This window comes from Lissotriton helveticus, chromosome 10 (assembly GCF_964261635.1).
Source record: "Lissotriton helveticus chromosome 10, aLisHel1.1, whole genome shotgun sequence".
NCBI classification, from domain to species: domain Eukaryota; kingdom Metazoa; phylum Chordata; class Amphibia; order Caudata; family Salamandridae; genus Lissotriton; species Lissotriton helveticus.
The window spans coordinates 1163255434-1164408866 of NC_136071.1; the positions used below are offsets into that span (position 1 = coordinate 1163255434).

At 45.6% G+C, this 1153433-nt stretch overlaps 1 protein-coding gene across 2 annotated transcripts; it reads left to right on the forward strand.

The window, feature by feature from the left end:
• Nucleotides 1–308261: 308261 nt before the first annotated feature.
• On the forward strand, nt 308262–800381 carry ZNF385D (zinc finger protein 385D). 2 transcript variants are annotated; one of them, XM_078663994.1, is made up of 10 exons: nt 308262–308651; nt 308738–309284; nt 424339–424490; nt 469777–469836; nt 549351–549461; nt 628570–628735; nt 770173–770439; nt 772863–773041; nt 785816–785917; nt 799151–800381. In XM_078663994.1, the coding sequence occupies exons 2-10, from the start codon at nt 309263–309265 to the stop codon at nt 799388–799390; spliced, it is 1299 nt and encodes a 432-aa protein (XP_078520120.1). In that variant the 5' UTR covers nt 308262–308651; nt 308738–309262; the 3' UTR covers nt 799391–800381. The 2 variants fall into 2 exon arrangements, with proteins under 2 accessions (XP_078520120.1, XP_078520119.1); XM_078663993.1 differs by lacking the exon at nt 308262–308651 and having other exon boundaries at nt 308657–309284.
• Nucleotides 800382–1153433: the final 353052 nt, after the last annotated feature.

The window sequence follows — 1153433 nt, forward strand, 5'->3', positions numbered from 1 at the left end:
GTTGCATCAATCAATCAATCAATCAATCAATCAATCAATCAATCAATCAGAACATTTATGGAGCGCGCTATTCACCCGTGAGGGTCTCAAGGCGCTAGAGGGGGAGGCGGGGAAGCAGCAGCTACTGATCGAACAGCCAGGTCTTAAGGAGTCTCCTGAAGGTCAGCAGGTCTTTGGTCTGACGCAGGTGGATGGGGAGGGTGTTCCATGTCTTGGCGGCGAGGTGGGAGAAAGATCTGCAGCTGGTGGTCATTCGGCGGATGCGTGGGATTGTGGCGTGGGTTGTTAAGGTATTGTGAGCACAATCCTTGTTGAGAGTAGATCAGATGCCCAATGTCCATTTCTGTATTATGATCCTTAACAAGTCACCCACGAACACCTACTCAAAAAAGGTTATTGGTTTAGATATCTGGCTTTCTTCTCTGTGCCTTATTGTCTATTGCACATTATGTGTGCTGTGGTTCAAAATAATGACTGGCCTGTCACACATTTCAACGTTGTGGCAAGCACGCAGAAGAAGACCAGAAATACAAGATTGCATAAGGTATTACCTCAAACATGCAGCTTAGAGCCAAAGACCATATTGTAGAATTGAATATTTTAAGTGGTTAATGAAAAAGATACTTCAGCGAATTATACAAATTGTTCATGGTACAAACATTGGCAAAGCCAACAGGTTCTGCCTATTCGAGATTTATTTGCTTTGATATTGTTTTAATAGCTATGTTGCACAGCTCTGGGGCCGCTGTGCAACATGGCTGAAAGTAAAGAAAAAAGCGCTCTGAGGCAGCCAGCGAAGAAGCTATCAAAAAGTTTTTTTTTCTTTATTATCAGCTATGTTGAACAGCGACTGCCCTGCTGCGCAACATGGCTAAAGAAACATGATAAAGCCAATTGATCTTGTATAGGCGAGGCATATTGTCTTTACCAACGCTTGTTCTTTTGTTGCTCATTGACAAATGGCAGAAAACAACATGAAGGAATAAAGAAGAATTTACCAAAAGCAAAGACTCAGTCACAAAATAGCACTGATCAGCTTTTGTTTAATATAGCTTGTTACATTCAGAAGAATAGGACTTCACCAACTGTATCGAATATTTGCCACAACACATCATTTTGGGCTGTGAATGTGGATCACAAAAACTACAATGCACAAAGCAATGGGGCAGGAGTGGGAGGGACACATGGGGGCAACAAGCAACAGCAGGGTCAACAAGCAATGCGGTGGAGAGACGGCAACAAACAACGGGGCAGGAGGAAAAAAGTACCTCAATATGAGTGCAACCACAATAGGACACCTGACAAGAAATCAATCAGTACTTGGTCCATGCTCCATTAAAGGGACAAACAGAACATGAAACCTGTTAGAAGCAACAACATAAGAGTGATGATGAAGCTAATCAATGTTAAGTAATGGGTGGGCTCTAAGCGCCTTTTAAGGGGGTTTTTTGTTCATAAAAGTTCATCTCAAGCAACAGCGGATCCGCTGACTCATGCAAAGCCCAAAAATTACTTGACTGATTTAAACCATATATTTGAACCTGTTTAAGTCATGATTTAAGTTGGAAATGTCAGCAAAGGTGGAACAAGTGGGTTGGGGCCTGCCCAGTTTTATCTTCCACTATGTGCTGAATGACCAATGACTGGCTAATTGTCCTATAGTCCATTGAAGCAATTTTCTGATGATGTCATTGCAGGCTTATAGCTGCAAGGCAGTATATTAACACTGTATTACATAGGGGCAGTTAGCTTTTGGAAGCAATGCTTGATGTGGGAAATTGCAGGAAAGCACACATTTTCTTTTTTCCTGTTCTTTTAGTTTCCAGGAGAAAATAGCCAGAGGGTTGTTAAAGCTACATTAGGAGCTGTGAGGAGCAGAACCTAAAGGCTCCAAACTCAGAGTGATACCATTTAAATTAGGGATCTTGATATCAGGGCACTCGTTGGGATATCCTGGGTAATGAGGTCTGAAAGAAATCTCAGGCCTTTGAGTAAAGCACGATACTCTTAACTGAATCCACTGCTTAATAGGTAATTATTGCAAGGAGAGGTATGTGCCTGACACATGGTCCTACTTATGGACCCCAAAATAAGCCTCCGTAATATGCAGTCTCTACGGTTGTATTGGTTGAACGCATGGCAAGATCTTCTCCTGCATACATGTCAGAGTTGCACAGGCCGGTCCCACTTTTTGGAACTGGGGTCACAGTTTAGATCTTGATCAAACCATACCCCTAGATTTTGGGCCTTGGAGAAAGGAATCGTAAGCTCTCCTATTGTGGGAGACCACAGCCTCTTCGATCAGACCAAATAGGTCTCCATGAACGAACAGAACCTCAGCATTATCACCCTTTAATTTATGCAAAGCCCTAGACATCCACTCCTGAATGACACCTTGTAAGAGGGATTCACTACCTTCTGAGAACCGTAGCCGACCCTCAGTACCAATGGCGGGCGTGCATTCAGCATGTGGGAGTGCCTTAAAGCCCAAGGTTCACACTCCCAATGGCTAGACAAATATATTCAACAAAATAGGAGTGAGTGAAGACTGCATTATATTGGCTTTTCTACAATCTACAGGACACTAAGAAGGACAGCAGTTTGCATCCAGTCTGATAATATTTAAACCATTGGAAGGCTGGGCTGACCAATCCTATATTACCTAAATGACCAATGAGAATGGAATGGTTTACATTGTTGAAATCTAAAAGCATTAGGAAAGACAGAATGCTCTGATAGATTTAGGGTGGCCATTAACACTGTCTCTGTGCCTTGTGTATTCTGAAACTCTGCCTGAGTACAACATAGGGCCCCTAAATTTGGTTTCTTCAGAAGGTCCACTGGCCAAATCCTGTGTACAGGTTTCAAACACCACCCATAAGTCAAGTGAGGTGCTGATAAATTTACAAGAGGCAGCAAAATGACAGAGGGCAACGTTTAGCCTTTGGGCATGGGTCGTATGTTGAGCCTGACTTAAGTCTCAGGAGGTAAGATCTCACTTCTTCCTAAGGAAGAGGAGCAATGGTATCCAAGGGTAATGCCCATAGCTGGACGGGATAGACCCTCGGTCTTTAACCCGTTTACTGCGGCCGTTATTTCGGGGCAGTGTGGGCGTTCTAGAGAGTGGGCGGGGCTGCGTCGGCCGTTGAACGTTCACAGCACCGGCCAGGTAGTGCTCCGAACGTTCGACGGCAGCACTGATAGGGTTAAGATGTCGCGATTCACAGTTCCAGTTCAGTTTCGCACCCAAATACAGCAATAAGCAACAGAAAGGTGACCAGCCACCTTTACTGAAGGGCCTTGCATTGTACGGCAAATGTGCTGACTTCAGCTGGGTGAAATAAAAATTGCTTCCCTCAATGTTCCTTACAACTAGTCGGGGAATCATAGTGAGGCCTCAAGTTTATCAGCTACCATGTCTTGCTTTACCATCTGCACTGCTCTCTCTTTTTTCATCTCTCAGCTAAGGCCAGAAAGAAACTGAATCTTGTTTTAGCCTGGATCTCAGATCCTCTTGACAGCTACTTTGGTCACTGTGTCTCTACAAGACAGGTCCAGCAGCTCAACCCTGACCATCCCAACCCCAAGTGTCCTCGTCTCTCAGCCTCTAGTTCTGCACCTCCAAATGTACCTTAAGGTCAACTAGTAAAACTTGTTTCTTTAGAAAGTGGGTCAAAGCAGGTGTCAGATCCTTCCCCTGGGGTAATGGTAAACATCTAACAATGATTTGCACAGCTCTAGCAAGATTATAGGGGTGCTTCACCTCTCCAATTGGAATAGCGATGTCCCTCCTGGGACAAGATGTCCTCCCGCTGCGCCCTGACCTTGGATTCCAGACCCCGAAGTCTCTAATCCATGTTTAGGATCTGTTTCTCAGTCTGAACCAGTTTTGTTTTAATTCCGATGCTGGCCTTTCCAAAATGAGAACCTGATTATTGACATAGTTGCAGCTTTCTTCTTCTTTAATAGATCTATAATATAATGTTTATTTCGAGAAACCCCCATCAAACGCATATAAAAAACAATTTTCAACTTTGACTGCAATATATTAAGATAATAATTTTTAAATTACCTCATTTAAAAATATCAATACGTTCATTGTTTGAAAACATTAAAGCGCTGCATTTGCACTCCTATGCTTTGTCTTGCAAGACAGATATACTTAGGCACAGCAAATACTATCAATTTGATATTATCTGATCTTAGGATCCTGGGAGCCTGTGACCGTCCTGATCTCGTCAGAAACGGTCGCTCCCCACGCTGCTCCCTGCTCCGCCTACCACTGGATATCGTAGCGCCATACCGCAAGTGTGCTCTGTGAACCATCATTGCCTGTCTGCTGTGCCGAATTATATCGTAGCGCTATTGCCTGATTGCTCAGTTGTTTTAGATCGTAGCGCCATATACCTGCTTGCTCACTGCCTGTCTGCTGTGCCGAATTATTTTGTAGCGCTATTGCCTGATTGCTCTGTTGTTTTAGATTGTAGCGCCATATATCTGCTTGCTCACTCTGTCTGTATCGTAGCGCTGCATTGCCTAGGTGCGCATTCGCAAGTGTTTCTATTGTGCTGTGCTGCCTGTGTGTCTCATTTGCGCCTAATTGTGCCGGTGCCTCTGCCATTTTGTTCGCTTTTATTCATTCACTTTGTGCCCCAATCCTGTTTCGCTTTTTGGCTGGCTGCCATTTTGTTGTTGTTGTTGTCGTCCCTCCCTGCCCGGCTCTCCGCCCCGCTCCCACCTCCCAGCTGCTCCTCCCTCGCCCCTCCCCACTCCTCTATCCACATATGACAGATGCTATTATGCGCAGCGGTCACGCGCAGCGGATGCGCCCTATGCGCGCCGAAGGTGCGCCAAAGGTAAGCCCGTCTACGCCCGTCCGCGCCCGGACCGCGCCCAGCGCCAGACCCCCTGGTCCTCTCAAATCCCACTCCTCCCGCATAACATATGATGCCGCATCCCTCTCAGCACTCAACCCCGGCCGACTCAAAGACTGCTACCAAGCCGCCCCCGGACACACCCACGGACCCTTCTCCTGCCATATCTGCAAACTCGACTGCATCAAGACCCGCTCCGTATCCACAGACTCCAAACAGAGCTCTGACACCAACCAACTGAAGTGCATCCTGCTCAACACCCGCTCTATCCACAGACACGCCATTGAACTATGGAACCTACTCGACACCACTTCGCTGGATATCGCCTTCCTTACAGAAACCTGGATGAACGCCTCCTCAGCTCCCGACATCGCCATAGCCATCCCGGACAAGATCATCCGAAAAGACCGCACCATCCAAACAGGAGGAGGCATCGCCATCGTACATAAGAACTCCATCCGCATCACGACCAGCGCAGACGACAACCTTGCAGCCGCCGAACACCTTCACTTCCAGATCCACACCGACCCCAAGACCACACTCAGAGGCACCCTCATCTACAGGCCACCAGGACCCCGCACACAATTCAGCGAAGACATCACTGACTTCATCAGCCCCCACGCCCTCCCCTCTGAGGACTACATTCTACTGGGAGACCTTAACTTCCACCTGGAAAAGAAAAATGACAACTACACCACCCCCCTCCTGGACAACTTAGCCAATCTCGGACTAAAACAACTTGTTGATACCCCCACCCACTATGCCGGGCACACGCTCGACCCAATCTTCACCTCCAGCAAGCACGTATCCTTCAACCACACTACAACGCTCCACTGGACGGACCACAGTTGCGTTCACTTCAACTACAAAAAAACCTCGACCCACAACCTCCCTCAACCAATCCCCCGAAGAAACTGGAACAAAATTACCACCGACCAGCTCTCTACTTCGCTTCACAAAAACCCTCCCGCCAAAACATCGGACCCAAACCAAGCTGCCACCAACCTCACTCAATGGATCACCCACAGCGCCGACGAACTAGCTCCCTTGAAAAATCATCAAACCAAGCAAAGTAGCAAAAAAGCCCCCTGGTTCAACAATGAGCTTAAGACATCCAAAAAGCTCTGTCGTACCCTCGAGAAAGCCTGGAGAAAAAACCCATCCAATGACAACCTGACCACCTTCAACAACGCCACCCGCAAACACCACCAACTGATCCGTTCCACCAAGAAATCAGCATTCAAGGATCGACTTGACAACAACTCCCACAACAGCAAAGAACTCTTCAACATCGTCAAAGAATTTACCAACCCCACCGCCGGCACCAACGACATCACCCCATCCCAAGACCTCTGCAACTCCCTAGCCTCTTTCTTCCACAACAAAATCGCCGACATACATAACAGCTTCGAAAACCAGTCCAGAGACCAATCCACCCCACCCACCCCCAAACCAAATCCCCCCTCCAACAACCTCTACGCCTGGGACCCAATCACCACTGAAGACACCATCCACCTGATGAACTCCATCCACTCAGGATCGCCTAGCGACCCATGTCCCCACTACATTTTCAACAAAGCAGACTCCATCATCGCACCCCATCTCCGAGACGTCATCAACTGCTCCCTCAACTCCGCCACCTTCCCAGAAAGTTGGAAACATGCCGAACTCAACGCCCTTCTGAAGAAACCCACAGCAGACCCCACTGAACTTAAGAACTACCGCCCTATCTCGCTCATCCCATTCCCTGCCAAAGTCATTGAGAAAGCCGTCAACAGTCAGCTCGCCACCTTCCTCGAATCCAACAAATCCCTCGACCCTTCACAGTCCGGCTTCCGAGCCAAACACAGCACCGAAACCGCCCTCATCGCAGCAACAGACGACATTCGAACACTACTGGACAACGGAGAAACAGTCGCCCTCATCCTACTGGACCTCTCCACAGCCTTCGACACGGTCTGTCACAGCACCCTTATACAACGCCTAAACAACGTCGGAATACAAGGAAAAGCATTGGACTGGATCATCTCGTTCCTCGCCGGAAGAACCCAGAGAGTCCGCCTCCCCCCTTTTAGGTCAGAGGCCACTGAAGTCATCTGCGGCGTACCACAAGGATCTTCACTCAGTCCCACCCTCTTCAACGTAAACATGACCCCCCTCGCTTCCATCGCGCGCCAACACAACCTCAACATCATCTCCTACGCAGACGACACCCAGCTAATCCTCTCCCTTACCAAAGATCCAAACTCCGCCAAAACCAACCTACACGACGGAATGAAAGAAGTGGCCGAATGGATGAAGAACAGCCGCTTAAAACTGAACTCGGACAAAACGGAAGTCCTCATCTTAGGATCATCCCCTTCTGCCTGGGACGACTCATGGTGGCCACCGGCCCTGGGTAACACACCCAAACCCACGGATCACGCACGCAACCTCGCCTTCATCCTGGACTCCTCCCTCTCAATGACCAGACAAGTCAACGCTGTCTCCTCATCATGCTTCAACATCCTTCGCATGCTCAAAAAAATCTTCCGTTGGATCCCCACCGAAACAAGAAAAACGGTCACCCACGCACTGGTCACAAGCCGACTGGATTACGGAAACACCCTTTATGCCGGAACCACAGCCAAACTACAGAAAAAACTCCAACGCATCCAAAACGCCTCTGCCAGACTCATACTCGACATCCCCCGCCAAGCTCACATCTCCGATCACCTGAAAGACCTCCACTGGCTTCCTGTCAACAAGAGGATAACGTTCCGACTTCTCACCCACGCTCACAAAGCCCTCTACGACCTAGGACCCGAATGCCTCAACAAGCGCCTGTCCTTTTACACCCCCACCCGCCAACTTCGTTCGTCCAATCAAGCCCTAGCCGCTATTCCGCGCATTAACAGATCCACCATAGGGGGAAGATCCTTCTCCTACCTAGCGGCCAAAACATGGAATTCTCTCCCCACCCACCTCCGCCTTACACAGAACCACCTCTCCTTCAGAAAACGACTTAAAACTTGGATATTTGATAAGTAAATACCCCCCCCCCTCCCCAAGCGCCTTGAGACCCTCTGGGTGAGTAGTGCGCTATACAAATTTATGAACTTGAACTTGAACTGGAGCTGTGAATGCTGCGATATAACGAAAGTACCGCAAATAGGTTTCATCCAAGTCTTTCTTAAGCAGTGATAGAGGGACAAAAAAGTCACAAGTGTGCTTCAGTTTCTGGAAAAGGCAAGATGGCCAAAGATTTGATTTTTCAAGTGCAAAATCCCATGTCTGAATTTCACCAAGAGTGATCTTGTTAACGATGGCTCTTTCTGATCGATAAACTGTTCTAATTCCATCGCACTTTTAAAGTCAAGAAGCCTCTCAGACAGGCTTCAAGTGTCAGACTCAAGGAGCCACCACTCTTGTACGAGCCGGCAATATCTTGAATCCAGAAGATCCGTCGTTCCATTAGAGATCTCTTCAGGATTTTCCCAAACTTCATGCAGGTTGACCTATAAAACTAGGACTTGACAAAACTGAACCATGATATTTGACATAGCTTGCCCATTCCTTTAAAACCAGCAAAAGTGTCCTTGCAAGGTTGGGGTGATTTGCTGCACCAAAGCCTCACCCAGTAAGTCAAAGGTCTGAGATTTGGTACAAGTTCAATTTTCCTTATTCCCAGTCTTTGTGTAACAGAGCTAATGGAGTCCTTTGAGGCAGGTTAAGGAGTGATCTCATAAACACATTTTCCACTCTGGCCAAATTTACAACATTACAACTGCCCCACACCTCTGCACCATATAGCTCAGCCCCAGCCTCCTGGCATGATATAACTCAAGTAGAGATGGCAATGGCAGTTACATGGAAGATGCTTTTTTTAAATCGTAGAGGCTACATCTACAAAGTCATTTGCAATTTTGTTATCTGCAGTACCTCACAATAGAGTCTATAGAAGGGTTTTACCCCAGGACGTGGAGGCCAAACCAAGGACACCTGAGTGGTGCGGCTCTTGGTACAGGCTGAACATGGTGCTTAAAAAGGCTTTCTTCTCCTTATTTGCCTTTTGCTTACTTCCTTTTTGAGGCATTGTGCAGTGCTCACATATTAGAGAACAGAATGCAGCTGTGGTCATCAATCAGGGTGCAAAATCATTTTGTCTGTGGTCTCTGTGCCTTCTCTGATCTGCTTCTCTTCCAATTCTTCTGAGTGCTCATTTGACCACTCCAAGACCTCCAAGTAGGAAATTCTCAGCATTGCCTGTTTCTTGAATGGGTTTGATGTAAAACAGTCTTTGGACACTGGCTCCTCACATGCTCCCTGAGGTTGAGAAGTAATAATCCAGAAGGAGTTCTCGGGCAAGAGTGGACATTGCCAGAATGGCCTGTTCTTCAGCAGTCGACATCTTGGACATCTGTAGCGGGAGAAGTTCGGGGAGAGATGGCCAACATCTCTGAAGTACAGGCTTCACAGGCGGCTTGGACATCTCATCCATGGCCCTCCGGCTCTCTGCACCCTGTGGCACTTGGCTCCATGACCCTCAGACTCCAACTAAGCCTCCCGTTGTCATCAATACAGACTGAAAAAGGAGCCGTATCAGAGCGCTTCACTGAGACATCCGCCATGGAGCCCGGCTAACTCCACCCTCCCCCAAATGCAAGATTTTTGAGTAGAAGTATAAAGCCACAGCCTGAAAGGACGGACTGTGTACTTGTTGTGTGAGGAAGGTAGAAGGGAGAGCCAAGAGTGTGAGACAAATAATGAGGATGTGGTTGAAGGGAAGTTCTTGGTATTATGAAGTTTGAGGCCAGATGTTCTGAGAATTGATTTACTAATAGCGGTCGCAAATTTTGCACCAACATTTTGCAAGATGATTCTGATTTTGCAAAGGGACTCCTGTATTAATAAATCGGTTCATAAAATTCGACTCCCAAATTGTGATTTTTAGCGACTTGCAATTTGCGAGTCGCAAAACCTGATGTACAACAGTGTCTCAGACACCGTTTGTGAATCCCAACTGGGTTGCAAGTGACCTGCCCCATTAATATTCATAAGGCAGGTCGCAATATGCGACCCATTGGGAATGCCCGCCACCACAGGCCTGGTGATATGGCGGGGTCAGCAAGCCACCATGCCTGAGATTGCTTTTTAAATAAAGCAGTTTTTTAAATTTAAAATGCATCCTGTTGTCCTTGAAGGAAAATAGGATGCATTAAAAAAGAAAAAAGAAAAGTTTTCTTTTAATTTTTTAAGAGTATTAGTGGTCTCTGGGACCACTGCCTGCTCTAAGAAAAGACGACTTCACTACCATTCACAAAGGGTCCCTATGGGACCCCTTCCTGTTTGCGACTGCCTTAACACCTACTTGAAGTAGGAGGTAAACTGCGATTGTTTTGTGACTGCATTCCAGTCGCAAAACAATCATACAGCCCCGATGCAACTTGCTATTATGAATGGGTGCCCTTGGCATGCCCTAATACCATTTAACAAACCCTATTTTGTGAGTCAGTAATATGTTACCGACTCACAAAATATGGATGGTACATGCCAACAGCTATTTTAGCAGTCGCAAACTTACAGAATCTCTGTTTGTGACCGCTGAAAACAGTTTTACATGTGGCCCTGGTCCTTAGTCCTGCTGTGGGTCTTTGTGAATGCACTGAGAGTTACTGTGTTGTCAGCCAGGTTATCCTGTGTGCTGGGCTCTCTCCATTCAGAGGGGTAAGCAGGAAAGGATGAATTTAGGTTGAGAGTGCACGAATGATAGATGAGATCAAGGGTTAAGGGCAAAGGGTCGTAGTAGTGGTGTGGGTAGATGCTAATGAGAATCGAAGGAAGATCAGAATGTATAATTGTACAGTTCAGATCAGAAGTCGTGGTTCCAAGTGAACTTAGAAATAGGGGCTACTCTAAATTCTGTGGGATACGGGATGTCTTACGATTAGTAAAGTAAAGTCCACATTTGTAAAGCGCACAATCACCCGTAAGGGTCTCTAGGCGCTGGGGGGCCGTCGGGAAGATTAAGCGAGCTATTGCCCAGAGTCACATGGATTAGGCTTCCAGTTTTATGATATTTATTTTTTCAACATGTCCGTCTGTTTTTATCCATATTTATTTTTCGGCCACCTTTTTGGTATTTATCCAGATTTATTTTGTGATTTTTAATAATAAATGGAGTCCTAACAAGGTGTATTTGTACATTTATTTAACTGATAAATAGACACTCATACTTTAATGCCCGTTGTGTTTTAGCAAATTAAGCAGTCAATATAGCAGAACACTACACCCATATGTAAATATTAGCAATATATAAAATGTATGTTACCAAATACCTTCATTTAAGGAAATCCCATCCGTTTTTTTTAACTCCTCATGCTGTCTCGCTGTTCAGAGGTTGGCTTAGAATTCATGAAGGAGAGTGTCGAAAGTCACTCTCAAAAAACAACATTTTCTATATTTGTCTGCTTTTAAAAATAAATAGAGTCAGGAAACACATTGTTTTCTGTCTGTATTTATCTGTAAAAATCAATAAAAACTGAAAACTGGGAGCCTTACTTACGATGCACGGAGGGGTGCCTGGACTGACGGGCACTGACATCATTCTGCGTAAATATATGTAGTGCACGCGCAAAGCGCTTTAGCGCCTCGACAGGGATAGTATGCCACCATAAATGCAATTACAATACGACACCTTACAAAGGTGATAGCTGGTGTACCTTCAGAGATGTGTTGCTTGTAGAGAGTTTTTGCTGGAGATCTGTTAACTATAGATTGAAACTGCCCAGGATTTTAAAGGTGACTATTTTGAGATGAAGTGTTAAAAAAGCATTAAGATCCTCAAAGAAAGATTGTACACATTTTAGGGTGCTTCTAATTGCCCTACTCCTCTTCCTGCTCCTTTTCTCCAGATTTCTTGACCATCTTCTTATAAAGTCTGGTGTTTAAACATGTCCTATTGTGGAAATGGGTAAGCAGCATTGACTATAGAAGGACATGTGGACTAGTGGCTACATTAGAGCCCATGGATCCATTAACCCTTTCTTCTAATCCTAGTCGCCCTGTATTAGCCGCTGCCACCACCTCATATCGGCCAACGCTGTAAGGTGAATCAATTCACCGTTTGCACGAAACGTACAGAAATATTCAATCAGACCTTGAATCAAGACATAGAAAACTAAAAAGTGTTAGGTAAAACACCCCAAACAACAATGTCCATAACTCTAGTAGCTAAATATTCCACTCATTCGACATATGACACATAATCCTGGTTAAATAAAGATCATAAAAATTTTAAGCACCCAACCTCTGACTCAAATGATGCCAAAACAGATAGTTGGAGTGGCTCTTCATCAGTAAACAGTGCTGCTAGAGAGAAGAACAACACCTAGTTACCCCCAAATAGGAGAGCTAGACCAGCTGAAAGCCTCAACATGAATCAGCATCTTGGGAAGTAGATAGGCGCTCAATCTTGAAGGCTATCAGGCTCATGGGTTTCTTGAGTTTCTAACCAGATTTGTAATCAAGAAACTGAATGCTACAGACATCATAGATTCCTAGAAGATAACCACAGCCACATATTGAGTAGGCATGGGAGTAATCTTAATGACACCAGAGTAATCTGAGTAATTATGGTAATTCCACATTACTCTTTGATGCGGAATTATTGATAATAACGCAATTACGCCTGCTCGCTTTAGAAAGCTGAGCACCTGCTCACGCTGCTATTCACATTCTATTGCATTTAGCACTATTTCTTAGCACAAAATGCATCCTCGGGTCCATTTTGGAGGCGAAGGGGCATTTTTGTGCTAAGAAAATGAAACTAAATGCATAATTACTCTTCTTGCATAATTCTGCAAAATCTCGCAGAACTTTGCTGCGGTTACCTCGATATGGAGTAAAACACTGAAAGTTACCAAAGATCTGACTTGAAACCCAAATTCTAACAACGGGTCCTGACTTCCATTGCAAAGGTAAAGAACGTACCAGAAGTTAAATTTACAAGGACCACTACAGACCACACATGCAACCATTGCCTCACAACTGCCAATCATGAATAAGAGCCATGAGAGGAAAAACACAGTGTAGATAATATTTGAGAGTGACACCTAGCACAAAGTCAAGCAGCACTGCTTTTCATGAACTTCTATGCAGGACAACTGGACAAAATGCAACCAGATCAAACATGTTAAAAACACTCATGTGAGCAGCCAGGATCAAACCCAAAGAGCTTTATACAAACATTCTGGAACAAAGGTCCAGGACACATGCGGAAACAAGGTCCACACCCCCATTCATGGACTCAGTCTGTCAGTCACAGGGCAAAACACCAAAACTCATTCACAGATCCCAGGTGATAGAGGTAACAAAGATCTCAGATGCTCTCCACTCAGAAATCATTTGATTGAGAATCGAGCCCCACTGACTCAGCAACAACCAATTCTCAGTGGCTGGACTCCATCTGCAGAGGACAGCTCTAACAATAGCCATGCTGCCTTCCATTCCCACTATTCAAATCAAATCAAATCAATTCAAATCAAGTGTATTTGCATAGTTAGTTAAAACCATTACATCCCAATAAAACCGTTCTAATACATTTGTTTAAAATACAAAATTGCAACACTAAAAACCATGTACTCTAACATCTGTAAATGATTTTTACTATAAACTGTGCAGTTTATCCTATCCTTAAAATTCAACTATAGTCAAAGTACAACATGAGTATAAATATAAAAGAATGCCAATTGTTGACCTGTATTGCACCTATAAACATGTTACCTTGAATAAACCAATGGACAAACCCTTCATCTCTCCTTGTTTATTATTTTTTCCACGTAGCAGCAGATAGTTTACCCTTATTCCTACTCTCCTTTAAAGTGCAGGTGCCTTGTGCAAACCTAGAATCTGGTATGAATAAATATAAGTATTATCTATACTACTATTATAAAGCAAGAACTTTGGACCTTTGAGGCTGGTAAACTCGGGAACCACAGCGCCAATCCACACACCCGATACATCATTGTAATCGTCAGGGTGTGCAGATGGACATAGGCTATATAAATAAAAAAAATATACGTTATTTAAAAAATTGACGATAAAAAAAAGTAGTCTCTTGCAAGTAGCACCGGCCGCGATCTGCGTGGTGACATCAGGAGCGCGGGGAGGAGCGGAAGAGGAGCGGCGGACATCAGCGCGGGGAGGAGTGGCGGACAGGCTGGAAGGAGCAGTGAGGAGCGGCGGACAGGCGGGGAGGAGCGGTGAGGAGCGGCGGACAGGCGGTGAGGAGCGGCGAGGAGCGGCGGGGAGGAGCGGTGAGCGGCGGATGAGGTAGGTTATTTATTTATTTATTAAGGAGCGGGAAGCGGCGGATGAGAACATGAGTACATTACAAGTGAGCAAAAAACAAAAGCAAACGTTACATTAAATGAAGCAAAAGCAAAAATGACAATCGTGAGCCAAAAAAATACAAGAGCTAGCAAACCGTGCATTACAAAAGTGACAATCGTGAGCGTAGCAAACGGTGCATTACAGGAGGAAAAAGTGACTTGTGCAGGTTACAAAAGTAAACAAAGTAAACATAGAGGTATAATACTGCAATATATGGAGGAAGGCTCCGGGGCACCCACGGACAACGTCGGGGCGGCGGGGGGCCTGAAGCCTAATTGCTCCCGGACAACCTCGGGACAGGCTGCTAGTTATAAATATAAAGGTATGTTCTTTATCGACCTGCATTACCCCTGTAAACATATAACCTTGAATAAAGTAATGGACAAAACCCATCATCTCACCTTGCTAATTATTTTCCCTTTGGCAGCACATAATTAACCCAGTCCGTGCAGGAACCTTGTGCAAACCTAGAAACTAGCAATTCAACATTAAATGAATAAACAGCTCAATTGTAAATAAAGTGCAAGTGCTTTGTAGTTTTCAGCTGTCTTGATTGAAAACGGCCTTTCTGATTTATTTTCCACTACTAACAACCTCTGCCCCGACCAAGCATAACACTTCTGTGCTTGGTCAATGATCATGGTAAACTTCGCCTTGATTCAAATAGAAGGTGTGAAATTACAAAATTGTGAGACTCACACTTTCAGAGATTTGCAAGCTTCATGTAGCAAACAGCTACCACTGGTGCAACCGGTGCAATGCACCAGAGACCAGAGGTGGGACGGGGCCCAACAACAACAGCCGCTTGAGCCCTGAGAGGGCACCTAAATTGCCTTGCTGAAGTTCCAAATGTGAAAGAGCATTAGAGAGGACTTAAAAGTTTGAGTTTTCATATCACATTTTCTATGTGTTCAAAGACAGAGGTCAAATGTCAGTCTAATCTTCTGACAAATTGCTGCTTGTTCTTTTATTATTATTATTATTATTATTATTATTATTATTGAATTTTATACCGCGCACGGTTACCCAGGGGCATCCCAGCGCTTATAGAAACCAAGGGCCGGCAACTAATGGAGGTAGAGAAGCTGCAATTATTCTGGAAAGAGATGCGTTTTCAGATGTTTTCGGAATCTGAGAAGATTAGGTTCGGAGCGTAGTGTGAGCGGGAGGGAGTTCCAGGCGCGCGCTGTGAGGACAGAAAAACTCCTGCCCCCTGAACGGGCTCTCCTAATTCTCTTTGTCTGAAGGAGATATTTATTTTCGGAGCGTAAAGCTCTTGTGGGCTTATAGGGCCGGATCATGTTCTTCAGGATAGCTGGTCCTTGCCCCTGTATGCTCTTATGGGCGATGCAGAGGGCCTTAAATGTAACTCTCTCCCTAACAGGGAGCCAATGGAGTTCTTTTAAAGCAGGCCTGGCTGACTGCCTGGCCGGAACGTTCCGCAGCAGCCTTGCTGCTGCGTTCTGCACTTGTTGCAGGATCTTAAACGTTGACTCTGGCGCTCCCAAAAAGAGTGCATTACTGTAGTCCAGGCGTGAGATGATTAAGCCTTGGACTAACAGCTTCCGGGAGAGTTCTGGCAGCAGGGGGAGAACCTTGCGGGCCGACCGGAGCATTCCATAACACACGCCAGCGGTCTTCTTGGCGTGTGTCCTAAAGGACAAATCCGGCTCCAGCCAGACCCCCAGGCTCTTAATCTCCTCCTTTGGGTCTGGCGGGGTGCCCATACAATTGGGCCAGCTGCTCGCCGAGAGGGCAAAACTGGACTGGCCCAGGATCATCAGCTCTGTTTTTGATCCGTTCAATTTGAGCGATGACCTGGACATCCAGTCGAACACCTCTCTTAAGCAAGAATGGAGCGCCTCAGGTTGTTTCTCCAGCTGTGTCAAACTCACCACAAGCTGAGTGTCATCCGCGTAGCTTATGGTCTTAAAGCCAAACGGAGACACCACATCCTCCAGGGGTGCCATGTATACGTTAAATAACGTGGGGCTCAAGGATGAGCCCTGGGGCACCCCGCACTGAAGTGGGAGGGGAGGAGATTTTGCTTTTCCTTCCCAGACCTCGAAGGTGCGCCCCTCCAAAAAGGAGGCCAACCATTCCAGGGCCACTCCAGCGACACCAGACTCAGCTAGACGTTGTATCAACACCCCATGGTTGACGGTATCGAAGGCCGCACTGAGGTCCAGGAGGATCACTGCCACTGACCCCCCTGCATCCAAAGTGCTCCTGGCCTCCTCCACCACTGCTAGCAGAGCCGTGTCAGTTCCATGGCCCGGTCGAAATCCCGTCTGGGAGTCCCTCAACCGACCATCCTCCACAAGAAAGTTGGATAGCCGACGGTTCGCTAGCCTCTCGGCGATCTTACTAACTCCTGGTAACAAGGAGATGGGCCTGAAATTGGCAACATTTTGCGGGTCCAAGCCAGGCTTCTTCAGAAGCGCTTTAACAACCGCACTTTTCCAATCAGGCGGCACAGTCCCATGAGAGAACGAGAGATTGACCAAATCGGTCAAGGGCTCTCCTATCGCCAATGCGGCCTGCTTTAAGTACCGCATTGGGACTGGGTCCCGCGGTGAGCCACTTTTCAGACTCCCGAGGACCTTCAGTACTTCACCTGAAGATACAGGGCCAAAAGACGTCAGTAGATTTTCCGACATGCTGAGGACCTCAGAAGGGGCCGCTGATCCCATCATCACAGGGAGAGAACTAATAATAATATCAATTTTGTTCTTAAAATAGGTGGCTAATTCCAAACATTTTTCCTGTGGTCTGTCATAGACAGGAGTGAGCTCAGGCGGTTTAAGAAGCTCCTTCATTACTAGGAAAGCTTCCCTAGATGAGGACACAGCCTGATTTACTCTCTCCCCATAGAAGGAGGCCTTAGCGGTGCGTATAGCACGTTTGTATGTTCTTAGTTCCATGCGATATTTGTCCCTGTTATCTGTCTCCGGGCTCCTCCTCCATCGTCTCTCCGCACGTTTACAGTTCTGTCTCAGAGTTCTGAGCTCAGGGGTGTACCATAGGGCAGACCCCAATCTCTTGTCCCTAATAAGCATCTTCTTAAGTGGAAGCACATGATCCAATGCATTGGACAACCAATTTCTCACTGTGGCGTCTGCAGTTACCGGGTCATAACCCTTCTCAGGCTGGGTGCCCTCAAGGCGGGCGTTCCAGGCCTCTACAGGGAGCCTTGACCATGCCCTGTCTATTCTACATTTCCTGAGAGGGAGGGTGTCATCACACTTAACTTCCCAGTTAGCCCTAATCAAGATGTGGTCGGACCAGGGAAGAGCGAGGGGAGGCATAGCGGATATACCCGTCGTGTTCGTGAAAAAGGGGTCCAGGAGATGACCTTTAACATGTGTGGCCCCAGTATTTATCAATTTCATCTGTAGGGCGCTTAACTCGCTCAACAGGTTAGTTGCCATTGGATCAGTAGTTTCATCAAAATGGCAATTGAGATCTCCCAGCAAAATGAACTTGGACGAGACCGCAGCCAGGAGGGTGGTAGTTTCCATTAATGATGATGTGAAATCACCCACACTCCCAGGGGGCCGGTAAACCAAAAGGCCTGTCAGCGTGCAAGTAGGGGAGAACTGAAGCGAGAATTGGCAGCTCTCACAGTCTTTGACCCCTGCCTCACGTGCCTTACAACCCAGTGGCTCCTTATATATAATGGCCAGACCTCCCCCTCTCCCTACGCCTCTGTCAAGATGGTAGATCAGATATCCCGGTGCCAGCGCTGTCACTACGTCCGGACCCGAGGTGTCAGATAGCCAAGTCTCAGTAAGGAACAAGGCATCAACCTTGTGGTCCAGTAGTAGGGAGTTGATCTCTGTAGCGTGGCAAGGGAGAGACCTGCAATTAAGCAGGGCAAGCCGACGCAAGGTAGTGGGGGTGGCTTCTCCTAAATCTGGTTGGCATACTCTACATCCCCTAAAGCGCTTTCCATCTTTAGCAGTATAGCAGCATCTGTCATATTTCGGTATTCTGTAAGATAGGAGAGCATCCTTCGTATACCTGATCCTAATAGATTGTTGGGGGCTCGCATCGGGCATAGCAACTGGCCCTGGTCCCGTCTGGGCCCGGACGGGCACAGACGGGCACAGACGGGCACAGACGGGCTTAACTCTGGCGAAACTCCGGCGCATATCCGGCGCATCCGCTGCACGCGTCCGCTGCGCGGAGCCATGAGGAACTGTTTTTATAGGGCGACTAGACCGCTCGGCGAATGTGACCCCACCTAAGATGGCCGCCAAAACCAGATCGAGCCCGGGACCTAGTCGATCACAGCACCCAGGGATCGGGGGCCGGGGGAGATGCCCAAATGAATTCTCAGCCCAAACGAGGGTAGGAGCGTTCAGTGGCAAATTTCTAGAATTCTAAAATAGATTTTAAAAGTTCAGTATTTTAGTTCCTAAATATCGTGCAAATGCAGGGGGGGGATCAGACACAAAGGGTAATTCAATAGCAGTTCTTCAACAGGCTAAAACAACGACTGAGCGCTCAACTAGCAGCCTCTCAGTGATTCTATCCCCGGTCTGGTCGCTAGGCCCTCCTTTTATAGGGCGACTAGACCGCTCGGCGAATGTGACCCCACCTAAGATGGCCGCCAAAACCAGATCGAGCCCGGGACCTAGTCGATTACAGCACCCAGGGATCGGGGGCCGGGGGAGATGCCCAAATGAATTCTCAGCCCAAACGAGGGTAGGAGCGTTCAGTGGCAAATTTCTAGAATTCTAAAATAGATTTTAAAAGTTCAGTATTTTAGTTCCTAAATATCGTGCAAATGCAGGGGGGGGATCAGACACAAAGGGTAATTCAATAGCAGTTCTTCAACAGGCTAAAACAACGACTGAGCGCTCAACTAGCAGCCTCTCAGTGATTCTATCCCCGGTCTGGTCGCTAGGCCCTCCTTTTATAGGGCGACTAGACCGCTCGACGAATGTGACCCCACCTAAGATGGCCGCCAAAACCAGATCGAGCCCGGGACCTAGTCGATTACAGCACCCAGGGATCGGGGGCCGGGGGAGATGCCCAAATGAATTCTCAGCCCAAACGAGGGTAGGAGCGTTCAGTGGCAAATTTCTAGAATTCTAAAATAGATTTTAAAACCCCTTTTAACCGCTTCAATGCTGATGACAGCCCCCTGCCGTGATGCATCACGGGGCTTGTGTGCTGATGACGGCCGTCATAAACCCGCCCACTCGCGATTCTGCCGCACGGGCGCAGAATCGCGGCCGCGCCCAAGGGGTTAAAATGCAAACTAGTGTTTACTTTTTTATCGCTTACTACCCTAACTGGTGACAAGCAGCGTTCTACAAATCCACCTTACTTTACATTGCATTACTGCAAAGTGTGAGGATTTTGTAAAGTAAAATATATGAAAATCTTGCTGCTGTTAAAAGAAAGGCTATAGGAGTTGGTTTAATTCTACACAAAAAAATAAAAACACCTATAAATTAGCTGCAAAAACATTATAAAATAAATAAACTGGAGAACAAAAATGAAGCATTTTTGTTAATAATTATAATGAATAATGGAAGCAAATATGTTAATAGGGTCAAAATAAATAAAGACACTTTACTTAGTGATGCACAAATTACAAATATTCCCTGAAAATAAATTTCCATACATTACAGTTTGTGTGCTATAGAGTTTTATTTTTAAAAATTTGCAAATGTAGTAGTCAAAACAATGGCTAATGTGCTGTCGGCAAATGACAGTGGCTACCAAACCATGCTTTAGTAATTTATTTGCATTGTTGTGTACTCCTTAAAGCAGCACCAGCTACACGTTACTCACTTACCACTCTCCTGCTGAATGGGCGTGGCTCACTTGCTCTTTGTGTGATGCTTGGATTTTTCATAATCCTATGAGTTCAGTGATGTAACATTGATGGCAGCACCCCCAGTCTGAAAATGGTTCCAGCACCAGTACCTACTAGAGCCAGAGGAGCTCTTACACCGCTGGCAGCTCATAGATAGATCTGTGCAATTCCCTCAGGTCCAGGAGTCAGACTCCGTGCAGCAGAATGTACTGAACACATGCAGGGGCACTTTGAAGGCCTCATTGGGTGCACACTGAATGGCTTGGTGCGCATGTTCATCTTTGTTTGTTTTTTTAAAAGATTTTTATTGATTTCCATTCCAACAAAGTAAGAAAATATTCTTGTACTTAAAAAGGCAGCGTAGTACAACACTTCATTACCATAATTACCGATTATTATTATAAAGTCACAATTTTGCATTTTCTCAGTATCTGAAACCGGGCCCCGTCCATCCACCCACAAGTCATCCTGTCTCATCTGAGTCTGAGTCATCATCTTCTCGGTCCGGAGGTGGTTCCCAAATATCACACCTATATTTATTCCATGCCCCCCAGATTGTACTCCACTTTTTAGGGCATGCTCTGCTACTGAACACCATCCTCTCAGCTAACATGGCTGCATCCATGTCCCTTCCCCCCGCTGCAAGAGAAGGCACCCCCCCACACACTTTTGTGCTATGTTCCGTTTGGCAACCATAATTCCCACCGTTACCCAACTCTGCCCCGATTGCGTGAGGTCATTTGGCTCCCATATATTTAATAAACAGGGTCTTGGTTCCGGTATAAGCGATACCCCCTCCGATTGTGATATGGTTCTCATTACCTGCGCCCAGTATTCCATTATTTTAGGACAATCCCATATGGTATGAAAGAAGGTTCCCTCTTCCCCGCAACCACGCATACAGAAGGGGTGTTCTGCCCTTCCCATCCTGTGTAGGGTGTGTCTAGTGTAGTATGACCTATGTAAGATGCGGAGCTGCACTAGTCTGAGGCGCGAGGGTATGCCCACCTCTCTTGGGGATACCAATGCTTCCTGCCACTCGGAATCGTCAACATCACCAATGTCTTGAGACCATTTGTCTCTTACAGGTCTCGTCGGGTCGGGCATGTTATTCACTAATTTACGGTACGTAAGAGAGGTGGCCTTCTTCGGCATGTAATCAGTCAACAACCTATCCTCCATAGGGGATGCCTCCGGAACTTCTGTGCCGGGGGGCAGCGCTGTCATGAGGGCGTGCCTTATCTGTGTGTACGGGAACTATTCTGAGGGAGCCAATTCGTATTGCTGCTGAAATGTTCACCTTTGTTAAATGCAAAGTTCTTAAGAGTTCAAAGGCGGAAGTTATGCCCATGCTGCTAGGTGGCTTCTGAAGACAAGACAATCACAGTAATCACTGTGTTCAGCCTTATGGGTGGAGGGCAGCAATGGCAGCTAGTAAAAGAATATTGCTTACTTAGTACAGAGTGCTGGAACCTAGAAAATTAATGATCTGAGCATTGTTTGTTTCTTTTTATTCTAACCAAATGCACAGGTAATTTTAGACAACTTCTTGGGGCCGCTAATGCACAATTCTTCCTTATTGAAACCAGAAGTAAGAATAGTTATCCTTATGAGACCCGTGGAAATTGGCCAGAATCTCGGAAAACACAATGTTGCTCTTTTGAGATATTGAGAGAGGTAGAACTTGAGTAACTGTTAAATACAGTCCTGCAATAGAGAAGCCAATAAATTAACTGGGAGAACCGAGTTAAGTGTCTGACTTGACTCTAAGAGCCATATAAAACATGTCTTCAAAATTCAAAAAAGTATATCTCTTTGACAAGTGTTTCACTTTAGTACATTAGATTGTATCACTGCATTGAGAGGCATTTATTAAAAGTGATAGGTTTTAAACATGAACTTAGAAACCTTCATTCCCCCACCCCTCCACTCCAACAAAAATGCCATTAGTGAACTAAGAGGCCGATCAGTTGTCATGTGCACACTATATGTGGACTATTTATTATTTTACATGGGGGAACATTATACTCCATTAAGTCAAACTCAAGAGAGATTTTTGCACTGTACGTCCTAATGTATTTCAAGGTTTTCTCAAATGAAGCAATGAAAAATAGGGGACATGATAAAATAAAGCAATTGCCTAGGATCGCATAATTTGGTGAAGGGGCCAAGCTGGGATTCATCCAAGGATTTCTGGTGTCACATTGTGCTATTCAGTCTGTAGATTGGTATCATTTTCTTGCTCCTGGTTGTCATCAAAGTTTTAGACTTTGTCTTTCATTTTTGATACATGAAGTTCGAGCATGGGGAGCTGGCAGAAACTGCAAGAAAACAGCTGATTTTGGCTTGAGGGCTCAAGAGGGAAGCTTGTAGTGGCCCTGAAATATAACACTGGTATCATGTCTGAAAGAAGCTCGTACTGGCTTCCCTGTAATACCACATGTGTTCCCTTTCTGAAGGAAGCTTGCACTGGCTGGCCCTGCAGTACCATATTTGTTCCATGTCTTTGAAGGAAGCTTGCACTGGCTGGCCCTGCAGTACCACACTTGTTCCATGTCTGAAGGAAGCTTGCACTGGCTGGCCCTGCAGTACCATATTTGTTCCATGTCTTTGAAGGACGCTTGCACTGGCTGGCCCTGCAGTACCATGTGTTCCATGTCTTTGAAAGGAGCTTGCACTGGCTGCCCCTGCAGTATCATGTGTTCCATGTCTTTGAAAGGAGCTTGCACTGGCTGGCCCTGCAGTACCACACTTGTTCCATGTCTGAAGGAAGCTTGCACTGGCTGGCCCTGCAGTACCATATTTGTTCCATGTCTTTGAAGGACGCTTGCACTGGCTGGCCCTGCAGTACCATGTGTTCCATGTCTTTGAAAGGAGCTTGCACTGGCTGGCCCTGCAGTACCATGTGTTCCATGTCTTTGAAAGGAGCTTGCACTGGCTGGCCCTGCAGTACCATATTTGTTCCATGTCTTTGAAGGAAGCTTGCACTGGCTGGCCCTGCAGTACCATGTGTTCCATGTCTTTGAAGGACGCTTGCACTGGCTGGCCCTGCAGTACCATGTGTTCCATGTCTTTGAAAGGAGCTTGCACTGGCTGGCCCTGCAGTACCATATTTGTTCCATGTCTTTGAAGGAAGCTTGCACTGGCTGGCCCTGCAGTACCATGTGTTCCATGTCTTTGAAAGGAGCTTGCACTGGCTGGCCCTGCAGTACCATGTGTTCCATGTCTTTGAAGGACGCTTGCACTGGCTGGCCCTGCAGTACCATGTGTTCCATGTCTTTGAAAGGAGCTTGCACTGGCTGGCCCTGCAGTACCATATTTGTTCCATGTCTTTGAAGGAAGCTTGCACTGGCTGGCCCTGCAGTACCATATTTGTTCCATGTCTTTGAAGGAAGCTTGCACTGGCTGGCCCTGCAGTACCATATTTGTTCCATGTCTTTGAAGGAAGCTTGCACTGGCTGGCCCTGCAGTACCATATTTGTTCCATGTCTTTGAAGGAAGCTTGCACTGGCTGGCCCTGCAGTACCATATTTGTTCTGGGTCTTTGAAGGAAGCTTTCAGTGGCTGGCCCTTCAGTAGCACACTTGTTCCATGTCTTTGAAGGAAGCTTGCACTTGGTTGCCCTGCAGTACCATATTTGTTCCATGTCTTTGAAGGAAGTTTGCACTGGCTGGCCCTGCAGTACCATATTTGTTCCATGTCTTTGAAGGAAGCTTGCACTTGGTTGCACTGCAGTACCATATTTGTTCCATGTCTTGGAAGGAAGTTTGCACTGGCTGGCCCTGCAGTACCATATTTGTTCCATGTCTTTGAAGGAAGCTTGCACTTGGTTGCACTGCAGTACCATATTTGTTCCATGTCTTTGAAGGAAGCTTGCACTGGCTGGCCCTGCAGTACCATATTTGTTCCATGTCTTTGAAGGAAGCTTGTACTGGCTGGCCCTGCAGTACCATGTGTTCCATGTCTTTGAAGGAAGCTTTCAGTGGCTGGCCCTTCAGTAGCACACTTGTTCAATGTCTTTGAAGGAAGCTTGCACTGGCTAGCACAGCAGAACCATATTTGTTCCATGTCTTTGAAGGAAGCTTTCAGTGGCTGGCCCTTCAGAACCTCATTTGTTCCATGTCTTTGAAGGAAGCTTGCACTTGCTGGCCCTGCAGTACCTCATTTGTTCCATGTCTTTGAAGGACGCTTGCACTGGCTGGCCCTGCAGAACCTCATTTGTTCCATGTCTTTGAAGGAAGCTTGCACTGGCTGGCCCTGCAGTACCTCATTTGTTCCATGTCTTTGAAGGAAGCTTGCACTGGCTGGCCCTGCAGTACCTCATTTGTTCCATGTCTTTGAAGGAAGCTTGCACTGGCAGGCCCTGCAGTAGCCCACTTGTTCCATGTCTTTGAAGGAAGCTTGCACTGGTTGTCACTGCAGTAGCCCACTTGTTCTATGTCTCTGAAGGAAGCTTGCACTGGTTGTCACTGCAGTAGCCCACTTGTTCTATGTCTTTGAAGGAAGCTTGCACTGGTTGTCACTGCAGTAGCCCACTTGTTCTATGTCTTTGAAGGAAGCTTGCACTGGCAGGCCCTGCAGTAGCCCACTTGTTCTATGTCTTTGAAGGAAGCTTGCACTGGTTGTCACTGCAGTAGCCAACTTGTTCTATGTCTTTGAAGGAAGCTTGCACTGGTTGTCACTGCAGTAGCCCACTTGTTTTATGTCTTTGAAGGAAGCTTGCACTGGCAGGCCCTGCAGTAGCCCACTTGTTCTATGTCTTTGAAGGAAGCTTGCACTGGTTGTCACTGCAGTAGCCCACTTGTTCTATGTCTTTGAAGGAAGCTTGCACTGGTTGTCACCGCAGTAGCCAACTTGTTCTATGTCTTTGAAGGAAGCTTGCACTGGCAGGCCCTGCAGTAGCCCACTTGTTCTATGTCTTTGAAGGAAGCTTGCACTGGTTGTCACTGCAGTAGCCCACTTGTTCTATGTCTTTGAAGGAAGCTTGCACTGGTTGTCACTGCAGTAGCCCACTTGTTCTATGTCTTTGAAGGAAGCTTGCACTGATTTGCCCTGCAGTACCACAATTGTTCCAAGTCTTTATACGAAACATGCACTGGTCCTGCAGTATCACACTTGTCCACTGACTTTAAGAGAATAGTTTGATGCTCTTGAATAGTGCTGTATGTCTTATGCATGTGAGCCAAGGCCCCCCTGTGCTCCTGTGCTCTCTGCTCTATCTATTTATGTGCCTCTTATGTCTGAACAAAAGACTGTTTTAGCTGTATCACCAGCTTCACATTTTTTCAAAAATAATAGTTAAACTTGCATAGAGAAACTGGGCTTTAGGTAAGCCACCTCCCGTTATTAACCAGACAGAGTGTCAATCACGTATTATTTCAGCCCTTCAGAAAAGCAGTCAGTTGGGCAGTGGATCAGCCTTCTTCAGCCACTGGCTTTGTTTGCCAGTGTTTAGTTCTTTCTAGTAGACAACTGCTGGTCTTTAGGATGGCTGGTAGTGTTACCAACAGTATTTTGCCTGCTTACTCTTTGCTACTCTTCATCCAGCGAAGACCGACCTAATGAGATATTATTATCTTTAGTTCATCCCCCAGCAGCTCACCTGCAAATGCAGACTAGTGCTGATTGAGTATTGAGAGTACCAGCACCTCTGCTGCCATTGTTACTGCACCACAACTTTATTATGCAAAGCACCAGGCATCACTGCTGGAAAACGATGCCACCATCTTGAAATGGTATTCTGCATACTCTGCCATTCTTTACTGTTTCAAGATGGCTGACCAGTCAAAGCTTAACTTTTTAATTTTATTATTGAAGTACATGCCTTCCACATTTAGTTGCCATATTTTTCTTTTCTTTTTTTAATTTCTTTCTTAATTTCAGGATATGTTTTCACTATAAACAAAACCACCACTTTGTTCGTTAGAAGGCAAAGGAGACTTTTTTATGCCAAGGGTCTTCCCCGCAAAAGTCCACAAAGATCAGACTCACATAGCTTGCAATGCTGGGAGATTAGATTACTTCAGTGGACATTCAGGCTTCAGTGTAGCTTACGTCAAGCGCTTTGAATTACACCAGTGGACTGATGCACCAGATAACCAGCCTGTCTCTGCTACGCCACCATCTGTCCAAACTCTGCTCCTTCCAAGTGCACGGTGCACCGGTGTGTGAGCAGTGTGCTTGAATGAGAGCAGTATAGCCACCATGTTTTGTGAGTGTATTATTGTGAGGGATGCACCTGTGTGAATGCAAAATTAACATTATATTTTGTGAGTAGAGGTAAGTAGTCTACAGGTTTAAAGTTATGCCTGTGTGAGTGCAGAGTGAGGCATATGTCTGTGTGAGTGAAGTGTGAGGGTTGTGCCTATGGGAGGGTGGCAGTGTAAGTACAGGGTCCCTGCATGGAATGTCTTTGTGTGCATGTACTTTACAAGGGCCAAACCAATTGGCTTTGGTAGTGCTTTTTAGAGTTATGGATTTGAATTGCAGAAGTGCAGGAAATGGGATTACAATATTGTGTATAAGAGAGTGGTAGTGAGTCTGTCTTAGGAGGTTGAGGAGGGTTGGGCCTGGTTTCAGACTGAAATGTCACCCTCATGAGGGGGTTTGCTTGCAAAAGGGCCCATGGCCACCTAGCTATGCCACTGGTTCAAGCGAAGGGTACAGCTGAACTGAGCTGTGGTCTGACACTAAGGCCCTCTACCCCTCTCCTGAACCCCACCCATACTGACCATTAGCCCTCACCTTCCCCACACCTCATACATGCACGTGAAAGGGATGCTGCCAGCCATCTCAGGTTTTCTTCACTCAGGATACATCATCATGGAACATATTGTGAGAAAAGAAGTTATGTTGGGCTGATATAATGCACAGAAAAAATAAATAAAAATTCAGTAATTCAAAAAATTAAAGAAAATGTTGTTTACAGAAACAAAAACAAAAAAATCCAGCTCTTAAAAAAGAAGGTGAGAAATAAAATCTACTGAGAAGGCACCTTTGAAGCTTAATTCCGACCTGGGCTGCCCCTTTAAGAAAGCTGTTATCTAAAAACACACAGGCAGCTGATAAATAAAATAATTTTTTCTCACCCCTCTCCCCTGGCAGCCATAAACCTGCAGAGGCCCCACCAGGGCTCACACAGCTTGATAAGAAAAGCAATTGCTGACATATCTGATTAGTGGAGCCTCCTTGCCTGGGGTCCTGGGATTTTTTGATTTTTTTTAAACTTCGGCCCTCTTGGGCATTCTCTGCTAAACACATAGGAAACTTACCGCCGGAATCTGCTTTACTGTTTGGTCTGCAATTTTCCTGAAACCCGGAGGAATTTAAACCTAATTAAAATGTGTTCATAAATATTGTAACAGTGAAAGCTGTAAGAAATGTTGTGTTTGTGGAGCAAACGGAGGGCCCAGTAATCTTTCAAATACAGCATGTAAGCGTTGAAGGAAATTTGCATAAATGCAATTCTTCCCTGCATTGGCATTTTGAGTGGGCTTCCCCCACTAGAGATGCAAGACCATGGCCTCTCAATGCTAAATGCAAAACTAAAAGTCCCAGAATGCAACATTCTGTTGCCCAGAATGTCTGGCCTGGATGAAGGGGTCGTGGGAGGCCGCCTTTGAATGGCCTCCCTCTGGACATGGGAATGTTGAAATGCATCAAAGGGTCGGATATCTGAATTTGAAAGTCTTTCCTCTCACCCTGTCAAACATGTGTGTGCCACACCAGAGCTTCCACGTGCCAGACTGCGAGCACCAATCAGAGAGACTCGTTCTTGACGCCAAACTCTGCAAACAGTCCACACGTCATCAGCATTCAATTCTAGGTTTGCAGGCGTGTATTCGTGCTCTTCACATTCTGAGCTTGAGTGCCAAACAATTGTCACTTTATTATGATAAACTAGCATTGTCAAAAAGAATAGGCTTTGGCTTGGCAAAATGAGGAATTGGCTATTTATGAATTTCTTTATTATGAGCATGTGCCATAAAAATAAAGAAAACCTGCTGATGCATAAATCTGGTTTCAATATGCTTAGTAAAAAAACATAAATGTTTAAAAAATATGTAACCATAACAAAACTGCACATGTGCTCCCTAATCGGGCAATGTACTTATAGTAAGCATAGAAATCCTTTTAATTGTATTGCAGTTTGAAGGACATAGGATTTGTATTGGTGCTAAAAAAAAAAAGAAAGTACTATCTTTAGATTACTGTAAATTGAAGACTTAGCTTGAACACACCAAAATTAAAAGGTAGTAAGAATAGAAAAAAAACTTTGGGAAAATAAAGCATTGGCCACTAGTGCTTAATTTGTAAAAAAAAAAAAAAGTATGTGCCAATGCCCTTCTTGGGAGGCCACTGCAGCTCGCACCACTCATTGCCCCTGACAGCGCTGCCAATGACAGAACTGGCACAAGTACTAACCGTCTCAGTGCTACAAGTGTGACAATTCATACTATCCTACATAGATACAGATGGTATTTATCTTTAATGTATATTGAATTATTTAACACTGTTGTTGTGCTTATCTCAAAATTTGACAGACAGAGCCACCACGTGGTGGACTGTCACTAGAGTCGGTGCTGACAATTAAGTGCTAGTGCTGAGTACAGGAAACCACTGGCTCAAATTAAGCACTGTTGCCAACCAACAGTGTGCTGAGTGACTGACCCTATGCTGTAGTGGGCGGAAGCTGAATGTGAATGACAGCTGAGTAGGCCAAGGGATGAAGATGGCTGAATCAAAGCCTCTCTATGTAGACATTAATGCACTCATTTTGTATTGCCACATTTTAAGATTATATGTGGCTACTGGGACAGCTAAAGCGGCCTCTAGGCCTGGCCAAAGACCGCACACAGGTTGCGGCTAAGTCTTATGTGTTCAGGATCCTAGTCCAGGCAGTATTCGCCTGGTCCATGCCAAGATGTCACATTTCAGTCCTGTTGTTTTGTAGCCAACAGCTTCAAGCATGATGGGACTTGTAGTAAAACTTCTGCAAGAATTCCTTGGCTAAAGCAGCAAGGATTTCTTCATCGAATGTCTATGCAGCATGTGTGCAACAACTGGTCAAACAACAAAATAATTAAGATGTATAGAAACTAAATCCAATGGAACAAGCCAAGTCACACACACAAGGGTAAAACGGGTAAAACCAACGCAGTAGGGGATTTGAGAAAAGCCTTAAAAACGATCAAGTATAGAATTAAGCAGGAAATGACTCAAGTCAAACTAAAGATCAAGGGCCTCATTTATGAAAACTGATGCATCGCTGCGTGAAAACAGTGATGCGTGACTTTTCACTGCACCCTCCTTGCGACACCAATGATGCGTCATATTTACAGTATGACCCATCATGTCGCAAGGAGTTACAGATACGTTAGTATTTCTGACGTATCGATATGGCGCTAAAGTGACGCATTGCTGGATAGTGTCACAAAAGTGAAGCAACTCCAGCAATGTGTCCTTTCACATGGGGCAAGCCCCATGTGAAAGGGCCTGTGTCAGTCTTACGCCTGCTGTGAGGCAGGCGTAAGATATTGACGCATTTGCATCCTAGAAGTGGTGCAGTGAAATCTTATAGATTTCACTGAGTCACTTCTTTAACCTTTTCTTGCGTCAGAACGCCCCCCTGCATACATTATACCTGGCGCAGGTATAATGTAGTGCAGGGGTTTACAAAGTGACGCATCTACCTAGATGCGTCACTTTGTAAATTTGGTGCAACAAGGCACATTTTTTATGCTGCTGGTGCGTCACAAAAAGTGATGCACCGGCGGCGTAAAAGTGACGCCCGGCCTCATAAATTAGACCCAATGTTCGGTTCAAAGTACTATTAGAAATCAAATTGGGTCAAACTCCACAAGCTTCAACTATTTGCAGTGGTGTTCTGGTGATCGGCCTCAAAGAATCATTGATGGATGATGGGTAGTTTAAGCTCCACTTTGAAGAAATCCAGCTGTTCTCATAAGAGGGATCTAAAAGTCCCTGTAGATCCCAGGTAAGGACACTGGCACAATCAGTGATGGAGACAAGGTTCAGGACAGAGCTGGAGACAAGGTTCAGGACAGAGCTGGAGATAAGGTACTGGACAGAGCTGGAGATAAGGTTCAGGACAGAGCTGGAGGCAAGGTCCAGGACAGAGCTGGAGACAAGGTTCAGGACAGAGCTGGAGATAAGGTTCTGGACAGAGCTGGAGACAAGGTTCAGGACAGAGCTGGAGATAAGGTTCAGGACAGAGCTGGAGGCAAGGTTCAGGACAGAGCTGGAGATAAGGTTCAGGACAGAGCTGGAGACAAGGTTCAGGACAGAGCTGGAGATAAGGTTCAGGACAGAGCTGGAGAGAAGGTTCAGGACAGAGCTGGAGATAAGGTTCATGACAGAGCTGGCGGCAAGGTTCAGGACAGAGCTGGAGATAAGGTTCAGGACAGAGCTGGAGACAAGGTTCAGGACAGAGCTGGAGATAAGGTTCATGACAGAGCTGGAGACAAGGTTCAGGACAGAACTGGAGATAAGGTTCATGACAGAGCTGGCGGCAAGGTTCTGGACAGAGCTGGAGACAAGGTTCAGGACAGAGCTGGAGATAAGGTTCAGGACAGAGCTGGAGGCAAGGTTCAGGACAGAGCTGGAGATAAGGTTCAGGACAGAGCTGGAGACAAGGTTCAGGACAGAGCTGGAGATAAGGTTCAGGACAGAGCTGGAGACAAAGTTCAGGACAGAGCTGGAAACAAGGTTCAGGACAGAGCTGGAGGCAAGGTTCAGGACAGAGCTGTAGAGAAGATTCAGGACAGTGCTGGAGACAAGGTTCAAGCCAGAGCTGGAGGCAAGGTTCAGGACAGAGCTAGAGACAAGGTTCAGGACAGAGCTGGAGACAAAGATAAGGACAGAGCTGGAGGCAAGGTTCAGGACAGAGCTGGAGACATGGTTCAGGACAGAGCTGGAGGCAAGGTTCAGGACAGAGCTGGAGACAAGGTTCAGGACAGAGCTGGAAACAGGGGTCATGACAGAGCTGGAGACAAGGTCCAAGACAGAGCTGGAGATAAGGTTCAGGACAGAGCTGGTGACAAGGTTCAGGACAGAGCTGGAGACAAGGTTCAGGACAGAGCTGGAGACAAGGTTCAGGACAGAGCTGCAGATAAGGTTCAGGACAGAGCTGGAGACAAGGTTCAGGACAGAGCTGGAAACAAGGTTCAGGACATAGCTGGAGACAAGGTTCAGGACAGAGCTGGAGACAAGGTTCAGGATAGAACTGGAGACAAGGTTCAGGACAGAGCTTGAGATAAGGTTCATGACAGAGCTGGAGACAAGGTTCAGGACAGAGCTGGAGACACGTTTCAGGACAGAGCTGGATCAAGGTTCAGGACAGAGCTGGAGACAAGGTTCAGGACAGAGCTGGAGACAAGGTTCAGGACAGAGCTGAAGACAAGGTTCAGGGCAGAGCTGGAGACAAAGTTCAGGACAGAGCTGGAGGCAAGGTTCCGGACAGAGCTGGAGACAAGGTTCAGGACCGAGCTGGAGACAAGTTTCAACACAGAGCTGGATCAAGGTTCAGGACAGAGCTGGAGACAAGGTTCAGGACAGAGCTGGATCAAGGTTCAGGACAGAGCTGGAGACAAGGTTCAGGACAGAGCAGGAGGTTCAGGACAGAGCTGGAGGCAAGGTTCAGGGCAGAGCTGGAGCCAAGGTTCAGGACAGAGCTGGAGGCAAGGTTCAGGGCAGAGCTGGAGGCAAGGTTCAGGGCAGAGCTGGAGCCAAGGTTCAGGACAGAGCTGGAGACAAGGTTCAGGACAGAGCTCTGTCAAAAATCAGGTTGTCACAAATGTTTCAGTGCAGTAGACAGGGAGCAGGGAGGTCTAATTTTCTTCTTCGGATCCAGTCGGGTTCTTCTATATCATGGCTGAAGCAGGATATTTTATAGTATAAATCAATGTATTCTTGGTGATGATTCATGAGAAAACCCATGAAACCTTCCCTGCTTCCTAATCCAACTTTATGGAACAGAGTTACTCACCTTTTGTTCTAAGAGTGTCTCTTTATCAGAGTTCCATGCTTCTAAAATTTGGGGCCGATTCACTTAGGATCTCCAACAGGGGCAATGATCTTGATATAAGCTCCCTAGTTGTGGTATATAGGGCAATGAGGTCTGAAAGAAACACCGGGTATTGGAGTAAAGAACAATACTTTAAACTCAATCTGCTGCTTAGCAGGTAACCAATTCAAGGAGAGGTATGTGCCCGATCATACTTATGGACCCCTAAATTAGCCCTGATAATTTAGGGCAGGGTTCTCCAAAGCCAGTCCTGGTGCGCTCGATCCATGCCTGATTTTTAAGATTACAACTTTTGTTTAAATTTGGATATGCTGAAAATCTGGCATGGATCCTGTCCACCAGGGCCAACTTTGGAGAACCCTGCTTTAGGGGTTTTGTTCTCATACATCGCACCCAAAGCGTGGAACGGCATCCCACAACACACCAGAGCCTCCTCCGTGCTTCTTCAGTTCCGCAAGTAGCTGAAGACCTGGCGCTTTGAATTACTCTGAGGGGATACTCACCTACGCACCTGCTCAAGTTCCTAGATTTCCTCACGGGTTATTGGCATGCTATACAAATAGACATAAAATAAACTTACACTTTATAGTAAGTTTGCTACTGTTTTGGTATTTACGTAGGACAATTGTAATTTTATAACTAGTAATTTTGCTACTGCGGAGACTTCACACTGGCGGCAGAGACTCCACAGCCGTAAAATTATTAATAGTACAATTAAACTTGTAGTTTGTGAATACCAAAACAGTAGTAAACTTACTACAAAGTGGACGTTTATATTTGTGAATCAGGCCCTATACTGGTAGAATTTTGCCTCAGCTGTGCAGAGCTCTTCCCTGTCTCTCAACTCCAGCAGCGGCGGCCCCTCCAATAGGGCGGAGGAGCACCACCCACCACCATTTGAAACGATAATAAAATGGGTTATAAACCAGTTTTATTATCATTTTATTTTAAACCCCTGGACCCACCCACATGACTCTGACGAGTGTTGGGGGCGAGTCCAGAGGATGACACTGTTGGTGAGGGAGTGGTGAGAACTCCCTTCACTGTGCATGAGGTGTTTGGCTGACCGTCTCAGGCCGGCCAAACCCTCATGCGCAGTGAAGCTCTCTCCAGCTGCGTTGCTGGGGCTGGAGAGCAGGCACAGGCTCCCAGTGTGCCTGGGAGCGCAAGTTGCCAGCGCTCAGGCCAATCCTGACGCTGCTTTCATGCAGCTTCAGGATTGGCTGCAGTGCAGTCTGGGAGCCGGTGCGCAGAAGCAGGAATAGCGCGATCCGGCAGGAGACTGCAGCGTAGGTGGTGGCAATCAGGTACGTTTTTTTAAATTTCATTTTTTTTATCCTGAACCCACCCTTTCCACTCCCCACCTCTCTCCCGCCTCCAGCCCGCCCCGCAACTTTGGCAGGGGACAGGCCGCCACTGAACTCCAGGTATGCCACTACCAATTCTGCCTGTGAACTACAGAAGAAAGCATCCTCTATCCCCCCCAGCCATCATCCAGCTTAGACTCCTTACTTGTAAGCAGGGTCAAAGGTCAGCTTGCGCCTGTAGTATGACTCTTCTACTCGGCAAATCGTGGTTCAAGCCACGGTTCTATCTCGGCTGGACTACGGCAGTGTGCTGCTGCTGGGGGTCAATCAGGCCGAAGCATCTAGACTCCAAAGGGTGCAGAATGCCGCAGCAAGGGCGATAGTTGGCCTTCCTAAATATTGCTCGGTGTCCAGCACGATCTCCGCTCTTCATTGGCTGCCGGTTAGGCAAAGAATTCAGTTTAAGTCACTATGTTTGGCTTTCAAAATTCTGAAGCTTTCCTCGCCGCCGGCATTAGCGAATCTGCTAACTCCGTATGTACCACTGAGGTCTCTAAGATCGGAGGCGCTTCATCTGGTGCTTTGTCCCCGTTTTAAGCTCAGTAGGATGGGTGGTCGATCTTACCGAGTACTTGCCGCTGGCCTGTGGAATGCTCTACCGGTACATATCCGTGCACTGAATAATCTTACCGTTTTTAGACGTATGATTAAAACTTTCCTGTTCCCTGCTCTCGACTAGGACTCCTTCCTTTTTATTTTGTTATGTTTAGTACCTGTTCACGCGCCAGGACGCCCCTTCGCTGGGGCAGCTGTGCGCGATATAAAAATTAATAACATAACATAACATAACATAACTAGGGTGGAGGATGTAGCTCAACGTAGTAACTCACAGATATGTCCCTCCCAGACCCACAGAAGCCTTACCCACCCATTGCACTCGTTGGGGCTTATTTACAAGCCCCTTGCGCCACCCGTACATCACTTTTCCCATGTTAAAAATGAAGCAAAATTGGCGCAAGAGGTATTTAAATAAGCCCCTTTGTGTACAAGTCCTTCGAAATGACTGCTAGAGAGCACAGCAAATACCTATTGTGAAGTGGGAGTGATTACAGGTGAATATGTCCCGTTGGAATGCATTGTAGCAGAGCACAGACAGAATATATATCATAACTGATACATTCTGTAAGTGTACAGGGTAACTGGAATCTAACTGCATCAATTGCCCTTTCAGACCAGAATTCCTGTTTGCTAAAAATTTAGTTCTGACATCATTTTTCAATCACAATTTACAGACTACATTTCATATTGCATTTAACATAACGGTGCATAGTTCATGCAGCATGGACTGCCAGAAGAATATGTAATTTAAATACACATTACAGTTTTTGAAGATTCTGGGTCAATCTGTCCTTCACTACACATTTCTATGTTAGTACTCTTGGCAGCCTCGCAGATAAGCTGCACAGAGACAGCTGTCTAAAAGAATGCAATTTATGGCAATTTGAGGGATAACAAGAATATACTTTTAAAGTTCAATCACTTTTATTGAACTTTTCTATAAAGAAAGTGCAACTTCAAAGAATACTTTTAGGTAGACCACATGTGCGTCAGGATACAGCCACAGCCGAGCTCACATTTCTAGATGTTCATGGGGGGATACAGGGGAAACAAAGTAGGAGGATCTGTTGCCTGAATGATGGATTCACCTAGGTTGAACTATCAGGAGTGTTTTATATGTGACAGAGACAAGAAAAGCATTTGTAAGGGTGTAATGGAATCCTATAAACTTCACTGGCATGGGGTCCCATGGACTGCACTCTGATGGTGCCCAATATAGCAGTGTGTGGAGTGTAATACACTGCACTCTGATGGTGCTCAGCATTGCACTGTGTAGAGCTCCATGCACTGCACACTGATGGTGCTCAATATAGCTATGTGTGGAGCTCAATACACTGCACTTTGATGGTGCTCAATATTGCACTGTGTGGAGCTCCATGTACTGCACTCTGATGGTGCTCAGTACAGCACTGGGTGGAGCTCCATGTACTGCACTCTGATGGTGCCCAATATAGCACTGGGTGGAGCTCCATGTACTGCACTCTGGCGGTGCTCAATATCGCACTGGGTGGAGCTCCATCTACTGCACTCTTGTGGTGCTCAATATAGCACTGGGTGGAGCTGTGGAGCTCCATGTACTGCACTCTGGTGGTGCTCAGTACAGCACTTGGTGGAGCTCCATATACTGCACTCTGGCGGTGCTCAATATAGCACAGTGTGGAGCTCCATGTACTGCACTCTGATGGCGTTCAGTATAGCACCAGGCAGAGCTCCACGTATGGTACTTGGATGAAGCCTTGAATTCAGACGTAGAACTCAGATGAATTTATTTTGATGGATTTTGATTAATGGAACTGGAGTTGAATCTTGTGGTACTGAAATGGAGCACGGTATGTGGCCCTGTGATATTCTTTGTACATGGCACTGATATAGAATATCATATATGGCTCTGGACTGGAGTCACATATTTGTCATTATGATGCATTTCACTGTATGGAAATGGGATGAAATTCAATGTAAGGTACTGAAGCATGAGTCAGCATAGAACCTTACACCGTGTGTAACCCATGATGCTAGAACCGCGTTCTATATATGGCACTAGAAGAAAGTCTGGTGGACAATCTTGAGAACGCGCATCAAGCAGGGCATATGGGTGAAGTCCCAATAAGGCACTGCGATTGATTCAGTTTCATGTCACTGGGACGGAGGCGTAATGTAGCGCCTGGAGTGAATTCAGGGCATGGTGCTGGCAAGAAGGCCAATGTATGGTGATGGGCTAGAGGTCAATGTATGGGACTGGGAGAGACATCTATGCATGGTGTTAGGATGGAAGTAAATGTACGGAACTGGGCTGGAGGTCTGTGTATGGCCCTGAGATACAGGGCAATGTACAGAGCAGGGATCAAGGTGACCGTATGGGCTCAAATTGAGACCTATGGATAATACTGGGATAAAGATGGGTTGGAGCTCAGTGATGCAATGGAGGCCCATGTATGGAACTGGGATGGAGCCCAATGTATGGAAATTGGATGGAGCCCAATGTATGGAAATGGGATGGAGGCCAATATATGGAAATGGGATGGAGGCCAATGTATGGAAATGGGATGGAGGCCAATGTATGGAAATGGGATGCAGTCCAATGTATGGAACTGGGATGGAGTCCAATGTATGGAACTGGGATGGAGGCCAATGTATGGAAATGGGATGGAGTCCAATGTATGGAACTGGGATGGAGTCCAATGTATGGAACTGGGATGGAGTCCAATGTATGGAACTGGGATGGAGGCCAATGTATGGAAATGGGATGGAGGCCAATGTATGGAAATGGGATGGAGTCCAATGTATGGAACTGTGATGGAGTCCAATATATGGAAATGGGATGGAGTCCAATGTATGGAAATGGGATGCAGTCCAATGTATGGAACTGGGATGGAGTCCAATGTATGGAACTGGGATGGAGGCCAATGTATGGAACTGGGAGGGAGTCCAATGTATGGAACTGGGATGGAGTCCAATGTATGGAACTGGGATAGAGGCCAATGTATGGAAATGGGATGGAGTCCAATGTATGGAACTGGGATGGAGGCCAATGTATGGAACTGGGATGAAGTCCAATGTATGGAAATTGGATGGAGTCCAATGTATCGAAATGGGATGGAGTCCGATGTATGGAACTGGGATGGAGGCCAATGTATGGAACTGGGATGGAGGCCAATGTATGGAAATGGGATGGAGTTCAATGTATGGAACTGGTATGGAGGCCAGTGTATGGAACTGGGATGGAGTCCAATGTATGGAAATGGGATGGAGTCCAATGTATGGAAATGGGATGGAGGCCAATGTATGGAAATGGGATGGAGGCCAATGTATGGAACTGGGATGGAGTCCAATGTATGGAAATTGGATGGAGTCCAATGTATGGATATGGGATGGAGGCCAATGTATGGAAATGGGATGGAGGCCAATGTATGGAACTGGGATGGAGTCCAATGTATGGAAATTGGATGGAGTCCAATGAATGGAAATGGGATGGAGGCCAATGTATGGAACTGGGATGGAGGCAAATGTATGGAACTGGGATGGAGGCAAATGTATGGAACTGGGATGGAGGCAAATGTATGGAACTGGGATGGAGGTCTGTGTATGGCCCTGAGATATAGGGCACTGTACAGTGCAGGGATCAAGGTTACCGTATGGGCCTCAGATATGAGACCTATGGATGAAGGTGGGATGGAGCTCAGTGATGCAATTGAGGCCAATGTATGGAACTGGGATGGAGATCTGTGTATCCCACCCCCCAGGGCCAACCTTTTATTAATGAGGGGGTGGGGGCACGCAGCCTCCCTCCCTGAGCCTGGAAAGGCCTTGGGGACCCCAACATCCAGTGCTGATTTAAAATATAAGGAAGGAGGGCGTACAGCCCATACCCCAAGCATCAATAGGTCCCCGGGAGCCCCAACCCCAGGCCTCAACCTAAATTAGAGGTAAAAGTTTCAGTGCCAACGCAACGTTTTAACCCAAAAAAACTGAAATTCAACAGTTATAGTTATCTCAAGTAATTATAAGTCATTTTTTGAAGTAACTATAACTTTCGCCCTTGCCATATATTTATGTGAGATTGTATTTCTGACTACGATATTCTGACATATAGAAACTCCGACTTTTTTTAGGTCTTTAAAGCTAAAAAATCGTATAAACTAGATCAGTGACTATTCACCTTTTCTTGCAGTCTTGACTCATGATAACGCACAGGGGGATATTGTTTCCAATTACTTTTTCTTGAGTTAACATAAATTACCTTACAATGTAGTGATTCATGTAAATGGATATAACGGTATTGTTTTTTGGGGATTCACACGTCTACTTGGCATGAATAAGCTTTACATTTTCATGGTTTTAAAACCTGTGGTAGTTTTTCTTTAATTGTGATAATTTTAAGGGATTTGGGTTGTAATCTTAAATGATATCCATTTAAGTTTTGTTTCCAGAAATGTGCCTTTAACAAATGACCACTGTTATTGATGTAAAAACAGAACGTGTATCACTCTAAACATATGTTTTGCCTTCTTTTATCCTTTTCACATTTTTTCTCTATTAATTTGTGGGGCACATGCATCAAGGAGGTTAATTGCAAATCCATAATTGTGATTTTTAAGGAATCGCAATTATGGAATAGCAATTGCCTAGGCACGTAGGTTTCGCTAAAATAGTAGCTATTCCTACATATTCCTGAAACTGTGAACAGCAAATTGCGATTTGCAATTGAGGAATAGCTTCCCATTCATTGCTATGAGCCTAGAGGCCCATAGGAATGAATGGGAATTGCATGCACAATATGCGAGTACCAAATAGGTACTTGCAAATTACACATGAAATTTCAAGAGTGCAAGGGGCCAAAAGGCCATACTGATGCACCCCTGAAATTGGCATGTATGCACATGTGGAGCACAAACATTCCATAAGGGGTATGTGTAATGGTAATTAGTGTTTCATAAATGCGAAGTCGCATTTAGGAAAGGCTTGTTGCATTCCAAATACAGAATCGCAATTTGCGACTCCCTAAATGCATTCACAATTTAGGTAATCGCAAATTTTGCGATTACATATTATGCGAATTTGCATTTGGATTGATGCATCCTAAATGCCAAAATACCGGTCACTAAGGGTCAGATTCTGCGAATCGACCCATTGTAGACCGGTATTTTAGTTGATGTATGTGCCCTGTGTATCTGTTATGATTCACTTATCTTCGTAAATATTCATCTTCTATTTTTCTGTTCACTATCTCTGGTGAATAAATATTTTTCTGTTCCTTAATAACTTTATTTTAATTATTTTGTGTATGACTATTATCTATTCTTGCTTTGTACTCTCACCAGAATTTGTACAGTAAAATGTATCTTTTGGCCCTGACGAACCAACCTGTCATGAAACATGTGTTGTCTTTAACCAAAAATATTTTGCCTTTTTGCGAATAAAATCTACTTAAGACTAACAGCCAGATTCATGAAGGTGCCATTCTGCGATTAGCAAATTGCGAAAAATAGCGATTCGCATTTTGAAAATCGCAGAATGGCATTCATGTAGAAATGCGATGCAAAAAAGCGAATCGCAATCGATCGCAATTGCCGATTGCGATCTTGCCACAATCGCTTATTAATCGCAGATTCAGCATTTTTCCATGTAGAAATTGCGACCTCGCAATTAGCAAAATCGCATTTTGCGAGATCGCAAAAACGGGAAGTCGCATTTCGAGCACACTGATGACATCACAACCAGGAAGTAGGCTAACCCCACCCACAAACAGAACACAGAGCCAGAGAGTGGGAGAAGGATACTGAAGTGCTCCAAACCTTAGACTGTGCAGTACCCCAGCAGGACAAAAATCACCAAGATGTCCCAGGATCCAGCTGGGAGCAGTGGGCAGGAGAGGAAGCGAAAACTCAAGTTTTCAGAACCTGAACTGTAGCATCTGATTGAGGGGGTCACCAAGGACCATGCGCGGCTCTTTGGCAAAGACGACCGGAGGGTGCCAGAGGCCGACAAGCGCAGGATCTGGCAGCGCATCCGCGCTAAAGTTAATTCGGTTGGGGTGACCCATCGGTTAATTGATGACCTTAAAAAGCGCTGGTACGACCTGAGAGGTCGTTCTAAGGAGCGTATTGCCGAGAGGCTTGGGGAGCGACTGGCCACCGGTGGAGGGGAACCTGTAGCCACACCGAACACCCCATTGGAGGACGTGATAGAGGACACCATTGCACCAGAAGCCAGCGTGGGGGTCATGCAGCTGGACTCGTCTCGACCCAGCCAACAATCTGAAGGTAAGTGCCATGCGACTGCGACCCTGTCCCCCAACAATGCCCATGACTCCTGAGCTAACAATATGACATCCCCAACAATGCAGCCCATGCACACCTGAAATGCCCCATTGCATTGTGGTAGTTGTAGTGAAATCATAAATCCCCAGATAGCTCAACACAGCCAGACCTGTCAAATCAAAGTAATTCCAAAAGCCAGTCATGGTAAGCAAGCCTGCATGCATGTATCAACATTGCTTGTGCAAGATATATAACATTAATCATGCACCCTTTCACATTACAGGTGCAGTTGAGCAACCCAGCACAGATAGCGAGGCCCTGCTCATCGCCGAGACCCAGGAGGACACTGAGGGTGAGGGCCAGTCCAACCAACGACCCGGTCCAGCACAGCCACCAGCAGTTCTTCCACTACCACCACCCCGTGCGGACAGGGCCACCCCTGCAGCCACAGGTGTGCAGCCAACACCCCAACAAACAGCCACAGCAGTGGTACAGGCCCCACCACCAGCGCGTAGCAGGCAGACGAGGCGCACAGCTGGAGCCAGATCACACACCAGCGCACTGAGGCACCAGCAGCGTCAGGGCTCAGCAGGCACGGGCAGGGCACTCCTACTACCTGATCCTGGCCTGGCCATTGAACGCCGAATGCGGGCGGTGCACCGTACACAGGCGCGTCACCTGGCAGCAATTCACACCCAGCTGCAGGCGACAGGCCAAAATATTGCCCAGATGATCGCTGCTGTCGGAGAGAACAGCCAGCTGCTGGTAGCCCAGCAGGACATGACCCGCCGCCGCCACTGCCAACTACTGGCCCGCCTATCGACCTACACCAGATCAAACCATATAGTTGGGAATGCAACATCACAGCTGGCACGCAGGTCACTTGCCATGCAGGGCCAGATGGTGCAGTGTTGCCAGGATGTGGCCAGGGCACTAGATCTGCTTACAGCAGCAGTGCTCGGCAGCCAGTCCACTGCCCATGGAGAAGCAGAGGGGCTTGACGACGTGAGCGAGGTAGCGTCAACTAACAGCAGCGCATCCTTGCCACCGATGCCTGTACGTCGCCGCAGCAGCAGGCCAACAGCATCAACTAGAGCCAACACCGTCCCTCAGGACACAGATAGACGACTTGATGTGTCTCGTCGTAACCGACAGTGAGAACTCAGACACTCTCAGGGAGGCCATGCAGTACACCCCTGCAAGCCCACTACCCCAGCATGGGGAGGTATGGAGTAATACTCTCTTCATGAGACACCAAAATTAGTAAAGGCCAATTTATTGTGCATGAACAATAAAGATTAATGGTCTGACTTGATTCACACTCATGTCATTATTACATTTGTCATGGATGAGTGCAGTGTTTTGTGAGGGGAATGGGTGCACTAGAAACAGTTAATAGTGATGTGGTTGCGGCGCCTGTGTCCTTCAGCAGGATTTTCTCCGCGTGAATGACGCACATGTGGAGGCGGGCGGTTGTCCCCTTCCGACTCACTGCCAGATATCTCCACTGGTATCCTCCGCTTGGTAGCAATGTTGTAGAGTATTGCAAACACGGCCACGATGCGGCAGCAGACCTCAGGTGTGTATTTGATGGCCTCACCAGTCTTGTGCAGTATGCGGAAACGGCTCTTCAATAGGCCAAATGTCCTCTCAATGCAATTTCTTGTTCGCATGTGTGCAGCATTGTAACGCCGTTGCTGTGGTGTGGCAGGGTTGAGGTATGGGGTGAGGAGGTACTCACATAGTCTGTAGGCGCTGTCACCTGAGGGTAAGAAGCACAGGGAGAGTGCCTGTTCTGCGCAGATACATGATCACAGTGTACTATTTGGGGGCATGTGTACTTACCTAGTAGGTGTCCTTCGCCAAAGTCTCCCCATGCCAGTCGTGTTTGAATGCCGCTGTGCCGAAAGATGAAGGAGTCATGTGTGCTGCCCGGATATTGTGCCACTATGTTCGTGATGTAATTCTTGGCGTTGCACACCATCTGGATATTGAGGGAGTGGTAGGATTTGCGGTTGCGGTACATGTATTCCGTTTGTGCTGGTGGGCAGATTGTGGATGTGGGTACAGTCAATGCATCCAATTACATGCGGGAAATGTGCAATGTTGTAGAATTTCAGCTTGGTGTCATTCAAGTCCTGTTGGGTGTGGGGAATGATATGTAGTGGTGTAGCCGGGTCAGCATTGCATCCAGGAAACTCCTTAGGCAGCGGGACATAGTGGGCTGGGATATCCCCCCTGCAACAGCAACTATCCCCTGGAAGCTTCCGGAGGCCAGTAGGTGCAGGCTGCACAATACCTGAACATGGGTGGGAACGGCACTGGTCCTCCTTGTTGGGTGCTGCATCAGGGGGTCTAGGTCCTGGATCAGCTTAATGATCATTGGCCCATTTAGGCGGTACTTAGCATAGATTTGCTCCCTGGTTTGGCCCAGAAGGGTGACCTGCTGACGGAATATCCGCTCCTGGATCCTACGTCTGTTCCGTGCTGCTTGCTGTAGCCTACGCCGCCTGACCACCATGTAGAGTCCTGGCATTGTGAGAGTCCTGAGGCTCCAGCTGCATGTCCTTAAGTGTGTTTGGTCAGGCCTGCACCTGTTTGTAGTTAGCTAAAGTTAAAAATATTTTTTTTTCTTTGCTGGTTACCACCTGGTTTGGGTTCTCCTTAAATTGCGCGTCGCAAATAGTGATTATCGTGTTTTTCGCTATCAGCGATTTTTCTTGAATGGCGATTGCGAATATTTTGCGAGTTCGCAAATGAATTCGCAGAATCCATGGTTTCTCGCTATTTCTAAATCGCAAATGGGCTTGTTCCAGGATTCTGCGAATTTATTTGCGAACTTGCAATTTTGATTTAGCGATTTCGCTATTTTGCTATTTTCAATATCAAGAATTCCTTTTACTCAATTTGCGATCGCAATTGCTAAATCGCAGCTATTGCGATCGCAATTTGGCTTCATGAATCTATCTGTAATTCTCTCTGATCAAGCTTATACTATGTTTTAACTTAAAAGACCCACAAAAACAGTCAGAGTTTTTGTATTACACACAGAACAGGAGGGTTAAGTCCCCTGATTTCATGTGAGGTCTAGTGTTAAGATTCGGCTCAAATGACTTGTCCTAGGAGTCAGAAATATTGAACGGGTTATGAACAGGCAAGAAAGATCCTGATTAACATCTCATTTGCAATTACATTTTGGTGCCATGAACTGTGACCCTAGTTTTTGTTGGCCCCTGTTCAATGGCTCGTCTAATCCCATCTGGAGAAGGCACAACATTGATGAGGTTCAGGAGTAAATGTTACACAACAAGACAGATCAAAGACAGATTTTTTTTTTAAAGTTTAAAGCAAAAATGTTATTGAGCAATAAAAGAGCATAAGGAAGTATATAAATACATTACAATATAATAAATGCTGAATAACTATATATGCTATAGAAGAAGAAAGAGTAGAGAAGGGAAGAAAAGCAGGAAAGAGAGGGAAGAAACATAAAAGAAAGAAGAGAAAAAAAGATGGGAACGAAACGGTTAATTATATGCAATAAAAACGATTGCAAGTATAAAGTCTCTTACAACATTTGTAAAAATGTATAGAAGAATATAAATGCATGGTACAGCAAAATAACGAAAAATGCATATTCATGGTGGTTTAGGAACTTCTTCAGTACGCGGGGAATGTAAAGGGAGACCTTGGGCAGAACGATCCAAAAAATTTGTAACAGGCATCCATAGTAAGTCTCTTTTAATAGCAAGAGTAACAGGGTAAACATAAGCTCTGTCTAATCTGTGATTGTAGCATACTGCATACCACCAGGCCTGAAAGGAAATTTTGGAGTTATCCTTCCAAGATTTAGTGATCTGCTGAAATGCCACAGCTATGAGGAGATCAACAATACTAGGATTATCAGTGGATTGAGACCATACATCAGCAATACTTCCCAGAAAAATATGCGGCCAAGTAAAGGGGACATGAGAGGAAAAAATTCTATTGATCTGATGCCAAACTGCGGACCAAAAAGAAAGAACTAGAGGGCAAGTAAACAACATATGTTTAAGGTCTGAGTGTTCAGCAGAGCATGACCAACATGTCGAGGAAATGGAGGGGTTAATTTTATGTAATTTGACAGGGGTGATCAAAAGTCTGTTATAAATAAAAAATAAAGTCTGAGTGGTGTTTGCTGCTCTAGAAGATTTCCTTATCTTAGACCAAATTTTGTGCCAAGTTAAGACGGAAAAGGAGTCATTTAGATCCCGCTCCCAAGCAAGTTCAGTGGCAGACTTATCACGAGTAACAGGAATCTCACGTAGGGTTTTATACATTTGGGATGCAGAAGAAGAGGAAAGTAAAAAAAAGGAAATAGTAAGAGGGGAGGTTGCAGCCCGAGAAGAAGAAGATAGAAGAGCATCATAACTGTGTTGAGCAACCGAACAAAGTAATGTATATTGAGGCAGAAAAGAGGATGGTAGGGAAAATTGAGACTGAAGCAAAGGGAAGGGAATACAGACATTATCACAAAAGAGTTGGTGAACCCAAGAAAGCCCAAGGGCATGCCAATCCTTCCAAAAAAGGGTTCTATTTTTTACTTTAATAAGAGGATTATACCAAATAGAAGATTGTAAGAAACGGGAGCGATCATCTACAGCATCTAGAAAAAGAGAAGAAAAAGATTTCCTAGCATTTTTAAGGATTGGAGAAGACATTCTATTTGGAATTTGTGATAAGGAAAGAAATTGTTCAAAAGAAAAAGGGTGGAAAAGGGAGGATTCAACCTCAACCCATAGTGGTTGTAAAGACTTGTCAGGAAAGCGGTCAGAGAGGAGATGTGTTGAGTGCATAAGAAAGAAAGAATCATGATAAGAGGAGAAATCCGGGAAGTTGACACCACCCATATGTTTAGGGCATTTGAGTTTGGTGAAAGACATTCTAGCCTTCTTATTTTTCCATAGAAAGCGAGAAAGTATAGAGTAGATAGTCTTATAAGTACCTTTAGGTATATTAACTGGAAGATTGGAGAGAAAAAATAGAATGATTGGAACCAACATCATTTTTATAGAGTCCAACCTACCCCACCAAGATAAGAATAAAGGGTTCCATCTCGATGTGGAGTCTTTCAAAGTGGTGTGGAGAATCTTAATATTTAGTGCGACTGTATCTTTGATTACTGGAGTAAACCATAAGCCTAGGTATTTAATTTTAGCAGGATTCCAGTGAAAAGAAAAGATAAAAAATCAGAATGGAAGCAATAGGCATTTAAAGGCAAGATTTCACATTTATCAGTATTAAGTTTGTAACCAGAAACAGACGCAAAGTGAGAGACTTCGGATAAAAAAGCTGGAACAGATGTTTGAGGTTTAGAAATAAAAAGGACAATATCATCCGCATAAGCAGATAGCTTCAATTGAGAGTCGCCATAAGAAAATCCAGAAATATTGGAGTTCAGTCTGAGTTTCGTTAGAAAAGTTTCTATCGTTAAAATAAAAAGAAGGGGGGAGAGAGGGCAACCTTGGCGGACTCCTCGGAGAAGAGGAAAGGAGGAGGAAACAAGACCATTTGCCAATATAAATGATCTAGGAAAAGAATATAGTAAAGAAACATAAGAAATAAATGTTGGGCCAAAACCAAACCAAGTAAGAGATGAGAGCATAAATTGCCAGTCAACTCTATCAAATGCTTTCTCAGCGTCAAGGGCAATTGCTGCCAACGAATGTGTGTAGGCCCGGGCTTTGCTGAGAACATTGAAAAAGAGACGCGTATTATCAGAGAGATGTCGTCCTTAAATAAACCCAGACTGTTCTCTACCAATAAGATGTGGCAGAATTTTATCAAGACGAAGAGCAAGAATTTTAGCAAAAATGTTATAATCTATATTAATTAATGAGATAGGCCTATAATTTTTGCATAGAGTATGGTCTTTATTGTCCTTAGGAATGAGACAAATGAGTGCCTCTTGAAAAGATCCTTCAGATTTCTTAGAGCCAATAAAAAAGGAAAATAGTTGATGGAGCTTAGGTACCAAGAGGGCAGAAAAATGTAAATAAAACTCAATAGAAAAGCCGTCCGGACCCGGGGCTTTACCTTTCTTAATCATTTTAATGGATTCCAATATATCTTTGGGCAAAATGTCAACCTCTAGAGAAGCGAAATCTACCTCTGGATGCGAAGGAGAAGGAGGGGATTCTGGGGTATAAAGTTGTTGATAGAAATTCGTAAACTCCTGCAAAATGTCTTCATCTTTATGTAAAGTGATATTGGAGGAGTTTACAATAGATTCTATTTTAGTCTTTTCCTTTTTTACTTTGAGATACTTGGCCAGTAAATTCCCCGCCTTGTTCTGAGCACTATAGTATTTAGCACTAGATTTGAGAAGACATAAGTTAGCGGACTCTGTGGATATCTTATTGAAAGATAATTTAGCTTGAATTAGTTGATTAAGAATAGCTTGACTATGAGTGAAAAAGTAAGAGTGTTCTAGATGTTTAATTCGGGAAGAAAGGGATTGAATAGATTTAGTGGCTGAACGTCTTTTCTTGGCAACAAAAGAAATAATGAAATCTCTAGCTGCAGCTTTAAAGGTATCCCATAACAATTGAGGAGAGATTTGGGGTGATTCATTAGTGGCAAAAAATGCAGAGGCAAAGTTAAGGAAATCTGACGTAAACTTAGTATCCATAAGGAGAGCGTTATTAAATCTCCATCTCCTAGTACCTTTTTTGGGAGGGAGCTATTCCAAAGCCAACGTGACAGGAGCATGATCAGATATTAAAATCGATCCAATATCAGAGTGTAAGATGTGTTGAGTTAGAGCTTTGGAAACAAAAATATAATCTATACGGGACTGAGAGGAATGGGCAGGAGAGAAAAATGTGTATTACTGTAAGGAAGGATGACAGAGTCTCCATGAGTCAACAAGAGATCTTTGGGATATGGCAGAGGTAAATTGAGTATGAACAGACGAGGGGGAAAAGCGAGTCTTGGATTTCCTGTCAAGGAAGGGGTCCATAACCATGTTACAATCGCCACCTAAAATCAAGTAATCATCAGTGTATTGCATTAGGGAAGACACAATCTGGGGCCAAAACAGCTGATCATGTACAGTAGGAGCATACAAATTAAAAATAGTTAAAGGAATTTTATCCACTAACAGAGATACCACAACCCATCTACCATCAGAATCAGTGTCCTGACTCAAAAGCTGAACAGTCAGGCGCTTATGACAAAGGACAGCGACCCCGTTTCTTTTACCTGAACCAGGAGATGCAAAAACATGACCAACCCAATTGCGACGCAGTTTAGCAACCTCTACATCCTTAATATGAATTTCCTGTAACAATGCAATATCACATTTCAAATGAGCTAAATGGGATAAAACATGTTGACGTTTAATAGGAGAACCCAAACCCTTTACATTCCAAGATATTAATTGCAAAGACATTTAAACTTCATTTTGTATAAACTGTGATGAACAAATGAGAGAAAGAGACAAGAAGAGAAAGAGGCAATAAAGCGTAGCTTTAGGAGAGAATGCAATGAGGAAATATGCAACTGATGAAACAAGAGAAAAGTACTAGGGAAAGATATAGAGAATAACTGAGATAAACCAGAATGATGAGAAGAAAAAAGAAGAAAAAAGAAAAGAAGAAGAAAAAGAAAATGAAAAAGGGAAAGAAAGAGCATGAACAGAGGAAAATAGAAATAGGACAAACCATGCAGAATTAGAAAAAGAAACGCAGGTAATGATAAAATGTTGCAACAAAGACATACCACAAAAAGACGATAAGAACAGGGGTGGTGAAGCCATATGAGGGGAATGGAACGCTGGACCAGAAAACTTCACAGCGGGGTAACAAGGACAGGGAAACACCTCCAGGGGAAAAGCCAGGGTGGATAAGGCGGTAAAGGACCTTTAACCCGCTACCTAAGAGATAAAGAAGAAATGAAAAAGTTATGGTACAGAAAGACCAACATTATGGAAAGAGAACAACCATTGTGAAACATAAAATACCATTGTGAACACTCACTGGACAGAAAACACTGAAAATAAGCGAAATACATGACACAATAAATGATGTAAGATAAAGGAAGAAACAATAGAATGAAAAGGCAATACCAACATTTAGCAGAAACAGACAAAAACCAGAGGAAGACACTCATGGGTGAGGAATATCCATGGCTTCCATTTTGCAAGTATTCAAGAACTTCCGGAGTAATTCAGGATCTTCATAGGTCGTGGTCTTGTTATTGTAGGTGACCTTGAAAAGGCACGGATGAAACAGGCCATATCTGGCATTCAATCTACGCAGTTCCGGTCTGAACTCTAAAAATTTCTTTCGACGATCAGCTGAAATTTTGCCATAATCCTGAGCAAAAAACAGAGTTGAGCCATGCCAAGTGATCTTCCCACGTTGCTTAGCTGCTTGGAGGACTTTCAACAAATCGATGTATTCCAAAAAATATAGAATAACACCTCTTGGTTTAGAAGAAGATGACGCAGAACGAGGAAGGGGACCAAGACGATGAGCCCGCTGGATATTCAATACAGGAGTGTCAGGGAGTCCCAAAAGCGTTGGTAAAAAGGTTTGAAAAAATTATATTGGAGTCGGCCCTTCAAGACCTTCCGCCAGGCCATAAATACGGAGGTTATTGCGTCTATTACGATTTTCCAACTGTTCAATTTGCTGTTTAAGATGGAGAATCTCATTGGTTACAGTGGGGAGTTGATTAGTGAGTTCCTGTACTGTATCAACGCGAGATTCCAAGACTTCAACTCTCTGTTCCGTTAGAATCCAAGAAGACTCAAGGTTTTGCAAACGTGTATTAGTTTCTTCCATGTGTGGTTTAAGCGCACAAATTTCTTCCAATATAAGTTCCATAGAAATGGATGAGGAAGAGTTGGTGGGAGATGGCGGATTCACTTTAACCCGTTTGCCAGAGGTGGACGCTGTTGCAGAGGGAGTTTTAGTATTTGGTTTCCCCCCTGTTCGGGGGATAGCTCCTTTGGAGGTAACAGGCTCTTTAATCTGTTCCTCTGTTGCATCTTGAAGAACATTAAAAGGATTAAATTCCTCCAGCCCTGCCACAGAGGGTTGGACAGGCATATTCCGACTGGCACGAGACAGCGCCATAATTCCACACACCAACAAGAAATTAGAGAATAGAAAAGACACTTCGCTTATGTTCAAAGTAGTATTTGTAAAGGAAAAGACATTAATTTTTATTTGGTTTGCAGTATAAGGTTGTAGGAAAAAAGACTATTGTGCCTGTGAGGTCATGTGAACGCAGAAAAAAGAGGCTCTAGTATGACTGGTTTCATGGAACTGTTGAAAAAGAAACCTTTAGTCACTTGACAGTCTCAAGGTGCAGAAAAAGAGATTTTCACGTGTTTGTAAAGTTGGCACATCAAAAACCGAAAATTTGTCAAATATCAGGCAGTCTGGGAGCACAGAGAAGTAGGCAGTTTGTTAAATAGGCGTCATGCAGGTATTGTAAGTAAAGTTTATTGCATCAGGCATCCTTCAGGCACAGATAACGAAGAATCTTCAAGCCTAACATTATTTAGCAAGAGGGATAGGCATTCCTGTGAGCTCGGTGATCAAACATATGAGCTGCAGGTGAAGCAGAAGTAGCAGGCATAGCAGGCAAATATGACAGAGGAGAAAGTTCAAAGCGCAACAATATAAGCGCAAGAAAATACTTCAGGAGGCAAGGTGATTTACTTTATCGCGGCGTCAGCAGCAAAATCAAAATGGCGGCCGCGATATTTCTGAGGAGACGTGAGCATAGAAGAGGAAAATATGCTGCGCTGGGCTCACCCTGAGAAGTCTTCCTCCGTGAGTCAGGTAGCACTCACATTCCGATGTTTAAAATGCATTGGAAGCAGGTCCGTACTGCCGAAATTCGCCCCGGAGGTGTAAACGGCCCTCACACCCCGACGGAGCTCCCGGCACCTGCGGCCATTCCTGTCGGCTCCTAAGCCACGCCCCCGATCAAAGACAGATTTAACAGCACAAAACCAATCTATGACAATTTCCCTTCAACATATCATGGTCACTGCCTCAGAGTGAGGCCTCTCACGGGCCTTGAGCACCCACCTCCCAGCTGCAAGTTATTTTGAATTCCATAAGATCCCAAGATGAAGTACTTCTTCTGCCAGGATGGTAGCGGCTCATAAACAGAAGTATTATATTGATAAGATAGTTTTTAATGGGGTATGTACACATAGCCATGTGTGGGTATTCCTACATTACTGCTGTGTGATAACCGTGTTTCACTCTAACTAGGGGGCATATTATCAACAACTAGCGATATTTATCACTAAATAAGCTTAGCGACATTTCTTCTATCGCCGTGCATCGCCGGATTTTATCGCAGAGATAACGTGCTATTAGCAACGTTTATCTCAAATGCATTAAAATATACGGCGATAGCGGCTTAATGCGTGAATATCGCTGGAAATCCAGCGATATACAGGCATTAACGTCAATAGAGTCTTAACCTGAATATCCACCTCCCATTGGATAGAGAGGTTAAGAAGTGGTCTGAGCAGGCGTTAGTTTTCAGCGATATTCGCGCTTAGCGCAAGTTTTTAAATCGCTACGCCTGCGTTCGTAATAGGCGATAGCGATGTTAGCAACTTCTTTCAGTCGCTAACAGGTTGGGTACGCCCACTTTGCATGTCATTAGCGATAAATATCGCTGACATGCAAAGCAGGCCCCAAACCGCTCGCTATCGCCTACAAACTGTCGCTAACTGCTGTTAGCGACAGCTTGCTAATAGGGTGATGAAATGATCATCGCTTCTTGGCCGAAAACGGCCACAAAAGCGGCGATAATTTCATATCGCCCGTTTTGCTAATATGCCCCCATATCTCTCCACACATATACTTTAAGGTTAGCATTTTTTTTAAACTCGACCCGAAGGTATCAGAGCTCTTTACATGAGCACCAGTTGCGTTACAGACGGACACACTTTATTTTTTGCTAGGCACGGGGAGATAATGTGATTTTCCCAGAATCACAGGAGCTTCCCTGCTGAGGCTCGAACCCGGTTCCCCAGCCTCGAGGTCGACCGCTCTAGCCGTTAGGCCACATCCTCTCCACATCTCTCTTGCTCCTTGGTTGCGTATCACATCTACAGAAAGAGGCAAGCATGCTTCTGTGAGATCCACTTTCAATTTGTGGAATTGACATCTTGAGGGCTAGCTCACAAGAACCTTTATCTTCCACCCTTATAAAATCTGGAATATTTCCGGTTAGACACATGCACCTCTTTGCATAAGATACATTACATTTAATAAATTGGAACGGTGCTTCTCTTTTCCCTTCCCTGCTTGAAGATAGAACACAATATATTGTTTTTCTGAGTCATTATGTACATTGTGCTCACATATTCTTTGAAAATACTTATTTACTTTTAGAAATCCCTGGAATCCTGACTGCATTCATATTTTGGTGTACCTTTTAGCATGGTATCTTTGCTTCCTCTTCTGGCTGCTGAGTCTTGAGGCCTAGTGTGGGATCAGTGTCTAGCTGTGCATGCCCTCCTTTGAAAGTTTCTACCAGACAAGGCAGTTTGATGAGACAGCTACTGAGCTCCCCTTGGAGTGAGGCATTTGGTGCCATCACTGCTGCTTGGAAAGGGCCACCCCTCTCCCCTTCAGGCCACAGGTGATGACAGGGCACCCTAAATGCTGGTGGGCGCTGCAGTGGCACTTACTGTTATGTTTCTTGGCACCAGGAGAGTGTGGTAGGGACACAGTAGGAAAGAGTCACTGGAATAAAGGTAGAAACTAAGCGCTAGATGTTCAATTTGCGACCAGTATTTTTGTGGCCAGTAAATACATTTCTGAACCGGCCCATGTACAAATAGGTCTGTTCAGAAGATTCAGACCTGAATCTGAGTGCCTTGCATCCTGGCCCACCTTATTAATATTCATGAGGTAGGTCGCAAAAAGCATTTCACTCCATTTGGAAGCCATCACAAACTTTTCTTAATAAAAGGAATCCTGCTTCCTTTAAGGAAAATAGTCTGCTTAAAAAAACTGTATTGACGGGCAATCACAGACATGGGGGTCTGCTGGTGTGAGCAGACCACCATATCTGTGATTGCCTTTCACTACAGATAGGTTTTTATTTTATTTTTTAAAGCAGACCATTTTCCTTAAAGGAAGCAGGCTTGCTTTTAAAAAGAAAAGTTTCCTTTAAAAAAAAGTTTGTTTGAGAGTTGCCAGTGGTCTCCGTGCTCCCTAACAAACTTATAACATTCACAAAGGACAAATGGGTCAGCACCCTATCTTGGGGTTCAGTATCTTTGAAATGGTCTACAGCCCCTATTTTGGTCCTAAAACGTTGATACGTACGTATAGTGCTTAATTTGAGCAGGTGATTTGTGGTGCTCGGCACCGACACTTAATAATCAACATCGGCGCATATGACAGTCATCCACAAGGTGGCACTGTCAGGCTAATTTACATATGATCACAACAGCAGTTAATTATTAATTGAGTATACATTAAAAATGACTATTGACCAGACGTCCGATAACACCAAACGGGTTCTCCATCTTATCGAGAAGGCCACGCGTGTCCTGGGAGAGTATATGATGCTCACTATCGACGCTGAAAAAGCGTTTGACCGCGTTCATTGGCCTTACCTGGCGCAAGTTCTAGAGCGCACGGGGATGGGAGAGAGATTTCGCACATATATCCTCAATTGTTACAAGTATCCCACAGCGGTGGTCCGCGTGAATGGGCATACATCCACACGCTTCCCCATTGAAAGAAGCACAAGGCAGGGGTGCCCTCTGTCGCCCCTCCTCTTTGCCCTCTATATGGAACCGCTAGCTATGAGACTAAGGGAGAATCCAGCCTTTACTGGTATAAAATTCGGGGGGTATGTTCACACGATCTGCCTGTGGAAAAGTACATTTTGCCATGTTGTATGTGCCTACGTGTTCCCCATCTTATGTTATATGTGTATGATCGATATGCATGTATTCCCTTCTGATCGATTAAAGACGCAATTACAGTTGTGTCCATCTCTAGTATGCCAGTTTCCAGTCTTCGTGAAAGCAACGAATATTAGGCCCATGTAAACCTACGTTGCCACATTTTACAGTGTGCACGTTAATTCATTGAATTATCCCCGTTTCTAGGCCTCAAAAGGGCCCGGACTCAGATTCAGCTCCTGTCTCCTGAACACTCTCCGAGGAGCGATACAGCCCCCACCTATATCCCTGACCCTTAGCTTACTTCTTGCCACGCAGTGCCCGGCTCGGCCTGGCTCTGCCTCCCAGTCTGCCAAGAATATGTTATGTTTCTAGTTATCAGTCCAGCCCTCCTTCTCTGCATTCCTAAGCTACTGAATCGCATCAATAGTTTCCGTCATAGTCTAGCCTTTATGTCTCCATGTAAGAGAAATACTGTATTAATATTCATAGAATATTCCTCGCACACGCACTACATATAGAATAATGTATGCACCAGTCTTAATGTCTATTAGCCTTTGCCCTGATAACTTTTGGATTCTATCAACATGTACTCTAAACAACAGATACTAGATATGCCTGGGTACATGTCGCTCTGACACTCCAGACTTTAGTCTCCTCTTCTAGCGCAGAAGTCATAGCCCCCAGTTCTCCCTGGTAACACGTCATTGCCCATTTGCGCACACCACTAGGTTAGAGGTCCCAGCTGCTCAGGTAGCCCCCTCCATGTTTCCGCCCCTTTTATGACATATTCTGTTACGTTTACATCACATGTCTATGTATACGCCCTGTACACGCCTTCTTGTTGCATCAGTTTTGCCCTTATCTTTCACGACTGCTACAAACCCCGCCTACTGCTACGCCTACTGTATTGAATGTAATGCAATTATTTTGATATATATATTGTGCACGGATATTAAAGTTTGCTAGCCAATTCCCAGATCCTGCCCGACAGCTGTCGGGCCCTGCCATCCTACTCCCGTACAGGCTGTCCTGTTCCTGTCCTTTATGCTTGATTAAGCCTGTCAACTCCAACTACCTCGAATCTTGACTCTTATTTATTGAGCTACCTGTTTATTGATTATAGTCAAAAATAGATCCGGTAATAATTGATTTATTTACCACATAATGGCGCCCGAATAGGGACCTGCCCTTTCCCCACGCGCCGGAGAAGCCACGCAGGCCCCCTGATCCTCTGCAGCCGTGACGGAACCATACCGTGCACGTGCAGATATTTCTGCTTCAAGTATCCCTCAGGCCCACGGAGGAGACGGAGGTTGCGGTCCAGCGTCCAGACGAGGCGGTGGAGGAACGCGGCGAGTCCCGACCAGAGCCCAAGCCGAGAGTCCAAGGTCCGAGGTATCCGGAGGCCCACCTGTAACTGAAGTCCGAAGTTCGTCCGTCCGTCGTCGTAGCAGTCCAGTCCAGTCCGAGGCCTTCCGTTCTTGCTGCCCGGTGAGTACCGTTGCTGGGGTAGTATCTAGACAGGGTCAATTAATTTTGTCTCTGGTCCGTGGGTTTGGGTACGCAAATCCAACACAAAGTGTTCACTTAGGTGGGCGCGGGTCCTGACGTGTCTCTTTATGGGACCGGTAAGTTTCGTACTGTTTTAGCAGTGCATCTAGTCATTCTAGTAAGTTTCTGTTCCAGTAAGTTCTGTTCTCGAGAAATTCATGTGTTCTGTTTTCAGTATTCCAGGTAGTATTCTGTTCGAACTGTTATTATAAATGTTATTTCATGTGTTTTCAATGTCGTGGTATGAGTGATTTGTTTTCTTAGTTATTATTGTGTTTATCGTGTATTGTATTGTGTCCAGATTCCAGTCTTAGTTATGCCTCTGTTCACGAAGTTACGCCAGTTAAGAACTAGAAAAGGTCTGCTCGAAGAAGCAGTTCCTGTCCCGCCTAGGGACAGTCCAGGTCATTTTATGTATCATAAGCATGGCATAAGTGCCATATTATATCTAGACTTATGGGTGGAGTACACCAAGGAATTAGAAGAGAAATATAGATGTCCCGTGTCAGGTACATGGGATGCCGAGTGCATCATGCGAGTAGAAGAAGCATTATGGAAAAAGAAAGCCAGACAGTCCCAGAAAGATGCCATCGAGTTATGGCGCAAAGAATCTCATAAAAGAACCGAAAAAGAAATCAGAAAGACAGAATTAAGTAGGGAATCCTCCGAAAGAGCCCAAGAAAGGGAATTAATCGAAGTAGGTGAACGAGTTAAAGCCGAACAGTCAGACAGACAGAGAAATGCCCTCATTAAGGGTATGTATCCTCTTCTTGCCGAGGGCTTGCCGAAAGCAACCCCGGAAGCACCATGTAATTTTCCGCCACCATTAGTTCCGATTAAGCTACGTCACAAACCGACCGCAGCTGATATTTTTCTCTCGTCCTATTTGGACGACACAGTCCCAGAATATGCAAATCCTGTTCCGCCAGCTCCCGTAAATAATATAATTCCTGTTCCTCCAGTCACCGGGGCACCCGTTGCAGCATCTGTTACGGTACCCCCGGTCCAGCCTACAGTACATGTACCCGCTACATCAGTCACTCTGCCAGCACGTACAATACCCGTCGACGATTCTAGTTTAGGGGCCTCGGGGGGAAGTCCTCCTGGAACCCCGCCTCAACACAGACGTGTGACATTACTCGAGCTACATGCCCGAGCGTTACAGCGGTCGCCCAAAAATCAGTCAGTTGCCGATATCAAGCGAGCTCTTACCGAATGCCGTTATGATCCAATCCCAGGCGATGATATGGTCCTGTATTCATTGCGTGTAAGACGGGTGACCGAATATTTGGACACCCTACCGAATATGAAAGAATATCTAGACAGAATATATCGTTTCATCCGTACAGGAGTAGATCCAGAAAGTATTGGCGAAGCCATGTCTCAAAGAAAAGTCGAGATCCAGCTCATGCTATTAAAGTTTCTAATCAATTGTTTAATAAGGGAACAAGATTATCCAACTAAAGATCCGACCGAAATGAAAGTCCTAACCAGGTGGAGTGACCATATAGCCGAGGGAAGACACAAGACACAGAACTGTATAGACAGTATGTACAAGAAGATCCGTAGGGAAATAATAAAGTTACACGAGAAACGAAAAGCAGCACAAGTAAGTGAGAAAGAAGACAACTCTTCTACTGAAGAGGTAGACGACGAGAATCCCACCAGAATAGCGTATGTAGGTAGAACTAGACTCTCCGACCGACATTCACGCCTAGAACACAAGAAAGTTTTTCATCTTCCGGCACCAGAACAAGGTTCTCTAGAGCAAGTATTTCAAGCTACCGATCACATTCTGAAATCACGTATCGGTTATAGTGAACTTAGTACCATGCATGAACAAGAATTAGCCCGATCAGCAGTCCGATGGACTACTGATTCTACCACTTTTCCAGATGAAATAGTGGCACAAATGTTTCTGAAACTGCCCCCAGCCGAGCAGCGACTGGTGGGTATGTATATGATCCAGCATCTCATTACGCTGTATGAGGGACAACATTCTGATCCAGGTCCGTTACATGATGTTCTGAACGAGTTACTCCAGTATAGATGGAAAGGTTTAGGTACCGATTTAATTAGTATCATTCTAGAACAGCGCCACAAATATCGAACGTTTCTGAATCCGCATTTTGTTCATGTTTCACCCCCAGAAAGTAAATCATTTTACATAGATAGACAGCATCCGTTACGAGAAGTACACCCAGTTAGGACAGCGGGTGGTGAAATGCAACGAGTATTTGTTTACACCCCTATCACAAAGATGGAACTCTTAGAAATGAAGAAATTAATTCCCTGTCACGACAAAGATCCAGCAGGGTTCCATCGAGAATTAAAAGACATGCTCAGAATGGGAGAATACACGTATCCAGATATTATTAAAATGCTAAAGGTCCTGTTGCCCGCAGGGGTATATGAAAAACTCAAGGAAAAAGAATGGGAAGTGGGAGAGAAAAAGATTGATTGGACAGCTCTAGAAGCTGAAGATAAAATACGAGTACCAGGTACCGGTCTTGGGGACAAATGTAAAGAATTGCCCGAGTTATTGATACAAGTTTTGCCAAGGTTACTAGCCACGAAAAAGGAAGATTGGGATGCAATCTCAGCATGCAAACAGAAACAGGATGAAGACACTAGTGATTTTTATTCTAGATTTGAAAAATGTTTTATTATTAACAGTGGTTTGAAGACAAGTAGCGAGTCGTACCCTCATCTTTTTGTTACCAAACTAGTCGAGAATTCAAGTCCACAAGTTAAAAATCGAGTATTGAAAGTCGAAAGTACCTGGCAAGCTAATACCCCGTCACAAATGCTCCAGATGCTCCAGTATCACCAGAATAGAATCAGGGAAGAGCAAGAACATGAAAGGAGACGTATGAAAGATACGAAAATGAAAGTATTAGTTGCACAATCTGTTCCACAAGACAGTCAGAAGAAGGGTCCGAATCAAGCCAGTCATCCTGCAACTCCCGTTAAAGGGACATGCAATTATTGTAAACAGCCAGGTCATTTTATAAACGAGTGTGCAGTTCTGAAACACAACATAGCCACTGGTAAAACTAAAGAAAGACCACGTCCGCCTAGACAAGAACAAGTTTCACAGACTTCACAGTCACCACAGAATGCACAACAGACAGTTCCAGCACCGCAGCCTATTGCTGCAACACAGCATGTTACACAGCAGATGTACCAGTATGTTCAGTCAGAGTATCCAGAGTATCAACAGTATTCATGAAACAGCCTAGAGAGGGAGGTAGGCTTGCCTCTCATCGAGATACCTGTAGATCAAGAGGGTCCCTATGTACACAGCCAAGTATTAGGGAAAGACAGAAAGTTTCTGATTGATACAGGGGCAAGTAGGACTACTATCAGTCATGACGAGGTTCCAGGGGCTCCGCTCTCAGGCTCTAAAAATGTTTCCCTTGGATTTTCAGGAAAGCCTATTGTTAATGAAATTTCAAAACCAGTTTCCCTAGAAGTTGGTCCATTGTCCCGAACTACTGATTTGTTACTTACGAAATCATGTCCAGAAAATTTGTTAGGCATTAAAACACTGAAAGAATTAGGTGCAGTAATTTGCTGCTCCCCAGAAGGAGTCCGATTGTTTTTGAGAGACTTTAAAGGTCACTATGTATTACGTGATTTTGATCCAAGGTTACTAAATGTTCCGCAGCATTTATGGGCGCAAGGTCCAACTGATGTAGGTTTTATGCAAATCACACCCCATCGTGTGACTCTCAAGCAAGGTATAGTCCTGCCACGAATCAGACAGTACAGATTGCCACCTGAGGCTGTAGCAGCCTTATCAAAAATTATTGACGAGCTCATTGTTCAAGGAGTGGTTGTAGAAACTGACTCCAATGTATGTAATTCTCCTATCATTCCAGTCATGAAACGTAATGATCCAAATGCACCTCCAGTATATCGATTAGTGATTGACCTTCGAGAACTTAATAAATGTATCATACCCCAGTACCCAGTAGTCCCAGATATTTCTTCCCTATTAACAGCCATTGATTCTGAAGCTACATTTTTCACTGTCATCGACCTCAAGAATGCATTTTTCAGTGTCCCCATTCATCCAGACAGCCAGTACCTTTTTGGTTTTTGTTTAAATGGAAGGAGCTATAAATTCACACGAGCTCCTCAAGGTTTCACAGAAAGTCCTAGTATTTACAGTCAAGCACTTAAGAGACAACTAGACAATATTCACATGCCAACTGACACTGCCCTGCTCCAGTATGTCGATGATCTACCGATCACAGCCCGTTCTGAACGTGACTGCGAGCGTGCGTCACTTACGGTTCTGTATTTCCTGGCCGAGCAGGGGCACAAGGTGTCCCCTTTGAAGCTCCAGTTCTGTGTCCAGCAAGTGATCTACTTAGGCCACTTGCTGTCCAAGTGGGGTAGGCAGTTGACACCAGATCGTATCCAGTTAATAGCGAGTCTTCCACAGCCCAAGACACAGAAGGAGGTACGTGCTTTTATTGGCCTCACTTCTTATTGCAGACAATGGATTCCTCAGTATGCATTTCTAGCCAAGCCACTGATACAGTTAACGACACAGGAGGCAGCCATATCGACTGTCCTCCCTTGGACATCTGAACATACACTTAGTTTTAATGAATTAAAGAAAGCCTTATGCCAAGCACCTGTTCTAGCTACACCGAACTACAGTAAGCCTTTTACACTTTTTGTCACAGAACGTGATGGTACTGCATTATCTGTTCTCACACAAGATCAAGCAGGACAGTACAAGCCCTGTGCTTATTTTTCGAGCACATTAGATCCAGTAGCCCAGGCTCTGCCTGCGTGCCTCAAGTCAGTTGCAGCCACAGCTCTAGCTATCAGACAAAGTGATTCCATAGTATTAGGACACTCCCTGACAGTACAAGTTCCACACTCCGTGGAAGTTCTTTTAAACCGAACACAGACTCAGCACTTGACAATTGCACGTTTAACAGGTTATGAACTGACACTGTTCCAGCCACACATAGAAATCAGACGCTGCAACATTCTAAATCCTGCTACACTGTTACCGTCAGTTACTTCAAATCCTGCCACACATGACTGTGTGGAAGTTGTTAACACTATGACTAAGCCAAGACAAGACCTGACAGACATTGCATTACCTAATCCCGACCTGACACTTTATGTGGATGGTTCATGTATGAGAACAAGTACAGGAGAACTAGTAGCCGCGTATGCAGTGACTACTGAAACCGAAGTTATTGAAACACACCGTATTGACACCTTGTCTGCTCAAGCAGCAGAGCTAGTCGCTCTGACCCAAGCCTGCATACGTGCCAAGAACCTGAAAGTAAACATATATACAGATTCACGTTATGCATTCGGAGTCGTACACGACTTTGGAGTGCTCTGGCAGGAGAGAGGTTTCATGACTTCTCATGGAACCAAGATTCAGCATGGTCTCCTCATTCAAGCTCTGTTAGATGCAATACATTTACCGACAGCTATCGCTATCATGAAGTGCAAAGCACATACGAAAGTTACTGACAATATTTCCCAAGGTAACGATCTAGCAGATCGAACAGCCAAGCTTACAGCTCAGACTCCAGACATTCCAGTTAACACGACACAGACACTCACCCCAGATCCGACTACTTGTATGACAGTCAAGGACCCTACACAAGATGTCATAGACATACAGTTACATGCTACTCCTGAAGAAATCAAGAAATGGTCCGAACAAGGAGGGGTCCAGACAGATCAAGGATGGTTGACGAAGGGAAAAGCCACATGGTTTCTCCCCGACTCTATGGTTCAAGTCATTATCAACACCGCACATAGTCCAGCACATCTAGGAGAAAAAGCCATGTTAGATAGTATTCAGAACCTATGGTTCAACAAGCACTTACGAGCTGCAGCCAAGCAGAAAGTCCGTACCTGTATGATATGTTGCCAGTTCAATCCAGGTAAAAGTGTCCCGGTGGAACAAGGTGGATTCCAACCCCCTGACCACCCTTTTGAAGTCCTCCAGATGGATTACATTCAGATGGAGCGATGTCGAGGTTTCAAGTATGTCCTCGTAGTTGTATGCGCTTTGTCCAGGTGGACAGAAGCATATCCAGTTCCAGATTATACAGCAGCGACCACTGCCAGGCAGTTGGTTCGTGAATTCTTTCCCCGTTATGGACTCCCTAGGGTCGTGTATTCTGATAACGGCCAGCCATTCTCATCTGAGCTTATGAGACATGTTTCCCTCTTGTTAGGGTACCAGTGGAAGTTCCATTGTGTGCGCCATCCTGAAGCAGCCGGTCTCGTAGAGAGACATAACCAGACCCTGAAAATCCGTATTGCCAAGACATGTAAAGAGAAAGGTGTAGACTGGCTAGTTGCCCTGCCAGTTGCTTTATTCTTCATGAGGATGGTTGCACATTCCAGATCAGGTCTGTCCCCTTATGAGGTCGTATTCGGCCGCCCCCAAACATGTGGGGTACACCTAGACCCCGCAGTATTACAGATGTTTCCAGTAATATGCTGACAGATTACCTAGCTTCCTTGATGTCTGCACTACACTCTTGTCATTCACAGGTTGCCGCTGCATTTCCAGACAATACCGAAGTGAAACCGCATGAGGTCATTCCAGGGGACCTCGTCCTTGTAAGGAACTTTGATCGTTCAAGTCCGCTGGAGCCTCGTTGGAAAGAGCCGCGACTTGTCCTCCTGACCACCCGCACGGCCGTGAAGTTGGAGGGCCGCAAGGGGTGGGTCCATCTGAGCCATATAAAGAAGTTCCATGGAGTTCGAGAAAAAACATTTTTAAAGAACTTTTCCAATTCTAAAGACTGCCTGAAACCAGACCCTAATCTGAATCCTGAACTGAAAGTTACTCTGTTAGAGAAAACTCCGCAACAGGAGTATAAGTTAAAGCTCCGGTCTAGTAAAATAAGTCAGCCAGTTTAATTGTCTAAGTCCCTCTCGGGTGAAACGGTTAGACAGGTCTCTGACATGTATGAGATAGACCCCCATAGTGAGAGAGTTAGTCAAAACTCTATAAGATGTATCGTTTTTCTGAGTTTTATATTGTTTCTAAGTTTGATGGTTACCTGCACAAGTTATGCATTACATTAATGTTTTCCAAGTTCACATGTAAACACGTTTTCTAATGCTACAGTAGAGCACACATTTAGTGATCTGCCTCCTCACGAGTTATCCTATCGTCTTGCTATGCGTAATAATACATTTATAAGAATGTTACACTATTCACACCAGACCAGCAATGCTACTAATTGTTGGGTGTGTGGTCGACTCCCCCCTTACCAGACACCGAAGGGAGTTCTGCCACTTTTTCCTTATCCGTTTTCACATAATGGTTCGTGTGGAGCATGGTCCACGTTAACGTCAACCTCCAATGATATGTCCCTTCTGAACAGAACATGTTTTCCAGACAAGCAAGGTCTCCCCCATAGAACAGGGTTAGATCTAGAAAATGAAGTATATGATTTAGGTAATTATTCTTCGAATTTTATGGTCCTGAATGTTCAGTCTGATACTACTCCAGACTTGCCTGCTATTTCAGTACTACCAGTCAAAGGCGAATTATGTGTCAGAAAGAATGGTTCCACACATGTAGGACATAGTGATTGTACTACTATTATCGAGTATAGTGACAGTGGGAAATCTATTTTCAAAGCTTCACGTCATTCTTATTTTGTTTGTGGTCAGACCGCATATGTTCGTCTGCCCCTCGATTGGGATGGAACATGTTACATTGCCTTCCTACTGCCACCAGTTTTTCTAGCCCCATCTGATTATCACAGAAACACACATCTAGTACACGTCAGACATAGAAGGGAGATTGAGTCCCAAATTGTCGATCAAACTGAAACTACTCTAGAACAGTATCAAGACTTTAATAAAGGTTTCTTCTTCTTTATAGGACCTGTCCAGAATAGTAAGCTAATACGTAGACTAACCAGAACCCTTGAAGCAGTAGTGAATGAGACTACTTCTGCTCTAGGTAACTTAACCGAAGAGCAATCTGCTATGAGATTTGTCGTGCTCCAAAATCGTCTCGTTCTTGACGTCATACTGGCCGATAGAGGAGGAGCATGTAGAGTCATCGGATCTAGTTGTTGCATTTTCATTCCAAATAACACGCCGTCTGTTTATTCAGCTATAACCAGACTTCACAAAATTGCCCATCAGTTACACCAGAATCCAGGCACCTGGACATGGTCCGGTTGGCTCTGGAGTATCATATCTGCCTGGGGATGGAAAGTATTGTCATTTCTAGGTATTGCAGTAATGATCATATTCAGTTGCTGCCTCTGTATACAATGTGGCCCTACGATTTGCGGCATTTGTGCTACCTCTTGTATTCCTAGTCCTAAGTCCCGTTCCAAGACAATTCGAGACGAGCAGATGATGCTATATGAAATGATAGATGGTATCATGAATATAGATGTTTCCTGATGGAAACGTAGGGCACAAGGAGGGAATGTGGAAAAGTAAATTTTGCCATGTTGTATGAGCCTACGTGTTCCCCATCTTATGTTATATGTGTATGATCTGTGGTAAATAAATAAATAATACCCTATTTTTGACTAGACATATATCATAACAGATAGCTCAATAAATAAGAGTCAAGATTCGAGGTAGTAGGAGTTTTGCAGGTTTAATACAGCATAAGGACAGGATCAGGACAACCTGCATAGGAATAGGATGACAGGGCCCAGCAGCTGCTGGGGCTGGATCTGGGATGAGCGCGCTGACTTTTAATAACAATACACGAGCATATATACATAGCGCAAACACATAGCAGTACATTGCAGTAGGCGTAGCAGTGGGTGGAGCAGAAGGTGTGACGCGTAGCAGTCGCGAAAGATAAGAGTAAAAAGAAGGTGTAACTCAGACATGTGATGCAAACGTAACAGAATATGTCATGAATGGGCGGAAACATAGGAGGGGGCTACCTAAGGAGCCGGGGCCTCTAACCTGATGGTGCGCGCAAACTGGCAATGACGTGTTACGAGGAGAAGCTGGGGGCTATGAACTCTGTGCTAGGAGCAGAGACTAAAGTCTGGAGGGTCGGAGCGACATGTACCTAAACCCTATCTGGTATCTAATGTTTAGGGAACATGTTGATATAAACTAAAAGTCATGAGGGGAAAAGCTAACTGACTCTAAGACTGGAGCATGCATTTATTCTACATGTAGTGCGTGATGAAGAATATTAAATGACCATTAAATACAGTATTTCTCTTAATATGGAGCCGAATAGGCTAGACAATGACGGAAACTATTGATGCAGTTCAGTAGCTTAGGAATGCAGAGAAGGAGGACTAAACTGATAGCTGGAATCATAACATAGTCTTGGCAGACTCAGAGGCAGAGCCAAGCTGCACCGGGCACTGCGAGGCAGGAAGTAAGTGAAAGGTCGAGGATACAGGTGGGGGCTGGATCGCTCCTCAGCGAGGCTCAGGAGGCAGGAGCTGAATCTGATGTCCAGGCCCTATTGAGGCCTGGAAACGGGGACTTTATAATGAAATAACGTGCACACTGAGAAACGTGGCAACATTACTTTACATAGGCCTGATATTCGTAGTATTCACGGGGACTGGAAAATGACATACCAGAGGTGGACACAACTATAATTGCGTCTTGAATCGGACATGGGGAATAACATATGCATATTGGTCATGCACACATAACATATGATGGATGACACGTAGAGACACAGAACACATAACATATGATGGATGACACGTAGAGACACAGAACACAGAACATGGCAAAATTTACTTTTCCACATTCCCTCCTTGTCACTACGTTTCCATCAGGAAACATCAATATTCATGATACCATCTATCATTTCATACAGTACCATTTGTTCATCTCGAATTGTCTTGGAACGAGATTTAGAACGGGGCTTGGGACTAGGAATACAAGAGGTAGCACACATGCCGCAAATCGCAGGGCCACATTGTATACAGAGGCAGCAGCTGAATATGATCGCTACTGCGATACCTAGAAAGGACAGGACTTTCCATCCCCAGGCGGAAATTATATTCCAGAACCAACCGGACCATGTCCAGGTGCCTGGATCTTGGTGTAACAGATGGGCAATTTTATGAAGTCTGGTTATAGCTGAATAAACAGACGGCGCGTTATTTGGAATGAAAATGCAACAACTGGATCCGATGACTCTACAGGCCCCGCCCCTATCGGCCAGTATGACGTCAAGGACAAGACGATTCTGGAGCACAACAATTCTCATAAAGGATTGCTCTTCGGTTAAGTTACCTAGAGCGGAGGCAGTCTCATCTACTACTGCTTCAAGGGTTCTTGTTAACCTACGGATTAGCTTACTGTTTACAACTGTACCTAAATAAGGGAACACACCTTTATCAATATCAATGAATTGCTCTGCAGCAGTTTCAGTATAATCGACAATCGGGAGATTTCTCTTGTGTCTAGTATGAACTAGGAAGGAATTCCTATGGTAGTCAGGTGGGGCTAAGAAAACAGGTGGCAGTAGGAAGGCAATGTAACAGGTTCCCTCCCAATCGAGGGGCAGACGAACGTATGCAGTTTGACCACAAACAAAATAAGAATGACGTGAAGCTTTAAAAATAGATTTCCCACTGTCACTATACTTGATAATAGTAGTACAATCACTATGTCCTACGTGTACAGAACCATAATTACGAACACATAATTCGCCTTTGACTGGTAATACTGAAATAGCAGGTGAGTCTGGAGTAGTATCAGACTGAACATTCAGGACCATGAAATTCGAGGAATAGTTACCTAAATTATACACTTCATTTTCTAGATCTAAACCTGTTCTGTGGGGGAAACCTTGCTTGTCTGGGAAACATGTGCTGTTAAGAAAAGACATATCTGTTAAGGATAACGTTAACGTGGACCATGCTCCACACGAACCATTATGTGAAAAAGGATAAGGAAAGAGTGGCAGAACTCCCTTCGACGTCTGGAAAGGGGGGAGTCGACCACACACCCAACAATTAGTGGCATTGCTGGTCTGGTGTGAATAATGTAACATGCGGATAAATGAGTTATTGCGCATAGCGAGGCGGTAAGAATATTCGTGAGGAGGCAGATCACTAAACGTGTGTTCTATTGTAACATTAGAAGGCTTATTTACATGAGGAACTGGAAAACACAGGAAAAATGCGTAACTAGTGCAGGAAATCAAAAGGCTGAGAAATAATATGAAACTTAGAAAAACGATACATCGGTTTGAGTTTTGACTAACTCTCTCACTATGGGGGTCTATTTTATACATGTCAGAAACAGTCTAACCGTTTCACCTAGGGGAGGACTTAGACAATCAAACTGGCTGACTTATTTTACTAGACCGGAGTTTTTGCTTATACTCCTGCTGCGGAGTTTTCTCTACCAAGGGGGGTTTTGAATCAATGTCATTTGCGGGACAGTCCTTAGGAACAATGTTTTGACAAGTCTTGATATCCTGGGAAATGTTCTTGAAGACCGGTTTCAATCCGTAGAATTTCTTGACGTGCGAAAGGTGCACCCAGCCGCGGCGTCCTTCCAATTTCACAGCTGTACGGGTGGTGAGGAGGACCTGACGGGGCTCCTTCCAACGAGGCTCCAGCGGACTTGATCTGTCAAAGTTCCGGACGAGCACCATCGAACCTGGAACGATCTCATGCGGTGCCACCTCGGTATTGTCTGGAAATGCGGCGGCAACCTGTGAACGACATGAGTTGAGGGCAGACATCAAGGAAGCTAGGTAATCTGTCAGCATATTACATGAAACATCAGTAATACTTCGAGGTCTAGGAGTACCCCACATGTTAGGGGGGCGGCCGAAAACAACCTCATACGGGGACAGACCTGATCTGGAATGTGCGACCATGCGCATATAAAACAAAGCAACTGGCAGAGCTACTAGCCAGTCCACACCCTTATCTTTACATATTTTAGCAATTCGGATTTTCAGAGTCTGATTATGTCTCTCGACTAGACCGGCTGCTTCAGGATGGCGTACACAATGAAACTTCCACTGGTACCCTAACAACAGGGAAACGTGCTTCATCAACTCAGATGAGAATGGCTGACCGTTATCAGAATATACGACTCTAGGGAATCCATATCGAGGGAAAAATTCACGAACCAACTGCTTGGCAGTGGTCGCGGCTGTGTAATCTGGGACTGGATATGCTTCTGTCCATCTGGACAAAGCGCATACAACTACAAGAACATACTTGAAACCTCGACATCGCTCCATCTGAATATAATCCATCTGGAGGACCTCAAAAGGGTGGTCAGGAGGCTGGAAACCACCTTGTTCCACCGGGACACTTTTACCTGGATTAAACTGACAACATATCATACAGGTACGGACTTTCTGCTTGGCTGCAGCTCGTAAATGCTTGTTGAACCAAATGTTCTGGATACTGTCTAACATTGCTTTTTCTCCTAAATGTGCTGGACTATGTGCGGTATTAATGATGACTTGAACCATAGAGTCGGGGAGAAACCATGCGGTCCTACCCTTCGTCACCCATCCTTGATCTGTCTGGACCCCTCCTTGTTCAGACCATTTCTTGATTTCATCGGGAGTAGCATGTAACTGGATATCTATGACATCTTGAGTAGGGTCCTTAACTGTCATACATGTAGTCGGATCTGGAGTGTGTGTCATGTTAACTGGACTGTCTAGAGCCTGGGCTGTAAGCTTGGCTGTGCGATCTGCTAGATCATTACCTTGAGAAATAATGTCAGTAACTTTCGTATGTGCTTTGCATTTCATGATAGCGATAGATGTCGGTAAGTGTATGGCATCTAACAGAGCTTGAATAAGGAGACCATGCTGAATCTTGGTTCCATGAGAAGTCATGAAACCTCTCTCCTGCCAGAGCACTCCAAAGTCGTGTACAACTCCAAATGCGTAACGTGAATCTGTGTAAACATTAACTTTCAGGTTCTTGGCGTGTATACAGGCTTGTGTCAGAGCAACTAGCTCTGCTGCTTGAGCGGACAGGGTATCAATACGGTGTGTTTCAATAACTTCAGTGTCAGTAGTCACTGCATACGCGGCGACTAGTTCTCCTGTACTAGTTCTCATACATGAACCATCCACATAAAGTGTCAGGTCGGGATCTGGTAATGGAATATCTGTCAGGTCTTGTCTTGGCTTTGTCGTAATGTTGACTACTTCCACACAATCATGTGTGGCTGGATTTGAATTAACTGATGGTAACAGTGTAGCAGGATTCAGGATGTTGCAGCGTCTAATTTCTATGTGTGGCTGGAACAGTGTCAATTCATAACCTGTTAAACGTGCAATTGTCAAGTGCTGTGTTTGTGTTCGATTTAAAAGAACTTCCACGGAATGTGGAACTTGTACTGTCAAGGTATGTCCTAAAACTATGGAATCACTTTGTCTGATAGCTAGTGCTGTGGCTGCAACTGACTTGAGGCACGCAGGCAACGCCTGGGCGACTGGATCTAGTGTGCTAGAAAAATAAGCACAAGGCTTGTATTGTCCTGCTTGATCTTGTGTGAGAACAGATAATGCTGTACCTTCGCGTTCAGTAACGAAAAGTGTAAAAGGCTTACTGTAGTTCGGCGTAGCTAGAACTGGAGCTTGGCATAAAGCTTTCTTTAACTCGTTGAAACTAAGTGTATGTTCAGATGTCCAAGGGAGAACAGTCGATACGGCTGCCTCCTGTGTCGTTAACTGTATCAGTGGCTTGGCTAGAAATGCATACTGGGGAATCCATTGTCTGCAATAAGAAGTAAGGCCGATAAAGGCACGTACCTCCTTCTGGGTTCTGGGCTGAGGAAGACTCGCTATCAACTGGATACGGTCTGGTGTCAACTGCCTACCCCTCTTGGACAGTAAGTGTCCTAAGTAGACCACTTGCTGGACACAGAATTGAAGCTTCGAAGGGGATACCTTGTGCCCCATCTCGGCTAGGAAATACAAAACCGTCAGTGACGCACGCTCGCAGTCACGTTCAGAACGGGCTGTGATCAGTAGATCATCGACATACTGGAGCAGGGCAGTGTCAGTTGGCATGTGAATATTGTCTAGTTGTCTCTTAAGTGCTTGACTGTAAATACTAGGACTTTCTGTGAAACCTTGAGGAGCTCGTGTAAACATATAGCTCCTTCCATTTAAACAAAATCCGAAAAGAAACTGGCTGTCTGGATGAATGGGAACACTAAAAAATGCGTTCTTGAGGTCTATTACTGTAAAGAACATGGCTTCGGAATCAATGGCTGTCAATAGGGAAGAGATATCTGGGACAACTGGGTACTGCGGAATAATACATTTATTAAGTTCTCGTAGATCAATCACTAATCGATATACTGGGGGTGCATTTGGATCAGTACGTTTCATGACTGGAATGATCGGAGAATTGCATACATTGGAGTCAGTTTCTACAACTACTCCTTGAGCCATGAGCTCGTCAATAATTTTGGATAAGGCTGCTACAGCCTCAGGTGGCAATCTATACTGCCTGATTCGTGGTAACACTACACCTGGTTTGAGAGTCACACGATGGGGTGTGATTTGCATGTAACCTACATCAGTTGGACCTTGCGCCCATAAATGCTGCGGAACATTAGACAGTCTTGAATCAAAATCTCGTAATACATAGTGACCCTTAAAGTCACGTAGGAACAGACGTATTCCCTCTGGGGAACAACATATAACGGCACCTAACTCTTTCAGTGTTTTAATGCCTAATAGATTTTCTGGACATGACTTAGTGAGTAACAGATCAGTAGTGCGGGACAATGGACCTACTTCTAGAGTAACTGGCTTTGAAATCTCATTAACGATAGGCTTTCCTGAAAATCCAAGGGAAACATTTCTTGAGCCTGAGAGCGGAGCCCCTGGAACTTCGGCATGACTAATTGTGGTCCTACTTGCCCCTGTATCAATCAAAAACTTTCTGTCTTTCCCTAATACTTGACTGTGAACATAGGGACCTTCTTGATCTACAGGTATCTCGATGAGAGGCAAGCCTACCTCCCTCTCTAGGCTGTTTCATGAATATGGCTGGTACTCTGGATACTCAGACTGTGCATACTGGTACATCTGTGATGTAACATGCTGTGTTGCAGCAATAGGCTGCGGTGCTGTAACTGTCTGTGGTGCATTCTGTGACTGAGGAGTCTGTGAAACTTGTTCTTGTCTAGGCGGACGTGGTCTTTCTTTAGTCTTACCAGTAGCTATGTTATGTTTCAGAACTGCACACTCATTTATAAAATGACCTGGCTGTTTACAATAATTGCAGTTCCCTTTAACGGGAGCTGCAGGATGACTGGCTTGATTCGGACCCCTCTTCTGACTGTCTTGAGGAACAGATTGTGCAACTAGTACTTTCATTTTCGTGTCTTTCATACGTTTTCTCTCGTGTTCTTGCTCTTCCCTGATTCTATTCTGGTGGTACTGGAGCATCTGGAGCATCTGGGACGTAGTATTTGCTTGCCAGGTGCTTTCGACTTTCAGAACTCGATTTTTAATTTGTGGGCTTGAATTCTCGACTAATTTAGTAACGAAAAGGTGAGGGTATGACTCACTACTTGTCTTGAGGCCACTGTTGATACTGAAACATTTTTCAAACCTAGAATAAAAATCACTAATATCTTCATCTTGTTTCTGTTTACAGGCTGAGATTGCATCCCAGTCTTCTTTTCTCGTTGTTAATAATCTGGGTAAAACTTGAATTAATAATTCTGGTAATTCTTTACATTTCTCTCCTAGACCAGTACCTGGTACACGTATCTTATCTTCAGCTTCTAGAACTGCCCAATCTATCTTTTTCTCTCCCACCTCCCATTCTTTTTCCTTTAGCCTTTCATACACCCCTGCGGGCAACAGGACCTTTAACATTTTAATGATATCTGGGTAAGTGTATTCTCCCATACGGAGCATGTCTTTTAATTCTCTATGGAACCCTGCTGGATCTTTGTCATGACAGGGAATTAATTTCTTCATTTCGAGAAGTTCCATCTTTGTGATCGGAGTGTATACAAACACTCGTTGCATTTCGCCACCCGCTCCTCTGACTGGGTGGACTTCTCGTAACGGATTCTGTCTGTCTATGTAGAATGATTTACTTTCTGGGGGTGAGACATGGACAAAATGCGGGTTCAGAAACGTTCTATATTTGTGACGCTGTTCTAGAATGACACTAATTAAATCGGTACCTAGACCTCTCCATTTGTACTGGAGTAACTCGTTCAGGATATCATGTAACGGGCCTGGATCAGAATGTTGACCCTCATACAGAGTAATGAGGTGCTGGATCATATACATACCCACCAGTCGTTGCTCGACTGGGGGCATTTTCAGAAACATTTGTGCCACTATTTCGTCTGGAAAAGTGGTAGGATCAGTAATCCATCGGACTGCTGATCGGGCTAGTTCCTGTTCATGCATAGTACTTAACTCACTATAACCGATTCGTGATTTCAGAATGTGATCGGTAGCTTGAAATACTTGTTCTAGGGAACCTTGTTCTGGTGCTGGATGATGGAAAATTGGCTTATGTTCTAGACGTAAATGGCGATCTGGAAATCTAGATTTTCCTACATACGCTATTCTGGCAGTATTCTCGTCGTCTTCCTCTTCAGGATCAGAGATACTTTCTTTCTCGCTTACTTGGGCTGCTTTACGCTGTTCGTGTATCCTTATTATCTCTCTACGGATTTTCTTGTACATACTTTCCATGGCACTAATGGTATTGTGCTTTCCTTCGGCTATATTATCACTCCACTTTGTCAGAGTTTTCATTTCTTCCGGGTCCTTAGACGGATGATCCTGTTCTCTTATTAAACAGTTAATTAAGAACTTTAATATCATACGCTGAATCTCGGCTTTCCTTTGAGACATGGCATCACTAATACTTTGTGGGTCATCCCCTGTACGGATGAAACGATATATCCTGTCTAGATCTTCTTTCATATTCGGCAAGGTGACTAGATACTCGGTCACTCTCCTTACGCGTACGGAATATAAAACCATATTAAACTCGCCTGGAACTGGGTCATAGACACATTCGCCAAGGGTTTGCCTGATTTCTGCAACAGACTTATTACTCTTGGGAGTACGCTGTGATGCTTGAGCATGTAATTCGAGTGCTGATAAACGCTTGTATGGCGGCGGGGTTTGAGGAAGACCTCCTCCTGCGGCCCCTAAACTGGAATCATCAACTGATGCTTTCCGTCCTGGCAGGGTCGGTAATTGTAACGTGGGCTGGACTTGTATGGCGGGCTGACCCGGGGGGGCTGTTAAGGGCACCCCGGTATCTGGAGGAGCAGGAATTACCTGGTTTACAGGGACTGGCGGAGTGCGAACAGGATTTGCATATTCGGGGACTGTGTCGTCCAGATAGGACGAAATAAAAATATCAGCTGCGGTCGGTTTGTGACGTAGCTTGGTCGGAACTAATGGTGGCGGGAAATTACTGGATGCCTCTGGGGTCGCTTTTGGCAAGCCCTCAGCAAGAAGAGGATACATACCCTTAATGAGGGCATTCCTCTGTCTGTCTGATTGCTCAGTTCTAACTCGTTCACCTATCTCGATTAATTCTCTTTCTTGGGCTCGTTCTTGGGATTCTCTACTTAGTTCTGACTTTCTGATTTCTTTTTCGGTTCTTTTATGAGCTTCTTTGCGCCATAACTCGATGGCATCTTTCTGTGATTGTCTGGCTTTCTTTTTCCATAATGCTTCTTCTACTCGCATGATGCATTCGGCATCCCATGTACCCGATACGGGCCATCTATACTTTTCTTCTAACTGTTTGGTATACTCTACCCATAAATCTAGATACAATATGGCGCTTATGCCATGCTTCTGATACATAAAGTGACCTGGACTGTCCCTGGGCGGGACGGGAACTGCTGCTTCCAGCAGACCCTTTCTAGTTTTTAACTGACGTAACTTGGAAAATATGGGCATGACTGAACTGTAATCTAGACACAATACAATACACAATAAACACGATACTTATTTCCCATTCATACCACGACATTAGAATACATGAAAAACATTTAAAATAACAGTTCGGACAGAATACTACCTGGAAATACTAAGAACAGAACACGTGAATTTTCTCGAGAACAGAAACTGACTAGAACAGAAACTAGATGCACTGCTGAAACAGTACGAAACTTACCGGTCTCTTAAAGAGACACGTCAGGACCCGTATCCACCGAAGTGAACACTTCGTTTGTGGGACTGTGTACCACCAACCCACAGACCAGAGTCAATTAAATTGACCCTGTCTAGATACCACCCCAGTAACGGTACTCACCGGGCAGCAAGAACGGAAGGCCTCGGACTGGACTGGACTGTTACGACGACGAACTTCGGACTTCGGACTTCAGTTACGGGTGGACCTCCGGATACCTCGGACCTTGGACTCTTGGCTTGGGCTCTGGTCGGGACTCGCCGCGTTCCTCCACCGTCTCGTCTGGATGCTGGACCGCCTCCTCCGTCTCCTCCGTGGGCCTGAGGGATACTTGAGCAGAAATATCTGCCACTGCGCAGAAGAGTTCCGTCACGACTGCAGAGGGTCAGGGGGTCGGCGTGGCTTCACCGACGCGTGGGGAAAGGGCAAGTCCCTATTCGGGCGCCATTATGTGGTAAATAAATAAATAATACCCTATTTTTGACTAGACATATATCATAACAGATAGCTCAATAAATAAGAGTCAAGATTCGAGGTAGTAGGAGTTTTGCAGGTTTAATACAGCATAAGGACAGGATCAGGACAACCTGCATAGGAATAGGATGACAGGGCCCAGCAGCTGCTGGGGCTGGATCTGGGATGAGCGCGCTGACTTTTAATAACAATACACGAGCATATATACATAGCGCAAACACATAGCAGTACATTGCAGTAGGCGTAGCAGTGGGTGGAGCAGAAGGTGTGACGCGTAGCAGTCGCGAAAGATAAGAGTAAAAAGAAGGTGTAACTCAGACATGTGATGCAAACGTAACAGAATATGTCATGAATGGGCGGAAACATAGGAGGGGGCTACCTAAGGAGCCGGGGCCTCTAACCTGATGGTGCGCGCAAACTGGCAATGACGTGTTACGAGGAGAAGCTGGGGGCTATGAACTCTGTGCTAGGAGCAGAGACTAAAGTCTGGAGGGTCGGAGCGACATGTACCTAAACCCTATCTGGTATCTAATGTTTAGGGAACATGTTGATATAAACTAAAAGTCATGAGGGGAAAAGCTAACTGACTCTAAGACTGGAGCATGCATTTATTCTACATGTAGTGCGTGATGAAGAATATTAAATGACCATTAAATACAGTATTTCTCTTAATATGGAGCCGAATAGGCTAGACAATGACGGAAACTATTGATGCAGTTCAGTAGCTTAGGAATGCAGAGAAGGAGGACTAAACTGATAGCTGGAATCATAACATAGTCTTGGCAGACTCAGAGGCAGAGCCAAGCTGCACCGGGCACTGCGAGGCAGGAAGTAAGTGAAAGGTCGAGGATACAGGTGGGGGCTGGATCGCTCCTCAGCGAGGCTCAGGAGGCAGGAGCTGAATCTGATGTCCAGGCCCTATTGAGGCCTGGAAACGGGGACTTTATAATGAAATAACGTGCACACTGAGAAACGTGGCAACATTACTTTACATAGGCCTGATATTCGTAGTATTCACGGGGACTGGAAAATGACATACCAGAGGTGGACACAACTATAATTGCGTCTTGAATCGGACATGGGGAATAACATATGCATATTGGTCATGCACACATAACATATGATGGATGACACGTAGAGACACAGAACACATAACATATGATGGATGACACGTAGAGACACAGAACACAGAACATGGCAAAATTTACTTTTCCACAGATCGATATGCATGTATTCCCTTCTGATCGATTAAAGAGGCAATTACAGTTGTGTCCATCTCTAGTATGCCAGTTTCCAGTCTTCGTGAAAGCAACGAATATTAGGCCCATGTAAACCTACGTTGCCACATTTTACAGTGTGCACGTTAATTCATTGAATTATCCCCGTTTCTAGGCCTCAAAAGGGCCCGGACTCAGATTCAGCTCCTGTCTCCTGAACACTCTCCGAGGAGCGATACAGCCCCCACCTATATCCCTGACCCTTAGCTTACTTCTTGCCACGCAGTGCCCGGCTCGGCCTGGCTCTGCCTCCCAGTCTGCCAAGAATATGTTATGTTTCTAGTTATCAGTCCAGCCCTCCTTCTCTGCATTCCTAAGCTACTGAATCGCATCAATAGTTTCCGTCATAGTCTAGCCTTTATGTCTCCATGTAAGAGAAATACTGTATTAATATTCATAGAATATTCCTCGCACACGCACTACATATAGAATAATGTATGCACCAGTCTTAATGTCTATTAGCCTTTGCCCTGATAACTTTTGGATTCTATCAACATGTACTCTAAACAACAGATACTAGATATGCCTGGGTACATGTCGCTCTGACACTCCAGACTTTAGTCTCCTCTTCTAGCGCAGAAGTCATAGCCCCCAGTTCTCCCTGGTAACACGTCATTGCCCATTTGCGCGCACCACTAGGTTAGAGGTCCCAGCTGCTCAGGTAGCCCCCTCCATGTTTCCGCCCCTTTTATGACATATTCTGTTACGTTTACATCACATGTCTATGTATACGCCCTGTACACGCCTTCTTGTTGCATCAGTTTTGCCCTTATCTTTCACGACTGCTACAAACCCCGCCTACTGCTACGCCTACTGTATTGAATGTAATGCAATTATTTTGATATATATATTGTGCACGGATATTAAAGTTTGCTAGCCAATTCCCAGATCCTGCCCGACAGCTGTCGGGCCCTGCCATCCTACTCCCGTACAGGCTGTCCTGTTCCTGTCCTTTATGCTTGATTAAAGCCTGTCAACTCCAACTACCTCGAATCTTGACTCTTATTTATTGAGCTACCTGTTTATTGATTATAGTCAAAAATAGATCCGGTAATAATTTATTTATTTACCACATGCCTATACGCGGACGATGTATTGATATGACTTACCAACCCAAAGACTGCTCTGCCGGCATGTCTGGCGGACTTAGATGCATTCGCCCAGTCGGCAGGCTTCAAGGTGAATGCGGACAAGTCGGTGGCCCTCGATCTCTCATTGTCGAAATCCACCCGGGAACACCTCCAGAACTTGCTTCCTCTCCAATGGGCAGTGGACACCATATCTAGGGATCCAACTAGCCCCCTCACTCCCTGAGGTGGTCACCACCAACTAGCGGTCTTGTAGAGGCAGGCGGATAGCAATTGCGTTGGGGTCGGCGACACAGAACATACTCATACATTGGCGTACTCTCAATGCCCCGACATTCACAGGTTGGCATGTCCTCGGGATGGAGAAGCTGATACCCACCTTGGCGGGGAAGGATCCACATACAGCGAACTGTGGCAACCCTTTTTGTCGCTACTAGCCACGGAATTTAGAGAGATCACCTGCCCCAGATATCTTCGGCTATTGCACCTCATGGGGTCTCAGAGAGTGACCTGAAGGGGAAAGAAAGTCGCAGATGAGCTTAGAAGTCATGGGCAATGGACGTGGAACACAGGGGGGGAGGGGAGAGGGTCGGTTGGGAGGGGGGCGTTTATGGGGACTGTTTTTCTTGGTTGGAAATATAATTGGATTTGACACTGTTTGAAGATGTACTAACTGCCTTGAAATCGCTGGATATGAATCCATATATTGAAGCTTTGATGGTTGGTAACAGACTACGTGCTAATATATTTCTGTGTTGTACCTTAAAACTACAATAAAGACATTTAAACTTAAGGACTATTGCCTGGTGCCCAAGCTATTCTTCCAGTTTTGGGGGCCTGAAATAGTCCGAACTGTCAAACTTTTAGTAGTGCGATGGTTAGTAGTTGTGTTGTTACTATCACTGACAGCTTGGTAGGGGCAGTATGTGGTGCAAGCTGCAGTCGCCTCTTGTCAAGATCCCTGGCACTTATTTTTTTGCAAACTAACCAGTGAGAGTTGCAATTATGAAGAGACACCTATAACACGCCCCTTTCAATGAGTGATTACTTATCCTTTTCTAAACTCCTTTTAGGAGTTGGAAAAAGTTACCAGGAGTTGGAAAAACGTTACCCCTTCCTAAAATGGGTTTAGTACTTTACAAAAAGCATTTTTGCCATTGCAAACTCCTTTTCAGAGTGTTTGTGATTGCAAAAATACTTTGGGCCTCATTTATGAAAAGTGACGCATCGCTGCGTGAAAGCAGCGATGCGTCACTTTTCACTGCGCCCTCCTTGCGACACCAATGATGCGTCATATTTACAGTATGACGCATCATGGCGCAAGGAGTTACAGATACGTCAGTATTTCTGACGTATCTGTAGGCGCAAAAGTGACGTATTGCTGGAGTGTGTCACAAAAGTGACGCAACTCCAGCAATGTGTTCTTTCACATGGGGCTTTGAAAGGGCTTGCGCCAGTCTTACGCCTGCTGTGATGCAGCCGTAAGAAATTGGCGCATTTGTGTCCTAGAAGTGGCGCAGTGAAATCTTATAGATTTCACTGCGTCACTTCCATGACCCTTTCTTGCATCAGAACGCCCTCCTGCATACATTATACCTGGCGTAGGTATAATGTAGCGCAGGGGTTTACAAAGTGACGGTTCCACCTAGATGCGTCACTTTGTAAATATGGTCCAACAAGGCACATTTTTTACGCTGCTGGTGCGCCACAAAAAGTGACGCATCGGCGGCGTAAAAGTGACGCAAGGCCTCATAAATGAGGCCCTTTGTACATATGGCCCCGAGTTCCCGCATAAGAATGGCTGTCAGGAGAGTAATTGGGCTCATTACCAACCTCCGCAAACAATGGTAAGGCACGTGATTGACAATCCTGGGCCCTGTTAAAAGCAGACATCAATCAACTAATCCCTTAATGTGTGAACAAGCATTCGCCCAAAAGCCCATTATCCGGCAGGGGCAGGGAACAGACAGAAATTTGGCACGTTGCAAATTGAGACGCACTTAGGCACTTGGGTGAACCTTACACATACATTTCATGATAAGTAGAGAACGTGCTGCGCCAGGTGGCAGCCACGGGAGGCCATGCCAGCTAGGGAGGCCCCGAAATCCATTCCATAATTACATCTGATATTCCGTCACCTACCCTGCCGCGGATTCCTGCGTTTATACCAGCACTTATGCCTTCATTGTATTATTAATGTGTCATTACATCATTCGTGCCGCAGTGCACTCACTTTCACTCCATAATGCACCTCGCCTGGCGTGTCACTCTGCAATTAAAGCCGTCCAAGGCTGGATACCCCTTGGCAGCATAACTTCTGGCCTTTATTACTTTATTCACGTTTAATTATTCGCTTCTTTTCAAAGTTTAGGTCTTTCTACTGCTGGGGGCACGGGACATAAAGCAATGTCCTGTGTTCCTTCAGCTGCTTTGAGGGGTTCAGGCAGCATCATGATACATTTCACTCCGAAGGGGTTGTGATTGTCAAAAAAAACCCGCGAAGGCGCTACATGAACAAAGCGCTTTGGGGCATATTACCAAGGGTGGCGACAGGCAATTATCGCCGGTTTAGTGGCCGTTTTCGGCCGCTAAGCGGTGATAATTCTATCGCTCTATTAGCAAGCTGTCGCTAACTGATGTTAGCGACAGCTTTTGGGCGATAGCGAGCGGTTTGGGACCCGCTTTGCATGTCAGCGATAGTTATCGCTAATAACATGCAAAGTGGGCGTACCCGACCTGTTAGCGACTGAAAGCAGTCGCTAACGTCGCAATCGCCTATTAGCAAGGCAGGCGTAGTGATGGAAATATTCCCGCTATCGCCAAAACCAACGCCTGCTCAGACCAGTTCTTAGCCGTGTTATCCAATGGGAGGTGGATAACATGGCTAAGAGCATTTTGTCGCTAATGTGTGAATATCGCTGTATTCTCAGAGATATTAACGCATTTCACCGCTATCGCTGGATATTTTAGCACAATGGAGAAAAACGTTGCTAATAGCATGTTTTCTCCGCTAACATATCCAGCGATAGGCAGCGATAAAAAAATTGTCGCTAATTATCACTACTTGTTGGTAATATGCCCCCCGGTCTTCATTTGATGCTTTAACGTCATGGGTAAATGGCGCTTAAGCCACGTGTGAATGAGTATTTGTGAGGTCTTCGGGGCATATTTACAAGGACGGAGTTAAAATTATCGCCGCTTTAGCTGCAGAAAACTGCCACTAAAGCGGCAATAATGGGCTTGATAATAGGCTCTTGAGAATTCCAGAGAAATCCAATAGAAGCCCAAGTTTACACCAGAACATGGGCTTCTACTGGAATTCTCAAGAGCCTATTATCAAGCCCATTATCGCCGCTTTAGCGGCAGTTTTCTGCTGCTAAAACAGCGATAATTTTAACTCCGTCCTTGTAAATATGCCCCTTCGTTGGTTGAAATCCTTAATTTACTGGCAGGATATCATTCCTGTAAATGAAACGTTTTGAAGTCACTGATACTGTGTCAGTAGCCATGATCAAACATGTACTACATACGTGTGATGCCAGTGAGATACATTTAGCTATGCTATTGCATGTATGCAATAGCAGTGTATGTATTCATGTACTCTTCAACATACACTAAGATATTCATTACTACAGTGCAAAGTTCAAATGCCATGTTATTGCTATCGCACAGCACAATTCACTGTATAAACAGCTGTTTACTGCCTCACATATTTCCATATTGTAAACACTGTACAGAGGGAAACACTCCAGCCTTACCACGAGGCCCATTTTAGGAGATTTGGGGTACTCTTCAGATGTGTCTCCTGTGCTGTGTGTTTTTTTAGCTGAACAACACTGTTTATAACATTTACACATGAAAAGCATCAGATCATAAAAATAAACGATTGAAGGATGGAAGAAAAGGAATTAAGTAATTAATTATGGAGTGGGTAGATTGGATGAGTGGTGAGTTTTGGTAGACAGACAGACAGATTGCTAGAAAGATAGGTAGATAGATAGATAGATAGATAGATAGATAGATAGATAGATAGATAGATAGATAGACAGACAGACAGACAGACAGACAGACAGACAGACAGACAGACAGACAGACAGACAGACAGACAGACAGACAGACAGATAGATAGATAGATAGATAGATAGATAGATAGATAGATAGATAGATAGATAGATAGATAGATAGATAGATAGATAGATAGATAGATAGATAGATAGATAGATAGATAGATAGATAGATAGATAGATAGATAGATAGATAGAGTAAGGGCGATAGAGTGAGGGTGATAGATAGATAGATAGATGGATGGATGGATGGATAGATAGATAGATAGATAGATAGATAGATAGATAGATAGATAGATAGATAGATAGATAGATAGATAGATAGATAGATAGATAGATAGATAGATAGATAGATAGATAGATAGATAGATAGATAGATAGATAGATAGATAGATAGATAGATAGATAGATAGATGGATGGATGGATGGATAGATAGACAGATAGACAGATAGATAGATAGATAGATGGATGGATAGATAGATAGATAGATAGATAGATAGATAGATAGATAGATAGATAGATAGATAGACAGATAGACAGATAGACAGATAGACAGATAGATAGATAGATAGATAGATAGATAGATAGATAGATAGATAGATAGATAGATAGATAGATAGATAGATAGATAGATAGATAGATAGATAGATAGATAGATAGATAGATAGATAGATAGATAGATAGATAGATAGATAGATAGATAATAATAATAATAGGGGCATTTGTAAAGCGCTGAGTTACGCACACCGGCGTGTCCCCGCGCTGATGGTGAGAGAAACAGAAAAACAGGGGCAAACAGTACTGGCAGGCCAAAGTTATCTGGTGTAGAGGTAGGTTTTTAACTTAGCTCGGAATCTCGTTTCTGCTTGTTCCAGGCGTAGGTCTACTGGGAGTTTGTTCCAGTGGTTGGGGGCCAGGTACCTAAAGGACCTGCCTCCCATCCGAGCTTTCTTTACCCTGGGAGTCCTCAGCAGTCCTCCGCCCGCAGATCTAAGCGCTCTAGGAGGTTCATAGGCTTTGATCAATTTCTGCAAAGGTCGGGGCGCCCTACCATACAAAATCCGATGACACGTGCAGAGAGCTTTATACTCAACTCTGCTCTTTACCGGAAGCCAGTGGAGTTTTCGTAGAGCCAGCTTCGAGGGCGCCCTTTTGGGCAGCCTAAGAATCAGGCATGCCGCCGCATTCTGCAGCACTTGAAGACGTGCAATGCTTTTACTCAGTGCCCCAAGGTACAGCAAGTTCGCATAGTCAAGCCTTGCGGTCACCAAGGCATGCACTAAGGTTTGACGCGCTTCCAATGGCAGAAGGTCTAAAACCTTCTTCATTCTCTTCAAGACCCCAAAACAGATAGATAGATAGATAGATAGATAGATAGATAGATAGATAGATAGATAGATAGATAGATAGATAGATACCCACTCTACCCTCCCTCCCATGCTTAATTCCTTTCCTCTCTTCAATCCTCCCCTCTTTACTCCCATTTTACCCTTTTTTTGTTGTCATTTATCATTTTTCTTTCTTCTTTATTTCTTTGGTTCCCTTCCTTGCTTCGACTCTTTCCCTTTCTCTTTCCATTTTTGCCCTTGTCCTTCCTTCCCTTCTATTTTCCTTTATGTTTTTCTCCTTCTTGTGTCATTCCATTTGTATTTGTCTATGTTTTTCTGTCTTTTGCCTCCTACTTTCTTTTTTTTATCCCACCAGTTTTCAATTCCATCATCGTTCCTTGCTTGATTGTTCATACTTCCACCTCTCCACTTACCGTGTCCCTTCCCTCCTATCCTCCTCATACCACGTATTCAGTGTTTGAAATTGAAAGGAGAGGTCGGGGTTATCAAGGCCCGGGTTTAATCCTGGGGGCTTATCTGTAATATTGACACAACCTGATGGCTGTGGCGGAGCAAATGATTCACATGGAAACTTCTCAAATGAAATCTGAAATTTAAGCAAACAATTGTTTAGGAAATAGTATGTGCTGCAAGCAGCTGAGAGTCGCACATACATTGAAAACATTTTATACCAACAGTGTGTGCTGCATGCAGCCGAGAGTGACATGTGCCAAGAAGCAACGGTGTGTGCTGCATGCAGCCGAGAGTCGCATGTGCCAAGAAGCAACGGTGTGTGCTGCATGCAGCCGAGAGTGACATGTGCCAAGTAGCAACGGTGTGTGCTGCATGCAGCCGAGAGTCGCATGTGCCAAGAAGCAACGGTGTGTGCTGCATGCAGCCGAGAGTGACATGTGCCAAGTAGCAACGGTGTGTGCTGCATGCAGCCGAGAGTCGCATGTGCCAAGTAGCAACGGTGTGTGCTGCATGCAGCCGAGAGTCGCATGTGCCAAGAAGCAACGGTGTGTGCTGCATGCAGCCGAGAGTGACATGTGCCAAGTAGCAACGGTGTGTGCTGCATGCAGCCGAGAGTCGCATGTGCCAAGAAGCAACGGTGTGTGCTGCATGCAGCCGAGAGTCGCATGTGCCAAGAAGCAAAGGTCTGTGCTGCATGCGGCCGAGAGTCGCATGTGCCAAGAAGCAAAGGTCTGTGCTGCATGCAGCCGAGAGTCGCATGTGCCAAGAAGCAAAGGTCTGTGCTGCATGCGGCCGAGAGTCGCATGTGCCAAGAAGCAAAGGTCTGTGCTGCATGCAGCCGAGAGTCGCATGTGCCAAGAAGCAAAGGTGTGTGTTGCATGCAGCCGAGAGTCGCATGTGCCAAGAAGCAACGGTGTGTGCTGCATGCAGCCGAGAGTGACATGTGCCAAGTAGCAACGGTGTGTGCTGCATGCAGCCGAGAGTGACATGTGCCAAGTAGCAACGGTGTGTGCTGCATGCAGCCGAGAGTGACATGTGCCAAGTAGCAACGGTGTGTGCTGCATGCAGCCGAGAGTCGCATGTGCCAAGAAGCAACGGTGTGTGCTGCATGCAGCCGAGAGTCGCATGTGCCAAGAAGCAAAGGTCTGTGCTGCATGCGGCCGAGAGTCGCATGTGCCAAGAAGCAAAGGTCTGTGCTGCATGCAGCCGAGAGTCGCATGTGCCAAGAAGCAAAGGTCTGTGCTGCATGCGGCCGAGAGTCGCATGTGCCAAGAAGCAAAGGTCTGTGCTGCATGCAGCCGAGAGTCGCATGTGCCAAGAAGCAAAGGTGTGTGTTGCATGCAGCCGAGAGTCGCATGTGCCAAGAAGCAACAGTGTGTTCTGCATGCAGCTGAGAGCTGCATGTACATTGTAGACATGGTATACTAATGGTGTGCTGCAAGCAGCCGAGAGTCACATGTGCCAAGAAGCAACGGTGTGTGACTGCATGCAGCCAAGAGTCGCACATACATTGAAAACATTTTATACCAACGGTAAGTGCTGCAAGCAGCCGAGAGTGGCATGTGCCAAGAAGCAACGGTGTGTGCTGCAAGCAGCAGAGAGTCACATGTGCCAAGAAGCAACGGTGTGTTCTGCATGCAGCCGAGAGTCGCATGTACATTGAGGACATGGTATACCAACGGTATGGGCTGCAAGGAGCTGAGATTCACATGTACATAGTAGACATGGTATACCAACGGTGTGTGCTGCATGCAGCCGAGAGAGGCATGTACATTGAACACATGGTATACCAACGGTGTGTGCTTACAAGCAGCTGATATTAGCATGTACATTGAAGACATGGTATACCAACGGTCTGTGCTGCATGCAGTCGAGAGTCGCATGTGCCAAGGAGCAACGGTGTGTGCTGCATGCAGCCGAGAGTCGCATGTGCCAAGAAACAACAGTATGTGCTGCATGCAGCCGAGAGTCGCATGTACATTGAAGACATGGTACGCCAACGGTGTGTGCTGCACGGAGCCGAGAGTCGCATGTGCCAAGAAGCAACGGTGTGTGCTGCATGCAGCCTAGAGTCGCATGTACATTGAAGACATGGCATGCCAATGGTGTGTGCTGCAAGGAGCCGAGAGTCGCATGTACATTGAAGACATGGAATACTAATGGTGTGTGCTGCATGCAGCCGAGAGTTGCATGTGCCAAAAAGCAACGGTGTGTGCTGCATGCAGCCGAGAGTCGCATGTGCCAAGAAACAACAGTATGTGCTGCATGCAGCCGAGAGTCACATGTACATTGAAGACATGGTACACCAACGGTGTGTGCTGCATGCAGCTGAGAGTCACATATGCCAAGAAGCAACGGTGTGTGCTGCATGCACCCTAGAGTCGCATGTACATTGAAGACATGGTATACCAACGGTGTGTGCAGCAAGCAGCTGAGAGTCGTATGTACATTGAAGACATGGTATATCAACGGTCTGTGCTGCATGTAGCTGAGAGTCGCATGTGCCAAGAAGCAACAGTGTGTGCTGCATGCAGCAGAGAGTCACATGTGCCAAGAAGCAACGGTGTGTGTTGCATGCAGCCTAGAGTCGCATGTACATTGAAGACATGGTATACCAATGGTGTGTGCTGCATGCAGCTGAGAGTCACATATGCCAAGAAGCAACGGTGTGTGCTGCATGCACCCTAGAGTCACATGCACATTGAAGACATGGTATACCAACGGTGTGTGCAGCAAGCAGCTGAGAGTCGTATGTACATTGAAGACATGGTATATCAACGGTCTGTGCTGCATGTAGCTGAGAGTCGCATGTGCCAAGAAGCAACAGTGTGTGCTGCATGCAGCAGAGAGTCACATGTGCCAAGAAGCAACGGTGTGTGTTGCATGCAGCCTAGAGTCGCATGTACATTGAAGACATGGTATACCAATGGTGTGTGCTGCATGCAGCCAAGAGTCGCATGTGCCAAGTAGCAATGGTGTGTGCTGCATGCAGCCGAGAGTTGCATGTACATTGAAGACATGATATAGTAATGGTGTGTGCTGCAAGGAGCTGAGAGTCGCATGTATATTGTAGACATGGTATACTAATGGTGTGTGCTGCATGCAGCCTAGAGTTGCATGTGCCAAGAAGCAACGGTGTGTGCTGCATGCAGCCACGAGTCGCATGTACATTGAAGATACGGTATGCCAACGGTGTGTGTTGCATGCAGCGGAGGGTAGCATGTGCCAAGAAGCAACTGTGTGCGCTGCATGCAGCTGAGAGTCGCATGTACATTAAAGACATGGTATACCAACGGTGTGTGCTGCATGCAGCCGAGAGTTGCATGTACATTGAAGACATGGTATACTAATGGTGTGTGCTGCATGCAGCCTAGAGTCGCATGTGCCAAGAACCAACAGTATGTGCTGCATGCAGCCTAGAGTCGCATGTACATTGAAGACATTGTATACCAACGGTCTGTGCTGCATGTAGCCGAGAGTCGCATGTGCCAAGAAGTAACAGTGTGTGCTGCATGTAGCCGAGAGTCGCATGTGCCAAGAAGCAACAGTGTGTGCTGCATGCAGCCGAGAGTCGCATGTGCCAAGAAGCAACAGTGTCTGCTGCATGCAGCCGAGAGTTGCATGTACATTGAAGACATGGTATACCAACGGTGTGTGCAGCAAGCAGCTGAGAGTCGTATGTACATTGAAGACATGGTATATCAACGGTCTGTGCTGCATGTAGCTGAGAGTCGCATGTGCCAAGAAGCAACAGTGTGTGCTGCATGCAGCAGAGAGTCACATGTGCCAAGAAGCAACGGTGTGTGTTGCATGCAGCCTAGAGTCGCATGTACATTGAAGACATGGTATACCAATGGTGTGTGCTGCATGCAGCCAAGAGTCGCATGTGCCAAGTAGCAATGGTGTGTGCTGCATGCAGAAACAAGCATCCTGGGACCGGTTTTGGGGTAACACCCTTCATCAGCCAGGCTAGCTTGAATCTAGGGCCACAGCGAGTAAGGGACCCACATCTGGAATACCCATCCCACTTAGGGCAAAAAGTGTTGTGGCAACAAATGATCGACGGAATGTTGAACGAATCAAACATTCACCCGCAGTGAAGAGATCTGGGTTAAATCCATCGTTCTTTTGCTAACCGTGGCATCCCAGTTTTGACGCAGTCATATGCAAATCAGTCTTGACCCTGCTCCTGTATATATCAGAAGAAAGGGTGTGTGCTGTAAATAGGTAAAAAGCACCGTATATTGAGAAAAAACGGTGTGTGCAAGCAGCTCGGAGTCACGTATACCAAGAAGAAACAGGATGTGCTGCAAGCAGCCCAGAGTCCCACAGAACAAGAAGAAACGGTGTGTGCTAGAAACAGGAGACAGTCACACATACAAGAAGAAACAGTGTGTGCTGCAAGCACCTGAGAGTCGCGTATTTAATTTTCAAGCAGAAACTCTTTGCTCAAGCAGATAAAAGTTACATATAGGAAGAAGAAATGGTGTGTGCTGCAAGCAACCAAGAATCTCATATATATCAGAAGAAAGGGTGCGTGCTGCAGGCAGCTAAAAGTTAAATATAACAAGAAGAAATGGTGTGTGCCACGAGCACCCAAGAATTTCATATTCCAAGAAGAAATGGTGTCTGCTGAAAGCAGTGGGGAGTCCTGTATGCCAGATAGAAATGGTGTCTGCTGCAGGCAGCCGACAGTCCCATATACCAAGAAGAAATGCCATCCGTTGAAAACAACTGCGAGTTCCGTACACCATGAAGTAATGTTGTCTGCTGCAAGGAGCTTATCATCCTGTATACTAGGAAGAAATGGTGTCTGCTGAAGGTAACCTAGAGAACCTTCAAGCTCCTCACCCACGCACACAAGGCATTCCACGACACCGGGCCAGCGTACCTCAACAGCCGACTCAGCCGCTACATCCCCGCCCGCCAACTCCGCTCCGCAGACCACGCCCTCGCCACCGCCCCCCGCATCCAAAGAGTGACCGCCGGTGACAGATCATTTTCCCACCTCGCCACCAAGACGTGGAACACCCTCCCCATCCACCTACGGCAGACCGAAGACCTCCTGACCTTCAGGAGACTCCTCAAGACCTGGCTCTTTGAACAGTAGCAGCGCTCCCCCCCAGCGCCTTGAGACCCTCACGGGTAGGTAGTGCGCTTTACAAATGCTATGATTGATTGATTGATTGATTGATTGATTGATTGATTGATTGATTGATACAACAGGAAGAAATGGGGTCTGCTGTAAGCAGCAGAGAGTCCCATATACCATGTTATGTGCCCACTCTTTTATGTTATGTGCCCACTCTTTTATAGCGCACGGCTACCCAAACGGGTGTCCCGGCGCTTTAGCAAAGAGATCAGAGACCAGTCAATCCAGCCCGCAGCTCAGAAAGTCGTGATGATCATGCAGAAAAGAGCCACGTCTTTAGTTCTTTTCTAAACATCAGGAGACTGTTGGCTTTCCGCAAAGAGATCGGAAGCCCATTCCAATGGAGGGCCGCTAGATAGCGGAAGGACCGACCACCCATCCGAGCGCGTTTAAAGGAAGGGACCACAATCGTGGCAGATGAAGCTGAACGCAACACCCTCTTTGGGACATAAAAGGCCAGTCTCTTCCTAATGTACAAAGGGCCTACAGAATGCAGGGCTTTAAATGCCAGAGTCAAAGTTTTAAAAATGACTCTTTTGGAAATCGGTAGCCAATGTAACTCTTTAAGTAAACCAGAGGCTCTAGCTCTGCGTGGAAGGCCAAAAATTGCCCTTGCAGCAGAATTTTGGACTATCTGCAATCTTGCCACCAAATACTTCGGCATGCCCGCATAGAGTGCATTAGCATAGTCGAAACGTGATCCAACTAATGCCTGCACCACAATTTTCTTATATTGCAGTGACAGCAGCGGCAAAAATTTCCTGAGCATCCGCAGGATGCTAAAACATTTCCCTGATAATACATTGATCTGGGATCTAAATGACAGATCAACGTCACAGATCACACCCAGATTTTTGGCCTGCGTTGACACCACGTCTGGAGGAAACATGTCTCGAGGCCACCAAGATTTCCAACATGGATCCGGAGCACAGCCAAAAAAAAGCAACTCAGACTTGTCTGAGTTGCATTTAAGGCTGTGTTGTTGAAACCATGAAAAAACGGAGTCAAGGCAGTCCCTGATTCTAGCCCCATCAAATGCCTCTCCCTTCCTGCAAGTAAACAGGAGCTGGGTGTCATCAGCGTAGGATATGACCTGGGCACCATAAGCCTCCGCCACCGCCGCCAGAGGGGCCATGTAGATATTAAAAAGGATGGGGCTCAGAATGGATCCTTGAGGAACCCCCACCCCTAGCGACGGCATTTCAGCGGAGAACGGTGGTGCCCAGATCACCTGTCGGCGGTCAGATAAAAAAGATCTAAACCAGTCCAACACCGTCCCGCGAAACCCGATCTCCTGGAGTCTTAAAAGGAGACCGTCATGCGGGACGGTGTCGAAAGCCGCCGACAGATCCAGCATGACTAGTACAGCCTTACCTCCAAGATCGAGCGTCTCCCTGATAGCTTCAGTGACCTCCAGAAGGGCTGTCTCTGTACTGTAATTAGCACGAAACCCCGACTGTGTGTCATGAAGAAGGTTGTTGCTCTCGATATAGTTGGTAATCGAGAGCTGCACGTGTTTTTCAACAACCTTAGCTAGAGCAGGGAGAAGGGATATCGGTCTGTAATTAGCATGCATCAAGGGATCTAAATTTGGCTTTTTGATTAGGGGCAAAATCAGTGCATGCTTCCATGCTAAGGGAACCACTCCCGTAGACAAAGACATGTTCATCAGAGGGTTCAACAAACTATTTACAGCTGCAGCTACTCTGCCCAAGAATTTAGCCGGGCAGGGGTCCATAGGCGAACCTGACTGCAGTCGAGATAAAAGATCAAACGAGGTCAAACAGGACATTTGAGGGAATGTCGAAAGGGAGGGCATAGTATCCTCCCTCAAGGAGGTAAAGGTAGAGCTATATACTGGCAATGCGGGGTCTACAGCCGGAAAAGACTCCTGAATAGTCTTAATTTTTTTAGCAAAAAAGACTGCAAGCTGTTTTATCCACTCTTCGGAATGTGAGTGGGCAGAAGAGCAGGCAGCCGGTGAGGTGAACTCCCTAACTATTTTAAAAAGCTCCTTACTAGTATTAGTGGCTTCATCTATTCTATGCTCCAGATAGCTTTGCTTGCTCTCGGCAATCTGTTTATGATACGTTTTAATCATATCTTTATATCTTTGTTTATCCTCAGGGTCATATTTTCTTCGCCAGAGCCTTTCAGTTTTTTTACACTCTTGGCGTATTAATCTTAATGAGGAGGTAAACCATGGAGCAGAGGCCAAGTGACGGGCTGAATTAACAGTCTTCATAGGGGCCAAATCATCAAGTCTATCCGTTAGCCACTTTTGCACCATCTCCAGGTCTGCCTCCAGATCATCAGTGAGCTTGCAAGGATGAAGGCGGAAAACTTCAGTCATTGCTTCCACCGAAATACGGTGGAAGGCTCTGGATTGTCGAAACCCGTTACTCTGTCCTCTCTGCCCTGTGGCCGTATAAAAAGGAATTTTAAAATTTAGCAAAAAATGATCAGACCACAACACTGGGAGTGGAGATGATACTTCAATCGGTTTGGTAGAGAAGATTTAATCCAGAATATGCCCTTTATTGTGGGTGGGGCTCTTAATAAAAGGGACAAGACCAAGCAATGCCGCAACATCATGGATTCTAACAGCATTTGGATCCATTGCTAGATCCATATGAAAATTAAAGTCCCCTAGCAGAAGACAGTGCGCCGAGCGCATACAAGGAATGGAGAGCGCGGCTTGTAGATCTTCAAAAAAGGTACCAATCGGACCTGGTGGTCTGTAGACAAGCAGTCCGGTACATGTCTGACAAGGTGAAAGTGACAGCTTGAATCCAATGGCTTCACACCCAGATATATTGTCTATCACAAAAGAGGAACAGATTAGGTCCTTTTTCACAATAAGCGCTACACCTCCTCCTCTCCCCTCAACTCTATCATTTCTGAGGATGGTATAGTTCGGGGGTAGTGCTTTAGCCACATCCGGCCCTGAGCCTTCCCCGAGCCATGTCTCTGTTAGAAACAGACAAGAAAGTTGAGAGTTAGCGAGCAGATCCCAGATATCCGTGGAATGCCTACCAAGCGACCTGGTGTTCAAAAGAGCGCATTGGCAGTATTGGGAGGGGGGTGGTGTTGATAATTCCGATGGAACAACTGGCCGCCAGCCACAGATCAGACACCCTTTCCTCAAAACCCGCCGGCCCGGAGGTAAACAAGGGCACAGCTGAGAGGGGGGACGCAACGCGAACAGCTCAGCTAAGCCGTAAACAATCATCCCAGAAACAATAGAAAATAGTAATGTGCACAACAAGAATAAAAGATTGTGACAGAGTCCTACCTCGCCGCGACCGAGACGCGGACGGGCGCAGACGGGCAGGACTCTGGCACGACTCAGGCGCAGGGAAGGCGCCACCGCTGCGCGTCTCCGCTGCGCGCACCAAGCGAGCATTAAATAGCGTGCTCACCGCGTCCCTGCTGACCTGGGACGCTCCAAAATGGCGCTCACCCTCCTCTGCCCAAGGCAAGATGTCCGCCGTCACCACAACCTCCCCAGAACCGGGCCCGCCAAACAGCGGTGGGTTTAACCAGAATTATGGTGCAAGGTAGGGGGCAAGCGGGAGGCTAAGAACAGGGGATAATAAAAATTAAAAATAAAATAAATCCAAAAAACGGGTCATTAAAAGTTAAAGAGCGGAGCTCAAGAAAACGCGACCAGCGCGACCAACAGCGAGGTGCTGACGGCAATCTCAGCCTCAGAATTCCTTTGCAGGTATTCTCCTCGTGGTGCTCGCCCTAAATAGCGTGCTCACCGCGTCCCTGCTGACCTGGGACGCTCCAAAATGGCGCTCACCCTCCTCTGCCCAAGGCAAGATGTCCGCCGTCACCACAACCTCCCCAGAACCGGGCCCGCCAAACAGCGGTGGGTTTAACCAGAATTATGGTGCAAGGTAGGGGGCAAGCGGGAGGCTAAGAACAGGGGATAATAAAAATTAAAAATAAAATAAATCCAAAAAACGGGTCATTAAAAGTTCAAGAGCGGAGCTCAAGAAAACGCGACCAGCGCGACCAACAGCGAGGTGCTGACGGCAATCTCAGCCTCAGAATTCCTTTGCAGGTATTCTCCTCGTGGTGCTCGCCCTAAATAGCGTGCTCACCGCGTCCCTGCTGACCTGGGACGCTCCAAAATGGCGCTCACCCTCCTCTGCCCAAGGCAAGATGTCCGCCGTCACCACAACCTCCCCAGAACCGGGCCCGCCAAACAGCGGTGGGTTTAACCAGAATTATGGTGCAAGGTAGGGGGCAAGCGGGAGGCTAAGAACAGGGGATAATAAAAATTAAAAATTAAATAAATCCAAAAAACGGGTCATTAAAAGTTAAAGAGCGGAGCTCAAGAAAACGCGACCAGCGCGACCAACAGCGAGGTGCTGACGGCAATCTCAGCCTCAGAATTCCTTTGCAGGTATTCTCCTCGTGGTGCTCACCCTAAATAGCGTGCTCACCGCGTCCCTGCTGACCTGGGACGCTCCAAAATGGCGCTCACCCTCCTCTGCCCAAGGCAAGATGTCCGCCGTCACCACAACCTCCCCAGAACCGGGCCCGCCAAACAGCGGTGGGTTTAACCAGAATTATGGTGCAAGGTAGGGGGCAAGCGGGAGGCTAAGAACAGGGGATAATAAAAATTAAAAATAAAATAAATCCAAAAAACGGGTCATTAAAAGTTAAAGAGCGGAGCTCAAGAAAACGCGACCAGCGCGACCAACAGCGAGGTGCTGACGGCAATCTCAGCCTCAGAATTCCTTTGCAGGTATTCTCCTCGTGGTGCTCGCCCTAAATAGCGTGCTCACCGCGTCCCTGCTGACCTGGGACGCTCCAAAATGGCGCTCACCCTCCTCTGCCCAAGGCAAGATGTCCGCCGTCACCACAACCATGAAGAAATGGTGTCTCCTGTAAGCAGCCGAGATTCCCATATACCAAGAAGTGGTGTCAGCTTAAAGCAGTTGAGAGTCCTGTATACCAAGAAGATGTGGTGTCTGCTGCAAGTAGCCGAGAGCACCGAATACCAGGAAGAAATGGTGTCTGTTGAAAGCAGTCGAGAGTCCTGTATACCAAGAAGATGTGGTGTCTGCTGCAAGCTGCCAAGAGTTACATACATAAGGAAGAAATGTCATGGCCGCAAGCAGCCGAGAGGCATGTATACCAAGAAGAAACAGTATAGGCTGCAAACAGCAGAGAGTCATGTATACCAAAAGAAAAGTTTGTTCAGCAAACAGCCAAGAGTCCTGTATATCAGAAGAAAGGGCGTCTGCTGAAAACAGCAGAGAGTCCATATATATCAGAAGAAACGGCGTGTGCTGCAAGCAGCCAAAAGTCCTATATATACTAGGAAGAAAGGGTGTGTGCTGCAAGCAGCTGATATTCCTGCATATATAAGAAGAACAGGTGTGTGCTGCAAGCAGCCGATATTCCTGCATATATAAGAAGAACGGGTGTGTGCTGCATTCAGCCGATATTCCTGCATATGTAAGAAGAAAGGGTGTGTGCTGCAAGCAGTCAAGAATCCCGTATATATCAGAGGAAAGGGTGTGTGCTGAAAACAGCAGAGAGTCCATATATATCAGAAGAAACGGCGTGTGCTGCAAGCAGCCAAAAGTCCTATATATACTAGGAAGAAAGGGTGTGTGCTGCAAGCAGCCGATATTCCTGCATATATAAGAAGAACGGGTGTGTGCTGCAAGCAGCCGATATTCCTGCATATATAAGAAGAACGGGTGTGTGCTGCAAGCAGCCGATATTCCTGCTTATATAAGAAGAACGAGTGTGTGCTGCAAGCAGCTGATATTCCTGCATATATGAGAAGAACGGGTGTGTGCTGCAAGCAGCCGATATTCCTGCATATATAAGAAGAACGGGTGTGTGCTGCAAGCAGCCGATATTCCTGCTTATATAAGAAGAACGAGTGTGTGCTGCAAGCAGCTGATATTCCTGCATATATAAGAAGAACGGGTGTGTGCTGCAAGCAGTCAAGAGTCCTGTATATATCAGAGGAAAGGGTGTGTGCTGTAAACAGCAGAGAGTCCATATATATATCAGAAGAAAGGGTGTGTGCTACACGCAGCCAAAAGTCCTATATATACTAGGAGGAAAGGGTGTGTGCTGCAAGCAGCTGATATTCCTGCATATATAAGAAGAACGGGTGTGTGCTGCAAGCAGCCGATATTCCTGCATATATAAGAAGAACGAGTGTGTGCTGCAAGCAGCCGATATTCCTGCATATATAAGAAGAACGGGTGCGTGCTGCAAGCAGCCAATATTCCTGCTTATATAAGAAGAACGAGTGTGTGCTGCAAGCAGCTGATATTCCTGCATATATAAGAAGAACGGGTGTGTGCTGCAAGCAGTCAAGAGTCCTGTATATATCAGAGGAAAGGGTGTGTGCTGAAAACAGCAGAGAGTCCATATATATATCAGAAGAAAGGGCGTGTGCTACACGCAGCCAAAAGTCCTATATATACTAGGAAGAAAGGGTGTGTGCTGCAAGCAGCCGATATTCCTGCATATATAAGAAGAACAGGTGTGTGCTGCAAGCAGCCGATATTCCTGCATATATAAGAAGAACGGGTGTTTGCTGCAAGCAGTCAAGAGTCCTGTATATATCAGAGGAAAGGGTGTGTGCTGAAAACAGCAGAGAGTCCATATATATATCAGAAGAAAGGGTGTGTGCTGCACGCAGCCAAAAGTCCTATATATACTAGGAGGAAAGGGTGTGTGCTGCAAGCAGCTGATATTCCTGCATATATAAGAAGAACGGGTGTGTGCTGCAAGCAGCCGATATTCCTGCATATATAAGAAGAACGAGTGTGTGCTGCAAGCAGCCGATATTCCTGCATATATAAGAAGAACGGGTGCGTGCTGCAAGCAGCCGATATTCCTGCTTATATAAGAAGAACGAGTGTGTGCTGCAAGCAGCTGATATTCCTGCATATATAAGAAGAACGGGTGTGTGCTGCAAGCAGTCAAGAGTCCTGTATATATCAGAGGAAAGGGTGTGTGCTGAAAACAGCAGAGAGTCCATATATATATCAGAAGAAAGGGCGTGTGCTACACTCAGCCAAAAGTCCTATATATACTAGGAAGAAAGGGTGTGTGCTGCAAGCAGCCGATATTCCTGCTTATATAAGAAGAACGAGTGTGTGCTGCAAGCAGCTGATATTCCTGCATATATAAGAAGAACGGGTGTGTGCTGCAAGCAGTCAAGAGTCCTGTATATATCAGAGGAAAGGGTGTGTGCTGAAAACAGCAGAGAGTCCATATATATATCAGAAGAAAGGGCGTGTGCTACACGCAGCCAAAAGTCCTATATATACTAGGAAGAAAGGGTGTGTGCTGCAAGCAGCCGATATTCCTGCATATATAAGAAGAACGGGTGTGTGCTGCAAGCAGCCGATATTCCTGCATATATAAGAAGAACGGGTGTTTGCTGCAAGCAGTCAAGAGTCCTGTATATATCAGAGGAAAGGGTGTGTGCTGAAAACAGCAGAGAGTCCATATATATATCAGAAGAAAGGGTGTGTGCTACACGCAGCCAAAAGTCCTATATATACTAGGAGGAAAGGGTGTGTGCTGCAAGCAGCTGATATTCCTGCATATATAAGAAGAACGGGTGTGTGCTGCAAGCAGCCGATATTCCTGCATATATAAGAAGAACGAGTGTGTGCTGCAAGCAGCCGATATTCCTGCATATATAAGAAGAACGGGTGCGTGCTGCAAGCAGCCGATATTCCTGCTTATATAAGAAGAACGAGTGTGTGCTGCAAGCAGCTGATATTCCTGCATATATAAGAAGAACGGGTGTGTGCTGCAAGCAGTCAAGAGTCCTGTATATATCAGAGGAAAGGGTGTGTGCTGAAAACAGCAGAGAGTCCATATATATATCAGAAGAAAGGGCGTGTGCTACACTCAGCCAAAAGTCCTATATATACTAGGAAGAAAGGGTGTGTGCTGCAAGCAGCCGATATTCCTGCATATATAAGAAGAACGGGTGTGTGCTGCAAGCAGCCGATATTCCTGCTGATATAAGAAGAACGAGTGTGTGCTGCAAGCAGCTGATATTCCTGCATATATAAGAAGAACGGGTGTGTGCTGCAAGCAGTCAAGAGTCCTGTATATATCAGAGGAAAGGGTGTGTGCTGAAAACAGCAGAGAGTCCATATATATATCAGAAGAAAGGGTGTGTGCTACACGCAGCCAAAAGTCCTATATATACTAGGAGGAAAGGGTGTGTGCTGCAAGCAGCTGATTTTCCTGCATATATAAGAAGAACGGGTGTGTGCTGCAAGCAGCCGATATTCCTGCATATATAAGAAGAACGAGTGTGTGCTGCAAGCAGCCGATATTCCTGCATATATAAGAAGAACAGGTGTGTGCTGCAAGCAGCCGATATTTCTGCATATATAAGAAGAACGAGTATGTGCTGCAAGCAGCCGCTATTCCTGCATATATAAGAAGAACGAGTGTGTGCTGCAAGCAGCCGATATTCCTGCATATATAAGAAGAACGGGTGGGTGCTGCAAGCAGCCGATATTCCTGCATATATAAGAAGAACAAGTGTGTGCTGCAAGCAGCCGATATTCCTGCATATATAAGAAGAACGAGTGTGTGCTGCAAGCAGCCGATATTCCTGCATATATAAGAAGAACGAGTGTGTGCTGCATTCAGCCGATATTCCTGCATATGTAAGAAGAAAGGGTGTGTGCTGCAAGCAGTCAAGAGTCCTGTATATATCAGAGGAAATGGTGTGTGCTGAAAACAGCAGAGAGTCCATATATATATCAGAAGAAAGGGCGTGTGCTACACGCAGCCAAAAGTCCTATATATACTAGGAAGAAAGAGTGTGTGCTGCAAGCAGCCGATATTCCTGCATATGTAAGAAGAAAGGGTGGGTGCTGCAAACAGTCGATAATCCCGTATATATCAGAGGAAAGGGTGTGTGTGTGCTACAACAGCTGAGAGTCCTGTATACATCAGAAGAAAGGGCACGTGCTGCAAACAGCTGAGTGCCCGTATATAACAGAGTAAAGGATGTGTACTAAAAGCAGCAGAGATTCAAGTATATATCAGAGGAAAGGGTGTGTGCTGAAAACAGCAGACCCCATACATATCAAAGGAAAGGGTGTGTACTAAACCCAGCCGAGAGTCCAGTACATATCAAAGGAAAGGTTGTGTACTAAAAACGGTCAACTAAAAACAGCCGAGAGTCCAGTTGATATCAGAGGAAAGGGTGTGTGCTGAAAACAGCCGAGAATCCAGTATATATCAGAGAAAAGGGTATGCACTGCAAACAGCAGAGAGTCTCGTACATATCAGAGGAAATGGTATGTGCTGCAAACAGCCGAGTGTCCAGTACATATCAGAGGAAACAGTGTGTACTAAAAACAGCTGAGAGTCCCGTATATATCAGAGGAAACAGTGTGTGCTGCAAACAGCTGAGAGTCCTGTACATATCAGAGTAAATGGTGTGTGCTGCAAACAGCTGATAGTCCAGTATATATAAGAGGAAAGGGTGTGTGCTAAAAACAGCCGAGAGTCCAGTACATATCAGAGGAAAGGGTGTGTACTGAAAACAGCCAAAAGTCCAGTACATATCAGAGGAAAGGGTGTGTACTAAAAACATCAGAGAATCCAGTATATATATCAGAGGAAAGGGTGGGTACAAAAAACAGCAGAGAATCCAGTATATATCAGAGGAAAGGGTGTGTACTAAAAACAGCAAAGAATCCAGTATATATCAGAGGAAAGGGTGTGTACTAAAAACAGCAGAGAATCCAGTGTATATCAGAGAAAACTGTGTGTGCTGAAAACAGCAGAGAGTCCATACATATCAGAGGAAATGGTGTGTGCTGTAAACAGCCGAGAGTCCAGTACATATCAGAGGAAACGGTGTGTGCTGCAAACAGCTGATAGTCCCGTATATATCAGAGGAAATGGTGTGTGCTGCAAACAGCTGAGAGTCCTGTATATATCAGAGGAAACAGTGTGTGCTGCAAACAGACGAGAGTCCTGTACATATCAGAGTAAATGGTGTGTGCTGCAAACAGCTGATAGTCCAGTATATATCAGAGGAAATGGTGTGTGCTGCAAACAGCTGATAGTCCCGTATATATCAGAGGAAATGGTATGTGCTGCAAACAGCTGAGAGTCCCGTATATATCAGAGGAAACAGTGTGTGCTGCAAACAGCTGAGAGTCCCGTATATATCAGAGGAAACAGTGTGTGCTGCAAACAGCTGAGAGTCCTGTACATATCAGAGTAAATGGTGTGTGCTGCAAACAGCTGATAGTCCAGTATATATCAGAGGAAATGGTGTGTGCTGCAAACAGCTGAGAGTCCGGTACATATCAGAGTAAACGGTGTGTGCTGCAAACAGCTGATAGTCCTGTATATATCAAAGGAAACAGTGTGTGCTGCAAACAGCTGAGAGTCCTGTACATATCAGAGTAAACTGTGTGTGCTGCAAACAGCCAATAGTCCAGTACATATCAGAGTAAACGGTGTGTGCTGCAAACAGCCAAGAGTCCAGTACATATCAGAGTAAAGGGTGTGTGTTGCAAACAGCCGAGAGTCCAGTACATATCAGAGTAAACAGTGTGTGCTGCAAACAGCCGAGAGTCCATATATATCAGAGGACACCGTGTGTGCTGCAAACAGCCGAGAGTCCAGTACATATCAGATTAAACAGTGTGTGCTGCAAACAGCCGAGAGTCCATATATATCAGAGGAAACGGTGTGTGCTGCAAACAGCCAAGAGTCCAGTACATATCAGAGGAAACGGTGTGTACTGCAAACAGCTGATGGTCCCGTATATGTGAGAGGAAACGGTGTGTGCTGCAAACAGCTGAAAGTCCTGTACATATCAGAGGATACGGTGTGTACTGCAAACAGCTGATAGTCCCGTATATATCAGAGGAAACGGTGTGTCCTGCAAACAGCCGAGAGTCCAGTACATATCAGAAGAAACGGTGTGTACTGCAAACAGCTGATAGTCCCGTATATAGCAGAGGAAACGGATTGTACTGCAAACAGCTGATAGTCCCGTATATATCAGAGGAAACGGTGTGTGCTGCAAACAGCCGAGAGTCCAGTACATATCAGAGGAAACAGTGTGTACTGCAAACAGCTGATAGTCCCTTATATATCAGAGGAAACAGTGTGTGCTGCAAACAGCTGATAGTCCCGTATATATCAGAGGAAACAGGGTGTGCTGCAAAAAGCTGAGATTCCTGTACATATCAGAGTAAACGGTGTGTGCTGCAAACAGCTGATAGTCCAGTACATATCAAAGTAAACGGTGTGTGCTGCAAACAGCCGAGAGTCCATATATATCAGAGGAAACAGTGTGTTCTGCAAACAGCCAAGAGTCCAGTACATATCAGAGGAAACGGTGTGTACTGCAAACAGCTGATAGTCCCGTATATATCAGAGGAAACGGTGTGTGCTGCAAACAGCTGAAAGTCCTGTACATATCAGAGGAAACGGTGTGTACTGCAAACAGCTGATAGTCCCGTATATATCAGAGGAAACGGTGTGTCCTGCAAACAGCCGAGAGTCCAGTACATATCAGAGGAAACGGTGTGTAATGCAAACAGCTGATAGTCCCGTATATATCAGAGGAAACGATGTGTACTGCAAACAGCTGATAGTCCCATATATATCAGAGGAAACGGTGTGTACTGCAAACAGCCGAGAGTCCAGTACATATCAGAGGAAACGGTGTGTACTGCAAACAGCTGATAGTCCTGTATATATCAGAGGAAACGGTGTGTGCTGCAAACAGCTGATAGTCCCGTATATATCAGAGGAAACAGGGTGTGCTTCATAGAGCTGAGAGTCCTGTACATATCAGAGTAAACGGTGTGTGCTGCAAACAGCCGACAGTCCAGTACATATCAGAGTAAACGGAGTGTGCTGCAAACAGCCGAGAGTCCAGTACATATCAGAGTAAACGGTGTGTGCTGCAAACAGCCGAGAGTGCATATATATATCAGAGTAAATGGTGTGTGCTGCAAACAGCCGAGAGTCCAGTACATATCAGAGTAAACGGTGTGTGTTGCAAACAGCCGAGAGTCCAGTACATATCAGAGGAAATGGTGTGTCCTGCAAACAGCCGAGAGTCCAGTACATATCAGAGGAAACGGTGTGTAATGCAAACAGCTGATAGTCCCGTATATATCCGAGGAAACGATGGGTACTGCAAACAGCTGATAGTCCCGTATATATCAGAGGAAACGGTGTGTGCTGCAAACAGCCGAGAGTCCAGTACATATCAGAGGAAACGGTGTGTACTGCAAACAGCTGATAGTCCTGTATATATCAGAGGAAACGGTGTGTGCTGCAAACAGCTGATAGTCCCGTATATATCAGAGGAAACAGGGTGTGCTGCATAGAGCTGAGAGTCCTGTACATATCAGAGTAAACGGTGTGTGCTGCAAACAGCCGACAGTCCAGTACATATCAGAGTAAATGGTGCGTGCTGCAAACAGCCGAGAGTCCAGTACATATCAGAGTAAACGGTGTGTGTTGCAGACAGCCGAGAGTCCAGTACATATCAGAGGAAACGGTGTGTACTGCAAACAGCTGATAGTCCTGTATATATCAGAGGAAACGGTGTGTGCTGCAAACAGCTGAGAGTCCTGTATATATCAGAGGAAACAGTGTGTGCTGCAAACAGCTGCTAGTCTCGTATATATCACAGGAAATGTTGTGTGCTGGAAACAGCTGAGAGTTCTGTATATATCAGAGGAAACAGTGTGTGCTGCAAACAGCTGAGAGTCATGTACATATCAGAGTAAACGGTGTGTGCTGCAAACAGCTGATAGACCCGTATATATCTGAGGAAACGGTGTGTACTGCAAACAGCCGAGAGTCAAGTACATATAAGAGGAAACGGTGTGTACTGCAAACAGCTGATAGTCCCGTATATATCAGAGGAAACGGTGTGTGCTGCAAACAGCTGATAGTTCCATATATATCAGAGGAAAGGGTGGGTACAAAAAACAGCAGAGAATCCAGTATATATCAGAGGAAAGGGTGTGTACTAAAAACAGCAAAGAATCCAGTATATATCAGAGGAAAGGGTGTGTACTAAAAACAGCAGAGAATCCAGTGTATATCAGAGAAAACTGTGTGTGCTGAAAACAGCAGAGAGTCCATACATATCAGAGGAAATGGTGTGTGCTGTAAACAGCCGAGAGTCCAGTATATATCAGAGGATACGGTGTGTGCTGCAAACAGCTGATAGTCCCGTATATATCAGAGGAAATGGTGTGTGCTGCAAACAGCTGAGAGTCCTGTATATATCAGAGGAAACAGTGTGTGCTGCAAACAGACGAGAGTCCTGTACATATCAGAGTAAATGGTGTGTGCTGCAAACAGCTGATAGTCCAGTATATATCAGAGGAAATGGTGTGTGCTGCAAACAGCTGATAGTCCCGTATATATCAGAGGAAATGGTATGTGCTGCAAACAGCTGAGAGTCCCGTATATATCAGAGGAAACAGTGTGTGCTGCAAACAGCTGAGAGTCCCGTATATATCAGAGGAAACAGTGTGTGCTGCAAACAGCTGAGAGTCCTGTACATATCAGAGTAAATGGTGTGTGCTGCAAACAGCTGATAGTCCAGTATATATCAGAGGAAATGGTGTGTGCTGCAAACAGCTGAGAGTCCAGTACATATCAGAGTAAACGGTGTGTGCTGCAAACAGCTGATAGTCCTGTATATATCAAAGGAAACAGTGTGTGCTGCAAACAGCTGAGAGTCCTGTACATATCAGAGTAAACTGTGTGTGCTGCAAACAGCCAATAGTCCAGTACATATCAGAGTAAACGGTGTGTGCTGCAAACAGCCAAGAGTCCAGTACATATCAGAGTAAACGGTGTGTGTTGCAAACAGCCGAGAGTCCAGTACATATCAGAGTAAACAGTGTGTGCTGCAAACAGCCGAGAGTCCATATATATCAGAGGACACCGTGTGTGCTGCAAACAGCCGAGAGTCCAGTACATATCAGATTAAACAGTGTGTGCTGCAAACAGCCGAGAGTCCATATATATCAGAGGAAACGGTGTGTGCTGCAAACAGCCAAGAGTCCAGTACATATCAGAGGAAATGGTGTGTACTGCAAACAGCTGATGGTCCCGTATATGTGAGAGGAAACGGTGTGTGCTGCAAACAGCTGAAAGTCCTGTACATATCAGAGGATACGGTGTGTACTGCAAACAGCTGATAGTCCCGTATATATCAGAGGAAACGGTGTGTCCTGCAAACAGCCGAGAGTCCAGTACATATCAGAAGAAACGGTGTGTACTGCAAACAGCTGATAGTCCCGTATATAGCAGAGGAAACGGATTGTACTGCAAACAGCTGATAGTCCCGTATATATCAGAGGAAACGGTGTGTGCTGCAAACAGCCGAGAGTCCAGTACATATCAGAGGAAACGGTGTGTACTGCAAACAGCTGATAGTCCCTTATATATCAGAGGAAACAGTGTGTGCTGCAAACAGCTGATAGTCCCGTATATATCAGAGGAAACAGGGTGTGCTGCAAAAAGCTGAGATTCCTGTACATATCAGAGTAAACGGTGTGTGCTGCAAACAGCTGATAGTCCAGTACATATCAGAGTAAAAGGTGTGTGCTGCAAACAGCCGAGAGTCCATATATATCAGAGGAAACAGTGTGTTCTGCAAACAGCCAAGAGTCCAGTACATATCAGAGGAAACGGTGTGTACTGCAAACAGCTGATAGTCCCGTATATATCAGAGGAAACGGTGTGTGCTGCAAACAGCTGAAAGTCCTGTACATATCAGAGGAAACGGTGTGTACTGCAAACAGCTGATAGTCCCGTATATATCAGAGGAAACGGTGTGTCCTGCAAACAGCCGAGAGTCCAGTACATATCAGAGGAAACGGTGTGTAATGCAAACAGCTGATAGTGCCGTATATATCAGAGGAAACGATGTGTACTGCAAACAGCTGATAGTCCCGTATATATCAGAGGAAACGGTGTGTACTGCAAACAGCCGAGAGTCCAGTACATATCAGAGGAAACGGTGTGTACTGCAAACAGCTGATAGTCCTGTATATATCAGAGGAAACGGTGTGTGCTGCAAACAGCTGATAGTCCCGTATATATCAGAGGAAACAGGGTGTGCTTCATAGAGCTGAGAGTCCAGTACATATCAGAGTAAACGGTGTGTGCTGCAAACAGCCGACAGTCCAGTACATATCAGAGTAAACGGAGTGTGCTGCAAACAGCCGAGAGTCCAGTACATATCAGAGTAAACGGTGTGTGCTGCAAACAGCCGAGAGTGCATATATATATCAGAGTAAATGGTGTGTGCTGCAAACAGCCGAGAGTCCAGTACATATCAGAGTAAACGGTGTGTGTTGCAAACAGCCGAGAGTCCAGTACATATCAGAGGAAATGGTGTGTCCTGCAAACAGCCGAGAGTCCAGTACATATCAGAGGAAACGGTGTGTAATGCAAACAGCTGATAGTCCCGTATATATCAGAGGAAACGATGGGTACTGCAAACAGCTGATAGTCCCGTATATATCAGAGGAAACGGTGTGTGCTGCAAACAGCCGAGAGTCCAGTACATATCAGAGGAAACGGTGTGTACTGCAAACAGCTGATAGTCCTGTATATATCAGAGGAAACGGTGTGTGCTGCAAACAGCTGATAGTCCCGTATATATCAGAGGAAACAGGGTGTGCTGCATAGAGCTGAGAGTCCTGTACATATCAGAGTAAACGGTGTGTGCTGCAAACAGCCGACAGTCCAGTACATATCAGAGTAAATGGTGCGTGCTGCAAACAGCCGAGAGTCCAGTACATATCAGAGTAAACGGTGTGTGTTGCAAACAGCCGAGAGTCCAGTACATATCAGAGGAAACGGTGTGTACTGCAAACAGCTGATAGTCCTGTATATATCAGAGGAAACGGTGTGTGCTGCAAACAGCTGAGAGTCCTGTATATATCAGAGGAAACAGTGTGTGCTGCAAACAGCTGCTAGTCTCGTATATATCACAGGAAATGTTGTGTGCTGGAAACAGCTGAGAGTTCTGTATATATCAGAGGAAACAGTGTGTGCTGCAAACAGCTGAGAGTCATGTACATATCAGAGTAAACGGTGTGTGCTGCAAACAGCTGATAGACCCGTATATATCTGAGGAAACGGTGTGTACTGCAAACAGCTGATAGTCCCGTATATATCAGAGGAAACGGTGTGTGCTGCAAACAGCCGAGAGTCAAGTACATATAAGAGGAAACGGTGTGTACTGCAAACAGCTGATAGTCCCGTATATATCAGAGGAAACGGTGTGTGCTGCAAACAGCTGATAGTTCCATATATATCAGAGGAAACAGGGTGTGCTGCAAAGATCTGAGAGTCCTGTACATATCAGAGTAAACAGTGTGTGCTGCAAACAGCCGAGAGTCCAGTACATATCAGAGTAAACGGTGTGTGCTGCAAACAGCCGAGAGTCCAGTACATATCAGAGTAAACAGTGTGTGCTGCAAACAGCCGAGAGTCCATATATATCAGAGGAAACAGTGTGTTCTGAAAACAGCCGAGAGTCCAGTACATATCAGAGGAAACGGTGTGTACTGCAAACAGCTGATAGTCCCGTATATATCAGAGGAAACGGTGTGTGCTGCAAACAGCTGAAAGTCCTGTACATATCAGAGGAAACGGTGTGTACTGCAAACAGCTGATAGTCCCGTATATATCAGAGGAAACGGTATGTGCTGCAAACAGCCGAGAGTCCAGTACATATCAGAGGAAACGGTGTGTACTGCAAACAGCTGATAGTCCCGTATATATCAGAGGAAACGGTGTGTACTGCAAACAGCTGATAGTCCCGTATATATCAGAGGAAATGGTGTGTGCTGCAAACAGCTGATAGTCCCGTATATATCAGAGGAAACAGGGTGTGCTGCAAAGAGCTGAGAGTCCTGTACATATCAGAGGAAACGGTGTGTGCTGCAAACAGCCGAGAGTCCAGTACATATCAGAGTAAACGGTGTGTGCTGCAAACAGCCGAGAGTCCAGTACATATCAGAGTAAACGGTGTGTGCTGCAAACAGCCGAGAGTGCAGATATATCAGAGGACACGGTGTGTGCTGCAAACAGCCGAGAGTCCAGTACATATCAGAGTAAACGGTGTGTGCTGCAAACAGCCGAGAGTCCAGTACATATCAGAGTAAACGGTGTGTGTTGCAAACAGCCGAGAGTCCAGTACATATCAGAGGAAACGGTGTGTACTGCAAACAGCTGATAGTCCTGTATATATCAGAGGAAACGGTGTGTGCTGCAAACAGCTGAGAGTCCTGTATATATCAGAGGAAACAGTGTGTGCTGCAAACAGCTGCTAGTCTCGTATATATCACAGGAAATGTTGTGTGCTGGAAACAGCTGAGAGTTCTGTATATATCAGAGGAAACAGTGTGTGCTGCAAACAGCTGAGAGTCATGTACATATCAGAGTAAACGGTGTGTGCTGCAAACAGCTGATAGACCCGTATATATCTGAGGAAACGGTGTGTACTGCAAACAGCTGATAGTCCCGTATATATCAGAGGAAACGGTGTGTGCTGCAAACAGCCGAGAGTCAAGTACATATAAGAGGAAACGGTGTGTACTGCAAACAGCTGATAGTCCCGTATATATCAGAGGAAACGGTGTGTGCTGCAAACAGCTGATAGTTCCATATATATCAGAGGAAACAGGGTGTGCTGCAAAGATCTGAGAGTCCTGTACATATCAGAGTAAACAGTGTGTGCTGCAAACAGCCGAGAGTCCAGTACATATCAGAGTAAACGGTGTGTGCTGCAAACAGCCGAGAGTCCAGTACATATCAGAGTAAACAGTGTGTGCTGCAAACAGCCGAGAGTCCATATATATCAGAGGAAACAGTGTGTTCTGAAAACAGCCGAGAGTCCAGTACATATCAGAGGAAACGGTGTGTACTGCAAACAGCTGATAGTCCCGTATATATCAGAGGAAACGGTGTGTGCTGCAAACAGCTGAAAGTCCTGTACATATCAGAGGAAACGGTGTGTACTGCAAACAGCTGATAGTCCCGTATATATCAGAGGAAACGGTATGTGCTGCAAACAGCCGAGAGTCCAGTACATATCAGAGGAAACGGTGTGTACTGCAAACAGCTGATAGTCCCGTATATATCAGAGGAAACGGTGTGTACTGCAAACAGCTGATAGTCCCGTATATATCAGAGGAAATGGTGTGTGCTGCAAACAGCTGATAGTCCCGTATATATCAGAGGAAACAGGGTGTGCTGCAAAGAGCTGAGAGTCCTGTACATATCAGAGGAAACGGTGTGTGCTGCAAACAGCCGAGAGTCCAGTACATATCAGAGTAAACGGTGTGTGCTGCAAACAGCCGAGAGTCCAGTACATATCAGAGTAAACGGTGTGTGCTGCAAACAGCCGAGAGTGCAGATATATCAGAGGACACGGTGTGTGCTGCAAACAGCCGAGAGTCCAGTACATATCAGAGTAAACGGTGTGTGCTGCAAACAGCCGAGAGTCCAGTACATATCAGAGTAAACGGTGTGTGTTGCAAACAGCCGAGAGTCCAGTACATATCAGAGGAAACGGTGTGTACTGCATACAGCCGAGAGTCCAGTACATATCGGAGTAAACGGTGTGTGCTGCAAACAGCTGATAGACCCGTATATATCTGAGGAAACGGTGTGTACTGCAAACAGCTGATAGTCCCGTATATATCAGAGGAAACGGTGTGTGCTGCAAACAGCCGAGAGTCCAGTACATATAAGAGGAAACGGTGTGTACTGCAAACAGCTGATAGTCCCGTATATATCAGAGGAAACGGTGTGTGCTGCAAACAGCTGATAGTTCCATATATATCAGAGGAAACAGGGTGTGCTGCAAAGATCTGAGAGTCCTGTACATATCAGAGTAAACAGTGTGTGCTGCAAACAGCCGAGAGTCCAGTACATATCAGAGTAAACGGTGTGTGCTGCAAACAGCCGAGAGTCCAGTACATATCAGAGTAAACAGTGTGTGCTGCAAACAGCCGAGAGTCCATATATATCAGAGGAAACAGTGTGTTCTGAAAACAGCCGAGAGTCCAGTACATATCAGAGGAAACGGTGTGTACTGCAAACAGATGATAGTCCCGTATATATCAGAGGAAACGGTGTGTACTGCAAACAGCTGATAGTCCCGTATATATCAGAGGAAACGGTATGTGCTGCAAACAGCCGAGAGTCCAGTACATATCAGAGGAAATGGTGTGTACTGCAAACAGCTGATAGTCCAGTATATTGAGGAAACGGTGTGTACTGCAAACAGCTGATAGTCCCGTATATATCAGAGGAAATGGTGTGTGCTGCAAACAGCTGATAGTCCCGTATATATCAGAGGAAACAGGGTGTGCTGCAAAGAGCTGAGAGTCCTGTACATATCAGAGTAAACGGTGTGTGCTGCAAACAGCCGAGAGTCCAGTACATATCAGAGTAAACGGTGTGTGCTGCAAACAGCCGAGAGTCCAGTACATATCAGAGTAAACGGTGTGTGCTGCAAACAGCCGAGAGTGCAGATATATCAGAGGACACGGTGTGTGCTGCAAACAGCCGAGAGTCCAGTACATATCAGAGTAAACGGTGTGTGCTGCAAACAGCCAAGAGTCCAGTACATATCAGAGTAAACGGTGTGTGTTGCAAACAGCCGAGAGTCCAGTACATATCAGAGGAAACGGTGTGTACTGCAAACAGCCGAGAGTCCAGTACATATCGGAGTAAACGGTGTGTGCTGCAAACAGCGAGAGTCCAGTACATATCAGAGTAAACGGTGTGTGTTGCAAACAGCCGAGAGTCCAGTACATATCAGAGGAAATGGTGTGTGCTGCAAACAGCTGAGAGTCATATACATATCAGAGTAAACGGTGTGTCCTGCAAACAGCTGATACCCCCGTATATATCAGAGAAAACAGTGTGTGCTGCAAACAGCTGAGAGTCCTGTACATATCAGAGTAAATGGTGTGTGCTGCAAACAGCCGAGAGTCCAGTACATATCGGAGTAAATGGTGTGTGCTGCAAACAGCTGAAATTCCAGTACATATCAGAGTAAACGGTGTGTGCTGCAAACAGCCGAGAGTCCATATATATCAGAGGACACGGTGTGTGCTGCAAACAGCCGAGAGTCCATATATATCAGAGGAAACGGTGTGTACTGCAAACAGCTGATAGTCCCGTATATATCAGAGGAAACGGTGTGTGCTGCAAACAGCTGAGAGTCCATATATATCAGAGGACACGGTGTGTGCTGCAAACAGCCGAGAGTCCATATATATCAGAGAAAACGGTGTGTACTGCAAACAGCTGATAGTCCCGTATATATCAGAGGAAACGGTGTGTGCTGCAAACAGCTGAGAGTCCTGTACATATCAGAGGGAAGAGTATGTGCTGAAAACAGCAGAGTCTTGTACATATCAGAGGAAAGAGTGTGTGTTACAAGCTGCTGAAAGTTTCAGAAACCAAGAACAAACGATGAGCACTGCAAATAGGTGAGATTTACACATATGAGGAACAGATAGCTTGTGCTGTAAAATGTTGAGGTTGACATGTACTAGGAATAAATGTTGTGTGCTGAAAGCAGCCAAAAGTCACGTATAGCAGGAAGAAATGATGCTTACAAAATGCCACGTGAATAGCATGCCCAGTGATATCATGTGCATTTCAAACAGCTGTTACTCAGTAAAGCTGACTGAAATATACCAGGACGAAACATGTGCAGAAAGCCATCGAGAGTAAAGCAAGAAATGGTATGTGTGATACAAGCAGGTGAGAGAAACAGGTGTCATGAAATCACGGTAAAGAAGAAAACTCCACCCCTTGGCTGGGTTAAGTCTTTGAAGTGTTAATTGTAAAACAAGACTAATCTCTGAGTCAATGGGCGTATCGACAAGTGCCCCCCTACACGGGCAAAAGGAGACAAACTCCACAAGCAAACTCAAGGTGCAAATTTATGCTGCACCGCAGACTGTTCTGAGGATCAATTACATGGATAAATTCTCACCTGGTGTACAAGCAGGTGCCCAGGTGAGCTCATGAGGGCAGGTAGATGCTTTCGCAAATAACAATTACGTAACCTTATATGGCTGCGCTAGCAGTTTTGCAAAATCTCGGTTTTGACAGCCAAAGCGTGTCTCGGTGATGGGTACTTCGTGTGAGTAGAATTAGCATGAACAGGAACACATGGCAGTAACTGGTTCCTGTAGTAGTCATGCACTAGAGTTTAGATTTTAGTTTGGTGGAAGTGAAGCAAGGGTTTGGAATGCTATAACATCACTAATCGCCAGTCCAGGGTTAGACTGGGCACCCAAAGCAGCTCTTACAAGTTTTGTTAGACCAGCCCCCGTACGGTGCACAGCGAGCGAGCGCAGCAAGCGAGGCTGACCAGTGCAAGGGGGTTTGATGGGGTTCTCCCTCCAAGAAAATATGGGAACAATGGCGCATCCTACAACACATTTTTCTTTATATATTCCATTGTATTCGTTTTTAAAGCATAGGAAATTATGACCTTACTGTGCACCAGGATAATGCAATCTATACTGGGGCTCTTCAATGACTCCCTTACGATCACCCTCCAACAGTGCCACTCATCTCTCCATCTTACATGTATTTCATTTGTTCATTTGCCTGTCATACCAGTGTAGGGTGTCAGAGCACTTTACATCATACACACACCGACAATGAATCATATATGTGTAAATCAGTGTATAGAAAATGTTACATAAGACAAATGGGACGACAAGGTGTAGGAGTCAGGTGTCACCCATACTGGTAGACACTTTTTAAGAGTGCTTGGTCTGGGGAAGCACAAACTCTGGATTCAGATAATAACACCGTGTTTAGGGTTGAGTTTACTAATAAAAATATATCACTACCCAAACAAACCCTTTTTAGCGAAATTAGGATAATGAAAGACTGGGAAATAAACAAAACTGTTTAACCTAGATCAAAAGGGTAACTTATGAACTGCACCGCATCAAAAGGACCTCTGTGACAAAAGCAGTAACCCACATAAAATACTATTCTGTTATCTGCATAGTATATGATCTGTGCAACAGACATATTAACAGTAGAGTTGGCACTTCTGCATGTCATCATTAGAATGTTAGTTATGTTGCTAGGATGGAATATTAGCTTTTGATTATAGGAATTAGTTTGTGAGCTGTGAAGCTGTGCTGGAGGTATCTACATGTACTCTCCAATAAAGCAATTTATCTTTCATCAAATTGACTGGAAATTGGATGTTTTCATTAACCCTCTGCACTACCTTAGATGAGTCAAAACTGCCACTAGACAAAACTCCTATCTCTCTCCAGCAAGTACATTATTTGCCAGAGTTATCTTGGCACTTTTATTGTTGGCTAAAAACTGTTGGATACACATGGAAATCTGCAGTGCTTTTAAAATGGCTGCACTGCTTCAAAAGCAGCCCCCAGTAACAAAAGCGTCCCCCACCCTTCCAACATCCCAGGAAAATGCCCGGTACAGCCAGTCCGGCCTTGACAACAATAACCTCCTGAAATATGACTTCATAAACAGAATTTGTATACGCCTAACCCATCTGGTATCCCCAAAACTTCACATCAAAGATGGCAATATTTTACCGAAGACTCAAGCCCTTATTACGAGTGGCCTGGTAATTGCTGTGCTATTTACCTCACCTGATAAAATCTACCTCCGCCGTGTGTGATAACTATCCCCCAATTACAATTATCAACATCTACATATTGGAGTAAATTCTGGGCTTTTATCCCATCAATGATTATGTGCAGGTGTCTCTTTCCGATATGTATCACAAATCTCCTTGTTCCTCGTTTGAATTCTCCATTGAGCCCTGTAGCGCTCATGAGTGACGCAGAGGTCTCTTCTGCTAACCAGATCCACCACCACGCAATCGTATGTCGCAACGTCTTTCGCGATAATGAATGAGTCACTTCTATTGTCTGTAATATTTATTTGGATGTAAGAAAATTGAAAATAAAAAAAATTAATATGAAAAACATTGCAAAATGCATTGGAAGAGCTTAAGAAACCATCAATAGGGTAGACCAGAGTAGAAATCCAGGAATCCGGAGCGCAGTAGCCAGGGAACTGAAAGGAAATGCAAGTTATCAGTGAACCCTGATCATGTTGATAGCCTTTGAAGAGCTGGTGGTTACACAGTGAGAAAGAAACAAAATACCCTGTTCATATTACAACCCACAATGAAGTCCCTAGATGTGCTTAGACAGTGCCATGATCAAATGGCAAAACTCTAACGCTTTCGCTATAGTTGATGACTTAGATCAAGGGTTGAACCTTAATATGCGTAGACCACATCCACAGTGAAGATGACAAACCCCCTGGAATGGGACATTTTTGTGTGCCAGTGGGAATGGATTGGTAAAGCTCATCACCCAAACCATGCTGTTACTGGAACTGTTCCCGAAACTTCACAAATTTACGGGAGTGCCCACACCATTCTTAGGTTTCTTTTTCAGGTGCCGTACACTAGTCCATCTTCTTATGCCGTGTCACAGTCTTTAGACCTGTGATACTCCCCATATCCCTTCAGGGTCTCACTTGGATATCACGAGTAGGCCTGTGCAGAAATGCAAGTACACCAGAGTAATCGGCGTAATTTCGGTAATTCCGTGTTACACTTTAATGCAAAAGTATCAACAATAATGCGATTACGCTTGCTCGTGAAATTAAGAGTAATTTGGGATGAAAAAATCCTACCACTATATATATATATACATTGCAGTACAAATTGCCCTTGAGCAGCGGGAGGGCACTCGACAGCGTTCTCACATTATCAGCCTCGCTGCAGCTCGCTTCTCTGCGCCCTGTAATGGTTGTACAAAGCCGACGCGTTTCGAGGCATTGCGCCTCTTCTTCTTGGGCAGACAAAGCAAACACTGTGAGGCTCACCATTCACTTTCTTTTATTTCATATCATCACACTTAGTAGTGCGCGTGGCAACAACGACCCGCCGGGATTTCTGGGACTTGTAGTCATCATGGTGAGTATCATTCACATCCTTTAGTAGGTACAGTGCTTGAAAGTCAAATTTAGTCCGTGTATTTTCCTTAGTAGGATGGGTTCCAGAGAAACAGGCTTCCATTAGTGCAAGAGAGCGCTGTGCTTCGTGGTTTGGAAAGGTTCCACTCCACAGCTTTTCCTTTTCTGGTCTGAAAACGGTGCTCATCCCCACGGCAGGAGCGGCCGTGAAAATTGATTGCAGTACAAATTGCCCTTGAGCAGCGGGAGGGCACTCGACAGCGTTCTCACATTATCAGCCTCGCTGCAGCTCGCTTCTCTGCGCCCTGTAATGGTTGTACAAAGCCGACGCGTTTCGAGGCATTGCGCCTCTTCTTCTTGGGCAGACAAAGCAAACACTGTGAGGCTCACCATTCACTTTCTTTTATTTCATATCATCACACTTAGTAGTGCGCGTGGCAACAACGACCCGCCGGGATTTCTGGGACTTGTAGTCATCATGGTGAGTATCATTCACATCCTTTAGTAGGTACAGTGCTTGAAAGTCAAATTTAGTCCGTGTATTTTCCTTAGTAGGATGGGTTCCAGAGAAACAGGCTTCCATTAGTGCAAGAGAGCGCTGTGCTTCGTGGTTTGGAAAGGTTCCACTCCACAGCTTTTTCTTTTCTGGTCTGAAAACGGTGCTCATCCCCACGGCAGGAGCGGCCGTGAAAATTGATTGCAGTACAAATTGCCCTTGAGCAGCGGGAGGGCACTCGACAGCGTTCTCACATTATCAGCCTCGCTGCGGCTCGCTTCTCTGCGCCCTGTAATGGTTGTACAAAGCCGACGCGTTTCGAGGCATTGCGCCTCTTCTTCTTGGGCAGACAAAGCAAACACTGTGAGGCTCACCATTCACTTTCTTTTATTTCATATCATCACACTTAGTAGTGCGCGTGGCAACAACGACCCGCCGGGATTTCTGGGACTTGTAGTCATCATGGTGAGTATCATTCACATCCTTTAGTAGGTACAGTGCTTGAAAGTCAAATTTAGTCCGTGTATTTTCCTTAGTAGGATGGGTTCCAGAGAAACAGGCTTCCATTAGTGCAAGAGAGCGCTGTGCTTTGTGGTTTGGAAAGGTTCCACTCCACAGCTTTTTCTTTTCTGGTCTGAAAACGGTGCTCATCCCCACGGCAGGAGCGGCCGTGAAAATTGATTGCAGTACAAATTGCCCTTGAGCAGCGGGAGGGCACTCGACAGCGTTCTCACATTATCAGCCTCGCTGCAGCTCGCTTCTCTGCGCCCTGTAATGGTTGTACAAAGCCGACGCGTTTCGAGGCATTGCGCCTCTTCTTCTTGGGCAGACAAAGCAAACACTCTGTGAGGCTCACCATTCACTTTCTTTTATTTCATATCATCACACTTAGTAGTGCGCGTGGCAACAACGACCCGCCGGGATTTCTGGGACTTGTAGTCATCATGGTGAGTATCATTCACATCCTTTAGTAGGTACAGTGCTTGAAAGTCAAATTTAGTCCGTGTATTTTCCTTAGTAGAACTTTCAAGCACTGTACCTACTAAAGGATGTGAATGATACTCACCATGATGACTACAAGTCCCAGAAATCCCGGCGGGTCGTTGTTGCCACGCCCACTACTAAGTGTGATGATATGAAATAAAAGAAAGTGAATGGTGAGCCTCACAGTGTTTGCTTTGTCTGCCCAAGAAGAAGAGGCGCAATGCCTCGAAACGCGTCGGCTTTGTACAACCATTACAGGGCGCAGAGAAGCGAGCTGCAGCGAGGCTGATAATGTGAGAACGCTGTCGAGTGCCCTCCCGCTGCTCAAGGGCAATTTGTACTGCAATCAATTTTCACGGCCGCTCCTGCCGTGGGGATGAGCACCGTTTTCAGACCAGAAAAGAAAAAGCTGTGGAGTGGAACCTTTCCAAACCACGAAGCACAGCGCTCTCTTGCACTAATGGAAGCCTGTTTCTCTGGAACCCATCCTACCAAGGAAAATACACGGACTAAATTTGACTTTCAAGCACTGTACCTACTAAAGGATGTGAATGATACTCACCATGATGACTACAAGTCCCAGAAATCCCGGCGGGTCGTTGTTGCCACGCCCACTACTAAGTGTGATGATATGAAATAAAAGAAAGTGAATGGTGAGCCTCACAGTGTTTGCTTTGTCTGCCCAAGAAGAAGAGGCGCAATGCCTCGAAACGCGTCGGCTTTGTACAACCATTACAGGGCGCAGAGAAGCGAGCTGCAGCGAGGCTGATAATGTGAGAACGCTGTCGAGTGCCCTCCCGCTGCTCAAGGGCAATTTGTACTGCAATATATATATACATATATATATATATAGGGTTTAAACTTACCTGTGAATTACTTATAAGTGCTTGTAAAACTTTTACAACGCTTATGTTTTTATCATTCATGCTTTTACAAAGAAATTAAAGGCATATGCATTGTAAAAAAATGTGTGGTAAAGGTTATGCGTGTTGATGGCATTCACCTTGTAACGGCCACATTGTAATGGCATGCGCTACAATGGAATGCGCGGTTCCGTCAAACATCCAAGTAAATACCGCTAAATGCTGGGAGTAAGTTGTCGGGGAATCCTACCCCAAGTGTACATTTAGCGAGCGGCTACTCACACTCACTATTCCAAGTCTGTTGTATTTAACACTATTTTTTAGGGAGAATTTTTACGCTAACAAAATAGTTCTAAATGCTGAATTACTCTTCTCACATAATTACATCACTCACTGACTTTTGGGGTAATTCCGCATGATTACGCAACAAGGAATTAAATTAATTACACCCACCCCTAATCAGGAGACACAGTGAGCACAACTTCAAATTGTGTCTCAGCTGCTCCTGATCATTCTTTATACCCAATATCACAAGCTGCAGTGATAGAAAGTTATTTCCCAGCACTGATGACAACACACTTCCCACTTTACTTCTTAAAGTGTTAGACCGCGGCACATGCCCAGATAGGGTGGATTAATTTAAGGCACGCCCCTCAATTGTTTCCGCTAGGCTCATACGTAATGATTCAATAAGATAGTTTTACACTTAAAGCTTAATGATAACAACGCACATTCAATGACATATATACAAAAGTTGTCAGATACCCATTCCGTGAAAACCACAAATTTAGGCAGCAGACATTTCAGGTTCAGTTCTGAGGTGCACAAATAGTTGGCACCTGGCGGTGTTAGGGGTCTAAAGATGAGAGATGGTGGATCAGAGGAAGATTGACTTGATTTGTCCTATAGGACATCAGTAGGTGGCACAAACTATTGCTGTAAGATGATTTACCTTAACTTCTTTGAGTGAAAAGAAGGAGGTAGAAGAGGGACCTTAGGGGGATGTATGACATTACAACGCATGCTTTTACATCGCATGCTTTTACAACGCATACCATTACAACGCATAGTGCTTTGGGGCGCTGGATAGTGAATAGTTTAATTTACTATTCCAACTCCAGTCCCCGTGGATAGTAGGGAAGGTGTTGGACAGTAAATTAAACCTATTCCCTATCCTAGAGCGCCCCCCCAGCGCAATGCGTTGTAATGGTTTGCGTTGTAAAAGTTGCGTCGTAAAGGCACTGCGTGGTAAAAGTTGCGTTGTAAAGGATGTTTCCCACCTTAGGGCCATAGGTATCAATGTTGGTTTTTGCGATTCTCAAATAGCGAATTTCTGAGAATCGCTGTTTGAGAATCGCAAAAAGAGATGTATGTAGGATTTGCAAAAAAAATTGTAAATCCTACATATTCCTTAATTGAGAATCGCAAATTGCAATTCACAATTAAGAAAACCCTCCCCATTCATTCCTATGGACCAAGAGACCCATAGGAATGATTGGGAAGACATTCTCAATTTGCAATTAGCAATTAGAGAATCGCAAATTGAGAATGCAATTTCAAGGGTACAACGGTGTCAATAGGACACCCTGTTGCACCCCTGAAATGTGCATGTTTGCGCATGTGGTGCACATACATGCCCTAAGGGCATGTATGTGCTCCACATTGTACTTTGTGCAAAAGAGTGAATTTTTCAAACAAATCGCAAATTACCACCAACTTGAAGTTGGTGGTAATTAGCGATTCCTTAAGGCCAAATTGCACTTTTTTGGTGCTTCTTACATTGCATTTAAGGAATCGCAATTTGCGAGTCCTTAAATGCAATCGCAAAATAGGGATTCGCAAATTCTGCGATTCCTTTTTTTGAGAGGCAGTTTTGCCTTAATACATACCACTAAGCCAAATTGCGATAGCAAACGCTGAAATTCTGCGAATGTCAGCGTTTGCGATCGCATATTTACTTGATACATATGGCCCTTAGAGATTATTCTACCACGGTGGTTCTGAACCTTTTGAATTCTGTGAACCCCAAGGAATCAATACTCGAAACTGTAGACCCCACATTGAGTCATCATTAGAAGCTGCAGAACCCAGCATAAGTAATTTTTATGACTTGTACCCTAAAACCATACACACAAATGAAGATACAAGTATACATGAAATAAATACACAAATGAACAAATATTTAATTCAGAAGTAAATACACAAAAATCGAAATTCTGCCTTTTTTTACTCCTACAGCATACTCCTCTTTTGTCAGCCGTTCAATTGCAGCCACCCATCGGCCACACTATATTTTGTTGACTGTACTTGCACTGCTCCAACCAATCACGCTAAAGATACCAACTTTGGGTCTTATTTATGAGAAAGTAATACAGCGCGCTGTCGCAAACCATTTGTCAGCGCCTTGCTGCGTTACTTTCAGAGCACAGGGATGCGTCATATTTACAAAATTATGATGGATTCCTGTACTCTCCTCTGCGCTGGCGCACAATTGGCTGCCATGGTGCAAGGGTGCCTGCGTTGCGGAGATGATTGTTTTTGTGCAGGAAAGGAAACCTTCCTGCACAAAACAATCAAGAGGTGTTTTCCTTAATGTGTGCTGCAGAATGCAGCACACATAGAAAGAGGAAAAAGGGAGGAGAAATAAAAGTATTTCTCCCCATTGCACCTTCTTACGTCTCCCTCAGGGAGGTGTAGGATTCTGACCCATTCCCTGGTTTACAATACGCAAAGTGCTGTGTGAAAAGGGGACGTATTTACAAGGGTGTGAAAAGCCACTCAGGGTGGCTTTCCATGCCCTTGTAAATATGGAGCACCAAATTGCGTCACAAAAAGTGATGTATTGGCAGTACAAGGGGCGTATTAAAATGCCCCCTAACTTTTAGCCTTTAATTTCAAATTGCTTCATATTTGCAAAATGTTTTAAAAGATTCAAATTTACATTTTTTTTCTTTCTTTATATAAACTTTTTTAATTCTCAATTTTTGTTTTTACATTTTTAAACAGTTGCCCTAGTAGATGTTATAGTTTTAGAACCACTGCTCCAGTGGATGACTCCTCAGACTAGGATCTAGCTGGGATCGTGTGGACCTCTTATCGTTATGAAAATGTGCTTCTGAAGAAGGCCTAGTTATTTTATGGTTGTGTGGACCAGTTGTGTGTTCCTTAGCCTGGAGAGGATGGTAACTTGATGTCCTTTAGAAAGCTGTAGTTAATGAAATGTGAGGTCATTTTGACTGTCCAGAAAGTCGAATCTATAGCTGAATTACATATTGGTTGGAGTCCAGCTGAGTTGTTATTGACCTTCTCAAGCTCCAGTCACTTTAGCTAGATTAGAAATGAAGTGATGGAGTTTGTCTACAATCCTTTGGCTTGTGGTATGTTGTAACAATTACTGTGTGTGATGCAAAAAAAGGAATGGCCTTCACTTAACAAGACCTGCAAATGCTTTCCCATGATTGGAGAGTTATTGGTACAGGCTCACTGGACAGTACAAGAAGGTGTTAGGCCTCCTGTCAGTAGTCTGGTCTTCCTGTGATGATGGATAGAGTCCAGCTGTTCCTTTGGGACTCTGGGGCATATGTATCAAGCCCTTTTCCCATTCGCAAACAGGACGATTCTCAGAATTGGCCCGTTTGCGAATGGGAAAAGATTTTTGGGAATGTATCATCCCAAAAGTGCATAGAAATTAGAGAAACGCAAAATTTGCAATTCTCTATTTTGCGAATACATTTAAGGAATCGCAAATTGCGATTCCTTAAATGCAATGTATGAAGCACAGAAAAAGTGCAATTTGGCCTTAAGAAATCGCAAATTACCACCAACTTCAAGTTTGTGGTAATTTGCGATTTCTTTGAAAAATGCACTTTTTTGCATTTTTCAAAGTGCCTGTGGGACACATACATGCCCTTAGGGCATGTATGTGCGCCACATGTGCACTCATACATATTTCAGGGGTGCAACAGGGTGTCCTTTTGACACCCTGACACCCTTGAAATTGCATTCTCAATTTGCTATTCTCTAATTGCGAATTGCAAATTGAGAATGTCTTCCCATTCATTCCTATGGGCCTCCTAGCTCATAGGAATGAATGGGAAGGTATTCCTTAATTGCGATTCGCAATTTGCAAATCGCAATTAAGGAATATCAAGGAATCGAAATTATTATTGCGATTCCTACATACATAGCATTTTGCGATTCCTTAATAGCAATTAGCTAAAAATCGATATTAAGGAATCGCAAAAGGGCCTGTTCATACATATGCCCCTTTGTAACCAATGCTGCCAACAGCCTTACAGACAGTCACAGTAGGCACTTTCAATTTTTCCATTCAGGATTGCTACATTTTTAGATTTTTAATGTGTCACATGTCAACGTTTTCAGTGTGTTTTTGTGTGCCATTTAATTGCCTTGTGTGTGATACCTTACCGAATGCTATTGGCTATCTGACTGGCTCCTTCCACATGCACTTGAGTGCTTACATTGACCGCATGAGGGCCGACTGTACAACAACAGCTCTCTCTGTCCACTCCTGCTGGCTCCCTCCTGTATGTCTCGCGCGAATGTGCTAAAGCTGCTTGCATTAAAACTAGACCTATTGGCTTTGTCAATGTGTTCTTCAAAGGTAGCTGCATATTGCTCCGTTCAGAGTATTCCCCACAGATGTGCAATGTGTCAACCAGGCAGATGTGGTGTTTCTGAAAAGCCTTCTGCCAAGAAAAGCAACAAGGTGAGAGTTAAAATAAGACCAAAGCCTCAAAGGATGGACAGCAAACATGCTCTCCAACCATGAGGTAGACATTAAATCCGTTCATTAAAATAATTTCTCGATGCTGTAACCTCAATGGTATTTGCCTTTTTAATGGCTTTTATTTTTGCAAACACTATTAGGGGGCCCCAGCTCCCCGCATTTGCTCTCCAAGGGAAGTGGATGGAAAGGCTAGTATTTTTTGAGTCGGGACTTTATTTATTACTGCAATTGGGCCCAGCGGACATGTGTTTTTGTTCAAGGGAAGTTCTTTTAAATCTATGGATATAAATTGTTTGTCGAGAAGGAACATGTGTGTGCTTCATCTACCTTGTGTCTTTTGGCAACTGGCCTCTCCTGAAATGAAGGGGTTTTATGGAGCCAGGGCGAGCAGTCACCAAGGGGTTTGATTAGTTACCAACCTTAATCTTATGAAACTCCAGGCTCCGCCTCCCTTAAAACTGGAGCTGCTCCAGGACTTGCTTGGAAGCATGTCAGTGTGTGGTAGGGGGGCTGTAGGAACAGGTCCTGTAGTCTACCCAACTACTCCAGACATTGCTACTCGCTATCAAACACCCGCCAAATCTGTAGAGACCTCTCGAGACCTTCCCCCCACCTCCTTCCATCTCTGCCCTATGTCCTCTAAACCTATGGAACTACCCAAAGTAGTGGTGGCCTACAGCACTGGGAGCAGCCCCGACACCCACCGGCCACGCACGCAATCTGGGAGTCATCCTCGACTCAACACTCTCCATGACCAAGCAAGTCAACGCAGTCTCCTCCTCCTGCTTCAACACCCTCCGCATGCTCCACAAGATCTACACGTGGATCCTGACAGATACAAGAAGAACAGTCACCCAGGCCCTCGTCAGTAGCAGACTCGACTATGGAAACGCCCTCTATGCGGGAGCCTCGGCCAAGCTCATCAAACGACTGCAACACATATAGAACGCCTCTGCACGTCTGATCCTCGACATCCCTCGCCACAGTCACATCACCCCCCACCTGAGAACCCTGCATTGGCTCCCCATCAACAAGAGGATTTCCTTCAAGCTCCTCATCCACGCACACAAGGCACTCTACAAGACCGGCCCAGTCTACCTTAACAGACGACTCTTCTTCTACATCCCAACCGCCAGCTCCGTTCCGCCGACCTCGCCCTCGCCACCGTCCCTGGCATCCGAAGAACAACCACCAGCGGCAGATCCTTCTCCCACCTCGCCGCCAAGACCTGGAACGCCCTCCCACTGAGCCTACGACAGACCCAAGACCTGCTGACCTTCAGGATGCTACTCAAGACCTGGCTGTTTGACCAGTAGTGCCCCCCCGTTTTTTTCCCCAGCGCCTTGAGACCCTCACAGGTATGTAGTGCGCTCTACAAATTCTTGATTGATTGATTGATGGTGTATCTAATGCTACACCCAACACAAAACAGACTCTTTCAACACACACAAACACAGTTGCCGCAAAAACAGGCAACACAACATGACCCATTGATGGCATACTTGGGTTCCGTTGAAGGTCGCAAGCATTAAGACTCAATCAATCAATCATTTGTAGAGTGCACTAATCACCCGTAAGGGTCTCACGGCGCTGAGCGGGGTGGGGGAGCAGCTACTGTTCCAACAGCCAAGTCTTGAGGAGTCTCCTGAAGGTCAGCAGGTCCTGGGTCTGTCGCAGGTGTGTGGGGAGAGTGTTCCAGGTCTTGGCCGCGAGGTACGAGAGGTATCTGCCGCCGGTGGAGGTTCTGTGGATGCGTGGGACGGTGGCGAGGGTGAGGTCGGTGGATCGCAGCTGGCGATTCGGGGTGTAGAAGGTAGAGCAACCTTCCCTCCTTAGAGACTAATAACTCAAGGACCAGAAGCAAATGCATCACAGAATTGGACTAATAGGAACCACCAATGACCTCTGTCAGGCCATCCTGGTACACAAGTTTGGTGGAAGGTGGAATGACCCATTGACTCTTTCAGAGTATCCTCTAATGGGGCGCCCCAAACACACTAATAACAAACAAGAACTAGGACGGACCGAAACACACAAAATGAACTCCTTGAGGTGGGGCCTGGAGGGAGAGACCGCTAAGACAGGCAAAGTAGAAAGTGCAAATTGCTCTCACTAATTTATTAGGCCTGGGCGGTAAATCCCGTTCCACTCACGGGAATTAGGGTAATTTCGCGTTCCGCGGAGAATGCGAAATTGCCTAAAATTCAGCGTTCGGCGACTTTGTGAAATTTTTTGCTTGTTCGCATTCTCAAAATGCATGTTCACAAGATATTTCCCCCCGAGCACACAAACAGCAATTGCGAACAGGATAAAAGCATTGCGAACATGCAATTCCGCGTGTTTGCGGAATTTATACGTGTTTGGAAAGATTTTTTACTGTTTCGCAGAGATTTGCGTAACGCGATTTCGCAAATTCCGCCCAGCCCTACTATTTATGTCATTCTGGGATGTGATTACTCCTACGATTACAATATAGGGTAATGTTTCTTACTGACTTAATGCCCATGAAGCTTCCTGAAGGAGAATTCACCGGTGTTGATATTGCCGAAGCCCATTTTGAGAGCTCCATTTGGGAGTCTTAAAATTGAAAACAAAGTTTAAATCGGCTGTTAGTCATCGTCTGTTTCTGCCTTTCAACCTGGTTTTATGACGGAGGTCATTGTCAAGAAAACCACTCGCCAACTAATAGGAATATGAAGGCACTCCGCTTGAGTAATCGATCTGCAATGCAGGTTGTGCATTGTCCAAAAAATCACATTTAAAATGAACAACAATCCTTCATTTGTCTAAAGAGCTTCGAACTCAAAGAATTCCAGTCATGGCCCTGAGGAGAAGCCCCTGATTAAAAGGGCTTCGAAACGCATTGGCACCGTGTTCACCAACAGGGGACTATCTCCCAGATTCATCATTGTCATGTTTTGTGAGTCCTTAATAGCGATTTTTAAGGAATCGCTTAAAGACTCGCAAAACGGAATTCATGTAGAAATCGCAATATTTTTAGCGATTTCTACTGCTTCCTTATTTGCGATTCGCTAATTGCTAATCGCAAATAAGGAATGGCTTTCCCATTCATTCCTATGGGCCTAAAGGCCCATAGGAACGAATGGGGAGTCATTCCTTATTTGCGATTAGCAATTAGCGAATCGCAAATAAGGAAGCGATTTCAAGGGTGCCAGGGTGTCCAAAGGACACCCTGTGGCACCCCTGAAATGGAAATGTACACTGGTGTTGCGCACACACATGTCCAAAGGACATGTGTGTGTGTAACATACAACTTAGAAAAATGCACTATCGTGCATTTTTCTAAGTTTTTGCTATTTACCACGTAGTTAGACTTCACGGTAAATAGCGGCCCCAGATTGCGAATTCGCAATTTTAAAATGGTTCATGAATTGCATTTAAGGAATCTCAAATTGAGATTCCTTAAAAGCCATTAATCGCAATTTAGCAATTTCTAGAATTGCGATTTTTGCATTTTGGATGATGAATCCCAAATGCAAAAATAGCGCTCGCAAAGGGCCAGATTCTCAGAATCTGGCCCTTTGCGAGCCGATTTTGCTTTCATGAATCTGGCTGATAGTGTTTGAAATAATGCAGCAACTGAAGAAATTAATTCAAAATAGGTTGCTTATAAAATATATCCCCGTTGGGTGGTTGCCCTGAACCATAGGCTTTGGGCAGCTGTTGTTGATCTCTGCTTACGACTGGTAGCAGTGTATATTTGTATATATTTGTGATTACATGTCACTGTTGAACAGTAATTGGATGTTTTTTCTGTGCAATGTGGATTTTTGTCTAAATTCATTTATGTCTAATTGTAGATGAAATCTAATATGGGTTGTGTATATGTTTTTTAAATAATGAGAAGTGTGCATTGTTGTTCCTTATCCAACACCAAAAAATCTTTTGGTGGACATACCACAAATATTTAAATATTGATATGATTAAATCATTGGATCATTATATTTAATAGTTTGGTCTTTTAGTGGTTGATAGTGGTTGAATGTCCAGCTAACTTTTTTCTCTTTTGTGGATATTAATATTGACCCTGTCTAGCTGGATGGTATAGGGTCCACCCCGTTCCTTATATATTTAATGCCCATGATGGCATTTGGTCGAAAAAAGAGGACAAGGGAACCCTACTCACTATGGAACCAGGGTGATTAAGTATTTTAAGAAAAAGACCGGTTCCAGTGGAAATATATACTTAATATTGATTTAAAAAGAATTGCGAAATCGCAATAACCAGGGGTTATAGGTGATGTCAGAAAGAAAGAGCCACAAACACTGAATATTTAGTTCAATAGTTGTATTAAGTAAACAATTATAGACAATTACTCAAATATATACACATGAAAAAAAGAAATTTCACAGCTGTGTAAGGTGTCCCAAGTGAAATATAAACCTACAAAATATGTGTGACGTGATGGCATGTGGGCTGGGTTTCTAGTGGGGCTCTTCTTGGTCCCCCTTCATTTAACATACACTTTCCCTTACAGATGTCTTAAGCAGAAGCATAAAGAAACCATTGTTGGCTATACTAGGATTTTACTTAAAATAGTTCCAGAGTTTTAACACTGCCTCCAGTGGTTTGGGCTTCTATTGCACAGGGGTGGATCCCAGATATTATTCAATGGTGGCTTAAAAGTGCCTTAAGGGTTTCCGGAAAATTCATAAAGTTTGCGTTAGGCTAGATTAAATAAATGCACTTTCCTAACTTTGTTAGGTCTCGGCTCTAGACGGCACACATGCGCTGTCTTGAAAGAGACATGCTGTTTCTGCTTTGTAGGCTTCAGACCACCCGCAGGCTTCCCATTTGCTGGCTCCATTCTTCGTTCTCCCCATTTGTCGATGGCACGCATGGGTCATGTCTCTTCCTGGGTTTGACCCTCCCCCAGAGCAGCGACCAGCGACCACATAACATACGATTCAGCCATTTTAGGGCATTGTTCCTGCACTACATTTTTTATATTTCTTTAAGAGCGCTTTTCACGAGTGCTTTCACTAGGGCTCCGAGCATTTTTTAAAATTTTTTTTTTTACTTATGCTGCACATACAACGAACTGAGCTCAATTCCTGGCTCCCTAGGGAAGCCCAACACTTCCCCACTGTTCCCCTGATCCCACCCACGCTCGCCACTTCTCATCTTCTCTCCAGGCAATAGTTGCTAATCATTTACATCACTTCCATAGCCATAGGTTCCGAGATATCGGGGCTCACACGACAAGCTTGCCCACAGCACCACCTTAGTGGCTGGAAATATAAGTAGAAAGCAAAACTAAAAGAAGAAGGGTTGGGTGGAGAGGGGAAAAAAGAAACATGATATATGTCTTACAAGCGCTCCATAAGGCTCCGCACATTGACATGAAGCTGCCTTAGAGCGCTTGTCAGATTTTCTGAATAATTGTCATTTATTGATGTTTCGTTTGCTCTTCGCACCTTCTTTGGTGCACTCTCACTAGGGCGCCCAGACGTCTCGGATTCCCAGGGACTGCCACAGTTTTAACCCCTTCGCCGCGGGGGTAATTCTCCCATGGTGCGGGGGGGGGCGCACGGCGCTGCGCTGCTCATGACGAGTCCAGCTCATCTTGCTGCACAGTGAAGCTGTGCTCATGACGAGCTGTACTTGTCATGACTCCGCCCACTCCAATAGAATGTCCGCACAGGCATGGAATTCTCCACGCGTGGGAGTGCCGTGGCCTTTATGACGAGCCCAGCTCGTCATAAGCACAGCTCCACTATGCCTCATGACGAGCTTGGCTCGTCATAAGCATGGAAGGGGTTAAAAGAGCGTCCCAGCGTCTGCTAAGCACTCACACTAATCAGAGTCACGCCAGTGGACTAGCAAGAGCCCCCGCTGCCCCAGCCGTGTGGGGATGGGGATGGGGGGCAAGATCCAGAGGGCCCTCTCAGGCACTGTGCACGGGTGGGGGGCCCCTGGCCTGAGAGCTCGTTGGCTGGTCCAGTGCACGGGGGGCTCTCAGCTCTTTGCAGGGGGGTCCCCTAAGTTTCACTGGGCAACTGAGTAGTGGCCGCTGATGTTTTCAACATCCCATCTCACACTGGATAGCAGTTCACTTCTTTAGATAGTCGCCTCCTGAGCAGCCTCGCCTCCTTCTTGAAGCACAGCAGCTTTTAGCAAGAGGTGGGTTTGTGCCCGGAGCCACTCAGCCACGGCCAGACCTACCCCTGGGGCTTATTACAACACAGGGAGGGAGGGGCGCTGTTCCTGCTAACAGATGTCTGCACAATCCACACATCAACATGGAAAAGGGACGATAAATGTTACCTTTTTGAGTCCCATTCACGTAGAATGAAAATACCCCCCCCACACACACCCACACACAACTCCCTAGGCATCTCTCAGCCACCGTTCATCCCTGCACTCAGAGCATCACAGAGAGAGGCAGTGGCTTAACGACCAGAGCGGCCGACTTTGAAGCTGGGGAACCTGCTTCAAGTCTGGTGGGAGGCTCAAACATTCTGTGATTCTGGGCAAATTGCATAGGGGCAGATTTACAAGCCCAATGTGCCACTTTGGGCCGCCATTGCGTCACTTTTTGTGACGCAATGGCGGTGCAAACAAAGCGCCCTATTTACAACGTGACGCATCTAGGGAGATGCGTCACGTATTAAAGCCCTGTGTCACATTATACCTGCGTCAGGTATAATGTATGCAGGGGGGCGTTCCTACTCAGGAAAGCCTCGTAAAAGTGATGCAGTGAAATCTACAAGATTTCACTGCGTCACTTTTAGGACGCCACTGCGTCAAAACCTTACGCCTGCTTGAGCAGGCGTAAGGAGTGAAGCAGTGTACTGGTAATAGGCCACAAAATGCATTGCTGGAGCTGCGTCGTGCTTGCGACACAACTCCAGCAATGCGTGACTTTTGCCCCAACAGATGCGTCAGAATTTCTGACGCATCTGTCAATCCTACCGCCATCGTGCGCCGTATTTTAAATACGGCACATCCTTGGTGTGGAAGCATTTTTTAGGGTGGCGCAAGGAAAGTGACGCATCCCTGTAGATGCGTCACTTTCTTGTAAATATGCCCCTTAATCTCCCCATGTTTAAAAATAAAATGAACGTGTTCCTTTGTAATGCAACTGGTGCTCATGTAAAAAGCTCTACTTTGGGTCGAGTTTCCACTATATAAAACTCCCCCCTCCTGCAAAAAAAAACAAAAAAACACAAAGCACAGTTTAAACAGTATTCTTTGTGGTTTTAGTAAATATGCTTTGACTTTTATAAATACATAACTACGAGTTACGAGTCCCAGAATACAAAGGAAACTGACTGAATGAGCGAGACACATTGATATCTCCGATCTTTCCTTGACCAGCTCGGAGCACAGTGCGCAACCCCGGACACGCCCTGTGTGTGTTTCGTTATTTGTGGTGCTGCTACAGGTTTATTGGATGCGGCAGCATGCAGCCTCGGGCTGGGAAGGCGGCGTTTTCCGCATTATTCTCGATTTGCTGCACTTGTCACATACTTCATCATCTCCTGCATACTTTGCAGATTTTAACCAAAATAAATCGTTTCCAGCTCAAACAGATCAAAATTTGCTAAGAACGCTATAACACGTGCTCGGGCTCAGTGGCAGGCCTTCTGTAGCATAGAGGCAGGTCGTTTTTCAGTTGCTGATCGCTTCATTTAGCTTTGACCTTGGACCACATAGTGTTTACATGTGTAAAAATGCAAAATAGTGAAGCACTATTGCTTCAAAATGTGCCGCAGGAATTTTGTGAATTTTGCTGGTATGATTGAAATTTTGCCTAGGACTGTTGTTCTACGGTGGCATGCCAATGCCCCCAGAGGTTGCACCTCTGTCTATTCCGGGTGGGCCCCATGCACCATTTACAGGTGACTTAACCCTACCACCAGTGAGTCTCTGTCTCTCATGGGTCAACCATGCTGCTCTTACTTGCGGTTTCAAAGGGCGGACAAGGGATGGGCTTCTATCACCGTTAGGTGGAATCTCACCAAACCCTCCATTGGTGGGAGCAATTTTACCATCTAGCGACACCCCTGCAGAGAATAAGGGTCATCAAAAGTCACCTTTAATTCACAATAGCAATATAAACCTGGATGCTCACTAAATCTGGACACAGCTGACTAAGGGCCCGATTTTGAGTTTGGCGGAGAGGGTACTCCATCGCAAGAGCTCGACAGAGTGAAGCCATCGGAGGTTTCTTACCATGTGCTCGCCCACGGTTTAGAGTGGGCAAACACTTGGCCAGTATTCACTGTCCATCAATGCCAGGAAAAACCTGGGGGTATGGGGCAGTGAAATTCCCATGGCAAGGGGGGTATTCTTTTTTCTAATTTCCACTTTAGGTTTGTGTTTTGGAAAATAAAAAAGAAACATTGTAAATTTGCCTTGCGGCAGTATCATGAACCGTTCATCAAACTGGCAATGCATTGTCAGGAACCGTGGTGACGGCGTTCCTTCCGCTGTTAGAGATGTCCACTGGGCCACACTCTCGCGGACTCAAGCAGACCATCAAAACAACACCAATGGAGAATAATGCCGCCAACGCCTTTTCCCATCCATATACTGGAAGAGCAGGTCACCACCTACTCACTCAGGTGGAAAACACTTTGGAACATCAACAAGAGGTAGGAAATGCTTTAGAAATGCAACCGTTCAGTATTCTTATAGATGATAGCTTCGCCCGATAACCGCAATGTCACCATGAGTTCAAGGCAGTGCAAAATGTTGTAATATACAAAAGTAACATAACATGCACATTTGTTTACCTGTCTGTCTCTCTAGTGTTCTATTTAACAGCTACCTGTCTTTCATTCTGTATACCTATCCACCAACCTATTTATTTGTCTTTCTATGGCCATCCATCCATCCGGATACCCTAATTCACACATCCATCCATCCTTCCAGACACCCTTCCTTCCTTCTTTCCATTCATCAATCCATTCTTCCATCCATCCATCCAGCCATCCATCTATTCATTCATCCATCCTTCCTTCCATCCAATCTGCACATTCTCTATATCCATTATCTTTGACCTCACACCAGCCTGCATGTCATCACTATTTATTTATCAATACAATAAAATATAGTTTCACTGGAAATCAGAAGTCCTGCTCAGTTCAAGCTTCTCCTTGTTGCTGCTGTTCCTTGAATAACACACCCTGTCTAAAAAAAACTGCTAATTGCAGTCGCTCGAATTTGATTTGGTCCTGAAGAAAGCCAGGGCAAGAAGCCCTTATTGGCTGAAACTAGTAGACCGTATTTAAAAACAACTGCATATTTGTTGAACGCCGTTCCTGTACGTACATGTATTTATATAGCGCAAATCACCGACACAGTATCTAAGCGCTTGCTTAGGGAACCCGTCCTGGTATTCCCCTGTGAGATACCCCGGCAGGGTATCCACAAGGTGAAAGCCAGGCATCCCGCCGCAAGGGGCCGTAGTGGAGATTAAGCAAGCTATTGCCCAGAGTCGCAGAGTGTGACCCTGTGAGTCGAGTAGGCACTGGAGCAAGAATTATCGAGTCTGTGGAATTTTAGAGCCCGAGACCCGCCGAGGCGGGGAATCGAACCCTGGTCCATGGCCGATCTCAGCTTCCAGGTCTGCCGCCTCTAACCACTGAGCCACACTTCTCCACCACCATTCCTGCACTATTTTAATAGGTTTGGAAGTAATACTCGAATAAAAATATCTGTTTACCTCCATATCCTTTTTAACCTGCCCCCCCCCCCCTTTTTTGTTGTTGCACTGCATTTTCTGCTATTATTTGGCCCTTGTACATAGGATTGTAGGCATTTATTGTCTCCGGTTTCCTATATTTCCTTTCCTATATTACACTGCTCTTTTCACAGAGTCACCTCTTGGGTTTATGAGGTGCTGTGACAGGAAAGCTGGAATTCCAGATGATGACACTGGCCCCGAAGGGCAGTTGATGGAAATCCAAAAGCCACTTTCCTATGTTACAATAGGATTCATTTAATTGAACATGTGTGGATGTAACACCTTTTATAGTGAGTCATATGTTTCAGTAGTTGCATTTCCTCTCACATCTTTCATTCTTAGCCCTTTGTGTTGACCACCAGATTCCACTTGTGTTTTTGAATAAAAAAAACGGGTCCCAAGCCTAAGCTTGGCAGCGTGCTATAACTAGCTTTCGTTCTTTCGTGGTACCCATTCATTTTCGCCTTGTATCCTTTGCCATAGCTGGATTCAGTCCCAGTGGATCCACAACTCTCATCAGGACCAGACATCTGGACATCACCTGCAGCCTAAAGTCAGGTGGAGAGATGAAAGCCCATGCAATGGTGGTGAGTGGTAGGAGACTGTCCCTTAACATCTAGAAAGGATATTTTCTCCGGAGCTTGATAGAGCCGTCCTTTTGCAAATCTTAGGGGGTTTTAACTGTAGTCATCCAGCTCTCCTTACCCCATCTCTGGGCTCTGAAGATCAATGCATCATTTAGGAGTGTGGGCAGGGAGGGTCTCTGTGGCCTCCTCAGCCAGAGTTCTGGGAATTGTTAGAAAGGCGATCCCGGGGGAGGCAGAAGATGTCTGACTGACCACCCCTAGGTCCACCCCTCCGTCTAAAAGTAGCCGAGCGTTATCGAGAGGCCTCCTGGGTGAGGGTCCTCTCCTAGGATCGTACAGCAGAGTAACCACACCACTACAAATGGACACCACACAAGAGGACAAGTTCTTAGGCTTTATCAAGAATAAAGGTTGCTTGTCTTCAGCGATATGTACAGGCAGATCGAGGGATCTGAAAAGTCTCGTAAATAAGGGACAGGGTAGCGGGACAGTCTCAGTACTGGTGAAGGAAGGGATACCCTGTGCACAGCTCTCAATCCTCGAGCCGGGGGGTTCCGAGAGGTCGAGCCGCGACAGCGCCAGCAGGACTTGACAGGTGGTCTTTAACGGATAGGGGGCCGCTGCAGCGCCAGCAGGCCTCGAGGTGGTTTCGGCGAAGATGGGCCGCGGCAGCACCAGCAGGCTCCAAGGATGGTTCAGCGAAGATGGACCGCGGCAGCGCCAGCAGGCTCCAAAGGTGGTTCAGCGAAGATGGACCGCGGCAGCGCCAGCAGGCTCCAAAGATGGTTCAGCGAAGATGGACCGCGGCAGCGCCAGCAGGCTCCAAGGATGGTTCAGCGAAGATGGACCGCGGCAGCACCAGCAGGCTCCAAAGATGAATTCAGGTTTCAGGGTAATGAGTTCTTCTCGGGGTCAGCCGCGTCAGCGTCAGCAGGGCTCTTGACTCCAGGATACAACTCCCGTCCTACTCCAGGGCTGGCCCAGATATAGGACTGGAGTCCTTTGATGTCCGGACCCTCACGCCTGGGGGGTCAGAGGGGCCGGGATGGTGGTGTCCAGACACCCAGCAGGGGGGTGGAGCAAGCGCCCAGGGAGGCCGGAGGGCGATCGATACCAGGCGTCCGGGGACGGCTGGAGGGCCATCGAAACTCCCTTCCTCTTGGATCTGTTGAGTGGCCATTCTACCACCCGGGGGGATCTTAGTGCCTCGATGTCGGGGCTTCGCTGGGGTCTTGGCCGGGGCCGAGGCCACGTGCTCGGGACGTGATGGGCCCAAGATGGAGTCGGGCGAGGCCTCGTGCTCGGAACGTGGTGAGCCCAAGATGGAGTCGGGCCTGTAGGGGTGGTCCGGAGTGGTAGCCGGACCGGCAGTTTTGGGGCGTGCAGGGTTCGCCGTGTTCCAGGGGGAGAGCCTTGGTTTGCCAGGGTGGTTGCTCTCGTCGGTAGTTGGTGTAGGGTTGTGCCAAGGGGGCGACCTTGGCTCGATGGAGGGCCGATGTCGTCCTGGGCCCGCCATGCGGGAGGGGTAGGACCACGCCATGAGGCTGGGTCCAACACACGTCCCCTCCAGCTGAAGGCAGGGGAGAGTCACCCATCTTCTTGGGGGTTCTCCTCGCCGAGGCGGAAAAACCGGGACAGGCCATCAGCATTGGCGTGGTCGTTGCCAGGGCGATGCTCCACAGTGAAGTCCATCCCTTGGTGGGAGAAGGACCATCGCAGTAGCTTCGGGTTTTTGCCCCGCATCTGCATCAGCCACCGCAGGGGCCGGTGGTCGGTCTGTACCCGGAAGTGGGTGCCGAAGAGGTAGGGCCGGAGTTTCTTTAGGGCCCACACGACGGCGAAGGCTTCCCTCTCGATGGTGCTCCATCGTTGTTCTCTAGCCAGCAGGCGCCGACTGATGAAGGCCACGGGAAGGTCGACTCCCTCAGGGTTTACTTGTGATAGGACCGCCCCAATGCCGTGCTCCGAGGCGTCGGTTTGGACCACAAACTCTCGGCTGCAGTCGGGGGCTTGGAGCACAGGGGCGATGCACATGGCAGTCTTTAGTGTCTCGAAGGCTGCTTGGCACTCGGGGGTCCAGTGCACCTTCTGTGGTAGTCTTTTGGAGGTCAGTTCTGTGATGGGCCCCACAATGCTCCCATAGTCTTTTATGAAGCGCTGATAATATCCCGTGAGCCCCAGGAAGGCTCGGACTGCGGTCTGGGTGACCGGGGGCTCCCAGGCCCGGATGGCGTCAATCTTTGGCTGGAGGGGAGCCACCTGGCCGCTCCCTACTTGGTGCCCCAGATAGGTCACGGACCCTTGGCCTATCTGGCACTTGCTGGCTTTTATTGTCAGTCCGGCCCGTCGGAGGGCCGTCAGGACCTCCCAGAGGTGTGTCAGGTATAAGCATGGGCGGATTTTGCGGATTGGCAATCCGCGAACTTGCGTATTTACGGATTCGCAATCCGCGAAGATCCGCGAACTCTAGCGGATTTGCGGATTTTTCCGTTTTTTTTGTTGGCGCGTGTTCGCGCCGATTTTGGGACAAGTTCGCAATTGCGAACTTACTTTTCGGCTTGCAACGGCCGCGACTATGTTGTTTCTACGTCTGGTTTATCACAGGTTCACAGCACCCTCTGTTTCACCACTGCCACCCTCTGGGACACCCATGCCACCCTCTAGTACATCCTCACTGGCACCTATTAGGTTTATTTATCACTGTAGATTATGGTGGTTGAAAAAAGCAAGCACACCTGCCCTTCTTCAACTGCCATCAATTAATTTGTGTTTCATTAATGTGTCAGTAATTTTGAAAGTTCCAGTCTGGCTGGCACCTGCTTCCTTCCTTATCTGTAATTTGCTTTTTGTTGCAGTGAAATTTTTTTTTCACAGGACCTTTATGGTGCTATTCTATGAGCCTGCTGTTTGGGTCATAGCAGGGTCATAGAATAGTTGCAAACTCTGGAGGGGCCCATCAGGAAGCACTACCTTGAATGTTACTAATGTTAAGTTTGAACTTTTGCACCTGCTCATTGCTTTCAGTTTAGCTAAAATCGTTTTTTCTGCAATTTCGCGCGTTTTTTGGGGCGCGAATCCGTGCGAGATCGATTTCGGAAGCCGCGAATACGTGCGAATACAAAATTGTTTTTGTTGCGACGTGTATGTTCGCGTGATCTTGCGCGTGTTCGCGAGGCGCTTCTAGCTATACGTTTGCCAAGTTACCCTATCGGTCGTACACGGGCGCGGCCATCTTGTTGGCGTGACGTAATTCCGTTTCCGCCCGCTATGTGTAATCTCGCAAAGTGTGCTGCTCGCTAGTACAATTTTGCGCGTACTCGCAAGGAAAATCTCGCGCGAACTTACCCACGCGGTCGTGAACGGGCGCGGCCATCTTGTTTCTCATTCATTGCTATGGTTCTGGGCATGCTTTCTCTATCCTCTCTCAATCTCTGCCATCCTTTGCTTGTTTGAAGTTTTTTTGATCTAATTTTACTTATTATCTAACCCTCTATTTTTCTAGCTCTATATTTTTGTGTTTTCTGCAGCTTTTAGTTACTTTTAAACTACTTTTTTAAACTCTTTTCTTTTCTTCTTCACTATTCTATTTCTTCTTTATCATTTAAGTTTATTTCTGCCCAGACCATGGTAAAGGGAGCCGGGAAGCACCCTGAGAAGGGGAAGGGTCCCGCACCCCGTGCCCGGCTCCCGTACGGGCGTTTAAGGGGGGAGCAAGTGGTCCCGAGGGAGATCTTCAGCGCGGAGGAAGTGGCGGCACTGATCTTCCATGTCCAGCGCCGCCTCCCCAAGACGATCCTGGGAGGCGGCAAGATCGCGACCGGCTATGGCATCCGGGAGCGTCGCAAGCGGTGGGAGAAGGTGTGCCGGGCCATGTACAAGATCTCTGGGGTCCGGCGCACATATAACCAGGCCACCCACCGCTGGACCGATGTCATGGACCGGGAGCGGGACTTGCTGGACGCGCTCGGCGTAGAGGTCCCCGGGCTTGGTGAGTAGTAGTAGTAGTACATTTACTACTCTGTTTTATCCTGCTCTGTTATTTGCAAATCTTTGTTCTTTACCAAGAGCAATAATGCTGCCGATTACATTGAGGTAAATTATATTTCAAAATCTTCTATGCATTTCAGGTGCACTGCTCTCCTTCTCAGTAGCCTTGCTTGCTACTATGCTTCTTTGTTTTGTATGTTGTGTTCAGAAGCATTTCATTGGCCTGAGAAATTATGTATGAGTGTACTGTAAAGAAAAGAACTGCGTAATGCTAGACAGTAAGGGTCATATTTTCAATTACCGGCGCATCCCTGCAATGTAGCAGGGATGCGGCAGTAATTGTGTGCCATGCCACCACCACCCATTGGCCCAAAACGTCACAGAAGCCTTACGCATCTGTGCCGTAAAGGCAGCGCATTGCTGGAGTTGCGTGCCAACGATGGCGCAGCTCCAGCAATGCTCTGGGGTACCCTATCTCCCCAATGCTGCATCAAGCCGTACGTCGGCTTCAAGCGCGCAGGGTTTGAGTCATGCATCATTGTCCTAAAAGTGACTGATTGACATCTTGTAGATTTCCCTCAGCCACTTTTAGGATTCGTTCCTGCGCAGGTACGCCCTCCCTTGCGCCGGAACGCCCCCTGATGGCGCAGGGCTTTACAACGTGATGCATCGCCCATATGCCCATATGTGGTTTTTTTTTAATATATACGCCGCACCAACACCATGGCGAGTCTTTTGTTCTGCCGCTGCGTCAGAAAAGGCACGCAACAATGGAGGAAAATCAGCCGCAACTTCCGCAAGGGACTTATAAATCAGCCCCAACAGACTGAAGTCCAGTCCTTCCTTTAGACAGTCACATGGCTATAAGAAGAAATAGTGGCGGTGGTGGCGGGTGGATTGATAGTTTGAGTATTCACTGATCTGCAAGCAGGATGGACTTTGTCTGTCACGTGTTGCGCACTGCTGCCTGCAGTGCCAGGCCTAGGCAAACCTCTTTAGTAGTCTGTTTATTGAGTTACATAGGAACTTTCTAAGTCAACGTTCCGCAAATCAGGCAATACGAATAACGTAGTATACCACATGAGATAGATCCCGTGGAATAGTTGTCTATCTATTTGCTATTTTTCCAAAATATGTTGTTATTGTTCTTTTGAAATGTTTGATTTGGTTGAAAAATCTCATCCATGTTTTCTGGTTTTTCTTTCTTTCATGTTGTACATCAGCTCCCCCCAAGGGCAAGAGGACACAGGAGGAGGGTGCTGAGGATGCAGGCCAGGATCGGGCAGGCGAGGGCTCCTTTGCTGGCCCCAGTAAGTTTACATTTTAATAAACAGTACCTATTTTTTCCTAGCGTTCCTCATTCGATTTTTTCTAAATCGTCTTTGATCTTCTTGTAGACTGGATATAAATTCTTATCCTGCCTCGAATATGACTCCCTGTGGTATTACTAGACTATTCTTATTAGTCTGTCTGTGTAGCTAGCTAACTAAGATTGGACATTTGGCAATTCCATTGGACTCCCATTATATTCAGCAATACCTCTATGCACTGTCTCCTTACTGACTAGATAGTGTGGCAGAGTCATTCAGCTCCCGAAGTCACCGATTATAGATCCCCAATGATCTCTAGATTATCATACGCAGGACAAGAGAGTAGTACGGAGTCACAGCACAGTCAAGAAGTGTCAGAGGCACTCATGCTTGCAAAAATTCCAAAACCTTTAGCTCATCCACTCTAGTCTAGAGGAACAAAAACCACAGAGTCTATTTAAGTTTAAAAGCTTTATTAAAAGTAAACACATTTATTAAAATCTACTTTGTCATAAAACTATTTAACTGTAAACGGAAAAGTGGTTAGTGCTGACGATTAATTGGACACATTTCTTGTGGTCGAGCCGAACTCTCACCTAGTTTGAACTTGATCCTGGTCGTGTTCTTAGGACTCAGGAGTCAAGCTTCTGTCTGTTAGGAGAAAAAGTGGTGCGTATTAAAAATCAAAAGCAAGCATTCATCAGTTGTGCATAAAAGTGCAGCAAGACAACAGCCTTCCCTGGAAAATGGGACATTTTTACTATGGAGTAGACAGTCACAAATTATTACATTGTATTCTGTTTTTTTAACATTTCTCCTAGACCAAATATTATATAGTAGTGAGTGGTGTATTCTAACATTCTTAAATGTACTTTGTAGGTGTAACATCTGGTGACGGGGCCAGCGCGGAGGTGGCTGTGTTGGACCAGGACTCGGAGGCCTCTGGGGAGGAGGCGGCGGTAGAAGAGCTGGTGGCCGTTCCTGTGGGGGATCAAACGGTGGTGGCGGAAACAGGTAAGCTATATATTCCTTACTTATTGAGATTGAAGACTGCATAGTGTGCTTTCTGCACGGGTGTATTACAATTACAAATCAACCAGGTAGTAGCCTCCTCGAAATGTACTTCGACTTAGCTGTGAAGTTTTTGGTGAGAAGAATCCCAATAAGTTCTTAGACGAACGTGATGGATGGGATGAACGAAAAGCGAAAGAAGGGTGTAAGTAAGTGGGACGCGAACTTGTATGATGGCTGGCAAAGAAGAACGATATGTGTTTGCTTGGACCCAGAGGTGGCTGGGAAGGAAAGAATATGGTATGGTGCATGGCTGGGTCAATGATGAAGCAAGGATGGGTGGAAGGACAGCAGCCTGGGTGGGTGAAACAGAAACTGTATGTGTGCGTATACTTTGACTGAATGGATGCCTGGAGCATGGTATTCTCTGACTCTTACATAGCACATGTGTATCTAGAGAGAGTAGATGGTCGCCAGGTGAAGTAAGTGTTACCTTGAAGAGCATGTACCACCGCACCCGCACGTCCGTCCCAGTGCAGGGAAGGCAAGGAAAAGAAATTGTAAATGTGTCCAATACTACCATGAATAGTAGCAGTACTTTGTATTGCGTTTGCATTCACAGCATATATCTGGTTATTACGGTGGACACTCCGTACCTCTCTTAATAACTTTAGTTTACTTGTAGTACGTCATTCATGTGTGGGTGTATCACTGTTCACTCAATATTAAGCAAAGCACCTAAAGTCATCTCATCTGTCATTAAATACGTCCCATGTGAAGTGATAGATAATCAAATTAGTTAGCTTCTTCAGTTTCCTTTTCTAGTACTCATTTGCACTGTAGGGTGAAAGGTAAATTAATTAAGCAGTAGCCCTTGTAACAGAGTATTCTCAGTGCCACCCGTAATAGAAAAGTAATAGCTTCACCACCTGCATGTACTGGACCGGTACAGTAACGCAAGTCTGTCTCAATCATCATGGTGTGCAACTTTTTTTCTCGGGTGCAACTTCACTGTGCTGTGTCCATGTCATTCTGCCGGCTTGCATAAGATAACGTACCCATTTCCCTAAACAAGAGAGAAGAAGAAGAATAAGACTGGTGTACTGTCATAGTCGACTGTAATGGAAGTCCATAGTGGTCGTAGAATTAGTTCATTAAACTACCACTACTGTTAGAGCAAGGATGCAGAAGTGGGAGGTTACATAGATACTGTCCTCAATAGTTATGTACTGTGCTTTCAATTTGCTACTTGTACTCTGTGACCCAACTTTCGGCTCAATCACTTTGTGTTATTAATAAGGAGCATTGGTTACAGACTATGTCTTTCTTTCTTCATATAGTTGCTCCTTCCAAATCAACAACAAGGAGGGAGCAGGCTAGATTGGCCCGGCAACGGAGGCTGGAGGCCACAGTCGCCGAGTATCGGCGGCTGGTGGCCCTGGAGGAGGAGGAGGACACGCAGTCGAGCGGGGCAACATCCTCGACTGTGACCACTGCATCCTCCTCCGTGACTAAGCCAGCGGGACCGAGCCGGGCTAAGAAAGCCGACCGCCACCGCCAAGCAACCGAAATACCAGCTGCCCCCCACAGGAGCTGCAAGGAACGCCAACGCCGCCTACGAGTCCGCATGTCCAACCTGGAGCAGGAGGTCCTGAGGTATAAGAACTTGGTTAAGGGCCTCCGCTCCGAGCTTGCCACCCTCCGCAAGGAGTATGATGCCCATGCCGCATCATGCACCAGCACCAGCACCCTCCAGTAGTGGAGTGTCCCTTGCCCTTTTTTTATAGACTTTTGGGGGGTGGGATTTGGGAGTTGGGATCGTTTTGGGACGTTTCAGAGACAATCGTTGGGGTTAGGGTGGGTGAGGGAGATTATTTTGTTAGGGCTAAATAAATATATTTTTCAACTTTATCTGACCATACCTGTTTTTTACTGCTTTTCAGTCTGGTGGGTGGGGGGCGGGGGTGTAACAGTAACTTTGTTTTCCTGAACAGTCGTAGGACTTTAGTAGTACAACCGTCAATCTCTTGTCTACTCCGAAATAATACTCCATTATACTACCTCCCACCAAACGCTTATCTTACCTGTAATTTGTGTTAGAAATTAGGGCTAGGCCTAGGGCTGGCTCCAGGTGAAATGGGGATTAACGTTGTCAATCCTGGGCGGGTGACATTTCCTCATTGCGGTGGTACTAGTGGTGTGACACAGTGGCAGTTGCATGCCTATGGAAAAAAAGAAAACGAAACCTTGTTTGTCCTCCTTACTGTAGCATTACAACGGTTACGGTACGATCGAGAAAATAGCAGGTGACAGTACACTAGAACAGTGCCATAATGTAGCCTAACAAATGGTAAAGTATTTGCTTGCAAGTATAACTAGTACTTGCGTTGAATTTATTTGACATTGGCTACTACTACTAGAAGATATAGTACTGAAGCTGAGTAAGTCTAGAAGATATCCTCGTATTCCTTCACCAGCCTGTTGCTGCTATCACCTTATCCTCCCCAGCAAGTGTGTGGAATTATTGATGTCATTTTAGTCAGACATGAAGCAAAACAACACAGCCCGGGGGAAGAGGGTTAGGGTTTGTAAAATGGATGGGAATGGGGGTTTCTTTTTGGGTAGGTTTTGTTGAGAGAAGAAAAAAAAAGCAGAGCATGGACAAACAATAATTGAAGATACAGAGTTTACAGACAATCTTTGGTTACAAACTAGGTAAGCACATGCAGTCACACTCATAGAATAAAAGACAACAATGGATACTGTATCTGTATTGCGTATGTTGTTGGAGTTGTCCTGTTGAAATTGGTAAGTAAGTTGCATGCAGCAAACAATTCCTCTTATTGGCGGCACTCCTCCATTCCAGCTGACGCTTCGTCCATCAATGTGGTGGTGACCACTGACAGAAGAGACACCCTGTCCACTGCCTGCCTGGCGGATGTTGACTGAAACCCGGCCTGTAATTATTGAACGGAAAACAGGAAGTGCTATTACAATACCACTGATAAATAAATAAAAGGTATGTACGCTGTGTGGTTCAAAAAGTGACACTTTGATTTCCCTAATAGACAGTACAATATTTTTGAAATTGCGTGCTCTGTCTGAGTCACCTTTTTAAGGATCAATAAGTATGGCCAAAATATTATAGCGGATCTTTCCCCTCAAGGTGGGTGTACTACTGTGTTTTAGAACAAAATTTGACCTTCCCAGCAATGCTCCCACCAAGACCCTTACTAAAGCCAGTCGCAAAAATGTAGAAGAACCCCAATCATATCTCCAAAAACGATGCCTAGCAGAAAAATGGTTACAAAACGTACTTTGAAAGTAACAGTAGGCCCAAATACAGACCGTGGATTGTATTCAAACCACTTGCAAGCAAGCAAAAGTATCCATAGCCAGCATCGCTCCAACAGTGCTCTACAACAACAGAACCGCGTTGCAATAGAACCCCCCTAAACACATGCAATCCTGCTGCTAGGGCTAACCCTAACGAACCCTAACTTACAAAAAGTGCCAAAACTGGTGTTTCCTTATGGATTTTGTCCAACAAACTTCTAGCCGGTATTAGACCTTCCCAGGAATGCCCCAGGCAAGACCCGCCAACCCACCCGCAAAAAAACACCCGACACAACACCACCAAACAGCGAAAAAGCTAAATCTCATACTTACAAGGTCTCTCGGCCTTCGGTCCAAACGCGGCGCTGTGCAGCTAGGTCGTCATCATCATCAATCATCATAACTCCTGTTTTCCACCACGGATTTCCTGAAAAGCAAATGCAATCAAGATTAGACTATCGCAGCAGTGCTTCGACAGAGACCCCGGCCGCAACCCACCCACGAACAGCAGGAAGCCCCCCATAACGCTACATTGAGCAAGATGTCTGAAGAAATGGCAAAAAAAAGGCTGTTCCTTATGGATTTTGTCCAAAACACTTGTATCCGGTATTAGACCTTCCCAGGAATGCCCCAGGCAAGACCCGCCAACCCACCCGCAAAAAAACACCCGACACAACACCCCCAAACAGCGAAGAAGCTAAATCTCATACTTACAATGTCTCTCGGCCTTCGGTCCAAACGCGGCGCTGTGCAGCTAGGTCGTCATCATCATCAATCATCATAACTCCTGTTTTCCACCACGGATTTCCTGAAAAGCAAATGCAATCAAGATTAGACTGTCGCAGCAGTGCTTCGACAGAGACCCCGGCCGCAACCCACCCACGAACAGCAGGAAGCCCCCCATAACGCTACATTGAGCAAGATGTCTGAAGAAATGGCAAAAAAAAGGCTGTTCCTTATGGATTTTGTCCAAAACACTTGTATCCGGTATTAGACCTTCCCAGGAATGCCCCAGGCAAGACCCGCCAACCCACCCGCAAAAAAACACCCGGCACAACACCCCCAAACAGCGAAAAAGCTAAATCTCATACTTACAATGTCTCTCGGCCTTCGGTCCAAACGCGGCGCTGTGCGGCTAGGTCGTCATCATCATCAATCATCATAACTCCTGTTTTCCACCACGGATTTCCTGAAAAGCAAATGCAATCAAGATTAGACTGTCGCAGCAGTGCTTCGACAGAGACCCCGGCCGCAACCCACCCACGAACAGCAGGAAGCCCCCCAAAACGCTACATTGAGCAAGATGTCTGAAGAAATGGCAAAAAAAAGGCTGTTCCTTATGGATTTTGTCCAAAACACTTGTATCCGGTATTAGACCTTCCCAGGAATGCCCCAGGCAAGACCCGCCAACCCACCCGCAAAAAAACACCCGGCACAACACCCCCAAACAGCGAAAAAGCTAAATCTCATACTTACAATGTCTCTCGGCCTTCGGTCCAAACGCGGCGCTGTGCGGCTAGGTCGTCATCATCATCAATCATCATAACTCCTGTTTTCCACCACGGATTTCCTGAAAAGCAAATGCAATCAAGATTAGACTGTCGCAGCAGTGCTTCGACAGAGACCCCGGCCGCAACCCACCCACGAACAGCAGGAAGCCCCCCAAAACGCTACATTGAGCAAGATGTCTGAAGAAATGGCAAAAAAAAGGCTGTTCCTTATGGATTTTGTCCAAAACACTTGTATCCGGTATTAGACCTTCCCAGGAATGCCCCAGGCAAGACCCGCCAACCCACCCGCAAAAAAACACCCGACACAACACCCCCAAACAGCGAAAAAGCTAAATCTCATACTTACAATGTCTCTCGGCCTTCGGTCCAAACGCGGTGCTGTGCAGCTAGGTCGTCATCATCATCAATCATCATAACTCCTGTTTTCCACCACGGATTTCCTGAAAAGCAAATGCAATCAAGATTAGACTGTCGCAGCAGTGCTTCGATAGAGACCCCGGCCGCAACCCACCCACGAACAGCAGGAAGCCCCCCAAAACGCTACATTGAGCAAGATGTCTGAAGAAATGGCAAAAAAAAGGCTGTTCCTTATGGATTTTGTCCAAAACACTTGTATCCGGTATTAGACCTTCCCAGGAATGCCCCAGGCAAGACCCGCCAACCCACCCGCAAAAAAACACCCGACACAACACCCCAAACAGCGAAGAAGCTAAATCTCATACTTACAATGTCTCTCGGCCTTCGGTCCAAACGCGGCGCTGTGCAGCTAGGTCGTCATCATCATCAATCATCATAACTCCTGTTTTCCACCACGGATTTCCTGAAAAGCAAATGCAATCAAGATTAGACTGTCGCAGCAGTGCTTCGACAGAGACCCCGGCCGCAACCCACCCACGAACAGCAGGAAGCCCCCCAAAACGCTACATTGAGCAAGATGTCTGAAGAAATGGCAAAAAAAAGGCTGTTCCTTATGGATTTTGTCCAAAACACTTGTATCCGGTATTAGACCTTCCCAGGAATGCCCCAGGCAAGACCCGCCAACCCACCCACAAAAAAACACCCGACACAACACCCCCAAACAGCGAAAAAGCTAAATCTCATACTTACAATGTCTCTCGGCCTTCGGTCCAAACGCGGCGCTGTGCAGCTAGGTCGTCATCATCATCAATCATCATAACTCCTGTTTTCCACCACGGATTTCCTGAAAAGCAAATGCAATCAAGATTAGACTGTCGCAGCAGTGCTTCGACAGAGACCCCGGCCGCAACCCACCCACGAACAGCAGGAAGCCCCCCAAAACGCTACATTGAGCAAGATGTCTGAAGAAATGGCAAAAAAAAGGCTGTTAATATGGATTTTGTCCAAAACACTTGTATCCGGTATTAGACCTTCCCAGGAATGCCCCAGGCAAGACCCGCCAACCCACCCGCAAAAAAACACCCGACACAACACCCCCAAACAGCGAAAAAGCTAAATCTCATACTTACAATGTCTCTCGGCCTTCGGTCCAAACGCGGCGCTGTGCAGCTAGGTCGTCATCATCATCAATCATCATAACTCCTGTTTTCCACCACGGATTTCCTGAAAAGCAAATGCAATCAAGATTAGACTGTCGCAGCAGTGCTTCGACAGAGACCCCGGCCGCAACCCAGCCACGAACAGCAGGAAGCCCCCCAAAACGCTACATTGAGCAAGATGTCTGAAGAAATGGCAAAAAAAAGGCTGTTCCTTATGGATTTTGTCCAAAACACTTCTATCCGGTATTAGACCTTCCCAGGAATGCCCAGGCAAGACCCGCCGGCGCCAACCCACCCGCAAAAAACCACCCGACAACACCCCCAAACAGCGAAAAAGCTAAATCTCATACTTACAATATCTCTCGGCCTTCGTTCCAAATGCGGCGCTGTTCAGCTAGGTCATCATCATCAATCATCATAACTCCTGTTTTCCACCACGGATTTCCTGAAAAGCAAATGCAATCAAGATTAGACTGTCGCAGCAGTGCTTCGACAGACACCAAAAATTACACACAAACCCCCGGAACCCCGCCAAAGAGCACCTCAAAGGCAAGCAAGTCAGCAAAAACGGCAAGAAATTTCCACCTCATATTTGGTCCAAAACACTTTTGTCCATTATTAGAGCTTCACAGCAATGGGCCCAAATCCGTCAACTCACCCGCAAAGAAGTACAACACCCCCACAAGTGCTGAGTCTTTCTTCATTGTGCGTAATCCAGCACTCTGCTTGGAGGGAAATCGCAGTCTGGAGGAGGAGGATAGAGGAGCATGTTCTTCAGAACTTGTGAACCTGAGGAATGTAGACTGCGGCACCTTCAAATCAATAAGCAAACAAGTGAAGACAGTTCTGATGATGGTCTTGTTTTTGGGATTAGGTGATTAAAGTTTGAATTAAATTAACTGTGCAAAACAAAGAAAGAGAGACACAAAGCACACAGGAATAAAAGTGAATAAGGACGAAAAAGAAAGTTCTTGATTGATTGTCTCATTTTCAGGGCTCGGTGTCAGGGAATAAGAACAAGATTTCGTCATCATACTCTGCGAATTCAGGCTGGATGAGGTCAGTGGCACCGAACAGAGAAAAAATCCCCTCATCTACGTTGCTGTCCTCCTCGTCTTCATGCGGCGTGCTTTCTCGTACTTTGTAATCTGGTGGTATGAGGTGCTGATTCATCTTGATCATTGTCAGCCGCTCCACATTTTTGGGCGAGAGGCGGCTCCGTTTGGGAGTTACAATGCCACCAGCAGCACTGAAAACACGTTCAGAAGACACACTTGCGAGTGGGCAAGACAAATAGTTTATAGCCAGGTTGAAGAGCTGTGGCCACAATTGTTTTTTGCCATGCCAATACTGCAATGGCTCATCATTAAGGAAGACCTCTGTTGAGTCATTCAGATAGTCCTGCACCATCGACTCAAGGTCATCAACTGTTCCTCCACTTTGCTTACTTTTTGCTGTGCCTGTGACATTTTTTCGAGAACCATACCCCATCAAACTTAGCCAATCCTCCTCCCCAGCCACTGTTAGTGTTGTCATTGTGTGTGGTGCAGATGATCCAGTTGCCGGTGTCTTTAACGGCTGAGAGGTCACTTGTGCCCCAGCCACAGGTGCAGAAGTGGATTCTTGTGACTGCGGATGGCCTGCTGATGCTGATGCTGATGTACTGGCTTCTCCTTCAATAACCTGCCGTTCTTTTTCAAACCTCTTGGCTGACCAGGCTAACCAATGTTTGTACTTTTGAACATCTGCATCAGCGAAAGGAAAGAATGCGTTGTCTGCCAGCGCCTTTTTGTAGCGTGGATCCAGAATAGTAGCACAAATGTAATGCTGATCTGAGTTGATGTTTTGAAGACGTTCATCACCACGTAGGCGATGTAATAATTTCTCAGACAAAATGAAATGGTTTTTTTTTTTTTCATCTTTTTCAAACTCAGAAGAAACCGCCATCAGTTGGTGCTCCAGTATGCACAACAATGGGATAGCTTTTCCCAAATTACAGTCCTCCTGGCTGACTGCACGCGTGAAGAACTCAAAAGGACGAAGCATGTCTGTCAGGCTTTTAACTATGGCCCATTGCGCCTTACTCATCCGCAGGTCCTCCTTCTGAGATGTAGCCTCTGTCAAGAAATAGTGATCGAGTACCGTATACTGCTCATACAGACGCTCAAGCATGTAGAAGGTTGAGTTCCAACGTGTTGCCACCTCCTGGATGAGTGCTTTCACTGGCATTCCACGTTGAAGTAGCAGTCTCCGCAGATGCTTCCGGGCCTTAAAAGAATGGCTGAAATGGTTGCACATTTTGCGGCAGGTGGCCATTACCTCGAACGCTGGACTCTCTTTATCACTCAAGAATTTTTGAACTACCAGGTTGATACAGTGCGCCAAACACGGCACTCTAACATGGTCACCAATGAACATGGCCTTAACTACATTGGCGCCATTATCCGTGGAAACATAACCAATCTTGCGTTTTAGGGGGGATAGCATTGTCAAGACCTTTTTGTCAAACTCTTCCAAAAGGTTTTCTGCTGTGTGACTTTTCTCCAAGCCAAACATGGCTAGTGTTGCATGTTTCCGAGCAGCTTTGAAAACTTGGTCCGGGTCAACACCTGCGTTTAGCTTTGCTTTAACACCTGAAAAAGAGACCCAGTGTGCAGTGATGCACATGTAATCATCGCCTGGGCCACTGGTCCACATGTCTGTTGTCAGATGTATTGTGTGAACAGCACTCTTCTGCAAAGCTGCCCCAATCGCCTGCAGCACATCTTCATGTAGCGCTGGAACCGCAACTCTGGCAAAATAGAACCGGCTCGGAACCTTCCATTTAGGGCAGAGCGTTGCAACTAATTCAAGAAAACCTACCGCTTCTACAAAAGAAAAAGGTAGAAGGTCCACAGCTAGCATTTTAGCCAGCTTAGTGTTATACAGACGCGTCAGTGGGTGGTTGCGTTCATATGGCACGTCTGAAGTAAGCATTGTTCTAATGTTGCCCTGGACCAAGCATTTACGGGCTGATAATGACTTCGTTGACCCAATTTTGCTCGCTGGTGAACTTTTGTGCGTTGGTGTCTCACTCGCTCCAACACTCTTAGTGTGCCTCACATTGGGTGTGCTGCTGACAGGGGTACTGGGTGTAAGGGAAGTGTTTGACACGTCTTCTTCCTGCTCGTCAACATCAGATGAAACATCAACGTTTCCTTGATTTTGGCCTTTCTTGATCGCAGCTAGGTGCGCAAACCATTTGACAGCGTGCTTTCTCTCAAGATGACCACTCTGGCCGCCGGTACCATAGTTGGTACCTGACTTACCACGACTAACTGCAAGCTTACAAAGGGTACAAATGGCAAACTTTGGATTTTTGGGACAAACAGTAAAGAAGTCCCAAACTGGGGACTTGAAGTGTCTGTGGGACCTGGAGGAGGCGGCGATACTGGTGGTGGTGGTCATGAAGCTAATGCCAGATGAAGTGGAGGATCTGGATTGCCCAACTTTTGTACGTTTTCCACTTTCACCGCCACTAATTAAGGTCGAGGTTGACGGAGGTCTCTTTTTGCCAGAAAGAAATATGGAAGCGGGACGAGTTGGTGTACTACTTAACTCCAATGATTGTGGTGTTTCCACTGCCTCCTCATCGACAACATCATCATCATCATCATCACGCGCAGCAGCTCTTCGGGCTAGGGTCAAAATGTCTGTTTGCTGCATGCCCGCTGGGGCTGCAGTGACCTTTATGATGACTGGGTCGTCGTTGGCAGAGTCTTCATCAGCAGCAGTATCCGCCACTTCTTGTTGAGCCTCATCACACTCCATAAGTCTGAGACTTTGGACGAGCTTCCTTTTACGCTAAAGTACCTTTGTTGGATCATGGTGTGCCTCACTCTCAGACGGCTGTGGTGCTGGTTCCCAAGTTTGATCCGTATCATCAGAAGGAGGTGTGCTTGAAGAGGATGTAGACACCACCCTTGATCTCTTCCTTGCTAGGGTTGTGGAAGACAATGAAGGATCATCAGGAGGAGTGGCTTCCTCAAATGATACCTCGCCTTGATTGTCGATTTCCTGATGTGCCCCTACTTCGGGAGGAACAACTATTGTGGGCACTTGTGACCCTCCATGCACCTCTGCTTGCGCATCTCCTTGCGCTGCCTCTCCTTCCACATGTACTTGGGCTTGTACTTGCACATGTGATTGTTGTTGCGGCTGTGGTTGTTCAACACTCGTCAGATGAGCTACAACAACCTGTGTTGATTGAGGGACATTGCTGCTGCTTTCTTGCGATGAGCCAACATCACTGGTCGATGGTGATTGAAGAACTATACTGGCTGCCTCTGCAGCACTCAAGGGCTTGGACTTAAGTTGGCGTGGTGGTGGTGGTGGCACTGAGCCCAATGGAGCGGGGGGGGGTGCTGCCAGCTTGGTCCCCAGCAGATCCCGCTGCTGCTGCTGCAGGCATACTTTTTTTTTTACTCCCAAAAAAAGGGGCGGGCGGCACACCAGTCTCCTTGGTAACTTGCTTCTTCTGCTCCTTACTGGCACCTTTCTTGCTAGAGGAGCTACGGGTTACTTTTTTTGGGGCCATCCTCTTCAGAGCAGGTCAGCAGGCAGCAGTTGCACGAGTTGCAGAGGGTTCTGTGTCCAGACGTGACGTCGCGTGACGTTATGCTGCACACACCGCTGCAGGACTTCTTCCTGGCACTGGTGGTTCTCTTGAGTCTTCTTGTGCACCTAAAAGCAATGGAAGACAGAGGAACATCAGTTCAGTTATACACCCCAAAAATTCGACAAAACACAGAAAAATGAGCACAATCCCATGCCATCCTTGATGTTTACATTGAAGACACCCCACAGAAAGACTACGGACATGCAAGTATGCAACACTCACTACCCCTGGGCATAATGGATGAAAAGTAGGCAAAATAAGTGCAGGCCTCAGACACTGCCTCTCCTCAAAATGGCCCCTTACACCCCAGGCACATGTTGCCTGTACCAGCCAGCACTCAAGATGGCATTGGCCACCACCACCACCCACATGGCCAGTCCACATCAACAGTACACCCCCAAAAAACAGAAAAACAGCCAGAAATCACCACAATCCAACGCCATCCATGATGTTTACATTAAAGAGAGTGAGACCACACCACAGGCACACTCAGTCCATGCACCACCCACCACCCCTGGGCAAAAGGCCACACCAGCAGCCCCCCAAAAACGACAAAAAACAATAAAATAAGCCCAATCCCAGCCCATCCATGGCCTCAATTATGTTTAAATTCAAGAAGACACCCCACAGAAAGACTAGGCCCATGCAACACTCACCACCCCTGGGCAAAGGGCCCCACCAGCAGGCCCAAAAAAACGACAAAAAACAATAAAATCAGCACAATCCCAGCCCATCCATGGCCTCAATGGTGTTTAAATTCAAGAAGACACCCCTCAGAAACACTAGGCCCATGCAACACTCACTACCCCTGGGCATAATGGATGAAAAGTAGGCAAAATAAGTGCAGGCCTCAGACACTGCCTCTCCTCAAAATGGCCCCTTCTTACACCCCAAGCACATGTTGCCTGTAGCAGCCAGCACTCAAGATGGCCACCACCACCACCCACATGACCAGTCCACATCAACAGTACACCCCCAAAAAACAGAAAAACAGCCAGAAATCACCACAATCCAATGCCATCCATGATGTTTACATTAAAGAGAGTGAGACCACACCACAGGCACACTCAGTCCATGCACCACCACCCCTGGGCAAAAGGCCACACCAGCAGCCCCCCAAAAACGACAAAAAACAATAAAATAAGCACAATCCCAGCCCATCCATGGCCTCTATTATGTTTAAATTCAAGAAGACACCCCACAGAAAGACTAGGCCCATGCAACACTCACCACCCCTGGGCAAAGGGCCCCACCAGCAGGCCCAAAAAAACGACAAAAAACAATAAAATCAGCACAATCCCAGCCCATCCATGGCCTCAATGGTGTTTAAATTCAAGAAGACACCCCTCAGAAACACACTAGGCCCATGCAACACTCACTACCCCTGGGCATAATGGATGAAAAGTAGGCAAAATAAGTGCAGGCCTCAGACACTGCCTCTCCTCAAAATGGCCCCTTACACCCCAAGCACATGTTGCCTGTAGCAGCCAGCACTCAAGATGGCCACCACCACCACCCACATGACCAGTCCACATCAACAGTACACCCCCAAAAAACAGAAAAACAGCCAGAAATCACCACAATCCAATGCCATCCATGATGTTTACATTAAAGAGAGTGAGACCACACCACAGGCACACTCAGTCCATGCACCACCCACCACCCCTGGGCAAAAGGCCACACCAGCAGCCCCCCAAAAACGACAAAAAACAATAAAATAAGCACAATCCCAGCCCATCCATGGCCTCTATTATGTTTAAATTCAAGAAGACACCCCACAGAAAGACTAGGCCCATGCAACACTCACCACCCCTGGGCAAAGGGCCCCACCAGCAGGCCCAAAAAAACGACAAAAACAATAAAATCAGCACAATCCCAGCCCATCCATGGCCTCAATGGTGTTTAAATTCAAGAAGACACCCCTCAGAAACACTAGGCCCATGCAACACTCACTACCCCTGGGCATAATGGATGAAAAGTAGGCAAAATAAGTGCAGGCCTCAGACACTGCCTCTCCTCAAAATGGCCCCTTACACCCCAGGCACATGTTGCCTGTACCAGCCAGCACTCAAGATGGCCACCACCACCACCCACATGGCCAGTCCACATCAACAGTACACCCCCAAAAAACAGAAAAACAGCCAGAAATCACCACAATCCAATGCCATCCATGATGTTTACATTAAAGAGAGTGAGACCACACCACAGGCACACTCAGTCCATGCACCACCACCCCTGGGCAAAAGGCCACACCAGCAGCCCCCCAAAAACGACAAAAAACAATAAAATAAGCACAATCCCAGCCCATCCATGGCCTCAATTATGTTTAAATTTAAGAAGACACCCCACAGAAAGACTAGGCCCATGCAACACTCACCACCCCTGGGCAAAGGGCCCCACCAGCAGGCCCAAAAAAAGGACAAAAATCAGCACAATCCCAGCCCATCCATGGCCTAAATGGTGTTTAAATTCAACAAAACAGTTGTATCATGCACCCCTAACCAACCCTGGTCCTACTGGATACTGTGGCTACCCACAATATAATTTATTTAATGTTCTGAAAAAGTTCCAAAATTTTACTTGCAGCAACTGTAATGCCCCAAACAAACTTACTTGTGAAAGTTGATTTCTAATCCAAAAGTGCTCCAAAGACAGTCAAAAAGGCCTCAAATCCAAATATCCAGCAGCACCCACAAAAAGTAATCCTTCCAGCTCCAGATCCAAATGAAATTGACCAGGAGATGGACAAAGCACTGGGAGGAGCCTGCTGGACAGGAACAGGAAGTTGGAGACTGTGGGGCACTTCCTTCCTCCCCCCCCCCCCCAAAATGGACTCCTTGCAAAAAAAAGGCCATGCAAATGTCAACCTGAGGAGTGATTCTGATAAAAATCATAATTTTCTGAAGGTTTATCCTGTTTGCTGGTGATTTTCTTGTGCGAAATTGCAAAATCTCTATTTCGCAAGTGCGAGATTGTTCCTTTCCGCCGCAACTACGTGTTCGCAATTGCGAACTCTCGCGAGGTGTGCTGTGCAAGGTGGCAAGCCGCGAGTACGTATTCGCGGGCGCCAAACTCCCGCGGGAACACGCAGCAAGATCTAAAATGGCGCGTCACTCGCAAAGAAAAACAACTCGGCAAACGCTAAATGACGGAAAGTGAACGCCGTGCACCACGCCGCGCGCCGCAACCAAGCAAAAAATCCGCCGCGAGCGGATTCACGGATTTTTGACAAATTCGCGAGCGTTCGCGGATTGCGGATTTGCCGAAAATCCGAAAAATCCGCGAGCGGAGAGGATTTTACGCCCATGCTTAGTCAGGTACTCGTCCCATTGGAGGCTGTATACCTCAATATCGTCCAGATATGCGGCACTGAACTCTTCTAGCCCCACCAGCACTCTATTCACTAGTCTCTGGAAGGTGGCCGGAGCGTTTTTCATGCCAAAGGGCATCACTTTGAAGTGGAAGTGGCCGTCGGGGGTCGAGAAGGCAGATCGCTCTTGTGTACCAGGGGTGAGGCCGATCTGCCAATACCCGGCCGTGAGGTCGAAGGTGCTGAGATACTTGGCGGCCCCCAGGCGATCGATCAGTTCATCTGCCCGGGGGATGGGATGGGCGTCGGTCCTGGTGACGGCATTCAGCCCCCGGGGTAGTCGACACAGAACCGGAGCTCCGGGGGTGCGCCGGGGGCGGCGGCTTTAGGGACTAGGACAACGGGACTGGCCCAGGGACTGTTTGAGGGTTTGACTACCCCCAGAGCTAGCATCTTGGCAACTTCGGACTGAATGCAGGCCCGAACTCGGTCGGGAACTCGAAAAGCCCGGTGTCGTACAGGCGGGCTGTCCCCGGTGTTTACATCGAGGACACACCACCGGGTGATCCCGGGGTGAGGGAAAATAGGTCTGCAAATTGCCCCAGCAGCTTCCGGCAGTCTTGGTGCTGTTCTGGGGTCAGGGTAGAGGAGAGCGTGACCCCTTCGACGGAGCCGTCCCTCTCGGTGGTGCTCAGGAGATCTGGTAGAGGCTCGGAGTCGTCTTCAGCTCCGTCATCTGTAGCTAGCAGCAGGCTCAGTTCAGTGCGGGCAAAGTGAGGCTTGAGCCGGTTGGCGTGTAGAACCCGGAGGGGGTTCCGGAGGGACTCCATGTCCACCAACTAAGTGACGGGGCTCTTGCGCTATACCACTTTGAAGGACCCAGTCCATTTGTCCTGGAGGGCACAAGGTTCGACCGGGGACATGACCCAGACCTGCTGGCCCGGCTCGAACTCGATGGATGAGGCGTTCTGGTCATACCAGCGTTTCATCTCCTCCTGACTGGTCTCAAGGTTGGCCTCGGCAAGTTCCCGGAACTTCCGAGTCTGGTTGCGGAGGGTCAGGAGGTACCGGTAGACATCCGGTGGTGCATCTCGGACAGCCGTCTCCCAGCCTTCTTTGACCAGGCTGAGGGGGCCTCGGACAGGATGCCCATACAACAGTTCGAAGGGGCTGAACCCCAGGGACTTCTGGGGCACCTCTCGATAGGCAAACAGGAGGCAGCAGCAGGACATCCCATCTGCATCGTAGCGGCTCTTCTAGGCCCTTGATCATCCCCTTCAGTGTTCGGTTAAACCGCTCTACAAGTCCATTTCCTTGGGGGTGATACGGGGTGGTGAACTTATATGTGACCCCGCACTGTTGCCACAGGGACCACATATATTTAGATATAAAGTTTGTGCCCCGATCACTCACGACCTCTCGGGGGAAGCCAACTCTGGAGAAGATCCCCATTAGCGCTCGGCCCACCACGGGGGCTGTGATGGTTCGGAGGGGGATGGCTTCTGGATAGCGGGTGGCATGGTCCACCAGAACGAGGATGAAGCGGTGTCCCTGAGAGGTGCGGGGGTCCAAGGGCCCCACTATGTCGATCCCCACCCGCTCGAAGGGGGTGGTTACCACGGGAAAAGGTTGGAGCGGGGCTTTGACTTTCCCCCCGCTCTTCCCGCTGGCTTGACAAGTCGGACTGGTTCTGCAGTGGTTGCTTACATCGTTGCGCATTTTCGGCCAGTAAAAATGGGTCACCAGGCGGCTGTAGGTTTTGTCCTGCCCCAGGTGCCCGGCGAGGGGCACGTCATGTGCCAGGTTCAAGAGGAAGTCTCTGAATCGGAGGGGGACGACCAGCACCCGGCTGGCTCCCAGTTCGGCAATCTTCTGCTCGCTGTAGAGGAGGTCGTGGTCCCAATAGACCCAGTGGGACCCCGAGGGATCTCCGGCGGCTTGAGTGGCGGCTTGTTGTCGGATTCCCTCGAGGGAGGGACATGTTCTCTGTTCCTGCCGGAACTGCTCACGGGTGGGGCCACCTTCTTGGCGCCATTGGGCTAGTTCGGGAAGGTGGCCGAGCTCGGTGATGTCTTCAGGGCCGGGTCCCTGGGGCCCGGGTCCTGGGTCGATGTCCTCGGGGACGGTGGGTGGCGGAGGTGCGGGCCACTCCAGTTCTTCAGGCAGGGTGTCTTCGTTCGGGGCGGAGGCCCGGGCGGTCATGGATCGAGTGGTCGCACAGACCCACTCGGGAAGGCCTAGCATCCCCAGATGCTCTCTCCGCTCGACGTGGGCCCAGGGGGAACTTTCCAGGTCGTTCCCGAGGAGGCAGTCCACAGGGGCATTGTGCCGGACGGTCACCTTCAGCATGCCCGACACCCCTCCCCATTCGAAGGGGATACGTGCCATCTGGCACAAGCTCTCGGAGTTGTCCACCGACCGTACTGGGCACAGGACGTTGGGTAGGATTTGTTCAGGGGTCACCAAATGGCAGCGGACCGCCGTCACGCTGGCTCCAGTGTCACGGAGGGCTTCGGCCCGGTGTCCATTAATGGTGACCCATTGGCAGTACTTCTGTGTGTTGCCTGGGATCGGGGCTCGGGGGATCATGTCTCTTTCGCCCAGGCACACCAAGGGCATAGCGGCGGGCTCCCACTCGGCCTGCTCGGGGTCGTCGTCCTCTTCCTCGCCTCTTTCTTCACCCAGGGCGGCGGCCTCGATCTGGCGGTTTGGAGGACCGGTGGTGCCGGGTCGCTGCTTCATCGGGCAGAGAGGGTCATTAGCATAGTGACCGGGCCGCTGGCATCTGTGGCAAGTAACCTTCGGGCGGGGCCCCGGTCGTGCTGGAGGGGCCCCCCTTCGGCCCAGGGCTGGCGAAGTGGAGGAAGGGGAGGACCCCGTGGGGGCGTCTCGGCCCCTTCTCTGACCTCCTCCGCCGCCTCGTGGTCGGTGGTTCCCCGGGGATCCCCGGCCGTAGTCTCCCATCGGGCTCCGGGGGACTCGGTGCTCACCCATCTATCAGCCTCGACAGCGAGTTTTCGTGGCTCTGTCAATTTGCTGTCGAGGAGATGCTGCCGGAGTTCGATGAAGCAGTTGTTGGAAAGGTGTTCCCATATAATGAGGTTGACCAACTGCTGGTAGGTGGTGACCTGACTGCCTTTGATCCACCCCACGAAGGCTCTGCTATATAAGTTCACGTATACCACCCATGTGGTACCGGGGATTTTTTTCCAGTCTCGGAATCGCTGCCGGTACATTTCAGGGGTGAGTCCGTAGCGAGTGAGGAGGACGGTTTTCATGTGTTCGTATGAGGTCATCTCGGCATCGGGAAGCTCTAGCAGGGCGTCCCTCCCTTCATTGACGAACTTCCCCCACAGGCCGGCGCCCCAGTCCTTGAGGGGTACTCGATGGGCGGTCATGGCTACTTCATAGGCTTTGAACCACTGTTGGATGTCGTCGTTCTTATAGTACTCTTTGACGACATCCTTGGGTATGTGCACCTTCGTGTCTGCAGGAGGGGGCAAGGTCTTGCCCCCGAAGGCGCTGGCCTCGCTCGTTTTGGCCTTGATTTCTAGTTCCTTTAAACCACGCTCATGCTCGAACGTGAGTTTCTTTTCTTCGAGGTCTCTTTGTCTTCGTTTCTCCTCCAGGTCTCCTTCCAGCCGTAGTTGCTCGAGGGCTATTTTTCTTTCCGCCGGCTGTAGTTCTCCGTCTAGCCGGAGTCGGGCGAGCTCCAATTCGTGGAGCCGGTTCCTCTCTCGTTCTCGGGCGTCTTCGTGGGAGAGGCCCGTGTCTAGGTTTGCGGGTCTTTCCCCCGCTGGGGTCGTGTAGGTCTCCGGGCGTCCGTTCGGGCCTGGGTTATCTTCATTCTGGGGTGGCGTGTCTCCGGCTTCCACCCATGTTTGCAGGGCCGATTTAAAGTCTTCCTTGGTGCTTAGGCCAGTGGTAGCGATGCCCAGGTCTTTGCAGAATTGTTTCAACTCCTTATGACTGTACTCTTCCATTTTCTCTTTCCGGAATTCTGCAGTCGGTCTGGTTTCTTGAGTTGTCATGGTCGCAGTGTGTTTTTCTCGGTAGCGGTTGAATCACTCTCTGTACGATTTGCGTTGGCTCGGATCGCACCGCCTGCCACCAATGTTAGAAAGGCGATCCCGGGGGAGGCAGAAGATGTCTGACTGAACACCCCTAGGTCCACCCCTCCATCTAGAAGTAGCCGAGCGTTATCGAGAGGCCTCCTGGGTGAGGGTCCTCTCCTAGGATCGTACAGCAGAGTAACCACACCACTACAAATGGACACCACACAAGAGGATAAGTTCTTAGGCTTTATCAAGAATAAAGGTTGCTTGTCTTCAGCGATATGTACAGGCAGATCGAGGGATCTGAAATGTCTCGTAAATAAGGGACAGGGTAGCGGGACAGTCTCAGTACTGGTGAAGGAAGGGATACCCTGCGCACAGCTCTCAATCCTCGAGCCGGGGGGTTCTGAGAGGTCGAGACGCGACAGCGCCAGCAGGACTCGACAGGTGGTCTTTCACGGATAGGGGGCCGCGGCAGCGCCAGCAGGCCTCGAGGTGGTTTCGGCGAAGATGGGCCGCGGCAGCACCAGCAGGCTCCAAGGATGGTTCAGCGAAGATGGACCGCGGCAGCGCCAGCAGGCTCCAAAGGTGGTTCAGCGAAGATGGACCGCGGCAGCGCCAGCAGGCTCCAAAGATGGTTCAGCGACGATGGACCGCGGCAGCGCCAGCAGGCTCCAAGGATGGTTCAGCGAAGATGGACCGTGGCAGCGCCAGCAGGCTCCAAAGATGGTTTCAGGTTTCAGGGTAATGAGTTATTCTCTGGGTCAGCCGCGACAGCGTCAGCAGGGCTCTTGACTCCAGGATACAACTCCCGTCCTACTCCAGGGCTGGCCCAGATATACGACTGGAGTCCTTTGATGTCCGGACCCTCACGCCTGGGGGGTCAGAGGGGCTGGGATGGTGGTGTCCAGACACCCAGCAGGGGGGTGGAGCCAGCGCCCAGGGAGGCCGGAGGGCGATCGATACCAGGCATCCGGGGACGGCTGGAGGGCCATCGAAACTCCCTTCCTCTTGGATCTGTTGAGTGGCCACTCTACCATCCGGGGGGATCTTGGTGCCTCGATGTCGGGACTTCGCTGGGGCCTTGGCCGGGGCCGAGGCCACGTGCTTGGGACGTGATGGACCCAAGATGGAGTCGGGCGAGGCCTCGTGCTCGGAACGTGATGGGCCCAAGATGGAGTCGGGCCTGTAGGGGTGGTCCGGAGTGGTAGCCGGACCGGCAGTGTTGGGGCGTGCAGGGTTCGCCGTGTTCCAGGGGGGAGAGCCGTGGTTTGCCAGGGTGGTTGCTCTCGTCGGTAGTTCGTGTAGGGTCGTGCCAAGGGGGCGACCGTGGCTCGATGGAGGGCCGATGTCATCCTGAGCCCGCCATGCGGGAGGGGTAGGACCAAGCCATGAGGCCGGGTCCAACAGGAATCCACCATTACTAATATAGGCAGTGAGAGTGAGAGAAATCAAGAACCAGTTCGAGCAGCAAAAAAGTGTACTTTGAGGAGATCATAGAGGAGGCAGGTAATATATCCAGGCAAATCTTCAGAGTGGTAAAAAATGTTTTATCCCCTGAAGCTTGCACCAGACTGCACCAACCCACTATTAATTGGTGCACTCAGCTGGGAACCTACTTCCGCGACAAAATGACAACTATTCAAGCCAGTCTAGCGCTGGGGATCAACATGGAGGAGAGCCAACTGGAGATAAGCTGCTCTAGCGCAGTCGCGCCCAGTTTGGACTCAATGTTCCATTTTAAACCCATCCCTCTGGGCTCTGCGTGCTTTTGAATCAGGATTTCCTGCTGACCCATACCCACCTAACATACATGGTATGGGTGCAGCATTCATCAATCCAATGGCCAATAAGGTGCTGAATAGGTCATTATCTTCAGGAGTTAAACATGTGGCATAGAAGTAGGCTAACACCCTCCCCCTATTAAAAAAGCCCACAGCAGACCCTATGGTGCAATCCAACAACAGGCCAATTTCCCTTTTGCCGGCATTTTCTAAGGTACTTGAAAAGGCTGTTAACCAACAGCTGTCTCAGCATCTTCAGACCAGTGAGCTTCTCCACTCCAGCCAGTTTGGCTTCTGGCCAAATTTCACTACTGAGACTGCATTGGTCAAAGTTATTGAACATATTAGAGGTACCTTGGATGCAATAGGCGGAGACGTTTTGATTATGTTAGATCTTTCAGCGGCCTTCGATACGGTTCCTCACTCTATGCACTTAGTTCGCCTTAAAGCCATTTGGGTAGGTGGAGTGGCCCTAGATTGGATAGCTTCCTTCTTGAGAGATATCTTGTTAATAAGCTACAAGTGGGCCAAAACATGGCAGCCTGTACTTTACTTAACCTGTCCCTTAGAACATACGTGTCTTCGCATCTACATGCACTGCACTGGCGCATTTGGTGATGCAGTGCGCGCAACGAAATTCGTTTTATTTATCTAAATGTTTACTTACCTGTAAAACTCCGTAATCCATACATTACTACCCCCCACCCTGCCCCTCCCCCTGCCCACGTCACCGCCCTACAGAAACACCTACTGCCGACCGCTACTGGGCGGAAGGACTCTTTCCTATCTAGGATCAGTGGCCTGGAATAAACTCCCTCTGGAGCTACGTTCAGTAACTTCCTCTGACCTGAAGACTGAAGACATGGTTCTTTTATCAAGCATAATTGAGGTGGTTGCATTTGCGGTTACTGAAAGTGCCTTGCCGGAACACTCCTGGAAGTAGCCGTGCACTTTAGTTTCATATCATTCACGCTCCCGACCACATACCCCACACAGTGTAGGTTGCTATTTGTGTGTGTAAGTGCTTCAGCACCCCACATAGGAGTAGTAAGCACTATGCAAATACTACAAGAAAATACAATATAATACCATACTTTTTCCTGTCTGGGATTTTCCTGCAGAGGGCTGAACCCCACCATCAGATACTGCATGGAGAGTCACACATTGCATGTTTTTTTATCAGTGCAAAGTTATCTGACTCTAGTGTTGGAAAGTGGAAAGGTCTACATCATCAGGCACATAAACTGCTTTATATGCGGCTTTTCATAGGACTAAATTGAAGATCCCAGGACAGTGTCTGGCTCTGCAGCAAGGTACAGACCTGTCTGCTGGAAGAGGTGTCCCCGGATACCCTACAAGTAGGGTCTGAAAACTGTGTTGCCCCAAACCTTTGACCAGCATATAAGATCTCAGTAGGGCACAGCCTTCCTTTTATTCTTCAAGGAATTTGTCAGGACTTGGACACGAGAATCATCCCAAATTGTTACTAATTACTACTATTCTCCAGGACAACTATAGGTCATGATTAGTGCTCCCGGTTTTATGGTATTTATTTTTTTGCCATTTCCGTCTGTATTTATCCATATTTATTTTTTGCTAATTTTATCTGTATTTATCCATAATTAATTTGGGTTTTGTGGAAAAATTAAGCTTAAATTAGAATATTTCCACAAATGTTTTAAGCAATAAGTATGCATTCATACTTGAATGCATGCCAGGTTTCAGTGCTGTGAACACCCACAGAAGATAAATCAGTGCACTTATATGAAAATATGCAAAGTTCAGTATCAACCTTGTGCTTATCTACTGCTTTTAAAGCCTCTTTACTTAAATCCCATTCTTTTTTAACCCCCCTTATGTATCAATCCACACGTTTATTGACCTGGCAGTCATGGCAGACAGTATTTAGAAATACTCAAAAAGCAACCCGATTTTCGTATTTATCCACATTTAAAAATAAATACTGACAAGAAAATGAATATTTTTGGTCTGTATTTATCTGTAAAAATTAGTAAAAACGGAAAACAGGGAGCATTAGTCTTGATGTTTGGTGTCATTTGGCCATACACGGACTGGCCACCCCAAGGCTGAGGCAGGGGAGGCACTCCAGCAACCTTGGTGGGACCTGGTCTGACTTTAACCCCTCCCACACTTATGACGGAACCGCTCAGTCACGCCCCTTGGGTGGGCTGTGCTGGTGACGGAGCGGTTCCGTCACGGCCCGCTCGCCGCGCCTGCGCGGCGCTGATTTTGCGCCTGCACGGCGCGTTCTATTGAGCGGGCCGTGATGGAACCGCTCCGTCACAAGCACAGCTCACCCGAGGGCCGTGACGGAGCGGTTCCGTCACAAGCACAGCTCATCCGAGGGCCGTGACGGAGCGGTTCCGTCACGAGTACGGGAGTGCTGCGCGGCCCCGCCTCCCCCTTAGCGCTGCGGCGGAATAGCCGCCGCAGCGAAGGGGTTAAAGATCCACACCCAGGGTCCCTCCATGGACAGGGTGCTTGACCCTGTCCATAGAGGAGGCGTCTTCAGTAAAAGACAGGTAAGGCAGAGATGCCTGTCTTTAGGGAAAAAAAGAACTAATGTGCCTAATGCATTAGGAGTTTTCTACAAGTATTTGGGGCTTTTGTTCTTGTTTCTTGTCCAGGAACACAATGATGTACATGGTGGACCCAGGCAGCAAAAAAAGCTAGCGGACATGCAGAGTGGGGGCTGGGGGGTGGTGGCTGTAAGTGGGGCCAGGCCTCAGAGGCCCCTCCCACTGGCAATGGTTCCAGTCGGTGGCTTCTCTTACTCTGGATTTGTTGCAGCTTTGGAGGAGCACAGTGATACTGAGAAGCAATATCAATACCTCTGCATGGAGCGCGGCATCGCGACAACACGCCCCGCGACAGGTCCTGTCGCAGCAGCCGCCCCAAAGACCCCTGGGATTCACCTGAGAACTCCTCCAGAGAGCATTGATCCACAAACCCTTACTGTAAAGGTCAGGGTGATAGCAGACATTTTAGGAGCCTGGGGTAGAAATATTTTCCATTTTTGAAAACGATTATTTTATCTTGTGGCCATGTGTAGGTGTATCCGAAGTCAGATGTCTACAAAAACATGAATGAATCCTTGGCAGTGGCCTCAGAGGCACTCAGCTGAATGCAGCTGCCCTTAGGGAAGGGAGGGGAGGGGAGGGGGAGGGAAGGAAGATGAAGGGGAGGGAAGGGCAGGGAAGCGGAGGGGAGGGGCGGGGAGGGAAGGGAGGTGAAGGGGAGGGCAGGGCAGGGAAGCGGAGGGGATGGGATGGGAGGGAAAGGAGGTGAAGGGGAGGGCAGGGAAGTGGAGGGGAGGGGAGGGAAGGAAGGGAGGTGATGGGGAGGGCAGGGCAGGGAAGCGGAGGGGAGGGGAGGGAAGGGAGGGGAAGGAAGGGAGGTGAAGGGGAGGGGAGGGAAGGGAGGTGAAGGGGAGGGCAGGGCAGGGAAGCGGAGGGGAGGGGAGGGCAGGGAGGTGACGGGGAGGGCAGGGCAGCAAAGCGGAGGGGAGGGGAGGGGAGGGAAGGGAGGTGAAGGGGAGGGCAGGGCAGGAAAGCGGAGGGGAGGGGAGGGCAGGGAGGTGAAGGGGAGGGCAGGGCAGGGAAGCGGAGGGGATGGGAGGGAAAGGAGGTGAAGGGGAGGGCAGGGAAGTGGAGGGGATGGGAGGGGAGGGAAGGGAGGTGAAGGGGAGGGCAGGCCAGGGAAGCGGAGGGGAGGAGAGGGGAAGGGAGGGAAGGGAGGTGAAGGGGAGGGCAGGGCAGGGAAGCGGAAGGGATGGGAGGGAAGGGAGGTGAAGGGGAGGGCAGGGAAGTGGAGGGGATGGGAGAGGAGGGAAGGGAGGTGAAGGGGAGGGCAGGGCAGGGAAGCGGAGGGGGTCGGAGGGGAGGGAAGGGGAGGGAAGGGAGGTGAAGGGGAGGGCAGGACAGGGAAGCAGAGGGGATGGGAGGGGAGGGTAAGGAGGGTAGGGGAGGGAAGGGAAGGGAAGGGAAAGGACAAGGGGAAGGAGGGAGCTAACGAATGGCGAGGGGAGGGGAGGATACAGGAAGGGAAGGGAAGGGAATGGAAGTGAGTGGAGGGGAAAGGAAGGGAAGGGAGAGGGAGAGAAGGGAAGGCAAGAAAAGGGAAGGGAGGGGAGAGAATGGAAGGGGGAAGGGGACAGAAAGGAAAGGAAGGGAGGGGAGGTGAAGTGAAGGGGAGGGGAAGGGAAGGGAAGGGAATAGAAGGGAAGGGAAGAGTAGGGAAGGGAAGGGAGAGGGGAGAGAAGGGAAGGGAAGGAAAGGTAGAGGATAGGGATGGGAGGGGAGGGGAAGGCAAGAGGAGGGGAGGGGAAGGAATGGAAGGGGAGAGAAGTGAAGGAGAGGGGAGGGGAGGGAATTGAAGCAAAGTGAGAGGAGTGGAGGGAAAGGGAAGGGAAGGAAGGGGAGGGGAACGAAGGGAAGGGAAAGGAGGGGAGTGGAGGGAAGGGAAGGAAGGGGAGAGAAGAGGAGGGGAGTGGAGGGAAGGGAAGCGGAGGGGGAGGGGAAACGGAAGGCAAGAGAAGGAAAGAGAGCGGAGGGGAGGGAAGGGAGGAGAGGGGAAGGGAAAGGAAGGGAAGGGAAGGGAAAGGAAGGGGAAGGGAAGGCAGGGAAAGAGAAGGGAATGGAGGGGAGGGGGGAGGGAAGGAGACGAGAAGGGTAGGGAGGGAAGGGAAGGGAAGGGAGGGGGAGGGGGAGGGGAAGGGAAGGGAAGGAAGGGGAAGGTAGGGGAGGGGAGGGGGAAGAGGAAGAGGAAGGGTAGAGGAAGGAAAGAGAAGGGAGAGGAATGGAAAGGGGGAGGGGAAAGGAGAGGAATGGAACAAAATGGAATGGGAAGAAATGGAAAGGCAGGGAAGGGAATGGTGGGGCTGGGAAGGAAAGGGAAGGGAAATAGAAAGGGAAAGATAAAGGGGAAAGGAAGGGCAGGGAAGAGAATGGAAGGGAATGGAAGGGGAAGGAAAAGAAATGGAAGGGAAGAGAAGGGAGGGGAGGGGAAGGAAAGGGCAAGGAAGGGAAAGGGAAAGGGAAGGGGAAGAGAAAGAAAAGGGATAGAGAAAGGAAGAGAAAGACAAGGGAAGGGAATCTTACTGCAAGCCTATCAACTCTGTGTGTGACCGAATCGTGTGCCACTTCTTCAGCTGCTCCCACATGCCTTTTGCAAATCCTTGTGCGAAGGAAGATTCTATTGTTTTACCTGTGTTATGTGGCAGTGAAGTGTGCCATAAATATTCAAACAATAAAAAGTCAGAATGATTGGGTTGATTAATGCTAGATTGTATGCATTATGCGAATGAAAGTATGGGGCCACACAAAATATGTGAGCACTGTTTACTTTTGGTTTTGTATGTGGAATAAGCAGTTTTCAAAACGGACAAGGATATTTTAATAAACTGATAAAACCTGCCTGCCAAGTGGTTCTCTTTAATGTGTGACACATTCAGCTAATTCTATCTTTATAGCAAATGCCACTTTGTGTGTTGGGATTTGAGTCCATAATGACAAAATGCAAAACTACAAGACCCAGGGCTGGCTGATGGCGGTCCATGTCTTCCAGCCACAGCCTAGTGTAAAGGAAAATAAAATTACATTTTAGATGTTCTGGGTTTATTTTTATGGAGGCAATCAAAGGTAAAACAGTTCAAAGCGGGAGAGGGTGCAGACGACCCTCAGGTGCTGATGTGAGCCTCACACTGCTAAAGGGCTAACATTACATTTCCTCTATAAGCAAATTGGCCAATCATAAAGAGCTTATTGTCTCGCACAATGAAAGCCCTCAGCCGGGTAGCAAATGCTAAACATACCTAAAGTGACACGGGAAAAGGAAGACAAAGGGGCAGATTTACAAGGAACTGATGCGTCAGTTTCCTTGTGTCGCAGTGACGGTGTAGAGTGACGCACTGAAGTCTTGTATATTTCACTGCGTCAGTTCCACGTGGCGTTTTGCGTGGGAACACCCACCCTGCATACATTATACCTGACGCAGGTATAATGTAACACAAGGCTTTACAGCGTGACGCATCTCCCTAGATGCGTGACGTTGTAAATGGACCGCCACGTTTATGCCGCAGCTGCGTCACAAAAGTGACGCAGCGGCGGCGCAAAAGTCTCTTAAGGGGCTTGTAAATCTGGCCCAAAATTTTTATAACTTTGCCAGAGCTTAGTCTACTGTTTGGCATGCTTTGTGGTGTTGCCAGTGGCGGCTGCTAGTGACCAGAAGTGGTGAGACTGCAGGGGTAAGTGGGTTGAAAAGAATAAAGAAAAGATCATTTACTAGTGCATGACCACCGACGCTCCTCTGTCCTCTTCTGTTTCTGACTCTCGGCAGCACACAGGCTCCCGGACTCCCCTAAACCTTCTCTATGCACCTAGATGATAGAAGCCATGCTCGATTTCCATTCATGGCTGCCTCTCCCTCATTTTGGTTTATAAGGAACTTAAAAACCTATCTCTTTAAAATTCTAATTGGAGGTAGTCGGAAGCAGGCGTGTTTTATTTTTATGCCTTGCATCTGTCAATGCTATTTTTCCCTGTGAGGGTTTTAGGTTGCTTTTCTTGTAATGTTTGTGAGTTGTAAACTATTTTTTTGTAAAGAAGCTGTAAAAAGTGTCATGTGTCGTGTTTCGGGTACTCCAGAATACTGCCAGCAGAAGGTGTGTTCAATGGTGGACGGCACTTGTGTCTATTAGTGTTAGGCCAGTGACTCCATCTGATACTCTTCAGTTGGACCCTGTTCTGTATTGCCCTCAGTTGAAATGAAGTTTGCAGTGTTCAGTTCTCAGGAGATTCCCACCCAATGACCTACCTCTCTGCATGATTCTTTTGAGGGAATGTTGGTTGATCAGTCAGGCAGACTAATAGTGGAGGACTCTGGCTGAGAAGTACCAGCACATTATTGCCCACCACTCATGGCTACACCAGTTGTTAAATGCCCTGAATCTGAGCTATAGGCCTAAGCCGCAGCCAAAGGTGTGTAAAGGGGAACAACTTGTATTGTCTTAGCAGAAGGGCTATAATGCTATTAGACCCTTACAATCACTGACAGTAGAGTTATCTAAATTAAAAAGGGAGGAAAAGAAAGACAAACACTGGAATGTTGGAGCTGAGGGCCACTACCAGCAGTTATTGGCCCAGGGGCACTCCGTTGTTTTCAGGATCACTCAAATCAAATTTATTGTTCCAAGGAGATGCAAGTTTCTTCATTTATGTTTACAGTAGGTTAACCTGAGTAAATTGCGATTTTACCCCCAGTTTGACTTCTGCACAGCACCTGCTGAGTCTGGAGATTTAACAAACCAGTCAAGGCAGGGCAGGATGTGGTTTTTGACCCCATGAGCACAAGGCCCTTTTGTATGATTTTCAGTTTTGTACAGTGTTCAGCTCACCACCAGAGTCTCACACATCTAAATTTAAAAATAATTGACGAAAAACAGACTAAAAGGCATTGCAGTTCAAAGGGAGTTGGGGACCTCTTTCCATCTATTGAGTAGACTTGGCTGATCCACAGCATCAAAGAGATCAAAGTGACCTCCGAACTCTAAAAGGCGCGTGCATTGTTTACGTATATGTTCTACAGTTGTCTAACCCTCTTCCCATCTTGATGTAATCTTTCAAAACTAAACTCTGTTGTGAAGTAGGTGCCCTCAAACAGTTCCATCTAGGTGCACTATTTAAATTGATTCATAATAAAAGTAATAATACCTGCGCTATCATCAGCTCCCCACCCAAGGCGATCCTTCTGCGCGTCGAAGAGGCCGCTTCCAACCCAGACAGAGGGTGAAGGCTGGACTGGGTGTGACAGACACAGTCAGGATCCTCAGCCTGAGACACTCTGGCTTCTACACTGTTCTTGGATGCTGATTGTGTAAGTGATGTGGTCATAACTCATTTGCATGCCTTTACCCAGATGTAGTAAACAAACAGCCCAAGAAAAGCCACAACTCCAACCATAAAAGACAATAGAGTTTCTTTGGAAATAGTGTGAAATGATTTGGCCTGAAGGGATCAGTTAAGAAATGTAGAGCAGGTTGTGTTGTAAAAAAGTGCCTCACTTCCAGTGGAATATAACAGACTGTTTCACAGTAAAAACAATACCCTCTCTAGACTAAGTGTTTAATGTATTTGACTGGAGGCTCAGCATTTTACAGCCTTGAAAACACTTTCATTTAGATTTTAAGTCTTCCCAATGTAGAAAGATTGCTCAGTACAGTAGCTGTGCTGTGTCTCCCCGCCGTGCGCGCGTGCCGTTGCATGCCAAGGAGCTCCTCGCGCGTACTGCAGGCGCTTGGAATGATCCAGATGAGAAGTTGGCGCGATCTGCCTAGGAAAGGTTGGCTGGCAAGGCCGTTTGAGGACACAACCACCCCCAGCTCTGGTGCAACGATTTTCAGATCCTGTCCAATAGTGACATTGTCCCGCTCCAAAACTCCGCCCACCATAACAGTTGGCCTAACGGCTAGGGCGCTCGACCTCGGACCTGGGGATCTGGGTTCGAGTCTCGGTAACAACGCCAAAAAAAAACCTCCTGTGATTCTGGGCAAATCCCTTAATCTCCCCGTGCCTAAAATGAATGTCTGTCCGTCCTCATGTGACGTAACTGGTGCTATGTAAAGCGCTCTGATACCTGATTCGGTTTGGGTCTAGTTCGCGCTATATAAAACTCTGCAAAAAAAAAAAAAGCCATGTTTAGAACACTTGGGGGCATATTATCAAGAGATAAATTGCCGCTTTTTTGGCACATAGCGCCAAAAAAGCGGCAATTTTTTAATCTCAATATCATCAAGGACACGCTAACAAGCGTTAGCGCGTGTTTCCTTGGGACTTTGCATGTCAGCGATCAATATAACTAATGACATGAAAAGTAGGCGTTCCTGAGCTAAACAACATGGGAATGCTCGCTAGCATGGCTTCGCGATATTAGCAAGCCATGCAGCAGACCTGCAAAGCGATAATAAAAGTCGCGCTAACCGCGATTATTGCTGGTATTTACTGATTAAAACCGGACTTAGCCATCTTGACAATGGGAGGTGGATTGGCAGGCTGAGTCCACACCTGCCTATTAGCAAGCTGTACATTAGCGCTGTGAAATCATCGCTGGATTTCACGCGCTATTCCTGTGAATCGCCCTCTATCACTGGAATTATATTGCCTGATAGCAAAACGTTGTTAATACGTCGCTAATAAGGCGATGTAATCCAGCAATAGAGTAAATCTTGCGATAATTATCCTATCTCCTTGTTAATATCCCCCTTGCTCTTTTTGGGCAGGGGAGACAACTTCTACTTTTGCCCCTGAGCTTTGACCTTAGTGACATCGCTCCAAGTGACGTCACAGGCACTGGTGTAACATAGGCCCATCCGCAGCCCCTCATAGTGGGGTGGGCAATCCTTAGAAGGCCCTTCAGCCCAGTTCCCTGGCCTGAGAGCTCCTGATTGAGTCCAGAGGGGGCCCTCCCTGTACCTTGCAGGGGGTGCCCCCTCAAATTTTGTTGCGCCACTGATAACAGGTGTTTATAATGCACTGATAACCAATGGGCATTCAAATCTTTAGAATGTAGAAAGTTAATTTTGATGCAATTATAACAGGCAGCAATGCAACCCAATGCAACAAGCAACGGTATCTTTTCTTTAAAAAGCCATAATTAATTGGTTGAATCATAGATTGCAAAGCCGTCCACTTGCAACCCCTCTTCACCAATTTCAACCCCTTCGAGTTAGTTACCCAACCTGCCTAGTGTGGATTAATTTATTAATTTACTCTCTGGTAGAGCAGCTATGTTTGCCAATAACCTATAAGTACACACTTTTGAGGAAGGTATGAACAGCCCTTGCTACCAATTAGCTCCATGTCACGTGGGCCTGTCCCTGCTCCCCCCCCCAACCCCCAGCGTGCTGTATTCCAGGACTTGTCGTTTTATTTGATCATTGCAGACTTGGCCCAAGACTCTCTGCATGCAAAGTGCTGTCTGAGTATAAGACAGGATTGGCTAAAGATGTCCCACGTGACATGAGTTCACTTGGCAGCTAGTACATTTTCTGTGAAAATATACATACAATACTTCAGGTTGCCCCAGATTAGCAGTGCAATGCTAGAAGAAGGACTGACACATTTATGTGACAAAGGGTGCCCTTAACTCAGCCTGCACACCTCCTGTGTCCCTTGAGTCTGCCCTTGGTCAGACTCACAGCCACATCCTGCAGGCATCTGGCATTGTCAAAGCACATCTGTTGATTGCCATGGTTTCAGCACCTCGTCCATCACCCTCCTCCTTTGGGCTCCAGCAAAGTGAATCATGCCAGTGTGATGCAGACATCCACGTTCCAAGATAAAAACTCCCTCATTGGAATGTGATTTCAATATTTGCAGATCTGTGGGAGGAGGTGTCTGGGGCAGCTAGACCTGTCTCTCCAGGATGGGGCCAGATTGGGAACACAGACCAGCCCTGGGTGTGTCGGGGGGACGGTGGGAAACACTGCTGCTGCTTTTCGTATAGGCGGGCGATATAGCAGCAATGCCACTAAAAGGTAAACAGCGTTTACAACGCAACTTTTACCACGCACTACCTTTACCACCCAACTTTTACAGCGCAAGTCGTTACTGGGGGGCACTGTAGGATAGGGAATAGTTTAATTTACTATCCAAAACATTCCCTACTATCTACGGGGACTGGAGTTGGAATAGTAAATTAAACTATTCACTATCCAGCGCCCCCAACGCAAGTCGTTGTAATGACTTGCGTCGTAAAACCTGTGTTGTAAAGGCATGCGTGGAAAAAGCATGCTTTGTAACGACATACATCCCCACAAAACTGGCCCCTTGAACCAAAAAAACTCCCCCTCTGGTCCAAAACCGGCCCCACCCTTTCAGACCACCGGGAAAACACCTGGTGCCCACTAGGGCCAATCCGACACTGCTCCAGGAGCCTGCAATTGGGTCAAGGGGTGCCCTCTGCATAGGGCATTATTTCAAGGGTCAGTGACCTTAGCAAAATATTTAAGTTGCTGATTTTATTCCTTGAGCCCCTGTGAACTTGGTGCCCCTGCTTGTGTGGATTATTGTGGTGGCACCTTAAGGCAGCTGCCTTAATAATTTGCTGGTGTTCTAAAAATACAAGCTCCCTCGTCTGTCTATGCCTCTCAAAAGGGCCCATATTTTGATGCTTCCTCTAAAACTTACAGGAGTGATGTTGGAATATCGTGATAACCTAGAAAGGATATTTTACTATTCTCACTCCAGTCCTCAAGTATTTGGGAAAACTAAAATCCTCGGGGCATATTAGCAAGAACCTCATTAAAATTATCGCCATTTTAGCAGCAGGAAACTACCACTAAAACGGCGATAATGGGCTTGCTAATATGCGTTATAGAATTCCAATAGAAGCCCATGTTAGATGTCCTGCACATAAAACCTGGACTTCTATTGGAATTCTATAAAGCATATTAGCAAGCCCATTATCGCCCTTTTAGCTGCAGTTTCCTGCCACTAAAACGGCGAACATTTTAACAAGGTTCTTGCTAATATGCCCCCTCACTTATGGCATTGTGGCGTAGGGTAAGTGCAGCAAGGAACTTTTCTGTGCGGCCCTACGTCAAAGTGAAAGGGCAGGAATGCACCGTTTTTAAGCAATACAGTGCATTTGTATCCTTTCTGCCTATGCTGGCTCCGTTTTGGCAGCCTAGCACCAATGTAGCCACCCTTGCACCATGGTGCACGCAGGATTGTTTTTGTGCAGGAAAGAGGCGTTTTCCTCTTTCTATGTGCGCTGCGATTTGTGCTGCATTACCTTACTCGTAATTTTTGAGGCCACACACAGCCACACAGGGTGGCTTTACGTGGCATCATAACTCAATTTGAGAGCCCTGCCTCACGCATGTACCACTTTATGCGCTGCAAAAATGACGCGTAGCTCTCATAAATAAGCCCCGATGTGTCTGGCCTTGCAGTACTTTTGGCAAAGGTGGAGAGTAAAAAGACAGACCTGTCTGTGCACATGCGTGAAATGCCTTCACATACTTGCCAGAGACTCTAGGGATGGACAGACAGACGGCTAGCTTAACAGATGCAGCACTGGCCCTGCCTTCTTGCATGCCCTCGGTCATTAGGACTGTCTATGAGGTTCTTGTGGACATATATCCCCAAGCTTCGGGTTTCAGCATCAAGAGTGGTTTCCATCTCACCAGTGCAGTGACACCCTGCTGGCCTTCAGAAAGAATGCAATCATAACAGGTACAATTAACACCCCTAAAAAGCAAATACTGAAAATTAAGTGCTGAAAAAACTTTAAAAAATGGTTTTACCAAAGAGAAAGGTGAAACAAATTAGCAAGAAAATACGTAAAATGTTTGAAATATCATGCCAGCCATCAATAAATTATGTTCGAAGAAGTTGCATTTCTTATATGGGTAATTATTGATTTACTCTTCTTTTCTCTTCTCTGAAAATATTTTGATTTTTTAGTTTTAGTGTTAGATGTTAGCACCATGGATCCCTGGAGATTTGTCACGGTGGGATTACGGGTGGAGACCACTTAAACTCCATGGCCAGGTAGCTGGACACAGAATTGGATGGTTTGCCCTTCAATCCTTCTCACCCTCCCAGCTTTGACCAGACCCTGCTGAAGAGGACTCGGAACGAGAATACCAGATGATTTTTTCCAAGTTTAAAATGAGTTAGGAAGCAAGGAATATGTGCCTTCTCAAGCTATGCTCCCAGGACCTCTGTCCCTCTCAGTGCTTAATTTGTAAAAAACAAAATAAGTGCCAAGGCACTCAGCAGAAGGCCATTGCAGTTCGCACCACACATTGTCCCTGCCAGTGCTGCCAATAATAGTATCAACACAATACTAACCACCACACTCCTAAAAGTGTGACGGTTCAGACTATTCCAGGTCCCTAAAGCTGGGAGAGGTTTTGGCCTAAGGGAGGGCAGTCGACCTCCAATCTGGGAAACCGGTGTCGAGTCTTGGCTTAGACGCTGAACATCCTGTGATTCTAGGCAAATCAGGTAAACTCCCTGTGCCTAGCAAAATGAATGTGTCCTCATGTAACGCAACGTGCTTGTGTAAAGCGCTCTGATACCTTCGGATCAAGTTCGCGCTATATAAAACTCAGTTTAAAAAAAAAAAAGCTATGAGAAAGACTTAGGCAGCAGCCCAGGTAGTAGTCATTTTCAATCTATATTGAATTAATAAACACTGTTTTTGTTGTCATTTCAAAATAAGACAGACAACGCCACCATTACTGTCACAAGCGCTGGTGTTGACGATTAAGTGCTGGTGCCAAACACCGGCTCAAATTAACCACTGGTCCCTTTGCACATCATGTGTGCTCCATCGCTCTTGCACTTTAGAAAGAACTGAAACCCCATGTATTCAAGGAGCACCTCACTGTCCACCATTAAGTGCACAGCTGCTCAGGTCCAGTGGGCTCTTGCTGTTGCAATGATGTTGTTGCCTGGTGATGACAGCCGCGGAGACTTTCCAATTCCAGATGTGCACATGCAGCGCAGCTTGCTGCCACCCCAGCAGTGATGGTGCTGCCTTTCTGAAGAGGGGTTCTGCTAGTGTGACTGTGTATGGAGAGCCTGAGGCTGACGGTGGTTGGTGTCCAGGAGAGCTAATCAAATAATGAGATGTTAATGTGTGGTTACCTGCCCCAAACATCTGTCCAGTCCACCCAGTGTGTTTTTGTCCTCCACAAGGAAGTAGGGAGGGAGCAGATTTCTTGCCTGACACCCCACTGTTTGCTCCTCATGACCACCGGACAGGTGATTTTAATGCTCTTCTAATCCTAAACCTTTCACCATCCTTTTACCCAGGCCTCTTGCTTCTCAGCTAGGCTTGCACCATTCATTTGCAGGCATGCAATGCATTCCCCATGCACTTGTTGCTTTATTCACAATAGAAAACGCACATCCTCCAGCACCTCGCAGTGCCAAATGCCAACTCAATGACTGCAACAAAAAGAAACACTGACAGGCAACATTCACATACGGGGCTCAGAGAGGCTTCAAACCAGGTCCCATGGTCAGTCCACATCCAGCTCCTAAATATGTAACTCACAGGCACACACTTCATATCTTCTTTCATATAATTAGGTCTTTTTTCATTGCAAAAAGCCTTAAATTCAAAAAATTTATTTTCCCGGCTCATAGTGCCTTTACATCCAAGACCCACCTTTTCTCCCTTTAAACAAACTACTGTGCCCTCCACTTGCAAAGTTCTCAGCGCCGGGATGCCCATTCGGGGCAGCTGTGCGCTCTATAAAATACACAAATAAAATAAATAAATACCCTGCTTTTACTCCACCCACCAAATTTAGGGGGATATTGGCCACAACTTGTGATAATTATCGCAAAACACGCTTAGCGAGTTTTTTTTTAATCGCCACCTATCGCTGGATATTATTGCGGAGATAACACGCTATTAGCAACGTTTATCTGCAATGCGATAAAATATCGATAGCGGTGAAATGCGTGAATATTGCTGGAAATCCAGCGATATTCGTGCATTAACACCATGGTGGACTTAGCCTGACAATCCACCTCCCATTGAAGAAACAGGTAAGTCATGTTTTTAGCAGGTGTTAAATTCTAGCGATAATCGCGCTTAGCACAACTTTTTTTATCGCTTCACCTGCGTTGCTTATAGGGTGACATTGTGTTAGCGACTGTTTTCAGTCACTTTTAGTTGGGAATGCCTACCTTGCATGTCATTAGCGATAATTATCGCTGGCATGCAAGGCGACAGGAAAACCGCCCGCTATGGCCAGAAAGCTGTCGCTAACGCCTGTTAGCGACAGCTTGCTGATTGGGCGATACAAAAATCACCACTTTAGCTGCAAAAAGTGCAACTAAAGCGGATAAGGCCCTTGGTAATATGCCCCTTAGTGATGTATGCCTGCCCTGCGGACATGTCTGTACATTGGGAGGAACCGCTGTCATGTTGATGTAGGAAATGTTTGAAGGAGAGCTCTGTCAAACATTTTCAAGATTTTTTATTTCTCAAAAACAAACTTCCAAAGCGCATCTTTGATTTTGAAAGATGAAAAACTAATGAGCCCCACACCATGGAAGTTTTCTCTCATTCTATTGTTGTCATATGTTTTTTCACTGTACCTCGCCGCCAGAGTATTCCTGCCTGTGACACAGTAAAACAATGTTAACGCGGGATTACTGGTTACTAATTATCTTACCAAATCCCATTTCCTGTCGACTGAATCGTTGGTACCTGTCTTGAGTAAAAGGTAATCTCGCAATAAAGCAATCAATTTAAGAACTTACACCACTCTAAATGACCACTGACCAAAATTAAGTTTTAAAGATTTAATATAAAGTCAAAGATAACTGAAAATACAAACTTCTCAAAATGAGGTTAAGAAGGTAAATCGGTATCACTATGAACATGAACTTTTTGAATAGTCTGAGTCTGAAGAACAAAATAATAAGTACAAGCTCGAAAACCATCAGGGTTGCTAAAATGGATACAAGTTGCAACCTCAAAGTCATTACAGAAAAGAAAAATTAAGGTTAGTCTGTCCCTACACTACACTAAATGACATCCCTACTTAGCAAGATCTTAACCCTCTAGGTGTCAGCCGTGGTGACTTCCTAAGAAGATCACGCACTTCTCTTTGTCTCTTCTCTGATAATGGGTCTCTCCTGATCAGCCTATCTGCCTACCCATCCGCTTCCTTAGGCTCCCAAAATCATCTGCTCTGCTCTCCTCCCGGGTCCCTTTCCCTAATACCAAATCACATTTTCAATAGAAACGCCCCTTGGGACGCCCCTCACGTGGTGCATCTTTGCGCGGCAAACTCCATGATGGTACTCTTGAAGACCCTCGTTAAAGTTGGCCTTGGTTCCCAGGCGGCTTCTTCAGTGCGCTGATACCCCCTGAAATTCCTGGAAACTCCTACAGGCCTGCGCAAGGCGCCACTGAACAAAGTCCCTTTCATTCGAGCTGATTAGGACCCTTGCACCTGCATACAGCTCATCCTGCAGTGGGCCTCAAATTCCAGACTCCACCATATCTTTGGTCATAAAACACTCTCATGCTGGACACCTCACGACCTCTCCTCTAACGAGCACATGGCAATTTAAACTACATGACATTATCTGCTCTGGTCTACTTGATTTACATGCAGCAGGTTCCTGCACTCTTAAAACGTTAACTTGATTTAAACAGCAAACATTCTTAACTAGCATACGTTTCTAAAATAACACATCTATAAAGCATATACTTTTAACCCTAAGTTCAACAGTACATTTGGAAAGAACCATGTCAACCTTATTTCACATTATTTTAGCAGCACGTTCAGGTTTGCTGTGAATTGCCCTAAGGCCTACACATAATACTGGATTTTCAAAGTTACATTTAATTCGGACATGACTCTTTTTAACATGAGAACATGAGGTTTTCACATATACTCCAACATTTCTACATTTAATCTCACACCGTTATAATTATGGTTACTCTACTTAACATTCTATACATTTCGCTATTGAATATAAAACACTCTGTATATTTCACTCCTGAATATAAAACACTCGTGTGCAAAACATATTTAAACTAACTACGTGCTTGTAAATATGGCGTACTTATACATTTTTTTCAAACTCGTGCTCTCTCAGTCCCCCCTTTGATGACCTTCAGGGGTCATCATCACCAAGACACTAAAAATGTAGAACCTTTTAAAGTGAAGACAGGGCAGTTCCACCTCTTTTCATACTCTCCAATGCCTTCAGACTCTTATATTGAGTGTCCTGCATCGCTGTCAACTCTTCTTCCTGTTTCTTCATAGCTCTCTGTAACCTATTTGCTCTATACCATTGATACAAACGCACCAATCCCCACAAAGTGATTACACAAATCACAGTTATGATGATGGGTTCCAGTATGTACCAAACGATACCCTTTCCTAAGTTGGCAAACCAACTTCCAACTTTACCCATTCCATGACCTACTTTTTCCCACACATTTACCTTTGCCAGGTCCTCAATTTCGTAGTGTATGGCAGTGATGTTTTGTATATACTTCTCTAGAGGCTTTGAATTGTCTGGAATGTAAGTACAGCATTCCTGGACCTTCAAGGCCCTACAGACTCCTCCCTCTTTTGCTAACAGAACATCTAAAGCAAGTCGGTTCTGAAGAACCATTGCCCTAATCGATTGCATCTCCCCTTCTATCAGCATCAAGGATCTTGCAGTACTGGCAGATAGCCTATCTACGACTGTAGCTAACCTCCTGATCTTAATGTCATTCATTATCAATCCTAAGAAAGGAAATGCAGCACCTATTACATCTCCAACTACTTCTGCTGCACCCAGCCCTCGCTTCCATCTAGTTGATATTTCTTTCTTAGGCGTGTCTAAATTCTCAACATGATATATTTTAGGGAAGACAACAGCCAGATAGCATGATCCGTACCAATTATCTGGTAACTTCACATAGGCATATCTTCCACATACAAAATATACATTTGGTATTGCTTGCATCCCTTTCATGAAGTTCTTAGAGTAGTACTCCAATTGAAAGGCATGTTCACAGTTGACTTGTCCTACATAAACGTTTTCATAATAGGAGTAACTCCTGTGAATGCACAGTTTCCCCCGTTTCTCCTTATCCAAAGCAATTGGACCAATACTACCTTTTCGTTGTTGTGCCCTTTCCTCCTTGGTCCAATCTGTTTCCCCTTGTCCTGATGCCTTCAATACCTTCTGCTTCCTGTATCTAGTATCTACCTGAGCTATAAACTTTTTCTCAACTTCTGATATTTGACAAGTCAGATTGTTGATTCGAGCATGTGAAGTATCTAACGTTCTCCATGGAATAAACCATTTGTGTAATCTATCTTCGCTTTTGTAGTAGTCCCATTTGTTCAAGTGCTTGAAATTCGGAACCTCTGGCAATGTCGAGTCGAAATTCGAGAAGTAATACTCAAATCCGTCTCGTCCATAAAACATGCTCAACAATAAACTGCACGTTATTCCATATGTCAACGGGAGATGATGGTATCTGATACCCTCCTCCACTGAAGCTGGTAATTGCATACAAACATAACAATCCTTTACTTCCATGGCATCAACATATTCATAAAGCAATTTAGCATAAGCATTTGACTTGTAATTTCCCTGTGACTCATCCATGTGTAACCTTTTTACTTCTGCATCTAACAACGCTTTGTCTTTCTCATTGATGTTTCCCTTCTCCTTAATAATGGTAGTTTTCGGTGTTGACACTCCCGTATCCTCCTTGACTGCGGTTTCATCCCCCTCGTGTCCCACTAGGAGTGAAACAGTTACCACTAAAATTATAAGAGAAACCACTACTCCTAAAAGTGTAACAGCTATACATTTCGCCCTGCGGTTCGGGTTGCCAGCCTCCATGTTCTCAAACAGTGTAGTTTTTGACTTTCTTCCAGCATTCACTTCCTCTTCTTTGCAAACAAAGTCTTTCTCTCTTGCAATGTCTTTCTTTGAACACTTGGAAGCTTGACAATTTATTTCCGCAAAACAGTTCAAAGTCCAGTAGAAATTAGACAACCCTAGCCCTTCTCCATCCGCTAAAAGGAAACCCCTACCATTTTCTTCTTCCACTCGGCGCTAGGTTATCTTGCAACAATTTTACAATTTCTTTTCAAAAGTCTTGTTTTCGTCTGAAGTTATGTATGACTCAAGGAGTGATACTACGTCTTCATAAATGTCCATTCGAAGTACCATTCCCTCAGGTTCTGGACAGTTCGTACCACACCATGGAAAGTCAACTTTTTCTAGGATTATTCTCCTTATTTCGCTCAAGACAAGTGGACGGACAAAATTGAGAGTTAGCGTTTTTTCAATTTCTAGTCCTGGTACTATCAGTTCTATATCCACAATTACAAAAGGGTCCGTTCTAATCAAGATCACTTTCTTCACCTTTCCAGTTCTGCGCCCCTTTGAGGACATTCACAATATGGTCTTAATCCACAACAATAAGCACTCCTAGCAATTCTACTACTCGTTCAAGCATTTCCAAACGAAGAAGAGTTCCCTCCAATATTGGATATCGTGAACAGCAAACTGGAAACTCAACTGTTTCTAAAATCAACTTTCTTATTCCACTCAGGAGAGCAGGATGAACGATGTTGAGTGTCAGCAACCTTTCGGTCTCCGCTCCTGGCAGTAGAAACTTTATTTGCACTGTGATGATCGGGTCAGTTCTGATCAGTTCCACTTCCCTGATCCTCCCTGTTCTGTGTCTCCCAGACATCTGCAACAAGGTAGGTCCAATCGGGAGTAGAGTATCTTCTGCTAGGCACTCGCACCCTACTCGATCTTCTAAGACCCTCCTCGGCTTGATCCTGGATATCTTCTTCTGGATCTGAGTCTTCGGATATAGGAGTAAGCGTTTCTTCCTGGGCCGACCTCAAACTTAGCCTTCTTCTCCTTGTTGGCCAAGTGGCAGCTCCAAGCCTTATTCTCCTATTCCTTGTCCTCTCACTTGGTTCTTGGTCGCTCCGATACGGATCTGAGTCTGAGCCGTATTCACTTCTGCTCTCTCCTTCAGTTGCGTCTTCTGTCTCACTGCCGTCCTGCCTTCGCTCTTCTTCTGAATCCGATGCGTTCCCAACTTCTTCCGACACCCCCTCAGCTGCCTCAATCCCTTCTTGCGACTCTTCTTCCACTTCCGGGCTTTCGTCTGGGATGGGAGCTGTTCCTTCTAGAGGTGCTGGAACTCTTCTAGTATGGGATGCATGGATCCAATTTGGCAGCCCCCCGCACTTCACCGCGGTGTTCGTTATCAGGATTACCTGAAAGGGCCCACGCCAGCGAACATCTAGGCAGTTCTTCCGGACGTGCTTTTTAACTAAGACCCAGTCCCCTGGGTTCAGGTCATGACACAGGTTCCTCGCTGCTGGAACTTCAGCCGCATGCACCTGAAGGGACACAGAATGGATGGCGTCAGACAGTCCTTTACAATAATCCAAGATCAGATCATCTGTAATATTCAATAGAGCAGTAGTTGGAACTGTAGGAAGTCTCATGGCCCTCCCCATCAGGATCTCGTGGGGAGAGAGACCCGTCCTCCTATCAGGTGTGCTGCGCATGCTCATGAGCACTAAAGGAAGAGCATCTGGCCAACTCAAAGATGTGGATGCCACTACTTTAGCCAATCTATTCTTCAAAGTGCCATTCACTTGTTCCACAATTCCTGAAGCTTCTGGTCGATAACTACAATGCAGCTTTTGATCGATATTCAGTGTGGAGCACAACATCTTCACTATTTCGCTGTTAAAATGTTTTCCTCTGTCCGATTCCAAAGAGGCAGGCACCCCGAAGCGCGGTATCAACTCCCTGAGCAACAATTTAGCCACTGTGAGTGTATCGCACCTACGTGTAGGGTACGCTTCAACCCATCTGGAAAATACGCATACAATCACCAACACATACCGAAGGCGATTGACTCTTGGCATTTCGATAAAATCTAGTTGCATTCTATTGAAAGGCCCCCCCCGACCTCCCAATGTGACTCAGTGTGACTGGTGTTCGTTTGCCTACGTTCAGTTGTTGGCAGGTAACACATCGCTTACATACTGATTCTGCTGCTATTCTAAATTTAGGGCAATACCAAGTCTGCCTAAAAACTCTCATCATAGCATCCCTTCCTAGATGTACTGGACCATGTATTTCTCTCGCCATGGGATTAGCTAATTCTTCAGGTAACACAGCTCTCCCATCTGCTGAAACCCAAAAATCCATTTCACTTCGCACACAACCTGCTATTTCCCATGCCTTTTTCTCTGTTTCAGGTGCGTTCTCCTGCATTATTCTTAAATCCTCCCAAGTGTCTACAGTTTCTAACATCATACTTAATTCAGTCTTTTCTTCTGCACCTTCTATTTCCACCTTTGAGAAAGAATAACTGTTCCGCACAATAGCGTGCGACTTCATCAGCATATCTATTACCTTGTGACACAAAATCTGTATTCTTAGTATGAGCTACACACTTCACCACTGCAATGTCAACAGGACCTTGTAATGCTTCTATCAGCAATCGCACAAATTCTCCATTTCGAATGGGCGAACCAGAGGAGGTCATGTAACCCCTCTGAGACCACAACTGCCCGAAATCATGAACCACACCGAAACCATATTGGCTGTCCGTGTAGATGGTGACTCTCTTTCCATTTCCTGCTATGCAGGCACGAGTTAGGGCAATAATCTCTGCTACCTGTGCGGAATGTACTCCTTCCAGGCAAGCGGCTTCCACAACTCCAGTAATGGTACAAACAGCATAAGCTGCTCTCAACCGACCAGTATCGTCTCTTAAACATGAGCCATCAACAAAGTAAATTTCATCGGGGTCTGACAATGGCTCATCCACAATATCTGGTCTGGGTTTCGTGCATAGTTCAGTCACATCAAGGCAATCGTGGTCTTCACATCCTTCGCCTTCTATTACAGTAGGTAATGGCATCAAAGTAGCAGGATTCAAGACAGAGCATCTCCTGAGAGTCACGTTCTCTGCGGCAAGTATAACTTGCTCGTAGCGCGTGAGCCTACTATTGGTCAGATGCTGCGTCTTCGTCCTGGTCATTAGCAATTCAACTGAATGTGGTACATACACCACCACTGGATGTCCCATCACAATACTCTCGCTCCTTTCAATGCTGACACCCGTTGCAGCAACGGATTTGAGACATCCGGGCAACGCTGCGGCTACTGGATCTAATGTAGCCGAAAAATATGCAACTGGTCTACGGGCATTTCCGTGGGTCTGTGCCAAGACTGACAAAGCACATCCCTCCCTCTCACAGCAATAGAGTGAAAATGACTTTTCGTAATCTGGCATTCCCAGAGCCGGAGCACGACATAAATCGTCTCTCAGCTGTAAAAACGCCACCAGACATTCTTCATCCCATGGTACCGGATCCCTCACCTCCTTGTGCGTCAGTTTCTGTAAGGGCTTTGCTTTCAGTGAAAAGTTAACTATCCACTGTCGGCAGTAACCCACCATTCCTAGGAACATTCTAACTTCTCTCTGTGTTGTAGGTGCATTCATTTTCATTATCGCCTCAATCCTCTCTGGGGACACCTTACGTTTCCCTTTTTCTAACCTGTGCCCTAAATACTGTACTTCTGTCAGACAATACTGTAACTTGCACGGAGATACCTTATGTCCATTTTCAGCTAAATGGTTCAGTAAGGCAATTGAATCTGCTTTGCAAGCTTCCTCTGTCTCTGACGCAACAAGTAGGTCATCTATGTACTGTACCAGAACCGAGTTCTGTGGCAGCACTAGATTCTCAAGATTCTTCTTCAACAACTGATTAAAGATGGATGGACTGTCTGTGAATCCTTGTGGGATTCGACACCATGTTAAAACGCGATCTTCCATTTTAAACGCAAAAAGGTACCTGCTCTCTTCATCCAATGGGATTGAAAAGAAAGCCTGACAAAGATCTATCACTGTAAACCATTCTGCTTGACATGGTATTTGAAACAATATCACTGATGGATTCGGTACCACGGGACAACATGAAACGACTATGTTGTTAATCTTTCGTAAATCCTGAACTATCCTAAACTTCCCACTAGGTTTCTGCAAACCCATAATCGGGGAGTTACAAGGACTGCCCACGATTTCCTTCAGTATTCCCTGCTGTATCATTGACTCGATCACAGGCTTTATTCCCGCAATCGTTTCCTGGGACAATTTGTATTGAGGCGTTCTTGGAAACTCAACATTTGGTTTTACCAGAATTTTTACCGGTTCTACCCCTTTAATCAATCCTATATCTTCTCCTGTGAAATCCCACACCTCTGACGCCACTGCATCTCTTAAGTCTTGTGGAAGATCTTCTACAGTCAGAGTAGGATATAGTTCTACACAGAATTTTGAATTGGCCACCTTAAAGGTAGCATCATCGTCGGTAGTCTGTACCTCCACTCCTTGTGGGGTGCAGTATATGGTGCAATTCAATTTGCATAACAAATCCCTACCTAACAGACATACCGGACTCGAGTCACAAACCACAAACTGATGTTCGTTCATATGATTTCCTATTTTCACAGATACTGGTTCTGTCAACGGACTAGTCATTCTCTTATTTGCGACTCCTACCACCTGAATTGTTTCCCCTGACATCGGCAAGTCTGGAACCACCGCTGATCTCAGAGTCGAACGAGTAGCCCCAGTATCCACTAAGAACGTAGTGGGACACCCTGCCACTTCTGCCTCAACAAATGGCCCTCTCTGATCCACTTCTAGAACTGCCCCGAGGGTACAGTCCTCTTCACTGCTCACCCGTTGTCCTGTCAATGGATCAATGTAATAACATTTTTCTTCCTCAATAAACAGAGGCATTTGTTTAAAGACCTTTCCTCCAGCTGTTATCTTCGGTGGCTGTGGGAATTGGGCCCGTGGAGCCGAAGTCCCCCCTTTGGCCACCTTATTACTTGGGACTGTCACTTTTTGCACTGGGTCTTCTTGGACCTGCTCTTCTACTTCTAGCTCTCCATTTTCAGGGTTAAAGGGACACTCGCGTCGCCAATGCCCCACCTGGTGACACTGATGACACTTTGTCGTTTTCTTTAAAGTGGCAAAGTCTATCCTAGGTCTCTGCCCTTCTTCATTATCTTTGCTCTGACCATTTGGTTTTCGTCCCATCCCCTGCTTCTGCTGGCCACCCTTCCCAGCGGACTGCATTTGCACCACCATCAATTTCTCCTTTAGATTCTTGGCTTTAGAATCTATCTCGTCACTGCAGTACCTCGCATATCGTAAAATCTCATCTAGTGGTTTGTTCTGCCAACAGATTAAATGTTGCTGTATCATCAAACAAATATCAGGTCTCAACCCCAAGACAAACTTTGACACGAACTGCCCTATGTCTTTGGGATCCATTACATCTAGTCCACTGTATTGCTTGAATGTTTTCAACAATCTTTCATAAAACTCGTGAACTGTCTCCTTGGGTTCCTGCCTTGTTCGGTCTATTTTTACCCAATCTATGTCCTGTGGTGGTACCTTATCTTTCAGCCATGCTATTACCCTTTCATACTTTCGCATGACAATCTCAGATGGTCCATTTGTTCGAGCATCCCTCAATGGTTCAGCATTTGGCCATTCGACACTAGTCTTGCACGGGGTCCACAAATCAGATGGGACCACGATGTCAAACAACGTGTTCAAATCTATCCACAGTACTTTCGAGATTTTAACAAACCTCTCTACCTGCTTATACCATTCGACTGGATTGTCCCGCAACTTCGGAAATGAGTTGGTAAATGCGGCTAAGTCTCCTCTACTCCAGGGCACATGTACATAATTTCCATTTGATATTTCTCGCAAAGGGAATGCCTCCATCTGCATTACCCTTCCCTCAGGGGTCATCACATTTGTACTTCGCCTAACTGTGCCCTTTTTCGACCACCTTTCTTCCCATTTATCCAGTTCCCTCCACACTCGTATCCCTGTTACCAGCTCTCTTATGTGTGTTTTTAATCCAGTAGTTCTCTTCTCATCTAGATCTTGGTCTGCGTACTGTAATCTGTGGTTACTCTGTAATGCCCTTGTCCTAGACAAATCCACGGCATACCTGTCTGCCAAATCAGTAAATTTCTCATGAAACGCTCTAGCTTTCCTAGTAATATCCTTTGCCATGAACAATAACTCATCCTGTTCATATAATTCTATCCTTTCCAAAGGCAATGTTCCATCTATTATCTCATCAACATCTGATTTTAAACTAGGAACATCAAGCCTTTTTGCCTTAATTTCAGCTTTCAAGACACTCAATTTAGCTCCTCCATCCGCATCTCTCCCATCCCAGCTCCGAGATCTACGTTTAGGTATGGGTGAATTATAAGGAGTCTTCCCCTGTTCCCATCTCTCTAGATCCCATGCCTTTCCGTCTTCTCGGGGTGGGTGGTGAAACACTCCTTCATGCCTCATAGCCCCTCTCTCCCCCTCCGGGCTAGTTTCACGGGATGCAGGGTAAGATGTTCCATTACTCCCTCTTTCTTCCCTACTTCCCTGTGATTCCTGATTATTCGAGGCGTGGCGGGACCTATCGCTGTTCTCCTTTCTCCAATGTTGAACGTCTTCCCCGAGTGTATGATGAAGGCACCTAAACCTATTCTGAAAAGCCCGTACCGCCTCATCTCCTCCCTTCCCCCAGAGACGGGACATTTCCTCACACTCTACAATCCTAGTATTTTGTTCCGGCTGTTCTCTCTGATTTGTAGGACATGCATCCCCTCTTTTCTCTTGACTTTGACCTTCCCGGCCCTGACTGCTTTCGCTGGCCCCACAATGAGATACTGTCCCGTTACCCCTGCTTTCCCACTCTGGTTCCGTTCTTGTCCTGTTACTCGGAGATACTATGGACCCGTCACATTCCCTCAAATCAGCTCTTAACTCTGAAAAAGATCTTGGCCGCGGTCCCCTTAGATCCATTGGTCCTCTCGGACCTCCCTGTTCTGAATTGGGACCGACAGTTGTGTCTAATGGGGTGTTCCACGTTACCGAACCTGGCAATTGTTTCCATGCATTCGTCACATTATTCCTCCTTTCCATCTCAATCCTTTCCCTATCCAATTGCCTTTGTTGTTCCCCTCTATCTCTCTCAGAATTATAGATCGAAACTATGGGTCCTATGGTAACAGGCACTTGAAGAGCGTCTGGCAATCCCACAGACTCAACCCTTTCTGTGGTTGGCGTTTTCTGCACCACAAACCTTCCCACTACACTCTGTACAGTGTTGTTTGGAGGTGTTTCTCCGCCTTTGCTAGGTGTCCATTCCGATATAGGGAGTGGTGTATATCCCTCTATCTCATTCCCATCCTCCCTTGCGAGCCCTCTATCTTCTATCAATTCCACTCTCGGAGGTGGTCTATCCATTAACAATCTGTTTATCAGATTGTCCTCCGACTCGCTTTCCTCGTCTTCTTCCATGGGGTTTCCTCCTCCTGACACCTCCCTCATCGGATACATTTTCTCCACCTCAATAGTCTGTACTCTCCAACGCTTTTCCTCCTCATCCCATTTGGAATCTCGCACTGCCCTTACCGATCGCGTCAGCCTTTGTTGACGCCTGTTCAAATTTCGGTCGTGTGCAGCCTTAATCCATGCATTAAGAGCCTCAAACTGTGTTGGTCTGGGCGAGGGTTTCAATGAGGACATGGTTGCTTTCAGCCGATGTAACACCTCTAATTTAAACGTCCCGTACTTCGGGAACTGCATTTCCTCATTCCCTTCCGTAAGCTTATTCCAAGCCCCAATCCACAATATCGTATGCAGCCCAACATTCGTTGCCATATAATGAGCTGGCGTACCCTCTGGGGGAGCCTCCTCCCCGTAATAATGTTCACTTCGTTTACGTTTAAAAATCCCTTTCAAACACTTAAAACACTTCATGATTTCTCTTTTCTCCGCGTTTGTTTACTTCCTGATGACACTCCACCAATCTCGGCGCTGTCCTCACTAACTGGCCTATCCGTACGCGACTTTCCTCCGACGTCACTCTAGCCGCCCAACCAGAGCGCGGCTCTAGCTAACGTCACACCAACCGCTCAATCACAGCGCGGCTCTAGCCGACGTCACCCGTCCCCCCTTCGCAGCAGTTCCCCTCCTTTCTCAGCTCGTCTCCTCGGTCATGCACGCATCCCATTCATACTCTGAAAAATGATTACTTCCGTCCAAGCGATCACCTTTCTTTGACTGTACGCCCACAGTCTTTCTGTAGTTGTCACCCTAACTTGGCGAAATGTCTTTCCGATTACTTCCAGACAATCGCCTTCTCCGATAGGTTACTCACACACAGTAACTTTCGACCAGCGTCCGTTACTCATACACTCACTCTTACACTCCCCCTATCTTGGATCCACGGCGGTCAATGGTACCTCGTGACCTCCGTACTATGGTCGACAACTACCCTGGATGTTCGATACACCCAAAACCACTTAAGCTCTGGCCTGAACTTAAGATTTCACCAGTTCACCCGTTTACCAGGTTACCAGTTTACCAGGTTGCGCGCGCTCACAACCGTCTCTCATTCACACTACAGGCATTCAACTCCGCAAGACATTACAATACAAATACAACACAAAACCGCAATCTGTTCACGCATGACCCTTTTTATACTCACTCTCCGATACTGCTGCTTTTCTCGCACCGTCTGCACCTTTCGGCACACGATTCTTCCGCTGCTCGTCTCTCGGCGTCTCGGGCCTTGGGGTAAACTAACCTCTCTAGATTACCTTCCTCAAGAAGATAACCATCCTCACTCTGCTACCAACTGTTAACGCGGGATTACTGGTTACTAATTATCTTACCAAATCCCATTTCCTGTCGACTGAATCGTTGGTACCTGTCTTGAGTAAAAGGTAATCTCGCAATAAAGCAATCAATTTAAGAACTTACACCACTCTAAATGACCACTGACCAAAATTAAGTTTTAAAGATTTAATATAAAGTCAAAGATAACTGAAGATACAAACTTCTCAAAATGAGGTTAAGAAGGTAAATCGGTATCACTATGAACATGAACTTTTTGAATAGTCTGAGTCTGAAGAACAAAATAATAAGTACAAGCTCGAAAACCATCAGGGTTGCTAAAATGGATACAAGTTGCAACCTCAAAGTCATTACAGAAAAGAAAAATTAAGGTTAGTCTGTCCCTACACTACACTAAATGACATCCCTACTTAGCAAGATCTTAACATTCTAGGTGTCAGCCGTGGTGACTTCCTAAGAAGATCACGCACTTCTCTTTGTCTCTTCTCTGATAATGGGTCTCTCCTGATCAGCCTATCTGCCTACCCATCCGCTTCCTTAGGCTCCCAAAATCATCTGCTCTGCTCTCCTCCCGGGTCCCTTTCCCTAATACCAAATCACATTTTCAATAGAAACGCCCCTTGGGACGCCCCTCACGTGGTGCATCTTTGCGCGGCAAACTCCATGATGGTACTCTTGAAGACCCTCGTTAAAGTTGGCCTTGGTTCCCAGGCGGCTTCTTCAGTGCGCTGATACCCCCTGAAATTCCTGGAAACTCCTACAGGCCTGCGCAAGGCGCCACTGAACAAAGTCCCTTTCATTCGAGCTGATTAGGACCCTTGCACCTGCATACAGCTCATCCTGCAGTGGGCCTCAAATTCCAGACTCCACCATATCTTTGGTCATAAAACACTCTCATGCTGGACACCTCACGACCTCTCCTCTAACGAGCACATGGCAATTTAAACTACATGACATTATCTGCTCTGGTCTACTTGATTTACATGCAGCAGGTTCCTGCACTCTTAAAACGTTAACTTGATTTTAACAGCAAACATTCTTAACTAGCATACGTTTCTAAAATAACACATCTATAAAGCATATACTTTTAACCCTAAGTTCAACAGTACATTTGGAAAGAACCATGTCAACCTTATTTCACATTATTTTAGCAGCACGTTCAGGTTTGCTGTGAATTGCCCTAAGGCCTACACATAATACTGGATTTTCAAAGTTACATTTAATTCGGACATGACTCTTTTTAACATGAGAACATGAGGTTTTCACATATACTCCAACATTTCTACATTTAATCTCACACCGTTATAATTATGGTTACTCTACTTAACATTCTATACATTTCGCTATTGAATATAAAACACTCTGTATATTTCACTCCTGAATATAAAACACTCGTGTGCAAAACATATTTAAACTAACTACGTGCTTGTAAATATGGCGTACTTATACATTTTTTTCAAACTCGTGCTCTCTCAACAAAGCCATCCAATTGGCCATCTTAAATAGGGCGGGCGGTCGGATGGCTTACCTCCAATGCCCTTATTTCTGCAGCAAGTCAGTAGAAAGTTGAGAATGACAGGGTACATTTTACTTTATCTGAGTAAACCTGGTGTGGCGCCCACCTCTAAATCAGGTAGGCTGACTGGGAGTTTGGTGGAGAGGTAGCCATAGCGATGGAGTACCCTCTCCGACAAACTCTAAATCAGGTGCTTAGAACCCAGGGGGCAGATTTACAAGTCCCTTGCACCACTTTTTCATCACTTTTCCCATGTTAAAAATGATGCAAAAGTGGAGCAAGGTGCTTGTAAATCTGACCCCAGGAGGAGAGTGTTTCCTAAAAAATGCTGAATCAACATGATTGGTTCATTTTGCAAGTTACAAATAGACTTGGAGCAGCTGCTGAAACCCAGAGCCAAGAAGCCCTAAGAGATAGCATCTGGGAGCTGTGTGGTGCCTCTGGTTCTGAAATACAATTAGGTGCTGGTCCAGGCAGGATGTCTTAGTAGAAGCCCGGCTGCTGCGCCCCTAGAAGGCCCGAGATGTTATCCGAGGAGGCTGTCTCAAATAAAGAATGGGTTCAAGTTGCTCCCACCCGGTGCTGGCCTAATCCTACAAAATCCCTATCAGAAAATCTGTGATGGACCCGTGATAAGAGAAACTTGCAGCGCGCGCCAAGGGCGGAGCGTCCTTGTCAAGCCCTGTGCGCGAGCAGCTGCTCCAAGGCTATTTGTAACTCGCAAAATGAACCAATCAGGACAGAGGGGCACTGTGACGCATGGGGATCTCGCCCTGCGTCAGCAAAGGATGCGTCACCCTGCAAAATGTCTTCATCACAAGAGTCCTTCGCCGCCAGTCACAGCAGAGACAATCTGGGAACACCCAAACCAAGATGGAGCCCAACTCCTAGCTCTTAGAGGACAGACTGGGAGCGACCGCTGCACTCAGTCGATGCTCTCACATCCTGCTTCAGTCTTGAGTTAAAGCCTGTCCCTGCTTTTCACCCGAAGCTGTCTCTTTATATATCCCAGGTTGTTCTGATCTCACCACAAAGTCTGGGCAGCCTGCGTTTTTCCAGTGTGTTTTTTTAATTTAGCGCAAACTTAACCTGAAGGTATAGGAACGCTTTACATGAGCATCAGTAACATTACACAAGGATAATTCTTTTTTTTTTTAAGGCACAGGGAGATTAAGGGGCAGATTTATAAGCCCCTTGCGCCTCATTTACGCCACCGTTGCGTCACTTTTGAGACGCAGCGGAGGCACAAATCCTGCGCCATGGTGCGGGGTACTTACAACGTGATGCATTTGGGAGGTGCGTCACGTTGTAAAGCCCTGCGCCACATGTAGGCGTTCCAGCGCACTGTTCCGGCGCAGGAACGCCTCCTAAAAGTGGCTGAGTGAAATCTACAAGATTTCACTCAGTCACTTTTAGACCCATGCTGCGTCAAAACCCTGCGCCTGCCTGAAACAGGCGTAAGGGCTGACGCAGCATGTTAGGCATAGGGGCACCCCAAGCCTTGCTGGAGCTGCGTCGCACTTGCGACGCAACTCAGGGCCGGACTGGGAATCAAAACCGGCCCTGGCAAAGTGCTCGGCCTCCCCCCCTCCCCCCTCCCTCCTGGGGGGTTGTGTTTGCCGCCGAGCTCTTTGCCGGTGCCGGTTTTTGGCCGATTTCGTTACAGGGCCGATTTTGCAGCTATGCTGCAAAAACGGCACTGTAACAAAAACGGTCCCCAGGGACCCCAAACCGGGCCCCCACCCGTGCGGCGCACCGGGGGATTGCCCGGTGCCTGCTACGTCCAATCTGGCCCTGCCAGCAATGCGCCACTTTTACGGCACAGATGCATCACACATCTGTGCCGTTTTTGCCCCATGGTGCGCCGCTTTGTAAATGCGGCACATCCATGATGGTGGAGCTGTGGCGCACAATAACTGGCGCATCCCTGCTGATATGCAGGGATGCGCCACTTTTGTGGTTGTAAATCTGCCTAAGTGATTTGCCCAGAATCACAGGATGCTGTTCCGACACTGAGACCTAAACCTGGTTCCCCAGTTTCAAAGTGGGCAGCTCTGTCCCTCACATTGTAGATTTCTACAGCTGTTGTGTTATGTTATGTTGCATTCATATATATATATATGTGTGTGTGTATTTAAATATATTCATTATATGCACTAGTGAGTCATGTAAGATAGCTCAAGCAGATGTATCCACTGCAGAGCCGAATGTATATACCCCTCGCGGTTGCACCTCTCAACACCCCCTTGTGAGGAAAACCTGCTTTCTCTGCTATCACAGAGCAGGCAGTTATGTGTTTTAAAGCACAGCAGAGAGGACTGACATATCTAATATTCATGAAGCCTTTTCTATGGGTTCTTAAGTGATGAGTGGTGGTGTCTGGGATAAGTACTGTCATTTTTCACTGGTGTGCCAAGACCTCAAGTGCTACTGTACTTGAGCTGGGTACCTGGGTTTACCTCTTTTGTACCCTTAACTCTCCAAGGATAGTCAGTCACGATCCCAAGGCTTACTCCAGACACTACTTCAGGGGTTGGTACTAAAGTTCTATACGGAAAACAAGAACTTTCATAGGGGAAAGTATTGTAGCAGCCTTACAGCAGCAACTGGTGGTGCCAAATTGCTGGGAAAGGACCCAGGAAACACCCTCAACCAACGTAAATGTTAACTGCACCAGAAGATAAAATTATGGGCCAAATTATCAAGAAAGGGCGATACACTATCGCCGCTTTTATCGGCAGGAAATTGAAGCTAAAGCGACGATAATGGGCTTGATAATATGCCCTTGTGAATTCCCATAGAAGCCCAGGTTAACACCAGAACCTGGGCTTCTATGGGAATTCACAAGGGCATATTACCAAGCCAATTATCGCCCCTTTAGGGGCAGTTTCCTGCCGATAAAAGCGGCGATAATGTATCGCCCTTTCTTGATAATATGGCCCCTATATTTTACCTACAGGGGAAAACATCATTGACCCATTCCTGACCGAATATATCACAATCAATAAACTCAAGGTCCAGTTAGATCTATATAATATGAAGTATATGAACCTGAGTTTGTTGTTGTGGAGGGCACGGTGAGAAGGAGGGGTGATCTGGATGAGGGATAGGATCCCGATGAATGGCGTGAACAGTACCACTACAGACTAGGCAACTTGGTATTTGTTGTCATAATTCAGAAGGTTTACAAGATGCCAGATTACATGCAAAATGAATAATATTTCTATAAAATTGAAGCTCATTAGGATAGCAAGGCAGTATATTTATTTTATGTGTTTTTGTTCACAGGTTTTACACATTTTTTGTCGTAATTTGTGAGAGAGTAATTGTTATTGCCCCGATGAAGGTGGCTATCAGTGGAAGCTCACCGAAATGTGTCAACGCTCCTAAATTTACCAAATCTGCTGTATTTTCTTGACATATTAGATGTTCATATTGGAGTATCATGTATCGAGGACAATGTGCATAGCAGAGTGGTATTAACAAAATAGACAAATGTTTGGTGTTTTTTATGTTTCTTCATCTTTCTAATTTTGTTTTGCAATATTTATATGCTTTGTTTTGCACTTTTTAAAATATTTCATTGTGGAACAATGTTTTAATTCATATCATATGGATCTGCTCCTTGCAACCACGTGATTTTACTTTTTTTTAACCAAGAAGAATGGATGTTGTGCTTTGTTATGTTATGGTATTTCATGTCACATTATGTTATGTTAATGAATTCTTGGTATAGCGCAATAACTCACCCCGAAGGGGAGTCTTGGCCCTCAGTTGACAGACAAATGGAGAATCAGCCATTAGAACAGCAAGGTCTTGAGATGCTTTTTAAAACCAGAGAAGTCAGTATATGACCGAATGAACAAGGGAAACCTGTTCCTGTGGTAGGGAGCAAGATAAGAGAAAGCTCCGTCACCATACTTGGATGTTTGAATATGCCGGGGGCATAGAAGAAGTTTATTCTCCAACAGGATTTGGTGGTGTGTTATTTAAAGGGGGCAACTATGTCAAAAGCCTGTGAGAGGTATTCTTGAAACACCACCACTGAACCATTAATGGGCATGTAAGTTATCTAAATTAGGGGGTTGAAAAGCAGATTGAATACCTACCGGAGTGATCTGCTTTCATGGTCTTGATATCTAGTAATTTACCTTTTTAGGTTTTATAATGGTAGCCCTGGTGGGAATCTGGAAATTGATAAAAAAAAATGTTCTGTCCAGGTTAGTGGTTCAGCAATTTCAGCCTGAAGGAACCTAGAGTTAGGAAAAATTTGGTCTAAGGAGTGGCCAGCCAAATGAGTGGTACCCGTCCTTATCAAGTAAAGATCAAGCATTTCAAGGTTGGACAGCAGAATGGATATGTCAGAGACTGTGGCTATGTCTACATGATAGTGAAAGTCCCCTATCAACAGGAATTTCTGCGTGAATAGCATGTGAGGTGCCATTCATTCTGTTAATTTTAAACTAAAATCTTTCTTGGGGCCGGGTGGTGGGAGGAAAGAAATGTCAGTTCCAAATGCTGACCCATGCCTACAAGACCCCGCACAATGAAGGTCCAGTCTACCTAAACCAACGACTGAATCTACACCAAGCCGTCAGACATCTGCAGTCCACCACCCTCTCCCTTGACCATGCTCCTCGCTACCTCCGAAAGCAGTAGAGGCGGCTGCTCCTTCTCCTACCTGGCCACCAAGACCTGGAACAGCCCCCCCTACACCTCCAGACCTTCCCCACCCAGCGGGTTCACAGAAACAACCTAAACATCTCTTGGGGAGGGGTAGAAGCAGCTACCCCTCCCCAAGAGCCTGGATACCCTCATGGGTGATAAGAAGCGCTTTACAAATCCTGATTACTTTAGTGGGGAAAAATCTATGTGACAACAGATCCGCATTGCTCTGCAAGAAACGTGGAACTTACATCACGATTGGAGGGATGCTGGATGTGCACTACTGAAGTGGGGGTACACTTTCAGTGCACACATAATGCATTTCCATGTTGTGCTGGGAATTTTCCCCTGCAAACCATTGACTTTTCATTGGCTTGTTATGGAAGACCACAAAGGTTAAAAGTAGGCCTGGGCGTATTTTCAGTTATGCCGGAGTAGGCACAGTAATTTTGGTAATTCCTCATTATTCTTTTATGCGAAATTACAAGCAATAATGCAATTATTCCTGATCAGATAATTGAGAGTAATTGGGGGGAAAATCCTACCACAAGAGCACATTTAGTGATCCGGAGTGACTGTGCGCGCTGCTGTTTATGTTCTGTTGCATTTAGCGCTAATTTCTTAGGGCAAAATGCCTCTCACATCCATTTTGGACTTGATGGTGCATTTTGTGCTAAGAAACTAGTGCTAAATGCTGGGGGTAAATTGGGGAAATTCACCCCTAAGTGCACATTTTTTGAGTGCAAGCAGCGGCTCCCATTCGCTATTCATTATCTGTTGCATTTAGTGCTTATACTTGGCGCAAAATGCATCTTCGCGTCCCCTCTGCACTAAGAAACTATGCTAAATGCAGAATTACTCTATGCACGTAATTCTTCATAAGATCACAGAATGTTTGTCCAGCGACATTCTGATGTTGTCAGTTACTGCTATCAAGCCAGACTCCATACTATGGGGCAGATTAGGATGGCGGACGGACCTGCGTCCGTCCGCCACCCCAGAGTTGGAGGGACCGTCCGCAGGGGCAGCGGCGGTCCATCCATGCAAATTACGATGTGACCGCCACCCTGGCGGTCACATCCTGTATTAATAACATTGTGGTGGGTGCTGCTTCAGGCAGCACCCACCGCAATGTTAAAAACTGCATGTATTACATTTACATGCACAAAGCGGCAGGCACCGTGCGGTGCCTGCCGCTTTGTGCATGTAAATGTTGGGGGGTATCATAGGTACCCCCCTTGTGCACCCCCCACCCCCGACACCCTGGGGGCCTGCAACGGGCCCCCAAAATCCAAAGTCCACATGGTTTTCCACGGCGGAAAAGCCGCCGCGGAAAAGCATGTCTCTGTGCAATTCCTAATTTGGCTGACGGTGACTTGCAGACACCATCACCAAATAGCCCTCCCCACCCCGCGGATCAGCGGCGGACGGACCTGCCGTCCGCCGCTGGTCCAACCGCACTCCCACCGCCATCCTAATCTGGCGGTGGGTGTTTTATTTGGCTGCGGCGGTGAATCTGCATCCTCCGGGCCGGCGGTGGCTTCCGCCGGCCGGGAGTATGCGGATTCACCGCTATCATAATGAGGCCCTATGTCTGGTCCGAAAGCCTGACTGTGAGACATCCAGGCAATTCGAGGCATCCACAAATTCAGATAGATATTTATTTATGTGTTTTTCCAAAAGCTTGCTCTGAAGGGGGAGCAAGGAAATAGGGCGATAGTTTGATACCTCATACACAGGAGCTTTCAGATTTTTCCAGATGGGGACAACTTGCGCTGCTTTCCTCTCAGGAGGAAGTCAGCCTTCCATCAAAGAGCTGTTGAGAATGGTGCAAATAGGGGCCGCAAGTTGCTTAGCGAGCAGGGAAGTGGTCCTAGTGGGAATGATATCTAGAGGAGATCCAGATTTTACTTTCTTTAGTAAAGATTCTACGTCTTCGGTGTGAGTAACGGAAAGGTCTCGAATAACAAAGCGTTCAATGTAATCGGTGAGTGCTCAGTCGTGGGACCTCTCTGGGTGCCAGAACTTTACAGAGGAGCTGGAGGGATGCTTTCCCCTCCTCCCCAGTATGAGTGGAGCAGTAAATGCTCTCCCCTCACTTACTCTGCCCTACCCTTTCCTCCAATCCCCACATCCAAACCAGAACCCCCCAAAAAGCCCCCATAGGCATTTAGCTACTGCTCCAAGCAAGTGGTCAATGTGTGGAGATTGGGCCAGTTATTTCCTCCAGATGGGTGGCCATACAGAATAGTCCCTCCGAGTGTCTAGACTAGAAATGAATAAATCACGTTTATTTTTTTTAATGACTATTGGAGCAGCATCATTTTTATGCTCCATAATATTACTAATCATAAGTTAACCGAGATGCTGATATATTAACTTATGTGTTGATATGTGGCAACATATACGTATAAAAAGAAGCCACATTCATATAATCTTAAATTGAATTCAGAGTGTAGAACATATTTGTACAAATGTATTGGATCACAGGCCTTACTGGGAGTAGGCCTTAAATTGACAACTGGTGTTTAAAAATACTTATTTTATTTTTTGATGTTCTTTCAAAAATGTTCTCACATTTTCCTTTCCTTCTCAGGTATTTTCCTTGTTAGTCAAGTCAAGTCAAATCATCTTTATTCGGTTTCTATAATTCGTAGAAAACCATAAAAGTACACATAAAACATATTTACAGTAAAAAAAAAAAAAAACCTTAAAAAATTACATGATTAAGTGTAGAAATAGATAATAGCAGCATTCAGTTGGAATTAAGATTGGGACGGTGGTTAACACAAAATTTCAAAAAACGAGCTATAGATTTAGCATATAATGCTCGTTAGTCAGAGTAGCCCTTTTGTTAAGCTGCGAAACTGGTAGATTAGGGAGGTTAATTGGAGCCTTGCTGAGGGTTATGCTGTCATGGGTATGGCTCAATGGTTAGAGCGGCAGACCCTGATGCAGACGTCTAGCCCGGGACCAGGGTTCAATTCCCCGCCTCGGCGGGTCTTGGGCTCAAAAATTCCACGGACCTGGTAATTCTCACCTCGGTGCCTATTCCAATCATGGAGTCCCATTCTGCAACTCTGGGCAATAGCTTGCCTAATCTCCACAACGGCCCCCACAACGCTAAGGATGCCTGGCCTCCACCTTGGGGGTGCCCAGGAGTGGACACCTCACAGGGAAAGCCAGGATGGGTTCCACAGCGGTATTCGTACAAGCGCCTTGAGACCCTTGCGGGTGAGTAGTGCGCTATACAAGTATCAATTTACATTAAATTACATTTACATGGGGATGGGAGAATGCCTCCTTTACCAGGTGGACTGGACTACAGATACTTTCCAAGGTCGTGCAGCTGCATGCTTCATAACACTCTCCGTTCTATACGTGTTGAAGATGATTGGACATCCTGGTCTGGAGTACATAGAGCACACTGGTGTAAGGGGTACGGCGGGTGGGGGGCGGACGAGGCTTGAGCCAGCGGGGGTACCGTGTTGGAACTCCATTGCATTAATGGGTTGTATAGGAGGCAAGTTGCGTTGTGGGGAGGCTGGACCGATTATTCCGATGTTGATATTGATGTAAGCATAACCCTACCTGTCGACAATTACGGTACGCGTTGTGTCCCGTATGTTGCCCTTACTGATGAAGGTCTTGTAGGGGGGGGGTGTTGTTTGGGTTGAAAACCATTAAAATATTTTTCCCCTTAAAAATAACACTCTCCATTCTGCAAAGGAATGGGAAGAAACCAATGATGAAGCATGCCACCAATAACCTTCCATTTTCCAAACAAAACCCCAGTGGGAAAAAAAATCCTTTATTGACAGAAGGGCTCCATTTTGATTACAGTACGTTTACCTGGAGCATCCGCCTCTTTTGCTTTCCTTTGCTTTGCTTCCTTTTCCTCTACCTCCCTCTTTTCGGAAATAATGCTTGGCAAATGTCAAAGGCGTAAGGGAGGCCCCTGTAGCACAGGAGGGGACCCAAACATACATTCAGGGGGCCCCACTTATCCCAAGACCAATGTATATATGTGAGATTTCAAATACTTAGGGGCCCCTCATTGCATTCTGCTGGGGGGCCATCATTTGTGTAATGTTACCAGTAAATGTATCAAACTCTGCTGATAATGGATGATAGGGACAGAAGAGGGTTACACAATTATTATTCATAAAAAATAATAGTAGGAAGGTAACCAGAAAACTATTTCAGGCTCTGAAATCATATTTTTCACAAGAAGAGGCACCTGTTAGGGCATATTTATTAATAAAGATTAATGTTCATTTTCATGTGTTTAGTTTAGCATAAATAGGCTATAAAACTAAGATACTGGTCTTGTGTTCTGGTTGCCCTGACATCTGAAGTCAATGTGACATTAAAACATGTAATAGAAAGTTTTCTGCGTGCATGTTTTTCTCTCTACATTGTTTTTCTTTGCATAAAATAGTTGAAATGGAAACTATTCTGTAGTGCTGTGCTGAAACGAAATATAATATATTTTGTGCCACATGTATCAAAAAAAATTGCAGACGCAAACGGTGAGAATCGGTAATTTCGGCCATTTGCGACTGCAAAATAGCCTTTCAAGATGAGTGAAAGGCTTTGTAGTCGCAATTTTTAGGTAATCACAAAAATAATGATTACATAAAATTGTGACTTTAAGAATGGAATCGCGATTTGCGAATCTATTAGCATATGAAAATGGTGCATTTTGGAAAGCGCTATTACCGTTTACTCCAGTCGATGGTAACCATGTGCACATTCTTAAAGTATGCATAAAACAATGCTGTAGGGCATGTGTGCACTTTACATGTGCATATGTTTTTAGGGGGGTGCTTCAGGGGAGCCTTAAGCCCCAGGACACCCTTGCCTTTGCACAACCTAATTTGCCATTTCTAATTAGGTCGTCTCAAATTAACTAATGCAAAACCATTTGCACCTATGGGCCTGTAGGCCCATTGGAATGAATGGAGTAATATTACCTAATATTAATTACGTATTTACCGAATAGATATTTGGTAATATTAAGGAATTGCAAAATCTTTGGCAAATTCTTTCGTATACAGTATTTCACAATTACCAAACAGCAATTCTGTAAAAATCGCTATTCGGTAATTGCAAAATGCATTTTTGATACATATGGCCCCTTGTAACTTTCTCTGAAGCTGTGTGTTTACTGTACCAACTTTTGCAACCAGTCAAGAATGTTTCCCTGATCCTGTGGGTGCCTCTGAAGAGGCCATTGTATTTAACATGTGCAAAGATGTAATGTAATTCTCTATTTTTTAGATTACGTTTTAGCATTTATTCTGCATTCTAAAGGTGTGTCTAGCCATGCTGTAGTTAATGATTCTTGTGTTTACGAAAATGTATTGGTTGTTGTTATTATTACTTCAATTCACACCATGTGACACTATGTTATGAGTATGACTGTCACTATTTGAAAATGTTAAAAAAATGGCCTAATTTGTGAACTGCCAGGCAAGGCCCCCTCCATAAGGACCCCAGACCGCTTTCAACCTACGTAGGTTTCATCAGTAAGGTATCGCTTGAGTCATCTGGCACAGTGAGCAGGGACTTGCATCTGGGCGTACCCCAGAGATGGTTCATAACATGGGCAAAGTGGGCTCTGACCAGGACCCCAGACCTTCAGGGGATCCACTAAGAGAGCCAGCTTTGATCTGCAAAGATCCTTGCCCTCATGATCTTGAATAATTCTTAAGCAGACTGTTTAAAATACAGTTTTCCTTTGTAATAGACACTCACACATCACCCCCAATAAAAATAAAACATACATTTTGCAGAGATGTGTTTATTTACGACATTCATAAAAAAAGTTTCTTTCAGATCACATCAGAGCCTCAAATACAAGAAATAGGTGGGTGCCACAGAAATTATTTGCAATAATATTAGTGAGCTGCTGCAGTGATACCCATCACTATCACTGAATATCAGGTGTAAACACATGTAGAATGTGGGGGAGCATGCCTGTGCACCATGAGTAACACAGCCAAAGAGGGCATGAAAGAGCTGAAAGTAGATCATAAATTAAACACTGTTCCAAGCGATGCCCCAAAAATATGCTTGGTCCCGGGCCCCAAAATCCTTAAGATGTCCCTGGTGTACCCGACGCACATAGGGCATAAACTACAATAACAAGGAGATGGAATGCTTGAATTATTCTCAGCCAATGGCAGTCACCCGATCGTTTTGCAGAGATCAGACTTATTGCAAACATTCCTCCCTTTTCCTCTTGTGTGCTTGACGAACCGCTGTAGGTGGCAAGGCTACGTGGGTCCTATGCACACTGTAAAAATGGAACCAAGATACTTCCAACTGATGATCCCCAATCAGGGTGAAACTGGTCCAGTGTTGCTTGTGTTCTGGTTCAGGGAGGACCTGGTCTGGCATTTCAGGCTGGAGTGTTCCCATTGGAGCAGGGTCAAAACTGATTTGCATGTAGCTGGGTCCAAACTGAGGTGTCATGGTGTGCAAAAAAGCGATGGACTGGGATGCGACCAATAGTAATTACCAGTGGCTGAGATTAATTCAAACAGTACATCCATCCCTTTCTGTCTGCTTCAGCTTTTCATTGGTAAGCACAACATTGGGACTGGCTGGGCTGCCAGGCCCACTTAAGCAGCCCAAACACAGGCACAGCGAACGACAGCCTGAGGCAATGGGCACTAGCATGACCAGGCTAGTCACCCTGCAGTTTGAGTACACAGCCATGGCTTCATTATAAACCTGTAGGGGTGTCTGCCCTCAGCTGAGTCATGTAGCTCATTGTTGTTCTCTGTTAACAGACTGTATGGATCTTAGTGGGTGCTTCCTGAAGCCGAGAGGACTGCAAACAGTGGGCCACGTGATCCTGGAGCAGTCATTGCTGTAGGCCCAAGGGGCGCGAACGCCTCTGCAATGGGATGTAAATGAAGAGGTCTTGGAACTTGACTTTGCTTGTTTGGGGCATTTCCAGGCCATCTTCATTTACACAGAGACCTGCTTATCATGAGTCCAGGGAAGGAGGCCACCGAGCTTCTATTTAGATGCAGAAGTCCTCCCTAGGGCCGGGCAAGAATGGTCCATGAGGGGCGAAGAGGAGGGGTGAGGTCCTTGGGCTCTTTCATTTCTACACAGGAGCATGTGGCACAAGAAAGACGGTCCATGAGAAAGGTTGAGATGTGTTTTCAGAGGAAGAGTAGAGGAAACAGCTTGCTCGCCAGTGTCAGAGCTGACATTAGCTCAGCAGGTGCCATCATAGGAGCCTTGCTACCCAAAAGGGGCGTGGAGGCCTGCTTTGCTTGCTAGCAGGAGGGCCTGGGTTATCATTGCTGCAATCATGTTCTTTGGAATTAAACTGGAGGAAGAAGATTATGGGCCAGATGCATCAAAGGGTGTTGCCCATTCTGTGTCTAGGGGAAAATGTGTTCTTGCATATGGCCATATATTGTTTAGTGACATGAATTGCAAAGATTTTGAATACAGATTTCCCCAAAAAAACTGTACGATCGTTGGTAAATCCCTTCGATTAACTATGTCTAAATATATTAGACACATTTGGGGTCACCTTGAATTGCTCCAATTCAGAGTGTGCATTATACAAACTCCTCACCTGTAAATGGTTCCAAATATACCAACATAAGGGGTACATGTATTATGCACATTGCAAACTGCATTGTCTCTTGGTTCATTCAGAGACAGGCATGGTCAGGGTCTTCTTTGTAGGAGTTATTGATTATTTCTAAATGTGCGATTTTCCAAAATCTGTTTTTCATAGCAACGCTTTTTGAAGTTCACAATCTTCAACCCTTACCAGGTTTAAAAAGTATGCCAGTTAACCCTCAACCTTGCAAAACATTTCCTTGCTTAAAGAGATCATTTTCTATCTAATGAAGCCCAACCAAGCTGGAAAATGTACTCAGTTTCTCACTGCAAAATGACCTGTTGAAGGACTTTTCTAGACACAACGGCATTGCTTAGGAAACCAACAAGCTCTCTTTAGTAGTGCCCTGAAGCAGAGTTTACCTTTGCCATGGTAGCACCCTTGGTGGAAAAACAATTGGCATCCTTGTGCTGGTGAATAAATTGAGGCAGTGGGGATCCCCTTTTGTGTTCAGAAGTCAGTCCCTGGATGATTACATGAAAGCACTGACATCATCTGAGCACATGTATCTAGGCACCCACTCAATCAATCAGGGACTTCAATCAATCGGGGATTTATAAAGCGTGGCAAATCACAAGTGAGGGTCTCGGGCGCTGGAGTTGCTAGCTGTTTCGTGGTGATCTTTTCATTTGAACAGCCAGGTCTTGAGTCTTTTCCTGAATTGCTGAAGCGATGAGACAGTCCTAAGGTGCCAGGAAAGGTTGTTCCAAGCAATCGCCAACTGGTATGAGAAGGAGCGTCCTCCACTGTTGCTTCGGCGGGGACAAGGAAGAAGGAGGCGGATCGTAGTTGTCAGGGTGGTTGATGGAAGGTCATGCATTTGGCTCAATTGTCGTGTAGTTCCTATAAACCTATATAGGATCGGTGCGTTTAGACAAAATACAGTGTAGGATTGGTGTCCACTGAGTATGTTAGCCTGTCCACCAGCTAGCTCACAGTGCCACTAGAAACCCCTCTTACCAAGGAGAGAATAGTTCTTGTCAACTATTCGAATATGACAACTCTGTCCCATCACGGATTGTTGAAACAGTGCTATACTTTTTGATCAGTCACTCATTCTCACTTTGTCTCAGGAGAAGTACACAGAATAAACGGTGGGGACGTTTTCCAATAAGCATTTATTGAACCGCCGTCCTTCTAGTAGAAATAGGTGGGCTGAAACAACCGTTTGACAGCGACATATATAAATGATTAGAAGCTCCAACAGAGTAAAAGGATGGTAGATTTCTACCATCATGCTAAAACAATAAATACAGGCAAGTATATAAAAATACATGACAGTAATAAAAGCATACTCCTACAATGCAACCCTAACTGGATGTACTAAGGTGTACCTAGCATGTATGTAGGTGTAAAGCCCAGAATCCCTCTAGGATAAAGTCAACCCCATTACCTGAAGGGAGAGACTGTAGGACCCCATCTTGGTCTTGAGATGGACACCCTGCGAGGGATCTCAGACCACTGCGAGCTGGAGTGTCTGCGTACAGGAACCTCAGCATCTTGCGTCCACGTGTCAGCATGGAAGTCCTTGTTCTCCTCTGCCTACCCCAGCAAGATATGGAGGCAGATTTACAAGAAACTGACGTATCTTTAAAAATGCATCAGTTTCCCTGCGCCTAAGTGAAAAACCCTTGCGCCACTATAGTTGCGGCGTATTTACAATACAGAGCACTATGGCGCAAGGATTGACAGTCAGAAATTCTGATGCATCTGTTGGTGGAAAAGTCACGCATTGCTTGAGTCGTGTCGCAAGCACGACGCAGCTCCAGCAATGCATGTTGTGACCTAATCAAATACACTGCGTCACTCCTTCTCCTGCTTCAAGCTGGTGTAAGGGTTTGGCGCAGTGGCGTCCTAAAAGTCACGCAGTGAAATATTGTAGATTTCACTGCGTCAATTTTACGAGGCTTTCCTGCATAGGAACGCCCACTCTGCATACAATATACCTGGCACAGGTATAATGTCACGCACAACTTTACAATGTGACGCCTCTCCCTCGATACGTCATGTTGTAAATTTGCTGCATTTTTTACGTCGCAGTTACGTCACAAAAGTGATGCAACAGCAGCGTAAAAGTGACGCAAGGTGCTTGTAAATCTGCCCCTTGGTGTTTATATACCCGAAGTGTTACCCTCAGGGGTTCAACCTTACTGTGTCATGGAGGGCGTAGGATGACGGAAGGAATGACCCTTATACATAGTTATTATGCAGAAGATGGCAGACCTGCTGTTTCCAAGAATCCTAATGCAAAATGGATGAGGATAGTTTACAGGGAAAACCTTACGTCCTGTAAGCAGGACAGTAACTAGGTAAAAGGTCAATCCCAAGAACGGTTATGTAGTGTAATGGTAGGGCAGACTATAAGTGAAAGGTTAGGTGACTACCTGAGCCTATATTGGGGTACCTATATGAAAAATAACAGAATCATGCACAGATTAGCATCTCACTCTGGTGCCAACTTGTTTGTTGGAGGGGGAGTACCAGTGTGTGGCATCGTGGAGGGGGTGGGGCGGTGAGAGGACAAGATAGTTTGTTAAAAATAGCACCTGCAGCTAATGCTTGATGTACTGTCAAATGGTTGTACAAGTCAAAATGCCAATAAATACAAATATTTCAAAAATGGCACGTGCAGCACTGGAGCCACGTGACAGGGATGATGCTGCCTGCATGGCCTTAACGCAGACAGCTTCCTACGTCCCTCTGAAGATTGGTGCCCTGTGCCTGGGCCCAGCTCACCCATGATAAAAGTCGATTGAAGAGACCCATGGACATCATCTATGGGGTCACCATGGGTCTCAGCAGCAACCCCTGGCTTTTCCCTTGTGACCCTTGCACACTGCCTTTGCGACCCCTGACCTCAGAAGTGGCAAAGTCAGTACCAAGAAATTGGCCCAGTACTCGAAGGTGGGCCAGGTGAGTCGGGCTCACACAAAATAGTCCCATGGCCCACCCAAGGCCCATTCGCAAGCAGAAAAACATTTTCTGTTCTTTTCATAACGAAAACCCCTCACTGGCCTGCAGGACTGCAATCAAAGTGCAATTGTGCAACCATCATCTGTAAGGCCAATGCTAGGGCTACTTTAGGCAGGGGTGAGTTCCTTGGGATGGCTGCTATTACTGTGCATGTATAAACAGGAGGGGTACCTGAGACACTCCCACTAGATCAAGAGTGTACGTTTTCATCACACAGTAATAGAGAGATGAAAACAGTTTTATGGCAGAAACAGTGTGAAGGATTTTGTCCTTGCAAGGGAAGTAAGTGATAATGAGCTACAGCAGGATATCTTATTATTATATTTTCTTTCTGCTATCATGTTATTCCTAACGTATGGCCAGGGCCACTAAAAATATCTGACTGGGGGGAAAATATTATGCAGCAGGGTTGATTAAATTATGGCAATGAAATTCAAATTACTCTGCATTATGTGGCATATTTTGTTAAAGTATTACTTCGTTTATTTTCGCATGTTAACACTGTTTTGGAAAAATTGATGCCTCGTTGTTAAAACTTTAACAACAAAATGACAGCAATACACAACTGAAGTGAGACCCGTCAACTTTTGCAAAGGACCTTCCACAATGCAGCAACACCTGTTGCTGCGTTTTTAATAGCTTGTGATGTGTTTGAGCTAGAAGCAAAGATTCGACTTGTTAAAGTCTGCAAATTATGCAGCAGACGATGGATTATGTGACAAATGTGGGAAATCCATAATTATGCAGAATATGCTGCAGCCGCAGAATCGCATAATTACAGCGTCCCTGCTTAGAGAACTATGTTAAGCAAAAAACACTGATAATAGCAAAGTTTGAAATCTTTTTTAATGTAAAGACTTCTCCCTAATACAACAAAGAGGCAGAATGGGAAGGCGCAGTGCATGTGTCTATTACACAACGAAAAGTCATGGCAACAATTCCATAGCAGCACTGGAAACATCTGCTGCAGCTGTCCTGCCTTCTCTCATTCTCCTGTGGTTATTTATTTATTTATTTATTTTATAGTTTTATAGAGCGCGAGCCAGACCCATGAGGGTATCAGAGCGCTTTACAGGCTTGAGGGGGAGGAATACAAGTCGTGAGGATGGGAGGGATCACATTGGGAGAGCCAAGCATACAATGTAAGGGGGGAGCACGCAGTCTTAAGTCCAAGCTACATGTGGGATAAAAATAAAGCAGAATATACAAGAGGTGCACACCTTCAAAAGGACCAAGCTACAAGTGGGATAACAAATTAAAGCAGATAAACATTAAAGCAGGTAGGTATAATATACATGCTGTCTCGTCTCATGGGGAGATGCCCCGGAGTGCAGAAAAATGCGTCATCGGTGGAGGTTGTGGATAATGCCGAGGAGGAGGGTGGAACAAGATGATGAGGGGATTGAAAAGTATTCTTTAGGTGAGGTATTTTCCCATTAAGAAGGTTTTGGTCTCCTTCTTAAAGTGTGCCAGGGATGGAAGTCTTCTGGTGGAGGGAGGAAGAGAGTTCCAGATTCTTGGTGTGGCCCCAGAGAAGGCTCGATTGTATGTTTTTTTCTTCCGGAAGCTTGCTGGTTAACAGCAACAGGTATTTGGCGAATTGGGAGTTTCTGGCTCCTCCGGATATCAGGAGTTTTTGTGCGTGAAATGTAGGGGAATTCGAGTATGGAGGTTCGTGAGTAATGCAGGCTAGTTTAAATTGTATTCTGGCCTCTAGGGGAAGCCAGTTCAGAGCTTTGAGGTGGGGAGAGATGTGGTCAAATTTTCTTGAGCTCTTGTCTAGCGGCTGTGTTGAGGCAGGCCTTCAATGGGGCCAGAGAGTTTTTGCACAAGGCATAGCTCACTACTAGACTTAGAAGGAACTTAAAGAAGAGACACCCACTTTGGGGCACCGGTCACTGGGCATGTATTCTCTTCCCACAAATTCTCTGATTTTGCCATATGGACAGAGCAAAATGGATTATAGTCAGGGCCACTATGATTATTTGATTCTGCAGATACATTGTTTTCATCCATCATCTGCTCCATAATTTGCAGATTTTAGCAAAAAAACATCTTTAATGGATTAAATTTGACCAAAAATGTTGCTGCACAGTGGAAGGCCCTACACAAAGGTTTACTGATCAACTTTCAGTAGCTTATTACTGTAGTTCCCTTTTAAACTTTGTTCCACTGTTAAAATGTGTAAAAAAAAAAGGACAATATAATAAAGTAGTACTACCGTGCATTACGCTGTATAACTTGGTGCTCCCCCAATGCATAATTCCAGCAGCCTTGATTATAGCACAGCTGTTATTCCTCGGGTCCTAAACTGCTACAGTACTATAGTGGACTAATGCATTTGCTGCTGAGATATTCCCGCAATCTATGGCTTTCCGAGGTGAAATCTTGCTACTGAGCATTCCATTTCTGAAAAAAAGAAAAGACAGTGTAGAAAAACTGCTTTTCCTGCATGGTCACCACAGATTATTTTGCCTTTTTCTAGAAATGATTTTGCTGGCTTTTCTTTATCTCTGTACACTTTATCCCAGCTAAGCGTGAGTAAATTACCTGTGCTCCCACTTTTCACATGCCTAAATTTGCTTATTCCAAATTGACACATTAAGTCGTCTATAAGTCACTACTATATAATTTAGAAAATCAATGTAAGACTGGAAGTTAAATGTAACTTGTGGACTGCTGCACCTATTGTGTGGTCTACAGTGAGGGCCTGCAAAACATGGGTTCAGGACTACCATTACAACCAGCTGGCTGCAGTGGAAATCCTGCACTGCAACCTGTTAAATAACCCTTTTTGACAGGCAAAGCGCTCCTTTTTAAAAGTGTAAATGTCTCCCCTATGGAGGCCTTTTAGACCACAAAGTAGGAAGCATGGTATTTTGAAAGTGGGACACATAGCCAATTAATGTTGCCATGTCCCTTAAATGACAAGGCCCTGAAAGCTATTTTCACCTTGCAGTATTAGCTGTCCTATACTGGAAACAAGGTACTGATTAAAAGTTAACAATGCTATCTTGGGGTTGGGATCAGCAAATCGAATGTAACTCTAAAGCCGGAATTTTATTAAGTATTAAGGAAAGGTAACTTTTAGAAAGCTACATTTACCCTGTCTGAAGCTCCTGGAGGCTAATTTGTGTTAGCTGCGGAGCCACACAAAAGACCACTTTGATTGCTTTTAGCTCTGCTGCACATTCGGGGGGAGGGCCACTGCTCTTTCTGTTTGCAAGTGCCAAATCCTGCCTGAAAGGTCCGTCTGAGGCACATATAAACATGTTGCGCCCTTGAATGGGATAAAACCAGATCATATCCTAATTCTTGTGTGTCCTCTGTCTGGTTGCTGAAGGGCCATTCTTTGCCTTACCAGACTTCTATCTAATTTTTTATTGGACTTTAGTGTTAGATGTGGAAGGACACTAGTCATATCCGTAGCACACTTCCCTAACACCATCAGCTATCATTGCCCAAGCTTAATTTTCTGAAGACTTTGACAATATTGGAATTGCCCTGACACCATCTTGGGCCTGTTCGCCATAAGGAAAACAGGAACTATTGAAAAAAAGAAGATTGGCCACAGCCTGACAACTTTTACCTCATCTGAGAGTCTACCCTACTCACTAGCTAGTGGCAGTGATACTTTTGGCACCCCAGCGAACCCTCCTCAGGACACTGTCTGGAAGCTGGACCTGTGGAAGATCAGAAAAGGGCTGGACCGGTTTTCTGTGGCCATAGAGGAGCCCTGAAGGACCAGAGTCATTCCCTCTTGTACCCAGAACAAAGAAATGGAGTTATAAGGGTCAATTCCCCGGCTTTCTATGTGGCTACAACAACAAAACAAGCTGATAGAGGCCTGTTTCCTGAAATGCCAAGCAGAACTTGGTCTGGACTAAACTCGTAAGTTGGTCTCAGCCTGACACCCCGAGATTTTCTAGGTGCCTTCTCCGGAGGTCTATGGGCCCTAAGGATTGTACTCCTGTGGTTGTTGTGGGTGCTAGAACAGTTTGGAAACTTTTAAAAACTTTTACTCCAGCACTCTAGAGCTTCAGCTGGACCCCTTCTAAGGCAAGGATCCGACTGGCACTTCCATAGTTTCCGATTGAAATTGAGATTTAGCCTCCACAGAGATCGCCAACTCTCCAATAAACAACAAACTCCCATTCTGAGGTGGGACTTATTACAATTTCAGCAAGAAATTGTAAAAGCTTTAGAGCATCAACGTGGTCAACATACAAGACCAATTTCCTTTAGGTATCCAATATTCGGCTCCATGGCAGCAACAACAGTTTAAGCGTTCCTCACACGTAGAGGATTTCTCTTCCCAAAAAGTGACAAAGTCCCTTTCTGAAATGGGACTTAGAAACTTTTTTGATTTTTTCAACTTCCAAACTTTCACTAGTACCAATCCACTTAATGCATCCAACCTGAGCACCACCGCAGTGTGGCTCAAGTCAAGCCTATGTCCCAGTCTACAAAGGCCACTGACTGCTAGAAGGCTTGGTGCATTTTGGTGCCATTTCAACCAGAAGTTTCAAAAACTCATGTCTGGTCTTCCATATTGGATTGTTGTTGTTTTGTCATTGTTTTGTTTATTACATTGTACTCTATTTTTCGAATTCAGTTTGGGATTTTTAGTACTTCATGTTTTGACCTCTTTACTGTTTTGGTATTGCATAAATAGTTTATATATTCCCCTAAGTGCAAAACACCTCTGTTCTGTGCCATTATTACCTGGGGGGTGAGCTCTGGTTAATTTAGTGACTTTGAGGGTTCCCCCTAACAAGACATTTTATTATTAATTGAGGTGGGCTGGCGCCCAGCCCAAATAATAATCAACTGTCTTACAAATACCAAGCACTATAAGAATAAAAACACTCTGATTTCCTACCATCAATATTAAAATTATGAACTGCATGGCGATTGGTTCCCTGATCTGTATAAACAACACACTTATTTAAACTTGAAAGAAATGTGACATTTTCAAAGGAAGAGTGCAGACTGAATTATAACACTATGATGTTTGCTAAAGATTAACTCAAAACTCCGAAAGCAGTGGTGTCCTTTCATCAGGGAAAGTCCTGAAAAACCCACAGCCACCTTTAAAACTGTGGCTCCAATGGGTACCAAACACGATCAAAGATTCTAGAATACTGACGAGAGGAAAAGGTGATGGGCTACAGATAAGAGAGATTGAAGTTGAATAGAGGAGAGTGTGAGGAGAGAAAAGATGAATTAAAAAAGGAAGGTTAGGAAAAAAAGAATGGCAAGGAAACAGGTAAATGAAGTAAGAGAAAGGAAGTGATTAAAAGGGAAGAGAAGAAATATGACAGGGTTGATGAGTGAGGAGTAGGGGGTGATGAGCTTCATAAATTAGAGAAGGTGAAAAAGATGGTGTGAGATGTAGAAGAGTAGTATGAAAAAGTAATCTGAGGAAGTAGGATGGATGCAGCATGTTATTAATGACTAAAATGAGTGATGCGAGTTGGGGGATGGGTAAGCATGTGCTGAGTCAGGGGGCAATAAGGGGTGAGCAGAGGGTGAATGCGGCGGATCATGCTTGTCAAGGATGGGGGTGATGAAAAAGGAAGAAGGTCACATAGGAAGGCCATAAGTAAAGAATAAGTGGTGGTGAAGGGCACAGAGAAGGAGTGAGTGAGAAGAAGCTGGAGGTAAGTGGTAGAACAAGGAAGAAGAATGACTAATTGACAGGAAGGGTGGTGGCTAAAGAGAGGGTGGTGGGATTAGAAAAGGCTAGTGAGAGGCAGGAGAATGGGAAAGAAGAGTAAGCATGCCAGAAATTGTTTAGGTGAAATAGTTCAATTTTGAGGCACTCACATAAGCTTAGCTTTACGTTATTCTTTGTTCTCCTACAGGTATATTCTGTTCAAAAGACTGACAACAAAATAGTGGTGGAGAAAGTAGCCATCACATGACAAGCCCAGTCGTCAACCTCATGAGGTTTACTCTGGGCACAGTGGGCCCTGATATTGGTTTTGCTGCTCAGGTCACAACCTTTCACTACACTTCCAATTGTTACCTCGCTTATTTTGTTGAAATATGCATAAACCATTCGCCCAGGGAAGTTACAAATGAAGACAAGGCGGTGCTAAGGAGGGACTAACAAGCCTATTAACGAATCAGAAGCCAGCATTTACAAAGGACAATGACACAAGCCAATGAAAAATATGGGCGGACACTGGGCGGGGCTTCCATTCCATACTCCACTACAGCAAGTCTCGCAGAGCAGCGCATGCACACGGACTCTTGGCTCGACCTAAAAATGAGTGTAAGAGAGAGTGAGTGTGATATTAGGGTCATGTGGCATGCCTTCCTAGAAAAAATCTGGGTCAAGGGTCTGTGATGTTGTTAAGGTCAAAGTGCATGTGATGTCACTTATGCTACCCCTCGCATTTCTGCGAGTCGGCGCCTATAAAGAGACCACTGACACAGTGGTTTTGATTGTCCCATTTCCTAAAATGCATAGATCCCTTCAGGTAAGGCTATGCTATATAGATAAATAAAAATAATATAGACCATGAGAGGTTATAAAAAGCAGTGGACCTTAACCCCTTCTGCGCCGATGACGAGCTCAGCTCGTCATGAGCTTTACCTGTCGTGCGCTCATGACGAGCTGAGCTCGTCATGAACCGCGGGGTTTTAAAAACTTCAGCGCGCAGCGGGAAAAACCGCCGCACGCATGTGGTTAAAAAGAGGTATATAGTGTGGGCTTTCACAACTTTTTAATTATCATTTTGAAATATGTATATTTTGCAGCTAGTGAATTTCAGTGTTTTTTTTGTTTTAAACCTGTATTTTTTTAATTTTAGAAGCCTTACGTAAAACTCCCTTTTAATCTTAGTTTTTTCAGTGGATTTCCAAGGGTTTTTTTTTAAGCTATATTAAAATCGTGTCCCTTACGTGAATATAACTCAACTTTAAACTTTGTTTTTCAGCAAAAAGTTGTTTTTTAACATAAACTAATGTCATATGGTGAAACATCTGATCCAACCTGTGGTCAGGTCATGTTGCCAACCCCGGTGTGGGCCCAACACCCCACTGTTGCCCAACCCGAGTAGGCATCCAAAGCCCTAGGAGTGCCCAACCAGCCACAGTCCCCACACCACAATTTTTTGGGGGTCCGTGGGAACTCCTTCAGTAGCTCACAGGATGGTGGGGGACCACTTGCTCCCATCGGAGTCCCATGTTAACACAATGAACCCGAATTTTTTTTTTCAATTTTTGGTTTCCCACAAGTGCTAGCAGATCAGGGGCTCCTTACACTCATCCCTTTTGTGTTGTTTTTGTGTAAGTTATTCAGGGCCTGAGGACATGAGTTCTGATTGGCAAATGTTTGCAGAAACTTTCTTTCTAATCTCACTTTTGGCAGAATTTGAAGGTGCAATGTCCCCAGTAAAAACTTTGTAAATTTGATTTCCTTAGAACCTAATAAGGATTGAATAAACAACTTGTGGAACTTGCACACTTCTGATTGTGGAACCCAATAACTCTCTGTAAGGTGGTGTCACATTGCATTGCTAAATGCCCTTATACAAATTTCCAGGTCTGCTCTCACTTTCTAAGTACTACTACTTCAAAAAAACAAGAACCACCGTAATGTGCATGTGGCCTGGGTATTAAGTATAATCCTATAACAAGTGTTCACATGAAACTCAATCCTGAAAACAAAGATTTCTTAATGTCACAGGAACATCTTGTATAGATTTAATCAAAGAAAGAGCAAATAAAACTAAAACAGAACATATCTGTTACAAATGAATTGAAAAAGACTTTGACAGCCCAATGTTTGTTGTCGCAGAACTCATTCAGCCAAGCTGAGCTATTTATTCTAAATATAATACAAAACATGTAAGGGCATACTGTTTCAGTGTAAAGTGATAAGAATAAAAAGAGATAGAGAACCCCAAGTGAAGAAGCCATACACTAACAAGTAGAAAAAGTGACTATAATGTGACTTTGTATTTGAAAATCTTATTGGTGTATGCAGAAAGGACGTCTGAAATTATCACTTTGCAATGGAAAAGAGCAACCAGACTGTTATCTAGTGCTTTTGTCTAGAGTTGGGGTGGGCGAAATTTGTGTAATCGCGTTACGCAAATCTCCGCAAAATAGTTAAAAGTCTCTGCCAACACTTGGAATTGCTTGTTCGCAATGCTTTTGTACTGTTTGCAATTGCTGATTGTGTGCTCGGGGGGAAATATCTTACGAACACGCATTTTGAGAACGCGAACAAGCAAATAATCTAGCGAAGTTGCGGAACGCAGAATTTTGGCCAATTTTGCATTCTCTGCGGAACGCGAAATTATGCATATTCCGCAAATTCCACGAGCGGAACAGAATTTACACCCAGGCCTAGTCTAGAGACTGTCCTTTAATTGGTGTCGATGACGTTTCGACCCTGCTTGCAATATGAGGGTCTCATCAGGGATGTGATAACCTGGGAACTAAAGGATTATTCTTATGGATCACAATTATTGGTAGCTATCATGAAAGGCAATACTTTACTTCCTGGGCCACTGGAAGATCTTAATACTATATTACTCCTTCACGAAGTGCCAGGGGTTGTGCACAGTTTTAGATAAAGGTTGCCAGAAAATGTCGAGCTCGTATAAACTCACGATCGAGTCAGTTCTGCCTTTGTCCTTTCGTGCCTAGTTTTGGCTCATCTGTCCGTATTGGTAATCGTGTAAAGGCGATACGTTTTTTCAATTCATTTGTAACAGATATGATTATTCATTTATTTGAAGAGTTTTCTATAGCGCTGGCTAGACCCGGAGGTATCAGGGTGCTTTACATGAGGATCAGTGTGTTACAGGTTGCATAAGTTACATCAGTTACAATTAGAAGTATAGGCATAGGAGAAAGACACTGTTCTGTTTTATTGTTATTTGCCCTGTCTAATGTGCCCCATTTCGAGACAGCCCCCTTTTTTTTTGTAGACAAAAAACTTGCACAGCTCACCCCCACCTTATCCACACTACTGTCCTGTGACTTTGTCGCTCTGTCTTCCATCACAAAGCAGAGGCACCGCTGTGAGTAGGGCACTGAGAACACAATATTTTTTAGCCTGTAGACATGGTGGTCATGGACCTGCAGAACAGAAACATGCCAAGGTATCTGCAAATACTCCTTGGTGGAGCATACTGTCCTCCATCTGTGAGAAATTGAAGACTCTGGTAGGGTTTGGCCACAAGGGAGGGAATGAAAAAGATCATTACTTTTAACAATCTTCACTTCTGAAGTTCTAAGCATCTAAAAGAATTGCAGAATGCTTATTCCAAAATGGGTGTGGGCCAGAGAGAGGTATAGGGAAGCTTAGGGAGTGACATGCAAATGCAAACACCGACACAAAACCAGAGATTCCATAAGCAGAGGTGGCAGCAAATAGAATATGGAAGATGCAACCAAATGAAGGTTACAATCAAAGAAAGGAAAAATGTGCCCGCTCAAGAAAGTAACACTGTGTGCAGAAATATAGAGTATTGGGTCTTAAGAAAGAGAAAGTAGAATGTCCACCTGCAAAGGTGGACAGGACAAGCCTAACTCTAGCTAAGGTTAGTGTCACACAATTAAAACATGAAATATATCTAATAGATACATTAAACGCATTCTTACAAGGTAAGAACTAATCAAATCAAATATTCACAGTGAGATTGGTATCGGCCCCATCACACAAAACAGACAACAAACATTTTCAGTCCCACCACCTTCAGAGATATCAGACAGAGGCAGTTGCATGATAAAACATTAGGGGCCCGCCTGCAAAGTACATGGAGGGGGCCCCCCATGCTCCGGACCCAGTCAGGTGCTCCCCAGCCAGGGCCAAAGCCAGTGCAAAGTGACATAGGAGGCCGGCCATCTGGAGCTCACCCCCACCGCACAGCGCCAGAAGGCGCCCCCTGGAGCTTGCCCCCCATGATCAGTGCCAGCGGGGGCCCTGTGAAGTTCACCCCCCTGCATCCTGGAGGTTGCCCCCCTGCCCCCTGGTGTTTACCCCACATGAATTAACACGGGGTGTAGTTCCCATAGTAGCGCTATGGGCAGCTACGTGAAGTGCACTTCGCACTACGCGTAGTTACACAAACTGCATAGTGCACTGTGCAAAATGCTGTTCGCACTGATTGCACAGTGCCGGATGCTTGACCACACTTTGCAATCAGTGCAAACCGCATCTTGCACAGTGCAAGCGGTCGTTTTCTGCCGCTCTAGAAGATTTCTACTCGAGCGGCAGCTTTCTCAATGCGGACTGGTAGTTTCTCATCGTGAGCGGTCGCGAACATATGTGACCACTCGCAATGAGAAACCTGACCTCCGGCATTGAGAATCTCGGCGGGAGGTTTATTTTCCACGCTCGCAATTGGCAACTTGATGTTGCTGATTGCGAACGAGGAAAAAGTCTCACCGGGATGTCATTTTGCTCACTCGCCAACTTGACGTTGAGGACCGCGAGCAAGCAAAAAGTGACCCCTACGCTACGAGTGTTTGCACTGTGCTACGTGCGATTCGCGAAGTATCGCAAACTTCGCAAACTACGCAAGCGTAGCGTAGTACTTTGCCCAGGTTTACCCATGATCAGCGCCAGAGGGGGCCCTCTGAAGTTTAAACCCCACACTACCCGGGAACAGTGCCAGAAGGGGCCCTCTGGAGCTCACCCCCTGCACAGTGCCACAGGGTGCCCCCTGGAGCTTGCCCCCCATGATCAGCACCAGAGGGGGCCCTCTGGAGTTCATCCCCCCTGCACAGTGCCAGAGAGGGCCCTCTGGAGTTCATCCCTCCTGCACCTTGGAGGTTGCCCCCGTGCCCCCTGGAGTTTGCCCCCCATGCTCAGCGCCAGAGGGGGCCCTCTGAAATTCAACCCCCACACCCTTATGGCACAGTGCCAGAGGGGCCCTCTGGAGCTCACCCCCCCTGCACCTTGGAGGTTGCCCCCGTGCCCCCTGGAGTTTGCCCCCCATGCTCAGCGCCAGAGGGGGCCCTCTGAAATTCAACCCCCACACCCTCATGGCACAGTGCCAGAGGGGCCCTCTGGAGCTCACCCCCCTGCACAGCACCAGAGGGTGTCTCCTAGAGCTTGCACCAGGGGCTCTGGGTGTCTAATGTTATGTCACTGCACAGTGGGTCGACTTCTCCTCTGCCCCCTTCCTTTCACAGGTGTGGAGAGCTACCATCCAAACCATTAAGCAGGGCCGGACTTGGAACCAAAACCGGCGCAGGCAAAGTGCTCGGCCGGCGCCCGGGGGGAGGTTGGGGGTGCGACCGAGCTCTTTGTCGGGGCAGGTTTGCGGTCGATTTTGTTACAGAGCCGATTTTGCAGCTATGCTGCAAAAACGGCCCTGTAACAAAAATGGCCCCCAGGGGCCCAAAAACGGCCCCCACCCTTGCGGCGCGCCGGGGGATTGCCCAGTGCCCGCAACGGCCAGTTAAGCTGCAAGAAACGACCTTCGCATAAAACTTTAAGGATAACATTTCAGATTTACCAGCTCACAGCAGCTTTTGGTGCCTGGAGCAAGAGAGATTATGCACAGCAAGCAAGAATACAAAATTTCAATTAAAATGGAGTTGTCATCTGAGGCCTACCATGACTCACGCTAAATTTATGTGAACATATGCTAACTATAGCTGGTCAAATGCATAAAAATCACTCATTATAGTCAAACCAAATATAACATATCATGTGCATATACGCAAGCAATGGTTATTTTATATTTTGGCATTTCATGAAATGCAATCAAAAAATAGTGACGGTGCGTCACCAACGTGATCACGCAGAGCGGTATCCGGCCTGACTCATAATCTTAAAGCAATGGCTATGAAAACTATACTGTCTGATCAGGACTGGATTAAGACCTTTAGCTGCCCTAAGCACATAAACGATTTTTCTGCCCCCATACATAATTCAAAATATACACAATATTAAGCCGTTTACCGCGGCGGCGGGTGTTCTACAGAGTGGGCGGGGCTGCGTCAGCCAACGGTCGTGCGCAGCATCTGCAAGGTATTGTATTGTATTGTAATTGCATTATATAGCGCTTACTACCCCATACGAGGCGTCGAAGCGCTTTTTCGGCGGGTAGCATGCTACTCCGGGACCCACAGAGGATTAGTGTTGAATTAGTATAGTGAAACATGCAAGTACATTTTAAGTGGTGGATAGGTTAATCAGTTATTTGGATTTGGAATGATAGCAGAAGGATAGAGTAGGACAAAGGTTTGTATTTATTTATCGCTCGCTTGTTGACGCATGCTATTCAGGGAGCCTATAGAGGATTAGTGGTGAATTAATATGGTGAAATATGAGGTAATTTCAGTGGTGGATATTAGTCTGTTACTTGGAGTGAGAAGGATAGCGGATGGATAAAAGGGGAAGAAAGATTTGCATTCATATAGCACTTGTTATCCCTGATGGGCGTTGAAGCGCTTTTCTGGCGAGTAGCACGCCGCTCCGGAACCCATAAAGGATTAGTTTTGAAAATTAGTATAGTATAAATATGAAGTAATTTAAGTAGTAGATATGTTATTCAGTTATTTGGGCAGTATATTAGTATAGTTGAATATGGAATATGGAATTTGAGAAGTGAAATATGTTAGTCTGTTAATTTTTATTGAAAAAGGATAGTGGAGGGATAAAAGAGTGAAGGATTTTTTTTTTAAAGTCTTAGCAGTAGGAAGAGGCTTTGGATGAGTAAAAAGGAGTTTTGGAGGGAAGGAGTCAGAGGGGAGAGTTTAGAAATGTTTCTTTTAGGGGATCGGTGTAGTAAAAAGAGGTGTCAGATGATGCAAGGAGGGTTAGAGCAGTAGAGAGTCTAGAAACGGTTAGTTTGGCGATCATAGCAGTGGTATGGGGTTTGGGATAAATGAGAGTGGATGTATTGCTCGGCCGACGCCAGCACGGAACGGGTTAAACCATAAAATAAAATAGCGTTTTTCAAAATGAAACAAAACTTACAAGAAGATGGAAAATAATGTTTATTTTTGTAAACTTCCACTTCAGCTGCACCATTTGCAGTTTTGCACCATATGGTCCATGGTAAATCCGGAAAGTGAAATTTCAGTGGTGCCCCCTTCCCTTGAAGCCCTAAACAGGGCTTATTTTGCTCAATGGCTAATCCTGCCCTGTGCTTGATAAAAGATCGGATTGCTTTGGCCTCTCTGCTTAGGATGCCTGCAGCATGGCTGAAAAGCAGGTGTGAGAGGAGAGAGAAAAGATGCCCCAGGACGGGCCATTTAATGTTATTGAAAAGGGGGGCTGCGCTGGTGTTTCGCTTCCTCTGCCTCGCGTTTCATCCAATAACACAAATGAAGTCCGTCTGCTGTTTTCATTAACTCGCTGCTCCATTAATATTCAGCAGCTGCCTCTCCCGGCGGTACCTGGAATGTATTAAAACATGGAAATCTCCTCAGGTGCAGACCTCCTTTCACCCCCGGTGGTACGGGCAGGGGGAAACACTGAAAACAGTGTCTCCGCGTGACATTTGCATAGGGGCACCCCCCTGCCAAGCAGCTGACATAGCTCAGTGGGTTAATGCGCCAGCTAACACACTGCATATCATCAACACCACTGAGGCAAACTAAGGAAGAGTTAGCTCAGCCTTTTATCTTACCAAGATTTACGAAAGAGTGCCTGCAAACACTAGACTTGTTATGTAAACCCCAGGGTACCAAGTGAGCTTTAAATGCTGAATGAAACCACGTTTCTTATCCTCTGGCATGATGGGGTATATAAAAAATATCACCGCTGAAAGCCACATCAAACGTGTGAAGGCTAGAAGGGGAAAAGCATAACTTTGATGTTTTAAGAGTAACTAATCCCGCAGGTGGTATTAATTGCTCTATTTTGCTGACCTCAGCAGGATGGAGCGTGTTAGTGTGTGTTAGGGTGACTCGGTTACCTTTCATGCCTGTGACTTTGAGGTCACGGTGAACCTATGTAGCGCGTGTATAGCTCACTGAGCCACCCGACCAGCATAGCATCAAGGAGGGTGCTGAGGCTGAAAGGCAGAGAAGCATCATTCAGTTTGTCCACTTGACCCCGGGTGGTGGCTCGTTGAGTGCTGTCTGAAGGCGCCGTCAGCCCTGTCTGGGTAGGAGTCCGCCTTTTCTGGGTTCATCTTGGCTCTAAGGAGGACTCTGCATCTATCTGGGTCCGACTATTGCTTTTCGGAAGGTGGATTCCTTGTTTGTTACATATGGTCTCTCTTGGGAAGGGCCTTCGTCCTTCCTTGTCCACTTTGACTCGTTGGGTGAAGTGTGCTGTTCTTTTGGTTGATGAGTCTGCTCACTGTCCTCTCTGTCCAGGGTTGGTCCACCCGGGGTGTCTCCTCCTCCATGGCCATGTTTAAGGGTGCCTCCTTGCGTGACATTTGTAATGCTGCCACATGGGCTTCTCCCCATACCTTTGTTTCCCATTACCGTCTTCAGTTGGGGATGGCGGCCTCTGTTGCCTTTGGAGCTCATGTTTTGTCTGCTGTACATGGTTTGTGATTTGTACTGCTTTTCTTGTTATTAAATGGATCGGTCATGATGCATTTCCTGGTCTTTTTCTTGCAATCTTCGTGAACTTGGGTATGAGCTCACAGTTAAGAAATGGGACAGGAAGACGGACGAGGAGGTAACGGCCAGTTACTCCCCGGTCATCTTCAATACTCTGAGTTGGTAACTAGACAAAATATCGAAAAAAATATATAGAATGGACAAAATATCGAATTCAAAATATAGAATGGACATAATATCAAATGGGCATAAGATAGTGGTTAATAATATCAAAATGCAGGTAAGTAATATCGATTGTTAAAATATTGAAGTACATAATATAGGCATTCAAATATATCGAATTTTTAATAATATCGAATTTTTTTTAAGTGTTTTGTATGTTAGTATATGTGTAAAAAGTGTATATTATTTTTGTAATGTATGTTTAATTTTTTTTAAGTAATGAATTTTATATTATTTATTTTTTGCGTAATTTAATTCCGCAGTGGGTTGTGGGTTTATAGGGGAATAGGGTGGGAAGTAATTTAATTATAGTAAATTAAATATAAATTTTTAGGAATTATTAATTCTTTTTAATTTAATTTTGTGTTTTAGTTCTGTAGCGGGTTGTGGGTTTTATTGGGGAATAGAGCGGGAATTAATTTAATTGTAATTAAGTACATATTTATTTGTATTTATTTGTATTGATAATTAATTTATTGTTAACTAATTATTAATTAGTAATTAATTTTTAATAAATAATATTCATTGGTATTTATAATTAATTATTCATTAAATATTTTGTAAATGGTAATTACTTTTAATAGCGTTTTTTATTGGTATTGATAATTAATTAATTTTGTATTTAAATATGAAATCATTACTTTCCCTACTGTTGCACTCTCTGGAGTGGGAATTGCAATTTTGACCCCTTCGCTATCCAACGCTTTCCCTACTGTTGCACTCACTGGAGTGGGAATAGTAATTTTTACCCCTAAGCTATCCAGCACTTTCCCTACTGTTGCACTCACTGGAGTGGGAATAGTAATTTTTACCCCTATGCTATCCAACGCTTTCCTTATTATTGCACTCTCTGAGGTGGGAATAGTAAATTTTACCCTCATGCTATCCTACGCTAAAAATATTTAAAAAAATTTAAATAGTAAGTTAATATATATATATATATATATATATATATATATATATATATATATATATATATATATATATATATATATGTATTAAAAAATAAAAATGCATGTTTATTTTTTTATATTTACATTAATTATTTATTAATTGTAAGATTAAGTATGTTTTAGTTATTAATATTTATAATTTTATTAATTTTACATTACTTTTAATACATTTAAAAAATCGATATTTTAACAAACGATATTATTTACAACAATATTTTGGAATTAATATTTTTGTACTTACCTGTTTGTACATAGGAATTCGCATATTTTGGCATTCTATATTTTGTCCACGATATTTTGGCTGGTCGATATTTTGCTCCTCGATATTCTGTCAGTGATCCCTCCAAGTCCTGGTCTTCCCGTTCCATTCCTGGGCCCTTCCCTCCTTCCCTGTTTTTGTTTTCAGGTGATCGTTTTGTGTTTCTTCTCAGGGTTTCTTTGGTATCCTCAGGATGTTGTAATGACGCACTTTCTTCTTTATGCACAACAACTAGGTGGCGCCATATTGGGCGAAGTGTTAAAGCTCTGCTAGGCAGAGGGTTTCTGTGGAGCAGACAAGCTGCTCACTGTTAAGGAATGGAACGGGAAAACCAGGACTTAGAGTAATGAATGTTACCAGTGGGTAACCGGGCATCACTGCTGAATGAAACCACGTTTCTTATCCTCCGGCGTGATGGGGTGTATAAAAAATATCAGCACTGAAAGCCACATCAAACATTTTAAGGCTAGAAGGGAAAAAATGTACTTTGATGTTTTAAAGAGTGCCTAATCCCACATGTGGTATTTATTGCTCTATTAACGCTAGGGACTTCAGCAGAATAGAGGGGAGAGCTGTGTTAGTGTGACTCGGTTACCTTTCATGCTTGTGCCTTTGAGGTCACGGTGAACATCTGTAACTCACTGAGCCACCCGACCAGCATCAAGGAGGCTGTTGAGGTTGTAAGGCGGAGAAGCATCTACCAGTTTGTCCACTTGTCCCCTGGAGGTGGGTGCCGTCCAAAGGTGCTGTCCACCCAGTCTGGGTAGAAGTCGGTCTTTTCTGGGCTCAACTTGTCTATAAGGAGGCCTGTTGACAAAGGTCTGGCTGGGCGGACCTACAACCCTAAGGTGATTCTGCCTGTGGTTACCAAGATTGGCTGGTATCTATTCCTCTGTTGGCTTTGGGTCTGTTCCTTTCATTGCCCAGGTCTATTCATTTCTTGGCCCAGTCCTGTTCCTACAAAAAGAACAGGCGTTAAAATTATCGCCGCTTTAGCGGCAGAAACTAAAGCAGCGATAATGGGCTTGATAATATGCTCTATGGAATTCCAATTGAAGCCCATGTTAAATGTGAAGGACATCTAACAGGAGCTTCAATTGGAATACCATAGAGCATATTATCAAGCCCATTATTGCTGCTTTAGCGACAGTTTTCTGCCGGTAAAGCAGCGATAATTTTATCGCCTGTCTTGATAAAACGCCCCTGGATTTTTCTTTTGCCCACAGACCAGTTGCATTTGCATCCCTGTTATTTCTTTTGTGGCCAAGGTAGCCTCATTTTGTGGCCAAGGCTTGCTTCTGTCATGGCAGAGGCCTTTTCCTTGCATGGCCCACTCTCTTCCCTTTCGCGGCCTCTGGCTCTTTATGAAGACCAGGCCTCGTTCTTTAGTGGTCTTGGTCTTCTAGTAGCCCGGGCCTTTCCTTTTGCGGCTGTGGTCTGTTTCGTTCTGTCTGATGCCCACTTTCATTGCCCAAGTGTGTTCCTTTCGATGCTGGGGTGTTTATCTTCTTGTCCTAGGACTGTTCTATTTGCAGCCCTGGCATTTTCTGTCATGCTCCAGACCTGTTGCTTTCATGCCCTGGAGAGGAGTTGGCCTAATGGTTCGGGCAGCCGACCTTGAATCTGGGGAACCGGGTTCGAGTCTTGGCAATGATGCTGAACATCCTGTGATTCTGGGCAAATCACTTAATCTCCCTGTGCCTAACCAAAATGAATGTGACCTCATGTAATGCAACTGGTGCTATGTAAAGTGCTCTGATACCCGATTCAAGTCAAGTTTGCGCTATATAAAACTCTGTAAAAAAAAAAATCACCCCCACTTCTCTCGTGGCCCAGATCTCTGTGTTTCATAGCACGCTCAGCCCTCTGCTTTCATGGTCTTTGCAGTTCTTTTCTAGGCCCTTCTGCTGCCTCCTCTCTCGTCCCACCTCTTTCCTCCTTGTCTTTTCGATCCATGCCTCACGCTCTTCCTTTCAAGACACTGAGATTTTCTGGTGTACCAGCCTTTTCTGCTCATGCCCCAGGCCCAGGGCTTTAAGTGGGATGAAAAAATGGGGCGGTCTCTCAAAGGGGCGTGGTCAATGTAATTAAAGGCGTGGCTTAAAAACACGTAAAGTAAAAATTTGTGCTTAGCATAGTGTGTCGCCTGACTTGCATTTTGCTGTTTCTGTCATTGCATCCAGATATATGATACAACATGTCACATCATACCTACAAGTCAGGACTATTGGCTTTGTCAATGGCTGTTAGTTTCATAAGATGAATAAGCAGCAATTATGGCTTGTATATAGTATTGAAAAAACCTCCACTTAAAGCCCTGGTGACACCACAACAACGCTGCTGCACCTAGTATCAAAAAGAAGCGAAATCCAGAGAGAAAATGACTCTCTTTAAAAGATTTCCCTTCCTTTACAAAGCTCACTAGACATGACGTCATGCTTCTCTACTAGAGAAAGTGAGCAGTGTGACATGCGCGCACATGGATGTGCCTGCTGTCACTGGAGTCCGGGGAGAAAAAAAACAGACCGCCTGTGCCAGGGCACAAAACAGAGCCCGATAGAGACCCGTTTCGAGGCCCCCTTTAAAAAACTGATGGTGCTCAGACCGGGTGAGACCCGGCCCACTTAAAGCCCTGCCCAGGCCCCCTTCCCTTCAAGGCACAGTCCGCTTTCTCTCATATCCAAGTCTCCTTCTTTCACAGCTCACCAGAGTCCTCCTACTTTCATGGTCGGAGGCTGCTCTATATTCTAAAGTGGCCCTGGCCTCTTCCTTTGGCGACAAGGCCTTTTCCTTTCCTGGTCTTGGATCACATGGGACGACCGGCAGCTAACACGTTTCGGCAACTCGTGGCAAGGAGAGCTAGTGTTCGAGGTGGTGGCTTCCACAGGTGGACTGGCCTGTAGGAAACAATTTATTTATTTATTTATTGGATTTATTGAGCGCGACAGCTACCCATAAGGGTTTCCCGGTGCTAGAAGACAGGTGCAGCAAGACTCTAGCCAAGGATGTTATTGGTCGAAAAGCCAAGTTTTCACAGCTCTGCGAAAACGCATGTGGCAATTCTCCATCCAAATGTCCAAAGGAAGTGAGTTCCACAGTCCGGGTCCTAAGTTCGCAAAGGAACCTCCACCCATTCTAGTGAGCCTAAACTTAGGTACACTAAAGAGATGATGCGACGAGGAGCTGAGTGAGCGAGCAGGGATGTAGGGAGTGACAAGGGCCTGAAGGTATAGGGGAGCTACACCGATTTTAATCTTGTGCATAAAGCTCAAGGCCTTAAACTTTACCCGATTTTCAAAGCAGAGCCAATGAAGCTCCCTCAGGTGTTCTGTGATGTGGTCTCGTTTCAGAAAACCACAAAGAAGCCGTGCCGCAGCGTTTTGTGCCAATTGAAGGCGGCGTGTGACGGCCTTGGTAGACCCCAGGTAGAGCACGTTACTGTAGTCCAAGCATGTGTGTCTGTGGAAGGGCATGATGGGACTGGGGAGGAATCAGTCATCAACCATGTGTTGAACTTTGCATAATCAAGGGCATACTTATGTTAATTGTGGAGCAGGGCAGAGCTGCTAGTTACCTTGCTGTGCTGCCCAGCGTCACAGGGAACGGGAAGAAGTGCGTCGTATTAATCCAATTTCAGTGCATTCATGTCCTTTCCCCCTGCTCGGGTACCATTTAAGCAGCCTAGCGCCAACGCAGGTACCCTTGAACCCTGCTGAAAGAGTGCCGTTGTTGTAGGGGTGATTGTTTTTTTGTTTTTTGTACCGGAAGGTACCCCTTCCTGCACAAAAACTATCCCAAGAGGCGCTTTCCTCTTTCTATGTTTGCGACACAATGCAGCACACTTCAAAAGGGGGAAAACAGAGGAGAATTAAAGATATCTCTCCTCGTTACGCCTCACCTGCAGAGGCATATTTTTTTGGCGCATCCCCGGGTTTAGCAGGTTTGGGAAATCTGGGAATGCATCAAAAACCATGGGAGTTGCACGGGAAAACCCACTCAATGCCCATGGAAGGCTTCCCTTGCAGAGAGTAATGCAACGCCCGTGATATGCGCTGCGTTGCATTACACCATATTTGTGGAGCCTTGCAAAGCCATGCAAAGAGACTTTATTGGCTTCATAAAATCTTATTTAGAACTTTGCGTCACACATGTATCACATTGTGTGGTGCAAGAATGTCGCAAAGCTCTCATAAATATGTCCCTCAGTGCACAAAACCATGCACCACCGTCATACCACTCCTGCAGTTTGGCTGAATTTGACCAAACAGTTGGACAATCTGCTGAGTGAGGTCAGTCTCAGCTGATCCCTCTCCGCTCACTCACCTACACTACAGGACCATTGAGTTTCAGGAAAGAGGGTGGGACACAGGAAGGGGAGAAGCTTTTGGCACAAAGATGGAGCCCCTCCGGACAGCATTATCATCCGCATGATGGCATGTACGCTCGATCATGTATTTCCTGTTATAATTTTAGCACAAAATGTGTCCTCAAATCCATTGTGGACTTGAGGATGCATTCAATGCTAAAAACAATGGTTAAAATGAGAAAATAACAATTGACAGCCGCTCGCGTTCTGGACATTTAAATTGTTTCCTGTGTTATAGTTTTGCAGTGACCACAGCACAATTATACAACAAGATGTAATGGCATAACTATGGGAATTTCACCTAACAAGCATAACATAAAATTCCTGAAATTATGCAAAAAACGTCATCATAAGTGAAATTTCACCCGGGCCTTTTAGAATGGTGTAACTTTGCTTCAGTTTCATCGCGTGATCTTCCGTAGAGCCCTATATGCAAAATGTATGTCTTATGTCTGCTAGTGCAGCTTATGCTCATTAAGAGCTGTGGATGGCCCCTTGTGGCACATTTCTGTGACTCACAGATATATTTTCCTTTTTGTTACTAGGCATTTTCAGGCTTTGAATTGTAGCGTGGGGAGACCGTCTTTACAGATCTTACGCATTTGGCTGGGAAATGCCTCTTCCTGATCGGAAGGTGGTAGCAGAGCTAGTATAGACTTCACATGACAGCCCCAGGTGGAATCACTGGCAGAATAGCAGAAACAAAAGCATCCTGTAGACAGAATATTTTACTTTCAAAAATATCAAAGGCCAAAATAATTCACCTGAAGAGGGTCAAGCCCCTGGGGTTTGCGCAACCTTTATTAATAATTTTCAATAGTGTGGGTCCCTCCTGAGTCACTATTGACCCCGAGGACTCCATCCCCTGGAGACTGGGACCCACACACCTGGAATTATCCCCAAGACAGTGGACCAAAAAAGGACCAGTGAGCTTCTGGCATGTTTTACCAGTGATATTCAAACCAAAAAAGGACACTGGTCCTAAGGCGGGGTGCTAGGTGTCACCCAAGCGCCTATCAAAAAAGAGAAGAAAAAGAAGAAGAAGAAAGGACCCTAGGTAAACAAGACCCACCAGTGAGGGGAAAGAACACCTCTTGCCTCCTGTTGCCCTCACACACCCCGAAGGATGTCATGCTTCATCATCGGGTATTTGCTCCTCATAGGGCCGGCGAAGGGTCTCTTTAGTGGAGATCTTTTTAAGAAATGCTGGATGGTGCCTGCAGGTGTGTGGGGTGAGAGTCCTGACAAGAGGGTGAAAAGTGTGTACAAGTGAATCTAAAACTATCCCGGGGTTACTATGCTCCAGTTAAAATTGGGAGCAGTACCCTAAATAAAAGTAGAGATAAAACCCCATAGGTCAAGAATAACTCCCCAGGTAAAATATGCCTGGGTATATCGGTCAACATGTTTCGCACCCCTATGGCCACAGGGGTCGTTGGTGCTTCTTCAGGACCAAGAATCAAACAGTGTACTAAAGTGCACGTGAAAATAGAAATAAAAAACAAATAGCCTCAAAATAAGTCAGGACGGGCCAGTCTGGCACATAGTTGATGAGAGCTCCTGGTCAGAACCCCTCACTGTCAGGAAAAATACTTCAATGGCTCGGGCAACAGGACCCTGCATCTCGCCGGGAATGCGCTGCAGGTGCTGGCTCCAGTCCACCTACCCCGTCCATGCGCCAGCCATGGGCGTCTGGGTGACACCTAGCACCCCGCCTTAGGAACAGTGTCCTTTTTTGGTTTGAATATCATATTTAAGGAGCATGGACACTGGACCATTAATGGCTCTGTGGTCCCCTTCCTGTCTTTGGATTTTATTGATATGTTTTACCAGTGCTCTGTGCATATGTCTGGGCACACCCCACACCAAGCCTCCCACCCATGGCTAGCGCAAGTGGGAAGAACATTGGATCCAGCACTCACCTGATGGTATAAGCATGGGCGGAGGCCCCAAGGAATGGCATCAAGGGCATGAAAGTCCAGCCCAGCCTGAAGGACCATCACACTCTATGCAGAGACCCCTACAAATACTGCATTGGGTGTTCGAGTGGACCTTGGATTCTGCATTGTAAAGCAATAAATAATGCAGCTCGAGGCCGCATTTGAAGCAAAAGCATTTCTCTATCAGCAAATCTGCTTCAGAAATTGTTTTGCTACAGTGCCGACGCCCGCCACATAGGCAACTTGGCTGGGACAAAGAAGTTTCTATTGAAGCAGGTTCAAGATTGATTTATATATTTCTGGGTCCAAACTGAAGTGGCACAGTTGGCACAAGAATGAGCGGCTGGAATGCTACACATTTTAATTACCAATGGCTATACTTATTACAAACACTCTTCCATCACCTTTTGTGTGTTTCATGTCAAGGGTATGCCCAGAAGTGTGTGCCGAGCTCACTGTGCCAGTGGAACCAACGTACACCCGACTGAAGAGCCTGAATCGGGTAAACCCTATTTTCGGTTGCTGTGCATCAGTTCTGGGTCCAAAGTGACGTAGCATGGTGGGCAAAAGAATGATGGGCTGGAATTCTACCCTGAGGGAATGCCAGTTGTTAAGCTTATTGCAAGCATCCTTCCATCATCTTTTGTGTGTTTCGTAAAAATGTGTATACCCTTTGTTGTGGTGCCCTGCGAAGGGCAAGAGTACCATCAACATGTTTGTGAGTATTTATGTGGAGGGCTGTCAGAGGTGCAGGAGTCCCCCACAAGTTGTACCCCTAATACCCATAAACTGCGTCCTAAGTCTACAGAGGGGTTACTTTTGGGATCTTGGATGAACTTTCCTATGTATTTAAAGCACTCCTCGAGCTTGAGCAGTTGCAGATAACCCCTGGAGTGCAAGGATCCCTGTTGGTAGGATCTAAAGATCCTGGAACGACCTCCCCCTGTACCACCGAACGGCATCCTCTCTCCGTGAACTCAGAAAAGCACTCATGACCTGGCTCTTCAACTGATCCCAGCAAGAACCCAGCGCCAGGATACCCTCTTGGGTGATGAGACGCGCTCTACAAATCCGAGTTGATTGATTGATTGAAAGCTACAGTAGCAGAATAAGCTACCTCTGGAAACAAATAAAAACTTGGCTCTTTCCAAAAATCTAACCTCTAGCTGTCTCAGATCAAAGTTGTCTATCACTGTTTTTCCCTCTTTTAGCGCCAGGATGCCTGATGGGGTGCAGTGCTCTGTACACATTTTGCTTACAATTACAATTACAATTACAGAATGTTTAAAGAAAAATAAAGGGGTATATTATCAAGGGGTTTATCTCCGCTTTTATGGCTTTAAAAGCCAAGAAAGCGGAGATAAAATTATCTCCCTATTACCAAGCTGTCGCTAACACCAGTTAGTGACAGCTAATAGGAGATAGCGACCATCTTGGGCCCCGCTTTGCATGTCAGTGATATTTATCACTAATGACATGCAAAGTGGGCGTGCCAAGATGTTAGCGACAGGAAACAGTCGCTAACATCGCTATCTCCTATTACCAACTTTTGGAGATATTCGCGCTAAGCGCGAATATCTCCAAAAGCTAACACCTGACCTGAGCAGTTCTTCACCATGTTATCCAATGGGAGGTGGATAACATGGCTAAGAGCATTTGCTCGATAATGCATGAATATCGCTGACTTTTCAGCGATATTCATGCATTGCGGCCGTTTTTTATCGCATTTGCGATAAACCTTGCTAATAGCAAGGTTTATCTGCGATAAAAATCGCCGATGTGCGTCGATAATTTTTGTCTCTAAACAAGTTAGAGACAAAAATTATCGCTAGTTGTTGGTAATATGCCCCAAAGACCCTTGCAACCACTGAATTGATTTCATAATGCTTATTGAAATAGTTGAAATCTGGAGCAAAATGTTACTTGAGTTATGGAAGGTTAAGGAAGAAACCATCCATAAAGATTTCAATGGTGTTGCATATGTTTTGTGTAGGTTAGTTTTGTCTTTTACTAATGTGGTGACACCCTTACACCCTGACAAAGCCAGTAGGCCTCCCTTTTGTATAATGACACCCCCTTATATTGTTATGTGTCGCTATGCTACGTTATGTTTATTTGTTTCATGCATATCACCCCAGAAAAGCAGCAGAAGGTGCTAGAGAATGTTTAGATCTTTTAACCCCTTCCCGCGGGACTAATTCCCCCGCGGTGCTGAGAGGAGGAGGACCCCGCACGGTGCCGCAGTGCTCGTGACGAGCTCGTCACGCAGCACGGTGGCGCTGTGCTCATGACGAGCTGAGCTTGTCATGACCACGCCCGTTTAATGGAACGCCCAGCACAGCAGGGGAATTATCCCCGCGTGGGTGTTCAGCGGTGGTTATGACGAGCTCATCTCGTCATGAGCACAGCGCCACTGTGCCCCCAAGGGGTTAAAGCCACGGGCCTTTGGGGAGAGTTAGACAATGGTGAAACAAATTGATACACTATTTATGTTCAGCTTTATTGATTAGCGCGGGAGAAGCAAGACTTTGTTAAACAAAGCATTAATAGGCAACCGTTTGGTTTCTATTCCGAACACTAGAAACCCTAGAGGTCTAGCGGTTCAAATGTCAAATCTGGAACCAATTAAACTAACTTCCAGTGACGGCTTTCATCTAATCCAACTGTGTGATCCTGGATCAATTGCTTTATCTCATTGTCCCTCTGTTAACAACTATAAAGAAAGAATGAATGACGTTACAACGCATACATTTACAATGCATGCCTTAACAATGCAGTTTTTACATCGCAACATCCTTTACAACGCATTCTTTTGCATAGCATGCCTTTACATCTCATTTTCAGAAGCTACCTTTACAACGCATTCCATTACATCGCATTATACCTTTACAATGCATACCATTACAATGCTTATTGCTTACCATTACATTGCATTTAAGGTAAGTGTTGGATATCGTAGGGGTAAAAATTACTATTCTAACTCCAGGGGGTGCAACAGTAGGGTAACTGTTGGATAGCGTAGGGGTAAAAATTACTATTCTAACTTCAGTGAGTGTAACAATAGGGTAAGTGTCGTATAGTTTAAGGGTACTATGCGTTGTAATGGTATGCGTTGTAATGACTTGCAATGTAACGCCTGCGTTGTAGTGACATGCATTGTAATGACATGCATTGAAGTGACATGCAATGTAATGGAAGTCGCAATATAATGACTGCTATGTAAAGGTAGTGGGATGTAATGACTGCGTTGTAAAGGTTTCCCATAAAGAAATGGGAGCGCTTAGAAATAGCTTAATTCTCATTCTTAAGCGCTACGTTAAAAGTGGAAAATTAGAAGCCATTTCTCTCAGAATGTAGGAACCTCAAGGGCGAGTGAATTCTAGTCCCGGCTTCCTCTCAGTCCAATAATGTGATCTGCTACTTAATTCGCTTTACCTCATTATCACCCTGGTCCCCAACGAGCCGGAGATGGCTTGGTTTGCAAGGCATTTTCTCCAATATAAAGCAGCAGTGGACAGCACGAGTGTTGTATAAAGAAACTCCATTAAATATATTTATCGAGCAAAACCCCTTAATGGAGCACACGGAACATTGGGCGTGAGAACAGCCAAACAAAACACCGGATCTAAACAGCGTGCCTTCCCTCATTGTTTGATCGTGTGCAAGTGGTGTTTGCTCTTGCCACATAACTTACCGGATGTGGCGCATTTTGTGCACGTCGCGGCGCCTGAAATGCAAGAAGGTGCCGGACATGAGGTTTACTCAAAAGAATATCTTGAAAGCTTTTTCAAGATAAGTGGGTGAAAGATTAAGGTGTTAATGGGGACAAATAAATAAGCAAAGTGATCTTTCTATCTACCATTTCTCTTGTAAATAGCAATGGATAAAAAACAGATTAGCAGTTACTGCAGCCAAATAAATGAGCAAGGTGTTGTCTTCCCCACCTTTACTCCTGCAAACATACACCCGTGGGTGTGTCTTCACTAGGGTATTACACAGTCGTGCACCGGAGACCCTTATGATTGTTAGCAGTTTGAGTGTATGTATTTAGCTTTCTTGTAAAGCGTTAAATTAGGCAAATTGAAAGGTACAGAAGGAAAGAGATGCAAAGCAAACGCACCGGGGGCCTCATTTATGAGGCTGTGCGTCACTTTTACCCCGCCGGTGCGTCACTTTTTGTGACGCACCAGTGGCGTAAAATATGCGCCTTGTTGAACCATATTTACAAAGTGACGCATCTAGGTAGATGCGTCACTTTGTAAACCCCTGCGCCACATTATACCTGTACCAGGTATAATGTATGCAAGGGGGGGCGTATTGACGCAAGAAAGGTCGTAGAAGTGATGCAGTGAAATCTATGAGATTTCACTGCGTCACTTCTAGGACGCCGTTGCGTCAAAATCTTGCCCCTGCCTCACAGCAGGCGTAAGACTGACGCAGGCCCTTTCATATGGGGCTTGCCCCATGTGAAAGGACGCATTGCTGGAGTTGCGTCACTTTTGTGACACACTCCAGCAATGTGTCACTTTTGCGCTTACAGGTACGTCAGAAATACTGACGTATCTGTAAGTCCTTGCGCAATGATGTGTCATATTGTAAATATGACGAATCATTGGGGTCGCAAGGAGGGCGCAATGAAAAGTGACGCATCACTGTTTTCTCGCAGCGATGCGTCACTTTTCATAAATGAGGCCCCTGGTAGGTAAGTAAAAGGCACCTGAAATCCATTTAATGAAAAGACCACTTGTAAGGGGTTTCCTGACTCAGATGTAGTTTGGTTCAGCTCTGAGGGGCAGATTCACAGAACTAACTTAAGACAAAATCCTAACCTCACTACTTTTGGTATTCACAGAAGGCATTTAGTAGTAGTAAAGTTGGGATTTTGTCTTAAATTTGACTTAAGACAAACTTAAGACAGAATTAAGACCGACTTAAGACAAACTTAAGACAGACTTAAGACAGATTTAAGACAAAATCCTAACTTAAATCTGTTGTCTGTCTTAAGTCAAACTTAAGACAAAATCCCAACTTTACTACTACTAAATGCCTTCTGTGAATACCAAAAGTAGTAAGTTTAGGATTTTGTCTTAAGTTAGTGCTGTGAATCGGGCCCTGAGTTTGGGGTGTGGGGCATTCCAACGCATGTGAGTCAAAACTCCAAACCACCTTTCCAGGCTTGTGGAGGCATAGATGGGTGAGGAGCCAGATACTAGAGAATGGTTCCTAAGTGGCGTTCCCCCTCGGGCCAGATTTTACAAGCACAGTGGCCTTTATTTAAGGCCAGAACTAATATAACGGAAAATGCAGAGCAATTAATAAATAAAAGTACAAATCTGCTGAGATACACACAAAGCAGTCAGAGTAGGGGTCTAAATTATGCATGGTTGGCCGTAAACACCAAACCTAGTTTGCCTGCAGGTTGGCAGTATGCACCATATCTAGCGTGCCTGCAGGTTGGCAGTAAACACCATTCCTAGTGTCCCTGGAGGTTAGCAGTAAACAACATACCGAGTTTGCCTGCAGGTTGGCAGCAAAATTCATACATATCATGCCTTCAGGTTGGCAGTAAACAACATACCTAGTTTGCTTGCAGGTTAGCAGTAAACGCCATACCTAGCGTGCCTGCAGGTTGGCAGTAAACACCATACCTAGCTTGCCTTCAGCCTGGCAGTAAACACCGTACCTAGTGTAACTGAAGGTTGGTAGTAGACACCATAACTAGTTTGCTTGCAGGTTGGCAGTAAACCCCGTGCCTAATGTGCCTACAGGCTGGCAGAAGACACCAAACCTGGCATGCTGGCAGGTTGGTCGTAAACACCATACCTAGTTTACCTGCCGGTTGGCAGTAGACACCATACCTAGTGTTCCTGCGGGTTAGCTGTAGAGACCATACTTAGTGTTCCTGCGGGTTGGCAGTAGACACCATACCTAGTGTGCCTGCAGGTGGGCAGTAGACACCATACCAAGTGTGCCTGCAGGTGGGCAGTAGACACCATACCTAGTTTGCCTGCAGATTGGCAGTAGACACCATACCTAGTTTGCCTGCAGGTTGGCAGTAGACACCATACCTAGTTTGCCTGCAGGCTGGCAGTAGACACCATACCTAGTTTGCCTGCAGGTTGGCAGTAGACACCATACCTAGTGTGCCTGCAGTGTGAATTTGCTACCTCATATGTGGGTTTTTGGTTGGAAGAGGTTAAGAGAATTGGTGCCATTATCGATCTAATATTTCTTCTTTGCTTGTTTAAATGGGAAAAGCAAATGTTAGAATCTTCTCTCCAGATGAACTAGAAAAAAATGCTATAATTATCATCTATGTAGAAAAGCGCTTATGTATGGATAAGCATATGTCACTGTAATTCATTCTGAAGAACAAGATGGGCGTCTCTGGTCAGGTGTTACAATGGTTCTCGTCTTTCCTCTACCACAGATCACAAAGAGTGAACCACACTCTCTCCCAGCCCTCTCCAGTACTCATGTGGGTCCCCCAAGGGTCCGCCCTATCTCCTATACTCTTCAACCTGTTCTTGGAACCTTTAGCTAATACACTAAATTGCACAAACATTCTATTCCATATGTATGCGGACGATGCACGACTTTATTTGAAACTCTCCTCCCCGGACAACATCATCTCCCTCAACTCTATCCTAACGTCTACTCAAAACTGGTTAACCGAGAACCACCTTCTGCTCAACACCTTCGTAACAGAATTCCTTCTCATCGCTCCTCCGAACCACATCTCCAAGCTAGACCGTTGGTTGAATCACCTGACTGCCTTCAACTGCTCCCCCCCATTATAGATTCAGCCAAATCTCTTGGAAACACCCTTGACAAGCATCTGAACATGAAGATTCCTATCGGCAATGTGTGTAAGGGAGCTAATCACTTGATGAGGAAACTCAGAAATATCAAACCATTCCTTCCACAATCTGACTTCAAGCAGGTGGTCCAAGCACTTGTGTCGCTGAGACTTGACTCTGGCTGTGCTACGCTCTGTGGTCTCCCCAAATATACCTCTAAGGGCATCTTTGAATGCAGCGGCTAGGATGCTTATAGATACCAATAGAAACGCGCACATATCCCAAGTACTAAAATCCCTTAAATGGTTGCCTTACGAAGCTCGAATTCAGCTAAATATGGCTTGTCTGACACACAAAGCCCTCCATCTCAAAACCCCCAGTTACCTAGTGTAAAAACTTGAACTATCTGGGGGTGGTAGACCCTCAAGAAGCGCAAACTCTTTCCTCTTTAAACCACAAATCTATAGCAAAAAGAGAACCTGCCAACAAGTCTTCTCCAGGGCTGCCCCGAAGATCTGGAACTCTCTTCCTCTGGAAGTACGCAGAATCTCCTCCATGGCTGCTTTCAAACTGGAAGACAAACGATTCCTAATGAACAAGTTTTTACCTTAAATGGGTTATGATCACCTGCTCTAAATATCTTATCCCACAACTGTTAGACCTTCATTTGATGCTACTTTCCCTTACCTCATCATTTGCCCCCTTCTTAGCCTGCTATCTATTAGCTATTGTTTTATTCTCCTTTGACCCTTTGAACTGTAATTATTCATGTTTATTATGTTTTTTATGTCAATATTGCATTTATTATCTTCCTTCCTTCCTTCCTTTCGTAAAGTGCTCTGATATCTTTTGGGATTGTGTTTGCACTATATAACACTTTATAAATAAATAATTTCAAAGCACAGTCAGGGAGATGTTAGTTGCCATAAATGGATTTTGATTGGCTGCCAACCTGCAAATCAGAATGACCCAAATATTGGAATTTCTTTGGATTGGGTGGGCACCCTTTCAAGCAATCAGACAAAAGATAGGAAGTAGGGCTACTTTGATTGACTGCTCAGAACTGCCCCTTTACAAACTCTCAAATTGCTGGTGTATCACATGAAAGCTGTTAATCACTGCCTGGAGTGGTTAATGGTGTTAGCTCTGAAACCACAGGCTCCCAGGCTGAAGAACACCGAGAAGGACCGGAGGAGGACAGCCAGTGGGTAAGTAGATATTTTAATTTTATAAACCAGTGACAAGCACTCTGAGAAACTCTCACTATCTTCAGCCTCAGCTCCAGAGCTCTCAGTTGTGGTCCGTTGTAAACACTGTTTAGAATGAGCCATGGTGGAGAACTTTGGCGTTTACCCGAAAGGCATTCTCAGTCTCACAGTGCCTGTCAGTGGGCCAAAATGACTTGTTTGCTTGCCCCCCACTTATGCTTGTTACCAGTGGCCACTGACTATGTGACACATATATTTAGAAAACAATATTGACAAATGTCGCCCCAAAACATCAAAAAGATTAATATCGCCACCCCATACTTAAAGAGTAAACACACACATCAATAGCAAACATATTGCTGAAAAATATCTAAAATATAACACTATTGTAAACAAAAGTAAAGAAATAACAAATATTGCAAGGAACTATAATACCAGTCACAAAAACCAAGTTATTAAACAATAGAAAATCAACACATTTCAAAATTGAACAAACCATATTATAAGAAGTATACCAACCATATTATATATGGTTTACAGTATACTCCGTGATTTCATGTTAATGTGGAGACACATAATTCGATTGTAAATATTGGATTACCCACGAATTTATAAAAAAAATTGTAAACTCATTGTATGGTATTTATGTCTATGACTACTAAAGTACATGTTACACCTGTCACTTTAAGTAATTCACAAAACAAATGAAAAAAATGGTAAAACAAGCAGACTGGAACTGTCATGTGATCAAGATCCTTTGGGGTTGAAACGCGTTACGGCTGCTGTTTGGAGAGCGGAATAAAGAAAACTTTATCACCACTAATTCTGTGGTCCATGCCCCAGTCTTTGGGAAAGTCGGCGCCTGCTGGTCGGAGTACGCTTGATTGATATATATATATATATATATATATATATATATATATATATATATATATATATTCCACACTTCTTTCGTTTTCACTCAAGAATTTGGGCGCACACCTTCTGGATTCCACAATCAGATTTATTTCGATCTTATTAGCATGAAAAGCAGATGATCTATGCGTTTCGATGCCACAAGCATCTTGCTCACGATCAACTTTACACGTTTTTTTCAAAACATTTAAAGCATTCAAAAAAAGGGAGGAAGTGTGTGTTACATCACTTCCTGTGTTGCGGATATTGTAGTTTCTATATAAAAAAGTCAACATATTGGATTTATACCAATGATTCTCTCTTAGTGATAACCCCTTATTGTTATTTTCGATTTTATTCAAATCATTTTAGCACAGTCCCACTTGTATTCCAGTTCTTGGATCGCTATTTTTGAGTTTGATACCCTCTGGTGGGTCTACGTAATTTTTAATCTTTTATTTTGATCCCTCCAGTGGGATTTGATCTCTTCATTTACATTACTAGAGTCAATTTTCTTTCCTTCTTCTTTGGGGTTATCTCGCTTTTCTTTTTTGTTGTTGGTATTTTATTTTGTTCTTTTTTTCTTTTTTTCTTTTTCTATCTTTGGTGATTTTTTGATGATCTTCCTTCTTTTCCTTTTTTTTTGGTATATTTCCTTCTCAGATTCTTGTTAAGACTTCTTATTGTATCCTGAATATGCAGTTTTCTAGAGATGAATGTATAACTCCTCTGATTGATTAAGGCCGACTAAGGGTATCAAACTCAAAAATAGCGATCCAAGAACTGGAATACAAGTGGGACTGTGCTAAAATGATTTGAATAAAATCGAAAATAACAATAAGGGGTTATCACTTAGAGAGAATCATTGGGAGGATGTGAGCCTCTTACCACTCTGCCTCCCTTGTCCATGGAGGCCTTTGACACCTTGAGCCTCAAAATTAAATCAGGATCTCCTACAGACCCGATGAAACCGGCTCAGCTCAGGAATTTGTCACCGCTATGCCGTACTCCGGTGCTTTCCTTGATCAACCTGTCTCTATCGTCAGGGGTAGTCCCTCTTAGGTGGAAACAAGCTGTAGTTACATCTATCTTGAAGAAGGCTACCCATGATCCCCTCAAACCTGAGAACTACCGACCTGTCTCGTTGCTTCTTTGCGCAGCGAAAGTTGCCGAGGCCCATGTTAACGGAATCCTTTCTAACCATCTCACTAGGGCTAACATCCTTGACCCCACTCAGAACGGTTTCCGTGCGGGCCACAGCACGGAGACGGCCCTTCTTTCTATGGTCGAACATCTGCGTTCTGTGCTTGATATGGGTCGGACGGCGGCACTGCTTCTATTAGATCTTAGTGCCGCCTTCAACACTGTCTCGCACAGGATTTTGCTCCAACGCCTAGAAGAAGTGGGGGTCACGGACTCTGCCCTATGCTGGTTCCCTTCCTTTCTTGCCGAATGGTCTTTTAAGGTGGCAATCCCTCCCGGTCAGTCTATTTCCCATCCTTTGGATCTGGGGGTCCCACAAGGCTCCTCGTTGAGTCCCACTCTATTCAATCTGTATGTGAGGCCGCTGGCTGTGGTCGTCAAGCAATGGGGCTTGACGATGGTATCATACGCGGACGATACACAGCTGGCGGTCACGCTGAGTGGGGACTCTGATGTGGAAGCCCCCAGATTCCGAGACGGACTACGGGCAGTGGCTAACTGGATGAATTCCAACTGTCTCCAGTTAAACGCCAAAAAGACCGAGGTGATGGTGGTCGGCAAGCAGGCGGAGCTATGGGGTGATCGGTGGTGGCCTCCTGAATTGGGTGTGCCCCCCTCTCCGGCAGCGGAGATAAAAAACCTATGGGTTTGGCTTGACCCGAACCTTAGTTTCATCTGCCACACCAAGAAGGTTGCGGCCACCTGCTACGGTATTATCAGAGGGTTAAGACCTATCCTGAAATTTTTCGTCGCACCCACCAGGCAACTAGTGGTTCAAGCGTCAGTGTTGTCCCGGCTGGATTATGCCAGCTCACTTCTGGCAGGGATTAATCAGTCGGAACTCACCCGGCTGCAGCGAGTTCAAAATGCTGCAGCCAGAGTGGTGATAGGTCTGCCAAGGCAGTGCTCGGTTTCCAACACGCTGCGTTCTCTTCACTGGCTCCCTGTGAGCCAGAGGATCAAATTTAAGGTACTATGCCTTGCCTTTAAGATTTTCAAGGGCTTAGCCCCTCAAATATTGGAGAACTTGCTGGTACCATATGTACCCTTGCGAACCCTTAGATCTTTGGGCCAAAATCTGGCAGTAGTTCCGCCCTTCAGGTTGAGTAGAGTCGGTGGCCGCTCCTTTCGGGTGCTAGCGGCAAAATGGTGGAATTCTCTTCCCCCTCATCTACGGGTGCTGGATGACCTCTTGCAGTTCAGACGTGCCATTAAGACTATTCTATTTATTTAGCCTGTAGCTTCTGTATCTTTCTCCTTTCTGCTTTAATTGTGTTATGTTTTGCGTACCTTGTTAAGCGCCAGGACGCCCCTTTGCTGGGGCAGCTGTGCGCGGTATAAGTTTGAATAACATAACATAACATTGGTATAAATCCAATCTGTTGACTTTTTTAAATAAAAACTACAATATCCACAATGCAATGCACTTGAAACACAGGAAGTGATGTAACACACACTTCCTCCCTTTTTTTGAATGCTTTAAATGTTTGGAAAAAAACGTGTAAAGTTGATCGTGAGCAAGATGCTTGTGGCATCGAAACGCGTAGATCATCTGCTTTTCATGCTAATAAGATCGAAATAAATCTGATTGTGGAATCCAGAAGGTGTGCGCCCAAATTCTTGAGTGAAAACGAAAGAAGTGTGGAATATGTAACGGCTTGGTTCTGCCGTAGGGAAACGCACCCGCGACGAGCGCTGAACGGTCTGGGAAACTCACACTGCTGTGTGGATATTAATTGACCCGACCGAAGTGAACGCTGACAAGGGAAAGGAGGCGGCAGTATTTCGAAGACACACACACCGCTCTGGGGAGGAGGTAAGAGTGCGACTGTGTCAGGAAGAAGCAAGCCGCTTGAATTGTTTCCGCATTAACGAGTGAAAGTTAGTTTTGTGCCAGAAACGCAATACGCTGTGGTTATTAAGGGCGCGATTAAGCTTCATTCAGGAAGGAAACGAGCGCGAAAAACCAACCAGTATAGCATTTGCAAAGTACGGCTTCTGGACAACCACACAATACGATAAATACTGTATATAAAAAAGTAAAAGCAAAGGAAAGCATAATGGAACAGAGAGCAGCAAAACGGAATGAATTGCTAACAACAATGTTTGTAAAGGGCAATACGGACAAAGACAGGACAGAAAAAAGCACAAAACCTGAAACGTCCAACTCGGATGTGAAAAGCAAATTAAGAACATGGGAAAAGTTGAGTCGCAAAGAAATAAATAAGTCGTGGGAACTAATAACACTGAAAAAATACTTGGAGGTACAACGGGTACCTAGAGGTTTGAGGATAATGTTGATGCTGAGCCATCAGGATACATCAAATGAGTTATTGGAAGAATGGGGAGAATTCATTCTAAAATCATCATTGGGATTAATAGAAATCCTTGTCAAACATATTGAAATCGGACTAAGCAAGATACAGGAAGAACTTAATGAAATGGAGAAAGAAGTCGCACAATTGAAATTAAATAATGACATGATCAAATTCAAGGAAGATTTGGAAAGCCAGATTGAAAAACACGAGGATACGGTGAGAGAACGTAAACACAATAAGTTTATACGTGATACTGTGGATTATGAGGAAGGTCGCATATTCACTTTCTCCAGAATATGATTATTTCAAGCAATTATCCCCAATGAATCAAGTAGGAAATATGTCCAACAGTGCCTCATCCATATCCTCATCATTGATATCAACAGAAGCAAGTGATGGCGAACCAAGTACATCAGCAAATCCCGGAAAAACACCTTTTTTAGAGGATATGTGCCTCGTTTTGCAACAACGGCAGTGGGAACAGAATCGGGGAGCGCAAAACCAAACAAGAGGAAGAGAACGAGGACGACAATGGGCAGCAACCAAAAAGAGACAAGAAGGGGGAAAAGGAACAAACGAAACAACCGAAAAAGTAGGAACAGAAACACGGAGCATGCGCTAGAAGAGGGGGAAATAAATGACGAGCTACAAATCATTAATCTCTCAAAAAGATCAATCTCAGAAACGGAAACCTCGTTACTAAAGAGAGGCATACATTTCTGCCCAAAGAAGAAAATGAATATGGCCCAAGTCAGAATAGACTTCTACTTGTACATAAGAAAAATCAAACGGGCCAAGTTTTTTGAAGAAAACAAAATGAAAAATAAAAAGCAACAAACAGGAGAGGAAACAACTCCAAACATAACAGCAAGGGATGCTAATGCTTATACAACTCTACTTAATCTGGTTACAATGGATGAAAATGAAACAACTGTTAGCCAAGCGATTATACAAACAGGAGCTGGCCTAAGCAAGAAAAAACCCAAGTCAAAATTCTATCCCCAATTACCACCGGGAAATAAAGTGGATATTTTCCAGGAAGCAGTGATTCAGGACCTGCATAAGATCAAAGGCTCAACTTATAAGGATAATCTAACATCGCAAGAGAGAGAGGCTTTAAAAAATCTAACAAATGACGATCAGATTGAAATAAAAATGGCGGACAAAGGGGGAATCGTAGTGATTTGGGAGAAAAGTGCTTACATCATTGAAGCGCATCGTCAGTTAAAAGATACCAAACACTATGAAAAACTAAAAATCAACCCAACGCCTGAGATAAAAAACAAACTGGATGAAAAATTAAGACAATGGAAATTGAACAATCTAATTGATGATGATGAACAAAAATATTTAACAGTCAATCACCCGATAACAGCTACTATTTATTTCCTGCCAAAGGTACATAAGGACCAGCAGAAACATCCGGGAAGACCAATTCTATCAGCAAAGGGCTCCCTACTAGAACCCATTTCAAACTACACTTGTGGGACACCCCCGCGCCGCACGGCCACCAGCTGCTGCGTGCGTCCCATTGCCTTGCCTAACTGCCTCGCCGCCGGCCTCGCTGCCGCCCTGGTCTCTCCCCAAGTTGTTTTTCCCCATTTGTTTTGCCCTCCATTTGTGCTTGTACTTCTGTGCCGTGGTAACGTTTTTCTTCCTGTGTTTTCCATTTGTTTTGCCCTCCATTTGTGCTTGTTTCATTGTAAATTATTGTAATCTCTGTGCCGTGCTTACGGTTTCCTTCCTGTTTGCCCGCCTACCTCGCCGCCCTCCGCTCTCCCTCCCCGCTTCCCGCCACCGCCATTTGCCCCGCCCCTTTTCTCTTCTGTACCCTCCCCGCTCCCGCCTCCCAGCTGCTCCGCCCACCCGCGCACTTGGCCTTATATGGCGACCGTGCGACGCAGGTGAGTGTGACCCACATGTGGGACACCCCCGCGCCGCACGGCCACCAGCTGCTGCGTGCGTCCCATTGCCTTGCCTAACTGCCTCGCCGCCGGCCTCGCTGCCGCCCTGGTCTCTCCCCAGTTGTTTTTCCCCATTTGTTTTGCCCTCCATTTGTGCTTGTAGTTTCTGTGCCGTGGTAACGTTTCTCTTCCTGTTTTCCCCATTTGTTTTGCCCTCCATTTGTGCTTGTACTTCTGTGCCGTGGTAACGTTTTTCTTCCTGTGTTTTCCATTTGTTTTGCCCTCCATTTGTGCTTGTTTCATTGTAAATTATTGTAATCTCTGTGCCGTGCTTACGGTTTCCTTCCTGTTTGCCCGCCTACCTCGCCGCCCTCCGCTCTCCCTCCCCGCTTCCCGCCACCGTCATTTGCCCCGCCCCTTTTCTCTTCTGTACCCTCCCCGCTCCCGCCTCCCAGCTGCTCCGCCCACCCGCGCACTTGGCCTTATATGGCGACCGTGCGACGCAGGTGAGTGTGACCCACTTGTGGAACACCCCCGCGCCGCACGGCCACCAGCTGCTGCGTGCGTCCCATTGCCTTGCCTAACTGCCTCGCCGCCGGCCTCGCTGCCGCCCTGGTCTCTCCCCAGTTGTTTTTCCCCATTTGTTTTGCCCTCCATTTGTGCTTGTAGTTTCTGTGCCGTGGTAACGTTTCTCTTCCTGTTTTCCCCATTTGTTTTGCCCTCCATTTGTGCTTGTACTTCTGTGCCGTGGTAACGTTTTTCTTCCTGTGTTTTCCATTTGTTTTGCCCTCCATTTGTGCTTGTTTCATTGTAAATTATTGTAATCTCTGTGCCGTGCTTACGGTTTCCTTCCTGTTTGCCCGCCTACCTCGCCGCCCTCCGCTCTCCCTCCCCGCTTCCCGCCACCGCCATTTGCCCCGCCCCTTTTCTCTTCTGTACCCTCCCCGCTCCCGCCTCCCAGCTGCTCCGCCCACCCGCGCACTTCGCCTTATATGGTGACCGTGCGAACGCGCAGCGGCCACGCGCAGCGGGTGCGCCGAAGGCGCGCCAAAGGTAAGCCCGTCTGCGCCCGTCCGCGCCTGGACCGCGCCCAGTGCCAGGACCCCTGGCCCCCGAGGACCCCGACCGATCCGCCTGACGTACTCCGCCGCCACCCTCATCGCACTCAACACCGGCCGACTCCCAGATTGCCACCAAGCCACACCACGATGCGCCCACGGACCCTTCAGCTGCCACGCCTGCAAATTCACCTGCATCTGGACCTGCCTCGCACCAGCACCCGCCAAGTCGACCTCCAGCAGCATCCACCTCAAGTGCATCCTGCTCAACACCCGCTCCGTCCACAGGCACGCCATCGAACTCTGGAACCTCCTAGACACCACAGCCCCAGACGTGGCCTTCCTCACTGAGACCTGGATGAACGCCTCTTCAGCTCCCGACATCGCCATCGCTATCCCAGAGGGCTACAAGATCGTCCGGAGGGACCGCAACGCCAACCAGGTGGGAGGAGGCATCGCCATCATCCACAAGAACACCATCCGTCTCACGACCAGCACCGACAACTCCCTGACCACTGCGGAACACCCGCATTTCCAGATCCACACCGACCCGAACACCACCCTCAGAGGCACCCTGATCTACCGACCCCCGGGACCACGCACACAATTCAGCGAGGACATCGCCGACTTCGTCAGCCCGCATGCCCTACCCTCCGCTGACTACATCCTCCTGGGGGACCTCAACTTCCACCTGGAGAACAACAACGACCGCAACACCAGCACCCTGCTCGACAACCTCGCCAATCTTGGACTCAAGCAGCTGGTGTCCACCCCCACCCACCTCGCCGGACACACACTCGACGCAGTCTTCTCTTCCAGCACAGACATCAACTTCAGCCACGCCACAGAGCTTCAATGGACGGACCACAGCTGCGTCCACTTCACCTTCAAGAGAACGAAGACCCACCACCACCAGCAACAGGCCGCCCGCAGAAGCTGGAACAAGATCACAGCAGACCAGCTCGCCACCTCCCTGAGCCAGCACCCTCCTGCCAGCTCAGCGAACCCCAGCCAGGCCGCCGACAACCTCACGAAGTGGATCAGCATCTGCGCGGACGAGCTCGCCCCGCTGAGAACCCCGCCCAACAGACCCGGCAGCAAGAAAGCCCCGTGGTTCACCGACGAACTCAAGAGCTCCAAGAAGAACTGCCGAGCCCTCGAGAAAGTCTGGAGAAGGGAACCCACACCGGACAACAGGACCACCTTCAAGCTGGCCACCCGGAAGCACCACCAGCTGATCCACGCCGCCAAGAAAACTGCATTCAAGGACCGGCTGGACAACAACGCACACAACTGCAAAGAACTCTTCAACATCGTGAAAGAGCTATCCAACCCCAGCGCAGGAAACAACGACATCACCCCATCGCAAGACCTCTGCAACTCCCTCGCCTCATACTTCCACAACAAGATCGCGGACATACACAACAGCTTCAACAACCAACCAACGCACACCAAGACCGAACAACCACCCCCCACCACCACCCTCCACGCCTGGACCCCGATCAGCACCGAAGACACCATCCGCATGATGAACTCCATCCACTCCGGATCACCGACCGACCCCTGCCCTCACCACGTCTTCAACAAGGCCGACGCTGTCATCGCACCCCACCTGCGAGACATCATCAACACATCCTTCGAAACCGCCACCTTCCCTGAGAGCTGGAAGCACGCCGAACTCAGCGCTCTACTCAAGAAACCCTCAGCGGACCCCACCGAACTCAAGAATTACCACCCCATCTCGCTCCTACCGTTTCCAGCCAAAGTCATCGAGAAGACCGCCAACAAGCAGATGGTGTCGTGTATTTCTATAGGTTCTGATTCGATCCCCCTATTCCTGACCCTATTCTGGTTAAACTTACTAGCTAGTTAACTAACAGTCAGCCCATGAGGCAAGAAATCCCCCATGATGCAGATACCGTTATCTGACGCAGTCACACTACGGCACAGGAACGTGTTATCTGATTAGGTCATAACGCTTGAGATCTAATTAGACAAGCGATATTCCTCCAGCCCCTGATAAGGCATACGACGTTCTCATAACAAATCAAACTTATGACAACCTGGATAATCCGTGCGGCCATTGTTTTGATTTCACAGAGAACTTTAGTAAAGAATGTGCTAACGAGCAAGTCGTATGACATCTTTATTGACGTACCTATGTCCATCCTTACGTCAATCCCGGCACCTTTAAGGTATAAATATTGCCGACCTTGCCCTATGCAAACACACGCGTGGTGACAAGACGGAGCAGCCATACTTACCGAAGCCGAGAGCAGAAGCAGGCCCCGCAGGCAGCAGCCCCGCCTTCCTGACGCGCTGAGAGACGCGCTGCTATCTCAAGCCGAGAGACCCAGCACCGGCGCTTCTGGGCAGCTCTCGCAGGCAGCCTGGAATATCGAGAGCAGAGAAAGAGATACCATTCCTCATTCATCCTAAATTCCAGGTACAGAACTGAATAACCCCTCCTAGAGAATTCTTTAGTTATTCACTTGGCAAAAACAAACTTAAACTAAACTGTAACTTTCTATTCCCGCCCACGCATTAGACTTAGGTCAGGTACACGGGGTAGGCGTATTTAGAAACACCAGTTGAGTACGTTTAGTCAAATGTATATGTGTATGTAAATATATTTTAATCATTTTAAAACATCATATGGCTCAGAAACCATATCAATGTTTTTACAGTATTATTTTATACTATTGCTTCTAATGTATGCACTTTACTTAACTATAAGTATTGCAATAATATCGATCCATTTCTCTTGTACGAGAAAAGAGACTGATCAATAAATAACATCTTTTATTGAACACGCCCGTCTCTTCCTTTTCTCTACATTCTGATGAGACTAAGAATGCACGTACTGACTGAGTAAAATAATTGCCTTGTGCTCACACGACTCTCGAGATTGACTCTTGATTAGGGGAGAGCAAAGTTGTCATGTTCTATGGTTGTCAGAAACTAAATCCCTTCTTGTCTAATCAGGGGAGTTCATCCTTCCTTGAACATTCGAGAAAGTTTCTAGCGAACTCTGAGCTTAGCTGGCAAACCCAAAAATTAAGTCTAGTATCGACAGTAGTAGACCTAGTTAACGTCTGGCCTAGGCCTTTACTGCTGTAGGTACTATTCCAATGCGCAGAGCCTATTGGGAAAATAGGAGCTACACTACATGGCGCCCAACGCGTTTGGAAAGGGCGATAAAACTAACGTAAGACATTTAGAGTAACTCAGTCGTGCTTTCTCACTCAGACCCCTTTTCCCAAATACTCCAAAGACGTCTGGAGTGGGTGAAAGGTTATAATATCCTCCAAAACCTCGCAGGAGGGAACTCCTATGTATGGTTCTTGGTATAGTCAACGTTGAAGGATAAAACAGTTCCAAAATATTGTGCACCTAATCTCTGTTTCCATAAAGAAACCTGATCTGCAAACAAACATAATACCATTCTGTCAGTAAAATGGAGAGTGATGAAGAAAGAGAGGCAATTAGATTAGCTACTGAAATAGCAGCAGCTGATACTACAGCACTCGATGCAGACCCGGATATAATACTCATCCAGGTCGCCAAAAGGAGAGCTATAACTCTAAAACTTATAGAAAATGGACTGACACCTAGAGGTGGCACAGTCATATTCGTAATCGAGGCACACGAATATCGGCAGACAGAGGTATACTATACATGGATAAATTTTCCAGCAGCAAATGCTGTAACAAAGTACTTCCACTATTACAAAGTAGAGGAACCTCCTAATGAGTACACTCCTTTCGAGGAGGTGGAAGTACCACTCAAATTCCAAGAGCATTTGCTCTTATTTGATGGCGCCCTAAAACATAATAATCACATTACAAGGCTCGGTCCTTTAGGAAGACCAGGAGCAACGTGGCCGGTCCTAGCCGGATACACGCCACATCCAGACATCGAAAGAATGCCTGCAGCAGAGCTGTTAATACAGCTAAAACAACTACTAAAAATTCACAGACAATTAGTTCAGTATGTAATGCGGACTTCAACAATTCAGCCAGCGATTAAACTTCCACAGCTGACCCCTCACCAGGGGAACACAAATAAAATCACACCACAGAACATCCAATCCTGCCTAGGTAAAGTTCCAGCTAAACGGGAACAGATACCATTCTGGTTGGCACAGAAAATCACCCAAATAGAGGCGGTGTTTCCTGACACCACCCCATTAGAAAAGCACAGGATTCTGACTATATGTCTCCCAATGGGAATCGCACCACACATTGAGGACTGTGACACTTGGGGTACGGTCTTTGCTTCAATCTACACAAAACGCACGGTGTTCCATCCATTTCGGTAATACCAGATGTGCTAAAACAAATTCAAGATGAATACGGTCCAGAACCTGCTTTAACTCTTGGTATGAAATTACTGAAAGACTTCAAGCAGGTCTCGGCTATATTACTAGCCAACATAAAGGGTGAAGCAGCAAACGTGGCGATCCGCCAGAGGTTAAAAGAGACAGATATAGCAGACCAACCAGCTGAAATTGCCAGAATCATAGAAAAATCCTATGAAGAACTAGGCAGAGATAGTCTAGGTGGAATACCAGTAAAACCGCAACTGACTACAAGTCCAGAAAAAATATTTTTTAATAATAATTCACCAAAAAAGAACTGGGATGGAAATAAACAATCCAATCCTAAAGAAAAGAAATTCCAGTCCAGAGGAAGGTCTCCTAGGCGAAGAGAGAAATCTCCAAACCCGAGACAAAGGTCACCTCAGAGTGAACCCTCTGGGAATAGATATAACCTTAGAAATAGGGATAATATTAAAAAACCTGATAGATATCAAGACATCAGAAGAGCACGCCAAGTCCAAAGACAAGGAACCTGCTCAACTGAAAAAGAAATCACAATTTCCAAAAAAGAAGGTAGCCAGTATCAAGGTAGTTAACAATGCCGAGAATACTGAGGACACAACTGAAAAACGGAGAATGGGCTCAGACAATGCTAGACAGCGCAGCAGAGGTGAGCATAGCTCGCAAAGTCCTTATGGATCATCTGGAGACAGTGGACACGAATGAATACCTTCAAGTGGAAACTGCAGATACCAGAGTTAGCAAGCCCCACAAAATATACGAGATAACATTACGTATAGAGGGAGATAAGACTAGGAAAATAAGGGGACTATTTTGGGATAACCTATCCAAAGGCTATGACATCCTTCTAGCTGAAAAAGACTGGCCACCAGAGTTTGTCAGGGAGTGCCCTCATGGCAAAGAAGTAATTATGCCTGCCTTCTCGAATCAAATACCAATTCATAAAAAATATACACTTGCTAGAAAGTGGGCAGTGGCCTTAGCACCTGCTTTATATAAAAATCATGTTGGATGGGATGAGGATTCTCCTCCTCACAAAATCCAGTTAAAATCACAACCTACTGCACAAAGGCAGTACCCAATTAAGCAAGAAGCTAAAAAACAAGTAAATGAAATACTAGATCAGCTAGAATACCAAGGGGTGATTGAAACTTGCACCTCACAAATGAACAATCCTTTATTTCCGGTCTCCAAACCAGACAATTCGTACCGTCTAGTTTTGGATTACCGACACCTTAACACATGTTGCAAAACTTTTGCAGTGCAAAACTCACACAGTGCTGCACTAATGAATAACATAGTGCGCAAAAAATACAAAACAACCTTGGACATCTCCAACGGATTCTTTTGTCAAAACATAGCACCAGAGAGCAGATATTTAACTGCATTTTCAGTAAATGGCACTCAAAAACAATTCTGTCGGTTAGCCTAGGGGTACAAGAACAGCCCGGGGGTATTCTCAGCGAGAGTAACAGAATTACTACAACTATATGATGATGAAGCATTATCTTATGTCGATGACATTTACTTAACAGATGATGACTTGGAAACTCACTTGAAAAGAGTGAACACCATAATACTTGGTTTCGCTGCAGAGGGTTACAAATTCAACTTCAAAAAGTCCAGAATTGCCCATCTGACGGTCCTATTCTTAGGATATGAGTTATCAAGTGAAGGCAAAAGCCTGGCAGACAATTTCCTAGAGAAATGTGCCGTAATCCAAGCTCCTAAAACACTAAAAAACTTACAGTCAATTCTAGGCTTCCTAAATTTCGGAAGAACATATATTGCAAATTACGCAGAAAGGGTCAAACCCCTTTATGATCTAATTAAACCAGACTTTAAAAGATCCAGTTGGACTCAAGCACACACAGAAATTTTGAGATCCTTACAAACAGACATGCTAATTAAAACAAAATTAGAAACCCGTGATAATACACGCAACCTTGTGATCCGAGTCATCCCAGGGAGATGCGGATTCACATACCTAACCTCTAATGAGGGAGATAAGGTACCAATTGCATTCAAATCACACTTGTACACTAAGGCTGAAATGAAATTTAGCCCAACGGAAAAAATTCTTACAGCAACACAGACAGCTATAGCAAAAGAACGAGCCCTGGCACAAGGTAAACGAATAATAATCGTGACACCGATACCAGCCTTAGAGGCGGTAACAAAGGCAAGCATTCCAAATGCTAAAGCACTCCATCCGAGATGGATACAATGGGCTAACTCTCTTGCTGCAACAGACGTGGTGTACGAATTTGATCCTTACTTAAAAACACAAGAATTTCTACAATATGAATTTGAATGTCCTCTGCCAACCGAAATTCTGCCTCTAGACCAATACGGCTGTATAATATATACAGACGGATCAGCACAACCCGCAGTAGGGGGTAAACAAGCTTACAGTGCTGCGTGCGCGATTGTTAAAGGTCGTTGGCACGAAGGGAAATTTAAACCAACCCTCACTAAAACACAATCCCTAGGAGATTGTACAGCTCAGAGAGCTGAATTAATAGCATTCAAGATGGCGCTTGAAAATACCGATCGAGAATTCCCCACACTCATAGTGTGCGATTCGTATTATTGCGTTCAATCTTACAATGAATACTTGCAGATCTGGCTTCAAAATGGTTTCAAGGATGCGAAAGGTGGCACAATCAAGCACAAAATGCTCTGGGAACAAGTAGCTCTTTTACAAAAAGAACTACCAAAGACTCACGTGATACATACACTGAGTCATCAACGTGATGGCGTTCACGTTGCAGGGAATTCATTGGCTGATGAGGCCGCGAAGGCAGCTGGTCAAACGGCTTCCGTAGCTGCCGTCACCCGGTCAAAAACAAAAATAGACAGCGAAATATTACAAGCTGTCAGCGCTTCAGAAAAGGATTCGATAGAACCACTCCCTAAAGGCTTTCCAGTAAAATACTCATACATAACTGATGCAAACAATGTTCCTTTTGCTCAAATCCCTGGAGTGGGGGAGAGGGCAATCCCAAACATGGAACATAGGTTAGGACTAATAATAGCGGCACACGAAGGGCTTGCTTCTACCCATGCTGGCGTCTCAGCCACAGTATCATTATTAAAACAGAGATACTGGTGGCCACAAATGAGAAGACAAACAAGGAACTATGTTCTAGCATGTGAAATATGTCAAAAGATGAAAGTATCAACTGTGAGACGTCCAGCACAGACGCCCCTTCTAATCTCGGATAAACCATTAGCCTGTGTTTATCTAGACCACTGCGGTCCCTTACAAAGGGATGGTAACTATAAATATATCTTGGTCGCAGTGGACTCATGCACGAGATTCATATGGATGTGGCCCCAGCGAACGGCTGACGCCAGAACTGTTATAAAAGATTTGCGGGTCTTTATCGGCACATACGCAATTGGCATTCTGCATTCGGACAATGGTCCTGCTTTTAGCTCTCGGGCTTATAAGGAGGCCATGGTCAGCATGGGCGTGCAATTGCGGTACTCTTGTCCATTTCACCCTGAGGGGAACGGAATTGTTGAAAGAAAAAACCGTGACATAAAGCAATCTATAACGGCAAAGGTATTAGGTTCGGGAGCTGGGTGGGTCAAACATCTAATAAGTGTCCAACGTAGTCTAAATAACTTGCCAAGAAATTCTCTGAAGGGATTCAGTCCGTACGAATTATTATTCGGAACTAGGATGTTGATCTCTGACCTTGATAGTCAGACTTCAGTGGTAACAGAAAAAAGCTTTGATGTCAAAGACCGTTTGGCTATTTTGCAGGACTTAAACAAAACAAGAAAAGACCTGAGCAACATACAGTTGAAAGAACAGCCAACGACCACTGAAGAATCACCACCTGTCCCAGCAAGACCTGTCTGGATTCCAAAAGTCGGGGATCTAGTCAGGGAGAAGATCGCGGTAAAGAAGGAATTTGGGCCTTCTTACAGAAAAGCAGTTCCTGTATTGTCTATCAACGGGACAAGATCAGTTGTACTACCGCCACTTGCTGGAAAAAAGGAGAACCGAGTTGTATCCATCGACCTGGTAAAACCACAACATGTGGCCGATAACAAACAGTAGGCCAAGTGGACTCCCAATAAGTAGCAGAACACCAAGGTTTGCTACCAGTACAGAGGTCCTATCAAAGAGGCTCATCACATTCGAAACGCCTACAGATGAACAACAAGGACTATGCAACAATGCAATAGAACTTAGACCTCTGAAAACCCAAATAAAGACATTTAGCAGAGACACACCAATCTATACAGAAGTACCAAGTGAAAATGCAAGAAACAAAAATCCTGAACCAATTGGAACAATTGACAGAACTGCATCCGGTTACTTCATCAACTTCGATGATTCCTCTGAAGGCTTCAGCGAACAAAAGACACAGCCATCATCAAAATCCTTTAAAGACAAAGCTAAGGAACTTTTGAAACAACTAAAAGAAACATATCTGATTTCTCCATGGATTGAATTTTGGGTGGGTTTTGGTGCATTTATCCTCATACTTTGGCTCATCATGGTATTTACCTTGGGACGCTTCATTGAGGGAAAATATGCTAAAATGGACACAGCAAGTCAGAACATCAACTTGGTCCTCAAACCACACACATCTTCACACGTCGAGAAAAGAGAACTTTCTTCAGAACTTTCTTCAGCCAACTTCACAGCAATTCCAATATCTGGTGGGGTAGCCTGGGACAACACTGACTATGAAATTTATGGTCCGGTCGAGATCCTGAAATATCCACACCAAATCAAGATCTCCTTGAGTGACTTTGCAAAACCAAACTCATTTGCTGATGATTGGGACTTTGAAAGTATAAACAATATGATGTCTGACTTAGTAATGTCTGCTAAATTTACAAAACATGATTATTTGCAGGGTTCTACAAATTATGACAGCATGTACTGCTATAACCATTATGGTAACCATTTCTTGCATAAATCTGCACAACCTAGAAATGTTTTAAATTTTAATCAATGGGAACATTGTGCTACACCTCCAAAAGGGAGCTCTAGAACCGTGTATGGCAAATATTCATATTTTTCAGGTTTTAACATAACTAATGCTGAAACATTTTATTACAAATTGTCAAACAAGACAGGGATGAAAACCATGATAACCAACACAAAATTGATATATTCAGATTCTTTCTTTGAAAAAATGAATACTTTTGGATTTGATTATTGGGACAAACATGTTGATTTGAAAAGTGTTTGGGGCACAAAAGAATGGCAAGTACAGGGTATAGAAGCTTTGTTTAGAGCCTGCATGATCCCAGAACAAATGATATTTTTAAATGACACCGTTCAACAAACCACCTGTCTTGGCTTAGCCAAAATCAAAGATTTAAATAACCTGTCTATTCCAAAGCCAACAATGTTTAGCAATAACTCTGAAACAGATGAAGAAATAGACATAAACCATATACTTAACCAAAACAGAACACATCCTGATTGGAAACAATGGTTGATCTGGCCCACAGATACAAATAACTGTCAAGATAGATTCCTGAATAAAACACAGGGTTTCAAAATGAACAGGCCAGACCCTAGATATCCCCAAAGACATCACCCAGGGATAATAACAACCTACAGTGTGGGCAAATTATGCCTTCAATGGCTACAAACTTCCACACTGCCTGAAATTAAGCAACACCTAACTTTACTTACTGATGGTGCTGACTTGCGTGATTTCATAATGGGACCACGCAAACAGCGTCAAAAGCGTTTCATAGCAGCCTCTGTATATGCAGCATACAATGAGGCCTGGAAGGTTACTCAAATTGAGACAGCAGAAAGAATACGGGAAATTGACCGTATTAATTTGGAAAAATCACTTTCTGTAGTGGACAATGGGTTAATGACTCTGTCCTCCAGAATTTTTTCATTGGACAGCATTGTGTCTTCAGCAATCGATATATTATCGCAAGACTTACTGTTATTACAACATGGTCAGTCACAATTGCGTTCTATTGTACAGCTTGGCTGGACGTTACAAAATCTGCGTTCAGGCTATGTGCCTTGGCGTTTAATCAACACAACGTCACTATTCCAAATCTTTAACCTTACTGATAGACAGATCGGTATGGCGCAGAAGGGTGCTGATTATACAATCTTGAGCATTGAAAAACTAGAAAGATTACCAATGACAATGTCAGAACGACCTGTCAGTGAATGGATAATCCACGGAATCATAAATATTCCAATCTCAACCTTCAGGTTTCAATACTGCCAAAAATATATACAGGCTGGCATGTACGAGAAATTGGGAAAGGGGTACCTTAAAACAACATGGAACCTGCCCTATTCACATGCATGTGTCAGTAACAAAGGACAGAAAGTGTTTCTTAGTGGCATCAATTGTGCTATGTCACTAAGCGGCACGCTTCTGTGTAACGGTATTAGTTTGCACGGAGCCTGTGAAGGGAATTCATACAACCTTTCATGTCACCAGCAAGGCGCACCTGCAACTGAAATAGAACCATTCTTTCAAAGACTCTATAATGGGAGTTACATTCTTATTGTAGACCGCAGATGCTGTAGTCTTATGCCCGGGACTCCTTATCTCGTCACTACGACGGCGAAGGTCAAGTGCTGTGGACGTTCTTTGTTCCCCAGCTCCTTTCCAGACAGGGAGGCGAGGGCATGGCCCAGTTTGAAAATTACTTCTATTCGAATAGACACTTTAAGCAGAATGAAAACAGTGCTTCTTCAGACGCCTACAAGGCTCACGTCATCTAAAGAAACGTATGATCTACAAGTCGCAAGGACGACTGCAGAGATACATACATTATTATCAACTAATTCCCCCGTACATTTCGCGGAAATCCTGAGCGAAATCTTAAATATTTCTGATACCACAGGGGTCTCAAAGGTATTTAAGACAGTATTTTCGATGGCATTAACACCATTCAAAGCCATACTGGGTATTTTTCCAGACTTCGTCCATTCGATTTTTGGCGGACTTCCCCTGATCCTAGGACTAATTGCAGGAATCCTATTCCTAGTCCTTATTTTTCGTTATGGCAACCCATGTCACAGATCAAACTCTCGCGACAATGGAAGATACGATCCTAGCCATTGGATACCGGGACCGGATATCAAAAATCCTGGGACTATCCCGGCTTAGAGACCTAAACATGACTTGGTTTCTATCATTTCGACCAATGTGGCAAAGGTGTGTTTTACCTGTACTAAGGTGTCTGCTATGCGGAGAAGAATGCGTGTTAGACACCTGTCTGACGCTACAATCGGATGCGCCGGTGGATGCAGATACACTGCTGGTTCCTACCAAGGTTCACGCTTTGTGCTGCCCTCAAAGGCTGCCAATTCTGATGACGGCATTCCTGGAATCTTCACCACTGCGATTGAAGGGTAGTGGAGTTCAAGATGAAAGCAGCATCGAACAGGTACGACCTTCTGTCAGCAATGCAAATCAGAATGTCAATGGAGACAATCATGCGCATGAATGCATGGTTACCCCTATTTCCGACTTAGAGGAACTTTCCCATGAAGCTGTTGACAGTTTTTTCGAAAGCCTGAATGATATGATGTTCTCTCCGGAACAGAAATAGAGACTTTTGAGTAAACTCGCACACGGCGTTCCCTGAATTCGGCCTTCAACTTTAAAAATAAAGTCACATGAACAATTACAATCCAGTTCACGGACAGCAACTTTTTTCAGCAAGCCCCTAAAATATTTTTCTATATATTTTTTCCCGGGACACTGATTTTCTGCTTAAAGTAAGAGACTATTCCTAGAGAACTAAGATTTCTATTTTAGATACTTTATAGACTTTATAGACTTTAGCTGCCCGCTGGTATGTTCGCAATAGATTTTATGTGATGAAATGGTTTCGACTTTTTTTCTGTATAGCCATATTAAGAGCCATTTCATGTGTATTTCTCATATACCAACAATCAATAATGCATAACAATGCGTGTTCACCTTTGCATTTAATTCATAGCTTAAGTGCATACAATATATATGACTGCAATTTTTCAGTATATTTGAAAATTTCGAAATGCATTTATGTATTTTGGGGTGGTAAGGTATACACTATACTCTATAGTATGTTGTACTATGTTATACTATGCATAGATTAGTAGATATGACCATAGTTAGCGTGGAGTGGGTGTCGTGTATTTCTATAGGTTCTGATTCGATCCCCCTATTCCTGACCCTATTCTGGTTAAACTTACTAGCTAGTTAACTAACAGTCAGCCCATGAGGCAAGAAATCCCCCATGATGCAGATACCGTTATCTGACGCAGTCACACTACGGCACAGGAACGTGTTATCTGATTAGGTCATAACGCTTGAGATCTAATTAGACAAGCGATATTCCTCCAGCCCCTGATAAGGCATACGACGTTCTCATAACAAATCAAACCTATGACAACCTGGATAATCCGTGCGGCCATTGTTTTGATTTCACAGAGAACTTTTGCAAAAGAATGTGCTAACGAGCAAGTCGTATGACATCTTTATTGACGTACCTATGTCCATCCTTACGTCAATCCCGGCACCTTTAAGGTATAAATATTGCCGACCTTGCCCTATGCAAACACACGCGTGGTGACAAGACGGAGCAGCCATACTTGCCGAAGCCGAAAGCAGAAGCAGACCCCGCTGGCAGCAGCCCCGCCTTCCTGACGCGCTGAGAGACGCGCTGCTATCTCAAGCCGAGAGACCCAGCACCGGCGCTTCCGGGTAGCCCTCGCAGGCAGCCTGGAATATCGAGAGCAGAGAAAGAGATACCATTCCTCATTCATCCTAAATTCCAGGTACAGAACTGAATAACCCCTCCTAGAGAATTCTTTAGTTATTCACTTGGCAAAAACAAACTTAAACTAAACTGTAACTTTCTATTCCCGCCCACGCATTAGACTTAGGTCAGGTACACGGGGTAGGCGTATTTAGAAACACCAGTTGAGTACGTTTAGTCAAATGTATATGTGTATGTAAATATATTTTAATCATTTTAAAACATCATATGGCTCAGAAACCATATCAATGTTTTTACAGTATTATTTTATACTATTGCTTCTAATGTATGCACTTTACTTAACTATAAGTATTGCAATAATATCGATCCATTTCTCTTGTACGAGAAAAGAGACTGATCAATAAATAACATCTTTTATTGAACACGCCCGTCTCTTCCTTTTCTCTACATTCTGATGAGACTAAGAATGCACGTACTGACTGAGTAAAATAATTGCCTTGTGCTCACACGACTCTCGAGATTGACTCTTGATTAGGGGAGAGCAAAGTTGTCATGTTCTATGGTTGTCAGAAACTAAATCCCTTCTTGTCTAATCAGGGGAGTTCATCCTTCCTTGAACATTCGAGAAAGTTTCTAGCGAACTCTGAGCTTAGCTGGCAAACCCAAAAATTAAGTCTAGTATCGACAGTAGTAGACCTAGTTAACGTCTGGCCTAGGCCTTTACTGCTGTAGGTACTATTCCAATGCGCAGAGCCTATTGGGAAAATAGGAGCTACACTACAATGGCCGCCTTCCTCGAGACGAATGGATCCCTCGACCCCTCACAGTCCGGCTTCCGAGCCAATCACAGCACCGAGACCGCCCTCATAGCCGCCACCGATGACATCCGAGCCCTGATGGACAACGGAGAAACAGTGGCCCTCATCCTCCTAGACCTCTCCGCGGCATTCGACACGGTCTGCCACCGCACCCTAGTACAGCGCCTCAGCAACGTCGGAATCCAGGACAAGGCGCTGGAATGGATCATCTCCTTCCTCGACGGAAGAACACAGAGAGTCCGCCTACCACCGTACAAGTCAGAGGCCACCGAAGTCATCTGCGGCGTCCCCCAAGGATCCTCACTGAGCCCCACCCTCTTCAACGTCTACATGAGCCCCCTCGCGGCCATCGCACGCCAACACAACCTCAGCATAATCTCCTACGCCGACGACACCCAGCTGATCCTCTCCCTGACCAACGACCCCGCCGCCGCCAGAGCCAACCTGCACGAAGGGATGAAAGAGGTAGCCGAGTGGATGACGACCAGCCGCCTGAAACTGAACTCGGACAAGACGGAGGTCCTCATCCTGGGCTCTTCACCCTCCGCCTGGGACGACTCCTGGTGGCCCCCCGCCCTGGGCACCGCACCCAAACCGACAGACCATGCACGCAACCTGGGCTTCATCCTGGACTCCTCCCTCTCCATGACCAGGCAAGTCAACAACGTCTCCTCGGCGTGCTTCAACATCCTACGCATGCTACGGAAGATCTTCTGGTGGATCCCCACCGAGACCAGGAAGACCGTCACCCAGGCCCTCGTCACTAGCCGACTGGACTACGGCAACGCCCTCTACGCCGGTACCACCGCCAAGCTCCAGAAGAGACTCCAGCGGATCCAGAACGCCTCAGCCAGACTCATCCTCGACATCCCACGAACCAGCCACATCTCCGGACATCTGAGAGACCTTCACTGGCTCCCCGTCAACAAAAGAATCACCTTCCGCCTCCTCACCCACGCACACAAAGCCCTACACGACCAAGGCCCAAGCTACCTCAACAGCCGAATCAACTTCTACGCTCCCAAACGCCACCTCCGATCAGCCAACCACGCCCTCGCCGCCGTCCCCCGCATCCGAAGAGCGACTACAGGAGGAAGGTCCTTCTCCTACCTGGCCGCCAAGACCTGGAACTCCCTCCCGATCGACCTGCGCCTGACCCAAGACCCTCTCTCCTTCAGGAAGAAGCTGAAGACCTGGCTGTTCGAGCAGTAGCGGCACCCCCCCTCCCCCAGCGCCTTGAGACCCTACGGGTATGTAGTGCGCTCTATAAATGTCATTGATTGATTGATTGATTGACATAGACTATTTCCTGAAACCATATGTGACGCAATTGAGCTCTTATATCCAAGACACCAATGACTTGTTGAGAAGATTAGAAAATACTTCATGGCAGGAAAATTACCAACTTGTCACGATGGATGTCGTATCCCTATATACGAACATTAACAAGGATGTAGGGATTAAGGCGTGTAACTATTTCTTGCAGGATCGAAACATCCAATATAAAAACCATAATCAGATGCTACAGGACATGATCTCACTGTGTTTGACACAAAATATCTTTCTGTTTGGGGATGAGCTATATCGGCAAAGCAATGGAACCGCAAGGGGTTTCTCCTTCAGCCCAAACTACGCATGCCTCACAATGGGCTACTGGGAAAAAGAAATTGCTTGGGCAACTGAAAATGACCATATGACCAACAAAATCATCAGTTGGATAAGATTCATAGAGGATCTATTCATCATTTGGGATGGATCTCCAAATGAGTTTGAAAATTACCACAAGATCATCAATGGAAGCATGACAGGGTTGAATCTTACATACGAGATAAGCAATCAAGAAGTAATCTTCCTTGACAGACGCATCTATATCAAGGATAACCAAATTCAGACCACCCTGCATAGAAAGACAACTGCAACCAACACAACGTTGGAAGCTACGAGCTTCCACCAAGCATCACTAATCTCAAGTATCCCTTATGGGGAATTTCTTCGCATCAGAAGAATATGCAGTGAAGAAACGGAGTGGCAAGAACAAAGTGCCATAACAAAAAGAATATTTAAGAATCGGAAATACAATCAAGGCAATGTGGAAAAATGCTGGAAAAAGGCGAACGAAAAACCAAGAGACGACTGTCTAAAACGCTCAACTCAAGACAAAAACAAAAACGATAAACAGGAACCTATTAGACTCATCACGGATTATTCCGAAAGCAGTAGGGAGATCATGCATATTTTGAGAAAAAACTGGAAAATCCTGCATCTGGATGACACAGTTGGAAAAATAGTTTGGAAACATCCAAACATAACTTATCGGAGGGCACCAAATTTAAAGGATCAATTGATCCACAGTCAAGAAAAGAAAAAGGACTTGCTAAAAACAACTGGCTTTGTCAAATGTTATGGATGTAAAATGTGCCAAATTGTGAAACAAACAGAGGAAGTACAAGTGCCGAACAACAAAAAATGGGAAATACGCCAATTGATTACCTGTAAAACGGAGTACACCATATATGGGATAGAATGTCCCTGCCCACTGATGTATGTGGGAAGCACGAAAGGCGATTTAAAAAAACGTATCATGGAGCATGCAAGAGCAACCACTCATAAGACAGAGCAAATGCTGTTGCTAAACATATGGAGCAAACACATAATGGAAACTGGCAAAAACTGAAATTCTTTGGCATTGAGACGATACCGAAGAACATCCGAGGAGGTGACCGAGAAAAAACACTAAGGCAGAAGGAGTCACGTCACATTCTTAATTTCAGGACTTTGAGCCCGTACGGCCTTAATCAATCAGAGGAGTTATACATTCATCTCTAGAAAACTGCATATTCAGGATACAATAAGAAATCTTAACAAGAATCTGAGACGGAAAAATACCAAAAAAAAGGAAAAGAAGGAAGATCATCAAAAAATCACCAAAGATAGAAAAAGAAAAAAGAAAAAAAGAAAAAAAGAACAAAATAAAATACCAACAACAAAAAAGAAAAGTGAGATAACCCCAAAGAAGAAGGAAAGAAAAGTGACTCTAGTAATGTAAATGAAGAGATCAAATCCCACTGGAGGGATCAAAATAAAAGATTAAAAATTACGTAGACCCACCAACTCAAAAATAGAGATCCAAGAACTGGAATACAAGTGGGACTGTGCTAAAATGATTTGAATAAAATCGAAAATAACAATAAGGGGTTATCACTAAGAGAGAATCATTGGTATAAATCCAATATGTTGACTTTTTTTTATATAAAAACTACAATATCCACAATGCAATGCACTTGAAACACAGGAAGTTATGTAAAACACACTTCCTCCCTTTTTTTGAATGCTTTAAATGTTTTGTAAAGTTGATCGTGAGCAAAATGCCTGTGGCATCGAAACGCGTAGATCATCTGCTTTTCATGCTAATAAGATCGAAATAAATCTGATTGTGGAATCCAGAAGGTGTGCGCCCAAATTCTTGAGTGAAAACGAAAGAAGTGTGGAATATGTAACGGCGTGGTTCTGCAGTAGGGAAACGCACCCGCGACGAGCGCTGAACGGTCTGGGAAACTTGAACTGCTGTGTGGATATATATATATCAGACCCTCCAGCATTTCGCGATTTCGCGATTTACGAAAAAATCGCGAAATCGGCTGAATAGCGCGATGGCCGCGATATTTACAATTCTCGCCGCGATATTTGCCAAAGTGACTGCAAAACAAACAGTGCCCGATAATTGGCTGTGCGTGCACACGTCACTACGTGCCGCCGTCCAATACTTGCTTCCTCCTGTCCATTATTCTGCCAAAGAACAACAAAAGCGCAGAAGCGCCAACAAAGTTGCCACAGTAAACATGTTTTCTTTGTCGGTAAAATCTTATTTCAAGAGGCAATTCGCTCATAATCCTTTCCGACGCCGTCAGCATTGGAGCGCCGGAGCTGCAGCCGTAACGGTTGTGGTGGCAGGCGAGTAGGATTCGACATTGGCTATTTTGACGGCGTTTGTTGTGTTTGCCCCCACCCCCTACTCCCCCCTCGCCTCCTGTGGGTAAAGGACTGTGCCGTGCACGTAGTTCTTCAAAGATAATCCCACCACAGTGAAACACATTTTAAAGTGAGCCAGGAAAAATATGTCGGAGCTGAAAGTTGGGGAAGGATGTTGCAATGTAAGATGCACTTCGTAACCTAAAAGAAATTAGTATGGTTAGTGTTTTAGACAAGACTTTAATTTAAAAATGCTAAATACCTTAGGTCTTCGGATCGCCCTCGTTCCCCCTTTATCGTTTCTTCAAGCAGTAATTAACAAAAAGGATATATCAGGTCAAAGGGCATGAGTTTGGAAAATACACGGAGACAGGAGATAGCAAGTCTGAGAACCATAGAGGACTTTTTTGCAGGGCCTTTTACCACTGTTACTTCAGCTACATTCTACTTTCTGCTCAAAGGTCACCAAAATGCGTTTTTGAAGGAAGCGTTATTAGACATAAGTGTAGCTTTTATATGTAACCAAACGTGTTCCATTTAATACAATTGTCATTCAATCGACTGACTTAATGTTATGTAAATATTAAATGTTTAAAATGTTTTTACTAGCAAAACAAATCTTTTAAAAACGTCCACCCAAAGACCCTGACTTACTGTGGTATTAACTGTGCACAAGACCCACCTTTCTTCAAGTGACAGGCTCATACAAAACTAACAATCCAGCCACCTATAGGCAGCATTGTGTCAGGGTATTTTTGTACTTATAGCTACCAGCTTTTAACACTGCTTGTGTCTGAGTCAGCATCTGTTTAACTGTTATTTCACGGACCTCTGTGTGCATGCCACTCACTCATGCCCTTGATATGTGGGACCTAGAGGCAAGCCATCAAGGAGGAACGCAGCAAGCCCCCGTGTGTATTTCTTTGCTGCAGTTTCAAGATTTTCATAGAGTTTCTACTTGCTCAAATTGAAGGTAATATCTGATATTTATCTGTTTTCCTAGACTTCATTGCTTGATTCAGGAGAAATTGTCAGTCATTGAATTTTACTCATATGTCACTCATATGTACAGTGAATTTATGAAAATGTCACACATAAGCAATCTGAAACCTTGGCAGCTATGTACCCAGCAGCAGCGCTTCAGAACTGCTCGGTATGTTTTAAGGCCCCTTTTAGACCATTGGGTTTCAGAAAAGAGGATAGTTTTTTTAATGAATATCCTTGTCTTTGTCCACTCACAAATTCGCTGCATTACTTTCTGGTAAATCTAGTGCTCCAGCAGCTAAGCAGGACTTCCTCTATGGGTCATATTTGTATTATCAATATATTTTCAATGTTAAAAAGGGTGATAGAAATTACTGTTTTTTAAAACGGACGGGTCCAGGAGGCAGCGGTGCCCTGGCAGGGGTGCATACATGGGTGCTAGAACACCCAAGGGAGAAATACAGCCCCCTCTCAAGAGGGACAGATTGAAGCTGTGCTTCCATAGAGTCACAGACACTTTAAACATGTCAGTTTCACAGTGGAATACCCTGCTGAATCAGTTTACATTGATTTAAGGCTGAAAAGGAATGATTACGAATAAGATACGGTGCCGCAATAATGCCGCTAAATTTCCACTTTTGTGCCGCTAAATTTCCATTTTTGTGCCGCTAAATTTGACAATCTATGCCGCTATATCCTGGGGGGTCTGATATATATATATATATATATATATATATATATTTTTATTTATTTATTTATTTATTTTTCACAAAAGGAGCGGCACATCCAGGGTATTTTTCAAAGCTTTTTTATTAGAGCTTCACCCCAGTGGGGTGAAGCTCTAATAAAAAAGCTTTGAAAAATACCCTGGATGTGCCGCTCCTTTTGTGAAAAAATTATGATACATGGGTCTGGATCCGACCCCTGAGCGTAGCACACGCTGTAGAGCGCTCTCAGCTTCTGCTGGAGCACTTTGTGCGTGGAATATATATATATATATATATATATATGCACATATGTATATGTGTGTATATATATACATATGTATATGTGTGTATCTATATATATATATAGATAGATAGATAGATAGATAGATAGATAGATATAGATACATACACATTTCAAGTAAGTCAAAATACAATGAATGTGCATTAAATACATAAAAAACCCACTAATTAGCGTTTCCCTTAATGGTGCAGAACAAAATCAGACTAGTCGCCAACCAACCTCTCAAATTAAACTTAAATCAGTTAACAAATAAAAACACTTTTCCCAAAAAAAAAAAAAGTAGAATAAGGCCACAAAAAAGCACAAAAATACTTCTGAAAGAAAGATTTACAGCAGGACAGCATCACTGCTGGATATGAAAACTACAAAAGAAGACCTTAACTCTACAATGAGCCACAAAATTCTAAAAACAAAGTAAGCATAACAATATATGAAAGCTAGAAAAATAAATAAATTACTAAAACCATGATACAATAACAAATAATTAAAACTATGCTATATGTTCCTTTCTCCAAATTACAAGTGCATCCTGTGCAAGAAAGAAAAATGTTAAAACGGAAAGAAAATAAAGACATAAAGAAAAATGTGCCAAAAAACATTAAACAGAACGGAAAATCATCAACAACTAAAACAAAGTAAATAAAATATCTAGAACAATTTTAAAATGTACAAATGCAATTTGAAAATGTTAAAATAAATATACGATCACATTTTGTTTATTCAAACATAAATATGTATTTTCTATAATCTAAAACCCACAGATAAAATTTGGTGAATGAAATTGTGTTATTAGTTGAAAGAGGTGGAAGCCCCCCTCAAGTAATTAACATAATTCTTGTCAAGATGAACCAAAAAGTCACTAACTAAACCTGTGCTTAATCCTTTGGTAGCTGGGCACATGCAGTCAGACGTAGCTGAGCAGCAATGCGGAAAGTATTTATGCAGCACTCAAACAGTAATGAAATGAAAACACAACACAAGAAAACATTTAGGGGTGGGCGCAGGGCCGTACTGGCTACCGGGCAGTTGTGTGTGCTGCCGAGCTGGGGGCTAATTTCTCTGTGGTGTGGGCTTATTTCATTAATGGGGACGTGCGTGCCCCTTGAAATAAAAAAAACAAAACGAATTTCGTTTTGCACACACAGGTCCCCATCAACGAAATCATCCCCCTGCTCGGCAGGACACACAACTGCCCGGTAGCCAGTCCGGCCCTGGGTGGGCAGACATTTCCGTTCCGCCAACGGAATGTGCGGGAATTTGCACCTTCCGCCCTCCGCAAAGAAGGCGGAAAAACAGGGCAAATTTCCGCACATTCGGGGGCGGAACGGAAGTTGGCCGCCCGCCCGCCTCCCGCCCCCTTCGGCTTCCTGCCTGCCTCCCGGCCACCTTTTTTAAATTATATTTAAAGGCTAAAATGAAACTTAAATAAAACTTACCTGATTGCGCCTTAAACTTCCCCATCGGGGCGGAACGGAAGTTGGCCGCCCGTCCGCCTCCCGCCGGCCTCCCGCCGGCCTCCCTCCGGCCTCCCGCCCGCTTTATTAAATTATATTTAAAGGCTAAAATGAAACTTAAAAAAAAACTTACCTGATTGCGCCGCAAACTTCCCCATCGCAGCTTCATCTTGGAAACTGCGCGTGCGCGGGAGCCTGCGCATGCACAGTCCTGGCGAGGAATGCGCATGCCCAGGCTCCCGCGTATGCGCAGTTTCCAAGATGAAGCCGCAATGAGGAAGTTTGCAGCGCAATCAGGTACGTTTTATTTATGTTTCATTTTAGCCTATAAATATAATTTAATAAGGGAAGCGGGCGGTGGGCGGGCGGGCTCGTGTAACGGAAATATTGCAGAGAGGCACGGAGATTGGTTCAATCTCCGTGCCTCTCTGCGATAGTCCCTTCCGTGACTTCCGCCCACCCCTAGAAAAATTCCACATCGATTTGAAAAATACAGTAATATTTTATAAATAAAATGTCACCAAAACAATGACATTCCAATCAGTAGAACAAAGCTATGTTTTTTTCAATTTCGAGAAGAAAATAGTGCCAAAAACAACAAACTTCCATATGCAGGAATCTGGTCGCGCTGGACCGGGTTATAGTTTAGGCTGACCGTGATGGAACACAGTGCGGCTACAGGAACCAAGTTTTTCCCGGTGAACAGTTTACCTTCTCAAAGTCCAAGTCCACATGGGGAGTCTCAGTTTGAGCTTGTTGTTGGAAGGGACTGTGCGTACTTTGTTGTTGGGATGAGGAGCAGGTCGCCAATGGAGAGTCGCATTGGTGGTTAAAGCAATCGGTCCACGTTTGGTGCGAACAGCAGGTCGTTGCCAGAGCTTCACGTTGGCAGGAGACACTGCGGTTATTGCTGACAGATGGTTATAGCTGATGCAGAGAGCAGGTGGTTGCTGGAGCTTGATGTTGTCAGACATCATGGCCAGTCGTTTCTTGGTGTGTGTAATCTGCTCACGGTTGTGAGGAGCCCAAAACTACATGTTCCCAGACTGAAATTATCAGTTATCTAGTGTAATAAGGTAACCCAGTATTAGTTTATGTGAGAGACAGCCTTGCTACAGGGAAAACGACTTCATTGGGTTTTTACTGTTATGTAATTTAAAACTTAAATACACATATACCATGCACCCTGCCCTATGAACCCTTAGGATCTACTTTAGAGGTGACTTAGGGGCCGATTATGATGGCAGACGGACCTGAGTCCGTCCGCCACCATAGAGTAGGAGGGACCGTCCGCAGGGGCAGTGGCGGTCCCTCCGTGCAAATTAGGATGTGAGCGCCACCCTGGCGGTCACATCCTGTATTGTTAACATTGCGGCGGGTGCTGCTTGAAACAGCACCCACCACAATGTTAAAAATGAAAGTTGTGCATTTACATGCACAAAGCAGCAGGCACCGCGCGGTGCCTGCTGCTTTGTTCACGCAAATGCAGGGGGGTACCATAGGTACCCCCCATGTGCATCACCCACCTCCCCTTCACCCAGGGGGCCCGCAACGGGCCCCCGAAGTGAAAGTCCGTATGCTTTTCCACGGCGGAAAAGCCGCCGCGGAATAGCATACATCCTACACCATCCTAATATGGCTGGCGGTGTCTATGTTAAAGCTTTTCCGCTGCGGTCGGAAGGCGACCGAGGCGGAAAAGCTGCGGCCAGATTTCTAGACCCACCGCCATCCTAATTTGGCGGTGGGTCTTCTGAGGCTCTGCAGAGGATTTTCCGCATCCTCCGGGCCGGCGGTGGCTTCCGCCGGCCCGGAGGATGCGGAAAATCCTCCATCGTAATCTGCCCCATAGTATTTAAAGGTCAGAATGGTAGTTTCAAACTGCTCTGCAGGCTTACATGGCAAGCCTGAGAAGACATGTTTTACGGTTCTCCTTTTATGGTTGGCACAAAGAGTGCTGCAGTCCACTTGCAGTATTTAATTTACCGGCCCGGGTACATGTAGTACCATTAACGAGGGACTTGTAAATTAAAGATACCACTTAGGTGCATACCAATTTTACCATGTTTATTGGAGAGAGCAAGAACACTTTAACACTGTTTAGCAGGGCTAAAGTGCACAGAGTCCCAATGCCAACAAAAATGAGCGGATCAAAAATATGGGGTGAAGGGAAAAGGTCTACGGGAATACCATCCAAGGATGTGCGGTCTAACAGTCAGAGACTTCAAAATACATCAAAACCCAAAAAGGAAAGCTGTAATTAAATTATAAAGGATATCATTATAGCAAACAGAACACCATCAGTGAGAAAACACACTAGAAATGCACCAAATATTATTCAATTACATGCTACGGCAGGCGTACCACTGTAAAAGAAATAGTTGAAGGATTTAGGGACACAACCAGCCCCCTAATGGTACTAAATTAGAAATCAGTATTTCACAGGACCAAAAAGAGGCCAATACAAGCTGACAAATGACAACGGGAATGAAACATAAAAATATTATACAAAACCTTCTTCAACAAGCAACATGCTAAATCCCCGGCATTCCAACCCAAAAGGGATTAATTGCCAGAACATATAGACTAGCCAGTGAAACGCCAATAGCACCTTACAAATCTGAAGATATAGACATACCCCAACACTTATCAATCCATACTAATAATATAAAGAGAGAGCCTAAACCGTTGAGGCGGGTAAGCTCTGGATCCACAGCGCAAACCTGAACACTGCATGCAGCATTGGAAAGGTCAGGCTAGGCTGATGGACATAGGCTATACAGAAGCGCTACATATACTTTAGACGGTACAAAGCACATTGTTTGACAAAGTAGTCCCTTGAAAGTAGCACCAGCTCTGAGGTGGGCGTGTGCGTTCTGCGAGGGTGGGCGTGTGGGTGGGCGTGTGCGTTGAGCATTGCAGCCTGCATAGAGACGGCTGCAGCCAGAGATTAGCGTTTAATCCCCATGAGAATCACGGAAAATAGCATTCGAGCACGTTGTGGCAGCCAGAGATTAGCGTTCTAGCACCGTGAGAATAGCGTTCGGGCACGTTGTGAGGTGTGCGTGCCATTCAGCATTGTTGTGGGCGTGGGCGTGTTCATTCTGAGACGCGACTCTGTTTGCCACGCCGTGTTTGGGGAGTGCTTTTAACAAACAAGGCGCATCTGCCGGTTTGTGCAAGCCAGGACGTTCTAACACCGTGAGAATAGCTTTCGGGCACGTTGTGAGGTGTGCGTGCCATTCAGCATTGTTGTGGGCGTGCGCGTGTTCATTCTGAGACGCGACTCTGTTCGCCACGCCGTGTTTGGGGAGTGTGTCTAACGAACAAGGTGCATCTGCCGGTTTGTGCAAGCCAGGACGGCTTTGGAGCTTTTGCACACTGGCGAGTTGGGAGAGCGCCAACATCTGGATTAGCCTGAACTGCTCTGAGGCATTTGGACACACACAGTTGCTTTGTTGCTTTGGGAGAGGACAGGCAGACGCTCACCCTCCGATAAGCCAGGACGGCTTTGGGGCGTTTGCACACTCTCCTTTTTGGGAGTGGACAAACACATGCTCTGTTGCTTTTGTAGAGAACAAACTGCCGCTCACCTTCAATAAACCAGGATGGCTAGGGTGCGTCTGCTCGGGGGCGTTCGTACACTCTCCGTTTCGGAGCGGACAAACACACGCTCAACTTCGCTGGCAAAAACGCTGAGCACGCGCTCTCCACACCACTGGAGTCAAGCTATCCTGGCTGAAGACGGCTGATAGCCAGAAACCGGTCCTAGGATGCTTGATTCTGGTCCAGGAAAGACATGGCTTGGCAGTTCGGCAGGACTGTTCCCATGAGGCACAGGGTCAAGGCTGATTTGCATATGGCCATGTCTGAACTGGGGTGGTGTGCAAAAAAACGATGGATTTAGGCCCAGATCTCTGTACTGGGGTGAATGTATGACATTGTTCTGCATTCTGTCCATCAACTGTTGTTTTGCACACGCTCACCTTCTGCGCCACAGGCGAGGAACTTCCTCTCAGCAGACACACAAGCGGGATTTCGGGATTTTACAAGGCGGTTGGGGGCCATTAGCGATTGACACACGCACACCATTGCCGGCCCGTTTGGGGACACTGCGTCCTGGGGAGCGGACATCCCACATCGGCGGATGCAAGGGGCAGCCAGCATTAGCGTGTTAGGAGGCATCTACGACACAGGTAAACAAGATCTTCGACATCTGCTCAATTAAACATGTTACTCTTCACTACCAATACATGATGTTCGAGCTCATAACCCAAAAGCTTTAGATATTGCAGCCGCTAAACTGACCTTTTTTTGGGCCCACAGGAAGGTATGTACACAGTCACTCCAAGCCTGCTTCGGATTCAAGATTCACACAGGAAGCCACTTACAAGAGGGTTGGGTTGCCCAAAGAGGGGGAGAGTATTTACACTAGATAATGTGTGTCGAACAGCTACTCCGAACAACTAACACAAGGAAAGTGCTGTGACTATACCAAAGGACACACAATAGCTGACCATAGATGTATGACCATTGTGCTACTTGAAACCTCGCGCTGGATCATTACACTCCTTTACACACAACTTCGAAGACATTATACCACCCTGCCATACATTTTTGTTCACATTTACACTACTACTCTGGGGACATTACAAACATGGTGAAGAGGAAATCACAACTATCCAGGACAACTTCAAAGGCACGGGCACAAAAGATACAAAGCATACAGAAAATCCAAACACACAATGAGCAAATGGTAGATCTAGCTTCTGCACCATCCACGTCTTCTGGTTGCAGGGAACAAACTCTGCGCCGTTATCACCGCATTGCTAACAGGAATGCACGCATCCCACCAGCAAGTGAAACAGAGCCTGACTCAGACAACCTGCTAACAGGCAGACCTGCAACTTTGCTTGCCTTGCACAACACACAAGACATCAATGTAACAAGCTGGATTACAGGAACACCAGTACAATGTCACCAAGAACAACAACTATTCACTTTAAAACAACTACCTATCATTGGACACACAGTAAGATCGGCATTCCAATACAACCCACATTGCGACTACATCAACCATGCAGATATCAACATAGGAAACATGGACAATATCTGTTACAAATGCAACACACTTAAATGAAAGGCTGAACCGCAAGGACTTTGCTGCTCCACAGGAAAGGTACATATAAGCAACATTGATGATCCCCCACTACTCATGACACACCTACTCAATGGGACTCACCCCCTTTCAAATCATTTCTTAAATAACACACGCCGTTACAATACTCTCTTCCAAATGACATCCTGTGGGGGTAATGAAGTGAGGGAAGGAATTTATATGCCTACTGTTAAGATCCATGGTCAGTTATACCACTTAATTGGCAGTCTACTTCCGCAGGAAGGCAAACCTGCACAATTTCTGCAAATATATTTCCTATCTCACAAAAACGCCCTAGACACACGCTTACACATGCTGCCAAATTTAAACATACAGCTTATTCAACTACGACAGGACACATTACACACACATAACACTTACATTCAGTTCCTAAAGTACAACTATGAGATCAAGAGGCAGAAGGAAGCCTTGCACCTCATTATCCACGCTGATCTACGTCCACCAAATACACATCAAGGGAGGTATAATGCACCCACCACAGACGAGGTTGCTGTTCTTTTAGTAAATGAGAACAAAGGGCCACGTGACATCATATTACTTACTCGGGACGGACTCTTACGTAGAGTCTCTGAATTGCATAGATCCTATGATCCTTTACAATACCCCATTCTATTCACAAGAGGGGAGGATGGGTATTGTCTAAATATACCCCAAATGAATGCGCTTACTCAGAAAACAGTCTCATGCATGCAGTACTATGCCTATACCCTCATGGTTAGATCCGGAAGTTTCAATACCTTGCATTGGTTCCGCAATCTATTTAATCAATACATTGTGGATATGATGGCAAAAATGATTACTGAAAGACTGGATTTTATTCGTCGGAATCAAACACAACTACGCGCAGATAACTACATCCATTTAAAGGATGCGGTTAATCAAGATCAGCACGTCTGTGCACTAGATATTGGACAACACGTATATTTCCATCGACATTCACTGGCTCACCCAGGTACATGCATGAAAAGACACAGGATGCCATGACATACGTCAGGCAGTATGGGAGACCAGATTTGTTTATCACCTTCACCTGCAATCCCGAATGGCCGGAAATTATACGCCACTTATTCACAAAACAAAGATCATGCGATAGACATGACATCGTTGTGCGTGTGTTCAATTTAAAGGTCAAAGAACTAATGAAGCTGCTAACCCAAAACCCTAAACCCATCTTTGGTACAAGTAAAGCTTACATTTTTACTATAGAATGGCAAAAGAGAGGGCTGCCGCACCTACACATTTTATTGTGGCTTGAGCTTAAAATACAGCCGGATGAAGTTGATCTCATCATATCTGCCAAGCTGCCTGATCCTGTCAACGATCAACTACTATTCCAAATTGTCCAAAAAAACATGCTCCATGGCCCATGTGGGGAAATAACATTCTTTCACCCTGTATGAAAAAAGGAATTTGTACGAAAAAATACCCAAGGGGTCTCACAAATGAGACAGAGACAGGGGTTAATGGGTATCCGGTTTACCGTCGAAGAAACCCGGAATATAGTGGGCATACTGTCACAATCACAGTCAGAGGAGAGGAGCTCACTGTCGATAATCGGTGGGTAGTTCCATATTCACCAGTACTGTGCCGCAGCTTTAATGCACACATCAATATAGAATACTGCCAATCTGTGAAAGCCATTAAATATATATCTAAATATATTAACAAAGGCTCAGATCAGGCAACTGCTACTATACAAAACAAACACAATGAGATTGAGACTTATGTTAATGGCCGTTATATTAGCACATCCGAGGCCGTGTGGAGGATTCTTGAGTTTCGCATTCATGAAAGGCATCCCACTGTCACACATTTGGCTGTACATCTAACAAATGGACAAAGAGTATATTTTAATGACGCTAACATTAGGCACATAGCACAAACACCTACTGCAACAACCCTTACTGCATTCTTCAACTTATGTGTGTATGACACTTTTGCTCAAACCTTGCTATACCACGAAGTTCCGTAGTACTACACACGGGGTCATTCAACCTTTACATCTAGGAAGCGCGGACAGGAGGTTGTAGGTCACCCTGGGGTTAGGAAAGGCTCAGCTCTGGGTAGGGTGTACAGTATTCACCCAAACCAATCTGAATGCTTCCATTTAAGGATTCTTTTACAACATGTTCATGGGCCTACTGATTTTCTGAGTCTATTGACTGTTCACGGGCAACTATTGCCAACCTATCAGGCGGCCTGTAAACAACTAGGTCTTATTGAAGACGATGAACATTGGAAGCATACGTAAGCTGATGCCGCACTCTCAGATTCTCCCTCAAAACTCAGGGAATTGTTTGTGACTATTTTGCTATTTTGTCAACCATCTGATCCGATGGCTTTATGGGAAGGTTTTAGAAATGATCTATGTGAGGATTTACTACACACTATGCGTCTGAACTCCCATAATGACTGTATGACATACCGCTCACATACAGAGGCAGTTGACAGAACTCTAAAAGATATTCGAAATTCCTCACACATAATGGGAGGTGTTATGTTTGTTTTTGCTGGTGACTTTTGCCAAACTCTTCCTGTGGTGCCTAGAGGACCGCGTGCAGATATACTAAAAGCATGCTTAAAAGCATCACACCTATGGAACTCTTTTCAATCTATAACCTTACGCACTAACATGAGGACACATTTAGGAGGTAGTGATACACTATTTGCCGATCTTCTACTACAAGTAGGTAATGGAGAAATCCCTGACACAAATAGCATAATCAACATTATTAACTTGGGTAAGCCTCTCTGCACCTTACATGAACTCATACAACGTGTTTACCCAGACATTCAGCATCTTCTATTCAAAGATTACTCATGGATTTGTGAACGGTCTATAGTTGCGCCCCGAAACTCTGCAGTACAGCATATCAATGAACACATCCTACAACTACTCCCAGTGAAACCAAATTATATAATTCCATTGATGCTGTATTAGATACGCAAGACGCCTTGCATTATCCACAGGAATTCCTCAACTCACTTAACCCTTCCGGACTGCCACCTCATACACTCAAAATTAAAGTCGATGTTCCTATCAGGTTATTAAGAAACCTACATCCACTGAATCTCTGCAATGGTACGCGCCTCCAAGTCAAAACGCTTTTACCATATGTCATTGAGACAACTATTCTCACAGGCCCTGCTGCTGGACAGTTAGCCCATATTCTACGAATACCCATGATCCCTAGTGATCTACCATTTAAATTTAAGCGCTTACAATTCCCTTTTAATATTGCTTTTGCTTCCACCATAAACAAATCACAAGGTCAGACATACAAAATTATAGGAATAGACTTACGAGAGGACTGCTTCACTCATGGACAGTTATATGTTGCACTCTCTAGGTCCAGGAATGTTGATTATCAATACATTCTACTACCAGATTCTCATAAAACTAGAAATGTGGTATACCATGAAGTTCTGAAATACGTTTTATTTATCAGATTCAAAGCATTGCTGGCTTTCTTTTTTCTTCCCGGACAACGTCAGGACGGGCCGCTAGTAACATAAAAAGACACCTTCTTACTATGACAGCGCGGTAACGATAAAAGAATTACACGTATGTTAAACTTAACACAATAAAACACATGGAGGATGGATGGCACTTTTAAGTCGTGCCAACCACCATTCAGTCAAGTATACGCAATGCAGGGTCAATATCAAAACACAAACATTCCTTACTGAATAAAATGTTACCTACCAAACAAATTGCAACTTACAATGAAATGCTAATGCATATTAAGCAAAAAAAAAAAAACTACTATAACCCACAAAAATAATAATAGATTTTGAACAGGCAATGATTTCCACCATACTTTAAATCCAGCCACACATTGCACGTCTGGAGCGCTCCTATACCATCACTCAGAGCATAGGGAGGTAACTACAAAACTCCAACCATAGCATAGAATATTCAACTCACCTAGCATTTGCCCACAAAAATAAAAAAGCCAATTGCTTTAGCATTAGTCTCTGTAACAAAAGTCACTAAACATTATGATATGCTCATTGAATCTCTCTATTACCATTACAATGAAACAAAAATAGCCCCACTATTGGATTATTTTGAGGATGTTTGGGTTAGTCGCCTGCACCAACCAGGCCACAGAAGCCAATCCAAAGTGTTACATTCTTTGGTGGAATGTCCGTGACAGCACCATGCCCAATATAAAAAAATAATGCAGTGGAAAGGTGCTAAAATTCCTTCAAAGGTATACTTGAAAGGATCCATCTGATCAATTCCTAAAAATACTTAAAAAGGAAAAAAACAACCAGAAGCTTAGGGCCCGATTACGATGCGGGCAGGAAGAGCTTTGAGCATTGTAATCACTTATTCGGATTCCCTGCCAACCGAGCCATTTCGATGGGCTTGGTCGAAGGGAACCCAAATCAGTCTTCTGAATGGTTTATGACGTACTCGGACACCCCGTCTGCCATTCGAAAGGCCCACAGTAATCCCTCAGCAGGCTCTTTCCGGCTGAGGGATTATGATGGCAGTTTCCCACTGCCTTTTTATGCCTTCCCGGCACGAAAAGGCATTGGGAAACAGCTTTGGGGGCTCCCAGCTAGGCCAGCAACGGGGATGCAATTAGATCCTGTCTCACGCAGGTTTTTAACTGGCTGAAGGCAAACCAGCTTAAATGCAACCCAGGCAAATCAGAGATTGTTTTCTTTGGCCTGCCTTCTGTGAGCAATTGGATTCATTGGTGGCTGGAGGAATTGTCCCCCCCCACAAGCTGAGCCCAAACATCTACATTGATAATGCCCTCTCTATGAGATCCCAAGTACAGGCACTGGTGGGTACCTGTTTTGGCATACTCAGCATGCTTAAAAAATTCCTTCCGCTCCTTCCACCTGACTCAAGGCAGACAGTGGTCCAGGCTTTGGTGGCGTCTACATTAGACTATGCCAATGTCCTATACTTGGGCCTGCCGGGTTTCCTCCAGCACCTCCAGGTGCTGCAAAACTCAGCGGCCAGGGTGATCCTTAGGCTGAAGCCCAGGTCTCCCATGGCCCCTCATCTCAAGGCTTTACACTGGCTTCCTGTGAAGAAAAGTATAAAGATTAAGGAAAAAGTAATATTCTTGAAAGCTTTCCACTGCAAGAGGGCGAGATACCTCAGATGGTGTGCTAGCCACTATGCACCCATCCGATCATTAAAATCATCCTCCTCTGACCTTGCTTGCATCCCCAAAAGTATGCTTGGCACTCAGGGGTCATGACTGATTTGCATATGGCTGGGTCTAAACTGGGGTGGCATGGTGAGCAAAAGAACGATGGATTTAACCCTGATCTCCTGGTTGGGGTGAATGTATGATTTATTAAGCATTCCATCCATCATTTATTTGCGTATCACTTTTCGCCCTAAGTGGGATGGGTATACCCATACGTTGGTCCCTTGCTCACTGTGCCACTGGAATCAAGCTATCCTGGCTGATGAAGGGTAAAACCCTGAAACCGGTCCCAGGATGCTTGTTTCCGGTCCAGGGATGACCTGACTTGGCAGTTCGGGCTGGACTGTTCCCATGAGGCAAAGGGTCAAGACTGATTTGCATATGGCTGAGTCTAAACTGGGGTGGCATGGTGAGCAAAAGAACAATGGATTTAACCCAGATCTCTTGACTGGGGGTGATTGTGTGATTTATTCAGCATTCCGTCCATCATTTGTTTGTGTGGCACTCAGGAATGGCAAATCTTTCGGATTCCTCGGTGCTCAAGCCTGGAACCAACTACCGGCCACATTGAGAGTAACAACTGATTTAGCATCCTTTAAGAAACATCTGAAAACCTGGCTCTTTAAAAGCTAATTGTGCCTCTCAGTGCAGTGATGTGTGAACTTCTAGTGCCAGGACACTCTTGTTGAGTAGCTATGGGCTTTATAAGCTCCGTTAATTTATTCAAGATCGCCGAAAGGCAGCCTAGGGGGCACCTATGGTGCCCCCCATTGATCCCTGTACCTGTGACAGGCACCTTGTGGTGCCTGCCATGGGGTGCAGTTGATGAACTGCACCCTTGCTCTTTGCTATGAGAGCATGCATTCCATTTGGAATGCATGCTCTCATAGCAAAGTATAGGATTGCGCCGGAACAGGTTTCGGTTGCATCCTTGTTCCTGGGCTGGAACCAACGACTGGAGGTCGTTCGGTTCCCCTTCCAGATCAATGCGGGACGGACTCGAGTCCGTCCGGCATCGGAATCTGCCCCTAAGAATGGAATAATTCCTAATCCAACTCAAACCAAAAGTCTCCAAACAAACGCAGCAATTGCATGAACTCCTATCATTTGAAGTAAGACTCTTTACTAAAAACCCATGCCTTACATATTTAGACACAATAGAAAGAACCCTACAGAAACTTACTAAACAACACAAATCTTCATATTATAACAATATTTATTTCGAAATTGTAATAAAGCAAATTAAAATGCCAATTTGAATCAAAAACATGAAAAGACAAAACTTCAGATTGATAAGTAAGTATTACTAAAATCAATAGTTAAAAATAAATAAATATACAATGTAAAATAACCAACTTTTCCATCACCGTATGAAACCATATATAAACAATAAATAAACAAACCTAACATCAAAAAGTTAACATTGCCCATGCACTCAATAAAATAAGATAATGTAGGATTTTCTAGATGACATCCTGGCCAGTGATAAAATGATCCAAAAATACAATCCTAAAATAAATCAATAAAAAAGGTCCCAAAAATGCAGAAATAAACCAGGGAAAAATAGGTCATCCAATCCAGGGAGTTTCCCCAAAACCCAACATATTAGAAACAAATAAATCAATGTTCCAAAAAAACTGAACAATTACGGAAAACGCACACATTTTTTTGGTTTAAAAATAACCAAATCTTTTTCATTGAAAAACAAAGAATGTATGCAGATTAAAAATAAGGTCTGACGTCCAGAAATTAAAACCTATGAAGAAATTAACCATATAAACCCACCCAAAAAACTTATAACCCTAGTATTAAACAAAGCACAACAAAAACACATTTAAATAAATGTTCACACATAAACCACACTTACAAAATAAAGAAAAATATTATATTTCATAATGATGTTTACCACAATACTATAAACCTAAACATACTACACAAAAACACTAAAACAGCATCTGATTACAAAGATCAGACTAACTAACTCTAAACATCTCTCCTACAACTATACTCATAGAAAATAAGTTAAAAATAGTCTGACCTGAACTGGAGACTAGCAGCAGAAAACTGTGATTGCAAACTCCACCAACAGCCCACCATGATAAAGAAATAAAACAAAATCAAAGGAACTGAGATAAAAAAATGGCATAAAAATTACAGTAACATAATATTTCCATCCTATAGAAATGAATGTAAAAATATGTATTTTATTTATCAATGTTTATAAAATATAAACAAAATATGTTAAATCTTTTTCAAAATCAGTTTAAAAATGCACACAATATTTTATGTATTAATATATTTTTTTAAATATTGATAAAAATATACAGAATTTTTTTGTGAAAGTCTGAATACATTATACTTGAAAAAATGTAAGCAATGTAAAAAAATACACATTTATTAGGAAATTGCTATACAACAAATTTATAAAAAATGGTATAACTACAAATAAAATATATGTACTCTACAGCTATACCACATGGACATTTGAAATGCTCCTGAAGTTAAAATAAAATTGTTGGAAATAAAAAAAAATACAGAAAATCGTATATATTAAAAGAGATGTTAAAATATAAATACTTTTACATTAATTATGTTAATCAAATAACAAACAACACATGCAGTAAATTATTGTAGCTTTTTAATGTACAGCATTTAAAAATACAAACAAACACTCATAGTTTATAGATATCTCATGTACTATTCTCAATATAAACCTAGATACAATGGAGAAAATGTTACACTTTAGATCGGTACATGACATTTTGGGCCTGTTTGAACTGTGGTAAGCAGGAACTACTGAAAGAGTGGGTACGGATGATTAAGTCCCATTTTGCGTTGGGACTTAGAAGACATTTCCACATTTTCCGTAAACAAGGTGACATATTCCTTTTCTAAAGTGGTTCTTAAAATCGTTTTCAACTTTTGACTTTCCAGACTATAACCTGGACCAATCTACTTGGTATATCTGGCCTTGGCTCCATCGCAGCTGCCCAAAATTTCACCTTGGTCCTGGTCTACTGTGACCAGTGACTTACATTGGGCTCTTTGTTTTTCTTGGTGCTTTGTCCACATAAACTTTTAAAGATGCATATCTCTGGTTCCCCTTATTGGACTGTTGTTGTTTTTGTATAATCTTGCTTATTATACATTTTTCTCATATATAAAATGAATTTGGATTTTTAATGTGTTGTGTCTTTGACTTTTTAACTGTTTTGGTACTTTAAAATGCCTTACATGTTTTCTTTCAGGTAAGCCTGTTTGCTTAGACAAACTGGGCTGCTGCGAACAACTGCCACTCAAGTTCTAGTTCTTCGCATTGTCCCCACACCGCTCTGTGTATTGTTACCAATAAATGGGACTCTTGCAGTGGGAGAAGTCAGAGCATGTAAAGTGACTCCATGAGAGTCTCGTGAAATGAATCAATCTAACTTAGCGCAAAGGTTAATAAATAGAAAATAGCTATCCCAACAGCACCTACTGGTCTTTGGAACCTTCAAACTAACATCCTTCTGTGAAAAGATCCAGCTTGACCAGCCGCAGTCCATGCAGGTAACAGCGATGGTTTGGTGGGGCCGGGTATGGGAGATTTAAAGGTATGATGCAGAGGGAAAATTAATGATTTATTTAATTCTCCCTCTGCATCGCCCCTCGAAATTCCCCCTTACCCGGCCCCACTGCCCCACTGCTGTTACCTGCAAGGACCATGACTGAGCTTTAGGAAGACTAGGAATCCATTTGTAAAAACTAAAAAAAGAAAGGATTAAATAGGACTAAATATAACAAATTTAAAAATACATCCTGGGGGTATGACCGTAAGTACCCAGTGCACCAAAAGGCCTCACCACTCATACACAGTGTAAGCAGCGCTTTAAACGTCAATGCACATCTGGAGACCCTCTCCCTTTCTGCTCATTCTACAAATATTCTTAGCATTTAAGACGTTGAAAAACTGAAAAGTAGGATGGTTCTCCAACTCTACAACTGACTTGGAAATAATACACTTCATGACCGTAAAGTACATCCCACCACATGTATGTCTCAGTAGATTCTTTGTCCCTCACTTTCGATTTCGAAGTATCAGCTATTAAAATGCAATTTTCATCTCGCTGCTTGATGCTAAAACATTGTAAAAGCTTATTTTTTCCTTCCGAAGTCCACAGTTCACATCCCTGGCAAGTTGTTGAAACATATAACACTGTTTTACGGCTTTTGACGCAATGTGCACAGGGTAGCATAAATTAGGTAATTGTGTGGGCATTTTGCCCCCTATCTTTACAAATTATCCTTAGTAAACTGTAATTTATTTTGACTGCAAGGTAGTGAATTTGGATTTCTAATTGCTATTTTGATGTAAACTTTTTTTTTGTACTTTATAAGAAAAAAGAACGGCAATAATAAAATAGAATTCATTTCCAAACAAAATGTAGGCATTCGCCTTTTTGTTTTATTGAGATTACCTCTGTAAAATATGTAGAAAACATCGGGTTCTATAGGCTGGCTGCTAAATATCTAGAACCCTTATATTGCTTTCCCATTGAACAAAATACATTAATTTATAGTAGAGTCCTTTCTGTTAAGGGGCCTAAAAATGGCTGCCTCCTCTTACCTGACCCAGCAGGTGACCATTTAGGTCTCAAACAACATGGCTGTCCCAACAGGGTACTCTATTAGGTGCACGTCCACTTGTCGGCCGTTCAACAATGGACACCCTCCTCGCGAGTCCCACCCACGTACAAGGTCACCACACAGGTGTGTTAAACCAAGACAGCAATATGTTTCTGAGCTCAGTGCATATCAAGTCCCTCATCTCACTCTTTCCAGCCTGCAAGCATCTCCTGGACTGTCATTTAGGGTCAACAGTCTTCAGTAAACTGAGGGGCTGTATCATAAACCTGCTTCCATCTTCATAAATGAAACGCAACCAAAAGGTATCATTAAGTGCATCGAAAGGAGAATTGGATCTATATGAAAATCCATGGTTAACTTGTAAACTAGAATAGTCATCAGCAAGTGCTGAGGAAAAACTGAAATAAAATACTTTTAACATGGGAAAAGTGATGCAAAAGTGGCGCAAGGGGATTGTAAATCTACCCCTTAATACTCAAAATTACACCCAAATCAGAACATTAGAAAGAACAATAAAACTGAACCAAATCTGCCTGTGGTTAAGAGGGGGAACAAAACAGACCACAAACATATACTTATCTGACTGAGGAGCAGCAAATGCAAAGGGGGGGATTCAAAAGTACCGCTCAAAAGGCAAATAATTCTTGTCTGTATACTCTTGCATAGGTTTACTGTTCTTTGTCTCCTGCTGAAGAGAAGTGATTTAAAGGAGTATTAAGCTTATGTTTCTGGTTTTTTAAAGAAATCATTTTGCTAGAGGCATTAGTGAGGGCTGATCTGGGGATTGTTTGGACTTTGGCCCTGTCAGAACTGTTCCTATCCTTGTTCAGAGCAATGTTGGCAAGGATCCTGCCTGCTTTCTGTTTCCCTCCCACTGATCACTGCTAGGAAGAAGTCCAGGTCCCAGCAATTAGAGGAAAGTTCAGAGTGATGGACACTGAGCCTCCCCTGGTCCACACCGACTCAGCAGTTGTGAAATGCGAGCAGAGGGTTCACAGCTGGGAGAGCTCTCGTTTAAACCCTCCTGGTACAGGCTGAAGAGGTGGGATTACCTCCCAGTGGAAGAAATGAAAAAGACTCCAGTAACACTGGGTCACAGCTTCGGGTGAAGGCTGCCAACTGGCTGTGTGGTCTGCGAAAGACAGCAGTGAAGGCCTTGTTTGTGAGACAGTTCAGTGGGTCAATGCACCTTCAGCAGAGAGCGGCTGGTTAAAAGTCTTAATTCCTTATTCTAATGAGTATTTTTGGCCAGTTTTATCTTTAATTGTAAAGCATCTTTTATCTCTCCCCTTTCCCTCCCCTCCCCCTGTTTCCTTTCTCTTGTAATTCCTAAAATTGAAAACAGCTTTCTGTTATGTTTTTGGCATGTTCTTGATCACATATGTCTGTTATTATGTATTGTTGTATTTTGCCCTATGTTGTATGATGAAGATATTTCAATAAAGCTTCTAAAACTAAAAAAAATAATAATAATAATTCCAGCAAGGTATCTTCGGGTTAGTGTGACTTCCTCAAAAATATGCAGGTCCAAGCTAGGCAGGGGATTGGGTTAATAGGCTGCTGCAAAAATCTACCATTCACATGTTTAAATCCCAGCAAGCTATTTTGTGGGTTACTGAATCCACTTCAGAAACCTGCAGGACAACGTTTTGAAATCCTGCAAGATTATAATTGGGTAAAAAGGCCTGCTCACGTTATTGATTGGTATCACACAAAAGCAGTATGGTGCCACCACTGTGCTCCTGCTACCCAAACCTGGATAGGGGCAGTAGACCTGTACCATTACTAGGGTAATGCTTGGTTCACCTCTCCCGGCCTAACACGACCGCAATCCATGAGACAGGCCCAAGCCATGGAGCACATGCATGACCCATGTTCACCTATGATGAAAAATCGGTGCCAAGGATCCAGATATCGCTGAAGCTGGGGCACTCAGGGCAAGGGTGTGTCCATTAACATACAGAGGGACATGCAGGGGAATTTTCGATCCCAGCTTTCAGCTATACATTTTATAAGACATAGCCACTCAGGAACAAACATGGTCAGGACATATGTCCATTAAATGTTACATATAAAGGAATTGCCTGGGCAGGTGTCAGGGCTGCCAAGCTTTAAATCCACTTTGGATATATGAATTCCGCATTTTCTGATTGGTCACCATAGATTTTTTGCATTTTGCTGGACCTTGTCTTTTTGCTGGCTTTAGAACTCTAAGCACTTTACCCCCTGCTAACCAGTAGTAAAGTACCTGTGCTCACCCTTTAAACATTGTGGATTTGGCACATTCTTATTTGGCATATTTAATGTGCCGATAAGTCCATAGTATATGGTACAAAGAGTACCCAAAGTCTAGAATTTAAATCCCACTAATGGACTGGAGCATCTAGTGTAACGTCCACTACAGTGGCAATGCAAAGATGTCTTACAACTCTAGTCTTACTATAATATGCAAAACATATGTTGCGGCCTGTCAAACTAAATGAGTTTTGACAGGAAAAACCTCACTTTTAAATAGTAATAAGTCACCCCATGTAGGCTTTGTTGCCCAAAAGGCAAAGTGCAAGGTATTTAAAAGTAAGACATGTAGAAATGTAATATTAACATGTGTTTACTGAGACTGTGGCATGCGTAAGCTGAACTATGTAGAAAACCATAGTACGGATTAAATACTAATACTATATCTCAGGAATAGGGTCAGCTAGAAAAATAACTAAGCATCTATTTTTAATAGTTATAAAACAATCCAATGTAATGGTGAAGTTAGATTCTTAATAAATATTGAGGAAAAGTAACTTTTAGAAAGGTACCTTTTTCTTGCCTGAAGTTTTCAGAGGTTATATGTGAACCCAGCCGGCTAATAGGCTTTTGGAGTTCACATATAACCCCCATAGGGAAACACTTGAAAGGGGCGAGAACAGGATGTCAAGACAATGTAGTGTCTTCATCAAACTGGATTTTAGAGTTAGAAAATAAGAAATTACATTTAGTATAAAGACAGAAGAAAGCCATAACACCCAAACTTCAGGTCAAAATAGAGGTAAGAATCCCAACACTGGAGGGTACCCAGCCCCCAAACCCAACAGGTTATTGCACCAAGGGGGAGCAGTGAGAATCATCTAGACTCCTACTAGACAGACTCGGTAAAGGACCCTCAGCTTCACAAGAAATGGAGAAAAGGCAGATAACTGGAGGGAAAGTTGCCCCTGGACAGAAATGGGGCAAGAGTCTCGTAGCTTCCGGATTGAGGATCTCACATGCTCAGAGCATTCTTGACCACTGACTGCTGAAATAATCATGATCAATGCATCACAAATACCATGAGGGAAGAAACACACTCCAGGCCTTGGTGTCGAGCAGAGCTGCATGACACTCCGTAGGCTGACATGGCAACCAATGGGATTTCATTTAATTTAAAATCCAGCTAAAATTCTGAAGCAAAGAACAAACTAGAGGGGTATGTTACTGAGTCAAGTAGTGAGAGAAAGCATAGATGAGCCAGTCCTTCATATAAGGATGAAGCATCATACACTGTGCATGTGGAAGTCCCACAATGGGAGCCGGCATTTTGGTAGATAACACATTGACTGCAATCCAAATGGCAGAACTTGGAATTAATATTGCCAAGAGGGACAATGCTGTGGTCAATGCGTCTTGCCTTTAATAAAGGTTTTTTGAAAAATAAAAATAAAAAAAATACTGCCAAGAGGGGGCTGCCAAGTGGCGCATGTAGCGAAGTTGAAAGAGTTCTAAAATATGAAAGTAGGCATCCTCCAGGTCTACTGAGATGAGAAATTTTCCCAGAGAGATCACCAGGAGAATTTCTTGCAAGGATACCACTCAAGTAGATAACTCTGTGCTGAAGGACTCAGTAGCATAGCTATACCTATGGCCACCCGTGGCGGCCCTGCATTTGCTGTCCCGTGTCCATATGCAAGAATGGGGGGAGGGGTGTTGGCCATTTCCTGGACAGCCGCCGCGTGACGATCGCAGTTAAGAGCAGGGGGGAGGCCGCCGCCCTCAAAACTCGTGCCACCCACCCCTTCCCCTTGCTATGCATCTGGAAGGACTTCACCCCTTTAATTTGGGTGATCGGCTGAAAAGCCCTTCCAGTCTTTAGGACACGGAAAAGAAAGAAGAACACCTGTGATCTGAATTATACCTTGCGAACAGGATTAGGAGCCCTCTTGAATTGCAGTCAAAGCTTCTGATATCAGTATCTCGCTAATGCTGCAGACGCTGCCACAGCTAATACCACTGTGGCTGCTATGATCTCGGATGACTGGAGAGCACTGGAGAGCACTCTTCTTGATGGGACAAATGGGCCACGGCATCTCACCCCTGATTCTGAAACGCAGGAGAATACTTTGTGTATAACTCTTTCAAACCACTGCCACCACCCAAATATCAGTAAGAGTACCCTCCCAAAGGGTAGACCAATAAAAAATCTCCTACGGGAAGGAAAGGAGGCACTGAGATTAGTGGGCTCAACCCAGGATAATCATCACAGCTTCTTCTCACTTTTGAGGAGGTATGTGCCTGACAGGCTGTTATGAACCTCTACCACAAATCCATAATCCAGTCAGAGTTGGAACCTGTGGCCATCCTGACAATACTGCTGTTCTCAGGTGCACTCGTGCTGCTGCTCCACGTATGGGCTTGTGGTTTGGAACAAAAGCAGCTAAGCATCTTCTTTTGATGAATAACTTGTGGCCAAGAAATGGGATATTCAATAACTCTGAGAACAATTACCCACTAGACAAAAAACAGGCTCACAAGCAGCCAAAAAAGAGCTCTCACACTGACCTGTCAGACCAGCTCTAAGACCAGTCTGACCCTGATGGAGTACCACATTGTCTCCTAGCAGACACTATCAGAGCTACTGCCCTGAGCCTATCTAAGCCACATCTGAGGCCAGTTGATTCTGCCTCTCCATCACCTCAAGCAGAGCTGGGGGACCACCTCATTCTAAGTTAATGTGCTGTCCTAATGTATTATGGGTCTTGTTGTCTTATTTGGCTTCCATTGAACTAAGTAGACTAACACACCAGAAATCAATGATTTGTAGGTGAACAGGTCACGACTGGGGACAATGTCTCTAATGACCTGATGTAAGATGGTCAACTAAAGCAGAGGTTCACAATCTTCTCCTCCTTCCATGGCCACCAGCAATGCCTGAAAGTCACAGGCCAATGACTGAGCTAAGTGAATTGGAGAAAAGTTAAGATGAAATTAATGAACAAATCGCTCTTTTATCTACCAGCTCGACTTTCTTACCCATTGGATCAGCTGCACCTTCAGAACCCATGGTAGTACATCTGAGGGGAAAGGAGTCAATCTTAAGAGTCGGCAAATGTTTCTGGGAACCCAAACAGTAGATGTAATGCCTGTCAATCCATAGACATCAGAGGTTTCTCAAGTTCTGACCATTTCTGAAGAATCCAAGTTCTGATATTGGTCAGCAGATTAATGTCCGAGGATCAGGTGCAGGCTCCAGGATCAGTGCAGGTTCCCAGATCATCAGGTACAGGTGCAGGTTTCAGGATCAGGCGCAGGTTCCGGGATCAGGCGTAGGTTCTAGGATCAGTCGCAGGTTGCAGGTTCAGTCGCAGGTGGCAGGATCAGGTGCAGGTTGCAGGTATTTATGTAAAACATTTCGCAATGCTAATTAGACCGAGTTCTAAATATTGTTTTAACTCAATTTTAGATTAGTTGATGGTAAATTCCGGACGAAGGCACCCCCTAGTGCCGAAACGTGCGTCGATGACACAATCTCTACCACCTATAATTGTTTAGCTTGTATTTTTTAAGCAAGAATTAATGATATGTACCCAAAAAGTTATGATGAGGATTTTTAAATATAAACGTATTCGCTAAAATAATTAAAATTCATTGTTTTTTTAACCTTTGTTACTTTTTCGAACTCATTACTTACATTGCGTACACTTAAGATTACCTGGGAATGTTATTTTCTATTGGTTGCAGGATAAGGTGCAGGATCCAGGTTAAGTTGCAGGTTCCAGGATCAGGTGCAGATTCCAGGATCGAGTGCAGGTGTCAAGTTCCAGGTTCAAGTTCCAGGATAAGGTGCAGGTTCCAGGTTCAGGTTCCACGATCAGGTGTAAGTTCCAGGTTCAGGTGCAGGTGCAGGTTCCAAGCTCAGGTGCAGGTTTCAAGATCAGGTGCAGGTTCCAGGATCAGGTGCAGGTTCCAGGATAAGGTGCAAGTCAGGTTCCAAGTTCAGGTGCAGATTCCAGGTTCAGGTACAGGTTCCAAGATCAGGTGCAGGTTCCAGTATCAGGTGTACAGTCCAGGATCAAGTGCAGGTTCCAGGAGTCAGGTGCAGTTTCCAAGACCAGGCGTAGGTGTAGGTTCCAGGTTCAGGTGTAGGTTCCAGGATAATGTGCAGGTTCCAGGTTCAGGTGCAGGTTTGAGGCTCATGTGCAGGTGAAGGAAGTGACACGATTTGGGCCAACCGGGTCACTCACGACCACCTCTCAGCCTTCCTCACAAATGACGAGTCGGTCAGACAGTAGAGAATACAAACCAAAGATATTTATTAAGTGCACTAAAGTGGAGTCCGGTCAGACCAGCCTCCTTAGATTACTGCAGATTACTGCAGACTTCTATCAACCGGTCAACGTATAATGTACATTTTCGGGATCACTAAAGACACGCCTAGACTGAAAATTTCCAATTGGTAGCTAGTGACCAATGGAGATACAGAAGGATGAGTTGCAATTCCAGTACCGGGTGCATGTAAACTCAGCGTCAAGGTTACTTTGCCTGCACCCGCCGCTCTACAATACACTAGTAGAATGAATGCATAACATTTACATTTCAACAGACCCTCCTTTTAGCATGAGCCATCCATCATTAGGTGAGAAAATAGAGAGTACAGCATAGTACATATACAACAAGTAACCTTCAAAGTTCAGAGCACTCCATGTATTTAGCATCAAAGGAAGAGGACTCTTCAAATATACGCTTGTCTATCTGCATGAAGCTATCTATCTCTTTCTGAGTCATAATCACAGCTTTACTATTCTGCTGTTGGGTGAGGAGTGTGATACAATAAGGGCATCAGGCTGGGAGACATTGTATACAGAGGCAAAAGGTGAAGAAGATTCCAGCGACTACCGCTAGGAAAGCAAGTATCTTCCAACCCCAGGACGCAAATATGCCCCATCACCATCCGGAGAGGGTGTGAGTACCATTTTCTTGGTGTATGTCGGATGAAAGCGTAGGCAACTTCTGTATAGCATCATATACATTAGGGGCGTGGTCTGGGATGTATACACAACAGCTACTGCCAATGATGCAACAGGCCCCTCCCAAGTCAGCAAGGATGATGTTTAACACCCTCCTGTTTTGTAAAGTAACAAGCCTTATGGCCTGGAGCTCAGCAGTAATGTTTGTCAATATACCAGTCATTGTGTTAATGACCCCTTCAACAACCCTTGTGAGCCGACGAATATTGAGACTGTTGGACATGGAGCCCCAAAAGGGTATGGTACCCTTCATGGCATCTGTAAACTGTTGTAAAGTGGTATCTGTCTGATCTATATTTTCTGTGTTGATAATTCTTCTAGCTCCTGGCAGGTAGGCACTCCTACGCTGCAATTGATGGTCCATATGGTAATTGGATGGTGATATATACATTGGGGGAAGAAGAAAAGAGAGATAACATTTGCCTAACCACCCCCTAGGAAGCCAAACATAAGCTTGGGATTCACAAACAAAATGGACATTATATGGTGGGAGCAGAGGCGGCCTACTAATCGTACTTAGAGTGTATGTGTAATTGCATTTACTCTCCCCCACTTTCACATTCCCTATTCCTCGAACACAAAACCCAGCTGTGGCATTGACTACTGACACTGGCATCGCTTTGTCCTTAGTAATATTGCGGGTTTGGAAAGATCAGAAATACTCAGTGGCAATGAACCCTTGGAAATATAACATTTCATTTCGAAGCCATGTTTCATTCTTTACCTTCTCATATACATTCATACAAGCTGTTGGAGACAATGTATCAGGGCCCCCTTATTCTCCTAGCCTTGTGGGAGTATACCCCTGATGAAAGCGTATATATTCTACCACAGTGTGGGAGTCAGCAGATGTCATATTTATAGCGGAGAATTGAAAATGATAATGCACCATAGTAAACTGTTCAAACCACCCTTCGCAACTTCCTAAATAGGATAGTGGCATCGATAATAAAATATCACTCTTATGTGTAACTGAGGGGAGCAATCCACAGATCCAGCAATTAGTAGCATTGGACGTATCATTAGCCTGATGCAACATTTGTAAAAATACATTGTCTACATAAGTTTTCTGATGTTCCCTTTTGGGAGGGGCCAAAGTAAAAAACTTTTCCGGGGGAACAGGTGTTGTTCCAATCAAAGAGCATGCAGGATACATTTCCTCCAAAAACCAAGATATCCCTAACACAAATATCAAGGCAATTGTAATTATGAATGCAAAAACTATTTTACTTTTTGTGGACCAGCCCCGCTCTGGGCGTGGAGGTGCAAATGGCTGTTCTTCCTCAGTAATGGGCCTTCCAAACAAATACATTGTGCAACCAGGGGAAAAGGGATGCAATACGACTAATAGCAATAGACAAGAGTTCCCAGTGCTCGTAAAGCCACACTGGCAGACTCCTATTGTTAATCAACATTGGCGCTATTGAGCATCGGTGGTGGAGCTGTTCGATCCTAGCTCTTGAAGAAATCCCACATCATCCAGAGTACCGTACCCCGCTTCAGGGAAGCACGTTCAATCGATCCTGTCCAATGTCTGAACAATGCACCAATTTCACCTCTCCCTAATTTACTGTTGGTACCAAAGGCACGGTACACTCTGACTTATGCAGTTCATCCCTACTAATCTGACTTCTCCTCTGGTGCACTGTTCCTCCCTCTGGGGCAAAAATTGTACCTAGCTACTCCAGGCAAAGAGGGGTCAGTAAAGAGGGGCTCATACACAGAGGGGCCAGTAGATGAGGGCTCTAGAATCGCTTTAATCTCTGGGGGCACTGCTGCAGTTAGTGCCTCATCATTCTCAGCCTCTGTTTGGGTCCATGTAAGCCTGGCATCTGAAAAGAGGATGAAACGTGGGACTTGTTCCCACTCCGAGTCCCCAATCCTGTTGTTGACCCACTGATCGTAGGGCAAGGGAAGAGGCACTCTGTGGCGATGTTGGTAGTGTATCCAGTTCTTCCAGCCAGTAACCTTGATGGCAGTAAGCGTTACAAGGAGCACCTGGACCAGCCCCTTCCACCTCAGCTCCACACTCTTCTTTCTCTGAAATTGCGCACTAACACATAATTGCCAGGCCAAATGTCATGGACTGGCCCCTCTGGTACTGGTGGAAGAAGTTCCTGGATCTGTTGGTGAATAGAACGCAGACTTTTAGTTAACTTATACAAATAGTCCACCAATCGAGGATATTCAATTTCGGAAAACCGACGAGGTCGCGGATTGCCAAACACGACCTCATATGGTGAAAATCCTGTTCTAGAATGGGCAGTCGTTCTTGTGGACAAAAGGACTAATGGTAAAGCATCTGGCAACTGAAACCCTGTACTCTCCTGAATCTTTGCTAATTTCAGTTTGAGAGTACCATTGTACTTCTCAACCAAACCCGCAGGCCGGGGGTGATTCACAGCATGAAATTTGTGTCTGATATGCAGTCCCTCACAAACTAACTGATAACTCTAGCATTGAAGTGACTTCCGTTATCACTCCAAATCAAACGGGGCAAGCCGAAACGAGGAAAGAACTCCTTCAGGAGTACCTTTGCAGTCACTATGGCTGTATTGTCTTTGGTGGGGTAAGCCTCAACCCATTTACTGAACGCACAAACAACCACTAACACATATTTCGAAATATTGACTCGGTCCATTTCTATATACTCGTGCTGGAGGATCTCAAAAGGAAAGGTGGGAGGTGCAAAATTACCTTAAGGGGTAGGGATACCCTTTCCTTAATTGTGCATCAAACACACCATACAATATTTAACCAAATGAGCTGCTGTCTTTGGGGTGTTATAATTTTGCCATACAGGGTCTAACAACTTGCATATACCTTTAGCACTGATATGAGCTCGCCCCTGTGCCATGGTGACTACAGTTGGCATCCATTTCTGTTTCCCTGACTTATCAATCCAACACCCATACTCATCCAAATGTGCTGTGCTTTCCTGCCACATCGCTAATTCCTCAATAGTTGCCTCACTTCGAATCTCCTTGACATTTTCCAGTGTATGCTCAAACATGGTGACCTTGGGCACCCACCTACTGGGACCTGCTACAAACATCCTTTTCATCTTTGTTCGGGCTGTCTCCTTAGCTGTCTGGTCTGCAAAGGTGTTCCCCTTACATTATCAGTAATTTTCTTGTGTGTGCTGCACTTCACTAACACTAATTTCTTGGGGAGTTTCAAAGCCAACAAGAGCCTATGTATAAGGGGGCCGTGCTAGATCTTCATCCCATGGGAAGTGAGAAATGCTCTCTCTGCCCAGGGCCGTCCAAAATTATGGGCAACTCCGAAGGCATACTGACTGTCAGTATAGATATTGACTGCCAGTCTCTCACACAACTCACCGGCTCAAATAAGGGCAACGAGCTCTGCAGCTTGAGCTGATTGATAGGGTACTTGTGATGAATCAACTACCATGTGCAGTGTTGTGATTGCATATGCAACAGGAGCCATCAACATATTGTTCCCATTTGGGGTCAGATAAGGGACCACCAGTCAGGTCTACCCACCCTTTCGTCTCTCCCTCTGTTCAGAAGAAACAATCATGCATATCAATTTCCTCACTCTTAGAAGACAGGGGTAGCAACGTGGCTGGGTTCAGAGTGGCACATCTTTTAATTGTGACATGCTGTGCAAAGAGGTAGCTCATAACCGGTCAGACGTGCACTGGTAAGGTGCTGTGTCTTAGTCTTCTTCAAAAGGGTATCCACAGCATGGGGCACCATGACTGTGAGGTCAGTATCAAGTACTAGCCCTGACGATTGTCTAATTGAGGCAGCCATAGCTGCAATCACTCTTAGACAGCTCGGGAGGGCTCTTGTGACAGGGTCAAAAAGTGCAGAAAAATAAGCACCCAGCCGTTGCTTACCTCCAAAGGCCTGTGTTAAAATAGAAAGCGCACAACCAGCCGCCTCGTGTACATAGAGCATGAACGGCTTCACGTAGTTGGGCGTACCAAGCACAGGCGCAGAGTAAAGCACAACTTTTAATTGCTCAAAAGCCTACTGGCATTCAGGCGTCCAAGGCAAGGGCATGCACATCTTTAGTGGTTAATGCAAACAAAGGCTTTGTTGGTAATGAATAGTTAGGAATCCAGTGCCAACAATTGGAGTAATGCCAATAAAAGCGCTCACATCCTTTTGAGTTTGAGGGATAGGCATTTTAACAATGATACTGATGCGTTCAGGAGTCAATCTCCTACCCTCCTTCGACAGTAGGTGACCTAAGTAGGTGACTTCCTGTCGACAATATTGAAATTTGGAAAGGGACACTTTATGTCCATGGTGTGCCAAATGCAGCAACAATTTAACTGTACTGTCTTTGCAACCTGTTGGACTTGGCCTTTTTTGGCTAAAGTTCCTTAAACTTTTTGCCTTCCTCCTAGACCTTTTTCGGACATGATATTGCCGACTTAGATGCTATGGGCACTTTGCCACTGCTGATCAGTGTCAAAGAGCAAGTACGCCCTATATAATGTGTTATGGTACTTACTGGCACACCACAGCAAAGCTCTACCTTGGATAAATACAAACAGGAAGGAGAGAAAAAATAATGCAGCTGATGCTTTTTCTGAGGCTGACAAACAAGTGAGACAAAAAATTGTTTTGGTCATGGCCCAAATGGCGGCTCAACTTAAGATGGTGCTGCAATTGCTAACTTTACATAGAGCAATACACTAGCAGAATGAATGCCTAACATTTCCATTTCAACCCAGGTTCCAAAATCAGGTGCAGGTTCCAAGATCAGGTGCAGGTTCCAGGATCAGGTGCAGGTTCCAGGAATCAGGAGCAGGTTCCACGATCAGGTGTTGGTTCCAGTATCAGGTGCAGGTTCCAGGATCAGGTGCAGGTTACAGAATCCAGTGCAGGTTCCAGGCTGAGAGGCACTGATGGGCCCTGAACAACCATCCTATAGTTTTCAGAAGCCAATGGATAGCCAACCCCTCCCAAAAAATCGGGTGAGTCACGTTTAAGCTGGGTACGTGGAGAAGCCACTACCTTGTCTGAAAAGTCTGTGCCTGCATCAAGATGGTGGTGTTATTTGTGGTTCTGGAGTTCCCTCTGAGGGTGGGCAAGTGAGGGGACACTACACCATCTAAAGACTATGGGCCTGCAGCAAGATGGCGGCGTTATTTGTGGTTCCAGCTTTCCAGGGGCATTTCCTCTTAGGCTTAGTAAGCGTGCCATTACTTCCTCTGAAGACTCTGGGCCTGCAGCAAGGTGGAGGCATCATTTAAGGTTCCAGCTCTCCCTGCTCACGCGCAGGGCTGGATTTACCCATTTGTGCCCTTTATTGGGTTGGGTAGGCCGGAATTATTATTAAGGTGCACCACTATTTGGCAGTGTGGTGGCTGTGGGTCTGAAGGGCGTGGGGTGTCTGCCTCTTGCCCTGCAGACCCCTACAAGACCTGCCTTCAGTCGATGTGCTTGGTCGATGGAGGATGGTAAGGTTACTACTTCTTTAGTGAATAAATAATGCCCCTGTGGACCCTAGCCTGCTACAGTTAGACATGCTGAATTCCTGCATGAACAAGTTCTGACCCTGTATGGACAAGAGAGGGAATGATAGCTTAGACACTGATAGCTTAGACACAGGGGGTGGCCCATGCTATTGACCTCTTCATCCTCATCCCAGGAGACCCCTGGGTCAAAGGGGACCTGGGTATTAATTGCTCAGTGGCAGTATCTGAACTCAAATGTGATAAGTTGTTTATTCGCTGCCAGTCAATATAAGGGTCACACAAGATGGATCTGGCCTGTAGCAAGAGCAACCTCGAATTTTGTGCAATTAAAATTTTCATAAATATTCAAAGTTGTTTTTCTCAGTGGGCAGTCTAAATATCGAGTTGTAAATATCGACCTACAGTAATATCGAGTTGTAAATATCATAGGGACAGAATATCGAAATCAAGAATATCGACGACGGGAGGAGCCACGCTAGCAACCAAGATGGAAGCGTAACCTCCGCCAGCAGCTCGAATATCCTGCCTTTAATCCTGGAATCACACCAGATTTCCGTGTACGTGAAGTTTTTCTGCTTCCAAAGCTGCAATCCCAAGTTTTCTACCTCAACCGCAGATGAAGATACGCCGTGTTTCTATTCTCGGCCTAACAACGTGTGGAAGCCGGGGCCTCGATTTCTAGCCTATCCGGATCGGAATTGAACAACATCGGCCGTGAGACCTGGACTGAGCCCGGTCTCCCGAAGTGTGCCGTGAATTGTTGATTTTTGGTGACGATCCTGTGAACGGTCTACATCGAGGACATACCAGCGTGCCACGCCGGCTGCCGTGGTGGGGGTCTGGTGCCCGGAGACCTTGCTACCCTCTCTGGGTCGATGGGCTGGGGCCCTCGCTAGCGGCGACGGTGTGTTCTGCCAGACAAGGAGCGCCCACTGTTTGACATCGGATTTGCGTGGCCTGTTACCCCAGAGTAGCCGGCCTCCGGGGTTCAAGTCCTGCTCTTTCGCCTATTGAGAGGGGATGGAGCGGACGGACGGCACGCCATCACTGCAGGCCGTCATGGCCGCCATTGGGGCGCTCCATTCGCACACCATCGCTGTGTTCCGGACACTGACTGTAAAAGTGGACGGTATCCTGGGACCGGAGGATGACTCTCCGTTAACTTTCCAGCAAGCCATGGTACCAGCGTTGCACTGCACATCTGAGAATGAGGTCCCCGTGCAGATCCCAGATTTAATGAGCCTTGGTGGTCCCCAATTAACAACAAGCCAGCCCGTGCTTATCGCCAGCGTCTCCTGCGCGAATCTGCAGCCGCCTAATACATCTCTAGACGGTTTTATGTGTGGTAATAAGTTCCTCAGTGACTATTGGATATGTCCGTTGTTCCTGGACACTTTTCCACGTTCGATTGGTGGACTTCGTGGACTTTTATCCTGTTTCCGATCCTCCTGCTCTGACATGAACTTTTATGAACGCTCTGCCTTTTCCATCAAGATGGCGGCTCGAGTGAAGAAGACTCTTATGAAAGACCGTACTGGCCAGGGCTGAGCTTGATAGCTTGGATCTGATACAATAACTTTCTGCAATGCCGGGATTGTGCCTATAATGTGACGGGAGTTGGGTGGTTATTGACTATACTCCCCCGACTGGTTTGTATATTTTGCTGGATATTGATTTTACTACGTCTCGGGGTGGTCGCTACTGGCGGGGGGTACGGGAGACCGGTAGTGTGTTTGCTTTTCCTCCTCCACTTTCTCTCTTTTTTCCTTCTTTTAGGTTAGTTCTTGGGCGACAGGCATGCTGCTAGTGGGGTTAGGCCGTAGCCATTGCAGGGGTGCAGGGTGGGGGGTTCGGGGAGGGTTTTTTTATTTTGCCTTTGTTTTGTTCTATGGCCCCCTTTTGTCTTTCCTTTTTCCTTTTACGAGAGGTGGGCTGTTTCTTCTCCACGGATCCTTTATTGTCCGGGTGTCTACAATGGCCCTAATTATCCTATATCATTGAGGACGGGGTCGCGCGGGTGGGATTGTTTTTGATCGCCTAATAAGACTGTTTCTTTCTCTTTCTCTTATTTGCATAATCGCAACAGGCCATGTGCTCCTTACGATGGTAATTGTATGTATAGTCCCCCCGCGTATCCCTGACCTGCATTTTATTGTTTGACACCTGATATCTGTAATGCCTACTCTTGTCTTACTGTTAAAATAAAAAACTATATTTAAAAAAAAAAGAATATCGACGACCAGAATATCGACCTGAAGGTAAGAAATATTGTTTTTGTTAATATCGAAGTTAGTAATATCGATAGCAAAAATATCGATGTTAGTATTATCGATATTTATATTAGTGTTATGTGTCTTATTATGTATTTTATACGTTTGTGTTTATATTTTTATGAAGTATTGTACAGGTTTTTGAATATATGTATAACATTTTTAGAAGTTAGTAATGTTTTTTTAAGTAAATTATGCGTTTTAGTACCGTAGCGGGTTGTGGGTTTATAGGGGAATAGGATGTGAAGTAATATAATGATAGTAAATTAATGTAAAAAAATTAGGAATTAGTAATTATTTTTAAGTACATTTTGCGTTTTAGTTCTGTAGCAGGATGTGGGTTTATAGGGGAATAGTGTGGGAAGTAATTTAATTGTAATTAAGTAATACTTTTTATTTATTGGAATTGATAATACATTTATTGTTAAAGAATTATTAATTGGTAAACAATTGGTAATTAATTTTTATTAATGATTAATTGGTAATTATATTAAGTGTATTAATTTATTATTGGAGTGTGTTGTGTTTATAGGGGAATAGGGTGGGAAGCAATTAAATTCTAATTAAGTAATTATAAAATTTATTGTTGGATATTGATAATTAGGTTATTGTTAATTAATTATTAATTGGTAAATACTTTTTAATAATTATGTATTGTTAATTCATTTTTATGTTGTATTGAATTTTTAATATTTAATATGAATTGGTGTTTATCATTAATTTAATTGTTAATTAAATATTGATTGGTAAATATTTGTTATTTAGTGGTATTGATGATTGATTTATTGTTATTTAATAATTAAACCATTATTTATTGTAAAAAAATATTTTTATTATTTGTATGTTATTTTAACCCCTACGCTATCCAACACTTTCCCTACTGTAGAAATGAAATGTAATTAAATTAATTTGTACTTGTAAAGCGCACTTATACCCCAACCGGGTATTCCTGGCGCTGTACGGATACCGCTGTGAAACCCTTCCTGGCTTTTCCCTGTGAAATGCCCACTCCTGGGCACCCCCAAGGTGAAGCCAGGCATCCCAGCGCTGTTGGGGCCATTGTGGAGATTAAGCAAGCTATTGCCCAGAGTTGCAGAGTGGGACCCATGATTAGAATAGGCACCGAGGCGAGAATTATCAGGTCCGAGGAAATTGAGCCCAAGACCCACCGAGGCGGGAATTGAACCCTGGTCCTGGGCCAGACCTCTGCATCAGGGTCTGCCGCTCTAACCATTGAGCCACACTTCTCCACGCACTGTAGCACTCACTGGAGTGAGAATAGTAATGTTTACTTCTATGCTATCCAACACTTTCCCTACAGTTGCACTTACTGGAGTGGGAATAGTCATTTTTACCCCTTCGCTATCCAACACCTTCCCTACCTTTGCACTAATTGGAGTAGGGATTGTAATTTTAACCCCTATGCAATCCAACACTTTCCCTACTGTTGCACTCTCTGGAGTTGGAATAGTAATGTTTACCCCTACGCTATCCAACACTTTCCCTACTGTTGCACTCTCTGTAGTGGGAATAGTAATTTTTACCCCTACGCTATCCAACACTTTCCCTACTGTTGCACTCTCTGGAGTGGGAATAGTAATTTTTACCCCTACGCTATCCAACACTTTCCCTAATGTTGCACTCTCTGGAGTGGGAATAGTATTTTTTACCCCTATGCTATCCAACATTTTCCCTACTGTTGCACTCTCTGGAGTTGGAATAGTAATGTTTACCTCTACGCTATCCAGCACTTTCCCTACTGTTGCACTCTCTGTAGTGGGAATAGTAATTTTTACCCCTACGCTATCCAACAATATACCTACTTTTGCACTCTCTGGAGTGGGAATAGTAATTTTTACCCCTACGCTATCCAACACTTGCCCTACTGTTGCACTCTCTGGACTTAGAATAGTAATTTTTACCCCTACGCTATCCAACATTTTCCCTACTGTTGCACTCTCTCGAGTTGGAATAGTAATTTTTACCTCTACGCTATCCAGCACTTTCCCTACTGTTGCACTCTCTAGAGTTGGAATAGTAATTTTTACCCCTACGCTATCCAACACTTTCCCTACTGTTGCACTCTCTGGAGTGGGAACAGTAATTTTTACCCCTACGCTATCCAACACTTTCCCTACTGTTGCACTCTCTGGAGTGGGAACAGTAATTTTTACCCCTACGCTATCCAACATTTTCCCTACTGTTGCACTCTCTGGAGTTGGAATGGTAATTTTTACCTCTATGCTATCCAGCACTTTCCCTACTGTTGCACTCTCTCTAGTGGGAATAGTAACTTTTACCCTTACGCTATCCAACACTTTCCCTACTGTTGCACTCTCTGGAGTGGGAATAGTAATTGTTACCCCTACGCTATCCAACATTTTCCCTGCTGTTGCACTCTCTGGAGTTGGAATCGTAATTTTTACCTCTACGCTATCCAGCACTTTCCCTACTGTTGCACTCTCTGTAGTGGGAATAGTAATTTTTACCCCTACGCTATCCAACACTTTCCCTACTGTTGCACTCTCTGGAGTGGGAATAGTAATTTTTACCCCTACGCTATCCAACATTTTCCCTACTGTTGCACTCTCTGGAGTTGGAATGGTAATTTTTACCTCTACGCTATCCAGCACTTTCCCTACTCTTGCACTCTCTGTAGTGGGAATAGTAATTTTTACCCCTCGCTATCCAACACTTTCCCTACTGTTGGACTCTCTGGAGTGGGAATAGTAATTTTTACCCCGACGCTATCCAACACTTTCCCTACTGTTGCACTCTTTGGAGTGGGAATAGTAATTTTTACTCCCACGCTATCCAACACTTTCCCTACTGTTGCACTCTCTGGAGTGGGAATAGTAATTTTTACCCCTACGCTATCAAACACTTTCCCTACTGTTGCACTCTCTGGAGTTGGAATGGTAATTTTTACCTCTATGCTATCCAGCACTTTCCCTACTGTTGCACTCTCTCTAGTGGGAATAGTAATTTTTACCCTTACGCTATCCAACAATGTCCCTACATTTGCACTCTCCGGAGTGGGAATAGTAATATTTACCCCTACGCTATCCAACACTTTCCCTACTGTTGCACTCTCGGGAGTGCGAATAGTCATTTTTACCCCTACGGTATCCAACATTTTCCCTACTGTTGCACTCTCTGGAGTTGGAATGGTAATTTTTACCTCTACGCTATCCAGCACTTTCCCTACTGTTGCACTCTCTGTAGTGGGAATAGTAATTTTTACCCCTACGCTATCCAACAATGTCCCTACTTTTGCACTCTGGAGTGGGAATAGTAATTTTTACCCCTACGCTATCCAACATTTTCCCTACTGTTGCACTCTCTGGAGTTGGAATGGTAATTTTTACCTCTACGATATCCAGCACTTTCCCTACTGTTGCACTCTCTGTAGTGGGAATAGTAATTTTTACCCCTACGCTATCCAACACTTTCCCTACTGTTGCACTCTCTGGAGTGGGAATAGTAATTTTTACCCCTACGCTATCCAACATTTTCCCTGCTGTTGCACTCTCTGGAGTTGGAATGGTAATTTTTACCTCTACGCTATCGAGCACTTTCCCTACTGTTGCACTCTCTGGATTGGGAATAGTAATTTTTACCCCTACGCTATCCAACAATGTCCCTACTTTTGCACTCTCTGGAGTGGGAATAGTAATTTTTAGCACTACGCTATCCAATATTTACTTTTTTTAGTTAATGTAGTGTATTTTATTTTTTTATTTTTTTTTATTTGTTATGTATATTTTTTATATTATTATTTACCGACTCGTCAACGATGCGCACAAAAGCAAAGAGCTCTTCAACATCGTGAAGGAACTCTCCAACCCCAGCTCCAACATCAACAACATCCCACCATCACAAGACGTGTGTGGCACTCTCGCCACCTACTTCCATCACAAGATCGCAGACATCCACGACAGTTTCAACAACCTGGCCACCCCAACAACCGACACCTCAGACCCCGCGGCCTCCACCCACATCTTTCCCCTACTCACTTGGACCAACATCAACTACAACAGCACAAACAAAATCATGAACACCATCCACTCCGGCTCTCCGTCAGACCCATGCCCACACCACATCTTCAACAAAGCTAGCGCCACCATCGCACCTCATATCCGCAAGGCCATCAACACCTCCTTCGAGACCGCAACCTTCCTAGAGAGCTGGAAGCACGCCAAGATCACGCCTTACTGAAGAAACCCAAGGCGGATCCACAGGACCTCAAGAACTTCCGGCCCATTTCCCTGCTTCCGTTTTCGGCAAAGGTCATCGAGAACACCGTCAACAGACAACTGACCCGCTACTTCGAGGAGAACAACATCCTGGACCCGTCCCAGTCCAGGTTCTGCAGCAACCAGAGTACCGAGACTGCCCTCATCGTCGCCACCGATGATATCAGGACCCTGCTGGACAACAGCGAAACCGCGGCCCTCATCCTCCTGGACCTATCAGCCGCCTTCGACACTGTCTGCCACCGCACCCTACGCACACTCCTCCACAACGCAGGAATCTGAGACATGGCTCTGGAATGGCCAACCTCCTTCCTCTCTGGCAGAACCCAGAGTGTCCGCCTCCCCCTTTCCGCTCCGAAGCCTCTGAGATCATATGCGGCGTACCCCAAGGATCATCCCTCAGCCCGACACTGTTCAACGTCTACATGGCACCACTCACCCACGTCGCCCGACTGCACGACCTCAACATCATCTCCCTCGTCCGACGACACCCAGCTGATCCTCTCTCTCACCAAGGACCCCCTCTCCGCCAAACCCAACCTCCAGGAAGGAATGAAAGCAGTCGCCGAGTGAATGAAGAACAGCCATCTGAAGCTGAACTAGGACAAGACAGAGGTACTCATCCTCAGCTCCACCCCCTCAGCCTGGGATGACTCCTGGTGGCCGTCTGCACTGGGAGCAGCACCAACACCCACCGACCATGCATGCATCCTGGGGTTTATCCTCGACTCAACACTCTCCAAGACCAAGCAAGTCAATGCCGTCTCGTCCTCCTGCTTTAACACCCTCTGCATGCTCCGCAAGATCTACAGGTGGATCCCCACCGAAACAAGAAGAACCGTCACCCAGGCCCTCGTCCGCAGCAAGCTGGACTACGGAAACGCCCTCTACGTAGGAGCCTCAGCCAAACTCCTGAAATGTCTACAACGCATGCAGAACACCTCTGCTCGCCTCATCCTTGACATCCCATGCCACAGCCACATCACACCACACCTGAGAGACCTGCACTGGCTTCCCGTGAACAAGAGGATCACCTTCAAGCTCCTCACCCATGCACACAAGGTGCTCCACAACACCGGACCGGCATACCTCAACAGACGACTCTCCTTTTACACCCCGAACCGACAGCCCCGCTCTGCCGACCTCGCCCTCGCCACCATCCCCCGCATCTGAAGAGTGACCACTGGTGGCAGATCGTTCTCCCACCTCACCTCCGAGACCTGGAACACCCTCCCCATCCTCCTACGGCAGACCCAGGACCTACTAACCTTCAGGAGGCTACACATGACCTGGCTATTCGAGCAGCACCCCCTCACCCTCCCAGTGCCTTGAGATCCTCATGGGTGAGCAGTGCACTCCACAAACGTACTGATTGATTGATTGATTGATTTATATTATTGTTGTATGTGTATGTATGTATTTATAATTCATAAAAGGTGTTTTTAACAATTTATGTTATTACAGTAATTATTTATAAATATTATTAGGTAAGTATATATATTATATTTTATATTTATATGTTTCATTTATTTTTACATTAATTTTAAACATTTTAAAATAGTTTAAACTGTTTCTTTTAATTATATATACTATTTACTTTATTTTACATTATTTTTTTAAACATTAAAAAAATGATATTTTTGACAACAACATTATTTTTCATAAAATATTTGTATTTACCATAATGTGGATAGGACTTCGATATTGTTGAAATCGATATTTCGCCTCTGATATTTTTTACGGCGATATTTCTGTAGTCGATATTCTGTCAGTGATTCATTTTTCTCAACAATTTTACATTTCCTTTTCAGGAAAATATTACAGTGAGAAAAATGTGATGTTGGCTGAAGTTTTTTATTGGGTTGTATGTACTCTTTTGGGGAGAGCGGAGGACAGCATCTCATTGATCCAGAGCCCAGGGATCTCTGCAGTTGGAGCACACTGAGTCTGTTACACTGGACCTGCAGCTGCAAACACCAGTGCTGCCTGTCCTGCGACCATTGTTGGATTGGAAAATGATTTTGCCGAATTCCCTGTGCACTGTACAATTTAAGTTAGCATTCGCTGCACCATTTTGTATTTAGCCGCCATTTTGAGCAATGATAGAAACTAATTTCTGTCTCCCTCTGTGCCTGCCTCACCGAAAAGCAGCTGCCACTGTGTCTTCTGTACGTGTCTTTCTTCAAGGTTGAGTTTTGCTGTGCTAATGATGAATAGACTACTATTTTGTATTGCATACCTTTCTGCCTAGATAGACCTGCTCCCACACTTAGGGCGGTGAGAGCAGGCCGAGTAACCTTGGCGCACAGATATTATGGCAAAAACAACAGGTGATGGACAGAATGCAGAACATTGTCATACATTCACCCCAGTACAGAGATCTGGGCCTAAATCCATCGTTTTTTTGCACTCCACACCACCCCAGGTCAGACATGGCCATATGCAAATCAGCCTTGACCCTGTGCCTCATGGGAACAGTCCAGCCCGAACTGCAAAGCCATGTCTTTCCTGGACCGGAATCAAGCATCCAAGGACCGGTTTCTGGCTCTCAGCCTTCATCAGCCCGGATAGCTTGACTCCAGTGGTGTGGAGAGCATGGGACTCACGTGTGGAGAAGCGTGGCTCAGTGGTTAGAGGCGGCAGACCCGGAAGCTGAGATCGGCCGTGGACCAGGGTTCGATTCCCCGCCTCGGCGGGTCTCGGGCTCAAAAATTCCACGGACTTGACAATTCTCGCTCCGGTGCCTACTCGACTCACGGGGTCACACTCTGCGACTCTGGGCAATAGCTTGCTTAATCTCCACTACGGCCCCTCGCGGCGGGATGCCTGGCTTTCACCTTGTGGATACCCTGCCGGGGTATCTCACAGGGGAATACCAGGACGGGTTCCCTAAGCAAGCGCCTTGATACCTTCGGGTGATACGTGCGCTATATAAGTCGCAATACATTTACATTTACGTCTGAGCATACCCATCCCACTCGGGGCGACAAAGGCAAAAACAACAGGTGATGGGAAGCTTGATTCCGGTCCAGGGAAGACATGGCTTGGCAGTTCGGGCTGGACTGTTCCCATGAGGCACAGGGTCAGACTGATTTGCATTTGGCCATGTCTGAACTGGGGTGGCGGAGTGAGCTAAAGAACGGTGATGGATTAAACCCAGATCAGTTGACTGGGGGTGAGTGTTTGTATTGTCAACGCTCCGTCCATCACCACCTTTGGTTTTTCTATGTTCGCCCTAAGTTGGCAGGGTATGCTCAGACGTGAGTCCCTTGCTCACTTTGCCACTGGAGTCAAGCAAGCCCGGCTGAAGATGGCTGTAATGCCAGAAACCGGTCCTGGGAAGCTTGATTTCGGTCCAGGTAAGACATGGCTTGGCAGTTCGGGCTGGACTGTTCCCATGAAGCACAGGGTCAGACTGATTTGCATATGGCCATGTCTGAACTGGGGTGGCGGAGTGAGCTAAAGAACGGTGATGGATTAAAGCCAGATCAGTTGACTGGGGGTGAGTGTTTGTATTGTCAACGCTCCGTCCATCACCACCGTTGGTTTTTCTTTGTTCGCCCTAAGTTGGCAGGGTATGCTCAGACGTGAGTCCCTTGCTCACTTTGCCACTGGAGTCAAGCAAGCCCGGCTGAAGACGGCTGTAATGCCAGAAACCGGTCCTGGGAGTTTGATTCCGGTCCAAGGAAGACATGGCTTGGCAGTTCGGGCTGGACTGTTCCCATGAGGCACAGGGTCAGACTGATTTGCATATGGCCATGTCTGAACTGGGGTGGCGGAGTGAGCTAAAGAACGGTGATGGATTAAACCCACATCAGTTGACTGGGGGTGAGTGTTTGTATTGTCAACGCTCCGTCCATCACCACCTTTGGTTTTTCTTTGTTCGCACAGATATTATGTACACGGTCTCAGAACTGTAACTCGTCTTTCTATATCTCCTTTGTTTGCCAGCTACCAACTGGAATTTTCCAGTTAGGGCGGGTTTTAGTAACTCTGAAGATGTACTTTAGGTGTCTAGATGAGCAAAGGTCAGTCCGTCTGCAGCAATGTAAAGAGGCTGGTCAGACTGGACTCTGCTCGAGTGTACTTTCAATAAATATCTTTGGTGTGTATTCTCTCCTGTCTGACCGACTCTTCATTTGTGTGAAGGGCTGAGAGGTGGTTGCGAGTGACCCAGGTCGCCCTAATTGGGTCACTTCCTTCAGTTGGCGCCCAAACAGGGACATCATTGTGTGAGTGACCGCAGAGCAGCGGTACGGGTAGGTCAAGAGACTGGTTCCTCATTGGGAACAGGGACACCACTGTTTGGGTGTCTTTTATCCGCTGCACCAGATGAGGCCAGACTTCACACTAATATAGGTGATCTCCGTTCCCTAGGAGGCCATTCCCTAGGCAAATACCAGTGGCAGGAAATAACTCCTGTTAGATGAAATCCGTGCAAGGACGCACCGCCTTGACTAGCAGAACCTTCGCATGATTGAATCGTAGGGCGGAGTTTTGAGTTTCTGCTCCCCCCCCTTGTCTCTCATTCCGTTCCATCGAGCGGAGTTATTTTTGGAATTGATTTTCCCATGTGGGACTTCTTAATTAAGTCCATATATGAACCTTGAGACATAAATTTGGAATACTGTGGCACACCATTGACGGGTTGCCCAATTCATTGCTGGGGGCGTGTTCTTTTCCCTGTAACCTAGGTCCCCTCCTTCTTACCCCGTCCTGAAGAAGACCCATAGCTGAGGTGTTAATCCTCTCTCAACTGCGCCAGGTTCGAAACGTCGACGATCTCCCCCCCTTCTGGGGCCTGCACTCTCGCCTCCCCCTCTTCCCCCTCATTGATCGTCTGCGCAGATGCAGTGACACTGTGACAGACATCTGTAACACTTGATGATAAAAACTGTTTGGGGCATGCCTCTTATTCTATTCCACTAAGAGAATTGGACCTTAGCTGAATTTCACGTCATTGGATTTTACTTCTTGAATCTTTTCTGAATTCCTTTCCCTCTTCACGTGAGCACTTACCTTTGCACTCTCTTCCTACTGCACATGGCAGTATCTCTCAGCTCTCACTGTTTTATATAATGTAAATAAATTGCTAATTGATTTGCCTGAGACTATTCTGTGTCTTAAAATCCTTTTGGGTACTGTAAAAAATGTACATGCATCTGGCTGTTGTTTGTTGTTTTTTGTCTCCTTTTCTTTGCAGGATTGAATCCTAAAAACAAAAATATTGACTCATTTATTGATTGTGATCAAGTTATGTCTAGGACCACTTTGTTCTTCTATACCATTTATTGTTCAGCGGAAGGTGTTTATATGACGATGGGCCCGAACATAATCAGCACTAAGCAGTGCTTGTCAAAAGATCCACCCCTCCCTGTTGAATTTAAAGATATACCACTCACATTGTGGGCCACAGGTGACACAGATGTTGGACTATTGCAGATACCACCTGTCTCGATCAAAGTTACAGACAATGCTGTTCTGCCTCATATTCCCCAGTATAACATACTGTAAGCAGGGTAGCGAGCCTTGTTGCAAATAATACAGGATTTGATTATGTCGGGAGTTGTTGAAGAGACAACAGCTAATGTGTGTAACAGTCCTATTCTTCCCATCCTTAAGAAGGTACCTTTGGGTTCCTCTGACGATAATGTAGATGTTTATTGTTATGTGATTGATCTACGCGAGGTTAAAAATATAGTAGTTCCCGGTGGTTCATGACATTACTGCTCTTTTGACTATGATTCTTCTACTACTAAATTATTTTCTGTCATTGATCTTAAAAATGCATTCTTCAGCATTCCCATAGATCCGGACAGTAGGTATCTGTTTGGTTTTTCACTAGCTGGCAAAGGATTTAGATTCTGTCAAGCTCCTATGGGCTGTAATGAGGGTCTAGTATCTATAGCCAAGCTTTAAAAGCCCAATTGGACTCCCTCACACTTTCCCCAGGTAATGTATTGCTCCAGTACGTCGATGATCTTCTCATAGCTTCAGACACTGAAAAGGATGCAAAGACAGTTTGGTTAAATTGCTCTTACATTTGGCACACCACAGACATAAAGTGTCCCTTTTCAAATTTCAATATTGTCGACAGGAGGTCGCCTATCTAGGTCACCTACTCTCAAAGGAGGGTAAGAGATTTACTCCTGAACGCATCAGTACTATTGTTAAAATGCCTACCCCACTCAGAGGGAGGTGCGCACTTTCATTGGCATTACTTCCTATTGTCGGTAATGGATTCCTAACTACTTGTTATAAATAAAGCCCCTGTTAGCACTAATCACTAAAGATGAGCATGAACCCCTGCCTTGGATGCATGAATGTCAGTAGTCTTTTGAGCAACTAAAAGTCACACTTTGCTCTGCTCCTGTGCTTGGCATGCCTGGTTATGCAAAGCCTTTCGTGCTGTCCGTACAGCTAATGAGACAGCTCACACAAAGATGAAAAGATTGTTTGTAGCAGGGCCCACTAGGTGGGTGCCTAAGGTCACTATGTTTGAGGATACGCTGGAAAACGTCAAGGAGATACAAATTGAGGCAACGATTGAGGAATTGGCAATATGGCATGAAAGCACACCCCGTTTTAATGGGATGGGTGTTGGAAATAAAAGTCAGGAAGGCAGAGATGGATGAAACCACATACATATGTTCTTCCTGTGTTTACCATGGCTCACAGGCCAACCCATAACAGTGCAAAAGGCATTTGCAAGTTGTTAGACCCTGTGTGGCAGAATGACTATATCCCACAGATAGCCGCCCATTTGATTAAATATTGTATGGTGTGTATGATGCACAATCCTGGGAAGGGTACCCCTACATCATCAGGTAATTTTGTACCTCCTGCTTTTTTTCTGGAGGTACTCCAAATAGATTGTATTGAGATGGACAGGGATAAAAATTTGAAATATGTGTTAGTGGTTGTTTGCAATTCAGTAAATGGGTTGAGGATTACCCCACTAAAGAAAATACAGCCAAGTCGACTGGAAAGGTACTCCTTAAGGAGTTCTTTCCACGCTTCGGCTTGCCCCGTTTTATTTGGATTGATAACGGAAGCCACTTTAATGCAAGAACGATACAGTTGCTTTGCGAGGGGCTCCACATCATACTGTAGTGTAGTTCCTATCATCTCAATAGGCTCTGCGCATTGGAATAATACCTACAGCAGTAAAGGCCTAGGCCAGACGTTAACTAGGTCTACTACTGTCGATACTAGACTTAAAGTTTTGGGTTTGCCAGCTTAGCTCAGAGTTCACTAGAAACTTTCTCGAATGTTCAAGGAGGACTTAACTTCCCTGATTAGACAAGAAGGGATTTAGTTTCTGACAACCATAGAACATGACAACTTTGCTCTCCCCTAATCAAGAGTAAATCTCGAGAGTCGTGTGAACAAAAGGCAATTTATTTTACTCAGTCAGTACGTGCATTCTTAGTCTCATCAGAATGTAGAGAAAAGGAAGAGACGGGCGTGTTCAATAAAAAGGTGTTATTTATTGATCAGTCTCTTTTCTCATACAAGAGAAATGGATCGATATTATTGCAATACTTATAGTTAAGTAAAGTGCATACATTAAAAGCAATAGTATAAAATAATACTGTAAAAACATTGATATGGTTTCTAAGCCATAAGATGTTTTAAAATGAATAAAATATATTACATACACATATACATTTGACTAAACGTGCTCAACTGGTGTTTCTAGATACGCCTACCCCGTGTACCTGACCTAAGCCTAATACGTGGGCGGGAATAGAAAGTTACAGTTTAAGTTAAGTTTGTTTTTGCCAAGTGAATAACTAAAGAATTCTCTGTGAGGGGTTATTCAGTTCTGTACCTGGAAGTTAGGATGAATGAGGAATGGTATCTCTTTCTCTGGTCTCGATATTCCAGGCTGCCTGCGAGGGCTACCCAGAAACGCCGGTGCTGGATTCTCGGCAGGAGAAAGCAGCGCGTCTCTCAGCGCGTCAGGAAGGCGGGGCTGCTGCCAGCGGGGTCTGCTCTGCTCTTGGCTTTCGGCAAGTATGGCTGCTCCGTCTCGTCACCACGCGTGTGTTTGCATAGGGCAAGATCGGTAATATTTATACCTTTAAGGTGCCGAGATTGACGTAAGGATGGACATAGATACGTCAATAAGGATGTCATACGACTTGCTCGTTAGCACATTCTTTTACTGAAGTTCTCGGTGAAATCAAAACAATGGCCGCAGGGTTTTGCCCAGGTTGTCATAGGTTTGATTTGTTATGAGAACTCCGTATGCCTTATCAGGGGCTGGAGGAATATCGCTTGTCTAATTAGATCGCAAGCGTTATGACCTAATCAGATAACACGTTCCTGTGCCGTAGTGTGACTGCGTCAGATAACGGTATCTGCATCATGGGGGTTTTCTGCCTCATGGGCTGACTGCTAGTTAACTTGTTGGTTTGTTTAACTAGAATAGGGTCAGGAATAGGGGGATCGATTCAGAACCTATAGGAATACATGACAATACAAAGGTTTCATGCTGCGAACCACACCAAGTCCGCAGGTCTGGTTAAGAATTACAATGGTACTCTCAAACTGAAGTCGGCAAAGATACAGGAGAGTGCAGTGTTGCAATGGCCAGATGCTTTACCATTAGCCCTCTTGTCAGCAAGAACGACAGCCCACTCCAGAACGGGGCTGTCACCCTATGAAGTTGTGTTCGGGCGCCCGGAAAATGTTTGGGGCGTCCCACGCCCCAAAACGTTTTCTGAGATTGAATACCCTCTGTCGGTGGATTATCTGTATGATTTAATTAAAGTCTTCATTCTATTCACCAACAGATCCAGGACACCCTACCACCAGCCCCTGAGGGGCCCAGACACAATATTTAGCCTGGCGACTACGTCATAACTTTCAATGCAAGAATGCCTTGGAGCCGAGGCGGGAGGGGCCTGTACAAGTGCTACTTGCCACCCATAGTTCAGTCAAGGTAGCCGGCTGAAAGAACTGGATTCACCAACAGCATTGCGACCGGGTACCTCTTCCCCTGTTTTATGACCAATGGGCCCTTGAAGACATCAGGGATTTTGAGGGGGTAGCAGGTGCCCCGCTTCGTCCCCTTCTCGGATGCCCAGCTAACTTGGACCCAAACTGAGGAGGAAAACTAATGTTGTTGTGATGCAGTGCATGCAACTAAATTATTTTTTTAATTTATATGTTTACTTACCTGTAATCCTCCGTAATCCATAGATTACTACCCCCCACCCTGCCCCTGCCTCTCCCCCTCCCCACGTCACCACCCGGCAGCTACTCCCACCACCGACCGCTACTGGCTGCTACTACCGTTGCTGCCACTTTGGCCACTGCTGCCGCTACTACTGCTGCTACAACTGATACTTCAACCAGTGCTGTTTCCACCACAGCTGCTACTACCACTGCTGCCACTACTACTGCTGCTATGACTGATAGGACTAGCAGGGCTGCCACCTGCTGCTGACACCACAGCTCACACTCTGGTTGTAACAACTACTAATGCTGCTAGCGCTTCTGCAGTGCTTGCTTCTTTCACCACAGCTCGATCTGCCACTGCTTATGTTACAAAGGCTGCTTCCACTGCTACTGTTTCTACTAAAGTTGCTGTTACTGTCGTCGTTAGTACTACTTCTACCACTGCTCTGATACGACAACATTTGATGCTACTGCTTCAAGTTCCACTGACTCTGCAACTATAGAAGCTTCCACCAGTGAGCACAACTGCCATGCCTGCTGATACCCCCACTGCTACTGACTCAACACTGCTCACACTCCCACTGCCGCTGACTCAACACTGCTGATACCCCCACTGCCGCTGACTCAACACTGCTGAAACCTCCACTGCTGCTGACTAAACACTGCTAATACCCCACTGCACTGACTCAACACTGCTGACACCCACACTGCTGATGACTCAACACTGTTGATATCCCCACTGCCGCTGACTCAACACTGCTGATACTTCCACTGCTGCTGACCCAACACTGCTGATACCTCCACTGCTGCTGACCCAAGACTGCTCACCCCCCCCCACTGCTACTGACTCAACACTGATGATACCCACACTGCAGTGGACTCAGCACTGCTGACACCCCCACTGCTGCTGACTCAACACCGCTGACACCGCACTGCTGCTGACTCAACACATCTGATACCCCCACTGCAGCCGACTCAGCACTGCTGACACTCCCACTGCTGCTGACTCAACACTGCTGATATCCCTAGTGCTACTGACTCAACACTGCTGATACCCCCACTGCCGCTGACTTAACACTGCTGACTTCATCTCTGCCACTGTCTCAACACTGCTGATACCCCCACTGCCGCTGATTCAACACTGCTGATACCCACACTGCAGCTGACTCAACACTGCTGATACCCTCACTGCCGCTGACTCAACACTGCTGACACCCACACTGCCGCTAACTCAACACTACTGACACCCATACTGCTGCTGACTGAACACTGATGATACACCCACTACTGATACCCCCACTGCCGCTGACTCAACACTGCTGATTACCCCACTGCTGCTGACTCAACACTGCTAATACCCCCAGTGTTGCTGACTCAACACTGTTGATATCCCTGCTGCCGCTGACTCAACACTGCTGATACCCCCACTGCCGCTGACTCAACACTGCTGATACCCTCACTGCTGCTGACTCAACACTGCTAATATCCCCGCTGCCGCTGACTCAACACTGCTGATACCCCCACTGCCACTGACTCAACACTGCTGATACCCCCACTGCCGCTGACTCAACACTGCTGATACCCCCACTGCCGCTGACTCAACACTGCTGACATCTCCTCTGCTGCTGACTAAACACTGCTGATACCCCCACTGCCGCTGACTCAACACTGCTGATACCCCCACTGCCGCTGACTCAACACTGCTGACATCTCCTCTGCTGCTGACTAAACACTGCTGATACCTTCACTGCTGCTGACTCAACACTGCTGATACCCCCACTGCCGCTGACTTACTACTGCTGATACCTTCACTGCGGCTGACTCAACACTGCTGATACCCCACTGCTGCTGACTCACCACTGCTGATACCCCACTGCTGCTGACTCAACACTGTTGACACCTCCACTGCTACTGACTCAACACTGCTGACACCCCCACTGCTGCTGAGCCAACACTGCTGACAGCCCCACTGCTGCTGAGTCAACACTCTTGCATCTAGAGCTCTATCTCTGATGCCTCATCTGTGTCACGACAGCTGCCGACACCAGACGCACCACAGCTTTTCACATTGCAACAGCTGGTGCCACAGCTTCTGAGACCACTGTCTCTGCTCCTAGTACTGCAGTAGCTGCTGCTGACACCCGCACTGCTGCTGACTCAGCGCTGCTGATACCCCCACTGCTGCTGACTCAACACTGCTGATGCCCCCACTGCTGCTGACTCAACACTGCTGACACCCCACTGCTGCTGACTCAACACTGCTGACACCCCTACTGCTGCTGACTCAACACTGCTGACACCCCACTGCTGCTGACTCAACACTGCTGACACCCCCACTGCTGCTGACTCAACACTGCTGACACCCCAACTGCTGCTGAGTCAACACTGCTGACACCCCACTGCTGCTGACTCAACACTGCTGACACCCCACTGCTGCTGACTCAACACTACTGATTACCCCACTGCTGCTGACTCAACACTGCTGATACCCCCAGTGTTGCTGACTCAACGCTGCTGATATCCCCGCTGCCACTGACTCAACACTGCTGATACCCCCACTGCCACTGACTCAACACTGCTGATACCCTCACTGCTGTTGATTCAACACTGCTGATATCCCCGCTGCCTCTGACTCAACACTGCTGAAACCCCCACTGTAACTGTCTCAACACTGCTGATACCCCCACTGCCGCTGACTCAACACTTCTGATACCCCCACTGCTGCTGACTCAACACTGCTGATACCCCTACTGCCGCTGACTCAACTCTGCTGACATCTCCTCTGCTGCTGACTAAACACTGCTGATACCTTCACTGCTGCTGACTCAACACTGCTGATACCCCCACTGCTGCTGACTCACTTCTGCTGATACCCCCACTGCCGTTGACTCAACACTGCTGATACCCCCACTGCTGCTGACTCACCACTGCTGACACCTCCACTGCTGCTGACTCAACACAGCTGACACCCCCACTGCTGCTGAGTCAACACTACTGACACCCCCACTGCTACTGACTCAAAAGTGCTGACACCCCCACTGCTGCTGAGTCAACACTCTTGAATCTACAGCTCTATCTCTGATGCCTCGTCTGAGTCAGGACAGCTGCCGACTCCAGCCGCACCACAGCTTTTCACATTGCGACAGCTGGTGCCACTGCCACAGCTTCTGAGACCACTGTCTCTGCTCCTAGTACTGCAGTAGCTGCTGCTGACACCCGCACTGCTGCTGACTCAGCGCTGCTGATAACCCCACTGCTGCTGACTCAACACTGCTGATACCCCCACTGCTGCTGACTCAACACTGCTGACACCCCGCCTGCTGCTGAGTCAACACTGCTGACACCCCCACTGCTGCTGACTCAACACTGCTGACACCCCCACTGCTGCTGAGTCAACACTGCTGACACCCCACTGCTACTGACTCAACACTGCTGACACCCCCACTGCTGCTGACTCAACACTGCTGACACCCCACTGCTGCTGACTCAACACTGCTGACACCCCACTGCTGCTGACTCAACACTGCTGACACCCCACTGCTGCTGACTCAACACTGCTGACACCCCCACTGCTGCTGACTCAACACTGCTGACACCCCACTGCTGCTGACTCAACACTGCAGACACCCCACTGCTGCTGACTCAACACTGCTGACACCCCCACTGCTGCTGACTCAACACTGCTGACACCCCCACTTCTGCTGAGTCAACACTGCTGACACCCCACTGCTGCTGACTCAACACTGCTGACACCCCCACTGCTGCTGAGTCAACACTGCTGACACCCCACTGCTGCTGACTCAACACTGCTGACACCCCACTGCTGCTGACTCAACACTGCTGACACCCCACTGCTGCTGACACAACACTGCTGCATCTACAGCTCTATCTCTGATGCCTCGTCTGAGTCATGACAGCTGCTGACTCCAGCCGCACCACAGCTTCTCACATTGCGACAGCAGGTGCCACAGCTTCTGAGACCACTGTCTCTGCTCCTGGTACTGCAGTAGCTGCTGCCGCTGACACCCGCACTGCTGCTGACTCAGCGCTGCTGATTCCCCCACTGCTGCTGAGTCAACACTGCTGACACCCCCACTTCTACTGACTCAACACTGCTGACACCCCCACTGCTGCTGAGCCAACACTGCTGACACCCCCACTGCTGCTAAGTCAACACTCTTGCATCTACAGCTCTATCTCTAATGCCTTGTCTGAGTCACGACAGCTGCCGACTCCAGCCGCACCACAGCTTTTCACATTGCGACAGCTGGTGCCACAGCTTCTGAGACCACTGTCTCTGCTCCTAGTACTGCAGTAGCTGCTGCTGACACCCGCACTGCTGCTGACTCAGCGCTGCTGATACCCCCACTGCTGCTGACTCAACACTGCTGATACCCCCACTGCTGCTGACTCAACACAGCTTACACCCCCACTGCTGCTGAGTCAACACTGCTGACACCCCCACTGCTGCTGACTCAACACTTCTGACAAAGTCACTGCTGCTGAGAACACTGCTGACACCCCCACTGCTGCTGAGTCAGCGCTGCTGATACCCCCACTGCTGCTGACTCAACACTGCTGACACCCCACTGCTGCTGACTCAACACTGCTGACACCCCCACTGCTGCTGAGTCAACACTGCTGACACCCCACTGCTGCTGACTCAACACTGCTGACACCCCACTGCTGCTGACTCAACACTGCTGACACCCCACTGCTGCTGACGCAACACTGCTGCATCTACAGCTCTATCTCTGATGCCTCGTCTGAGTCACGACAGCTGCTGACTCCAGCCGCACCACAGCTTCTCACATTGCGACAGCAGGTGCCACAGCTTCTGAGACCACTGTCTCTGCTCCTAGCACTGCAGTAGCTGCTGCTGACACCCGCACTGCTGCTGACTCAGCGCTGCTGATACCCCCACTGCTGCTGACTCAACACTGCTGATACCCCCACTGCTGCTGACTCAACACAGCTTACACCCCCACTGCTGCTGAGTCAACACTGCTGACACCCCCACTGCTGCTGACTCAACACTTCTGACAAAGTCACTGCTGCTGAGAACACTGCTGACACCCCCACTGCTGCTGAGTCAACATTCTTGCATGTATCTACAGCTCCATCTGATGCCTCGTCTGAGTCACGACAGCTGCTGACTCCAGCCGCCCCACAGCTTTTCACATTGCGACAGCGGGTGCCACAGCTTCTGAGACCACTGTCTCTGCTCCTGGTACTGCAGTAGCTGCTGCTGCTGACACCCGCACTGCTGCTGACTCAACATTGCTGTACCTCGGCTGAACCAGAAGTGCCGACCCCAGCTGCACGGCAGCTGTTCACACTGCCACAACAGGCGCCACCGCTCCTGAGACCACTGTCTCTGCTCCAGGTGCCTCAGAAGCAGCCACTGCTGACACCCCCACTGCTGCTGACTCAACACTGCTGACACCTCCACTGCCGCTGACTCAACACTGATGATACCCCCACTGATGCTGACTCAACACTGCTGATACCCCCACTGCTGCTGACTCAACACTGCTGACACCCCCGCTGCTGCTGACTCAGCACTACTGATACTCTGCTGCTGCTGACTTAACACTGCTGACACCCCCACTGCTGCTGACTCAACACTGCTGACACCCCCACTGCTGCTGAATCAGCACCACTGATACTCCGTTGCTGCTGACTTAACACTGCTGACACCCCCACTGCTGCTGACTCAACACTGCTGACACCCCCACTGCTGCTGACTCAGCACTACTGATACTCTGCTGCTGCTGACTTAACACTGCTGACACCCCCGCTGCTGCTGACTCAACACTGCTGACACCCGCACTGCTGCTGACTCAACACTGCTGACCCCCGCTGCTGTTTACTCAACACTGCTGACACCCCCGCTGCTGCTGACTCAACACTGCTGACACCCGCACTGCTGCTGACTCAACACTGCTGACCCCCGCTGCTGTTTACTCAACACTGCTGAGACCCCCGCTGCTGCTGACTCAGCACTACTTATACTCCGCTGCTGCTGACTTAACACTGCTGACACCCCCGCTGATGCTGACTTAACACTGCTGACACCCCCGCTGCTGCTGACTCAACACTGCTGACACCCGCACTGCTGCTGACTCAACACTGCTGACACCTCCACTGCTGCTGACTCAACACTGATGATACCCCCACTGATGCTGACTCAACACTGCTGATACCCCCACTGCTGCTGACTCAACACTGCTGACACCCCCACTGCTGCTGACTCAGCACTACTGATACTCCGCTGCTGCTGACTTAACACTGCTGACACCCCCGCTGATGCTGACTTAACACTGCTGACACCCCCGCTGCTGCTGACTCAACACTGCTGACACCCGCACTGCTGCTGACTCAACACTGCTGACACCTCCACTGCCGCTGACTCAACACTGATGATACCCCCACTGATGCTGACTCAACACTGCTGATACCCCCACTGCTGCTGACTCAACACTGCTGACACCCCCACTGCTGCTGACTCAGCACTACTGATACTCCGCTGCTGCTGACTTAACACTGCTGACACCCCCGCTGATGCTGACTTAACACTGCTGACACCCCCCCCCCACCCCCCCCGCTGCTGCTGACTCAACACTGCTGACACCCACACTGCTGCTGACTCAACACTGCTGCCACCCCGCCTGCTGCTGACTCAACACTGCTGACACCCGCACTGCTGCTGACTCAACACTGCTGCATCCACAGCTCCACCTCTGATGCCTAGTCTGAGACACGAGTACTGCCGACCCCAGCAGCACCGCAGCTGTTTACACTGCCACAGCTCCTGAGACCACTGCCTCTGCTCCTGCCGGTGCATCACTGGTGCAGCCCCCGCTGCAGCTGCAGCCGCTGCCGCTGGAGGGAGGCCCCTCGCTGCCAGTGCTCTCCCCCGGGCTCCCACTGATGTCACAGGCCCAGGCAAGAACATGACAAGGCGGAGCCAGATTACTGTGAGAATGGGCTGTGAGAGCAGGCGGGGGAGAGAGCGCTGACCGCGGAGGACCGCGGGGGACGCAGGCACTGCGCGCTGGAGGAGGCAGGAGTCAGACACTGCCTGTGCTGGAGGAGGCAGGAGGCGCAGACACTGCCTGTGCTGGAGGAGAGCAGGAGGCAGACACTGAGCTCTGGAGGAGGGCGGGAGGCACAGCCACTGACAGTGCTGGAGGAGGCGCAGACACTGCCTGTGCTGGAGGAGAGCAGGAGGCAGACACTGCGCTCTGGAGGAGGCAGTCACTGCGCGCTGGACCAGGGCGCGAGGAGCAGTCACTGCCTGCGCGGGCGAAGTGTAGGAGGGTGCAGACACTGCCTGTGCTGGAGGAGAGCAGAAGGCAGACACTTCGGGCTGTAGGAAGCAGTCACTGCGCGCTGGAGCAGGGCGTGAGGCGCAGACACTGCCTGTGCTGGAGGAGAGCAGAAGGCAGACACTTCGGGCTGTAGGAAGCAGTCACTGCGCGCTGGAGCAGGGCGCGAGGCGCAGACACTGCCTGTGCTGGAGGAGAGCAGAAGGCAGACACTTCGGGCTGTAGGAAGCAGTCACTGCGCGCTGGAGCAAGGCGCGAGGCGCAGACACTGCCTGCGCGGGCGGAGAGCAGGAGGCAGACACTGCGCGCTGCAGGAGGCAGTCACTGCCTGTGCTGGAGGACGGCGCAAAGACTGCTGGCATTGGAGTAGGGCGCAGACACTGACAGCACCGGAGGAGGCAGAATACTCTGCCTGCACTGGAGTAGTGTAGGTGGGACTTGGGCACTACCTACTCTGGAAGAGGGCAGGAGGGACTCACACACTGCCTGCGCTGGAGGAGGGAGCAAACACTGCCTGCACTGGAGTAGTGTAAGAGGCGCCCAGACACTGCCTGTGCTGGAGGAGGGCAGGGGGCGCAGGCACTGAGACCACCACTTCACCCCAGGGATGGGAGCAGTCACTACGGAATGAGACCCCCGCACACAGCCCTGCGCCGGGGGGGCTGATGTGGGAGACACAGCTCGACAATGAAAAACATCATGTATTTCGGTAAGTCTCACCCGGCTGCGGGGAGGTGCGGGGGGAGGGGAGGGGAGGGGGGGTTTCAGTAAACAGATATTTGTGGATTGTGGATTTATGCCAGAACGGGCACCCGTTTCTGGAGCAGTATTTCTACTCATCTCCGTCCATTTGGCGCCCACGAGGTATGCAGTTTCCAAGCACTATAATTAATAATGGTATGAATAGAAAACTACCGATAACTCATGCTATCGACCTTAGAAGAATGAAAGGCTGACTGGGCTCACTGCGTGGAACCTGCAGGCGGCATACCGATCTCGCAGGCGCATGAACCCACTGAGCCACCTTACATGTTTAACTGCCCACATATGTGCCATCTCCCAGTGGTACCTTGTTTACAAATGCCCGCGTTGCTGCTGCGTTTTCTCCCTCTGAGGCCCGGCCCTGTGCCCTCTCATTCACAACCACCTCAGTGAGGCACAGTTTTCCATCTCAGTGAGGCACAGATTTCCACCAGTGAGGCACAGATTTCCATCTCAGTGAGGCACAGATTTCCACCTCAGTGAGGCACAGATTTCCACCTCAGTGAGGCACAGATTTCCACCTCAGTGAGGCATAGAGTTCCACCTCAGTGAGGCACAGATTTCCACCTCTGAGGCACAGATTTCCACCTCAGTGAGGCACAGATTTCCACCTCAGGGAGGCACAGATTTTCACCTCAGTGAGGCACAGATTTCCACCTCTGAGGCACAGATTTCCACCTCAGTGAGGCACAGATTTCCACCTCAGTGAGGCACAGATTTCCACCTCTGAGGCACAGATTTCCACCTCAGAGAGGCACAGATTTCCACCTCTGAGGCACAGATTCCACCTCATTGAGGCACAGATTTCCACCTCAGTGAGGCACAGATTTCCACCACTGAGGCACAGATTTCACCTCATTGATGCACAGATTTCCACCTCAGTGAGGCACAGATTTCCACCTCAGTGAGGCACAGATTTCCACCTCAGTGAGGCACAGCGCCCGCACTGTGCATGGGGATGCTGCGGTTCTATCCGCTGCATTGTAAATGTAAATGTAAATGTACAGGAATTTATATAGCGCAAATCACCAAGCGGTTTCTAAGCGCTTGCTTAGGGAACCCGTCCTGGTATTCCCCTGTGAGACAACCCGGCAGGGTATCCGCAAGGTGAAAGCCAGGCATCCCGCCGCGAGGGGCCGTTGTGGAGATTAAGCAAGCTATTGCCCAGAGTCGCAGAGTGTGAACCCGTGAATCGAGTAGGCACCGGAGCGAGAATTGTCGAGTCCATGGACATTTTAGGACTCAAGACCCCGCTAAGCCGGGAATTGAACCCTGGTCCCGGGCTGACCTCTGCTTCCAGGTCTGCCTCCTCTAACCAGTGAGCCACACTTCTCCACATTGGAGGCGATGGTGCTGGCGTGCCCCGGTGCCCGGCTAACCCGCAGCTTCTGAGCGCTTTCGATGTCAAACCCGTCGTGCTGAACTTCCCCGGAGCCCTGCAAGAGTGAGAACTGCCCCGGAGCCCAGAGGCTGTGAGCACCGCTCGTGCTGAGCTGCCCCGGAGCACTGTCGGAGTGAGCACCATTAGTGTTGAACTGCCCCGGAGCCCAGAGGCTGTGAGCGGCCAACGTGCAGAACTGCCCCAGAGCCCTCTCTGTGTGAGAACTGCCCCGGAGCCCTCTGCGTGTGAGCGGCCGAGGTGCTGAACTGCCCCAGAGCCCCGGAGCCCTGTCGGTGTGAGCACCATTAGTGTTGAACTGCCCCGGAGCCCTCTGGGTGTGAGTCCCCGCAATGCTACATTGCCCGGGAGCCCTGTGGGTGTGCCCCCCCTGCTGAACTGCCATGGGGTTGTGAGCCCCTGCGCTGCTAAACTGCCCCAGAGCCCTCTGGGTGTGAGCACCGCTCGTGCTGAGCTGCCCCAGAGGACTGTCGGTGTGAACACCATTAGTGTTGAACTGCCCCAGAGCCCAGGGGGTGTTAGCGTCCGACGTGCTGTGTACTGCCCCAGAGCCCTCTCTGTGTGAGAACTGCCCCGAAGCCCTCTCTGTGTGAGCATCACTCGAGCTGAACTGCCCCGGGGCCCAATGGGTGTGAGCCTCCGTGCTGCTGAACTGCCCCAGGGGTGTGAAAATCCTTCGTGCTCAATTGCCTGGGAGCCCTCTGGGTGTGAGCACACATTGTGCTAAGTGCCCCCTGCCCCTAGTACATATATACCCATTCCGCACGGCACCATTAGGCTCTTATACCATGCAGTCTAATGCTTGTATGCTCCTGGTCCGTGTAGGTGGTACCACCGTCTGGTGCAGTCAGAATTAAAAGTCATAACTTTTTGCACTGTACATATGAACACGTGCCCCCTATGCCTGGCACCAGTAGGCACATGTACCAGGCGTGCAGCATCCGCATACCACTGCACCCTTCTGCATAGCGCCAGCACATGCCTGTAGGGGCAGTATGGTATAAGATGGAACATTGTCCAGCCGCAGCTGCATGCGCCTGAACCCACCGAGCAGGATCAGAATGGCATTGTACCAACACGCGCAGCAGCGCTATCAGGACATCTGAAGGATTCTGGGGCTCTGGGCCAAACGTCTTTTTGGGGATCTCTGTTCGGAACAGCTTTGAGTTTCTGATCCAGGTTCAGTTTTTCCGTTCCCTTTTCGCAGGGTCACGGACCCCGCTCAGGCACCCTGCTCCAGATTGTGAATATGGGCCCATCTAATAGGAATAGTGAGGTGTGTTTTCGGTATTGTGACACAGCAGCAGCTCACTAACATTACTGCAAAAAAAGTCTGCCACCCACCGCCATTTCTCAAATGCAAGGTCTTGTTTAGAACTAAAAGGAACTTTTTTCTCTGTTTGCTACGTGGTTTTGAAAAACAAATATTTATCTGCAAAATGTTTGTAATAGACTCACACGTCATTCGTATTCAAATAAAAATGAATGGAAAATGGCATTTAAAGCAAGGTATCTTTAAGAATCATTCAAGGTCATCAGGACGGGCCTGCTTGGAGAGCAGCGCTGGTCTTTCTCGGGGCCCTTGAGAAGCTTAGGGCCCTGAGTTAGAGCCCTCTTTGCCCATGCCTTCAAAGGCCTCTGAGCGGTATGAGTCTGTACCCTTATCAGCTGCGCGCGCCTGCACGTGCACCGTTGTGTGCAGCACCAGCAGAGCTCGTGCTGTGCGGGAAGGCACCCGCCTGGACGTGAGGCATGGCGCGCGCCTCAAAGCCCATGGTGTGCAACAAGCACTACAGTGAACGTTTAGTGTTGTGTGTGACGTCGCACGAGGTTATACTGCGTTATAGCGTCAGTGGTCCACTGTAGTGTGCAGTGCAGCACCGGTGCACGCGTCTACCCTTCCGCTCAGCACCAGCACGAGCTTCTCTCATACTAAGCAGCACAGTATGTGAAGAGGCTCTGTGCTGCACAGTAGCAGGCTGAGCTCACACCAGGCTAAATAGCGCCATTAGGTATACAGCACTGGAGGTCATCACCGTGCACTCACAGCTAGTCATACTGCGCCTATCTGCACTTTCACTATATAGTGTAATGCTAATATGAGCTTGTGTGTCATACAGCACCAGTATGCACGTGTACAGCACTTCACGGTACATGTGTGAGAGCTTATACTATGGTGGGCAGCGCAAGTCTGCACTGTACCGTGCCCTGATTCCCCAGTCCACACTGTACCGTGCCCTGCAGCATCAAGCCACCTTACAACTTGCTGGACAGCACCAGTCTGCACTTCCATGATACGACGCTGCACCGGTATGCACTTCCACAGCACAGTCTCTCTTCCTACTTGGTTAAGCGCCAAGAGTCCGTTGCGCTTGTGATGAGCGCTATGCCTGCGGTCAGCGTGTCTATGGGTGTCTTGGTGGGAAGAGGGATGGCTCCGTTGACCCCACGGACACGGTTCTTGTGCGCGCACCGGGGTCACGCGGCGCTGTCACGTTGGTAGGACGTCCCACTTTGGAGTTTCTTGGGAAGTGACCTTGAAGATGGGGCGAGAACAGCGTCCGGTGCGCACAGTTTTATGTAGTTTCACCAACATGTGTTTTCTTGCTCAGTCACCAAGCGAGGCATTTCTATTTAGTACGTGGTTAGACAACAAGGGTTCGGGTGTTACATATATTTGCCCTGAGGGTGTAATTGCTTCAACATTTGCTCCAACGAACCGGTGGGGCATATTATCAAGACCGGAGATAAAATTATCGCCACTTTAGCGGCAGGAAACTGCCGCTAAAGCGGCGATAATGGGCTTGATAATATGCTCTTGTGAATTCCCATAGCAGCTCAGGTTAACACCAGAACCTGGGCTGCTATGGGAATTCTCAAGGGCATATTATCAAGCCCAATATCGCCGCTTTAGCGGCAGTTTCCTGCCGCTAAAGTGGCGATAATTTTATCTCCGGTCTTGATAATATGCCCCATAATTTGCTTCGACCCTCACTTTTCTGCACCTGCGTGTGGTGCAAATGCTCGTTTCTTGTAAGTCAGTTCATCCTGCACGTGTCGGCTTTGCATATGTCAGTCGGTGCAATGTCGGTGCAAAGGCACCTGCACTGAACTAGTTAGACTATATAATCCCAAAGGGACGAATTTTACCATACTCCTCTGGATGAAATCCTGAGTTATTATTTCAGAATTCAAACCTTCAGCTATAAATTATTCTGTGCCGCTAGCGCTCCACCCGCCAAGCTGTCTTTCTTTGCCTCGGTCTTCTGGTGCAATGTATGGTGGAAAGGGTGTAATATGAAAATGTCAGCGCGGTGCGTTAGCCCGGCTGTGCCCCTCCCCCAAGATGCGAAGTAATACAGGGTTACCACTAGAATGTTAAAGTCCCCACATTTCCCACCCCAGAGGGCGTTACGCCGCTTCCTAGAGCGACCCTTGTTGGCAGGCGTGGGACTGGGACAGAGCCACGGGACAGCGCGATTTGCCCAGGAGCACACATGTTGCAACAGGAGTCCAGCGCGTGCGTGCGGATATGGGGTGACTCGGAAGCTTTCCATGCGCGACGCTCGAGAGACTTAATGAAACTTACATGAACTTAAGGGAGAAAAAGTGCGCACGGGCGCATGTAGGCGTTACGCACGTTCACTTTTTTTGTGGGCCAATATCTGTTGGTCTGGCTATTTAAAGTGCTTTTGGAGTGGGGAATTCTGCACAGGGCGACAAGGGCAAAACATTTGCACCGATCAAAGAATCACCTGCTAATTATATTTTGCACTAATGGTCAAGTGCAATCGAGGGTGCAAAGGAGCCTGTTCCAAGGTGCAGCGCATACAGATAACCGAGCGCCTAGAGACAGAAGGCGCATCACTGGATACATGCATGCCACGGTGGCGTCATTTGGCCACAAGTGCCCTTACTTGTTCCTTGTTATGAATGAGGCAGCTTGGGGGGCGGGCAAACTTCAGCAACTCGTTTTTTTTTACCCACTGTGATCCTGGGGTGTTTGCTCATATGTGTGACGCCCAAGGGCTCTCCATGTGCGCTGTCATTTTCAACAAGTGACCTGATTGGCTTGCTTCCATGTGACCCATTCATTATTCCCTCCCCCCCGCCCCCCCACACCTCCTCCACCACCACTTCATGTTCACGCAAACTGTGATTGGCAGTTACGTAGCAGGTGGGTTCATTCTGCCGCTGCGCATCATAAACGCTTTTTGCGCATGAGTCGTTTGCGCCTCTCCTGGGCGCCTCTTTGGTCGTGGACAGCAGAGTGGTTTGTCATTGGGCCCCAGCGCCTCGAGGAGGGAAACGATCAGAGAGTGGACTTCCCTGGCGGTGGCCGTGGACAAGTTCACCGCCAGGTGGCGCTAGCGGACAAGTGTCACATAGTAACGTTTGGTTGTTTTTACCCGACGCCTCCTTGCCGTCCCTAGCATGCGGTTGTGTTTTTAGAACTAGGAAAATGGGTTTGGAAAAATCCTAGCTTAAAGAGTGTGGGTGACAGGGTCAGATTGTCCTCCAGGGCAACCCGGCGGTGCCAGAAGGGCTGGTCTGACAGGGCAGTTTGTGGGCCGTTTCTTTGCTGTTTGTGGCCCTGTTTTAGTGTCTGGTGGGCGGGTTTTGCTGTTCATTTGTCTGCTATTACCCCACACTTAACCTTGTCTATACAGCGCCAAGAAACCGCAGGGTGTATGTTGCGCTCTACAAATGTTTTAAATTCAAATTCAAATTCACATTGCCTGCCACAAGCACACAAGCAGACACCCTCCCATACTTTGCAAAAACACCTTGTAGCGCGTCTTTATAGGTTTAACACTGCCCCAATTCCAACACTTGGGCAACTTTTGGTCACTTTTAATCTAGTGGTTCACTAACAGGGAGGCATGTTTTTATTTTGATGTCTTCTGTTCCAGTCCGACCCTGTTTATTGGGTGCGAATCTAAGGCAGGACACCGTCTTATCCAGCTGTGCAGTCCCCGGGTCCACCCAGCGTTGGGTCCCGATGGTAGGTCCGTGGTTCCATCTCCCGAACAAGGCAGCCTTTGCCTCTGGGGGTGGGAAGTTGGTCGACAATATGCCAGTGTCCTTTATGTCGCCTGCACGGAAGTCTTGTAGATTCATAAAACCATACGCAGTCTCAAAAGGTCTCATTGTATCGACTTCAGAAGGATGACAGACTAATCTAGTCAAGGGAGATACAAAGCTAATTCCACTGTGCACAGATCTCCACAGCAGGAGCGCGAACCTGCAGAGCTGTCTAGTCAGCTAGAAGACGGCGTAGCCCCCCCTTCCCTCCCATTTTGAAAGGGGCAGAGCAGGAGTGTCTGTAAGGATAAGCAAAGGTGCCAGGGAGAGGAGGGTGGTGGTGGTGGTGAGGCAGAGGTGGGGGAGGGGGAGCAGGGGGGAGCAGTGGAGAGAGGGGCAGGCACTGCATGGCATCACAGCGCCCTCCTTCCTTGTTACTGACGTGCGACCTCAGAAGATAACCCTCTCTTTGCCCACCTCCTGCATTGTGGTGTGTGTGTGTGGGGGGGGGGGGGGGGGGCGCGGGGGAGATGGCGAGATGCATCCCAACGCCTGCCTTTAAACAGAAATAAATTGCATTTCACAACAGTAATAATGTCCCGGGTATCTCAGCGCCGTCAGAACAGAGGTAACAATTACCAACCTCAAGTGTTCTCATTTCATTGACCTGATAAGGATGAAAGGCAGAGTGTGCTTTGAACCATTGGGGTTACAAATGACTGCCATAGGCGCGCGCACTGCCCTTGAGCTATAGTTCCTAAAACTCCTTAGTGGATGCCTGAGGGGCCTGGGAGCTCAAGGGGCCTGGGAGCTCATAGCGCCTACCAACACTTCGTTTGGTATTTCCAGTGTGCTCTATAGACATTTCACATGTGCTTGTCAGTTAAAGGCGCTATAAATACTGGTTGTTCTTGATTACCATTACTACAAACCAATCACAAATACTATCTCAGAATCGGAAGGCTCCTACTCGAGGGTCTTCTGTGAGCCAAACCGATCACTTGCCAGGATGTACAAGATCACAGCAGTGGGGGCTTAGCCCACCGCGCTATCTCACACACGCTGAGGTTTATTTAAAGTCCATTGCCCCGAACTCCCGCACTGTTGTCTTTTCAGCTGCACATTTCTCAGGTCCAAGTGCTTAGTTACAACTGTGAAGCTGATTCTGTTTTCAATGCAATCCCCTAAGCCCCCCTCCCCACTCAGGGGTGTATCTTCCATTAGTGCAGCAGGTACAGTAGCACCGGGACTCAGAGGTCCGAGGGGCCCATTGAGCCCTGATTACTGCTATGTTTCATAATTCAAACAGCAGCCAGGGGGCATCCCTTGCACTAGGCCCATGACAGACTGGGGGCCTCATTTATGAGAAGTGACGCATCGCTGCGTGAAAGCAGCGATGCGTCACTTCTCAGTGCGCCCTCCTTGCGACATGATGGATCTGTCATATTTACAGTATGACGCATCATGTCACAAGGAGTTACAGATACGTCAGTATTTCTGATGTATCTGTATGGTGCAAAAGTGACGCATTCCTGGAGTGTGTCGCAAAAGTGACGCAACTCCAGCAATGTGTCCTTTCACCTGGGGCAAGCCCCAGGTGAAAGGGCCTGCGTCAGTCTTACGCCTGCTGTGAGGCAGGCGTAAGATATTGACACATTTGTGTCCTAGAAGTGGTGAAGTGAAATCTTATAGATTTCTCTGCGTCACTTCTATAACCCTTTCTTGCGTCACAATGCGTCACAATGCCCCCCCGTATCTGCAACTCCTTGCGACATGATACGTCATATAGTAAATATGACGCATCAATCATGTCGGAAGGAGGGCGCAATGAAAAGTGACGCACCGCTGCTTTCACGCAGCGATGCGTCACTTCTCATAAATAAGGCCCATAGGTGGTGCCCTGTTTTGAATGTTAATAGAATACACATATTTTCAGCTCAGTCCCCTGAAGGATTATATGCTATAAATAGCTTTTAAATCAATCCGTGGCCGGGCCCTAGAACCGGCAGCATTAGGTAGTCTAGGGTCCACGCCTTCCTCTCATAAACCATCTCGAACCTTCCTCTCCTGTCGGGCATAGCGCTTAGACCTCTTCCTTGCAATGTACAGCGCTCTGTTGCAGCCCAAGTTAACGAGTGCCACAGATATGCGAACATATTTTTACAAGCAGCCTGTGGGTACGGACAGTCCCGCCAAAGAACACTGAGAGTTAACCAGGGTGAACTTTGACCCCAGATAAAAGGAGGTTTCTGGCACGACTCAGAACATCTGTGTCATATTTTCGTATCTCAGTGGGGGTCAGGGTGCCATATGTCATTCCTCATTCACGTGGCTAACTCCACAGCCTGAATTCTGTTTCGAGAACTGACATATTGCACATTTTGCAGCATCTCCGGGTTGGCAGGCTCGTGCCCCCAGGCAATGTTCGAGGGCACAGGAAAGTGCGGGGAGGTCAAACCGAACGAGTTGCCAGTGAACACGCCTGGCACTGGGATGTGGCGGGAGTGACCGAGAAACGTTTGTTCTGCGTAATATTGCTCTAATATCTAAGCCAAGGAGGTATCTCAGTGAGTTGATGAGCAACAAAGGAAGTGTATGTATGTGTACATATGTGCGTGTGTATCTTTCTCTGTAGATTAAAGGTTCACATCTCTGCAGGGCACGCTCTGCATTTCATCCTTCCTTCGTTTGGTGTCATCCTCCCTCTGACACAGTACCCGAGTTAGGGTACCACACGGGTGGACGGCGTCCCCAAACTTATTTCACCGGGAGCTCGATAACTGGAGCAAATGGAGCCACACATTCACTCTTTGGCCTCTCTGGGGCGAGATCGAAGCCCCTTCAGAACGCTGCTCACACGCTGGCTTCTCTGATGCAATCGCACCTAAGGGGTGAGAGAGGGGAGGCAATGCAAGCCACCTTTCGTGACATCACTTCCTGTCGTGACGTCAGCGTCCCCCCACTTCTTTTTTTAGGACGTGTGCCCTGCTCTGACACGTCATTGCAGTACCCACTGCCTGTGTGTGGCTCATGTCCCTGCCCCAGACCCTAGAGACTGAAGACACACAGCAGCAGTCAGTGCTGTGATGCTGAGCAGTCTGTCTGCCCGCACTGTCCCAGCATGCCACCCTGGGTGCCAGCGACACTCCTTTCAGCTACACTGGCTGCCAGGGAAGGCAAGAGTCTCCTTTAAAATACTGACAATTGCCCTCTCAGCCTTTTATAAGACCGGCTCAAGTTACCTTCTTACTAGGACAGCCCCCACCTCCCCAAAAGAGCCCCCCCCGCTCTCTGTCGGCCATTTCCTATCCTTTCCATTCACCAATAGAAAGAAAAGGGCGGGTCTGCTGCTGTGCGATGGCAGCTGAACTCTGGAAGGAGCTTCCCTTCCCCCACAGATACAATCCAAGTCACAAATGATTCCCCAAACCATTACAAGCCACCTACCTGTTTAAGGGATGATTCCTCCTGCCCTCCCTTCTGGCTCTACCTAGTGCCGGGACACACTCGTGGTATCCATATCCTTTCATTCATTCATTCATTCAATCATCGGGGCGCTATACAAACGGTTGTTACTGAGGTATGGCCTTCAGGGAGAGAGGCACTAGTTGCTTTCAGCTCACTGAGGGAGTGGACTGGCCTTATTATACAGAGCGATACCAAAGGGGATGATGGACGGAGCACTTGAGCAAATCGAACACTCACCCCCAGTCAACTGATCTGGGTTTAATCCATCATCATTCTTTAGTTCACTCCACCACCCCAGTTAAGACATGGCCATATGCAAATCAGTCTGACCCTGTGCCTCATGGGAACAGTCCAGCCCGAACTGCCAAGCCATGCCTTCCCTGGACCTGAATCAAGCTTCCTAGGACCGGTTTCTGGCATTACAGCCGTCTTCAGCCCGGCTTGCTTGAATCCAGTGGCAAAGTGAGCAAGGGACTCAAGTCTGAGCATACCCTGCCAACTTATGGCCAACAAAGCGGTACAAAAGGGGGTGGTGATGGACGGAGCATCTGAACCAATCAAACACTCACACCCAGTCAACAGATCTGAGTTTAATCCATCATCGTTCTTTAGCCCACTCTGCCACCCCTGTTCAGACATGGCCATATGCAAATCAGTCTAACCCTGTGCCTCATGGGAACAGTCCAGCCCGAACTGCCAAGCCATGTCTTCACTGGACCGCAAACAAGCATCCTGGGACCCGTTTTGGGTTCATAACCCTCATCAGCTAGGCCAGCTTGAATCCAGTGGCAGAGTGAGCAAGGGACCCACGTCTGGGCATACCCTGCCAATTTAGGGTGAACAAAGCGATAGCAAAGGGGATGATGGACGGAGCATTAGAGCAAATCAAACACTCAACCCCAGCCATTGCCCAGGTTCAGATGTCTGTCTTGGCAGAGACGTTTCAAGGCATGGGCAAAGTGGGCCCTGGCTCAGGGCCCCAGTCTTCCGGGGAGGGGTGGCTGCCTGAGCCAGCTCCGTTCTGCAGTCTTGCCCTGATGACCTTGAATAATTCATATTGTTTTAAGTATGAATGTCCTTTAATTTATTTTTCATGTGGATGGTGTATGGGCGTCTATTACAGTCATTTTGCAGAGAAATGTTTTACTTTTTCAATGCCATGCAACATCTGATTATTTTCTTTTAGATCAAATCAGACCTCACATATGAGAAAGGCGGGGGGGGGGGTCACAGTTTTTTTGCAATATTAGTGCACTGATTATGTATTATAAAATTGAAAACACATCACTAACCTTGAATATTAGATGTAAACAAATTTAGAATTTGGAACAGAGTTCCTTGGCACTGTTCGTGACCTGGCCACAAGGGGCATGATCGAGCTGAAACTAGATCATAAATCCAAAACTGTTCCAAACAGGTGCCTCCAAAATATTTTGGGCCAGGGCCCCAGAAATGCTTAAGATGTCCCTGTTTGCACAAGAATTATAACTTTCGCAAAGCTTTTACATGTGAGTGTAATTTGATGTACCTATGCCTCAAAAAAGTGCAGTCACTCGTGGGAAAGCGATGCAAAGTACTTGTGAACCAATTACTCACCAATGACTGGAGAAAGTGGATTACAAATTCTTGCAAAGCTTTCGTACCACTTTAATCTACCGTTCCCCCGTCGTGTTAAGATGTCACTGGCGAGGAAAAGCGATGTACGGTGTGAGTTCACGTGCAAAATGCTTGTGAATTGCTGGTACAGCACACTGTCACAGTATTCGCGAGTAACAGATATCCAGTTTCACTGACATTAACCTGAGAGGAAAGTTAGGGGCATATTACCAAGGCAGGCGATAATTTCATGTTAGCGACTGAAAGCAGTTGTTAACATCGCTAAAACCTATTATCAACGCAGGCGTAGCAATGAAAAAGTTCGCGCTTAGCGCGAATATCGCTGAAAACTAACGCCTGCTTAGACCACTTCTTAACCTGTTTATCCAATGGGAGGTGGATATTCAGGTTAAGACCCTATTGGCGATTATGCCTGAATATCGCTGGTTTTCCAGCGATATTCTCGCACTTTGCAGCTATCTCCGGATATTTTATCGTATTGGAGATAAACGTTGCTAATAGCACATTATCGCTGCAATAAAATCCGGCGATGCGCGGGCATAACATTTTTTTGCTAAGCTTATTTAATGATAAATATCGCTAGTTGTTGATAATATGCCCCTTACATTTGAGCACAAAAGGACAGGTGACACCGAAACTCCGCAAACTAGAACCAGGCGAACATCACGGAACTGCACAAACCCTTGCTCCTGCTGTAAAACCTTTGCACACCTCTAGATTGAACATTCCTGTGTTCTCTGCTTTGGGGTCTGTATTGTAACCTTTGCACAAGTAAAGAATTTAGTGGGAGTGGGAGAGAGAGATAGATTGGTGCTGGGGTTGGAATGTGTATGTCTCAGCTGATATTTGAAAGCACTGCTCCTACCTTACATTGTGGGTTAATTAACACTATTTCAACTTCGTTGTTTGACCTTAGAAAGCTTTCTGAACTACACAAAATTCACCAAGTTAAAAAAGTTAATGGGAAAATTGAGGGAAAGTGAGGTTTCGGTGAGAAATATACAGACCTAGCATTGGCAAAGCCAATAGGTTTGACGCTCACACCCGAAGACAGACAAAAGCAATAGACTGAAGTGCAAACCATTTAAATTTGTGCACAATGCGTGGACGGCATAAATAATGAATATGTGATGGCTGAGTTTACTTTTAGGAGGTGAAACAATACTTTATTCATTCCAATGTAAACAAAGGACAGTGGCGTAAGAAAAGCCACTTGACTGAAGGGTCCAAAGGCAAAATAGCAAAAGGCAGTGCTTAATTTTACCTGGTGGATTCCGGTGCTGGGCACCCGCAATTTATTGTCAACACCTGCACTTATGACAGCCTGCCACATGGTGGCGCTGTTTGTGTAACTTTGTGATGAACACAACCATATTTGTTTCATAATTCAATATACATTCAAATTGACTAATACCTGCCACCAAAAGCTGTAAGAATAGCTCGGCATCAGGCATCTGTACTTTTTTATGTATATTAAAAGTCTGAATTGTAAGGGTTAGTAGTTATGTTGGTACTGGTATTTGCAGAGCTGGCGGCAGCAATGGGTGTCGGAAGCTGCAGCGTCTTCTGACGAGGGCACTGATTTTCTTTTTATAAATTAAGCCCTAGAATGGCTGTAGCTGGCACAATTAAAGGCCCTTAGTCTAAAATACAATATTTTTTCCAGAGCTGGCCCAAGTGCATGCACACATCAAACATAAAAACAACTTTGAAAAGGAGGAATTTCTTAATATATTTTCAGAAAAAAATGTCCTTGTCAGCTAGAAAACCGAAAGCCTCAAGCAGAGTAGGTTCATATACATTAAATGTGCACCATCACAAAGTGCAACTGTACTCCCCCACCTTCACCAATGGAATTTGACCCAAGCAGGTCAACTATAGCAATCTCTTTTCATAGCTTGATGGGTGGAGGGAGAGCAGGGAAATACAATCACCTGATGATAAGAAAGTTCCTAAAAGTAGCTCTAAATGAATTAAACATCCGCACCTGCAGGCAGGCTGTAACAAGCTGGATGGGTGGTTTATCTAACATTTTAATTTGCCGAGGCGTTAAGTTCATGACACTGGTGGACAACCTCCTACTGAAAGCAGACAAGGAATAACTATTTGGAGTTGGAACAGGACTGGATGTGTAATACAAATTGTAAATATTTTAAACACTGTTTTCACTGGAAACACCAGGCTTTTAAATTTTGATTGTTATAAATTATTTATTGCATGCATTATGGTTGTGATAAACCAAAGAAAGTTTTTTTTGACTGACTGACAATCACCTCACCTCCACTCTAGGCCCTGGATACAAGCACAGGCCTAAATGCTGAGCCATGTGCAGACACCTGGTTGCACAGGGATCACAATTACGAATTGTGTCACTGCCATTGGCTTCCCCCGATAGATTTCACAGGATCGGAGTTGTCAAAATTTATAGGGGAAAGGCGTGGAGAAAAGTCGAACCTCCTGGAATTCGGTGCATTAAATGCTGTTTCCTTACATCATGCCTCCTTCGAAGGTTAAACAGTCAGAATAAGAGGTATTTACCTCACCTGTATGGTAAATACCTTTCCTATCCCAGAAAGCATGTGTGAGGCTGTGAATTAAAGGTTTCAGTACATTTCTGCAAAGGGCACTCAACCCACCGAGCTATCTTAAAGGCAAAACCCCACAGACAGCACTTAATTACTCATTTGCTGCTGCGGGCCTGGTACACGAAATTCCAGAAAAGGCAACAAGATTACAAGTAAATATATGGTGTAATGTTTGAAAATTTTGCGAAGCAGACGTAACACGGAATTCCTGAAATTTCGATGGCATAATGCAAATTTCACCTGGGCCTGTAAATAAACAGCTCTGCAGAGCAATTTTGTACAGAACATATGTATGATGCTTTGAGGCACTGAAAGATTCCAGAAACCAGAACCTAAAAGAGAAGTAAATTGTTTTTCAATTTTTTTGCACTTAACCCTCTTCAAGAAACTACATTTTTTAACATCTTCATAGGAAACAGAACATTTTCATGACAAATAAAGGCTTCATAACTTACACCCTGGTTGAATTATATGTAGGGCCACTAGAATTATGCAGCAGGATAGAGCCAAATGATGCTGCAGGGTTGCCTAAATTATGCGTCAAGGAAAGGCAAATTATGTGGCATAATGCGACAAATTTTGTGAGAGTATTTCTTCATTATTTTATAATTTTTACATTTGCTATCACTGCCCGAGCATAGACTTCACCTCATTAGTACCAGTTAAACACCCACATATAGCAATAAGCGACAGAAAGGCGACCCGTCAACCTTTGGCAAGTACCTTCCACCACGCGTCAACACGTTTTGCTTAATTCTTTAGTAAAATTCGAACCGTGTGAGCTAAAATCAATGTTTTTGCTAAAATCTGCAGATTATGCAGCAGATGATAGATTACGAGGCAAATAAATAATTTATGCAAAAAAAGTCGCATCAGCACAATCGCATAATTTCAGTGGCCTCATTATATGTTAGGATTTCTTTCATGCCACAGAAAACAGACCTTCCAAAATCCCTCACCGGGGACAATAATACTGTTGTTGCAAAGTTTCACCTCATTAGTACCTGAAGAATGCCTCAAAGGAGGGTTTCACCCCAAGGTACACATGGTACCCGCAGCCCAAAAGACTCGATTAACGAGTTAGCCTCGGGTCTGGAGAAGGGCTAGGTGCACGATGATCCTTACTTTAGATTTTCACTTCATATTGATGGGTTAACCATCAATACATGTTTAATATATAATGTTTACATAAGTTACTTTGTTTTTGTTCCACTGTGCCACTGGATTCAAGCTATCCTGACTGATGAAGGGTGAAACCCCGAAACCAGCCCTCGGATGCTTGTTTCCAGTCCTGGGGAGACCTGGCTTGGCAGTTCGGGCTGGCCTGTTACCATGAAGCAAAGCGTCAAGACTGATTTACATATGGCTGGGTTAAAACTAGAATGGCATGGTGAGCAAAAAAACTATGGATTTAGGCCCAGATCTCTTGACTGGGGGTGAATGTTTTGATTTGTTTTGCATGCCGTCCATCAATTGTGTGTCTTTTGCTTCCTCGCTCAAAGTGCGCTGGGTGTGCCCAGACATGGGTCCTGGCCTCATTTTGTCACTGGATTCAAGCTATCCTTGCTGATGAGGGGTGAAACCCTGAAACTGGTCCAAGGATGCTTGTTTGTGGTCCAGGCAGGACCTGTTTTGGCCGTTTGGTCTGGACTGTTCCCATGAGACACAGGGTCAAGACTGATTTGCATATGACCAGGTCTAAACTGGGGTGACGGTGAGCAAAAGAATGATGGATTTAACCCAGATCTCTTGATTGGGGGTGAATGCTTTGATTTGTTGGGCATCATTTATATTTTGATGTGGCTATGGCACTTGGAATACTTTTTTTTCTTTGCTTTTTCTCTGTTCATTTTTGCTTAGAATTTTTATGTAACATGGACACTTTATGTTTCTATGAATGCATTCAATTGATGACCATTGTTTGTTTCATTTTGAAAAAAAATAATAAAGAATTGAGATTCAAAAGAAGGGTTTATCACAGATGATGGTCGGGCACCAAGAGTTTCAACCACCTCATCACTGGATGAATCATTTTTCCAGAAATAATTGACTTTCTGCCTGCATTCAATAATTTAATTTGTTGAATAAATTAATGATCACGACAGAATTAATGAATGCCTCTGCGTGCGAACGGATTACCTGGTTCGAATTGGTTCATACAACTGCGCGCTTTTAAATCCCCGCCAGTGGCTTGGTTTAAATTTAGGGCTTTGGAGGGGGCGGGGGTGTGAAGCCGACTGTAGCGGTTGGAGGTCGCCCCTTGAGGGATTTCATTACCTCTTTCAGACACTATAACACTGACATTGTTGGCGGGTGTTTTGCATCCCTTTTGTTTATGTCACCTGTCAAGCTGTGACATATGGCCAGGGCAGAAGAGAGTGCCACAAATAGGCTATTTGTGTCCTCGAGTACAGCTATATAGTTTAAAAGCTCTTCTAAGGTTTCGAATTTAGCCAGGGACGGTCTAATGGTTTATGAGGTGACCCCGCTGTAAGAATTCCTTCTAGGTACTTTTTTAAACAAAGATTTTTTTATTTGTGTAGACAAATTAAAATGCTTACATTAAGTGAAGAGATCAGTTTCGACCCTTGAATAACATCCAAAAACAGAAACTAACACTGTCTGTCAGAGGATTAACATGAGAAATAGTACGGCGGGTTCACGCGCCTGCTGCAGCGATCTGTGTTTAGCCTGCTTGTGACACGTGTGAATCAAGACAGGGATGTCCGTCTGTCATCCGTCTAGTGAGTGTTTCTAAAATTGGTAACAGTCACATCTTTTACTTGCAAGCCTTCTGGCTATGGTTGGAAGACATCCCCTCCTAGTCCCCCCCCCCCAAAAAACAACAATTTATTCATATCATCGTGTAAGGACAAAAACACACACTATGTTAGGGGCATATTTACACGGGCTTTATTTCCGCTTTTTTGGCTTACAAAGCCAAAAAAGCGGAGATAAATCCTGCATCCTATTTACAAGAGGGTGCTAACATGCAGAATCGCATGTTAGCACCCTTTTTACCCAACGCCTCCCTTTGCATCTCCAATGAGATGCAAAGTGGGCATTACTGGGCGTACCCCAGATGGACTACCTTGCAAATATCGCTGATGTTTACATCGCGATATTTATAAGGCAGCCCACATGATTTTAGCACACGTTACATTTTGGCGAAAACGGCCCTTTTCGCCAAAATGTAAATGTAAATGTAAGTATACTTGTAAAGCGCACTATCACCTGAAAGGTATCTTGGCGCTGTATACCGCTGTGGAACCCTTCCTGGCTTTCCCTGTGAGATGCCCCCTTACTGGGCACCCCCAAGGTGAGGCCAGGCATCCTAGCGCTTTCGGGGCCATTGTGGAGATTAAGCAAGCTATTGCCCAGAGTCACAGAGTGGGACCCATGAATAGAGTAGGCACCTAGGCGAGAATTATCGAGTCCGTGGACATTGAGCCCAAGACCCGCCGAGGCAGGGAATTGAACACTGGTCCCGGGCCAGACCTCTGCATCAGGGTCTGCCGCGCTAATCGGTGAGCCACACTTCTCCAAAACCTAACGTCTGCTAAAATCCTGATTTAGCCATCCCTAACATAGGGGGTGGATTATGCGTCGTATCATCAAGGTTATCGCCCTTTTGCAGTGAACATTGTTGGAAAACCAGCGATGTTCCCTGCAAAACGGAGATAACCTTGCAATCTCTGGAATTTTTATCGCTCTGCAGTAACGCGTTGTTAATTACGCGCTACCAGAGCGATAAATGACAGAGATAGCCTGCGATAATAAAATTATCGCTAAGCACAGCCAGCGATAGTTATTGCTGGCCGTTGTTAATATGACCCTACATTTTTTAGGGAAAATAGTAGATGCGATCTGCTCAACAGCACACTTTCCCACTTCATGCTCAAAAACGTATGTAAATCACCGATTTTCGGTAAAATATTGTTGTTGCTTAAGGAGCCTCACTAAATCCAGCGTCCGCACAAGCTGTAACACATTAAAATAAGCTTCTAAAAGAAACATGCATTTTAGTCAATGTTTGCAATCTGGAACCAACCTTGTCACAGGAAGTCCGGCCAAAGCCCTGCCATCTTTTCATTATAGAGACTGACTATCTGAATAGGTTCTTCTTAGATTTTCTGTACGTATGTTTATTTTAAGAGGATATCTTGAAAATGTGTCACGGATCTATCTATCCCGCGTGGACCCTGGCTGGCGCGAGCGACACATCCTCTTATTGTGTCACCTGCGTCCCTGCCAAGAGAGGAGTTTCTAGCCAGCCCCAGCTTTCTAACCAAGAACACTGCAAAGACACTTACAAAGGGCAACGTGATACAAGAAGACTCAACATTCTATTGGTTGAACGAGTAGTGGCAAAGCCAATAGGTCTAGCTGTGCAACATGGCTTTTTAAAAAAGTAGCCTCTGACGCTACCGGCTGCATAATTTTGTAGGTGCACATTCCAAGGATGCGCGCACCTACAAAATGATGTCATCTTTTTTTTTTCCTTTTCCAATTCGAGTTAGAACAGTTGACAAAAGCAAAAAAAAAGTTGTGTGGAGGAAAGCAACACAGAAGCAGGGGGTACGGGGCAGTGCTTTATTTATGCAGGCGTTTCCTGGTGCTCAGCACCTGCTATTTCTTTAACAGCAGCATATTTATGACAGTCTACCACATGGTGGCGCTGTCCATCTAATTTTAAATGAGCTGATTGTTTAACTCTTCAATATATGATTAAAATTCGACCCTAAAATCAGAATACCTGAGCCATTCAGGTAGTTTTGGGTCGGGTCACCTGGTACAGCTCAAATGGTATTTCTAGGAGTTCAATGGTTAGTTGGTGGAGTTGATCCAGGTAGTTGGCTGCGCCGGCCTGGCTAGGTGGTGCAAGCTGCACTGGTCTCATAAGAATTATATTGGGCCCTGGCACTTATGGTTTTTACAAATTAGGTACTGTTTCAGGCGGAAGCTAAAAGTAGGGGAATGGAAGCAGCAGTAGGGTGGTGGGAAGCAAGAGAGGAGCACGGATGGCCGAAGCAATATGGGGCGAAACAACACAGAGGGTGCTGGTGGGGGAAGGAATAGAGAGGGCGTGGGTTGGACACAGAGGATAAGGTTGAGGGAAGCAATCAGATGAGAGAGAGTGCAATGTCAAACTGGGGGAAAAAAACACGGGGTCAAAAAGCAGCACGGGGGTAAGCACCTGAGGGTATTACGGAGGAGGGCAGGTACGGCACATATTGGCAGCGAAAGAGCAACAAGAGCGAGCGCAGTGGAGGATGACAAGTACATGAGGAGTGCACCAGGGGACTGCTGGTAAACACATGCCTTCTCATTGAGTGCTTAAACACAAAGAAACAAGCATTTTCAATGCAATAGGTCTCGCATTTGCGAGCGTTTAAGCTATTGACATTGGAAATGACAATGCCTTTTATTTATGAGTTTTTAAAATGAACACATATATAAAAGGCATTGTTGTTTTTAATGCCAAGTGCTCAAACTCTCGCAAATGCAAGACCACTATAATGGGGGCCACGCCCCTTTTTTAAGACGCTGTTCACATGTTCAGGTTACCGTGAGCAGCGTCTAAACAATGGGGCGGGCCACCATTACAGATAAAGCGCATATGGTGCTTTCAATTAAACTTTCTAAAAAAAATAAAAGTATATTCAAAAACTTTGTAGCGCAGCCACTAAAGTGAAAGCGGGCGATGCTGGAAATTAAATAATTAAATATGCGTGGCCGCTAAAGTGAATGCGGACTGCGCCGTATATTAAATATTTAAATAAGCACAACTGCTATAAAGCGTACCGTGCTGTAATTTGAATAAAATAAATTACAATTGAAAACAAAGCGGGCAGGTGCTCCGATGCAATGGGTGGAATAGGGGAAGAGTATTAAAGAAAATAGTGCTCACCAACTTACAAAGCGTACTGTGTAACAACTGAAGTAAAAAGGCCAGTCCTCATGGGAGGTTACAAGTGAAGACAAGGCGGTACTAAGGAGGGACTAACAAGTCTATGTACGAATCAGAAGCCAGACTTTATGAAGGGCAATGACATAAGTCAATGAAAAATATGGGCGGAGAGTGGGAGGGGCTTCAATAGCATACTCCCATACAGCATGCCTTGCAGAGCGAGCAGCGCATGCCCGCTGCCCTTAGGCTCAACCTAAAAAGTAGCGCCTGAAAAGGGAGCAGTGGAAGGACATTAGTAATGCGTCCATGCTCCAGGGAAGGGACAAGCACCGGAAGTGGAAGGAACATGCACACATGCTGAGAAATAAGAAGGAAGGAAATGAGCGTGACTAAGGGCCTGATTCACAGAACTAACTTAAGACAAAATTCTAAACTTACTACCATTTTGGTATTCACAGAATGTATTTAGTAGTTGTAAAGTTAGGATTTTTCTCAGATTAGGAGTACTAACTTTAGGACTCCTAAACTGAGAATAATCCTAACTTTAAGACTTTTGGTATTCACAGAAGGCATTTAGGAGTCCTAAAGTTAAGACTCCTAACTTTACTACTCCTAAACTGAGAACAATCCTAACTTTAAGACTTTCGGTATTCACAGAAGGCATTTAGGAGTCCTAAAGTTAGAAGTCCTAACTTTACTACTCCTAAACTGAGAAAAATCCTAACTTTAAGACTTTCAATATTCACAGAAAGCATTTAGGAGTCCTAAAGTTAGGAGTCCTAACTTCTGTGAATAACAAAATAAGTAAGTGCCTTCTATGAGTACCAAAATGGTATTAAGCTTAGGATTTTTTCTTAAGTTACTTCTGTGAATCGGGCCCAATGAGTCCAGCCAATAGTAAGCATGGGGGGATCTACACCCACTGTAAGAGAACAATACATCTCGCAAACTACAGCGCATGCACTGTCTTAGACGAGGCCTAAAAATGCAGGATTGGCTGAAAGGCAGATTCATGTCATTAGATGCTTAGAAGGCTCTGTCTAGTCACCTCAGGAGCGGGTTTTGTAGATGGTCTTGGGACAATACCAGTCATGTATACACTCCCTCCTCTGGCCTCTCAAGATCTGAGTGGGGAATGAGGAGGGGAGTGTATGTCATAAACAACTAAGGAGTGACTCAGTGTACAAATAAATACTCCGTGAAACAGAAAAGAAGTGTAAAGGTGTCAGGTTTATCAGAAGGCCCCCATCCGGTTCAGGCAGCTGCAAGATTATGCAAACCAAAAATCTTATTAACCAGGAGGTTGCAACCAAGTAGACGTGGGGTATTCACACCCAACTGGGAAGGGCAAGTAAACGTCTGTGTTAAAAGGACCCTCACTCACCACTAGTTGGTGACATGCTTCATCATTGGGTCCCAGCTGGGGTGGCTGAATGCCCCCCCCCAGCGTGCTACCACACCTGATTTACAGCGGAGCGGGTTGGTGGTGAGTGTAACAGTGGTATAACTCAAAAAAGTGCAAAATATGTGTGTGTAGAATTAAAAAATACAAGGTTGAGACCCGACCAAAATATTTAATGTGGGCCAACCTGTATTAAGGTTAAAAAACGTGGAAAGCGGACACCAAAAGGTTCTAGATTATGAGACCTGTGTCCTTAAATGGTATATACGGTCAACATGTTTCTGCTGCTAAAACGCAAGATCACACAGCATTCGTCAGGACCACAGAAATACTTGCTCTCCGGTGGTATGTGCGCGCTAAGGCACACCCTCCCGTGAGGCACTTAGGGGCCGATTAGGATCGCGGTTTTTCCGCATCCTCGGGGCCGGCGGAAGGCACCGCCGGCCCAGAGGATGCGGAAAAACCGTAGCGGACTGACCAAAGACCCACCGCCACATTAGGATGGCTGGTGGGTCCTGGTTTCCGTCCGCAGCTTTTCCGCCGCGGCTGGCTTACAACCGCGGCGGAAAAGCTCTAATATGGTGACGGTGTCTGTCAGACACCGTCCACCATATTAGGATGGGCTGTAAAGTATGCTTTTCCACGGCGGGTTTTCCGCCGTGGAAAAGCATACGGAACTTCACTGCGGGGGCCCGTTGCAGGCCCCCTAGGTGAAGGGGGGGTGGGGGGTGCACATGGGGGGTACCTATGGTACCCCCCTGCATTTGCATGCAGAAAGCGGCAGGCACCGCGCGGTGCCTGCCTCTTACTGCATGCAAATGCAATGCGTGAATTTTTAACATTGCGGCGGGTGCAGCTTGAAGCTCCACCCGCCCCAATGTTAAAAATAGAGGATGTGACCGCAACCCTTGCGGTCACATCCTAATTGCACAGGAGGGAACTCCGCATGCCATGCGGAGGTTCCCTCCTGCTCTGGGGTCGCGGACGGACGCAAGTCCGTCCGCGATCCTAATCGACCCCTAAGTGTGAAAAAATGAAATGATGACAAAAATTATATTTACATCAGGTGCAATTACTCACAGATATTGCCCGTGCCGGCTTGCTGTGGAACACAGCAGCCAAGGATACAAACAGAAGGAAGGAAATTCACTTCCTGGGACAGGACGGCGCAGGCATTATTCACGCGATGTCCAGTCTGTCACACTCGCGACTCCCCGCCTTCGACCTACTCATCGGGAAAGCCGTCCACCCGGCTCTGTCTAGTCACCTCAGGAGCGGGTTTTGTAGATGGTCTTGGGACAATACCAGTCATATATACACTCCCTCCTCCGGCCTCTCAAGATCTGAGTGGGGAATGAGGAGGGGAGTGTATGCACTACTTGGGGAAATGCAAGGATTGGTGTTCCCTAAAACGTGAACTCAACTAGGCCTCTAAAGAGACTGATCCTATCTCAGCACTTCCGACCTTGTAGAGCCAATGTCCTCCCATGATATGTCTAATATTTGTACAAGCACCTGGCTTTCGTTCGTTAACATGAATTTTTAATTTGCAACGATCACAGTCATTTCCCCGCTCCTTTCATTGGTCTTTCAAAGCCGTGTTTTGTACCAGCAGGCAGCAGTGCCCGACATCTGACTGTCCCAGCCAGGACTGGACGCGAGAATCATAAGTAAGGCTCCCAGTTTTCCGTTTTTACTGATTTTCACAGATAAATACAGACAGAAAACAATGAGTTTCCTGTCTGTATTTATTTTTAAAAGTGGAAAAATACTGAAAATGGTGCTTTTTGTGACAGACTCTTCATGCTGTTTTTCATGAATTCCAGGCAACAGCTGAGCAGATAGACAGCATGGAAAGTTGAAAAACAGGATGAGATTTCATCAAACACAGGCATATGTTAACATATATTTGCAGTATAACGCTAATATGTACCTGTGAATGTAGTGTTTTGTTATACGTGGCTACTTAATTTTCTAAAACATGACAGGCATCCATGTATGAGCGTAAGTCCAAGAGTTAAATAAATGTGGAAATATACTATTTTACAGCTCCATTTATTCTCAAAACACAAAATAAGTACGGTTAAATGGCAATGTGAAGGTCAAAAAATAAATGTGGTTAAAATGTAAAATAACCAAATACCATAAAACCGGGAGTTCTAATCATAAGTAAGGCTCCCAGTTTGCCGTTTTTACTGATTTTTACAGATAAATACAGACAGAAAGCAATGCGTCTTTTGTCTGCATTTATTTTTAAAAGTGGATAAATACAGAACATTGTGCTTCTTTTAAGTGACTCTCAGTGCTATCTTTCATGAATTGTAGCCCAACAGCTGAGCAGATGTACAGCATGGGAAATTAAAAAGCAGGATGACATTTCTTTAAATAATGGCATATGTCATTATACATTTGTGGTATAATTCTAATATTTAGTGAATGAATTGTTACGTAATATTTGGCAGCTTAAATAGCTAAACAGAGATCAAAGCATGAGTATGCGTCTATCAGCTAAATAAATATGGAAATGTGCAGTTTTACAGCTTCATTTATACAGAAAACACAAAATAAATATGGATAAATACAGATAAAATGGCCAAAAAATAAATTTGGATAAATACAGACAGAAATGTTGAAAAAATAAATACCATAAAACCGGGAGCCCTAATGTCAAGTCAAGTCAAGTCAAGTAATTTATATAGCGCGCTACATACCCAGAGGGTCTCAAGGCGCTTGAGGAAGGGTGGGGAATTACTTGTCGAATATCCGAGTTTTAAGTTGCTTTCTGAATGCTAGGTGGTTCTGAGTGAGGCGAAGGTGAATGGGGAGTGAGTTCCAGGTTTTAGCTGCCAGGTAGGAGAAGGATCTTCCTCCCATGGTGATTTTGTTGATGCGGGGTACGGCAGCAAGGGCTTGGTTGGAGGAGCGTAGCTGGCGGGAGGGGGTGTAGAAGGAAAGTCGTGTGTTGAGGCATTCGGGTCCGAGTTCGTAAAGTGCTTTGTGTGCGTGGGTTAAGAGGCGAGGCGGAATGTTATTCTCTTATTGACGGGGAGCCAGTGGAGGTTTTTCAGGTGACTAGAAATGTGGTCTTTACGCGGGATGTCTAGTATGAGTCTGGCTGAAGCGTTCTGGATGCGTTGAAGTTTTTTCTGAAGTTTTGCGGTGGTACCGGCGTATAGGGTGTTACCGTAGTCCAGTCGGCTCGTGACCAGTGCGTGGGTGACCGTTTTTCTAGTTTCGGTGGGGATCCAGCGAAATGTTTTTTTGAGCATGCGAAGAATGTTGAAGCACGATGATGAAACGGCGTTGACTTGTATGTTCATTGAGAGTGAGGAGTCCAGGATGATGCCCAGGTTCCGTGCGTGGTCTGTCGGGATTTGTGCTTTTCCAAGGGCCTCTGGCCACCAAGAGTCATCCCAGGCGGAAGGGGAGGTGCCTAAGATAAGGACTTCTGTTTTGTCTGAGTTCAGTTTCAGACGGCTGTGTTTCATCCACTCGGCTACTTCTTTCATTCCTTCATGTAGGTTGGTTTTGGCGGTGTTCGGGTCTTTGGTGAGAGAGAGGATCAGTTGAGTGTCATCAGCGTAGGAGATGATGTTGAGGTTGTGTTGGCGTGCGATGGTCGCGAGGGGGCTCATGTATACGTTGAAGAGAGTGGGGCTAAGTGAAGATCCTTGTGGTACGCCGCAAATGACTTCAGTGGCTTCTGACTTGAATGGTGGAAGGCGGACTCTCTGAGTTCTTCCGGAAAGGAACGATGTGATCCAATCCAGTGCTTTTCCTTGGATTCCGATGTTTCTGAGGCGTTGTAGGAGGGTGTTATGACAGACTGTGTCGAAGGCTGCGGAGAGGTCAAGGAGGATGAGGGCGACTGTGTCTCCATTGTCCAGTAGGGTTCGAATGTCGTTTGTTGCTGCGATGAGTGCGGTCTCAGTGCTGTGTTTTGCTCGGAAGCCGGACTGTGAGGAGTCGAGGGATTTGTTGGTTTCGAGGAAGGCGGCGAGCTGGCTGTTGACGGCTTTCTCGATGACTTTGGCCGGGAATGGTAGGAGCGAGATGGGGCGGTAGTTTTTGAGTTCGGTGGGGTCAGCTGTGGGTTTTTTCAGAAGGGCGCTGAGTTCGGCGTGTTTCCAGCTTTCCGGGAAGGTGGCGGAGTTGAGGGAGCAGTTGATGACGTCTCGGAGGTGTGGTGCTATGATGGAGTCAGCTTTGTTGAAGATATGGTGAGGGCATGGGTCTGTGGGGGATCCTGAGTGGATGGAGTTCATCAGGCGGATGGTGTCCTCAGTGGAGATTGGGTTCCAATCAGTAAGGATGTTCAAGGGGGGTGAGGGTACGGCAGAAGGTTGGGTGGGTTGGTCTCCGTGTTGGTTGTCGAAGCTGTTGTGGATGTCTGCGATTTTGTTGTGGAAGAACGAGGCAAGGGAGTCGCAGAGGGTTTGAGAGGGAGTGATGTCGTTGGAGTTGGCTGAGGGGTTGGTAAATTCTTTGACGATGTTGAATAATTTCTTGCTGTTGTGGGCGTTGTTGTCTAGACGTTCTTTAAGTGCCGCTTTCTTGGCAGTCCGGATCAGTTGGTGGTGTGTACGGGTGGCGTTTTTTAGGGCGTCCTTGGTGCTGGTGTTTGGGTCTTTTTTCCAGGCCTTCACAAGGGAGCGACAGAGTTTCTTGGATGTCTTAAGATCATCGTTGAACCAGGGCGCGTTTTTGCTGCCTGGTTTGATTTGACGTTTTTTCAAAGGTGCTAGGTTGTCGGCGCTGTTGGTAAGCCATTGAGTGAGGTTAGTGGCTGCTTGGTTGGCGTTCGAAGAGTGGGCCGGGGGGTTTTGAAGAAGCGATGAGGAGATCTGGTCGATGGTGATTTTGTTCCAGTTTCTTCGCAAAGTGGGTTGAGGAAGGTTGTGGGTTGTGGTCTTTTTGTAGACAAAGTGAACACAGCTGTGGTCCGTCCAATGGAGAACTGTGGTGTGACTGAAGGAGATATGTTTGCTGGAGGTGAAGATGGGGTCGAGTGTGTGGCCTGCGTAGTGAGTGGGGGTGTTAACAAGTTGTTTGAGTCCGAGGTTGGCCAGATTGTCCAGAAGGGTGGTGGCGTTGCTGTCGTTGCTCTTTTCCAGGTGAAAATTGAGGTCTCCCAGTAGTATGTAGTCTTCGGAGTGGAGGGCGTGTGGGGTGATAAAGTCAGTGATGTCTTCACTGAATTGTGCACGGGGTCCTGGTGGCCTGTAAAGGAGGGTGCCTCGGAGTGTGGTCTTGGGGTCGGTGTGGATCTGGAAGTGAAGGTGTTCGGCGCTAGCGAGGTTGGCGTCTGAGCTGGTTGAGATGCGGATGGAATTCTTATGGACGATGGCGATGCCTCCTCCTGTTTGCTTGATGCGGTCCTTACGGATGATCTTGTATCCTTCCGGTATGGTAATGGCGATGTCTGGGGCTGAGGAGGCGTTCATCCATGTTTCTGTTAGGAAGGCGACGTCCGGAGAGATGGTGTCTAGTAGATTCCAAAGGTCGATGGCGTGTCTGTGGACCGAGCGGGTGTTGAGCAGGATGCATTTTAGGTGGTTGGGGTCAGATCTCTGTTTGGTGTTCATGGATGAGGAGTTGGTCTTGGTGCCGTCATACTTGCAGGAGATGCATGTGAAGGGTCCATGACATGGGTGTGTCCAGGAGCGGCTTGGGCGCAGTTGTGGAGTCGGCCGGGGTTAAGGGCTAAGAGGGAGGAGGCGTCGTAAGTAATGCGAATGGGGTTGATGGTACGGGGGCCAGGGGGTCTGGCGCTGGGCGCGGGCCAGGCGCGGACGGGCGCAGACGGGCTTACCTTTGGCGCACCTCCGGCGCGACAGGGGCGCGAACGCTGCGCGTAAACGCTGCGCGGGAAAGCTCCTGTCATATATGGATGGTGGAGGGGGCGGGGGCGAGGGAGGATCAATCTGGGAGGCGGGGGCGGGGTGGGGAGGCTGGCTGCAGGCACAACAAACAAAATGGCAACGATACCCCGAGTGAAACTGGCTCAGATTGGGGCACAGAGGTGGAATGTGCTATCGTCTCGGTGCAATCAGGCCAAATTAAAGAAGTTGCGTTCCCACGTTCCCAAAAGCAGACCCACACTAAACATGCAAGTTGTGCAATTCGATCGCGGAATAAAGTACAAAGCGCTACAATATCTAGGCACAAAGCAGGCAATGGGGAGAGCGCTACGATATCAGAGGCGGTCAGTAATAAGCAGGCAATGGGGAGAGCGCTACGATACCAGAGGCAGTCAGTAAACAGGCGGGCAGTGTGAGCAGCAATGCGGGGCGGGCAGGGAGCGACCGCTTCTCACGGTGCAGCGAGAGAGGTCACAACGCTATTTCCGGCGAGGCAGGGATTTAAAGTCCGTGGGAGGGAGGATCAATCTGGGAGGTGGGGGCGGGGTGGGGAAGCTGGCTGCAGGCACAACAAACAAAATGGCAACGATACCCCGAGTGAAACTGGCCGAGATTGGGGCACAGAGGTGGAATGTGCTATCGTCTCGGTGCAATCAGGCCAAATTAAAGAAGTTGCGTTCCCACGTTCCCAAAAGCAGACCCACACTAAACATGCAAGTTGTGCAATTCGATCGCGGAATAAAGTACAAAGCGCTACAATATCTAGGCACAAAGCAGGCAATGGGGAGAGCGCTACGATATCAGAGGCGGTCAGTAATAAGCAGGCAATGGGGAGAGCGCTACGATACCAGAGGCAGTCAGTGAACAGGCGGGCAGTGTGAGCAGCAATGCGGGGCGAGCAGGGAGCGACCGCTTCTCACGGTGCAGCGAGAGAGGTCACAACGCTATTTCCGGCGAGGCAGGGATTTAAAGTCCGTGGGAGGGAGGATCAATCTGGGAGGCGGGGGTGGGGTGGGGAAGCTGGCTGCAGGCACAACAAACAAAATGGCAACGATACCCCGAGTGAAACTGGCCGAGATTGGGGCACAGAGGTGGAATGTGCTATCGTCTCGGTGCAATCAGGCCAAATTAAAGAAGTTGCGTTCCCACGTTCCCAAAAGCAGACCCACACTAAACATGCAAGTTGTGCAATTCGATCGCGGAATAAAGTACAAAGCGCTACAATATCTAGGCACAAAGCAGGCAATGGGGAGAGCGCTACGATATCAGAGGCAGTCAGTAATAAGCAGGCAATGGGGAGAGCGCTACGATACCAGAGGCAGTCAGTAAACAGGCAGGCAGTGTGAGCAGCAATGTGGGGCGAGCAGGGAGCGACCGCTTCTCACGGTGAAGCTAATCATAAGTAACCCTGGCAAACATGCTCAAACCAGCCCACTCCCTTCTTCCCCTTGAGCCATCTTTCTTACCATCCATTTTCTTTTTCTCTCTCCTCCCTCTCTGGTCACTTTCTCTCTACCTTCCCCCCCCACCCCTTCTCTAAAGTCTCCTCCTGCCTGCTGCATTGAACCTCAGGGCGCTGGGGAAAGTGACAGAGGCTTTGAAACCCGGCCTCCAAGGACTGCAGTCTACTGGGGAAATGCCTGGTGGGATGAAAGGCCAGTCCGGCCCTGTCTCTGCCCCAGGCCTACCCTCGTTCCAGAGGCGCCCACCCAACCTCACTGCCTCTGCTCCAGACTTACAAGCTTGTCCACTCTGCCCCGTGCCCACCGGCCTCCCAGGGCCGCCCCCTCTGCCCGTGCCAGGCTGACTCTGATGAGCACCCCCTCTGGCACCCTGTCCCCTATTCACAGTTCCTCAAGGAGGCTCAGATATTTGAAGCACCCCCATCCCCAGCAGGAGTTGCGGCCTCCCTTGTCACGCAGCTCTGAAGATCCATTGTGACATCACTAGCAGCTCCGGACGCTGCCATTGCTGCAGGGGGGCTTTGACATTTGCGTTGGATTCTGAACACGCAGAGGCACTTCGACTGCCTGATATCAGGATTTATGAGAATTTTTAGAATAAGCACAAGCTGCTGAAAATTCCCCGGGTGGGGTGGTTTGCTGTTTATGGGTAGTTTCTTCACACACGTGATGATGACACACCTAGTTATACCATTGTATTGAATATAAAGTGAACAATATTCCATAACGGGCACCCAGGATGTGGGAGAGGTTAGTGTGAAATGTATTAGGGGTGGGTGGAATTTGCGTAGTCGCGCTACGCAAAGCTCCGCCAAACGGTAAAAAATCTCAGCGAGCACGCAAAAATTCCGCGAACACGCGGAATTGCTTGTTTCGCCCATTCACGATGCTTTTTTCCTGTTCGTGAAAGCTGTTTGCGTGCTCGGGGAGAAATATCTTGCAAACACGCATTTTGAAAGTGCGAACAAGCAAAAAATTCCGCGTAGCAGGGAATTTTTGGCAATTCCGCGTTCAAAACTGGCACACCCGTCACTAAGCCTTGCCCAATAACAGCTCTATGTTAATTTTGGAAAATTAGTTCTGCATTGTTGAAGCTGTTTTTTGCTAAGTCAAAAAAGGTGATGTATTAAAATGTATACGTCGCCCCTTCCTAGCCAATGGGAAATGATATTTCCACTCATCTGTGCTATCACACAAGGGACCAGCCAAATGTAAATACTTCTCATCCCCAGCCCACAGGGAAGCATTCAACCTGCATTGTGAGGCCATATCCACTCTGTGCAGGAAGAGGGCGGTCCCAGAGACATTATTACACCCTGTGCCCTCAATGAGGCGCGACATGAATTAGCAGGTACCTCAAGCTGGCCTAACGGCTAAGGCGCTCGACCTCGGACCTGGGGATCTGGGTTCGAGTCTCGGTAACGACGCCAAAACCTCCTGTGATTCTGGGCAAATCCCTTAATCTCCCCATGCCTAAAAAAAAAAAAAAAATGAAAGTGTGTCCTCATGTAAAAAACGTAACTTGTGCTATGTAAAGCGCTCTGATACCTGATTCGGTTCGGGTCTAGTTCGCGCTATATAAAATTCCGCCCAAAAAAAAAAAAAAAGCTTGACACCCCTGTGTTGGTTTGGACCAGTCCTTTGTCTATGGTTGGTCTCTTCTATAAAGGCAGAGATGATTTAACAATTGTGGAATGGGAGGGGGAGGAGGAGTACTGCTAGCAGTAAAGTGAAGGACCAGGGTTTATTTAAGCTCTTTGAGGGGGTTCGTAATATATGTCTAAATCCTGATATTTAAGAAGTAAAGGCAGATGTCTTAGGGCCTGTAGAGGTCTCAAACCCTGCAACTCAGTAAATCAAAGGGTTTGTGACTGCGAAATGGCTTTTTACTATGTATTAAACCCATTCTGCGATTGAGTAATCAATTACAAACTGCAAAATGGATAAGGAATCGCAATGTAGAAGGGTCGTGTTTGTGGCCCTTCCAAATTACAATTCACAAAGAAATGTATCAATAGTTTGGACCACAGTTTTGGTCGCAAACCACAGTTAGAGAGTCTTCAAAGGAGGTGGTAACCCACTCACAAAGGAGAATGGGTCACCTTTGTGAATTTTGAAAATAAGTATGGGTGTCAGCCAGTGCTTAATTTGAGCTGGCGATTTCTGGTGCTTGGCACCGGCATTTCATTCTCAGCACCGACTCTAATGACAGTCCACCACATGGTGGCGATGTCTGTCTAACTTTGAGATGAGCTCAACAACAGTGCCTAATAGTTAAACATACATTAAAACGGACTAATATCTGCTACCACGTCATTCGTATAGCCTTGGGTAGCCTGGAATAGTTTGAATTGTCAGGCTTGTAAGAGTGTGATGGAGTCGTAGTTGGATGGTACTCTTATTGGCAGCTCTGGCAGGGCCAATGGGTGGAGCAGCCTACAGTGGGTTCCTTATAAGGGCCTTAGCTCCTATGTTTTAACAGATTAGGTACTGGTGGCAGCCCAGGGGGCATAAAAGGCCAGCAGCAGGGCAGCCTAAGTATGCAGGGACCAGCAGCTGGGGCGCCGCATGCGGCCATTCAAGCAGACAAATATTTAAGGAAGCGAACAGCCATTCACATTTTTAAATACTGAATCCAGTCATAGGCTTTAGTCTCTTCCTCGCCTCTGTGCCGCGGAGGCTGAAGAGGTTTTTTGCTTAAGTGGGTTCCAAGGCCTGTGGGATGGTGGACCTCGCTGGGCCACAGATTATCACTTTGCTGAGTCGGATGGACCCCAGCAGGAAGAGGCAACACACCTGAACTTGACTCCAGAGAAAGGATGATACTTGTTGGCTAGGCCTGGACTAGATGCAACTGCTCTGGATGCAGTGGACCACCAGGAGATACCCTGCCGCACACGGCGAGTGACTCAAGCCTGGGGGCTGCTCCATAGTTCTTTCTCCTGGATCATTGGGCAGTAACTATAGTAGAAGAGCGTGCAGACTTTACACTATTAGTCAGTCAGTCAGTCAGTCAGTAATACCTTTATTTCGGTCAATATGACCTTAAAAGTACACACTCACATATGATTCATCTGACTGAGAGATATCAGGCCATTGATCAAGGTGGTGTAAGAAAAAGCAGGAAAGCCAAAATCATTCGATAAAATGAATAATCAGGCAAAAGTGTCAGGACTCAGAAGAGACTTGACAAGGACATCAGAGGGTAGCCCTTTGGAGGTGAGAAATAATGCAATTGCATCACCGGCAAAGCTGTACAAATGATGTATTAGCTGCAGTTCTTGCAACAAGGACACCATTAGAAACAAGAGCTGATGCAGTGGAAATTGACTTGTATCTGGTGCAAATTTTGCAAAGTCACGGGCAGAGATTAACAGGAGTTAAAGGTTTGACGAAGACGTCCTCTGAAACCAGCAGCTACAAAGGATGGTGGGCAGACTGTAATCCATAACTAAGACATTAGGAGTGTAGAAATTTATTTTATATAGTTTTTCTGATGAACTACAGTGAATAGTAGTGCTCCCAAAACGTCACCTATTATATGATTTGAGCAAACATCGACCTAAGGTGTTGCTATTACTCACTCTACAATGCAATGCTTAGAATGTTTAGCTGAAATGACAGAGCTCTGAATAGATAATTGAAATCTGGTAGAAGTCTTAGGCCCTCATTACGATGTCAGTTGCAAAGCATTCCGACCGACTCGGTCGGAGCAGTTTCCGACCGGCTCGGTCGGAACTGTTTCCGACCGACTCAGGTTCGGGGAGTCCGTCCAACCGATTACAATGCTCCCGAACACCGTTCGGTTGGACTCCCATTGGCTTCAATGGGAGCCTGTGTTCCGACCGACAACACAGACTCCCATTGAAGAAAGGGGGAGGTTGTGGAAAACCTTGCACCCTTCGGCAGTCACCCCATGGTGAATACTACACTGTGCATGGTTGTAAAGAGGGGTCCCTTGGTACCCTCACAAGCCCCATTCAGAGGCCCCTGGGTCAAAGGGGCCTGCTACGGGCCCCCAAAGTCAGATTCCAATAGCCAATCCATGTCAAACAACCAATTCGGAAAGGTTGTCCGAATCCGACATCGTAATGCGTTGGTCGGAAACACAGTCCGTAGTCCTGTACGAGTCGGATCCGACCGACTCAGTTCCTCCGAATGCCGTTCAGAACAGATTTAGAACTGATTTAGAAAGTTGAATGGTTTCCGATCGGTGGGAAGGGTTTCCGAGTCTGTCAGAAAGGCTGGTTCCAAATCGGATTCAGACAAACCGAATGCTGTTCGGAGACTTTCCGACCGACTTCGTAATCGGCCCCTATGTCTGAACCTTCAAGGAAGGCTTTCAGATGAGCTATTTTACAGTGGTAAACCTTTACAGTAAAGTATTTATGGAGAATTACTTTAGTTTTATAGTCCCAACATTTTTCTCCTTGGTGATGAGAAGCATAGCTGGAGCTCCCTCCCGCCCCCCAAGTCCCCTGTTAGACTGTGAATCATAAGCATAAGACGGGCCATCAGAATTTTGTGGCGAGGAGGACCACATTTTACAACAGGGTTGGACTAAATTATGCGACAAGAAAAGCAAATTATGCGGCTCGTTTTGTGATAGTATTGCTTCATTATTTTGTCATTTGTACAAATTAACATTGTCTAGCCAAAGATTTCACCTCATTAGCACCAGTTTAACAATCAAATATAGCCAGGTGCACAACACCCATAGGGCTCAAAGGGCTTCAGCTCCCCCACCCCCTGTCGTGTGTGTCAGCCCGGGCTGAGACAGCTTCCCAGACACACACAGGCAGTTTTCTAGCTTATGGTAGCGCACCCGAGTACTTCACAGGTCTTTAAAAGACCATTAATGTGTTAACAAGGCTTTGTTGTTTTTTCACCCCTTCTTAGAGCCCCTGCATCTCTGCTCTGCCTATTGCTGGAAGAATTAGCTCCCCCCCAAAAAATATTTTCAGCCCCCCCAAACTTTGGCTCTAGTTGCGCCTCTGAATATAGCAATAAACAATTGAACTATAAGGAACGTGTGTTGCCACATTTTTAATAACTTTTGATCCATTTGAGCTGGAAACAATTTTGGGGTGTTAAAATCTGCTGATAATGCAGCAAGTGTTGGATTAAGTGGCCAAAGAGGCAAATCCATAATTATGTGGAAAATGCTGCAGCCGCAGAATCACCTAATTCCAGAGGCCTTGACCGCAAAGCCGGATGGGAGATGAACGAAGTCTAAAGAAGAGATACCCCCACACTCTTACCTCATGGCACCGCACTGGTTTTGCTGGTGCTGAGAGCTTGTAAATACACAAAGCTGTTTACTTTTCCTGGGCATCAATATTTACACCCAGGCGCGTGGGTCGAAGACAAGTGCTGTGTTAATAATTCAGAGATGGATAAGAGACGGCGTGCAGGGACCGCTCACTGCCGCTTAGGAAGCGCCGCCATGACGCGTCAGATCCTGCGGTGCGAGGGGCGCCATGTCTGCGCCATCCTGCAGGAGGGGCGCAAGACAAACTGCAGCAACTCCCATCAATGAAACAGTAAAATATTCACGGTTTGCAGTAGACATGATAAATGTATGCTGGCTTGCAGCATTCTCACAATGACTCGCACAGTGAAAAGCCATACATGGCGTAAAACAAGAACATGTAGGGGCATATTATCAAGGACCGGTGTTAAAATTATCGCCGTTTTATCGGCAGGAAACGGCAGATAAAATGGCGATACAATGGCGATAATTTTAACACCGTTCCTTGATAATATGCCCCCAAGTACATTAGTTCGGGTGCAGGGCAGGCTAGCAGCACAATTTGCATGTTCAATAAGATGGTGGGAAATAAACATCTTAATGTGCACAAAAAAAGTTAGTGCCACTTGGTGCAGTTTGTGCCACATCACGCATAGTTTTCTGCACAGCACACACTGCACAGTGAAAGTGATTTGAGAGGTGTCAAGCGGGGCGTTGAATGTGCACCAATCACAGTGCTTTAAATGGAAATATGAAAAAGTGCTGGTACTCACTGCCTTGAATATGTGTTTTTCCCTGAAAAGAGCCAGTCCTCTCCCATTAAATGCAAGGCACAAGGGCTGAGAAGTGCAGCTACTCTCTATTTCAAATTAATTAAGTGCAGGTACTCAGTACCTGGCAGCACCTGCGCATTTAAAGCATTGGTCAACCACCAATGGTGGTGGGATGTGGACGCACCAAAAAGGAGACAAGTAGGAGCTACGATTGGGGTAGGCACCTCACCTTCAGGGCCGGACTGGCTGTAGCGGGCATCAGGCGTTTGCCTGGGAGCCTGGAGGGTGGGGGATGGTTTTGGAGTGCTGGGGGCTGTTTTTTAAACTGTAGGGGCTGGTTTTGCAGTGATGCTGCAATATCGCCCCCCAGTATCAAAAGCCGCATACCTGGAGGGCCGGCTTTGTTAACCCTTTCCGAGCTCCCGTCGGCCATTGGCTGACAGGAGCACTCCCTCCCTGGTGCTGCGAACGACCGTTGGCCGATGCAGCCCGCCCACCCTTTAGAACGCCCGCACCGCAGCGGAGTTGCCACCGCGGTTGAGGCGGTAAGCACCAGTGTTTCACACATGTCTCCACCCCTTGCCATCTCCGGGGGTGGAAGGCAGGTCTGACAAATTTGACAGGGCTGCTCTGGGTTCCCAGTCGGCCCTGCTCACCTCCCATCACTTCCCCTAGTGTGTTATTCCTGTCCACTCCACAAAGGGCACTCTTCAGCTGCCTTCATCGTGGAAGTGCCTTTGGGCAAAATAACACCTTTGTATTTCCCTGTTTTACCAGTTGTAAGACAATATGTTCTTTGCAACAAGAATCTTCAGGTTTGACAATTAAAAGGTGTATTGATTTTCCCAAAAGGAACAACATCCTAGATTTTAAATAAGAGACAGAAATATCTCCTTTGAACATGTTACCTCCAAGGGTTTCAGGGGGTCCCATTCCAGATGGGACGAGTTCATCCAGCTGCAAATTTTAACCATGTGCCTGGTGCTTCTGAATGTGTTTCTTACATTACAAATTCATGAATGTATGGTGCGAAGTGCATAGAGCTAGACTAACATCTCGCACCTGACGTGGGCCAGTGTGACATGTGCACCCGGTGTTGCCACCTAGCTCCATAGGGTCAATACTTGGCTTTCATCTGATATCCTCATGTGTTCTGGGACTTGTAGTCTTACTTTACTTCCATTGAACCAATGCAACAGACTTACCGTATAGCAATGGCTGGAAACAAGGTATCCTGATGGCAAGAAGCGAAGAAACAAGGTATTCTGATGACAAGAAGCGAAGAAACAAGGGGGCATATTATCAAGAACGTGCGTTACATTATCGCCGCTTTTATATGCAGGAAACTGCCGATAAAGCAGCGATAATATGCTTGATAATATGCTCTATGAATTCCAATCGAAGCCCATGTTAGATGTGAAGACATCTAACATGGGCTTCGATTGGAATTCATAGAGCATATTATCAAGCACATTATCGACGCTCTATCGGCAGTTTCTTGCTGATAAAAGCGGCGATAATGTAACGCACGTTCTTGATAATATGCCCCAAGGTATCCTGATGACAAGAAGCGAGGTAGCCAGTCTGGTGCCTTGATTACGGGGACTGTTTTGCTGAATGAGCATATTGAAAGCAATTTCTCTCTCATCCCATGTCAGGCAGGAGCAGCTCTGCCAAGTCTGTTTTCTCTTTTCATTGTCCCACTTGTAGTCCTCTATTTATTTCTAGTGTGCTTACTGTATCACTGCATGTTTTCTCAGTTCAAAGGATGGTTGGGAAGAATGTTTGCGCTGACTTACGTACAGTAACAGTAACTATATCAGAATGCTCAAGGATATATAAGTAATGGCCATCCACCATTACCAAGTATGTAGACAACCGTCCACACATATAATACACACAAAGGGTTAATATCAATGAGCAATGAATGTCTATATTAATAAGAACTGTCCACATCAAATTCTTATTTTCTTCTTTTATTTTCTTAAGACAAGAAACAACACAACTTCTAGCCAACACGTGTTTCGTCTTTATTTGGAGTCAACCACAGACTTCTTCAGGGCTAAAGACAAATATCTCGATCTCTAAAGTATTGTGGACCAAAAATGGTACTCGGACAGCATCAATTACCGCAACGAATCCCGAACTAAGAACGAAGCAAATATCGAGAGGAGAGTGCTCCCTGGACCTGTTTCCAGGGAGCACGCTCCTCTCGATATTTGCTTCTTTCTCAGTTTGTGATTCGTTGCGGTAATTGACGCTGTCTGAGTACCATTTTTGCTCCACAATACTCTAGCCTTTTAGAGATGGAGATATTTGGCTTTAGCCCTGAAAAAGTCTGTGGGTGACTCCACATAAAGAAGAAACACGTGTTGGCTTGAAGTTGTGTTGTTTCTTGTCTTAAGAAAATAAAAGAAGAAAAGAAGAATTTGGTGACAACTATTGATGTGGACAGTTCTTATTAATATGGACATTCATTGCTCAGGATATTAACCTTTTGTGTATCTCTCAGTTACTTTGAAGCACTAGAAGACCTGAAAATCTATAATCATGTGAAGAGGAAGAGGCAAGGGAAGGTGGAGTTCGACTGAATGTGGAGATCACGCATCTGATGCTCTTCGATTGCGACGCTCGTGATTTGAGGTGCTCCAGTGGGAAGCAAGTTTGAATAAATAGTCTCTAGGAAAGTTCTGCGTCGTGAGTGGTTGTGTTTGGTCTTAAAGGAGGGAACGAGTGCAGTTCACAGTCTCGTACAATATACTCACATAGATCTGTCTACCTGTTTTGTGTTATTGAATGTTGATGGATCAGGTCTGCGGACGATGATCAGAGCTTTCTGGCTGGTGCATAGCGTGGGGTGAATATTTGCAGGTAGTCATGACCTTCGTCTGTAGGCCTTTTGAATGGTGCAAAGAACCTTGAAATGAATCCCATAGTCTACTGGAAGCCAACAGAGAGTAATCAAGTGGTCTTGATAGTTCACATTAGCAAAGATTTTGGCCAAGTCAGGATGATGGATATGATTCATGGTAAGGCCCATATAGATGATACTGCAGTTATCGACGTTCATCATGACAGCCGCTTTTCAGCTCTTTCCTGAAATCAGAACTCTGTGGCGTACAAAGAGCACTGGAGATTGATGCCTTCATTTTTGCATTGACTTTGGGGACTTCATCAAGTAACCCCAGGTTCATGGCTTTGTGGCAATTGATGGAGGAGCTCCTAGATTTGTCACGAGTTGAAAAGCAGAGGGATGACCTCAGATCCATCCATTGCAAGGATCTCACCTGCTTCCCCGTTTGTTCAGAAGACACTCATCGTCATACAGTAGAGTTCATGGTCCAGGCATGAGTTGATGTTGGTGGGGTTATCTAAGTGGACATCTCCTGGATCATAAGTGGTTGTCTATCTGGAAGAGAATTTGCATATATTTGAAATGTGACTTGGTAGTGATGGAGTAGCTGAGCCAGGGGACTAATGTATGTATTCAACAACAGGTAAGCGTGAAGTTCTACGGCCACCGACCCGCCCTTTTGGCGTCATTGTACAGCAGATATCTACTCAAATGTTAGTGAATTTACTGAATAGAAGGCATCCTCGCGATCATATTCAAAGTCGATAGGTGCGTCATTCGAAGGCGCTAGAGACATCACCTGTAGAAGGACCATGGGTGAGATGAAGCCACCAGGACAAAGGGTGAGACCCTCGTCCCAGGCACAGGAGGAGCTGAGGTGACCCCATCAAGCCTAAAGTGAACCTGTGGCTCCCGCCTCTGACGCTTTACTGTACTGGTCGCACAGGCAGTCATGACCTGTTTATCCTAATTTTTAGTGCTTTACTGCCTGGGGGGTGTGGGGGATGGGCCTTCAGTGCTACTATTGCCTGATGGGATGAGTAATCTTTGAAGGAGTAATAACTGAACAGTACTCTCTGCTGCTTTGTGCTACTTACCTATTTGGGTTAAATAGGCCACAACCTCCAGGTGGAAGTAACTAGTCCCTATTGAGGCGAGGACGGCATGCCGCTGAATGATTTGCAAATTATAACACAGCGCTAAGTGTATTTTTTTTCGGACTGTTTTATTTCGTTTAATAAAAGAAAGATGAACATAATTAAATAACTAATTAAAATGCACGGTCCCAGATTAAATAAAACGCTAATGGGAATAAAAGGAAACAGCGTATTAAAAAGAGGTAAAATAAGATAGTGCCGTGAAGGCAGCACTTGAAGTTCATGACTTTGTGCTGTTTGATGGCAGGGAGTGCAGAGTGACAGGAACATTATTGTAAAATGTTGTCAGGCTAAGCCAAGAGAAAGGCAGGGGATTAAATACGCTGGGGCAGATTTACAATAACTGACGCATCCCTGCATATCAGCAGGGATGCGCCAGTTATTTTGCGTCACGGCAGAAACCACTTGTGCCACTATGGATGCACCGCATTTATAATGCGGCGCACCATGGCGCAAGAATAGACAAATGCCTGACGCATCTGATGCTGTAAAGGTGACGCAGTGCTGGAGTTGTGTCTCAAACGTGACGAAACTCCAACACTGCTCGGGGCGCCCAATGCTAGCTGTGCTGTGTCACTCCTTACACCTGCTACAAGCAGGTGTAAGGTTTTGACGCAGTGGGGTTGGAAAAGTGACTGAGTGAAATCTTGTAGATTTCACTCAGGCACCTTTCCGATGTGTTCCTGCGCCGGAACTCCCCCCTGGCCACCCTTGTACTGGAACGCCCACATGAAACCTGACACAGGTTTCATGTGGCGCAGGGCTTTACAACATGACACATCTCCCTAGATGCGTCACGTTGTAAATACCCCGCAGCATGGCGCTGGCTTTGCGCCGCCGCTGTGTCACAGAAGTGGTGCAAAAGTGGCGCACGATGCTTGTATATCGTGCCCACGGTTCATTGTGGGGTGACTTGTGTCTGTTGAGATGTATGGGGGAGCAGTGTCTGACTGGAGTAACCTGTACCTACTGTTGAGGTCGGTGTTACATATACCGCTTCAGGGCCATCCCTAAGGCTCACGGGTAATCTCTGCACAATGTTTTTTTCGGTAATTTTTCACAGTAGAGTTTGTTGAGGGTGTTAAAAGGTTGTTCGATGTGATTATTGGTTAAAATATCTGACATGGCACTTGGTGATGTGATTTTTGATCGAACTGCCAGATAGCCGTCTCTCACGTGACGCACCACATGTTAATGTGATTATTGAAGCATGTTGCATAACGGGTGCGACCAATCACATGTTGGGGAGATTTGCCATTTCTATTTGAAAATTGTGACTTTGCACCAATTTTTCACACATATCTTTCTTTCACAATATACGTGAGATATTTTGCTCAGAAAGCTTTGTTTCCTGCTTGAACAGTGCCATGGCACACACAGGAAAACTGCAAACGATGAACTTGCAGAGAAATGTTTGGGAAACATTTGCTATTTAGCAAAGAAAAGTTTTGCAAAAGGTGGCATGGGTGTAAAAATGGCATGCAGACATTGTTCTGGTTGTGTGGGTGCGTTTAGAGTGAACATTCAGGCCTGGGCAGTAAATTCCGTTCCGCTCGTCGAATTTGCGGAATTTGGGTAATTTCGCATTCTGCAGATAACGCGAAATTGCCCACAAATCTGCGTTCCGCGACTTCGTGATATTTTTTGCTTGTTCGCTATCTCAAAATGCATGTTCGTGAGATATTTCCCCCCGAGCACGCAAACAGCGATTGCGAACAGGAAAAAAGCATCGCGAACAAGCAATTCCGCGTGTTTGCGGAATTTCTGCGTGTTCGCAGAGAATTTTTACCATTTTGCGGAGATTTGTGTAACGCAATTACGCAAATTCCGCCTACCTGACCATCCCGTGAAAATGATCACACAATGTGGAATCTCGGGTGAGGGCAAAGGTAAACTGGGATGATTTACAACATGTGTGAAGAGTGACACATCCCAATCTTGACGGCATCTTCCTGCCAAATATGACTGAGATTTCTGCATTCTGGAACATTGTGTTTTGATGTCACAGGCGGGGAATGCTGCGCTGTGTACGTGTTTCTGCAATATTTATGGCTCTGCCGTGTTGAAATGTTTATTATGGATGCCCAGAGGGGCTGAATGTGCCAAGGCCATTCCACAAGAGACACTCTCAGTAAATCATTCTCACTGCTCTGGAGCTCACCTCCTTCAAGAAGGTGCAAGCTTCCTAAACCAGCCTCTTTCCACTTAATGCACAACTTTTATTCTTTCACAGAAAGAGAATTTCACAAATGATACTGCTGTATAGGAGCTCATGTATACGGAGAGTGAGCTCCTGTATAGTGAGAGTGAGCTCCTGCATACTGAGAGTGAGCTCCTGCATACTGAGAGTGAGGTCCAGTATACTGAGAGTGAGCTCCTGTATAGTGAGAGTGAGCTCCTGTTTAGTGAGAGTGAGCTCCTGTATACTGAGAGTGAGGTCCAGTATACTGAGAGTGAGCTCCTGTATAGTGAGAGTGAGCTCCTGCATACTGAGAGTGAGGTCCAGTATACTGAGAGTGAGCTCCTGTATAGTGAGAGTGAGCTCCTGCATACTGAGAGTGAGGTCCAGTATACTGAGAGTGAGCTCATGTATAGTGAGAGTGAGCTCCTGTATAGTGAGAGTGAGCTCCTGTATACTGAGAGTGAGGTCCAGTATACTGAGAGTGAGCTCCTGTATAGTGAGAGTGAGCTCCTGCATACTGAGAGTGAGGTCCAGCATACTGAGAGTGAGCTCCTGTATAGTGAGAGTGAGCTCCTGTTTAGTGAGAATGAGCTCCTGTATAGTGAGAGTGAGGTCCAGTATACTGAGAGTGAGCTCTTGTATACTGAGAGTGAGCTCCTGTATACTGAGAGTGAGGTCCTGTATACTGAGCGTGAGCTCCTGTATACTGAGAGTGAGCTCCTGTATAGTGAGAGTGAGCTCCTGTATAGTGAGAGTGAGCTTCTGTATACTGAGAGTGAGCTTCTGTATACTGAGAGTGAGCTCCTGTATAGTGAGAGTTAGCTCCTGTATAGTGAGAATGAGCTCCTGTGCAGTGAGTGGGAGTTACTGCATGGTGAGAGTGAGTTCTTGCACCGTGAGAGTGAGCTCCCGTAAAGCATAAGGTAGCACCCTCCTTGCAAGCGACGAGCTCCTGTTTTATAATAGTGAGCTCCTGCATAGTGAAAGTGAACTCCCGTAAAGCAAAAGGTAGCACCCTCCTTGCAAGCACGAGCTCCTGATTTATAATAGTGAACTCTTGCATAGTGAGAGTGAGCTCCTGTACACTAAGGGGCACATTATGATGGCGGACGGACCTGAGTCCGTCCGCCACCATAGAGTAGGGGGGAACGTCCGCATGGGCAGCGGCGTTCCCCCCGTGCAGATTAGGATGTGACCGCCACCCCCCTTCACCTAGGGGGCCCGTAACGGGCCCCCGCAGTGAAGTTCCACATGCTTTTCCGCGGAAAAAGCATCTTTTCAAGCCCTTCCTAATATGGTGGACGGTGTCTGAGAGACACCCCCACCATATTAGAGCTTTTCCGCCGCGGTTGTAAGCCAACCGCGGCGGAAAAGCTGCGGACGGTAACCAGGACCCACCAGCCATCCTAATGTGGCGGTGGGTCTTTGGTAGGTCCGCTGCGGTTTTTCCGCATCCTCTGGGCCGGCGGTGGCTTCCGCCGGCCCGGAGGATACGGAAAAACCGCAATCATAATCGGCCCCTAAAAGTGAGCGTCTGCATAGAGACAGTGAGCTTTCGTATCTCAAGAGTGAGCATCTGTATTGTGAAATTGAGTGCTTGCATTGTGTGAGTGAGCTTCTGTATAGCGAGAGTGAGCTCTTATACGTTGAGAGCGAGCTCCTATGCTGTGGGAGTGAGCCATAACGACTTTGATACATAAATGCAGTTATTGGATATAAAATATTCAGAGTTCATTTCCACCAAAATAATTGTTTTAAGTTTCTGTGTCTAGCACTGAGTAGAAAATGTCTGTGGCACATTATATGGAATGAGCTGTGTGTTTAGTTGTCTCAACATGACAAGGGAGGAGGAAGAGAGAGAGATGTTGGAGAAGGCCTCCACTATCTAGCCTCTTCTGACACTATCACATGAAGGGACTCAATGTAAAGAACTTGTGTCCAGTGCACTGACTCAGCCATGGGGCACGCCTGGGCACAGCGCAGTGCCTTCATGAACCTTTTAGTATATTATACACCCTACAGTGGTGTTAGTACACTGGACCCCCTACAGTGCTGTAAGTATTCCTGACCCCACCCCCACAGTGGTGTTTGTGCACTGGGCACCCTGCGGTTGTGCTAGTATATTGTACACCATGCAGGGGTGTTAGTATATCTTACGCCTTGATTTTACATTGGTTTATTGTACACCATGCAGTGGCATTAGTATGTTATACACTCTTCAGTGGTGTTAGTTCACTGGACCCCCTGCAGTGGCGTTAGTATACTAGACCCCCCCCCCACACAGTGGTGTTTGTGTACTGGGCACCCTGTAGTGGTGCTAGCATATTGTACATGTTGATGTTATGTTGGTATATTGTACATGCTGCAGTGGTGTAAGTATATTATACACCTTGTTGCACTGTTAATATATTTTGTACTCCATACAGTGGCAGTATATTGTACATCTTGATGTTATGTTGGTATATTGTACATGCTGCAATGGTGTAAGTATATTATACACCCTGCAGCACTGTTAGCATATTTTGTACTCCATACAGTGGTAGTATATTGTACATCTTGATGTTATGTTGGTATATTGTACATGCTGCAGTGGTGTAAGTATATTATACACCTTGCTGCACTGTTAATATATGCTGTACTCTATACAGTGGTAGAATATTCTACATCTTGATATTATGTTGGTATATTGTACACCCTGCAGTGGTGTAAGTATTTTATACACCCTGCAGCACTGTTAGTATATTTTGTACTCCATACAGTTGTAGTATATTGTACAATATTATACATCTTGATGCTATGTTGGTATATTAGACATCCTGCAGTGGTGTAAGTATATTATACACCCTGCAGCACTGTTAGTATATTTTGTACTCCATACAGTGGTAGTATATTGTACAATATTATACATCTTGATGTTATGTTGGTATATTATACATCCTGCAGTGGTGTAAGTATAATATACACCTTGCAGCACTGTTAGTGTATTTTGTACTCCATACAGTGGTAGTATATTGTACATCTTGATGTTATGTTGGTATATTGTACATGATGCAGTGATGTAAGTACATTATACACCCTGCAGCACTGTTAGTATATTTTGTACTCCATTCAGTGGTAGTATATTGTACACCTTGATGTTATGTTGGTATATTGTACATCCTGAAGTGGTGTAAGCATATTATACACCAGGCAGCACTGTTAGTGTATTTTTTACTCCATACAGTGGAAGCACATTGAACATCTTGATGTTATGTTGGTATAATGTACATGCTGCAGTAGTGTAAGTATATTATACACCCTGCAGCACTGTTAATATATTTTGTACTCCATACAGTGGTAATATATTGTACATCTTGATGTTATGTTGGTATATTTTACATCCTGCAGTGGTGTAAGTATATTATACACCCTGCAGCACAGTTAATGTATTTTGTACTTCTACAGTGGTAGTATATTGTACATCTTGAGGTTATGTTGGTATATTGTACATCCTGCAGTGGTGTAAGTATTTTATACACCCTGCAGCACTGTTAGTATATTTTGTACTCCATACAGTAGTAGTATATTGTACAATATTGTACATCTTGATGTTATGTTGGTATCTTGTACATCCTGCAATGGTGTAAGTATATTATATACCCTGCAGCACTGTTAGTGTATTTTGTACTCCATACAGTGGTCGTATATTGTACATCTTGATGTTATGTTGGTATATTGTACATGCTGCAGTGGTGTAAGTACATTATACACCCTGCAGCACTGTTAGTATATTGTGTACTCCATTCAGTGGTAGTATATTGTACACCTTAATGTTATGTTGGTATATTGTACATCCTGCAGTGGTGTAAGTATATTATACACCCTGCAGCACTGTTAGTGTATTTTGTACTCCATACAGTGGTAGCATATTGTACATCTTGATGTTATGTTGGTATATTGTACATGCTGCAGTAGTGTAAGTATATTATACACCCTGCAGCACTGTTAGTATATTTTGTACTCCATACAATGGTAATATATTGTACATCTTGATGTTATGTTGGTATACTTTACATCCTGCAGTGGTGTAAGTATATTATACACCCTGCAGCACTGTTAATGTATTTTGTACTTCTACAGTGGTAGTATATTGTACATCTTGATGATATGTTGGTATATTGTACGTCCCGCAGTGGTGTAAGTATTTTATACACCCTGCAGCACTGTTAGTATATTTTGTACTCCATACAGTAGTGGTATATTGTACAATATTGGTGTAAGTATATTATACACCCTGCAGCACTGTTAATGTATTTTGTACTTCTACAGTGGTAGTATATTGTACATCTTGAGGTTATGTTGGTATATTGTACATCCTGCAGTGGTGTAAGTATTTTATACACCCTGCAGCACTGTTAGTATATTTTGTACTCCATACAGTAGTAGTATATTGTACAATATTGTACATCTTGATGTTATGTTAGTATATTGTACATCCTGCAGTGGTGTAAGTATATTATACACCTTGCAGCACTGTTAGTGTATTTTGTACTCCATTCAGTGGTAGTATATTGCACACCTTGATGTTATGTTGGTATATTGTACATCCTGCAGTGGTGTAAGTATATTATACACCCTGCAGCAATGTTAGTGTATTTTGCACACCATCCAGTGGTAGTATATTTACACCATGCAGGGGTGTTATTATATCTTACACCTTGATTTTACATTGGTTTATTGTACACCATGCAGTGGCATTAGTTAATTATACACTCTTCAGTGGTGTTAGTTCACTGGACCCTCTGCAGTGGTGTTAGTATACTAGACCCCTCCCCCCCACACACAGTGTTGTTTGTGTACTGGGCACCCTGTGGTGGTGCTAGTATATTGTACATCTTGATGTTATGTTGGTATATTGTACATGCTGCAGTGGTGTAAGTATATTATACACCTTACTGCACTGTTAATATATTTTATACTCCATACAGTGGCAGTATATTGTACATCTTGATGTTATGTTGGTTTATTGTACATCCTGCAGTGGTGTAAGTATATTATACACCCTGCAGCACTGTTCGTGTATTTTGCACACCATACAGTGGTAGTATATTTACACCTTGATATTATGTTGACATATTGTACATCCTGCAGTGGTGTAAGTATATTATACACCCTGCAGCACTGTTAGTACATTTTGTACTCCATACAGTGGTGTTAGCATATTGTACACCTTGATGTGATGTTGGTATATTGTGCACTCTGCATTAGTTTACTTCAACTGGACACCTTACAGTGGTGTTATTACATTGCACAACCTGCAGAGATGTTAGTATATTTTACCCCTTAATTTTATGTTGGTATATAGTACACCCTGCAGTGGTGTTAGTATATTGTACACCCTCAGTAGGAAGCTGGCTCTGTATATAATATACCAAAATGTGGTATCGTGTGCACAGTGTCCAGTGGAACCCCAAAGGTAGGCAGAGATAAAAATAGATAGCACCTTACTCTCTATTTGTGGTAGTGTGGGCGAGCAGTAAGGCTTTATCAGAGGGTAGTGTTAAGCATTTGCCGTACACACTCAGGCTGCAAATGATGTAACACACTCAAAGACTGAACTCAGACCAATTTGTTTGTATAAAAATATTATTTCGTTATATTTATTTTCTTAGAACCAAGCAAGCCTGGTACAGGTAAGTGTAAATGGTACTTTTCAAGTCAGGTTGAACAATACAAGCAAGCTGAATAAAACATGTCTTTGTTACAGGTTTGTAAATCTTTTCAATACATTGGAAATTACTGTTAGATTATTTTTGATTACTTTTCAGATTACTTTATGGATTACTTGTTCTATTCAGTGTTATATGCCTAGATATCACCCTGGATCCTTTCCTAAAAAAAGGTAAGTAAGCAGTTTTTAGTTGTTTTCCAAGTTCTCATACAAAACCAACCCCACACACAACAATTTATTCCTATGGAGAAAATGTGGTTATCGGTTAACAGGTATGCACTTGGTTGTGGGAGTTGGTATTCTGAGGTAAGAACCAGGGTTCCCTCAGGGCCAAGGATGCACTCTCAAAGCACCCTCAATGGCACAAGGGTGGCCGGATGCAGAGTGCTGAGGGCCAATGTTATCAAGTGGGAGGAGGGCATATACCTCACTCTGGTTGGCTGGGTCCCCCATCAGCAAGATGGCAGGGACTGAAAGTTGGTCTTCACCACGCATCCCCCACCTGAGGGGGTGGGGCTGGCAAAGGTGGGCACACCTCCCTTCCTCACTTGGTCTTCCAGCCGCTTCTCCTGAACAAAGTGCGGGTCGGAACCAGTGAGTGCCAGTTGATGGAAGCAGCAAAGGCTGCAAGACCCAGCCCATCCTGAGGGAGGAGGCTTGGCACCTCGTCCCAGGATGTGCATTGTTTCAGACCCCCAGGGCAGTAGGCTCTCGACCCTGGGGTCAAAGAACCTGTCTAGAGGTAGCAGCTGGTGAGCAGCCACTCAGCCTGGACACTAGTGTTAGGTCGTTGATACCAAACGTCCCTGTTTTCAGTAAAGCCATTATACTCTTAATGGCATTACTGCACTTACAATGTCTAAAAATTGGCACAGTTACCTTGGTACCTGTGGTACCATTTACAAGGGACTGACCTGTGGCCAAAGAGTGCCAACTGGGTTTTGTTTTTAATGCAGTTTAGGGAAAGAATATCAGCAGTTTAGCAAAAAGTGGGGGCAACAATGCAAAAAGAGGGCACTTTCTTACACCCTGCAGTGGTGCTAGTATATTGCACACCTTGATGTTACGTTGGTATATCGTACACCCTGCTGTGGTGTAAGTATACTTGACACCCTGCAGTGATGGTATTATATTTTACACCTTGCAGTGGTGTTAGTCTTTTATACACCTTGATGTTACATTGGTTTATTGTACACTTTGCTGTTGAGTTAGTATAGTGTACACTCTGCTGTGTCTTTAGTATATTGCACACCCTGCAGTGGTGTTAGTATATTATACACTCTGCAGCTCTGTTATATTGTACGCCTTGATGTTACTTTGGTATATTGTACACCCTGCAGTGGTATGAGGATATTGTACACCGTACAGTGTACAGCATTTCTGTAATGAATGTAGTATATTGTACACCGGTTATTGTGTTAGTATACTGTAACCTTGCAGCAGTGTTAGTATATTTTAAATCCTGCAGCAGTGTTCGTACATTGTACACCCTGTAGTGGAGTTAGTATTTCTAACAGCAATTTCTATTCAATGTAAAAGTAAATCATAAAAGCACATGGTACTAATTTTCTTCATAAGAACCTGCTTAGAAACATTTAAAAGTAAAAGGGCAAAATTAATCACTTCGGAAAGGTAAGAACAAATGGCAGCACCCCCATTAGGTCATTACGACAGTTTGAGCCGTTAGTTGGCACCCGCAATTTCTTCCTTTGTGAGCCTATAGCTGAAACACAGTTCTGTTAGTATATTGGACACCCTGCAGGTCTGTTAGTATATTGTACACTATGCTGTGGCATTAGTATATTGTACACCCTGAAGTGGTGTTAGTATATTATACACTATGCAGTGGTGTTTGTATATTGTACACTCTGGTGCGGCATTAGTATATTGTACACACTTCAGTGATGTTAGTATATTGTACACCCTGCAGTGATGTTAGAATATTGTACACCCTGCTGTGGCATTAGTATATTGTACACCCTGCAGTGATGTTAGAATATTGTACACCCTGCAGTGGCGTTAGTATATTGATTGTACACTATGCTGTGGCATTAGTATATTGTACACACTTCAGTGATGTTAGTATATTGTACACCCTGCAGTGATGTTAGAATATTGTACACCCTGCAGTGATGTTAGAATATTGTACACCCTGCAGTGGCGTTATTATATTGTACACTATGCTGTGGCATTAGTATATTGTACACACTTCAGTGATGTTCGCATATTGTACACCCTGCAGTGATGTTAGAATATTGTACACCCTGCAGTGGCGTTAGTATATTGTACACTATGCTGTGGCATTAGTATATTGTACACACTTCAGTGATGTTAGCATATTGTACACCCTGCAGTGATGTTAGAATATTGTACACCCTGCAGTGGTGTTAGTATATTGTACACTATGCTGTGGCATTAGTATATTGTACACCCTGCAGTGGTGTTTGTATATTGTACACTCTGCTGCGGCATTAGTATATTGTACACCCTGCAGTGGTGTTTGTATATTGTACACTCTGCTGCGACATTAGTATATTGTACACCCTGCAGTGGTGTTTGTATATTGTACACTATGCTGTGGCATTAGTATATTGTACACACTTCAGTGATGTTAGCATATTGTACACCCTGCAGTGATGTTAGAATATTGTACACCCTGCAGTGGCGTTAGTATATTGTATACTATGCTGTGGCATTAGTATATTGTACACCCTGCAGTGGTTTTTGTATATTGTACACTCTGCTGCGGCATTAGTATATTGTACACCCTGCAGTGGTGTTTGTATATTGTACACTCTGGTGCGGCATTAGTATATTGTACACACTTCAGTGATGTTAGAATATTGTACACCCTGCAGTGGCATTAGTATATTGTACACTATGCTGTGGCATTAGTATATTGTACACACTTCAGTGATGTTAGTATATTGTACACCCTGCAGTGATGTTAGAATATTGTACACCCTGCAGTGGTGTTAGTATATTGATTGTACACTATGCTGTGGCATTAGTATATTGTACACACTTCAGTGATGTTAGTATATTGTACACCCTGCAGTGATGTTAGAATATTGTACACCCTGCAGTGATGTTAGAATATTGTACACCCTGCAGTGGCGTTATTATATTGTACACTATGCTGTGGCATTAGTATATTGTACACACTTCAGTGATGTTAGCATATTGTACACCCTGCAGTGATGTTAGAATATTGTACACCCTGCAGTGGCGTTAGTATATTGTACACTATGCTGTGGCATTAGTATATTGTACACACTTCAGTGATGTTAGCATATTGTACACCCTGCAGTGATGTTAGAAAATTGTACACCCTGCAGTGGTGTTAGTATATTGTACACTATGCTGTGGCATTAGTATATTGTATGTACACCCTGCAGTGGTGTTTGTATATTGTACACTCTGCTGCGGCATTAGTATATTGTACACCCTGCAGTGGTGTTTGTATATTGTACACTCTGCTGCGACATTAGTATATTGTACACCCTGCAGTGGTGTTTGTATATTGTACACTATGCTGTGGCATTAGTATATTGTACACACTTCAGTGATGTTAGCATATTGTACACCCTGCAGTGATGTTAGAATATTGTACACCCTGCAGTGGCGTTAGTATATTGTATACTATGCTGTGGCATTAGTATATTGTACACCCTGCAGTGGTTTTTGTATATCGTACACTCTGCTGCGGCATTAGTATATTGTACACCCTGCAGTGGTGTTTGTATATTGTACACTCTGGTGCGGCATTAGTATATTGTACACACTTCAGTGATGTTAGAATATTGTACACCCTGCAGTGGCATTAGTATATTGTACACTATGCTGTGGCATTAGTATATTGTACACACTTCAGTGATGTTAGTATATTGTACACCCTGCAGTGATGTTAGAATATTGTACACCCTGCAGTGGCGTTAGTATATTGATTGTACACTATGCTGTGGCATTAGTATATTGTACACACTTCAGTGATGTTAGTATATTGTACACTCTGCAGTGATGTTAGAATATTGTACACCCTGCAGTGATGTTAGAATATTGTACACCCTGCAGTGGCGTTATTATATTGTACACTATGCTGTGGCATTAGTATATTGTACACACTTCAGTGATGTTAGCATATTGTACACCCTGCAGTGATGTTAGAATATTGTACACCCTGCAGTGGCGTTAGTATATTGTACACTATGCTGTGGCATTAGTATATTGTACACACTTCAGTGATGTTAGCATATTGTACACCCTGCAGTGATGTTAGAATATTGTACACCCTGCAGTGGTGTTAGTATATTGTACACTATGCTGTGGCATTAGTATATTGTACACCCTGCAGTGGTGTTTGTATATTGTACACTCTGCTGCGGCATTAGTATATTGTACACCCTGCAGTGGTGTTTGTATATTGTACACTCTGCTGCGACATTAGTATATTGTACACCCTGCAGTGGTGTTTGTATATTGTACACTATGCTGTGGCATTAGTATATTGTACACACTTCAGTGATGTTAGCATATTGTACACCCTGCAGTGATGTTAGAATATTGTACACCCTGCAGTGGCGTTAGTATATTGTATACTATGCTGTGGCATTAGTATATTGTACACCCTACAGTGGTTTTTGTATATTGTACACTCTGCTGCGGCATTAGTATATTGTACACCCTGCAGTGGTGTTTGTATATTGTACACTCTGGTGCGGCATTAGTATATTGTACACACTTCAGTGATGTTAGAATATTGTACACCCTGCAGTGGCATTAGTATATTGTACACTATGCTGTGGCATTAGTATATTGTACACACTTCAGTGATGTTAGTATATTGTACACCCTGCAGTGATGTTAGAATATTGTACACCCTGCAGTGGCGTTAGTATATTGTACACTATGCTGTGGCATTAGTATATTGTACACCCTTCAGTGGCGTTAGTATTTTGTACACTATGCTGTGGCATTAGTATATTGTACACCCTGAAGTGGTGTTAGTATATTGTACACTCTGCTGCGGCGTTAGTCTATTGCACACTTATATGCAAACCCTTCTGTCGAGTTAGAATACTGTGAGTTCTGCTTCGCACCAGTATATTGTAATGCCTATTGTGTTGTTAGTATATTGCAAACCCTGCTGTGTGATTAATCCACCATAAAAGCTGCTCTTGTGTTAGTTTTTGTTATACCCTGTGTTCTTGTTAGTCTCTTGCACACCTTGCTGACACATTCGTCCATTGCATGTTTTGTGTATTGTTCTCAGCTTTGGTGTTTCTTGAATCACACATCCTTCTGTGACGTTAGTACTTTAGTGAACTTTATTGCTTTGTATTGGGTTAGCCATTGTTAACCGGATTTGTCGGTAGCTCTTTGTAACTCTTACTCAACGGCCAGTATATGGTGCACCTTGAAGTTGTGTAGGTATAGTGTCCTTTCACCTGTTGTGTTATTATACCACAAACCTTACATTGGTGTTGGCACATTGTACATCCTTTTCCCAATAGTCTAAAGCACGTGCTTCTATTGTGTTCGTATATTGTTCACACTGTTGTGGTATTATTAAACTGCAAACCTTACTTAGGTGTTATTACAATGCAAATCCTGCTGTTGCTACACCATCATATGCTCTGTTGTGCTCTCAGCTCATTGTAAGCCTTGCTGTAATGTTAGTACAAGGTAAACTCTACTCAGGGTTGGTGTATTGTATATTCTGATTTGCTTTTGCTTGCAATGTATATCCTTTGTTTGTGCATCACTATATAAATGTCATGGTAATAAACTCACCCAGCCAAAAATGACCGCAAATCATGTTTCACATTACTGGCATATTTCCATCGTAATTCCGTACTGCAAACGTTTTTCTCTGCGAGAGCTTTTACAATACCAGCTGGATTGTGCTGAAGAACATTATCAGTTTTCTGCAAAATATGTTTCCTGTAAACCCATTTATTTAGCGTTAAGTGTGGATATTTACAATGAAAATTGTTTCAAGAGCACTTTTTCACATGGATGTCCTGAAAAGAAGAATGTTGCAAATGAAAAGTTGCATAGTTTTAAACAGACCTTTGTGAAAATGCAATTTTGTACTCCCCTATTTCAAAGTGCAAAGTCATAAAGAAACACAATGAGACATCAGGCATCAATTGCAAAGCTTGATCAGACGTCAGGCATCAATTGCAAAGCTTGATCAGACGCCAGGCACCAATTGCAAAGCTTGATCAGACGTCAGGCATCAATTGCAAAGCTTGATCAGACATCAGGCACCAATTGCAAAGCTCGATCAGACGTCAGGCACCAATTGCAAAGTTCATCAGACTTCAGGCATCAATTGCAAAGCTTGATCAGATGCCAGGCACCAATTGCAAAGCTTGATCAGACGTCAGGCATCAATTGCAAAGCTTGATCAGACATCAGGCACCAATTGCAAAACTTGATCATACGTCAGGCATCAATTGCAAAGCTTGATCAGACATCAGGCACCATTTGCAAAGCTTGATCAGATGTCGGTCATCAATTGCAAAGCTTGATCAGACGTCAGGCATCAACTGCAAAGCTTGATCAGAAGTCAGGCACCAATAGCAAAGCTTGATCAGACGTCAGGCACCAATTACAAAGCTTGATCAGACGTCAGGCATCAATTGCAAAGCTTGATCAGACGTCAGGCATCAATTGCAAAGCTTGATCAGACATCAGGCACCAATTGCAAAGCTTGATCAGACGTCAGGCATCAATTGCAAAGCTTGATCAGATGCCAGGCACCAATTGCAATGCTTGACCAGACGTCAGGCACCAATTGCAAAGCTTGTCCAGACATCAGGCCTCAATTGCAATGCTTGATCATACGTCAGGCATCAATTGCAAAGCTTGATCAGACATCAGGCACCATTTGCAAAGCTTTATCAGATGTCGGACATCAATTGCAAAGCTTGATCAGACGTCAGGCATCAACTGCAAAGCTTGATCAGAAGTCAGGCACCAATAGCAAAGCTTGATCAGACGTCAGGCACCAATTACAAAGCTTGATCAGACGTCAGGCATCAATTGCAAAGCTTGATCAGACGTCAGGCATCAATTGCAAAGCTTGATCAGACATCAGGCACCAATTGAAAAGCTTGATCAGACGTCAGGCATCAATTGCAAAGCTTGATCAGACGTCAGGCATCAACTGCAAAGCTTGATCAGACCCCAGGACTCAACTGAAAAGCTTGATCAGATGCCGGACATCAATTGAAAAGCTAGATCAGAAGTCAGGCATCAATTGCACATCTCAATCAGCATCAGGCACCAATTAAAAAGCTTGATCAGACATAAAGCACCAATTACAAAACTTGATCAGGTATCAGGAACCAATTGCAAAGCTCGATCAGACTTCAGGTATCAATTGCAAAGCTCTATCAGACATCAGGCACCAACTGCAAGGCCCAATCAGACATCAGGCATCAATTGCAAATCTGATTCGGATGTCAGGCACCAATTGCAAAGCATGATCAGACATCAGGCACCAATTGCACAGTTGATCAGACTTCAGGCACCAATTGCAAAGTTCATCAGACTTCAGGCACCAATTGCAAAGTTCATCAGACTTCAGGCATCAATTGCAAAGCTTGATCAGACGTCAGGCACCAATTGTAAAGCTTGATCAGACGTCAGGCACCAACTGCAAAGCTCAGTCAGATGTCAGGCATCAATTGCAAATCTCAATCAGCATCAGGCACCAATTAAAAAAGTTTGACCAGATGCCAGGCATCAATTGCAAAGCTTGATCAGACATCAAGCACCAATTACAAAGCTTGATCAGGTGGCTGGCACCAATTAATATACTTGATTAGACATCAGGCATCAATTGCAATGCTTGATCAGATATCGACCAAACTTTCCGGGCGAGACTGCATACGACTAGGATCCTGCTGCAGCCACCCGACGGCCTCTAGATTGACTCCGTGGCATTTCAACTCCAATTCCAAGGTACCCGCCTCGGGACCTTGGCAGTGGATCGGGGATCCGACCCTGCCTGCAACCTCTCCTTGTCTCCCAGGTCACCCCTCAAGGAGCCACACAGTGGATCGGGGTTCTGACCCTGCGCCCAGGCTCCGCTCACCCAAAATATTTCTCACCACGGTTGCTGATTCCAGTCTACTTCAACCGCTCTGTACAGCACCTGACCCCCGAGTCCGTGATTCTCCGGCTCACTCCCCGCCTCTTCTTCATCACCTTCAAAATGGCAACCCGGTCCTGATGATGATCCTGACTTGATAGGATCGAAACGGCTTCGACCAATCATGCAGCGCAACTCACCTCGCACTCTCATCTTTGGTTCACAAACAATCATATGTCTTCCAATTAATGCAGAGGATCCATTGTTTTGTATATATTTCTCTACACCTTGTCACTTTGCGTCCTTCGCTGTGTTTCCGCTTGTCACTCGCGCCGTCACTCGTTGTTTCACGAGCACTACGTGCATAAAGTTCCCTTGGGTTGCTTTTGCATTTTATGCCAACAGTGCTGTTATAACTGTCCTGTATGAAGTGTGAATGTAATATATGATGCCTTGAGCACTTTTTAAAAAATACTGGGAGTCTCTCCTTTCTTTGCTACCTTGTAATGTTGTGTACATACTTGTGTATCTGCCTTCCTCGTTAAATCCGGTTGAGACATTGTTGTTTAAAACGTATACTTACCCAGATCTCAATCCGGTCTATGAGTTATACTCCTGTTGTTCTTTACGATCAGATATCAGGCATCATTTTCAAACCTGATTCAGACATCAGGCACCAATTGTAAAGTTCGATCAGACATCAGACATCAATTGCACAGATTGATCAAATACCAGGCACCAATTACAAAGCTTGATCAGATGCCAGGCACCAATTGCAAAGCTTGATCAGATGGCAGGCACCAATTGCAAAGCTTGATCAGATGGCATGCACCAATTGCAAAGCTTGATCAGACGCCAGGCACCAATTGCAACGCTTGAGCAGACATCAGGCACCAATTGCTAAGCTTGATCAGACGCCAGGCACCAGTTTCAAAGCTTGATCAGCTGCTAGTCACCAATTGCAAAGTTGATCAGACATCAGGCACCAATTGCAAAGCTTGATTAGACGCCAGGCACCAATTGCAACGCTTGAGCAGACATCAGGCACCAATTGCTAAGCTTGATCAGACGCCAGGCACCAGTTTCAAAGCTTGATCAGCTGCTAGTCACCAATTGCAAAGTTGATCAGACATCAGGCATCAATTGCAAAGCTCGATAGAGATCTGGCACCAATTGCAAAGCTTGATCAGCTGCCAGGCACCAATCGCTCAGGCTACAAGTGAAAAGCAATGCTTCTGAGCTTAGAATCGATCCGAGAATGGTCATTCCTTCCTAGATTGCTTTCCATGGTTTTACCTTAATATTTTAATTTGACAAAGCTAGTTTCCTCATGGTAATGAAGGCAGAGGCTGCACTTCCAGGACTGGCACCTGTGATTGAAGGTTACAAACAGATTTTTGCAGCAAGAACTAATTTCAACCATTTCTTAAAAAAATACTCCAAAGTTTAAGCCGTGGGGAGGTAAGGTAAGGTGTTTCTTATATATAGCAGACAGTCGCGCTTGCATGACTCGCAAGTGGGTGGGGCAGGTGGAGGCAGTGCCAGACTGGCCGTAGCGGGCACCGGGCAATCCCCCGGTACGCCGCACGGGTAGGGGCCGGTTTTGGGCCAACCAAACAGTCAGAGCCCACAGCATTGGGCAAGCCACTCCTCCCCGACCCACCCACCCCCAACCAGGCATACTATTCTGCTTTCTCGCAGCACGAGAAGCAGAAACATAAAATGGTATTTAAAATACCATTTTATGTTTCTGTTTCTCGCACTGCGAAAAAGCAGTGGGGCGATGCTCCTCCGCCCTAATGGAGGAGCAGCCCCTGACAGCAGAGATGCGCGTATAATGTGTTGTGGTTTAGTGGCAGTGATAACAACAGCTTTCATCGCTCACTGGGGGTTACTGTGCTCATTATAGAAGGATTTTTTGCTTGCTGCATCAAGAATCAAACCTATAACCATGTGGTTACCACAGTCAGGAAAATAACCAGTGCACTATCTTACCAGTTGTATAGCCATAGCGGCTAAGTTTCTGATGCATTAGTGTGTTCAGCTGCTCCAGACCAGTTGATATCTCACCAGGCATCCCTAACATTCCATTACATCAAATGCACCAGCATTCCAAGACATCCACTCACAACACATGCATTCTGGCTGAGCAGCAAGGCAGGGAAATGGGAAGGATGTATGGCACAGAATAGAAGATACCACAATATTTCTTTGCATTCTGGGACTTGTAGTTCTGGTTTTATAATGGAGTACCTGAGACTGTCAGACAGAGAATGTAAAGAGAATAATTGGACTAGAGCAGCTAGTCACACATGGACCAGGGAAACCTGACAGGCCCGCATATTTGCAAACAAAATGTACCTGCTTGCAAGATGGCTTAGTAGGTTAAGGCACCTGCTGCAGATTCTATCTGCATCCAGCAGCTCCCATGATACACTGCTCAGCTCAATAAACCATTCAAAATACTTTATTAGGTTTAAAATATTAAAAATCATAAAGCCAGGTACAATAAAAAGACAATATATCGCATACTAGATAACTAAAAACAATGCATCATCACTCAGAAATCATCGTATCCTTTAATGTAACTGCACAGTTTAAAAAACAAGCAACAGACTAGCAAATCCGGACATCACTGAGTAAAATTAAAACAGTAATGCATATCTGGGTAAAGTTCATCCCAACGAAGAGTGGCCTTATACAACGAGATCTGAGTTGTTTAAAGGCTGGACGAAGCAGAATAAAGTGCATAGTATCTTGTTTTTATAGCGAATCACAAAGACAAGGAGGACGAGCCACATTCCGAGACCATCTTTAAGGTACCGACAATAAACAATGGACCATATTTAGCCTGAAACGAGTTACCAGAAAATAGTGGGAGACATGTCTTATGGCTCTATTGAGAGGATAGTGTCTACAAGTATATGTGATCTGACACAGGAGAAGTGTGGCTCACTGGTTAGAGGAGAAGTGTGGCTCACTGGTTAGAGGAGGCAGACCCGGACGCTGAGATCAGACCCGGGACCAGGGTTCAATTCCCGACGCGGCAGGGTCTTGAGCCCAAAATGTCCACGGACTCGGTAATTCTCGCTTCGGTGCCTACTCGAATCACAGGTTCACACTCTGCAACTCTGGGCAATAGCTTGCTTAATCTCCACTACGGCCCCCTGCGGCGGGATGCCTGGCTTTCACCTTGGGGATACCCAGTAGGGGCTATCTCACAGGGAAAAACCAGGACGGGTTCCCAATGCAAAGCGCTTTGAGACCTGGCGGTGATATTGCGCTATATAAAAACCTATCCATCCATCCATCCACACAATTCATCAACCAGGCAGGGGGTTCCCTCTCATCAGTTTCCAGTTTAACCCGTTCCGTGCTCGCGTCGGCTAACGGCCGACGCGAGCACTCCCTCCCTGGTGCTGCGCACGACCGTTGGCTGACACAACCCCGCCCACTCTTCAGAACGCCCGCACCACGGCGGAATGTTCGCCGCGGTAAACAGGTTAATAAATGTGCTCTTCACCCAGGTAAAATAAGATTTAACAACACTCTCAGGGTTACTGAAAAGAGAAGGGCGGCCTAGATTGGCTCATAAAATCCTTTATAAACGTCCTATTGTACTCCAGCTCAGGTTTGAGACAGACAGCCATAAAGTTAGGGGTCTCAAGAGGATAGTGCCATATAAAAACCATGACTTAAGTGTTCGGGGGAGCAGTGTAAGGGGGTGGGTGTTTCAGTTAAATAGCAGAACGGATATGAATCAAAAATGAAAAACACTGAAATTCACACGTTATAGGTAGGACAACAATCCATAGCTTGCACAGCAGTCATGCAAACTATATAACTGGCCCACCAAATGCAATGCTCATGACCTCACCCTTGATGTGACAGAGGTACAGAGGTGTTGTTATTGTCTTACATTTTACTTTTAGCTGTTTTATTTTGATTTTTTTCTGCATTGTGATGACATTGTCTTTGCCTTTGGTGTGTACGTTATGCTTTGCAAGGTTGCTGTGCTTCTGCACACTCCCCTCACCCTTGTAATCCTCTCGCCTCTCACCCCCCTCTCCACTCTTCTACTTTGTTACACGTTGTATTTTTATACTTGCAGTTTTCTTTTTATGTTTCTTCTGCTTGGAGTTGTATTTCTATGTTTGTATTGTTATACTTGTAGTTGTATTTGTATGCTTCAGGTTAAGTGGTGGTGTAATGTAGTAAATGCAGGCACAGAAAGAAATTGCAAAGAAGTAAATGTCAGGCAAGGTAAAGGGGTTAAAGATTTGACACCAAGTGAATGACACAAATCCACAACTTTTCAAAGCTCTGGTACAGAGATAAACACTTTGCAAATCCCTTCTTACAACATGTAAATCTGTCGGACATCCTTTGGGGTCTGGTCTGTACTCAAAAATACTGTAAAAACCTAAAAAGAAAAAAAGAAATAAAATCAATATGTACAATAGTCTTGCACTGATGTCATTTGTCAGAGAAATGTGTCTCAGAATTCTCTTCTGCAGCCACACTGACACAGTGCTTAATTTGTAAAGAATGACTGCAGGTGCCTGACGCTCTGCTCAGAAGCCTGTGACTGGTGGTTGGTGCATCGAATACCAAGGCTTGTTATCTTAACCCCTTGCATGCTGATGACGGCCCCCGTCCGTCATGCACCGCGGTGCTCGTGTGATGAACCCGCCCACTTGCGATTTTGCCGCACAGGCGCAGAATCGCGGCCGCATACAAGGGGTTAAATCCACCTCATGCCTCTTTAATCCACTGCCAGACACTCCCTGCCTCTTTATTTGACTCTTTTCTTTTTTTTTTTGAGACAGTTTTGCTGACTTTCTCTTCCACCATCTTTCCCTCTCTGCGCTTGGTAAATATCTGTTGCAGAAAAACAAGTGGCGGCCCTCAAAAATAAAAGGTGGGGCCCTACTGGCTCTAATTAAGCACTGATTAACAAACTTACCTATAGTCAGGGCCACTGCAAATATGCGGTTGTGCGGCTGTGGTATAAATATAGATTAGCCGCATTTGCCACTGAATCCATTTTCTGCTGCATAATCTGCAGGTTTTAACCCAAAAAATAGTTTCCAGTTTAAGTGGTTCAAAAGTTACTAAATAGACAGCAACACACGTTGTTGCCATTTGAAAAGGTTCAATTGCTGTATCAAAGCCCAGAACATGTTAATAAGTGTAAAAAAAGACAAAACAATAAATGCTATCACAAATTGTGCCGCATTCTGCCACATAATTCGCCTTTTCTTGCTGCATAATTGAATCAACACTGCCGCATAATTTAGCCCTCCCCTGCTGCATATTTCCAGTGGTCCTGCCTGTAGTCCTAATCATAAACTTGCAGGAAATAGTGTGAAATGGAATACCTTCCAGGCGCCAATATCCTGTGTTTAAACGCAGAATAATTAATTCCTCAAACCTTTGCACATTTTTTGTGTCCATTTGCATTATTTTAATAGATAAAGGACTATTTGTCGATAGATGCTCCATGGTCGTGCCTTCTACCGGCCCCACACATGCGAGGCTTTCTGCTCGCCAACCACAAGTCTGAAAGCCTTTGCAGAAAGGATCCTTGCGCAGACAGACCACAGCACCGCGCGCAGCAGCCTTACGCATCACTCGTATAAGAGCTCCATTATCGCAGGGACCAGTTAGCAGTTAATAATGTCACCGGTTCCCATTCAGCGCCCAGCGCCGGAGGCGAGGACGGCGTTTATTTCTCTACTTCGCCCTTGAGGACGCATAATGGCGTTAGTAGTTGCGCGCAGGGAAGGTTATCCGTTGTGTTAGACGATGCTGCTAGGCCGGTCCTTGTCATCCGGAGCCATCATGAGGCGCGCAGGCGAGGCCTTCCCGCCCCCGGGGGCTGAGAGGAGGAAGGTGACCTTGGAGAGGCCGAGGCGGGAGAGTGGCACCTCCCTCACACTGCCAGGGCCGCCCGTGGGAGGGCGCTGTGCCTAACCTGCCCCTGGAGGCCATCAGAGCGCGCCGCCAGCCTCGGCCCGGCGGGCTCCGTGGCTTCTAGCCACCCGGGTGTCCGGAGGCGAGAGAGCCGCATAGTGTCTGACATCATGAGTTATTGTTCACGTCACGTCTCAACTCTCTTGGGGTTTCGCTGGTAATGAACCTTATTTTTTATTCATTTTCCATTATGGGAGCATTTACATAGTGGGAAAGTGTACCCAATCACTGAGGGGAGTTGTGCGCGTTCCACTGCACCAGGGGTGCCTGACGTGATTTGCGGCTTGGCGGGAACATCACCCCAGCCCCCTTTGTTGTTGTCATGAGGCCGCTTTATTCAAGAGAAAGCGGGGGCACGTGAACATACCTTCTTCGGCCTCTTTGCCGCAGAAGCTAATATTCCCCAACAACTTTCTAACAAGTATGAAATAAAACATCCTGACACCCCAAAACAGCTCTCCCCTTCTCATAAACTTCTTAAATTTTGACTCTCCACTTCCATTTCTTTTTTGCTCAGAGTCCTCTGGCCATTCCCCCATGCCCTCACTGTTTCTCCCCCTCCCCGGCTCCCCGCTCCTGTTTCAAGCCTCGCAGGGGCGGAACCTACATTATTTATGGCCAAATGGACATGCGCACTTGGATATCTCCAGGATATTGCTCGGATGTATAGGCAGGCTCAGGAGCACGGGCTCCCAGTCCCTGCTGGAGCGTGAAACCAGCCCGCTCGGCCCAAACCCTACGCTTCTCACATGCTCGTTAAGTCACCATGAGAGTAGCGTCTGGATTGGCGTAGGGGAGTCTGGGGACCTGTGTGAGTGGAGCTGAAGAGGCAGTGAGGCGGCGGGAGTCAGGCTGCAGGTAAATTGTGGTAGGTAATAACGGGGTAAACCCTTTACTCACCGACCTGGGTCAACGTGTAGTTACAAGAAAACGGTCGGTTACATAACATTTCATAACATAATTTCATCAATAAATGTTAAAAGGTACACACAAAAACTGAGGAAATTTAAAACTGAATTTAATTCAGCTGTATTCAGTGATGTCAAGTACTTTCACATGTATTATATTTCATTTCATACAGTACATAATAATTGATGGAGTCATTATTCAATAAAGTGCTCGGTGGGTGTGAAGGAAAAGGGGGTTGGATTCAGTAAGGTAGGGTGTGGTTGGAATAGATAGGGGGACACAGAGAACAGGAATTGTGTCCTGTGAACAATTCTGCATCAATCAAAAAACTTTTCCAGTCTTACATAGATCACAAGGTTCCCTACATAAACATTACACGGTGGCCATATATGGCTAACTCTGTTGTAGCGTGTATGTTGAAGAAAATACTGTCGACGTTTCGACCCCTATGGTAAGGGCAGGTAGTACCTCAGTCTAGGGTCTTCATCAGGACTAAAGAAGTAATGAGCACATACATTTTGTGGTGTTTGGGATGTCCCACTTCAGTTGGAGACTCGCGCCGTTGAAAGGATTTTATGTTCTTCTGAGAAAGAGAACTGTAGGTGTGTATATGGAGTCCCAGATGAGTTAAGAACTAGCGTTGTTGAAGTGATTTTGGAGAACCCCTCCAAAGGGGAGTAGCTGTTCGTGTCCGGTAACTGTGTCCGTTAGTTGAGGTAGAAAGGTGTAGATCAGTCACACCATCTGTCTCGCTGCTGGAGTGAATCCTCAGCGGAGGTAAATTGTGTTTCTTTTTATTTTTTATCCCCCCTGTGCAGCCCCACCGATTTCTAATGTCTGTGGTCCCTACTGCAAGCCTGCCTCCTTCCTTCATTCTTTCTCTACTTACTTCTCTGGTGGAGAAGTGTGGCTCACCGGTTAGAGGAGGCAGACCCTGCCACACCAGGGTTCAATTCCCGACGTGGCAGGTTCTTGAGCTCATAATGTCCACGGACTCGATAATTCTCACCTCGGTGCCTACTCGAATTGTGGGTTCACACTCTGCAACTCTGGGCAATAGCTTGCTTAATCTCCACTACGGCCCCACCGCGATGGGATGCCTGGTCTTCACCTTGGGGATGCCCAGTAGGGGTAATCTCGCAGGGAAAGACCAGGACGGGTTCCCAAAGCAAGCGCCTTGAGACCTTACTGTGATAAGGCGCTATACAAGAGCGTATGATTACGATTATTACGATTCTCTTCTTCTATTTCCTGTTACCCCTAATCCCGTCCATAGCACTTTTCGAAATGCCTGCTCCCAGTGACCCCCACTCCTTCCATTTACCCCATGACATTCGAAACTCCAACATTTCCCAGCTTCCGGTAGAGAAGCGTATCGGGTTCAAGACATTATGCACTGTACATAAAGCCCCCTATGCGGCAAGATCAGTTGACATCAAAGCCATGTTCCAATGGTATGTTCCTGCTAGAAATCTCCGCTCAGCACACCGTAACTGGGTAACGGTCCCCAGATTCCGGAAGAAGAAATGAGAAAGGCAGAACCTTCGTAGTGGCAGCAGCAATGCTCTGGAGCATTCTTCCCCGTTGTCTCACATCCATGAAGTTGTATTTTCCTTTAGAAAGACACTAAAAACCTGGTTGTTCACTCTATAGGTGAGGGTGATTTGGCCGTGGCGTGGGACATCGAGGATCAGTCGTGCCGAGGCGTTTTGGATGCGTTGCGGTCGTTTGATGAGCTTGGTTGGGGCTCCTGCGTAGAGGGCGTTTCCGTAGTCGAGTCTGCTGCTGACGAGGGCCTGGGTGACTGTTCTTCTTGTATCTGTCGGGATCCACCTGTAGATCTTGCGGAGCATGCAGCGGGTGTTGAAGCAGGAGGAGGAGACGGCGTTGACTTGCTTGGTCATGGAGAGCGTTGAGTCGAGGATGATTCCCAGGTTGCGTGCGTGGTCGGTGGGTGTCGGGGCTGCCCCCAGTGCCGTCGGCCACCAGGAGTTGTCCCAGGCCCACCCCCTCCTCTTCTCACAATGTTCCCCAGGCAGGAAGCAGGACCCGACCCATCCGTCCAGGGCCTAGCTTGCATTCAACGGTCATAGGAAGCACTAGACATAGCGGAGCCATACAAATTTACATATGCAGATTGGAGTTACGAGTCAGAGCAGATTGAGGTCATCCTGCAGCTTGGAGGGATATCCCATCATGCTCCGTTGTTTTAAAGCGTGCAACAGAACGCGCATGAACGAAACAAGCGGGACTCTGCTTTAATGACATATCTTATGAGACATGTGAGCAGCTGGGCGGGGACATACATTGTAGAATTAACCTCAATGTACAAGCTAGGTGCAATGAGACACTCTTATTTACAAAACATTTGCTAGCTCTGGGCTTAGTTGTTCAACGAGGCGCACTGACAGTCTAGACCATGACTGGACGGGTAGTTTTACAAGTTTCAAGAGTAAGTGGGTGCAGGCAGCCCAACAATGACTGCTGCTTTCACAGACTCCATTTTGGGTCCCCTAACAACAAATTCATGTAATACAACAGTAGCCGAATGAACAAGCAAGAACCCGGAGAGCACCTACACGCTTCAAGGGCCTACTTCAAACAGAATGTGCGTGATTCACAAAGGAAATGTGTAACTCAACCTCTATACACATAGACCTACCCGCAGTTGTAGATTTAAGAATTTGGGGAATTCACATAGACTGCAAGTAGTATTGCTGGAAAGCTAAGCTGTTGCAAGTTTCAATGTGTACTACTGGGAATGTCTGATTTGCCATTTACCAAACGCGGAATTGTAAACAATACAACCCCTCATTGGGAAAAAGCGCACCACGCCCTTTTCCCAGTGCACATTTTTAACAACACTCCCCAAAAAATGGGGTGTTTCATCCCTCTTCTCACCCTGAAAGGAGATTTACTCCAACCCTTTGCTAGAGCAAATCTCTGACAATTTCCACAGGGGAAAAGGGAGAGGGGAGAGGATGTAGCCTTATGGCTAGAGCGGTCGACCTCGAAGCTGGGGAACGCGGTTCGAGTCTCGGCAACGAGGCTCAACATTCTGTTTTTCTGGGCAAATCTCTTAATCTCCCTGTGCCGAACAAAAATGTATGTGTCCTTTTGTAACGAAACTGGTGCTCATGTAAAGCGCTCTGATACCTGATATCTTCGGGTCTAGTTTGCGCTATATGTTATGTTATGTTATAGCAACTTGTATAGCGCTCAGCTGCCCCAGCAAAGGGGCGTCCCAGTGCTTCAGCAACAGAAAAAAGAACAGATTGCTACGGCGGGAAGCTCAACATAAGAACGGCCAGAATAAACTATTTTAGAGGAAAAAGGTGTGTTTTAATAGCCTTCCTGAAGTCCAGCAGACATTCCAATTCCCGTATGTGGTCCGGTAACGAGTTCCACAATTTAGCTGTCAGGTATCGGAAGGAGTGACCTCCCGCTCGACAGCGATTCACCCGGGGAACCGTGACCAGGTGCTGTCCCAGAGAACGCAGTGCACGGGGAGGAACATACGGGGTCAACAAGTTGCAGAGCAGATTAGGTGTGGCAAATTTCAGAATCCGAAAAGAAAGACATAACGTCTTAAACTAAATTCGCTCTGCCATAGGGAGCCAATGAAGTCTCCGGATGGTATCGGCGATGGAACAGAACCGAGGGAGTCCTACTAAGGCTCTGGCCGCCTCGTTTTGGATACGCTGCATCCGGATGATCTCAGCTTGGTTAGCCCCCAATAGCAGGGAACTGGCATAGTCCAGGCGAGGGAGAATAGTCGACTGGACTATCCGCTGGCAAGTAGACGAGTCAAAAAATTTCAGGATAGGTTTAAGACCTCTTAAAAGGCCAAAACATGTGCCAGCCACTTTTTTAGTGTAGATGCAGAAACTAAGAGAGGAATTCATCCACACCCCCAAGTTCTTGATTTCCTTCTTAGGTTCCGGGGCCTTGCCCAGAGCATTAGGCCACCAATGATCACCCCACAAGTCAGTATTCTTGCCGACTAGCAAAACTTCAGTTTTATTTGCATTTAATTGCAAACAATTAGAAGTCGTCCAGTCCGCCTTGGCCGTCAGGCCTCTTCTGAACCTGGAGACATTCAGGGTAGAACCTTCAGTCAGTGCAACCACCAGCTGCGTGTCATCCGCGTATGAGACCATTGAAAGGTCCCACTGGCTGGCGACTGCAGCTAGTGACAGAACATAAAGGCTGAACAATGTGGGGCTCAACGCCGAACCCTGAGGGACACCCTGCTCAATGGAATGCACCTGGGATAGATATGGAGGGTAGAGACACAGAAAGATCTTCCGGTCAAAAAAGATCTAAACCATTCCAGGGCCAGGTCTGAAATTCCTGCCTCCTCCAGATGTTGAAGCAGAACACCATGCGAGACCGTGTCAAAGGCGGCACTAAGATCCAGCAGGATCAGTGCCGCCGTTTGATCAGAATCGAGGATGGTCCCCAGGTGTTCAGTCATAGCCAGGAGCGCAGTCTCTGTACTATGACCGGAGCGGAAGCCATGTTGCGTTGCATCCAGAATGTTATTGGAGAGCAAGAAGTTGGTGAGTGTGATGTTGACATGAGCCTCCGCAATCTTCGCCACCCAGGCAAGAAGAGAAATAGGCCTGAAATTCTCAGGCTTAGTGAAGTCTAAGGTTGTTTTTTTAAGAATGGGAGAGACCCAAGCCTGTTTCCATTGTGCCGGCACCATGGCGGACGAAAATATATATAACTATAAAAATATATAAAACTCTAAAAAAGAAAAGGAATAAAGGGAAGTTTTTGAGCCCCTAATTTTTGGGCCTTCATAATCTTTCACGATAAACAGTTCTTGATCTGCCGACACAGGACCACTTCCATTGGGTTTCCTCCTTTATTATTGGAACAAGATGTGACGTACAGTCATGATGAAGTAACAACATTCACCCCTACTAGGTTTGCTTTTGTGAGCATCTTTGTAAGTTTGGACCAGTTTCTGTAGCTGTAGTATTTTTGGAATGTTTTATTGCTCTAGGTCAGTGGTCAAAGTGGGCAGGGTCTGAGGGGCACGAGTGCCCGTACTTTTCTATTTTACGAAAAACTTCTCCTCTACTTTTTGTGAAAAAATAACCATCCCAGGACAGTTAATTACAACAGTTGAAACAATTTAGCTGAACTGTAAGGCAGAGATTCTCCTGGGCTGTGAAAATGAGGGAGGGGCAGACAGCTAAACAAGCCTTCCTGCCTGGGTCCCTGCTTGCCTTATAGAAATGTAAATGTGCACAACTGGTCAATATGCAAATGTAAAGGGTGCCTGGAAGCCGGTATGGGCTTTAACTGATGAAATCACTTGGAGCTTCCTGATGATGCAGATATAGGGCCTGATTAATATCTCGGAGGACGGGTTATTCGGTCACAATCGGGGAGAATATCCCACCCGTCTTTCGGTCACAATTGGGGAGAATATCCCACCCGTCTTTCGGTCACAATCAGGGAAAATATCCCACCTATCTTTCAGTCACAATCAGGTAGGATATCCCACCCGTCTTTCGGTCACAATCGGGGAGGATATCCCACCGAAATATAAATCCCGCTGTATTCAATGGGATTTATATTTCAGAGGACAGGATATCCATCACTGTTGTGACGGAGTTCCCCATCCGCCGTGATATAAATCAGGCCCTAATTCTTTTTGAGTAGTATTGCAAAGGCGTTACTTCTTGAGCTAATGAGTGTGTGCTTTTAATGGACAGTGATAAAACAATTACACTATGTACAGGCTGGGTATTACTAAAATGCATATTTTGGAAGCACTGTATCTTAAATCATTTTGCACATTTTGTAGCAGCCTGTCCTAAACTGTGTGTAATGCTACTTTAAAATAATGACTTACATATCCACAGTGCTTTCTGTCACAGGCTGTGACCTCGTAGCACTAAGCATGCACAAGTCCTTATTTTCCACTGCACCAACCAGCATTCAATTCTGTGAGTCTCTGGTGACAGACACAGACCTCTGCAGTGCATTAACTAATAGAGGTTTCATAGTGTACTATACTGCATTTTCTGCTGATTAACTTAACATACATCTTTCTTTCATTTATACCATGCCGTATTTTCGCTCTGCCTTTGATCCCGCTTCCACGCTCAATCACTCCGCCTCTTTGTACACAGCACCACATTTCCCATACTTTTTTAATGCACTTCGATCACTGCTCTAGCTTTAAATTTTCAGAGTGTATATGATTTCAGACAAGTGTAGCCACTGTTTGAGCACTGCCTAGTTGGACAACAAGATTGGGAGCTCAATCCCTTTACCTACAGGAAGTAAAGACAAATAACACCCCCTAGCGTTGTAGTCTAGGGCGGGTGATGAATCCATTATGATATCTTAAAAACAAAAATAGGAAACCTTTTCCCTAGAGATCAATCGTCAATTAAATATCTATCATGTGGATGTCCAGTTCCGGGCATCAGGTGTGCAGACTCTGATGAAGGCCACTGTCCTAAGGCCATGGTGACTTTGCTCTGAAACCCCCCCCCCCCCACCCCCCGAGCTTTACATGAAATTACATCCATCCTCTCCAGCTCTGGAGACAGGGTGGACACCTGGTTACAGAAAGTAGTCACACTTCTTTCACCTCTTCAAATAAACAGTGTCCCACTTAAATACGAAAAACATAGCAGGGCTGAAACATGTAACTGAGACTGCTCCACTGTAAGGATAATGACTTGCTTCTTTACAGTGTTTATTCTCCTCTTCTACAGTTTCAGAGAGCTGTTTACAAAATAAGCCACTATTTCTCATTTGATGGTACTCAGCTTACTGACCTTGGAAGGATTGAAGTTTGAGTTATGTTTGTTGAGTTTCAAACTCATGAACGCCAGCACACACAATAACTCAAGATGCATTTTACATGGTGCAGATGTGTTTTCAAGCTGCCTTGAAATGTACACGGTAATTAATCAGCAGGGAGGGATGAGGAATCGATGTGTCCGTTTCTTTCCCCGGAGTAAGAACTGGAGTTAATCAATAGTGAAAAAGGACACTTGTAACACTTCTCAACCTTTGGTTAGGAAAGATTAGAATACCCTCAAAAACTCAATGTTGTTTGGAATGCGGTATATATGTTTCATCCGCCCCACATTGGAGTTATGGCAGTTATCATAGGGTGTTCCAAATTGTGTTGGCTGCCAGCCTCATCCAGAGGCACCTCTGGTCTCGAGTGCAGTGTCCAGAGATAGAGGGTTTTCCCCACAAAAAATGTGAAACCAAATTTTATGAAAAAAGGAAAAAATTGTTAAAAACGGGAAGAAACACCCAGTTTTTTTAATGAGAGGTGAGTTTCCGCTGGTGTAAAATAAGCTGATACTCTAAAAAGATCGAGTTACTGGATCTAGTAGTATTATTAAGGAAGAATTGTCTTTGACAATTTGGTTTTGCATTTTTTGTGGGGAAAACCCTCTATCTCTGGTCCCCCACAAGAGAGGTGTGTGTATGGTGCGTACCTCAACATCGCGCATGTGGAGCCTACATACACGATTTTGGGGTACGGTGCATACATATGCGATTTTGGGGTACGGTGCGTACATATGCGATTTTGGGGTACGGTGCGTGCATATGCGATTTTGGGGTACGGTGCTTGTACGGTGCGTACACGACCAGTACCCCTTCATCGCATATGTATGCACCGTACCTCACTTTCCGTGTCATCCGTATGCACCGTACATACGCACCGTACCCCTGTATTGATGGGGTGTACGACGCGTACATGGGGGAATCTGTCTCATACTGTTTTCGGGGCGTACAAGGTTTTTCCGGCACTTTTTGGCTCTTGTAAAAAAAGAGCCGTACGGAGTGCCGTTTGTACGAATCGTACTTGCCGGGATGTAAACTGCTGCCGGGAATACATGGGAACGTCGCGTACAGAGCAATCCGAATCGGAATCGCTTGTATATACGAGTTGTATGGTCTTTTTTACAATTTGTATGGAGTGTGTCTATTTGTACGGATCGTACTTCCTAGGTTGTAGGGGGCTCCTTACAAGTACGATTTGTATGGGGAAAATGCTCCATACCACGATCTGCATTTGTCCTCAATTAACGAACAAACAAAAAACTTTGCTTGGCCCATGCTCCACTCACAGGGGAGTCAGGACAATCCACCAGGCACCTTCACAGCAGTCTGGGAGGTATCTCACCCTTGCAAGAAAAGAGTAAGAAACAAAAGACACCACCCTGCAGGGTGGAATAATAAAATAACCAGTTCCATCGGTCAATGTGACAACGCATCTACAAAAGTAATGTATCTATTTAGATAGTTTTCATTAACTTTTAATAAAATCTGATTTGTTTAGATAAGAGAAAGTGATAGTTTTCAGGCAAGTACTTTATGCAATTTGATACTTGATCTAAATATGTGAAATGTAATGTATAACAGTTTAAGAAAAAAATGGCAACACTCCAGTGTTTAATTGATTAGGTAGTAATGCTTTTTAAGTCATCGGAGGAGTGCAGCTGAGATCTCCAAGGGAGAGGTGTGGCGCATCGGCCAGAGCGGCTGACTCCGGCGCACGGGACTCACGGTTCGATCGCTATCGGCAGCTCAGCTCAGCATCATGTGACTCTGGGTAACAGCTCACTAAATCTCACTAACAGTCCCCCCTTCGCCTGGTGATAAGTTTGTGCTTTACAAATGTGGAATTATTATTTTAGTTATGCAGAAAGAGACTGGGCCCATTGCAAATTAAAATTTTTATGCATAATTTGGAGAATTATTGCCAATTTTTGTTATGCGAAAGTCCCAAAATTTGTGTCATCATGACACTTTCTATACACTCATCAGTGTACCAAACGAAAGAAGAGCTTTTAGCACGGAGGCAACACTTTCACTGTCATTGTTATAAGGAAATAACTTTCACACGGACATTTAACACTTGTAAAAGACTGATTACTGCATTGTGGGAGACCGAGTTTATCCACCAGATATGTAGCGAGAAAAGTGGGAGAGTCAAACTTAACATCGAGCCAATAGATAGTCAGAAGGAGGGCTCTCGCGATAGTTTAATGGAAATTCAAAAGGGGTACCTAGCACTATGGGAGTAAAGGAAACGATGGGAGTTTGTTAAGATACACGGCAGGTACGTTAAGCAATTCGAACCTTGAATGCAATAACTGTGGTTGTTTGAGTAGTGATCACTGAGTCCAACACGGGTATATTTAAGCTTTTTAAGCATGTTAGACAGACAAGACGTGCAAGAAACACATGATGTCATCAACGAAGGTACACCTAAGGGGTTTGACTAGCGAGGGTACAGAGCTGGTAATCTTGTGGTTAAACATAATTAAAACAGAGGGTTAGTGCGTTATGGAAAATGAATCCGTATCAGATGTGTAGTTAAGAAATAGTGTGAGTCACCAAGGGGAAAGATGGACTAACCGGTCAATAGAGCGCAATGTAAAAGTTGTTTATTTAAATATGTGATTTATTTAACCATGTGTCATATCGCATACTATTAATGTAGTAAATATGCATGATGTCTGTTGCCGTTTTCATGAAATGTTTTTCTATGAAACATTTTCATAATAATGTTTGCTAGCTGAAACCATATAAGTAATTGGTAAATGTTTTATTATTCCTAGTGACCCCCGAAGAAGGGCTCTGAGTAGCCCGAAATGCATTGGGTTTTTAAATGAATAAACGCTGCCTGTGACGAGCCTCGCATCTATCATATTTATTCTAGAGGTCCGGATGGGCACAGTTTAAATACAAGAAACTTTGAAAATAAGCGATTAATTCCGCAAGTGGATGTCAATTACAAGAAAATAACCAAAGACTAATACGTTGAATTAAGCTGATTGAGTAAAGTGAAAAGAATTGGATCAAATTTGTATGCAAAAGATGACGCTATAAAGCTACACAGAGCTGTGCACGAGGGAGGTACATAAACATGTCCCCTTCTCGAATCACTTTCTATACACTCTCACACCATCCACAATCCCTCTGACTGTTAATTCTCTCAGAGTACTTTCCTCTATCACACTACGGGCCATATAACAAGAAAGGGTGATACATTATCGCCGCTTTTATCGGCAGGAAACTGCCGCTAAAGCGGAGATAATGGGCTTGATAATAGGCCCTTGTGAATTCCCATAGAAGCCCAGGTTCTGGTGTTAACCTGGGCTTCTATGGGAATTCACATGGGCATACATTTCTCTCTCACAGTGTGTACATTTCCTAATAGGTTTTAAACTTCCGTAAAGTACATGTTTTTCACCCACAGGGGGGTAAGAACCCACCTTATGGTGCGCACCCCCATTGTGTAGCGCGCATGGCTGCTCACAGACCCTACACCTCCTCGCACAGTTTACAGCTGTACAGTGCCCTTACAGAGTGCATTTCTTTCTTATTGCACCTACATTTGCATATACAATGCACACTTCCCCCTCGCTGTGTGTGCAGCCATTCACACTGGGTCCATCACCCCTTATGCAAAGCCCATTCTCTTGCAGTCTACACTTCTCTCTCACAGCATGTGCATATCCTTTTACAGTTTAGGTTCCCTCTTACAGTGTACGAATACACATTGTGAGCACTTTTCTCTCAGTGTGTGAATCTGTCCTCGCACAGTGCACTAGGTTCCTTCACGGTGTATATATTTCCCCTTACGGTGCACTATCCTCTCTGTGTGTACTATTTCTGAGATTGGGTATCTGTCCTCTTACAGGGTACATGTTACTCTCTCAGGGGCAGATTTACAAGCCCCTTGCGCCCCTTTTACGCCGCCGTTGCGCCACTTTTGTGACGCAGCGGTGACGCGAAAGATGCACCATGGTGTGGGGTACATACAACGTGACGCATCTGAGAGATGCCTCACGTTGTAAAGCACTGCGCCAGAAGGAGGCGTTCCGGCGCAGGGGGGGGGGGGGCGTTCCGGTGCAGGAACGCCTCCTAAAAGTGGCTGAGGGAAATGTACAAGATTTCACTCAGTCACTTTGGGGCCCATGCTGTGTCAAAACCCTGCGCCTGCTTGAAGCAGGCATAAGGATTGACGCAGCATTAACAAGATAGGGCCCCCCAGAACCTTGCTCGAGCTGCATCGTGCTTGCAACGCAACTCCAGCAATGCGCCGCCTTTACGGCACAGATGCGTTTCTCTCACAAGGTGTACATTTCCTCTTACGGTTTAAATACACCCCTACGGAGTGTTTTTCTCTCTCTGTGTGCTTTTCTCGCACAGGCTTTGCACATTTCTCCTTTACACTCTTTCATAGTGTGTACGGTCACAGGATAAAAGGGACGCCCCGAGGAAAGCTAGGAAATGCGGCTGCCCGCGGCACATGCAGTGGGCCCTGTAAGAGTGCGGCCCCCTTAGTGCCGCATCAGGCATATCCCTGCGTCGTGTCACTGGGACCAGTTCCCAGGGGAGTGGCTTCCTGTCCGGCGCCTGCACGGCATCATATCTGGTGCGCAGTGGGTGGGGGAAAGTACTTATACCTCCCCCACCAACTGGACATCATCTTTGTTCCCCGCTGGACAGCTCCACCCCTAAAAATGCATGAGTATGGACTGGTGGTCCATGGTATGTCACGGGGATAATCCCCACAGAAATGGTAGCACGGATTGGGTTGGCCAAGGTGCAGTTTGTCTCTTCAGGCGGGCAGGTCAGCTTAGGTAAGTCACCGCTGCCTGCGCTTGGATCGCCCACCTCATAGGTATACTCCTTGTATAAAATAAGCCTGCAGCAAATTGTTTTCCAACAAAACTATAAGGCAGATTTACAAGAAGGTGGCGCTTCTATAGCGATGCATCACTTTCCTTGCTCCACCCTAAAAAATGCTTGCGCCACCAGGATGCGCCGAATTTACAATACGGTGCACCATGGTGGAAAGATTGACAGATGCGTCAGAAATTCTGGCGCATCTGTTGAGGCAAAAGTCATGCATTGCTGGAGTCGTGTCGCAAGCACGGCGCAACTCCAGCAATGCATTTGTGGCCTATTCCCACTACACTGCATCACTCCTTACGCCTGCTTCAAGCAGGCGTAAGGTTTTGACGCAGTAGCATCCTAAAAGTGACGCAGCGAAATCTTGTAGATTTCACTGCGTCCCTTTTACGAGGCTTTCCTGCGTAGGAACGCTCCCCTGCATACTTTATACCTGACGCAGGAATAATGTGACGCAGGGCTTTACATCGTGACGCATCTCCCTAGATGCATCACGTTGTAAATAGGGCGCATTGTTTGCGCCCCCGTTGCATCGCAAAAAGTGACGCAATGGTGGCGCAAAGAGGCGCGAGGGGCTTGAAAACATACCCCCTTGTGTGGACTGACTATTTTGCACTGCACTACCAATTACTGCTGAGGGGGATTGCCAGTATCGGGACTATTAGACCCTCCCCCAACCCCCTTCTCACCGACTTCCACAAGGGCAGTTAAAGGTAGCACAAATAAGACGCATCTGGCTCCTTTCATCTCCAGGCCCCGGTGCCACTGCACCTGCTCCACTAATAGCATCTACGCCCCTGTCATTGTATCCCCTCACCGTGTATACAAGGCCCTGATGCAGTGCTCCACCCCTCACAGAGCTCACAATTGCCCCGCCCATTGCACTCCCCATCTCTCCTCCAGTGACCGCGGTCGCCTCGCGGGAACGCGTCATTACCATGCGCGGCGCGTGCTGCCCTCTTCAGCCCATAAACCGGAGACTTTGTAGTCCCAGAGCATTCTCGTTTGTATGATCACATGAAATAAAATGCTATCAGAAGGAGCAGGCTTTACAATGCAATAAACTCCTCTAAAGTAGGTATTTACTACCTGGAGTAATTATATTAGGCCTTTCTATGAGTCAGTCTCAGACTTCTGGAGGATGGAGTCTCCCAGGCTTTTTATTACCTGATCAGGTGATTTATTTTTTTTCAGTCAGTCCAGTGAACAAGCTGATATCCCCCAGTGGCTGAAAATATGAAGTTCACATAATGTGAATCTAATACACTGAAAATGTGTCTTTCCCCCTCCAAGAAGCCATTGTTTTGATGGGGATCATTGTCTTGACCCTGGTAGCCATCCCTTACAGCGGTACCCACCCAAGAGCCGATTGCTCACGCGATGTTTGCGGATGGATGGGGAGAGAGGGCCGTATTACAGAGTGACAGACAGCCGACAGCCTGTCGCGTCAGATAAATGGCTTCGATAATACCCCCATTCCAAACTCTTCAAAATCCCATCATTCGCATCGTCAAGGCAACCGGCCCATAACTCCAGCATCTGCCGTCCTCGGCGTGAGTTATCGCTTCTTGCACAGGACGTGCCGTGCCTCGCGTTTGTTTTCCGCCATTCTTCCTCTATTGTGATGGCTTCAGTCCCTAACACAGATTTTAAAAGTTCTCTTTTTCAAGCCCCCCTTTTCTGGGCTATCCATCCATCATCCATCCATCCATCCATCCATCCATCCATCCATCCATCCATCCATCCATCCATCCATCCTTCCATCCTTCCTTCAGTCTTTCATAATGGTGCTCATCTGAGTTCCAATGTGCCTGACATATCCATCTGCCAGGTTTTACCTTACTGAGGTATGTGTTTTTCAGGCATGGCCTGTGACGGGCGTGCCACCAGGTGGTGACGTTGGGCGGGGGAGGGGCAGGGTGGGGTGTTGTAAAATGCGGGAAACTGATGATTTCAGGTAAGTACCAAAAACAATTAATAATAATAATTTTGATGCGCGCGCTGCATCACATTTGGTGACGCAGCGCGTGCAACGAAAATCGTTTTATTTATTTATTTTATTTGGTACTTACCTGAAATCGTCCGGTTCCCGCATTTTGCAACCCCCCACCCTGCCCTTCCCCCACCTCACGTCACCGTCCGGTGGCACGCCCGTCGCGGGCCATCCCTGGTGTGTTTTATAATGTTTGGGAGATTTATAACAAGGAAACGTCCTCTTGCCATGCACCCCGTGAACTAATCTGCAATTGTCATTTACCCCCTTTTATGGTAATAATCGATAAAAGAGCTCTATATGTTTGAGCATATATATTATTGACAGTAGGGGCGTAGCTCGATGGGGGGTGTTTGGAGTATGACACGCCCCACCCCAAATAAATGCATTCATAGCTTGGTAGTTGGGTTTGGAGGCCCCGAGTCAGGTCTGCAATGTCTGTGTTGGTTTTTCTTGTCATTCTCATTTCACTGAGAGGTTTTAAATTGTTCATTTTTTGGATCGGAATTTTGAATGTCCATAGTGCCTGGTTGGCCAAAAGGGTAGACAATCTGCACCTATGCAAGTGCTCCTTGAATGGATGCAAATTTTCTGCTTTCTGTAATTTACAAACATTGGCAGCAGTATCCTTCAAAAGTTGCACCAATCTCAAAATCCAGGCATGCAACTGCCAATCAAACACCCAAAAGGTGGGGGAATGTATACTTGCAAATAGTCTACCAGTGAGAATCGCTCAGGGGAGCATTCCACCCCCTTGTTTTTTGACCACTGTGCCACTCTAGGCAGAGAACGGCCTAATACCAATCAGTACTAACCCTGTCCTTCGTGGAACCAGTCCATCTGAACCTTGACATCTCAAACCCTCCACCCTGCAGCCCACTGCTTTTAAAGTTGGGAAATTTGAGATTCACACCCCCTGAATTTCACTGAATAAGCCACGGCCACGGATTGACTGTACTATTATCCAAAAATCTCCTTGCATTTTGCATACCTTAGACAAACTCTGTAATGTAATATTGCAAGGTTCATAGCGTGCCTGCAGCCTTGAAAGGGCGTCCCTGGTTTACTCCCTCTACACAAGCCATGGCTCATGAGTGTCTTTATAGATTTTTGAGCAGTGCTTAATTTGAGCCGGTGGTTTCCAGTGCTAGTTACCTGTACTTTATTATCAGCATCGGAAATTAATGACAGTCCTGCACATGGGGGCAATGTTTGTCAAATTTTGGGTTGAGCCCAACAACAGTTGTTTAATAATTGAATACACATTAAACATGACTAATACCTACCACCCAAGCCATACTTATACCTTTAGGTGGCTTAGAGTAAGTAGTCTGAATGGTCACACTTTTAGGTGTGATGGTTAGTAGCTGGTTTGGTACTGTAACTTGCAGGGCTGGCAGGGGCATTGGATGGTGCAAGCTCAGTGCACTCCTGATAAGGGCCCTGCCACTTTTTTTTTTAAAACAAATTAAGCACGGTTCTTGAGGTTCAGTAGCTGAACTGGTGTGATTTCTAATTGTGGCGAAAAGGGTGGTATTTTTGATAGGTCACTAGGCGCTGTAGGGCAGTACACTAATCGTTATTCTTGTGTTCTGATACTATTTATTGACGGTGCTAAAAGGTAGGGGAGAACCACCTGACTCCCAAAACCTCTGATTGGAAAACCAACAGAACAAAGCACATTTCATGTACCCTAGCACACGTAAAGTTAATGCAGTCTAAATTAGACAAAATTGATGCAAAAAACACGATGAGTCTTGTTCTTTTCTCTTCTTTCTCATTTAATCCGACATTCCGGAGTTCGGGGTCGACGTATTTTCAAGCCAAGCCAACACATGTTTCGTCGCTTCTTGTACACATCAGAACATGCGACTTGGGCCAATAAATATAATTGCAGCATCCTACAAGGATTAAATTTTTACACGCCATGGGACCGGGTGGCCTGGAATTATCGCCACACGAAAGAAATACACCAAAGACCATATACTCAGCCGTGAACAAGTCGCATGTTCTGATGTGTACAAGAAGCGACGAAACGCGTGTTGGCTTGGTTTGAAAATACGTCGACCCCGAACTCCGGAATGTCGGATTAAATGAGAAAGAAGAGAAAAGAACAAGACTCATCGTGTTTTTTGCATCAACTTTGTCTAATTTAGACTGCATTAACTTTATGTGTGCTAGGGTACATGAAATCTGATGTGATTTCTACCTACCTCTCAATGTAAGTTAAGCATTAGGACCAGATGCTGGCCCATTGGTGTCTATTCTTTGTGTTTTTGAAATGTTCTCAAGTGTTTACATCAGTGTTGCATTACGGATAGGTGTTGTGCACCAGTCATTAGATTTACCTAACACTGAAGACAAGCATCTGTTTGTAAGCAAGCCATAGGATAGGTACAGTGGAGGACGGATGCTGCCACAGAGGGCAACAGGGATAGTATTATACCCCACTTATATTCCCTTTCCTGTTTGCACCCAAAAGCGCACTACCTAGGCCATGGGTACTCGTAAACATTTCCCCCGGGGCCACAAAGTTTGGTCATTGATGGGGCCGAGGGCCGCATTGATGCCTGCAGGTTGTCGGGGCCGGAGGCGGCGGTGGTAAGTTGGGTGTATGAGAAGCAAACCATTTACATCCAGAGTCTGATTTGCACAATGAGTAACCAAAAAACTTGGGCTTAATCCTGGCTTCTCCCCTTAACCAAACTGTGCGATCCTAGGCAGTTTTATTTTACTTTCCCTCCTGTTTCTTCCTACTATTAGGACCTCGAAATACATGACTTCAGGATATGTTTTGTACAAAAACTTCTGTGTTTGAGTTATTAAATTGTAATTTTCATATATAATAGGAACCCCCCCCCTCCAAAGAGTGCACTTAACAACTGACTTGCCTCTTAGTTCACTATTGGCATTGTTGTGAGTGTGGAGGGAAGAAGGAAGGTCACTCAGGTTTTTCATGTTTGAAAACTATCACTATTAGAATTAACCTTGAAATATATGTTTATTTGACATCTTTTGTATCTCAGTGTTGAGTCAAGTAAACAGCTTCCCAGTGCTGCTGTTGACCAGTGGCTGCATGTAAAGCTCAGGAGTGCCGCATGTGCCCCCTGGGCCATACTTTGAGAATCAATGACCGTCCTAGGCAGTAGCCATCATCATTTTGGAAGAGGGCGGCTAGTACCATTTCCAGAAACCCTTCTGAGGAGGTCAACTGTGCTCTTTCCAGGGTGATTGGATGTTGAACTGATAGGAATGCTCTGATTGGTATATAAATTAAATATAATCTACAGCTTCACTCCACTTCTGTACCATCTTCTGGGGTATGACCAACATGGACCCTGTGCTGTTGGTGCTTCCAGGACATGGCACTGGGCGCTGCCTGTTTCTGCCTGGCTAGAAACAAGCCTCAACCTCCTGCTGAAACTCCGATGACCATCTCTACTTCTGCTGCTGGATGGTCCGTGTGCAACCCCACTGCCAACCCTACGAGACCAGCGACATGGACGCCCTTCTTGATAATATGCGCCTTAGTGTTTATTGCGCTGGCCCCTGGATTTGTCACTGTATTGTGCTGCACTCGTGTTTTCTTTTGAATTATGCTCTTTGCGCCTTCTGCTTTAACTATATTTATACACTTCAAGACACTGAAGTGTGGAATATTTACAAAACCTCCAACCTCCCACCTGTATTTCACCAGTACCACCCGTCTTGCTCTGTACCACAACCACCCCACCCCGTGCTCTGAGAGTTGGGACTGGATGTCTCACCCAGGTCTACCTGGAGAGTCCTGGGGCCTCGGGAGACCATGGAGAACCTACCCAGGGTCCTGGGCCCTTGTGCACTGTCAGCTGTGTCTGTGTGACAGGGACAGCCTGGTTCCCAGTGTCCAAGCTGCACCTGTGGAAGTTCTGTGTCCTCATTAACAGGGATGCCTTTTAGGGGTCGCAGGTGCAACCCCTGGCTTGCCCCTTGTGACCCCTGGCACTGCTTTTTGCGACCCCTGCCCTCAGAGGTGGCAAAATCAGTGGCAGGACACAGTGGCACCTCGTCCTTATGGACGTCGGTGGCGTTCTTCTCTCTTTGTTTTCTCTCATTGTCTTTTGTACACTAATAGTGAATAATGGTTCATTATTCACTATTAGTGTATTAAAAATGGAACACAATTAGCTGGAATATGACCTTTCCTTGGCAGCTAAGAAAAGCACAAAAAATGCTTCTAAATGTATGTGTGTGCGTGCTTGCTTGATCAGTGTGTGTTTACGTGAGAGTGTGTGTGTAAGTGTGAATATGTGTGTATGTGTAAGCATGTGTGTGTTAGTGAAATTGAGGATCACAGTGAACGTGATGTCACTTCCGCTACCCCAGGCATTTTGGTGAATTGACGTCCATGCTCATTACATCTCCCTAGCCCCAGCTATGACTAGGTGGCAAGACAACTAGAGAACAAGTTGTTTGAAGAGACGAGGGGGGGTGTTTAGATGATTTCGTTTGTAAACTGAGCCTGCAGAATTTTCAGCATTGCCGTACCCTCTCATTTTTAGGTCTGCCCTGAAGAGCATCTTGTAATTTATTTTATTTATTTTTATTTAATTTATTTATAAAGCGCTAACAATCATCCTGGGTAGGATATCACGGCGCTGAGGTTTGGTGCTGAGAGGTACGATAACCGCACTGATTACTAATTACTCTAGTTTAGGGAAGAGTAGTGTCTTTAATTGTTTCCTAAATGATAGGAGACAGTCTGTCAGTCTGAGACTGGAAGGTAGTTCATTCCATTTGGTTGCAGCTAGATGAGAAAAAGCCTGCTCTCCCATCCTAACAGTCTTCACGCGGGTAGTGTTTGCTCTTCCTAAAGTTCTGGAACGAAGGTTCCTTGATGGTCTATGGAATTTGACTTTATTGTGTAGAATAGTAGGGCCTGTATTGTAAAGTACCTTGTGTGTGATACACAGTAGTTTGAAGTTGGCTCTTTGTCGCATTGGGAGCCAATGTAGCTCTCGCAGGCAACTTTTTGCCGAATCATATCTCTTCCTATTGCATACAGCCTTTGCCGCGGCATTTTGCACTATCTGCAGTTTGGAGAAGAGATAGTCTGCCATTCCAACAAACAGAGAGTTGCCGTAGTCCAGTCTGCTTATCAGCAGCGACTGGACCAGGGTCTTCCTACACTCAGTCGGAATCCAGGGGAAGACTCGTCTGAGCATTTTCAATAATGCAAAGCCTCTGCCACAGACAGTGGAGACATGTGATTTCATGGACAGAGCACTGTCCAATACCACACCCAAGTTTTTTGCTTTTATGGTGGGATTTGGGGGCAAGCCCAGGTTACTTGGCCACCAGCTGTTGTCCCAGAGCTGGGGATTTTTGCCAAACAGGAGGATTTCTGACTTGTCTGCATTTAATCTCAGACAGTGCTCTTGCATCCAATTGGCCAGTTCAGTCAGGCAGTTTAGTAGTCGAGTTTTAGGATCATCTTTCTCATCAATGGTGACCATCAGCTGGGTGTCGTCAGCATAAGAACACATTTCAACACCCCACTTTCTTCCAATGGCTGCCAATGAGGAAACAAATACATTAAACATGGTTGGGCTTAATGAAGAACCCTGAGGAACCCCATATTTAATGTTTCGCGGGGGAGAAATAAAATCACCCAGACACACTGATTGTGTTCGATCCGCCAAAAAGGATTGTAGCCATCCCAATGCCTTGTCTCGAATACCTTGTCTCGAATACCTTTCGTTTCCAGGGCTTTCAGTAGTTGGCATTGGCCTAACGGCTAGGGCGGTCAACCTCTAATCTGGGGAACCAGGTTCGAGTCCCTGCATGGACGCGCACCATCCTGTGATTCTGGGCAAATCACTTAATCTCCCCGTGCCTAATAAAAACGAATGTATCCTCATGTAACGCCACTGGTGCTCATGTAAAGCACTCTGATACCCGAGTCGGGTCAAGTTCGCGCTATATAAAGCTCCTTAAAAAAAATCATAAAACTTCCACAGATATGTCCATATAGAAGGGCTTTGACACCCGCCATTTCCGGTTGTCTCTTTAAGTGCCATTCAAATTTCGCTTTTACGCACTACAGCATACACAGTGGGGACCAAGCCAGCCTGTCTTTGAGCTAATGCTTCACGTTGCCAGTGTTTCTTTTTCATTCGTCAGCATTTTTAATTTTGCAGCCATCTTGTGTAAACAAACTATTTTCAAACTATGTCATCATACAATTTTCTTGCATCAATAAAGGTCATATTTTCCTTTGATGTGCATTAAAACTGAAGCGGATTACTACCTGTTCTGAGTACACCTGCCTGTTCGTAAACACCATCACCGTTCAATAAAAATGATATATGACCCTTCATTTTTTTTTATGCAATCAGATAGCTGCCATATTTGGGTTGCTGTATGTTTTCTTTCTTTTTTCTTTTTTGTGGCAGTTAAATGTTGGCAAAGTACGAGTTTATGGAATTTGGAAAGGTAAGCCAATTTGCGACCAGTGAAAGGTGTTTCTCATAGAGTGAGGCATATCATGGTGGTCAAATCACAAAAGTCTGCTTTAAAGTATAAATACTGTTAGTGCGCACCCTTCCTCTCTATAGAGAGTTAGTTCACACCTACTCTCTGCACAGGAGAGATGTTCTTAAACATGGCATTTGCCGAGGATCACACAATGTGATCAACCGGAGATGCAGCAAATGACTAACAGGGCATCTCCCTCGGTTTGATAGATGTTACTGTCTCCACCAGAGCTCTTCGTCTTTAGGCCTTCTAGGTGGAGAGGTGTGACTGTCTCGTGCCATAGCCTGTATGCCTGTCCCTCGAGCTTGCCCTGGGCTGTTAGCTTTGTGCCAAAGAATGTCCCCAGGTTCAAGAGATAATGTAGTGGTATGTATGCTTAAATCACATGATGCGTCCCGCACGTCATGCAAGTGAGAGAGACCCACTTTAGGGGGGATGCTGTGCACGGCAACAGAGCAATAGCTCTGCAGTTCAGCAGGTGACAGTGGCTTCGAGTAATTCGTTGGTAGCAGAGCTAACCCTCAGATTGCAAAAATACATGTGGTAGACTTAAATATCACAGACAGAATCACAGCGATTCAGGCTTAACAGATGCCATCCAGAGATCAGTGTTTGACCTCATGTCCACAGGTTTGAATCCTGGGAGTCCACTCAGTCTTTCATCCTTCCGAGGTCGATAACACGAGTGTCATCGAGTTGGGCAACAATAAACACCGGCTATTTCAGGGCCAAGATAACCTTCAGGGAGAAAGGGTGCATACAAACACTCACGGTATGTTATGCTGCTTTTTAGGTTTCTCAGAATTCTCAGCAGCTATTTGATTTACACACAGTCTGTAGCTGCCTTTACCATTAGTAAGGCAGGGAACTACATAACATTTAATATAAACATGAACGAAAATCCCCCCGAGGTACCACGTGTTTGCTCAGGTTCAGGGCCAGATTTAGTGGCCTGAAGATTTGCCCGGACAGCATTTCATCCAGCCTGGCCCGTCATCTCATGATCCACCGGGCTAACATCTCCCTGGAGCTCCCTCTGCTATTAAAGGCTCATCCCGGCTTTGGAGAGCTCTGATGAGCCGGAGAAGCTTTGCACAGATTTACCAGGCTCGGGCCTTCAACAGCAGTGAGCACTTTCAGAGACACCTGGTGTTACACATCTCTGTGTGATGTAAACTCAACCGAGAGGGCGTCCGTTTAAATAACAAACTGACCTCTAATCTGGCAGGCTGAGGCGTGACTCTCAGATCACAGCAGACGTCAGCAGCGAGCGTTCGATGCATTCAGCTGCCTTAACTCCTCCCACGCTGGTGACGGAACCGCTCCGTCACGCCCCTCGGGTGGGCTGTGCTGGTGACGGAGCGGTTCCGTCACGGCCCGCTCGCCGCGCCTGCGCGGCGCGTTCTATTGAGCGTGCGGGGTCATGACGGAACTGCTCCGTCACAAGCACAGCCCACCCGAGGGGCGTGACGGAGCAGTTCTGTCACCAGCGTCGGAGCGCCGCGCGGCCCCCCGCCCCTTAGCGCTGCGGCGGAATTGCCGCCGCAGCGAAAGGGCTAAACCCAGTCCTGATTTTCAAAGAAATGCTAAATGTTTTAAGCAAACTGAAGGACGGGTACTTTCCATTCGTAAGGACATTTGTATAGCGCCTTAGTACAATAGCTTTGTTTAGGGACTGCGTCCTTCCTTGAATATGGCTGGGCAGTAGATCATTTATGTTAGTCGATCAGTGGATCAAGTAGATCGAGAGCTCAGAAATGCAGCAAATAGAAAAGTGTTCATTGGCGGAACCGCAAACGAATGTATGTTATCCCGCAGTCCTTTTCCCCGCAGGGAATCACAGCGCGATCGTTACAACGACCGTGTTTTAATGCCGCATACCGTTACTCCGCAAGTCGGAACAACGACTTGCGGAGGGGGGCGCTGGATGTTGGAATAGTATAATTTACTATTCCAACTCCAGTCTGTGCGGACAATAGGGAAGGTGTTGGATTTTAAATCCAACACCTCCCCCTCCACAAGTCGTTGTTCCGACTTGCGGAGTAATGGTATGCGGAATCACAACGCGGTCGTTCTAACGACCACGTTGTGATTCCCTGCGGGAAAAAAGATTTGTTGTAAATGTTGTTTACCTCGCAAACAACCCTCAATGGACCAAAATACGTGACGCTGATGGGAAACCGGAAGATTCAGCGGGCTTTGAGGGGCCTCGGTGAGTGAGGGAAAGGGCAGGTTGGTGGCCCCTGGTGGTCTTGGTGCGTCATCGCTTTGCCTAAGTCTTAGGAGTGTCTCACACTTTGCCCAAGACGCCCCCTCTTCGTTGTTTTCAGAATCCAGACCTTGCTCTCTGTTTCATGCTACCGTTAAAACTAAGCCTGGCCGTAGTTTGCGAAGTGCAAAAAACTCAGCTGTGCTACGCGGAGCTCCACAAGCAGCGGTGTGCGTTAGATAAATGCTGTTTGCTGTGATTTTCAGTGCCAGGTGCAGGTACGCACTGTGCAATCATCACAACTGGCTACATGCATTGCGCAAGAGGGTGCTGCTTCCTTTCTGCCGCTCGAGTAGATTTTTACTCGAGCAGCAGCTTTCTCAACTTGAACGGACGGTTTCTCAATGTGAGGGGTCACGAGCATACTCCTTTTCCATGCTTGCGCTTGCCAACTTGATGTTGACGATCGCGAACGAGGAAAAATCTACCCGGAAGATGGGTTTTCCTCGCTCGCGCTCACCAACTTAACGGTGATGAACGCGAGCAAGGAAAAAAACTCTGCTCCGCACCGCAAAGCTGAGTTTTTTGGAACTCATCGAGCTCCTCGTAATGCAGAGTGCGGAAAACTCTGGAAACTCCGCGAGCGGAGCGGAATTCACCGCCCAGAGTTAGTGAAAACACTGACAAAATAGCTCAGCGGGTAAATCTCACACTTTCCAGTCATAAGGCTTTCAGACAAATGAGCCAAGCCTGCAGTCTTCTGAATAAACTCTCCTTTTGCGCAGAAACTCTAAGGCCATGTCCCTTAGTGCCACGAAGCCTCAGAGTACCTGCTCCCATGCTTTCCCATTGAATCACAAAACACAGTGTGCAAACCACAACTTTCAAACTAGGCAGGCCTTTCCTCCTCAAGCGAACGGTAAAATAAGATGGGTCCAATTTACCCCAAATATTAAATGCAGTGGTGTCCGCTGTAAAAAATGGTCACATTAATATTAAAATGCCTGAATGAAAAGGTGCATGTATACATCGATTAACCCTTGCCTCATGGGCTACTGTAACTAAGGGCCATATTATCAAGAAAGGGAGATGCATTATCGCCGCTTTTATCGACAGGAAACTGCAGCTAAAGCGGTGATAATGGGCTTGATAATATGACCTTGTGAATTCCCATAGAAGCCCAGGTTAACACCAGAACCTGGGCTGCTATGGGAATTCTCAAGGGCCATTTATCAAGCCCATTATCTCCGCTTTAGCGGCAGTTTCCTGCCGCTAAAGCAGCGATAATTGTATCGCCTGTTCTTGATAATATGCCCCTTCGTGTGATCCAACTAATATTAACCAAGCCATTAAATTAAGCCGAAATAATTTGTCTTGGGCCCTTTAAGGGCTGAACGTGGCCCGGGGACAGCACCATTAATCTTCAGCCAGGGGTGTCAGTGCGGTGCGGGGCGCTGACTGTCCTGGTAGATAGCTCAGTTTAATTTCCTGCACCAGTGATGCTTGTACTGCCCCAGGCGGTGGTGCTGTGCTGCTACGTCCCAGGGGACGGGAGCTGAACCCCCATTCCCCGCCCCCCCTTAAACTGGAAGAGAAGGCGGCCAGGAAACTCTTCGGAGCCGCCTCCCCCCGCTTCTGCCTCTGTTTGTTTTTCGCTTCTGCTACAAAACGGCAGCCGGGCCCGCTGGGGCCGTCTCTTTGTAACATTTAATTAACTGCGGCCCGCACTGACCTTTATCGAATAGGACGCTGTTGCTTTAAGGAGTCGCAGTAGCTGAAGTGCCTGCAATGGCTGGACGGGCTATTGCGGCATTTTTATTTTTGCAGTTTTACACACAGGCATACATGCCAATAAACCCGATTCAGGTGGGACGCGACCGATTTTTCAAGTCAAAAATGGCTCTATTTTAGCTGTCTCCCACCTGAAATTGAATTTTTTACTATAGACGTCAATGGGTAATTTTCATTCTCCGGATTTTTTATTTTAAATCTCCCACGTCCCTGTCCTAAAATGTTGGCATGTATGCACACAGGCCAAAATTTGTAACCTGGTTAGAGAAAGAGTTGGAAAAAAATCCGGGAAATTGGTTTTACCCATTGATGACATTGAGGAGAAGATTTTACACGGGAAGCGCCTAAAATAAAGTAATTTGAGGGTTTAAAAATCGGGAATCTCCCACCGGAATCAGGGCTGGTGATAAGTATGGTTTTATATAGCTTGACCTTGGGCCAAGCGCTTTGGAGTGCTTTACATAAGCACCAGTCACATTACACAAGTTATTCTGGCATCCCTTGGGCTGCAAGCCAAGGGGCTGCTTCTAGGGGCAGAGCTGCATAGTTTCCCAGGTTCATGCATGATGTGCTTCTCACGTCCATGTTTTTTCCTTTGAATTCTGGGATTTGTAGTCCAGTTTTATAATGGAGTAAACAAGCCTACTAGTCAAAGAAAAAACCTGGACTTGCGCAGCGCACGATGCATGGACTTGGGAAACTGGGCAGGGCTGTAGAGTCTTGTCGGCTACCATGATTCACTAGCCAATGGTATCACGTTAACATTTTTGTCACAAGCTAGCTTGGTTTCTAGTTGGGCCCTCAATGGAGACTTTATTTTCATAGCTGAAGGGCCCATCTGATTGCCCTCTCATAAAAAGAGGACAGGATTCAAAGTTTTTTTTAGGAGGCTGACGCTGCCAAATGCTGCTGTTGCCCAATACCGAAGCTCCTGTGATACCACCGCCATATATTTCCAGTTTCTTTATCTCACTCTTGCAGGTTCTTTTTAAACCCCACTTTCTCCCACTGACAATCTTTCCTTATCCTTTTCTTCTGCCTTCTTTCTTCTTTTTCTGCCTTTCTTTCTTCCTGGGTCAAAGTTTGATGAGCAAAAAGGATTACTCCCCCGCCCCTCCAAAAAATATGTTCCAAGACCCAACGCCTGCAAACACTGGCACAAATTAAGCACTTGCCTCATCTTTGAAAGGAAAAGGAAGGGGGAGACAGATAGTCGGAGAGGAGGTCTGCATAGGTACAGATATCAAGAGAATGGTAAGAGAGATGGCGGGCTGGAGAAATGCTGCAGGCGGCAGCGGGAATGTGGGTAGAGGACGTTGAGACAGGAAAGGGAAGGTACAACAAAGACGATAAACCGACGGATAAAGCGAGATATAAAACAAGTGTTGGCGAAGCCAATAGGTCTCGCCTGTGCGAGAGCTATTGGCAAGGGGTTTTTTGCCATGTTGTTCACCACTGTAACTGATGTTCAACATGGCTGAAAGGTAGTGGCATGGGGTGGGGTCTGGTGGGGCGGGGAAGATTGGAGGCGGGTAGATTGGGGTAGAGTGGGCTGGGGTAGAGTAGGCTTGGATAGAGTGTATTGGGGTAGATTGGCATAGAGTGGAGTGGGGGTAGAGTGGGGTGGATTGGGGGAGATTGTGGTAGATTGGAGTGAGTTGGTGGTGTGGGGTAGATTGCGGTAGATTAGACTGGGGTAGATTGGCGGAGGTAGTTTGGAGTGGGGTAGTTTGGAGTTGGGTAGATTGGAGTGAGGTTGATTGGAGTGTGGTGGATTGGAGTGGGGCAGTTTGGAGTTGGGTAGATTGGAGTGGGAGAGGTGGGTAGATTAATGTGGTAGGTAGCTCAATGAAGGGATATATGCTAGGTGTAAACCAACCCTGACCAGGTAAGAATACTGTGCCCAATAGAGGAAGTGACACTCACATCACAGTCTACTTACAAGGTCACGCCATCGCACCCTTCCTGGTTCTTGGAAGATCCTACGGTCATGATATCATGCGCTTTGGAGAACTCACCAGAGCCTGTCCACACCCTGCAGACAAGGGAAGTCACAGAGGCTGACGATGAGCATGCACTGGGCAACGTAGCATGACTTACTTACCTGTACACTCCGACTCTTTGTACTTTTGTCCATTAGACTAAGCACCCCCACATTTGTAGGGTAGGATGGAACTCTAGCACTACGCACTGGAACGTGAGGTCCAAGGCAGGAGGAAAAAGTTAACTGACCGATAGATGTGTGAGCACCTTGCCTGCTAGGCATTTTTGTAGTTGTGTAGGAGCCAGGTCTGGTGGCTCAGTGGTCTAATGCGTCTACTGCAGGGGCTTGTGTTCGACCTCATGGTCACGGATTCAAATCCCAGCGGGTCCACTCAGCCTTTCATCCATTTGATGTCGATAAAATGAGTACCATTGAGTTGGGTAACAACAAACATCTGTTATTCAGCGCCAAGAGACCTGTAGTGGTGAACGTGCGCTTTACAAATACACATGTTATGTTATGAAGTAGAGTAGCGCACGATTCGATGTGTGTGAAAGGTACATATGTAAGTGTGAAATTTATGAGTGATTGAGTGTGATCATGTATGTAAGAAATTTTTTCAGGGCCTGGATCAGGAAACTCAAGCAGGGCTCCCATAAAAAACGCATTGAAAAAAAAAACATGGCAGACCCATCATCTTGCACCATGTATAGGTCGTACTCATGCTACATCCCTCGACATTAATAAATAGGACATACTTGCTTTAAAACCTATACATAAATGGTGTTGCTGGTGCACAGGACCTGGGGAATAATGTCCCCTCTCCCCCCACCCTTCTAACAGGCCTGGGTATAGGTGGAAGTGTTGGTATAAAGGTGATGAAATGGGTGGAAATGCGGCTATAGCTATCGGTGACGTTGCCATGTCCAGCCTGCGCTTCGAGCCTGCGCTTGCGCGTGTGCTTGCGCACTTACTGAATCAGTTAGTAGGTAGGACCTCATGTCCAGATCCTTCAGGAGAGGGACAGTCCATCACTTCTACTTTTATACATACAGCTAATCGATGACAAGTCACATCAGGAAGTTCCAGACCCTACAGCGTTGCCAAAAATGAGATTAAAGTGGATCTGGCCCAAGGCTTCCCTTTAACAGCTTTTGCGCTAATGAATCGCTGAGATGAACACACACCGCGGGCCTCCTTCTATTTCCACTGCTTCAATTATGGAGTGTGAGTAAAAACAGCCAGGACCCTGCACAGTGGCTGACGCCTCCAACATTTCCCAGAATTGCAAGCAGCGTGCCTCAGAACGTGGTCCTTGCAGCAGGCGTACAGTAGTTGCCTCTCCGCCTGCTGCACTGCAGCCTGAGGCACCACTGTGTTGTACTGCAGCAGCTACTCATACCCAATGAGGCCTTGAAGCTCTTTTTAATGGAGGCGTAGCACGCTACTCCATTCGGATGCTGTATACAGGTGTGTAGTGTACCTGGTAAGGAACAAGGTACACTCCATGAAATGTCAGGTCAATGCCATCTCCTCAGCATGCGTCCGCAAGCTCCACAAAATCTTCAAGTGACTCCCCATCACCACCAAGAAGATGATGACACCGGCCCTCATCATCAGACGACTAGACTACGGCAACGCACTCTATGCAGACACCACCACCAAACTCATGCAAAGACTAGACGATCCAGAACGCAAATGCCAACTGTGCAAGAGATCCCAGCACCTGAAGCACCTCAACTAGCTCCCGGTCCAGCAGACATGCCATTTGAAGCTGCTGACTCACTCCTACAAATTCCTCCACAACCAAGGACCCGCCTACTTGAACCACTGTCTACACTTCCACCGCCCCACCTCACCCCCAGGAATCTCTGCACGCTCTGCATATCTCGCCCTCGCGCAGATCCCTCGTATACACCACAGCCACCCCAGAGGATTCTCCTACTCTCTCATTTCCAAAGCCTGGCACACCCAACCCTCCGCACCTGGCTGTTTGACTTCAGGAAGGGGCTCAAGACCAGGTGCTTCAAATGAGACCCACAGCAAGTGCCTGGATACCCTCTCGGGTGACAAGCCGTGCTTTACAAATAGTGATTTATTGCAAATCACACAATTGGCATGATGTGAAATAAGGGGATGTATGACGGTACGATGCGGGCTATTACCGCGCGTACCGATACAACGCGTGTTTTACAACGCAAGTCGTTACCACGACTTGCGCTGTAGGGTGCGGACTTAGGAATAGTTTAATTTACTATTCCAACACCAGTCCCCGTGGATAGTAGGGAAGGTGTTGGAATAGTAAATTAACTATTCCTTGTCCTTGAGCGCCCTCCAGCGCAAGTCGTGGTTACGACTTGCGTTGTAAGAGACACGTCATAATGGTAGCGCGGGGTAACATCCGCGTCGTAGAGGATATTCCCCGAAATAAGGTGTCTTCAAAATTCAAAAATTTTTTTTTGGGAAAGAATTTCACAGTACACCACATTATTTTAAAATAATTTATTAAAAGTGAGTGTTTTTAACATGAACTGAGAAACATCAAAGGAGGAGCCATGAGAGCAGTGGAGTTGAGTGGGTGAGATAGAGGACAGGTGGAAGGGGACAGTGGTGGCACGGATAAAAAGGGGGGATGGATTCAGAATAGTCAGAAAAGCGGCTTATCGAACAGGTCACAGAAAGGTGGAATAAAGCTCAAAGTGCATTCTGGGTACGGGTGGAAGAAGTGGACAGGGAGGAGTAGAAGAGTTTCCCCATGGTAAAACTAAAAACAGCCAAACAGATGAACCCAAAAAAGTTTTCAGAGCTTCAATAGTAGACCCAGGAGAACAATTCTATTACTCAAGCAGTCTTGAAAAATGTCTGCATTTGGCGTAATGTGATGTTTGCAAATTTTGCAAATAAATCTGTTATTATGCAGATACCTATTTTGTGTAACTTTTGATTGCTGGAAACTGGTTTGGACAGATATAGCTCCTCACACAGTAAAACTGCAACTGAGGGCCCGATTACGATGCGGTTAGGACATCTTCCCGATCAAATCGGTTTGGAAATGGTTTCCGACTGACTCGGATCAGGAGATTCCAACCGACCGAGTATGATGCATCTGGATGCTTCCAGATACGATTTGTTTGGACTCCCATTGAAGACCTTTTGAGCCTATGTTCCTAACTGCATCATAATCTGGCACTCGGTCGGCAAGACACATTCCCGATCTGATTCGGAAGGAGCAAATGCCCTTAGGAGGCCTTCCTAACTGGATCGTAATCGGGCCCTAGGTGGGAATGCTTTCCTAACCACATCGTAATCAGGCCCTGAGAGTCGAACAGTCTCCTGTTATCGTCTTGCCTGCCTTTTACATGAGAAGTACGCCCATCCATTCAATTTTTCATGCAAGATATCAGGCAAACTTATTACATATATTTTTTAATACCTTCCGTGAAATTTATGTCATATAAAAAAAATCACAATTTCACTCATCCCTACCCAATAGAGAGCACATTAATTGTAGGTATAGCAAAACAATGGGAATGACATTGATGTGTAATACTCACTCTTGATCAGAAGGAGCTTGGAAGACAAAAAAAATATTACTCATTGAGAATAATCAAAGAAAAAAAGTGAAATACTGGGGCAACTTGCGCCCCACTTATATACGCTTAAATTTGTACAGGTAGGAAAACAGTTGAAGTACTTCAGGAAAACAACAATAACTTGTTTTTATATAGCACTAAATACCACACTTCTTCAGTTTCTAAGCGCTGTACATAGCTGATATTATTATTACCTAATTTATGGTACTTGATTTAGTGATGTAAGAAGGATGAATGACTGAGTCTGTCTTGCTGAGATTCAAACTCACGGCACTCGAAGAGCCTCATTTGTGGTCCACATGTTTAGCTCACTGAGTCGTCCTTCCAGGCTCAGCCATATATTTGATGGAATGCTCCTGAGCCCCTTGGTGAATATCTACCTGTGCCCACGTGCGCCAATAGTAGGTCTACTCCCAGTGTACCAGCTTTCCCACTTTCTTTCAAATTGTTCTGCTTGCTCGGCTATGTTCCCAACCCCACATCCCATTGGGTCCACTCCGCGCCCTATAAAACTGCAAATAAATAAATACAATGAGCAAATTGAAACAATAGAAACAAAAAGTCACAGAGTGGCTCTGTCCAAAGGAACATTTCTAATCTCCTTTAACGATGCATCTGGCAGCGATTTTCACTTTTATAGCTGAACATAAGTTTTTGTCATTTCAAATTGCAACAATACCTTTGAAATGGAATTTTAAATCCCTTTCCCAAACAGCAATGACATTTGCCAGAGTCAGACAACAGAAGTTTCAAAAATTGAAGTGGTAAGGCTGGAATGAAGGCACACTTGCCTCATGGTGCAAGGGTGTTTCCGATGCATGCAGGATTGATTTGGTGCAGGACGGGGGCACCTTCCTACACCAAAACAATTCTACGAGGCGCTTTCCTCCTTCTATTTTGAAAGAGGAAAAAATGTTACGTCTCACCTAGGAAGGAGTACAGATTTGACACTTCCCCAGGTTTACACCACATTGTAATTCTGGGTCACCATCTTATTCCGTTGGTGTTGCATGGGAAAACCCTTTTTTTAGATGCTCCGTCCATCACCACCCCCTTTTGTACCGCTTTGGCCACCATAAGTGTGGCAGGGTATGCTCAGACGTGAGTCCCTTGCTCACTTTGCCACTGGATTCAAGCAAGACAGGCTGAAGACAGCTGGAATGCCAGAAACCGGTCCTCGGAAGCTTGTTTCCGGTCCAGGGAAGGCATGGCTTGGCAGTTCGGGCTGGACTGTTCCCATGAGGCACAGGGTCAGACTGATTTGCATATGGCCATGTCTGAACTGGGGTGGCAGAGTGGGCTAAAGAACGGTGATGGATTAAACCCAGATCTGTTGACTGGGTGTGAGTGCTTGATTGGTTCGGATGCTCCGTCCATCACCACCCCCTTTTGTACCGCAAGCGAAAACCCGCCATAACACCCATGGAATGCCTCCCGGGTGCACAGTAAGGCAACACGCTGCCTTACTCATGATATATGAGGACACTCAAAGCCACACGGGTGCCTTTGCATGACTTCATAAATCTTTATGAGAGCCCTTTATAATGCATGTACCACTTTACATGGTGCAAAAGTGACACAGGGCCCTCATAAATAACCTCCTCTATTCTTTGTGGGGTACACTACGGACACAAAACACTGGAAAATAAATGTAAAATAATGTTGCCTAATTGTTTGCGGCGTCTCTGGAAAGTATATTTTGGAGGCAGACAGAAGACCACATGTAAAACTGGCAGGGCTACCTATAATGTGCAAGCTAAGCTGTTCTTTGTTGCTTGAACAATAGGTAATAATCGTAACAAATTTGCAGTAGTGGTTTTATTGGCTCTTGAGGGATGACAGCCTTGATTGACTCAAAAGTGATTCAGACTGGAGGCTGCACACAGCTCTCTTTAGTGGCTATTCATGGAATTACTTTACAAGCTATATTTAGTATCAGCAGCCAATAAGTATCTTTCTTCTAAGATGAAAACAGAATGGCTGCTGTAGGGACCAGGATAACCCCCTTCAGTGTATGCCATGTCTGTCTTCGTGGAGGCCAATAAAACCCTTCTGTTGAGTTAAAGCAGTAATTTTCATTAAAGTAGGCACATAGGGCCAGATGTAGGTAATTCTATTTTACCGACTCATAAATACCGAATTTTACCGATTCGGGATTTATGAATCGGTAAAATAGAAGGAGGGAGATTTAGGTAAATTCGGTAATTGAATTACCGAATCTATAAAAATCGGTATTTACCGAATCGGTAAATACCGATTCGGTAATGCCCATTGATTCCTATGGGCATTGAAGCCCATAGGAATCAATGGGCATTACCGAATCGGTATTTACCGATTCAATAAATACCGATTCCAGCAAGGGTGCAGGGGGTGTCACTTTGACACCCTCTAGTACCCCAAATACAGGCATGTGTGCCATGTGGCACACAGACATGCCCTAAGGGCATGTCTGTCTGTCACATGGCATAGGTGTGCATGCACACATGTGCATGCACACCTGGATTGGTTTGGGTGGTAAAATACCTAATCTGAAAGGCCTTTGGGACTCAGAAGAGTCCCACCTACATCTCGAAGTTACCGAATCGGTAGAAATACCGATTCTGTATTTTACCGATTCGGTAAATTTATCGAATCGGTAAAATTGGCTCTCTACATCCCAAATACCCATTTACCGGTCGGTAACGGCCGAAATCGGCCGTTACCGGTCGGTAAATGGCCACCTACATCTGGCCCATAGTGCCTGGACTTGTTGTGAAGGCAGGTTGGTCCCATGGACTCAATCGCCTAATAGGGTGTGTGCAATGCTTCAAATTCTTTATATGTGCACCGGGGAGGCAATGAGGTTGGGATAATTGGACAAAAAAGGCTTGTGTTTCTTAGGAACAAGAAGTAATCTGGCTAGCCTGTCGTTGGACAACAGGAAGGTGGGGAATAAGAGACGCAGAAAGCTCTAAATGCCTGCCGTAATCTAACCACATAAATACTGCATAAGCATCTGTGCCCCCTTCTGTAATAATATATTCCCCTGATATTGCAAAACAATTGGCCCATGCACCCCTTGCGGTCCTGCGGCACTGTTTGGGGTGCGGCCCTGGATTTATCCAAAGAAGCTGACTGGCTGGACTAGATAGCTTCCTCGAAAATCTTGACCTGGATAGGGAGAAGAGAGACTGGGTGACAGTTCTTCAACTCTAACTTGGCAACCAAGAGTGGATCGAGGAACAGATATACTATGGCTTATTCTGAACACCTGAACACTTGGAACGCAAGCTGAGACAAGAGATCTCTTAAGTTTGTGGTACAAAAATGGGATCTGGAGTAACAGCGAATTCTCTAGCTAATTTGGAAGCAGGTAGTGATTGAGAACCTGATTTAATGGCGGATAGTCATTTGAAAAGATCCATTTCTATAAGAGAAGAGGTCCGATTGAATATCGGCTAGTTTTAGCCATCAAAGGAGAATCCGTAAGTTTTACTAGAAGGCAAAGAAGTATGAATACTCTTAATTTTGGGAATAAAAAAATGTGGAAAAGCTCCACTTAGAGGCTTTAGAGGATTGAATAGCACTCAACCATGTGTTTGTAACAGAGACTGCAAGCCACAAAAATAGCCTTTTTTGCAAATGACGGCTTTTGTTTTTTTGCAGAGTTTTATATAGCGCGAACTAGACCCGAACCGAATCGGGTATCAGAGCACTTTACATAGCACCAGTGGAGTACATGAGGACACACATTCATTTTAGGCACGGGGAGATTAAGTGATTTGCCCAGAATCACAGGAGGTTTTGGCGTTGTTACCGAGACTCAACCTACATCCCCAGGTCCGAGGTTGAGCGTCCTAGCCGTTAGGCCAACTCCTCTCCCCAGGCCAACTCCTCTCCCCTTTGGATGGGTATAAGGATTTGGCTTCTGGACTGAAGTTTTTACACCAGAGGCATTCTTTCCTTTTCCAAGCCACCTTCATGACACCTGATTCCAAGGTGTAGCATGTTGCAGGCAGGCTCATTCTCTTAACATCAGTGGGTTTCCTTGGAGGAATTTCATTGAGGACTTTGAGGAACCAAGGGGCATATTATCAAGGACCGGTGTTAAAATTATCGCCGTTTTATTGGCAGGAAACTGCCGATAAAACGGTGATAATGGGCTTGATAATACACCCTTGTTAATTCCCAAGAGAGCCCATGTTCTGGTGTTAACATGGGCTTCTATGGGAATCAACAAGGGCATATTATCAAGCCCATTATCGCTGTTTTATCGGCAGTTTCCTGACGATAAAACTGCGATAATTAAAACACCGGACCTTGGTAATATGCCCCCAAGTGTTTGACTGATGTATGCCTTTATCAGGGTCCTCAGTGACAGCAGGAATCAGAGTGGACAGTTTAGTATTTAGTGAATGGGGAATGGAGAGCTATGAGCATGGTTGAGAAGTGAGGCATATACTGACAGAAGATGACCTTTATTAAGAAGAGGAATGATAAATTGAGACAAAATATGCAAAATATTTCCCCAACAGAGGTGCCTTTCACAGTTGCACTCACAGCTTCCAGTTTTGCACTGCCTGTAATGCTACTCCACAAGTGACCTCATGCACCACAGCCCCGGCTGAGGAGGGACTGCCCTCGAGTGCCACACGAGCATTTGTTGTATTAAAATGCTAATTATTAATCCTACTCATCGGACTAATGTGACTGATCTGTCGGATTGAATTCTCTGTGACTTCAGTTTGTGTCGTACTTTGTACTATTCAGAAAGTATGAACCATATTCCATAAAACCAAAGATGCTCAAAATAAGAATAACTCAAATCAAATCAAATCAGGGACATTTGTATCGCGCACAAATCACATCCGAGGAGTCTCATGGCGCTAAACTGAGCTGAGCCTTGATGAGGCAAGAATTTACTTGCGAAACACGTGTCGGCTATGGTTATGCTTAATGATCAATTAAATCCTAGCCTGAAAGGGTTCTCTGTCACTTTCGTCACACAAAATACATTTTGATGTGTATAAATTGACATGGTAATGTGAAACACATTTTAACTGAGTGGAACACAGGTTTTTTTAATGAAATAAATGTATTTCCTGTAAAGATATTTGACTTTTCTAGTGTGATATGCTGTTATAATTATTGTTCAATTATTCAGATATGTCAATGTGGACGCGTCTGAAATTTGGAGAATTTGTTAAATTATGACACGACTGGGTACCTGGTACCCTGAGTTGTGCACCCTTACTCTGGGCGGAGCTACCTTCCTATCATGTTTGTGACCTCACACTGAATATGTGTGCTTGTGTTTCAAGCCTCGTTTTGAAAAGCGGCCATGTCTTACATCAACAGGTTTATGTTTGTGCGCACAACAATATCTGTAGGCTTGAGGTACCTGGTTGACTCTCATGATTTACAGCATGGGGAGGAACTGAATAGAAGAAATTATAATTTTATTTTTCCATTAAAAAAAAAAATACAGGTAAGGATAAAGGCTGTTTTCTGGCTGTATTGTTGTGTAAAAAGCTGTAAAAATGGAAAGCTCTTTGCTTGGCTTATAATGCACTAACATAAAGGGGGGATTTTCCACCTTCTGTGCATCTATATTACACTCAGGCTGATACTATAAGCCTAGCTGTGCCATCCTGTCTCCTTCCTCACTTTAAAAAAAAATCTGCTCAATGACCATTGGTTCTAAGCTGACAAATCGCGAGGTCAGGCCATGTACGTGTTGTCCTCTCCAAGATGGCGCCCAAACCCAGGAGCCTCCCGCCTTTTCCACTCGAGCTGCATTCAATTCAAAGTTAAATGTTTTATAAAGCGTCCGTTTTTTCAGGAGAGTCGGGGATGTGAGGTGTCACAAAGCAATCCAAAAGCTTTTTGTTGTCGTCTGTATGTGTTCTGAAATTAAATGATAGCTTTTTCATGTTCTTAAGTGTTTGAAATGTTAACTCCACTATAACTCATTTGATACCACGGTGGCGCATTTTTAGTGGTTTTTCGTTTTTCCCTCTAATGTGTTGCAGACGCTACTTCATTTATTATACTTTGTTTTTGTGTGTAAGAGAGCCAGGGCCGGACTGGCCGTAGCGGCACCGGGCAATCCCCCGGTGCGCCGCACGGGTGGGGGCCGGTTTTGGGCCCCTGGGGGCCATTTTTGTTAGAGGGCTGTTTTTGCATAATCGGCCCTGTACCAAAATCAGCCGAAAACCGGCCCGGCAAACTCTTTGCCCGGGCCGGTTTTCGGCTGATTTTGGTACAGGGCCGATTATGCAAAAACGGCCTGTAACAAAACTCTGGGCATATGGTGGCGGAGTGGGTTTGCTGATAATGGTACCGAAATGACAGAGATGCATGTAAAAGACAAAGGGGCACATGCATCAATGTAGGCAATTGCGATTATTAAGTAATCGTAATTATGGAATCGCAATTGCCTATGCATTAAGGTTTTGCTAAAATCTTAGCGATTCCTACATATTCCTTAATTTGCAAATGGAAAAACAGTGGTCGCGAAGGGGCAGATTCTGCGAATCTGCCCCTTCGCGACCGGTATTTTCAATGATGCATATACGCCCCAAAGAGCCTTATTTAGGGTTCGCTGGAGCAATATTTCTTCCAAAAGTGTTGGATGTTCGGTCTGTTGTAGCTAGAGTTCCGCTCGTGTTGATTCCTTCTTACTACGGTAAACAGGACATGCTCCATTTTTTGGCACATGTCCCACATTGGCCAGGATCTACATCAGGCCGTAGGCTGAGGTCACTGGCTTGCGATCTGTGGTGGGATAGCTGTGTTGGTGGGAGTATAGCCAGAAGATTTGATTTTCCCTTATGGCTGTTTGATCCTCCTGGACAGAGCTTAGAATCTCCTCCATTCTTTTACACAAAACCAAAAAAGGGAGCGGTTTAACAGATGGGCGTGATCATGTCACGCTTTCAGGATAGCCACTGACTGTGTAAATGAAGTCCATTTAGAATCACTGTAAGTAAGAGTATCTTGAGTGGTAATTCTGAAAATATGGGATGTATCGCCATTTTGCACCTATTGCGGCTACCTCTGGTTTAGATCCAGTCTTATCACCAGTAATCGATACACTGTAGCAGCCTGAGCAGCGTTCGGTCCTTATTGAGTCCCAATGCAGAGCTGGCACTTGCCTCCCTGGGCGATGTAGGGGAAAGGACCCATATCTGTCCACATGTCTTTCACTTAGACAGACTCGCTGAGTGAAAAAAACACGATGGGTGCAAATGCTTGAACCTAGGACAAAATATGGCCTTGACTGTCTGTGTTACTCTGCAAAGAAAAGTATTGCTACCAGTTTGACCTGCTATTTTTTTGGGTTGGGGGGGGGGGGCACAGCTGAGTTTCATTTATAAGGTTTACCTTCCTGTGTAATGGTGCAGAAAGGCTTAAAACATGAAATAGGATGCTACCCAGAGGAATTCACAGCATTAAAAAGCATTATCGCAAGCATTTCAATCATTACTTTTTGGATGTGAGTCTTCCTAAGTGGGAGGGCCATGCTGTGGTATGTTCAGACTGCACTCAGTAGCATAACTCAAAATTACCCCCCCCCCCCTCTCCCCCCCGCCCAGAGAATGGGATGAGTGGCCCTTAAGTCTGCTATATTTCACAGATATTCATTGGCCTTGGATAGAATAGTGGGCCACCTGAAAGTTTAGGGGCCCAGTGCACTGCATAGGGCTTAAGCATTGCTTAATTTGAGCCACTTAGTTGTTAACAGAGGCATTTATGACCACTTGCCACATGGTGGTGCTGTTTGTGTAATTTGGAGATCAATCATTACATTTGTAAAGCGCACTACTCACCTGTGAGATGAGCAGAACAGTTGTTTGTTAGTTCAATATACATTGAAAAGGACGAATACCTGCGACCGAAGCTGACGTTATAGTCTTGGGGGTCTGGAATAGTCACACCTGTGGTAGTTTGATGGTTAAAGTTGTGTTGCTACTGGCACTGGCTGCACTTGTGGGGGCAATGAGTGGTGTAAGCTGCAGTGGGCTCCTGACGAGGGCCCTGGCACTTATGTTTTTTGCAAAGTAAGTACTGGGCGTCAGTACACCCCTAGCTGTTCCGCGCAAGTCAAAATGAGCAGCACAAATCCGACCTAAGAAAACTAAAAGATGCTTTAGGTGTGAATCTGTGTAGCATCGAACCTGTGCTGTGAAAGGCAGTGGTCTCTCAAGATACATTCTGCACACATTAGTAAGCAGGAGAAAGACATACGTTTATTACTGTAAAAGGCTCCATTCCTCAGACTGGTCTGAAAAGCCAGTCTCAACCCCTCCTGTTCTTTTCCCCAAGAATATCGCATAAAAATGTCTAAAACAACACCTCATTGAAGATTCTTAGCCCTATATAAACTAGACTGTAAACCCAGATAGCATAGTGTGCCCATTTAACACACCATTTAAAATAACAGTACAGTGAGTAGAAATACAGTCTACACATATCTACACAAATGCGACCACCTAGTCTAATGTTTTAGTATACATTTTGCAGGTGCAGTGGATTGAGATATTGCAGTGATACAGTAACGCTGTTGGTCAAAAGAATAACGTAAATGTCACGTAATAATGTTACGTAAATGCTATGAAAACTCCTGTCCATTCATTCAACATTCATCTAAGACGATATATTTGTTAATTCAACCATTCACCATGAGTCATGGACGGATGCATGGATTCATACTTTCACAGCAACAAACACATGAAGATTTTGTGTCAAACAGACAGACCCATTTAGCTTTCCCCCACTGTAGAGCAGAATCTGCCATAAAATGTGTTAGCGATACAGTCTTTCTTCTATGTCTATAGTCTTTCTTCCATGTCTATCATCTTTTTTCCATGTTCAAGCTCGAAGGCAGATCAGCGTATTGTAGTGCACAGAAGGCCATCAATGGAACACTGGGGAAAACAAGGGGCTGAGAAGGAAGTCCCAGGGTCTTCAAATGTCACTGGCACCATAGAAGGCCTCATTGTTGGTCCTGTCTGTGAATGCTCAAGGGGTCGCCCTCCTCTTTGCCCTGTGAGTGGATTCGAAAAGTAGGGCCTTTTATTGCTTGTTGTAGACGGATGTGCTGCCCAGAATAGATGTGAGGCTGGTCAGAAACAGTCACTGAGAGAATTCATTATGCAGCATCAGGGGAAGCCACCCGCTCTCTGACAGAGCCCATTGTTTTGGCTGGCTTCCTTCCTGGGGTGTTCTGATTTGTCTGGCTAAGTTCTCTTTTTTGATTCTGGTTTGACTCTGCCCCAGTGCACTTTAACAGAGCCACCATACACCATGGTATATTCAAACTGTACTGCAACACAAAGAATCATATCCACGGATGAGGCTGACCATCCACTATTTTTACTTGTGACATGTGAGCATAGGTAAATCCGAAATAAACATTTCTAGGTTTTTAAATATGATTCAAACTTGGGGGTGGCAGGTTTAAGGCCCACCCTTGATAAGCAGTGCTTAATTTGTGCAGGTGTTTGCAGGTGGTGGGACCAGCATTCATTAGCAGGCACCGAGACTTACATTGACACACTGACCCAGAGCTACAGAGAGAAATGTAGAAAAGGGATAAAAGAAGAAAGACAAGAAAGATACGAGAACAGAGAGTAAGGGAGAAAGTGGGGATTTAAAAGAAACTTGAAGAGAGATAGAAAATGTATTGTGATGGACGAAAGAAGAATTTGTGGCAAATCAAAGCTAGGCGGCCTTTTTATTAGGGAACCTTGAGATTTAGAAACACCAGCTGTGGAAGTGTCTATGTGAACAAGTATTAGCAAAGCCAGTAGGTCTGACGTTGACTGTCAGCCTTTTGGCTTTGTCAGTGTTTGTTTTATTGAGCTATAGGTTTTGCAGAACTTTATTGTAGGGGAAGCTGCTGGGACTCATCAATCAAAAAGCAAAAGACTGTGGCTAAAATCAACAAAAAATGCATTTCTCTAGAAACCCCCTTTATCCTGCTGGTTCCTGGTACTGAAGTTAAATAAAATACTTTGTGTGTGGTTGTGCTACTTGGGGAAGGGCAGAAGGCTGTCACTCAAAGTTAAGGTAGCCTATGGCTGAAGAGGGGCCTACCCAAGAAGTTAGCCAATGACTGAAGGAGGCCGACTCACTGCCACGTGCTACAAACACGTGTTTGTACTCTGACTGCGCACCAGTGGGCTTTTCTGGAAGAAGGCTGCATAGCTGTGTATCAAGCATAGACACCATTTGCCCTCCCTGATGCCGTGGGAAGGTGCCTGCCTCTCCATGCCCAGACTGGACTCTGTGTTTGATGAGCAGGGCTGGGATGACATCCATCTTCCGGAGCCTCTTTGAAGTCTGTGTAATACATTAATACACTTTTGCTGCGTCCCAGTAATCCGGCTTTGCCATCACTGCGGCGCGCGCCACCTTTGCCGCCTCAGCACCCCCTTAAGAGAATGTTTAAGAATATTCTGCGTTTTAAACGCACAGATATTCTTTGCACACGTGGTATCTATCTAAGGGCCAAGGTACAAGGTGGTCTGACGTCACAGCCATGAGTTTCAGTGAGGGCTTAATGGAAGCGATGGTGTAATGACACATCTGCCTTGGCATGGGGTTTTATTCTACCTTCCACTGTTCTTGCACCTTCAGCTGAAACCACAATCGACACAAGCTTCAATCTATTGATGGGCTTTGAAGCACAGTTTCAAAACATTTCTTTCAAAAAGCATTTATTTTCTGTGCATTTTTTAGTACTTAAAACGTTTAGGTTGAAAATACACTTTGAAATGCAGCTTATCCTTAAAAGGACTTGTTTTGCAACTGGCAAGGACTGGTGTTACAGTAATAAAGCTGTTCGTTTGTACCAACGGTCAATGTAAAAGTTAAATAAGAATTATCATTGGCTTCCTTTAAAACATTTAAAACATTTTCATTCAAAACATTTTCTAAATTAGTGCAAATTGTATAGATGCTGAACTATGTCGAACAAAAAACATCCCAGTGTGTCCCCTTTTACCTGATCGAGGGGTCACCGCCCTTCTCCCTCTCATTCACACCTGGCAGGTCATCCATCAGTCAATCAATCAGTAGATTTGTAGAGCGCTACTTGTCATCCGTGAGGGTATCCAGGCGCTGGCTGGGTCCTCAAGGTCGGTTCCCAGGATCAGGCTGGGAAGACTGGTCCCAGGACAGAGTTACCTAAGAGGAACAGGATTCTGGAGAGGAATTCCAGGGAGCTGTGGTTCTGGTCAGGGGCGGCCTTAGGCATGTGCAAGCTGTGCAGGCATGGCACCTGCACAGGGCCACCAAACCCCATGGGCCTTCACGCCAATATATATCCTTAATATAATAATCCTCTGAGGATGGATGCATATTTGCATGGCGGCCCCTGGCAGGGATTTGGCGGCCTCCGGCTCTGGTCCACTTCCAAGCACCCTGACCCCGCCCCCCCCTTCTTCACTGGCCTCCGCGCCTGCGTTCCTCCTGGTTCCTGGTTCTCCACCCCACCCGGACCCCCTCTTCCGGGGCCCCCTACCTACGCTCCCTGCCCAGGGCCGCCATGAGCCTAGAGCCGCCTCTGTTCTGGTCCAGACCACACCAGAGCCTTATGAGGAAAGATGGGAGTTTTTGGGATGCTGAGATGTTTACAATTTTATATGGTTGTGTGGGAACCTAAGATTAAACAAACAACGGTCTGCACCTGCCAGGCCACAGGAGGGCTGCCATTGGGAGACACATAAAATGCACTAAAGTCTACTGTTGGTCAACAGCCTGCTGGGTCTGGCAACCCACCGGATGCTAACATTCGGTCCTATTTTCAGGATGTCCATAGACAACACTTGCATGTGTTAAGTTTCGTTGGTGATATGCATGTTTATTGCTCATTCTAAAAACCTCACTCATCTGCTCGCCACCTACTGGCTGAAGTGCATTTTTTTGGGGGGTGCCTCCCTGATTATCAGGGTGACCCCTCTGGCTCTGTATTCTGCTTCCCTTATCTCTTAAACATTGTATTGTCCGTGCTCACTCATTTCTCCTACCCCTTGCTTACCTTTCCTGGACTCCATCAGTGCCGCAAAGTGGCCTTCGGTGTCCTAAACACTATATGAACAAATAACAGATATTTGGTCAGTTAATAAGCCAGGCCCTGCTGTATTAGCTGGGGGCATTGGAATTAGGCATTACTGTCTGGTTCACAATTGCAATAAATCAAAATTAACTACTTCCATAGAGTTGGTGCTTGGATTAAGTTAGTTTTGTAGCCCTCAATCAATCAATCAATCAATCAATCAGCGATTTGTAAAGCAAGCTACTCACCCATGAGGGTCTCAAGGCGCTGGATAGCCTTCATCTACAGCTGCCTAGGATGCCCGGGTGAAATTTGGTACTTTTTCAGTTTAAGAAAGTTTTTATTTTATTTAAGAGAAATTACATCTCAATAACAGTATACAAAAAGTCAGAACCAATGTAAAAAGATAATACGAATGCATTGGAAAGGAAAGTTGGTTCGGAAAAACTGAGAGAAGGAAGAGAGGAAAATAAGATAATAGGAAATTTGGTACTTTTGAGTTAATTTTTTTACATGAAATTCTGGAATGACAGTAGTGCAGCAGGACGCCACATCGCGTTATTACCTGCTGTTTGCACTAAACATTAAAAACAAATGTGCTGTTCTCTGTAAATATTTACAGCAAACAGATGGGCACAACGCAGATGACTACACTTTTTTTAGAGTGCCAAAGATGGTGGGAGGGTTCATTTCGCACTAAAATGCAGCACCAAATTCCTGTTTTGCATTTCATGTCATTGCACATAATTTCAAGTAATTTTGCTAAATTTTGCATAATAATTTATCAGCAAATTCTGCAAGTTCGCCCACTGTTATTGAACGCCTACAACCTCAAAGCCCCATCAGCTGTCAAGAACTGGAGATTTAAGCCTGATATGTTACTCCCTCTGCCCCAGCCTAGCCTTCCAGTGGCTACGTTCAGGCCTCCACCTTGTGGCACACTGTCACAAGCTCGGTGTTGACAATTAAGTGCCGGCGTCGAGCACATGAGACCACCGGCTCAAATTAAGCACTGGGCCTACCCACCCTTTGGAATCCAAAGATGGTTCCATTGCTTGAAAAAAAGTTTCTTTAGGTTGCCTTCCATAACGCACAATAAGCATACAATCTGGTAAATGCACAACATCCTAGTTGCCAACTCCCATTTTCTCATTTAATGGCAGCTGCAGACCGGGCTCGCAGGGACGCGTGCAGGAGGCGCGTCGAAGACAAGCCCATCTGCGCCCGTCCACGCCCGATCGGGCCCAGGGGCCAGGACCCATGCTCCTTCCAGCACAGGTCAGTTCAAGTACACCACAAATCAGCTACTAGCATTGAGACCCCTCGACTTCCTCTATGTTCGTCATTGCTGGGGTCAAGTAATGAACTTCAGACCAATAGCAAGTGAGTCTGCGGTCAATGCAGCTTCGAACTGTTTTGGAATAAGGACTCTCATCTCACTACTCAGGAGCAACAAGTAGCAACATGGAATCTAGGAATGATCAATGCACGCTCACTGTCCAGGCATGCCACTGACATTAGAACCCTGCTGGAAGACGATCCGCTGGATGTTATATTTGTCACAGAAACGTGGCTTAACGACAGCACACATCCTGATATCCACCTCGCCCTCCCGGTGGGCTACCAGATCCACAGATTAGATTGGGTCGGAAAAGTTGGGGGTGGAATTGCCATCATTCCAAAAACTGATTTTAGATTTGCCTACTTCCTCCATCTCCCGTCTAGACTGTCTTTCATTTCCAGATCACGCTCGTCCCCACCCATACATTCTCAGACGTCTACAGCCCTCAGGGTGCTAGCTCCAAATTCTTGGAGGCAATCCCAGACAGACTGGCCAGCCTAGTGCTACAAAAAACCCACATGACTGTTTTGGCCGACTTTAGCCTGCACTTTGACATACAGGATGACCCCTCTGTCAAAAAGCCAGGCCATACACAGACCTCTGATCAGCTGCCCTGTTGACATGCCCCCCACCCCTGTTCCCAAACTGGTAATAAAAAATTTGGGAATCTGGTTGGGCAATGTGCTAGCAATGGACCACCAAGCAAATAAACTGGCATCTGTTTCTCTTTACTCCGAATACTCGGGAAGATACTGGTATTGACCCCAGAGCTCAGCAGAATAGGCAATGCGGCTCCAGTGTCTACTCTCATGGAGGAAGTGAAGAAAAACAAACACATTCAGAATTGTTAAAATGCCTGGAATTAGGCCATGTGATATTTATTATATTAAGTAGTCCAACGGCCACTTACCGAATGGCTATTAAGGGGGTTTCCAGTCTGTCCATAAGGCAGAAAAATATGTAACTGAGCCTAAATGTGAAAGGAAGTTAGTTTAAAGCATACGAGACACAACCTGAAATTTAAAGATGCTTACACCAAGCACTGTTTGAGTTCGCAATTGAGCTCAAACCCCCGCTTCAATATAGAAAAGCTAAGTCGCTGTGTGTCCGTCAGCAAAAATAAGGTGCCACAGGGATAAAAGGAAAGGAGTGACGTCGCTCAGTGTTCGGTTGCACAGAGTATTCAACTGTGCTGAACAGCTTAACATGCTTAAAGAGTCTAAAACAACGTCTACGCCACCACCTACTGTCATCAAATTCCACACAGCCTCTAGGAAATCAGTCTGGCTCTGCATTACGGGCTGTGCAGGGCAAAAAAGCACGGCCGCTAACCCATCACATTTTTTCAAATGAAAGGTAAAATTAGAGGACTTCGGTTCGCACAATCAACCTAAAACGCCCTCCCTCATCTTCCGCGTATGTCACAGTACCCAACAGGGTTACAGGAGTGCCACAAACTAACACTATTCACAAAATCATGTCTTTTTTAGCAGACTACGACAAGGATAAAACATAATAAAATAAGGGCATCTCTGGACAGAACAAGTCTCCAGCTGTTGGGCAAGACAGACGAGTAGACCACCCTTGATGTTTCAGGATGTAGGATCGACCCGTCCGCCCCAGCTCCATGAAAAAATGGCGGCCGCATTGCCGAGAAAATAAATAAATAAACACGCCCACCGCCGCATGACGTAGGCAAAAGGGAAAAATTCTACGGAACGCCCACCAATCGCCTCGGTGAATGACAGACGCCTCTCTCTTCCAATGGCTAGCCTCCATTTATGGAGCTAGCCAATGGAAGAGAGAGGCTGAACTAAAGCACACAGTGTAACTCAAAAGATTTCGACCTGTGCCGAAAAGCTGCGCGGCGCAGCTTGTCGCCAGGTCGAAACCTAAAAAGTAACGTGAGGCACCACTCAATGCATTTTGTATAGTTTGTAAAATCACGCTGTGAAATGTTTCTAGAGGAACACATAGGGCTGCAGCACCCACCATCTTTCACATTTCCTGTGAGACATTTTCTGTTCAAACCAGTTTGTAAGGAGTGTAAATGACAGAAAAGGCGTAAAGAGAAGGAAGACAAAAAGCAGTAAAATGCAAGTAATCCGATGATGGAAATGTACCTGACAGTGTGGTTGAGTGGAAAAAAAGCATTGCCCTGCCCGTGCCTGGCACCTGCAGTCGATGCCAGGGGCCTGCCTTTCAAACTGTCTTCATTTATCAGCCAATATGTGTTCTGGAATGCAACAAAGAAAGATAACATCTGGAAAGCGATGTTGTGAGAAACCCTGTGTGTTGGATGTGCGCCCCGAAGCCCTCGGCACCCAGGGGCCATGTTACTTCCCTCTCGCTCCCAGAGCGGATAAAACAGCCATCCTCACAGCCCTTGGTTTTATATGTATTTGACTAAATGTGTGATATGTCTTTGACTAAATGTGTGATATGTCTTTGACTAAATGTGTGATATGTCTTTGACTAAATGTGTGATATGTCTTTGACTAAATGTGTGATATGTCTTTGACTAAATGTGTGATATGTCTTTGACTAAATGTGTGTATGTCTTTGACTACATTTATGATGTCTTTGACTAGTCATGTGATATGTCTTTGACTACATTTATGATGTCTTTAACTAGTCATGTGATATATCTGTGACTAGTCATGTGATATGTCTTTGAATAATAGCTTGATATGTCTTTGACCAACGTGGCTCAAATTCTATTGGCTGCCTTTGGATTTTAAAATGAAGCCACATATATTGGTGGAATTGTCTTTGTTTTTTATTTGACGAATATTTGGGAGTTCAGACTGCGCCTTTCCGGACTTGCAAGGCAGCGCCTCCCTGTCAGAGAGAGAAGTTCTAGGCTCTGTTGCCCAGAGTGAGATGACAGGAAATGCCCCTGACTGCTCAGACTTGAATCTTTTAATGCAGCCCGTTCTTCTTCCATCGCAGTGTTTGGGTTAAAAGCCAAAACAAGCTTGTCACGGAGGGATGACCCTTAAACCCCGGCTCGTTCGTTATGGGGACGTTGATTATCTAAGCAGCTCTTGGCTTCAGTGAACGGGTGCCCGGAATAGTGACTAATTGTGGGGCTTTCTGACGTGCCAGACGGGCTCCCACGGAGCAGCACAACTTGCTGATAAGGGGGGAGAGCGGCTCATCCATTTTCAGCCTTGAAATGTGAACTCTGCATGACCTGCACCGTTATCGGCGCTGCTGGCAGGGTTTTAGGATGCTCCATTGTATGCAGTTTTTATATTAAACCCATGCATTAAATCAAAGGAGGTGAAAATAATTATTAATGTTCATGACTTGGGGAAACTCGAAAATCAAAAGCAATTAAAACGGATAGTTTGCTTAATTCACACATCTGCACTCCTGGCTTTAGGTTGGAATGACCAGTGAGAGGATGTGTCTGATGGCTAAATTTCAGACTTTGAAGCTGCGAAGCCAAGGTTCGAGACTCAAGTTCGACTCTACGTGGCATTTGAGCAACGCTTTGCTATAAATATCGCAAAGCACGCTTAGTGAGTATTTTTTCATCACCGGCTATCGCTGGATTCCATCGCCGGATTCAGTCACAGAGATCGCACATTATTAGCAACGGCTATCTCCACGGCGATGAAACATCCAGCGATAGTGGCGAAAAGCGGGATTATCGCATGGATTACAGCGATAATAACCCAGCGTTAGGGGGGTGGTTGCCGATAGGCCATGGTGGTCTCAGCCGCACAATCCACCCCCCCATTGAGTTGAATGCACAAGGCAGGTTTTGAGTAGGTGTAAAAAACCTGTGATAACTGCGGTTAATGCGACTTTCATAGTCGCTAACCGGGTCCCAGGGTCGCATTGCTGATAGGAGTTAGGTGTGTTTGTGAGTGGAATCCTGTTGTTTTCGTGGGGCACGCCTACTTTGCATGTCATTAGCGATAAATATCGCTGACATGCAAAGTGGCAAGGGAAACGGTCGCTGTCACCGGAAAGCTGTCGCTAACAGCTGTTGGCCACAGCTTGTTAATTGGGCGATAATAATATCGCCGCTTTAGCGGCAGAAACTTCCGCTAAAGCGGCGTAAATGCCCTTGCTAATATGCCCCAACATCCTGTGATTCTGGGCAAATCACTTCAGGGCATATTAGCAACGGCCAGCAATAATTATCGTTGGCCGTGCTTAGCGATAATGATTGCTGGCCGTGCTTAGCGATAATTATATTATCGCAGGCTATCTCTGGTATTTATCGCCCTGGTAGCTCGTAATTGACATCGCGTTACTCCAGGGCGATAAAAATTCCAGAGATGGCGAGGTCATCGCCCTTTTGCAGAGAACATCGCTGGTTTTCCAGCGATGTTCCCTGCAAAAGGGCGATAACCTTGGTGATAGGACCCACAGGGTCGTATCAGCATAATCCACCCTCCATGTTAGGGATGGCTAAATCAGGATTTTAGCAGACGTTAGAGTTTGGCAAAAACAGCCGTTTTCCCCAAAATCTAATGTGTGCTAAAATCATGTGAGCTGCCTTGTAAATATCGCACTGTAAACATCAGCGATATTTGCAAGGTAGTCCATCCGGGGTACGCCCAGTAACGCCCACTTTGCATCTCATTGGAGATGCAAAGGGAGGCGTTGGGAATAAGGGTGCTAACATGCGATTATGTATGTTAGCACCCTCTTGTAAATAGAGCGCTGGTTTTATCTCCGCTTTTTTGGCTTTGTAAGCCAAAAAGGCGGAGATAAAACCCTTGTAAATATGTCCTAAGTGTGTGTGTACATACTAGGCTCCACCCTATCCAGTCGCTGAACTGCGCACAAACTCGCTCTGTCCTTTTTTAGGCCAAAACGAGATTATAGCCCTGTGAGCTGGAAGTAAATCTGGCCAGCCACAGGTCAGCTGAGAGTTCATCCAGAGCTCCATTATGTAAATTGGCATTAAAGCCTGTGCAATTTTGCACCAACATTTTTGGAGGACATATATTTCACCGGTGCAAATGGAACTTTACACTGGCACTTGTCCATATTGGCAATGAAGCACTAAATCCAGTGGGAATTCCCTTTATGCTGGCATAATCTTGCCTAATTTGTAGCATTTTGTGGCACGATTTACATGCGCAATGCCTGAGAATACGCAATTACACCATGTTGCATAAAAACATCTCACTCAATTAAATGTCCTATCACAGAAGCACAGGAGCAACGTCTACAAGCTGAACCTGCTCATCGCGAGCCTTTTCGCACTATATTTTTCTAGCACCCATTTTGAATGTGAGAGGCTGGGTCTGCATTCTGCATCATTCCTTTCCCCTTTGCATAATTTTCTTTTCAGAGTTTTACCTGGGCTTACTTGCACCAACTAACCGGCCAGCCAGTCCAAATGTTTATAGGATAGAGCATCCGCCATGTACAGCCCATCTTATGCGTCACTACCACCCCGCACGACTAGGCTCCTAGAGAATTACCTTCTACCCTCCCTTCCCAAGTCTTTGCCCCAGGCCTGGTTAGTTCGGGCTCCTTGGATAGGATTAATGTTGGCCTGAATGAAACGAAAAAACAATACTGTTGCATGTGGGGGTTGGCCTTGCGCAATGTGGGTCACCTGGAAATAATGTGCTATTCAGGCCGAAAATGTGGCCAGGAAATGTTTTTGGTTATATTCGGACTCCAAGGTACGGGTTTGTTTTTCCACTGACCGGCAACACGACCAGTGTGTCTGGCCCGGCATTTTGAAGAACATGTGAACTGTGTGTGTGGCTAGGGAGAGGTTTGTCTGGCACAAAAAGTGAAGTTGTTTAGCATGATAATCACAAGGCTGTCCCATCTGGCCCTTTTAAGCTCTCTTGTCTCCTGCCAAGCACTTTGAAGATGGCTCACGGCTGCCTTTAGCACTTTACAAGGCACCAACATAACATACCACAACAGAAAGGAAAGACGCTGCATAACCACTGCATACACCTTTTGTACGCTTTCATCTGAATTAATATAACAACACAACTCTGTATTCATATTTTCTGTAAAACTTTTATGGACCAATGGAGTGGCACAGATGTTGAAATGATGGGGTGTTTGCAGTGTAGTGACCCAACTCAATGGTACTTATTGTATTACCCTCAGAAGGCTAAGTAGACCTGCCATTAATACATTACCTTACAATCTACCTTTTTGTTAGATTAATGTTTTGAGTTGGAAAGGTTACATCCTCGGAACAATAAAAATAAAGGGATCACAAATAGATAGTGACCTTTTTACTGTTCATAGACCAAAGTCTGCCTCATCCAACGAGGCAAACCATAGGAGTCTATTTAGAAAGGTAAATTTATACCTAAGTAAAGCTATATCTGTAAATTTACTCTTAAAAGTTGTAGTAAATTTAGTCGTTTTGGCTACTCACCATTACTGGGTTTAAATATTTACTTCAAAGTGTAGACTTCCAAGTCTCTACCCCCCTGAAAAGAAAATGGGGCCATATTTATTAATGTAAAAGTTAATACTAGTGACTTTTCACAGATGGGCAGAAGTCTGCAGCACCAGACCAGAGATCTCCCCATGGTAAAACATAGAAAATTGGAAAAAAGGTTTTCTTAACTTTAATTTTTTTTTGGTAAAAACTGTTTTTCTAAATGAGAATATTAATGAAATTTATATTATAAATTTATTTGAAATATGGAACAAAAAACAAAAAATGCTAGAGTGCTAATAATTTATTTTGAATTGAATAAATAATATTTAATTCATCTAAATATATTCATTTAAATTATAATTTTTTTAAAGATTGAAAAACAATATTACCACCAGAAGTAAAATATGTAACTATTATACAAGTTATGTGTAGAATAATGTATACTAATCTAATTGTTTTTAAATTAATTTGGTACATTTATTTGTAAATTAGGGTGATTAAAATGTATCATAATAAAACTGTTTTATTCTATATACTTTGTTAACATTCATTTAAATTTATATATACTTTTAAGGTTGAAATAAATTAATTTATTTTAACATTATTTCCTACGGGGTCCTATTTTAGTCTACATTATTTTCTATAGAAGTGTGTTGCAGTACCATTGGTAGGCTATGTGTGGTACTAGACTTGCTACAGATGTTAGCTTGAGTACATTTATGACTCCTTTTTTTTTGGCTGTAGTAACTACAGATGTGCAGCTTGTGAATAGCAATGGGGTTACACTTTTGCCAGTGGATGTTTGGCCCTCCCTTATCCCCTTGTTACTCATTCATAAACCCTACTTTGCAGTAAGCATTCCTCATTTTCCAGCCTCTCCCACATTTACTACAAAAATGTAGAAATATGTCTGCAGAGACCTCTACAGCTGGAGCAGAGATCCCCGCACAGAAAAGATGAGCGGTGAAGACTTCTGCACATAGGTTTGTGAATAGCATTTAGTATTACAGGACTAGTACTAGTGACATACTCCTAAATGCACTACAAAATATAGTCTGTGAATAGAATGATAACAGGGCCAGACTGGCCTCAGTGGTCACCGGGATTTTCCCCGGTGGGCCAGAGAGGTGGGGCCAGTTTTTCAGTAACGCTGCATTATCGGCCCCCAGTAACAAAAGCAGGAGTGGTGCTTTTTACTAGCACCCTCCAGTCAACTACCCCGCTCCCAGGGCCAGTCGAGCAGCACCCTGCCAGGGCTGGTTGCTGTTCCCTGGACGCTAAGGGCCTGATGTAGATTTCGGCGGACGAACTACTATGTCACAGTGGCGATGGATATCCCGTCTGCCGAAATATAAATTCCATAATATCCTATGGGATTTATATTTGGGCGGACGGGATACCCGTCACCGTTGCGACAGAGTAACCCGTACGCTAACCCGTCCGCTGAAATCTAAATCAGTCTCCTAATCTTTTTATTGAAATTTATGAAGATAAAAACAAAAGCAGTACTTTCCTGTGGATGCCTGACCTGAATAATAGGCCACTGGATTAGAAACACCTGAGCTGGTAAGGCCTGCCCTCTCCTGCAGTGCTTCCCTTGGAGCTCCTCCTCTCCACCATTCTCCATGAACTCCAATTGACCTGGGATGACTTATGGGGAGTGCCCCAAAGTTCTGATCACTCAATGCTGCTGAAATAGTGTGACTGGTCTAGCTGGCTAGTAGTATTAACACAACTGATAAGTATACTTAGGTGGTTAGTGCTAGAGATAATGTAGTACTCGGGAACCTTAAAGAAAGAGGAGAATGTTGAAATATATGCGAAGAGGCAAATTCATGTTTTAAACGTTGTTCATATTTCTTAGAATAATTACACTTGAAATCTTATTTAAAGCACTGTGTGAAAAACTTGACCTGGCCATACGCACACTTGACTTTCCTTCTGTCTTTATCCAGAGTGAACCTCGTCTTACCTTCCATCCTCCGCAATCCTTCTATTTCTGAGCATAGCCTCATCTCCGTCTCATGCCCGTCTGCCTCAATCCTTCTTACTGTAATTCTGCAATTGGCTGATACCTCATTCTACAGATCAGAACTTCTCTTTTTTAAATCCCTGTCCCTGTAATTTTACATTCGCTAATCTCCACCAGCGTGTCTATCTCACCAACCATTCACCCGAACCACTTCACCCCCACTAATGATCCTGCCTTTAATATAATATATTCTGTCACTAAGTAACTGGAGTAAATGCATGCATTTTTTTTCTTGAGAGCACTTCACTAATCGCAATAACTACTAGATGAACTGTTAGCCTTGGGTTCCAGAGTAGCGTGCTACTCGCTGTAAAGTGCTTCAACACTTCGTCAGGGGTTGTAAGTGCAATATAAATACAATTACAATTTTTATAAGTTATTTTTTGTTAGAATTTTTTTAATGTGAAATTTTATACATTGTATTTCATGCCTATAGATATCTTGAGTAGTCTGAATAAGGCAGGGCATCGGCCACAAAACATTGCAATAGTCGTAATAATAACAGATATCAATACAATTTATTAAAAGAAACAATTATTTTAATCTCAGATATGAAAAAATAGTGCCTAGCTGTACCAAAGTCTAAAAGATCATGGAAACTGGAATGGCATTTTCAGTTCAAGCCTCCCCACTGTAGAACTTCCTACTCATCACCATTCACACTAAAGAGAACTACCTCAAATGCTGGAAGATTTATTAAACTTGGCTCAAGTCCTTACACAAAAAGTGAACATCAGCCATTTTGTTGCCAGTAGGCCGTCCTTTCAATGTAGCAACAAATCGCCCATTATGGGAAGCACCCTGAAAACACACGTAACATTAGATAACAAGTATCCTTGATGTTAACTGCACAAGCAATCTGCAATGACTATTCGATATGTGTGACTTATTCAGACGATTCATTTACATCTCCCGAATACTGTAAGGAACCCGGGCACGCAATCAATATCTCCCCACTTTTGATTGGTCACCTCTTCGGCATAGGACAGCATAAACATACGCTGCAGTTAGGTTCCCGCATACATTACATGGATCTTAGCTTTACAATCACTGACAGTCATGGCTAGCTACACAGAGAGCATGTAGGGTGTCTAAGACCCATCTCAGATGTGTGTTTGCGGCATCAAAACCTGTATCACTTTGTTTGGCATATGACTTGCGTGGCATCTATAACATATATAACATACTTGGTATTTAGACGTAACATGACCTATGTCAGTGCTTCAACATATGACCACCATGGCCAGTGCCATGCCTGATGTAAAGGATGCACATTGATTTTGCTAATGAGCTTTATTTCAATTAGTTGTATGCAATTTTATCCTTTGTGGACATCCTTAAATCTTGCATGGTTCCAGTTTAATGGAGCTTGATATGATACATTTGACCTGTGCAATATGCATAGCATCTTAACACCTTGGGTGCTCATGACGAGGTCAGCTCATCATGAGCTATGGCGCTCCGGTGCTCATGACGAGCTGAGCTCGTCATGACCACGCCCGTTCCGTGGAATGCTCGCACGCTGGGCTGATTCCCCTGCTGTGCTGAACGTTCCATGGGAACAGGTGTGGCCGTGTCGAGCTCAGCTCGTCATGAGCACTGGAGCACCGTAGCTCATGACGAGCTAACCTCGTCATGAGCACCGGGGCGCTGTACACGCCCCCGTCCCCCAGCACAGCGGGGAAACAGCCCTGCACGGAAGGGGCTATGTCAGTATGTATGTATGACTAAACCCTCCTCCCTCTCTTACGTTGCAGGTGGTACATGTCAGAGCCCGGCTCTTCCTACCTTTGGACGGTCTCCGATGCCTACGTTGCAACCACCGTTGGATATCAAGACCTTCTTCCCCTTTGCCCTGGATTCGGCAGCAGCGGCTGCGGCAGTCAACCTTTTCCCAAACTTCAACGTGGTGAGTCTGGAGGGATGGTCTGGTGATCCGCGATAAGCAATTTTCGATTTAGCCACAATGCCATCATGTTCAAAGTTTTTTTAAACATTCATTTAAAATGCTAATAATTACTTAAAGATGTCCTGTGCACCATTTGATGATCTGTAGAGCATCCATGGTGTGGACTAACATGACTCCTTTCTATGGTCCAACCATTGCCAACATGAAAATTGGATCGTCTATTTATTTCCCTCAAAATGGGGAATACATACAGAGGCTCAGAATTAGAGTTAGGTGTTCTGCACAGTATTATCTTTTCCAAGGGTTTAATTCTCCTAATTCCCATTAGTAGTACTATTAATTTCACACAGTGGCATATGCTAAATCTATACATTTTTGGGCAGCACGTATGCTTGAACTTTTCTCTGCACGTGGTCTCAGAAAGTGCCAAATAGGCCAGGGTGTAATTTTCGTTATATTGGCGTAATCTGCAAATTTTGGCCAGTTCACGTTAGACGAAATTCCCCCAATTACAATATAACATCATGTTGCATAATTTCAGATCATTCAAGTAAAAATCGTATTGTGAGAGCACAGGAACAAGGTCAAATAATACAACAGGAGCAACTGCTTTGCATGGCAACAGTATTTCTTGTGATTTGTGTTTTTTAGAACAAAATGCATCCTCATTTCCAAAATGGATGGGAGGACGCATGCTATATAGTGTTAAATGCCATGATTGCATTTTGTGTAATTTAGCATAATTTTACATAATTGTTAAAAAATGTCATTTATATCATCTAAAGGAAATTATTTGAATTTTTCGAAAGTGATCAGTTCTTTTCAGGTCAATCCTCAAATACTATTAACTCACGCCTGCTTTCGATCTATCCTTCTTATAAAATGCAGCCCAACTTTCTGCCGGGTGTGTCATTATAATCTATATGTAGCTCAGGATTGCTGAAAGCAATAAACTGAAGGTGTTTTTAACATTTCCACTTTCTAATATTCTTCCTAAATTGATCTGGAATCTGAGATAGAGCACAGTTTTTTAATTGAGTGATTTTTGTGGTAGTGTCTGTATCAATAAAGAACTTATTGATAATATATGTCTCTGAATTTCTTGTTTATGGAAACATTTGGTAGTTGCATCTAATTGTTTCAGTATAAATTCGTCAAGATGCCTGTGCTTGTATGCTGTGGAGTAGGTTGGTTTCTAACATTGAATTATGTTGCCTCTTAAGTACACCGGTTTGTGTGATTTTCGTTTTTTGTGAGCGCCATGTCGTTGGTTGTTTCATGCCATTGAAAAGCTAGGGTGTTTTTTGTGTTCTTTTCTATAGCGATTATACTGTTGGGTGAAGGCTTCAGAGTGCTTGAACGAAAAAAGTTATGTGAAAAAAGGAGCGTTCACTTAAGGTTAGCTGTTTTAGGATAGGTTTGCTAGGCAGAACAACTTTGTATGCCTGATTAGTTGTTGAGGATGTTGAGCTCACAAGAAAAGACTGCCTTATGGGTCAGGTGACCCCTTTATAGCCGATACACAGACTCATTGTCAGAAAGTACAAGGACTTCAGGGACAGAATTATATGTTTTGACCATTTAGACCAAATTTGAGACAAGATACGTTGTTCTGTGCATGCTGCCTAATGCTGTGAGCAGTGGCGGCCAGCACAGATTGGGTGTGGCGGGCGAGGGGCAGGGGTAGAGGGAGTGTTGAAGTGTAAAAAAAGGGAAAAAAAGTACCTCCTCGCCGCTTCTCTCCTCCATCGTCCCTCCATCGTCTCTCCCAGCTGGAACGCATCAGGAAGCACCCAGGCTCCCCTAAGCCAATCACAATGCAGCAATGCGGCATTGTGATGGTCCGAGCACCGTGGTTCGGTGGGAGTCTGGGCATGTTCTCCACCCAGACTGTAATGCAACCTGGGTGGAGAACATGCAAAGTGCGCATGACGGTTTGGCCGGCCCCAGACGGCGGGCCAAATTGTCATGTGCACTTTCAGTGTGCCACCATTCCTCCCCTGCTCCTCTGTCATCAGAGCAGCCCAGCCACACCCGCAAAGTTGCTGCAGCGGGAAAAATTAAATGATAATAACCTTGAGTGTTTATCATTTTATTTCACTGCTGCAAAGCAGTGGGGCAACGCTTCTCCGCCTTAGCGGAGGAGCCGCCACTGTCTGTGGGATCCAGTCAATTTCGATAGAAGCCATTAGGTTGTGTCGCTGGAAAAATGAATATTGGTGCATTTAGCTGCTTGGTTTAAATCAATGGTTTGTAGTAGTCATAAGAATGACTTGTGGTGTTTGTACACTTATTGCTTGATGATTGTTTCTATGCGGATTGATCGACGTCAGTTACCTGATTTGTGTCTGTTAGGTAGTTTGTTAATGTTCCCTTTATCAATGTTGGTGCACAGCAATAATGTTATCCTTTCCTATGGTACTCTAATGGGCTGAATGCCCAGATAAATGGACAGGTGTTTTTATAGGATTCGTTTGATTGGTATCCTTCAATAGATTGTTTGGTGTTCATCAATAGGTTCACTGATGCACCTGATGCTGATCAATGAGTTGATAATCAGCAATAATCTGTTCCGAAAAGATGTTGGCTGGTGCATTCCATCTTTCAATGCTGGCATATGGGCAGGGTGAGGACTAATGCTAAGGAGAGAACAGAGGCATTTCATTCAGGTTCATCATCACAGTTTGTCACTAGAAGAAGATGCTGACCAATGCACCAGATCACACATGGAAGAAAAGCAAATAACCCGCTGTGCTCATTAAAGTCTTCCTCTGGAAAATGTTTTTTTTTGTTGTTACAGTTTTATATAGCACAAACTCGACCCAAAGGTATCAGAGCGCTTTACATGACCACCAGTTGAATTAAAGACAGACCCATTCATTTTAGGTAGGAGGAGATTGAGTCATTTGCCCAGAATCATAGGATGTTTGTGCATCTCGCCAGACTCAAACTGGTTCCCCAGTTTCGAAGTTGGCCGCTCTCACCTTTAGGCCACACCCTCTCCCCTGTTGTGTCTAGGTACCTGGCTTTTCCAATTTCCCATACAATTTCAGCATAGACAATATCTGCATTAATTATGTGGTTGGGTCTTATTTTAGGAATTAGGAGTCATATGTAGGAAAGGATTTTATTGTCGTAATGGCTCCGATTTGCAAAATCAAAGCCTTATCGACGTCCAAAACGACAAATTAGTATGTAAAAAAACAATTGCGATTTGTTATCATTTTACTGAATCACAATTTGGGGTTGCATGTTCATACCAATGCGCTATTTGGAAGGGGCATGTGTAGGACATCCCTTCCAAATAGCAATTCGCAACGGTATGTATTAATGATTTTCTCCCAGTCGTAAAACCTTAATATTTTACCTACTACATAAAGGTAGTGGTAACCAATTCATAAATTGGAAGGGGTCCCCAAAGAACCCTTCCTCATTTATTAATGTTGACAAAAAAGATTTTAGGAGTAGGCTGTGGCCCTAAGGACCATTTCTTAGCCCTAAAAGAATGTTACAAACTTTTATTTTTTTCAAAACACATCCTGTTTCCTTTAAGAAAAACGAACAGTATTTTTACAAAATAACAAACAAATTCAGCAGACAAAGATTGCCTTACTTTAACCCCTCCCCTGCTAGTGACGGAACCACTCCGTCATCAGCTGCGGTCACGCTGTGCTGATGACGGAGCGGTTCCGTCACGGCCCGCTCGGCGTGCCTGCGCGGCGCGAATTCCGCGCCTGCGCTGGACGTTCCATTGAGCGGGCGGGGCCGTGACTGAACCGCTCCGTCATGAGCACAGCTCAACCGCGGCTGGTGACGGAGCGGTTCCGTCACCAGCATGCGGCCGCCGTGCGGCCGCCCCGCCCCCTTAGCACTGCGACGGAATAGCAGCCGCAGTGAAGGGGTTAAAGGAATCACAGACATGGTGGTCTGCTGACCGCCAGCGGGCCACCATCCCTGTGATGGTAACCAATTGTACTGAATTTGTGACCTACCTCATAAATATTAATGAGGATGGTCGAATTGCGACCCACTACGATTTGGTATTTTGCGACCTGACTTATTAGTACATAGGTCAGTGTGTAAAATACCTTTGGATTCGATAATAGTTGGTGCACATGTTCCAGCCTCTTTTAGTGAACTAAAAGCTTGTACATTCGGCCCTAGGTGCCTTCAATTGTTAAGATGACCTTTGAAGTTATGGTTCATAACCTGGCATTGTTTAAAGTAGCATATTGGACAATGAAAAAATTTGGTCACAAAACTATAAATTAGATTTCTCAAGGTTTTTAGGTGCTTCTGCCTGTCTGAAGTGGCAATAAGGTTTAGAATAGAATGGAAATCTGTCCTCAGTTGGGTCGCCTTTTAATACACACCATCGGATAAAGTTGCTTCTGCTCCAGGTGTTCCTGTTAAATATTTTTTTTTTGGGGTCAGTCTGTTTTAGATCTCTGCTGTGACCTTATGTTACTGCTCGGAAGGCCTCAGTCTGCTGTGCACACTCTGCTTTACCTGTAGAGGTATCCTTGCTCCTGGAAACTCTGTGCTTGAAGACAGTAATAAAGATCCTTTAGGATTTCGCAATTTCGCGATTTGCAAAAAAAAATTGTGAAATTGGGACATTTGTAAGAACCCTGTGATTTTTTATTTTTACCAGTGTGAGTAGCCCGACATGCCTACTTCCGCCCATTGGCGAAACTTTCCGGAATCTCGCATAGTTTTTATTCGACAGATTCAAATTCCTCGAGTTCCACCCACCCCTAGTTGCTACAGGGTATCTATGCCACTGAGATATAAATCGGCCCCTTAGTCTTCTGGAGGCTGCTGGTGTTTTATGTGATTTTATTCCTGCAAATAAACTTAACTTGTGTCGGAGGATACAGCACCCGGTAGGTGAGTTTGTGTCAGTGCAGGATAATCTGGAATTGGTACAATCCAATATGGAGGCTTCTGTTTAGACTTGAAACTTGGTAAATTTTGCATAGATGTCAATTACAGCTTTTACCAATTACTTTTTCTCTGAGCACCTCGTGTTGCAGATCATGGGTCTTTGCTTTTGGGTTAAGGCTCATGGTGGGTCTTCTTTGTGGGACGGTGACTGACAACTGGTTCCTGTGGAAAATGTATTGGGTGTAGGTGCCTGGCTTGTTTCATTTCCAATATTTAGGGGCATATTATCAAGGCGGGTGAAATTAAATTATCGCTGCTTTAACTGACGTTTTCGGCCGCTAAGCTGCGATAATTTCATCGCCCTATTAGCAAGCTGTCGCTAACATCAGTTAACGACAGCTTTTAGATGATAGCGAGCGGTTTGGGGCCCGCTTTGTATGTCAGCGATATTTATCGCTAAAGACATGCAAAGTGGGCGTACCCAACCTGTTAGCGACTAAAAACAGTAGGTAACATCGCTATCGCCTATTATCAACGCAGGCATCGCAATGGAAATATTCACGCTGAGCGCGAATATATCCAAAAGCTAACGCCTGCTCAGACCAGTTCTTAGCCATTATATTCAATGGGAGGTGGATATTATGGCTAAGACCCTATTGGCGTTAATGCGTGAATTTAGCTGTATTCTCAGCGATATTCACGCATTTCGCTGCTATCGCCGGATATTTTATCGCTTTAGAGATAAACGTTGCTAATAGCACGTTATCACTGCGATAATATCCGGCGATGCTTGGCGATAAAAAAAACTCGCTAAGCCCATTTAGCGATAAATATCGCTAGTTGTTGGTAATATGCCCTGCATAGACAGTATCTGCATTAATTCTGCAGTTGTGTCCTATTTTAGAATTAGGGGCCAGATGGGCGAAGGGATTTTATGGTCGTAAAGGCTCCAATTTGCAAAGTCAGAGAGTTTGCGACTGCAAAATTGCTTTTTTGAGATGTACAAAACCCAAATTGCGATTTGGTAACGTGTGCTTAATGTGGGTAGGAGGTGATAATGTACCAAACAGCTTCCTTCCCTTCTGATTGGTGAGTGGTTTTCTGTGGTGATGTGGAAGCGGTGTTTTAACACCATGCCTGCGCTGAACGTTCCGCGCTGGTGCGGAACGTTCTATTGCGCGGGTGGGGCCGCGACGTTCAACGGACGTGCGCAGCACTACCGAGATGTTGCACGCGACGTCCGTTGAACGTGCGCCGCACTGAAGGGGTTAAGGCTGTCTCTATGGAGTGCTAATAAAATATATCAATTCAGCGAAGTGACGATAAAGATAGAGCAGGCACACCATGTCTGGTGAGGTCTGGCTCAGTCAGCTGAAAAAGCCTGCTCGTTGGAGGAGATTTGCTGCAGGAATAAAAGTGAGCATGGGTTCAACCGCTGTTTCAGGACCATAGACATGATTGTTTTATGGGGAGGTGTCCTTTAATTATTGGCCTAGATGGTTCAAGTGATTTCCAGCAATCTCTCTGAGTGCAATTAAGCAGTGGTCCATCAGCCAGCTGTCTGTTCAGGGTGTTCTCCAAGATGTGTATTACATTACACACCCCCACTCTTAAAACATTAGCACTTGACACTATAGTAGATAGATTTAGGAGATGGCGAATGCTCAAGTTCTTCTTGCTGATGCAGCAGTCACTATGCTGAGCAGTGCCAACAAAAAAGAAAATCAGTATGCGTTAACTTTCGCCAAGCCAGAAACGCAGACACCAAGGACCACAGTGCAGGGGGTTTGAAGACCGGGACACATCCTTTACAACGCAACTTTTACCACGCAGTGCCTTTACAATGCAGGTTTTTCAACGCAAGTCATAACAACGAATTGCGCTAGGGGGCGCTCTAGGATAGGTAATAGTTTAATTTACTATCCAACACCTTCCCTACTATCCACGGGGACTGGAGTTGGAATAGTAAATTAAACAATTCACTATCCAGCACCCCCCAACGCAAGTCGTTGTAACGACTTGCGTTGAAAAACCTGCGTTGTAAAGGCATGCGTAGTAAAAGCATGCGTTGTAACAACGTACATCCTTGAAGACCACAAGGCTGTTCCCCAGCAGTGTGCGGCTCGATGTGTCTGAAGAGCCAGTGCTTAATTTGAGCTGGTGGTCTCTGGTGCTCGGCACCAGCAATTATTTGTCAACACAAGCACTTACGACAGCTGCCAAATGGTGGCGCTGTTTGTATAGTTTAGAGATAAGCAGAACAACAGCTGTTTATTAATTCAATCTGCATTAAATACATCTGACTGCTGCCATCCAAGTCATTCTTACTTGTGGCCTCAAGTAATCTGAATCGTCACACTTGTAGTGGTGTGATGGTTCGAAGTTGTGCAGGTACTGTCACTGGCAGCGCCGGCACAGCCAAGGGGTGTGGCAAGCTGCAGTGGTCTCCCGATGAGGGCCCAGGGGTGTACTTTTTTTTTTTTTTTACAAATTAAGCACTGCTGCAGGCCTAGCACTTCTATAGAGTGAGGTAAGACAGCAGCCTTAGACAACCCCCAGTGGTGCTGATAAAATTACAAAAAAAGATGCAAAATGGTCTTTTATCCAAGTATGGTGAGCACTTCCTAGGCAAAATGCTATTTTGTCAGGAACACTAAAAATCCACAAACAGGTTCTGTTAGCATATGGTTGTTTGGAAAACTTGTGTGTAGGACACAGAGAGAAAATATGCCCTTGCATCTCCAGCTGTTTTTCCATTCTTTGTCAGGATTTAGGCGAGGGGACAGGCCCACGGGGGCTGAAAGTGCTGGAGAATGGTCTCATGGAAGCTTAGCCTAGCGGGAACACTGGACCGCCAACCTTCAGCAAACTCGCATGCACTCACTTATTGGGTTATGGGTATTTCAGGGTTAAGTTGTGTGGAACCCTATTTAGACTCATGAGGGACTTAGTTCTGTACCTTGCATGGTTGCAGTGGCTTTTCTGATGCTAGTTATAGTTCAGATCTGTTTTGCGTTCCTCACTGTTTACCTTTTCCCTCCCAGTTCCCAGGGTTCTCCTTAGTCCCTTCCTTACTTTGTCCTGTTGGTTGTTCTGTCTCTTGTCACACTTGTTTTGTAGACTCTTAACAGTGTGTGTTCAGCAGCGTCCAGGGGTCTTTGCCAGGTTTCTTGGCAGCCCGTAGCTCGTCAAAGCACCATCCACCTGTAAGCCTGGTTTTAAGTGTTAATTGTTCTTCAAGACTCATCCAGTATTGCGTACCGACGTCTATCTTCCATCTGCTCAGATCTACCTATTTCTAGGGGTAGGCGTAATTTACAGTAATGTAATTACACACAATTATAGCAAAATACTGCATAGTTACATGGAATTATGTGAGGAACGTAACTCAGCATTTAGCACCTATTTCTTAGCACAAAATGCACTCTTGCACCAAAACAAAAAATAGCACTTAATGCAACAGAATCTGAGCATCAGCGGCCAGCAGTCACTTGTGCTTGCTAAGTACATTGCTCCTGTGCTCCCACAGTAGGATTGTTGTGCCAAATAACTCACAATTGCACAAACCTGAGTAATTGCGTAATTTATTGTAATTTTCTGTCAAAAGACTAACACAAAATTACCGAAATTAGTATGATTACGCTGCCATGATTAAAATTTCACTTGGGCATGCCTATTTTCATAGCATCAAGATAGAGTGATTCCATCAAATGAAACAATGGAACCCCAGACGAGTGGTACTAGTATTTCTTCTGATGTGGGCAGGGAAACAGATCAAGATATCGCTCCCGCCTGGAGGGAGCAGTATAAATAGTTGCTCCCGGCATTCGAAAGTGATAACCTCCAGGTGAGGTACTGAAGTTATCGGTATGAAGTCGGGTTTAGGGTGGAACATGGTATCCTCTTTTCTCTCTCCTGCATCAGTTCTTCCCGCAAAGAAAACCCTCAGTGTGATATTTCTAAAGAACTCTGACAACTCCTGTCTAAGTTTTAAACTATCCAGTGTGGTAGTGGGAACAATGTTCAGTCCCTTATTAAGCAATCTCTCCTGTGGTTCAGTCAGTGGGGTCTCCTTCAGGTTCATAACTAAGCTCACTCCCTGCTGGTCCCGGGTGAGTTATCCTGCGACATGCTCCCTTGTCACCCTTTGGCTCAAATGCAAAAACAACAATTGATGGACGGAATGTTGCACAATGGCAAAACATTCACCCCCAGTCAACAGAGCTGGGTTTAATCCATCAACGTTCTTTAGCCCACTCTGCCACCCCAGTTCAGACATGGCCATAAGCAAATCAGTCTCGACAATGTGCCTCATGGGAACAGTCCAGCCCGAACTGCCAAGCCATGTCTTCCCTGGGTTGGAACCAAGCATCCTGGGACCGTTGGTTCAAGTCCTCCCACTTCACTCCTTGTGACCCGCTCTGTCTGCCCCTGCCTCTCCCTCTGCCTTTTCCTAAAAAAAGGTTGGGCATTTGGAGGTATTGAGGATTGTGGGGCCCTTGCATCTGTGGGAACAGTTGGTTCAGCAACCCTACAGCACAAGTCGTAGCAATGACTTGTGTTGTAAAAAACGCGTTGTAATGGTACGCGTGGTAATACCACGCGTTGTACCGTCATACCTCCCTATTTTGGCCATGTATGTTTGTCCGTAGTATGGCCAAATGTGTAGCTATGTTGTTAACTACCTCTCCATCAATTATGCAAACCAGTGTAAATTGAGCCAAGCGTCCGTTGTCTACTAGTGACCCGACTAAGGACAGCAGGTGTCTGTTCCTTTGGCCAGGGCTTTAAGTGGGCCGGGTCCCTCCGTATCTCAAACCTGGTAGTAATTGAAAACAGACATTGAAACGGGCCCCTTTAATGCCCTGCATTTAGGCTCTTAACTCCTCATGCAAATGCACTGATCGATATCTGAACAATGAGTAACAAAAACATGAAGGTAATCCTACTTATATTTCACATGCTTTCCTTCATCTTGCATTCTCTATGAGTGTCACGTTTTCCAGAATGTTCTGTTACTTTTTTTTCCTGCAACATATTACTCTTGTCTAGTGCATAATTTGGATTGAGGCAGATCAGGTGTTTATAAAGTGGCACAAATGAGTTGTGTCTGAAGGCAGTGCACGTTTCTCTCAGTGCCTGTCAGGGGCAAAAAAGGTGTTCAGAATACATGACCATCCAAACCTTGGCCTCTCTGCAAAGCACACACAGCATTGGTCATGTTTGCCAGTTGCAGTTGTGACTCTACACAAATGTGTAAGTACGGAGGCACTCTATGGGAATTTTAGTGTAATGTTTAAGTCATGGCCTTAATGATGCAACCCCACCCTTTTCAGGGACTCGTTCATTTTTGCATTCCGCTTGAGGCCTTGCCTTCCGTCAGTGGCAGCTCACGGTGGGAGTGCCGTGGGGTGTTGGGGCGGGGCAGGGGAGGGGCAGGGTGGGAGGATAGTGGAGTCAGACATAAGACAGGCAGGAGTAAGGGAAGTAAATAAATAAATGGTAAATGTTGTATACTTGTAAAGCGCACAGCTGCCCCAGCAAAGGGGTGTCCCGGCGCTGTATACCGCTGGGGAACCCGTCCTGGCTTTCCCTGTGGGATGGTCCCTACTGGGAATCCCCAAGGTGGAGCCAGGCATCCCCGGCGTTGATGGGGCCGTTGTGGAGATTAGGCAAGCTAATGCCCAGAGTTGCCGAGTGGGACCCCAGGTTAGAGTAGGCACCGAGGCGAGAATTGTCGAGTCCGCTGACCCTGGTCCACAAACCTGCCGCGTCGGGAATTGAACCCTGGTCCCGGGCCGACTTCTGCTCTCGGGTCTGCTGCCTCTAACCAGTGAGCCACACCACTCCACTCCAAATAAAACTATTTACCTTGCACTCGCTGCATCCCCAACTAGAGAGGAGGATATTTCACTGGCACAGAAACCTCGGTGCAAATCCTAGCTTCCCTTCTTGACCGAACCGTGTGATGTTCATCAAATCACTTTACTGCCTCATTTAACTGGCTAAGCACATTTTTTATGGCACTTCAAGGGACTGGTTTCAGGATGTACCCTATAAAAATGTTCTTGCATTCGGATCAATACCCTGCAACGCTGCTCCATCTGCACCGCTATTGGCCAAATATAAGGGGCACGTGACAACTGAATAGCTTGGTTTGGTGACGTCGCCCTTCTCCGGGCAGTGGGAGGCTCTAAGTTCATGATAAGACTCCTTGACTTTTAATAAATGTCAGTGCAGTGATGTGATCTAATGTACTGAACACCTCCAAATGTCAAAGAGACAGACTGGAATGGGAAAGTCTCTGTAACATTTTTATGCACCATTTATGGTGTAATTTACTTCCCTTTTATTTCCATGACTAGGATTGTTCTCGTGCACTTAGGGTCCAGCCAGACCCCTGCTTCATCTCTGGCTCAAGTATCTCTATTCTTTTACTGCCTCCCCACCTTTATGTCTGCCTAAGGGGAGGCCACTAGTAAATGTTTTCAGCAAAGCCATTCAAGGCTGCTGATTACAACGCATCAGAATTAAATTAAGCCGTCTATATAAATGCGTCCCTGTGTCTGTGATGTGGCTCATTGAGCTGCATTCAGAGGAAAAGTTCATCCACTGAATATCAGGCTCTGGTTATAGCAGCTTCAGGCTTCATCTCACCAAAAAAGCGGCGCATGGTGCTAACAGCGTCCCCATTCCAGTGCCCCGCACAATATGTGAGGCCTGGCATGGGCCAACCCCAGGTTTACTGAGGTCTGGTTGGAGATGTCATCCCCAAGTTGGTAGTTGGCAGCACCCCTCTTATCATCCTCCAGTTCCATCCCTCAAATTTAAATCAGGGAAAGATGTCCATGGGTTTGTTTAGAGGTACCTGCAAGGTCATGAAGGGGGGGGTAACTATAAATCAGTCAATTGGCCTTTGGTGCAACTATGGAAAGTGTCCAGGGCCTCAGTCCACCACAACCAACATTTTGTATTTTGTTTTTTCTCATGTGGAGTAAACCAACATGTGTGTTATTTCACTCCAGAAAGAGTTGCATTGCTGTTTCTCAATGTATCGGACTAATTTCTATACATTTCCCAGCACAATTACATGCAATAAGACTGGCCAGTTAGATCTAATTCCTAAGAGAATAGGTTTTATGTGAACATTTTGCAGCACAGTTAATGTTTTCCATTTTAAATGGCGCTCAGTGTATATATTTCTAGGCTCAGGATAAAAAGATATTTCAAACAGCAGACACAGGTTAACAGCACCGCCCAGAGTGAGTGACTGTCTCTCTATCACTCCCCTGATTAAGAGCGCTGCTCCACACCATGCAGCTACAGCCACCGCCAACACCACTCTACTGTGACGTAGAACAGAGCTCACAGATGGAACATGTGTTCTACCAACCCAAACACACCAGTGAGACTTCAGTGGGGCAGTGCTTAATTTTAAACCAATGGTATCCGGTGCTCAGCACTGGCACTTAATTGTCAGAACCATTACCTATGACAGTCTGCCACTTGGTGGCGCTGTTTTTTTAATTCAGACATGAGCACAACTACTGTTGTTTATTAATTCAACATACATCAAGAATGACTAATGTCTGCTGCCAAAGCCATTCTTTTAACTTTGGGGTCCTGAAATTCTCAGAATTGTAACACTTGTAGGAGTGTGACTTATTAGTTATGCTGTTACGGTAATTGACAGCAGCAATGGGCAGTGTAAGCAGAAGTGGCCTGCTGACTAGAACCCTGCCACTTATTCTTTCACAAATTAAGCACCGGGCGGGGCGGAACGGACTCTGCATACCTTCCTCATCCTCAAACATTGTCAATATCCATGACTTGACTGCAATGGCATTACCTGCCACACACACCCAGCTTAAGCTTCCTAGGTAACTCATTTGTAAGAGGTTTGATTCAACAAGGTCATCGAACAATGCAGCTGGACTTCTCGCTCATTGGAGATATGCTTCAAGTGAGTTGCAAAAAGTACCTTCTGAAGGCTCTATTTGTTGAGTTTGCACTATTTTCAGGCAGTCCAATAGTTTGTTTTAACTTTCAATTGTAGTGAAGCCTTTATAACCTCAATGTTGGTCTCTGAAATTGGGCAGAAAGTCTTTTAAGGTCTGCCATCTCAAAGTCAATGCTTTCCTTCTTTTCCAGTCATATCTGCGGGCGACTTTTGCTTAATTCATGCTTTCAAATTTTTAATCTGTATATAGCGACCATTATTTATAAAGTTTCCTATAAACGTTTCCTCAATATTTCAATCTATTATTATAAAAAGAGAATATAAGCATCTTTTGACTTCTATGTATGTCTGATGTATATATATATATATATATATATATATATATATATATTTATGTGTGTGTGTGTATGTATATATATGTGTGTGTGTATATATATATATATATATATATATATATATATATATATATATATATATATATATATATATTTAATTTTGTAAGTACTTTACATCTACAGGTGCGTCCATAAAAGTCACCTTTTTTGTCCAGACTTTTTGGCTGTAAATCTAACCCTTTGTCCAGAATTTTTACAGTCATTGGCCAGACTTTTAATCCATGCCAAGTGGTCACCTCAAGTGCGTAAGTAAATAGTCTAGGATTCTGGATAGATGATAAGATCATGATGAAAACACAGGCCAGAAAGCTTGTGGGATCATGTTTTGGCATTCTTAGATCCCTCAGAATGTTCTTACACATATTACCTCTCTCCCTGATGAACTCTCGGGTCAAAGATCACATACTCGCTTCCGAAAGACTTTAAAGACCTGGTTGTTCCCTGAGGGGCTGGTTTGAGTGTTTCCTCATCTACCTGCATATTGTTCTGTATCTAGCGCCTTGATGTCCTTGGGCTAAGTTAGCGCTTTAAAAGTTGTATATTCATTCATTCATTCACCTCAATCCACGAGGAGGATAGTGGTGCTGGGTCTCATAAAATCAACTTCTAGATCATAGGAACTCCCCTTATTTAGGGAGTCCAAAACATGTGATAAAAAGACTCAAAGTCGTTCAGAACGCAGCAGGCAGAGTCCTTCACAAAATACCTAAACATCAATGAGGCAGACCAGCCTTAGTAGCCCTTCACTGGCTTCCAGTTCAAAAGAGAATTCTTTTTAAGACTCTCTGCATCGCACATCAGCCCTTCCACGGAAAAGGCCTGCTTATAATCCAGAACTAACTTACCTCCTACCTTCAAGGGAGCAGTCAAGGGCTCATGTTGCTGCCCAAGGTCAAAAGAGCCAGAATTTTGGCTTTTCCAAGCTCTGGAATTCCCTACCTGTGTCCCTCAGAAGTCATCAGTCAGAAGCCTGCTTCAGAAAACTTCTTAAAACTCACCTTTTCTGAGTCTGGCTAAAAGGGTCATGTAGGTTTTCCAGAGAGGTTGCTGCTTTTACCGCCGGGAGGTCTGGTAGGGCAGCTATACGCTATATAAAAACTACATGAATTGAAGTATGGCACAGAGTGCAATTAGCACTAAACCCATAATTCCAAGTCTGGATGCTGGTGCCGTCTTTATTAAATATTTCTCTTTCCTGGCAAAACTGACATTTTCTAGACATCATTCAAACACCAGTAGTATGTGCCAGGTCATAAACATCATGTTCAACCATAAAGGGTTCTGGCCCTTAATCAATAAGGCTAGGCCAATATATAAACTATCAACAACAACATACATGCCAGTACAGAATAAACAATTTAGAAACCAATTACTTACTCCAACCACACGTACCATTCATTGTGATTGAAAATAATTTGTTTATTTAATTTTAAGTAAATTTGAAATGGAAAATATAACACTCAATTTTTTGATTTTTTGGTTATAATATTGTTCTTTTGAATCTATTAATGATTTCATAGACCACATGACAACTCAACACACACATGTTGTAAACTACATGTAATGTGTCCACATATATTTTTGACAAGACTTGCATTCAAAGTATAAACCAATTTGTGAGTTGGGGTTCCACACACAATCAACAAATAATGATAACAACATGCACCAATCGCAATTAAAGCAAAAAAGAGGAAGGGAAGCAACCAGCGGGGTTGTCATGTGACAATGCGTTTTTTTTTTTTTTTTTTAAGGTCATAAAATCATGGCACAATTCATGACAGTCTGTTTTTTCTAGAGTTGCTAGTAGAATCAATAGCAATGGCTGACACACTAAGGCCCCCATTAAAGTCTGCCCGCCATCTCATCGGTAAAAGGGACCGCCTGCCTTAAGGGCGGGGGTCCCGATGTATGCATTAGGATGCGCCCGCCACAGTGGCGGGCGCATCCCTCATTTTTAACATTGTGGCGGGCGGTGCTCACTGCACCGCCCGCCACAATGCTAAAAATGTATGCATGCATTTGCATAAACGAAGCGGCAGGCACCGCGTGGTGCCTGCTGCTTCGTGTATGCAAATCCTGGGGGGTACCACAGGTACCCTCCGTGTGCACCCCCCACCGCTCCTTCACTCTGGGGGTCCGCAGGGGGGGCCCAGAGTGAAGACCGCATGCCTCTCCGCAGCGGCATCACCGCCACGGAAAGGCATCTCTTTTGGCCCATACTAATATGGCTGACAGTGTCTATGAGACACCGCCACCATATTAATCCTTTTCCGCCCCAGCCGCAAGGCGACCGGTGTGGAAAAGCGGTGGACGGTCTTTCCGTCCGTCGCGGTCCCTCCCGCCATACTAATATGGCTGGGGGGAATTCAGTTGCGGATGTCGGGCGGATTGCCCCAGCCAGGCCGGCGGTGGCTACCGCCAGCCTGGCGGGGGCAATCCGCCCGACATCCTAATGGGCCCCTAAGTCTCCCCAACAAGAACAGGCAAAACCAGGACCCAACCGATAGAGTCCCTATCTCCCGCCGCAAGTGAAATAGTCCTTCCTGCAACCTCCACTGCATGTCCTCGCTGAAAGTATCAGGGAAAATGAAAAATTGCCAGCCCGGGTCAGAGCGGGGTCCGTCAGCATTTTTTTGATGGGAGAATAATTTCCTGTTAACAGAGCTGTCGGTTGGGGGTGGGGATTATCCACAGGATGTCGGATCAACACGGCGGAGCATTCAAGAAAGGTGGCGGCGAGGGGGGGCCGAAGAGGGAAGAAAATCACATCTGCAAACCTGGCCTCAAGTTGCAATTTATTTTCAATCATGGTAGCCATTTCCTTCTCACAGTTGGGGCATGTTCCAGCCATATGGGGCTCTGTTAATTTTGTCCGTGGTGCGCTTGCCCACAGCGAGCGCCGAAACCCATCTCACGGGAAGCCTGTAATTTTACACAGAAGCTGATCTGGGTGGATTTATCTTCTAGAAAGCTCTGTCGGAACCACTGTGAGGAGTGGTTTACTATCAACACACTTCTAAATTGCCTGTCACTCACCGCTGCCTATGATCTGCTCCCAGACTTTCAATTACATCTATTATATGTCTTTCCCCCTCGCTTCGTAGAGAGAAAAGGCTGATCTCTCACACTGATGAGAACCACCACTGCACGTATTCCTATGGTAAATGTGATCGGTAGTTTGATGAGAAGCTCAGATCAGAAGACATCTTAATCATTATTGTGTTGAAATTCAAATTATGGGAAGAACCAATCAAGAATAATCGAGACTCCTCAAGTCCTGCTGCATCGGTACTGGGTAAATGAGGTTAAAGCCTGATGTTGCTGCGTCTAGACCGGATGTATGATGTTACCACGTGATCAAAATGATCGCGGTACATCACAACGCAGCTTTTACAACGCAAGTCGTTACCATGACTTGGGCTGTAGGGTGCTGGACTTAGGAATAGTATGATTTACTATTCCAACTCCAACCTACGTACAGTAGGGAAGGTGTTGGAATAGTAAATCACACTATTCCTTAGTCTAGAGCGCCCTCCAGTGCAAGTCGTGGTAACGACTCGCGTTGTAAAAGACCGCCCTATGTAGAATCTTTTACAACTAATTACCTATTTAGATAAAATTGAACTATTTCACAATGTTATTCATTCAGATTTTGTAATTTGTGTTTTAGGTCATTTTTTAGAGTAACACTTCTTGTTGTGCGGTTGCTTCAGGGTGCAGTAATCCAGGTTGCAGGTGTTAAGAAAACAAGCATTGGCCATGCCAATAGGTCTAGCTTTATAGGTCTATTATATGGAAATCTGGAGCATTACAATAAAATAGGATGGCAATGGATATGTATTTGTGTGGAAGCAAGGAACTGTAGGATAATATGGGTACAGGTTAAAAGGTCAGGTGATAGTTGCACTGTCAAGCCAGACCTAAAAGTCCATGTGGTTAATGTCCGCCCTCCTTCCATCTGTGCTGCTGACAGAGGACAACACTATACAAAATTATCTTTTGATCAAATACACTTTTGGAGGGTGTGTAGCCCTGAAAGCCTCAGGCAGCTGGAAAAATTAAATGATCACAGGTGTGTGGAGGACAAGCACTTTGTTGTAAAAGAACACAATGTCTTTCTAATAAAACATGCACTCCTGGCTCCCAACATGTGGGTGGAGCCAAAGCCCCTTTCTAGTGATGATCACAAAGTTGTCTGGTGGCAGCTGTGCTGTCAAACCAGACCATAAAAATGAATTGTGCAATACAGATGTGCTTCATAGAGAGTGTGAAGTTTCTTCATTGTTAAAATAGAGTTGGCAATGCAAAGGTTTTGTTGAAGATAATTATTCTGACTTCCATTAAAAAAAGCCCTTTGAATTTGTGAATCCTGCACCCCCTCCACATGCACAGAAACATCCTTGCTTATAAAATGCTATTTTTATTCATGCTTTTTAAAATTGTTGTTTTCTCACCATAGCAGATCAGTTTGGAATTAAAGGTGTGCACCTTTTACCCTCTACATGCTCTTGCTGATTTTAGTTACCTATTTCCCTCCACCCCCCCTGCAATAATAAAAATAAAAATAAAGAAGCTTATAAAGCGCATAGCCACTCCTATCGGAGTGTCCCAGTGCTAAAGCTCCTAACCAAAATCTAAGCAGCACAAGAACAACATATGCCCGATTGGAAAAAAAACAGTTTTTTAAACTTGTCCAAAACAGGAGTTCTGTCTTAGATTGCCTTAAATCCAGAGGAAGAGAGTTCCAAAGCTTGGGTGCAAGGAAGGTAAAGGAGCTTCCATCCATACCAACTCTCTTCTTTCGCTGGACCAGAGCTAACAAGAAGACCAAAGATTCCTCAGTGGAGAACAAGGTGTAATGAGAGGATGCAAATATGTTCCATTGGACTTCCTAAAGATCCTGTAGCAGTAACAGAGAGCTTTAAAAGCAACACGCTTCTTCACTGGAAGCCAGTGAAGCTATAGAAGAGCTGGGCCAATAGAAAGATTTAGTAGCAGCCGAGCTGTCAAGTTCTGAACCCGTTGGAGTCTCAGCAGCTCAGCTCAGAGACACACCCAAATACAAGATAATCCAGCCGCGTGATGACTAAACCTTGGATCACGGTCTTTTGAGCAGATAATGATAGGAGGTTGAGAACCCCAAAACACCTACCTGCTAAGGCAGTAATTTGGTCATTCAAACCAGGGGCCTCATTTATGAAAAGTGACGCATCGCTGCGTGAAAACAGCGATGCGTCACTTTTCACTGCGCTCTCCTTGCGACATGATTGATGCGTCATATTTATAATATGACGCATCATGTCGCAAGGAGTTACAGCTACGTCAGTATTTCTGACATATCTGTAGGCGCAAAAGTGACGCATTGCTGGAGTGTGTCACAAAAGTGACGCAACTCCAGCAATGCTTCCTTTCACATGGGGAAAGCCCCATGTGAAAGGGCTTGCGTCAGTCTTACGCCTGCTGTGAGGCAGGCGCAAGATTTTGACACAACAGCGTCCTAAAAGTGACGCAGTGAAATCTCATAGATTTCACTGTGTCACTATTACGAGGCTTTTTGCGGGTGAACGCCCCTTCTGCATACATTATACCTGACGCAGGTATAATGTAGCGCAGGGGTTTACAAAGTGACGCATCTGCTTAGATGCGTCACTTTGTAAATAGTGCGCATCAGGAGGCATGTTTTACGCCGCCGAAAAAAAGTGACGCATCGGAAGAGCAAAACTCACGCAAGGCATAAATGAGGCCCCAAATGTCCAGGTTCTTGACTTTAGGCTTTGATGATGGAAAAGAACCAATTGGCGCTGGCCACCAGTCTGGAGACCAAATGGCAGGCTCATTGCCCAGATTGAGGACCTCAGTCGTACCTGCGTTTAAACTCAGGTAGTTGAGGCCCATCTACTGAGCAACCTCTGACAGGCCCTCGGGGAGGTAGCCCCACTGGCAGAGTTCTGAGATAAGGTGACAATCAACTGGGCATATGATAAAATATCAAAGCTGTGATGCTCAATGACATCAGCCAGGGGGGCGCATATAAAGGTCGAGTATGGTAGGGTTCAAGGAGGAGCCCTGAGGCGCCCCCTGTGCCAGTGGGACCAACTTTGATCAAAAAAGGCTTTTGAGAACCTGCAAAAAGGATGTCAGCCATTTTAGGGCCCTATGGCCGAATCGTAGCTCCACAGCTGCTCCAATAAACTGCCGTGAGATATGGTGTTAAAGGCTGTGCTCAAATCCAGCAGCAATAATGCTGCAGTGTCTCCTCTGTACATAACCTGGCGCCTGGACTCTGATGCCAGAAGCAGGGCAGACTCTGTATTGTACAATGGGTGAAAGACAGACTGTGTTCTGTGCAAAATATTTATTTCCTCAATGAACACTACAATCTGCTGATTCATATGCTTTTCTGCCACTTTCGTCAGAAAATAAAGCAATGAAATTGGCCTAAAATTTTCCGGTTTGGAGGGATCTAACAGTCTTTTTAAGCAATGGAACCACCAATGCATGCTTCCAACTCAGAGGCACATGGACCAAATGTAAATGTCATGGTACTTATAGAGCGCACTGTCACCAGACGGTCACCTTGCGGTGTCGCCTATTCGGTTTCCTGGCGCTGATACTCATACCGCTGTGGAACCCCTCCTGGCTTTCCCTGTGAAGTGTCCACTCCTGGGCACCCCCAGGGTGAAGCCAGGCATCCTTAGCGCTGTTGGGGCCGGTGTGGAGATTAGGCAAGCTACTGCCCAGAGTTGCAGAGTGGGACCTGTGATTAGAATAGGCACCGAGGCGAGAATTAACAGGTCCGAGGAAATTGAGCCCGAGACCCCGCCGAGGCGGGAATCGAACCCTGGTCCCTGGCCAGAACTCTGCATCAGGGTCTGCCGCTCTAACCATTGAGCCACACTCCTCCACAATGGCCAACAGGAAATAATTATTCAAAAGATCTCTGAACACAGGCAGAGGCTCATCCAATCCCTGCTCAAGGATACCAGGAGAAGCTGTATCAAGAGGACAGCTAGACTTGACTGATGCCTTACAGGCCTGTAGACTGCATACTTTGAGGATGGATTCACAATGCCAATGTATGCAGCTGTCATAAGCAGGGGTTTCAAAGATGAAGTGGAAAAGTGCTGCAGGGCCACAACAGAACCATGCAATTTTAATTTAAGTAGTTAATATTTCCTAACAGGCTGATGATTTTTAACAGATCATAGTTAGTAGTGTGTTTGAACCACTGATGATAGTTATAAGATTAACCAACCACCCTTCTTGTATATTCTAATGGCTAAAGCTGTAGTATGCAGGATATTAAGGGCCAGATGTAGGTAGCCCAATACCCGTCGGTAATGGCCGAAATTACCGATTCCTTAAAATACCGATTCAGTAAATTACCGAATCCTTAATGTAGGGAGCACTCAAGTGAGTGCATTTCTGAGTTTAGGATTCGGTATTTACCACCAACTTAAAGTTGGTGGTAAATATCGAAAACCTTTGAAAAAGCAAATTTGTGCTTTTCCAAAAGTCCCATGTGGCAGACATACATGCCCTCAGGGCATGTATGTGTGCCACATGTGCACCCATGCACTATTCAGGGGTGCAACAGGGTGTCAATGTGACACCCTGCCACCCTTGTAAGTCTTCCCCCTATTACCGATTCGGTATTTACTGAATTGGTAATTCCCATTCATTCCTATTGGCCTGCAGGCCCATAGGAATGAATGGGAATTACTGAATCGGTAAATACCGAATCAGTATTTACCGAATTTTACCGATTCGGTAAAATTTACCGAATCAATACCTACATACCATTTACCGATTCTGAAATACCGAATCGGTAAAATTCGGTATTTTAGAATCGGTACATTTGGATTACCTACATATGGCCCTATGTGATTTTCACATCCACCTTTCTAGGGCGGAGATGCGCTCTATGGGGCCAGTGCTGCTGTAGAAGAGTAAGGTACCACAGAAGGTACTGATGTTTCTTGAAAAGATCTCTAAGAAGTGACTCACTTTTAACTCTTTGTTGAGTGCTGTTAGAGTGAGTTGATTCCTCAGGACTGGCTTAAAGTGTTCTGGAGCTTGGCACCCTGCATGCAGAACGCGGTACCTTGGCGAATCTTGCAGCGGGATCTGGCCTCACCAATCAGGTGTGCATTGCTGGGCCTTAGGTTATGGGTGGGCATATAGGTCATAAACACAGACTGCAGATAAACTGAGTCATGACCCATCAGGGCTTTGGATGTGAGGAAGAGAAGTCTGCAGTAAATTATCCGAGTCACTACTAGATAGTGTAGGTGGGCTGAGGACTTACGCTGAAGCAGGGTTTGGCTGTCTGTTTCTGCAGTATGAGAAGTTTCCAAAGGCATTTTTTTTTGCGTCAGCTACAGACAGTGATGCAGTAATCCAGCTTGGACACCATTGTATTGTATTGTATTGTATTGTATGAGGTACTGATATAGCGCAGCTGCTACCCAATGGGTATCCTGGCGCTGGGATTACCATTAAAAGACACTGTGCGTAACTGAAGATCTGATCATGGGGCTGAGTGTTAGTTTTTCGGAAAAAGTCTGGTTTTCAGATTCTTCTTAAACCTCAGCAGAGTGCTACTTTGTCTAATCTCGCTAGGCAATGAGTTCCAGAGTCTGGATGCTACCAGACTAAATGATCTACCTCCTAATCGGGCATTATTGAAATGTGGAGTACATATCAAATTAGTCGAGGAAGAGCAGAGGTTTCTAGTTGGAGAGCACCAGAAGAATTTCCTCTGCAAAGCTTAGGCACCATTTTGAGAGCTGCTCTGTAGACAATGCACCATCAAGGCTCTAAACAAGCTGACCTGACATGCAATTTATGCACATTACTCTGAACCACATCATGGCCTTGCAGTGCTTTTGCTGCCTGGGACTCAAGTGTCAATCATGGGTTCATTGAGCATAAACAACTAACACAGCCCCAAGAATTACATTACGCCTATCCTCTGATGCAAAAAGCCATGCAAACTGGAAGCGACAATGCTTTGCTTCTGATTGAGAATGTGCCAATAAATCAAGCCAGTACAACCATATGAGCTTAAGCCCCGATGAAGTGATCAATTGGCGAGACACGCTTTGGTTCAGAGCACTGAGAACTATCGAATGAAAGCCTCATAAATCCTTCAGAGAAAAGGTGGTGCCTCCAGAACTCTTCACTTGCAACCAGCAAGCTTCATCCATTGTGGTGGGAACATGAGCAGCCAGGGATCCTTCTCAGCTGCATGCGGCAGACCTTTGTGGTTTTCACCACATTTGAGATCAGATGGTTAAATGACGAGTAACTGTGAAACTACACGAGAGGATTTTTTTACATTTAGAGAAGGTTTTAGGCTGGTTCCCTGTTTTTTCAGTCATATGAAAGGTAGTCTGTCTACTGATGTGTCTCAGACTCTTGAGTAGTTGAGTCTTTCATCTGTTAAGACAGAGGTGCTGGCCTTTCACTCAACCCTAAATGTGTTTCCCGCAGGTGGTGATGGTGTCACTCAGCCTCCTTTAGCTCCTCGCGTGAATATGCGGGTGGATCTTTCAAAACTCCAGTTAGCTCTGGGGTGGTGACCTGGGCCAGTGGTCTCACGTAGATATTGAATTACAGGACCGATAGCGGAGATCACTGTGAGATTCACAAGAGGGATGTTTAATATTCATGAAGTAGGATCCAATTATGACTGACTGGCTCCCGTTTAATAAGAAAGACTGGCATCATGTCGACAGCTGTTCCAGAGTACGCAGGTTGTTTCCCCAATCGCTCCGATAATGGTCTATGATCCACTGTGTCTCGGGCAGCAGACAGACTGAGGAGGATCAGGGATTAAGGATGTCCTGAATTGAATGAGGCAGTAAGGTCCTCTCTGATGTTGTCTCCTGTGGCTGACATGTTGTGATCGACTCTGCCTATTCACGGTCTAGTTTCACTGGTGGACACCATGACCACACAGAGCATCTTACCGCCGCATTCTCCTGTGGAGGCAAACATGCCTGTGGACCATTAAGTGAACAGTTTGGAGACACAAAACATTGGAACCTCAGGAGCTTCTTCATGGAGATGAATCTCACCATCTAGATATAAACATGTGCCTGCACTCTCAAATGTGGCCACAGTCTGCATGGAGGGATCACAGGGAATACTGTGACCGACGACTAGATCCTTAGATATTTAATAAAATCAGAACTCCTCTGGATATGGACCTTCCTCCTTGTAACCGATCAGGAAGCAAGTCAAGCCACAGGCAGCTGGACACCAGACTCAGATAGATGGATAGAAGATGCCTTCCTGCATGAATGGTCTCTCTTCCTGGTTTACACCACAATGTCTTTCATGTTGTACCTAAGGCGGTGGTTCTTATTTGCTGCTACAGAGCGCCAATGGTCCTAGTGTTTCCATTTTGCACTGCCCGGGATTGGAATGTGCAATGGATTTTCCTTGTGATTTTTCAATGGATTCCCGCTTCGACGTGGAGGACAGATAGCGCTAATAAATCAATATTCTTATTTCTATATGGGTGCCATATGTGATCTAGTGGCCAAATGGCTCACATTGGAATCTGGGGATCTTGTGATGTGAGCCCAGCTTTGGCAGGTGATTAAAAAGATTGTCTCATGCTGGCCAAATTTGTTTATCTCCAGGTGCCTCATACTGTTAACAGAGGTACTGTGTTTGCACGTCCAAACTCACAATCTGTTCTCAACTGAGCCTCTCTAACTGAACGCTTCTACCAGTAGCACCTCATCTTGATGTGCTTTCTCTGCAATCAAAATGTTCTGAGTGAAGCGCTATATCAGCTACCTGAAATAATAAAAATGTTATTAGGAAGCTGCACTAACCTTAAAGACAGAGGGCCTCATTTATGAGGCTGTGCGTCACTTTTACGCCGCCGGTGCGTCACTTTTTGTGAAGCACCAGCAGCGTAACAAATGTGCCTTGTTGCACTATATTTACAAAGTGACGCATCTAGGTAGATGCGTCACTTTGTAAACTCCTGCGCCACATTATACCTGCGCCAGGTATAATGTATGCAGGGGGGGGCGTTCCAGCGCAAGAAAGGATCGTAGAAGTGACGCAGTGAAATCTATGAGATTTCACTGCGTCACTTCTAGGACACAAATGCGGCAATTTCTTACGCCTGCCTCACAACAGGCGTAAGACTGACGCAGGCCCTTTCACATGGGGCTTGCCCCTTGTGAAAGGACACATTGCTGGAGTTGCGTCACTTTTGTGAGACACTCCAGCAATGCGTCACTTTTGCGCCATTCAGATACGTCAGAAATACTGACGTATCTGTAACTCCTTGCGCAATGATGCGTCATACTGTAAATATGACGCATCATTGGTGTTGCAAGGAGGGCGCAGTGAAAAGTGACGCATCGCTGTTTTCACGCAGCGATGCGTCACTTCTCATAAATGAGGCCCAGAGTTAGTAGAAATAAAACGTGCATTCATCAAACAACAGGTAACAGAATCTATCCTCAATAACTAATGAGCAATGACAGGGTAGGGGATGGCCAACCCTGAGTATATTCTAAAGCTCACATGGTAAAGGGTATATCACGGAGGAGATCTCCTTTAAATCCCATCTTGTAATACTGACGGTATAAACTTCTAGGGACGCGAAAGATACAGCCGGGGGTGGAATAAAGGCTCGCCCTCTAGCACAAACCCACAGGGCACCTCCGACAGGTTGACTGACCTCATTTTGGAGTCGTCCAAAAATCTTCATATGAAGCACTTTAAAAAGGAAACTAGTTGTCACTTCTTGTCATGTGATCATAAACTAGGGTGGTCTCCTACAGGTGTTCCCGTACAGTCTGTGATTCGTTGCTTAGCAACAGTCCAGTGCTACAACTTTTGGTGGCCTTGTAGATCCCAGCTCCTCTCTGACAATTGGTTGACCTGATCTGCATACCACCTTCTGTTCTAGGTCACTATTTCTGTTGACTGCTCGTCAATCAACCAATCAATCAATCAATCAAGAATTTGTACAGCGCACTACTTACCCGTGAGGGTCTCAAGGCGCTGGGGGGAAAAGGGGGGGGGGCTACTGGTCGAACAGCCAGGTCTTGAGCATCCTCCTTGGGTCTGTCGTAGGCTCAGTGGGAAGGTGTTCCAGGTCTTGGCGGCGAGGTGGGAGAAGGATCTGCCGCCGGGGGTTGTTCTTCGGATGCGAGGGACGGTGGCAAGGGCGAGGTCGGCAGAGCGGAGCTGGCGGTTGGGGATGTTGAGGTAGGCTGGGCCGGTTTGTGGAGTGCCTTGTGCATGGACGAGGAGCTTGAAGGAAATCCTCTTGTTGACGGGGAGCCTGTGCAGGTTTCTCAGGTGGGGGGTGATGTGGCTGTGGCGTGGTATGTCAAGGATCAGGATGACCACCCTTCCTTGTGGCTGGGGACCATGGACTTTGATTTACCAACCAGGTGAATTCTGGGAGTAGTGGTCCGGATTTTCTGCCTTTGAACCAGTTTGACTGGCACTCCTGATAACAGTGATGTGTAGTGACTGTGCCCAGGACTGACATATGATGGTGGTGTGATTGGACAAAACTGAGACGTGGCCACCCTCGGGAGAGAGGGTGTTTCTAGCTGGGTAACTTCATGAAAACATTCTATTGTATCAACAGATTAATGGGGTCCCTCCAGTGGTTAAGGAGTGGACGCATAAAGGGACACATTGTTGCAGAAAGGCCACGGAGGGGAGAAGGAGGTGAGAGGCACCACGGGTGCTGCGGTGCTCCTTACACTGAAGACACGGGCAGGGCTGCAATCCTGTCCTCTCTGGGTGTTCCCTGTATTGGGTGGTACCAACCCCTGGCAGTCTGTTCTTTACCCATTGTACTCGGACAAACCTCGCCTACTCTGCCCAACTTTATTTGTTCTATTTATCCCTGTGTTACCCCCTCGCCCTGTCCCACACTCATGTGACCCGCTTTACCGAATCACAATCTGCCCTGTCTGCTGACTGTCTGCTCTGTCCTTCTCTGCCCCTCTCTGCCTCACTGACATTTACCTGTTCTGCCCACCCACTAACTTGCTCGGTTGGGGGCTTTTCGGCACTCGGGGATCTAAATCCACTTTCAATTATTGGTGCATTACAGCATAGCAGGAAAGGAAGAATATATATATTTGTATCACTCATCTGTCGTCACATGCTTGAGAGAGAGCGCACAGGAGACATGCAGCCCCTCTGTCCTCACATGCTGAGAGAGAGCACACCGGAGACATGCAGCCCACTCTCTTCACAGGCTTGACAGAGAGCACACAGGAGACATGCAGCCCCTCTGTCCTCACATGCTTGAGAGAGAGCACACCGGAGACATGCAGCCCCCTCTCTTCACAGGCTTGACAGAGAGCACACAGGAGACATGCAGCCCCTCTGTCCTCACATGCTGAGAGAGAGCACACCGGAGACATGCAGCCCCCTCTCTTCACAGGCTTGACAGAGAGCACACAGGAGACATGCAGCCCCTCTGTCCTCACATGCTGAGAGAGAGCACACCGGAGACATGCAGCCCCCTCTCTTCACAGGCTTGACAGAGAGCACACAGGAGACATGCAGCCCCTCTGTCCTCACATGCTTGAGAGAGAGCACACCGGAGACATGCAGCCCCCTCTCTTCACAGGCTTGACAGAGAGCACACAGGAGACATGCAGCCCCTCTGTCCTCACATGCTGAGAGAGAGCACACCGGAGACATGCAGCCCCCTCTCTTCACAGGCTTGACAGAGAGCACACAGGAGACATGCAGCCCCTCTGTCCTCACATGCTGAGAGAGAGCACACCGGAGACATGCAGCCCCCTCTCTTCACAGGCTTGACAGAGAGCACACAGGAGACATGCAGCCCCTCTGTCCTCACATGCTTGAGAGAGAGCACACCGGAGACATGCAGCCCCCTCTCTTCACAGGCTTGACAGAGAACACACAGGAGACATGCAGCCCCTCTGTCCTCACATGCTGAGAGAGAGCACACCGGAGACATGCAGCCCCCTCTCTTCACAGGCTTGACAGAGAGCACACAGGAGACATGCAGCCCGCCACCCCCTCCCCCCACCCCCTCCCGCTCCACTACCCATGGCTTGTTGCACAGCTGTGGCCCCCCCACATCTGCCCTGTCAGTAGCACTGCACGTCGTGCTGACGCAGCGCGCGCCCACCGTGCACGGCCGGATGTTTCCACAAGAGGCCATGTCAGCACCTCAAGGACACGGCCACAGCTGACAGCTTACATGACCGAGCGCAGTCGGAGTCCTATCAGCTTCCAGCTGTGCCTTGGGGAAGTGTCTCTGAGATTACAGATGTGCGCCATCCCCTCGTTAAAGGCAAGGGCTGGATTGCATGCGTGTACCCGCGTGAAGGGCAGTTTGGTGCACGTGTGCACTGACCACTCTTGCGTTCCCGTGGTAGGCTGGGGATACTGTCGGACCAGAGTGGGCCTCTGCCCACCCGTGAGAGCCCCCTTGACCTTTTCTAGTCCGGCTTCCAGCAGCGTGGGGGTGGGGTTTACCATTTTTGACAGGACTGAGTATGGTTTCCAATGTTGCCCTAATTTTACCATTTGAGGTTGAAAGTGGGTAACATTTACCTTGAGTGACCTTAACTGACCCATGGTGGGGTATTATTCATACATGGACTGCTTAAAATGTGCAGAGAATACCCCTCCCCGCCATGCATTACATTGGGAAAGGATCTTATCCAGTGCTTAATTTGTTTAAAAGAAAATAAGTGTCAGTCAGGGCTCTCGTCAGCAGTACTCTACAGCTTTCACCACCTATTGCCCCTGCTATGCTGCTAATGGCAGTACCAGCACAACTACTAACCATCATACACCTACAAGTGTGACAGTTTGGACTATTCCTGGCTACCGAAGCTTTAAGAATGGCTTGGGCGACAGTTAATAGTAGTTTTTAATGTATATTGAATTAATAATTAACTGTTGTTGTGCTCATCTCTAAATTAGACAGACACCGCCACCATGTGGCAGACTGTCACAAGCACAGGTGTTGACAATTAAGTGCCAGTGCCGAGCACTGGAAGCCACCGGCTCAAATTAAGCACTGGTTCTATGAAAACATGCTTCAATTGCTAATATTTTGGTGTTATACCAATGCTGATAATAAACTCCCTTTAGCCTTTGTTTTTTCCGTGAAAAAAAGATGTATGCACACACACACACACATAGACACATATGTGCACAGTGTAATATACTACATAAGAGGTGAATCCTCCAGTAAGTCATGATGCTCCTCCCCCCCCTCAACAATAGTGATAAATATATATATATATTTATGTAACGCCCACTAACCTTCTTATGCTTCAAAAGAAAGTCAACTCGAGCCCAGATCCTTCAGCGTGTTGTTTATTAAACATAAAGGCAAACGCACACCCGACGCAATTCAGTGCTTTCGCACCTTAGTCATGGGCCATGACTAAGGTGCGAGAGCACTGAAATGCGTTGGGTGTGCGTTTGCCTTTGTGTTTAATAAACAACACGCTGAAGGATCTGGGCTCGAGTTTACTTTCTTTCGGAGCATAAGAAGGTTAGTGGGCGTTATATATTGGGGGTCGCTTCCCCACTCGAGCCCACCACCATTCAAGCGGCTAGGGGATTGGTGAACTTTGGATTGAATATATATATATATATGGCGCTGAAGAAGGCATAATAGCCGAAATGCATTCGCCATGTTTCACTGTGCTCCTCATTAAAGCTCGATCCAAGCTTTTCCCTGGTGTGGCCTCTTTCTTCCTTGTGGAGATATGTGCGGACATTGATGCGTGGTTCCCCAGTACTACGCGAGAGGCCCCTGCAGCATCAAGTTGGCCTGGGATTACTGGCACCTGCTTCGGCGGATTTCTTTGTTCCCACTCACCTGGATATCCTTGGCCCACCTTCAGGTTCGGAGAATTATGGGGCGGTGTAGTAGTCATTGACTGCACTTTGGGCATAGCGGATTCCCTGCTTAGCCCCCGCCGATTTCTTTCCGGAGACTTGGGGGTTGCTGCAGTCAGGGACTGGAGGAGAGAGCTTGATTTGGCGCACCAAGGAACTTGGGGGTTTGATTTCCAAAGACCGCTCCGCCACCGCAACGCCTCACGATACGGAATGTGGCATTCTGGGAACTGTAGTTGCCATGCACCGGGCAGCACAAAGGTGGCGTTGGCGCTTATGACAAAGATGGGCGGAGCAGATGTCCACCTACCAGGACGCAGCAGATATTTAAATCAGGCATTTGGGCTGCGTTCCCACTACTAACCCTGGCGCTGAAGAAGGCATAATAGCCGAAATGCATTCGCCATGTTTCACTGTGCTCCTCATTAAAGCTCGATCCAAGCTTTTCCCTGGTGTGGCCTCTTCCTTCCTTGTGGAGATATGTGCGGATATATATATATATATATATATATGTATATATATATATATATACCTGTCTGTTTCAATCAGCAGCCCGCCCTCAATCTGGAACCGCGGCAGAAAAAGAAACGGAAGACCCAGGATGCAGGTGAGTTTTTTATTAGGCACACCTCGTCAGCATAACGTTTCGGCCTGCCCAGAGGCCTTGGTCATATATATATCAAGACAGTGCATGATAGATAGATCTGTGAACAATGGGGCATATTATCAACAACTAGCGATATTTATTGCTAAATAAGCTTAGCGACAATTTTTTCTATCACCGAGCATCGCCGGATTTTATCGCAGAGATAACGTGCTGTTAGCAACGTTTATCTCACCTGCGATAAAATATCCGACGATAGCGGCTTAATGCGTGAATATCGCTGGAAATCCAGCGATATTCAGGCATTATTGCCAATAGGGTCTTAACCTGAATATCCAACTCCCATTGGATATACAGGTTAAGAAGTGGTCTAAGCGGGCGTTAGTTTTCAGCGATATTCGCGCTTAGCGTGAATTTTTTTATCACTACGCCTGTGTTGATAATAGGTGGTAGCGATGTTAGCGACTGCTTTCAGTCGCTAACAGGTTGGGTACGCCCACTTTACATGTGATTAGTGATAAATATCGCTGACATGCAAAGCGGGCCCCAAACCGCTCGCTATGGCCTACAAACTGTCGCTAACTGCTGTTAGCGACAGGTTGCTAATAGGGCAATGAAATTATCGCTGCTTCTCAGTCGAAAACGGCCGCAAAAGCGGCGATAATTTCATATCGCCCGCCTTGCTAATATGCCCTAATGTCTTTATACATCATGTATGCATACTTTGTCTTTTTAATTTTTTGCTTTCATATAGTGTATTTTATAAACAATAATAAGCAGCACAAAATGTCCGATTGATGCTTTTAAGCGATCTCTGTGGAATGGATGTGACATCATGTGTACTTTTACCCACTGTTTACTCCTCAGCTGCTTCATCCTATTTGTGGCACCACAGCCTCATTGCCAATTACAAATTCACTTTCCTGTTCTTCAGTTCATAGCCCCACAGCCAGACGGACAACAGCACTGGAAAAGCCCCCAGAGCCGCATGAGCCTCTAATCTTTTGGTTTTGTGCATTCCACCGTGTCTTCCAATAAAGGCCAAAACCACCTGTGCTGGAGGCATCCAAAGAGATTTCCATCTTCCAGACAATAAGATTGTCAAACATCCAAATCTCCCTTCTGTTGAAAGTTTCCAAAAACCTTAGCCACATCAATAAGTTTGTTGATTCCTCTCAGTTATCCTGATCTTGTGGCTTCGGCTTTCATGCCCCATGCATGTCAAATGCTAGTTACCAACAAAACACATTACAAAACCATGATAAATCTCTCAAGCACCACACAAGTCTCGGAAAAGCCCATGGGCATTGCTTTGTCCACAAACAACCATCCCTGAAATTGAATCTCCACAGCTGAAAATCCTCTGGTTGCACCGACAGCCGCATTCCCTCACCATCTCAACTGCCCAGCCAATGGGTCAGTAGGACAAAAGGACACTTGTGTTGGTTGATAAAGCCGCTCACCAAACCACCTTCTGGCCATGAAAGGAGGGAGTTAATCTGAACTCCCCTTTCACTTTCTTGGACACTATTTCCAGTGGAAATATTATCAGATCCAGGTTCGGGATGTTCCCAAAAGGTCCCGTCAGACTGCATTCTTTTAAGAATTCCACTGTTGATAGGGGATTCTTGTTGATTGAGTGAATCAAGGGATAATTTGTTTTTTGTACGTTTAGACTGCATTCTCATACATATTTCATATATTTTTGTTGGATTACATATGACTTGGCACTAATTGAAAGTAAATTCTCCACTTTATTTTAGTTGCAACCTTAGGTCCACTTTACGGCATTGTCAAGCCCTTGTCAAAGCTGGCCGTAAGCCTCCTTGCAGCATTTCTGTCTGGGATACCTCTTCAGCCACTGTACCATTGCCTGTAGATTGATTGGAGCTCTGACTTTTTCCTGGAAACCCTCTCACAAGGCCCTTCCTCTGGCACCTTGCTTACAAAACATGTGCTCAGAGGGGTGTCCTTCAAACAATTTGAAAACTCATGTCGCAGCTGCACGGCAACCTATAGCAGGCTCCCATCTTGAAGTTTTAGAAAGTTCCTAGATCCATCTTGGGTGGCACGCCCACCCCGCAAGGGAAAGAACTCGAGGGGCTATGACAAAGCGCTGCCTATGTGCCCAACATGCACTGGTCTCATCTGGGTCATCAGCTGGATTGGATTTCATTGAGGCTTCACCTAGCCCTAAACTGTTCATTGCAACAAAGCCATGCTACCCCTCCAGTACTTATGGGGGCATTCTAATCACGTTGAGATACATACATAAGGCTGTCCCGCTCAAGAAATGTCACACAGTATAAGGTAGCATATACGGAGAAGGTGGCAGTCCATGGGTCCGTGCTACTGCTAGGAGACACTTTCTGTCTTTGAGTCAGCTCACCCTCTTCTGCCTTCAAGCCCCCTTTGCACCTAGTCTTATTGTGTAACAATTTAAATATTTACATATTGGTTGCTCCAGATCTTCTTTTTCATCATTGTCAATAAGAGGCCTCCTGAAAGCTCGACGATGCCCGTACACGTCTATCTTTTCACCTCCTGCGTCCCCATTTCTCCCCTATTTGATGGTCCCCATGATCTTCTCTTCAATTTCTTCCATTACTCAAAAGCTGCATCTTCAGTTTCCCCCTCTACTGGTCCTAGCTCTTGCCTTTGTCTAAGTCGCCTTCGTAGTAGCCATGCTATCTTCCGCCACCTTCTTGTTCTATTTCGCCCCCCTTTCAGTTGATCTCCACATTTACAGGAACCTGTCTCATGATTCTCACCAGACCTTCTAAAAAATTCTGAATCCAGCCCACTATATTATACCCCCTTCTTTCTATAGCACAATGCTGACCTTTGTGCTCCACCCTTGGGAGAGGATGTGGTCCGTCGGCTAGCCTGCCGACCTTGGTGCAGGAAACCAGGGTTCGAGCCTCGGGGTCGCCTCCACATCCTGTGATTCTGGGCAAATCACTTAATCTCCCCGTGCCTGAATGTGTAATGTAAATACAGTGCTCATGTAAAGTGCTCCAAAACCTTCGGGTCGAGTTCGAGCTATATAAATATGCAAAAAAAAATAATACCTTGTCCTCTCCATCCTGCCCCATACCTCTCACCAATTGCCCTCATACTTACCCTTTCGTCTTGGCCCACATTGGGAAGGTCCACCCGCTGCTCGTCGCTCTGACCGGTAGGGACTGCTGAGATCTCCCTCCACATCTGTAGGTGACACTCCTACTGTCACCCTTAACATTGTCTTCATTTTGTCACAGGAGTCCCTTTAACTGCCCATGGACCCTGCCAAACCCCGTCTTTGTGGAGGCAACCCACAGGCAAGTACTGCCACGTGCAGTGAGCCACCCGGACTCAACATGAGCGCTTGACCCCACACAACCCGTCGGCTGAGTGCCGCCTGAGGGACTTAATAAAAGGAGTGACTGTAATAACACAACTGCAAAGCACTAGGACCGATGTCATCACCATTACCTCCTCCATCCCATCTGGAAGTCGAAAGTCTGGTGGAGGCAGTGCTTGAAATGGAAAAATAGAGGTGCAGAGTACCTGCTTGTTTCTGAGAAGTGCTGGTACTCTCCAATTAAAAGTATTTTCTTAAGAAGTGGAGGTACTCAGTAACGGAGAGTACCGGCCCGTTTAAAGCACTGGGTGGCGGGGTGCAGAGTGCTATAACTGGGGGTGTGCAGCAAAGCGGCCTGTCCACAGGGTGTCAAGAAGCACGGTGGGGCGATCGGCTAACTCTGAAGCAGACGGCTGCAGGGTGATAACTGAGGGTGCGCTGGCGCCTGCTGGGATGGCAAGTGGTGGGGTGCATGAGGTCTGCAAAGCCGCAATCAGCATCCCTGTGTGCAGCAAAAACACGAATAACACTCATGTCACCACGCTGCCCCTGCCCAAATGCAGTTCCTGTGCCGAAGGGGCCTGCTCCACACTAAAGGAAGCAGCGAGCACTGCGGCACTGGCCCCGAACACACTTCAGCCAGATCAAGCAATATGGTGGATGATGCCAACAACACACCCGTCATCCCAGGATGTGGCCTAGTGGCTAGGGAGGGTGCCCTCGGAGCTGGAGAACCGGGTTCGAGTCTCAGCATGTCCTGTGATTCTGGGCAAATCACTTAATCTCCAGCTGCCTAACAAGACAAACAAATGAATGTGTCCGTCTGTAACACAACTGGTGCTCATGTAAAGTGCTCTGATACCTTTGGGTCGAGTTTGGGCTATATAACCCCCCCTCCTTCCAAAAAAAGGGGATGGTTCCTTTCACTCCGTCCAGAGCCTGCTTCACCAGCAGCATGTGTAGACACTGGAAGTGTGGTTGTCAAAAAGAAAAAGTGACACAAGGTCCACTGCTGTGAGTAGTCCCCTCTTGGCGGGGTGCTCATTTAGACCATGTTCCCACTTCCAGCCATTTATTGCAAGAAAGCAATTCCACGTCATGTACTCCATTGTTCTCGCTCCATTTCATGCACTCCGGTGTGCATGGACAACACACCTCTGTGTTTCTGTGTACTTCACCTTCTACGTGTATTTAAGTGCATCATGCTGTGTGTACACGTTTTTGTTTGCCCAGATTGGTGTGGGCATTTTATGCACTCCACTGGGCATGGTCCCTGTGCTTGGCCCTACAATACATCTTGTTTGTATCTGTTCATGCGTATTTTCTCATAATACGCGCCTTGTGTGTGTCTTCATGCTCTCTATCACACGTACATTTCTCTGCACACCCCATTCACGACTGTGTTCATCCATACCACCATGCCTGTACGTGCTTATGCAATTCACATCTGCTTCTTCCAGAGTGTAAATAATCCTTTGACGGCTGCGCATGCGCACACCGCTGCAGGAGTCAAAGGAGCGGCTTATCACAGCCGAACATTCGTTTCCCATCATCCTTACAAGGAGCGTTCCTTAGCTGGGTACGCGCACACTAGCTGTAATTTACATGCCAATTACAGCTCATTCTCCGATAAGGAGGCGCGTTCCATGGAGTTTGCATATTGAGCACACAGATGAGGTCAGCGGTGTTGACTCCTCGCTGTGGCTGCTGGTCCCCTTGGCCAGCTGCCTTTATTTTTGCAGAATGCTTGTGGTCAAGACAAGCAGCAGGGCCTGGATCAGGCACCTGAGACCAGTCCTTGGAGGAACGGGTGATTGACAGTGTCCAAAGAGAGGAGGGCGGGGTTAACTGTGTGGCACTGTCATGGGGTCGATTTCACCCCCTCCACTACCAATCAGATGTGGCTCTGACTGGAGATGTGTAGGGGGGCAGGATTTACCACTGACTGTGACACTGGGTGTCTGCCCAACTATTTGCTAATTTATTTACCCTTTGGGATGGATTCATGGTTGGGGCGTGCACGCAATATTTTTTCAATTTAGATTTTTCCAGACCAGATTTATTTATTTTTCGAATGTACTATTTACATTTTCAAGTATTTTTCTTGCTTGAATATTTGCTTTTCATTTTCATTATTAGTATTGGGTGTTATTCAATCCATTACATCAGTTGCGGTCCTGTGTTTGTGGATGTTCACATCTCATGTGACTTGAAAAACATCTGTAATTTCCCCCTCCTAATGATTCTTTGGAAAGAGTTCCTAGCTGTCTGAATTAGCTGCTTGTCAGTCTTTCCTTCTACATTGACTGTTGCAGTAGGATTAACTATCCTGTGTTTCACCCAATTGAGGACACACTCTTTATCCATTTAGGAGGTATTCCAGATGTGAACCATAGCTGACACGTGTTTCGCCTATACAAGCTGGAATCTGAAATGGGCTTTCACAAAGCTGTTGCACATAATTATTCAGATTATCAAATAAATATGAAATAAGAATAAGTACTTGGAGAAAGGAAGGGAAAATCAGACTGTTTAAGGACGTAAACTATATTGTCTTTTAAACTATTTTGTGAATATTAAGGCCCAGATTTTAAAAACTAGCACGGAACGCTGCGCGGCAGCCAAAAAAAGCTGCGCTGTGTTTCATGACAGGGAGGGTGGAGGAGAGCACCATATCTACAAAGATGTGGCTCCATCCACTCTCCCTAACGCCAGCACAGCTGTGTGCAAGGTACACACCTTTGCGCCATAGTGCAAGGGTGTGTGTGAGTCTACCATAGGTTTTGTGTGGTCGTAGGGTTCCCTTCCATTACAAAATACTATGCTTAGATACACTTTAAAACTTTCCCCACTGTGCATGCGTGGTGCACAGTGCAGCAAACATGCAAAATCAGAAAAGAAAGGAGAAATCAAAACATTTCTCCTTTTAACGCCTCCTTTGAAATGTCGTGGCACGAAACTCTGTCTACTATTGTTTGTAGATAGGGGTTTGCGTCAAAAAGCATGTGTGCTTGCGAACGCCCATATAAAACCCAGGTAACGACCCCTCACAGCTAAGTAACGCAAAGAAGTGCTTTGAGCTGCTTTGAATTACTTCCAAGGTACTTTCCAGTTTTGCACTGGAAAGTGAATTAGGAAAAAAAGCATTTTGTGCTGGTTAGCCTCACTTTTGTGACACAAACCCAGTGTAAAACGTTTGCAAATCTACCCCCAAATGTTTTAACTTTGTTTATTCATAGCTGCCAAGGTTTCAGATTCCTCAGTGTGACATTTTCACAATTTCAGTGTAATTATGAGTGGCATTTAAACAACTATAAGTGACACTTTCTCGCGAGCAAAATCTAGCAATGAATGATAATGATATGATATGATAAAAAGAATTTATATAGCGCTCATTCACCGACGGTTTCTTGGCGCTGAAATGGAGGGAAACATATAAATATCAGGAATTACACCCATTTGAGCTACGTGACCTTCTTGTACATTTGGGTTTGGTGCTTCTAGTGCAACAGAGCAGGAGGCAGCCTTTGTGTCATTTGTGTGGGGCTTGGGTCTCTAACATGCAGGGCCCGCCTGTCGACTCTCTGCTGACTGTCTCCCATCAGTCCTGGGGAATCCAGCCAATTCTCGGGCTGACGCGGGAGGGGGCGGCGGGCTCTCTGCCAACGTGCTCGAAATGAAAATATTTTTCATGGCGAGAAAAAGGCAGAGGAGAGAGAACAAGCAGGAAGTTTGAAGTCGAATTAAAAAGTGTTGAAGGGTTATTTTTGGGGTGCTCTGCATCAGCTGTGAGTGGGGCCGAAGATATTCCGCAAATTGAGCTGCGATGTTCTCTGTCAGGGACTCGTTGGGGCAGATTTACAAGCCCCACGCGCCACCAGTACGTCACTTTTTGTGAAGGAACTGGAGGCGCATTTTACTTCTCCATATTTACAAGGAGACGAAAAGCCACCATGCGTGACTTTTCCTCTCATTGTAAATATGGCCCCTTCACACGCAGCACTTTGCGTGGAAGGGCCGTTCCATGGGTGTTGCTGTGGGTGTTCCCATGCAACACCCAAGGAACGAGATACATTTCCAGATTTATGAGGAATCGTCAATCTGGAAATGCATGTCAATGCTACGCCTCCACTGAGGAGGCGTGGCGAGGCGCAACGAGGAGAAGTGTTTTCATTTCTCCTCGTTTTTTCCTCTTTCAGAGCGTGCTGCATTCTACAGCACACATTGACATTGAAAGAGGAAAATGCCTGTAGTGATTGTTTTTGTGCAGGAAGGTGCCCCTTCCTGCACAAAAACAATCTCCCTGTGACACAGGCATCCTTGCACCTTGGTGCAAGGGTGCCTGCGCTGGCGTATGGCGGCAGTTTGTGCTCCAGCGCAGGGGAGAGCTCAGGAATGTGACATATTATTGTAGATATGTCGCATTCCTGTGCTTCGGAAGTGCCGCAGCGTGGTGCAGCCAAAGGGTTTGCGTTGCCGCGCTGCGGCACTTCCTTGTAGATCTACCCTTTCTATTTTTTTAATGAAAATTCAGCGCTACCCTAAAACTGTGACGAAAGAATGATCTGCTCTTCAGCCATTCGTTCCATTCAGAAACAGGTGTCTAAGACACAGGGGATGTTCAGACGTTGGCAAATTATTCATTATAATCGACTCAGAGCTAGTTAAATAAATGTACAATCTAGACTAGCTTGGTGTATTTTATGATTGTAATGGTGCGTTTCTTTAAAAAACTCGGTACAGGCGCTATTAAAATTGACCTAAAATAAAATAATAATAAAAGGATGATACACTCAGCTGCTATTTTTCCTCTAGTTAGATATAGTGCCAAATAACATTGGCTGGTGTATATACAGACAGCCGCGGCCCGTGGAGGGAGTTGCAGTGGGACAGAAATAATTGGAGGTAAGTAAACAATGTAATAAATAAAATGAATTTCGTAGCGCGGCTGCTTCGCATTTTGCAATGCAGGGCGCGCTCCGGAATTTGTTTTATTTATTTAATTGTTTACTTACCTCCAATTATCCATATTCCAGTTTTTAGCACACCCCACCCTGCCCCTCCCCCGCCCCGCCTTTCTGCCCCACCGCAACTCCCTTCAAGGGCCGTGGCTGTATACAGACACTGACTCACAAGCAATTAAAGAGACATGCTCAGGATCACACACACTGCCTACACGAGAAGCCGGGTAAAGAACACAATTGTAGTCCAGAATGTACTTATGCTTTTTCTTTGCGGGCATCAAAGAACCTGATATAGAATTTATAAAGTTTGAGAGTGTATATTTTTATATAATTCAGCAAGAGATCTGGCTTTGAGAAAGTAATTTACTGTTTTTTTTTTAATGCGCCTCTGACAAAAAGCAGTAAAGATTGAAATGATGTACATTGGAAGTTCCGGACAGCAGACTTAGGGCTCGAAGGGTCCTGCCGCCCCTCTGGGTGCTGCCCGAGCCCTCCGTGCTATAAATGCGTGACAATGCATTTCAATGCAGTAATGCGTACCACCACACTGAAGTGATTTAGTCTAACACCTGATGCGTGGTATTTGGCATGGTGGTATAACTATCCTAGTGCCCTGCCTTTGATGTTCTGCAACTGTGCTTCACGTAAGATATGCAAAAGACAGTGTGTGTGCATCTTTGCTTGCGTGCCAGCACGCATACACGTGAGCATTTGTGGATGTAATGTGTCATACCATCTATATTCCTTGTCGGCCTGCACGAAAACGCTATTGGCTTTTTGAATTTTGTATTGTTCCTGGGAGTTTACACATACCATTTATTCCCAGTTGTTGTTAAATTTTTATTACATGCAACCGCTGATCATCAAGGGAGCTGGATATAATAGCGGTCCCTTTAAATATCTGACCTTGTTGCAGGGGTATAACAAAGGTCCCTGCAGGCCCAGCAGCGCGGGGGCTTGGGGGGAGGGGCGGGGCTCCAACACTTCAAGTGGCCCAAAACCTCCAGGGGGATCTTTTCAGCCCAAATCCAATGGATAGCTATGAGATATGGGAGATTCAGGGGCCCCTCATCACATTCTTCAGGGGGCCCCATCATTTTATGTTAAAACACTGCATTATTGCACTATCGAGTTTTGTAAGCTATTTTCCTTTAACCATTACGACCTATACATAATATTAAGGATTTTCTTTACATCTTTATGGTATTGCTGTAAAATTCTCAGCAGCGGTCTTTGCTGTTCTGCTGACGTCTAAAGTAGTGTAGGGAAATTAATGGATTTTCTTGCCTGAGACATTGGTCCTGGGCATGGAAATCTAGCAACGGTCAGCCCACCCTTAACGACTTAACCGCAGTGGCAATTCCGCTGCGGCGGCAATTCTGCCGCGGTGCGGGGCGTTCCATTAAGTGGGCGGAGCCGCGTCGGACAACGGACGTATGCAGAACTACCGAAATAGTGCTCGTAACGGCCGTTGGCCGACGGGCGTACTTAAAAGGTTAAAGAGGGCGGAGCAACCATCACTGTGTCCTGGCGGCCCTGTACAGTCAGGTGTTCCGACCACAGAACGCCACTGACGGCTCCATCTTAGGATCCGCCTTCGGAACCCTATGATTCCCCAACTCTAAGTGTAGGGGGGGTTTAGCAGACTGAGCATAAGCCAGACCCAAAATTATTTCCTAAATATTTCAACTCCATTGATTCATTGATCCTAATGATTTTACATTTATAGATGCATGCCATTACAAATTACATATTAGAGTTGATTATGTCTACCAAGGGATTGTTTATAATGTATTTGACCTAAGCGGTATGTTTTAATATGTCAATTACTCCTGTAATGCTCGTGAGATGTTCTATACCTGATAGGGAGCTCTTTCATTCTTTATTCCTTTCTTCTAATTTAGACAAATACACTATTTTTCTTTGCTGTGAGCATTGTTTCTTGGCTGGGCACCAAATCCCTAATTAAATTGTCCTTTTATCTGAATGAGATTTACAACTTCCCCTGGCGTATTTTTGTGCGGTTAAATATCTATACTTTCTTCATAACTTAAAATATTACTGTGGCTTTATTCACATGCAAACCTCAAACAAGAACCCTGAAACCGTAATCTATAATATTAGACATATTTCTTTTGCATTCTGGGGCATCCTTCATTTTTGCCTATGTTGAGCGCTTTTTCCTTGGCTCGCTGCTTTGAGATCCTTTTATTCATAGGACAAGTTCCCCATCTCCTCTCTTTTAAACAACGACTGATGTGTTCTATCCACAGTAATCAAACTTGCCTACTCAGCGACTTAGCTTCCATATAATGTTGGTGCCGACTCTTTCTAGTTTCCATGTTTTCTATCGCTCAATAGCGCATTTGCACCTTCATGTGACATAGTGACTCTCTCTTATACTTGGCCAGATACACATTATATGAAATAAAGTACATTAGCCATTGTACAGATAATATATTCATTTGCTTGACTGGTTGAAACTGAAGTTTAAAGCATTCTCTTTTCGAATATGACATTCAGACTTATTGCAGTTAAGTCCCAAAGCCAGTATTATGGGGCGGGGGCTAACCTACTAGTTGGTATTATAGCTGAATGGCATCATTTATTCTTACATTTATTTTTTTCTTGTAAGGGATTGATGGTTTAGTTCTTTATTTATTTATCGAGGACGTTTTTAAGCACTGTTTGCAGCCATTTGGTTACAGCAGAACTCATCATAGAAAACTGCTTGTTATATGGAGGGGAAGATGGATTCAGGTGGACAGGGTAAGAGAACTAGGGCCGGATTCAGATCGCAAGGACAGGATAATCCAATACCAGTGGTTGGATTGGAAACTGTACCACCTAACATCGTGACTAAGTACTGGATGCCACCTTGAGTGTTTGCGCCAAGGTTAAGTTGGGGTAGGTTGCCAGACTTTTGCAGGCAATTTAGAACAGTGGATCACTGACCGAGTGGCGTTTCCTCTCCAACCACTGGTTTTGTATTTAACAGTTTCTTTTGTCACACACCACAAATTGATTACACACACATGGTAGTAACACCCTCAAAGTCCTTAAGAAGGCCATCACACCTCTTTGGAGGGTATTAGCCTGAAACATGTTGTTCTATGCCAATTTCACGCCGTATGACAGGTTTAAACTCATCCTGTTATGGCTTGTATTTAATCCTGGTCTGGGGCCTCCTGAATAAACCTTATTGCATAACTCTGAACTAGTTTTAACACATTTATGATTTTTTTGCTTTGCGTTCCTCACCGCACCTCACTTCACTTAAGGTAATTAGTATACCTCTGTAAGACAAAGTAAAACATCTCTAAACTCCTCCCTGTCAGAGAGGGGGTTGTAGCCTGCAGTATGACTAGGTTCATAGTGCAAGGAGATTACCCTATGATGAAGCATGGCACCTCTGGGTGGGTGAGGGAAACCATCCTATATAGGGGATGCCCTATTAGCATTCACTTGCTCTTTAAACCCAGGTTTTCCTTTGTCATGTGGTCATTAAACATTGATAACCATTAAACTCTACTAATCATTCATTGGAGTAGGTGATATACACACATGCACACCCACACACACGCATGCACACACACACACATATACACACTCTTTTTCTGTTTCTTTTTGCGGTATACCCCAATACACCAATTTGTATTATTTCGGGTTCTCTGAATATATGTGAAAATTCATATTTTTGTTTTTACTATGACTATTTATCCTTTTATCTATTACTTCCTACATCCCTGCTTGTGCTTATTTATATTTATATGTTATTTCCCTTACCCCTCTATCCGATTTTGCTCATTTATTTTACTTAGCTCTCCTTTTGCAGTGTTTTTGCCTCGTTGTTTTTAATTTCCAATTTTCTTTCGTCTGATTATTTACTCTGAAATTATTGGGCCGGCAAAACACGGCACCCGAATGCAGCCTTTCGGTGTGACTCTTCTCTCCACCATTAGCTACATGTAGATAGATAATGCACACATGATTAGTCTCAGTGTATTATCTATTGAGCTTTGTTTCATTAGCTTGGGTTATAGTCTTTGCAACGTGTTTAGTTTTTTTTTACCAGATGGTCCGAAGAAAGAACCATGCAAGAGTCCCAGAATCGGTTGGCTTCCTTCCACCTATGTTCAGGGCCACTAAAATTTTGTGGCAGGGAAGCATCAAATTGTGCAGTAGAATAGACTAAATTATGCGGCAATAAAAAGTCAAATTGTGCAGCTTAATGTGCCACATTTTTTATTACATTATTTCATTATTTTGTCATTTTTACACATGGTAATACTGTCTAGGCAAATATTACACCTCATAATCACCAGTTACCAAAAAACATACAGAAATAAGCAACTGAACGATTATCACTTAACCTTTGCGAAGGGCCTTCCACTGAGCGCGAAAAGGTCACCATGTTTTTAGTAACTTTTGATCAGTTTGAGGTAGAAACACATTTCTTTTGTTAAAATATGCAGATTATGCAGTAGAGTAGAGGATGGATTATGCGGCAAATGCTGCAAATCCATAAATATGCAGAAAAAGCTGCAGCTGCAGAATCCCATAATTCCTGCCTATGGTTGTTCAAAATGTTAATATACAAAGGGTGTGCAAAATGTTAGTATTCATTAGCAAAATGTTATGGCCGCCGAGTGGGAGGGAAAACAAAGAGTCAATTCACAAACTGAGAACCGCTGTTTATTATGGCTGCCATTTAAATGTGCAGTTTTTTCAGCTACAGCACTATTTTTGAGAATTTCTTTATTCATCAATTACATGTTTAGACCCAACATTTCACAAATCATTGCCACATTTTACAGACAATTTCGTGGCGTGTGTTTGCGCTACGTCCTGCAGTTTCATGATCTGTCCCTAGTCCTTCAACAAGGCTGACACACAGCCCGCTGTGGCATGAAGAGTGTTAAGTGCTCACTGCTGTTGTCTTATTTAGGTCCTGGTGACCTGCACCCTGCACCCACATTGCACCAGGAGGGCTCCATTTCCAGCATCAGGAAGGTTTCTGAGTTCTAGGCTGGTGTTCTGGTGGTTTAGGTAGAATAGTCAGGCCTTAAGTGGTGTTCTAAAGTATCAGAGTTTCTCAATCTGGGAAAAAAGGTGGTTGTTTTGGTGGTGTCTTTTGAAACCTTTATTTTTCCTCCGGTCATTGACCTTACTTCTCGTTTTCTAACATCAGACCTAGTGTTTTTGCACCTCACTCTTTGCAGTGAGCCCAAATAAGCCCAGGTGAACCGAGTCTCTGAGGTTCAGCGCCTGCAGGTCATTGTTTTTAATGAAGCTGGGCACCTCCAGGTGGGGCCTAATGGCACCCAGCATGTTTAATTGAAGCTGCAGGCATCAGAGTGGGTTTCCCTGGTGACGTCTTGCTTCGGTTTGTATTCGTGGCTCTCTGTTGAGTGAATTCTATTTGATTGGTTTGCTGATGCTCATTTTTGGTTGTGCATGCGTCTGTTTGCTCTAGAAAATGTGTATTCGTTTGTGTGACTCTTTGTGTGAGGCACAGTTTTGTGAGAGAGTGCCTAGCGCTGGGAGGCCTTCGGGCTAGCGCTGGGAGGCCTTCGGGTAGCCATGCGCTTTACAAATGTCTTTTTCATTTTATTTCATGAGTTATTGATACTGTTAGTAAGTGGTGCTAAAGGCACATATGGTGCTGCCAACGGAGGGGTCGAACAGTGCAAGTATACCATAAACCCAAAACCTGCATCTAATTTCACAATTTGCACGTTCACTTTCACCTTTTCACCACTAGATTTGTACTTTGTTTTGGCGTTATAACACATGATGTGGGGGCATATGTAGGTAATTTCCATTTTGCGATTCCCAAATAGCGATTTTTAAGGAATCGCTATTTGGGAATAGCAAAATGGAATGTATGTAAAAATTCTCAATTTTTTTGCGAATCTCTAACATTCCTTAATTGCGATTAGCAAATTGCAAATCACATTCAAGGAATGAGTGTCCCATTCATTCCTATGGGCTAAGAAGCCCATAGGAATGAATAGGGATACATTCTCAAATTGCGATTTTCTATGAGAAAATCGCAATTTGAGAATCGCAATTCCAAGGGTGCCAGGGTGTCCAAAGGACACCTGTTGCCCCCCTGGAATGTGCCTCTAAGTACATGTAGCGCACATACATGCAGTAAGGGCATGTCTGTGTGCCACATGGCACTTTGATGTTAAAACAAAATGCATTTTGAAAGGAAATCGCAAAATACCATCTACTTGGAGTAGGTGGTATTTTGCGATTCCTTAAGCCAAATTCGCATTTTAAAATACACTCCTACATAGCATTTAAGGAAACGCAAAATTGCGATTTCTTAAATGCTTGAGCAAAATAAGGAATCGCAATTTTTGCGATTCCTTATTTTGCTAATGTGCACCTACATACCAAAGGGGCGTTTGCGATTCGCAAACGCCAAAATTCAGCGAGTTTCGGCGTTTGCGAATCGCAAACGGCTACCTACATATGCCCCGTGGTGACGTATGTCCGAAAGCAGCACAAGGACAGCACCAGAAGGCCTCCATATCATCTCGGACTTTTTATAGTTTTTTATGTCAACTAACCTTTTTTATAAGCTTAGTGGCTTCTGACCCATCTAAGTTTACTCTTTTTAACAGTATTGAAACTTTGAAATTTCAGATTTCCGTGCTGTCGTATAAAATGTTTATAATGTTAATTAATTGAAATCAACATACTTACTTCGTTCTTTCGTTACTGATAGTAGGTGTGATGGCCAGTCGTCCATTCGTACAGCATCACAGCACATTCAGATGTCTGAGCATGACTTAATTTGGTACAGTCAGTTCGGTACTCACATTGGTAGAAGTTTCTTTATAAGGCGAGCACAAATTAAGCTCCTTTGATCTTTTTTATTGCATAAAGTCCCCTTTAATAGAACATATCGGATTCAAACATATTATAGGTTAAAACATCCGATCAGTTGCCTACTTATCTGAGAGGAAAAAGATAAAATCATGATTAAATCAGCACACACTTCCACCCCTCCAAGGGCCTGTGGCAAGGCGCCCTCCCATTGGCTGTGAAGGCTTTCACTCTCGCCTCTTGGAGGACTGTGTATGACATTCACTCAGATGTTCCAGAGCTGAAGTCAATCTGTGTTTCTATCTCAATCATTAACATCCATGGATTTTCCAGCAGGATAATGTTTTTTCTAGAGAAAGTCTTACATGCATGTCTCACTCTCTTTTGTTCCAGAACGGAGCTGACCTAATTTCGTGTTTACGTCATATGAAGCCGATTGAAAACATGAGACAGGTAGGACACTTGCATTGTTTTGTCTGGCACTGAAAAAGTTTTTTTTCAATTTTAAAATCTGCTAGCTGTTTTGATTTTATTAACAATCCCAACATGTTGCTCTGATCTGAGCAGAGTAGGAGACTGTGCAAATGAAAGATTGTTTTTTAGATTAAAAAGGAAAGTAGTGCCAGCCATTCCTCAGTTGTTAACTTGATGATTTGGTCCTGTTGTTCAAAACTTATAAATGCTCTAATGTATGTCTTTTCAATGTCAATTGATATCACCAGTTTTTTTCTCTTACTTTCTTTGACCGGGTATAGTGTGTTGGTAAATTTAGCATAAAATAATCTATATTGGAAAACAACACAAATATTGAGCCACAGCAGGTCTCGGACGTAAAGGCCTCATTACGATCTTGGTGTACGGGTTACTCTGTCACAACGGTGATGCATATCCCGTCTGACGAAATATAAATCCCATTATATCCTATGAGATTGACAACAAGTAACCCTGGATGTCTAGTGTGTGTGTCCCTTATATAATGAACTAGCAGCCCGTCCCGACCTTGTCCGGGTGCAACAGGCTTCCCCGACCCCCGCCCGCCCCGACATTGTGCAGCAGCCCGGGCCCCCGCCCGGCCCGTCACCCGCCTGCCCCGACCCCTGCCTGCCCCGACCCCCGCCTGCCCCGACATGGGTCCCCTTACCTGAGCCGCCGCTCCTCCCGCCTGTCCGCTGCTCGCACAGCCGCTGGCCTGTCCGCTGCTCCTCACATCACCGCTCCTCCCCCGCGCCATGTCCGCCGCTCCCTTACCTCAGCCGCCGCTCCTCCCGCCTGTCCGCTGCTCGCACCGCCGCTGGCCTGTCAGCTGCTCCCCACGTCATCTCTCCTCCCCTGCGCCATGTCCGCCGCTCCTCATCGCGCTCCTGGACGCCGCTCCTCCCCGCGCTCCTGACGTGAGCACGCACGTCGCAGCAGGCGCTACTTCGGAGGGACTACTTTTTTTTTTTTTACTGTAAATTTTTTAAATCACGTTTAAAATTTTTTTTATATAGCCTATAACCATCTACACACCCTGACGATTCCAACGGTGTATCGGGTGTGTGGATTGGCGCTGTGGTTCCCGAGTTTACCCGCCTCAAAGGCTGAAAGTTCTTCCTTTATAATAGTAGTATAGATGTGCTCTTTGTCTGCTGGCAGAAGGTCTGGTGGTACACACAATCCAATCGCATTGTGGTGCTCCGAGCAGACATGAGCACTGGAAGTGTCTCTGATGTTATGGACCTTCATTCTTGACACTTGTGTGACGGCATCCACCCCAAAGAGTCGCTTGGCATCCAATGGTAAGCCCTGACCTCCAACAGCTACATCTCTTCTTTGGGATACTGACCACATGCCTTTCGGCACACAACGATGGTGTCGCCACCTGGTGGGAGAAAGGGCTTCTTTTTTTAGTGACTACTTGTCTGAGACAGGCCAGGCCCAGCTGCTGCTGAAAGAGTTGAGTGATGGTAGAAATTCCATCAGGTTCAGTCAGGTCGACAGGCTTTTTCCTGTGGTTTTCGAAAGATTGATTTCTGCTTTTAAGGCTAGAGTAAATTATTTACAAGTGAGAAAGAGTGGGAAAGTGAGAAAAGGGGGGTGGGATAGATCCGGAGAATGAAGAGGAAGTGAGGTGGAGGTGGAGGTGGCATGACAAGTCGGTTCATGAGCTGCCTGTACGGTCCTGTGGGCTGGTGAGCCGCACTTGATAAATGACCAAAGAGTGTCCATCCCCACTTAGCCAGGCAGAGCTGAGCTCGGGGAAGAGGGCGTCTGTAACTTCCGGGGAGGGGGAAGGGCACCTACCAGGCACTCAAAATAAGATCCTTTCTTGCAAACTATTGCTCTTTTTGGAGTGCTACCTGCATTAAAATAAGGAAAAGGAAGATCATGGCTTAACAAATATTGTCCCATGTGATATTTGGGGGTTCCACAAGAAGAGAAAGCTTTTTAATTCTCAACAACTTTCGTTTTCTTTTCTGGCTAAAGATCATTTAACATCTCTTAACTGCCCAGACTCAGAAGGAATGTAGGGGCATATTACCAACAACTAGCGCTATTTATCGCTAAATGGGCTTAGCGAGTATTTTTTTAACGCCAAGCATCGCCGGATATTATCGCACAGATAACGTGCTATTAGCAACGTTTATCTCTAAAGCGATAAAATATCCAGCGTTAGCGGCGAAATGTGTGAATATCGCTGGTAATCCAGCGATATTCACGCATAATATCCAACTCCCATTGGATATAATGGCTAAGAACTGGTCTGAGCAGGCGTTAGTTTTTGGAGATATTCACGCGTAGCGTGAATATTTCCATCACTACGCCTGCCTTGCTAATAGGCGATAGCGACGTTAGCGACTGCTTTCAGTCGCTAACAGGTTGGGTACGCCCACTTTGCATGTCATTAGCGATAAATATCGCTGACATGCAAAGCGGGCCCCAAACCGCTCGCTGTCGCCTACAAGCTGTCGCTAACTGCTGTTAGCCACAGCTTGCTAATAGGGCGATAGAACTATCGCCGCTTAGCGGCCGAAAACGACAGCTAAAGCGGCGATAATCACATATCGCCCGCCTTGGTAATATGCCCCGTAGTTTGTTAATTGAGGCATGTTTTAATTATTGTCTCCGTTTTCATGCTCTCCTGTCTTCTTGTTTCTGTTCCACCAACAGAGTCAAATCAAGAGGTCCTGCCAGAGAGGTCGAAGGGGATCTTACCAGGGTTCACAAATATTGAAGTCCTTCCTTAATCACTCAACTCCCCTTGTAATATCACTACAATACCATATAATATTTACATCCCACCTTCTCCTCAAGCCCCTGGCAAGACAATAGGCAATGAACAATACCTAAACATTATCAACAAGGAAAAACACCCCATCTGAAGGATATAACTGATCTGCCTGTTCATGCAAACCATTCATTGTGGACATTGTTACCAGATCATCCTCTGGGTGGCAGCTACCTCCAATTACAGTCCCATGAGAGACATAGTGAAGTTATTAAATACAGCCTCAATCTCACCCCCGGGAAAGTATAAGGTATTTGAAACTTGTTGCTCTCGGGTCACTCAGACTCCAGAGGAACACCTTGGTCTCCAGAGAGAACAAATGATGTCAGTGGGATAGAGGTATACAAAGAGAAAGACAAGGGGAAAATGTCAATTACCAAATTGGACACAACCCTCAATGACACACAAGGTAAGACATCATTGGTACAAGAAGCAGACATCACTGGTCGTTAAAGTGAGATATCACTGATGCATGAGGTAAGACATCATTGAACATGAACAAGAACATCTCAGGTGCCTGAAGTAAGGCATCACTGATACACAAATTAGGACATCATTGTACATGAAATAGAGCATCACCCACCGGCGCATGATGTAAGACATCATTGATGCATAAAGTAAGACACCATTGGTACATGAGACACTCGTGCCTGACGTAAGACATCACTGATACACAAATTAGGACATCATTATACATAAAATAGAACATCACCCACCGGCGCATCATGTAAGACATCAGTGATGCATAAAGTAAGACACCATTGGTACACGAATCACTGGTGCCTGAAGTAAGACATCACAGATGCACAAGTTATGGCATCATTGGTACAGGAAGTGCACATCATCCCTGGCATCTAAAGTAAAGCATCACTGATACACAAGATAGGGAATCATAGTACATGAACTAGAACATCTCAGGTGCATGATGTAAGACACCATTGGTACATGAGACACTGGTGCCTGACGTAAGACATCACGCGTACACCAAATAACGCATCACTTTTTGCATGGACAATGCCGACAATCCAAACACCTGACCTGTATCTTTAGAACCAGCATTCGCAGTGAGGCTTTCCTTCTGTTCCTATCTTTTTCTAGACCCTTCAGGTGGAGTGTTCCACTGCTCACATAGTTCACCGTCATGGAGGCTTCTCATCCGGGGGCGCGGCGCCTGCGCGTCTCCTTCTGAACGCTCTTGAGGCTAACAGTGAACCCTGCTGAGGGGTTCACCTCAGATTGTTCCTGCCAGTCGGCCCTTGGCCTGTGAAAGGACACCGAGATACAATGTTCCAGCTGAGGGGGATCTCTCAGATGTTTCTTAGTGTTCCTAAGACTGGTCACATGAGAGCCGGCTTCTGCACATGAAGCCACATCCATGACGTGTATCTGCACTTGGGTTGGCATAAGCCAGAAGTACCTGGCACATCAAGGTGGAAGTAACATATAATGGTTGATCCTCTGGTCCTTGATGCTGTGGTGCTTTCATATGAAGAATACATCTTTGGTATATCAAAGAAGTACCCTAGTTATATTAGTTATTTAAAGACATTTTATAAGCTGCAATGGGGTTCTTTTATTATGTCGTGATCATAAACTCATTGTACTTTTTGTCATCAGTGACGTCATTTCCATTGAGGCAACAATGCCAACATTAATGTGGTATCAAACCTTTTAATGTCATTGGGGTTAAAGCTCACATGAACCTATTTGGAGTGACTGCTATTGGTACATGTCTAAAAGTGGAACAATAAACAGACAAAACTGGGGAGTTATTCACATTTTTACGCAGAAGACAACTCTTCAAAATACTACATGCCAAAACTCATTGGCCAGAATATGCATGTAGATAATTAGCCAATACGAGTTGCAGACATTGGTTTCCTTCCAAAGCACAAGAACAGACTAGGACATTTCTCAGTGATGTGTTATTAAATGGTTAAAGATGTTGCTTGCTGTGTTTTGAATAAATTAATTTCCCTTATGACCTAACCTTTCCCTCTGTTATCCAACAGAAAGAACAACTATCTCTCCTGGTGCAAGGGCACATTTATGTAAGCCACGTCTTCTCCCCACGCATTGCTTCATTCTGTGGTTATATTAATCCACCACCCGCCCTCTAATTCTCCTGATGTTTGCTCTTCTAATTGTTTATGAGCTGAAACACGTTGATACCCCATCGGGTACAGCCCATAACCTTCTAGTCCTCATGTTCTACCATAAGATTTCTGTAGATGGATGGAATACTGTTGAAACTGATGTCCTTATAGGGTAGAAGACCCTTCACAAATGGATGTAGAAATGGATTGACACCTAACTACTATCAGATTCGACAAAGAATTATATTTTCTGACACACTTAGACCATTTGTTGACAAATTTGGTCACAAAATATAAAGTATGCTGAAAAGACACTTTATTAAATATAATTTGTTGTCAATTTAACATCTGAATTATGCACGTTCTTCCATTTAATGTTACTAAAATGACGACTCTCATTGTTTCCAGTTGAAAATAGCACATCCGAACACACACGGAATTACATCTGTACACCCTCGACGTATTTTGTGACTAAGGGCCACATGCATCAAGCTAAAAACCAGTCGCAAACGGGCAGATTCTCAGAATCTGCCCCTTTGCGACCGGTATTTTTGCATTTGGGATGCATCATCCCAAATGCAAAAATCGCAATTTAAGGATCTCTAAATTGAGATTCCTTAAATTGCAATTGCATTTAAGGAATCCCAAATTGGGATTCCTTAAATCCCATGCATCAAATTAAAAAAAATTGCGATTTCGCTAATAGGAGTAGCAAATTACCATGAAGTTCAACTTCATGGTAATTTGCTAAAACTTTGAAAAATGCACTTTTGTGCATTTTTCAAAGTTTCATGTTGCGCACACACATGCCCTAAGGGCATATGCGTGCGCAACAAATGTGCACAGATCAATTTCAGGGGTGCAACAAAAGGACACCCCTGCACTCTTGAAATTGCATTCTCAATTTGCGATTCGCTAATTGCTAATCGCAAATTGAGAATGTCTTCCCATTCATTCCTATGGGCCTCTAGGCCCATAGGAATGAATGGGGAGGTATTCCTTAATAGCGACTCGCAATTTGCGAGTCGCAATTAAGGAATATTAAGAAATCGCAATTTTTTTAGCGATTTCTTCATGCATAGCCTTTTGCTATTCCTTATTAGCGAATCCTTATTTTTCGCTTTTAAGGAATAGAAAAATGGCATTGTTGATGCATGTGGGCCTATAAGTACATAGGAACAACACACGAAGATATCTGAATCAGCAAATATTTTGGCTCAATCCCTTAGTGACATTTCAAGGCAATGCACAACCATTTAAATTTAAAATCGACCTCCACCGAAAACCTAGCAAGCTCCTCCTTGCCTTGCTGACATGATCTTCGATCAACGACGAATGCCTGATGCAGCTTGGTGCTTTCAGCCATTTCTAATATCATTCCATGATTTCTAGCCATCTTTAAATTCATTGGCATAATCTAACCTGAAATGTTCACTAGAGCCAATGATAATGTTATTTAATTCTGAGGAACCATAGTGATTATTTTGTAAATTGAGGTTTAGGAATCCTGATATGTATTAAGACGTGAGGGCCCAGAGAGCGAGAGTGATTCATCAAAATTAACCCCTGACAAAATGGCTCTGTTACATGACTTTGCCGCTTTGGATGATGCGACTTCCCATTGGCGCAGATGGATGCTCTGACACCCTCAATGATTGGGAGATCACACATTCCAATCGTGGCAGGGCAGAACCAGCCTTCCATCATTCCAAGCTTAACAAATCTAAGGGCATATTATCAAGAAACGGTGTTAGAATTTTCGCCGCTTTAGCGACAGGAAACTGCGGCGATAATTGGCTTGATAATATGCCCTTGTGAATTCCCATAGAAGCCCATGTTCTGGTCATCATATTGAACACAAGTTATTAGAGTGTTTTATCGGACCTTATGTGGTGGGAAGAACTCTGGTACGGAGGGGTGTTGACGGATTACATTTCTGGAACCAGGGTTGTGTAGAATGTTGGTGCCACATACAGTAGGGGTTTAGTAACTGCAATACATATCTACTAGAAGACCACACCCCCGTCCACTTAACATAAGCCAAGGTCCTTCCTTGTCCAGCTGACAGATGCTGCACTGGAACAAGGACTGGTACCCACCCCCATGCGAGTTGCAGTGATGTCTTTATCCGTTATCTGTTACTGCTGAATAAACTCTGAAATGTCAGACTTTTTTCAATGCATTTTTGGCTTCTGCCTGCCTATCTTCCCTCGTGCCACGTGCTCCCTGTTCACTTGATTGATATATTGCCTATCACGTTTGATGAACTCTCCCCTTGCCATGCTGTAAATACTTCTTGCTTCTTTATCTTATTAACGTCCTCCCAGCCCAATTCTCTGCCCTTCTCTGCCTCTGTCAGTTTCTTTTCAGCCTCTCTCCTCGCCTCTCTCTTCGGGACCTGTACTTAAAGGAATTTGCAAATCTGATGCATCTATAGGTTTACTCCCTTTGGGTGTGGATTGATGGAATTTTGGGACTAGAGTTGCACAAGTCACAGCTTCAAGGCGCATCCTTCCTTTAATCTCCCACGACCCGCCTCCTCTCCCCCCCCTACACCGGAAGCATCAGTCTGACTCTGCCCGGAGTTTACTCTGCTCAGAAGCTGTTAATTGGTACCCAATCGGCGTATTGATTGCTGCGGACAGTCCATTAATCGCGTTTACCTTAATAGCACTTAGATTTTCGCTTGCGGGACAGCTGTATTCCGACCAGATTATAAATGTAATTTTTAGCCTCATTAACTCCCCTGATTAGTCTAAGACAGCGAAAGTGCAATTATCGAAAAACTGGAGCCGGAGGTGGGGAAGCTGGGTTATTTTTAGTCACACATGTATTAGGCTAGTGGCGCGGCGGCACGCTTACTGGAAATCCAATTATTCTAGCGCCTTGAAGCGCGAGAATTGTTCCACTTGGACTGTAATGGAAGATTACTTAGCGGAATACATTTTACTTACCCTTAGATGTTGTCGTGGCAACCTAACGTGGCACGTGAAAACATGGGTCGTTTATCTTAGAACTACATGTGCGTGTAGGACAGACTTACACATGCAAATGCTGCTCATATGTAATTTGAAAGAAAATTGAGTTTCCACTCATAAACGGATTTACTCGCCCTGAAATTTCCGTTTAAGTAAACCCACTCCTCGGTTGGTGATTTGCTTATGTCAATGGGAAAGAAGTTCCCTTTTCATAGTGGGGGAGAGGACGTAGTGTTACGAAGAAAGCAACCGATTTTGGAACAGGGAACCAAGTTTGTGTGTGTATAGATATATATATAGATAGATAGATAATTCGAATTCTCTTTTCTTTCCCTCCCTATATATAGCTTTTTCCCTTCTCCTTTTTCCCCTTTCCCTCCTTTTTTCCTCTTCCTTAACATATTACAGGTGTATATAATTTGTCACATACTGATTTATATTTATTATATTGTTTTGTAACCTATGAAATTGCCGATCTTTGAACTCCAATGTAACGCTTGGAAAGCTAAGCTTGGTCGCCCATTGTAAGTGGAAATGAGTATTTTTGTGAATTCCGGAAATGAATAAATCTACACCCATACAATCTTCGGAATGCTCATTTCTTTGTGGCATGTGGCTCAGAAACTGCAAAGTGTAGACTGCAAAAATGTTAACTTAAAAATCCCTGTTCAAAGTATCTGCCATACATTAACCCGTTGCATGCTCATGACGGCTCCACGCCGTCATGAGCCACGGGCGGGGTGTGCTCAAGACGGCGTGGAGCCGTCATGCTGGAGCCGTCATGCTGCTGCTCCGCCGTCGCGGCACTAATTCCCCGCCTGTGTGGGCGAATTAGCGAGTGGGCTGGGTCATGATGGCTCCACGCCGTCACACACGCCGCCCGTGACTCATGACGGCGTGGAGACGTCATTAGAAACCGAGCGCCGCGCTCATCCCCCCGCACTGCAGGATTTGCGGCGCTGCGAAGGGGTTGATGTCTGCATGTAAAGTGTCCACAAAGCAGCTAAACCCACTATCAAGCACCAGCTGGACAGGTTGTTCGAACAATCCTAAAAAAGATGGGATGTGAGTTTGTCTGAACTTATGGAAGTAGAGTGACATTTTTGCAAGCATGATTTTTTGATATTTTAAAAGGATATGTTTCTGAGTCTCTGTTTTGCAGCTCTGTCTATTCAGTTTATGGTTCCACAGTCCACTCGAGTAGAGATGACCGCACTTGACCTCCCAGTAGGACACCCTGACGGTGCCTGTCAACAGAGTGATGGAGCGGGAGGGCTCTGGGACATATAAAAGAATGAAGTAAAGATAACGCTCAGTTTCCTATACTTTGTGCTGGCACCTTAGGGGTGGACGTAACTCGCGTAATATTCTCGCAAAATGACCTTAATGGTGTAAAACGCATCACACACTCCAAAAAACTACGCAAACATTCTAAGTAAAACTTCAACCTGAAAATCTCATTTGAAGTTGATTTAGTTCAAAACACTGCCAATCGTATGCTGATTTGTAGTTTTGCACTCAATAAGTACCAACATGATTAACACGGGTAAAAAATCTACCTGGAATGTTTATTGACCGCTCACATTAAAGAATCTGCATATCGGGTTCAAAACAGTCTCATACACGTTCAGATCTGAGATTTTGCCCTCGAAAATTACCTGAACTGTCCGCTGGGTTAAAAGAGCTACCTGAAATTCCCACTTACTTAAAAAAATTACCCGAACGATGCACCTCACATTAACACCTTGGAAGCGGCGTTAATTCCAACACGGCACTGGGGGGGGAGGGAGGTCCGCGCGGTGCCGCCATGCTCGTGATGGAACCACTCCGTCACGAGCCAAGGGCGCGCTGTGCTTGTGACAGAGTGGTTCCGTCACGGCCCGCTCGCTCAATAGAACGCCCGGGCAGGCGCGGAATTCCTGCAGCGTGGGCGGGGCGGCCGCGCCATGACAGAACCACTCCGTCACCAGCACAGCGCGTCCGTGGCTCGTGACGGATTGGTTCTGTCATGAGCACGGAAGAGGTTACAATTTCCCCACAAAATTACGCAATTTGTCGTAATGGTGTAATATCGGTAATTTTGCATAAATTCTGTTATGCCAAATGACCAAAATTTCACTAATTATGCCAGTAAATTAAAATTTATCCCAGGCCCATATTTGAATTGGTGAGGGGGATTGGCTGCAGCACTTAGAGGTACTTTTCTTGGTGGTACCTTCATTTGTCATCAATAAAAGCTGCCAGTGGCATTTAAATTTGTTAGTAGTAACTCGTGCATGGTTGAGGCTAACATCAAATCATGTATTTTCATTATTTGCCAGTGGCATTTCAATTATTTCAATTAACAGCGATTTTGCACAACAAATTAAAATACTGCTTCTGGTTTTAATTCTAATATTGCTGATGCAAATTGGTTTACACAGTGCTGGCATACTGACAACAAATTAATACATTCCCACAGGGCTTACTGCAAACAAATTCAAATATGGCTGACGCAAACTTCTCTAGTGATGTGGCCCCTACCCTTCGAAACTTCAGGAGTTACTAGTCAGACAACATGGCTGTCACTTTAGCACACATATGAACATGCTGCGTAGCTGAAACATGCACAGCATCATGCGCGTAGCTCAGCCATGCACACCATCATTTGAGAATACTGCACGGCTCAAACATGCACACTGTCATATGACAATATTGCATGCCTCAAACACGTACACTGTCATATGACAATATTGCATGGTTCAAACATGCACACCGTCATGTGACAATACTGCATAGCTAAGACATGCAAACCATCAGGTGACAATACTGAGTAGCCTTGACATGCACACTATCATACGGTAATAATCCACGGCTCAAACACGCACACTGTCATATGACAATACTGCACAGCTCAAACACACACACTGTCATATGACAATACTGCATGCCTCAAAGACATACACTGTAGTATGACAATGCTGCATGGCTTAAGCAGGCACACTATCATATGACAATACTTTACGGCTCAAAAAGACACACCGTCATGTGACAATACTGCGTAGCTCAGACAGGCACACCATCACGGGACAATACTGCGTAGCCTTGACACGTACACTGTCATATGACAATACTGCATGCCTCAAACACATACACTGTCGTATGACACTACTGTATGGCTCAAGCAGGCACACTGTCATGTGACAATACTTCATGGCTCAAACATGCACACCGTCATGTGATTATACTGCGTAGCCTTGACATGCACACCGTCATGTGATTATACTGCGTAGCCTTGACATGCACACCGTCATGTGACAATACTGCGTAAATAAGGCACGCAAACCATCAGGTCACAATACTGAGTAGTCTTGACATGCACACCATCATATGACAACACTGCACGGCTCAAACATGCACACTGTCATATGACAATACTTCATGGTTCAAACATGCCCACCATCATGTGACAGTACTGCATGCCTCAACCGCATACACTGTCATATGACAATACCGTATGGCTCAAGCAGACACACTTTCATATGACAATACTTCACGGCTCAAACATGCACACTGTTATATGACAATACTGCATGGCTCAAATATGCACACCATCATGTGACAATACTGTGTAACTCAAACACGCACACTGTCATATGACAATACTGCTTGGCTCAAACACACACACTGTCATACGACAATACTGCATGGTTCAAACACGCCCACCATCATGTGACAATACTGCATGCCTCAAACACATACACTGTCATATGACAATACTGTATGGCTCAAGCAGACACACATTCATATGACAATACTTCACGGCTCAAACATGCACACTGTCATATGACAATACTGCATGGCTCAAATGTGCACACTGTTATATGACAATAATGTGTAGCTTAAACACGCACATACATTGTGGTTCATGTTCGCATTTACCCAAGGGATTGCTTCTTTTATTTATTGTTTCGTTTAATATATAGAGCTCCTTAACTATGAAGCTTGGGGGCGCTTTACATAGAAGCAAGAAATACAATCAGAGGAACACTGGGACAGAGTCATAGGAAGGAAGGTCAGCGACGGATCAGGAGATTCATGTGTTTGGGTTTGGAGAGTCCTCTGAGGCCAGGCGAGGGTCAGCCTGGCGCGCTGAGATGGATGTGGAGGAGGTACCATTTAACCCCTTCCCTGCGGGGCATATTCCCCCTCTGTGCTGGGGGGAGGGGGGCGCGCGCAGCGCCCCGGTGCTCATGACGAGCTTAGCTCGTCATGAGCCACGGTGGTCGTGTGCTTATGTCGAGCTGAGCTCGTCATGAGCCACGGTGGTCGTGTGCTCATGATGAGCTGAGCTCGTTATGACCACACCCGTTTCTTTAGAACGCTCGCACGGCAGGGGAATTTGTCCAGCATGCGAGCATTCTAACGGTCATGACGTCATGAGCACACGAGCACCGTGGCTCATGACGAGCTGTCATGAGCATGGAAGGTGTTAATATCAGGAATGGGGGTGCACTTTGGATTCTCACCAGGGGCGTAGCTATCATTGATGCAGCAGGTGCAGTGGCACCAGGGCCCAGAGCCCTGAACGGCCCATTGAACTGTGATAATTGCTGTATTTTACCACCTCAACAGCATATCCCCTTCTTGCCCCAGAGCCCATGGCATCTTTGCTGAGCTACTAATCTTCACTGGAGAAGAGGTCACTGCAGAGAAGGTCTGGACGAGAGAAGGTGAGCAAATGCCAAGATGATGCAGAGAGTCAGTGGACCGGTTTTGGGCGCGATCCATCTGATTTAACATTTTATCCCACCTCGCCAGAAAGGATCATTTCCCATTCTGACTATTATTGTTTTATAAGGATTCAATCTGTAGACTTGAGCCAAGATTCTTGGACAAGTAGTACAAATTTGCACCGTGGAGTTATGAAAGGTTCAAGTGTCTTCTCCTTGGACACAGTGCACCGGTCATCTACCGAAAAAAGGTGGACTACACACGGGTAGGATGCCGACTGGGTCAGAGCCACCGTGCTCCGCAAGGCCCCGCTCAGTGATTGGTGGGTTAATGCTAGTCACTAACCTTTGCATTGACTGCCGCTATCCCTGTAGATACAGAGAAGGAGGCCTGTTCCTAGCAATGCGCGGGAAACGGCCTTTACAACGAAGCCGTTTCCACGAAATCTTTAACCACGCATGCAGTACAACGCATGCGTGGTTACCACTAATGCCTTTACCACGCATGCCTTTACTACGATGTTTGTAGTAAAGGCATATGTGGTAAAGGTAAAAAAAAAAAGGGGGGGCTTTTGGGGGTCTCCCCCCCAAATAAAACAACTCACCAGAAGTCACGTCGGCTTCAGAGTCGTTTAAGAGAAATCGGGAAAAAATGCCGTTTTCTCTTAACGACGTATGACGTCACCACGCAAATAGTCGAGGAAAAGTTTATGCGTGGTAAACGAATTCCGTTGTAACGCATGCGTGGCAAAGGCATGCGTTGCAACGGAATTCGTTGTATCGTCATATATTCGCAATGCGTGTCTATCCAGAGGAAGCAAATTTGAAACCCAACCATGGACCATAAAAGGCCTGTGCTCTGGATTACCCAACAATACAGGTGTATGGCAGCCCTAAGGCAGGGTGAGGTCACATTGTGTCCTTAGGTTATCTGCAATAACAAAGAGGCCTGATTACAAGAGGGCCGTGAAATTGTGTTACATGTACAAACCCTTGTTTCTTTTATTGTTGAGGGAAACCTATCTAGCAAAAGACCATTTGCAGGAGTATTTTTGTATTAACAGTATATTAGAGTATTTAAAAGGATGACTTGCGTGTTTAGTAGAAAGGAGACTGATTTAAAAAAAAGCTTCTCTGAATGCTTCACCAACAGTCGTTTTTATAAAGTAAAACAAAAGTTCATCTAATTTTATGAAATTTACAGAACTGAAGTTACACACTTTCGGCCCCCACCATCTCGTAACTTCTTCAATTTTAAGAGGTGAGATTATGGCTGCCTTGAATGAATGTAAAAATATTTATTAAACTTCTGTGGAAAGAAATTGATCATATCTATACAGGAAAGCTATATGAGAAAGAAGGTGGGACCCTGAATAGGTGTTAAAAAAACGAACAGAAGTGGATCATTCATACAAAAAAGAAAAGTATCTTAAATGATGATTTAGCACATCAAATCCCTGAAAGATGGATCTGTATGCAGGGGAAGAGGCGGGACATTGCATAAACATCTCTTCAATTACCCCCATAGTGCTCTCCTACAAAGACCAGTGGCACAGATAAGATAGTGAAGAGTGACAGTTTACAGTGAAAGGCATTAATTAGCTCATGTGCTCCCAATAGATCTCAGAAACAGTTTTTAACTTTCTATTTCCCAAAATAAATCACTTAATTTCCTACTGGAATTCAATATTATTAGGTAATTCTCCACGTGCCATATTGTCACTATAGAAGTTTAGTTATGGGTGTGCAATATTTTCTTTATGCAAACTTCATAAAGTTGTTTCAAAACTTCGCAAGTCTAGCAAACTTTTGAGGTTGTGCAGCTTAAATTGCGAGAAAAAAGTCCTGAAAAAGTAGATTTCGTTGGAAAATGTTTCAGCAAAATGCCAGTTGTGGGAGTATTCTCTCGCAATTGTTTTGTAGACAGCTGCTTTTGCAACCTTCTCAAATTCATTGTTAAGTGCCTGCAAGCAACTTTTGTCTGGGATTGAAAATGATACCTTTTATATCAATATACCCTTTTGACTGTCATAGAGGTTTCGAAATAAGCCAAAATGTAAAGCATACCTCTGTTCTTTCCATTTTGTGAACATCATATGTACCTGCTGTTTATAGCAAAAATGTACAATCTAGTTCAACCATTACTTGTTAGCATCTTCACTGTCATGACTGCTAAAAGAAAATGGGGGCAAATACAAACTCTTATTATAAAATAGCATAATCATTTAAATATAACACACCTCACCAGCAGCCCTTTACTTTAGGCGTTTGCCCCAACATTAAAGGCATGCATTAAATTTGGGGGTATGCAAAATTCTTCTGAGAAACACTTTATTTTTTATTTTTTAGGTTAAATTGTGGGAAATAATGTAGAAAAATGTAATACTTCAAACACTGTATTAGTTTTAATATGACTTTCGCTGATAAAAACAGATATCTTTCAAAGGTGTCTCAATAACAGACCTGGGGGCATATTATCAACAACTAGCGATATTTATCGCTAAAGGGGAAGAGCGATATTTTTTTTATCGCCGCGCATCGCCAGGTTTTATCGCAGAGATAATGTGCTATAAGCAATGTTTATCTCTAAAGCGATAAAATATCCGGCGATAGCGGCGAAATGCTTGAATATCGCTGGAAATCCAGCGATATTCAGGCATTAATGCCAATAGGGTCTTAACCTGAATATCCAACTCCCATTGGATATACAGGTTAAGAACTGGTCTGAGCAGGCGTTCGTTTAGCGCACTTTTTTTATCGCTACGCCTGCGTTGATAATAGGCGATAGCGATGTTAGCGACAGCTTTCAGTCGCTAACAGGTTGGGTACACCCACTTTGCATGTCATTAGCCATAAATATCGCTGACATGCAAACTGGCCCTCAAACCGCTCGCTATCGCCTGGAAGCTGTTGCTAACTGATGTTAGCGACAGCTTGCTAATAGGGCAATGAAATTATCGCCGCAATGAAAACTGCCGCAAAAGCGGTGATAATTTCATATCAACCGCCATGATAATGTGCCCGCTAGTTTGTTGGCATAGGGATTCTAAGTGTGAACTACTCTACAAACTAAAGGCTTGGTTTTGTGTAGGAAAGTCATATGGATGCCACCATCACACAGATGGCTTTACCAGTCGCACCTTTAGAGGTTGGATCGCTGGATGTCCGTCTTCGGAAACTCCTTCAACAATGCCGGCCACCCACCAATCAGTAGAGACAACTATCTTGTGATTGTTGCGTTAATTGCCCATAATGTAGAGTGGCTGCTTGGCCACAAACTCTTCAGAGTTGACAAGACTCAGTATGTAATCAATGACCTTTGGTGGCACTGTTACATTTCCCACAATTATTGGTGGGTATCCTAACATCAAAGATGAATGTTTGGTGATTTTCTACCAAAGAGCTTTCCTCCCAAATGCCTCTTTTGATAACCAATTTAGCTGTAGAAATGCTGAAACCTCCTCTCTAATACATATGTCTAAATATATCATGTTTTTCTCTCCCACTGTATCTGGAGATATAATACACTGCAATGGAGGACAGAAAATTGCTGTTCAGATACCAAATCAGGCCAGAAGAGGATAATAATTGTTAATGGCGGGGTGGGCATAACTCAAGCAATTTTGTGTAGCCGAATTATGTAATATTATAGCAAATTGATGCAAAATGACACATAGTTGCTCAATCTGCACTTTGCACCAAAAAATTGACCAAGTGTTCCATTCGGATGAAAATTCAACTCAGAAACGTAAGTTTGAGTTGATTTGTGGTTGCTTGCTTTCAAAACACTGCCGCTCACATTTGGATTTGTAGTTTTGCCCTAAAAAATTACGCGAATGGTCCACTTGGTTACAAAATCCACCTGAAATGTTTTGTTGATCATCTGTGCATCTTCCGTTCAAATTTCTTTCTGTAATACACGATGTAACATAATAGCAAAATCTCAGTAACTTTACGTGCATTTTGCAACTGAAAATTACCAGAATGATGGCAATTACTAAAGTGTAATTACAATTTTGCCCTGGGCTGGTCAAAGGGTGATAAATGCAAAACATTTGTAACCAGGCACTATGCAGCAAGGTGAAATTTTACAGTGTCTTATAAACGATTTTCTTCCCAGTCTAAATTCTCACTTTTGAAGCACATTTCCACTGATGACAGCAAACCTATTATCTTCAATCACTCCAAGAAACCGATGTATGATGTTACAACGCATACTTTTACACCGCATACCTTTACAACACATTTTTTACAACGCAACATCCATTACAACGCATTCCTTACAACGCATGCCATTACAACGAATTTTTAAAAACTACCTTTACAACGCATTCCATTACAACGCATACTTCCTTTACAAAGCATACCATTACAACGCATAACATTGCATTGCATGTATGGTAAGTATTGGATAGTGTAGGGGTAAAAATTACTATTCTAACTCCAGGGGGTGCAACAGTAGGGTAAGTATTGGATAGTGTAGGGGTAAAAATTACCATTCTAACTCCAGGGGGTGCAACAGTAGGGTAAGTGTTGGATAGTGTAGGGGTAAAAATTACTATTCTAACTCCAGGGGGTGCAACAGTAGGGTAAGTGTTGGATAGTGTAAGGGTACTATGTGTTGTAATGTTATGCGTTGTAATGCTATGCATTGTAATGACATGCTTTGTAGTGGTATGCGTTGTAGTGTCATGCATTGTAATGGTTGCGTTGTAATGGCATGTGATGTAATGGACGTTGCGTTGTAAAAGTTTCGTTGTAATGGTAGTGCGTTGTAAAAGTTGCGTTGTAAAGGTTGTTTCCCCAAGAAACAGCTCAAAATGATGTTGTTATCTATATCTAACATCCCTGAATGTTTCAAACTAGAAATTAAAATTATTCCACGTGGAAGCAAATAGTAATACTTCATTAATTAGATCTAGAGAGTAGGAGCTCTTAGAGAAGCCTCAACCATTGCCGCTACATGAGATTTGGCGATGAATGTTCACATCAGAGTGAAATGAAATGTACTAACAGAAGGAACTAAGCTGTACATGAGGGCGCATCATATTTGGGAATAGGAGGATGTGTGTTTTGCTGCCTTCACACAGTTAGGAACTGCCTCTGAATACTAACATTGTGATCGAAGATCTACTTGCATAAAAAGCCAGCAGAGGAGGGATTAGATGAAAGCTAGTAATTGGCTGCAAATCTGACCATGGAATTAGTGCTTGCTCAACAAACAGTATAATCTGCACCATCCAGAAATGTGTGTATAGGAAACCCCAAAGAAGGTGTAATTGGTGCCAGATCGAAAAATAGGATTTTGAAAAATACTAATTGAAGAATTTATTGCAATTAAGGGTTATTTTAGAAGATTAGTGCAAATAGAAGAATAAGAACATATGTTACACATTTATTATAAGATTTAATAAACTTAGGGTTTCGCATATTTTACCATAGTAAAAGCTCCACCTGACTTCAAAGTCTCCAGTTGAAAACGTATAGAGAAAAGTAAATACGTTTATTGAACTCAAAAAATCTGTTTGTAAGATTTTTCAGTACAATATTGATGTAAATTATTTTAAATAATTTGCGATATTTATTTTAAATGTGGAACACAATTAAACATGCTATTGAACTATTAACGTAGTTTTGAACCGAATCTTTAATTCATTTAAACATATTAAATTAAATGAAAATTATTTTTCTCAGGTTTAAATTAACAAAAATCCTTCTATACTAAAACCATTGGTCTTTTAATATTCATCAATAATTATTGCAAGTTTGAATTGTAGTATTAATTGAAAGTCATTTAATTATATGATAATAAAATTGATGTTCTTTTAATACATTTGAATACATTTGTAAAAATAATTTATAACTGAATAAAAAATATGTTTTATTTTGTTAGATATTTTCAACATCAAATTATATTTATTTACATATTTTACTAATTTAAATAATGTAATTTAATTGTATCAATATTTCCTAAGAGGTTTTATTTTAAGTTCCTACCTCCACTATTTTCTGTGGGAGGGTGTTGTAGGCTCAGTGCTTGCCCATTGGGGTCCTTGACTCACTGATCTCTGAGTTGGAGTATTATCCTACCTCTTTGGGTTCCTTTTTAGCTGTAATAATGTTAGAAGTCAAGTTAGTTTGTGACTAGCAATCGGCTTACTCTTCTGTGGGTGTGTGGGTCCCACCCTGTGTGGGTCCCTCCCTAAACCCATGCTAAACCCCTCCTTACTCTTCCCTAAACCCTTTCCATTCATTAGTAAGGGTTCACCTTTTTCCAGCCACTCCCCCGTCCCTTTGTCCCTCCACATTTACCACAAAGTAGTAAACTACATGTGTGATGATCTCCCAACAGAATGACTGGAGAGATGGAGGTGGAGAGTTACACTCTTAGGTTTTTGAATAGCATTTTGTAGTAATTTAGTAATACAATAAAATGAAGTTTGTGAACAGGCCCTGTTGTGGTCAAACAGGTTTGCTGTTCTGACAGAAGTAACAGTGACTTCTGTTTGGACATAGAGAACAGTGATGGGAGAAACTGTAGGTTACTTTAGCAAACATCACAAGCGTAGGCCAGCTCAGGAAATTGTTCACTAAAATGTGCTTTTCACCATTGCACAAAGGGCTACCACATGGCTAGTTCTGTTTCTGCCGGAACCAAGTTCTGACCAGTTTATACCGCTTGTGTTTTTCTAACACCCGTAAGTAGGTGCAAAGAGACTCCCATAACCTTCCCAATGACCTCCGTATGTTAATATTAGGCTCATTAAAATCATCTAGAACCTTCTGAGGAAATGAGGATTCTACTGAGCACATTAAGTGAGAACTTGGCTGCTAGATTCAAGAGTGTTATTCACAGTGGACAGTTCATAGTATGTATTTTAGTTAGGTCAGATTAGAGCTGGATGAATTGTAGTTATTTTTTTCAGAGAATTGCAAATAGCGAGTTGAGTTTAATATCATTAAAGGTTCTAGCGATTCACATCAAGGCAGAGAGGGGGAGTTTTTTTCTTGACTTAGAAATTAAAATTGACTATTGCATTTTGCGACAATATGATTGCTTATTTAAAGAACAGGTTAATGTTTTTCAGCAATTAACGATATTTTTAAATAAACAATTGACTGGTTTTAAAGACTTGAATGGTTTTTAATTCATCAATTTCTTCTTGAATCAAGTAGATACATGTTCCTAACAAATGTCTTTCTTTTTATACATAATTCATTTTTGCTATTGTCAAGGACAGGTTATTTGGACAAAATTAGCAGCTGCGGTCGGTATTGGGAGTACCTGCCTGGCGGTGACGTGGGGAGGGGGAGGGGTAGGGTGAGGGGGTAGTAATCTATGGATTACGGAGCTTTACAGGTAAATAAATATATAAATAAATAAAATGAATTTTGTTGCGTGCACTGCATCCACAAATGCGATGTAGTGCACGCACCGAAATTCGTTTTATTTATTTATATGTTTTTTACCTGTAAAGCTCCGTAATCCATAGATTACTATCCCCCACCCTACCCCTCCCCACGTCACCGCCCGGCAGGTACTCCCGCTACCGACCGCGGCTGAAAATTAGAGGTATTTGCAGTTCACCGCAGAGTACTTTTGGTTTTGGTTTTGTGTATTGTCGTCTTTTATTCTAGCATTGGCTATATTGCTAATGTGGCAGTGATAGCTTTCTAAGTGCCTATTGTGAGATGTAGCTCTGAGAATGGGACAGTGGTATTACCATCACATCCACAGGAGTTTGTGAGATTGAAGCTGTCATCTTATGGTTGTCAAGGGTAACAGTGAGATTTACACAGTAATGTGGTTGATGTGGTTCTTGGAACATCAGAGTGAGTTTATGTTTGAACTGATGACATTTAAGAGAAGAGTGAAGCTATCTGCACAGATGTGTCATTCATTTAGTTTGGAATATCCTTCCTAGGCAATTAAAAACATACTTCACTGAGAATGTTATAGTGAGCAGAATTTCTTTTTCTAGAATAATGACAGAGATTTTCCTTAGAAAAGAGTAGAGAACTCTCCCAGGGATGGAGGACTATGGAAGATGGCATGGTTTTTCAGGAAGTCCTTGTAAGGTTTGAGGAATTCTATGTGGAGTGTAAGTTTATTTGAGTGCCAGTCAATGGACTCTTTGGATTTCTAGAATTCTAGGTAAGTTTTAGGCAGAAGTGTAGTGAAGTTTAAACTTTTGACAATTCATACTTGTCAATCATGCATGAAGAACTTGTTATCTACAGTGGCGGCTGCTACCTGGAAGCAGTAGTGAGACGGTGTGGGGGTGAAGGGACGGGGGTCTTAAAGGGATCGGGTTAGAAAAAGAAAAATCCCTTACCTTCCTGACGGCCAACTGGCTGACCGCTGCCGCCTCTCCTGCGTTTTCTTCCTGGCTTCGTGGGGGAAACAGGAAGCACCAGCGTTCCCCAGCTCCTCCAGCCAATCACAACGTTGCAATGCAGCATTGTGATTGGTCCGAGCGCCGTGAGACGGTGCTCAGCCAGGTACTGGAGGGGTGAGCATGTTCTCCACGAAGGCTGTAAGACAGCCTGCATAGAGAACATTCCATGTGCACATGACTGTTCCTGGGCCGGCCAATCACTCATGCTCACGTAGGGAGTGCAAACCACTCCTCCCCCTGCCCTGAGAGCACACTTGCCCCACAAAGACACCACAATGGGGAAAAAAAATTATAATAACCTCAAGTTATTATCATTTTATTTTTCCTTTTTTTTACACCGCATAAAGCAGTGGGGCGATGCTCCTCCGCCTTAGCAGAGGAGCCACCACTAGTTATCTACTCTCTACTTTAGTAAAGAGTTTCCCCAGTCCATTGAGTGGGCAAGAAGGAAATTTAGAAAGCCTCATTTTATTAAACCAATAGTAAGAAATGTTCTTGCGACTCAGTCTGCTGCACGGCTAATAGGGAATTTTACACCTAAACATCACATTGGTGTTGCAAGACAGAGTGCTTCGTACAGCATCAATGCATTGAATGTAGAATTTTGTGTGCTCCTCGTCAACTGGATGGATGGTGAGGAATTTTTCATCTGGTCAGTTGAATTGAATGGGTGAATGCTAATGCTTTTTTATTTTTTTATTTCGATTGAATATAAAATGAAGAATTTCACATAGACATAGTGAATTTTATGCAGTTTAAGGAATTTTGCCTAAAATAATGCATTGATCAGCGATCAGGAATTTTGGATACAATCAATGCAATCAATGCATTGGATAAGGAAGGAAGATTTTTTTAATATTAATTGTCTATTAGATAGACAATAAATAGTTTTTCATCGCTTTGGGACGTCAGTTGAACGAATTTCAGTTTTATTTAGACTCAAATAATTGAATGCACCATAATGAATTTTTTTAGAAAGATTTGACCTATTGTTCAGACAGTAGGGAACTTTGCCCAGAATTATCCTGTGACTTAAAGATACAAAATTGTGCATTCATAGAGTAGGGTGAAGGGAGGATGAAGATTTATGAATGTACTTATTTATTGGGTACCCTTGGTAATGAGTGCTTCAGGTGATAAGCATTCTGTGTGTGTTCCACGGTTAATGTGCTTGCTCACGCGTTCAATATTCCACTTGTTTGACCACTGCTCTAGAGGATAAATGTCCTTAAGTTCATGTGATTAATAGCAGCATTAAATTTGCATTTGCCAAGCTTTATTGGCATGCATGCGGCATTAAATTAGCATTTGGCAACTTTATTGGCATGCAAGCCCTTCAGGCCTTTATGCTTTGTCTCATAAGGGTGTTTGCCATCCATCAATCCACATGCGTGTGTAGAATGGGAAACACAACAAGTTTTAAGCATGCTGCCCAGCCTAATCTTTACTGGACTAGTGCTAGAAGGGAAATGGGTGCTTGGTATGTGCAGAGTACTGGTGGAATGAACAATATCATTACTGGACATGGAAATGAATCCTTAGCAGTCAATCCCTGATTACGACCTTGGCGGGCGGACCACCAGGCCGCTAGCCCGCAGCATCGGCGATCGGGAGAACTCCGCCAAGTTGGTGGCATCCCAACCACCACATTCGGAGTTTACAGCTGGGCCAGTGGTGTGCTGGTGGCAGTCTTGCAGTGGCAGCAAGCTTCGGCCCACATAGAGAGCCTGAAGGCAATGCTGCCGCACTGCACCATCGGCATTGTCGTGCGTGCACTGTTGCCATGCTCCATGTTGTGTATGGCACACAATGCATGCACAATAGTGCAGGCATACGGGGGCACAACATGTGCCTCCAGCCACAATGCCCAATGTTTGGGGCCCCTCTTTTGCCCTTTTTTTTAGGTCTCGCTAGACGAAAGCAAAAGCTAAGCTTTTGCTGTCTATGCGAGACAACTTATGTAGTTACTTTTGGGGGAATGTGGACAGCAGACTGTCACGAGCTTTTTCTGGCCGAGATTTGACCTCGTGGGCGCTCACGCCCAGCACACGCCCAGCCAGGTCCCGCTCCGGGGCTGCTCCCTCTGTATCAGCTTTATACCTCTCTTTTTGTAGATCTTAAAATGTAAACTGGCTTTCCTTGTTTTCAGAGCGCAATAAGATTGTCGAAAAATAAGACATGTATGTGCCGCCGTCTGTGTGGGTGTGTTTCTTGCGTCTTGATGGCGACTATTGATCGGAAAAGTGTGTTTTAGTAGTATGACTGCTATGTGTAATACGTCACAGTGTTGCCTAAAGCATACTGCTCATGACGTTTAAGTATATTGTAAGTTAGGATAGTTGTTGGATTGACCTTTGTTATATTTTATTTCATTAGCAGCAGTACTAATTGTAGAGGAATGTAAATAGCAACAGTGGTGGTACATAACTAGCAAGAATGTAGTACTGAGCACACACATGCCAAGAAACCATTGTTTGCATACATAGGCCCATTGTCCAGCAGTTGCAGACAGACATTCCTGCTTGCTATGTGATATGTGATAGGCGATGACAGTGCATATCTACAGGCTAGCGATGACAGTACTCCTCTACAGGCTAGCGATGACAATGCATATCTACAGGCTAGCGATGACAGAGCATATCTACAGACTAGCGATGGCAGTACTCCTCTACAGGCTAGCGATGATAATGCATATCTACAGGCTAGTGATGACAATGCATATCATCAGGCTAGCGATGACAGTATACATCTACAGGCTAGTGATGACAATGCATATTTATGGGCTAGCGATGACAATGCATATCTACAGGCTAGCGATGACAGTGCATATCTACAGGCTAGTGAAGCCAATGCATATCTACAGGCTAGCGATGACAGTGCATATCTACAGGCTAGCGATGACAGAGCATATCTACATGCTAGCGATGACAGTGCATATCTGCAGGCTAGCGATGACAGTGCATATCTACAGGCTAGCGATGATAATGCATATCTACAGGCTAGCGATGACAGCGCATATCTACAGGATAGCAATGACAGCGCATATCTACAGGCTAGTGAAGCCAATGCATATCTACAGGCTAGCGATGACAGTGCATATCTACAGGCTAGTGAAGCCAATGCATATCTACAGGCTAGCGATGACAGTGCATATCTACAGGCTAGCGATGACAGAGCATATCTACAGGCTAGCGATGACAGTGCATATCTACAGGCTAGTGATGACAGTGCATATCTACAGGCTAGCGATGATAATGCATATCTACAGGCTAGCGATGACAGCGCATATCTACAGGATAGCAATGACAGCGCATATCTACAGGCTACCGATGACAGTGCATATCTACAGGCTAGCGATGATGGTGCATATCTACAGGCTAGTGAAGCCAATGCATATCTACAGGCTAGTGATGACAGTGCATATCTACAGGCTAGCGATGACAGAGCATATCTACAGGCTAGCGATGACAGAGCATATCTACAGGCTAGCGATGACAGTGCATATCTACAGGCTAGTGAAGCCAATGCATATCTACAGGCTAGCGATGACAGTGCATATCTACAGGCTAGCGATGACAGTGCATATCTACAGGCTAGCGATGATAATGCATATCTACAGGCTAGTGATGACAATGCATATCATCAGGCTAGCGATGACAGTATACATCTACAGGCTAGTGATGACAATGCATATTTATGGGCTAGCGATGACAATGAATATCTACAGGCTAGCGATGACAGTGCATATAGGCTAGCAATGACAGTGCATAATTACAGGCCAGTGATGACACTTCATATCTACAGGCTACCGATGACAGTGCATATCTACAGGCTAGCGATAACAGTGCATATCTACAGGCTAGCGATAACAGTGCATATCTACAGGCTAGCAATGACAGTGCATATCTACAGGCTATCAAAGCATGAAGATGGGAACTTTACTTGTTTACAACAGAATGTTTCAGTTATTGTAACTTTCCAGTTGTTGTATTTTAAGGACGTTTTTAAGCGCTTGGAGAGAACAAATGACCCTAATATTGGGTGTCAGGGACCTTCAGTGCAGGCAGCTAGGGAGGTAGAAGACACAGGGTCTGGGGGCAGCACAGAGTGGATTCTCTGCTGCTACAAGATTGTGATCAGCAGATCTTAAGTTCCAAGCCACTGTAAGACAAGTTAAAGTCAGTGTCGGGGGCAGACAGGCCTGAAATGAGATTGACTATTTCTCAATTTTCTGGTGCCTTTGGAAAGGTGGCAGTGGAGGGCCAGTGCGCCAGCGCTATCGGTATTATAGAAGGGAACACACAAGCGTCTGCACCCCCTTCTATAATACCAAAGTGCCCTGGGGGCGTGCAAAGCGGGCGCAAATGCACATTGCGCCCCCGGGGCACCTTATGTAATACGACCCCGGTAACATTATATAAAGACATATTCATTTTGCCAATCACAGGATGTTGAGCGACTCCAATGCTTGATTTCCACGCTCCAAAGTCCGCTGCTCTTTACCCCGTTACGCCACACTCTCTCCCATAAGAACTGAGGCATTTGCCATTTCCATTATATACAATGAGGCCATAGTTGTTGCTTTTTTGGGTGTCGCCTGTCAATGCGCTTGCGCATTGAGCTTGCGAGAATATAAGGGCTTAACGAGAGCTTAAACATCAGGCGATTTCATGCTGTGCCCGTGAAAAGCAAGCTCAATGCGCAAGCGCATTGACCTGAAAGCGCGTGCACATGAAAGCCAGTCATCTGCCTCCAGCAGCTTCACTTGAAAGGGATCATTTCGCACTTTTCACGGCCGCCAGGCCGTGTCGCATTTCTCCTCCCCCCTCCCCACAGCAATGCCCTTTTTCCCCTGCCACCCTTCCTTTGATGTCCGCTGCATTTACAATTCTTGTTTAAAACAGGAATTGAGCTCCACCTACATTACCACTTACACCATTTAAACAGTCCTGAAATATGTATCACCAGTGCATATCTTTAAAAAAAACCAGGAGCTTGCTGAACAAAAGTTACCACCCCAGACGATTTTTAGTCACTACTCTGGGTGAAACCGTTTATTTTTGATTGATCTCCAAATCGCCACATGTTGCGTGCAGAGTGATTCAGGGTGCTGATATCGAAAAATCTGTGTTACAATTTCAATAACTTTAGGAAGGCACAATAACAGTTATTTATTTTGCTTTGTACATAGCCATGGCGGATCTACAATGAGACCACGTCTGCTCCAAGTATGTTATTCCTGCCCCCTCACAATAATTCATTCTGATCTTATGTATTGTCCAATTCCTTCCATTTTAAACTGATTTTTTTTTATTTCTCTCGCTTCTTCTTGTGAGTGAAGGTTTCAGGTAGTGCACATATTGCAGACTTACCCTTATTTGGCACTTAAGATTGAATTTTGTCATTGATGCCTGCCAAGAACTTGAAAGTGCTGTCTGTCTCCCGGGGGCTATAGCATACTTCACAATGCCCTTCTCTGAAGGGAAAGCGCTCCTTTCGTCTGTGTTCTGTATTTATTCGCTTCACCCTCTCACTTATCTGTTCGGAATGTACTCTCCACTTCCTGGTTTCTCCTCATTAATGAGTCACCTCTGTGGTCCATGTTCCCCGTGGAGGCACATCTTGAAGCATTTAGGACAAACACCGTCGGTCTGCAAGCTCCCGTGGAGCCTGTGTTTTCTTTCCGCTGTTCTCGGCGGGAGAGGAAGTTACGTAGCAATGCTACCTTTATCGGTGGCTTTCTTTTCTTTCTTCGTGTTTGAGCCATGAAACACACACTCAGCCTCATCGCAGCTCCTGCAACTGCTTCTATGCGCTTCTCAGTCAGTGCTTTAAATGGACAGGCACTATCAGTTACCCAGTACCTGCACTTTTTTAATTTGGAAGGAATAGTACCGGCACTTCTTAGCACTGCTTCAATGCTTTTAATGGGAGTGTACTGTCTCTACTGAGCAGCAAACAGGTACTCTGGGAGAAGGAGGCTAAACAGTTTACTTCAAACATATGCATGAATATTGCTGTAGACAACGAGCCAGGTAGTGCACATATTGCAGGCTTACCCTTATTTGGCACCACCACAGCATCACTCGGCGGCACCACAACATCACTATGCGCTACCACAGCATCACTGAAGACCACGGCATCACTCGTTCGCCATCACAACATCACTCAGCGCCACCACTGCATCAATCTGTGCAACCATTCAACAACACCAGGTTCACACATATTCTCTCAATGTTTCAAGCTTTATTGCAAATGTAACAAAAAGATGTTAATATTTCACTTCCGTTCTTGGATTTTCGTCAAAATAAAATACACTGAACATAATCTTCACAAAAGTTATTTACAAAACTTTAAGCTAGTGCCATTATAAATTATAATAACTTTCATTTAAGTATTAATTATTGAAAAAAAAATACAACCCATTGTTGTTTGTAATATCAATACATGTAAGTCACGTAAATACAACACATATTGCATTACAAATGCTATAGGTGTCACATTTGCGAAAGTTATAACTATTGGCATTGTAAATGACAACGCTATTAATTTCGGTATTTTCAAAAATAAAACATTAATAAAAAATGTGTCGTTTACAATACCAATAGCTCAAACTTTCCTAATGCGAGACCTATTGCATTGCAAATGCTTGTTCTTTAAACAGAGTTTTATATAGCGGGAACTTGACCCGGGTTTCAGAGCGCTTTACACGCGCACCAGTTGTGTTACATGGTGACACATTCATTTTTGTTAGGCACAGGGAGATAAAGTGATTTGCCCAGATTCACAGGATGTTGTGCATCCTTGCCGAGACTCGAACCCAGTTCCCCAGTTTGGAGGTCGACCGCCCTAGCCATTAGGCCAACTCCTCTCCCCTCGACTCCTCACTCCTCATCTCCTCTCCTCTCGCCTTTCCGCCAACCATTTCATGGCGGGGTCCCGTCATGTAAAGGTTAATGGAAATGCAGGTCATAATCAGCACAGCAGTGTCAGCATCGGCACCGCTGCCTTGGAGTACTGCTTGCCCCACCGCTGTGGTATCAAAGATCCTGGCGGTTTCTGCGGTGTTGTGGCAGTCCAACTGCCCTCCTCGTAATCGAGCACTCCGACCAACAAGGATGGAGTGGCGGTCGAACCCCCACTGATTGTACGGCGGTCTCAAGACCGCCGTACTCATAATTAGTGCCTCAGTGTTTAGTGTCATCCATTGAATGCAATCTCTAGATGAGTGCCAGAGTGGGGGTGGTGAGAGGTGGCCACATGGGCACATTAATGTTATGTAACCCACCCCTAAGTCTCTGATGTCATTCATGAAAGGTTAATGGTGAATGAGTGCTACGTATGGTGTGCAAAGTAACTGCAACATGATGCTGACATAGGCAGGCTGACTAACGAGCATGAAAATGAATACTCACCTCTGAGTGCTTATTTGTAGAGAAGTGAGGACGTTATGACTAATGGAATCCAGGATTGAGACAGAGAAGAAAGTAGACAGGGTACCTATAGAAAGCAAGCACAGTTCTTGCAGGGGCTGAACAGGAAATGGCATATACGCTCCATTGTTGAGACCATACAGGATGTGGACAAGTGTTGGGCCTCGGTCAGAGTGCCATCATCACTTATGCACATTGTTGGAACTGGCCCTTTTTGCAGGGTTATCCTCACACATTTTGATTTCCTCCTGTATTGTTGTCTGACAGGTTTATGTTGGTTTTATGACTCTTGGAAATTTACCACTGCTGATCAGTGCTAAAGTGCATGTGCTCTCTCCTGTAAACTTAATAAGATTGGTCTACACCTGTTTGGCATATTTCATTTACCTGTAGGTTTCTTGTACAGTGGTATCTCATATACCCAGGGCCTGTAAATGAAATGCTACTAGTGGGCCTGCAGCGCTGCTTGCACCACCCACAGAAGGAGCCTTTCAAACCTGTCTCAGACCTCTGCCACTGCAGGGCTTGCAGCACAAGTTACTGCTGCAGTGATGTGGCATTTAAAGTGATTGCCATATCTGAAACTCCCCTTTTACTACATATAAGTCACTCCTAAGTTAGGCCCTTGCTTGTCCTAAGGGCAAGGTGCTGGGTAGGTAAAAGGTAGGATATGTGCCTTAAATGTGTGGCATATCCTGGTAGTGACAAACAGCCTATTTGGTTTCTCACTGCTGTGAGGTTGCCCTCTCATAGGTTTGCATTCGGAATGGCCTGACATGCGGTTCAGTGGTAATTTCTAATATGAAAGGGTTAGCGTGGCCATGTTTGGTATGTTTGGAATAGTAGTAATACATCCTGGTTAGTTATTGGTGAAAGCGGATTTGTTTTTACTATTTGAGAAATGAAAATTTTAGAAGTAGGCATTCCTGTGTGCTTATGAATCTTTGTGCCGTGACTGGTTGTGTATTCAAAGACTGACAGGATAAGGGGATGTGCATTCACTCTAGACAGTCACAATGGGGGTTGAGGTGTGTCCTGCCTTTCCTGACTCATCTCTGGGTGGTATAGGTTGTGGCTGCATTTGAAGTGGTGGGAGGAGTTGCGCCTGCACCTGAATAGGGCTGTGCCTGCTTTTTGTGACACTTCATGGAACTTGTAGCCAGATGCCGCTGGCTCGACAGACAGAATTTGGCCAGAAGGAACTGTTGTGCTGCCAGGAGTGAACCACCATTGGACCCCCTTGTTTGTTGCGCTGCCCTGTGGCCTGTTGGGCTGCTGGAGGGAATGCCTGTCACTCTGCAGGGACCCTGTGTGCTGGTCTACTTGCTACATTCCTGTTTTGGTAGCCCCAGTGTTCTCCAGGGGCTCGTAGGTTTTTTCTTCCCCTCTCCACTGTTGTCATGGGGGTTTCTGTCTGGGGGAAGCCCTAATATTGCCCCATCAGCTGTGAGACTTGTGAGGCCAACCATTCTACTGTTGCTCAAGCAGTGCTGGTGCCTAAAACCCACTGGTTATTGACAGCGTGCGTGGAAGCACTTTCTGATGAGCCTAAGGGAAAAATCAGCTTATCCCCGTTGCGTCTCATGCAGGTGTGCTGAGCTGCGTTCTTGTTGCCGACATAGGGCCACATCTCTTAGGAGGTGGAATCATTGCTTCAGGGAGGCCAGGCTGGGTGAAATGAAAGGGCCGCAACTGCTTTGGTTGCCCCTGTGCCCCTTGCAAGGCCGTACCAGAGTCGAGGGATGGTGAGGAGCGAAACAGGGCCTGTGTGGTCCAGGTTGCTGTCCACTGTTGCCTTGAAACTGGTTTACTTCATGGTTCACCTGTCATTGCAAGGGCGGGCACCTGGAGGAAACTGGCAACCCATCCCGCTTCCTTTGCGAGTGGTCCTGGGTTGCAGAGGTGGCCTCCCCGGTGTGGTAACATACGCCCGATTCAAACGGCTCAGAGGGGTCATGGAGACTGCCTCCAGCCTTCTGCACCGCAAAGGGTGGTGTTGGGGAGGCAGCAGCCTCCAGGAAGGAACCACAACATGCCTTTTTGTTTTGTCCAGAATACTGGTTGCCAAGGAGATCCTAGCGAGCCTCGAGGATGGAGGGAGTCTCCTCCCCACGTAACCCAAGCTGGGCATTGCAGACTGCCCCTTCGCCAGGGCAGCCACAGCGGACAGCGAGGTCCTGCGCAGTAGTGCTAGGCTGTCCATATTTTTGGCCAGTAACCGCTGGGCTGTGGTCTGAGAGATCCGGGAGTGCCTTGGACACACTGCGGCATCCGCTATTGTTGGAAAGCTGCAATTAGATGCAGCGTTTATGAGTGTTTGTGTCTCCATTCTTTTGTATTCAATGGACACAATGAGGTCTCCCCGTAAGCGTAAACGGTATATGCTTCCCCCCGTCCTGACTTATACCTTGGGGCATTTGCTTGGGTGTTCAGATGCTGGTGAAACCTTGACAGAAGCCCCTGCTGTGCTGAACACAGGAGACCTTCAGGAACTACCGTAGATCATGTAAAAGAAGTGCATGTGCTCTGTGGTTTTCGAGTACAGGGTGGAAATTGGTAATTCCTGTGCCTTATTCATTATTGTTGCCATATCAGCCCAATTATATTGATGTAGGTGTTTCTTCCCTGTGTTTTTAGTCATTACCCAACTGCTTCATATTTATGCCCTGAGGTTGTGATGTATGCTGTATTTTCTCGCATTCCATAGTATGCCCAGCAACCATGATTTGTGTATGACCTAACCTGCATTTTAGGCACTGAAGTGTTCTAATGTATGTTGTTTTTGCCTGGCGTTGTTAGGATAACAATAATTTTTTCAGGATTCTCCTTGTGTGTGCTAGGAAGGTGTTGTTAAGATGTGTGCAACCTATAAGTATTTACTTTATGCACTGTGATGTCTTGACAAATGCCTGGCTCGCAAATTGATTTATATGATTGTGGTCTAATGTTTTTTATGCATAATACAAAGGATATTTTTATATAAGCTTCTGTGGAGTCTCTTTTTGTGGTATTTCTATTGGGTCACTGGTGTGTGAGTGTAAGTGATGTGCAAATGCTTTACACATTGCCACTGGGATACGTCTGACTGCTCTGCCAAGCTACCAAGGGGGTGAGCAGGAGTTAAGTTGGGTGAGTAACTCCCTCACCCTGACTAGAGTGGTGGGTTCTGTCTGGCTTAGGTGTATACCCTAGCCAATCAGAAACCCTAATTTCTGATACACATTGGCCCGTAGGATTATGCTGTCAAATTCCAAAGTAACCAGAATACTATACTGAACTAGGTCAAGCGAGTAGTTCACATTTTGACTACATCAATCAATCAAAACATATTTATTCTGGTTTAACAAACCATAACAGCACAAATTAAAAAACTGAAAAACACATTATCAATTCATTACAAAAATCTACAAGGAGCGTAAAATCATATCTTCTTAAAATTCTTAAAATCCATAAAATGTTTAGGGGTTCAACAGTGACCTCACTTTGATGGCCCCACTTAGAAAAAAGCAACAGCAAAACAAACCTGGAGAGAGGTTAACATTTTTTTTTTAAATAGTGTTTTTTAGAGTTTTATATAGCGCAAACTAGACCCGAGACATCGGGTATCAGAGCGCGTTACATAGCACCAAGTTGCGTTACAGAAGAAAACATTCATTTTTGTTAGCCACGGGGAGATTAGCTCCTCCCACACTCATGACGAGCTCAGCTCGTCATGAGACACGGTTCTCATGTGCTCATGACGAGCTGAGCTCGTCATGACCGTTAGAACGCTCACACGCGGGGCTAATTCTCCTCCTGTGCTGGGCGTTCTAAGGAACGGGCGTGGTCATGACGAGCTCAGCTTGTCATGAGCACACGAGAAACGTGGCTCATGATGAGCTCAGCTCGTTATGAGCACCGGGGTGCTGTGCGCACCCCGCCTCCCCCAGCACAGCGGGGGAATTGGCCCCGCAGCGAAGGGGTTAAGTGATTTGCACAGTATCACAGAATGTTTAGCTTCGTTCCAGAGACTCAAACCTGGTTCCCCATCTTCGAGGTCGACCGCTCTAGCCGTATGGCTACATCCTCACCCCAAATACAATAGGACTGGGCTTGCATGCTTAAAATTCCTATCATTTAGCACTGGTCTTAGATCATAACGCAGCGTAATATCTACAGAACAAAGTAAAGTAAAAGGAATATGAGTCAAACCCACATGGGTCCGAATTTGTTACTAAATGCCATCCTCCGGGACTTCATTACTTAATCATCTTTTTAATTTTTCACATGCTTTTTGATTGCTCCTCAGTTGTGAGAGCTCACTCAGTTCTATAGGGACAAGACCAGGAAAAGTCTTTCTCCATCAACACTTGCATGTTTTTTATGCATGTTTAGCAAGCTGAATTTTTGTAGGATAATTATTTTCTGCTGCACAATGGGCTTGTGATTTTTTGTGTGAGGCACAGGAACTACACGGGTTGTACGCAAGTCATCTGTTGTTGAATAACAATCCGCGTCTCACCACAGTACCGTCCCCAGGAGGAAGATCTGCTTGGCATTACCCCAGCAAATAGCTCTGCTCTCAGATGTCCCAATGGCTTCCAGCCTCCAGATGTTGAAGTGTTTCATTAAGTACCGCCAGATGCTGCAGTTCCCCTGCACTCTGGCAGAGACATGTACTGCCTCCGCGGCCCTCAGCAGGTTCAAGACTCCTTGGCTGTGCTCCACACCTTTCTCTGGGAACATATTACCTGTTACCTTGTGAGGTTACAGGGGGTAATGCAGTCCAGGGCTGGGTACAATTGACCCCTTCCTATTAGGCCTGGGCGGTAAATTCCGTTTCGCTCGCGGAATTTGGGTAATTTCACGTTCTGCGGAGAACGTGAAATTGCCCAAAATTCTGCGTACCGCAAATTCACGAAATTTTTGCTTGTTCACGTTCTCAAAATGCGTGTTCACTAGACATTTCCCCCCCCGAGCAAGCAAACAGCCATTGCAAACAGGAAAAAAGCCTCACGTACAAGCAATTCCGTGTGTTCGCAGAGATTTTTTTACCGTTTCTCTGAGATTTGCGTAACCCGATTACGCAAATTTCGCCCACCCCTACTTCCTATGGGCTTACATCCTCTTCTAAATCTACTTAGAGATAGACAAGCTGTGACTCTCAAACACAATGTCTTGGGTCAGGACTACTGCACTGAATCCTTTGCTGTGTTTTCACTGATACTTGAGGGAACATGGGCCCTAGGCATGGAAGAGAGTAACAACATGATGGTTCCTCCCACACTTCCTGGTAAAAAGAGCTCCATTGGTGTAAGGATGTGCATGGATACAGCATTTCGCTTCACCATCTTTCCTCTGATCTTTGCAACAATAAAGGTGCTGACACAGACGTGCCCAGTGGGGACCATTCCTATCACCTGGTGGTCCCCAGCAACCTCTCGCTGCAGGCACCTGTGAGCAGGGACAGACGTAGGGGCTTTGTCAGACCAGGCGGCTTCAGGGAGGTGCACGTGTGGAGTGGTGTTCCATTGTTTGGCCACCAGTACAAAGCCATCTGGTCTTGGGGTGACACCATTACCTTCTGATGTGGCAACAGGGATGGCTCTAGGCTCATGGCGGCCCCGGGCAGGGAGCGTAGGTAGGGGGCCCCTGAAGAGGGGGTCCGGGCGGGGCGGAGTGCGGAGACCAGTGAAGAGGGGGGGGGGGTCAGGGTGTTTGGAAGTATAACAGAGCCGGAGGCCGCCAAGTCCCTGCCAGGGGTCGCCATGCAAATATGTATCCATCCTCAGAGGATTATTATATTAAGGATATATATTGGCGTGGTGGCCCCTGGGGTTTGGTGGCCCTGTGCAGGTGCACAGCTTGCACATGCCTAAGGCCGCCCCTAGTGGCAAGTCACAAGCTCCTATTCTGCCCCCCCCCAACTCCCTTGGGCCCACTGGTGTCCATGCCAGTCTCATCCTGCATGCTGTCTGGATGGGCAAGATAGACTTGAAACAGTGGGCTCTCTCGCAGAGTGCACTAGGTCTGAAAGGGGTGCTGCCGGATGGGCTGGGTCAGGGTCCCATACACTACTATGCTGTGGTAGCAGAAGGGTAGTAGGGCTCACAGAGTCCACCGTTCCATACTGGACACATAATCAGTGCCGAGTGCATGTCACCCTTTTCCCTCTTTGTGCTTCCTTTGCTGCATGTGTCAAGTGCCCTGGTGAACCACTGAAGGTACTGGTCTTTCCAAAGAGTCTTTTATTTAGCTAACAATAATGCAGTTATCTGTAAGGCACACAGGGGCTTATTTACAAGGGCATTGTGCCCCCGAAGCGCCACTTTTCCTGACGCTTTGGTGGCACACTCCTCTGCACCATATTTACAATGGAGCATTAAGCCACTTTGCGTGTCTTAACTGTAAATATGGTACCCATTGACACAGTTATCTGTGTAAAAAGGGCCTGCAATGGGTGTTGCTGTGGATGTACCCGCACAACACCCATTCCTTTTTGACACTGCCCCAGATTTACAAGGCTCTGTAAATATGAGGCAGCGGCAAATACTAAACCCATTCAAAAGGAGGCATTTGAGCGGCACAAAGAGGACAAATACTTTTTGATCTTTAGAGGGAGCAAATAGCCATTAATGATTGTTTATGTGCAGGAAGGAGCCCCTTCCTGCACATAAACAATCATCCCTGCAATGCAGGCACTCTAGCAGTATGGCGCAAGGGTGCCTGCGTTGGCGCTAGGCAGCTTTTCCAGCAGCAGCGCAGGGGTGAGCATGGGGATGCACCGTACTCTTGTTAATACGGCGAATCCCTGAGGTTTTTTAAATGATGCAGCTCAGTGCAGCAGATTTGCATACAGTGCTGCACCATTTCACTATAAATATACCTCAGAGGGTCACATTTCTTTCAAAAAATCGATATTGAATAGAAACGTTAACTCTTCCAGTGCTCTCACTGTGCAGTGACAAGGAAGTGCCATGGGGTCGGCGGGTGGAAAGGTTGCTGCTGTCTATGGTGTGTCTCTTAAGTGTCTCTTAAGTGTACTTGTGAAACACATGCACTGATGCTTTGGGTAGGTCTGTTGCTAGAAAAGAACCCAGCTCTCTTCATCCACTGGTCGGTTGTTGTGTCATACACATTGTTCTCCCGCCCACTAAAGCATGCATCACAGTGCAGTGCACCAGCCCTCTTTAGTCATTGGCTAATTTTACTCTGAGTGACAGCATTCTGCCCTTTCACAAGGAGAAAATCTGCACACAAAATAGTTCCCTTTAGTGCCAAGGACTACTTTAGCATTGTGTGCTTTTTGAGTAAACGAGGGCCTGCCTACTACCCTAGCCATAACTTTTAGCAGAAACCTTGAAATAACAAACAAGCAATGGCAAAGTCAACATGCTGACGGCCAACGCCAGACCTATTGACTTTGCTAATGAATATTTTCACTTCTGTCTGTCTCTGCTGTTGTTGTTCATGTTTGCTTATGTGTGTCTACTGCCTTTGTGGTGTGTGTGGGTTGTGTGTGGGTATGCACACTGATAAGCTCTGTCATTTTGTGTGAGAGGATGAAGAGTGCCCTGCTGATGCTGTTCTGTATATTGTGCTGCATCTAAAGGAAATATGCTTCTTCTGCTTGTGCTGCACCTGCCGTGTGCAAGAGAAACACTGGAGCTGTTCGTGCCGTGCAAATTCCATGCATGAGTGACGTTTACTCTGCTGCTGTCTGTGCTGAGCTTATTATCTATCTGTGTGTAAGTGGAATTTTCACTCTTGGTACTCTTGGTGCTTGTGAATAAGCAGAATTTGCACACTTTCTCTCTGTGCACATGCAGAGTTTGCACTGTTGTTCTCGTGGCATAAGTATCATTTTCTTTCTTGATGTGTGTACTGTAGCTGTTATGTGTATGAGGGAAGCTTGCACCACTGCTGTCTGTGTGACACCCAATCTAGATGTCTTACAGAGGCATTAGAAAGATTTGCATCTTTGTGATTGTTTCTAAGTATCTGTATACTTGATTTGTACACCACTCTGGTTTCATAAATGTTTCTTTAATCACTCAATTTAACACTTACATGGGAATCGGGTATCTGCATGACTGCCACTGACCACCATATTCATAATATTCCCATGATTTAACTTGAGCATCTGATAAAAGTGCTAGAATCTTCAAATAACATATAGGGACTTATTATGAGCCATATACCGCCAAAATCATGGTGGCAGTCTCCTGACTGCCCTAGTACGACTAGGGCAGTCGGGACACCCTGGGACCACCGCATCCGCTGCAACCGCGGTTCCTTGGCAGTTGCGCATCGGCCCTGATGCTTGGTATGTCTGCTGTGGCCCTGCCAAGCATATTACAAGTTCCCTCACTGCCACACTTTTCGTGGCGTACGTCCCCTGGAGCCTAACGCCATATGGATGCACAAAATGTGCGCATGCACACCAGTACCTGCAGGGAATGTACTGGAGAGTCCATGCTGTGCAGGTACTGCCTTTGGTGTTGCAGAGATCAAAAGAGAGCTAGCTATTAGATAGGCACTCAAGGTGTTTTTGTGTCAGAGAAAACAGTTTTGGTTTTTATAAAGGCCCTCACCCACCAGCCTAGTTGGTGGCATGCTTCATCATCGGGCCCCACCCAGGGCACCGAATGTGCCTCGGGTGTGCTGCAACGTCTGTTTACAGCGGAGCGGATTATGTTAGATGAGTGTGCAGTGATGGTGTTGGGAGTGTGGGTTTAAAAACTGTCCTAAGGGTCCCAATGTCCATGAAGAAATTTTAATAGTGGGCCCTCGGCAGTGTTAAAAGCAAGGCGATGGATGTGTGTGGAGATGACTATGGGCTCCCACATCCAGTGTCAGTCAACATGTTTCAGCCAGGCCTTGTGTTAATACTGGCTTTCATCTGGAAGTGTAAGTGGTGAATTAATAGGAAGTATACAAAATATGTTATAGCTCCTAAGTGACGCACTTGCTAAGGTGCAATATGTGTAAGAGGAGGATTTCCTCTAGTTTTGAACCTGAGGGGTCAAAAACAAACAAACAAACATGTAGACAAACTCCCACAAAATTAGTAGGCATAAAATGAGGCTCCATTGCATGACTTCTTACCGTTGTGCCTGTGTAATAATCGGAATAAATGCGAAGGTGTAACACAGTACATGCCGGCTCGTGATTCCGGGGTGTCGTTTTTTGTAGTATACGGTAACGTGCTATAAGTTCAAATTGCAGAAAAATGTAATACACACACAGTGGTAATTGTGCTGAGAGCGAAGCAAGGGAAACATTCAGTTCTTACTCTGATATTTTAAGAGTTAGACTGCGTGAGTCCCTGGAGGGGGTCCGGCTTTTGTCACACTCTGGTGGTGTTTGGAAATGAAAAAGAAAAAAGAGAGAGTGAAGCTTGACCAAGTTAAAGTCACGAGTGCAAACCCCAAAGGTTAGGGTCTCGGTAAAGGTATCTCCCCATTTACCCCACTTACTTTGTCACAGCTCGGGGCCCGCCGCTCAACCTACTTGGCCTGTACAGGAACTCCGTTGGTACTGGTGCCGGTTTTGGCAGAGTAGCCTTTGATGTTCCCATTGCGGTGCCTATTTGATAGGCACCACCCTGAGAACACCAAATAACTGCCCGCCAGACAGGAAAAAACTCCTAATCTAGCGGGCGATTCCTACACGGTCCTGCTTCCGCACCACCAAACTCTTAATAAGGCCCTTAATGTTAATATTATCTTGATTTCTAACCAGTGACATTATGCAAAATGATGGGGCCCTCCTGCAAAATGTGATGAGGGGCCCCTGATTCTCCCATATCTCATAATTATTCATTGTCCGTGGGCCGAAAGGGGGCCCACACTGAAGGAATCAGCTTCCACTGAAGGGTTGGGACCCACCCCCTCATGGCAGGAGGCCGACCCGCATTACGTCCCTGTTCCTCACCTCTCTGTTTTGCCAGTGAAGAAAACTGAGGTACTGTGATTAAGAGATTAGCCCAAGGTCACAACATTTGGACAAAAAGGGATGCTGGGATTAGGTTTCAGAATAGTTGGAACCTTTATAGTGTGAAAATGGAGCAAGCCATTAGAGAACTTTACTGCAGGATCAGACTACATTACACTTTCCTGTACAGGGAAATTAAGTTATTTGCGCAGAATCAGAGGACATTGAGCCGAAGCTGGGATTCAAACCTGTGGCCTCATTTACAAAGAATTGGCATATGACAGCTCCACAAGTCATTTTGCTGAGCTGTCCTACGTCAATTTGAATGGGCAGGAATGAACCGTATTTGCAAGACACAGTGAGTTCCTGTCCTTTCGGTTGGCACATATTCTGCAGCCAAGCACCTACGGCGTCTGCATTGAAATCAGGTTGTGTTTGTGGAGCAAGGGACACCTTCCTTCACAGAAACAACCCTTACGCCACCCCTGAGGAGGCACATAGTTTGGACGCATTCCCAGTTTTACATTTTGTTGTATATCTGTGAAAGTGTCAAAATGCATGGGTGCTGAGTGGGAACACCCACCGCAGCACCCATGGAACACCTCCGCGGGGCAGTGTGAAGCAATGCAGCGGCTTGCGCTGCGTTGCCTTACACCATATCTACGAGGCCATGGAAAGTCACGATGGGTGACTTTCCCTGGCCTGTACATATGGGTAAGCCCAGTGCTTTGAAGGAATGTGATGTCCCAGCAGTATATTGGCTTGTAAATAAGCCCTGTGGGTATCAGTGTTCCAAAGTCAATAGCTATAGCCACAAGGCCTGGGCGGAAAATTCCGTTCCGCTCGTGGAATTTGCGGAATTTGGGTAATTTCGCGTTCCGCGGAGAACGCAAAATTTACCAAAATTCTGCATTCCACGACTTTGCGAAATTTTTGCTTGTTCGCGTTCTCAAAATGCGTGTTCGCTAGATATTTCCCCCCGAGCACGCAAACAGTGACCACGAGCAGTAAAAAAGCATCGCGAACAAGCAGTTCCACGTGTTTGCAGAATTTCTGCGTGTTCGTGGAGATTTTTTACCATTTCGCTGAGATTTGCGTAACGCGATTACACAAATTCCGCCCACCCCATGCCACTAGGTCACATCTCCTCCCATACATCTGCTGCAGAAAGGTTGAGTGAACCTCCACAGTTTCTTTGATGACAAGCATAATCTAGGGAAAGCAAAGGGTGGGCGAATGCAATGCTATTGTTCCTGTGTCACTGAGCGTTCGAGTTTTATTTTAGACACGCACTTTATTTCTGAGCCCTAATGGTACACCTCCTAGCCACAAACCGTACGTCTACCCAACTGGTCCAAGTTACCCACTCAATCCTAAAACATGAGTCCTCACTCCTCCCTACTACTGTAGAACTCCGCCCACTTGCAGATACTTCTCACTAGACTACACCGCCCGTAGTGTACCACAGTCCTCTACTACAGACAGCACTCTTACTCACTGTTACTGCCCCATCTGCACTGCTCCTCCACCCCTGAGGCTGCACTTCCTTGTGCTGGATTGCCCTAGTTCCTTTTTGCTTCTTTCCTTGTTCTCATATAAGTGAAAATTGTTTTTTTGTCCTCATTCTTCCAATTTACTTGGTGGCTATACTCCTTCCCTTTTCCGGTAGACCAGAGCTGGTTAGAGTCCTTCCAATCAAGAGCGAAAAGCCGTTTCCATTTCCACCCTACCCGGGAGTGCCCGTAGCTCGTAAGGAAAACAGGACCAACAGCTCAACATTGGCTTAATTATTGGACCTTAAGTTTTTTTTGGGGATGCAATCCACCAGCTTAACCCATACTACTGGGATCGCACAATAGGTCCTGTTTGCTTATATATATAAAACACTTATATTGCATTCCAGGAAATGGGGTGGAACATTCGCCTTCCATGATTTACATATCTCTCTTCTTTTTAGGATATTTTTAGACTTAATCATATCTCCTTCCTGTGGGCAGGCATGGTTCCCAATAATCCCACATACTTTCTTCCTACAAGACCAGACATTTTTCACATCCCTGTCACGTGACTATATGTTTTACTAACTACAAATATTTCCAACATAGGGCTTAATTTATAAATTGGTGGACTGCCTGTCGTTCCACAGATTCCTGAATAAATTACTCCATCCCCATGGTAGAGGGACTAACCCGCCAAATTTATAAATGTCCGCCAAACAGGCAGTCATCTATAATGCATTGGCAGGAAGCGCCGTCAGTACGTTTCCTGTCAGTGCATTTCGCTGTTTCGCGCAGGTCTGATCCAGCATGAGGTTTGGATATGGTGGTGATGGAGTAGTCACTGCCGTAGCCAGACCTATGACCCACCTGCATCTAAATTGGATAGGTGGACCATTATGCTTGGAATGTATACATCATCACTGCTGCGTAGGAGTATGCATACCGCATGGGTTGGATTGCGTTTAAAAATCGGCCCGGGCAAGCTAAAGAAAAGTAGCCCACATTTGCATATTGCTTTTCCGCAAAACACCGCTTCGGCTATTTTTTTATTTTTTTTTAAAGGGGGAGAGGTTTAAAAAAAAATGCACAGATTAGTTTACACTTGTGAAACACACCTGAAAACAAATGAGGCAACTTTTGCTCAGGCCCCGAGCCCCGCTCAATATTCATATATTAATATGCTGGGCCAGCGAGAGAAAGGGAGTGACACCTCTCCTGTTGATAAAAGGTAGGTAATGGACGCCCATCTGCCTCCTGAAGGCCACTCAGGCACTCACTGGGCCGCTGGCGGCATCGAACAAAGCTGAAACCGCCCAAATCGGCTGCCCCCCAGGTTGCTCAAAAAAGCAGCCCACAGCTGGAATTCGGATACCGGCCCCTCAGGTATTGCCCGAGTGCCCGTGTTACCAATCCGACGCTGCATAACGCCAACATATAAATGAGGCCCTTACTTCACTGTACCCCTCTTTAAAGGCTTACCATTCTTTTACTCCGGCATTCTCCCAATAAAGGGCCTGATTCGGGTTAGAAAGCTTCCCGACCCAATCGGTTTGGAAATGGTTTCCGACCCACTCGGATTGGGAGAGTCCGACCTACGGAGTACGATGCACCCAGATGCTTCCAGATACGATTTGGTTGGACTCATATTGACTTCAATGGGAGCATATGTTCCTAACCGCATCATAATTGGGCTCTGGATCGGAAAGACGCGTTCCCGATCCGATTTGGAAGGAGCAAATGCCATTAGGAGGCCTTCCTAACCGCATCAGAATCAGGCCCTAGGTGGGAATGCTTTCCTAACCGCATCGGAATCAGGCCCAAAGTGTTACCCAAACACTGCACAGGCATTCTGTTTAATAAGTCACTGGTACATCGTAAAGGACAGCTTGCAAAGGCCTCCAAACCCCCCGATAAAATATGCTTCTAAAACACTCAAATAAAACCGAACATACCCCCAGATTCATCACTGTAATGTTTTGCGAGTCCTTAAAAGCGATTTTTAAGGAATCGCTATTAAAGACTCGCAAAACGGCATTCATGTAGTAATCGCAAAAAAATTAGCCATTCCTACAGCTTCCTTATTTGCGCCTATAGGCCCATAGGAATGCATGGGGAGTCAATCCTTATTTGCGATTAGCAATTTGCTAATCGCAAATAAGGATGCGATTTCAAGGGTGCCAGGGGTGTCCAAAGGACACCCTGTAACACCCCTGAAATGAAAATGTAGACTGATGTTGCGCACACACATGTCCAAAGGACATGTGTGTGTGTAACATACAACTTAGAAAAATGCACTAAAGTGCATTTTTCTAAGTTTTCGCTATTTACGACGAAGTCAGACTTCGCGGTAAATAGCGGCCAGAAATTGCGATTTCGCAATGTTTAAAAGGTTCATGAATTGCATTTAAGGAATCTCTAATTGAGATTCCTTAATGCGATTCTTCGCAATTTTGCGCTTTCTCCAACAGCGATTTTTGCATTTGGGATGATGAATCCCAAATGCAAAAATAGCGCTCGCAAAGGGCCGGATTCTCAGAATCTGGCCCTTTGCGAGCCGATTTTACAATGATGAATCTAGCTGCAAATCTCCTTTAAAACCCAATCTGCCTAATAGGAGCCGTTCAAAACCCGGCAGAAACATTGTTCAGACCTGCTATTTGTGTATGTTGACTCTTCCAGATAGTCTGTTATTTCAACCTGTTAGCTTATTTATTTTCCTTTGTGTTGCTGATTGTATTACTGCCAGAAAGACCTTGATTTTGAAACCCTAGTGGGTGACCGAAAAAAAGTCTCTCTATTTAAAAAAGAAAAAAAGTCTGCTTGAACAATAACTGCTGATTGCATTCAGATTTTCAAGCATACAGAAACTGCAGCTCATAGAGCTAATAAAAAACCCTCTCCACTTCTCAAAGCCAGGATGGATGTCTCGCTATTTTTTAATTCTTCAGCCCACCACCAGTCTCAGAATGCAAATAAAAGGCGTATTTAAAGACAAATGTGTCTAGTGAGGCATTATGCTTCGGAAGACAATCTGAGAGTTAACATGATAATTGCAGGCGCAGCTCTGCGCGTGCATCCGGTTACAATGCGAGCTTCTTGTCTCTTCTCGGTGCATGCCGGGAAAAGAGACAGGACCATGTCAGGGCTGAATACATTCCTGAGACGCCTGCAACAATGCCTACCCAGCTCGAGCGAGCTGCAATACAGGAAGGACGTCGATTGGATATAAAAGGTGTATTGTCCATAGGGGATGGCTGCCCTGAAACTGACTCACCGGAAGAGCTGCTTGAAGCAGAGAGAAGAAATGATGGGGTCAGGAGGTCCTTTCTACATTGGAAACTACAGCAAACAAACACCACAAAGAGCAGATTACCTCCATGGGGAAAAGGTGCAAAAGTGTTTGGCTGTTTCCTTTGCAGGGTATTGAATGATGCTGGCAACCTCCTTGGCATTCAGTCATTTAAGACCCTATGGAGAGAGCACTGGGTGGGGGTGTACAAGGAGGGATGGAAGCCTAGATAGGGACAAGGACAAGAGAGCATTGAGGAAACAGTGGAAGTTGAACAAAGAGTGAACCCGCCAACCTAACGTTTCAGCACAAAGGACTGGTGCGGCAGAGCCTTCAACAGCAGCTCCACGTCTGACTGATTACATTATTATTTATTTGTGTGTTTGTTAAAAGATTTTCTATGGCACTGACCTAGCGTTAACATTATTCCGCCGCAGCGCTAGGGGGGAGGGAGGGGCGCGCAATGCTCCCATGCTCGTGACAGAACCTCTCTGTCACGAGCCTCGGGCGCGCTGTGCTTGTCACGTAGCGGTTCCGTCACGGCCCCACCTGCTCAATAGAACGTGCCGCGCAAGCGCGAAATCAGCACCGCGCAGGCGCACCGAGCGGGCCGTGAGGGAACCGCTCCGTCACCAGCACAGGGGGACCGAGGCTGGTGACGGAGCGGTTCCGTCACCAGCATGGAAGGTGTTAAGGGCAGTAGACCGCTTTCCATGCAACAATGGCTTGGCTGTGGCACAAAATATAATGAAGAAAGGTTGGATAAACTGAAGACCACTAACCAGGGATATCTGGTATGAGAAGATGCCTTTTAAAATCATTTTGAAAGGTGAAGTGGTTAGGATGAAGTTTGGTATATTCAGCTGTGGAGGGCCATAGCTCCAGAGCGACACACCAAAGCTTGCTTAGATGTTTTGCCTTTTCTGGTTAGAGGGATTTCAAGATTACCCAATTTTTAGGTCTTCGCTAGAGACAGCTTTCCAATACAGCAGATAGAGTGGGCTTTGGGTCAACGCCTTTCTTATAACTCAGTGACTTTGTCCTCCAGCTTAGTTGTTTGCTCCTGGTTTGAAGGCTTCTCTTTTTATTCCTGTATTTGTCGCGCCCAAGAGCATTTTGGTCCCTCAGTGACCCAATGGGCAAGTTGTATACTTCAATTTTGTTATTGAGAGACTCTTTATTTAACACATTTGTAGCATCCGATATGTTGAAAAAGCATCAACAACATCACACATTCTCTTCCCCATACTGATGTTTTTGCCACCATTGGCCGCTTCTGCGCACTGCCACTAGAAGTTAGTCTGAAAAGACACCATTAAAGATTTTGATACTGACTTTAAATGCAAAATTGGCGATCTAGGTCCACCCGCTAGGCACATCGCTCTGCTCCACCCAACTGTCACCAGACATCTCCAGAGAACCAATAACCACTAGCGTGGCGCCTAGTAAAGGTGGCTGCGCTCACCTCAATCCGTGTGCCAAGGGAACGAAGGGCTTGGCAACCATTCCAACAATTCCACCAGACATGTGTGTTGTGTTACAGCACCTGGCTGTTGTGCAGGTCTATTTCCTCTAGGCAATTCAACGTGCTTGTCTGCCGCTTCGCATAGTTACACACCATTCGCAGTAAATTCCGTCATGAACAACAGTATGCGAGTGGCTGTTTTTCACAGCGCTTTGTTTAAGTGCATCCTCATGCTAAAATTGATGTGATGGCACTTTTCACACTAAAATATAACACAAAATGATGGATTTGCATTTCACGTAATTATGCATAATTTTAAGTAATTTTGCTGACATCTCAAATAATTGTGCGCACTTTGCCCACACCTTTTCATGACAATTTGTACTGTGTGTTTGTATGACTGTGTCTGATACTAAACCCAAACCCTTATGTTTATTGGTTGAAATGATATTGGGTGGTAACACACACATCTTGGTGCATAAAAATTTCCTACTCAATGTCAGAGAAGGCTGCAGTAACTCTGAGCAGTTTGATACCGTACAGTAATAGTGGATGACTCTGAAGCAGCCGCGGTCGGTAGGGGAGTACCTGCTGGGGCGGTGACGTGGGGAGGGGGAGGGGTAGGGTGGCGGTTAGTAATGTATGGATAATGGAGGTTTGTAGGTAAGTAAACATTTAAATAAATCAAACGAATTTCGTTGCACGCACTGCATACCAAAATGCAATGCAGTGCGCGCAACGAAATTTGTTTGATTTATTTAAATGTTTACTTACCTGCAAACCTCCATTATCCATACATTACTAACCGCCACCCTGCCCCTCCCCCTCCCCACGTCACCGCCCCGGCAGGTACTCCCCTACCGACCGCGGCTGCTCTTAAGTATAGCGCTTACATATTGCCTCAAACAGTTTGCCTAAAACGCACTAGTGCACTGTTGACTTTTAGTGCATACTGTGAAGCCATATCCCCACTGCTTGGTTAGGAATTCCATTTATGAGCCCCATCACCCACCCTGTTTAAGTTGTCTACTATGGAATATGTGGCACAGGGAGATTAGGTTAATTGCTCAGGTTCATACAATTTTATGGAGTGTGATAATTAGGTCTAGAATTTAGAAACCAAATGTACCATTAGCCCATTTTGATTTCCCTATACACTTTGTGCCCAGGGGCATCACTACACATTACAGTGCAACTTACAGGCACAGCCAAGCTGAAGCGTCTATTGGCAAGCAACCTTGGACTAAAGAAACAGTTTGAAAATCACTATTTAATTAGTCAAGTAATCCATGCATTTTTGTCTCTCTTTCCTCTTTTGTGACCTTCTTTTATTTCTTATCTCAGTCTTTCCTTCTTGCTTTCCTTCTGTAATATATTCCACGGATTCTTCTTTTCCTACCTTCTTTCTTTTTTCTTTTTCTACGACGTTTTGAGGGATTGAAGATTCCAGTTTCCTAAGCATGATGGCTTTACTAAAGCCTTCACATCGGCGAACACTTACCGTTGCTAGTTTAGCTGGATTAACGCTGACCATGAAGACTAGATTAAGTGTATGACCCACTATAACTGAGGGAATAATGTCAGCTTTACTGTTTTATTGTTGAGCATGAAAAACTAGTTTAAGTTTATGGTCGAGTGTAACTGGGAAAATATTGTTAGCTCCACTTATTACATTTTGAGTTTCAAGACCAGTTTGAGGCCCTTAGTTTGAGTCTGGTGGCCCATGGACTGCCAGACTCACGGTGGCAGTCTCCCGACCGCCCTATTACTACCAGGGTGGTTCGGCTGCCCTGTGACCACGGAAACCATTGCAACTGCCAGGGAGCCAATGGCCCTGGCGGTTGTACTGCGGTCCTGAGGCCGCAATATGCTTGGCAGGACCAGCGTGGTCCTGCCAAGCATTTTAAGAGTTTCCTCACCACCACACTTTTCTTGGAGGTGAGGAAACAAATGGGGCCCCCGTGTGCATTCACCCCAGTATTGCAGCAGTCCGTGCATTTGTAGGTACTGATTTTGACGTTCCCATTACGGTGCCATTTCATTGGCACTGCAGTGGGAACGCCAAAAAAAGCTCACCATACAGGAGAAACCGCTGATCGAGTGGGTGGTTCTTACATGGATTTGGCAGTGAGGAAGCGGGGTGCTCCTTCTCCCGCTCTGCCAAACTCAGAATAAAAAGCCATAAGTGTATGGACCGGTTTAATATTGTTAGTTTCACTAATTCAGTCTTGCGTGTCAGGACTAGTTTAAGTGTATGTCCTAGAGAAGGGGTACACACACACATTTGCCCAGGGGCCACAAAGTACAGTTTGTTGTGTGACCGAGGGCCGCACTGATGCCAGCAGGGTTGTGATAGGCGGTCTAGGTGAGTCGGGGATTGAATAAGGAGGTTCAAAAACATGTTAAATAAACGAGCAAGCATTTATTTGCAGGTTAATAAATGCTTTACATGTTTTTAACATATTTTTCTAAATATTAGTGCTAGCAAACAAACAGCAGCTGGAGCTGTTGTTCTCTAAAGGGGCCGCATTTAAAGGTCAAGAGGGCCGCATGCGCCCCCGGGCCGTACTTTGAGTATCAATGCCCTAAAGTAACTGGGGCAAAGTTGTTAGCTTGCTGATTCAATGTTGAGTGTCAAGACTATAAAGTCACTACGGATTCCTTTACCATCCTTGCCTTTATCACGCACTCTTTAACGCACATATATCATTACCACATACATCTTTACCACGCATGTCTTTTCCACGAACATACATAGAAATAAATTATATGATCCATTTTCGTGCATTACATTGCCATGCAGATTTTTACATCACAAACATTTACCAGTAAAACTGGTTAAAAACATCTTTTTTAATAAATAATATCTATCCGCAATTGCCTCACAGCATTGATGACTTGGATGAATTCTAATTTTCTGAAGCTCAACGCAGAAAAAAACAAGGTTGTGGAGTTTGGTCAGAAACCCCCCGTATGGAGCCAACTATGGTGGCCCCCGAAGCTGGTACTTGCCCTGTCCCTGAGTCCAAGGCTAGGAACCTAGGTTTCCTGATTGACAAAGACTTAACACTTGCCCCACATATTAACCAAGTCACTTCGGCATGCTTTTTCACAATGAAGGTCCTAGGAAAAATCTCTGCTTTTATCCCTTTCTCACTAAGGAAAACGGTAGTAGGAGCCTTGGTACTGTTGAGAGTCGATTACTGTAATGCTCTGTACCTGGGAGCTGGTGCAAGACAGTTCTCCAAACTTCAGTCACTACAGAATGCGGCCGCTCAAATATTGCTGGACTTACCTAAACATCATCCGACGTCCAACGGTATAAAGCAGTTACATTGGCTTCCAGTTCGACGACGAGTGGACTTTAAGGCCCTCTGCTTGGGGCATAAAGCTCTGTATGGAGGAGGAGCAGCGGATCTCAGGCTCCTTTTCCCTCGGTACGTGCCAGCACGCTCTCTTAGGTCCGCTAATATGGGGTTGGTATGTCTCCCTAAGACAAGCAGAGTCAGATTGGAAGGAAAGGGCTTTGCATTCTGTTAGACGGGGACCTGGAGGGTCGGCCGAGCACAAGGGGAGAGGCCTCCGGTGAGGGCCGTCTCCAACGATCGTACAGACAAGTAACTTCCCCCCCACAGATGGACACCACACGAAGATCAGATTAACACCTTTTATAGGCCGTTCTTGAAGTAAGGTAGTACGGTACAATGAGATCAGGACACGATGATCCTCTCACTTCTAGTCTCTATTAGGGAAAGGGGGTAGCGGGACAGTCTTGGTACCCGTAGGTACGGAGGTGAAATGGTGATAGCTCACAATCCTCGAGCTCGGTGTTCGGACGGGTCAGACCGCGGCAGCGCCAGCAGGTCCCGAAGAGGTCGTAGGTGGAAACGGGCCGCGGCAGCGCCAGCAGGTCCCAACGAGGATGAAGGTTACAACGGGCCGCGGCAGCGCCAGCAGGTCCCACGAGGATGAGGGTTACAACGGGCCGCCGCAGCGCCAGCAGGTCCCTCGAGGATGGAGGTTACAACGGGCCGCGGCAGCGCGAGCAGGTCCCACGAGGATGAAGGTGACAACGGGCCGCGGCAGCGCCAGCAGGTCCCACGAGGATGAAGGTTGCAGAAGGCCGCGGCAGCGCCAGCAGGCAGGACAATAGTTCACAAGGCAGGGCTGCGGCAGCGCCAGCAGTCCGTCAAGGATTAGTTTGTCGCGGTGTCTCTCGACTCCAGGATACAACTGCCTTCCTGTTCTGGGGCTGCCTCAGTTATAGGTCTGGCGCTCTTTGATGTCCGGACCCTCGCTCTTGGAGGTCGGGAGGTCCGGGATGAGGGAGTCCAGACACCCAGCAGGGGGGTGGAGCCAGCGCCCGGGGAGGCTGGGGGTGATCGGCACCTGGCGGGAGAGAGCCATCGACACTCCTTACTCCTATTGACCTGCCAAGTGGTCCGTTCACCTCCTGGGTGGATGGTGGTGCCGGGATGTCGGGGCCAGGCCCGGGGTTGGGGTCGAGTTGAGGCCACGCGGCCTCGTGGCGCAGTGTCTAAGATGGCGACTGGTCCAGGCAAGGGTGCTGACGGTGGCCCAGGCCAGGGACACAGGGATTCCCGGGAGCAGACGTCCCATGGGGGACGGGTTGGGGGTTGCTTCTGCGGGTAGGACCTGGAAGGCCGGGACCAGGGCCCTGTCATGCGGGGAGGGAGCGAGCCCTTCATGGGGCCTGTCCAACATGCGTCCCCCCCAGCTGAAGGCGGGGAGAGTCACCCATCTTCTTGGGGACTTTCCTCGTCGAGGCGGAAAAAGCGGGACAGGCCGTCCGCGTTGGCGTGGTCTTGACCAGGGCGATGCTCTACAGTGAAGTCCATCCCCTGCAGGGAGATGGACCATCGCAATAGTTTGGGGTTCTCCCCCCGCATTTGCATGAGCCATTGCAGGGGCCGATGATCTGTTTGTACCCGGAAATGGGTTCCGAAGAGGTACGGCCGGAGCTTCTTGAGGGCCCATACTACTGCGAAGGCCTCTCGCTCAATGGTGCTCCAGCGCTGTTCTCGGGGCAGTAGGCGTCTGCTGATGAAGGCCACTGGTTGGTCGACTCCTTCGGGGTTCAGTTGGGAGAGGACGGCCCCAATACCATGGTCGGAGGCATCGGTCTGCACGATGAACTCGCGGCCGTAGTCGGGGGCCTGGAGTACAGGGGCGGTGCACATGGCGGCCTTCAGCTTCTCGAAGGCCGCTTGACAGTCGGGAGTCCAGTTGACTCTTTTTGGGTGGTTCTTAGACGTGAGTTCCGTGAGGGGGCCCACAATGCTGCCATAGTCCTTCACGAACCGCCGGTAGTATCCGGTGAGCCCCAGGAAGGCTCGGACCTCGGTTTGTGTTTCGGGGGGTTGCCAGGACTGAATGGCAGCTACCTTGAGTTGGAGGGGGGCCGCCAGACCCTCCCCACTTGGTGTCCGAGGTAGGTCACGGACCCCTGGCCGATTTGGCACTTGCTGGCCTTTATGGTGAGGCCGGCCTGTTGGAGGGCCTGCAGGACCTCTCGGAGGTGGTGGAGGTGGTCTGTCCAGTGGCGGCTGTATACCGCGATGTCGTCCAGGTAGGCGGCGCTGAATTCTTTGAGGCCCGCCAATACCTGGTTCACCAGTCTTTGAAAAGTGGCTGGAGCGTTCTTCATGCCGAAGGGCATCACTCTGAAATGGTAGTGGCCATCCGGGGTGGAGAAAGCGGAATGTTCTTGGGCCCTGGGGGTGAGGCCGATCTGCCAGTATCCCGCTGTCAGGTCGAAGATGCTTAGGTAGCGAGCTGCCCCCATGCGGTCGACTAGTTCATCTGCTCGGGGGATAGGGTGAGCGTCGGTTCGGGTGACCGCGTTCAGGCCCCGATAGTCAATGCAGAATCGGAGCTCCGGTGTGGTGCCCGGGGCCGCGGCCTTGGGGACCAGGACGACCGGGCTGGCCCAGGGACTGTCCGAAGGCTCGATGACCCCGAGGGCGAGCATCTTGGAGACTTCTTCTTGGATGCATGTACGTACCCGATCCGGTACTCGGTACGCCCGGTGTCGGACAGGAGGACTGTCCCCAGTGTCCACGTCGTGCAGGCACCAGGAGGTGACTCCGGGTGCGAGGGAGAACAGGTTTGCGAACGGCAGCAGGAGGGCCCGACAATCTTGACGCTGCTCTGGGGTCAGGGCCTCGGAGAGTCGGACCCCGTCCACCGAACCATCTTTTTCACGGGTCCTCAGTAGGTCAGGGAGGGATCGGAGTCTCCTTCTGCGCCACTGTCGGTAGCCATCAGCAGGCTGAGCTCCGAGCGCACGAAGTGGGGTTTGAGTCTGTTGGCGTGGAGAACCCGGAGGGGGTTCCGGGGGGACTCCAGGTCGATGAGGTAGGTGACGGGACTCTTGCGCTCGATCACCTTGAAGGGCCCTGTCCATTTGTCCTGCAAGGCACACGGTTCGATGGGGGACATCACCCATACCTGCTGACCCGGTTCAAACTCGATGGAGGAGGCATGTTGATCGTACCACTTCTTCATGTCCTCTTGACTGGCCTCAAGATTGGCTTTGGCGATCTCCCTGAATTTCCGGGTCTGATTGCGGAGGGTCAGGAGGTACTTGTAGACGTCTGGAGGGGTTTTTAGGGGGGCCATTTCCCATTCCTCCTTCACTAGGCTGAGAGGCCCGCGAACGGGGTGTCCGTACAGGAGTTCGAAGGGGCTGAAGCCGAGGGACTTCTGGGGGACTGCTCGGTAGGCGAAGAGGAGGCACGGTAGTAGCACGTCCCACTGGCGGCGTAGGGGTTCTTCTAGCCCCATGATCATCCCCTTGAGAGTGCGGTTGAACCGCTCGACCAGTCCGTTTCCCTGGGGGTGATAGGGGGTTGTGAATCGGTAAGTGACCCCGCACTGCTGCCAGAGGGATTTCATATACTTTGAAATAAAGTTCGTACCCCTGTCGCTGACGACTTCCCGGGGAAACCCACTCGAGAGAAGATCCCCATTAAGGCTCGACCCACTACTGGGGCTGTTATAGTACGAAGGGGGACCGCCTCAGGATAGCGGGTGGCGTGGTCCACCAGGACCAGGATGAAGCGATGCCCTTGTGCTGTTCGGGGGTCCAGGGGCCCCACAATGTCTATTCCCACCCTTTCGAACGGGGTGGTCACCACGGGGAAGGGTTGTAAGGGTGCCTTGAGTTTGCGGCCGCTCTTCCCGCTGGCCTGGCAGGTCGGGCAGGACCGGCAGTGGTTGGAGACGTCATTTCTCATTTTGGGCCAAAAAAAGTGAGTCACCAGGCGGTGGTAGGTCTTGTCTTGCCCCAGGTGCCCAGCCAGGGGGACATCATGGGCCAAGTTCAACAGGAAGTCTCTGAAGTGGAGGGGCACCACCAGCACTCGACCGGCCCCCAGCGCTGCGATTCTCTGCTCGCTGTACAAGAGATCATTGTCCCAATAAACCCAGTGGGCCCCGGTGGTGTCTCCTTGGCCCTGGGCGAGCGCTTGCTGTCGCAGTCCCTCGAGGGAGGGACAGGTCTTTTGCTCCTGCCGGCAATTGTTCTTGGGTGGGCCCCATTTCATGACGCCACGGAGCAAGGTCAGGAAGATCGGGGGGCTGTGCGGACCACTCTATGGGGGGTTCCGGGTGGTCGGTATGGACGAAGTCTTCTTCTGGAGCGATCGAGGGCGGAGGTGCTTACCATTCCGGTTCTTCGGGTCTAGGGATGGTGCGGGTGGCCATGGACCGGGTGGTCACGCACGCCCAGTCCGGGAGACCCAACATCCCCAGATGCTCTCTTCTTTCAACAGTTGCCCACGGGGAGCTCTCGAGATCGTTCCCCAGGAGGCAGTCCACGGGGGCATCGTCACGGACAGTTACTTTCAGCATGCCGGACACTCCTCCCCATTCGAAGGGGACGCAGGCCATCCGACACAGGCTCTCCGAATTGTCTGCCGATCGGACGGGGCAAAGCACGTTTGGCAGGATTTGTTCTGGGGTCACCAGGTGACAACGGACGGCCGTCACACTGGCCCCGGTGTCACGCAGTGCCTCGGCCTTGCGCCCATTTATGCTCACCCATTGGCTGTACTTCCGAGCGTTGGCGGGCAGGGGAGTCCGCGGGACCATGTCTCTTCCTCCTAGGCAGGCCAGGGTCATGGCGGCGGGTTCCCACTCGAACTGCTCCGACTCGTATGCTTCAGGGTCTTCGGAGACTTGTTCTTCTCCTAGGGCGGCGGCCGCCACCTGGCGGGGCCCGGGAACCTGGTTCTTCGGGCAGGTCGGGTCACTGGCATAGTGGCCGACTCGCTGGCATCGATGACACGTAACGTGGGCTCGGAACCCCGGGCGCATCGGGGGGTTTCCCCGGCCTGCTGGGGGCGGGGTGGTGTTAGCGGGAGCGACTGGGACAGCGTCTCTGCCCCGGCCCTGTCCTCCTCCTCCTCCCCGGGGACGATGATGACCTTGGTTGGTTCTGTTCTGCTCGTTCGGCCCACTCCGGGCCACTCGGGTGCTCTCCCACCGATCCGCCTCGGTGGCGAGCTGCCGTGGTTCAGTCAATTTACTGTCGAGGAGGTGCTGCCTGAGCTCGACGAAACAGTTGTTGGAGAGGTGCTCCCACACAATGAGATTGAAGAGTTGTTCGTAAGTGGTTACGTTGTTACCCTTGATCCATCCCTCGAAGGCTCGGCTGAAATAGTTCACGTATTCCAACCAAGTTGTACCTGGGATCCGGGTGCAGTTGCGGAACCTCTGGCGGTACATTTCGGGCGTAAGCCCATATCGACTGAGGAGGGCGGCCTTCATGTGGTCATAGGACGTCATTTGATGGTCTGGAAGCTGCAGCAGGGCATCACGGCCCTCATTGACGAATCTCCCCCATAGACCGGCTCCCCAGTCACTTCGAGCGACCCGGTGGGCAGTCATGGCGATCTCATAGGCCTTGAACCACTGCTGTATGTCGTCGTTTCGGTGATATTCTCGGACCACATCCTTGGGGATGTGGACCTTCTGCTCGGTAGTACCCGGGGAGCGCGGTGACTCGGGCACCCCTAGGTTTTTGTTCAGTTTGCGCATTTCTATCTCTGCTAGTTTGCACTCGTGCTCGTATGCCAGTCTTTTTTCTTCGAGATCCCTCTGTCTCTGTTTTTCCTCTCGCTCTTCTCTGAGCCGTAAGTGTTCTAAGTTTATTTTTTGTTCCGCCAGCTTCAATTCTCCGTCTAATTTGAGCCGTGCCAAGTCTAACTCGTGTAGTCTATTTTTTCCCCGCTCCTGGATCTCCTCTCGGGAGGGGCCTGTTCTCCGTTCTTCCGTCAGGGTGGTGTTGACTTCCGGGGCTTCGGGGTCCCGGGGGGTGGCGGTATTCGTCTCTGTCCAGGCCTCTAGGGCGTTTTTGAAGTCTTCTTTTGTGCTTAGCCCGGTGGTAGCAATGCCTAAGTCCATGCAAAATTGTTTGAGCTCTCGGTGGTTGTATTCTTCCAGCTTTTCCATCTGGAACTTCTCTGCCGATCCGCTCTCTTTGGTCGTCATTGTGGTTTTAGTCGTAGGGTGAGTTACTGTCTGTACGGTACGCGTTGGTTCGGATCGCGCCGCTGGCCACCAATGTTAGACGGGGACCTGGAGGGTCGGCTGAGCACAAGGGGAGAGGCCTCCGGTGAGGGCCGTCTCCAACGATCGTACAGACAAGTAACTTCCCCCCCACAGATGGACACCACACGAAGATCAGATTAACACCTTTTATAGGCCGTTCTTGAAGTAAGGTAGTACGGTACAATGAGATCAGGACACGATGATCCTCTCACTTCTAGTCTCTATTAGGGAAAGGGGGTAGCGGGACAGTCTTGGTACCCGTAGGTACGGAGGTGAAATGGTGATAGCTCACAATCCTCGAGCTCGGTGTTCGGACGGGTCAGACCGCGGCAGGCCAGCAGGTCCCGAAGAGGTCATAGGTGGAAACGGGCCGCGGCAGCGCCAGCAGGTCCCAACGAGGATGAAGGTTACAACGGGCCGCGGCAGCGCCAGCAGGTCCCACGAGGATGAGGGTTACAACGGGCCGTGGCAGCGCCAGCAGGTCCCTCGAGGATGGAGGTTACAACGGGCCGCGGCAGCGCCAGCAGGTCCCACGAGGATGAAGGTGACAACGGGCCGCGGCAGCGGCAGCAGGTCCCACGAGGATGAAGGTTGCAGAAGGCCGCGGCAGCGCCAGCAGGCAGGACAATAGTTCACAAGGCAGGGCTGCGGCAGCGCCAGCAGTCCGTCAAGGATGAGTTCGTCGCGGTGTCTCTCGACTCCAGGATACAACTGCCTTCCTGTTCTGGGGCTGCCTCAGTTATAGGTCTGGCGCTCTTTGATGTCCGGACCCTCGCTCTTGGAGGTCGGGAGGTCCGGGATGAGGGAGTCCAGACACCCAGCAGGGGGGTGGAGCCAGCGCCCGGGGAGGCTGGGGGTGATCGGCACCTGGCGGGAGAGAGCCATTGACACTCCTTACTCCTATTGACCTGCCAAGTGGTCCGTTCACCTCCTGGGTGGATGGTGGTGCCGGGATGTCGGGGCCTGGCCAGGCCCGGGGTTGGGGTCGAGTTGAGGCCACGCGGCCTCGTGGCGCAGTGTCTAAGATGGCGACTGGTCCGGGCAAGGGTGCTGACGGTGGCCCAGGCCAGGGACACAGGGATTCCCGGGAGCAGACGTCCCATGGGGGACGGGTTGGGGGTTGCTTCTGCGGGTAGGACCTGGAAGGCCGGGACCAGGGCCCTGTCATGCGGGGAGGGAGCGAGCCCTTCATGGGGCCTGTCCAACACATTCCAAGCGGCAAAGCTCTGGAAGTCCCTCCCTATACAGATGCGACAACAACCCAACAGGACTCTATTTAGAAAAACGTTGAAAACCTGGCTTTTTGCAAAGACCTAGATCTACTAACGCTGCACTATCCGCACACACCTCAGTGCCAAGATGCCTCGGCAATTGTGCGCTTAATAACTAATTCAGTCAGTCAGTCATTTACTTACCGGCCGCTCTCCTTACAATAAATGTTGTCACCAATATGTCTAAAAAAGTCAATTGAATTGTTCCTACCTGACCACAGTTACTCCTTGCTTCTGATCTTGACCACAATGCTTTACCAACTGTTGAAACATACACTGAACTATTTACGTAAAGCTGCAAATGTAAAAAGAAAGGACCATTCCTTCCTTTGAAGTCAATGGAAAAGCATGGAAAAATGTTTTAACATTCTGAATAAATATGTTTAAACTCATTAAAAAATATATTTTACTTTTTATTTTTTTATACTTAATGTATTTTATAAATATTTTAAATAAAAGTGAATAATTACGATAAAACATTACAAATAAAATTGTGTTTTGAAAAATCATGATAAAATATACATTTACTTTGCTTTTTTTGTTTTTAGAAAAATAGTTTTCTGGTTGCACAATTTTGAAAAATGATTTATTATCTTATAAATGTATCTGAAATATTTAATAAAAATGTATTTGCAAATATTTTGTAAATTTTTTTACAATTATTATTCTGGTATCGCAGCTGAAACCTGAGTATTAATACACTTCCCCATCCCTTACCCATATATCCCTTACATCCAGCTCCTAAAACTTTGTTTTGGTATTTTTAAATTAATTTGCATCAAATTATTTTTAAAATCATTTAAATTATTTTTAATAGATTGTATTTTTAATAATCATGTATCTCAGTTGATACTTGAGTATTAATACACTTCCCCACCCATCGCACCCATTCTTATTTTATATAAAAATTCAATGTATTTAATACTCAGGCTACCACATTTGGTACCTGAATATTAATAGGGTACCCCAAAAATGATCCCTATATTCCTTACATCCTACTCATAAAACTTTATTTTGATATTTGTAAATTAATTTGCATATTTTGTTTGTGAATGTCTGACAACATGATGACCGGTTTAGGCCACAATTTGCAAGCTTTGAAGTGCCGTAAAAAAGTATCCAATCCATATTGTACCTGTTCTCTTGTTAGGGAATGAATCAAAGAGAGTTTTCTCCTGGCTATTACATTTACACACAGGATATTCACCACAGCAAACGTGGAGGGGACTGGCTGTGAAACAATCACTAAAAATTGACTAATAGCAAATTAGGCAGGTTTTAAAAGAGTATTTGTGCCTCCGCCTGAGTCCTAATTTAGCCATCTGAGGTCGCATCTCCTCAATGTCTTATTGGGTAAACTCAGCACAATTGATGAGAAGTCAGCACAATCCACCATACATGTTTTATTTTCCTGTAAATTTTATACAGCTCAGAGGAAAAGGATGGCGAGCGGATTGACCCCGCCATGCTGGCGGTAGCCACCGCCGCCTGGCGGGGGCAATCCGCCCGCCATCCTCTCCTGAATGCCCCCCGCCATATTAGTATGGCGGGGGATAGCGGTGGACGGAAAGACCGTCCGCCGCTTTTCCACCTCGGTTGCCTTGCGGCCGGGACGGAAAAGGTTTAATATGGTGGCGGTGTCTATTAGACACCGCCAGCCATATTACGATGGGCTGTGTCAGATGCCCCAGATGCTGTGTCAGATCCCCTGAGTGCACCGCCCGCCACAATGCTAAACATGCAGGATGCGCCCACCACAGTGCTGGGCGCATCCTAATACCCCCCAAGGGACCCCCGCCCTTGTGGCGAGCGGTCCCATTCACCGATGGAATGGTGGGCGGACTAAGTCCGCCCGCCATCCTAATGGACCCCTTGATTTGAGACAATGTCGCTTTTATAGTTATGCAATCCCTGGGGTAAGAACTTGTGACTTTATCCGTTACATTGTTTTTAAAGACTTTTTTTAATTGTAGAAAGACTATCCTCATGTACGAATCTGTACTGTATATCTTATTTTTTTTCCTTATAAGTATTCTTTTAAATGTGCTTTTATGATTATTCTTTTAATCGAATAAAGTTTGATTTATTGATTGATGAGAAGTCAATTTTATCCACGTTTAGGCTTTGCCGAAAACTTTAGTTTGCTCCAAAATGTGTTAACTTCATTCCTCATTAGGCAAGCAGCAAAATCATTGTGGTCTTTTTGCCCTTATATTTATTATCCAGATTAATATCTAAAGCTGTGAAAGACTCCTTCAGAGTTATATAATTGTGTGCTTCAGAGAAGTAAATCTGGGAGTTTATTGGGTTTTTAAAATATGGGTTTTCCTGTATACATTGTACTTTATGATTGGTTTGTGCTGAAAGGTCAGATAACTCGACCCTGGTCTGTGCAGCCTGTTTGTCATCTTGCATAAAATATTCCCAGCTCTGAGGCCTGTCAGCAGGGAGGAGTGAGCCCGGCTTCATTCTAATCTAGAGCCATTTAAATTCTAAATATTAACCACTGTCGCATGTGGTGCCGCAGTAAATTAGTTCCTTTTTGTGTGTATTTGCCACCTCCTCAATGCTAGGGTAATTGAGGGCCCTTTGAAAGGCACATGGAGAAAACCCATCACAATATCCTCGTTTCCCAGCTTAAGAAGTTATTGTGTAACATGGAATAGGACTGTCAGTATTAAATATTAGCCAATTGGCTGCCATCTGCCTATTACCCCGAGCTGGCTCCTTGGAGTCAGACAGAGTCTGACTTTCAGAAGCTATTTATAGTTATCTACTAGGGCAAGTAAAAAAAAAAAATAATAACCCCCGATGCTTTCTGTGATTAAATCAGCAGTGTGATTGTGAAATTAGGAACTATGGGGCATATGTAGGTAATTTTCATTTTGCGATTCTCAAATAGCGATTTTTAAGGAATCTCTATTTGAGAATAGCAAAATGGAATGTAGGTAATAACGGCCTGATTCATGAAAACCGAATACTGCGAATTCTAAATTGCGATTGACAGCGAATCGCAATTTAGAATTCGCAGACCGGCATTCATCAAAATATTCTAGAAAATAAACGATTCGCACGCGGCCGCAAAAAGCGTTAGCGAGTTACAAAAATCGCTGGAAAATCGCTATTTCCGTCAAAATCCGTGTAGGAATAGCGAATTAGCTATTTGCGAGATCGATAAATGCGATCTCGCTAGTAGCGAGATCGCTAAAACGGGAAGTCGCATTTCGAGCACAGTGATGACATCACAACCAGGAAGCAGGCAGTTCCCACCCCCATTCAGAACAGTGAGGCAGATCTCGAGGCTGCATCTCACAGAGCTCCTTCCAGAACACCTCCAAACTTTAAAATCCTTCACTTTTGTGACTGGAGCAATGGCAGAGGATGCAGCACCAGGGCACAGTGACTCCGGGCGCAAGCGGAAGCTCAAATTCAGTGAGCAGGAGTTGGAGCACCTGATAGAGGGAGTGGTAGAAAACCACTCAAAACTATTTGGAAAGGACTCCAGGAGGGTGCCTGAAGCGGAGAAACGCCGACTGTGGCTGGGGATCGGAGCAAAAGTCAACGCTGTGGGCAAGACACACAGGTTGCTCGAGGAGCTGAAGAAGAGGTGGTACGACCTCCGAGGTCGTGCCAAGGAGAGGGTGGCAGAGATAATGGGCGAGATCCTGGCTACTGGAGGTGGAGATCCTACAGTCCCTCCCAACACCCCCTTGGAGGACCGTGTGGAGGACACACTTGAGCCAGAGGCGTGTATAGGGGTCATCACACTGGACTCATCCCGACTCACCCAAGACAGCCAAGGTAAGTGGCATGCGACTGCGACCCTGTCCCCTGACAATGGCCATGACCCTATAGCCTCCCATAATCAACCCAAGTCATGCAATCCATGCACATTAGGTCATGCCCAAAAGCATTTTGGGACATGTAGTCTGCCCACAATGTACAAGAACCCCTATGCAGCCAGACATGTCCCAAAGTACGCAATGCCACAGCCAGTCAGGGAATGTCAGCCAGCATGCATGTAGCAACTGCACGTGTGACAGATACATGCAATTAATCTAGGTCCACTTCCCCTCACAGGTGGCGCTGACAACAACAGCAGCGACAGCGACAGGCTGCTCATAGACGAGGCACCAGAGGATGCAGAGGAGGTGCCAACAGCCACACATCCTGCACCATCAGGCGCTGCACCGATCCCTGCTGCCAGACCACCACGATCTGCGCCAGCACCATCAGGCGCTGCACCAATCCCTGCTGCCAGACCAGCACCATCTGCACCAGCACCATCAGGCGCTGCACCAATCCCTGCTGCCAGACCAGCACCATCTGCGCCAGCACCATCAGGCGCTGCACCATTGTCAACCGCAACACCACCACCAGCGGGACCCTCAACATCTGGTGCTGCTAGTTCGGAGACAGTGCGCACACCCACTGTGGCCAGGCAGCACAGCAGGCATGGCAGGGTTCACCAGCAGAGCACAGCACGCAGCGGCAGGATGGGGATGGCTGTGCACATGCCAGGGCAGAGCATAGAGCGCCGGATGCTGAGCATCCATCAACTGCAGGCACGGCGCCAAGGGGCAATGCAACTCCAGCTCCACAACATTGGCCGCAATGTCGCAAATGTGTCGGACAGGATAGAGCGGATGACAACTGCTATGGAGGCAAACACTGTGGCCATCATCTCGCAGCGCAACACCGCCCGCCGCCGCCACCGCCAGCTACTTACGCGGTAACTGCCTACACGCGCTCGAACTATGTCATTGGTAATGCCACCTCCCAGCTCTCACGTCGGTGCCTAGCTATGCAGCTGCAGCTGGTGCAATGCAGCGAGGATGTGGCGCGAGTCTTGGAGCAGGTCACCAGTGCCGTACTGGCACTTCATCCAACTGGCCCAGCCAATGGTGGTGGGGACGACACTAGTGAGGGGACCTCCAGTGTCAGCAGCCTGTCTGCCTCACAGGTTGGTGTGCTACGCCGCAGCAGCAGGCCCACTGCGGGTTCACGTGCCGTCCCAGAGGAGGAGCCTGAAAGGCGATTGGGTGCCGCGCGCCGGAGGCGCACTTGACTTTACTGTCCATTGCCAGGGACATGCTGACGATAGAAGCATGTCCTGTGTATGATTTAGAGGAGTATGGCGCAATACTGCTCACATGTTAAGAATTGCAAAAAGTCATTATTATTGTGCCTTCAACAATAATATTTATTCTAGCATTGTACATCGGCCTCCTGTCATTATTTCCATTTGCATGCATTTGTGAATTGTGGGGTGAGGGGAGTGGGTGCACTAGAAACTGTTCATTGTGATGTGGTTGCGGCGTCTGTGTCCTTCAGCTGGATTCTCCCCGCGTGCTTGACGCACATGCGCAGGTGGCCGGTCGTCCCCTTCCGACTCACTGCCAGAGATCTCTACAGGTATCCGGCGCTTGGTAGCAATGTTGTGTAGTATTGCACACACAGCCACAATGCGGCAGCACACATCAGGACTGTAGTACATGGCCCCACCAGTCTTGTGCAGTATGCAGAATCTGCTCTTTAGTAGCCCAAATGTCCTCTCAATGCAATTCCTTGTGCGTATGTGTGCTACATTGTAACGCCGTTGCTGTGGTGTAGCAGGGTTGAGGTATGGGGTGAGGAGGTATTGACGGAGTGCGTAGCCACTGTCACCTGCATGAGAGGAGCAGAGGGTGAGTGCCTGTGCAGCGCAGCTACTTCATCACAGTGTAACATTGTGGGCCAAGTGTACTTATCAAGTTGGTGTCCTTCACCAAAGTCTCCCCTGGCCAGTCGTGTGTGGAGGACGCTGTGCCGGAATATGAAGGAGTCATGTGTGCTCCCCGGGTACTGTGCCACTATGTCCGTGATGTATGTCTTAGCATTACACACCATCTGGAGGGTGAGGGCCGGCGCTTTCCGGTTCCAGAAAGCATGAGAGGCAAGATGGCGTCCGAGTCGGACGCATAAGTTTGTGGCTCCTGCCGGACCCCACAGAGCGGACCTTTAAGCGGTGAGAGGTGGAGAGAAGTGGCAATTATACGGAATTATACGGCGAAGGAAACGTAAAGGAACGGGATCCTCCACAAAACAAACAATTTTGAAACATCTTTTCATGACCTGGCAGGCGGCGGCTTGGCTTTGGATCTGGCGGCGGTATCTACCTAGGAAGCGCTATACGCCGCTTCAGCAGTTTCTGGCTGACCGGCTAACGCAGCTCACCTGGTGGAAGACCCGCCCTCACCTGGAGAAGCAAGGCAGAGTGGAGGAGGGCAGCGTGGAGAACGGCGTGGAGAACAGCGAGCGGAGCGAAGACACAGCTCCAGGCACATCGAGAAAAGGCATGCGGGTGAAGGGAAGGAGAGCGCGAGGCCAGGGAGCGGGTACAGAGGTGAATGATCGAGCTGAGACGGTGTCGAGTAAGGGACCCGTGCCTGCTGTTGGAGTTTCTACCTCCCCCCCTCCCACAGTGAGTACAGAAAGCATATCGCTAGAGAATACTGCAGAGAATTCAACAGGGAGAGAGGGGGAGGCTGTTGTCCGTATAAAGATTCCTGGCATGTTCACTTCTTTGAAAAATAAAGAAGTCGATAAATCAACTTTAAAGAAAAGGCAACAGGTGGCTGAAGCGGCAGAAGTGCAGGGAGCCGTTAATGATCAAGAGAGTGCTCCTGAGACCTCGCAGATACCGAGTCTAATCTCCAGTTCTGACACAATCACAATGGATAAGGAGAAAGCGCTGAATCAAAACATCAATGGGGGCACTCTCAGCGTTTTAGAAGATTTGACTATGCAAATGACTAAAGATTCCTCCGGTGTGATCTCTCTTTCTGCAACTTCTCAGAAGCAGAATGAAAAAGCGGCAGATTCAGATACAGGTGCACCACTTGTAGGAGACACTGACTCTGCGGACTTTTTTTCGCTGTCAGAGCACTCTATGTCCTCTTCGGAAAGCTTGGTTGAGCTATATGCAACACGGATGAGTATGGAAGGGGGCGGGTTAGAGGAGGAAAGTGTTTATAGCGCTCATAGTAGTCTAGATGAAAATATGGGGAGAGAACACCCTGCTCAAAGCACCGTTCGTAGACTCAGACTGGACATGAGTGGTAAAGAGCAAGAACAAGAGCAAGAACAAGACGGTGCTGTTAATAGTGATAGCAATACTGGCAATACTAATATGGGTTTGATCACTGAGGGCACAGAGGACATTTCATTAGACTTGATTTATCAGACTATGATGCAGCACAGACAAGAAAACCGCGAAGACAGTATTAAAGTACAGAATTCATGCAAGAAGCTACAGAGCTCTGTGAGAAGATTAGTCAAATCTCATACCGAATTTGCAGCAAGAGCAACTGAGGCAGAAGCACGCATATCTTCATTAGAAGATGAGATGGTTCAGCAGCGAAAAAATATCGAGTCGCATATGGCGATTAGGCAAGATGTGAATTGGAAGCTTATCGAGATTGAAAATAGATCGCGTAGAAATAACTTGAGGTTTTTGCAAATTGAGGAGGGGAAAGAAGGGGCTGATGCACGAGGCTTCATAGAGTCTCTTTTGAACAGAGTCCGGAGAGATGGGATTGGGACCGTGAGGTGGAGAGGGCCCACCGATTTCCCTTCAGGGCTAATGCTAGAGATAAAAAGCCACGTGCTATATTATTAGCCTTCAATAGCTTCCAAGCAAGGGAGGAGATATTCATAAAGGCTCGCCCCGATAAAAAATGCAAGGGTCTTGGTTGCGAATTTTTTGTTAGACCGGATCTATGTAAACAGTCTGTAGAGCTAAGATGGCAGTTTCGACAGCTTATTACACAGTTTCAAGGTAAAGGTGCGCAGGCTTATTTAATGTTTCCTGCAAAGCTTAAAGTTATTTATAAAGAGCGCACCAGGTTCTTTATAACCGAAACCGCTGCTAAGGAATTTTTGTTATCTTTATAAATCCGGTTTAAGGGTTAAAAGGTTGATCGATCAGATGTATAGAGTTGAGAATTTCTCACCTTTGTGATGGATTTAAGGGATTGTTAAAGATGATGTCCAGTAAAACTCTGTTGGGGGGCGGTAGGGGGGAGCGGCAAACTTTCATCACAGGACCATAAGTCCTAAAGCCTCTGTGAAGGGTGGGGGACAGGGGGGACAGGGGGGGGCAGGGGGGGGTGAGTGGGTGGATTATTTTCTGGGGTGGTATCGGGACACGGGGGGTGAAAAAAAGGGGGAAAAAATTGATCACGACAAAGATAGGGTGAAAATTCCGGGGAAAGGTATGATAAAAAAGGAAAAAGGGCGCCACATTGAAAAGTATATTGTTTTTTATGGAGGGATGACTTGTCGATGTTATGTTTATTTTCATGAGTTTGCAACTGGCAAATTGGGAATCATGATTTTGATTATGAGTTCAAATGGCGGGAAATAACTTAAGAATATGTTCCTTGAATGTAGCTGGTTTAAATAATCTAATAAAAAGGCACAAGGTTGCAGCGGAGTTAAAATACATACAACCTGATGTTGTTTGTGTCCAAGAAACGCATATCCCATGGGGTAAAAGGGCGATCTTAAAAGATTTAGGCTTTATGTTGGTATCTGCTTCTAAACAATCCAGTATGATACGTGGGGTAGCTATATTAATTAAAGATAATTCAATAACAGTTGGTCGTAAAGTAGAGGATAAAAAGGGCCGATGGGTCATTGTGGAATTAAAAACTGGAAATAGTCAACTTACATTAGTATCGCTATATGGGGCTAATCTTGATGACCCTGATCCATTAGTAGAGATCAATCTGGAATTAGTCAACTTTCAACAGCCCATAGTGATTTGTGGCGATTTCAACATAAATTTGATCAATAGTGCTTTAAGGGACTCGCAGGTAACCTATAAGGGACGTAAGCCTAGGGTGTACAGGGCACTCGTGAATCTTTTACAAGATCATGGATTGGTGGACACCTGGGGTATGCTGCGAGAGAAGGACAGTGGATTTACCTTTTATTCTCACCCTCATAAAAAGCTTGTGAGATTAGATTATTTTTTCATACCTCAAAATTTATTAGAAGGAACCAATATTAGAATTTATCCCAGGGTGTCTTCGGATCACTCTCCTATAGTGGTAGATATCCATTGTTTAGTTAAACGAAAGATACAATCCAGCTTTTCATATGATAGGAAGCTAGGGTTAAACACAGAATTTATTACACATATGCAGGGCTGGATTCAAATCTTCTTTGATGAAAATCGTGGAACTGCCAACACTCCCGTTGTTTGGGATACATTTAAAGCAGGCTTCAGGGGAGAATGTATCAGCTTTGTAGCCGGGCATCGAAAGAAATTAAGGAAAGAATTGGATAATCTATATGAACTTCTGACTAAAGCTGAGATTCATTTAACCAGAAAGGTTGCATTTGGGCAACACGGGGCTATTCAAAGAGGAAAATGATGTAATCAGGGCTAGGACTAATATCTTGGGATTCTGGGATAAGGAAATTGCTAGGAAATGTTTATCTTTTAAGTTGACGAGTTATGAATTCGGTGAGAGAATAGGCAGAACTTTGGCTACAAGGCTTCGAATGAAGCAGTCAGCTCACAATATTAGTTCAATGAAGGATTCACGGGGGGACTCTCATTCTGATCCAGAACGTATCTTAGAAATATTTAAAACTTTTTATGCAAATCTTTATGCTAGGGAAGATGGTTCACACACTGATGATCAATGGTATGATAGAATGTTGATAGAGCTGAAGAGGCTAGACCCCGAAATAGCTGGGGAACTAGATCTACCTATAACTATGATAGAAGTGGAGACTGCAGTGAATAGTCTTGCAGTAGGCAAAGCTGCGGGGCCAGATAGATTGCCAGCCGAAGTCTACAAATGTTTTTTTCACATCTTAAAGGATGAGATATATCAGGTAATGCTAGCCGCTCAGGATGGCAATCCCCCTGCTACATGGTCTGAAGCAACGATAGTCGTGTTTTGCAAAAAAGAAAAACCCACCGATTGCGTAGGATCTTACAGACCTATATCGCTGTTAAATGTCGATAATAAGATATATTTGAAGATACTAGCCAATCGGTTATCCGGGGTTGTGGCTTTATTAGTATCCAGATACCAACATGGGTTTATTCCTAAAAGAAGTACCGTTGATCATATTAATAAAGTCATTACATTGTTCGATCTGGCTGCTGTTAACAAACGGAAATTAGCGCTTTTTTTATTAGACGCGGAAAAAGCGTTTGATCGAGTGTCTTGGGAGTATCTCTGGACTTTAATGGATAAAATGGGTTTTGGAAAAAAATATATTAAAGCCATAAAAACACTTTATCTTAATCCCACTGCAAAAATATCTGCTTCGGGAGGACTCGCTGAGTCACTGTCTATAACTAGAGGGACACGTCAAGGTTGCCCCTGTTCCCCGTTATTGTTCTCATTATATATTAACCCTTTTATTGAATTATTAAGTCGTAACCCTTTAATTCCTCCCTTTATTGTCTTTGATTTTTCTTTTTCAGTATTCGCATATGCAGATGACATAGCAGTAGTAACAGATACACCTGAAACTGCTAGCCTAGAGATTGAAAGGATGGCTAAAGAGTTCGGGACGATAACTGGGTATAAACTTAATGCTGCCAAAACGCAGATTCTTTGCTCAGATGCCATAACTTGGGAGGACAAGAGGGTGGTCGGAGAGGTTACCTATTTAGGGATACGGATTAAAACAGATATGGTAGAATTGGTCAATGTAAATTGGAGTTATGTTTATCAGAAAATTAAGACCTCTTTGGAGAAATGGGATCGGTTATACTTGACCATCATAGGTAGGACCAATATTATAAAAATGAATGTCCTCCCTAAAATGCTTTATCTATTTCGGTCTATTCCTTTAGAATTTCCAAAACCTAAGTTGCAGGCTCTACAGGCACTCTGTGGGAAATTTATTTGGAGTCCTGGTAAACCTAGGCGGGCGATGAAGTATCTTACTTTGTCCACGGAAAGGGGAGGCCTAGGGGTACCTGATTTTTTTTATATTATATAGTATGCTTTTTGTTAAAAATGAAAATTTTGTTAATAAGAGATTCCTCAGAGTATGTCCATAATCATCCCTCTATATTTGCAATTTTGATAGGAACACATGCAAGACAAATTTGTTTTAATGAAATCGATGGCAACTACTACAAGAGGACCCGATTTAAGGTTCTCATTAGTGCTCATAAAATTTGGAAATGGGTGGCCCGTACCATTGATATAGGGAAATTATCATATTACACCCCTTATTTTTCTGCCAGATCATTACCTCTTATATTTTCGGATGGATCAGCTAGGAACTGGCAGAAAAAGGGGGTGACATGTTTGGGGGATTTTTTTTCGAGTGAAGGCAAATGTAAATCATTTACTGAATTGTCTGAAGAGTTTAATTTACCCAGAAGTTATTTCTTTAAATTTTTACAAATAAGGGATTACCTTATAAGACATAAACTATGTTTAAAAAAAATCAATATAGTAGAGGGAGTGGCACGACAAGTTAAGATTGGTATTCTTTATCGTATGTTTATCGAAGTAAAGACTGATGATTTGGATGAAATACAGGCAAAGTGGGGGGACTTATTGGGAGATAATGAGATTGTTGTTGAGAATGTGATTTTGCTCTCTAGAGAGGTGTTGATGTCAGCTAATTTGAAAGCTCAATTTTTTAAAAGTTTATTTGATTTGTATTATACACCTGCTCGAATGTTAAAATGGAGAAGAGGCTCTGATGGTAAATGCTTTCGTTGTCAAGCTGATAATGCAGACAGTGTACACATTTTTATTTCTTGCCCTACATTAGGAAGATTCATTCAGGATATTGAAAACTTTTTGTCCCTAATTCTTAAGGTTAATTTAAAGATCACCCCCTCCATGATGATGCTAGGGAAGATCCCTAATGACACTAGAACTAACGAATTTTATTGTTTTCGATATTTTATTTTCTTCACTATGACTGTCGCTCGTCTTTGCATTGCCACAGAGTGGCTTCAAGAAAAGCCTCCACTATTCCAACAGTGGCAAGCACGGCTGTATAAACTGTATAAGTTAGAGTGGAGTCTTTTTTCGCTCTCCTCATCAAGGCGGAGAAAGAAATTAGGTTTGAAGATTTGGGGGATCTTTTCAGAGTTTTATGAGGGTTGAAAAAAAAAAAAAAAATTACAAGTGTGTATTCATGTGTTCCTTCGTTTAATGATATATTATTCAATTTTCCTGTTTCTGTTAAATGCCCTTATATATGTCAATATAAACTATTTTATCATAGTTTTTTTCTTTTTTTTGTCGTGTATCAATAAAAAATATTTTTAAAAAAATAAATTACACACCATCTGGATGTTGAGGGAGTGGTAAGACTTGCGGTTGGGGTACATGTACTCTGTTTCAGCTGGTGGGCAGATGGCGATGTGGGTACAGTCAATGCATCCTATCACATGTGGGAAATGCGCAACATTGTAGAATTGATGCTTGGTCTCATCCAACTCCTGTTGGCTGGTGGGAAATTTGATGTGGTGGTGTAGCTGGGTCAGCAAAGCATTTAGGAAACTCCTCAGGCAGCGGGACATGGTGGGCTGGGATATCCCCCCTGCAACAGCAACTATCCCCTGGAAGCTCCCGGAGGCCAGAAGGTGCAGGCTGCACAATACCTGGACATGTGTGGGCACGGCATTGGTCCGCCTTGTTGGGTGCTGCATCAGGGGGTCAAGGTCCTGAATTAGGTGGATGATCATTGCCCTATTCAGGCGGTACTTTGCGTATATTTGCTCTCTGGTTTGGTCCAGCAGGGTGACACGCTGGCGGAATATCCTCTCCTGGATCCTACGTCTCCTCCGTGCTGCTCGCTGTAGCCTTCGCCGCCTGACCACCATGTAGTGTCCTGGCATTGTGAGACTCCTAATGCAGCTGCTGCATCTCCTTAAGTGTGGTTGGTCAGGCCGGCACCTGTTCCTGATTGGGTAACGGTTTTTCAAAAAAAAAATTCATAGGCTTTGATGGTTACCACCTGCTTTGGGTTGTCCTTAAAATGCGCCGCGCAAATTGCGATTTACGGGTATTTCGCTATTAGCGATTTTTCTTGAATATCGATTGCGATTATATTGCGGTTTCGCAATATTTTTCGCAGTATCCGTGGTTCCTCGCAATTTCCGATTTGCAAATGGGCTACTGCCGGGATTCTGCGAATACTTTTGCGTATTCGTTATTCTGTGTTTGCGAATTCGTTAATTTCTTCATGAATACCGATTTTGACTATTGCGCTCGCATTAGCTTTTTCGCAGCTATTGCGAGCGCTACTTCGGTTCATGAATCAGTACGTAATTCACAATTATTTTGCGAATCTCTAACATTCCTTAATTGCGATTAGCAAATTGCGAATCGCAATTAAGGAATGAGTGTCCCATTCATTCCTATGGGCCAAGAGGCCCATAGGAATGAATGGGGATACATTCTCAAATTGCGATTTTCTATGAGAAAATCGCAATTTGAGAATCGTAATTCCAAGGGTGCCAGGGTGTCCAAAGGACTCCTGTTGCACCCCTGGAATGTGCCTGTAAGTACATGTGGCGCTCATACATGCCTTAAGGGCATGTCTGTGCGCCAAATGGCACTTTGAATTTTTAAAAAAAAATGCATTTTGACAGGAAATCGCAAAATACCATCTACTTGAAGTCGGTGGTATTTTGCGATTCCTTAAGCCAAAATCGCAATTTTAAAAACACCCCTACATAGCATTTAAGGAATCGCAAAATTGCGACTCCTTAAATGCTTGAGCAAAATAAGGAATCGCAATTTTTGCGATTCCTTCTAAGTGGCACCTACATACCAAAACGCCATTTGCGATTCGCAAACGCCGAAATTTGCTGAATTTCGGCGTTTGCGAATCGCAAACTCCTACCTACATACGCCCCTATATATTTCTTGTACTTCTTTATCATATGTACAAGTGTCTGCCTTCTGTATTTACGCTTGTTTTTTAATTTCAAACAATACGAACTCTATCGGAATAAAAAGTGCATCCTTTTTTTTATTTGCTACACAGGAATGGCATTTAGACATACGCGCTCTGATTTAGAGGAGGGAAGTAACAAAAAAAGTTGCCAAATAACAGCAGGTTCAAAGTTTGCACCTCCATTGTATGAATTAGCTGGTTAGTGTCTGATTCTGAACAGGCACCGGGGATACAATACCGGGGTGTTCAGAATTTATTGGATGGGAATAAATATTTTATAGTCGGAGTTTGGGGAATATCGTGCTGATTGTGGTACTTACAGCGTCACAATCCACGTCTTAGTAAATGCTGGTCAACCACTAAATTTCAGCAGCTTTGATACAGCAAAATGTAACAAGGGGTTAGTTCAATCAATCAATATATGTATAGCACAGCACTGCCATACCTAAGGGTGTCTGGGCGCTGTGGATGCGATGTAAGAATAAAGGTCAGAAACAAGCAGAAAGAAAAAAAAAGGTCAGAAACTAGCAGAAAGAGACAACTTAATGGTCAGAAACGAGAGGTAAGAGGCAGAATAAAGGTAAAAATTTAGCAGGAAGAGACTAAATACTGGCCAGAAACTAGCAGAAGGAAGCAAAATAAAGGTCAGAAATGAGCAGGAGAGGCAAACTAAATGTTAGAAATAGGCATAAAGAGGCAGAATAAAGATCAGAAATGAGCAGAAAGAGGCAAAATAAAGGTCATAAACAAGCAGAAAGATGCACAATTAAGTTTGGAAACGAGCAGAAAAAGCAAAATAAAGGTCATGAACAAGCACAAAGATGCACAATAAAGTTTGAAAAGGAGAAGAAAGAAGCAAAATAAAGGTCATAAATGAGCAGAAAGAGTCAAATTAGAAGACAGGAGCAAGCAGAGGAGAGGCAGAAAAACAAGCAAAAAAATTAGCAGAGGAGGCACAAAACCCAGGACTGCAGAGCGGGGGGAGCTGGCACAGGAACCTACTGAAGGGGGACATGCTGCAGCCTCGATTAAATAGGTCCTGAGGCGAGGGCGGGGCGCTGGGTGACGGAAGGAGGAAAACGGCGGGAGAGAGGGAAAACAGCCAAAAAAGGCAGATAGAATAAAGTTCAGAAATGAGCAGAAAGAGGCAGGATAAAGGTCAGGAACGAGCAGAAAGAGGCAAGATAAAGTTGAGAAATGAGCAGAAAGAGGCAAAATAAAGGTCAGAAACGAGCAGTAGGATGCAAAATATTAGTCAGAAACAAGCAGAAAGAGGCAAAATGAACTTCAGAAATGAGCAGAAAGAGCCAACAAAATCAGGCAGAACCAAGCAGAAAGAGAAAAATTAGAGGGCAGGAGCGAGCAGAGAACATGCAGAAAAACAAGCAGAAAATGAGCAAAGGAGGCACAAAACCCAAGGCAGGAGAGAGTAGCAGACTGGGAAAGTTAGACCGGTGGACTGTCACAGGGGGAGATGGGACAGGGACCTGCCCAAGGGGGTCATGCTATGGCACCCATTAAGTCATTAAGTAGGTCCTCAGGAGGGCGCTGGGTGGTGGGAGGAGGGAAATGGCTGGAGGAGGTGAACGACAGGAAGAGGGGAAAACAGGCAGAAAAAAGCAAAAAGATGATCAGAAACGAGCTGATAGAGCCAGAATAAAGGTCAGAACGGAGCAGACAGAGGCAGAACAGAGGTCCAACACGAAACGGAAGATGCAAAATAAAGGTCAGAATGAGCAGAAAGAGGCAAAATAACGGGCAGAACGAGCAGCAGGAGACAAAATAGAGGGCAGGAGCGAGCAGAGAAGAGGCAGAAAAACGAGTAGAGAAGGCACAGAAACACAGGCTGCAGAGAGTAGCGGACTACGGGCAAGCTGGACAGGAGGACCGTCGCAGGGCAGCTGGCACGAGGACCTGCACACCTGCTAATTACCGGGTGTGATGAACTTTGCACCACTTGAGATTCATGTACAAATAAGAAGTTTGACGAGGGATGTCCATTTAATGGACCACTTGTAATCAGGCTGTTATAGCTCTTTTGTTGAATGGAACTCCCTCTAGTGGAGTGGAGACTCTGCTTGCCCCACGTAGCTGCCAAGATAACTCCAAAGGTGGTCGCAGATCAGATACCCAATTCGAACTGATCCACCGCCATGTCTGGCAGAGTCACCTCTATGTACGCATTGGTTGGAGTTTTTTCACAAAATGGTCCTTATAAATATCTCATATATACAATGCTTTTATCCAAAGTGCTTTCCAACAAAAAATGTTATGTATATTAATATTCCTCAATAGAAGATTGGTGCTCATTTTACTGAAGGATGAAAGGCAGAGTCGGCCTTGTCTAGATTCGAACCTACAGCTTACACACCGGTCTCAACGGATGTATGACGTTACAACACATACTTTTACAACGCATACCTTTACAACACATTTTTTACAACGCAACATCCATTACAAAGCATGCCATTACAACGAATTTTTAAAAACTACCTTTACAACGCATTCCATTACAACGCATACTACCTTTACAACGCATACCATTACAACACATACATTGCATGTATGGTAAGTATTGGATAGTGTAGGGGTAAAAAATACTATTCTAACTCCAGGGGGGTGCAACAGTAGGGTAAGTGTTGGATAGTGTAGGGGTAAAAATTACAATTCTAACTCCAGGGGGGTACAACAGTAGGGTAAGCGTTGGATAGTGTAAGCGTACTATGCATTGTAATATTATGCGTTGTAATGGTATGCGGTAATGAAATGCGTTGTAGTGGTATGCGTTGTAGTGTCATGCGTTGTAATGGTTGCGTTGTAATGGCTTGCGATATAATGGATGTTGCGTTGTAAAAGTTTTGCTGTAATATTAGTGCGTTGTAAAAGTTGCGTTGTAAAGGTTCTTTCCCGTCTCAACAGAGATTGCTCAACTCGCTGAGCTATATTACTGTTTATAATGCCACTAGGATGCTTTCAGACATCCCCGGAAAAGAAAGTAAATGTCTGCTTGACTGGCTATTGATCAGACTGCATAAACAGCTTGTTTTGTCAGCTGCTGCTCTCAGACTTCATTAATTCAGAGGCTGAAATGTCACATTGAATCGAGGCTCTGAACTTACAAATGCCACTTAAAAGTCTTCAGAACATTAGAAATTTGAAAATGTTTTGACAGTTTAATAACTCTCTCCCTTGAGCATTATGTCCCCATTTTGTAATAAGGATCTTTATTTTAACCCTCGGCGTCTTCCTTTTTATTTTAGAGGCTTCTAATAAAAATGTATTTTGTAGTTTTATATTTTTTATTAGTGCCTGGAGGACCTGAAAAAATGAATTTGCCCCTTGATGGCAATACATTGACTGGATAGACACCATACCTTTGCATGTATAGCAAAGACACATCACAGACTTTGCCATCGAACAGTGAGCTTGTTATCACAAAAACGGCGGTCAATAGATATCTTGCAGCTTAGTTAAGGGTTTCTCACGAGTCTGCCAATTAAAATGAGGCAACCACCTTGAGTTGTTGTGTTGGGTCTGTTTTTATGTATTGCGTAACCCTGCAAAGGAGTGTCTGATACATGTGCCCCCAATACCATTTTAATTTGCTTTTTATGTAATACTTCATGCCTGACTTCTGCTATTTCTAAGCACCAATAGTATTCAATTTTACAACCTGAGAAGAATGGAAGTCTGAGTCAGCCTTCCCAGAGACTTGTGACCTGTAGTTCAAGCCACTCAAGTGCTCAAGTCACTGAACGCTGTTGGGGGGTGGTGGCGGTGGTGTTGTTGGGTTTGCTGCTGGAGGCAGTGTTATACCAGCCTGCCACTACATACTTCCCCACCTCCCACAAATACACAGTTCTCTGCACCTTAGCTCTGAACGTAGGTGATGTGCTGCTCCCAGATCACTGAGGAAACCTAGGATACCCAATGGAAAACCAACCACCGTAGCCTAGTTCAGCTTCCAACCCAATGCAAGTGCCTCGCATCGCCATTAGCTCCTAGTTCTATCAAGACTTGAAAACAGCATAGAGTAAATCCGCAGAAGCATTGTTGCAATTAGTCTGTGCCGAAACACATACACCTTCCTTCAAGGACCCTCATTTTCCAATTCCTTCAATGTGTCATTCCATGCACCAGCCTGGCCTTGAATACCTGCAACAAACAGCTTTCCAACACAATACAGCACCACACGGGATCCCCAAATTCAACAGAGATTTTCGTAGTTATGGTTTCAGGTAGCAGTCTTAATTCTTTTGCTGTTTTCTTTCCATGTGTAAAATCAGGAACCTTGGAAGGCCACCACCCTTGGGGATAGCCCCAGTAGGTGGTGATTATATGGCATAGTTGTCTTATGGAGCTGGTGCTGCATAGCCCGCATTCTAACTCAGGTGGTGTATGACGTACATTATACAGGAGCGAGTTAGGTCTTCAACAGACTTCTGTACGCACAGGTAGACAACCAGGAAGTAGCTGGTTTCTGTTTATCTCACAGTGGCTTCCGGTGAAGGTTCTGGGTTGTCCATCGACTGCTATGACCTCTACTCTTAAGATTCACATAATGTTAAGTCTCAATCTTCCTCCTTCACCTCCTCCCAAACTTTTATGAACATCAATTTGGTTTGTTCTCATCCCACTGGGCTCTTCCAAAGATTGTGTAATTGCCTCATCCTTCACAAGGGTCCCTGTTTCCAGGGACAATTTTCAATTTAAATTTCTTACATCTTCTTGGAAAATAACATTAAATTTAAATCAAAGATGCATTGGATTCTGACTTGTATATTGATGCATGTGCGAGCAGTGTCATCCTTCACTAAGTTTGTTGGAACCCATTTTAGTATTAATAGGCAGAATGTCTTTTGCAGTATCACTGAAAATATGGCCTGAGTGGTAAAACTAGGGACTTCCAGGACTGGGGTTTCCAGCATTTCTTTACCCAGTTGTTCTATACCAGATGACCATTGATTGCATCCATTGGAACTTCTTTACCCTGCAGAAATTAAGTGACAATAATTGGTCTTCTTTGGAGCCAAAAAGAATGAATATTTGTAAATCAAATAACTAGACATACTTTGCACCCTTACCTTTTCATATACCCCCATTCTTATGGAATCCACTGGTTCCCATTGCTAGCCAACACCATCTACAAAAACCAGCCTCATCATCTACAAAGCAATCAGAACTGGCACCTCCACTTACTTGGCTGAGAAGCTCAACATCTCTGGTGACACTGCCAAACTGCAGGCAAACAAAGCAATAGACATTTTCTGCCTATGCACCCAGGATTTTTTTTTTAATACTCATATAAGACAACAGGCGTGGGGAGTTTTGTGAGTTTTGTGACCTTCTGGTGTGGTGTTAGCTTAGGGTCGCTAACTCCTGAATGTCCCTTCACTCAACATTTCTGGGAGTTCCCGGAACTGCCTCAGTTCTCCTCCCTTGTTGGTTACTGTCTTTAGTCATAGGACTTCTAGATTAATGCTTAAATGTTGCCAGGAATGGCTCCCAAATTTTAATCTATTTATTTGAACCATTTTTACAGTCTAATTTTTAAAATCGCTGGGTAGACTAAACCCATTTAAAAACTGTCGGGGAGAGATTGGACACTCATTTTAGACATATTTCCTTATACCACCAATATTAATATAAAAAGCAATTATGACTATGGTTTCCCAAGTTTTCCTTTAGTGCCTCCACCTTGTAAGATTCCAAAAATTATCAGGACAAGGCTTACCTTGGTCTCTTTTTTCATTCACTCAGCGATTACCGTACTCACTTTCTGCCAGAAATATTGGATTGCTGGACACTTCCAAAATAGATGTACATTGTCTCCTTTTTCCAGTTCACACTTAGTACAGCTCCTCGCCTTCTACACTCCCAGTTTCAACAGCTTCTTCGGAGACCTGTATGCTCTATACAATATAAATAAATGGTTTCTCTTCAGAGGTGAAAGTTTTATGATAGTCCAACATTTATAGTATCATAAGTCTGGAAGCTCCAGGGATGGCAGGTTAGCTCCCCAAATGTCCTGTGGTAGAGTAAGGGGGCCATCCTAGCTTTGGACAGACATCCAATACCATTCGGACACTTCCTTCTTCTGGGTGAGGGTATTTTGCAGTTTGCCTTCCCACTGTATACTTTCAGACCTTCCTTGACATTGCTCTTGTACCCAGCTTGTTTGTTGGTAAAACTTTAAATTAGAGAGCTTATAACTCCTGAGGAAGGAAAGTGTTTCTCATGATCACAGAGAGGCCCTATTCTGTCAATTGACCCCATCTCGTTATCCCGGCTTCCCTTAGTGGCCATGCCAACGTATCCAGTAGGCGAACCAAGGTTCTTAGTGAATTCCATATCGGAACCAGGGCACTATCATATGGTATCCCTAAAATCAACTTCACCTGAAATCATCCATTACAGGCTGCTTGCAAAGTCATCAACCTAATCTACTTCAAGTATTTTGGGCGACCAAATTTAAACAGAAAGAAATCACCTCCTCCTGGCTGGTTTTTCAATAGTGCTTGGTAGAGGAGGGAATTAAATCCTCTTGTTAATAGAATTCTTGTATTCTTCAGTTGCAATGCTCAGCAGTCTAGAAATCTGGGGACGCTATTCCATCCTCGAGTTTCCCTTTTTGCAGCTTCTTCCAAACAATTCTCACTCCTCTACGGCTCCAAATAAAGCTAGACAGATCTCCCTGTAATTTTTTTTTTAACCATTATGGTCTGAGGCTTAAATGAATTGCATTGAAAATAAATGTACATTTAGGGAAAATCATCCTCTTTATAACGTTAGTTCTTCCTAGTTTTGAGCTCGGAGATATGCCCAGTCATGCAATCAATTTTTAGTTTCTAGCCAGAACTTGTTAGAATTTACTTGGGTTATTTTATCTAAGTCTTTCACCACCTGGATCTCTAACCTGATATCCTTCTTCTCCAGGGCATTATCTAATGAATCGTTGAATGTCACCAACTAGGGGGCATATTATCAAGGCGGGCAATATGAGATTATCGCCACTTTTGCAGCCGTTTTCGGCCGAAAAGCAGCGATAATCTTATCGCCCTATTAGCAAGCTGTTGCTAACAGCAGTTAGCGACATCTTGTAGGGGATAGCGACCGGTTTGGGGCCCGCTTTGCATGTCAGCGATATTTATCGCTAATGACATGTAAAGTGGGCGTACCCAACCTTTTAGCGACTGAAAGCAGTCGCTAACATCCCTATAGCCTATTATCAACGCAGGCGTAGCGATAAAAAAAATCGCGCTAAGCGCGAATATTGCCAAAACCTAACGCCTGCTCTGACCACTTCTTAACCTGTATATCCAATGGGAGGTGGATATTCAGGTTAATACCCTATTGGCGTTAATGCCTGAATATCGCTGGATTCCCAGCGATATTCACGCATTTCGCCGCTATCGCCGGATATTTTATCGCTTTAGAGATAAACGTTGCTAATAGCACGTTATCTCTGCGATAAAATCTGGCAATGCGCGGCGATAAAAAAGATATCGCTAAGCTCATTTAGCGATTAATATCGCTAGTTGTTGATAATATGCCCCTCAGTTTTCTGCTGATTGAATAGGTAACCTCGAAATTTTGATCATGATATGCTTGTATCTGTATATTCTATGGATCGATATTCAGTATGTACAACTGATCAGACGATATTGTGTCTGAATAGCACTTTATCTGCAATTGACGCCAGCACTTTCCCTCTTTAAGAAGAACTTCATTACATACACTAGCAGATGATTACGGAAAGCCTAAATCTCTCAGTAGCGGAAAAGAGGGTCATGGATTGATTAAAGCAAGCTTGATTCACGCCCTTCTGAATAAAGCAACTCTGAGTCCACTGGATACAGTTAGTTGCTGTCCGCTGGAACTGACAATTTGTCTATCCAAGATCTTGGAGTAGGTGTTTCATCAGTAGAAAATAAGATTCAGCTTGAAAATATGTGATCATATTTTGAACCAAATGCAATACTTGGAGGGCAGGGGGGTTTGGTGGTGCTTGGTCACTGATCCGCTTGGTATACTGTGGATCTTGGTTTCTTAAATGACTGCCTACAAAATAGAACTGCTGTGTTTCCCTCTTCACTGATTTAAAGCATTTCTGCCTGCCCTTAAGTGGTTCCTGACAGAGTGATGTGAACTGTTGTGACATCAACATGATCTGTCCCTCAAGGGTCTTGTCTGTTCTCCATGGGATGTGTCCTTGAAGACCTACTTGTCTTGTTACGTCAGTGGTAGGTTTTCATATCCATGTTGATGATACGCGACTGCGACTCCTGCTCTGTGGGGGCTTTAAATCTGATTCAGAGGCCCAACCTAGTGGAAAGTTTTCATGGATATTACCATGGTTGGTGTATTTGCCCTGTAGAGTGCTTTGACCTTTTTCTATCCCTTGTTCTACATATCAACACAAACAGTAAATAATTACCCACAGCTTCAAGTGTGTCCTGACTTTGAGTGTGGAGGGAATATTCTTCGCTTAGACAGTGGGGGGGTGTATTTTTCAATTTGAGGGTGGAGGGTGTATCCTTTGCTTCGAGTGTGGAAGGTGTATGCTTCGCTTCGATTGTGGAGGGTGGATGCTTCGCTTCGATTGTGGGGGGTGTATGCTTCGCTTCGATTGTGGAGGGTGTTTCCTTCGCCTTGAGTGTGGAGGGCCTATCCTTCGCTTAGAGTGCGGAGTGTGTATCCTTCGCATTAAGGGGCTCATTAGGATTGCGGATTTCCCGCATCCTCCGGGCCGGCGGAAGCCACTGCCGGCCCGGAGGATGCGGGAAATCCGCTGCGGACTGAAAAAGACCCCCCCCGCCAGATTAGGAAGGCTGGGGGATCGTTTTTCAGTCTGCAGCTTTTCCGCCGCGGTCGCCTTCCGACCGCGGCGGAAAAGCAATAACATGGCTGGCGGTGTCTGTCAGACACCGCCAGCCATATTATGATCCCGTAGAAAGTATGCTTTTCCACGGCGGCTTTTCCGCCGTGGAAAAGCATACGGAGATTGCCTTCGGGGGCCCGTTGCGGGCCCCCTGGGTGAATGGGGGGTGGGGGTGCACATGGGGGGTACCTATGGTACCCCCCTGCATTTGCGTGAACAAAGCGGCAGGCACCGCGCGGTGCCTGCCGCTTTGTGCACGCAAATGCTGTGCATGCATTTTTAACATTGCGGCGGGTGCAGCTTGAAGCTCCACCCGCCGCAATGTTAAAAATAGAGGATGTGACCGCCACCCTGGCGGTCACATCCTAATCTGTATGGAGGGACCGCCGCTGCCCCTGCGGACGGTCCCTCCTACTCTATGGTGGCGGACGGACTCAAGTCCGTCCGCCATCATAATCGGCCCCTAAGTGTGGAGGGTGTATCCTTCGCTTTGAGTGTGGAGGTTGTATCCTTCACTTTGAGTGTGGAGGGTGTATCTTTCACTTTGAGTGTAGAGGGTGTATCCTTCGCTTCGAGTGTGGAAGGTGTATGCTTCGCTTCGATCGCTGAGGGTGTATCCTTCGCTTTGAGTGTGGAGGGTGTATTCTTCGATGTGAGTGCTGAGGGCTTATGGACTGTGCTGTATACATGACTCTACCTAATGTTGTCCAGTATTGAGGTTCCTAGGGAGGAGGTCAGAGCGTCCCCAGGTTATGGCACAAAAACGTGTAAAAAGCGCCACAAATCGCCTTTTCAGTGCAGTTCTCCAGTTCGCAAAATGTTTTCATTTTATCCTGCTTTGTTCCTGTCCCCAGAGGCTATTTACTCTCAAGTATTAGCTATGGATACCAGGGCTACACGTTATCACCTGATAAAGCAAAGTCGAATTCAAGGCTTGGAACTCCCTCCCCTTGTCCCTCAAATCAATCACCAATCTGTTAGCGTTTAGAAAATATCTTAAAACATGGCTTTTCACCCTCTAGCTGGGAATTCTTAACTTCAGGGAGTTACCACTTCAGCGCCAGGACACCGGTTGGTATCAGCGCGTTTTATAAGTGTTAAAAAAAAAAAATAATAATAATAAGATGAGAAGATATTGTGCGTTCATGAAACTTTTGATGAGAAAATCTGTGTTTAAAATAGTCTCTCTCTTCCAGGACAGAGAAGCTTCATTGCCGTCTTTGTATTTTGTGTTACAGATGGACCCCATTCAGAAGGCTGTGATAAACCATACTTTTGGGGTGCCCCTTGCCCACCGGAGGAAACAGATTGCCTCGTGCAGCGTGTGCCAGCTGCGGTTCAATTCCGACGTAAGTGTGCACCTATCATTCATGAAATGGAAGGAGTGTGTGAGTGAGTGCACTAGTGAGCAAGTGAATTGGTGCATGAGCAAACCAGTATTTGAGTGAGAATGTATGTTTGAGGGAATGTGCTTGCTTGTAAAATAATGTGTGTGATTCGGCAGGCGTGTCTGCGAAGGAGTGAATGAGCAAAACGAGAAGGAATTAATATATACTTAAATGAGTCTGAGTGAGAACATTTAGGAGTGAATGAGAGACCCTCTGTACAAGAGTCTGCTCTTCACAAGTACTTGAGGTGTCCTTTAGCCCAATCTTTCAAGAGAAAGAAGGCCAGGGCTCTGACCAGGAGGCCACTGCAGCTTGCACCACCCACCGCCATTGTCATCGCTGCCAAAACAACTACTATCTCTCTCACATGTAAATGCGACAGTTCATATTATTCCAGGTCCCAAAGCAAAAGGAATGGCAGGGGAGGCAGGTATTAGCAATTTTTATGTATATTGTAGTCCTAACCTACCGTTGTTCTGATAATCTCTAAATTAGATGAGCAGTGCCACCATGTGGTGGACTGTTCTAAGGATGGTGTTGACAATTAGGTGCCGTTGCCGAATATCGGAAAGCACCGGCTCAAATTAAACACTGACTAATACATCCATTTACGACAGTTGCTGAGAGGTGTGGCGGTAACACCACATCCATCCCAGGTATTACCAGGATTGTCTCAGAGCTCTTGCAGCCCCAGGAGGCTTCTCACAATACCTCTCACAATTCTTCTGCCGAGTGGAAAATTCTCTGGGAAGTTATAACCCCCACAAAATTCCACCGTTATTACCAGGATGTTCCAATTGGACACGCACACTATTTGAGTTGGTGATGTGGTTAGGTTCACCATGTGAGATTTATATCACCAGGGACATCAGGTCCCTGGCCCTGGGCTTTAAGTAGTTCTAACTAATACACTGTGGGGGTTACACTGTTAGGTCCTCATTTCCTGGTGTTTGGCTCAGGGCAGCGCAGTCACCTTGCTGCTCTACCCTATACCAAAGTGGCTGGGGAGGAATGCATAGTATTTAAGCAATCCAGTGCATTCCTGTCGTTTCCCGCTGCACTGGCACTGTTTCGGCAGCCAAGCAGCGCCAATAGAGGCACCCATGCACCATGTTGCAACGGGGCCTCCTTTGCATGCGGGTTGTTTTTGTGCATGAAGGGGCAACTTAATGCACAGAAACAATCATAAGACGTGTTTTGTTTTTTTACAAAATGCGGCACACATAGAAAGAGGAAAAAACTAGGAGAAATAAAGATAATTCTCTTTGTTACACCTCCCCTCAGCAGGCGTAAGGATTTGGTACTTCCTCAGGTTTACATGACCTTGTGAATTTGAAGCAGCATCAAAATCCATTGGTGTTGCATGGAGACACCCATGGAGACACCCACCACAATGCCAATGAAACACCTCCCTGGCACAGAGTCAGGCAACGCAGCGACTTGCGCTGCGACGCCTTACTCATGATTCATGGGGCCACTGAAAGCCAGTCAGGGTGGCTTCATAAATCTGATTCAGAGCCCTGCATCACGCATGTACCACTTTACGTGTTGCAAAAGTGACGCATGGCTATCATAAATAACCCCTTTAGTCCCGGGTTCTTTTGATCCAGTTGGCATGACTACCAGATCACACTGATTTAACACAGGAAACTCAGTTCTCAGCATGGACTCCTCCGATAACCCTGCAACAAACACCTCCCTGCATGGTCTCTAGTTCTATTCTGGCGTGGGCACCATAGTATACTAAACCTCCAATTAAAATTCCCTTATTGACCCTACAAGGTAATTCCATGAACACACCTGAAAAAAGATGTAAAAAGCTTCAGCTTTCTGGCAGAAACAGAGCTTAAAGAAGCCAAGTCCTTCTCTAGCCGGACTCTCCCAGATTCAGAAATGCTTTCACCCTGAACAGTCAAACTCTGGGAAAAAAACATGGACCCTGAAGATGCACATGTCTGAAGACCAAGTCAATATCTGTTTTGAACAAGCATTTACAATGCAATGGTTTTGCCTTTGTTAAAGTTAGAGCTATTGGCATTGCTCTTGACATTATTTTTATTTATGTTTTTTTTAACATAAATAAATGGCATTGTCATTTACAATGCCACTAGCTTTATCTCTCGCAAATGACACACACAAACACACACAGAGCCCCCCCACACACACACACAGAGCCCCCCACACACACAGCCACACAAAGCCCCCCACACACACAGCCACACAAAGCTTCCTACACACACAGCCACACAGAGCCCTCCACACACACCCACACAGCACAAGCGGGCAATAGGGGCACACGGAGGCACAAGCAAACCACTTCATAAAGATATACTGAACTCTAGCTACAAACTTTAATAGAGCCACCCGCGACCAACTGCATCAAAGAGATTAAATACAACCCAGCGTCCAAGGCAACCAATTTCTACGTACTGCAGATTTAATCCACAGCATCAAATAAAGCAGGTTCTCTCCCATGTCCAAGTTGAAAACCTTATTACAAGCCAGCAATGAGACAGTACAATTTAAGAGAACACTGAAATTTACCTGCAACCAAATTTCAGGAAACCATAGCTAAATAGTTTAATTCGGTAGCAGCAGATACAAAATAGCATGGCCAGTCTAGCACTGTACCTCAGGATACATGTAGGTCTCACACTATAAATTTGAGGGATTCTGTCCCCCTTGGACACGGCCGGCATGGTGCTGGTGGGGAACGACGGAGACGGCAGCGGGGCTAGGGCTGTGGAACGGGGCCGGGAAGCAGCGGAGGAAGATGAGGGAGGCAGGGGGGCGGGGTTACAGCAGAACGCGCAGAGCTTCTGAGAACTGTGACAGGAACTACACAAACCAGATTGCACATATGGACGTGGATACGCGCCACCGCTATAACCATGTTAGAGTCAGGCAAATGCTTTCTAGTTTGTCATTTTCTCCGTTAGTATAAGGGCGTGACCAATTAAACTGACAACCCGGCAGTTTTACCGCCTGACCTTGAGATGGCAGCCATCGACGATAGCTTGCACAGGCACCAGAAGAATGTTTATATAGAACAAAGAAACTTGCAAATGCCTTCCATCAGCGAGGCCATCCCAAAGCAACGACCGCGTTCCCGGCCAATCAGACACATTAACAGGAGGATGCATACCTCGCACTAGGCTCGCCAAGCGCTTCGAAACGCGGCCTCGGTTGAAATGCCCCGAACGCCAGCGTCTACACCACCCGGCCCGCTCTCCCTCCCAATGTCCCAAAAAACCTCCGCTCCTCGTCTCCTCCCGCCATCGCAGAACACCCGCAAGCAGACCCCCGAGCACAGCACTCACCGCAAACCGAGGGAAAAAAGGCAGCCAATCACCGCGCAGGTCGCCCGGCAAGCCTCCCGCAGCCTGAACCAATGGCAGCGCGGCTCCCGGGTGACGTCAGCGGTTGTTCCCTCGGCTTCTCCGCGGCCCCGGGGCTGCGGCGGTGATTTTCACGGGCAAAACGGCTGTGCACACGACGGCCGGAGCAGGAAGGCGGGCATCAGGAAACAAGCGGGAGGGGGCGGGAAAGGGGGAGGAGAGACGCAGCGCCATTGCGAGGCCAGCATCAGGCAACAAGCGGGAGGGGGCGGGAAAGGGGGGTGGAGAGACGCAGAAGTGCCGGCAATGCCGGACCAGATTCGGGGGCGTTCCCGGCTTTCGGCTGACGTCGCGTGACGTCGGCAAAAGCCAAAGAATCTCGGGAACGCCCCCGAATCTGGTCCGGCATTGACGGACAGGCCCCTCGTCCAATGGCTATGCTCCATTTATGGAGCCAGCCAATAAATGACGAGGGCCGACCCAAACCCACACTACAGTTCTCATTAGGTTTTCGCCTGCGCGAAAAAGCTGCGCAGAGCGCAGCTTTCGCCAGGCAAAACCTAAAAAGGGCAGAAATAACACTTCCTAAACACCTTTCATAATCTCTACCCACCTATTGCATAGGGTTTCTGCAGACCTGTTCTGTGAAGATTCTCCTATCTCTCCTAATACTGCTTTTAGGTCTAGCTTGGCAGTGCAATTGCGGTCTGAACATATGTGATGAACATAAAAGGAGATTTAAGGGGCCCGATTCACAGAACTAACTTAAGACAAAATCCTAAACTTACTACTTATGGTATTCACAGAAGTTAGGATTTTGTCTTAAGTTTGTCTTAAGACAGACTTAAGACAGACTTAAGACAGACTTAAGTTAGGATTTTGTCTTAAGTCTGTCTTAAGACAAACTTAAGACAAAATCCTAACTTCTGTGAATACCAAAAGTAGTAAGTTTAGGATTTTGTCTTAAGTTAGTTCTGTGAATCGGGCCCAAGAAGCTCATCTGAGAAAAAGGCTTGACTCCACCCAAATGCTGATATCCTTAATTACAGGTTGTTGTTGTGCACTTTTACTGAAAAATAATGCTTGTATGCAGTTGTTGGGTACGGTCACACTACTGATCAATGCTCTTGGTCTCACCTGTTAATTATGATAAGTTACAACATGGGCACTAGGCCTGATGCATGTATTGCAAAAAACAGATGCTAAAACCAATTGTCTCTCAAAGGGGGTTTGTCCTCACACTGGGCCCGATTCACAGAACTAACTTAAGACAAAATCCTATATGGCCGGGATGCCCGCCACCCCCTCCCAACACATTCCCCAAGAATGGGAAGTCGGACAATAGCTGAACTTTTGGAAGGCGGGAGGGAGTCACCCTCCCGGCCGTATTTATTAAAATATGAAACAAAATTTAAAACATTAAATAAAAGTTTCATCATTATGCATTATGTACAATTTGTCATTCATTACATTTCGATGCAGTCATGTACTTTTGGCTAACATCCTACAATGCATACACTCTAACTCAAATTGTACATCCTAGCATTAAGAGCCTACGGCAAGGTCTTAAACGGTGTCAGATCCCTACTACCAGACTCCCGCCCGCACGGTGTGAGCGGCGCATGCGCAGAGGACTGTACCCTCATTGCCAACTGTAACTTCCCTTGTCGTGCTGGGGGCCCCCTTTCTACTCGACGCCATCTTAAGGGTCGTCCGAGTTCCCGTATGAGGTCTCTGTAGGAAGGACAGCGTGGACTCTCCCCCCATCCCCACACTCTCTATCCGCCGTCGCGGATATCCGGCCCCGGGAAATTAGTAGGAGGGGCATCTAACCGCCTCCCCCCCTGGGAGGGGCCCCATGGCCATCTCCCCCTAGGCGCCCCATCCTTAGTGGGTGCCGCCTCCCCGTGGAAGGGGCCAATGGCCGTCTTCCCCCGGGCACTCCCATCCATTGTGGGTGGCGCCCCACTCTAGGGACCTTGAAATTACTGCTCACCGATCATGACCTTACCGCCCGACCAAAAAATAAATACAACAGTTGTTTACCTACTAAGGAAAGAAAACTCCACATCATCCTACTGTGCCATCGATTGCTCTTTCCTGCAAGAAGACATCTCTGCAAAAGGTCAATCTTTATTTCAACGTTCCTTCATACTTTCTACCAAGGAAAAAAGGCCTATATTTCCATCTCTCTGCCAAACTTTATTTCTCCAAACATTTGCCATAGGGGGCTGGTGGGTGGGTTCAAAATTGCTGCTTGTTCCGTCGAAGGCTCACGGGCAACGAGTGGGTGCAGCCTTCCAATCCGAGGAACAAGAGGACGCTCCTCTGGATTCCCGCTCCTTTATTCTTCTGCGGGAGGGCGTGTACCCGTCTCCGATACGCCTACGGGGCGTGGTCGTCTTCCGTGAGGTGTCTAGGACAACCCCTCCTGGGCGGGGGAAGGCGCGCCCCGGCTACGCCGCTTCGGGCATACCAGCCGGGCTACGCCCACCCCGCCCAAAATGGTTTCCCGGGAGGTTCGGGGCACCCATCCATACGTTCGGGGGGACCGAGTGGTCGCCCCTTTTCCATATGGCCGGGATGCCCGCCACCCCCTCCCAACACATTCCCCAAGAATGGGAAGTCGGACAATAGCTGAACTTTTGGAAGGCGGGAGGGAGTCACCCTCCCGGCCGTATTTATTAAAATATGAAACAAAATTTAAAACATTAAATAAAAGTTTCATCATTATGCATTATGTACAATTTGTCATTCATTACATTTCGATGCAGTCATGTACTTTTGGCTAACATCCTACAATGCATACACTCTAACTCAAATTGTACATCCTAGCATTAAGGGCCCACGGCAAGGTCTTAAACGGTGTCAGATCCCTACTACCAGACTCCCGCCCTCATGGTGTGAGCGGCGCATGCGCAGAGGACTGTACCCTCATTGCCAACTGTAACTTCCCTTGTCGTGCTGGGGGCCCCCTTTCTACTCGACGCCATCTTAAGGGTCGTCCGAGTTCCCGTATGAGGTCTCTGTAGGAAGGACAGCGTGGACTCTCCCCCCATCCCCACACTCTCTATCCGCCGTCGCGGATATCCGGCCCCGGGAAATTAGTAGGAGGGGCATCTAACCACCTCCCCCCTGGGAGGGGCCCCATGGCCATCTCCCCCTAGGCGCCCCATCCTTAGTGGGTGCCGCCTCCCCGTGGAAGGGGCCAATGGCCGTCTTCCCCCGGGCGCTCCCATCCATTGTGGGTGGCGCCCCACTCTAGGGACCTTGAAATTACTGCTCCCCGATCATGACCTTACCGCCACAGACCGGATAGTTGACCGACTATCCGGTCCCCCCCAAATCCTCCTATAGGTCATGCTTCCTCAAACCCCTTAGCCATGCTACGAAGTCTCCTATCAGTAAGTCATTCCCCTCCCTGGACAGGTGAACCCCATCGTTCAGATACATTCGATCACCCCGAATACACCCATGAGGAATGTTATGCAACTGCACAGAACGGAACAATCTTCCTATTTTATTATTGACCCGTTTAACTGAATGGTTCAATGCTGGCACCGAAATGCCCCCCTGCCACCTCTTCCTGGGAATCATGTGGGACCAGGCGATCGTACACCCCGGGACTCTTTTAGCCAACCAGCTAACCGTCGACAAAATTCGTTCAAGTAACACTCTTCTCCCCAGTGTCACCAAGTCGTTGCCTCCCAGGTGTACTATGACTACAGATGGCGGTGACCTATGCCGCCCTAGAAGCCCCTCGAAAAATGATTCAAAGTGGTCAAAAACGAGCCCACCCTTCCCATGGAAGGTCACTCTAAACCCGTATTCCCCAGGTGCGTGAATCGCGTCACCTTCCTTGAATACGTCGCCGGCTCGCCTCACGTATGAGTGGCCCACGACCCATACCATCCTCTCTCCAGTCGGTGGCCTCTGACCGCTGGTCTCCTGGTGCTGGGTCGACCTCAAATTCCGCCCCGCGTGGCAGGCTCGCGAAACTGTAAAGTAAACAAAAGACAGAAAACGTGAGTACATGTCAATTGATCACTCACAACATGTGCAATCGCACATACCTCTTGAAGCAATTCGAGGACCAACGGCCCAATTGTTTCACTTCCTCCGCACTCTGACCCCTGGCTGTAGCCTCAGTAGCAGCCCCTATCCTAAAGGAGTGGGTCCCAAAATCGCACGGGTCCATGCCCGCGTCAGCGATTGCCAGTGCTAGCACTCTCTGAAACTGAAATCTCGTCAGTGGAGTGCCATCCTTGTGTCGTAGCAAACTCCCCCCCCATGCGGCCGCTCCTTAGCGCCATATAATCTTCCACACACTTCAGCGGGCAGATGGGGGACCCACGCTTGCGCTGTACGACCACACTGTTTCCCATAGCCCCCTGGTCAGTCTTGGACCTGGCTATCACAATCACCATCGAATCACCCCTTACTTACGGCCATTTTGGTATTCACAGTAGGCACTTATTAATTTTGGTATTCACAGAAGGCACTTACTCATCAATGAGTAAGTGCCTTCTGTGAATAGCAAAATGGTAGTACGTTTAGGATTTTGTCTTAAGTTAGTTCTGTGAATCAGGCCCACAGTGTTGAAGGTTCTAGACAGGCCTTTTGTTACAGGGAATCTCAAAGATTACCATAAGAGGCAGGGGTTTGGTGCTGGATACCACGGACGAAAAGCCTTCAGAGTAGAGTACTTGCAATTTGAGAATCCTTCTTCTGCTATTTTAGGAAGAGTTGTATATTATTTTGAAAGTTGTAATTGTAATTTTGTACAGATTTGTAATTTTATGCTTGTATAGTGATGTTTGCTCTTTTATGGTGAACTGCCCCCCCCCCCAAAAAAACAAAAAAAACACAGGCCTTATGAGTCCATTGGGAAAGGTACTATCAGATGCCATCGCTATCATCTGTTTATTATGGAAGTGTTTCACATACGCAGTATGCTTTACACATTTAACGTGAAAAACAAATGCTAAAGCCAAAAGGCCTTCGATTGTGTCTTATTCGCCCGTAGTCATGTATTTTGTTACATGGAATCGTACAGATTACCGTAGTAGGCAGCAGCTTGGAGTTGGTTCCCCCTTTTGATAAACCCTTGAGTAGAAGATTTGCACCTGATAGTTCTTGTTATGCCCTCTTAAGAGGGGTTATGTATTTTTATCAGCTGCAATTTGGTAACAAACTTGTAATTTTATGACTGTATGCCTGATGGTTGCCTTGTGGCAAAGAGCATGCTCCATACAGCAGGCCTCGGTGGGCTTGGGTCGCTAGCCAATGATAAAGGCAATAGGCCTCAATGATTATTTGGAAAAGTTATGGGAGATGTCACAGGCCCGATATGTTTTTAATAAAACTTTATTAAAAAAAATAACAGAAGCAGTAGAACTTACATGTCTATTGTGAAAAGTACACGTTGAGGCAGACAGGCATTTAATGCTAGATTGCCATTAGAGTTTGTTAAAGCGTGCGTATAGGTATTACCTTAAATGGATTCTCTTAGATTTCTATAGCAGGAAAAAGGTCCAGGTGCTGGTTACCTCACTACCACAATCGGGGGCAGAAGATTTGTACTGTTTAAATCCTTGTTAGATCCTCTTAGGAGGGAGTACATATTGGGTTTATATTTCTAATTGTATGACTACATACTGGAAAGCTTATTCTCAAGATAGTAGGCATGAGTTGGCTACGGTGGCAAGTCAATGATAAAGGGTAGAGCTCAGATTGGATCATTAGGAAGCGTTACATCATATGTTTGAGATCCAATCTATTTATTAAGAAAATGTACAACAAAGACAGTAGGTCTGGCTTATTTGTTTTGAAATCATATATTAAAGCTAGAAGAGCTTTAAGAAATGGGTTGATACAACAGAGTCTGAATGCCTGGAGACACATTGCTGTGAGAAGCAGGGATTTTGGTCTTGGCTGTTTCATTTGACAAACCTTGGGAGCAGATTTGCATTGTGATAATCCTTGCTAGGTCCTTTAGGGAGGCCATGGCAGCTGCTGTTGTCTGCAAAAACGTTGCCTTTAAAAAATATTTAAAAAACTCGACATACATATAAATACAGTCAGGATATTGGGGTTCACGTTCTGGTTACATAGCAACATACTGCATGGGACAATGGGTAGTCCATTTCTGCCACTGGTCCTATTGTCCTTTCAGTAAAGGCCTTTTCCTGATCACATGTGCATATGCACCTGAAAATGAGCATACACCTGTGTCGGGGGAGGGGAGGGTGGGCAGACCTTTAGTGTCCTTTTACAGGCTTCCCTTGCATGTCTCTCTTCTGTTTTTACTAAAACCACATTTATTTTATTTATTTATAAAGTTTTATATAGCGCAAACTCTCTTCCGATTAATTTCATCTGCAGTGCCCTGTATCCAGCTAGCCGCCGATTTCTAAAACTGAGGAACCATCTTAGATTAGTATAGTCCATATAGTATCATTGTTTCACCAATGCAAGACAACTCTCATGTTTAGTAGCATTATTGTGGCCACCTTGGATCAGTTCTACATTGGTACACTAGACACTTCATCATTTGAAGATGGTGATATTTACTGAGCACCCATCTTGTAATTACATTTACATAACGCATCAACGTTTTTACTGCCTTAAGATGGTAACAAGTTGCTACTATACATGGCAGCTCTGCTGAAATTGTAAAACGTTTTTTGAACTTCAAAACAATGACACACTATCTACAATATAATTGCAAAATGGATGCTCCTTGGTTGTTTCATTTTATTTTGGTTTTTTAAGAGTATGCTGCCAATTTTAGGTGGAGGCACGTTTGATCTCTATTGCTACTCATTTAATTTATATTCCAAATGCCTAATGAATGAATTTGTGTTCGTTTTGTTGTTGATGAAGGAGGAGGGAATGCAAGAAACAGTCAGTGGTTCGATGAATGAATGAATGCATGAGTTCATGGATGAGTGAGAACTCATTAAGTGCCTGAACTCACCAGTGGCTGAAGAGGCACGTTCAGTTATAAGCCACGCCTATTGTGTTTGTTAGTTTTTGTTATGTCCTCATTTTTGGCTTGCTTCACTTTTGTTTCTGTGTCATTATGTATAAAACACCCTGCCACCATGTCACTCCTTGTGCCCAAGGTCTTGACGCGCTATATCAACTATACAACAAAATATTCTCCTAATTGAGCTATCGCATATATTTACCTTTTACCCACATATATGTTAAATTACTTCTCTCACTTGGCCGGGGCACGTAGCGCTCTATTAGCATTCATCGTCTAGACTGTTTCTTCTACACCGCGAGGTCTCTCAAGACGGCTCACTTTCCCGGGCAGCCAATTTTCTCCGCACCGGCAAGCTTGTCATGATAATCAACTTTTTTGTCCCAGCCATCAATCATTCCTGATTGCAGTGGGGTAGAAGTTCTGTTCTGTTGATCAGCTAATCAGAGCTCATCATGCTACACCTGGAGACCAGCGGTGATTACCCCCAGGGAGGGCGGGAGGATGGCTGGCTAGGCTCTTCCGCAGACAGTGATTGGGGAATCTTCCCGCACATTAATGGCAGCCATCGAGATAGTCATCGGTAGCCATGTTCAGACGAGGGCGTTAAAACGAAGTGTACGACAGCAGTCATCAGAGCTCGATTGGGTTCTCTGAGTGGACGCTACCAATTTACCTCTTGATCAGGAGGATGTAGGTGAGGACCATGGACCACGTAGAGCAGAAGGGCAGGGCAATGTTTGGAGGAGATAAGTAGAGAAGCTGCTTTTTAAGATGGACTGGCCAAGTTCAAGAATAGAATGAAACTTGACTGGGTCCTCAGTGGACCTGTCTATCTGGCATGGGACTGAATCAATCAATGGCACATGCTTCACACTGGAGTTCTAGAGGTTTTTGTAGGATAATATCTTTCTTTGCTCATCTACCTAAGGTGTAAAGCCATATCTGTATGCTATTGATCCCCTGAAATGAAGATGTCCAGTAGTAACTTTGCGTACCACTACGCTGCTGGTGGATCGCTCATAACCACATTGCAGAGGGCATCAAGTGAATGATTCACTTCTACAGTCACTGAATTTGTATTTTCTGTACAACACTGTTTCACGAAGGCCTCATTAGATGGTAGGGGTTACCAGTCCCATAGGTATGTGCAGTGGCTTGGCGCCGAAGAATGACTGGCTTTTAGCATCTGATTCCTCATGACAGTTCACCATCATCCTGAAAACAAGAGTTGTCTGCTCTCTGTGTAAGTGAGGAAGTATGTTTATTATAAAGGGTTGGTTTATACGGTTGCCGTAAGTGTGTGATAGCATGCATTGAATATATGGTTGTTTGGTAAGAGTAGGGTACTTTATCCATGCATTTTGAGTACGTGAGTAGTTTAAAGTACATGAGAGGAAGGTTGTTTAGTGACGTCCTTCAACAAGGGATTGAACGGCGTCGTCCCTGAATCCCTACTATATGTGTAAGGCAGCGGTAATTGACTGACGAACCTGCCATGTTCTGTATCCGCAAATCAGCATGCGCCGTCTCGTGGTCCTGGCACCCCTGCATCTCTGTGACATCATACATTAAAGGATTGATTCAGATGCTGCCTGGGTATAATTTTTCTGTCTAGTAGCATGTCTGGAAGGAATGTAAAAAAAAGGTCAGGGACAACCAATATTTGCCCGGCGGTATCGCCTCTTTAACCCACAAAAGATTAATCAATGAAGAGGCAGGCGCTGGAGACTGGAAGGCAGGAAACAAGGTTTATTCTCTCCGGAGGAGAACACATCAGTTCGGACAGCCAGTATCGTCACGAGGTGCTCTAACCGCATCTCTGAGGCCTGGCCTCTTATACACACGTTTATGATCTTTATTGCAGGTAACACATTCTTGCAATGCTTTGAAGTATGAAAGGACATCCTTGAAATCCCCGTTTCAAGCCCGTTCCCACACACATTTACAGTAGAAATCCCCACCCCGGTCACAATAGGTGATGATTATCGTGCAGCTGGACATTCCGCCGATTCACGGAATGTGTGGGGTTGATCGGATATCATAGGGTGGGGGCTTTGATCAATTCGAGGGTCCTTTAATGGGGGAAGCTTCCTACTGTACGGGGGGGGGGCAATAAACAGTATCCGCAGGGCCAGGTGGCGGCCTGGGAACGAGGAAGACAAACGGGCACACAGGAAAAAGGGGGGTTTGTATCAAAGGGCCTGGGACCATGAAAGGAATGAAGGGAGGTGTCGCGCTGGGAACAGGATGGGATTCCGGGGCAGAGCTGCGCTGAAGAGGGGTTTACGACCCAAGGCATGTGAGAGCGGGGGTTTGTCAGCGTGCGGGGGGATGTGAGGGCGAAGGGCTGTGCTGGGGGCCAGTGGCGTGCAGAGGGTGGTTCTGATCGAGGCACCTAAAATGGCGGGTGCGTATGACAAAAAGTGTGGCATCAGGGGAAAAGGCAAGATGGCGTAGATAATGTTTACCAAACCGTACTAATTTTCCACAGTCCTCCCTTTAACATTCCCAAGACATCTTGCTGGCCTATTTCCTATCCATGTCTACTGTGGCGGTCATAAGTAAAGAAGTAGGAACCCAGGTGAAGGAGCTATAAACATTACATTTAAAATCTTTCATCTTAGGAGGCGGGCCTATCGATAAGCTTGTTTGCAGGAAAGTCATAGTAATGCAATATCGGACAAAAATGATTCTGTAGTGAGAGCGTTGGGTACATTTCATAGATGCTTATAGTCATTCGGAATATGAACTGATAGGTTATTACATATGTAAGTTCTTTTCGTATTCGGTTGGAGCATAATCAATACAATGGTGGCTGGGAGAGAAATGAGACGTAGTAAAAACGATAATCAGGGGTGTCATTGTTCGAAGGGGAAGTCTTATTGTCATGGACCATTATTAGTGAGTTCTCAGCATTCTTTGTCGTCTTCTGTTGGCACTGTGGAGCACCGGCGGTGGAGCTATGTGTCCAGCTCTATTCCAGGTCCCGCGTTGCAGGGCATGACCTTTTCCTCGTTTTCCTGGTCAAAAAGGTCCTTTTCGCCCTATGTCCTTTCGAGTCGATTGTCAAAGAGTTCAGGTGGAAGAAGGGGGTGTGTGAGTAGTCCTTAGGGTAGGTCGGAGGAAAAGGGGATGGAGCAGGGCCAGATCGGGAACAGACCAGGGGGACGGAAAATTTTAGGTAGGCGGGCCCATGACCGAGTTCAGAGAGCGGGGACTTTTCGGCGCATGTTGATCATCGAGCAGGGGCATCAGGTCGGCCCTTTCGGAAACAGCGCCTCGTCCTGCGACACCTTACTGTTGCGGTCTCGCCTTGGCCAATGTCGCAGATGTTCCACGATCTGCAGTCAGGCCGCGTGCTCCCACATCCGGTCTCTCTCTCCTCCGACAGTGGTACCCTTAAATGAGTTTGAAAAGACAGTCTTTAGAGAATTGGCAGAGGAAGGTAATCACATAAGTCTATTTCTCTCCCAGCACCAAGCAACTGAGAAACATCCGTTACATTGGGGTCTACAACCAACATATAAATAATTGATGATGGGCTTGCTGGATTTCCTATAACTTTCCTTCGTAACTATTTCTTTGGTGTTTGTTGGTATTACATTCATTGTCGTGGTACGAGATCTGGTACCTATTCATTGCATTTTGTTTATTACAGTCACGTCAGTTCTTCTGGCAGAGACTCACTTTCCTAGTACGAGCCTTACGAAGCTATACCGTTCTCCAGGGCTTTGTATTTTACGAAAAAGTGCAACGTGCTATCACCATGGTCTGATAGGTATCTTTCTGAGGAACGAACATAGGCTAAACAATTTTCCATTCTATCAATGCATCCTACCTTTCAGCTAAACATTTTACTTTCAACAGGGTTTATTGCAACAATTTCTTCATTTCGGTCTAATCTTAACTTTGCAAACATCATTCTAATTTCTACATAGTCTCTTACAACCTGACTACTTCATTAAAACCGGGGGGGGTTGCGATAACTATCCGACTCATTCCTTGGGGTGACCGGGGTCTTATGGAAAACAACTAGGAACATAGCAAACTGGGGTGAGGGACTATCGTCTTGCTTTGTGTCATGAGGGCGTTATCTAGCAGAAGGCCACAGTTCAGTTGGTAAGCGTTCAGTGACATTTCTCGAATTCTAAACTCTGTAACTTGCTCATCAACAAATCATTCCTAGGAACAACGGCTGGCCTGTGTTAGTTGTAAGTCGACCCATCTCTTACAACCGGGGGTGAGGGACATTTTTTAAACTCTCGTCCGGGGCAGCTGATACAAAACTGGGGGCGTTCTGGGAAGATGGGGATGTTTCGATCACTTTTACTGTTTGGGTATTGAGACAATTCGGGACGGGGAAGGTCGCGTTATCTGAGGCATTTTTTATCATAGAAGCCACTGACATGTAGTTCCCTTATTACGGGTCAGATTAGGGAACCTCAGTCGTCTTACCTGTCCTTTCCTTTTTGGCCTATTCTAGGTTTCATCAATATTTAGCAGAAAGGAGAGGTAGTGACACGGCATCAAGGTGATTTTATTTAAGACAAATTTGTGCAAATACTTGCGGTATTTGGAGCCAATTGGGTGGTGCACCAGGGGTGGCGGTTTGCCAATTAGGTGCTAGTCGTTCAGAAGAGTGAGAGTGTGGAGGAGAGAGAGAGAGAGAGAGAGATAGAGAGAGAGAGAGAGAGAGAGAGAGAGAGAGAGAGAGAGAGAGATGTGCAACAATAGGCTAAATAGTACACGTGCGACATGGGGAGTGGCCGTGTATTAAGATAGGCTATTCAGCGCATTACACAACATGAGACATTACGGGTCTGTGTTAGAATTTCGAAAGCATGCAGCTTGGGACGGACGGGCATTAGGCCGGGTACAAGGGACATGCACTGAGTAAAAGGCACCATTGTGTCGCACTTCTCGCACTCTCGGTCCTTTGACTAGTTAAGTCAACGCTTCAGTCGCATAAAAACATTTTTTCATAGTTTCAGACATACGTGACATGTGCCCATTCACGCAACACGGATTAGGGGTGATCGTGTTTCATCATATCATACAACTTATTGGCTCTTTCGTTACAAGAGTAGTTTGTGGGTGTCCTTAGGTGCCACCTTGCAGCGTTAGTCCGCTTCATGTATCAGACATGGCGAGGCTTCAGATCTTCACCGTACCTCAGTCGTGATTCCAATGTAACCTGTAGAGGGAGGAAAAGAGGGGAAGGGAGGGGGGACAACATTCGAGCATATCAAATGCATGGGCACGAAAGTCCTTTACTTACCTCAAACTCGTCTTATCTCCTCGGGATAGAATCCCTGGGGTCTTGGTTTCTGAAGCCAGGGGGGGCAGTGTGTCCTTATAGGCCGTGTGTAGGGAAACGTTAAAAATCAGAGGCGCTTAGTGCGAAGTATCTAGTTTGTAGATCTATCTAGCTATCGGGGTCCTTAAATCTTTTCCAACGCTGTGATGTTCTAAGGCATATCAGCTCTTCGGCCAACTCTGTTCCCTAGTACCTTTGAGTGCCGTACCTTTATAACATTCTATCATTTACACCGCTTCACTTTACCCGTCCTCAGAAGTCGAGGTCCTTCTCCATGCGTTAGTTCCTGAGCCAGTCGCATATTTGGAGGCAGAGTATCGTGCCTTAGATTCGATCCTCCATCCAGGGCTGAGCAACCATCTTCTAATAACCTTAAAAAGAGAACAAAGCAGGGCGCAAAGAAAAACTCTCCCGCTAATCCCACATTTTACAAAAGCATGCGATACCTGTTCATAGTTTGGAAAACCTTTATTTGCACAATCGTTCAGTATGTAGATATGAGAGTGCAATCGTATTTGGCCGGACACGGCAATGGCTGAAGCGCGTACAGTAAGGAGGGGCTATTTTGCAGCATTAAAAACATTTAAAAGGGTTTATTTAGTCATTTGCAGGAAACTAAAAAGGTCTATCAATAGGTGAGGGATCAAGGGCATTCATTTCATAATTGGAAGCACAGTCAGACTAGTTGCAATCAAATTTCCTAAATGCATACCGTGGGCGTGTGTCACAAGCGAGGTTATGTATCAGTTACAATAATATCATAATAAATCGTACATTGAAACCAACAATTTCCACGGGATCCTTTTACATGTTCGTCGAGTGAACCCTCCCTCTTTTTCGTCAAGTGTACAAAGGATCATATAAATATCTCAGAACATCAAGTCTTATTAGCTAAAAACACCACGAGGTGTTCGTAAGTTCTTATTGACAACGGCGCCATTTTGGGCGGGGCCGGGTTAGTCCGGAAGTAGCATCAGGGACAAAATGTTTCCCACAACCGGCGGTTGGACCAGAGTCCCTTTCGGCAGTTCAAAAAAACTCGTGCTAACAGAAGGGGTGGCTATGTCGTGGTTATTTCGTTAGCGACCAAGGCAGTTGTTCCTCACCGGAAGCCTGCAGGGGCCGAGGGCTCCTGGGACTTTTTGTAGAATCTTCAAGGCTGTGGGGATGCTGTCGGAGGTGGGGGCTCGTGCCCCGGTGGGCAAGCGTCCGAGTTACATTGCTGGTCAAAGTTACTCTAGCGGCCTAGACCCGCCTTCCAGGGGGCCCAGACGCCATTTTGAGACCCCGCAGCAGCCTCCCTTCGTCGAGTCTGCAAGAGTGGAAGAGACTTTTTGGGGTGAAAAAATGGAACACCGTGCCGTAGGAGCAGGACATTCGGCTAGGGTGCAGCTGTGGCGCCCCCACCTGGGGGGGGCGAGGGAGACTCGTTCGCGCCGCCTCCCTCCCCCAGTGCACCCCACGCCGCCCCTTTTCACGGGCATACATGATGGCCACCCCACATCCCGTGCTCCACAAGTACACTTGAGGGCCATCGTATGTCTTGTGCTGCGCAAGTATGGTCGCCGCCATCCTATGTCCTGTGCTGCGGAAGTATGGCCGGCGGCCGTTGCATGTCCTGTGCTGCGGAAATATGGCCGCCTCTCGGCTGGAGGATTTCGGCGCCGGGCCGGGGCTGGGAAACCTCCTATCCGGGGAGGTGGGAGAGGCTCGTTCGCGTCGCCTCTCCCTCCCAGCCCACCCTGTACCAATTCTTCAGTGGAGGTATTTGTGATGGCCGGACCAGGAGATACGAGGGAGGGGGTCATCTGCATCCGCCCCCTCCCTACTCGTGGCCCGGGGGACGCCACCCCAGGAAGAAGAGGATGGGAAGGCCATTTCATGCCGGGCCCGTGGTGCCTCCTGGACATCCCACTGGCGATCTTTTCGATCGATGGCTGTCAGCAGGCCCCGCCCCACACGTGCTGTGTGTTTCACCTTCCGGATGGGCGTGACCGGTGACCTGCGGCATTTCGGGAACTTCCGGAGTGGGGGTAGGTATTTTGTTTGGACAGGCATGTCTGGGTAATGGGGGGTTGTCTATGCAGGCCTGTAATTGCTCCTTTTTCACAGAGTGGGGGGGCAACAGAGAGTAATCAGTCCCATTGCACTCGGAGTTTGAGTTCATTAATGGAATGTATACTAATCTGTCCGAGACTACTCTGTGTATTGTTTCTGTAGGTTATCCGAAAAGGGTGGTTTTTGTGTTCGGGAACAGTAGCGGTAGTACGGGGTTCGTCACCGGGTAACTTAGAGCTAGACTGGGTTTCCCGTCTTAGCGTTGTTCGATCTATGAGGACTCAAACATGTCGCTGAAATCGGTCTGGCGAAATCTGTGCCATCGGGCATAATCAAACGTGGTGGTTCTATCTGGCCTGTCTGTGTCAGTCTGATTCATCTTTGTCTCACGCCTTTTCCCTTTCTGCCGGCCTGTTATTTCTGTCGGCCCTCTGCTCTTACCCTTGTTCAGTAGAGTCGGGCATTGGGCTTTCCAGTGCCCGGAATATTTACAAAAAGCACATTGGTTTTGCCCTAAGTCTGGTCGTCCTGCGCGTAGTGTCGGGGGATTACTTTCGGGTCGTTGTGTCTTGGGGTTGTCCTGTCGATATATTCCTTTACACCGTTCCCTTCCTGCATTTACTCCTTGGAACCGTGTTGCCGCTATCCCTTCCTTTTGCCTACCAGATGCTTGGAAGGTTGTCTGTCGCGTTTCTTTACCTACTCTGACTTCGTCTCTTTTCTTTCGTTGCATTGCTTCTTTGCGCCACATACCGAGACTGTCGAGCATAATAGGCGTTGTCTTACTACTACGAAGGGCTATTTCTAACGTTTCTATTTTATCAAGATCGAGGGATCCTATCAGTGGCCACTGTTTCTCTTGATTTTCTTTGGTATACTTGTGCCACAGCTTACTATAGGCTATGGTAACTAATCCATACTTTGTGAACATGTCTTTATTAGGGGTGCCTTCCAGCGGAGCTAGATGGTCCACCTCTAATAAACGGTCCGGGCTGAACCAACTACCAATCAGTGGGGAGAAGACAGACATGACGGCTCACAACGAGGACAAAAGTCAGCACTGCCTATCTTATCACTGCGTGCAAAGACTAGACAGAATATTTTTATTCTACGTTGTTTGCAGGCAGTGAATACCTCATGAACCAATATCGAACAGTCAACATTCGGTCAATCAAACAATCAGTGGGGAGAATAAGTAGGCCCGCAAAAGGTCTGCGTCCTCTACCCTTTCACTATCTGCAAAGAGGAACCTGTTCTTTCCTGTTTGCAGACAGAGAATCTCCAGAAAACAATCCGCGAACAGTAGTTCGGGGTCAAAAACAATTAATCAGTGTGGGAGAGGGAAATCTCCCGAGAACAATCCACGAACCGTAGTTCGAGTTCAAACAATCAATCAGTGGGGGAGAAAGATAGGCACGATGGCTGCGTTACCTATCCTTCACTGTTTGCAAAGAGAGAGAGCCTGTTGTTTCTCCGTTTGCAGACAGTGAATCTCCAAACAAGTCAATAAAGAGTAATACTAGTATTTTCCGAACAATCAAACAATCATTTCGCAATTCGTCGTGTTTACACGACCTTACCCGGACCATATGGACAGTTTCTTATCTTCCGAATCCAGCGCCCGATCGTCCTCTTTTCCTCGTATTCCTCGCGGCACTCCTGATGGTTCCCAGTCAGGACCGTAGATCACTCGAGAGAGGTCTGTTCGGAACCATTGAAGTTCGGATGATCGGCTGCCAGACGAGGGTCTATTGGGCAGGAGCTCTCCCGATCGTTGCAGTCGTTCACTCTGTCGTCAGGACCTCTCCCACTGGATCCACGTGTCGCTGATGGGCCCCACGCTTGGGACACCAATTGTAAAAAAAAGGTCAGGGACAACCAATATTTGCCCGGCGGTATCGCCTCTTTAACCCACAAAAGATTAATCAATGAAGAGGCAGGCGCTGGAGACTGGAAGGCAGGAAACAAGGTTTATTCTCTCCGGAGGAGAACACATCAGTTCGGACAGCCAGTATCGTCACGAGGTGCTCTAACCGCATCTCTGAGGCCTGGCCTCTTATACACACGTTTATGATCTTTATTGCAGGTAACACATTCTTGCAATGCTTTGAAGTATGAAAGGACATCCTTGAAATCCCCGTTTCAAGCCCGTTCCCACACACATTTACAGTAGAAATCCCCACCCCAGTCACAATAGGTGATGATTATCGTGCAGCTGGACATTCCGCCGATTCACGGAATGTGTGGGGTTGATCGGATATCATAGGGTGGGGGCTTTGATCAATTCGAGGGTCCTTTAATGGGGGAAGCTTCCTACTGTACGGGGGGGGCAATAAACAGTATCCGCAGGGCCAGGTGGCGGCCTGGGAACGAGGAAGACAAATGGGCACACAGGAAAAAGGGGGGTTTGTATCAAAGGGCCTGGGACCATGAAAGGAATGAAGGGAGGTGTCGCGCTGGGAACAGGATGGGATTCCGGGGCAGAGCTGCGCTGAAGAGGGGTTTACGACCCAAGGCATGTGAGAGCGGGGGTTTGTCAGCGTGCGGGGGGATGTGAGGGCGAAGGGCTGTGCTGGGGGCCAGTGGCGTGCAGAGGGTGGTTCTGATCGAGGCACCTAAAATGGCGGGTGCGTATGACAAAAAGTGTGGCATCAGGGGAAAAGGCAAGATGGCGCAGATAATGTTTACCAAACCGTACTAATTTTCCACAGGAAGACAAAATAAGACGAGGATGACACTGTAGAGAAGATGTTGCCGGGTTTAGCGGAGTTACCTGACTTGCCTCCTGGTATATTAAAGGGATTGGTGGCTACTAGGGTAGTTGGGATACTCTCTAATCGTGTAATAGCATCCCTAAAGGTGACCTGCCCTGAATTTGTCTGCTAGTTTGACCCCCAGGAAAGATAACTAGTTCAAGAACTTGAACTTCCTCTAAGTGCTTCAGCCTAAAGATGTCCCAACAACCGTGTAACTATGTAACTGCAGTAGTAAAGATAGTAAGATTCCTTTGAGAATTGGAGAATGGTAAACCAACACAAAAGTGTAACTTGAACTTGTGAATCATGACCAAAGTCCTCTCAATTTGTACTAATTCTATAAGAATATCCACCGAAGGCTCCCATTTCAATCCAACTTTAGATGTTTAGCTTCCAATTCACAAAATCAAGTAAGAGTATTTAAAGGTTTAGTGCCGGGGTATCACTTATGTACTCCAAGCTACCTTTGTGAATGAGCCCAATAATGTCTACATTTGAGAAACCCTGGAGAGTTTTTCTTGAATTGTGTGCCTGATAGGATTTACGGTTTTGGTGTTCAGGTATTAACTTTATTGCAGTCATGTGGACATTTCACGTAGCAACCTGCATCTAGCACAGTTGTGACATAATTATTTAATTGTTTTCACTTTTTTGGTAACTTGTATTTGCACACACACACACACACACAGACACTCAAACAGCCCCATGCTTTTCAACATCTACGTCCGCCCTTGGCATGCCTAGTAGAAAGCGGCGGACTCACCCTGTTTCCATACGCGGACGACACCCAGATCATCTTTTCTTTGTTGTCCGACAGGAAGTTAACTCGGAAGATCTTAACTCCTGCCTTGGTCTTGCCCCAACTTGGATTAACACTAACTCCCTGAAATTAAATGGTGACAAGACCGAGGTCATGGTACTGGGTAAGAATCCCCAGCTATGGGAGCCTCAACACGGGCCTGCTATGCTGAGAGTGCCTCCCGAACCTACCAATAAGTGAAGAACCTTGGGCTCTGGCTGGACTCCACCCTGGCCATGAAGCAATAGGTGGCTATAGGAGCTTCCACACTCTTCGTCACCATAAAATGGCTTAAAAAGATCCTGTGGATACTTCCTTTCTCTTCTCCCAGAATTGTTATCCAAGTCATGACACTATCAAGGCTAGATTATGGCAACAGCCTGTACTTGGGGTGCAGACAAAGCAGTGATGAGAAGCCTCCATGGGGTTCAGAATTCTGCCGCCAGGCTCCTGTTCCACCGCCCCAAATACTCATCGGCCTCTGGCCTTCTTTGCATCTTCACTGGCTCGCATTGGGCAAGCGAATAAACTTCAAAGCGTTATGCTTTAGGTACAAAATCAGTTCATGCACGGGCCCTTGGTACCTGCCCATATTGATGTTTCCTACCTCCCATTCTGCACCTTGTGCTCCAGCAATCAACTTCTTTTTATAATCCCTACAGGCAAACACACCCGGATATGTAGCTACTCCTTCACTTTCTCCTTTTTGGGCCCAAGGTTAGAGAACTCCCTCCCGACTCTTTGAAATGCTCTTGTGGCATATCCAAGTGGGGTGTCCACCCCGGGCGGCACAAGTTTTGGGGGGCGGCGGCCTCCCCCGAGCTCTTACCTGCCTTCTCGGTGCGACAATCGCCAGCGCCACCTCACCTACCCCTGCTCTTCAGTGCGGCTGTCGCGGGGCGGTAACAGTCCGAGGAAGCTGCCACCTCCAACCCCAACCCCCCTCTCCAATGCAGCCACCGCAGGCGATAAACGCCTGGACCGCCCTGGGCGGTCTAAGGTCTAGCTATGCCACTGAGATGCTGTACCTCCTTCTACCATCCACAAGGAACTGAAGACCTAGTTGTTTTAGCTCTCTACTCTAAGCTGTCCTACTTGTCCTCTAAGCACTGGGACACCATGAGCGTAGCTACGCCTACATAAGAACTCAATAATAAGAGACATATTTTTTGTTATAGGTCACTTTATTATATATCTAGCTATTATTCTTGTTCAAGCATATACCTCCACTTTTAATGAAAGTCCTGGTACATTTCGGCAGGTTGTGCTATTATTTTCATGTTCATCTGTACTTTTCATTTCTTTAATAGCATTTTATACTAACAAAAATAAAGGTTGACAGTAAACTAAATATTATTTGTGCAACAGCATGTGGGCAAAGTGCAAAGAGAAAGGACAATAAGAAAAACAGTTTAAGATAGGTCGTACTAGCTCTAGGTTTCTGCCTACTCCTCCCTTACTCTTTCCTGTGTGGTGCAGCGGCCAGGGCAGCTGTCTTCGGAGCGCTGGGTTCATGGTTCGATCCCCGGCTCCAGCAGCAGTTCAGCACCATGTGACTCTGGGCAATAGCTCACTTAGGGGCATATTATCAAGGGATTTATCTCCGCTTTTCTGGCTTTAAAAGCCAAGAAAGCGGAGATAAAATTATCTCCCTATCAGCAACCGGGTGCTAACACGCAAATTCGCATGTTAGCACCCTTTTTCTCTGCGCTTCCCCTTGCATCTCTAATGAGATGCAAAGGGGGCGTTCCAGAGAAAAATAATAGGAGAAATGTTATTGAGCGACATTTTTCCTATTATCAAGGATTTTGCTAACCTTGTTAGTGATAAAAAAAAGCAGCGCTAACCGCGGTTAGCACTGCTTTTTTTACACCTGGTATTTTCCTGACTTAGCCATGATATCCTATGGAAGGTTGATATCATGGCTAAGTTTGTGAGCCCCTATCATCAAGCTAACGCCAAACTTCGAGAGATTATCGTTGGTTTTCCAGTGATAATCTCTCATTTGGCAGTTAGCGCAAGGATTTTTATCACTTCTGAGATAAACCTTGCTAATAGCAAGTTATCTCTGCGATAATTTCCGGCGATGCTTAGCGTTAAAAAATTCGTTGCTAAGCATCGTTAGCGATAAATATCGCTAATCTTTGGTAATATGCCCCTTAACTTCCACGACGGGCCCCAGCGCCTTGAGACCCGTAAGGATGAGTTGTTTGCGCTTTACAAATATGAATTTATTTATTTGCAGTCCACCCACAGCTCTGTCTTTGCATTGTCCCTATGATTACACTTCTGTGTTTGACGGAAGCCTCTGTGAATATTTGACTGATCTTCTGCACCATCTCTGATGGGTTGTTATTTCATTTATTGCATGTTGATTATTGCATTGAAATGATCTGACACTAGCTGAGGACATAAGATGGCCTTCAAAATGTTCTGCTCTGATCGTTGTGCGATAATCGTTCACGATAAGTCATTCACGGGTGACATTCACAGACATCACGCAAAAAAACAAAATAAAAAAACGGAATAAATATAACTGTATAACGTATTAGCTTTGGACAATTAGGGCTAGGATGCTTCACACATCTGTGTGAAGTCCTCCAGCCTGGGACCATTCTTGGTTGCCATTGACAACTCTGTTTATCATATAATTTAGGGCAATTTTGCATAATTTTATGTGGAGATAACAGATGCGTGGGGCACGCTGGGGCACAGAATGGCCTCAGTGCCATTTGCAATAATTACTACAAAAGAATACAAAGAGTGCGGTATCATGAGGACAGCCCTCAAGAACATGAAAGAACTTTGAGAGACGGTGTTGGAGTAGGGGTATTAGATGCTCGCAGTTTAGAAAAGCAAATAGTATGAAGGTAAAAAAAAACTAAGGTCCGCCGTAGTCATGGTGGCAGTTTGTGGACCATTAGACTGGCGGTCCACCTGCCATATTTTGACTTTGGCAGTCGGACCGCCACACAACCACTGCTACTGGCGGGGATCTCTGATCCCTTGCAGTCTTCCAGTGATATGAGCCACTGCGGCACCACCAAGCATATAACAAGGGACATATTATCAACAAATAGCAATATTTATCGCTAAGTAGGCTTGGCGGCAATTTTTTTATCGCCGCGCAGCACCGGATTATATCGCTGAGATAACGCGCTATTAGCAACGTTTATCTCAAAAGTGATAAAATTCCCAGCGATAGCGGCAAAATCCGTGAATACCGCTGAGAATACAGCGAAATTCACGCATTATCGCTAACAGGGTCTTAGCCATGTTATCCACCTCCCATTGGATATAATGGCTAAGAACTGGTTGAGCAGGCATTAGTTTTGGGGGATATTCGCGCTTAGCGTGAATATTTCCATCGCTACGCCTGTGTTGGTAATAGGCGATAGCGATGTTAGCGACTGCTTTCAGTCGCTAACAGTTTGTGTACGTCCACTTTGCATGTCATTAGCGATAAATATCGCTGACATGCAAAGCAGGCCCCAAACTGCTCAATATTGACTACAAGCTGTCGCTAACTGCTGTTAGCGATAGCTTGCTAATAGGGCGAGAGAATTATCGCCGCTTAGCGGCAGAAAACGGCCGCTAAAGCGGCGATAATTTCCTATCGCCCCCCCTTGATAATATGCCCCTAGGTTCCTCACCACTATAGTTTTCACGGCGGTGCGACCGCCCTGAACAGTGTGATGGTGAGGAAACAAAGCGGGCCCTACCTGGGCTCCTTGGTGCCTGTCCACCAGAGGATGCATGCAGGGGGCACAAGGTGTGCCCCCCTGTCTGCATGCACCCCCAGTTCCTGCAGGGTATAACTTGACAGTCCATGCCCTGCAGGAATGTGGAATGGTGTTCCAATTGCGGTGCCTTGCTAAGGCTCAAGTTTGAGCTTTAAGCACTGCACGGTCGTGGGCCAGCCACCACAGGATCATCTGACCTGGATTCCTGTCTGAATTTGGTGGGCGAATGCATTATGGCTTTGGCGGTGTGGCAGCGGGGCGCTGGCGTGGTGGTCCACTGCCACACTGCCAAAGTCATAATGAGGCCATAGGAAACCAGCAGACACATGAGGAGCATGAAAGAGAAGGTATTAGGCTGTTTTCCAATGGGAGCAAACTGGGTACAAGAACAGCAGCATTGCTCCCCAGAAAGCTTCCAAAAGGTTGCACCAGACGCAGAGAGCCACATGGCGCCAGGGCTGCGTAGCCAATACAGGTTTCCTCTTGAAAAGATCATGGACCTTTGTCTGATTTGGAGTTCGTGATATGTACAAATCCTCACATTTCTAAATAAATTCTAAAGATGGAGGAAAATCCAGTGATTGATTGTCACTCACAATAGTAATCCTGTGGTGGAGAAAACACAGCTGATGAAAACTGCTCCATGTGTAGAGGATGCTGCAGAAATTGGAGAATGTTCAGGTATCAAGGGTAAGGTTTACCTCCCTTTCCAGCACTGAGGCAGAATGAAGCATGGGTGATTTATTTATGTGAAAGTTCAAGGTGAACACAGAACTGCAACTGTAACTGATGTAACTATGTAACAATGTTCTCAAACAATGTCCTATCTCATGTAAAGCACTCTGATACCTCCGGGTCTAGTCAGCGCTATATAAAACGTTTCAAAGAAATAAAAATAATAATAAAAAAATAAGTCAAATAGCCAGATGAACTCTGGATTGAGTCAGTGTTTGTTTGCCTTTATGAGGTCTGTGTGCTTTGTTGTTCAGCACTGGAGCACCTTAGTGCTCTACCATATACTTCATTTCTAAGTATAAGGCAATCTGTAAATCTGTGGGGTTTACCCACAGAACCATAAATGGTGCAGGTTCTTAAACTGGTATGGTTAAGTGGGGCAAGCAATGAAAATGTATAGACCCATGATTGGAGAATGGCCTCGGTAAGATCCTATTTGGATAGTGCTAAGCAGTTCATAAGTTGTTCAGTTGGTGTTTATAGTGGTTTACACATAGGTATTTTGATTCATAAAGAGTTTAGAACATTGTTCAATCTAGCAGCAGAGTCCAGCTTCTTACAACAATCATTGTCAGTAATCTTAATTTAAAAAAAACTGCACCTTCAATTTATTTGTGGTTAATACATTTGTTTAAGAAAACATTTACTGAAGAGTGTCCAGACGACTCTAGAGCAAAAGTTGCTTAAGGTTGTAAATAAAGATATTACTATTAGAATCATAGAGACATGTATATCTACAGTGTGGTTTCATCAGAATTATTTCAATTTTATATACAACACAAACTCTGAATTGTTTCATATGCGTAGGGTTGTAGTATCTAAAGGTGTGTTCATGCTGGTGGATTTATCTTCTGCAGTTTTTGTAGCAAGAATGTGCAATGCATGAGTGCAAGATTGCATTATACAAGGACAGATTTGTATTGTTTTTTAGGTGCAGGGAGATTTAGTGGTTTTCCAAGAAAACACCGCATGTTGAGCCCATGCTGAGACCCGAACATAGGGGCTGATTATGAATGCAGTTGGACGAGCATCTGACCGCTATCGTATCGGGAAACGACCAGCCGACAGGGAGTCGGCGGTCCCACGTGCCAAAGAACGATCCGACCGCCGTGAAAGCGGTCGGAAACATGCCTCTTAGCATTGAGGCTTGTGCTGCAGCCTGGTAAAGGTCTGTAGAACAAACCTCACTTCTAAGAGATATGTTTGTAAACATCCCTGCACCCTGTGACAGGCACCATGCCGTGCTACATTAAGACACAGGGTTGTATCATACAAAGCGAGCAAAGTGCTACGTTAACCCATAGGGCTGTATCACAGAAAGCGAGCAGTGAAAGTGCTATGTGAAGTCATAGGGCCGGGATCACAGAAAGCGAGCAGTGAAAGTGCTACATTGAGTCTTAATGCCATGTCACAAAAAGCGGGCAGGTAAAATGTTACATTAAGATGCAGGCTTGTATCACAGAAATCGAACAGTGAATGTGCTGCATTAAGACACAGAGTTCTATCATAGAAAGCGAGCAGTGAAAGTGCTACATTAAGTCAAAGGTCTGTATCACAGTAAGCAAGCAGTGAAAGTGCTACATTAAGTGATAGGGCTGGGATCAAAGAAAGCGAGCAGTGAAAGTGCTACATTAAGTCAAAAGTCTGTATCACAGAAGGCGAGCAGTGAAAGTGCTACATTAAGTCATAGGGCTGGGATCAAAGAAAGCGAGCAGTGAAAGTGCTACATTAAATTATAGGGCTGGGATAAAAGAAAGCGAGCAGTGAAAGTGCTACATTAAGTCAAAAGTCTGTATAACAGAAAGCCAGCAGTCAGAGTGCTACATTAAGTCAAAAGTCTGTCTCACAGAAAGCGAGCAGTGAAAAGTGCTACATTGAGTCAACAGTCTGTATAACAGAAAGCGAGCAGTGAAAGTGCTACATTGACTCTTAATGCCATGTCACAAAAAGCGGGCAGGTAAAGTGTTACATTAAGATGCAGGCTTGTATCACAGAAATCGAACAGTGAATGTGGTGCATTAAGACACAGAGTTCTATCACAGTAAGCAAGCAGTGAAAGTGCTACATTAAGTGATAGGGCTGGGATCAAAGAAAGCGAGCAGTGAAAGTGCTACATTAAGTCAAAAGTCTGTATCACAGAAGGCGAGCAGTGAAAGTGCTACATTAAGTCATAGGGCTGGGATCAAAGAAAGCCAGCAGTCAGAGTGCTACATTAAGTCAAAAGTCTGTCTCACAGAAAGCGAGCAGTGAAAAGTGCTACATTGAGTCAAAAGTCTGTATAACAGAAAGAAAGCAGTGAAAGTGCTACATTAAGTCTTAGGACCATGTCACAAAAAGCGAGCAGTGAAAGTGCTACATTAAGTCTTAGGACCATGTCACATAAAGCGAGCAGTGAAAGTGCTACATTAAGTCTTAGGACCATGTCACATAAAGCGAGCAGTGAAAGTGCTACATTAAGTCTTAGGACCATGTCATATAAAGCGAGCACTGTGAGCACTAAGTTTAGCCTCATTCTCTGCCATTGTTTAGATGTCTGAGGTTTGAGTCCTGGAAGAGCAGGAGCAGTGCTGTTTGTCGCTTTAGACAGCGGTAAATTGTTGCTTGCCATGGGAACTATAAATAATGTGCCGTATTTGGCTGAAAATGCATTTTTAATATATCCAAAGTAAAAAAGAGAACATACTAAATTAACACACAATGCAACATAACAAAACACTTCAAACATAACAAGTTACAACAAAACAGAACGCAACTCAGCTTACTGCAGTACAATACAACAAAATCACATATCAATAATGCAGCTCAAAAACACAGCAGTATAAAAACAACAGAACACATTACCACCACAATAAATATTCACAATTGTTCTTGTCAAACAATACCATCTCCAGAATCCTGTTTTCAGGATATGGTGGTAAAAAGTTAAAAGGTGTTTGGAGCCAGCGCGCCCTTAATTAATTAATAACCAGTCAATTAAGAACCAGTCAAATATGTTTTGTGATCCGTTCCTGGATTTCTGCACAATCTCATGTACACAAACTTTAATTTGTGGACAGTGATACTGGGGTCCTTCCCAGGGCCGGACTGGGAACACAACCAGCCCTGGCTGATTGCTGCTCCTTTGACGGCGCTAGTAAAAAGCACTGCTCCCGCTTTTGTTACAGGGGGCCGATATTGCAGCACTGCTGCAAAACTGGCCCCCACAGCAATTAAACCGGCTCCCACCCCTCTGGCCTACCGGGGAAAGGTCCGGTGCCCTCTACGGCTAGTTCGGCCCTGGCCCTCCCCTTGCAAGTTGTGCAACAGTTGTCCGGCTTTATTTGTTGCTGTGGACTGACTGTTGTTACATTGCTGTCCCTTTACCACAGAGTCATGCTACCATTCAAGTTTGATATTGTCAACAGACAATGGGCCGCATGCATCAAACTTAGGGGATTGCGATTCCTAAACTGCAATTTTTAAGAAAACGCAATTCTTTATTCCTTATTTGCGGCTCAAAAATTGTGAATCGCAAATAAGGAATGGCTTCTCATTATTTTCTATTGACCTAGAAGCCCATAGGAATCAATGGGAATTGCATGCGCAATTTGCGACTACCACAAAGGTACTCGCAAATTGTGCATGCAATTTCAAGGGTGAAAGGGTGCAAAAGGACACCCTGATGCATCCAGTGCAATTAAAAACATGTTGCACACACACATGCGCCAATGGCATGCTTATGTGCAACATAGAAGTTTGAAAAATTCACTTTTGTGCATTTTTCAAAGTTTTCGCAAATTACCATCAACTTTAAGTTGATGGTAATTTGTGTTTCTTAAAAGCGAAATCGCATTTTTTTGTTGCATTGCATTTAGGGAATTGCAATTTGCGATTCCTTAAATGCAGTCGCAATTTAAGAAATCGCAAATTTTGCGATTACTCAAATAGATATTTTTGCATTTAGGATGATGCATCCCAAAAGCAAAAATTGCGGTCGCAAAGGGACAGATTCTGCAAATCTGCCCCTTTGCGACCGCAAAAAAAAAAATGGTGCATGGGCCCCAATATCTTTCGTTTGTGAGTAATGTGCCACAAACCTTGAGTGCATCAATTCTTATGTGCTTACTACGGAAAGATGTGGTAACGTTTTGCAACTTTGGGATTGATTTCATCCTTAGTAGAAATACAAAATGTTTTCAGGTAATCTTTCCTTTTCTGTATTTTGTAGCGGTTTATATATTTTTTTACACCATCCTGCTTGCAGTGCCTTAATGCAGTGGTCTTTCAGCAGACCCGTGTTGTTAACTGAGCCAATGGGAATTGAGCAATGTCCCAAAGGCTCCTGTTGATCCCCTCCTGGAGTGACACCTCCAGGTAGGGACGCTGGAAGTAGGGGACAGTGGGTGCTACAACACCCCAAAAAACACCTTGCAGGAGTTCAGAAGAAAAACGAGCAAGAAAGAGACCTTTGCATTTTCCTTTTATCTTGTCACATTTCCTGTGTGCTCTAAAATAGATCACATTTTAGGCAATGTTCTTCTGACAAATTGTTGTTTCTTCTTTTAACATGGGGATTGTTTTTTCCTTTTCCTTTCGCTGACTGTAGGCTGAAGAGATTTAGCAAAAAGAACAAAGTGACAGTCATGCTGGTGTACAGGGACTCTGAAATTGAAATCTGTAGGATGTCTTGACTTCTTAAACATTTTTGTCAGCAGCAAGGAAAGAACAAAGGGGAAGCATTGTGTTTTTTATCACCCCGAAGTGTGAGGGAGACAAAGATTTCAATAGGGTCAACCAAACCAGGACACATGAGTGATGCGCCCATGATGAGCAGACACCTATTTCTAGAACTCATCCGTTTGGTGTCATACAGGTTTAGTAGTAAAACTGCACATCTGATGCGACTTTAGCAGCCTTTTCAAGAAGTCATTGCAATGGTAAATCTGCTCCCTGGAAATGGCAGAAATCTTGGACACCATGGGGCTCATTTATGAGCCCTTGCGTCACTTTTACGCCGCTGGTGCGTCACTTTTTGTGACGCACCAGCGAAGTAAAAAATGTGCCTTGTTGCACCATATTTACAAAGTGACGCATCTAGGTAGATGCGTCACTTTGTAAACCCCTGCGCCACATTATACCTGCACCAGGTATAATGTATGCAGGGGGGGCGTTCTGACGCAAGAAAGGGTCATAGAAGTGACGCAGTGAAATCTATGAGATTTCACTGCGTCACTTCTAAGACACAAATGCGTCAATTTCTTACGCCTACCTCACAGCAGGCGTAAGACTGACGCAGGTCCTGTCACATGGGGCTTTCCCCATGTGAAAGGCCGCATTGCTGGAGTTGCGTCACTTTTGTAACACACTCCAGCAATGCGTCACTTTTGCGCCATACAGATACGTCAGAAATACTGACGTATCTGTAACTCCTTGCGCCATGATGCGTCATACTGTAAATATGACGCATCATTGGTGTCGCAAGGAGTGCGCAGTGAAAAGGGACGCATCGCTGTTTTCACGCAGCGATGCGTCACTTTGCATAAATGAGGCCCCATGATTCAGTCATGTATTTGGAAAAATATGCCCAAAATGCACCACTGGACTCGCAACATTCCCAAGCCACGCCCTGCGTTTCTGGAAAACTGTGGACGGACGGGGGTGGTAGACCATGGGAAAAGGTAGACAAAGCGCCTGGAGGCCAGAAGTATTAAATGCTCTAACTTCGCCTAAAATACGCGGTTTGGTAGGGATGGGAACTATTGCAGCCAAAGTCTCATAAGATTTTACCAGCCGGAATTATTATCTTGTAAAATTGGGTCCAATATCCACACACACAGAAAACCGGGTGCAGGACCGCCGGGCCAATCGTGATTAGGGAGGGCAGCATCCCTCTTCATTCATATTGGGAAGATATGGAATTGATTGTGCATGAAATGTAAGAAGAATTGTATAAAGGTGTTTTTAATTGTAAGTTTTTATTAACTGAACAATAAATGTTTCATTCATTCATATTGGGAAGACATATATATATGTTATGTTAAAACACAGGTTTAATGCTGCATTCCGTAATAGTAGTTAGTAGTGGAGGATGTAACTGGCATAATTCTCTCTATCGTAATTATTCATAATTACCACATGATTACTCTTAATCATACATAATTGCGTGAGAAGCGTAATCCAGCATTTAGCTCTATTTTCTTGGTGCAAAATGCCCCCCCTGCGTCCAAAACGTGCTCAAGGGTGGATTCAGCCATAATTTTGCACCTATTTCCCAGCTGTTAGCCTCCTGCTTCCCTGCTAGATTCTACCTACCTAGCTAATTGTTACACAAAATCCTTCGCACCATCTACCCCGAACATATACTCAGGTTTCTTAGAGTAGATTTGCCATTTCAGGAAAACGTCTCTCTAATTTTTCTAACCATGTTAACCACGATTATGTCAACAAATAATTCCGCACATACTTGCATGTGCCTGATAGCCCTGAAGAAGGACCAGGATAATATATAATCTCTACCAAAACTCGGGAAATTATTTAAATGAATAAGAAACATACTCAAACGTCCTTGGCGATTTCAAAAATAAAACAGTGAACCCCCCAGGAGTTAACGCACACACGCATACAAAATCAGTTTTTCTTCTATATTAAAATAACTTGAGCATTTAAATAGGCATAAACCAACAGAACTAATGTCTCAGCTCCTAGACCTCCAAAAGATATGATTCATCGCCGTGAGTCCAGATAACTATAATCTACCTCAGAATCGTTTCAAATTGAGTTAATCTGGATTCCAATAAATTGCTTCTTACCCATAATAATGCACTAATACTTCTGAATCCCTTTAATTTATCCTTCAAGGATCCCAGATGTATCTCCCTCCTTGTGGTACACAGTCTAGTAAGGAGTGTAAGCAGGTCAATAGGCCCTTCAGAGTTTGCAAAGAGCTTTCAAACAGGCCAAGCATTGTGTTACCACCCCTCCACGGGATTGTGGACCCTATGACACGTGTGAATTTACACCATATAAAACATGCTAGCTGAGTGTCAATTTGCTGCCAGAACTGAAACATTACTTCACAGTTACAGAACATGTGGACATTGTTAGCATTTGGCTCCATAAGTAATTTGCAGTTATTTGAAGACTCTTAGTTCATATTTGAAAAATTTACAGACGTGCAATAAAATCTGACATTGTTGTTAAGTAAAGTATTAGCCAAGACATTTTGATTTTGCTCAAATTGTATGAATAATGTAGTTATTTGTTCTAGCATTTACCAAGACCTTTGATTTGACAAAAATTATGTGTACGGTATGCAAAGAGGGGGATTTAAGCCAGACCTTTTCATCCATTTGTTTATTATATCGACAATCCGACCTTTCTTCCTCCCACTGCAACACACAGCATGGGACAGTGGGTCCGCTGACTTCAGCCATTGGCTAACTTCACTGTGAGTAAGGCATTCTTCTTTATCACAAAGAGTACAATCACTCACAAAGTAGTTATCTTTAGTGTCACAGACTACTGCGCTTTTTGAGACCCAAAAAGTAGTTTTTGCTTTTAGCCAATGTTTTTTTAATTTGGGCAAGGGCCCGGTAAATTCCCCAGTAATAACATTTTGCAGTGAATTACAAAGCCAAAAGACTGACAACCAAGAGCCCACTACTGACTTTGCCAAAGCTTATTGTATGTTTGTAGTTACCATCCAGATGCTGTGAATGCATGATAATTTATCTTGAGAATCACTTCTTGAGATTCATCAGAAAGTGTAGTGTAGTGATCCATTTAATAGCAAATTTTGGCAAATTCTCCACTGATCCATTTTTCAAATTTTCATACACATTTCCTGCTATGTACTAGGGACAAGGAAACTATACAATTTTAGTCTCTCATTTTCCAAATTTAAAGATTATTTAAGAGAATAATCTATGAAAAATTCTAAATCTGTAGATATTTACAATATGTAGCGCAAAATATATCAGATGTAGATTTATTCCCCTGCATGATGAGAGGTCAGCCTGCTCATTTTAGCAAATCCATAAATGGAAGACTGTTCCATAAGATGAGAGCAAAATTAGACAATTTGAACGTTGACCTAAGATTCCCATATTGTGGGGTTTATAATGAGATGGCAAGGATGGTCATACACATTTGAGTGCCATAAAACACCTAAAGGAAGAGACTTTAATCAAGTCGTCCTAAAGATACCTTAATTGAGATTTACCTAGGCTCATTTGTGAGAACCTGCACATTTCATTTGGTGCTGTGCTATATATGCCAGAACACGAACCTGAAGTCAACCACTCCCCAGCCGCCTCTTTTGAACGGCGGTCTCTGGTACCTCTGTGCTTTGGGTGGATGCTTGCATTTTCATAAAAGAGGTGATTGATGGGAGTAATTTGATGAAGAATGCTGTCAGGACATTGACTAAGACATCTATTAACCAATGGCACATACTCAAATGAATAACATATGTTAATGTTTTTAAACCCCCTTTAGCCCCCAAAAAACACACACACGCACACACACACACACACACACACACAAGCACACACACGCACACACATATATATATTCACTGAAAAAAACTATGATTAAAGTAACATTGTAGTTAGGAATTGAAATAAGAGATGAGAAATAAAAGCCCAAATACTACTAAACTACGCAAGTTATAGTTTATTGAACTAACTATAATACACGTTAAAAAAAAACACCACTGAACTATGCCAGTTACAGTATGGTGAACTAACGATAACCTTTGCCCACTTCATGCACTGCTTATAACTTCACATATTACATCACTCATTAAATGTTGAGCCAAATTGGCTAGTACTGTTTCAGCAATCTGAATAAGAGAGTTTAAGAATTTGAGATTCCATACATCGAAAGTGGGTACATTACAGATAAAAATGTAATTGAAAAAGCAATAATTTTAGCTCCTTTTTTAAGGACACATGCGAGGGATTGGTCTTATTGTGGAGGGACCAGGAGCCATATCCTTGAAGTACTCTTTGAAAAATGTTGCTAAAGTATTGTTATTTTCCTGAAAGTTGGGGCAATCTAGAAGGTGGTTTCCAATGCTGTGAATGGGGAGCCAATAGACAGAACACTTTTGCAGGACAGGTAGTTAGGTGCTTCCTAATGTATTTTATGGACTCTACAGCCCAATTTATAGAACAAATTGAATATACTTGTCTATTCAACACTCACCATTTTTCATTTACACAAGACCACAGTGATATGCTAAAACCTTTAATTTCCAGACACCAGTGTTGCATTTAGGGATGTCAGTTGAGGAGCCAGTTGAATTTTGGGGTTGCAATTAGCACCAAGTAGCTGTGATAGGTCCTCATTTGGAGCAGAGACTGTACCACTCATTTAAAGTCCTCAGTCAGGATAACAGTTTAACTCCCTCGAAGAAGTCCTGTTTGATCCTGAGTGCCTCTAGCTAAAGGGTTTATGTGAGGGAGGGTTTTGAAATGGTGTTTCCCTCTTTTTTATCCTTCTGGTCTCACATATGTCACGTCAGTCCTATTTCACCGAGGAGGGGGAAAAAAGCAAATTATAGAAGTGTGTGTGGGCCTCATGTTTCAGCAGAGGCCAAATATTTAGACATCCCAAACCAAATGATAACGGGGATCTCATCAGTTAGATGGAATCTCTTTCAAATGTTATGAGAAATAGGTGATTACTGGATTGAAGTCACAAAAAGTGTTCTCTCCTTGCAGGAAGGGACAGTCAGTGCTTTAGAGTATTCTGACAATTGACACTTACTGCCTCTTGACTAAGCCTGAGTGGAGCTCTACGCTACGCTCGCGTAGTTTGCGAAGTTTGTGCTACTTCGCACTACGCAAATTGCACGTAACAGTGCAAACACGTGTAGTGTAGCATCGCGGTAATTTTTTGCTTGCTCGCGGTCCTCAACGTCAAGTTGGCAACCGCGAACGAGCAAAATGACATCCCGGTGAGACTTTTTACTCGTTCACGCTCAGCAACATCAAGTTGACGATCGCGAGCATGGAAAATAAACCTCCCGGCAAGATTCTCAACATGGGGAGGTCAGGTTTCTCATTGCGAGTGGTCGCGTATGCTCGCAACCACTCGCGATGAGAAACTACAAGTCCTCGTTGAGAAAACTGCCGCTAGAGTAAAAATCTACTCGAGCGGCAGAAAATTACAGCTCGCACTGTGCAAGATGTCGTTTTCAATGATTGCACAGTGCGGACAAGCATCCGGCACTGTGCAATCATCGCGAACAGCACAATACGAAGTTCCCGTAGAGCTACGTGTATCTCTCGTAGTGCGAAGTGCACTTCGCGCAGCTACACGTAGCCCTACTATGCAAACTATGCCCAGGGTTACTCTTGACCCTTGTTTGACCTTGATCACCCATTGTCCAGGAGTCCATGTTCAAGGCCCTTTAATGCGTCCTCACTCCACTGTGCTGGAGTCACCTTGATTCTCCTGGCCATGGCCACTCGATGACACTTGACCCTTCTCTGGCCATGAAACCCCTGACCATTGTCACTCAGTGGCCTTTGGAACTCTGCTCACCTTGTGTTACAATCTGCTTCTTCAGCTATCAAGTCCATACACAGTTCCTTCTATGTGAGATAAAGTATCACCTGCCATACATGATAAGAGTATTGCAAGTCACTAAGGAATTCCATACCCTTATAGAGGAACGAGGCCAAAGGTCAAAGCCCCCTATAAGGGTATGGAACTCAAAGGTGACTTGCAATATTCTTATCATGTATAGCAGGGTGTACTTTATACATTTTAATACATGGTTACACCATCACTTAAATCCTTAGTGCATAGCTCTGTCATATAAAAGAGGAAGCATTTTTGCAAACATGGAAAATAAGAAGAGAATCTTGTGCAAAATTAAATACATCAAAGAAACTGTGAGATATTTGTTGCACAAAGCTATAAGAACAAGTTTGATAAAAAACAATAGTGCCTTAATGTGTACAACCAAGAAGAACGAATCTAACTTTTCTATAATTACCTAAGGAGTGCAAAACATAAACATGTAAACGTAAATATCGCCTTTATGATTGCCACTGTACAGCTACAGAACAGAAAGAAAGAAAAGAATGTTCCCTTTTGTTCCATAAACAACTGCTTCAGTTATGCTCCTTGACCTGACCTGCCTTCCCCCTTGGCAGCAGGCATTGGGTCGTCAGATCTCAACTGTAATAAATTATTACATTTGATTTGTGACATCTTTTCTTTATGACTAGGTGCCTCACAAGTCACCTGTTATAAAGAAATTAGAGACAGGTTTTTATGCAAGGATTGCAGATTCCCATGTATTATGGCACAATTAATGCTTAAAGTGAAACGTGTTCCTGCACTCCTATTTCTCAATGTATTCCAATTGTAACTTAATTGTATTCAATTCTAACTAAAATATGCGTGCATCTATCTGTATGAGAGACGAGACCCCCCTCTCTCCCTATGTAACACAAAAAGAGGGCTGAGGAAACACCACAGCCTAGCTAGAGCACAGCATCAGACACACAGTGTCTCTTGTAGTTTCATCTCATGAAAGCAATAAGTATTCTATAAATGTACCACAATCGATTCCAACGTTTGAAGATTCTTGTATTGCAAAAAATAGTTAATACAAAAACATATTAACAGCCCTATAAATCACGTTTTCTGGGCAAAATGTTTTTCAATGTCTTGAAAAAATAGGTTACAAATATATAAAAACTGTCATTTAACATCTGCAATTCAATACATATAATTTTGTAGACAAAAACAAAAACAATCCCAATGCGTTTCGGGTTCGTCTCTGAACCCTTCGTCAGGGGATAGACGTTAAATCCGTAGAATCAAAGATACAGATGATAAGATGGTCCTCCACAGCAATCTATAATACAATGGTTTCATAGTTACATGAAAATGGATTAAGAATGTGCACTCTAAAACTAAATGAAATCGTTGTTAATTGAAAAGAAAAGAAGAAAAAGAGAAAGGAAAGGGAAAAAGAAAAGGACGAACCCATATGGATCCCAAACACGTGTATCAAGATTAAAGACTCCAAAAGTTATGCGTGTCCCTAGTGCACTATTTCTTGTGAGTAAACAAAGACCACCCAAACTGGGTGTCTACACACGTTCCTTATCTCCCATATGTGTAAAAAATACCAACAAACAGCTGACAATAAGCTTACCCAGTCAGAGCAAAGACTCTAAAAAGTAAAAAACACGTCTGTGACCACCTGCATTTACGTTAAAATCAGGTGCCAGCCCTAGGATGCACCGTCCAGCCCTTTTCATGCTTGGACTATTCACAAGGTTCCTACCTGGAGGTCCTACACTGGCCATTTGGAGGTGAAGCAGTGATGAGATGCAACACCGATGAGACGAAGCATTAACTGGTGCTGTCCTTTCATGATACATCTCAAGGCGCTTAGTTCGACTGAGTAGAAGAGTTTTATTTCTAAAGAAAAAGACGAAGGTCATGATTCAGATCTTGGTGGTCGGGTTACTCTGTCACAAAGATGAAGGATAAATCCTGTTATATCCCATTGGATTTATATTTTAGGAGGCAGGATATCCAGGGCCAGACTGGGAACCAAACTGGCCCTGGCCAACTGCTTGGCTGCCCCCCCCGGGGGTGAGAAGGGGGGTGCGGCCGAGCTGTTTGCTGCGGTCGATTTCGGCTGATTTTGTTACAGGGGGCCAATCTTGCTGGCTCCGGGTAATAAAAATGCCCCCCTAGTGCCTAAAACCGGCCCCCACCCTAGGGGCCTACCGGTGAAATGCCCTGTGCCCGCTACGGCCAACCCGGCCCGGGGGATATCTGTCACCGTTGAGACGGAGTAACCCACCCTCCGAAATCTAAATCAGGGCCATAGTTGCACCATGAATGCTTGGTGCCTTAGAGGCTGTGTCCTCTCAGGACCCGCTTTGGATCGAGACAGACAGCGCGCCGAGGCGTGCAAACGTTATCAACGCGTTGCAGTTCTGAATTCAGAGCTAGTGGTCCATTAATCACCCGTTCAATATTGCATTTATGCATATAACAAATACATGATTGCATGAGATACAGGCCTTCACAATTCACAGTGACACCACAGGCAGCTCGTTATATGCCTGGGTCAAATTGCTGTATTAATCATACAAATTGGATTGTCATCTCTTTGATTTACATGCCCGGCTAGGATTTGAAGGAAGGTGCAGTGTAGGACCGCGGTTAATAAGTGAATTATTTCATTCCATCACAGCTACACTTCAAGACTTTTCTGTGCATGGAATACTTGTTGGAAACAGTGGCTGTCTACAAATGTCTCCATTGTTAATTGTGAAATTAAATTTGTAAGAGGCAGAGAGAGGGGGAGGGGGGGTCAGAAGAAACACTACTAAACTGTGTTCATGGTCATGGACACACCATGGCTGCCAGGACAGGACTGGAAACCAAAACTAGCCCTGACAAAAATGTTCACAGCAGCCTCTCTGCCCTCCTCCTCTCTGATTCCTTCCTGTCCCTCCTTTTCTCTGCCTCTTCTAAAGAACCCAGGGGCATATTACCAAGGCGGGTGATAAGTGATTATCGCCGCTTTAGCGGCTGTTTTCGCCCGCTAAGCGGCGATAATTCTATCGCCCTATTAGCAAGCTGTCGCTAACAGGAGTTAGCGACAGCTTGTAGGCGATAGCGAGCGGTTTGGGGCCCGCTTTGCATGTCAGCGATATTTATCGCTAATGACATGCAAAGTGAGCGTACCTAACCTGTTAGCGACTGAAAGCAGTCGCTAACGTCGCTATCGCCTATTAGCAAGGCAGGCGTAGCGATATCTCCAAAAACTAACGCCTGCTCAGACCAGTTCTTAGCCATTATATCCATTGGGAGTTGGATATTATGGCCAAGTCCTCATTAGCGATAATGTGTGAATATCGCTGGATTACCAGCGATATTCACGCATTTCGCCGCTAATGCCGGATATTTTATCGCTTTAGAGATAAATGTTGCTAATAGCACGTTATCTCTGCGATAATATCCGGCGCTGCTTGGCGTTAAAAAAATATTCGCTAAACGCATTTAGCGATAAATTTTGCTAGTTGTTGGTAATATGCCCCCCAGTGCTCCTTCTGTAATTACCTGGGAGTTTGGGGGAGGGGTGGAGAAGTGTGCAGAGGCGCCAGCAGTGATGTCCCTGCCCTCAAAAACCAGCCTTCAGTGACTCCAGCCCATCGGTGGAATGAACAGGGAGCCCCGGCCTGATGGCAGCTTTGATGCAGCCTTGTGTCTGAGGACATTTAACTGACCAGGCCCAGGTGAAGGCTCACAACCCACTGGGAGAGAGCTTTTTACATGAGTGGTAGTAGAGGGTGGGAAGGTGTGAGAGAGAGGGTTTGGAGCCAACAGGGGTGTAGGTCAGAAGTCTAGGAGTAAAGTAGCACAGGTGGAAAGAGCATCAGTGCAACAGGGCATTGTAGAGCATCATCATCTTCACTATTTTAGTTTCTGTGATACATAGCTCTAAACTTAGGTAATTTCTGGCATCCAAACGCTAAAACATGCAACTATAGAAGGTGATAGCATTAAAGTAACAGCTGACTGAACGTTTAGCAGCACACAGGGGACAGGTAGGATGTTAATTACTGTCATACACTATAAAACCTTAGCAACACTCGGAGCCCAGTGAGGATGTTTCTTTTTGTCATTTACTAAGACTATTTATCAGCACTCGGAGCCCAGCGCGGGTGTTACTTACTGTCATTTACCGTGAGCATTTAGCAGCACTCGGAGCCCAGCGGGGGTGTTACTTGCTGTCATTTACTAAGAGTATTTAGCAGCACTCGGAGCCCAGCGGGGGTGTTACTTGCTGTCATTTACAGTGAGTATTTAGCAGCACTCGGAGCCCAGCGGGGTTGTTACTTGTGTCATTTACTAAGAGTATTTATCAGCACTCGGAGCCCAGCGGGATTGTTACTTACTGTCATTTACCGTGAGCATTTAGCAGCACTCGGAGCCCAGCAGGGGTGTTACTTGCTGTCATTTAACATGAGTATTTAGCAGCACTCGGAGCCCAGCGGCGGTGTTACTTGCTGTCATTTACCGTGAGTATTTAGCAGCACTCGGAGCCCAGCGGGGGGTGTTACTTGCTGTCATTTACCATGAGTATTGAGCAACACTCGGAGCCCAGCAGGGCTGTTACTTGTGTCGTTTACTAAGAGTATTTAGCAGCACTCGGAGCCCAGCAGGGGAGTTACTTGCTGTCATTCACTGTGAGTATTTAGCAGCACTCGGACCAGCGGGGGTGTTACTTGCTGTCATTTACTGTAAGTATTTAGCAGCACTCAGAGCCCAGCATTGGTATTACTTGCTGTCATTTACTGTGAGTATTTAGCAGCACTTGGAGGCCAACAGGGTGTTACTTGCTGTCAGTTACCGTGAGTATTGAGCAACACTCAGAGCCCAGCGGGGGTGATACTTGCTGTCATTTACCATGAGTATTTAGCAGCACTCGGAGCCCAGCGGGGGTGTTACTTGCTGTCATTTATCGTGAGTATTGAGCAGCACTCCGAGCCCAGCGGGGGTGTTACTTGCTGTCATTTACCGTGAGTATTTAGCAGCACTCAGAGCCCAGCTGGGGTGTTACTTGCTGTCATTTACCGTGAGTATTTAGCAGCAGTCGGAGCCCAGCTGGGGTGTTACTTGTGTTATTTACTAAGAGTATTTAGCAGCACTTGGAGCCCAGCGGGGGTGTTACTTGCTTTCATTTACCGTGAGTATTTAGCAGCACTCGGAGCCCAGCGGGGGGTGTTATTTGCTGTCATTTACCGTGAGTATTGAGCAACACTCAGAGCCCAGCTGGGGTGTTACTTGCTGTCATTTACCGTGAGTATTTAGCAGCACTCAGAGCCCAGCTACGGTGTAACTTGCTGTCATTTACCGTGAGTATTTAGCAGCACTCGGAGCCCAGCAGGGGTGTTACTTGCTGTCATTCACTGTGTGTGTTTAGCAGCACTTGGAGCCCAGCGGGGGTGTTACTTGCTGTCATTTAACATGAGTATTTAGCAGCACTCGAAGCCCAGTGGGAGTGTTACTTGCTGTCATTTATCGTGAGTATTTAGCAGCACTCAGAGCCCAGCATGGGTATTACTTGCTGTCATTTACTGTGAGTATTTAGCAGCACTCGGAAGCCAGCAGGGTGTTACTTGCTGTCATTTACCGTGAGTATTGAGCAACACTCAGAGCCCAGCGGGGGTGTTACTTGCTGTCATTTACCGTGAGAATTTAGCAGCTCTCGGAGCCCAGCGGGGGTCTTACTTGCTGTCATTTACCATGAGTATTGAGCAACATTCAAGCCCAGCTGGGGTGTTACTTGCTTTCATTTACTGTGAGTATTTAGCAGCACTCAGAGCCCAGCCGGGGTGTTGCTTGCTGTCATTGACTGTGAGTATTTAGCAGCACTTGGAGCCCAGCGGGGGTGTTACTTGTGTCATTTACTAAGAGTATTTAGCAGCACTCTTAGCCCAGCGGGGTGTTACTTGCTGTCATTTACCGTGAGTATTGAGCAACACTCAGAGCCCAGCTGGGGTGTTACTTGCTGTCATTTACCGTGAGTATTTAGCAGCACTCAGAGCCTAGCACAGCGGTTACTTGTGTCATTTACTAAGAGTATTTAGCAGCACTCGGAGCCCAGCAGGGGTGTTACTTGCTGTCATTCACTGTGAGTATTTAGCAGCACGAGGAGCCCAGTGGGGGTGTTACTTGCTGTTATTTAACATGAGTATTTAGCAGCACTCTGAGCACCGCAGGGGTGTTACTTGCTGTCATTTACCGTGAGTATTTAGCAGCACTCAGAGCCCTGCATGGGTATTACTTGCGGTCATTTACTCTGAGTATTTAGCAGCACTCGGAGGCCAGCAGGGTGTTACTTGCTGTCATTTACCGTGAGTATTTAGCAGCACTCGGAGCCCAGCGGGGGTCTTCCTTGCTGTCATTTACCTTGAGTATTGAGTAACACTCAGAGCCCAGCTGGGGTGTTACTTGCTGGTATTTACCGTGAGTATTTAACAGCACTCGGAGCCCAGCAGGGGTGTTACTTGTGTCATCTACTAAGAGTATTTAGCAGCACTTGGAGCCCAGCGGGGGTGTTACTTGCTGTCATTCACTGTGAGTATTTAGCAGCACTCAGAGCCTAGCTGGTGTGTTACTTGCTGTCATTTACCGTGAGTATTTAGCAGCACTTGGAGCCCTGCGGGGATGTTACTTGCTGTCATTTACCGTGAGTATTGAGCAACACTCAGAGCCCAGCTGGGGTGTTACTTGCTGTCATTTACTGTGAGTATTTAGCAGCACTCGGAGTCCAGCAGGGGTGTTACATGTGTCATTTACTTAGAGTATTCAGCAGGACTCGGAGCCCAGCCGGGGTGTTACTTGCTATCATTTACCGTGAGTATTTAGCAGCACTCGGAGCCCGGCGGGGGTATTACTTGCTGTCATTCACTGTGAGTATTTAGCAGCACTAAGATCCCAGATGGTGTGTTACTTGCTGTCATTCACTGTGAGTATTTAGCAGCACACAGAGCCCAGCGGGATGTTACTTACTGTCATTCACTGTGAGTATTCAGCAGCACTCGGAGCTCAGCGGGGGTGTTACTTGCTGTCATTTACTGTGAGTATTTAGCAGCACTCGGAGCCCAGCAGGTGTGTTACTTGCTGTCATTCACTGTGAGTATTTAGCAGCACTAAGATCCCAGATGGTGTGTTACTTGCTGTCATTCACTGTGAGTATTTAGCAGCACACAGAGCCCAGCGGGATGTTACTTACTGTCATTCACTGTGAGTATTCAGCAGCACTCGGAGCTCAGCGGGGGTGTTACTTGCTGTCATTTACTGTGAGTATTTAGCAGCACTCGGAGCCCAGCAGGTGTGTTACTTGCTGTCATTTACTGTGAGTATTTAGCAGCACTCGGAGCCCAGCAGGTGTGTTACTTGCTGTCATTCACTGTGAGTATTTAGCAGCACTCAGAGCCCAGCGGGGGTGATACTTGCTGTCATTTACCATGAGTATTTAGCAGCACTCGGAGCCCAGCGGGGGTGTTACTTGCTGTCATTTATCGTGAGTATTGAGCAGCACTCCGAGCCCAGCGGGGGTGTTACTTGCTGTCATTTACCGTGAGTATTTAGCAGCACTCAGAGCCCAGCTGGGGTGTTACTTGCTGTCATTTACCGTGAGTATTTAGCAGCAGTCGGAGCCCAGCTGGGGTGTTACTTGTGTTATTTACTAAGAGTATTTAGCAGCACTTGGAGCCCAGCGGGGGTGTTACTTGCTTTCATTTACCGTGAGTATTTAGCAGCACTCGGAGCCCAGCGGGGGGTGTTATTTGCTGTCATTTACCGTGAGTATTGAGCAACACTCAGAGCCCAGCTGGGGTGTTACTTGCTGTCATTTACCGTGAGTATTTAGCAGCACTCAGAGCCCAGCTACGGTGTAACTTGCTGTCATTTACCGTGAGTATTTAGCAGCACTCGGAGCCCAGCAGGGGTGTTACTTGCTGTCATTCACTGTGTGTGTTTAGCAGCACTTGGAGCCCAGCGGGGGTGTTACTTGCTGTCATTTAACATGAGTATTTAGCAGCACTCGAAGCCCAGTGGGAGTGTTACTTGCTGTCATTTATCGTGAGTATTTAGCAGCACTCAGAGCCCAGCATGGGTATTACTTGCTGTCATTTACTGTGAGTATTTAGCAGCACTCGGAAGCCAGCAGGGTGTTACTTGCTGTCATTTACCGTGAGTATTGAGCAACACTCAGAGCCCAGCGGGGGTGTTACTTGCTGTCATTTACCGTGAGAATTTAGCAGCTCTCGGAGCCCAGCGGGGGTCTTACTTGCTGTCATTTACCATGAGTATTGAGCAACATTCAAGCCCAGCTGGGGTGTTACTTGCTTTCATTTACTGTGAGTATTTAGCAGCACTCAGAGCCCAGCCGGGGTGTTGCTTGCTGTCATTGACTGTGAGTATTTAGCAGCACTTGGAGCCCAGCGGGGGTGTTACTTGTGTCATTTACTAAGAGTATTTAGCAGCACTCTTAGCCCAGCGGGGTGTTACTTGCTGTCATTTACCGTGAGTATTGAGCAACACTCAGAGCCCAGCTGGGGTGTTACTTGCTGTCATTTACCGTGAGTATTTAGCAGCACTCAGAGCCTAGCACAGCGGTTACTTGTGTCATTTACTAAGAGTATTTAGCAGCACTCGGAGCCCAGCAGGGGTGTTACTTGCTGTCATTCACTGTGAGTATTTAGCAGCACGAGGAGCCCAGTGGGGGTGTTACTTGCTGTTATTTAACATGAGTATTTAGCAGCACTCTGAGCACCGCAGGGGTGTTACTTGCTGTCATTTACCGTGAGTATTTAGCAGCACTCAGAGCCCTGCATGGGTATTACTTGCGGTCATTTACTCTGAGTATTTAGCAGCACTCGGAGGCCAGCAGGGTGTTACTTGCTGTCATTTACCGTGAGTATTTAGCAGCACTCGGAGCCCAGCGGGGGTCTTCCTTGCTGTCATTTACCTTGAGTATTGAGTAACACTCAGAGCCCAGCTGGGGTGTTACTTGCTGGTATTTACCGTGAGTATTTAACAGCACTCGGAGCCCAGCAGGGGTGTTACTTGTGTCATCTACTAAGAGTATTTAGCAGCACTTGGAGCCCAGCGGGGGTGTTACTTGCTGTCATTCACTGTGAGTATTTAGCAGCACTCAGAGCCTAGCTGGTGTGTTACTTGCTGTCATTTACCGTGAGTATTTAGCAGCACTTGGAGCCCTGCGGGGATGTTACTTGCTGTCATTTACCGTGAGTATTGAGCAACACTCAGAGCCCAGCTGGGGTGTTACTTGCTGTCATTTACTGTGAGTATTTAGCAGCACTCGGAGTCCAGCAGGGGTGTTACATGTGTCATTTACTTAGAGTATTCAGCAGGACTCGGAGCCCAGCCGGGGTGTTACTTGCTATCATTTACCGTGAGTATTTAGCAGCACTCGGAGCCCGGCGGGGGTATTACTTGCTGTCATTCACTGTGAGTATTTAGCAGCACTAAGATCCCAGATGGTGTGTTACTTGCTGTCATTCACTGTGAGTATTTAGCAGCACACAGAGCCCAGCGGGATGTTACTTACTGTCATTCACTGTGAGTATTCAGCAGCACTCGGAGCTCAGCGGGGGTGTTACTTGCTGTCATTTACTGTGAGTATTTAGCAGCACTCGGAGCCCAGCAGGTGTGTTACTTGCTGTCATTCACTGTGAGTATTTAGCAGCACTCGGAGCCCAGCGGGGGTGTTACTTGCTGTCATTCACTGTGAGTATTTAGCTGCACTCGGAGCCCAGCGGGTGTGTTACTTGCTGTCAATCACTGTGAGTATTTAGCAGCACTCGGAGCCCAGCAGGGGTGTTACTTGCTGTCCTTTAACATAAGTATTTAGCAGCACTAGGAGCCCAGCAGGGTTGTGTTACTTGCTGTCATTCACTGTGAGTATTAAGCAGCACTCGGAGCCCAGTGGGGGTGTTACTTGCTGTCATTTAACATGAGTATTTAGCAGCACTCGGAGCCCAGTGGCGGTCTTACTTGCTGTCATTTACGGTGATTATTTAGCAGCACAGAGAGCCCAGTGGGGGTATTACTTGTTGACATTTACCGTGAGTATTTAGTAGCACTTGGAGCCCTGCGGGAGTGTTACTGGCTGTCATTTACCGCGAGTATTTAGCAGCACTGGGAGCCCAGCGGGGGTATTGCTTGCTGTAATTTACCGTGAGCATTGAGCAACACTCAGAGCCCAGCGGGGGTGTTACTTGCTGTCATTTAACATGAGTATTTAGCAGCACTCGGAGCCCAGCGAGGGTGTTACTTGCTGTCATTTACCGTGAGTATTGAGCAACACTCAGAGCCCAGCGGGGGAGTAACTTGCTGTCATTTAACATGAGTATTTAGCAGCACTCGGAGCCCAGCGGGGTGTTGCTTGCTGTCATTTACTGTGAGTATTGAGCAACACTCGGAGCCCAGCGGGGGTGTTACTTGCTGTCATTTAACATGAGTATTTAGCAGCACTCGGATCCCAGCGGGGGTGTTACTTGCTGTCATTTACCGTCAGTATTTAGCAGCACAGAGAGCCCAACGGGGGTGTTACTTGCTGTCATTTACCGTGAGTATTGAGCAACACAGAGAGCCCAGTGGAGGTGTTACTTGCTGTCATTTACCGTGAGTATTTAGTAGCAGTCAGAGCTCAACGAGGATGTTACTTGCTGTCATTCACTGTAAGAGTTTTAGCAGCAGTCAGAGCTCAACGAGGATGTTACTTGCAGTCGTTCACTGTAAGAGTTTTAGTCAAACGCAGAGCTCAACGAGGATGTTAGTTGCTGTCATTCACTGTAAGAGTTTTAGTCGCATGCAGAGCTCAACGAGGATGTTACTTGCAGTCGTTCACTGTAAGAGTTTTAGTCGTACGCAGAGCTCAACAAGGATGTTACTTGCTGTCATTCACTGTAAGAGTTTCAGCCGTGTAGAGGGCTGAAGTGGGATGTTATTCTCTGTCAATTTCTGAAAGAACTTTAGGAGCACACACAGCTCAAATAAGATGATACTTTCTGTAATATTACTGTAAGAGCTTTAGTGCCACACATAGCTCAAGTAACATGTTACTTGCTGTTGTTTACTGTAAGACCTTTAGTGGCACACAGAACTCAGATAATAGATCGCTTGCTCTATGTCATTTACTATAAGAGCTTTAGTACCTCATATAGCTCCAATAGGATAACACTTACTGTAAAAGATGTTGTGACACGCATAGCTTGGGTATGATGTTACTAGCTAATATTTACTGTAACTGTTTTGGCAGTATAGAGCTGGGGTAAGCTGTTAATTGCTTTTACCTACTATATGCTATTTAGAATCATAACATGCTAGGAAATTATGTTACTTGATGTCATATACTGTAAGAGTTTTCGTAACAGAGAGTTAGAGTAGAATATTTCTTGGTATTATTTACTGTAAGAGCTTTAGTGGTATGCATAGGTTGGGTAGGATGTGATTTGCTGCTGTTTACCGTAAGAGCTTTAGTGTCGCGCGTACCTTGGGTGGGATGTGACTTGCTGTTGTTTATTGTAAGAGCATTAGTAACAGAGTGTTCAGGTAGAATGTTTCTTGTTGTTTACTGTAATATCTTTAATGGCATGCATAGCCTGAATAGGATGTTACTGTAATAGCTTGTGTAAGATGTTACTTGCTATTGTTAACTGTAAGCTTTAGTAAGAGACACGCTTTGCTTGGGTAGGATGTAACTTGCTGTCATTTACTGTAAGTGCTTTAGTGACAACAGAGGGTTCAGGTAGAATTTTACTTGGTGTGTGTAGGAAAGTAGGATCTGATTTTATGGTCCCCCCACTTTTTGCCTGGTTCTAAGCTGTTATTGACTAGTCTGACTGGGATCATGTTAATCAGTACCCCAGTCTCTCTGCTTTCTCCCATAAATTGTTATGTTTGGTACTTAGGTACATCCCACATTGGATACTGGGGTACCCTTATCAGTCCCTAGTATATGTTACTAAGGTACCCAGAGCTTAGGTATCCCAGAGGTCCCCCATGGGCTGAGGCATGCATTATGCCACCCATGGGAGACCATTCAAAATGGAACTATATGCCTGCCATTTCAGCCTGTGTGAGGTGGTACTAGCATTGCTTACTAAAGACATAGTTTTACTATATCTAAGGTCACTGCACTTAAAACCTATAAGTCATCCCTATAGCAGGCCTTTGCAATCCTGAAGGCAGGGTGCTTGGTTCTAAGTGTGAGTGTGCCCCTGCATGAGCAGGACACCCCTTCAGCCCACGGAGTCCATTCTCTTGTAAGTGAAGCAGCCATATACCATATAGAGGGCCACTGTGTAATTACGCGATGACCATCTCATAACTGACTGCAACAAATCCTATCATGTTTGCTATCAAACATGTTAGAATCATACCTCACACACCATAAACGGTGTGGGAGGAATGATTCCAACCACTGAAAAAGCCCTCCGTTAGGCTATCTGTGTCTCTGGTACCAGCCCTCCAGACACGGGAAGCACAAAATGGTTATTGCTGACAAGAGACACGATTCTGCCCTTCTGCTGCTGAGCCAAGCTTGAGCAGGGGAAGGCAGAACAATGGGTGGGACCACCTCCCAGACAGGATTTAGTGTATTGCGGCAGTGTGGGGGCGCTTGCCAGCGCCACTCAGTCTGCATGAGGGGCACATTTGGTATCCCAATGCATAGTCCAGTTCAAACCAGCTCTGGGAGCCGTTGGCTCCCGCTCTCGTGCGAAACTGGACAAAGGACATGGGAGTAACCTCCCCACTGTCCAGACCCTCCACTGGGAGGGTCCTGTGAATCATTCCAACCCTTTCCCTAGGGTACTTAAGGGCTTAGCTATGGGTGGGTCCCTAGATTTATCGTGGGACAAGATTCAGATTAGATACCACTTTTTCTTCCACCATCTGGGCACTCTGGACTTTGCTGGGCTTTGTTTGGGCTCGACTTCAGCTCCCTTCCAAGTCTGCTGCATCCTCTGTGCCCGTGCACCATACAGGAAGGAGGCACGTGGGACAACTCGTGCACAGCTCCTGGTTGTTCTCAGCATCACCTGGTCCTCAAAGCTGTAAAGTCAAGGTCTTTGTCAACTCTCCTGCAACTCCAGACATCGGTGAGCATTCGCCTTTCAGAACTCCTGGTCACTCCTGAGTGAAATAGACTCTGTCCCCTCTTCTTGCAGGTACCTTTCAACTAGAATCCACCTTCGTATTCAACCAGACACTTTTTCCTGCGTCAGCAGCTGCACTTTCTCTCCATTGGGTTAGATGGCGGTTTCTGACACCACTTCATACCTATGCACCGGCTTTCCTGGTGTAGGTAACGTGGGTACTAGGGTATCCAAGGGTGGGGTGGCTCTCCAAGCTTCTGTCTTCCACAGGGTTTTTTCAGGGTCCACTGGGAGAGGTCCTTAATTTTTTTTTTTAATCCAACCGCGACTTACACGTTGATTTGTACGGAGCACGCGGTTGTGTTCCCACAATGCACACACTCTGTGGGGTTCCCAGTCACTCACCTTGGGTGGTTCCTTGGGATCTCAGCACCTCTACGTCCTCTCGACAATGTCTTGACCCGAGTCGTGGTCCTTATACCACTTTCTTAGTATACGGTTGGTCCCCCCGTAGCCCACTGTGTATTACGTGCTATTTACTTGTTTTCTATACAAAGTATTATGTGTATCGTGCATATCTCTGGGTAAGAGATATTTGTATGTGTTAGAGAGTATTATATAATAAATGCAAATTTTTATAAATACCTTGTGTGGTTGTTTTTCACTTAATCTATACATATAAGATTGTGTTCTGGTAAAACACGCTTCTTTACACCCCTTCTGGACTAAGCCTGAAGACTGCTTTCCACAGCTAACACTTAGAGAGCTTTCTATGGTTGTCTAAAACTTCCTAAATCACTATAAGGTACGCTAGCGAGGGTGAGGTTTGTGGTGCTCTAAATGACGTACACATAGAGTTATTGTAATCCTACTTCTGTGCAGTGCTTTGAGGTAGGGAGATAACCCACTGCCCAGTTAGATGACTGAAGTCAACAAGTTTAGCAATATATACCTCCCCCAACACTCGCTAGTGTCAACATGTAATCATATTGTTCCACATTACATAAATTACAGATATCAGCAATTCTTGTTTTTCTTTGTATTGTTTGATTTATTCTTGTAGTTCTTTTTTAGTTCTCTTTTTAGCCAACACATGTTTCGTCGCCAAATGTAAATAACCGCAACTTCATCAGGGGTCAAAAATGCAAACATAAGTACTTGCTAAGAGGATGTTATGCTTTCAAATGATTTAAGAGTGAGTGACTTATGTGCCTCTGTTAACCTTATTTCACATTTGGTGACAAAGTGGCAACCCATGCATATTAATTAGAGCATGTTGGTATAATTATGCAAAATATTCAAACTGAATATACAGACTTGCTGTTGGTACTTAATTTTTTTGACTTATCATAGGTGTTTAGACATGTCCATAGTTTTTCAGTGATATGGCTAAGTTAAATATTTACATTAGATCCATAATCATGGAAATCGTGAAATGCAATAATAATCATTTTACAAATGATTAACTTCATTTTCTTTCATCCTTGTCTTGTCTTGGAAACATGCCTCCCAGTGTTTTATTGCGTGCCTATTTGTTTTCTTTACTATCAATCACCCAACTTTGTGAAAACCCCATTATTTGATTTCCTTTAATCTCCTAAGGTGTAATACACCTGTTGTTTCAGTGTGTTAAAGTTATCTGGAAATATATTAAATAGAAACAAGAACTTTGTTAGTTAAATAGTCCATATTGAAATTTAGAAATCATAATGTCAAATTGTTAGATTCAGTCTGTAAAGAGGTCTGTGTCCCTACCTTTAAGCCAGTTTTACTTCAATCCTGGTCTCCAAAAAATATTCCTTTATGTTCGAATAGTTTTCCACATTCAGACAATATCTTATCTATGTTGTCTCATATCATTGTTAAGTCCATTTCACGGAATCTGAAAGTAAAACATGAGTAAATTGTATGGCGTTTGTCCCATACGTAGATTTAGCTGCCTTTTAATACTGTCCCCGATGGAAAATGTTAAGTTACCTTACCCGAATATTAGTTGTGAAGCCTTCCGTGATCCAAACGAGTACGCGTTGAACTTTCCCACGAGACACCGGCATACTAAATACATACGCGTGAATATAGAGAGCAGACTTTCTTCTCTATTTTATCTACGTTTCCATGGCTGCCATTTTGAAGTGGCATGGAATCTACGGTTATATTTAATCCAAAGGACGGATTTAAAATTTGAAAAGCGTATGTGTAGGATGAGGGATATGTTCTATTCCTAATCAAATTTATCACATTAAAGTGGCATGGAATCTAAAACTATATTTAGGCATCTGTGTTATCGATCGTGCTTTTCGTCTTATTCTGTTTTTCCATGGCTGCCATCTTGAAATGGCATTGAATCTAAAAATTATGTTCATGCAGAATAGGCATGTCAATATCAATAAGTCATCTTGGTCTTTCTGTATACGGTTTAGTAAAATAGTATAGTGTTATTTCATTAGTGGCCCCTAATAGGTGGCGGTCAGCTCTATGTGTGTCCTCAGTGAGAATTAAACCCCAGTGTCCAGCTATTCAGCTATTAATTTACTTTTGTCTTGATAAAATTATTGTACCTTATGTTAATGCTAGATAGTGGTGCATGTTTGTCAAGACTCACATAGGTGCATAAGCATCCACATCTATCCAAATGACCGGTTTACCTAAGTCATCTATATTAGTTATGTTACATTTCAGAACATGTGATTTCAGTATCTCTAAGCATGTCATACATTTCATTTTGTATGTCAGCATAAGATTATGTTCCAGTTGATATGACATAGTTAAGTCATTTATTGCGATGAATATCCCTGTACCATATATTTTTTAACATACCAATCTTTTGCGACAAACATATATTTTCTTTGGTTTTTAAACATTCTTATTCACCAAGGAAGTAATGAAGCTCATGATCTGTGTTAAGACCCATTTCAACACATCTCAAGCATGATATCCACATAGCTTCCTCCCTTCATAGGGTGAGTTCCCTTTTTCCTCCACGGGCTAGGATGAAAGAAAATTAAGATAACCAATTGTAAATGGATTATTAATTCATTTCACAATTTTTGTCATTATGGATCTCAAGCTAAATATTTAACTTAGCCATATCACCAAAAAACTATGGACATAAGTATAAACACCAACGATAAGTCAAACAAATGAAAACTAAGCACCAACAGTAAGTCTGTATATTCAGTTTGAATATTTTGCTTAATTATACCAATACACTCTAATTAGTGTGGATGGGTTCCCACTATGATGTGACCAAAATGTGACATAAGGTTAATAGAGCCACATCAGCCACTCACTCTTGAATCATTTGAAAGCATAAAATCCTCCTAGCAAATACATATGTGTGTATTTTTTAGCCCTGAGGAAGTCGCGGTTACTTACCTTTGGCGACAAAACACGTGTTGGCTAAAAAGAGAACTAAAAAAGAACTACAAAAATAATTCAAACAATACAAAGAAAAACAAGAATTGCTGATATCTGTAATTTATGTAATGTATAACCATATGATTACATGTTGACACTAGCAAGTACTGGGGGAGATATTAATTGGTAAATCACCATAAGGGTTGCCTAGACTGGTGCAGGGTGTTCACGTACGTAAGTGTACCTCATATACCAGGCCAGCATCTCACAGTGTTCTTTACTGTAAGATCTTTAGTGGCACGCATAGCATGGGTAGGATGTTACTTGCTGTCATTTACTGTAAGAGCTTTAGTAATAAGAGTGTTCAGGTACAATTTTTCTTGGTGTTGTTTACAGTAAGAGCTTTAGTGGCACACATAGCTTGGATAGAATGTTTCTTGCTGTTGTTTACTGTAAACGCTTTAGTAACAAATGTGTTTAGGTACAATTTTTCTTGGTGTGGTGTACAGTAAGATCTTTAGTGGGATGCATAGCTTAGGTAGAATGTTTCTTGCTGTTGTTTACTGTAAGAGCTTTAGTGGCACGCATAGCTTGGATAGAATGATTTTTGCTGTTGTTTACTGTACGAACATTAGTAGCATGCATAGCTTGGGTAGGTTGTTACCTCTTGTCTTTTGAGGTAATAGCTTTAGCAACCGAGTGTTGAGGTAGAATGTTTCTTGTTGTTGTTTACTGTAAGAGCTTGAGTGGCATGCATAGCTTGGGTAGGATGTTACTTGCTGTTGTTTACTGTAACAGAGTGTTGAGGTAGAACGTTTCTTGCTGTTGTTTACTGTAAGAGATTTAGTGGCATGCACAGCTTTTGTAGGATGTTACTTTCTGTCATTTACTGTAAGAGAGTTAGTAACACAGTGTTCACGCAGAAAGGTTTTTGCTGTTTTTTACTGTAAGACTGGCAAGACTTTGGTAGTGGGCTTAGGGGTTCGAGATGAACTTGTGACATGTTTAGTAACATCACTGATGACATCACTGATAACATCTCAAATGAGATTATTATTGACAACAAGACATGGTGGGGCACAAGTTCTAGTAAACTCAGTAAACTATAACTGGCGAATGTCGGAATTTATTTTGGATACAATGTTATATTTTCACATAACTTTATATATGTAAAACATTTTACAACATCCTACTAAGTCTTACCCCAGACTGCGTTTCCTGCCTCAATGAAATAACAGCTTTATTATACACCTCTGTCAAGTTTTATACAGGTGGGTATGGATCAGTTACCTAATGTCTACTCTATATGATCATTCCAGTTAAGCCTGTAGATTAGAACATTAGAATATTGGAAGTACCATTAAAGACAATGGAGTGCTCTGGGCTTTTAAAGGGCATCTAAGGGTCGGCAACTGCTTGGATAGAATGTTTTTTGCTGTTGTTTACTGTACGAACATTAGTAGCATGCATAGCTTGGGTAGGTTGTTACCTCTTGTCTTTTGAGGTAATAGCTTTAGCAACCGAGTGTTGAGGTAGAATGTTTCTCGTTGTTGTTTACTGTAAGAGCTTGAGTGGCATGCATAGCTTGGGTAGGATGTTACTTGCTGTTGTTTACTGTAACAGAGTGTTGAGGTAGAACGTTTCTTGCTGTTGTTTACTGTAAGAGATTTAGTGGCATGCACAGCTTTTGTAGGATGTTACTTTCTGTCATTTACTGTAAGAGAGTTAGTAACACAGTGTTCACGCAGAAAGGTTTTTGCTGTTTTTTACTGTAAGACTGGCAAGACTTTGGTAGTGGGCTTAGGGGTTCGAAGATGAACTTGTGACATGTTTAGTAACATCACTGATGACATCACTGATAACATCTCAAATGAGATTATTATTGACAACAAGACATGGTGGGGCACAAGTTCTAGTAAACTCAGTAAACTATAACTGGCGAATGTCGGAATTTATTTTGGATAAAATGTTATATTTTCACATAACTTTATATATGTAAAACATTTTACAACATCCTACTGAGTCTTACCCCAGACTGCGTTTCCTGCCTCAATGAAATAACAGCTTTATTATACACCTCTGTCAAGTTTTATACAGGTGGGTATGGATCAGTTACCTAATGTCTACTCTATATGATCATTCCAGTTAAGCCTGTAGATTAGAACATTAGAATATTGGAAGTACCATTAAAGACAATGGAGTGCTCTGGGCTTTTAAAGGGCATCTAAGGGTCGGCAAATGATTGGAGCTCCAACATTCCAATATTTGTTCACAGCTGTTGATGTGACCAAAGACCTTCCAGAGTCCAAATGGATTTCCAACCCCCTCAGGCTCCGTGAGGCATTTGTTTAACAAATTAGAACATTCTGCCCACTAGGGTTCGAGTGTTCTAATAGCCTTAGAGCCCTCCGTAGCAGGCTCTATCAGCCATATAAGGCCCGCTCCTGTGTTAAAGGTCCTCGTCTTTAGCTCGGCCTTTAACGCCGGAGCTGGCCTTTAATGATCGGTAGAGCCCGCTAGGCTATAATATGCACATTTACACAAACTTAAATGGCCCCAGAGGTGTTCATTCTGGAGAAAGTAATTCTTGCAAAGAACCTTTTCTACTTAAAAGTAGTGATTCTTTTAAGTGGTTTCCACCATGTGTAGGAATTCAATATGTTTTCACTTCACTGATGACACACGCCTTGAAAGGGTTCCCAGATTTTTACAAGCCTGTAAAAATGGCTTTACATAGTAACAGCAACAGTTTTTCAAGACTTGTTAATTTTATGAAAGAACTCAAAGTTTATGCCGGGGTGACCTGTATTAGTCTGAGTGGAGACTGTTTTTGGAGAAAAAACTTGTCTCAGGAAAATAAGCTAAAGCGTAGTTACATTTCTCGGCTTTGGATGTTAGCAGGTTACAGAAACTCAGAGTTTGTAGAAAAAAAGTGTGTGGAGTTTCTGTACAATGAATTTCTGTAACACTGGCTAAGAAGTGTTTCGCTATGAGACGCGCAAACCGATTCTTGAACGGTTTTGAGCGCATTAAATTTTGATGTGATACGTTTTGTTATGAGACTCATGGCCCGATTCTCAAACGGTTTTGAGAACATTAAATTTAGATGCTCAAAATAAGGCTTTTTCGAGTTTCTAATCCCTTTCCAAATCACAGAATCTCACTCTTACAAAATGGATTTATTCAAAAAGGTATTTCAGCACTATGAGGACATTTCCATTTCAGCCGCGGCCCGTGGAGGGAGTTGCGGTGGGGCAGAGAGGCGGGCGGGGGAGAGGCAGGGTGGGGGGTGCTAAAAAACGGAATATGGATAATTGGAGGTAAGTAAACAATTTAATTAATAAAACAAATTTCGTAGCGCGCGCTGCATCGCATTTTGCGATGCAGGGCAGGCTACGAAATTCGTTTTATTTATTGAATTGTTTACTTACCTCCAATTATCCATATGCCGGTTTTTAGTACCCCCCACCCTGCCCCTCCCCCGCCCGCCTCTATGCCCCACCGCAACTCCCTCCACGGGCCGCAGCTGTTCCATTTTCACAAATCCAGTAGGTGTAAGGCTTTGTGTTCCTGGGTGTGAGCAAGTGTTGTTGGGTGCTTAAAACTCATAAGTTTGTGATATTTACCAAGATTTCTTCCAAAATACTTATGATCAGGGCAGGATTCATTGTCTCTCTAGGGAAGGAACGAGCAAGGAGTATTTACAAAACTGGTGGTAGTATAGGAGAAGGAGTTTCTCTAGGGGGAGAATGTTTCCTTATGGAGAAAAAGAGAAGAAAAATGGAATAGCAGTTTGTATCACATGCGTACGTGCAGAAATAATTAATAGCATTTTGCCGTGGAAATCTGCCTTTTATGCATGGTCATCCTAGATTTTTCATCTTTTTCTGGACCTGGTTTTTACTGGTTTTAGGACCTTGTGCACTAAACTCCTGCTAACCAGTGGAGAAGGGCCCGAGCTCCCTCTTATACAATATTGAAATATCTTATTCCTAACTGGTATATTTAACTATATGGTGTAGAAAGTGCACCCAGGGCTTGTAAGTTAAATGCCTTGCAGCACCGTTTGTGCCACACACTACAGTGGTAGGGCAAACATGACTTCAGGCCAACCCTGTGTAGCCTGACTGCAGCAGTGCAAAACCTTAAATGCAACTTGACAAAATAATGCATTTCAACAGAAAAAGAAACCTTTCCCTAGGCATATCTTGCAGCCACATGGTATGGTGCATGATATTTAAAAGTGGGACATGAAGAAAATTAATGTTACCGTCTCCCTACAGTGACAGGCACCAAAAAGCTATTTACGGTGTGGCAGGCCTAGATTTCCTATATAGAAAACCAGAGTGCAGATTAAAATACTAATTTTGTTTTCAGGAAAGGGACCAGCAAAAAAAAAAAAAAAGCACTGTTTTAATAGTTATTAAAAGTCCAACCTAATGGTGAAGTTAAAATGTTTAATATTTATTAAGGAAACATATCTTTTAGAAAGTTGGCCTTTATCTGCCTGACCTGTCACAATGCTAAATACTAGCATAAACCTCTGCCAACTCTCAGCCTTTGGTCAAGCCTTGAATATGCATAAAATACGTGTGAAATGCTTCTTAAGAGCAAATAATAGGCTAGCTTGAATGGGCAGAGATGGCTCCTAGGAGCTAAACAGAATATGCAGGGTGGGGGCAGTGGGCCTCCTTGTCACAAGCAGTGTCAAATCCTGATTGACAAGTCTATTGAGCCACATCTAATGCTTGGGACACACTTGAAGGGGAGAGAACAGGATGCCAAGACAATTCTTGTGAATCTTCCATCTGGTTGCTGAAGGATCCTACTTTTCTCCTACCAGACTTCTGTCTCTAGGTTTATATTTTAGTGTTAGATTTGGGAGAACATTAGGATTAGCATAGTACACTCCCCACACACATCTCTGGCCCTCAGAACCCAAGTTTAGTGTTGCCTAAGTTTTTCGCCATCCTGACTCATGGCATTTTGGGTTTTTTTTAAAAATCCAAACAGGAACTGAAAAAGTAGGTAGCTCAGGGCGTGGGAACTTTTACCCCATTGGTTAGGGAGGGGCCAGAAGTCACACCCACCCACCCACTAGATGGTGCTAGGCATAAATGTCGCACCTCCAGACACAACTTCAGAACACATTCTGGACTTATGGAATATCATAAATTGACTGCACCTGCTGTCTGTGACCTGAGCGGTACCCTAAAGGGCTGGGCTTGCCCCATCTTGTATGCAGGTTAAAAATGTGGACTCCAGGGGTAAGTTGACGGACCTCCTGTGTGGCTACTGGAAGACAAGAAGCAGCAGGAGGCCTTTTCCTGGTAGTACCTAGGGTCTGGGCCTTGCTGTTGTTATGTGCCTGTCATCCAGTGAGTCCCCAAGTGCCTCCCCTGAGGTTATGGGGGGGGGCTTTGTAAATGAATTCATGTGGTTGGTTGGAACTTGAAAGTTAGAAGGTAAAATCTTTGACCAGAACAAATCTTGTTAGTGCATCCGGCCTGTGCACTATCATGGTCAGTCTCAAATTGTGCCTCGGTTCTGGTCTACCACGACAATTGATTATCACTGGTGCTTTGGACTTTATGGCACCATTTCTATTAAAAACTTAACAAATCCATATCACTGGTCCCCTGCATTGAATTTTTGTCTTTTTATGTATTTGCCTCCTATTGTAACGTGAGGGACTGTTGCACATCCACTCTGAGCTGTACCACTTCTGTGCATATGAGGGTATGGTGCGCATCCACTCTGGGCTGTACCACTTCTGTGCATATGAGGGTATGGTGCGCATCCACTCTGGGCTGTACCACTTCTGTGCATATGAGGGTATGGTGCACATCCACTCTGAGCTGTACCACTTCTGTGCATATGAGGGTATGGTGCGCATCCACTCTGGGCTGTACCACTTCTGTGCATATGAGGGTATGGTGCGCATCCACTCTGGGCTGTACCACTTCTGTGCATATGAGGGTATGGTGCGCATCCACTCTGAGCTGTACCACTTCTGTGCATTTGAGGGTATGGTGCGCCTCCACTCTGAGCTGTACCACTTCTGTGCACATGAGGGCACGGTGCGCATCCACTCTGAGCTGTACCACTTCTGTGCATATGTGGGCGCGGTGCGCATCCACTCTCTTCCCTCGTCTCCTGTACATCTGAGGGGACTGGCGCCGGCGCGCCCTCTGTACCACACGCCCTCCTTGTGTGAGGCAGCGATGCACACCCTGGGTGGTGCAGCTCCCAGCGGTGTGCAAAGTTCTCCTCCTTCAAAGACACTTCCAAAGTTAATTCATGCCCTCTCTATTATCTGAAGGAAGACCTTTTAGTATAGAAAATCTCTATTCTCCAAGACCATGGAAGTGCCTTCCCAGTGTGTTCTTGTGGTTTGAGAGTCTGCCATTTATTGCAGTATTATCCTTCTACCTGTGTCTGGTACTCTTTTGTAACATGCACACGTCACTTTTCTCTTGTAACACACTATTTGCTACCTCTTACATTTTGTTTGCTTTCGATACTTGCACAAGTGCCACCATTGCCTACGTAACATTTGTTCTTGTGCTTGAGTGTCTGCCATGTAGTGCAGTATTGTACCTCTACTGGTACTTTGTACGCTTTTGTAACCTGCACATGTCACTTTTTCCTCCTGTAATGCACCGTTTGCTACTTTGCTACCCCTTGTATGTTGTTTGCTTACGATTGTCACTTTCCTTTGTAATTTGTTCGCTTGTAATGTTCTCTTGTATCAGTACTGGCCCTATTGTGAAGCGCTCTAACACCTTCGGGTAAAGTCTGCGCTATATAAAAACGCATAAATAGATAAATAAGACAGCGCCGCACACACACTCCCGGGTACCCTCCCACCTCCGTGGTCAGAAGGGAGCGCCGCACATCGGATGCTCCCAGCACCTTCGGGCCGCCAGCCTCCCGCGAGACCGGCGTTTCCATTTAAAATATTTAATAAAAGAGCCTGGAGACGCGCGTGCTTTAACCTGGCGCCCTCACATTAAGCGCTCCTTTCGGTGCAGAGTTTCAAGTTCTCCGCCTCTCCAGGGCACGCGCCTTCTTCCAGGGCTGTTTGATCGCTCCTAATGGGATGAATTAATTATTAGTGCAGATTCCGCGGCAGGCCAGGCCGTCTGTTTACAGAGCGGGCATAAAACATTACTAGCCAGTGAAAAGGGGGAGCGGAACCATTTGTAGCGGCTAAAGATAGCTCTGTCGCCTGGGGGCAAAATTGTCGGGGGGAGGGAGCGGGGGGGGGGGGGGGGGGAGGTTGGCTTGAAGGGATGGTGTTGTACAAGGCTGCGAGCTGGCAGCGTAGTGGACACATTAATAATATAAATGCCGCAGGCAGGACCATCTGAGAATGTGTGACAAGACTGGGTGAAGTGTTCTGGCGGCGGATGAAAGGCGGAGCCGCGAGTCTGGAGAATATAAGGGAAGAGCAGACAGCTCCAGTGGCCAGGCAGATTGACCCAGGAACGGCGGGGAGTGTTGGTCCGTCTTTGTGGTGCTGGAGTCCACACTCCGGTTGTAGATGCAGTGCGGCTCCTGGGGGAGCTGGCATCTCCAAACGTGGCGGGGAAACAGATCGAACCACAGTGCGCAAGGTGACCTTATACTGGGTGGCTGCTGCATCGGTGAACCCGGTAGTCAGCAGAACGGTGAACCCGACATTGCGGTCGGTGCCTGCCCCTCGCAGGGAATTTGCTCCTCCACTTCAAGGGTAATGCTGATGGCTTGGTAAAGTGCTGGTAGCCCTCCAAGGTTTTTGTTTTGGAGGATGAATTGTACTACATAAGCACTTGTGATCTCCACTCATATGGAGATGCTTCATGCTCCTTCTGGGGGTCCTTTCCACACCTCTCATTCCTCATCAGAGTAAGCGATGCCTTGTTCGGCACCCCTGCTGTTGAGTACATCAATGGGATTATCAGGCCTCACACCAGTCCTCTCTTGGGAGAGAATCGCAAATGTTTCGAGATTTGCAGTGGAATTTAGTGCTGATATGGCTGCCGTCTAAAAAGGCTCTCAGTACCGGGATACAGAAAATAAACCTTTGATGTCTACTGTATAGGCATTTATATAGTGCACTACTTACCCGTAGGGTCCCAAGGCGCATCGACCGCTGCGAAACCCTTCCTGGCTTCCCTGAGAGATGGTCCCTTAATGGGTATCTCCAGGGTGAGACCAGGCATCCCCGGCGGTCTGGTGGGGCCGTTAGTGAAGATGAGGCAAGCTAATGCCCAGAGTTGCCGAATGTGATCGCTGATCAGAGTGGGCACCGAGGTGAGAGAATTATCGAGTCCGCTGACCCTGGTCCAGAAACCTGCCGCGCCGGGAATCGAACCCTGGTCCCGGGCCGTCCTCTGCTCTCGGGTCTGCCGCCTCTAACCAGTGAGCCACACTACTTCACGAAGACCTACTACTTACTGCATCCGAAGACCTCCTCTAGGTTCAAGGTGTCTGAGTCTCGAGGTCAGGAAGTGGCTCCCTCACCGACTTCTCCAATGAGGATTCTCCCATGGAGGATCATTTCAGGCTTTTGTGCTCATGCTTCCCTTTCCAGTGCCACAATGTCTGCCATGTGCCCCACCACTTTACCCAGGCTTCCTTCCCACCCTTGAATTCTTTGTCCTGGATAATCCAATTTCCTCTGAAATGTTATTTTCAATTCACCACCTACAACTATCTTTGTCATGCAAATACTTATACATGTTTGTCTCCCATTACCTGGACACAATATTGGGTAGCCATGGAAGCAGCCTCGTCTATGCCACATAAGGAATCTGTGATGTAACAACGAGATCAAAATGATCGTTGTATGTTACATTGCAGATTTTACAACGCAAGTCGTTGCAACGACTTGTGCTGGAGGGCGCTGGACTTAGGAGTAGTAAGATTTACTTTTCAAACACCAATCTACGTACATTAGGGAAGGTGTTGGAATAGTAAATCTTACTATTCCTTAGGTTATAGCACCATCCAGAGCAAGTTGATGTAACGACTTGCGTTGTAACAGCTGCGTTTGAACTGCATCGCGGTGTACGCACCGCGATGTAAAGGATGTTTCCCCCACATAAGTGTACTGATGCCTTTTCAGTCAGTGAATATCAGCTGGTTCTCACTGGCTGAGTGGACCTATTGTTTTCTCTAGCCTCATCAATTGCCAGCTGTATCTGGACAGATCCATGAGTTAAAAGAGAAAGTGATTCCATAGTCCTTCCGATGGGCTGTGTAGCCTCTGAATTCAGTAGCAAGTAAAGTGAGTAACATTGTCTCCACTTCACAATCATGAAAAATGTGACCTCTCTAGCGGAAGTGGCTGTTATTTCCTGCAGACTCAAAGGAGCTATGAAAAAGACCTTTAGGTGTTTTGATAGTTGGACACTTTCTTTCTGAGTCTTTATTGCTGTTTACTTTCAACAGAGCAGGTTCTAGGAATCCAACTTGTACACCAACAGCCCCCATTATTAGCACAAGTTTTTATCAGCCATAAGATTCAGATTTCGAGTAATGGATTCTACAGAACATGGGCTGCACTGGGTAGAAATCCTGGGCCTCATTTATGAAAAGTGACGCGTGAAAACAGCGATGCGTCACTTTTCACTGCGCGCTCCTTGCACCGCCAATGATGCGTCATATTTACAGTATGACGCATCATGGTGCAAGGAGTTACAGATACGTCAGTATTTCTGACGTATCTGTATGGCGCAAAAGTGACGCATTCTGGAGTGTGTCACAAAAGTGACACAACTCCAGCAATGCGTCCTTTCACATGGGGCAAGCCCCATGTGAAAGGGCCTGCGTCAGTCTTACGCCTGCTGTGAGGCAGGCATAAGAAATTGACGCATTTGCGTCCTAATAGTGGCGCAGTGAAATCTCATAGATTTCACTGCGTCAATTCTATGACCCTTTCTTGCATCAGAACACCCCCATGCATACATTATACCTGGCGTAGGTATAATGTAGCGCAGGGGTTTACAAAGTGACGCATCTACCTAGATGCGTCACTTTGTAAATATGGTGCAACAAGGCACATTTTTTACGCTGCTGGTGCGTCACAAAAAGTGACGCACCAGCGGCGTAAAAGTGACGCAAGGCCTCATAAATGAGGCCGCCTATTTCTTGGCATCATTCAGTGGAACTGCCTGTGGGTCTGAATTCTTATGATGACAACTGTATTTACATGAGTGTCCCTTAGGTCTTATTTACTGGTGAGGACATCAGGGTTTACTGGAACTGTCCTGTGGACAATTACCGGGGGCAATGTTTATTCCACCAACAGTGCTTAATTTGTAAAAAAAAGTGCAGGGGTTCTCGTCAGGAGGCCACTGCAGCTTGCACCACCCATTGCCCCTGCCAGCGCCGTCAATGACAGTAGCAACTCAACTACTAAGAGATTTATCTTCCTCTGGGTTATTATCACCTCAGGGAAAAGAGAAGGGGAGATGTGGTGGGGAAATTTCCTTCATTTCTGTTGACCCCTCTCTTTTATCAAGCACACCACCTGACGCTGACTAAGTTCCCATATGTCAATGGACCCCCTCCCCTCATTCACACTGCTGTTACCCTTCCCAGCTCAACACTCACCTCCACCTGAAGCACTCTGAGGCTCCTTTGAAGCTATGGCTGCGTTTTATAGATAAAGAAACACAATACCATCTAATAAAAGACATGATTATATTGCTGTGGTTAGAAGACAGTAACTAAGGGAGAGTCTAGACTGCAAATTCCTCAGGGTATAAACAGATCTTTGCTACACAAATTGAGAACACTTGGGACACGTGCCCTGCCCTGCGGAAGACCCAGAAAATGCCCCTCCCATTTTTTCACAGGTCAGCTGGCGCCAGTCCTCATTGCTGACATCACGCCCGCTTAGACTACAGGGACGCCCTCTATTCAAGTCTAGGGGAAGAACACCCCCCAAAAATATGTCTCTTTGTCTTGACTTGGGGCTCCATCAGGCTGAGCAGGTGTCAGATGCCCGCTGATCTCTCCATCCCTACTTCTGAAAGAGATGGCTCACGACAACATCCCCCATAGGATGCTCCGGGAGTCTACCACATTGGCTGAAACCAGATGTGTTCACTGGTCACTCAGCATGTGTAAGCCAGAGCCACAAGCTCTGAATCTCCGATGTTCCTGAATGTGCCTCGAAACCAGCGAGAGCGCTTGAGAGGCAGGTCCTTCAGGGTTCTGGGAAATCACTTTGAAAGGACCCATCTTTGAGAGTTTGCAAAATTGATTCCTATCTTGAGTTTCACAAAGACCTGAAGCTATTTCTCCTTTGCTACGTCGCCTGCTTTCTCTTTTTAAAGATGTCCGTCTGTCTCCTAGCTAAGCTAATGCTAAAGTATAAAAAAAACATTCTAACATGAGCACCTGTGCTTTTTTAAGTGTGCAGTCTTGCAGGCAACCATATTGCTATGGATTGTGTTATATTTAAAAAATATATATATTTTAAGATGCCTGCCCAAACCTGCAGCCATCTTGGAATGGTTTTCATTTGTTATAAGCTATAGCAAAAACCAATGATTGCCACACGAATAACCACATGCATGCACATGCACACTCACCTGTTTTTTTTTACTAAACTACAAGAATGATTAAAAGATGGCCGCCTGTGCATGCATGTACATACACAGGCAGACATTTTGCAAAGGGATTTTTGCACTTTATTAAAAACCAATTCAGGATGATCCCTTGTGCGTCCTTAGGCAGATGCGAGGCAGCCATCTTGGAATGCTTTCAAAGATGGGCTCCACTAGCACTGCCCATGCATCAATGACCTGTGCCAGTGTGTGAAAGCTACCTTACCCTCACAAAATAAATGCAAGTTAAAATATTAATATGTTTATACAAGTCAAAAAGAGGGTTTTTGTTTAAGAACAGGTTGGCCGAGTGGCCCCTAACAGTGAAGGGGGACTACTTTTTTGTGCATCAGTAAACTGCTGCCTCTCAAAGCGCGGGGAGCCAATGGCTGAAGTGGGTTGATCCATTTCCCTATGCTGTATGGTATGACATAAGAAGAAAGCAAAATGGGAACGACACTACTACAAGTTTATGACCAGCCCACTGGAATTATGCGGCAGGAGAGGGAAGAATTATGTGGTAGGGTTGAGTAAATAATACTGCAAGAAAAGGTCAAATATGCGGCATAATGCGGCACGTTTTGTAATAGTATTACTTCATTATTTCATCATTTTCTAACTTGGTAAAACTGTCTGGGTATTAGTTGCACCTCATTAGTACCTGTTTAACACACACACGTAGCAATAAACAAAGGTGACCAGTACAGCTTTGCTAAAGGGCCTTTTACTATGCAGCAACACGTGTTGCTGCATTTCTAGTAACTTTCGACCCGTTTGCGGTAGAAACAAAAACATTTTTTGTTAAAATCTGCAGATTATTCGGCAGATGATGAATTATATGGCAAATACGGCAAATATATAAGTGTGCAAAAATCGCTACAGCCGCACAGTCGTATAATTCCAGTGGCCCTGTTTATGACTGCACAAGACTGTCCGTCATCTATGCATTTTGTTCTTTTAACTCCTTCGACACTATTGACGGAACCGTTCTGTCACGCCCCTCGGGTGGGCTGTGCTCATGACGGAACGGTTCCGTCACGGCCCGCTAGCCGCGCCTGCGCGGAGCTGATTTCGCGCCTGCGCGGCGCGTTTTATTAAGCGGGTGGGGCCGTGACGGAACCGTTCCGTCACAAGCACTGCTCACCCGCGAGCAGTGAAGGAACGGTTCTGTCACCAGCGTAGGTGAGCCGCGCGCCCCCCGCCCCCCGCGACCGTTAGCGCTGCGGCGGAATAGCCGCCGCAGCGAAGGTGTTAAGATTTGTGGCTGAGCCAATGAGAATGTTATGTTGCGAAAGATTCTATGTTCTATATAGTCTGAGGCCAGGGCCTGATCCAGTGGTTGAACTCTGTGTACATTGCGTACAAGTCCTGGTTTATTAATGACACTCGGTGTGATCGTAAGCAGCTCCTTCTTCTCCTCCCTTCTGGTAAAGAGGGAATATTTGCAAGAGTGGTCTCTCAGCTATTGTATCAGTCAGACAAACTTCGAACTTCACCACCAGGAGGGAGTTCTTCACATTAGAGCATTAAGTCTGGCTGGAGCCTCTCTTGCGACGAGGCGTGAAGAAACTGTAAATACTCTATTATTCCAATGGAAGTGCTGAGCCTCTATTGTACTCGCCTGAGCTCGGTTACCCGCCATTATGTTCTAAGCAGGCTACTGCTTAGCAGCAGTCTGATGCATGATGCATGCGTAGTGTGAACAAGGTGGAAAAGAAGCAACGATATGCGGAGGCCTAGCAAGGATCCCAGGGGCCCTGGTGCAAGCAAGGAAAATGTCATCTTTGACTGCTGTTGGGTTAGTAAACTATAGCAATTATTTATTTATTTTATTTATTTATTTAAAGAGTTTTATATAGTGCTGGCTAGACCCGAAGGTATCAGAGCACTTTATATAAGGTTCCACATAGTTGCAAACTTACATCAGTTACAAGTTACCAAGGATAGCAGTAAAAAAATTTAAGGAGCATAGAAGAAAAGGAAAATGGGGTTGGGAAGGGAGAGGGGGTACGCGAAAAAGGGGTAGGGAATAGATACGATGGAGAGACGAAGGGAAAGTCTGCCCAAGGTCTGGCTGGGTAGGTGATGGACGAGGGGGAATCCGCAGCCCATCTCTTCTTCAGCTATCAGGTAGCTCCACTGGGCATCGGTCAAATCGCTAGGTCTCAACAGAAACACGTTAAAGGGATAGACGGCAAGAAGAAGGGAGCGTAGAGGGGGAAGAGGGTAAGGTGAAGGGCTAGGAGGGGGGTACAACAGAGAGACGAAGGAACGTCTGCCCAATGTCCGGCTGGGTAGGTAACGGCCGAGAAGGGAGTCACAGCCCGTCTCCTCTTCAGCTAAGATGTATCTCCACCGGGCATTGGTCAAATGGCAGGGTCTCCATGATCGAGGGAAAGTTCAAAGCGAACATGTCCTGGAGGGAGAGCAGGATCCAGGTCAGGTGAGGAATGTGGTTAAGATCAGGTCGATGACTAGTTCTTTTGTTCAGGAGTGGTAGAGCATCATGGAGAGACCAGCTGAGGCGGCCAACTTGAGGTCAGGCCGGGGGGGTTATGGCCTAGGTGTTAAGTTCAGTCTTGAAGTCAGGGAAAGGTACGCTAACAGGTTTTCCTTGGTCAGCGCCATTCCAGATTCAACACTCTCCTGGTCGCCCACCTGTTTTTTCTCCGCCGGTTGAAGTAGTTTGACACCTTGGTTACGGCTATTTTAGGTGGCATAGATGCGATCACTGCCCACCGCCAGGGAGTCCCGGGCTGCTCAGATCTCCAGGAAATCCCTCTCTGTGTTGTGGGGGATCCGTCGCGCTTGAAGAGAGGTGACTCTGGTGTGTGCCTAGGTCCTTCTTGGAGTCCGAAATGGCGGGTCTCCTCGAGGTAGAACTTAGTAGTGGCTCATGGCGGCCATCTTAGGGTCAGGCAAGGGCTGTGTGTGTTACCCTGTCTCCCGGTACCTGGGCCTTCTTCAAATCCTTCTAAGACCATTCAGGGTGCCTCAGTAAACTCTCCCTTACACCAAGTCACTTCGGGGGAGTCTGCTGTGAAATATCCTGTGTGGGGGGTTCAGACCACCATTTTGGGGTCAGGTGGGCTGAAATGAGCACTGTTCCTCCCTCCCTGCAGCCGTTTTCTAGGTCCCCTGTCTTTCAGATGGCGAGGGATCAAGGTTGGTGAGACCCAGGGAGCTCCCAGCAGCCTACTCACCCCCTCAGGACTCTATGTCCCTCGCCGGTAAGCCCTCCGGTGTTCACGTCTCCCGCAGCTCTTCTCTGTATACTTGCTCATCGGTGAGCAAGTACAATCAATCACTCAATCAGGGAATTGTAAGCACGCTACTCACCCATGAGGGTCTCAAGTAGCTGGGGTGGGCGGACCGCAGATTCGTTCATTCGAAGAGCCAGGTCTTGAGAACCTTCCTGAAGGAGTTCAGGGTGGGGGCGTGTCTGATGTCGATCTAGAGCTCGTTCCAGGTCTTGGCCGTGATGTAGGAGAAGGATCTTCCCCCTGTTCTGGCTCTGCGGATGCGTGGTGTTTTGGCAAGGATGAGGTTGCCCGATCGGAGGTTTCTCTTGGGTACGTGGAAGGTGATTCTCTCGTTGAGGTATTGGGGTCGGGTGTTGTGGAGGCATTTGTAGGCATGGGTGAGTATCTTGAAAGTGACTCATCATCAGAGCTCTGGGACCTAGTGCCACTGCACCTGCGGCACCAATACTAGCCACTCTCTGCCAATAAGCAGGCTTGTATGTTCCAGCTCTGGGAAAATCTTTCACCAGGTCATTAATGGTGACATTTCAAGCCTCCGGTTCAGTGTGCAGTGAGGAAGGTGATGCTGGGAGAGAGAGAGAGAGAGAAAGAGAGAGGGGCAGTGCCTAATTTGAGCCTGTAGTTTCCGCTGCTCAGCACCAGCACTTATTCATCAACACTAGTTCTTGAGCACTAGTTAAGGACACAGTCATTTTGGTAGTCACAGGGAGATTAAGTGATTCTCCACTGGAGAGGGGTGGATGGGGAGTAGACTGGCAGATACAGTGAAGAAGGGAAGAGGTGGAGGATGCAACAAAGATAAATCGAGAAAGCGAGCAGTGAGCAGAACATGAGAAACACTAGAAAAGATGTAACAGCGAGTCTTGAAGAAAATATATACACTTACCTCTTCAAGGCAGCGTCACTCCTCCGTCATCTCTCCTCTGCTTATCTTCCAGATGAGTCCCGGAATTGAAGCAGGAATCAAAAAGGCTCCCCTAGCCAATCATGACGCTGCTGTCACCAATACAGCCGGTGGAGAACATGCTAAGTGCGCATGACTGTTTGGCCATAAACAAGACGGCCCGCCAAACCGTAAAGCACTTAGAAAGTGCCCAAACTGCTTTCCTCCCTTCTCCGTGAGCAGCCCAGGCCTCACCAGGGACAAATAAAATGATAATACCATTGTGTTATAATCATTTTATTTTACTTTTTTTACACTGCTGAAAAGCAGTGAGGTGATGCTTCTCTGCCTTAGCAGAGGAGCTGCTGCTGGACTTGTGGTGAACAACTTGTATTCCTGTAATGCATGGGGGCCTGCGTTGGCAGTAGGCTGCCCAAAGGGCGCCAGCGCAGAGGAAAGGACAGGAATGGGCTGTATTGCCTTAAATTCAGTGCATTCCTACAATGTCACGCAGTTCAGACATCAAGATGACTTGCTGTGCTGAACTGAGTGACTTTTTCCACATATGAGCCCCTAGAATTCTTATGTGAGTCACAGATGCACCAACAGCCCCCATTATTAGCACACGTGTTCATCAGCCATAAAATTCAGATTTCGAGTAATGGATTCTACAGGACATGGGCTGCACTGGATAGAAATTCTATTTCTTGGCATCATTCATATGAGCCACCTCTGGGTCTGAATTCTTATGATGATAATAGCATTTACAAGAGATTCCCTCAGGTCTCATTTACAGGTGAGTACATCAGGTTTTACCGGAATTGTCCTGCGGACAATTACAGGAGGTCAATGTTTATCACACCAGCAGTGCTCAATTTGTAAAAAAAAAGATAAGTGTCAGGGCTTTTGAAGAAGGCCACTGCAGCTTGCACCACCCATTGTCCCTGCCAGCGCTGCCAGTGACAGTAGCAACTCAACTACTAGGAGATTTATCTACCTCAGCCTTATAATTACCCTAGAGAAAAGACAAGGTAAGGTATGGCAGAGAGATGTATCCACCCCAGTGTTATAATTACATCAGAGAAAAGAGAAGGGGAGAGGGGGTGTGGAGATTCCCTTCCTTTCTGTTGACTTCTGGCCCTAAAATGAGTTTCAGGAAATGCAACAAAAGTCTGAAAACCCCTCTCTTCTATCAAGCACACCACCTGATACTGACTAATTTCCCGTGTGTCAGTTGACCCCCCCATTCACACTGCTGTTACCCTTCCCAGCTCAACACTCACCTCCACCTGAAGCACTCTGAGGCTCCCTTGAAGCCATGCCAGCGTTTTACAGATCAAGAAACACAATAACATGTAATAAAAGACATGAATATACTGATGTGGTGAGAAGACAGTAACTAAGGGAGAGGCAAGAGAGACATCTAAATTCCTTAGGGCATAAACAGATCTTTGGCCACCCAAATTGAGAACACTTGGAACATGCGCCCTGCCCTGAGGAAGACCCAAAGATGCCCCTCCCATTTCTTCACAGGGCAGCTGGGTGCCACTCCTCCCTGCCGACGTCATCACCCGCTTAGACAGTAGGAATACACTCCATTCAGGTCTATGGGATGAACACCCACCAAAAACATGTCTCTTTGGCTTGACTTGAGGCTCCATCAGGCTGGCCAGGTGTCAGATGCCCGCTGATCTCTCCATCCCTACTTCTGAAACAGATGGCTCACGACAACACATCCCATTGGATGCTCCAGGAATCTATCACAGTGGCCGAAGCCAGATGTCCTCACTGGTCCCTCACCATGTGTGCGCCAGCACCACAAGCTCTGGATCCCTGATGCCCCTGAGTGTGCCTCGAAACCTGCAAGAGCGCTTGGGAGGCAGGTCCCTCAGGGTTCCGGGACCATCACTTTGAAAGGACCCACCGTTGAGACTTTTTGCCAAATTGATTCTTATCTTGAGTTTCACAAACAACCGAAGCTATTTCTCCTTTGCTACGTCGCCTGCTTTCTCTTTTTAAAGATGTCCGACTTCTCCTAGCGCCATGGTGCCCATGGATGTAACGTTTTAGAAATATATGTTTTTAAAAAAATCTGGCTATAGACGAAGAAGGGTGAGATGCCAGGGCAGACACTGATAGTGAGAAGAAATCATGGGGCAATAGCCTATTCTGAAATGTAGGCTAAATGTGTTTTCTGTGCCATCATCACCCAACAACAGGGGCATTTTTGAGGCCTTTTGCTGCTCCCTGGTGCAGGGGAAGGGGGTGCAGTAAAGAGTCTACCTACATCCACATTAATGTAGCACTATAGATACTACAGACAGTTGTAGTGCCTGAGGGCAGTATGTTTGTGGCATTGCAGTGAAACAGGCGGGCCAGGCCATAGGGACCACAGGCCATATTATCAAGAAAGGGCGATACATTATCGCCGCTTTTATCGGCAGGAAATTGCCGCTAAAGCGGCGATAATGGGCTTGATAATAGGCCCTTGTGAATTCCCAAAGAAACCCAGGTTAACATCAGTACCTGGACTTCTATGGGAATTCACAAGGCAGTTTCCTGTCGATAACAGCAGCGATAATGTATCGCCCCTTCTTGATAATATGGCCCCATGTCTGTTTCACTGTCTATAGATTTTATCCAACTTGTTATTTGTCTCGGAAGACAGAGGGCTTTATAGTTGAAATCCAGAAAAATGTCCACTAAAGGACAAGCCAAAAACAAACTGCTGCCACACAGCGGCCAGCAAGGTTGCCGACGCGGGAACATAATAAAGGAAAAAATAATAATAATGTGAGCGCTGAGAGGTAATACATGAGGGACAGGGGGTAAGCGGGGGAGTTTGAAGGACAGGTAGGGTCTCTGATACCAACTGGAATCAATTTATTTTATTTATTTTAAAAGTTTTATATAGCGCTAGCTTGACCCGTAGGTATCAGAGCGCTTTACATAATACATGTAAAAAAAAAAATAAAAAAAAACAGAAGGAAATTGCATTACATAATGGGCAGGCAGTAAGGAAGCAAACCAGGGATAAAAAAATACAGCACGAAAAATAAGTAAACAGTGCATCGGAGAGGGAGAGAACAAAAAAAAGGTGGCTAACACAGTTCGGTCATCAACTATCCTTGAATGTCAAGAGAGAGAGGAGTCAAAAATGTAAAATCAGCCCAGCAAAGTTGTACAAATCAGTCCAACACTGCAGGTGGTGGGGACTACAATACTACAATGCAGCCCTGAGGCAGGGGCGGCCTTAGGCATGTGCAAGCTGTGCACCTGCACAGGGCCACCAAACCCCAGGGGCCACCACGCCAATATATATCCTTAATATAACAATCCTCTGAGGATGGAAACATATTTGCGTGGCGGTCCCTGCCAAGGATTTGACGGCCTCCGGCTCTGTTCCAGTTCCAAACACCCTGAACTCACCCCCACCAACCCCCCCCTCCCTCTTCACTGGCCTCCGCGCTCCGCCCCGCCACCCTCTTCCGGGGCCCCCTACCTACGCTCCCTGCCCAGGGCCACCGTGAGCCTAGAGCCGCCCCTGCCTGAGGGATACGGCTGGGTCATGACACGCCTTTCATCCCAGAAAGCAGCCCTCTAGCCTAATGTAGTAGAATCCAGCTGGGGCAGTAGAGCCGAGGAGGAGGGGGGGGGGCAGGAGAGATGGAGGCTTATTGGATTTTAAAGTGTTTTCGCAGGAGATGGACCTGAATGGAGATGTGAAATCTAGAGCCGTCTGTAGTTGATGTCATTTTATATCTTAGATTAAATCTGTTTACAAAGGGATCCCTGTTTGATCTTCACACACGCCTTTCCTTGCTTTCCGAATCGATTTGCCCCCAAATGTAAGCATTGCTGAGGAATAACAGGTGTGCCGGAAGTACTTCCTTTCAAAGGTTGCTCTCCAGATGTCCCAGTGTTTGCATGAACTTTCGAACCTCCCCCAGTTCTCAGAAGTTTGGGCCTGTTCTACCACGAGCATAGGTTTTGCAATACATTTGTTTTTTCTACGCTAATCTCATGGCGACCCCCGCCTACGCTTTGGGCAGCCGCTAATGGACAAAGAAATTCGTTCTCGGCATTAACAAAAAATAAAGTGTTTTGCTTTTCGCAAATTAAGTCCAGCTGGGATATCCTCTCCTTCAAAACGTGATGCGTAGTCTACTATAGTTCTTAATATAGTCTATATTACCTTTATAGCCAAGGATGTGCACATTTTAAATTTAGCTCACAAGCCTTTGCAGTGTTGGCAAGCTTCACACTTGCTGACGATTACAGCACTTAGGAACTACACAAAATATTAACTGTGACCACAAATGTTGGCTGAAAAAACCTGAGTGATTAGCACTGAATAATACATGGGATTCTGCAATCCCTGTGTAATCTGCTGTCTCTAATTTCTTTATAATCCACAATTGTTGACACAACGAGTCATCATTATATAGAAAGTCGTCAGAACTGAACTGTAATAAGTTATTACAGTCGAGTTCTGACATCACAATGCCTGCTACCAGAGGCAGCAGCTGATGGGAAAGGCAGGTGATATCACTGAGCAGCTGTTTAAAGCACTGAAAATGGAATGTTGTTTTTCTTTCTAATTTCCTTTTTAGGTCGAGCATTTGAGAACTCTTGTATATACTTTAGTATATACTTATAAGTGTATGTACTTTGTTGGCTCTGGAGATTAGCCCTAGGACTTGACTGCATCCATTTAGGGACTTTTTTTCTGTTCAACTGCCTCCATTCAACTGCCTTTATAGAAAACGACCAGTAGAGGTCAGTAAAATACCAGAATTGCTTTCTGCTGAGGGACTTTCTTTTTTGTATTTTTCTAGCAACTGCCTCTATTTAACTTTCTTGATAGAAAACGACCAGCAGAGGTCAATAAAATACCAGAATCACTTAGCAATTCTCTAGATTCCAGTCCATAGAAATTGTCTTCCACGAGCACCCGTAGACAATAATATTTTTTTCAAATCTTGTATTTTCAGTGATATCACCACCGAAGGCCCTGATTTTATATTAAAAACAGAGCTTTGGAATATATAATATAATATACCATTTCCCGCTGAAAGACAATATTTTTCTCCATGTGTTCCTATACCTGCTACACTGCTTACTTTCCCTCCATGTTAAAGAACAGTAGATGTTTCAGCACCCAGGCTAATGTGCTAAATACATATAAGGTCCCAAAGGCGAGACAGATGGCATTGGAAGTGCTTGTTTCTATCTTACAGTTACTAGCAGAAAGAACATGTTTATTTTGCGCATTCCGTAGATATTTATAGAAAAGTTAGAATATTCCTGAATGTTTCTACACATTCTGAACTACTGCAGCTTATTAAAAAATTTTTTTTTTTAATTAAAACTGACTTTTATTAAGTTGTTTCTAATATGTTTTTTCAACAAATATCTACCAGGTTTTTGATGTGTTTAATATGCATTAGGAGATCTATTCTTTGTTTCTGCAAACATGCTCTCTCTTTTATGCACCAAGGTTTTAAGTGGTTTGTGGGAAAGATGATGATGGGTGACCATGTATTATATGAGATAAAGTACTCCTGGCTGTACATGATAAGGCTATTGTAAGTCACATTGGAGTTCCATAACCTTATAAGGGAACTTGGCCTTTGGCCCGCTCCTCTATATTGTTATGGAGTTCCTTGGTGACTTGTAATATCCTTATAATGTACAGCAGGGGGGGGGGGGCTTTATCCCTTATAACTCACATTATTGCCAATTTATTCATAGTTTTGCTTCTTGACATCTAATAACTTGGTTTGTGTTTTTCCCATCTGATGTTGGCTGTTAGCTTGATCTGATTGACATGCCTGCTATTGGCTGTTTTATTTTGAGCGGTTCTCAAGGTGTCCTTGTCCGGTACTTTTTCAATAAGGGCCCTTCTGGCATAATTTCTGCTTTATTGGATCGTAGAACTATTTTTGACCAAACTGGATGATGCAGCTTAGCATTTTGAAGCTCTGAGCTCCTCACTAATTTAAGTTCTCTTTTCTGGCTTACCGCATCAAGTCCGCACGCAGCCTGTGCCAAGAGCTTTCATTGGCTCTGAAATGTCAATTTTCTGCTGAGGAGTTCTCCTGAATCCCAGCCCAGAATGTCTCTAGTGCATCCCTGTTTTAGCTCTACATGTCCTGAGGCACTAATGAGGTTCTGGGAAAGCTCTTCTTGGCAGTGAAGATGCTGATGTTGGGGAGCCAGAGTGGGGATTTGGTAGTCACATTGTTAAACGTCATCCTTACTGAAAGAATGTGCTCTGTGTATTTCATATCCTAATCTTCTCAGAAAGAGTTTGCCTTTAAAAATTGTTTTCAAAAGGAGCTTTATGTTTTTTCTTGTAAACATATCCCTTCCCCAATATTAGGAAGGTTTCTTTATCTTTTAAAATATTGCTATTTCAATTCATAAATATCCTTCCTGCTTATCACAAAACAATTCATTCCAGTACTGTGATCTTCTCTCTTCAATTGTTCCCTACACATCAAGAACTGTACGACTTTTATCCCAAAATATTGCCCTTCTACTACAGGGATGTCCAGTGTTAGTCCTGGAAGAAACAGATCCAGAAAAATTATCTCTCTTTCTCTCTCTCTCTCTCTCTCTTTCTCTCTCTATATATATATATTCATATACAGAATCTTAAAAGGTCCATATATAAATAAATAAATAAATAAATATATATATATACACATATATATACTATACACACACACACACATATATATATATACCACTGACTATTTTAATGAGTTTCTTTTAGTTTTCTTTATATATATACACACACACACATACATATATGTGTGTGTGTGTGTGTGTTAAGATAAACCTACCAGCAATTAACATAAAAAACTCATTAAAATAGTCAGTGGTACATCTGAAACTTTGACTCGGATCCAACCTTGTTGTCCTACGGTGAATACCCATGCTCTACTATAAATTCTTATATTCATTTTCATAATTTACCTCTCTTTCGCCCCCAACTGTTATTCTTCTGTTTCAAAATAGTCCTAATCCTTTCAAAATGATTTACTTCTGCTCCAAAATGTTCTTCTATCGTTTCTTGAAAATTCCCCCTTCAGTTCCTAAATGTTGTTTCTTCTATTCCATAAAGTCTTCCTTTCAGTTAAAAACTCCCCCCACTCCCTTCCACTCTTCACCACTCATGCATGACACCAAACCATTTCCTAGTTTGGAGACTTTGTATTCCAAAACATTTCCAAAAAAGAACTTCCCCATGGTGGGGTACTGAACCCGCCCACTAATGTGCATCTGCCCCTCGTCATAAATATGGAACATTATAGAAATTCAATTACAATTACTACTATATGTTCTTCCATCTGCTCCAAAATCCCTCCCTCCTGTTGCAAAATGTCTTCCTTCCATTATAAAATGGCCTTTAGTCTGTACCCAAATGCTCATCTCCTTTGCCAAATGTTGTACCTTCTGTTTCAAAATTACTTCATGTCTGCTCCAGAATCCCTACAGCTGCATAACATGCCCTTTTTTCTGCTTTCACCTGCCATTTCTTCTGCCTTCACCCACCATTTCTTCGACTCCAAAACATATTTTCTGAACCCCAAAACACTCTGGGGCAGATTTACATTTCCAGGTGCATCCCTGCAAATCAGCAGGGATGCGCCAGGAAAGATGTGTCACGCAAGTTTATTCTTGCGCCACCACAGATGCGCCGCATTTACAATTCGGCACATCATGGCGCAAGGATAAATAGATGCTTGTTGCATCTGCCGGCGTAAGGTTGGCGCATTGCTGGAGTTGGTTGCGGGCGCGACGCAACTCCAGCACTGTTACAACCCTGCCTATGTCCAACATGGTGCGTCACGCCTTACGCCTGCTTCAAGCAGGCGCAGGGTTTTGACGCAACATGGCCGTAAAAGTGACTCAGTGAAATCTTGTAGTTTTCACTGCGTCACGTTTACGTGGTGTTCCGGCGCCGGAACGCCCACCCTGCGCCAGAACGCCGACATGAAACCTGACGCAGGTTTCATGTGACGCAGGGCTTTACAACGTGACACATCGCCCTAGATGCGTCACTTTGAAAATAAGGTGCAAAGTGGCGCATGGTTTACGCTGCCGCTGCGTCACAAAAGTGACGGAACGACAGCGTAAAATTGTCGTAAGGGGCTTGTAAATCTGCCCCTCTTATTTTTTTCTTTATAAAATGGTGCCTTTTCCTCCAAAATTCTCTTGTTGTTTCTCAATACTTTTATCAACCTTCTGCAAAATTAGAATTCGCTGGCAAAACTGTGGCCTGTACTGCTTGTACTTCACCTTCAAAATGCACATTTTTCTCAACTTTCGTTCTAAAGTATAATATTTACTTCTCAATAAATGTATTTTCTTTCACCAAAGTCTCCTTCCTTTCCCTCGAAAGTACCTATCACCCCAAAAAGCAATTTCCACTTCTTTTGGGGCAATAGTGTTTCCTCTTCTCCAAAAATGCCATGCTTACCTTTCAAAAATACCCTCCTACCTCCGTTTTCCTGTAAACATCACCTTAAGGCTGTTTTTATTAGCATTAGTTCAGGACAGCAGATATTCCTTTTTTTTTTTTGTTTGTTTTTTTTTTTGTTTTGCCACTCTTGCAAACTTAATTCGGAGGAACATGAACAACTAAATTTACATTTCTGAGCTGTACATGTCATTATTGGATTACTTTTCCTATTTTACAGTAAAAACACTCATATAAAGCAAAAATACTCAAATATAAAGAGGTTACTCACTGTGTTTATAAAAGTGCTATAAAGTTACGAAATAGTCCAAAAGTCCTGCATGAAGGAGGTGAACCAGGGGGCATAATAGCTCTTTGCAAGAGGAGCTCATTGGGGTACTGAGAATATTTATTTTCCAACCAATGTCTTAGCCAATATTAGAGGAGTTGGAAATGGATATGTGTTCGGGAGGTGAAAATATGACAGCAGATATTCCAACAACATGTCTCCATGGATTAGTCAAGGGCTAGGCTGAGCCTTAAGACACTTTGTCCCAGGAATTTGCATTTACCAGTCACAACAGAGAGCGAGTATTGTGTGTGTTGACATAATCAATTTTGTTGGTGCAGTTGTATTTAAGTATGTGGCATTTGTATAGCACAAACCTAGCCAAACAGGCAGCAGAACAGGGTCAAAGGCAAGCATACAGTCATGGAGTGATAGGAAAGATGTATTTATGTATGTATGAATGCATGTGTATGTGTAAATGTATGTATTTATGCATGTTGTATTTGTATAGCGCAAACCTACTTCTGGTTGTTTGGGCGAGATCTGAAAGGTTTAGTTTATTACAAGTCTGTTCTGTGTTAAATTTAAATAAAGCAAAGGGTTTACACCGGTGGAACTGGAAGTTTGAAACCCAAAGGGAATGAATGTAGTAGACGAACGCTGCCTCTCATTCGGTATGACTTCATTCCAGATGTAGGCAAAAAGTAGATTACTACACAAAATACCATATAGATTTATTTTCCATTGGTATGGAACTTGACTATCTCTCCTTTGGGAACAGAATGAATTCTACTTTATTGTTTTCCTGCCTGGCCAATTGAATACATATATATAGTTTTCTTTTTTTAATAAAGGTAAGCTTTTATTATTTTGGTCTTGCTTTCTGTGTTTGAAAATCTTACTAGTTGAACTTTCTTTTCCAAACTCCTGTTGTTTTCTCAACTGAAAATGGATATACAGCCATGCTTTTGTTAACACAAAATAAAAGTTGTGATCATTTAATTTGACAGTAAAAAGGCGCATTTTAGTTTTAATCACTATTTAGTTTGCCGCAACTTATTTTCACAGAGGATGATTTTATTCCCTTACACGTCTTCACCTCAGGGTCTTTTCCACAATCCTCTGTAGTTTCCTCTTCTCCAATTGACTCTTGTCCTGTATCATGAGTCTGACATTAGGAGAAGTAGTGTTAATGTAGGGTGATTAAATGTATATGTTGACTGGGGATGTGTTAATGGAGAGATGTGCTGGTGAAAGTCTATTGGAAAATCATTGCTTTCCGATCTTCTGTCCAAATAACTCACAGAGTAGCACCCTGTGCTTTGTTTATCCAAATTCTCAGACTAAGGGCTTAATTTAGAGTTTGCCGGATTGGTTATTCAGTCACAAACATGACAGATATCCCATCTGACTTATTACAAGTGTGTTATATTCTATGGGACTTGTAATAAGATGAACAGGATGTCCACCATCCAACAAACTCTAGATCAGGGCCTGAATCTAGTTGAAATGATTTCACAAATTTGAAATAGGTTTTGTTTCCCAACTAAGGCAAGTAAAATAGGGGTATGGTGGGGTTCAAGAGACAGGTGGAGTCCATTTTTTCTCCCATTCTCCAGTGTGTGATGGAAAGATGCTTTCTTGCCATCAAGTGCATTCAGGCTGCAGTATAGGAGGGGGGACAGACTGCTCCCCGTTATTGAAAAGGGTATGAACGGGGGTCCTGCATTATTTGCTTCAATAGAAAGAGTTGTGAAATGAGCCTGATTTTTGTGGTTCATTTTGTTCTCCTTTGTAGAGCCAGGCCGCGGCCCACTACAAAGGGACGAAGCATGCCAAGAAGCTCAAAGCGCAGGAAGCTGTGAAAAGCAAGCAGCGGATGTCCGCCGCCAACAAGGACACCGCCAAGACCACCCTTTCCTGCATCACCGCCAGCGCCATCAACACCAGCTCAGGCAAAACAGGTCAAGACGCCATCTTTCTTCTTGTTGTTACTCTTGTTTTCCTTGTTGTCTGCCTCTACCTTTTCTCTCCCCGTCCAGTGCTCGAACTGTCCCACCCCCCGTTGTCTCTCGCCACATTGATTCATGCCCGATCCATCTTGCACTATTGATTGCTTCCCCGTCGGCTTGTTCGACGCGCTCGCAAGGGAAAGATAATCACCTGCCATGCGACGATTCCTCTCCGCCAGCGAGAGGCCTCGGCATGTCTACAAGATGGATGGCGGGCATGGCTAATGTAAGGCCGTGTTTCCTGGAGTTCCTGCGGCCTGTAGTCTGGGAAATACGTGTGCTGTTCTCCAGTCTTTTGTTTACTTGCTCTTACATGTGTCGCCGCATGCTCATTCGACTCATGGACACCTACTTTCACCAGTAAAGTTCAGGTCTCTAAGATGGAGATATTAATGCACAGAAGAGGCAGTGGTATAACAAATTTCCCAAGGGGCGGAGATGCAAGGAAGAAAAATGGGATCCGGTCCCACGATTGAGAAGTAAAAGACAGACGATTGAGGGGTGCAGTGATCCCTTCACACCTCTAGGTCTTGGTGCCAGGTACCGATCGCATCAATCGTAGCTATGTTTTCAACCTTAAGACGCACTTACTTAATGAGATGTTCTCTCACTGGTTTGATCCTGCAACTTAGTGGACATCTACTAGGACACTGAATTGCCCTGCTGTAAGAATGTTGTGTGGTGTTTCATGGGGCGTGGCTACATTTCAGAGCTGTGACCTCAGTTCTCAGCACTTCATTGATGCTCTTTGTTCTGTTGGAGAAGAGTTTGAAGCTCACCAGAATGATTCTGCCTCTTCTGACATGGGAGCACCTAGTATTGGGGGGCACATCCAGCAGAGACCCAGGGTGCTCTGTTAAAAAACCTGATTTAAAAAAAAACGAAAGCATTACATCCTTAAGCCAGCTTACTTGTTAATAGTCAGAGTTCACCTCTCAACCTATTCAGAGCTTTTCTTTTTAGTCAAATACTCTAGTTTTGCAGTCTAGAAAAATAAATACTAGACTATCTAGAAATTTTGGTAAAATTAAAAAATAATATAGTTCAAGCTGTAAATCAGGAATATTACTATGGTGAAGGAGAGGAAGAGTCCAGGAGACTTGAAGGAAAACTTGGGTGGAGAGAAAATTAAAAATGTAGTAAAGCTTTGGTAACCTTGGGAAGGACCCTTTTGCAGACAGGCCTAATGATACGGCAAACCATCTGGCTGAACCGAATCCAGACCACCCCAGCAGAAATCTAGAACTTTCCTGATAGTACATTGCCTTTCAATGTCTGCCTAGGATGGGCAGCGCCAACGGTGTCAGGCCATCTGGGTACCCAAAGGGGCGCAACTGCCTCTGCAGAGGAATGCCAGCTTTAGAATTGTGGTTTCTTGGTTGTGCATTTGGCACTTTGCATCCAGACCCCATCTGCTTTCCTATAGGGCAACTGCAAACAGTTGATGGTCATCAGTAATTTACTGCATGTCACTGGGGCCTTAAGAGGCATCCAGCGAATGATGTCCCAATAGATCCCAACTTGAGTAATGTCACAATAGAACTCAAAGCAAATGATGTCACAATTGATGTCAAAGCGAGTGATGTCACATTAGATCTCAAAGCGAGTGATGTCACAATAGATGTCAAAGCAAATTATGTCACAATAGATCTCAAAGCGAGTGATGTCACACTAGATCTCAAAGCGTGTGATGTAACAAGAGATCTCAAAGCGAGTGATGTCACAATAGATCTTTAAGCGAATTATGTCACAATAGATCTCAAAGCGAGTGATGTTACAATAGATCTCAAAACGAGTGATGTCACAATAGATCTCAAATCAAGTGATGTCACAATAGATCTCAAATTGAGTGATGTCACAATAGATGTCAAAGCGAGTGATGTCACAATAGATCTCAAAGCGAGTGATGTCACAATAGATCTCAAATCGAGTGATGTCACAATAGATGTCAAAGCGAGTGATGTCACAATAGATCACAAAGCGAGTGATGTCACAATAGATGTAAAAGCAAGTGATATCACAATACATGTCAAAGCGAGTGATATCACAATAGATCTCAAAGCGAGTGATGTCACAATAGATGTAAAAGCAAGTGATATAACAATACATGTCAAAGCGAGTGATGTCACAATAGCTACCAAAGCAAGTGATGTCACAATAGATCTCAAAGTGAGTAATGTCAGGAGAGATCTCAAAGCGAATGATGTCACAATAGATCTCAAAGTGAGTGATGTCACAATAGATATCAAAGCATGTAATATCACAATACTTCTCAAAGCGAATGATGTCACAAAAGATCTCAAAGCGAGTGATGTCACAATAGATCTCAAAGTGAATGATGTCACAATAGATGTCAAAGCGAGTGATTGGGAAGGACCCTTTTGCAGACAGGCCTAATGATATGGCAAACCATCTGTCTTAACCAAATGCAGACCACCCCAGCGGAAATCAAGAACTTTCATGATAGGACATTGCCTGTCAATGTCTGGCCAGGATGGGCATGGCAACGGTGTCAGGACATCTAGGTACCCATGTGGGCACAACTGCCTCTGCAGAGGAACACCAGCTTTAGAATGGTGGCTTCTTGGTTGTGCATTTCGGCACTTTGCACCCAGACCCCATCTGCTTTTCTTTAGGGCAACGGCAAACAGTTGAGGGTCATCAGTAATTTACTGCATGTCACTGGGGCCTTAAGAGGCATCCAGCGAATTATGTCACAATAGATCTCAAAGCATGTAGGGCCATATGTATCAAGATACCCATTTGCATTTCTCAAATAGCGATTTTTAAGAAATCGCTATTTGAAAATCGCAAATAGGTATGTATGTACAAAATCGCATTTTTTTAGCGATTTCTTAAAATTCCTTAAATGCGATTAGCAAATTGCGAATCGCAATTAAGGAATACTTTCCCATTAATTTCTATGGGCCAGTAGGCCCATAGGAATGAATGGGAAATTATTCTCAATTTGCGATACGCAGTATGCTAATCGCAAATTGTGAATAATTTCAAGGGTGCAGGGGTGTCCAAAGGACACCCTGTTGCACCCCTGAAATATGCATGGGTGCACATGTGGCGCACATACATGCCCCATGGGCATGTATGTGCGTCACATGGCACTTTGAAAAATGCAAAAATGTGCATTTTTCAAGGAATTCGCAACTTACCACCAACTAGAAGTTGGTGGTACTTTGCGATTCCTTAAGAACATTTTGCAATTTTTTTTTGCTTCGTACATTGCATTTAAGGAATCGCAAAATTTGCAATTCCTTAAATGCAATTGCAAAATAAGGAATCGCAAATTTTGCGATTCCTTATTTTGCACCAGATTTTGCTTAGTACATACCAGGTAGATACCAGGTAGCAAATTCGCATTCGCAAAGGCCGAAATTCTGTGAATTTCGGCCTTTGCGAATGCGAATTTAGTTGATACATATGGCCCGTAATATCACAATAGATCTCAAAGCGAGTGATGTCGCAATAGATCTCAAAGCGAATGATGTCACAATAGATGTCAAAGTGAGTGATGTCACAATAGATATCAAAGCATGTAATATCACAATATATCTCAAAGCGAGTGATGTCACAAAAGATCTCAAAGCGAGTGATGTCACAATAGATCTCAAAGTGAATGATGTCACAATAGATCTCAAAGTGAGTAATGTCAGGATAGATCTCAAAGTGAATGATGTCACAATAGATCTCAAAGTGAGTGATGTCACAATAGATCCAAAAGCGAGTGATGTCACAATAGATATCAAAGCATGTAATATCACAATACTTCTCAAAGCGAATGATGTCACAAAAGATCTCAAAGCGAGTGATGTCACAATAGATCTCAAAGTGAATGATGTCACAATAGATGTCAAAGCGAGTGATGTATCAACAAAAGAGAGGGGGGACCCTGGAGCTATTAAGGTCCAGTGTCCATGCTCCTATATCAATATCAAAACAAAAAATAGGACACTGTTCCTCAGCGTCTGGTGCAATTAGTCACCTGAAACGCGCGGGTGCAAAAAGTCACCTGTGTATTCAAAGGGGTATAAGAGAGAAATAGGAAAGGAAAGCAAAACCTTAGGTATACAGGGCCCACCCAAGGAGTGAAAAAACATATTTCGTCCTCTGTTGCCCTCACACACCCCTGGGGGTGTCATGCTTCATCATCGGGCGTTTGCTCCTCGTAGGGCCGGCGCTGCAATTCCCTACGGGCCCCCGAAGGGTCTCTTTATCGGAGATCTTTTTAGGACAGCCGGATGGTGCATGTGGGTGTGTGGGGTGGGGTGGGGGGTCCAATGAGGGTAAACAAGTGCGTGCAAAGTGGAAATTAAGAGGGGGTAAATATGCAGCGAATGTTTAATATATATACCCTTGGCAGATTTGACTGCCAAATAAAATCTTGTTCCTGTGGGCATACTAACCCCAGGAACCAAGAAGGTCATGGGTCGACATGTTTCGCGCCTCCGTCGCCTTAAGGGTCGTTTGCGCTTCATCAGGACCAGTGTTATAAAATTTAAGTGCACGTGAATTAAAATACCCTCTAGATTCAACAGGGCGGGCGGTGGGGTTGTAAACCCGTAGTCTGGCTACAGCTTCATTGTAAGTACCGCTCCTGTTCAATACCTAAGAAGAGAGAACATAGTGAAACAAAGATATATGTACATCAGTAAAACGAGTGATGTCACAATAGATCTCAAAGTGAGTAATGTCAGGATAGATCTCAAAGCGAATGATGTCACAAGATGTCAAAGTGAGTGATGTCACAATAAATCTCAAAGCGAGTGCTGTCACAATAGATCTCTAAGTGAGTAATGTCAGGATAGATCTCAAAGCGAATGATGTCACAATAGATCTCAAAGCGAGTGATGTCACAATAGATATCAAAGCATGTAATATCACAATACTTCTCAAAGCGAATGATGTCACAATAGATCTCAAAGCGAGTGATGTCAGATCTCAAAGCGAATGATGTCACAAGATGTCAAAGTGAGTGATGTCACAATAAATCTCAAAGCGAGTGCTGTCACAATAGATCTCATTGCAAATGATGTCACAACAGATGTCAAAGCGAGTGATGTCACAATAGATCTCAAAGCAAGTGATGTCACCATAGATGTCAAAGCGAGTGATGTCACAATAGATATCAAAGCATGTAATATCACAATACTTCTCAAAGCAAATGATGTCACAAAAGATCTCAAAGCGAGTGATGTCACAATAGATCTCAAAGTGAATGATGTCACAATAGATCTCAAAGCAAGTGACGTCACAATAGCTCTCAAAACCCAGGAAAGCATCATCAGACAAAGGAACATTCTGGAATGCCTATTGTTGGTGATTGTTACTCTTCTATTTATTGGTGATGGAGCAAGCGAAGGGCAAAGAGGTGAACCTACAGAGAGTAGACAGGGTCTTGCAGCCATTTTTTCTCCTCTCCTGCCTCTGGCTTCATGAGCCCTGATGCCAGGGGCAGCATGGGCAGTACCAGGGAGGCGAGCCCGGGAGAGGAGTAGCTACCCCTAGTTGGCGATAGCTTCCAGTGGCGCACAGTATCTCCTGGGCCCACAGCGCTCACTCCGTCACCAGGAGATAAGGCTGCCCCCACTAGTGTTTGCCTTGGGATCTCAGACATGGAGACATCGGGGTCTGTAACGATTCCTGATATGCTGATTCGGCGCGGACGTGGTATCTCCCTGGTACAGGTGCAGCGAGGCGTGAGAGCAGCTGATATGACACAGGGAGACCCGCCAGGCAGAGGAACTGAACAACACATCCATTCCCCCCCCCCCTTTCAGCATGACCTGCCTACTTAATCAGCTGCGCTCTGGGGATGGAGATAAGAGGCCTTAATTCACATCAACACTCAGCAGCAGCGCACACAGACCATCAGGCAGTGCGTGTGTGCTTTTTTCAGCTGTGCCGAATCTGCGAGAGCCTCAAAGCAGGTCAGCTTCCCCTTGCCACGAGGCAGCACGTGCCGAGAGCTCTGCTCGCGCCCCTGGGGCAGGTCAGGGCCCAGGGAGGCAAAGAGCTGGCACTTATGAGAAGTAGTCAGAATTGGGCTGCTATGAGCTGAGCAGTTACCTGCACTCTTTGATCTCTCCGCAGTACATCAGCAGACATCAGGATGTGAAAGAGGCCAACATAGGCCCCTGTTCCTCGTCTCTAATGGAGGCTTCGCTTTCATCCCAGCATCCTTAGCTGGCTTCATCACCCTGTACCGCCATCCTGTGAATAGACTGTCACTCAAGCTGATCATAGCATGCCCTACAGTAACCTATAATAAAGTAAGTTAGGGGGAGACGCTCTGTGGTCATATGGACGAAGGGCAAGCAAGCAATGCTTCAAGGTTGTAGAAATCCAGAGCATCTCGTGTGCAGAGATTTTCAAAGTCCCAAGAAAAATATATTTTGCTGTTTGGGTGCTCCCTTGCCCCGAACAACAAGCCGCTTTTTAGGTGGTGTGCTTTAATCTGTGGCTCTCCTAAGCTTCTCCCTTGGTCTCTCCACAGAGGGGCTTGTGAGACAGCTGCCGACAGTACAGACTTTAATGTAGCACTGTCTGTGCTCCACAATGAACTGCAATGTCCCCACGTCTCTTACATGTGTGTGTCATGCACTCTCTCTGCTGCTAGAGATTAATGGAAATTAATAGTATAATATACTCTGCTGATCTGCATGTATGGTTTATGCTGTGCTATTTGTTCCCTGTGCAGTTGGTAAAAAAAAGGATATTTAACCATATCCCAGATTTAAATCCATGCAGTGGCCAGGATCACAACAACTACACTTTGTGTGTATGGTCCCGTGGGTTTTCTTCTGTCAGCTGAATCCAGAATGGAACCTCAGAGGCAATATACTATTTATCACCATAGAGTAGTATGGGACGGGGCGGGGCCAGGACTCACAAGAGGCGGGGTCTTCGGTGGATGCCCACACCCCTCCTTACTCTCCGTAACAGCGATGCATAGCATGTTACATTCACCATATCGACATGCATGGATTATTACCTGCATTTTTGTAACATGTAGTGATTGAAACAAAGGTACTTAACCAGATCAGGGATGCAATGGATTAAGTTTATTCACTGAGCTGAAATTCAACTCAGTAAGTCCTGTGACTATTAGTAAAGTTGTTCTCCTTTCTCTAGTTCCTGCTGCATTTTCCCGAGCCAGCTATGCTGCGCTGTGCTGATAAATTAGTTGCACTATAAAAAAAAGTGTGAATCAATGTTCATTAATACACTTGCACTTGCACATTCATTTGCGGGTGTCATGCCTGTGAAAATAAACATAGCCATTAGCACTTACTATTTAGAGCAACCGTGCCAATGAACACACATTCACACATTTATTACTACAGTGCAAAAGTTACATTCATGTTTATTACAGCAAAATCAACATGAGAAAAACACTTTTCACTGCCTCAGAGACTGCAGGTTACAACCACTTTACACCAGCAAACAACTCTCCTAATAGTCAACAGGTCTCATTAATGTGATTTAATTTGCTGCACACATTTAACCCCTTACATCCTGTTTTTTTATATAAAAATATCTTGTTTTAAGACACACACACAAAAACGAATTCATATACATCCTACTTGCAGGTGCACAGAATGTAACATGGTCATCACTAACATTGTTGAGGGAAAGGGATGAACAGTGATAATAAATGGCATATGACACTGCACACAAACTATATTTATGAAAGAAGGCAGAATGTCCACTTTCTAGGAGGAGACCTTGACAGAGTTCAGGGTGTTGGTGAGTGCAGCCTGTGAGTGGAGGTTTAAGACAGACTACTTGTGGGTGGAGCGATGGTTGATAGGTGGCAATGTGGTTGTGTGATTTGTGCTGTTGATGTGTGATCTGATTTTGTTGATTTTCTTGCTGCCGGTGTGATTGATGGCATTGCTTCTATTGACAGATCAAGGCACAGAGGTCCTGGGATGGACTGAGGAAGAGTTTGGAAGCCCAAATAAGTGCATCGCAAAGATTTGTCACTTTAATGTTTCATCTGATAATTATTTTGCTGAGTTTAGAGGAAGGTCTCAAACTCCACTTTTAAAAGAGGATGACATTATGATGCAAAATGGGTGTTTTGAAGATTGCACATCAGTGGGTGTTGTCAATTTACACCAAAGTGTTTTTATAGTTCAATGAAATTTACTGAGGAAGGAAATAGATGTTTAGACTATATATATTTTAGTTAGAAATTTGTTGCATAAACTATTTGGAGTCTAATCTTTTGATTTGTTCAAATTAACCCAGATTGATTGTTTTGAATGTTCTTTCTAAAAAAGCAGAAACATATTTTTAGACTTTTGACTCATAATGTTATCATGGGATCCAATCCAAATATGAAGTTGCAAAAATGACTATCTATTTGCATGTACAATTGATAAAAGGGTTGACATTTCACACAGAAGTGCACAGATATTTTAGTTTTCAAAACCTATATCTTTTATTTTACAATTTCTCCTGAATTTTTTCCCTGATTCAACTAATCGAATGCAACCATGTCCTTAAATTGTATGTTTTATTGTCAAATAAAACCGAAACCAAATCTAAGAGAAAGAAAAGTGGGAGGGAATTGAACATTACGACAATAATTGCTGCAGAAAGGAAATCGTATGCGGCAGAAAAGAAATTATGATCCATATGAAATTTTTTACATAACCTTAAAACATTGATAAATTGCAAACTGCTGTGTACATATTAGTTAATTTCTAAGAGGAAAATAGATTGAATTGAACAAAAGTATGTCCAAGTACCATCAAGGTTGCCCACCCTTTCTAAAAACCAATTTCTTACATATTCAAATCATTTAATGGAATGACATTTAAAGTGACCTATTAGATAACTAGACTGGAAATATTACATATATGGCATCAATAATGACAGGATTGATGGCACCACCTATAGCATAACATCAACTTTTAAGGGTCATCACCAAAGACATCCATTTTGCCATCATCCCTTCGACCAAGTTCGATGTACATGTCACTTTTCTTTTATGTTTAGGATATTACAACATTGCATACATATTTGGAAGCAAAGAAGCAGAACATTCGAGAGATTACTTGCTGCAGACCTGCCAGTGTTGATGTAGAGGAAGGCCAGGCAGGCATTAAGTGTGCAAGAACATCTGGAAAGCGCTGATGCTTTGTTTTCTTTAAAATTATAGGCTGTCAGAGCAGAGGCTGACAATGACTGTTTGTCTTTCCCCTCAGCACTAATATGTGCTGCTGTTCGGTAAGTAGGCCACTGTCCTGTCTGATCAGCACAATATTTCCCAAAGTGACAGAAGAGGACGCACAAACGCTGTGTGTGGTGTTTTGCGCCCATCACCACCCAAGCATGTAGGGCAAAGGTCATCCATTTGCTCTTTGTTTTCGGAGTGGAACTTGCCACTGCAAACGTCACTACGCACATTTTGTGATTTGATCCTTTTAATATAGACAGATTTATACCATGGGGATGACACTCAGGGAGTGCGGGGGACTTCTTGTCTTGTATTATATTGTAACATTTCTATAGCGCTTCACACTCCGGTCAATGCTCTGAGGTGCTCCAGGGTGATCAGATGAGAGATTACGTAGGCCTGGGTGTAGTTTGCAGAGTTTTCCTCCGCGGAACTCCGCAAAGTTACAAAAAAACACTGCGAAGTTCAGCGAGTGGCGGAGTGCAGTGCGAACTGCAGTTTGTGCGTGTATTCCTGCAGCTCGGGTAGAAATTATACCCGCGCAGCAGTTCACGCTCGTGAACTTACCGTTTGATATCGCGAACTTACTGTTCGTGATCCCGAGCGGCAAAAAACTCCGCTGCACATCGCAAACCGGAGTTTTCTGCACCTCGCGAGCTCCGCTGCAAACTCCGCGAACGGAGCGAAGTTCACCGCCCAGGTCTACTGTTATTGTTCATGGTTGATCGAGTGCCTGTGAGGGAAGCGCCCAGAGTCACGCCTGAGGTTTGCAGGGGTGTTTCAAACTCTTTACCTCTGTAATGACGTCTTCCTTAAGATCAGCAAGGAGCCTGTGCCTGATGAATCCAACATCTCCCTCAATAGCCCTAAAGTGAAGGCAGTAGAGCATCCTATGGTAACCAAGCAACATCTGGGACTCCAGCCAATCAGGCTAGGAACAGCCTGCAACTAGGGAGAGTGCCAAAGCTTGTGTTGCTTATTTTGTCAGACTTCTCCAATCTTCCCTGTCATCTGGTTGGAGGGGGACACACAAGGCTGTTAGTCATTGGAGGAGATATGAGTGACCTGAAACTATTTTCATTGGTGCTTGCTGTTACCCTGTGGCTCGTTCCCTGTTCACGGATATTATCTAAAAAACAAAAAAAGACAAAATGCAGGGATATTGCCAAAGCTCTCCGTCAGTCTTCAATTACTTTAACTAGCTTCTCCTGCATCTCTTGTCAGAGCATGATGGGATATGACGTGATGTGGTAGGAGGTGATGTCATGTCATGTTACACCTAAGTCACATCAGTCCTTCTGTTCTGAAAGGTGGTTCTCTTCAGGTCTTAAGCGCCTAAGGGCCAGATGTATGAAGCATTTTTGAGTTCGAAAACGGCCAATTCGCATGTAAATAGCCCAAATAGCTATTCAGTAACTTGTTACCAAATCACAATATGAGTTTTGCTTTTTGGTATTTGGAGGGACGTTTTGAGGGCATCCCTTACTAATACCGAATTGAAATGGTATCTATGTGGTCGCAAAACATTCACAATTTAACACCATTTGACAACTGGTTGTAACCCAAGGGACCCCTACCCCTTTGAGAATGATTGGCAAAATATTTATTTATGAGCAGGCAGTGGTCCTACTGGCCAATGCCTTCTCTTAAAAATGTAAACTTCAAGGTTTTATTTTTTTGTACAGCGCCTTCCGTTTTTCCTCGAAGAAAAACAGGATGCATTTTTTTAAAAATTACTTTATTTAAAAGCAGTCACTGACATGGTAGTCTGCTGACCCCGGCAGGCCCCCATCCATGTGATGGCAGCAAATCGTAGTGGGTGACGAATTGTGACCTACCTTATTAATTATAATGAGGTAGGTCTATTTGAGACCCACTACGAATTGGTAATGGAACTCAAAAGAGTTTTATACATTAGGAATAATTGCGATTCGCAAAAAATTGCATTTGGGATATCAGTATTCTGATCTTTGTACATGCCGCAATTAAAATCAAACTGAGACAACAAGAGGTTAAATAGAGCAACCTTCCAATGGACATATCACTTGTGGTCGGGATAGTCACGTTCCATCTAGTAAGGCTGTTGTCTCCTTAAAACCGTTGGTGATAGACTGGTTTTGACTCTGCTCTTTGTGGCCGAAGTGATGTAGCTCTTGTGGAATCCAACTATATAGTGGATGCTCATCACTTGAGCTATGGCCTAGTAAGGGACGGATTTGGGCCTTACTGATCTCAGAGACACTCTGATATGGGATAGAGGCTTCGGGCCCCTGTCCGTCTTTTTACTTTTGGATTCATAAGATACCTTTTTTACCACTGATAACTGGACGCAGCATTGCTGGGTGACAACTGTGGTAAAACACAGGAATTGTTAGTTTGTGTGAAACTGTCGGGGACTTGCCTTTTAATTGGTCTGTGTCATTCACACTCCTCGCAGCCATTACAGTTAGAATACTTTAGGGCAGCAAAATCTCTGTAGCTGGGATTAGGTCAAATCTTGGCAATAGAGAAGAACATTTTAGAGGTAGTTAAAGTCTGAAACTTTGATGTCTAGTTTCCTGAGAACATTCTGCCATTTCAGACGTCACTTCCAGAATTATCATTTCTTTCAGGGGTTTGTGCTACATGATGGGGATCTAGATTTAGCCCTAGAAACTTTGGAAAATTCGATAAGGATGTTCCAAGTTTATGGGTGTTACGGAAGAAATGCTATTTTTTCTTCTGGAATAGCTGAGGACTAGGATAGATTAGGAAAAGGGCCAAAGATGCTACTGTTTGTAAAAAGTTATGTGTTGTGCTGTTGCAACAACCATCCAGATCATGGAAATTTCATCAGTGCCTAAGTCCCCAACATCATGAGACATAGTTAACAAGTATGTTTTGCAGTGTCCCAAGCATGTTTACCGTAAAATAATGTTAGACATCATAAAATAGCATACAAATTCATAACATAAAGTTTTAAAATCACTTTCTTTGCATTAAAAAGTACCCTCCTATTTTTACTGTCTGTTTGGTTGCCCAGCTCTCAAAGAAGTCGCCCCTGTAACACATTTCAGAAACTGTAGAATTTGGCCATATTCCAATAATATTCCAAGATTTCTTTAAGAAGGAACTAAATGAGTGTGACTCCTAAGCCTGACATGAACGTGAAGGCACAAAGTTCTATTCCTCGCTGAAAAATGTATTTGGACATGGATAGACCATGTACTTAGACGCCTACAGCAAAGTCTCCGCTGTCTAACAAAACAAGTGTAGAAACTAATAGTTTCATAACTCTGGTGCCACCTACAATCTCCTTGACCATTTTAGCTCCAGATTTCTGTCCCAACAGTTGATTGTAATGTGTCTACTCTAATCTGGTAAAACGTAGGACAGGAATTCCCTAGCACCTCTGTGGTCTTGGAAGCACTGAATATTACAAATAACAATACGTTAGTGAAGGGTCTGAGGGATATTTAAAGACCAGCCTAGGTTGTACCCCTCTAAAAACCCTATGGGTCTCTACGGGAAAATTTCATAGAAATTCCCAATTTACTACCCTGACGTCTAACATAGTACATCAAGATAGGTCAAGACTAGATAGTTCTAACAAAAGACAAGAAGTATTTAGCAGGGGGCCACCTGTGAATGTAGATCAAAACTCATGTAGGATTCCCATCAAAGACTTGTAATAATCAATGTTATCATTTGGTCATCCTTAGGGTCGTGTGTCTCTAGATCATTGAGACATAGATCGTACCTTGTGGTTGTTTAGGGTTCCGACCCACAATCACTCTTGGACCATGTGAAATTGATCTGATGGAATCAAGTGCATTGCAAGAAATAATAAAAAGTGGTGAGTTAAAATAGGATAGAGGACCAAAAACTATGGACTTTTTATTAGGGAAGGTCTCTTCCTGTTAAAACCAAGAACAGAGCAAAATTGTATATCATAGCAGTTTTAACCAAATATCTGCATGGGGGCCGAGCACTGAATATTGGCATAACTTTAAAAACTAGACCAGATGCAAAGCACAAAAAGCAGAGGTGTGTCTACTCATAAGCCTTACGAGAGTGTTTCTTAGCTCTCAGAGTGTGAAATCCATAGATTGGCTTCAAGTCTTCCAGATTATTTGTTTTAAACCATCCCAAGTTGTTCACAAAGCATTTAATAATCAGCGTTATATACCTGTTGGGATTACCATCAATGCACTACTCCCCCAGAGCTCTAGGCTTTCCTGTGAGCCAGGGCTTGGCAGTAAATCGCAACTGTAGCCATGTGACCGTAGTAGAGGGTAGGCGTGGGATATGCATGGCACACATTGCAGAACAGACCGTTTGTAGCCAATTTATTAGAAGCAACCATGAAAAATGCTGCAAACACTTCAAAACTATTTGATTAGATTTGTCAGAGTCTGTTTCCTCCTAAAGCTCATGTAATCTATATATCCTTCTAGGGGCATGATTTTAAGCTCAGCCATTGGCTGCTCATAAATGTCATTCATCACAGTCAAAGCCAAGTGGTGTTGGGAGAAAGGTGACCTTTGTTTGACCTTGGATGGCTGCTAGCAGTATTGCAGCTTCAGTAGAGGTGGGGTTGCTGCACCCTGAGACAGCAATAGGGCTAAACAAAATGGCAAAACTTCATTGTGTGAATTTTATGAAAACTAAATGAAATGATTTAAAGTTTCACAAGATACATTTGCTCTTACATGAAAAATGAAGACAGAGGCATACCTCGCCCTCAAAAAGGACATGAGATAGTCTCTCATCTATGCAAACATTGTGCAGACTTTAGCACTAAAGACATTTCAAGGTCTTCATGTGACAGGAAATTCGAAAATCTGTGTGAATTTGCTGCTGCAAATAAAATAAATTGCCCGGGCAATGGGCCCGATTCACAGAACTAACTTAAGACAAAATCCTAAATTTACTACTTTTGGTATTCACAGAAGTTAGGATTTTGTCTTAAGTTTGTCTTAAGACAAACTTAAGACAGACTTAAGACAGACTTAAGTTAGGATTTTGTCTTAAGTCTGTCTTAAGTCTGTCTTAAGACAAACTCCTACCTTCTGTGAATACCAAAAATAGTAAGTTTAGGATTTTGTCTTAAGTCAGTTTTGTGAATCGGCCCCAATGACATTATCTACTCGTCACTTTAAAAGTGGTTGAAGAGGTGTTTCGGAGTTAGCCATTCAGGACTTAAGTGATAGGGATTCTCGCGTTGATGCCATTTGTGGCCCTCTGCAGGTTGCTGGTGCTCTGTTCTGCTAGGGTCTGCTGTGTGACGTGTGGCTGCCTCCATGAGTAGTAAATCTGTACTCTTCCACTTTTTCCGACCAGACAGTAAAAGGTCACAACAAGCACTTATTTGAAGAAGACAAAACAAAACACTGAATTCATAGCCCACTGGTAAATTGTCCAGGATCTTGAGGGCCTAAGGAGCTGTAACTCTGGGGCAAAAGTGCAAATACATTTATTTGTTTATTATTTATTTGTGGGTTTGTACCGCGCTAGAATCGACTCCCGAAGGAGTATCTCTGCGCCCAACACAAGTGAGTATACCGGATGGAAGAGCTGGGATCGATGTAATTACTGAGTCTGGAACAGAAAGGTTTTTAACCGTTTCCTGAACATCATATGGTCCATACATAGCCTAAGAGAGTCAGGAAGTTTATTCCAGAGGCAAGGTCCAAGGTAGGATAGCGCTTTACCGCCCTGTCTTGTCTTTTTGACAATAGGAACTTGGAGCAGAGATTGATTACTAGAGCGTAGGATGCATGCTGGTTTATAAAGGATAAACTTCTTCGCTAAATATAAGGGACCCAGGCCATGGATACCCTGCTCAGACATTTTCAGATTATGCAGGAAGCTGACTCTAAGAAAAGCATTGTCAGTAATGTCCTCAAGGAGGCCCCTTGAGGTGTCAAGAGTGATGTAATAATTAAGGTTATAAGCAGTGCATGATGGGGGAGCACTTATAGTTAGTTTACTGAACTACAACTGGCAAAAGTCAGTGTTTTTTAAACGTAAGCTCTTATCTCATTTTAACACCTAATCGGCACCGGTTTTTTTTTTTCAGTGAAATTCCAGGTTTTTTCGTAACATATATTAAGATCGTATTACCAAGCCTAACAATAAACCCACTTTCATCTTTGTTTTTTTCAGTGAATTTCTTTGTTTTGTTTGTGAGTTTTTTCTGTGGTAAGTTGGCCAAAGCCTACCCCTCTGCGTGCAACTTACCCGCACTGTGCGCAGCCAGTCGCGGCCGATGCACGTAAGTGCAGTGGGGCCCTGTGGGGGAGGGGGGATTTCGACAGATGATGCCATTTAAATAAATAAATAATTTTCCCTCGTCATCGTCCGTTGAAATCCCTTCCTCCGGCCTCCACCGCTCTTACCTGCACGGGCCGCGGCTGAGCACAGCCTTCAGCTTTGTGCGGCTGCGGTCAGCTCCAGGGTCTGAGCCCGCGCCAGATGGCACACCGCGTCATTTGTGTGTGAATTGCCCTCCATGCTCATGGGCTGCGGTCATGTGCAACAGAAGTTGTTCGCATGGCCAGAGTTCTTGGCCGCTCTGTGTCCAAACCCGCTGCTGGCTCTTAAAAACCATCTGCTCACATCCTTCAGCCCTGGGCAGCAGGACTTGCCTGATGCTGTTTTCTGACCAGGCCAAGCACCTGCCTGAAACCTAGAAACAGTGGGTCATCTCTATGCCTGTTCCGTGGTTCTAGAAAATACAAGTATAGAACCCTTTAATAATAACAGAATTTATAAGAGCGCGAACAGCTACCTCAAACAGAGGTGTCCCGGCGTATCCACTTAGAATTGCTTCTTCTTTGGTGTACCGCATAGGGGTACCTTCCTCGTTTCTGCACTTTTAGCATGTTGATTTCTTTGCCTTATGATTTTTATTTTTTATTTTAGTGGGTTAGGCATTCTTTAGTGTTCCCACAACATGGGTTTTCTGGGAGAAGGTATGCTGACTTTGGCCGCATGTATGCCCTTTATCTTTTTTCTCTTTTAATGTTTATGAACTCTTTTCCTGTCAATAAACATTTTTTATGTATTTTTTCCAGTTTCAGTCACAATTTTTTGTGTGTTTTTCGTCAAACATTTTTTGTAAAATAGCCTTTTTTATTAGATATTATTTGCTTAGAGACTTCTACATATTCTGTGGATGATCCCCAATGCCAGCAGCCATTACCTGTGATATGACACTTTATTTCTTTATTCAGAACAAATCAGTGTAATACCTCTCCACAGCCCGACTGCCAGTGCCCTAGTGAGGCCCTTCACCTACCCCCTCCACAGCCCGGCTACCAGTGCCCTATGCGGGCCCTTCACCAAACTCTCCACAGCCTGGCTACCAGTGCCCTATGCAGGCCCTTCACCAACCTCTCCACAGCCTGGCTACCAGTGCCCTATGCAGGCCCTTCACCTACCGCTCCACAGCCCGGCTGCCAGTACCCTATGCAGGCCCTTCACCTACCGCTCCACAGCCTGGCTACCAGTGCCCTATGCGGGCCCTTCACCTACCGCTCCACAGCCCGGATACCAGTGCCCTATGCAGGCCCTTCACCTACCGCTCCACAGCCCGACTGCCAGTACCCTATGCAGGCCCTTCACCTACCGCTCCACAGCCTGGCTACCAGTGCCCTATGCAGGCCCTTCACCTACCGCTCCACAGCCCGGCAACCAGTGCCCTATGCAGGCCCTTCACCTACCCCTCCACAGTCAGGCTACCAGTGCCCTATGCAGGCCCTTCACCCACCTGCCCCTCCACAGCCCGGCTACCAGTGCCCTATGCCAGGCCTTCACCCACCTGCCCCTCCACAGCCCGGCTACCGGTACCCTATGCCGGCCCTTCACCCACCTGCCCCTCCATAGCCCGGCTACCTGTGCCCTATGCCGGCCCTTCACCCACCTGCCCCTCCATAGCCCGGCTACCTGTGCCCTATGCAGGCCCTTCACCCACCTGCCCCTCCATAGCCCGGCTACCGGTACCCTATGCCGGCCCTTCACCCACCTGCCCCTCCACAGCCCTGCCACTAGTACCCTATGCCGGCCCTTAACCTACCCCCTCCACAGCTCAGCTACCCGTAACCTAGTCAGGCCCTTCACCCGCCCCTGCACAGCCAAGCAGAATTGTTTTGTGGAAAGTTTTATGCAGATTCATCAAACGGTACAAAAGTTATTAAGAAAACTGCAAGTCCCTTTCCAATTCAAACTCTCACCTAGCTATAACTACACGATTGCTGTCTTGTGTTATATGTAATTGTCTTCATCCATTTTCGATCAGTGTGTCAGCCACATCTTTTGTTCTGTGCACTACAGCATTGGAAATGGGCACAGGGCATTACACTGTATCGGGCTTACCAGTTTCTGAGTGGCGGAAATCTGCCCTTGCACATAGTGCGCAATGTGTAGCTCAATAACATCATGAACATTGGTGAATCACAAAGATGGCAACCTGTGTCAAACCCATTGGTTTTGCCAATGCTTGTTGTGTTTTTCGACAAGATACCCCACGGGCCTGATTCACAAAGGTAAACTTACCCTTTACTGTAACTTTACGATTGTTTGCTAGTCACAAAGGTTTTTTACTAGTTGCAACTTTCGGACTGCGGAGGCTCCACACATTGAAAGTTAGGACACGTCCATGTTTTCTGTGCAGAGACTCCGCAGTCGTAAACATACTACTCGTAAAATACCTTTGTGAAGAGCAAATAATTGTAAACGTACACAAAGTGTAAGTTCACCTTTGTGAATCAGGCCCCTTATGTGCAACAAGTATGACCCGTCAGGGGTCCTGTTTATCGTTGTGCCACAGGACTCAAGGAGCATCTCACTGATAAATCTTAACCCCTTCCCTGCCCTGCGAATTCCGCCGCGGCACGGGGGGGCTAGGGGGTGGGCGTTGCGCTTCGGTGCTCATGACGGCTCCATGTCGTCATGAGTCACAGGCGGCATGTGCTCACGAAGGCGTGGTGCCGTCATTACCCCGCCCACTCATTAATTCGCCCATATAGGCAGGGAATTAGTGCCGCGTGGGCCGAGCGCCAGCGGCATGACAGCTCCACGCCGTCATGAGCACACGCCTACATTGACTCATGACCTCGTGGAGCCGTCATGAGCACCCAAGGTGTTAAACAGCTGCAGTCACTGCAGGTAAGAGCAGTGGGGCCAACGGGGCGGGGGGGGGGAGGGATTTCAAGAGACGATCATGAGGGAAAATTAATTATTTATTTATATTCCCTTGTGGTCGTCTCTCGAAATCCCTAGCCAGGTGTGATTTGTAGTGCACACAGCTTGTCTCCTTGAATGGCAGGTGGCCGAGGTTCATTCAAGCATTCCACCCATCAATTAATTTAATTACTAAAAGAAACAGTTTAGTAATCAGGGACAGGAGTAAATTCCTTCTGTCCCATTAAACGCAATAGGTTTAAGTTGTAATGGTAAATAGGTAACAGTCCAAAAATTAACAAAAAATAGGTCAAAGGTTTGCATCCTTTGCCACCTACCCCCGGCAGGAGTAAATTATCTAGCATTGCCAGGGCAGGAGATACCCTGAAGACAGGTTAGAGATTGTTGATGTTCACTTACCTTTAGAGGTAGGACGTCACAAGATTATTCACGAACCACCCAAACTGTATAATCTGGTGGAAATTAGACATTCACATATCCCATTAAAACGGTTTAATTCCACCAATTCTGATTCTGAAAATTGTAATTTGTGTTTTGTCCTGTGGCTGCATTTATCTGCGCTCTTAAGTTAAACGTAAATGTGCAAATATTTCTCCTTGCACGTATATGTTTCTGTATTTATTAAATTACATAATATGATTAATTATTCAGAAAGTTTTACTATATGCATATAAATAACGATGTTCTTATATATTTATTGTATGATAATACATACAGTTATCATAATATATGTATTTTTTCTACTTATAAATTTCAATAAAAAATTGAAACACAAAACGTAAATGTGCAAATGGCTTTGTGAATCAATTTCCTAGCTGGCTGGTCCCTGATTCCTCAATCTGCCAATGTTTTGAGTGCTTGGAAAGAGGAAGTGAAGATCTGTCATAAATGTTCATGCTTGCCTTGCCAGCAGTTAGCAGGTTGTCTGATTACTCTAAGCACATTTCTTCAGTCCCCATGAACAGGAAAAAAAAGTACTTGATTATGCATAACAAGTATTGTGCCTCCAGTTTAGTCCTGATTCTATTTGGCAAAACATTATAAAATCTGTTTTATCACTTCCCCCACCTGTATCAAATCACTCATGGGTTTCCCAGGAGAAAACTAAAACTGAATTAAAAATCCATATGGTATTTCTGTACTCATTCCCAATAGGGCACCATTCTTAACGAGATCGCTTCTGTACGTCACTGTAGGGACTGCCTTTTAAATCATGTCATAATAGGTTTCAAAACCCAACCAGACATGATCAAAGGGGCTTTCCAGACTCTGTATTGTTGGTGGTTGTTGAAGACGTAAGATTTGATAAAGGGATGGCCCCTTTAAGGGACTGGCATTTCATCCCTTCCTACCCATGGGCCCGATTCACAGAACTAACTTAAGACAAAATCCTAAACTTACTACCATTTTGGTATTTACAAAAGGCACTTACTAATTTTTGTATTCACAGAAGGCACTTACTCATTTCGGTATTCACAGAAGTTAGGAGTCCTAACTTTACGACTCCTAAATGCCTTCTGTGAATACCGAAAGTCTTAAAGTTAGTATTTTTCTCAGTTAAAGTTAGGACTCCTAACTTTAGGACTCCTAAATGCCTTCTGTGAATACAGACAGTCTTAAAGTTAGGATTTTTCTCAGTTTAGGAGTAGTAAAGTTAGGACTCCTATCTTTAGGACTTCTAAATTGAGAAAAATCCTAACTTTAAGACTTTCGGTATTCACAGAAGGCATTTTGGAGTCCTAAAGTTCGGACTCCTAACTTCTGTGAATACCGAAATGAGTAAGTGCCTTCTGTGAATACCGAAATGAGTAAGTGCCTTCTGTGAATACCAAAATGGTAGTAAGTTTAGGATTTTGTCTTAAGTTAGTTCTGTGAATCGGTGCCCCATGGGTTTAGGATCTGAAAGGTAGTGTCTGAGGTTTTCATGTTTTGCCTAATCCTATGCTATGACAAAAACTAGGAGGCTGTTTTGGGGCTTATGATGGTGAGAAAAGGGTCAATTATTTCATGTCATCTGGGATCAGGTGGTGGTGATTAGGCCTGGGAGAAATGCTAATTATGCCAGAGTAATCAGGGTAATTTCAGTAATTACTTATTACTCTTGTGATGCAAAATTACAGAAATTAAGTGATTGCGTCAGTTTAAGGAATTCAGAGTAATTTGGGGTCAAAATCCTACGGCAGCAGCACAGAAACAACGACCTAAGAGAGAGCGAGCGGCTGCCGGCTGCTGCTGTTCCTGTCCTGTAGCATTTAGTGCTCTTAGCACAAAATATATTGGCGGCCCATTTAGGGCACGAGGGTGCTGGTTTATGTTTCTAATAAATTATGCATACTTATGAGTAATTTTGGGGTAATTATGAGTAATTAGGCTAGAGAGAATTGCGCCAGTTACGCCAACATTAGTGATGCCACTTTCACTACATCGTCAGAGTTTCCTGGTGGCTGGTATCATGTTCTAGGTTCCCTCTATTGTTTCATTGGTTTATCCTTCTTTCCTATAGGAGGCTTTGTAAGAACCTGAAAGACTGTAACGACAAATTCAAAGCATAGACTGTGCCTTGCTCCCAGGGATAAACACATTATTATTTGGGGGGAAAAGGAGTTGGCCCAACTGCTAGGGCGGCCGACTTCAAATCTGGGACACCAAAAGCCGGTGTGAGATGTTAACCTTACTACTCCTGGTAATAGATATTACTCTTACAACTCCTGGTAATATGTATTAACCTTACAACTCCTGGTAATAGATGTTACTCTTACAACTCCTGGTAATATATATTAACCTTACAACTCCTGGTAATAGATATTAATCTTACAACTCCTGGTAATTTGCAAAAACGTCTGAAATGCTTTTGAGAGACTAAATTGTCCCCAGCCAGTGGATAGGATATTATCTTACCTCTAAGAGGATTACCTGAAGTGCACAATTCCCACTTTAGGTGGTGGTATGTTAGGTTACGCAGCATTTACAAATAACAGCGCCTGTCATACACAGCAACTTGTTACTTTGCAAAGGCTCTTGGCACTTTCTGGGTTTAATCGTGACAATACTATACAAAAGTGTTGAAGTAGGCCTCTTGAATATGCTGTACTAATATAATTTGGTACTCACTGGAGCAACAAAAATACCCAAAAAGTATTAAGACTGCCTACAATACACACAAAATTATTAACCCCACCTGGACAACCATGCCTTTGGGGAAACTCAGTGGTATCTATGCAAAGATGGGGCTGTGGCTAATGCTGTGTAGTTCCTAAAAATACATAGGATCTGTGTGTTTGTAGGTAACATAAACTAAGGGTTTGGTGCCAAGACTGTTTCCAGAAACCCCCAAAGGATATGTCAGCCTCTAGAGCAACTAGCTCACAGTGCCACCCTAAGCCCCTAACCTTACCAAGGAGTGAATCATTTCTGGCAACCTTTGAACATGACAACCCTAAACCCTTCAGGGATCGTGGAAACAGAACAGTACTTTTCGATCAGTCGATCGTGCTCACTTAGTCTCAGAAAGATACACAGAATAAAGGTTGGGGACGTTTTCATTAAGCATTTATTGAACCAGCGTCATTCTAGTACAAAACATGTTTGCTGCGGTAATAATTAGACAGAAGCAAATGTAAAAGATTACAAGCACCAGCAGAGTAAATAAAAGGTAGATCTCTACCATGGTGCTAAAACAGTGAATATATCCAGGCATATGAACATGACAGTAATCAAGCGTATTGCTACAATGCGAACCCTACCTAAATGTACCTAAGTGTACCTAGCATGTATGTGGGTGTAAAGTAGGCCTGGGCGGTAAATTCCGTTCCGCTCGCAGAATTTGGGTAATTTCGCATTCCACAGAGAACGTTGAATTGCCAAAAATTCCGTGATCCGTGGCTTCGCTGAATTTTTTGCTTGTTTGTGCTTTTAAAATGAGTGTACGTAAGATATTTATCCCCGAGCACGCAAACAGCATTCGCGAACAGGAAAAAAGCATCGCGAACGGGTGGAACAAGCAATTCTGCATGTTCGGGGAACTCTGCACGTGCTCGCAGAGATTTTTTACCATTTTGCGGAGCTTTGTGTTGTGCGACTACGCAAATTCCGCCAATCTCTAATGTAAAGCCAAGAACCCCCTTGGAAAGAGCCAGCCGCATTACCTGATGAGAGAGAATTAAGGACCCCATCTTGGTCACTATTTGGACACCCCGCAAGGGATGTCAGACCGCTGCGTGTCTTGAAGCTTCAGCTGACTGGGACCTCAGTGTCTTGTGTCAGCGTAGAAGCGTCTTCTCTGCTAGTGAAGGTATGGTTCTTTCATACCATAAAGATAGCCTCGGGGTTCCTACCACAATCGATATGTTGTGACTACGATTATGTAAAAGAGCCCAAATCAATACTTGCAACAATGCAAAATAGTTCTGTTGCCCTAGGATTACGATGACTAGGACTTTTATACAGAGAATGTTAATCCTGTTATGTACGTCATGTGTAGGGGACTTTTGTAAGAATCCTCATGCATAATAAATGAGGCTAGACATTTATTCAGCACATAACTGGGTAAAAGTTCAGTGTTTGAACTGATACGCAGAGCAAAGTAGGACAAATGTAGGTGGAAGGTCGTTTTTCTACCTAGGCCTAATTTGGGGTACATAACACTAAATTAAGGCCATTGTAAGAAGCTGCCTTACATTTCTACCATAACTGGCTAAAGGACAATGCCAGATCATAAAAAATGGTCTCAAAAACATATCTTATTACTTTAGGTGAGGAACCTTGTTCAAACTGAAAAGTATAACTTGGCTCTGAACATCTTTGTATGAGAGAACTAGCAAGAACCTGGCTAATAGACACTGTACCTCTGCTGTCTGACTGTGAACGTGGATCACTTTCTAGTGCGTAATTTGTGCCGGTGGTTTCCGGTGCTCGGCACCGGCACTTAATTACCAACACCGGCACAAATGAGAGCTGCCACATGGTGGTGCTGTTTGTGTAGTTTAGAAATGAGCAGAACAACAATTTATTAATATTTCAATATACATTAAAAACAACTAAAACCTCCTTCCCAAGCCATTCTTATAGCTTCGGGGGCCTGGAATAGTCTGAATTGTCACACTTGTAGGAGTGTGATGGTACTTGTGCTGGTTTTGTCATTGGCAGGGTTGGCAGGGGCAATGGGTGGTGCATTCTGCGGTGGCCTCCTGGCAAGGGCCTTTATTTTTTAACAAATTAAGTACTCTCACTTTCTGTGTTAAATCATTGAAAGCAGCTATTAGAATAGGTCTCTTTAATGCACTGTAGTAAAATATGTAAACACTTTGTGAAGCAAATTAGTGCATCTAATAAACAGCATTATAATGTGAGGGTTACGAATGGCAGGAGGTGGTCAGATTAGTCAGCAAGTGTGCTAAGTGCTTGCGGAAGGAAATCATTTAGAGCAATTTGCTCAGACATTCATTAGAAATACTGGATGAATTGTGTGTCATCAACCTAGGGGAGAGGATGTGGCCTAATGGCTAGAGCAGTCAATCTCGAGCTGGGGAACAGGGTTCGAGTCTCAGCAGGGTCGCTCAGCATCCTGTGATTCTGGGCAAATCACTTAATCGCCCCGTGCCTACCAAAAAATGAATGTGTCCTTCTGTAACGCAACTGGTGCTCGTGTAAAGTGTTCTGATACCTTTTGGGGCAAGTTTGCGCTATATAAAACTCTCCCAAAGAAACAAAAAGAACAAATTATCTATTAATATGCTCATTTTGTCCTCTGGAGGAGCTCAGGTATGGGCTGAGAGGGGTATCAGAGCGCTATAAACAGGTGAGTTACACAAAGGTACATCTCCCTGTGCACAAAATGTATCCCACTTGGAAGTTACCTCTGAAACGAAAGTGCCTTCAGCTCTTTGCCAAAAAGTCATTATCCTGCCCTATGCATAGGTCTAATCCGTAATGCACATCGCAACTGACCAGACGCATAGGTCAGATCGTTAATGCACATCACAGTGGACCAGACGCATAGGTCTAATCACTAAAGCATATCACATCTGACAGGCACATAGGTCTAATCCGTAATGCACATCGCATCTGACCAGACGCATTGGTCTGATCTCTAATACACATCACAGTGGACCAGACGCATAGGTCTTATCCCTAATGCACATCACAACTGACCAGACGCACAGGACTGATCCTTAACGCACGTCATAGTGGACCAGATGCATAGGTCCAATCCCTAATGCACGTCACAGTGGTCAGACGCATAGGTCTAATCGCTACTGCACATTACATTGGACCAGATGCATAGGTCTAATCCTTAATGCACATAACAACTGACCAGACGCATAGGTCTAATCCCTAATGCACATCACAACTGACCAGACGCATAGGTCTAATCCCTAATGCACATCACAACTGACCAGACGCATAGGTCTAATCCCTAATGCACATCACAACTGACCAGACGCATAGGTCTAATCCCTAATGCACATCACAACTGACCAACTGACCAGACGCATAGGTCTAATCCCTAATGCACATCACAACTGACCTGACGCATAGGTCTAATCCCTAATGCACATCACAACTGACCAGACACATAGGTCTAATCCATAATGCCCATCACAACTGACCAGTTACAAGCTGTTCTAATCGCTCCTGATGTGATATGTTCAAGACATTGGACTGTACGGGCCCATTTCACCAACCAGGGCATCTACTCTCAGAGGTTTAATCTGAAATTTAGGCCCCAATGATGACTGAGTTGCACAGTATACCCCTGTGTCCTGGATCTTTACGTGCCCATTCTGGCAACAAGATTGCATAATATTTAGTACACACCAGCATACCATACCTTGTGAGTTGTGCACTATACAAATACACATAACATAGAATAGCATAACATAACATAACATAACACAGGCATGATAAACACTTTATTTATTGCAATTTGTATAGAATGCACAAAAAATCAGTAGTCCACACATGCAATTTTTCAGCTATAGAATATATCATCATTGTTTTATGCGCTGCTATATTTATTGCATGCATCAAGTATTGCATACGGATTTCACAAGAGTGAATGTTCTGGTACTTTTGAGGGTGAGCCGGCTGCTTTAACCCCTCCCATGCTCATGGCGAGCTCGTCGTGAGCCACGGTTCTCGTGTGCTCATGACGAGCTGAGCTCGTCATAAGGGTCTTAACGCTCACACGCGGGGCTAATTCCCCGGCTGTGCTGAGCGTTCTATTGAAACGGGCGTGGCCGTGACTAGCTCAGCTCGTCATGAGCACACGAGAACCGTGGCTCATGACGAGCTGAGCTTGTCACGAGCACCGGGGCGCTGTGCGCGCGCCCCTGTCCCCCCAGCACAGTGGGGGAATTACCCCCGTGGCCAAGGGGTTAAAGAGATATGTCTGTATTCACTTGCCCACGGGCTGGTGGTATTCACCGGCTTCTGCAGGGCGACCAACCTCGACACACAACCAGTCCACAACCTTAAATGTTCATGCCCGATGAGGGCTCCTTCTGATTGCAAAACTCCGTCACACCTGATTGTGAATTATAATGTAAAATGTACGATTAGAAAATGCTGTGTATTGCAGCTGTAAATCGGCAATTGCTAAAACAATGGCAAGTCGGCTAGTTAAAGACACCTGGCCTGAAGGCAGTAATGGTCATTCATAGCCTCCAGGACCAAGGGGCGACCAGCAGCACTTGTACTTTATTTTCATTTGTTCAGCAAAGGACAAAAGACCTTTATGCCTCTCATTAGATCGTTAAAAATGCTCTCAGAAGGATGAAAGCCTGAGTCAGCCCTGGGCTAGGCACACTAGATCCCTGTAGAGTGAACACTTTCCTCCACCGCGGGCAAGAACAGAACTGCCAGCAGGCTTGTCTAAGAATCACCTCCATTGGGAATATTAACTCCATTCGATGGGTTTAACTAGTCTTTGAAGCCAGAACTGTGCTACTCCGACCTGCTTAAGGGCTTAATTAAAAATCTTGCCAGTGTGCCACTTCACACAGCAACAACAATGACCTACATGTACCAAGTCAGCAAGTAAACACATCTGTTGCTGGTAGTGCAGCCTGGAACCATAGGGTACAACACCCAGCAATCACTACTACTGCGCCAGACACCCCAAACCTTCAGGAGGGCACGGGGGGATACACAGTTCAAAGACCACCCCTCCTGGGGGCTGCAGGAGACCCCTCTTTGGAACTGGGGTGCACATTTCCTCTCACCGTCTGAATCCTGCTAGATGGGTTCTACTGGGGCACCCAAGGGCTCCATTTAGAGGTGAACCAGAGAGCCCCCCTCGGAGGTGCAGTTAGTTGCTCCATCTCTGGGCTGGGGGGGTGAAAGGGGCTGTGGCCCCCTGTGCCTCCTCCCAAAAGGTACCCTGGCCGATGCATGGCCTGACGCACGCAACCTGGGATTCATCCTGGACTCCTCCCTCATGATGACCAAGCAAGTCAACGCCGTCTCGTCATCTTGCTTCAAAACCCTGCGCATGCTCTGAAAAATCTTCCGATGGATCCCCACCGAAACAAGAAAAACCGTCACCCAGGCCCTCGTCACCAGCCGACTGGACTACGGAAACGCCCTATACGCAGGAACCACAGCCAAACTTCAGACTCGACTCCAACGCATACAGAACGCCTCCGCACGACTCATCCTCAACATCCCTCGCCACAGCCACATATCCGCCCACCTGAGAAACCTGCACTGGCTCCCCGTCTGCAAGAGGATCACGTTCAGGCTCCTCACCCATGCACACAAAGCGCTACACGACAAGGGCCCCGAATACCGCAAGAACCGCCTCTCGTTCTACACCCCCACCCGCCAGCTCCGCTCCGCCAGCCTCGCCCTCGCCACCATCCCACGAATTCGCAGAACCACCACTGGAGGAAGATCCTTCTCCTACCTGGCAGCCAAAACATGGAACTCCCTCCCCGCGCACCTACGACTGACCCAGGACCATCACACCTCAAGACCTGGCTATTCGAGCTGTAGCGACTTCAGCGCCTTGAGACCCTCACGGGTGAGTAGCGCGCTCTATAAATGTATTGATTGATTGACACAGAACCAGATAGTCCGTTGAGAGCCCAGTGCTTAATTTTAAATATAAAGTGCCAGGGCTCTGGCCAGGAGGCCACTGCAGCTTGCACCACCCATCGCCCCTGTCATCACTGCCAAAACAACTACTAATCATCTCTCTTGCATGTAAATGTGACAGTTCAGATTATTCCAGGTCCCCAAAGCTAAAGGAATGGCTGGGGAGGCAGGGATTAGTCATTTTTTAATGTATACTTTTTTTTCAAAGCAACTGTTTATACAGCTCATCTCTAAATTAAATGAGCAGCACCTCCTTGTGGCAGACTGCTCTAAGTGTGGGCTTGACAATTCAGTGCCGGTGCCGAGCACCGGGAACCAATTAAGTGCCGGTGCTCAGCACCGGAAAGCTCTGGTTCAAATTAAGCACTGGTTTGGCCAGTGTACTTTTATCAGTGATGGAGCTGGCACAGATCCAAAAAACTCCCTCCGCACCCCTTGGGACTGAGGGTACACCCATGTTTCTTTGTGTGGGTGTTATATATGCAGCCGCACCAGGAATAATACAGCAGCGGGTGTACCAGGGGCCTGGCTATCGTCAGGGCCACTGGAATTATGCGATTGTACGGCTGCGGCGATTTTAGATTAATTATAGATTTGCCACATAATCCATCATCTGCTGCATAATCTGCTGGATTCAGCAAAAGAACATTTTTAGCTAACTCAAACAGTCAAAAAGTTACCAAAAAAGCAGCGGCATGCGTTGCCACATAGTGGAAGGCCTTTTGCAATGGTGACCTCTCTGTTGCTTATTGCTATATTCAGGTGTTACATGCATCCAATTCCCACACAGTGTTAGTAAGTGTAAAAAGTAGAACATAATACTATAAAAAGATGTTGCGCATTATGCTGCATAATATGCCTTTTCTTACCGCAGAATTCACTCAAACCTGCTGCATAATTTGTTCCACTTTTGCCACATAATTCCAGTGCCCCTGGCTATAGTGCAGTAGCGCCTGGTCCAGAGGTATGAGCACCATACTCCATCCACATTAACCTCATATTTTACTGCCTAACCAATGAGTAAGGGGGCATTGTGATTGCTTGCATTGGGCTCATTGCACCCTCCCTATGCTTCGGCTGCACTAAGATCTGTGGTCCCTGTTTCTAACTTCACAGTGTTCCAGGAGTGTTAAAAAGGGATGCAAACACCCCCTCCGAGGCACAGAATGTGGCCAAAGTAGACCTGACCCCAAAATGTCTATTGGTGTAGGATTCGCCTAAAGTCCCAACCGCATCCAGTAGAAACCATCCATAACTGGTCAACCGCAGTCGCCAGAAGGGACTAAGGGCCAGATGTATCAATATAGGATTTTGCGATTCCATAATAGCGAATTTTACCAATTCGCTATTTTGGAATCGCAAAATACAATGTATGTAGGTTTTACAATAATAATTGCAATTTCTACATATTACGTATTTGCAACTCGCAAATTGTGAGTCGCAAATAAGCAATGGCTTCCCATTCATTCCTATGGGCCTAGAGACCCATAGGAATGAATGGGAATTGCAAACAATACAGGGGGTTGATTCAATTAAGGGGATCAGAGGCTGGAATCGAGATAAATTATATCAAAGTAGAAATGCCTCTGACACCATAGATTTGACACATACTTTTGTACAATTCCCTATTTATTGACATTGACTGCATTTATAATTGTGCATTTTTCAAAAATTATTCATTGATACATGATAAGATGTAAGCACATAAATCGTAGTCATCTCCTTTAGTAAAAAAATGTTTTACCATAAATTCAAGAGATAATTTTCTAACATAAACATTTATCTACACAACATTTAACGATACTGTACACAAATACTAAACAATAATGATGTTGTTCTTGTAGGACATCATACTACACCCACATGAAAAAAGTGAAAGTTCCTCTTTGTTATGGTTGTCTTGTTGGTCACTGAAAGACGTCAGACTGACGTCTTTCTGCTCGAACGAGGATACAGCAGAACCCGGAGCCGAAGAGACGACCTCCAGCGAGGAGACGCCGCCCGGCAAGACGCCGAAAAATAAACAAAGAATATACGCTGAACAACAGAGCGTTCTGGAGAAACCCTTACAAGGACTCCGCCTTGCCAGATACATGAGAGCACCGCCACCACGTTGGGCACAGTGACCAACAAGACAACCATAACAAAGAGGAACTTTCACTTTTTTCATGTGGGTGTAGTATGATGTCCTACAAGAACAACATCGAGCCCTGATGAAGACCTTTCTTAAATCAGCTCCTGTTATCACACACAAGGTCGAAACGCGTAGGCTTATGATTCAGGCCAGGAGAAGTGCATGCCTTATGACCTAGTGAATCATTGGGACATACAGTGAGAGACGTATCTCACGCCACGGCATAAAATTCACAAAAAGGAATTCTTCGACCTCATCCAGGATTATAATTAACGTGTCTTTGTGGGAAAAGTATTGATACCCCAAAGCTAGTTACCCCTTTTTCTGATTTAAAGTAGGACCCTCCTCTTTCTTTAAGCTACTCGGAAGAGGAACAAAACTGAAAATTGTCTGTGAGCAACACACATTGAGATTATAGGTCATTTTATTGTTTAGTATTTGTGTACAGTATCGTTAAATGTTGTGTAGATAAATGTTTATGTTAGAAAATTATCTTTTGAATTTATGGTAAAACATTTTTTTACTAAAGGAGATGACTACGATTTATGTGCTTACATCTTATCATGTATCAATGAATAATTTTTGAAAAATGCACAATTATAAATGCAGTCAATGTCAATAAATAGGGCATTGTACAAAAGTATGTGTCAAATCTATGGTGTCAGAGGCATTTCTACTTTGATATGAATGGGAATTGCATGCACAATATGCGAGTACCCAATAAGTGCTCGCAAATGGTGCATGCAATTTCAAGGGTGCCAAATGGACATCCTGTTGCACCCCTGAAATAGGCATGTGTGCACATGGGGCGCACATACATGCCCTATGGGCATGTATGTAGACCGCATAGCACCTAGAAAAATGCAAAAAAGTGCATTTTTCTTGGAATTCGAAAATTACCACCAACTTGGAGTTGGTGATAATTTGTGATTCCTTAAAGCCAGGTCGCAATTTATTTTTTGCTTCCTGCGAACGGGAAAGCGCTTGATACATCTGGCCCTGTACCTTTGTGTGAATCCAGAACATGTTTCCTTAATAAAGTCAATGAAATCTCATATGTGTTGCTAGGATTTTGCTAACTGCAGGACACATTTTGTATTGGTGTTTAGTTTTATGTGCAGATATATACCAACTTTTGTAAAACATTTTTAATTTCAGGCTTAAGCACCTCCACAGGACCTAATGGATGAATGAATGAAGCTGCTGTCACTCACTCTTTATTTCAGCTTTTCTATGAAATACCGCATCAATTCCCTTTTTAGCAGGCGCTTGACACAATATCTGAGTATGCCACTTATTAACCTCATATTGCAATACTTTTTATTATGCGCATTAATTAGTTTCAGTGAGTCCCAAAAATAGAAACACAGATAGTGGTGGCCCTGAAACAAAGAAGCACTTAACGGTTCACAGGTGGTTGTCTTCAGAAAGCTGCCTTCTCTAAGGACCCAAAGCATTATGGTAGATGTAGTCCTTGTATCTTTCATTTCCAATCCTCGTTTAAGAGTAAAATATTGACAAATTTTCAATGAGGAAATCTCATTTTATTCAGGGTTCAAGTGTCAATGGAAAACGTCCCTTTCATCATGATGTTCAGCGAGTTATGGTTGGCATCGTTGTTTTGCGAGTTATGATCTGAGATCATAACCATAACTTGCGAATTTCAGGGACATGTTATGGTTTTTAATTCATAATCATGCCTGCACTTTAATCTACTGTGTTTTTAAGGTGAATATGTATATAATACTTGGGAGCTCGAACTTCCTGTATAAATGCTCATCTTCAATTTCCTTATGAGGGCGACTTGTTACATCTCTATTCACCTGGTATTACGAAATGACTTTGCTGCTCAGCTGTAATAAACTAATTACAGTCGGGTTGTGATGTCATAATGTCTGCTGCCAGAGCCAGCATCCAAGTGAAGGTAGTGCAGGGAGCACCACTCAACTGCAGGATGAACAGAAAAACACCAAAACTGTCTCTGCCTTCTTCTGGTTTCCTTTGTACAAAACAAACAGTGATGAGCACAACGGAGATACTAAAGGCAATATGTTTATTTTTGCACACTAAACGTCATTATAAGAAAGCTAGAATCTCTCAGCATTTTTCTACACAATCTCAGCCTCAGCCTTTTGTAATCTTACTTACTTTGAACTGTTTCTAATATTTTTGCCACAAATGACTTACTACCGTTTGTTGTGTTTATTTCATACCAGATTCTGCTTTGAATCTGCATTTTTGCAATTACACTATCTCACCTTAAAAAAACACGTCAAGGATTAAAGCAGTTTACTTGAAGAATGATGGCATGACCATGTATTATAAGGAAGAAAATACCCCTGCCTTCTGTACATTAGATGTCACCTCGGGGTTTCATGTCCTTGGTCACTGGGAGTTACACTTGTAACATGCTGGCAATGTACAATAGGGGGTACTTTATCTCAAATATAATCATCACAATAATATTTTGTTAAATATGTATACCAAAGATGCTTAAAAATGTCATGTTGAGGCTCAGTGTAGAGGTTAGGTGTATCAGAACCCCAATACACATATTTACAAATGGCGGTGCCCAATTCACCTCTTTGCTTTTAGGAACTCTAGGTGATCCCTTGTCCTTCTTTTATTTCATTGAGGTGGAACATAGCAGGATGATACAGTTGGACCCAATTTACGTAAATAGCAACGAACCCTGGGAATCATCCTTATTTCTTGAAAACTGCTCCCACCAAGCCTGATATGTCCCCTGTTGTGTGCAGTAGGTTCACCCCTCCTAGGTTTTGTTTTAATTCCAAGGAGCCAGGCCCTGTATGAGCTGCCTTCTATGAGCAATGAAGTCAAAGCAAATCATCACATTCCCTGCCATGCTGACATGTCATCCCCGCCCCGCAGTTGGGTAATCGACCTGCCATGTTGCATGTGTCAATTTCCTTTTATAGCTTTCAGTTCTCTCTTCTGCAAACACTGCTCCATCCTCACGAGGCACACGCTTGACAAGAGTACAAACTTGCGTTTAAATAAACAACGTTTTATTTTGAGCTCCAGGCATACTGTTGAAGCACAATTACTGCTGAGGATTTTGATACACTGATGATGTTTTCTTGGCAAAATAGTTTTCTGTACAAATGTGTCTGTCTCAAGCTTTGTGTCCAAGACATGTTCTCATGACATCATGTTTTTTTTATATACATTTTAATTAAAGTGTAACCCTTTGTTTTTCTGGCTTTGAATGGCACATTTGTTTATGCTCAAAAACAATTTTACATTATATTTCAATATTGTGGGAACTTTTTCAAGTGTCCTAGAACAGTCAAGAGGCTGATCATCAGAACATCATAAAATAATATATCAGCTGACATAAATATTTGTTCCTAACTATTTGCACCATTTGCTGTAAATTTTCTATTATTAAACTCAGCTGGACATAATTTTTGTGAAATGATACTTTGATTAAAATATTCTGGTATATCGAATCATGGGCTCACCTAGTGACAATCAGAACCCTTTACTACTGGTGTTCCAGATCTTAACCTTATTAATGACCCCAAAAACTGGCCATCATCCAGTAGCCAAATCAAGCCACCCAAGGCTTACCGAGGAAGATGGTGTGGGGTTAGAGACTCGCAAAGTAAAAAGAATCCAATAGAAATGCATAATTCAGTGTTCAATGAGTGCCTTTTCTTATATAGCCTTACACCCCACTGTACTGGGCTATACCGGCCATTAAAGGCCCGCTCCAGCTTTAAAGGAACGAGGTGAAGGTGAGGGCCTTTAACAAGGGAGCGGGCCTTTAATGGCCGGTATATGAAATGAAATGCAATGAAATGAAATGAAATGATTCGTAAAGCGCACTTATACTCATGAGTGTTTGGCGCTATACGCATACCGCTGTGGAACCCTTCCTGGCTTTTCCCTGTGAAATGCCCACTCCTGGGTACCCCCAAGGTGAAGCCAGGCATCCCAGCACTGTTGGGGCCGTTGTGGAGATTAAGCAAGCTATTGCCCAGAGTCGCAGCGTGGGACCCATGGTTAGAATAGGCACAGAGGCGAGAATTATCAGGTCCGAGGAAATTGAGCCGAGACCCGCCAAGGCGGGAATCGAACCCTGGTCCCAGGCCAGACCTCTGCTTCAGGGTCTGCCGCTCTAACCATTGAGCCACACTTCTCCGCATCACGGTATAACCCGCTACAGAGGGCTATAAGGCTATTAGAACATTCCACCCCCAGAGGGCTGAATCTACTAATTAGTAGAACAAAGGATTTACGGAGTCCGAGGGGGTTGAATTCCCCTTGGACTCTGCAAGGCCTTTGTTCACAGCAACAGCTGTGAAAGGAAAACATTGCTTTCTTGATGCTTAGGGCTTCTACCCGCCATTAGAAGCCCAGAGCACTCCGTTGTCTTCAATGGAGCGCTCAACATTCTAATGTTCTAATAAAGTCAGAATATTACAACTCCCAGCATTGTAATACTGTACAGTCCCACTTCTTTCTGGGGATTGCAAGCATTCTCTCCCCCAATCGGCGAGTCCCCCGCCCTTTGTCTAGTAGTTCCCCGTAGCAAAAGTGCTCCTGGTCTGCTCGATGGTATGGTGAGACAGGTGGTGTCTGCAGGTGTTCGAAGGTCAGCAGTAGTAGTGCTGCTCCGGATTTACTGCTCAGCAATGCCCGCCAAGAATGGATCGCAGGGCCACTAGCCAAGCCCTGCCATCATGGTGCTGGTCCGCAACAAGGCACCTGCGTAGGCCTGTACTGATACGCACTGCCAGCACTCGCACCAGGCAAGAGCGGGTGGTGAATGTCGCATCACTTGCAGTCTGGCTTCAGCGTACCTTCCTCAGGCCCAGTCACAAACCCATTATCCAGAACGCCAGCCACCCGATTAAGTGCCAAAGCCGTGATTACTCAGTGTGTGGCGAAGTCCCCTCCAACACTGGGTATGTATTTCTACTCCACACATTACCTCTTCTGGTACCTGTTTTTTTGTGTGAAGACCGCCAGATTTGGTACCCTCAAACTTCTAGGTGTTTAGTCTTCTAGAGCAGAATTCTTGCAGAGTTAGTTTTTCAGAGCTCTATAAACAAAGTCGCATAGATTTTAGGTCAGGCTGTGGAGGTAGCTTCAGTTTCCAGGCCTCCACCTTAGGCATTGAGATGCAGGTATTTTGCAGGTATTTTGTGGTGCCATCGTTCGAACATCTTTGTCTTGTCTTGACTCCTTGTCAACCCCTCCTTTATCTGGGCCTAGCTCTTTCTCAGGGAGTCTGTCCATCACCTCTGTCCACTAAAGTAGTTCAACGCAGCCTCTCATGACAGGTTTGCACAAAGCCAGAAACAAACTTGGCAATTGGTGTTAGTGGTGAATACCCCAACTCTAAAGCACAGAATACTTTTTCAGTTGTCACTGGTGTGGCATACACACAGAAATCTGTTCACACTGGCTTGATGTTTATGTCCTATCTTCACACTAAAGTTGCAGACAGTGATTGTGTATTCCAACAGTCAGCTCTGAGACATGTTTTGGGAGATGCTTGCCTTTTGCTTGTTCCACTCTGACTGGTACAGCTACAACCCCTATTTTGATGTGTTAGCAGGAAGGTGGAGTGGAGTTTGGAATCTGCTGTCCATTGAAACCCAAAATAAGGTGCACAAAAGAGGAGAACCTGTCCTACCCAACTACCTGTTAAACCATGGGGGTAGCTCTTAAAGTAAAAAATGGGACAGGACAGTGGGAAGGGATTCCCTGAACTTCAAAGGGACCCTCTGCTTCTATTGTTTCTTTAAAATCTGATGCACTACACAGGATCACTGGAATATATTGAGCCCCAGAAACTCACAGTTCTTTCTGGAGCTCTCTCATCAGACTTCATCTTAGGTACAGTTTCGTTGTCGGAAAACAAAATGGATTCATGTGTGACCATAGCCATTTGTGTCGTATACATACAACATTTACACACATAAATCACACATACATGTGTCATCCAGTTCCCGCATGATGGAGTGAAGGACCTGGAGGCAGGGGACTGTCAGACGGGAAACATCCTTTACAACGCAACTTTTACCACGCAGTGCCTTTACGACGCAACTTTTACAACGCAAACCATTAAAACGCATTCCTCTGGGGGGCGCTCTAGGATAGGGAATAAGTTTAAGTTACTGTCCAACACCTTCCCTAGTGTCCACGGGGACTGGAGTTGGAATAGTAAATTAAACTATTCACTATCCAGCGCCCCAAAGCACTATGCGTTGTAAAAGTATTCGTTGTAAATACCGCGTTGTAAAGGCATGCGATGTAAAAGTATGCGTTGTAACGTCATACATCCCTGTCAGACCAATTACATCATTTAGGAGAGGTTGATCCAGCAAAAGGGGCCAGGGATAAACACTTCACCGACAAGATAATACTTCAATTGGTCCCATTTACACATTCACTATCCATGGCGGGGTTTTTACTGGGGGTCAAGTTTTATATTTCACTTTAATCCTGATTAGTTGTCCCACTGCAGGCTCTATAACATTAGAGACTAACCAATCTTAACAATTTAACTAACTTACGTACAGGTTTCAGTGAAATAACCACAGACTCTGGATAAGATTCAATACATTTTTTATCTAAATCTCAGTCAATAAATGAATGCTCATTAGTACAAATTCACAGTGCAAACTCCATCAACTTTCATGGGAGAGAGAAATTAATTTAGCAAAATACATTCAAAATCACAGACTCATTCAACAATTCAATGCATTAAGAGTGGATAGATGTAGAGACAAAAGGCATAATAAATCATACATTTGCAAAGTGATATGCAAATGCTAGACAGAATAATAATCACCCAAAATGATAACGGAAAACCAACTCTCCGGCCAGAAGGGCTGGTGGAGGTCACCTGATGGAGGAACAGGAGACAAAGACTATAGGACAGGATCAGGACAGGGCAATACTTACTAGACTTATCTATAAACCCGACGCACAGAACACATCCCTCTCTCACACTCTCTCCCTCTTCGATGTTCTCCCGGAATCGTCAATCTAATCAGGTTTTCATTCAGGTATGAATCTTCCCAGTCTGCTCTCTCTTATCCTCATCAGAAGCAATTCTTCTTCTGCAGCATCCGGTATCTCTCTCATGTATCTCATATCCGTGCTAATCATCTACTCTTAAGTCACTCTAGTCATAGACTTAATTTCTGCCTGTCCCACCCTCAAAAGTTGCAATTCATGATGGAATACGAACTTGATTGGCCAGGGACAGAGGAGTTGTCATCACCTCACGCTGACCTATGCTCTTTCTGAATGAATCCTTTTGTCTAACAAACCCTTCCCATTTAGCTTATTTATTCTTCTGTCCCGTTTCCTTTCACACATATCTAATGTTACAAATTAAATACAAATTCATTTGTAGTTCCACAGTTGAAAAGAGTTCTCATGGCTTTCGTCCTTGGCTCTTGGCAGCCTGTCAGACACTCGGTCAGCGGGTCACACGTTATATTCACTGCGCAAAGTCAGCTTTCCTCCAATTTTGCCGCCATCTTTTTTCTTTGCCGATGTCAATACGCCCAAATGTACACTATTAATAAAGGAATCATAAACAAATGTTAATTTCTCAAATATGTGATCATCACTGTTCACCACCCACTCCTACTCTGTTTCTATCTTTTCCTTTAAGCAAAAGCATTAACAGCAATAGCTCTTTTTAAATTCAAGCAAGCATATGCCAAGCATGAGGGACCACCAGGCTTCAATTATTAGTTACTACACATGCATGAGAGTTTTTCCCTCTCAGTACGAGTTAGTCACGTGACTGTTTACGCAATCTTAGTTCGCGCCTGCGAAAAAAGCGTTTCCAGTTTGTAGCGTGATTTTAGTTGCGCTGCATTTTATTCTTTGTTATTTAAAAATGCACATAGCTTTTCTCCCATTTGTATTTTTGTGTGTGTAATTAATTTTGTTTTCTTCACTATTTCTACCGATTAGTATAGTTAATGAGGATTTGCTCCAAGCAAGTTTCGTTTTCTTAAATCTTTGCTCCCTTAAGGTCAGAAAGGGACTGTTCATGGCACAGACAAGTAAAAGGCCAATTTTGCCACTACAGTCATACTGCTGCCCCCTGCAAGTCCTCTAAAGCCTGGTGAGCTGATGGTAGTCATGTTGTGTGAGGGTGCCCCTGCAGACCACAAAGCGCTTCTCTGGTTGTTCAATTTATGTCAGAGGAAGCTTTTAGTGCAGGGACATCTCAAGGATTTTGGGTGTCCTGGGCCAAATGTATTTTGGAGGCCCTTTTTTTGGCCACCTTTAAATTTGTGATCCAATTTCAGCTATGCCGTCTTGGCCAAGTCACTGACAGAGCACAGGCACACTCGTCCATATTCCAAATATGTTTATAGAGATAGTGATTTCAATATTGTAATGCAGCAGCAGCTCCTTTAATATTACAACACATATTCTCTGTGAGATACCCCCATTTCTCATACATCTTATGAATGTTGCATGAATACAATATTTCTCTGCAAAATGTCTGCAATACATTCTCACACATCGCCCACATTAAAAATAAATTAAAGGAAAACGGTATTTAAAACAATCTGTCTAAGGAAATATTCAAGTTAATCAGGGCAAGAATCTCTAGATCACACCTGGCTCTATCTGGGGGCTCCCTGAAAGGCTAGAGCTCTGGGCCAGGGCCCACTTTGCCCATGCCTTAAAACGTCTCTGCTTTAGTGCACATGCATGATCGTTATGTATGCAGAAGTGGAACATTTGAAAACCTACTGAACTTGCTATGGATCACATGAGATAGAGTCATCCAAAGGCCTTTATTTTCAATCCCAATAAATATTTATTTTGTTCTAATATGTTTTGATATATTCTCCACACATTAATCTGTAAATCTAATACCATTAGGTCTTTGTGATTCTAAATTATTAGGAAGTCTCTCAAAGGAAGTTTCCTCTTTAAGGTGTAGCTTAATTCTTCTTAATAGTACCTCCCTGTCTTACTTAGGTCTATTTATTTGTAATAGTCTACATTGATCATTCTAGCTGAAATCATTTGCCACTGGCCATAAAGTTCATTTAGAGCAAAGTCTACAAACCTTTCACTAACACTTCTAGAAGTCAAATCAAGGTTGTCTTATTGTCTGTATTAGGATGTTTTAAAATCAGATTTATGTTTTGATGTTCGGATTTAGAATTTATGAATCTCATTGTATTTTTTTTAATTTAGAATCAAGTTTGCAGAAATTTGGCTTCGGTTTTAGATGTTCTGTTTTGAATGTTTTAAGCAAAGAACTATGATCTTGAGTTTGGAATATCAAATAATTCTTCCTGGTTTTGCTTGCTGATATTCATACTCTTGTCAACATGTTCTAATATTTTTAGCTAGAATAATTAACCCCAAATTCTCTTAATGGTTGGTAACATTCAGTCTATAAAGAGTTGCATTACAGAGTCTCATTTTCAGTAGTCTCTTTGCACAATTATATGATGGATAAATATGTGAGTGAAGTTTGTTTGAGTGTTTGTGCATACGTAAATATGTATTTGTGTATGCTCATCAGCATCAAGCGGGGCAGAATTTCAAAGACACCAGTATAATTGGAGTCATTTCGGTACTTCCACATTACTATTTGACATGGAATTACCGATAATTGCGTAATTAACATTAAGGTGGGGGAAAAATCCTAACTAGAGAGCACAAATTAGTGAGCGTGAGTGCCCTCTCACTATTCAAGTTCTTCTGCATAAAGCACTGTTTCTTCATGCCAAGTGCATTTTATGCCTAGACAATAGTGCTACATGTCAGCAGTAAGTTGGCGGGAAATCCTACCCCAAGAGCACATTTAGCAAATGTAAGTAGCTGCTCGAGCTCACTGTTCGTTTTCTGTTGCATTTAGCACTATTTCTTAGCAAAAAATGTATCCTTGCATCAATTTTGGATGAGAGGGGGCACTTTTGGGCTAAGAAGTGGCACTAAATGCAGAATTACTCTTCTCACACAAATCAAGCATAATCTTGTGTAATTTGCAGGTAATTTCGTGTGATTACGCTAGACTGAATTACACGGGTTCCGCCCACCACTAATTAGCAGGCAGCCCTCCTAAGCTAACAGCAGATAATGTGGAAGTGAAGTGTGAGTGCAGAGCTTTTCCAGTTGCTCGTCTGACTTATGTGTGCTTAGTTTAGGGCTGATTCACAGTGTGTCCTCTAAGGGCCTGATTTAGAGTTTGGCAGACAGGGCACCTGACACAAATGTGATGGATAGCCCCTCCGCATTGTTGAAAATGCCTTATATCCTATGGAACTTGTGAAAAGGCAGGCAGGATATCTGGCACGTTAGTGATGGAGCACACCTCTGCCAAGCTCTAAATCAAGCCCTCAGTTTCAAGGACGTCTCAGCCTAGTGCCAGAAAACTCCCCTGGAAGCGAGCCGATCACCCACAAGGTTTTCACGATGTTGTATCAGAAATTGTTGCCGTGCATGAGCCACACTTATCCACGTGTCTAATAGGGTCCAGGTGTGATCACTGGCCTAAATGTGGAAAGTGTCTCAATGCACAAAGTACTAGATGGGCATACAAAGGTTGTGCAGGTAAGAGGAACCATCTAAAAATAAAATAAAAAGGTAATTAAAACAGAAAAATACATTTCTTTCATTTCTAATGAATGCACTTGTGCACAATATGAAATGTTTAGTAAGCGTAGGTAGTGATAGGAAAAGCGTCAAAAAGCGACACTCTTTGTGAATCCTGTGACAAGTACAACATTAACCCTTTCACTGCGGCGGCTATTCCGCCGCAGTGCTAAGGGGGTGGGGGGCTGCGCGGCGCTACGACGCTGGTGACGGAACCGCTCTGTCACGGCCCTCGGGTGAGCTGTGCTTGTGATGGAACGGTTCCGTCACGGCCCCGCCCGCTCAATAGAACGCGCAGGCGCGGCGAGCGGGCCGTGACGGAACCGTTCCATCACCAGCACAGCCCACCCGAGAGGCGTGATGGAACGTTTCCATCACCAGCGTGGGAAGGGTTAATGGCACCTATGAATGAGGCACGATTATTTTGGAAATTATTTTCAGGTAGCCAGACACCCATATAATAACAAATGATAATAACTAATAATAATAACTAATTATTAGTGGGAGGAGCACATGACTCTGAATCTGTGGATTTGGTGGTCTAGCCTAAACCGGCCACCACTTCCTGATTTTCATCTTAACCCTTGCATTCCCACTCTAATGCATCAGGACAACCACAATATGTTGTCCAGTGAAGGAAGCTACAGTGCATGACTGCTTTCAAGGTCATGCATGCATGTTGGCGTATGCCAGGGAATAATACGTTTATGCAGCTGAGCACTCGCCAAGGAACACGGTCTTCCGAGCGATGCCAGTGCGGAGGGACCAGAGTATGCCCTCCTGCCCATAAGCAATACCCATGGTAGGCAAAGAGTAGGTGAAAAAGGGGTGCTACTGGTCTCAAATCTACGAGTACTGCATGCTGAGGTGAAAGATGTTCCACCAGTGCCCTCTGGTTACTATGGCCTATGCTATGTAAACAGGGAATGACTTGATGAGATAGCTCAGTGGGTTATGCCCTTGCTATAGATATTTATTGGTAGTGTTCCAGTCACAGTGCTGGTTCCTCATGTTTAGGTGGGCAGACAATGGAGCAATGCTGGTTCCCATTAAAGCACAGGCCAGCTATGTCTCCACTGCCTGTGCTGCCCCTGCATATACAATGGGTTTATTTGTCCTGTTCCTCTGTAGTGTACGCACCGGCCTCAATTTCTGATCTCACGGAGACATGCTGTTTGTTGCTGGATACATCCGCCCAGGCGAGATTAGCAAAAGGCTGCCTCAATCCTGGACTGTGCATGTCTGTCCGCTGCCTAAAATGTAAAGCACAATCAGTATTCCTTGCCGGCGGTGAAGGGGGATGGACTTGACCTATATGTAGACACATCTATCCAGATCATGCCCCGCCTACCAGCTGACAGTAATTGGCAGTGGCTCTTGTATGTGGGAGATCCCATACTTGTGAAGTCCTCACCTGTCACCACCGGACTTTGTGTAATGGGGCAGATCTTTGGGGCCCGATGATCCAGCCATGCTATAATATGGGCTAACTAAACAATTGTTGTACCTCAGCACTCAGTTATTTAGCAAAGAAGCAAGTGCTTCTATGGAAAAGAATTCTCAGTACTGACCTTCTTACAGAATCCCGACTTAACCACGATCAGAAGAGAACATATCCAATGTTTGACTATTGTATAGAGAACATCCAAAACATTATTTATTTTTGCTGTTTTAATGTCGTATTTTACACAATTGTCATTGATGTAATGTCATGTTGTTGATACATATTCTGAAGCACGTTGTTAGAAGTTCTTCCGTGCATGGATCCCAAAAAGAACACAAAAGGCAGACGACACGTGTTTCGTTACTACAGAGTAACTTCCTCAAGGCTTATTTGTTATTTCCTTATTAGGATGTGATATATGCGATTTTGACGAGATTTCAAAGAAAAACAAGAGATTGATGAACCTTGGACGAGGGTTGTGTTGCCTCTCAATCCTATAAATCGGCTTGATACTTTGTAGAAGTGTAATCCTTTAAAAAAAATATTCAAACTGCTGTGTATTTGCGTGATTTGTCCACAGCCAATTAATGTATGGTCCAAAACAAGATAAGATGGACCTGTATAGAGATGACAATTGTGTAAAATACGACATTAAAACAGCAAAAATAACTAATGTTTTGGATGTTCTCTATACAATAGTCAAATATTGGATATGTTCTCTTCTGATCGTGGTTAAGTCGTGATTCTGTAAGAAGGTCAGGACTGAGAATTCTTTTCTATAGAAGCACTTGCTTCTTTGCTAAATATCTGAGTGCCGAGGTACAACAATTGTATAGTTAGCTCATTATATCCGTCATCCCTTTGGATTTCAGTTTAAGTCGACATCTTGGGTAGTGGGATGTTACCGTTACCTTGAGAGGCGCCATCACCTCACTGAAATAATTTGGACTGTTCATACTAATCACAACCAAACTTTACTGCAATCGACAGCCTATACCACAACTACCTGTGTTATATCGTGCTATAATATGGGTTGGTGTATGGTGTAACATGAATTAATGCAAACTCCTGTGGGAATACATCTGTGGTTTTGATCATGTATGTTAGTGGCTTATACAGGCGTATGAATCCTCAGAAAAATACAAGCCTGCTGTACTGCTGTTTCCCTCAATTCTGTAAGATGTGTTGTAAAATATTGCAGAAAACAGGAATACCAAAAATGTTCTCTAATGCCAGCACATTGTTTTGGAATATTGTCACCAAATCCTGCAATTTTCTTCCCATGTTTGTTCAGGTATGTGACACATTTGTATTGCTTGGACAAACAAAAAAGTGAAGGGCGGCAAGCTTAAATTAATCTCTGTCACCAGTAATCACACGGACGGCATTTCAGTCCATTCTCTGCCCACAAGTGGGTCCTGTGCTCGCTGTGTCATTGGACTCAAGGTGCACCTTACTGATGAGACCCAACAAGGCTGAAACCTTTCTAGAGTTACTTCTGACCCAGTAAGCAAGAACATGCCTGGTCTGATTTGCCTAGGGCTGGTGTCGGTCTGGAGTGGCACAGTCGGCAAAAAAAGTACTGGGATGCGGCCCGAGTAATTACGAGGGGCTGATAATTAAGCATTTCAACCTACAATTTATTTCTATAATTTTGTCTTAGGCAACAGGCAGAATTTCAACAAAAACTCATAAAGGCCCATCCTCTGATGGAAAAATAAAGGTTTTAGTTGCATTTTCTGAAGAATAAAGTATCCAGTCTCAATCAATCTATCAGGATTTATAAAATGCAGCAAATCACCCACGAGTGTCTCAAGGCGCTGGAAATGTGTGTGTGCAGGTTTCATGTATGAATAAGTAACAGAAAAAAACAAATGTGGTGAAGGGGTTCTGGCCTCTGAAAGCTTTTTACCTGCATGGCGGGCAGCTTACATTAACATTGTTCGAGTAACGCACCGCTGTCCAGCCAATGCCCGCCGCTAATGAATATTAATGCAGTGAAGCCCTGAGTGAAGTCAATTACACAGGCAAGTGGTCACGCCATTGACCCTGCAGGAAAATGGGTGTTGACTGGAAAATAATTTCTTTCTACAATGTTAATTAAAAAAAATGAATCTGGTTGGTAGTTGAGTGCAGGCTGCGGAACAGAGTCATGCACTCCGAGCAGCCACTGGCGCAAGTGCATCGTTTGAAATTAAAAGCTTTCACAAAATGGCTTCCGCATGGGTGCCTCGAGGTCACGAGTTGTGCATATTTTTGCATTGGTTAGTTCCTGCGACTTTTGACTACCCAGTCTTGAAGAGGGTCTGTAGAACATTCTAGCTCCTTGAAAGCACTCAAAAAGGTCAAGAAGATGTCAAAGGGAGACGAAGAACAAGAGTTCATCATGTCACGCGCTGTACGTTTATGCATATATAAATTTGGACGATGCAAATTAGCTGTATTTTCCAAATATTCCTTTATCAGAGGATCTGAATGGTGTTTGTGTGGATGTGTACAGGAGAATATGGATCCACTAGGATCCACTGGATATCTAATGCACAACTTTGCAAGTACAAAATCATACTATTACTTATATTATGTAATATATATATGTGTGTCTGTATGTATATATATATATATATATATATATATATATATATATATATATGTATATATATATTTTTTTTCCCTTCTTTTTTTTTCCTCTTCAACAAGAGGATGACGATGCCTTGTGAGGACTCAAAATGTATTTGACGTGTACATCAAACGCGTTTCGGCTGAACCAGCCTTGTTCACCGATATTGAGGCGCCATATTTTGTAACTTATTTGCAATGTAAACCTGTGATGTGTGCAGTAAAAAGTGAAAACAGACTTTGCTTTCTCGTTGAACATAACCAGCAGTTTACATATTACATCGCTCAATATTATCAATATAACCATATTCGGTAAAATGTAATTGAAGCGTCTTTGTAATGATTGGAGATAAAATCAATTAAGAATATTAAATTATTCATGTGAAGTCAATACACATTTGTATAATATGGCAAAAACATATTCTTGTACATCGTGAAATGTAAAGTGCATTAGGTGCACACAGTACCAGGAAATGCTCTAAAATAAAATACATATAGTTATAAAATTAATATTATTCTATTTTTAAGAACCGTTTAAAACATTGGTGCATAAGTGAAAAAGAAAGCATTAATGTATATGATATTGCATGTTGTCTGTTTGCCATACAAAATATCTCTATTTTAGGGTCATCTTTGACCAGCTCTAAAGCATTTTTTCATAGTACTTCATCTCGATTTCAATTACTTAAAAATAGAGCCGGGTAATGCAGTCATGCCCTAGAGGGCTTTTTATCTCCATCACTAACTGCTAAAGTGCATGGATACCTTCTTTCTGGCGAGATCTATACTACTTATGACCAACTAAAGTGCTCACTGTAAAGTGCTTATGTTATATGTTAAAATCAAATCAAAAGTTTCCGAGTTAGGGGAGTGCTAACTTGTTCTTAATACTCACTACAGGGGAGTGTATAGAACTTCCTCAGTGTTAAGACCCCACAGAATTTTTGTGTTTAACTATATGGTATATCTAGATTCCATGAGTCTGAGCTGTCTTCCTCTATTTCCACCCACCCTGTATGTTGGGAGAGCCAGCATCTAGGACAAAATACTTTGCGCCTGTTATTTAACTATGTTTTTATTCAATTGATGTACTGTAAAGATTGTATTAATTCATTGTGAAATTGTGATTAGAATACGATTAGGTAGGCATATGTATGAATGCTTTTTGATCAATTGTCAATACACCTACCACGGAAAAATATTTTTAATAAAAAGTTCTTAGATGCATACTATATATTTTTTGTTGTGATTGTTATACTCTATTTTTGGGGCTGCTTAAGAGGGATGTAATTGGTCTAAACAAATGTTATCTTGAAAAGCTCATGTGAACACATAAATTTAAATATACAGAAAGGAATTTCTTTGTTTATTTGTGATATTTCCCGGTCCTTTCTGGGTTTGTTTGGGAAAACTCTCTTTTTTAGAGCCTGTTGTTTCACCAAGATGCTCTATTTCAAAATAACGGGCCACTGAGTAACTCCTGTCTTGATTTTTTATGGCCCACATGAACATTGTAATATATACACTGCAAATTCTTGCAAGTGTAACATCCTTCAGATGCGTTTTATTTGGGCTGTTAATGGCAGCTTGTATTCACTCATATTTTTGCCATGTTGGCATGCTTTACATCTTCCACATTTGCTAACCCCTAATTTTCTAGTGAGCCACTTTGCCCACTACAGGAACATCCTAGACTAAATGGCAATACTTATGAAGGATACAACGAATTGCCCCTTACTGTTTATTGAATATGTTAATCAATTTAAAATTTTGATATCCACTAGTTTGTGTCTTGGTTTCATTCTTGTTAAATAGGATTAGTTCCCTCGATCTCTGTTTGGCTTTATTGATTGCTTGATTGACACATTTGGAAGGATAGCCCCTATTTAAAAATCTTGATTTGAGTTTGTCAATAGCAATTTCCTCTTTTTTTGGTTCACTACAATAGCGTCTCGCTCTCAAGGTCTCTACATAAGGGATACTGTTCATCTGGTTTTGAGAATGAAAACTCTTTGCATGCAAGACTGTATTACCCCCTCGGGGTTTTCTATACAGCTTAGTTTCAAGTTTGTTATCTTTGACATATATAGTCGAGTCTAAAAAATGTACCTCCGTCTTGCTGAGTGTACCTGTAAAATGTACATTGACGTAATTTACTTAAATTTGAAACGTTGTAGCGCTCCCTTCAGTACTTTTCCAGATGATAAAGAGGTTGTCTATGAAGCGACACCTGTGAATTACATTTCTTTCCCATATATCGTGGTAACGGGTCCGGATCACCTGCTCTACCACCAGACCATATACAAATTCACATAGCTGGTGGCAAAGGAGGTGCCCATTGCCTTACCATAACTCTGGTGGTAAAATTCATCATTAACAATAAAGAAGTTACATTTGAGACAACGCTCGACCATAGTTAGCAACATTTGAGTATGTTGCCACATATTCAATGGCCTAGCTCCCAGGAAGCGATTGACTGCCCTTAGGCCATCTTTGTGCCTAATGCTGGTATACAATGCGGTGACATCAATTGTAATTAATATATAATCATATTCCCATGAAAAGTTCATATATCTTATATAAAAAATCATCCGTGTCTTGCATATAAGATGGAAGACTTCGCACAACATCTCCCAGAAATTGCTCAACATATTTAGATTCATTTTTTAATACACTGCCCAAATCAGAGATAATAGGGCGGCCAGTAGATTTTGTTGATCTTTGTGCACTTTAGGAATCAAATACATCATCGGTGTTACTGGATGGTCTGTTTTGAGGTACAAATATTCTTTGTGACTAAGACTTTCTCACTCCATGGATATAATTCTGATATCAACTTTGTCTGTACTGATATCATCAGATCTTTTGATATGGTACGTTAACAAAATGTGCTATTTTGTTGTTTAAACGCTTCAGACAGATATGTTTATTTGGCCCACAAAACAATATTATTGCCTTCAGCCGCGTAGCTAGGGGGGGGCGAGGGGGGCGGTCTGCCCCAGGCGGCACCTTTTCTGAGGCGGCCGCGGCCGCACGGGCCGGCACTGACTGTCATAGGCCGAGGCGGGTCAATCCCCTGAGGGACTAAGTGCAGAAGTAATAAAGGCACGCTGTCTGCAGTGTTCACTGACCCTGGCTGTAAGACTGTAGGTCACAAACATGTCCTGAAAAACCTACTAAGGTCATATTCTTCTAAAATATGTTATAGCAAATATTGGCAAAGGGACCTATTGGCTTTTCAGTTGTGTTAGCCATGCTGCACCAGTCCTAGGGCAAATAATTAAATGTTCGGGAATGCAGTGGCACCTGTTCAGATTATGGGCCTCATGTTTTGGGAAAGTGAAATCTCTTTTAGCCACTTGACAGCATATCCTTGGCTACGCATACAGCAGGCCACACGCTTGATCTTATTTTTTCGAATATTAAGGAGGTGCAACCAGAGGCGCCTCTACCATTGACTTGGTCAGACCACGCACTGGTCCCATTTAAACTGAACTTGGCATGTAACATTCCGGCCTCAAGTAAATGTTATTTCTTGAAGAGACAATGGAAAAAATTGATTCCTGACACTATGGGCCCTGTCCTGGCACAGAACACCCCGTCTCTCACTGCCAATGCGAATATAGACGCACAGCTTCTTAATGAGTGGGTCGGGAAGATGGTTTCTTCAATTGCACCGGCCTCACGAGCGCTATCAAAGAGAGACTCCCCCTCAGCCCCATGGTTCTCGCAAGACCTGAGGAAAGAGAAAGCAGCATGTAAAAAGCTGGAAAGACTTTGGAGAGCAAACTACGGGATGGAAGAAAAAATCCTATATAAGGAAGCATCCAAAAAACTTCGGAAAGCTATCAGACTATCAAAAAAACAATTTTACGCTCAATCTATTCAGCAGGCAGAGCAGTCAAGCAAACAGGTCTTTAGGGTGGTACAGTCTTTTTTTAAACCCAAGTGCATCGAAGGGGAGGTCCCTCCGTCATCTACTCTATGCGAAAACATCTCTGAGTTCTTCGACCAAAAAATCAAAAAAGTGTACGAATCCTTTAGGCCAGAAACCAAAACGGTGAAATCGGATCTGGTAATTAGAAACGAGCTGGACGAAACTCTCACCCAATTCACAAATATATCCCTTAGTGAGGTGAGACAAGAACTTACCCGATGCAAATCCGGCTCTCCGGATGATCCTTGTCCAGCCAAACTATGGGGCCCCATAGCTGAGTTTGTTGCCCCCATAATACAACAAATTTGGAACTCATCTACCGACTCGGGTGTATTCCCGAGCGTCTGGAAACACGCTACTCTCCTCCCGCTGAAAAAAATACCTAGTGGGGATCCAGATGACCTTAGTAATCTTCGCCCGATCTCGTTGCTAGCTGCCCCTGGAAAAATGTTGGAGAAAGTAATACAGCGCCAGCTGATCAAATTTATAGAAGTAAACAAGATACTTCATGAGACACAATCAGGCTTCCGTCCCGGCTTTAGTACGGAGACAGCGCTTATTGAGGTAGCCGAGTCAGTAAGGTGGTCGATGGATGCAGGTAACTCAGCTATGCTGGTACTCCTGGATCTGTCGGCCGCCTTTGACACGGTGGACCACGCCAGACTACTGAGACGGCTGGACGAGATAGGTATCCGTGACAAAGCACTGGGATGGATACATTCCTATCTGTCCCAGAGAACACAGAAGGTGGCATTAGGGACGGCCTCCTCAGCACCTAAAGTCATCAGCTGTGGAGTCCCGCAAGGGTCGGCACTCAGCCCCCTTTTGTTCAACGTCTACATTGCCCCTCTCTTCACGTTGATTGCCAACTGGGGTGTCAAGGCAATTTCATATGCCGATGACACCCAGTTGGTATTCCCGTATGCGGAGGTGTCGCAGGAGTCCTTCTCTAATTTCAAAGGCTGTCTCCAAGATATAGCCTGTTGGATGAACACGAACAAATTAAAATTAAATGCCAACAAGACTGAAGTAATCTTCTTTGGCAAAGGCCCCACTCCTCCCTCAGAACTGTGGTGGCCTACTGAGATGGGCCAACCCCCTTCACCCACCAGTACGGCAAAAAATCTGGGAGTGAGGTGGGACGATAGCTTGTCCTTTACCTCGCACATCCAACAGGTTGCCGGCTGTTGCTTGAATAAACTGAGGAACCTCCGCAAGATCCTGAGACTCCTCCCGGAGAGTTGTCGAAAAACTGTAATCCATGCCACTGTCACATCCAGACTGGATTACGCCAATGGACTCTACCTAGGCCAACCAAAATACCTGACACAAAAACTTCAGGGAGTCCAAAATGCGGCTGCGAGACTGCTGCTGCGAATCCCTTTTAAGCAGTCAGTCTCTCCGCATTTACGATCACTGCACTGGCTCCCAGTTGCCAGCAGAATTAAATTTAAGGCACTTACGCTGGCCTTCAGATCTCTTCATGGCTCCTGCCCAGAGTACTTGAAAAGCCGGCTCCCAAGATACTCCCAAGCCCGCGCGCTGCGCTCCAATTGCCGTATTCAACTGGCTGTCCCACGAACTAGAAGGGCTCGACTAGGAGGTCGAACTTTTTCGGCTAATGTGACCTCACTATGGAACGCTCTACCACCAGCAATCCAACAAGCCCCCTCCGAACCTTGCTTCAAGAAGCTATTAAAGACTTGGCTCTTCACCCAACCTCGCTAACTCTCTCACTTCCCTTTCTCTAGGTCAATGTGTTTCTTCTAGCGCCGGGACACCTCCTAGTGAGGTAGCTGTTCGCGCTCTACAAAATGCTGTATTATTATTATTATTATTATAGTGACCTTTTGTTGTATAAATAAACTGAGTCAGGGCATTTGTTGTCTTTCAACTAGTTTTTTTTGGCAAGATTCACAATGCGCTGTGGAAAAGTTTCGGCTTTGCAGAGTTAGAGGATGTGTTCACTTTTTCACTTTCACATAAATTAACGTCTTTTGCAACAATGTAAGTAGCATTTATTCTTATTTAATACTAACAAAACGGTTCTATATAAGGTATGCTTCGAAGAAAATGATTCGGCCTTTTTTACCTGTAGGCTGGATTTATGACTGAAAGATACTAGGTGTGCAATTGCTGATTCTGGTCAGTCTCTTCCTGTCAAAATACAGCTATTACATGGTAATGTCCCCGAAATGGGGATTAACCGTGCAGTCCCGAATACCTGCTCCTTTTCTGTTGGTTATGCCTGATTCATCTGAGGATGGAAAGGTGTCAGACTACAGGAAGATATATGTAAGGTAATGGTACCTCCTTCCTCAATGGAAGTGGTATGGCCAGTTTGAGAGTGTCCAAACTGAGTATGGCAAGGCTTCCTTAAAATAACATTGTCCATTTTCTTCCTTAAGACGTGTAGACATGTCGGTGCCCGCTACTCTGGATTCAGGGAGATCTCTGCACTGTGTTGATTATTCGTCCATACTTATTTCTCATGCAGTAAGGCTGCCTTCGTGCTGGCTCTCAGGTGTGTTCGGCTGATAAGTAATTGGAACCTAGTTTTTGCAGGTATTCTGAGCTGGAGCCCCCCTGAAGCTTTGTGTGAGATTTAGAAGATCCGGGACTTTATCATATGTTACACCCAGGAGCTTCGGAACAGGTCAGTGTGGTCTGAGATGCTTAGATGAATGCTCATCCTTGGAGCTTTATTTTAGATACTTTGGTGTTGCTACGTTTCCTTTATAGGAGCCACTGCAAGCACAATGTTTTAATAAACTGGACAAGACCAGTGCCCATGCCAGTCCTTTTTAGGACTCAGCTGGTGCAGCAGAGGTCTACCTGTGGGCGAGAGGCAATGCAAAATGGTGTTTTTCCCCACAGAGCTGCTCTGAAAGGAAGGAAGGTCACTTCCATGAGCATTTCTGGTCTTGGTTTCTTTAGTCAGATAGTTCTTGTCCATGTAGAGGAAGGTCTGTGAGGCATAAAGTGATGTGGTAGCACATCTCTGCATCCTCTGCCAGCCTTCAGTGGATTGCAGAGCCATTTACTGACAGATGAGGCAGAGGTTGGTATTCCAGGTTAGCCAAATTAGATCAGCCAAGGCCCTTTGTCAGTACTGAAGAACAGCAGGGAGCGAGTCAGGCCCTGGGTGGCCTGAAAGGGGCCCCGTAGACTGATTTATTGTCTCTGTATAATGTGTGCGTGATGTAAAGTACTGTGACATGCTACACTGATATGGGTAGGGCTATCCAACGAATGACATGCATATGAGAGAGGGGCTACGGAGAGATGAGGGGCACTGGTTGAGGGTGGCAGTGGGGGAATCAGAGGAAGTGGTCCTGGAGTGGGGGAACTACAGAGAGATGAAGGGCACTGGTGGAGGGAATCCAAGGAGGTGGTCATGGGGTGGAGCTATGGAGAGATGAGGGGCTCTGGTGGAGGGTGGCATTGAGGGAATCCAAGGAGGAGGCCATGGGTGAGGGGCTTTGGAGCGATGAGGGGCACTGGTGGAGGGTTGCAGTGAGGGAAGCTGAGGAGGAGGTCATGGGGTGGGGGAGCTACAGAGAAATGAGGGTCACTAGTGGTGGGTGGCAGTGAAGGAGTCAGAGGGTGAGGTCATGAGGGGGACAACCTTTCCAGTTTTTGTAACTAAAAAGTTTCAAAAATATATGAAAGAGCGTTTGAATGTTCTTCACAATAATTCCATGATATACATATTTGGATTTGTGTGATTGTGTGATTTGGAGCCAACAAACAGACATGACTGCCACACAATGACACACTTACTGAAATAAAGAGCAGTTAAAACTCAGACCGATATGTAAGAAGGGGACTCATTACATAAAGTGTGTTGAATACTGTAATGAGCAGGATTTTAAAATGGCTGCGCCCAACTGTGGAATTGTTCTGACTCTGTTCAAGTGGTGGGGTGGGTCATAGGCCTTTTGGCACATAGGTCAAGGCAATGATAGATGGGCCCAGACTTTAACAGGGTGTGCCCCTAACACAAATCTCAATTGCCTCAGGCCTATAACATAAATTCATTAGGACTCACGGACTCAGGCCGCCGCAGTGAATGTGCATGTAAGCAGGATTGCTTGGCAAGCCACAGGAGAGCCTGTGAGACACATTGCGGTAACAGTCAGGCAGGCTGACAAATATGTTTACAAGTATTTAAAAAAATCACACCAGTATAATTAAGCAAGACGCCCGGGGTGTTGTACGCAGCCCTCTACAACTGCGAGTTCAGATAGTTAACACTTACTTGCACTAGTTAATAGACCAATGTAAAACTAGCATTCCAATGATACATGTGAGAAATATCTGTGCCCGAAATTTGACAATGAGGTGAGATTCAAAATTCGAGTCGAGACTTTACCGCACACAATCACAGGACTGTAGATGCAAGGGGCGGCAATCTGAGGGATAGCCCCGGGCGCCACAAGCTCTAGCTACGCCCCTGATTGCCTTTGTCAGAATTTCTGACTATACATTCAGTTTCTGTTTGCAATTTATTGATCAATTTCTGATATTGATCATGACTCTGATTACACAAGTTCTTCTTGGAGCTCTTGATATGCAAATCCTTTCCTTCATAAATAACTAGCTCACTCAATAATTCAATTGCATTGTTTGTCATCATTGGAATACATTTCGATTTCAGTGTCAAATTAGTAGGAGCTTTACCAAATATGTCTAATCATTCGTTGGTGGACATTATTTCTTTGTTTGGAGATTCTTGGATTTTCAGATTTTCATTTTCCAGTTCATGAAGTTCCAGAATTAAATTCATTTCATGGACATGGACTGTTAAACCACTCAGTTGGCCATATTGCCATATTATGCGAATATTTATTGACTTTGCATGAATAATTTAATATTCTTAATTGATTTTATCTGATATCATTTCAAAGATGCTTCAATTGAATTTTGCGGACTATGGTTTGTTGATGATATTCAGCATTGGAATATGTAAACTGCTGGTTATGTTCAGCGAGAAAGCAAAGTCTGTTTTCACTTTTTTCTGCACACATCACAGGTTTACATTGTAAATAACGAAAAAAATTGGTGTCTCCATATCAGTGAACAGGGCTGGTTTCAGCCAAAAAGATTTCAATGTAGCATGTCAAATACATTTTGAGTCCTCACAAGGCGTCGTTATCCTTTTGTTAAAGAGGACATCTTTGTATGTTTTACGTACAGTGCAGAGTCCGTTTTGATGACGCGTCCAACAATCTGGGGCACGGTGGCATATAAATATATAAATATATAAATATAAATAAATAAATGAAAAAATATATAAATATAGTATATAACCTACTGATAGTTGCCAATAAGTAGTTATAGGTAGGACCTTGTTTCCATAGACAAAGTATTTTTTGTTTACTAATAACTCTGATGCCGTTTGACGAATGTTCACAAATCTTTCAAAACTAGTATGCCAATCACTTCAGATGCTGTCTGGAAAGATTTAGGGTGATTCATCGAGCACAGGTGGAGAAACAGAGTGGTCTCAAGGCACAATTTTCCCATGGAATTTCCCATAGGGATTTTGAACATGACTACAGCCCAAACCGCGCAACACAATCACACCAAATTTAGCACAAACTAGATCTTGGTCCAGAAAGAGTGCTTTTGAAATTTAGTGCAAATCTGTTCTGTAGTTTTAGAGTAATTAAAGGAAAATTAAATATGGATATCTAGGGATGCAAATCCACCCTATCCCTTGGTGAGATCTGATTGGCTGCCGAGACTTCGACCAAGAAGTGTTGGCAGCCTTCTTGGGACTCTGACTCAGCTGAGCCTCAAGAAAAAAGTGAAAAAGAAAACAGAAGGGGGCAGGGTAGGAATACCCTGACCCCCTAGGCCTGGTGGTTGGTCCCACAAGGACCCCACCGGGGCCAAAAAAACGGGTTTTCTTTTTAAATTGTTTGCATACTAATTTTCAAAGGTCTCCCATGCTTGTTTTTCAATTTGTCTCTCAGATGGTCCAAACCCGAAGGGATGCATTTAATAATTTAATTGGAGTGGGAGGGTGCGTGGCCCTCCTCCTCAGGCCAATGTCGGCCCCATAGACCCCATCCCCTGGGACAGGCTAAGTTTCAAAAGTAAGTGAGGGGCCTCTCCCGGGCTGATTTAGGCACCAGGCACCCCATCCTCCTGGGCCTGGCAGACATTCAAAATAGGGAGGGAGCCCACGCGCCACCCCTCCTGTGCTGATTTTGGACCCGGTAGCCCCATTCCCCATAGCCTGACGATTATAAAAAATGGGAAGGGGGCTGCGCACCCCTCCTCCCGTGGCCGCACGGGACCATATCCCCACGGGCCCGGCTTTGTAATGTAAAAGGAGGGGAGAAACGCGGAGAGCACAACAGCATAACAGGCTCACATGTCCACCCCTCAAATTAATTTCATATTTCCATATACTAATTCATCACAAATCCTTTTTTGGGTACCATAGTAGCATGCTACTCCTTGAAAACCTGAAAACCGCTTCGACGCTTTATCAGGGTAGCTCCATATAAATGCAATAATAATTACAATAATATCTATCAAAATATGGTGCAAATCGCTCTCTCCGCCAGTGCCACCTTTTGCGTATGCACACATCATTGTACCACAGTACACGGGTGTGTGTGTGTGATATCAAGCGTAGGTTTGGTGCTGTGTGTGTACCCTCCTCTCACAAATTCTATGCTTTGACAACGTTTTATGCTTTACCACTTTGCAGGCGTGCTGCACGGTCCAGCACACATACAAAGTTGGAAAGGTTTGCAGAAAGTAAATCTCTTCTCCAAGTTTATGCCTGCCTCAAGGGGGAGTAATTTTTTATGCAATCCCTTTTCTACAAAGGTTAGTAGATTGGGATTTGTTAGTAGATTGGGATTTGTTAGTAGATTGGGATTTGTGAGTAGATTGGGATTTGTTAGTAGATTGGGATTTGTTAGTAGATTGGGATTTGTTAGTAGATTGGGATTTGTTAGTAGATTGGGATTTGTGACATAATCCATTGTTGTGTGCATGGCAGTGTCCATGAACAACCAATAGCATGCTTCCTTGATTCAGAGGATTGTGTAGTACTACTTTGTGTTTTTTTTGGTGGCATTTTCCAATATAATTCAGGATTTGTGCTTTAAAGTAAACCCCAGGTTTGCGTTACTTTTGCGATGCAAAACAGGCACAAAGTGTTAGTAAATCCATCCCCAAAACTTAGAATTGTAAATAGAACACAATGGTTGAGTGTGTCATACTAATAAAATTGTATTACTAAGCAAAGGAACCCTTTGTTAGCAATTTTACAATAATGAAAAGATTAATGAGAAAGGCAATAAGCTTCTAAACCTATGCCTTGCAATTTGCGTACAGTGCTTTCATGTCATTGTGCTACAGTATAAGGTGTGTTACTCATGAACTCCAAATAACAAAAGTATCTCTGTGACAAAAGCAGTAGCCAGCTGAGCTATCTACACAAAGTACACATGTATGGGCTGCGTGTTACATGTTGTGCTTTGGAGCTGGAACATTAACCCTCTCTGCTACTTTATCATGAGTCAAAACTGTGACGAGACAAATCACAGCCCTCTCCATTAAGTGCGTTAACCACTAGAGCTAGCATCCCTCTTTTATTATCCCATGAACAATGGCGGGCACTCAGGCTTCTCTGATTCTGTCTAAAACCGGCCCTGGTTGTGTGAATTATACAATACAGAAATAATCAGGGTTCAGTGGGCCCCGGCGCCACTGCACCCGTCACACCAATGGAAGCTACTCTCCCATGGTTCAATTTACTTGGCCAAGTGATAAGGCAGGGGTAAAAATGCATACAAGAAATATTGGAACTTGGGTTGCGCCTTTCCCAGCGATGAATACCAGACATTTGTTCAAGTTTTAGGGTTCTGCAAAGGTCCTGACATGATACTTAAATGGAACTTGAAATATAATTGTGGGTACTAGTTTTTAGCACACTTTTTCTCTCTTTGCTTACTTTAATTATCAGTCAGAGATCATGAACCCATTGGCCGCAGGGGTAATTCCCCCACTGTGCTGGGGGGTGGGGGGCGCGCACAGCGCCCCGTTGCTCATGACGAGCTCATGCAGCACGATGGCGCTGTGCTTATGACGAGCTGAGCTCGTCATGACCACGCCCGTTTCTTTAGAACACTCAGCACAGCAGGGGAATTATCCCCGCGTGTGGGCGGCGGGCGTTCATGAGCACAGCGCAACCGTGGCTCATGACCAGCTGAGCTCGTCATGAGCATGGGAGGGGTTAAGGCTCTTGAAGACACTTCAACTTGTTTTTCTTCTTATATTTACTGCTTAAAGTGTTCACTAATAAGGGCAAAACACTGGCTTTAGGTGATTTGCATATGTTTCGCGTCCGTGGAAGCATTAAAATACTGGTCCCCAGGTGCCAAACCTAACTGAACCAAGGCTTATTGGAATACATTAATTAATTACTGCTAACATGAGCCTGCCTGACCTTTAACGCTGTGCCGAGGGCAGAGCTTGGCTCAGCCCGCCAGGGCCAATCATGGAAGGATTCACAGACGAGAGCAGTTTTTCTGTGCCTCCCATCCGGCTCCCAGTAGGCCGGCGTCTATAACCGCTTCACTGCGGCATGAATTCCGCCGATGTGCTGGGACATTCCAATCCAGGGTGTGGCTCGGACGGCCCCCGGCCGTCATGCACACACGCCCACCGCGAATCATGGCGGCCGGGTGCCGTAATGAGCACGGAAGAGGTTAAATGCACGGCAGCACGCAGGGCCAGCAATAAGATGCTATGATTGCGAGGGCGTAAACATCATGGAAATAAAAGAGGGATAACGATGCTCACAGTGCAGGCTTTTGGGCGATGCAACTACTGGCAATTTTGGACCGCAAGTTACACCCACGAAATTGGCACCTGGTTGGGGTGACCAGACGTCCTGGTTTTCCCAGGACGGTCCCGGTTTTTCGTGAAGTGTCCCTGTGTCCTGACACTTTCCTCCAAACTAAATAAATGTCCTGGTTTTTGGATGGTGGCTGGGATAACCACAGAAATGTCCCGGTTTTTGGATAGTGGCTGGGATGAGCACAGAAATGTCCCCGTTTTAGGATAGTGGCTGGGATGAGCACAAAAATGTCCCCGTTTTTGGATAGTGGCTGGGATGAGCCCAAAAATGTCCCCGTTTTTGAGTTGTGGCTGGAACTGTGGACATCTGTATTTTAGACAATTTTTATGAAATGTTTTTATTTGCTCGCTTTTGTGATTTTATATGACTAAAATCGAATAAAGCTTTTTGACTTTGACTTTGAGTAGTGACTGTGTACCACTGTTGTTAAAAAGATGCGCGCATATTCACTTTTCACTACTGGAGATGTTACTGTGCAACGTCCCTCCAGATGAGGTTGTTGTGGGAAGGAAAATCCTTTAAAGAAAGACATTTTCTCTCGGGATTTCCCTTCTCTTTCTACAAATCACCATGAATGTCATTATGCCAGCCATCGGGGCAACAGCATATCCGAACTGCCAGCATGACCCTGCTCACTGGAGTCAGAGGTCACTGCCTGCAACAAGATTCAGCCAGCCACCAGTGTAAACGGTAGTCCTACTTCTATGTTTATGACCAGTCCTGTTGCTTTGTTTTGAGAATCTGGTCACCCTACACCTGGAGCGGGGCTGCTTACAGGCAGACAGCTAATATTTAAATCTGAGCATAGCTACCTCGGAGAAAAACTGTGCCTCCACTCTATTTATTATTTATTTTATTTTTAGAGTTTTCTATAGCGCAAACCAGACCCAAGGTAGGGTATCAGAGCACTTTACATAATGAGCAAAATATTAAATATCACATATAGTAAACACATGGCATACAAAAAACCATGTCATAAAAGTGGTCAACACAGCTTAACTTAGTTCAGGGAAAAAGCAGGAAAAAAAGTAATTCTGAGCGATAAAAGTCAATTCGAGACTGTGCGAGTCTTAGCTTCTAAATGTCTGTAGACGGCGAGTGTAGTCAAGTTTTGAGGTTGTGAGTTAGTGTGATGATTGTGCAGATTTAAGTGAGGAATTTGTTCATCAAGAATAGTTTTGCTTCCTTTTTGAAGAGTGGTATTGGGACGATTTTTCTGATGGATGGCGGAAGCGAGTTCCAGATTCTTGGTGCCTCTCCCGAAAGTGCTCTGTTGGAGGTTTTAGTCTTGTTGAACCGTAAGGGTTTCAGGAGTAAATTGTCTGCACTCCTAGAGTGTCTGTTTCCTCCAGATAAGGTAAGTTCCTGGGCTAGGTATTGGGGGGTGTTGTGGACTAATGCCTTGTGAGTGATGCAAGCCATCTTTAAGTGAATGCGAGCTTCATAAGGTAGCCAATTGAGTGCCTTTAGGTGTGGTCAAATTTCTTAGATCCTGTTATAATTGTTGCTGTGGCGTTGAGACAGGCTTTTAGAGGGGCAGTGAGATTTTAGGAAGCCCTGAGAGGGTAGAACATCCGTATTCCAGTCTTAATACGACTAAGGACTGGACTGCAGTTTTGAGGGCCGGGTTTTCGATGAATGGCTTCATTTTTCTGATATAGCTGAGGTGAAAGCGAGCATTTTTAGCCATTAGGTTGATGTGAGATTGCATGTTAAGTTTCTTATCCAGTGTGATTCCAAGCGATATTGTAGAGTCCACCAATGTTGGTGTACAGTTCAAAGCAGTGATCATTTTGGTCCATTCCTTTGTTTCCCGGGAGTTGTTGGTGGGGGGGAGATTAGAAGAAATTCAGTTTTGTGTGAGTTTAGCTTGAGGAAGTTGGTTGCTAACCATTGGACTGTTTTTTCGAGAACTAGGTTCATTGTCTTTATCTCTTCAATGGCGGTGATCTTAATGTAAAGTTGAGTGTCGTCCGCGTACATGTGGTAGGAGATGTTCGCCTGCTGTAGTAGATCGGTAAGTGGTTCGACGTATAAGTTGAATAGTCTGGGGGATAGGGTGGAGCCTTGTGGTACTCCTAGTAGCTTAGGTGAAGAGAGTGAAGGAATCTTGTTGGACTTGAACGATTGCGTTCTGTTTTCCAGAAAGGATTTGAACCATAGAAGGACTGTGCCAGATAGACCCATCCTGTTTTCTAGTCTTCTTAGGAGTTTGTCATGATTGACTGTGTCGAAGGCTGAGGAGAGGTCGAGCAGGACTAATAGGCATGTTTTATTGCTGTCAAGGGCTAAGAGGGTGTTGTCTACTATATGCAGGATGGCTGTTCCAGTGCTATGACCAGGTCTGAAACATGACTGGTGGATGTTTAGTAGATTGAAATTTGTGATGTGTTGGTTCAGTTGATGTGATGCTGAACACATTTTTCCAAGACCTTAGCTAACATGGGAATGTTGGTTATTGGTCGGTAGTTGTTGTGGACTGAGGTGTTAGCTGTCGTTTTTTTGATGATAGGGGTGACTCGCCCAGTTTTTAGGCAATCCGAGATGTAACCTTGTGTTAACGAGGCATTAATGATTTTGGTCCATAGAGGGGTGATGATATGGTAAATGTGGGGTAGGCAGTTTGACGGGACAGCGTTATTGAAGTGGTTGTTGAGTTTGATAGTCGTTAGAATGTTGGTGATGTCATGGAGATCGTAAAGTTTAAAAGTAAACCAGTAAGAGTTATTCTTGGGTACGGTTAGCTCATGTTGTACCGGGTTGACCGCTAGAGTGATCTTTGGGGAGGCTGAGTTGATTGCCGCCGTACTAAGTTCGAGTAGGAGAGAATTTGTTTTTGCTGTGAAGAATGAGGAAAATTCTTCACTACTCGGCTGTGAGGTTGATGTTAAGAGTGAGGATTTAGCCAATTTGTCCGATTGTTGTTTCAGAATTTCAAAGAGTTTTTTGGTCTATTTTTGGCATACTGTAGTTCTGATTTGAAGAAGTCTCTTTTTGAATGTAGAATACTTTTATTGTATGAGTTTCTTGCTTTCCTGAGTAGTTTAAGATGGAGGGGGGAAGGATGTTGCTTCCGTTCATTGATCTGAGTTTGTGTCTCTCTTCATTCGGGGCTCTGCTGAACCATGGCTTTTTATCTTTGTCCGGAATTCTTTTGAGTTTTGGCGGAGCGGCTTGGTCGAATACTTTGATCATCATGGACTTATAATGAGCAGTGAGGACATTAACGTCTGACATATTATTGGGGGGTAAGAGCCTCCTCACAGTGGAAGACATGATTGTTCCAGTCGATGTTCTTTGTTGCTCTTATCCATTTTTTTTTTTTTTGCTTGATTTGCTGTAGGCACGTTTTCGTGTTATTGGAGGGAATTTGGAAGGTGATAATGTGATGGTCTGACCAGTCACAAGGGGTGATCGAGATCGTTTCAAATGTATTTTGTTTAGAGATGAGCCAGTCCAGAGTGGCACCTTTTATGTGAGTAGGATCTGAGATAGCTTGGATCAGGGAGTGGTCTGCAAGGAAGGTTTTGAGGGCGTTAACCTGCTTGTCCAGTGGGTTCTCCCAGTGGAGATTGAAATCTCTGAGGAATATATAATTGAAATGAGGGGAAGAGTTTGCAGTGATGATTTCCATGAGTTGTTCTGTGAAAATTGTGTTCAAGCCTGGCGGCTGGTAGAGTATATGTAGTTTGTGAGAGTGGTTACTTTATACTATGGGATGCCTACCTAGAGTCTGCGGAGGTTGGATTCTGTCTATGAACACAAAAGTCAGTTTGATTGTAATATTATTACAATAACATCTATCCATCAAACCTTCAAGAAGCCTCCTAACCTGAACGCACCCTTCTCCCACACCAGTGTCAGTGACCGCTTATGACCGTCAGAGTCCATGCTTTTAATTGCACCAATAACCTAACAACAGCAGAATAGAGAGCTGACCTGGCAATTAGCAGTGATTAAGATGGGTTTACATCCAACATTGTTTTGCAACCTTGAGCAACAATGTGGCAGCCAGAGGTACCAGCGCTGACTTTGAAAGATGGTTGCGTGAAATCATTGCTTAATTTGAGCCGGTGCTTTCCGGTGCTCAGCACCGACACTTAATTGTCAACACCATACTTGGAACAGTCTACCACATGGTGGCGCTGCTTATCTAATTTAGAGATGAGTAGAACTGCGGTTAGGAATACAATATACATTCATAAATTGCCAACACCTACCTCCCCAGCCATTCCTTTAGCTTTGGGGACCTGGAATAAGTGGAACTGTTGCACTTGCAGACAAGAGAGAAGGCTTGTAGTTGTTTTGGCAGCAATGACAGGGGCGTTGGGTGGTACAAGCTGCAGTGGCCTCCTGGTCAGGGCCCTGGCACTTAATATTTTACAAATTAAGCACTGAGTCAAATAATGTCACCTTCTGCAGCATACTGCCCTGCCTCGTTGTCTAGTGGTGAATTGATGACACTGCAAGCCGGACCACTGTGCATTTTCAAAAGTTCTGGCATGACTAGAGTTAGAGAAGAACAAGGGCTTTGGTTTCAGTCTGAATGACGTCAGCGGTAGTGACTGCTCCTCCCAGCATGCATTGCTCCCCTTCTCCTGATTGTCTCGTTTTGTTCTACTGATGTAGAGGGCCAGGAAGAGGATTTGATTGGATCCGGTCCATTGTTACCCGGGAGCGGGGAAATCCCTCATTAAACCGGAAGGAGGTCCTGGACCCCTGATGGGTGCCTTATGATCCTCGGCAGGTGTCATTGAGGGGTGAACGAGCTCTTTCATTAGCTCCTTAACTACATTCCTTTTCCTGTTGGCTGATAATGATCTACGGTGCAATTTGATCAGCCCCATTGGTCAATCTTATATGAAAGATCATTGCATCTGATAACTGCCATAAAGAAAGGCAATGCAGAACTCGCTCAATTTTGGAAAATTACATGATTGCAATTCTATGGACTATTTCCTGACAGCAAGCTCTGAAGGTCAAAGGGGTTGTGGGCCAAGTGTTATTGCCTACTCTGCTCTTTCTCCACTCCTGAAAGATCCTAAACCCTACTGTGCCTGACTCTCCAAACCCTCTACTAAAAACGTGAATTTTTAACCCATTGATTTGTTAAAAAAGAAGAAGGCACAAAACAAACCAGGACATCACTGCGACCCTGGCTGGGTATTCTCAAAGTTGACTTTTGGTTGTAAGGCTTTTGTCCATTTCTGGTGCATAATATTAACCCCTTGCACGCGGCATGAATTTTCGCGCTGTGCGATGGTTTTGAAGAGTGGGGGAGATCATGACGGCCCCCACCCATCATCAGCACACGCCTATCGTGATGCACGACAACCGGGGGCCGTCATCAGCATGGAAGGAGTTAAATGAAATGATTAAGCATCCATCTTGATGACAGTCTCAGCAAGGTCTGGATAGATTCTTACTTGGTGTCGATATTGCATTTATGTCCTTCCTTTCATCCTTTTGTAAAGCGCTCTGATATCCTTCGGGATCTTGTTTGCGCTATATAAATCTTTATAAATAAAAATAAAATTGTGCTTACAAACTGTTAGTGGAAGCCAACCGAAGGCTTCGACATTGGCCTACCACTGCTACTTTGGAGCAACAGAGTACAGGCTATATGAGCAAATTTGCTGCAAACTCTCTGCCTTTCTCGGTGGTCATTGTGAGTCACTCTGTGGTGTACAATGATTACCTGTGATGTGCAGTGCTCAGCAGTGCTGTGTGGGGAGCACCCAGTGTCCACTCCCGTCCTGTTGAGCCCCCCCTCTCAATGGCCTGCGGAACCTCTCCCTTTAAAGGGCCCATGCAGTGGAGGGAAAGTATAGATCTATTTGCGCAGTCGTGAAGCTCTAAGTAGGTGTTCTAGAATGTTCCTTTGTTTGATGATGTCGGCATGCAGTTTGAGATCTATTGTGACATCATTCACCGAATGGCCTGGTCACAAGGCTAGAGTATAGTGAAAATGAAAGCAAGGACAATGGCCTTGTTCTTTTTTTCACAGCCGGTTGCAGGGCTCTGTAGACCCGAAACCCCCAATGCATACTTATTGTTCAGCCTGTGCACTAATCGCTGTGAACGCTGTGCACGTCACTTTTCAGGAGACGAATCACAGACCAGTGCACTGCAATCACTGCAGTGCAATCTGGCTTATTTGTACATATGGCCAGTAACCTTCATGAGCCAAGGTTTCTACACAGATATGTCAATATGTACACCAATGCAGCAGTGGTGGCTGCAGCATAGCTAAAGTGGGAGGACAGGGTGCACGGGGGATTAGGGCATAATAAATAATTTTTTTAAGTACTTGTCGACGCCGGCCTCCTTGGTCCTCTTCCCGGCAGTCACTGCGGCACAGGCTCCCCGGCCACTCACAGCACTGCCCTCATGCCATACCTAGCATTAGAGCCGCGCCAAGGTTGATTGGAGCAGACTGGTTTGCCACTCAGACAGTGTCTGGGAGTCTGGGCTGTTTCTCCAACCCGGCTGTACAGCACAGCTGGGTTTGAGTAACCTAAGTGCGCATGTGTGTTTGGCCAGCCTAAGATGCCGGCAAAAGCTGGCATGCACACTTTACAGTACCTATCACTCCTCCCCCTGCCATTGTTAGGCCCACCTCACCCGACACTGAATCTATCTATCGATCTATCTGTCTGTCTGGCTAGCTAGCTCGCTAGCCAGCTGTCTGTCAGTCTCTACATACATAAAGTTGGGCAATATTTCCAGGCTTTGTTCAGGTTCCTCTATGGTGAAGTTTCCAGGTCCACTACATCAGCTGTGACCATTTCCTGTTGGGAAGATGTCCTGTGGGTGGGTTATCTGGCAGCAGGCTATTATATTTCCTGCATCCCCCCTGCCTCTCACGGATGTGAAGTGCTGTGACAGTGGGCAGGGGAATGTACAGAGAGCAGTGTGAAAGTGCTTTCTAGACTGTTCCTTTGTTTGATGATATCTGTTTGGGTTTTGAGATCTGTTGTGACTGGATTCTATTGGGGGTGTGGTAGTATTCTTCATCCATCAGTGAAGGGGAGGTATATGGGTGAGACAAAGGAGTTGGCATGTGGTCTAAGGGCAGAGGATGCAGGAACAGAGAACACTTGACAGATGTCAAAGGGTGCCAGTCCATCTGCACACCTCACCTCACCTCGGCAGCAGCAGGAGCTTCATCTGCCTGCCTTGAACTACTGCAACATCGTCCTGTTTAACTTTGAAAAGTCGTTGGTTGGAAGAACAGTAAGGCTGGTGCAGAACTCTATCCAGCCCTCTTCTCCTTCTAGAGGACATTTTGAGTCTGAATGTCTACAGTCATCCCTGTAGACTGGCCAATCTTTGCTTCAAGCAGTATGTTTTCTGTGCAGTCCTGGCTCAAACCAAGTGTTAGGTTAGGCTGTCCCAACCATGAATTGTGGGTAGGCGTGCATCTGTTGCCCTGAGCAGACAAGCAGAGAAGCCCAACTATGACTTCTGAGTAGGCGTGCATCCATTGACCTGAGCAGACCAGCAGAGAAGCCCAACCATGACTTCTGAGTAGGCGTGCATCTGTTGACCTGAGCAGACAAGCAGAGAAGCCCAACTATGACTTCTGAGTAGGCGTACCTCAGTTGACCTGAGCAGACAAGCAGAGAAGCCCAACTATGACTTCTGAGTAGGCGTGCATTCATTGACCTGAGCAGACCAGCAGAGAAGCCCAACTGTGACTTCTGAGTAGGCGTGCATCTGTTGACCTGAGCAGACCAGCAGAGAAGCCCAACCATGACTTGCGGCTAAGCGTGCATCTGTTGCCCTGCCTGAGCAGACCAGCAGAGAAGCCCATCCATGACTTCTAGGCAGGCGTGCATCTGTTGACCTGAGCAGACCAGCAGCGAAGCCCAACCGTGACTTCTGAGTAGGCTTGCATCTGTTGACCTGAGCAGACAAGCAGCGAAGCCCAACCGTGACTTCTGAGTAGGCTTGCATCTGTTGACCTGAGCAGACCAGCGGCGAACCCCAACCGTGACTTCTGAGTAGGCGTGCAACCGTTGACCTGAGCAGACCAGCAGCGAAGCCCAACCGTGACTTCTGAGTAGGCTTGCATCTGTTGACCTGAGCAGACCAGCAGCGAAGCCCAACCATAACCTCTGGGCAGATGTGCATCTGTTGACCTGAGCAGACCAGCAGAGAAGCCCAACCATGACTTGCGGGTAAGCGTGCATCTGTTGCCCTGCCTGAGCAGACCAGCAGAGAAGCCCAACCATGACTTCTAGGCAGGCGTGCATCTGTTGACCTGAGCAGACCAGCAGAGAAGCCCAACTGTGACTTCTGGGCATGCGTGCATCCGTTGACCTGAGCAGACCAGCAGTGAAGCCCATCCATGACTTCTAGGCAGGCTTGCATCTGTTGACCTGAGCAGACCAGCGGCGAAGCCCATCCATGGCTTCTGGGCATGCATGCATCTGTTGACCTGAGCAGACCAGCAGAGAAGCCCAACTGTGACTTCTGGGCATGCGTGCATCCGTTGACCTGAGCAGACCAGCATTGAAGCCCATCCATGACTTCTAGGCAGGCGTGCATCTGTTGACCTGAGCAGACCAGCAGCGAAGCCCAACCGTGACTTCTGAGTAGGCTTGCATCTGTTGACCTGAGCAGACCAGCAGAGAATCCCAACCGTGACTTCTGGGCATGCATGCATCCGTTGACCTGAGCAGACCAGTAGAGAAGCCCAACCATGACTTCTGAGTAGGCGTGCATCCGTTGACCTGAGCAGACCAGCAGAGAAGCCCAACCATGACTTCTGAGTAGGCGTGCATCGGTTGACCTGAGCAGACCAGCAGAGAAGCCCAACTGTGACTTCTGGGCATGCAAGCATCCGTTGACCTGAGCAGACCAGCAGAGAAGCCCAACTGTGGGTTCTGGGCATGCAAGCATCCGTTGACCTGAGCAGACCAGCAAAAAAGCCCAACTGTGGCTTCTGAGTAGGCACGCATCTGTTGACCTGAGCAGACCAGCAGAGAATCCCAATTGTGACTTCTGAGTAGGCGTGCATCTGTTGCCCTGAGCAGACCAGCAGAGAAGCCCAACCATGACTTCTCCGTAGGTGTGCATCTGTTGACCTGAGCAGACCAGCAGAGAAGCCAAACTGTGACTTCTGGGCATGCGTGCATCTGTTGACCTGAGCAGAGAAGCCCAACAATTAAACTCTTGGAGCTGCTGCCCAGTTGGGCTCTTTCAGTGAGTTCCTTTCAGGCTCCGAGGAGGGATGCTGCTTAACAGAATTCAGCAATCTAGCTAAAGTGAATCCTTCCGGTGCTGCACATGTGCAGAGCGCATGTCTTTCCGCACCCCAATTAATGCAGTAATCATACTGAAAGCCGCAGATCGATTGCAAGCAGTGATTTCTATGTTAATATCTTGCGATGTGACTTAATAAAATCACTCAAAGGCTTTTATCCTGGTCCTCCGTTAAGTAAATTTGGGGAAAAAAGGAAACAGCGATTCCTCGTTTGAACTCTGTAGCTCCAGGGGTAAGAGCATCACTAACGCGCATAAATTGATTGGTCCCCCGCCTCAGCGCGCGTTTTAATGCTGATCGCCCGTCTGACAGGCCTTGTAAATATTGCCAGAAAGGAGTAATTCTGCTAATTGTATCAGGACTGAAGAGTCCACAGGGACACATAACTGTTCAGCCTTTAGGGTCTTTAAAAAACCCACAAATTTTAATTAAAGTGCTTGATATTTTCAATCTAGAGAAGAAAGGAAAGAAGGAAAAAAAAGACCTCGATGGTCTCTGGAGGTTTGGGAAGAATTGAATCGCGAAATTAAGGATTCCTCCCGAATTGAGTGATTGCAAGTAAATCTTTCTCTAATGTAGACATTTACAAATTGAAATTGATTAACCTCTTCTAATCCGCCAACTAAGACCTTAGAATAAGGCACTGCATCTTGCATGGGTTCAAGGACTTTTACTGGAAGAACCACCAATGGCCTGTTTAAAAAAAAAAATGCATTTATATTTTTATATTTTATTTTTGCAAAGAGCAATGACTTTCTCATTTATTCTGGTTTTATATAGCACAAACTCGACCTGAATCTATTGTAGCGCTTTACATGAGCACCGGTTACATTACACAAGGTCACATTCATATTTTTAGGCACTTTGAGATTAAGTGGTTTGCCCAAAATCACAGGATGTTGAGCTGATGCCGAGACTCAAACCTGGTTCCCCATTTCTCAATTCAGCAGTTCTGGCCCAACCGCCACATCCTTGGTAATAACATAAACAGTGTGCAGTGAAGAGGAATGTGGGCCATATTATCAAGAAAGGGCGATACATTATCGCCACTTTTATTGGCAGGAAACTGCCGCTAAAGCGTTGATAATGGGCTTGATAATAAGCCCTTGTGAATTCACATAGAAGCCCAGGTTAACACCAGAAACTGGGCTTCTATGGGAATTCACAAGGGCATATTATCAAGCCCATTATCGACGCTTAAGCGGCATAAAGAGGCGATAATGTATCGCCCTTTCTTGATAATATGGCCCTTTGTTCTCGACATGTCGAGTGTTCAAAGAGACGTAAAACAGTATATGTATGTTTGTCTTTTGTACGTATAAGTTGATATTTATATAGTGCCAACCTTGCTAAGAAGGACCGGTGTGCTATAGATTGTATGGGGGTTGGGAGGCGATAGACAAGATCTTGTGCGCCAAGTGGGGATTACACAAATACATTTTACGCATTTGTAATCATAAAATCGCGAAATGATACTTCTTTTATTTGATGTCAGTCTTGATTTACCTCTGGCCCTGAGAAAAACCACAGGGAATTTGTGACTTGTAAACATTGTGACTGCTAACACAACAAAAGCAACATCATCTAGAACAGGATTATTTGATGCAATGCGACAAAAATGAATGCCAGAGGGAGGTTGGATTGTGTCCGCTCAATTAGCCTCAGCGCTGTGAGGGCCTCGGGTAGGGACAACCTGCGGCTTATGAGCAGGAGGAGAAACTCAGCAGTGGCCTGAGAGAAACAGCTAGCAAGAATTCCCTTTCCCCCTTCCAGCCCTTGACTAGCATCTTTTATCAAAAGATGTAACCTTTTCAGCTCTCTTAACCCCTGAAGTGCTGCTGTCGGCCGTTGGACGTCGCGAGCACTACCTTCGTAGTGCTGCGCACGTCCAACGGCTGACGCGGCGCCGCCTGTTTTTGAGGAAGTGCTGCACTGCCACGAAATCGCGCCCGCAGCCAACGGGTTAATGGCAATTGGCAGCAGTGAGTAATGCAAAATGATCCCCGCACCCCCCTGCAGAATATGAAAAGGAGCCCCGGAGTCCACTGTTTCTCACATGCATTCATTGGTCTTGGACTGAATAAGGTAGGGGGTGAACTTGCAGTGCTTAATTTGTAAAACATTAAGTGCCAGGGCCCTGACCAGGAGGCCACTGCAGCTTGCACCAACCATCGCCCCTGTCATTGCTGCCAAAACAACTACTAACCATCTCTCTCGCATGTAAATGCGACTGTTCATTATTCCAGGTCCCCAAAGCTAGAGGAATGGCTGGGGAGGTAGGTGTTAGCAATTTTTTAATGTATATTGTATTCCTAAACAACCGTTGTTCTGCTCATCTCTAAATTAGATGAGCAGCGCCACCATGTGGTAGACTGTTTTAAGTATGGGGTTGACAATTAAGTGCCGGTGCTGAGCACCAGAAAGCACTGGCTCAAATTAAGCACTGGTTGAAGGACAGGAACGTAGCTTCAGGGTGGGGAGGGGGGTGTTTTGGATGTAACACCCCCACTAAAAAATGTATCCTTTAGTAAATAGTTGGGTTCAAGGGGTATGATGAAGCGTCTGTCGGATTTCACCTGGGATTTTTACATATCCATATTGACAAAATCACACACACATGCTCTCGTCTCGGTTTTTAAGCCTAAAAAATGTTTATTAGTTTGAAAAATGTTGTGTTTTAGGTGCCCCTAACATCCCGCCCTCCTCCCTCTTTCTACTGCACCGTAGGCCCCTCTCATGTCCAGTGCTTGAAATGGAAAAATAGAAGTGCGGGTACTCTGTACCGGAGTACCTGCTTGTTTCTGAGAAGTGCTGGGACTCTTTAATTAAAGGTATTGCATTTCTGTTGAGAAGTGCTGGTACTCTCGCTCTCAAAATACAAAAGTGCAGGTACTCTGTACCGGAGAGTACCGGCCCATTTAAAGCACTGCTCATGTCACATATATTGTTTTTTTAACAAGATTTCCAGAGTGACTGTTGGGAAATCCTAATCCTCCCCCCGAGCCCCCAATCTTATTGACCAAGCCACGCCCCTGGTGAAGAGTTTTAGCCCCACCCACCTCCTGTCCCCTGCAGGGCTGCTGCGACCTAAGGGTCTGATTTACAAGCCCCTTGCGCCTCATTGGCGCTGCCGCTGTGTCACTTCTGTGATGCAGCGGCGGCGTAATCCATGCACCACGTTGCGCCCTATTTACAACGTGACGCATCTAGGGAGATGCGTCACGTTGTAAAGCCCTGGGCCACATGAAACCTGCGTCAGGTTTCATGTGGGCGTTCCGGCGCAGTGGGGGGCATTCCGTCTCAGGAACGCCTCGGAAAAGTACCTGAGTGAAATCTACAGTTACATTTCCGACGACGCTGCGTCAAAACAGGGTTGGAACAGTGCTGGAGTTGCGTCGCGCCCGCGACACAACTCCAGCTCTGCGCCAACCTAACGCCGGCAGATGCGACACGCATCAGTTTATCCTTGCGCCATGATGCGCTGCATTGTAAATGCGGCGCATCTGTGGTGGTGCAAGTGTAAACTTGCGTCATGCATCTTTCCTGGCGCATCCCTGCTGATTTGCAGGGATGTGCCAGGAAACGTAAATCTGCCCCTGAGTTATTTATCTGCCCTTCAAATCCAGAGATTAGTTTAAATGCTGCTGCATGGAGCACAGAGCTGCACCTCAGCCCCTCTGAGTAAAATTGAGTCAGTGGTAAAATGTATTCCACTCCTCCCTTGGTATCACCTGTAAGATGCTCAGACACACCTGTTCAAGGAGACAGTACTCTGTGCTCGGTAATATTCAAATCATTTCCCCGAGAATAGAGGCCGACTGGGCATTTAGGGAAAGGGGAAATTCAATGACGTTGCAGTTTATCTGAAAGGCCAGCCGGGCTGGGGCCGAGTCTGCATCTCAGGTAGGGGCTTAATTTGTGAAAACCTGCCAAGGTCACAATGACCTTCCACGTGCATAAGCCTGACATGGAAGCCTGGTATGAAATCGACCTTGCCCTTCTGACCTCTCCGAAACATTAATCTGTCAGGCAACCCTGCTATGTGTACCCCACTGACAGGCTGGCCTCATGTGTAATGAGTCTGCCCTCGTCATTTTCTGAGAGGCATTAGTGCGATAGTCAGTTTCACGGGTGACTGGCTCTGCCCCGGCCCTAATGGCCTGTCAGATGCTCGAGAATGTCTGTAAACCCCCCTTTTCCTTTATATGCCAACACAGCTGATCCAAACCCCCATTGCCCGGCTTGTGGCAGTCATTCGGTCTTATTCCCTGCTGAGAATTGATTTTTGGACGTTTTTGCAGTCCCTGGAGCCCAAAACAGCGTAGTCAGCGCTCAGACCAAAAATGGGAATCTCCGACTATAAATATAGTCTGGGAACTTGGAATCACTGCAAAGAAACATCAAGTGATCAGAATAAGAGCCTAGTTTACCCTCTTGAGTGTGGGTAACATAGCTCAGCAGGTCAGAAGCCTGCTGTAGAGATGTGTGTATAACTCTAGATCACAGGCTGGAATATTGGCAGGGCCAGCCCAGACTTTCATCCTTCTGACGTCTGTACGATGAGTGCTATTGTCCTGGGCAATAATGGCACCTTTTGTTTAGTGCCAATAAATAGTTTGGATTTGTACCAGCAATGAAGGAAAAAATACATGTCTGCATGAGCTCACCAATAGGTGTCAGTACTTTAAGATCTCTGGTCCCGGTGTGAAGATGTTTCTTCTGGACCGGTGAAGTGCAGGCCCTGTCAGCTTTCCAGGTACACTGACATTTTGCTCTTTAGTGTTTACCTTTTCATGACCAATGAGATAAGTTTCTGAGGGCATCATTTGCTCTCTGGAGGCCTCTTGTGGCCATTAGTGGGAGTGCTGCACAGCTGCCACCTGCAGTGGCCGTATTGCAGTACCAGCTCTGCAACCAGGAGATGGCAGTATTTTAATAGATTTACATCATACTCACACTGACTAGCATTGGCCAAATATAGCAGGGTCAGCACAGCATCTTCAAGATTAATGTCTTGTGAAGACCATTTGGGCCCCTCAAAGATGCTCCAGTCGTATCCAGACTTCTTGTGTATTTATCAGAATACCGCCTCCTGTCTCTGACAGCGTGGGAGTTACTCGCACATCTGGCTCTGGAGAACCTACAGCAGCTGGGTGTGCCCCTGATCATTAATCCCACAATATCGATATCGAGGACAAACATCGAAAAAAAGATATCGACAGGTGAGTAACTCTAGATTGTCTATACCTAACTGCACATATATGTACCCGCGTGGTACCTATATCTTTAAGGCATGTAGATGTGGAGTTAGGAATAGTAAATCTATACTTCCCTACATGCTCTAACCTCTTGATAATCTGTCTTCTGCATTCTTGTACCATGGTATTCTGGGGGTCGATGTTCAGTAGTATACAATTGCCCAGGTGGGGTCACAAAGATTGTGGCTGGAAATTAACGCCTTAACCGGGCGGGCGTTCTAATGGGTGGGTGGGGCTGCGACGGGCACGGAACGGGGTAATCGTAGCCTGATAGTTAGAATGACGTTTTACGCTGGACAAATGAGACCATGAGCCATTGTTTAATTTATAAAAGAAATACTGCCGGCGCCCAAAGTTCTGCACCTAATACCAACTCGGTGCATTTCATACCAAGTCCGTGTGGTCTTAAATCCACTTCGTGCCTCTTAAATCCATCACCAGACACTCCCTGCCCCTTTATCTCACTCTTGCAGGTTCCTGCTTTCTCCCTCTGTGAGGGTTTGTCCAACTTTCTTTTCCTTCTTTCCCATTTGTGTGTTTTTCCCTCTCCCATGCTGGGTCAAGGTGTGAAGAGGAGAAATAAGCGCCGGTCCCGGGAGGTCGGTCTCCTTTGGTGAGGGATCCCATGATTTGCCAACATGATGATTAGTATATTTATTTATTTTTGTACATCAATTCCTTGTTCTATTGATGATCTGCACAAATTCAGGAGAACGTTCAAAATAGGCTTCGCCGTTCAGTGGGTCAGTGTAATTGTTTTAACCACTTAACTGCGCCTAACGTTCCGTGCTAGTGCGGAACGTTCTATTGCGCGGGCGGGGCCACGACGGCCAACGGACGTGCGCAGCACTCCAAAGGTAGTACACGCGACGGACGTTGGCTGTCGGCAGCATCGATGAAGTTACTTTTAATAAACATACTGCAAATGTAAACTGCTTTTAGGCACATGGGCTTAATAGTTCAGCGTTATGTTACATAATTCAGCTTCCATTGTTATTAAGGTTCTGTGACATAGGTTGCAGAGATATATAGATTAAATCTTACTGGACTTGTGCAGCCATGGCTAAGTGTTTGTGGCTGCAAAGACTGCATGACTAGGCATTTGCAGACCTAAAATCCATCAGACAAGCTTGATTGGATAAGTAAATTATATACAATATGTATAGGCAATGCATATATGACACAACGGTGCGCGAGAAGCAAGGCCTCAAACCATGGGGATGAAATAGATGCATCTTCCATTTCCATCTGACCAGTATTAGCAGCTGAGGAGGATAAGGTGTCCTTCGCAGTTTGTTCCGGGGCCGGGAGGGTTGGGGGGGGGGTTCTGCGCTGCTGTTGGTTGCCCCTGCTCATGTGTGCGTCCTAGACATCATGTTCTGATGCACATGGCTTACATGCGGGAGAGAATGTTTCGATTCTTTCCTGCAGCTATTGTGGTGCTTTGTTGTCGATGCGCTTGCACATGAAGCGGAGAATCATGTATGGGATTCTGTCTTTTTCTGGGAGCCAGGGTAGGATTTTGGGGGAGCAGCTCCTAGTTCTTGTTTTCCTCCAGCCAATATGGATCCTCCAGCCGCATTTTGCACCTTTCGGAAATTTTTAGTGTAGTAGGCGGGTGACTTGTGGGACAAAGAGTTTCTGTAGTCTAATCTTGAGATCACAAGTGGTCCCATTACCATAGCTGGCGGCTTGGAGGGATTGGAGAGGTTCATGGGAGGGAGTTTCTTAGGAGTTCTATTCTGAATTTGACCAGCTACCTTCCCCGGTGATGCATGATCTGTTTTTACAATGGATCTTGTTGACGCTGAGGACGTCCTTCATAGATCAGCATCCCTACTTGGATCCTTCTATCCCAACTACTGGAAGCTCCTCAAGTTACGTAGAAACCTATTATTGAACCTCATCTTCCTCCATTACTTTTTTTTTCTGGTCTGAGCGAGTCTCCCAAAGTAGGAGGATCAGCCCAGAGATAGGCCTCGTGCTTGTAGCTTCAGAGGGGCTGGATCTGTGTCTGCCTAATGAGGCAGAACACATCTGGAGTGGTGTTATAGAAACTTGCATTCTTTATCTCATGAACCTTGTGTATTTCTGGGGAATATTACCATTGCGAACCAAAGTCCCGTGCAAATGTATAAGAATTCTTGATGAGAGTTCATCAAATCATGTGACCATCAGTTATTAAAGTTTGAAACAATCTGTTCTTTGTCTTTTAGTCCATGTAACATCAAACAAGCAACCAGCCAACACGTGTTTCGTCACAATGGGAAATATCCTGCAACTTCTTCAGGGCTGTACTTCGTGTATGTGGATTCTTACAGATCACTCCGCTGGTGATAATTCCGTCCCGGCTGGTCAATTAAATAAAGGCTAAGTGGCTCCGTGTTTAGGTTTGAATGGTTACTATCCAAGAAGCACCTAAGTGAGGAAGTTCCTGTCGTGTGTGCAGATTATTACAGATCACTCCGCTGGGGATAATTCTGACCGTTCCGGAACAGAGATCGCACCCGTCGCCACCGCGCACCTTAGCGTACTCGCTGAAGATCAAGGGAATCATGTAGCAGTCCATTCTCCCTTCCCTGGCAGTGTGGCACGGTCCTCGCAGGATAACCTTTATTTACGTGTTTCCTTGATGCAAACCATTCAAACTTAATCATGGAGCTACTAAGCTTTTGATTTTTGACCAGCCGGGTCGGAATTGTCACCGGCGGAGTGATCAGTAATAATCTACACACATGACAGGAACACCCTCACGTAGGTGCTTCTTGGATAATAACCATTCAAAGCTAAACGCGGAGCCACTTACCCTTTATTTCATTGACCAGCTGGGTCAGAATTATCACCGGCGGAGTGATCATGAGAAAATGGCACATTCGTTCTCAGCGCCAACTTGCACTAGCGAGGAAGTATTGTCGTTTTGAGGAGAAAAACGACACCAGGGCATAAACAAAGGAACCTCATCAATAACAGGTTGGCCAATAATAAGGAACTTTTCCCATCCCTAAACTGCAGCTGGCGTTGTTCCTATTCAGAGCACTGGTGGTCCCGCAGTAGAAGCTGTACTTCTCATTCTGGGACAGAGCTAAGACTCGAAAGCATCCTACTGGGAAAACATTGATAAAAAGAAATGCTACTATTAAGAAATCCCAGTATTTAAAGTTTGATTTCTGTATTTTTTCATCTATCACTTTGTAGGTCTATGTAAACCTCCATGAATTGGACGGGAGTGCCCATTGAGTTTTAGCCCCTTTGCTGCGGGGGTAATTCCCGCACTGCGCGGGGGAGGGGGGCCGCGGTGCTTGTGACGAGCCCAGCTCGCCATGACTCCGCCCACTAATTGATTCTCCCGCACAGGCGGGGAATCAATTACGTGTGGGAGTGCTGAGGCCATTATGACGAGCCCAGCTCCACTGTGCCTCATGACGAGCTGGGCTCGTCATAAGCATACAAGGGATTGAGCTCACTGTGCAATAGGCAGTCAAGATGCATCATACCAGTGATGACCACCAAACTCATCTCAGGCTGGTTGTGCTTCCAGTCAGAGGGAGGTGGGCTTTCATTTGGACTTTAATGCTTCTTTTGAGGTGTGGCCAAGAGCTGGTTTGCATATGGTGGAGATGTTGACCTGTAGAATGCAACGCTACTTGGATGAATTCAAAGTGTTAGACACTGTTTTTTGCATTGCTATGTCTGTGCTGGTCCTTACTTAATAACGGTAGATGTTAAACCTTGGACTAACCTAAGCATCATTTGTTATGTTTGTATCTTTGACCTGTGTGTGTGGCGTGTGAAAAGGAGCACTCGGTCCTTTCTTCAAATGGGGTGTGTGTGTGCCTTAAATGTGTGTGTGTACCTTTAAAGTGTGTATGACTTTACAAATGTGTGCGTACCTTCAGAATGTGTGTGTGTGTGTGTACATGCATGCATGTGTGTGTGTGTGCGTTTATACCTTTAAAGTGTGTACCTAGCTATAGAGCAACAGTGGCCACATGGTACAGTCTGCCCTGTATTGTATACATAGACGCCATCTTGTCATAGGATAACAGAGGGGCATATTACCAAGGCGGGCGAAATGAGATTATCGTCGCTTTAGCGGCCTTTTTCGGCTGCAAAGCGGCGATAATTTTATCACCCTATTAGCAAGCTGTCGCTAACAGCAGTTAGCGACAGCTTGTAGGCAATAGCGAGCGGATTGGAGCCCGCTTTGCATCTCAGCGATATTTATCGCTAATGACATGCAAAGTGGGCGTACCCAACCTGTTAGCGACTAAAAGCAGTCGCTAACATCGCTATCGCCTATTATCAATGCAGACGTAGCGACAACATTGTTTTCACTAAGCGCGAATATCGCCAAAACCTAACGCCTGCTCAGACCACTTCTTAGCCTGTATATCCAATGGGAGGTGGATATTCAGGTTATGTCCCTATTAGCGATAATGCCTGAATATTGCTGGATTTCCAGCGATATTCACACATTTCGCCGCTAATGCCGGATATTTTATCGCTTTCGAGATAAACGCTGCTAATAGCACGTTATCTCTGCAATAAAATCCGGCGATGCGCGGCGATAAAAAAAATTAGCCAAGCTTATTTAGCGATAAATATCGCTAGTTGTTGATAATATGCCCCAGAATTCTTTCATTGATTTCTCTGTTTGCTCAGGCCAATGTTGAGCTTCCTAGACATCCGGGGGTCACACCAATGCTAGATTGCATCGTTGTGTGAGCATCAGTACCTCCTTCTTTGTATGCCCGCTGACACTTGAACACTGGGCAGGAGCAAGATGGCCTATCCTGGAATTCAGAGAAATTAGAAAGGTTTGGGCTTCAGTATACATTGACGTCCATTCACCATGTGAAAAAAGCACACACCATCATGTCACTAGTGACAAACAACTAAGAGGCAAAGTCTGCAGAAGCAGATGATAACAGCTGGCTACCAATAGGTAGGATTGTCTTTGGAAGGTCATTCCTAATGACCATTGTTTACCGTTTTCTTACAGCATCACCACCAAGAAGGTCCAAGACTGCAACCCATGGGCTCAAATAGGGCCAGATTGCCAGGGAACTGAAGGAGTTGAGCTCCCAGGACCCAAAATCTGTCAGAGAAAACCAGCCGTCGCACAAGCTCCCCTTGGAAAATGGGATGTTGTGTTCATCCCTGCACCGCGTGGCAGGCACCTCTAATCAATTACTCAGCAATTCTTAAAGAGTTGCATGCAAATTTTCCAAATCCTTGTTTCGTCGTGCACTGAATGGAACTTTTTATTAATGTGTTTTATATTGTGATGGGGTCTGCAAAATTGTTAGAATCTGAGTATAATTCAGATTTAAAGCTAAAAATTTGACACATTTCACAATATGTGCAGAATTAAAACTCAGCAAAATAGGTGGCAGTGCCATTGTTGGGTATAAAATGGTGCAATTCTTTTTGTGTAGAATAAATATTGATGTGAAATATTTAGCTCCAAAAACAGCAGTGAAAAACAAAATTAGAGCACAATCAATTTGGCATAAAATGGTGCCAGTTTTGACAATTGTGCACAGCCAAATAGTTGGAGATATGCTTTAACACCTTCCACGCTCATGACGAGCTGAGCTCGTCATGAGCCACGGCGCTCCGGTGCTCATGACGAGCTCAGCTCGTCATGGCCCGTGGAATGCTCAGGTGCGGGGAGAATTCCCCCGCTGTGCTGAGCGTACCACGGGAGCCAATGCACCTGCTCAGCTCGTCATGAGCACCGGAGCGCCGTAGCTCATGATGAGCTGAGCTAGTCATGAGCATGGGGCCGCTGTGCGCACCCCCCTCCCCCCAGCACAGCGGGGGAATAACCCCCGCAGCGAAGGGGTTAAGAGAAAGTTGCCAAACTACACAACTTCGTGGAATGTGGTATCAGAGACTTCGCTTAAACCAGCTTTAAACGTCTTGACTGCGGCAGGAATTCCAGCCCGGTGCTGGACATTCCAATCGCAGGCGTGGTCGTGACGGAAACCAGCCGTCATGCGCACAGGCCACCCCTGGCTCATGACGGCTGGTTTCCATCATGAGCATCGAACGGGTTAATGTCAGTGGAGGTGTCTGAGAGTAGCTATGTATGAGTAGCTGGTACATAGAAATAGGAGTAAACATCCCCTGGCTGTGCTCTCAATGTCCCATCACTCCCTGCGGTGGTGGTGCGGGGACCAGAGAGTGTTTACATTAGGTTTCTGTTGGCCCTCATTCCACAGGCAGCGAGTTTCATGGGAATGTGTATGTTAAATACTTATGATTCATATGTTTGGGTTTGAGAGTTTCTCAGGGCACAGGCCCTTAGAAGAGTGACCCTGGGCCCTTTCACAGATCATTGAAAGGTGCAAAGCTGACCCAGGACATCAAGGTCTCATCAGGAAGCAAGTCAATGAGGGCGAAGGCCACGTCAACGCGGCCAATGCTGGGAAAGTTACATTGACTCAATGTTACAAGGAGGTGTGGGCAGAATTGGGCCACTTTTTAAAACTTTGTCAGCTTCATAAAATTTTGAAAAATGCAAAACTAAGGGAAAAAAAGGGGAAAAAGGTTTCTGTGTGGCAGCTAAAAAAATGATGTCACTCAAAGCTGATAAAGGACCGTGCCCAATGTCCAGTCCCGAAAGCCTGAATGTCCGTTCTATGGATGATTGTCAATTCAATTCAAAACAGCTTTATTCTGAGTAAAATATACATCCATAAAAGCATTCTAAAACAAACCATAATTAAGGTGATCCGAAATACCGTATATAAATATAAAAATACAAACAATTTCCATTAGTTTTTTCAAAGAAACCACATGATCAAAAATCAGAGTAAGCGGGGACAGGGGTTACAAAAAAAATAAAAAATAAAAATAAATTACTACATTTCATTAAACCTTATTAAATACAAATGTTATCACTGTGTATTAAAAACTATTCTATATGCGTTGTATTGGTCTTGGGAATTTATGGAAATCAACGTTTCATATTTACATTCAAGTTAATAACGTATTTTTAGTTTACGCAAGAATATGATAATAATGTAATGTGGTGAGCCTTGTGCAATACGGAAGCATGATGTGCAAAAATCGCATATAATGGATAGTTGTCAATTTATGGCTATTGCAGTGTTTAGCGAAAGCCACTCAGGGCCAAATGTGGCCCGAGGGGGCAGTGCAGAAAACTCCTCTGCTGGTCTGCCAACTCCCTGCTGTAGAAGGTACCATAATTGAAGCCCCGGTGAGGCTAAACATTGCCTCAGTCTAGAAACTTCTGCCTTAACCCCTGCGTGCTCTTGACAGAACCATTCCGTCACGAGCCACGCTGGCGCTGTGCTGGTGACGGAATGGTTCCGTCACGGCCCGGCCGCCGCGCCTGCGTGGCGCTGATTCAGCGCCTGCGCTGAGTGTTCCTTTGAGCGGGCGGGGCCGTGACGGAACCATTCCGTCACAAGCACAGCGCCACCGCGGCTCGTGACAGAGTGGTTCCGTCATGAGCATGGTGGCGCCGCGCGGCCCTCCCTGCCCCCTATCGCCACGGCTGAATTACCGCCGCGGCCAAGGGGTTAAAGAAAGAGAAAATATTCCTGACCATGGAAACAGTTTTTAACTTCAACCATCCTTAGGGGGAACATGTCCAAGTTAAGTATTTCCCTGCACATTTGCAGATTTACACCAGAAATATCCTCATAAAAAAAAAAAAAAAACAGCAAAACACCGGGACCTCTGTGTTAGGCTGTGGAACAGTCTGCACACACCTTCAGGGACATGCATGGAACATGGCTTGGCACCACGTTCGGCATTATCTTACATTGTACATGTAGGGTAGCCCTGAGTGGAGCCATATTTGTTTATGTTGCAGCGGATTCCCACAAGAGAAAGAGCAGACAAGGCATATTATGCAAGATATATTATATAAAACATGAAAATGAGGCTTAGTGTGTTTATGCAACTTCTACTTGGATTCGCGCATTCCCCTTGCGATATTAATTCAGATTTCAGCTGGACCAATTCAGCTGTTCATTCTTCTGAGGTTGTTTTGTTATCTTGGTGTTGGGTAGTACTAGCACCTGCTGTTACAGCGCATAGAAGTCTAGGCGCTTGCAGTAAATGATAAGAAACGGGTCCTTATCAGACAGACTGTGCACTTGAGTCAATTGGAAGCAGCATGTGAGGGGGCGTCTCTTGTGAAGGGACAGTTGGGGCAGTCTCTAACTGACTGCTCTGAGGAGGCAAGTGTGAATGGTGGCTACCGAGTCACTTGAAGTTGACATATGAGGGTGGTGCCTCAGTTTTGTTTGGTGTACAGCAATTTTCTATGGCGTGTCATTAGCATGTGATATGGCAGCTTTGATTTTCACCTGGCAATCCCCCGGAGTGCCGCACGGATGGGGGCAGGTTTTGAGCTGCAAAATCGGCCCTGCAACAAAATCGGCAGAAAACCGGCCCTGGCAAAGAGCTCGGCGGAACCACAACCCCCCGTCCCCGGCAGCCGGACGTGCAGTTTGCCGGGGTCGGATTTGGTTCCCAGTCCGTCCCTGCGCAAGGGACATTTCTTAGGGTCTTGTGCTACTATAGTTTTGTGTAAGACTTTTCAAGCACTTCCGGCTGAGCAGAGAGGGAGAGCTCCTGACACATTGCAGCCTCGTGTAAGATTTTTCAAACTCTTGTATGTGACTTTGGAGGGTCATTTAGGAACAACTTGTGCTACCACAGCTTAGTGAAAGACATTTCAAGCATGTGCATCTGACTCGAGAGGGACGTCTAGTAACAACTTGTGCTACTGCAGCTTAGTGGAAGACTTTGCAAGTATGTGTAACCAACCTGAGACAGATAGCTAGTAACACCTTGAGGAACTGAAGTTGAATGAAGGCCAAGACCTTTTGTCTCTTGTCTTCTTTATACATCTCTTTCCCTGTTATGTATTTTGCTTTCCTTTGTGTCCATCTGACTTTCTGGCTACTTCTTTTCCCTTTTTTGTCCTCTGTCTTTTTTGGTATTTTTCTCTCTCGGCTTCTTTTGTCTTTTTATTTTCCTCTCCCTCAACTCCTTTCTTTCTTACACTGCTCCCCTTCTCTCTTTCTCTCTAGCATTCTCTCTTTCAGGCTCTATCTCCCATTCATTCTTTCTCTTTCCCTTTTGCAGTCTCTCTCTTCCTCCCTATATATACATGTCTCTTTCTCCAATCTCTGTTTACCCCCCTTTCTACCCTATTTGTGTTTCTTTCATCTGTGCTGATCACCTTGAGCACTTTCTTTTTCTTCCTTTCTTGCTCTTTTTCATTCTTTCTTTCTCTCTTTATTTCACTAAATATATCCCTTTACCCCCCCTTGCATCTTCTACTTCTGTTTTACACTCTAGATCCCTTTTTGTACCTTTCTTTCTTTCTTTCTTTCTTTCTTTCTTTCTTTCTTTCTTTCTTTCTTTCTTTCTTTCTTTCTTTCTTCCTTTCTCACCCCTTCTCTTTTTCCTTTAATTTTTCCCTTTATCTCTGTCTCTCTCTCTCCCTTCCCTCTCCAGCTATCTTTCGCTTGCTTGCACTCTCTTTTTCTCTGTATCTCATCCTGTTTCCCACTATCCACCTCTTTTGTCGTTAGTATTCACTATACGCCCTGGGTTCCATTCCTCCTGTAGTATCTCACACTGTGTTAATGGCATTATAATGTTCTACTCTGGAAATGATTTTTATGCCTTGAGTCCTGGTTCACACAACCCTTCTATAAATCTGAGCAGCTTAGCAGGCGGAATACAAAGGAGGAGGCTGCTGAGAGCTGAGCGGCCTGTGAGGCGGCAGGTACCTCGACAAGCGCTGCCCTGCCTCCACCAGACCACCACACCACCACCACAAGACCACCACCTGCTCTGCACCATGTCCAATCACCATCCCCAACAACAAGGGAGGAAAGGACCAAGGGCGTGGCTCACTGTATGGGTTCAACCTAAAATATCACACTCAAGAGCAGTGGTCTTCAAACGTTTTCATGAAGCCCCTCCCCCACGAGTGAAAACAAAAAATCTCCACCCCCAACACAAACATTTGCACAGTTAATCTAATAAACTGGTACAGTTTAAATATGTCTATACTTCCTTAATCATTACATTTAAGTTCTGTTGCTGTTTTAAAAATGCAATGAAATACATCATTGCTAAACATACTATTCTGGTTAGGCAGGCCTTACTAACTGGATGTTGCCGACCGTAAGGACAGAATGCGCACGGGCATTACGCCCTTGTTTCAAAGATACTAAGGAATTTTCACCAGATAATACAGGACAAATTACGTGTCCCACAATATTTATGAATGCCCTGAGGAAGCCCCAGGCCGGATGGGCATGTAAAGGGGTGAAACACGTGTTGGCTGTTACCAGGGGTTGCTCACCCAAGAGAAAGTCTCAGTATCTCAGAAACTGTATAAAACACGTTTGCAAAGGATTAAACTGACGACTGGAATTTTTTTCCACTAAGAAATACAAATAACCAAGATTTGCCCTGACACCTCTTTGGAACTCTCTTATCGCCAGTGGGGCGGGGGTTTTCCCACTGTTATGGGCAAACACCTCACCTATATTCATCTCAATAATATGGTTACTAAGGGATTGGGACCTTTTTTCCCCTTTTTTTTCTCTGAGGCATTACTAACTGTAAAATAATCCACAGTGGGATTGTTATAAATGGGGGTGGGGGATTTGAAGAATTCTCCCGGCCAAGATATAAATAAGAAAAGATGCTAATGATGGCCCATTACAAAGGGGCTTACTGCCACTCGTTTTTTTCTGCTGAAAACAAAGTGCTGTTATCAGCATAATGCTTCTTTTGGCCAGAGCATGGTGCCCCTCCTGCCCCCGGATCACTTGAGTCCCCCCTATGGGGTCCGCTCCTTAGTTTGAAGACCCCTTCTCTAGGGGCCTGTTCTATATCCCACCTTCTCTTCTCCAGGAAGCAAAATCTCACCTCTAATGTAAATGGAAGTTATAAGAACATCATGTTGCGACTCGCAAGCAGAGGATTGTACTACTGAATATCGATGCTATGAGTATCATGGCTCAAGAACATTGGGGACAAATATCGAAAGGTAAGTGCCTATAGAGGAAGTATAGATTTACAATTCCTAACTTCACATTTACGTAGCAGGAAGATATACACATTTTCAATGTAAAGATATGTGGAGATAGGTATACAAAATCTATACTTACCACAATTTAACTTATTTTGGATTTGATAACGAGTTCTCGAAATTTGCATTCCTTGAAATTTGCCTTCCTCAATGTTTGGCTTCGATAGTCAGCAGTAACACGGATGTATGACGGTACGATGCGTACCGTTACAACGCGTCCCTTTACGACGCAGTTTTAACAACGCAAGTCGTTACAACGACTTGCGTTGGGGGGGCGCGGATAGTGAATAGTTTAATTTACTATTCCAACACCAGTCCCCGTGGATAGTAGGGAAGGTGTTGGATAGTAAATTAAACTTTCCCCTATCCTAGAGCGCCCTCCAGCGAAAGTTGTTGTAACGACTTTCGTTGTTAAAGCTGCGTTGTAACGCAACCGCGTTGTAGCGATTGCATTGTAAAAGATGTTCCCCCAGTCACACCCAAGCAGAGATCACTTCCACTTGCTAAGTTTCATGTGTTTCAAACATCTGCATGGCAAATCTGTGTTCCATCTCTAGATCTTCTTCATGAAATTACAGAGGGACTCATGCCATCCTAACATAGTCCATATGGTTACAGGAGTGTTCCAAATACATTTTCAGCCTGAGGTCGAGCCTGTTAACATGGTAAAGGGCAGTCGACGTGCATCACTGGGCTGATCTTCGCCTTCCATGCTCGGCTAGTCTCCTTCTAACAATGTTTACGCGACCGTGCCAGCGGTTCGTGAATCTGGTTCAAAAGATTGTCCTAAGCAGTCATCATTGTATACATCTCAAACTAAGGGCCATATTATCAAGAAAGGGCGATACATTATTGCCGCTTTTATCAGCAGGAAACTGCCGCTAAAGTGGCGATAATGGGCTTGATAATATGCCCTTGTGAATTCCCATAGAAGACCAGGTTAACACCAGAACCTGGGCTTCTATGGGAATTCACAAGGGCATATTATCAAGCCCGTTACCGCCGCTTTACCGTCAGTTTACTGCCAATAAAACCGGCGATATTGTATCGACCTTTCTTGATAATATGTCCCTAAGTTCGGTGGTCCCAGAATCCTCATCTTCACAGCATCAGCAAAAACAGCCAGGATAGGCCCCTGGGGGACCAGGCGTGCTCCTGGACTCGATTGACGTAGAACTTTACAAATTTGACAGATCATTTACGAGAAGTTGCTGCTACAACAACAAGTACAAGAGTGGTAATTGGCGTGCTGCGGAACTGCTAGACAAAACACCAGGGACGACAAGGAGAAACGCAGACCAGCCACAAATGCGCCCCACAATTCCACTGGGAGACAACAGTCTCCCAATTAAAGAATGGAAGCCAGAGAAGCCAAACCGGGAGAGCAGAGGTGGAGTAGCTACTGGTGTGAAGGAAGGAACAGATAATGAGCATCTTGGTACTTGCGGAACGGGTATCATGGGAGGCGAGTCAAGGCAGCGGCCTCTGCGAAAGCCGCCGCCATGACTGTTTGGTCTCTGAGGACCACTGTGTGAAAATGTATAAAGTGTCTATTAGTAAGGAAGAAGGCTACAAGATGCTGCTAGGTGTCAATGCAGTCAAAGCGACAAGCCGGGCTAATACAAGTTGCCGTAATAGGACTGTGGACATGGACACTCTCTAAGGAGGATCCATTTTGGGCTCTTGGAAAGCCCATGCAGGGCAGTGTATCTTCGGTGGATTTATGTATATTTACACTGCCGAGGTCAGCGAGGAACCTGAAGCTCACAGGGATCCAAACAAAATCCATTCAAGCTCTCATCACTAAGGAGTCAATAAAGTGAGTCCAATGAACTTGGGTTTTGATATACCCACTAGTGCTATATAGAGAAGAGTGCATTGACAGGCACATGCATCAAAAGAAGAACCAGTCACAAACGGGTAGATTCTCAGAATCTACCCCTTTGCGACCGGTAATCTTGCATTTGGGATGCATCATTCCAAAGGCAAACATCGCAAAATAAGTAATCTCTAAATTGTGATTACTCAAATTGCGATTGCATTTAAGGAATCGCAAATTGAGATTCCTTAAATGCAATGCAACAAAGTAAAAAAATTAGCGGTTTCGCTAATAGGAGTAGAAATTTACCATCAATTGTACTTGATGGTAATTTGCAAAAACTTTGAAAAATGCACTAAAGTTTTTTAATGTTCCATTTTACACACACACATGTCCTTGGGGCATGTGTTTGTGCAAGATGTACTCATATGCCGATTTCAAGAGTGCAACAGGGTGTCCTTTTGACACCCTTTCCCCCTTTAAATTGCACGCGCAATTTGCGAGTACCTATTGGGTACTCGCAAATTGCGAATGCAATTCCCATTCATTCCTATGGGCCTCTAAGCCATAGGAATGTTTAGAAATCGCTATTTTTTTGTGCAGAGGAATGCTGCAAGCCCCCTTGCTGTGCTGCGGAAAGGGAAAGGGCAGGAATGCGCCATACTTAACATTAGACAGTGCATTCCTGTCCTTTCCTAGCACTGACACATTTTTTACTGCCTAGCACCAACGCAGGCAGCCTTGCGTCATGGTGCAAGGGTGCATGCATTGTAGGCGGGAATGTTTTTGTGCTGGAAGGGACTTCTTCCTGCAAAATAACAATCCCTAGATGCATTTGAATCTTTCCGCATGTACTGCAGAATGCATCACACATAGAAAGAGGAAAAATGAGGAGTAAATAAAGAAACATTCTCCTCGTTCTGCCTTACCTGGGAGGCTAAGCATTTGCCACATTCCGCGGTCTACCACTAATGGTACATCTGGGAATGTACCAAAAGCATGGGTGGATGGGTGGGAACACACACGCTCCACCCATGGTACACCTCCCTGCTGCAGAGTAGTGCAAGGCAGTGATTTGTGTTGCCCTGCGTTACTCTAGATTTATAAAACCGCGCAGGGACACGCAAGGCGGTTTTGCGTGTCTTGATAAATCTGACTTTAGTGTTGCATTGCGCTTACACCCCATTGCGCAGCACAAGGGCGGCGCCAAACCTTGATAAATGTGGCCCATAATATTGATGGTGAATGAGTGAGGACAGTCCGCAAGAGACCAGAGAAGAGGACGATCCTTATGGGATGAGGAGGTTATTGAGAAACATTTAAACCAAGCATGGTTTTGAATTTGTCTTTCACTCTTAGTCCGCTAAATACCTCTGGATTTGTGTAAAATGACTTATTAAAACTTACTTCAAAAATGTAAACATACATTTTTATATATTGTTCATCGGAATGCGCCAGCATCTAAGCACCTCAGATTTTTTTCAAGTTAGCAATTTAGGGAACTAGTGCCCAGAGGTATAAAGTAGTATCTTCGGTGACAACATTTCCAGCGGTTCAGTGGGTTAACGCGTCTGCGGCATAGAGCTGCCTGTACCCTCACAGGTTATGGTCCGGGAGAGGAAGTGGAGGCAAAAAGGCCTATCATAATTCTCAGTTAGTTATTAATAGCACCTGCTGCTAAAACATTTTGAAGACAAAATATAAAATAACTTAATAAAATATTATTTCACAGTGGTGCCTGTGGGGAAGCCGGGACTACAGTTCATGTCTGGGGTTTTCACGAGTGACAATATGGACACTTGATTATCCAGTGTTGCCCATAGAAATCTAACTTGAAGTTCTTTGAAAAAAGAAACGAGGGGAGTAGAGTCCAAAGTCAAAAGTCTAAATCCCTCATGAAGGTTGGAGAATTTGGAGCAGACAACATATCAAGGAGGTTCCTCCTTAAAAAGGATTATGGGAACAAATCCTGCAAAAGGAGGTTTTATGGAAAAGAATTCCCACAAAGGGCCTTATTTACAAGAAACGGGGGCATCGCTGCCTTAAAGCGTGTTGCGTCAGATTTCTTGCGCCTGCGGGAGAATCTCTTGGGGCTCATTTATGAGCCTCTTGCACCGCTGGTGCATGCCTTTTTGTGACGCACCAGTGGCGTAAAATATGCGCCACACTGCGCCACTTTGTAAACCCCCGGCGCCACATTATACCTGTGTCAGGTATAATGTATGCAGGATGGGCGTTCCCCGCAGAAAAGGCTCGTAGAAGTCTTGCATTGAAATCTATAACATTTCACTACGACACTTCTAGGACTCCACTACATCAATCTTTATGCCTTCGTCACAGCAGGCGAATGACTGACACAGGCCCTTTCACATGGAGCTTACCCCATGTGGAATGACCCATTGCTGGTGTTGCATCTGTTTTCGGACACACCCCAGCAATGCTGCACTTTTGCGCCTACATATACATCCGGAATACTGAAGTATCAATCAATCTCAACGATATGGATTGCTGTACAGTAAATATGATGCATAAATGGTGTCGCAAGGAGGGTGCACTGAAAGATTTGCATCATTGTTTTCATGCAGCAATGCATCATTTTTCATAAATGAGGTCCTAGTGCCACAATGGAAGGGCCATATTTACAATATGGTGCATGTTTTTTTGGGGCATTGCCGGAGTTGGGGTGAAAACTGATGCAACTCCAGCAAAGCATCAAAATACAGAGGTGATGCATCAGTTTTTACTGACGCAACCTACTGTATGGGGACCAATGTGTTAGAGTGTGAAAAGGTGACAAAGTCACCCTGTGCTCTAACATATTGGTCCTGGAAGTGACGCATACAAGTGGGCATAGTGACCACTTGTAGGTGTGACATCAGCACGTAATGTCACAAAATGTGACATTACGTGCACATACCTACCTTCTGTGTCCCACTTCCCACGTGACTTGATTGCACATTGCAATCACGTTACTACAGCTGGTGTGGGCACTTGGGCACAGCCAATTTGTCATCCCTATGCCTGGGATTGGCAGTCATAGGGATTGTGACGCACTGACAGCGCAGCGGCAGGATGCGCCAGACAAAAAGTGGCAAATACCACTGCATCAGTTTCAAGGTAGGCGTTTCAGATGGAACACCTATCTTGCATAAATTAAAATCTCAGGCAGGTGAAAACCAACTCAGTCTGTAAAAAAGTGACGCATCTGCACCCCTGTAAATATGGAGAAGATGCAGCGCCGCCCTGGCATCAAAAAACGTGACGCAATGGCGGCACAAAGGGCTTTTAAATAAGCCACAAAAAGCCTACTTTTAGTCGGAGAATTCAATTTCAAAAGAAACAGGCTTTTTACTCAATGACATGCCATTGTACATTATGATCAAAGAATCTTACTGGAAATCTGGAGACTCAAACTATTAACCCCTTCACTGCAGGGTGTTTCCCCCCCCCCGCTGTGCAGGGGGAGGGGGGGCCGCGGGCTGCGCCGCTGTGCTTGTGACGAGCTCAGCTCGTCATGAGGCACAGTGGAGCTGCACTCATGACGAGCTGAGCTCGTCACAGCCACACCCGTTTTGGAACGTTCAGCACAGCGGGGAAATTATTCCCGCGGGCGAACGTTCCAACGGCGTGACGAGCTCAGCTCGTCATCAGTGCAGCTCCACTGTGCCTCATGACGAGCTGAGCTCGTCACAAGCACTCAACGGGTTAATAAAGAGTGACTGAAAACAGGAAGAAACAACCTATTGTAGAAACGAACAAAAAGCACATCCATTCATATTGTAGAGATCAGTAGAGAAATTGATAAAATTCAAAGGTTGTTGAGTTCGTTTGGGAGTTAAAGATGATCTGTGTACCCTCCAGTATCAGCCCTCCCCCCGCACCCCCCTCTCTGTGAACCCTGTTACTGGGCCCAGAAGTGGCGGAGAGAACAGGGTTTTGAAAATATGGATTTTCTTTACCAGATTCCTCAGCAATAACTAGGGTTAAACAAAACTAATGTTTTTTTTTAATGAATTGTCAATTATTTTGAAAACCTGTTGATTCCCATATTAGGAACCTGGAATTACTCACCAGATGTATTGTCAAGGATAGATTTTTTTCACAAATCGATTTTCTGTAAGTGAGAGAGCTTTCAGTGAACCAGTCAATTTGAGTGGAGAAATGATTGTTTACTTTTCCAAGATTCTGTTTTTATACAGTCTATTTATAATTACCACATATGGGTGGGGTTTTGGGAGAAACGAGGAGTTATAAAAGTACATTTGGGAAGAGAATCTACTTAATTGACTTTTGGATAAATTAAAAGTGGCAGGCTCGACAAACAGCAAAAGAGTGGGACATGGAGAGCTGGAATGGGGATAGTTTGTTTTGGCTCAGCCTAGCAGCAGGAATGGACATAAGGTCTCTGTTTACTGAGGGCCCTGAGCATACACACAAGGACCGCGTGTAACCCTAGAAGTGAATACATCAGCAGTTAACAGAGAATGTTGACAGGAGGCATGGTGTCGCTGGGATTGCACTTCATTCACAGCCCCTAAAATTAGGATAGATGTCCAAGCTCAAAGCAATGCACCCTGGGTATGGCTCAGACAGGGTGACCTTCAGGGCAAACATTTGTGTGGGTGGCATGCGATACTGCTGTGTTGGTTCTTGGAACCCCTCCTAAAGAAGATCTTGTTGCATGAAGGGTACACGTGCCGCAACCCTGTGGAGACCCTTTTATAAACTGCAGAGTGAGAATAGCAGTGTAGTCTGATTTGGCACCGCCAGGTGATGCTGCTTCAGGCAGTGTGATCTGATTCGGCACCACTAGGTGATGCTACTTCAGGCAGTGTGATCTGATTGGCCATCACCAGGTGATGCTGTTTCAGGTAGTGTGATCTGATTGGGCACCACCAGGTGATGCTGCTTCAGTAAGTGTGATCTGATTCGGCATCACCAGGTGATGCTGTTTTAGGCAGTGTGATCTGATTGGGCACCACCAGGTGATGCTGCTTCAGGAATGTGATCTGACTGGGCACCGCCAGGTGATGCTGTTTCAGGCAGTGTGATCTGATTGGGCACCACCAGGTGATGCTGTTTCAGGCAGTGTGATCTGACTGGGCACCACCAGGTGATGCTGCTTCAGGCAGTGTGATCTGATTGGGCACCACCAGGTGATGCTACTTCAGGCAGTGTGGTCTGACTTGGCACCATCAGGTGATGCTGTTTAAGCATTCATTACCTGGACCCATGCAGAAATACAGGAATGCCACATTTAGGGGCCCATTAGGATGGCGGGTGGATCACCCCTGACAGCCGGCGGTAGCCACACGAGTAATTGTGTGCCATGAAGAATTGTGCAAGTTGTAGCTGTTTCTGCTGTTGTGCAACTGTTAAATCACCCCAAGAGTCCCTTGGAATTCTTTGATAATTCCAACATGGGTAAATCTACAACTACACCTACTACTAAACCCACTGCCGTTAACTTACAAAGGTATTTGTGACTCCAGTCTATTAAATTAAATCTGTCACAGAGTCACATTGAAGCTATGTGGCGCCAACTTGACTCCTGCTGAGATACAAGGATGCTCCCACAGGTTTGACTCCTCACCCATCAAACTCAGCCTCTACTCTTCTGGAGTAGGTGAAATGTGTGCCATTGAGTTGGATAACAATAGTGGCCTTTTACAAGGGCTTATAGGCAAACCAGTCTACAGTGACACTACATGGGTGGCCCTTGACTGATAGGGTCATTTTTATTCCTGTCAACAACAACCCTGTGTAAATTACATTTGCGCCTAGTACTCCCTGAGTTCTTGTACCTTATTTACCAGTGGGGTCCTATTGAGGACTTATGCACGCAAACTACATATTTGCTGGTTTTGCTTTCTTTTGTAATCTATGTTCGTCATTTGTGGGCCAATTCTCCCAGGTAGTACTCGTTTACATAATCTTAAATGCCTTTGTGAATCAACCACATTTATTTAAAATGGGAATAAATTGTGAATTTTCAGGTCCTATTCAGATTCAGTTAATACAAATAGAAAGGTCTAAGCCCTCTGTGCACTTTTACTTGTAGGGAGTTGGATGTTTGGGGCCAATTCACTAAGGTATGTCAGAGTATGTAAAATAGTACTGCTTTATAATATAGTACTCATAAATGCTTTTATGAACTGGCCCCTTTCTGTAGGGACTTACCATCTGCTTCTAGCCACTGCATTGTGTTGAGTTAGGTGTTTATTAACCCGTTCGCTGTGCCCGTCGGCCAACGGCCATCTCCAGCAGTACCTCCATAGTGCTGCGCACGTCCATTGGCTGACGCGGCCCCGCCCGTGCAAGAAATCACCCGCACCACGGTGGAATTTACGCTGCGGTTAACGGGTTAACTTTCTGGGAAAACTATTGACAAACACATTTCAAGCTGAGTGGGACATGCATTGCAAATGTCTGTGAGTACCAGCAAATGCTAATACCTCACATGACGTCACCTAATGGAAATGTTGTTCAGGTAACAATCTTATCATTGCATCATGGGAACAAGGTGAATGAATAGAATGCGAGTGACTATTTGTGCTATGCGCAATATTTCCGCTTTTCTTTTAGCACAAAATGTACCCTCGCTTCCAAAACGTATGCAAGGATCCATTATGCACCCAAAAATTTTGCAAAATGCTGGACTAGCATTTGCTGTCAATTTGGGGGCATTTTGTGTAATTTCCCCAAAGGAAATTATGCAAATTTTGCAAAGGACTAGTTACAACTCTTGTAGGTGGTGCTTATAAGTGCATAAGCGTAGCATATATTCCGCATGCGTAAAGTACACGCCTTCATGTGAAACCAGGCTTGAATCTCGCATGCCTGTTTAGTATGCAGTTTGATATATTTTTTCCATGCATAAATCTGAGTTTCGAACAGAAACACGATGGAGAAAAGGCCTTCAATACATTTACATGAACCTGCAAATTGAAGGCAGACAATTCACTGAATATTATCTCTCAGTACAAAGTATTGCACATTTTATTGTGCTTATGCTAACTGTGGACCATGGCATTCAGACTGCAGATAAGATTTGCTATTTGAGGATTTTAATCCTGACATTTAAATTGTGACATTAATCTGAACTTTGCCTGAAATCGTTGAAGCTAAAAAAGTCAGCGTTCTTTAGAGAATTAGCACAGCCGCTGCCTCCGAGGATGCCTGGATTCTGGGGTGACAAATGCAAAAAGAACAGTTGATGGACGGAATGCAGAACAATGTCAATACATTCACCACAGTACAGAGATCTGGACCCAAATCCATCGTTTTTTTGCTCACTGTGCAATTCCAATATAGACCCAGCCATATGCAAATCAGCCTTGACCCTGTGTCCAATGGGAACAGTCCAGCCTGAACTGCCAGTCCAGGTCCTCCCTGGACCAGAAACAAGCATCCTGGGACCAATTCTGGGGTGGACACCACTGAAATTAAACGATGCACGTTAATGCTAACAATATTTCAAGTTTTTCTGATTGAAATTGGCTTTGCTTAATGTTAAATCTGGTAGTCAATCGTCCATATGTTATGTTATGTTATGTTAAGGGGTTTTATATAGCGCATAGCTGCCCCAGCAAAGGAGCGTCCCAGCGCTTAACGGCAAAGAAGATGGGAAGCTGAAGAAGAGGGCAGATTTGAATGACTTTTAAAAAACTGGACTTTTATTGTTTGTAGTCTTGTTTTTTTGCTTCAGTTGTAATTGGCTGTAATGACAATCAGCACCGTACAAGCCACACCCATTCTCATGAAAAAAAAAATCTAATGGCTCTAGGAATGTGAGCAGTATGCCATTTTCTTTCAGCTCTCACTGGTCCACAGCTTCCTCGTTTCCTAATTGGTGGGACTGGGTGTTGGAGCGTATGCACATCCACCACACGGAGAAAAGCCTGGTGCGCAATGCTATATGAAATTGTCGCTTGCAGAGTAACGTATCTTGGGCTCAGGAGAATGACATATAACACAGCGCATTACTCACTATCCGCAGTACTTGTTTGCTCCTAAGAAGTGTTGTCTCCATTCCATTAAATGTATTGCAACAGAGCTTTTATATTAAATAAGTGCAGGTACTCAGTACCAAACAGTACCTTCTCGTTTAACCCATTGATCGCGGCAGTAATTCAGCCGCAGCGCTAAGGGAGGAGGGGGGCAGCGCCGCGCTGCCATGCTCGTGACGGAACCACTCCGTCACGGGCCGCGGTGTCGCTGTGCTTGTGACGGAATGGTTCCGTTACGGCCCCACCCGCCTAATAGAACGCTCAGCGCAGGTGCGAAATCAGCACCGCGCAGGCGCGGCGGCCGGGCCATGACGGAACCATTCCGTCACCAGCACAGCACCACTGTGGCTCGTGACGGAATGGTTCCGTCACGAGCATGCAAGGGGTTAAACCGCTCAGGGGACATATTTATGAGCCCCTTAATCCACCAGGCTTTGATTGGCCTCATAGATATGGAGTAAGACAAGGCAGTGCAAATGTTATCATTGCCTTACTCTGCGTCAGGGAGGCATTGAGTGGGTTTTGCGATGGGTGTTCCCATTTAATACCCTTTGATTTAATGCTGGGATATATAGTGTATGTTGATTGCCCAAAAACATGCAATACTCAGAGCAAATAACTGAGCTGCAGATTACAATGATTCTTCGTTCATTCACACACCTTGTGTGGCTCTGCTTGGCATAGTGGATCTGGAGTAACACAAGGCAGCGCAAGTCTCTGCCTTGCGTTACTCTGCGCTTGGAAGGCGTTTCACGAGTGTAGCATGGGTGCTCCCATGTATTCACCCATGGTTTTGGGTGCATTCTGAGATTTACTAACACTAGTAAACCTTGAATAGCATCAAAATAGTAAGCGTTCCCAGTTGAGGAGTAACAAGGAGAAAAATAGTTATTTCTCCTTGTTTTTCTTCTTTCTACAAATGCTTCACTCTGCAGCATATGTAGAAAGAGGAACATGCCTCAGAGGTTTGTTTTTGTGCAGGAAAGTGCCCTTTCCTGCACAAAAACAATCCTGTCTAGCGCAGGCACCCTTGCACCATGGCACAAGGGTACAAGTGTACCTGCATTGGTGCTTGGCAGCTACAGCTGCGCCAGTGCAGCAAGAGCAGGTAAGTAACTATGGTGCATTTCTGCCATCTAATGAATGGTGGAACTCGCACAGCTCAATCAGTTAATCCTGGAGGTTATACAGGTAAAGCTCTGTAGTGTGCTCAGAGAGAGTCGCTGCCTGGCCTGACAGCGAAAAGTCAACAGGAACTAATACAATGCCAACTCCTGGCTAGGGGGAAGCGTCTCCAAGCACAACGTGGGGTGACCAGGTGGGTCTTATTCCATAAGTAAAGTTAGTCAAAACACCGTAGTGTTGTTCAAATTTTCACAGTTTATTAAACGCATTCCAGATTCATGGTTTAATTATCATTCACTGAGTGGTTGGTGTTTTTTTCCAATAGTGGTTCCATAGTTATAACAAATCCCAATCCCGATGCATTTCGGGCTCCGCCCTTCTTCAGGGGAAAACTCTACGAACAGAAAAATGAAAGAATCGTAGTTTCAGTATATGGTATATGACCATGGTTTCAATTAAACTAATTCATGTGTGCACGAAAAAAAGAGAATCGTAAATTACAAAATAAAGTGTTAAGTCACCAAGGTATCCAACTGAGGGTAAAGCGGGAATGTGAAGGATACAAAAAAATCATGCCGTCAGAGAAAAACACATGCTAAAAATTATCGTAACAGTTATCAAAAGTTATAAGAAGTGCATTCGTTTAGCCGTCGCAAGGTGCTCGTGAACATTAAACAAAAACGTGCCCATTACTACAAAGTGCCGCGCGCACGCCGTTCTCATCTTAACAGTGCTAAGAGCTTCAACTCGCTGGCAGGGTACTCACGTGGATGTAACTATGCGTGGACTCCGAGGAGTTCCAGCCGGTAACGGAGAATCAAACGCCCAGTGTGAATGTGTTATTCGCGTGTGAAGGAAACTAGACATAGAAGAGGGACTAGTCACTACCGAGTCGTGAACATTTGTGACAATGCCATGACCGAAGAAGAACTCACGAAAATGTTGGAGGACATCACTATCCAACTGGATAAGCATACCCGTGAGATACAAGAGAGAAAACTTCGGAAATTTAAGAGAGATACCATAGACTATAAACTCGGCGAGGTGTACACCTGGGCAGAGGTGTACGCTCGCCGACGTCCCAACAAGCCATACAACCCATTTTCAGGTACTGAAACATCATCCTCTGAGGACGAGAACCGACAACGACAAACGCGCACCACACCTATCACTGAATCTCAAACACCAAGCACATCAGTCCAACCTGGTGTGCATTTTTTAGACCCAGGTCAGGACCTACAAACCGACCCCGGAGGGGCAAGACCCGCCGTGGCAATAGAAAAAGAACAAACGCCGCCGACCGGCAAGAGCAAGAGAACCAACAAGAAAAGGTGAAAATGGATGGGAATTTAGTTATCAATATCTCCTCTACACCTCTGTCTATTGAGGAAGTTGAAACTCTTCAAAAGGGACAATCCTTTGTCCCCACAACTAGAACTAATACTCTTGAGCTGGAAGTCAGCTTATTTAAATTGACACGCAACATCAGGTTACGACACTTCTTTCAGAATGTGTGCCCAGTGCCACCTCAAACAGAAGACATGCTCAGAGGACTCCGTCCCCATAGCACGTTCATGGCCCCTTCCAGCCATAAGATCATAGATTCGTTTGAGAACCTGGTCAAACAAGAAATCACCAAATTACCATTCCAACTACCGATAAAACATGGTAATGTAACCAAGAAGGAGAGAAACATCCTACAACAGCTGGCCAACAATCCCAACATCACCTGCCAGAATGCTGACAAGGGCGGTGCACTGGTGGTTATGGACACCAGTTTTTACGAGGAACAGATTGAGGTTCACATTATGGATACCAACATTTACGATGTTCTCCCTGGGGACCCCACTATGGACTACACTAAGAACTTGAATCAAATTATCAATCAGGCATTTGATAATGGCACAATTGATGATAAAACTCGACGATACTTGACACCCACGAATCCGAAACCTCCTGTATTACACATGCTACCCAAGATTCACAAGCATCCTACCAGGCCTCCATTTCGCCCCATTGTATCCACCAAGGGCAGTATACATGAAAAGACTGGCAAATTTCTGGATAAATATTTTCAACCTTTTGTCCTGAATACCAAATCACACGTACGTGACACTACTGATTTTCTCTTGAAACTGGCACCCACCATGGATGAATTGAAAGACACTGAAGTAATCATGTGCACAGTAGACGTCTGTGCTCTTTACACTTCAATCCCTCATGATTGGGGCATCGAAGCGGTGGAACATGTCTTATTGACATCTGACCTAGATCAAGACTTGAAAGTATTCTTGATGGAATTGACTATATTTACTCTCTACAACAGCTACTTTACTGTACATGACAAGTGGATACACCAATTAAATGGTACGGCCATGGGAAATTGCGCAGCTCCCTGCTACGCTAATATTTTCATGAAGCAGTTCGAGGAAACACATATCACGAACCAAACCAAATGGCAGGAACATGGCAAGCTATATTTACGTTATATTGATGACATCTTTCTACTATGGGGCGGTCCAGCTGAGTCTTTAGTTGAATTCCTTATGTCGTGGAACAGCATCAATGACAGAATTCAATTTACATGGGATTATAACGAAAACAGTGTACACTATCTTGATGTGGAAATACACAGAGAACGGGACCAATGGCACACGAATTTATATCGCAAACCGACTGACCGCAACTCTACGTTGCACTACACCAGCTTCCACCCTTGGCAACTGAAGAATAACCTACCGTTCGCCCAATTACTATGGGTGAAACGTATTGTTTCCAAAGAACAGGACAGTAAACAGGAAATGAGAAACCTGTTGGATAAACTCAAAGCACGTGGTTATCCACCACCGATCCTTGATATGGCCTTCAAGAGGAGTGAAACAATCACAAGGAGTACTCTCCTTTCACCTAAACCCAAGGTCCAGTCTAACCGCATGGTTGTGGTCTCTAAATATTCGATCGTCTCTAAAACTTTTCAACACATCATTCGCAAACACTGGCCAATCCTAACTATGGAACCAGATTTCCAAGGACTGTTCAATCAGCCCCCCATGTTCGCCTTCACCAGAGGCCGCAATTTGAAAGAGATTCTTACCAAAGATAAGGAACCAGCCACTCAGATCACCTACACAGGCCTAAGACCTTGCTACAATTGCAGCAATTGCAATAACTGTATCTCTGGTAACACCACCAATCATCCACTCAAAGGATACCCCATTAAACTACGGGTCAATGCCACCTGTAATAGCAGCAATGTTATTTATTTACTCAAATGCCCGTGTGGCAAATGTTACATAGGCCACACCGAAAGGAAGATACGTGTTCGCATCCTTGAACATAAGAGCAACATTAGGACTAACAATTTGAGATCCAGTGTAGCTACACACTTTCAGGAGAACAGACACAACGTTGCCCAACTCAAGTTTTTAGTGTTGGAACAAATAAGGGTGACCACTGATAACAAGAACACTCTGTTAAAACGTGAGAACTTCTGGATCCGATACTTGTCCACCATGGCACCGTATGGTCTCAATGACCGGATGGAATTTCAATGTTATTTATGATTGTAAATTGTGCATGTGCATGTTATTATTAATGTTTTTTATTTCACCATTTTATAATCTTTATTTTCATATTTTTCGCCATTGAGGATTCTGGATTTCCCTTCATCTTTTCTAAGCTTTTAACACACTCTAAGATGGCGCCCATATTCGGTCACAAATGTTCACGACTCGGTAGTGACTAGTCCCTCTTCTATGTCTAGTTTCCTTCACACGCGAATAACACATTTACACTGGGCGTTTGATTCTCCGTTACCGGCTGGAACTCCTCGGAGTCCACGCATAGTTACATCCACGTGAGTACCCTGCCAGCGAGTTGAAGCTCTTAGCACTGTTAAGATGAGAACGGCGTGCGCGTGGCACTTTGTAGTAATGGGCACGTTTTTGTTTAATGTTCACGAGCACCTTGCGACGGCTAAACGAATGCACTTCTTATAACTTTTGATAACTGTTACGATAATTTTTAGCATGTGTTTTTCTCTGACGGCATGATTTTTTTGTATCCTTCACATTCCCGCTTTACCCTCAGTTGGATACCTTGGTGACTTAACACTTTATTTTGTAATTTACGATTCTCTTTTTTTCGTGCACACATGAATTAGTTTAATTGAAACCATGGTCATATACCATATACTGAAACTACGATTCTTTCATTTTTCTGTTCGTAGAGTTTTCCCCTGAAGAAGGGCGGAGCCCGAAATGCATCGGGATTGGGATTTGTTATAACTATGGAACCACTATTGGAAAAAAACACCAACCACTCAGTGAATGATAATTAAACCATGAATCTGGAATGCGTTTAATAAACTGTGAAAATTTGAACAACACTACGGTGTTTTGACTAACTTTACTTATGGAATAAGACCCACCTGGTCACCCCACGTTGTGCTTGGAGACGCTTCCCCCTAGCCAGGGGTTGGCATTGTATTAGTTCCTGTTGCATTTCTGCCATCTCCATTTGACACAGCGCAGTGCAACAAGTTGTCCCAAAGATGGTATTCTTCTCAAACAATTCATCGTCATCCAGTTCAATGTAGAAACTCAGGAGTCTTTTGTATCTCTTTGAATCCAACTTTATTCGAACAATGCTTTTTGACAGAAGCAGTCCATTCAGCCCTAGCCAACGCGTTTCGTTCCAATGGGACTTCATCAGGGTTGTCCAATCTTCTGTATCAGGCATAGTATCAGGTATTTAGATCCTCTTCTTATTATATAATTGTTTAAAAAAAAGCAATTTGTGTCACAGGGTGGCGCCTTGTTTCCAATATCATCTTACTCTTCATGCCTGCTGGTCAAAGTGTCCATCAAGTCAACGCCTACTTAGAGAGTAATTTACAGTTTAGCTGGCTGTCCTCCATACTGCCAAGCAGCGAAGAAAGTATTTTGCCGCTATGGCAGACTACAGCCCCCCTTTTTATAGCTCCTCTATCTCCCTAGCAGAGATCTCTGTACCCTCGCAGATCTACCATCACAGCAGGTCCTCTAAATAGTTACTTTGTGGTCGCCATGTTTTATTCAGTCGCTGAGCAAACATTCTTGTTTTTGTAAAACAAACTCCCAGAGCGGGGCATTTTTTGGGAAATAAATAATGGCTTTGCCACCCTGAGAGTTTTGGTTAAGGGTGTAGTGGTCACCAGGATTTTCTTGGTGGTCTTAAACAGGAAAAATAGCTTGTCAGAAGGTCAGCTCTAAATAAAGCAGATGGAGTAACCTTGATCGATGGCCCAAGTTCTGTTGGGTCATCATCCTAAGGTTTTCTCTGGCAGAGCCATTGGGGACATCGCCAGCAGGAATCTGATGGTCCACCCAACCCCAAACAAAATGGACAGACTATTGGATTGGCAGACATCGTCCTGCTGCCACATTTGTGGCAGGGTACCCTCTTCATCAGGCTCTAGATAAACCCCTTGTTCTGAGGCAGAAACATGGGTCGTCCTCAGATGTTGTAATTATATATCTTAACTTTTGCCTCTTTGCATAACAAAGAAGTGTGTGAAGTCTTTCCATATTGCTGCATCTTTGTATTTTCATGTCATTCCATTCATGCTCCTTTCATGTTTCTCTATTTCTGTCCTTACCATTTCTATTTCTTTGTGCCTCTTTTGTGTCTCTGACTTTGTCTCTGTGGTCTCCTCCTGTCCAATCTCCTTTCATTTCTCTGACTCTGATCCTTCCATATATCTGTCTTTCTGCCTCTACCTTTTGCCCCTCTCTGTTGCTTTCTATATCTCCCTTATGTCCTTTGTATAGCTCTCTTCCTATTTCACATTTATTGGTAATTGAGCAAGCTAGCAACTCTACTCTTCCTTTTAGTGCACTCTGCTTTCATTTAAGGCTCATTGCAAGCTTTTGTTCTGCTTCTTAGCTAACTTGGTTTTCCCCCATGACCCATTAGTGTTATCTTTATTTTTCAAAAACAAACTTCTGCTTGAAGAATTTGTTTTTAAAAAACAAAATACTTTTGTAAAGTGTAATGGCTGGCTTCATGGCTGATGATACTATCCTTCAAAGTCATCCTACAGTGACAGGAAACTCACTGGCCGCACGCAGTTCCTGTCAATGTAGCGAGTTGTCTGCAAGGCCGGCGGAAAACTCTCAATTTGGTAGGCAGAGGTTCCCAGCGATGGTGAAGGTATTTCCCTCTCTAGCCTGAAAGAGTGATCTTCTTTGCCAAATACTAAATAAAGACCTTTCTCTAGCAGGGATGGCCAGGAGCGAGGCCACTCAATCAAACCCTTTCTCCAAAGGGGATGGTCAGGAGCGGGCCACCCAGTGCTTAATTTGTAAAATATTAAGTGCCAGGGCTCTGACCAGGAGGCCACTGCAGCTTGCACCACCCATCGCCCCTGTCATCGCTGCCAAAACAACTACTAACCATTTCTCTTGCATGTAAATGCGACAGTTCAGATTATTCCAGGTTCCCAAAGCTAAAGGAATGGCTGGGGGGAAGGTATTAGTAATTTTTTTGTGTATATTGTTTTCAAAACTGTAAATTACATGAGCAGCGCCACCTTGTGGCAGACTGCCCATAATGTGGTGTTGACAATTAGGAACCGGTGCCGAGCACCGAAACCAATTAAGTGCAGGAGCTCAGCAACGGAAAGCTCAGGCTCAAATTAAGCACCAGGGCCACCCAATTAGGGCCCTTTCTCTAGAAGGGGTGTGAGCTGAAAAAAGATGACCCTTTTGCCAGGGATTGCAACCCTTGTCAGCTCTATTCATGTTGCAGAGGGTCCTGAGACGTCCTTGTATATGATGAAGTGCACCTATCTGATGCAGGATGAGAGAGGAGCCAATCCTTTTGGCTGTGTTTGCATATTGTCTTGGTCAGTGATTGCACAAGCTGCTGCATGAAAGATGCCCTACGAAGGATGCATGGATGAGTCTGAAGGATGGTTTGGTGAGCGTTGACTTGAAAAGTAAAATTAGGTATGAACTCTGAAATGAAAGCATCAGCTTCAGATACTACGTGTTACCTGCCAATCAGAGGTGTGAATACTGGAAATGCCCACTTATCCTTTCATCCTTACAAGGTCAACAATTCAGGTATCTTTGATTCAAGTAATCACACCTATTTACATTACTCGAAAGCTCAAAAGCTGCTGGAATAGAATATTCAAGATATAAGAGCATATCAGCTGTTACCAATATGAAATGAAGTTGCTGTGAGGCTTATCCAACATTTTTCAGGATGTGCATAAAAGATAACATACAGTAATTCACATTAACATGGTCAACAATTAAATCTGGTAAGATACAGCCCTCCTGAACATATATTTGACATTCCACTTCTAGTCCTTTGTCAATGCCTTCAGAGCACCAATAGAACGAAAGCACACTGCCATTTTGGGGGCATATTATCAAGAACGGAGTTAAGATTATCGCCGCTTTAGCAGCAGGAAACTGCCGCTAAAGCGGTGATAATGGGCTTGAAAATATGCCCTAGAGAATTCCAATAGAAGCCCAGGTTCACATCAGAACATGGGCTTCTATGGGAATTCACAAGGGCGTATTATCAAGCCCATTATCGCTGCTTTAGCGGCCGTTTCCTGATGCTAACGCGGCGATAATGTTATCGCCGTTCCTTGATAATATGGCCCTTGGTTAGTAAGAAAACTATAAGAAAAATGCCCTAATCATAATGTTGCATATGTCTCTCCAAGAGATAGTAAAGTATGCAGTCTATACTACAGGCGGCTGCACGGTTCACGACCTTTAGCACACTTCAAGGCCAGCTGCGGTCGGTAGGGGAGTACCTGCCGGGGCGGTGACGTGGGGAGGGGGAGGGGGAGGTTGTGGTTAGTAATGTATGGATAATGGAGGTTTGCAGGTAAGTAAACTTTCAAATAAATCATACTAATTTTGTTGCGCGCACTGCATTGCATTTGGGGATACAGTGCACGCAACGAAATTCATTTGATTTATTTAAATGTTTACTTACCTGCAAACCTCCAATATCCATACATTACTAACCCCCACCCTGCCCCTCCTCCTCCCCACGTCACCGCCCCGGCAGGTACTCCCCTATCGACCGCGGCTGTTCAAGTCACCTACTGACTTTTTCAGACGGAAAACATCCTTTTATAGGTTTGGATCTAAACAGCGCATCTGTCAAACTGACCCTGCCAATAGCTCAAACTCTCATAAATGCGAGACCTATTGCATTGCAAATGCTGGTTAAAATCACAAAGTTGTACAGCAGCAAGACATACAGTTGCACTGCAGTAGCCCAGCTGAGAAAGGCTGTGATTTTATCTCAGAGGTAGAAAGGTGACCCTACGTGTGCAGTTCCCCGACACGCCTGATGCGTTTCCGCTGTGACATTACACTCCTACGCAGACGACTCAATTATAATGCCACATGAGCTGCCCCAGTGGGTCTCCTGAGGGATCTGAGCCAGAAATGAAAGCTCTTCCCTTTCCTATAAGCCACAGTCTGCGCATGGCTGGTGAACAGGCCGCGTGCCAACGCACCATAACCGTTTTTCAGTACTAATCCTGTTTTCTGGTTTCATCTGATGGTAAAAAATGGAATACATTGAATAAAAACCACAAATTCTTGCAAAACAAATCATCAATAACAAAATTGACGCCAAAGGTTTCTTTTCTCCAGCTCCAAGGGGCGGCCCCATGGAGTGGGCCCGCTGCGAGGAACGTGTTTTTTACGCCACAATTATGCTGTGCTCTCAGGGGGCTCCCTGTAAGAGCAATTAACTCTGGCTTCCTCTGAGGGCGAACAGATGTTCAGTTTACAGTGTCAGCAGCAGAAATACTCTTCCCACAGCACAGGCCTATCAGAAGTTCTATTTATGCACTCTTTATTTATAGGTCTCGAAACAGCATACAACACACAGTATCACTGTGGGATTTCTGGGCGCTTCAGGAAAGTGAACTAAAGGTACGAGTTGCATCTGAGGGGTGCAGTTTTTAGGTTGAGCCACGTCAGCGCATGCACTGCTCTGTGAGGCATGCTGTATTTTTTTTTTCCTCATCTCACCTTGGCACGTGCAAATGAACACTCGCAACCCCGATCCATCCTGGGCGCCCCGGGTTGAAGTTCTTGCTGTACCCAGAGCCAACCTGGCTACCCCTTTGTTCTGGGGCATGCTGTATTGAGGTATGGCATAGAAGCTCCACCCATTTCCCGCCCAACTTTTCAATTGGCTCCTGTTACTGTCTGTTCGAAATCGTTGATTTTCATTCGTGAATAGGCTTGTAAGCCCTCCTTGTTACCGCCTTGTCTGCATTTGTAACCTCCCATAACCACTGAACTTTTTACTTGTTATTGCACATTCTGCTTTATCTAGTTGGTGAGCACAATTTTCTTTAATGATCTTCCCAATTCCACCCACGATGTCGCAGCACACCCCCTCTTTTTATATTGTTATTAGTCATGTATTTTTTTTTATTTCTAGCACGGTTCGCTTTACCTATAGCACACGTATTGAATTCTTTTATTTACGGCGCGGTCCACATTCACTTTAGCGGCTACACTTATTTATTTATTTAATTTCCAGCTCCACCACTTTCACTTTAGTGGCCATGCTACAAACGCTTTATTTATTTGAAGACTTTGCATATTAGCGCCCCATATGTGGTTTCACTTTAATGTTAGCCGCACCCCTGTCTTTAACCCCTACCGCGCTACCGCGTTTTCCCGCTGTGCGCGGGAATTTAAAAAATGGCTTGTTCATGACAAAGCCAGCTCGTCATCCGCGTAGCGCAGGTAACGCCCATGACGAGCTGGCTTTGTCATCAGCGCCGAAGGGGTTAAACGCTGCTTACTGTAACCTGACTACTGTACGTCGTGTATAAAGAAAGGGCCGCAGCCACTATTATAGTGGTCTTGCATTTGTGAGAGTTTGGTTTATAAGCATTAGAAATGACAATGCCTTTTATATGCATTAGGCATTATCATTTACGATGCCAATAGCTTAAAGCCTCGCAATTGCGAGACCTATTGCATTGTAAATGCTCGTTTGAAATGGTACTCGGCAACCCAATAGGGACATCGACCTACTGCTTCGATGCAACAGTAGAGTCTTTGGTGTGTCGGAGTCACCCCACTGCTTCAGGAGAGCTGTAGATATTACCTGTAACCAGGTAAATTACTGTTCCTAGAGCAAGAACAGAATTAGCTGCACCTCTGCGAAGACTGGGAAGTGCTTTGGTGGAGAAACTGACGAAACAGTTTTACTGCTCAGATTACTGACTGGTAATCCCGCCACTCTGTTTCTCCCTTCCTTGTGCCCAGCCTTACGTGTGGGAAGGCGGAGCCCTCATCCTCAGACTCATGTGGAAGAGGCGGAGCTCTCGTCCTCAGCCTTACTTAGGGGGAGGCAGAGCCCTCGTATTCAGCTTTACTTAGGGGGAGGCAGAGCCCTCGTATTCAGCTTTACTTAGGGGGAGGCAGAGCCCTCGTATTCAGCTTTACTTAGGGGGAGGCAGAGCCCTCGTATTCAGCTTTACTTAGGAGGAGGCAGAGCCCTCGTATTCAGCTTTACTTAGGGGGAGGCAGAGCCCTCGTCCTCAGCCTTACATAGGGGGAGGCAGAGCCCTCGTATTCAGCTTTACTTAGGGGGAGGCAGAGCCCTCGTATTCAGCTTTACTTAGGGGGAGGCAGAGCCCTCGTATTCAGCTTTACTTAGGGGGAGGCAGAGCCCTCGTATTCAGCTTTACTTAGGGGGAGGTAGAGCTCTCGTCCTCAGCCTTACATAGGGGGAGGCAGAGCCCTCGTATTCAGCTTTACTTAGGGGGAGGCAGAGCCCTCGTATTCAGCTTTACTTAGGGGGAGGCAGAGCTCTCGTCCTCAGCCTTACATAGGGGGAGGCAGAGCCCTCGTATTCAGCTTTACTTAGGGGGAGGCAGAGCCCTCGTATTCAGCTTTACTTAGGGGGAGGCAGAGCCCTCGTATTCAGCTTTACTTAGGGGGAGGCAGAGCCCTCGTATTCAGCTTTACTTAGGGGGAGGCAGAGCCCTCGTATTCAGCTTTACTTAGGGGGAGGTAGAGCTCTCGTCCTCAGCCTTACATAGGGGGAGGCAGAGCCCTCGTATTCAGCTTTACTTAGGGGGAGGCAGAGCCCTCGTATTCAGCTTTACTTAGGGGGAGGCAGAGCTGTCGTCCTCAGCCTTACATAGGGGGAGGCAGAGCCCTCGTATTCAGCTTTACTTAGGGGGAGGCAGAGCCCTCGTATTCAGCTTTACTTAGGGGGAGGCAGAGCCCTCGTCCTCTGTCTTTCATAGAGGAGGTGAAGAATTGTCCTCAGCCTGACTTAGGTGGAGGCAGAGCCCTCGTCCTCTGCCTTACATAGGGGGAGGCGAAGCCGTCGTCTTCAGCTTTACTTAGGGGAGGCAGAGCCCTCATCCTCTGCCTTTCATAGGAGAGGTGAAGCCCTCGTCCTCATCTTTACTTAGGGGGAGACAGAGTACCTTGCCTCTGCCTTTCATAGGGTGATCATACTCACCAGTGCTTAAGGCTAGTAACTAGGCCTACAAGCGCACATCTCTGATTTTAACTTCCTACACCTATGATTTGAAGAATAAAATACGAGAGTCATGGTATAAGGGATTTTAACATTTTCACAAGCCCGAGCACAACACACCCTCTTTTTATTCCTATTTCTGGCCACTACTGTTACACCAGTTGGTCTTCCTCCATGTGGAGGTCAGCATAACAAAGGAAAAGGCCCAATGATATTGATGTTGCGACACTGAATGGCGGAGAACCAAGATATACCGCCTGAAGCCTGTGTTCGCTTCTGAGGGTTTTTTACAAAGATGGCCCGTTCCACGTTATCATAGACCCTGGAAATACAGGACAAGTGGTTAATTCTCCCCCCTGATTTTTTTTCTCATAGGGTGAGGCACAGCCCTCATCCTCTACCTTACATATGGGGTGGCAAAGCCCTAGTTCTCTGCCGTACATAGGGGAGGTGAAGCCCTCGTCCTCAGCCTTACATAGGGGGAGGCGTAGCCATCGTCTTCAGCTTTACTTAGGGGGAGGCAGAGCCCTCATCCTCTGCCTTTCATAGGGGGAGGCAAAAACCTCGTCCTTTGCCTTTCATAGGAGAGGTGAAGCCCTCGTCCTCAGCTTTACTTAGGGGGAGACAGAGTACTTTGCCTCTGCCTTTCATAGGGTGAGGCAGAGCCCTCATCCTCTACCTTGCATAGGGGGAGGCGAAGCCCTAGTCCTCTGCCGTACATAGGAGAGGTGAAGTCCTTGTCCTCAGCTTTACTTAGGGGGAGGCAGAGCCCTAGTCATCTGACGTAGATAGGGGAGGTGAAGCCCTAGTCCTCTGCCGTACTTAGAGGAGGTGCAGCCATCGTCTTCAGCTTACTTAGAGGAAGGTGGAGCCCTAGACCTCAGCCTTACATAGGGGTAGGCGGAGCCCTGGTCTTCAGCTTTAATTATGGCGAGGTGGAGCCCTCGTTCTCAACCTTACTGTTGTAAATGAGAAGACGAGGTCGTACAAGGGTGTCAGCTCAGTTAGGGAATTTATTATGATAGAGCGTAGAGAAACCCGACCAACAAGACCGGGACCAAACGGGCAATAACGGCCGTTAGGACCGAACACTGGCCACGTAGTGGAAGCGGGCAGCTCGAGCGCAGCACGAGATGCACGCTGAGGACAGGGAAAATATAACACATCTCCTTTCCTTAAACAGTGGAAAAGGAAAGCATATTAAAGTAATTTAAGCAAAAACACAGCAGAACACAAAATGAAGACATTGCTTAGAACACGCAGTTTTCACTTTAATCCTTGACCGCAAGTCGCCAAAATGTTGTAAATGAGAAGACGAGGTCGTACAAGGGTGTCAGCTCAGTTAGGGAATTTATTATGATAGAGCGTAGAAAAACCCGACCAACAAGACCGGGACCAAACGGGCAATAACGGCCGTTAGGACCGAACACTGGCCACGTAGTGGAAGCGGGCAGCTCGAGCGCAGCACGAGATGCACGCTGAGGACAGGGAAAATATAACACTTACTTATGGCGAGGCAGATCCCTCGTCTTCAGCCTGATATAGGGGGAGGCGGAGCTCTCATCTTCAGCCTTATTTAGGGGGAGGTTGAGCCCTCGTATTCAGCCTTACTTAGGGGGAGATTGAGCCTTCATCCACAGCCTTACTTAGGGGGAGACAGAGCCCTTTCCTCAGCATTACATAGGGGGAGGTGGAGCACTCCTCCTCAGCCTTACTCAGGGGAGGTCGAGCCCTGATCCTCAGTCTTACATAGGGGGAGGCGAAAGCCTCGTCCTCAGCCTTACGTAGCAAGAAGCAGAGCCTCCGTCTTCAGCTTTACATAGGGGGAGATGAAGCCCTGGTCCTCAGCCATGCTTTTGTGCACGGGGAGCAATTGCTCTCTGCCTTACTCATAGGAAGAGTTAAGGGGGTGGTCAAATAATGGAGGTAACGTTGTAATGAGTTGTAGAGGTCTGTGAAGTTGCACAGCTGTTTATTAGTAACTTTTGCAAAGCACTATGATAAACCTTGCATCTTTGTGAATTTTGATTTGACACATGTATGCAGAAGGCATGATTTTAGCATCAAATCATGCTGCACAAATTCTTATTTAACACTAACAAAGTGGTTTGCGATAAAATATAATTTAACCAAACCAGATAGCCAACATTGCGAGTATTGGAGAGAAAATGGTGACAAAACCACCCAAAGGAAATACTGTTAACTCGCAGTATTTGGGTGCTTCTTGGGACTAATTTAAGGTTTTCCCTATTGGGAATAGTAAATATTGTGTGGTAAAAGTTAGCAACGAGTATTGCTGCACAGGACTACAGATAGTGGAATGTTTTGGTAGTGGAGCAGTAGTCAGCCTTTGCCGATTGGTCAAAATGAGGAGTGTGTCACCACCTGGTGGACCAGGAGGAGGAGTCAGTGAAAGGCACACCCACTACTGGGAGCTGAGCAAAAGGAACAGAGATCTGTGTAACAAGTTGTCGAATGTCCATGTGAACAGCCTTGTGAACTGGAGCTCTACTGCTGACATCTTATGCATGAGAGGAGATCTAAGTGATTAACATTTTAGGAGTTTCCTTGTTTCGGGTTGGTCCTCTTGGGCACAGACAGTCCAGGAAATTGAATTCCACTATTTTGTGCCTTACACTGCAAGTGTCTAGCACCCATCCAACCTCCTGATGGATGGATAAGCCGATCCTATTATGCATGAAGGCGTGTTTTGGGGTTTCACATTAGTAGGCTGGATCCTGCTTCTGTGGGCCAACTCATTACTTTTAGTCTACGTCCTGCCCCAGATGTATTAAGGACGTGTGGTGTCCTTGCACGATGCAAGTCATTGCAAGGTAACACAAGTACCTAAAAGGGATTTGCAAAGCCACATAAGGGGTTATTTGTGCCGCCTTTTGTAACTATGAAAAGAAATACAAGGCAATGTAGCAGCTTCGTGTGCGTTGTATTACAGTTTGGTAGGCGGTCTATGGGTGGAGCATGGGTAATCCCATGCATACACCCATGAAATTTGACACAATCCCAGGTTTATGAAAGATACTAAACTTGGGACTATGCCAAAATGGTGCACCTACCACAGAAAGGAAAACATTTATTTCTCCTCGTTACTTCCTCTTCCTATGCGTTATGCATTCTGCATCACCGATAGAAAGAGGAGATTGACTCTCACGATTGTTTTTGTGCAGGAAGCTGTCCACCATTGCTCAAGGGTGCCTGCATTGGTGCTATGCAGCCTCAGGTGTACCAGCATAGGTAGTAGGGAGTAGGTTAGCAGATAGGGCACTCTACAGCCCTCTGCCATTCACATAACGCAGCGCAGCAACTTTGCTTGGTGTCCTGCATTTAATGCACTTTCAGTACCACCATAGTGGGCTAAACATTCAAACCACCAAAAAGAAACGTTTAGTTAAAAAAAAATCCAACAAGACAACTTTTAGTTTACAAAAAAGATTGAAAACCAAACTGTGATCCTAACCACAGTTTACTATTACCACTAAGCTCCAGCATCCAACACGGCCAGAACTGGCGTTGGAATGGCAAATGTGTCCTTTTGTGGCAAGACCAAGGCAAAATGATGACCATGGCCAAATTTAGGGTCAAGTAAGTCAGTAAATAAAACAGAATTAATATTGTTTTATTTTCAAACTAATTGTTTTCTAATGAGATGCAAAATACTTTAGTTAACAATTATAATTGGAAATTTGGCACTTCCAAACTTTCATTTGCATTTCAGGTGAATAAAAATCGAACTTTGAACCAAGATTCAGTCTATGCCCCAATGATCAGGAAACTCAAGAGCAAACACTTGTGAATGTCAAAGGCACTGGTGCAGGCCAAAATGATGCCCCCCTACTTTTCCCCTCAGAATGTTGTGAGGGGCCCCTGAGGCTCTCATAGCTTACAGATATTCCTAGGCCTTGTCCTGAATGGTGCTGACCCCTGCATCACGGGAGTCTGTGCTACAACCCTGGTCGAAGACGTAGGACTTGGATGCACCAAGCCAAGAGTCATGAGGTTAACTCAACGTTTGCACAGTGGCCATTTTGTGGTCTTTAGAACACTATATCATCTAGATACACCTCAAGTTTAAGGGAATGTCTGGCCAAATGTTCTTCCTGACAAGTAGTCCAAGGTTCCAACAGGATGTCAACCAGCAAGAGATACACCATGTATGAACCATGTGAATAACAGGGAAATAAAAATAAGGGTGCCGGCCTCTCCGACAAGCACAGGACACTCTGCTCATGTGACGCATGCACCTCGTGAGCCTTACCAACGTCTTAGTTGGCTTCTAGAGTTCCTCCACCAATAGCTGAGTGGAATGCCCTCCGCGCAACCCAATAGCGTGCTGACCCTAACAAAGCCCTGCTTAGGAGTACTAGAACCCCCGCGAGCTAGTGTACGCTCGTGCAGGTGCCGCTCAAGACCACTGTTCCCATCTTGCTTCCCCACTCACGCCAAACAATGACATCTGCAGCAACGTCTCTTGGCTGGCGGCCATTGGTCTGAAAATAGCACTGAGTTGCGACAGCCCGCCAAAAAAAGGCCCCGCAGAACCCGCGCTCTGGCAGCGCGTCAGGCTTCAAGTAGTGTAGATTATTGCAATCTCTCGCATGCGGAGGGCTCAGATATGGCTAATAAATGCTGATTCAGCCTTCCAGCGCTTGTCAGCGACACTGAGTTACAGCCCGCGTTTGAAGCTGTTATTCCTCTGATGCATCAACCTGCCGCTGCGCATGCCCCATTTGCATATAGAAAGGAAAATGTAATCTGTGTTAAAGCTGCAGTATTTGCAAAAAAACAACATATCTCAATTTGCTGCAGTAATTTTCTGGTGGTTTTTAATCTGAGTCCCCTTCACAGCTTTGATCAATTCTTATGTTTCTGGCTGGGTTAATATATCCATTTTTAATCAGGTTTTTGCATACATGGGAGGTGGGGATGAGGCAAGTGTGCACAGGCCAGTAATGGTGCCAGGATATATTATGCAGCACTCCACCTTCACAGAAAACAGACAATGTGTTGAGCCTTTTCTACTAGTTTGGGAGCACTGCTGTGTGGTGTCCTGAAGCTGCTTGCCCACCTCGCCTTCTGGATGCACCAGCACAGTTCTCAGGGGTGGCCATTGTTTTCTTGTAAGATGAAACACAACTCTCTGGCCCTCTGTGCATCTTTTCTGTTCACATTGAAACATTTTGAACTTGGATGACACAGTCACATGGTCAGACGACCACACCAGTGTGTAGTAGTTTGAGCACACAGTGAGAGCGAATAAGTCAGAGATGTTGCGAAATGTGGTGACATTAATATAGGATAGTCTGTTAGGTTAGGTTAGGTTATGTTACGTTATGTTATGCTATGTTATGTTATGTTGTGTTTATTTAGTTTCCTACGCTACTAGTTCTTAGGGTCTGCTTTAGAGCATTCTCCAATAGCTAGTCGATAAACGATAATTGTTATGTTATGTTATATACACTTGTACCGCATGCAGATACTCCAAGGAGTGTGCCGGCGCGAGCCTGAAAAAGGTCTGAACCAGAAACGAAAAGGAGAACTAGAACAGAAGAGTTTTCAGCTTTTTTTAACCCTTTGGCTGCCGCGGTAATTCTGCCGCTGCGCCAGGGTGGAAGGGAGGTCTGCGCAGCGCCGGCATTCTCGTGACGGAACCACTCCTTCACGAGCCACGGGCGCGCTCTGCTTGTGACGGAGTGGTTCATCACAGCCCTGCCCGCTCCATAGAACGCCCTGCGCGAGCGCGGAATTCCTGCAGCGTGGGCGGGACGGCCACGCCGTGACGGAACCATTCCATCACCAGCTCAGCGCGTCCGTGGCTCGTGACGGAGTGGTAACATCACGAGCACGGAAGGGGTTAAAGATAAGAGGGTCTTTAACAACTCTCAAGGCCAATGGCAGAGCATTCCAAGTCTGCGCCACCAGCCGGAAGATTGTTTGAAGATTATCTTCGCAGTTATGCGAATGGAGGGGAGGGGTTAACTTTGATTGATTGGTCAGTTTCAAGAGTCAATTCAAGTGAAAATGGTCTTCCTTCACTTGTGTTGCCACTCTCATAGCCTACCTAAGGCAGCACCTTCACACACCAGTGTGCAACCTCCTGAGTCAATTCCTTTTAGGTTTGGAAGCTTCATCTTGGTGGTTCTTGACATAAGATATTGAGGTGACCTCTTTGCAGGAAATGAACCGTCTGCATAGGTTGGTTTTATTCCCCGGTTGCCTCCCTGGGCCATAAAACACCTTAGATTCAATGCTCCTTTGTATGGATCCTGGAGCAAACCGGCTACTTCCTGAGTATGTTCTTGTCATTTCTTTAGTCCAAAAATGTATTTGATTCCTGGACTTTGTACATTTTGGAGCCTTAAGATGGCAATGGAGAACTTTAGCCGATTGTGTCTAGAGAGTTTTACGACTCGCACCAATGCCAGTCTCTGATTGGAAGCCAGGAACTGAGAGGTCTTCTATGCAAGAGGCACAGTTAAACAACATTGTGATTTTGGTGATCTGCTTCCAGGAGGATAGCTCCTAGCCACCCTTCTCACAAAATGTTTAACCCCTTCCCTGCGGGGCTGATTCCCCCGCTGTGCTGGGCGGAGGGGGGCCACGCACAGCGCCCCGGTGCTAATGACGAGCTCAGCTCATCATGAGCCACGGTGGTTGTGCGCTCATGACGAGCTGAGCTCGTCATGACCACACCCGTTTCATTAGAACGCTCGCACAGCAAGGGAATCAGCCCTGAGCTCGTCATGAGCACACGAGCACCGTGTCTCATGACGAGCTGAGCTCGTCATGAGCATCGAAGCTGTTAACTCTAGATAACTCTCTGCCATGCAGTGTTTATGACCTCACATAATACATCACTCATGGCATGCTAAATGGCATCATTGATCACAACACAGATGACATCCCAAATGACATCATTGAAGTCATCACTGATTACATCACTGATGACATCATCCAAAGCAGGTGCCCCTCAAATTACTCTATGAAAAACAAGAACATTTTGGAAAAAACCAAAGTAGGTGGTAAAGGGCCAACTATCATATGTAGCATAGATTGCCGGTATACACGTGTGCGTGAAAAAAGTACAAACAGTGTAATGCTATATGACCTCTGAAAATTCCATAAGATCACTCAGGAAAGTAATAAAAGTACAGCGCCGAGACGCCTGCGGGCAATTGTTCGCGCTTAATAAATGTTAAAAATAAATAAATAAATAAATGCTGGGGACGATTGTGAGTCAGTATTGCGAAAGTGATATGGCCTACACTGTGTTGAGAAGTAAAGTTGAAAACTGCGGCACTACCTGCTTTGGAGAAGGAAGAGACTGAGTGCAACTAGTGTGAGCTGCAGACATATGTTTTAAGGCATATAGTGATTTACATCAAGGTGGCCTGTCACCAAAATATAGGTGGAAAACGGAAGCATCTCCTTACAATACATTATTCACTTGAGGATTTCTGTCTACATGCTGGCTTTAAAGAGCTGTCATGTAGTGCTATATACACTTACTATGGAAACTAAGATTTATAAATAGCAGATATGTATTACTAAAAGTTCAGTGAACATTCTGAGACATTATACATTGTTGTAGTATGTGTAACCTATGGGTGACTCCCTTATAGACGGCTCAAGTCGCAGTATGATTGTAAGTGCTGTAAAAATAGAGCGCACCATTCAGTTCATGTCAACAATATGTATATGGTACTTTTTCATAATATGCGAGAGTTGTCCATAGCACATTGTAGTGGATGCCTGCATAGATCACGTAATTTTAAAATACACATCACTATACATACCATTAGTATGATGGTTCTAGAATACAATCCGCTACATATGGCATTTAAATGCATGTCAAATTGCAGGTGTATGTTGGAGTTGTGCTAAGTATGGAAAAAGGTTTTCAAAGAATGTCAGTTTAAAAATTATATTTACTATGTGCCCAAAGCACTTTAGCCCTTTAGAAAAAAATCTCTAATTAAAGAAATTAAAATACATATATATATAGTAGTAGGTTGCACGTTAGGTAATAAGTCCATCATGGTTCTATTATGCAAGGTTTTAGGGATACATTGGGCCTCATTTATGAAAAGTGACGCATCGCTGCGTCAAAACAGCGATGCGTCACTTTTCATTGCGCCCTCCTTGCGACACCAATGATGCGTCATATTTACAATATGATGCATCATTGCGCAAGGAGTTACAGATACGTCAGTATTTCTGACGTATCTGCATGGCGCAAAAGTGACGCATTGCTGGAGTCTGTCACAAAAGTGACGCAACTCCAGCAATGTGTCCTTTCACATGGGGCAAACCCATGTGAAAGGGCCTGCGTCAGTCTTACGCCTGCTGTGAGGCAGGCGTAAGAAATTGACGCATTTGCGTCCTAGAAGTGGCGCAGTGAAATCTTATAGATTTCACTGCGTCACTTCTATGACCCTTTCTTGCATCAGAATGCCCCCCCTGCATACATTATACCTGGCGCAGGTATAATGTAGCGCAGGGGTTTACAAAGTGACGCATCTACCTAGATGCGTCACTTTGCAAATTTGGTGCAACAAGGCGCATTTTTTACGCTGCTGGTGCGTCACAAAAAGTGACGCACCAGCGGCGTATAAGTGACGCACAGCCTCATAAATGAGTGAGGCCCATAGTTTATTTCAGCAACAGAGTTGTTTGACATCCATATGGGGCAGCAATGCGCGATGACACGTCACGGTACCATCACATTGTGTTCCGGTGCACACACACATATCTTTCCGCAACTCCTTAATTCTGTAAAGCTGCTCTCGCTCCCATCACACGACACTCGCACTGCGTGATCTGAGGCATCAAACACCCCGGGGTCGCCCCGTGCTTGGATTAGGGGGCGGTGTGTTTGAAGGACTGTGTGTTTTCCTAGCTCAGGCTGCTTGGACGGCTCGGGGCAAGTTCAGACTCTTTTACGCGGATCATAAGTGCAGGCGGGTGAAAGATGGGAAGATGGCGGTGTTTTGCAGTCTTTCACTGTCGCATTACTCATCCCGGGAATTTTAATTAGGGCCTTTGGAAGGAGTGTTGAGAGCAGAGATGCCGGCCTCGGACTCTTGAAGGCTGAAGATTAGGAGGGTGATAAATGGCTGCTGCCCCGACAGGTGCTGGCCCCTCGTCTGTCAGCACTTGTGAGGTGTTGTGCAGATGGCTGCGGCGATTACAGGGACCCGGGCTTGAGCATGGCCGGCGGCCAATGGGCTCCTGAACTGCAGGCTTATCAAGAGTACGTGAGCACGTCACTTCCTGCGGAAACATTCTCGGGTAAAATCACTAAGGAAAAGAGCAAGTGGAATGTACGATGTTACAACGCATACATTTACAACGCAGTTTTGCATGCACTTACAACGCAGTTTTTACATCGCAACATCCACTACAACGCATTCCATTACATTACATGATACTTCATCACATTTAAAAAAACTACCTTTACAACGCATTACATTACATCGCATACTAACTTAACAACGCATACCATTACATTGCATTTAAGGTAAGTATTGGATAGTATAGGGGTAAAAATTGCATTACTATTCTAACTCCAGGGGTTGCAACAGTAGGGTAAGTGTTGGATAGTGTAGGGGTAAAAATTACTATTCTAATTCCATGGGGTGCAACAGTAGGGTAAGTGTTGGATAGTGTAGGGGTAAAAATTACTATTCTAACTCCAGTGAGTGCAACAGTAGGGTAAGTGTTGGATAGTGTAGGGGTAAAAAATACTATTCTAACTCCAGTGAGTGCAACAGAAGGGTAAGTGTTGGATAGCCTAGGGGTAAAAAATACTATTCTAACTCCAGTGAGTGCAACAGTAGGGTAAGTGTTGGATAGTGTAGGGGTTAAAAATTACTATTCAAACTCCATTGGTTTGCGTTGTAATGGTATGCGTTGTAATGCCTGCGTTGTAGTGAAATGTGATGCAGTGCCATGCATTCTAATGATATGCTTTGTAATGCCTGCATTGTAGTGTCATGCATTGTAAAGGATGTTGAAATATATAATGCCTGCGTTGTAAGTGTAGTGAGATGTAATGGTTGCGTTGTAAAGGTTGTTTCCAGAGCAAGTGTGGACTACGGCGTGTGCGTAAATATTTACATAAGATCATACAATTTGGTTTGGCGGGGAAGCCGGGATTAATCCCTTATTTTCTGGTTTCACTTGATACAAATCAGCAAGTAAATTAGTATTTATTTATCTCTCCTTTTCACCTCAGATTTTAATGGCTTGCTTTCAGCTATGTGCATGAGAGTAGAGAGAGGGAGAAAGGCAGACGCCACAAGAAAGCTCGGCTCGTTTTAGGGCTCAAGGTTCCAGGAGGACCTCGAGCTAGGTCCGAGCCAGGCATCTGGCTCCAGCCTGGTTAGAGCTTCCAGTGACTCGCCCTCCCCCTCTGGAGTAGTAAAACTCAGCATTTACCAGGGTCTAATGGCCCTTCATTGCTCTGGGCTGTGCTGCCACTGCACCTGCTGCACCAATGCTAGCCACCCCCCTGGTGTTGAATTTTCATGTGATTGCTTGCCTGTGCAAACATAAGCACTATAAGGTGCGAGAAGTTTGTGAAGTCATGAAGCTCGGATCTTTGAAGCTTGAAAATGGAACTCCGTTAGGGTGACCAGATTTTGAGAAGGGGAAACCGGGACGGGCCAGACACAAAAGTAGGAATAAAGCCTTTAGCCTTACTTTTGTGTCTGGCCTGTCCCGATTTTACTAGCCTTGTAAATCTATACACACACACACACACACATATATAGTTATACTATATACATATATACATATATATTAAAAAGAAAATATATATATATATATACATATATATATGTATATATATATATACCCCACACACACACATAACATTATCTATGCTTCAACCTGTACCCTGAGACCAAAATCCCCACTCTGTCTCCCCATCTGCTGCAGTCAACCTGCTGTGCTGCCTGAAAGAAACAAACAATTTACTTAAGAAGAACACTTCTTTCAGTTCTCCTTTCAGGATGACTTCACCTTTGTCCCAAAAACCGGGCTATAAGCTTAAAATTAAGGAAAGCGTTGGGACACCGGGACAATCCTTTGACGACCGAGACTGTCCAGGAAAATCCAGGACATCTAGTCACCCTAAACTCTGTGTGACACATTCAAGACAGAACAACACTGCTGATTCGCCCTGGCGACGTATTGGTAATTTCCTACCCTTGGAAGGAGTGGGGCCGTATGGAATGATCAGTGTACGACTGCTGAGAAGCAACTGGTAAAGTGATACAGCTTTGGACTAATATCAACCCTGATTGGTAGCGAATACAACACCCCCACTGGCAGCCAGTGTCCTGGGTGGGACACACGGGTGGCCGGATGCAAAGGCTGGGTCAAATCATACTTCGCCCAGAATGAAGTCTGGAAACTTCTTCTGCCTGGTTGAACATTGGAGCTTCTCTACATTGCCCTACGTAACTGTAAAAGCTTATAACTTAGCCATGGCTGGACTGAAAACAAAATCAGCCTTGACAAACATATTCAAATCCATCCTTTACTCCAGGAGTCAACAAATGCATCACGGTTAGAGTTGGGTGATTGCAGCGCATTCTGCTCTGAAGGCAGCCCCCTATCCTGCAACCCACCGTAGAAATACCAGAGTGCCAGAATGGTGAGTGCAGCCCTGCCTTACCCTAAAAGTATAGCTGCGATGCACATGCAAATACCTATCTTACTCAAATTGTTAATTTAAGACTGTTTTCCAACACTTCAGTCATTACGTACAACACATATTCATAGAATCATGACAAATAAGCTGTTGCAGAACTGGGCCGGCACTCCATCATCAAAGCCATTTTTACTGTGCATGTTCCACTCGTCAATACCCACTCTGTAAGAACTGAACATGTTGGTTCACTTTCTGCACCATTTTTCAAAAATCATTTTCGGTGTGAGATAAGTGTGAGAAATGTATGGTAATAAGCCAGTCACATATGTGGGAGTTTTCACATTATCTGTTTTGTATCATCAGGATAATTTCTCTAAATCATGCCACTTTACATGTTTAATAACATTTACACTGATTATAAATGACATTCCCCAAAAAATTAAGGTCAGGCTATAAGCTAGGCATGCCATCAAAATGACTATTGAAAGAGACAGAACAAGATACACAGACACGTGCACACGCATACTCGCAGATACACAAACGTATTCAACCAGTGTCCCAGAAGAAAGGGATGCAAGACACTTCAGTCATATACGTTTATATTGCAAACTCATGCCTGTTACAAAAGTGGCCATAGAGATGCGTTTTGGTTTGAAATTGAACTTTTTTCAGAGCACAAATTTGATCACATGAGCGCCAATCACCATCTTTAAGTGACCAAGCTCAGCCCCTTAATAATCAATTTGGACAAGTTACATAAATCAAAATGAGAAAACAGAGCTCACAAATCTTGAAAGAAGTATGTTGCTTGTATTGTGAACAGTAAGAGACAGATATCATAAGCTATACTGTGATGCAACGGTCACCTCATTATCAATTACACACTTAATAATTAATTGACTGCAATCATCTCCTTTGCGTTTTAGATTCCTACATTTCTGGAGTTCATTTACCTTCAAAAGTTCAGGCTCTACTGTGTAATTTAAATAAAAACAATTTATGTATTAAAATATGAAACAAACATTATGCCCGAGTGCTCTAATAGTGGACTCGCAGCAGGGCAATACAAATTGTGACGGACTGATTATGTAATATAATTAAGGCAAAGAACTTTAAACTCTATTCCAACCCAAGTGGGCTGCGGATAAAATGTTCATAGTCCTCTGTTGCCAGTTTACAAAATTGGAAAAGCTTACGCAACTCCAACTCAAGATATTTTGGTTTGTATAAGTCCATGTACGCATGTGGATACATGCTTGTGCACTAAAATGTCTCGCCAAAGGATATTGGCATAGCTGGGAGCGAAAACTGTGCCCATTGCAGTTCTTTGCATTGCCTATACAAGGTTTCTTGGAATAAAAAGATATTTTGAGTCAAACAGAATTAATTCATGGGTAATATCATCTGTTCATGTACAACCTGAGTGGTATGCCGACTCTTAAAAATGTTCACAAGCTTTTATACATTGTACACACATCAAAAGGTAGCATCATATACTTAGGTCCCTGATTAATCCATCACTGTCTGTTCTCTAAATATGTTCTGTTTTTACATAAGATGAGAAAGTCTATGCAAATGATAATAGATAATGGTCAATATAAATTGATGTTATTTCCTAGAATCGATCATCGGATGTATGTATTCAGATGTATGAATACAAATTGATACAAAGCAAACACAAAGAGATGATGGAAGAAGTCCTTAAACTTTTCAGACACTCACCCCCAGTGAGCAAGGGACCCACGTCTTGGGTCCCTTGCTCACTTTGCCGCTGGTTTCAAGCTAGCCTGGTTGATGAGGTGTTACCCCGTAACCGGTCCCAGGATGCTTGTATCCGTCCAGGTAAGACCTGGGGGTGGCAATTCAGGCTGAACCGTTCCCATGAGGAACAGGGTCAAGACTGATTTCCACATGGCTGGGTCTGAACTGGGGTGGCAAAGTAAGCAAAATAATGATGATGGATTCAACCCAGATCTGTGACTGGGGGTGAGTGTCTGAAAAGTTTTAGCTCCGTCCATCATTTCCTTGAGTTTGCTTTATACATTAATACATTTAGAGTACACATCTATGCATAGCCGTACTACAATCATTCCACTTAGAGTGCAGGAATAGACCGCAGATCACCTCAAAACGTTATGTCATTTGTTCAATATGAAGTTCCTTACAGATCAGAAAAATATAACATCTCTTGTAGTCACAAGTGTGTACTCAGCACTAATTTTTTTTTCCAAATGTTCAACACCTATAAATTATTTACCACCCATCTAATTAGGAAGTAAGACTTCTCTTAAACTCCCCAACTTACAGAAGTCATCAGTCTATTCGAAATTAAAATGCTCTAATACATCATTAAAGTAACTGTCAAGATCATGCCTATCAGTGAACAATATCCTCGCTAAAGTATTTGACCATGTTTCAAGTTATCAAAATATCAAAAATACCTGCATACCTTCTGCACACCTCCAGGAACCACCATCTTTTTCCATGGAATGAAGACTGGCTTATTTGTTAGGAGACCAATACAATTTCAACAGCAATGTCTGTTTTACTTTGAGAAATCTGAAATACAGTTGGGTATTTTTTTTCTTCTTTTTTGTCAGGACAGTTCACAGTTTTGCACCCTTGCGAATGTTGTTTAGTTTTCAACTTTACATTAGCCTTTTATTTCGAAAGATAATTTTCAGCTTATAGGAATACAATTTTCTCTCTGAAACCCCTGCCAAGCTGCCAGTTACATGCAGAGTATTTCTTTGCAAGCTTGCAATGTGAAAGAGAACTACAGACAGTGTGCAGAAGGTTAGTTCACATGCATATCAGGGTCTGTGGAAAGATTGACCCTGACCAGCCCAGTCTGTTGTTTATCTGATGCCACCGTCAACACTTCATCTTCCACAGAAATCCATTAGGCCTTTGACAGTCCTCAGCTGGCGCAGACACAGAGCAGCCTTCAAACGTGGGCAAAACACACAAATGCCTGCCAACGAACGACACATCTGTTTGGCTTCTACACGATCGAATTTGCCTATTTTTAAAACACCCTGCTGTGCACTTAGGACACAAAGACGCACCGGGACCTATTGGTTAACAAACAGAGAGCCTGAATTAGATGTTAGGCATTAAAAGAAAACCCCCGGATTTCTTTTGCAACACGTGGGTGTTATGGTTAAGGAAATTGCACTGAAAAATGTTCGTTTAGTTTGAGCGTTCTCTTCCCAAATCAAAACATTTTGCAGTGGTTGTGTAAAATGTATTTTGCCAGCAAATTTTGCATCCTTGCAGTTGCCAAAGTCTTCTGGTCTAACTGCGCCTAAGTGACAATTATTTTGTGCATTGCCAGATTGCCAGTTGCATGGCATTACGCAGGAAAAGAATGCCAATTGGCTGGTTTAGGGCACGGAGCCAACTGAAGATAGGATGGTGGTAACTTTAGAAGTGTAGTTTAGGCTAGCAATGGGCTTACCTGTGTCTCAAATAACTAACCTCTATAATGGTTGCATTCACTTGCCTTGAGTCTGAAATCTTATAGAAACCCCCTTTATTGAACAAGTCCATCTCCACTGGACATACACAATCCAGATGTTGACATTCTATGCGCCCCTCACCCATATCCCAAACCACCAGACTCGTATACCCCTTGTTATAAATGAGATGAGTCCTTCAAATGCAAAATTCGTGAGCCTACCTCCCCACTCCTGGCTTTTCTCATCTAGTTCCCTATACATCTCAGGGCAATCTTAAGTTGCCAAAACACTGTTGATTTGCCAAGTCCCCTTTGAGATCAAAGCTTGGGACTGATGTATTATGGTCTTGAATATCATGGAAGAGGGAACACCTGCCAGAGACCAATGCAAAGCTTGGGTGTTGACACAACTGCATCTCTTGGCAGAGTGATCACAAGATGCTCCTCGACTACCTACTCACGTCTCTTATAACAGGAGGAAGTGGAATAACCTTGATCACACCCCTCCTTACCAGTGATGCCCACCAAATGAAGCTGGGTACCATCTCAGCTACATCCTGTAGCATTCCATATGGAGGGCTTCATGAATAGGCTCTTTTCCCAATATTCTTCGATGCTTGCGTGCTGTGGCTCGTCCGCATTGTCGAAGTTCGTAACGTTAGTTACTATGTGCATGTGAGTGATACTCAGACCCACCTCAAATGAGAGGAAGGATGTGTGGTGCACTGCCAAGTGGATAACTGCCTGAAAAGTGTCTAATTAGATCTAAGGTGGAAAAAGTACCTTCGCTTCAGCGTAACCAATGCCTTTCCTGTTTGACTTACCCGGTTCATTTCACACCAAGTGCCAGTACAAAAGATGTTCAACTTTGGAATTCTGTTCCATGACAAATAGTCATTCGCCCCACAAGTTAAACTAGTGAGCAAAAGCTGGAAGCCTCCTGCTTGTTCACTTCACTCATAGGATTTACTCTGGTATCTTCAGTTGTAGCAACCTGTTGGGACTGTTGCAGTGACATCGGACGCCCAAAATATTCACTATCCAGGTTCCAAACACCGCTAGGTGTATATTAATCTGAAATTTCACTATAAAACGTGAGAAATATCATCAAAAGTCATGAATTAAGACAATATCTCAATTTAAGAGCGCCTAGTGCATCAGTGTTGGAAATAAATGGGGCTACTGGTTGGGGTGGGTGGGGGTTGAAACACTACTCAAGCAGCAACCACAATCTTTGTTAGAGAGAAAGACAGCAAACCCCAAATTAACCTGTGCTTAACACTCTGGTAGCTTGGCACAAAGCAGTGAGGCTTAATTTAGAGGCAATGTGTAAAGTATTTATGCAGCACACTAACAGTAATAAAATAAAAAGACAACACAAGCAAAATCCTAATAAATGTTTTGATTCCAATGTGGCAAAAATCCAATTAAAAGAACCGGAGATATACAGTTTTAAAGATTGAAGTAACAACAGTGCCTAGAAGCATTGAGCGCCAACTATGGCTATCAGGTCAAGCTGGACCGGAACAAAGTCACATGTTCAGGCCAATTGCAATTGTGTGCGGGTCAGATACAACGACCATGTCAGGCCAGCTGAACAAAGTACCTTAAATCCTGGTTGGGGGGCATTGCGAGATACCGCGTCGGAGATTCGCCGTGCAGCAGCAGTACCATACAGAGAACCTTAGAGGTTGTGATGCGGAGTCTTGCGTCGCAATCAAGGATGCCATGGATGAGGGGCTTGCAATGCCAAGTCTTGCATTGAGGACACGTCACACACAGGTGTTCCGTAGAGGCTGTGGGGTTTTGATGCAGAGTCCCGCGCGTTGTTGAGGTTGCCGTTGACAAGGGGCTTGCGATGCAAAGGCCTGCATCAATGCTGCATCACACAGAGGTGATTCCGATGAGACTGTGAGCTGCAATGCAGAGTCTGGCATCGGAGATGCATCTGGCTGCTGTGGTTCCGATGCAGCTGCGATGAAATGCATTTTGCTGCCTCATTTCTGCTCACAGGATTTCAGCTGGGCTGGGCAAGCACCTTCAAGTTCCAGAACTGTGGTGGCAGCACTTAGGTGGTTGGACTCACAGCAAGTATCCTGGCTCAGATTGCTTGAGTCTTTTCTGTCACTAAGGATCTGATCAGGAGGCTAGCCAACTAGCCCCTGGAGTCCTGGGGGCCCTGGGTTCGAGTTGCAGTCCAGTCCTTTCACTCGTGCAGCATGACAACACAACAGCAGCGTAGCAGTCCTTCTTACAGAACAGCAAAGCAGTGCTTCTGAGTCTTCTACACGTCCAGAGTTAAAGACTTGGGTTTGAGGCTTCATTATTTTTACCTGGTACCAGCTTTGAAGTAGAAGATACAGGAGGTTTCCACCCCCAGAGGTGTTTGGAATGTTCTGCCTCCCTGCCCTGGTCGCAAAAGACTGCAAAAACCTTTCTGATGTGCAAATGTGGCAGGTGACAGCACCTCTCCCTTATCCATCTTGACTTGACTCATCTCACCAACACCTATTTTCCCTTTGTCTCACTGTCTGGGAGCAATACACAAAGACCAACTGCCAGCTACACCTGGTCGGGACCCAGGATACAGGCTGTAGACACCAAATTGTGGGGACAAGAAAATGCAAATTTCTAAAAGTGGCATTTCAAACTTGTGACTTAAAATCCTACTTTATCATTAAAGAGGGCTTTAAATTACATGTTTTTAGATATCAATCTTGACATTCCTACCTACTCTCAATTGAAAGTTATAACTTATTAAAAATAATGAGTTAACCACATGTTATCTTATGGGAGAGGCATGCTTTGTAGTGGTGAAAAAACAATTTAAGAAGTTTTCATTCCAGGATATGCAAAAGTTAAAAGTACATGTCCAACTTTTTAAATGCACCGCACCCAGCCCTGTGAGATTTTAGGACCTAGCTAGGGTATACGTATATGTATTGTATTATAAATGAATATTTAAGCCTGGCAAAAGTTTTGTTTTGCAAGGTCAATATTGCATTTTAAACTGCATGAAGAGGTGGCAATGGCAGGTCTGAGATGTGTCCACTGAAGTGGGTGGCACAATCAGTGCTGCAGGCCCACTTGTAGGAGTTCATTCACATGACCTGGATACAGGTAGTACCACTTTACTAGGGGTCTACAAGTAAATTGAATGTGCCAACACTCGTTACCAGTGGCAAAGTGCACAGAGTCCTAAGGCCATCAAAAACAAGATCAGCAAAAATGAAGGAGTAAGGCAAAAAGTTTGGGTGAAGACCGCATTAAGGATGACAGGTATAAAATTAAGAAACTGTAAAGGTCAACCATGGGCCTTATGTGAAAACTCCTCCAGCCACCTGGATGCCTGAAGTTGGCCACAGGTACTGCAAATATGTAAATCAGTCCCTGTATGTGCCAGGCTCAGTCTCTATATCTTCTCAACTTACCCAATATTCAAGGAGAATATTTTGGCATTTCAGTGACACCGAAGAATCCCTACAGCTTTTTCTAGACAAGTGAACAGTAAATATCAGACTATGTTTCCCTGTTACTCGCATGGCCTTCTCTGGCACTGCCGACAATTCACACACCAGCAAGTTAGAAAACTAAGACCAACCCCCAAAAAAACTACCAATTACAATAATCATGCCAGGATCCAGTGGGCACCAAACATAAAAAATACCACTTATAACTACAGCACAAGGGACCCAAATAAGCACAACGTAAACCCTGAATTCTATATTGATGTGAGTGAAATAATTTCTATAAACCCGCCTTTCCCCGGCCCATTCGTGGGTTAACTCACAGGGACTGGTGAGTATGGTCAAGGCTTCCTGGAGACCAGAGCAGTGTAATTGTCTTCAGGTAGGGCTCCCAGACATCAGAAAAGTCTAACAATACAGCAATGAAGTAGTTACAAATAGTATATTCTAGTACAGAGTACACAAAGTGAAGGGCAATTACAGTGATAATAATTAGCCCCTTAGCACAAGCAAATATTATAAAACTGAAAGCAAAGATTACATCTACCATTTCCTAATGGCTGACAGAATCCTGCACTGTGTTCTCTGGCAAACTACAGAAAATTACTCAAACACCATTGTAGCTTTCCTCTAGCTGTTTGGGATAAGCAAATCCCTCCTGTCAGACATCCAGGCCCAGGGGCACATCACTCTTTTAGAATAATCCACTGTAGCATGCAGCTAAAACTCCTTTTGTATACAGTGATTCCCTGAACAAAAACATGTGAACAGCCTTTTCTTGTTTCCCAAGGGTGTTATGAGAAATGTATACATGTAAGGAAATGAGAAAATGACATGTGTATTGGGTACTTTGCAGGGAAAAGAGCAGACCTGTCTATATTGCTAGGTCCTCTGGAATTATGGGTCAAAGAAGGGCCAAATATGCAGCATGATTGAATAAGTTATGCTGCAAGAAAATAATATTATGTGGTTGTAATGAGACAAATTTTGTGGCAGTATGACTTTTTATCAAGAGCGTTTGAAAGAACGATTATTTAGGAACAAGGGTTTTGAATAAAAAGAAGGACTTACAACAGTAGTTACTGACAACAAAAGTTACTGACTGTGGATAAGCAATAGAAGGTTTGATTGATTGATTGATTGATTGAAGGTGTGAAGGAACATATCATCAAAAAGATATTTTATTCAAAAATATATTTAAATTTTTATCTTTATTTGGAATCTGGTTTAAACATTCATTAACGATACAACATAGGTTATCGTAGTATATATTTGATGTTTGTTATGTATCACAATACAATTCAGTAAAAATATACATTTCATAAATAGATTTCGAGTAGATACAAAACATAATATATGTAAAAAGGTGAATTTATAGTCACAAAAACATGGCTAAAGATACTTTGACATTGCTACGCACGTTTCGGCCTTAAGCCTTCATCAGGAAGCCATGATATATGTTCCACAATGCACCTATACAAAATACATGAAAAAATCCATATCAGTGTCAGTGTCACGTCCTAATATTTACATTATATACATATACAATACATTTAAGTCAATATTTACAAGGCTATCATTATAACAAGGTACAACAAACAATCTAAATATATACATCTATCTATCTATATACAATGTTACACACACTTCTTCGAACTATTGTGTAGTTACAGCTCTAAGGACTTTGAGATCAAAAGGCTAAGGTTTGAACAAATCTGAAAAGACCAGCTAGTCTATATCCATGTTTCTATTTACATATAAGATTGACCGTTTGAGTATGTGGTCCAATCTAATTGTGATGTCCAAGAGAGAGCGGGGGTGTAAGGAGAAAGATGAGCTGTAGAAAGAAAAAAGAGCAAGGGAAGAGAATGAGGGGGGAGGGAAATGAAAAGCTGGGTAGGGGATGTAAGGGGGGCGGTTTAACAGCATATGGGTTTAGTTCTAATATAACTAGACACTATGGATGGTATCTTACCCGTTTGGCGCGGAGACCTCAATGAATGGAGGTGGACTCTGAATTATAGTGATGCCTTGAAATCCAGGTGGGGTACCGGGGCAGTTGCTTGTTACTATGGATGGAATGGGGTGAAAATTGAAATTCAACTTCAGTTCCAGGACAGTGGATTTATGTGAATGGAGTCATTGCTCTAAAGGTAAAATACCTACAGGTAGACTTCGAATGGTGATTGTGTACGTTGTAAGTCTCTGGTACATATATATTTGAACTAATGCAGCGAACAGTCACAATAACTGCTGAGGGCGTGTGTAGGTTACTACAAGGAAAGAAACAACCGTGTGAGGATGACACAACACCAAGATGAAAATGCTCAGTTGCAATACGGGCTACTACACTATTCGAGATGGTGGTAGGAATTACCTAAATGCAATGACAACAAGTTGTCATGTAAGGGGATCCTGAGGAGGATAGCTGCAACCGAGTTCGAGCTGCAGCAAACATAAATAAAACTGAGGAAAGAAAACAAGATTGATGGCTTTTATTCTTCGAGAATTCTGCTATTTTAAGGGTTCTGCTGTGCAGTAAGCTGCTGGGCTGTGCTGTGTTCTGCTGTGCAGTAAACTAGTAGGATTACCTTGATTTGTCTAATTTTTTTGCGTCGGAAGGAGCCCCCTTCGGGTGAATAAGGAGAGGTGATTCTCGCTGCAATCAATGGTTTATGGAAAGGAACTCTTTAGTTATACAATCCTAAAAGGGTGTTTTGTCTGCATGTATTTAATAAAGGAGTGTATGAAGGTTAAAGATAGAGGTAAATGAATTACCTTAGAGACCCAAAGCGATGGTCTTCACGGGTCTATACTTCTCAACTTCGGGATTGGTAACGATACATGGGGCAGCGCTGCTGAAAAAATCGTGAACACAGCGGACCATATAAATGAAACGATTCTGGGCGATCAAAGTTTCTACGGATCGGTTCGTATTGACCGAGCGGTAGGAATGGAGCTCTTACCTTATAATCTGATTAATGCTGTCCTTCAATAATGGGGTCAGGTCAGTCGCCGGCTCGGCTGCAGTAGGAACTAGAAGACACTTCATGAAGGGTCTTATTTATGTTTCACTTTTGCGCGTGTTTTTCGTAATAGGTACACCGGAAGTAATCGAGGTACATTCGGAAGCATTTGCTCTAAGGTTGCGAGCCAATGCTATTTTAAAGGTTTATGGGGCGGCCATCTTAACATGGCTGGTCGGTAAATGGTACCACGGTTGTTTGTAATTACAGAATTGGGTTCAGGGCATGAAAGAGATCAATGAAGTAAATAAAAAGTAAATAATACTTAGTAAAGTGTCTCTGATTCAAATGCTGGAAAGATTTTATGGAAAGAATTAGTGATGACAGTAGGTATCAACTAAATTGTATTTGAGGACCTGGTCCCAGGGCAGTTCGTTATTCATTCCTTGGTTATAGGTATTAAGAGTAAAGATCCAATAGACTTCCCTACATTTGCGTATTTGGGTGCTTATCGTCCCTGATGTTTTTCTTATTTTCTCAAGGATGAGCCAACGGATATCGTTGGGATTATGTTTTGCTTCCAGATAATGTTTGACTAGAGGTGCCTGGATTTTGTTAGTTCGAATGGCTGACCTGTGCTCGGAGAGTCGTGTAGACATCATCCTTGCAGTTTCTCCCTGTTGGACAGGCCACATGAAGGGCCGCTCTCCCCCGGCCCAACCAGGCCCGAGCCCAGCCACGCAAGTACCACACACCACCATTGCACGTCCACCGTCCCCGCAGGGACCCCTACACTCGAACCTGTTGACCGCGTAGGCCGACCCACTACCGGCCTGCGCGCCCATCCTGGGCGCCATCTTGGACACTCCACCACGAGGCCGCCTGGCCCCCCGATCGACCTCAACCCTGGGCCTGGCCAGGCCTCAGACATTCCGGCACCAACATCCACCCAGGAGGTGAGCGGGCTACTTGGTCAGTCAATGGGAGCAAGAGGTGTCGATGGCTCTCCCCCGCCAAGTGCCGCTCGCCCATCGCCTCCCCGGGCGCTGGCTCCACCCCCCTGCTGGGTGTCTGGACCCCCACATCCCGGACCTCCCGACCTCCAAGTGCGAGGGTCCGGACATCAAAGCACTCCAGCCCTATAACTGGGGCAGCTCCAGAGCAGGACGAGAGTTGTATCTTGGAGTCGAGAGACGCAAAGAAGAACTCATCCTTGACGGACTACTGGCGCTGCCGTAGCTCTGTCTTGTGCACCCTCGTCTTGCCTGCTGGCGCTGCCGCGGCTTTGGGAACCACCCTATCCTTCATCGTCGTCGGGACCTGCTGGCGTGGCCGCGGACCGTTTGTAACCACCACCTTCATCGGGACCTGCTGGCTCTGCCGCGGACCGTCGTCTTCCTTCATCCATCTCGGGACCTGCTGGCTCCGCCGCGGCCCGTTCATCTACACCACCGAGCTCGAGGATTGAGAGCTATTTCCATCTTTTTAGTAACAAGACTGTCCCGCTACCCTTTTCCCAAACAGAGACCAGAATAGAGGGGACCCCTGAGTCCAGACCTCCTTGTACCATTCTACCGTACTTGAAGAATTGCCTATAAAGTATCGTTGAACTTTATCCTTGTGTGGTGTCCGTCTGTGGGGGGGAAGTTACTTGTCTGTACGATTCACGGGAGACGGCTCTCCCCGGAGACCTCTCCCCTTATCCTCGGCCGACCCTCCCGGTCCGTCTAACATTGGTGGCCAGCGGCGCGATCCGAATCACCGCATAAACCGTACAGAGAGTAGCTCACCCCACGGCGAATCACGATGTCAACTAAAGACAGCGGATCAACGGAGAAATTCCAGATGGAGAAATTGGATGAGTACAGCCATCGTGAACTTAAACAGTTCTGTATCGAATTAGGTATCGCTACCACCGGACTAAATACCAAAGATGACTTTAAGCAGGCCCTAGAATCTTGGGCAGAAACCGGGGCTGCCGGAACCCCCGATCAAAACATCGCAGCACAAACCCCCATGGCCCCTGAAGAGCGAAGAACGGGTCTCTCGCCAGACGAGATCCAGGAACGAGAAAGAACCCGACTACACGAGCTGGAAATGGCCCGGCTCAAAATGGACGTTGAACTGAAGTTGGCCGAACAGAAAATCAACTTAGAGCACCTGCGTCTCCGAGAAGAAAGAGAGGAGAAACAGAGACAAAGGGAGCTCGAGGAAAAGAAACTGGCATATGAACATGAGCGGAAACTAGCTGAAATCGACCTACGCAAACAGAATAAAGAAGCAGGGGTGTCCGAGCAACCCCACACTCCAGGGGCAACAGAGAAGAAGGTACACATCCCCAAGGATGTCGTTCGAGAATACTTCCGAGAGGACGACATCCAGCAATGGTTTAAGGCCTATGAAATCGCTATGACTGCACACCGGATCGATAGAAGCGATTGGGGGGCCGGTCTGTGGGGGAGATTCCTCAATGAGGGCCGCGACGCCCTGCTGCAACTCCCGGACCACCAGATGACCTCCTATGACCATATGAAAGCTGCACTCCTCACCCGCTATGGCCTCACACCCGAGATGTACCGTCAGAGGTTCCGAGACTGCACCCGCATCCCGGGTACAACTTGGGTGGACTATGTCAATTACTTTAGCCGAGCCTTCGAGGGCTGGATCAAAGGAAGCAAGGTCACAACCTACGAACAACTGTTCAATCTTATGGTATGGGAGCATCTGTCGAACAATTGCTTCATTGAACTTCGCCAGCACCTCCTCGACAGCAAGTTAACGGATCCCCGGCAGCTCGCAGCCGAAGCTGACCGGTGGGAGATCACCAGAGTGGGTCGAAATGGGTCCTACGAACAGAACCGGAACAACAATGGTCAGCACCGTCCCCGAGGAGGAGGAGGCCAAGGACGCGGAAGAAGCAACGCTCCGGTCACCCCCACTACCAGCACCACCCCCCCGGCCAACCGGGGCAGCACCCCAGCGCGACCGGGATATCGAGCCAATGGTACCTGCCATCGATGCCAACAAGTCGGACACTATGCAAACGACCCAAACTGCCCCCAGTACCAGAGCCCAAGACCCCGCCAAGTAGCCGCTGCTGCTCTGGGGGAGGAACAGATCTCAGAGGAACAAGAAGAATATGAACAGGAACACCAAGAATGGGAGCCAGCCGCCATGGCTCTCGCCTGCCTAGGGGGGAGAGACATGGTCCCGCGGGTCCCCCTACCCGCTAATACCCAGAAGTACAGCCAATGGGTGGGCATCAATGGACGCCGGGCTGAAGCCCTTCGTGACACTGGGGCCAGTGTAACAGCCGTCCGCTGTCACCTGGTGACCCCCGAACAATACTTACCAAACATTCTCTGCCCTGTACGTTCAGCCGATAACTCAGAAAGTCTGTGTCGGATGGCCTGCGTCCCCTTCGAATGGGGAGGGGTCTCCGGCATGTTGAAGGTGACGGTCCGAGATGATGCCCCCGTAGACTGCCTCCTGGGTAATGACCTGGAAAGCTCTCCATGGGCAGCAGTCGAACGAAAAGAGCACCTGGGGATGTTGGGCGTCCCGGACTGGGCGTGCGTCACCACCCGGTCCATGACCGCCCGTGCCAACCCCCGCCCAGAGGAACCCGAATGGCCGGCGCCACCGCCTCCGGTCGCCCCCGCCGAAACCACCGACCGTGACGTCCCCCCCGAACCAGCTCAACCTCCAGACCTCGCTAACCCCGACCAGTGGCCTCAAGAGGGGGGGCCCACGCAAGAACAATTTCGCCAAGAACAAAAGACCTGTCCCTCCCTCGAGGGACTCCGCCAGCAAGCGCTAGCCCAAAGCGCAGGGGATACCTCCGGAACTCACTGGGTCTACTGGGACAATGATCTGCTGTACAGTGAGCAAAGAATCGCGGAGCTGGGGGCCAGCCGAGTCCTAGTGGTACCCCTCCGTTTTAGAGACTTTCTGCTAAACCTGGCCCACGATGTCCCCCTGGCAGGACACCTGGGTCAAGACAAAACCTATAGCCGCCTGGTGACCCACTTCTTCTGGCCCAAAATGAGGGACAATGTACACCAGCATTGCCGATCTTGCCCCACGTGCCAAGCCAGTGGAAAGAGCGGCCGCAAACTGAAAGCCCCCCTGCAACCTTTTCCCGTGGTCACCACCCCGTTCGAGAGGGTCGGAATCGATATCGTAGGGCCCCTGGACCCGCGCACAAAACAAGGCCATCGATTCATCCTGGTGCTAGTGGACCACGCCACCCGCTACCCGGAGGCTGTTCCCCTGCGGACTGTGACAGCCCCGGTAGTCGGCCGGGCTCTGATGGGGATCTTCTCCCGGGTGGGCTTCCCCCGGGAGGTCGTCAGTGACAGAGGCACGAACTTTATTTCGAAATATATGAAGTCTCTCTGGCAACAGTGCGGGGTTACCTACCGGTTCACGACCCCCTATCACCCTCAAGGAAACGGACTCGTTGAGCGGTTCAACCGCACGCTCAAAGGGATGATCGGGGGGTTGGAAGAGCCCCTCCGTCGCCAGTGGGATGTGCTGCTGCCGTGCCTCCTCTTCGCCTATCGAGAGGTTCCCCAGAAGTCCCTGGGCTTCAGCCCATTTGAACTGCTATATGGACACCCCGTGCGGGGGCCGCTCAGCCTAGTAAAGGAAGGCTGGGAGATGCCCCCTCTAAAGAACCCACCAGATGTTTTCCGCTACCTACTAACCCTCCGCAACCAGACCCGGCGATTCCGAGAACTAGCAAAAGCCCACCTAGAGGCCAGTCAAGAGGACATGAAAAGGTGGTATGACCGGAATGCCTCCTCCATCGAATTTGAACCTGGGCAACAGGTATGGGTGATGTCCCCCACCGAACCCTGCGCCCTACAAGACAAGTGGACAGGGCCCTTCAAAGTGGTCGAGCGCAAGGGTCCGGCTACCTATCTCATCGACTTTGAATCTTCCCGGAACCCCCTCCGGGTCCTCCACGCTAACAGACTGAAACCGCACTTTGTACGGACAGAACTCAGCCTCCTGATGGCCACAGACAATGGGGCTGAAGAGGACTCCGAGCCCCTCCCTGACCTTCTACGAACTCGGGAGAAAGACGGCTCCGTAGATGGGGTCCAACTCTCAGAGGCCCTCACCCGAGAGCAACGCCAGGAGTGCCGAGTTCTCCTGTCACAATTCGCCAACCTGTTCTCCCTCACCCCAGGTGTCACTTCCTGGTGTACGCACGATGTGGACACGGGGGACAGCCCCCCTATCCGCCACCGGGCCTACCGCGTGCCAGATCGGGTACGGGCCTGCATCCAGGAAGAAGTAGCCAAAATGCTCACGCTCGGGGTCATCGAGCCCTCAGACAGCCCCTGGGCCAGCCCTGTAGTACTGGTCCCCAAAGCAGCTGCCCCCGGCACCACACCAGAACTCCGGTTCTGCGTCGACTACCGGGGCTTGAATGCGGTCACCAGGACAGACGCACATCCCATCCCCCGGGCAGATGAACTAATCGACCGCATGGGAGCTGCCCGCTACCTCAGTATCTTCGACCTGACGGCAGGCTACTGGCAAATCGGCCTCACCCCCCGGGCACAAGAACGTTCTGCCTTTTCCACTCCCGATGGCCATTACCATTTCACAGTCATGCCCTTCGGCATGAAGAATGCCCCAGCAACATTCCAACGGCTCGTCAATCAGGTCCTGGCGGGGCTCGAAGGATTCAGCGCCGCCTACCTAGACGACATCGCTGTATACAGCAACCATTGGTCCGAGCACCTCCACCACCTCCGAGCAGTGCTGCAAGCCCTTCAGCGAGCTGGCCTCACGATCAAGGCCAGCAAGTGTCAAATTGGGCAAGGGTCTGTAACCTACCTCGGGCACCAGGTGGGAAGCGGCCTGGTGGCCCCTCTGCAGCTAAAAATTGCCGCCATCCAGTCCTGGCAGCCCCCCATCACCCAGACCGAGGTACGAGCCTTCCTGGGCCTCACGGGCTATTACCGAAGGTTCGTGAAAGACTATGGTACTATCGTGAGGCCCCTCACAGAACTCACGTCAAAAAATCAGCCCCAGAAAGTCAACTGGACCCCAGAGTGTCAAGCTGCATTTGAACAATTGAAAGCCGCCATGTGCTCCGCCCCTGTGCTCCAGGCCCCCGACTACAGCCGGGAGTTCATCGTCCAGACGGATGCCTCCGACCATGGCATTGGGGCAGTCCTGTCTCAAGTGAACACCGAAGGCCGTGATCAACCGGTGGCCTTCATCAGCCGGCGACTCCTACCACGGGAACAACGCTGGAGCACCATAGAGAGGGAGGCCTTCGCGGTGGTATGGGCCCTCAAGAAGCTCCGGCCCTACCTCTTTGGCACACCCTTTCGGGTACAGACCGACCACCGACCCCTGCAGTGGCTGATGCAGATGCGGGGGGAAAACCCGAAGTTACTACGCTGGTCCATCTCCCTACAAGGGATGGACTTCACAGTTGAACACCGGCCTGGGCCAGATCACGCCAACGCAGATGGCCTGTCCCGGTTCTTCCGCCTCGACGAGAAGAGTCCCCAAGAGGATGGGTAACTCTCCCCGCCTTCAGCTGGGGGGGACGCATGTTGGACAGGCCACATGAAGGGCCGCTCTCCCCCGGCCCAACCAGGCCCGAGCCCAGCCACGCAAGTACCACACACCACCATTGCACGTCCACCGTCCCCGCAGGGACCCCTACACTCGAACCTGTTGACCGCGTAGGCCGACCCACTACCGGCCTGCGCGCCCATCCTGGGCGCCATCTTGGACACTCCACCACGAGGCCGCCTGGCCCCCCGATCGACCTCAACCCTGGGCCTGGCCAGGCCTCAGACATTCCGGCACCAACATCCACCCAGGAGGTGAGCGGGCTACTTGGTCAGTCAATGGGAGCAAGAGGTGTCGATGGCTCTCCCCCGCCAAGTGCCGCTCGCCCATCGCCTCCCCGGGCGCTGGCTCCACCCCCCTGCTGGGTGTCTGGACCCCCACATCCCGGACCTCCCGACCTCCAAGTGCGAGGGTCCGGACATCAAAGCACTCCAGCCCTATAACTGGGGCAGCTCCAGAGCAGGACGAGAGTTGTATCTTGGAGTCGAGAGACGCAAAGAAGACCTCATCCTTGACGGACTACTGGCGCTGCCGTAGCTCTGTCTTGTGCACCCTCGTCTTGCCTGCTGGCGCTGCCGCGGCTTTGGGAACCACCCTATCCTTCATCGTCGTCGGGACCTGCTGGCGTGGCCGCGGACCGTTTGTAACCACCACCTTCATCGGGACCTGCTGGCTCTGCCGCGGACCGTCGTCTTCCTTCATCCATCTCGGGACCTGCTGGCTCCGCCGCGGCCCGTTCATCTACACCACCGAGCTCGAGGATTGAGAGCTATTTCCATCTTTTTAGTAACAAGACTGTCCCGCTACCCTTTTCCCAAACAGAGACCAGAATAGAGGGGACCCCTGAGTCCAGACCTCCTTGTACCATTCTACCGTACTTGAAGAATTGCCTATAAAGTATCGTTGAACTTTATCCTTGTGTGGTGTCCGTCTGTGGGGGGGAAGTTACTTGTCTGTACGATTCACGGGAGACGGCTCTCCCCGGAGACCTCTCCCCTTATCCTCGGCCGGCCCTCCCGGTCCGTCTAACACTCCCACATAACCTAGGTTGCATGGGCATAATAATAGGTATACTACATTGGTAGTCTTGCAGTTCGTTAAAGTTCTTAGTAGTATTGGTACATCATTATGGGCCCAATTTTTGCTCTCAATGGCAAATTCACATGCAGTGCAAGACAGACATCTGTAATTTCCTGTGACAGGGGTACTTCCAATCAAAGATGTCTGTAAGTGTGTAGTATCTTTGGTTTGCATTCTTGACCGCGTTATTAGGTCTTTGAGATTTTTATTTTTTCTGTAAGCAAACACTGGTTTGGGTAGATGTTGTTCTTTCGGTCTGGTGGCATTAAGAATATGCCAGTTAGCATGGACTATTTGCTGGAGTTTGGCGTTCATGGTAGAATGTCTAGTTATGAATACCACTTTGTTCATGGGTTCTTTAACTTGGGGGGTGAGCAGATGTTGTCTATCGAAAAACCTAGCTCTTTTGTAGGAGTCACGAACTAGACGTTTTGGATAACCCCGAGTTATGAATTTGGCTTTCATGTCTTCTGCTCTTTTATCGAAGTCTGCTACTGAGGAGCAGTTTCTTCTTACTCGTAGGAATTGGCTAAAGGGAATGCTAGATTTTTGTGTTTTCGGGTGATAGCTTGTGTAGTGAAGAAGGGTGTTGCGAGCCGTAGGTTTAACATACAGGTCTACATTGAGGGTATTGTCTTTACTTAGTATACTTATGTCTAAAAATTCAACTTGTGTTTGGCTAGATGTTGCAGTAAAAAAGATGTTTTTATCACATAAGTTCAACCATGAGACAAAAGTAGAAAGATCTTCGGTTTCTGACGTCCATATAAAAAAGACGTCGTCTATGAAACGGGCCCATGATGTAATAGACTCACTGAAGGGGGCTATATTGTTGTAGATGTACTTAGACTCATATTTGGCCATGTAGATATTAGCTACAGTGGGGGCACAGGACGCCCCCATGCTTACACCCTTCGTCTGTTGATACAGAGAGCCATTGAAGTCAAAAGTATTTTCAGTCAGTACTATGTTCAGGCAATCTAATATGAACGTTTTGGAGCAATCTATGTGGTACATTTCAATGAACCATGATACTGCTGATATTGCCCCAGATTGCGGTATGTTCGAGTATAGGGCCTCTATGTCCATAGTGACCATCCATTGGGACTCAGGGTTGAAACTAATATTTTCAACTGTGTTGATGATGTCTCTAGTGTCTTTAATATATGATGGGATTCTGGGTACGTGTGGCCTCAAAATTGTATCAATATATTTAGACAAGGGTTCTGTTACAGATCCGATAGTGGTGACTATTGGTCTGTAGGGAGGGTCCTGACTGTTTTTATGGATTTTTGGAATTCCATAAATGGCTGCCATGGTGGGTTGATGGACATTGAGGTATTGCCACTCTTTCTCACAAATTATGTTGTCATTAAGCGCCTTTGTGGTAAGAGCTAAAATGGTCGACTGTACTCTTTTTGTGGGATCTTTTCGTATCGGGATATAGTGAGTGTTGTCATGTAGGAGTTTTTCCATATTCTGAATGTATTGTTGAGTGTCTAGGACCACAATGCCACCTCCTTTGTCACAGCACTTGATAGTTATATTCTTGTTGGTTTTTAAGGTTTGTAGTGCCAGGTGTTCATCATGAGTAATGTTAAAGTTAGGGAACGGGATGTATTTCGTTGCAGCTGTTAATTTGTTGAACACCACATGTTCAAATATAGCTATTTCAGGAGAGACTTGCTCTAAAGAGGGTAGGAAGGTGGACAGTGGTTTTAGTCCAGATCGATTGATGGCTGGATCTATTTGAGGCTCGGTGTCTGCAAAAAAGTTTTGGAGTCTGATCTTTCTAAAAAAACTCATCATTTATTGATGGTGCAGTGCGGAACGAAAGAGAGATCTTTTGTGAGTAACTGTTCTGTCGCAGGATTGAGTTGGTCATTACTTAAGTTGAAAATAGGGATCTCTTTCAGTCGCGCCAGTATTGAGCATGACGCGTGACTAGGTATTGGTTGGGGTTCGGGTACATGATGGGAGCTTCCTGATAATTTTGAGTTGGAGGGTAAGGCTGCAGGGATGGTCCAGTATATTGTTGGTTTGGCGGAGGAGGATAGTGTTGGTTTGTCGGTGGAGGATAATGTTGATTGTGCTGTTGAAAATTGCCTCTGAATCGAGTCTGATGTCGGGGTCTCCAGCGTCCCTGTGTATTCCCTCGCCTGCTAAAAAAGGCCTGTTACCTCTAGTATGGAATCCTCGTTGGTGTATAGTGCCTTGATCAGCATCACTGTTAATGCCTTCATTATCAGACCCAGAATTGTCTGAAAATGTGATAACTTTCTTGGGTATGTGGGTTTGGTTGGGTTGATCTAGCGCCTCTCCTAAAGGTTCTGGCTCGTAGTAGTTATCTGCCAGATAAGGATAAAATTTCTCTTTACTAAAATATTGGACATCTTTTTTGAGTTTATCCATCTTTCTTTTAAGAAGATAATCACTATATGATTGCATTTCTTTCTCCATATCTTCAAGTTTTTTAACAGCATCTTCTACTGCTGTATTGTTTTTAAGTTTTACTTCTAGATCACTTATTTCTTGGAGGAGAGTTTCTACTAGATGTTTAGCTGTGTCTACTATCAGCATCATTAGGTCCCTCGAGCATCTGTTAGCTATGAGGGACCACCTTTCTAAGAACCTCCGTATTTGTACAAAGAGCCCAGGAATGTTCCTGACCCTCAGGCCTTGGGGTATGACTCCTGCTTTAAGATACTGGAGCATGAAGTGGCCATGGAGTTCTATTATTTTTGGTTTTTTCTTTAGTGCCAATAGTTGCTGATATTCTGTGTTGTTTTGGATGTTTTTACTAAATGGGGTATCAGTAGTGGTTAGATCTCCTACCATGGAGTTAAAGTCTTCATCGGAAAACCCAAAGGTAAGTAGTTTCTCCATTAGCCAAAGGGAGGTGAAAGGGTCAGAGAAACCATATACAGAAAGAAATAGAAGGAAGAGAAGTACAAAAGTTGTAGAATGGATAGGATGGGGAGAGAGAGAAAGAGAGAGAAAAGGTGGAGGAAGGATGGACGTGAGGGTGGACAACAAGGATAATAGAGAGGGAAGGAGGTGTGTAACTACAGAGTAAGATGCAACCTGAAAATTAAACTAACTAAGAACCCCCACACAGACAGGCTGTGGAGACCATGGGTGTGAGAAAAGGAGGTATCCCCAACTAGAGTTCCTAAATTGGGATAACTGAATGTTTGAAAGAACGATTATTTAGGAACAAGGGTTTTGAATAAAAAGGACTGACGACAGTAGTTAATGACAACAAAAGTTCCTGACTGTGGATAAGCAATAGAAGGTGTGAAGGAACATATCACCAAAAAGATATTTTATTCAAAAATATATTTTTATTTTTATCTTTATTACACATTTCATAAATAGATTTCGAGTAGATACAAAAAATAATATATGTAAAAAGGTGAATTTATAGTCACAAAAACATGGCTAAAGATACTTTGACATTGCTACGCGCGTTTCGGCCTTAAGCCTTCATCAGGAAGCCATGATATATGTTCCACAATGCACTTATACAAAATACATGAAAAAATCCATATCAGTGTCAGTGTCACGTCCTAATATTTACATTATATACATATACAATACATTTAAGTCAATATTTACAAGGCTATCATTATAACAAGGTACAACAAACAATCTAAATATATACATCTATCTATCTATATATATATATATCAGGAGCGACCCGTGCAGGTAAGAGCGGTAGTGAGGGGTGGAGGGGACTCGACAGACGTTGACGAGGGAAAATTTATTATTTTGTCGAGTCCCCCCGTTTGACCAATTTTCATTAAAATTTCCAGAAAAACTTTCATACACCTCAGCTCCTTCCTGGAAAGATTCAGGGTGATCCTTTAAGTAGGAGCATAAAAAATGTTTTTCCCATGCAATTTCCCATAGAATTTGTGGGAAGCGATACAGCAAAAACGGCAGAACATAGTTACACCAAATTTGGCAGGAAGTTAGATCTTTAATCACGAAACATGATTTTTTGTGATTTGATTTACATTTATTTAGATGTTTTGGGAAATTATTCTTAAAAAAATATTTATATTCATAAAATAGAGCATTCTGATTGACATAAAGGGTTCTGTTCTCATCCACTCCTTCGGTAACGCCGGACCAGTACTGGTCCAACTGTACAGAGTAACCTGAATGGCTAGCTGCAATATCAAGAGAAATGTTGTGCTCACCATTTCAGGACTCAGGGAACTCAGCCCCTTGCGCTGAAACTTGTGGGGGGTCTACTTGGGATAAAAAAAAGCAATTGTGCTGTGGGTTCTGCACTACTACCGCGGAACCTAGTGAGGTCGCCGCTGAGTACTTGAGGGGTACCACAGGACTCAGCGTGATTCCCCATGAGGCCGCGCAGCAGTTGGGCAGAGTGCAACGGCACCATGCAAGCGTTAAAAAGTAAAACTTGCAATATCCCATAGTACGTTGGTGTGCTGCTGGTGAGATGGTACCAAAGGAGAATCAGGTTATAGTGAATAAAAGTTAAAATAAACGGAAAATGTGTGGTGGGTGTTCAAGGATGGTTGTGCGACCATGGGGGTTGGCAAACAACATGGGAGGGTGGATGACAATAGGAAACAGGGTGCTGGGTCTATCATTTAACATGTCACGAGTGATGCAATATGTGAAGTTATAAGCATTGCATAGCGTGGTGTGTGTTATAGATCGGTCAATAAATTATAATTGGTGAATTTCAGAATTTATGTATTTTTAAAACAATAGTTTTAAAAATAATTTCAAGGTTGAATTATAACATCACTTTAACCTTTGTTTTTTTCAGAAAAAAATATATATGTATACAAAACAAAGCACAGTTGAACAATTGTGTTTAGGAACTAACACAATATACAACATAACTGTTGTTTCCAAATATTTGTTTTTTCCATGATGATTGACCGTAAGTTATTTCGCTTGTTGTGTAGGTTCCCCAACATTACTTTTGAATTCCAGTGGTTTTGTGCATTTGAGCCTCAAACACTTTTTAACGGTATTTCATTGAGTTTCCTTGTGTTTTTTTTATATTTTTTTACTATGATTGAAGGTCCCACTCAGTACAGCCTTTGACAGCTTGGACCCACACTGCAACCCCACAATAGCTGCCCAACCCACTCGGTGCATGGATTTTGGCCCTTCACCTAGCTATTCATGGCTACCCAACGCACCCTGCAAATGATTGTTGTGTTTGGCTTTGCTTGTGCTTTTTTTTACAGTGCTTAAAAATTTCAAGTTTGATGCCACTTGCTAGTCAGGCACAAACGTGTCTGTCAAATCCACCACCTAAGATGGGCTCTTGTGAGCTCGAGAGACGTCCCCACCTCGCGGGTCGCGTGGAAAAAATGGCACTTTATTCAGCTGTGCTGGGAGTGTTCCACACATATGGGTACCCATGATCACAGCCACCTTTTTGATTGGCCAGCATGGCTGTGTACGTTCGCACTGTACAAAACTTGTGAGTCTGAGCCAATTGGCAAGTTTCAATATGACCCAAAAATATTTTTCAGTCATAATCCAGCCACGTTGTACTAACATTTGAAAGTGAATTGAAATCAGAAGTTTTAATGGCAATGGTATAGAAATGTGTTACCCCTTTAATGCCCGCCTGGCCTCCTTTTAAAAAACTTATATCTGGAAAACGATTGAATGGATTTATAGCAAACATTGTGTAAATCGATTCAGCCTTTTCATAAACATACAGTGGAAAATCCCATGCCACATTATCCGACAAGGGCTCAAGGTCAAAGTTCATAGGTCATAAACCACAGGTCAAATAAGTAACCCTGCAGAGATATATACAGTGGATCTGATTCTCAAAAAATGGGAATTTCCTTCAATGTATGTACACGTGTTAGGATTAAATTTCCAACTTTTCAGGTATGCAGGTAGCAACACGACGGCTGGTGCAGTTTCCAAGGAGAAGTTCTGCAATTAGTTTGTAAATTCCATGTATGAGACAATAATGACAATAATAAATTCCATGTATGAGTAAGTTTGTTGCCCAAGTGAGATTTGATATATTTTTCTTCTGGAGACATCCCTTTCCATGCAATCCAACCAATAGGGGATATTTCTCCTTACATCTCACCCTAGGTGCTGACACAGTCCTTCACAGGAGTAAATCTCTTGTGGGAATGTGCCTGACAGAATCTGTCACTACCCACAGACAGGGAAATGTGTAGGTGTTTATCAATTTATGTATGCATCCCTACCCTCGAAGTCCAAAATCCAGCCCTAAGAGAAAATTTGCTCCCACCTAACGTGTGAAGAACTGTTAGTAGGTGTGAATTGACATTTTATGATTGCAAGTGTGGAACTCTGTGCTTGTAAGACTGGCTACAATGCAACTGATTGATTAAGTAATTTGAAATAAAATATTGCAAATAAGCCAGATGCTTGTTGTCATATTTTAGAGTTTCCTAAAATCCAGATCAACAATTATCTTTGTCAAAGAGCTAAAATAACATTGATTGTAAAAGAGTAGACCGAGTTTAATACTGTTCTTATTAGGTTCCCACAGCAAATATATAAAATTATTACAATTCTCTTTAACAGGTATTTGCGTTTTTTGCGATTTTTGCGCTTTATATCTTACATACAAAATTTGCTGTGTCATCAATTTTTCTAATAGACCTTCTATAAACTGGTGTGGCAAAAACAAGATTTAAATTCTGGATGGGAAAATTGCATAAGACACGCTTCCGAGCCTCAAATTAAACGGGTTCTACTACAAACCATCATGTTGCACATTCCTTGCTTTGTACACATTCCAAGTCATAATTGAACTGGACATAATGCTGAAGGCATCTAGACTTTATCTCAAATTTTATAATTAACTCTGTCATTCTTGTTCTTTGCAGAGAGCCCGCCAGGACCACCAGCCATATCCATCCCGCCAACACCAGCGCCAGCATTGCAGAACAACGGTGGTGTGATCGCGGACACGCCCCCCAAGAGAGTCTCTCCCATCACCACCAATACCACCACCATCACCACCACCACCACCACAAGCGATGCCGCGTGCCCTTCCGCGGAGACCGAGGAAGAGAAGGCCAAGAGATTGCTCTACTGTTCGCTGTGCAAAGTGGCCGTCAACTCCGCCTCCCAGCTGGAAGCGCACAACAGCGGTGAGGCACGGCAATTTCTCTTCACTTGCCGCGGCCCTGCAATTATCCTGGGCACAATGCATTAGCTCTCTTTGCAGCAGTAGACGAGGAGGAGGCAGAAAACCAGCAATTACAGTGCCTGAAATTTATTCGCTATCTTGGTATAAAAGAAATGACAAGGAAAGAGTATTTTTTATGTAGAGGGAGGGGTAAAAAATAAATCTAAATGTAGTAGAAAAAAGTAGTCATTTTTTTTGCAATTTCAGCCTTTCATGTTTCTTGGAATCATGCAGTTAAGTGACAGCACCTATTCTTCCGCCTTTTGTATTTTGCTGTGTTGCCGGATTACCCACATTCACATTTCACAGCGGCTAATGGCATGTGATAAGTGGAAGAGATTGTGTGAAATAATGGGCATTTCTTCCAGCAAGCTGGAAGAGCAATTCTAGAGAAGTCACATTAGAAAAAAAAATCCTATATGATTGCTAATCCCTTAGTGGCTCGAGTCGTGTGATGTTTGGTCTTCAGTTCAGCGAATTGCAGAACACAAGGGCTTATGTACAAGCCCCTTGCGCCGCTAATGCAAAACTTTTAGGGGCAGATTTACAAGCCCCTTGCGTCATTTTTGCACCGCTATGCAGCACCGTAAAAATGTGGCCCAATTACAACATGACGCATCTAGGGAGATGCGTCACATTGTAAAGCCCTGCTTCAGGTATAATGTATGCAGGGTGGGCGTTCCAGCGCAAAAGAGCCTCGTAGAAGTGATGCAGTGAAATCTACAAGATTTCACTGCGCCACTTCTAGGATGCCAATGCGTCAAATTCAGAGTTATCTGGAATCTGCGAAAGGTCTCCATTTCCATGCCTCCACATCATGCAGTAAGAAGCAATTCAATAGGATGAAGGTACAAACCTGACAATCACAGTCGATGATGGAGAGGGTAAACATCTGGATGAGGCTAGGGGCCGGATTTATATGTTGGTGGAGAGGGAACTTAGGGGCATATTATCAAGACGGGCGATACAAATATCGCCGTTTTAGCGGCAGAAAACTGCCGCTAAAACGGCGATAATGGGCTTGATAATATGCTCTATGGAATTCCAATTGAAGCCCATGTTAAATGTGAAGGACATTTAACATGGGCTTCAATTAGAATTCCATAGAGCATATTATCAAGCCCATTATCGCCGTTTCAGCGGCAGTTTTCTGCCGCTAAAACGGCGATAATTGTATCGCCTGTCTTGATAATATGCCCCTCAGTTGGTACATTGATGGAGTTCCCTCCCCACCAACACAGTGGTCCACCCGCACAATTTAGATGCATGCAGACCTTAAGTTTGGCTACAACAGTGACTACTCCATACTTCTCTGACGGAGTAAGGGCAGTCGGAGAATTGGCTATATGTCCGTCCACCCAATTCGGATGGGCAGATATAGAGCTGTTTTATACTATTACTGCCAGGCAAACCCTGGTAGTGAGGGACGTAAAAAAGAAATTAGGCCCTCCTCCCCATAGGACATAATACCCATGGTGAGGGGAGAATTTGTTGGTAATTTTCAAAAAGAAAACCTAATTTTCGCAATTTGTGATTTCCTCAAGCTGGAGGTCATTTATAAATCTAGTGGGCGGTCCCACCACCAGGGCGACGTAGGAATTGACTCTTTCCCCCTGGCAGAATATCATCCCACCCAAGGCTTCTTATAGAGTCATCGCTACTGATTTAATTTTATTGTGTTATGTTAATAAATCTATTGGATATTACAGCGCAGTCCGAAACCAATATTTTCCTTTTTGTGTCGCAACAGTTCCACATTCACCGTCCACCTTTTCGATATCAATTAGCTCTTTTATCAAGGATTTCTTGCTGTTTCTTTAAAAAACGCATGAGTTGGCAAAGCCAATGAGTATGGCTTTAATGAGGTAATGCGTGCACATACGGGTTTTCACAGATCTGATGACACTATTAGTACCTTGTCACTGTGCACCCTGCTGCATGGCACTGCATGTTTGTCGAATAAGAAACATAGATTTGACACAGGAGGCACAGAAAGGCAGAATGCGAGCACCTTAGATCACTGGGTACTCAGTGCTTAATTTGACCAGGCGGTTTCCGGTGTTTGGCACCCGCTCATAATTGTCAACACCGGCGCTTGTGAGAGTCTGCCACAAGGTGGCGCTGTCTGGGGGAATTTAGAGAGGACCAGAGCAACAGGCAATAATTAATTCAATATACAGTAAAAACAACTATTACCTGTCGCCCAAGCCATTCCTATAGCGTTGGGGGCCGGAAATAGTCCGAATTGGCACACTTGGAGGAGTGCGATGGTTAGTACTTGTGCTGCAGAAAGGACAAGCTGAAGTTCACATGCTTGCACCACTGGTAAACTGAGGGCTTTGGCATGCCATTGTGTCTAACTGTTTTTGCCTTTCATCCTCCTAGGAACGAAGCACAAGACGATGGTGGACGCGCGGAACGGCAGCGGGAACATCAAAGCTTTCCCCAGGGCTGGGGTGAAAGGCAAGACCCCGGTGGTGAAGGGGAGCACGGGCCTGCAGAACAAAACCTTCCACTGTGAAATCTGCGACGTGCACGTGAACTCCGAGACGCAGCTCAAGCAGGTGAGCGGGGCCCGGTGATGCGCGTGTGACCCAGGAAGTAATAGACTTCCGCGAAGCGAGTGGGCGGTCCTTAACTGGTTACCGCTCTCCCTGACCTTGTTACAGAGCTCCAATCAGGGACTCACAACAAGGGCTACTTGAATGAAATGAAATGAAAAGACCATTTATAGAGCGCGGTAGCTACCCTCAGGCGTCCTAGCGCTGCAGACATTACGCTTGTTGATGAGCAGTTAAAGCTATTCTGGTTTGTTAAAAGCAGAGTTTTTATGAGTTTGCGAAAGGTGAGCACTTGACCCAGAAATCCAGTGAGATAATGATCACCTATTGTAACTTTTTGGAGAACAACAGGAGTATTTTTATACCTACTGCACCAAAATCTGAATGCGCTGGTAGTAGGCGTAGTATTAACTTTATTTTACCCAAAAACCATAAAAGTATTACAATCACTTCCATAAAATCACATTAAAAGAGATAAATGTAATCGGTAGATAAAAACTTCTTCGAAAACATTACATAATAAAATATAAACATACAATAATTAATCTAATGGTTGAAGCTTAACCTCTTCCATGCGTTGGACGGCCAGGGGCCGCCCGACGTCACGGTGGGCATGTGCGTCGGACGGCTGTCCAAACTGTGCACGCGTAATTTTTTTCCGCAAAGCGGTTATTCCAGGTGTCATCTCACAAACCATATAATACAACCCCTGTGACAGTGTTTGGGTAAAAACTGGGCTTTTTCACCTGTTAAATTTTGGCCGACCTAATCTGCTGAAATGTAACACAGGGTGCTAATTTTCTTGCACCAAGTAATTTCCTGATGCAATAACCATCACACAACGCCTACCGAAAAAAAACTAGCACCGTTGAGGGCCACCCTCCATGCTGCTGCACGCTCATCACAGGCGTAAAACAAGCATTAGAAATGCAATCGGGCTCGGATTTATTTGAGTTTGAGCTAATGGCATTGTAAATGCCAATGTATTGTTGCTATGTGTTATGGAGTGTGTTCATGGGGTGTGTACTGCCAGTGATCTCCTTGTGAGTGTGAGAATATTGCACCGTTACTGCCTGTGTTGTCCTTCTTGTGAGTGTGAGAAGCTTGCACCTCTGCTGCCTGTGGTCTCCTTGTGAGTGTAAGAAGCTTGCACTGCTGCTGCCTGTGATGTCCTTCTTGTGAGTGTAAGAAGCTTGCACTGCTGCTGCCTGTGATGTCGTTCTTGTGAGTGTGAGAAGCTTGCACAGCTGCTGCCTGTGAGTATGAGAAGATTGCATTGTGCATCTCTGTGCTGTGCCTGTTCTTTATAAGGGACTCTTGCTCTGTTGCTGCTGCTGCCTTGGCACAGTACCTGCTGTGAGTTTGTGAAGGAAGCTTGCACCGCTGCTGCTTGTGATGTCCTTCTTGTGAGTGGGAGAAGCTTGCACCTCAGCTGCCTGTGGTATCCTTGTGAGTGTAACAAGCTTGCACAGCTGCTGCCTGTGATGTCCTTCGTGTGAGTGTGAGAAGCTTGCACCGCTGCTGCCTGTGAGTATGAGAAGATTGCATTGTGCATCTCTGTGCTGTGCCTGTTCTTTGTAAGGGACTCTTGCTCTGTTGCTGCTGCTGCCTTGGCACAGTACCTGCTGTGAGTGTGTAAGGGAAGCTTGCACCACTGCTGCTTGTGATGTCGTTCTTGCGAGTGTGAGAAGCTTGCACCTCTGCTGCCGGTCGTCTCCTTGTGATTGTAAGTAGCTTGCACTGCTTCTGCCTGTGATGTCGTTCTTGTGAGTGTGAGAAGCTTGCACCGCTGCTGCTTGTGATGTCCTTCTTGTGAGTGGGAGAAGCTTGCACCTCAGCTGCCTGTGGTCTCCTTGTGAGTGTGAGAAGCTTGCACCGCTGCTGTTTGTGATGTCCTTCTTGTGAGTGTGAGAAGCTTGCACCGCTGCTGTTTGTGATGTCCTTCTTGAGAGTGGGAGAAGCTTGCAACTCAGCTGCCTGTGGTCTCCTTGTGAGTGTAAGAAGCTTGCACAGCTGCTGCCTGTGATGTCCTACTCACTACTCTACTCTACTCACTACTCACTACTCTGCACTCACTACTCACTACTCTGCACTCACTACTCACTACTCTACTCACTACTCACTACTCTACTCACTACTCTACTCACTACTCTACTCACTACTCTACTCACTACTCTACTCACTACTCTGCACTCACTACTCACTACTCTGCTCACTACTCACTACTCTACTCACTACTCTCCACTCACTACTCTGCACTCACTACTCACTACTCTACTCACTACTCACTTCTCTACTCACTACTCACTTCTCTACTCACTACTCTGCACTCACTACTTTACTCTCTACTCACTACTCACTACTCTACTCACTACTCACTACTCTACTCACTACTCTACTCACTACTCTACTCACTACTCACTTCTCTACTCACTACTCCGCACTCACTACTTTACTCACTACTCTACTCACCTCACTACTCTACTCACTACTCTACTCACTACTGACTACTATACTCACTACTCTGCACTCACTACTCACTACTCACCTCACTACTCTACTCACTACTCACTACTCTACTCACTACTCTACTCACTACTCACTTCTCTACTCACTACTCACTACTCACTACTCTACTCACTACTCTACTCACTACTCTACTCACTACTCACTACTCTGCACTCACTACTCACTACTCTGCTCACTACTCACTACTCTACTCTCTACTCACTACTCTGCACTAACTACTCACTACTCTACTCACTACTCTACTCACTACTCTGCACTCACTACTCACTACTCTGCACTCACTACTCACTACTCTACTCACTACTCACTACTCTACTCACTACTCTACTCACTACTCTACTCACTACTCTGCACTCACTACTCACTACTCTGCACTCACTACTCTGCACTCACTACTCACTACTCTAATCACTACTCTACTCACTACTCTACTCACTACTCACTACTGCACTCACTACTCACTACTCTGCACTCATTACTCACTACTCTACTCACTACTCTACTCACTACTCTACTCACTACTCTACTCACTACTCACTACTCTACTCACTACTCTACTCACTACTCACTACTCTACTCACTACTCTACTCACTACTCACTACTCTACTCACTACTCTGCACTCACTACTCACTACTCTGCTCACTACTCACTACTCTGCTCACTACTCTCCACTCACTACTCTGCACTCACTACTCACTACTCTACTCACTACTCACTTCTCTACTCACTACTCTGCACTCACTACTCACTACTCTACTCTCTACTCACTGCTCTACTCACTACTCACTACTCTACTCACTACTCACTACTCACTACTCTACTCACTACTCACTTCTCTACTCACTACTCTGCACTCACTACTTTACTCACTACTCTACTCACCTCACTACTCTACTCACTATTCTACTCACTACTCACTACTCTACTCACTACTCTACTCACTACTCTACTCACTACTCACTACTCTACTCACTACTCACTTCTCTACTCACTACTCACTTCTCTGCACTCACTACTTTACTCACTACTCTACTCTACTCCCCTCACTACTCTACTCACTACTCTACTCACTACTCACTACTCTACTCACTACTCTGCACTCACTACTCTGCACTCACTACTCTGCACTCACTACTCTACTCACTACTCTACTCACTACTCTACTCACTACTCTACTCACTACTCTACTCACTACTCTACCCACTACTCTACCCACTACTCTACTCACTACTCTACTCACTACTCTACTCACTACTCACTACTCTGCACTCACTACTCACTACTCTGCTCACTACTCACTACTCTGCTCACTACTCTGCTCACTACTCACTACTCTACTCACTACTCACTACTCTACTCACTACTCACTTCTCTACTCACTACTCACTTCTCTGCACTCACTACTTTACTCACTACTCTACTCTACTCACCTCACTACTCTACTCACTACTCACTACTCTACTCACTACTCTACTCACTACTCTGCACTCACTACTCTGCACTCACTACTCTACTCACTACTCTACTCACTACTCTACTCACTACTCTACTCACTACTTTACTCACTACTCTACTCACTACTCTACCCACTACTCTACCCACTACTCTACTCACTACTCTACTCACTACTCTACTCACTACTTTCTACTCACTACTGACTACTCTGCACTCACTACTCACTACTCTGCTCACTACTCACTACTCTACTCACTACTCACCTCACTACTCTACTCACTACTCTACTCACTACACTACTCACTACTCTACTCACTACTCTACTCACTACTCACTACTCTGCACTCACTACTCACTACTCTGCTCACTACTCACTACTCTGCTCACTACTCACTACTCTACTCACTACTCACTACTCTACTCACTACTCTGCACTAACTACTCACTACTCTGCACTAACTACTCACTACTCTACTCACTACTCTACTCACTACTCTGCACTCACTACTCACTACTCTGCACTCACTACTCACTACTCTACTCACTACTCACTACTCTACTCACTACTCTACTTACTACTCTACTCACTACTCTACTCACTACTCTACTCACTACTCTACTCACTACTCACTACTCTGCACTCACTACTCACTACTCTACTCACTACTCTACTCACTACTCTACTCACTGCTCTACTCACTACTCTACTCACTACTCACTACTCACTACTCTACTCACTACTCTGCACTCACTACTCTACTCACTGCTCTACTCACTACTCACTGCTCTACTCACTACTCTGCACTCACTACTCACTACTCTGCACTCACTACTCTGCACTCACTACTCACTACTCTACTCACTGCTCTACTCACTACTCACTGCTCTACTCACTACTCACTACTCTGCACTCACTACTCTGCCCTCTGCCCTCACTACTCTGCCCTCTGCCCTCACTACTCTGCCCTCCCTACTCTGCCCTCACTACTCTGCCCTCACTACTCTGCCCCCACTACTCTGCCCTCACTACTCTGCCCTCACTACTCTGCCCTCACTACTCTGCCCCCACTACTCTGCCCCCACTACTCTGCCCTCACTACTCTGCCCTCACTACTCTGCCCTCACTACTCTGCCCTCACTACTCTGCCCTCTGCCCTCACTACTCTGCCCTCTGCCCTCACTACTCTGCCCTCCCTACTCTGCCCTCACTACTCTGCCCTCACTACTCTGCCCTCACTACTCTGCCCTCACTACTCTGCCCTCACTACTCTGCACTCCCTACTCTGCCCTCACTACTCTGCCCTCACTACTCTGCCCTCACTACTCTGCCCTCACTACTCTGCCCTCACTACTCTGCACTCCCTACTCTGCACTCCCTACTCTGCACTCCCTACTCTGCACTCCCTACTCTGCCCTCCCTACTCTGCACTCACTACTCTGCCCTCACTACTCTGCCCTCACTACTCTGCACTCACTACTCTGCACTCACTACTCTGCCCTCACTACTCTGCCCTCACTACTCTGCCCTCACTACTCTGCCCTCACTACTCTGCCCTCACTACTCTGCCCTCACTACTCTGCCCTCACTACTCTGCACTCTGCCCTCCCTACTCTGCACTCTGCCCTCACTACTCTGCACTCACTACTCTGCCCTCACTACTTTGCCCTCACTACTCTGCCCTCACTACTCTGCCCTCACTACTCTGCCCTCACTACTCTGCCCTCACTACTCTGCGGGTGTGTGGTGGTGTGTGTGTGGTGGTGTGTGTGTTTGTGTGTGTGGTGGTGGTGTGTGTGTTTGTGTGTGTGGTGGTGGTGGTGTGTGTGTGTGGTGGTGTGTGTGTGTGTGTGGTGGTGTGTGTGTGTGTGTGTGTGGTGGTGGTGTGTGGTGGTGGTGGTGTGTGTGGTGGTGTGTGTGTGTGTAGTGGTGTGTGTGTGTGTGGTGGTGTGTGTGTGGTGGTGTGGGTGTGTGTGTGGTGGTGTGTGTGGTGGTGTGTGTGGTGATGTGTGTGGTGATGTGTGTGGCGGTGTGCGCTTGGTGAAAGCGTGCACTGCCGGATGGTGGTGTGCGCATGTGTAGTTGTGTGTGTAGTTGTGTGTGTGTAGTAGTGTGTGTGTGTGTGTAGTAGCGTGTGTGTGTGTAGTAGCGTGTGTGTGTAGTAGCGTGTGTGTGTGTAGTAGCATGGGTGTGTGTGTAGTAGCGTGGGTGTGTGCGTGTGCGGTTGGTTGTGGGGTTGAGTGTGTGTGTGGTTGAGTGTGTGTGTGTGGTTGAGTGTGTGTGTGTGTGTGTGGTTGAGTGTGTGTGTGTGTGGTTGTGTGTGTGTGGTTGAGTGTGTGTGGGTGTGTGCGTGGGCGTGTGGTTGTGTGTGCGTGGGCGTGTGGTTGTGTGGGTGTGTGCGTGGGGTTGTGTGCATGGGCATGCGGTTGTGTGTGCGGTTGTGTGTGTGCGTGCGTGCGGTTGTGTGTGTGCGGTTGTGTGTGTGCGGTTGTGTGTGTGTGCGGCTGTGTGTGTGTGCGGTTGTGTGTGTGTGTGCGGTTGTGTGTGTGTGTGTGCGGTTGTGTGGGTGTGTGCGGTTGTGTGCGGTTGTGTGCGGGTGTGTGCGGGTGTGTGCGGGTGTGTGCGGTTGTGTGTGGGTGTGGGTGCGGTTGTGTGGGTGTGTGCGGTTGGGTGTGTATGGTTGGGTGTGTATGGTTGGGTGTGTATGGTTGGGTGTGTATGGTTGGGTGTGTACAAGCCACATCGTTCACACTGAGCTCTGTATATAAAGGTCATGCAATTTGTACATGCGATTTTGAAAGTAATGTATTTCTGAGAGCAGCACCCATTTTTTTTTAGATACCTGCTTACAAGATAAACCATATCTTCTTTACAAAGTAAAGGAGGCCTTCCCTTTGTAGGGAAAAACAATATAATTCTGTTAAATGAGTGAACGAAATGCATTGGGGCAGAAAAATAAAAGGGAAATGAAGCAGGAGTGAAGTGTGCGTGAAAAGGAGAAGGCTGTTAGTGCAAGAAATCAGTGGCTAGGCTTGTATGAGAAGCAGGAGCTGTGGGAAAAGGTGTGAGGGGGAAGTGAATGCGTGGGATCTGCGAAGGCTTTGTGTGAAAGGGAACTGTTGACATTGGTCAGAGGAGGATGTACCAGTGTCTGCTTGGGCAGTGAGTGAGTGATCTGGTAATAGGACACTGGGAATGAGTTTGAAAAACTGGTATGAACATTAGGGTGAAGCAAGTCTCTAATGATAGGACACTGAATGATAGTACAATGAGTGATCTGGTACAACGGCAGTAGGAATCTGGTAACCGGACTGTGAGAGTAAATGTGAGGCTCCCAGTGAGAGGAAAGCGAGGTGGAGTGTTTTTTTTATGAAAGGGTGGAGAGAGTGAGTCATGGTGACGAGACAGGGAGCGAGTGAGGAATCTGGCAATAGCTGGGAAGATGCAAGGGATCTAGTAAGAGGACAACGAGAGCTACTGCAAGGGGTCTGTTATGAGGGCAGTAAATTAAAGTAATCTTCTATTTTGACATTAAAAGTTTGAGTTCGGGTGAGTGGGCACGAGTGCTTATCAAAGCACTTTGTTTGTTTTTTTACTTTCAGCTGTGCTAAACAGCTAAACATATCCCTGACAAAACCAACAGATTTTGTATAGGAGAGTCCTATTTGCTTTGCCAATGCTTGTTTAGCCTACCTCAGTCAAAGAGCAGGCGCGGGTTTGCCGGCGCGCACACAGAGCTCAAGGGAAAAAAAAACAGCAGTGCACACGCTCCCAGCACCATCTGCCTTCAATTACCGGCACCTCGGACAGCTGGTAATTGAGGATTTATGTATTCTTCTGCGCGTGTCCGAACACTTTATGCAGGAAGTGGACATTGCAAAAATTCCAAAGCCCTATGGCGTGCTGCCTTACTTAAACACAGCCTTGCCTGAACCAATTACCATTCACATGGCAGAATACCACATGCAAAAAACGCGCGCTTTCTGGAATGCGGCAGCCCACAGCCCTTTCTGAACTTTTTTTTTTATAACATTAGAGCTCGGAAGCCCCGCCCCACTTCGTGTGACGTAGGCCCGAGCCCTAAAAAGATGATCACATCACCCCAGCCCTCCACTCTCTGAACTGGCTACCTTATGAATCTAGGATCCACCTAAAAATAGCATGCATGACATGCGAAGCCATCACCACCACACTCCTCGCTACCTGGTTCAGAAACTGGTGCTATCCGGAAGCAAAGGAGCTTCTCGTAGTATTTGCTCCCTACTTCTGAAACCCCCAAAATTTCACAAAAAGAAACCTATAAGAGATCTTTCTCTGGAATTGCCCCAAGAATTTGGAACCCTCTTCCCCCAGAGATCAGGACCGTCCCTTCATTCTTTCTTTTAAAAAACAAAGTGAAAATGAGACTACTGAATAAGCTCCTTCCTATCTGAGGCGACTATCCATGGCAATTTGATTTCTTTGCTGGTGCTTTCACTATGTCTCTTTGTATTATCTTTTCATGCTGTATATTCTATATTTTGCTCCTTGTGTATTTAATGCTATTTATTAGGTTGCTCAGCGCTCTGACACCAACATTTTGGTCATTTTTGCGCTTTGTAAAACGTTATAAATAAATAAATAAAACATTATAATTGCGATCCCTGTGGGAATACTTTTACTCAGGCCCCAATTAGGGAAGAGCCTATGGAAGGAAAGAGCCGTAAAAAAAGGGAGTGATCCCAGAGGGAAGGAGTAAGAGGAAACTCACGGAGATGCAAAGAAGAGCACACTAAGGGAGAACTCCAAGCAGCAGAAGCTCCTCTGCTGTGAAGGAGGAGCGTCTCCCCCCTCACAGCAGCCAAAAACATGAACAATAAAATTATAATACAGCCTTATAGCCCGCCGTAGCGGGCTATACCGGCTATTAAAGGCCCGCTGCAGCGTTAAAGGCCTGAGCCGAAGGCGAGGGTCTTTAACAAAGCAGAGGGACTTTAAAAGCCGGTATAGCCCTGATATGAAGTGCTATAAGGCTATTAGAACATTCTGCCACTAGAGGGCAAAATGTTTTAACAAATAAAACAAAGCCTTCAGGGAGCGCGAGGGGATTGGAATCCCCTCAGGCTCCCTGAAGCCTTTGTTCACAGCCAGAGCTGTGAACAAACAAACATTGGAATGTTGGAGCTCCGGGCTTTTACCAGACATTATAAGCCCGGAGCACCCCATTGTTTTCAATGGAGCTCCCAACATTCCAATGTTCTAATAAGTGCTTGTTTATTAGCATCTTATTTTTGATCTGGGACCCGGCAGTTGGAGCGAGGCCAAGGGGATGACAGGCACTAGGGGGAGTGTTTTGCACTGTTATCAGTCAAGTAGGGGTAAACCAACAGAGAACGAGGGAACCAAGACCACCGTAAAAGAGAGAGTGACAGTGAATCTTGGGCGAGCCCACAGGGAGAGTGGGAGACCACAGTGAAAAAGGGAGGCACAGCAATGCAGGGAGAAACCTACAGAGGAGGGAATCAAAACCACAGTGAAAGAAGGAAGGAGACCACTGGGAAAGAGAAAGTCTGCAGTGAAGGAGGAGAGAGAGTGGACTGTTAAAAAGAGAGACCCCACAGGAGCTCATATAAAAGCTCTTATCCAAGAGGCAAACTCCATCACTAGATACAAGTGGGAGTTTTCTCCTCAACCCACACTCAGGGAAAGAGACCACCATAAAGTATTTTCAAACTAATCGTAGATATTCTCTAAACCGGACGGCGCACATGTCCAAACACCTTGATGCCTTTGGGTCCATTTCCTTACAAAGAAATTACATAAGGATACTGTTTGGTTTCACAATCAACCCCACGTCCTGAAGATGGTCTGACGGTCTTATCGCCAACACAGACCGAAACTTTGACTGCAAAATCTATTTCTTCACACATTTGTTGAACTTAAGGAATCGGTTTCTGTTTTGTCAGATCGTTTCCCTTTGCCAATTTATAGAATAGATCTATACATAGTTTCTTTGCAGGCCAATTTATGTTACCTCCAGAACTATGTTTGGCTGATTCTATTGTATTTCCCTTGTTCTTATTTGTTTACATATTAAATATATGTTTTTTTGAAGAAAAGTCTGCCCGTGTTATCCCATTCAAAGTTTCCAGACAAATGTCCATTCGTAAAAAATCACTTCCCCTCCCTTTCAATGTTTGATTGATTATTAGTTCACCACTAATTAGGGTTGAACATTAATAAATCTTTCGAGATAAAATCTTTGAAATAAGTTTATAAATAAAATCCCTTATAGGCAACTTTCTACTTATTTTAAGCTTTATCGCCCAATCCTCCAAGGGTACATTGCGTCTCCCCACTCCTTTTGATACAATATTTTAAAACAAGCCTTTCAGTTGTGCTGTGCATTTTACTATTATTTTTTGGGTGAAAGTGACGAGAAAACCCCACCCAACCAAACACTCAAATTGCAGAAAGCTACAATGTCAGCTGAACAAAAATAACATTAAAAAGCACACCTTAAAAATCGTTAATGCTAAAGAGAAGTGAACTATTTTTAAGAGGTTTGAACAATCTGCAGAAGCTTTGTGCAGTCCCTCAAAGGGGCGGTAGCCAATGGGTAAAGGAGGCGGTCCCATTGTCCCATGCTGTATGCTGTGATGGGTGAAGCAACATGTGATTGACCATTTAGCAGACCAATGGAGGAAGCATGATGACCAAAATGGAGATAGAGTCATGGATAGGCAGGAGAGCCTGAAAAGAGGATGGGCACGAGAGAGGGATAAACATAGGGAGAAGCAGTGCTTACTTTGTGCCAGTGCTTGCAGGTGGGGCCCACCAGCATTCATTTTTGGGAACTGGCCCTTATTTTTACTCACCAGACTTCGGCCCAGAGATAGAGAGTGGAAAACGCACAAGAGAGGAAGGAGGAAGAGAAAGATGGTAACCTATGACAAAGAGAGAAAGCTGAAACATGCAAGAGTGGGACAAAGGCAGGAAGTGCCTTGTGGTGGAAGGAAGAGGCAGGAAGTGGAATCAAGGCTCGCAGTCTTGGTATTTTTCATGTCAACATTTAATAGTGCTGGCCAAGTGCCACTGAGAAAAACCTTTGGCCCCGACATTTACAAATTTTCGAATTAAGCACTTGAAAGAAGAGAGGAAAAAATAGGTGCAATAAGAAACTTGCAGGTAGATATAGCAAAGGTTTTGTATCACAATTGCGCCACGCATGGGGACGGCGGGTGAGGCAAAACCTAGAATAAGACTTACCAAGCCACGCGGTGGCCTTGCGTGGCCCTGCAGTACTTGGTAAAATCTGTTATAAGTTACTTCCTTGCGTTACTTTGCCCTGGGAGTTCTTCACTGGGCAGAGCGAGGATGTTCCCATGCATTCACTCATGGATTTTGGCACATTACCAGAATTACAATGAGTGGTAGACCTGGGAATATGTCAAAATAATAAGACTTCCTCTATGCGCTGGTTGGGTGCTCGCAAAATAGGCTCACTTATAGATTTATCTATTGCCATTGCATTTCAGGTTATAACATCAAACTGGAAAGATGCCTCCAAAGTCTACTTTTCTGCCTGGTGGAATCTTCTGTGTTATCACCACAGGTTAGATAGAGCTTTGTAACCACATCCCAACAACTTATTCGTAAAGAGGCCTTTTGGTCCCCTCTCACTAACTATATTTCTTCCTCTGCATTACATGCCAAGGACACTAACTTTGTTTTTCAACCGCCATGATTGCTCTGTTCATTCCTTTTGTATTATGTACTTATTACAGGATTGTTACAGATTATTGCGTCTTTTTGTATTAGAATGTCATCGGACAGCTTAGCCAGTATATAGCTTGTGATTGCTGATATCTGTCTCTTTTTCTTTCTTTCTTTTTTCTTTATCTTTCTTCTTTCTTTCTTTTCCTTCTTATTCTGTCTTTCTATCTCTAAAAGCGAAAATGCTGTTTTTCCTATAGTACTTTTTGACTTTGTTTCCCTTTCATATTGGTTTTATTCTTTGCACTGTATGTAGTATTAAGTATTTGCATCTGTTGATACCATTTGGATTAGTTTTTACTATCTTTACCATATTCTTTGCACCATGTTTATTATATATATCTCAATAAAGCTTTCTAAACTTAAAAAAAAGAAAATGCTAGGCCTTCCCAGGCTAGACGTAATGAGGAGAAATATGTTAGTTTTTTGTGATGGAATATGTGCCTTTTTGCCAGTGTTGGTGCTAGACAGCACAAAGTGTACCAGTGTAAGGAGAGGACAGGAATGTGCCATATGATGTTAAATATGGTGCATTTCCGCTCACACAAGGGACCCCATCAAGGCGTCTTGCTGCGCTGTGTGACATTTTGAAAAATCTGCCCCACAGTGACCTTTAGCTACCCATAGTGCAGCAGGTGCAGTGACCCTCAGGTCCATGAGTGTGAGGGACCCATAGCACCATAAATATTGCTTTTATTACCAACCCGGGTTGCAGAGGTCCAATATTTCCTTGCATTAGGCCCAAGACAACCATTGCAAAGCCACTGGTAGGCGAGACCTAAAAATAGGTTTCAACCGCTAGTTGCATAGTAAAATGAAGCAATAATCAGGGTTCGATACATCCATCAGGCCACAGAGCCCAGCGCCACTGCACCTGCTATACCACAGATAGTCACGCCCCTGACATTGAGACACCTCAAAGGACTCCATTGAACATAATGCTGATGTTTACCTGACCAAAAAGTTTACCTAACATAATAATGTCGATGGCCCACACAAGTGTAACATATTGTTTGGATGTCTTTGTTGTTGTTGCAGCACATCAGCAGTCGAAGGCACAAGGACAGAGCTGCTGGGAAGCCCCCCAAGCCGAAGTACAGCCCTTACAATAAACTCCAGAGAGGAACGACTCCCCTTGGGGTAAGCGGAAGCATACTGTCTTCAGGGGTGCCACACCAATGCGTGCCTCTCACCTGGCCCAGGTGGATGTGCGAGTATCTGGCCAGCTGTTTTCTGTTGCATTCTGGGAGATGGGTTTCTATTTCTCCCACAATAAATTGAGAACTACGAGTTCCAGAATGCAAAGCAAAAACCTGGACTATAAGCTACTCATACATAGACCAAGAAACGGAAGAGTTGTACCAATTAAATCTTGTCTGATTAGTGCTGAAATATGAGTATTTCTTTCATTCCTGGAGATTTTTTTCTTATGAAAACTACTTGTATAAGGTTGTTAAACTTGTGGGGCTATATTATCATAGAAGTCCAGGTTCTGGTGTGAAGGAGATCATACCTGGGCTTCTAGGAGAATTATCAAGGGCATTTTATCAAGCCCGTTATCGCCGCTTTAGCTGCAGTTTCCTGCCGCTAAAGTGGCCATAATGTTATCGCCATTCTTGATAATATGGCCCATGGTCTTCATTGAGCAATGTTTTGTCCGTCTTCTCGAAAACTAACTGAAAGTCATTAAATGTTGTTTGGAGACTGCCTTTTAAACAAAATACATGGTGACCTACTGTAAAGCAGCAGTGGTCCATTTAAAGGTACTGCGATGTACAAAGGTTATATTGTCCGAATTATATACCCAACCATTGTGAGCGGTGCATCACTGCCTTCACTGGAGGAGTAGCAGTGTGGAGTGATTTTAATGCTGCTTCTACCCTTCCAACATAATTAGCAACTAACATGGTAGAATGGAATGCTATCAGGAGGAACTTCGAGTGGTTGAGGCTGATCCAAACCAACCATCACATTTTTGTGGTCTGGAGGATTGGAGAAGTGATACGTTATGTGTTTTCTAAATAAGTTATCACCCTCAGCTGGTTACTGCCAGCCTGCTGTTTATGCACATTCTAAATATTGAGTGCCACAAGTCCGTATGTGATCTCACATAGTGAGGCAAACAGGCCTTCCACATGTATGTTGCACGGGATTAAGTTAAAATCCAAGCAACATTTCTATAGTGCCAAGACCTCATATGGAACATTTAGGTGTCACAACCATGCAAATTGACCAAATAGGGGGGCATATAAGTTAAGCTTTTCCCATGGCTTTCTTCCTCAAGCTCCTTGATGGAGACAAAGGCTGCTTTCAGGCTGACTGCAAAGATCAGTAACTTTTCTTCAGGGATGAGGCATGCGCTTCAGGGCCCACAGGGATAGAGGCGTGCACTGCAAGGCCCTCAGAGGTAGAGGCATGCACTCCAGGGCCCAGAGAGATAGAGGCATGCACTCCAGGGCCCAGAGAGATAGAGGCCTGCACTCCAAGGCCCACAGAGAGAGGGCCATGCACTTCAGGGCCCACAGAGTTAGAGGCATGCACTCCAGGGCCCAGAGAGATAGAGACATGCACTCCAGGGCCCAGAAAGATAGAGGCATGCACTCCAGGGCCCAGAGACATAGAGGCATGCACTCCAGGGCCCATGGAGATAGAGGCATGCACTCCAAGGCCCACAGAGAGAGGGCCATGCACTTCAGGGCCCACAGAGATAGTGGCATGCACTCCAGGGCCCACAGAGATAGAGGCATGCACTCCAAGGCCCTCAGAGATAGAAGCATGCACTCCAGGGCCCAGAGAGAAAGAGGCCTGCACTCCACAACCCACAGAGATAAAGGCATGCACTCCAGGACCCACAGAGATAGAGGCATGCACTCCAGGGCCCAGAGAGATAGAGGCATGCACTCCACAACCCACAGAGATAAAGGCATGCACTCCAGGACCCACAGAGATAGAGGCATGCACTCCATGGCCCACAGAGATTGAGGCATGCACTCCAGGACCCCCAGAGATAGAGGCATGCACTCCATGGTCCACAGAGATTGAGGCATGCACTCCAGAGCCCACGGAGATAGAGGCATGCACTCCAGGGCCCACAGAGATAGAGGCATGCACTCCAAGGCCCTCAGAGGTAAAGGCATGCACTTCAGGGACCACAGAGCTAGAGAAATGCACTTCAGGGCGCACAGAGATAAAGGCATGCACTTCAGGGACCACAGAGCTAGAGAAATGCACTTCAGGGCGCACAGAGATAGAGGCCTGCACTCCACAACCCACAGAGATAGAGGCATGCACTCCAGGACCCACAGAGATAGAGGCATGCACTCCAGGACCCACAGAGATAGAGGCATGCACTCCACAACCCACAGAGATAGAGGCCTGCACTCCAGGGCCCAGAGAGATAGAGGCCTGCACTCCAGGTCTCACATAGATTGAGGCATGCACTCCAGGACCCACAGAGATAGAGGCATGCACTCCAGGGCCACAGAGATAGAGGCCTGCACTCCACAACCCACAGAGATAGAGGCATGCACTCCAGGACCCACAGAGATAGAGGCCTGCACTCCACAACCCACAGAGATAGAGGCATGCACTCCAGGCCCCAGAGAGATAGAGGCCTGCACTCCAGGTCTCACATAGATTGAGGCATGCACCGCCCGGGCCCACAGAGATAGAGGCATGCACTCCAAGGCCCTCGGAGATAGAGGCATGCACTCCAGGGCCCACAGAGATAGAGGCCTGCACTCCAGGTCTCACATAGATTGAGGCATGCACCGCCCGGGCCCACAGAGATAGAGGCATGCACTCCAGGACCCACAGAGATAGAGGCATGCACTCCAGGGCCCACAGAGATAGAGGCATGCACTCCAGGACCCACAGAGATAGAGGCCTGCACTCCAGGACCCACAGAGATAGACGCATGCACTCCAGGACCCACAGAGATAGAGGCCTGCACTCCAGGTCCCACAGAGATAGAATCATGCACTCCAAGGCCCACAGGGATAGAGGCCTGCACTCCAGGGCCCACAGAGATTGAGGCATGCACTTCAATGCCCACAGAGATTGAAGCAGGCACTCCAAGGCCCACAGAGATAGGGCCATGCACTCCAGAGTCCACAGAGATAGAGGCATGCACTCCAGGTTCCACAGAAATAGAGGCCTGCACTCCAGGACCCACAGAGATAGACGCATGCACTCCAGGACCCACAGAGATAGAGGCCTGCACTCCAGGTCCCACAGAGATAGAATCATGCACTCCAAGGCCCACAGGGATAGAGGCCTGCACTCCAGGACCCACAGAGATAGAGGCATGCACTCCAGGGCCCACAGAGATTGAGGCATGCACTTCAATGCCCACAGAGATTGAAGCAGGCACTCCAAGGCCCACAGAGATAGGGCCATGCACTCCAGAGTCCACAGAGATAGAGGCATGCACTCCAGGTCCCACAGAGATAGAGGCATGCACTCCAAGGTCCACAGAGATAGAGGCATGCACTCCAGAGCCCACAGAGATAGAGGCATGCACTCCAAGGCCCACAGAGATTGAAGCAGGCACTCCAAGGCCCTCAGAGGTAAAGACATGCACTCCAGGACCCACAGAGATAGAGACATGCACTCCAGGACCCACAGAGATAGAGACATGCACTCCAAGGCCCTCGGAGATTGAGGCATGCACTCCAGGACCCACCGAGATAGAGGCATGCACTCCAAGACCCTCGGAGATTGAGGCATGCACTCCAGGTCCCATAGAGATAGAGGCATGCACTCCAGGGCCCAGAGAGATAGAGGCCTGCACTCCAGGTCCCACAGAGATAGAGGCATGCACTTCAAGGCCCTCGGAGATTGAGGCATGCACTCCAGGTCCCATAGAGATAGAGGCATGCACTCCAGGGCCCAGAGAGATAGAGGCCTGCACTCCAGGTCCCACAGAGATAGAGGCATGCACTTCAAGGCCCGCAGAGATAGAGGAATGCGCTTCAGGGCCCACAGAGATTGAGGCATGCACTCCAGGTCTCACATAGATAGAGGCATGCACTCCAGGGCCCACACAGATAGAGACATGCACTCCAGGGCCCACAGAGATTGAGGCATGCACTCCAATACCCAAAGAGATTGAAGCAGGCACTCCAAGGCCCTCAGAGGTAAAGGCATGCACTCCAAGGCCCTCAGAGGTAGAGCCATGCACTCCAGGACCCACAGAGATAGAGACATGCACTCCAAGGCCCTCGGAGATTGAGGCATGCACTTCAAGGCCCACAGAGATAGACACATGCACTGCAAGGCCCTCAGAGGTGGAGGCATGCACTCCAGGACCCAGAGACATAGAGGCATGCACTCCAGGGCCCACAGAGATAGAGGCATGCACTCCAGGGCCCAGAGAGATAGAGGCCTGCACTCCAGGTCCCACAGAGATAGAGGCATGCACTCCAGGACCCACAGAGATAGAGACATGCACTCCAAGGCCCTCGGAGATTGAGGCATGCACTCCAAGGCCCACAGAGATAGAGGCATGCACTCCCGTGCCCACAGAGACTGAGGCATGCACTCCAGGACCCACAGAGATAGAGACATGCACTCCAAGGCCCTCGGAGATTGAGGCATGCACTCCAAGGCCCACAGAGATAGAGACATGCACTCCAGGTCCCATAGAGACTGAGGCATGCACTCCAAGGCCCACAGAGATAGACGCATGCACTGCAAGGCCCTCAGAGGTGGAGGCATGCACTCCAGGGCCCAGAGACATAGAGGCATGCACTCCAGGGCCCAGAGACATAGAGGCATGCACTCCAGGGCCCACAGAGATAGAGGCATGCACTCCAGGGCCCACAGAGATAGAGGCATGCACTCCAGGGCCCACAGAGATAGAGGCATGCACTCCAGGGCCCTTGGAGATTGAGGCATGCACTCCAGGGCCCACAGAGATAGAGGCATGCACTCCAGGTCTCACATAGATAGAGCCATGCACTCCAGGGCCCACAGAGATAGAGGCATGCACTCCAGGGCCCACAGAGATAGAGACATGCACTGCCCGGGCCCACAGAGATGGAGGCATGCACTCCAGGGCCCTCGGAGATTGAGGCATGCACTCCAGGGCCCACGGAGATAGAGGCATGCACTCCAGGTCTCACATAGATAGAGGCCTGCACTCCAGGGCCCACAGAGATAGACGCATGCACTCCAGGGCCCACAGAGATAGAGGCATGCACTCCAGGGCCCTCGTAGATTGAGGCATGCACTCCAGGGCCCACAGAGATAGAGGCCTGCACTCCAGGGCCCACAGAGATAGAGGCATGCACTCCAGGGCCCAGAGACATAGAGGCATGCACTCCAGGGCCCACAGAGATAGAGGCCTGCACTCCAAGGCCCACAGAGATAGAGACAGGCACTCCAGGGCCCACAGAGATAGAGGCATGCACTCCAGGGCCCAGAGGGATAGAGGCATGCACTCCAGGGCCCACAGAGATAGAGGCATGCACTCCAGGGCCCAGAGAGATAGAGGCATGCACTCCAGGGCCCACAGAGATAGAGACATGCACTCCAGGGCCCACAGAGATAGAGGCCTGCACTCCAGGGACCACAGAGATAGAGGCATGCACTCTCGGGCCCACAGAGATAGAGGCATGCACTCCAAGGCCCACAGAGATAGAGGCATGCACTCCAGGGCCCACAGAGGTAGAGTCCTGCACTCCAAGGCCCACAGAGATTCAGGCATGCACTCCAGGGCCCACAGAGATAGAGGCCTGCACTCCAGGGCCCAGAGAGATAGAGGCATGCACTCCAGGGCCCACAGAGATAGAGGCATGCACTCTCGGGCCCACAGAGATAGAAACATGCACTCCAGGGCCCACAGAGATAGAGGCATGCACTCCAGGGCCCACAGAGATAGAGACATGCACTCCAGGGCCCACAGAGATAGAGGCCTGCACTCCAGGGCCCACAGAGATAGAGGCATGCACTCTCGGGCCCACAGAGATAGAAAAATGCACTCCAGGGCCCACAGAGATAGAGGCCTGCACTCCAGGGCCCACAGAGATAGAGGCATGCACTCCAGGACCCACTGAGATAGAGACATGCACTCCAGGGCCCAGAGACATAGAGGCATGCACTCCAGGGCCCACAGAGATAGAGGCATGCACTCCAAGGCCCACAGAGATAGAGACATGCACTCCAGGGCCCACAGAGATAGAGGCATGCACTCCAGGGCCCAGAGGGATAGAGGCATGCACTCCAGGGCCCACAGAGATAGAGGCATGCACTCCAGGGCCCAGAGAGATAGAGGCATGCACTCCAGGGCCCAGAGACATAGAGGCATGTACTCCAGGGACCACAGAGATAGAGGCATGCACTCCAAGGCCCACAGAGATAGAGGCATGCACTCCAGGGCCCACAGAGGTAGAGTCCTGCACTCCAAGGCCCACAGAGATTCAGGCATGCACTCCAGGGCCCACAGAGATAGAGGCCTGCACTCCAGGGCCCAGAGAGATAGAGGCATGCACTCCAGGGCCCACAGAGATAGAGGCATGCACTCTCGGGCCCACAGAGATAGAAACAGGCACTCCAGGGCCCACAGAGATAGAGGCATGCACTCCAGGGCCCACAGAGATAGAGACATGCACTCCAGGGCCCACAGAGATAGAGGCCTGCACTCCAGGGACCACAGAGATAGAGGCATGCACTCTCGGGCCCACAGAGATAGAAACATGCACTCCAGGGCCCACAGAGATAGAGGCATGCACTCCAGGGCCCACAGAGATAGAGACATGCACTCCAGGGCCCACTGAGATAGAGACATGCACTCCAGGGCCCACAGAGTTAGAGACATGCACTCCAGGACCCACAGAGATTGAGGCATGCGCCACAAGGCCCTGACAGATAGAGACATGCACTCCAAGGTCCCACAGACATAGAGCCATGCACTCCAGGGCCCACAGAGATAGAGGCATGCACTCCAAGGCCCACAGAGATAGAGGCATGCACTCCAAGGCCCACAGAGATAGAGGCATGCACTCCAGGGCCCTCAGAGATAGAAGCATGCACTCTATGGCCCACAGAGATAGAGGCATGCACTCCAAGGCCCACAGAGATTCAGGCATGCACTCCAGGGCCCACAGAGATAGAGGCATGCACTCCAGGGCCCAGAGAGATAGAGGCATGCACTCCAAGGCCCACAGAGATAGAGGCATGCACTCCAGGGCCCAGAGACATAGAGGCATGCACTCCAAGGCCCACAGAGATTCAGGCATGCACTCCAAGGCCCTCAGAGATAGAAGCATGCACTCTATGGCCCACAGAGATAGAGGCATGCACTCCAAGGCCCACAGAGATAGAGGCATGCACTCCAGGGCCCAGAGAGATAGAGGCATGCACTCCAAGGCCCACAGAGATTCAGGCATGCACTCCAGGGCCCACAGAGATAGAGGCATGCACTCCAGGGCCCAGAGAGATAGAGGCATGCACTCCAAGGCCCACAGAGATAGAGGCATGCACTCCAAGGCCCTCAGAGATAGAAGCATGCACTCTATGGCCCACAGAGATAGAGGCATGTACTCCAAGGCCCACAGAGATAGAGGCATGCACTCCAGGGCCCAGAGAGATAGAGGCATGCACTCCAAGGCCCACAGAGATTCAGGCATGCACTCCAGGGCCCTCGTAGATTGAGGCATGCACTCCAGGGCCCACAGAGATAGAGGCCTGCACTCCAGGGCCCACAGAGATAGAGGCATGCACTCCAGGGCCCAGAGACATAGAGGCATGCACTCCAGGGCCCACAGAGATAGAGGCCTGCACTCCAAGGCCCACAGAGATAGAGACAGGCACTCCAGGGCCCACAGAGATAGAGGCATGCACTCCATGGCCCAGAGGGATAGAGGCATGCACTCCAGGGCCCACAGAGATAGAGGCATGCACTCCAGGGCCCAGAGAGATAGAGGCATGCGCTCCAGGGCCCAGAGACATAGAGGCATGCACTCCAGGGCCCACAGAGATAGAGGCATGCACTCCAAGGCCCACAGAGATAGAGGCATGCACTCCAGGGCCCACAGAGGTAGAGTCCTGCACTCCAAGGCCCACAGAGATTCAGGCATGCACTCCAGGGCCCACAGAGATAGAGGCCTGCACTCCAGGGCCCAGAGAGATAGAGGCATGCACTCCAGGGCCCACAGAGATAGAGGCATGCACTCTCGGGCCCACAGAGATAGAAACATGCACTCCAGGGCCCACAGAGATAGAGGCATGCACTCCAGGGCCCACAGAGATAGAGACATGCACTCCAGGGCCCACAGAGATAGAGGCCTGCACTCCAGGGCCCACAGAGATAGAGGCATGCACTCTCGGGCCCACAGAGATAGACACATGCACTCCAGGGCCCACAGAGATAGAGGCCTGCACTCCAGGGCCCACAGAGATAGAGGCATGCACTCCAGGACCCACTGAGATAGAGACATGCACTCCAGGGCCCAGAGACATAGAGGCATGCACTCCAGGGCCCACAGAGATAGAGGCCTGCTCTCCAAGGCCCACAGAGATAGAGACATGCACTCCAGGGCCCACAGAGATAGAGGCATGCACTCCAGGGCCCAGAGGGATAGAGGCATGCACTCCAGGGCCCACAGAGATAGAGGCATGCACTCCAGGGCCCAGAGAGATAGAGGCATGCACTCCAGGGCCCAGAGACATAGAGGCATGCACTCCAGGGACCACAGAGATAGAGGCATGCACTCCAAGGCCCACAGAGATAGAGGCATGCACTCCAGGGCCCACAGAGGTAGAGTCCTGCACTCCAAGGCCCACAGAGATTCAGGCATGCACTCCAGGGCCCACAGAGATAGAGGCCTGCACTCCAGGGCCCAGAGAGATAGGGGCATGCACTCCAGGGCCCACAGAGATAGAGGCATGCACTCTCGGGCCCACAGAGATAGAAACATGCACTCCAGGGCCCACAGAGATAGAGGCATGCACTCCAGGGCCCACAGAGATAGAGACATGCACTCCAGGGCCCACAGAGATAGAGGCCTGCACTCCAGGGACCACAGAGATAGAGGCATGCACTCTCGGGCCCACAGAGATAGAAACATGCACTCCAGGGCCCACAGAGATAGAGGCATGCACTCCAGGGCCCACAGAGATAGAGACATGCACTCCAGGGCCCACTGAGATAGAGACATGCACTCCAGGGCCCACAGAGATAGAGGCATGCACTCCAGGACCCACAGAGATTGAGGCATGCGCCACAAGGCCCTGACAGATAGAGACATGCACTCCAAGGTCCCACAGACATAGAGCCATGCACTCCAGGGCCCACAGAGATAGAGGCATGCACTCCAAGGCCCACAGAGATAGAGGCATGCACTCCAAGGCCCACAGAGATAGAGGCATGCACTCCAGGGCCCTCAGAGATAGAAGCATGCACTCTATGGCCCACAGAGATAGAGGCATGCACTCCAAGGCCCACAGAGATTCAGGCATGCACTCCAGGGCCCACAGAGATAGAGGCATGCACTCCAGGGCCCAGAGAGATAGAGGCATGCACTCCAAGGCCCACAGAGATAGAGGCATGCACTCCAGGGCCCAGAGACATAGAGGCATGCACTCCAAGGCCCACAGAGATTCAGGCATGCACTCCAAGGCCCTCAGAGATAGAAGCATGCACTCTATGGCCCACAGAGATAGAGGCATGCACTCCAAGGCCCACAGAGATAGAGGCATGCACTCCAGGGCCCAGAGAGATAGAGGCATGCACTCCAAGGCCCACAGAGATTCAGGCATGCACTCCAGGGCCCACAGAGCTAGAGGCATGCACTCCAGGGCCCAGAGAGATAGAGGCATGCACTCCAAGGCCCACAGAGATAGAGGCATGCACTCCAAGGCCCTCAGAGATAGAAGCATGCACTCTATGGCCCACAGAGATAGAGGCATGCACTCCAAGGCCCACAGAGATAGAGGCATGCACTCCAGGGCCCAGAGAGATAGAGGCATGCACTCCAAGGCCCACAGAGATTCAGGCATGCGCTCCAGGGCCCACAGAGATAGAGGCATGCACTCCAGGGCCCAGAGAGATAGAGGCATGCACTCCATGTCCCACAGAGATAGAGGCATGCACTCCAGGGCCCAGAGACATAGAGGCATGCACTCCAGGGCCCAGAGAGATAGAGGCATGCACTCCAGGGCCCAGAGAGATAGATGCATGCACTCCAAGGCCCACAGAGATTCAGGCATGCACTCCAGGGCCCACAGAGATAGAGGCATGCACTCCAGGGCCCACAGAGATAGAGGCATGCACTCCAGGGCCCACAGAGATAGAGGCATGCACTCCAGGGCCCACAGAGATAGAGGCATGCACTCCAGGGCCCACAGAGATAGAGACATGCACTCCAGGGCCCAGAGAGATAGAGGCATGCACTCCAGGGCCCAGAGACATAGAGGCATGCACTCCAGGGCCCACAGAGATAGAGGCCTGCACTCCAGGGCCCACAGAGATAGAGACATGCACTCCAGGACCCACAGAGATAGAGGCATGCACTCCATGTCCCACAGAGATAGAGGCATGCACTCCAGGGCCCAGAGACATAGAGGCATGCACTCCAGGGCCCAGAGAGATAGAGGCATGCACTCCAGGGCCCAGAGAGATAGAGGCATGCACTCCAAGGCCCACAGAGATTCAGGCATGCACTCCAGGGCCCACAGAGATAGAGGCATGCACTCCAGGGCCCACAGAGATAGAGGCATGCACTCCACGGCCCACAGAGATAGAGGCATGCACTCCAGGGCCCACAGAGATAGAGGCATGCACTCCAGGGCCCACAGAGATAGAGACATGCACTCCAGGGCCCAGAGAGATAGAGGCATGCACTCCAGGGCCCAGAGACATAGAGGCATGCACTCCAGGGCCCACAGAGATAGAGGCCTGCACTCCAGGGCCCACAGAGATAGGGGCATGCACTCCAGGGCCCAGAGACATAGAGGCATGCACTCCAGGGCCCACAGAGATAGAGGCCTGCACTCCAGGGCCCACAGAGATAGAGGCATGCACTCCAGGACCCACTGAGATAGAGACATGCACTCCAGGGCCCAGAGAGATAGAGGCATGCACTCCAGGGCCAAGAGACATAGAGGCATGCACTCCAGGGCCCACAGAGATAGAGGCCTGCACTCCAGGGCCCAGAGAGATAGAGGCATGCACTCCAGGGCCCACAGAGGTAGAGGCATGCACTCCAAGGCCCACAGAGATTCAGGCATGCACTCCAGGGCCCACAGAGATAGAGGCATGCACTCCAGGGCCCAGAGACATAGAGGCATGCACTCCAGGGCCCACAGAGATAGAGGCCTGCACTCCAGGGCCCACAGAGATAGAGGCATGCACTCCAGGACCCACTGAGATAGAGACATGCACTCCAGGGCCCAGAGAGATAGAGGCATGCACTCCAGGGCCCAGAGACATAGAGGCATGCACTCCAGGGCCCACAGAGATAGAGGCCTGCACTCCAGGGCCCACAGAGATAGAGGCATGCACTCCAGGGCCTAGAGACATAGAGGCATGCACTCCAGGGCCCACAGGGATAGAGGCATGCACTCCAGGTCTCACATAGATAGAGGCATGCACTCCAGGGCCCACAGAGATAGGGGCATGCACTCCAGGGCCCACTGAGATAGAGACATGCACTGCCCGGGCCCTCAGAGGTAGAGGCATGCACTCCAAGGCCCACAGAGGTAGAGGCATGCACTGCCCGGGCCCACAGAGATAGAGGCATGCACTCCAGGGCCCACAGAGATAGAGGCATGCACTCCAGGGCCCACAGAGATAGAGGCATGCACTCCAGGACCCACAGAGATAGAGGCCTGCACTCCAGGACCCACAGAGATAGAGGCATGCACTCCAGGACCCACAGAGATAGAGGCATGCACTCCAGGTCCCACAGAGATAGAGGCATGCACTCCAAGGCCCACAGAGATTCAGGCATGCACTCCAGGGCCCACAGAGATAGAGGCATGCACTCCAGGGCCCAGAGACATAGAGGCATGCACTCCAGGTCCCACAGAGATAGATGCATGCACTCCAGGTCCCACAGAGATAGAGGCATGCACTGCCCGGGCCCACAGAGACTGAGGCATGCACCCCAAGACCCACAGAGATAGAGGCATTCACTCCAAGGCCCACAGAGATAGAGGCATGCACTCCAAGACCCACAGAGATAGAGGCATCCACTGCCAGGGCTCACAGAGATAGAGGCATGCACTGCAAGGCCCTCAGAGGTAGAGGCATGCACTCCAAGACCCACAGAGATAGAGGCATGCACTGCCAGGGCCCACAGAGATAGAGGCATGCACTGCAAGGCCCTCAGAGGTAGAGGCATGCACTCCAGTGCCCACAGAGCTAGAGAAATGCACTTCGGGGCCCACAGAGCTAGATGCATGCACTCCAGGTCCCACAAAGATGGAGCATGCACTCCAGGGCCCACAGAGATAAAGGCATGCACTTCAGGGACCACAGAGCTAGAGATATGCACTTCAAGGCCCGCAGAGATAGAGGAATGCGCTTCAGGGCCCACAGAGATAGAGGCATACACTGCCCGCCCCACAGAGATAGAAGCATGCACTCCAGGGCCCACAGTAACCGAGACATACGCTCCAGAGTCTGGTCAGATGGAGGAATGCACTACAGGGCCTGCACAGATGGAGGCACATATTCCAGGCAGCACAGACGGACTGAGGTTAGCTTGCAAGGTACATGGTATCATATTGTCTGGAATGAGTTTAGCTTGGAAGGTGCTGGTATAATATTTTCTGGACTTAGGTTAGCTGAATGGTGCCTGGTATAAAATGGAAATCATAGGGGTTTCATGCTGACACCATGAGCATGCTCAGTACTGTGAGGGATCCCCTTATGCACCACTTATGCTTGTGGTGTTAGCCAGGGTAATCGTATTTGTTTCTCTTTTATCACCCTAAGGAAGATAATTATTGGGATTACCAGTCTACCTTGGGACTCTTGGCCTCAATGGAATCCCCGGAATTCCTGTACAGATACCAAATATTAAAGCAGTTCTGCAAGGAAATCCTTGTGGACTCACCTTGATTTGCGTGCCTCAACAAGGCAATATTCTTATCAGCAATGCTGCTGGCCCACAAGTACTCACAACATACTGATGTTTACGATGCCCATCATCCTTCCACCATGGCCTGGTCACCCTACAAATAAAGGTAGATCCATTAATGTTTTTAAATTACAATAGTCTTTTGTGGCCCAGTTAATAATGGTGAGTAAACATTTTTATGTCAGCCGAGAGTCTACCAGGGCGTGGGTATCTTAACCGCAGTGGCATGCTTTCTGAATGATAGGTCTTTACATTTGCTTAATTTGCTCTCTTTTCTTTTCCACAGGTAAAATTAGCCTTTTCAAAAGAACACTTAAAGCCATTAGCACCGCGGATTGTAAGCAGCCCCCTAGCTGCTGCCGCCGCCGCAGCCGCAGCCTCGATGGCCGCCAACTCTCCATTCAGCTTCAGAACAGGTCCAGCCCCCACCCTGTTTCAGAGTACCACCCTCCAGCCGGCACTCTTGCGACCCGCCCCTGGGCCTATGAGGACCACCCACACACCGGTTCTTTTCGCACCCTATTGATGTCCACGTGGGATCCATCATACTGCAATAATTTTTCAGAACATTGAACTATGCAGTGTTTATTTATAGTTTATGAGATATACAAGAACCAGGACTTTTTTTATTGCAAATTTAGCACATTTTAAAAAGTGTGTTGCGGGTGGGGTTTGGGGAGGAGTCCACATTTCTGAGGAGTTGGCCAGTTCAAGCATTCCTTGAGATGAATGGTTTTAAAATTGACTTCTAAGTTTTGCCTCCTGGCTTTTGCCTCTCATCTGTGATACCTGGGAATATCATGTACAAACCCTCTGTGACTGTGCTGCTGTGCACAAACATTATCTTTCCTGCAAATATCGTCCGTGCTTTATGAAAAAAGTATGCATTTGTCAAGGGCATTACATAGTTTTATTGTACATACAATCCTTTATTCTGTAGATTAAAAACACACGGAAAGAAATACTGTGAATAGTACCCTTCTCTGTTCTTTAGTCAGCAATCCTTGAGCAAAGCCGGCACAGTAGTCGTCTTGTAAAGCACTAATGCTGTCTCTTCTGTCTGTCTCAGACTCCTTCACTTTTTCATTCTAAATCTATTCTTTAGCTCCTTTGCTTCTCCTTCCCTTTTTCAATGTATCATTCACTCTGCTATTCTATGCTCTACCCATTTAATTCCTTGACCCTGTCTTCCCATTTCTTTGTTCTTTCTCTTTTCCGTACATCTGCCTCTCACTTTCTTTATATTAATGTCTGTAAACGACTGCGGTTTATCTCTTGTACTTGTACTTCTTTCTTTCCGATTGTCTGTCCTTGTGTCCTTGATCTCTCTGTCCTCTTGACATATTTTTTTGTAGCTGTCTTTTTCCCTTTAACCCTCTTTCTCACTTTGTGTGGGTCTTTTTCTTTGTCACCCTGCTGTCTTACTTCCTAGGTCTTGAAAGGTAAAGTGAAATGAACAGCCTGTCTTACATGGATAAGATGCTAAAAGAATAAAAGACATTTTATTGTGGACTCGGTCTTCCTGTTCAACGAGTGGTTGTCTTGTGTTTAATCAGTAAAATGTGTTGAGGTACCAGGTATATTTATTTGCAAAAACTTTACAACTGCAGCTTAGCAAGCAATCTGGGCAATTTCACAAAGAGATTTGCATACTTAAACGCTCACGTCTTGATAACGGCAGACTTTTCCTAAGATTTATTGATTGAGATTAAGATAGTAGAAAACACTACAGAGCTGTAGAATTTCCTGCCACGGTTAATTTAAGGTTAATGTTGTAATGCCCATTTCACAGGGAAGCATATGGCCACTGGATATGTGATTACATCAACTCAGTTTTAACTTTGAAGATTTTCACAAACATTTATAAATAATTTCCACTTCGTTCACCCACCTACAATGTTTGTGAAGAGGTAGGATTTAGTAGTTAAATGGTGTGAAAATGTGCCCTAAGCCTTCCTTTCTAGAACGGGTATAGGAGAAAGGTTAATAATTTTAGTTAACATGCACATCAGGAGTGTACAAATTCAGGAGGATTTCACAAAGATGGAGAATTCCTTGGTTTAGGCCTAGGCATCGGCACACAAATCACCAATTTTTAAAGATTCAGGCGTGTACACTTTGGAGTTTTTGTAAATCCAACAAAAGTTGTAAACAACTTCAGATGGTAGAAGCAAGCCTTTGACTAGTAGATTTTCACCTTTTAGAGTTACATTTAGAAAACCTAATGACTGACACGTTGTCTGTGGCACAGACGATCTTATGCAGCAGGGAACAACCACTGAGTTACCACACCCTACTCTGTTTGTATTTTCTATTTATGCATATCTATGTAGTAGACAGTGGGGGCTGGTGGATTTTGAAAGTGGTGTGGTGAAAAAAGTTGTACCCTAATGCAATAAGTAACCGAGTGAGCCCGAACTGCAAAAGGAGGGTGCGGGGGGTTCTCTCCCGCAAGAAAATTTGAAAAAAATGGATTCAAATGGTGGGTTTTACACCACATATTTACTGCAAATAGTTGAAAAAATGGGAATCCAATTACTAAAACAAGACATTTGAGGACTCTGCCTTCAAACACAACCACAATAGCAACAGACTCACACCAGGTATTTCTCTAAAACTCAGTGGACCTAAACCCTCTAATAAGACTGTTCTAACATTTAGTGCTCACAAATCTCAAAGTCTTTTTGCCCATTTATTTGAGGTCAGGATTGACACTTGAGCTCGGGGAGTTGTGTCGGCTATACCAGGATTGTATTGAAGGTAGCACCCCCACTAGTGTGGGGTATGTCCCCCGGGTTCCAATAATGAATGGACTTTCTTCAAGATAATCAATAAGTACAAACTAGAATTTTTCGAAATCTTCGTTTATTATTTCATCTGTTCATCTTGTTATCATCACAAGAATATCGGGTTCATGTATTTTCCATATTTGATGATGAATCAAACATATACACATTCCCAATGCATTTCGGCAAAAAGATGCCTTTTTCCAAGGGATATCTCTACAACGAAAAGATATTGAGTAGCATTCAATAAGGGGTTTCAAATAAAGTGTTTACACACATGATAAGTGATAACAATATACTGGCTGATAAAACATAATATGTGCATACATCGTGCCTATTGCCGTAATTGTTACCTCATGTGTACTATTGTGTTCATGATAAAAAATGAGAGAAAAATACCAGGATACCATGTACACGAGGAATTTAAGGGCATTTTGATGGCGTATTTTCCCAAACAATGTAAGCACCGGCATGCAAATGTGATCCTCATTGGCAACTAGTTCTGTTCATGTTTAGCAACGGAAAGATGATTAGATTTCTAAAGGCAGCTTGGATGGCCATGTGTTGTAGTGCCAGATCGGAGGAGTTCAGGTTCGTAGATAATGTCATGTCAGATGTTGTACAATACTCAGGATGTAAAAAAACAGAAGAGGGACCCTGAAAACCTAAATAAGATAAAGGCGCGGGGAACAACCCACCAGGGAAAAATCAGTATAAAGCAACATGAAAGGGGTGTGCCCAATAATTAGGAAGGACAAAAAAGTACCAACAAGAGGACCAGCCAAAAAAACATACACCCACAGAACAGCTATTTACTTTTACTTATTTATTTTTCATAATAGTTCCAACTAGTTTTAATAATCATAGAAAAGATTTATTTTAGTCATATAATTACATGTAGACTTTCATATTCTTTAAATTATATATAAGAGAAAAAGAAACATCAGCCTCAACTCATATTAGACAATATAAAAATGACACGCTATTCAATCACTCCATCAGTCAACTCATAACTCACTTACACACACCACATACATTCAAACTCAAACAAAACAGTATTCCTTCAAACATGAAAGGGAAAGCACTGACGCGCGTTTCGGAACAGAAATGTTAAGACATTCCTTCATCAGGGTGCATATCATGAATACATAAATTAACACGGTCTCTTAGTATCCAAAATGGAATAAAAGACCAGTTTAACGTATCGGATTTTCAATCGAGGCTGACGTAGAATATCTCTGGGCATGATAAAATCAGGTACTCCTCTAGGATAGAAGGGGAAGTACACTGAATAGAGAGGCTCCCAAGGGACGCGACTGTGGCAGAAGTAAAGTTGACAATGGTCAGTCAAGTCTCCGCAGCTCTATCGATGATATCAAGCAGGGCTGGTAAAATAACGATCTCTGTTCAGCAGATACCGTTTTCGAAAGCTTTCACGTGGCTCAATAAATAATTCAAAAACCTGGACCAGGAAGCAGCATTCCTGGCAATGTCCGATAGGGCATGTAGTATTCTTTGAAGGGTAGAGGAGAAAGAATAAAGGGCCCCGTACTTCCTGGCGTATAAAGTCCTATCCAGTCCTACAGCGCGTATGTAGAGTCCTCCGCCCCCCGAGAGATCCGGAAGAGGGAATACGGCCTTCTTCTGATACATTAAACGGGTCTTTTATTACATTTTTATATTGTCTAATGTGAGTTGGGGCTTATGTTTCTTTTTCACTTCTTTATATCTCTAAGTGTGCTGCTAAATGCTGCACACTTAGAAAAAGGAAAGAACAAGGAGAAATAAAGATATTTCTCCTCATTGCGGCTCCCCTGGGAAGGCTTGGCATTTTGACACATTCCTAGGATTATCATTCTGGATAAGTCTGGAAATGCGCCAAAATCCATGGGTGGGTGCGTGGGAAAACCCACACCCCACCCAGGGAATGCCTTCCTGGCGCAGAGTAACACATGGAAACAACTAGCACTGCATTGTGTTGCTCCAGATTCACCAAGGTGGCCTTGCATTGCTTCGTGAATCTGACTTTAGTATTGCGTTTCTGTTGCAACACCATGCGTGATGCACAGTCAATGCAATTCTATGATACATCTGGTCCTCAACATTGATAGCAGCTGGTGCCAAGGTGTGTCTAGGATCATAGGACTTACAATATCTGATTTCAGGGATTTTATTGAGTTTATGATGGGCTGATTTGACAACTGCCTCGACATGTGTTTCAGAGAAAACCTAGTCGTAAAAATAGTCCCTTGGTTCCCACTGTTCTTTACCTGGAGAAATGACATGCGCAATTTGTTGGGCTAATCAAGGAGGAAGTCACTGAGTTTTCCAAATCGTTACAGACCAGGACCAGAATCCTGATTTGTTCTCCATTGAGATTGAACCAGCCCTCCTGCATCGAAGGAGGGACACTCATCAGGGCCTATTCGTTATCTCCATCAAGATCGAAAAGGATCACGCCATCATCCTCGTATGTTTAGCACCAGAGACCACAGTTGTGGATAACAAGACCTAGTGGATTTATGCAGGCATTATAAAGGGCCAGAGGAAGAGCTGACCCAGTGATACTCCGTATATTAGAGGTAATCAGGTGCAGACAACTATTCAAATTTTTTTTTAAAGTCTAATCTTGCTATTTTATTACCCTTACTAATATCATATTAACCCCTTCGACGCTCATGACGAGCTCAGCTCGTCATGGAGTTTCCATTGATTTCAATGGAAATTCAATGGTCCTCCTAGCACACCCCTTAGCATCCAAGTGGTTAATGTACGTGATAATGTATATTATCACAGGCTGCACCAACAAGGGTGAAAAACTAAAGCCTGACACCGCAGAAAGTATTATCATGCACTGCATTTATAATGATGCATTGGGGAAAACTGAGGCTGGAGTGTGATGCAGTGTGCGCCCACCCCCTTCCTATTTGAAAAGGCTCACTTGAGCTAACAAGCTGATGAGCTCTGGTTGATGCACCTGTGCCCAGAGAGTGGTACTGAGACCTGAGAGAAGACATTGGGCTGCATCTTGATCACCTCCCAAAAAAGTGTTGCTCTCTACTGAATGGACAATTATCCTGAAACAGGTGTCTAGAGATACACAGCAATGGCTGTGCCAACAAGGGTGGAAAACTAAAGCCTGACACTGCAGAAAGTGTTATCATGCACTGCAAAAGTGTTTTAATGCACTGCATTTATTATGATGCTTCGGGGAAAACTGAGTGCTGGAATTAGAGGCAGTGTGCGTCCACAACCTCCTATTTGAAAAGGCTCCCTTGAGCTAACGAGCTGACGAGCTCTGGTTGATGCACCTGCGCCCAGCGAGTGGTACTGAGAGTTTGATGGACAGGGACTCCATCACAAAGTAATGGATATCCTATTCACCTTAATACAAGTGCCATAGCATATAATGTATTTCTAATAAGTCAGACAGGATTCCTGTGCTGTTTTGTCAAACGGTTCCTACTTTGTCAGTGTTAGACGGGGACCTGGAGGGTCGGCCGAGCACAGTGATCGCACAGACAGGTAACTTCCCCCCCACAGATGGACACCACACAAAAGATCAGGGTAACACCTTTTATAGGCACTTCTGGTAGTAGAGTGGTACGATACAAGGCGATCAGGACACGATGATCCTCTCAATTCTAGTCTCTAGTAAGGGAAGGGGGTAGCGGGACAGTCTTGGTACCCACGGGTACGGAGGTGTAACGGTGATACCTCACAATCCTCGAGCTCGGTGTTCGGATGGGTCAGACCGCGGCAGCGCCGGCAGGTCCCGAGGAGGGTCGTAGGTGGTAACGGGCCGCGGCAGCGCCAGCAGGTCCCAACGAGGATGAAGGTTACAACGGGCCGCGGCAGCGCCAGCAGGTCCCACGAGAATGCAGGTTGCAACGGGCCGCGGCAGCGCCAGCAGGTCCCACGAGGATGGAAGTTACTACGGGCCGCGGCAGCGCCAGCAGGTCCCAACGAGGATGGAGGTTGCAGAGGGCCGCGGCAGCGCCAGCAGGTCCCACGAGGATGAAGGTTGCAGAGGGCCGCGGCAGCGCCAGCAGGTCCCACGAGGATGAAGGTTGCAGAGGGCCGCGGCAGCGCCAGCAGGCAGGACAATAGTTCACAAGGCAGGGCTGTGGCAGCGCCAGCAGTCCGTCAAGGATGAGTTTGTCGCGGTGTCTCTCGACTCCAGGATACAACTGCCTTCCTGTCCTGGGGCGGCCTCAGTTATAGGTCTGGCCCCCTTTGATGTCCGGACCCTCGCTCTTGGAGGTCGGGAGGTCTGGGATGAGGGAGTCCAGACGCCCAGCAGGGGGGTGGAGCCAGCGCCCGGGGAGGCTGGGGGTGCTCGGCACCTGGCGGGGGAGAGCCATCGACACTTCTTACTCCCATTGACCTGCCAAGTGGTCCGTTCACCTCCTGGGTGGAGGGTGGTGCCGGGATGTCGGGGCCTGGCCAGGCCCAGGGTTGGGGTCGGGCTGAGGCCGCGCGGCCGCGTGGTGCCGTGTCCAAGATGGCGGCTGGGCCGGGCAATGGTGCTGACGGTGGCCCGGGCCCTGTCCTGCGGGGAGGGAACGAGCCCTTCATGTGGCCTGTCCAACATGCGTCCCCCCCAGCTGAAGGCGGGGAGAGTCACCCATCTTCTTGGGGACTTTCCTCGTCGAGGCGGAAAAAGCGGGATAGGCCATCCACGTTGGCGTGGTCTTGGCCAGGGCGATGCTCCACAGTGAAGTCCATCCCCTGCAGGGAGATGGACCATCGCAATAGTTTGGGGTTCTCCCCCCGCATCTGCATGAGCCATTGCAGGGGCCGATGATCTGTCTGTACCCGGAAATGGGTTCCGAAGAGGTACGGCCGGAGCTTCTTGAGGGCCCATACCACTGCGAAGGCCTCTCGCTCAATGGTGCTCCAGCGCTGTTCTCGGGGCAGTAGGCGTCTGCTGATGAAGGCCACGGGTTGGTCCACTCCTTCGGGGTTCAGTTGGGAGAGGACGGCCCCAATACCATGGTCGGAGGCATCGGTCTGCACGATGAACTCGCGGCTGTAGTCGGGGGCCTGGAGCACCGGAGCGGTGCACATGGCGGCCTTCAGCGTCTCGAAGGCCGCGTGACAGTCGGGAGTCCAGTTGACTCGTTTTGGGTTGTTCTTAGACGTGAGTTCCGTGAGGGGCCCCACAATGCTGCCATAGTCCCTCACAAACCGCCGGTAGTATCCGGTGAGCCCCAGGAAGGCTCGGACCTCTGTTTGTGTTTCGGGGGGTTGCCAGGACTGGATGGCAGCTACCTTGAGTTGGAGGGGGGCCACCAGACCGCTCCCCACTTGGTGTCCGAGGTAGGTCACGGACCCCTGGCCGATTTGGCACTTGCTGGCCTTTATGGTGAGGCCGGCCTGTTGGAGGGCCTGCAGGACCGCTCTGAGGTGGTGGAGGTGGTCTGCCCAGTGGCGGCTGTATACCGCGATGTCGTCCAGGTAGGCGGTGCTGAATTCTTCGAGGCCCGCCAATACCTGGTTCACCAGTCTTTGAAAGGTGGCTGGAGCGTTCTTCATGCCGAAGGGCATCACTCTGAAATGGTAGTGCCCGTCCGGGGTGGAGAAAGCGGAACGTTCTTGGGCCCTGGGGGTGAGGCCGATCTGCCAGTAGCCCGCTGTCAGGTCAAAGATGCTTAGGTAGCGGGCTGCCCCCATGCGGTCGACTAGTTCATCTGCTCGGGGGATAGGGTGAGCGTCGGTTCGGGTGACCGCGTTCAGCCCCCGATAGTCGATGCAGAATCGGAGCTCCGGCGTGGTGCCCGGTGCCGCGGCCTTGGGGACCAGGACGACCGGGCTGGCCCAGGGACTGTCCGAAGGCTCGATGACCCCGAGGGCGAGCATCTTGGAGACTTCTTCTTGGATGCATGTACGTACCCGATCCGGTACTCGGTACGCCCGGTGTCGGACAGGGGGACTGTCCCCCGTGTCCACGTCGTGCAGGCACCAGGAGGTGACTCCGGGTGCGAGGGAGAACAGGTTTGCGAACGGCAGCAGGAGGGCCCGGCAATCTTGACGCTGCTCTGGGGTCAGGGCCTCGGAGAGTCGGACCCCGTCCACCGAGCCATCTCTTTCCCGAGTCCTCAGTAGGTCAGGGAGGGGCTCGGAGTCTCCTTCTGTGCCACTGTCGGTCGCCATCAGCAGGCTGAGCTCTGAGCGCATGAAGTGGGGTTTGAGCCTGTTGGCGTGGAGGACCCGGAGGGGGTTCCGGGGGGACTCCAGGTCGATGAGATAGGTGACGGGACTCCTGCGCTCGATCACCTTGAAGGGCCCCGTCCATTTGTCTTGCAAGGCACACGGTTCGATGGGGGACATCACCCAGACCTGCTGACCCGGTTCAAACTCGATGGAGGAGGCATGTTGGTCGTACCACTTCTTCATGTCCTCTTGACTGGCCTCCAGATTGGCTTTAGCGATCTCCCTGAATTTCCGGGTCTGATTTCGGAGGGTCAGGAGGTATTTGTAGACGTCCGGAGGGGTCTTTAGGGGGGCCATTTCCCATTCCTCCTTCACTAGGCTGAGAGGCCCGCGAACGGGGTGTCCGTACAGGAGTTCGAAGGGGCTGAAGCCGAGGGACTTCTGGGGGACTTCTCGGTAGGCGAAGAGGAGGCACGGTAGTAGCACGTCCCACTGGCGGCGTAGGGGTTCTTCCAGTCCCATGATCATCCCCTTGAGGGTGCGGTTGAACCGCTCGACCAGTCCGTTCCCCTGGGGGTGATAGGGGGTGGTGAAGCGGTAAGTGACTCCGCACTGCTGCCAGAGGGATTTCATATACTTTGAAATAAAGTTCGTACCCCTGTCGCTGACGACTTCCCGGGGGAAGCCCACTCGAGAGAAGATCCCCATCAAGGCTCGACCCACTACTGGGGCTGTTATAGTACGAAGGGGGACCGCCTCAGGATAGCGGGTGGCGTGGTCCACCAGGACCAGGATGAAGCGATGCCCCCGTGCTGTTCGGGGGTCCAGGGGCCCCACAATGTCTATTCCCACCCTTTCGAACGGGGTGGTCACCACGGGGAATGGTTGTAGGGGTGCCTTGAGTTTGCGGCCGCTCTTCCCGCTGGCCTGGCAGGTCGGGCAGGACCGGCAATGGTTGGAGACGTCATTTCTCATTTTGGGCCAAAAAAAGTGAGTCACCAGGCGGTGGTAGGTCTTGCCTTGGCCCAGGTGCCCGGCCAGGGGGACATCATGGGCTAGGTTCAACAGGAAGTCTCTGAAGTGGAGGGGCACCCCCCGCACCCGTCCGGCCCCCAGTTCTGCGATTTTCTGCTCGCTGTACAAGAGATCATTGTCCCAATAAACCCAGTGGGCCCCGGTGGTGTCTCCTTGGCTCTGGGCGAGCGCTTGCTGTCGCAATCCCTCGAGGGAGGGGCAGGTCTTTTGCTCCTGCCGGAATTGTTCCTGGGTGGGCCCCCCTTCTTGACGCCACTGAGCCAGGTCGGGAAGCTCGGGGGGCTGGGTGGACCCCTCTGTGGTGGGGTCCGGGTGGTCGGTCTGGAGGAAGTCTTCTTCTGGGGTGATCGAGGGCGGAGGTGCTGCCCATTCTGGTTCTTCTGGTCTAGGGATGGTGCGGGTGGCCATGGACCGGGTGGTTACGCACGCCCAGTCCGGGAGACCCAACATCCCCAGATGCTCTCTTCTTTCCACAGCGGCCCACGGGGAGCTCTCGAGATCGTTCCCCAGGAGGCAGTCCACGGGGGCATCGTCGCGGACAGTTACTTTCAGCATGCCGGACACTCCTCCCCATTCGAAGGGGACGCAGGCCATCCGACACAGGCTCTCCGAGTTATCTGCCGATCGGACGGGGCAAAGTACGTTTGGTAGGATTTGTTCTGGGGTCACCAGGTGACAACGGACGGCCGTCACACTGGCCCCGGTGTCACGCAGGGCCTCGGCCTTGCGCCCATTGATGCTCACCCATTGGCTGTACTTCCGAGTGTTGGCGGGCAGGGGAGTCCGCGGGACCATGTCTCTTCCTCCCAGGCATGCCAGGGTCATGGCGGCGGGTTCCCACTCGAACTGCTCCGACTCATAGGTCTCCGTGTCTTCGGAGACTTGTTCTTCTCCCAGGGCGGCGGCCGCCATCTGGCGGGGCCCGGGGACCTGGTTCTTCGGGCAGGTCGGGTCACTGGCATAGTGGCCGACTCGCTGGCATCGATGACACGTCACGTTAGCTCGGAACCCCGGGCGCATCGGGGGGTTTCCCCGGCCTGCTGGGGCCGGGGTGGCGTTAGTGGGCGCGGCCGGGACGGCGTCTCGGCCCCGGCCCGGGCCTCCTCGGGGACGATGATGACCTTGGTCGGTTCTGTTCTGCTCATTCGGCCCACTCCGGGCCACTCGGGTGCTCTCCCACCGGTCGGCCTCGGTGGCGAGCTGCCGGGGTTCAGTCAATTTACTGTCGAGGAGGTGCTGCCTGAGCTCGACGAAGCAGTTGTTGGAGAGGTGCTCCCACACAATGAGATTGAAGAGTTGTTCGTAAGTGGTTACGTTGTTACCCTTGATCCACCCCTCGAAGGCTCGGCTGAAATAGTTCACGTATTCCAACCACGTCGTACCTGGGATCCGGGTGCAGTTGCGGAACCTCTGGCGGTACATTTCGGGTGTAAGCCCATATCGACTGAGGAGGGCGGCCTTCATGTGGTCATAGGACGTCATTTGATGGTCCGGAAGCTGCAGCAGGGCATCACGACCCTCGTTGACGAATCTCCCCCATAGACCGGCTCCCCAGTCACTTCGAGCGACCCGGTGGGCGGTCATGGCAATCTCATAGGCCTTGAACCACTGCTGTATGTCGTCGTTCCGGTGATATTCTCGGACCACATCCTTGGGGATGTGGACCTTCTGCTCGGTAGGACCCGGGGAGTGCGGTTGCTCGGGCACCCCTAGGTTTTTGTTCAGTTTGCGTATTTCTATCTCCGCTAGTTTGCACTCGTGCTCGTATGCCAGTCTTTTTTCTTCGAGGTCTCTCTGTCTCTGTTTTTCCTCTCGCTCTTCTCTGAGCCGTAAGTGTTCTAAGTTTATTTTTTGTTCCGCCAGTTTCAATTCTCCGTCTAATCTGAGTCGTGCCAAGTCTAACTCGTGTAATCTATTTTTTTCCCGCTCTTGGATCTCTTCACGGGAAGGGCCTGTTCTCCGTTCTTCCGTCCGGGTGGTGTTGACTTCCGGGGCTGCGGGGTCCCGGGGGGTTGCGGTATTTGTCTCTGTCCAGGCCTCTAGGGCGTTTTTGAAGTCTTCTTTTGTGCTTAGCCCGGTGGTAGCAATGCCTAAGTCCATGCAAAATTGTTTGAGCTCTCGGTGGTTGTATTCTTCCAGCTTTTCCATCTGGAACTTCTCCGCCGATCCGCTCTCTTTGGTCGTCATTGTGGTTTTAGTCGTAGGGTGAGTTACTGTCTGTACGGTACGCGTTGGTTCGGATCGCGCCGCTAGCCACCAATGTTAGACGGGGACCTGGAGGGTCGGCCGAGCACAGTGATCGCACAGACAGGTAACTTCCCCCCCACAGATGGACACCACACAAAAGATCAGGGTAACACCTTTTATAGGCACTTCTGGTAGTAGAGTGGTACGATACAAGGCGATCAGGACACGATGATCCTCTCAATTCTAGTCTCTAGTAAGGGAAGGGGGTAGCGGGACAGTCTTGGTACCCACGGGTACGGAGGTGTAACGGTGATAGCTCACAATCCTCGAGCTCGGTGTTCGGATGGGTCAGACCGCGGCAGCGCCGGCAGGTCCCGAGGAGGGTCGTAGGTGGTAACGGGCCGCGGCAGCGCCAGCAGGTCCCAACGAGGATGAAGGTTACAACGGGCCGCGGCAGCGCCAGCAGGTCCCACGAGAATGCAGGTTGCAACGGGCCGCGGCAGCGCCAGCAGGTCCCACGAGGATGGAAGTTACTACGGGCCGCGGCAGCGCCAGCAGGTCCCAACGAGGATGGAGGTTGCAGAGGGCCGCGGCAGCGCCAGCAGGTCCCACGAGGATGAAGGTTGCAGAGGGCCGCGGCAGCGCCAGCAGGTCCCACGAGGATGAAGGTTGCAGAGGGCCGCGGCAGCGCCAGCAGGCAGGACAATAGTTCACAAGGCAGGGCTGTGGCAGCGCCAGCAGTCCGTCAAGGATGAGTTCGTCGCGGTGTCTCTCGACTCCAGGATACAACTGCCTTCCTGTCCTGGGGCGGCCTCAGTTATAGGTCTGGCCCCCTTTGATGTCCGGACCCTCGCTCTTGGAGGTCGGGAGGTCTGGGATGAGGGAGTCCAGACACCCAGCAGGGGGGTGGAGCCAGCGCCCGGGGAGGCTGGGGGTGCTCGGCACCTGGCGGGGGAGAGCCATCGACACTTCTTACTCCCATTGACCTGCCAAGTGGTCCGTTCACCTCCTGGGTGGAGGGTGGTGCCGGGATGTCGGGGCCTGGCCAGGCCCAGGGTTGGGGTCGGGCTGAGGCCGCGCGGCCGCGTGGTGCCGTGTCCAAGATGGCGGCTGGGCCGGGCAATGGTGCTGACGGTGGCCCGGGCCCTGTCCTGCGGGGAGGGAACGAGCCCTTCATGTGGCCTGTCCAACAGTCAGTAAGACAACATAAGTGTCAAAACTATACAGGATTGAGGGAATGCTCTGACCTGGTACCTGGCTATCTCACAGTGCACTATCTGGGGGCGTAACCTGACCGGGCGCAGAATGATGTCTGCCACCTCAGAACATGACAACCCTATTTCCTCCAGGGAAATCGTGGAAACAGATCTTACCCTTTCGTTAGTAACTCAGGCATGTCCAAAGGGAGATGCAAGAAGTACACAGATTGGTGTTTCAAATATTTATTGAACCAATTGGACTCTTGAGTAAAATACATGTGCTACAATAATTATTAGTAGGATACAAAATAGCGTAACCAGCATTACAGGAATAATAAAGAATATGAATAATTCAACCATTGTATTATTACATGGATTGTAAGGATACATATAATGGTTCACCTACCTAGCGCTTCATATCCTAATAAGGATAGGATGTACTAATCTGTCAGAACCCTTAGAGTGGTCTAACTGTCCATTTACTGGCAGGTGTGTGTCATTGGGTAGCCAGTCTTGCAACAGGCCGCCGTCCTTCTCAGGATGATGTTTGGAATTCTGCTGGAATAGAATACAGTATATGAACAAGGGGGTATACCCATATGTAGTCACTGGGACCTGGGTTGTGTATATGCTGAAAGGAAGGGGTCCCAGTGTATCAAGGGAACTAATTAAACAATTGAAACATAATTACTCGAAGAACAAATATTTAGATCCGCACGGTTTAATTCACAGTGGGATAGAGTATAATATACACATTGTAGAATGCAATAAACTGTATTAAACGTCATACAGTGCCCCAAGGACGGGAGAGGAACGTGATAGTGAGGATATCGTGAAGTGAAGGGAATATGTGACAGTAAAATCAGTTGTTTAGGCATATAATCATGCCACCAATGGGGTAGCAACAACTTGTATATCACATAGTAAATTATTCAAAACAAAGGCATACGACACCAAGTACAGCATATATACAAATGTTGGTGTGACGTTGCCACAATAAAAACAAACAGTCGACGTTTCGACCCTCTTGTGGTTGCAGGATCGTTTAACCTTGCAGTGGGGTCTTCATCAGGACCATGGTAGGGGAGTAGGGGCAAAGGACCGCAAGTCAGCGTGCTGCTGGTCTCTCAGGTGGCGATTCAGATTGTTAAGTGGGCAGATACCGCATCGATTTCTGGCGGCATGTGCAGTCTCCGGGATCAGTAATATCAAAGGTCGTTTTTTGGACTTAATGGTACACGAGATGAGTTCGGTAAATTGCTATCAAAGGCTCCGTGCACGACCTTTGATATTACTGATCCCGGAGACTGCACATGCCGCCAGAAATCGATGCGGTATCTGCCCACTTAACAATCTGAATCGCCACCTGAGAGACCAGCAGCACGCTGACTTGCGGTCCTTTGCCCCTACTCCCCTACCATGGTCCTGATGAAGACCCCACTGCAAGGTTAAACGATCCTGCAACCACAAGAGGGTCGAAACGTCGACTGTTTGTTTTTATTGTGGCAACGTCACACCAACATTTGTATATATGCTGTACTTGGTGTCGTATGCCTTTGTTTTGAATAATTTACTATGTGATATACAAGTTGTTGCTACCCCATTGGTGGCATGATTATATGCCTAAACAACTGATTTTACTGTCACATATTCCCTTCACTTCACGATATCCTCACTATCACGTTCCTCTCCCGTCCTTGGGGCACTGTATGACGTTTAATACAGTTTATTGCATTCTACAATGTGTATATTATACTCTATCCCACTGTGAATTAAACCGTGCGGATCTAAATATTTGTTCTTCGAGTAATTATGTTTCAATTGTTTAATTAGTTCCCTTGATACACTGGGACCCCTTCCTTTCGGAATAGAATACAGGCATGTCCTGTATTCTATTCAAGCATCGACAATCCATTGAGATGCTCCTCTGTCTAAACAAAGTCTTGGCACAGTTTATATACTAAACTGGAACCATGTACTCCTTGCATAAGTTCTAGTCCTGTTGTCATTGTTTATTCTATCCCTCCAGAGCTATCGCCGAATGGGCAACAACAAACAGCGACATTTTGCACAGTGTACTAAGTCCTTGTATAGAATGTTCTAATGCCTGATAATGGGTCTACAAAGAAGTGTAAATGTAAGCAAAAACATTTCTGAGCACACCATCTCTTGAGGCTGTGCAAGCAAATGTGTGTCAAAAGTCATTGTTCAAAAAGTTGTCAACTTTAAACGTGGACATGTAAATACTAAATGTTTTGCCCGGGGCCTATGTATCTTCACAATAGTTTGTGAGGGAGTAAGCCTTCCACCAAACTCAAAATCAGGCCCTCAGTCTGCGAGTATATAAACATTTATGTATGAGCCGCCGTTGGGAGGCAGGGTCCAACATAGGCACCCATTGTTTTACAAATGTTTTCGTAATGCAGGGGGGTGTCAGTGAGGAGGAACCCAATACAGCAGAAGGAGGGGATCCCCTATAGATAATACTGTAATATTTCACATCCAGAACCCCACTTGAAATCTCTGCTGCATGAGTCTCCGGCCTTCTGTATTTCGCTGCTATCTCTCGTCGTTCCTGTTCTGCACAGTGTGCACCAAAAATTCCAGCTTGCTGCTAGTGCTAACACTTTTTTCACTGATAGCTCCTAATGCCATAGCTGTACTTTCTTCTCATCCCACTTACTCAGGTCCTTTTCCCAGCCTTCTAGCTACAGAGAGGAGTTTGCTTTCTATTGCTTGGCTACAGGCCATTTGACTGGGACTAATGATAGATCTGTAAATCTGGCTTCTGCTCTGCACTTCCCACTCGTATGGATCAATCCCCGGATCACTGCTTCTGGATTTCTGGGTACCGCCACTCCTGTTACTGGTTCCACTACACAACAAACCTCCTACAAGTAATCTGTTGGGCTTCAACATCCCCAGTACATATGCTTTAGGTCGGCTTCCCAAACCACACATACAGGGCATCGATGTGACACCATCGGGAACATCCTATGTAGCCTATGTGTTGCAGGTAGGTACAGTGCCGGAGATTCACCTGCAGAAGCTTAAACCTAGCATTACGAGACAATGTTTTTCTGGTATTTCACTACTTTGCTCCGCTGTAATATCTCTTCCTTTAGCTTCCTCCTTTTTGTTTTTAAGCTTCTGCAGTGTTGGATCTGTTATGCTCAACATTGCTGAATAAAATATCATTATTGCCTTCCTCCCACCTCTCCTAGATTAATCATTGTTTCCATCCCAACAGGCATCTTAGGAACCTACCATTCAGGCCAGATTCTCCTTGCTACACAGAGTATTGTATTCAGTAGGAGACGTTTTTATCTGAGCAATCTGAATTGTTCATGCCCATTGTCTAGCTATCTTGACACACCCTACCTATACCCCTCCTCCCTGCCTCCACCCCAGTTCAGTACACTCAATTCTCTACAGTGGACTCAATGTTTCAGTGTTGACTTGTTCTGACTGAACTACTCTAACATAAACTATACCTAATCCTCCCTTTGGGCTTAGCTTGAAATTGCTTCAGCCCTACCCTCAGGAACTTGTTCCTGATACTCTTTAGGTGTCTGTTTCTCCGTAGCCACGTATAAATCTTGAATATAACTGCTCAATCTTATCTTTTGAGTCATTGACCCTGCCTTGATCAACTTCACATGGACGTAAAGGCATCTGGAGGGAATGCGCCTCCTAAATCTTTACATCCCACAAGCGTACATACACAGTTTGGCTCAACCTCAACATTACCTATACGCCCCATGAACATTTATGTCTACTCCTGGCCCCTTATCACCGTCCATCTTGGTTGCTCTGTTGTACTGTGATCTTGCTGTCATATCACAAGAAATTCTGAAGTCGTGGAGTGACAGAAGGGCTTTCCTGCTCCTCCTGATAGTTCAAGCGCCCTCACCACATGACGAGTTTGAGTCCAAAGTCTCTTTTGCTTCCCTCTCTCTGCTTGTGCTGTAGAGTCTGCTGCTGCAGCTGCCTCCTCTTCTTCTCTTTTCATCCATTCATGCAAAGGGCAATCTTTTCCACTGCTTCCTTTTCAAGTGGGTCTCCTCCTCCTGGTGACAGGTTTGCTCTTATCGTTGCCTGGTTCCCTGATAACTCCGATGGTACATTCCTCTACCCAGTTCACTGCTGCCTCTGCCTCCATAAAGAAGTAGGTGCACCCTTCATGTATAGCTTTAAGCTTTACCTTGAACAGAAGCATATCAGTTCTAGGCTTCTCTAAGTATCTTTTTCACCTGCAGGAAGCTGCTCCTGTACTGTTGTCATGAAGTAAGGGAATATTAACACATTAGTGTTCAGCCTTATAGGAGCCATGCTCTAGAGCACTTTAAAGGATTAAGTCTCCGTCTCTCTTTAATGGAGTATTTTGGCCATCACGGTCTTAGTCAAGTCCCTAGGGTGGCAGGTGAACAGGAGCCCTATGTGCCGTTTAATCAGCAAAAAGCTTTGACTGCCACTGCAGAACCACATCCATGCATATCCAATTATCAGGGAACTTAGTCATATCCATCCCTTCATTGCGTTCTGGCAACCCACTGATTCATATATTGCTTCTCCTCTCTCTCGCTTCTGCATCCTCAAGGCAGAACTCCAGAATTCACACCCTTTCACTCATGTCCAATATCTCTTTCCTTATGTTCATCATTTCATTCTTAAGCATTGCCATGTCCTGTTCCATTGACCTCAACTGTTTGCTCACTTTTTCTGGTCAGCTTAAAGCAGCCCCACTTCCAGAGCTACGGAGTCAATCTTGCCTTCCGGTATTGTCCTGGAGTCCTGTATTGCTTTTAGGATACTGTTGACATAATCAATTGTGTTCGCTGCTAGCTTTTCCTTGCTCACCTGATCCCCTCTCATGTTGTTGAACTTTTCCATTGAGGTGGGTGGCACTGCAGCCATCGACCTCAGGAACTTTGGATTAACCATGTTTATGGCATCAGCCTACACCCCTGCCCCTAAAATGTCACTCCACTTCAAGCAGTCCAACTTTAAACACCTGCCATGCTCCAAGAGCCTCACCAGGCCTCTCAGACTGTAGTCACTGTCACCCTGGCCACAGAAGATAATGCGAGTCGGTGGGGGTGGGGTGGAAACTGCTCATCTCCTAAATGTTCTCCCCTGCATGTACTGGGCATGACCTTTAGGGACCGGTGGAGTACTCACTATTGTGTCTCTGGGCCCTACACGCATTCTGTTTCTTGCGTGAGTGAGGCAACTCTTGCCTGTCACCTGCTCTGCCCTTCACTGTCTCATCTGATATGAGGGGGAAGGGGGATTTGGATCATCACACCATCTCCCAAGTCACACCATTTCCCACGTATTTTGTCACCCCAGTTAGACTTTCAGACCCCAGTCTGCACCTCATCCGACTCTCACTCCTGACGGGTGCCAATATTGGATTGTCAGCCGACACAACCTCCTCCAGGATTTCCAGATGCTAGCAGCTATGCAACTTCTTCCAAATCCGGGTCATGAGCTCTTGGCATCAATCAGCATCAAAAGGTGGCAGTGCTGCCCAATTCAGCATTCGGATTCTGAGGGCTTACACAGTTTGCAGCTAAATGCAAGCGCACCCCAATGGCCTTCATGCCAGGACACTCCCCAACTCCACATTTAACTTTGTAGACTCCCCCCTCCAAACAAGTACCCAAACACTCATATGATGAGTCATGTGGTCTACTGTGTCGAAAGCTTGTTAGTTACCTCAAAGTTTGAGACCTTTTACTCTAGCTCTGTTGCCATGTCCTACCTCACGGCTAATTCAATCGGTTCCATCATTCTTAGACCACAGACCACTGCCTGACCATCTCTCAATAATCCATCACTTTCTCAGAATAGTGAGTCTGAGAGGTGACCTTAATCTCTAAAATAGATTTTACCTATAAAAGGAAGATACAATATCATCTTGTGTCTTGAAGGACCTGAGTTCCGAACTTTGGTCTTCATTAAGCTGCTGGCTGTTTTGGAATTGGGCAACACTGTAAGAATGAGGTAACTGTTCTTAATGCACTTAGGGCCAGATGTAGGTAGCTAAATACCGGTCGGTAACGGCCGAAAATTGGTGAATTTCCCGTTACCGACCGGTATTTAGCCCTTTCCAATGTAGGAGGCTGTAAATAAGGATTCGGTAATTTATCGATTCCTTATTTTAAGGAAACGGTAAAATACTGAGGGGCATATGTAGGTAATTTTCATTTTGCGATTCTCAAATTGCGATTTTTAGGGAATTGCAATTAGAGAAACGCAAAACTAAATGTAGGTAGGATTAGCAAATGTTATTGCGAATCCCACGTATTCCTTAATTGCGAATCGCAAATTGCGATTCGCAAATAAGGAATACCTTCTCATTCATTCCTATGGGCTAGAAAGCCCATAGGAATGAGTGGGAAGACATTCTCAATTTGTGATTCTCAATTAGAGAATCGCAAATTGAGAATGCAATTTCAGGGTTGTAAGGGTGTCAATAGAACACACTTTTGCACTCCCTGAAATTGCCATGTGTGCACATGTGGCCCACATACATGCCCTAAGGGCATGTATGTGACCCACATGGCACTTTGAAAAATGCCAAAAAGAGCATTTTTCAAAGAAATCGCAAAATACCACCAACATGAGGATGGTGGTATTTTGTGATTCCTTAAGCCAAAAGTTGCACAACTTGGGTGCTTCCTACATTGCATTTAAGGAATCACAATTTGCGATTCCTTAAATGCAATAGCAAAATAAGGAATCGCAAATTTTGCGATTCCTTATTTTGCATGTGGGTTTTTGTGTGCTACATAGCACACTGCCCTAATTGCGATCGCAAATGCAGAAATTACAGCTTTTTCAAGTGCAATTAGGCTTCCTACATATGGCCCTGAATCCTTATTTTAAGGAATCAGCAAATTACCAAATCCTTAAAACCTACGTAGCTAGCACTTAAGTGAGTGCATTTTTGCTTTAAGGATTTGTTATTTACCACCAACTACAAGTTGGTGGTGAATACCGAATACCTTTAAAAAAGTAATTATTTGCATTTTTCAAAGTGCCATGTGGATGACATACATGCCCTTAGGGCATGTATATGCGCCACATGTGCACACATGCACGATTCAGGGCTGCAATAGGGTGTCAATGTGACACCCTGCCACCCTTGAATATGCTCCAGCTATTACCGATTCGGTATTTACCGAATCGGTAATAGTGAATGGCTTCCCATTCATTCCTATGGGCCTCCAGGCCCAAAGGAATGAATGGGAAGGTATTCCTTATTACCGAATCGGTATAACCGATTCGGTAATAAGCAATATTACTGAATCAGTAAATTTTATCGATTTTTCACCTACATCATATGAATGGCCCATAGGAATGAATGGGAAGGCTTTCCTTATTACCGAATTGGTATAACCGATTCGGTAATAAGGAATATTACCGAATCAGTAAATTTTACTGATTTTTTACCTACATCATATTTACCGATTCCTAAATACCGATTCGGTAAAATTCGGTATTTAAGAATCGGTAAATTGAGATTACCTACATCGGGCCCTTAGAGCTGTAGTGGTGCCTTTATCATGGAACTGAGTTACTTGTCATGGGATTAAGCAATATTCATTTTTTTACTCCGTTTTAATTAAATCATTCAATAGCAAGAACTTCTGGACTATGGGTGGTGACCTAGATGTCTTGATAGCACGCTGTGCCACGGAACAAGCTATACCCAACTGATAAGCCCTAATAAGGCCATGCTTGTGCTCCGGTTCAGGGAGGACCTGGCCTGGCAGTTCGGATCCAGACTGTTTTGCATATGGCTGGGGTGACATGGTGTGTAAATTAACAATTGACTGGGATGCGTTCTGAGTAATAACTAGCGGTTGAGATTATTCAAGCATTCCATCTTTTCCTGGATCACTTTCCTGCTTTTTGCAAGCTGGGATTCGTAGATGGTAGGTCGTCGCTGTTATGGGAAGGCCTCAGTGGTATAGTGAGGATTCTCAGAAAGTTCCCAGAAATCCTAAGTAATTTTCTGCCTTCATCACAGGTGTTAGAGAAACAGAGGCAGCATTAGTTACTTTTTTATGGATAGCAAGCAGGTGATCAACCTCAAACTGAGATTTTACCCAGTGCGTGTGCAGCCACGTGCATTCATTTTTCAGATGACACAAATTCATGTGTGCTGTTTGTGTTACTGTTCAGGAAAGCTTTTGGAATGAATTGGTGCTGTGTTCTCCAGTATGGATCCTGATATAAATCCCAAAGCAGCTCCTTAGCAATCCTTCTCAGATCCCAACATTGATGCTACCTCTGGGAACCTCAGTAAAGATTAATCTTCCTTCAGCATCCCTAACTCAAAGGATATGAAGGCACAGTCGGTCTAGGATACTACACACCTGGAGAAGCGTGTGGACATGACCTTGTAACCAAGAACCAAATCAGGAAGGCACCCATAATGAGAGCCATCCCTGAGAACAGTTGGACCTTCATGTGGAACTGTTCAAATTCTGCAATAAATTCAATGTTCAGATCTGGCAACTCACACGGTGCCACTGTGTATCGCATGAGTGCGGCTCCCATCACACAGTCACACGGTGAGGAGCTGATATCACACAGGGTAAACAACATTTACCACAAATCTTTTTCTCCGCAGGGAATCGCAACACGGTTGTTACAACGACCGCGTTGTGATTCCGCTTACCATTACTCCGCAAGTCGGAACAACGACTTGCGGAGGGGCGGAGAATGTGTTGAATTTAAAATCCAACACCTTCCCTATTGTACGCACGGAATGGAGTTGGAATAGTAAATTACACTATTCCAACATCCAGCGCCCCCCCCGCAAGTCGTTGTTCAGTCTTGCGGAGTAATGGTATGTGGAATCACAACGCGGTCGTTGTAACAACTGCGTTGTGATTCCCTGCAGGAGAAAACAACGTATATTTATCACACAGTGCCACTGTGTATTGCATAATAGCGGCTCCCTTCACACTGTCACACGTGAGGAGCCGATATCACACAGTGACAAGGAAGGCCAGGTGGAACGCTCTTCACAAAGTGGATTTCCAGGACATCTCTCCGGAGTCTCTAACAAGCTGTTGTCCATTAATGAGTGGGCAAGCACCCGTTGGCATTGGCAGCAGCCTCGGTAAGCTTAAGAGTGGGGGTTTGTGGGGACAGGAGGCAGAAGTGATTCTCAAGCAGTTCTTGGCATGAAGACCTGCCATCTCCAAGGCTCCACCCTTTCCATGCACTATGATTTTTTTTTATATTTGCAGGTCTGTAGACTCAGGAGGGCAGATAATATCAATGAATATAGAAGCAGGGTCACAGTGCAAGTTTGATGATCAAGGCACAGATGTACGAAGCATGCATTGTGTGACTCGCAAATTGCGTCCCTTTGCGACTTGCAATTTACGAGTCGCAAAATGCAATATACAACCGTGTCTCAGACACTATGTGCGATTCCCAATGGGGTCGCAAATTGCATGTCTCATTAATATATTTATGAGGCAAACGCAATTTGCGAGTTTGCGACCTCATTGGGAATGGCTGGAACTCACAGGGATGGTGGCCTGCTGGGGTCGGCAGACCACCATGTCTGTGACTGCTTTTTCAATAAAGCAGGTTTTTTTTTAAATGCAGCCCGTTTTCCTTAAAGGAAAATGTGATGCATTTAAAAAAGAAAAATGAAACTTTTCAGTTTCATTTTTTAAGGGCAGGCAGTGGTCCCTGGGACCACTGCCTGCTCCTAAAAAATATTTTCGCACCCATTCATAAAGGGGAAGGGGTCCCATTCCCATTTGCAAATGGTTTTACCACCCTTTTCAAAAAGGGTGGTAAACTGCAAGTGTTTTGCGACCGCAAATGTGGTTGCAAAACAATGGTACATGCCGTTTGCATTCGCTATTGGGAAGGGACACCCTTGGCACGCCCCTTCCTAACAGCGAGTCGCAAACCATATTTTGCGAGTTGCTAAAAGGTTAGCGACTCGCAAAATATGGTTTGTAGATGGGGCTGACCTTTTCTGTGGTCGCAAACGGGCTAAATTCCCGTTTGCGACCGTAAAAACGGTCGTACATCTGCCCCTAGATGTGGAGCAAAAAGGTTCAATCAGAGATTGAGTACAATAGATGGCATGGGGGAGACTGTCAGGCCACTCTCCAGCATCCTAACCACTGTTTACAAATCAAACAGACAGCCTCTTATGACCTCATGACCTCATACAGGCCATCCAGGACAACTCCAGTCTGCATGTGTGAATGTGGTTGAGGAAGCCCTGTGCCCCAAACAGGAGTCTGCTAACATCCTGCGCCCAGGCATGACAATAAGGAACATGTAGGTGCAAGGGGGTTCCTCGGGAAAGTGCCAAACCGCAGCCTTTTATAACAATCAATTCATAGATCAGTCACTTCTACTCATTCTCTAGGTCCAGGCATGCACCTCACAGAATAAAGAATCACACTTAGGCCTGCAAAGCAGATTTGTATTGTGGGGATACTGGGGGGAACTGAGGGGTATATTATCAAGGGGGTTTATCTCCGCTTTTTTGGCTTTAAAAGCCAAGAAAGCGGAGATAAAATTATCTCCCTATTACCAAGCTGTCGCTAACACCAGTTAGCGACAGCTAATAATAATAATAAATAATAATAAAGAGCTTGTGAAGCGCTCAGTAATGCCATCGCGGCATGTCCCCGCGCTGAAGCTAACAATGGAACAGCAAGAGAGAGATCCGATGGTCTATGCAGTGTATAAGTGAGTTTTCAGCAAGGCCCTAAACCGAGCTTCACTGCTCTCCAGTCTCATGGCCAAGGGAAGTTTGTTCCATTGTTGAGCTGCGTGGAGAGCAAAAGAACGTCCACCAACTCTGGCCTTCCTCGTCCTGGGGACTGTCAGCAGTCCGGTCCCCTCCGAACGGAGGGTCCTGGAAGGTTCATACCGGCTGACTAGGTCCTTTAAATATGCGGGCGACCTATCCCAGACAATCCGAGAGGAGATAGCGACCATCTTGGGCCCCGCTTTGCATGTCAGTGATATTTATCACTAATGACATGCAAAGTGGGCGTGCCAAGATGTTAGCGACTGGAAACAGTCGCTAACATCGCTATCTCCTATTACCAACTTTTGGAGATATTCGCGCTAAGCGCGAATATCTCCAAAAGCTAACACCTGCCCCTGAGCAGTTCTTAGCCATGTTAACCAATGGGAGGTGGATAACATGGCTAAGAGCATTTGCTCGATAATGCATGAATATCGCTGACTTTTCAGCGATATTCATGCATTGCGGCCGTTTTTTATCGCATTTGCGATAAACCTTGCTAATAGCAAGGTTTATCTGCGATAAAAATCGCCGATGTGCGGTGATAATTTTTGTCTCTAAACAAGTTAGAGACAAAAATTATCTCTATTGGTTGGTAATATGCCCCTGAATTCCCAATTCTGCCCAGTATTGCTGCACCAAGAAACAGCAACTAAGGGGCAGATTCACAGAACTAACTTAAGACAAAATCCTAAACTAACTACTTTTGGTATTCACAGAAGGCATTTAATAGTAGTAAAGTTAGGATTTTGTCTTAAGTTTGACTTCAGACAAACTTAAGACAGACTTAAGACAAAATCCTAACTTAAGTCTGTCCTAAGTCTGTCTTAAGTGTGTCTTAAGTCTGTCTTAAGTCTGTTTTAAGTTTGTCTTTAGTTTGTCTTAAGTCAAACTTAAGACAAAATCCTAACTTTACTACTACTAAATGCCTTCTGTGAATACCAAAAGTTGGAAGTTTAGGAGTTTGTCTTAAGTTAGTTCTCTGAATTGGGCTTATGTTTTCAAATAGGAAAGAGGAATACACAGAGATACCGGGTCATTTTCTGCACGGTTTCCCCTGAATCCAGGGAGAAAAACTGTGAAATGTGTCTCCTGCTCTGAGCAGCAGAAAGTGTCAGGGAGGGGGCCCATGTTGTTAGGATGTTGTTGTTGGGTGATGGGACATTGGGTCTATGCAGGCTTGAAACTGCCCTGTGGGAATACTGTCTGCCCTCCCTATGCTTCTACCTGCAGCCCATACTGTTGTATTTTGATTAGGAGGTTGCTTTGTAATGTTCTACCAGCAGGTGTTTCACATTTCAGATTGTTTCACATTGATGTATGTGGATTCCAGATGTGCCTGTCAGGGCTTACTCGGATACCGCATTTTCTATTCAATAAACCACTTTTATTTCATTAGGAAGAGTTTACATTTTTATACTGGCGACGAGGACATGGTTAGCAAAGATATTGTCCAAATAGGAAGGAAGATGGTTCTTCACCCCCCCGCCCCCCAAAATGTATGGTGAAAGTAAATGTACAGGAAACTGGTGTTGGTTGATTCGTGTTCTACCCACACATTGATAGATAAGTCTGCATAGCAAAGTGTAATGAATTGTGATTTATTACCTACTGACATTGAGCCAGAAGGGGGTGGTAGTGCCAAGCTGCTCCAAAGTATTTTTCTCTGGAGAGAGGGAATCAAACATCACAGAATGGTGGTTTACCACCCTCAGGTGAATTATTTGGGTGAATTCATTCAGTTGCCGGTGAGAGGGAATCTGCGGGGCATATTTACAAGCCCCTAGTGCCACATAAGTGTCACTTTTTTGACGCTCCAGTGGTGCTCTATGAAAGCCCATGTTTACAAGGCTGCACTAAGCCACTTTGCTTGGCTTAACACAGCCTTGTAAATATGGCCCTCTGTAATGCAGTTTTCTGAAGAAAGGGGTGTGCAATGGGTGTTGATGTGGGTGCTCCCAGCAACACCCATAGCTTTTTGACACCGCTCCAGATTTACATGGATCTGTAAGTCTGAGGCAGCGCCAAGAACTACAGCCCTTCAAAAGGAGGCGCTAATGTGGTGCAACGAGGAGAAACACTTTTATTTCTCCTAGTTTTTTCCGGCAGCACACATAGAAGAAGCCAAATGCCATTAATTATTGTTTTGTGCAGGAAGGTGTCCCTTCTTGCACAAACACAAACATCCCTGCAACTCTGGCACCCTTGCCCCATGGAGTAAGGATGCCTGCGTAGGTGCTAGACAGCTTTTTAAGCACCGGCACAGGGGTGAGCACATGGGTGCCCCGTATTCTTGTTAATATGGTGCCTCCCTGTGTTTTGAAAATGACGCAGCTCAGCGCAGCAAAATTGCTTGTGGCACTGTGTTGTGCCATTTCCATTTAAATATGCCCCTGTGTTGGAAATGTGAGGTGAATAATATGTTGTGGAGGTACAGGATTCCACCTCATTCCTCCAACGGTGAAACCCTGTTTTTTCTTACTAAAAGGTAGGGTGGCTTGCCCGTCAGTTCCTGCTGCTTGGTTGGAAAGAGTGAGTCGTTCTAGTGTGACTAATCAGGCTCTTAGTGAAAGGGTCAAGAAATATCAAGTCCAGTATGGACAGAGACATAATGATAGATTGAAAAGAACTCAAAGGAAGTTTGGAAAGGGACATTTGGCGAGAGTCTGTGCAAGAGAGGGTTGTAAAAAAAGGAACTTCCAAGTGGTCAAAGTCCAAAGAAATGTGTGAAGCAAAGAGTAACTTAGGGGCATACTATCAATAACTGTGATAAAATTATGATAATATGACCGTGAGAATTCCCATAGCAGCCCAGGTTACCACCAGAACCTGGGCTTCTATGGGAATTCACAAGGCCATATTATCAAGCCCATTATCGCCGCTTTAGCTGCAGTTTCCTGCCGATAAAAGCGGCGACAATGTATCGCCGTTCTTGATAATATGCCTCGTAGTGCATCTGAAGGATGGAAAGAAATGGAATGCGAGGAAAGTTACGCAATGTAACGAGTTAGACTGCCAGCTTTGGGAGAATTCAGGAATGGGAGAGTAAGAAAAGGGAGAGTTTTGGACATCAAGAAAGAAGATCAAAAATATTTGATGATTATGTTTGTTTCAGAACTGGGGGACTTATTTACAAACTTTTGGCATAGAGCAGCACTGTGAGCCTTCTTGCTGCGCTGCCCGACGTCAAAAGAAAAGGACAGGAATGTGCTGTAACTCTGAGATTCAGCACATTCCTGTCCTCTTCCGCAGCGCTGCGCACAACTAGCTGCCATACGGCAATGCATGTTGTAAATAGTAGGGTTAGACCCATGTAGTCAGAGGGACCTGGGTAATTGATTGGGGTATATGAGAGGGGTCCCAGACCAAGAAAATAGAGAATTATTTTCAAACACATGAATTGTTTAAATAGATTCAAAAAACAAATGATGGTGCTCAGTGTATTTATTGTCACTGCACCAAAGGACATTCAATGTTCGAAAAATCATACATATAGTACACACATTTGGGTGCGCCCACAAGAGGGAGGGAAGGTGTGTGAGGGAGGGAGGCGGTGTATTTCAATTAGTTATACATCACTAATCAAAAATTCATAAAACATGAAATTCAGCATTCAAACCATGATTATCATAGATCCACATGGAAGAGGTCAAATAACACACATGTTCAATAAACCAATTTACAAAGGAAAAGAGACTCCCATAATGATTGTTACTATCAAACTGGGGTAGGGAGTTCTTGATTGTAGAGGATGGTCTACGTTTCGACCCAAAGGTGTAGGACTGTAGATCCTTACTCGCGGGTCTTCATCAGGACGTGAAGGACAGGGGGGTGAGGGTAATGTGGGGCTTGTTCCTAGGCACAAAGTTTAAAACACTAGATTACTTCAAACGTTCACAAAGAAGAGTCCCGATTTAATCATTCATCAAGACACCCATAGCAGGTGTATTTAAAATTTAATTAGGGAAAAGTCAAGGGGTATGGAAGAGAGGTTAGCTTATACTGAGGAAGAGAACTGGAAAACCAAGTTACGTGGTTTTGTTTACCTGACGATGCAGGTGGAAAAACGGCCTGCCCGTTGGGCGTGGTCCGTGTTCAAGCGGTCACCTGTTCCAGTATGATATGGTCTGAAAATCATAATGAAACTGACAATGAAGTAACAGGTACCAATAGGTTGAAGCAAATGCTACAGGGCCTGGGGCGTGAACAGGAGCCTACCTTAATCGATAGACAGAGTGGTAAGGGTCACTGATCTTTCCGTCGTGCCTTGCGTGTTTAAATAATCTCACAGTTCGAAATTGGAACGTGCCATGTCTGAAAAACCGAAATTGAAAAAGGAATTATTATTGAAGTTAAAAGCGAAATAGTAATCAGATGAGGGTAGCATTTTAGACTAGGGGCACACTGTAAAGTTAGATCAGGCACTCACCCGATGTGGAAAGCGACAGAAAATTAATTATGACAAGGAGGGCGTCTCCGCGCGTCTTCTATTTAAGGGTTACAAAGTCCCCGTGTGGGTGCGCTCGTTAGGTTAATCAGGCACACTCATCAGTCACCTTGTTCCAGTATGATATGGTCTAAAAATCATAATGAAACTGACAATGAAGTTACAGGTACCAATAGGTTGAAGCAAATGCTACATGGCCTGGGGCGTGAACAGGAGCCTACCTTATTCGATAGACACAGTGGTAAGGGTCACTGATCTTTCCGTCGTGCCTTGCGTGTTTAAATAATCTCACAGTTCGACATTGGATCGTGCCATGTCTGAAAAACCGAAATTGAAAAAGGAATTATTATTAAAGTTAATTAGATGCGGGTAGCGTTTTAGACTAGGGGCACACTGTAAAATTAGATCAGGCACTCACCCGATGTGGAAAGCGACAGAAAATTAATTATGACAAGAAGGGCGTCTCCGCGCGTCTTCTATTTAAGGGTTACAAAGTCCCCGTGTAGGTGCGCTCGTTGGGTTAATCAGGCACACTCATCAATCACCTGTAAGACACCAAATAGACGGTGATATTAGCGTAGCACCCAAGAATCGATTATATAGTGAGCGTGGTAGAGCAACTGCTGCTTTTGGAAACTCACCCATAGTGAAACGGAGCCGAGCTGAAGGGCCGGCGTCTCTCCGCATCTGTCGGCGAAACGAGGAAGTGTAGTCAAGGTAACCGGGTTGGATTTCTAAGCGCGTAGAAAAAAGACTCTGGCGCGTTGCTAAGAGGCCAAGTGGCGTCCTAAGGGTGTGCGGGGAGGAAAGACTCCCATATCAGTTTAAGCGTGGGGTAGGCCATGTCCTGAAAATGAACAATTCCACCAAAGCCGTCAGATGCGGACTAAAGGGCAGAGCGCACTCGGACCTTCAACCACCGCGGTCAGAGGGCGCACGGTTGTTATTACCTCGTATCTGGCTATTTCATAGTAAAATATTCTCAACATGCACATTTACAGAATATAAGGGATGTTTTGGTCGCGAACCTGCCAAAAGGCGGCAATCAGGCGCTCCGTATTCAAAAATATTCAAAAAAAGGAGGAATGTGTCCCTTATTTACACTAATATATCGTAGCAGTCTGGCAAAAAAATTTTTTTGGGGTACCTATCCAACCATGTTGTAGACCATTGAGGGTGATACTCTACTAACGCGGACCTGCCAAGCATGGTAGTCTGGCGTTCATAAGGCATCAAAGGCACTCAGAGCAATACATGAATAAAAAAGATAAGGTGGAAAGAAATGTCATACATGGCGTTCAAGCGTACATTGTTCCTGCAAAATCACACTATGTTCAACATGCACATTACCTGAATATGGGGGGATGGAATCGCGGACCTGCCAAAACACGGCGGTCAGGCGCTCGGTATTTACAGAAGGGGGGGAAAAAAAAACATTCCTGCCTGCCACTGTATTTATCATGATAGTCATACATTCATTATGGCAAACTGTGGGTACCAATTATACAAGGTTGGTAAAACATTGGGATCGATACTCTACTAGCGCGGACCTACCAAGCATGGTAGTCTAGCGTTCATAGGGCATCAGTAGTACTCAGACAATGAATGAAGGGGATACAGTGGGATGATTATAAGGGAACAAGGGGTCAAAGGTATAATTTTGGACACCTATCAGTGTATGGAACAAGGATCAAAGTGTTGCCATTTGCGCAAAACTACTCTCTGATTCATTCAGGCCCAGAGTTACAGAATCAAAAAATCGGATCCATTTTATTTCCCTTACATTAAGGACCGGTTCTATACTACCACCCCTTGGGCCTAGTTTGACCTGTTCCAAAATTGTCCACTTCAGACTCTCAGGGGGGTGATTGTTGGTATTACAATGGTCAACCAAAGGGGCACCGGGGACCTTGCACCTGATACGGCAGCAGTGCTGCAGGAAGCGTACTTTAACACGTTGTTGTGTCTGTCCCACATATATCAAGTCACAGGGGCATATTATACAATAAACCACATTGGTGGAGTTACAGTTCGTGTGTGACTTGAGAGGAACTTGATGTTGTTTGTGGCTAAAGATCTTAGTCTGAATCGTATTTGGACATGCTTTGCAGGATCCACATCGGTAGTGTCCCACAATGGGAGGCAGATGCCACATTGTGGCAATTGATGGTGCTTCCGGAGTCGTGAGGAAAGAGCACACCACATGGTCTCTAATGTTCCTCGCCTTTTTGAAGGCGTGCAGGGGCGGGCACTCGGTGTTGAGATCCTCAGCTACCAAGTTCCAATACTTGTTTATAGTTTTTTTCAACATGTTACTTTTTGTGGAGAAGGTTGTTACACAGATGAGGCGTTCCTCCTTGTTGTTGGATTTTTCTCCTGATTGTAGTAGAGTTTCCCTGGGGTTGAACCATGCTCTTTTCATGGCTTTCTTGACCAAACGCCTTGGATATCCACGTTCCAGCAATCTGCCCATTAGTATTTCTGATTGTTCCATGTAGTCATCCTTCCTACTGCAATTACGGCGGATCCGCAGGAACTGGCCGAATGGCAGGTTATCGCGGAGGCCCCTCGGGTGATGGCTGGAGTACAAAAGTAAGGAATTTCTCTCCGTCGATTTCCTGAACAGGGTTGTTTGAAGGATCTCATTTTCCACAAAGATTGTTAAGTCCAAAAAGTCAATGGACTTCTTATCAAATTTGATGGTGAATTGGATATCAGGGGACCTCGCGTTGAGCCAGTTGAAGAAGGTGGTGATTTCATCCTCGGTTCCTGACCAGACGCAGATGATATCATCTATGTACCTCATCCACATGAGTATGTGAGATCTGAAAGGGTTTACCTCGGCGAATATGAAGGTATCTTCGTACATGGACATGAAAATTATGGCCAGGTCCGGGGCAAAGGCAGCCCCCATCGCCACACCCTTAGTCTGAAGATAGAAACAATTCTGGAAGATGAAAAAGTTCCTCATCATAGCTATCTTAAGTAATAGGATGATGAATGATGTGGGTACCCGGACTGGTGCCTCCCGTGTGTCCAGTGCAATTGTCATGGCCGCCAGGGCCTCCTCCTGGGGTATGCTAGTGTACAATGACACAATGTCACACGTTGCCAAAAGGTGTAGGCTGGAATCAAATGGATGTCCATCGATCAGATTAATAGTGTGGGTGGTATCTCTCAGATATGTTGTTGTGGCTTCCGCAAGTGGTTTCAGAAAAAAATCTATGTACCTACAGAGGGGTTCCAGCAAAGAACCACATCCAGAGACGATGGGCCGTCCCGGAGGCTGTTGAAGGTTTTTGTGGACTTTAGGTAACGTGTAGATGGTGGGGAGTCGAGGGTGCTTCTGGTTCAAGTACTGGAATTCGTGTTCTGTAAGAAATCCTTGTTGTCGACCATCTTGTGTGACCCTCAGGATTTCAGCCATCAGATCTTTGGAGGGATCACCTCCCAGTTTTTTGTAGCTGATTCCGTCGTTTAATTGTCGCAGAATTTCCCCCGTATAGCTGTCCAGGTCCTGGACTACAATTGCACCGCCCTTGTCAGCGGGTTTAACAATTATCTCCGTGTTGTTCCTTAGAGATTTGAGTGCGAACTTCTCAGCTCTGCTGGTGTTGTGTTTGACAAATTTCTTATCTCCCAGGATTGCCTTGACATCGCGTAGGACTAGGCTTTCGTAGGCCAAGATTCGCTGGGTCATGGCATACGTGGAAGGTACAAATGTAGACGGTATCCTTAAGTTAGTTGTGGACGTAGAAGGTTGATGAGGCTTATCCTTGAAAAAGTATCTGAGTCGTATCTTCCTAAAAAATCTGTGAAGTACGACCACAGTGTTGAAGGTATCCGGTGTGGAGGTGGGAACAAAGGACAGACCACGACTTAGTACTTTTGTTTCATCCTCCTTGAGGGTGTACTTTGAGATATTAATCACAGGGGAGGTCTTCTCTACCATCTGTAGGTCTTCCTGCGGGTGGATCTTTCCCCGTGTTCCTCCTGGGGGAAGCTCACCTGCTTCGTGCCTCTTCCTCTCCCGGAGTCCCACTCCTGGCCCGCATTGAAATGGCCCCTGCCCGTTCCCCTGTCCCAGTTGTTGCCTCTGCCACGTGGGGGTCTCCATCCTCCCTGTCCTAAAAAAGGAGGTTGATATGGTGGGCCGTAGGAATCCTGGTATCCGTATGCACTACTGGGACCGGCTCGATCAGAGTCCTCACCCGAACTATATGAGGAATCAGAGAAGGTAGTGAAGTTGCGCCTTCCCCGGTAGGAGCCGCGGCCCCGATTTGTAAATCGCCCCTGGTTGTCTTGTCTATAGTATTCGTCCTGCAGATAGGGATATGTTCTTTTTTTGTCATACGATTTTACATCACGGGCTAATTTTTCAAGTTTCTTCTTTATAGTGGTAGTTTCAAAATCCTGTAGGGTAGCCACCAATTTGGTCAATGCCTCTTTGGAATTAGTAAGAGTCGAATCACCACTTATCTCGGCTTTGAGGTCCGCTATTTGCTTGGTCAGAATGGCAATTTGTTCGCTAGCTGTTTCAATACCGAGAACCATCCAATGTCGCGAACAATTGTTCGCGACAAAACTGAAACCCTCTCGGAACTTCGGAACGTCAATAAAAATTGCAGGTTCGACTTTCACCTGTAAACCTACAGGAATGATGTTGGATTGCAGGCACTGTGCTAAGAAATGTCCATGGAGTTTGGTTCTAATGAGTTTTTTCTCTAAACGTTCCAGTTGATTAACGTTATCATTAAGAGAGAAGTCAATGGCCGGGGTGGTGGAAGACAGAAAACTGTTCGCTGAGTCTGATAAAAATTGTTTTATATAATCCTCAGTATAAGAAAGGACCTCCTTATCAACCATAGTGGTTGAGTGAAAAAATTTTATTTGAAAAGTTCAGAAAGCACAGGTAGGGTTCAGATTTATGAAGGGAAGAACCTCGCAGACCAGCGTCTGCTCGAAGTATGTTGTAAATAGTAGGGTTAGACCCATGTAGTCAGTGGGACCTGGGTAATTGATTGGGGTATATGAGAGGGGTCCCAGACCAAGAAAATAGAGAATTATTTTCAAACACATGAATTGTTTAAATAGATTCAAAAAACAAATGATGGTGCTCAGTGTATTTATTGTCACTGCACCAAAGGACATTCAATGTTCGAAAAATCATACATATAGTACACACATTTGGGTGCGCCCACAAGAGGGAGGGAAGGTGTGTGAGGGAGGGAGGCGGTGTATTTCAATTAGTTATACATCACTAATCAAAAATTCATAAAACATGAAATTCAGCATTCAAACCATGATTATCATAGATCCACATGGAAGAGGTCAAATAACACACATGTTCAATAAACCAATTTACAAAGGAAAAGAGACTCCCATAATGATTGTTACTATCAAACTGGGGTAGGGAGTTCTTGATTGTAGAGGATGGTCTACGTTTCGACCCAAAGGTGTAGGACTGTAGATCCTTACTCGCGGGTCTTCATCAGGACGTGAAGGACAGGGGGGTGAGGGTAATGTGGGGCTTGTTCCTAGGCACAAAGTTTAAAACACTAGATTACTTCAAACGTTCACAAAGAAGAGTCCCGATTTAATCATTCATCAAGACACCCATAGCGGGTGTATTTAAAATTTAATTAGGGAAAAGTCAAGGGGTATGGAAGAGAGGTTAGCTTATACTGAGGAAGAGAACTGGAAAACCAAGTTACGTGGTTTTGTTTACCTGACGATGCAGGTGGAAAAACGGCCTGCCCGTTGGGCGTGGTCCGTGTTCAAGCGGTCACCTGTTCCAGTATGATATGGTCTGAAAATCATAATGAAACTGACAATGAAGTAACAGGTACCAATAGGTTGAAGCAAATGCTACAGGGCCTGGGGCGTGAACAGGAGCCTACCTTATTCGATAGACACAGTGGTAAGGGTCACTGATCTTTCCGTCGTGCCTTGCGTGTTTAAATAATCTCACAGTTCGACATTGGATCGTGCCATGTCTGAAAAACCGAAATTGAAAAAGGAATTATTATTAAAGTTAATTAGATGCGGGTAGCGTTTTAGACTAGGGGCACACTGTAAAATTAGATCAGGCACTCACCCGATGTGGAAAGCGACAGAAAATTAATTATGACAAGGAGGGCGTCTCCGCGCGTCTTCTATTTAAGGGTTACAAAGTCCCCGTGTGGGTGCGCTCGTTAGGTTAATCAGGCACACTCATCAGTCACCTTGTTCCAGTATGATATGGTCTAAAAATCATAATGAAACTGACAATGAAGTTACAGGTACCAATAGGTTGAAGCAAATGCTACATGGCCTGGGGCGTGAACAGGAGCCTACCTTATTCGATAGACACAGTGGTAAGGGTCACTGATCTTTCCGTCGTGCCTTGCGTGTTTAAATAATCTCACAGTTCGACATTGGATCGTGCCATGTCTGAAAAACCGAAATTGAAAAAGGAATTATTATTAAAGTTAATTAGATGCGGGTAGCGTTTTAGACTAGGGGCACACTGTAAAATTAGATCAGGCACTCACCCGATGTGGAAAGCGACAGAAAATTAATTATGACAAGGAGGGCGTCTCCGCGCGTCTTCTATTTAAGGGTTACAAAGTCCCCGTGTAGGTGCGCTCGTTGGGTTAATCAGGCACACTCATCAATCACCTGTAAGACACCAAATAGACGGTGATATTAGCGTAGCACCCAAGAATCGATTATATAGTGAGCGTGGTAGAGCAACTGCTGCTTTTGGAAACTCACCCATAGTGAAACGGAGCCGAGCTGAAGGGCCGGCGTCTCTCCGCATCTGTCGGCGAAACGAGGAAGTGTAGTCAAGGTAACCGGGTTGGATTTCTAAGCGCGTAGAAAAAAGACTCTGGCGCGTTGCTAAGAGGCCAAGTGGCGTCCTAAGGGTGTGCGGGGAGGAAAGACTCCCATATCAGTTTAAGCGTGGGGTAGGCCATGTCCTGAAAATGAACAAATTGCAGGCACCCTTGCACCAGGGTGCAATAGTTTCTGTGATGTGGGAATGATTGTTTCTGTGCAGGAAGGGACACCTTCCTGCACAGAAACAATCATCAGAGGTGATTTCCTACTTCCATGTGAGCTGCTGAATGCAGCACACATAGAAAGATGAAAAAATGAGGAGAAATAAAGTTATTTCTCCTCATTGTTCCTCCGCTACGCCTCCCTTGAGGGGAGGTCACAGCTGCCGACTTTGGAGCTGAGGAACCAGGATCGAGTCTTGGCGTTGGCTCAACATACTGTGATTCTGGGCATATCACTGAGGGGCAGATTTACAATTCCTGGTGCACCCCTGAAAATCAGCAGGGATGCGCCAGGAAACTTGCGACACGCATCACGATCCTTGCACTACCAAAGATGCACCGCATCATGGCGCAAGGAAATGCAGATGCTTGTTGCATCTGCCAACGTAACGTTAGCGCGCTACACAACTCCAGCACTGTGGCAACCCGGCCTATCTTGCACATGGTGTGTCACACCTTATGCCTGCTTCAAGCAGGCGCAAGGTTTTAACGCATCGGGGTCGAAAAAGTGGCAGTGAAATCTTGTAGATTTCACTCAGGCACTTTTCTGTGGCGCTAATGTGCCGGATCGCCCCCCTGTGCCGGAACGCCCACATGAAACCTGACGCAGGTTTCATGTGGCGCAGGGCTTTTCAACGTGATGCATCTCCCTAGATGCGTCATGTTGTAAATCCCCCACAGCATGTCGCTAGCTTTACGCTGCCGCTGCGTCACAGAGGTGACGTAACGGCGGCACAAAAGTGTCACGCGGTGCTTGTAAATCTGCCCCTTAATCTCCCCTTGCATACCAAAAATGATGTGTCCTTGTGTGACGTACCTGGTGCTCAGGTTAAAAGCTACAATACCTTTGTGTTAAGTTTGCTCTATAACATTGTTGATCTGGTAATGTGTCAAATACCATGTGAGTTGCATAGGAAAACCCACTGTAATGCCCAAGGCATGCCTCACCATCGCAATATGAGGCAGAGCAGTGACTTGCGCTGCGTTGCCTCACACCATATCCGCATGCCATGAAAAGCCTCACAGGGTGGCTTTACGTGGCCTTGTAGATATGGCCCTGCACTGAGCATCACCAGAACTTCCATAAAAGTGATGTTCCGGTGGCGCACACAGGCTTGTAAATAGGGCCCTGGACGTCCGGGTGGTTAGTGTCTTGGCCTGCCAATGGTTAATGAGAATTTGATTTTTTTTCTTCAATAAACCACTTTTAATTTAATTAAGAAGAGTGCACATCGTAATTGTAACAGGGTCCGGTGTCTCCGGGTCAGGAATCCTCGGGTCAGGAGATTCCAATTCCCAGTTGTTCCAGAAACACTCGAAATCGATGCTGGCAGAATTCCACCCAGGGGAATCGATCAGGGTGAAATTAGGCCACTGGTAATCAGGGCCAAAGAAGGCTTGCATCACACTCCATGTTTGTTGTTACAAACATTGAGACCCATCACAGGCCACCTTCCTGTCTGAGTTCATTGATCCAAATCCCTTAACAACAAAACCCACTGACATGGGAATAGGACATCCGTCTGATACTCATTCCTGCCCTAGTGTCAGTCATTCTCCCCAGGATGACCCCCTGGAATATTTCCTCTTCATTAAAAGCCACCGTTCATCAGCTTCACACAAGCATGAGACCAAGGGCCAGAATTACTACAACTCCTGCATTGCTGAGGTATGACAACTTCTGTGGCACTGTGTGTATAAAAAGCAAAACACGTGCACAGTGGTGTCTTTACAAAGGGTACTTGGTCAAAAAAGCTGTTTTAACACAATGCCAACCATTGCACCACTCTGCAAAGGCAAGCGAGAGGCGCCTGACATTAGATTTGTAATTGAGGGGCCCCCTCCTGTAAACATTTCTAGAAGGTAGGCAGCCTCCCATGTGTAAAGCACATGGGGCCATATTATCAAGAAGGGGCGATACATTATCGCCGCTTTTATCGGCAGGAAACTGCCGCTAAAGCGACAATCATGGGTTTGATAATATGTCCTTGTGAATTCCCATAGCAGCCCAGGTTCTGGTGTTAACATGGGCTTCTATGAGAATTCACAAGGACATATTATCAAGCCCATTATTGCCGCTTTAGCGGCAGTTTCCTGCCGATAACAGCGTCGAGAATGTATCGCCCTTTCTTGATAATATGGCCCATAATATGTGTAATGTAGTGTAAATTATATGTATTATGTGCAATACATTCACACCATTTTCCTTTTAACCCCTTCTCTGCGGTGGCTATTCCGCCGCAGCGCTAAGGGGGAGGTGGGGTCGCGCAGCGGTCCCGTGCTCGTGACGGAACTGCTCCGTCACGGCCCTCGGGTGAGCTGTGCTTGTGACGGAACGGTTCCATCACGGCCCCGCCCGCCCATTAGAACGTCAGCGCAGGCACGGAATTCGCGCCGCGCAGGCGCGGCGAGCGGGCCGTAACGGAACCGTTTCGTCACCAGCACAGCCCACCCGAGGCTCGTGACGGAATGGTTCCATCACGAGCATGGGAGGGGTTAACTATTTATCACACCTGCTTTCAATGTGCACAGTGATTTTACTCAGAGCCAGGTCGTGATCCATTAGTATCATATATATCTGCTTTGCGTCGAATCATTTGGGTGTTTGCGCTGTTCTTGCCATTTTTCGCACCCTTTGCATACTTTAAAAGGTTTTTGGCGCCACACGACACAAAGACGTTTGTAGTGTACTTGCATTCATTTTCCATTGCGGAAAAACTTTTAAACAATTAGCAATTGATGTGGTCGTTTTGAATCTTTGCCACTGTGGCCCCATTGCAAATGCGTTTTTGCAAAGTGCAGTTGAATTTCTTGCATTGACCTTTTTCTCTTCCTATGGTGTGAATAAAATATGTCCACAGAGGGGCTCTGGGTGGAGTCTTACTTTCTCTTGACGTGCTTGTTATTTCAACCACATCTTCATCTTTGGTCTCTGTAGATGGAGGCTGTGAACTGGAGCCTCCTGTTTCTTGGCTCTGCTGGGTCTGTTGTGTGGGGCAGTGATCTGCAGTGCTGTGAATGGGGTTTGCAACAGGGTTGGGTTCTTGTTTCTTAAGGATTGGAACTTGTTCTTTCAAGTCTTTCTAATGTGTAACTAATCAGACTTCTCTTTTCTTTTTTTTAGTATCTAATGATTGGCAGATCTTCCATTGATCCACCAATACACATAGGGGCAGATTTATGAGCCCCTTGCGCCACTTTGCGTCACTTTTAACATGGGAAAAGTGACGCAAAAGTGGTGTAAGGGCATTGTAAATCTGCCCCATAGTACTCCCGGGCCGTAATACTTATTAGATCAAGCTTAGCAGTACATACGCTGCTCTGCGAGGCATGCTCCATCTCCTTGGGGACATTAATTACGCCCCTCACCCCCCATTAGCTACTTTGTGTGTATGTCTAAATTCCCTTCCTTTCAGTGGCAAATATTTGCACTTGTCCTTCCTTTTGGTGGGCGGTTTCTGTCCCAGGCAACTGGCCCTGTTACAAGTGTTATTCCCCCTCTGTCTATTTGGTACGTTGTTGCCCTTCTTTTCTATTTCTGACTGCTTTCGGAACAAAAGCCTTGCTCATTACCTCTTAGCCGCACATTTAATTTAACCCGCGTTTAATGTTTCATTTAAAAAAAATGCTTTACCATCATCAGCACAGCAATCACGCAGAGCTTGCATTTTCAAACAAATGGCGCGTGTAACCAAACTTTCTTTTGTGGCACGGCGCCCGCTTCACGGACCCGTGCCGCGTTTAATGTTTGTTTTATTTTTATGATTTACCATCATGAGCATGGCGCCTGCTTAGCACACTTGCATTTTTAAACAAATAGCTTTTGTAATGAATTTGGTAGTGAGACAAAATATCGAAATTAAAATATCGATATACAATAATATCGATGTTTTAATTTCGATAGTATAGAATATCGATGTCCAAAATAACGACAGACAGAATATCGTTTTTTTAAGGTATGTATCTTACTAATATCGAATTTTACTAATATCGAAATTTTGTTTAGTGTTATGTATTTTATTATGTTGTTTATATGTTTGTTAAACATGTTTTGTAATGTATGTTTGAAAATGTGTAAATTTGTTTACATTTTGCGTTTTAGTATCAGAGCGGGTTGTGGGTTTATAGGGGAATAGGGTGGTAAGTAATTTAATAATAATTAATTAATTAATATATGTTTGTAAATATTTTTAATGAATAATTAATTGGTAATTAATTAATATTAATTAGTTAATTAATTAATATAATGTTGTACATATTTTTAATTAATAATTAATTGGTAATTAATTAATATGAATTAGTTAATTACTTTAATTAGAGTAATTTTTTTATATATACTTTTTTGTTATTGCTAAATAATTAATTGGGAAAAAATAATATTAATTAGTAAATTAAATTAATTACAGCTAATGTGCTAATATATTTACTTTATTGTTATTGTTAATTCATAATTAATTGGTAATTACATAATTTTAATTATGTAATTAAATTAATTACAGCTAATGTGCTAATATATTTAATGTGTTGTTATTGTTAATTAATAATTAATTGGTAATTAAATAATATTAATTATGTAATTAAATTATTTATATTTAATGTGCTAATATCTTTAATTTTTTGTTATTGTCAAATAATAATTAATTGGTAATTAATAATTATTAAGTGATTAAATGATATGATTTATTTATGTGTAGTGGGTTGTGTGTTTATAGGGGGATAGGGTGTGATATAATTAAATGTAATTAATTAAAGAGATTGTATTTTTTGGGTATTTTTTGTTAATTAATTTGTAATTAATATGTGTTATTTAGTTCATTTATAATTACATCAATTTAGTAATATTAATTGTTATTAATTGATTAATTGAAATTTATATTAATTGTCTTTTTTATATGTGTAGTGTGTTGTGTGTTAAAGGGGGAGTAGTGTGGGAATTAAGTTTTTACCCCCATGCTATCCAACGCTTTCCCTACTGTTGCACCCTCTGGAGTGGGAATAGTAATTTAAACCCTTACGCTATCCAACGCTTTCCCTACTGTTGCACCCTCTGGAGTGGGAATAGTAATTTTTACCCCTACGCTATCCAACGGGGAAAAAACCTTTACAACGCAACTTTTACAACGCACTACCATTACATCGAAATTTTTATAACGCAAAAACCATTACAACGCATGTGTTTACAACGCATGTTTTTACAACGCAGGTACCTTTACAACGCATACCATTACAACATAAGTATAGGTAAGTATATAATTATATTTTAAATTTTATATGTTTTGGTTTTTTTAAGGGGTATTTTTAGGGTTCAGGGTCAGTTTTCAGTTTTTGGGTAAAAGGGTATTTTCAGTGTTCAGGGTCAGTTTTCAGTTTTTGGGTGAAGGGGTATTTTTAGGGTTCAGGCTCAGTTTTCAGTTTTTGGGTAAAGGGGTATTTTTAGGGTTCAGGGTCAGTTTTCAGTTTTTGGGTAAAGGGGTATTTTTAGTGTTCAGGGTCAGTTTTGAGTTTTTGGGTAAAGAGGTATTTTTAGGGTTCAGGGTCAGTTTTCAGTTTTTGGGTAAAGGGGTATTTTTAGGGTTCAGGGTCAGTTTTCAGTTTTAGGGTAAAGGGGTATTTTTAGGGTTCAGGGTCAGTTTCCAGTTTTTGGGTAAAGGGGTATTTTTCGGGTTCAGGGTCAGTTTTCAGTTTTTGGGTAAAGGGGTATTTTTCGGGTTCAGGGTCAGTTTTCAGTTTTTGGGTAAAGGGGCATTTTTAGGGTTCAGGGTCAGTTTTCAGTTTTTGGGAAAAGGGGTATTTTTAGGGTTCAGGGTAAGTTTTGGGTTTTTGGGTAAAAGGGTATTTTTAGGGTTCAGGGTCAGTTTTCAGTTTTTGGGTAAAGGGAATTTTTTAGGGTTCAGGGTCAGTTTTGGGTTTTTGGGTTAAGGGGTATTTTTAGGGTTCAGGGTCAGTTTTGGGTTTTTGGGTAAAGGGGTATTTTTAGGGTTCAGGGTCAGTTTTGGGTTTTTGGGTAAAAGGGTATTTTTAGGGTTCAGGGTCAGTTTTGGGTTTTTGGGTTAAGGGGTATTTTTAGGGTTCAGGGTCAGTTTTGGGTTTTTGGGTAAAGGGGTATTTTTAGGGTTCAGGGTCAGTTTTGGGTTTTTGGGTAAAAGGGTATTTTTAGGGTTCAGGGTCAGTGTTGGGTTTTTGGGTAAAGGGGTATTTTTAGGGTTCAGGGTCAGTTTTGGGTTTTTGGGGTACAGGGGTATTTTTAGGGTTCAGGGTCAGTTTTGGGTTTTTGGGGTACAGCGGTACAGGGTAAAAATAAAATAAAATTAAATAAAAATTAAATCAATTAAATGAAATTAAAAAAAAAATACATTAAATTATATTACATTAAATTATATTATTTTCAATTTTTTTAAATTAAAATAAGTAATATATACTTACCAATACTTACGTTGTAATGGTATGCGTTGTAAAGGTACCTGCGTTGTAAAAACATGCGTTGTAAGTACATGCGTTTTAATAGTTTTTGTGTTAATTTATATGTAGAGTTTTTAATTTATTTTAAATGTATATGTATTAGTTTTAATTTTTTAATTATGTTTTAATGTTTTTATTTAATATTTGTAAAATTATATGTATTTTAAAATTATTTTTACATTATTATTAATACATTTAAAAAAACGATATTTTTAATTTCGATATTTTTGTACTACGATATTAATTTTTCGATATTTTTGTACTTACCTTTATGAAGATATGACTCCGATATTTTTGATTTCGATATTTTTGTGTCGATATTTTTGTATGTAGATATTCTGTCTGTCGATATTATGTCATAGATTCAATGAATTTGTTTGCGTCCCGTGCCACATTTTGTTAGCTTCTCATATAGCAGCAGAGTAGGAGAGTGTGCAGTACGGGTACAGTAGTACTGCCGCCAGACTGGATGCTATGCCGACCTGAACGGGTGTGGCTTCAACTGGCCCTTCCCCTTGAGGGGGCACAGGGACAATAGCTTGGCCCTCTGTTAGCCCTACGGGCACTGAGTCACTTGAGCTCCCTTTACCCTGAGGGCTTTGCATAGGTGCAGGTGGAACCTGCACCGCATCTCTTGTTGCCACCCCGCGCTCCCCCTAGCCCCTCTACCACTGGACTTGTGCCTGTTCCGTTTTGGCGATGGCGTGGAGTAGCTTATTGGTGGAACAATAGGCCGCCTGGGCCTCCCTCCATGCACCTCTGGACCCTCCACTTTATCTTGCAATCTGTTGAGGGTCTGCCTCATTACCTGGACTTGCTGCATTAAAGCCTCCAGCATGATGTCCGTGCATGACCGCTTCTCATTCCTCCGCACCCTAGGGGCCATGGTGAATGAGGCTAACTGATAAGGGACCTGCCCTTACTCAAACATGGAAAGTGTGGACTGTAGCCCCTGGTAGATGACCGTGTCACCTCTTACCTCCCAGAAGGAGCAGCCCGCTGCCCCAGCCAACCTTTGCACCCACGCAACCAGAGCCACTACCTACTGGCTAACCCAGTAGGTTCAGGTGAGCCGCCCGCTAAACCCTTTGTGGCTCCCAGAAGCGATGAGATGCTGGCTAGCCGATACTGCCCAAGCAGGTCCCTCCAGCGACCACCAGCGACCTTCCTGAACTAGGAAACAGACTAGTCCTCTCAGGAATGCGCGCTGTGCCTGTGGAAAACAAACAATACTCGTTTCGCTGCGCTATACCCTACCTGCTTGTCATCCAGCTCCTCGCCCTTGTTTGACCCCCTTTTTCACAGAGACCTGCAACCTGTCCACATGAACACAAAACTGACACAGCTATTCAATGGTGGCAGTGTTAAAATGCAGTAGGGCTCTTTAAATACAGTTGATCAGGCTCCCCGGAATAAAATTTACACAATTGAAGCCCTTAAAACGACTGTGCTGGCATGATTACAAAGCCAGCTTAGTGAGGGAACACGCCCCCCCCCTGCCCCCTTCAAATATCCTGTCTGAGCCTGGCTTGCCCTTTGTAAATCAACGGCAAAACGCTTCCCTTTGCCTGCCCCCCGTAATGCCTATGAGCCTGACATGTTGCTCCAACAAAAAGCGCACACCGCCAACCCTTTACAGAGTTATGTAGCCCGGGAGGCACTCGCGCTTTAAACTATAGCGCTCAACCGAAACCAGGAAGACGGTCACCCAGGCCCTCATCACCAGCAGACTGGACTACGGGAACACCCTCTACGCTGGAACCACAGCCAAACTACAGAAAAGACTCCAGCGCATACAGAACGCCTCCGCACGACTCGTCCTGGACATCCCCCGCCACAACCACATCTCCACCCACTTGAGAGGCCTGCACTGGCTCCCCGTCAGCAAGAGAATCTCGTTCAGACTCCTCACGCACGCACACAAGGCTCTCCACGACCTGGGCCCCAAGTACCTCAACAACCGCCTCACATTCTACACGCCCACCCGCCAGCTGCGATCGACCAGCCTCGCCCTCGCCACCATCCCACGCATTCGCAGAGCCACCGCCGGAGGAAGATACTTCTCCTATCTGGCGGCCAAGACATGAAACTCCCTCCCCATTCACCTGCGGCTGACCCAGGACCATCTCTCCTTCAGGAAGCAACTCAAGACCTGGCTTTTCGAGCAGTAACAGACCCCCCCCCCGCGCCTTGAAACCCTACCGGGTGAGTAGCGCGCTCTATAAATCTGCTTGATTGCTTGATTGACCCGGTGGAGCGCCAACCGCACCAAACAAAACGCGCACGCTGCCAAAATTTGACAGAGCACTCGCGCATTTAACTATAGCACTCACCCAGTCAATCTGTCCTGCTCAGAGTGCTGTGCGACCATAGACCCCACTTGCACTAAATCTGCGCGTTAACAATTTCCCGCGCCGACCCCCCACGAGCGGGTAATTATCCCGCTGGTGCAAGCACTCGTGCAGACTATTGACGTGGCACTGGCAATCAGTTGCACAGGCCCGTACCTTTACTTCTTCAAATTGCTGCTTGCTCCCGCGCTTCAACAGGCGCCCGGAGCTCTCCGATCAGCGCCGCTCCTATGCTTCCGGCTCCCAGCAAATGAGGCTCCTGCGGTGACTGCAACAAAAGGGTGTGGGGGGAGATGGAGAAACAAGGCTCCTCGCGACGCGCCGACGATAGCACTCCCCTCCTCAGCCAACGGCTTCCCGCAATGCCGCCGCTGCATGCTCTTACGAGGTTTACTTGCGTGGGAACGCCCACCCTGCATACATTATACCTGATGCAGGAATAATGTAGCATAGGGGTTCACAAAGTGACGCATCTGCTTAGATGCGTCACTTTGTAAATAGGGCGCAACAGGAGGCATGTTTTACGCCGCCGATGCGTCACAAAAAGTGACGCTACAGAAGCGCAAAACTGTTGAAAGGGCTCATAAATAAGGCCCTTCATTGTTAATTAACAGCGCATTAAAGTGCCTTGACAGACCGCCTCGGAGCACAGTGCTATTTGATTATCAATAGCCCTGTGGCCTTGTTTGTAGTGGCCCGAAGTTCTATGCGTTTTCTTATGGAAAGCAACGCTCAGTGGCATCCTTTGTCAGACTGGAGCAGTCTGGGTACATTGTACTTTTTCATCACAAACAGTCCTGCAACACCGAGCTTTATCACTGTAATACCTGATATTTGCAATGCTTAGAAATGGCAATAAACTGGTTTGTTGAGCACGGTATAGACACAAAATATTGTCATTTAGCTAACTAGCCAAGGAGCATCAAGTCTGCACGAACTTTCTGACAGTGAAATATCAAACCATTAGGCTTCAGCGTTTCATAGTACAGATTAAAAACATTTTATACATAAATAATAGAGGAAAAAGACCTGTTATAAAGGCTCTATCCTGCCAAGTTTCAGCATGATTCCTGAAATGCACATGAGCAGATGCGTCATGATCACTCAATAGCATGCAGTGACGTCCCTACCGATTTAAGAAATGGTGTTACATTCCCTGCATTGAAATTAATGTACATTTTGTTTCCTTCTTTTAACATGTTCCTCTTCCATCCCTACGCTTTTTTTCCTCTTTTGTATAAGCCACAGTTTCCTTCACTATCTGTGCCTTTGACATAATAGACCTTTCTGTCTCATTGCACCTGAACCCTGCACTAAGATCATTTGCGGCAGGTCAGTAACTGCAAGTGCTGGTTGCAGGGGGATTTCTAGGTACATGCTCACGGGTTTCACACCAGAGGTCATCCCACATTGCTACATGGCTTCTCCATGCACACATCCTTTCAGCTGAGTGCACCACATCCACACCACAATATACCACTCACATGCAACCAAGCAACACACATTACCCACATGCATCCCACCAACACACACCATATAACAATACACCACTACATTCCACCATGCCACTGCCTCCACATCACTGCACTAATCACAACTTAGACAACGTGGGGCATATTCTCAAGGAGTTATGACGAGTTATCGGCACTTTATCGCGGCCAAAGTTGCGATAAATTTATCGCACCATTCACAAGCTGGTGGTAACAGCCCATAGCACCAGTTTACCTGTGATAGCAGCCACAAAAAACATCGCCACCGATGACCCCAGCAACTATCGCTAATGAAATGAGAGTAGGCGTTCCCGTGCAAAAAGCAGCGACAACACCACGTCACAACATTTTCAACGACCAGCCAGATCAGCGATAAGACCACAAAACCTGTGATAAGGCGCGTTAGAAGCAGGACACTTACAGCTGCTCTGACCTGGTGTAAAGTCGACGACAGCCTGCACCAGAAAAGGGAGCCCAGCCCACAGCCACACCAGAAGTACAACAGATGCCATGGAGCCACTGATCATGCAGCTGGGAGCCCCAACAGGGCCACAACACCCACCGCCACCACCCCCAGTGCCTATGGTGACATGCATGTGTCTTCACAAAAATGAGCATCACACATTCACCTTCGAAGTAACAAATGGAAATGTATTCAAAGAAACACAGTACAGGAATGAAGACACATAGAGGCTCTTCTCTGGACAATCCGTAGGTCACAGCCTGCAGGACGCAAACATGATGAGAAGGTGTGTCTTGCGCACATCAAAGGACAGAGAGAGAGCAAAGGAGAGAGAGAGATACAGAGAGAGAGAAAGAGAGGGAGAGAGAGAAAGACGGACAGAGAGGGCGAGAGAGAGCGAAGGAGAGAGAGGTACAAAGAGAGAATGAGAGGGACAGAGAGAGAAAAACAGAAAGAGAGGGCGAGAGAGAAGGAGAGAGAGATACAGAGAGAGAAAGAGAGGGTGAGAGGGAGAGAGAGAGAGAGAGAGAGAGAGAAAAACAGAAAGATAGGGTGAGAGAGAAAGACGGAAAGAGAGAGAGAGAGATAGACGGAAAGAGCGGGAGAGAGAGATAAACGTACAGAGAGGGAGAGAGAGAGAGAGATGTACAGAGAGGGGGAGAGAGAGAAAGACGGACAGGGAGGGAGAGAAAGAGATAGACATACAGAGAGGAAGAGACATACAGAGAGGGAGAGAGAGACACAGAGAAAAGAAGAGAGGGACAGGGAGATAGAGTGCCGATACTGTGCACCCAGGCCTCACTGCTCACCTGTTGACGCTGGTGTTTTTCCAACTACGTGTCGGTATGTAGTGCAGTTCACCAGGTCCCACATCTGAAACATCTGTCATCTGAAACAAAGTCCAGATACATGAATTGCAGAGTACATACAATTGCATACGACATCATCGCCTGTCCGCCCCTGCACACCCAGGCAGCTGCCCCCAGCCCCTCCCACCGTCCAGAGGGGCATGCTCGCCCCTGCGCACCCAGGCAGCTGCACCCCAGTCCCTCCCGCCGCCCAGCGGGGCATGCCCGCCCCGGCGCACCCAGGCCTCACTTCTCACCTAGCGCCACTGGCGTGTCCCAATGAGGGCCCACCACATGCTGGCGCAAGCCCCAAGTCCGGGGCCCTCGAAAATGGCACCCTCAACATCATGCAGCCCTGCTCCGCAGGCCACCAGGTCTCACATTTGATCTGGGTCTTGATTTCGCCATGGCAAAGGACATAACAGTGCACCCGGCATCATCGCAGGCTGCACACCCACTCAGCCCTTCAGGTGCCACTAACTCTATGATCCGGGTTGCGACGCCACGTGGCGGTAGGCCCGTGCTGCCCACTGGCTCTGTTCTACACTGCGGTGCAGCAGGGCACACAAATCCTGAGCAGTCCGGACTGCCGGGACGGGGCATCACCGCAGGCTGCACACCTGCTCAGCACTTACGGTACCCTTACCTCAGTGCACACAAAGTCACCGTCCCGTGGCGGTATACCTGTGCCGGCCGCTATGTATCCGGTGCCACCAAGTCTGTGCCCCCAAAGTCATGGACCGTGTATGATTGGGTATCATGTTGCGGACTCCATCATGTCACCTCCGGTCCTGGGGAAAGTGATCTTGCAGTGCCCGAGGCCCTCATGCCTACAATAACACCACACGGATGCACCAAGATAGAGAGCGGCCCGTTTTATTGGCAGGGTCACATGTCCTGTGATGTGTGTGCTGGATGGGTGTGGTGTGGGTGTAAACCAGCCGTGAGGGAGTGGCTGTGGCATGCTGACAACTAGAGCTGTGATCAGTGGATCACAACCGTGAAGACCTGGAACATGTAGCGTTCGCCCCCCCCCCCCCCCCTCCTGTGAGCATAAGCAGAGTGGGCTGGCCTGGCATGTGCCAGTCCATTGTAAGGGTTTGTAAATGACTCTGGGTCCCTAGGCGTGGCTCGGTACTGGGCTGGACAAGGAAGTAACTAATGCGTGTATCTCTGTTGTTGTGTCAGCGCCACCCGGACCCCAGTTCTACGACATGAGCCACATGGACGTAAGAAAGTCCAGTGAGCCTACATACATCCATACTTCCACACTTGAAAGACCATAGACCATAGGCATGACACATCTGTGGAGATTTGCATCTGGAGCTGTACAGGGCCATGCAAACCCCATATGACGATGTTGGCCCGTGGAGGGCCAATCTGAGTCCTTTATGGAATGACAAGTCCAAAGGAAGAGAAAGAGTTCAGTCCGCAGTCAGATTGCTGTGTCATTGGCGATCGAACAGCATATGGCAGTCGATAGCGAGGTCCAAGGTGAGTGTTGCAGAGTGCATCGGGGGACAGTGGAAGGTGATGATGCAGAGGGCAGAACCAAACTGAACCCCGCCCTATGGCGGAGATGCATGCTACTACTTCCTTCTTACCATGATGGCAGACTCATCTGCATCTTCATCCTCTGCTGTTTCATGTGCCCCACGTGTGGGTGGTGGTGTTCTGTCTCCTGAACTGTGTGGCAGTGACACCTCAGGGGCCGGAGGTGGAATGTCTGCTGCACTGTGTGGCACTGACACTTCAGGGGGCGGAGATGTGGATTGTAGTGGTAGCAGCAGCATGCATCAGCACCAGGCCTTGTGGCAGCAATGCAAAGAGGATGGTCTTGAGGTCATGGAGGAACCCAGCTACAACTCTCTGTTGTGCAGCCGTGGCAGCCGCTTGTTCCGCATTCGCCCGCTATATGGTCTCCATTAACCTCTGCATGTTTCCTAACTCCCGGGTGACATCGCTAGAACCACTTTGACTGGACAGTTGTTCTATTCTCTGAGTCAGGGCTTCAGCGATGTCAGCCATGGTCCATTGGAGAGCATGAAGCGGACTGTGGGTGTCTGATAGGGACCATGAGTGGTCCCTGATGGGACTTAGACACTCATGTATGGCATCTAGTTTGTCTGCCATGCGGTCGAAGCCGACCCGCACATGTTCAGCCAGATTCTCCTGGCACCCCAAAACATGGCTTTGGAAGGCCATGTGTGGTCTGTGCAGGGGTGGGGCCTCCTCATAGCTGCTGGGCTGCCCAGCTCCTGGAAGTAGGCTGTGTAGGCTTTCCATGAGCTGTTAGAGGGCGTCGGAGTCGAAGCTGTGGTGGTCTTCTTTGTCATCAGAGAAGAGAGGGTCGGGCTGCTCTGGAGGAGGTGTTGATTCTCCCTCTGCAATGTGAAGGGGAGATGCAGTTTAACAATGTGTCCACCTGTATGTTGTTGCATTGTACATGTTTTCATACAGACTGCATGACTGTGTACATTGTGGCTGTTAGGGAGGAGCTGCCTATTTGATGGGGGACAGTGGACATTTTGACAACAGATGTGTGTGTGTCTGAACTTGTACATTATCAACTCACATTTCCCTGCAATGCCAAATGTGATTAGCAAGTGTCTGCACCCAAGAGGCACCAGTTGTGTCCTGTGTTCTTTTGTAGGTGTTTTGCGGTTTGTACAACATTTTTATCAGTGTTGGTGTCTCTGCCTGTTATGTGTGTGTGCTGCATTTCAGGAGAGTTGCCCCTGCATCTCTGATTTTGCTGCCCTGTATCCCTTCATGCGGTGTGCCTTTGACTTCTGTGCTTGTACAGTGCTGAGATGTAGCATACTTGGGTACATTGGTCTATTGATGGGAGTTGGTGGTCTAGGGCATGGTTTGTCCGCAGATGTGCTCTACTTCATTGTGCATGTGTGCCATTGTGCCCCTCTACCCCCGTTCCCCCAGTCCTTGGTCAGTACTCACCCTGGTGCTGTTGTGTCCGGTCATATTGAGCAATGTCCGGTCCCCCAACTCCTGCCACGTCTCCTCACTGATGAATGTGGACACCAATTCCTCCATATCGTTCAGCTCCTCGTGTGGCGCAGGACTCCCATCTCCAGGCTGGCTTCCGGTTGTTGGAGAGTTTCAGCTTGGTTTTGCACTTGACATCATTCCAGCACATCTTGTCCTCTTCCATTGTCCTCTTCAGCACTCCGACTGCATTCACCTTGTCCACGATGTACTGCCTTAGTCCATTTTTTGTTGCCAATGACACAGCGGAGGTGACGAACAGTTGTTGATGGTGTTCTACCACCTCCATTATCAGGATCCTGTTTTCCTGTGGACTGAACCACTTCTTCCTACTCTTCTTCTCCTTGGCCTTCCCTGACCCGAGGTCCCAGGCTGGTCCTCCAGGGGGCTTGTGGGGTTCTGGTTCTCCTCCGTACTTGCTCCGGCAACGTCTATTGTGCTTCGCTGTTGTTTGGCATTGGTTTGTCTGTTTTTTTTTACTTTTATGGTGATTTTCCCACAAAACACGTGTAAATTGCAGGCCTGTTGTTGGTTTCCTCTGATTTTTGTATCACAATTAACCTCATCCCAGCTTTTTTTGCGTTTGTGTTTAACATTTTTGCGGCGTGGCAAGGATTTTAACGTGGTCATTGGACAGGTTAACTGGAGACTATCACATGGTACCACTGTGTTGTGAATACTTGGTTAACACGGTGTAATTTTCCTGCGATAGACTGCAATGTTGAGTGTAGCGTTAAGTTACTTTTGTTATGGTTATCACATGTTCTTGAGAATATCCGCCAAGTTTGCTGTAGAGAGCACAGTGGCCACACTGCTCTACAAGATAGCTTAAAAACATTGCCAATAAAATGGCTAAACACTTAAAAGGTCGTAAAGGTGAGAACTATTAGCAATTCCAATGCTGGTTGCTGTGTTGGGACTCTCCAGCAATCGCAGAGGTGGGACTTTTGTTCTCAGTACCATAAATTTAAAAAAAACGAGTACCACAAACCCCATGTACTTTTTAAAAAGTTCCATTTGGTATACAAAATGTATTGTAATTTGTTGTTCAAAAGGAGTGGTCTAAATGCATCAAAAAAGTCACTGCTACCATTCCATGGGCCTCATTTATGAGGCCATGCGTCACTTTTACGCCGCCGGTGCGTCACTTTTTGTGACGCACCAGTGGCGTAAAAAATGCGCCTTGTTGCGCCATATTTGCAAAGTGACGCATCTAGGTAGATGCGTCACTTTGTAAACCCCTGCGCCACATTATACCTGTGCCAGGTATAATGTATGCAAGGGGGCGTATTGACACAAGAAAGGGTCATGGAAGTGACGCAGTGAAATCTATGAGATTTCACTGCGCCACTTCTAGGACTCAGATGCGTCAAAATCTTACGCCTGCCTCACAGCAGGCGTAAGACTGACACAGGCCCTTTCACATGGGGCTTGCCCCATGTGAAAGGACACATTGCTGGAGTTGCGTCACTTTTGTGATACTCCAGCAATGCGCCACTTTTGCGCCGTACAGATACGTCAGAAATACTGACGTATCTGTAACTCCTTGCGCAATGATGCTTCATACTGTAAATATGATGCGTCATTGGTGTCGCAAGGAGGGCGCAATGAAAAGTGACGCATCGCTGTTTTCACGCAGTGATGCGTCACTTTTCATAAATGAGGCCCCATGTGTCCACACTTTAAGCCTTGCGGGATTAACAGAACCAGGAACTGGTGTCATGAACCCACGCAGTGCCGGTTCGGACCATGCATTTATTATGGCTTGTGAAGGATCTGCAAATCTTTATAGACCATTGCAAAGGTCTGATTGATCCTTGAGAATGATTTGCTCCACATTCACATTGAAAACATTCTGACTTTCTGAAATAGTTCAATTCATTTCATGCCTTGGAACAGCTCTGCAGAAAAGTAGTGTTTTGCTGTAGTTTTCTTCTTTGTGGAGGAAAAACAGTTTCGTCTTTTGTCTAATTGCTTCTGATCAAGAAGAAATGGAGTGTAGAAAGCCAGAAGAAAGAGTACAATAAGAGGGGAGAGGATGTAGCCTTATGGCTAGAGCAGTCGACGTTGAAGCTGGGGAACCAGGTTTGAGTCTCGGCAACGACTGCTCAACATCATGTGATTCTGGGCAAATCACTTAGGGGCATATGTAGGTAATTCACATTTTGAGATTCTCAAATAGCGATTTGTAAGGAATCTCTATTTGAGAATTGCAAAATGGAATGTAGGTAATAATTCGCAATTGTTTTGCGAATTTTTAAAATTCCTTAATTGCGATTAGCAAATTGCGAATCGCAACTAAGGAAGGAGTGTCCCATTCAATCCTATGGGCCAAGAGGCCCATAGGAAGACGCCCATAGGAATGAATGGGGATACATTCTCAAATTGGGATTTACTATGAGAAAATCGCAATTTGAGAATCACAATTCCAAGGGTGCCGGGGTGTCCAAAGGACCCCTGTTGCACCCTTGGAATGTGCCTGTAAGTACATGTGGCGCACTTACATGCCCCGCAATGTCAAAGGCACTCCTACATAGTATTTAAGGAATCGCAAAATTGCGATTCCTTAAATGCTTGAGCAAAATAAGGAATCAAAATTTTTGCGATTCATTATTTTGATATGTGGCACCTCCATACCAAAAAGCCGTTTGCGATTCGCAAACACCTTCCTAAATATGCCCCTTAATCTTCCCCATGCCAAAAATGAATATGTCCTTGTGTAACAAAACTGGTGCTATGTAAAGCGCTCTGATACCTTATATCTTCAGGTCTAGTTTGCGCTATAAAAAGCTCTAAAAAAAATGTTTTAAAAGAAGGAAATAAAGAACTGCATTTGGATGGTAGGGTGAATCGACAGATTTCTCCTCCTCTGTCCCTTTTCGAACCAGGGGGTCCATTAGGATGGCGGACGGATCGCCACCGCCATGCAGGCAGTGGCGATCAGTCCGCCATCCTTGCGTGTCCGCCACCTTTCTTCCCCCCGCCATATTAGGATGGCGGGGGGGACCATGGCGGAGGGGAAGACCGTCCGCCGCTTTTCCGCCACGGTCGGCTTGCGACTGCGGCGGAAAAGGCCTGATATGGTGGCGGTGTCTATCAGACACCGCCAGCCATATTAGGATGGCCGGTGAGGAATGTCTTTCCATGGCGGCAATGCCGCCACAGAAAGGCATACGGTCTTTGCTTTGGGGGCCCGTTGCGGGCCCCCAGGATGAAGGGGGTTGGGGGGTACACATGGGGGGTACCTATGGTACCCCCCAGCATTTCAATGTACACCTTGACAGGCACCGCTCGGTGCCTGTCATGTTGTGCATTGAAATGTACAACGTGCATTTTTTGTACTGCGGCGGCCGGTGCTTCAAGCACCGTCCGCCGCAATGAAAAAATGCGGGATGCACCTGCCACTGTGGGGGATGCATCCTAATTGGGGGCACGGTTCCTCTGCCCTTGTGTGGACGGTACCGGTCCCCGACAGGATGGCGGACGGACTTTGTCCGTCCGCCATCCTAATGGACCTCATAGTCCTCCCCACGCTTTATAATAGTCACACAAATTCTCTCAGTAAAGCATCTGAGCTCCCATATCTTTGAAGTCCAGGTGGTTAGACTTTTATTATACCCTTCATGTGATGGGCCAGTGTCTACTTCCATTTCAGTTTCAGACTGCGAAATTCAATGCTCTATTACTGAAGAGGTGGGGAATAACTAACTAAAAAGGGGCAGCCTGGCCTCAAGCACTACTGTCAATTAATTCATGGTCATTATTACAATCGCTGTCGAATGCAACCATTTCCCTATAATTGTTATGGTTATCTGCATCAATGATTTCCTCCCTAAAAAAGCCTCGCCATTCAAGCGCATAATGCCGCTGTTTTTTCTTTTAGCAGCTTTCTTAGTAATTCACCTTTAGTGGATTCTATACACCTAGTCTAAACCAGTTTTTAGGGGCTGCTGTGGGACATACTCTGCCTTTCTTCACTCAGCTTCAAACCAGTTTGCATACCCCACCACCACCCAGGGCTTTAGGTGGGATGAAAAAAGTGGGGTCTCTTAAAAGGGTGTGGCCTATGTAACTAAGAGCATGGCTTAAACATATAAACGACATTTCTGGGTTTCCCATAGTATGTCACCCAACCAGCATTTTAATTCCTCTCAGAGGCTTCTGTTATTGCATCGGGATATATAACACAAATGACATACACCTGAAACCAGCCATAACTATTGGCATTGTCAATATTTGTATCTGTTTAACATAAATAAATAACAACTATGATTTTGGTATAAGTAAAGAATATTGCAAATGTTTCACTTCTGAAATTGTGAGACTGGGAATTAAACATCACCCTTAAAAACACAATGCACATACTCACCTGTAAGCCCTGCATTTTCTTTTACTTTTGCCTTGTCAATATTTTGACTATTGTGAACTTCCTTCACACACATTTGCTCAGAATCACAACCAGCAACTCACGCAACACCTTGAACACCACAACCTCCTGGGCCCCTCCCAATACGTATTTCGAGCTAACCACAGCAACCAACATCAGGGCACTCCCGGAGCACAGAGAAACTGCAGCCCTCTTCCTCCTGGACCTGTCATCCACATTTGACACCATCTCCCATCATACCCTGATCAGCAGACTCCACCACATCGGGATCCAGGAAGAAGCGCTCAAACGGATCAGCTCATACCTCATCGGTAGGACATAGAGGATCCAGCTACCATTGTTCACCTCAGAGCCCAAGAAGATAATCTGCAGAGTCCCAATAGGATCTACCTTCAGCCCCACCCTCTTCAACACCTACATGGCTCCCCTGGCTGACACTGTTAGAAAGCATGGACTCAACATCATCTCCTATGCCGATCAATCAATCAATCAATCAATGTATTTGTAAAGCGCGCTACTCACCCGTGAGGGTCCCAAGGCGCTGAAGGGACGGGGGAGTGTGCTGCTACAGCTCGAAGATCCTTAAAAATAAGAGAGCTACCCTGGAGAACCAGAAAGGACCGGGACTGGCAAAGTGACAACAAAATATTCTCCTTTCTGTGTTTCTATATTTTGATGTGACAGCTGTCATCAAATTAATACTGAACCTTATTTAGAGAATCTAGCAACATGTGACAATTAAAACTGCCTGATTTTCAAACTACGGACACACAGAAACGCGTCAACCTAAGATGTATTTTAATGTTTTCACTGAGATTTTGTAAAGTTGTGTATGAAATGTGTACAGTCCAATGTTTTTTGCGATTGAAACAATTATTGTAAAAAGGTCTCTGAATTAGTAAATCATTTGAGATTATGCTTCATTGAATTTTGGGACTGATTTGTACTAATTTAGTATCATGCAGTTTTAATTGTCGCCAATGTATTTTGATTTGTATGGTTTTAACTTGTCACTATGAAATGAATAATAAATAACTATTGCGTTTTCACATGTTTCTAGATTCTCTAAATAGACTTACTAAGGTTCGGTATTAACTTGATGACAGTTGTCACATCAAAATATAGAAGCACAGAGAGGAGAATATTTTGTTCTCGCTGCAGTTCGAAGAGCCAGGTCTTGAGGAGCATTCTGAAGGTGAGTAGGTCTTGGGTCTGCCATATGTGGGTGGAGAGGGTGTTCCAGGTCTTGGCGGCGAGGTAGGAGAATGATCTGTCACCGGAGGTCGTTCGTTGGATGCGGAGGACAGCGGCGAAGGCGAGGCTGGCGGAGCAGAGCTGGTGGGTGGGGGTGTTGAAGCTGAGTCTGCTGTTGAGGTAGGCTGGTCCGGTGTTGTGTACTGCTTTGTGTGAGTGGGTGAGGAGCTTGAAGGTGATCCTCCTGTCGACGGGGAGCCAGTGTAGGTTTCTCAGGTGGGGGGTGATGTGGCTGCGGTGGGAGATGTTGACGATCAGTCGGGCGGAGGCATTTTGGATGCGTTGTAGTATTCATAGGTGTTTGGCTGGAATTCCTGTGTAGAGTGTGTTTCCGTAGTCCAGTCTGCTGCTGACGAGGGCCTGTGTCACGGTTCTTCTTGTTTCAGTTGGGATTCACTTGTACATCCTGCGGAGCATGCGGAGGGTGTTGTAGCAGGAGGAGGCGACGGCGTTGACCTGCTTAGACATGTAGAGGGAGGAGTCGAAGATGAATCCTAGATTGCGTGCGTGGTCGGTGGGTGTTGGTGCTGTTCCCAGTGTGGTCGGCCACCAGGAGTTGTCCCATGCTGAGGGGGTGGATCCGAGGATGAGGATCTTGTCCGAGTTCAGCTTCAGACGGCTGCTCCTCATCCAGTCGGCAATGGCCTTCATTCCTTCTTGGAGGTTGGTTTTGGCAGTGTGTGGGTTCTTGGTGAGGGAGAGGATGAGCTGGGTGTGGTCGGCATAGGAGATGATGTTGAGGTCGTGATGGCGGGCCAGTAGTGAGAGGGGGGCCATGTAGACGTTCAACAGCGTCGGACTGAGGGATGAGCCTTGGGGGACGCCACAGATGATGTCGGTGGCTTCGGATCGGAAGGGTGGGAGGCAGACACTCTGTGTTCTGCCGGTGAGGAAGGACGAGGTCCAGTCAAGGGCCTTCTCTTGGATTCCGGCTTCTAGGAGGCGTGTGTTTAGAGTGCGATGGCAGACCGTGTTGAAGGCGGCAGACAGGTCCAGGAGAATGAGGGCTGATGTTTCGCCGTTGTCTAATTGGCGCCTGATGTCGTCTGTGGCGGCGATGATGGCTATCTCACTGCTGTGGTTTCGTCTGAATCCAGACTGGGACGGGTCCAGGATGTTGTTGTCTTCCAAGTGGCAGGTCAATTGCATGTTGACGATTTTCTCGATGACTTTGGCCGGGAATGGGAGCAGGGAGATGGGCCGGAAGTTCTCGAGTTCCTTGGGGGCTGCTTTGGCCTTCTTGAGGAAGGCATTGATTTTGGCGTGTTTCCAGCTTTCCAGGAATGTTGCTGTTTCGAAGGGGATGTTGATGACCTTTCGTAGTTGGGGTGCGATGGCTGCGTCTGCTTTGTTGAATTCGTGGTGTGGGCACGGGTCACACGGAGATCCTAAGTGGATGGAGTTCATGAACTTGCGTGTCTCGTTGACGTTGGACCAGGAGGTCAGGCGGTTGGCACTGGTGGTGTTCACAGGGGAGGTGGGGTCTAGCGTAGTCGGGGCGGTCGTGGTGTTGAAGATATCGTGGATGTCAGCGATCTTGCGGTGGAAGAATATGGCCAGTGATTCGCACAGTTCTTGTGAGGGCGGGATGTCGTTGGCGCTGGGGTTGGAGAGTTCCTTTACGATGCTGTAGAGCTCTTTGCTGTCGTGTGCATTGTTATCCAAGCGGTCTTTAAAGGAGGATCTCTTGGCTAATCTGATGAGGTGGTGATGTCTGTGGGTAGCGTCCTTGTGGGCTGCGTGGTTGTCTGGTGTGCGTTCGTGGAGCCATGTCTTCTCCAGCTTTCGACATGCACGTTTGGAGGCCTGGAGCTCATTGGTGAACCATGTGGCAGCTGTCGATCCACTGTCTGAGGTTGAGGGCTGCGGCGTCAAAGTTGGTGGGGTCGGTGGGTGGGTTCTTGGCGAGGGAGGTGGGTAGCTGGTCTTCGGTGACTTTGCTCCAGCAGCTGCGAGGCAGCTGTTGGGTGCGATGATGCATGGTTGGTTGCTTTAATGTGAAGTGGATGCAGTGGTGGTCGGTCCAGTGGAGTTCGGTGGTGTGATTGAAGGCGACGTGGGAGCCTGTGGAGAAGATGGGGTCAAGCGTGTGGCTGGCGGCATGGGTGGGTGTGGTGATGAGTAGCCTGAGGCCGAGGTTGGTGAGGTTGTCGATCAGGGTGGCGGAGTTGGCGTTGTTGTTTTTCTCGAGGTGGAAGTTCAGGTCCCCAAGGAGGATGTAGTCCGTGGAGGCGAGTGCGTGGGTGCTGGCAAGGTTGGCGATGGAGTCGCTGAACTGAGCCCGGGGTCCGGGTGGTCTGTAGATGAGTGTTCTTCTGATGGTGGTGTTGGGGTCGGTGTGTATTCGGAAGTGCAGGTGTTCGGCGGTGTTGAGGGTGTCATCTGCATGGGTGGCGACTTTGTGGGTTGACTTGTGAATGATGGCTATTCCTCCTCCAATTCCGTTGGCGCGATCCCTGCGGGTGATCTTGTAGCCGTCCGGGATGGCTATGGTGATGTCGGGCGCTGAGGAGTCATTCCACCTGGTCTCGGACAAGAAGCCCACGTCTGGGGCGGAGGTGTCGAGCAGATCCCAGAGCTCGACGGCGTGTTTGCGTGCGGAGCGGGTGTTGAGGAGTATGCAGTGAGGTGGTTGGGTCCAGTCCGTGGAGGTTTGGTGTTTCTGTCGCAGGTGAAGCTGCAGGTGCGGCAGGAGAAGGGTCCGTGGGTCTGTTTTGGGGCGGCCTGGAAGCAGGTGTGGTTTCTGGAGTGGAGTGGAGTCTGGTGTTGTGGCGTTCGTGGGGTCCAGGGTTTCTGGCGCTGGGCGTGGTCCAGGCGTGGACGGGTGCAGATGGCTTGCCTTAGGTTCACCTTCAGTGCACCAGCGGCGAGCCCGCTGCACGCGTCCGCTGCATGGCTGCTTCTCGACATGCATGTGAGGAGGCTTGGGAGGGAGGAGCAGCTGGGAGACGGAAGCGGGGAGGCCAATGGGTGTGCTGGGGGGCGGGACCACAGGGAGGCAGCGGCGGGAAAGGCCGGGTAGAGAGTGGTGGGGGGCGGGGGGAAGACGGCAGCAGAGTGGGGCCCAAGCAGCGGTAAATTCGGCAGCAGGTGGCGAGTGGCGGTGTGAGGGTGACCTGCCTGCAAGCAGGGTCAAAGGTCGCTCCTGATCACCGTCATTCGGACACTTTTAGAGGATATCTGGAAGGGAGGAGCAGCATGGAGGCGGGAGCAGGGAGGCCAATGGGTGTGCTGGGGGGCAAGGCTGCAGGGAGGCAGCGGCGGGAAATGCCGGGTAGGGAGCGGTGGGGGGTGGGGGGGAGACGGCGGCAGAACGGGGCGCAAGCAGCAGTACATGCAGCAGCAGGTGGCGAGTGGCCGTGTGGGGGTGACCTGCCTGCAAGCATGACACCCAGCTCATCCAGAGACCCCTCCATCACTAGCACCAACTTCCACAGATGCTTGATGAATGTCTCTGACTGGATAAAGAACAACTGCCTGAAATTCAACACAGACAAAATGGAAGTTCTCATGTTTGGAATAGCATCTCGCAATGGAATGACACATGGTGACCCGCAAAACTCAGCCTACCCTTGCCCCGGCAGACCACACTCACAACCATGGCATCATCCTGGACAGCAAGTTATCTTTAAAGAAACAGGTCAACACAGTCTCATCTGCCTGCTTCCAAACCCTTCGCGTGCTCTGCAATATTTCAGGTGGCCCCCAGTCAACACCAGAAAGACTATCGCACAGGCCCTCATCACCGGCAGACTGGACTATGGAAACACACTCTATGTAGGACTTACTGCACGCCTCCTAAAGAGACTCCAGACAATACAAAACTCAACAGTAAGACTCATCCCCGACCTCCCCACACCACACCCCACCTCACGAAATTGCACTGGCTCCCGATCCAGAAGAGATGCCAGTTCAAGATGCTGAACCTCGCGTACAAGCCCTTGCACAACCAATGACCAGTATACATCATCAAACACTGACCTTCCACCAATCAACCAAACATCTTCGATCTGCTTCCCTCTCCCTTGCTGACACCCCACGGATCTGCCAAACTAACAGTGGAGGACGCTCCTTCTTGCACCTGTCGGACAAAGCATAGAACAACCTTCCCTTGCACATCAAGACCGCACCGTCGCTTCAGCAAATCAGGATAGAACTTAAGCCCTGGATGTTTGAATGAGCAAAATACCAGACAGCATCAACTTATCCAGTGCCTCGAGACCCTCATGGGTGATGTGCTGTAAAAAGAATGATTGATTGAATTGCAACTGGAAAACATCACCATGCTCTGTGCTCTCTGCAAAGAGGCCAAGGATTGGATGACCATGTATTCTAGTGCGTCAAAAAAAGCAACACACCTGTGGTGCAATGGACTTTTAAATGAGGCCCACAGTTTCTACTGGTTTAAGAGTAACTACTCCAGAATAAATGAATTTCACAATTTCCTGGAACTGGTTTATAACGTCGCTTGGGTTCCAGGAGTTGTGTATATTATCTTTATGTAATTAAAAAATAACTCTTCTCTAAGGCTGTTTAAAGGCTTTTCTGTAGGTTAAAGCTGACACTTCATGCTGGCTTTTCGTTCTTGAGGTAATTTCACAGACAGGTCGAACAAAATGTAATCTATGCTAGACTGACAGTGCCCCATAATCAGGTTCTCCGGTGTTTGCAGTACTACAAGCATCCATTAAACTCCCTCAACTCTTGCCTGGCCAGCCGTAAAACGTGATTGTTTACCACCTCATGCCGCTCTCGTGTTCCTCTTACCGGGACCCGGGCCCCCCAATGCCTCATCTATCGTTTATTCGCCGGGAAACCCTTTGTTGGGTAGCTGTTGCGCTATATAAATGAAATAAATAAATAAAATAAATAAATAAATAAAATAAATTCATTCGCCTTCAACATATCCATTTACTTGGACACAAAGACAGTCGTTTAGAATGGGAAACATCCTTTACAACACAACTAACACAACGCACTACCATTACAACAAAACTTTTACAACGCAGGATCCATTACAACGCATGCCATTACAACGCATGCCATTACAACGCAGCTGCTATTACAACACATGCCATTACAACGTAAGTATGGGTTAGTATTACATTTAATTGTAACCCCTACACCATCCAACACTTACCCTACTATTACGCCCCCCTGGAGTTAGAATAGTAATTTTAACCCCTACACTATCCAACACTTACACTATAAATTACTTACCCATACTTACGTTGTAATGGCATGCGTTGTAATAGCAGCTACGTTGTAATGGTATGCGCTGTAATGGATCCTGCGTTGTAAAAGTTTCGTTGTAATGGCATGCGTTGTGAAAGCATGCGTTGTAATGACATACATCCTTTAGAATATGGCGAACCTTTGCGATTACACCGCATCTCCGGTACTTGTGTTACTGTAAGTGTAACGGAGCTCTTAACAAATATTTGTAATTGAATGGGGATAACGTGTGAAAACAGTGTTCTGCAATCTGTTTCTGTGTTTTGAGTTATGGAATTAGCTCTACCTTTTACTGGTGTTACCAATACGGAATTATCACGCAGATAAGAGATAATGCTCTTTTTTATGCTGTTGGATGGGGCGATCTCAGAAGGCCAGGTTATGCTCACCCGACCACCCCGGGATCCACCTCTCCCACAGATATTGCCGAGTCTTACCGTGAGGTCCCCACCGAGGGGGGGACTTGGAGTCTGGGATCGTACCCACTGAGCTTACACCACACTTACGAACGGACACCACACTGTTGGTTTTCAGTACAAGTTCTTTATCAAACAGTAAGAAAAAATTAGCACTCTTATTTACAAGCGATCGAGGGATCGTACAGTCTTTGGGGATTCGGGAAGAGGGAAGCGGGACAGTCTCAGTCTTTAGGCCAGTACGAAGCGTACCCTGCGCGCAGCTCTCAATCCTCGAGCCGGGGGATACGAAAGATGATGGTCGCACTGGCTGCTTCACTCACCTCGAGTCGACTCAGGTCGTGTTGGTAGCGTCGATGGTCCAGCCGGACCAGAGTAATCCTCGATCTGGAGATGTTCTTGAAGGGCCGCGACAGCGTCAGCAGGGCTCAGAGATGTTAGTTCGGTCGTTGCAAGGATGAGCCGCGACAGCGTCAGCAGGGCTCGGAGGTCTTAGTTTGGTCTTTGCAAGGATGAGCCGCGTCAGCGTCAGCAGGGCTCCGATGTTCCAGTTCCGTGTTACGAGAAGGAGCCGCGACAGCGTCAGCAGGGCTCAGAATTCACAGGTTCAGTTCTCCCAAGGGTCAGCCGCAATAAGATTAGCAGGACTTTCTTGTCCAGGACACAACTGCCCGCTAGTTGTTGGGCGGGCCTTGATATAGTCCAGTGGCCCTTTGATGTTCGGACCCTCGCAGGCGGAGGTCTCAGGCCTTGGGGGCTGGCCTTTGGAGCAGTCCGGCGGTTGGCTCTTTGATCCTTTGAAGATGCGTCCGGGAATTCCCAGACACCCAGCAGGGTCTGGAGCCTGCACTGGAGGAGGCCAGAGCTGCAATCGAAACTGGCCCACAGGGGAGGCCCAAAGGTGTGACAGAAACCAGTCTCTCAGGGGAGGCCGGAGGTGCCATCGAAACTCCCTCGCTTATCTCACCCGGGGAGCCCTTTACCCCCCAGCCGGGACTGGCCCAGGGATTCCGGGTTCTCGGGAAAGGAAAATGGCTGCCGGGCCTTGTGGGGCATGCAGGTTCTGGGCGCTCGGAGCCGGGAGCGGGACGGGACATGCAGGGCTGGTCGTTGGTTACGGGGTTTGGGCGTACAGGGAGCAGGATGACCAGGGGACTCTGGGTGCAGGGCTACGCTAATGGGGTTCTGAGGAACGGGGGGAACCACGCCACGAGGCCAGGTCCAACATATGCAGTAATAGAACTTTGAGTGCCCCTGGAGAAGCTGCCTGGCCTATCGCCTGACTCCAAGATGGAGCATGTGGTCCTCGCAATTGGTTCCCAGTGATCCCAGCATGAAGAGAGCCGCCGAAGTCACGCACTATACCTATCTGAGGTAACCATCTGCCAGCGCGCTCCAGGGATCCAGGTGGCCCATTGGGAGGCGGAGGGGGTGATTAGAACTGGGTGTTCTTGTAAAACTCCCACGACGATGCAGCACTCCCTCCTCTAACCACGAGGCCCTTGAGACGTGATGGAGCCGGTGCGGGGGGCCTGAGTCACTGGAGCTGCTGCACGACTCAGGAGTGGTCTTACTTAAGCCCCAATCTCCCTAACTAATGTCGCCTGGCCTCCGCATCTTAAGGACTAGCCCCTGGGACACTTTTCAAAAATTTCAGACCAGAATTGGGGCAGCAGACCTAGCAATTTGGGTGATACCTATGTAGCTATAGAGGAGATTGGCTGTGGATCACCCCCTCGGCCGTCACGTACCCAGCCGGACATTGGACAGACTTTCCTTCGTCTCTCCGCCGTGTCTCCTTCCTTCCCCCACCTCCCGCTGAATGAGCCGGCTTGTTTGACTTTCACTTTGTCTTTTTGTTCTCCTGAATTACTTTCCCCCTTGCCAGTCTTTCCTTTCCTGATCTTCATTCCAACTCCATTTTACTCTTTCCCTCTTCCTTCTATACCCCATAGGATGTGTGCATATGTTAAGCCATGCTCTCTTAACTCGTGTTACTGTGTAACACTGTTTTTTTCTCTCTATGTTATACTAGGCCCCTGTAACTGACGTAATTTTGTAACTCGATAATCCTCATGTGAAGCGCTCTAATACCTCTGGGTCTAGCCAGCACTATATAAAACCCTGCAAATAAATAAATAAGTTTTTTATCGAAATTCAAATATGACATTATAAGCATGAAAAACAACCTTTTGTGTCGTTAGCATAATCTTTTCCACTTCCCAGTATCTTGAAATGACAGTCTGAGACGTTGTATCCAGGTCCATTGGAGCCCTGACTTTTCACTCTGGACATTGTGGGACACATTTACTAAACTTTGATGCAACGTATCAAGGAAAGCTTCTGCGCCTCGATGTGTTAAAGAGAGAGAGCAGAAATTAGCCATATCGACTAAGACATGGTGTGCCCTTCAGCTGCAGGCACAAAGACGCAAGGGTATCTGCCTTGTGGTCAGAATAGTCAATGTGCAGGAAAGCATCCCTACCCGCACACAAACTCTTCTTAGATGTTCCTACTTTTGGGTGTTGCTTTGATACCACTATGCCTGCCTCAGTCATGGCTCATGGATATCTTAGGGGCTTGGCCACTTCATCCAAAGCATTTGCTACACCACTGCAGAGGAATGGCTGGCCAAACTGAAGACCTGGTGATGGTTACATCCCCCTGCAAGATCTTCTGCATTCCTGCAAATACTTCACCTCTACTGCCTGTAAACTCATCATTACCTCTTTCAGTAACGGCTATTGAGAAATGGTTCTTCCATTGTTATGAGTGGTCGCATGCATGAGTTGTGTTACCGCTCTAATCAACGCTAGATTTACTTGCTGCATGAGCTATGAGAGTGAGTTTCAGAGGGTGGGTAATGCCTTCTCAGTTGGATCCTCATCGAGTGTTTTAGTTTAGTTTATTAAATTAGCACAGTTAATTAAAACCATTGCAGTAAAATGTCATCATAGCGCTGTTACCACGTTAAAAGCAGAAACAAAGAAAACCATCAAATTTAAGTTCATATACATATTACTGCCAAGGCAGTTTTGAAGTTACTATTATAATCACATGACTGGTTTTCTAGAGCCAAGGATAAAATAATTTGGTACAGGGATACCAGGACAGGGGGCGAAAAAAGTCTGTGATAAGTTTTTTTTTTGGGGGGGAGGAACTGGAAGGGCGGGGACAGGAGGGGGTAAAAACAGATTGTCCAAGATTCTCACATATTTTCCAGACCTTGCAAGCACTTGAATCTCGAGGGATGTAAAGCAGAGGGTTATTTCGATTCACCAAACTTTGGTTCTGCATATCAGCGATCTGGCATTTACCCTTGGTTGTCTACACGCTGGTGCTGGCGATGCCAAGATACTCTTGGCCTGGTGAGGTAGGGAACATGTGTGGCATGAGTTAGGGGTGCTCAGAGGGTGCCTCAAGGAGAAGCCACCCACTTTCTTGGCACCTGAAGGAAGACGGCCTATGAGGGCCTGGACCTTACGACCATCGCCTGTTTCCGTAATAGCGGAAGATCACACTTTTGCACAGCAACACAACATTGTGAAGATTAGTAAAATGTCTTGTAATATGTGATGAGTATTGCTGATGTGGATGGATGGACTACATAAAATGATGTATAAATTATGACTTTATGTATTGTCTATCCAGAGTATATCCTGTGAAATAACTTTCTATGTGACCCTCGCTAATAAACACGCGTCACCTATGGTCACTCACTATTGCTCCTCTCCTCTCCCTCAACATGCATTCCCAGAGACATTGTCCTTCCCATAGAGTGCTCTGACCTTGGGCTGATGGCCCTCCACATCTGGTCTGGTCAATTAAAGGTAAAAAGCTAGGGATAGCTTCACACTGCTGCCCACTTCACTGAAATCTTCATCTCCTGTCCAAAAGAAAGAAAGAAAGTCCTGAGTCTGCTCTGGTTGATGCTGTGAGTCTAAAACTCTTCCTGCGTTGATTTACCGGAAGCCACCTTGACCCCCTGCATGTTAAGGAACACCTTCCACCTGGAAGGTTCACATTTCTGAAAACCAGTGGGGACTGTGCTATTACGAAATACAATCTCTGGCACATGTCTGGTAATTTAAAATTGTTGGGGGATACTTTGATTTCCACTAGTAGTGCTAGATTATCTTTCAAAATATTAATATTTTTTGAAGACTTTGAAGTTATGTACTAATCTTGCTGCTTGATTGCCTATCACTAACTATGTCATGATTTATTATTTTGTAAACTATGAATAAACAATAAAAAAACAAAAATAGTAAAAAAACACAGCTGTGCAGAAGGAAACTGCAGGTGGTCGGCCACAAGGGCACAGGAAATCAGGTTTCTAAACCCTCTTCTACTGCCCAACAGCAGTACTACAGACACATCCTCAAGAAAGAACCACACTCACCCCTATGTGCAGTCTCGCCAATTGTCTCTCCCACTTTATTGTTTCAATCCCCGATTGTGCCCCGGGGTACACCAGATATTATTTCAATAATGGCTTGGATGAAGTCCACATCACAGCTTTGTTGTGATCCAGTAATGGAGCACCCCTCTGTGCATAAGACGTCAGGAGATGGATCCGAGAGGTCAGAAACAAGATTTCTTGGTGGCCACCATATTGTCATTGGCGACAACTAGAGGTGGAGTGTTTGAGTTACACAACAATTGAATGCAAATTTTATTTTGAGTGAGGAGGACTTATCTATGTGTGTCACCATTTTTACCCCCCACTCCACCCCTTTTGCTGCTCCTGATGGGGAACTGCTGCATCTTCATATCTCCAAGGCTTGTACAACAAAGTGCTAAAAAATGGAAGGCATTGACTATGCCTGAGAAAAATCTTAATTATGCGGGTATAATCTGAGTATTCTCAGTAATTATGCCTTACTTTTGTGATACAAAATTACTGTAATTATGAAAGATTGAGTAAATAAGCGTAATTTAGGGCAAAAATCCTACCACAGGAGTTTAGGAACAATGAACTAAGAGAGGTCTAACATGCGATTTTTCTTACTCACGCACACTAACTTAAGGCGTGAGAGAAAAAACTACGCTCTGCACCACTTTGCAGTGTTTTGCCGAACTCCGCAGTCCAAGCAGAGTGAGCAAAACTCAGTAAACTTTGCAGTCGAAGCAGAATTCTCCACACACCCGTAGTAATTTTGTGGTAATTTCAAGGTATTACTCTAAAGGGTTTTACTCCAGTTTCGGCCAACAGGTAAGTGCAGCATTTAATCAGCCATTCTCCAGTGAAACACATAACCTCTCTTTTACAATAAACCTGCTACCTAATTTACTCTATGAACTGACTCCCCCACTCCTCCTCGCAAAGAGACCATGGCCTCTTCTAGCACTGCGCCTACGGAGACAACGGATGTACGTCAGTACAACGCGATCTTTTAGATTGCGGTACTTTACAACGCTGCCATTACAACGCAAGTCGTTACAACGTCTTGCGTTGGTGTGCGCGGATTGAGGATTATTATAATTTTATATTCCAACACCAGCCCATGTAACAGTAGGGAAGGTGTTGGAATATAAAATTACAATATTCCTTATCCAACAGCGCCATCCAGCGCAAGTCGGAGTAACGACTTGCGTTGAAATGGCATTGTTGTAAAGGTAGTGCGGTGTAAACACCGCGTTGTAAACAATGTTTCCCGGAGACAACAAATAGTAACATTATCAAGATTTGTACTAGCCTGGCCACTCTGGTTTTTATTTGCAATTATTGGAATAGTACCTCTGCGACTCAATGAGGACTATGAAGCAGACCTCACATCTCTGTGCTGTGATAGAAATATATTTTTGCCTTCCCATCACAGCCCTATTATTGTACACCTGGTCTGGCCCCATGGCATTACAAGGAGAGTTGTCACAACATTAGCAAGTCACTCCTTGTAAAAGAGCAGGGCAGCCTGACCTGGTTCCTTGGGATCAGTTGTGGAAACTCAAGTAGGGCAATTCACCCTCCCAGTTTATAAGAACATGGAAGCCAACAGAGAGGCTGCACAGTCCTCCAACAGCTGTGAGCTAGAAACCGTGCCATATTCAGATAGTGTGGGTGTAGAGTTTGATAAAGGAGACCAGCACCAAAATCACAACATATTTGTGACAAGGTCCTCATTTAAGGGGTTTTGGCGTAGTGCAGCTGAGCAAGGCACCTTGCTGCACTGCCCTATGCCAAAATGAAACGGGAGTAATGCACCGTATTAGTGCGAAAATGCTGCATTCCTGTCCTTTCTCGCCGTGCTGGCGTCAAGAGTGCCTCCTTGCATGCAGGATTGCTTTTGTGCAGGAATGGGCACCTTTCTGCACAGAAACAATCTTAAGAGGCGTTTTCCTCTTTCTATGTGTGCCGCACAATTCAGCACACTTGAAAGAGGAAAAAACGAGTAGAAAAGAAAATATTTCTCCTCATTATGCCTCACCTCAGGAGGTGCAAGACTTGGCACCTCCCCAGGTTTTCATTATTTTGTCAATGTGGGCAGTGTAAAAATCCATGGGTGTTGCGTGGAAACACCCACCACAACACCCATGGAACGCCTCCCAAGTGCAGAGTAGGGTGAGGCAGCGAATTGCCCTGCGTTGCCTTACTCAACATTTATGAGGCCACTCAAAACCACGCAGGGTGGCTTTGTGTCCCTTCATGAATCTGATTCAGAGCCCTGAGTCATGCACGCCACTTTATGTGGTGCAAATGTGACGCAGGGCTCTCATAAATAACCCCCCCAAATATGAAGTTGCATATCAGTTACCTAGCTGAACTTCCATCAGATATGATCAAATGTGTGCCCAAGCCAATGAAACTGAATTAATGTGATATGTGCATTTTAGAAAAGCGCAAACTCAATTACCAGTTTGCAAACATTTAACCCCTTCCATGCTCATGACGGCCCCGGTCGTCATGAGTCACGGTTGTCCGTCCGAGCCACGCCCGCGATTGGAATGTTCAGCACTGCGGCCGAATTGGCGCCGCAGCCAAGGTGTTAAACAACCTGCCAGCTGAATCAGCACCACAAAGACAACGCCCACATTAACCAGGAGATTACATTGTGGCTTGAGCTTAGCGGTGTTGCTGGTAGGGAGGAGGGGCAGGTCGGTTCTTCTTTCTAACTATCCTGGCCCACTCCTTGTGCCCCATCCCCAGCACAAACAAACCTGCCTGCTCGGCCTGGCTACAGCCATGATGCCTCTGCTCACATATCACGTTGTCCTTACTCTAGCATTTCCTACTACTATTTTCCTTTTCCAGCAGGGGGTGTTTCTGTGGTTGTTTTCAAGCAACATGTTATTGGTCTATTGTGCGTACCGTGAAGAGTCGCCTCTAGGTTTCTGTGTGAGTTCAGGTTGTGCTGGGTGTTTACAAAGGGCCATGATTGACAGCTGTGAAGCTTAGGCTGAAGGCAGTACAAGTTTCTGACAGTGCCTTTCAGTGTCTTATAAAAGATTTCAGAATAAATGTTCATCCAGTCCCACCTCGCTGCAGAGTGCACAGCAAAGTGCTCAGATGTGCCAATTGCAAATGTGATTCTATGCAAAAGTGTGTCAAGGAGGACCACAGCTGTCAAAATATTGACACCGCGAATATTAAAGAGAATGTAGTGCCGAGAGGTGAGTGGGTTTGTTACCTGTATGTAGCGAGGTGGTGAAGTGACGTGAAGGAGATGAAGGAGAGTGTCAAAGGGGTGCTGAGGAGTAAAGAGATGAGGTGTGAGATATGCATATACGCACACACAAGTATATAGATTTACTCTGCACATGCACACAATATTCCCGATTGCCAAATTTAGGCAACCCCACCGGGTTTATCTGTGGCCTCTTGTCTGCCTCACTAACCCCTTCGCCGCGGGGGTAATTCCCCCCGTGCTCGTGACGAGCTCAGCTCGTAACGCAGCACAGTGGCGCTGTGCTCATGACGAGCTGAGCTCGTCACGGCCACACCCGATTCCTCAGAACGCTCAGCACAGCGGGGGAATTATCCCCGTGTGTGAGCGCCGCGGCCGTTATGACGAGCTCAGCTCGTCATGAGCACATTGCAACCGTGCCTCATGATGAGCTGAGCTCGTCATGAGCACGCATGAGGCTAAAAACATCTTTTAGGACCACTCTTTGACTTACTGTGCCTACAGCAGCTTCCTCACCTCCCCACCACATGCCTCCATGCAGAGCATAATTTGAAAAAGAACGAGAGCTGGTGTCCAAAACCCTGCCCAGAGACCTACGGTTGGTGCAATTAAATGTCGGGGCACCAAATACCAAGGCATCATAGTCTTGAATCCAACTCAAGCCTCTTTTATGCACTACCAGAGCCCTATATCTCTCTCTTGCAGATTCCTGCTTTCTGTTTTTGTGACTATTTTTCTGTCTTTCTCTTCCTCCGTCTTTCCACTTTGTTTGTTTATCCAGCTTTTGCTCTCCATAAATGTCTGATGCAGAAAAATAAGTGCAGGTCCCCAAAAGTGAGTGCCGGTGGCCCAACCAGCAACCACCAGCTGAAATCAATCACTACCGGCTTGAACTTTCCAATGTGTCTCAGCCAGGGGAACTGGCCAAGTGCTGATGTGACCCACATGAGAAGATAGCCTATCATAGCTTGGCCTTGAAGGCTTATCAAAGCAGGCTTAATATCCTGCTTGATGGTGGATATGGTTTAACACCTGTTTTAGTCACACACATCCTGATTCCACATCAGCTCAGACAACCAGAAGCTTATTATGCACTGATTTGAACTGAGAATGTATTCAGATTGAGATGTTCATCTTGCACTGACCCTAAACCCAAACCCAGGCTAAATGGATCCTCATAAGGTGACTAAACCGTATAAGACTGATGGACATACATTTTTCTATCTTGGCAGTTTTCATACCTTCCCCAATTTCTAACTTTTTAACCCATGTTTCCTTTTTGTTTATAATTAAAAATGTTTACTTAAACCTGACATAGGGCCATATGTAGGTAATCTCTATTTACCGATTCTTAAATACCGAATTTTACCGATTCGGTATTTCAGAATCGGTAAATAGTATGTAGGTAAAAATGTGGTAAATTTTACCGAATCGGTAATATTCGGTATTTAAGAATTGGTATTTACCGATTCGGTAATTCCCATTCCCATTCCCATTCAAGCCATTCACCATTACAGATTCGGTAAATACTGAATCGGTAATAGGGGGAACATATTCAAGGGTGGCAGGGTGTCACATTGACACCCTGTTGTACCCCTGAATCGTGCATGTGTGCACATGTGGTACACATACATGCTCTAAGGTCATGTATGTCTGACACATGGCACTTTTAAAAAAGCACAAAATTGCTTTTATAAAGGCTTTCAATATTTACCACTTGTAGTTGGTGGTAAATAACGAATCCTTATATCAAAAATGCACTCACTTGAGTGCTCTCTACATAGGATTTTAGGATTCGGTAATTTACCGATTCCGTATTTTAAGGAATCGGTAATTTACTGAATCCTTAAATTACCGAATCGGTAAATTACCGAATCCTAAAATCAAGCCACCTACATTAGAAAAAGCTAAATACCGATATTAGGAAGGGGTGTGCTTAGGGTGTCCCTTCCAAATACAGAATTGCAGTGGAATGTATGAATATTTTAGACCAAATTATAGCTACAAAACTTGAATTTTTTAATGCCACCTGAAAAGAGGTGGTAAATATTTGCAAATGGGAAGGGTCCTTATGGGACTCCTTCCTCTTTGTTGATGCCGAAACAAATATTTGTTAAGAACAGTCCAATGGACCACTGCCTACTCTTAAAAAAATTAAACTTAAACATTTAATTTTATTTATTGAAATGCATCCCAGGCTCCTTTAAGGGAACATGCCACAGTTAAAAGATATAGCTTTGTTAAAAAGCAATCACAGACACGGTGGTCTGCTGACCCCAATAGACCACCTTCCCTGTGATGGCCACAAGTCCTAATGGGTCTCAAACTGCGACCTACCTCATTAATATTCATGAGGTAGTTCAATTTGCAAACCCATTAGGAATCGCTATTTTAGAATCATTATTTTGTACATTGGGAATTGCGATTTCCTAACTGTGATTCAGCAAGAATTGCAATTAGGAAATCGAAATGCCTAAATTCTGCACATCTGGCCCCCATTTCCTTTTGTGCACTGGTCTATTGGGCAGTTAGAGTGATAAGTGAAAGCTTACCTCACAATTGTAACCTGTCCCTGTTGCTGCCAAGACATTCTTCTACAATAATCCAGGCCTATTTTCAGCTAGATCACAATGAATATGTATGATTACAATTTTGAATTTAATTAATTACAACAAAGGCTCTAATTACAACGGCGGGCGGATCGTCACCGACAGGCTGTTGGTGGCAATCCATCAGACATCGGAAGCAGGGGTCCGACCTCCGCATTACGATTACGGTCAGACCGCTGCAGCCTGGGGCAAAGATCGACGGCTACAACAGGATCTGAGATCCCGTCGGGGTGTCAGTTGGACAGATAATCCCTAAATGGCAGCAGTGCCTGCTCGCGCACCGCCGTTGAGATCATGATATCAGTTTCCGACAGCCTTTACATGTTGGCCTTTCTGACATGTAAAGGCTGTAAGAAAGTGACTTTTGGGATCTGTAGTAGGGCCTGTCTCCCCGTTGCCTCCTCTATAAGACCTGGGGGCACCACAGGTGCCCCCCCCGCCAAACATGTATGTCCTGGGTAGCAGTCACTGCATGGTGTCTGCCACACGGTGCATAGATGTTCTAAAAGTGTATTTTTCTATTGATGCTTATGCTGCAGCCCACAGCACAATCCTTAATAGCCAATATACACTTTTTGGCCTCCGTGAAGGCGATCACATTATAATGTTGGAAGCGGGACAGCCGACTACATGTCAGGCGGTGCCATTTCCACTATGATGTCCATCGCACGCTGATCTGACTGACATCCTAATTAGGCCCTAACTTAGGGCCAGATGTAGGTAGCCAAATACCGGTCTGTAACGGCCGAATTTACCGAATTTCGGCCGTTACCGACCGGTATTGGGCATTCGGGATGTAGGGGACCCAAAAACATCCGAATCGGTAAATTTACCGAATCGGTAAAATTCGGTATTGTAGAATCGGTAAAATCGGATTACCTACATCTGGCCCCTATTTGTCTATTTGTTGGTTATTTTGAAAAATCATCTCTGTTTTGATGTCTGGTGGTTTGATGAGCAGAGACATTTAATTTTGCATTCTCCTTTTGGAATGAAAAAGGTGAAAGTAGTGAAACCAAAGTACCAGTGAGTAGCAGAGAGGAAGGAGAATTCAGCTCCAATAGAGGGACACAAGAGAGCCCTTTACACAGTATTTCTCTAAAATAAGACAACTGCCATGGTTTCTCAAAAGAGTCCTTCTATTGGTCTGCGTGTTTATGGTCACAGGAGTGGCGGTTATTTGTGAAGAATATTGCCAAGGCAGAAGACTGTCTGAATGTAAAATCTAGGGACCATATTTATCATACTTTTACGCAATCCAACGCAGCAGGACACCTTGCTGTGCAGCCCTGTGTAAAAGAGAGAGGGTATGAATGCGCCATGGTTAACATTATATGGTGAACAGCTGTCTTCTCCGTGCACTGGCACACAATGTACTGCCTTGTGCCAATCCAGGCACCCTTGCGCTGTGGCGTAAGGTTGCTGGCATAGTAGGTAGGATTGTTTTTGTGCGAGAAATGGCAACTTCCTGCACAAAACAATCTTCAAATGCATTTTCTTCTTTCTAGCTTTTCTGCAGAATACAACACACTTTGAAAGAGGATACAATGAGGAGAACTAAAGATGTTTCTCCTAGTTCTGTTCCCCTTGGAAGGTGTAGCATTTTGATGCATCTCCAAGTTTATCTGTATTTGTAAATCTGGGAAAATGCCAATATCTAAAGGTAGATGCGAGGGAACACCCGTGTCCCACCCATAGAATGCCTTCCCAGGGAAGAGTAACGGAAAACGGTGCTGTTTTATGAAACTCCAGACATACCAAGCCACGGAGGGCCACATAAGGTGGCCTTGCGTGCCTTGGTGTACCTCATTTCTAGGTTTTATGTTTCCCTGTGTTACAGGGCACAAGGGCGACATAAAACCTTGACAAATTTAGCCCTTGGGATATACAAGGTTTTTTGCAAATGTTGCAAAGTTGTGCACATTTCTACTTCCATCTGCAAACCATGACTCCCGAGGCAACCACTCTTTCTTTGAAAAAAAAAAAAAGAGAGACTCTTCTGTTGATAACCAAATGTAAATCTGGCACTTAATTCATGAACACCCTGGTAGAATTCAAAGAAATGTGTATTTTTACAGCATGCGCACTGATTACAGGCATCCCAAATTCTTCCAATCCTGTGGACATCTCTGTTTGCACAGGCATTGGAATGTTTATCACGTCGAGGTTCCTGCACCCGAATTACCGGTGAAATGCCTGGAAAATTCCAGAACATTAATATTTTGGTGCAGGAACCATCAACATCTGCATGTTTGGGACCATTTTAAGGGCAACACTTGAAAAAGGCGCTATTGATAGATTACGAACCCTTTGGTATTTTATTGTGCCAGGTGCAATAACTATCACAACCCCCCGGGACACTTGTTATCAAGACTGTGGTGTTTTAACGACAGAGAGGATGCGTGGAACGGCCCAGATGCGTGGTTCTCAGGCAGCCCTGTGTGTGTGCGTTGCCTGGGCAGAGTGGGCACACACTGGAGGCACGCAGCCCCGTGTGTGTGCGTTGTCTGAGCACACACTGGAGGCACGCAGCCCTGTGTGTGTGCGTTGTCTGGGCACACACTGGAGGCACCGTGTGTGTGCGTTGTCTGGGCACACACTGGGGGCCGGCAGCCCCGTGCGTTGTCTGGGCACACACTGGAGGCACGCAGCCCTGTGTGTGTGCGTTGTCTGGGCACACACTGGAGGCACGCAGCCCCGTGTGTGGGCGTTGTCTGGGCACACACTGAAGGCACGCAGCCCCGTGAGTGTGCGTTGTCTGGGCAGACACTGGAGGCACGCAGCCCCGTGTGTGTGCGTTGTCTGGGCACACCACACACTGGAGGCACGCAGCCCCGTGTGTGTGCGTTGTCTGGGCACACACTGAAGGCACGCAGCCCCGTGAGTGTGCGTTGTCTGGGCAGACACTGGAGGCACGCAGCCCCGTGTGTGTGCGTTGTCTGGGCACACCACACACTGGAGGCACGCAGCCCCGTGTGTGGGCGTTGTCTGGGCACACACTGGAGGCACGCAGCCCCGTGTGTGTGCGTTGTCTGGGTACACACTGGAGGCACGCAGCCGCGTGTGTGTGCGTTGTCTGGGCACACACTGGAGGCACGCAGCCCCGTGTGTGTGCGTTGTCTGGGTACACACTGGAGGCACGCAGCCGCGTGTGTGTGCGTTGTCTGAGCACACACTGAAGGCACGCAGCCCCGTGAGTGTGCGTTGTCTGGGCACACACTGGAGGCACGAAGCCCCGTGTGTGTGCGTTGTCTGGGCACACACTGGAGGCTCCCGGTGCCTGCGCCCAGCGGAGTCCTCTCGCAGACGCCAGACTCCTGCTGAAGATGAGGCGTTGACGGCGGCGTCTGATAAACAACAGACAGGGCTCATCAGGGGCGATCTTTCAGCAGACGGTGATGTACGTGTTTACTAACGCGCCCCAGATTGTGTTTCTCTTTGCTGGCGGGCAGAGCGAGCGATCCATGCCAGTCACAGCGCGCACCACGTGCCTAGAACGACCCCTCATCACTCGCCGCTCTGAGCTGGATCCACTCGTGTTGCTCCATTTATTAAACACAATGAGGTCCATAATAGCATCAGAGAGGGACTCGGTGAGAGATCATCTCTATTACGTCACGGTTCACGCTGCGTAAAAATGCAGCCTTGCGTTCGACGCTGGGCGCGCGGCCTGGCACAAGGAGCTCTCTGCCCTGCAGTGCCAGTCTGTATCCAGTGTTCAGAAGACAGACTCCCGCCCTTCCCTAGGCACGTGGACTGACGCAGCAAAGGGGTGGGGCGTATTCCAGTTGGCAGAGAAGACTATGGTGCCACTCAGTGGCATAGCTAGGCTGCAACGGGCCCTAACCCATGCAAGGATAATGGGAACCTATCATCTGGGTTGGCAATAAAAACTGCTACAATTGGGGTGCAGTTAGGGTGACCAACTGGCATAGGTGCAAGTTCTGGACAGTGAGTGTAAAAATTCAGGACAAAGGTACAAAATTCTGGACAAAAGGTCAAAATTCAGGACAAAACTTCGGGACAAAAGGTAAGTTTTACAGACACGTCAGAGGTGGTCGCGCAATAGTATATAAGTAAATAGATAACCTCCTAAGTACAAATCAAAATAAGTTTATATTTGGTTGAGACAATCGTGCACTTCACGGTTTTTCAGTATGGCCGCAGCTTGCTACCTTAGATGATCCAAAATTTGCATCTCACTCCAGCAGGTACATTAGTCACCAGACAATGGTGAACCACACCTGAATATAAGTGAGGCAGCTTTTATTGTTGATTGAAAACTACTGGATGCAAGGCACTTTGCAGTGCCAGCCCCCAGTATCAAAACCGCTCCCTCCCCCCTTTCCAGCATCCCAGGGAAACACCTGATGCCCGGTACGGCCAGTCTGGCCTTGGTATGGACAATCCAATGGAGCCCCTCATCTTCACTTAGACCGTCTCTCATGTGTATTTAATTTATTTTATAGTGTTACTCATCTCAAGTATGTAGGGCAGGGTGTTGGAGTACGTTACATCACACACACATTATGTAGAGGCAATGACTCATATTAATGTGAAAGTCAATGTATAGGAAATGTTACTTAAGATAATGGGTGCTACAAGGTGTAATCATTCTTTCATCCATCATTCAGTCTTTCACCATTCATTCTGTCCTTCCATCTGTGTGCCCATCTATATCCAAACATATTCAACCATTTGCAAACCTATCCACCATATATCCTTCCATCCATCATTCCACTCATCCATCCCTCCATCCACCCTTTCACTCATCCATCCATTATTCATCTACCCACCCTTTCACTTCATCCATCTGTACAGACATCCATCCACTCTTCCACCCAGCCATCTATTCACTCACCCATCCAGCCATCCACTCTTCCACCCTGCCATCTATTCACTCACCCATCCAGCCATCTACCCTTTCATCCATACAGCTATACATTCACTTAATCATCCATCCACCCAGTCACTTATCCTTCCACCCATTTACCCTTTCAGTCATTCATCCTCCTTTTCTCTCTCCATCCCCCTTTCATTTATCCATCCATCCACCCACCCACCCACCCATCCATCTACTCATCCATTCATGAATCCATCCATTGATCCTATTACTCACCCATTCTTTCACTCATCCATCCATCTGTTCTCTCACCCATCCACCCTTTCACTTCTTCACTCATCTATCCATCTTTTTTGACCATCTACCCCCTTTCACTCACTCATCGATCCTTACATCCACCTTTTCACTCATCCATTCATCCATTCACCCATTCATTTATCAATTCATCAATCCATCCATCCTTTCACTTATACATCCACCCATTCATTCGCCCATCATCTACCCTTTCACTAATCCATCCATCCATCCTATCACCCACCCATCCACCCTTTTACCCATCCATCTACCCTTCTACCCATACATCTATCTATTTACCTTTCTCTCATCCATACTTCCACTTATTCACTCATCCATCCATCCTTTCTTTCATTATCTATCCATTCACCCTTTCATTCATCCATTCATCTTTTCAGTAATCCATCCAGCCATTCACAGATTCCTTTACTTCTATACTCACCCACCTTTTCACATTATGAGCTGAGCCTTTGTCTGCAGAGTTGCAGACAGAAGAGGCCCATCAAGAACTTCACCTTGCTGTAGTTCCTAAAGCAAGGGGCGGGGTGCGGTGGGGGAGAGTTCACTGTGCCCCTGCACATAGGCAGCCTGAAAACGTAGAAGTCATGCATGATGCACAGTGCCCATATGTGAGGTGGGATCACTGACATAATATAGAATGTCAAAATATAGACTTACCAAAATATAGTCACCAAAATATAGAATGCCAAAATATCGAATTCCTATCTACAAACAGGTAAGTACAAAAATATCGAATCCAAAATATAGTCTGTAAAAAATATAGTCAGTCAAAATATCGAATTTTTTTAAATGTCTTAAAAGTAAATTAAAATTAATGAAAATTAATGAAATAATAAATGTAATTAACTAAAACATACTTAAAAACTACTCAAATAACCTTAAAATTAAGATATCATTAATTTAAGTTATTAATAAAAAATGTACAATATTTTACCGTAGGATAGCAGGAGGGTAACATTTAATATTACCACTCCAGTGAGTGCAACAGTAGGGAAAGCGTTGGATAGCGTAGGGGTAAAAAATACTATTCCCACTCCAGTGAGTGCAACAGTAGGGAAAGCGTTGGATAGCTTAGGGGTAAAAAATACTATTCCCACTCCAGAGAGTGCAACAGTAGGGAAAGCTTTGGATAGCGTAGGGGTAAAAATTACTATTCCCACTCCAGAGAGTGCAACAGTAGCGAAAGCGTTGGATAGCGTAGGGGTAAAAAATACTATTCCCACTCCAGTGAGTGCAACAGTAGGGAAAGCGTTGGATAGAGTAAGGGTAAAAATTACTATTCCCACTCCAGAGAGTGCAACAGTAGGGAAATCGTTGGATAGCGGGAGGGTAAAAAATACTATTCCCACTCCAGTGAGTGCAACAGTAGGGAAAGCGTTGGATAGCGTAGGGGTAAAAAATACTATTCCCACTCCAGAGGGTGCAACAGTAGGGAAAGCGTTGGATAGCGTAGGGGTAAAAATTACTATTCTCACTCCAGAGAGTGCAACAGTAGGGAAAGTGTTGGATAGAGTAGGGGTAAAAAATATTATTCCCACTCCATGAGTGCAACAGTAGGGAAAGCGTTGGATAGCATAAGGGTAAAAATTACTATTCCCACTCCAGAGAGTGCAACAGTAGGGAAAGCGTTGGATAGCGGTAGGGTAAAAATTACTATTCCAACTCCAGAGCGTGCAACAGTAGGGAAAGCGTTGTATAGCGTAGGGGTAAAAATTACTATTCCCACTCCAGAGAGTGCAACAGTAGGGAAAGCATTGGATATTGGAAGGGTACAAATTACTATTTCCACTCCAGAGAGTACAACAGTAGGGAAAGCATTGGATAGCGTAGGGGTAAAAATTACTATTCCCACTCCAGAGAGTGCAACAGTAGGGAAAGCGTTGGATAGCGTAGGGGTAAAAAATAATATTCCCACTCCAGAGAGTGCAACAGTAGGGAAAGCGTTGGATAGCGGGAGTGTGAAAATTACTATTCCCACTCTAGATAGTGCAACAGTAGGGAAAGCTTTGGATAGCGTAGGGGTAAAAATTACTATTCCCAGTCCAGTGAGTTTAACAGTAGGGAAAGTAATGATTTAATATATTATTAAAAATAAATTAAATATCAATACCAATAAAACATTAATTGAAATGAATAACCAATTTAATATTATGTAATCATTAATTAGAAATACAACTACATATTAGTTATTAAAAATTAATAACCTATTCATAATTATTTAACAACTAATTAATTTTCAATAACAAAAAATAATTAATAATAAAAATTAATACCAATTAAAAATTAACAGTAAATTAATTATCAATACACAAAAAGTATTTTTAATATGTAATTATTTACCATTACATTACTTCCCACCCTATTCCCCTATAAACCCACATCCCACTACGGAAAATACATTAATACAATTATCATAATTATCAAATATTATTAAAATTAATGAAATAATAAATTTAATTAACTAAAACATACTTAAAAATACTCAAATAACCTTAAAATTAAGATATAATTAATTTAAGTTATTAATAAAAAATGTACAATATTTTACCGTAGGATAGCAGGAGGGTAACATTTAATATTACCACTCCAGTGAGTGCAACAGTAGGGAAAGCGTTGGATAGCGTAGGGGTAAAAAATACTATTCCCACTCCAGTGAGTGCAACAGTAGGGAAAGCGTTGGATAGCTTAGGGGTAAAAAATACTATTCCCACTCCAGAGAGTGCAACAGTAGGGAAAGCTTTGGATAGCGTAGGGGTAAAAATTACTATTCCCACTCCAGAGAGTGCAACAGTAGCGAAAGCGTTGGATAGCGTAGGGGTAAAAAATACTATTCCCACTCCAGTGAGTGCAACAGTAGGGAAAGCGTTGGATAGAGTAAGGGTAAAAATTACTATTCCCACTCCAGAGAGTGCAACAGTAGGGAAATCGTTGGATAGCGGGAGGGTAAAAAATACTATTCCCACTCCAGTGAGTGCAACAGTAGGGAAAGCGTTGGATAGCGTAGGGGTAAAAAATACTATTCCCACTCCAGAGAGTGCAACAGTAGGGAAAGCGTTGGATAGCGTAGGGGTAAAAATTACTATTCTCACTCCAGAGAGTGCAACAGTAGGGAAAGTGTTGGATAGAGTAGGGGTAAAAAATATTATTCCCACTCCATGAGTGCAACAGTAGGGAAAGCGTTGGATAGCATAAGGGTAAAAATTACTATTCCCACTCCAGAGAGTGCAACAGTAGGGAAAGCGTTGGATAGCGGTAGGGTAAAAATTACTATTCCAACTCCAGAGCGTGCAACAGTAGGGAAAGCGTTGGATAGCGTAGGGGTAAAAATACTATTCCCACTCCAGTGAGTGCAACAGTAGGGAAAGCGTTGGATAGAGTAAGGGTACAAATTACTATTCCCACTCCAGAGAGTGCAACAGTAGGGAAAGCATTGGATATTGGAAGGGTAAAAATTACTATTTCCCAATCCAGAGAGTGCAACAGTAGGGAAAGCGTTGGATAGTGTAGGGGTAAAAAATAATATTCCCACTCCAGAGAGTGCAACAGTAGGGAAAGCGTTGGATAGCGGGAGTGTGAAAATTACTATTCCCACTCCAGATAGTGCAACAGTAGGGAAAGCTTTGGATAGCGTAGGGGTAAAAATTACTATTCCCACTCCAGTGAGTTTAACAGTAGGGAAAGTAATGATTTAATATATTATTAAAAATAAATTAAATATCAATACCAATAAAACATTAATTGAAATGAATAACCAATTTAATATTATGTAATCATTAATTAGAAATACAACTACATATTAGTTATTAAAATTAATAACCTATTCATAATTATTTAACAACTAATTAATTTTCAAAAACAAAAAATAATTAATAATAAAAATTAATACCAATTAAAAATTAACAGTAAATTAATTATCAATACACAAAAAGTATTTTTAATATGTAATTATTTACCATTACATTACTTCCCACCCTATTCCCCTATAAACCCACATCCCACTACAGAAAATACATTAATACAATTATCATAATTATCAAATATTTAATTAATACAAAATAATTACCAATTATTAAAAATTAATTGCCAATTAATAGAAATTAATTACCAATTAAAAATTAATTAACAATAAATTTAAAATCAATACCAATAAATGAAAAAAATTATTTACTTAATAACAATTAAATTACTTCCCACCCTATTCCCCTATAAACCCACAACCCGCTACAGAAAATAAATTTAGAAAATTAACATAATTAACAATTAATCAATTAATACAAATTAATTGGCAATTAATAAAAATTAATCACCAATTAAAAAATAACAATAAATTCAAAATGAATACCAATAAATAAATAAAAATATTTAATTAATTACAATTAAATTACTTCCCACCCTATTCCCCTATAAACCCACAACCCGCTACAGAACTAGAAAGCAAAATTTAATTAAAAATTAATAATAATTGCTAAAAATTAATTTTTAATTTAATATAATTAAATTACTTCCCACCCTATTCCCCTATAAACCCACAACCCGCTACAGAATTAAATTACGCAAAAATTAAATAACATAAAATTCATTACTTAAAATACATTACAAAAATTAATATACACTTTTCACACATATACTAACATACTAAACACTTTAAAAAAATTGATATTATTAAAAAATGGATATATTTAATGTCTATATTGTATACTTCGATATTTTGACTTCTATATTTTGAAAATCGATATTACTTACCTTAAATTCGATATTTTTAACCACTATATTGTGTCCATTCGATATTTTGTCCATTCTATATTTTTACTTCGATATTATGTCCATTCTATATTTTGGAATCGATATTATGACTGTTTACCGTGAGGTGACTGTGACATGGTGCTGTTTCCAGGGCTTTAAGTGGTGTAAAAAACTGGGTGGTCTCTTCAAAGGGGGTGTTCGATGTAATTAAGGGCGTGGTTTAAAACAAATAGGCAAAAAATCTGCGCTTAGCATAGTGTTCCGCCCAACTGGTATTATGTTGTTTCTGTAATTGCATCCAGATGTATAATACAGCAAGTATCATTACACCAACAACAAGCCAGGACTATTGGCTTTGTCAATGGGTGTTAGTTGCTTAAAATAAAAAAGCAGTACCAGTGCTTGGTTGAATATAATATTGAAAATACTTCAGTTCTAAAATGATGGGACAGTAAAAGAACGATAACCCATTATTTTTAACTTGTTTTTCAGGCTTCTTTAAATAAACTATTTTTTCACATTGCAGCATGGGCGTTTTACCTTTTATCTAACAGTTTGCCCTGCTGTACACTGAGGCAGGAGAAGGCCGCCACATGCTTTAACCCCTTCGCTGCGGGGATTATTCCCCCGCTGTGCTGGGGGTGAGGGGGGGCGGCACAGCGCCCGCATGCTCATGACGAGCTGAGCTCGTCATGAGGCACGGCGCTCCTGTGCTCATGACGAGCTCAGCCCGTCACAGGTGCATTTCCCCCCATGGAACACTCAGCACAGGAGGGGAATTCTCCCCGCACCTGAGCGTTCTACGGCTCATGACGAGCTGTGCTCGTCATGAGCACCGGAGCGCCGTGGCTCATGACGAGCTGAGCTCGTCATGAGCACCGGAGCGCCGTGGCTCATGACGTGCTCAGCTCGTCATGAGCATGGGAGGGGTTAACACCCATACTGCCCCATTGACATTCTGTATGTGGCAATTACCCAGCATACAGAATAACAATGGGCATGTGAGTCTGCTCTTGTGCTCCAGGAGGAGTGCGAGGCGGCCCCATCAGGGGTTGAGGCCTCTCACAGGGGATCAGTGCTGCTCCCTGTGATGGCCAAAATGACGGACAAAAGGCATCCGTAAAAGGGATCCTCACGGACAACGGACGTGAAGTCCAAATTACGGACGGTCCTCTGACCTCTCTAACCTGGTGCTGGTGCACCTGTTGCTCTTTTTATAGCAAAAAATCAACAAAGGAGTGTGCCATAAAAAAATGAGAGAAGAGCAAGCATGTTGAAAGTCACAGTGAGAATCGACTGTGAAGAAAACTCGCTAGGTTTCTAGAAAAGCCCTCACTCACCAACCTAGTTGGTGACATGCTTCATCATTGGGCCCCACCAGGAGTGGCCGAATGCCACCCTAGTGCGCTGCAACGCCAGTTTACTGCAGAGCTGGTTATAGGTGATCAGTGAAAAGTGAGTTGCGAGTTTAAAAATTTCCAGATCGTGTCAAAAAATACTTTATTAATTTTGCCAATCAGACATGAATAAAATATCTAAAGTGTAGGATAAAGAACTACATTAAAAGTTCAGTGTTATCCTTGGGAGTGTGGTTATAGCTACACCCCTGGCTTCACTGAAGGTACGTTGACAGACGAAGTAAGAGGCGTTAAGAGCTCTTAGAAGACTGCTTCTTGTGCTGTCCTTGTCAGTGGATGCTGTCCATCTTTGTCCCTAGAACCAGTGCTTAGTTGATAAAAAAAAAAACATAAGTGCAGCGGCCCTCCTCAGGAGCCCACTGCAGCTTGCACCACCTATTGCCACTGCAAACTCTGCCAGTGACAATACCTACACAACTACTAACCATAACACTCCTAAAAGTGTGACATTTCAGATGGTTCGAGGCCCCCAAAGCTATAAGAATGGCTCGGGTGGCAGTAGTATATTGAACAGTTTTTCTGCTTATCTCTAAATTACACAAACAGCGCCACTGTGTGGCAGCTGTCATAAGTGAAGTTGTTCACAATTAAGTGCTGGTGTAGAACACAGGAGACCACTGGCTCAATTTAAGCACTGCATACAACACATATGCAGTGCTGGGATTATGTATGATAGTCTAAAATATACCTCAGTATATCACTTGCAATATAACAAAGTATAAAAATACTGCATCTCCTACATCACCCTTACCACAGCTTGTGAGGTCAGTTTACATCAGTAGATGTGGAGGTCAGAATGCCAATCATATACTTAGCATGACAAAGTAGGGGCTGAAATATCACGAGAGGGAGACATTATCGACTGATATTGTGTCTTAGAAATGTATGTGGATACTGCATTCATGGAGTATGAACCAGCTGCAAGGTATGAGAGCACTATTCAAACAGGAGTAGTTAAGCCTAAAGGAAGGTGACAGTGACAGCAGAAGGGGTTGCTCTTGAAGAAGATATTGCATAGGACTTATCAGTGGAGATGGGTGCTCACTGAGGAAATATTAGGGTGAGGTAAGATGTGCTCCAACCTTTCAGTTGTAAGTACCATAGATGTTTTAAGGCATCGGCAAAGGGGGTAATTCCTGAAGCCGCGCAAATCACTAGCGAGGGGGGGTGGGTCGCCTAAAGAGGTCCAGTACCGTAACTCCCAAGAACAGGTATGCAATACACAGGGGGGTAGTTGTTCCTAAAAAAATAGAAAGATTTGAGTGGAGAATACAAGAAGGATACTAGAGAAGTGCGGGGTTTCCTTGTTAGGAAGTGTTGCCCTCACACCCGTAAGGGTGTCATGCTTCATCATTGGGCGTTTTGCTTCTCATGGGGTCGGTACTGCAATACCCCACGAGCCCCACAAGAGGGCACTTTGGCGGAGATCTTTTAAAGCAAAAAACATGGTGAAAGTGAGTGGAACGGGTGAGACTGTGGATTAAAAATGCCACAGTGGTACCCAAAGGGAGACATTTATTACTGGGTCACCCTGGTAAGGTTAAAAACAAAAGCCAAACTGTTGCTTCCTAGTAATGAAGAAACAGAGTTTAGTCATGAGTGCAAGTGATTTGGGTCGGGTCGGGTCTCCATGTTCACACCCTATCGGTCCGGGAGTGATCCACGGCGTTTCCTCAGGACCGAGTGATAGTGTAATATAAATCTATCCCTACCCAGACTCAGGATTGGGAAAGTAATGGTGTGGGTATCTATGGATTACCCACCTGTATACTTGTCTGAGTGCGAGTAGTAAAATAGGTGCAAGAAAAAACATAGATGGTCAGTCACCTAAAAATATATATATCCAACCTGTAAGAGAGGGGAGAAAGAATGGGGTAAGAATACAGCCACCAGAAATAACGGAGGACATGCTAGAGGTGCACTAAGAAGGTTTCTTCTTGCACCTAATTCACTACTTGCACTCAGACAAGTATACAGGTGGTTAATCCATAGATACCCACACCTTTACTTTTCCATTTCTGAATCTGGGTAGGGATAGATTCATATTACATTATCACCTTGCACCACCACACATGGCCATCCCGCCCCCTAAAGATACATTATTGTTGAGCTCTATACCCTTGATGCCGCAATACACTTACACTGCGCCAAACCACGTTCCATGGTAGGAGCTTTCACCTTCAATTACTTCCACTTCACCTACCACAGCACAAACAACAGCACACTGATCAGCCCCACCCCACACACACCACAGACACCACCAGAACAAAAACACCAACTTGCAAGCGCCCTTCTCAAAACACGCTCACTATGCAAGCATTCCACCAAGTTATGGGACTTCATTGCCACCCTTGCACCCAACATAATCTTCCTCACCGAGACCTGGCTCAACTCCACATCTGCCCCAGACATTGTCACAGCGATCCCCAATGGATATAAAATCACTCACCAGGACTGCACCAACAAGCCGGGAGGAGGAACAGCCATAATCCACAAAAATACCATAAAGTGCACCACCACCTCCGACAACACCACCAACCACATGGAACATCTCAACTTCAAGCTCCACACGGATGATAAAAGAACATCAGAGGCAACCTCGCATACTGACCCCAGACCCACGCTCCATCTTCTGCAACACCAGTGTAGACTTCATTGCACCGCTAGCCGTAGACTCCAAGCACTACATCTTCTTCGACGACCTACATTTTCACACCAACAACAACACCGTACACCTCCTTGACAGTATAAGCAGCCTAGGATTGACCCATCTCATGCACGACCCTTAACACAGGCTGCAGGACACATGCTGGACCCCATTATCATCTCTAGCAACTGTGACAAATACAGCCATGTCAAAGAACTCACATGGACCGATCACGCCATCGTCCACTTCAAAATCTCCAGCCCCTGCACCGCCACCCCCAAGATGACCAGTGCCACTTACTGGAGGTGGAACAAAATCTAAGAGACCAGCAGGACAGATGCCCTCAAAACCTCTAGCCCAGCTACAGCCACTAACCTTGAACATGAGTGAAGAATTTCAATGCCTGGATCACTAATTGCACCAAGAGCATCATCTCCGTCAAGAGCAACATCCAAAGAAAATCCTCCAAAAAAGCCAGCTGGTACACCCAAATGTGGGTGAAAACCCAGAGAAGTGATTCAGAATTGTTTACTGTGACGCAAAGGAGTTGTGGGAGTGGGTCCCTACTCTGTAGAGATGAAGGGTTCTCTATAGTGATGAGATAACCTGTTCCTCATATGGGTTAGAGTAGTTTTGACCTTGATTGGGTTGTTGCTCCTGTTCCTGATGGAGAAGACACGTCTTCTTTTTCACTTATACAAAGCGTTTTGTTTCCAGTCCTGCTATGTCCTGGCTTCTGGTCTGGCACTCTGTGCCTGAAGTGATAAATTTATCAGCCAGATATTCCGAGCATGCCATTTCTAGTGGCCTTGTATGTGAGGTATATTTCAGTTTTTTCAAAATAAATACTATGGGGCACATTAGGATGGCGGGCGGACATCCCGACGCAAAATGGGACCGCCCGCCAATAGGGCGGGGGTCCCGTGGGGGACATTAGGATGCGCCCGCCACACTGGCGGGCGCATCCCGCATGAAAGCACTGCCCTCGCAATCCTAAAAATGCACATCATGCAGTTCAATGTACAACGTGACAGGCACCGCGCGGTGCCTGCCACCTTGCATATTGAAATGCAAGGTGGTACCATAGGTACCCCCCACCCCCAGAATTCCTGGGGGCCCGCAACGGGCCCCGCAAGTGATTCCACCGGCCTTTCCGTGGCAGCGTTGCCGCCACGGAAAGGCATGTCCCCGCCATAATGCCAATATGGATGGCGGTGTCTCCCAGACACCACCACCATGTTAGCAGCTTTTCCGCCCGGTCGACTGGGCAGAAAACCGGCGGACGGTCTTTCCATCGACTGGGCTCCCCCCGGCCATGGTAATGTGGTGGGGGGAGAATTCAGAGCGGGTGGAGGTTTTCTGCGGGCGGATCGCCACCACCATACGGGCGGTGGCAATTCGCCCGAAAACATAATGGACCCCTATGACTCCACCCTCCAATACTTTTCCTCTGTATGGTTCTTGGGCCCAAAACCGCCTAGGATGGGTAAAGCCAATTTGTTTTCCCAGAATATGAATCTATAGTATAAACTGAATAATATTGGAATAGCAGCCTAATTGTGAAGAAAAGAAAAGCTAGAAAACTGTAGGTTTTTTTATATATATATATATATCATCTTCACACAACTCTCTCTCACAGTCTGTTACTAAGAGGCTCCCACAGAACTCTTGCAAAGGGCCATCACTTCTCTTCAGGGATGCAGTGCTGTTCTATCACTCATTCTCTTCTTAAAACTGAGCCACACCAGTGACTGACAGGCCATCCAGGATTAAACCAGTTTACCTTAGCCAATGAGATTTGCTTTACCCATTCGGAAGGCACGGAGGGTCACACAGACCTCCAGCTGATCACTTTCAGGTGAAATGGCATAAGTGATGTCTGACGCAATGCGGCATAAAAACCTAGTTTAGTGAGATATTGATGTACTTGCACAAATTGCAGCACTTGGCTCCATTTCACCATAGACTACCATATAAAACTCTCTAATACCAACATCAAAATCATCCTACTTCTGCATCTCCTAAAATACCCACCCAGTTAATCCCATGCCCCCAGTGTTCCTTTATGCCTCCTAAATCAACATATATAACAGCAATCCTTACACTCATAAATAGTTCAATGTGGATGGGGAAGATGGCCACCAAGGAGCACATTGGCAGGCAGTTTGTTGTTTGAGCATCACAAGAGGAAGAATCTAAGCAAAGGTGTGAAGAATAAAATGAAGCCCAGTTCCAGAGTGCACAATAGACAGCACTTACCTTGGTGAAACTGGAGAGGTCCCCAAATTTACCTCAGCTGAGGGAAATGGTGAAAATACTGGGGTCAAGGTTGGATCACAAAAAAGTCATGGTAACGCTGGGGCAGAGAAACTGAGATGGTGAAAAATGGTTGTCACAAAATTCCACTTGACACAGAGCAGAAAAAGAAAGTGGATGTTTGGAAACAAATGCTGACAGCAGGTGGTGGCATGAACATAGAGTGGACAGAATTCAGGGAGACAATGCTATAGTCGCAGAGCAGGGGCGGCCTTAGGCATGTGCAAGCTGTGCACCTGCAAGGTCCGCCAAACCCCAGGGGCCACCATGCCAATATATACCCTTAATATAATAATCCTCCGAGAATTGATACATATTTGCGTGGCGCCCCCTGGCAGGGATTTGCTCTGGCTCTGTTCCACTTCAAAACACTGTGACCCCCCCTCTTCACTGGCCTCCGCGCCTGCGCCCCTCTTCCGGGGCCACCTACCAACGCTCCCTTACCAGGGCCGCCATGAGCCTAGAGCCGCCCCTGCCATTAGAGTAACAGGGGAGAGGTCAGTAGCCCAACTTGCTGCAACTCCAGCAGCAACAACTTATTGAGGTACCCATGTGGAAAAAATTCAGAAGGAATCTGCAAGTACTGATACTTCCACTATTAACCAGGAAGTGGATCTAACAAACCAGCTCGCAGACTTTCCAGGCAAAGTCAGCACAAGTGGGCCAGTCCCTCTAAAAGAAATCTTAGAAATCCGGGATACACAAAGTCTTGGACCAATGGACAAAGAAGCCTTAGAGATAAAAGTAGTTGCAAAGAGCCATCCAAAGCTGCCTCAATTGACATAAAACTTATTTGGGGAGGGTGGGGAGTCTAAATTCTTTCCATAAAGCAAACAAAAGAGAATATGAAGGGGAGAAGATAGCATAACCCAACAAAGGTAGGGGTAGGTCTCTAGTAAGGGTATGGGCTCCAGAAGGTTAAAGAAAACTGTTACTACTTGTTTTAGGACGGCCAATAGACCCATAGCTGACAGTGAATAAGTATCAGTTCCCGTTTGAAGAAACATTACCACTGCAGGTAATTCAAGCCCTCAGAAAATCCCCACTGGCTGCAGAATTATTTGGGACCAGACAGAGTGTACCCTATCTTTTCAAAATCAAAGGATCTCCCTTCTCCCTCAAATGAAAATAGACCACATTAATGTTCTCAACCTGCAATGGAGACTCTGTACAGTATACAACTTTATCTTAGGATGACACATTTATTAAGGTGAAAGAGAAGTCAAGTAGTTCTTCTGGGTTGATGAAGCAGCATCAAATTGTGGAAGGTGGATGTGAAAGGGCCCAGATCATTAGGTACTAAGGGGCCGATTACGATGGCTGGAAATCCGCGACCGCCGGGCCGGCGGTGAGGACCGCTGGCCCTGCGGTCGCGGATTTCCCGCCATCGTCCTGATTATTCCCACTGCCAAATTAGGATCGCGGTGGGAATAGAAAAGGTACTGCAGCGGACGGAAAGACCGTCCGCTGGTTTTCCGCCGGTCGACGCGTCGACCAGTGGAAAAAGGGGTTTAATATGGTGGCGGTGTCTGGAAGACACCGCCATCCATATTACGATGCATGCTCAGAGCAGCCTTTCCATGGCTGCATTGCCGCCATGGAAAGGCTGGCGGTTCCTGCTGTTGGGGGCCCGTTGCAGGCCCCCAGGGTATGGGGTGCACATGGGGGGTACCTATGGTACCCGCCTGCTTTTACATGTACAATGTGGCAGGCACCTCGCGGTGCCTGTCACGTTGTGCATGTAAAAGCATAACATGTATATTTTACATTGCGGTGGGTGCTGCTAGCAGCACTGCCCTCCGCAATGTAAAATATATAGGTTGCGCCCACCACACTTTCAGACACCATAGAGTCAAAGGAATGAGGGGGAATGAAAGCACCAGGAAATGGGAAACCAAAATGAAGATGTAGGCCAACAGTATCCTCTTTGAAAAAATTAGCTACAGAAAATCTACACTGAAGTGTGAATGACTAGAGAGGCTCGGGAGTTTTCTAAAAGAAAACACAGGGAGATTAAGGGGCAACAATATGGACATGACCTGAATTTAATAGAAATCGTACGAAGGCTAATTCAACTTGAAGACAGACCAGAAAATTTAGAATCCAACTGCTGTTTGAAGAACTGGGTTTTCAAGTACCCAGCGGCACCAGGGACACGCCCAAAGTCCCCTGGGTTCCCTTGCCTTGGTATACAGAGACACGGAATACTTCTAGGTGGCGTCAGAGATCAAATTTATTAGCTGCAGCTAGTAGCAGAAATCCCAATAATACAGCACGGTGTACAACTCAAGAAACTGCTCAATTTTACTAAGGCGAGACATCCCTATTTATACACAAAAAGGTACATTTAAAATGCACGCCCCTGCACCAAAGTTCAACCAATAGAAAATACATGACATCACACAGCATCATACAGTAAAGCTCATTTTGCAGTGTCCCAACCCACAAGTTAATATTTAGACATATCTAAATATTAATCTGGAAGGGCCGAACAAACCCTTAATTGAAAGCGTAACCCATGAAATGAAGAAACAGTCAAGAAAAGTAGTTTCAGATAATGTGCAAGATAACAGAAACGTAAAGAAACTTAAAAGTTAACAAATGTCTTGATTGGTGATTGGGAAAAGTGGATAACGATCTTGCAGGGAAATTGGCTTGGCAGGATCAATTCTAGGTGAAAGGCCAGCTTCTGAAATTAACTCCAGTGCACGAACAAAACCTTAGTTAATGTATATATGACCCAAAAAAGGTCAGACTGCTTTGCTCGCAGACTTAACTTCTGAGGCCTAGTAAAATGCAACACCAGATGGCAGTCACGACACATGGCAAAAACCCATGTTTAGAAAAGAAAGTCGTAAGGAAAGAAACAATTTAGATATTGTTTAGGATAAGATATGTGCAAAGAAACTAAAGGTTAACGAGGTCCTGAACAGTGATTGAAAAACTCAGACAACGATCAGCTAGTGAAACTGGTTTTTGCAAAAGGTCAGTTTCTGGTGAAAAGGGTTACTCTCTCTCTGCAGTTCATTCAGAGTCAGAAAAACCCAAGTCAATATATGCACAAACTCAGAAGGGCAGACCACTTGTTCGTTGGGCCTACTTCACAGGCCTACGTGAGGGCAAGACTAAAATGGAGTCAGGTTTGAGAATTAAAGAACCACAGACCCTCCTTTTGCCATTACGTAGGCAATAACCTAAACTCATGTCAATCTGAATCTAGGTCTATATCTATCCTCATCAGGTCATCAAGGTGTTGCTGTAACATCATCTTATTATCCTTCACTTCTCTCGGGACTGGGCTTCTCACACAGATTGTAGCACAAAGACTTCAAATGGCGGGACCACACTGAATGCAAAGGCAACAAGAGAAGAGAATAGCCAAAACCATACCAAAGAACGTCAAGATCTTCCATCCCCAGGTGGACAGTAGTCCCCAAAACCATCCTGTCAATGACCAATCTCCTTCGTCTACGTGAATAGACTCAGAGATCTTGTGCAATCTAGAGATGGCCTGGTACACTGTTGGGGCATTATCTGGTATGTATATACAGCAACTGGATCCGATCAATTTGCATACTCCTCCTCGATCTGCAAGTATAATATCTAAAACCATACGGTTCTGCAAAGTCATAAGGCGGTCCGCTTGAAGCTCCGCTGTAATATTACTCAACGCTCCAGCTGTTTCGTTAATGGTAGCTTCAACTACGCGGACAAGCTGTCGAATATGCCTACTATTCATCATAAGACCCCAAAAGGGCAGGAAACCCTTAAAGAAGTCTCCTACTTCCTGTGCAGCAGTATCTTCCTGATCGAAGACACCTCTACCATATCTTGTTCTATGATAGTCTGAGGAGGCAGTATATGTTGGGGGAAGCAGAAACGCCACATAACACGTTCCTGAAAAATCAGGTGGCAACCAAGTGTGGGCTCTGTCGTGACAAACAAAATATGTACCTTTAGCTGGCACAAACGGTGGAGAAGTTCTGGATGCATAAACGTAGGTGTGATCACAAACACTTTTACCTAACTGAGCTCTCAGATTCCGACCATTACCCTGTAAGCAAAATTGACCTCGATGTGGCACAATCCAAATAGTAGGAGACCTTTTTCGTCTCTCCTTCTCTGTCAACTTAGCACTGTATCCAGTCACATTCCAACCAATGTAAGGCAGCACCTCATCCTTAGGGATAGCCTTGTACGCATCAATATCTCTGATCATATCGGCTATTCCCTTTATCAAGGCACTGTTACTCGGATTGTCTTTCATGGAACGTAAAGGATATATCTCATTGGCAGAGATGAACATAGTCTGGAAAGCCCATGCAGCACCATTAAAACTAAAGGGCAAAACCAAATATGGCATGCCTCTATCTGTTGTATGAGGCATGAGACCACACACCCAACAATTAGTGGTATTGACTACTAACTGATGCTGATGCAACAGCTGAATAAACGAATTGTTGACAAACTCTGATCTCCTTATCTGTTCGTGTTCAGGCAAAGTATGAAATTGGTGCGAAGAAACAGTAGTAAAGGAAAGCATAGGTTGAGAAGTTGGTGCAGACGTCAATTGTGTAGAAGGAACAAACCAGAATATAGTAGCTAATAGAATACATAAAAGTATTAAAATAGATAAAGCTATACCACACTTGGAGAACAACATTCTATAATATCGGTTTTTCATCTCTTGCCTTTTATCGCCATTCCTCAATACAATCTTCATTTTCTAATGTTGCTCACGCAATCTTGACAGAGTACTTCAGCTGTGATTATTAGCAGGTCGTAGGGACACCGCAAGTCCTGCAGACCTATTGCCACTACTCAGGTCACAAACTGAACCGTTGGTACTCCTACGTGACCCTGCAACTGGCAAATGGTAACCAATCAAAAATTTAACAGAAAACCATAATACAATTTCAGAAAAAGCAAGAGAGAAAGAAAAACAAAAGTCAAATGCAAAATACTCGAAGAAATTGTCTCTTTTTGATCTCAGTGTGGAAATAAATACTGTTCAAACTCTCTTTATTTATTCCGAGATCGGAGGTTGTAACGTAATTTAGTCTGCACAGTTTGGTCCGTAAACAAAAGTTCAGGTTCGGTAGTGTCCAATCTCAAACGTGGAGGAACAGCTTCTTGCAACACATTGTCATTTTCCAGTTCAGATTGAGTCCATTCAAGCTGTGCGTCACTAAAAGGGACAAACCTAGGGGCACGTTCTCCTTCAAAATCTCCCACACCCTCTCTAACCCAAGTGTCGTACGGCAAAGGCAGGGGTACGCGCTTCGTATGGGCAGCATGCACCCAATTCTTTTTTCCAAACACCTTAACAGCAGTCCGAGTAGCCAAAAGAATTTGGTGGGTACCAGTCCAACGAGGCTGTACGTTCTTTGTTCGTTGGAAGTTACGCACGAGCACCCATTGTCCTGGATTGAGGGTGTGGCCTGGGAGCTGGTTGTGGACCTGTTGATGAAGGACACGCAGTTTAATAGTCAAATCGTGCAAGTAGTCAATGAGCATAGGATGTTCGATGTCGCTATATTCCTTCGGTCTAGGGACACCCCAAACGTTGGCAGGACGCCCAAACACAATCTCATATGGGCTAAGTCCCACACGAGAATGCACTGTTGTCCTTGTCGACATAAGAGCCAACGGCAAAGCATCGGGCCTTGTAAGGCCAGTGCTTGCTTGCACTTTCGCTAACTTAAGCTTCAATGTCCCATTATAACCCTCAACCAAACCCACTGACTGTGGGTGATTCGCAGCATGAAATTTCTGCTTGATGCCCAAGCCCGCACACACTTTCTTCATTATCTGACCCACAAACTCACTTCCATTGTCAGACCATACAATCCGTGGCATTCCATACCTAGGGAAAAATTCTTTGAGCAAAACCTTGGCAGTAGACAAGGCAGCATTATCCTTTAGGGGGTAGGCCTCTATCATTCTGGAAAAGGCACAAACAACCACAAGGACATACTTCAAGTTATTGCATCTTTCCATGTGTATATTATCTAATTGTAGAACCTCGAACGGATACGTTGGAGGAGAAAAATGACCTGCAGGAGTTGGAGTTCCCTTGCCAGGATTATGCATCAAACACACCATACAATTCTTGACCAGATTCTCTGCACATTTGGGAATTCCACTATTCTGCCATACCGGAGCCAACAACTTGCATATCCCTTTTGAACTAATGTGAGCCAATCCATGAGCCATCGTAACAACTGGAAGCACATACGCATCTGGTAAAAACCATCGATGGTGCTCTGACAACTCAACCCAACAACCTGTCGAATCCAACATACCCGTAGTTTCTCTCCAAACACTCACTTCTTTCTCAGTCGCTTCAGCCTGAATCGTTTTCACACTTTCTATTGTGTCTTCACACATTCCACCAGCTATAACCCATTTAGCTGGGCCTGCAACATACATACGGCTCATCATGTCTTTCGCCGTTTCCTTCGCAACTTCATCTGCAAACGCATTCCCTCAACCAACATCATCCACAACTTTCTTATGTGCACTACACTTCACAATCGCAATCTGCTTTGGGAGAGTGAGAGATTGCAAAAGTTCATTCACCAACTGCCCATGCTGTATTTTTGTCCCATGCGAAGTAAGGAACCCACGCTCTCTCCACAAACGGCCAAAACTATGGGCAACACCAAACGCATACTGACTATCGGTGTAAACATTCACTCGCTTTCCTTCTGACAACACGCACGCTCTTGTCAATGCAATCAACTCTGCTGCTTGCGCAGAATTCTGTGGTATGCGTGCTGTCGTAACAACTGTATGTAAAGTTGTAATAGCATACGCTGCAGTCGTTTCACCATTCGGAAGCTTAAAACACGAACCATCTACCCATAGGGTACCATCAACATCCGTAAGGGGAGTATCCCTCAGGTCAACTCTAGCTTTCGTTTCTTCCTCTGTACGAAGAAAACAATCATGCTGGTCCTGAGGATCCGTCTCTGTAGAGATCGGTAACAACGTAGCTGGATTCAGCACATTACACCGTTTAATGTGAACATGACTAGCCAACAATGTCAACTCGTAACCTGACAGACGTGCACTAGTAAGGTGCTGTGTCTTAGTCCTGTTCAATAAGGTATCCACTGCATGTGGGACCATCACAATCAACGTATTGTCTAATACCAAACCAGCAGACTGAAGAATAGAAACAGCCGCTGCAGCTGTAGCTCTCAGACAACTCGGCAACGCCTTAGCAACTGGGTCTAATGTTGCTGAAAAATACGCGCATGGACGCTGCTTGTCCCCAAATGGTTGTGTCAACACTGACAACGCACAACCTTCTCTCTCGTGCAGGTACAACGTGAAAGGCTTACTATAGTCTGGAGTACCCAACACAGGAGCCGAACACAATGCAACGCATAGTTCATAAAAACTTTTCTGACATTCGTCAGACCAAGGAAGAGGATGCGGAGTATCTTTCAGAGTCAATGCCAACAGAGGTTTCGCTAGCAAGGAAAAATTGTGGATCCACTGTCTACAATATGATGTAATACCTAAAAAGGCACGCACTTCTCTCTGTGTGGATGGTACATTCATTTGCGCAATCGCTTGAATTCGTTCTGGGGTCAATCTCCTTCCCTCCTTCGACAAGAGATGACCTAAGTAGGTCACTTCTTGGCGACAATATTGTAACTTTGAAGGTGACACTTTATGATGAAGGTCAGACAAATACCGCAACAAAGAAAGAGTAGCCTCTTTACAAATCTTTTCATCACTAGCAGTAATCAACAAATCATCGACGTACTGAATAAGAGTAGCACCAACAGGTAACACAAAACCGTCAAGCTGAGTTTTCAACACTTGACTATAAGATGGAGGGACTTTCACAATAACCTTGGGGAGCTCTCTTAAACCGGAAGCTTCGGCCTCCTAATGAGAAGCCAAAAATATCCCTGCTCTCCTCAGCAATAGGAATACTGAAGAAAGCATTCTTCAAATCGATGACAGAAAACCAAGCTTCCGAAGCAGGAATCAAAGTCAACAAAGCAGTGATATCAGGTACCACAGGAAACTGTGGCACTACTATCTTATTGACCTCTCGAAGGTCGATCACAAACCTGTACACAGGTGGCTGAGAAGCATCAGTACGTTTAAGGACAGGCAAAACAGGACTGTTACACTCATTACCTCTCGTTTCCTCAACTACACCCTTCTCAACCAGATCATAGACAATCGCTAAAAGAGCTCTCTCACCATCGCTCGAAATCTTGTATTGGGGAATACGAGGTAGCCTAGCATTTGACTTAAGAGTAACAACATACGGAGGAATCTGCAAAAGACCAACATCATTTGGACCTGTAGCCCAAAGTGTATCAGGAAGCGAACGCAATTCCAGTGGCAAACAATCCTTAGACAAATACATTGGGGAAATCACTTTCTTACCAAGGGTAAGTTGTACTCCCGAAGGAGAACAATGCAATGTTGCATACAATCTTTTCAGCAAGTCCAAACCCAACAGATTCTCACCACAACCAGTCGGTAAAATAAGTGGAGCTTCCAATTCACAAGGGCCAATGGTAAGGGACAAAGGACTAGAAACCGGATTACGAACTGGGGCGCCTGAAAATCCTACTGAAACATTGGTCAAGCCAGACAAAGGTGCGCCAGGAAGTTTAGAGTGCATAATAGAACTCTTCATCGCACCAGTATCCAAAAGAAAAGGTTCTACCACACCTGATGTAATCACTTCAACATAAGGTCCACTCTGGTCTACTGGAACTGACACTACTCCCTCACTTTGTCCTTGGCTGTCCTAGTTATCATTATAACCAGAACTCTCAACTTCGACATAGTAATCCTCAACATAATACTGGGCAGACTGACCACTCGGAACATTCTGTCTGTCAAAATAATTCGCAGAATTCTGTAGGGAAGAGGAACGCTCATTCTGAGGGATCACACCACGTCCCCTACCCCTAGGAGCTTGCTGAAAACTACCACGACCTCTCTGACCAGATACACCATTCGCACGCTGTAACAAAGCCGGGCAACTATTCTTCTAATGACCTTCCTCTCTGCAATAAGCACACTGATTAGGGCCAGGAAAGAATCGCTGAACATAAGGCTCAGGCTTCTGTAACACTCTCTGAAATTGTGGAGGTTGCTGAAACTGAGGCTGATTCTGACGAGGCAGATAAGCTTGCTGCAAAAGAACTTTCGTCTTTAACTCTTTAGTTTTCTTCTCCACTTTATCCTTCTCATCTTTATCCCTATTCTCATAATATTGTGCAGTAGCCAATATCTGGGCCGACGAAGAGACAGCCCATGAACTCTCAGAGTCCTTTAACTTATTAGAAAGTTCGGGAAGCAAATTAAAGACAAATTTATCCACAAACAACCTTTGACCACCCTCCGTACTCATATCCTGACCACTATGATCAATAAACGTCTCTTCAAACCTAGTGAAGAAATCAGATACACTCTCGTCTTTCTTCTGCTTACATGCTGCTAACTTATCCCAATTCACTCATAAAGCGGGCATCATCGTTTTCATCAGATTAATAATTCTACCTGGTAATTCTGAAACTAGAGGTTCAGGTTTAGCACCTCCCTCCTGTCTACCATCTGCAGCAACAATATTCGCCCAGGTATCACCTAATTCAGCAGCATGATTCTCATGACGAATCTTCGCCCACAAGGGTTGAGGGACTACATTACCCATCAACATATCGATGTCAGCTAAATTCATAATACATGCTTCAACTGTCTGGGACAACTCCTTGCAATAACCAGCAATATTCTTTCGAGGGTCAGGTAAGGTCTGCTTAAGAGCCAAGACCTCTGCTCTCTTCCAAGGGACATGTACCCATATTCGCTGAAAATGCGGCAGAATAACTGGATTAGCGTTTGGGTCCCCTTCCTTCCAAATTTGGGGAACTTCTCTCATTGGATACTGTCTCGCTTTTCTTCTAACAGAAGAATCAGGTTCATACAATGCCTGAGGCGGAAGGCTAGATCTAAAAGCCAGTATTGTCTCTACGGCATCTGTAATATCAGATTCTACTATCATCCCTTCAGCAAAATCCGACTGAACATCAAGTAGTTCCTGCGGGATCAAACCCAAATCATTATCTTCCCATTCCTGACGCAAAAACATACACATCATATTAAAAACATACCTTTGCTTAGGCGGCTCCCACTGAAAGAAAAAATCCATAACCGCTGGCAAACTATACCTTGAGGCATTTATAATCCATTTACGAGCCAACAAATCCAACACAGCCCGTTCCTCAGAACCATGAAGCTGACTACGACTCTGCTTACGCTCCGAAACAGGGGTCATATCCAGTGACCCAAACAATGGTGACAACAGTCTCGGTCATTCGTTTTCGAGCAGAAGGGGAAGAAGTAGACGTAAGAACAGGAGAATAAGTATTCTGAGGCAAAGAAGGTGTAGGTACAAGAACAGTAAAAATCGAAGATGCAGAAGCAGAAGGCAAAGGAGTTTGAGGCAAAGCTGGCGACCCTAGAATGGGTTGCGCAGGAGGAGGCAAAACTATCTGTGGAGTACCGGGTGGCTGAACAACAGCAGGAGGTTGAACAACAAAGGGTGGAACAACCGGGGGTAATAGAGGCGCAGTAGCACCCTGCACATAGGGAGGAGGCAATCTCAGTAAATGAGAGATCAAAGGAACTTTTTCATGGTCTTCCATCACTTTCGGAGGAGAAGACGGCAAGGTGGATAACATTTATCTATGGCCATGCAATGCTGTCTATCTAAAACTTCCCTCGCACGCTCTTCTCCGTCTTCCTTAAACTGTCTAGCAGCTTGTAGTACTGACATATTCTTATCTTCCCTATCTCTTTTTGCTTGTTTAATTTCTCTCTGTTTGGCTTCCTTACGCCAAAGGCGGAAAGAGTCAAACATTGCCGGCCGGGCTTTCTACTTAAATAGCTTAACTTCTAGATTGTCTAAAATCTCTGTTTCAAAACTACCATGTGGGGGCCATTGCAAAACACCATCCTTTTTAGTGTAGTGGACCCATACTTCATTATAAGTAATAGGGCCCACTCCGTGTTTTGAATAAAGGTAATAAGTTGGAGTTCCAACCGTAGGTATCGGACATGAATCCTCCAATCGTGAATCCCTGTTACTACCACAAACAAACCAATTACCAAATTTACCAAGACCAGGCATCTTGCTCACTAGTCTAGTTTCAAACTTCAAAGGGACTCAAAAAATGATACACTCCTAAATATACAAGCCCTTCGGCTTTGGGTACTGCAGCAACCAAATCAAAACCAAGGAACCAAACAAAGTCGTGGGAGCGACCCACTTATACTTAACCAAATATCTGTCACGCCACCAGAAGACCGTCTATCGTCTCGCTTTACAAACATCAATCGGAGGGTCCAAGGCAAGGCGACAGTCAGGGCAGCAGTCCTTCTTAGCCGTTGGAAAGCGGGAAGCCTCGCAGAAAATACCTTCGGTCCACATCGACATGCAGGGGTCGATGAAATGGGGGCCCTCCTCCAGAGTTTCCTCACATGGCTCCTCGCAATCTTCGGGCTTGGACCGGTACCACTGAAGTCGCCCCGTGTTGGGCGCCAACTGAAGAACTGGGGTTTCAAGTACCCAGCGGCGCCAGGGACACGCCCAAAGTCCCCTGGGTTCCCTTGCCTTGGTATACAGAGACACAGAATACTTCTAGGTGGCGTCAGAGATCATATTTATTAGCTGCAGCTAGTAGCAGAAATCCCAGTAATACAGCACGGTGTACAACTCAAGAAACTGCTCAATTTTACTAAGGCGAGACATCCCTATTTATACACAAAAAGGTACATTTAAAATGCACGCCCCTGCACCAAAGTTCAACCAATAGAAAATACATGACATCACACAGCATCATACAGTAAAGCTCATTTTACAGTGTCCCAACCCACAAGTTAATATTAAGGCATATCTAAATAATAATCTGGAAGGGCCGAACAAACCCTTAATTGAAAGCGTTACCCATGAAATGAAGAAACAGTAAAGAAAAGTAGTTTCAGATAATGTGCAAGATAACCGAAATGTAAAGAAACTTAAAAGTTAACAAATGTCTTGAATGGTGATTGGGAAAAGTGGATAACGATCTTGCAGGGAAATTGGCTTGGCAGGATCAATTCTAGGTGAAAGGCCAGCTTCTGAAATTAACTCCAGTGCACGAACAAAACCTTAGTTAATGTATATATGACTGTTCTGCTCGATTTTCCCGGCCCTCTTTTGAGGAAAGGTGATTGAAGGTGACTTCAGTCTCTATCATTCCAGTGCAAGGGTTAGAGTAGTGAATAGAGCCTATTTACAAGGCACTTTGATATAATTCTGTATTCTCCTCCTTAGATTAGGGCTTAAACACATAGGTTAGGGGATAGATTTGTTAGTATTAGGGATAATCCGTCCTTCAGTGAGGGTATTATTATACTTTCCATGGAGTAATGCTGAATTCGGGCCTGGTAGGCCTCAAACGGGAGAGACTCCATCTTTTTTTCTGCTCCGGCAGCTTGGGATGCTTCTAGGTCAAATGTAATGTTTTAGTTATGAGGTGTTGTTCGCTTGGAGAGAACCGGTTCAGGCCGGCCCTTGTCGAAGGATTGTATTTTTCTTCATACCGAAGACACAACATCAGGCCGGCCGGCTGGGAACGTGTCCTTGGTACGGGGAGGTACAAGAATTTGGTGGGCGGCAGGGTACTGGCCGGAATTTTCCATGAGGAGACACGCTTCTATATTAGTGAAAAGCCGAGACAGTTAGTTAGTTAGTCCGTAGGCGGCATCTAGCCGTTAGCAGCAAAGCTATTACTTATTCCAGGGAAGACAGTCGCCATTCCAAAGGCGGAGAAGAATCGAGAAACAGATACTCTCTTAGCAGAACAGCCAGGGAAAAGAGAGTAGCCGATGAGAGGAAGGTTCCAGTGACTTGGAGAAGGGTGAAGGGAACAGCGCATAGCGGTGCAGCCGTGTACCCGTGATTGCGGAGGTGTGACTTCAAGACGAGCCAAGGCACAGACGAGAAGGGAACCTAGATGACTGCTGAGTGCAGACTTCATATTAATAAGGTGATGTCGACCCTTTCTTATTAGAGTGTACAACCTAATCTTTCACTTCTCTTTGCAGGTTATGTGTTGTAGTGTGGTGTTATATGATTGTTTATTGTAATGAGAAATAAAGTACCCCAGTTCTTAGTGAACCGACATGTGCTGCGTGTTCTTGTATGAGAGGGTAACCTATTCTTCTAGTCAGATGCTGCTATGTGAACAGATGCTAACCCTGATCAGGTAAGTGGTAACTGAATAAGGGAGAGAGGAGCCCCTTGAATTAGAGAATAAGTTGTACATTATCCAAATTGGCAACCGTTGTGTGATCGGTAATACTGTAAGTTCTATACCCCTGATGAATAGTGAGATTGACCCCTTTATGTAATGGTAATCATAGGATAAACTGCCACTGGGTAGAGAGGTCTGGGTTCGTATGGGACCGCGAGGCCGCCGATTCTGATACTGCCGTCTGGGTAGAGAGGTCTGGGTTCGTATGGGACCGCGAGGCCGCCGATTCTGATACTGCCGTCTGGGTAGAGAGGTCTGGGTTCGTATGGGACCGCGAGGCCGCCGATTCTGATACTGCCGTCTGGGTAGAGAGGTCTGGGTTCGTATGGGACCGCGAGGCCGCCGATTCTGATACTGCCGTCTGGGTAGAGAGGTCTGGGTTCGTATGGGACCGCGAGGCCGCCGATTCTGATACTGCCGTCTGGGTAGAGAGGTCTGGGTTCGTATGGGACCGCGAGGCCGCCGATTCTGATACTGCCGTCTGGGTAGAGAGGTCTCGGTTCGTATGGGACCGCGAGACCGCCGATTCTGATACTGCCGTCTGGGTAGAGAGGTCTGGGTTCGTATGGGACCGCGAGGCCGCCGATTCTGATACTGCCGTCTGGGTAGAGAGGTCTGGGTTCGTATGGGACCGCGAGGCCGCCGATTCTGATACTGCCGTCTGGGTAGAGAGGTCTGGGTTCGTATGGGACCACGAGGCCGCCGATTCTGATACTGCCGTCTGGGTAGAGAGGTCTGGGTTCGTATGGGACCGCGAGGCCGCCGATTCTGATACTGCCGTCTGGGTAGAGAGGTCTGGGTTCGTATGGGACCGCGAGGCCGCCGACTCTGATACTGCCGTCTGGGTAGAGAGGTCTGGGTTCGTATGGGACCGCGAGGCCGCCGATTGCTGATATTATAGGAGGTACATGGTATGTATCTTAGGAATTCCCTGTCCTTAGGTGGTAGATGTATGTTGTTACCTGTTGTAAATAGGTCCTAGGGGGAGGGAGATGGTAACGTTCTGGCTGAGTTAGTAATGCTCTGATGAGCTGGTCCTATCTAATCTGAGAAACCAGGCAGAACATTTGGCGTCACGAACCGTTTACGAAACCTGTGTGCGTTGTGGTTGTTTTTGAGTTTCTACACGGCGCGTACATGGTTTCATTTGTATATTATTTGTATATAATTGTGTGTATAGTTTTTGTTTTGTCAGGATGTTTTTGAGAAAGTCGAAATCTGTTTTTAAGTTGCCTGTTGATATTCCCGGCTGGGATTCAACGCCTTATGAGGCCTTGGCCCGCGAGTGGGCTGATTCTACTGGTTTGAGTGAAAACTGGAATTCTTGTCTGGAGCTGGCGGAGCCGGCTGATGTGATTTCCTGTTTGCAGAAGGCGCCAGTAGCGAAGGGTGAGGAGCTTCCTATTTTAGGGCGCAAAGGTTGGATTGTTTTGTCTGCGTACAGGCTTGTACATGAGAGGTTGTTGAAATTGCAGAAGGAGCATGTGGAAATGGAACGGAAGTTTGTTGAAATTCAAAATGCTCATACTTTGTTGCGGTGTCAAAATAAATTGCTTGCCGACAAACTTGAAACGTATCAGACTATCGCTGAAAGGGCGGCTGTGCGGATTGCACGATATAAATACAAGAATCGTCGGGGTCGCGTTTCTAAACGGAAAGTGCGACTGGTCGTGGCGAAAGCCGGACTGGATTGGAATCCTGATGAATGGGATGGTAATATCTGGAATTCGAGTGATTCTCGTTCCTCGGATGAGGAGTCTAACAATCGCGAGTCTTCTCGCTTCGGACAGGCTTTTAAATCTGCTTCTTGTGCTACAGATGTTGAGTCCCGCGACTACGATCGCTCTTTGCATTATGCTGATACTTCTCATACGGATTGTTCCCCTAAGTTTACTGATCGGGCCCCTTGTGATGCTCTTCCTGCGGTCTCTGCACATCCTGTTTTTCGTAGGAAGTTGCAGCAGGCTCCCGGTAATCCGAACGGTATTCCTTTGGATTCTTTGGAGGATTTTACTCAACAGGAAATTAGTGATATTTTGCAGCGATTTCGACAGCGAGCAGGTGAGACCTTGCTTACGTGGATGGTGCGCCTTTATGAACTGGGCGCTGCTGGCCTTATGTTGGATGCTGGCGATTCTTTGAAATTTTGTTCCTTGAGTTCGGATTCTACTGTACAAGATCATTTTCGTAATTATAATGGTGGTGGTCAAATCAGTTTGCTTCAGTTGGCGACTGAGGGTTGTAATCAAAAGTACCCTACTGAATCTGACTGGCCTGTGAATGACAAGCCGTGGTATACATTGCGCGATGCTGCACAACGTCTCAAAGAGGAGGTGATGAAAACTGCGATTTTTCTGAGTACTGCTGACAGATTGCTTGATGGTTTGTTGACGTCTTCTGTGCGGAATCGTATTATTCGTTCTTCCCCGGTTGCTTATAAGCAAGTCATGATGACTTTATTGATCAATCAGACTGGTAACGCGTTGTCTATGGTACTGGAATCTGTACGCCAGCTTGGTGAGTTGGGTGATTGGTTTAAACCTGAACGACAGTCCCGGTCGGACACTCGTGCTCCTGGAGACAATAAGCTTACTAGACGTGACATGTTTCTTGCACTTTTGGCTGATGGTGTGAGGAAGGAGGATATTGATGGTGAAACTACTACTCGTTTGTGGGACTTGTTTCGCAAACGTGGTTTAGACCGAAAGGAGGGTGCCCGGCGTGTGCGGACGAATGAGTGCGATCGTGATTATTCTGATGACAGCGGTGATGACAACCGTCGTGTGCGTTCTGATCGTCGTGATGATCGACGATATGTACGTGATGCGTCCCCTCGACGTGGAAGAGAGAGAGAGCGAGAGGGGGAAAGAGAAAGGGGGAGAGATGATTATGTTAACAGCAGACATAGAGATGAAAGGGATCAGTCCCCTGAGTTGAGGAGGAGGGAGGATCGACACAGATTTTCCGATCGAAATTCACAGTACAATACAGAGGACAGGAATCCATTTCGTAAGGGAGATGGATATGAACATGATATATTGATACCTGAGAAACGCGAGAACATTTATCCTGATTTGTCCTGGATGATAGAACGCAGTAAAAATGACTAGGAAGTAGGTCAAGCTCCCGTACACAGATGGGCTCACCGAGATAATAGACCCTATGTAGATATTGAAATTTTTTGGAGACATCGTAATATTCAAAGGGCCCGAGCATTGGTAGATACAGGAGCGGAGGCCACTCTTATTCATGGAAAATCAAAGAAATTTAAAGGCCAATTTTTTACAATTACTGGTTTAGGTGGAAAGGAAACTCCCGCAGTACAAACTACACTTGAAATGAGAATAGGCAGAATTCCTAGAAAAGAATATTCTGTATTAGTCGTGCCACTCTTAGAGTATATAATTGGAATTGACATTTTGAGAGGAATGACTTTGCATTTGGATGATGGATGTTATCAATTTGGAACTAAACATTATATATCATCCAGACCCGTACGGGTTGGTCGTTTAAGAATGCCCCCCATAAAAATTCCCCAGGCGACAAAAGTGGTTTGCCAGAAGCAGTATCGTATTCCAGGTGGTCATGAAGAGATTAGTACCACTATTCAGGATTTGGTGGATGCAGGAGTTATAACTTCGGTTACTTCTGCTTGGAATAATCCCGTTTGGCCCGTGCGTAAGAGTGATAATTCTTGGCGCATGACTGTTGATTATCGAGAATTGAATAAGTACACACCCTCTTTGACTGTTGCAGTACCGGATATTATTACTTTAATTGAAAGAATCCAAAAGCATCCAGGTACATGGTATGCGTCCATTGATATTGCTAATGCTTTCTTTTCAATCCCGATTGCCCCTGAATGCCAGGAACAATTCAGTTTTACATGGAACGGACGTCAAATGACGTTTAGAAGTCTTCCCCAGGGCTATGTGCATAGTCCTACGATATGTCACCGGCTGGTGGCAGAGCATTTGGCTGAGGTACCGGTACATTCGAGAATTCAGATATGTCATTATATTGATGATGTTCTGATTCAGGGTGAAACACAAGATGAAGTTCAGACCCAATTAGATAAAATCCTTGAGTGTCTGCGTGAGAAAGGTTGGGAAATCAACCCGGATAAGTTACAAGGTCCATCCCAGACTGTAACATTTTTGGCTATTAATTGGCATGAAGGTCACCGAGAAGTGATCCCACAGGTAAAACAGAAGATTCTTGAGTTTGCAGTTCCGAGGAGTAGGAAAGAGGCCCAAAGCTTCATTGGCTTGTTTGGTTTTTGGCGCCAGCATATTCCACATTTGAGTCAAATATTGGCCCCTTTGTATCGTGTCACTCGTAAAAAGAATGCGTTTGAATGGGGTAAACCACAGCAAGATGCGTTTAGTTTGGCAAAAGAAGCGATTCAGTATGCCTTGGATTTATGGCCTGTGTGCGATGGTGATGTGGATTTGAATGTGTCTGTACAAGGCCTTTATGCAAATTGGAGTTTGTGGCAGAAACAAGGAAAAAGTAAAGTACCGTTAGGTTTTTGGACCAAAAAGTTACCTGATGCTGGTGAGCGTTATACACCTTTTGAGAAACAGTTGCTTGCATGTTACTGGGCTCTGGTGGATACCGAGCAATTAACTCTGGGACATGATGTGGTCCTGCGACCTGAAATTCCTATCATGCAGTGGGTTTTGAGTTCGCCGAAAACTCACCGAATTGGACACGCTCAGGAGGCGAGTGTGATTAAGTGGAAATGGTACATACAAGACAGGGCACGTGTGGGACCAAAAGGAGTTGCATCCTTGCATGAGCAGGTGGCGCGGGCGCCATCGGTTGAGACGGAGAGTGAATGTTCCGTACCTTTAGTACAGGAATCCCCTGTTAAGTGGGGTAAACCATTTGATGATCTGTCCACAGAGGACAGAAACCATGTTTGGTTTACGGATGGTTCGGCAAGGTTCATAGGTACAAAACGACATTGGAAGGCAGTGTCCTATAATCCAACTGGTGAGGGAAAGAGCAGCCAATTCGCTGAGCTTTAGGCTGTCTATCAAGTTCTGAAACAAGAGTTACCTGGCACATGTCATATTTTTACTGATTCCTGGTCTACTGCCAATGGATTGGCAGTTTGGTTACCGACTTGGCATTCCCATAATTGGGAATTGCATTCAAAAGAACTGTGGGGAAAAGAATTATGGCAAGAGATTTGGGAAATGCTCCCGCAAAGCACTGTTACAATCTTTCATGTGGATGCTCATACCCCAATAGACTCCCTTGACAAATTCTTTCATAATATTGCAGATGAAAAATCTAAAATTGCTGAGGCACTGGTGGACATGCAGGATTCTGATATGGAAGGATTGGTGAAATGGGCCCACCAGAAAGCAGGACATTATGGAGAGAAAGCCACTAGCAGGTGGGCCGCTGATCGAGGAATTTATATTCCTTTAGATTTAATCAAAGACATTATTTTGCATTGTCCCATTTGTCAGCATGCTAGACAGCGGAAAGTGCCTCAAATTGTTAAAGGTCATTTACATCGCGGAAAATTGCCCGCTCAAATTTGGCAAATTGATTATATTGGTCCACTTCCTATGAGTAAAAATTGTCAATACATTGATACATACAGTGGCCTGTTAGTGGCCTTCCCCTGTAAACAAGCTACCCAAGTGAATACCATTAAAACATTGGAATTGATTATGCTTTATTATGGTGTCCCATTCCAAATTCAATCTGATAATGCATCCCATTTTCGTGGAAGATTGGTGCAGGAATTTTCTGTGGAAAATAATATTGAATGGGTGTTTCATATACCATATTATCCGCAGGCATCGGGCCTGATTGAAAGATCGAACGGTTTGTTGAAAAATCAACTGCGTAAACTGACCGATGACAGATATAAGAATTGGAGGGATTATTTGTTCCAGGCGTTGTTAATCTTGAATAATCGTCCCTTTCTAAATGCTGAATCTCCATTGATGCGTTTGTTTCCTCCGAATGTTGATGCAAAGCCCAATTCTATTGGTGACACTGTGATGTACTGGGAAATTACCCCCCGAGCACTGGCTCCATGCAGAGCGACCCCGGGGTCGGCAGGTCTAGACCTGCATGCCATGAATGATACTATTATAAAAAGTAAAGATCGAGTCATCATTGAAACCGGTGTTGGTGTCTGTATACCCACTGGAAATTTTGGATTAATCGCCCCTAGATCGGGGCTGGCTGTAAAAGGTGTTCAAGTACTCGGAGGAGTCATTGACAGTGACTATCAGGGAGAGATTAAGGTGCTCCTGCTGAATAGCAGTGAGGTTGATTTACCGATACATAAAACTGACCGAATTGCTCAATTGTTGATAATGCCTGTTTTCAGTGGTGAGATCACAAAAGGCACTGCCCCAACGTTGCTAACTGTACGAGGACAAAAAGGATTTGGTTCCACGGATAATCCTGGAGCTAGAGTTTGGGTGCAATCGCCTAAGAGTCCCCCTTAACAAGCGGAGATTATTGCAACCGGTCATGATAATACTGTTCTAGTCATGAGACCAGGGAAAGATAGCTGGGAAGCTGTCCCGGCTGACAAATGTTATCTACGAGAATAAATAATGCCTGTATTTGATTTTCTTTCAGATCATTCTCTGGACTGTTGCTGCAGGATGTGTCGGCGTTGGACTCCTTTTGGACTGCTACGACAAGAGAGGAGGGAACCCATCGACTCGGGCTGATCTGAAAACCCGAGTATCGCGTTCCTTTGCTGCGTGGGATTCGTCATCGAACTTTTGGACTACTTTGGCCAAGCGAGTGACTAATGCCCCTCATTTTTGTTTAACACCGATGCGTTCGGTGACTGACATTCTAGCGACTTGTTTAGTTGCTGTCCCTGCTTCATTAGAGACTTTGGCCCATATTTTTAATATATCGAATGCCCGTCCTAATGTCCTTTTGGGAGATTTTGCTACACATGAATACTGCCCTTTATGTACTGAGTTGTCCGATCCGACACCCCTGATCCAGTCCCAGATAATCACTTATAATATCACGCAGGGTGATTTATGTTTTTTCCTTAATTGTGATCCCAATGCTATTTCTGAGTGTGTGCGTTTAAAATTGAAAGGTACTACTTCATTCACAGCTCATGAAAGGACTTTGTGCTTCCGAAGATCACCGAAATTATGTACTTCTGTTCAGAATAATATGACTTGTAAGAGTTTAGTGGTTACCCCCAGTCATTCTCGTACAATGCTGCTACCCTCTGGTTGGCTTTTCTCTTGTGGTAATACATCCTGGCCATATATTCCCGCGAACATTTCCGGAGGCCCTTGTGCCATTACCAGACTGAGTTTGTTGATGTTCTCATCGCATCCTAATGCCAATTCTCGTGTGATTCGAGATACTGTGATGTTACAGGAGGACTGTGATTCGTCTATGCATTTATATTCCAAATCTGAATACCTTAGTTTAGCTATCTCAATTGTTGGTGTTCCTGCCTTGGCGGTCTATAATGCCAAGTCTATTGGGAAAATGGCCTGCTGGATGGTAAAATCCATTAATCATACTTCTACGATCCTGTCTGACATACTATTAGACGCCCAGGGTGAACGTAGAGCTATCTTTCAGAACCGGGCGGCTATTGATTATCTTTTGCTTAAACATGGACATGATTGTTCTGACTTTGAGGGTCTTTGTTGTTTTAACCTGTCTGACCATACGAAATCCATTCAGGCTCATATTGACAAACTTCATGACTTGACGGAAGAGGTTAGAAAACACATTGACCAGGGCTGGTTTGACTGGCTCTTTAATTGGTTACCTGATTTACATATGTTGCGTCAAATATTAGGGGGTATTTTGCTTACTATTAGCATTCTGATTGCTATCTGTTGCTTCATTCAGTGTATTCCTTCTCTACTTCAATACTGCAAACCTGGTACTAGACATAGATCAGTTAGTTTTGTTTCATATTACTCGTCCACAGATGTTAGCTCTGTTTGATGAATGTATAATAGACTGAAGTCAAGGGTGAAATGTTCTGCTCGATTTTCCCGGCCCTCTTTTGAGGAAAGGTGATTGAAGGTGACTTCAGTCTCTCATCATTCCAGTGCAAGGGTTAGAGTAGTGAATAGAGCCTATTTACAAGGCACTTTGATATAATTCTGTATTCTCCTCCTTAGATTAGGGCTTATACACATAGGCTAGGGGATAGATTCGTTAGTATTAGGGATAATCCGTCCTTCAGTGAGGGTTTTATTATACTTTCCATGGAGTAATGCTGAATTCGGGCCTGGTAGGCCTCAAACGGGAGAGACTCCATCTTTCTTTCTGCTCCGGCAGCTTGGGATGCTTCTAGGTCAAGTGTAATGTTTTAGTTATGAGGTGTTGTTCGCTTGGAGAGAACCGGTTCAGGCCGGCCCTTGTCGAAGGATTGTATTTTTCTTCATACCGAAGACACAACATCAGGCCGGCCGGCTGGGAACGTGTCCATGGTACGGGGAGGTACAAGAATTTGGTGGGCGGCAGGGTACTGGCCGGAATTTTCCATGAGGAGACACGCTTCTATATTAGTGAAAAGCCGAGACAGTTAGTTAGTTAGTCCGTAGGCGGCATCTAGCCGTTAGCAGCAAAGCTATTACTTATTCCAGGGAAGACAGTCACCATTCCAAAGGCGGAGAAGAATCGAGAAACAGATACTCTCTTAGCAGAACAGCCAGGGAAAAGAGAGTAGCCGATGAGAGGAAGGTTCCAGTGACTTGGAGAAGGGTGAAGGGAACAGCGCATAGCGGTGCAGCCGTGTACCCGTGATTGCGGAGGTGTGACTTCAAGACGAGCCAAGGCACAGACGAGAAGGGAACCTAGATGACTGCTGAGTGCAGACTTCATATTAATAAGGTGATGTCGACCCTTTCTTATTAGAGTGTACAACCTAATCTTTCACTTCTCTTTGCAGGTTATGTGTTGTAGTGTGGTGTTATATGATTGTTTATTGTAATGAGAAATAAAGTACCCCAGTTCTTAGTGAACCGACATGTGCTGCGTGTTCTTGTATGAGAGGGTAACCTATTCTTCTAGTCAGATGCTGCTATGTGAACAGATGCTAACCCTGATCAGGTAAGTGGTAACTGAATAAGGGAGAGAGGAGCCCCTTGAATTAGAGAATAAGTTGTACATTATCCAAATTGGCAACCGTTGTGTGATCGGTAATACTGTAAGTTCTATACCCCTGATGAATAGTGAGATTGACCCCTTTATGTAATGGTAATCATAGGATAAACTGCCACTGGGTAGAGAGGTCTGGGTTCGTATGGGACCGCGAGGCCGCCGATTCTGATACTGCCGTCTGGGTAGAGAGGTCTGGGTTCGTATGGGACCGCGAGGCCGCCGATTCTGATACTGCCGTCTGGGTAGAGAGGTCTCGGTTTGTATGGGACCGCGAGGCCGCCGATTCTGATACTGCCATCTGGGTAGAGAGGTCTGGGTTCGTATGGGACCGCGAGGCCGCCGATTCTGATACTGCCGTCTGGGTAGAGAGGTCTGGGTTCGTATGGGACCGCGAGGCCGCCGATTCTGATACTGCCGTCTGGGTAGAGAGGTCTGGGTTCGTATGGGACCGCGAGGCTGCCGATTCTGATACTGCCGTCTGGGTAGAGAGGTCTGGGTTCGTATGGGACCGCGAGACCGCCGATTCTGATACTGCCGTCTGGGTAGAGAGGTCTGGGTTCGTATGGGACCGCGAGGCCGCCGATTCTGATACTGCCGTCTGGGTAGAGAGGTCTGGGTTCGTATGGGGCCGCGAGGCCGCCGATTCTGATACTGCCGTCTGGGTAGAGAGGTCTGGGTTCGTATGGGACCATGAGGCCGCCGATTCTGATACTGCCGTCTGGGTAGAGAGGTCTGGGTTCGTATGGGACCGCGAGGCCGCCGATTCTGATACTGCCGTCTGGGTAGAGAGGTCTGGGTTCGTATGGGACCGCGAGGCCGCCGACTCTGATACTGCCGTCTGGGTAGAGAGGTCTGGGTTCGTATGGGACCGCGAGGCCGCCGATTGCTGATATTATAGGAGGTACATGGTATGTATCTTAGAAATTCCCTGTCCTTAGGTGGTAGATGTATGTTGTTACCTGTTGTAAATAGGTCCTAGGGGGAGGGAGATGGTAACGTTCTGGCTGAGTTAGTAATGCTCTGATGAGCTGGTCCTATCTAATCTGAGAAACCAGGCAGAACAATGACCCAAAAAAGGTCAGACTGCTTTGCTCGCAGACTTAACTTCTGAGGCCTAGTAAAAGGCAACACCAGATGGCAGTCATGACACATGGCAAAAACCCATGTTTAGAAAAGAAAGTCGTAAGGAAAGAAACAATTTAGATATTGTTTAGGATAAGATATGTGCAAAGAAACTAAAGGTTAACGAGGTCCTGAACAGTGATTGAAAAACTCAGACAACGATCAGCTAGTGAAACTGGTTTTTGCAAAAGGTTAGTTTCAGGTGAAAAGGGTTACTCTCTCTCTGCAGTTCATTCAGAGTCAGAAAAACCCAAGTTAATATATGCACGAACTCAGAAGGGCAGACCACTTGTTCGTTGGGCCTACTTCACAGGCCTACGTGAGGGCAAGACTAAAATGGAGTCAGGTTTGAGAATTACAGAACCACATGTTCCAGGAATAAAAAGACAGTGACTTGGCACTAATGAAGTGTCAGCCGAAAGTCGAAGATCTTGAGAATAGATCTTGGTGATCTTATTTGCACTTTGTTTAGTTCCCAGAAGGAATTGAAGAGAATCCTTCAATGGAGATGGTCCTTTCTGACCTACTGAAGGAGATATAACTTGTGGGCTGTATTGAAAAACATGACAGAGTTATCCCTCACCAAAGCCTACCAACTTCTCTTTCAAAACGTCAGGTAGGGGGGCCTTGTTTGTATCACTGTTGCATTTTTTTCCAAATTTTTCAGGACTTTGGAATCAAGGTACAGATTCTGAACAGTTAAATGGAGATAAGGAACATTTAGATTCTAGGGGATCCTTGTTTAGAGTCTTAAAAGATTTCTCATTTGAAACAGCAGAAAGAGGAAAAGATGTGAAATCCATTTATTTAGTTTAAGGCTTTGAGGGTCAAGTGGTCCAGCAAACCAGGCTCCCGAACCAGTCAAAAAGAAAACACAACATTTTCAAGGTGGATATGGAAAGCTCAAGAGTTCCTAGTGGAGGTCTCTGCAGTATAAAAGATCTGTAGTGATGAGAGGATAATGGAATAATAAAAGTTGATTGAAAGAGGAGTGGGTTTAGTTCATGAATGTAAAAATGATTATGAAAATGTCATTGATTAAGGTTCTTTGTGGCTTCAAACACAGGACATAAGTAGGGATCAAGGGATTAGGACTGATTTGCATATGACTGGGTCCAAACTGGAATGGCTTGGTCAGCAAAAAAACGACGGATTTAGGCCCGGATCTCTGTACTGGGGTGAAAGTATGATATTGTTCTGCATTCTGTCCATCAATTATTCTTTTTTCATTAGTCACCCCGAGTGCGACGGGTATGCCCAGACGTGGGTCTCATGCTCTCCATGCCACTGGAGTCAAGCTATCCTGGCTGATGAGCGCTGAAAGCCTGAAACCTGTCCTAGGATGCTTGTTTCCAGTCCAGGGAGGAGCTGGCCGGGCAGTTCGGGCTGGACGGTTCCCATTGGGCGCGGGGTCAACACTGATTTGCATATGGCTGGGTCCAAACTGGAACGGCATGTTGAGCTAAAAAACAATGGATTTAGGCCCAGATCACTGTACTGGGGTGAATGTATGAAATTGTCCTGCATTCTGTCCATCAACGCTGGGCAGCTCTGACCATTACTCCACATCCTCTCGCCACTTTCATGGTTAGTAGTTGTTTCTGTTTTAGGCAGCGCAAACAGGAGAGATGGGCTTTTGAAAGCTGCCTACTGACAAGAGCCCCGGCACTTACGTTTTTTTTTTACAAATTAACTGTTGGGCTTGGCCCTTTTTGCAGGGTCATCCCTGAACATTTTGCCTTCCTCCTATATTTTTTCTGACCTGTTGTTGGCTATTTAATGACTCTGGGCACTTTACCACTGCTGATCAGTGCTAAAGTGCATATGCTGTCCCTATTGTAAATTGATGTATGAATTGGTGATGCCATGATTGACTATTTGGTTTACTACTCAGACCCTAGTAAACTGCACTGAGTGTGCCCAGGGCGTGTAAATCCAAATGCTGCTAGAAGGCTTGCAGCACTGGTTGTGCCACCCACAGAAGCAGCCTTGTAAAATGTCTCTAAGGTCTGCCATTGCAGAGCCTGCGTGCAGTCTGGTACTGTCATGCTGACTGGGCAAGTGCACCCACTTGCCAGTCCCTAAACCTTCCCTTGTCTTCATATTAGTCACCCCTATCGTAGGCCTATGGGCAGAGTGCATTGTAAGTATAAGGTAGAACAAGCCCTGAAGTGGGCTACCTGTTCTCCATAGGCCAGAATGGGCGGCTAGATTATCACATGCTTATAATCCTAGCAGACCCAGAGAACACAGTAGAAATTCGAGTTTAGTATGCCTGGACTAAGAATAATAAAATACATCTTTTAGTGAAGTTTATTTTAATATTCTGTGTTTGCACATACCATTTTTAGAAAGTAGGTATTTGCTTACCTAACCATTTGAGCCAGCCTCTGCGAGGTTGTGTATTCCTTCGTCTGGTTTTGTGAGTGACAGGGCTGGGGATTCCAAGAGACAGGCTGGGGCAGCCCGGTGGTGAATAGGTAGATCTGCATCTAGATGGGAGGGAGGAGTTGCACCTGGGACCTGAATAGGGCTGGGCCTTCGCTCTACAATGCCGGCTCCAACCCCTGTGGTGCGTCTGATATCTCTGCCCTGCACACTGAAAGAAGAGAAGGAAGACTGTCAACAAAGTGCTCCCAGACTGTACTTGCCTTCCACAATGCTGGCTTCACCTCCTGTGGGTCGTCTGATGTGCCTGCCCTGCGCTGTGAAAGGAAAGGAGAAGTCTGGTAATCAGAGTGCTTCAGAACTGGTTTTGACTGGGCACAGGCCCCTCTCCCCTCAGAGAACAAAGGATTTTGGGGTATAAATATTGGGACCCTGATCCCATGAAATTAGATCACTTCTGGACTTACAAGACGAAACCTCTGCTGAGGAGAGGAACCTGAAGAAACTGAGGAGAGACTATTCCCAAGCTGAAGTGCTGCTTGGGGGATTGGCCTGCAGTGGTTGCCTGACTGCCAAAGAGAGGAGAAAGAACTTTGTGGACTTTACTTTCAACTTGTGCAAAAGATCTCCAAGGGCTTGGAAGAGAGCTTGCTCCCTGACCGAAGTCCCAGGACCAGTGGACTTCACCAGCCTTTGTGAATTGCTGCTGGAAATGCTGTACCAGTGGCTAAAGAGGCAGGGAGCTATGACCGTCTCTCAGGACCGGCCTGTTGTCCTGTAGGCACCGCATCAAGCAACATCCGCCTCGAACAACACAAGCTCTGCTCTCACCGACTCCATCCTGACGCCGCCACCGAGCCGTAGCCTGCACCGCCACTGGTGGACACCGCGACGTGCAACGCCTCGCTACGCCAACTCGTACTGGTCTGACCGACGCGATCACTGCTGCTGACTTCGAGTCCTGTGAATGCAACGGAGTTGGGTATCACCTCGCATGCTTCACGACGCACCGCCCGACTCGCACCGCTGTCATGACTGATCGACGCCAGCTCCCAAACTCCGACTCTGTTGCCGCACCTGTAAGCTGCAAGCACTCCATCGAAGCATCATCTCGCCCTGCAACACACGCCTTGGATCCACCGACTCTGTCAACGGGCTGCTGCCTGCAACGCATCGAGGGACAACACATCCTGCAACGCTTCCTTTCTGCACCGCGACGAACACCGGAACTGGCTCACACATCCGTGCCGGCCGCCCCAGGTAAAAGGTACTTTGACTGAGTCTGTCGACATTTGAGTGGGCCCGTACCGACGTGGTCCGCTGCGTTTGCTAGACTCTGTGTTATTTTTAACAACGCTGTAGCCGGACCAGGCTACCGACTCGCAGAGAATCTTGATTTAAGCCTTTTAACAAGAACTCTTGAAATCTAATAGTACTGTGGATTATTTTGTTGTTTATTAGTCTTGTGGTAACTCTATATAAAAAAATACTTATTTTTTATATAAAACCTTGTGTGGTGTCCATTTGCAGTGTTGTCACTGGGTTACTGTGTGTGGTCACAAATGATTAACTTACAACGCCTCTGAGATAAAGCCTTGCTGCTCATGCCACGCTACCAAGGAGGTGAGTAGGGGTTATTTTAGGAGTGTAATCCCCTTATCCTGAATAGAGGAGAGGGCCCCTATTTTTCACAAGTACCTACCTGTGCCAACTAGAGACCCCCAATTATAACATTAACCACTTAGATTAGGGAGCCAAGCACTTGGAGAAAGGGAATCAGTTGGATAATGCGAATGATTTTTTCATTGCCGAAATAAACCGGAAACATAAGTTGAATGCCAAAGAAAATATCTTTTTTGAGCCAGTGAGTGTGTGAGACCAGAAAATGCACCTCAGATGCCAACCACAGCCCAGAGGACTAGGAGGTGGGCCAAAGCCACCACGCCCTTCAGTTGTTCACTTTTGTTTGCAAACTACTGAAAGGTACGTTTTTAGTCGCCAAGATGATATGTCTTTAGGACATTCTAAGAATTGCTCTTGCTGAGAGCCCTTTGAAGAGGAAAAAGGCATTTCTTTTATGAAGTCTTTTTATTTTCTGTTCAAGCAGCTTATAGATTTCTCGGTTTTCAAAGAAAAGTCAAAGTGAGTTTTTGAATACACATGAGAATTTCTTCATGGCCTTGCTATACTATATTGGAAATTGAAAATGTGACTTCTTTGTAAGTGTGATTCTAACCCTGAAGAAGTTCCCTAAGGAATGTGAACAAAATGCGTTTACTGTTTATATGTATCCAAGAATAAAGAATGAATAAGCTATTTCTAACCTATGGATTTTAAAACAAATAAAAGGAAATTATGTCTTCTGGCACAACCCATGTTACCAATTGATGTTTACAATAATTCATCTGTCTATAAATATAGACTTCTTCTTTGGAATCAGCAGTTCTCATTGCAGCTGAGGGTCTGTTGGGTTTGCACCTCTACTTTACAGACAGGACTGATTAGTGACTGAGGTTATTTCTTGCCCTCGGCTGCTTTTGTGTAAATTGATCAGCATTTATATCTTTCCCTCCCTGTATATGTTGCTTCACTAAAATGAATTGTCAGCAGCTTTGATGCTTGGGTGCTATGAAATAGTCCTTAATAGGTCAAGTATTAACACCAAAGAAATGTGGCATGTGCACTCCACAAAAGTCTAATCCCATATAAAGTTTGTTTAGTAGAGTAAATGAAAATATCCCAACGAAATGAAATGAAATGAAATGAATGAATGAAATGAAATGAAATGAAAAGGGCATTTGTAAAGTGCATGGCTACCAGGAGGCTTCCCTAACAAAAAATGATAGAGACAAAAAAGAAATGAAACACTAAAAGGTAAATGCCTTTTTAAGAATAACATTCTGAAGAGTACTTATTAAAACAAAACAAACATTCCCTGGACAGAAAGAGGGAAGTGCAGTGCCCCATGATGTAGCCATGGGAAGTGAAGTAATGAAGAAGGAAGTATTTGTATGAAGAGGACTAGTGAGGCAGCCTGGCAAAGGAAGCATAAGTGGTGCTCTGGCATCAGTGATGAAAAACACAGGAGCCCTGGCAGAAGTGGCACACCAAATTTACAAATAAGTAAAGTGGTGGAGTTACAGAAAATGTGCCCTCAGCTGAGACCGGCTGAACTGAAGCGCCCCTGGTCACTGAGCTCTCTACTCCTCCTTCCAGGAGCAGTCGAAGCTATCCCTGATTGGATGAACATTTCAGAACCAATGCAGAATAAAACTCACACACAACTGTGTGAGACTACACTGTCTCACTCTTATGGGTCTGGGGAGTCTTCGGTGGAGGACCACAGACCAGGTCTTTGTCCATCTCCATCCCACGTTACTGTTTGTGTTTCAGATACCTTACTTCAAGGTTCATGAAGCACATGGGGGCATATTACCAACAAGTAGCGATAATTATCGCTAAATAGGCTTAGCGACGATTTTTTTATCGCTGCCTATCGCTGGATATGTTAGCGGAGAAAACATGCTATTAGCAAAGTTTGTCTCCATTGTGCTAAAATTTCCAGCGATAGCGGCGAAATGCGTTAATATCGCTGAGAATACAGCGATATTCACGCATTAGCGTCGAAATGCTTTTAGCCATGTTATCCACCTCCCATTGGATAACATGGCTAAGAACTGGTCTGAGCAGGCGTTGGTTTTTGCCGATAGCGGGAATATTTCCATCGCTACGCCTGCCTTGCTAATAGGCGATAGCGACGTTAGCGACTGCTTCCAGTCGCTAACAGGTTGGGTACGCCCACTTTGCAATTCATTAGCGATAAATATCGCTAACATGCAAAGCGGGCCCCAAACCTCTCGCTATCGCCTAAAAGCTGTCGCTAACATCAGTTAGCAACAGCTTGCTAATAGGGCGATAGAATTATCGCCGCTTAGCCGCTAAACCGCCGATAATTGCCTATCGCCACACTTGGTAATATGCCCCATGGTCCCTTCTCTTAAGATTCCAAAAATTGCGTTATGTCCAGGTGGCTCTTTTCCAGATCAAAGAATGTGGGCTGATTCCTGTAGAAGTGCCAGGATGCAGAGTAAGCAAGGCTAGCTCATAAGGCCTGCAGCAAAACTGATGTGCTCCCTCCATCATTACAAATGCAGTGGGTTCCTATCAACTAGGTTCATGCTTTCCCTGGTGGATTGTTGCTCTGATTTAGGAGTAAAGGATCTTCCTTCTCCAGTGTGGCAATTAAACATATATGCTTTTGATTAGATGGCATAAATCTATGTAGAAACATAGGGGTATATTTACAAGGACCTTGCGTCACTGCTGTTCCATTTTTTCTTTTACACAGCCACAGCGCGTTCTTTGCTCCATATTTACAAGGTGTCGCATCTAGGCAGATGTGTCACATTTCGTCGGCCTGCTTTGATTTTTTACTTTGTTGGAATCTGATGAGTCACATTAGTTTTGTTATATAAAAGGTAGGCATTCCCAGCCGAAATCCCTAGTAAAACTGATGCAGTAGTACTTATGACTTTTTCCCAAATTGACGCATCTTCGGGAGGCGGGTCGCTGAGCTTGAGAGACATCAAATTCCTAAGCCTCTAAAACCCAGAAGTAGAATGACTCATTGGCCGTTTCAGAGGAATTTGACCAACTGAACTGACTTGAAGCAGGTAAGTTCACACATAAGGTAAGTAAAACAATAAATCCCACAGTGCACATCACAGTAGTTATATAAAAATATGTATTCATTAATATAACACTCTCTAGTATCCTCTACCCGAGGATAGAAAACAAAGCACACAATAAAATATTAATAAAACAGTTGTAAGTAGCACAATACACAGTGGGCTCCAGGGGGAGACCAAACCATATACTAAAATAGTGGTATAACAACCACGACTCGGGTCAAGACAAGGTCTGGAGCACGTAGAATCGTTGGGACCCCAGGGAACCACCCAAGGTGAGTAGATAAGGACCCTATGGAGGACGGGTGCAGTGTGCTAACACAACCCCGGGCTCTGTACAATTATGTGGGGAAGTTGCGGTTGCAATTTTACAGTTTAAGGACCCTTCTAGGAGGACTTCGAGGAAGCCCTTCAGAACATAAGAAGTAGGAAAGCCACCTCATCTGTGGATACCAAAGTACCAGATTTACCTATATGAGAGGAGCCTGGTGAATAGGTCTGAAGTGGCGTCGGAAACCACCGTCATTCTCTATGAAAGGCATCAAAGAAGTGCTGCTACCATGAAGGTGAGAAGGGTCCGGTGGTATCTAAGCCTGGAAGGAAGGAACCTGAAATCAGAGGAGACAGAGTGTGCATCACTTCAGAGTGAACAGGGGCTCGGGAGACAAATGGCCACTGATGTGGGTGCTTCAGGTGCGAAGAAGGGATGCTTGACTCTGCAGCCACGAGGACCACGAAGGAGGTCGAGTGCTGAGGGGTCGGTGTCCAGCTGGAGCACCAACAGGCCTTGGCAAAAGTAACCCATGCAGGAAGGTCAAGCAGGTTATGGTGTGGACCAGTAAGGTCCAGGGAACTCACCAAGCAATGGAGAGTCAGGGTGCATCTGGAGCAACCAGTAAAGCCCAGCAGAAATCAAGATGACCCTCAGAAGGACCCTCAAGATGAATGACCAGGAGTCACGAGGGGACCTCGAGCAAGATTACAAAGTTCAAGCCCACTGAGCATTCAGCGTGAGGAGGCCAGAAATCTTTGGTGGAAATACAGATTAGGGTCAGGACTACACAGTGTCCAATGCACAAGCTCGGGAATCACCAATAAGCATATGCACTTGCAAATAGACAGGGTGCACATGGGTTCGGGTTATGCAGTCCCCATGAGGGAATACTGGCCTCAAACTTGCTGAGTGGGCATATCAACCTCAGGGACCTTTGGAACCCAGCTCTTGTGTTGCTAGAATCTTCAGTGTCTGCAGGAGCTTGGGATCAGCAGACTGGTCAGTTGCGTTGAGGTGCCTGCAAATGCAGGGGAATAACTCCTTCACTCCAAGGGAGATTCTTCAGTTGTCCTTAGTGCACCACAGGTCCTGTACAGAGCCTGTATGGGGCAAGAACACAGACGAAGCTTAGGACGGAGAGGGGGACAAAGTCAGGCCCAGTCAAAGTCCAGGGAAGTCCAGAGTGTCCAGACATTCGAAGGTCAGTGGTTTCTTCTTGTAGAACCTTGTCCATGCAAAATCTAAAAAGCTACAGTCACGTAAGCCCTTTTGTGCCCACAGCAGAGGGTTGGACAGATTCAGGGGACCCTCCTAGGGAAGGGGCAGGACAGAGGGGAGGTTACTCCCATGCCCTTTGTCCAGTTTCGCACCAGAGCAGGAGCCAATGGCTCCCAGAACTGTTTTGAACTGGACTATGCACAGGGACACCAAATGTGCCCCAGGTGCAGACTTTCAGGCACTTTCAGAGTGCACCCACCCAGCCCCAATACACTAAATCCTGTCTGGGAGGTGGTCACACCTCCCTGTGACAGGATGCCTATTGTGCTGCCATCCTCTGCTCGAGCTTGGCACAGCAACAGGAGGGCAGAAGGCTGGCACCGGATAGACCAGTGACTCCATGAAGCATGCTTCAGAAGGGTGGAATCATACCTCACACCGGTTACCGGTGTGGAGGTATGATTCCAAGGTGTTTAATACCAAACACGATAAGTTTATATGCAGCCGTTTTCGAGATAGCATTTACCGCGAAGTTGTAATGCACCTCTACCTATATGTCCGGATGAGTCACAGACAAAGCGGGAGAATAGTCTCTGAAGGCTGCAGAGAGGCTGTAGCTTGTTTCCGGTCCAGGGAAGGCATGGCTTGGCAGTACGAGCTGGACTGTTTGTTGTAACTTTAGAATGGACTTTCCCTCCTTGCTGTCACCCCCCTTCCCTTTCCCCTATCATGGTTCCTCCCAAGCTGTCAGCCTGGAGGCAGCCTTGGAACGTTGAGATTGTTATGCCGCCCAGCTGGGTGCACCTGAAGGGTTATACCTAATAAATCCTTCTTTTCTTCATCACCGTGTAGTGTGTCATTACTACACTTTTTGGCGACGAGGGTCAAGGTGCTGAGCCAGGGTCAGCGTGGTGCACCCCCCTGGACTGAATTTTGCTGTGGACGGAACATTTTTTAAAAAAATTTCAACCTACCCGTTTGGAGAAACCCCTGCCTGGCATCACCGCCGTGACCCCTTTCAGCTTCGCATCTTCTTTCTTCAACACGCAGTTAGACTGACTTCATTTAATGAAGGCGACATCCATACAAGAGGAGAAAGGGTGCAGCGAGCTAAGTTTGAGCTGGTGTTGGCGGCGGAGTTTGCTGAGACGGAACCGATCACAACGAAAAGGAGGTTCGTCTTCGCGTGATTTGTTGGAGGTGAGAGGCGGTATGTGGAGGGGCGCATAAGTCAAGCGTCAGCGTTCCGTAGCTGTTTTGGCAGTGTGCGGCCAGCGGGGAGTCTTTGAGGTCAACTGGCTCCTGCCGAGTTTGGCACTATCATGATGGAGTGAACAGCGCATCTCTGTGAGGCAGTTTATGCGACATCGCCTTTGTGAGGAAACGCCGGGGGTTAGAAGTGCGGCGAGAAGTGTGAACAGCCCATGCCCTGCAGTCTGCGGTGAGAAGTGTGAACAGCCCGGGCCCTGCAGTCTCCGTTTCAGTTATCGGAAGGTGTGGAAACAATTAACCCCTATACCGCCTTTGCTCAGCGGTTTGGCGAGGGGGAGCTCAGCGCTAAGGGCATTGGACTGCGACAGAACTGTGTACTTCACGGCGAGGCTTGGGAAAGGTGACGGCGCTCACCACAGGAAGTTCCCGCCCATATCCAGTAACTGTGAGAAACGAGGAAACAGAAAGGGGACTCGGGTCGTTTACGTAGATAGGTGTCAGGAGAGCCAGTGTTAAGTGCTGGGTTGTTTAGATTTCAAGGGAATTGTTAGCACGCTATCTGTTACCTCCATGTTTAATGCCCATACAAGTGGGTATCTATTGATCTAATTAGGGAGGCATATTTTCTCTATCTCCAGCTGTGGGTCTAGTGAGAAATTATTAAAAGCAAGTGTTTCAAGCCCCCTACTGTATGGCCATGGCAGGTGCAGGTATGAGCCAGCCCCCACCCTTCCTAAATGAGCTGGGGGAGCCGGAAATACCATGGAAGAGATGGGTTGGGATTTTCAAGTCTTATCTCATAGCGATAGGGGGAGCAAATTATAACAATGTTAGGAAACAACATATATTGTTACATAATTTGGGCATACATGGAAGAAAAGTGTTCGAAGACATAACTGGAAGACTAGTAGATGATGAACAAGAAGAGGTTGAAGGGGTGAATGTTTATGATTATACCTTGATAAAATTGGAAGATCACTTTAAAATGAAGCTCAATGTCGTGTTGGAGAGGCATAAGTTCTACAAAAGGGGCCAGAAGAAAGATGAGAAAGTCACAAATTATGTAGCGGTTCTTAAGGGTTTAGCTGCCACGTGTGAATTTGGGGCAATAACTGACTCTATGATAAGGGACCAGATTGTGAGGTGCACGAATGACTCAAGGATTCAAGAGGAGCTTCTTACGAGAAATCCTGACCTGGAAGAGGCTTTGAGTATAGCTAAAGGGTTAGAGCATACAGCCATGTGTATGAAAGAGATGAAAATACATGAAGGAGCATTAAGAGAAAAGAATGAGAGTAAAGGGGCACAAGAGGGGGAGACCATTTGCAAAGTAGGAGAGAAAGCTAGGGTCAGTCAGCGCAATAACCCACAGGGTTTGTTATGTTACAAATGTGGTAGCCCAAATCACCTGGCAAACAACTGGAAGTGTCCTGCCAGGGATACTCTGTGTAGGAAATGCAACAAAAGAGGGCATTTTTCTAAGGTGTGTAAAAATTTTAACCAGAAAATATATATGGTAGAAAATGTAGAAATTGAGGATGTAAGAGAGAAGACGTATATTTTCCAGGTGGGGGATGAGGAGGAACGTGATTGTAATGAATATCCAAAATGTGAGATTACCTTGGATGGTAAAAGATTTGAGGTTTATGCTGATTCATGCTCTCGATACACTCTCATAGACAAGAGGGAGTTTGAGGAAAAGTTTGCGGGACGGGGCGTAGTTTTGGAGAGAGCTGACATAAACCCAGTAGGATACTACAAGGAGCGCATACCGCTAGAGGGAATGACAAAAATGAGAATAACCTTTAAAGATAGGCACACGGTAGGGACAGTGTATGTTTCCAAGAGGGGTTCTAATCTGTTGGGTTGGAAACATCAGAAGGAACTAGGCATCAAGTTGGATCCCAACAACAAGGAACAGGTGCTCTTGGTAGAACCCTCCAGTGTAGCGGAAGATGTCATTCAGGAGTTCGAGGAGGTGTTTAGTGAAAAGCTGGGGGTGCTAAAGAACTAGATGCACAGGATTACACTCAAGGAGGGGGCAAGGCCAGTGATACACAAAACACGTTCCATACCCCTACGCATGAAAGAACCCTTGAAAATCGAGTTGGACAAACTGGTTAGTCAAGGGGTGATCAAAGAAATAGAGACATCTTCATGGTTAGCTCCAGTCGTGATCACGACCAAGGATGGAGGAAAGAACATTAGGTTGTGTGTAGACCTGAGAGACTTGAATGCAAACATCCTGGTAGACCGGTACCCCCTCCCGAGAATTGGAGAGATGTTGACCACCATACAGGGGGCGAGGTATTTTAGTGTGCTGGATTTGTCCTCGGCCTACTATCAGATAGAGCTACCTCCAGATTCACAGTCTCTGACAGCTTTCACGACTCCGTTCGGCAATTTCAAATTTTTAAGGATGCCTTTTGGTTTGGCGTCGGCGGCGGCAGCGACTTTCCAACGGGTGATGCAGCACATCCTAAGGGAATGCAGGAAAACCATGTGCTTCCAGGATGACATCCTCACCTATGGCTCAAGTGAGGAGGAACACAGCGAAAACTTAAAAAAAGTTTTAAGGATGCTAAAGGATGTAGGATTCACCACCAGGCTGAGCAAATGCAAGTTGGGTGTGAGCTCCGTGGATTACTTGGGCCATACCATCTCCGAAGAAGGTATTAAACCAAAATGTGATTTGGTCAATGCAGTCAGAGATGCACCTACGCCATCCAACAAAGAGGAATTGCTGTCATTCCTTGGTCTGGCGGAATACATGGCAAAGTTCATCAAAGACTTTTCCATCAGAACACATGCCATGAGAGAATTGGTGAAGAAAGACAGCATATTTGAATGGGGTGAGAGGCAAGAAGAGGCGTTCAGTGACATAAAGAATGCCATAATTCAGGCACCTTTTATTGGCAAATTTGATCAAGGAAAAGAAATAGTAATAACCACCGATGCGAGGGGAATAGGTGCAACACTATCACAGAGAGAGGGTAAACAACTTAAGGTGATTGCTTTCGCGTCAAGAACCCTTACTTCCCCAGAAGCAAACTATTCTACAGTGGAGAAGGAGGCACTGGCGGTATACTGGGCCATCAAACACTTCAAATTTTATGTGTGGGGAGTACCATTTGAGGTGCACACAGACCACAAGCCTTTGGTTCCACTATTCAGTAAGAAAAATATGGAGGAAATGACCCCGCGCATAGCCAAGTGGGTCTTGGGCCTACAGGGGTTTAATTTTCGAGCAGTGTATATTCCTGGACAAATGAACAGAGTGGCGGACTTCCTATCTAGAGCTCCGGTTTCCGATGAAACAGATGTGGAAAAAGTGCAGGATACCATCTTGGAGATAAGTGTAACTGCTGTGATGAAGGAAGAGTGGGAAAAGCACATGGAAAAAGATGAGATTTTGAGGAAGGTAAAGGAGTACATTGTCTCGGGGTGGCCTAAGAAGTGCAAGGAGTTGGAAAGAGAAATCCAACCGTTTTGGAATGTAAGGGAGGATCTCTCAATTGATGCGAACTATGTCATGAAGTCGGGAAAATTAGTGCCGCCTGAGGGAGTGAGGCAGCAAGTCATCAACTTAGCCCATGAAGGCCATCTGGGCAGAAGCTTGTGCAAGAATAGATTAAGAGCAGACTATTGGTTCCCGGAGATGGACCGAGAAATGGAGGAGAAAGTACGAGACTGTTACGCTTGCAGCATCAGTGACAAGTCAAAAATCACCAAGCACTCTCCGTTAATACCAGTGAAGGTACCAGAGGCTCCGTGGAAAAAACTGGGATTTGATATCACGGGACCCATTCATGGAAGAGGTTCACAGGATATGTATCTATTAGTGCTGATAGACTACTTTACCAACTGGATCACTCACAAAATTGTTGTAAACATCAACACCAAGTCATTGATAGGTTTCTTGAAAGAGGTGTTTTCGAGAGAGGGGATCCCCGCTACGATAATAACAGACAATGGGGTCCAGCTGATTTCAGATGAAATGACAGAATTCTTAAAAGACTGTTCTATTTCCCACATCCGCACGCCGTTGTACTGCCCAAAGGCTAATGGCAAAGTGGAAAGGGCGAATCGATTACTTAAGGAGTGTATCAAGTTGGCAGGAAAAACAGGAAAAAATATGGAAGAAGCTATAATGGAAACTTTGTGGGCATACCATACCACCCCCAACTCTACAACTGGGCATTCACCTTTCGAACTAATGAGAGGAAGAAAAGCGGGATCTAAGCTGTCCCCACAGTGGATGGGGAGAGGAAGTCACCTAGATATAGATTCTGGAGAGGTGATGAGGAGGATTGAGGACAAGCAAGACAAGTATAAAGAGTGGTACGACAAGAAGTGGGGTGTAAAAGAAAAGAACCTTAGTAGTGGACAGATGGTATACATCAGGAAGCCAGACAGAATGGGGAAAAGTGAGGACAGGTTCTACCCCCCAGGGAGGATAAGGGAGGTCAAGAGCAATGTAGTAGTTATGCAGGATGGAAGAGTGTGGAGTCAGGATAGGGTGGTGCCTGTTACTACCAAGGGTAATTTGTCAAGGGAAGATAGGGCAGAATCAGGCGACAGAGCAAGGGAGCTGGGGCACCGCAGGGAAAGTCACAGAAAAAGGACCATCCCGTCTTGGCACCGACAGTATAGTATGAGGTGACCCCCTGGGTCATAAAGGTCTTCCCTGGTTCCCTCACCTAGGCACTGTACTTTCAGAAGAGTCCGGCTTCTCGGACCTATGTTCTTTATATCCATCTGTTCCCTCCAGCCCCTTCCCTCCTTTCCCTTTTGTTCCCTTAGGGAAAAAGATGTGTTGTAACTTTAGAATGGACTTTCCCTCCTTGCTGTCACCCCCCTTCCCTTTCCCCTATCATGGTTCCTCCCAAGCTGTCAGCCTGGAGGCAGCCTTGGAACGTTGAGATTGTTATGCCGCCCAGCTGGGTGCACCTGAAGGTTTATACCTAATAAATCCTTCTTTTCTTCATCACCGTGTAGTGTGTCATTACTACACTGTTCCCATGAGGCACAAGGTCAGTCTGATTTGCATATGGCCATGTCTGAACTGGGGTGGCAGAGTGGGCTAAAGAACGGTGATGGATTAAACCCAGATCAGTTGACTGGGGGTGAGTGCTTGTATTGTCAACGCTCCGTCCATCATTTCCTTTGGTTTTTATCTGCTCATGCAGAGGCACCCTCTCCCGTAAAACCCAGCACCCTGCCTTCAGGATTGATAAGGCCTGCTATAGGGGTGACTTATAAGTTTTAAGTGTGGTGACATATAGATATAATGAACCTATATCACACAGGTTGCAGTAGCAGACCTGTAGTTCCATTTGGCATGGCCTCTCATGGGTGGCATAATATATGCTTCAGCCCATGGGAGGCCTCTGGGGTACCTATGCCCTGGGTACCTGGGTACCATATGCTAGGGCCTTATAAGGGTACCCCAGTATCCAATCTGGAGTGTACCAAAGTACATGCATAACAATTTAAAGGAGAAAGCAGATAGGCAGGAGTCCTGATTAGCAGGATCCCAGTAGTGCAACATCAAGCAAAATGTGGGGGTAACGATAAGAAGCAGATCCTACTTTCCTACAATCAGGACCAGCAGATTCTCATCTACTCGAGTAGGGATGGTGTGAATGTATGGCTGTAAAGTGACATACCCTATGGTGTGGTAGTCCCACGTGAAAAGAAATATAAAATACCTTCTGGAGTCACCTAGAAAGGGAGACTACCTGCCCCAACGGTGACGTCCAGGACGCTCGCAAAGTGGCGAGATAGGAACTCGTATTAGAGTTCCTTGTAGTGCGGGACCTGCCTCGCGTCCAGCCGTCACAGGAGGGTTGGGGCAAACCTTAATTATGCCCAAATATTTGTGTGAAAACAGGAAACGTCAGCCTTGGTGAAGTTGGGTGAAGCTTCCAAACTTTACCTGATTTGCTGAGACATATTTAAACCCTACCCAGCCCTCATCTATTATATTAATATATGTCCTTTCCTTGGGACATCATAGAGCCAGAATGCAGCAGCCTATGTCCCTCCAATGGTTACCATGTGGGTGGCTCTAGTGAGGGTTGCTTCAGAGGGTGCATGGAGTTGGGGGAAGCTCGGGCTGTGCAATGCATGACAGGGCCAATGGCACAGGGTTCAGAGGCTGAAAGGCCAAGAAGCCTTGATGGGCAGCGGCCAGAGTGCCTGACTCCGGACCACGGGGTTCACGGTTCGATCCCCGGCGTTGGCGGCAGGTCTGCCCAGCACCATGTGACTCTGGGCAATAGCTCGCTTAATCTTTCAGAGTGCCCCCAATGCGGGCAATAGCTCGCTTAATCTTTCAGAGGGCCCCCTGTGCCGGGAAACCACTTCGGAGGTAGCTGTGCACTTTACAAATTCAAAGTAAAAAAAAAAGAAATGGTGTGGTGAGCCTGCAACTTTGCCGGATTAGGAGGAGGATGCTGAGAGTTAAGAGGGAGGAGCCACCAGTCAGTGTCAGGATCTTGCTGCCCCTGGCAGCCCCTTGCACCAGGAGAAATGTTTCCCACTGCAGCAAAGTGTTAACTCACAAGCTCACAAAACATTTAACAAAAACATAAAGGAAGCTGTGAGCGGGAAGGTGGTAGAACTTCTCTCACCACTAACTCAGGGTTTTAAACCATAGCTGCTCGTTGGAGCACCCTTTGCAGTTACTGACGTCTGTAATCAATACTTTCTAAAGCATTACCCACACAAACATGTACTTTCGAGCATTATCCCATTAGTCTGATTCATTATAACAAATAGAGGATATGAGCTGAGCTAATTAAATTATGACTGGGGCGAATGATCAAAAGTGAGAAGGGCGGAAACATATCTGCATGCATGTCTAAAGAGCTACATAGCAAGTACATGTCTACAATGCAAGGAGTGCTGTATGAAGGAGGCAATAGGAGAAGAGGACAGATTGGAAGCATAGGAGATGTAGTCAGTAAAAGGGGACATGAATCAAAAGTGAGAAGGGGCTGAAACATATCTGCATGCATGTTTAGAGAGCTACATGGCAAGTACATGCCTACAATACTACATGTGCTGTATGAAGGAGGCGATAGCCCAGAAGAGTGCAAAGGTGAGTGGGCTGGGAGGTGTAGTCAGGATAAGGGTGTTACCAGTTGAGGTCCATCATCCAGAGATTTTACACATGGATGAAGTATCACCTGAAGAAGAGAAGCGTCTTCAGTTCCCTCTTGACAATGATACATAAGGAAGCGTGCCAGATTTGAGTGGGGAGTAAGTCTCAGATCCCATTGCATGGAATGGCTTGGTATCTTGTCGCCTTATACTTGCATTCTTCTTGTCTCATACCGGATGTGGTTGCTTCTACAATTGTTACATAGTCACTATAAACAATAAATACACACTCTCTACACACCTTAAATCCCACACCTACACCCTGCCCATAGTTTTGGTTCTCAAAGTGTCCTCTCTTGCAATCAACACAAGATGCTGAAAGTGCCGACAAACAGATAAGGACTGGTAAGGCCAGCAGTTTTTATCGTGGCAGGCTGGTGTGTCTGTAAACATTTATTTATTTATTTTTAGCATAGCATATTAATCAAAAATAAGAAGCAAAAAAAGAAAACATACCTCCTCCAAAACCTAGGGACCAGATGCTGGCAATTAACATTTTAAATAAAAAAATAACCATGATATATAAATGTAATAGAAGCCTAGGGGCAGGGCTTTAAGTGGGATGAAAAAAGACGGAGGATCTCTTAAAGGGGCGTGGCCAATGTAATAAAGGGCGTGGCATAAAATTACGTAGGCTAAAAATCTGTGCATTAGCATAGTGTGCCGCCCGACTTGTATTTTGCTGTTTCTGTCATTGTATCCCAATATGTGATACAACAAGTAACATCATACCTACAAGTCAGGAGTATTGGCTTTGTCAATGGTTGTTAGTTGCATTAAATAAATAAGCAGCAACTATGGCTTGCATATGATGTAGCAGGGTTTTGCGTAAATAAAACCTGCTCGAATTAACTCTCAGAAACATACATTAACAGTGTGCTGTGAAGATTTTTATTAATAAATGCTAAAATAAGGAGAAATGCTTTTGGGCATGTGTAAAACAAATGAGTGTACTAATGCATGAAAACCAGGCCGCAATAGTTTTTTTGGCTTAGAGAAAAATAAAAAAGACCAATGCTGCTTTTGTGCACGTTAATAATATTTTGCTAGGAATAACATGGTTTGTGGATGGGATAGTGCAAAGCTGGGATGGTGTGTAATGAAATTACATTTCATGAAAATAATAAATGTTTGTGTTTGTTTTCTGTAGAAAAAGCAAGCATGGGGCCTACTTTCCTGCATGTCAGTTTGGAGTTAATATTTACTGAAAGAAATTAAATTAATTAAAATGGGCTTTGAATGAAAAAAGACAACGATGAAAACGACGTTCGTGGTGTGCTGTGTGTCTGCCAAGCCTAGGGAAAAGAAACACTGATAAATGAGTGGAAGTGTGCAACTTCCATCACGAGATGAAATGAAATGAATTCGTACTTGTATAGCGCACTGATACCCTGAGGCGTCTTGGCGCTGTACGCATACCGCTGTGGAACCCTTCCTGGCTTTTCCCTGTGAAATACCCACTCCTGGGCACCCCCAAGGTGAAGCCAGGCATCCCAGCTCTGTTGGGGCCGTTGTGGAGATTAAGCAAGCTATTGCCCAGAGGTGCAGAGTGGGACCCATGATTAGAATAGGCACCGAGGCGAAAATTATCAGGTCCGAGGAAATTGAGCCCAAGACCCGCCGAGGCGGTAATTGAACCCTGGTCCCGGGCAAACAATTGAAACGTAGAGGTTTGCAACATGAAGGGAACTGAAAGAAATATGTACTATGATTGTTTTCATAAATGTTTCCTGCGAAGGTTCTGTAGTAATGCTGAAAGTCTAAGATAATAAAACAGTGAATAAAGTGATCACGATGAGAGTGGTGACAGAACACCCCCATTATTAGCCAAAGAGAGACAGAGTTTAGTAACATATTGAAGCAAATGTGGGTGGGACATTTGAGTTTTAGGGTATAATTGAGGTGAGCTGGGGGGTGAAGTTTTGAGTAGGTGTTGGACAGCTAGCGGGAGATCGTCACTGTCGTCGGTTTGCTGTTTCCGGATAGAGGCCTTCCTGTTTCCTGATTCCTGACTTAATCTTTACCCCTCGACTCTTCTCGAGTGGCCTACTGCCCTTAGGCCAAAGGGCAGATTTCTCTGATTCTTACATGGGTTAATATAGATAATCTCCTGAATTAGCATAATCATTTGCAAATGTATTTTGTCTCTGAAACTTTTCTCTCTTCACCTATCCACTCATTCAAAGCACTGTTTATTTGTTATGAGTTTGCTTCTACACATTGCTAATGTTTTTCTCTCCATGGTAATCTATGATTTGCATTTGTATCACTGTACTTAATGAGCATTATATTTCACATTATTTACGATAAACATTCATAAATTACATACTGAGTCTGTTATTTTTTAAGTAGTTATTGATAAGTACATAATTATTGTCATCCACTTCTCAACTAATAGGATTCATCGCCATAGTTATATATATATAAGGAAAGGAGAAATATAGGTTCTGTAATGTACTTTGGTAAGTTGAGTATAGACTTACATCACACTGTACCCCAGAGGGAAGGGATTAGTTGGGTAGTGTAAATGGGCCTATGTTTATGAAAAATTATCAATCCCCGACCACTGGATCACATATGATATTGACTCCACGACAATGTTGCTGCATCTGAGTTTCAAAAAGAAGGGAAATCCAGAGAGAAAATGTCCCGTGTGAGCACATGCACACTAGTGAGATGTGAGCAGCGCACATCGATGTGCCTGCTGTCACTGCAGTCCCGGAAAAAAAGGCCACCTGTGCCAGGGCTCAAAACAGAGCCCGATAGAGACCCGCTTCGAGGCCCCTTTTAAAAAACTACTGGTGCTCAGACCCGGTGAGACCCGGCCCACTTAAAGCCCTGCCTAAGAGGGTGCTTGCTAGTAGGCAGGTGCACTTAGAATAGGTATAAAAACACCTTAATGCTCATCACAGGAAAATATGATTCTTATTGGTGAAAATAAAAGGTACATATGGTTGGCTTAAAAAAATAAAAAGTTTAAGGAATTGAAAGAAAGAAGCATTGACAACGTTAAGTATTGGTCCACCAGGCCTGGCATTCGAGGGCACTTCTTTGTTGGCAGATGTACATATGCATAAAAAGAACTGTATTAATTTACAGTGCAAGAGGCTCAGCTGGCCCATTTCCCCATTCTGCTCGCTGTGGTGGGCGCAGGCAAAATGTGAATGACAGTTGAAATGAAAAATGAAGAGGCCTAACTCAAGCCCAGCTATGGAGGCATATGTATGTGTTTTTAGGTAGCAAGATTTTGGTTACATGAGGCTTGCAAAACAGCTAATGCTGTCCTTATGGGAGACCTAAACACGTATCCCAACGGAGATATTGGGCTTGTTTGTCAGTCATGGTACAGAGCTGGTGTTTAGCGGATTTTAGGTGATGTCGCACACTTTGAAGGTGACGTCAGCTAGTTAATGGAGCTGGGGGAGCTCTTTGAGGGTGGGCGAGGTTCTGTCCTGAGGGTGTTCATTCATCTCAGCACTTCCACCATCCTCGTGCTGCCAGCAGAGCTGCCCTGCCACAACCTGTGCCCTCGCGCAACCCTAGACCTTCCGACCAATCATCTCACGTTCTACCCTTTCTGCAGCCAGCACTCGTATCCAATCACTCCACAGACTAAAGCCTTACTATGGGGAATATCTAAAAGGGCCTTATCTCCACTTTTTAGGCTTTAAAAGCCAAAAAAGCAGAGATAGAACTACTGCCCTAATTACAAGTGGGTGCTAACATGCATTAGCGCATGTTAGCACCAGTTTTCCCGACGCCTTGGGCGCCACTGGGCAGTACTGCATGTAAATTATCTCCAAGGTGCACATCGTGATATTTACAAGGACGATCATGCATTTTTGCAGATGTCAGTTTTTGGCGAAAACCGCGGTTTTCACCAAAAACTAAGGGGTATATTATCAAGGGGTTTTATCTCCGCTTTTTTGGCTTTAAAAGCCAAGAAAGCGGAGATAAAATTATCTCCCTATTACCAAGCTGTCGCTAACACCAGTTAGCGACAGCTAATAGGAGATAGCGACCATCATGGGCCCCACTTTGCATGTCAGTGATATTTATCACTAATGACATGAAAAGTGGGCGTGCCAAGATGTTAGCGACTGAAAACAGTCGCTAACATCGCTATCTCCTATTACCAACTTTTGGAGATATTCGCGCTAAGCTCTTAGCCATGGATAACATGGCTAAGAGCATTTGCTCGATAATGCATGAATATCGCCGACTTTTCAGCGATATTCATGCATTGCGGCCGTTTTTTTATCGCATTTGCGATAAACCTTGCTAATAGCAAGGTTTCTCTGCGATAAAAATCGCCGGTTTGCGGCGATAATTTTTGTCTCTAAACAAGTTAGAGACAAAAACTATCGCTAGTTGTTGGTAATATGCCCCTAACTTCTGCTAAAATGCTGACTTAGGTATACTTAACATTGGGGGTGGATTATGCTGATACGACCACAGGGTCGTATCAGCAAGCTTATCGCCGTTTTCCATGGAACATCACTGGAAAAAATAGCGATGTTTCATGGAAAACACCCCTATCGCAGGAATAATTATCGCCATTGCTCTATGCATTGTTAATACTGCGCTAGCATGGTGATAATTTCCAGCGACCGGCGGAATTTTTTTTTTATAGCTGCCGCTTGATAATATGCATGCACATGTCTACGTGAATCAACATACTTGTTCATCACTATCGCCCTGAACAAACAAACACCATTAGATAACTTTCATTTGATTGCACCATGTAATGTCCTGACACCACGCCTCGGTGCACGGCTAATCGTCCAAACGTCTGACGTGTCTAGTGCTCTTGCCTGATGGCTCGGTGTCTGTGCTTCGGCAGGAGGAGGATTCTACGCATGCGCACTGAGCTAGTTTTGTAGTCCTTTAATAATACGGAGGGTGTTAAATGGAGGGGCTGCAGAGGGGCGGGGCAGTGGAGTAACAATTCTGCCATGGACCACAGTGCAAGTACAGAAAATGACCCCCCTGCTGGCATGCTGATTAATAAAAACACCCATAACTGGTGAGCAGAGGGGTCCCCAAAAAGCCCTTGGCCCTGGTGCCACTGCACCTGCTGTGTCATCGATCATCACACACCCTCGGGCACGAGCTACCAGCGCACATTACCAACTACAGCCGTGACACGTGTAGGTCTGATTTTCCTGCCTGAAAGAGTCCTTTTCAATCACCTTCAGCCTCCTTACATAGGGGCAGCGACACATGTCCCACCCTCGTACAAGGGCATTTCAAGATGTATTTTATATTACGATTCGGGCACTGTCAGGGTGAGGGCAAACACGTGATCCTCGACTGTCTAAGTGTTTGTTAGTGGCCCCAAGGTGTTTCTTCCCTCAAAGACGGGAGCAAAACTGCCCCTTTCACGGGGAAAACAGCCCCTTCTGCCTAGCAGAGGCATTTCTGCCAGGTATTCCCACGGAGTGCCAGGTGAAAATGGCCAGGACAGTGGGACAAATATTTTTTTGTGCCCTTTATCCTCTCTGCCATGTGGAGAATAATAACTTTATGAGCTTCTCAGGGACGCTCTAGGCTCATGAAGGCCCTGGGCAGGAGCGTAGGCCCGCCACGCAAATATGTATCCATCCTCGGAGGATCATTATATTAAGGATATATATTGGTGTGGCGGCCCCTGTGGCCATGGCTTATATACGCCTGTACCAGCGGACCATCAGTGGGTACGGAAAAAAAGACGCCAATCAGGAACCAGGAGGAACGCAGGAGCGGAGGCCAGTGAAGATGGGGGGGACCGGGGTCAGGGTGTTTGAAAGTGGAACAGAGCCGGAGGCCGCCAAATCCCTGCCAGGGGCCGCCACGCAAATATGTATCCATCCTCAGAGGATTATTATATTAAGGATATATATTGGCGTGGCGGGCCCTGGGGTTGGTGGCCCTGTGCAGGTGCACAGCTTGGATGTATGACATTACAACGCATGCTTTTACGTCGCATGCCTTTACAACCCGGTTTTTACATCGCAAACCTTTACAACGCATAGCTCTTTGGGGTGCTGGATAGTGAAAAGTTTAATTTACTATTCCAACTCCAGTCCCCGTGGACACTAGGGAAGGTGTTTGATAGTAAATTAAACGTATTCCCTATCCTAGAGCGCCCCCCAGCGCAATGCGTTGTAATGGTTTGCGTTGTAAAAGTTGCGTCGTAAAGGCACTGCGTGGTAAAAGTTGCGTTGTAAAGGATGTTTCCCGCACAGCTTGCACATACCTAACGCCGCTCCTGTTCTCACTGCTTGGCAATGTTTCTGGTACTTGCTGCACATTAGTAAACAACAGTGACAGTGAGCCTGACGTATCCAAGGCAAAGACTGCACTGGGCAGAAAAAGAGTCGTTTTTTTTTTTAGCATAATGCAGTGCTTTGAATGGGAAAAAATAAGTGCAGGTACTCATTAAAATGAGCTAGATGTGTAGTGAGGGGGTGGGGCTATAGGCAGGGCTAAGGCCAAGACCTGATGATACTAAACAACTTCTATATTAGTTGCAGCACATACCAAAACACATGAGAAATGTGTTTATATGAACAAAGCAGCTTAACTCATTACACAAAATGAAAGAGGAATGCGATAATATGTTCACATTTCCTTTCTTAGTTGCACCTTCTTAAGGTCATACTGTTAATTGCTGTTTGGCACAATACTATATATTTTTGAGAACACGAGTAGGAAGAAACTGAAAATACCCCCACATCACACCAAAGCTCTTATGGCACCAAGCAAATGAAGCAACTCATCATGATCCTCCCCAGAAGATATCTCTTGTCTCTTCCATCAATCTATCCATTCATCCTTTCATCCTACCATTTACCTGCTGATGTCCACCATTTAACCTTTACATTCTGGTGTCTCTTCAGTCTTTCATCAATCATTCAGTTTGTCACCATTCTGTCTATTCACCCTTCATATCTAAACCTATCCATCCATCAATCCATCTCCAAACCTATCCATTCATCCTTTTACTCATCCATCTCTTTATCCACCCTTTCCCTCACCCATCAATCCTTTCACTCATCCAGCCCTTTCATTCCTTTATTTCAACCACCCTTTCAGTCAATCCCTCCTTTCACTCATCCATCATCCACCGTTTCATCCATCCTCCCTACTTTTCATTTATCTATCCAATCTTTCACTTATCCACCCATCATCCGCTCTTTTATCCAATCATCCACCCTTTCTCACCCATGCATGCTTTCACTCATCTATCCATCTATTCATCCATCCATCCATCTATACATCCACCCTTGCTCACTCATCCATCCACTCACTCATTCACTCACCCACCCACCAACCTACTTTCCCTGTTACGTTATTTATTAATCTTTGTCGCAGAGCAGACATGTACAAAGTGCCACACATTTTCTTTAAAATAACATCTGAGAGTGTCTTGAGTCTCTCTCTCTCTTTTTCACTTTTTTCTTACAAAAACAGGCATACACACAAATATAGCAGACACACAAAAGACTCAGGTATGATAAAAGTCATCTTTTCTCTTCCCCTACCATGGCTTTTTTAATTGCCATCAGGGCCGGACTGGCCCTAGTCTGATTGCCACTGCCAGGGAACTGACATGATTCCTGTGCTTGCAGAAACACACAGGATAGTGTGAATGTGATTGACAGCACAGGAATGGACCCTGCTCTGTCAAGCACAGCTTGAGAGTGAGCACCCGAACATTATTCAAATGAACCCTGCTGAATAGCTCAGCTGGGGCTCAGATCAGGGCTACAGAAGCGGCGCCTTGGCTGCCAGACACACTCCTACTCACCATCACAGCCAATGAGCCTACCTTTTCGTGAGTACCGGTACTTTCTAGGGCATTAGAGAAGTGCCGGTACTCAGAGTGATAAATCAAAGAAGTGCCGGTACTCAGTTATGGTGAGTACCGGCCCATTTAAAGCACTGGTGTAATGTAGCGCAGCAGTCAACGTATCTGCAATGGGTTGCACCACGAGGAGAGAGCAGCAGAGAGCTATACTTAAGCATGGGCGGATCTAGCGGATCTCGCGTACGCGAACTTGCGGATTTACGGATTCGCAATCCGCGAAGATCCGCGAACTCTAGCGGATTTGCGGATTTTCCCGTTTTTTGTGTTGGCGCGTGTTCGCGCCGATTTTGGGACAAGTTCGCAATTGCGAACTTACTTTTCGGCTCGCAACGGCCGCGACTATGTTGTTTCTACGTCTGGTTTATCATCACAGGTTCACAGCACCCTCTGTTTCACCACTGCCACCCTCTGGGACACCCATGCCACCCTCTGGTACATCCTCACTGCCACCCATTAGGTTTATTTATCACTGTAGATTATGGTGGTTGAAAAAAGCAAGCACACCTGCCCTTCTTCAACTGCCATCAATTAATTTGTGTTTCATTAATGTGTCAGTAATTTTGAAAGTTCCAGTCTGGCTGGCACCTGCTTCCTTCCTTATCTGTAATTTGCTTTTTGTTGCAGTGAATTTTTTTTTTCACAGGACCTTTATGGTCTTGTGGAAAAGTAGATTTTGCCATGTTCTGTGTCCCTACGCGTCCTCCATCATATGTTAAGTGTGCATGATTAATATGCATATGTATTCCCCATGTTCGATTAAAGACGCAATTATAGTTGTGTCCATCTCTAGTATGCCAGTTTCCAGTTCTCGTGAATACTACGAATATCAGGCCTATGTAAAGCTACGTTGCCACGTTTCTCAGTGTGCACGTTATTTCATTGTAAAGTCCCCGTTCCTAGGCCTCAAAAGGGCCTGGACACTCGATTCAGCTTCTGTCTCCTGAGCCCTCGCTGAGGAGCGATACAGCCCCCACCTGTATCCCTGACCCTTCACTTACTTCCTGCCTCGCAGTGCCCGGTTCAGCCTGGCTCTGCCTCTGAGTCTGCCAAGAGTATGTTATGATTCTAGTTATCAGTCCAGCCCTCCTTCTCTGCATTCCTAAAGCTACTGAATCGCATCAATAGTTACCGTCATAGTCTAGCCTTTACGTCTCCATGTTAGAGAAATACTGTATTAATGATCATTTAATATTCTTCATCACGCACTACATGTAGAATAATGCATGCTCCAGTCTTAGAGTCTGTTAGCCTTTACCCCGATAGCTTTTGGATTCTATCAACATGTTCTCTAAACATCAGATACTAGATAGGGTTTAGGCACATGTCGCCCTGACTCTCCAGACTTCAGTCTCTACTCCTAGCACAGAGTTCATAGCCCCCAGCTTCTTCTAGTAACACGTCATTGTCAGTTTGCGCGCACCACTAGGTTAGAGGTCCCGGCTCCTTAGGTAGCCCCCTCCATGTTTCCGCCCCCTTCATGACATATTCTGTTACGTTTGCATCACATGTCTATGTATACGCCCTGTTACACCCACTTTCACCCTTATCTTTCGCGACTGCTACGCGTCACACCCTTTGCTCCACCCACTGCTCCGCCTATCATATGTACTGTAATGCAACTGTTTTACTATATATGCTTGTGTATTGTTATTAAATGTTACGCCAGTCCTTTCCCCAGCGCGCGCTCATCCCAGATCCTGCCCCAGGCAGCTGCCATCCTATTCCTGTGCAGGTTGTCCTGTTCCTGTCCTTATGCTGTATTAAACCTGCAAAACTCCTACTACCTCGAATCTTGACTCTTATTTATTGAGCTATCTGTTATTGCTATGCCTAGTCAAACCTAGATCCGGTATTATTTATTTATATACCACATAATGGCGCCCGAACAGGGACTTGCCCTTTCCCCACGCGTCGGTGAAGCCACGCCGACCCCCTGACCCTCTGCAGCCGTGACGGAACCATACCGTGCACGTGCAGATATTTCTGCTTCAAGTATCCCTCAGGCCCACGGAGGAGACGGAGGTTGCGGTCCAGCATCCAGACGAGGCGGTGGAGGAACGCGGCGAGTCCCGACCAGAGCCCAAGCCGAGAGTCCAAGGTCCGAGGTATCCGGAGGCCCACCTGTAACTGAAGTCCGAAGTTCGTCGTCCGTCGTCGTAGCAGTCCAGTCGAGTCCGAGGCCTTCCGTTCTTGCTGCCCGGTGAGTACCGTTGCTGGGGTAGTATCTAGACAGGGTCAATCTAAATTGTCTCTGGTCCGATGGGTCTGGGTACGCAGATCTGAAACGAAGTGTTCACCTAGGTGGATACGGGTCTTGATGCGTCCCTTTATGGGACCGGTATGTCCCGTGCTCTTTCAGCAGCGCATCCAGTAATTCTAGTCTGTTCCGTTCTCGAGAAATTCATGTGTTTCTGTTCTCAGTGTTCCAGGTAGTATTCTGTCCGAACTGTTACTTTATAATGTTATTCAATGTATTTTCAATGTCGTGGTATGCCTGAATTGTTTTCTCAATTGTTATTGTTCCTCGTGTATTGTATTGTGTTCAGATTCAAGTTTGCAATGTCCCTCTTTTCGAGATTACGTCAGTTAAAAACTAGAAAGGGTCTGTTAGAAGAAGCAGTTCCTGTCCCGCCTAGGGACAGTCCAGGTCATTTTATGTATCAGAAGCATGGCATAAGCGCCATATTATATCTAGATTTATGGGTAGAGTATACCAAGGAGTTAGAAGAAAAGTATAGATGGCCCGTATCAGGTACGTGGGATGCCGAGTGCATCATGAGAGTAGAAGAGGCATTATGGAAAAAGAAAGCCAGACAGTCACAGAAAGATGCCATCGAGTTATGGCGCAAAGAATCTCATAAAAGAACCGAAAAAGAAATCAGAAAGTCGAGAATCCTTAGAACGAGCCCAGGAAAAGGAATTAATCGAGATAGGTGAACGAGTTAAAACCGAACAGTCAGACAGACAGAGGAACGCCCTCATTAAGGGTATGTACCCTCTTCTTGCCGAGGGTTTGCCAAAAGCGACCCCGGAGGCATCCAGTAATCTTCCGCCACCATTAGTTCCGACCAAGCTACGTCATAAACCAACCGCAGCTGATATTTTCATTTCGTCCTATTTGGACGACACAGTTCCAGAATATGCAAATCCCGCTCCGCCAGTCCCTGTAAATCAGGCAATTCCTGCTCCTCCAGACACCGGGGCACCCTTTGCAGTACCTGCTACGGCACCCCCGGTCCAGGCCGTCATACAGGTTCAGCCCGCATTTCAATTTCCCACTCTGCCAGCACGAAGAGCATCAGTCGACGATTCTAGTTTAGGGGCCGCAGGAGGAGGTCCCCCAGGTACCCCGCCACCGCACCAACGTAAAACGTTGGCCGAGTTACATGAATGTGCGTCACAGCGTACGCCCAAATATCAGTCCGCTGCAGATATCCGACGAGTCCTTACAGAATGTCGCTATGACCCAGTCACAGGTGATGATAGTATGATTTCATATTCCATACGTGTAAGACGGGTGCTCGGGTTTTTAGACACCCTACCAGATATGAAAAAATATCTAGACAGAATATATCGTTTCATCCGTACAGGGAATGATCCAGAAAGTATTAGTGACGCCATGTCTCAAAGGAAAGCTGAAATTCAGCTCATGATATTAAAGTTTCTGATTAATTGTCTAATAAGAGAACAAGATTATCCGACCAAAGATCAAGCCGAAATGAGAACCCTGACAAGGTGGAGTGATAATATAGCCGACGGTAAGCATAGAACTATCGGTAGTATAGAGAGTATGTACAAGAAAATTCGTAAAGAAATAATAAGGTTACACGATCAACGTAAGGCAGCACAAGTAAGCGAGAAAGAAAATGACTCTACGGAAGAAGTAGAGGACGAGAATCCCGCCAGAATAGCGTATGTAGGAAAATCTAGATTTCCAGATCGCCATTTACGCCTAGAACACAAGCCAACATTCCATCATCCGGCACCAGAACAAGGTTCTCTAGAACAAGTATTTCAAGCTACCGATCACATTCTGAAATCACGAATCGGTTATAACGAGTTAAGTACTATGCATGAACAAGAACTAGTCCGATCAGCAGTCCGATGGATTACTGATTCTACCACTTTTCCAGACGAAATAGTGGCACAAATGTTTCTGAAATTGCCCCCAGCCGAGCAGCGACTGGTGGGTATGTATATGATCCAGCACCTCATTACGTTGTATGAGGGTCAACATTCTGATCCGGGTCCGTTACACGATATCCTGAACGAGTTACTCCAGTATAGATGGAAAGGTTTAGGTACCGATTTAATTAGTGTTATTCTAGAACAGCGCCACAAATATAGAACGTTTCTGAACCCACATTTTGTTCATGTCTCACCCCCAGAAAGTAAACCCTTTTACATAGACAGACAAAATCCGTTACGGGAAGTGCATCCAGTTAAGACAGAGGGTGGTGAAATGCAACGAGTGTTTGTTTACACCCCGATCACAAAGATGGAACTCTTAGAGATGAAAAAGTTAATTCCCTGTCATGATAAAGATCCAGCAGGGTTCCACCGAGAATTAAAAGACATGCTCCGTATGGGAGAATACACGTATCCAGATATTATTAAAATGCTAAAGGTTCTGTTGCCCGCAGGGGTATATGAGAAACTCAAGGAAAAAGATTGGGAGGTGGGAGAGAAAAAGATCGATTGGGCAGTTCTAGAAGCTGAAGATAAGGCACGAGTACCAGGTACCGGTCTTGGAGAGAAATGTAAAGAATTACCTGAATTATTGATTCAAGTTTTACCCAGATTATTAACAACTAAAAAGGAAGACTGGGATGCAATCTCAGCCTGTAAACAGAAACAAGATGAAGATATTAGTGATTTTTATTCTAGATTTGAGAAATGTTTTAGCATCAACAGTGGCCTCAAGACAAGTAGCGAGTCATACCCTCACCTTTTTGTTACTAAATTAGTCGAGAATTCAAGTCCACCAATTAAAAACCGAGTTTTGAAAGTCGAAAGTACCTGGCAAGCTAATACCCCGTCCCAAATGCTCCAGATGCTTCAATATCACCAGAATAGAATCAGAGAAGAGCAAGAACATGAGAGAAAACGTATGAAAGACACGAAAATGAAAGTACTAGTTGCACAATCTGTTCCTCAAGACAGTCAGAAGAGGGGTCCGAATCAAGCCAGTCATCCTGCAGCTCCCGTTAAAGGGAACTGCAATTATTGTAAACAGCCAGGTCATTTTATAAACGAGTGTGCAGTTCTGAAACACAACATAGCTACCGGTAAGACTAAAGAAAGACCACGTCCGCCTAGACAAGAGCAAGTTTCACAGACTCCTCAGCCACAGAATGCACAACAGACAGTTACTGTACCGCAGCCCATCGCTGCAACACAGCATGTTACACAGCAGATGTACCAGTATGCTCAGTCAGAGTATCCAGAGTATCAACCGTATTCATGAAACAGCCTAGAGAGGGAGGTAGGCTTGCCTCTCATCGAGATACCTGTAGATCAAGAAGGTCCCTATGTTCACAGTCAAGTATTAGGGAAAGATAGAAAGTTTCTGATTGATACAGGGGCAAGTAGGACCACTATAAGTCACGCCGAAGTTCCAGGGGCTCCGCTCTCAGGCTCTAGAAATGTTTCCCTTGGATTTTCAGGAAAACCTATCGTAAATGAAATTTCAAAGCCAGTTACTCTAGAAGTAGGTCCATTGTCCCGCACTACTGATCTGTTACTTACTAAGTCATGTCCAGAAAATCTATTAGGCATTAAAACACTGAAAGAGTTAGGTGCAGTTATATGCTGTTCCCCAGAGGGAATACGATTGTTCCTACGTGACTTCAAGGGTCACTATGTATTACGAGATTTTGATCCGAGATTGTCTAATGTTCCGCAGCATCTATGGGCGCAAGGTCCAACTGATGTTGGCTATATGCAAATCACACCTCATCGTGTGACTCTTAAGCCAGGTGTAGTGTTACCACGAATCAGACAGTACAGATTGCCACCTGAGGCTGTAGCAGCCTTATCCAAAATTATTGACGAGCTCATGGTTCAGGGAGTAATTGTAGAGACCGACTCCAATGTATGTAATTCTCCGATCATTCCAGTCATGAAACGTACTGATCCAAATGCACCTCCAGTATATCGATTAGTGATTGACCTACGAGAACTTAATAAATGTATCATTCCCCAATACCCAGTTGTCCCAGATATCTCTTCCCTATTGACAGCTATTGATTCTGAAGCCACATTTTTTACAGTCATAGACCTCAAGAACGCGTTTTTCAGTGTCCCCATTCATCCAGACAGCCAGTTTCTTTTCGGATTTTGTTTAAATGGAAGGAGCTATATGTTCACACGCGCTCCTCAAGGTTTCACAGAAAGTCCTAGTATTTACAGTCAAGCACTTAAGAGACAACTAGATAATGTTCACATGCCAACTGACACTGCCCTGCTCCAATATGTCGATGATCTACTGATCACAGCCCGTTCTGAACGTGCTTGCGAGCGAGCATCACTTACAGTCTTGTATTTCCTTGCCGAGATGGGGCACAAGGTGTCCCCTTCAAAGCTTCAATTCTGTGTCCAGCAAGTGGTCTACTTAGGACACTTACTGTCCAAGAGGGGTAGGCAGTTGACACCAGACCGTATCCAGTTAATAGCGAGTCTTCCTCAGCCAAAGACCCAGAAGGAGGTACGTGCTTTTATTGGCCTTACTTCTTATTGCAGACAATGGATTCCTCAGTATGCGTTCCTAGCCAAGCCATTGATACAGTTAACAACACAGGAGGCAGCCGTATCGACTGTCCTCCCATGGACATCTGAACACACACTTAGTTTCAATGAGTTAAAGAAAGCCCTATGCCAAGCTCCAGTTCTAGCTACACCGAACTACAGTAAGCCTTTTACACTTTTCGTCACTGAACGTGAAGGTACAGCATTATCTGTTCTCACACAAGATCAAGCAGGACAATACAAGCCCTGTGCTTATTTTTCGAGCACATTAGATCCTGTAGCGTGCCTCAAGTCAGTCGCAGCCACAGCACTAGCTATCAGGCAAAGTGATTCCATAGTATTAGGACACTCCCTGACAGTACAAGTTCCACACTCCGTGGAAGTTCTTTTAAACCGAACACAAACTCAGCACTTGACAATTGCACGTTTAACAGGTTATGAATTGACACTGTTTCAGCCACACATAGACATCAGACGCTGCAACGTCCTAAATCCTGCTACACTGTTACCATCAGTTAATCCAAATCCTGACACACGACTGTGTGGAAGTAGTTAACATCATGACAAAGCCAAGACAAGATCTGGCAGATATTCCATTACCAGATCCCGACCTGACACTTTATGTGGATGGTTCATGTATGAGAACAAGTACAGGAGAACTAGTCGCCGCGTATGCAGTGACTACTGACACTGAAGTTATAGAGACACACTGCATTGACACTCTGTCCGCTCAAGCAGCAGAGCTAGTTGCTCTGACACAAGCCTGCATACACGCCAAGAACCTGAAAGTTAATATTTACACAGATTCACGTTACGCATTTGGAGTCGTATACGACTTTGGAGTGCTCTGGCAGGAGAGAGGTTTCATGACTTCTCATGGAACCAAGATTCAGCATGGTCTCCTTATTCAAGCTCTGTTAGATGCAATACATTTACCGACATCCATTGCTATCATGAAATGCAAAGCACATACGAAAGTTACTGACATTATTTCCCAGGGTAACGATCTAGCAGATCGCACAGCCAAGCTTACAGCACAGACTCCAGACATTCCAGTTAATCCGACACAGACACATACTCCAGATCCGACTACATGTATGACAGTTAAGGACCCTACTCAAGATGTCATAGATATCCAGTTACATGCTACTCCCGATGAAATCAAGAAATGGTCCGAACAAGGAGGGGTCCAGACAGATCAAGGATGGTTAACGAAGGGTAAAGCCACATGGTTTCTCCCCGACTCTATGGTTCAAGTCATTATCAATACTGCACATAGTCCAGCACATTTAGGGGAAAAAGCAATGTTAGACAGTATCCAGAACATTTGGTTCAACAAGCATTTACGAGCTGCAGCCAAGCAGAAAGTCCGTACCTGTATGATATGTTGCCAGTTCAATCCAGGTAAAAGTGTCCCGGTGGAACAAGGTGGATTCCAGCCCCCTGACCACCCTTTTGAAGTCCTCCAGATGGATTACATTCAGATGGAGCGATGTCGAGGTTTCAAGTATGTCCTCGTAGTTGTATGCGCTTTGTCCAGGTGGACGGAGGCATATCCAGTTCCAGATTACACAGCCACGACCACTGCCAAGCAGTTGGTTCGTGAATTCTTCCCACGTTATGAACTCCCTAGGGTCGTGTATTCTGATAACGGCCAGCCATTCTCATCCGAGCTAATGAAACACGTGTCCCTTTTGTTAGGGTACCAGTGGAAGTTCCATTGTGTACGCCATCCTGAAGCAGCTGGTCTCGTAGAGAGACATAATCAGACTCTGAAAATTCGCATCGCCAAAGTATGTCAAGAGAAAGGTGTGGACTGGCTAGTAGCTCTGCCGGTCGCCCTGTTCTATATGCGCATGGTCGCACATTCCAGATCAGGTCTGTCCCCGTATGAGGTCGTTTTCGGCCGCCCCCCTAACATGTGGGGTACTCCTAGACCTCGAAGTATTACCGATGTTTCAAGTAATATGCTGACAGATTACCTAGCTTCCTTGATGTCTGCCCTCAACTCTTGTCGTTCACAGGTTGCCGCCGCATTTCCAGACAATACCGAGGTGGCACCGCATGAAATCGTTCCCGGATCCATGGTCCTAGTGCGAAACTTTGATCGTTCAAGTCCGCTGGAGCCTCGCTGGAAGGAGCCCCGACAGGTCCTCCTGGCCACCCGTACAGCCGTGAAGTTGGAGGGACGCAAAGGCTGGGTGCATCTTTCGCATATCAAAAAGTTTTATGGATTGAAGCCCGTTTCAAAGAACATTTCAGATCATTTGAAAGACTGCCAAAGTACTATTCTTAAGGACTGTCCCGCAAAAGACAATGATACTGCACCCTCCCTGTTAGAGAAAACTCCGCAACAGGAGTATAAATTAAAACTAAGGTCTAGTAAAATAAGTCAGCCAGTTTGATTGTCTAAGGTGAAACGGTTAGACCGGTTTCTGACATGTATAAAATAGACCCCCATAGTGAGAAAGTTAGTCAAAACTTAATCCGATGTATCGTTTTTCTAAGTTTCGTTTTGTTTCTCAGCATTATGATTTCCTGCACTAGTTATGCATTTTACCTGTATTTTCCAGTTTCTCATGTAAATAAGTCTTCTAATGTTACAGTAGAGCACACGTTTAATGATCTGCCTCCTCATGAACTCTCTTACCGCCTCGCTATGCGTAACAATTCCTTTATCCGCATGTTACATTACTCACTCCAGACCAGCAATGCCACTAATTGTTGGGTGTGTGGTCGACTCCCCCCTTTCCAGACACCGAAGGGAGTTCTGCCACTCTTTCCTTATCCATTTTCACATAATGGTTCGTGTGGAGCATGGTCCACGTTAACGTCATCCTCAACAGATATGTCTTTTCTTAACAGTACATGTTTCCCAGACAAGCAAGGTCTCCCCCATAGAACAGGGTTAGATCTAGAAAATGAAGTTTACAATTTAGGTAATTATTCTTCGAATTTCATGGTCCTGAATGTTCAGTCTGATTCCACTCCAGACTTACCTGCTATTTCAATACTACCAGTCAAAGGCGAATTATGTGTCCGAAATTATGGTTCCGTACATGTAGGACATAGCGATTGTACTACTATTGTCAAGTATAGTGACAGTGGGAAATCTATTTTCAAAGCTTCACGTCATTCTTATTTTATTTGTGGTCAGACCGCATATGTTCGTCTGCCCCTCGATTGGGAAGGAACCTGTTACATTGCCTTCCTACTGCCACCAGTTTTCCTAGCCCCATCCGATTATCATAGAAATACACATCTAGTACACATTAGACATAAAAGGGAGATCGAGTCCCCAATTGTCGATTATACTGAAACCACTCTAGAACTGTATACAGATTTTAATAAAGGTTTCTTCTTCTTTATAGGACCTGTTCAGAATAGTAAGCTAATCCGTAGGTTAACCAGAACCCTTGAAGCTGTAGTAAATGAGACTGCCTCTGCTCTAGGTAATTTAACTGAAGAGCAATCTGCTATGAGATTTGTCGTTTTCCAAAATCGTCTCGTCCTTGACGTCATACTGGCCGATAGGGGCGGGGCATGTAGAGTCATCGGATCTAGTTGCTGCATTTTCATTCCAAATAACGCGCCGTCTGTTTATTCAGCTATAACCAGACTCCATAAAATTGCCCATCTGTTACACCAAGACCCAGGCACCTGGACATGGTCCGGTTGGTTCTGGAATATAATTTCCGCTTGGGGATGGAAAGTATTGTCCTTTCTAGGTATTGCAGTAGCGATCATATTCAGTTGCTGCCTCTGTATACAATGTGGCCCTGCGATTTGCGGCATTTGTGCTACCTCTTGTATTCCTAGTCCCAAGCCCCGTTCTAAATCCCGTTCCAAGAAAATTCGAGACGAACAATTGATGCTGTATGAAATGGTAGATGGTATCATGAATATTGATGTTTCCTGATGGAAACGTAGTGACAAGGAGGGAATGTGGAAAAGTAGATTTTGCCATGTTCTGTGTCCCTACGCGTCCTCCATCATATGTTATGTGTGCATGATTAATATGCATATGTATTCCCCATGTTCGATTAAAGACGCAATTATAGTTGTGTCCATCTCTAGTATGCCAGTTTCCAGTTCTCGTGAATACTACGAATATCAGGCCTATGTAAAGCTACGTTGCCACGTTTCTCAGTGTGCACGTTATTTCATTGTAAAGTCCCCGTTCCTAGGCCTCAAAAGGGCCTGGACACTCGATTCAGCTTCTGTCTCCTGAGCCCTCGCTGAGGAGCGATGCAGCCCCCACCTGTATCCCTGACCCTTCACTTACTTCCTGCCTCGCAGTGCCCGGTTCAGCCTGGCTCTGCCTCTGAGTCTGCCAAGAGTATGTTATGATTCTAGTTATCAGTCCAGCCCTCCTTCTCTGCATTCCTAAAGCTACTGAATCGCATCAATAGTTACCGTCATAGTCTAGCCTTTACGTCTCCATGTTAGAGAAATACTGTATTAATAATCATTTAATATTCTTCATCACGCACTACATGTAGAATAATGCATGCTCCAGTCTTAGAGTCTGTTAGCCTTTACCCCGATAGCTTTTGGATTCTATCAACATGTTCTCTAAACATCAGATACTAGATAGGGTTTAGGCACATGTCGCCCTGACTCTCCAGACTTCAGTCTCTACTCCTAGCACAGAGTTCATAGCCCCCAGCTTCTTCTAGTAACACGTCATTGTCAGTTTGCGCGCACCACTAGGTTAGAGGTCCCGGCTCCTTAGGTAGCCCCCTCCATGTTTCCGCCCCCTTCATGACATATTCTGTTACGTTTGCATCACATGTCTATGTATACGCCCTGTTACACCCACTTTCACCCTTATCTTTCGCGACTGCTACGCGTCACACCCTTTGCTCCACCCACTGCTCCGCCTATCATATGTACTGTAATGCAACTGTTTTACTATATATGCTTGTGTATTGTTATTAAATGTTACGCCAGTCCTTTCCCCAGCGCGCGCTCATCCCAGATCCTGCCCCAGGCAGCTGCCATCCTATTCCTGTGCAGGTTGTCCTGTTCCTGTCCTTATGCTGTATTAAACCTGCAAAACTCCTACTACCTCGAATCTTGACTCTTATTTATTGAGCTATCTGTTATTGCTATGCCTAGTCAAACCTAGATCCGGTATTATTTATTTATATACCACAGTCTACTTGTAGCTATTCTATGAGCCTGCTGTTTGGGTCATAGCAGGGTCATAGAATAGTTGCAAACTCTGGAGGGGCCCATCAGGAAGCACTACCTAGAATGTTACTAATGTTAAGTTTGAACTTTTGCACCTGCTCATTGCTTTCAGTTTAGCTAAAATCGTTTTTTTCTGCAATTTCGCGCGTTTTTTGGGGCGCGAATCCGTGCGAGATCGATTTCGGAAGCCGCGAATACGTGCGAATACAAAATTGTTTTTTTGCGACGTGTATGTTCGCGTGATCTTGCGCGTGTTCGCGAGGCGCTTCTAGCTATACGTTTGCCAAGTTACCCTATCGGTCGTACACGGGCGCGGCCATCTTGTTGGCGTGACGTAATTCCGTTTCCGCCCGCTATGTGTAATCTCGCAAAGTGTGCTGCTCGCTAGTACAATTTCGCGCGTACTCGCAAGGAAAATCTCGCGCGAACTTACCCACGCGGTCGTGAACGGGCGCGGCCATCTTGTTTCTCATTCATTGCTATGGTTCTGGGCATGCTTTTTCTATCCTCTCTCAATCTCTGCCATCCTTTGCTTGTTTGAAGTTTTTTTGATCTAATTTTACTTATTATCTATCCCTCTATTTTTCTAGCTCTATATTTTTGTGTTTTCTGCAGCTTTTAGTTACTTTTAAACTACTTTTTTAAACTCTTTTCTTTTCTTCTTCACTATTCTATTTCTTCTTTATCATTTAAGTTTATTTCTGCCCAGACCATGGTGAAGGGAGCCGGGAAGCACCCTGAGAAGGGGAAGGGTCCCGCACCCCGTGCCCGGCTCCCGTGCGGGCGTTTAAGGGGGGAGCAAGTGGTCCCGAGGGAGATCTTCAGCGCGGAGGAAGTGGCGGCACTGATCTTCCACGTCCAGCGCCGCCTCCCCAAGACGATCCTGGGAGGCGGCAAGATCGCGACCGGCTATGGCATCCGGGAGCGTCGCAAGCGGTGGAAGAAGGTGTGCCGGGCCATGTACAAGATCTCTGGGGTCCGGCGCACATATAACCAGGCCACCCACCGCTGGACCGATGTCATGGACCGGGAGCGGGACTTGCTGGACGCGCTCGGCGTAGAGGTCCCCGGGCTTGGTGAGTAGTAGTAGTAGTACATTTACTACTCTGTTTTATCCTGCTCTGTTATTTGCAAATCTTTGTTCTTTACCAAGAGCAATAATGCTGCCGATTACATTGAGGTAAATTATATTTCAAAATCTTCTATGCATTTCAGGTGCACTGCTCTCCTTCTCAGTAGCCTTGCTTGCTACTATGCTTCTTTGTTTTGTATGTTGTGTTCAGAAGCATTTCATTGGCCTGAGAAATTATGTATGAGTGTACTGTAAAGAAAAGAACTGCGTAATGCTAGACAGTAAGGGTCATATTTTCAATTACCGGCGCATCCCTGCAAAGTAGCAGGGATGCGGCAGTAATTGTGTGCCATGCCACCACCACCCATTGGCCCAAAACGTCACAGAAGCCTTACGCATCTGTGCCGTAAAGGCAGCGCATTGCTGGAGTTGCGTGCCAACGATGGCGCAGCTCCAGCAATGCTCTGGGGTACCCTATCTCCCCAATGCTGCATCAAGCCGTACGTCGGCTTCAAGCGCGCAGGGTTTGAGTCATGCATCATTGTCCTAAAAGTGATTGATTGACATCTTGTAGATTTCCCTCAGCCACTTTTAGGATTCGTTCCTGCGCAGGTACGCCCTCCCTTGCGCCGGAACGCCCCCTGATGGCGCAGGGCTTTACAACGTGATGCATCGCCCATATGCCCATATGTGTTTTTTTTTTAATATATACGCCGCACCAACACCATGGCGAGTCTTTTGTTCTGCCGCTGCGTCAGAAAAGGCACGCAACAATGGAGGAAAATGAGCCGCAACTTCCGCAAGGGACTTCTAAATCAGCCCCAACAGACTGAAGTCCAGTCCTTCCTTTAGACACATGGCTATAAGAAGAAATAGTGGCGGTGGTGGCGGGTGGATTGATAGTGTGAGTATTCACTGATCTGCAAGCAGGATGGACTTTGTCTGTCACGTGTTGCGCACTGCTGCCTGCAGTGCCAGGCCTAGGCAAACCTCTTTAGTAGTCTGTTTATTGAGTTACAGGAACTTTCTAAGTCAACGTTCCGCAAATCAGGCAATACGAATAACGTAGTATACCACATGAGATAGATCCCGTGGAATAGTTGTCTATCTATTTGCTATTTTTCCAAAATATGTTGTTATTGTTCTTTTGAAATGTTTGATTTGGTTGAAAAATCTCATCCATGTTTTCTGGTTTTTCTTTCTTTCATGTTGTACATCAGCTCCCCCCAAGGGCAAGAGGACACAGGAGGAGGGTGCTGAGGATGCAGGCCAGGATCGGGCAGGCGAGGGATCCTTTGCTGGCCCCAGTAAGTTTACATTTTAATAAACAGTACCTATTTTTTCCTAGCGTTCCCATCCTCATTCGATTTTTTCTAAATCGTCTTTGATCTTCTTGTAGACTGGATATAAATTCTTATCCTGCCTCGAATATGACTCCCTGTGGTATTACTAGACTATTCTTATTAGTCTGTCTGTGTAGCTAACTAAGATTGGACATTTGGCAATTCCATTGGACTCCCATTATATTCAGCAATACCTCTATGCACTGTCTCCTTACTGACTAGATAGTGTGGCAGAGTCATTCAGCTCCCGAAGTCACCGATTATAGATCCCCAATGATCTCTAGATTATCGTACGCAGGACAAGAGAGTAGTACGGAGTCACAGCACAGTCAAGAAGTGTCAGAGGCACTCATGCTTGCAAAAATTCCAAAACCTTTAGCTCATCCACTCTAGTCTAGAGGAACAAAAACCACAGAGTCTATTTAAGTTTAAAAGCTTTATTAAAAGTAAACACATTTATTAAAATCTACTTTGTCATAAAACTATTTAACTGTAAACGGAAAAGTGGTTAGTGCTGACGATTAATTGGACACATTTCTTGTGGTCGAGCCGAACTCTCACCTGGTTTGAACTTGATCCTGGTCGTGTTCTTAGGACTCAGGAGTCAAGCTTCTGTCTGTTAGGAGAAAAAGTGGTGCGTGTTAAAAATCAAAAGCAAGCATTCATCAGTTGTGCATAAAAGTGCAGCAAGACAACAGCCTTCCCTGGAAAATGGGACATTTTTACTATGGAGTAGACAGTCACAAATTATTACATTGTATTCTGTTTTTTTAACATTTCTCCTAGACCAAATATTATATAGTAGTGAGTGGTGTATTCTAACATTCTTAAATGTACTTTGTAGGTGTAACATCTGGTGACGGGGCCAGCGCGGAGGTGGCTGTGTTGGACCAGGACTCGGAGGCCTCTGGGGAGGAGGCGGCGGTAGAAGAGCTGGCGGACGTTCCTGTGGGGGATCAAACGGTGGTGGCGGAAACAGGTAAGCTATATATTCCTTACTTATTGAGATTGAAGACTGCATAGTGTGCTTTCTGCACGGGTGTATTACAATTACAAATCAACCAGGTAGTAGCCTCCTCGAAATGTACTTCGACTTAGCTGTGAAGTTTTTGGTGAGAAGAATCCCAATAAGTTCTTAGACGAACGTGATGGATGGGATGAACGAAAAGCGAAAGAAGGGTGTAAGTAAGTGGGACGCGAACTTGTATGATGGCTGGCAAAGAAGAACGATATGTGTTTGCTTGGCCCCCGAGGTGGCTGGGAAGGAAAGAATATGGTATGGTGCATGGCTGGGTCAATGATGAAGCAAGGATGGGTGGAAGGACAGCAGCCTGGGTGGGTGAAACAGAAACTGTATGTGTGCGTATACTTTGACTGAATGGATGCCTGGAGCATGGTATTCTCTGACTCCTAGATAGCACATGTGTATCTAGAGAGAGTAGATGGTCGCCAGGTGAAGTAAGTGTTACCTTGAAGAGCATGTACCACCGCACCCGCACGTCCGTTCCAGTGCAGGGAAGGCAAGGAAAAGAAATTGTAAATGTGTCCAATACTACCATGAATAGTAGCAGTACTTTGTATTGCCTTTGCATTCACAGCATATATCTGGTTATTACGGTGGACACTCCGTACCTCTCTTAATAACTTTAGTTTACTTGTAGTACGTCATTCATGTGTGGGTGTATCACTGTTCACTCAATATTAAGCAAAGCACCTAAAGTCATCTCATCTGTCATTAAATACGTCCCATGTGAAGTGATAGATAATCAAATTAGTTAGCTTCTTCATTTTCCTTTTCTAGTACTCATTTGCACTGTAGGGTGAAAGGTAAATTAATTAAGCAGTAGCCCTTGTAACAGAGTATTCTCAGTGCCACCCGTAATAGAAAAGTAATAGCTTCACCACCTGCATGTACTGGACCGGTACAGTAACGCAAGTCTGTCTCACTCATCATGGTGTGCAACTTTTTTTCTCGGGTGCAAGTTCACTGTGCTGTGTCCATGTCATTCTGCCGACTTGCATAAGATAACGTACCCATTTCCCTAAACAAGAGAGAAGAAGAAGAATAAGACTGGTGTACTGTCATAGTCGACTGTAATGGAAGTCCATAGTGGTCGTAGAATTAGTTCATTAAACTACCACTACTGTTAGAGCAAGGATGCAGAAGTGGGAGGTTACATAGATACTGTCCTCAATAGTTATGTACTGTGCTTTCAATTTGCTACTTGTACTCTGTGACCCAACTTTCGGCTCAATCACTTTGTGTTATTAATAAGGAGCATTGGTTACAGACTATGTCTTTCTTTCTTCATATAGTTGCTCCTTCCAAATCAACAACAAGGAGGGAGCAGGCTAGATTGGCCCGGCAACGGAGGCTGGAGGCCACAGTCGCCGAATATCGGCGGCTGGTGGCCCTGGAGGAGGAGGAGGACACGCAGTCGAGCGGGGCAACATCCTCGACTGTGACCACTGCATCCTCCTCCGTGACTAAGCCAGCGGGACCGAGCCGGGCTAAGAAAGCCGACCGCCACCGCCAAGCAACCGAAATACCAGCTGCCCCCCACAGGAGCTGCAAGGAACGCCAACGCCGCCTACGAGTCCGCATGTCCAACCTGGAGCAGGAGGTCCTGAGGTATAAGAACTTGGTTAAGGGCCTCCGCTCCGAGCTTGCCACCCTCCGCAAGGAGTATGATGCCCATGCCGCATCATGCACCAGCACCAGCACCCTCCAGTAGTGGAGTGTCCCTTGCCCTTTTTTTAGAGACTTTTGGGGGGTGGGATTTGGGAGTTGGGATCGTTTTGGGACGTTTCAGAGACAATCGTTGGGGTTAGGGTGGGTGAGGGAGATTATTTTGTTAGGGCTAAATAAATATATTTTTCAACTTTATCTGACCATACCTGTTTTTTACTGCTTTTCAGTCTGGTGGGTGGGGGGCGGGGGTGTAAAAGTAACTTTGTTTTCCTGAACAGTCGTAGGACTTTAGTAGTACAACCGTCAATCTCTTGTCTACTCCGAAATAATACTCCACTATACTACCTCCCACCAAACGCTTATCTTACCTGTAATTTGTGTTAGAAATTAGGGCTAGGCCCAGGGCTGGCTCCAGGTGAAATGGGGATTAACGTTGTCAATTCTGGGCGGGTGACATTTCCTCATTGCGGTGGTACTAGTGGTGTGACACAGTGGCAGTTGCATGCCTATGGAAAAAAAGAAAACGAAAACTTGTTTGTCCTCCTTACTGTAGCATTACAACGGTTACGGTACGATCGAGAAAATAGCAGGTGACAGTACACTAGAACAGTGCCATAATGTAGCCTAACAAATGGTAAAGTATTTGCTTGCAAGTATAACTAGTACTTGCGTTGAATTTATTTGACATTGGCTACTACTACTAGAAGATATAGTACTGAAGCTGAGTAAGTCTAGAAGATATCCTCGTATTCCTTCACCAGCCTGTTGCTGCTATGACCTTATCCTCCCCAGCAAGTGTGTGGAATTATTGATGTCATTTTAGTCAGACATCAAGCAAAACAACACAGCCCGGGGGAAGAGGGTTAGGGTTTGTAAAATGGATGGGAATGGGGGTTTCTTTTTGGGTAGGTTTTGTTGAGAGAAGAAAAAAAAAGCAGAGCATGGACAAACAATAATTGAAGATACAGACAATCTTTGGTTACAAACTAAAGGTAAGCACATGCAGTCACACTCATAGAATAAAAGACAACAATGGATACTGTATCTGTATTGCGTATGTTGTTGGAGTTGTCCTGTTGAATTTGGTAAGTAATAAGCATGCAGCAAACAATTCCTCTTATTGGCGGCACTCCTCCATTCCAGCTGACACTTCGTCCATCAATGTGGTGACCACTGACAGAAGACACCCTGTCCACTGCCTGCCTGGCGGATGTTGACTGAAACCCGGCCTGTAATTATTGAACGGAAAACAGGAAGTGCTATTACAATACCACTGATAAATAAATAAAAGGTATGTACGCTGTGTGGTGCAAAAAGTCACACTTTGATTTCCCTAATAGACAGTACAATATTTTAGAAATTGCGTGCTCTGTCTGAGTCACCTTTTTAAGGATCAATAAGTATGGCCAAAATATTATAGCGGATCTTTCCCCTCAAGGTAGGTGTACTACTGTGTTTTAGAACAAAATTTGACCTTGAAAAAAAGGCTGTTCCTTATGGATTTTGTCCAAAACACTTCTATCCGGTATTAGACCTTCCCAGGAATGCCCCAGGCAAGACCCGCCGGCGCCAACCCACCCGCAAAAAACCACCCGACAACACCCCCAAATAGCGAAAAAGCTAAATCTCATACTTACAATATCTCTCGGCCTTCGGTCCAAATGCGGCGCTGTTCAGCTAGGTCATCATCATCATCAATCATCATAACTCCTGTTTTCCACCACGGATTTCCTGAAAAGCAAATGCAATCAAGATTAGACTGTCGCAGCAGTGCTTCGACAGAGACCCCGGCCGCAACCCACCCACGAACAGCAGGAAGCCCCCCAAAACGCTACATTGAGCAAGATGTCAGAAGAAATAGCAAAAACAAGGCTGTTCCTTATGGATTTTGTCCAAAACACTTCTATCCGGTATTAGACCTTCCCAGGAATGCCCCAGGCAAGACCCGCCAACCCACCCGCAAAAAACCACCCGACAACACCCCCAAACAGCGAAAAAGCTAAATCTCATACTTACAATATCTCTCGGCCTTCGGTCCAAATGCGGCGCTGTTCAGCTAGGTCATCATCATCATCAATCATCATAACTCCTGTTTTCCACCACGGATTTCCTGAAAAGCAAATGCAATCAAGATTAGACTGTCGCAGCAGTGCTTCGACAGAGACCCCGGCCGCAACCCACCCACGAACAGCAGGAAGCCCCCCAAAACGCTACATTGAGCAAGATGTCAGAAGAAATAGCAAAAACAAGGCTGTTCCTTATGGATTTTGTCCAAAACACTTCTATCCGGTATTAGACCTTCCCAGGAATGCCCCAGGCAAGACCCGCCAACCCACCCGCAAAAAACCATCCGACAACACCCCCAAACAGCGAAAAAGCTAAATCTCATACTTACAATATCTCTCGGCCTTCGGTCCAAATGCGGCGCTGTTCAGCTAGGTCATCATCATCATCAATCATCATAACTCCTGTTTTCCACCACGGATTTCCTGAAAAGCAAATGCAATCAAGATTAGACTGTCGCAGCAGTGCTTCGACAGAGACCCCGGCCGCAACCCACCCACGAACAGCAGGAAGCCCCCCAAAACGCTACATTGAGCAAGATGTCAGAAGAAATAGCAAAAACAAGGCTGTTCCTTATGGATTTTGTCGAAAACACTTCTATCCGGTATTAGACCTTCCCAGGAATGCCCCAGGCAAGACCCGCCAACCCACCCGCAAAAAACCACCCGACAACACCCCCAAACAGCGAAAAAGCTAAATCTCATACTTACAATATCTCTCGGCCTTCGGTCCAAATGCGGCGCTGTTCAGCTAGGTCATCATCATCATCAATCATCATAACTCCTGTTTTCCACCACGGATTTCCTGAAAAGCAAATGCAATCAAGATTAGACTGTCGCAGCAGTGCTTCGACAGACACCAAAAATTACCCACAAACCCCCGGAACCCCGCCAAAGAGCACCTCAAAGGCAAGCAAGTCAGCAAAAACGGCAAGAAATTTCCACCTCATATTTGGTCCAAAACACTTTTGTCCATTATTAGAGCTTCACAGCAATGGGCCCAAATCCGTCAACTCACCCGCAAAGAAGTACAACACCCCCACAAGTGCTGAGTCTTTCTTCATTGGGCGTAATCCAGCACTCTGCTTGGAGGGAAATCGCAGTCTGGAGGAGGAGGATAGAGGAGCATGTTCTTCGGAACTTGTGAACCTGAGGAATGTAGACTGCGGCACCTTCAAAGCAATAAGCAAACAAGTGAAGACAGTTCTGATGATGGTCTTGTTTTTGGGATTAGGTGATTAAAGTTTGAATTAAATTAACTGTGCAAAACAAAGAAAGAGAGACACAAAGCACACAGGAATAAAAGGGAATAAGGACGAAAAAGAAAGTTCTTGATTGATTGTCTCATTTTCAGTGCTCGGTGTCAGGGAATAAGAACAAGATTTCGTCATCATACTCTGCGAATTCAGGCTGGATGAGGTCAGTGCCACCGAACAGAGAAAAAATCCCCTCATCTACGTTGCCGTCCTCCTCGTCTTCATGCGGCGTGCTTTCTCGTACTTTGTAATCAGGTGGTATGAGGTGCTGATTCATCTTGATCATTGTCAGCCGCTCCACATTTTTGGGCGAGAGGCGGCTCCGTTTGGGAGTTACAATGCCACCAGCAGCACTGAAAACACGTTCAGAAGACACACTTGCGAGTGGGCAAGACAAATAGTTTATAGCCAGGTTGTAGAGCTGTGGCCACAATTGTTTTTTGCCATGCCAATACTGCAATGGCTCCTCATTAAGAAAGACCACTGTTGAGTCATTCATATAGTCCTGCACCATCGACTCAAGGTCATCAACGGTTCCTCCACTTTGCTTACTTTTTGCTGTGGCTGTGACATTTTTTCGAGAACCATACCCCATCAAACTTAGCCAATCCTCCTCCGCAGCCACTGTTAGTGTTGTCATTGTGTGTGGTGCAGATGATCCAGTTGCCGGTGTCTTTAACGGCTGAGAGGTCACTTGTGCCCCAGCCACAGGTGCAGAAGTGGATTCTTGTGACTGGGGATGGCCTGCTGATGCTGATGCTGATGTACTGGCTTCTCCTTCAATAACCTGCCGTTCTTTTTCAAACCTCTTGGCTGACCAGGCTAACCAATGTTTGTACTTTTGAACATCTGCATCATCAAAAGGAAAGAATGCTTCGTCTGCCAGCGCCTTTTTGTAGCGTGGATCCAGAATAGTAGCACAAATGTAATGCTGATCGGACTTGATCTTTTGAAGACGTTCATCACCACGTAGGCGCTCTAATAATTTTTCTGACAAAATGAAATGGTTTTTTTTCTCTTCATCTTCTTTTTCAAACTCAGAAGACACCGCCATCAGTTGGTGCTCCAGCATGCACAACAATGGGATAGCTTTTCCCAAATTACAGTCCTCCTGGCTGACTGCACGCGTGAAGAACTCAAAAGGACGAAGCATGTCTGTCAGGCTTTTAACTATGTCCCATTGCGCCGCAGTCATCCGCAGGTCCTCCTTCTGAGATTTACCCTCTGTGAAGAAATAGTGATCGAGTACCGTATACTGCTCATACAGACGCTCAAGCATGTAGAAGGTTGAGTTCCAACGTGTTGCCACCTCCTGGATGAGTGCTTTCACTGGCATTCTACGTTGAAGTAGCAGTCTCCGCAGATGCTTCCGGGCCTTAAAAGAATGGCTGAAATGGTTGGACATTTTGCGGCAGGTGGCCATTACCGCGAACGCTGCACTGTCTCTATCACTCAAGAATTTTTGAACTACCAGGTTGATACAGTGCGCCAAACATGGCACTCTGAAATAGCCACCCTCCGACATGGCCTTAACTACATTGGAGCCATTATCCGTGGAAACATAACCAATCTTGCGTTTTAGGGGGGATAGCATTGTCAAGACCTTTTTGTTAAACTCTTGCAAAAGGTTTTCTGCTGTGTGACTTTTCTCCAAGCCAAACATGGCTAGTGTTGCATGTTTCCGAGCAGCTTTGAAAACTTTGTCCGGGTCAACACCTGCGTTTAGCTTTGCTTTAACACCTGAAAAAGAGACCCAGTGTGCAGTGATGCACATGTAATCATGGCCTGGGCCACTGGTCCACATGTCTGTTGTCAGATGTATTGTGTGAACAGCACTCTTCTGCAAAGCTGCCCCAATCGCCTGCAGCACATCTTCATGTAGTGCTGGAACCGCAACTCTGGCAAAATAGAACCGGCTCGGAACTTTCCATTTAGGGCAGAGCGTTGCCACTAATTCAAGAAAACCTACCGCTTCTACAAAAGAAAAAGGTAGAAGGTCCACAGCTAGCATTTTAGCCAGCTTAGTGTTATACAGACGCGTCAGTGGGTGGTTGCGTTCATATGGCACGTCTGAAGTAAGCATTGTTCTAATGTTGCCCTGGACCAAGCATTTACGGGCTGATAATGACTTCGTTGACCCAATTTTGCTCGCTGGTGAACTTTTGTGCGTTGGTGTCTCACTCGCTCCAACACTCTTAGTGTGCCTCACATTGGGTGTGCTGCTGACAGGGGTACTGGGTGTAAGGGAAGTGTTTGACACGTCTTCTTCCTGCTCGTCATCATCAGATGAAACATCAACGTTTCCTTGAATTTGGCCTTTCTTGATCGCATCTAGGTGCGCAAACCATTTGACAGTGTGCTGTCTCCTAAGATGACCTCTCTGGCCTCCGGTACCATAGTTGGTACCTGGCTTACCACGACTAACTGCTTGCTTACAAATGGTACAAATGGCAAACTTTGGATTTTTTGGACAAACAGTAAAGAAGTCCCAAACTGGGGACTTGAAGTGTCTGTGGGACATGGAGGAGGCGGCGATACTGGTGGTGGTGGTCATGAAGCTAATGCCAGATGAAGTGGAGGATGTGGATTGCCCAACTTTTGTACGTTTTGCACTTTCACCGCCACTAATTAAGGTCGAGGTTGACGGAGGTCTCTTCTTGCCAGAAAGAAATATGGAAGCGGGACGAGTTGGTGTACTACTTAACTCCAATGATTGTGGTGTTTCCACTGCCTCCTCATCGACAACATCATCATCACGCTCAGCAGCTCTTCGGGCTAGGGTCAAAATGTCTGTTTGCTGCATGCCCGCTGGGGCTGCAGTGACCTTTATGATGACTGGGTCGTCGTTGGCAGAGTCTTCATCAGCAGCAGTATCCGCCACTTCTTGTTGAGACTCATCACACTCCATAACTCTGAGACTTTGGACGAGCTTCCTTTTACGCTTAACTACCTTTGTTTGTTCCCAAGTTTGATCCGTATCATCAGAAGGAGGTGTGCTTGAAGAGGATGTAGACACCACCCTTGATCTCTTCCTTGCTAGGGGTGTGGAAGACAATGAAGGATCATCAGGAGGAGTGGCTTCCTCAAATGATACCTCGCCTTGATTGTCGATTTCCTGATGTGCCCCTACTTCGGGAGGAACAACTATTGTGGGCACTTGTTGTGACCCTCCATGCACCTCTGCTTGCGCATCTCCTTGCGCTGCCTCTCCTTCCACATGTACTTGGGCTTGTACTTGCACATGTGATTGTTGTTGCGGCTGTGGTTGTTCAACACTCGTCAGATGAGCTACAACAACCTGTGTTGATTGAGGGACATTGCTGCTGCTTTCTTGCGATGAGCCAACATCACTGGTCGATGGTGATTGAAGAAGTATACTGGCTGCCTCTGCAGCACTCAAGGGCTTGGACTTAAGTTGGCGTGGTGGTGGTGGTGGCACTGAGCCCAATGGAGCGGGGGTGCTGCTGCCAGCTTGGTCCCCAGCAGATCCCGCTGCTGCTGCAGGCATACTTTTTTTTTTACTCCCAAAAAAAGGGGCGGGCGGCACACCAGTGTCCTTGGTAACTTGCTTCTTCTGCTCCTTACTGGCACCTTTCTTGCTAGAGGAGCTACGGGTTACTTTTTTTGGGCCCATCTTCTTCAGAGCAGGTCAGCAGGCAGCAGTTGCACGAGTTGCAGAGGGTTCTGTGTCCAGACGTGACGTCGCGTGACGTTATGCTGCACACACCGCTGCAGGACTTCTTCCTGGCACTGGTGGTTCTATTGAGTCTTCTTGTGCACCTAAAAGCAATGGAAGACAGAGGAACATCAGTTCAGTTATACACCCCAAAAAATCGACAAAACACAGAAAAATGAGCACAATCCCATGCCATCCATGATGTTTACATTGAAGACACCCCACAGAAAGACTAGGGACATGCAAGTATGCAACACTCACTACCCCTGGGCATAAGGGATGAAAAGTAGGCAAAATCAGTGCAGGCCTCAGACACTGCCTCTCCTCAAAATGGCCCCCTTACACCCCAAGCACATGTTGCCTGTACCAGCCAGCACTCAAGATGGCCACCACCACCACCCACATGGCCAGTCCACATCAACACTACACCCCCAAAAAACAGAAAAACAGCCAGAAATCACCACAATCCAATGCCATCCATGATGTTTACATCAAAGAGAGTGAGACCACACCACAGGCACACTCAGTCCATGCACCACCACCACCCCTGGGCAAGCAAAAGGCCACACCAGCAGCCCCCCAAAAACGACAAAAAACAATAAAATCTGCACAATCCCAGCCCATCCATGGCCTCAATGGTGTTTAAATTCAAGAAGACACCCCACAGAAAGACTAGGCCCATGCAACACTCACCACCCCTGGGCAAAGGGCCACACCAGCAGGCCCAAAAAAACGACAAAAAACAATAAAATCTGCACAATCCCAGCCCATCCATGGCCTCAATGGTGTTTAAATTCAAGAAGACACCCCTCAGAAACACTAGGCCCATGCAACACTCACTACCCCTGGGCATAAGGGATGAAAAGTAGGCAAAATCAGTGCAGGCCTCAGACACTGCCTCTCCTCAAAATGGCCCCCTTACACCCCAAGCACATGTTGCCTGTACCAGCCAGCACTCAAGATGGCCCCCACCACCACCCACATGGCCAGTCCACATCAACAGTACACCCCCAAAAAACAGAAAAACAGCCAGAAATCACCACAATCCAATGCCATCCATGATGTTTACATCAAAGAGAGTGAGACCACACCACAGGCACACTCAGTCCATGCACCACCACCACCCCTGGGCAAGCAAAAGGCCACACCAGCAGCCCCCCAAAAACGACCAAAAACAATAAAATCTGCACAATCCCAGCCCATCCATGGCCTCAATGGTGTTTAAATTCAAGAAGACACCCCACAGAAAGACTAGGCCCATGCAACACTCACCACCCCTGGGCAAAGGGCCACACCAGCAGGCCCAAAAAAACGACAAAAAACAATAAAATCTGCACAATCCCAGCCCATCCATGGCCTCAATGGTGTTTAAATTTAAGAAGACACCCCTCAGAAACACTAGGCCCATGCAACACTCACTACCCCTGGGCATAAGGGATGAAAAGTAGGCAAAATCAGTGCAGGCCTCAGACACTGCCTCTCCTCAAAATGGCCCCCTTACACCCCAAGCACATGTTGCCTGTACCAGCCAGCAATCAAGATGGCCACCACCACCACCCACATGGCCAGTCCACATCAACAGTACACCCCCAAAAAACAGAAAAACAGCCAGAAATCACCACAATCCAATGCCATCCATGATGTTTACATCAAAGAGAGTGAGACCACACCACAGGCACACTCAGTCCATGCACCACCACCACCCCTGGGCAAGCAAAAGGCCACACCAGCAGCCCCCCAAAAACGACAAAAAACAATAAAATCTGCACAATCCCAGCCCATCCATGGCCTCAATGGTGTTTAAATTCAAGAAGACACCCCACAGAAAGACTAGGCCCATGCAACACTCACCACCCCTGGGCAAAGGGCCACACCAGCAGGCCCAAAAAAACGACAAAAAACAATAAAATCTGCACAATCCCAGCCCATCCATGGCCTCAATGGTGTTTAAATTCAAGAAGACACCCCTCAGAAACACTAGGCCCATGCAACACTCACTACCCCTGGGCATAAGGGATGAAAAGTAGGCAAAATAAGTGCAGGCCTCAGACACTGCCTCTCCTCAAAATGGCCCCCTTACACCCCAAGCACATGTTGCCTGTACCAGCCAGCACTCAAGATGGCCACCACCACCACCCACATGGCCAGTCCACATCAACAGTACACCCCCAAAAAACAGAAAAACAGCCAGAAATCACCACAATCCAATGCCATCCATGATGTTTACATCAAAGAGAGTGAGACCACACCACAGGCACACTCAGTCCATGCACCACCACCACCCCTGGGCAAGCAAAAGGCCACACCAGCAGCCCCCCAAAAACGACAAAAAACAATAAAATCTGCACAATCCCAGCCCATCCATGGCCTCAATTATGTTTAAATTCAAGAAGACACCCCACAGAAAGACTAGGCCCATGCAACACTCACCACCCCTGGGCAAAGGGCCACACCAGCAGGCCCAAAAAAACGACAAAAAACAATAAAATCTGCACAATCCCAGCCCATCCATGGCCTCAATGGTGTTTAAATTCAACAAAACAGTTGTATCATGCACCCATAACCAACCCTGGTCCTACTGGATACTGTGGCTACCCACAATATAATTTATTTAATTTTCTGAAAAAGTTCCAAAATTGTACTTGCAGCAACTGTAATGCCCCAAACAAACTTACTTGTGAAAGTTGATTTCTAATCCAAAAGTGATCCAAAGACAGTCAAAAAGGCCTCAAATCCAAATATCCAGCAGCACCCACAAAAAGTAATCCTTCCAGCTCCAGATCCAAATGAAAGTGACCAGGAGATGGACAAAGCACTGGGAGGAGCCTGCTGGACAGGAACAGGAAGTTGGAGACTGTGGGGCACTTCCTTCCTCCCCCCCCCCAAAATGGACTCCTTGCAAAAAAAAAGGCCATGCAAATGTCAACCTGAGGAGTGATTCTGATAAAAATCATAATTTTCTGAAGGTTTATCCTGTTTGCTGGTGATTTTCTTGTGCGAAATTGCAAAATCTCTATTTCGCAAGTGCGAGATTGTTCCTTTCCGCCGCAACTACGTGTTCGCAATTGCGAACTCTCGCGAGGTGTGCTGTGCAAGGTGGCAAGCCGCGAGTACGTATTCGCGGGCGACAAACTCCCGCGGGAACACGCAGCAAGATCTAAAATGGCGCGTCACTCGCAAAGAAAAACAACTCGGCAAACGCTAAAATGACGGAAAGTGAACGCCGTGCACCACGCCGCGCGCCGCAACCAAGCAAAAAATCCGCCGCGAGCGGATTCACGGATTTTCGACAAATTCGCGAGCGTTCGCGGATTGCGAATTTGCCGAAAATCCGAAAAATCCGCGAGCGGAGCGGATTTTACGCCCATGCTTAGCTATACTTAGGGGCATATGTGTGAGCCCCTTGCGCCACCATAGCGTCACCTTTTGTGATGCTTCATCAGGGCAAACCTTGAAATCATATCTATGAGGTCATGCAAAGCCACTATGTGTTCCCACGCAACACCCAGGCATTTGTATGCTTGCTTCTTCCAGCTTTGTTTGTTTTTTTACATTTTTTGTGTGCAGTTTTTACATAGCTTGAACTCGACCCGAAGGTATTGGAGCGCTTAACATGTTGTTTGGTACATATAGCGCGGCACAAGAAATTGACAGAATGCCAGAGCAGTGCAAAGCAACTTGTCCATTAACACTTCCGGTCATAGCGGTCCAGAGCCGGAAGGAATGCTCCAGGCACCCAATTGGACTTTCAAACATCCCACAGCTGGAGAGGAGCCCTTCACATCACAGGCCCAGTAGGGCACGCGTGGAAGAAACCCATTTGACTAATTTATTCCAAATTAGCATTCTCTGCCGCTTCCAGTGCCTTCTCTGCCAGGAGATAAGCTGTTTGATTAACAGCTAGATTAATTAAAGCAGATCATTTTGTATGCAGCTTGCAACAGTTTCTCAATGCGAAGACACAGGCAAACATGCCTTGGCAGCTCCAGGAAGGTGGCACCATTGACATTCTCCGAACAGCGCATGGACAGAATTCAGGGGGTTTGGCTTAGCTTGTCGCTAACGTGGCTATTAGGTTTTCATGTTCGGATTAATTTGCCTGTCACTCCAGCCTCCGCGGCTGCTGACACATCAAGCGGCGGTGACATATTTGTAGACATTTCGTCTATTTAAAGGATGCGAGCGATTAGGAGTTACCAGGGAAACTAACAGAGGGAAGGTGCCATTCTCCAAGAATCCCGCCTGCGCGATAACAATGACCCCTGATTGCGGCGCGCTCCATCAGGGTATTTCAGGGGTTCGTGGCACGTGTGGGTGGAGGGGCATGGGGCTTGTGTTAGCACAGCTGCATTCAAACAAGCTGCAGAGTTAAGTAGAGTTCTGAAAGTCTTCAAGGAGGAAGACCAGCCAGGGGCAGGTATTCACAAACCATGGGTCAGCCATTGTTAAATTTAAAACCCTATGGGCTCCGGATGATTGTACAGCCAAGGTGCAGCATGCCAGAAGTGTCGAGAGCATCACTGACAGAATATCGTAAACAGAAATATTGTGTGGACAAAATATTGTGTCAAAAATATCCAGGAGCAAAATATCGAGAAGTTAAGTGCAAATAGGTAAGTACAGATTTACTATATAAAATACAAAATAATCCATATTTGTAAAGCACAGACATATCACCCCTTGATGTTTCAAGGCGCTGGTGGCTGTTGGGGAGATTAAGTGAGCTATTGCCCAGAGTCACATGATGCTGAGCTGAGCTGCCGCCGGCGCCAGCGATGGAATTGGGAGCCCCATGCTCTGGAGTCAACTGCTCTGGCCGCTGCGTCACACCTCTCCCTATTCTTAACTCCCCATCTATGCTCCTTGAAAATATATATATATTCACTGAAAAAAACACAGGTTTCACACATGTTATAGTTAGCTGGACATTTCACTCATGCAAAACCATTGAAATTCCCTCATTATAGTTAATTCAGCTAACTATAACTCGCACGCCCGCAATGCACTGCTGATGACGTCACATATTACATCTCTCCTGACATGGTCAGTAACATCACTCATGACATCACTGATGACATCTCAAATGACATCAATGATGACATCATCCAGTGAATGTGTGGAAGATGGAAGAATAAATGGGTAAATAACTGTCTAAATGGATGTTTTTTTTTGTAAAATTGATTGTATAACTGATTTATTAAGTGTATCTCAGTGAATACATGTATTAGCGAGTAATGTTTAAATATGTAAATATCTGTATCAGTGTCTCACTTTGTGTATAAGTGGCTGCATGGGTTGGTGAGTAGCTACATGAGTGTGTATATGGGTTATTAGTTGTTTTTTTGAATATCAGAATGATTGTCTGTATGGTTTGGTGGGGGTATTACTTAGCGCATAGATGCATGAATGAGTGACTCACTGTATGTGTTTTGAAGACAGCATGTGTGCAGGACTGTATGGGTGGATGAGTGTATGTATGGGTGTGTTAGTGAGTGAATGACAGTCTCAATAGTATCTTTATGAGTAACTACATATGTTTTAATCTAGTATATGTGATTATTGGTGTATATAAGTGAGTATATGTGAGAGTGAGAGATTGGAAGAGTTCCTGTATAAATAAGTATGTGTTTCTATAAGTGATTGTTTAACCGCATGCGTGCTGCGGTCATTTTTGCGCTGTGCGTTTTTTTTCCAAAAGCCGCGTTACATGACGAGCTGAGCTCGTCAAGAGCATGCGAGCGGCGCAACTCATGACGAGCTCTAAGGTTTTTTAGATGCTAATTCCTAACTATAACATGTGTGAAACCTATGGTTTTTTCAGTGAATTTCAAAGGTTTTTTAAATGCTAATTCCGAATATAAAGTGCCTAAAACCTATGTTTTTTTTAGTTAATTTCATAGGTTTTGTAAATGGCAATTTTTAAATGTATTAATTGTTATATATTTTTTATACCGATTTACTACATTGTTTTAAACTATTTATTTTTAGATATTTTATTTTTTGAATTACATTACATATTTTTAATATCCGTCAGGGTTCACTCAAACAATTGAGCAGAAGGGTGCCTGCGGCTGCGACAATAGGTCTCCGCAGGACACCCTTCATTTTGTTTTATTGTGTTCTTTTTATAAAACACCGCGTCAAAGATTTTTAGTGGGTGTCTTGAAGGACTCAAATATTTTCCATGCCAAAGCTGCCTTACTGTTTCTGCAAAGAGCCATTGAAACGCGAACTTTATTCGCTATTATAAGCTTTCTTAAAATTGCTTTTAAATTGAGAAACACAAGGGGCTGATGAAATTGGTGGGTTTGGGAGGCACCTGTAATGTTACATCGGGTCTCGCATTACACTTGTTTTCTGGTTTTGCTACTCACAAAAACCCTCCCTTTTTAACTGGACGTTTCTGCTTTTTGTTTCTTTCAAACAATTGTCATGTTGTTCAGAATGTTTTTAATGGAGATTATGTATTATTATTATTATGTATTTTCATGATGGTTTTTAACCTTCGAAACAAATAAACAAACTGAACTGAACTGAATAATATGAAATGAATTTAAAAAAAATATTGAAATTGAAATATTTTTTTTTCATTTGATATATTTTTTAATTTATATATATATATATCTTATGGAAGGAAATTAAAGTTACTGGTAAGTACGGTTAAAATTACTTTTCAGGATCAGTACTGGTCTGAAAGATGCAGCACTGAGGTCTCTCCTGATAACAGGTGAGTAACTCAGAATTCATAGTTCGGCTGATTTTAGAGGAATATTTTAAAGTTCCAAAACTCCACACTTTTGAAGAATTTCCAAGTGAAACCACTCAATGTTAGCCTATGGAAGGAAATTCAAGTTACTGTAAGTATGGTTAGAATTACTTTTCAGGATCAGTAGTGGGCTGAAAGATGCAGCACTGAGGTCTCTCCTGATAACAGGTGAGTAAATCGGAATTTGTAGTTTGTCTGATTTTAGAGGAATATTTGTAAGTTTCAAAAATCAACACAGAATGGTTTTCAGCAAAAAGTAGGCAATGATATCCTATGGAAGGAAATTCAAGTTACTGGTAAGTACGGTTAAAATTACTTTGCAGGATCAGTACTGGGCTCAAAGATGCAGCACGGAGGTCTCTCCTGATAACAGGTGAGTAAATCGGAATTTGTAGTTCGGCTGATTTTAAACGAATATTTGTAAGTTTCAAAAATCAACACAGAAACTTTTTCAGCAAAAAGCAGGCAATGATATCCTATGGAAGGAAATTCAAGTTCCTGGTAAGTACGGTTAAAATTACTTTTCAGGATCAGTGGGGAAATAATTACCCTTCAATCCTGAGGGTCTCTAGGGTCCAACTTGCCCACTAGGTACATCCAGTAAGCACCACAGAGCTGCGTAGCAGAGAGATGTAAAAAGGGGGACGGCCTAGTCACCTCTCTGCAACGCAGCGCAGCGGCGCTTACTGGAAGCACCTGGTGGGCTAGTTGGCCCCCTGGAGCCCTCATGATTGAAAGGGAATTTTTTTCCCAACTTAAAACGCGCCATGGGGCGTGTTTGCACAGTGGTGAAGGAAGGGGGCGTGGCCTGAGGTGACATGTCTGCAAATACGCCCTGTGGCGCGTTTTAAGTTAGAGAATTAATTCCTCTTCAATCCTGTAGGTTCCTGGGGGCCAACTAGACCTCCAGGTACCTCCAGTATGCCCCAGGAGGCTGCGTTGCAGAGAAGTGTTGAGGGGTCACACCCCTTTTTACAACACTCTGCAACACAGCTCCGTGGCGCTTACTGGAAGTACCTGGTGGGCTAGTTGCCCCCAGGGACACTCAGGATTGACAAGGAATTAATTCCCCAACTTAAACCGCGCCACAGGGTGTGTTTGCACAGGTGTAAACTCAGGCCCCGCCCCCTCCGTTTACCACTGTGCAAACGCGCCGGGGATTAACTCCCCTTGAATACTGACAGTCCCTGGGGTGCAACTAGCCCACCAGCTACCTCCAGTAAGCGCCACAGAGCTGCGTTGCAGAGAGGTGTAAAAAGGGGCATGGCCTCAGAACACCTCTCTACAACGCAGCCCCCTGGCATATACTGGAGGTTCCTGGTGGGCTAGTTGGCCCCCAGGGACTCCTAGTATTCAAGGGGAGTTAATCCCCCAACTTAAAACGCGCCATGGGGCGCGTTTGCACATGTGTTTCTACCATGCCCCCTTTGCGCCTTTTGCGTACTTGTTTTTCAGTTTTCTTGTGCCTCGGTTCTACCGAGACACAAGATGGCTGCCAACACTTCCTGGTTTGGAGTGTTGACAGACAGTTGATAGCCAATTAGCATGCAGCTCGTGCTCGTAACGGTACGCGCATGATCCTCGGAGGAGACGCGTACCCTACTCGTCCATAGATATATCTATGATTTTACATTAGATTTTCTCAGGAACTACTGCACGGATTTACACCATTTAACAAAAAGCGTGATCTGTGAACCAAACTCTACCTTTTTGCCAAATTTGGTGTAATTCCGTTCAGCAGTTTGGGCTGTAGCCGTGTCTAAAGGTCCCTATGGAAAATTGCATAGGGAAAACACGTTTTGGGACCCCCCTTTTTTCTCAGCCCCCGCTTGACGAATCACCCCGAAACTTTCATGAAAGGAGCGGAGCGCCCTATCTTCTTGGAGAATTTCGTGAAGATTTGTCGACCGGCGCCAAAGTTATTCCAAATAGAATGTTGCGGATTTCCTATGGAAACTAGGTCCTAATTATATAACTATAACTATATAACTGCCAGTAGGTAACATATATATATATATATATATATATATATATATATATATATATATGTACATATCATCAAGGTACATATATGTGGAGTTATTTATAGTAAAAACTTTGCTTACCTATAGAAACTTTCCTTCACATTATTTTCTCCTCGATAGTATTCACTCAATATTTTGTCCCACGATATTTCTGTTTCCGATATTCTGTCTAAACAACGTTTCTAGTGCTGCACAAGATCACAAAATATTCCATAAGAGCAACCTCAGGTCATCATACACTAAACCAAAACACTTACTTAGAAGGCCACACTAAAACCCACCCTGTACAAGTCATTCACGTTGACATCATGTATAACCAGAGGTGGCCGAATCTCTCACTTGCCACGTAGGCCACACTCTACCAACGAAGCACAACCAACTGAGCAGCGTGCTAAGCGCCCAGTGAAAGCGATAATAGCATCACAAAAGTTATGAGATGCTACACCATGGCAACTACAATACAATAAATGTATTATTATATGTATGTTTGTATGTGTTTATGGGTGATGCACCGTTACATCGCAACTTTTACAACGGGAGTCTTTTACAACGGAACTTTTACAACGCAGGATCCATTACATCGGATGCCATTACAACGCATTGCATTACATAGCAGATGCTATTACAACGCATGGCATTACATCGTAAGTATAGGTAAGTATTTAATTTTACAGGTGTACAGGGGTGTTTTTAGGTTTCAGGGTAGGGTTTGGGTTTTGGGGTACAGGGGTGTTTTTTGGTTTCAGGGTAGGGTTTGGGTTTTGGGGTACAGGGGTGTTTTTAGGTTTCAGGGCAGGGTTTGGGTTTTGGGGTACAGGGGTGTTTTTAGGTTAAATTAAATTAATTATATTATATTAATTACATTTCTTAATTAAAATAATTAAATTAAATAAATTATTTTAATTAATGTAATTTAATTACAATTAAAAAAATATTTAAATTAAATTAATTTCATTATATTAATTAAATAAAATTAATTACAATTTTTATTAAAATTAATTTAAATAAATAGATTTAAATTTATTAAATAAAATTAATTACTATTTTAAAATGTATTTTAATTCAATTAATTAAATTAAATTAATTAAATTAACTTAATTACATTTTTTATACTTACCTATACTTACGATGTAATGCCATGCGTTGTAATAGCATCTGCTATGTAATGCCATGCGTTGTAATGGCATCCGATGTAATGGATCCTGCGTTGTAAAAATTCCGATGTAACGGAATGCGTTGTAAAAAACCGCGATGTAGTGACACCAATCCGTGTTTATGTATTTATTCAACAGGGCAGCATTCTCCGAAATGTTATCTAGGCACTAGGACAGCGAGGAAAGAGTCGAACAAAGAGATTGATTGCTACAGGCAGACTCTGTAGACAGTATATACAATCTGAGAGCTCTACTAAAACTTGGAAAGTCAGAGATCAGAAGCAGCTGTACAGGGAAATAGTTGCATAACTTGAGGCTAAGGGGCCCGAAAGGACTCCCCGATACCCGTGTAACTTACATAAGGACATAAGTCACAGACAACATGTTTCTTCCTGGCCCACAGGCTGTCACCAGATCTAACACAAGAAAGGGCACTGAGTGACAGAAAGCGGACTGATTAAAACAAGGCGCCTTGTTTTACTGGAACTCAATTTAGAAAGTAGAAAGCAAAGCACATCAGAAGATTTTAGGTTTCCAGGGCCCACAAGCTTCATGTAACACTATATTTAGAAGCTTTTTTTCACAGCAGATTCTTTTGGGTTTTCTGCCATGATATGGCCCACAGGGACCAATACAGATACACATAGGCCATCACATGATGACATGGCATTATTATCAACGTCTGCGGGTAACAGGAAAGAAATAAAAGTCAACAAAATAACAGAGTTCGCTATAGATCAACTGTGATCTCCACATCCAGACCGCCCATGTCTCAAACTCCACCATATACATGAATTGTAAGGCAGTTCATAAGACCAGTTCAGCTTATCTAGGTTCATTGTCCATTTGTTTGTCCATGGAGGTCAGAGGCTCCAAGATCAGGCCTTGATAATCGGCCCAGCGTTGCCAGATTTTAGAGTGTTTCTTAAATATTAGTATCTCTAAGCCCATGCAAAAGTCTATACACCGCTTCCATGTGCCCAGTAGGGGGTGCAGAATTAGCCATCCAGAGCCTAGCTATGTCTCGCTTAATCAGGGTAAGACCAAGGAACAGTAAGTGGCGTTTGTACCTGTTACCCCCAATCTCGTCAGTGGTGTGCAAAAGGATTACTTTCGGGGACATGGGAAGATCCCAGGCCAAGACCTCGGTCAAGCATGTCATTACCCCTCTCCAGAACCTGCCAAGAGCACTGCATGCCCATACTGTGTAGAGAAAGGCACCTTTGCCGGTACCACTTTGAAGGCAGATATAAGAGCACATAAGTCCCATTTTCCGGAGCCTGTGTCAAGTATCGTATGCGCAATGAAGGTATTTAAATTGGATAAGACGCAGGCGTGAGGAGATTGCAGCACCACGTGGGGACTCAAATGCTCGGTCCAATCCTTGTCGTCAATCTGGCCTAGATCATTTTGCCAAGCAGCTCGAGGGCATCTACGGTGGTAGTGCTATTGGTGATTAGGGATTGATTTATCTTAGTCATGTTATGATCGCCAAGATCTCCCATGAGTAATTTACCTTCTAACGGGTTAAACTCTGGAAGAGCAGCAAGGTTTTTTAGAGGCCTTGGAAATATTTAAAGGTCAGGCCATGCATGACTACTGCTAATGAAGAAATGCTGATAATATCCCCTCCCCGAAACCCAGAGGGATTAGCCACCTTGGGAAGGAGGCCATTCTGCCACAATAGAGTCTCTCGCGTAAAGCGACCCCACCACTCCATCTGGCACAGCAATTGCCTCCACACCTGAATCACCACCTGAAACTCTGTTCGGCTATAAAGATCGAAGTGAAGAGAGGTGTGACCCATTATCCATCGCTCCACCGTCGTTAAGCACCTGCAGGTGTGAGGCTGCATGGTAGGACTGAATGCATGCAGCCACAATGCCTTCACAATAGATGGATTGGAAGCAGGTGGGTGGGGCCACCCAAGTAGCACCACCTCCCCATAGGAACAGACCCAAAAGTGCATTAATCTGCCGGAACAATGCCATGGGAATCAGGCATGGTGATTCTATAGTTGATAGAGAAGGCGGGGGAGGGAATCCATCTTGAACATGGCAGATTGGCCATAGAGCCACAGGGGCATATGCAACCATGTTCTTCACTCCACCTTAACTTGTTCCGTCAGCTGGGCCAAATTGAGATCACAGGAGCTGGGTTGAGAGCTGGATTGGAAGACTCCTAAGCATCGCAACCCATCAGCTGCGATGGTCAAGTCAGCCGTCCACATACCAGATTCAGAGAGCCCACGCAATGGCCATAGGTTAGACTTGCCAACATTCATGTCTAAGCCTGTTGTTTCACCAAAGGCTTGCATAATTCAAAGGATCCTGAGACCGGGCATGTGTGGGTCGGTGAGAAAGAACATGACATCATTGGGGTATAGCGCGATGCGATCTGAGACCTCATGTAACCACTCAAAGCCCCGGTGGTGGCCGAGGTGGCCAAGGGCTCCATGACCTGGGCTGATAGAAGGGGGAAGACAGGACAGCTGCCTGGTACCATGTCGAACAGCGAACCAGAGAGAGACCAAATCCGCCACACTTACCGACGCTGTAAGGTCTGCATATAGCAGATGGATGTACGAGAGGAAGCAAGGGCCTAAATTAATACGTTGCAGGAGCGCAAACAGATAGGTCCAACTGACTGAATTGAATGCCCTGTCTATATCAGCTAGCAACAGGGCTGCTGGGAGACCCAGGCGGTCTACAGCAGCTAGGGCATTATGGGCTTGGCGGATATTATGGCGTGTTGCGCGACGGTGCATGAAGCCTGTTTGGTCTGGGTCAAAAAGGTCAATCATATGGGGGATTAGCCTATTAGCAAGGGCCAGGGCCTTGGCGTCTATGTTTAATAAGATGATCGGGCAGTAGGAGGAGTGGCATTCTGGAGGTCGACCCGGTGTGTGAAAAACCACAATTTCAGCATGCCTCCAGCCCGGGGGCATACGGGCCGCATCAAGGCAGCCTGTATCGCCGCAAGGTAGTGTGCACCAAACTATGGCATATATGCCTTAAAGAATTTGCTGGGGAATCCAATGGGACCTGGGCTTTACCTGGGAGCAAGTCGGCTAGGGCTATTGCTAATTCTTCAACTGTAAGGGAGGCATCTGGTGATGTACTCGCCTGAACTGATAGGGTCTTCCTGGAGTAGATCATCTATGAACTTTGGACCTGAGCAGCAGGTCGGGTATCTCTATTGGCATACAGGACTTGATAGTAGCCGGCAAAGCGATTGGCGATCGCCATGGGGTCTGTGAGCATTGCTCCATTTGTATCATGGATAGTAGAAATTTGAACCAGCCTCAGTGCTTGCTGACACAGTCGATGTAGTAATTTTCCAGATTTGCCTCCCATTGGTAGAACCGGCTTCGAGAGGCCAGCCACGCACATCTTACCTCCTCTAGAAGCACTTCTTGGTACTGCTGTTGTGCTAGGACCAATTGAGGACATGCTCATCATCCCCCTGTCCAAGCTGCTCAAGGGCCAGGGTATTAGCCTCCATCTGCAAGAGTTTGTCTCAGTGCTATTTGTGTTTCACTGTGCAAAAAGCAATATCAACACCACAAATAGTTGGCTTTATTGCATTCCATAAAACCATGCTAGAGGTGACGGTCCCAGGATGCTTGTTTCCGGTTCAGTGAAGACCTGGCTTGGCAGTTCGGTCTGGATTGTTCACATGAGGCACTGGGTCAAGACTGATTTGCATATAGCTGGGTCTGAACTGAGGTGTCAAAGTGAGCTAAAGAATGATGATAGATTCAACCCAGATCTGTGACTGGGGGTGAGTGCCTGAAAAGTTTCAGAGCTCCATCCATCCTCTCCTTGTGTTTGCTTTAGTCACCGCATTGAAGGCAAAGTATTCGGTCAAGGCCTGGTGCACATGTTTTTTTTATAGTTGGTCTTGCAAGTGCCTGGGGGAGAGGAGCCAGTGGACTGGAGGGCAGCTCTGGCCTACCCGGAGCCAGAGTGTCTCCGGAGAATGATCCGAGAGTCGCCTAGGTAATATCGTCGCATTAGACACTCTGTGGATATGTGTGGAAAATTAGTGCGTTTTGGTGAACATTATCTGCGCCATCTTGCCTCTTCCCCTGATGCCACACTTTTGTCGTGCGCGCCCGCCATTTTAAGATGCCCAGATCAGAACAAACCCTTTTGCACGCCGCTGGCCCCTGACATAGCCCTTTGCTTTCGCTAAGCCCGCACGCTGACCACCCCCTGCTTGCACCTGCCTTGAGTCATAAACCCCTCTCCGGCGCTGCTCTGCCCCAGGCCCTCATCCTGTTCCCAGCGCGACGCCTCCCTGCTTTCCTTTTATGATCTCCGGCCCTTAGATGCAAACCCCATTTTTCCCTGTGTGCCCGTTTTGTCTTCCCCGTTCCCAGGCCGACACCCAGCTCTGCCGATACCATTCCTTGCCCCTCCCCGTACAATAGGAAGCCTCCCCCATCAAAGGATCCCCGGGTTGATCAAAGCCCCCCACTCCATGAGATCCGATCAAACCCCCCACATTCCGTGAATCGGCGGAATATCCAGCTGCGTGATACTCATCACCTGTTGTGACTAGGGTGGGGACTTCAACTGTAAATGTGTGTGGGAACGGGCCCCAAAGGGGGATTCCGGGTATGCCTTTCCGTATATCAAAGCTTCGTCACATGTATGTAAACTGTAATAAAAACCATGAACACTGTATATAAGGGGCCAGGCCTCAAACATAAGTTAGAGCACCTCAGAACGATACCTTCTGTCCGTTTCGTTGTGTTCTCCTCCGGAGAGAATAAAAAAACCTTGTTTCCTGCTTTCCAGTCTCCAGCGCCTGCCTCTTCATTGATTTAAACAACTAGAGGGTCACAGAGGCAATACCGCCGGGCAAATATCGATTGTCCCCGACCCGATCGAACTTTTTACAATTGGCGTCCCAAGCGTGGGGCCCATCAGCGACTCGTGGATCCAGTGGGAGAGGTCCCGACGACAGAGTGAACGACTGCAACGATCGGGAGAGCTCTTGCCCAATAGACCCTCGTCTGGCAGCCGATCATCCGAACTTCACTAGTTCCGAACAGACCTCTCTCGAGTGATCTACGGTCCTGACTGGGAACCATCAGGAGTGCCGTGAGAAATACGAGAAAAAGAGGACGATCGGGCGCTGGATTCGGAAGACAAGAAACTGTCCACATGGTCCGGGTAAGGTCGTGTTGCCACGACAAGTTGCGAAAGAATTTGTTTTGATTGCTTGATTGTTCAAAAATACTAGTATTGCCTTGTTTATTTTTATTTAGAGATTCACTGTCTGCAAACGGAGAAGCAACAGGCTCTCTCTCCCTTTGCAAGCAGTGGAGGATAAGTAGGGTAGCAGCCGTGCTTGTTCTTTTTCTCCCCCACTCAATAATTGCTTGAAACTGAACTGTTGTTCACAAACTATTGTTTCCTGGAGATTCTCTGTCTGCAAGCAGGGAAGAGACCATCCTTTTTGCAGATAGTGAAAAGGGTAGGTAACGCAGATCTTTGCGGTCCTACTCATTCTCCCCATTGTTATTTTGTTGGTCTTTTGGTTTTTTTGGATCCATGAGGTATTCACTACCTGCAAACAACGTAGAATAGAAATATTCTGTCTAGTCTTTGCACCTAGTGATAAGATAGGCAGTGCTGACTTTTTAGTCCCTCGTTACGAGCCGTCATGTCTGTCTTCTCCCCATTGATAAATAGCCTGTTTTGCCCGGACCGGGTGTTAGAGGTGGACCATATAGCTCCACTGGAAGGCACCCCTAATAAGGACATGTTCATAAACTATGGGTTAGTCACCATAGCTTATAATAAATTATGGCACAGGTATACCGAAGATAGCCAAGACAAACAGTGGCCACTGGCAGGATCCTTTGACCTTGATAAAATAGAAACGTTAGAAATAGCCCTTCGAAATAATAAGACGACGCCAATTATGCTCGACAGTCTCGGTATGTGGCGCAGAGAGGCTACGAAACGACAGAGAAAAGACGAGGATAAACCAAGTAGGGAAATATACCGACAGGACAACCCCAGGACACCGCTACCCGCAACTTATCCCCCGACACTACGCAAAGGACGACCAGACTTAGGGTCAGACCAATGCGCTTTTTGTAGGTATGTCGGACACTGGAAAGCCCAATGCCCGACTCTACTGAGCGTGAGTAAAGGCAAAGGGCCGACAAGAACGACAGACCGACAGTACGAGAAAAGGCGCGAGACAGAGAAGAACCCGACTTACATAGACAGACCAGACAGAACCACCACGTTTGATTATGCCCGATGGCACAGATTTCGCCAGGAAAATCTCAGCGGCATGCTCAAGTTCTCCTAGGTCGGGCAATGTCAAGACGGGAACCCAGCCTCGTTTAAAATTCACAGACGAAAAGAGATAATTATGACCAATAACTGTTTTTATATTTGTCCTGGGTCTTTGTATGTCGTATTTGTACTGTCCCCCGTCTGAGTTTGTGTGTATGTAAATGTACAAATCTGCGTCATCCCTCTACACGTGTTTTCGTGTTACTCAACCCCTGTTAGCAGAAACTTAGCATAAAAGCAACCTGGAAAGAAAGAAATGATAAAACAAAATCCGTAGACCATTAATAAACTTGAACTTTTAATTTAACACAACAAACAAGGAATAATAACGAGAAACTGTAGAAAATGAAAGTCAAACAGAACATTCGCCCCCCCCCCCATTCTGGAACCTTCCAAAGTAGGGCAGGGTTACGGCTACGCCCAACCAACGGCAACCCATATAAGGCGAGCCCCGCCGCCAACTCTTGGTCAGGAAATCTTAACGTATGGGGGAGCCGGAGGAGAGGCAGGGGCCCGCAGCCTGGGCATTTGCAGGTAGTCCCGCCACATGTCTCCTTGGCCGGCCGCAACGGGCCTGGAAAGACTAAGGTAGTCCCGCCACATGTCAAAAGGAGAACGAGGCACCTCTTCCTTTTCTCTTCCGTCACAGCCGTAGCAGTCCTGGACGGCGGGATGTCCTGCACGTACCTCCACAACAATTTGTCCAAGTTGGGCTGGGAGGGAGAGGCGACGCGGACGAGCCTCTCCCACCTCCACCGGTAGGAGGTTTCCCAGCCCCCAGCCCGACGCCGAACACCCCCAGTCAGGCGATGGTGCCCATACTTCCACAGCACCGGACACACCATGGTGGCACCCCAGTACTTGCGCAGCACCGAACGTACAATGGTGGCACCCCAGTATTTGCGCAGCACCGAACGTACAATGGTGGCACTTGGGGAACACCGGATGTGGAGAGGCCTTCATGCGGGGCGATGAAAAGGAGCGGCATGGAGTGCACCGGGAGAAGGAGACGATGTGAACGAGTCTCCCTCGCCCCCCCAGGTGGGGGCATCACAGCTGCACCCCAGCAGGACGTCCCGCTCTCACAAAACAGGGACCTCTTCCTTTCACTCCGAAGGGTCTCTTCCATTCCTGCAAACTCGACGAGAGTGGCCCCTGTAGGGCCTCAAAATGGCGTCTGGATCCGCTGGAAGGCGGGCCCCCGGCCACTAGAGTAACTTTGGCCAGCCATACAACTCGAACATTTGTCCCATGGAGCACGAGCCCCCATCGCCGACAGCATCTCCGCAGCCTTGAAGATCATACAAAGGTCCCCGGCGGAACCTTCGGCCTTTGCCGGTTTCCGGTAAGGGACGGCTGCCTTGATCGCCAAACGAAACAAACATGACATTGCCACACCTTCTGTTAGCGTGAATTCTAGAACTGCCGAAAAGGACTCTGGTCCAAACTGCCAGTAATGGAAACATTTCCCCCTGATGCTGCTTCCGGACTGTGCCGGCCCCGCCCTAAATGGCGCTGGTATCAATCGGAACTTACGAACACCTCGTGGTGTTCCTTCGCACTAATATAAACTTAATGTTCTGAGATTTTTTGTGATCCTTTGTACACTTGGCTAGAAAAGACAAGGAGAGCTCACTCGACGAACAGTATGAAAGAATCCCCATTACAAATGTTGATTACAAATGTACACTGTATTATATTTTTATAACTGATGTAAACCTCATTTACGACGCACACGTACGGTATGCATATAGGAAATCTGATTACAACTGTTATGATTATGCTTCTAAATTATGAAAATATACGCCCCCGAACCCCCAGCCAATTAATAGACGTTTTTAGTCTCTTACAAATGAATGAGTAAAACTTTCCGATGTTTTTGTTGCAAACGACGCCCCCCACTGTACGCACTTTAGCCATTGCCACGACCGACCAAATACGACCACACCCTCCTAATCCATATGCTGAAATGAATTTGCAAAATAAAGTCTTTGAAACTATGGACGGGTATTGCATGCTTTATTTTAAAACAATATGGGATGGGTAGGAAAGTTCTTTTTCTGTGCACCCTACTCTGCTCTCTCTTTAAGGTTAAAGGAAGATGGTTGCCCAGCCCTGGAGGACGGATCGGATCGACAACACGACACTCGGCCTTAAAAGTACGCGACTGACTCATGAACTCTCGCGTAGAGGAAGACCTTGACTTCCAAGGATGGGTAAAACGAATGGTGTAAATGAGGGAATGTAAAAGGAGGGTGAAATGAAATAATGTAAATATTGTAAAATACAACGTTCCAAAGTAGCAGGGACCTAAGAACCGAAGAACTTTAGAACGCCACGGCGTTGAAAGAGGTTTAAGGATCCCGATAGTGAGATATATCCTTTGACTAGATACCTCGCACTAGGCACCTCTGGTTTCCTTTTTATGTTTCCCCGCACACGCCCTACATGAACACACTACCCCCCCCCGACTCCGAAAACTATATCACCGGGGACCCTGCCCCAAGGAGGAAAGACGAGTAAGAGGTAAGTAAAGGACTTATGAATCCATGTATTTGAATGCGCGCGAATGCTGTCTCCCCCACCCCCCCCCTCTTTTCCTCCCTCTGCAGGTTACGTCAGAAATTACAGCCGAGGTGTGGCGAAGATCTGAGACCTTGCCATGTCTAAATACACGAAACGGACTAGCGCCGCCGGGTGGTGTCTAAGCACGCCTGCAAACTACTCACGTATCGAACAAACCCGAAAAATTAGCACAACCTGATAGAAAGTGATCACCCTTAAACCAAACCGGACGAATGAATCCATGTCACGTATGATGCGAAACTGTGAGGGAATGTGTGTGTGTGACTGAGGCGTCGACCCAACTGGTCAAAGGACCGAGAATGCGAGAAAGTGCGACAAAATGGTACCTCCTTTTTCTTCTTTCCTTTTCTCAGAGCACGTCCCCTCTACCCTGTCTAATGCTCAAACTGCATGATTACAAGATTCTAACGCGGACTCGTGAATACCCTTTACTGTGTAATGCACTAAATAGCCTTTCTTGAATGCACTGCCGCCCTCTCTGCTGCACGTGTACTATTTAGCCTGCCGTTGCACTCTCTCTCTCTCTCTCTCTCTCTCTCTCTCTCTCTCTCTCTCTCTCTCTCTCACTCTCTCTCTCTCTCTCTCTCTCTATTTTTGCACTACCACTCTTCCGAGTGGTTAGCCCCGAAATTGGCAGATTGCCACCCCTAGCACACCACCTAATTGGCTTCAAATACCGTCAGTATTTGCACAAACGCTTGTCTTTAATACAATCACCCTGAGGCCGCGTCATTACCTCTCCTTTTCCGCTAGAAGTCAATGAACCCAGGTTGGGCCATAAGGGAAAGGACAGGTAAGACGACAGAGGTTCCCTAATCTGGCCCGAAATAAGGGAACTACATGTCAACGGCTCCTATAGTATAAAACAAGGACCTCAGAATACGCGACCCTCCCCTCCCCGAATTGTCGCAATACCCAAACCGGAAAAGTGACCACCCCCGTTACCTCCCCTGTCTATGTCCCTGGTTGTTTCCCATAAAACCCCTGTCCTTCCTAGTTAAGTAACCGGGCTGTAAAAGGTTACGTAGGACCCAGAATGATGTTTTACAAGGTTAACAGACTAGACCAAGGTAAAGAAATCATCAAAATGAACCCCGCAGTAGTTGAAAAACAGGATGCACCGATAGGTAGGAAATGTTTAGCCATGTTCGTCTCTCAGCAAAATACCTGTGTAGTACCATGTTGACGACTCACTGTACCCTTTTGTAAATGTGAAACTCTAGAGAACGGCATATCTTTGCCAGATTTGTCTCCCGAAGGTGGGTTACCATCAGATGAACTGTCATGCCTGTAATAAATGATTATGAAGGAAAGTCATAGTAAATCCAACAGGTCCGCCACCGGTCATTCATATGCCAGTTGTGAACATTAAAAATAATGGACATTTTCATTCTTTGCCTGGAGCTGGGAGAGAAATAGACTTTTTGATTATCTTCATCTGCAAATTTTCTAAAGACTGTCTTTTCAAACTTGTTTAAGGGTACTGCTGTTGGAGGAGAGAAGGACCGGATGTGGGAGCACGAGGCCCGACTGCAGACTAAGGGACACCTGCGACATTAACCAAGGCGAGACCACGACTGAAAGGAGCTGCAGGACGAGGCACTGTTTTCGACAGCATGAAAAGAAAGGGTCGACCTGATGCCCCTGCTCGACGTCCAGTGCCTTGCGACAAGTCCCCGCTCTCTGAATTCCGTCGCACGCCCGCCCATTTGAAGTCTCTCGTTCCCCTAGTTTGTTCCCAATTTGGCCTTGCTCCATTCCCCTTTTCCTCTGACCTACCCTATGGACTGTTTTATACTCTCTTCTTCCATCTGAACTTTCTGACAATCACCTCGAAGGACACAGGGCGAAAAGGACCTTTCCGACCAGAAACGCGAGGAAAGGGTCGTGCCCTGCAACGCAGAACTTAGAACAGAGCTGGACTCGTAGCTCCACCGCCGGTGCTCAACAGCGCCAACGAAAGACCACAAAGAACAATGAGAACTCGTAGACTTCGAACATTTGACATCCTCAATCACCGTTTTTTATGCCTCATTTCCCTCCCAGCCGCCATTGTATTGATCCTGCTCCAAACCGAAACTGAAATATGTATTAACCTGCCAGTTCACATTATGATATGTACCTGCTGCTCGCCGTTTTTGTATTTCATTCCTATGACTTTCCTGCTGAACAAATTTATCAAAGTTTATCAAATAGGTGCACCTCCTAAAAACTAGAAACCTCAAAATGTATTGTTTACAACTCCTTTTTCTAGGGTTCCTACCGTTTTCTTTCTCATGCCCACCGCAATAGACCCGAGTAGAAAGTGAACCAGCAAGATGTCTTGAATATGTTAAAGGGGGGACTGTGGAAAATTAGTGCGTTTTGGTGAACATTATCTGCGCCATCTTGCCTCTTCCCCTGATGCCACACTTTTGTCGTGCGCGCCCGCCATTTTAAGATGCCCCGATCAGAACAAACCCTTTTGCACGCCGCTGGCCCCTGACATAGCCCTTTGCTTTCGCTAAGCCCGCACGCTGACCACCCCCTGCTTGCACCAGCCTTGAGTCATAAACCCCTCTCCGGCGCTGCTCTGCCCCAGGCCCTCATCCTGTTCCCAGCGCGACGCCTCCCTGCTTTCCTTTTATGATCTCCGGCCCTTAGATGCAAACCCCCTTTTTCCCTGTGTGCCCGTTTTGTCTTCCCCGTTCCCAGGCCGACACCCAGCTCTGCCGATACCATTCCTTGCCCCTCCCCGTACAATAGGAAGCCTCCCCCATCAAAGGATCCCCGGGTTGATCAAAGCCCCCCACTCCATGAGATCCGATCAAACCCCCCACATTCCGTGAATCGGCGGAATATCCAGCTGCGTGATACTCATCACCTGTTGTGACTAGGGTGGGGACTTCAACTGTAAATGTGTGTGGGAACGGGCCCCAAAGGGGGATTCCGGGTATGCCTTTCCGTATATCAAAGCTTCGTCACATGTATGTAAACTGTAATAAAAACCATGAACACTGTATATAAGGGGCCAGGCCTCAAACATAAGTTAGAGCACCTCAGAACGATACCTTCTGTCCGTTTCGTTGTGTTCTCCTCCGGAGAGAATAAAAAAACCTTGTTTCCTGCTTTCCAGTCTCCAGCGCCTGCCTCTTCATTGATTTAAACAACTAGAGGGTCACAGAGGCAATACCGCCGGGCAAATATCGATTGTCCCCGACCCGATCGAACTTTTTACATATGGCTAGCTGGTACAAGAACATAGTCGAGCCAGGAGAATGACCCATGGACCGGGGGTAGTATGTATAACCCGGATGAAGTGTCCTCCTGGCATCCACCCAGCCCATCACATCAGCTAAGGGTCTCGGGCTTGAATCACAAATCCCCCTTTCCACCGGCGGCGCACCACCTATCTTGATTTGGATACATGACATAATACCAATCACCTCCAAGCGCACTTAAAACCCTGAGCGGGGGAGGAGCTTGGCGGGCATCCGAGATGGCCGCTTGAGCACAGCGCTCTCCGGACCCTCGCCGCCCCCGGCATTTTATCCTGACTGAATCCTGATTTCTTACAAGAATTCGTGTGGAGGACGTTTGGCTGATCAGCCTGGTACCTTTCAGAAATTGATTTGGATCTCTTATTCCTGAGATATGATGGTCTGAACTTTTGGACTCCGCCCTCGAGGTGCGCCCGGGATGGGGTGCGGTGCTGTAGCCGTCCTGGAATTGAACAACAACGGCAGGAGATCTGGCCTTGTGGGTCCCCCTTCCTAAGTTTCGGTTTCGATTCTGTTCCGACTTGGGCCACGGGTGTGACTATCGAGTTGCGGCTGAGACCTGGAGCCGGATCGGCTGTTGGGTTTACCTGCGGACTATTTGCTGGCTTGGCGACCTCTACCCGAGTTGTGCCCCTCATTTTTGTGTACTTTTGATCCTGTGCTTTGGGTGTCGGGCCCGTCGGCCCTGGTGGCTTGTCCTGTGACGCATCTTCAAAATGGCGGGCAGAGGGGACAGAGAGACGCGCAAGACGAAAGCACCACTGCGCGGAGCCCCGGTTCAATCAAATGTCATGGACCGCTATACTCATTCTAAGGGGTCCCCCGGAGCTGCCCTGCCTGGTTCTAGTACAGCGTCCGAACGAGTTTTGGAAGAGTCGGCGGAGCCCTCCCTACAGGACATCATGGGCGCCATCTCGGGCGTGAGGGAATCCACCGGCCAACAGTACGAGGCCTTGGCCCATAAACTTGACACCGTGGCTATTGAGGTTAATCTTATTCGTGCTGATCTCGGCAAGACGAATGAAAGGGTGCAATCGTTGGACATTAAATCGTCCAGCCTCACAAAGGACGTCTCGGAGCTCCAGACAGAAATCGGCAATCTCCGTCGGGTGCACGACTTCATGACCCGACGTCTGGAGGATTTTGAAAATAGGGCACGTCGCTGCAATGTTCGCCTGGTTGGTGTACCGGAGAACCCTGAACCCCACTCGGTGGATCTCCTGGTTGAGAATCTGGTCTTGAACCATCTTGCCCCTTCCGGCCTTACGAAGTTCTTCACGGTGGAACGCGCACATCGTGTTCCAGGGGGCAGGGTTCGGCCGGGAGCCCCGCCGAGACCCATTGTAGCAAAACTTTTTCACTATAGAGACCGGGACGCTATCCTGCAGGCCTCACGGGTGAAGGGCCCGGTGGCCTTTGAGAATGCTACGGTGAACTTTTACCCGGACTTTTCCCAACAAGTTCAGAAACAACGGATGGAGTTTCGTGGGGCCAAGAAACGTCTTCGGGATCGGGGCTTACGTTATGCTATGCTCTATCCCACCAGACTTCGGATCGAGTATAATGAGCGTACCCTTTTCTTTGATCGCCCAGATGCTGTTAATGACTGGCTAGACTCCTTGCCTGACCGTGCTCCTGAGACTGAATCCGCCGCTCACCCTGGTGGTGCCGAGGGTGGTGTGGAGATCTGACTGTTTGGCTCACATGTTTTATTTTGAACACATTTTCAAGATTGTTGACCGGCGTTCCTCTGCAGTGTGATTATTTCATCTTTCTTTTGTTACTTTTCGTTCTTGATGTTTGTCAGGGGCGGGTGGAACGGAGACCTTTCCTCCTCCGGGGTCTTTGTGTAGACTAGGGGTTATGGGGCGACAGGCACACTGCAGGTTGGGGTGGCTCTTTAGCTTTTTGCAGGGGTGCAGGGTGGGGGGTGTTTCCTTTCAGTTTGGGGGAGGGGGGCTGGGAAGTTCTTTCTTTTTTGTGTGTTGTTTTCAAGGCGAATTGCTCCTGTGTCTGTTGCTGTTTCTGGTGTCTTGCTCGTGGATGAGGGGTCTGGGCTCGGGTGGTTGGGATGGGGGGTAGGGGGTTGAAATTTGTTTCCTGGAACGTTAATGGCCTGGGAGATCGTATTAAGCGCAGTGTGGTCTTGAATTGTATACGACGTTTGTCGCCAGATATTGTTTTCATGCAGGAAACCCATTTGATTGGTAATGTTTGTAATGCGATGAATAGATGGGGCTACCGCCTTGTGGCGCACTCGGGGTTTACCTCCGGATCTAGGGGTGTGGGTATCCTTGTTCGAACCTCCCTCCCCCTGGCGATTGACGAGGTGATTCAGGATGACCGTGGGAGGTATACTGTCTTGGTGGGTAGATATGAGGGCCGCACCCTATCTCTCTTTAATGTTTATGTTCCCCCGGGTTTGCAGACTTCTACTTTCACTGATTTGGGCCGTGTTTTGTTAGATCTCCCTGAAAGTACTCTCTTCCTGGCCGGAGATTTTAATTCGGTGCTTTCCGGCCTTCACGATCGCCATCCCCCTAGGGATACTCCGCAGGCTCAGCAGTGGTTGGGTGGGTTTCTAGATACCTTTGGCCTTGTGGACTGCTGGCGACTTTTGCACCCCACTCAGCTCCAATACACTTTCCATTCTGGGGCTCATGGCAGTCTGTCTCGGCTGGATTATTTCCTGATGCCCGCGGCCCAGTCGTCAGCGGTTCGCGAGATTTTGCATTTGCCAAGGGGTATTTCTGACCACTCGCCGCTTTGGCTTCGTTTCGAGGTTGGGGTGGAGACAGCGGGCCGAGTGGCTCCAATTAACCCATGGTATCTTTCCTCTCCTGAGACTCGTACCCTCTTGCTCAAGTCCATAGATGCATATTTCCTGGAGAACGAGGGGTCGGTCCCTTCGGCTGTGTCCCTGTGGGAAGCCTTTAAAACTGTGATTCGTGGACAGGCCCTCTCCTTGATTGTTGAAGCCAAGAAAGCCGGGAGGAGGGAGGTGGTGGACCTTGAGGGGGAGATCTCTGCTTTGGAGGATGAGTTGGAGTCTGGTGTCACGCCTGAGAAGCTCCATGCCCTGGGTCTAAAACAGTTTGCATATAAATCCCTGGTCACAGACGCTGCTAAGGTGATGTTTCGTGAGCAACAAGGCAGATTGTACGATGTGGGTGATAAGGCGGGCAAACTCCTAGCGTGGTTGGACAAGAAGGAAAGAGTTAATCGTGTGGTGCCTGTGATTCAGTCTGCGAGTGGTGAGAATGTGACTGATCCGATTGCCATTGTTGATCGTTTTGCGGAATATTTCCGTGTTGTGTATGCTCCCGTGTCTAAGAGGGACGTGGCTGACTCCCGCTTACTCTTGCGCGATATCACTTTGCCCTGTGTCACCGACCTGGACCGTATTGCTTTGGACTCCCCTTTTACAAATGATGAGATAGCGACTGCTATCCGTTCGCTCCGTTCGGGCAAAGCGTTGGGCCCGAACGGGTTGCCCATTGAGTTGTACAAGCTACGCCCCGATAAGATGGCGCCGTATCTTCGCGCCATGTTTCTAGAATCTCGTGAACGTAACATCCTTCCCTATGATCAGCGCCTGGCGACAATTGTCGTCATCCCTAAAGATGGTAAACCACGTGACCTCTGTTCCTCATATAGACCCATATCCCTGTTAAATGTTGAACCCAAGGTTTTGGCAAAACTTTTGGCGACTCGTCTCCTCTCGGTTCTCGGGGATTTGGTCCATCCGGATCAGTCTGGCTTTATCCCGCATCGCAACACTGCTTTGAATCTGCGACGCCTTCACGGCGTGATGGCGAGGGCGGGGCTTCTGACTGAGCCGGCCATTTTGGCGTCCCTGGATGCCTCTATGGCCTTTGATACTGTGGAGTGGCCCTATCTATGGGCGACTCTTGAGAAATTCGGATTCGGGTGCGAGTTTATTAGCTGGATTCAGTTGTTGTATGCGGAACCTCTGGCACAAGTTGTGGTAAACGGTAGAGTGTCGGCTCCCTTCTCCTTGGGCAGGGGTACCCGTCAGGGTTGCCCCCTGTCCCCGTTGTTGTTTGCGCTCGCTCTTGAACCATTGGCGGCCTGGCTCCGGTGGGAACCGTCCCTTAAAGGGATTCGCTGGGCCCCGGACTTCGAAGACCGCGTCTCGCTTTATGCGGACGACATCCTTTTGTACCTTACTTCCCCTCGCAAGTCTTTAACTGTTTTATTTGACGTTCTTGTGTCCTTTGGCGCTAACTCAGGCCTCGTCATCAATTGGACTAAATCCTGTGTGTATGTTTTGTCTGGTGTCTTGCCTCCGTTGCCGAGCAGACTTCCTCTTCAGGTGGCCAGGGATGGCTTCAAATACTTGGGGGTTTTTGTTACCTTGGACTCGTCCCTTCGTTTTGATCGTAATCTCCTTCCCCCGTTACTTAGGCTACGTTTGGACGTTGCCCGTTGGCGCAGACTTCCCCTGTCTCCCCTGGGTCGGGCGGCCCTGTTTAAGATGATGTCATTGCCACGGTTTCTCTATGCTCTCCAGAATTATTTTGATCCTATCCCTAAGTCCTATTTTCGGGAGATTGAGAGCCTTCAGAGGCAGCTTATTTGGGATGGGCGTCCGCGCATTGCTCTCGCGAAACTTTCCATCCCGTGGTATGATGGGGGCATGGCGCTCCCCGATATTAAGAGATATTACTGGGCTTCCCATCTGTCCGCTATCAATCACGCTATGTTTTCGCCAGGTCGTAATCCGGCGTTTGAAATGGATAAACTTCAGCTTCCGGGAGGTGACTTTAACAGAGTGCTTTATTCTCGCTCCGCTGGACGCCATCTTGTGGGACCTACATTGACTGCTTTGACGGTGTGGCGTGCCGCGAATGTGAGCTTGGGATGGGAGGATCGCTTGACGTTGGCGACGCCGCTTTATGCTTCAGAACGTCTGGGCGGTCTTTGGTCTTCCAAGGGTTTCGACCGTTGGGACATGATTGGGATTTCCAAGGTGGGGGATGTGTACTCTAAGGGTTCTGTGCGTTCGTTTCAGGCCCTCCAGGCTGACTATGGCCTGAGTGGTCGGGAATTCTTTCGTTATTTACAGCTCAGGCACGCCCTGACTTCGGTGTTTGCTCCTGGTGAGATTCCACCTGACTCTTCCCCCCTTGAGGACCGTATCCTTGATGGACATCTTCCTGATAGCACTATTTCCCTGATCTATAAAAAGTTGATTAACAATCGGTCCGACTTATTGGCCCGACTTCGGGAATTGTGGATGGGAGATGGGTTGGAACTTGATGATGAGGATTGGCAATCAGCCCTCTCCTCCCCGAAGGAGGTGGCTATTCCGGCTCGTCTCCGTCTGGTTCAATTGAAGATCCTTCATCGGGTGTACGTGACGGGACCGCGACTGGTGGTGATGGGCTTTTCCTCCGATGGACTGTGTAAGCGTGGGTGTGGATTGCGTGCTACTTTCCTACATATTCTCTGGGAGTGCCCGATGGTGGCTGCTTATTGGGCGGCCGTGCTTGAAGTGATGGCTGTGGTGACAGGTGTGTCCTTGTGTCCGGAACCTCGTCGATGTCTTTTGAATGTTTGGGAGCCCACGGACTATTCGGTGGCGCAGACTAGATGGGCCACCCTGGGATATATGGTTGCGAAGCGAGACATTGCACAACTCTGGGGGGCCTCCAGGCCCCCTGACCTCTCGAAATGGGAGGATAACATGGATTGGTCCATGTTCCGTGAGAAAACCGTCTATGTGGCCAGGGGCAGACCCAGGGCATGGGTGAAGATGTGGGGTCACTGGAACGACTACCGTGGTGACATTTGTACTCCTCCCCTTGTGGGCACTGTTGGGCTTGCCCTGTCTCCATAGGCAGGCGTTCTTGGAACCTTTCATATAGGGGTTGTGCTGGTGTCTCCGGCCCTCCCCCTTCCCTTTTTTGTACTGACTTCTGGGTCCCTTCCCCCCCCCTCCCTCCGAGCTCCTCAGTGCTTGGTGTTTTGCTACTGTACTTCTGTTGCTGTCCCCCCCCTTACATCCATTGAGCTGACCTTCGGTACTATACTTTCGCCTTTTGTGTGTGTTTGTTCTTCATATAAATAAAATCTGTTTTTGTCCTGTAAATAGAGCTGAGTATTGCATTGTTGATTGACTTTTACCTCTGCGGGCATATATGATATGTGTCCACTCCTCTTTTAGCGGCCGGCCCGTGTGGTTGTGGGCCCATCCTTGTACTTTTTTGCTTACTCAAATAAAGGTTTTAAAAAAAAAAAAAAAAAAAAAAAAAAAAAAACCCTGAGCATAGTTCCCAATATGTCCATCACTCGCTCCACTAAGGTCTGGGTGAGCGGTGGGGGGGTGTGTGCACTGCCCAAAACTATAGAGACCCCTTGGATTGCTCCTGTCATGAAGACTTACCTGTCCTGCGTGTCCACCCTGGGCTTCAGGGATTGGAAGGGAACTCTGCGAAGGACCAAGATGGCCACCCCTTGGAGGCCTCCTGTGAAACTTGAGTGAAAGGTTTGGGTGTAGCCGTAGTGGAGCAGGCAAGGAATTTTAGACCCCAGGAGGTGTGTCTCTTGATACAGCAATATATCTGCCCGTAAACGCTTAGTCTGTCAAAGCACTGCCCTTGCTTCACTTTGTCCAGGAACCCCAGAACATTCCAACTTATAATTTGGAGCCTGCCCTGTGGAACACTGGCATCTACGTCAGCCATCTAGGCAAGTGATTAACACATGGAGGACACGCCATAAGTGCAGCCATTGCAAGGAGAGCATTTAGATCGCGCACTGCAAATACAACACAATGAACAATTGTACAACCCCAGCAATCCCCACCCTCCCTTCTCAATACCCCATAACCTCCGAAGCATCTGTTGCGGAGGGAACAACGCACCAAACCCAATGGGGGCCAGATGTGGGGTCTGTCCAATGGATCCCCAAAAACCACCCCATTTGCTTTTAGTCTCTCTGGAAGAGTCAGGGTACACTTCTCCAGATGTGCAGCCCATCGAAGATGCCATCATGCTGAATGTTGGCGCAGAGAAATATGGCTTCACCTCTGCCAGTCATCCAGTGTCATCATAATACTGTGCAGGTTGGGCTTCAACCCTGGCGGGCATCCATTCGCTCCTCGCCTGGGGCCCTACAGCGACATGATGACCTCTATGTCGGGCGCTTCTCTTTAGGCTTGGACTATCACCGGTACAAATCACTAGATAAGGAGCCGAGTTCAGACGAGGTGGCATGTTGGGTTTCAACCGTATCTCCTCATCAATCCAGGCGAAGACCTTCTCAGGAGTGTCAAAGAAGAGTGTACAGGAGTTATAAGTACATGCAGGCGGGCCAGAAACAGGAGGGCAGGATATCTCGAGGTCCAAAGGCGAGCCTTTGCCACCGCGAAGGACTGACGGCACTGCAGAACCAGTCAAGTATACATAATTCGTTCGGACTCACAGGAGAGGGATTCTTGCAGTTTGACCTGTCAAAGGATGGTGTCTCATTCATGGAAATGAAGGTCCTGGTGATGACAGGCTGAGGCTTGGAGACGGGGGATGCCTCCTCACTAGGGTTCTGTGAGCACACACAATTATGAAGCAAGGGGCAATAGTACCTGGCAGAATTCACTTCCAAATCCATTGGACAAGGAACTTTCCCGCGTTGTCACACTTGCAGCCTTTTGGATAGTGCATAAAGCGAAGGTTATTTCTGCGGCATCGTCCTTCTGCATCTTCGACACGTGTACCAAGACCCCTCGTAAGAGTTTCTACGGTATCCACTTTCTTTGTAGGGTAGGTACAACATCTTCTATGCCAGACACACTTGTCTTCGCCTGAGTGAGTCGCTCAACTGCATTACCCAGGTCCTGACGTATCACTGTCATGTCAGAGCCAACAGCTCCAATCTTGGCATCCAACATGATCCTGGACTGAGTGATGGCAGCCAGTTGTGCCGCATTGTCTGGTGCTGTACCTGCCGGCCCCCATGTCCATGGCTGGGGCTCTCACCCGTGTATTGCGTTTCATTGTGCTCTGTTTGGATGTGGAGCCCAAAGGTTTGTTGCGTGTCATTCTGTGGGCCTCGCAGCTGCGGGCCTCTAGAGTCTATCGGTAATTCAGTGGAGCCGTGTCACTTAGAGCACCTCAGGTGGGGATGTTAGGCAAATGTTGGTGCCCCAGGCAGTGTGTAGGCCACCCCACCGGGGGTGACCCGCTCCCTTGTGGATGAGAGGAGGGAGAAAGAGAGACACCACCCCTGTCGTGTAAGACATAGGCCAGGGGGAAGTAGGTGACTGTGATGATTGAGTCAGGCAGTATCGGGTGAGGGCTGTGCGAATGGGGTTCCATCATTTGATGAAAACAGTCTTGGGGCAGGGTCCAGGGTGCACCAAAGTGCATGGACTGCATGGTCGGTGCTGTTTCCTGAGTGAGCCTGGAAGGCCAGGGTGGTCCCCTAGTTGTTGTTTGAGATGGGCAACAGTGCTGTGAGAGTGGAAGGGTCTGGTTGGGACTTGAAGTTGTTCTACATACTGGTGATCTTGTTGCTCAAGGGTGAGGACAGCTTGGTGCAGGGTTCCTGAGCTGGGGTTCTGCCGGTGAAGCTTGCTACCGGGAATGTGACGTCTTTCACTATGGCGAAGATGTCCTTTGCATTGTTGGTGCTGCCTTTGATGTGGTTGGTGAGCGCAAAAACTTTGCCGGTTCTTATTTGCTTATAGTAGTGTCGGAGAGTGGATTTGTAGTTGCTCCTGTCGGCGTTGTCTTGACTTTGTCTTCATCTGCATTCACGTTGCTTTCAATGGCATTTGGTGAGCCTGAGCTCTTTCATGCATCAGCTTGCCTGCAGTCTGGTTCTCGCGGCTTTGTTGGTTTTGAGAGGAGCCAAGCTTTCTGCATAAGCAGCGATCCATTGAGCGTCATCTCGCATGCATACACACATTTCAGCCCATGGACTGGTTTAGTATTTCATGGTTGCTTGTATTCTCATTTTACTCCCATGACATCAGGTAAGTCCGCTCACATCTTTGGCAAGAAGCCAAGAAACCCTTCTAATGTTTTAAAGTCATTTAAGTTTTTATCAATCCTCGGATCTCCTCCATCAGTTATCCCTCCTTCTCCCTTCCCCATTTCCCCTCTTGCTTTTCGATGCCTGTCCGGAGTCCACCATATTTACTAGAGACTCACTTTCATTAAAAGTCTACCATCGCCTATTACTACTATTTTTTAGTTTGTTGAATTATAAGGAGACTCAGATTTCAACCACTGTTATATGAAACCTGTTGCGATAGGACACACTAACACTTAATAACAATTCAAGTTAATAAAAACTAAGCTATGCTATGTTGCATCGACAAGACTCCATTTCTTGCTCCTGTTTCAAAATTCCCACTTGTATGTATTTTGTATGTACAACTTGGATTAATAAAAACCTAAGTTACAATAAACGTATCCCCTTGGCTTACCCTTATAAGGTCAGCGGGTGAAAATTATTATCTCGGGACAGCTAGTAAGTACCTCATCTTACTGTCTTTTCAATATTGCCCCAGTGCACAAGGGGACCTATGTACAAAACTTATTCGAGGTCACAAACGAGCCAAATCGCAGAATCGGCAAAAATTTACATATGGAAAATTGCGATCTGTAACTTCTTACCGAACCTCAATTTGCTCTAGTCATTTGATATTTGGAAGGGGAGTGTTCAGGGCGTCCCTTCCAACTACCGAATCGCAGTGGTATGTATTAATGTTTTGCGACTAAACTATGGTTGCAAAACATTCATTTTTTACCAACTACTAAAAGGTTTTATTTTCTATTTTTAAACGCATCCTGGTTTCCTTTAAGAAAAATGGACTGCATTTAAAAAATAAGATTGCTTTATTAAAAGCAATCACAGACATGGTGGTCTGCTGACCCCAGCAGGCCACCGTCCCTGTGATTGCTATCATTCCTAATAGATCACAAACTGCGACCTACCTCATTATTATTCAAGCGGTAGATCTATTTAATAGATGTAAGGTTTTTACATTAGGGCTTGCGATTTCCTAATTACAATTTGGTAAGAATTGCATTTCAGAATTCTTCATTATTGTACATATGGTCCAAGATTGTTTAGACTGGGAAAGGGACAGTAAATAACCAGGTTAAGGACATTGCGGATGACGTAGTCAGGGAAACGGCCCTGGACTGGTTCGCGTCATTTCTATCTGACCGTTCCTTCCAGGTGCACGCCCCGCCGTACTCATCCAGCAGGCTCCCTCTTGAATGTGGGGTGCCTCAGGGGTCTGCGCTCAGTCACACATTGTTTAATGTGTACGTCCGCCCCCTGGCCTTGATGGCCCGGAAACGTAAGATCCAGCTAATATCATATGCGGACAACACGCAACTCATTTTCAACTTTTCAAACAACAATGCGGTGGACCAAATTAAATTCCAAGAAAACATCCTGGCTATATCAAGGTGGCTATCTAACAATTGTCTTCAGTTAAACTCCTCTAAAAGAGAGGTACTTCTGATCGGCAATGGCACGCAGACATGGGACGAGCACTGGTGGCCTCTTGCGCTGGGACCAGCTCCCATACCCAAGGAGTCAGTAAAAAATCTGGGGGTGATGCTTGACAACTCACTCAACCTGGCGTCCCATGCAAAAAAAGTGGCAGGCACTTGCTACGGGCGTCTTCGCTCGCTTAAACCCATCTTGGGTTTCTTTGAGCCCCCTACCCGCCAGATTATAGTCCAGGCATTAGTTTTATCTCACCTGGATTATTGCAATGCCCTCATGCTAGGCTCCAACATGACTGCGATAAATAGGATGCAAAGAGCACAGAACGCTGCTGCTCGTGTTCTGTTTGCCCTACCCAAAACTTGTCACACGTCCCCCTTTCTCCGATGACTACATTGGTTGCCGATACAGCAACGCATTCAATTCAAGACCCTCTGCCTCACCCACAAAATCTTGTATAGCGCCGGCCCCCAAACTCTGCAGGGACTTTGTTCCTTTTATATTCCCACGCGCGCACTCCGCTCAGCTGACCTTTTTCTAGCTCGCACTGTCAGGATTCGGAGGAGTAGAGCCAGTGGCCGCTCCTTCAGGTATCTGGCCCCTAAGCTTTGGAATTATATCCCCCCAAAAGCTCGGGCCACTTCAAATCACCTGCAATTCCGAATACTTATAAAAACTTGGCTGTTTGCGTCCATCTAGCACATCCTCTGTCGTACTAGCTTCAGGCATGTCCGCAAGCGCTGGGACGCCCCGTTGCTGGGGTAGCCATGCGCTATATAAGATTCCATAACATTAACATTAACATTAACATTAACATTAACGTAATGGGAGAAACCGGGACATGACAGTGTGGCGGTGCAATGTAAGTCACACACTATGACTGGATTTCAAGCCATTCCTCGGCAATTCCATTCATTCAGTGGGTAAAATCTTTATTCAGCTTGTTCAAACCATAAAAGATGCACAACAAATATAATTACAATAATTAGAGAAATAAAATACATTATCAAAGAGCTCTTAATTCTAAACATATAATCCCCACTAATCAAAACTGGCCAACGACTGACTAGTGTAAACCCTTCCATTATCTAATTGCACTCAGAACAAAATTAATTACAGCAAAACAAATAGATCCAGAAGGCAGCCAATGTTAAAAAAAGAATTGCAGGTCTGCACTGACTGATATTTAAAGTGCTAAGCAATGTGACCAAAGACCGCTTCCTAGGTGCTAAATAACATTTATAAAAACAGATAAAACGAAGAATGCACTGAAAAAAATGACCATCACGGAAGCTCCATGAACAATAATCTACACTTAGGAAAATAACTAATGTATGTACAGTTTTAAGCTGAAAATGAGTTGTAGGAGTTATTTTCTGATTAAAAATATATGTAGTTGTGATTGTGAGTCATTTGCCATTTGCCATTTTAACAAAAAGGCTGCGATTTTTAGAACATTAAGGGAAATATTATCAAGGACCGGTGTTAAAATTATCGCCGTTTTATCGGCAGGAAACTGACGATAAAACGGTGATAATGGGCTTGATAATACGCCCTTGTGAATTCCTATAAAAGCCCATGTTCTGGTGTTAACCTGGGCTTCTATGGGAATTAACAAGGGCGTATTATCAAGCCCATTATCGCCGTTTTATCGGCAGTTTGCTGTAGAGAAAACGGCGATAATTTTAACACCGGTCCTTAATAATATGCCCCTCTGTTCCTTGTTTAGGCTAACTAAGCCTCAATTAGGCCTCAACTCCTTTTTTAATGTAATGGCTGAAGCTTCATAATATTTTTTTTGTGTTTATAATTCTCGGTGGCACCTCATGCAGCAAAATGTACATTGTTTTTTTGTGGAAGACATGTTGAGCTTGAAGAACCCCAGCTGAAGGCTTTGGTTACTTTAACGGCTCTTCCTGCTTGGACACGGTACTGCATTTATTCATGAGTCTTTACATTGTTCATGTAACTAGTTTGTTCTCTGACTCCCTATGACATTAGGTCACAAGAGGCAAAAGATTATTCATGTATTGGAATAGAGTCTGGATAGTGGGATTCTATGATTTTTTTATATAATGATGACATGTAACTTGTTCAACTATGGATACTTTTGCTAACACCATGCTGACATTCGTTGTTTTATCATTTCCAATGGTGAAATTCATTATAAAAGACCCTCAAACTGGGGGTGAGCCATACCTTTGTGGGTCTATACTAGGAATGATGCCCATTTCTATGCAGATTTGCTGCATACTTAGGGGCATATTATCAAAGGGGTTTATCTCCACTTTTTTGGCTTTAAAAGCCAAGAAAGCGGAGATAAAATTATCTCCCTATTACCTAGCTGTCGCTAACACCAGTTAGCGACAGCTAGTAGGAGATAGCGACCATCTTGGGCCCCACTTTGCATGTCAGTGATATTTATCACTAATGACATGCAAAGTGGGCGTGCCAAGATGTTAGCGACTGGAAACAGTCGCTAACATCGCTATCTCCTATTACCAACTTTTGGAGTTATTCGCGCGAATATCTCCAAAAGCTAACACCTGCCCCTGAGCAGTTCTTAGCCATGTTATCCAATGGGAGGTGGATAACATGGCTAAGAGCATTAGCTCGGTAATGCATGAATATCGCTGACTTTACAGCGATATTCATGCATTGTGGCCGTTTTTTATCGCATTTGCGATAAACCTTGGTAATACCAAGGTTTATCTGCGGTAAAAATCGCCGCAGCTCAGCGGTAAAAAATTGTCTCTAACCAAGCAATAGCGATAATTATCGCTATTGCTTGGTAATATGCCCCTAAGAATTTAGATTATTTTTTAGGTTTTGCTTATTGTTGCATCTATTTAAACTTGCCTTCATGGCAGCTCATTATTATGTATTTCGATTGCTATCTTTTACCTTTCTCTATTATACTGTAATATTCCAATAAACCTTCATGGTTTTTTTAACTTACAGATCTCAAACTCACTTTTTGGGTCTATTCTTACTGATTGATTGTATTTTAAAATTCTGTTTGAGTCTTTTTTTAGGGATATATTACCTCATCTATTCTTGAGGACAACACAATCCCAGACTCCACAGTGGCTGCTGTGACTATCACACAGTTTACCAAATAGCACCCATAGGTTTTTGATGGCCCTAATGGGTAAGAGCAAAGATAAGATCAATCTACCCGAGATACATTTTTTCCACATTCTGAAATCAATCTGCATACTCTAAGTTTCATGACCAGACTTAAATTAAACTTTTCGTATTGTACTGTAATTGCATTTATATAGCGCTTACTAGCCCTGACGAGGTGTCAAAGCGCTTTTTTTGCGAGCAGCACTCTACTCCGGAGCCCATTAAGGATTAGTGTTGAATTAGAATTGTGAAACATGAAAGTAATTTGAGTGGTGGATAGGTTAGTCAGTAATTTGGATTGAGAAGGATAGGGGAGGGATAAAGTTTTGCATTTATATAGCGCGTGTTACCCCTGATGGGGTGTTGAAATGCTTTGTTTGGCAAGTCAATGTTCCAGAGCTGTTCCTGAGCGAAGGAGCAGGAGTAGGAGTAGGGTGGAATACGTTGTGACTGTGGCACTTTGATAGTGTGGTGTGGTATTTGTAGTTTGAGAGTGCAGATGTGTGTGTATCATGAATTACACTGTGTGTGAGATTTTTGATTATACACTTTTGATTTGCGGTTCATTAAGTGGTTAATTACTGTGATTTTGATGATATTTGTCAAATTTTTGAGTTAGAAGATTAGTTGTTGTCACTGAGGTTGTTTGAGTGAAAAGGGACTGGTTTTAATCTTCACTTGCTTGTGAAATCTATTGTTTTTATTATAAATTTAAAAGGGGCTTACATCCCGCCCCCTCTCTTTCCTTGCTTTTCATTGGTTCCTGTGCTTGTCACTTTCTTTTACTCTATTTCTGTTGGCTGTCTCATATTTTCCTGCATCTACCCGTGCTTGTTCCTTGTCGGCTTCTCTTTTTAGTTTGCAATTTGTGCAGTTGGTGAGACTCTCACACCCACTGTTATACCAATTTGTCTGTTAAAGCAAGTTGATGGGGCAGGTTGGTAGATCCTCCTGAGTATGAGGTAAATGAAACTGAATAATAGTAGTAAATTTCTTTATTCGGCATTTCATAATAGAAATCCATAAAAGCATTTTTGTGCACATTATAGCGTGAAAATCAAAAATAGAACAATATTTACAATAAAAACATTTTCCAGTTACAAAGGCCAAATCTTCCTCCATTAAGAACAATTCGTTAAGATTAAGACAATTTTTCTCACAGATTATTCCTATGTCTAAAGATACATTTTAAAAAGTTAACCATGTGGTAGCAGGTAATTTCAGAGTCCAAAAGTTGAAGGCGTAGCATAGCAGGGCGACACTGTCTTAAGTCCCATGATTTCAGCAGTGGTACCAGCCAAATTTTGCAATGTTATGTTATGTTATGTTACAGGCATTTATCGTGCGCACAGCTGCTCCAGCAAAGGAGCGTCCTGGCGCAAAACAAGGTAAAACACAACACCGCTAAAAGCAGGAACAGAAAAAGAACAACTGAGGGGCAGAGTTAAAATAAGAAGGTTTTGATAGCCTTACGGAACTGCAGAAGATCCTCCAACAAACGAATCTCAACCGGAAGAGAGTTCCAGATAGCCGCAGCTCTCACTCGAAAGGATCGGCCCCCGGCACGGCAAAGCTTGAACCGGGGAACCACGGCGAGAGCCTGGCCCAAGGATCGGAGAGAGCGTGTCGGGACATACAAAGATAAAAGATTAGACTGGATCTGGGGGGCAGTGCCTTTCAAAATTTTGAAGGCCAGGCATAGGACCTTAAAATGGATTCTCATCCTCACCGGCAACCAATGTAGAGAGCGAAGGGTGTTAGAAACGGCGCAAAATCTGGGCAAGCCAACTATCGCTCTGGCAGCAGCATTTTGGACATGCTGCAGGCGGGTGATTTCTGCTTGGTTAGCCCCCACCAGAAGAGAGCTGGCGTAATCAAGCCGGGAAATTACCGTCGCCTGAATCACCAGCTGCCTGGTCGGGGCATCAAAGAATTTGAGGACAGGTCTTAGGCCCCGAAGAACACCAAAGCAGCAGGCCGCGGTTTTCTTTGTATGGCCAACAGAGTTAAGGCTAGAGTCCAGCCAAACTCCCAGGTTTCTTAGTTCCGAAACCGGAGTCGGAGATGGTCCCAATTCCGAAGGCCACCACCTGTCCCCCCAGAGCTCCGCTCTCTTACCGACAATCATGATTTCTGTCTTTCTTGCGTTGAGCTGGAGACAATTCGCAGTCATCCAGCTGGCCACCGCCTTCAGTCTGTTCTGAAACCTAGGGGCATCCAACTCCGCATCCCCACTGAGAGTAACCGCCAGCTGAGTGTCGTCAGCATATGAAACCATAGTCAGGCCCCACTGCATTACGACCTCAGCCAGCGGTCTCACGTAAAGATTGAATAACGTGGGACTCAGCGAGGATCCCTGCGGAACCCCCATGGCCAGAGGATGGAATTTGGACTGATAAGGTGGGATGGCTACGCAAAAAGAACGATTGTCAAGGAAGGAGCGGAACCACTGCAGAGCAGGCCCCCCGATGCCAATCTCCTCCAAACGGTGCAGCAGAATGCGATGAGAGATGGTGTCAAAGGCGGCGCTAAGATCTAATAGTACAAGTGCCGCCGTCTGACCAGCATCCAACACCGCACGCAGATGCTCCACCATGGCGAGAAGGGCCGTCTCCGTGCTGTGACCAGCACGGAAGCCGTTCTGCGTGGGGTCCAGGACATTGGCCCGAGTGAGATGGTCTGAGAGGGCCAGATTAACATGGGCCTCCGTAACTTTCGCCGGCCAAGGGAGTAATGAAATAGGGCGGTAGTTCTCGGGTTTCAAAGGATCCAAAGAAGACTTTTTCAGAATAGGAGAGACCACCGCCTGCTTCCATTTGGTTGGTACCATACCCGAGGCCAGCGAAAGGTTGACTAGGGAACACACCGTAGAGCGTCCCAGAAAAGACTGGACTCTAAAGAGAGCAGGTCTTAATGGATCCGAAGGAGAGCCGGACTTAATTTGCTGGGCCAATTTGTTGAACCCCTCAGGTGATAACGGGGGGAAAGAGTGCAGGATGGTATGACCTTGAGCGCAATCTGGGACTCCCGGAACTGGCCCAATACTAGGGAAGGCCTGGTAAATAACCTGGACCTTCTCCAGAAAAAAGGATGCCAGAGCCTCACAATGAGAGATGGAACCGGTTGCCAGAGAGGAAGTCCTTTTCGCCAGAAGATCTTTAACCACTTTAAAGATAGTGTTAGACGGGTTCGAACTGTTGCGGAATTCCAAAGCATAGAACGCCGCGCGAGCTCTACAGATGGCTCGATGGTAGAGCTTAACGGAGGCAACATATGCGGCTTTCTTATCGACCTCATAGGCCTTCCGCCATGCTCTTTCCGCCCGTCTACAAGAACCCTTCAAAGCACGTAAGGCACTATCATACCAGGGACTCGACTCTCTAGAGCTCAGTTTGCTCAAAGTGATGGGTATCAGAGAGTCCAGGGCCCTGGAGATCCACCTGCAGAACTGATCATAGCCCATTTCCACGTTATCCAGAGGGCCTAACGGCTCTTCCACCATGATACGATGCAGGTCATCCAGACTGAGTTTCTTCCAATGCCGCCTAGGGACCTGTCTGACGATGGGCGTGATAGTATTTGCAAAACAATACTGTATGTATGGTGGTCTGTACAGATATATCATCGCAAGGACAGTGGCCTAATGTTTGTTCCCAGGTGTTTCTCGTGGGGAAAGCTACTAACCGATGGAACAGATTTAATCTAAATCTGGTTAGTAGGAAGCGATCAAAAATACCGATTTCAAGCGTTAGGTAAGGCTGGATAGTAGGGACAAGATGGACCATAATTGTGTGGTGAACAGAGGCTTTTCCTATTTCACTTGAAAGTCTTAATCCATCTAAATGGCTCAAGGCCATTTCTTTTAACTCCTTCTTAGATATGTCAATGATCTTTTCCGGTGTTATATAGTAATCCTCTAGGCCTAAATCTGTAAGAAAATTTTTAATGTAGGCAAGCCATTTTATATCGCCCGAATGATCTAGTGCCATAGAGTCTGCCATGATTCCTCTAGTTAACATGTTTTTTTCAGAGGTCCAAATGCGCCTCCATAATAGGAGAGGTTGAATTTTCGCTAGGTCCTCTATGTGGGGAATGCCTAATTCAAGATGAGATGCGTATGTAGAAATACGCTTCGGTGCAACCAGAAGAAATCTTAAAAAGGAGTTTTCTGCCACCTGTAAAGCGCTGACATCGGCATGACCCCAAACCCCAGCCCCATACAGAGCTACTGCTCGGCATTTTGCATTATAGATGTTCAGCATTTCTACAGGCGATCGTTTGCCTAATTTTTAGGTTTCGCTGGAGGGCGGAGCTCTTAGCTCCGCCTCCAGAGAAATCTCTTGATTTCCAGTAAGGAGAATGGAATACGCCCCCCTGTCCCATTGGCTAGCTCCATAAATGGAGGCTAGCCATTGGAACAGAGATCTGTCCGTCAAGGCCGGACCAGATTCGGGGGCGTTCCCGAGATTTTTTCCCAGGGCGGAGTTACGTTTTTTCCCGTTCCCTCCCCTTTCACTGATGCGCTGTCCATTTCCGCCCCCCCCTCGCTGTCCTGTGCACGTTTCCCGCCGTCCGTGTCCTCTCCCGCCCCCTCCCGCCGTCCGTGTCCACTCCCGCCCCCTCCCGCCGTCCGTGTCCACTCCCGCCCCCTCCCGCCGTCCGTGTCCACTCCCGCCCCGATTGATGGTTATCTAGAGCCGGTGCCCACCCGGCATTTGCCCGTAAAAATCAGCCCCCGCCTGCCTACCTAAGGAGAAGGGCCGCTGCGCTGCCCGCAGCGACCCGGAAGTGGTTGGCCGGCCGGCCAATCCCAGCGCGGCCGGCCGGAAGTGCCCGCCCCCGCAGCCCGGGGGGAAGAAAGAAGAAGCATGGCGGCCGGTTTGCAGGGCTCCCGTGATGCGAGGGAGCCCTGCTGCATCTAGGAGAGCCCAGGAGGAGAGGAACCCCGCCCGCGGCCCCAAAGCGACCGCCGGAGGAGTGCTGCAGGGAGCAAGGCTCCCGTGTGAGGAGGAGAGCCCCGCCCGCCAGAAGACAGTCGGTGAGTGCGGGTGCATACGTTTTTATAGACAATAATGTGTATTCCAGTGGCCAATCAAGTGTCTGTTTACCAGCCGGGTATCTCACCGTTTGCATGCTTATCTGTATCCCATGGCTAATAGTTTTAAATGTGATCCCGGTTAAAAAGTAATTGGCATGATTCCGTGACGTCATCATGTCGTTCTGTCATCTTCCGTGTTCGAGCATCCTATCTCCCATGGCTAATATTTTAAAATGTGCCTTCTATTTGCATAATCCAAGTGCCTTCTTCCGTGTTCGTGCCCTCCCATGATAATTATCTACAGTTGAAATGTTTATCCCGTTTGGCCCGTCCCGTGGATACGTCTTGTTAATAAAGTAATTTGAATAATTCCGTGACGTCATCATGTCGTGCTGTCATCTTCCATGTTTGCGCATCCCATCTCCCATGGCTAATAGTTTTAAATGTGATCCCGGTTATAAAGTAATTGGTATAATTCAGTGACGTCATCATGTCGTGCTGTCATCCACCCATACACACAGATAAAGACGGACAGACACACCCACACACACAGACACACACGCAGACACACACACGCACACACACACCCAGACACACGCACACCCAGACATACGCACACCCACACACACACCCAGACGCACACAGACAGACGCACACAGACACACACACACACTGCAGAACAAAATACTGGCCAGATGGCAAACTTAGGGGATGAGTACAGAATGGAGGGGAGAAAAGGAGACAAGTAGCGAAATAAACAGTGAGGAAATTGAAGACTTGTAGAGAGAGTAAGCAAAAGGTGGGAAGAAGAGAAGCAGAACTAGGGAGATAAGCTTAGAGGCTGGGTAAAGATGAGAGGCGAATGGAGAGGACATGCCTATGTAAAGGCATGGAACCAGGAAGAGCCTAGGGAAAAGGGCAGTGCCATTGTTTTAAATGTGTGTAGTAGCACGTCTCTACTGCTGAGGAGAGTACCAAAACTCATGAAAGGTAGGCTCACTGGCTGCTAGTGCTGGTGAGCCCGAGGCTGCCATGGTTGGAACCTATTTGACAGCCACAGCGCTTCTATAGTCCTGAGTAGAACCGCTGTTGAACTATTTAGATTGGGATCATTTGCACGATGTCGCTGTGTTCACCATCACACAGTATTGACAGTGGAGGGCCCATTTAGGCCCTGTGCTGTTAATCACATTCCCACTATTGTGTGCTTTTGGGCAAACACAGGTATGGAGGCAGAACATGGACAGCAGCAATTTAGAAAGTCATGGGAGGTAAGAGTTTAAAATGGCTTTAATCCCACCTGAGACTTTTTGTGAGTGTTTGCTTATGTCTGTGTGCTTGCCGACTTGTGTGTGCCTGTTTTTCTGTGGGAGAAAAGTGGGGGAAAGAGGGAGAGAATCAGGACACTCAGGAGATTTTAGATGGAGTGTGTGTGAGTGTGAGTGAGTGTGAGTGTGAGTGAGTGTGAGTGTGAGTGTGAGTGATTGTGAGTGTGCGTGTGAGTGAGTGTGAGTGTGAGTGTGAGTGATTGTGAGTGTGCGTGTGAGTGTGTATGTGAGTGTGAGTGTGTATGTGAGTGTGAGTGTGTATGTGAGTGTGTGTGTGTGTGTGTGTGTGTGTGTGTGTGTGTATGCCTGAGAGTAGATAGTACTGTGCCAAACAACAACAAAAAAGCAGTATGGCAAAACGAGGAACTGTTCACATATCATCCTGTTTGGATTTCATTTTGTGTAACGAGTTAACCTGTTTCATTTACATACACATATTTTTCATGTGTTTTTATAGTGCCTGCAACTGGTACCGAATTCATTATGTATCATCTTGTGTTGCTCTTAGCCCCGCCCCTAGCCCCGCCCACTTGCCACACCTCTAGCTCATATTAATGAGTACCTGCACTTATTTTTTCCCATTTAAAGCACTGGCCATTTCTCTCATGTAATTTTATTGTGCCGCTATAGCTCTACTGTATCACCATCTATCTATTTGCAAACATTCAAAATTATAGATAGATAAAATGATAGAGACAAAAAGAAAGCTGTGTTTTTATGTTTTGACCCTGTACTTATATGTGCATTCGTTTGTGTACTCCATTTCTTCTTGGACTGTGTTGGTGGTATCGGAGTGAATCTTAAACCACCATACACCGAGCGATGTGCCTGTCACTGTTTACTATTTCACTTCGACAAGTTGAAGCTCTGTGGTCCTGGGACCTGACCAGCATTCGTTGATCTTCGGCAGGCATCTCCGTGACAGGGGACGGCTCCTCTCCACCGCGTACCTCGTCCTTCCTCAGTTGAAAAAAAACTGATTTTGTTCCGTTCTGGTCAGAAAAAAAGTAAGCGGGTCAGTTTTCTTGTCATGAAATGACTACACAGGACGAATACCGTGTGTGCAAAATCCAATTTAAAACTTCGAGCGCATTGGCCAGAAATCAGGCACAATAAATTTGCGGAGAAGAGTTTCGGGGAGAGTCCGCAGTCTGTATGAAACGCCCTCACTTAATAAGGTGTTCGTGTGGACTGGGGGGCCGACATTGCTTCCATTTCCCGACAGTGACTTTATCTATTTATGTACTTACGGAGGCAAGACGGGTGGCATAGGGACAACGCCAGTGCCTAAGTATCCGACAAGGGGGCGTCGGAAGAACCAGGACCCTTCTCAGGGTGTGTGCGGAAGTCCGAGGCCAGGAAGCTCCCTTAGAGTGTTACGTTCGAAGAGACCAGCAGAACCCCCCAGGCTACCTATGCCACAAACTCAGTGTCAGGCAGGCCTTGAAAACGGGAGACAGCACTGGTGTGTTGCTGCTAGCTTTGTAGTCATTTGGTCCTGTTTGGGGTTTCCGTGGCATGTGTTTGACGTTGCAACATTGGCAGCACGGTCTATGGCGTTGCACAAGGACGCAAACGATCACACAGTTACGAGTTACGATGAGTGCATTACGTTAAGTTATTTTGTAGCATGCCGACTATGTATTTTATGGCATTGGCTTCATTCTATCAAGACTGCCTTACTTCGAAGTAAGGCAGTGAATGGGTTAGCATTAGCAGTACCTTACTGTAACACAAGTCCTCCCCTATCCCATAAGTTGTTAGTTAGGTGCTCCCGAGGAGTCTCTTGTCCCTTGCTCTGCATTCCTGCAGATCTGTCTTTAGGAGGCCGGTGTTGATTGGTCTGAACCCTCTTTGCCGAAAGCGCGAGGCAAGGCGATGAGCATGGGTAGAAAGATAACCACAAAGGTATCTTCTCAGTCTGGCAAAACATCTGCAAACGTGACCCGAAATGGTGGGATGGCAGTGGTCGTGATTGGGCCGGAGAAAGCCTCCGCGGTTTTCACTGTTGCTATGGAGAGGGGATCCTCAACCAACACATAAATACAAATGTTGTCATTTACAATGCCAATAGCTCTAACTTTTCCAAAGGCGAAACCATTGCATTGTAAATGCTTGTTGTGAGAATGCCATCAATGCAGCTATTGCCCTCTTAAGGGAGTGTTTTCTGCCCTCAACTGCTGCTTTCCAATTTAGTTTGTGATCTATTATGATCCCTAGGTAGGGGTACTGGGCCGTCAATTCAAGGTTTTGGTTGTTAAGGGATATATTTCTAAGCCCTTTTTTTCCTTTACCTGCCTCCATTACAAAGGTCTTTTTGATGTTAATGTGGAGGTCAAGGGTGTCCATGAAATCTGCATACCTAGTTAAAGCTTTTTGGAGCTCACGTGGGGTACGGGCCAAGATGACAGCGTCATCCGCATAGAGCAGAGCAGGAATAAGGCGTCTCTTTACTTGGGGGAGGTCCTGGGCCCCCTCAACAATTCCATCTCCAGGCTGTTTGTATATAAGGAGAATAAGAAGGGCGCCAAGACACAACCCTGCCTTACTCCACGCTCTACTCCAAAGGACGCTGTCAGCTCGCCCCTAACACCATAACGTACCCTTGCTGAGGCCTTAGAATATAGTTCCCTCAAGAAGTCTAAGAGTGGGGGGTCCACACCCATTTGTGTTAGGACTAGCCATAGCTTGGTGTGGGACACACAGTCAAAAGCTGCAGAGAGATCGACATACACCATGTAAAGTTTATCTTTTTTTGCATGGATATATTTCCCTAGAATTATTGACAGATTTAAGGCCTGCTCCACTGTACCAAACCCCTCCCGGAAACCAAATTGTAAGTCTGACAGTATCCCCCTATCCTCTGCCCATTGTTGGAGACGCTCAAGTATGACCCTGCCTGCTACTTTACCCACTGAATCCAACAGTGAGATTGGACAGTAGCAGGCAGGGTCCTGGCGATCTCCTTTTTTGAAGATCGGGACCATGACAGACCTGGTCCAAGATTCCAGGAGCCCTATTTTTGCAGCTGCCGTACACACCCTGGTCAGTATAGGTGCCCATAGTTCTGTGTTATGTTTAAAAATGTCCACCGGGACACCGTCAGGGCCTGGGGCTTTTCCATTTTTACTTAAATTTATGGCCATGAGGACTTCAGGAATATCAAATTCTATTCGAATAGGGTAATCAACATCTGGTTGAGTTATTTCTTCACTCTCAGAAGACACCTGTTTCTTAAAAATTTTTGAGAAGTGAGAAGTCCAGTCTCCTTCTTCTATGGCTGCCTCTATTTTTGGGACATTATCGTCAGCTAAAAAGGGGGATTTTACTACTCGCCAGAAAGCCTCACTGTTTTTCTGTAAGGCACTTTTATGTAGGTCATCCCACAGAGTCTGTTTTAGCTCGACTTTTCTCTGCTTTCTGGCAGAGAGATATTCCTTTCTGAGTCTGGTGATTGTCCTTAGGTCTCTATTTTCATTATTAAGGGCCAGTTTAAGCTTAGTATATGCCGTAGTACAGCTGTGATTAAACCAACCTTTTTGGTTTAAAGTTTCTATCTTCGATGTTTTTGTCAAGAGGTCCTTAATCACAATTAGAATTTTACAGAAGTTTATTATAACTTCCTCCTCTGTCACAGTTAGATCAAGGCATTTTATGATGTGAGAATATGCCGCTTTAATCACTTTTTCAGTGATTTGCCCAGGATCTATTGCCCCCCATTTTAGGCTATACCCGTTTATCTGTGCCAGTTGAAAGTTATTCTGGTTCAAGGCTTGGGCTATCGTTGTCTCCAGAGATTGTTGGCCTAATAAGTTGAGTTCTATCCTTATAGCAAGATGGTCACTTAATATATTTGGTAGAATCTCAGCATGTTTAATCTTGTTTAACAGCCCATCCGATGTAAGAACGTAATCGACAGTGGACTGGTGCCCTCTCCCTACATATGTGGGCTCTAGCTTTCTTGTTTTGGGGTTTAACTTATTAGCTATTATAAGTCCTAGGTCAGACATAAGGTCATTCATAGCTATGCCTGATTTAGTATGGCAAAAATGGATAAGGGGAATGGCCAGATCGTTAGTCATTGCACTGCAATTTTTATTAGGGCGGGGTGCAAATTAAAATCCCCTCCCCAGAGGAAGAAGACAACACCTTTCCCTCCTTTTGTCTGTCTAAAGTAAGAGAGTTTTTCATTTAAATTTAATATTACTCTCATAAAATCTCCTTCCTCCAAATTATTATAAAAGTTAATAAGTATAATGGTCTCGTTTTTTGGTAAGGAGAGGGAAAGAAGCTGGAAATTTGTGTCTAATTCAAGAATGGTTATTTTTATTTGGACAGTGTTCGCTATATAAATAATTAGTCCCCCCTTTGGTCTGTCCATCTTCCCAGCCAAAGCTGGCGAGAAGAACGTTCTAAAACCCAGAAGGTGCAGTTCCATTGGTGACCAAGTCTCCTGGAGGCATACAATTTGGTGTCTGTCTAGGAAGCTTATAGCAGTACCGTCCTCGATCTTTGGGGCGGAGACCGGCAATGTTCCAGGACACTACACTTAGAGTTTGGTGATCTCTAGTTAGAGTCTTAGTTATTTGTGATCCACTATGAATCTCTAATTCCCTTTTTATGGAGCTAAGGTGTTTTTTATCCTGTGGTGGTCAATCAACTTGCTCAAGGCCGCTATATCTATTAGACATTGGGATACCGTTCCAACCCTCCCAGAGAGGTGGTTCTCTATGGGAATCCCTGTGGTAGGGTCCTCCCCAATCGTCCCTTTCTCTACCCCGGTGTCGAGGGCCTACTGTATGCCAAGATCCATCGTAATGATAACCATTTCGATTTCTCGAGGGGTAGAAAAAGGAAAGGCGCTTTGTTCCTATAGCCCCGATTGGGGTCTGGTAGTCCCATGAGCAGATGCGATCGACTAGTCTGGGATCGTCAAAGGTGATGAGAACACAATCGCCTTGTATTGTTTTTTTACCGTGTCCTACCCAAGGAGCTCTTCTTACCATTAGGATCTTGGGTGAACAGTAAGGAGGAGGTGGGCAATTTACGTTTAACCAATGTTGAACCTTGTTTTTAGGGACCAAGTCGCTTCGTTGGTTTGATCTCCCAGTTCTGGCACGCCAGTCATTACGACTGTGAAAGGAGTGGCTTCCGGTGGGAGGTTGACGGAGAATCTTCCGTCATGGGGTCCACTATCCCATCCTTTGTTCGACTGTGTTAGTGGTGTTTTTGAATCTATATTATTGTGTGTCGGATTAGTATTAGTGATATTAGATATTGGAGTATTACTTAAAGTGCTATCTAATGTCTTTTTTTTAGTTACTAACGGTTGGACAGGTTTGGCTACCGATGGAATAGATTGTTTGTTTGGAACATTTGAGATTGCAGGAGGCTGCTTCCCCCCCCCTGTTTTTTGTCCCAGTTGGTTCGTTTTTGTTTTTACAGAAGCTGTCAGGTCAGCTAGTGCTTTTCGTTTTTTGCCCCAGTCTCAGTTCTAATGGTTTAAGTGATTGTTTGAGAAGGTCTCCGATTTTAGTTAGTAGGTGGTCATTGGGATCAGTGTTAACATCTGCCTCCTTACCTGATGGGATGCCAGTTATAGTATCAGATAGTGCCTGGTGAACAATCACATTGGGAATTTCCTGTTCTTTTCTCTGTGGTTTGGTAGTTCGAATCTCTCCTACCTTGTTAGAGATCTTATTTTTTTTTTTAACTTTTGGTTATTCGGGGCTATCAATTTTTTCTTACTTATTGCACCCTCCCTCCTCCCTCTTAGCTGTCTTAGATCCTCTGGTGTATTTTCGATCACCAGATTTGGTGTCTTTTCTAAGTCCAATGATAGTTGCGAGTCGGAAAGCTGTGAGACCGATAGATCCACCGTGTTTGGAAGGCTAAGCCTTTGTCCACATGCTTCACTCAGTCCGGGGTCACTACGTTGCTCAGGCGTTCGTGCATCCGCAAAATGGCCCATAGAGGACCTTGTAGCGTTAGCTAGGTCTTGGGACACTCTACGTTCTATCAGGGAGATACTTTGATCTATAAAGGTGTTTGCTCTGGTGATGAAATTATCTGTAGGACCTGTTATTTGTCCCTCCTTGGCGGCAGTTTTGCTTCTACTACTTCGTGTGTACATAGTGGACGTTTATAGTGCAGTCTTACACACAGATAGGGATGTTTATGGTATATATATGCAGGCAGAACCCCGAATTTAATAAATCCCAATATTGCGGATAATGGGGAATAAATGTGCAAAGCAACAGGTTAGTGGGGTGTCCCAGTCCAGTCTATAACAGTCTCTAACGGCCTAAAACGGCCTGCCCTTTGCCCGGGCTTTGTCCCGGCTTTGTCCCGCGCGCGTCCCGCGATGCGCGATAAGATTCCTATTAAGTACCTGTAGGTGGAGCAGGGGGAGTGGGCGGAGCACGCCCGGGAAGAGGCACCAGCTGTAGATGATGGAAAGAATGCTGGTCCTCGCAGTCCCGGGCGTCCGCGCTGCTTCCTCGTAGGTCAGGAACTTTTTCCCCCGGTATTAGCTGCCAAGTGACGATTTGTCCACAGGATTCCTCTTGACCCCAGGCAGGACGACACAATCCGCGTTACAACCACTGCAGGGAGCGGCACCCTAGAAGGGAGCATCCCCAATCGCACTCAAGGAAAATTAATTTGTCAGATTTTTTTTATTTTATTTTTTTATTGTTTCCAATTATTAAAAATTATTACAAAATTACAGTGCGTTAGATAATCATTGAAATTCATTAAAAATATGCTTATTTTGTACATATTAAAAGAACATCTCTTGTCTCCCCATGTTCCACTTGTCGTAGGAGCGATTCTACTTTTCTCATGTATTTGACCCCCCTACAAGCCAACGTGGGAGACGATCCCTCCAACCATCGAATTACAGCTTGCCTGCTTGTACGAATGTTCCTTTTATTAAAAATGTTTTTTAAAAGTCATCTCCTTAAGTCCATAAGAGCCGGGCAAACACATAGCAGGTGGGGTAATGTTTCATTTTGGTACCCACATAGGCGACAATGAGGGTCTGTATAACTGCCCTTCCAGGATGGTAGCAAGTCCTTAGAAGGCTGTAAGCCCAGCCGGTGTTCTATATATCTCTGTTTTAGATTCTCATTAAAATGACTTTCTAAATAAGGCTGTGGCTTTGGCCCAGAATATGAGTTTATCACTGACCACCCGTGTCGTCGCTTCGAGATTGTCAATTTGTCTTCAAGAAAGGATTCCCATTTGACAGCGTTGTTTGTTGTCTTATCAAAGCTGGTTCTGTCCGGGATTGAATCCCATGTTGATTGGATTTTTAAACCCAAGGATTGCAACAAGAAATCTCCCCAGCTGCCTAGTGTAGACTGTTTCTGCTGGTTTTCGATTTCATTCCAACACAGGCTGTCCAGTGAGCCTTCCTCTGACAAACGTAATTTGTGGCAAAGTTTTGCAAAAGTACCCATACTGCGAAATTTCTGATTCAGCAGGCCAAATTCTAGGCGTACCTGTGCTGGTGAGGCTGATTTTGGAAGATTTAGAGCCGCTTTATATACCTTTGTTTGTAGGTTATTTAGCAGCCCCGCTTCTTTGCCACACCAGGTGGCCAATGCGTATGACAAGGTGGGTAAGGTCTGTGATTTCATCACGTTTAGCAAGTGTGTATAGTTTGAACAGCTCAGTTTTTTCCGCAATAATCGATGTGCATAGATCAGGGAGTGTGTTTTCGCCTTTAGATCTATTTTATGTTCTTTGTTGGTCGGGCCTCGTCCCAATTTTAATCCTAGATATTTATAGGATGCTTCCTCCTTCATTTGGGTACTGTTTGCGTACCATTTGAATGTTGTTTTCTTCGGATCTACTAAGCGGACTACTTTGGTCTTTTCTTTATTTAATTCTAAGCTTTCATGCTCCAAATAAATTACAAGGTTGTTTATCATTCTTTGCAGCCCTATTGGGGTTTGACTCAACACGACTATGTCGTCGGCATATTGAAGAAAGGGAATTGGGGTGTTTGCCAAGTTCGGTGGGTGACCTTCCCCCACCTGTATGTGTTTGGTAATGTCCGCCATGTAGAGATTAAATAGGCTTGGGGCCAATACACAGCCTTGTTTTAGGCCTTGTTGCATGCGTATTTCGGCAGTAATGCTGCTTCTATCTCCATTTTGACTCTAGCCCAGGTGTCACTGTACAGGCTTATTATAGCCTCCAATAGGTTCTTCGGTAACCCCCATGATCTTAATTTTTCCCATAGTCTGTTCCGGTTCACCCTATCGAAGGCGGATCGCAGGTCTATGAATCAAGCAAACAGTCTGGTCTTCTTTGCTTCTGCTTTTTCCTTTAGAAGGGCCAAGGTTGTCAAATTTGTTAAAGTGCCCATTCTTGGCCTAAAACCCGTTTGCAACATGGGTATTATGTTTGTGTCCTCCATCCAGTCTTGGAGATGCTGCAGCAAGCATGATCCATATAGTTTCGCTTCCACGTCGATCAGCGATATTAGCCTGTAATTCCCTGGGTCGTTGTGATTGCCCTGCTTGAAAATGGCGTGTATTATGTTCCCTTTCCAGGACTTGGGCATTTTGTTCTGGCTATAGATCCAATTAAAGAGTGGTGCTAAATATTCAGCCCAGAACTCCGGGGAGTATTTAAAAAGCTCATTTGGGAGCCCGTTAGGACCTGCTGCACCCTCTGTTTTTAGACGTTTTATTATACTTTTTAGCTGTTTGGTTGTTACCAGGGTGTCTAGGACTAGTATTATTTCTTCTGGTGTTTTTGGTGGTGTTGTAGGCTCCTTGCCTGTTTTATTTTTGGGCCGATTTTCATTGGCCACGGTTGGCATGCTGATATCTTTCTGCTGGATTTCTTGTGATCTAAAAAGAGCTTCTGCATGCACTAAATTTTTGGTGCATATTCCGCACTCTTTTTTACACTGTCGATTTTGTCCGTTTTCCCTGTCAGAAAACATGTTTTCAACATGTTGGATCCATTTACTTTCTCCTATTCCTGCCTCTTGTCTGAGTAGGTTGCCCTTTGTCAATTTGTTAATAATACCCCAAAATGACCGACCGTTTTTATTTTTACTTGCAACTAGTAATTTTGTCCAGATTTCTTCTTGGTATAGTTTTTTTGCTTTACTCAGCAGGGTCTTATATTTTTTCCGCATGGCCTTTAATTTCACCATATCCGGTTTCTTTCCATTTTTCACTATTGCTACCTGCTTCTGGACTTCGCGTGAAATTTTTCTTTTTTCCTCCCTGAGGGAGAGGTTGAACCAAGGCTTCTTCCCGGTATCGATTCGTCCTTTATTCGGTTTCATGGCTGGAGGGTCTCTCGTTAGGACACTACATAAATATTCCCATGTTTTTATTGGGTTTTCTTTTTCTTTACTTGTCATTTCCGACAATTGTTTTTTGAATTTTTCTATTGTTGGTTTTATGTCTTTCCCTCCCCATATCACTTTCCGAAGGTTGAATTTTTCAGTGTATTGAGCAACAGTTTTGATTTCTTGGAATTTGTTGACCAGCGTATTGATTTTAGTAATTAATGGGAAGTGATCACTTTCTGTGCGTTGCTCGACCAAGAAAGTGTGTACTTTCGACACCAGGGTGTTGCTCATTATCGTGAAATCTATTGTTGATTTCCGATTACCACTTAAGAAAGTTATTGATGTGGGTCTGTCCCCGTTTACGTTCCCGTTCAAAATTGATAGGCCCAGGTCTCCGAGCTCCTCAGTTATACACTTGTCCTTTTTTAGGTTACTATTAAAATCTCCTGAAATGATCAGGAAATGCGAATCGTGTGAGATTTGTAGCGCTTGAATCAAGGACCATAGTGTTGTTAATCTCTCCTTCTTCTGTTTCTTTTCTGGGTGAACATAGACATTGAGCATTAATAAGTTATGGTTGTGTAGATTCGAGTTAGTCCACTCTGTGAGTTTTATTGCTTGCAGCCAATTTACCCCAGTATCTACTTCTTCCACTTGCCATCCGTACCGCTTTGTGATGTATATAGATAGGCCTCCTCTAGGGTGCTCAAATTGTGAGAGTTTTTCTGCTAGGACATGAGACTCTATGTAACCAGGGATAGATACTGGGCTCAAATTCCAAGTTTCTTGGAGTAATATTAGATCGTGTTGTTCCAAGAATTTTATGGTTTCATGATCTTGCCCCATACTGTTGAAGCCATGCACGTTCCAAGAACAAATGCTAATCGTGTGTGTGTTCAACGTGATGGATTCGTCCCGAGTTCTTTGGGTTTCCCTGGTTCGTTTTGATCATAAAGTGTTATCCGCAGCTGTAGATTTTTATTCTCATTTGGCTTTTTAGAATGGCTAGGAACTCTTATTGCTCAGTGCCTTTGCGACCCAAGACCAGTCTGTGCTCTTTTCCAGCTTGGTTTCTTGTTCATCTGAGTTTGCCTGGATCCTTGCTCGTTGTGGTATTTTTTGTGGGGTTACTGAGCAAGCACTCCTTAAGCATGATTTCTGATGGTTTTCGGCTTCCTTTTCTGGAATTTTTTTTGGGTGTTTTTTAAAAGGGGGAATGGGTATTTTTTTCCGTTGATGTCGCCTCAGCCCAATGCCCCATGCTTCGAAGGTCAGGCTCTTAGCGAGTATCCTGTCTACAACATTTCTTGACGACCAAGTTGTTAAGGACTCCTCTACATCCGGATTGTTTACATTGGTTTTGAATTCTACAGACAGAAGTTCTTGCGATGATATTTCATCTAATTCTGGAATTTCTTTGAGCAACCGCATTATATTTCCTCTGTTCATGAAGTCTTGTTCTCCAGTTTTCTGATATTCTGGTACGAATGTCAGTTTTTCAGGGGATTCTTCTTGTATTTGGACTACTGGTTTTTCTTCCTTTTTTTCTTGCTGTTGTGTGTTTTTTATTGGATCTCCTTTCATGTTTATTTTTCTACCTAGTCCTAGGGCGTTTTTTGTTGTTTCTCCAGTTGCGGTAGTTGTTCTATCTGGCTTAAAGATGGGTGTGATTGGCCTACCTATGTTCAACTTATTCCCTTTGTTTTTTGTGCCATACAGTTTGTCGTACTTTGTTTGTTTAGATGTCTGTGTATGCGCTAGGTACTGATCTTTTTGTTAAAGGTTGCAAGATCGCACATACCCGTTTGTCTTTATTTTAATCGGCGTTCTGGCACTTCCGTCTTCCATATCTGTTTTTATAATTTGCCTTTGGTTGATTTTATTTCCTTCGATTGGTTGTTTTTCCACGTTCTTCAGAGAGTTTTGGGTCCACTTGTATTGCTTAACTTTTCTACCGGCATGTGTTGGGGTTTCGTTTATCCGCTGTGTCATTACTACCTGGTCTCCGTTGTCCTCTTCGCATGATCGTTTTTCGTCACCTTTGACTTGGATCCGGTCTTTGTTTTGTAGCTGAGTAGTTTGATGTTTTTTTGTAGACACATTTTTCGCTCCTTGGATGTGATTTGATTTGATCAACATGGGAGAGGTCACTGATTCAATTAGCGAGTTGTATCCATTCTCTTCTCTTGACTGGTTTGATTGATCCAAGGACTTATCTGTGAGGTTTGAAGCGTTTTTTCCTGTTAGTAGTTTCTCTTTCTTTGAGGTTGTTTGATTGAAGATCGGATAAGTATGATCATTTGTCAGAGGGAGCTCCTTAGGATTCGTCCTCCCCTTCCTGGCGCGTTTCCTTTGTCTTTTTGTTAACTTTGTTTTTTGATTGTCGCTTACGCTTTGTGTATCATCAATTCGACAGGCTCTCTGTTCTGAACGATCCTTGTTTGTCTTTTTTTTTTCTTGTTCCTGGGCATTGTTTGTGTTTTGTTCCTTTTCTTCATATAGGCTCCCATTTTCCTCTTCAAACTCCTTTATCCCTCTGGGGCTCCTGTTTTTTTGTATTCCTATTGAAGACTGAACTGCCCCTAGGATATCTTTTAGGATGTCAGGTAGGTTTGACAGTTTATCCACCTATTTGCCACAAACACAGCGTGGCCGGGCGGTGTCTGTGTGGTATGCCGTATCTACCCGCCTAGGTAGGAACGATGCCATATGGTCCAGCCTAGTATTTATGCCTGAAATATGACCAGCGATTAGGTTTATTAAATCAATTTGTACATCCATTTTATTGGACTGGAAATTCAGTGCCCTAATTGCATTGTCCAGGGTTATTAGTAATGTTTCGCTCCATGGGGCCTTAATGACCTCTCCAGCCTGAACTCCCAAAACCTCTGACACTTCTTCTTCCCCACTCACGGAGGAGATCGTAATTGGGGACGTCGGGTTTATTGTTTTTGGCCATCCTTTTTTTTTTTGCCCCTCTTCCCCTTTGTCATGGTTTTTGTCTGGATTTAGTGGTGTTGATTCTAACCTTTCTTCTCCACCCAGTCCCTTTTCCCGATCTTGTGCCGGCCTGTGTCCACCATGCGGGCTTTGCTGATTCTTGGTTTCTTCATTACGTTGGGATTTGATGAGTTTTCCTGTTTGAATATTAGATTCCATTAGTCTGCACAAGCTTGTCTCATTGGGTAAGGAGAAGGAGGTTGACCATATGTCATCTTTTACAATGATGTGCTCGACCCCAATTTTGTTTTCCTTTACAGTAGGGCTATTGTCTTTGTCCGTAGGCCTGGTTACTAATTTCACAGGTTTTTCCTGAGTTGGGGAGCTGTTATTATGTATTTGGGCTAGTACCACCATTGTGTTACGGTCTTCAATGTTACCTTTTGACTTGGCCGAAATTTGAGAGGTTTGTGACTGATTTGTTGGTTTAGTCGGCGAGTTGTTCTCGATCGTGCATTTTTGTGCTTCCTTTTCCTCTATCTTGCTCTTTACTTGCGGCTGTTCACTGTTGTTTGTCCTTGATACCGGTGTAATTGGACTTCAAGGAAAATTATTTTTGTCATATGTATTCTGGTAATCAATTGAAATTTTATTTCATTTCATCTTCTTTCATGAAGAGTAAGCACCTGATGAAGGTCGTGGCCCGAAACCGAAATGCAGTGGACGCAGTCATGTTAAAGAAACAGATGTTTATCAACCTATAATTAGGATGGATCTACGTGATGAAAAAGAATATGATTCACGAAGGAAGATTAAATAAATTAAAATTTCAATTGATTACCGGAATACATATGACAAAAATAATTTTCCTTGAGTGCGGTTGGGGACGCTCCCTACCAGTTAGGGATAGTGCTATTATTTAGTCTCTTTTCAGTTTTCTGTAGCCGAAATACTGTTAACCTCTGCTTTGTTGGAACTATTTTTTTATAAAGTTTTGTCTCTTTCTGCTTTTTCATCTTGCAGCAGATTTATATAGCACATCCCATCACCAGGAGGGATTAAGTGATTTGCTGAGGATAACAGGATGTTGCACAGCCACACTCGAACTTAGATCCCCAGCTCGTGAGTCAGCCGCTCTGGCTGCTGCGCCACATCATTTCCACTCCTGTGAGACTTGTTCCCTAAACTGGGAAAAATCCTAATAATAAGACTTTCGGTAGTCACAGAAGGCATTTCGGAGTCCTAAAGTTAGGAGTTCTAACTTTACTACTCCTAAACTGAGAAAAATCCTAACTGTGAGACTTTCTGTAGGACTCCTAACTTCTGTGAATACCGAAATGAGTAAGTGCCTTCTGTGAATACCAAAATGGTAGTAAGTTTAGGATTTTGTCTTAAGTTAGTTCTGTGAATCGTGCCCTAGGTGTCCAGACGAAGATATTAGATTTTTTTTTCTATGAACTGAATATTTGAAGAAATTGAAGATCAATTCCTGATTATATTGTGGAAAAGTAAATTTTGCCATGTTATATGTGCCTACGTGTTCCCCATCCTATGTTATATGTGCATGATCGATATGCATATATCCCCCTATGATCGATTAAAGACGCAATTATAGTTGTGTCCAACTCTAGTATGCCAGTATCCAGTTCTCGTGAAAGCAACAAGTATTAGGCCTATGTTGCCATGTTTTACAGTGTGCACGTTAATTCACCGCATTGTCCCCGTTTCTAGGCCTCAAAAGGGCCCGGACACCAGATTCAAGCTCCAGTCTCCTGAACCCACTCCGAGGAGCGATGCAGCCCCCGCCTGCATCCCTGACCCTTCACTTACTTCCTGCCGCGCGGTGCCCGGCCCGGCCTGGCTCTGCCTGCCTGTCTGCCAAGAGTATGTTATGCTTCTAGTTATCAGTCCAGCTTTCCTCCTTTGCATTCCTAAACTACTGAACCGCATCAACAGTTTCAGCTATGGTCTAGTCTTTCTGTCTCCATGCAGGAGAAATACTGTATTAATATTCATAGCACACACAATACATGTAGAATAGATACATGCACCAGCCTCAGTGTCAAGTGGCCTTTGCCCTGATAACTTTTAGATTCTATCAACATGTACTCCAAACACCAGATACCAGATATGCTATAGGTACATGTCGTCCTGACACCGCAGACTTTAGTCTCCTCTTCTAGTGTAGAAGTCATAGCCCCCAGTTCTCCCTAGTAACACGTCATTGCCCGTTTGCGCGCACCACTAGGTTAAAGGTTCCAGCTGCTCTCAGGTAGCCCCCTCCATGTTTCCGCCCACTTTATGACACTTCTATGACGTTTCACATCACATGTCTCAGTGCACGCCCTGTACACGCCTTCTGTTTCCGCCCATTTGTTCTTATCTTACGCTTGTCACAAGTTACGCCTACTGTATGCATTGTAATTGAAATGCCTTACTATATATATGTAACCTGAATTGTGATGAGGGGCGCTGCAGCTGCCTTCCTTCCTTCCTATTTATTTCAGGCTGTCCCGTTCCAGTCCCTTCCCTTTTGCCTGAATAAATCCTTCTGACTCGGATACATCGGATCCTGCCTCTTATTTATTGAGCTATCTGTTATTGTTAATGTAATTCAAAAATAGTACCGGTAATTAATTATTTATTTACCACATAATGGCGCCCGAACAGGGACGAGCCACTTCCTCACGCGCTGGCGAAGCAAAGCCGGTCCCCTGACCCTCTGCAGCCGTGACGGAACAATACAGTGCACGTGCAGATATTTCTGCTTCAAGTCTCCCTCGGGCCTACGGAGAAAACGGAGACTGCGGTCCGACATCCAGACGAAGCGGTGTGGAATGCGGTTCGTCCCGACCAGAGCCCAAGCCGAGAGAGCAAGGTCCGAAGTATCTGGAGGCCCACCTGTAACCGAAGTTTCCGAAGTTCGTAGTCCGACGTCGTAGCAGTCCAGTCCAGTCCGAGGCCTTCCAGTTTCTGCTTCCCGGTGAGTACCGTCGCGGGGGAAGTATCTAGACAGGATCATTAGTTTGGTCCTGGTCCATTGGGTTTGGGTACACAGATCCAGTCCGAAGTATTCACCTAGGTGGATACGGGTCCGACGTGTCTCTTTATGGGACCGGTATGTTCTGTACTGTTTTAGCAGTGCATCCAGTAATTCTAGTAAGTCTGTTCTCGAGAAATTCATGTGTTCTGTTTTCAGTGTATCAGGTAGTATTCTGTTCGAACTGTTATTAATGTATTTTTATGTCGTGGTATGAGTGCTTTGTTCGCTATTCTATTACTGTGATTATTGTGTATTGTGTTCGCAAGTAAGATCCTGAAAATGCCTCTGTTCTCGAAATTACGTCAGTTAAAGACCAGAAAAGGGTTACTCGAAGAAGCAGTTCCTGTCCCTCCTAGGGACAGTCCAGGACATTTTATGTATCACAAGCATGGCTTAGATGCCATAATATATCTAGACTTATGGGCGGACTATACCAAGGAATTAGAAGAGAAATATAGATGGCCCGTATCAGGTACATGGGATGCCGAGTGCATCATGCGAGTAGAAGAAGCGTTATGGAAAAGGAAAGCCAGACAGTCCCAGAAAGATGCCATCGAGTTATGGCGCAAAGAATCTCATAAAAGAACCGAAAAAGAATTCAGAAAAACAGAATTAAGTAGGGAATCCGCAGAAAAAGCCCAAGAAAGGGAATTAATAGAAGAAGGTGAACGAGTTAGAGCAGAACAGTCAGACAGACAGAGAAATGCCCTTATTAAGGGTATGTATCCTCTTCTTGCCGAGGGCTTGCCAAAAGCAACCCCGGAAGCACCCTGTAATTTACCGCCACCAATGGTCCCTTTTAAGCTACGTCACAAACCGACCGCAGCTGATATTTTTCTTTCGTCCTATTTGGACGATACAGTCCCAGAATATGCAAATCCTGTTCCGCCTGCTCCCGTTAATAATGTAATTCCTGCTCCTCCAGCTGCTGGTCCCGTGGGTCCAGTTAATGTTACAGTACCTGTTACAGCACCCCCGGCCCAGCCCACAGTACATGCACCCGTTATGCCAGTCACTCTACCAGCCCGTACAGTATTCACCGACGATTCTAGTTTAGGTGCCGCGGGGGGAGGTTCTCCTCGCACCCCGCCTCAACCGAAACGTCTGACGCTACATGAACTAGCGTTACAGCGTACGCCAAAAGTGGCGACACACACAGATCTCAAGCGACTTCTTACTGATTGTATATATGATCCAGTTCCAGGTGAAGATCACATGATCTTGTATTCATTACGTTTAAGACGAGTTGCCAGCTTTTTGATCACCCTGCCCGATATGAAGGAACATCTAGACAGAATATATCGTTTTATCCGTACAGGAGAGAATCCAGGAAGTATTCACGAAGCCATGGTTCAAAGAAAAGTCGAGACTCAGCTCATGATTTTGAAATTCCTGATTAATAGTTTAGTAAGAGAGCAAGATTATCCAGGAAAAGATCAAGAAGAAATGAAGGTCCTGACTAGGTGGAGTGACAATATAGCCGGTGGAAAACACAAGACACAAGGTTGTATAGAGAGTATGTATAAGAAAATTCGTAAGGAAATAATACGTATACACAAGGAACGAGAAGCAAAGAGAGCAACCGAGAAAGAGAGTGACTCTTCTAGTGAAGAGGTAGACAGCGAGAATCCTTCCAGAATAGCGTATGTAGGTAGAACTAGACTTTCCGACCGACATTCACGCCTAGATTACAAGAAAGTTTTTCCTCCTCCAGCACCAGAACAGTGTTCTCTTGAGCAAGTATTCCAAGCTACCGATCATATTCTGAAATCACGAATAGGTTATAGCGAGCTTAGTACAATGCACGAGCAAGAACTAGTCCGATCAGCAGTCCGATGGACTAGTGATTCTACCACTTTTCCAGACGAAATAGTGGCACAAATGTTTCTGAAACTGCCCCCAGCCGAGCAACGTCTGGTGGGCACATATATGATTCAGCACCTCATTACACTGTATGAGGAACAACATTCTGATCCAGGTCCTCTACATGATGTATTGAACGAGTTACTCCAGTATAGATGGAAAGGTCTAGGTACCGATTTAATTAGTATCATTCTAGAACAGCGCCACAAATACCGAACGTTTCTGAATCCACATTATGTTCGCGTCTCACCCCCAGAAAGAAAATCATTCTACATAGACAGACAGAATCCGTTACGAGAAGTACATCCAGTCAAGGGAGAAGATGGTAGTCTAGAACGAGTATTTGTTTACACCCCTATCACGAAAATAGAGCTCTTAGAAATGAAAAAGTTAATTCCCTGTCATGATAAAGACCCAGCAGGGTTTCACCGTGAATTAAAGGACATGCTCCGTATGGGAGAATACACGTATCCTGATATTATTAAAATGTTAAAAGTCCTGTTGCCTGCGGGCATATATGAAAAACTCAAAGAAAAAGAATGGGAGGTGGGAGAGAAAAAGATAGATTGGACAGCATTAGAAGCTGAAGATAATACACGAGTACCAGGTACCGGTCTTGGGGATAAAGCTAAAGCTTTGCCCGAATTGTTAATACAAGTTTTGCCAAGATTACTAGCCACGAAAAAGGAAGGTAGGGATGCCATCTCAGCCTGTAAACAGAAACAAGACGAAGATACTAGTGATTTTTATTCTAGATTTGAGAAATGTTTCATTATTAATAGTGGTCTGAAAACAAGTAGTGAGTCGTACCCTCATCTTTTTGTTACCAAACTAGTCGAGAATTCAAGTACACAAGTTAAAAATCGAGTACTGAAAGTCGAAAGTACCTGGCAAGCTAATACTCCGTCACAGATGCTCCAGATGCTCCAGTACCACCAGAACAGAATCAGGGAAGAGCAGGAACACGAAAAGAGACGTATGAAAGACACGAAAATGAAAGTATTAGTTGCACAATCTGTTCCACAAGACAGTCAGAAGAGGGGTCCGAATCAAGCCAGTCATCCTGCAGCTCCCGTTAAAGGGACATGCAATTACTGTAAACAGCCAGGTCATTTTATAAACGAATGTACAGTTCTGAAACACAACATAGCTACTGGTAAAACTAAAGAAAGACCACGTCCGCCTAGACAAGAACAAGTTTCACAGACTTCCCAGCCACCACAGAATGCACAACAGTCAGTTACAGTACCGCAGCCTATCGCTGCAACACAGCATGTTACACAGCAGATGTACCAGTATGCACAGTCAGAGTATCCAGATTATCAGCCATATTCATGAAACAGCCTAGAGAGGGAGGTAGGCTTGCCTCTCATCGAGATTCCTGTAGATCAAGAGGGTCCCTATGTACACAGTCAAGTATTAGGGAAAGACAGAAAGTTTCTGATCGATACAGGGGCAAGTAGGACTACCATCAGTCATGACGAGGTTCCAGGGGCTCCACTCTCAGGCTCTAGAAATGTTTCCCTTGGATTTTCAGGAAAGCCTATTGTTAATGAAATATCGAAACCAGTTACTCTAGAAGTCGGTCCATTGTCCCGAACTACAGACTTGTTACTCACGAAATCTTGTCCAGAGAATCTGTTAGGCATTAAGACTCTTAAAGAATTAGGAGCAGTTATATGCTGCTCCCCAGAAGGGGTCCGTTTGTTTCTCCGTGATTTTAAAGGTCATTATGTATTACGTGATTTTGATCCAAGATTATTGAATGTACCACAGCATTTATGGGCGCAAGGTCCAACTGATGTAGGTTGTATGCATATCACACCCCATCGTGTCACTCTGAAGCAAGGTGTTGTATTACCACGAATCAGACAGTACAAATTGCCACCTGAGGCTGTAACAGCCTTATCCAAAATTATTGACGAGCTTATTGTTCAAGGAGTGGTTGTAGAAACTGACTCCAATGTATGTAATTCTCCTATCATTCCAGTCCTGAAACGTACTGATCCAAATACACCTCCAGTATATCGATTAGTGATTGACCTTCGAGAACTTAATAAATGTATCATACCCCAGTACCCAGTAGTCCCAGATATTTCTTCCCTCTTGACAGCCATTGATTCTGAAGCCACATTCTTTACAGTTATCGATCTCAAGAACGCCTTCTTTAGTGTCCCCATTCATCCAGACAGCCAGTTCCTTTTCGGATTCTGTTTAAATGGAAGAAGCTATAAATTCACACGAGCACCTCAAGGTTTCACAGAAAGTCCTAGCATTTACAGTCAAGCACTTAAGAGACAACTAGACAATATTCATATGCCAACTGACACTGCCCTGCTCCAGTATGTCGATGATCTACTGATCACAGCCCGTTCTGAACGCGACTGCGAACGTGCGTCACTTACAGTTCTGTATTTCCTGGCCGAGATGGGGCACAAGGTGTCCCCTTCCAAATTACAATTCTGTGTCCAGCAAGTGGTATACTTAGGACACTTACTGTCCAAGAGGGGTAGGCAGTTGACACCAGACCGTATCCAGTTAATAGCACGTCTTCCACAACCCAAGACTCAGAAGGAGGTACGAGCTTTTATCGGCCTCACTTCTTACTGCAGACAATGGATTCCTCAGTACGCATTTCTAGCCAAGCCACTGATACAGTTAACGACACAGGAGGCAGCCGTATCGACTGTCCTCCCTTGGACCCAGGAACATACACTTGTTTTCAATGAGTTAAAGAAAGCTTTATGTAATGCACCTGTTCTAGCAACACCGAACTACAGTAAGCCTTTTACACTTTTTGTTACAGAACGTGATGGTACTGCATTATCTGTTCTCACACAAGATCAAGCAGGACAATACAAGCCCTGTGCTTATTTTTCTAGCACACTAGATCCAGTAGCCCAGGCTCTGCCTGCGTGCCTCAAGTCAGTTGCAGCCACAGCACTAGCTATCAGACAAAGTGATTCCATAGTGTTAGGACACTCCCTGACAGTACAAGTTCCACACTCCGTGGAAGTTCTTTTAAACCGAACACAGACTCAGCACTTGACAATTGCACGTTTAACAGGTTATGAACTGACATTGTTCCAGCCACACATAGAAATCAGACGCTGCAACATTTTAAATCCAGCTACATTGTTACCGTCAGTTACTTCAAATCCTGCCACACATGACTGTGTGGAAGTTGTTAACACCATGACAAAGCCAAGACAAGACTTGACAGATATTGCATTACCAGTTCCTGACCTGACACTTTATGTGGATGGTTCATGTATGAGGACAGGTACAGGAGAGTTAGTAGCCGCGTATGCAGTGACTACTGAAACCGAAGTTATAGAAACACATCGTATAGACACCCTGTCTGCTCAGGCAGCAGAGCTTGTCGCCCTGACCCAAGCCTGCATACGTGCCAAGAACCTGAAAGTTAACATATACACAGATTCACGTTATGCATTCGGAGTCGTACACGACTTTGGAGTGCTCTGGAAAGAAAGAGGTTTTATGACTTCTCATGGGACCAAGATTCAGCATGGTCTCCTCATTCAAGCTCTGTTAGATGCAATACATTTACCGACAGCTATCGCTATCATGAAGTGCAAGGCACATACGAAAGTCACTGATCTCATTTCCCAGGGTAACGATCTAGCCGATCGAACAGCCAAGCTTACAGCTCAGACTCCAGACATTCCAGTTAACACGACACCGACACACATTCCAGATCAGACTACTTGTATGACAGTTAAGGACCCAACACAAGATATAATAGATATACAGTTACATGCTACTCCCGATGAAATAAAGAAATGGTCCGAACAAGGAGGGGTCCAGACAGATCAAGGATGGTTGACAAAGGGAAAAGCCACATGGTTTCTCCCCGACTCTATGGTTCAAGTCATTATTAACACCGCACATAGTCCAGCACACTTAGGAGAAAAAGCCATGTTAGACAGTATCCAGAACCTTTGGTTCAACAAACATTTACGAGCAGCAGCCAGACAGAAAGTACGTACCTGCATGATCTGTTGTCAATTCAATCCAGGTAAAGGTGTCCCGGTGGAACAAGGTGGATTCCATCCTCCTGACCACCCTTTTGAAGTCCTCCAAATGGATTATATTCAGATGGAGCGATGTCGAGGTTTCAAGTATGTCCTCGTAGTTGTATGCGCTTTGTCCAGGTGGACAGAAGCATATCCAGTTCCAGATTACACAGCTGCGACCACTGCCAGGCAGTTGGTTCGTGAGTATTTTCCCCGTTATGGATTACCTAGGGTCGTGTATTCAGATAACGGCCAGCCATTCTCATCCGAGCTCATGAAACAAGTATCCCTTCTGTTAGGGTACCAGTGGAAGTTCCATTGCGTACGCCATCCTGAAGCAGCCGGTCTCGTAGAGCGACATAACCAGACTCTGAAAATCCGCATCGCCAAAGTATGTGCCGAGAAAGGCGTAGATTGGATGGTAGCACTGCCAGTCGCCCTTTTTTATATGAGAATGGTCGCTCACTCCCGTTCAGGTCTATCTCCCTATGAGATAGTGTTTGGTCGTCCCCCCAACATGTGGGGTACACCTAGACCCCGTAAAATAACTGATGTTGACAGTAATATGCTGACAGATTACCTTGCCTCCTTGATGTCTGCACTACAATCTTGTCGTTCACTGGTTGCCGCTGCATTTCCAGACAACACCGAGGTGAAACCACACGAGATCGTCCCGGGGGATCTCGTGCTGATCCGCAATTTTGATCGTTCAAGTCCGCTGGAACCCCGCTGGAAGCAGCCCCGCCTCGTCCTCCTCACCACCCGGACTGCAGTAAAGATTGAAAACCGAAAAGGGTGGCTACACGCGAGCCACGTCAAGAAATTCCATGGACTCAAACCTAAAACTTTTCTCAAGGACTGCCCCGTTCTCAAGGACTGCCCAGACAATGAATCTAAAATTCCCCTGTTAGAGAAAACTCCACAGCAGGAGTATAAAGCAAAGTTGCGGTCTAGTAAGTCAGCCAGTTTAATTGTCTAAGTCCCTCTCGGGTGAAACGGTTAGACAGGTTCCTGGCATGTATAAGACAGACCCACACAGTGAGAGAGTTAGTCAAAACTCTAAGAGAATACGCTATCGAAAGAATCTTTGCAGTCGATGTATAGTTACTCTGTTCTTTCTATTATTTTTAAGCCTTATGGTTACATGCATAAGTTATGCGTTACATTTATGTTTTCCTATTTCACATGTACATATGTTTTCTAATGTTACAGTAGAGCACACATTTAGTGACCTGCCTCCTCACGAGTTATCCTATCGTCTTGCTATGCGTAATAATACTTTTATCCGAATGCTGCACTATTCACACCAGACCAGCAATGCCACTAATTGTTGGGTGTGTGGTCGACTCCCCCCTTTCCACACACCGAAGGGAGTTCTGCCACTCTTTCCCTATCCTTTTTCACATAAGGTTCGTGTGGAGCATGGTCCACGTTAACGTCATCCTCAAATGATATGTCCCGTCTGAATCGAACATGTTTCCCAGACAAGGAAGGACTTTCCCATAGAACAGGATTAGATCTAGAAAATGAAGTATATGATTTAGGTAATTATTCCTCGAATTTCATGGTTCTGAATGTTCAGTCTGAGACTACTCCAGATTTGCCCGCTATTTCAGTACTACCAGTCAAAGGCGAATTATGTGTCAGAAGGAATGGTTCCGCACATGTAGGACATAGTGATTGTACTACTATGGTCGAGTATAGTGACAGTGGGAAATCTATTTTCAAAGCCTCACGTCATTCTTATTTTGTCTGTGGTCAGACCGCATATGTACGTCATCCCCTAGATTGGGATGGAACATGTTATATTGCCTTCCTACTGCCACCAGTTTTCCTAGCCCCATCCGATTATCACAGAAACACACATCTAGTACACGTTAGACATAGAAGGGAGACTGAGTCCCCAATTGTCGATCAAACTGAAACTGCCCTAGAACAATATCAAGACTTCAATAAAGGTTTCTTTTTCTTTATAGGTCCTGTCCAGAATAGTAAGTTAATACGTAGGCTAACCAGAACCCTTGAAGCAGTAGTGAATGAGACTACTTCCGCTCTAGGTAACTTAACAGAAGAGCAATCTGCTATTAGATTTGTCGTGCTCCAAAATCGTCTCGTTCTTGACGTCATACTGGCCGATAGAGGAGGAGCATGTAGAGTCATCGGATCTAGTTGCTGCATTTTCATTCCTAATAACGCGCCGTCTGTTTATTCAGCTATAACCAGACTTCATAAAATTGCCCATCAGTTACACCAGAATCCAGGCACCTGGACATGGTCCGGTTGGCTCTGGAGTATCATATCTGCCTGGGGATGGAAAGTATTGTCATTTCTAGGTATAGCAGTAATGATCATATTCAGTTGCTGCCTCTGTTTACAATGTGGCCCTGCGATTTGCGGCATGTGTGCTACCTCTTGTATTCCTAGTCCTAAGTCCCGTTCCAAGACAATTCGAGACGAGCAAATGATGCTATATGAACAGATAGATGGTATCATGAATATTGATGTTTCCTGATGGAAACGTAGGGCACAAGGAGGGAATGTGGAAAAGTAAATTTTGCCATGTTATATGTGCCTACGTGTTCCCCATCCTATGTTATATGTGCATGATCGATATGCATATATCCCCCTATGATCGATTAAAGACGCAATTATAGTTGTGTCCAACTCTAGTATGCCAGTATCCAGTTCTCGTGAAAGCAACAAGTATTAGGCCTATGTTGCCATGTTTTACAGTGTGCACGTTAATTCACCGCATTGTCCCCGTTTCTAGGCCTCAAAAGGGCCCGGACACCAGATTCAAGCTCCAGTCTCCTGAACCCACTCCGAGGAGCGATGCAGCCCCCGCCTGCATCCCTGACCCTTCACTTACTTCCTGCCGCGCGGTGCCCGGCCCGGCCTGGCTCTGCCTGCCTGTCTGCCAAGAGTATGTTATGCTTCTAGTTATCAGTCCAGCTTTCCTCCTTTGCATTCCTAAACTACTGAACCGCATCAACAGTTTCAGCTATGGTCTAGTCTTTCTGTCTCCATGCAGGAGAAATACTGTATTAATATTCATAGCACACGCAATACATGTAGAATAGATACATGCACCAGCCTAAGTGTCAAGTAGCCTTTGCCCTGATAACTTTTAGATTCTATCAACATGTACTCCAAACACCAGATACCAGATATGCTATAGGTACATGTCGTCCTGACACCGCAGACTTTAGTCTCCTCTTCTAGTGTAGAAGTCATAGCCCCCAGTTCTCCCTAGTAACACGTCATTGCCCGTTTGCGCGCACCACTAGGTTAAAGGTTCCAGCTGCTCTCAGGTAGCCCCCTCCATGTTTCCGCCCACTTTATGACACTTCTATGATGTTTCACATCACATGTCTCAGTGCACGCCCTGTACACGCCTTCTGTTTCCGCCCATGTGTTCTTATCTTACGCTTGTCACAAGTTACGCCTACTGTATGCATTGTAATTGAAATGCCTTACTATATATATGTAACCTGAATTGTGATGAGGGGCGCTGCAGCTGCCTTCCTTCCTTCCTATTTATTTCAGGCTGTCCCGTTCCAGTCCCTTCCCTTTTGCCTGAATAAATCCTTCTGACTCGGATACATCGGATCCTGCCTCTTATTTATTGAGCTATCTGTTATTGTTAATGTAATTCAAAAATAGTACCGGTAATTAATTATTTATTTACCACAATATGCCAGTTTTGTTTATTGTGGTTCTCTGCTTTATTTTCACTCAGTAGAAGGAAGACTACCTGCAGAGAAAGGTGCTTCAAAATATAAACTGTGTTTGATCTGATAATCACAACAAACGTTTTTGGCATCTAGTCACACATAACCGGCGTAGAGACTCAGCCCGTCCAGCCTGCCATATTGCCCCCCCTGAAGATTGGGCAAAACATTTCTCAACCCTTTATGGGGAGAAACATGCATGCAGTTGGTTCTTAGAGACTTTTTCACTTCTCACTATAGAATCCCCTGGGAAGAGATTAAGCCATTTAGGTTAAAGGAAACTACGGATGCAATCTAGGCCCGTAAACTCTATGTCAAATGCACTGATGGCAGAATTTCTGATTGAGAGTTCCTGTAAAAATGCAGAAACAATCCCCATTCATTGGAAGGGAGATAAATCTTCACCTGGATATTACAGACCCATAAGTCTGATTGATAATATTCAAAACATTTATAGCATGCAAATCCTAGTTAGACTATGGAACTGGATTTCCCAGGCTAAAGTTTTATTTCACTTACAGGTGCAATTAAGATCCGGATTGTGTGGTTCTTGTCTATTAAGTGGAAGACTGAAGACATAGCTGGGGGGCTGTTGTTTGTTACCTTCATGGACCTTCGAGCTGTGTTCGATCTTGTCCCAAGGGCAAAACTACGGGAGGTTTTGCATAGGATTGGTGTCCTACGGGGATTAATGCCCATAATTCAGGCATTATACTATGAAAAGTTTGCAAGGGTTAGGTGGGGCCTTGAAGGGGAACTGATGGAAGAAATTCCCATCAAGCGAGGAGTAACACAAGGGTGCATTTTGGCCCCTACACTATTTCTTCTGTATATAAATGGCTGCATCCTCCTATTTTTAAAATTGCAAGCATGATTCCCGTAAAGTGAAGGATTACAGAATACTGTGTCTTTACTTTGCAGATTATATATTTTTTAAAACACCTCAAGGTCTATCCATTCAATTGGACAAATTCAACACAATCTGTAAAGAGTATGGCCTGGAAAACAACAACAACAAAACAATGTATATGGTTTTTGGTGCCCGCACAAAAAACGGATATTCTTAGGGGGTGAGGCAATGGATAGGGTTTGCGAGTTCAACAATTGAAGACGCCATAGATGGGCAACCCTGATAGATAACATTTTTTGACTTTAAAACAAAGAGCAGGGTCTATTATAAGATATTATAATAGAACATCCACTTTTGCCCCCCCCCATGGAGATATATAAGATTCAAGCCTGCAGGGAGCCCTGTATGGGGCAGATATGTGGGGAGCATTATAATCTTAAATGCTCCTATAAAGATCCTCTTGAGACTCCCTACTAGTGCTCCGACACTTCCAATTAGATTTGACCTAAGTCTTAGATATATTTCTGACGTCACTATGTTGAGACCTATTTAATATTGGATAAGGTTCTGGACTAATGAAGATCTAGGTCCCTACAGGGATTGTTTCTGAGCCCTATTAGATGACCGCTCTGTTAGGAAGATGCCCTGGCTGTTACATATAGAAACTTGGTACTACAAGTTGTGCTTGAAGGGTTTTTGCCTGCAGCCTTCTGCATTACTCAAAGTTGCTTGCGATAAGCTAAAAAGATCCTTCTGAAACTTTGTTGTAAGAGCAAATTTTATGAGGCCACCCCAGGTACCCTGGTAGACTCCTTTCTGTTGCTTAGGTGTGTAACAGATGACGAGCCTTACTTGAACCTGGTCATTAACCCTGCGGCACGTGCACTTTATGTAAAATTTAGATTAGGTATTTTACTGTTGACTTCATTTTCTTGCTTCTGGTAGAAAAAGGGAGATACATACAACTTGGGCCTGGTGGGCTGCCAAGCAGTTGAGAATATTGAACTTGTACTATTTTTTTTGCACGTCTTATGCAAAACAGTGTTCACATTGGATTATTCCTCCTTGCAGACTTCTAGGTTTTAGGGATCATCCCTCAGCTCTTAAGGCATGCAAAACCAATACTAGAGACTGTGTTGTGTACTCAATTGAGAGTTACCTCTTGGCAATATGGTATATCAGGTAGAAAGCACTTATAAAAAAGTAAGATTATTTTGTGTATATTTTTCATCCAATGTATTTTAAGGTTATATTGATAGGTTTTGAATTTAATTTCCTTTTTGTTCCATTTTTTACTTTTTTATGGGTTTTCAATTGACTTTTCGAAAGTCCCTTTAGCTGTAGGTTGTTTCTCTTTAAACAACTTTTATCTTACTTTTTATGGATTTGGAAACATGAAAAGATTTGCATTGTTGGATTGCAAACCCCTAAAATGAGTTGTATTATATTTAGAACAATGTAATTTCCGAAAATGAATTTGTACGTTTTTATTGCATTTTTTATATTTTATTCTGTACCTTTTATGGTTGTAGGGAGCGGAAATACAGGACATATGATAATGATAATAATAATCTTAGTTAGCCTCTTGTTGTGGTTAATTTCTCCAGTTGGATATGCTCCACCATCACGAGCTACATTAACTACTACATGCAGTGATATAGTACACATAAAGGTGACACATAGGGATAGATCTGAAGGTAATTATAGGGATGATATATATTCAAACTTTTTAGATAAGTATATTAGCATCATGAATGTTAGGAACCATTTTGTTTGCACATATCTACCTTATAATAGAAACTTTCTGTTGCCACATCTTTTGGACTTCAACACTATATTGGAAGAATTTTCTGCATCTGAAGGTCTTCTGAATTATATAATGTTTTCTCTATACTTAAAAGTGATTCAACAATCTAAATTGAAATCTAATCAAACTAAACATAGGTTGTATGCAATTTTAAGTGATTGGGAGATTGTGAGTGAGATTTAATTGCGAATTGAGTCAAAAGAGAAATTTAGAAATTTAAAGATACATCCGAGGTTAAAAATGGAGCATGAGAGAAGGGGAATGTTATGTATGGTGCGTCAGAGATCAGGAGGCACTAGGCTAATGGATTTGGTTGGAGAAAGAATTCATGCTCTGGATGAGTTTCGATTGATTAAGATCCTAAATATAGGGGAATATGCTTTGTTTGTGGTGAGACTGTCTATTTTGACCTGCCGCTTAATAGGGTGGGAAGCTGCTACCTTGCATTGGTATCCCCTCTGGTCCACCGTGTGAATAAAATTAATTATGTTAAAGTTGCCCTATTAAATTGCTGCTGCATGATGATACACACATGCTCCTAATGAAAAACAGGAGCCAGGGGTTTCCCAAGGTATGTTAAAGAATGGACAAAGCTAAATTATGAAACTTTTGGTCAAATTTGTTATAAAGTTCTAACGATCCATAAGAAGATTGAAAGAGTCATGTAAATTCTGAAGACCATTGGCTGTTCCTGCCAACAGAACTGCATCCTCTGCGTAAAGTAGCACTGGAATTGGATGTGCACCCAGATGCCGCATATCCTGTCCAATGGCCACTTGAAATCTCTCTGAGACTTACTATAGAGAGTAAAAATAAAATGGTGCCAGCACACCCCCTGACGAGCACCTGATTTTAAAAGGTTCTGAAAATTCACCATTAGGTCCAAAACGGACCTTAGCACAGACATTTGGCTGTATTTGTCTTAATAAACAAACAATTGGTTAATCCACCCCTTAGATGTTTTACGGACCACAAGTTTTTACCATTTACGTAATCATAAGAACAGCTCAGGCTCAGGTCCATAAGCAAGAGATGTCAGGAACCTTTCTTTGCCACCATGTACTTGCTATTTAGCAAATACAGTTTCAGGCACTGCTCAACAGTCCACAGTCCATGCCAAAACCCATATTGTCCATCTGATAAAATAGAGGGGCATATTATCAAGGGCAATATTGCCACTTTAGCGGGTCTTTTCCCCGCTAAAGCGGCGATATTTTCATCGCCCTATTAGCAAGCTGTCGCTAACAGCAGTTAGCGACAGCTTTTAGGTGATAGTGACCGGTTTTGGGCCCGCTTTGCATGTCAGCGATATTTATCGCTAAAGACATGCAAAGTGGGCGTACCCAAACTGTTAGCGACTGAAAACAGTCGCTAACATAGCTATTGCCTATTGGCAAGGCAGGCGGAGCGGTAAAAAAAAAATCGCGCTAAGCGTTAATATCGCTATAAACTAACGCCTGCTAAAAAGTTGACTTACCTGTATAGTCAATGGGGGTGGATAATCAGATTAAGCCCCCATTGGCGTTAATGTGAGAATATCGCTGGATATCCAGCTATATTCTCGCATTTCACCGCTATCGCTGGATATTTTAGCGCAATGGAGAAAAACGTTGCTAATAGCATGTTTTCTCCGCTAAAATATCCAGCGATAAAAAAGTCGCTAACCACGTTTAGCGATAAATATCACTATTTCTTGCAAATAGGCCCCGGAATTCTCCTCAGCCCATCTCTCAAGACCCACCAAGAAAATTCTGTCCCCTACTGTAACAATGGAATTCAAAAGTGAAATAGGGCGATAGCACCTAAAATCAGTATAATTACTTGCTGCTAGAGCCGCTGTGTGCTGGAGGGTGGAATCCATTCCTTGCCAAGATACTGGACTTCATCTCTTGTGCCAGGCGGGTGCTTAAATTCCCGGCCAGCTGCCCACGGTGGGGTCCTTGTTGCCAGAGATGCTGAGGGCTGGAGGTTGGACTCCAAAGCTAATAATCCAGTATTTGCTAGGGGCTGGGACTTCATCTTTTGCACCAGGTAGATGTTTAAATTCAAGCTCACCTGCCTGGCACTTGGTACTTGTCGCCAGAGACGCTGAGTGACGGAGAGTGGACTCCCAAGCCCAGGATCCATTCCTTATCAGGAGGCGAAAAGCTTAATATTTTGCACCAAGCGGACACTTAAAATCAGGCTCTGCTGTCCACAGCATGTGACATATTGCCAGAGACTCTGAGGACTGGAGGTTGGACTCAAAAGCCCAAAATCCATTCCTTACCAACAGGGATTTCATTTTTTGCACCGGGTGGGTGGTTAAATTCACTGTCAGCTACCCACAGTGCTAGACTTATTGCCAGAGATGCTGAGGGCTGGATTTTGGACTCCAAAGCCAATAATCCATTCTGTGCTAGGGGCTGGGACTTCATCTTCAATGCCAGGCGGGCGCTTAAATTGACACTCAGATGGCCACAGTGCATGACAAGGCGAAAACCTGGTCAAAAGCGGCCCATCTGTGCCCATATTAGAATAGAAGAGCCCTCAAGGTTTTTTTTTCTTACAAGAATTTAAGGATTTATAGGTAACATGTTCATACTTATAGTCCTCTTCCCCCTGTTTTCAAGCTGTTCTATCACTTATGGGGAACAGGAAAGATAGGTCACTCACTAGCAACAAGGGACATCATGCCCCCATGAAGAAATCAATAACTATTTTTGCTCAGTAATGGCTGTAGGTATCACCTTATCGGGGTCACCACCAATCAGAAGAAAAAGGAAGGAGCCAATCGCATCCCAAGTGGCATAAGTAACTGAGAGTCACTCCCAAGGCCAAGGCCATGGCAAGTTAAAGGTGGACCTTATAAGTTGGCGTAAGAAGAAGCTCAACAACAATAACTCTGAAAATGCAAACTCCTCTGAATGGTTAGAACTAGAGTCCTGGCTAATAGATTATAGAGTTTTAATAAATTGGAGACATTTCTTAAAAGAATTAGAGGCCAAGCTAGAACTTATCCCCAAATCACTTACTCTAGAAAACAACAAATGCCAAGCAAGCACTGCCAGTTGTACACCGCAACATAGTGCGCAGACTCAAGTGGTGTAAGTTTCAAATGTGCCTCATCACAACACATGAACCTGGAATTTGCCTACAGCAGGGAGCAATTCTGATAATTTAAAATTGCTGCCATTAGGGGAACCCGCAGTAAGATCAAGACCAACCCGTCAACCCGAATGTGTTTATCCACAGATCCGTTCTAAATGTACACCTTATGTTATAGTGCTAATGGACGTGCAAATGCAAGACCTTCCTCAGAGGGAAGATGACCTTGCACTCCAAAACAAAACAGAGTTCTGATTTAAAAAGAACGCGGGCTGGGCACACATCCATTTACTGAAATACTTTCTGTTAGAAGAACTGCATGGGTTGGAAATGTGGCAAAGAATTTTCAAGGTGACTGTGTGATCATTAATTTTAGAAGACCTCTTGTCAAAAGTTGGATGCAGCCACAATCCCTGCTACCCGGTCTCAACACCCTACCACTGGGATACTTTTATAGACCACACAGTCAGGTTCTCGCGCCCTCCTATGGTGAAAGACGATGATAAGGGTACATTTGAACTGTGTGCTCAGGAAATTGAGGCAAGGAACAGATTTGAAGTACTCTGTCAATGAAGGAGTCAATTGACTGCTTGTCAAGGCATCACCAGAGAGTCCTCAACAATCGAAGCCCCAGGAGGTTTTGTTCTGAGCCTCTATTGCATGTGTCCCCGACAAATGGTTTATTGCCTCTTATCCCTTGTAAGACTGGTCCTAGAGAGAGCCCTAGGCTACTTTGTTTGAATGTGGCAGGTCTCCAGTTGAAGATGAACCACCCAGACTAGATTTCCTTGGCACAGAATTATGACATAATCTGTCTTCAGGAAACATGGGCTATTGATTGTCTTTGTATAAATGGATATCACTCCTGGTATTCTTCGGCAATCCCCTCTAGGATGAGTTTGCTATGTTATGTCATATTCTTTTATATAGCGCGTGACTCACACCGGGGCATCTCGGCGCTTACCTAGAATTTTTGACCTGAGACTGGAAGTCGAGAGTATGGTTTAAAATAAAAATGCTTTTAGTTGCTTCCTAAAAGTACTGTATATAGAGATTTTGCGGATGTAGGTGAGACAGCAGATCCTAAAAAACAATCTCTTTCTTACCGAAAGCCAATGAAGCTCTCTCAGCACGGGAGCCGAAGGCGAGCCCGCTCGACGGTTCAGGACCATTCTGGCCACCGTGTTCTGAATCACCTGCAGTTTGCTTAACACTTCTGCCAATAAAGCATTGCCGTAGTCCAAGCGACTGATGACCATGGCCTGGACCAAAAGTAGAACAAAAGGAGGTTTGTCTCTCTTGATATCTGGTAATTTGATCAAAGTGGCAGCCTTGGAAATTCATTCTACTCCTCACTACCAAAGACTATCACTTATTGTTCCTGAATTGTCGACTTGTTGTTGACCAGTCTCTATCATAATATTTTTAATCTTAGTGTCACCCATTTGATAGAAAACCTAGATGTCCAGGTTGCATAAACAGGAGGCAGCTTGCACCAGCCCATTTCTCCTGTTAGGGACGCCTAAAACAGATCCAACTGCTAACCATGAAAGTGAGGAGAGGATGTGGCATAATGGCATGAGCTGCAGAATTCTGAGCTGAGGAACCACGTTCGAGTCTCGGTGTCTGGACAAATCACTTAATAGCCCCGTAATTTTAATGTGTCCTTAAGTGGCGCTCATGAAAAGCACCGGTGTTGATGACTAAGTGCTGGTGCTGAGCACTGGAAATCACTGGCTCAAATTAAGCACTTATTGAAGCGAGTACTCAGACTGGAATTCAAGGTATTCAGTACATGCAGAAAAAAGGCATTAAAATTAAGTGGGAGAAAGTGAATAAAGAACATCTTTTACAAAATCTTACTCAGGAGAATCAGAACCTATTTACTATTACCACCAGCTATGAGGAAGAACTGGGCTTCATTTTAGATGCTTTCAGCTCAATGTGTGTCTCTATTCCCTCTGCATTAACCGCGCAGAAGCGGGCTAAGAGCTCCCTGCCTCAAGGATGCTTTAATCATGCCTGTACTACTGCCAGTAAAGAGGCATACTTACCAGACAATGGCGCAACGCGGTATCGCAAGCAATTTTGCTGAGCCAAGCTGCGTCATTAGGCTGCATTGGATTTAAGAGAATACGACGCATCCCTGTACTTTCCCATGCTCTGGCGCACAATTGGCTACCTAGCGCCAACACAGGCACCCTTGCCCCATGGTTAAGTGTGCCTGGGAGGGGACACCTTCCTGCTCAAAAACAATCATTAATGGTGTTCTGCTCATTCTATGTGGGCTGCACAATGCAGCCCACATAGAAAGAATAAAAAACACAGAGAAATAAAAGTATTTCTCCTTGTTGTGCCAACCTAATGCCTCCCCTGGGAAGGCGTAAGTCTTTGCCGCTGCCTCAGATTTACGATTCCTTGTAAATTGGGCAGCGCAAAAAGCCATGGGCGTTTGTGAGAACGCCAAAAAGAAACACCTTTTGCACGCCCCTTTAACGCAGAAAGCGGAATCAAACGGAGTGATATTTACAAGGCTACATTAAGCCATGCAAAGTGGCTTAGCGCTGCCTTGTTAATATGGAGCAGGGAATAGACCACTGGAGCGTTGCAAGATGTGAAGCTCAGGTGCCGCAGGGGACTTGTAAATGAGGCCCATAGGGGCAGATTTACAAGCCCCTTGCGACAATTTTACGCCACCGATGCATCACTTTTGTGACGCAGTGGGGTCGTAAACAATGCACCACGTTGCAACATATTTACAACGTAGCGCATCTAGGGAGATGCGTCACATTGTAAAGCCCTGCGCTACATTATACCTGCATCAGGACTCATTATTGTGTCGGATTCTGTACCCACATCTAAGCAGGTAACTTACCACTGACCATTTCAACATCACCACTTTGCACTCTCCCTGTATCCTCTGGTACCCGGCTCTTGGAGCACGTGAGGGTGTAACAAACCTGGGGGCATATAACCAAGCAATAGCGATAATTATCGCTATTGCTTGGTTAGAGAGAAAATTTTACCGCTGAGCTGCGGCGATTTTTACCGCAGATAAACCTTGGTATTACCAAGGTTTATCGCAAATGCGATAAAAAACGGCCGCAATGCATGAATATCGCTGAAAAGTCAGCGATATTCAAGCATTACCGAGCTAATACTCTTAGCCATGTTATCCACCTCCCATTGGATAACATGGCTAAGAACTGCTCAGGGCAGGTGTTAGCTTTTGGAGATATTCACGCTTAGCGCGAATATCTCCAAAAGTTGGTAATAGGAGATAGCGATGTTAGCGACTGTTTCCAGTCGCTAACATCTTGGCACGCCCACTTTGCATGTCATTAGTGATAAATATCACTGACATGCAAAGTGGGGCCCAAGATAGTCGCTATCTCCTACTAGCTGTCGCTAACTGGTGTTAGCGACAGCTAGGTAATAGGGAGATAATTTTATCTCCGCTTTCTTGGCTTTTAAAGCCAAAAAAGCGGAGATAAACCCCCTTGATAATATGCCCCCTGGACACTGTCCTACTTCCAGCTTAGATACATCAGGTCTGAGACTGGACTCATATGTCTGAGCGATACAAACAATTTAACACCAGAATTTCTGGTTGCACATTTCTGTTAATGTCTGACTTCTAGACAAAGTTCACACATCTAATGCATTCAATATTTTTTTTTTGTAAGTAATACTGTGGGCATGTTTAAGACTTTGGCCAACGTGTTCGCCGTCATAATGTGAATATTACAAGTACAATTTATCCTAACGCATTAGGATATAACTAATTTTAATAAGGTGGACAGCTTATCTATCACATTTGTGATGCAGAACCCGCCTAACAAATTCTAAATAAGTCCCCATGCCTTTTTAACGATGTAAGTGTGATGTGGCCTGGCTCCACATTCCATGCGATAGCGTGGAACCAGGTCCACTGAGGGTTCTCATTTGGGCAGTTGGTGACAGCAGTCCGATGGATGGGGACACATTAAAACCTCTCTTAAACTTTACCTTTATGAGTCTGTTTCACTTGGTGACAGTAAGCTTCCACACATTGACAAAGTTACATTTTTATCCACCACACTTTCATCCCCCTTTACATTTTTTAACACATCCACATCGTTGTGTGACCCTGCCTATTCGCCTGGATTTGGTTCGAGGTAATGTACAGACTTTAGGGCGCCCACGTCTTGGTTTGGGTCCCCTCCCCTGGTGCTTCTGGGCCCATCCACTCCTGGGCTCACAATCTCCTGTGTTAGCAGATGTCTTTTCCTAGAGTGGTCTGTGCATGGCGCCCTCTCTTTTGCAGCTCCTCCCATGCGGATGCCATGTAAACAGGAAGGGGTATCCCACACACTCTTTTGCACAGCTCTTGTTCACATGTCCAGTTGAAAGCCAACCCACTCGGCCGCGCAAGGCTTCCCGGTCTGCGTTGTCCTCCATGATAAGCTTAAAGCAGGGGTTTTTGCACCCTGCACCTGCTTGCTTTGGCTCGTGAGCAGGCACAGTGATTCATTTTGCCAATACTGGACTCCTCACTGAGTCGCCCATTTTCAGTACTCCTGGGGCCTCCTCTCTTAATCAGTGCAGCTGAAAACCCTGAGCTAGCCAGTTGCCCAGAATGCATAAGGAACGCCCTAGCAGACATTGTCAAAAGGCTGGCTTAGGGGTCAGGTGGCACTAAAAGTTGCCAGTCACACTTCTTCTGGCCACTCAACACCATAATGTAACAACTGACCAACCATGAACAGATTCTGAAAGCCACTGACAGGCTGTACTAATACTGGGGGCACCAGACAGTGAGATGTCAGCAGGACAGGTCCACGGTAGCGTCACCCCAGCCGAAGCAGCACGGCTAACTGGGACACACTGGTGCTGTGGCATAGGTGGGTTACTAACATGGCCTGCTTCTCCCACCCAACCTCTCCCAACCTCGCCTCGTCCAAAAGCCAGCAGCCAAAAATAGCCATCACGCGGGTCTGACCTCTGATGCTGGAACCATGGCCTTCTTGCCCCCACCCACCTTGCTCTGCCCCAGAGACAGCAGCCACAAAATGGCCAACAATGAATAAGACCAGAACTTAATCATGCAACTACAAATGTTTCTACAACCCTGTGTGGGACTTGTGTCATCACTTGTGTGACAGGATGACATCATCAGCTATGTCTGGTCATGGGTGGCAATCTGTAGGAAAAGTCTATTTTAACATTTACATCCCTCCTGCACATGTCTTGAAAGACGTGTGTGTGTGTGTGTATGTGCGTGAGTGTATGTGTGTGCAAGTGCTCATGTGAACATCAAACTGAAGCCACATTTCCCCATGAGTTGTAAAGAGAAGGTCTCTTTTTAGGCCTCACCTTAGACAGCATATGTACTGTCAGCCGTGAAGGTCTTTTGATATTTAAAAAGAAAAACTAAAAAGGGATTTGGGCCTGCCTACTAATTTTCATTGGTTGACTTCATTGTCACTCTTATGTTCCTTCTTTTCATTGGTGATTATTTTTGAGCACTTGTTGACTTTCAGTTTCTCTCCATGTGTTTATTTATTTTCTAGAGCATGGACCAAGTTCTTACTGATTCCTTGATTATTGTTCTTCTGCAATGCTTGCTCTCGGATTGTGTTTTTTTTACTTCTTTGTTTTACTGTCAAGACAGCTTGATTTATTGTTTGTTTTGGTTGCAAGATAACTTGATTACAGATTGGTGATAACTTTGTAGAGTCACCCTCCCCTTCCTTTACCATCGAACCCTTAAATCCCCCTTACTTCTACACCCCCAAATACTACCCACTCCTGAAACTAAAAATCACCTTTACCTCCCTTTGCCTCTACTGAGCCTTGAACTCTAAAATCACCCCTACTTCCCTTTTCGTCTACCCACCCTTGAATTCTAAAATCAGCTTTACCTCCATTTACCTCTACCCACCCCTGAACCCTAAAATCACCCTTACCTCTTTTTATCTCTACCCACCCGTGAACCCTAAAACCACCCTTCCCTCCCTTTACCTCTAACCATCCCCGAACCATAAAACCACCCTTACCTCCATTTACTGCTACCTACACATGAAGCATAAAAATTACCCTTACCTCCCTTTACCTCTATCCACCTCTGAACCATAAAATCACCCTTACCTTCCTTTACCGCCACCCACCCCTAAACCCCAAATTCCCCCTTAAATTCCCTTATCCCTACCCTTAACTTTCCTTACCTCTACCTATTGCTAAACTCTAAATTCACCTTTTTGAAATAACATAAAATTATGTTATAATTTTTTTTAATTACTTGTGTGGTAAAGGTACAAATACTTAACTGAGTGATAAAGTCTAAGTGGTAAAGCTTGTTTCCAGTCAGGAAGGGCATATCCCTGCAGCCCTACCAAGTAACATGCATCAGGGGTTAGACTAACGCATTTTATTGCTAGTGTCTGCATTAAAATGCATTGGTCACGCATATTTAACTTCCTGACACGCTGTGGGGTTCATGAGCCACTTCAAACAAACAGCCTAATGTGTAGCATTTCATCTCTGCACTGTTTCTCTGTCTGCAAAGCAATTTACCCTGCCGCTGGGCCTGAAAGACCTGTTGTTATGGTGACACGGCACAGGGATACATACATTGTATCATTCCTGTGCACAAAAAAACTATTGCGCTCCCTCTCTCAGCCCCGCCCGGCCTCTCTGAGACATGTGTGGCTGCTGCATCTTCCGTCACAGGCTAATTGTGAGTCAGTGAGTAAAAGGGCTGCGTTTCATGTAGTGTCTGGCTGGCCAGGGCGCCCGCTGAGTGCGCCAAAAGTAATGCGATGTGTATTATTCACATAATGTATTTAAATATTTAGTGCCTGTGCCACCTGCCAGCCAAAGATACACTGCTTTAATCCAAGCTATGGTTATATTTATTTCTTATGCTGACTCCAGAGAGGAGGGAGAGTCCTTACTGAATTCAGCAGCGATTTTAATAATTAAGAATGAGAATTACATTTAAGTATCTTTTTTCTGTCTCATAGGCAGTAGTTCATTTGTGGTAGTGGTTGCTGGATGGTGACTCCAAAAGACAGTTCCGAACAGCTGGCAGCAGCCCATCCTGATAGACCACATTTTAATACTTTGCAGAGGTTGGCATGCCTTCTTATTTCCCTTACCATGTGCAATGCTGCAGGCCCAGATAACGGCCTCCAAAGAACTTAGAGGCATATTAGCAATAACCTCGTTAAAATTATCGCCGTTTTAGCGGCAGGAAACTGCTGCTAAAATGGCGATAATGTGCTTGCTATTATGCGTTATAGAATTCCAATAGAAGCCCAAGTTAGATGTCCTGCACATATGTATATGTTTTCAAACAAAGGAAGAAGTACTACAACCCCCTGTATTGCAAAATGGCTACTTCGTCTGAAAGGATTTAATTTCACAACTGAATATGCGCCAGGTATTAAGAATTGGATGGCAGACTGCCTCTCAAGACTACCTTGCAAGGTTGAAAGGGAAGCTTGTTGTGGTGAGGGAGAGATCATTTCATTAGTGGAAGTACCAAGAATATCTAGGAAAAATGGGTGTTGGGGATGGAGGAAGATGAAATCCTTTAACAAGTTAAAGAAAAGATTAGTTGGGGTTGACCCATTAAACTTGATAAGTTAATTGAAGGCCTCAAAGACTATTGGGTGGTGCATCATGAATTAAGTATCGTTGACAACAGGGTCAGTCTGGCTACTTCAGAAAAGTTGTAGGGAAGAATTGCAGCACGTGCTCATGAATTGCATCTGGGAAGAAGCATCACCAAGACAAAGGTCAGGGCTACTTACTGGTTCCTCAGAATGGACACTGTAGTTTAGGAAAAAAGCAAACGATTGCTTAATATGTGCCCAACGTGTTAAAACCAGATCCGCCAGGAACGCACCTTTGTCTCCAGTTACTGTCCCTTCTAAACCATGGGATAAGCTGAGATTGGACATTGTTGGTCCCCTAAAGGCATTGATGTGGGAAGGGAAGGTCATGTTTGTTTTGGTGGATTATCACTCCCATTGGATAATGACTAAAGTGGTGGGATATGTCAACACAAATTCTCTCATGTTTCTTTAAAGAGGAGTTCATGATGGAAGGGATACCCAGCAATCTTATTACAGACAATGGGGTGTAATTTACCTCGAAGAGATGTGTGAGCTTCTAAAATAAAAAATTGGTCCATATGTCTTTTTATAACGGCTTTATACTGCTCTAAGGCAAATGGATTGGTGCAGAGAGTTAATCGAATGATTAAAGAGTGTTTGTTACTGGCCCATTTGTGAGAAATCTAGCAGATAGGGCCCTTCAATCTATGCTACTATAATTACCAATGTCTCATCGTTCGCGGTGCGTCCATTGGGGCGTAGGGGCGTAGCCCCACCAGCCACATGGACCCGCATCGTGGCCCCCGGCCGCAATCCTATATAAATAAAATTACTGTGAGTGTGACTGTAAAACATAATACAAACATTGCAACATTCAATCAGCTGCCGGGAATTGCGCAGGGGCCAGGGGGGGTGGCCTGCTGCAGCTTGAGTGACAGACAGTCCAGACACTCAGGCTGCAGCAGACCGTACTGCGCAAGTGCAAATTGGTTTGCAACTTGCCCAAGCATGCGCACTCACCCACTGTAAGTTCCCCAGCGGGACCTTGTTTGCCTGCCACAGCCCGGGTTTTCAAAGGGCGACAGGCCAAGCAGCAAATGTGCCCACCTAGCCAATCCTGGCGCTGCATGCAGCACCAGGATTGGCTGGTCCACCGCACAGCATCCATCATTGGATGCCACGCATGGTGGGGGTGGGACAGGGACATCCTGTCAAGGAAGAGCTCTGACGCGGCCGGAAGTCCTGGACAGAGGCACGCGTGTGGCACACAGGTCTGGGGCAAGTTGCCCGGTTTTAAGAGGGCACCTCCCATGGAATGCAGTCGGTCGGCCTGGGGAACAGATCTTGCCCTTTTAAGCAGAGTCGGTGAAGGAAGCAGGGTGGGGGCGGGGCGGGCCCAGGTAATGCCACCTGTTGTCTGGGCTTCTCTGGAGACCGTTTATAAATACATACCTCGATGGGCGGCAGAGCCTGCAGAGAGGGAAGGAGGTTCGTGGACGAGGCTGGCTCGGCAGGCGCAACTCCGCGACATCTGCAGGGGTCGCATCCTGAGACCAGGAATGGAGGGACCCAGGAGTGCAATACCCCAGAGGGATGCGCCTGCCTGTAGGAAGCAATCACTCCCTGGGCTCCGCATCAACGGGGACTCCAGGCACGCAACTGGCACTGGAAGCGGTAAGAGACCGGCAGCTGTGGCGCTGAACACCACACGCTGAGAGGTGAGCAGGTCTGGTGGTTCGTTTGCTGCTGAAGGCCCATAGGTGATCTGAGTCTTAATCTCGGCTTCCCTACTTCCTCGTGATGTGTGATTCTGAGCAAATAACTGAGGGGCATATTACCAACAATAAGCGATAATTATCGCTATGTTGGCTTAGCGGCAATATTTTTATCGCCGAGCTGCTGCGATTTTTATCGCTTAGGAACCTTGCTATTATCAAGGTTTATCTCCTAAGCGATAAAAATCGGCCGAAATGCATGAATATCGCTGAAAAGTCAGAGATATTCATGCATTACTGAGCTAATGCTCTTTTTTTTTTTTTTTTTTTTTATTGTAAGACATGAGTTCTGCAATAAAATGGCAAAAGATTTACACTGCGTCACGCCAACAACCCGGAGGCAGGCCGCTATCAGGTGTACATGCTCGAAAAAAAAAACAGCGAAATAGGCCAGGATTCAGGACCTGACCGGGTTTAGCATGTCCATAAATACACACAATATAGTAAAAGCATGAAATTGAGCAGTGTAACATCAGCACGTAAGTGGTCTTACTTTTCTCACAGTGATGTAGACATGCAGGTGAATTAGAAAGCAACAAAGCCGCATCAGTACGATCAGCGGGTAGCAACCCGTTGCTGCGGCAGGTGAAAAGAATACATCTAACATCACTGTTTACTACCAACGTAATCCACTAACAAACAGAAAACGAAAACAACAAACTTCGGTGCAGTATATAAAGACAATTACTCAACATACCATCCATTCATTGGACCGCGCAGCTCGATGCCGGAACATCATGAGCACAAGGCAAATCATATTTGGATCGGGGGTGCGGAGACCTCCACACTGTCACGAGCAGGCGGAGGGGGTGGAAGAAGGGGAATGGGGGGGGGGGGGAGGGGGAGGATGCTGAGTGGGGCTGGCCACCAAGTTTAGAGGCCAAAGTAGGGACAGCGGGGGCAGGGCCAGTATCCCATGCGGGATCAATGGGGCAGTAGGTGCAGATCGCGTGTAAGAGCGGGGCAGGGCCACATCAGCGCAGGTTCTCTGAACAGCGATCACTCCATCACACAAAGAACACAGTCAGCCCATATCATCTGAAACACCCGCATCAGGTGGCTCTCCCGAGGTGTCTGAGCCCTCCCGCTGTCTAGCCCACTGTATGAACGGGTCCCAGATATCTGTGGGTCTGGAAGCGGTGGGCATTGTCTCCCAGTAGTGTGTTAGCTGAGCATGACCGTACGTCACATCCCTGACCCACCCCGTGAACGAGGGAAGAGCCTTCCTGCCCCAGTGCAGTGCGACCTGCCTCTTGGCATAGAGAAGTAGTAGTGCGTGCAGTTTCCTGTCGCAGGGTTCAGTTTCCTTAACATAGCCCAATAAGCCCAGGAGCGGTGTCGGTGTATCATGTCTATGTATGATTTGGTTAATGGCTATAAAGACCTCCGACCAGTATGTGTCCAGTTTGGGGCAGCTCCAAGCTACGTGGAGAAAGGACGCGTCCTCCCCTCCACATTTCCAGCAGGAGGCATCCGCACGGATGCCCATGCGGTGTAACAGTGTCGGCGTGCGATAATATCTGTGTAGAAATTTGAAATGGATGAGCCGCAGTCGATAGTTCGGAGACAGTGCCGTGAGTTGCCTACAGCAGTATTCCCATACTTCATCCGTGAAAGGGTCCGCCAGGTCCGCAGCCCAAGCCTGTTTAGCCGTGGCCACTGTTAGCGGGGACTGCTCCTGCATGCAGTTATACAGTCTCGATACCAGCTTTTTGGGGGAGGGCCGTGACAGCAAATTTTGAAGAGCGTTCAGAGTGCATGGCTCCTCCGGGAAGTGGGGCCCCATCTTTTTGCAGGATTCCCGAAGGGAATGGTATAACAACGCGTCTGCAAAAGAGTCAGGCTGGGCACCATCACTCGCGTTCATCTCGACAAACGTACCACCAGGGTATATATCAGCAAAGGTGTGTAGTCTTTCCCCTCTGATCCGAAGCACATCACCCCTGGCGGTCAAGCAAGGCAGCATCGGGTTTCCCCGCAGGGGGACGGCCGGTGCGTAGAGAAATGGGAGTCCCGCAGATTTCTGAAGTTCACGCCAGGCCCAGCGAACCATCTCTACGGTGTCGATCTCCTTCGACGGGCATGAAACCTTCCCGTATAGCGCCACACTCAGCGGTAATGGGGCCGCTACAGCCAGTTCCACTGCAACGTGCGGTTGGTAAGGAGTAGGGAAGGCCCAGAAGTGCAGAAACTGCGCTTGTGCACAGAGGGAGTACAGCTTCATATCTGGAGCTCCAAGGCCCCCTTGGCGGAGCGGAAGTGTGAGCAGGTCCCAGGACACTCTCGCCTGACCACCAGCCCACACCAACCTTAACAACAGCGAGCGGACCCGAGCGTGAAAGTGCGCCGTCATCGGCAGCGGGACGTTCACGAACAGGTACAAGAATTTGGGGAGGACCACCATTTTCACTAGAGCTATTCTTGCGACCAGAGACAGCGGCAGCTTATTCCAAACCTCGACTTTCCCCTCCAGCCAGTCCACCGCTCTACCGAAGTTGAGCGACCACAGCTCCTGCATATCTCGACTGACCCAAACACCCAAATATTTAACAGCGTCCGTCTCCCACTTCAGCGGGTAGTCCGGCGCCGGGCGACAGGTCTCCTCCGTCAATGGGAAGGCAACAGATTTAGACCAGTTTATCGATACTCCCGCTAGGCCCTCAAACCTCACAAATTCTCGGAGCAGCGGGTTCATGTTATCCTTGGGATTGGTGACATATAAAGTGACATCGTCCGCATACAACGAGATCAGTAAACTCCGCGAGCTGAATCCGATGCCCCGTTCAGTGTGATGTTGCCGTATTCGAGCCGCAAGCGGCTCCATCGCAATGGCGAAGAGGAGAGGGGACAGAGGACATCCCTGTCTAGTCCCTCTGGAAATACCAAATGGCTCGGATACAAGTCCATTGACACTCACCCTAGCTCTAGGTGTCGTGTAAAGCAGTTTGATCAGGGTCATGAAATTCTGACTGAATCCCATCCTCTCCAAAATCCTGAACAGGTAAGGCCACTCTAAGGAGTCGAAAGCCTTGGTGGCGTCAAGAAACACCACCGCCGCCTGCACAGACGGGTGTAAGTAGTGGAGGACAGAGAAAATGGTTCTGAGGTTATGTGACGTCGCGCGGCCTGGGATAAACCCCGATTGGTCAGGGAGTGCAATCATCGGTAACATTGGTTGCAACCTATCAGCGATGATCTTTGCATAAATTTTGGCATCCACATTGATCAGAGAGAGGGGTCTATAGGAATCTAGGCGAAGCTCATCCTTGTCAGGTTTTAAGAGCGTAATTATTAAGGCTTCATGCATGGAGTCTGGTAGGGAGTTCAACTCCAGGGCTTCGACAAACACAGAGTGTAGTCTCGGCGCTAGTTCATCTACATAAGTTTTATAGAAGGATGTTGTCAAGCCGTCAGGGCCAGGGGCTTTGTTGGCCGGCATGCTTTTGATCACCTGAGTGATATCTTGGACAGTTACAGGAAGGTCCATATACTGTCTGTGGTTGTTATTAAACCAGACGAGGGCAATGGAGTCGAGAAAGTCCTGTAAGGAGGCCGGGGCAGCGAGTTGTTTGGAGGTGTAGAGGGATGCGTAGAAGTTAGCGAAAGCGCCCAACACCGCCTCCTGGCCAATCGCAAGGGTCCCCTCCTTATCATAAATGGTATGAATGTAATTAGATTGCGTTCGAGGAGCTATCAACCTAGCAAGGGTTCTACTCGGCCTATCTCCCTCTCCATATCTGCGCGCCTCAGCCTGTTTCCCAGGAATCGGACCTCCCGCTCTGCCTCCTCAGTAAAGGCCAACAGTTTGGTTTTTAGAAGCCCAGCAGTGTCTAAGGACGGGTCAGTGCTAAAGGCAGTATCTAGGTCTCTCAGCTCTCCCTCCAGTGTAGCCAGCGTGCCCCTGATAGCGCGCAACACGCCCGCCTGTCGTGCAATGCACTGGCCTCTGATCACAGCCTTAAATGCGTCCCATTCAATGGCCTTAGTGGTGGCCGACCCAGCATTATCAGCAAAATAGCGGGTGATATCCTCCCTGATCTCCTCAACAAATACTGGGTCCGTGAGCGCTTGTGGTGGAAGGCGCCATGTGAACGCCCTATGAATAGTGTCTGGGGGGTGCAGCTCCAACATACATGGGGCATGATCCGACAGTGACCTAGCTAGGATATCAACACTCGACACCCACGTTGCAACCTCAGGAGACACTAGCCAGAAGTCCAGCCTAGACCAAGCAGCTTTGTGGCAGGTATAGCAGGTCCCCACTTTGACATCTGGATGTCTAGCTCTCCACACATCCGAAAGTCTTCCCTCACTCATCACATCCAACACTGCTTGACGAGCTTTAGCATGCAGTGGCCTGCTCACACCCCTGCGATCCATGTCATCATTCAGCACAACATTGAAATCACCACCCAACACAACAGATTGGCAGTCTAGTAACGCAATCTCCGCCCAAACACCTCGGAAAAATTCGGGATCGTCTACATTCGGGCCATAAATCGCAGCCAGCACAATAGGCCGCCCTTGCAACGAACCATGCAGTATAACATATCTACCCTCCACATCCTGCACGCGAGCATGTTCCCGCCAATCCAACCCTCTGCGTATAAGTACAGCCACCCCCCTCGCATAGTTAGAATAAATGGCAGAGTATACATGCGCCCACCGAGAGTTCTTCAGTCTTGGTGATGGGGTCGTATTAAGATGAGTTTCCTGCAAGAAACAAATATCTACCTTATGCCTTGACAATATACCATGCATCAGGCGGGCTTTCTTGTAGTCACCAAGGCCTCTAATGTTCCAAGTCCAGAGCTTAATACCCCCCATCTAGTAAGCGATGCATAGTCTGATATATCTCCCAACAACTCCACCTCCCATAGACACAAGGCCGCCCACGCATCACTACCAGCAATCCAATGCTCAAACAGACAGTACTAGGTAAAAATACAGTGCACCTTATTAGAACTAAAACTCGCAACTTCATAAACACCCCCCTCCACCCTCCACCCTCAGCAACCCCCCAATCAGGTCGTGACATACCCCAAAATTCGGCACGCAGTGCATGCAAAAACCCCAACTTCAGAAACAATGGGAGGCACCCCATGAGGCGTGGTGCGCCCAGCGTACACCCCCGTGTGAACGGGGTGGCCACACTCAAATCGGAATTCTCCTGGGTCCTGGCAGTGCCCCCACTCCAGGGTCCGCAAAACCCACATGCAACTACAATCTCAAAGAGCACATGCAGTCAGCAGCCTCAGCATGGCATCCGTGGCGGCTTCACAGAGGGCACGAGTGGGGGTTGAGGTGCAGTCACACAAAGACACAGCGGCAGCCCCCTCAGTCATTATCACTAAGGTGGTCCGAAGCCTCCTCAAGTCGTGGCGATTTCCTTCTGGCCCCCGCACAGATATGCTTGGCAAACTTGAGCGCAGATTTGGCGTCTGTAAAGAAATGTGAAGCGTTGTCATGTTGTACCTTCAATTTCGCCGGATAGAGCAGAGAGTAGGGCACTCCAGCCTGTAGCAGTATCTTTTTCGCCGGCTGGAACTCCTTGCGTGCCGCTTGCACCAGGGGGGTAAAGTCCGGGTAGAAGGAGATATTGTTCCCTTGATGTGTGATTCTGCCCTTTTCTCTCGCCAAGCGCAGGATGACATCTCTATCCTGGTAATTGAGCAATTTAGCCAGGATCGGGCGAGGTGGGGCACCCGGCTGGGGTCTCTTTCCAAGCGACCTGTGCGCCCTCTCCACCGTGAAGACTGAGGACAAGTGCGGGTCGAATAGTTCATGTAGGAGGTCCGTCACATACGTTTCCATTTTGCTAATGTTGGTCGTCTCCGGAATACCCGTAATGCGGACGTTGGATCTCCTGGAGCGTGCTTCCAAGTCATCAGCCTTGGCGCGAAGGTTACCTAATTCCTGTTCCAGGGACGTAATGTGTTGCTTGGCCTGCTGTTGGAACTCGCTGCATTCGGTTTGCCTGTTTTCTAGGCAGTCCAGTCTGGTTTCGTGGGCGTCTACTTTAGTTTTCACGAATTCTAGCTGTGATGACATGGTATCCAGCTTTGCATCTATACTCTTTAAGCTGGACCGCACCTCTACTATAAGCGCCCCAAAGTCTATATCCGGAGGTGCGCCATGCGATGACGACTCGCCGCCATCCATCTCAGCTGCATGGGTTTTCGGAGGTCGCTTGCTGTCGAAGTTGATTTTTGGTTGCCTGGCCTCGTTTTTCCCCATCTCCAAAGTTTGGAAAATGTCTTTAGCGCCACTTAGGAGTAACGTCGCTGTGCGCCCCACCGCCGACCCGTCGTGCAGTAGCTCGTAGCACGACGAAGCGAGGCAAGCTAGGCCGAGGGAAGGTTCTGCATCGGCCAGGTGGTAAGTATGAAGGACGAGACTGACCAGCGACACGTAGGATCCGCAGCGCGCAAATCAGAGCAGCTCCAAGGCACAAAATGGCGGGCGTCGGGATCCCACTAGCAAAGCTTCATGCCTGCAGCGGTAGCAGAGTTCTGATCCAAACCCCCTGAATCCAACCGGTCAAGGTAAGGAAGGTGCAAGCAGCTTTCAATGCTCCGTCACCGACAGCCGTCGACCCGGTGCAGCACAGAGGCGTAGCGGGGAGACACCAGAGCAGTTCCCGCCTCGCCGCAGGGTCGCCCCGCTCCGACCCCCAATCCACCAAGAAGCAGAGCGTCCGCAGTCTCCACCCCGCAGCCGAGACCCGGGGGGCTTCCCACAGTTTACCGCCACCCCAGGCCGACGGCCGGGCGATATGCGGCGCTCCGACAGGGTTCCCAAACAGGGCGAGAGCGCCGACTCCCCACCGCAAGGCACAGCGCTGCAACAGCGATAATCTTCTTAAGGACTACCGGGGCTCACCGGTAGCAGAGTCGGCGGTGTCCGCGCCGCAGGTGATGGCGCACAGCGGCCTTCGCCGGCTCTCCGGGGCCCCCGAAGCCGCGGTCTGTAGTGCCGCGCAATGCCCGGAGTCAGGCACTTCCGGCGAGGATCAGAGCGGGCACACAGGTCGGCAGTATATCCAGGCGGCCGCCGCTCCTCAGGATTTTTAGCTAGGTTCTCCAAACTGCAGTCGAAGGATCTCCAGGGTATCCGACAGCGACCCTCGGAGTAGTTCGGGTCCGCAGGCACCAGGAGAAGGATAAGTTTCAGGATTAATTAGTGTAGCCGGCGGAGCTCACTCACAGAGCGGCCATTTCGCTGCTCGGCTAGCCACGCCCCCCCTGAGCTAATGCTCTTAGCCATGTTATCCACCTACCATTGGATAACATGACTAAGAACTGCTCAGGGGCAGGTGTTAGCTTTTGGAGATAATCGCGCTTAGCGCGAATATCTCCAAAAGTTGGTCATAGGAGATAGCGATGTTAGCGACTGTTTCCAGTCGCTAACATCTTGGCACGCCCACTTTCCCTGTCATTAGTGATCAATTTCATTGACATGCAAAGCGGGGCCCAAGATGGTCATAATCTCCTACTAGCTGTCGCTAACTGGTGTTAGCGACAGCTAGGTAATTGGGAGATAATTTTATCTCCGCTTTCTTGGCTTTTAAAGCCAAAAAAGCGGAGATAAACCCCCTTGATAATATGGCCCTTAATGTTGTCATACCCGGCATGATAATGCTCTAAGACAAGACAGTGTCACCGGGTCCGCGAGAGGTTCTTATGTGGCTGCTTTTATATTTACACTTGCCATTGGTTGACATTCATATAATTTATAGAAGTGACTTTTGTTCTCCATACGCCATTATTGAACAAGCCCGCAGCAAAGCACAAAATACGATAGTCCGTCACTGACAGCTGACCTTGTACAGGTACTCACATTGTTCAGATTCCCTGAACATTCAGTTATTGGCCTCTCTATTGACTGTACTGAAAAGCGTGCCAGTTGTTGTCCTTTGTGATAGTAATGTCGTGACGCAGTGGGCTGATGCCACACTTCATTTCTGATACCCTTGGCATTTTACTGTTGACCGCGATGTGACAGCTTAGGGATGAAAGGTTATTTAGCCCTCTGCCAAACTGACGAGCAATCTAGACCCCCATGCTCTCTTTATCTTCGCCCTCTTCCTTCCTTAAGAGTACAACCGATCCCTCCCTCCCTTAGCTGCCCCCCTCTGAAATATTTGCTTCTGTGTAGTATTAAGTAAGATGGTTTAGCGCTTTGTTATGCTCGCTGCTGACACATAGGGTGACCTGATTCACAAATACGAAGACCAGTGCAACACTCATCCTTGCACACAAAGGTCACAGGCAGATCCTTCTGCCCCAGCACCTTTTCTTCATTTCAGACGGTGGTTTGAGCGCCTCCAGCTCCTGCAGGAATCTCCCTCTCACTGCCTCCCGCGCTCCCCACCCGCAAGAAGGGAGAATGCTCTGATCCTTACCCTGGGGTGGAGTGACGGTTACTGACAGCCCAGGTGGGGAGAGACTGTGGCTGGGACCAAAGGCTGGAGGCTTCGGGCCGGCGAGGACTAACCTGGTGCACGCTCTCTCAGCTCTAGGACAGGAGAGATCTTTTCTAAAACTGGATCCCACACTTGACTGTCCTGTCAGATGATGAACAATTTTCATGGGGGGATGCGGGAGGCTGCATCCATGCTGTTGGGATTAGAGGGATCCTGTGGTAGGCTTGACACCAGCATGCACCTGAAGTGAAATGATGGCTACCTGTCACGGTCTGATCTTGGGCAAAGCACTTTGTATGACTTGGTGGACTAAGGGCACCACTGCAGGGTGTTTGACCCTAGGTCACAGGTCTCAATCCTAGCGGGTCCATGCAGACTTTCATCCTCACGAGGTCAATACGATGGGTACTGTTGAGATGGGTACAAATATACATCTGTTTTTCAGTGCTAAGATGTCCATGGGGGGATGTGCGCTTTACAAGTATGCATTATATTATACCAATGCCCTATCTGCCGTAATTCAAAGCATTTTAGAAGGATAATTGTAGTTGCGAAATAAAAAGCATTTATGTTCAACCACTTCCTAATATTAGAAAAGGTGATTGGCGAGGTCCCTTACAATTATCTGAAAGTTAAAAAGGTCATCAAATTTCAGTACCTCTCTGGGCCTTTCCTCGAAGTGTGTCTGGGGCATACCAAAGGCCCTTCCAGCCCCTGCTGCGCACGCCCCCTCCCAACACTTCCGGCCCCCCTGGCATCCAGAGGGATCCCATTCTGCCACCATTGCTCACACCAGGAGGCAAAGAAAAATCATTTAAATATCCAACCAATACAATCAATTATGGGCTACATGCGCCTTCATTTTCAGTAGGACCAATGAAGTTTCCTTAGGATAGGCAACACTTTATTGGATTGCACATGTACCTAAGCGCTAGGCCTCGGAGACATCATACAGCGCTTTACAAAAAGAACTAAAAGGCAAGTCAGGGTTGGGAAATAGGAGCAAGAGGGGTGGGTGGGGGTTACGACCCTTGGCACGAATCGGTGCACCTTCTAGGGCCAGGCTTTTAATCGGATATTAGATGGACATTGTAAAATAATACACGGCAGCACTGCTCTCTGCTTCAAATGGAATGTTGTAGGAATCCAATCAACTGTCCTGTCACTTGGTGAAAGAGAAAAGGTGATGACCTCGGTACTGAGGATGGAGTATTTTCTCGTACTCCTTCCTCAAACAGCCAGCTTAGCGTGCACTCATACTTTCTCTTCTGTGTGTCATGTACTTGGAGGTTGTGCCCAGGCTAACGTTTTCAGTTAGACTGCTAGCAAAATCTATAATTGCAAAATCCAGGACATGGGTGCCATAGAGTGCAGGAGGGCAGAGAGTACATCATAGCTCAGTAAAAGTGGGAAGCGTCGCAGAGTGGGCGAGGGGGCGCAGGCCGTGTGAGGTGCAGACTGCCGCAGACAGAATGGGAGAAAGGCATAGGTTACTGCACGCAGGGCAGCATTCCTGCCCATATGAGCCTAGGAACCATCATGATCAGACAATATTTGGGTACCAGACTGCTTCTATTGACGTTCTTCAGTAAATTTTCCTTTTGATTCTGTTTTACCCTGTCTCAAGGTGCTTCAAATCAAATATAATTGCTTGCTGTGTATGAAGGCAACTGTGTGTTTCTGTGTGTGTGAGCGGAGGGCAGACATAAATCGCCTTGGCTAATCAAAGCACCATTGACCGCTCCACTTAGTACATGGTTTTGCAATTAGGAGCCTATTGAAACAGTTGTTAAGTTATTTTTCACAGCATTAAGCTGTCGCTGGTTGTAAGTGCATGGCACTTTTCCACTGAAGGGTTTTCAAGCAGTCCTTTACCTCTGTCTGAATTGCTGTATTGCATAGTGATTTGTTGGTGGCCTAAATGTTGACTTGGTACTGTCTTAGTTTGCCTCTTGAGTATTGAACGACCACTGATCTCTCACTGGCTGAAAGGACTAAAAGCCAAAACTTAAAAAGAAACTCTACAAAAATAGAGTTGGCAGCAAAACCAACCTGAAACATTAAGTCTTGCTGGAACCATTTTCAATGTAACTTAGAAAATGCAAACTGTAAACCAGTATCACGCTGTAAATTTTGCTCTGTCATTTCGCTTTTTTGCCCATGTTGTTTCCTATTCCTCCCCTGTTTTTTGTTATTTGACTAGTTCATTCATCCTCTTTTGTATGGTTTAAGGGAGGGGTAATTCCACTTGTTTTGTTCGGCTTTAGAATATGCTGTAGAACCTTGCATGGTCATTCTGTGGTTATACTGAATAAGCAGCTACCTATGTTATGCCATCTATTAATGTAATAACTGCACTTTCACAATTGCTTTATTAACCTTCCTGCTTTCTCAAATTTGCTTGAAAATGCACAATTTTTCTTCTTTCTTTTCAAATTTTTCTTGGGGGGGGGGGGTAACCCCCTTAACCCCCTTTTGGGGTTCGGGCTCGCTCGCTGCGCTCACTCGCTACGGTGGGTGCTGTATGCAAATCACTTTGCGCCTCACCCCTTTGAAATGTCACCCGCCGCCCCTGATTAAAAGTGAGATTGCCAGGAACAAATATATCTCCTAATTGGTTGGGTGACGGAGATCCCAAATGGGTGCGCTGTGATGAAATGAACAGGACCAGGGAACTTCACCAGAAAAGTTATAAAATGAGATATGACGTCATACATGGTACCAAAGAGGTCAAGTGGAAAGTGGAGGCTGTTGTTTTAGTTAAACTTCCTGCTCCTCGCCAAAGTGGGGGAACCAAGTTTTCCAAGCCAAAGAAAGTGGTGGAAGTGGGAAAAAACGTTGTTATTCTTTATGATGGGAGAATATGAACTATGGCTAGATTGTCTTCCTGTCATCCCTCCCAGATAAATGGCAAACACAAAGAGTTTTCTGAGGAAAGTTCCTGTACAGGGGTAGGTTCTAGGATTGCGAGACTACACAAGGCTCCGAGATGGCACAAAGATTATATCCCACATTGAAGTGTACGTATACCAGCAGGTGTGGGGGGATTCTCTTTGTGGAACGCATTAGAGTTTCTCCTTCTAATGGGTTCGCATGTACGACCACAGATGTTTAATAGAAATGCATGTACTGTGAATGATGTTGCAAAGTCACTAATACTTGCTTTAGAGTTTTGTGTTCTAATAGGGTTGCTTGTAATGTTCTGATGTCCTCGTATTATGTGTGTCAATTCAAGTAACCCAGTCTTTGGTACATTTCTTCTCTTTTAGATAGGAGGCAGATGTGTTGTATTTGGTCTCCCTGATAAAGATTTTACTATGTACCATGGTACTCGCCCCTTATTCCCCCTCCTAGTTTATCCCGTGGTCTCCCCATCTTTGTGCAGGCTGTGGGTGCATGCCAGCATTCTACGGTCAGTTAGATGTGACATTTGAGCTGGCGCTGCCAGCATAGCTACTGTGGCGTGTAGAGGCTGTCGATGTTAAAGAATAAAAGAAGTGTTGGAAATCCTCGGTGTCTGGCGTTCCACTTCTTAACAGTCTTTTTCATGGTGGGATACCTCAGTCTGTCCCCCTTCTCTAGGACAAACAGGGCGTCCCTCCCATCACCAGGAATATGACTCCATATGCCAGCTCCCTAGTCCTCCTCAGTGTTCGGTGCACCACTACAGCTACCTCATGTGCCTGAAACCAACCACCTATGTCATCTCCCTCTTTTGAAGTCAGACACCAAGTCTCTGGATATGGGGACTCTTTCTTCAATACCACCATTTTTCACAGACTCTACTAGCTGTTTGACGGTCAAGTCCAGCTTCCTGAGTCTCAGTTCATGAGCCAGCAAGAGCTTTTTCTCTGCCAAGGCCCTCTCAGCATTAGCTTTTCTCTCCTCTGCAGCCAGCTGAGCCAGCTTCAGCCTCAGGTCTCTCTCAGCCTGCCTGTACTTTAAACTCCTCAGGAGACATGGTTTGGGAGAAGACACTGCTTCCTGCATATGATTCAACAGGGGACTCCCTCTCTTTGGGATCCCCTCTCTAACCTGGAGCCTTCGACCAGTCGTATTTCTACTCATCTCCCTTCTTCTCAAGGCCACTGCCCTCTTGGGTCCCTGATTCTGAGGTCAGGTATAATCAGGGTTCTGCATTCTCTAGAGTAGTGAAGTATGCCTCTTCAAATCTTTCCTATGGTGCAGATGTTCTGCGGACCACCTCCCAGGCTTGAAGGGCTATCTGATACTCAAACTTTGGATCAGCCTCAGTAATTTTCAGTATTCTCTCTCCCTGCACAGCGTACTCTGTTCAGCCATGCTGAGCTCTCAATGGCATTGATATCCAACTCCCTGTGTGACATGCCCCTGATAGATACTCTGCTCCCTGCCCCATCCTGGATATCTTGATTCCCCTTCTGGAGGCAGGGGGTCCTTCCCATAGCTCAGGGGTCTCCTCCTCTGTTGTTGCTTGCAGCTTCCTGACTTCCTCATAGGCTTGGAGGGCTATCTATAGGTCTACTTTGGAAGCTTTTCTATCCACATTCAGCCCCCTCTCCTTGCAGAAGTCATTCAGCTCACTCCCAGTGTAGTATGCTAGGCAGTTGAGATCCGTGGACATCCTGACAAGGTATCACCAGTGTAACAACAAAAAGAGTCCCCAGCTGATGAAGGTGAAGCAGGAGTCAAACCTAGAAAAGTGAACAATTGAGGAACTAAAGAGAATTTAAACTTTGTAATGGTCATAGTATACGGTAGTGGTGAACAATGAGTTACTAGGACAAAGGTACGTTGTAGCGCTGCGCTGGCCTCACATGACGCGCTGCCCAGCCTGAGTACATCGCGCTAGTATGCGCTTTTAATATCGGCGCTTAATTTTTAATTTTAATAAAATTACGAAATCGCCGACATTCTTTTAATAAGCACACATAGCGCTTACCTGCATTATAAATGATATTTCTCACCGCTGTTTGGCGGGTCACTTAGCTCTTCATACTCACGCCCCCAGCCATCTTTGTGGTAGGCAGGGACAAAAACGCGGTGCCATTTTGGTGAGCGCCCTAGTCTTCTGCCTGGATGAACTCGGCCCTACTTAAACCCGCCTTGATGCCGCGCAGCGGGAACGCGCAGCGGGAATGCCGGACTCACGCCAGAGTCCTGCCCGTCTGCGCTCGTCCGCGTCGAGGCTGCGGCGAGGGTAAGGGATGCCGTCTCCTTACCTACACCTGTAGTGCATTCTAGGGATTGGTTAGGTTCCTTTAATATTCACCCTCCCTCTTGTCACAATCTCTTGTCCCCGGGCACTTGGAAGGAAACAGCCTTATGTCAGCACTGTAAGACAAAGCTCACTCCCGTATTAAGTCCCCATGTCTATTCTCACCCAACTGTTCTTCGGGGGGGGCTTCTCAATGCCAGGTCACTATGCAAAAATGCCCAGCATATTTATGACCTGATCACTGAAATGGATTTAGACTGGCTATTTGTCACGGAAACCTGGCTCCGCCCATGGTGCAATCCTGACCTAGCTGTGGCTCTCCCTCATGCCTTCTCAATCCAACGATTGGACAGACCACTGCAGCGGGGAGGCGGCTTGGCAATCATTTATCGCACCACTATCAAATGTACAACGTTTGAACTGCCTGACATTAAAGGAGCGGAGGCTATGGCTTTTTGCCTTACCGTCCATGACTCTTTCTCCTTCTCCGGTGCTCTGATCTATCGCCCACCTGGCCCTTTGACAGATTTTATGGAAAGTGTTGAGCGAGCTTACTCTTAGGTTCGCACATTGCACAGTGATGGGAGACCTTAACCTCCATCTAGATTCTCCTAAAGAACCAGGCACCAGTGATTTTATGGATATTATAAACACACTCGGCCTCACCCTGTTGACACTAGAACCCACCCATGCAGCAGGCCATGTCCTGAATTGCATTTGTTCTAATATGGATGGTTTGTCAGTTAAGGCTCCATATACCTTGACTTGGTCAGACCACAAACTCATCCCATTTCATCTTTTGGTGAAACAGAAGGTTCCAGTCCCAAATGCAGACCTACATTTGGCTGGTTGCAAGCCAGATTGGATCACTGCCCTAGCACGACCGGAGCTAGTGGAGAAGTTGAGGGCCAGTAAACCTGGTTTAACAGGGTGCACTTTAACAGATAACCAGCAATATTGCGAACGGCTAGCAACATTCGGGTCGTCCTTGGACGTGTGGAAGAAGTGTGGCCCCACAAATAAAAAGAGCGCCCCCTGGTTCACACTATCTTTGAAAATGGAACTGAGTGCAGTAAGATCCTTGGAGCGCAGGTGGCGAAGGAAATATGAGCCAGCTGCTCGTGACATTTATAAATTGGCACGTAAGAACTATCATGCCGCAATCAAGCTGGCAAAAAAAACTTACTACCTGGAGGCTATCTCTTCTTCTGATAGGGGACAGAAGGTGATCTTCAAGATAGTCAAGAGTTTTACTAATCCCACTGCACTTTCCCAGGAGCTGCCGCCCTCGCTTTCGCTCTGTAACGACATAGCCAACTATTTTGAAAAGAAAATTCAGGATATTGTCAGGGATTTCCCATCGAGCCCCTCGATTCCGGCTACTCCGGATAAAATGAGGACAGGTGCCTTGACACCCAACACTCCTCGTTTGGATTCATTTGCGCAGGTCTCTCTGGAGGACTCGTATCAGGCCATTTTGGCCATAAAATCTGGATCCCCATTTGATCCCTGCCCGCCTATGGTCCTTCGAACTTTGGTTGCGGAGTTAAACCCAATGATTAATAGTATCATCAACTCTTCGTTGGCCACTGCAGCAATCCCAGATGATTGGAAATGTGCAGCGGTTATGCCACTGCAGAAAAAAGCCCTGTCAGATCCAACCATTCTGTCCAACCTGCGCCCTATTTCCCTACTCCCGGCAGTGTTTAAACTGACGGAGAAATTCGTCAATTACCAGCTGACGAGTTTCTTGGAGGAGAATAACATCTTACACTCCAATCAATCAGGGTTTCGGTCCAAGCACTCGACTGAGTCCGTCCTTTTGTTCTCAGCCGAGACGCTACGAATGGCACTGGACCAAGGGAAGAAGGCCGTCTTGATATTACTTGACCTATCGGCGGCCTTCGATACGGTCGCACATTCAATCCTGATCGACCGCTTGAAGAACGCAGGTACAGGTGGAATGGTGCTGGCATGGCTCACTAATTTCCTTTCTCTGCGTCATCAGGTAATAGTACTAGGTGACTATAAATCTGAGGAAAAGACCGTCAGCTCAGGGGTCCCACAGGGCGCTAGTTTGAGTCCTGTTCTTTTTAATCTTTATATGGTCCCCTTGATTGAGCTGACTGCGTCCTACCAGATTGAAGTCATATCGTACGCTGACGATACCCAGCTGATCTTAGTGCTGGATAGGGAGCTGCCTGGGGCGGAAGAAAATCTGATGAACTGTCTCAGGGCTACATTTGAGTGGATGACTAACAATCACCTCAGGTGTAACTCGGGAAAGACAGAGATAATATCTTTTGGATCTCAAAACTCGTTCTCCCCCTCACAATGGTGGCCTGAAGGCACAAAAGCTCCTCCTAACACCATTGTTTCTGCGCGAAATCTCGGGGTCAAATTTGATGATCAACTCTCATTCAAACAGCAGGCAGTGGCTGTAGCGGGCTTGTGTTTTTAGATCATCAAGTCATTGAGGAAGTTTTTTGATCTTCTTCCTCTGGCAGCCAGAAAGACTGTTGCAGTGGCCCTTATAACATCTAGATTGGACTACTGCAACAGTCTTTATGCAGGCACCAATAAAGTGGTGCTGCATAGGCTGCAGATGGTCCAGCATGCTGCAGCTCGCCTGGTACTTCGCTGTCCGAGAAGATCATCTGCTTCGGCGGCGCTTAAGGCCTTACATTGGCTGCCCATTCACAAGCGTGTATTATTTAAGATTCTTGTTATTGCCTTTAGAGCCTCTCAGTCTCAAGGCCCCAGATATCTTCTGAGGGGCTTTTAACGCTATATGCCAACACGCTGTTTGAGGTCTGCCAATCAAAATCTTCTAGTTGTACCCAGATTTAGACTAGCCACCAAAGGAGGGAAATCTCTTTTTGTGTTGGGATCAAGAGCTTGGAACAAACTGCCAGCTCAGCTCCGCCGTATAGTCAAGGAGAATGACTTTAGGAAATCTCTGAAGACATGGATCTTCTCGCTCTCTGATGTAGCTTGCAGAGCATTGGTGTAGTGCTTGCACTGCGTGACACTGCCTTCTGTCCACCAACTTATCTCAGCAGGGTTGGGTGTGAAGCGCCAAGAAGCTCCCTGGAGCGATAGTAGCGCAATATAAATGTGTGCTTACATTACATTACACTACATTACATTACTATATTGCATTGCACAAACACAAATCCTATCCTTACAGCTGGCCACCGATGTTAGAAATCAGGTCTCTAGTTTGCAGAGGTATGCACCCTGTCAAAGTAGGGACCACAATTGTAGACAGGATAATTTAGATACACAATAAAAGATAACCTGCACTCACCCTCTGGTTGCTTGGCTCAGAGCAGTCAGGCTAATCTATGGAGATAACAAGTAAAATATTTGTGCAACACATCAAACAGTAACACAGTGAAAATACCACAAAAAGACTCCACACCAGTATAGAATAATAGACAATAATTTTATGAATTAATCAAGGTAAAAATGACAAAAATCCAATAAGTAGAATCAAAGTTATGTATATTTAAAGAATATTTGAAAATATAGTGCTCAGATTCTTAGAGTGCCAACTGAGGATAACTGGTCACACTTGACCAGGCTAAAGCCAAATGTTCAGACTGACTATGATGGAGTGCAGGTTGGATACAGGGACCCGCCTTACAGTACCTTTGGTTGGGGGCTGCGTCGACATTGAGGACGAGATGCAAAGAGATAAATCATCGTCGATCCGTTGGATTTATAGGCGATGCGTCGTCATCGAGCCATGCACTTGGGGAAACGCCGCCGTCGAGCAGCACTGAAGATAGGTGATTCATCATTGCCTGGTGATTGTGCCGGTCCCAATTGGCGCAACGGCGATGATGAGTAGTTGTGAAGCGTTGCAGCACTGAAAACTTACTTCCAAGGGCCCAGTACTGGATTGGCGCCATTTGGGAGGGCAAGACTCACAGATGGCAGAGTCCAGGTGCTGCTTCAGGGTCTGATGTTTCTGAGACTTCAGAACAGGGGTCAAGCCAGCATGCCCTTGGAGTCACTCTTATTTCAAGTGAGATGCTTTCCTCAGCAGGGTAGAGGGTAGCTGGCAGAAGGGCGGCACATGAGCATAACAGAGCATAAAAAGGAGTATTTATTCGGAAAGGATGCGTTTCTGTAACAATGCAGGGAAACAAGGGGCCATGAGTCTGTGATAATCATGTACGAGGGCTGTGTAGAGAGCCCTAGGGAACACACAGCCCTCGTACATGATTATCACAGACTCATGGCCCCTTGTTTCCCTGCATTGTCACAGAAACGCATTCTTTCCGAATAAATACTCGAAGTCCATTTGAACACGCGACGGCCAAAATAACAAGCCGCTGACACAAAACCGCAAAGGTACAGAATTTCTTGCTCATTGGTGCTGGGGCTCAGTCCATGTAATTAATATTGGGACTAAAACACCCGGTTTACTCTTTTTGCAGAGTGACACCCACCGCGTATACGGCATTTTTATGACAAGTGCAACCTTGGTATCAAATAAGGTATGCAGCATCGTCAGATGTTTTATGTTTGGAGGTAAATGAACATGAATGGGTTGAGGAATTATTTCTAAAAAAAAAATTTCCTCGTTTTTGTTATAAACAGTTTCCTATGGAATCGACTCACCCAGCCCTGATGAGAATCCTGTGATTACGCAGGATTTGAAACGCGTCGGCATCCACGCACTGATTTACTCGGCAACTATGCTCTGATTCATTTCAATTAAATGTGATATCGTTCAGAGCTCAGGGGCATCGTCCATATGTTTAAAAAGTGTTTTATGCTCCCTAACAATTAATAGTGAATGGTCATTGATTTGCCAATGCACATTGATTTGGTTTATTTGCTCCTTGGTAACTGTATCAAGTTTGATTTTTTCGTTCACAATTTGTTTATATTGAGTATGTTTTTGTGTATCTCACTGTAATGTCTAATTTTGTGTCTAATTCCTAAATTGTATGGCAACACGTTCAGTTGATATTGCTCTTTCTCCGATCAACTACAAAAAATTAATGATACTCAAATAAAATGACATAAAAATATGTCAGGATAACTAATTGATGTTTGGTTCATCCTTACAATTGAGTAAATGGTTAAAATAAGTATAGAGGCATAGGTAAAATTCCCCTTGTTTGCAGATACAGAGGCCCAACCTACCCTCTTTCCCATAGGGCCCAAACCCCCCCTTTTCCAAAACTTTCTAAAAGTGGCATTTCTAAAACAGTAGTGTTAAATAATAATAATAATCCATATTTGTAAAGCGCACAATCACCCGTTAGGGTCTCTAGGCGCTGGGGGCCGTCGGGAAGATTAAGCAAGCTATTGCCCAGAGTCACATGGTGCTCGGCTAACCTGCCGCCGGCGCTGGGGATCGAACCGTGATCCCCAGATTCCAGCGTCAGTCGCCCTGGCCGCGGCGCCACACCTCCAGCTTTACTAGTAATGGGGATTTATCATTACCATTCCAAAGATATAAATCATGACCTAGCTACTCCTTCTCAATCAGGAATTACAGCTTCAAAATGTAATAAGTAATTCCCAATGTTACCATATGAGAGGAGTAGCCCCCACAGTAGTGAAAAAACGAACTTGGGTGTTTGTTACTTTCAGGACATGCAAAACTTAAAAGTATATGTCCTACCTTTTAGTCACACAGTACCCTGCCCTATGGGCTAACTACGACCTGCCTTAGAAGTGACTGATGTTTAATAAAAGGGGATTTAGGGCTTGGCAAGAGGTTTTCAATGCCGAGGCAAAGTGACAGTAAACTGCACACATAGGCTCTACAGTGGCAGGCCTGAGAAAGTTTGAAAGGGTACTTCTCTTGGTGGCCCTATCAGTGCTGCAGTCCCACTAGTACCATTTAATTTACATGCCCTGGGTACATGGTATACAACTTTACAACTGACGTATAAGTAAAGTAAATATATCAATTGTGGATAAAACAATGTTACCATGTTTAGAGGAGAGAGCACATGTACTTTAGCACTGGTTAGCATTGGTAAAGTGCTCAGAGTCCTAAAGCCAACAAACATGAGGTCAGAAAAAGAGGAGGAGGAAGGCAACATGTTTGGGGTGACCGTGTAGAGAGGGCTATTTTCCAACAGTCCACCACTTCATCAGACTACTACGCATGTGCTATGAAGACATCTTAGCTGTTACAGTCCATATGTTTCCCAGAACCAGTCTGACAAATGTGAGGTTTGGAAAGGGTCTAAGGCAGTCTTCTCAGTGCTAATTATGAACAGTTCTGACAGACGTGGATCTTCGAGTTCCAGCAGCCTCAGTTCGCCGGCCAGATGTTCCTGTGTTTGGCTTCCTCCAGCCTCCTCGATTGATGGGCTCTGCGTGCACTCCACAGAGGGTCTCTGAGCCAGGATCTCCTTCGGTACCATGGGTGGGTGCCTCATTTTGAGAGAAATCCTTATGGTTGTCCTGCTTATAATCAAATTAAATTTCTGTCTTGAATCAAGGAATTTCACATCCTTCATCACTCATGTTAATTTGCAAAGTCTTTTCTTTTTCCTACTCCTTTTTGCACATCAAAGATTGAGCTTGGTGTTAATGTCTAGCTCTGTGTGTCACGTAGGACATCTGCCAGTGCTCAGAATAATTTATTCTGCCATCGAGTGTTTGATGATGAACAGTTTTTTCATGTGGCCTTCCTCCTGAACCTAATTCTCTTCAAAGCAACCCACTGATTCAATCCTGGCTTCCTTGCATCTTGCACTATCATTATCCAGTTGAAGTTAATCAACCGGGACAAGATCCAGCTAAGTATCAGCAACAAGAGTCAGGGCTTCAGATCAGAAGTTACCATCTTCAAGAGCAGCTCTTTAGTCTATATTGAACGCCTCTCTCTCATCTGCAAAAGCTATCCTTTATTGGGGTCAGTAGGTCTCTCTATTGTCTGCTAAAGCAGTACTCTAGTGAGAAGAACATATTTGTCTTTCATCAGCAATGCCATCCTCTAGCTAATAGAGGAGGCCTCCCTTTCATCCTCAAGAGCAGTCCTCTAGAGAGTAGATCCAACCTCCCTTTTATCGGCAAGAGCAGTTCTCCACTGAGGTGAGCATCCATCCCTTTATTCTGCAAGAGCGGTTCTCCGATGAAGTGAGCACCCATCCCTTTAATTTGCAAGAGCGCTTCTCCGGTGAAGTGACCACCCTTCCCATTAGTCTGCAATAGCGTTCTCCAGTGAAGTGAGCACCCATCCCTTTTATTCTGCAAAAGTGGTTCTCAAGTGAGGTGAGCACCCATCCCTTTCGTCTGCAAAAGCGGTTCTCAAGTGAGGTGAGCACCCATCCATTTAGTCTGCAAGAGTGATTCTCTAGTGAGGTGGGTACCCATCCCTTTAGTTTGCAAGAGAGGTTCTCCAGTGAAGTGAGCACCCATCCCTTTAGTCTGCAAGAGCGGTTCTCCGGTGAAGTGAGCACCCATCCCTTTAGTCTGCAAGAGTGGTTCTCCAGTGAGGTGAGCACCCATCCCTTTAGTCTGCAAGAGTGGTTCTCTAGTGAGGTAAGCACCCATCCCTTTAGTCTGCAAGAGCGGTTCTCCAGTGACGTGAGCACCCATCCCTTTAGTCTGCAAGAGCGGTTCTCCGGTGAAGTGAGCACCCATCCCTTTAGTCTGCAAGAGCGGTTCTCCAGTGAGGTGAGCACTCATCCCTTTAGTCTGCAAGAGTGGTTCTCTAGTGAGGTAAGCACCCATCCCTTTAGTCTGCAAGAGCGGTTCTCCAGTGACGTGAGCACCCATCCCTTTAGTCTGCTAGAGCAGTTTTACAGTGAGTTGAGCACCTATACCTTTAGTCTGCAAGAGCGGTTCTAGGGTGAAGTGAGCACCTACCCCTTTAATCTGCAAGAGCGGTTCTCCAGTGAGGTGAGCACCCATCCCTTTAGTCTGCAAGAGCGATTCTCCGGTGAAGTGAGCACCCATCCCTTTAGTCTGCAAGAGCGCTTCTCCGGTGAAGTGAGCACCCATCCCTTTAGTCTGCAAGAGCGGTTCTCCGGTGAAGTGAGCACCCATCCCTTTAGTCTGCAAGAACGATTCTCCAGTGAAGTGAGCACCCATCCCTTTAGTCTGCAAGAACGATTCTCCGGTGAAGTGAGCACCCATCCCTTTAGTCTGCAAGAACGATTCCCCGGTGAAGTGAGCACCCATCCCTTTAGTCTGCAAGAACGATTCTCCGGTGAAGTGAGCACCCATCCCTTTAGTCTGCAAGAACGATTCTCCGGTGAAGTGAGCACCCATCCCTTTAGTCTGCAAGAGTGGTTCTCTAGTGAGGTAAGCACCCATCCCTTTAGTCTGCAAGAGCGGTTCTCCAGTGAAGTGAGCACCCATCCCTTTAGTCTGCTAGAGCAGTTTTACAGTGAGTTGAGCACCTATACCTTTAGTCTGCAAGAGCGGTGCTAGGGTGAAGTGAGCACCTACCCCTTTAATCTGCAAGAGCGGTTCTCCAGTGAGGTGAGTACCCATCCCTTTAGCCTGCAAGAGCGATTCTCCGGTGAAGTGAGCACCCATCCCTTTAGTCTGCAAGAGCGCTTCTCCGGTGAAGTGAGCACCCATCCCTTTAGTCTGCAAGAACGATTCTCCGGTGAAGTGAGCCCCCAATCCTTTAGTCTGCAAGAGCGGTTCTCCGGTGAAGTGAGCACCCATCCCTTTAGTCTTCAAGAACGATTCTCCGGTGAAGTGAGCACCCATCCCTTTAGTCTGCAAGAACGATTCTCCGGTGAAGTGAGCACCCATCCCTTTAGTCTGCAAGAACGATTCTCCGGTGAAGTGAGCACCCATCCCTTTAGTCTTCAAGAACGATTCTCCGGTGAAGTGAGCACCTATTCCTTTAGTCTGCAAGAACGATTCTCCGGTGAAGTGAGCACCCATCCCTTTAGTCTGCAAGAACGATTCTCCGGTGAAGTGAGCACCCATCCCTTTAGTCTGCAAGAACGATTCTCTGGTGAAGTGAGCACCCATCCCTTTAGTATGCAAGAACGATTCTCCGGTGAAGTGAGCACCCATCCCTTTAGTCTTCAAGAACGATTCTCCGGTGAAGTGAGCACCCATCCCTTTAGTCTGCAAGAACGATTCTCCGGTGAAGTGAGGACCCATCCCTTTAGTCTGCAAGAACGATTCTCCGGTGAAATGAGCACCCATCCCTTTAGTCTGCAAGAACGATTCTCCGGTGAAGTGAGCACCCATCCCTTTAGTCTGCAAGAACGATTCTCCGGTGAAGTGAGCACCCATCCCTTTAGTCTGCAAGAACAATTCTCCGGTGAAGTGAGCACCCATCCCTTTAGTCTGCAAGAACGATTCTCCGGTGAAGTGAGCACCCATCCCTTTAGTCTTCAAGAACGATTCTCCGGTGAAGTGAGCACCCATCCCTTTAGTCTGCAAGAACGATTCTCCGGTGAAGTGAGCACCCATCCCTTTAGTCTGCAAGAACGATTCTCCGGTGAAGTGAGCACCCATCCCTTTAGTCTGCAAGAACGATTCTCCGGTGAAATGAGCACCCATCCCTTTAGTCTGCAAGAACGATTCTCCGGTGAAATGAGCACCCATCCCTTTAGTCTGCAATAGTTATTCTCCAGTGAGATAAGCACCCATCGCTGTAGTCTGCAAGAATGGTTCTATAGTGAGGTGAGCACCCATCCCTTTGGTCTGCCAGAGCGATTCTCTGGTGAAGTGAGCACCCATCCCTTTAGTATGCAAGAACGATTCTCCGGTGAAGTGAGCACCCATCCCTTTAGTCTTCAAGAACGATTCTCCGGTGAAGTGAGCACCCATCCCTTTAGTCTGCAAGAACGATTCTCCGGTGAAGTGAGGACCCATCCCTTTAGTCTGCAAGAACGATTCTCCGGTGAAATGAGCACCCATCCCTTTAGTCTGCAAGAACGATTCTCCGGTGAAGTGAGGACCCATCCCTTTAGTCTGCAAGAACGATTCTCCGGTGAAGTGAGCACCCATCCCTTTAGTCTGCAAGAACGATTCTCCGGTGAAGTGAGCACCCATCCCTTTAGTCTGCAAGAACAATTCTCCGGTGAAGTGAGCACCCATCCCTTTAGTCTGCAAGAACGATTCTCCGGTGAAGTGAGCACCCATCCCTTTAGTCTTCAAGAACGATTCTCCGGTGAAGTGAGCACCCATCCCTTTAGTCTGCAAGAACGATTCTCCGGTGAAGTGAGCACCCATCCCTTTAGTCTGCAAGAACGATTCTCCGGTGAAGTGAGCACCCATCCCTTTAGTCTGCAAGAACGATTCTCCGGTGAAATGAGCACCCATCCCTTTAGTCTGCAAGAACGATTCTCCGGTGAAATGAGCACCCATCCCTTTAGTCTGCAATAGTTATTCTCCAGTGAGATAAGCACCCATCGCTGTAGTCTGCAAGAATGGTTCTATAGTGAGGTGAGCACCCATCCCTTTAGTCTGCAAGAACGATTCTCTGGTGAAGTGAGCACCCATCCCTTTAGTATGCAAGAACGATTCTCCGGTGAAGTGAGCACCCATCCCTTTAGTCTGCAAGAACGATTCTCCGGTGAAGTGAGGACCCATCCCTTTAGTCTGCAAGAACGATTCTCCGGTGAAATGAGCACCCATCCCTTTAGTCTGCAAGAACGATTCTCCGGTGAAGTGAGGACCCATCCCTTTAGTCTGCAAGAACGATTCTCCGGTGAAATGAGCACCCATCCCTTTAGTCTGCAAGAACGATTCTCCGGTGAAGTGAGCACCCATCCCTTTAGTCTGCAAGAACGATTCTCCGGTGAAGTGAGCACCCATCCCTTTAGTCTGCAAGAACAATTCTCCGGTGAAGTGAGCACCCATCCCTTTAGTCTGCAAGAACGATTCTCCGGTGAAGTGAGCACCCATCCCTTTAGTCTTCAAGAACGATTCTCCGGTGAAGTGAGCACCCATCCCTTTAGTCTGCAAGAACGATTCTCCGGTGAAGTGAGCACCCATCCCTTTAGTCTGCAAGAACGATTCTCCGGTGAAGTGAGCACCCATCCCTTTAGTCTGCAAGAACGATTCTCCGGTGAAATGAGCACCCATCCCTTTAGTCTGCAAGAACGATTCTCCGGTGAAATGAGCACCCATCCCTTTAGTCTGCAATAGTTATTCTCCAGTGAGATAAGCACCCATCGCTGTAGTCTGCAAGAATGGTTCTATAGTGAGGTGAGCACCCATCCCTTTGGTCTGCCAGAGCGATTCTCTAGTGAGGTGAGCACCCATCCCTTTAGTCGGCAAGAATGGTTCTATAGTGAATTTAAGCTCGGGTCCCTTACAAGAGCAATTCTCCAGTGAGGTGAGCATGCCCCACTTTTCCCTGCAAGAAGAGTTCTCTGTGTTTTTCATATGTGGGCGACAAAATCTTAATTAAATAAAGGAGCCCAGCGTGGAATTGATCTCAAGAACCTGTAAACAAATATACATTGTAACAACATGGGGCGTTCAGAGAATGGGCTTTCAACAAGTTATGAATGGGTTGTCTCCTTCTTCCCCCTTCAGGTGCATCGGATGTTCAATCACTGACCGATCACTACCTTGACTCTATGAATTCAATAGTCAACGAAGCCGCCCCATTGCAACTGAGGAGAGTCTCCACCAAGATCTCTAACCCTTGGTATGACGGCAGACTCAATGATGACAGGCATGCTATGCGAATGGCAGAGCGCACCTGGAGATCTGACCCCTCATCACTGCATCTCAAAACGCTTAAGAACAAGAGAAATGCCTACTTTAGGAAAATAAAGCGCGCAAAGTCTGACTTCTTTAGCCACCAGCTGGACCAAGCAAAATACAGGCCAAAAAAGCTGTTCGAACTAATCAAAACTCAAACAAAGACACAACCCTTACAATCAAACAGCACAACAAGCGATACCCCACATTGTGAAGCCTTTTCTGCCTTCTTTAAGCTAAAGACCGACAACATAAGAAATGACCTCATCATGGATGTAAGCCGATTCCCCAGTCACACCAGAATGACTAGCACTCAACCTAAAAATAATGCATCATGGTTGTCCTTCGACACCTACTCGGAAGAAGCAATACACAAACTGCTCGGCACCCTGAAGCCCTCTAATCACCTCATAGACCCCCTACCTGCTAATGCTGTAAAAGACTTCATCCCCCTGCTCCTCCCACTTTGGACCAAAATCATCAACAGCTCCCTGCAACAAGGTCTCATCCCAGACTCCCTCAAGGTGGGGCAAGTCACGCCTATACTCAAGAAACCTACAGCTGACCCGTCTGACCTGAACAATTACCGCCCTATCACCAATATCCCCACCCTGGCCAAACTGCTGGAAAAATGTGTCCAACTCCAACTAACAAAACACATTGACCAATTTGACCTCCTCAACCCTCATCAATCAGGCTTCCGAGCGAAACATAGCACGGAAACAGCTATGACGCACATAATTGATGACGCCCTCCAAATTCTAGATCGCAATGAGTCCTGCCTCCTCATCCTCCTTGACCTCTCTTCAGCATTTGACACGGTCAAACACGAGAACTTACTGGAGCTGCTAAGCACTAGAATGGGTCTATCGGGAACTGTTCTCAAATGGTTTTCTTCCTTCCTTTATAACCGGTCTCAGAAGTTCAAGATCGACAATGTGCTATCTACACCTGTGCCAGCAGATCTAGGTGTCCCACAAGGATCTTCCCTCTCCCCCACACTGTTCAACCTCGTCATGGAACCGCTCGCCACCTTGCTCCAAGCATCCAATGTTCAATTCCATATGTACGGCGATGACACACAACTTTACCTAAAGCTACGATCCCCGGAAGATATCAAACTTCTGAATTCCACACTTAGTAACACTCAATCCTGGTTGGCCGGTAATCACCTCAAACTAAATGCTCTGAAAACTGAGTTCCTACTCATCTCACCTCCGGCGAAAATTACCACCACCCAAACCTGGCTTAATAACCTAACAGCACTCAATGTCCAACCTACCATCGTGGATTCTGCGAAATCCCTAGGCATCACACTCGACGCCAAGCTCAACATGCAACAGCACGTTAGCAAAGCAACAAAAGGAGCTAATTTCCAGATCAACACACTGAGGAAACTTAAACCCTTCCTCCCAGCCAAGGACTTCCAAACTGCTGTACAAGCGTTAGTCATCCCTCGCATAGACTATGGAATTGTGGCCCTCAGCGGACTCCCGTTATCCACAACAGCACCCCTAAGAGCCTCCCTGAACGCTGCCGCGAGACTCATTACTGGCTCAAGAAAACATTTGCATATATCCCCAGACTTAAAATCTCTAAAATGGCTGCCTTTTGAAGCCAGAATACAGCTAAAAATTGCCGTTATGACACACTCGGCCGTGCACCACAAGGCACCCAACTACCTCGCTCAAAAGTTGTCTATATCTGGAGGTTCGAGATCCAATAGAAGTACAAAAAATCTACTCCTGAAACCTCGTAGATTCCGGAAGGAAAAAACATACAAGCGCTCCTTCTCAGGAATGGCACCCAGGATCTGGAATGCACTCCCTCCTGAAACCAGGCTTATCTCCTCCACTGCATTCTTCAAGAAAGAGGTAAAAGCCATCCTTATGGCTAAGTTCACCTGAACTTTATAGGTGTTGGATCAGAGACTCTGCATCGCTTTGTACTTTTGATCTCCTGATTGTCTCTTGGCACTATATTCTTATTTGATTGTGACACTACTATGCTACTCTCCTACTACCTACCACTATATGATACACTTTAGTTTGTTGACTCACCCTCCTGATGCCCCCACCCTTGCTCTCTCTATCCTTAGAAATTGGTATAAGCCATCCCTACATCCAAAGTTTACCTGAACTCTATTGTAGCGGGATCAATGACTTTGCGCCGTCTTATATTACGTGTTACCTGATTGTATATTGGTATGTTTTCTGTACACTACTGTTTTCCTATTATGTTAATGACTATTATACTGCTCCCATTAATTCTGTTCAGTCCTGTTGCCCCTACCACTGTCTCCGTGAAGCGCTCTGATATCTGTAAAGATCTTGTTCGCGCTATATAAAACTTTGAATAAATAAATAAATAAATAAATAAATAAATAAATAAATAAATAAATGGGGCAGTGGCAGGCGCTGCCCCGGGAGAGGCAGTTAGGTAGGCTATCGTCAAGATAAAGGAAGTACAAGAAAGTGTGCAGTTGGCCTGTTCAGCACTATACCCTTGTGTGTATTCCACACTAGTGAAGCTACCCTGCACCATAGTCTACATCACATCACTGAGAGGAGAACCACAACTACAGGGGATACAAGGTCTGGCTGCAAGACTTTTGTTTTTTTTTAGAATATTAGACCACATTAGTCCAGCTTTTAAGGGCCTCTAGTGGCTCCTGATGGAGCAGATCATTCAGCATAAACTTTTGTTTATAACCTATATGGCCGTAAGGGGGTTTCAGAGCAAAGTAACTCCGGAAAGGATCCCCTATTACCCCCAAATGAACAGATCTCAAGGAGTACCCTCTGGAATGCCCTGGACCCATGAGTCCATGATCCGCATAGCCTCTCTTCATTCCAAAATGCCCAGAAAGTTCTTTTCTTTCAAGACAGCCTTTTCTGGATACTCTGCTGATGCTAGGACCCCCCCCCATTCCCATCTCCTGTCAGCGAGGCTGGGCCTGGTGGTGCCGAGACTGATGCCGAGACCACCCAGAATCACCATGCCTAACAACAAACAAAGCCTATTTAATGCATGTAGACTACTGGGGCCAATACCACCGTACATCACCATCTCCGAATAGAGAGACTAACGGCCACATGCATCATTGTAAGGTTTTGCGATTCCTTATTTGCGAATTTTAGGGAATCGCAAATAAGGAATCGCAAAATGGGATGCATGATTTTATTCGCATAATATTTGCGATTCGGTAAAAATCGCAATTTTTACCGAATCGCAAATATTATGAGAATTCCTAATTGCGATTTCGCAAATCCCATTGATTCCTATGGGCCAAAAGGCCCATTGGAGTCAATGGGAAGGCATTTACAAATTGCGAATTTGAAAATGCGATTCGCAATTTGTTAATGCATTCCAAGGGTGCACCCCCCCCTGCACCTCTGAAATGTATTTTAAAGTGCATGTTTCACATACACATGTCCTAAGGACATGTGTGTCTGTAACATGAAAGTTTAAAAAAATGCATTTTTGAGCATTTTCATAACTTTTCGCAAATTACCACGAGGTTCAACCTCGTGGTAATTTGCACCCCCTAATTGCTAATTCGCAATTTGAAAAACAATCATGCATTGCTTTTAAGGAATCGCAAATTTGCGATTCCTTAAAAGCAATCGCATTTTTGGAAATCACTAAAAATAGCGAATTTCACAAAAATGTATGATGCATCCCAAAAACTTATTTAGGAATCGCAAACGGACGATTTTACCGATTCGCACCGTTTGCACTTCCTAAATAGGTTGATGCATGTGGCCGTATGACCCTATTGCATGTACGCAGACTGATGGTGCCAAGACCACCCTGCTTCGCCCTCTTGTTTATGAAAAAGAACAGGTCCCTATTCCATGCCTGCTGGTGCCAAGACCAATCTGCTACACCTTCTCCTAACAAAGGACCAGGCTTATTACATGGGCATAGACTTTTGGTGCTAAGATCACCCTGCATCACTTCAATTAAAAAGTCCAAGCCAAAGGTCAGCATGTGGACCACTTGTGACAAGACCATGCTGCTTCACATTCTCCTAAAATAGGGAAATGGACCCATTTCATGGGCAAAGGCTTTTGGTGACAAGACCACCCTGCATCACCCTCTCCTAACAGGAAGACCTGGCACCTGTTGCATGCATGCAGTCTGCTGGTGCCAAGACACCCTGCGTCACCCTCTCATAACGGAGAGGTACACCTCTAGTCTATGCCTACAGTCTGCGGGTGCCAGGACCACTCTGCATCACCCTTTCCTCACAGAGGGACTAGGCATTTTGCTTGGCCATAGACTTTTGGTGCCAATTCCACCCTGCATCACCTCCGTTAACATAACGTCCAGACCTATTGTCTGCATGCGGCCCACTGGTGACATGACCACCCTGCATCCCCATCTCCTAACAGGAAGACCTGGCACTTGTTGCATGCATGCAGTCTGCTGTTGCCGAGACGGCCCTGCATCACCCGTTCATTCTATGCCTACAATCTGCTGGCGCTGACACCGTTCTGCTTCACCCTCCCCAGAGAGACTAGCAGCCAGATTCATCAATATCAAAATCTGCGATTCCTAAATTGCGAGAAAAAGCGCATCGCAATTAAGAAATCGCAGAATGGCATTCATGAATATTTGCGAGAAAAAAAAGCGATTTGCAATCGGCCGCAATCGCCGATTGCGAGTCCCCGAAAATCGGTAAATATTCGCATAATCGGCCGATACCCGTGTTGAAATTGCGATCTCGCAATTTGCGATTTCGGTAATTGCGAGATCGCAATTTCAACACTCGCAAAAATGGGAAGTCGCATCCTGAGCACAGTGATGACATCACAACCAGGAAGTAGGCAGGTTCCACCCTCATTCAGCAGAGAGAGCCTGAACTGGAAGCAGCATTATCAGAGCTCCCCTCCAGTGTGCCTACAGGAGTAAACCAGGAGACACCCCAGTGGCAAGCATGTCACAGGAAGCTGCAGGTGGATCTTCCAGTGGGAGAAAGAGGAGACTAAAATTTTCAGAGCAAGAGCTCGAATTTTTGATTGAAGGAGTCTGCAAGGACCACAATCGGCTCTTCGGTAAAGACTCCAGAAGGGTGCCCGAGGCCGATAAAAGGCGGATATGGTTGCGCATCCACGCTAAAGTAAACTCTGTGGGGGTGACCCAGCGCTCCGTGGACGAGATAAAAAAACGCTGGTATGACCTCAGAGGGCGGGCAAAGGAGAAGATTGCGGAGAGGCTGGGGGAGCGTGTGGCGACAGGTGGAGGGGAGCCCACTGTCCCACCGAACACACCACTGGAGGACCGAGTGGAGGACACCATCGAACCGCGGGCATGCGTGGGTGTGACACAACTGGACTCCTCCCGACCCACCCAAGACACACCAGGTAAGTGCCATGCGACTGCGACCCTCTGTCCCCTAACAATGTCCATGACTCCAGAGCATCCCATATCAAACCCCAGTCATGCAGCCAAAGCACACCACTAAAGCGCTATTGCATTGTGGGACATGTAGTCTGACCACAATTACCATCTTGCCCCATTAAGCCAGACATGTTTAGTGAGAGTCAATCCTGCAGCGAGTCAGGGAATGGTAGTCTGCATGCATGTAGGAAGCCAAAATGTGTAAGAAACATGTCACTAATCAACGTCCACTTTACATCACAGGTGGCGCAGAAGTCCCCTGGTAATTGAGGACATCACGGAGGACACAGAGGGGGACACACATCTATCCCCACAGCCCGGACCATCAGGGCAAGCTGCCGCACCAGCGGTCATTACACCACCTGCCCCTGTGGCCAGTGCCACCCCTGTGCCACTAGGCGCTGCAGTACCACTGCGCGTCACACAACCACCAGTGGGGCTTGCAACACCAGCAGCAGTTCGCCAACCAACCCGCCGCCCTGCGGCTGTGAGGAGCCAGTCAAGCGGACTGGTGAGGGAGAAGCGCACTAACAATTCCCGCGCTGGCAGGGGACAAAACCTGCGACCAGGTGGGCTCTCCATTGTGCACCGTATGCTACATGTGCATCAAACCCAGGCCCGTCACCTTGCGGCTATCCACCTCCAACTGAACTAGATCGCCCGAAATGTAGCAGAAATGTCAGACCGCATGGAGAGGATGACAGCTGCTATGGAGGCCAACACACAGGCCATGTACAGACAGCGGGATCTCAACCGCCGCAGACACCGCCAGCTGCTGACCCGCCTGTCAGCATACACGCGGTCCAACTATATAATTGGGAACGCAACCTCCCAGCTCTCGCGACGCTCCTTGGCCATGCAGGTCCAAATGGTCCAGTGCTGCCAGGACGTTGCGAGAGCTCTGGAGCATGTGTAAACAGCAGTGCAGGGCATGCAGGCTACCGGCCATGGCCAGGCGGGGGGGCTGACGACAGTAGTGAGGCTACATCCAGCCATAGCAGCCAGTCCGTTCCACCGGTGGTGCAGGCCCTCTGCTGCCTCAGTGCCTAATCAGGAGGAGGATGTAGAAAGGAGGTTGGGAGCATCTGCCCGGAGGCGGCATTGAACAATAGAACATTTACATGAGGGGCCATGCTGCTGCTACAAGCATGCCCTCCTGAAAAACAGACATATGACGCAATATGTCAATCATGTACCAGTTTGCAGAATGCCCAGTTTATTGTGCTGTAACAATTACAAATATTCTGACTAACTTAATCTGACTCATGTCATTATTAATGTTGTCATGCATGAGTTAAGTAATGGGTGTGGAGAGTGGGTGCACTAGAAATAGTTCATGCAGATTTGGTTGCGGCGCCTGTTTCCTTCTGCAGGATTCTCCCTGCGTGCGTGACGCACATGTGCAGGTGGTCGGTTGTCCCCATCCGACTCACTGCCAGAGATGTCTACAGGTATCCTGCGCTTGGTAGCAATGTTGTGGAGGATTGCACACACGGCCACGATGCGGCAGCAGACCTCTGGCTCGTATTTGATGGCCCCACCAGTCTTGTGCAATATGCGTAATCTGCTCTTGAAAAGGACAAATGTCCTCTCAATGCAATTTCTTGTGCGTATGTGTGCTGCATTGCAACGCCGCTGCTGTGGTGTTGCAGGGTTGAGGTATGGTGTGAGGAGGTACTCACGGAGAGCGTAGCCGCTGCCACCTGAATGATAGGAGCAGAGGGTGAGTGCCTGTGCTGCGCAGCTACATCATCACAGTGTAATATTGTGGGGCATGTGTACTTACCCAGTAGGTGTCCTTCACCAAAGTCTCCCCTGGCCAGTCGTGTGTGAATGCCACTGTGCCGGAATATGAAGGAGTCATGTGTGCTCCCCGGGTACTGTGCCACTATGTCCGTGATGATTGTCTTTGCATTGCACACCATCTGGATATTGAGGGAGTGGTAGCACTTGCGGTTGCGATACATGTATTCCGTTTGTGCTGGTTGGCAGATGTGGATGTGGGTACAGTCAATGCATCCAATTACATGTGGGAATTGGGCTACATTGTAAAATTACAGCTTGGTGTCATTCAAATCCTGTTGTCTGGTGGGGAATGAGATGTAGTGGTGTAGCCGGGTCAGCATGGCCTCCAGGAAACTCCTTAGGCAGCGGGACATGGTGGGCTGGGATATCCCCCCAGCAACTGCTACTATCCCCTGGAAGCTTCCGGAGGGCAGTAGGTGCAGGCTGCACAATACCTGCACATGGGTGGGAACGGCATTGGTCCTCCTTGTTGGGTGCTGCATCAGGGGGTCTAGGTCCCGGATCAGCTTGATGATCATTGCCCCATTTAGGCGGTACTTCGCGTAAATTTGCTCCCTGGTTTGGCCCAGAAGGGTGACCCGCACACGGAATATCCGCTCCTGGATGCTACGTCTGTTCCGTGCTGCTCGCTGTAGCCTTCGCCGCCTGACCACCATGTAGAGTCCTGGCATTGTGAGAGTCCTCAGGCTCCAGCTGCATGTCCTTAAGTGTGTTTGGTCAGGCCTGCACCTGTTGGTAGTTTGCTAACGTTTTTTTTAATTTATTTTTTTTCCTTACTGGTTACCACCTGGTTTGGGTTCTACTTAAATTGCGCGTTGCAAATAGCGATTTTCGGGTTTTTTGCAATTAGCGATTTTTCATGAATGGCGAGTGCGATTATTTTGCGAGTTCGCAAATGATTTCGCAGACTCCATGGTTTCTCGCTATTTTCAGAATCGCAAATGGGCTTGTTCCAGGGTTCTGCGATTTTATTTGCGGACTCGCAAATTTTATTTTGCGAATTCGCAATTTTGGATTTTTCACTATCATGAATCCCTTTCTTTGAAATTGCGATCGCAATTGCTAATTCGCAGCTATTGCGATCGCAATTTGGCTTCATGAATCTAGCTGTAGGTCTATTGTCTGCATGTAGACCACTTGTGACAAGACCACCCTGCATCACCATCTCCTAACAGAGAGACCTGGCCCCTGTTCCATGTAGGTAGGCTGAATATATGATGTTACAAAGCATGCTTTTACAGCGCAGTCTTTACATCGCAACTACCATTACATTGCATGATTTTACAACGCATGCCATTGGAAACACATTTTTTAAAACTACCATTACAACGCATCCCATTACAATGCACACCATTACAACGCATAATACTTTTAGGGCAACAGTATGGTAAGTGTCGAATAGTGCAGGGGTAAAAATTACTATTCCTACTCCAGTGAGTGCAACAGTAGGGAAAGTGTTGGATAGTGTAGGGGTCAAAATTACTATTCCCATGGACCCCAAAACCCAAACCCACACTAATACTAAAATAAATCTCCATTAATTACCTTATAATGTGTTGTAATGGCATGCGTTGTAATGGTATGCATTGTAGTGCCATGCGATGTAATAGCATGCATTGTAATGGCATGCGATGTAAAGGCAGTTGCGTTGTAACAGTTACTTTGTAAAGGTAGCTCCTTGTAATGATTGTGTTGTAATGGATGTTTCCCGGCAGGCTGCTCGTGCTGAGACCACCATGAATTGTTATCTCCTGAGAGATATACCAACTCCCTACTGCATGCATGCAGCTCTGTGTTCTTTCTGAAAGTTGCTGTGCCTGCAGGCCGTGAGATAACAATAACAATCTACATCCATGTAAACACATACATCCATGACAAGGTTGTATGTTGCACTGTACTGCATACATCGAATGTGGTAAATGTTTTAAAGTTAGTCTAAGCGTAGGATTTTGCACTGCATAAAAACCTATTCTACACATAACAAACACACCCTTGCACATTGCACAACTGTGCAAGGGTGTGTGTGTGTGTGTGTGTGTGGTGCAAGGCAGGCTCAAAGAGCACCAGGACTTGAGGAAAGAGAAACAGCGCCATGATTTTGCAGATATGTCCTGCTTTCTCCCTCTCACACAATGCAGTGCAGCACCTTTGCTTTCTGCTCTGCATTGCATGACATATGTGTACATCTACCTCTAATTGTGTGCAAAGTTGCAGCATTTTTTCTCGCAACCTTCTTCAAGTTCAAAGGAAAGCTTTGCATCTGTGTCAATGTTGAAAAGCTTGCCGCTTTGCCACCTACATATGACTATTGTGACTTTTGTGACAAACAATATTTTATTTATTGTTATTTAACACCACTAAAATGAGTGATGTACCTTGAACAAAACAGTTGGACATATTTTCTAAACGTTTAATTAACGCAGGGCATTAAGAAAAGTTGCTGCCTGCGTTGCGTGAACGGGAGAGGGCAGAACAGCGCTATATCTACTAACATAAGGTGCTCTTCAGCTCTCAGTCTGCGCTGGCACACTTGAGGCTGCCTAGCGCCAACTCAGGCACCTTTACGCCATGCTGCAAGGATGCCTGCATCACAGGCAGAATTGTTTTTGTGCAGGAAGGCACACTGTCCTGTGCAAAAACAATCCTATGAGGCAATACATATCCTCTTTGTCTGTGTGCTTCAGAAGGCACCCGACGTAGAAAGAGGAAGTAACGAAGAGAAATGAACATATAATGCCTCTCTCTGAGGTAGGTGCACTTCACTAAATCTGGTATTGTGTCAAATTCCAAGGGTGGATCCCTGGGACCGCCTGTGCTCCTACCATTGAACCCCCACTAAACCGAGATGTACCACAACGCAGCAGAAGCCACTTTGTTGCGTTACATTTCTTCACAAAGTAAGATAACGCGGTTCAAATAGCTCATTGCATGGCTTTCGTAAATCCCATTTAAGCACTCGCATTGCCTTGCGACAACTTACATCACATAAAGACAATGCAAGTCCTTAACTCTTTACCGCAGCCCAAATTCTGCCGCAGTGCGGGAGTTCTATTGAGTGGGCAGGGCCGCGTGGGCCACCCGACGTGTGCAGCACTACCGAGGTAGTGCTCATCACAGCCGTTGTCCGACGCGTGCACGCAACAGGTTAGTACATCTGGGCCAGAGTTCTTTCATTGTGCAATGTCATTGTGCATAGAAATGGGCATCACAATCAATAGCAAGGCGAAGGGCACTTAAATATGGGGTAAAGCGAAACAGTTCTGGGGTGTACAGAAGGCCATCAATATAATATAGGACAGGGCCAGTACCTAAGGTCACAGTAAGTGGTAATTGCAAATACCACTAACATTTTCCGATTTGGGCATTATCAGGCACATGCATCAAGGGAAAACCGGTCGCAAACGGGCAGATTCTCAGAATCCGCCCCATAGCGACCAGTATTTTTGCATGTGGGATGCATCATCCCAAATGCAAAGAGCGCAATTTAAGGAATCTCTAAATTGTGATTCCTTAAATTGCTATTGCGTTTAAGGAATCCCAAATTGGGATTCCTTAAATGCAATGCATGAAAGTTTAAAACTTAGCGATTTCGCTAATAGGAGTAGCAAATTACCATGAAGTTGAAATTCATAGTAATTTGCAAAAACATTGAAAAATGCACTTTTGTGCATTTTTCAAAGTTTCATGTTGAGCAAGGCATGTGTGTGTGCAACATATGTGCACAGATCAATTTCAGTGGTGCAACATGGTGCCATTTTGACACCCTTGCAATAATAATAATTAATAATAAAAACCATTTTTAGAGCGCCTGGTTACACTCAAGACAGTGTGTCCCCGCGCTAAGATTACTGTTGCTCCAAGAGAGACAGAAGTCCAGAAGCGAGTGGCCTAAGTTAAAGGAACAAGAAAGCTTTATTTACGTGGAAAGAGATGGGTTTTAAGTCGCAATCTGAATCTAGCTTCAGAGGGTTCCATGCGCAGGTCCAGTGGAAGTTCATTCCAGTATTTACTGGCTAAAAACCTGAAGGAGCGACCTCCCATCCTAGCCTTGCGAATGCGGGGAAGTTGGAACAGCATCGCTCCGGCAGATCTTAAATTCCGGATAGGGCGATGGATGGTAAGAAGTTTTCGCAAGTAACCTGGGCCTTTTCCCTGGGCAATACGGTGTGCAAAGCAAAGCGCTTTAAACTTAATGCGTTCCTCAATAGGGAGCCAGTGAAGTTTAAATAGCGCCGGCTTTCCTGATGTTCTACGCGGTAGGTTGAGCACCAGGTGGGCGGCCGAATTCTGAATGCACTGTAGTTGGTGTATACCTTTTTTACTTAAACCTAAGAGCAGGGCATTGCCATAGTCCAGATGTGGGGTGACTAGAGCATGGATACGTGTCTTCCTGGCGCTGATGGGGAGATGGTCAAGAACCTTGCGAAGAGTTTTGAGTATACCAAAACATCTTCCCGTGATTTTACTGACCTGTTGTTTAAAAGAAAGCTCCGCGTCAAGCATGATTCCGAGATTTTAACGGATTCTGCCGGGTAAGGAATCATGCCCAATTCAGTGGGCCACCATGCATGCGACCAGGTCGAGGGGGATTTGCCAACAATCATCAGTTCTGTTTTGTCGCCGTTCAGGCGCAGGCAGTTGTTGTTCATCCACCTTGCCACAGCTAGCATGCAGTTGGAAAAGTTGGTGGCGTCTTCCATCTGATTGTGCGTGAGTTTAATCATCAGTTGGGTATCGTCAGCATATGTGACGATATCCACTCCGAAGGCTTCCACAATGTGAGCCTGGGGTTCCATGTAAAGATTGAACAACGTAGGGCTCAGACTGGAGCCCTGTGGAACCCCATGTCTCAGCTTCCGGGGGGAGGATTTGTAAGGAGGGCAATGTATCTGAAAACTCCTGTTTTCCAGAAAAGATCTGATCCATTCATAAGCAGATCCCTCCACTCCCATGTCTGAGAGGCGAGACAGCAGCGTCGTGTGCAGCACGGTGTCAAAAGCTGCACTAAGATCTAATAAAACCAACGCTGCTGTCTGCCCCTCATCCACTAGCTGTCTGAGGCATTCTGTGGAGAAGAGAACAGCCGACTCCGTTGAGTGGCCTGCTCTAAACCCTGACTGTGTTGAGTGGAGGAGGGATTCCTCCTCAAGGTATTTCATGAGTTGGCTGTTAACCACCTTCTCCACAACTTTCCCACAGAAAGGAAGAAGGGAAATGGGGCGGAGATTCTGTAACTGGGAGATATGAACGTTGGATTTTTTTTTCAGAGGGATGACTTGGGCCGTTTTCCATGAGTCAAGTACATGGCACTCTTGAAAGGATAGGGTGATCATGTGTCCAATCTGGTCGATCATGCATTCTAAGACTTCCTTACAGCGATTAGGAGGAATCACATCATAGGGGGAGCCAGACTGGATGCTGTTCGCAATATTAAGCAGATCTTGCCTATCAGGTACTTGAAAGCAAGTCAGATGAGGTTTGATGGCAGAGTCATTTCCCACTTCCGTTCGTTAACCAACAGGTCCATACCGCCTGTAAAAGTGGTATGTATTATATCCACTTTGTTTACAAAGTAATCTGCTATGTTATCACATAGCTCATTGGAATAGGTGTCTTGGGACTCAAGTCTGATGGGGGCCGTGAGCTCTTTATAAATTTAGAAAAGTTCTTTAGTGGGGTTGTTGGCAGATTCTATACGTTCCCTAAAATAAGCTCCTTTGGCTGCTCCCACGAGTTTGTGGTATTTTTTTTACTCTCTTTTATATTTAAGCTTACACTCTGGATTATAATTTTTCCTCCAGCCTCGTTCGAGGTTTTTGCATTTGGCTTTGGCTTCTTTAAGCTCTTTGGAGAACCATGGGGCAGTTTTGGTTTTCCTGGCAGGGGGATTGAGTGTCCATGGCGCGATAGTGTCCAGCGCCCTGGACATCCATTTTTCATAGCCGTCCCAGGCCTCTAGCAGAGTGTCGCCGCGAGGTGGAGGTTCCATGAGCAAGGCGGATTTGAAGGTTTCCTGATTAAACTTCTTCCAGTCTCTTCGTTTCTAGGGCCTGGTCTTGATCGTCCTGATGTCCTGTGGGGCACCTTCTACCTCAAAGGGAATAATAAAATGATCAGACCATGTTATTCTGATAGGGCTGGAAACTTTAATACCCTCCCAGTTAGCGAATACAGGGTCCAGGAGGTGACCTAATTGGTGCGATGGGGATACTGCTTGTAAGTTGAGCGTCAGGGATTTCAGTGCATCAATCACAGCCTGTGCCTCCCCGCAATTAGTTTCCTCGAAGTGGAGGTTAAAGTCTCCCAAGAAGAGACATTTTTTATATCGGAGTGCAGGCTGGGTTACCAGTTCTGTCAATTGGTTGCAGAACTGTGTGGTCCTGCCAGGAGGACGGTACAGGAGGCACCCGTTAATAATGTTTTTAGGGTTTACTTTTATCGTAAAAAAGCCACTCTCACTGTTGGGCAGTGTGGCCTTCTCTAAAGTGCATTGTAGCTCACTTTTGTGAATTAATACCAGTCCCCCGCCTCTCTGCCCTTCTCTATCAATTCTGAGCAGACAATAACCTGGGGGAACAGCTTCCAGAATTTCGGGCTTCGTCTAGCCATGTCTCTGTTAGGAAGATCACATCAAGGTCCCCCTCTGTCAACCGATCATGTATCTCTAATTTGTGCTTTTTCATGGATCTGCAATTTAATAATGTCATTTTTAATCTGGTCGGCGCTGGCTCATCGCTCTTCCGCCCTTGGATGGTAAAATTGCAAGTCTCGCAATGCAGCGATGGCAAGTCCACTGACAGTGTGTGGCAACAGCTGTATTTAAAATCAGGACAAAGGGCTAATAATTCATATGTAGTATAGCGACATTTTTCTCTATTAATACCATCACTGTCATCGAAGGCGAGAAGATCAGGGAGTTCGGCCCCGTGCCCCGTCCGGCCGCGGAGGGCGCAGACGGGCAGGACTCTGGCACGACTCCGGCGCGAATACGGCGCGACCGCTGATCCCGTCCGCTGCGCGGAGCCATGACTAGTTGTTTAAGTACTGGCGACTAGAGCGCCTATCGAAGAGTGCCCAATGTAAGATGGCCGCCGCCGATTTGCACAGCCCCGGAGCCTCTGCCCTTCAATCGGCCGAGAACCGCATGAGGTGTGTAAGTAAGGGAATTGGTGCTAATTATCGGCGGAATAAAGTGCAAGGTGCTGGGAGGTCCGTGCCACAACAAGGAGTGGTAAGAGGTAAATAGAGCATCACGATTAAATCCGTGAGCTCTAAGTGACAGGAAGGGGGGAGGGAGCGGACACAAAGGAGCAACAGCAATGAGCTAAGTACAAAGTTAAAAACGCTATCTGATTAAAAGTCTCCCGGCTTCCGCCTCAGGAGAAGTATGAGCAGTAATCTGCATCCTTGAAATTGCATGAGCAATTTGCGAGTACCTACTGGTACTCGCAAATTGCTCATGCAATCTCCAATTCATTCCTATGGGCCTATAGGCCCAAAGGAATGAATGGGCAGCATTCCTTAATTGCGACTAGCAATTTGTGAGTAGCAATAAAGGAATGTTTAGGAATCGCTATTTTTATAGCGATTCCTACATGTATAGGCTTTTGCGATTCTTTAAATTGCGATTCCTTAACTATCTCAATTAAGGAATCGCAAAAGCCTACGTTGATGCATGTGGCAGTTAATTCTGTATTTGCTGCTAACACGTGGGCCCACATGCATCAAGCATTTTTGTAGTCGCAAACGGTGCGATTCCTTAAAATCGGCCGTTTGCGAATGCAAAAGTGCTTTTTGGGATGCATGAAGCAATTTTAGAATTCGTAACATTTTTGCGAGTTCTAAAATTGCGGGTGCTTTTAAGAAGTCGCAGATGTGCGATTTCTTAAAAGCAATGCATCATTACTTTTAGAAGTGCAAATTCGCAATTAGGGTGCCAAATTTACCGAGTGGTTGAACCACTCGGTAAATTTGGAAAAAGTGTTTAAAATGTTGAAAATGTTTTTTTTTCAACATTCATGTTTCACACACACATGTCCTTAGGACATGTGTGTGTGAAACATGATGCGAAAAATACATTTCAGGGGAGCATGGGGGGGCTCGCAATTTGCTGATGCCTTCCCATTCACTCCTATGGGCCTTTTGGCCCATAGGAATCAATGGGAATTGCGAAAATTAACTTAAGAATTCGGTATTCATTTGGGATTCGGTAAAAATTGCGATTTTTACCGAATCACAAATGAATACCGAAAATAATGATGCATAGCATTTTGCACTTCTTAATTTGCGATTCCTTATTTTTCGCAAATTAGGAAGTGCAAAATGTAACAATGATGCATGTGGGCCTAAAAGTGGGCTTGGATTCGCCTAGCTTTTCCTGTCTTTTGTTTAAATATATAAACAATAGTAAACCCCAACAAAAGAGAAATAGTCCATATTGATGTAAACACATAAACACAGATAAACACAGATTTCCGTGCACTTCACAAATAATAAGGGTTGAATCGTAAAAAACAGAACTGTCGTAAAAAGACAATTAAGTGAGAGGCAGAATTGATTGTTTCATTTTCTCACTGAGTCGCTCAACACAATGTGGCTCATTTAAAGTAGGCAACGACATGAAAGAATTATCTAAACTTGCTCAATTTGTTTGTTCTGTTTAGGAATGTCACTAAAATCAATTAGTTTCTCTTCCTTTTGTTTCTCACATCTTTCTTTGTTTCACGCACAAACTCTGAGGTTACAGTTATGTTTTCACATTTGATGTAATTCATTTTTTCATATTAAAACCGCTGGATGCTCGCTGAATTAAATAAACCTTTGCTGCTGAAAGCAGGGGTGATCTTCAGGTCATGGTGAGTCAGAATGCAGCAAGGATGACTCAAACTTTCACCCAATCACATGCCAGGAAACTGAGCACCATCAAAAAAGTAAAAGTAACATCTGTTATTTCCAGTGCTCCGAAATGTCAGACAAATAAATATGTTACCTATCGTACAGAATGTGAGTTGACTTTTATAATTGTTTCTTTTCCTCCCCAATTAGTATTATTTTTTTGATGAGTATTTGCAATTTCTTGACCTTTTTGTAAATTCATTTGATGTTTTTATTGTCTTTGTTTTTTGTTCAATATGAAAACTTCAATAAAATATTTTGAACTCAAGAATGTGAGTTGACCAAAATACAGTGAGAAAAATAGAACTGAGCAGTAAAATAGACCCTAAAGTGTGTCACTGTCACATGGAAACGTACACTTTTTAGTAGACACAGGACCAAACATATTCACATACAGGCTTTGCTGCAAGGCACAGAGATTCCTGAATGAATTCCCAGAGGTTAATTTGTTTGTCTGGTGGTGGTGGATCAGGAACTGTGTGGAGAGGCTTCACCCACAAGCAAGTCTTGGCTCTGCACCCCTCTATGCTTTCTAGGGGAGAAGAGGCGGGCAATGAGGAGAGGTCTGCATAAAACTGTTGATAGCCCAAAAACATTTCAGTTCTTTATATGGTGGTTATGCCTAAGTCAACATTATAATTAAAAAAGAAAGAGGGGGTGGCCCTACTCTCCAAGGGACAGGGTGCCAGTAAAATGACTTAAATGTAAGAGAAATGTTCCCTTAGAATGAACTCACTTGTAACTCACAATCATATATCCAAAATATACATCATACTCACAAATATATATCAACAGGAGAGAAACACAATATAATTATAAACTAACAATAAATCATATAAAAACATCAAAAAGATTGTATTAGTTTCCCATTATTGTAAACATTCATTAGTGGTACAAATTAAAAAACACAAATTCGTATAACATAAGTGCAATAGATCCTAATAACAAAAGTGACAACAAGAGACAACGGCTGGAGACATCTTAAAAACTCATCATAAAAACATGCATTCAATTGAATCTATTACTATAGAGTCATAACCACATAGGAAGTTCCAGACTCAATAGTTCCTCCAATTTAAAACAACAAGGGTGTCGACGTGTTTCGGTGTGCTGCCAAAATGATGCACCACCTTCATCAGTACTTTCCAGGGTAAGTGTCTCTCTCTTAGATTTTAACACAAAGACATGTATATACCTGTATCAAAACAAAATATATGTATATCACAATAAAATATTCCTACATACAAGTTCTTGTACAAAAATCGATTCTAATGATAAAACCATTTATGCAGAGTGACGGCAATAGTTTAAAATGGTAAACCCACCCCTTCCTTAATGTCACATCATTATTATTAGATTCTCCAGAGTTGACAAAAAAGTTAATTCACCTGCGTACAATCAGGCACATATCTCACTTTCAGAGAAATGACAAAATTAAATTATGTTTCTATCCAACTGTCTTGGCGACAAAATTGGTTGGCGGCATACTCGCCATATTATGATATTAAAATACTATCACCCAGTCTTATAGCCCTCCATAAGGGGGGTTTTCTATACCTGATGTCAAGTTGCTCATGCCTTGTGAGTATGATGTATATTTTGGATATATGATTGTGGGTTACAAGTGAGTTCATTCCAAGGGAGAATTTCTCTTACATTTAAGCCAATATTCTACCTTTTTTTCACAGGAGAGTTGGTTCAAGAAGAAATATCTCACGGGAACTGTGAAGCCGTGAATGTGCCTTGTGGGTTGTGCTACCAACACTCATTGCATGACAATGGGGAGTCATGAGGGAAATGGCATAAGAGATCATCTAGACTCATGGACACACCAACGAGAAGGATTGCGAGACTCCTGATGTTCACACGGATGGCCACCATCATGCAACACATGTAGATCCTGTAGTTCTTACAGGAATCTGTCATCCTACATGTGAAAAATCCTGCTGGTGTTGTGACCTTTAATTACTTATGTCTGTGGGTGCATCTACACATTTATGGTATTGCAGCTTTGCTCCCTGTTCAAGCTCATTTCATGACCACTTGACATCTGCATCTGAACCCTGTAATCTGTATAATATTTATAAAATGTCTCTCATAGACTGCAAGGTTTTTGGTCTATGCATTAAATTCTTACATTTATACGTTTGTTCATATCATACATGCTGTCAGCAGCGATGTCACAGAGGAAGCCATTTTTAATGGACCACCTGATATCAGTTGTGTGACTAGTTGTGACCAGTGTATTAGAGAGGAGAATAATTCTTGCTCAGCCCTCCACATCTGTCGAAGTCTCTTCAAATGATTTTTTGTGGATGACTCATCTTACAACTCAGTCTAATTCATGTGGGCAGCTGTGTGTGCATGCATTTAAATGAATGCTTAAGTAAGAAAAATTCATTACTATTAGATCTAGCATTCCTCAGAACCAGAATAAAATGGCGCGTGGCATTTGTTTACAAGTCATTATAGTCTCTCTTCTCTTTACATGAGAAAGAAAATATGAAAAACGCACATTTTGATGAATTCCATTGCGATGTCGCTTGCCTCACACGGGCACAGGTGCTGAAAAGCTAAACAACTTGTTTTCGGTCGCTGTACCATGACTTTCTATTATGAAAACAGTTTAGGAAGAAAGATGTGTCTCTGTTTCCAGCGAAGTAATGTTCAGTGCCAACGACCATTGTGCTAAAGGTGATGGAGGTGCTTCTCGCTTCATTACTTCCCGGGGATGGTTCCTGCTCGGCCGGCATGCATCCGACACTCGCGGTGGCTGCAATTCTGCTCGCAATGATGTTCGCGACAAGGTCCTCACTCAATCCCAACCACACAGTGTACATGGATTCTGAAATGAAGGTTGAAACGAAGACAAGTTCTTGTGTCTCGATTCATTGACTGAGCAAGTGACTATTGCAAGTGAGAAGAAGAGTAGTATATAAAGAGGGGGCATGAGTACAGAGAGGGCAGAGAGGAGGTATTCAACTTTGTCCACAGGGTGGAAATCCAAGAAAGAATGTCATGATAATGATATTGAGTCAGAATGTACTGTGATGTATTCCTATAGGTTCTGTATCGATCCCCCTATTCCTGACCCTATTCTGGTTAACGAGTTAACTAGCAGCCATCCCATGATGCAGAAACCGTTATCTGATTACGCCAGACCACGGCACAGGAGCGCGTTATCTGATTAGGTCATAACGCTTGCCATCTAATTAGGCAAGCAATATTCCTCCAGCCCCTGATAAGGCATACGGAGTTCTCAAAACAAATCAAACCTATGACAACCTGGGAAAAACCCTGCGGCCATTGTTTTGATTTCACCGAGAACTTCAGTAAAAGAATGCGCTAACGACCAGCTCGTATGACATCCTTATTGACGTATCTATGTCCATCCTTACGTCAATCTCGGCACCTTACAGGTATAAATATTACCGATATTGCCTTAAGCAAACACACGCGGTGGTGACGAGATCGGAGCAGCGAGACTTGCCGAAGCCCAGCAGAGAGCGAAGCCCCCGGCGCTGCCCCGCCTTCCTGACGCGCTGAGAACGAGATGCTGCTTTCTCCTGCCGAGAAATCCAGCTCCGGCGCTTCCGAGCAGCCCTCGCAGGCAGCTTGGAATATCGAGACCTCAGACGAGAGATACTATCCCTCAACCATCCTAGACCTCAGGTACGGAACTGAATAACCCCTTGCAGAGAATTCTTGAATCAGTCACTTGGCAAAACAAACTTAACTTAGACTGCTACTTTCTATCCCCGCCCACGTATTAGGCTTAGGTCAGGTACACGGGGGTAGGCGTGGTTAGAAGCACCAGTTGAGTACGATTAGTCAAATGTTTATATGTATGTATCTATTTTATCCATTTTAAGCCACTATATGGCTTAGAAACCATATAAATGTTTTTACAGTATTATTTTATACTTCTGCTTTTATTGTATGCACTTTACTTAACCATAAGTATTGCAATAATATCGATTCATTTCTCTTGTACGAGAAAAGAGACTGATCAATAAATAACATCTTTTATTGAACACGCCCGTCTCTTCCTTTTCTCTACAATTTGGTAAAACTAAGAATGCACGTACTGACTGAGTAAAATAAGTTGTCTTTTGTTTTCACACGACTCTAGAGATACACTCTTGATTAGGGGAGAGCAAAGTTGTCATGTTCTATGGTTGTCAGAAACTAAATCCCATCTTGTCTATCCAGGGAGGTTCAATTCCTCCTTGTCTATTCGAGAAAGTTTCTAGTGAACTCTGAGCTAGCTGGCAAACCCAAAACTTTAAGTCTAATATCGACAGTAGAAAACCTAGTTAACGTCTGGTCTAGGTCTATACTATTGGAGGTATTATTCCAATGCGCAGAGCCTATTGGGATAATAGGAACTACACTACATGGCGCCCAACGTGTTTGGATAGGCGATAAAACTAACGCAAGACTTTAGAGTAACTCAGTCGTGCTTTTTCACTCAGACCCCTTTTTCCCATAATACTCCAAAGACGTCTGGAGTGGGTGAGAGGTAAAATCCGCCAAACCTTGCAGGAGGGAACTCCTAGTGATTGGTTCTTGGTTCAATCAACGTTGAAGGAAACACTGTTCCAAAATATTGTGCATCTCATCTTTGTTTCCATAAGAAACCTGATCTGCAAACAAACAGAATAACCATCCTGACAGTAAAATGCCAGACAGTGATGATGAAAGAGAGAGAGCTAGAGTAGCAGCTGAAGTAATAGCAGCTGATAATACTATGCAAGAAGCAGACCCGGATATAATACTCATCCCGGTCAACATAAGAAGATCTATAACGTTAAAACTTATAGAAAATGGACTGACACCAAGAGGTGGTACAGTCATATTTGTAATTGAGGCACACGAATATCGGCAGACAGAGGTATTCTATTCATGGATAAACTTTCCAGCAGCAAATGCTGTAACAAAGGAGTTCCACTGTTATAAAACAGAGGAACCACCGGATACCTACACTCCTTTCGAGGAAGTGGAAGTACCACTCAAATTCCAAGAGCATCTGCTCTTGTTTAATGGCGCCCTAAAACATAATAATCACATCACCAGGCTCGGTCCACTAGGTAGACCAGGAGCAACGTGGCCGGTCCTAGCCGGATACACACCACATCCAGACATCGAAAGAATGTCTGCAGCAGATGTTTTAGTACAACTAAAACAACTAATTAAAATATATAGACAACTAGTCCAATATATAATGCGGACTTCAACCATCCAACCTGTAGTTAAAATCCCACAGCTGACCCCTCATCAGGGGAACACAAATAAAATTACACCACAGAACATACAGTCCTGCCTAGGTAAAGTACCAGCTAAACTGGAACAAATACCATTCTGGTTAGCACAAAAAATCACCCAAATAGAGGCGGTGTTTCCAGACACCACCCCTGTGGATAAACACAGGATTCTGACTATCTGTCTTCCAATGGGAATCGCACCACACGTGGAGGACTGTGACACTTGGGGTACAGTCTTTGCTTCCATTTACACAAAAACACATGGAGTTCCATCCATGTCAGTAATACCAGATGTGCTAAAACAAATTCAAGACGAATACGGTCCAGAACCCGCTTTAACTCTTGGTATGAAATTACTAAAAGACTTCAAGCAGGTCTCGGCAATATTACTAGCCAACATAAAAGGGGAAGCAGCGAATGTGGCGATCCGCCAGAGGTTAAAAGAGACAGATATAGCAGACCAACCAGCTGAAATTGCCAGAATTATAGAAAAATCCTATGAAGAACTAGGTAGAGATAGTTTGGGTGGAATACCAGTGAAGCCCCAACTAATTGAAAGTCCTGAAAAAATATTTATTAAAAATAATTTAAACAGTCAAAAGAAGAACTGGGATGGAAACAAACAATCCAATCCAAAAGAAAAGAGATTCCAGTCCAGAGGAAGGTCTCCTCGGCGGAGAGAAAGATCTCCGGACCAAGGACCCAAGTCTCCCCAAAGGGAGCCCTCTGTGAAAAAATACAACCTTAGAAATAGGGATAACATAAAGAAACCGGATAGATATCAAGATTTTGATACACGTCCCTCTCAATCTTTTCAGACTTCCTCGCAGAAATCGGAAAGAAGAGGACGATCGGAACCCAGGGAAGGGCACGTCAAGTCCAAAGACAAGGAACCTGCTCATCCAAATAAAAAATTACAGTTTCCAAAAAAGAAGGTAGCCAGCATTAAAGTATTCAACAATGCCGAGAATACTGAGGACACAGCTGAAAAACGGAGAGTGGGCTCAGACAATGCTAGACAGCGCAGCAGAAGTGAGCATAGCACGCAAAGTCCTTATGAATCATCTGGAGACAGTGGACACGAATGAATACATTCAGGTGGAAACTGCAGACACCAGAGTTAGCAAACCTCACAAAATATATGAAATAACTTTACGTATAGAAGGGGATAAGACTAGAAAAATAAGGGGCCTTTTTTGGGATAATCTCTCCGAGGGCTATGACATCCTTCTAGCTGAAAAAGACTGGCCACCAGAGTTCGTCAGGGAGTGCCCACATGGCGAAGAAATAATTATGCCTGCCTTCTCAAATCATATTCCAATTCATAAAAAATATATACTTGCAAGAAAGTGGGCAGTAGCTCAAGCTCCTGCTTTATATAAAAATCATGTAGGATGGGATGAGGACTCTCCTCCTCACAAAATCCAGTTAAAATCACAACCTACTGCACAAAGGCAGTATCCAATCAAGCAAGAAGCTAAAAAACAGGTAAAAGAAATTCTAGATCAACTAGAATACCAGGGGGTGATTGAAACTTGCACCTCACAAATGAACAACCCTTTGTTTCCTGTCTCCAAACCAGACAATTCATATCGTCTAGTTTTGGATTACAGACACCTTAACTCGTGTTGCAAAACTTTTGCAGTACAAAACTCGCATAGTGCTGCACTAATGACATCTCTAATGGATTCTTTTGTCAAAATATAGCACCAGAGAGCAGATACTTATCAGCGTTCTCAATAAATGGCGCTCAAAAATAATTCTGTTGGTTACCCCAGGGGTACAAGAACAGCCCAGGAGTATTCTCAGCGAGGGTAACAGAGTTACTACAAACATATGATGACGAAGCATTATCTTATGTCGATGACATATACCTAACAGATGATGACTTGGATACTCACTTGAAGAGAGTGAACACCATAATACTTGGGTTCGCAGCAGAGGGTTACAAATTCAACTTTAAAAAATCTAGAATTGCCCATCTAACAGTCCTGTTCTTAGGATATGAATTATCAAGTGAAGGCAAAAGCCTGGCTGACAATTTCCTAGAGAAATGTGCCGTACTCCAAGCACCTAGAACACTAAAAAACCTACAGTCAATTCTAGGCTTCCTAAATTTCGGAAGAACATACATTGCAAATTACGCAGAAAGGGTCAAACCCCTTTATGCTCTAATAAAACCAGATTTAAAAAAATCAAATTGGACTCAAAAACACACAGAAATTCTGAGATCCTTACAAACAGATATGTTAGTTAAAACAAAATTAGAAACGCGTGATAACACACGCAACCTTGTGATTCGAGTCATCCCAGGAAGATGCGGATTCACATACCTGACCTCTAATGAGGGAGAAAAGGTACCAATTGCATTCAAATCGCACTTGTACACTAAAGCTGAAATGAAATTTAGCCCAACGGAAAAAATTCTTACTGCAACACAGACAGCTATAGCAAAAGAATGAGCCCTTTCACAAGGTAAACGAATAATAATCGTTACACCGATACCAGCCCTAGAGGCTGTAACAAAAGCAAGCATACCGAATGCTAAAGCGCTCCATCCAAGATGGATACAATGGGCTAATTCTCTTGCTGCAACAGACGTGGCATACGAATTTGATCCTAACTTAAAAACACAAGAGTTTCTCCAATACGAATTCGAATGTCCGACGCCGACCGAAATTCTGCCTCTAGAACATTACGGCTGTATAATATATACAGACGGATCAGCACAACCCGCAGTAGGAGGTAAACAAGCTTACAGTGCTGCGTGTGCGATTGTAAAAGGTCACTGGCACGATGGGAAATTCAAACCAGCGGTCACTAAAACACAATCTCTAGGAGATTGTACAGCTCAGCGAGCAGAACTACTAGCATTCAAGATGGAGCTTGAAAATACCGATCGAGAATTCCCCACACTCATAGTGCGTGATTCGTATTATTGCGTTCAGTCTTACAATGAATACTTACAGATCTGACTTCAGAATGGTTTTAAGGATGCAAAAGGAGGCACAATAAAGCATAAAATGCTCTGGGAACAAGTATTTCTTTTACAAAAGGAACTACCAAAGACTCACGTGATACATACACTGAGTCATCAACGTGATGGCGTTCACGTTGCAGGGAATTCATTGGCTGATGAGGCCGCGAAGGCAGCTGTGCAAACGGCTTCCGTAGCTGCCATCACTCGGTCAAAAACAAAAATAGACAGCGATATATTACAAGCTGTCAGCGCTACAGTAAAAGATGCGATAGAAACACTCCCGAAAGGCTTTCCAGTAAAGTACTCATACATAACTGATGCAAATAACGTTCCATTTGCTCGAATCCCTGGAGTGGGGGATAGAGTAATTCCAAACATGGAACATAGGTTAGGACTCATCATAGCGGCACACGAAGGACTTGCTTCTGTACATGCTGGCGTCTCAGCCACAGTATCGTTATTAAAACAGAGATACTGGTGGCCACAAATGAGAAGACAAACCAGGAACTATGTTCTAGAATGTGAAATATGTCAAAAAATGAAAGTATCAACAGTGAGACGACCAGCACAGACACCCCTTCTAATCTCAGATAAACCATTAGCCTGTGTTTACCTGGACCACTGTGGTCCCTTACAAAGGGATGGTAACTATAAATATATCTTGGTCGCAGTGGATTCATGCACGAGATTCATATGGATGTGGCCCCAGCGAACGGCTGACGCCAGAACTGTTATAAAAGATTTGCGAGTCTTTATCGGCACATACGCAATTGGCATGCTGCATTCGGACCAGGGTCCTGCATTTAGCTCTAGAGCTTATAAGGAGGCCATGGTCAGCATGGGCGTTACATTGCGGTATTCTTGTCCATTTCATCCCGAGGGAAACGGAATTGTTGAAAGAAAAAACCGTGACATAAAGCAATCTATAACAGCAAAGGTATTAGGTTCGGGAGCTGGGTGGGTCAAACATCTAATAAGTGTCCAACGTAGTCTAAACAACTTGCCAAGAAATTCTCTGAGGGGATTCAGTCCGTACGAATTACTGTTTGGAACTAGGATGCTAGTCTTAGATCTTGACAGTCAGACTTCAGTGGTAAAAGAAAAAAGCTTTGATATCAAAGATCGTTTGGCTATTTTACAGGACTTAAACGAAACAAGAAAAGACCTGAGAAACATAAAGTTGAAACAGCAGCCAACAACCACTGAAGAACCACCACCTGTCCCAGCAAGACCTGTCTGGATTCCAAAAGTCAGGGATCTAGTCAGAGAAAAGATCGCGGTAAAGAAGGAATTTGGGCCTTCTTACAGAAAAGCAGTTCCTGTCTTGTCCATCAACGGGACAAGATCAGTTGTACTACCGCCGCTTGCTGGTAAAAAGGAGAACCGAGTTGTATCCATCGACCTGGTAAAACCACAATCATGTGGCCGATAACAAACAGTAGGCCAAGTGGACTCCCGATAAGTAGTAGAACACCAAGGTTTGCTACAAGTACAGAGGTGCTAACTAAAAGGCTAATCACATTCGAAACGCCTACAGAACAACAACAAGGACTATGCAACAATGCAATGGAACTCACACCTCTGAAAACCCAAATAAAAACATTTAGTAGAGACACACCAACCTACAATGAAGTAACAAATGAATATGCTGAAGCTGCAAGAAACAATAATCCTGAAGCAATTGGAACAATAGACAGAACGGCATCCGGCTACTTCATCAACTTTGAAGATGCTTCTGAAGATCTAAGTGAATCAAAGACACAGCCATCAACAAAAACTTTTAAAGATAAAGCTAAGGAACTTTTGAAACAGCTGAAAGAAACCTATCTGATTTCTCCGTCACACGTCAAGAAAAGAGAACTTTCTTCAGTCAATTTCACAGCCAATCCTATACCGGGTGGGGTAGCATGGGACAATACTGACTATGAAATTTATGGTCCGGTAGAGATCCTCAAATATCCACACCAAATCAAGATCTCGTTGAGTGACTTTGTAAAACCAAACTCATTTGCTGATGATTGGGACTTTGAAAGTATTAATAACATGATGTCTGATCTAGTGATGTCTGCTAAATTTACCAAACATGATTATTTGCAGGGTTCGTCTAATTATGATAGTATGTACTGCTACAACCACTATGGTAACCATTTTTTACATAAATCAGCACAACCTAGAAATGTTTTAAATTATAATCAATGGGAACATTGTGCAACCCCTCCAAAAGGAAGCTCAAGAACCTTTTATGACAAATATTCATACTTTTCAGGGTTCAACACAAGTAATGCTGAAACATTTTATTTCAAATTGTCAAATAAGACAGGAACAAAAACCATGCTTACAAACACAAAATTGATATATTCGGACTCATTTTTTGAACAAATGAATACATTTGGTTTTGATTATTGGGACAAAAATGTTGAAGTAAAAAGTGTTTGGGGTACAAAAGAATGGCAAGTACAAGGTATAGAATCATTGTTTAGAGCCTGCATGATCCCAGAACAAATTATATTCTTGAATGAAACTATTCAACAAACTACCTGTCTTGGATTAGCCAAAATCAAAGACTTAAATAAACCGTCTATTCCAAAACCAACAATGAACAGCAATAACTCTGCAGATGAAGAAATAGACGTAAACTATGTATTAAACCAAAACAGAACAAATCCTGATTGGAAACAATGGTTGATCTGGCCAACAGATACTAATAACTGTCAAGACAGATTCCTGAACAAAACACAGGGGTTCAAATTGACCAGGCCAGACCCTAGATATTCCCAAAGACAACACCCAGGGATAATCACCACCTACAGTGTGGGCAAACTCTGCCTTCAATGGCTAAAAACTTCCAGACTGACAGAAATTAAGCAACACCTAACTTTACTTACTGATGGTGCTGACTTGCGTGATTTCATTATGGGACCACGCAAACAGCGTCAAAAACGCTTCATAGCAGCCTCTATATATGCAGCTTACAACGAGGCCTGGAAGATAACTCAAATTGAGACAGCAGAAAGTATACGGGAAATTGACCGTATTAATTTGGAAAAATCGCTTTCTGTAGTGGACAATGGGTTAATGACTCTGTCCTCCAGAATCTTTTCATTGGACAGCATTGTGTCTTCAGCAATCGACATAATATCGCAAGACTTACTGTTGTTACAACACGGTCAGTCTCAATTGCGTTCTATTGTACAGCTTGGCTGGACGTTACAAAACCTGCGTTCAGGCTATGTGCCTTGGCGTTTAATCAACACAACGTCACTATTCACTATCTTTAACCTTACTGATAAACAGATCAGTATGGCACAGAAGGGTGCTGATTATACAATCCTGAGCATTTGGAAACTCGAGAGATTACCATTGACAATGTCAGAACGACCTGTCATTGAATGGATAATACATGGGATAATTAATATTCCGATATCAACTTTCAGGTTTCAATACTGCCAAAAATATATACAGGCTGGCATGTACGAAAAATTGGGAAAAGGGTACATTAAGACAACATGGAACTTGCCCTATTCACATGCATGTGTCAGCAATAAAGGACAGAAAGTGTTTCTTAGTGGCAATAATTGTGCGATGTCACTAAGCGGTACACTTCTGTGTAATGGAATTAGTTTGCATGGAGCCTGTGAAGGGAACTCAAATAACCTTTCATGTCACCAGCTAGGCACACCTGCAACAGAGATAGAACCATTCTTTAAAAGACTCTATAACGGGAGTTACATTCTAATTGTGGATCGCAGATGTTGTAGTCTACTGCCCGGGGTTCCTTATCTCGTTAGTACGACTGCGAAGGTCATGTGCTGTGGACGCTTATTGTTCCCCAGCTCCTTTCCAGACAGGGAGGCAAGGGCATGGCCTCACTTGAAAATTACTTCTATTCGAGTTGATACTTTAAGCAGAATGAAAACAGTGCTTCTTCAGACGCCGACCAGGCTCACGTCATCAAAAGAAACGTATGATCTCCTAGTCGCAAGGACGACTGCAGAGATTCACTCATTGTTATCAACTAATTCCCCCATACATTTCGCAGAAATCCTGAATGAAATCTTAAATATTTCTGATACCAGTGGAGTCTCAAATGTATTTAAGACAGTATTTTCGATGGCATTAACACCATTCAAAGCCATACTGGGTATTTTTCCAGACTTCGTCCATTCCATTTTTGGAGGAGTTCCCCTCATTCTGGGACTAATTGCAGGAATCCTATTCTTAGTCCTTATATTTCGTTATGGCAAACCATGTCACAGACAAAACACCTGCGACAAGGGAAGAAACAATCCGAGCCATTGGATACCGGGACCGGATATCAAAAATCCTGGGACTAACCCGGCTTAGAGACCTGAACATGACTTGGTTTCTTTCATTTCGGCCGATATGGCAAAGATGTGTTTTACCTGTATTAAGGTGCATGCTGTGCGGAGAAGAATGCGTGTTGGACACCTGTCTGACGCTACAATTGGATGCGCCAATGGATGTAGAAACATTGTTGGGTCCGGTAAAGTCTCATGCATTGTGCTGCCCTCAACGGCTGCCAATCCTGATGACGGCATTCGTGGAAACTTCACCACTACGATTAAGGGGTAGTGAAGATCAAGATGAAAGCAGCATAGATCAGGTACAACCTTCTGTCAGCAATACTAATCAAAACGCCAATGGAGACAATCATGCACATGAATGCATGGTTACATCCTTTTCCGAGTTAGTGGAACTATCACAGGAAGCTGTTGACAGCTTTTTCAGCAGTCTCAACGATATGATGTTCTCACCAGAGCAAAAATAATGACTCTTGAACAAGCTAGCACACGGCGTTCCCGACACCTTGAATTTGGCCTTCAACTTTAATAATAAGTAGCAAGATCGACTTTTCCTCCAGTCCACGGACAGCAATTTTTTTAGCAGCCCCAAAATATTTTTTTTTACGGGACACTTTTCTTCTGCTTAAAGTAAGAACTATTCTTAGAGAACTAATTTCTATTTTTAGAAACTTCATAGACATTAGCTGCCCGCTGGTATGTTTATAAATATTTTTTAAACTGTGATGAAGTGGTCTCGAACTTTTCTTCTGTATTAAGAGCCATTTCATGTGTAATTCTCATATTCGATTACTAATAATGTATACATGCGTGATTAATTTAGCATTAGTCTACTGCTTAAATGCATATAGTACATGTGACTATTTTTCCCCGTATGTTACATAATTTCAAAATGCATTATGTGTATTTTGGGGTGGTAAGGTATACACGATACTCTACAGTATGTTTTACTATGCCTAGATTCGTAAATATGGCCATAGTTAGCGTGGAGTGGGTGTGATGTATTCCTATAGGTTCTGTATCGATCCCCCTATTCCTGACCCTATTCTGGTTAACGAGTTAACTAGCAGCCATCCCATGATGCAGAAACCGTTATCTGATTACGCCAGACCACGGCACAGGAGCGCGTTATCTGATTAGGCCATAACGCTTGCCATCTAATTAGGCAAGCAATATTCCTCCAGCCCCTGATAAGGCATACGGAGTTCTCAAAACAAATCAAACCTATGACAACCTGGGAAAAACCCTGCGGCCATTGTTTTGATTTCACCGAGAACTTCAGTAAAAGAATGCGCTAACGACCAGCTCGTATGACATCCTTATTGACGTATCTATGTCCATCCTTACGTCAATCTCGGCACCTTACAGGTATAAATATTACCGATATTGCCTTAAGCAAACACACGCGGTGGTGACGAGATCGGAGCAGCGAGACTTGCCGAAGCCCAGCAGAGAGCGAAGCCCCCGGCGCTGCCCCGCCTTCCTGACGCGCTGAGAACGAGACGCTGCTTTCTCCTGCCGAGAAATCCAGCTCCGGCGCTTCCGAGCAGCCCTCGCAGGCAGCTTGGAATATCGAGACCTCAGGCGAGAGATACTATCCCTCAACCATCCTAGACCTCAGGTACGGAACTGAATAACCCCTTGCAGAGAATTCTTGAATCAGTCACTTGGCAAAACAAACTTAACTTAGACTGCTACTTTCTATCCCCGCCCACGTATTAGGCTTAGGTCAGGTACACTGGGGTAGGCGTGGTTAGAAGCACCAGTTGAGTACGATTAGTCAAATGTTTATATGTATGTATCTATTTTATCCATTTTAAACCACTATATGGCTTAGAAACCATATAAATGTTTTTACAGTATTATTTTATACTTCTGCTTTTATTGTATGCACTTTACTTAACCATAAGTATTGCAATAATATCGATTCATTTCTCTTGTACGAGAAAAGAGACTGATCAATAAATAACATCTTTTATTGAACACGCCCGTCTCTTCCTTTTCTCTACAATCTGGTGAAACTAAGAATGCACGTACTTACTGAGTAAAATAAGTTGTCTTTTGTTTTCACACGACTCTAGAGATACACTCTTGATTAGGGGAGAGCAAAGTTGTCATGTTCTATGGTTGTCAGAAACTAAATCCCTTCTTGTCTATCCAGGGAGGTTCAATTCCTCCTTGTCTATTCGAGAAAGTTTCTAGTGAACTCTGAGCTAGCTGGCAAACCCAAAACTTTAAGTCTAATATCGACAGTAGAAGACCTAGTTAACGTCTGGTCTAGGTCTATACTATTGGAGGTATTATTCCAATGCGCAGAGCCTATTGGGATAATAGGAACTACACTACAGTACTTTCTACTCATGAGATTAATTAAATATAAATTCATCGCACATTGATGGTCTCAAAATTTTTCACGGATTGCACCCTCTCCCTATTCTAGAACAATATTTAATACTGGAACATTCACTTTTTGTAATCCTTGTTTTCCATCGTGGGGATCTGCACTCAGTTCATGAACATTGAATCCTGAATAACTCTACCTCTGTCTTTGTATATGATCACTTTTACAAGACAATCATTTATTTATAATATTTAATGCATATTTATTATCAGACTAATGGGCATTTAAATTGTGAAATGCAACGTCAAGGATGCGTGATGGAACCCTCCAGAATTAGACGATCAATAGTCAATTCATCGAGAAGCTCCATTAAAAGTAGATAATTTCACATTAATTTCCATCCATCTTGGTTTGCTCTCACTGATCCGTGGGGAGGTGAGTGGGTTGTTCCTAAATTGGGGGTAGATTCCTATGATGGAAAACTAGTATTACATGTAAACAATGTTTCCTTCTCCATCTTGGGATCTTTATTGATATTCCTGAAGAACGAATAGTGTTGTAAGCCTGACCGATACTAGCAGCAGTCACGAAACAACCATAGCGAATTAGGAAGGGCCATGTATATGAAATGTTTTATCTAAATCAGGTACCCTTGGATCACTTGGACGTCCATCCTGGAACTAGAATCTGTACTTTACTATGTACAAACTTATGTACTGATTTCCAACTTAATGCTTTACAATTCTTTGTAATTGTTATGTTTCTGTCCTTTTAGTACAGTGACTTCTTGGTCTTCCTGCAATGTATTTTTTTTCTTTGGAATAACAGAGTTTTATACAGTATCCAACTGTCCACACATTGATTTCAAGACACTATCCTAGTATTGATGTACCACTAGTTTAACTATCTAATATCTTTGGCTTATTTTGAATACTATCTTCATGCTTTTTCTTGTCTAACATAAGGAGGAATTTTCCAGACAGAGAAACAAGATTAGGAATACCATAGGAAGGATAATGGTTTGATTTAAGTGAAAATATAATATGACTTTTGGAAGAAATGTAGGATGGGTTCCTAGAACTGCATTACTCTTTTTCTTACTGACTTTTATATAGCACGAACTTGACCCGAATCGGGTATCAGAGCGCTTTACATAGAACCAGTTGCATTACATTAAGACACCTTCATTTTCTTTTGTTAAGCACGGGAGAGATTAAGGGCCAGATGTAGGTAGGCTATTACCTGTCGCTAACGGCCGAAATCGGCCGTTGCCGACCGGTAATAGACTTTTGAGATGTAGGTGGTATTTTTACCGATTCGGTAAATAACGAATCGGTATTTACCGATTCGGTACTTACCGAATCATCATTTACCGATTCGGTAATTACCGAATCGGTAAATGAGATGTAGGAAGCACTGCAAACAGTGCTTCTGGGCTTTAAGGATTCGTTATTTACCACCAACTATTAGCTGGTGGTGAATAACAAATTCCTATGTAAATGCAAATATGTGCATTTACACCTGTGCCATGTGACAGACATACATGCCCTTAGGGCATGTATGTGTGCCACATGTGCACACAAGCACTAATCAGGGGTGCAACAGGGTGTCAAAGTGACACCCAGCCACGCTTGACTTTTACCAATTTTACCGAATCGGTATTTACTGATTCTGTATTTATCATTCATTCCTATGAGCCTCTAGGCCCATAGGAATGAATGGCAAACACTGAATCGGTAATTACCGATTCGGTAAATACCGAATCTTAACGATTCGGTATCTTTTACCGACTTTTTACCTACATTGCATTTACCGATTCGAAAATACCGAATCGGTAAAATTCAGTATTTTCGCATCGGTAAAATACAATTACCTACATCTAGCCCTAAGTGATTTGCCCAGAATCACCGGATGTTCAGCGTCATTGCCGAGACTCGAACCCAGTTCCCCAGATTCGAGGTCGACCGAGGTTTTACTCTTGTAAAAGATGGTGCATGATTTATTCAAGCCTAATGCTTATGTGTAACGCACGCCTTACAGTGTACGTGTTGCAGGAAAACACCTCCAATGAAAGACCTTGAAGTATGCCTTTGTGGGTTGTTTGAAAATAGGACCTACTAAATTTGTTAGAAATAGGTTTCACTGCCATGGAGGAACTGATCATCACACAGAAGGGAATATTTTTAAGTCCTTCCAAAAAGTTCTTAAGAACTCAAATTGAGAACAAAAAGATGTCTGGGAAAGGCTGTTCCTGTAACCTGTGATTGTGGCTAAGTTTACTTTCAAAGAGGAAACTGGTAAACGACACTTAGCCAAATGCAACAGATGAGGATGCACCTTTTTTGCTTGATGCTTGAGTGGATCAATGGGTCATCCATGCACCATAGTCAGACTCTCCTTCCCTAGCAGACATACAATGAAAAGACTTCTGACTCGCTATCCATGCAGACTCTTCCCTCCCTCTCTTTCTATCTATCTCCCCTATTCCTTTCCTCTCTCCCCTGAATTTCTCTCCCCTTGCCCGCTTTTTTCCATATGCCTGAGCCATGCTGATTTGCCTTTTCTCCATACCCCTGTATCCCTCCCACCCTTCCTACTCCCACCCAAATCTACTATTTGTATATATATGTATATAGAAATAACTCTAATCACTAGTATATGCTGCAGACCATTGTACTCTCTACCATTCCTATGTGACGCTTAGAATTTATCCATTTGTATCGCTTCCTTGAGTGACTTTACATCTTGTACATTTGCAATTTTTTTCTGCTTGTATCTTTTATGTAATGCATGTAATCCTAAATCTTTATATATTGAAACTGGTACTTATGTAAAGCGCTCTGACACCTTCGGGTAAAGTTTGCGCTATAGAAAATCGCATTAAATAAAATAAAATAAATATGTTGCCAATGTCTCTGGCTATGAGACATGGTCTGCATGGCGGTCTCTGGTGTAGTTGCTTTGACAGGTGGTGCAGCTCTGAAAAATACCTCTGGGATTTCATTATACATCTAGCAGGGTCACTATGGCCCTGGATTGCTTTCACTGGATGACCATCTGCAGAGTGGGAGTGAGCAGAGGAAATATGTACATACAAGATTTCAACTAATTAGTCAAAATGGCATTGCCTCTGTCATCTGGTTGTGATGACAGAGTGCAAAACCTTGGCATTTTGTGTTTTCTGCTGTTGCAAACAGGTCTATTTTTTGCTGCCCTTGGAGCCCAAAAATGCAATTGATGTAAAGCCATTAATGATCTCATATGCAGCTGCTTTAAGCACCTGATGCATGTTTTGAACTGCTGGTAAGCATATCGCTGTTACTTTGAGATCCATGGCTTTGAACCAACGCCATATTGTGTGATGTTCCTTCAACAGAGACCTCATTGGTTCAAGTATCATATAGTTGTTATGTATTATCTTACTGATGTCTTATACACAGAACTAAAACCTGAACGGTTTCTTGGCACTAAAAACTAAGTCAAAAAGAGTAATAAACAAAAATCTAAATATTTAAAATGTTGGCAAACAAGAAACATCTTCAGATAACTCAGGGAATGCAATTAGAAGATGTTTCCAAGATCAGAGAGAAGATCATTGATGAAGCCATGACCTGCAAAGGCATTGAGCTCGTAGGAGAGCCTTGAGAATCTGGGACACACAGAAACATATGAGAGAAGAACTGAAGAGACCTGTTTTTTTACATCCGGCCCGCCAGAGCCCTTCTGCTCCAACCTGCATGCTTCAAGAAAAAGAGAACGTACAATCGGGCTTCCTCCGGAGCCGCACCAAGAATATGGAACTCACTCCCACCCGCCATCAGAAGAATACCGTCTCTAGCTCACTTAAAAAAGGAGACCAAAACTTTCCTAATTGGCAAATTCCTCTCCTAATGCTCACGTTACATTCTCCTCCGTAACCTGACTTTACCTATCGTTACGGCATTATCCCTGGCCCCCTCTCCTTTTGTTACCCACCCTGCTCTTCCGAATAATCTTCCAGAGTGCTGGGTCTGCTTTTCCAGCTTATTGTATCATTTTGTTCCTATACCAATACGTAGTCGGATATTATGATTGTTTGTCTTGCCATGTACTGTATCTTTCTATGTGTTCCCTATCCCTTCTTCTCTCCCCCACCTTTTTGTCCTGTTATCCCACCCAATACTACAGTAAAGTGCTCTGATACCCTCACGGGTCTGGTTCGCGCTCTATAAAACACTAAATAAATAAATATAAATAAATAAAGAACAAGTCCTGTGTCTTGTTAGCATCTGTCCTGTTACCACCACATTTGCAGTAACCTTCTTCTGTAAATAGCAAACGTACTGGCCATCATAGAATGAAATACTTCCTTCGGGAGCTGGTTTAATTCTCTGGTTGTTTCCAAGGATCTGCCTCTAAGATCTCATGGGCTCCCTTTCCACATTAGGATTAAAGCAAAGAAAATTCCCATCCAAATAAGAGTCTTTGCCTGATAGACCAGCTGACCCTGTGTTAGACTTGGCATCTTTGATGTGGTTCCCCTGACTTCTTCCAGTTTTTGCCCCATGGCTTATGACTGAAACATTCTTCCACATACCCCCACCGGGGTTGTTGGGGCGCTGCCCCAAACTTCCCTATGAGTATGAAGCTTCTATTCCCCGTTCAGAACATTTAAGTCCTGCAGGAGGAGTTCTTCACTCAAAGCAGATTTTGGGCCAGATGTAGGTGGCTCATTACCGGTCGGTAACGGCCGAAATTAACGAATTTCGTCCGTTACCGACCGGTAATGGGCTTTTCTTATGTAGGACCGAAATTAAGGATTCGGTAATTTACTGAATCGGTAATTTAAGAAATCGGTAAATTACCGATTTCTTAAATACCGATTCGGTAAATTACCGAATTCCTAATGTAGGGAGCACTTAAATGAGTGCTTATCCCATGTTAGGATTCGTTATTTACCACCAACTACAAGTTGGTGGTAAATAACGAAAAAAATCCCAAAAAGCAATTTAATGCAAATTGCTTCAGTGCCATGTTGCAGACATACATGCCCTTAGGGCATGTATGTCTGTAACATGTGCAACCATAAACAATTGAGGGGTGCAACAGGGTGTCAAAGTGACACCCTGCCACCCTTCAATATTTTGCCCCTTTTACCGAATCGGTATTTACCGATTCGGTAATTGACATTCATTCCTATGAGCCTCCAGGCCTCCAGGCCCATAGGAATGAATGTCAATTACCGAATCGATAAATACCGATTCGGTAAAAACCGAATCTTAACGATTCGGTAATTTTTACCGATTTTTAAGCTACATAGCATTTACCGATTCGTAAATACCGAATCGGTAAAATTCTGTATTTACGAATCGGTAAATACTATTTACCTACATGAGGCCCTTGATTGTCAGACTTGTAAGGCAGGTCCTCCAGAGTGTTGTAGCCGGCACTCTGGAATGCCCCGGGCCACCAACAGGGACACCGGCCTAGCAGAGCCTTGATCGCACGCGCCTGGCTTTGGTGCAGCGTTGGGATCATCCCCAGGCCCACCCCAAGAAGAGTCTGTCTGTATCGCTTAGGTCTTACATCACACATCTCTGTGCCTACTTGCATGGCCACCTTCTTTCACCAGTGGCCACAGAGAATCAGCTCTCACAGATTTACTGGCAGAGGTAAGTGGCCAGGAGGAGGTTTGTCACAAACTGATCGATGACATTAAACTACTCTGTTCGATAATGGTTTCAAGTCTTTTGAGTAAGAAACATTATTAATGCTGGTGGTGTGAAAGTTTTTATTGCACAAGCAGAGCCTACTAGTATCACAATTATTGAGCTGCCACCATTTCACACTGCTCCCTTCTGTTCCTCGCCTAAAAACAACTGCCCACCCTTACCTATTGGAGTAGTTATTCCGAAAATTAGCAAAATATTCTCCTAAGTATTGGCTGGTGCTGAAAACTGGTGTTTTCTCCCTCGTAAGTTAACTTTAAATCAGTATTTATTGGGATTTTTGAGCTGGATAGATTGTGGTTATCTTTCTTTTCCCTTCCAACTTAAAATAAAAAGGTCTTAATTTTCACTTGAAAATTCACATGGGCTGAACTTGACAACCTGCGGCTAGTAATCATAGTGTTCTCGAGAATTATAATAAGTTTATGAGACAACAACTGTGCACTTTTCACACCATTAAAATGTGACCCAAATCGGTGCTGCTGACGTCATCAGCTTGGGAGGAGCAAAAACTGAGGCAGTCCATGGCTATCTGGTCTCTTGACACGCGCTCAGGTCTCTGGGCAAGCATCAGCCCACTGAGCTACCTCACTGCTTTACTAGGCTATTACCGGTGGTCACTTTTGTATAGCGCACATTACTCCAGGGGCCTCTAGGTGCACAGAGCGCTTGCATCGCATAGGTCGATAGTGGTACTGGGGTACTGCTGCTGTGTTTCAGCAAATATTGCTTGCTCCATTTTCTTTTTGTGGTGCCGATAAAGCATGGTTTTTTCAGCTGCATTTTCTCTTGGCATTGTGTAATAATTGCATTTAAATAGCGCTTCATACATCCTTGTGGAAAGCCGAAGCACATTGCTGCTTTACAACTCGTTAAATCTTTTCCTAACTGTAATGGGTAAAATGAGTCACTGTGCCATACTTTCCATCGCATCAAACTTTTTATTGTATTACTTACAATGCCTCTGAGTCTGTATTATTTTCTTTTTTTTTTTTAGTTAATCAAAATGCGACCCTCTGTTTATTTAATCCATACATTCCTAGCAGTAACCTATACAGTCCTCGGTGTATCTCCTGTGTTACACAATTTCTCTCTCTAAAAAAAAAGAAAGGAAAGCAGTGTACTTTAATGAAATATTTTTTACAATCATACACAGTTTAATTCCTGAGAGAATGTTGTTTCTTTGTGTTATCAACTGTTTGCTAGTCTGTCTAATGGATTTTTTACGGGCTGGCTTATGTTTTGCGTTATTGCTGAATTAATTTCAAATTAATTTCATAGGATGGTAAACGAGAAATGACACTAATAGCATTTTTGTGGAAAAGTAATTTGGTTTACAGAAAAGCATTTCATTCTCCAAGTAATTGGCTCGGGAGGGAGGGGGAAAATGAGTCATTTGTCTCATGGGTTAAAGATCAGACATTGTGGTCCCCATCCGACCAGACAAATAATTGTTTTCTTTTAAAAACGTTTATTATTTTTTGTAGCGCTACCACAAGCAAGCAGGGCCCACGCCGCGTGCACTCTGGGATGCAAATACAACAAGCAGCGGGGTACCCTCAGGGAGTACAGCATCCTGGTTGGTGCATGTAAGGTGAGGGCGACCAGCACATCACCTGGTTTGTTTCGGGTCATAGCCAGGGGTGTGTAGAATTGCATAATCTCTTTGCGAAAGTTCGTGAAATTCCACAAAATTTCCCAAAATTTCAGGAAATTGCACTTTCAGGTAGAAACCTTGGTTTGCCAATCTCCCCTTTTTCGCGAATTTCACTGGTTCGGTCAGTCACTAAGGGACATATTACCAAGAACCTCGTTAAAATTATCGCCGTTTTAGCTGCAGGAAACCGCCGCTAAAACATCGATAATGGGCTTGCTAATATGTGTTATAGAATTCCAATAGAAGCCCAGGTTAGATGTCTTGCACATCTAACCTGGGCTTCTATTGGAATTCTATAGTGCATATTAGCACGCCCATTATCGCAGTTTTAGCGGCAGTTTCCTGCCGCTAAAACGGCGATAATTTTACCGAGGTTCTTGCTAATATGCTCCTATGTTTCGATTAAACATTTTCTTTGCAAGCCATTCTCATGTTGGTATATCGTGAGACAATTTTTAGATGAGGTGTGCCTCTCTTCAATAAAATCATATGAAACTGAGTAATACAGAATTTCACGAAATCTCCCCATTTTCGCGAATCTCACCTATTGCTGAGTGTTGTTTGCTGCCACGGATGGAGTCCCAGCTTCATAAAGACCGAGGCATGTTTTGGCCTCGGATGGAGCATCCTGTACATCATGAAACTTGGGAGAGTTGTAGCCACAAACAGAGGGGCATATTATCAAGGAACGGCGTTAAAATTATCACCACTTTAGCGGCAGGAAACTGCAGCTAAAACTGCAAAAATGGGGTTGATAATATGCCATAGAGAATTCCAATAGAAGCCCATGTCAACACCAGAACATGGGCTTCTATTGGAATTCTCAAGGGCATATTATCAAGCCCATTTTTAACGCCGTTCCTTCACAATATGCCCCAGAATGTCATGTATCACAAGGGTGCTGTGTTGTTGTAATTTAAGAAGAGGCCTTGTGTACACACTGACTGTGGTGCTGTGGCCGCCAGTGAAGTCTCCTGTACATGATGATGACAGATGATGTATAGAGCTCTGTGTAATTTATTTTACACAAACATAATGCTTTGTAAAAACTGATTATTCAGCTATGCTTACCATGTATAACTTATATTTTCTTTACTCTTACTCAGATTTTTTTTCTGTTCAGCGAACCTTGGCTTGAACAGAAAATGTCCTGTGGATACTGCAACATTGGTGTGTGTCGGGCACCGCATGAGTTTGCAAGGTTCACCACATCACAATAGAAACTGGACGAACAATATCTTGTAACTCGTGTCTCTTGAGCCCTTTGTAAATGAGGGGGTACCTTGTGTGCAATTTACACGAAGATGACCACCCATGCATATAATGGGTAAACATCCTTCAGTGTTACATGAATTTTACGTATTATGTAATTTTGTCCACCGCTAATGTTCTAGCCTCAGAGGGGATCTAATGCACCTCCTCCGGGTGGGGCGTTGCAACCTCATATGTGCGCCCACACGCATCTGAATGGTTGGTTGTTGCAGTCTTTGGAAGGTTCTCATGAAGGTCACACAATGGTCGTGTGTTGTATTCTGCAAGAGTCTCCAGTAGGTCACGCGGGGCTGTCCAAGCTTCAGGTGGAATCTTAAAGGCATCAACAGGACTGGATGGGCTTGAAGGTGAAGCCTCAGGTGGAGTCTATGTACCTCAAGTTGTTGTTGCTTCAGGTAAAGCCCCACTTGCAGAATGTGGACTTGCCGTTCATACCTCTGGTGGAGTCTCTCGCTTCCGAAGAGCGACCTCCGGCGGCAGATCGTTCCCCCACCTCACCGCCAAGACCTGGAACACCCTCCCCATCCACCTACGGCAGACCCAAGACCTGCTGACCTTCAGAAAACTCCTCAAGACCTGTTTTTTCGAGCAGTAGCAGCATTCCCCACTCCAGCGCCATGACACCCTCATGGGTGAGTAGTGCGCTTTACAAATTATATGATTGATTGATTGTACATCAAGAGAATTGAGTGTTGAAGCCTTGGAGGGGATCTCTTTGCATAGGGTGAATGAGTTTGAAATGTTGCAGCTCCACGTTTAGTCTCATCTACACCAAGTGGGATTAATGCTGGAGTCTCATGTCCAGGTGTGGCTTGGGTGTTGAAGCCATCGATGGAGTGACATGGACATCACAAGACTATGGTATATCAGTCTAAGAAAAAGACTGAATTAGCACACCTCTTGCTCAATGCTATCTCAAGCCTGCACCAAATTCTCTGGTGCAAAACACATCAGGGCAGTTGTGTAGAATATAGAAGTGTCCCTTCTAAGAAACAAGTTAAGAAGAGCAACAGGTCTGGAACAGAGACAACAAGACTTACTCAAGAAATACGAATATCGAGTGCGAGCGTTCAGCGGCCTCCTTTGCGGTTCCTCAGCACCAGAATATTGTGTCTAGAGTTAAGAGTCTAATAAAACCCCTTCCCCTGCCCAGTCAACCACCCACTTGCCTCATGAAGACGGCCCTTGCCGTTCGATGTATCAGAGCACGCTCCTGCTGCTTCTCCTTGTGGGCCATGTTTGGCTCGGCCAGCTAATGGGCCAAGAGGAGCATTTCCTCGGGGCGCACTTATCTTCCTGGTAATGCTGCACACATACCTGCCGACTCATTTGTTGAGTGTCACCTCTATTTAATGATATTTACCTTCCCAAACAGCAGCATGCCTCATTAGATTCATATGAGATCAGACATTCTTTGCAAACCTACATCACCTCCATAAATAATTTGTTACCATTCACTGTAATGGGATCACCCTCTCGAATATCTGACACTACCTCGTTTAACCTTTTCCGTGCTGATGACGAGCTCAGCTCGTCATGCAGCACAGTGGCGCTGTGCTGATGACGAGCTGAGATCGTCATGGCCTCCGCGGAACGCCCACGCGGGGATAATTCCCCGCTGTGCTGGGCGTTCCATTGAGTGGGCGTGGCCATGACGAGCTCAACTCATCATCAGCACAGCGCCACCGTGCTGCATGATGAGCCGAGCTCGTCATCAGCACCGCGGCGCCGCGCACGGCCCCCCACGCCGTGGGGGAATTAGCCCCGCGGCGATGGGGTTAAGAGCCAATAGGTTGACAGGTATAGTACACCTCCAAAACACATAGAATCCTAATGTTTGGGATCAGTGGTATGATAGGTAATAATGGCTGTCCTTGTCTATGTCTCCCCAAAACGCTCTCTAAAGCACCAAAAAGCAGACAAGACTTGAGATTTCCTCAAAAGAAACATTAGCCTAATTTGTGGAAACAAGATGTCCTGAGTATCTTCCTATTCAAAAGGACTAAAGGTGCTTATAAACCAAGGCCTCACACAACCCCATGTGTGCCATGCTTCATTGTTGGCCCGCCACCCTCGCCAGAGAAAACTCTAGCGGCGAGGGGGACCCTGTATTGACAGGAAGCACTTATGATGTGCAGTGGAGATGTGGGATACAATATATGAGACAAAAATCTGAAACCTTTCCCAAAGTATTCTCTTTAATCTTAGGAGAGTCTAGAAATAGCTAACAGCAAACATACAGTGACACTTTGGGGTGTCAATTTCTCCTTCCTTCATCTGCTTGGTCAACATGTTTCAGCCTTTCATAGTGCCCTGGCTGTGGTCCCTGGCCTTCTTCAGGGCCAGAATCCCTAGTACCCTGCCTCACTGGTTAAAATATAAATCCAGTATTTGTAAAGTGCAAACAATTACCCGAGGGCGTCAAGGCACTGTGGGCCGTCAGGAAGACTAAGCGAGATATTGCCCAGAGTCACATGGTACTGGGCTGACCTGCTGCTGGCGATTGAACGAACCGTGAGCCCCTGTGTTCCGGAGTCAGCCGGCCTGGCCACTGCAGCACACCTCTTCCTGGTTACTCACATTCATTCAATCACAGCTTGTGTCCATACAGTAACCAATATGGGAAGTCAGCTGTACAGATGTGTGACTATTCTGTGAACTGTAATGGAGGCCCCTGCTCTAAACTAAGGTGGGCTCTGGTATTTAGAGAGATCCTAAATGACTGTAGGTACCAAAGCAAGGAGAGTGTAAAAAGAGTGCCGCGTAGAGCGCCAACGCGCTCACACCAGCAGGGCAGGCGGAGGATTCAGACCCAACCTAAGCCCAACAGCTGGCGAGCCTGCCACTGCCACAGAGAGGCTGCTGCTCCCACATGTGGCCAGAAGGACCCTGGCCTCCAAGAGCGCCCTGGCGCCGTCCACTTCCTGTAGGGCCATTATTCATTTAGCTGTTCATGCCCCAAAAGAAAACAGGTGACAGACTTCACCAGGCCTTTAAAGATCTGCGCAGCCCAGACATCCAAGAATGTTAAATGATCTTCAGCAAATTGAGAAAAAAATAAATCTCAGCTGCCTCGTGGCACGTCTTTTTCAAAGGCTACAACTTTATTGATGACTTTTTCTACAACAGAAAACATCTGGGGGCGTTTTCGGCCATTCCGTTCCCATTGCCGAGGCCAGAGGGGTTTCTTTGAACTGTCTTTTTCATCCAAAGAATGGTGTTGTTTATTGTCGCATTACCCAAACAGCAGGAGGCCAGAGATTAGCCCGTACATTATAAATGCGGGTTTATTTTCAAATCTTTCCCAAAGCAAAAGCCTCTGAACAAATAAAAAAGACCTAATCGTCTTGCAGTTTATCCAGATTAATCCTCTGAGACTCAGGAACATGGTTCCAAGTGGTTCACGCCAGACCAGCGCATTTGCCAATGCTTTTTGCTTGTCCCACACGAGCTGAAATTAATCGGGAACGTCCGGGGAATGTCTACAGCTTCTTTTTACTGTATTTGCAGGCCTGGGCCGCGGCCTAAAATTCGTCTCGATAAAGTTTCTAATTGGAGCCAGGAGGCCCAAAACTGAAGTTTGTTGGCGTCCTCCCGCCAAACTGGAGCAAGGATTTCATTTTACAGCGCACGTTTCAAAATATATTTCCTAAAAATCAGTGGGCCTCTCGCATCGTTTTTTATACCCTGGCAAAACCTGCATCGAGGAAACTCTAACCCCCAGATGCATCAACAACCCATTTAGCGATTCCTTAATAGCGAAAAATACCGATTCGCTATTAAGGAATAGCAAAATGGAATGCATCAAGAAATCACAAAAAAAAATAGCGATTTCTTAGAATTCCTTAATTGCGACTCGCAAATTGCGAGTCGCAATTAAGGAATAACTCCCCATTCATTCCTATGGGCCTAGAGGCCACACCTGACTGGTGAGGTGCAACAGGCAGTGGCGGCTCGCATAGGGCGTGCTGCCGGGCGATGGGGCAGGGGAGGGGCAGGGGGCGTAGTAAACTCGGACATACGACGGAACGGAGAAACGTAATAATTATGGTCTACAACCTTTACAGCGCGGTCAAAACACCGCGGTGCCATTACGATGCGTCTTTTACAGCGCAAGTCAGTACCACGACTTGCGCTGGAGGGCGCTCTAGATTAAGGAATAGTAGATTTACTATTCCAACACCTTCCCTACTGTATGTAGGCTGGAGTTGGAATAGTAAATCTTACTATTCCTAAATCCAGCACCCTACAGCGCAAGTCGTGGTAACGACTTGCGTTGTAAAAGATGCGTTGTGGTGTACCGCGATCATTTTGATCGCGTTGTAACATCGTACATCCAATAATTATTTTCCTCCGTTTCATAGTATGTCTGAGTTTACTACACACCCACCCTGCCCCTTCCCGCCTCACCACCCCACAGCACGCCCTATGCGAGCCACCACTGGCAATAGGATAGTTACTACAGTGTCATTCTCTCGCCTAATCCCTTTTTCTGTAGATGTCACATCCGTACCCGTTTCAAATACCTGGGTCTTGAATATGTCTTGGATGATGGATTTCTCATGTGGTTGGTCGGGGATCAGCTTACTAAAAATGGCCATGAATTGAAACATTTGTATGTGAGATCATTGTGCAGCGTCCTTGCAAGCTTGGTAGCATGTAAATGACTCCCTCCACACACGGAGCTCAGTATGAAATGTCTTTATTCTCTAGAGTGTAACTGTTAGCTGACTCGTACTGCATCATGAATTTTATTAACCACACCCAAACACTTACGTCACTATGCTACAAATTCCGCTAAGGATCATAAGGGTCCCGTGCTCTATAATACACAATACACTACATATCCCCCTTTTTTAAACAGAAAGATACAAACAAAATGCATATACATCATTGTTCCTCAATGAGTCATCGATGCGCTCAAACTAATCATCCAGAACGCGTGGTGTGAGGCTGATTAGACACAGGAGAAACAACCGCCACAGGCACTGGTGAGCTAGCCAGTGAGGAAGTCCTGAGGCTCTCCTGGCTCTCTGACGCTTGGTGATCAGTAACAAGCATATAATATTTCCCATAGTGAAACTCATGAAAGTGTTCTCAAGCCCACACAATATCTAGGCTTTCTTTCTCGAGTTGCGATCAAGCTCATTCAGTCGGTGACAACATACAGTTTTGTTAAGTCTGTCAATGGGGCACTCACATTGGCAAAGTCATGGATGTACCGGGAACAGTACTGGCAATACCAAGAAAATAATGCAGCATAGTTCCATTTTGGGGAGGGGAAGTAGATGATTAAGCCTGAACCTTGACTGGATCTGGAGTCATTCCTCCTTCTGAGGAATAGAGTCCAAAGAGTTTTAGCGTTGTTTTGTAAAATTCACACTTTTCAGCATTCAATGTAAGACCTGCATCAGCAAGTAGACGGCACACTTCTGTAAGGGCTCTATCGAATTCCTTTTGTCTGCCCACAAATGTAACTATATCATCACTGCAATTAAAAGAATGCGTGACAGGCTATATAATGCAATGAATGACATCTTTAAGACTTTTGGAAGCTAAAGACACTTTGAAACTCGATCTTTTGTATCTGAACAAACCAACATGAGTTGAAAAGAAACTAAGATAACTTTCATTTCCTTATAGCTAGAAATGATGATATCCTTTGTTCAGATTAAGGCGCAAAAAGAATTTGGCATAATTCAACTTGGTAATCATATCGGAAATGTGCTGGTCTTTTGATTGCCTTGTTTGCATAACACATGTCAACACAGTTTCACACATACCCTCCACTATCCTTTTTAGTTACCAACACTATCAGCGACACCCATGGCATTGGACCAGTAGAGCGCTGAATGATATCATGATGTTAAAAAGTCTCAATTTCATTTTCAACAGCCTTTTGTAGATGAAATGCAATTCGATGATGTCGTTGAGCAATCAATCAGTCAATCAATCAGGTCATTTATAGAGCACACTACTCACCCGTAGGGTCTCAAGGCGCTGGGTTGGGGGGGGGGGTGCCGTTACTGCTCGAATAGCCAGGTCTTGAGCTTCTTCCTGAAGGAGAGGTGGTCTTGGGTCAGGCGTATGTCGGTTGGGAGTGAGTTCCAGGTCTTGGCGGCCAGGTAGGAGAAGGACCTTCCTCCTGTTGTCGCTCTTCGGATGCGGGGGACGGCGGCGAGGGCGTGGTTGGTTGATCTGAGGAGGCGCTTGGGAGTGTAGAAGTTGATCCGGTTGTTGAGGTAGCTCGGGCCTTGGTCGTGTAGGGCTTTGTGTGCGTGGGTGAGGAGACGGAAGGTGATTCTCTTGTTGACCGGGAGCCAATGCAGATTTCTCAGGTGTCCGGAGATGTGGCTGCGTCGGGGGATGTCGAGGATGAGTCTGGCCGAGGCGTTCTGGATCCGCTGGAGTCTCTTCTGGAGCTTGGCGGTGGTTCCGGCGTAGAGGGCGTTGCCGTAGTCCAGTCGGCTGGTGACGAGGGCCTGGGTGATCGTCTTCCTCGTCTCGGTGGGGATCCACCGGAAGATCTTACGTAGCATGCGCAGGATGTTGAAGCAAGACGAGGAGACGGCGTTTACTTGTCTGGTCATGGAGAGGGAGGAGTCCAGGATGAAGCCCAGGTTGCGTGCGTGGTCCGTCGGTTTGGGTGCGGTGCCCAGGGCGGGGGGCCACCAGGAGTCGTCCCAGGCGGAGGGCGAGGAGCCCAGGATGAGGACCTCCGTCTTGTCCGAGTTCAGTTTCAGGCGGCTGGTCGTCATCCATTCGGCTACCTCTCTCATCCCTTCGTGCAGGTTGGCTCTGGCGGTGGCGGGGTCGTTGGTCAGGGAGAGGATCAGCTGGGTGTCGTCGGCGTAGGAGATTATGTTGAGGTTGTGTTTGCGTACGATGGCCGCGAGGGGGCTCATGTAGACGTTGAAGAGGGTGGGGCTCAGTGAGGATCCTTGAGGGACGCCGCAGATGACTTTGGTGGCCTCTGACTTGTACGGTGGTAGGCGGACTCTCTGTGTTCTTCCGTCGAGGAAGGAGGTGATCCATTCCAGTGCCTTGTCCTGGATTCCGATGTTGTCGAGGCGCTGTACTAGGGTGCGGTGGCAGACAGTGTCGAAAGCCGCGGAGAGGTCCAGGAGGATGAGGGCCGCTGTTTCTCCGTTGTCCATCAGAGTTCGTATGTCATCGGTGGCAGCGATGAGGGCGGTCTCGGTGCTGTGGTTCGCTCGGAAGCCAGACTGTGAGGGGTCGAGGGATCCATTCGTCTCGAGGAAGGCGGCCAGCTGTTTGTTGACGGTCTTCTCGATGACTTTGGCCGGGAACGGGAGGAGCGAGATGGGACGGTAGTTCTTGAGGTCGGTGGGGTCTGCTGTGGGTTTCTTGAGAAGAGCGCTGAGTTCGGCGTGCTTCCAGCTCTCAGGGAAGGTGGCGGTGTCGAAGGAGGTGTTGATGATGTCCTGCAGGTGGGGTGCGATGACAGCGTCGGCCTTGTTGAAGACGTGGTGAGGGCAGGGGTCAGTCGGAGATCCGGAATGGATGGAGTTCATTGTGCGGATGGTGTCTTCGGTGCTGATCGGAGTCCAGGCGCGGAGGGTGGTGGTGTGTGGCGTTGTTGCGGTTGTGGCTTGCGTTGGTTGGTTGCTGAAGCTGTTGTGTATGTCCGCGATCTTGTTGTGGAAGTAGGACGCGAGGGAGTTGCAGAGGTCTTGCGACGGGGTGATGTCATTGTTTCCGGCGTTGGGGTTGGAGAGCTCTTTCACGATGTTGAAGAGTTCCTTGCAGTTGTGTGCGTTGTTGTCCAGCCGGTCCTTATATGTATTTTTCTTGGTGGCGCGGATCAGTTGGTGGTGTTTCCGGGTGGCGAGCTTGAGGGTGGTCATGTTGTCCGTAGTTGGTTCCCTTCTCCAGACTTTCTCGAGGGCTCGACAGTTCTTCTTGGAGCTCTTGAGTTCGTCGGTGAACCATGGTGTTTTTCTGCTGCAGGGTCTGCTGGGCGGGGTTCTCAGTGGGGCGAGTTCGTCCGCGCCGTTGTTGATCCACTTCGTGAGGTTGTCGGCGGCCTGGCTGGGGTTCGCTGAGCTGGCGGGGGGGTGCTGGCTCCAACAGGACGAATGTCCTCATTAATGTGGAGCTGTACTTTCATGGTCCTAAGCTTTCCTAATCCATGAAATAAGGATGGAAACTGCTTCACTATGTTATGATGAGCATTGATATAGTTAATCACATAAATCAGTCCCAAGTAAGGAGCAGTGCTGAAGCTGAGCAAACATGCACTCAACGACGTGCCCTGAAGGACATGGATTGGGACTTGTACCTTCATCTTTTTATGTTTCATAGTCACCATAAATGAGCCTTGACTTTGCTGTGGTGTCGATGCTGCCCACGTGTATCCTTTGGTTTTCAATGTTGTGAGACGGGGCACCGGAGACAGTTCATGTTACTTTTTGGCTGGCATGATATTTATCGATGCACTGCTGTCTATGATTAATGGTATATAAAGGCCATAAGTCTTCAATTTTATTTCGGGACAATATCTAAATGAATGTTGTGATTTCACTTTCTATTCTTTTCCGACTTGCATTGCTTCTGGCTAGAAAGCAGACTAGCATGCGGACATCTTTCAGTAGTCATCATCAACATCGTACACCCATCTTCTTCACTGTCACTCAACAGTGATGTTGAAGAACCTTTCGATGATGAATTAGATAACAATCAGACTCTTTCAGTTTCTACTTGTCTCAACTGATGTTGTCATTTAATTCAGTGGGGTTGACTGGAGAGCTTTTGGATCTTTCTGGCAACCATTTTGTCTTCACAGCGTGATGCACTGGCAGTCATTTTGTCTTCACAACGTGATGTACTCACTTTTTCTCTCACTTTGCAAACTGTTACAAAATGGTTATCTACCCTGCAGCCTTTATATATCTGTCTAATGTCAGTACATTTACATTCAAGTGGAAAGGAAAATCCCCATTGAAAACACTGCCTCTTCTTCTTCAGGGACAACACTTTGCAGCCTTCTACCTTTTTTTTTGGCTTTTCATACTGTGGAATAAAAAGCCTTTTTAGGGGCTCACTGATGCACCGGTCCTTAAACCAAAAAAGAAGAAATTGGCACGGAAGCTGGAATATGAAAACAGGGTATTTAATATTCACTCATGAGTGGGACTGAATCAATATATTACCCCCAGGCACTGTATGAGGCAGTACAAGGAGTACAGAAACCAGGGGCCTTTTATATACATTTGTTGCTTGGTCAGCATGAGACCAAGGGGAGGTACTGGCACATACAGGAATAGTTGTTGACTAACATGGTCATACAAATATGTCTTAGTAAAGTGGGAGGGGAGTCATTTCTCCTTACGTCAGTAAAACAGCCTTACAGTTACACACTAAGACAGATGCATTCTGGCAGCTAAAGGTCTTTTTGAGCATGCACAAGGCTCTGGCTCAGCACTGATGAAGTCAATTATAGTTCATGACTCAAGCAAAATACAATAGCAGGCAACAGAGAAGACAGGAGAAGCACATGGCGAGCACATGGCTGACTAAAATGGATGCCACAAACAAAATGGCTTCAGCTTATTCTAACGATAATTTCTGCAGTTTCCACAATACTTAACGCTGATTCATTCTGGCTCCTCACGCCTTAATGTCAGCAGCTTGTTTGTCAGCACATTCTTTAGCTCTGGCTGCCATGAGCACATGCTCAGGACTGAGCGTTTCTCTCAGCAATTGGTGTCTGAAGGAATCAGACACGCAATCATCTATGACTCTGCGATAAATGGCTTCTTTGTCATTGACTCTGTTGAATTTACAGTTTTTGATGAGCATTACAAGGCTTTCAACAAATTCATCCATTGTTTCACCAACTCTTTGTCTCTCTTGACTGAAGATGTACCTTTTGTAGTCAACTTTCAGCATTGGATTGAGTTTGGTCTTCAGTATTTCTTTAATTTAACGGTACAGAGTTTCTTCACCTCTGGGTATTTTCTTTATCACCTATTTCACTCTATCACCTGCTACGTTTCTAAGATAGTTGACGATCTTTTTGTCATCTGCTTCTTCCAGCGCATCAATGAAGTCAAAGACAGCCCATCTTGCACCAATAGTCTGCTTCTTGGCAACATTGAAATTGGACGGTGGTTTTAGGAAGGTGGATGCACCGTTACAGGTGCTTTCATCGGCAGCCATGGACGAGCTGAAAGATCTAACTATTCCAACTGTCATTTACAGTCTCTTTTGTCAGTGTGGCAGGATTTGAAAACCTCACAACAACAAACCCCGTGCTGGCACCTGGGTTGCTACACCTGATGCAGAGGTCAAATGACTCTCTTTACTCTAGATGTTTGGAAAGTAGATGATTGTTTCTTGTTTCCGAGGCGCGTCTCCCTTAGAGATCCATCACACTTTGTTACAGCTGGTTGACCTCTGCCTCTTAATATTTCTTGGTGCTCATCTACTTCTGATTGCAGCGTTTGTGAGCACCTGGCTGTCACTGTTTGTTGTGCTTTCTGTACCTAGTTGTCACTGCCTTTATCATTATCTTACTGGATGAATGATGGCTCTGTGTTGAGATGTGGCATCACAATTTTCTGACTGACGATAGATTTATTTTATTTATTTATTTTATTTATAAAGTTTTATATAGCGCGAACTTGATCCCGAAGGATATCAGAGCGCTTTACAATTTGAGGCAAAGTTAACAAATCAGAACATTAGTCTAACACGGGGAATCTAATGGCAGTGATTGTACTATGCGGCTTTCTCGCCTACCGACGACACCCGGGTGGGTAGAAGGAATGGAGCCCGCGGGCGCGCTCTGATGGCCTCCCGGGGCAGGTTAGGCACAGCGCCCTCCCACGGGCGGCCCTGGCAGTGTGAGGGAGGTGCCGCCGCGCTCAATCCCACTCTCCCGCCTCGGCCTCTCCAAGGTCACCTTCCGCATCCCAGCCCCCGGGGGCGGGAAGGCCTCGCCTGCGTGCCTCATGCTGGCTCGGGATGACATGCACAGGGCTAGCATCGTCTAACACAACGGATAACCTTCCCTGCGCGCAACTACTAACGCCATTATGTGGCCTCAAGGGCAAAGTAGAGAAATAAACGTCGTCTTCGCCTCCGGCGCTGGGCGCTGAATGGGAACCGGTGGCATTATTAACTGCTAACTGGTCCCTCCGATAATGGAGCACTTATAAGAGGGATGCGTAAGGCTGCTGCGCGCGGTGATGTGGTCTGTCTGCGCAAGGAGCCTTTGTGCACAGGCTTTTAGACTTGTCATTGGCGAGCAGAAAGCGCTGGCATATGTGGGGCCGGAAGAATGCACGACCATGGAGCATCTGTCGAAAAATAGCCCTTTATCTGTTAAAATAATGCAAATGCACACAAAAAAGTGTGCAAAGGCTTGAGGAATTAAATATTATGGGGCATATTACCAACAAGTAGCAATAATTATCGCTAAACAGACTTAGCGACGTTTTTTTTATCGCTGCCTATCGCTGGATATGCTAGCGAAGAAAACATGCTATTAGCAACGTTTTTCTCCATTGTGCTAAAATATCCAGCGATAGCGGCCAAATGCGTGAATATCACTGAGAATACAGCGATATTCACACATTAGCGATTAAATGCTCTTAGCCATGTTATCCACCTCCCATTGGATAACATGGCTAAGAACTGGTCTGAGCAGGCGTTAGTATTTGGAGATATTCGCGCTTAGCACAAATATTTCCATCGCTACGCCTGCCTTGCTAATAGGCGATAGCTACGTTAGCAACTGCTTTCAGATGAAACTTTACGCAGGGCCTTCACTTTCTTTGACGGCCTCGTACTGACTGCAGTTGTGCTTTTATTCCACATATGCCAACCATCGATTCTTCACTTTAACAGAGGTTTATATGGTACATGCAAGCCGTTTGCTGCAGTTGTAGCATCCTTCCCAGCCATGTAGCATACAAATAAATCACACCACACATGGAACTCAGAATTACATGTCTTTATTGTCTAGAGTGTAACCGTTAACTGACTTGTACTGCGTCGTGTATTTTATTAACCATACCTAAACAGTTACGTCACTAGACTACAAAGTCCGTTAGGGAACATAAGGGTCCCACGTTCTATAATACACAAGACACTACACATTGGTACTGCAAGGTTGTGCTGCTCTCTCTTGGGTCACCTTAGGGAATCATCCAGTACATGGAAATATTACAGTTCTCTTTACCCAGTCTATATCTCTAACAATCGCCAGCAACAGGCCTTCTAGAGCATTGATTTCTTTTTTGTGGAGTGCCTGGCTATTAGAGACCCAGTGTGACATCATTCACGCTCCCATGTCATCTAGTAACAGCCTGTGGTGCAAAAGTGTTGTGTTATGCAATGCTGAGGCACCTAATAATAGCCTGTGGTTCTAAAGTGTTGCATTATGCACCACTGAGACAACCAGTAGCAGTCTGTGGTGTTAAAGTGTTATGGTACAGACTGCTGAGGCATCTAGTAACAATCTTTGGTTGCATTAATCACCACTGAGGCACCTAGAAACCGTCTGTGGTGCTGCAGGCATATGATGATCAATCTTTACATTGGCAAAGCTAATAGGTCTGACTTTACATTTTTGCATACCTTTGTTTGCGTGCATTACCACATTGAAGTCAGACGTCTTGGTTGTCCGTTATTTGTTTTTGCTGTTCTTGATTTAGTGCTAGATTTAGTAGTGGCTTTGCTGTTTCCCTAATGTCAGTAGGAGTGAATGAAAATGTTAAATTATGGGAAGAAACTTCATAAATGTCATGAGGCTTACAGGGATTTTTGAATAAAACTGAAAAGTACATGCAAAACTATATTTTGTCGGAGAAAAAAATTCGTCAAATAAATGTTTTGCTCTTTTTTCAGCAAAAGAAAGGAACATTGGTATTTTGTTTTACTAAGTGTCCTGAAAAAATGCGAATTGACTTTTTTCTTGGAGAATTTTCCTTCAAAAGTGAAAGCATTTCACGACAGACATAATTGGAAACAAATCATTATGTTTTCAATTGCATAAAAACATTATGATCGACTCCCCGGAACGTCACTTTTTGTGACGATCCGAGGGACAGAAGCCTGCGTGATATTTATCAGGCAGCACTAAGCCACTATTTTTGGCGTACTGCTGCCTGATCAATATCAGTCCCTTTAACGCAGTGTTCTGCGTTAAAGGGGCATGCAATGGGTGTTGCTGGGGGCGTTCACAGCAACATCCATGGCCTTTTGACACTGCCCCAGATTTACGAGACATCGTAAATCTGCGGCAGTGCCAAAAGGTTATGCCTCCCCAGGAGAGGCGTACGGCAGGCGCAACGGGGAGAAATATCTTTATTTCTCCTCGTTTTTCCCTTTTTTAGGTCTCGGCCTACGTCCCACGTAGTGGGCATTGCTTAAGAATCCTTTTCTGAGGGCTTCGAAAATAGTACCCATGAATTCCAGAAAGCTCGTGATTTTTGCTGGTTATTTTTGGCAGCTGCATGGCAATTGGGCCTCGTATGCGTGTGTTTTTACAAGCCAGCACGCAATAGGCCATAGGTGTTAGAGTTGCTCCGCCTAGTGCATATTCCGTGCGGACACGCGCAGCAGAAGGGCATATGTCTTCAATTACCAGCTGTCAGGGCCCGTGGTTATTAAAGACAGATGATGGGCGCGCGTGCACCAGTCTCCAGTTTGTTTTCTTTCAGCTGTGTGTGTGCGCATGCTGGCTCCCGTCCCGGCCAAATCTTGTTTGTGCAGTGGAAAGCGTTGCACTTTCCCCAGGCCCCCCTTGGTTACGTAATTTTTTTTTCTTGTGCTGGAGAGTCGCTCATTTATTGCAGTATTTTACCCCTACTTGTACTTTGTAATGTTTGCAACCGCCACACATCCCCTTATCCTCCTATTCTGTACCGATTGCTACCTCTCTATATGTCAGTAAAGCATCCGGACATCCTTCCAACCGTGTGACGCTCTCAATAAACACTGCATTGTTAATATCCACCTAGATCCGCTGCCTGCTTGCGCAAAGGGCACTTTTGATGAAATGTTGCCGTTTGGTACTTTCCAAAGAAAACTTGTTGAACTGCAATAATCCGAAGGCAGCCAGCCGTTGTTGCTTTCCCCGTCCACCGTTTCAGGTTGGTCCTGAATGTCTCGTATTGTGGCGAGCGGCAAGGTTGAAAAAGTGAGAGAGCTAAAGGTGTTTGCAATAGGGGCAACACTCAAAGCCACCATTAAAAGAATAATTCTCTGCAAGGTACAAGGACGAAAGACGACTAGTATTTTATTAATGCTATTTCGCTTTCCCTTATTGGCCGATTGCATAATTACTGCAATGGGCCCGGAGTTTTGTTGTAGCAATGTGTCCACTTAAAAATGTTGTGTCGCGACTCGTTTCTGGAAATGCTGCATGTCTGTCTTCTCTGTCATTCCGCAGAGGGGTATATTCTATCTCATAACGTGTTTTGAAGAGTGCACATAATTCTTATTTGTTAATTTTATTGTTCCCAGGTCAGGGGTGGCAAGGGTACTGTGGTCTGTTCAGACTGGGCAGAATGTGTATGAGTATAGTGCTTCCTGATAGGAATCAAGTTGGTGTCTTTTTTAGTTACTTTGAGGGTAAAAGAGGAGTTGACTATCCTCTCCGGTCACAGGCTTCTGTTTTAATACACCACCAGTATGACAATAAAATAGCTCTGGGACCCACGGTACCTGGGGTATTGTAAGGAGGGCCTCCGGGTTGGTGGACGATGGATTATGCAGTAAACACATTGTGAGTAGAATCGCATAATCGTTGTGTTGACGGTAGGGCTCCCCGATATAACTTTTAACGGTCACACATTTGAGGTAAATGAAACCCCACTGTGATATCATTGAGGCAAATCATATGGTACAGAGGTTTACAAGAGCGCTGAGTGCAGAGTGAGTGCGAGAGTGAGAGTGAGTGCAAGAGTGAGTGTGAGAGTGACAGTGAGTGCAGAGTGAGTGCAGAGTGAGTGCAGAGTGAGAGTTAATGCATAGTAAGAGTGAGTGCAGAGTGAGAGTGAGTGTAGAGTGAGAGTAAGTGCAGAGTGAGAGTGAGTGCAGAGTGAGAGTGATGCAGAGTGAGAGTGAGTGCAGAGTGTGAGTGAGTGCAGAGTGAGTGCAGAATGAGTCCAGAATGAGTGCAGAGTGAGAGTATGTGTGTAGGATGAACAGTGTGTGTGTGCAGGGTGAACAGTCTGTGTGTGCAGGGTGAACAGTGTCAGTGTGCAGGTTAAACAGTGTCAGTGTGCAGGGTGAACAGTGTGTCAGTGTGCAGGGTGAACAGTGTGTCAGTGTGCAGGGTGAACAGTGTGTCAGTGTGCAGGGTGAACAGTGTGTGAGTGTGCAGGGTGAACAATTCCAATCCAAACCACATAATTTTACTACACACCACATGCATACACTCCATAACACATGGCTAAAAGACATTCCCATTGACAATGCCATTAGCTCTAACTCAAACAAATCTGAGACCTATTGCATTTCCAATGCTTGTTCTACGTGTGCTGCATTCTGTAGCACACATAGAAAGAGGAAAAGCCTCTTGTGATTATTTTTTTACAGAGAGGTTTCCCTTCCTGTACAAAAATAATCATCCCCGCAAGGCCGGCACCCTTGCACCATTGTTCAAAGGGCAGCCCATTGTGCGCTGGCGCAGGGGAAAAGGACAGGAATTCTCCGTATCTTATAGATAGGGCACATTCCTGCCCTTTTCTTTTGCCGTAGGGGAGCGCATCAGGAAGGCCTGCTACGCTTCCCTACGGCAAAACCTCATAAATGAGGCCTTGCGTCACTTCCGCTGTCAGTGCTGGTCCAATTAAAGTGAACAAGATATGGAGTGAGTGAATGCGGGCAGTAATAGGAAGCAAATGAAAGGGGAAAGTGCTTTCCAAAAAGCGCAAAAAACGAAACGTGCCACCTTCTGTCCACTGCAAAACGGTAAAAAAATACTGCCACAGCTGCAAAATGGATCCCGGTACCTGTGCCTCACCTAAAGCCTCTTCCAACTTAAGGCCCCTGTCCAGCTTGAGCGAAATGAGCAACAAGCTTTGGCAAAGCTAATAGGTCTGAAGGACAATGGAGCCAGTAACTGGGAAGACCATGGGCTGGCTGAACCCCACAAAGTAGATACAACATGTGTCATTTGATACAGCACTGTCTAGGGCAGAAACCTAAAAATGGCCACAAATAGGTTTAGGGACTTGTTTTATGTCTTGTGTTAACCTAGAATTGTTGATTTTACCACTAAAAAATATATATATAAATACACACACACTCACACAAGCACGCACACACACATATATAATATATTTACTTGTAGAGTCTTTCACCCATTCTTTGGTCTGATGTTGTGTCATTCACATTTTGCTTACACCCTCTACAGTGTACACTGTACAGCATTGGACAATGGGTGAACCCATATCAGCCATTGGCTCATTTCACTGTGAGCGATGGCCTTTTGCTTACGCACATGGGCTGAGGGCCAATTTCTGCTTTAAATTCCTATTTCTCTGCACTGCCTATGTTTGTTTGGATTTTTATGGTGCAAGTGCCATGCAGCTCTTCACATGCTGCTAGAGGGCTGCCTGCTTACATTTTTCTCTTTTTAAATTTGCCAATGCGAGTTTTATAATTTTTTGCAAAAGCCCGAAAGCACCCCAAAATGCTGTACCTGGCTGCTAGCTTGCTCTTTGGCTTCCATTGTTTCTGTTCCCTTTCTGCACCACTATGTTTCCCTCTGCAGACCAGTGTTAGTGGCCCACTTACTTTCAGTGTATCGCTTCCCATCCTTTCTCCCTATAGCAGGGGAGCACACCTGCCCCTTTCTGTGTAGCTTCAGTCTCCTCCCTATGTTACTGGTCAGTGCCCTAACCCCTTTCTATGTGGCTTCACTTCCCTCCCCATGCTGCTAATTTAGCGTTCCAGCCACTTTAGTGTGAGTATGCTCAACTTTCCCTACTACAGGTCAGTGCTTCGCTCCATTCCTGGGTGGCTTTTAAAGATGGCCGCATTGTTTCTGCAATCGATCGAGTTGTGCACTGCTACAATCCATCCTCTCTTTCTCTGCTTCATACCTGGTTCATGTTGGACGATTTAAACTTCAGAGCGCACATTTGGGGATGGTTGTTCAATTGATTTGTCCTTGCTTACAACCTTACTTTGCTCTGTCTTTTATAATACTGCACTTACAGGTAGATGCATCAAGCATTTTTGCGAGCGCAAACGGTGCGAATCGCAAAATTCGGCCGTGGGCGCCCGCAAAAATGGCATTTGAGATGCATCAAGGGTTTATGCACTTGCAATTTAAGAATTCGCAAATAATTGCGAGTTCTCAAATTGCGATTGCATTTAAGAAATCGCAATTTGCGATTCTTTATATGCAATGCATGAACCATTCCAAGATTGCGAATTCGCAATCTGGGGTCGCTATTTACCGCGAATTCAAACTACGTGGTAAATAGCAAAAACTTAGAAATATGCACTTTAGTGCATTTTTCTAAGTTGTATATTACACACACACGTGTCCTTCGAACATGCGTGTGCGCAACACCAGTGAACATTGCCATTTCAGGGGTGCACCAGGGTGTCTGGCACCCTCGAAATTGCGGCACATTTGCGAATCGCTAATTGCTAATCGCAAATAAGGAATGACTCCCCATTCATTCCTATGGGCCTTCAGGGCCCATAGGAATGAATGGGAAAGCCATTCCTTATTTGCGATTAGCAATTAGCGAATCGCAAATAAGAAATCAGTAGGAATCGCAAATAACACTGCGATTCCTACATGCATCCCATTTTGCGAGTCTTTAATAGCGAATCCTTAAAATTCGCTATTAAGGACTCGCAAAACATAACTTTGATGCATCTGGGGGTTAGTTTTAACATTTTAGCCCAATATTTCCCAAACTGTGGGTTGCGCCCCACTGGTGCATGCCAAGCCTATTTTTGGTAGGTTGTGAAAGTTCAAGTAATGATAAAAATGACTTTAAATTCTGTATATATCTTGCCACCTTTGCTGTGCTTCAAAGACAGAGGGCAAAAGTCAGGCAACAATGTCTTCTGACAAATTTCTGCCGAGGTTTTTTTAACATGGGGATTAGTGTTTACAAACTCCTCTCGCTTTGCTGACATGAGAAAGAAAAATAAAGTGAATTATTTGACATTCTCACTGGGGTACAGAGAGTGTGGAAGGAAAGGATGTCACATCTCATTTTTTGTAACATGAGAAAATGAGAATACCTGTACATGAACTGTACACATTCAGCAGTTAAGAGAGTTTGAAGCCAAAAAATGGCATTATTTTAGCTGTCTCCTGCCTAAAATTGCACCTGCTTTAATACAAGCCAATGGGAAAAATATATTCCTCGATTTGTTTTCCGAATCTCCCACGTCCCTGTTTGAAAATGTTGGCATGTACGTTAATACTCTAAATAAAATCACATTCTTAAAGCGTTTATGCACTTTTTTCTATTATGAACCATAAAGGTAATAACAAACGGGTACAATAATTGACGTACTCAAACAGTATTTGCACCAGGGTTTTGTTTGTGCCATTATTACTGCACAACTTGGAACCAGAGGGTTAAAATAAAACTAAGGGAATGGAAAATATTTAGTTTGAGCTGGTGGAAGCAGGTGGGGCCCACCAGCACTCATTTGTTAGGGACCATCACTTATTTTTCTTCATCAGACTTTTAGCCAGAAGAAGCGAGAGAAAAGCAAAAAGGTGGAGTGAAGAGGAAGAGAATTATGGAAAAACAATGACAAAGAAAGAAAGCAGGCTGAAAGGAAACTGAAAGAGTGGAGAAGTGTGGCTCAATGGTTAGAGCGGCAGACCCTGATGCAGAGTTCAGGCCCGGGACCAGGGTTCAATTCCCCGCCTCGGCGGGTCTCGGGCTCAATTTCCTCAGACCTGATAATTCTCGCCTCGGTGCCTATTCCAATCATGGAGTCCCACTCTGAAACTCTGGGCAATAGTTTGCTTAATCTCCACAACAGCGCTGGGATGCCTGGCTTCACCCTGGGGGTGCCCAGGAGTGGACACTTCACAGGGAAAAGCCAAGAAGGGTTCCACAGTGGTATGCGTATAGCGCCAAGATACTCATGAGTATAAGTGTGCTTTACAAGTACGAATCATTTCATAACAGAGCTTGCAGAGTCTAGCGGTAAATGAATGCAGAGGTAGAAAGGAGACCATGCAGCCTTGGTATTAGGTACCCTGACAATTGATAGCACCAGCCGCGGTTTCTGTGCAAAACTCTGAGCCCCGGTACTTATTCTTTTACAAATTAAGCACTGGAAATGGGAAAAACTGGGAAGTGATTTTATGACTTGTTTTTGCAAGGCACACATGCCGCATGTAGATGAATCTACGAAACGACTCACTGAAACAAAGCATGCGCACTGCTCAGCGATAAATAGTCTAGAGCTGGCAGGGTCGGACTAGGACAGAAAATGGGCCCCGGGAACCAAATTAAAAATGGCACCATCATCGAATCAGATAGCTACAAAAGCGTCCCACATTTGCAAATAAAGGCAGTTTTGAACTTGTAAAGACAAGCTGTAGAAGTGTTTTGCAAGGTAATGAAGACTGCATGCAGTTGTGCCTACTGCAGGCAATGTTTCTGGTAACAGTAGAGAAATCAAAAGTAAAAACAAAAAACCCACCAGGCCAAAAAATAGGTCCACAAACATCCAGAAACAGCCTATACAGTGATCTGTGGGGTCAGCCTATTAGAGCACTGCCAGATTGCCCTAGAAGCCTGTGCAACCCTGAGTGCTGGGGGACAGTGAAATCGGGGATGTAGCTATATGATTCACAACTTCTGCAAAAATGTGCAATGTCCCTAAGCATAAAAAGAATCAGATACTACAAAGTGCTCATGCCTAGACTAGGTGGCATGTATTGGGGGAGAGGGTGCAGCCAAATTGCTAGGGCGGTAGACCTCAAATCTGAGAAACCAGGTTCAAGTCTCGGCTAGGATGCCAACATTCTGTGATTCTGGGCAAATCACTTAATATCCCGTGCCAAACAAAAAATGCATGTGTCCTCATGTAATGCAACTGGTGCTCATGTAAAGCGCTCTGATACCCGGTACCTTTGGGTCAACTTTGGGCTATATAAAACTCAGTAAAAAAATAAAAATAAATGTATGTGCCAGCCCGTAGTAGTAGTAGTGACTCCATGTCATCTGTGTACCGACTTTTCAGTAACGGTTGGCAACATTTAAAACATTTAAAGTTGCCAGTAAAGTTATGAAAGTGTTTTATTTCATTGTAATTGCACTTATATAGCACTTACTACCAATCATGAGGCGCTATAACACTTTCTTAGCGAGAAGCACACGGCTCCAGGAAACCCAGATTGTCAACTGTTCATGTTGTAAAGTTGTCAACTTTGTAAAACATGTGCCTATGGATTCACATTTCTATAAAAATATTTTGCAGAAGAACAACTTTGCAGAAACCCATTTCTTCTATAATAACCCTTATTTGTAAAGCACAAACATATCACCCCTTAGGGTTTTAAGGCGCTGAGGGCCATATGGGAGATTAAGTGAGCTATTGTCCAGAGTCACATGATGCTGAGCTGAGCTGAGCTACGTTCGAGCCGTGAGCCCCGCGCTCCGGAGTCAGACGCTCTGGCCACTGCAGCACACCTCTTACACCTTCTAATGTTATCTTTAGAGGAGGGAGGTTTCAATGATTTCCTGTAAAACAGACTGTTGTAACCTTCAACATCTTCAGGAAGATTGCAAGGGTTTGAACAAAATCTTTTCAAAGTTTTTAAGGAAAACCTTCATAACTTGAGTTTTAGCACTTTTTGCATTCTGTGGATTGCAGACGTTGGGACTGGCTTCACAGCACAGCTCTGTTACCGGACCTAATGTGATGAACATTATACTACGGGGCAGATTTACAATAAGTGGCGCATCCCTGCATATCAGCAGGGATGCGCCACTTATTGTGCGCTATGCCTCCGCCACCATTGATGCGTCGCATTTACAATACGGCGCACCATGGGGCAAAAACAGCACTGATGCGTGACGCATCTGTGCCGTGAAGGCGGCGCATTGCTGGAGTTGTGTCGCAAGCGCGATGCAGCTCCAGCAATGCTCTGGGGGGCCCTATCTTGTTAATGCTGCGTCAATACTTACGCCTGCTTCAAGCAGGCGCAGGGTTTTTCACGCAGCATCGGCCTCAAAGTGACTGAGTGAAATCTTGTAGATTTCACTCAGCCACTTTTAGGAGGCGTTCCTGCACCGGAACGCCTCCCCCTGCGCCAGAACGCCTCCTTCTGGCACAGGGCTTTACAACGTGACGCACTTTGTAAATACCCCATATGATGGCGCATCTTTTGCGCCACCGCTGCCTCACAAAAGTGACGCAACGGCGGCGTAAAAGAGGCTCAAGGGGCTTGTAAATCTGTCCCAGCATTTGTTTGAGCAGAGGTTGTGTATTTCCAAGCAGGTGCTTGAATTACACTTTATGCCTTGTTTGATAGCTTATTCTCATTACTGCAGAACTAAATTGGTTATGGTGATTACCAAATGATGCCATTTGTCAGATGTCTTAGGTCTGGTCTAATGTTATGAAGTTATTACAAAGGCAGTAAATCTGACCTGCGTTTTACAAAAAGCATTTGATAAAGTCATTAAGCATGTGAGGCGGGATTGTTATTTCATTGTGGTAAAGTCTGTACAGTAGCATTTTGGGGCACATGCATCAAACCATTTTGCGATTGCAAATTGTGCGAATTGCAAAATTCAGCCATTTGCGAATGCAAAATGGCTTTTTGAGATGCATATACCTTTTTTACAATTCACAATTAAGAAAATCGCAATTTTTTGCAATTTCCTTAATTGCAAATGCAGTAAAGGAATCACAAATTGTGACCCCCTAACTGTGATGCATTATGCAATCGCAAATTGCGTTTTTGCAATTTAGAATCGCAAATTACCATCAACTTCAAGTTGATGGTAATTTGCAATTCCTTTGAAAATGCATTTTTCAAAGTGCATTGTGGTGCACACACATGCCCTTAGGGCATGTGTCTGCACCACAAGTGCATACCTACCTTTTTTTGGAGGTGCATCAGGGTGACCTTTTGGTCCCCTTGCACCCTTCCAATTGCAAGCGCAATTTGCGAGTGCCTATTTGGTACTCGCAAATTGCTCATCTAATCCTATTCATTCCTATGGACCTCTAGGCCCATAGGAATGAATGGGAAGCCATTCCTTAATTGCGATTCGCAATTAACCAATGTGTAGGAATCGCATTTTTTTTGCGATTCCGACATGCATAAGGAATTGCGATTCCTAAATTGCGATTCCTTAAAAATCGCAATTTAGGAATCGCAATACTTTGCTTTGATGCATGTGGCCCCATGCTACATGGAAACTCGGAGATCACCATAGTCGGCAAGACTTTGGGTGCTGGTTATTCTCTGACATACTATTGGCTTAAAAGGTTTGTACTTTGAAACTCCCTGTTGGGCCCAAATAGGAACGGGTCTATGTCATTTTGTCATTTGGGAATTTTGCATATTTTTGTAATTTTGTGATAGCAGGACAATGACTGCCTTAACCCCTTCGCTGCGGGGCAGATTCCCCGCTGTGCTGGGGGGAAGGGGGGGGGGCACGCACAGCGCCCCGGTGCTCATGACGAGCTCACCTCGTCATGAGCCACGGTTCTCGTGTGCTCATGACGAGCTGAGCTCGTCACGGCCACACCCGTTTCCATAGAATGCTCAGTACAGCGGGGGAATTATCCCCACGTGCGAGCGTTCTAACAGCCGTGATGAGCTCAGCTTGTCATGAGCAGACGAGAACCGTTGCTCATGACGAGCTGAGCTTGTCATGAGCGTGGGCGGGGGTTAGAGGAAAGCTTACAGTCGCTACACTAATACTGAGTTAGTCATGGTGACAAGCCATTGATAATGTCTACTGGTCAGTTTGGTTCATTGGGATGCTGTATGTCTGATCTGTTTATCCTGAAACCTACCAACTCAGGCAATAACGCTGGCTTTTTACAGCGATAGAACGTTAAAAGCCAAAAGGCCTTTAAGAAGTGGATTGGTGTTATGCTGCGTTAGCCTGCACAGGGGTATTTTGTTAAATGGTATCTCAGACATTACCAAAGTAGTCAAGGGTTTTGATGTTTGTTTCCTGCTTGGACAAACCTTAAGGGAGGAAGATTTGCATATGCTTATATCAGTTGGAATGACGGGGTTATTTTTGCAAGCCAATTACAAAGTCCTAAATCCTAATTGGTTCGTTGGAAAAAATGATGTCTGATGCAATAGGTCTCATCTGTTTATTATGAAAAGTTATGACAAAGGCAGTAGGTCCAACTTCGTTTTTAAAAACAAAGAATGTGTTAAAGCCAATATCTTTAAAAGTCCTTTCCTCTTTCCCCCATGATAAAGCCAGAGAGCTGAAGATTTATTTTCTCAGTCATAATCCTTGCTATGCTCTTTTAGGAGGTTATATATTTTTGGCCAACTGTTATTATGTATGTAGTTGTAATTTCATAACTGTTTGCCTGATGGTTGCTTTGTGCTTAGCCTCATTACAATAGGGCTGAAGACATTAGGACAGATAACTGTGGCAAGGAGCTCAATTAAAAAACAGGAGGAACATTGTATGCAGGCATGAGAGTACAGTGTGCAGAGTAGCAGTGCAGTCATTTGCAGGAAGGACAGTTTCAGTGTTTCCAAACGAGAGAGCTGATACCATGCTTTCCTGGTCTTCTTGGTACTGTGCACCTTGAGGGACAGGTCGGTGTCAAGGGTGAATCGATGTGACATGGCGCTGATGATAATAGTGGGGTAAAGATATCCAAGTTCATGTTGCTGAGCAAGGTTTGGACTAGTGTTTGTTTAATGTTGTTCCAAGTAGGAGGAGCTTGGGTTTGTTGAGTTTGGGTTTTAGTTTCAGGTAGCTGCTAAGCTTCAGGTCTGGATGAGGTGAATGTGGTGTCTGCACCACAGCGGCGGGGCACGTAACGGCTCTAGATGGCACCTTTGGCACAAGGTCCTTTTAAAGTGGCAAAGGGAATGGTGAGTCCAGAAGATACCTATTGTAGCAATAACCTACAGCTGCCACGGCAACAGAAAAACACCTTGATGAGAACCATGATGAATGAGTCTGGGCAAGAAATGAAGAAGAAAAAGATAAAATCTTGTTTATAAGCCAACTCCCACATTAAGTTCATTAAAGCAATGAGGGGCATTATGAATAAATATTTAAGGTGGCAACCCTGGGCTGCGAAACTCTACAGAACCCAACATTCTAAATTGTATCTTTTGGATTTCTGGATCAATCAGTTCTTCTAGATCAGCTCATCATAGCCATCTAACTTGAAAGTGGTGTGGTGTGGTGTGGTGTGGCTCACTGGTTAGAGGCAGCAGACCCGGGAGCAGAGGACGGCCCGGGACCAGGGTTCAATTCCCGACACAGCAGGGTCTTGGACCAGGGTCAACGGACTCGATAATTCTCGCCTCGGTGCCTACTCTAACCAGGGATCACACTCGGCAACTCTGGGCATTAGCTTGCCTCATCTCCACAACGGCCCCCCACATATGCTGGGGATGCCTGGTTTCACCTTGGAGATACCCAGTAGGGACCATCTCACAGGGATAGCCAGGACGGGTTCCCAGTGGTCTATAGCGCAGAGATATTCCTTCGGGAGTCAAATCTAGTGCTTTAGAAACCCTCAATCAATTAACTCACCTTCAGCTAAGTTTAGGGGTAGGAAGCGAGGAGTGCATGAAGCTGGCTTTGGGATAAACTACCACCAGAGTTATGAAAAGAAGCCAACTTGCCCATACCTCACAAGCTTCTGAGTCTCTAATGAAAGTGAAAATGATTGGTTCGAGGGTGATCTCTTTGGAAGCAAAAGAGATTAAACGTTTTTTGGAGCTAGAGAAAGATTTTCAGGGTTGGCGATCCCATAGAAGTCGCTTGTTTAGAGGACAAAGACGGCTCCAAGGTGCGTGACGTCCTCTAAATGAGGGTGGGTGAGCAGAGACACGAGCTAGGTAGTATGGTAGAAAAAATGGAAAAACATGTTTCAGAAATAATTAAAGCGGGCCTGGAGGAGGTGGGTGTGAGGGTGGGAGAAAGAAAAAAGGAACAAAAGAAGAAAAGAAAGAAAGAAAGAAAGAAGGAAGAAAGAGAAAGAAAGAAAGAAAGAAAGAAAGAAAGAAAGAAAGAAAGAAAGAAAGAAAGAAGGAAAGAAAGAAGGAAAGAAAAAAAGAAGGAAAGAAAGAAAGACAGGAAGAATAAAAAGAAAAAAGAAAGAAAGAAGGAAGGAAGGAAGGAAAGAAGAAAAGAAAGAAAGAAAGAAAGAAAGAAAGAAAGAAAGAAAGAAAACATATACACGCTCCTCCAATTAACATTTTTTTTATTTCTAATTTGTCCAAGTGTGACTTGCCCTTTTGCGGTCCCTCGTTATCCTTAGAGCAACAGGTGCTGCGGCTCGGATGCCCAGGGGTGTGTGAAGGGCCAACCGCACCCCAATTCTGGATGTCTTTTACTACCGACCTGGTCATGTGTGATATGTTACCTGTTTTCGATGAGGCTAGGCCATAGGAAAATCTGCCTCACTGTTTTTGTGAGGAGCGCCGCAGCTGTTCTCTCTGAAGCTGTGAGTGTCTGAATGAACCAATTTTGAACTAAAAACAAGCCCGGGGCCCCTCGGACGGACCCCCCTCCACGTGCGCAGAATCTGCTTGAAATAAGCAGCGGTGCCAACCTCTGGTTCTTTGCCAGTCTGGTGCCCCCCCTCCAGCCAGAGATGGTTCCCTCGCGTCACAGGGACATTCCACAACAAGGCGTGCGTGGGACCCCCGGGCATGAACCATTCGCATCTGAGATACAGAAAAGAGGGGGGAGTGTAATTGTGTAATGTTTGTCAGATGCTGAGCCTGGCAACCGAGGACGTGGCTCGGTAATAGACACGTTGGCAACAGATACGTGTACAGGTCTGACGTGAATGCAGACTCTTTTAATTGAACAAATACATCTGTTCCAGAGCCGGAGCCGCCCCCGCCCGCCTGGGCAGAGGAACCCCCGGTCCCCCTCGGACCCTCTGGCGCCCACGCCTGGCGCCGGCATCTGCGCCGCTCGTCCTCGTTTCGGGGCTTTGCCCCCCTGGGGCTCGGCGAGAGTGTGGAGAAGCGTGGCTCAGTGGTTAGAGGCGGCAGACCCGGAAGCTGAGATCAGCCGTGGACCAGGGTTCGATTCCCCGCTTCGGCGGGTCTCGGGCTCAAAAATTCCACGGACTCGACAATTCTCGCTCCGGTGCCTACTCAACTCACGGGGTCACACTCTGCAACTCTGGGCAATAGCTTGCTTAATCTCCACTACGGCCCCTCGCGGCGGGATGCCTGGCTTTCACCTTGTGAATACCCTGCTGGGGTGTCTCACAGGGGAATACCAGGACGGGTTCCCTAAGCAAGCGCCTTGAGACCCCTGGGTGATTAGTGCGCTATATAAATCGAAATACATTTACATTTACATTTACATATTGCGAGACACATCCTGTGACACTTGAGTTATGGCTTCCTTTCCGACTGGAGGCGTTTGACAAATGACACTGTGTACACAGATGCCACACAATGCAACACACCTAATGACGCCTGCACTGCGCACCGCAGGGTGCTCTCAGACGCAGGTTTCTGCAGCTGGGCCCCTCCTGCCGAGCTCTGGAAATACTCTGCGGGGAAGACGGTCACGCACCACAGGAGTGGATATAGGAATATATGAATATAAGCCTCTACAAACAACACATCAACACCGGAGCACACAAACTCAGCTGAAGACGAATGGTGGCATGGAGCCCTTGAGACGCAGTCAGGTGGCCCGTGGACGTCTGCCTTGGATTCATAGATGGCCAGGCTCTTCTTGTGCCCACACGGTTGACTCTCAGTGACGCCATTTTGTGCTTATACAAAAAAATATATGCACAAGATACAAGGGGGCTACAGCAGCCCTGTGCTCCTGTCTCAAACCCCAACCGACTTGTGGTACCTACCTGCTTACTACCCATGCCTCGCTAGCGAAAGTGGCCCTATAGATCTATCAATATATCCTCTACATCCACTCTCTCATTTATCCCAAACCTCATACCATTACTGTTATCCCCAAAGAACCCTTTCTGGACTCTCCCCTACTCTACCCCTCCTTACATCATCTGACACCTCTTTTACTATACAGAGACCCCAAAACAAACCTCTCTAAACTCTTCCCTCTGGCTTTTCCCCTCCACAACCCCTTTTTACTCATCGAAAAGCCTCATACTACTGTTATGACCTCCCGCCCAGAAAATTCGAAATCCTTCACTCTTCTATCACTCTACTATCATTTTCAATCAAAATAACAGACTAACATGTTCACTTCTCAAATTTCATATTTCACTACACTAATTCACCACTAATCCTTTATGGGTTCCAGAGTAGCAGGCCCGGACTGGCCGTTGCAGGCACCGGGCAATCCCCCGGTCGGCTGCGAGGGTGGGGGCCGGTTTTGGGCCCCAGGGGGCCGGTTTTGTTACAGGGTCGTTTTTTGCAGCATAGCTGCAAAAACGGCACCGTAACAAAATCGGCCGAAAAGCGGCCCTAGCAAAGAGCGCGGTCGCACCCCCCAACCCCCTGGGGGGAGGGGGGGGAGGCCGGCCGAGCACTTTGCCAGGGCCGGTTTCGGTTCCCAGTCCGGCCCTGCAGAGTAGCGTGCTACTCGCAAGAAAAGCGCTTCAATACCCCGTCAGGGGTAACAGGCATTATATGAATGCAAACCTTTCTTCCCTTCTATCACGCCGCTATCCTTCTCACTCCAAATAACTGATTAATATCCACCACTCAAATTACTTTCATATTTCACCATACTAATTCACCACTAATCCTTTATCGGTTCCCGGAGTAGCGTGCTACTCGCCCAAAAAAGCGCTTCAACACCCCATCAGGGGTAACTAGCGCTATATGGGGAAGTGTGGCTCACTGGTTAGAGGAGGCAGACCCTGATGCAGAGGTCAGACCCGGGACCAGGGTTCAATTCCTGACGCGGCAGGGTGTTGAGCCCAAATGTCCACAGACTCGATAATTCTCGCCTCGGTGCCTACTCGAATCATGGGTTCACACTCTGCAGCTCTGGGCAATAGCTTGCTTAATCTCCACTACGACCCCCCCGCGGTGGGATGCCTGGTCTTCACCTTGGGGATGCCCAGTAGGGGTAATCTTGCAGGGAAAGCCAGGACGGGTTCCCAAAGCAAGCGCTAAGAGACCTGTCGGTGATTTGGCGCTATATAAATTGAAATTAACATAACATATAAATACAAACCTTTTTTCCCTCTTCTATCTTTCCGCTATCCTTCCAAATCCAAATGACTGACTTACCTATCCACCACTTAAATTACTTTCATATTTCACTAGAGTAATTCAACACTAATCCTTTCTGGGTCCCGGAGTAGCGTGCTACTCACCGAAAAAGTGCTTTGACGCCTCGTCAGGGGTAGAAAGCGCTATATAAATGCAATTAGTGAGGTATGGGACCATTCCTGGATGGTTAGTGAGCATAGGTAACCAGATTTCACTTTTTACGCAGTATGACACTCTAGAGCGCAGTTAGTGACCACCTCCAAGTAAAGTTTATCCGCAGAGAGATCTAAACGGACACCATCTTCAGCTTGTAAGTGGGATCCAACTGGAGCAGCACCCTTACCTTTTAGTCCTTTGAATAAAAATGCCTCACAAACAGGATGTTTGGTTGGTACCCAGTGTGTGTGTTGTTGGACTAACCAGCATGAAGAACCGACTATACCTCCCAAGGGTTCGACGACGCAAGCCAGTGCTTTCAGTGAGGCTGTTGCCAGTGATGGCTGGGATCTAAACGGGGGGTGACGGGAAAGGTTCATGCGCACATATTAAAAAATAAAACTTACCTGAACCCATGTCCTCTGCTCCAGACCTCTTCCGATGAACTGCATGCTGCTGTGTGGACCGCAATCCTGGCACTGCTCACAGGCTGTGAGCGCTGAGCCCTGATTGGAGGGAGGGGCCTCACTCGACGCTCCCCAGTGCCCTGGAGGCCTGCACTTACTCTTAAGACAGTTGGGTTAGAGGTTTCAAACCGCGCATATCTGGCTGGCCGTCGCAAGACGACCGGCCGAAGGGACATGCGCACTTTGAAAAGTGCAGGAACAGCCCACCCTCTTACCTCTTAATGTCATTCAGCAGCACCCCTCCCCTCGTCCTGATGCTCGGTTATGGGTGGGAGGATGAAAAATAAAATGGTAATGTATTACTATTTTATTTTTCATCTTTGGGGCTAATTTAAGTGGGACGACGCTCCTCTGCTCTGACGGAGAAGCCACCCCTGGCTGCTTCCTTAGCAATGAGTTATCCTGCTCTTCAGTTTCTCCAAGCAAACAGCATGTCGATTTGCCCGAATACTACCTAATTTCACAATGAATCTTCCTGAAGTCCCTCCTGGCTCCCTTCCTTGGCTTTATTTCGGAACCCTCGCCAATTGTCTGGTGTTTTCATTTGATGTTTCAAAGTGTTTATTCTAGGGATTGTCATATATTCTTAAAGTAATAAGAGACACATTGCCTACTACACTTCAGAGCTAACATATTCATTTTGTGCTTAAAGGAATGACCAGATCAGACCAGATTCTAATCACACCAAATTAAAATCTCTTGTCTTGGATTATCACTCAGGGAGAGCATGTGACTCACTTTTGCCTGGCGACAGGTAGAGCAGACAACGAGCTCCTGTAGAAGTCCAGTGTACCCCAGTACCATGGAAGAGTTAGGCTGAGACCAGCTTGGTTCATAGCAGTGCCTGCAGCGGGAAGACTGGTTCTTACTTAGTAATGAGATGCATCTCATCTGATAGAATACCCCTGGAACACATTCAGTTATGGTATATTATGCACATTTGTAGAGTGCACAATCACCCAGGAGGTTATCTTGAGGTAGAGCAGGTGTGAGCCGAGCCAAACCTATGGTCTAGTGGGGCTACTAGAAAAGCCATTTTTCAGGTTGTTGCAGAATTCAAGAAGTGAGGAGGAAGCTCTTATGTGTATCGACACTTTGTTCCACGCTTTAGGAACAGTGTAGGAAAAGGCTTGATCCCCAGATCTGATTTTTTGTATGCATGTGATGTGTGCAAGTCGAAGTCCAGAGGAGCTGAGGTGTCTGGAAGATTTGTGAAAGCAGGTGCGATTGTTGAAGTACGCTGGGCCAGTGCTATGTAGCGCCTTGAAAGTGTGGGTGAGGAGTTTGATTTGTGCTCGCTTATGTATGGTGACCCAGTGGAACACCATCAGGAGAGGTAGTGTTTTTCTAGCTTTATGTTTTCATGAAAAATAATAATGAATAATGATTTTTTTGTTGGATCCAATATGTAAATGCTGAATTAACGCCATTATAGTTGTGTATATATATATATATATGCAAAGAAACTCCTTCCGAACAAAGAAGAACAGAGACCCAAGGGGAAACGTTTGGAGGCTTTAATGTAATCAATGGCGGAGGCATTTCTGGCGGATGTTTGCCTTCGTCAGCGCCCAAAGCCTCCACAGGTGAATAGGCACTTTTCTGGAGATCCCGCCTCTATTTGAACTCGATGTAGCAAGTCCGCACCGCCCCCAGTACCTTGAAGCAGCACACCTGTGTAGCGTCCCGTATATCCTGGGAAAACTACATGTCCCAGAGTCCCCTGTAGAAAGCCCTTGGGGGTTGTTGCTGGGGGGGTAGAGTGATGTCACACACCTTGTGCGTTAGTGCGGGAATTAAAGCAAAGTGTGCCTAAACCAAAAAAGTGATGGTACGTTCTCAGCTTTGCTGTCCACAATAAAACCTCCTCTGTTCCCCTATATATAAAATTGTGTTTTCATATAAATGTGGCACAACTAAATTACATTAATAAACACACACACACATATATATATACATATATATATATGTGTGTGTGTGTGTGTATGTGTGTTTATTAATGTAATTTAGTTGTGCCACATTTATATGAAAACACAATTTTTGATAATATGAAGGTGTTCTCATTCTGCTCTGCCCTTCACTCCTGCTCATCCACCTCCCATCTCATCCCCCTGCGCATCTTCTATCCCAATAAGCTCTGCCGAAGCAATGACAGACTGGTGTAATGGATTTTTACTGTGTGCGTGTACTTTGAATGAACTTCCAAGTGTTCCTAGCTGTTTCATTTTTCAAGGCCCTTCAGCTGTAGCTCCATTGCTGGGCCTAGTCTTATTCCTTTGTGTGAAGCGTCATTGATTAAATGCTTCATTTTATTTTGGACCTCTTTGAACTGTAATAACATGGATGATGTTGAATGTTCACTTACAATTAGATAATTCATATAATAATGTACCTACATAGTGATGTATCATTTTCTGATTTGCCAAGAGAATTGACACCTGAGATCATGCCACAGTGATTCAGATTTTTCTCTAATTAGTTATGCAAGAATTGTGTATAAGAACCTCTTGGTTTTAGGGGTGAGCCAGAAGATTTTCCTGTTATACTAGAGACTATGCATGATTTCTTTATGATATTTATGCTACTCTAGGACTTAGAATTATTTCTAATTTTGACTATTCTGTTTAATTCTGCATTTAAGCCTTCATGGCATTTATTCTATAACTCTTGATTTTAGCATTTTTATAATAAAACTCGTTAACTTTTCTCCGATCTAGAACTCAATTATTCAGTGGTGCCAGTAACTTCCGAATATTACTCTGCTATATTGATGTTGGGGAGGGTGCCTTTTTACACAAGATCAACCCAAGGGAGAACCTTCTGAGGCACACTTTAGGGTGAGCAGATTTTGGCATGTTGTAAATGTTAGGTTACAGTGCTGCTCCCACAGGTGTGTTGTCAGTATGGCATGAGAGATTGAGAGTAATTCTGGCTGCTGAGTTCTGAATGGTCTGCAGCATTCTGATAAGTTTTTTGTTGTTCCCAGCATAAAGGGTGTTCCCGTAGTCCAGCTTGCTTGTAACAAGTGCATGCGTGATGGTTTTCTGAGTGCTGATTGGGAGCCATTTGAAAATCTTGTTCAGCATGTAGAGGGTATGGAAGCAATAAGCAGTGACTGCGTAGACTTTGGCAGCCATGTTGAGTTTGTTATCGATGACTGTTGAGAGGTTCTTGGCATGGGTGGTGAGGGCAAGGGTCGGTCCTTACTCTGTTGCCCATCAGGTGGGGTCCCACAGTGAAGTGCTTTCTCTGATGCTAACGATTATGGTCTTCTTGGTGTTCAGCATCAGTCAGTTGGCTTTCATCCTTAGGGCAATATCAGTCATGCAGGCATTGAAATTGATGTGGGTACGGGGCGCCTCTGATCTTACATGAAACGTAACCGCAGCAAAGGCGGGGAGAAAGAGTGAGTGAGCGAATCCTGGCCTTGCCAAGAAGCAGGGTAATATGAAATTCAGTGGACGAGATGGAACTCTACTAGTTGAAGGACCACATTGGTCTTAATACTTGAACAAATTGGGAAACCCCCCGTTGGTGACCTAAACAATAGCCAAAAGAAGGAAGGCAAGGAAAGTTGAATTGGAGGTGTGACACTCAAGGGTTGCCTAAATGGCACCTATAAATCAAGGTCCTCATGGCAAGTGCTTGTTGTGGCCTCAAAGTTGTGATTGACTAACCAATGTGTTCAACACAAAAAGAGCTGCTCCTAGTATGGTGACCTAAGTGCTACAGTTTTACTTTGCGAATGCAGGCATGTCACAAAAAGTGAAAGACTGGTCTCACACACCACTTTGTGTCATGCTTCATCATTGACCAGTCCTCACCCTCTAAAAACTCGGTTTGATAGAGGGCGGGCATATACCTGAAGACAGGGATGCGCTTCTAAAGCTAAGTGGGATACCTTACAAAAAAGTGAAGTTTAAAGGCCATTACCGATGTCACATTCGTTTTTAATATAACTGGCATCTGTATGGTGTTTAAAATAATTGATCGGTGTGTTGGGGATTCTATTGACCCCCCACCATGATTTGAGTGGTCAACATGTTTCTGCTTAATGGCCCTGAAGGGTCCATGACATTCATCAGGGCCTATATTAAACAATCGGGCTCCACCCTTACCGTGCTGTGATGGTGAGGGTTCCACTGGGTGGGGTGATCAATATCACACTCCACCGTTTGTTCAGCTAAAATATTCAAGCCCTAACAGATGGGACCCACTAGCCCCATAGGAGAGTGAGGAAGGAAGACCCCTTTGGTCAAGCGTGTTTGCAGGAAAGTCTCCCGCCTCTGCACCTACGTCCGTGTTTCATGCCTCCTCACTGACTAACCCATCCCAGGGCAGCAAGATGTCCGCAAGGACGAGGTACACAAATTGTGACATTAAAGAGGCAAAGATGTCCAAGCTGCATTTGTACCAGAATGTCAATGGAGCCAAGAAGAAGTCCAAAGTTATTAAATGGCAGCCCTGTGGCCTGAGGTGCCATGAAAAGCTTGAAAGAGCTCAGCAAAGATGCAAAACGACTTTGAAAAGCATGTCCGAGTGGAAGGCCTGACAGTGAAACCTAACTGGAATAGTGTACTTGAAAAGTCAGATTGAGCATTGTTGTGGGAGAATATTTTATAAGAAATGATGGAGACCATTTCCGGAGATACTTTAGGCAGGCTGAAGGCATTTAAATCCATTCTGAGAATAACTTAGGAGGGCTGCTAGAGTGGTCTAAATGGAGAAAAGCCACCTTCAAAACAAAAAACCTGGTAATCCTGTACCCCGGGACATAGCAACTCTTTGGCATTAAAGGACTCTTTGATCTCCATCCTGGTGGGAACGTGTTTCCAAGATCCAGCACTGTTAGAATGAGAATGCTTCTTGCATGTTGAACGGGCATGTATTCCTGCCCTTGGTGCCCAACTGTATGTAAAACTGGTATCCTGACTCCCCTCTAACCAGTAATCTAGTATGTGTGCAGTGGAGTAACCCTATAAATGGTAATGCAATATCCAGAACTTGTTCTTTGAACTAGCAGAAGCCATCAACTGTCCCCACAAATTTATCATAGGACTGCTGTTCATGTCCTGGGGTAGCCACATAGGGTGTGAGCCCCAGACCATTGCACTGACAATCTCTGTGCATGTCAAGTGCATGTGGTTTGATTTGATTTGATTTTTGATTTGTAAAGTGTGACATATGCCCGTAAGGGTCTTATGCCTAGATGCATCAAACTGAATTGCATTCACAAACGGTGCGAATCGCAAAATTCGGCCGTTTGCGAATGCAATTCATTGTTTTGGGATGCATTAAAGTTTTTTGCTTTTTCGCAATTTAAGAAATCGCAATTTATTTGCGATTTCTTAAATTACGATTGCATTTCAGAAATCGCAATTTCGCGAATTCTTAAATGCAATGCATGATTATTTTTACATTGCGAATTCGCAATTTGGAAGGGGTAAATTAGCATGAAGTTGAACTTCATGCTAAGTTACCTAAAACTATCAAACATGCAAAAATTACATATTTGAAAGTTTTAATTTACACACACACATGTCCTTGGGGCATGTGTGTGTGTAAATTGATCTTAAAGTTAAATTTCAGGGGTGCAGGGAGGGGTTCTTTGGACCCCCTCCCTGCACCCTTGAAATTGCATTCACATTTTGCGAATCGCAATTTGAAATTCGCAAAATGTGAATGCCTTCCCATTGATTCCTATGGGCCTTTTGGCCCATAGGAATCAATGGGAAGGGTTTTCCTTAATTGCGATTCGCAAATTGTGAATCGCAATTAAGGAAAAATACCGAATCGAAAAAAAAATGCGATTTTTTCATGCATTGCCGTTTGCGATTTCTAAATTTCGATTCCTTAATTTTCGCAATTTAGAAATCGCAAACGGGAACAATGATGCATCTACCCATTAGTGATGCTTGCAGAAATATAGGGTCAGAAGAATCTACAACGTGAGCATAAAGAGCCAAGTTTTAAGAAGCTTTCTCTAAGCCTGGATGTTGGGGGGAGTTCCTCAGAGAAACTGGCAGTGTGCTGATCAAGTGTCAGCATTGATCCATCCACAGGTGAAATGGAATTTTCATGTTTTTTGTATTGAACTGTATGGCACAGACAGTAGCAAACTGACTGTATACAAAATTTGATATAGCCTCACTCTCTACTTGGACACTAACATCGAAACAAAATCCCTAGAACAAGAATGACTGTGCCTGTAAGTATAAATGAAGTGCAATTGAGGTATTAAGACTACCACAAAAAGAAATGTGTGACACGGTGTCCCATACTGTGCTCTTGCAAACACTCCGATCCATTGGTGTGACTGGAGTTGCCTTGAGATGGCTAGCAAATTTTTTGTCTGTCGTACATTTCAGGTTTCATCTTCTGAAAGCAGTCTCTAAAGTCCATGCCTCCCCCGAAGGGGTGCCACAGGGCACGATTCTTAGACCCTTATTGTTTAACATTTATGCTAAACCATCGGCTGGCATTGCTGAGGAGGAAGGACTGTCAATTGTTTTCTATGCTGATGACACCCACATAGTTTTCTCCCTTTCTGCTAAAGGAGCCTGTAGGCCCTCTTTTCTTCAAGATGGATTGAGTAAAATCATGCAGTAGATGCAAGTCAATTCACCTAAGCTTAATGGGGAGAAGAGAGAGGTGCTCATCCTAGGGAAAAATAAAGAACTCTGGGGCCCCCAACACTGGCCTCCTGAATTGGGTGCCACCCCTCAGCCTACTAAACAAGCCCGTAATTTGGGATTTATAATCGATGATCATCTCTTGATGAGGCCTCAAGCCATAAAGGTGGCTGCAACATGCTTCTCCATACTTAGATGGCTCAAAAAGATTCTATGGATGTTGCCGGATTCTACAAAAAGAATAATGGTAATCCAGGCTCTGGTCAACTCTCGCCTGGACTACGGCAACATCCTCTTTCTTGGAGCCAATAAGGAGGTTATTCATAAGTTGCAAATTGTCCAAAATGCTGCTGCTCGGCTGCTCTGCCAGATTCCTAAATTCACATCTGTTTCTAGTTCCTTGGGCGATCTCCACTGGCTGAAAGTGGAGAATCGCATTAAATTTAAGACTTTAACTTATATGTATAGGATTAAAACAGGTAAGGCCCCTCAATATTTGAGATCCATTGTTCAATTGTATGTCCCTCCTCGTCCTCTTCCCTCAGCCAATCAGACAAAATGTGTGCCCCTCATCTATAGATTATCCAGGGTAGGCAGTCGATCCTTTTCTTATTTGGGGCCTACTTTGTGGAATTCTCTCCCTCTGCCTTTAAGGAATGAACCTAGCTTTGTGCACTTTCGTAAGATGTTGAAAACCTGGCTTTTTAGTCAATAGGTTTCCATCTTTCATTTGTGCTCAGACCTTTTTCAGGTGGCGCCGGGAAACCCTTGGGTAGCTGAGCGCCTTATAATACTAAATAACATAACATAACAAATGACAGGCTCAAATAATCATTCCTCTTTATAGAAGAGACTGATCTTTTCCTAATTTCTCTACCAGCCTATGTCTAGGAAAATCTCTCATTGAGTGACCTCCGCCTTCAACAGAGAAGAACAGATTGAATCAACAGTGTCGGCTCCTCTCCTCAGCTTTAAAAGCTGACCTTCTTCCACCTACATACGTTGTTCATGTTTTTCTGGCATGTTTGAAAAAGAAAGTTATGCTCCAGCAATAGATGGTAGAGGGGTGTTCGCAAGAGTCCAGGTCCTTACTCCCAACATGGGAGCCCCTGATGGTGGCTTACCTGATTGCAAAGAAATAGAGACAAACATTGGCAATGCACATAAGTCTGGCCTTTATCAAAGCTACAGTATTAAATTTCAATTGCACGGCTCACACCAGGAGCACAGGCTTAACAAGTCTTATCACAAAGCTGCAGTACCTCAAGGCGTTACTGGTTGTCCCTCTCAAGTCAGCTCCAACTGCATGAAGTCTTCCTAAAGCAGCAGTGTCTCAAATCTAGATCTCCCTCTTAAATCAGATGCAGCTGCTATAAATGTCCTACACACAGCTGACTTCATCGTAACAATTATATAAGGGATAAAGTGCACTCTGCAGTGCATTTTAAAGAAATTGCAAGTCGGTGACTTGCAATATCCCTATCATGTACTTTAGGGGTTACTTTACCCCATATAATACATGGGCACAACATCCAGTTTCCTACAAACCACTGAAAACCTTGGTTCGTAGTTCTTTCAAGTGACTATGTTTGCAAACATAAAAGATCAAAACTGAAACCTTTAGTGCAAAATTAAACCCATTAAAAAAACTGTTAGATATTTGTTGCAAGCAGATATTAGAAATAGTTCAATACAAGTCAGTTGTTGAAAAAAAGCTGCAGGAGCTCGGAATGTGTAGAAACATTCTAGCTTTTCTCTATCTAAGGAGCGGAAAAAATAAACATAATCTCTCTGGTTGTCACTGTAAACTATTAAAATAGAGCAGAAGAAAGAAAATCAAGGTTCCATTTTAGTTCTTTTAACAAATGCTTCAATTATGCTTCGTGACCTGACCTGCCTTTCACCTCAGCTGCTGGCAGCAGGTATTGTGATGTGGAACTCGACTGCAATAACTTATAATGGTCAAATTCTGACGTCTTTTCTTTATAATCGGTGACTGGGTGTGCCGCAATTCACGGATAATATAGAAATTAGTAACTGCCGTTTATAGATGGATGACCAAATTCGATGTATTATATATCACTGTTGCTCCTCTAATAATTTGTGTTCGCTAGCTATAAGATAAGTAAATATGGCAATGCTGGTTTATGATGATGATTTAATGCTTCAAATTCAATAAATGTTTTGATTACTATACATAATTATACACCTATTCGAGGTGTCATCAATGATGTCAATCAACATGTCACAAGTGATGTAATAGGTAAGGCCATAAGGGTATGTTACCATTACAACGAAACTTTTACAACGGACTACTTTTACAACGCAACTTTTACAACGCAGGAACCATTACAACAAACTACCATTACAATGCATTTTTTTACAACGCAATAGTTTTACAACGCAATACCTTTACAACGTAAGTATTGGTAAGTATATTATTATAGTAAAAATGTTATAAGTTTGGGTTTTTGGGTAAAGGGGTATTATAGTAAAAATGTTATAAGTTTGGGTTTTTGGGTAAAGGGGTATTTTTAGGGTTCAGGGCAAGGTTTGGGTTTTTGGGTAAAGGGGTATTTTTAGGGTTCAGGGTCAGTTTTAAGTTTTTGGGTAAAGGGGTATTTTTAGGGTTCAGGGTCAGTTTTGGGTTTTTGGGTAAAGGGGTATTTTTAGGGTTCAGGGTCAGTTTTGGGTTTTTGGGTAAAGGGGTATTTTTAGGGTTCAGGGTCAGTTTTGGGTTTTGGGTAAAGGGGTATTTTTAGGGTTCATGGTCAGTTTTGGGTTTTTGGGTAAAAGGGTATTTTTATGGTTCAGGGTCAGTTTGGGGTTTTTGGGTAAAGGGGTATTTTTAGGGTTCAGGGTCAGTTTTGGGTTTTTGGGTAAAGGGGTATTTTTAGGGTTCAGGGTCAGTTTGGGGTTTTTGGGTAGAGGGGTATTTTTAGGGTTCAGGGTCAGTTTTGGGTTTTTGGGTAAAAGGGTATTTTTAGGGTTCAGGGTCAGTTTTGGGTTTTTGGGTAAAGGGGTATTTTTAGGGTTCAGGGTCAGTTTTGGGTTTTTGTGTAAAGGGGTATTTTTAGGGTTCAGGGTCAGTTTTGGGTTTTTGGGTAATGGGGTATTTTTAGGGTTCAGGGTTAGTTTTGGGTTTTTGGGTAAAGGGGTATTTTTAGGGTTCAGGGTCAGTTTTGGGTTTTTGGGTAAAGGGGTATTTTTCGGGTTCAGGGCTAAGTTTGGGTTTTTTGGGTAAAGGGGTATTTTTAGGGTTCAGGGCCAGGTTTGGGTTTTGGGGTACATGGATACAGGGTAAAAATAAATTAAAATGAATATTAAATTAAAATAAATTATATTAATTTTAATTAATTAAATAAATAAAAAATATTATATAATTACCAATACAAGGATACAGGGTACAAATAAAATTAAAATAATAATAAATTAAAATAAATTATATTAAATTTAATTAATTACATTAAAAAAAATATTATATACTTACCAATACTTACGTTGTAAAGGTATTGCGTTGTAAAAGTATTGCGTTGTAAAAAAATGCGTTGTAATGGTAATTCGTTGTAATGGTTTCTGCGTTGTAAAAATAGCGTTGTAAAGGTATGCGTTGTTAAAGTATGCGTTATAACGTCATATATCCGGCCATAAGCAGTGCATGGGGATGGCGCCAGTTATGCTTACCTGAGCGAATTATAAGTGATGGATTTCACTGGCTTTTTGGTTTATAAACATTCGTTTTTTTGTTACTTCAACACCTAACTATAATGTCACTTTAACCTCTGATTTTTTTGCGTAAAAAAAAGTAAGACAGATAGATAGATAGACAGATAGATAGATAGATAGATAGATAGATAGATATATAGATAGATAGATAGATAGATAGACAGAGCAGAAATTCTTTCACAAAGCCCAAGAACCTTATGTGCTTACTTGTATCCTCCTGGAATTGGTATATCATGTTTCCAATGGCCTTCTCAAAGCTGAAGAGGTGTGGCCTCAACTTATGCATTTGTATATACACTTTGCTATTTTAATGTATTGTGCTTGTTTTACATTGGATAAATGAATATGCCAAAGTAGTTAATGATAAGTACATTTCTCAATTTCTATTGAAGTATATGATGACACCCTTCTGTAATAGGTACTAGCAATCGCTAGTAAATGCAAATGGCTGTGGGGGAGTTTTTTTTAGAATGATTTACACTTGTATGACAGAAAAATCTAGTTTCTCAAAGTGGGGTTGTCCAATAGCTAAAGTCTTTAAGGGCACCAAGCACAAATGCGTTCGCAAACGCCGAAATTCGCAGAATTTCGGCGTTTGCAAACACATTTTTGCTAAATGGTATGTATGTAGCAAATCTGAGTGCAATAAGGAATCGCAAATTTGCGATTCCTTATTTTGCGATTGCATTTAAGGAATCGCAAATTTTGCAATTCCTTAAATGCAATGTAAGAAGCAGCAGAAAAGTTCAATTCCGCCTTAATGAATCGCAAATTACCACCAACTTCAAGTTGGTGGTAATTTGCGATTTCTTTCACAAATGCACTTTTTTGCATTTGTGAAGGTGCCATGTGGCGCATGTATGTGCGCCATATGCGCACACAGGTGAATTTCAGGGGTGCATCAGGGTGTCCTATGACACCATTGAAATTATTCTCAATTTGCGATTCTAAAATTGCGATTCTCAAATTGAGTATAACTTCCCATGCATTCCTATGGGCCTCGTTGCCCATAGGAATGAATGGGAAATTATTCCTTAATTGCGATTCGCAATTTGCTAATCGCAATTAAGGAATTTTAAGAAATCGCAAAAAAAATTTGATTTTCTACATACATCCCTATTTGCAAATCTCAAATAGCGATTTCTAACAAATCGCTATTTTAGATTCGCAAATCAGGATGTTGATACATCTGCCCCTCAGTCTGTTACAACAACAGGGAGAGAACATCATTTGAGTGATGTTTGGGAAGGCAAATTACTTGAGCGGGTTGACTAAAAGGCCCATAAGCACATGTATTTTTAGTATGAAATGTTTGAAAAGAAGGTAAGACTTAAAAACATTTTCTTCCATGGTTTTTCTGATAATAAGCTTCTGTCCAAAGGCTCTGAAATGCCTGAGTCATATCCTTATGGACCATTTTTCACCGCCAGGGCAAAAATGATAGAAGATGTGTAATATAACTAAAATAAGGCCCTCTTTATGCTGAACCCTTTAGTAATAAACGCCAAATTCCTTCATTGGCTCACCCTAGAGGATTTTAAAGGATTCAAGAACCAAACATTGAAAGAACTAGGGGTGGGTGTAGCTCATGTCATTTGCTGTAGCATAAGTATGCATATTTTCTGGGAACATAATGCCCTCTCACATCCTAAATGGAGCCTGCAGCTGCTCATGCTTGCTCAGTTAATTGTCCCTGTGCTCCTGCAGTAAGATTTTTGTGCAAATTTCTCATAATTATGAGAATACGCATATTAGTGTAACTTTTGGTAATTTCACATCAAAGAAGTAACACAAAAATCCTCTGATTGCGCATCGTAAATAAAATTTTGCCCAGACCTACAAAAACACAAAACAGAAAGCTCACAATAAAGTGTTAACCAGGTTCATGGACCTGAGTTATTAGCTACACTAAGTGATGTTCTGAGGGCAAGGGACCATTTACACACAGATCCTTGCATCCGGGGTTGGCTCTAGGCTTATGGTGGCCCTGGGCAGGGAGCGTAGGTAGGGGGCCCCGGAAGAGGGGTCCGGGTGGGGCGGAGCCCCCCGGAGCTCAAGAAGGGGGTCAGGGTGTTTGGAAGTGGAACAGAGCCGGAGGCCACCACATCCCTATCACTGGGGCCTCCACGCAAATATATATCCATCCTCAGAGAATTATTATAATAAGGATGTATATTGGCGTGACGGCCCCTGGGGTTTGGCGGCCCTGTGCAGGTGCACAGCTTGCACATGCCTAAGGCCGGCCCTCCTTGTATACTGTACACAGGAAGTGAAGAGAAAACAGGCCTTCTGAAACTAAACGTCCTTACATGTGCTGTGTTGGGTTAGAATAGCTGTTTGTTTCTCACAAATTACCAGAAGAACACCCTCAATTTTGGAATTGGGAATGATATGCTTCAACTTGGAAATTATTGTAAAAATTATTTCTTCATGGATGCTATTTTGTGCTCAGATAAGTGTTTGTTCCTGTTGGACTTGGCCCTTTCTATAGGGTCATCCCCAAACTTTTTGCCTTGACTCTACTGTTTTCTGAACTCATTTTTGTTGGATTTTGGGACTCTGTGCACTTTACCACAGGTACCCAGTGCTAAAACATGGTAGAATCTGCTTGTACACAATTGGCATTTTTAATTTACTTGTAAGTCCCCGTAAAGTGGCACTACCTTTGCCCAGGGCCTGTATATTAAATGGGACTAGTGGGCCAGCAACACTAATTGCGCCACCCACTTAAGTAGCACTGTAAACTTGTCTCAGGCCTGCCATTACAGCCTGTGTGAGTGCTGCTTTAAACTGACTTTTGGACCTAGCAAAATAAACCTATTGCCAAACCCAAACCTTCCTTTTTAATACATATAAGTCACCCCTAGGGTAGGCCCCGAACAGGCCAGAAGACAGGGTTCAATGCATTTAAAAAATAGGACATGTACTTTTAAGTTTTACATATCCTAGTAGCGAAAAACCCTTAAATTTATTTTCACTACTGCAAGGCCTATCTCTAGCAAAGCATTAAAACTGCAGTTACCTTATTACACTTACTAAGCTGTTATTTCCAAACGGGAACCGATAACTGGTTCATGTTTGGTGTCTTTGGAATTGAATTGAAAAATCCTAACTTATAGTGAAGTTGGCTTTTAAATTACAATTTTGAAATTGGCCCTTTTAGAAAGTTGCCATTTTCCTGCCTTAGGTATTTGGTGCCTTCAGCCTCTGTCTGGGCCACATTACTGGGTGTAGTTGATAGTTAGGCTTTGTGTATTCCTCATAGACATCCACACACAATGGGGAGCTTAGGTGTGCCTAGATGGCCATCACTGGCAGGGTGGGTGGGAGGAGCTGGGCAAAGCCCAACTTACTCTTGAATAGGCTTTGTCCTGTCTCCACAAAAAGGGCTACATACCTCCTGCAGTAGTCTGAAGCCAGGGTCAGGAAGAAAGGGCATCTGTGCACTTAAAAGACCTGCCACTAGAAGCTTCTACCCCGTCTAAAGACACAACTGGGTATAAATACTGGACCTCAGACACCACCATTCCAGTTCACTTCTCAACCTGTGGATACACTGGACCCGATTCACAGAACTAACTTAAGACAATATCCTAAACTTACTACTTTTGGTATTAACAGAAGTTAGGATATTGTCTTAAGTTTGTCTTAAGACAAACTTAAGACAAAATCCTAAATTCTGTGAATACCAAAAGTAGTAAGTTTAGGATTTTGTCTTAAGTTAGTTCTGTGAATCGGGCCCACTGCCAGGAAGATGGACTGCTGTGCTGCTGAAAGGACTGCCACTCTAATGGACTGCTGCTCTGAAGCACTTCTGCTCAACTGTCCTGACGTGCTGCCCTCTTTCCTGGGTGAGGAGTGGACCTGCATCTCTTGAACCCACAGTGACTCAAAGGGCTTTGAAAAGTCTCAAATTATTCACACAGAGTTTCAGGAGGAAAATGAGAAGTCACCCCGTACCCTCAAAACCAGGGGTTATTATACATCATATATGCATAACAATTAACAAAGCTGCAAATTCAGCATAATGTGATGATGATTAGGCCACACTGCAAATCAAAAACAACCTCGTAATTATTAAATCTTCATAACACTAACCCATTTCTTAAGGTAAGAGAAATCGTCTGCTTGCTTCCTCAGCAACTGCACTCCAGAGTTGTACAACATAATATGAAACATTTTTCGAACAATATCTCACAGATTTATGTTCTTTTAAATACCTGCATTGGATCGTCCCGCTAAAATCCTTTAAAATGGTGCATTAGGTGCAGGATGGAAAGTTTAATTCACAATCCACACTTTCTAATACACTTGACCTCCTGCGTAATAGCACTCTGTGCTCTTCGGAAACCGTGGCGAGACATAAGTTGCTGTGGGTCACTGATTGGGAGGGGGGAATGATAAGAGCAAGATGAGCTAACCACCAGAAACTGCATACATTTTAACATAATGCTGTCTCGCTGAAAAATATGTTATACTATAATACATTTTTAATCACACTTCTAAACAAAATAATTAAGACGTTCAAGTGCAACAGCATTAGTTCCACGGTTACAACTATGTTCATAATTAAAATGATTAATTAGCACTAATAATTGGTAACCCAACGTTGCCCATCAGGACAAACTTGTACAACCTCAGTAACAAGAGTTCATGTAAGCAGGCACATTAAAGCTCATCTGAGATCAGACAGAGGTGTTGGTATTTGGAGACCCTCCCACTGAGTGATGGTGGCCTCAATATTGCGGTCCAGCTAATTCAGCCCCCTACACAACCTGTGGACATAGTTCGTAACTGCCTACTCTTTTTCTCCCTAGATCAAAAGACTTGTAACTATTTATGGTCACATCACAAGGACACCTGACATTTTTATGTTTCTTGACTCCAAAGTGAATCAGCTTGTTATTCCAGCAGTTCTCTTTGTTGGTAGACTACAATGCCATCCCACATCCCAAAACCATTGTCAGTTGACTGAAAGTTGTTCTAAATGTTGCTGCTCTTCATCTTCTAAGACTTCCGGATCAGGATCCTGTGATGTGCCTAAGACTGAGACAGTTCAAAGGCCTTCATGACGAGCCAGCACAATGGATTCAATGTACATCTAGTGCTTTCATGCCTACACGTTTGGATGGTGCAGAACAGGTGGTGGGACTCCCACATCCACTGCATGGAAAAACATCAGTACCAGGACTGACAGATGCCAGTTACCCCATCCCCTTCAGCATCACCAATGTCTACCTCAGAATAAGGAGACTGGATGCAGGCCACAAGAAACTTGGGTGCCTCAACCCGCTAGAATGTCATGAGTAGACCTAGTTCCATCGGATAGCACCTCTAGCCTCCCTGTGGCCCTACTCTTGTTTAGGGAGGGTTGAGGATATACATAACGGGCAGTCCTGGTGCCCTATCGACTAGAGCCCACTGGAATAGATACAGTAGAGAGTGGTTTAGGGAGATGGTACTGTCAAGGCACATATAACCCAAAAATCTATTTGTGTTGCCAAAATTCTGGCCCTTAGGCTTCTGAGACAGCTCTGTTGAAACTCACTCCCTAATGTCCTATGAGCAGTTCCAGCCCCACCTCCCCCCATCCCTCACTGTTCAAGATATTCCTGAAAACTCACCTCACCCATTAAGAGCCCTTTGGCTACAGATCAATCAAGAATGATTTTTCCCAATTCTCTAATCAGCCTCACCCATTTCTAGCTCATCCCAACTCAAGATTACATAGGGTGTGCAGTTTTTAAAAGGTGTATTATTAATGAATTGCTTGTTTAGAATTTTGGGACATATTTATTAATGAGTTGCGTTGCCCTTGCGCCACACAACAGGGCGCAAGAGCGACGCAACTCTTAAGTTAGATTTATCAAGACACGCAAGGCCACATTGTGTGGCCCTCCGTGGCATGATAAATCTAGAGTAACGCAACACAGCACGAATCGCGGCTTTCTATTATTATGCCCCAGGGAGGAGTTCCATGGGTGGAGCGTGGGTGTTCCTACGCATCCATCCATAGATTTTGGTGCATTTCCAGATATACCATTACTAGTAGACCTGGGAATGCTTAAAAAATGCTACGCCTCCCCAGGTGAGGCGTAGCGAGGAGACACATAATTTCTCCTCGTTACGTTCTCTTTCTAGGTGTGCTGAATTCTGCAGCACACCAAGAAAGAGGAAAATGCCTCAGAGGATTGTCTTTGTTCAGGAAGGTGCCCCTTCCTGCACAAATATATTCCTGGTTACAATGCAGGCACCCTGTCACCATGGTGCAAGCAAATACAAAGGGGAGGGGCCAGGTGGAACCCTGATGATTCATTTTTTCAATTTGGAGAGAAAATCAGATGGCAGGACAACCAATTGAATATGGAGGACTCCCATCCTGGCTCTGAGAGTGTAGGGAGGAGATCATGGAAACAGGGAAGGAGAGGAAACTGGATGTGCGATAGATTAGCAATACTTCTTGGTGACAATTCTTCTTGATGTAAACATATTGTACTCTTTGGAAGTCTTTGACTCTCTGGTTCTTAGTCATGGTTTGGTGCCTTTTTTCAGATTCAAAGATTTTAAAAGGCTTACTTGAGGTATTGCAAAACATACAAGGTGATGGACAGAATGTTGCACATTGGCAAAACATTCACCATCAGTCACAGATCTGATCAGGTAGGTGGATGAGCTCAAGGCATAACCTGGGCAGACTGCTGGTAAATCAACAAGCTCCATCCAATATGGTTTTGAGATAAAGAACATAGGGTTTACACAGAGAGAAATAACCACATGTAAACTAAATACCAATGAATGGTTGAAGGGGGATTACTTAACAATTAAAACCAAATGGTTAATTAATAAAAAATATGTATGAAAATATCTTATGGGGTCATTTAATGTTTGGTGGGAGGGACTCCAAACCACTAACGCTGCGGTTACCCCACCTTTGGCAGACTCGCACCGGTCTGGCCACCAAATCCTAAACACATTGGCCCACATTGGCTGATTAAGCACTCCCACCGACACAACATTTTGTATTACACAAAAAACCCTCCAATAAGGAGGACAGAAGCAAAAAACAATGTTCCTGATTATTTTGGGATTCCACCCTCCACGCCCCCAGAGTGGGGCATTTATTACTTGATTATGACTGTTAAGTTTACAAAACACCAGGACAAAAACAGCATTGGAAGACACCCCCTAGAAAGGTTCTGTTATGCCAGCAGCCCTGTACTGGAAGTGCTGACCCTGGGTCATACTTGACAGTGAAGCCAGTGGAGGCTCCACTGAGGCTGAGTAGGAGGTACACCTGCCTCTTAATGAGGCTGGGGAATCAAGACCGCGAAGATGTTTTGCAGATATCCCATTACACACCAATTTCAATGCCATATTATTCAAAAATGGGTTGAGAATCAAAACAATAGGAAAATAGTCATGCTGGATTAAATACCCCTTAATCAACTTTCCAAAGTGTAAAAAAAGACAAAAGATCTTCAAAATGTGAGTCAAGGTGTCACTGGTCTGGTCATGAGTAATAGGATTAGTACTCTCAGAGTGCATGCAAGACGTTGATG

Coding starts and splice junctions, on each gene's coding strand:
- ZNF385D (XM_078663994.1), top strand. CDS start 309,263: ATGAAAAACATCATGTATTTCG. Junction 424,491..469,776: donor TTTTCCCAAACTTCAACGTG/GTGAGTCTGGAG, acceptor CTTTTGTTCCAG/AACGGAGCTGACCTAATTTC. Junction 469,837..549,350: donor CGATTGAAAACATGAGACAG/GTAGGACACTTG, acceptor TTTGTGTTACAG/ATGGACCCCATTCAGAAGGC.